We start from the raw sequence: 1,153,433 nt of genomic DNA, 5'->3' as shown, positions 1-1,153,433 counted from the left end.
CTGCTCCAACATTGGGTGCGTACATATTTATGATTGTTATGTCTTCCTGATGCATCAGTCCTTTTATCATTAAGTAGTGTCCCTCATTGTCTCTTTTTATGGTTTTTAGTTGAAGTCTATTTTGTCAGATATAAGAATAGCTACTCCAGCTAGTTTTTCTTTTCTGTTTGCATGGTAAATCTTTTTCCATCCTTTCACTCTTAGTCTATGTGAATCTTTATGGGTGAGGTGGGTCTCTTGTAGGCAGCATATAGTTGGGTCCTCCTTTTTGATCCAGTCAGCCAGTCTGTGTCTTGAGATAGCTTTTCTTTCATATTAACTTTTAAAATAATGCAATAAATTATTTTAGAATTAAACCATCTAGAAATGTCCTTATTATTGCCTCAATAGTGTAAAATATATTAATACCTATTAAATTCAGATAAGTTATGTACTTATGACATATTACAAATTATGTAAGTTATATGCTCAAAATTTTTAGGTGTATGTTCTTAAATTAATCTTACATATAAATTCTCAAGATAAATTAACTCTTCAGTGCTTCACATCTTGAAATTTGCGAAATAAGCCATCGGAAGCAACAGAATTGTGTAATTCTTAGGTGAAATTTGCTGAAACTCCTTGAGATATTCATATAATTTTACAATCTGCTGGTGTTGAGATTATGAAAACTTGAAGGAAGTTTCTCCTGTCTACCTTAAAGTATAAAGATTTTAAAGCACTGATTTTCGAAAATATAACATCAGCGTAAAATTTGGGGTAACTATTTTCCCTCGTAACCTATGGATTAGAGTTCTTCCAGAGGAAGAAAAATTATTAATTTCTTAGAACCCTCATTCAAAATATTTTATTAAGAACCCAAGTATAGATGCTTCTAGAGTTATGGTGGAGTTATGTTCCAATAAACCCATCATAAGCTGAAAAATATCGTAAGTCAAAAAAGCATCATAATTTGAAACTATCATAAATCCCTCAAATTACGAGGGGGTTATGGTTTCCACTGAATGCATATCACTTTTGCACTACTGTAAAATCAAAAAATCATTAAGTTGAACCATTGTAAGTCAAGGAGCATCTGTATTTTGGGTTTTTTTCATATGTCTAGGAAATGGTGTGCTTTAGGCAGCTGAATATAATCAAAAACTAAAAAACATTAATTAAAAAGTACTCAGCCCAGAAGTTATAAAAATAGAAGACAGTAATAAAATACATTCTATACAGAACACACCAATCATACACTATTCTTTTTTTGATGATTAAAAAAATGTACTCAGAATTTTAGTATCAGCATTACAATAAATTATTATACAGTATTGAGGGGGAGAAATCTGGTTATTCAGTCTTCTCTTTGACTGAATTCTATGGAAATAGAAATTTACTGTAAGTACTATTTTTGGTATAAAAGTGACCCAAAGTGTTTAGGAGATAACCTGAGATTTTAGAATAGAGGGGTAAACAATCAAAACTGGGGTTCCTCCCTGTGCCAGCCAGCCACCAAAAAAACCTGGGGTTCCTAAACTGTCATTAAAATATCAGAATAGAAATATTAATAATTCTGAAATGCCATTTTACCACTGTTATTAATATTAACCAAAATATTAGACAAGTGATGATATTAAAGAAGTAAGACTTTCAGACTAGAATGGGGAAAGAAAGGTTCACATAAAATTTAAAATTATCATTGAACATTAAAAAACAATCGGGTCTATGGCATACTAATTCTTCAAAAGGAGGCACACAACTGGTAAGTCAAGAATTTTATCTGCAGGAAATCCAGTCCATTTCAGGGGAAAAAATTAGGCACTTTAAGAGAATACTTGACTTATTTCTCTGAAGGCCTTTCGACTACACTGGTCTCTTTCATATGAAGGAAGGTGAAAGCTGATTTCAATGTACCATCACCACTCTGTTGTGAAAAGCAAAGGAAGGTAGCCCAGAGAAAACCACAGAGTCCAGTGTAAGCTGTTCTCCACTGAACAGGAACCAGGATGAAGTTGGTTAGCTGGAACACAGAGAGAGAGTCTGTTAGGGCTCTGTATAAACCAAAGCCATGAGCTAATATTCCAAGTCATCTGAAACTCACCTGTACGAAAGGCCAATACATCAGACCAGTCTGCAATACAAAAAATCTTTATTAGAATGCCTTTTAATCACACAAAACAATCACACAGCTCAATCTATAAAAGATTATGAAACATTAGGCAGATAGAATGCCAAGGTGGTTATTATATATCAGGCTAATCCTATTAAATTAGACTATGTAAATCCTGTAGAGTAGAGGAGGGTGGGAGTTGTGGGAAAAGATTTAAATACAAGACATTTTTATTAGTTACATTCATAGTTCCAGAATGAAAAGTCTACCAGAATCAGTATCAGTCCTGGAAGACAACTGCTTGAGAAATAACAACATATATTTACGTATTGGAATTTCCCAGTTAGCATAAGTAAATGATGTAGGAATATATTTATAAATACAAGGATCATCAGTGAATTCTTACAACTAAGAGGGTATTTCAGAAAGTTCATGGAAAGATTGTATTATCTTTTAATTCTATTTTTCCGTGAACTTTTTAAAGTACCCTCATATATACCAAACCATTCTTTATGGAATGATTTGCTAATAACATATTCAAACTATGTCATGTGATAGAAGAAGTTTAGGTGACATTTTTATGAATTACAGAATATTTAGATAGACTTATTTCAACAGGTTTTATCCTATACATTCTAACCAAAAAAAGATAGAGGTCTTAGTGTATAAATTATATCTCAAAAAAAAAAAAAAAAGGCTAGAGGTTGTCAAAATAGTTCTTAAAAGTGTATTACAGGGACTTCTGGTCAAGATGGCAGAAGAGACAGTTCCCAGCATCACTCTCTCCCACAAATCAACCAATTTACAACTATAAAAATGAAACATCAGCCAAGCTGGAGACACTGGAGCTCAGGGCAAGAGGAGGAGAGACCTATGGAGTTCATGAAGGCGGGAGAAACCATGATGAGAGAAAGAAAAAACTGCTGTGAGCATTTAGGGCCATGGCTGCTTTAAGGCTGGAGCTGCTGAGCACATGGAGCAGGAGCCAGCAGAAGCCGCAGCTGTGCCCTTCGGATAGAGTTACGTGGAGAAGGCAGGGGAGAAGAGGGCCTTGGCAGCCCCCAGGACAGCAAGACCACTAATAGGGTTCCCATGGACCCATGCAGGAGCAAGGAGCCAGAACAACTGAAAAAGGGGAGCCACTCAGAGGCTGATGAGTCATTGCAAGGGACTGACGCAGGGCCTGTCCCATGGGAAGTGTTTGCAGCACAGGCGGTGGGGGAGATGAGCCACCTGGAGAACACTGGGGCACAGCAAGGACAGCCGATCCATCCCCCAGTCAGGGCAGGACCACTCAGAGGAGACTGGCCGGGAATGCAGAATTGCCTGGGGTGCAGTTTGATGAAAAAACTCAGACCCAGATCAGAGTTTCTACACAACGCAGATCCACCAGGTCTTTGGAGAGTAGGAAGTACCTATAAGATCAACCATTAAATGCTGAGCTGCACAAAAAGTCTTCCCTAGAGAAACAACAGCAAAGCAGCAATTTAACCACACAGCTCAATTACTAGTTCCCACAGGATGTTCCCCAGTGTTAGAAGTAAGCAAAGGACAAAAAACTAGTTCCAGATCAGGCACACCACCAGCACCTTGGGGCCTTCCTGGGAACCAGTGTCTTGGAGCTGGGGACCAGACACCCCTCCCACAATCAGACACACTGAGCCAGCACCTCAGGGCCCACCCAGTGACCTGAGGCATAGAGCCAGGGACTGGACCCTCCTCCCACAACCAGGCACACCACACCAGCACCTTGGGGCCCACCTGGGGACCCAGGGCATGGAGAAAGGGACCGGAACCCCCCTCCCACAACCAGACACACCACACCAGTGCCTCAGGGCCCACCCCAGGGACCCGAGATATGGAGAAGGGGACTGGACCACCCTCCCAAAAACATCACCTCCATGTGGGTGGACTGCCACAGTCACCACAATAACCATGGCTGCCATGAAAGTAGCTAGACGCCACAATCACCATGCAGATGTTCCTTCTAATTCTGGAGTGCATTGACACAAGGAGAGTCACCAGCAGGGATAAAGAAAAGAAGAGGATGTCTCTCTCCACAAAGCCCATTTCATAGTGACAGAAGAAGCATCTGCTCTATGACAATATTGGGGAACCAGATCACACCTCTCAGCATTGGACAGATCATCTAGGCAACAAATTAACAGAGTAACCAGTACTCTTTCAAAAGGAGAGAAGAAATCTAGGGTAATTAGAGGGGGGAGGGGGACAGGGAGGAGGAAGAGGAGAGATTGGACAAGGGGCATAAAGAATAACTATGATTTGTAACAATATATATGCTATTAATATGATTTGATCAACAAATCTCAATGTTCAACCCCCAAAATATGTATAATCAATTTTAATTCAATAAATAAAATAAAATTTAAAAATAAATAAATAAAGGTACGTTGGTCAGCTAAAAAAAAAAGTGTATTACAGACTTATTTTCTTCCTTTTACTGATTTGTATTTTCCAAACTTTCTAAAATAAACAGTTACAATAAAAGCTTTAATATGTATTTGTATGTTTTTAAAAATATATTACATATAATATATATTTTATATTTGAAGTGTATATTCATTTAAGAATTTAATACTTTAGCAAAACTAATCAGAAGACTAAACGCATCCAAACATGGCTTTACTTTATATCAGCCATTTTTTCTCTTGTCAGAATGTAGTATAATCTAGTGCCCAGATCTTGGTCTCTTATATCATTCCCCACAAAAAGGAATCAGGACTCCTCAGAGAAATGGCTGATTCCAGGGCCAGGTACAAGGTACAAGATAAGCCTGGAACATTTTGTTATTCCAGAAAGTAAAGGAAGTCGTTAAAAACAAAAGAAAAAAAGGAAAAAGATGGGGGATGTCACAAGGACATAGGAACCAGCTGGAAGGGACTCCCACTGGCCAAATCTGGGACACTTGAGCACTGAAAATAAACACAGTAATGAACTCTCCCCTGTGCATCTGGAAATCTCCCTTTGAACATCCTAAAGGCATCTGGAATTCAGCATTTCCCAAACTGAACTCATTTTTTTTCTCAAATTGGCTCCCTTTCCTCTATGTCCTATCTCAAGTGACGACCCACCACCCACATAGTTGCTGAAGCCAGAAATGTGGGTCTTCCTAGATGTGTCCTCCATTACCCCACTTCCAATCAATCATTAAGACCTACCAATTCTACCTTCTAAATATTTCTCAAATCATTCTCATGCCCACTGTTTCCTTATTTTTACGTGAACTCGGTTGTAATAACCCCTGACTGGTTTCTCTTGCTGCTATTACCTAAGGGTGAAGTTCAAGATCTTCAGCATGGCATTCAACACCCTCCAAGATCCAAACTGGTTCCCACTTGCTCCACAACTCATATTTAATACTCTATGAATACCACACTGCATGTAGTTTCTCCCCTACAGGCATGTCACAATGTTATATGCCTTGCTGACTCTGTTCAGCTCCTCTTGTCCCTGTAATGATCTGTCCCCAAGTATTCGCCTAACTCCAACTGTTCTTTAAGACTCAGCTCAGGCATCATCTGCCCCAGGAATCCTTCCTAGATCCCCACCACCACACCTCCATACTGTGCTAAGTATCCACCTGCTCTGGGACCCTAAAGCATTTCTTGTAGCATTCTAGGTAGTGATTTATTTATTTATCTATCCCACTAGACTCTAAGTCCCTTAAGGACAGTATGTGTGTTTTATATGTTTTTTCATATCTTTCCATAACACCTAGCACAGCACCTGGCAGATAGTTTCTTATTATGGGAGATATTCCAAAAAAGTCTCCAAATGGGGTTGGGCTTCAGGCTGCTGGTACCCCCTTTCTTCTCATGGGAATAGATGACACTAACACGTTGTGACCACTAGTTTTTAAATAGGTATGCAAAGGACCCCCCGTTTCTGCCCCAAAATGCAGGCTGTATATCTGCATTAAGGGAGGAGACTCCAAAACATCAGCAAATCCCTACTTAAAGTCCTGCTTTCCCAATTCTGCTTCTTGTTCTTTTTTTAAATGACAGATGTACACTCAGCCCTTCATATCTGCAGGTGCCGCATCTTAGAGTCAACCAACCATGGATCAAAAATATTGAAGAAAAAAAAAAAAATATTATAAAAAACAATACAACAATAAAAAATAATACAAATTTAAAAACAATACAGTATAACAACTATTTACATAGCATTTACACTGTATTAGGTATTATAAGTAATCCAGAGATGATTTAAAATAGACAGGAGGATGTGCATAGGTTATATGCAAATACTATGCCATTTTATATCAGGCACTTGAGCATCTGTGGATTTTGGTATCTGCAGGAGGTCCTAGAACCAATCTCCCACAGATACTAAGGGATGACTATACATCTCCATAGGCCCATGAAATCATAGGAAAACTTGTTCCTTTTTCCAAAATAAAGCAGAAGAAAATCACATTTGGATGTCACCATGAACCCACACCTTCTGCCCCAAGAGGAGTAACAAGAGTTCTGAACACTCTTTCCCTGTAGGAACTGTCCCTGAGTACAGGGACTCAGGGGAGGCCTATGGCTTGCACTCTCATTTTCGACTGCCTCTAACCATCAAGTGGGTGATGCCAGTCTGGGGCTCAGAACCATTCAGCAGAAGATGCTAGAAGCAGTGCAGATAGCAACTGGGTGCAGTTTGGCACTGCCTTTCATAGGGAATTAAGCACATGTGAAACCCTAAGCTAATTACTCTGGAACCCTGAAAATTCATGTAAACAGCATCATGTTTGATAAACAGAATCAAACATGCTCTAGGCCAGAAATGGAAAACATCCCCAATTTTGCCAGGTCTTAAGGACACTGGTCAATAAATCTTCACTGAATAAGTGAATAAACGTTTGTTGGACTGGATTGCATAGATTTGTACTAAGCAAACAGTACAACAGGTGACTTGCTTTAAGCCTAGGGATAACCCTGGGAAACATTATCCTCTCTGTCAATACCTGTGTGATGTTAAGAAAGTTCTTTTCACAAAGACTCAGCAGAATGCACACCTGGAAACACTGGTTCTGAACATGGCAATGATCACATTAAGCCACTTCCATCCTACAATTCCTATTTTGCAAACAGGCTCCAAAATTTACTAAATAAATTGTGATCACTAGTAAGAGTAAATATAATACAGTCAGAAATCACTGTGAACACTGACTAAAATTCAGAGATATTATTCGTATTTCTTTCCAATTCATGAGAAGTATAGACACTCTTAATGCCTCTTGTCATTCATCAATCAAAACAAATTTAAGATCTCTCTATCAAAATATTGGATCCTTTTGCCAACTCAACTGGAGCCATAATTTAAGAATAGTTTTATTAAAATGTACTTAACATTAAATATATGCAAAAAGTTATTGATTACATTTTCAAAAACCTGTCATCTTACCTTATACGTGTTCCAGAATTTCTGTTTCACATCCAAAAATATGTCATCCTTTCCCTGGAGAATGCTCATACCTATTGAAAAACACACACCAGAAGAACTTTAAGTTCAGTAGGAAGGGGCTGGCTGGTTAACTCGGCTGGTTAACTCAGCTGTTTAAGTCATAGCCTCATAACTCTGAGGTCGTGGGTTCAGATTCCTATACTGGCCAGCCACTAAAAAAACCAAAAAAAAAAGATTCAGTAGGAAGATTACTGCAGGACAGTTTATGTTCAAGCTTCTCATTCCAATATGTAAAGTAATCACCAATGTCACTTAATATGTCCCTTTTGACCCAACAGTGAAAAGAGAACATAATCGCCATTCTAAAAATGGATAAACTTTTAAAGATGATAAAATGAAGTAAGAATAGGTGGTATTAAAGTTACAGCAGAATGATTATTTTTTTAAAAACTGTAAGAGTTTACAAAAACAATAGTAAATGAAGACTTGGACTATTGGTGACATTTCTCTACCTTCCAAACTTTTGGGGAAATGTTAAAATTTTTTAAATTTAATTTCATTCTTTCATAAAAGGCTGGTGAACTCTGGGTATTCTGGCAACTACAAATATTTCTTCAGTATTATTCTAATCAGCGTTTGAAAGCAGAACACCAATTCAGTCTTCCTAAAACATTGAAAACTTTGATCTTCAACATCCCTGGAAAGAAATTCAGGGAGCAAGGACAAAATTCTCCTGTTTTAGGAAGGGTGTAAAAATGAGAGTGCTTTAAAACGATCCCCCAACCCTGAATAGGAGGAAGAAGAAACAAGAGCTTTATTAGTCCATTTGCGGGGGATTCTCAGAACAAGGCTTATAAGAAAACCCAATAAAATGTTGGTACTACCATGTTCCACTTCCCCAGCATTAGTTAAATGCTATACACTGCATGCTTCATTTCAATTGACCCTCCTAAACAATTCGCTGAGGAAGGTAGAGTTACAAAGGGGGAAAATAGCTTAAGGAGGTTAATAACAGACTGAATCCAACCCAGGTGTCTGGCTCCCAAGCCAGACTTCTTAATACCACTTATTATCCTCCCCAAGCTGGCCACAGAACAAAGGATCATCTGATTCATGCAATTTTCAAGTAGTGCTTTAAACATTCAATCCTCCTACCTTCTCCCTTCATTGTGACATGAGGAGAAGGAAACTGGATCAGAAATCTAAAAAGCAAAACAAAGCAGCAATCTGGGCAGAAATCTGAATCAGGGGCCTCAGGCCTGAATCACAGGCATCCCCTAAACCCTGTTACTGCAGCACCTTTCTGGTTTCAGACAGACTGACAACACTCTCACCATTGGGGCATCAAGATTCAGAATATGTCTGAGAGCCTGGGTTGTGTTTCTTTGGGCAAGTCAAATACCCCTTTGAGACTCGTTCCCTCATCTGTAACATGGGGAATAATAAGAGTACCTGCCTCACTGGTCGTTTGAGGATTAAATAGTAATTAGGTCCTCATAGTCCCAGGCCCTGACTCCCAACCCCTTCACCGGTGTACAATACCACCATCGTAACAGGCACAAGAAACCTTTTGCAAATCTAGTCCAGAAGTCACACCCTGGAACCAGGCACCAGCCTTCTGATAACACAGGAGGCCCCCGCTCTCAGGCTGTCTGTTCTCCGGATCCACTAACCTCATCAGCCACATGGTTGGCTGAGAATGCAACAGATAACCAGGTCTTTCATGCTTCCTGTGGGTCTGTGGGGAAAGAAACTGAATCTGGTCCTCCAAAATAAAACTCATGGGGCAGGGTACGCTTCTTCAACTGGGTTCAAGTGGCACCAACAGCCACCAAAAGAAGTCCCTTCCCATTTGGGGGGTAATGTGTGATCCCCAATGCCAAAGTCAGGCCCAGGACCCATGGGGGGATTTTCTGAGGGAATCAGGGCCCCTTCCCAGGTACCCAACCTACCCCTTCAAGGCTATAGAAATTGCTATGATGATGGAGGCCACAGAGTCCGTCCCACTGTAGGGAAGGCTCCCAAAATCATACCCTCCAGCCCCAAGATGAGATTTTCTGAAGACAGGGTTCTGGGACCCTCAAAGGTATAGAGTGTTCTATGGCAAAAGTCCAAGGTCCCCTCACATTTTTGTGGACCCCGCCGGGATGTTCCAAAACAGGTCTGGGACTCTGAGCATGAATTATCTGAGGAACCAGGCCTAACTTCAGGTTCCACACGCTCTGCCCTCCAGGGTCGCGGGTCCCCTCGCACGTCGTTGGTGTGTTGGTCCCGGAGCCCCCGGCATAGATTTTCCGAGGAGCAGGAGGCCCGTGTCCCACAACTAGCTCACAGGGATTGCAATGCTATGGCGTCAAGCTGGGGTCTCCTAGATATTCCCATGGGCCTTTTTCAGGAGGGAAAGGGACCCCCTAGCCCTGTCTACCCCCAGCCTCGAACGATGCTCAACCCCAGGGTCCCAGCCCTAGCCCTAGATCCCTGGATCCCTGACCCGCTGGACCTACGGCTTCCCAACCCCATGACTCGCCAGCCAGCGTCCCCCAAATTCTCCCCCTCAAAACCTCAATCCCCAGTCCCCAGACACCCCGGCCCCTGCGCCCTGACCTCCAGCCCTGGCCCTGGCCTTCGCAGTTTGGGTCCCCAGCCTCCTGCAGCGTTTCCCCCTCCCCTCTCAGCCCCTCGAACCCCCACCCCCACCCCTGCCTCCTCGCCCCCAACACTGGGAGTCTTCCAGCCCTAGTCCCAGGCCATTAGAGCCCCTGCTCCCGCCCGAGTCCCCAGCATCCTGCAGCGCGTCCCCCTCCCCATGCAGCCCCTTGATCCACCCCTCACCCCACCCCCGGCTCCTGCCTCCACGCCCCCAGGATTGGGTATCCGGGCTCCGACCTCCGCCCCTCACCGACGTAGAAGGAGGAGACGACAAGCGGCCCGCCGACCGCCTGGTCACACAGCACTTTGGCCAGGACGGTGCGCGGCGCGCGGCCCGGCAGCGCGCGCTCCAGCAGGCGCAGCCACACGTAGTTGAAGTTGGCTTGGCAGGTCACGGCCACGGTGGCCACGTGCCGCGTCTGGCGCCAGTCGGCCGGGCCGTCCCGCAGCCGCTGCTGCAGCGCGTCCCCGGCCGTGAAGAGCGCGGCGTAGAGCAGCACGTTGGTGGGCCACGGGTGGCGCCGGGCCGCGCGCGGCAGCGCCCGCCACCAGCCCGCCATGCGACCCTCCCGCCGCCGCCCCGGCCCAGCGCTGCTCCGCCGCCGCCACCTCCACCTGCCTCCTGCAGATGCCCGACTGCGATTGGGCGCCCCGGGCACACCCAGCCAGCGCCGTCCAATCCGGTCGCCACTGGCCATCGCCAGGGCTGGACCTCGGAAAGGTGCCTGGTCCACATAACGCGGAGTCCATTCACGTGAAATATCCGGATCAGGCAAATCCCTAGAGACGGAAGATAGATGCGTGGTGGTCCGGGACTGGGCGATGCGGGAATACCAAGTGACTGCTACCCGGGCGTGGAGTTCTTTTGGGGGGTGATGAAAACATGGTTGCACGACTTTGTGACTATCCTAAAAACTATCGAATTGTGCACTTTAAAATGGTCAATTTTATAGTATGTGAATTACATCTCAAAAAATAACGGGAAAAAGTGAAGGGACAGCGAAACTCAGTTACCGAAATAGCAACGTATGTTAAATGTTTGCATGCAAAGAATTCACGCTTTCAGCACGCACAATACACTGACTGTGTAACGTCCTTTGCAGAGAATGCCCAAAGTTAAAATGGGAGGCCTTTCATGAACGTGAGATGAGACCCTCTGTGCCTTCCGCCTTCTGTGTGGTTTGTGTTTCGATGATCTTTGCCTCCCAAAGACATATGCTGAGCTCGCAGGCACTGTCCCAGAACCAAGGGGCGTCAGCAGGAACCCAAACAGCAGATAGAATCTCTGACCTCACGGACTCATAGTCTCCTTGCTTCTTTTTGTTGCTTTCCGTTGCTTTGCCCCCCACGGATTTGTCACTCCACTTCCCCTGGGTGACGGAGATGCAAAGGATTACTCAAAGCCCATCTCTACTGAGCAGTGAGAAGCCCAAAGCGATTAACTTCCCTTCCTCGGGAAATTAACGCCCGCATTGGGGTTCTCTTCCTGCATTTATTTTCCAAACTAGGAAGTTACAGGAAGAGAACAAAGGTGGGGTTATAGTTTAACAGTACAGGCTGGTAACTTTCAGTGAAACAAGCCAGATGACGTTCCAGTAAGGCAATGAAGTGGTCTTATCAACACAAGCTTGATCTTAGCAAACATTCCTTCCTATAGCAATTTCTCAGTATCTTTACATAACAATCAGTAACTAGTCTGTCTTTCAGCCAGCAACCTGCTGTGCCACAATCCTTATCTTGCAACAGAGACTTATAGACTGAGGGAAATTTCCTGTCCTTGCAAGGTCAATATTTGAAACTGCAAGGCTTTGGAAAACCAGGCCCTGTGAAGTACATTTGCTTCTTAGTATATTCCACATCTTTTCCTGCCTCTTCTTCTTCCTTCATAGTCACATCCAACCCTAACCTCTCTCCCTCCCTCTCTTTTCTATTTGTTTACCCTATTTTATTTAATTTTTTATTTTTTATTTTTCATTTTTAATTTTGAAATAATTCTAGACTTAGGAAAAAGTTGCAAAAATAGTACAAAGAGTTCCCATATAGTCTTCATCCAAGCTTCCCCAAATATTGACATCTTGCGTAACCATAGTACATTTATTGAAACATGGAAATAAGCACTTATGTAATACTGTTACCTAATCTACAGACCTTACTCAGATTATTGCCAGTATTGTCCCACTGAATTACTTTTTTCCTGGTCTGACATCCAATCCCCAATCACTTTGCGTTGCATTGAATTATTATATCACTTTAGACTCCAATCTGGGGCACTAATCAGTTAGTTTGTAGACTGACCCTCAATTTATCACCCTTGTTATTATGGGCTGAATCGTCTCCCCCCAAAAGTCATATGTTGAAGCCCTAACTCCCAATACTTCAGAATGTGACTGTATTTGGAGATAGGACCTTTAAAGCAATGATTAAGTTAAAATGGGATTAAGTTAAAATTAAGTTAAAATTCAACCAGTCTAGTGTCCTTATAAGCAGAGGATATTTGGACACACAAAGAGACTCGGGGGTGTTTTCATACAGAGGAAAGACCGTGTAAGGACACGGTGAGAAGACAGCCCTCTGCAAGCCAAGGAGAGAGGCCTCAGAACAAAACCAACCAAGCATACACCTTCATCATGGACTTCTGGCCTCCAGAGCAGTGAGAAAATTAATAACTATTATTTAAGCCACCCAGTCTGTGGTATTTTGTTATGGCAGCTCCAGCAAACTAATATATACACCCATTCTCTTCAGTTCTTGGGAATGAGCCCATTTCTGTGTTCTTTCACCCCTTCCATATGCCCATTTGCCAATTTCTAGTCCTCTCCTCTCCTTGTTCTTGTTACTGGTCCAAAGTAAATCTTTCTGTCAGATTTCTCCCAGCTAGGCAAGATCTTAGCTCATCAAAACATCCTTCTTTGCTAATGACTTATAGTCCCCTTGTATTATTTTCCTATTGCTGCTGTAACAATTATCACAAATTTAATGGCTTAAACTACACAAATTTGTCATCTTAGGGTTTTGGAGGTCATCTTTCAATCTCTCTATGTCATTCCATGTCACATACCCTTTTCTGGCTCTGATCCTCCTGCCTCCCTCTTAGAATGACACTCGTTATTACATTAGGCACACCTGTGTAATCTCCACATCTCAAGATCCCTACCTTAATCACATCTACAAAGTCCCCTTTGCCAGGTTAAGTAACATTCACAGGTTTTGGAGATTAAGACGAGAACATCATTGGGGGGACATTATTCAGCCTACCACACCCCTCTTGGTCATGCCTTCCTTCTCTGTAATCCTTTCAGTCTCACCTGACAGTAATTGATCATGTTAGGTGAAATCAAACTATTCATTTCTCAGCACATGCAAATCAAGACCATCTGTTTGTCCAAGCATTTGTTCATTCATTCATTCAATTGATAAGTATTCACTGAGCACTTTGATGTATCAGGCACTGAACTATATGCTGTGGAAAGAATTTATATTTGCAATGCTTTTTTAAAAAATCTAATTCCTGCCTGAATTAGGTCTAAATTCTTATGGTCTATGAAAAAAGGAAAATTTCCCTAGTGATTCATACACAACTCCCTTAACCAAATTTGTCAGAGAGAAAAATGGAGCAAAACTGGCTTCTTCAAAAAGGAGACTAGAAGCAGGAATGTGGGCTGAGAGGGAGATTAGGGTTGCCAGGTAAAATACAGGATGCCCAGTTAACTTTGAATTTCAGATAAACAGTGAATAGCTTTTTTAGTGTATGTGCCATACAATATTTGGATCATTCTCACACTAATGAATTTTTTATTGTTCACCTGAAATTCAAAGTTAACTAGGTGCCCCGTAGTTTTTAAGTTTATTTTGCTAAATCTAGCAATCCCAAAGGGATGAGACTGACTTTGTTCATTTGTTTGTTTTGCAGCTGGCTGGTACATGGGGACTAACATTTATTAAGTGCCTACTTCATCTATCAGTTCTCTACACTGATTCATGACTCCTCACAGAAACCCAATGAGGGGAGAGATTGGTGACATATATCCTCCAAGATCCATGGTGATCTTTATCAAACATCTCAACATATTTACTTAATAGGGGCTGAAAGGAAGAGAAATGAATACGTAAAAGTCTTAGATGGTTTTAAATCTGTTGCTGTGTTCGTGTCTCTTAAAAGCAATAAAAAAAAATTCAGTGGTTAAAGACAATGTATTACTCAAGCAAATGCTAAATGAGTCATGGTCTTCAAACAAGAGGAGATGCTCTAAGATAAATTAATTCATTACACTGATGCTTCGTCATCAGTGGAAGTTGTGATTCAGAGTCCTCTGGCAATAAAGAGGCGACACATTCATGTGGCATTAATATCCCTGTGCAGTGGGGGTGACTGAAGGACATAAGGCTGTGTTAAAATGCAAAGGGAAGTTTTGTTAGAAACTCAGCAGGGAATAAGTACTGATGTGGGAACTGAGCTTCAATTTACAACTAAGGATCACATTGGAAACACATTCAGATGATTACAATGAAGCTTATTGTAGCTGTTATTATTTCATTGTGTTTCAATGAATGGAGGCTTAATAAGAGCCACCAAGTGGGCCACAGTGTCTAAAACATAACTTCTCTTGCAAATCCTGAAATTTCTACTGAAAACAGAAGACTACTATACTTAAAAGGCTTTAAGACCAGTAAGTGTGTTTTCCGATGAGCTAATGGAGCAGTCAGCTAAGGTCACCCCTCAAAAACAGGTAGCATTGAGGTTCCTCGTGTTCCTTCAACATGCACCTCTGAGACCTGTTGCCCCTGTGGGTGTGCACACCCAGCAGGAAACTGAAGCAGCCACCTTTCTCCTTGTCACCTGAAATGAGGCTGCAGGGAGGTGACAAGGAAATGATATCTAATCCTCCCTCCATGATTTCCTTACCCACCAACCCCTTCATTCCCGAGTGTTTCATTTTTTCTTTCTAATTGTATTTTTAATTGATACATAGTAATTGTGCATATTATGAGGTACTATGTGATATTTCAATACATGTATATGATGCTTAATGATCAAATCAGGGTAATTAACATATCCCTCATCTCAAACATTTGTCATTTCTTTGTGTTGGGAACATTCAAAGCCCTCTCTTCTACCTATTAGAAAATACGTAATAAGTTGTTGTTAATTATAGTCATCCTACAGTGCTATAGAACTCTAGAACTTATTTCTCTGATCCAGCTATAATTTTGTATCCATTAGCCAACCTCTCACTATCCCCCCAACTCCCCTACCCTTCCCAGTCTCTAGTAACCACTATTCTCAGTCCTTCATTCTAATGTCAGCTCTGGAAATTCTCCAGCAGTGACTGAATGGAAGGGGGTGCTTTAATTTGAAGTTGGGTGTACCCAGCAAGCACAAGGTTTTTGCTTAGAATGTGGCTACACATTAATAAAAAGAGCTATGCTTTATGCAAATTTTCAATATGACTTTCTTTTTAAAAAATTATTTTTATTCAGATGGATCTGAATGGGTGGGATTGAAATTACGGGGGTGAGAGTCAGAGGCAGTCACTCCCTATTCAAACATGCATACAGAGAAAGGCCTGTCTAGCTGGGAAAGAATGTTCGAATCGGAGGTTAGAACAAGAGAATATAAGCCTGACTCCCATCAGAGACTTAATTCATCGTGTTAGCAGAAGTGGTATTAAGCAAGTCTGTCATGAAATCACTGTATTTCAGCTCTGATGTAGAAAAACTGTGCCTAAGAAGTCTGTCTCTACCTAGCCAGCTCCTACGATTGCATTGACACAAATTTACAGAACAGGTGCTTAGATCAACATGATCATTTTCAGGCCATTTTCATGTTGGCCAGAGCTGAAACAAAATACTAAGGCTAAAATTTTATGTCTTTACTTTTTCAAAGTTCAAAATACTTCCCCATTTTTTCTGTCCTATCTCCAATAGAATATTAAAATGTGGCAACAGATTTCTTAATAGGGGTGGTGGATGTTATAGACCTCACTTGCAACTTAACATTTTGAAATTGTAAAGAAATATTTTGAAGTAGAGTGTTTCTCAGGTTCAGGAACTGTGTTGTCACCAGCTTTATTTTAAGTCATTATTTTACCTACAATTGGTATGGGATAATAGAACAGTGAGTTGAATTTATCTCATTAATTTTCCATCGTTAAGCATTGTGAATAGGAATACCTTTGTAAGTTCTCTTAAAATACATTAAAAAAGAGATAAAATAAAAAATCTGAAATTAAGAAAAACCCAACATTAGAGGTAGCTTTAAAGATATATATTTAGTACATGTTCAAACATGCTAATGAATTAAGAATTTCTGCATACAAAGTGAATTAAACAGAGTTTTCTTCTCCAATTATGCTTTTTTTGAAACTTTGAAACTTCAACTACTGCAGAAAATGTATGACTCCACTAATGTGTAGAAGAAATAACTAATTAGTGCAGTAACAGTTTAGAGATGATTTTAGTATTCTATCAGTCTGTCCAATCAGGAAAGAAATCATACTGTAATTAGAAAAGTCTAATATAGTTGATTTGCAGTATTCCAAGTACTTATGTTCTATAAAGATGCTGAATTAGTGAATAATGAATCAGTGCTCTTAAGGAAATACAGGATTAGGTTCCCTCAAACTTTTGGTCACAACGTTTTCATCAACCGATCAATACAAAACCTTGTTTTATGTGTGTTTCTGTTGAAGGACACCTTATCTAATATATATTGTTGATTCATTAACATTGAACTCATGGCCAGCAGCACTGTAACTGATACCTGAACAAAGCTCATCTAACAAATGTATTTTATCCATTAGGCAGATCATAGCTTTCTTGCTCTTGGGAACACTGGACAACACTTCAGAACTATGCCTGAGTGTTTCATTTTAAACAGCAAAATCGCTAACAAAAGGCACAGAACCGTGAAAAATGGTGGCACTAAATAGACTGCATAAAGGACTCTTGTTTACAGTACGAAAGCTGAAACAAGGAGGCAGAGATTTGCCATGTGCAAGCTCAACTGAAATGGATGCATTGTGTGACTCCAATATTTTGCCATTCTTTGCATATATGTGTCTTCAAATGATGGCAAAAACACAGCAGGTATTGATTTGAGGGTTCCAATAAATTTTAGCAAGTAGGCTAATATGCAAATATGGAATCTACAAATAAAGATCAACTGTACAAAAGAATTGTTAACAGGGGATTGGAATAATGAGGAGCTGTGGAGTAAGAAAAGAACTCTAACGATTATAAAAACATGGGGTACAAGGAACAGCCACTACCCCAACAACTGAGATAGGACACCTAAGGGGAAGAAAAAAAAAAAAAGCCCTCTTCACATGGCTGAGATTCTGACCATGTTGGGGAGGGCACAGTCCTGTCTCACTGAATAGCAAAGAAGAGAGTTGCTGTGATGCCCTGCTGGCTGGAGGAACTGCCTGGAAATCTACCCTCTGGAGTAAACCGTTCATGGGAAGGGTCTCACACAAGTTACTCTGCTACAAAAACACCAGAGGGGAGTGCCAGTGAAAGCTGCTGGCCCATGTATGCTGCACTGTGGAAGCCACTAACAGGAACCTAGAAGCAAAATGCTTTCCTCCTGCAGTGTCTCTCCAGTGCCCTCTACAGACAAAATTTAGCATTGTGCCAGCTGTCAAAGGAAAAATATTTAAAGAGCCCAGATCCATTTTTCCCAAGTAGGCAAAAAGGATATATTTGGAGCTGGGAGATGACAAATTAATAATTGGCACAGTATTGTTTAAATTTTTTTTAAAAATGATTCTACAACAAGTATAGAAAACAAAAAATGAAATTAAAAAATGAACATCTCTAGAGTTAACCACTGGGTTTTTTTTCCAATTTTGGTGACTTTTTTATAGTCTTTCCCATGTATGTATATAATTTTTTCTTTTTATAAAAAACAAGATTAGGTTCATATTACACGTGCTGTGTTTTACCAACCTTTTTTAGTTATGTCAATATGTCATCTTTCTATGTCAATATATTTGTATACACATGACTATTTTTAAAGGTTGTGTCAACAGATTTTAGGGAAGTACCGTTATTTAACCAATTCCCTATTATATTGTTGGATAGATAGGTTGTTTTCAATTGTTTACCATTATGAACAATACTGCTATGGACATTTTTATAGTTAAATCTTTAGCTTAATCATGTCTTTAGCTCACATTTCCTGGAGCAGAATTTGGGGGATGAAAGATTTTAAATTTTTTTGTTACTCAATGCCCAATTCTATTTAGTTCAGTGCAGTTGAAACATATCAAAGATTCCATAACAATTTGAAATTCTACCAGTAATACATGAGAGTATTTATTTTCTTCTACACTAACACTGGAAATTATTTTTTTTAAAAACACACTTTGCTAATTATAGGCAAAAATGTTATCTCCATTTTTGCATTTCTTTGATTACCAGTAATGTTGAATGTTTTTTCATATATATTGACAATTTGTGCATGTTTTTCCTTTTTTATTGTCTGTAAACGTCTTTGCTCATTAACCTTTTGGGCACACAGTTTTAGAGAAGATTGGGTACTTTCATAAAATGTAAATAAATCTGAAACAAATTAAACGTAAATTGTAGTCTAAAATGTCAATAAAAATTCTTATTTTCATACAACTGCATCAGTCTTAACATATCTGCTTCATATTTTCCAAGACTTCATGCCTAACCCTGCGCCTCTAATAATTAGATGATGATGGAGTCTGGGACTTGCCAGAACTGCTCTAACATCAAAGAAAGGTCCTTAGAGTACCACGAAAATATCGACAGGAATGCTTTCCTCAAGGTGCTAAAAATTAATAATAAATCAACAAATAAATCAACAAAACACTGATAGTAGTGGTTGGTTTTGCTTACTTTTATTTCCAGCTAATTATTTTTGAACAAATACTTTCAATGTTTTAGAACAGAGATTTTAAATTGACAGCTGAGGGAGGGATTCATTCATAATTTATTCTCTATTCTTTTATCCTGCTTTATCTTCCTTACAGTATTTACAAGTAATTAATATTACATTATATAGCTATTTGTTAGCTCTTCATTCCAGTAGAATATAAGATCCATAAAAAGCAAAGACTTAATCTCTTTTCATCATTGTTGTATCCCCAATTTCTATCATACTGACTGGCATATAATTCACCCAAAATATTTGTTAAATCAATAAATTCACTAATTATTCATTGAGCATCCTCAATGCTAGTCTAGCTAGGCTTGGGAGGTAAATTGCCTCTCGGCCCATGGAATGTCTTTAAAATATGATATTCATTAAAAGCAGATTGAAAAAAATGGAAATGTTTGGAAAATAATACTTATACATTGTGCCTATATGTGGATTTACTATTTATTCATTCTACAACTATTTGTAAAGAGCCTATTGCTAGTCCTTGGGGACCCAATGATATGAAAGACAGATTCTGTCCCTGCAGAAATGCATTCATAATCTGTCAAGGGAGACAAACATTAAACAACTAATTAATTAATTACAATTGCGCTAATTATATTGAAGAAGAAATATAGGTGCCTATAAGCACTTATAATATTTCCTTGAGAAAATGGACATTTCCCTGAGAAAGTGATACTTGAACTTCTATCAAAGGGATTAGAGATTACCCAAGACAAAAGGGGAGGAAAAAATGAACAGTCCCATCAAAGAAAATAGCTTGTCAGGAAGGATCTTGCTGTATTGGAAGAACGAGGGGAAAATGACAGTTGAGACCAAAGAAATAGACAGGGACAGTACCATGCTCGTGGGCCATGTGAAGGACACGTGCTTTATTCTATGAACAGCTGAAGGATCTGACTTCTACATTTAACAGATGACTCTGGTTTCTGTGTTAAGAATGGCTTGGCTACAGAGACTGCTTAGATATGGCATCAGTCATGGTGGTGGCAGCGGAAATAGAGACATAGACTGCTTGGACAGATATTTAGAAGGTAAAAGGGGCAAGACTTATTGGAAGGGGGAGGGGGGAGCAGAAGTGGGTGAGAAAGGAAGACACCAGGGTTCCTGGCTTGAACAACTGGGTGGATGGTGACCTTTTATGGGATGAGGAATGCCGGAGGAGGCCCTGGATTGGGATGAAAGAGGGTGAGTTTGATGCAATCCCTGCATATCTATGAGTGTATATAACTGGAACAGAGCTTTCAGAAGCAATGGTTACTCTTACTACATGGGTTGTGCTCTGATTTTTTAAATCAATTTTATTGAAGTATATTTTACATACAATAAAATACAGCCTGATTACATATACAGTTCAATGAGTTTTGATGAAAGCATATACCTGTGTAACCACCACCACAATTAAAATACAGAGCATTTCTATCACCTCTAAAAGTTCCCTAGCACCTCTTGGCAGTCAATCCCTACTCCACCTCTGGCCCTGACTTTCTGTCATTATAGTTTGCCTTTTCTAGAATTTCATATAAATGGAATCATACTGTATATACAGTATACATACAGTTTATGTATTCATTTGTGGCCACCTTCTTTCACTTGGTGTAGTGTTTTTGAGACTCATCTGTGATGGGGGTCAGTAAAAGATTTTGGCCCTATGGGCCAAATCTCACCTACTGCCTGTTTATGAAAAGACCTCAAGAGCTAAGAATGACTTTATATTTTTAAATGGCTGAAAAAAATCAAAAGAAGAATATTTCATGACACATGAAAATTAAATGAAATTTAAAATCCATTTCCATACATAAAGCTTTGTTAGAACACAGCAACTCTATTTGTTTACATATTGTCTATGGTTGTTTTCATGCTATGGTGTTTAGTAATTGGAACAGAGAATGCAAAAACCTAAAATATCGTCTCCAAAGCCTAAAATATCTACAACCTTTACAGAAAAAGTCAGAAGACCCCTAATCTGTGGTGTTCCATGTATCAGTAATTTGTTCCTTTTTATTGCTGCACAGCATCCCATCCCATTGTAGGGACAGACCACAAGTTGTTTATCTATTCATCTATTGATGGATATTTGTGTTGTTCCCTAATTATCCTTACTCTGTGTGATGTACTCTGATGATTTCTATTCTATTACTTTTTTTAATTGCTAGTCCTGACCTATTAATTGATTTTACAACCCATTAATGAAGTGACTCTCAGTTTGAAAAACACTAGTGCCTTAGATTGAGTGTCCCCCCAAAACTTGATGCCCACTGTGACAGTGTTAAGAGGGTGGGAAATCCTATTATGGTCATTGAAAGGTGGGGCCTTGAGGAGGTGATGTCATTGTAGGACCATGACATAGTGAATGGGTTAATAATGGTAGTCAGGGGTGTGGTTCTGGGGCTTTGAAAGGGGAGCACGAAGTCTTTCTCTCTCTCTGTTCCACCATCTGCCATGTGACATTCTGCATTGCTGTAGAGTCACCTCACCAGATGTATTCCCTGGACTTTGGACTTCCCAGCTTCCAAAACCATAAGCAATAAATTTTTGTTTTTTTACAAATTACCTAGTTCCAAGTATTTTGTTATAAGCAACAGAAATGGACTAATATAATTGGTATAGATGTTAACTGAAATGAAAACGTTGTGTAGAAGAAGAGGAAGCCCCAAAATAGATTGAGAAGGAGCAGACAGACAGGGAGAGGACAACCAAGAGTGTCTGATATCATAGGAAGCAAAGAAAGTTATGGTTTCAAAAAGGGCGCCATCATCTGGGTCCAGTGCTGCTGAGAGGTCCTGTAGAATGGACTGAGATGATTCTAGTGAGATTCACTTGGGCAGAGTGAAGGCAGCTGAAGTTGATTGAAATAAATTGGTGGTGCTGTCTGGTGAGAAAGTTGAGACCATAGGTGTAACTGGAAGTGAATGTGGATGTGGTCCATGGAAGAATCCTTGTTTGCTTGTTTTTTGATGTAAGAACCATAAGAATGTTTAACAAAAACTGAAAAGTAAGTATAACCAGAATTTTACAGATGAGGAAACTAAAACACCAAGAGGTTAAGTAATTTGCCCAGGTAGATTTCACTTAGCTTAAAAAAGAGCCCAGACCTGAGCAAAAAAAAAATCCCAGCTATATTCTGAGCTCTTACCAGTGGGCTATAATATCAACCAGGAAAAAGAATAATCCGATTTTTATCTAAAGTTGCAAAAAGTAAAGACTCAGGAGCTGTTCCAGAACACATGAGTTGAGATTTTCTTTTCTATAAAGGACTTTATTGGGACAATTGTCATAAATCTCAATAGAGATGGAGTCTATTCATCAGAAAATAATACTGTATCAATGTTAATTTCCTAATTTTATTGATTGTACTGTGGTTGTGAAGGAGAATGTCCTCGTTTGGGGGGATATATACATTAAGTTATATTAGGGATGAAAGGGCATCATGTCCGCAACTGACTGAAATGATTCAGAAAATGTGTGTGCATGTGTGAGGAAAATGGAGACAGACTGATCAGGCTCCCTCACCTCATATCTGGCTGAGCATGGCTCAGCCTGTCCGTTGTAAATACGTTAATTGCGCAGGTGCCCGGGTGTTCCTTGGTTATCTGACTTGCACCCATGTGTTCCTTAGTTATCTGACTCATATAAAATACAACAGCTCTGATGCGCTGCAGGCTGAGTTCGCATCCAAATAAACAATGTCAACCTTGCCAACAGCTCACAGGATCTTTTCCAATTAACTAGCTTGCGACCTGCATGTGAGGGGTCTGTGACCCAGTCTGCACAGGACAGGTTTGAAGGGTCTGTGACCCAGCCCAACAGTGTGTGTTTGTGTGTGTGTGGAGAGAACAATAAAGCAAGTGTAGTGGAATGTTAACATTTGGGAAATGTGGGTGACAAGCTTAAGAAAATTCTTTGTATTCCTTGCAATTTTCCTACAAGTCTGAAATTATGTCAAAACAAAAATAAAATCATCTTGGACTATACACTCTGAGAAACCTTTCTCAGATATAAAAAAATGTACATGATATAAGAAAACTCACAACTCTTCTCATTAAGGTCAGAATTAATGTAAATTAAAGATTAATACCTGCTAACAACACAAAGAAAGGAACAGCCAGGTTCTATATGCTTCTTGATGAAGAGTACAATCTTATCTCTCAATATGCCTCCAAAACTTCAAACCTGAACCTGATTAACCCTAGATCCAACTACCAAGTTGTAGGAAATACAGAGAACAAAGGAAAATCCAGACTAAAGGAAATTCTAGAACAATAATCTGGTGTCTTCAACAAATCAATTGCAAAGGAGGGGGAAAAAAAGAGATGAGAAAACCTACAGATTAAAAGGGATGAAAAAAAAATTTTTTTTAAGTCAAAGCTAGTGTTTAGGAATGCACGTTTGGGTGATAAAGCCACAAAGAAAATATAAGGAATGATTTCCATAAAGATCACAAAGCAGTTATTCTTTCTCGGGCAGGGGGACCTCAGATTGTGTTTTGGAGGGGACTTTGAAGGGATTATGGGGTGTTTGAGGGGGTTCCTTTTATGGGACAATAGTGATTATAGGGTATCAGTCAATGATAATTCATTTTTTTGTACTGTTTTCTATATTTTAACAATAAACAGGTTGGGTGTTTTTCCCCCTTAAAGACTATATAGTTGTGAACTCACTGTTATTAATGAAGCAAGAGAGGATACAAGTGGTCTCAGGGTTGCCACCTCGAGTCGCCTTTAGGGATTGCAGACTTCTCTGTTAAATTGCTTAATTGTTTAAATTTAATTAATTAAGTTTAATAAATTAAATTAAATTGTTTAATTGCTTCTCTGTTAAATTGTTAAATTTAATGGTTAAAAAATGACTGAAATCTATTTCTCACAGGCAATTTACTTTAAAAAAATTAATTCATAAGAGATGCATGCAATGACATAAACTCAGAGAATATAAAATGGAATGTTGCCATTTCTTTTCCTTCACCTTCATTCCTTAATCCCTTTCTTTCCACAGAAGCTTTCACCTGCTTTGTAAAAAATATTCTCATATCTGTTTCTTCATTTGGAAAGAATCTATTGCCTCCCTACCATACAAATGAGAGATTTATGCCATTTACACTATCTCTACTATCCTCTCCAACTCCTGATTTTTGTTACTTCATTTTATTCCTTCTAGGGGTTTCCTTTATGTCTAGATATTATGCATAAAGCTCTATGTCTTGATTTAGCCCTTTTAGAAAGTATTTACTTCTCCTTGGAATTAATTTGAGGACATTAGTGATTCCACTTACATTCCTATTCACCTCTCCTCTTCCCTCCCACTTTTTGGTAATTTATTATTATTGTGTTGTCTGGGCGAATAATAAATAAATCTTCCATATGTAGTCACTTGGTTGATTCTAAAAGTTAAGACTAAAAATCTCATCTATAATATGGTTGTAAATATTATTCAGGACACAGCAAAATCATATGAATGGATCCGAAGGGGAAAATAGCCATATACTTCCTTTGTTTGGTTTTTTGCCTATTAATCAAGAAACATGTGTTAGCGGGACATATAAGCCAAATATCAGAGAGAGTAAACTTCCTCACTATTAGTGGTTTCCCATTCTGTATTCCTACAATATTCTGCTCATCTCTCTTTACTAGTCTATAGAATGCTGCATTACAATTTATCAGTTTTATCATTTTATCATTTATCATCAATTTATCATTATAATTTATCAATTTACCTGTCCATCCACAAGCCAAATAGTTTTAAACCTTTTTTCCAGAGTTGGGGGAGGTGGGAGGTGTCACAGACTTGAATATAAAATAAAAGCTATTGACATTTTCCCCAGAAAAATGCATTCACACACAATATTCGGGGTATAGTTTCAGGAGTTTCATAGATCCTCCCCACCCCTCCCCTCGCCTCCTGGGGCCTCAAAGTAAAAACCTCTGCCCAAAGCAGTGTTTCCATTTAGGACAGGGATCTTGTCATTCTTGCATGTCTTTCTCCGCACCTAACTGTCGAAGATGGCAGTCAATAATGTTTGGCTAAATATCTAAATGAATTAATTTTTCCACCTTTTCATGTTGAGTTTTCAAGGACTACTTTTAAAACAATAAGTATTTGTTTTGTAGTATTTGTTTTGTAGTAGCCACTTTGTAACGTAATCCACAGATACTTGGAGGTGGCTTTAAAAATTAGGAGTTTTCAATGTTACCCATGCTGAGGTGTTCAGGGGTGAAAAGTATCAAAACATATACTGATACATGGATATATGGATATATATGTGATAAAGCAAATATAGGGAAATGTTAGTTGTAGAATCTAGTTAGTGGGTACATTGTTTTTCACTGCACAATTGTTTCAACTTTTCTAAATGCTTGAAATTTTTCATAATAATACCTTGGAAGAGTGACTTGTTTTGCCCAAGCAGAGGTATATTCAATTTTCACTTCTTGGAAGATATAAATCGATCACTCCTTCCATTTACAAAGTTCTTTGGAGAGTCAGAATAATTCCCGCAGTACACTCAAAACCAGCACACAAGGTTTCCTTTGGTAGAAAATAATTTTATTAACATAACCAAGCAATTTAGCAAATACAGAGTAAACAGTTCAAAATATGTAATCACTGCACTGAAAATGCGACCCAGTCATTTACCCAGATTTCAGAAGAGATGCGTATAAAACAGGAGGAATAAGTTTTGTGGTTTTAACAGCATCGGTCTTATAGCAGTGAAGCGTTTTACTGACTGCAATCGTGGCAGACTAGTCTACTTCAGTTTCCCTTATCAAAGTCAGAAATACAACACCCTCTCCCATTCGTTAGAAACACACTACCATTACATAGCAGGAGTGGAAGCAGTGATGGAGTCAGGGTGCTAGAGTCTGAATCCTACCTCGATCGGCACTGTAAAATGGGGATAATAAAGATTTCTACATCACTGGGCTGTTGCAACATAAAATGGAAGAGCAGCAGCTGATCAGTTATTATCATTATTATTATTACCCATCACCCGACAAGTCATAATTGTGACATGGAGGAGGCTGGGCCAGTTGTCTCAAAATCTTTTCCGTTTAGAATCCTGCGGTAAGGGCTGAGACAAATGCCTTCGCTCTGATGAGCTCCTTTTCGTAGCAGCAGTCACCGCAAGACTCAATAATCAAAACCCCCTAATCCTGAGCACCCGGGACACCGTTGGTCGTGCGCATGCGCCAGGGTGTTCCCTCGCCCCGCCCTTCTGTGGTGAATGGCCTGTTCCATCACTGAGGGATGCTGACTGTGGAGGGAACTTGGAACCTGGGCCCGGAAGTACAGGAGTGTCACTCAGCCTTTCACTCCATGAGTATTAACTAGGAGTTATTGGACTTCTACCTTGATGATTGCGAGGTTGAGACAAGAGGTCGGAACAGCTCCACCGTCCATCCTCCCCCCCTTACCTGGGAACGTTAGGACTAGCCGGCGTGACGGCCAAGTACGGAAGCCCAGAGGGCCCCGCCCACACCGCGACGGGGCCCCGCCCCGCCCCGCCTCCCCGCAACCCGCAAGTTCCCCACGCCGCGGCGCCACCAGGCAGCTCCTCCTCTTCTCCGCCCCGCCGGCCGCGGGCGCGGGGCACGTCAGCGCTGCCAGCGTGGAAACCGCGGCTGGGCGCGGGAGGCGGAAGTAGTGCACGGGCCCGCCGGGCCACCACCGGACTCCGCCGGCAGCCTCAGCCATGGACGCGTCCCTGGAAAAGGTCCGTAGGCGAGGAAGCGGGGCGGCGCTGCGGCCCGCGGCCTCCGCCTCCGGGGCGACTGTTTCCCGGTCGCGAACTGCCATTGTGACCCGGGGAGGGGGCCGGGGGCTAACGGGCCCTTTCTGAGGAGGCCTGGCCGTGAGAGCTTCCGGCCCAGGCCTGGCCACGTCACGGGTCGGGTGTCTCTCTGGACCGGGCGGGCCGAGGGAGGCCGGGCCGTGTCCTATCGGGGCCGCGGGGCCGACCTCGGGCCCTGTCGAGGTTCTGCGGTGGGCCGGCCTGAGCTCGGCTGGCCTTTCAGATGACAAGAGCTAACAGTTTGCAGCTCCAAGAGCGCTTGCAAAAAAGCCCCAGTTGTTTCGGAGCCGGCTCTAACATGTAGGTTTTCTGTGGTCTTCAAATTAGGCAGAAAATTGGTAAAGCCGTGGTTTTCCAACTTCAGCGTGCGTAAGATCACCTGGGTCCTTGGTAAAAATACAGATTTTCAGCCCTCGAGTCGGAACCTCTGGGGGCAGAACAATCTGCGTGTTTAACAAGTTCCCCCACGTGATTCTGATGCTGTAGCCTACGAACACGGGCAAGACCTCTGAGATACAGAAAGGGGTGGGTACTTCGCAAATGGCGAACTTAGGTTCGGGAATCGCAGCTGCCCCACTATTTCCTGGCTCCCTCTTTCCAGTGGCGAGGAGAGACCCTTGTGTCAACCCGAAATCCCCTGGTAGCAGTGCCTTCCTCTGCTTTCCCCTTGGGGGAACGGCAGCGTGGTGTACCTGGCTGACTTGCTCTAGAGTGTGAAATGGCTTTGATTGTCTCGCATTTAGAGCTTGTAAATGAGAACCGGAGCTTGGGTTTCTCCATGGATTCCTGCCTTAAGTACCTGGCATTCTACCCTCTCTCAAAGTTTTTCTCTTTGTTCTAGCTTGAGATTCTGCTTGTCCAGTCCAGTGCAGACCCAGGTTTTCATACATATGGAATTCAGGAGCAATGCTAGTGGAGCAATGCTAGTGTTATAATACTGCTTCATTTTAATTTTGAACTGACGGAAATAACATATTTTGTCTTTTTTCAATGAAGTAGCTGCTCTAGAGTTGGTCACTTGTAGCTGGATTGTTGAAGGCAGTAATCGTGGAGAAGTTGAGCCAGGTGTATGCATGTGCACACAATGGTCTATCCTCCTCGGTTGTTTAGCATAAATTGGGTGGAAGACAATCAAGAAAAGGAAAAGATAATGTTTTTCTTGCGCCATCTCTGTCGGGAATGTTAAGTGTTTTTTCTGCCTGGAAATAGTCTTTCCAGGCTTCTTATTAGCATGATGTCTACCTTCTGGTTGTTTGAGTTTCAGTTTAGATCAGTGGTTCTTAAGAGTGGGGCAATTTTGTTCCCTAGAGGACATTTGGCAACGTCTGAGATTTTTGATTGTCACAACAGGGGCAGGGAGGTGCTCCTAATACCTAGAAGGTGGGGGCCAGAGATGTGCTAAACATCCTACATTGCATAGGGTAGCCCCCATACCAGAGAATTATCTGGCTCAAAGTGTCAGTAATGCTGAGGCTGAGAAACCGTGCTGTAGATCATGTGTGAAGTATCAGTAGTTGAATACAAAATGATGCTTAAAATCTCCTTTCTGTGTTGTTTCCAATTTCATACAGTGGGGGGACTGGGCTTTGTGTCATTTCAATTAAAAACCTAAAGAACTGGCATGATCTTTTCCTCCAAGAACAGTTCTTTATGGGCAAGTCTGCAAAACAGAGTGGGTTAGAATCCTGCTTTAAATATTACTTTTTCTGGCATTTGATTAGTAGATAACAGCGGTTGCTCACTAAATGTTAATTGATGATAAAAGATCTTAAACTCTCCAAATGAAGATCTGAAGAGGTACTGAAACTCCATCGTGCTTAAAGCTGGAGTATTCACAAAAATTGCAGTGATCTTTTAGGAATTCAGAACGTGTAGGCTGGAAGTTTCTGCCTTAAGCCAGTGTGCAAACTCTGAATGTAAGTTTTTCAGAACTAACAGTTTTATTTTTATATTCCCTTAATAACAGAGGACCTTACGTGTAATGAACAATTTCTTTTGGTGCTAAGTGGGCAGAAAAGAAAAAGCATTACTATAATATAAATGTTGATGACTTTGTGTTCTGAAAAATAATTTAAATCAAAATGAAACATTGAATTGTTCCCTTTATTCCTGTTTCTTTGAGAAATAGACTAATCTGGGTTAATTCTGTATTGCTAATATAAATTCGAGAGCTATTTGAGCTGTTCTGAATGATCCCATTTAAACTGATCCTTGCATAATTCATACTGGCTACAGAAACCACAATGTTATTTGATACTCATCCTCTAAAATTTCGAGTAATATCTCTCTAAAATGTAGTATGCTGTTATTCAGTAGAATCACTCAGTACATTTCCTTTGGTCCAAATATAATTCTCCACCCTTGCTTCTTCCTTAGGTAATAAATACATAAACGTGCAGACCTGCAGTGACAGAGCCATTTTCTTGTCTTGATTTGTTTTTTTTTTTTTTTTTTAACAACAGTATCAGTTTTCTTATATTTGAAATTAGTGATGACTGAAGAAACCAGGTAGGTTAATTAAGGGGGCCAGGAATTCAAATTAAGAGAGTAGGAGTAGGGACTCTTCCCCTCTCCCCAGTACTATATGTCTGACATATAAGGACAGACCCTGTAGCATAGTCTTACAGTGTTTATTTATGTTAATATTCAAGTTAAAAAAAAATGCCACAGGAAGTAATTACTCTGGTGACGATCTTAGTAGATTGATTATTCAACACACATATACACTTTTCAGTAAGAACTTGCTACTTTAAACTTATAGAAGAGCCCGTGTCTTTTCCTGTTGCTTGAAAACTTTCATTCTTCCTGGTTATTATGTTTAGACAAGATGTACTGCAATTTTAGTTACATCCTTGAGCAAACCTAGCGTGGAGATTATGAACCTCAGCACTACTGACATTTGGGGCCAGATAATTCTCTGTTGTCGGGGGCTGCCCTGTCCATTGTAGCATGTTCAGCAGCATCTCTGGCCTCCACCCACTAGATGCTAGTAGCACCTCTCTCCCCAGCTGTGACAACTAAAAATGTCTCCAGATAGGGGCAATTGTCCCCTAAGGGTGGGGTGAATTGCCTCTTGTTGAAAATCACTAAGAGGATCTAGAGATTCACTGTCTAGTTCTGTAGCTACTAGCCACATTTGGCAATTTAAATTTAGATTAATTAAATGTAAATAAAATTTGAAATTCATTTGCTCACTCCTACTAGCCACCTTTCAAGTGCTCCACAGCTGCATGTAGACTGTGATTGCCATACCAGGCAGCACAGATATGGAACATTTCTATCACCAAAGTAAGTTCTACTGGATAGCACCAAAGAACTGGGCAATTTAATTACTTATTATACCTAATTCTTGCCTCTGAAAGTGGCAACTTTAACCATTCCTGACCTAAATAATGATGACTCAACTCGTTTTTGGTTCTTGTATGCATCTTAAGTTTTGTGGTTTTGGTTGGGGTTTTTTTGTTTTTTGTTTTTTGTTTGTTTTTTTTTTTGTCCTCTCTGGGCCTGATTTTGGACAATTCTTTATCACCTTACTGTTATGCTAGAATTTGATAAGGAGCAGTAGGAGCAGCATGAATGGAACATTCCTGATCATTGCTTACTGATCAAGACTGCCAGAATTTCTGTTCCTGCTCCTTACTTAAAAATATGGATAAAGTACCCCTATTAGGCAAGCTAAAAATGAGCAACTTCTGTATATGCCTTTGTAGGTTCTACTCTTTTATATCAAGTGGGAGGACTTCTGTGAGGACATGATAGGCTATAATTTTAACAGTCATTTAACGCTGATCCCTACATCATCCTGATGTGAGGGTTTTGCATACAGGTAGGTGGTGGCTATGGTGGTAAATGATTATGTAATGCTGGGTGTCAGAGAAAACTAATGGGATTTAGCCATGGTACAAAGTTCCTGATCCCAAAAATTTGTGGCCTTAGTGATTCTTGATTTATTCAGGATTACAGAGGTAGTCAGTAGGAGAGCTGTGTTGGCTTTTCCCAGTCCCGTGTGTGTTCCACTATGTCTAGGATTGTTATAGGTAGGAGTTGCTTGAGCTTCACGTCATCTCTTGTCGCCTACTGCAGAAACCTGTTTTGATTTATAATTTTTATTAGTCAAAGCTCAACTATGTTCAAAGCCCCGTGCTGAATGCTGAAGGAGACACAAGGTGAATAAGACATGATCCCTCCATGTTACATTCTAGCAAGGGGCATACATTTTTTAGATAAATCCTGGAGCAAGTGACCAGGAAAGATTTTGTGGAAGAGATTCTTAGGTAGAATATTTAGCTCAGAATTATGCTTTTCCAGAATCTGTTTTAATTGTAAATGTAATGTAGATTTTTCCTTTATGATATGATTATGCCTCATGATATTACTGGTAGAATATAAATCAAGAGACAGCAAAGCCATTTCATCTTTTGATGTTAAATCAGATATAAAAAAGAACCAATGCCTCCAGATACCTTGAAAATGTCCAAAAATTCCTTTCAGAAATTTGATTTATCTAGCTGAAACTAAATCTATTTAAGTAGTATTCAAGGGCCACAAAATTATTTCAGAATTGTTTTTGTTGTTTAATTACTATTACAATAGTTTTTTGCTTTGCTGCAAATGTTAAGTGTGCAGCCACCTTACAGTTAGGTAGTCCCTAGCCTTCAGCCCTATTATTTTTAATTTCTGTGGAAAATTCATTCTTGAGTTTCAAATGACTGAGGGAGGAATAAACTTTTCTAATACAACCTTTTTCGTACTGCAGAAAAGCAGAAACAGCAAAATAAAGCCTGCACTTTGAAAGCGCACCTTAGTGATGTTGGACGTTTAGCTACAGTGAGCTTTTCAGCAGCCTAGTGAGACTGAATTACTTATTAGACTGAACAATTGATTAGGTAGAACCATGTGAAGGTGCTGTTCTTGAACATTAAAAACAGTTGAATATTGGCAGTTTTTACACAGTTCCATCTTAAAGAACTGAAGATACATACGGCTTCAGGAATTGAGGATTTCTTTTCCTCAGAATTTATCTTATTATTTTAAAGATAGTGCTGCCAACATTAATCCTACAAATTCCAATTCTGTTTTGGAAATAATGATATCGGTAAGAATAATAGATATCTTTATTTTTCTGATTTGATTGCCTTCTAACAAGTCTTAGGAAACACACTCCCTTTAAAGAAGCTCAGTGAAAAAGCTGTTATATCTGTGACTGTAGCATGCTTCTCTTTAATCAATTTTCTTTTTGTTGCAGAATAAATGTGTGATGCCAATAAAGCATAGTAAAGTTTTTAGAAATAAAGCTTGCCTGTTGTGTAGTATTTTACCATCTGTATAGTTATTTGGAAGCATTTACTCATGATATAATGTTTAAATGAATTGGTTCTCCAGAAGTAGTGGTCTCTAGAAATACATTTTTTTTGAAACTTTGGCTTGGAAGCATTTCTAACACATATGTAAGACAAGTGATTTGGGTGCCTTCCCACACATACTGCTTTCTGTGACTGGGGTTTGATCCAGTGTCATTGATTTTGCTGCCTCCTTACCTCTACCAGATTTTTACCACTGTTGTGTATTTTTGCCTTTTTCTTTTCCCATTTATTCTTTTCTGCCTCTCTTCTTGAGGAATTTGTAAGGGTAAGTACTAATAAATACACCTTATATAATACTCGTATATCCCTTTTCAAGTAGGAAATTATAGTGCTTAATGAGCCAGTTATTACAGTATGTCTTCATGTTCCCACAGAAACACTCAAGCATAGAGTCCATGATAGTTATAACTAAGATTTTCAAAGAGTGTCCAATTCTTAGAAGACAGAAGGAGACAATAGTGCCTGGTTCTTAATTAAATACTCTACTGCTGAAATCAGGCAAATAATACTTACAAATATAGAAATCGAGACTCCAGCAAGATAAGCCAGGTTCTCAAATTACTGTATAAACTTGGAGAATTCCTGTCCTTTTATCATTGGCCCATAAGGAACAGTTGTATTTCTGTGGCAGCTGCTGCCCTGTTTTTGTTGTTGTGGCTTCTCAGATACGTAGTAGACATGTTAGTGTTTTGGGTGCTTGTTTAACTAGTGCTAAACAGCAGGCACTATTTGTTTTCATTTGGGAGGAAAATGTATGATTTTTGGAGAGATGAAGATTATCAGTATTCAGGATTAACTTTGTTTAGAAAGCTGTGGAAGGTAAGAGTAGTTGGTACATTAGAAATAGCAATTTGGAGCTTTATCTCATTTTGATCAGTTGGAGAAAGGTAGTGGTTTTTTATACGTCTCATACATACAGTGTAAACTAGCATTTGATAACACCAAGGTCTTCTGTCTGATGTGAGCAGCTGGTTTTTCTTTAGTTTTTCTTCTTTCAATAGCCCTAGAGTCCCCCAAATATTGACATTCCTCCCCTGAAAAAAATAGTTTATTGAAACTACAGTATTATATGCTTCGATTATTTATGAATGTTATGATTTATATTTTTTAAATGTAATTTTAGATTTCTTTTTATTCCCTTTTTTTTATATTTCCCAAACAGCAGTTATATGTGTACCATGTTTGTGGATTTTGTCATATTAGTGTATCACCTATACTATTATTTGCTTAATATTTTCTTTTAAATTGACTTTAAATCAATTTACATCCCTCCTTTTTTTTTTTTTTAAATCGAGGGACAGTTTACATATAATAAGAATATCTGTTTTAATTTTACAGTTTGTGTTTTGGAAGTTGTGTATATTCATGTAACCACCAGCACCATCAAGATATGGGGCATTTTCATCTCACTTGTGTCCCTTTGCAGTGGATCCCTGATCTGCTTTCTGTCACCATAGTTTTGCCCTCCCCACCCACCCACCCCCTTTATTTTTTAAAGTTAGATCTGTGCTAAGCAGTAATGTCTGTGCTTTGACAGACAGGAATTTGAGGTATTACTTTTTTTTCCAATTCACGTAAAAGTAAGTGTGTAATTTTTTTAAGTCAACACTTTGGTAAACTGGTTTAACTGAAGAAGGTGTATACAAGAGCTTGATTAAGCATGCTTGAAAGCTGAGAAAACATAAAAAGTGATGTAGTTCAGTAATTCCCAAATCTTAAGGCCAGACCCATTTTATTATTTTTCTACTGCAATTTCTGCTTTTGAAAGGTTATGATAAGCAACTTCTGAGTTAATAAACTTCATTTATTAACAAATGATTGTTTATACCATTTTATTAGTAGCTGCAAACATTCATTAAATTGCTGTTTGTTTTCCAAACTGAAGGTTACATCCTGTATATGGGATGTCAAATCAGTTTAGCAGGTGATGACTAGCAGTTTTAAAACATAAGATGGCGGAAGATAGAATGTATTCCAGATAATAAGGGTAGGAGTTGCACCAGTGGTGCAATTTCCTACTATAGAATTACTCCCCTTATACTTTACCTTGCATTTGATTCTTGGTACCCCCCAACACTTAAATTATGAGAACTTTAAGAAATTTTAACATTACGTGTATAAATATTTCTTTTTCTGATAGTGGCAGGGTATTTTAATATCCCATACTGAGTGAAAGTGATGAAAATCATCCAGTATAAAAATGATTCCTGAAAAAATGCCCATAAAGAGATGAACAGTAGGGCTTGTTTTACAAAATGAGCTGCCTTTTGAAGTCTCAGTTCTATGACATTAGGTTACAACTGAATGGTTCTCCAGAACCTTGAAATTGAATTAAGTCATGTCATGCATCTGTGTTAGATATAATTGTAGCAAAAATAATGAATCCACTTCATTACACAGCAGAATCAACCATAGCTGAAATATAATTTATAAATTTGCAGCCTAATGAGAAGTATAACTGTTTCTAACTTCTCAACAATCAGCATTTATCATTTTTGTAATCAGAAAATGTATGTGTGGAAATACACACTCTGTAATGCTTTGTTGCACTTTTTTTTTTTTTTTAAATGGTATAATGGCTACAAGCCTCTTTAAGGCTTAGGGACCTGGGGTGGGAGATGGTCCTAGGAATCCAACCCAGAAGTTCTTGTTGGTTACGGCTCCCTTTCCTAGAAAAGCATATTAAAACACCACATTCACATACTATATTACAGCCTGGTTGGCTTACATAAGGATGGTAGGAAAGATGATGGAAAGAAAAGAGACCTAACAGCAACTGACCTCAGAAGAGGTAATGGAATTTATTGACATATTTGTTAATAAAGGGATGTTGTTTTCTGAAATTGTTTCTAGTAGGCCCCAGATTTTCAGTAAGGTCATTTTACTCAAGATTTACATAAGGGAAAATGTATTCAGATATGTTTAGAGGTAGGAAAAAGAGTCTGTTGTAGCAATATTGTGTGATCCTTGAGTATTGAGAGTGATGCCATAGGCAATACCTACACCACAGGTGCTCTACTTTCAAGTTGTCTTTTATTTTACCGTATAACTCAACCACCATCGTAAAACTTTGCATGGGTTTCACTAAGTGAAATAATGGTTTAAGATCTGAAGTAAACATTTTAATTAAGGGTAGGGTTACTGTGCATCCTGGTATGCACAGGACCATCCCAGTTTATACTTTTCATCCTTGTTTAATTATTACTACTACGTCCTTTCACTCTTAAAAATGCCCCAGTTTGGGTGATAAGTTTATGGTCATCTAGTTGAGATTATAGTAGGATAGAAATTTTCCCTATAAGGAGAGTTGCTCCTTTTCTAGGTGAAAACATTGTTCGAGGAAGAATAATCTTTATAATTAAACCTTAGTTCTAATTACGATTTTTGAGTACAGAGATTTTTCACAGTGTGAGCTGCTTTATTAATTTGGTAAAATTGAGAAGCAATATTGCTTAGTGGTTAAGAGCACTGGTTCTAGAGTAATAAAGGCTTTTAAATTCTGGCTCTAAAGCATACTAACTGTTGCTTGGGATTCGTTAGGAAGTAATGCATGTAAAGGGGTTAATTAGCATAATGCTTGGAATATAGTAAGCAACCCAGTAAGTGTTAGTAATTCTTAAGGATCATAAACCTTATTGAATACTTATTCTGTGCCAGACCCTGTCATAGGTGCTAAGGGATACTGATATTCTATGACATTTTTCCTAGGAACCTAATGTAGAATACTATTTTCCCCCCAATATCATAAAACAGTTTTCTTCTATATACTGAATAATAGACATCCTTATACAATTTAATGTTCTTCATACATTTAGGTTTGTGTCTGGCTGTTATCCTGCTGTTATCAGTATTGGTAATACAGCTACGTTGTCTGACACTAACAGGTGCTGAGGATACAAAATGTGAATAAGTAGTGGCCGCCCTCAGCAGAAGCTTATGTAGGCATGGTTTTTAGTTTTAAGGGATCAGTTAATAGATATACGACAGATATACAACTTTTTTTAGATCATTCCTTGGCTTAGAGCCTAATATTATCCTACAATTGGATAACACTTTACATTTTGGATTATCCACTTAATGCAACAAGTACATGAGGGCCTATAGCATTGGAGCCATATCATATTCACATTCAATTTACCCAAATTTAACTGTAAATGCTACTTTCCCTACCCATTCACTCCCTCCCCCAGCTCTCCAAAAGAGAGTAAGAGCAAGAACAATTTAAACGTCAGCCAGTCCACTCCTTGAGAGTGCACTGTAGAGTGATAGACTTTGATGGGAGATTATGAATCACATTTCCTCCTGCCTTTCACAGTGTAAGCATCTTGTCATTACATGTGGTTGTAATGTTTATGAATATGTATTGTCCACACAAAGTGACTTCTAAACTAAATCAACTATTTTGTCTAACTGAAAAAATTTGTTCCATTTCTGTAGGAAAAATTAGCTGTGTTGCATTTATAAAGAGTCAGTATGTTCATATTCAATTTGACATGCCTTCCTAAGGGATTTTTAAGGGGTACTATGACAGTCTGAGAAGTGTGCCAACTTTAGATCCTTGGTCTTAAAAGAAAAATCAAAATTAGTAGGAGTCTGAATCCCTGCATTCCAGAAGCTTATAATCTAATTGGGGAGTATATCTGTACTGGAAAGAACATCTGTAAAATAATTCACTGTCGAGGGTATAAGGAATCATAAAGATAGAGTTGCGTATCAGGATGGCCCCAATTTTCGAGGGTTCTGTCCCAGTGTCCCCATAAATACAACAATTTTTTGTCCAGGGGGCATTGATGTCGTTAGAGGGGACGTGAAAGAGTAAAAATGCTTTATCCAGAAAGATTTCTTGGAAATATTGAATTGTGATTGAATAGGTAGCTAGAGATAGATAAAAGGCACAAGGATATTTCTAACAGGACAGGTGTTAGAAGCTTGAAGTGTGGAGGTGTGAATGTGTGTGTCACAGGAGGTGACAACAATAAGGAACATGACCAGCAGATTGAGGAGTTAAGATAAATTCTCTTGACTATTATCTGTTCCTCATCCTACTAAAAATAATTAACTGAAAGCACTGAGACCCTTTTAGATTGCTTTATAACCTATCTTATGGTTACATTTGTGAATTTTATTGAAAACACCTCTTTTAAAATGATTTTTCTATTTTGGGTGAAAATCCAGTGGTTGTGGCTACATGATTACTTTGTAAGCCCTTTTGGGAGTCAGTGTGATGTAATAGTGGCCAGAAATAGGAGTCAGGGATCCAGAATTCTGGAATCATGCTGTAATTTATTCGCTCCATGATCTCAGGCAAGTCACTTTACCTCTCTAAGTCTTAGTTTCCTCACCTCTAAAATGTTAGACCAGAATCAGAGGTTTTCATGCTATTCTTTTTTTTTTTTTTTTCTTCCTTCTAATGGAGCTTCTTACAAATGAAATTTTACTCAAAACCCTATGTATAAAAAAGAGTTGATCTTCTTAATGGGAGATGGGGAGCTAAAGGCCCCAACTTTCTACCCAAACCTTCCTTTCCAAAGTTCTTCCCAGAAGTTTTAAGGCTCAAAAGAACACAGCTGGAAAACTCTGGACTAGATCGCTATGGTTCCTTCTAGAATTTAACATTTTCTTATTCTTATATTGATAAATAGAGTAGAATTTCTTAATAATAAATTTGAAGAGGTAATGCAGTACTAAATGTAGTACACATATATTGCACATCTATTCTGTAGAAAATATTACTAGGTGCAATAGGCAATATGAAGAGAACAGAAGATAAATACAGGTCCTCCCTCAAGCAGTGCACTTGAAAAGTGAGAGGGAAACAAAAAAGAGAGCTTCTGTAACTTTTTGTAACACAACTCATACTATGTTAGAGATTCCAGGCAAAAAGATTTTTCCCCTAAAAATCGTTACAAAGATTAAGAAGAAAGTAAGGAAAATGTGTGTGTGTGTGTGTATTTTAATTGTGCAAGCATTTTTAAATTTTTGTTTCAGTTACTTTTTGGATGGGAGATAAATGTACACATAGTACTAAAATCCAAAAGGGTCAAATGGTACAAACTGGAAAGACCCCCTCAGACCTCAGTGCTCATCTTTCCAGTTCCATTCTCTGGAGGTAATCACTGTTACCAGCTTCTTCCAGATATATGCTCTGTGTGGCTGCTGTAACAAATTATCACAAACTGCATGGCTTTATTTTTTATTTATTTATTTATTTATTTATTTATTTATTTATTTTGTTGTTGGCATTATGCTTTAATGATGCTGGTCAGAGTAGATCTCGCACTTCCCAAACATTAAAAATATGCAATCAATTTTCTGGCAGAAAGCTTGGAAGTGTCGTTTGTTTCAACACATTCTTCAAAAGCCACCAGATATTTCCACCCAGTTGAGGGCATTATCATCCCCTCCATTAGTCTTTTCATTTCTTCCATTTGTGCCACCTCTCAACTGGACAACATGAATCATTTTCCCACCATGCAGCCAATGTTACAAGTCAAATACTAGGTCAGATACTTCCTCCTTAATATTCTCTTGGCCTCCCAAGAGCAAAGTACTTAAGGTGCTCAAAATAGAGAGTCCTCTTTTCACATCATGTGTCATGCTTTGTTTTGATGACATTAAATTCAGTGTGTCACCCTGGATCATGATGAATTCAGGCTAAGTGGATGGTCTGCACACCCAACATTCTTACCACTTCAGGAGCATTCTGTGTCAGTCAATAAGAGGTGAGACAATTAACTCTCTAAATGTTACTATTATGATATCAAATATCTATATTTACTAATAATAGCTATTTTTCAAACTGCGTGGCTTTAAACAACGGAAATGTATTATTCTCTCACAGTGTTGAGGGCCGGAAGTTTAAAATCCATATCACTGAGTTGAAATCAAGATGTTGACAGGGCCGCTCTCCAGAGGCTCTGGAAGAGGGTCCCTTCTTGCCTGTTCCACCTTATGATGTCTGCAAGCATTCCTTAGTTTGGGGTGATATCAGTCCAGTTTTCAAAGCCATGAGACATTCTTAATTTTGTGTGTGTGTGTGTATGTGTGTGTGTGGAGTCACTCTCTGTCTCTCTCTTTTACAAGGATGCATGTGATTGCATTTTGTGCCCTCTTAGATAATTCAGAGTAATCTCACCATTTCAAATTCCTTAACTTAAACACATCTGCAAAGATTTTGCCATATAAGATACCATATTCACAGATCTCAGGGATTAGGATCTTTTTGTGGGGTGGACATTTTTCAGCTTACTATAGTAGTAAAACAAATAGAATACTGTACACACTTTCCTGGACCTTGCTTCTAGTAGTGAAAACCAGGCATAACCAAGGATCCGTTAATTCAGGACTAGTTAACTATGGTACCTCCGTAGGATGGAATAAGGTATAACCACTAAGAAAAATGAAGTGAGCATACTGACATGAAACCAGTTACTATAAAGTAGGAAAAAGCAAGTTGCAGAGGTGCATGTGAGTAAGGTGAAAATTTGGAAAGAGATATGTCAGGCTTAAAAGTGGCTTCCCCTGGGAAGCAAGACTAGAGGACTTTTACTTTTTGTTATATTTTTGTACTGTTGGAAGTTTTAATATCATGCATGTACTTTAGGTCCATGTGTTTTATAATAATAAGAAGAAAGTAGACTTGCTTTTAACTTTTCTGGATGAATTATGTTGCAGAAGTAACAGGATTATTAAATTTTAACCTTTTTTTGGTTCGTTTCCCAGATAGCAGACCCTACATTAGCTGAAATGGGAAAAAACTTGAAGGAGGCAATGAAGATGCTAGAGGACAGTCAGAGGTGAGCATGTGGGAGAGAGGTGGCCCCGCTAAACGTGTCCAACCTGTGGTGAAACTGGTGGCTCTAGTTCCTTCTGTTAAAGACAGCTCTTGGCTTCAGAATGTCACACATAGCTTTGGCTGACTTTAAAAATTGGTATTTGTCTTGGGTAGAAGGTGCTTTGTAATTAAAAGATTTTAAAATTGAGGGGAAGAACTCATAATTTTCAATTCTGTCTAGTAAGAGTTTAATTTACTTAATATATTGATTCAAATCTATAAATACTTATTCAGGTCATGTAGGGCATCAACTAACAAGAAGTAAGTTGAAATTTTTTTTTCATATTAAAGAAACTCAAACTATATCAAATTCAAACTGATGTGATAAATGTGTTTCAGATCCTACGTCAGTCACTAAGAGGTTAAAGGTCACATGTTTGCATGTTCAAATGTTAGAAATTTGATGATAAATTAACAGTTTTTCCTTTCCTTTAAAGTAGAAGAACAGAAGAGGAAAATGGAAAGAAGCTCTTATCAGGGGATATTCCTGGGCCACTCCAGGGCAGGTAGGTGGCAGTGAAGATCAGTACCCATAGTTAGGGTGTAAATTTTGCTTAAACCAAGATTTTACCATCTTTTGTTTATAATTTTGGTTTGAATGAGCACAAAGCAAATTTAAGTTGTTATGTGCAGTTTAATGTTAGAAAACTGAAATGCCATTGGCTGCTTGGCAATAATAAAGTCTACGGCTTTTCTCCATTTCCCCTTCAGAATTTAATACAACCTCATGACTCAAAGCAATTCATGAATTTGTGATTATAACTGAATATTGTACTTCATCCTTGAAACCTGTAACCTAATCAGCAGACTGAATTTTATTGTGAGATATGTTTTAATTCGATAACTTATCATTTTTTAAATATAGTAAAAGAAAAGAAAATGTCAGCTTTAATCATTTATTGCCAGAGTGATTTGTTTTTTGGTAACTAAAGCAAATCTGTCAAGTTTTTGTGGTTTGAGCTAGCAGGAAAAATATCATAAAAATAAGTAGCTGACTAAAATTTTCACAAGATGTTAGCAGTCAGTCTGGAATTCAAGTCCCAGCTCAGCTTCCCTGAGACAAACATTTTTTTTCTTTTATAACCAGGAAACTGCATATAGGTAAACAGTACAACTCCCTTAAATTGTCCTTTGACCTGAATATAAATTGTACAGGGTTGCAGAAGAAAAGTATGAAGGAAGGATTACAATGTGCCAATAATGTCACATTTAACACACCCAGATGCCAATATTTTAAAATAGCCACTCCTACTTGTGGCATGAATGGTGTTAATTTGAAACCTTCTAGGTGTGAAGACCTTTCTGCAACTCAGAATGGGAAGCAAATCCTGTAAGTCTCCTCATCCCAGGCCTATTGAAGGGAACAAAAGGGTTTAGTTTTGTTTATTCTCCTAATTCCACAGAAGTTTCCCTAGAAGAGATATAGTCCCAAGGACATTTGTAAATTCTCTTAGAGTGGCAGCACACTGAAGCCACTGGTCAGGAGTATTTACACAGAATAATGCTAATATCCAACATTTGAGACTAATGATATGCCAAGCACAGTGTTAAATGCTTTACATGCACTGTCTGATTGCATCCTCACAATTCTGTCATGTAGGGACTTAGCGAGGTTGAATAACTTGCTCAAGGTCATGTGGCTAGCATCCAAGTGTGCCTCAAGGGCCCTTGCCTACCCTAATCTCTACAGTGTACAAAAACCAAAACCCCTCTCACTTGAAGGTCAGCACCTTAGGGAGGATGGGTTTTGGGGCACCGTTTTGACAATACCTCTTTTTTGAAAGAGAAAACTTTTTATTAGGTATATTCTCATTAATAGAGGGATAAAATTTTTGCATTCCACGTTATAAGTTGCCTTGCCATTGCTTGCTACTTTAGCCATTCATATTCTTATTGTAAGTTTCCACCTCCCCATGTAATGAGCATTTAGTAACATGTCTTGGATAGAAGTAAATCTTTTTACACTCTAAGCAGATCTCAAGTTCAACAGCTTAGAGAAGAGCTGGTAGTAAATGATGTTTGTATTACATGTTCAAGGCTGTTTGTTCAAACAGACAAACTCCTACATGGAGGAAAAGTAGATATGTCAGTGGCATTGGGGTATGCTTGCTGCTTCTGTGACCTCCTAGTGTCTTGTAGGACTCTTGGCTCTTACAACATGCTTATTAAATATTCTTTGTCTTCTCCAAGATTCAAACAAACCAGTACAGAAATATTGCTAGAGCAAGACTGGTGAAATTTTTAAAAGTCAAACTCATATTTAGGTAGAAGATATAATTAACAACCAGTAAGGTTATATTCAGAATTCAGTTTATAATTCGAAGTTGGTTTTTTAAAAAGTGTGAACTGTATCTGAAGCCACATTCTTTCTCTTGTAGCTATCTGATTAAAAAAAACAAAAACAAAAAATCAACACACTTTCCAAAGCTAGTTTGGAAGAGCAAAATACTGAGAGAGTGGTGGGTGTGTACTCTTTCCACCAGTTTGACAACTCTTTTTTTATTCTGCAGTGGACAAGATATGGTGAGCATCCTCCAGTTAGTTCAGAATCTGATGCACGGAGATGAAGATGAGGAGCCCCTGAGTGCCCGGTAATGGAGAACAGTTGGCAGCTTCTCTTTGAAAATCTGTGTTCTTGATTGCAGTAGTGATTGCATTATGACAGGTTTCTGAAATAAGAAGCTATATTTCATTAAGAGCTGCATATGATATTAAAGTAATGTTCATTTTTTTCTTTTCAGAAAGACATTTATGTATTTTAGGTAATATATTTTGTAAAAGGAACACATTACTAAAATCAGATCCCGTAATTTTTATGGTATTGTGTCTTAGCGAGGGGCTGTCAGGACTCAAAAATAAATGCTGTGTGCTTTCCTGCTTCTGATTGCTTCTGCTTGCTAAGAATTTTGGCAGCTAAATTGATTGGTGGTAGTCCACGTTGTCTGAATCATGCATCTGTTTTATTTATTCATCTCTAGTTATTTATTTAATTTTATTTTCTCTTTAGTTTTTTTAAATTTAATTTTTTGGAATAAGTAATGTGTCATCCTGGCTTAAAATTCAAAAGATAAAAAAGAGTATACAAAGGCAATTTTCCTCTCCAACTTCTGCCTTCCTATCTGGTTCTCTTCCCTAGAGATAGACAATGTTACCAGTTTCTTGCCTCCTCTTCCAGAAGTATTTTACGTGGGTGTATACACAAGCAGAATGTCCATGCCCACTCCTCTAGTACATAAATAGTATGCACACATTTTGCTCCTTTTTAAGAGCTGTTTAGTTTTGCTTTGAATAGATGAACCAAATTTTCTTTAACTAGTCTCCTATTCATCTTTTACTATTATAAACATTGCTGCAGTCAATAACTTTCAACATGTGTCATTTGTCATAGAAGCAAGTATGGCTGGAGGATAAAGTCTTAGAAGTGGGATTGTTGGGTCAAATAGTATGTGCTTTTGTAATTTTGGTAGATATTGCCAAATTTCCCTCCATGGAGTTGCACCAGTTAACAGTCGCACCAGCAATGTATAAGAATACTTCTTTTCCCATACCTTTTCCTAAAAGGGTGTTATCTGACTTTAGGATCTCTGAGAAATAATATTCTGATAAGTGAGAAATGATATTTCAGCATAATTTACATTTGTATTTTTCTTATTATGAACCAGGTTAAGTGTCTTTTTGTATATTTGAAGACTCATTTATGTTTCTCTTTCTATGAACTGTCCTCTGCCCATGATCCTATTTGGTTCTTTGTCTTTTTCTTACTGTTTATAGTTAACATTTGTAAACCCATTTCTTATTATTTATAGTTATTCTTTATAAGAGAAATTAGTCCATCCATTTTAATTGTATATCAAACAATACCTAGTCCCCCTTGAATTTGCTGTATTATTGTAATAAATAGCTGTTTAATGCAGAGAGTTGATCTTTATTTAATAATTCTTTTTTTAAAAGTTTTCTGCTCATTTTATCTTGGCTCTACTCTCCATAGTTCTGAAGGCTGGTATTTAATTTTAAAAATATTTTTCTCCCAAAACTATCGATATCTTATATGCACTGAGTTTTCTACATTTATATGAATTTCTGCCTTCTGAGCCAGTAAGTGGATATCAAGTCTGACAGAATTTTCTGTGGAATAGTGTGTCTCTAAGTTCTCTTTCCTTTTTTATGCTTCGACTCTAACACTTTTTTTAATCTAACAAATTTTGATTAACAGAATTCATAATATTGGAGAACAAGGTCACATGGCTTTGTTGGGGCATAGTCTGGGAGCTTATATTTCAACTCTGGACAAAGAGAAGCTGAGAAAACTTACAACTAGGATACTTTCAGATACTACCTTATGGCTATGCAGAATTTTCAGGTAAAGACATAAAGAGTTCTTAGTTTCCAGTAAAGACATTTATGAGTCCGGTATAGACTGTGAAAGATCCTTTTTTCTAGAGCTGTGTCACCTGGGTGCAAATTGCCTCTCCTTCTTGGAAGCATTGCTTAATCTCCATGCCTCAGTTTTGTCATCTGTTAAATGGAGATAGCATTATTATCTATCTCATGGAATTGTTCTTAGGATTAAATGAGCTAATGGATTAATATACATAAAGAACTGAACATATAAGCACATGTATGTTTGATGTCAGTAGTTATTTTTAGGGTTTCTAATTGGCACATGTTAACAGAAGATAGAGCAATGATCTGGATCAAATACTGGATCAAATGTGCTTTAGTAGAAAGGAAACTGTCATAAGGAAGATGAGTATGTGTTAGGAAATTAAATTTGCTTTAAACTGTGATAATCTTGGCATTATTAAGGAATTACAACAAATTAAGGATTCTTCAGTAGGAGAGACAGAAACAGAGGTATGGTATTTACGCTATTACTTTTACAGAGAAGGAATGTTTGCCTAACATTAAAACAGTTAAACTGAGAGACCCTCACTTTCAGACGTTAGGAAAGAGCTTGTCCTATGTATAGTGTAAGTTTGCCTAACTTTATTACAAAGGGAAATTTTCTGTTGTTCTAGTAAAAATCTAATGCCTGTAATTGAAATTTTCTCCCTTCTTCTCTAGAGATTGAGAAGAATAAACTCCCTAAGCAGATTATAGTAAAAACAAAAGTTAGCCTGACTAGAGTTTTTGACAGTCTTTTTTCACTTTGGATGTTTTAGGGCTGAGATGCTGCTAAGAACGGTGCTTGCTTATCCAGTGCCAGCCTTCCTGTAGAATAAACCAGAACCATGATCTTCAGGCTTTTTATATCTGGGGGACTCCTAGTCTCTACTTGTTTTCATAGTTCCTGCCCTTTATTGAGTTGGGTATGAATGAAGAGTTATTGCCTCTCTCCTTTATAACCTGCAGCTGTAATGAGTTGTCAGCCATCCGTGTGAGGGTGTTTCATATTCCTATCCTCTGATACAGCTGACAGTTTCTACCTTGAGAAAAGAATTGCTTCTGTGATTGTAAGATTGACATATAAAATCAGAATTAATCAGACATGAGAGTATATTTATATATGGGTGTCTCTTAACAGGTATGAAAATGGCTGTGCTTATTTCCATGAAGAAGAAAGAGAAGGACTTGCAAAGATCTGTAGGCTTGCCATTAATTCTCGATATGAAGACTTTGTAGTGGATGGATTTAATGTGTTATATAACAAAAAACCTGTTATATATCTTAGTGCTGCTGCTAGACCTGGCCTGGGCCAGTACCTCTGTAATCAGGTAATGTGGTATAAGGTGGATATTTCAGAGAAACAGTGTCTTCTTTTGTCCTGAAACTTTTAAAGTGTATAGACTCATTTCTCTAGCTGCTTTTCTTTCTGAGTGAAGAGAAAGATTCTTATATGCTTGTTTTGTCATTATAAAAAGAAACATATAATAATGTATTTAGAAATAAAGAATATGTGATATATTTTTATTTTTTTGATTTCCCAAAGGCAACCACAGTTGACACTTTATTTTTTTCTAGACTTTATCGTAGGGTATTTAGGTGTTTTTACATGGCCATATGTCTTTTTTTTTTTTTTTTTTTTTTTTGCTTACTGTTAGAAAAGGAGTATATTATACTTTAACAATTCTTCAAAGGAAAGTTTACTTTTAATGTCTTCATAATATTTCTTCAAGTGAGTGTATAATTAATTAACTGTTTCTCTTTTGGACAGTGTTTCCATTCTTTTGCTTTCTATTACTATTTTCAGGTAGTGCTCTTTGTGTAGTGCTTTTATGGACACCTTTGTACATAAAGCTTTTTCTATATTTAGGGTTATGTTCCTCAGATAGATTTTCAGAGTCGATCTAGAATTACAAAATCAAAGAGCATTACTGTATTAGTCCATTTCTGTTGCTTATAAAAGAATACCTGAAGCTGGGCACTTTATAAAAGAACAAAGTTTATTTCTTACAGTTTGGAGGTGGGAAGTCCAAGGTTCGTTCAGGGAGCACATCTGGTGAGGGCCTTTTTCTTAATGGTGGCTCTCTGTAATGACACAGGATGTCACTTGGTGAGGATGGGCTAAGCAAGAGTGAGCTAACCACCTCACTAGCCCTCCTTGTAAAGCCATCAGAACCACACCCTTTACTCCACAACTGGATTAATCCGTTCATGAGGTCACGGTCCTCACAGTCTAATCACCTCTTAAAGGCGCCACCTTTCAAATACCATGATTGGATTTCCCACCCTCTTAATTCTATTACAATGGGGGTCAAGTTTCCAATACATGAACTTTTGGGGGACACATTTAGCCCATAGCATTCACCATTTTTAAAGCTCATGGTGCATGTAGCCCAACTGTAGGGACTACCTTGAGATAAGAAATTATTAATCCTCTCAGCCAAGAATGTTTTAAGGCAAAACCCATAAGATTGGAGGGTTCTTCTCTTGTAAGATATAAGGGTTCTAGGGCATGGATGAGGGAAGCTCCGGGACTTAAGTTGATTGTGAGCTGTGATCATCAGTGGCAAGAAATTATGTCCTCTTCTTGAGGGTGTACACAATGGGAGATTTATAATATTCCTAGACAAACATGAAGCAGATTACTTATTGAGTATCTACTGCAAGCTAGGCTCTTGTGTACCCAAGACTGTCTTGAGCAGCAAATAGTCCTTAAAAGATATGTAAGAGGGGCCAGCCTGTGGCTCACTTGGGAGAGCATGGTGCTGATAACACCAAGGCCACGGGTTCGGATCCCTATATAGGGATGGCTGGTTAGCTCACTTGGGAGAGCGTGGTGCTGACAACACCAAGTCAAGGGTTAAGATCCCCTTACCGGTCATCTTTTAAAAGTAAATAAGTAAATAAAAATAAAAGATTTGTAAGAGTATTCTGTTAAGTGAGAAAGGCAGATGGCAAACAGTATATATAAGATGATCATGTTCATATTAAAAGTATGTACATGCTTATATGTATGTGTTTTTTATACCTAGAAGAATTTATATAAATACATATATTGATACCTAGAAAATGTCTGGAAAGTTATTTACTGAACTGTTAACAGTGGTGGATTGGTTGGTGGCTTATAGGGGCCATTTTCACTTTAAGTGTCTATTTTTTAATGATTTGTTTTACTTGGGTATTACTTTTGTAATTTAAAAAAAAAACTTTAAGGAAGAAATTGAACGAAGTGCTTGTTAAATTTTTGGTCTTTAAATGCTGCCAAGTCTTAGTTATACAGAACGATATGCTGCACTGTTTACAATTCCTAACACTATAAACTACTAAAGGATTTGAAAGCTAAAAATGAAGAATATAAAATTAATTTGATAATAACTGTCTCCATCTATAACACTTCACTTCTCTTAAGAAGTGTACATCTGCAAATCCATACTAAATATTACTTTTTAGGGGTGGGTGGACCAATCAGTAAGATGTTCTCTGACTGCCTTAAGCTGGTATTACTAACCAGTAATGCTTGGAGGAAAAATCCAAATTCTAAATTACTTCCCCCAGAACGCTCAGGACTCAGTTGTTTGTTTGGAAAAGTGTTTTTGTTTTTTGGTATGTTCTAGAATATACCAGAGATAGTTCCTTGACTCATTTAGAAATTTTACATTGTATCCTCTTATAAGGCAGTTGGAAATTCACTTTTTTTTTTTTTTTTTTGGCTTGACTTTCTAAATGTTCTTTAACATCTATTTATAATATTAAGAGTTAGTTCCTAAGGAAAGAAATTTCTTTTCAAAGAATAATTGTGTCTTGTCTTAGAGCTACAGTCTTTCACAATCCTGAGTGAATGGTGACAGAGATCTTTCTTGTAAAGTTGCGTTGTTTCTTCTTGCAGCTCAGCTTGCCCTTCCCCTGCTTGTGTCGTGTGCCCTGTAACACTATGTTTGGATCCCAGCATCAGATGGTGAGTTCTCCTTTTGGTTTGTGAAATAATAGGGAATTGTGTTTTGAAACTGTCTTCCTTTCAACTGAAGTTCTGTTGGCTGGCCTCCAGATAATTAGTTTATTCATTTATTGCTTAGGTCTTTCCATTGCATAATGCATGCTTCTGTGTTTGAATGTCTGTGATGATTGTCTGGTATACAGGTCAGGAGCACCTGGCTTTTAAGGAATCTTGTAATCACTATATCACATGCTGTAAGTAGAAACATGGCAGTCTAAAGAAGCATCAGAAATTCCTTCTAAAGCTCATACATTTAAGTAGTTATCACTGTTGCCTGGATTTATGAATGGGCAAATTTTGAAGAAGAGGTTCTTCATTATAACCTTGGAATTGAGTTCTGCTTATTTTTAGACATGCAAGTGATAAACCTTTCTGTGTTAAAGCCAGAAGTAAAAGGGATAGATGGTAGAGTTCTGCATTTCTTTTATCAAGGTACTTTTATTTTCTAGTTCGGGTACATCAATGAGTAATAGTAGGTACATTATTGGCTTTTTTTGGAGGGCAGTGGGAGAACATTAAATGTGCATGTTTAAAACTAGAGAAATGTTAGTCCTATATACCTGCGGTTTTTCGCCTTTAATCTTGTTCAACTGATTTTTCTTATTACTCTCCAAGAAAACAATTTGATTTCACACGTGATTAGATAAAACAAAATTGTCAAGAATAAGAACTGATTTCAGTAATTAACTTCAAGGGTCGTCATCTTTTGGAAGTCATAATTTTTCATTATATACTTTTATGCTTGTTGCTTCATGTTTTGTGGTTTGTTTTTGACCCCAGGATGTTGCTTTCCTGGAGAAACTGATTAAAGATGATATAGAACGAGGAAGATTGCCCCTGTTGCTTGTCGCAAATGCTGGTAGGTATTGTGAATCTGAGTCTGCACTTTTGGATATATAAGAGGGAGGCTAAATATTGAGCCTAAAAAAGACCAAGTCTTAAGAAATGTTTGCGTGCCACATGTTTAAGATAGTCTGTGTCCGCATTGTGGTGAGAACTACAGTATTAAAATTGCTCATTAGATTTTTCTTTCATTGTTGGTTTGTTTTGGGCTGTGTGTGTGTGTGTGTGTGTGTGTGTGTGTGTGTGTGTGTGTGTGTGTGTGTGTGTGTGTGTGTGTGTGTGTGTGTGTGTGTGTGTGTGTGTGTGTGTGTGTGTGTGTGTGTGTGTGTGTGTGTGTGTGTGTGTGTGTGTACTTCTTCACTTAGGTTGTAAATGCTTTTCTATCTTCTCCTTCATGTACTTCCTTTCTCCTTCCTGAATTGAATTTTAAAATATCACAGTTAAATATTCATCTTGTAGATAGCAGGTTAACTACCTACTTTCTGCTCTTTTTTTCATATTACATTCAGCATTGTACTTGAAATTTTAGACAATAAGATGAGGCAAGAAAATAAATGATATAAGATTAGAAAGGCAAAAGTAAAAATGTCTTTATTTGCAGATGGCATGATTGTATAGATAGAAAGTCCTAAGGACACTAAAGAAAAGCTACTGAAACTAATTAGCAAATCTAGCAGGTTTGCTGGATTTGTGTATACTAGCAATGAATAATTAGAATTGAATTTAAAATGTCATAATAGTATTTAAAAACATGAAAAGCTTATGGATAAATTTAACAAAACATATACGAATTTGTACACTGAAAACTACAGAATGGTGCTGAGAGAAATTTAAGAAGACCCAAATAAATGGAATAATAAGCCATGTGCATGGGTTGGAAGACTAAGTATTGTTAAGTCATTTCTCCCCAACCTCATCTGCAGATTCAATCTCTATCAAAATCTCAGCAGCCTACAATTTTTTATAGAAATTGATAAGGTGATTCTAAAATTTACATTGGAAATACAAAGGATCTGAGAGTACCCAAGATAATTTTGAAAAAGAACAAAATTGGAAGACTTATATCTGACTTCAAGACTCCCTATAAAGCTACAAGTAAGACTGGAGATTAATCTAAGAGAATAAAGAGTTCAGAAATAGACTCACGTGCTATATATATACTCATTCGATTTTTTTTACAAAGATGCCAAGGTAATTCAAGTGAGAAAAGATAGTCTTTTCTTCCGGTGATCTTAGAATAATTGGATATCCATATGGGAAAAAACTGAACCTTAACCCTGACCTCACTCTGTACAAAAATTATAAATGGTTCATGGAGCTAAAATAAGATCTAAGATAATAAAACTAGAAGAAAATCTAGGAAGAGATCTTTGTGACCTTCGATTTGACAAAGATTTCTTAAGGACACAAAAAGCATGAGCCGTAAGTTGGACCTTATCAAAAATTAAAAGCGTTTGCTGTTCAAAAGACCTTATTAAGAAAAGGAAAGGCAAGCTACAGACTGAGAAAAATATTTGCAAAACATTTTTCTGACAAAGGACTTACATCCAAAATATACAAAGAACTCTTAACTCTGGAGACAAACAATACAGTTTTTTAAATGAACCAAAGATTTGAATGACACTTCACTGAAGAAAATCTGTGAACATAGAAGCATTTGAAAAGATGCTTAGCATCATTAGTCATTAGAGAAATGCAAACCAAAACCACCGTGATCTACTACTATCTATCTGTTAGAATGAAGAAAATAAATACAGTGCCAAATGCTGGTGAGGATGCAGAGCACCTGGAACTCTCATACATTGCTGGTAGGGTGCAAAATGTTACAGCCACTCTGGAAAACAATTTGCAGTTCCTCAAAAAGCTAAATATAGAATTGCCATATTACCCATCAGTCCCACTTCTGTGTGTTTATCAAAGAGAAATGAAAACATACATCCACACAGAAACTTGTATGCAAATGTTCACAACTGAAACAACCTGGATGTCCTTCACCTGGTGAATGAATAAACAAATTGTGGTATATTCATATAATGGAATAGTAAGCATGAATGGAAAGAATGAAATGCACGTCAACAAGGATGAATCTTAAAAGCATGATCAATACAAAAAGCCAGACAAAAAGTTACATACTGTATGATCACATTGATATGAAATTCTAGAAAAGACAAAACTACAGTGGCAGAAACAGATCAGGATTGTCTGGGGCTAGTAAGGAGTGGGAAAAAGAGCAACTGCAGTGAGGATGAGGGTGATTTTGAGGGTGATGGAAATATTCTATATCTTGATTGTGTTGGTGGTTACACACTATACATTTGTCAAAACTGAACTGTACACTTGGAAGGATGCATGTAAATTATGTTATATACATTATTATGTGTAAATTATACTTTAATAAAGCTATTTATTTAAAAAAACAAACAAGAAAAACCTCTTTAAATGTCTACCCTGTTGCAAGCAGGAAAAACCCCACTTGCTGCCTGACTTACCGTATTGTGTGTTTAGAAGGAAACAGATCCACCCATATTCAAATCCTTGATAGACTGGAGGAGCTGCAGTTTGCATGTGACTGAGGGACTTACCAGTGTGACTGCATTACAGCCTCCAGAATACACTTCCCGGGGATTAGTCAGCAGACATTGCCAAAAAATATGAGAAGGGAATCTGAACGTGGTCTAGTCCCTAAAACACAGCACTATGCTTTTATTTTGATGAAAGGGTCATGTGGCACAATCCATGCATTGGCGTTTGATCTTATTTCAACTAAACTAAATGTGTCAGTTAAAATTTTTTTTTTAAATTTAAGATGGATTTATATGTGAGGGGAAAAAGGTTTTCAGCCCTTTTCCTGGCATTGACCTTGCAGAAGAACCACTTTTTTTTAGTTGTGTTTGAGGCAATTGTGAGGGTTTAAAAGCTTATTAGTTGGAATTCTGTTAACTGGAAATTTAGGACAGCTGGGAGAATGCATGACTCCATGTTACTTAAGCTCTGTCGGAAAAAGGATCTGCCCAGCAAAATCTGTAGTGCAAATTACCAAGGGAGTGGCTTAAGGTATGTTTCAACTGGCCTCAGAATACATGTTCTATATTAACAAAGCACCTGGGTGAAAAAAAATCTGTAGTTATTTATGTATTTTTTATAAAGGACATACCTCAGTCAGAATAATCCGGGAAGTGATAATAGAAATAAAAGAGTAGAAAAGAAAAGGATCTTGGGAAATTGCTGACAAAACAAAAGTACTGTTAGCAATATTAGTGTGGGATAAAATAGACTTTATATTGATGAAAGACATAGTATAAAAGAAATAACAGTTATGAATGCTAATGAATATAACTTTGAAATATATGAAGGAAAACTAAAGAAATAAACTGACTTATACTTATTGAGTACTTTAATACAAGTATAAATTGACAAACCCACAATCTTGGTGGGAGACTTGAATATACTTATGAATCAACAGATCAAGTAGATAGAAAACAAGTATATAAAAGATTTCAGTAACACAATTAGATACATATAATGGAGAATACACACTTTTCAAAACTTGTGTAAACCAACTTGCAAAAGTTGATTTTAAGTCAGTCCACAAAGAAAATCTCAGAATAGGGATATAAGAAGTTACTTCCCTCCTAGGGAGATAAAGTGTATAAAAGCCTTTATGCTGTAAAGACTCAGAAAATATTTGTTTCTTTTAATATCCTTGTTTATTTGTTTTTTCCCAGGAACTGCTGCAGTAGGACACACAGACAAGATTGGACGTTTGAAAGAGCTCTGTGAGCAGTATGGCATATGGCTTCACGTGGAGGGGTAAGTAGATGGGGAGGGTGCTGGGCTCCATGTTGGGCCTGCACATAGTCCTTATGGAGAGTGGACATCCAGGCTCTCACTTTGTGGTGACATTCATCACTAAGCGTTCTTTTGGTTGCATATAACAAAACCCAAATTGGCTTCAGCAAAAAGAGATTTTATTGGCTCACATAACCAAAAATACCAGTGTTAGGACTGGCTTTAAGCAGCATGTCAACTGGAATTCAATGTCTTCCTCCCCCAATCACAATCACTTGGCTTGATTTCCTCTGTGTTGGCCCTGTCTGTGGACAGACTTTGCTATTTCAGTACAAAGTAGCTGCAGAAACTCTAGCCTTCTTTCCAGCTTTGTGTTTAGTGGGTCAGAAGTCTCACATTGAACAAATTTCTGTGGCCAGGAAAATGTCATACTCTGATAGTTATTTTCCCACCTTTGGAGCAGGTGGTGTTTGTTGTCTCCTCTACCCTAAGCTTGTGCGCTAATAGAAATTGGGATGGTTTCCCAGAAGGCTGTTGGAGTGCCATTAAGAGAAGAGGGGGAAGAGGATGCAGGGCAGTCAAAATAGCCTGTATCCAGGTTTCTTTTTATTATAACCTCAGAAAATGATGACTGGAAAATAGTAGCTGTGAAAGATATAGAATAGTACAGTCATTATATGAAGTAAGTAAGAAATGTCCCCCGAAACACATTTTGGTTAAAATGCATTTTCGAAGTTTTCTTGAAATTTGTATAAACCACATCTTCTGTTGCTGTTATGAAAGCTAATAACACAGCTGAAAGACATTTAAATGTCCACTTGCAACAACAGCACAGCCTTTGTTTTTTTTAAAGTACGTACTTGGTGAATAAGCAACAATAAATAATTAGTTCTTAGATTGGTGTTTTTTCTTCCAGTGTGAATCTGGCAACATTGGCTCTAGGTTATGTCTCCTCGTCAGTGCTGGTATGTTGTTGATTTACTAAATATTGTTGTTTTTAAGAAGGAATTTAAAATCACTCAATCCCTGATGGCTTTCCACGGTTTTTATGAATGGAGGAGGGTGTTGGGTTTAGTGTATTCTGATAATCTAATAAAAAGTTGTTCTCTTTTCGGTAGGCTGCAACCAAATGTGACAGCATGACGATGACTCCTGGCCCATGGCTGGGTTTGCCAGCAGTTCCTGCAGTGACACTCTATAAACATGATGATCCTGCCTTGGTAAGCTTACTCTCCCTGGGGAGGTAGTGCAGAGGGGCTAATATTCATTACTGGCTTTGGGTGCAAAATACAGAAAAATAAAGGAAAAAGTGAAAATTTTCGTTAATTCCACTTCTATTACATGTTTTAAAAAATCTTTTAACATAAGTGAAACCATACCACATATATTTTTCTGTTGGTTCTGTTTGTTCACCCTTCACTTCCATGGGTGTATGAAGACTTTTTAGTGGCATTTTATGACTGCATAGTATTTTCACTTAAGTATCACAGTTTATTTAATACTCCATTTGTGAACTTTAAAGATATTTTCAAATTTCTGTTACTGAAATAATGAGACAGAAGTGGAATAACTGAGCGGAAGTACTTTAAGTATTTTAAGGCTCCTGATCCACATTGTCCAATAGGTTGTAGCATGATTTTTTTTTTAAATCATAGTTGTGGTTCTTGATAATAGATCAATTAGTGATACATGTGTAAAATAAGCTTTAGGTGATTCCTGCTAAAACAGTTGATATCTTGCTCAGTCGATAATGCCTAGGTATTTGAGGACACTCAGAGCAACCTTGGAATGGGCTACGTCTTGAATGGCAAAGAGCTCTAGCTCTGGGATGTTACCCATCTAGATTCTCATCCTGACTTTGGCCACTCCTTAGCCTTGAACAAAGCAATGTCTCTGAGCTGAGTTTCCTAGAATAGTCACCTCATAGAGTTGTTGGAGGATCGAATGGATAATGCAAGCCAAATATCTAAAGCGTAGCATTTGTAATGGACTAAGTGTGTAGTGAATGGTAGCTAGTTGATTCTGTTATGAGATTTCAATGGCTTTGATTAATAAACCCATATTGGCTTTTTTAGACCTTAGTTTCTGGTCTTACATCAAATAAGCCAGCAGACAAACTCCGTGCCCTGCCATTGTGGTTATCTTTACAATACTTGGGACTTGATGGGATTGTGGAGAGGATAAAGCATGCCTGTCAACTGGTGAGTAGACACCTGAAGTTTAAATGAGTCACAAAGACACCTTGGCAAAAGCAGAGATAGAAAAATATTTCATTTATGTACCCTGCATCTACTACCTCATCATCTAAATTTACCATCTCATGAGCAAACAGACTAATTGCCCCACATGTATATGTTTCTTTCTCAAAGTTCTGGAAGAAAGTGCTGGGGTTGGTCTCAGCATTCGTGTCCACATGGTATCAGATCAAAATGAAAACCAGTGTCCACATGGGCTGAGAAAAGAAGTCACAAGATGACTTCCAGGTAGTGGAGAAGGATGCAGAAAGGGGGCATAGATGTTCCCCTTGACTGACTGACTCCAGGGTAAGGAACCAGGAAGGCTGAAGGATGCTTTTGGATGGCATGGATATTTTTAACACCAACTGGCTTGATTGGGTTCCTAATCTGCAGGGATCTGGGGACAATTCTAATTCTTCCATTTGAATTGTAAAATATATATAATTATGCTGTAGTTTAGTGTCTTAGTTGGTTCGGGTTGCTATAACAAAATACCTGAGACTGGGTTATAAGCAGCAGAAATTTATTGCTTATAGTCTGGAGGCTGGGAAGTTCAAGACCAAGGCCAGCAGATTCAGTGTCTGGTGAGGGCCCAGTCCTCATAGATGATGCCTTCTGTGAGTCCTCACATGTGGAAGGGGCAAACATACTCCCTTCAGCCTCTTATAAGGTCACTAATCTTGTTCATGAGGGCTTCACCCGCAATGCTCTAATCACCTCCTAAAGACCTTACCTCTAAATTCTCTTGCATTGGGGATTAGGTTTCAACATATGAATTTTGCAGGGGACACAAAGATTTAAACCATAGTACTTAGCAGAAAAAGCCATATTTATGCAGTGTAAGAGCTGAGCCCTACCTAAGTTCAAAAGCATAATGTCACTTCTCAACACCTCTGTTTTCTCACCCATAAGATAGGAATAATAATATAACAAAAGATTGTTTTGAAGACTTTTCTGGGGAGGGGAGGGGTGGCTGGCCAGTATGGGGATCTGAACCCTTGGCCTTGGTGTTACAACACGGTGCTCTAACCAACCTGAGCTAACCAGCCAGCCCTTGAGGACTTTAAATGAGTTGATACAGGTAAAGCTCTTACAGTAGTGCCATATCATATAGTAAATTATGCATACAGGTTTAAATCTTTGCTCTAAAATATATTCTTGAGGAATTTGTACTTTCTTAAGTGTCATTTTTATACTTAGGAAAAATTAGTATGTTCATGTTGCTCTAGCAGTAGTCCTTTGGTTCATAATATGTTAGGATAGTTCATTTTTACATTAAAAAAAATTTTTTTAAGGCTGTAAGCCCTGTTAAAAATAATAATAATAATTTTAAGATTTATGCTCATTGTATTTACAAAAGCACCACATTTTCAAAAATGTGTTCTCATTGTGCTGTTAGCTCACATCTTGAAGTTTGATTCTTAGGAAGGAGAAGCCTTTATTGCCATAGTAACTTTGTCAGTTTAGGGACGGTTTGGGCACTCAAGGGAAAGTTTTTCAATTCCCCTTGGCCTATGGAGTGCAGGAAAATAATGATGACATTAACTACCAAACCCTTGACGTTACCACAGCTCTGGCATCTTCCTGCAAGCAAAAACTGTAGCTGATCTCAAATACTCATGTGGATTTGAATGATAACCTCCTGCTGGCTCACCTTGCTAAATGGCCGTGTTAAACTGCATGGAAATTTACTCGATGTGGTTATCTGTGTATATTCATGCCTTATAGTCCACATGAGATCATACATTCCCTGAGAGCAGAAATCAGTATCTTCTTGTCCTATTCCTCCCCCTCCCCCGCTGCCTCTCCCGCCTCCTTCTCCTCCCCCGCCTCCTTCTCCTCCCACTTTCTTCTTTCTTCTTCTTCTTCATGGGTAGCAGTTATTGAGCATTTTACTCAGTGCCAAGCACAATCCCCACAACTTCACTGCAATGTAAGTTCCACCAATCACAATGTATTAAGAATTAGTTTTCATGAGGGACTTTCCAGTGTCCAATACTCAGTGAATATCTGTTGAATTAATGTACCCCACCCCATGAGTTAGGTACTGTTATTATTCCCAACTCAGTGATGAGGGAACAGAAATTGAGTCATTAATATAGCAATGATGATGGTGCGATGATGATGGTGGCCCTCACACAATGCACACTGTAATTACAGTTTCTGAGCACTTAACGCATATCAACACCTCTAATCTTCACTACAACCCTGTAAGATAGATATTATCACCCCCATTTTATAATTAAGGGAACTAAAGCACAGAAAGGTTAAATAACTTGTCCAAGGTCATAGGTGGTAAATGGCAAAGTAAGTAACTTACCCATGGTCCTGCAGGTGGTAAGTGGCAGAGCCATGCCCTTACCCAGCTCTTGAGTGCACTGTATTCTCTCATTTATCACTGGCTTCTCCGATATTCAGGATTGTACCTTGCACACATTTGCACTCAGTAGCTTTTGAATGGATGACTTATGTTGCTAATGACAGATTCACATATGTCTAATTAGAAACAGCTTTTCTCGTATCACTACATGGAACTTTTAAGTGAAAGATGGGGGAATATTTGCAGATGTTGCAATGCAAAAACTGGCAACCAAACTTAGAAATCACGAACTTGCTGATGACTTTGTCTGCCTAAGGTTCTTGTCTGCAGACCCACAAAGCCCCTCATGGAAACCACTTCTTAAAAAATTGGGTCAGTCCAATGAAATGACATAAGCTGCTTTTTGTCATTTGCAGAGTCAGCGGTTGCAGGAAAGTTTGAAGAAGGTGAACCACATCAAAATCTTGGTATAGTATATAATTTCATCTATTCTTGAAATAAATAACTTTTTTTTAAACTTAGATTTTTTCCAGGTTTAACACATTTCAGTGGAATTGTGGCAGCTCCAATTAAAAAAAACACATTCTTTGGGAGGGCATCATGCATATATTTATGACCTAATTATACAGTTAGCCCAAAGCCAAGAAATTTGTACCATACAATGTTTAAATTATTCCAGTGCTTTTCATATAATCCTCTTATAAACACCATTGACTTCACCTGCCCAGGGACCTTTAGAACACCCATTTTCCTGAAATGTAAAATCATTTTGTGTCTCCAAATGCTCTGGGTTACTTTTTCTTTTCTTTTTTTTTTTTTTTTTAACTCAGTTTTATGTTAGGGCTCCCCCTTCTTGTTGTACATTTCTGTGGGTTTTGCCAAATGCATAACATCATGTATTCACTCCTGACAGTGTCAAAGAGGATAGTTTCACTGCCCTAAAGATCCTCTGTGCCGCACCTATTCATCCCTGCCTCATTCCCTCTGAACCCCTCTCCCCGGAAAGCCTGCCAACCACGTATATATTTTTCCATTACTTCAAACGTTATTATTTCTCTATGTTGGGAACATTCAAAATCCTCTTGGGCTATTCTTTCTGAAACCTTCTGACACCAGAGTTTTCATTTGCACAAAGGGGAATGAGAAAGAGAAAAGCAAGCAGCCTTGCTCTTGTCTTCTCCTGGTGTCTTCCTAAAATAAATCTATCAGAGATTGCTCCCTAGGACTAATAACTAGACAAGGAAAGGAAGATTTAGCAGAGCTAACAACCAAGAATGAATATCAATTCAGGTTTGAATGTTTTCATGTTTTGCTTCATTGCATTTTAGGATTACAGGAAATATGTATGTTAGATTCTGAATTAAATAGATTCACTGGGTGTTTCTTGGACAAGTCTGCAGAGTACAGTTAAGTTTATCTGGGGCTCAAGTTAGTACAGTTTATTTCTATTTTAGAACATGTTTTGGTTTGAGGGGGCTACTCGATATTGTCTGCTAAGTAGGAGCTTGGAGCCAACTGACCTGAGTTCTAGCTGTGGGGAGCCTTGGAAGAGGAGAGTGGCTCACTGGAGAAGCAGAGGGGATGAATGTAAGTCAGGAGATTTGGGTTTTACTTTCAGTGGTGCCATGGGGTGGCCCTGTGACATTGATTCATTCTCTTAGCCTCCTGAGCCTGTAAGCTGAACTTTCAAATGAAAGTATCTTGATTAGATTCCTCTGATTGCAAACAGACCCAAATTATGGAGTGGGTTGAGCGAGCTGTTGGGAATCAAAGAAGGCAGTGCTGGGCCTGTATGCTTTTCCTTTCTCTGCCTTGTGGAATATATTCAGGCTCTTCCTCATGTTCTCTCTAGTCCCTCATTCCAAGTAGGGGGAATTTGATGGTGCTAGTTAATCTGCAGTTGTTTTGGAGCAACTTTGTAAGGCCACACATGGCCAAGGCATAAACCCTACTCTGTCCCTTCTTCAAATGGTTGCTTTTTTCAGTAGAGCATACGATAATTGGCAAACACCATGAGACGTTGTAACCTATCAGTCTTCATCATCATCATCTCTATTGCAGCTGCTGCTTGTGAAACACTAGGAACCACGGGTGGTACTAAATAACCTTACATGCAGTATTTTGTTTAAACACTCAAAGCAGCCTCCTTTGTCCATGCTGTTCCCTCTTCCTGGAAACACTATTCCTCTCAATTCTTCTCATGACTGGTTTCTTACCTTTCAGATCTTAGTTCAGACATCACCTCTCCAGAAAGGTCTTTCCTGACCACCCTAAGATAACCTCCTATCACCATCCATCACTCTCCCTCCCCTAGGTTTTTTCCTTCTGCAATGCACTTTTTACTATCTGAAGTCATACATATTTGTTCATTGTCTATTTTTTCCTGTAGAAGCTTCACAAAAGTATCATGTAAACTCACTGCTGTCTCTCACATGGGATTAAAACCCAAGCCCCTAGCTATGAAAGCCAAGTTCCAGGCCCAATACGTTCTCCCCTTCCCCTGCAGCTCAGCTACACTCTTCCTTCTATTTCCTCCTCTTTGTGTATTCACCTTTTTTATGAGCCCACCAATGGCTTAAACTCTTTTGCTTATTGGTTATAATGAATCCAACATTTCAGGTATTTAAAATTGATAACTTCAGTGTTAGCTCAGTCTGCCATGTTACTAGAACCAGAAGTTTGTGTGTATAATCCTTTACAGTATTTCTTAAGTACATTTGACATTTGAGAGCACTGAGTTCAAAGAAACAAAAGTCAGTCATAATATACATAGAAGTCCTGGAGAAGTCCTGGCATTCAGATCACTCTGCCTTATCCTAATTGAGGATGAGAGAATGGCTGGATACTCCATTCTGTATAAACATTAAGCCCCTGTACCTTTAAAAGTATTAATAGTTTCATCTGTGTATGTGAAAGTTAAAAGAGATAACAGATGTGAAAGAACTTAGTACAGGAACTGGCTCAATAAATAATTGGCAGATTTGAATATAAACCTTGCTTGATCTGGATCTCATCCACACAGTCCTTTGAAAAGTTAGTAGGAAAGATCTTGGGCCAGCTACATCCTGTCTTTCCAAGTTAGCATTTCCTGTTGTGGTCCTACTAGTGAGTCATCATACATACTCAGAGCCTTGGAACATAGGTTTTATGATGAGAATTATATCCTGGAATTGTTGAATGCTTAGAGATCTTCTCCCCGAGTGCTGCCCACCTACCCTCTCCCCACCCCAGAATACCATAGAGCCTGCCAAGGACATTGCTGCTCACTGTGTACTCTGAACCTATGGTGAAGCTGATGGCTGACTGTACATTTGTTCAATAGAGAGCACAAACTTAGTGCCAGATTATTGTAATGCAATGAATGTTTTCATCTGTTAGGAAATCCATTAATGAAGTTAGTTGTCTGATGCCTGTCTTGAATATAAGTACAGAATAAAAGAACTAAATATAAGTAAATGTACTTAGAATATACATAGATACAGTTCTGTTCTCTCTTTTTTCTTCTTTTCTGTGAGTATAAAAGTTCCAGTAAGTCATGCATAATTTCTGGGATTCCTGAAAGCATTGGCATCTCAGCACTGATCGTAGTTCTACTTTTGCCTTATCTTTTTTGAACTTTAATGTTAGACCTATATTTATCCATTACTATTAAAATTTCTTCCTATTTTAATTTCAGTGTACCACTGTCAAGTGTTAATCTTATAATTCACAATGTACTCTCAAAGTTGGTTCATAGTTATTTCTAAAAATTTTACTAAACTTTTGATTTTTGTTTCTCTGGCAACTGAAATTAACCTTTGAACTTTATAATGTTTTTAATCACAGAATAGAGCATCTCTAGCCTATTTTTCAAACTCACTGTTTCATTTCGTAGGTGTGTGGAATTTAATGTTACTTAGTAACATCATACTTCCATTTTTGCAGGTGGAAAATGAGCTCAGTTCTCCAGTAGTGGTGTTCAGATTTTTCCAGGAATTACCAGGCTCAGGTAGGTGATTTTTAGAAGAGGGTTACTTTTGTATCTGTGCTTTGAATCTGATCTCATTTCAAGTTAAATAGATAGCTCAAAGTATTTTTATTATTAAAACCTTCAGTCATCATTTCAGAAAAATTTAACAATTTTTAGTCCCAAGAATTTTAGTCCTAAATGCCTTAGCATTTTACTGCTCGCTTGCTGTGATTAAACCAGTGATTCCCAGGGCTGGCTGATTAGCTTAGTTGGTTAGAGCACAGCCTTGTAACATCAAGATCAAGGGTTCAGATCCCCATACCAGCCAGCCACAAAAAAAAAAAAAAAAAGAGAGAGAGAAACCAGTGGTTCCCAAATGCCAGTCCTTGGACCAGGGCTGCAATGGCTGAGTCAATTGAAAATACAGATTCTTCTACCCTACTTCACAGATATTTTGATTCAGTAGGTTGGACCCAGGAATCTCGATTTTTAAAGAATGTCTCATATGTCGCCAACCTAGTCCAAGGCACTATTATTTTTCAGCTGGATAAACCACAGTCCCCTCTCAACTGACCTTTGACTTCTGTACATCCTACCTACCCCATTCCAGACCATTCTCCACCTGGCAGTCAGAGCAAGCATTATATGTAGAAGTCAGATCGTATCACTTCCCTGCCTAGAACCCATCGGTATCTTACTGTTTCAAAGGAACAAGGTCTCAGCTCTTTACCATGCCCCGTCAGGCCTGCCCCAACTTCCTCTCTGACTTTCTGACTTCCTCTTCTGCCACTTACCCTCTTGATCATTGTGCTTCAGTTAAACTGGTCTTTTCTGCATTCCTGGAACACACTGCTCTTACCTTGTGCCAGGCCCTGACACTTGTTCTCTGTGCTTCATGCACATTTCCCCTTGCTGTTCTTATGGCTGGCTCCTTACCATATAGATTAAATGTCCACTATCTCACTAGCCTTCCCTGTCTTTCCCGTCTGAAGTGACTCCATAAAAACTTGTATTAAAAAGCCCCCGCTTCTTTCATGGCACTTACAACATACATTGATTTTACTTTCTGGTCTGTTTCCTCAACTAGAATATAAGCTCCAAGGTAACAAAAAACCTCGCTGGCCTTATATCCACAGTGTGTAGCACAGTGCCTGGCATGAGTGGGCACCCAAACCATTTTGATGAGTGAAGGATAATGTTTGTAAAGCCCAATTTGGATGCCCTTGGGCAATGTGATTGACCTCACACGGTGCATAGTGGACTAGTTGTTAACTTGCAGTGTTTGTTTGGATTTCCTCTCGAAATTCCTTGAAAGAAAACTTTTTAAATGAAATTGAGAATTCTGTTTGTGTGAATGTATTCAAATTACACAGTCTATGAGAAAAAAAGTGTGGAATTTAAACCTTCTGTCAGATTTACATTTGATTTCAGTAACATGTAAGACTGTTCCCTGGGTTGATATTGGGATCTAAGTGAAATGGGGCTGGAGGGATGATTGTTTTAGTCAGTCATGTTTTGGGAGTGAATCCCCTTTCTGTGTTTTGGCGTCAGATCCGGTGTTTAAAGCTGTCCCAATGCCCAACATGGTACCTTCCACCGTTGGCAGGGAGAGGCACTCCTGCGATGCGTTGAATCGCTGGGTAAGAATGGCAGTCGTCTGCTGTTTCTTTTACAACCAGAGCATCCTCACCTGGCCTCATGGTTGGTATAACATATGGTCATGTACAGGAAATCCCACCCACAGGAGAGAACCCCCAGTGAAGGTGCTGGGCTTGTTCTAGGTTCTGTTATGAATCGGATTACTGCCTCACACACTGTGTCACCTCTGGCAAGTCCTTTCAGCATCATACCCTCAGTTTCCTCATGTGACCATTTCCTTGCTGCTATGTAAGGCTGTAAAACAACATGCAAACATGGACTGCAGTGCAGCTCCTTTGGTGTGCTGGTGAGCGTCTGTAGCAACGTTAGAAGGCACATAGGCCAAAGTTTCCTGAACACCTTTGGCAGTCTGGCAAATCAGTCAAAGGCATTATGCTTCGGCAGCTTTTTTGACATTGAAATAGTACCACTATGATTTTAGTCTAAAGAACATTCTAAACACTGCAAAGATGTTCACTACAGCAGTATCAGGCCTACAAAACACTGGACATGGCCAACCTTGGGGGTTTGCAGAATAAGTTATGGTGCATCTGTGCAGTGGTGTTCAACCGTGTGGCTGAATGTGTAAGGCAGAGGGAAATGGTCATCATAAATTAAATTTTAAAATACAGTTTACTAAATTGCGTAGAATACCAGGTTTTATGACTGCAAAAAATACACACACATACGCGCACACATGCACACACACACACAACCCTGGGGGAGTATACCAGATGTCAGCAATGGGTGTTTCTGAATGATGTAATGTGGGTAATTTTTATTTTATTCTTTTGGTTTACCTGTATTTCCTAGATTTTTCTACAATGAACTTTGTATTTATTAGTTAAAAAAAATGTAAAATTTACTGTTTTTACAAAGAACTTGCCATAAGTGTTCAAAGACAATCAAAAGATGAAAGGAAACTAGCTCTCCAGGAGCCTCTTGGGCCTGGGACTGAGTGGATGAGGTAGGACTTGAGGACAGTTGACTCCCTCACGCAGGAACAGCTTCACTCTGTCCTCTTCTCTGCAGCTGGGAGAACAGTTGAAACAGCTGGTGCCTGCAAGTGGCCTCACCGTCATGGACCTAGAAGTCGAGGGTGTGTGTATGCGGTTCAGCCCTTTGCTGACAGCAGCAGGTACCTAGTCTCAGTGGATTTCCCTCACTTTTGTTCTGGGGAGAAACAATTCATGTCTCAAAGTCCAGGCTGTTGGGTTGATTACCTTTCCCTTATGACATTCTATTCTCCTATAGTTATCAGCATCTCTTTTTGGAGGGGCTTTTTTTCTTCTGGGCTAACTTTAGATAGATTAGCATTCCAGTATAACTTCTCAGAAATAGAATGGGACTTCTGAAATCACTTGGATTCCTATGTTTTGATATCTTATGACCCTTAGTTTTCTATTCCAATGATTCTTGTTCCTGACTGCACATTAGAATCGCCTGTGGAGCTTTAAAAACTACCAACTCTGGGCCCCACCTACAGAGATTCTGATTTCCTTGGTCTGGAATGGAGCCTGGGCATCTATATTTTTAAAAGCTCCCCTGGTGATTTTAATAGGCCAATGAAGGTTTAGAACCACTGCTTTAGACATCTAAGAAATCAGTGTAGCTGAAAGTACATGGACTTTTACAACAAAGTCCTGGGTACATGTCCCCTCTCAGCCATTTCATACCTGTGGGACCTTGAGTTTCTTGACCTACAGACCTGTTCCCCACTACCTCATGGTAGTGATGTGAATATAAAAACAAGGTCATATATATGAAATGCCTAAGGTAGTGCTTGGCATATTATGATAGGCACTTAAAAATAAGCTGAAAAAAGATTTTAAAATTTGGTGTTTTTTATGAGAAAATATTTGGTTTTTCATAAGATGTTTTCAGCATTTTGGGAAGGATATTTTCTCAAGGACATCAAAAGTAAGAAAATCAAGCATCTGTCCTGCAAAGAAAAAGCCATGGTGAAGATGCTGGTGGCTCACCCCCAGCCTTAGAGACTTAGTTTCTCAAACAAAAAGCAAGCTGACCACTCCCTGAGGCAGCATGTACTGAGGCCTCCTGAGATCATGCACAGCATCTGAATTGAGGGAGTGAGGGAGGAGTAACATTGCCAAGACTTTGGAGCCCTGAAGCCCTTAGATTCAGTCGCTGACCTTGAAATCACTCGGTGCTGTCACCATCTCCCTGCCCTTCCTGGCGTCCTTGACACAAACCCATCAAAATGCTTCCCTTTCTCTCGATTGTAATAAAGAGAGAAGTTGTGGTTGCCTTTTTGTTTTTAACCTATCATATGTTATATGATAACCTGACTTTATTTTTTTGATGTTTTACTGTTTTTGGTGGCTGGCCGGTACAGGGATCAAACCCTGAACCTTCATGTTATCAGCACCATACTCTAACCAACTGAGCCAGCCCTGATAACCTGACTTTAGTCAGGCTTTTAGTGAGAAGAATCTTGATTTCTACAGTGGAGAGTTTCATTGTGTACTAAATCTGTGAAAGAAAAAACTTTATACCTGGAGCTGCTGGCTATGTGTTAATTTTTAACACCTAACTCTTGCATTTCTGGGCTGAGCGGCCTTTTTTTCTTTCTTTTTTTTTTTAATTCCCCAGCTCCAGCTAATTGGATATACCTAGAGCTTTTGACCATTCTGATGGTGGAAGGGGGAGCCCTGCCCTCTCATTGTTACCCATTCCTTGAGTATTTCTCTAACATTCCATGAACATTTTCAGGTTTAGGAACCCAGGGGGAGGATGTGGATCAGCTTGTAATCTGCATACAGAGCAAACTGCCAGCTCTGACCTGTACACTGCAGCTGCGGGAAGAGTTCAAGCAGGAAGTGGAAGGGACAGCTGGTCTCTTATACGTCGATGACCCCAACTGGCCTGGAATAGGAGTCGTCAGGTAAAGTTTCAGCTTGCCAAGTGATGTTACAGACTTTGCTGTATAAAGAAAATGGGTGGGTCATTTTATGATACATGTAGTCACAATATACTTGTCTAACGAAAATTCAACTAGATTTCCTGGGCATTTACAAAAGCCTAGTGCAGACAGATGATTAGACCCACCATCACTCTCGGTGAGGTAGGAGTCACTGGATATTGTGTCTTTATGTGCCAACTCCCAAGTACCTAGGAGAGTATATAGACAGGTATATATATATAACTGACAAATGGTGCCTATCTAGGGTATAAAGAGAATTACAAGTTAGTGAGACAAAGAACCCAATTCCCCAGGAAGACAAAACTCCACTGTCCTCTCTAGTTCAGTGTGTGCAGCTTCTGTGGCTGCCCTCCATCTCCTTCAAAGATGAGGCAGGTCTTCTTTTTTATTGCAAATAATGAGACTTCCAGACCTTGCCTCTTTCTGTTTTCATGGACCTCAAGACTTAGGCTTCCCTTGTGACATTCGTAGAAATTTTCTGTCTAGAAACACTATCAGTGGCTCCTTTGTCCATTTGACTCATTCCACATTCTCGTTAATCTCTAGTAGTTTATGCTCCACCTGTTATCCTGTTTCTGAAGAGACATTTGATCTTTTAGATTGAAGTACTCTTGTCTGATATCATTTATAGGTATGAACATGCTAATGATGATAAAAGCAGTTTGAAGTCAGATCCAGAAGGAGAAAAAATCCATGCTGGACTCCTGAAAAAGTTAAATGAACTGGGATCTGACCTTACATTTAAAATGGGTAATTACTACTTTTATAAGCCAATTGTGAACTTTGGAAGTACTTTTTCTAACTGCCTAAGGAAAATGGGTTTTATCACTGTGGAGGAAACTTAGGTTTAACTCCAGGTGGAGTTGTAGTTCTTGAGAGGGTGAGATATCTCCCTTTCCCTTTTACAGCCTTTCAGGGGCTTTTCTCCTGTCCTTACCAGAGTCTCCATGAAGGAGACATCTTTTTGCCTGGTCATGCTGTTGTACAGGAGAGAGGGCCTGTGTCTCACAACAGAGATTGGGGAAACAAGTCTGTTGTTTCTTCTTGCAGGCGCTGAGTATAAAAGTATGAAAAGCTGTATTTACATTGGCATGGCGAGTGACGACATTGATGTTTCGGAACTGGTGGAGACCATTGCGGTCACAGCCCGGGAAATTGAGGAAAACTCAAGGGTCTGTAAGACTAATCAGTGTTTCATTCCTTTTCTGGGTTTTGCCCTGCCAACTAGCTGGGATCACGAAGAAGCTGTCCTTGGAAATGTCTCTTTATTCATTCTTTCCCAGAAAGTTTGTTAAATGTTTTCCATGAGGTAGGCATTGTGCTAGGCATCAGAAATGTCAAGTGGGTTTGACACAGTCCCTGCCCTCAGTGAATACACAAGCTGGTTGGGGAGAGAGATACATATAACAAAGCAATGTAGTAAATGCTGTTGCATAGAAGGTGGGGTGGCTGAGCATTCAGGAAGACATATCCACCTCTGCCCAGCAAGGTCAGGGAAAACTGCCTAATTGGAACTGGTTACCAGTCAGCCTCCGAAAAAACCTAATTGGAATTGGGTCCTGAGGAGGCACAGGATGTTTCTGATAATGGGACTTCCCACCAGTAACAGAGCTGCTTGTATTGGCCAGTTGGCATGGAACACTAGCCTACAAGGCTTAAAGGGCCTTCTCCAAACCAGATGCTTGATTCCCCAGAAATCACTCAAGAAGAGAGGAAAGGGACCACAGCAAGACCAGTCTGAGAGGAGATAGAAACACGTGTCATGGGATTCACTTTTGGTAAGGGTGGGGAAGAAAAGGAAGTTTGAAATAAGGCTGAGGAGACAGCTCTATTCACTCTTGGGAGGACTGCTTAAGGTTTCTTCCAAACCTGCCTTTATTACTTGACTGTTTCTACAAATGCTGAGCAGTGTTTGTTTTCTATTGACATGATATTCAGGTTGTAAGTAGTTATTTCTCCTCTGTTGCCTGGCAAATGAGGCTGGTCATCAAGGTATGTCTGCCTTGGGCCCCCATGAGCCTTTTATCCTCTTCTGTTTGATTTCCTATTTTATTTTCACGCTGGAGTTAAAATGCAGAATTCCACTTACTGATATACTTTTGAAAAATGCTGTGTTAATAGTTTTTCTAGGACTCAGGCCAGAAGCTTTAGACAAGTAATGCCTTTCTTGGTCTTAACACAGCTTCTGGAAAACATGACAGAAGTTGTTCAGAAAGGAATTCAGGATGCTCAGGTTGAACTGCAGAAGGCAAGTGAGGAACGACTTCTGGAAGAGGTGAGGTTACTGATCATACTTCCCGGATGGCATCAGGCTGGGAGCGCGACTCAGCAAGATGACCTTGAGAAATGGTTATGTTTTGCAGGGAGTGTTACGGCAAATCCCTGTAGTAGGATCCGTGCTGAATTGGTTTTCTCCAGTACAAGCTTTACAAAAAGGAAGAACTTTTAACTTAACAGCAGGTAAGACTAATAGCCTCTGCCCAGATTTCACTTGCCTTAAGTTTTGACCAAATGCCCTCGGTCCCATCACTTCTCATGCTGAGGAGCCTTTAACTGTTCCCATGCTTTATTACTGGAGACTGCCAGGAATCTAAGGAGACGAAGTTTGTCTGCCTCTGCTGCTCCGTCATCGGACTTCTCCACCCTGATAGCTGAAATAGTGCAAAAGTAGATACCATTCCCTACAGCGAGCAGACTCCACTTCCTTGAATCCAGTGAGAATGTGTTCATTCAGCTGTTCAGAACCTCAAGACAATGGGTCTTGGGCATTTGGGTTCAGGGTTAATATTCTTTGCAGTCCTCATTAGTGTTTTGCCCCAGTAAAGGACTGCTTTTGAAAGAGGAAGTAGTATGTAGCAGTGGAAACCAGCACGGATTACCAGTTGCTGGAATTTGGGGGAAATATTATAGTACTTTCCTGTTCTTCCAAGGAAATAATTCCTTAAACCTGGGGTCCCGTCCTTTGTTCTTTCTCCAGGAAATGACAACTACATTGTCATGATGGCAAAAGATAATCTGATTTTTGATCCATCAAGCCTCAACCTTTAGCAAAGGGGCATTTGTTTCTCATTGCTAAAGTACATTTCCCAATTGGGCCTGTTCCCCAAGCATGCTGTGCCACACTGCTGGCTAAGTGTTCCAGAGACTTGGGGAAAGAAGGATAAAACACTCAACGGGGCTAGGACATGATCTAGCTGCAAGGTGGCTTTCAGTAATTCTCGGCATAGTTCAGAAATGCCAGTCTCCCCCAGACTGTGGGAAGCTGAATGGCTGGAAGAAGCTTAATAAGGGAAGAAGGCTGAGTGAGGGCAGGTGGCGTCTCCCAGTGTAGCCTGTGCCAGGAGCTTCCACTCACCCCTAATCTTTTCCCGGCAGGCTCTCTGGAGTCCACAGAACCCATATATGTCTACAAAGCACAAGGTACAGGAGTAACACCGCCTCCAACCCCCTCAGGCATTCGCACTAAACAGAGACTTCCAGGTACGTTACATCTCCATGTTTGAGCTCATTCTCACTGAAGAACACTGGTTGTATTTCTCTTGGGAAGTTCCCTCCCATTGCCTATTACTTGCATTCCTTTGCTTTCTTGGTTCTTAAACTCAGCCCTATTCCTCTTCACTTAAGGCCAGCTATCACTATCCCTTTAAAATACCATTTCAGTAGCCTTGGGATTTAGCATTGAAAAAACACCTCAGAAGCACTCCAAGGGGGATGTTAGGGTCTTGAGAGATGGCAGCATTTTAACTGTGGTGGTTAACTCTCCTGAGCTTTTCCTGATGAAGATGACCTCCCAAGTTCCCAGCCTGGGGAGCATGGTAGTGCCATGATAGCAGCTCTCACTTCTGTCAGCTGAAGTAATTCCAGGGATTTCTGCTGAAGCAGTTATTGTTAAGTAAAGCAACTGCTTGTCGCACAGAGAGACTTTGTCACAGAAACGTCCTTTCTGAGCTTTCAGCGCTGTTCATCTCATCTTTCTCTAGGCCAGAAGCCTTTTAAAAGGTCCCTGAGAGGTTCAGATGCTTTGAGTGAGACCAGCTCAGTCAGTCACGTTGAAGACTTAGAAAAGGTGGAGCACCTGTCCAGTGAGCCAGAGCAAAGCACCCCAGAGACCAGCAGCCCTGAGCAATACCCCGGGGTTCCCACCCCTCAGAAAGCCAACCGGACTGAGGGCTTCCAGAACAGGGCCCAGCGCCCAGAAGATGACCACCCACAGGTAGAAGAACCGGAGAGCTTAAGATAAAATTAAGTGTTTGGTTTGAGACTGTGCTGAATATTGTTTCAGGGAAAACGAAGTTATATTGAAAATGTGAACTGTGCCACATGCTAATACAAATTACTGTTATTTGTGCTAACTGGGATTTTTGCACAGATATGTGCCTGAAAGCCAGGCTTTCTAGGAGGGCAATCAATTTGCCTAATTTTATGTGTATGTAGAAAATCAACAATTATTGTTTCTGTCCTTCCTAACGGTGGTAATACCATTATTTCACTAAAGTTACCATAAACACTTTTTATTACAAAGAACACTTAGAATTTCAAGTGCCTGCCACTTGAAACACTTGCTCTTATCTTTCTAAACGTAAGCATAATAAGTTATTAGGTTGCACATCTAACTTTTTGGTAAAACAGCTTTCATTAGAACTTTGGGGGGTCAGGGGGATTCCTCTGCTGTACTTCTGCAGAGCCAAGACAGACAGCATTTTTTGCCATTTGTTTTAGTTGGTCTTTAGTGTGAACAAGTTGTGATATACAACTGGATTGTTTGGCTTAAAGGAGAATGGGTTTCAGTGGGGTTGTAAATAAGAGTGTCAGAAGCCCTCTCCTGCCATCCCCAACTGCTGCTTTTCCTGGAGACTTAAGTAAGGACTGTGTCCACATGAGCTGTGGCAGGGCTTTTGTCTGGGACTGTCCTCTGCCACAAATCCATTTCTCCCTTTATATACTCTTTGTAAACGAATTTAAGGACTCATCTATTAAAACTATGAAGTTTCTTCCTGACCATATATATTTTTAAATACTGGTAAAGCTTTTAAATTGGCCCATAAGTACAGACTGTGCTCATTTCTGTGTTTAATATCTGAAAAACCAATAGATGCTACACTAAGAGCCTAACGTTAAATATGCTGTGTGGCACCTATGTAAAGTAAGCATACCTTTGACCTGTCTCACACTGTAGCTTCTGTTCGAGTAGCAGTTCACCCCTTTGGGCCCAACTCAGAAACAAGAACCAGAAAAGTCATCTTTCTCAGACTGATCAAGCCAGACTGCTGCTGAAATTTTCAGAAGTAAGCTTAATTACTGCCCATTTCTATTTTTCCAAAGTACTGCATCACTTTATCATAAGTAATGGCCTCTGTGCCTTTAAGTCCAGCAAAGTCAAGCTACCAGAGATCTGAAGATGGCTGGGGATTCACATAGGGTTTGTGGACTGTAGTATTGGAAGCCTTAGTTATACCATATTAAGCCTATAGTTACACTCTGATTTGATGTGATTTTTGACATTTGACACTTGTCAAAATACAGTTTTCCTTTCTTATTGTTTTGGTGCAGATGATTAAAGTCTTCCCTGTTTATTTGGTGCAATGAAGTCTAGCAGATAAAATGGGGAGGGGTAAATTATCACCTTTAACAAGATTAATTTTTGAATGTTTTTATATATATTTGGAATTTTTAAATTGGTTTTGTTGAAACATTTCTCCCTTGAGATACTATTTGAATGTTGGTTTCAATAAAGGTTCTTGGAATTGTTACTAGTAAATTCCATTTACAAATTTTACTAAGAGTTGGGCATGATGACTTCTTTTTGGATAGCAACTTTAGAAAAATAAGTAATAACCACAATTTGGGCATTTTAATGACCTTAAACCTAAAAGAACAGATTTCTCTCACAGATTAAATTTAGTCTCATAGGAGATTATCTATTTAGAACAGTTTTGGATTTGAAGCTTCTAAAATATTTTAAGGCCAAAAAAAACTCTGTGAGATGTATAAATTCTCAGTGAATTTTATTGCATTTTAAATATTGTTTTTCAAACAAACTCAGTTTTTACTTTTAGAAATACTTACCCAAGTATCTGAAATAGCTTCTTATAGACCAACAAGTACAGGTGGGTTCTCTTCTGCCCCTTATTACTGACCAAAAACTTAGTAAAGCAAAAAGTAAACCTAAACAAATGTCTTTGCCAAAATAAGATTTTATTTTGAAAGTCACTGAGTGAAGGAGACCTAAGACTCAACGGATGTAGATTCCAAATTCATATTCTTTCCAACACCCACCAGTGGTCTTTGTCATGCCAAAAAGTTGCTTTCTTTGGTAATTCCTATTTCTAGCTTCCTGGAGAAGAGATCTTTTCCCACAAGCCATCTTCATTTTTTTTGTAGAGTAGAGCTTTATTTCCAGGAAACAGTGTGTTGGTTGGAGATGGGTATTTTTTTAAAAACATCAAGGTAGATCTAATATGTTCAACAAAGTGGGGAGGCTCAGCCAAAGGCGAAGTGGAAAGGTTCTGAAAAAGCAAGATGACGGGCATCAGAGAAGAGTGATCTTGCTGTTCCCTACCTTGATATAAAGATGTAAAATAAAGTATATTTGTGTTCCCTAAACATTAATCAAGATGTTCTCAAATCACTACCTACATATATACATACACACATACATATATACATATATACATACATATATATATACATATATATACACGTATATATATATATACGTGTATATATATGTATATATATAGATAGTAAAATACCTAAGAAATGAGGTGTACTGGGTTACTGAGAAAAAGCAATTGACTGCTCACTGTTTCACCTGTACAAATTTCGATCCAGAACTTATCCCCAATTGATATAAAAGTTAAATGGTGTCTGCCATCAGAAAAGAAGCCATTATCTAGTCTAAACCCTTTCTTTTCTTACAGATGAGGAAACCAGGGTCCAGAGATTTAAGACTTACCCACCCTGTAAATTCTCACCTCTAGTATTTGCTTATCATCTTGCTGCAACCAGAAATCCACATGTGGAAATGGCAACCAGGAATACGGTCCTATACGAAGTTGTTCTGTCTTTGCATCGTAAATGCTAATCATCTAAAAAACATTTCAAGGACAGAATTTAAGGAATGTTACCTGCTTCTCAAACCCTACCATTAATGCAAGCTCCAGTGTAGCCTAGTACTTAAGGCATTTATCTGGATAAGCTTCTTAATTTTGTCTCAATAACAAAAGCTGCCACCTACTGAATACTTCCCATGTGTCTACTACTGCATTGTGTCGGTAACATACATTTATTGTTTAGTCCTTATGAAAATCCTGCAGGAAGATGGCATTTTCCCCATTTTGGGTAAAAAGACTAAGACTCGGAGAGACAGGCATATTTCCCAGGTCATGTGTCCAGGAAGCATCAGAGCTGGGCCTCAAATCCAGGTGTGTGCTGACTAAAGTCCGTGCCCCTTTTTGCTACATAAAACACTGCCTCATTATTTATACCCCAGGCAACTATTCACCATGCAGTTTAAAAGCACACAATGCCTACTGCCCCATCAAAAGAGGAAAAACCAACTTGTGAAAAAACTGATTTGCCAAATGATCAAGTCCTTGAATTCTCAAATATAGCAATGGTTATTTCCAGCTTAACCAGCAATACTCAATTTTGGTTTCTGAGATTAAAATATGTTCTGAATATTAACTAAATTAGGCTAGTATGCTACTTGAGAAATTGCAAAAGGAATCCTAAAAATATTAAAGGGTTGGCAAAACATCACTATGAATCCAAACATACTTTCCATTGAAAATGTCAGCATGTCATAAATGAGCAGATTTCTTTTGGGTGGTGTGCTCAATGTGATTTCTATTTTTTCGTACTTTGAGCTGGTTTTTTTTTCTTTGGCAGCTGGCCAGTATAGGGATCCAAACCCTTGACCTTGGTGTTATAACGCCATACTGTAACCAACTAAGCTCATCAGCCTGCCCACTTTGAGCATTTTTAAAGAATTCTTTTACCCATCCCTCAAAGGCATGTAAGTCTTGGGCTTTTATTTTTCTTTTAAAATAAAAATGTTATTTAATTAAAAAGCACCCTAAGGAAATCAGACTTTTATTTTATTTATTTATTTATTTATTTATTTTACTTTTTTTTTTTTTTTTTTAAAGATGACCGGTAAGGGGATCTTAACCCTTGACTTGGTGTTGTCAGCACCACGCTCACCCAGTGAGCAACTGGCCATCCCTATATGGGATCCGAACCCGTGGCCTTGGTGTTATCAGCACCGCACTCTCCCGAGTGAGGCATGGGCCGGCCCGGAAATCAGACTTTTAAACTGATTTGATCATTCTTTGGGGTTAATTAAATAATTCCAGCAAGTTGTTCTTCAGTGATTTGGTCCAAAAGAATGCATGATCCTGAGTGCAAAGCGGGGAGAAACCTCTCCTCCTTCCCAGCATTCCTCTCTTTGTGGGAACTTTTTTACTTTGTGAGAATTTTCTGTGTAAAGGCTTGTTCTCTTTGAATCTGGATGCTGTGGGTTCACCATACTTCCTCCTGCACCTTTTAGGCAGATAACTGGGATTATGAGCTTAAAATCTAAAAACATTCATTACTCTTCTAAGAGAGAGAAAGAGTGTGTGTGGTGGTCCCTGGTAATTTACAGCTTTAAAGAAGCTGACATAAACTTTTCATTTCTGAGATCTATAAAACTTGAGGCTTTGGCATTTGATGCCATTTTTTACTCCTTAACACAGATGATTTCAAACTCACTGGTCCTCCTGCTAAAGTTCGTGCAGCACGCAGCTCCTCCTCCGGACCTCGATCTTGAAAGGAGGCTCTGTAAATCTCTGCAGTCTTAATGTTGACAGCTATGAGGGACAACAGGATGACTTTGAATTGACAAAAGAATGAAAGACCCAAAGTAGAGAGTTTGTATAGTCATACATTTGCCCACCTTATGTAAGAGTCAGAAAGAGAAAAGAATGGAAATTGAACAAAATGACTCTTTAAGTGTCTGTAGCTTCCCCCGTCACAGAATGGGAAATGCAAACTTTTTGCCAAGCATCTCAGTAAAAATAGCTGAAGCTTCAGCTGGACTGTGTTCTAAACCAAGACTTGTTCCCCATGTGGGAAGCTCACCATCTCTTCAGGCGGATGCATGGCAAGACCTCCTTGGTCAGCCCTGTGACCAAGTGCATTTGTGTATAACTGCAATGGTAGCAAAGGATGGTGGTTTTGTTTGTTTGAATTTTTTAAATTTTCGTATTTTAAACAAAGTTACAGAGAATAAAATAATGAACACCTATGTACCCCATTACCTGGCTAAGTAAAATATTACAGATATGGTGGAAGCCCTCTGCAAATATAGACAATTTCATGCTATATCCTCAGGAGTCCTAGAGGCTGTCACAGGAGGAAGAAGGGTTCTGGGTTTTCTTTAGCTTGATAGTTTTACACTTTCTTTTGTAGGGTCTCTGTTAATCAAAACCTTACTTGGTTCCTGATGTATAAAAAGGTTCAAATGCCCCGCTCCTCCCTCCCCCTCAGAGCACTGGATGGAGAAAAGCACATCTGGCTTCTTCAAGGGAAGAACACATGCCTAGTGGCAAACAGCCAGCTCCCGCTAAGGGCGGGCACAGTCTATGCTTTATATTGCTACCTTGTTTTCACAATCTTCAGATGTGGACATTATTTCAATTTTGTAGATAAAATTTAGAGAAGTTAAGCTACTTGCCCAAGGTCTCACGGCAGATATACAGAGGAGCTAGGATTTGAACCTAAGGCTGTCATGTACTGACAGCAGTGGTGATCACTAGTTGGCTGAATCAGACTTGAACCAGAGCCTGCCTAGTCAACCTGTAACCAAGGCTCCAATCCTCAAAGAAACACACTACTTACCAATGCCATAAATTATTGGAAAATGATTTTCATTTTCTTCCCGGTCATTTAATTCTGAGAAATGAAAAAAAATTTTTTTTTACAATTTTCGAGAAATACTAAAATGTTTTCATTTTGTATAATTAAGGCCAAGAAGAAGGCCCTAATACAAAGTGTGGAGGCAAGGAGGAGACCCAGAAAATGAGAGGGCCTGTTGCCCCATTTCCCTGCTGAGTCTCACGGCAGGCAGGTTTAAACTGAACAAACTGCCACTCGCAAAGTTGGTGCCCCTGGGCCTTCTCCACGCACCGCACCTGCTGCTCAAGGTGGCAGCTCTTCTCTGAGACCTCATGCCCTCACCTTGGAAGTACAAAGTGAGGCTTCTGAAAACCTCAAGGAAGGAGAAAGGAGGTGCATATGAGGAGGTCAGCATCTGAACTGAGGCTGAGCAGGGTTTGGACATGGGCCAGGAAGGGAAGGCCATTCCAGTGATGGGAAAAACCAGAACAGAAGTCAGTAAAGCAGCATCAAGCTGTGTGCACCTTCTCTGACCCAGGTCCGGAGGTCCTGGTGCCAGGTCCTACTGGGAGTGGGAGGGCAAAACGTTCCTGCAACCTGTAGCTTTGTTCTGGTAAAAGTGGCAGAACTTACCTGTCACACATAATGTCACTAAATGAATGTCATCTTCTTGTCTGTCAAATTCACCTACAAGTAGAATTTTAAAATTGGATGTCAAAAAAGTTCCTCGAATTAGCAAAACATACTGCCTGCCAAGCAAATCAAGAAGGGGGCATGGGGGTGGTGGGAGCCGCTGAGCCCACTCTGACCCACTGCACTTGCAGCCTTGACGGGCCTCTGAGACCAGACCGAGCCTTTCCATTTTTCTCTTCATTCTGAGATGTTTTGGGGGACAGTGTGTTTTTCCCACTAACAGCTGTGCTCAATAAATTGTGGAAGAAAATACACTGAATATTAACAGTGTCGGGATTATGGGCATTAGAAACCTACTTCCTTATACTCTCCTGTATTTTCTAACTTTCTTACAATGACCAGATTTTTTATGACTCTGATAATCAGGAAAAAAAGGCAGAAGAATAGAAGAAGAGTAAAAATCTTCCCTTATGAATAAGTATCAAAAGCTACAGATGAAGAGATACATAGGGCGACATAGGGGTGTGGAGCTCCCATACCCTCCCTGGCCACACCACCCTCCAGGAACCTTCACGTGATCAGCTATCCGGAAGCTCCCCAACCCTACGCTCTTGGGTTTATATAGAAGCTTCATGACGTAGGCATAACTGAGGCATGGACAACCATGTAAAAATATGACTGGACAAAAAGGTATGTTCTAACACTAACAGAGGGGGTAGGGAAACCCAGCAAGGCCTTTTTGTTCAGATTCTTCTCAGCCTCTCTATGCAGTATTCCTTCTTACTGGGTATGGGGTGGGACTACTTCTCAAATGGGGTCTTATGACCTACAATCAGATAAGGCAGGTCAGAGAATTTCTGTATGGCCAGCTCCAAGACAGGAAGGCAGGGAAGGTTGGAACCAGCCAGGAACCATGGATGAAAATCAACATGTACATATCATAACATCACAAGAGCTGACCTCATATAATACAGACAATTTTATGCCCATTCATACCACGTAGACAATTTCATAGCCTGATATTCTTGTACATATGTATTTTCCCATGTAATTCAAATCTCTTCATAAGTATTATTTTTTAGTGACAACAGAACTATTCCTCTGATGAACATTAGATTATTTCCTATTGTAAACAATATTCTATTGCTCATCTTTGAACATAAATCTCTGTGCACATCTCAGATTATTTTCTTAAGATAGATTCACAGAAGAGGAATTACCAGGCCAAAGGATAAGAACCTTTTACAACTTAAGCCACGATGCCAGATTGCTTCCATGACAGGCTGCACCAACGTATATGCCAGCACTGTGTAAGCACACCTCCCTGTTTGGTGGTTAATTAACATAGAACAATGGCTTTTTTTTTTTTTTTTTAATGTTTGCTAATTTAATAAGGAAAAAGTGTTATCAGTGTTTTAATTTTCTGGAGATTAAAATGGACATTTCTGCCAAGAGTGTGGTTCTGTTTTTATCCAATTCAGAGAATTCACTATTCCGGAATGCATCAATTGCTATTTTAAAAGAATATCTTGTCCCATCACCATTAGCCCCTAGAAATTTAGCTCTCTGCTCGTCAGTCTTTTTGTAAAACTCCAAGCCAAGCAGGTCTGTTTCTTTATGCTACTCCAAGTAGGTGTGCCCCTCTCAGGCTTTGTACTAGTTGGGATTTTTAACCAAGCAAAAATAGGTACAAATTTTTATCAAATTTTGGGGGAAAAACAGTGCACTTACTAAGAAGTTGATGAGTAAGTTTTTGTGACAACTGCCTCTCGTCACTGAAGCCTCCCACGAGATGCACTTCCAGCCTGGCAAAGAGATGGGACAGTGGTCAGAAGCCAGAACAATAAATACATCGACAGTGTGCGCTGGTTTCACTTTAAGTTTTAGTCCCCAGCTTCCATGAACCGTCATTCTACAGCAGTGCTTCTGGGCCTTTTTCATGCCACAGCACACATGGAAAATACCTGTGTGGCCCATAGGGGTAAAAGAGAGAGACTACCAAGGCCAGCAGCAAGCTTTTGGGGACCGTGCCCAGGCGGGTGCCCTGATGACCAAGGGGATCTATATCTGAACATGAATGTGATGCTGCCTCACTAAAGATAGGAAACTGTGCTAGAAGAATATGACTCTACCATGTCATTTATGTACCCAACCCAAGGTGGATACTTACAGAAACCTCTTAAATATCTTCATCTAAGAGGAACAGGGGTATGTGACTGGGAAGGGAAGACAGCCTCCAGTAAGTAAGAGCTCACCGTTAAGTAGATGTTTCACAGATGCTGTCTCTAATGTCCACCATATCTTGGTGAGAGAGGGATTCTCATCTCCCCTTTACAGAGGAGGAAATGGGGTCTGTTCCTAAAGTACATGCTTATAACCACTCCACCAGATTTTCTCTAAGTGTGTTCCATTGGACATGAAATGGAAAAAAAAGTGTTTTGGGAGTTAAATAAGAAATTTGGGAAATGCTGCCTACTGTAACCCCTCCCTAGGGGAGTCCAATGCACATTAGCAGAGTAAAGCTCTAACAAGTCCTATAATTGACAAAACCAAACTAACTCGGTTTAACCCTGTGTTTCCTGCATTCACTTGTCTGTTAACCCCTTTTCCACAGCTCATAACAACCTGGGAACTTGTGCTTGGGAAAGTGCTGCCATAATTCATATTACTTTCTACTGAGATGCAAAATCTTCTTAAGGGATGACCCAGAATCTTACATTTACCCAGTACAGGGTGAAGCCTCAAGTGACCGCATAAGAAACATGAGGCAGTAAGGGGAGCTGTGACCACTGTGGCTTTGCACACCCCCGGGCTACCAGATTTGCCTTCTGTCTTCCAGAGTAACCAAATTAGTTCTTCTGTGAACAGACCAGGAATTTCTAATAATCATGTCCCAAGAATCATGGGGTGGGGCCAGTGGCCAAGTCTGGAGGGCCCAGTGCACAGTGAAAATGCCATTTTGCAAACCGCATGGGTCACACACCCATGAAGCCAGCCAGCCCCACCTGCCTGTGACACAGACTCAGCCAGAAACAAATTTAAAAACTGATCTATGTTGCACTAGCGAAACTCTTGACAGCTTTTTGGGGGGTTCTTTTTTAGTTCCTGAGATTCTAAGCACCTGCATATGATGAACAGTTCACTCAATCACTACCTCAGACTTCAAATAAAATGAGAGCAATGCCTGCCAACTCCTATGTAATGACAGAGAAAGGAGAGGGGACAAGTATGTGAGCAGTGGTCTGACAGCATAGTCTGACACCTAACTAGCTGTGTGACTCTGGGTATGCAAAGCCTCAGTGTCAGCCTCTGTCAAATAAAGGTGGCGTACACTTCATTAGCATTGAGAGAGCAGGTCAGAGGCCACTTCTCACCCAGCATCCATAGTAGAACCAGTGACATGCTGAAATGTAATACTGTGGCCCCTTACCCCCCAGCCATCCCCAGGTTTCTTGCCTGCCTTGTTTTTCTCCACAGTCCTCACCACTGGACAGCCTATATTGTTTATTGACTGTGTCCTTGCTTTAGAATATGAACACCTTGGGGACAGGTTTTTTTGTACTCTGTTCACGGCTGCGTGCTTGACATCTGTAACAAGTTGTTGCTCATAGGAAATAGTCAACAAATAATTGCTGAAGGAATGAACGAATGAAGAGATACCACTTCTGGGGTATAACGAAGCAACATCTGATATGTGAACATTTTAAAGTATATTACTGAAAGTCAAACTACAGGTTCAAAGTCAAACCTTCCATTTAAAACCCAACACTGAATCCTTGCCTGTGCCCAACATCCATCTATTCATTGACTCAGCGACTACCGACACAGTGCCAAAGCTCAGCCGAGTTCTGCTCTAGCGGAACAAGACAGATGCAGTGGTGTCTGTGTTCTGTGTTGCTATAACAGCATCCTCAGCTATTTCCTCTACAAAGTGGTGCAAAGTTCTCAATTCACATCATAGAGTAGCATGCAGCTCACCTTCCACATTGAGCGTGGTCGGAAAAGGATTTTATGGAGTTCATGATCAAGGGGACTTCAGTTTTGGTGTCGGTTCCATCACAATGTGTCAAGCAGGTAGCCCCATTACCTGAAGAACAAGGGTGAAATGACTTATGTTATTCCTGATGAGAACTCAGTGAGCAAGCCAAGACTACTCCTGTCCATTAGACCGCCTCAGCTTTGAATATCCTGTAAGAAAAAAACATAGAAAAGTCTGTGCTGCCCAGCCAACCCATTCTGACCAGGCAACAGGGAGATACCATGCAGACTAGAAAAAAGGTGAGTGAAGTCAGGTTTCAAATAGGACACCAGGAAACTCAAATCAAGAAATTAAATGGTCCCAAATGTTGGGTCAGTTTAAGCAACGGTTTCCTTCATCTCTCATCATACCTGTGTGCCTCAGGACCACAATGTGACAAGTGGTGGCATCATCAGAACCCAGAATGGAGATGGAGCCTGTTTAAAAAAGAAATAAAATAAAATATCCAACAGCCTTTTGGGATAATGCCCAATTCACTGCTTCCTAACCTACCATCCTTTGGGGAGGTCACTGCAAGCTCTCTTTGCTGAACATACAGAAGGCCCTGGGGTCCCACTTGTTGAACAGACTGACCTCTGAGAAGTCTGGCTCTTTCCTGTTTAATTAAAAAAAAAAATAAAATAGTGATGTAAATTAATGAGGACTGAATAACTAGAGAGGTGGAGAGAGCCAAAGTGTACTCTAAGTGGGAAACACTAGTATGTCTGAGGTGTATGTATTATTTGACAGAAAGGCTAAAATAAAAAGGCAGCAATTACAACCATCTGGAACAATGCAGAGAAAACAATGAAGTTCTGGGTTTTTTACCTATAAAAGAAGATGTTAGTATCTATGAAATATGATCCAAAAATCCTTTATCGCAGTTCTTTATTAAAGAGTGTGAGACGCTTGACAGTTTTACATCATAAAGAGAATCAGATTAGACTGGAATAACAAATGGGGTGGCTCAGAAAACACATCCCCTCTTTACTTTCTTTAAAAAGGAAGAGGGGTTAAGAACTTCCCTATCCCGTAACCTAGAAACCCCTTCTGGAAATCTATCCTAAAGGAATAACTCAAAATGTGTCCATCACGGTATTATTTAGAATGGCAAAAAGCTGGAAGCAACAGAAGATGTAAGTAAAATATGTGGAGCCAGCTCACAACCACTAACCCCACAGTCATGAGAAGTGAAGATTATGGGAAAAATAGCTTTGAAATGTTAACTGAAAAACAAGATTGAAAAAAAATAAAATTTTTTTAAAGAGCTACAAATATGCTGTTAATACAACAATGAAAAAATACTGGAAGGAAATTCAGCAATAGAATCATGATTGTGTTAGAGCAAACACTGTGGCTGTTTTCTCTATTCTCTAAATGTTCTATAATGTAATAATGTTATTATTAAAAAAGAAAAACAAAAAAAGATAAACTTATGACAGGTATATTAATATTAGGTGTCAAAAACTTGTCTACATGAATAATTGTATAGCCTGAAAAAAAAAAAAAAAAAAGAGCTCAGGTGTTCAAATTCTTTAATGAAAACTGAATTAAACATTTTTTTCAAAAACGTCAAATTTATACAATACTAAAATGTATCATAATTTCCTTCTTACAACAAATAAACTCAGTGACCAAATTCTTATTCAAATGTGTAGGAATAAAATATGTATGTATGTGTATTGCCTACACCGGAGAACAGTTTTATAGTTTTATATAGGATAGGCTTCTTGACATTTCTCATGACTGGTGCTAATTTAGGTTAGTGCTTAGTTACTTAAAATACCAGAACTATAATAAACAATACTCAGCTTAATTAGATATACAGCATTTTCTTCTAATGAACTTCCATTAATTGAAAGCAAGGCAGCAATTAAAATGAGACAAGGCCCTCAATTTAAGAAAAGAACTAAGGATTAATGAACTGCAGTGTAAAACTGGACTGGCAAAACGACTTCGCCTGCTGTAGACGTCAATGTTCTAAAACTCAGACCACCTTGTCTCGGTCAACACTTTTTATTTTCATACCATTTCTTACCTCACCTTAATTCAACATAAGGGAGAATTCAGAATTCCCTCTTTCTTATTCCTCTAATACTCACCTTTTTATTTTTAAGGGAAGGGGAGGGAAGGAGTAAAGGCCAGTTTTTACCATTCATTTTCATAACTGGGTCTGCACCCACAAGCAAAGCTATTTGTGAGAAATGATTATCACTTTCAGAGAGACCAGAAATCATGTCTCTCTTCAACACAGTTCCTACTATTTCCCAACGAAATAAAAGCAAAAATCATCAGAAGAGAGAATGCCACAAAACTAACACAGTATGCTGCTTTGGTCTTCCACTTTAAAAGATGAACAAAGTTTAGCCAAACTTCTATGTGGGAAAACACACAGTGCTACTTTAGAAACTCACATTCTTTCTGAAATATGTACAAGTAGCCCCAGTTTTCTCAAATTCTAATATTCTCTGGACAGTAATATTCACTAAAAAATATTTTTTGCCTCACTCCCTCGTCTTCATTTCCCAATTCCTATTCAGTGGCACTATTCCCTTAACTCAGGGGTTAGCAAACTTTTTTCTTGTTTTTGAGTGCTCTGGAAATTAATTTAGCAAACTTTTTTTCTGAAGAGGGCCAGATAGTAAATATTTAGGGCTTTGCAAGGCCATCCAAGCTCTGTCGCAACTCCTCAACTCTGCTGCTGTGGCCTAAAAGCAACCACAGACAAGACATAAACAAATAGAAGTGGCTCTGCTCCAATAAAACTTTATTTATAGGCAACACTGAAATTTAACTTCATATAATTTCACATGTCACTAAATATCATTATTCTTTTGATTTTTTTCAACCATTTAAAAAAGTAAAACCATTTCTGGCTCATGGGCTATACACACCAACAGGGTTGGCTTGTAGGCTGCAGTTTATTGACCTGTGTAGTGGAAATCACTTTGCTGTAACCTCAGGCATGATCATCTGTCCCTTACCCCTGCTGCCATATTGGCCAATTCTTCCTTTATAATGGGAGAGAGAATGGGAAAGTGCTTTGTGAATGTAAAACGTAGTGGTGTATAAGAAATTATTAATAGGTGCAACTCTCAAAATTGAGCCTTCTTCCCACTCCTATCCCTTAGTTGGGTCCTTTCATGGCTTACATCTAAATTATTGCAATAAAATTTATAAGCAATAAGATAAAGAGCAAGACATTTGCCGAGTAACCTCAGGCATGCTGCGAGCCCTCAGTGCTTCTATTTCCTCCTCTGGTAAACGGGCATGACGGTGCCCACCTCCTAAGGCTGGTGTGAAGATGAACTGACAGGAGGGGTGTAGTGGGCTTGCACTGCACCTGGCCCCTGACCAGGGCTTACCAATAGGTGGCTGTCACCATTCCCCATCTCTGCTTCCCTGCCTTTGAGGACGTCTCCCTTGCCCAGTCTATCATACCAGATGGCTGCCACCATCACTGCTTCAAAACACTGATTTTGTTACATCACTTTTTGCTCCAAAATCTGAGTCCAGTAATTTCACTTGCAGGAATACTTATGGGGGGATTATAAACATTTAGCACTGAGAATGTGCATATTGGTAAAACATCATAACTTACACATTTAAAAGTAAGAACTAAGTTATGGTGCATTCATATTGTGGAATTCTATGGAACCATTAAACAAGATGTTGCAGGACTGGCTACTGAGCATCCAGTGACTGGTTAAGAGTGCAGGCTCTAGACAACACTGCCCAGAGGAACTTTCTGCAGGGATGGCAACAGTCTATATCGGTACTGTTTCATACAGTAGCCGCATGTGGCTGTTGAGCACTTGAAATATGGCTAGTGCAACTGAGAAACTGATTTTAGGTTTTATTTAATTGTATTTTATTTTAATTAATCTAAGTGAAAACAGCTACAGGTGGCTAGTGACTATTGCACTGAACTGTGCTGCTCTAGTGTCAAGGTCAGACTGCCAGGGTTCCAATCCTGGCTTCACCACTTACAGGATGTGGGAGCTTGGGCAAGCTACTCAACCTCTGTGTGCCTCATAATCTTCATCTGTAAAATGGGAAGAGCTGTGTTTCATAGTGCTGTGGTGCTCTGCCAGTTCCACTATATTACTGTTATTCTTGCTGTTATTATATGCTACTTGTAACTACAGACAGGCATGCCCACAACACACTGTTACATGAAAAAGACACATTGTAAAATGATATACAGTATGCTATCATTTTTAAAAGTAGACTATATACTTTAGGTTATCTATTTAGAATATGTTAGGATATTCACCAAAATGTAAAGAATGGATATGAATATAAATGACTTTTTCTTCTTTTTAATGTATATTTTCTATTTCCCTACAAAGCGGACATACTGCTTGTTATAGAAAAAATAATTAAACCTTTCATTTCTCCCAATTGCTCATTAGGTAAAAGATCTGTCTAAGCCCCTCAGTAATCTAGGCACAACCTACCTTTCTAGGTTTATCTTCCACTCTCCCCCTTCTCACTCTCACTGTTCCAGGAAAACTGGCCAGTCCACTCACCCACAGGGCCATTTCCCTCCTGCCCACCAGGAACCCCCAACCCCAGGTGGGTTGCCCAACTAGAACACCATAGCCCTTCTTCCCCTTTTCAAATTTCTCTCATGCCTCCATCCTTCTTCCCATAGACTGCTGCAAATCAAAGCGATCCCCTCTCCACGTTCCTCTAACATGAATTGGTCCCGACTACATAGCCACTCTAGGCCATGTCTCCTAAATAGGCCAAAACCTTCCTTCAAGAGGAGCCGCCCTGGCATGTCACCATACATCCCCACTTCACACTTTGAGCTGCCTTGGACAATGATCTAACTTTCTGGCACAGAAATTTTCAGACAGACATAAAAGGAGAGATCTCATCACCTAAATTCTTTAGGCAGCTGAAATTTTTTTCCTTGGTGAGTCCTACTCCTGGCTTCACTAATTAATGGTGTGACAGTGACACAGAACAAGGAAAGTGACATAGCACAATGCCTAGCCCAGTAGGTATTGGCTAATACTACTCTTGTCTGTCTTGAAATGCAAATTGAGAGTCACACAGAGCTGTTGACATTCTCCCTGTCAGTAAGTCCTTGTCATCCCTCGGATCATTTTCATTTATGTAACAAATATTTACTGAGCGCAAATTCCATACCCTAGGTTCTGAGGATACAAAGATACATCCACTCAATCTGCCTTCAGGAAGCTTACATTCTGGGGACAGATCGAAGGGAGAACAAACAAAACAAGCAAGCAGATAAAATAATTACAAACTGTACAACTGTTACACAGGAAACCTCTAGAATGCCTTCCCTAACCCCACAGACTAGGTCAAGTTCCTTTGCATCACATCTGAGAGAAAGGGGGCACTTTTTCTTTACGGCACTTAACAGTTTATGTTTGAGCCATTCCTTTGATTAAAAACCATTCCCCCAACTAGACTGTAAACACCCTGAGAGTGGGGAGAGTGGGCAGCACGTTGCCCAGCATATATCAGGGACTCAATATGTATCTCTTAAATCAATAAAATGACTGATTTCCCCCTAACTGGATCTGTGGCAAGTGGGACATTTGCCTAAGAACCCCCTTCCCAACAATCCCTGCATAAGCATGGACTAAGAGTTCGGAGATCTATTCCAGGACAAAAACAGGAAAAAACAAACAACAACAAAAAAACCTTTTATCAGGGCGTGGTCCTCACCACAGTCCAGCCAGGGAAAAGCAGGGCCTTTTCTTCTGGCTGAAAATAACCAGGCACCCTATGTCCTGGGGGTCCGGGGGTAAGAGGAGAAAGGACTAGGGGACCTCGCCAGGATATTCCCGCCCAAACGCTGTCCGAAGCCACCCTGGAGTAAGCTTCGCCCTGCTTCCTGAAGACCCGGGGGCGATGCAACATTCACCACAGGGTGGGGATCCCCTGCGAGTGCCAGTGAGCAAGGGCGGGTGCCCAGATTTCCCTAAACGGGCCAAGTCCGGATTGGAGGGGACAGACCGCCGTGTCTAGGAATGGGGGGTCCCGGGGTGTCCTCAAGCCGCAGTGCTGTGCGACCCTGGACAAGTTACCTAACCCCTCTGGGCCCCGGTCCCCTCCTCTGTAAAAGAGGAGCCTCAGCAGATGCCCTCTAAGGAAAAGAACGTAAAAAGCTCCGCGGATCCTTCGAGTGAAAAGAGAAGTCGGCGGCCGGGGCTCCGGATGTGCCCAAAGCATCAAGGCTGCGCCAAGTTTAAAGTCGGTTTCGGGAGAGAGCGGGTGGTAGCGGCGGGGTGAGGAGGACTCTTGCTCGCCTGGCAGGTTCCCCTCAGGCCCGCCCCCAAGCCCCCGAGCCCGGCCCCGCTCACCTCCAGAGGCGGGTGGGCTCGGACGAGGTCCCCCGCGGACTGCGGCAGCCGCACTCGCTGCCCCTCGACGAGCAGCGGCATTGCGGAGGCGGCCGCCCGGGCAGGCCCAGGGAGGCGGTGGCCTCCCCAGCCCGGGGCCACCGCCGCCCCCGCCCCTCGGGCCGTCGCGCCCCGCCCGGCCCCGCCCCGCCGCGGGCGCTACCGGGAAGTGTAGTCCGGACGGAGGCGACAAAGTGTAATTCGGCAATCCAGGACGTGGCCGCAGAACCCCACGGGAAATGTAGTCCAAAAGCGAGGAAACGGCTGCGGAAGCGGCCCGCTGCCAGACTCCTCCACAAGGGGCGCTGGGAAATGTAGTCCGCAAAGCGAGAGCGTGAGGGAGGCGGGAAGGGAAACCGCTCGCGAGAAGCTGCGCACACCCCGGGAGCCTCCGCTCTAGGTGTCCGCACAGGTGAGCCAACCGGGCCCGAGGGCGGGTTCTGGGGTCTACCTGCTTCAAAACACTGCTGCACCACTTCTCAGATTTCTGACCTTGAGCAAGTTTGTTTGGACCCTGCTGTGCTGCTTCCATAAGACTGTGCTCAATAAGAAATAAATGTCAGCCGTCTTAAACTGGGAAAATAGATCCCAACTGTGCGAGCCCCATTTAAAAATCACTAATAACACTTTGTGCTTGGAATCCAGTAGGCATTCGTAGATGGGCTAGAAACCCTGCGGGAAAGACCAGCAGGGTACTGTACAGCCCCTACTCTGAGGATAAGTACCTGTGATGGAAGGCGTCTCACCGTGAGGCTCTCTTCTAAAACCTGGAAATATTAACAAAAGGTAATTTTACAAAAGATGTAGTGGTGAGATGAAGACGAAGAGCCACCTCACGCAGAGCAGATACTTCATCTGTATTCCACGCCCTCTTCATACAATCTCCACCCACTCCCCACTCGACAAAAATATTAGTAAATAGAGAAGTAACTATAGAAGACAGCTCATGGGTGTCTCTTGTCCCCAGCTTGTCCAACTTCTCACCCAAAACACTGACTCTAGCTATGAAGGAAAGTATTTCTCTGTAGTATGACATTTCATATTTGCTTCTCACAAACGTGGAGATTCGTAACAACACCTCCCTTATTACAGATAGAGTTTTAAAAAATCCCAAAGTCATACAAATAATAAATGGTAGAGTTAAGATTAAACCCAGCTTTGTATGATTCGAAAGCCAGCACTCTCCATCACCTCAATATACTCCTAGTTAGTAGTAATATACCCCTAGATAGTAGGCAACTCATTGTCATGCAGGTAAAATAAATAAATCCCAATTAGGAAGCTCTGGGTGAAGACCAGGGTTTGAATCCCAGGTGACCAATTACCAACTCTGTGACCTTGAGCAATTTACTTAACTTCTCTGAATTGGTTTCCTCATCTGTAGGAAAGGGATGATAACATCTGTTACCTGGCATATAGTAAAATTCAATAAAGATGGCTATTATTGGAATTGCAGGGCAAAGAGTAGTCGATAAAAGCGAAGTATTTTGGAAGTACAAAGAACAATGTTCTATGGGTTCTGCCAGGAGCTGGCGCAGTTTGCCTTAACAGACTGGTTTTAAACTTTTGGGTGATCTTCTTCCAGGTAATTTCAGGTTTATGAATCTCCTAGGCGAAGGGTCCTAAAGGACTGAGTGAATCAGATAATGAGGAAACCACCCTACCTGCTTACCTGCCCCAGCACCACAAAGTTTGGTGTACAAGTAATGAGGAACCATGCAGATTTCTGATTTTGGACTAATCACCAAGTTGCAAAGCCTGTTTTCTTGCCTCTAAAAAGAGATACCAACCCTGCCTACCTCACAAGATAGCTGATTGCAAAGTTCAAAAAATATATATTGGGAAGTGTTTTTAAAAGTATAAAGTAGTACAGGGCTGTCTGGTTAGCTCAGTTGGTTTAGAGCACAGCCTATAACCCAATGGTCACGGATTCGAATCCCCATACTGGCCAGCCACCAAAAAAAAAAAGTACAAAGCATATGATTATAACCAATGTAAATACCTAGCAAGATAGGATGAGATTCATAACCCATCCCCTAGGAAATAACTTAAAAAAAAAAAAAAAGATGCACCCAAAAAGAAAACACAAACAACCAAATACCAATAGCAAAACCCTCCATGCATGGAAGATGTTTTCACAGCTTTATGTATAATAATCATCGTCATCATGATCATCATCTTTTAAGGAAGGGTTTATCCTATTACAGCAACACTAAGATGTGTATCACAACCATTAAGAAATGAACAATATGTAGAAACTTGGTTATTTAGTGAAAGAATCCAAATTAGTATATATCTTATAAATGCAACTATAAAATCCATATGGTCACAGATTGAAATATGCAAAAGGCAACCATTTGATGAGTTAGCATGGTGCAACTATGGATGCTCAATTGACTTTAAAAAAAATAAAAAGCATGCAGTGTAAACCAAGAGTTCTCAACAATGCCTGCAACTTAGACTCACCAAGAGGCCTTAAAAAACGGATCAATGTCCAGATCCCTCCCATTTATTGGGCTCTAGTATCACCATTATAAGCACTCTAGCCCTTCCTTTCCAGTTCAGATCTCTCTAAAGTTGGTACTAAGGAGGTAACATGGAAGAAATGGAAGTTATCTTTGCCTTGAAAAAACCTTTCCATGGAAGTGCTTCCTGCTTAATGAGACGTCACTTCACAAGGTAACCAAACAGCACTGAATTTTACATGCTTTGAATCCTCACAACCCTAAAAGGGGTATCAATTATTCCCATTTTACAGCTATTGAATTGTAAAAGTGGAGATCAGAAAGAGGTTAAGTAACTTGCTCAAGGTCAAATAGCTGATTAGAAAGAGACACCAGGTCTGACACCTATGACACTTGACACGTCACTGGTCCTTTCACACTTGTATAAATTCAGCCACATCTCATCAAGGAAGACCCAACCAAAGCACACAGAATTCTAACTGAAAGGTTGCTTTTTAGGAAGAGGGATAGAAAATTTCCATTGTTTTCATGTAATTTCCAAGATTTCCCAATTTCTTTTTCCCTATAGATATTCCTTCAAGGCATGTAATTTTTTTGGAAGTGTTTGCTTCCCTTGGACCTGATCAAGCCTCAGTCACTCTTGGTTGGGTGTAATCTGGGAGAGTCAATGGCACTTCACATGACACATGTGCAAGGCAAACTCACCAGTGGTGTGCAGTTTATTTCTTGACACTCCCAGTCATGCTGGCAACATTTTCCCCCTCTTTAATAGTGAGGTTTCAGGAGCATTTTTTCCACTACAAAATGGTGCTTTACGATATTAAATCAATAAAAAAAAGAAAAGAAAAATCAAAAGAACATTTATGTGAGAAGTCTTTTTATTGGGGTACCTCCCTTTACTGGCATAAGAATGAAAGTTCCAGATTAACCATGTCATTAATTTTCAAAATCAATTTTTTTAAAAGACTTATTTATAAATATATCCTTCTACATTAAATCTACTTCCCAACCCACAAAGACCCCACTACTGTTAACTTCTGTGGATAGATTTTCATTTACTCATTTCATCCAGTACACAAAATTTCCACATTTTTGTCAGCAGCTTAAAAAACAGAGAATCTTAAGGTTCAAATGACTTTCCAGCAAGTCACCCAAAGAAAACCACCAATATCCAAAACTTTTAAAGCAATAAAAATTTCTATTTTCCAAAAAGTTATTTACAGACTGAAATTTAAACTCAACATTGCCATCAATGTAATAATACAAGAGCATACAAAGCCCTAGGAAAGAGGAAGTATTTCATTACAAAGTATTTGTGATCAAGAAAATACTGCTCAGGCCGAGCCCATGGCGCACTTGGTAGAGTGCTGCGCTGGGAGCGTGGCGACGCTCCCGCCGCGGGTTCGGATCCTATATAGGACTGACCGGTGCACTCACTGGCTGAGTGCCGGTTGAGTGCCGGTCACGAAAAAACGACAAAAAAAAAAAAAAGAAAACACTGCTCACCTTTAAAGAACAGGAAAAGCAGCAGAAAAATAAATATGCTTAAAGATGGACATTTTCACAAATAAACAAAAAAGTACACATATAAGGAACAAAGAGAAAATATGCTTGAGCTTCAAAATAACTCTACCAAAATTTGATACAAAGCAAGTTTGTCTTAGACTCTCCTCTGTGTTTAGTTATAAAAATACAAAAAGAGGCTTGCTGGAGAAGAATTTCACCCAGCTGAATCCATGATATGCACAGCCATTAGATAGGGCCTACAGTAGTAACTTCAGCCTATTGTTGCTAGCAAAACCATTGCACCAAATAACCTAAATATCTTTTTACTGTTTGGACAAATAAATTCCCATAATGACCAACTGATGCTGGTCAAAAATAACTCAATGTAACTCCTGCAAATGAGCAGTTTCAGTTTAAAGAAGATGCTTGAGAGCCAATGGGTAAAACAGTGTCATGTGTTTCATACAAGTCCAAGCCCACTTTTAGTCAAAGTGGATTACATTTACATGGATTCCATTTTTCTTTTAAATCCATTTTACACTGAACAAGTATATTACTTGTCTGATTCTGTTTCCCTAAATCCTCTATCTCTTCCCTACTGGCTTTTATTGGTCTCTGACATCCCTGGAGGTCTCCTTCAGAGCCAGCTCCAACTCTGTGTCCCAGCCCAGCTTTGGCCACCCTCCCACTTTGTCTTCTCTGCACCCCACTGAGACCCCAACGCACAAGTACAATTACAGCAGAAAGTAAACAGTGTATGCAAAATAAATACATTCTAGTTAAACTCTTTAAGTAGGGCTAGCTGGGTAGCTCAGTTGGTTAGACGCATTATTGTAACACCAAGATCAAGGGTTCGGGTCCCTATACCTGCCAGCTGCCAAAAAAAAAAAAAGTCTTTAAGGGTTTATCCAAGAAGATTTTCACTGAAATCAGATCAACAATGTCCTGTGACTATGGCTCTGACAAAATCTTATGTTAAAAAGACAATCTGTTAAAACAGGCTGTTGCCAATATTAGAAATTACATAATAATTATGTCAAAAAGCCGTTAACACAAAAAATGTACAATTAAACTAGCAAAGTCCTTGACATTTATCATCAACCCCACTATAAAATATTGCACATGATATTCAGTCTTTTCTTTTTGTCTGTAAGGGGAGCAAAAAAGAAAAAAACAATAAAAAGATTCAAGCTGTTCAGACACTAGATTAAGTAAGTCTAACTTGAAAGTACAATGCTTGCGGCATGTACTCATTCTAGTTCAATGCCATGCCCAAACAGCGTGAGCCTGGGTACTGAAGGGCGTAATGGGGAAGAGTGTTGCATCTCAATCACAAATCCTTGAGATCCGAGGGGACTGGTCTGGCATGTATAACACGGGTGGGGAGCCCACACTGCTTGAAGGACTTCGGAAATGCAAGTCAAAAGAGCTCGGTGTAATCCCAATCACAGTATCATTCTGGGGCACTTCACCCTTCAAAAAATCATCATCCTCATCTTCTACCATCTCCTGTAGAAAGAACGGAGATCATCAGTAAGATTGCAAGTGACAGTTTGAAAAGCTTTCAAGAATTCCTTTCCTCAGGAATGTACTAATTCCTGGATAAGGTGAAAATATCTTAATTTGAAAAAGCTTCCCCTGATATGCACTTTTTTATAATGAGCCACCCACATAATTGTTCATCACACTTTGTAACTATTTGCTTAAATTCTTATTTTCAAACAGATTTTAAGCTCAATAAGGGCAGGTTACATGACATGGCATTCTTGCTCAATGTTATATAGCCTTCGTATCTAACACAAGATGAATGAATGAATGACCCCCCCCAATGTAAAATATAAGGAAAAAATAAAATAAGCTTTGCAATAATCACTTATAAAAAAGGAGACAGGCACATTAAAGGTGACTTTTAATATGGAAATAAACGTGCTACAAAGAAACAGCATAGTGACATTCTTTATTACTGGATTCTAATTTTCTTTTTTGGCAATAACTGTCCTACCTCCACCTAATGAGTACTGGAGGATACGCTGCAGATCTGCATCTTTACCACACATTCATGAAGATCTACAAAATTAATGCAAACTTCTGAGGTAATTTCAACATAAAGCAATTTGAGATTGTTACTCAGTGGTAATGATCAAGTTGTAAAGATCTAAATTCATTTAGCTAATTTTCAATTAATCTTCACTTTTAAAGTCAGTACGTGAAGTGTCTGATTTAAACAATTCATTAAAAAACCAAAAATTCTTTTAGTGAGAAGAACATAACCTGGGTGTGGGATTTTGTAAAGGCAGATAAATATGGTGTAGTATTTTTGAAGTATAACATTGCTGTTTACAGTAATAACAAAGGAGATGCCCAGAAAGTGTGCTGAATCACGAACTTACCTTTTTAATGGGTTTCTTAAACTCCTGAAGCTCTTCTGCATTCATCCCTTCCCATATCTGATATATAGGATCAATGAATTTTTTTGACCTGTCCGCAAAGATCACATTTCAAAGTCAAGTTAAATACTTCAATGAAAGTCAAAATGTGTTTAGTTCTTTTTCTCACAAGACACATTTCCAAAAACCAAGAAATGAAAGCTATGGCTCAAAGAGTAATAATGTAAAAAAAAATACTGTATGTAGTACTGTAAGTAATGTAGCTCTAAGAGTTCATCTTCTCATATAGATGGTTATGGAGTTTGGATATGATGTCCCCCCAAAACTCTTGTGGAAATTCGATTCCCAATGTGGCACTGTTGGAAGCTGATTGGGTCATGGGGGTGGATCCCTCACGAATGGATTAATGCTCTCCCTAGGTGGCGGGATTAATGAGTTAGTTCTTGCTCTATTAGTTCTCACGAGAGCTGGTTGTTTAAAAGACCCTAGCACCTCCTCTCTCTCTCTCTCTCTTGCTTCCTCTGGCCATGTGATCTCCTTGTACCCGCCGGCTGCCTACCACTTTCCACTATGAGTAGACACAGCCTGAGGCCCATGCCGGATGCAGCTGTCCCAGAATCATAAGCCAAATAAACCTCTGTTCTTTATAAATTACCCAGTCTCAGATTTCTGTTACAGCAATGCAAACGGACTAATACAGATGGAGTACTACACTGACTGTTTCTCATCCTTCCACTTCAAGTGAAATTGTTTCTAACCTTTGCAAAGACTGACAACTGAGTTACAGGATATCCAAATGAAAAATAATTGTAATACTTTAGAACTCTCTTTAATTTGCTGAAAAACAGTCTAGGAAAAACAACTAATCTGGTTTCAGTCAACCAAGACTTGGGGGACCAGACAAGCCCAGACAGTCATGCTGCTAGTTAAGCAAAATTCTGCTCCCTCATACAAATACAAAGTTAATACTAGCTTGGTGGTTTTTCCATAATAACCCATCTAGATAATCACTAAACCACTTGGCTTTTGTTTATCCTACGTAACAGTAGGGAATGTGGTCTCTAGAGGAAGGAATAAGTCGCTTGGCAGAAAATTATGAGCCAAGGAACTGACACCACTATCCTCATCCCCTTATATGTTTAAACCTATAAGTTTAAAGGAAAAAAAAAAAATTGTTGGTTGGTGTCAATCTGGGCTCCTACTGAGGTAAAGATCTATAAAACCTGATGTGTCTATGACACTCAGCAGACTCTCAGCACCGCACTCTCCCGAGTGAGCCACGGGCCGGCCCTTTACACTCAGCAGACTCTACTAGGCATTTCCTACTTTGGGCCTGTGAAATATGTGCAAGGAGACCACGAGACTCTAACAAACAGCTAGTAAGGGCCACTTACGACAAAGAGACTCTAAACCCAATCTTAGGAAAAGCAAATATATGTCACATTTAAATTCACCAGTGACAGCGTCAATTGTTGAAGAGCACCTACCTCTTAAGCACACAAGGATCAAAGGGGAAGAAGGTGTCAAGTGGGTTTGTGCAGGTTTGTACCAAGTCCCCTCGAGCCGTATTTCTAATAACTGGCAGCATCTGGCGATTGTTCCTCTCAATGATAGTGTAGCAGAAGACTAGCTGGTATTTACTGTAGAGCAACAAAGCCAACAGAGATGGAGGCATTAACATGCTGAAATTACTCTGCATGGAAGTGACTTGTGTGTGACAACTGTATTGACCACATAGATATTGCTGAACAAGTGCAAAAAAAACCCCAAAAACAAAGCAGAAAGTAATGCTTATAGGTATAGTTCTCTGGGTCTGCTATTTACAGGTTTGCCAAGGCGAAAGAAAGTGTGGCTATCACTTAGAATATGAGACTGGGCTTCGAATAATAGATATTACTCACAAAAAATTAACATGTTTGCAAGGTAAAACTCTTTTAGTTTGCAGTTATATAAAGTGTTTTTATTTTTACTGTTTGCAAAAGAATTAAGAGGTTGGTGGAAAAGGGATTCAGGAGTTACTGAGGGGGAATAGTAGGTGCTGAAAGACTTGGCTCTTGATGAAGAAGAAATTAGGACTTTACTGAAGAAGGGAGACAGGGTTGACTGAGTCATGATCTCAGAAACTGAAAAGAAAGGAACAGGCATGGTGAGAGTCAGACAGAAGAACTCATAATAAACAACAGGACCATTATGGTGACCATTTTTCTGGTAGTTACCACCGTATGACTTAGCTACTTGAAAAATCACTCACTGGACCACTTATCCAAGATAAGGATTTAGCTTATTTGTACCACTCTATCTCCTACCCTGCCCTCTCACAGTATTCATTCAGATATTCATTCTCAGGTTCTCAGATCACTACTGCAACTTTAAGCAACATACTTCTGTTTCCGTTCCATTAGCCTGGGATCACATTTGATTCCTCCTTCTGGTAGGAGTGCAAGCCAGCAAAACTACACTGGAGAACAGTTTGCAGTTTCTGGTAAAGCTAAAGATCTGCGTCTCCTACAACCCAGCAACTACACTTCCAAGTGTGTCACAAGGAAGCATGTGCTTGCACACTGGGACACAGACAAGAACATTCCTAAATTGCTATTCTCAATACTGAAAAACTAACAGCTTACATTCCAACAAAGACATGATAAAAATTAATAGAACATTACACAGCAGTTAAAAATCAAAATCAAGCTTTATGTGTCAATATGAATCTCAAAACCATGAAGTAAGCAAAAGCAACAGCTATAGAATTGTACATAAATTCTTACGCACAGACTTTTATTTCGACCCCCTACTCTTATTCTATTTTACTCCTTACCTCAGCTGCACATGCCAACCCCAAATCTAGGCTCTCTGACCAGTCGGCTCATCAAGTGCAGCCCTCTGCCCCTCCCTGGAGAACATTCTAAGGGCCACTGCCTCAGCTTCAACAGTCCTTACTCTTCCAGTTGCTTCCTGTGTTCCAGCTATGTGCTAAAACCTTTCCCCCACCAAACACTATTGCTAATTGGTTGCTTTATTCCTTTTTTTCATCCTTTAATATCATTTTTGAGATCTCAGGAGAGATAGGATACCTTGAACTATTTGTCCAGTGACAAGTTAAGGTTGCTGAATGAAGACAGTCTAAAGGGGACTGAGAAGGGGCAGCTCACTTGGGAGAGTGTGGTGCTGATAACCCCAAGGCCACGGGTTCGGATCCCTATATAGGGATGGCTGGTTCGCTCACTCAGGAGAGCGTGGTGCTGACAACACCAAGTCAAGGGTTAAGATCCCCTTACTGGTCATCTTTTAAAATAAATAAATAAATAAAGGGGACTGACACATGAAAAAGGAACAGACTCTTAACTGTTGATGATTTTAAGCTAGGAACCTGCCTGAATATCCTAATGAAATGCCCAAGGTCTCCAATTCACTTTCTACGTGCAGCATTGCAAAGGTGCACCCATCCTTGCAATGCTGCCTGCATCCAAATCTCAGCTCTGCCACAGTCTAGCTATATGACTTCAAGCAAGTAATATAACCTATCTGTGCCTCCATCTCCCTGTTTATAACTGGGGGTTAAAAATACAGTCACAGGATTGTGTGCAGGCTAAATAAATTCTATGTAAAGTGCTCAGAACTGTGTTGGGCACATAGTAACAGCTATATATTACCTGTAACTACTAGGTTTGAGATAATACAGTCCTTCTCTAAACCAATCTCCTATTAGTGAGAATTTATCTCATGTCTAGTTTATTTTTATTACTATTACAAGAATTATTCTAATAAGCATCTTTGGTTTATACCTCTCAGTCTACTAGTCGCCTTCTTTATTTCAAAATGCCTAGGTTTCTGTCGAATTATCACCTTTGGATAAAATGTAATAACAATTTCTAATGCCACTGAAATATAAAAACAATAGCTTCACTGCAGTGTTTCCTTGTTTGTTGGTATTTTAATGTTTTATTATTATTGTTATTAATTTCACAGACATTTATACAATACTAATACAAATTCACCTTCAAATAACTTCCATCAAGAAAGTGTAAATAGAAATTTACAAGTAAAAAAAAACAAACAAAAAATCCAACAAAACAGAGAGTTGTACAAGAAATTTATAAGTAAAAAAAAAAAAAAAAACGGCAGGAGGGAGGAGCAGTGGTGGACTAATGGGTACAAAATGATGCTGTCTACCCTAAGTGAATCATTGTGCCATATATGCACGTATTGAAACAACACACAGTTTCCCACAGATGTGTCCAAGTACATGTTAAAGTATTATAAATAAAAATATATTAAAAAAAAAAAAAGAAAGTATAAATAACTTACTTTGTGATGGCAGCAAAAAAGTTAACCACTGTGGGCAGGCAAATCTTCAGAGGATTTAGCTGACTCATCACTATACGTTCAAAATTTAGACTTTGAAGATACCTCAAACCTTTGATTAAAAAATAAAAGATTTTAAAAGGTACAAATATAACTGAAAAGTCTAAGATATCTTTAAAAGCAAAGATTATCACACATGAAAAAAATAATTAGTTACTTGCTTTTTAAAAAGGCCCATGTAGATAGTCACACAACGTATGGCCCAGAATAGCACTATGCTAATCACATTCGTTTATGACTAAGCCAGCTTTTCTAAAGAAAACGGTGTATTCTTTATTATTATTATAAAAATCTCATTAACTTGAAAAATAGAAGCAATGAAATATAAGTTATAATGTACCTAAGTATCTTTCCTCCTGCAGGATTGAAGAGAAGCTTAAAGAGAGGAAGAGACTTTTCTAGATCACCGAGCTCAGGCTGGAGTTCGGATCCTCTATTCTAACTTGAAAGCTTCTTATCTTACTCCCATGAATTCCCTTCTCAATTCATGAGCGTGCTCATCCACACAGCTGAGTACCCTCCAGCTTCCATTTAATCACCAAGTCCTTTGCTGGGCTCCCCATTGTCTCATTCTGTCTGTGAACCTTTGATTTCTGACCATCAGTTTTTCTACTCATGTTTCAGATTCTTTCTCTCTCTGGTCTCAGTGAAGAATACATCTAATCAGGTACACAATTCTTTAGCCAGAGAGAGAGGAGCCCTAAAAAAGGGAATTCACGGGCCAGCTGGTTAGCTCACTTCGGAGAGCATGGTGCTGATAACACCAAAGTCAAGGGTTTGGATCCCCATACCAGCCAGATGCCAAAAAAAAAAAGGGGGAAGTTCAATGGCAGTTTAGGAGAGCGAGTTTGTACCCTCAGGAGTCATCCTCCCAAAATGGCTTTTGCTTCCCCTCACTGGAATCTCCTGTGTCCTGCCACCACACAAAACTCTGGAGTTTTCATACATGTCCCTTGGGTTAGGACCAGACCAGACATCTCCTCCTTAAGGCTGGAGGAATTCGCTGGCTCATCTTTCACTTTTACTGGGTCCCGTCTTCTTTTCTTCCTTCTTTCCCCACTCTTTCTTTCCTCTAACTTACTGCCTCTGGTTAGCCACATGGCCTAAGAAAACAGTGTATTCTTTTAAAGACCCAAGAAGCAGACACACTTTCCTCGTGGGCTGTAATTTGGAATTCAAATATTTGTAAACTCAGCATAGGCCAAGTTTATAGAGGGAAACAAGACACTGGGATTCCATTTCAGCTAGCAATCATGACAGGCAACAAAACCAAACCACACCCCATATTAACTTGAACGTTTTAAATTATTAGTGAAGCTGAGCATCACTTTCAGGAAGACATTACTTGTTTGCATTTCTCTCTTTTTCCTAACAAGAAAACTCTGAAGGTAGAAGGAAATTTTAGACAGAGACCACTGTTGAAAATAATGAATATAATTCTCTATTTTAGTAAAATATGAGTAAAGACATCACATTTACTTTAAGAGGCAAGCAGATCAACTTGTGCTTAAGTATGTTTTCTTAGAAGTTTCTTTGATGCGTGTGTGTGTGTATATATATTTAAATTTTGCCAGGGCACTGACATATACTTTTATAAAAATGACATACATGGGATAATGTCATGGCTTACAAAAATATATCCTCGGGCTGGCCAGTTAGCTCAACTGGGAGAGCGTGGTGCTGGTAACACCAAGGTCATGGGTTCAGATCCCTATACCAGCCAGCTGCCAAAAAAACCCCCAAACCAAAACAAAAATATATCCTTTTACCAAGATTCCCACCATTTATTTATACAAAGAAAGGTAGAGATTTTACTACCTTTGTGATAATGCCTTGTCCTCCTACTAGTGCAATACAATTAATTTTAACTTCTCCATTTTTTTAGAGGCATGAAGGACATAGGCAAATATATATGGCAACACATACGTGTTTCAGTTTAGAGCTGTGATTCTCAACTCAAGGAGACTGTGCCCCCCAGAGGACATTTGGTAGTGTCCGGAGACAGTTTGATTTTTATTTTTATTTTTTTTTGGCAGCTGGCCAGTATGGGGAACCGAACCCTTGACCTTGGTGTTACAAGGCTGTGCTCTAACCAACTGAGTTAACTGGCCGGCCCAAGGAGACAGTTTTAGTTGTCACAACTAGGGGTGGTGGGGGTTACTGTTGGCATCTAGTAGGTGGAGGTGAGGGACACTAACATCCTACAGTGCACAGGACAGCTCCCCACAACAAAGAATTCTCCCAAAATGTCAGTAGTGCCAAGGCTGAGAAGCCCTGGTTTAGAGGAAACAACCTATTGACCTATTTCAATTACTCATGAAAAGAAACAAGACAAATTGACTTAATTCCATTGTTCTGAGGAACCTGCTTTAACTAAAAATATGCTAATCTAATAAACAAGTTTCATCTGGTAAATTTAAATTATGAATAACCTCCAGGATTTGGCAAAACTGAAAACTGGTGAATTAACTCTCAAGTCTTCAGATGGAGGAGCAAAATCCTATGATCACAGGCTTTAGAGTTGGCCTCGCCTGGCTTCAACTGCTAAGCTTCCCAGTGACTACATGATCTTGGGCAAATTACTTCCCTATGCTTCGGTCTTGGCTGTAAAGTGGAAATACTGCACTTCGCTGGACTGTTACAAGGACAACACGGGAGACAGTGCATCACAAGCTTTGTGCCCAGCCCAAGCGCTCGGCTGCCCCCTGTAGAGTCTTCACATTTCACATCCTCTGCAGCAGGCACTCTCAACCTCAAATCCATCAATGGTTAATGAAGGGGCATGAGAGATTATTACAGGTTTATGTGCTGTGTGATATTACTTGTAAAAGTTTGAGCATATGCACAATTCTTTGAATCTACAGTCTTCATCAAAGGAATCACCATTTTAAAAAGGATGTTAGCAGCATCTCACCTCTACCTACTAGATGCCAACAACAACCCCCACCACCCCTAGTTGTGACAACTAAAACCATCTCCAGACACTGCTGAATGTCCTCTGGGGGGCACAGTCTCCTCGGGGTGACAAGTGCACAGGGAAAATCCAGTTTGAGCCCAGCAGTCCCAAGTCACTGACCTTCCTTCAAGTTTCCACTTAAAAGCTGCTGGTGTCTAAAGACGAAAGTGTAGAACACAGCTTGGCAGGCTGAATAAAATGGTCCGTGGAGAGCAACATCACAAAAAGCCTTTGTTCCCGAATCCTGGTTATTAAGGTATATGTGCAGCCAATTAACCAAAAGATCTAGGCATGATTTTACAGTACTAGAGAAAAGAAAAATTCATGTCAACTTTACTTGCTTTCATAAAAAAACCACAGTGACACAAAAACACAGTTAACTGCCTCTCATTCAAACCATGAAAACTGAGTTCTTAGTCTTCTTTAAATATTACCCACGGGCATAGAGGAGAAGCAAACAAAGGAAGGAAAAGGATGGGTGGGTGGGAAGACAATTTTCCAATTATAAGGCACAGCAGCACTGGCCTTCTAGGAACGATGGGTAAGCCCCTAAAAATGTCCCAAGGAATGGAGAACAGTTTCTCCTAATTGACTCAAAAGGGCATCTTCAATGAGCTCCCAGCCCTCAAGGTGATATGGCCAAAGAATACAGGACATTTACCAACATCTCACAAGAGAAAAAACAGTCTGGTTGACTACACTATTCCCTATGGGATAATGATGAATTCCTAGGGTCAAGAATTTATGATAGAATGTCTTTTAGTTGTTGGGGAAGGGTTTTTAACAGCATCCTTGCCTAAACATATTTTCATGAATCACTGGAAGAAACTAGCATCCTAGATAGGTCTTTCTATTACCTCTAAAAGGGTTTTTCTTCAGCTTTAACAGATACAACTGATTCGGAATGGAAATAAAAAATGACAAACCTACAAAAGGAATCAAAACAGTATACAACACTGTACACCATCCATAAAGACAAACAGATGGAACCTCATGTTCAAGTACAACCACACAGAGCAGATGACAAAAGCCTTGCATATATTTTATACCTAAAAAAGAACATACTTCGTTCTGAAATTGCCTCTTGGAAATATAAACATCTTGCATAGAGTAGGCAGGTGGGGGTGGATCGGGACAGATTTTTTCACTTCAAAGACAGACCAAAAAAATAAGGCAGATACTTCTCTGACTTGAGGAGACAATGCTATATAATCTTTTTAAAGTGTGATATTAAAAAGTACTAGGAAAATTAGGTTACTTACATAAGAGGAATAAATTTAGCTCTTGCCAGAAAGCTTCCAATATAATTTCCAGCAGTTTGCCTGATGATGGCAGGATTATTTGGATCTTGCAGTTTTTTCCAGAGATGTTCCAAAAACGCTTCCGCAAATCCCTATAAAAAGAGAAGGTCTTGGTCTGATCTTCTTTAATGCTTAAGGTATTCCAACTATCAGAATCCCAAGATTTTTACTTCACCAATGTGGAAAAGTTCCTATATCTCAGTTATACTGCTAGATAAATTATAAATATAATTATCGTGGTTCTTATTTTTAAAAACACCTTGAGATAATACTATTAAAAGCAAAAGGTGTCCCGGGAGTTACATAATCCAATGGATCTCAAACCAACCTAGCTGAGCATCAAAACCAAGCCTGAAGGTACAGATTCAGTAGGTGTGTGACGAGGCTCAGGAATCCACACACTGCAGAAGCTCTTCATCAAGGGATTCTGATGCTCAGCCAGGACTCGAAACCAGTAATAATCTGCAGCCCATGACTTCCACATGGAAACTCCCTCAGCACTCCCTCAGCAAGTACAGAGTATTCCTCCAGTCTTTGCACATACTGAACTTAACCATAAACAGAAATATGGACTAAAATACAGCTGGTGTCTGACTATGCTAATCATGGAAAAAACAGAGTGATTAAGCTTCATTTTACACAATGTGTAACCTCCAACTTGTCCCAAATAGTTTTTTTCCCCCCAAAATAGTTCTTTTCTAAACCTATAAACACATTGGTTTGGGCAGACTGGGCTTAATCTTCTTACTCATGATCAATCCTCTCCTGACTGTTCTAGAAGCTACAAAATAGTTGCAAAGAGGAAGGAAAAGACTCCCCCCCCCCCCCCCCCCAAGAAAGCCAAAGCCTAAAGTTTAAAATTCTGGATTAAGAAGTTGGTGTGGGCTAGTTAGGACTCAACCCTCAGAGAGAATAAAGGAAATAATTAAATATTCCACATGAGATTTTAATAAAGGCTTGAATTGAAGGGAAGGGCACCACCTGGTGGACTAAAGGCAGGATGACATTTCAGAGCACCCAGCTCAACTGAGCAATTTCCTCTGCCTTTTCCCCCATGGTTAAAAACAGAATTTGGGTCTGGCAGGTTAGCTCAGTTGGTTAGGGCACAGCCTGATAACACAAAGGTCATAAGTTTGGATCCCCATAATGGCCAGCGGCCAAAAAAAAAAAAAAGAGAATTTGATTTTGTTAGGGGGATTAGTAAAATGAGCTCAAGAAAAAGAAATACCTCATGGCATCCCTCCACCCCAGCTTTTAAGGGTAAAAATTGTGGGCAAGAATAAAATAAGCTAAGATAATGTTAATGATATTTTTACTTACCAATTTGAAGCTACAGAGGTAAAACATGAAAAACTGTACATGGCAGGAGGCGTGGGTGGGCAACAGGAGTTTGTCAAAGATAGTTATCAGATCACGATATAAATCCTTTGTTTTGTTATTATCAATCTTACCTACAGAGAAAATTTGGCATTTCAGTTCTATAAATACATATTTCCAAGCTACCATTCTCATTTGCCAAATTTTTAAAAAGAGCAATACCATTAAGAAACACTTTACCCATTAAGCCATGATTAAAACAAAATGCTGTTTTCACTCTGCACAGATTTTCCTTTTTAAGTATAATAACCCAGTACTAGAAAGGAGGTAGGCCCTCACCTCACACACAATGCACTGATGCCATAAATATGAACCCCCTCACAAAAGGGCAATTCTACAATTTTCACAAAGTAGAAGCACTTTGATCAAGAATTCTACTACTAGGAATTTATCACAAGCAAATAAAAGATGTATGTGCAAGGAAGCTCATTACACTCTTATTTATAATGGAAAAAAAAGGGAAGAAAAAAATGAGACCAGTTAAGTCCACATATGACCAATAACAATTGTTTTAAAAGAGTAAATGATAAGAGAAAATGTCCACAATACGTGAAAAAGGCAGACTATGAAGTGCTATATTAAGTGTGATCCCCAAATCAATTAAAAAATGCATTCATACATGTACACATGCTAACAGAAAAGAAAAAAAGACACATCAAAATGCTAATATGTAATGGGTTCTCTGAATAGTAGCAACGTGGCAATGTGGCCATTTAAATTGTCTTCATCTTTTCCCATAGTTTCCAAATCTTCTCTAATCGACACTTATTATTTTTATAACAGCAAAAAAGCTAAAATTGTATCAGTCAACTCAGATTCAAGTCCTATTATTCTGAGTCGCTGAGCTTGTTCTTAAATCTTGGCCATGTGAATGGGAAAAAATTCTGTGTTCCTTCATAGCAAAGCCTCTAGATGAGGGCAAGAAGCACTTCAGCTTGTTCAGTACAGTACCAACACCCAGCATGACGATGCTACCCAGCTAAAAGCCTCTAGACTCATACATGACACCACACACCATATACTGATGCCCACCACGCCATTCTTAAACATCTCGAGCAACTTAATTTGATCTCTGCCTAAAACTGACCAAATTCAATGTACTATCTTTTAATACAACCATCAGCTAGAAGATCAAGGGCTTTGAAAACAGATATGAATAAGCCTGAATCCCAGTCCCACTATTTGCAAACTATGTGACACTGACAAATAACTTGACCTCTCTAAATCTCTTTTAACTCATACTCAAATGATTTTTATTAGTACAAGAGATAACATATGGGAAATGCCTAGCACAGACACAGGTACATTTTAGGTGTTCAACGAACGGTAGCTATTGTGAGTATTACAGGTTGTTACCATCTACGTAGCAGACATCCTTAATGTAGGACAAAAGCAAAGAGAGCATGATATCCAGGCGTTCAGCAACAGGATGTACCATCTGATCAAGTCGTTCGGGATCAGTCTTTGTTTCATGTTCAGTTTCTTCATCTTCATCCTTTAAGATAAAAAGTAAAAATTGACATTAAAAAATTCACTGAAAATGGTTTAGTGGGAAAACCCTCACAACTGAGTACTTCCTTTCAAAGAAAACATAGTCACCTTCCCAGGCAGAGGCTCTCATTCAGGGACGTGAATCAGAACCACTTGTGAAGTTTCAAATAAAAGGTCAGATTCAGAGCACCAGCTTCTGATTCTCATTAGCAGACCCAAGTAGGGCTGGCCATGGAAACCACTGATTATCCTGCCCCTGACCCCCACTCCTGGTGCTAGGTCCCCTTTTCCAGCTCCCAGCTGCTTTGAGTGCTGGCTGCCAGCAGCTCACAGCTGACCCCCTTCTGCAGAGAGCTGCCCTCAGCAAAAAGGGAGTCAGGACTGTCTTTCCACTCCTTCTGCACCCCTCTTCAGAAACAATGACTGACTGACAAGGGGTCAGAAGAGGCCATCTCCCTGGTCACAAGCTGGGACCAAACTCTGGAGCAATTCATGCTCCACAGCACCTGGAAGGACCAGGCTAGAGCTACTTCTCGACTGAGACCAAGTCCTCACTGAGCTCCTTCCCCTGTCCTTTCCTGCTCCCTGACACCCTCTGTCCTAAGAGCACCTGAATTCCTGTCTTGGCCTCTCCTTCCACAGAACCCAAATTCAGACACCACCCCAGGTAGAAAAGTACTGTTTTAAGGTACACAACTGGCAAAATGTAGAAACTGAACCGTATGCTTTTCTATTTATCACACCCTCACAGACAACGTGTGGTTTACAAACACAGAAAATTACACAAGAATGAAAGTGAAACATACTTCACCAAACATAAATTCAAAGCCTTGGAAATAAATCAATTATACTAGGCAATAAATAACATGTCAGCAAAGTACTCATTTAAGGAATTATTTCCAAGCTTACTGAACTATTTTAATCGTTTTAACCTAAAGCCTTGAAAAAGATGAGAAGCCACTAGGTGTCTCTTCCCACCCTCTGAAATGCTAAACTTCCCATGTCTGCTTTCCTTAATAGAAATGCTGACCATATTAAACAATCCTTCTGTAGAATCTGTCCCACCACAAGTCTGAGCTGCTGTTTCCTCAGCATCTTCAATGTCCTGCCGGGATGCATTTACCTACATGACAACAAAGAAAAAAAAAAAAAAGAATAAAAGCATTTAACATATAACTATGCTATTTTGGGGCTGAAAATCCATCTGATATACATACTTTAAAGGTGGCCAGATTAGCACCGTATACAGCATTATAACACAATTATGATATGAACCTATAAATTGATCTGGATCATGAAGGATTTTAAATATTTTAAACCAAGCCACTTTTACTAAATACTTACATAAACTCTGATGTGATGCTCTAAATCAGCCTCAACAAATGTGACATTTATCCCATCTCTTTCTATGCACAAGACACATACATGCTGTGCAACAGACATATCAGTCAACTGAACAGAAAAACAATAAACTGCAAGCCAAATTTGAAGGACTAATATTTACTGTAGTATATCACACTTCAAATAACTTGCTGAACATACCACTTAAATCATGCCTTTTTTATTATCTATGTATGATCTTCCTTGTAAACATATTCTAAAATGTTCCTTGAAGTACCTACGAAAGACTTTACAAAGATCACGTATGCAGTTGGCCAGAGAGGTGTAAGCATTATGCCAGCAAGCCCAACTTCCAGCTCTTCCAAGGCCTGCCTCACTACATCTTCTCACTCCCCTATAGCATGTGTTTTTCTCCACCAAGACATCTATCTGCTCAGTCCACAAACCTGCTCAAGTCTCCCCAATCCCGAACCATGCCTCTCTCACCCCTGCCCAATCCCCTCCTTACACCACAAACCCTCACTGAGGTCTCTAACAGTCCCAATTCCTAACCATTCATGCTCTCCTGAAATGCACTTTCTGCCTATTCAATGACATGGCCCTCCAGCAGGCAACAAAGGCTACCTTCTAATCACCAAATCCAAGGACTCTCGCTTTTCTAATCCTACTTAAAAACATCGGCAATTTCTCATGCTGCTGACCACACTCTTCCTTCCTCCAGATCCTCCCTGGGTATTAATATTGTTAGTTTTCTTCCCACTTCTGATCACCCTCCCTCTCCCATCGTAAACTGCATCATTCCACAGGTTTGTTCTCAGTCCTTCACACAGAGCTACAACTGCTCGGTGAGTACTCTCCAGCTAGCTCCCCCACCAGCAACTCAACGTGTTCAAAATGGAACTCATATCTTACAACTTCCTCCCCTTGATGTTTCTTATTGCTGTTAATGGCAACACCAGGACTCTATTCCACAGGGAGCTACCTTTGAAGTATTCCTTTCCCTTGCCCTTTGCTTCCCCACTTCCAACTGTCTCGAGGGCCAGTTAACCTTTCCTCCACAATGCTGCCGGAATCCACCACCTCCTTTCATCCCCCCTGCACCTATTGCAGGCCTCTTTAAACAGACAAAAGTTTTACTTGTTCACAATTATAATATGCACTTGTAAAAAATTTCAAACACACAAAAAAGGCATACAGAATCGCATCTCAACATCACTTCCTCAGGAATGCCTTCCTGACCCGACTACATCAGGTTCCCTAGCTCAATTTCATTCATAGCATTTTCTACAACAGCATTTTTACATTTGCGTGGCTATGTATTTAATGTCTTGTTCTCCAATCGTGAGAGGCGGAACTGTCCATAACTCTCAGCATGTAGATGGAGTTCAATAAATGTTACAAGAAATGAAGCAAAGTATGGTGGAACTGTGGATTCTTTTCTATTGTTACTATTGTTGTTTCACATACTGGGATTAAAACAATGACAATATAATCAATAAATGAAAATCAACGAGAGGCTAGGGCTGGCCAGTTAGCTCAGCTGGTTAGAGCACAGCCTTATAACTTTATAACACCAAGATCATGAGTATGGATCCCTGTACTGGCCAGTCCCCCTCTCCCCCCAAAAAAAAATCAAAGAGAAAATAGATTATTCAATACTTACATCTAACTTGAGTAGCTTTTCAATAACAAGCTCCAGAATTTCATGCCTCAAGGTTGGAAAATATACACTAATTCTTAGTAAGTTGTGAACGTAACATTCCTAAGGCATAAACCATAAAAAGATAAACATTTCAACAGAGAATAATGTTTCATAATTATGTAAGCAAAACATCAGTTACACAAGCATTAGTTTCTTGTTTGTTTTTTTTTGTTGTTTGTTTTTTTTTTAAAGATGACCGGTAAGGGGATCTTAACCCTTGGCTTGATGTTGTCAGCACCACGCTCAGTCAGTGAGGGAACCGGCCATCCCTATATAGGATCCGAACCCATGGCTTTGGTGTTATCAGCACTGCACTCTCCCAAGTGAGCCACGGGCCAGCCCAACCATTAGTTTCAAATATTTAAATAGAAAAAAGATTATCCAGCAATACAGAAACTGTAACTTCTATATATGTATTATGTTCAGTATAATTATTCCAACTATCTCCAGTAAATAGAATTTATAATTTGCCTGTTTCTACAGTGTATTTTAAATAGCTTGAGATATAATTCATATACCACACAATTCACCCATTTAAAGTGTACAATTCAAGTTTTTAGTATATTCAGAGTTGTGCAACCATCACCCTAGCCAATTTTAGAATATTTTTATCACCATAAAAAGAAACCCCATACCCATTAGTAGTGAATCTCTATAAAAAGTACATACCAGGCAACCACTAGTCTACTTTCTATCTCTATATATTTGCCTATCCTTCACATTTCATATAAATGGAATCACATAATACATGGTCTTTTAGCATATAAACCATTCCTTTTCATTGCCAAATATTTCATTGTAGACATATACCATGTTTTGTTCATCTATTCATCAGTTGATAGGACACTTGAGTTGTGTCTACTCAGACTATTACAAATGCTGCTGCTATGAACATGCTTGTACAGGTTTTCGTGTGGACATATGTTTTCATTTCTCTTGGGTATAAACCTAGCAGTGGAATTGCTGAGTCATACGGTAATACTATGTTGATCTTTTTTGAGGAACTGCCAGACTGTTTTCCAAAGTAGCTGCACCGTTTTACGTTCTCACTAGTGATGTACGAGGGTACAGAAAATTGTCAACACCTGTTACTGTCCTGTCTTTTTGATTATACCCATCCTAATGGGTGTGAAGTAGTTTTGATTTCCATTTCCCTGATGGCTGATTAAGCTGAGCTTCTTTCATGTGCTTATTCTGGACAAATGCCTATTCAGATCCTTTGCCCATTTTTAATTGGGTTATCTACCCTTTTACTATTGAGTTATGAGTTCTTTATATATAAATGTCCTTTATCAGACATATGATTTGCAAATATTTTCTCCCATTATTTGGGGTGTCTTTTCATTTTCTTGAAGGTGTCCTATGAAGCACAACAGTTTTTAATCTTGAAGTCCAATTTATTTTAATTTGGTTGCTAATGCTCCAGTCGTCCTATCTAGAAACTACTGCCTAATCCAGCGTCATGAAAATTTACATCTATATTTTCTTCTAAGAGTTTAGTAGTTTCAGCTCTTCCATTAGGTCTTTCATCCACTTTGAGTTCATTTTTGTACTTCAGTCTTTTGCATGTGGATATCCACTTGTCCCAGAACCAGTTGTTGAAAAGACTATTCTTCATTAAATTGCCTTGTACAACTGTTTTTTTTTATTATTAATCTTATATCCTATAACTATGCTAACCTCATTAGCTCTAATGGGTTTTTTTGCAGATTCCTTAGGATGACATGTAAAGTCACATCATCTGCAAGAGTTTTACTTCTTCCTTTCCATCTGGATACCTTCTAATTTCTTGCCTAACTGCCCGTGGTAGACTAGTGGCAAAAGCAGACTCCTTGTTTTGTTCCTTATCTTACGGGAAAGCTTTCAGTCTTTCATCACTGAATAAGATGTTTGTGGGATTTTCATAGATACCCTTTATTAGTTTGAGAATGTTCTGTTTCTGACATGAAAGGGTTCTGGTGTATGTCAAGCACCTATTGAGATGATCATGTGGTTTTTGTCCTTTATTGATGTGGTATAACATATTAATTGATCTTGGGATATTAAATCAACCTTGCATTCCTAGGATAAATCCCACTTGGTCGTGGTGCGTAATTCTTTTTATATGTTGCTAGATTCAGTTTCGCAGTATTTGTTGAAAATTTTTGCATCTACATTCATAAGATATATGGTGTTTTATAATATTCCACTTGAAGCAATGTGACTATCACAAACATTAGCAAAAGTTATTAACTACTTATTTAATATATGTAATATCTTATTTAGGAAAAAATAATCTATGCTTAGAAGGCAACCACTATTAATTATTGAAAACTACACAGATGATCTAAATATTGCACAAAAACTTAAGGAGAATTTATGTATAAAAAGTTCTGCTTTCATATTCAAATAAGGCATGTTTATAATTAGTAATATATGGAGTATTATCTTCTAGTAATTTTTATGTGTACAAGCATTAAGGCTCTAAAGATATTTCTGAGATGGACTCTGACCTTGACTTGCACATAGTAATAAGATAAAAAGGGACTGGGAATCCCTAGTAGTCACACTAAGAAAGGAATCTGAGTCAAATTCTTAGTCTTGAGTTCAAAAGCTGAAGACAAAACAACTTCTAAGAAAAAGACCTAACATCCTCTAAAGCAAAATCACACAAAACAACTTTTCCATTATTTTCACCAAGAAAAGATTTCTTACCAATGTTCTCTCTGATTTTCGAACAAATGGAAATTTTTCCACCAGTATTGGCATGAGAAACCACGGTGTCCTTTTAAAAAAAAAATTCAACCAATTCATGTTAACTGGACTTTCTAGAAAGGTTACATTTCCATTCTTCTTTTTCTTTTTTTTAAGATTTATATGTGGGGGTTTTTTTCCTTTTTTTTTTATTGTGGTAAAACATATGAAACATAAGGACTGCCATTTTAAGCATTTTTAAACATACAATTGTGCAGAATTACATTCACAATGCTGTGTAACCACTACCTCTATCTACTTCCAAAACTTTTTCATCATCCTAAACTCTGTGCCCATTAAGCAATAACTTCTCATTTTCTTATTATCTCTCCCCCTTCCCACCCCCACTGTTTCTTGTAATCTCTAATCCACTTCTGTCTCTGAAATTTTTTTTCTTTTTATTTTTTAATTGACCCACGATAATTGTATATATTTATGGAGTACAATGTGATATTTTGATACATTCAGACAGTGTGTAATGATCATATCAGGATATAAAGCATATCCATCACCTCAAATATTTCTCACGTCTTTGTGTTAGGCACATCCAACGTCCTCTCAACTAGCTACTTGAAGCTATACAGTAATGTGTTGTTGACTGCCCTCTCCCTATATTTGCTATAGAACACTAGATTTTATTCTTCCTATCTCTCTACAATTTTGGATCCATTGACCACCTTCTCCCCATTCCTCCTCCCCTTACAAGTCTCTATAACCACTATTCTACTTTCTACTTCTATGAGATTGGCTTTTTTAGCTTCCACATGAGTGAAAACATGCCATATTTCTCTTTCTGCACCTGGCTTATTTCACTTAACATAATATTCTCTAGCTCATCCACGTTGCTGCAAATGGCAGAATTTCATTTTTACAGCTGAGTGGTATTCCATTGTGTATATAAACCACATTTCCTTTATCCAATCATCAGGATAACATTTCCATTCTAAGAGCAAATATAAGTACGGATAGACACAGGAGCAAATAACAACCCCTACCTCAAGCAAATGGAACTTAAAATGAACGTATAACTTCAGAGAAAATCTGTAATTACTTAGGGGAAAATAAGCTTCTATTAACTTTGATATCAACAGCACATCAAAGATAGAGCTTTTTTTTGCAAAAGCTTAATAGAGCTTCAGTTTGAAATCTAAACATTTCCCACTATGTAATATTATTTTAAAAAGGGGGAGAATTATCAACTTGAGTTTAAGTCAAATAATAAACTTACAGAGGTAACTAGAAGTCCAACCCTCCAAAAGAAACCCACAAACCTGAAAAGCTTTTCTTAGAACTGGAGTTTTTATTCATATGGCATGACACAAACACTCAGAGATTTCTCACTGAAAAATTTTGAGTATCATATCTGTTGAAGATAAAAGCAAAATTCCAACCACTATACAAAATTTGGGGGAGAATTTATATATGAGGTTTGAAAAATAATAAAAAACAATGAATAAAAACAGAAATGTCATTTTCTATAGAACGTGATGTTTCATCAACAGGATACAAAAAACAAAGGATAAGACTCAAGTTTTGATGTTATTGGTATTTTATAATTTTCTACTAATTGATTATAATTTTCTTGAGAATTAAACACCATGAATCAAAATCAGTAACAAAAGTATACTCACGATGGGACATATCTTGCTATTATTTGCAAGGCTCTGTGACATGTATCAAAATTTGCAGGAAGATCTACAAGCAGAAAAGTTGAGATTATGAATGAACATCAAAACAAAACTGAAAACTGAAAAATTATGTATGTGAAGCTAAAAACACATGCTAACCAAAACTGAATAATTTATCAGAGAAATAATAATTTCAACCAACTACTGATGAAGACTAAATGGACTAGTTACATTAAGTAATGAATTTAGGTCAGCTGATTACATATTAATGCAAAATATAACAAAAATATTCTGTCAAAGGTTGTCACTTGTTGCTGTCTACTTAACTAGACTAGGTACCAGTATATTTTACCATTCAGCATGCATTTTTTAAGACACAGGAGACATTCTTTGCTTTAATCCTTTTCATACTTACTATCATCTTCATCATCAGAATCTGAAACATCTATGTTGCCTTCCTTAACGATCACTCGGGCTTTTGAGGGAAAAAGAAATTACATTAATCTGTCATTGACTAAGAAAATAAACAGCTATACAAAAGAACTATTTTCCCATAGTGCAAACTCAGCACAATGATTAGATTACAATCTGAAAAAAAGGCAATTGCATAGTTTTTAAAACAGCCCAAAATTCCTTGATGAGTTCTAAGACTTCATCAGAAGCTCACTAAAGCAGATTACAACCCATAAAAATCACAGCAACTGAGCTGACTGATTAGCTCAGCTGGTTAGAGCACGGTGCTGATAACACTAAGGTCCAGGGTCCAATCCCTCTACTGGCCAGATGCACCCCCCAAAAAATATCACAGCAACCAATCAATCTAGACGCCTCCACAGGGGCCCTTATATGGAACAGATGTCTACCAGAACTCGTGCCAATACGATCTGGAATCTTCATGGTGGTAAAATCTCCAATGTGTAAGGGGAAGGTAGTATTTTAATAAAGAGATATTTAAAACAAAGAAATATCAAAGCAAGCAAAAAGTAACCACTTACGAGGTACAAAATGGGAAGCAATCATGCTGAGACATGGTCTAAGGAAGACAGTCTGTGCTGATACAAGATTCCCAAGAAAAGCCAAATATTCCTCCACCACTGTTTGACTTCTATTCAACCAAGGCAATCTCTAGAATTGGGAGAGGAAGATAATAGAGACATTTTGCTGATATAATATATTCTATTTTCAATCTATTTTCAAAGTATTTATTTACATACTAGTCAGTGAAATAAATGATGAACTTACCAATAGAATATTGATAAGCTGCTCAAAATCTTTTGTCAAGTACATGATACAAGAGCGGAATTCTAGCAGCCAGTTAATGATCTGATCATCCTTAAACAAAGAAACAGAGAAGATTACATCTACCTTTTATCAATCATCTGTCAATAAAATTTAAGTTAGGGGGAAAAAGTCACAAACTTGGAATTGAACCAAAACTGGGTATCAAAACAGAAAAAAGATATCATAATAAACTTTCCTATGAAAAAAATTACTCTAGTAACTCAACATACAGAAAAAAGAAATGCAATAGTTTAGCCTGGTCACTCTTGTTTGCCCTTAAAAAGTAAAAACGTCAAATGTTGACTTCTGGGACTTTTTAAAACTGCAGAAATATAGCAGATTCAGGAGTTCCAGTCAAGATGGCAGACTAGACGGTTCCCAGTGTCACTCTCTCCCAGAAATCAACCAAATTTACAACTATAAAAATGTAACATCAGCCAAGCTGGGGCCGCTGGAGCTCAGGGGAAGAGGAGGAGAGACCTACAGAGTTCTTGAAGGCAGGAGAAACTACGATGAGAGAAAGAAAAAGCTGCTCTGAGCATTTCAGGCTGCAGCTGCTTTAAGGCTCAAGCTGATGAGCACATGGAGCTGGAGCCGGCAGAAGCTGAAGCTGTGCCCTTCAGATGGAGTTACTTGGATGCAGCAGGGGAGAAGAGGACCTTGGCAGCCCCCAGGACAGCAAGACTCCTAATAGGTTTCCCATGGACCCACACAGGAGAGAGCAGCTAGAACAACTGAAAAAAGGGAGCCATTTAGAGGCGAGGCCGGTGAGTCATCGCAATGGAACAGTGCAGGGCCCATCCCATGGGAATTGTTTGGAGCATGGGCGGTGGGCGAGATGGGAACACCAGGAGAACACTGGGACACAGCAAGGACAGCCGATCTGCCCCCCAATCAGCACAGGACCACTCAGAGGAGACTGGTCAGGAATGCAGAATTGCATGGGGTGCAATTTGATGAAAAAACTCAGGCCCAGATCAGAGATTCTACAGAACACAGATCCACTGGGTCTCTGGAGAGCCAGAAGTACCTATAAGGTCAACCATTAAACCATGAGCTGCACAAAAAGTCTTCCCTAGGGAAACAGCAGCAAAGTAGCAATTTAAACAACCACACAGCTCAAGTACTGGTTCCCACAGGAAGTTCCCCCGTGTTCGAAGCAAAGGACAAAAAATTAGTTAGAACCCAGGCACACCACCAGCACCTTGGGGCCTGCCTGGGAACTGGAGGCTTGGATCCAGGGACTGGACCCCACTCCCACTTCCAGGCAAACTGCGCCAGTCCCTCAGGGCCTGCCCAGGGACCCGGGGCATGGATAAGGGGACTGGACCCCCCTTCCACAACCAGGCACACCAAGCCAGTGCTTCAGGTCCCTCCCAGGGACCCAGGGTATGGAGTCAGGGACCAGACCACCCTCCAACAACCAGGCACACCATGCCAGCACCTCAGGTCCTGCCCAGAGAACCAGGGCATAGAGAAGGGGACCGGACCCCTCTCCCACAACCAGGCACAACACGCCAGCACCTCGGGGCCCCCCTGGGGACCCGAGGCATGGAGAAGGGGACTGGACCTCTCTCCTGCAACCAAGCATACCAAGCCAGAGCTTTGGGGCCTGCCCAGGGACTTGGGGCATGGAGAAGGGGACCAGAACACCCTCCCACACCAGCCTCAAAACGGCAGCACCTCGGGACCCACCTGGGTACCCGAGGCATGGAGAGGTGGACTGGACCCTCGTCCCACAACCAGGCACATGGCTCCAGCGCCTTGGGGCCCACCCAGGGACCTGGGGCATGCAGCCAGGAACTGGACCCTCCTCCTACAACAAGGCACACCATGCCAGCACCTTGGGGTCTGCCCAGGAACCCAGGGCATATAGACCCAGGAACAGGACCCTCCTCCCACAACCAGGCACATGGCGCCAGTGCCTTAGGGCCTGCCCAGGGACCAGAGGCATGGAGAAGGGGACCAAACACACCCCACAACCAGGCATAATGGCAGTGCCAAGGAGCATGCCAAAAACAGTACCTCCACGTGGGTGGCCCACCACAGCTACCACAATAACCATGGCTGCCGCAAAAGTGGCTAGATGCCACAACCACCAAGCAGATGGTCCACCAACCACTGGAGTGCATTCACACAAGAAGAGTCACCAGCAGAGATAAAGAAAAGAAGAGAATGTCTCTTTCCACAAAACCCATTTCAGAGTGACAGAAGAAGCATCTGCTCTATGATAATATTGGGGGACATGATCACATCTCTCAGCATTGGACAGATCATCTAGGCAACAAATTAACAGAATAACCATTATTCTTTCTGAAGGAGAGAAGAAATCTAGGGTTATCAGTGGTCGGAGGGTGAGGGAGGCGGGAAGGAGAGGGGGATGGGGAGAGATTGGACAAGAGGTATAAAGAATAATTATGATTTGTAACAATATATATGCTAGTAATATTGATTTAATCAACATATCTCAATGTTCAACGCCAAAAATATGTACAATCGATTTTGATTCAATAAATAAGAAAAAAAAAGAAAGAAATATAGCAGATTCAAATATTAGAAGACGACGAAGGACCAGTAGCTACATCTATTTCCTCCATATTCAAGCTGACCAGAAAGCATGTTGATAACATTCAGTCAAGGCTGATTAACTGGAGTCATCAATAAATATAACTTCTCCTAAATCCAGCCTGTGGCTGGGTTCAAATGTATTAAGATGTCTTCTGTATATATAAATGATGGTTCCACTACATGAAATATTTTTCAGAAAATAAAATTACTGTTCATAATAATTTTTGGTGACATGAGAAAAATTGCTAAACAAAACCCCCACAAAAATCCATGTATACAATATATTATTCATGTAAAATAAAAATATTATTTTCATGCATATATACAACATATAAAGAAAAAAACTATAAGAAAAAGCCCCTCATTTGTGAAAGAAAATGGTTAATGCTCATTTAGACCCAGTAGGAGAAAGAGACATACAAATAAAAGCCATACAATGTCTTACCTACAGCAACAGACTATTAATAGGGAGTACCATTTAGTGAGAGCACACCATTTGCCAGGCATGGTGTTCAACCCTATATGTATGTCTTTATCTAATTCTAAAAACTCTGCAAGATGATTAGTTACTCCTGTTTTACAGTGGAGAAATTTGAGATTAAGGGAGATTAATAAGCAACTTGCCCAACCAAGAAGCCAGTAAAAAACCAGGTTCAAACCTGTACTTCACAGTCAAAGCTGTGCACCACCCACTCTCCCACAGTGCCTTGCTCTGTGCAGAAGGAGCTACCGCCTTTCCCCACCTTCACTCAACTGCTGAGTGCTTTCTATGCCCTATGTGACAAACTTATGGGACTGGCCATTTTCTGATAAAATCCCAAGTAACTTGGCTGTAAAATAAATACATCACAACTCATTTGCACTGTGGTAATTTCATAATGTTCACAACGCTTAAGAATAACACTGAGGGCTGAGGCATGGACAAGACAAACTAAGTTATAGGCAAATAAAGACGAATAAGATTTATCCTAGCCCTCTTACACCAAAAAAGAGTACAACAGAATTACTAGGATAAAATTTAAATGCTCCATTTTAAAAAGTAAACCACTGCCAGACTTTGGTGCATTAGCATTAAACCATTATTAGAAGCAAACAACTTGCAACACTCCTCTGAACTAACAGAAACACAAGTGGTGTATGATTCCTGATATGTCAGCACCATGCTCAGCCAGTGAGCCAACCGGCCATCCCTATATAGGATCCGGACTCGTGGCCTTGGTGTTATCAGCACCGCACTCCCCCGAGTGAGCCATGGGCCAGCCCTGATTCTTGATATGTCAAGATACCAAAAATGAGAACTGCTAATATAAAATGCAGCAAAACACAAAGAAAATGGCCCTTTGTACCTGTAAAGAAGGCAGGGACTAGGAAAAGCTTTAAAGAGGAAGTGACGCTTCAGCTACCTTTAAATAGTAACAGTGAATATTTTCCGGGGGTTATATTTCTTACAAAAGGAAAAGCATGTTTTCGGAAAACTGAAAGTAATTCTGAACGGCTAGAATATATACATATATAGCGTGACCAAGACAGCTAAATTGGGGGCATGAAGAAGGGCCAGACTGATCATGGAGGGCCTTGTAAGCCAGATCTGTAATTAGAAAGATCTGCTGGAAGCGTGAACATGGAGTAAATGAAGGAACAACAATCTGTTTAGAGAAAACCAGGGGAAAGCTCCATTAAAGATGATGACATTTCAGCTGGGTTTCAAAGAGAGAGTAGTTTTGTAGATTCCAGTAATAATGGGAATAATAATAGTAAACACTGACACAGCACTTACTGTGTGCTGGGCACTGTTCTAAGACTTATACTATTAAATGAATATTTAGCCCTTAACAACCACTCCATGAGGTAGGTACTACTATTGATTCCCATTTTGTAGATGAGGACACAGAAGTGCAGTAACTTGCCCTTGGTCACATAACTAGTAAGGTAGGAAGGAAGCAATGTAGCCAGAGCCCATGCTCAAACAGGTAGCAAATAAAGTGGACACAGAAAGAAAAGGGACATGCAAAGGCATAAAGATGAAAAGAAGAGAAATTCTGGGACTAAAGTATTTAATGAAATTGAACACAGAAAAAAATGTTGCAGGCCTTGCTAAGAATTTGGTCCTTTATTTTTCCATAGACATAAAGTTTTTTTAGTAGGGACATTACATGCTGAGACATGTGCTTTGGAGAGATGAGTCAGGCTACACTGTTGAGGATAACTTTGGGGTGGGGGTAAAGGGTTGAGATAGTGGACGATTGGAACCTAGAGACCACTTAAGAGGTTATTGGAAGAATCCAGACAAGAGAGCACCAATAAAATGGGAAAACGTTAAAGAATATTTTTCCTCAAAGGATTTAGTGAATAAACAGATATGAGAAGTGAAAAAATCCAGAAAGACTCCAAGATTCCAAAGCCATGAGGACACAAGGAGATCTCACAAGAAGAATTTGAAGAATGAGATAAGGGTTAAGTTTGGAATCAAACCAAACTTAAATTGATACCAAATTTAAAAAGAACCTATCAAAAAGAATGATTAGAGATAAATGATCAGAAGACAGGAGGAGGGCCAGCCCGTGGCTCACTCGGGAGAGTGTGGTGCTGATAACACCAAGGCCGTGGGTTCGGATCCTATATAGGGATGGCTGGTTGGCTCACCGGCTGAGCATGGTGCTGACAACACCAAGTCAAGGGTTAAAATCCCCTTACCGGTCATCTTTTTAAAAAAAAAAAAAGAAGAAGAAGAAGAAGACAGGAGGAGACACTGGAGGAGAGGTTTTAAGAAGTAGGTGGTGAACAGTGCGATCTGATATTTGTACAAAGTGGCAATAACTTTGCTAATGATCAAACACAAAATTATTTACCTTTATATATGGATCTGACAGCTGGTTCTTCAACAACTCAAAGTCATTTTTTTCACCCTTAACAAGAAGGGGAAAAAATTAAGTTATGCTTGCTTTGATTTCCTGTTAAATGTCAACTGCAAGACTTTTAACTATACCTTAACATCTGATAAAATTACAAAAGGAACATTGTAACTTTCACACATCAATTGCGGATTATAAACTCATGATTAAAACTTCATGTTACTGGAGCCAGGCAACTTTAAAAAAAGAAAATGAGAAATAACAAAAAAAGCCCTCACACTCAGGTATATTTGCATACTGACATTTAAATAAGATAGTTGATACTCAGAATTCTCAAAAAGCAAGAGGAAAAAATTGCTGTAATGATCTAATTCAGGGGGAACTAAGATAGTATCCATTCATATATGTATATGGATATCAACAGCTATCACACATAAATGTACAGCCACTTACATTTTTTCTCTACTGCTGAGATTTAGTAGAATCACTTCTAAACTAGCAAACAAAAACCTCTATTAATAGAGCTGATTTATTATCCAAATACTTAGGTAATTCCTTAAGAAATGAAACGTTCTTAGTTTTTCATTCTAGCACTTGCTAAAGTTCTTAAAAGATACTATGCAAATAAATCATTTGAAGAGGTGAAACCTTAAGACATCATTACCTTAATTTTGGCAGGGGTGAGTGGCGGGCAGCCAGATGGTATGGGGATCCGAAACTTGATCTGGGTGTTATCAGCACCACATTCTACCAAGTGAGCTAACTAGCCAGCCCATCATTACTCTAATTCTGAGCTGACATCATGATGCTGTTAAATATTTGACTTCAGTACTGGTATCTGAAATTCATTTTATGTCTTCTGGTCTTTAGTATAACAGCTATAGTTGTATTCTCACTGACAAAAACTAACCTCACACATATCTCCTCTTACCTTTTTGTATTTCAGCAAGACTTCTGCCACAGTTCCACCAAACCGAACAGTTTTTCTTGGGGGAGAATTGAAGAAATCATTCTCTAATGCAAGCATATCTGAAATTCTTGGAACCAAGATTACCAAGCTATTAAATTTATGACAGAGAATAATAAAAACTGTAATAGCTAACGTTTACTGAACCAACATCATTCAGTACTTAGACTACTGCTAATGCCTCTTGACTGCTGCTGCCACACTTATCCCCCAAAGATTCATCCTTTACTCAGCAACCAAATGATCTTTCAAAAAGTGTCTTCCTGCTGCACTCAGAATAAAAATCCAAACTCCTTACTGTGGTCTTCAGGGCCTGCATTAATCTGGCCAGTGCCTGGCTCTCTGACCTCATCTCCAACCACTTGTTTTACTGCAGCCACAGAACTGTCGTTTCTGTTCTTCACATTTGCCAAGCTGCTTCCCATTTCACTTGCAGTTCACTCTACTGGAAACACTCTTCTCAGATCTATACATGGCTGGATTCTTGTCTTCATTCAAGTTGAAGCCCAAATGCCAGAGAAACCTTCCCCACAAAAATCTAAACTACTCAACCCCCCCCTTCCCTCCCCCATTACCTGGTTTTAAAATTTCACAGCACTTATCACTATCTGAAATCATCTTGTTCATTTTATTGTCCTACTTACTGTCTTTCTCCCTAGACTGTAAACTCTGTTGAGAGCAAGGATGACGTTAGTCTCTTTGGATAGACTCCTGTCCCGAGTATCTAACACAGTAAGTAATAGCTCAATAAATATTGTGAATGAAATTATACTGTTTTACTTGGTTTGCTTAATTTAAATAGATTAGGTTAGTGAAGAAAACATAGCATCCCACTAACGACTCTGAAAGTTAAACCCCAAGCGTTTTATGGATATTAGGAACTTTAAAAGTGGAGGAGCAAAATAAAGATAGTTAAACAAATGTGTCGCAACAAACTTCAAACAAAAAAATTTAAGAATCAATTTGCTATCAGTGAGGCATTCCGCTGATAACCCAAACAGCGCAGGAACCCCTTCCAAATCCAGACGAAGAAGCGGGAGGGAAGAGGAGTAAAGGAGCCCCGGGCCTGGGACGCTGAGAGGTAGCCCAGTGGGGAGAACGGTGGCCTCTGGATCAGAGGACAGACTCACTTTTCCAGACCGCTCCCAACTCCACTACCCACGTAAAGGGAATGTGCTCACTCCAGGGAACCCGAGATGACCCTCTTCCCCTGCCCCTGCCACACTCCACTAGCTCTGTCCCGGGCCTTTTCAGATGCATTCCCGCAACCTGGTCCCAGACATGCAGAAGGCAGCGGCCCGCATCTCACCCAGTCCTCGAGGCGCCCAGCGTGGTGACCGCCGAGGCCGCAGCGACCGCATCCCCAGGCAAGCGCGTGTGAAGGAGCGGGGCCGCCATCGGGCCGCGCTAACGCGACGACTGCGCCTCGCGCCGGAAGTCCTGTCCCTTCCAGCTACCGCCTCTGTCCCGGAAGTCGCGCCTACAAGCAGCGACCTTCAGCCAATCAGGGCCGACACGTGGGCAGAGCATAGTGATCTCGGCGGGCTAGAGCGCCGCCAAAGCTTTCTCTTTCCAGCCATCAGGCGCTTCCTACGCGGACGACTTTCTCCGCGTAGCGAGACTGGGCCCGCTAAGGGCGGTCTCCACTGCAGCGAAGATGGGAAGGGCCTCCTCTCTCCAGCCCGAGGATCCCAAAGAAAGGGTGCAAATACCCAGGAGGTGCTAAGTTCCCCCGAGTACTAATTTTTTGCAGTCAAAACCACCCGCAGTCAAACTGAAGAAATTGAATCCCTGTGATTAACCGAAATCCTCACGGAGGAAAGAGGATTCGAACTTGGCCGCGTGACCCAAAAACCTGAGCTCCACACCTACTGCACTATCCTCTCAGACACCCAAGATAATTCGATCCTCATGGAAACAGGTTCACCGAAGTGACCTACCCAAAATCCTCAGGGCTGTAGTGATGCTGGGATGAAAGAGGAGACAGTTTCCAAGAGGCGTCACCCCATTAAATTAAATTTCCAAAGGAGGAACAGGACTCGGCCAGACCAGCAAAGCAGCAAAGGGTATTCCAGGCATAAGGAACAGCAGAGGCCAAGGCTTGGGGGCTGCGAGGGATGCAGAGAAAGAGGAGGGACCATCCCTCCCCTCAGGTTTTTTTTTTTTTTTTTTTTCTATTAAAGATGACCGGTTAGGGGATCTTAACCCTTGACTTGGCGTTGTCAGCACCACGCTCTCCCAAGTGAGCCACGGGTGGCCCTCCCTCAGTTTCTAAGAGGGGAAAATGTTGCAACTTTTGGAAACTGTATAGAGCTATCAAAAATGCATAAAACCAGGTATGGCAACTTGCTAAATATAAAGTGTCAAGTTCTATTTTGCAACAGTGTGAAATCAGTAAACTTTCTGCTGTATCCATTTGGTCCTCACTGCTATAGAGTTCCTGGGAAATGCTGGGCAAAAATCATCATTGTCCCACGAGCAGAGAAAATAATTGCACCCTCGCTCATAAAGATACTTCAGGATAGCTGTTTAAATGGGACGCTTTTCCTCTCCACCCCTAGAACAAAACAAAAGCAAAAACCCGGCCACAGTTCATCGCAGTACAAGTGTAACCATACTGTCAAGCAATCTGACAATTACTTTATTCTTTCATTAAAAAAAAGTCTAACATGTACGAAAGAATATGTTAATGTAAGTTATAAAACATAAAACCAACACCTGTGACTGTGCCACTCAATTTAAGAAACAGGACATTAACCTGTATGTGCTATTGAAGCTTCCTGTGTGCTCCTGCCAGATCCCACCTTTTCCCTCCTTTCCTCTCAAAAGTGATAACTATCCTGATTTTTTTTAAAAAATCATTTTAACTTTTATGTAATTACCGTATATATTCCTAAACAATATACTACTTTTGCTTGTCTTTGAATTTTATAAAATTATTTCCATGTTGCATTATATTGCTGCTTGTTTTCAATCAACATTATGCTTCTAAAATCCATCTCTGTTGTATGTAGTTGTGGTTCATTTTCTTTGCCATGTAGCTTTCCATTATATGACTATATATAATTTATTCATTTTTCTATCACATTTAAATGGTTTCCTTTCTTTTCTCCACCCCTCCACTATTATGTAAATTGATGCTATGAATATTCTTGCAGGGTGTTCTGATGCATATGTGCTAGCATTTTTCTAGGTTTGGAGGGGTACACAAGACACCGCCAAAAAGCTTTACAAAGTGGCTCTGCCAATATACACTCACAGCAATATCTTCTTAAGCTTGAGTACAGCTTATTTTCCCAAAGCACGGCTAAGAGTAGCCTGCCATGTTTAAAAATTTAAATGGAACCCTGAGCATAATACAAGAATCAAAATTAAAACTAAATAGCATAATTCACTGTTCGAGGCCTGGCCCGTGGCTCATTTGGGAGAGTGTGGTGCTGATAACACCAAGGCCACAGGTTCGGATCCTATATAGGGATGGCCGGTTAGCTCACTAGCTGAGTGTGGTGTTGACAACACCAAGCCAAGGGTTGAGATCCCCTTACCGGTCATCTTTATATAGGAAGAAAAATAATAATAATAATAATAATTCATTGTTCGAGTTCTTAGGTCATGTCCGTTTTCGGGGGAGCCTCTCTACTCAGTCACCCTGTTTATCAGGCCAACTTATCTTGCGAGGATGAAAGTCTCCTTTACCCAGTCTTCCCCTCCCCAGAGTTCCATCTTCCTTTGTCTCCAGCCCTGATCAAAAAAAATAAAGACCTTCCCTGTCAAAATGAATAACAACAAAAAAAGCAAACAAGCATTAACATGCTACCTGCAAAGGCACAACCTTGCCCACAATGTAGCTGTTCTTTTACATCACTGTACATTACATTGTCTATAACTGTTCTGAGCTTCTTCCTTCCAGAATGAATTTTTGCTTTATTTTTATATACCCAGAAGACCCATTAACTGGTTTTTCAAAAAAGCAGTCCTCCCTTAGAGGTGAATTTTACAACCATCCCTAGAGTAGTTCTGTTGGTTAAAGCTTCTTGGCTTGCTAGTAACAGAAACTTAACTCAAGCTAGCTTAAGCTGTGTATCATTACATTCTGGTGTAAATTTTGATATTTGGTATGTGTCAGAATGGAGTTTTCTTTTCTTGTGCAGATGACTAAAAAGCATAGAGTTTTCTATGTTTATATGGTGCCATGAAGTATAACTCATATAAAATGGAGGAAGGGTATGTTATCACATTAAACGTGATTACTTTTTAAATGTTTTTATGTCTGAAACTGTTTCATTGGTTTTGCTGATAGAATTTCATCCTTTAGAGCCTGAATTCACATAGAGCAGGATTCAAATCCCAGCTTTGTCATTTACTCTCTTACTTTAGGCAACTGCTTCACTGTCTCAGAACTTTAGTTTCTTTATCTATAAAATGGGAGTAATTTATTTTTTTGAAGTATTTTAGAACTATTGTAAGGATTAGAATAGAACACATAAAGCACAAACCACAAAATATGTGAAGATGTGTAGGATACAATAGGTGAGTAGGTTCTTATTAAATGACTAGTATTTTCCCACTTAGTTTACTGTAAATATGAGATAGACTGGGATACTTGATGTAGCTGCAGTCAGATAAAACTGACCTGTGTGGGCCGAGCCCGTGGCGCACTCGGGAGAGTGCGGCGCTGGGAGCGCGGCGAGGAGCGCGGCAATGCTCCTGCCGCGGGTTCGGATCCTATACAGGAATGAATGGCCGGTGCACTCACTGGCTGAGTGCCGGTCACGAAAAAGGCAAAAAAAAAAAAAAAAAAAAAAAAAAAACTGACCTGTGAGGCAGACAGAGATATTGATATTGTCTTAGTCTGTTTGTATTGTTATAACAAAATACCTGAGACTGGGTAATTTATAAACAACAGAAATTTATTTCTCAAGTTCTAGAGACTGGGAAGTTCTAGATCAATCAAGGAGCCAGCAGGCTCACTGCCTGGTGAGGGCCTAGTGGCTGCCTCCAAGAAGGCACCCCGTTGCTGTGTTCTCTGGAGAGGACAAATGCTGTGTTCTCAAATGGCAGAAGGGACAGAAGGGCACAAAAGAGCCTAGCTAGTTCCCTCCAACCCTTTCACAAAGTCGCTAACTCCATTCATGGGGGCAGAGCTTCCTAAAGGCCCCACCAAAATACTATCACATTGGCAATTACATTTCAATATGAATTTTGGAGGACACATACAGCAGATAAATTGTAAAAAAGAAAAAATTTCATAAATTGCCCACTAATGGTAAAACTTCACATATTTTGCACTTCATTACTTCAAATACAGTTTTTTTCCCACAGGAAACAACTTTTATTTTTTTTAACTTTTTATTTTAAAAACTGCAACTGATGCCTGATTATTTAGGACTTGGTTATCTAGTTATGAACTATTTAGCCCCTTAATTTCCTGCCGTGCAATAGAAACAGGAAGAAATGACTTCTGTAGAGACTGAACCATCTTTGTGTTCCCTGCATACTACATACTAACCTAGCACTTAGTATTACTAAATAAAAAATAAAGCGATTTTAAAACTTTTTAGTAAGTCATTTTAAAAGTCTTGGGTAAGACCAAAGGCAAAAATGGGACCCTTTGAGCTCTCTTATTTTGTTTCACATTGTCACTATCCCTGGCCTTTTCACAATTGAGTTTTGACTATGGGAGAGAAATTAAATGCTTAGAATAGAGGTGAATAGAACCCACATTGATTCTTATTCAGACTAATGTCAAGTATGATCTTAATTACTAGAAGAATAAAACTAAGTTCAAAATACTTAAGTATATTTTATATGTCCCATGAAAGGAACAAAAGAAGAGATGATTCCAGACTTCAAGGATTTTCAAACTTGTAAAATCACATTTTAACTTGCCATATTAACAACTTTAAAAAAAACTTGAAAGGGGGGCAAAAGGAGAAGGTATGTGTAAAATCCTACCATTTACATTTTTTTTTTAAAGTACAAATCCATATATATTGGATTATGCATAACCTCTCTGGATGGATACACCATTCACAAATAATGATTGTTTCTGGGAAAGGAATATGGAGGATTGGGGGATCAGGAATAGGAGGAAAACTTACTTTTCACTGTATAGCCTTTAGTATTATTTCAATTTTTTTTTTTGAACCACATTCATGTACTACCTTTTTAAAAAGTTAAAATGTTCTGGTGGTAAGGGAAAAGTAAAATTATCCTTTCTGAGTTCAAATTCAAACCTCTAAAATGTTTTTTTTTTGGCAGTTGACCAGTACAGGGATGGAATCCTGGACCTTGGTGTTATCAGGACCATGCTATAACCAACTGAGCTAACCATCCAGCCTAAGATGATTTTTTGCGGGGGTGGGGGGCGGAATCTGGCTGGTAAGGGGATCCAAACCCTTGACCTTGGTGTTATCACACCATGCTAAGATGATTTTTTTTAAGGTGGCTATTTATAATACAGTGAAATGATAATTACACTGATTTGGTAGAAAGAAGACTCAAACTCGGTGCTGTCAAATTTTAGTCCAGCCTCTGCCACTAACTAGCTATGTGATCTTAGTCAGGTCACTTATGATTTTTGTTTTTTAGTTTGTTTTTTTAGGGTGGGAGGGACTGGATTACATAGGCTTTGGGCTTCTCAAAATCAACAGTCAATGATTAGCAGCTGACCAAGGTCCATATTTATTATTGCTTAAAAACATTCATTAGATTGAAAGCAACCAAAATGTACATCAATAGGAAACAAGTTATGATACATCCACTAGATAAAATACTACATGTTTATAAAAAAGAATAAGAAAGTTTTCTAACTCCCCAAGTGGAGAGCTCTCCCAGATATAGGTTAAGTGAAAAAAGCAAGGTGCTGCACAGTATGTAAAGAAACATTGGAATATGCAAACGCTTTGTGTGTATATATACATACACACATATACATACATATATATAAATGAATGATATATACAATAAACATACACTTATCTACACAATATATGTTCATCATATACACTACATATATGAATGAAAGGACTGACAAGAAACTAATAACATTTAACGGCTGTCGGTAGACCTGTGCTGAGAGACAGAAGTAGGGTTCTAGGGAGACTTCACTATGTGCCATTTTATGCTTGTGAATTCTGTAACATGAAAATATATTATTACCTAGTCAAAGAATTACATTTTTAAAATGTGCCTATCCTATAAAAAACATTTCTTTTAAAACTTGGAAAAAATAAAACAGAAAAGTTCAGTGTTTTTAAAATGCATAAACATCTATATCATTAAGAAGATTAAAGCAGTTTCTATTTTTCCTTTAAAGTGACCATTTTCTGCTTCTAGACATACTGTACCTAAGCTTCACTAATCCCAGTTCTTAACCACCTCTATTAACCCAAGATAAAATCCAGTCACACTAGTATTGACTAGACATTGCCAATAAAAGGTTTTTTATAGGTTCCTGCAAACACCCCCCTTCTGCAACCTCCACAATGTCCTTTGTTCTGTAGTACATTCAAGTTGATTCTTCTCTGTGCTCCTAACTTCAGTTCTAGAGTTATTAAAACAACTGTGCTTAGCCAGTACATTTTATATACATACATAGAAGCTCAACTGTTGCATACATATATTACTTGAAAAAAATTTATGTTATATGGCTTATAAATTTTGGGGGTGAATACACATAACAAAATTTACTATCTTACCATTATTTTTACTTTTTTATTGTAACATAGTTGACTGTACATATCTGTGGGGTAGAGAGTTGAGTATCAATACCTGTATGCAATATGTGATGTTCAAATCAGGACAGTTAGTATATTCAAAATATACAATGTAATCGTTTTTCATGGCCTTTTACCAACTCCTCCCTTACCCCACGCCCCTTTCCCATCTCTGCTAACCTCAGTTCTGTATCTTACCATTTTTAAGTGTAAGTAGTTTAAGTACACTCATATTGCTGTGCAACCATCACCGCCAGCTACCTCCAAAACGTTTTCATCTTGCAAAATTGAAAATTTATTCCCATTATACAACAACTCTCCATTTCCCCCTCCCCACAGCCCCTGGCAACTACCATTTTCCTTTGTCTCTTGAGTTTGATTACACTAGGCATCTCATATAAGTAGAATCATATAGCATTTGTCTTTTTGCAGCTGGATTATTTTATTTAGCATAACGTCCTTCCAATTGTTCTTTTTTGCAAGTATCTGCAATGCATAAAGTCTTCCAGCTTGAGTTATTAAAATTACAAATATAGAAATACTGAAGCACAGGACTGAGCAAGGGGAAGAAATATAAAAACAGCTAAAATTTTTGGAAGTTTCCACCCAAAGTATTGTACCAGTTAAAAACCCACTTTTGCCTATAATTGGAAATTTCAAAAGGAAACTATACCTATATCAGAGCATTCTTACACAAACAATCCACTAATATAAAGAATATAAGAGGAGGGCAGTCCCAAATACATTTTATTAGATTATCATTAAAGTATGCAATCAAATCAGCAGATATTTAAATCCTTGGGAAAATGGGAAACTCAGAAGTTGTGAGCATATACATATAAGTTGTAGCATATTATAATGTACTGATTGTGTTAACCCTTTCTGATAACTATTTCATACGAGGTCACAAAGTATTCTTAAATACAAGGAGGTGCTTTTTTTTTTTTTTTTTTTTTTTTTTTTCCTTTTTGGCAGCTGGCTGGTAAGGGGATCTGAACCCTTGACCTTGGTATGATCAGCACCACGCTCTAACCAAGTGAGCCAAAATGGGCAGCATCCTGGAGTTGTGCTTTTCAATGTTCATTTCTGTGGAAATTTTACTTACATACATGTTTCCCCAGCATATGTGAGACATTATTTTCCATTTGAAATGCTGGAATGTTTTCTCAAGAGAAGTCTATTTTAAAAACAAACTTATTTTAAAACAAAGTCCATTTGGAATAGCACAGTTTATTAAGGCAATAAATAACTTTATTACCTGAAACTGGAAAACTGTTCCCGACACTGAAACAGGTATACTTGACAGAGGCAGTCTAGTAAGTCTGCTGGTCTGAGATAGGTCAGGACTTCAGATGGAACTCAAACCTCAGATGGAGGTTTCCAAAGTGAGATTGAGATTAAGGTAAGTATTTGTGCTTTTAAAAAGTTCGCATTGCTGAGTTCTGGAAAGAAAAGGGCAATTTTTATTTGAGGTGATACTTATAAACATGTTATCTAGAGTGGAACAAGAAAATGGGAGGGTTGCAGATTCTCATTCTGTCTTTGCCAGTAAAGCTTCAAATAGAGAAGTAATCCATATGTTATTTGGAATATTACAACACAAGTTACACTTAACAGGCTTAATAACCTTACTTTGGAAGGAAAGCTTATAATATACACCTTATAACAGAGTGTACATAAACTATACATCTATTTCAGCTCCTCCATTTGTGTGACATTGGAAAAAATACTTAACTTCTCAATATCAAATCTATTTTTTTTTGGAACCACATTTTCCATAAAAAATCTATTCCTGAAGTGAAGATAATAATGGTGAATAACTAAATCTCTTAGTACCACTTGTAGTGTATTATAAACATCCAATAAATGTTAGCTATTATTATTAATAAATGCCCTATATGTGTATGTAATTCAAGGATGATACAAACTGCAGATACAGAGATGAATAAAACAAAGATAAGTAAAATTCTCATGATATAGTAGAGAAGATACCATTACTACATGAGAGGTAATGAATCACCTGGAGAGCAAAATAAGATTTTTTTTATTTTACCAAATATGCTTTGATCTTAGTAGGATTTTTTTTTTTTTTTAATTATCTAATGAACTATAGAGCAACTTTGTATTATTGCATTGCAGAGCAGGGTTTGTCAACCTCACACCATTGACATTTTGGGCTAGATAATTCTGCTGTCCTGTGCATTGTAAGATGTTCAGCAGCATCTCTGGCTTCTACCCATTACATGCCAGTAGCACTAGCCCCATGTTTTTATCCTGCTGTGAGCTATAATGGTGAGCCTAAAAGACCAAGCTGGGGCATCACTTTCCACCCCTACTCGCCCCCCTGCACTCCCAGTACCTGCCTTTCTCACCAGTGATCGGCCCAGGATGTGGGGATCACCACCTACACATTGGGGACTCTGCTGTTGGCAAATGCCAGGCACCTAAAAGTGGAATCTTAATCTGAGAGTCAGAGACTCAGCAAATCACCTCTTCTTAGGCTAGTAAACAACGTGAGGAGGCTGGGTATTCTGTCAGGAGAATGGTGGTCCCTGATTTGGGTGTCACTGTGGCATAGAGAGAAATAGACCATGTTGGCTGCCTGTCTGCATGGCCAAGTGCCAGTTGCTCTTGAATGACTCCAGGAGATGCAATTGGAATCAAAGGAACCATACAGCCTACTCCAGGCGAACAGGGGAGAGCAGGGTAGTTTTCTCTCTTGATATATAAGTAGCTTTTGGCCTGCAAAGTCTAAAATATTTACTATCTTGGCCTTTACAGAAAAAATCTGTGGACACCACTTTTAGATAAGTACTTATTTTACCAGCAACGTACAGATGTGTGTTATAACATTTGGTGTTTATTCTACATGTTGTCATCTATGTAGCAAAATATGTCATGTACAAGTAAATAAATAAATGCCTGAAAGTGTTTTCCAAGATGAATACTCATGGAGCCTATACTTTGGTTAGAAACTGTTGCTAACATCTAAGAGGTATGTTTTCAGCTTAGAACTAAACGAAAGAGACTTTAGCAATTAATAACTGGCCTATTGCCATTACTTTACAGCAGAAACCACAAGTAGAAATGGAAACTATGAACACAACTCTACCCTGCTTAAAAAGCCTTCAAAGTTTTCCAAGTGTTTGCAGGATTACTGATATTCCCTGGAAAGACCCTTCACTATCTAGTCCCATTTTACCTCCCTAACTTCACCTTCAGACACTCCATATTCCTCTTTCTCCAATCTCCAGGTCTCAAGCACCCTTGACTACAGCATCAAACCTTCCTTTCCCAAATGTCCCCCATGAGCCATGGACTGTTATGTGTCTGTGCCTTTTTGTTGATGTTTTCCCTTAGTGTGGAATGTTCTTTGCCATCTTCTTCACCCAATGAACACCTCCTTTACGATCCAACTCGAACATCCCTGCGCACACCTGTATTCTCAAAGCATTTTGAGTAGACTTGTATTATATCGCACTGTAGTAGTTATTCCTGTGTCTGTCTCCCTTGATAGATGGTGAGTAACTGGAGAGCAGGGGCACAGTATTTAGCTCTAAATCCCCAGTGCCTAATGTAATGCCTGTCACTTGCTAGAAATTCAATAAACTATTTGAAAGGCATGGTGTGGCTCCTGTCAAAATGGTAATTCTTCTACGGGCCGGCCCGTGGCTCACTTGGGAGAGCATGGTGCTGACAACACCAAGTCAAGGGTTAAAATCCCCTTACCAGTCATCTTTAGAAAAAAAAAAGGTAATTCTTCCACTTAGGTCTGCTAAGGAGCCTTTCCCTCCTCCTTTGTTGTATAAAATTATCTCCTCTTTAGAGCTATTCCTTTGATTTAGAGAACAAAGATTTTAAAGCTTTCTGATGTCAAGGTCTGCATCCTTTCATCTTTATTTATGTTTACCTTATTCCTGGCACTTAGTACGCGTTCAATTACACAAATTAATTGAAAGAATAGACTTAAGGGAAAAAATAATGATCTCCTGCAGTAACAATAAGTCCTTTCCTTCTGGAATTACGGTTTGTTGGTGTTTTGCTCTTTTTTGTCTTTTCCTTTTAAATACTTGTAGATATAAACATTAATCACTAAATTTATTTCATGTCAGGATCCAAGTGTTCAAATTGTACAAAACCAAAAGAGCCAAAATGCTTTGCCCCTACAGATTATCTATAGAATACACACAAGTGTATACATCTAGAGAGAGAATGCATACATGTTCTCTTAAAGGAGAGTTGGAGAAAACTGTAAGGAAATAGTTTGACTTCCACCAAATATTCAGTTGTTTCCCTCACTGAAAACAAAACCAACCAATATAAAATAAGCAGAACATCCTCTTGCATAGTATGTTTGAAGAGTTTAAACCACAAGGAGCTTAATACATTGCTCTGCCCCACATCCTAGAGCAGTTAACTTTTAGAACAGGATTGGAGAAAGACCAGGAACTTGACATTCAGCAATGTATACCATCATTATGGCTTAACCCACAGAAAAGCAGGGTCACCAATTCTGATCACATGACCCTTTCTAATTGACAAGACATTGGGGAGTTAAGTGGAATTGGTCCTCAACAGCCATATCCATATTCATTAAACAGCTTAGCACAAAGGTTTAGTAGAAAGCTCACAATAGTACAAATAGCCAAATGTTTTCCAAACTTCAGAATCATTCAAGTTTCATCTGTACAATTAATTTTTACCTTTAAATTGACTCACATAAAATGGTTTTTACTTTAAAAATGTATTTTAAAAAGCAACTATCACTACTGTAAACAGAAAACCAGTATCACTTGGCATAAGTAGAAATTATCCATTGAAATAGGCTTATGAACACAAATGTTAGTAAATTCTAGCTGGGTGCAGCTGTTAACCCAAACTAAAGACATTCTCCCTGATAAAATCAAAAGGACTGAAAAAGAATTGTTTTGAAAAGGGACTAACTTTCTCACCCTAGGACTCAATAGCACTTAATGCTGGGTCTCTGTACCACCTGAAATCATCTTGTTTCAGAAACCTTACAGAGCCCCAAATCCCCAACCCAGTGCACCAGACCTAATACTCCCCCAAAGAATGCAATACCACTCACTCTCTCTCTACTAAGCCTAAATGAAAAGAACGGACTTCAGTTTCTGGAGAGTAGGCAAATCCTTAACAGCACTCACCCACTCAGAACATTAGGTTTAAAAAACCAGTGTTCAAAATAGCTAATCCCTGGACAAGGCCACTTTGCTTTCACTAACTTTATTTTTTTGGACAGGGGTAAAGCGGGGGTAGTGTTAGGAAGCCACCAGAACATATGCCTGGAAACAATTAAGGGCTAATGTAAGTGACTCTTCCTCCAAAGGTTTTACTTGGCAGAGGCCTGAGCAGCCACCCAAAACAGACAAGGTCTGGTCCCTACTAGAGAGAGTGAATTTTCTTCACTGCCATTGAGGCTGGAGTGCTCTCAGAGGAAACAGACTGCTGGGCCTCAGTGGCTGCAACAGCCTCGGGGACAGGTGATACATTGTCAGGTAGCTCCTGAGATAGTTCCTGGCTGGGTAGTGGCGATGTCTCAAAAGCCTGAGCAACTGGCTGGCTAGGAGTCTGCAGGACATGTAAAGATTGACTTAGAAAAATCTCCTGGACTAAAGAGGTGCTCTGGGCGGCCTGCTGGGTTGGAAGCAGGTCCTGGAGGTCCTGCACGGCATGAGAGACCTGCGGGTCTAGAGGGACCTGGGTGGCCAGAGTCTGGGTTCCAGAAGCCAGAACAGGTGGTGGCTGAGTTTGAGGGGCCCCAGGAAGATTCTGGAGCTGGCTCCGTGAGGCCAGAGGGACCTGGATGTGGTTCTTTGAAGCCACAAGCACCAAAGGATGGCTTTCGGAGGCCACAGGGACCTGGGGGTGGCTCTCAGAGGTCATGGGGACTGCAAGCTGGGTCGTGGAGGCAAGGGTAACTGGAGGCTGGCTTGTAGAGGCCACGGAAATGACAGGCTGGCTCCTAGAAGTAAAAATGGCTAGAGGCTGACTAGTACAGACCGAGGGGACTACAGGCAGGCTCTCAGAGGCCAGGACAGCAGAAGGCAGAGGCTTGTCCAGAGGAGAAGGAGGGAACCCAGGCAGCACCAGATGGGCCCATCGTCGTTGACCAACCCAGGAGGGGCCAGCCTCAGGGTCTGAGGAGCCAACTGCCTCCGAACTTTTGTCATCTTCAGGCTTGGCGCCCCGATTCTCTTTGCAAAAGTCTTGAGGGTCGCCGCTCTCTTTGCCTTTGTCCTCCTGTCCCAGCTGTTCCTCTACCTGGCCAGTGACAGTCATAACCAGGGAAGCCGTCCTTGGAAGGGTCCTCTGGGGGCGCGACCGAAACCGCCGTCGCGGGATCCGCAAAAAGGAGGCGGAGAAGTTCCCGAAGCTCAAAGAGCAGCGGTGGCTGACGCTCCGGAGCAGGGATGCCACCACGGAGGCGGAGGGCGCCCGGCGGCTCCCCTTCAAGGCTTCTTCCGGAAGCAGCTCGATGTTGCCGGTGTACCAGGAGACCCACAAGAGGAGGCTGAGGAAGATGATGATGGAACCCAGGTAGAGCAGCGTGTCGTAGAAGTCCAGGTTGGCGAAGACGCCGGTGAACAGCACCGCCACGCCCACCGTGTCCCACACGACGCCCAGCCAAAAGAAATGCCTGCAGCGGCCCAGCCCCCACCAATCCCTGGTCGCACCCACGGGGTTTCTTGAAAGCTCCATGGGCTCCCACTGTCGCCGTCGCAAGGTCCGCTCAGGCGACCAGGCAGGCGTCGCCGCCCCAGACCGGGCGGGGGGTGCGGGTGCCCCGCTGGGCCTCCATGGCAACGCCTTGACGCGAGACGCGCAGGGAGCGGGACCAGACGGCGGGAAAGTCAAACCGCCTCCGCCCGCCCTGAGCCATACGGAAACCTGAGGGGAGGGGTGCGCGTGCGCAGTACGCCCCGTCGCCCACGCTGCCGCCTTCTGCGCCTGCGCAGTGTTCTCCCCCCGCCTCTCGCGTGTTCGCCACCCCGCACGCATCCTGGGACCCTCAAGTGCTGCGTGTGGTGAAATTATTTCTCCAGTCCGTAGTCTGGGGTCGGGGAAAGGTGCCTCTACGTTTCTCTTCCCGGCTTCCTGAGCGAGGCGAGATCCTGTAAAGGGCAAGGACCCTCTTCAGTAACTTCCCCCAGCAGCTTAGCGTGCAGCTTGGCCTCAGGTGCAGCCACTTTATGAGGATTTCCTGTTTTTCCTTTGTTTTTGGTGAAGAAAGTGGCTAAATTAGGGTCTGTAGTTGGATCTTAATGGCGCTCTTATCTATTTGCCCCGAAGTGAAGACTATTACCATACTTGTGCTAGTTAATAGCCGACTAGAGGTGAATCCTCTGAGGTTCCCGCCCTCTCCAGTTTCTTCCCTTTTGTTGTCTCATCGTTATGGACCTGTTTGCCCAGACTCTTAACACTTAAACTATAAAGTGATGCTGCTATTCCCACGACTCCCAAATGAGTAAAATAGGGAAAATGTGTCAAAAATAGAAAAACTGACTGGAACCTGAAAAATTAAACAGCTTAAAAAGGAGCACATTTTAAGCTTGAGAATAGGGTGCGGGAAGATTAAAACACGTGCGAGACCGGGTGTCATTCAGGTTATATTAGAGAAAAGGTATGGCCAAGTACTGGTCTTTGGTTCCTCGATTGCTAAAGGTGGAATTCCCCACCCCCACCCCCCAAAAAACAAAACAAAACTTTAAAATTATAGAATAGATTTAGGTTTACAGAAAAGTTGTAAAGATAGTAGAGAGAGTTCCCCTAAACCCCGAACACCCGGTATCTTTACTTCTTTTGCTGTTTTAATGCATTACAAGCTCCTTTTTTGTAGGTGTTTCTACAAAGTTCAGCAAGCAGTGTTTTATGAACTGCTTGAACTAATCAGTAAGGCTCCTTCTGAACCTCGTTTGTACCCTGAAGTATACTCGGGCTTCCTTGATGACACAAGATACAAACATGGTCCATTTTCCTACAATGTCCATTTTCCTTGATAATAAGTATTTAAAACATTAATATTACAAAACAAACATATTTTGGAATAGAGTCTAAAATCAGAAAGCAGAACTTTGGGCTGAATACCCAGGATAAAATTATGTACCCTCTGGGCTACTCAGGAATACTAGTCTTTGTGCCACAGTGTACACAAATCTTAGTTGTATTTAAACTAGGTCCATCTTCCAGAAATCTGTTTCTTAGTGGTAAGTAAATACCTTGAAATTTTTTATGTGAAATATTTACTTTTATTACATATTTATATATCTGACTATTTTAGTATATCAAAATGAGCACGGAGATATTATGGAGTAGAATAAAAATCCATGTATATTTAATATAATAGTCATTATATTATCTCCAGGATAGGAGCTTTTTTCTTTTGACATCAAGGCTCTTTTGATTAGAACATGTCATTTGAGAAGTCCTGCTATCTTTACAGGATGGTGACATAAGAAAAACACCTTGATTTTGTTGGAGAAATAAAACAGTCTGCCAACAAAAGATCCCTCTCTACCAATATAAAAGAGAGAGAACATAGCTTATTAAGCACTGTGCTGCCTTGTGGTAGCAGGATGTACTGCCTGAAGGAGGTGCCACTGTGGCTTTGGGATCAACTTGGTGGCCTGTCAATAGTGAGGAAATAGTGAATAGTGAGTAAAGAGTGGTTCTGACTGCTTTGCTTTGCTGAGGCTTCTCTGGAGGCATACTTCTTCATTAGCAAGCACGGAACCTTTCATTTTCTGTACAGTTCCCATGAGTTTTATTCTTTTCTTATATGATATTTTAGCAAGATTTATTTTACAAAATTATCTATTCATTTAGGGATATGAAGACTCCAAATCATAGAATGCTATAGTATTTTTCACAGACTCAAGATTGTTTCTGGGGACAAAACCAGAGACAAATTCAAAGAAAAGGAAAACACGTATTCAGTCTGAAAATGAGTGTACAAAATATTGAGACCTCCTAGGAAAGTGAGTAAGGGATATGGCTAGTGTCTGGCTGAGTCATATTGGAGTCCCAGGTGAAAAGGAAAATGCATATTGCTACATATATACTTTTATTTAATTTGTTAATGGTTAATTTTCTCTACAACATTAAAGTAGTTGAAAAAATATTTTAAAATGAAAAGTGGGTGTATTAAAACTCACAACATTAAGTTTAAATATAATATTTATACCAAAACCAGAATTTATTACAATTTTACATTCCTGGCTTTAATAGCAAACATCAGTAATATTTTGAAAATATACTTCTTAGCTCATCTTGTTTTCATTTGAGTGAATTGCCATGTTTTACAATTTTTATGAGCCAGTGACTATCTTCAGTAATTTCTAATTACTTTTAGCTTATTGAAACAATTTTTGCAGGACCCCGTTGTGACTGTATTCCTAAAAACACACACACACACAGGTCACCTCCAAATTTAGATAAGATTGCACTAAGCAAAATCATTAATCAATTTTAGAAGAACAGAACACAATGGTGATTTTTAAAATACTAATTGTTGATATTTGCATGTTGCTTAATATCATTGAAAGTGACATTTCAGCAGGAATTAAGTCATCAGAATATTTGTGAGCCAAATTAGTGGCTACTTGTTGTAAATTAAATGTATTCATTGAAAATAATTTTTTTACCAATTAAAATCTAAAGACAGTTTAATTTTTTATATCTCCATTTCAAGGGTCAAGTTAGGATGTCTATAATATCCTAATATTTTTTTGTATACCCATTTCCTATAATAATTAATAATTTAATTCAATGATTCATATATTTCCAATTTCTTCTTTTTTTTTTTAGTTTTAACATTTAGTTGTACATATTTATGGGGTATACAGTGTCTTGTTTCAATACATGCATATACTGCACAATGATTCACTTAGGGTAGGTAGTAGCATAGTTTTGTACCCATTAGTCCACCACTTCTGCTCTTCCCACTCACCCCCTCTGGTAACTATTATTTACTCTCTGCTTATATAAGAACCACTTTTTTTTTAGATTCCACATATGAGTGATATCATACAGTCTGCCTTTCTCTGCCTGATATACTTCACATAACATGATGGTTTCCATCCATGTTGCTGCATATGATAAGATAACATTTTTTTTAATTGCTGGGTAGTATTCCATTGTGTATATGTACCACAGGTTTTTTTAAATCCATTCGTTTGTTGATGGATATGTAGGTTGATTCCATCTCTTGGCTATTGTGATTAGTGTTGCAATGAACATGGGGGTGCAGGTATCTCTACAATATATTAACTTCATTTGCGGGAGTGAGGGGTATATACCCAGAAGTGAGATTGCTGGGTCATAAGGTAGATCTACTTTTTGTTTTCTGAGGCACCTCCATACTGTTTTCCACAGTGGCTGTACCAATTTACATTCCCACCAACAATGTGAGAAAGTTCCCTTTTCTCTGCATCCTTGTCAGCATTTATTATTTTCTTTTTGATAATAGCCATTCTAACTGGAGTAAAATGATATCTCATTGTGGTTTTAATTTGCATTTCCCTGATTATTAGTGATGTTGAGCATTTTTTCATGTGCCTGTTGACCATTTGTCTGTCTTCTTTTGAGAAATGCCTATTCAGGTCCTTTGCCCATTTTTTTGTTTGTTTTTTTTTAATAAAAGATGACTGGTAAGGGGATCTTAACCCTTGACTTGGTGTTGTCAGCACCACACTCTCCCAAGTGAGCCACAGGCCACCCCTAATCCTTTTCCCATTTTTAAATTGGGTTATTTGTTTGTGTTTTGCTGTTGAGTTGCTTGAGTTCCTCTTATATTCTTGATATTAGACCCTTGTCTGATATGTAGTAGGCAGACACTTTCTCCCATTCTGTAGGTTGTCTCTTCACTTTGCTGATTTTGTCCTTTGCTGTGCAGGAGCTTTTTATTTTGAGGTAGTCCCATAGGTCAGTGGGGTCACCTTCAGTGCACATGTGCTGTGTGGAAATTCTGGCCTGGGACTGAGTCTTTCCCGCAAATTGTGCCCCGCAGTTCTGTTGCACTGACCAATCTCCAGTGTGTAGTGCCCGCATGGATAGGAAGCAGATCAGCTGCCTATGCTGCTCCCCAGTGTACCTCTGATGGATCAGCCCCCCTCCTCAACACTGAAAATATTTCCCATGGGGCCAGCCATTTACAAGTCCCCCGCAAAGACTGACTGACCTTTGGGTGATTCCTTCCTCCTGTTGGCTGTATTCCCTCCCTCTTAATGTCAACATTGGGGAAGCCTGCTAGCAGCTTTCCTGGCCTGGGAAATGGGATGGTGCACTCTTGAAGTGATTTATATTTTGTTTTTTTGCCAGTAGTCATGGCACCCTTCTCCCCTGAAGACTTATAGTAACTTCACACAAAGCATGCTGCTACAGCTTTACTGTCTCCAGGTAGCTGCTCCGTGCATTGTGCCAAGCTGGCCTGGTATGGGAGCGACTGGGCTGGATCTAATCGGAGTAGTCCTTCCTCCTGCTTCCATGGCTTTCCACACCTTCACAGACTCAGTGGGTCTCTTCTCTTCCCCCAAGTTCCAGTGATTACAAGATGGCAGTTTTTGCATTTTTTGTAATAATTGATCTCTCATGGTGGGAAGCAAGGCCAGGATCATCTCTTCCACCATCTTGGTGATGTCACTCTCCTATATTTCTGTTGTTTGAGCCACCCAGTCTTGTTTTTTTATGTCAGCACTGGCAGACGAATATAATTTTGTATGATTCTTTGATTGAGAGAGTTGGGGGAGATGCTGTTCTGTGTTCTGTAGGACATTTAGCAGCATCTCCGGCCTATATCCACCAGTAGATGCCAGTAGCACCTCCTCTCACACCCCGGTTGTGACAACCAAAAATGACTCCGCATTGTCAACTATCCCCTGGGAAGCAAATTGCCCCTGTTGAGAACCACTGGTAAGGAGGAACCAAAAAATGTCCATCTTGTCATAAAGGTCTTGGCTATGTTGCTTTCCCTTTACAGGGGTTGGTTGTGAGAGAGGGAAAAATATCCTGTCAGAGAAAGAGGCAAAGACCTTAGGCTTCAGCACAAATATGTGTTATCAGGCACTATCAGAATCTTGACAATGAACAAAAGACATGCTTATCCTGTTCAAATAGTTCTGCTTAATAAATGGGGATTATTGTACTGATTTTGTTCATGTTTTCTGAGGCCGCCTGATTTGTGTTGTCTATGAGTAGCAAAGACTGAAAAGGCTGGGCTACCTTGACTTTTTTCTTTTAACTAATGGGGAAAAAGTTAAATGTGATGAGAAATTTTGCCCTTCTTTATTCTAGAGGGTACCCTACTCTTTAGATCTTATATGTTAAGTTTTTTCCTAGATGATATCTTTTTAGTTCTTCTGGAAATGAAGTCATATCTTGTAAAGGAAAACTGTTTTTCTATACTCACAACACTCTGACACCAAATGTGTAGGTTTTCCACACCAAGCATTTCTCCAATTCTCTGCACAGATTAACTGAGGGTCCTACAATTTAATTCAATTTTGACACTCCTCAGAGTTAGTGCAGACCCGCAAATTACAGGCTCAGACCCACAAGACTGCCCCCCACTCCAGACACCAGTTGCAGATATTGGGTGCCTAGGGTACCCACACTTCTGTCCAATTTGGCTACAAATTGGGGGTTCCCATAACACCTCCTCGGGTTCAGTGATTTGCTATAATGGTTCATAGAATTCAGGTAAACAGTTTACTTATATGATTGTAACAGTTTACTTATGGTGATTATAAAGGATATTATAAAAGATACAAGTGAACAGCCTGATGAAAAGGTACACAGAGCAAGGTCCAGAAGGGTCCCGAGCACAGGACCTTCTGTTCCTACAGAGTTAGGGTGCACCATTCATTCTGCTGGCACATTGATGCTTTCACCATCTTGGAATTTCTCTGAACCCACCCCTTCATATAGGGTTTTTGTGAAAGTTCCATTAATAGGCATGATTGATTAAATCATTGGCCATGGTGATGATTCAATCTCCAGCCCCTCTACTCTCCCTGGAGGTGGGGGTTGGAGCTGAAAGTTCCAGCCCTCTAATGCCTTGGGCTTTCTGGAACCAGCACTCATTCTGAAGCTATTTAGGGACCCCAGCCACCAGTGATCTCATTAGCTTACAAAAAGATACTAGTCACTTCAGAGATTCCAAGAGTCCTAGATGCTCTTGTTTCAGGAACCAGGGACTAAGATCAAATATAACAAAAGATGCTCCTGTCACTCCTATCATTCATTAAATTACAAGGGTTTTAGGAAGGTTTGTGTAAGGAACCTGGGGCACAGACCAAATATGTATTCCTTATTATGTAACATCTTGGATTATCTTCTAATTGATGAATGTTTTTATTAATAATGACTATTGATTTCTAAATATTTTCTTACCCAGCCATCTACTGAATGCTAATATTTATATTAGCATTTTAGTTGTGTCCGTTGGATTGTCCAATTACACAAAATTAAGTACAACAATAGATTTCTTTCCTTCTTTTTTTTTTATTTGTTTAAGTGACTTCTTATCTCAGTGCACTGATATACCTCCAGAACAAGATTCTATTTTTGATGTCTGGAGGTATTCCTGTTACATGTGACTAGAACGTCAGACCCTGAAGATAAATTCATTTCATATATTGATACCCTCACTGCTTTTGTTTACCTTTGAAAGAACTACTCCTATAATAAAATGGGATGTTCACATTCCAAGTCATAAATGCAGGCTTATGAATACCCAGAAAGCACAAGAAAAACTCCATTCAAAAAAAGTAGCAGTTACAAGACCTATGAGTGTTACAGGCAATAGTCTGAAGAGTGCTGATTGGAAAACAGCATTCCTAAACAAGAACTGCAATAATAGGAACGATCTCATATTATATCTAGAATGCTTTTCTGCCTTTTGCTTCTGCAGTATCAATGCATTTTATTTTAATTTTTCTATTTTTATCTTTAGATACAAAACACTTCTAAATTATGGTTTTGAGGCTAGGTCAATCTCAGCAATCATGATGCACTTAATTTTAAAATTAAACAATTTCTGATTTCTTTCTTTCTTTTTTTTTTTTTTTGGCATCTGGCTGGTATGGGAATCTGAACTCATGACCTCGGTGTTATCAGGCTGTGCTCTAACCAACTGAGCTAACTGGCCAGCCTAGACAGCTTCTGATTTCATTGTGTAATGTTGAATGTTCTGACTGTCCTGATTTGAGAATCACATATCGTGCACAGGTATTGATATTCAACACAGTACCCCACAGATAGGTACAATCAATTAGGTTTCAATAAAAAAATAAATAAACAACTTCTGGGTTAAAGACGTCAGATTGAGCATCTGCTAAAATCCTCCAGACAAAAAATACATTTAACATATGTAAAATATGTACTTCCTTAAATAAAAAGTTTTAGTACCCATCACAATTACAATAGTGGATTAGATATGCATTTACTTTCTCTCTCCAAAAATTCCACTAAAACTACAGTAAAAAATGAGAATGAAATGAGAGTCAAAAGTAACAGCCTTTTGGAAGCTGAAAAGAAGGAAGAATAGTAAATGATGTAGCAACTGAGCTTAAACTAATTGTAAAAAGCTGACAACTAACCCAGTTTATACCACAGAAGTTAGCAGCCCTGGGTACCTGTAGAAGTGGAGACAAAGTGGTGGGAGGGCTAAAAATGGACAATCTGGTTAAGCATTTAAAAATCAGTCAGATGAGTCCTTCCCCAGATTCCTCAACCAGGAGACTTCTCTTCCCCCAGCCAAGCAGATGAATGTAGTTTATCATGAGAAGAATATCAAAGAAAAGGTCTTTGGATTGTGACACATGAAGCACACTTGAAAGCAAGGTACTATATACTAAAAATAGGGTTATATAATTGTATACCTATTCTATATTGAGGTACTCAACCCAATACACAATTCTATATCAGCTCTCAGAGTGCTGGCAGCCAGGCTTTCTCCCTTGAGACATCCTAAAGTGTTCTTTTTTTGTAGAATCTTACTAGTCCCAAAATATACAACCTAAAGAGGCCTTAGAGGCTCCCAACTAAATGGCTGAGGCAGATCATCTCATGAATTCAACAACAATTCATGTGCTGTTGAGTATGCAAAAGGATACAACCTGATTGCAGAGAATTTGGCAATATCTAGCAAACTTACATATGCATTCCACTCAACCACTTAGCACTCCAGTCAGCTTTTAAGTCATGTGCAGTCAATTGAGAATTATCAGACATCCAAAGAAAGACTTTAATGAAAAGAAGAGAAAGACAGGGCCGACCCTGTGGCTCACTCGGGAGAGTGCGGCACTGGGAGCGCGAAGGCCGCAGGTTCAGATCCTATATAGGGATGGCCAGTGCGTTCACTGGCTGAGCGCGGTGCAGGCGACACCAAGCCAAGGGTTACGATCCCCTTACCGGTCACAAAAAAAAAAGAGAGAAAGACAGAACAAATAAAATGAAAACTGAGAAAATGGCCTATGCTGGGATGAAATAACTTAAAAATTGTAATATATAAATGGAGAAAAAGGAAGAGAAAGAGGAGGAAGAGAAGAATGAGACGGTTTAAGAACAAGTATAGAATACTATAAAAAGGAACTCGGAGAACAAGAAAGAGCTCTTGGAAATTAAAACTACAAAAGCAGAAATAAAAAACTCAATAGAAGGGTTGGACGACAGACAAAAGATAGAAGACAAAGAAGACAAAGAGATAGAACGTGGATGAGAAGATATGAGAAAAACTGAGAAACAGTCCAGGAGAGCCAATAACTCAAGAAAAGCTTCAGAAAGAGAGACCAGAGAAAATGAAATGGGGCAAACAATTAATGAAATATAAATTTTTTAATTTCCTAAGAGAAAATTAAATATACAGATACTGTTTTTATGTACTGGATTGGCTAAAATCCACAAGTGTAATATTACCCTGTGTTGGCAAGGCTCTATACAGACACTATTATATACATGTGCTGTTGAGTATACAAAAGGATACAATCTGATTGCAGAGAATTTGGCAGTATCTGGCAAACTTACAAATGCATTCACTTTTTGACCCAGTAATCAACTTCTTTTTTTTTTTTTTTAAAGACAACTGGTAAGGGGATCTTAACCCTTAGCTTGGTGTTGTCAGCATCACGCTCAGCCAGTGAGCAAACTGGCCATCCTTATATAGGATCCGAATCTGCGGCCTTGGTGTTATCAGTGAGTGAGCCACAGGCCGGCCCAACCCAGTAATCAACTTCTAAGAATCTATCACAAAAATATACTGACAGTAGTATGAAATGACATATGCTCAAGGCTGTTTATTTTAACAATTTTATAACAGTAAAATCATGGAAACAACACAAATGCCTATCAGTAGGGGGAGTGTTACAGCCTCACAATTTTAATAAGTGTTAACCAGGAACAGTACAATTTTAATAAGGAGTGAAGAAGTCACCTACATATGGTTATGAGTGATCTGCAGGATACGTTGTCAAGGAGAAAAAAAACAAGATATAAAATAATATGTATAGTAGGCTCTGTTTTGTTTAATAAGAGGGGCAGGGATATAAATCATATACATATAATGTTTTTTATGTAGAAAAATGACAATAAAAAGATAAACAAAAAACCAATAAAAATGGTTGCCTACGTCACCTGTAGGGGAGTATGACAACAGAGTGTGGGAAGGGGGGAAGATCGACTTCTCTGATTCTATTTGGTTAGTTTTGACTAGATCCAAGTAAAGTTTTACATAGTTAAGAAGCAAAATTAACTCAAAAAGGAAAAAAATCAATCCTTAAAAATAGTAAACAAACTGAAACAAATGAAACTATCTATATAAGTAGTTGGTAGATGGCCGCAAGGAGAGGAATTATTTCAAGAGACTTGATTTACTTGTTTTTTACTTTGATGATTGCAATTCATTTTTTCTAGCATGAGGAAACAGTCAACCTTGTAACACACTGATAATGCAAAGTACATTATGCACAACTTATGACAAGTAGCCAAAGAAATCTATCACTATTAAAATGCAACAGTCTATCACGATAGCATACAATTGATACCCTGTATTTTTTATTCAGGGTAATATGATTGTCCATTTGCTTTCTTCTCTTCTGTACTGGGTATTAGTCAATTTTCCCAAGATGCAGCTTGCGAGCATAGGACCATTCTCTATGGTTGGATTATGTATCATCTCACCCATGTAGTATATCAGAAACTGGGTAAAAAACACAGACTGTACTAGAACCAAACTTCTCCCTCACTCTGCTCCCCTCCAGGGCAGTTGTCAAGTCATCCATGGTGAGGTACTTCACTGACACCTTAAATTCACCCCACTTGTGTGCCAGGTCCACAGCGTACTGCCTGTCACTCCTGGAAGAATGATGCCATCTACTGAAGGAGTTGCCAGTTCTTTTTCATCTTCTCTTAACCAGTAAAGAAAAAAATGAATAGTTCTACCTTTGGTTCTCTGATTATCCTTACCGCAGAGTCACAGAACCTGCTGACACTGTTATCCATTGCTTCACATTGGGCAAAAAGAGATGAGCCATAATTCCCTCCCATCTTGCAGTCCCCAATTCCACCTTCCCAGGCTCTTACATACTTTGGATGGGCCAAAAGGGACACTGGATTAAAGGTTCCACTTGAACTATAAGGTTCCACTGGGCTCAAGATGACAAAGATCAGGGCTTTGGTAGGCTTGACTAGCAGAAGGCTCAGTTCCAGTGAATGTAGGATGAATTTATATGCTGCTGATGTTGAATATGGGATCCATTCTTGATCCAGTTTCACAAGCTGTTTAATGCACTTTAAAAGCTCTTCCTTTTCAGATACCAGTGAAGTTGTCCTCATAGCAGATTGGTACATTTTATTCCTGTTGAGGTTTGGCCTAAACAGTTGAATTTTAGTGTCTACTCCTCAAAATTCTTTCTTGCCTCTTTCAGCTTCTTGTAAGGTGTTCCTTGGCTTGTGCCTACATGCTGTCAATCTTTCAAATAATTCCACTGCATAGTGGAAATCCGGTGAGCCAGGATGCAAAGGCAGGTTTTGAAGGGGCTCAATATGAGGTTTTTCCCATCCAAACAAACTCTGAGGACTTCACTGTTAACATGTTATCCATGAATACAGTTCTGAAAACCAGAGTATTTGGGTCTGGCTTTTCCTTTTCCAGAGTATTTGGTAGCTGGCGTGATTATTAGGTCTTCAGCCTTAAAAGTCTCCACCACCCCTTTTGATCCAACTTTTTGGTAGATTCTGTGGAGTATCCATTGCTACAGTCAGTTCCAGAGGCTGGGTGTGGGCAGGGCCATGCTTCCTTTAAACCTGTAGGGAAAAGTCCTCCCTTGCCTCTTCCAGCTTCTGGTAAGGTGTTCCTTGGCTTGCACCTACATCACTTCAGTCTCCGCCTCTGTTACATGGTGTTCTCCCTTCACAAGCCTTTAAAACAGTATTTTGACTGCACATCCTAAACACACACCCACAAATACCTATAGCTTTGGGCTCCCAAAGTCCCCACTGTTTACCCCACATCCCAGCATTTCTCACCATGTTTGTGTCTGGTGGCTTGTTTGCCTGCCTCGCTAGACTGGGGGCTCCCTGAGGGCCAGGCAGGAGGTGACCAACCTCTCCACACCAGATCTGGCTGTGGGCTTGACAGAGTGGTGCTGATGATGGGTGGATGGAAAGAATACCAGTGAATGAATGAATGAGTGAGTGAATGCATGAGTGACTGTTGGGTGTAGGGGTCAGGGAAGTGTTCAACAGTAAGGGTACTGAGGTACCCTGGGCTGGGCCCTGGGCACACTGTGGGAACAGGACAGACATGGTCTCGCCCTCACAGAGCACTGGTTAGACATTAATAAGGTTTATAATGAGGGTTTCATTGTAAACCTTCCCTGAAGGGAAGGAACTTGGTTTTATGAAAGGGTATATCAAGGAAACTGTCATAGCCCGGGGGAGTAGGTGGAGGTCTGGATGACATTCTGGGTTGGAGGCTGGTACTTGGGCTGAGACCTAAAGGATGAAGTTGTCCCAGGGAGAGGTTACAACATGAGCAGTCAGGAGGTAACAAGGGCTTGGCTCACTTGAAGAACGGAGAGGAAGCTGATGTGGCTGGAGCTCCTTCGGGGCTCAGAGGCTCAGAGAGTGAGGCAGGCAGGTGGGGACCAGGCTCGGGCATGGCCAGGGGATGGAGACAGTGCAGGGCATGCTGGGGCCAATGGAATTCTTCCCAGGATGGGATTATCAGGGACAAAACTTCGACCAGAGGATGTTGGCTCCTTGGGTATCATCACTCACCCATAGTCCTAGCAAGGGAGGATGGCCAGGAGAGCTCTTACCCCCCCTTACGCCCTTGCTGGTCTGTCTGTCTGACATCCGCAGGAGCTGCTTTCACCACGACTGCGATTACTCTCGTGCCGAGGAGGCTGGCTGCAGGCCCAAGTTGAAGCCCTACTCCTGGCAGTGCATCAGTAAGTGCATCCTGTGCGGTGAGTCCCCATCACAGCACATGCTAACCTTCCCAAGTGTCCCCTGGGTATCCTGGCAGAGCCAGATGATTTCTGTGCCCTTGTTGAAATAAGATAACACTGCTTTCAATTCTCCATAGACCACTCTTTGGGTTTATCTAATATAAATGATCTTTGACAATAAACACTTGAAAAAAAGCCCAAAGAAACCTATTTCTTTGGTGTCTTGACAAAAAGGTAAAAGGTAGAAATGATACCAGGTATAAATAACCTAAGTGTCCATCAGAAGGGAGCCAGATAAATAAACCATAATATATTCTCAGTGCAGAAGACCCTGCAGTCTGGAGAAAAGACAAGGTAGAACCATATGCTGACATCAAAAGATAAGTGAAAAAACAAATTGCAAAATGACTTTTCCAGTACAGCACCATTGGTGTTTTAAAAAAAAGAGGAAAGAAACTTGCAAAACTTTCCTACTATACTACTTTTCCTGGCTACATGTTGTCATATGCAAAGCTCAGAAAAAGATGTGCCAGGATACACTCCAAATTGAGGATGGCCATTGTCGTCCCTATGGACAAGATGAGGTTGAGGGGAGCAATGGCAACTTCATGTTCTCTGTGTGTTTCCATTTTTTACAAAGACAGTGTTTTCGTGAATTACTTGTGGATTAAAAGTTAAAAAGGAAAGTAATGCACAGCCTGGAGTGATTAAGATTGAAATGCACTGATATCCACAACTTACTTTAAAGTGCATCAAAACAAAGCAAATGTGGATGGATGGATGGATAGAGGGATAGACAGACGGAGGGATGAGTGATGAAGTAAAATGTTGATGGTAGACTCTGTGTAAAGGATATACTTGTACAGATGTTCTCTGAACAATTCCTTCAATTTTTCTGTATATTTGAAAATTTTAACAATAAAATGTTAGGAACAAAAAAAAAAAATGAAAGGAAAGAGGATAGTGGGAGGACCCCATGCCTCCATTTCTTCACCTCCAGCCCCATTATGGAAGCCTAACACGAGTGGGGGCCCGCTCCACCCCAGCATGGTGGGATGACCCTCCCGGACCATGGTTGTGAGACTCAAGCGCCAAATAGCCTGTGCTAGGAGAGCCAGATGCCTCCACTGGGTCTCATCCTAGTGGACAGAAGGATTTAGAACTTGGGCTGAGCCTGTACCCTATGTGTCCATTTTATTGACTCTTCTTCCATAAGGCCTAGCCAGTTGAGATGAGCTGGGGCTCTAGAGCCATCCTGCCACTTACCAGTTGGGAACCCCAGGAAATCCCCATCCCCTCCCCAGAATACTGTGTCCTCATCTCTAAAAAGTGGGGGTAATAGTACTGGAAGTTGAGAGCCCTTGGGCCATGTTTGTCCTGCAGATGTTTTGCCTTATCTGCATAGTGTTTGGGAAAACAGTTTAAGCCAGTATTTGAAAAATCTAAATGTTTTACATAAAAATCTAAATTTCTGAATGTTTATTTTTCCTTAAAAAACTGAAGGCTCTAATAGCATCAGATTCAATAGCAACCATTGGCTGCCACTTACGTGCAGGGCCTATCTCTCCCATTTGCACCAGTCCCCACCATTCCCTATTGTATGACATTGAGGCCAAGTGTCAATTGCCAAATTTCATTTCCCTTGTGCTGTTGATTTTGTTATGAAAGAGAAATATTTCCAACAAACCCAGGAAAACAGAAGGTAGACCAAAGGGCTGAATGTTTTTTAAAAGAAATGGGAGTGGTGAGCCCATTTATTTGTCAACATGGAGAGTATTCCTGGGAGTGAGGCACCTCCCTCGCTTCATTCATTAACACTGCCCCTGTGTGCAAATATTGGCCTAGTGGTCAACTGCCCATCCAATGATTCAGATGCTGCCTTAGTTCATTTCTAGTTGTTTGACCTTGGGCCCTGATCTCTTAGAGCCTCAGTTTCTTCATCAGTAAACTGGGGACAGAAATCCAGGCTGTCTGTTGTGAGGGTGAAATGACAATGACACAGTGCTTCATGCCTAGTAGATGTCATTGAAGAAATGACCCTGGGCTGGCCAGTCAGGTGGTTAGAGCACGTTGTTGATAACACTAAGGTCAGGGGTTCAGATCCCCATACTGGCCAGCTGCCAAAAAAACAAGAAATGACTCCAGGCAGAACCTCCACTGAGGATGATGCGGCAATATTCTACCAAGCACAGAATTTGGGGAGTGCATAAACACAGCTCTAACCAGCCCTGAGCCCCAGAAGAAGAAAGTTATTTCTCTTTCAATTCTCTTTTAATCCTTCTGATTGTGCAGAGGAGAAAATCTCAGTTCAGTGCTACTTTAGTTTTAATATCTCTTGAACATTTGCTTGTGCCTTTTTAACAGAAAAAGCAGGCTTCTGGCTTATAGTCTTATCTAAGAACACTTCTATACCTACTACATTTAATTCTGGCTTAAAAAAATTCTTTGTATTACCTATCTACCTATTTATTTTTAACCACAAGCAACTTGTATTTAATGAGGAAAATTGTCATGTAATCCTTATAACATCACAGTATACATTTTACATAACCAACCACTTCTAAAATTAAAGGAAAAATAAAACTACAATTACAGATGTTGTGTCCCTCAGGGCAATCTTATCTGATTTTAAAACAAAGCAATAACAAAAGGAGTGAAGTATTTATTTTTATCATTACCTTCTGATGTATGGTATTTTCCATTTGCAATTTCCCTTCAAGTACATTAAAAGGCTAAATCATTTGAAAACCTAGGAAGTAAGTAATAGTACAGGCAGAATGTAGGTAAGGCTTGAGTTTGAGCAGTGAGACTTGTAGTTATCTGAGGAGCTAGAAAACCCAAACAACTAATTCCATCGCTTTTTTTCTCCTTTTTTTTTTAAAGATGACCGGTAAGGGGATCTTAACCCTTGGCTTGGTGTTGTCAGCACCACGCTCAGCGAGTGAGCGAACCGGCCATCCCTGTATAGTATCCGAACCTATGGCCTTGGTGTTATCAGCACCACACTCTCCTGAGTGAGCCACAGGCTGGCCCTTCTCCTTTTTTTTTTTTTAAATCAAAGATAAACATAACATAAAATTTATCATCTTAAAGTATATAACTCAGTGATTTTTAATACATTCACAGTGTCACAGTGTTGTCCAACTACCACCAACTATCACTTCCCCTCAAAAAAAACCCATACCGAGGGCTGGCCAGTCAGCTCAGTTAGTTAGAATACAGTGTTTGGATCCTTGTACCAGCCAGCTGCCAAAAAAACAAAACAAAAACCCATACCCGTTGAGCAGTCTGTCTGCATTTGTCCCTACCACCAGCATCTGGCAACCACCAATGTGTTTTCTATCTCTATGGATTTACCTAGTCTAGATATTTCACATTAATGGAATCATCAATATATGGCCTTTTCTGTGTGGCTTCTTTCACTCAGTTTTCAAGGTCCATCCATGTTGTAGCATGAATCAGCACTTCATTCCTTTCTACGGCCATATAATATTACATTTTGTGAATATACCACATTTTATTTATCCAGTTATCCAGTGATGGACTTTTGGGTTGTTTTTGCCTTTTAGATATTGTGAATAGCTAAACAGATATTTGAGTACCTGTTCTCAGTTCTTTGGAGTATATACCTAGGAGTAGAATTGATGGGCCATATTGTAATTCTGTTTTACTTTTTGAGAAACCACCAAACTGTTTTCCACTGCAGATGCACTATTGGACATTCTCACCAGCAATGTATGAGGGATCCAGTTACTCTAGAGCCTTGTCAATACTTGTTATTTTCTAGTTTTTTTTTTTTAATTAGTACATGTAAAGTGGTATCTTATTGTGGTTTTGACTTGCTTTTCCCTAGTGACTAATGATGTTGAGCATGTTTTGTCATGTGCTTCTTGGCCACTTTTATATCTTCTTTGGAGAAATGTCTATTCAAGTCCTTTGCCCATTTTTATTGGGTCGTTTGTCTTTTTGTTGTTGAGTTGTAAGAGTTCTTTGTATATTTGGGATACTGGACCCTTGTCAGATCTATGATTTGCAAATATTTTCTCCCATTCTGTCAGTTGCCTTCATTTTCTTGCTAATGTTCTTGATGCACAAGTTCTTAAAATTTTGATGAAGTCCAATTCATCTATTTTGTCTTTTGTTGCTCATGTTTTTGGTGTCTTATCTAAGAATCCATTGCAATCCAGTTCATAAAGGTTTACCCCTATGTTTTTTTTCTGATAGTTTTATAGTTTTAACTCTTACATTTAGGTTATTGATCCATTTTGAGTAAATTTTTATATATGGAGTGAGGTAGGGATTCCAACTTCATTCTCTTGCATGTTGTTATCCATCTTTCCCAGCACCATTTGTTGAAGAGACTATTCTTTCTCCATTGAAAAGTCTTGGTACCCTTGTTGAAAATCACTTGGCCCTGGATGGATGAGGGTTCCATCATCTTGAGCTAATGACTTGACCTCTCTGAGCTTCAGTTTCCTTACCTAGAAGATGGGTGTTGTGAAGATGAGAAATGGGGTTTGTAATGTGATAAAAAGATTGGCTCAGTGTTGTTCTTCTCTCCCTTCCCCTCTCCTCCATCTTTCATCCTAAGCTGAGCCTCTCTAACCCCTGCTACCTCCATTAAAACCCTGGCTTCAGCAGGCTTGGACTGCTCAAGGAAAGGAGGCTATCATAAGGGTTACCAGAAGACTGTTTTTAGATATGCATGGATTCTCAGCCATATCTCCTTAGTGTGAATTAGGAGTAGGCATAAGAGCAAAGCTGAATTAATATGGAGCCATAATCAATTTTTAGGGCTGAAAGTGCTCCAGAGGTCATCTCCTCCAACATTCTTATTTAGAGAAATGGGGAAACTGAGGCCCAGGGAGAGGAAATGACTTGTCCCTAAACAGCTCCCTTCCAGTATGGGTGAAGAGGAGGTAAAATAGGGCTTGAATGGAAAATCTGTTAGAGAACTTTCTCTTCTCCCTTCAGCTTGCATGTTCTGCTTGCTCTTACCCATATGAAAATGATGCTTATAGAATATTTATTGGTGTTTCTGCTGGTAGAGTCCATGCCTGTTTACAGAACTATCTTCCCTGAACCAACTGAAAAAACCCAAAATATCTATTATACATTTTTGGCTAAAAATATTCTCTTATTCTGTTTGGAGATATTCTGAATATAGTTGTTTGTTTAATTGTAGGTTTGGCCCATTTTCCATTTATGGGCCTGATGTAAATATATTTTATAAAATTTAAGCCTATACACAGAAAGAGAAATACATGTTCTCACTTATTGGTGGGAGATAAAAATAAATAAATAAATTCACACACACAAAAAAACTTGGGGGGGGGGGAAGAAGACAACTACAATTCCTTGAAGTTGATACGACAAGCAAACAGAAAGGACATTGTTGGGTGGGAGGAGGGAGAGGGAGGAGGGAGGGAGGTTTCGTTAATGGGCCACTATAATCAACCACATTGTATATTGACAAAATAAAATTTAAATAAATAAATAAATAAATAAAATTTAAGCCTATAGTAATATTTACTGGCAGGCCTTAATTTCAAACTGAATGCTTGGAAGCTAATTTTCCTTTTAAGCTTTTATTCTTGAAAACGTGATGCTGTCAGGTTCCTGAGGCCATGGAACAGTGGGGCCAAGTCTTGGTTTTGAGAGAATCTTTCTTGCTCACGGAGGAGGGGGGAAGGGCAAGGGAGGTCCAGGTGTCTGGGCAGATCTGGGCTGGAGTCCTGGTCCACCCCTTCCCAGCTCTGTGGTCTTGGATGAGTTACTGAATCCCTTTGGGCCTCACTTTTCTCATCTGTAAATTGGGGACAATCAAATATAGTTGCTGGATTTGTTTGAGTATTGGAAATGATGCACGGCTTTTCTATATTCTCTGAACAAATGTTATTGAGAATCTACTCTGAACCAGGCTTCATGCTAAGTTTTGGGAGTTTTTTGCTTGTTTGTTTGCAGCTGGCCAGTACAGGGTTTGAATACTGGACCTTGGTGTTATAAGCACCATGGTCTAACCAACTGAGCTAACCAGCTTAACCCATGCTAGGTTTTGGGCAAGACAAAGTAGCAAGGTAATGCAGTCTAAAAGAAGGGGACAGGGAGAGCACCGAATCCTAACCACTAGACCACCAGGGAAGCTAGGGGACAGGGAAATTGTGTGCCACGTGCTTTTATAAGTACTGTGATAAATAATAAAGCAGGTAAGGTACTATACCTGCTACAACATGGATGAACCTTCAAAATATGATGCTGAGTGAAAGGGGCCCAACATGAAAGGTTGCATATTGTATGACTTCATTTATATGAAATGACCAGAACAGGCAGATCTGTAGAGACAGAAAGCAGATTAGTGGTTGCTGGGGACTCAGCAAAGGGTTAATGGGGAGCAACTTCTTAAGGGGTCTGGGGTTTCTTTTGGGGTGACAAAAATGTTTTGGAACTAGATAGAGGCACAGCATTGTGAATGTACTAAGTGCCACGGATTTGTATACTTTAAAACCGTAAATTTTATGTTATGGAAATTTTGCCTTAATAAAAAACGGGTGCATGGGGAAGGGGTCCTCTTTCATAGAGAATGGCCAGGGGTGAGAGAAAGTGTCACTGTTAAGATGCCATTGAAGCAGATCCCTGGAGAATGAGAGGACCCAGCCATGTGAAGAGGTGGTAGAACACTAGTGCAAATGCCCTGAGATAGGAATGAGTGCCTTGGTGTTCTAAGGAGTGCAAGGAGGCCGGGGAGGATAGAGCAGAGTTGCCCAGGGTGAGAGCAGTCGGCAATGCTGTCAGAGTGATGGGGGCTAGATTACATAGAGCAGTGGAGGCTTTCCTTTGAGAGAGATGGAGAGCCAGGGAGGGTTCTGAGCAGATGAAGGACATGATCTGATTTGCATTTTAGCCTAACCACTGTTACTGCTGCATGGGACATTTCCTGGAAGGAGCAAGGGTAAAAGCTGGTCACTGATTATGAGGCTGTTGCAGTGTCTTGGTGAGAGGTGACGTGGGCAGATGGTGGCAATGGAGGTGGTGGAAGGGGCTGCCTTCTGGGCAAATTTGTCTGGAAGGTGGATGTATTTCTCAGTTTTCTGTTGCTTATAACAGGACTCCTGAAACTGGGAGATTTATAAAGAAACGGAATTTGTCTTACAGTTTTGGAGGCAGTGCAGGGGGATCACATGGCAAGAGGGCTGAGCATGTTAACGTACTCACTTGCTTTTAGTATGAAGTCACCAGTGCCACTCCTGTGATAATTTATTAAACCATTAACCCATTAGTTAATCTGTTCATGAGGGCAGAGCTCTCAAGATCCAGTCACCTCCCAAAGGCCCCACCTTTCTAATACCATAGTCAGATTTCCCACCCTCCTAACACTATGGGGATCAAGCAGGGATCAAGCCTCAATATGAGTTTTGGGGGACATTCAAACTATAGCAGGGAAGCTGTAGGACATGCCAGTGGACAGATGAAGGTGTGAGGGGAAGAAGTACCTGCTGGGGTACTCGTCCAGTTGACCTGTGGCTGACTTCTCTCCTGTCCTTGCACAGCCGACCTCCAGCCAGCTCTGAATGCCGCCCTTGGGTGATAGCCAGGCAGCTGCAGTGGCTCCTTCCTCAGGGGTCTCCACTCCACCATGTCATACTGCTCTGAGAGTCTCTGTTGTGCAGCAGCCCGTGAAAAATTTATGGGCAGGGGGTCTTGCTCCTGCACTGGCTGTTTCCATTACCAATTTTTATACATGATTTTTAATCCATCCATTCATCCATCCATCCATTCATCCATCTATTCATCTATATGCTTTTTCTGATTGAAACCTAATATATGTTTGTTGTAAAAAATTCAAATATTATAAAAATATTCTAATATAGAAAATTATGCTCCATCCACCAGAATTAACTAACCTCTCTTAAGTTTGGCATCTCTTCCTCCAGATTTGTTCATATATGTATTTATTTACACACACACACACACATATATTCAGATCACAATACATACATTTTATAATTTTGTTTCACTTAACATTGTGTCTTGGGCATCTTGGAACATATGGGTTGATGTCATTCTTTTAAAGTTAGTAATAACCTATGGCAGGGCTTTTCAACCTTGAAACTATTGACATTTTGGGCCAAATAGTTCTGTGTTGTGGGGGGCCATCCTGTACATTGTAGGGCACCCGGCCTCTATTACACTAGATGCTAGTAGCACCCTACCTTATTATGACGACTAAAAATGTCTCCAGACATTGCCAAATGCCCTGGGGAGACCCAACTGCCTGTGGTGGAGGATGACTGCTCCATGACACAAACATACATTTGGCCCTTCCTGTCCGTGGGTCCCGCATCCATGGCTTCAATCAACCCCCAATTGAAAATGTAGTTAGGGCTATGATGGTTTCATCGTACTGAACAGTTACAGACATTTTTTCCTTATCATTATTCCCTCAACAATACAGTATAACAACTATTCACATGGTATGTACATAGTATTAGGGGTTATGAGATAATTTAAAGTATATGGGAGGATGTGCACAGGTTATATGCAAATATTGTGCCATTTTATATCAGGGACTTGAGCATCCATGGATTCTGGCATCCTCAGTGGTCCTGGCACCAATCCCCCAGGGATACCGAGGGATGATTATACTTTATTTTTAATGACCACTTCCCCATCAACTGCAATGTGCAGTTGCAGAGACCACAGATGTTCATAAATCTTTGTGCACTTGTGTCCTCACACAAGATTTTGTAACCTCAAGTCCTAGAATTGCTGGGTCAATTGGTGTTTTGAGGCTCCTCTAAAGTTTGTATGTAGGAAGGGCTGGGGGGCAGCCTGAAAGGGTGGTTGTAGGACTTGTCGTGAAGGGGAACTTACATGGCAAGGGCATTTTTAAAAATGGAAATTGTGTTCATTTGTAGAGGCTTAGGAGGGGGTAAGAGATCTGGTAAAGATTAGGGAGGACTGGGTCCCCCATACCCCCACAAGCCACCTCCTCTGGTACTGCTACTGAGTGGGTGGTATAGATATTTCAGATCTAACAGATGTTGTAAATCAACCCTGGAAATAGCTTCTCTTCTACTTTTGTTAATAAAATTGATTTTTCTGTGATGAAAGCATCATATGATAAGAGTTTGAAAGTACAGATTACAAAATGTAAAAGTAGAGAAAATAAAATTCCCATAGACACTACACACAGACAAACACTGGTCAAACTTATGATGTTTTTCCTGTCTTTTTCAAGTGCGTAATTTAAAAATATATAGCAGTATGCTTTTGTACTCCTTATTTTATTTTTTTCTGTGGCTGGCCAGTACAGGGGTCTGAACCCTTGACCTTGGTGTTATCAACACCACACTCTAACCAATTGAGCTAACCAGCCAGCCCTCTTAAGCATAAGCTGTTCCCATGTCATTAGAACTATTAAACAATCCTCTTACAAACATGAATTGTAAGAGCAGGCATAGCATATAGATTGCTAGCTTTTGGATACTGGAGATCTTTCCTGTTTTTATCAATTGCTATGATGAGGATGCTTGTAAATAAATCTTCACTGCCCCCCTATCTTCCCCCCCACACACACCCCCAGAATCAGCTCTTTCATTTATTTTTCCTTAGCCCAAATTTGCAAAAATGGCATTCTTGGGGGGTTTTTGGTTATTGTTTTTTTTGCTGTTGTTTTGTGGGGCTTTTTTGCAGCTGGCCTGTACAGAGATCAACCCCCTGACCTTGGTGTTATCAGCACCATGCTCTAATCAAGTAAGCTAACTGGCCAGCCCCCTTGAAATGGAATTCTGAATATATTAAATAAACACCCCCTTTTGATGCACTCAAGCCTGCTATATTGGTAGGAGGGTCTGAGGGAGGTGAGAGGCAGCCTGTGGCCCTTGACCTGAGTGTGCACATCCCTCCTGCTGGTGACAAGGAAGAGAGCCCAGCCCAGCCTGTTTGCTCCCGGTCAAGTCTCCTTTGCCCTACTTCCCAGAGCAGATCTGGGTATCACTCTTCTGTGAAGCAGCATGTGGGTGCAAATGGAGACAATTGGAGGGGCTATGGGGTGGGGGGCACTGGCTTGAGAGTCTGGCAACGTGGTTGGGCCCAGGCCCAGCTCCGCCAGGGCCAGTCAGCCTCCATCTCTGCATCAGGAAAGGAGGAGGACACTACTGACCCCACCAGACATGAGACCAGGATCTACAAGCACTGTGGTGTCCCAGACCCACAGTATGCCAGGGTCTCTGGCAGGTCACAAGTGTTCAACAGGGAAAGTCAGGCAGCCCTGGGGCTTGATGAGCAAACAGAGGAGGAAGAAAACACTTGTCCTCCTTCCACTTAAGATACCTCGGGTGGCTCTTTGGCTCAATGTTCACATTGGGTTGGGGAACTTAAGCTGACTGGTAGATTATATCAGGCAATACAGATTTTTTTTTTCATGTTTAGTAAATGTAGTGCTAGAGCTATGTCTCACAGACCCCTCAAGCCTATTGTCCAGACTGGGTCACAAACCCTTTACATGAGGGGTCTACCAACTAGGTAACAGGAAAAGTTCCTTGGAGCCGTGGGTGAAGAAATAACAGGCTTTAACCAGAGCTAGGAACAGTCAACCTAATACGGCTTCCCAGAGCGTCCTCTAGAAGCTTCGTGCATCTGTACCATTAGTCCTTTTTACTCAAGTCCTTACTTAATCCCCCCCCCCAAAAAACCTGGATGCACATGCGCAATCACATTAGACAATAACAAGGAACACCCGAGCTCAGGCGCATACCCACCTCAGATGCTTGGCAAGACTCCGAACATCGGAGGGGCCTTGACCATTTTCCTTATATTTTCCCAACACTAATCAGTTTTTCTCTACGTAGAGGTTTTATCTGTATTAAAATCTTTATTTTTATTTCAAGTAATGTCTTCAAACCTTCAGATACGAAGTTGGAGTAAAATCTTCACTCAGAGATACAAAGGGTTAATGAAGGGTTCATGGAATCACAAAAACACTGTAGAAGCAAACTTATCTCTGCAAAACTAATTTTCAAAGAGATCACATTCCACACTCACCATTTTCACTGTGAAAGAAAAGAAAAAGCCATAGTTCATTTCATTCTATATTTATGATACTTGGTGTAATTAGACTTGCTATTTTATACATCAGAATAGGACAATAAAGAATATACACTGTGAGGTCAATTTACAAAATGTTTCCTGGAACAAAAGGACTATAATGGAGTTTATTTTACAGATTACATTTTGAAAAACAAAAACCAACCAACCTCTAAACAACAATTAAGTTGCACTGAGGTAGCTCAGCCTGATGGGAACTGCCCTCCGTGAATTGCCCAACATCCCAATCAATTCCCCTATCACCCCCCAAGAAGGTATCCAAACCTCCAGTGATTTCTAAAAAGCAAAAGCAAATAACCACAAAAATAGTTACTACAAGTCTGTCATTCTAGTCTCAAACAGAAGCCTTTCAGAGGTTTTACTTTGAAACCTAGCAACTCCCTCAGTAAGACAGAATTGATTGAATTTTGGGTTTTCCTTTGTGTTTTTATGTAACTGTCTATGCCTATGATAAAATCTCATCCCTGTTTTCCTAAACTTGACTTATCGGTCAGGCCTGGCCCTGCAAGCCTGGTCTCAGGCTCTGGGAGCCTCTTTCAGTCACTGAGGTTGGGGCAAGGGAGACTGCCGACGTGGCAGCCTCCTGATGTCACCCACACTGTGTCGTCTGAGGACCCCGAGTCTTGCCAGCCTTTGTGGACGGAGCCTCCAAAGTCCCTGTGAAGAAGGCAACGGGTAGAGAGGGCTGCTGCTGCGCTGGCCTGACAGATAGTCCTTCAGGCACTGGGATGTCAGTCCCTGCTGCTGCAATGCCCCAGTGGAGCCTTTGACATGCAAGGCAGCACCTTGTCTTACTAGGGGTAGAAATTAGGCAGTCCACTCCCTCCCTCCCCACTCCTAAGCATCAGAGCTCAGATGTCAGGGGGATCTGAAGAGTCTCTCAGAGCCTGGGCAGTGCCATTCACCTGCATTTCCAGCTGTCGGACTTCCCTGACCACGAGATCAATATTAATAATGGTGTTAAAGTACAGGGCCCAGTAAAACAAACAGTTGCAAACAAACTGAGGAATGAGGGGCCAGAACATGGCCACAAAAAGCCTCTGTGTTGATACTTTTCAAAAATGGCTCCACATCCTCTGAGGCACAGTCCTGAGAAAAGAAGAGAAGGTTCAGAGGCAGAATCTCGGCAGCATTTCTAATGATGATATCCAAGCATGCAGACCCTGGGCCTCTTTTTTTTTTTTAATGAATTTTAATTAACCAGTATTTTATTCCTCCATCGCTGCATGGGTAGCTCAAACCATTTCCTAAATTTAACACTTAGCTGTGGTAGAATGATGATAGGTCATGGGGAAATTAAACACACACATACAACCCTTCAAAAAAAATTTTTTTGTGGTGGTAGTGGAGGGGAAGCTTTTTAATTATAGATATTAGCAGATAGAAAAGTTAGCAGAGGCTGTTGGGGCTTGTAAAATGGAAAGGTTAGGCTGTTTCTGTGCTGAGTCTGGTGAGCCAAGTAACAACTGGAAACTAGGGCCGAGCCCGTGGCGCACTCGGGAGAGTGCGGCGCTGGGAGCGCAGCGACGCTCCCGCCGCGGGTTCGGATCCTATATAGGAATGACCGGTGCACTCACTGGCTGAGAGCCGGTCACGAAAAAGACAAAAAAAAAAAAAAAAAAAACTGGAAACTGGGTGATTGGAGAAGCTCTGTGCAGGGGGGCTAATTAGGAGGCTCCATACTATCTTCAGGGCTCAAGTCAGTTAGGTGGGCACCTGACTATAGTATTTACAAAGGGTCTCTGGGGATTTAGAAATTCTGTTTCAGTACTTATGGGTGTGTCCTTACTTGTGTATTTGTGGTAGTGATTATTGTTTTTCAGATTTCAGATGTAGGACTCCCTTGAGAATTTCTTGCAGAGCTGGTTGTGTAGTGATGAACTCCTGCAATTTTTGTTTGTCTGAGAAATACACTTTTTCTCCCTCATTTCTGAAGGATAGCCTTGCTGGGTATAGTATTCTTAACTGGCAGTTTTTTCTTTTAGTACTTTGAATATGTCATCCCATTTTCTTCTCACCTGTAGAATTTCAGTTGAAAAGACTGCTGTTAGTCTGATTGAGGGTCCCTTATGAAGAGACTTGATGCTTTTCTCTTGCTGTTTTTAGGATTCTTTCTTTATCTTTGAGCTTTGCCAGTTTGACTATCATGTGTCTCAGGGAGGATTTTTTTGGATTGAATTTGTTTGGAGATCTTTGAGCTTCCTGAATCTGTAGGTCTGTTTCTCTCCCTGTACCGGGGAAGTTTTCCATTATCATTTCATTGAATAAATTTTTAGTGCCTTTACTTTTCTCCTCCCCTTCAGGAACACCCATGATTCAGATGTTTATGCACTTAAGGTTGTCTGCTAGCTCTCTTAGACATTATTCATTCTTTTAAATTCTTTTTTCCTTTTTTTTGGCTGCCTGGGTTATTTCATATAGACCACCTTTGAGTTCAGAAATTCTTTCTCTCCCTTGTTCTAATCTGCTACTTAAGCTCTCAGCTGTGTTTTTTATTTCATTGAATGTGTCTTTCAGTTCCAGTTCTGCTAAGTTCTTTTTTAAGGTATTAATCTCTTTGTAAATTTCCTCCTTCATATCCTGGATATTTTTTTTCATTTCATTGTGTCATCTTACAGAGTACTCTCTTATCTCTTTGAGTTTCCTTAAGAGAGTTACTCAGAATTCCTTTTCAGTCATTTTAAGGATTTCCTGTTCTGTAGGGTGTGGTACTTTAGAGTTATTGCATTCCTTCATATTTCTGGTATCTCTATGTTGATTTCTGGACATCTGGCAGATCAGTTGCTGCTGCTTCTTTTTTTTAAAAAAGATGACTGGTAAGGGGATCTTAACCCTTGACTTGGTGTTGTCAGCGCCACACTCTCCCAAGTGAGCTAACCAGCCATCTCTATATAGGGATCCAAACCCATGGCCTTGGGGTTATCAGCACTGCACTCTCCCAAGTGAGCCACAGGCTGGCCCTTCAGTTGCTTCTTCTATTCCTCTGGAGTGCACTTTGAGGAAAAAGACTTCTTCCTCTTTTTCCAGGCTCCTCCAGTGACTCTCCTTGTGCCAGTTAAGTCAAATACGTGGTGGGCCAACTGCACAGTGGTTGTGGATGTTACTAAGGCAGTGAACCATCCTTGCAACAGTAGTAGCTGTGGTGGTGGATGGTGTGAACCACCTCCGCGAAAGCTATGCAAGGCTTTGTGGCAGTGGTGCGAGGTCTTGCCTTCTGTTTGGGCTAGGCAGGGGGCTGGCCAGATCTCCTGCCTGCCTGCCTGTGACCTCGCCTGTTGGCAGCGGCGCAGCACAGGGTCTTCTGTGTGTGTTTCAGAATGGGCTTTCAAGAAATTGGCATTTGTCCCTTACAACAAATACTCACAAGAAGCCTGTATTCTAATCTCCCCAGGCCAAGTAAAGCATGTTTGAGACCTGCACTAACTGCTCAGGGGATGGTCTCCTTAAGTTTCCCAATTGATATGGGTCTCAAGACTAAGTCAAAACAAACATCAAGACTATGCAGACAGTCTTCAAGGGTAGGCAGCCCCAGGAAAGGGGAGGGTGATAGGGAAGGGTGGGCACCTCCAAGCAATAGCCCAGCTGCCCAGGGCACCTCAGTCAAAGGGTGGGAGCACTGGGCACAGAGGGAGGAATCCCTGAGAACAGGACGGAGTCACCTGCAACCTCCGCACACCACTTTGGGGCACATGGGGCAGCTCACTACAGACAACCTAACTCTGTGGGGACGCAAAAGCTTGAACAGCAATGGTCATGTTCACAATAGCCCAAAATTGGAAACAACCCAAACATTCAACCAATGAACAGATAAACAAAATGGGAAATGTCCTTGCAATGGAGTAGTAGTTCATAAAAAGTAGTGAAGTACAGATACAAGCTACAACACAGATGAATCTGGAAAACACTGTGCTCAATGAAAGAAGCCAGTCAAAAAGGCCACATACTGTATGATTCCATTTATATGAAATGTCCAGGAGAATGCAGAGAGACAGAAAGCAGATGAGTGACTGCCTACAGCTGGAGAGGTGGGAGGAGTGGGGTACATTCAGGGGGTGCTGGCTAAGAGGTTTTTTTAGGTAGAGAAAATATTCTAAAGCTGATTGCAATTATAGCACAACATTGTAAGTATACTAAAAACCACCATAATGTACACAAAAATGGTGGCATTTATGTTATATGAATTGTATCCCAATCATAATTTTTTTTTTTCTTTTTTTTAATTTTTTTTTTTTTAATTTATTATTATTTTTTTTTTGTCGTTTTTTCGTGACCGGCACTCAGCCAGTGAGTGCACTGGTCAGTCCTATATAGGATCCGAACCCGCGGCGGGAGCGTTGCCGCGCTCCCAGCGCAGCACTCTACCAAGTGCGCCACGGGCTCGGCCCCCAATCATAATTTTTAAAATGTTTTTATTGAAGCATATTTGATTGTACACATCAATATGTTGAATATCAATACCTGTGTGCAATATGTGATGCTCAAATCAGGATAATTAGTTCAATCATAATTTTTTAAATGTTAAAAAAATACCCACCCTATGGAGATAGCATGTCCAAGTAGACACGCCAATTACTACTTGCTTCCTCTATTAATGTGAGATTAGTTTTGCTCTTTCACACTTTTTGTTTTCCTTTCATTCCCCCCCGCCCCCACACACACCACCTTCTTCTTTTCCAAAGCTGTGCAATGAACCTCATTCACTTGTAGCATTAGAGCTTGATCTCAATGTCGAATAATTGGGGCTGGCCAGTTAGCTCAGTTGGTTAGAATGCGGTGTTAGAACACCAAGGTCAAGGGTTCAGATCTCCTTAATGGCCAGCTGCCAAAAATAAAAATAAATAATTAGCATTTACTTCCTAATTCTGAGACTGAGGCTGTGGTCTTAACTGCAAACCAGAGCACAAAACTGGCTGATCTGAGAATGGAATTTACTGAAAGGATGGTTCATAGCACGGAGCATTGCAGAGAATGTGGGTGAACAGCCAGGCACAGAAAATGCAGGAGGCATTCAGGAAAAAAAAACAATCTCGACTCACCATAGGATCTCATGTTGAAACAACTGACTTTTTGATCTTTAAACTGAAACAGAGCACCAGAAACAACTTTTGAACATCTGTTATTCTCCCTGGAAAAAGAGGAGAAAAGGAGTTTGGGGGAAAATACAGAGAAGAAAAATGTAACCAAGGCCACCAGATTGGGGAGACTCAGCAGAATGAGATTAGCACTCTGTTCTACAGAAAACATCACCCCTAACAGATTATTTATTTGGCAAGTAAGATATACTCCTAGTGCATCTGTCCAATAACTGGGCTCAACCGCCTCCCCACACATGGAGGGAAACCAGAGGCCTCTCCCAATATCTTCAAGGAGCCACAGGGGATTCCTGGTCACTCTGCAGCCTCTGCTTCTGCTAAATGCTCTACTTCCGTCTCATCTCACTACTTGCAGCTATGCCTTTCTAGTTGATAAGGGGCTCTGAACCCTTGACCTTGGTGTTATCAACACCATGCTCTAACCAAGTGAGCCAACCAGCCAGCCATGCCCAAGGGTTAAAAGGTTTGGTACAGCACAGCCCAGAAGATCCCATCCTGAAAGTCTGTCAGCTGTTCCCCTGCCCCCACCACTGACAAGGACTCGATGTGCTGAGGTGGTTCCTCCCACCCCCCACCTCTGGCTATAGCTCTCCTCCCTAGCTCACTGGCCCCAGTCTCTGAAGGCTGGTACGGTTACAGAGAGGAGGGCTTAGCCCCTTCCTTGTCTCTGCCAGCGCATTCTGACCATGCCTTCAGTGGTCTCTGTCAACAACCAAAACGGCCCTATCAAAGGTGTCATGCTAAACCCGTGCCCCTCCAAGTCTTATTAGCTGGCCATTTTTCTCTCTGCTAACCTAACTCATTTGAATAACATAGAAGAGCCCCTCGAAGAGTTACCCTGTCAATCAATAAGAGAAGCCTCTTATTCAGCCCAAATGCAGAAGAGAGGAGGGTAGGTGAAAGTTGATTTCATGTCCCTCTAATTTGGATTCTGTCACTCATTGCTTAACTAAAAATGTTTAAAAAAAAAAAAAAACAATTTGTAATTTTTGTACCCAGTGTCAACAATTCTTTGTGGGGAAAGGACCACACCAAAAAATGGAAGACATCTATATATAAAATCTTTATTACAGGCAATATTGGTCCAGACACTACGCAATACCAACAGTACGAGTTTAATCTTTCAAAATCATCATTTAAACAGCAAAAGACCAAGAAATAAAATTTGAGTCAATTGATTATTTTTCAAAATATTCTCAATGCATGTTTTCATCAGTTCCCTTATTATAGTGAAACATACAAATACAGAAAAATACCCCATTTAACGTATACTAGTGTTAAATGGTTATTTGGCTTAAAATCTGAGTTAAGAAAATCCTTTTTAGCAACCTACATACAGATAAGTAGCAAACTTTATTATATTAAACAAATTCGTTCCACTAAAACATGTAAAGAATTTCATCCATCATGTATTCTGATCCCAGTACCAGTGTTTATTCTCTTACATCATGGTTCTTATCTGAAGGAACCAACTCAATGAGTCATCCTAGACATAACCTTATATCCTCTTTCCCAACACACTTCATCCATCCAAAAGTCTGTTCAACAGATGGCAACCGGGTAGCAGTCACTTCACCATTGGAGCCAATGGTTCTGTGAGAGCATGGCCAGAACTGTGAAACAGCCCATTTTCCTACCTACTGTGGGTTGCTGCTCAGGAGGAACGATAGACGCCAATACAAGCAGAAAATCTGCAGCTCCTCTGCTACGTGCCTTAGAACACTTTCAATTTTTCTGGTCAGTGCTCTGATTAGGTAACGTACATAAAAGCCAACATATTAGTTTAAATCTTTAAACAAAAAACTATATTTTCCAAAGTCATTATCATTTGGGGCAATTAAGTGATCTTTTCGTGCTTTGTTGAGCTTCATCTTTAGAGCATCTCTTCTTTCTTCCCATTCATGAAGTTCAGCATTTCCATGGGCAAATTTACAGCTGCTTCCTTCTGTGCAGGTACCATTCATATACCTGTTAGGACAAGACAGCATGGTAAGTGCCTACAAGTAGTTTATAAGAATCATGTCACGACTCTTAAAAATGTGTACTTCACTAGCTTTATGATTTGCATACAACTTTGAGTTAGAAATCTTAAGCCTAGAAAAACAGGTATTTTACAGCCATGCCATCCACGATAGAGAAATGAGTACTTTAAACTAATTAAATGTATTCAGTGAAAAGTACTGATTAAAGGGGGAAAAAAGACTTTAGTCATTTCTGATGTAGTGGAAAGAAATCAGAGGTGGTATTAAGTAAAAAATGCCTTCCTTCAGTGGTTATCTGGGTTAAAATGAGCTAAGAAAACCCTTTTTAGCAACCTACGTACAGATAATTTGGAAACTAAATATAAACAACAATTTAACAAAATGAAGAGCATTCAAAATTATCTAGTTTTTCACTAGAAAATGTCCTAAGAAAACTTAAAGAAAGGAGTGCTACTGTTAAATGCTAACATTTGCATTTGACCTAAGTTCTAGATTTACCCTTGAAATGAAATGTAAAGGCTGTCTCAAATATAATGAACATCTACTTTGAGGATGTGGTGAAGTACTAGAGAATCACAGCTGTGAACTCAGAGTTCATTTGTACAAATTTAAATGAACATGTATCTCTATTCAATTATCTTAAGACACTTCAAACCAGTATCAGAAGACAATTAAATCTTTTCATATACAATAGGCTTCCTTATCTTCAGGGGATACATTCCAAGACCCCTAGGGGATGCCTGAAACCTCAGAAGTACCCAACCCTATATATACTGTGTGTTCCTATACATACGTACCTATGAGATAGCTTAACTTATAAATTAGACACAGTTAAGAGATTAAGAATAATAACAATAAAATAGAGCAATTATACTATAGTGAAAGTTATGTGAATGTACTCTCTTTCCTTCTCTCAAAATATCTTACTGAAACCACAGAAAGAGAAACTGCAGATGAGGGGGGGCCACGGTAACTCCAGAAGAGGGAAGAAAATGTTCAATGAGCAACTACAAACTCTGAGCCTAAAACCTCTTAGGGTCGGTCAGGGCACAGCAATATCAGGAGACATTCTCTCTCATACACTCCATCTACTGATAACATGTTCATGAAAGTCATGTGAGATCAGCAATTTTCACGTGAAAAATTTAAGAACCTCCGTACCTATCACAGATACTAAAATATCCTGTTGGAAAGCGGTGCTGCCAGCAGTACTGGTCATCTTCTGTGTGGAAAACCTTCTCTTTGTGCTTCTCGGAAGAGATGTGGCCCTGCCACTGCTTCTCGCTGTTACAGTTCTTCCCACACATCCAGCAGTGGAAGTCCACCTAGTATGTGCAAAGACAGGGGGCCCATCAGTGGAGTTGTCTGAGTGTCCTCTCATTCTCTCAGGTACCAGGAGGACTAGTGCCACCTGATCAAAGACCCAGACTCATTCTTGGGGAGTACCGTCTGGTGGGGGAGCCAGACAAAGACATAGAACTCAAAGTCAGAAATAGGAGCAAGCGGGGGCTGGCCAGTGAGTTCACTTGGGAGAGCATGGTGTTGATAACACCAAGGTCAAGGCTTCAGATCCCTGTACAAGCCAGCCGCCAAAAAAAAGAATTAGCTACACTGAATAAAAACATTTGGATTCGTTAAGCTTGGAATCTAACCAAAGAATCTATCTTATTAAACACCCCAGGTAAATATCATGATCCAGCAAATTGGGGTGACCTCACTCTGGGAACACTGAGGAGTACTTAAGTAAAGGCAGCAAGGGAATCAGCACTGAACCTTGACAGAGGTGGGTGTTTACAGGCACCTCATAAATAGAGAGACATGGCGAGACCAGGCCACACACGTGCCCCACAATGGGCAAAGAACCTGGATCCAACTGAATCAATATGGAAAGGAGCCAAAAATCATAAGAAACAAGCAGCGCAACACACATGCTTTTGTAAATTTTTATTTTTATTTTATTTATTTATTTCTGGGGGCAGCTGGCCGGTATGGGCATCAGAAACCTTGGCCTTGGTGTTATAACACCGTGCTGTAACCAACTGAGCTACAGCCAGCCCAACATAAATTTTTAGAAACACACCAGGCAGAACTACAGATTGTTTAAGAATAAATATGTCAACAATATGTAAACATGGCCTGGAAAAATACACACTGGATCTGGTCCCTCTGGGACAGGGGACAAATAGGGTCCCAAATTTATCTGTAATGTGTTTATTTTACAAAAGCGAATAAAATAAATTGCTAGCATCAGTTAACTTGAAATGGTGGGCTCCAGATTTTCATTATATAATCCTCTTAACTTTTTTGAAATGTTCAAAAGATAACTAAAACGGTAACAGACCACCGGCATTTTAATGTCTCCACTGAACCACGGAGGGAGAGGGGCCAGGCTACAGGCAGTGAGGAGGGAATGAGGGGACTGGAGGACATGTCCTGAGCACCTCTGTGGCCTACCACTGCGGTAAGTGTCATAGACTCATTGTACTTCACTTGTCCACCATGACAACCCCACTCAGAGATATAAATAATCCGCCCAGAGTCCCAGCAGGTAAGGAGAGGATCCAGGGTTGGACTTGCAACTCTCCGGCTCCAAAGTCAGAAAAAGGATCAAGGAAAGGAATTTTTTAGCACGAGGAGACTTATGCTGATGGTAGGAAAGCACTGAAGAGAGAAGATGAAGACACCACAGAAAGGCAGGCAGGGAGCCAGGTTTTGGAGGAGGCAGGAAAGACAAGGCTCCATCAACACTGAGAAGCAGAAGCGCAGTGAAATAACCCATGGTACTTACAGTAACTTCAGCATAATCGGTCGGCATGTGAATTTGTTTTCCATTATCCCTGTTTGACTGACTGGATACATCATCACTTTTTTCATTTTTTTGACTCTTTAGCCAGAGTTCATAAAACTGCTCCATATCTTGTACTAAGAAAAAATGAATTACTTTGAGTACCAACAACTAAACACCATTTAAATACACGCAACAGCGTGCACACTTTTTGTATCCATCAGCGTATGTTTTCAAAAGAAAAGCCAGAGGGCTGAAGGAGGATGATTATATTAGACACAGAGAAATAGTCCAGTCCAAGCAGCAAGTAAACCCTCATGCGTAAGAATTAACTTCAGGACCGTTAGACCACAAACATTAGTTTTCAAGATGAATGAACTTCTCCCTGCATTTGCAAGACACTCTGGGGGTATTTAAAACTCAGAAATCATCATAAGGGCATTGCCAAAAAAGCCTTGGCATTACTACATGTCGCCCTATGCCACACCCTCGTTGTCAGTGCCACAAGTACACACAGCTACTTACATGGCTTGGGGGCCTTGGGGCTTATATCCTACTCACTGTTTATTGAGAAAGATGAGAAACATACCACTGCTAGGACCAAGATTCTGACCCTGATGGTAGTCCACCAATCAGGCCACAGTCCCAGAGAACTGATATGCTGGGGTGCAATTTACAACACAACTGTGACCACGTCCTGGGCAGTGGCTGCCAGTTGCTTCCTATGGTAAGAACAAGTGTATTATTCTGCATTACTACCAAGTGCTAACACCAGGATTTCTCAGCCTCAGCACTGTTCACATTCCGGCTCGATAATTCTGTGTTGTGGGGGCTGTCTGGTGCATTACAGGATGTTTAGTGGCATCCCTGGAGTCTACTCACTAGAGGCCAGTAGCACCTTCCCCCAAGTCATGACACTGAAAAGTCTCCAGATATTGCCAAATGTTCCTGGGAGAGGGAGGGTGTGTGGCAAAATTTTCCCCAGTTGAGAAACACTATGCTAAAAACTTGGATAATGAGAATCTGGCCAAAACTTGGCTTTGTTGTCTGCTTAAGAGTTTCTAAAAATATATCATCAGGATATGATTAGAGATAAACTAGAATTCTTCTTAAGTCCAGTGGTAGCAGAAGTCATTGTAAGAGCCCTAATGTGTAAGGACATCTTCAGTAAGTCCCGACGGTCTGTCCTTATTACTTGGAGCAAGACAGCTAGAGGAAGTCCCTTCCATGCAAGTCACTGACTTTATACGTGGTTGGAACATGGCAGGTGACACTCTTAAATCCAGTTGGTTCTTGTAATCCAGAGATTGCAGTCAGTGTATTTCTATCAGTTTACTTAAGATGAAAGAGCAATGACTTCTGTAGTAAGACATTTATGGTCAAAAGTGAAAGGTTGTCTGAGGCTCCTCTCAAAGGCTCTCACAATAAACTTGAAATTTGACCAACATAAACATTCTCTCCTAGGGCCTTTGAATCTGGGCCTGTTCTATCAGTAAGGCCTCCTTGAAGAAATCCCCAATTCTAACCTGCTTAATTCGGGGGTGACTATTCACAGTAGGATAAGACAATCTGATTCACACAGTAATAGAACTGAACTTCCCCAGACCATTTTTCAGGAATAAATCTATTACATCAAAGGATAAAGACCCATATATTTGTATCCAAATCTGACCTAACCCAACACAGATCAGATGTCAGATTCTGCTCCACTGAGGCTGTGGTCATATTTTCCAGCCATTGTCACCACCAGAGCTACTAATAAAACACAGTACAACTGTTTGGAATGCAAGCTGCTTTCTGTGTTCACAAGAAACTGGCATATTTATAGAGAGGAAAGAAACTGTCAGATGAGCTAGATTTCACAAATGTCAAGGACACAGCTAAAACATCAACTTACTTCCATTCTCCTTCATGTAAGTCCATACTTCTCGTTCCTCAGGACTATGAGCAAAGGAACAGTTCCCAACATATTGACATTTTTTCCCAGAAGCAATATGGTTGCACAGCTGTGTAAAAAAAAAAAATGTGAACATGATTTAAGATAGAGTACACTTAGTAAAACAGCCTAATTGTTATATTTAAGGAAAATAAGCATTATTATCCATGATAATGCTTAGTAATAAAATTTTTAAATAAGATTAATTTGATTCTATTCAAATTGACCATAAGCCCAAAATATATGATAGTGATAGAAAATTTCCAAAAGAAAGTAAAATATGGAATTGGAGTATGGAGCATTTTCTTAAAGAAAATATCTGCAAACTCACTTATTTAGAACATTTAATCTCCGCATGAAAACCTTTGGCCCTCTCAGTCTGACAGCTCCTATTCTTCCCTGCATAACGCTTCGGATGACTTCAAGTCAGCACTTGGGAAGCAGTAAAGAAACCGCAGTCTACCCCAATAGTTACTAAACAGTGCTAGAACAAATTCAGAAATTTAACTTACTATAGCCAATCCTGGCGGCTAAACTTGGCCACAATTCCCTAGATCTGTATTATCTGCAGATAGTCATTACACTAACCAGGACATAGAGTCACACAGCTCTCAAACAATACCTCTCCTGATTACTTGCATTTTTACTTAACAAAGACAATACAGTGATGCTGGTAGGAAAATAAAGTGACAGTAGTCAGCAGAATGCGGACTTCCCTAAGAATCATGATTATCCAGAACCAAGAAAACCTCTACGCTAAGAGCTCATTCTTAAATATCATCATCTCCTTGTCTTTGTACATCATAAATCTTAGTACAAGTAATTTCTAGCTTATCTTAGTTTGTGTTTCAACAAGAGCTGGCCCTATATATTACCTAGCTTTTGTAACACTAGCTGCTTAGCATTTGTTTCTGCTAAAACTCTATAAAATTACCACTGCACATTTCCTCCCTTGGACCTATGCCAGCGACCCCACCCTTAAATCTTCTGCATAAAGTCAGTAGTCAATAAAACAGTCTTGTGACTGACTTTATCATATTCCTATCCCAGGCACACCCCACTAAATACTTAGTCGCATCACTAGGGAAACATTTACCGTAGTCTTTCAAAGCTCAATGACAAGAAGCAGGGAGAAGAGAAGGAAAGGAGAAGGCCGGACACTGTGCTGGGTTTTTGCAGAACACCATCATGTGTCATTTTCCCTATGATGTAATTATTTATGGATCATTTCCAGATGAGCAAACTGAGGCTGAATAACTTGACCAGGGCCCTCTGGCAGACTTTGAAACCCGTTCTCTGCAACTCACTACACTGCCTACACACACACACAGACACACAATTATTTTTTCTTTTAGAAAAAGGGTCCCTTAGCAATACCTAATATGATTGGAAAAGAAAAGGAAATAAGCTACTGTAACATTGCATAGCAGTATACCACATTCAAGATTAAAGAATAATCAGTAGGGGCCGACCCTGTGGCGCACTCGGGAGAGTGCGGCGCTGGGAGCACAGCAGCGCTCCCGCCGCGGGTTCGGATCCTATATAGGGATGGCCAGTGCGCTCACTGGCTGAGTGCAGTGCAGACGACACCAAGCCAAGGGTTGCGATCCCCTTACCGGTCACAAAAAAAAGACAAAAAAAAAAAAAGAATAATCAGTAGTCCTAGGCAGCTGCCTCATGAAGTAGAATTTTTCTCAGTTGTCCTCGTTCTAACAAAGCTCTTGATACACATATTATCTCCATTATCTTTAAAAGCACAAGAGGATACAGTTCCCAAAAACCTCTTTCCCCTTCCTACATAACCCATTGATTAAATCTGAGTCTAAAACCACTTTGGATAAAACACAAAGACACTACCAGCTTGTAAACCTTCTTACTTGTATAAGTTTTAAAAAACTACAAGGTACTCTAGGTCACGAAAAATCCTTCTAGCTCTTCCTTAACTCTCTCTGGCAGTTCAGAGAGGGAGGCCTTATTTACAAGGAGACTCTGCAATCGTCTGCCCTGCTTCTCTGGGCAAAAGAGAAAAAAGGTTCTCTCCATATTTCCTCCACTGAGGCAGAGAGTTTATGACTTGTTGATGCTCCAAGTGTCCCTGTCCATTAACTCACACAGTGAACTACCTCCAGACTCTCTCCAGACCCTCTTGTGAAGAGGAAAGTCCAGATACAACTCAAGTGGTTTGCTCGGACATCACCCCCAAGATCACATAAGGCACTGCAATGTACCAAGGTGAAACAGGCCACCGCATGAGTGAAATACATCCTAACTTTACGTTGGTCTGATATCTTCATTCTAAGAGTTCTTGAGGAGCACATTTCTCTAAAATTGAACATTTTCCTTTGGGTTTATTTTAGAAAATCTTACAAAGTTGGGTATTTTTTAGCTAGTATCACTTCCTTCAGTGAAAGAAATGATAAAAGCAAACTCATCAACAACATTCATAATAATACAGAAGGCCTTGAGTTTGATATTGAACCCGAGGAATCAAAACTAAATGAAATTCTCATTCTCTCCTAAAATTCATCTAAAAATAAGTTAAATTATGACTATAACTTTTTCTCGATCCCATTATCTATTTACTTTTTCCACCTAACTCATAAAATTCCAGTCAACACGAAAACTGTTATAGAACCACACACATTCTAAAGGGAAAGGAAAACAGAGGAACCATTTAAATTTCATTATTACTAATGAGCATTTTTTAAAAGCTTGAGTTTCAATCTGAATTACTAATTTCTAATGATTTGAAACACCTAATTTAAAAAAAGTGGCTTAAAAATTACGTATGTACATCAAACTGTAAAGGCATTTGTTTCTTTGTGGGGAGAGGACGGATGTTCATCCACTTCTTACGTTCATTAGACATCACTCTCATCGCTCGACGATCTTTGGTCCACCTAAGAAAAATGGAGTTCAGAAAAAACAAAGACACACTGGCAAAAGGCAAAATATAAAGGGAGAGGTACAAAGTTTTGTACCTGAAGGACCAGAGACTTTTTTTCTCAAACCTCCTAAAGAAATGCCTTATGATTCTATAATTTCACTTCCTGTTCATATTTACAAACATTCCCTATAAATCCTGAACAAAGAATTGATAAAATATAGGAAAAACACTAGTGTTGAAGTTTTAGCTACTAAATCCTAAAAATCTCTTCCCTTTTGTTTTATAATTACTTCTAAATTGTCTACCTTCCTCTGCTCTCTTCAAAGCCTTAAATCTTTTTTCTCATATGTATGATGTCATACCTATGAAACACATAATTACAAAAATTGCATTATTTCTGCATACACAATACTTACGAATGCCTTGCTTTTGCACTACAATATTTTCTGTTTTTATCTGGTTCAATGACTTGACCATTTCTTAGACACTGAGCACACACAAATTTTATCTTCATATTAAGGGATCCAGGCATTATTTGATTGCCAAGTACCTTAAACAATTAAAAGATTAGTTTTAATTTTAACAGAAAACCAGTTTTCTGAGAATAAAATGCTAAATTGCTATATAATATTTTTCACAATGGTGTACAATTTCCTGTTTTTGTCTGGATCCATGATTTGACCATTATAAATATGCTCTGATAACTAAATTTCCAGTTCTCTCCCAATGCAAGAGAATATGACAAAAGCAGATTACAGATGTCAAATCTCAGTTTATTTTTTTAATTTTTAATTTTTTTAATTTCATTTTATTTTGTCAATATATCAAATCTCAGTTTATAAAGTCAGCTTTGGAATTGATGACTGAAATTGTTTGGTGTTTTGGGGGTGGAGAGAAGCAGTAAATAAACAAGTTATGCCAGATAGGAAGCAAAACTATAAACATAATCCATCTCCCTTACTCCAAGATTCCCCAATGCCCAAGAGCCCAATTGTTTTGCCAGTTAAGCTAAATAAGAAAACAGTATCCTGTACTCTTGGCAGCTATTGTGGAATGCCTACTTTTTAGTTTATGATGATCAACTAAAATGCTAATTGTTTTTTCACGTAAGAATTTCTCACCTAAATGAACATGAAGAAAGTAACTGGACTGAAAGTATAAATTGCCTCTGCCAACAACCAACATCCATTAGGCAATTCCAGAAAGAATACAAATGCAGAAAACACACAAGAGAAAATACCTGAGCTCCAGGTGCATTTGCTTCCAAATTTTGCCAATATTGTTTAGATTCTTGAGCAATAGCATCATGTGAGATACCTGGGAAATGTACAAGCCTTCTTTTAAATTCTATGTATAATAACAACAGTCTACCAATCTGGTTGCAGTCAGATTTAGAGAATCCTCAATTCCCCAATTATTCTCATGTGGCCTAATCCATCACCAAGGATAAATGAATATGACAATACTCTCTTCTAAAATGGAACACTTACAAATACAGCTCTTTCCGCTGTATGAGGAATCTTTCTTCCCCAGAAATCCATGCTATATGTATGAACTTGTATCAACAATTAATTACATGAGACCACACTCAAAATAGGCAATTCAAAAAATCAAGTGACTACACAGCTTAAAGCTCAGGACAAAATCAACAGTGTTGCCACATCAGGTTGCTGGAGAAGAGTAGGTCTCCAAATTCCTGTTCCACCAAACACTGACTGCTTCTGAAGAGACATATTTCTCAGTCACCCACAGGCCTACCTGTTTCATTTTGCATTATCCAGACTTTTAATTCCACAAGACTATGAGCATAAAAGCATTCATCTTCCCTTAAACAGCCATATCGAACTTCATGTCGACATAAATCAAGCTGACATTGACCATGAAAAGAACGTATTTTGGAGTATTTTACTGTTGACTCTCGTAAAATATGGACAAGGCACCTAAGATGAAAACATAGTGACATTTTAACATTGTTCTGCTACAGCTTTTTCAAATTAAAGGAAAAAAATATATATATATATAAATGCCAAGTTCTAGAATGAGAATACATTTTAAATATTATCAGAAAAAATAAATCATTGTATGCAATTATTGGATTAATAGGGAGAGGGAATAATTATATTTTAAGCCATAAAATACTTAAATCCATGTCATGAGAAGCTATAAATCAATAATGCTTTCCATATTTAATAATCAATTTAATAATTAATTTTTAAATTCCCAGCCAAATATACAAAAAGGCATTTTAAAATAATCATTGTTTTTCAAAACAACAACAAAAGGAAAGGAGGAAAGGCCTGCACAAATACTACTACTGGTTTTATTTGGATCTAAGAAAAGAATACATTTTGTCACTACAAAAGTTAGAAACTGCCAACATACTTATTGTCTTCAAACTCATGCTTTGTAACTGGGTGAGAGCAAGCAGTAGAATTATCTTTATTTCTTTTACTTATCATTCTAGGCTTATGATCAAAACATTTCTGGAACAGAGAGAGAGAAGAGGATTATCATAAAAACATAATAATATTGCTTTAGTTTCAATACCTTTACAAACTTATACATTACATACTTGTACCAATTAATATTCAATATGAAGTCTTAATACTATTCTTTTTGATAATAATAGTGGCTACCATTTACTGAGTGAATGCTTTATTGCGTGTCAGTACCTGTACTAAGAACTCTATACTACTGGACTTGTAATCAGAAACTATCACCTACATCAACAGAATGAAAGACAAAAATCACATCTCAATAAATGGAGATAAAGCATTTGATAAAATTTAACACCCCTTCATAATAAAAATTCTCAAGAAATTAGGTATAGAAGGAATATACCTCAACACAATAAAGGCCATGTAAGACAAACCCACAGCCAACATCATACAGAACAAGGAAAAGTTGAAAGCTTTTCCTCTAAGAACTGGAACAAGACAAGGATTCCCACTTTTACCACTCTTGTTCAATATAGTACTGAAAGTCCTAGCCAGAGCAATTAGGCAAGAGAAAGAAATAAAGGGCATCCAGATTGGAAAGGAGCAAGTCAAACTGTCCCTGTTTGCAGATGACATGATCTAATATATAGGAAAGCTCTTAGAACTGATGAACAAATTCAGTAAAGTTGCAGGATACAAAATCAACATACAAAAATCAGTAGAGATTCTACACAACAATGAACTGGCTGAAAAAGAAATCAAGAAAGCAATCCCATTTATAATAGCTACCCCCCAAAATAAAATACCTAAGAATAAATTTAACCAAAGATGTGAAAGGTCTCTACAAGAAAAACTATAAAACACTGATGAAAAAAATTGAAGAGGACCCAAAAAAATGGAAAGACATTCCATGTTCATGGATTGAAAGAATTAATATTGTTAAAATGACCATAATTCCCAACGTGATCAACAGATACAATGCAATCCCTACCAATACCAATGGTATTCTTCATAGAAATAGAAAAAACAATGATAAAATCCGTGCAGAACTACAAAAGACCCCAAACAGCCAAAGCACTCCTCAGCAAAAAGAACAAAGATGGAGGCATCACGCTACCTGCTATAGTGACCAAAATATGGTCCTGGCATTAAAAAAAAAAAAAGGACACATAGATCGATGGAACAGAACAGAGAACCGAGAAATAAATCCACGTATTTACAGCCGACTAATTTTCAACAAAGACACTGAGAACATACATTGGGAAAAGGACAGTCATTTAATAAATGGTGCTGGGAAAACTAGATATCCATATCCAGAGGAATAAAACTAGATTCCTATCTCTTATCATGTACAAAAATCAATTCAAAATGGATTAAAGACTTAAAGACCAAAACTATGAAACTACTAGGAGAAAACACAGGAGAAATGCTTCAGAACACTGGTCTGGGTAAAGATTTTATGAAGAAGATCTCAAAAACACAGGCAACAAAAGCAAAAACAGACAAATAGGATTATATCAAACTGAAAAGCTTCTGCACAGCAAAGGAAACAGCAGTGAAGAAACACCCTGCAAAATGGAAGAAAATATCTGCAAATATTCATCTAACAAGGGATTAATATCCAGAATCTACAAGGAACTAAAACAACTCAACAGCAAAAAAACAAGTAATCTAATTAAAATAATGGGCAAATGATCTGAATAGACATCTCTCAAAAGAAGACATACAAATAGCCAACAAGTTATTTAAAAAATGCTCAATGTCACTACTCATCAGGACAATGCAAATCAAAAACCCACAATGAGAGTTCTGGTCAAGATGGCAGAATAGATGGTTCCCAGCATCACTCTCTCCCACAAATCAACCAATTTACAACTATAGAAAAGTAACATCAGCCAAGCTGGGGCCACTGGAGCTCAGGGGAAGAGGAGAGACCTATGGAGTTCATGAAGGCGGGAGAAACCATGATGAGAGAAAGAACTGCTCTGAGTGTTTTGGGCCGCAGCCGCCTTAAGGCTGGAACTGCTGAGCACATGGAGCAGGAGCTAGCAGAAGCCACAGCTGTGCCCTTTGGATGGAGTTGCTTGGAGGCGGCAGGGGAGAAGAGGGCCTTGGCAGCCCCCAGAACAGCAAGACCACTAACAGGGTTCCCATGGACCCACACAGGAGGGAGGAGCCAGAACAACTGAAAAAAGGGAGCCATTCAGAGGCCGTTGAGTCATAGCAAGGGACCAGCACAGGGCCCACCCCATGGGAAGTGTTTGGAGCATGGGCGTTGAGGGAGACAAGTCCACCAGGAGAACACTGGGGCACAGCAAGGACAGCCAATCTGCCCCCGAATCAGTACAGGACCACTCAGAAACTGGTCAGGAATGCAGAATTGCATGGGGTGCAGTTTGATGAAAAAACTCAGGCCCACATCAGAGTTTCCACACAATCCAGATCCACCAGGTCTCTGGAGAGCCAGAAGTACCTATAAGGTCAACCGTTAAACCCTGAGCTGCACAAAAAGCCTTCCCTAGGGAAACAGCAGCAAAGCAGCAATTTAGCTCAACCACACAGCTCAAGTACTGGTTCCCACAGGAACCATATTAGAAGCAAAGGACAAAAAATTAGTTCCAGCCCAGGCACACCACCAGCACCTTGGGGCCTGCCTGGGGACTGGAGGCTTGGAACCGGGGACCAGATCCCTCTCCCACAACCAGGCACACTGTGCCAGCACCTCAAGGCCCAACCGGGGACCCGAAGCATGGAGAAGGGGACTGGACCCCTCCTTCCACAACCAGGCACACTGTGTCAGTACCTTGGGGCCTGCCTGGGACCCAAGGCATGGAGCCGGGGACCAGACACACCCCACAACCAGGCACACCGCCAGCACCAAGGAACATGCCAAAAACGTCACCTCCATGTGGGTGGCCCACCACAGCCACCACAATAACCATGGCTGCCGCAAAGGCGACTAGAAGCCACAATCACCACGCAGATGGTCTGCCAACTACTGGAGTGCATTGACACAAGGAGAGTCAAGCAGAGATAAAGAAAGAAGAGGAAGTCTCTCCCCACAAAGCCCATTTCAGAGTGACAGAAGAGGCATCTGCTCAATGATAATATTGGGGGACCTGATCACACCTCTCAGCATTGGACAGATCATCTAGGCAACAAATCAACAGAGTAACCATTATTCTTTCAGAAGGAAAGAAAGAAATCTAGGGTAATTAGAGGGGGGAGGAGAGGGGAGATGGGGAGAGATTGGACAAAGGGGATAAAGAATAATTATGATTTATAACAATATATATGTTAGTAATATTGATTTGATCAACATATCTTAATGTTGAACCCCCAAAATATGTATAATCAATTTTGATTCAATTAAAAAAACAAAACAAAACACAATAAGACCACCTCATGCCAGAAAACTAAAAATAGAACTGCCATCTGATCCAGCAATCCCACTACTGGGTATTTATCCAAAGGAAAGGAAATCAGTATGTGAGAGAAATTTGCACTCCCATGTTTACTGCAGCACTATTCACAATAGCTAAGACATGGAATCAACCTAAGTGTCCATCAACAGATGACTGGATAAAGAAAATGTAGTATATGTACACAATGGAATACTATTCAGCCATAAAAAAAAGAGTGAAATCCTGTCATTAGTGGCAACATGGATGAGCCTCGAGGACATTATGTTAAGTGAAATAAGCCAGGCAGAGAAAGATGAATGCCACATGTTCTCACTGATACATGGAAGCTAAAAAAGTTGATCTCACAGAAGTAGAGAGCAGAATGGGGGGATAGCAAGAGGTTGGTTAACAGATCCAAACTTACAGCTAGATAGGAGAAATAAGTTTTAGTTTTCTATAGCACTTTAGGGTGACTATATATAGTTAACAGTAATTTATTGTGTATTTTCAGATAACTAAAAGAGAGGATATTGAATTGTCCCAATACAAATGATAAAATGTTTGAAGTGACTGATATGTTAATTATCCCAATTTAATCATTACACATTGTATACATGTATGGAAATATCATACTGTACCCATAAATACGTAAAATGTGTCAATCAAAAAGTAATAAAAGAAGAAACTATCACCAATTTTACAGTGGAAAATAAGTCCTGGGGAAAATACCTCACAAAGAAACATAAATTCTCCAAGATGCTCTTGGAGTAGTTTGAACACAGTAAGGTTGATCTTTCCACTGCCACCAAAGAAAGCCTCGCGACTGAATGCCCCTTTCCGTTCCAAAGTCCAGACATCTATCTCTTCTTGGCAATAAGCAAACGTGCAGTGGCCTGGATATCTACATTCCTCCTCGGCAGCAACATCTACAAAAACAGGGAATGAAAAGACATTTAAAACAAAGCAACTGTTTTTTTGAAGCCAACAAATATTAAACACATTTAGGACATCATATGGATTTTTCTAACAATTCATGGACAGCTTCAAATAATGATACACATATTACTGTAACTCAGGGATGGTATTAACACTTCAAGCCTAAATTATTTTTATTGCAGACAGGGAAAAAAGCCTCGATACTCTCATATACTCCACCTAAGTTTAAAAAATCATTTAGGGACATTCACAGCTTATTCAGATGAAGTGGATGGACAGAAGTGAAAATACCAAGTTCCCTGTCAAAAGCATTTCAAACACAGTAACATTTTCAAAGCTTTAGTTCAGTGTTCTGATTCTGTTTAGACTAAGTCAGAGAACTGTAAGTTTGAGACCATTTTCTTTTTAAAACCTGGTCAAAGCCCTATTTCCATAAACAACTATAAAATAGTCTTTTTTATTTTTTTGTTTTTAACTATATCTTATATTTAAAAAAAATAATAATAATAATATAAAAAACACTAATGTCTCAATCCTAGGAACTTGCTATGAATTCTGTCCAAACATTTTAAGGAATAATCAGTACTGGAGCCATTATGAAAAATATAGCAAATACTGTAGTTTATCACTTATATAATGTACAACAATTAATTACAGTATATACCTTTACATATATAATATGGTCCTTCATAATTTGTTTTTGTTGGTCTTGGACGTATTTTTTTCCATGATTTATCTTCAACATTCTTTATCCTACCAATTAAAATATCTTTCTTACATTTATGATCTATATTAGCATGGTAAATGAAATCCATTAACTTAGGGCCTGAAAAAGATGTAGAAAGGATTGCTCATATGCACAAAATGTATCATTTTGTTTTACAGGCACATTTACAAGCAGATGTGAACAGATAAACACTGACTATTAAATTCCCAAAAAACATGCCATTTTCACAACCCCAACATGGGATGCAGCTACTAAAGTAGATTTTTGCCTTTTATCAAACAATACAAAGTTCTATCCAACACAAGTCCTGCCAACACATACCCTTATTGAACCATTAGGGAAATAATGTGGATAGGAATTCTGATGGCTTATAAAAAGTAAAGAACACTGTTAAACATAAAACTGGGCTAGCTGGTTAGCTTACTCAGTAGAGTGTGGTGCTGACAACAACAAAGTCAAGGGCTCAAATCCCTGTACGGGCTAGCTGCCAAAAAAACACATAAAACTAAGAAAGAAAATGAAGTTGACTCCAGAGGAGAATAAACTGTGTTTATTTCACTTCATGTATGGGTAAAGATATGAAGCAAACCAACAGAAAGTACTTTAATTGTCATAAACATTGTTTCATATGTTGGTCTTATGCTTTTTTCTAGTTCTTGCTCTATTTGAAAATTATCAAATTCTTTTTTTTTTTTTTTTTTTTGCTGGCCGGTACAGGGATCGAACCTTAGTAATCAGCACCACAGTATAACCAACTGAATTAATTGGCCAGCTCGAAAATTATCAAATTCTTAAAGGTATACTTAGAACATAAGAAATTTCATAAAAAATTTTAAAAGCATCCAAAAGTCAGGTATTCTATTCCACATGATTCTATAAAATTATAACAAATAAGACCAGAGACTTATCCTGTTAGCCTCCCAAAGCCCCAAATTCAATATAACTGCTGCTTCTTTTCAATTCTTATTTTGAATTCTTTCTAGAGTCACAATACCTGCTATTGTTTACATATATTTACAAATTCCTAAGAACTTTCTAGTTATCAGTTAGTTTAATACTCTCTGCCCACTCATTTGGTCCTGACCTGATTTTACAAAACAGATCTGGCAGGCTTGTCTCAATTCATGGGTTCCTTCGAGGGGATGTCTTGGGGTCACTGATAGAGATGGTTTAGTAACTGCACTTCCAAAAAAGTTTCCAAAATCATTTCTAAGATGACTTGAAATTCCCAGGAAACTGTCAGAAGCAAACAGACTACCTGGTCCATTTATCTGCAAGAAGAATAAGGAAAGAAAAAAAGAAGGCAATAAATATTGTACTGTCACTAAAGAAGGAAACTGAACTCATCTGAAGAATAAGATATTCTTCACAGATTGAGGTCTGCACTCTTCCTCCTTAATGATCTTCAGTATTAAAAACTGACTGTCTCTACATTTTCCTCTCTTTTGGTCTCTAGGCCCACCCCCCCTTTTTTAATCATCTGAGTTGTTAAAAGTAACAGGTAATTGTTCTGCTTCAACAGTATACACATTTAACATGCCCTGATCTTATATTTCCTTGATTTGTTTATACTGTGCTAAAGCCTCTTACACTGTCTAGTGTAAGATTAATGATAGTGATTAATTTGCTTTGATAGATCCAGTCTTAAACATAGAGCATTTATTACTGAATGTTCCAGAAGAGTCTAATAATACTATTTCCCACAGCACACACGAAATTTAAGGGAGAGGTCATGATCATTCAAATAACTCAGTTACTTAAGTAAAAGACCTATTTTCAATTGAAGCGAGGTATTTACAAAAGAGGAAGTGGCACTTACAAGCGAAAGGGAAGAATTACTGTTGTTAAGCGTTGTTCCCTCTCTAGAAGTTGAGGTGGACAGATCTAAAATAATAAAAAAACTTCAACAGACCTTTTCATTCTAATCATGTAATAAGAACATCAGAGCTTAATAGCTTACTGGCTATGGCTTTCCACTTTATTTTCCCATCCCAGTCCCTAGAAGCTTTCGTGCTCATTGTTGACACTCAGAGCTCGGGAGTTTTTCCTTCCCTCTGAAAACCAAGGGCATAAATAACCCTCAGTCAAACAAATTTGAATAAAAAGCTATCTTTAGAGAAGTACACTAAGGCAGAGCCTATTATGTATGACTGTTAAAAAGACTTAAGAAAATTATTCACAATTAAATGGGAAAAGAGCCTCTCCTTTTGAAAACATGAAGCAAGAACTCATAATATTAAAAAATCAGTAAGGTTCAATTACTGTCTTCAGTCTACCACTCAATTATTTCCTCTCTTCCCTTCTGTCTCCCACATACATTAATCTCTTCAGTCATAATTCTTTAAATCAATTATTTACACTTTTGGCCTTTAGCTATGTGACAATGCCTCAGAAAAATATGAAATTTTTTCATTATTGTTTAAAGTATATATTAAACCTACAATTTCAGAAACAGGAGCCAGCCCCAAAACTCAGTGATCCCCTATAAAATTAAGGCATAAGCCAATGGTTGCTGAGCTCAATAGATAAAGTCTAAAATAGATCTAATTGTTATCATTCTAAACACAGATTTTAAATTAGTCTTAAAATTAGTGTTTGCCTAGGTCAGAATTTAAAAGGATAGAAAACTTGTTTGAAAGACCTTTTAAGAGAAGATTCTCCTTTCTTAGAGAAAGTATTAAACATCATTTCATCCCCCAAACAGTAAACACTCAGCTTAACAAACTATCCAATATAAAAACCAGTGCCACATACACTGCTATTCTCAGGCCTTTGCTCCTTGATCTCCATGATGACACAGTACAGTCAAGGTCAATTCAAAATTGCAGGCTTAGGCTTTATACTTTTAGCTCCAATGAAAATAATGCAGGTACCTACTACTTAGAGTCAGTTAAATAATTGCCAAACACATTTTTTTTTAAAGAAAATTAACTGTAATGATTTCTTACAATTTAGTTTTGATTCTTACCTCGTTTGGATTCACTCATGGAAAATGAATTTAAAGAAGAACAAAAATCTTCTAAGGATGAAGTCAAAGGTGGATAAAATTCTGAGAAGGAAGGTGGAGGAGCATACCTCGCACCAATGGGTAATGTTCCTAACAGAGATGCCGAAAAGGGTATGCTAGGAGTGACACTGGCTGTCGGGAGGGGCCCTCTGACTAAAGCCGATGACTGGAGGAAAAAAAAGATTTGATTAAAATTCACAAAACTCTGTTGCAAGTTTAGCTGAACTATTTTCAACATCAGCATGTAAAAACAAATTATTACATTCGGTGACCATAATACGTGGCAATGTTTGAATCAATACCAAGATTCATTAGAAGAATTTTAGCTACAGAGCTTATTTATTTTCAAGCTTTTTTTTTTTTTTTTTTTTGTGGCTGGCCTGTAAGAGGATCTGAATCCTTGATCTTGGTGTTTTAACACCACACTCTAACCAACTGAGCTAACAGACCAGCCCTCAAGCCCAATTTTTAAAAAGAATGGAGATGTGACCTCTAACATTGTTTTAATCCAAATGTTACATTCATGTTTCACCTACAAGACTTCCTTATGATTCCCTACATGGACACAACCTTGAGACTCATAAGAATTCCCCTTATTAAAGAGGAATTGTGGAGATGTGTGGCATAGAGTGGGAGGAAAAGTGATCCACAGAGGGAAGCTGTAGAAGCTGCTGAGGACTGGGATCATCCCTCTGGAGGTGTGAATTTACAATTGCAAAAGGACAAGCAGAACTCTAACTTCCCCCAACCATATCAAAGCTTCGACTTATTGGGAGCTTCCATATGCCTTACACTATAAGTATCATATACTATTTGATCCTTACAACTCTCTCAGATATATCCTACTGTTATCGCCATTGTACAGAGGAGAAAACTTAAGAACCTAAGAGGTGAAGTAACCTGCCCAAGATCATAGAGTTGGTAAGAATCACACCCAGGGCTGTCGGACTTTTATATACACTTCTTCCCCAGTAAACTCCAGGCTGATATCACTTACTTCACTGGCCCTGGAAACCAGCTCTGAATTTCTCCCTCACATCACTATCATGCTACTAATGTGGCTGCTGCTACTATTTTAATATACTTTATGGCAAGATTCAGAAAATTTTTTCGACAAAAGACTAGATATTAAATATTTTAGGCTTTGCAGGCCAGTCACACAGTCCCTGCTGCAGCTACTCAACTCTGCTGTTGCAGTGCAAAAGCAGCCACAGACAGTACAAAAAATAAATGGTCCTGGCTGTGTTCCAATAAAACTTTATTGTTGGACACTGAAATTTGAATTTCACATAATTTTCATATGTCATAAAATATTTTCTTTTTTTTCTTCTTATAACCATTTAAAAATGTAAAACACATCCTTACTTTGCAGGCCATATGAAAACAGGTGATGGGCCACATTTCGCCTATGGGCTACAGTTTGTTGACTTCTACTTTATTGCATATGGTAATACCGGAGAATTATCCTTAAGGAATGAGAAGTCCTTAATCCATAAAATTCATTTTTCCTAAATGTCAAATGCTTATTTTTTTGTTGTTGGCAGCTGACCGGTACAGGGATCTGAACCTCTGCCCTTGGTGTTATAAGGCTGTGCTCTAACCAACTGAGCTAACTGGCCAGCTCTCAATCAAATGCCTTTTCTTTATCAGAATGTTATATTTTCCCTTTCCATAACATGTAATCCCAATATGAGGAACAGAAAAATTTAGTAATTACTAAACAGCATGTTTCTTGCTTTTTTTTATTTCAAAAGTGACCAAAATAGCCAGTTACCACCAGAGAAGGACAAAAGTAATTTTCTTTTTTTTTTTTTTTTTTTTTTTTTTTAAAAGATGACCGGTAAGGGGATCTTAACCCTTGACTTGGTGTTGTCAGCACCATGCTCAGCCAGTGAGCGAACCAGCCATCCGTATATGGGATCCGAACCCGAGGCCTTGGTGTTCTCAGCACCGCACTCTCCCGAGTGAGCCACGGGCCGGCCCCAAAAGTAATTTTCAAGGTGAGAAACTCAAAGTTCAGCCTATAAGCAATACTGAAAGTATCTAGCAGGTCATATTAACCCTACTTTCAGAAGAAAGGAATAACACTGAAACTTACCATAACAGTTTCATCCGTCTCAGGTGCAGAATCAAGGAGGTCATCTATTTCATCTCCAAGGACCATATCTCCATCATCTAAAAAAGTTTCTGGCATAGTAAAGGGGATCTTTCCTCCATTTGCCAACATTGCAGAGGGCAGAGCACTCTCTTCCACTTGCAGTGACAAGACAGAAGTTAAGGGTACAATAGGAACTGAGGCCAGCTCACTTCCAATATCATGAGCAAAACTGGATGCAGGTAAAGAAACAATAGGAACTGCTTCTTGCCTTGGAGTCAGTAAATCTGTAACATGGATGGAAATGAACTCACTCACTTTTACTGTACTTATATATCAGTAGTGTTAATAGTCAATAATAGAGAAAATAAAGAGCTAGGTAAAAATAGAAGGCAATTATAAAAAATAAATATATATATAAATATATATATAATATATATATGTAAATATATAAAATATATATATATAAAGAAATTATGAATAAAAGAGTAAAAATGATTCTAAAAATAATTTGTTTTACCCAGGATAGATATATTCACTTACGAAAACTTATCCTTCTTTCTCAAAATGCCTTGCACCCTTTTTGGGCACAGCTATCAGATGGTGGCAAGGCCACAGTGGGTGTCAATCACTGCTTCCTGACATCCACTATTGTCACTTGCCAGTACATCCAGAAGCACAAAGGTGGTTTTTGAAATTATTCTCACTTTAATATTAATAACCATATAGTGATCTTATTTGACAACACTATATCATATATAAAATCAAAAGCCAGCACTTTTCAGATTGTTAAGATATGTGAAAACATACCTGGCTCAATATCTTCCACAGAACAGTTCAAAGCCTAGAAATTAAACCAAATAATGGGTCATAATATTTTCAGGAATCAAAACTATAAAGCAATCTGTAAAACTCACCCTAAGAGAGCAATGCAGGCTTTCAGAGAAATTTGACTCCCTTCCAATTAAGATCCAACAAATAAATGGAATATTCAATCCTTTATGATATGTGTGTTAGATGAGGAGCTAGTCTAGCAGTACCCTAACTTATTTCTTGTAGACCAGCATTTTTCAAAGGAGATTCAGCAGAACACCAGGGATTAAACTAGCCACCTAGCCACCACTCCCAGCCAACTCACAATGGCCATTAGCATCCTAATAGCCCCAAGAAGACTTACTTTAATTTTTTTTTTTTAACTTGTTAATTTCATTTACCTTTATGACTCCCCAAACTAGTAGTACCTAGCCCTGGGCCACTCTTTTTCAAACAACACCTAACGTCTATTAACATCCTGTAAAATGCTCCATTGTACTTCAGGAAATGCTGGTTAAGACTAAAATATATTACTTGAGTTAGTTGTTTTGTTTTTTAAAGTGACAGGAAGCTATGGTCAATTATGTATTTGAGGAATAAAAAGGTCTCAAAATAAACACAAACCAAAAATATTAAAGTAGAATAGCTAGCTCTTCCATCCTTTCTTTTCTATTCATTATGAGTTTTACAGAAATGATGGCTTTACCTTGGTAGCCCCATCCCCTGGAACTGATTTTAATGAGACCTGAAATAAAATAAAGACATGAATTTAAAGACAGAACTGACTCCAAGTTAAAAAACAAAATGAAAATACCTTATGGACAGAACTCCAGCTTACCTCAGCTCTAACATATGCTTTTCTTATTTTAAGCCCCAATTTCTGAGCTAGCTCTTGAGTTAGTTTTATTACATGTTCATCCTGAAAAAAATGAGCTTATATGATTAATAGAGGATTATATGTACTAACTGTGAAGAAGAACAGCACATCAGTTGTAGTATTTCCTGTCAAGACACTTGCTTTATCAGCAATTACATGTACCCACCCATCTGAAGCAGGGTAAATGGTGCATGGAAATTTAACGCTTTCAATGTCTTTTCTCCACATGGGAGCAAGAGAATGGTTATGATGTAAACAAATGAACTGAAATAAAAATTCCGTACCTGAGGCACTGCTAAGGAGCACTTTGCTACAGCATCATATGCTTCTTTGTATCTTCCTAAATCACTTAAAGCCTTAGACTTCCGATACAGAGCTTTGCAGTTATTGGCATTTAAACTGAGGACTGTATCACAGTCTTCTAAAACTTTATCATGGAAACCCTGGTGTGTAAGACCAAAGAATAGTGTTAGCGACCAAATAATTCATTTCTTGCCCTGATGCCTTTCTGTGAATGAAAACAAATTAAGACCCCATCCTATTACCCTCCATTTAAACTCAGCAGTATTTTCTTTTTAAAATGATTTTTGTAAAAATAAAATTAAGAAAATAAAATGATTTTTGTTATGAAATTTCAAATACACAAAAGTAGAAAGAATATCATGTGTACCCACATCAGACAAATGTTAATATTTGGCCATGAAGGCTCCAGATCTTCAAGAAATAAAGCTTTCTAGACATGGTTGATACCCCAGTTACCACTCTCTTATTACATTCTCCTCCCCTCTATAGTTACCCTTTTCTGGAGGACATTAAAAAAGTCAAATTGAAATGTAACTCCCAAACAGCCAACTGATGAATACATTATCAAAAACAAATCATCAGTAAATGCTTATCAACAAAGAACTATGCAACGACATGGATACTGTCCTTAAAATCATGGTTAAATTTTACCGAGTGTCCATAGTGAACATTATAAGCACATAAAAATACTGCTTTTTAAGCTTCGAAACATGAAAAGTTTGTGTTAATTCCTCCAAAGGCTAGTTACTGTTTTGTGCTAAAAGAAAGCCTAAGAGGACTGACTCTTAATTAAGAAGTGAACTATCAAGAGGAATACCTAGGCCAAGCCCGTGGCGCACTCGGGAGAGTGCAGCGCTGGGAGCGCGGGCGATGCTCCCGCCGCGGATCCTATATAGGAATGGCCGGTGCACTCACTGGCTGAGTGCCGGTCACAAAAAAGACCAAAAAAAAAAAAAAGAGGAATGCCTGATAAATGCACTGATCTGTAAACACCTATATCTTCCTAGGCTGACTCTTTTTTTATAAGTGAACATACCCCCAAAAGCCATACTCAAATGGGAATCCTTAAAGACCAGTAACTAAGAAACAAATTATATTTAAAATCCCTAAACATTTGTCCAAAGGTGATTTTTAAAAGCCTCAGGTCACCTTAGAAGCAGTTAACATGCCTTTCTTTAAAACTGAAATTAGGAAACTGACTTTTTATTAATGTACTATGTCACTGAAAAAAAAAATTTCTCTCTTGAAACATTGTTTTTTATCACAACTCACCATATTAGAATAGCAGGCAATACGATTTATATATAGTTTTTCAATGATTTCTTTAGGAATTAAAATTTCTTCAGACTTTGCATAATCAGCGATATTTAAAGCTTCTGTGTACTGGCTTATCGAACTCTTCCAATCTCGTTCATGATAAACATCATTTCCTTCATTAAAAAGATTTCTCACAAGTGCACGCAGATATACCTAAAAATAGAAAGTTACTACTTAAAGCCCTTTCTAGAACTAGATAAGTAAATTTTAATTTTTATACCTAAAACTTCAGAGGAAACAATTTGACAGAATGCAGCATCGCTTTAAGAAGTTGTGAAACCCAGCCTAAGTCAGTGCTACCCTCAGCTAGAGATTTTATTTTGCTTGCTTTTTCAAGAGAAAATTCAATTTCCCATTATTAAGAAAAATACAGCAAAAGCACCTCACAAATATTTTTCCATATCTCCAATTCCATGCCTAGGATAAATACCATGTGGAAGCCCTGGGTCAAAGAGAACAAACAGTTTAAGGGTTTTGACTAGTATTTCCAATTTGCTTTCCAAAAAGGTAGTAATACTTCTAATGGTTGGCTTCACAGCACCCTCATCCCCTGGGTAGTGTGTGCGTATGTGCTGTGTGTGTGTAAGATCTCTAGCAACTTCTAGGTGTAAAACCGGTATCCTTTTTATTTCCCTGTCTTTAATGGGAAGTTGAACTTTTCCACATTTTAATGGACCATTTGGATTTCTTCTTTTTTAAACTCTTTGCTTCGGTCATTTACTAATGTGGGGTGAGGAGATGCCAAACCTTTTACTTATCAAGTAAGCATACACATTTTGTAGGTATGTATAAAAGTGGTTTTTTTTCTTATTTTAAAAAAAGAAATTCTGGGGCTGGTCAGTTAGCTTACTCTGTAGAGTGTGGTGCAGATAACATCAAGGCCAAGGGTTCAAATCCCTGTGCTGGCCAGACATGAGAGAAAGAAAAAAGAAATTCTTCTTTTTTTTAAAGAATTTTCCTTTTTTTCCTTGATTCTATTTTCTTTTACATTTAATAAAAATTTTTTTATTCTTGTTTCTTCCTTCATGATTTCAATCAGTGCTTTAACATTTTAAAAATCCTTTTCTATCACAAGAAGATTGGATAAATGTTCAACTCTTTTTTGTCTTATTTTATGAATTCATGTTGAAGCTGACTAAATTATTAAAGTAAACTCAACACATCAACCATTAACAACTGATGTGACTGTGTCACGCCACTTAACTGCTCTGGACCCCAGTTGTACATGTGTAAAATGAAAGGATTGTTCCAGGTGCTTTCTAGCTCTAAAATTTTGTGGTTCTACATCTGTTTGGAAATAGGGAAGGAGAGAGGGAAGAAAAGAGAGACTGATCCTTTCTTCCTATGCATCAAAAAAGAGGCGAAAAAAAAGACTGAAAGAAAGAAATAGAGAGGAAGAGGCAGAGAACAGGTGGCATTTAGAAGCATCAAAACCCTCAGAGACAAAAAGCCATGGGTGAATCCACAGTCAGTGTATAAAAACCAGAGTCTGAAGTCCACAACCCAATAGCCTAGATTTCCTCCGTTTCTAAGGCGCAGGTTTATCACCAGCTCTTCCCTCTTGTTATCCATCCCCCTTCACTGCTCTCAGAACATCTCTTCTAAATGAAAACAGAAGATACTTTGCACACTCCTCAATAAATTCTGTCCCACTTATTTTCTATTTAGTGAGAATCAGGCTAAAAGTAATTTTCAATGGGCTCAAAAGATAAGTTAATTCAAAACTACACTAATAGAAGAAAGAAAATACAAGACAACTGTTCAAGCATGTGCAAAAAAAAAAAAAGTCCTACATATAAGGGGTTGGCGAACTTTCTCTGTAAATGCCCAGATAGTTAATATTTTCAGCTTTGCAGTCCATACGGTCTCTGTGGCAACTACCATATGTCACCAAAGCAGCCACAGATAATACGTAACAAATGAGTATGGCTGTGTTGCAATATAACTTAATTTGCAAAAAAGGGCGGCAGGCCAGATTTGGCCCAGAACACCGTAGTTTAACAACCTCTGCTATAGATTACAGTTCACAAACCACTTGCAGAATTTTCAAGCAGACCTTCCCAAAGTCATTACCGCATATTGTTCCTGTGTTCCTGGATATGACAGCGGTGACCTAAGAAGAAACAAATTCATAGTAATTATCAGGCACCTGTCTGGATTTATTCAGCCAGAAGTCACCTTAAAACTGTGACTCGACTAGCTTGCCATTGGTTTAATGCACATTTTAAGACTTCCCTCTCCTTTACTACCATTATTTACATATGACTACAGTCATGAAAAAAGAATCTAAACTACTCTTTAGTATTTTCTTAAGTATAACATGTTCCTTTCAAATCCACTTCTTTTAAAAGAGGGCCTACTTCTTCAAATGACAAAAAAAGTTAAAAATAAGACCTGGCCCATTGGCTCACTTGGTTAGAGCATGGTGCTGATAACACCAAGGTCAAGGGTTCAGATCCCAGTACTGGCCAGCCGCCAAAAAAAAAAAAAAAGGTTAAAAATAGTACAGAATCACTAATACTATTTGATCCAATTTACTGCAGTACAGAAGATAATGTCTCCTTCCCAGGAATGAACAAAAAGGCCCTTCTGTCCAGATATATCCAAACCACACTGGCTCGTCACTGCTATGCTTCAAGTCCTGTTGGAGACCGAGCTTCTTAACAGAAATATCTGATAGCAAAAGCCCTCCATGCCAACAGATGTCCGTTTTCAATTACTTTTCATTCATCAGAACTGTTCTTATGAGAACAAAGTCAAGTTCCTCAGTCTAACATTTAGGGGGATAATAAAAGATTTTAGCCCTAAAAATCAGCAACAGTAAGGTCCACTTCAGAACACAAAAATACTCAGAATGGACATGAGTAAAAATATTGCTGGAATAGAAATATGTAATTTCTAACCCAAATTCACAGGACCTATTAAACATAACTAAAGAGTTCTTAATCTCTGCAAAACGTACGCCGCATAAAAAGAGAATTACTCTGTAACGAGAATACAAGGAGTGATTCTGAAGCTCTTACTGTATAAAACGCAGTCCTTCCTTAATGTCCTGCTGCCTTTTCCTTCTCTCCTCGGACGCACTGGACATGTTATCCCGCACATCCACTTTCTAAATGAGCAATCTGGAAAGAAGCAAGGCACAAAATCACATAAGGCACCAATGCTCCTGGACCCCAGTTAAAGCACCCATAATTCGAGGCCTTGTCACACAATTAGTTGCAGACATGTCCATATCCCACTTGACCCTAGGGTCTTCAACACCAAGAACCCATGTGAGTTATTTTCGTGGGTCTCTGTCGTCTAGTGTACCATAAGCATACGGTTTTCCCAAACAGTCTCCAGGAAAAGGGCATTTCTCTCCTCCTCACTTTTCTTCCCTCCTGCAGCTACAGGTTGTTTCTTCCCTGTCTATACACACGCGTAAGCTGCCACTAGAACAGTCTCGGCCTTGTTTTGTTTCTGGAAGCTCTCCAGAAATAAAAAGCTTTCACATCCGCTTGCCTCTGAGGGAGTCTGACTTCCTTGTAAGCAGACTCTAAACCTTATACATAGTTTGTTACACAAACTTCTGAATTAATTCTTGTTAAATGCAACAGATAGAATAATGGTTTAAATACAAGGATACTTCAAAAATTTCATGGAAAGATTCCTATTAACTTTTCATTCTATTTTTCCACAAATTTCTTTAAGTCCCCTCGTAAAGTTACTTCAATTGGAATTCTCTAGATAGAAAGGGTTTACCCTCAATGTAATACTTGCAAATATCAACACAGGTCAATTTGTTGATATCTGCTCCCACTGATTAATGTTCACTGAATAGTTTCCGACAAGTTAAAGAAGAACCAGAGAATCCTGTGATAAATATCAAAACATCATCTCCCAATGTCCTAAACGAGGGTTTCTCAGCCTCCACATTTTGGGCCAGACAATTCTTCATTGTGGGGGGCTGTCCTGTGCAATGTAGGATGTTAGCAGTGTCTGTGGCCTCTCCTACTATGCCTCACCCCACCCCAATACGCCAGCTATGACAACTAAAAATGTTTCCAGATATTGTTAAATGTCCCTGAGTGCCACAATCACCCTGGTTGAGAACTACTGGGACTTAAAACTAAGAAGACACCTGATCACATGAACCATGTATTTAGAACTAGGTGACGGAAAGGAAAATTCCACCCAGGTTTCAAGTACATAGCTGAAATATTTTTAGTTTCACTATTGCTTACCATTTTCAGTTTTACTTTTAAATCTACATTTTTCAAAGTATATTGGGGGAATGGAGGTTGAAACGCCCCAAACGGTGAACACTGATACTAATCTCTTTCATCTCTTAAATACTGTCAGTTCTAAATGTTTTTATCTTCTGCTTAAAGTTGGTGCTGTACTGAAGTGTTTACATGGGAAAGGATATGATGTCTGGGATTTGCTTTAAAATACTCCAGCACATAACAAAAGGGGGGTGGGGAAGCGGGAATAAGAGGGCAGAATGCTGGTGACTCAAGTGGGTGGTGGGTGCAGGGGCATCTTCATATCATTCTCTCCGCTGTGTATGTGTTTGAAATTTTCCAAAGTAAAAAGTTTAAAAATCCATGAGACTAAAGTAAAATGGCACTATTTCTGAAATTTGCTTTTAAAGTAGTTTAGCTGATCACTTGATGATTTCCTAGAATGAAAGAAAAAAAAATAGTTTAGTGAAAAGGGTGGTGGTGGATGGGTGGAAATGAGACAAGAGTGCCAAAAATTTGGATAACTGTTCCAGCTGGGTGATGGGGGTGTGAGTCCATTCTACTCTCCTACCTACTTGTCCGTGTATGACCATTCCCTTAATATAAGGGTTTTTTTTTTTTTTTCATACTTGTACTTACTAAGTTATTTAAGGAGGTGCTATTTGTAAGAGAAAAAGATTAAAAATTAACTCAATGTCTATAAAAAAGGAAACGCCTGAATAAATTGTGCTGGCAAAAAAAAAAAAAAAAACAGGGTTAATATAAAAGTGCCCATAATAGGACTCTGTTTTGTTTTATAAAAATTAGTAGGGTAGGTGTATATACAGTATCTACATTTGCTTGTGCATACATGAAATGGCTCTAGAAAGAACCACGGGAAACTTGCAGTAGTGGAAAACTGGGGGCTGGGGCAGGGGTGGGACCATGTCTTTTCACAGTATACCTTTGAAACTTTTTTTTGAGTATGTAAATGAATTACCTCTAGACAAAAATTAAAGTATTAATATAAAGCTGATGTAGCCTCTGAGCCCTGTCTTAGAAAAATTACTTAAAGGACCACCAGGCTTTTTTTCTGTTTTATTTAGAGCAGGGCCAATTTATTTAGAGTCAGAAATTCAGAGCTCAGACTTCTGGTCAGGATGGCAGAATAGACGGTCCCCAGAGTCACTCTCTCCCACAGCCAACCAATTTACAACTATTAAAAAGCAACAACAGCCAAGCTGGGGCCGCTAGAGCTCAGAGGAAGAGGAGGAGAGACCTACAGAGCTCATGAAGGCAGGAGAAGCCACGACGAGAGAAAGAAAGGACCAGTCTGACCATTTTGAGCCCCGACCACTTCAAGCCTGGCCCAGGTGAGCACACAGAGCGAGAGCTGACAAACAACTCAGCTGTGCCCTTTTTGTGACGTTGCTTGGAGACTGCAGGGGAGAAGAGGGCCTTGGTGGCCCCCAGGCCAGCAAGACCACTAACAAGATTCCCATGGACACACACAGGAGTGAGGAGCCACAACAACTGGAGGAAAGAGCCGCTCAGAGGCCAGTTAGTCATCGCAAGGGAACTGCGCATGGCCCATCCCATGGGAAGGGTATGGAGCACAGGGGTGGGGGAGACGGGCCCACTGGGGGAACACTGGGGCATAGAATGGACAGCTGATCTGCCCCCCAATCAGCACAGGACCACTCAGTGGAGACTAGTCAGGAATATAGAATGCACCGTGTGTAGTTTGCTGAAAAGACTCAGGCCCAGACCAGAGTTTCCACACGACCCAGGTGTACAGGACTTCACAAGACCCTGAAGTGAATACAAGGTCAACAATTAAACCCTGAGCTGCACAAAAAGCCTTCCCCAGGGAATCAGCAGCAAAGCAGCAATTTAGCTCAACCACAGGGCTCAAGAGCTGGTCCCCACAGGAAGTTCCCCCATTTTAGAAATAAGCAAAGGACAGCAACTTAGTTCTAGTGCAGTGTTTAAGTGATAGGAACAGCAAATAATCCAACACAGAACTGAAAGAAAACACAAAAAACCCACAGACCAGAGACAAAGTTCTGATATTAACCAGCAAAGGTCTAACACCACCAAAGAACACCTGTAAAACCTGGAAGGACGGGAAGGCCCCCAGCCTCAGCCACGCCCCCCAACATTGGGCATCCATCCCAGCAATGACCACAGAAACGCCGCAAGCCCCTGGACTTCCCTGATGGAAGGAGAGGGATGCCACAATGCCTCAACCATGCCCCACCTTCCCTCCTTCTTCCTCCTCTCTTTCCCCTTTCCCCCTCTCCCCCTCCCCCACAACTGCTCCAGAACAACATCTTAGAATGGAAAAAATAACAACAATTAATTAAAAAGAGATTAAAAAAAAAACTTTAGATCTCAAAGGAACCCAGAGCAGCATTTGGGGGTGCACAGGCAGTCAGGCCAGAAGGGCTGGAACAGGACAGAAGGACGCCTGCAGCCAGAGGCATTCCCACACTCTTCCATGAATGACATACCCTTCTCCCAACCTCTGTCCAGCTGAGGTGGGAATAGTTTGAAGTTCACTCAAAAGTAAATCTGTTGGCTAAGAAGGGACTCCTGGGTAATGACAATCGACCAATTCTTAGAGCTAGTTCTCCAGAAAATGCTAGAAAATCTTGAGCCTCGACCTCTTACAGACAGAGGGTATGTGGCAACGAGCTGACAACTCAAGCAAGTGAGAAGAAAATAAGATGCAGATGGTTTTAACAGCACGAAATACACCACTCTTTCTCAGGTTTAAAGATTTGGGGACATAATTTCAGGCAATATTTAAATATAATATGACAGTGCATTTCATGCTTAGTAGTTTTTTAAAGTTTTTTTCCCCAAAATTTTACTATGACAATTTTCAAACACACAGTAAAAATTTTTTTTACAGTGAACACAATATGGCCCTATACTACCTGTATTATTTATCCACCTGCCCATCCTTCTGTCCATCCGTCAATCCACCTTATTATTTTGATAAGTTTCAAAGTGAGTTGGAGACATCAATTACAAGGGCACTTCAAAAAGTTTGTGGAAAAACAGAATTAAAAGATAATACGAATCTTTCCATGAACTTTTTGAAGTACTCTGGTATAACACCTCAGCATACATGTAATTTAGAGATCAATATTTGTTTACAGGTTTTTGTTTTTTTAGGTAAAATGCAGAAATCTTAAAGTGAGTTTTGACAAACTCATGTAACTCAGACCCCATCAAGATATAGACTATTATCTGTCACTCCAGAAAGTTCCCTCATGCCCCTTTCTCAGCCAATCCTTGCTTAATCTCACCACAGGCAACCACTGCTGTGGTTTTTTTTCCCACCACGGATTAGTTTTACCTGTGAAACAGCCCCTCACTCCTTTTTTAAAGAAAGAAAATTTTATTTTTTATACATCTTATTTTTAGATCCTGTTATAACCTGACCTCAATTTTAAAGTGAGGAAGAATTTTATAAAGTTAATCCAACAGGCCCCTTTCGTAGTCAAACTCAGCAGCACCTGAGAGGTGTCCATTCCCTCCTTGAAACCCTCTCTCTTCAACTTCCGCCTCACAGCCCTCTCTAGGTTTGTCCCCACCTCACAGGCCACTCTGTCTGCTTGCAGGCTGAGGCTCCACCTCCACCTGACCCCTCAGTGTGGGAGCCCCAAGGCTCCATCAGGACCCCCTTCAAGATCTCCCCTAGAGGATCTCCTGTAATGCCCAGATGTTAGATGCCCTCGCCTACACCTCCCCACGTCCGTCCCCAGGCAGGGCTCTGCAGGGAGCCATAGACAGACCCTCTGCCTAGTGGACAGTTCCGCTTGGATGTCTCAGAGACATCTCAAACTGTTTAAAAAGTATTTTAATATGACAGTGAAAAGGAATGTCTCCTTCTCAACCCTGTCACCCATTTACCCTCCCAGAGGGAAACCAACCCTTGTTGCCGGTCTCTTATGTGTCCTGACAAAGACATCCTGTTGAATAATTCTGTATCTTGCTTGCGGTTGTGGTTACATTAATCTATGCATGGGATAAAATTGCATAGAACTACACACACACAACTGAGTGCTAGTAAAAACTAAGTAAGGTCTGTAGTCTGGTTAACAGTATTACACTAATGTCAATTTCCTGGTCATGACAGTGTACTGTAGTATAGGTCACCAGTGGGGGAAGCAGGGCGAAGGGTGCATGGAACTTTATGTACTACCTTTTCAACTTCCTGTGAGTCTGTAATTATTTCAAAATAAAAAGTCAAGAGTATTTTGTGCATATGTTCTTTTTTATACAAACTGGGGTTACTAGCATGTTCTGCGCCTCACTTTTTCCACATAGTACCTAATCTTGGAGGTCATTCCATATCAGGACATACAAAGTGTTCCATGATATGGCTATGCCACAGTTTAACCAGGCCCCTAGTGAAGGACATTCCGGTCGTTTCCAATCTTGAAAGTTCACCAGGTACACAGAGCGTGTCACCTATGTGTAAGTATCTCTTTAAAGAATTTCTGTAGGAGGAAGGGTACATGTGTGTTTATCTCGCCAGCTATTGCAAATGACACTACCCACCAGCAATGCACGAAGGTTCCTGTTTCACCAATCACCAAGGAATTATCAAATGTGTTCCTCTCTGTCAATCAGGGATATGGGAAGCAGCGTGACAACGGTGAGGTTTGTTTTGTTTTAGTCTGTCGTTAGTAAGACCGAGCATCTTTTCAGATTTAAGAGTCATTTGTACCGCCTTTTCCATGAATTGCTTGCTCATAGTCTTCACCCATTTTTCTTCCAGGTTGAGCTTTTCTTATTTATGGAAGTTCTTTATACGTTGAGGAAAGTAGTCCTTTGTGTCGTTACTAGTATTTTTCCCAATTTGATATTAATCTTTTGAATTTGGTTATGGGACTTTTTAGCAGCAGAAGTTTTATTTTTAAGTAGCTGAATTTATCAATATTTTCTTTTATAGCTTCTAGATTTTGATATACTCAGAAATACCTGCACCACTCTGAGATTAAAATACTTCTCCCATGTTTTCTTCTATTATTTTAAAAAATCTGACCCACCATTTTATTCCAAGGAGTGCTGTAGGGAGAATACACACACATACACACTCTCTCTCTCTCTCTCTCTCTCTCTTTCCCTCTCTCTCTCTCTCTCCGTCTCTCCCTCCCTCCCTCCCAAATGGCTACCCAGTTGCTCAAGCATCATTTATTAAATTTACTAAAAATTCTATCTATTCCACATTGATAGGTATAAGGCCACCTTTATCATAAAATTTAGGGTCTGTGACTTTTTACTGATTTATTGATTTATTTATGATGGCAGGCCGCTAAGGGGATCTGAACCCTTGACCTTGGTGTTACAACACCGCACTATTACCAACTGAGCTAACCAGGCAGCCCCCTTATTCAGCATCCCTAACTTGACATGGCCCTAATCCTATGCCCTCTTCCCAAGCCTACTCCTTTGCTTCATCTTCCCCTTTCAGTAATGAACCACTTTCTAGCCAGTTGGTCAAGCCAGAAACCTGTGGCACACTTTCCTTTCCCTCACACTGCACATCCAATCAACCCAGTGGCAAAGCCTATGGGTGATATTGTCAAAACATGCCCAGAGCACCCCAGGTCTAACCGCTCCTCACAACCTCCACTACCCTCCCCCAGCCCAAGCCATGCCATCTTACTGAATGACTTACCAGCCTCTTGGCCAGGCCTCTGCTCTTAGCTCTCTTGCACTTTCTGCTGTCCCCTTCCCCGTTCACTTCGCAAACTGAAGTAAAAGGAAGGCTGTTTTCAAAACATAAATCATTTATTGCATTCCTGCCTAAAATCCTTCAGTGGCTTCCCAAGCCCTGTGTATGTACCACCCTCCCTTATGTTCCCCCACGAAGCTTCTGTCACACTGGCCTTTTGTGGGTTCCTAGAAGGAGTCAAGCACTCTATGCCTCTAAGCCATCGTGCTTGCTGTTCCCTTTGCCCAAAATGCAGAGCTGGCTCCTTTTCATTCCTGGAGTCTTGACACCTTTAGGGGCCTTCCCTTACCACCCTAAATTGCCACCACACCCCACTCTCACCCCTATTATTTACTTCAACAGGTGACTTGTCTTTCTTAGTCCTGATTACATTAACAATATCTGGGTCCAGGTCAATAAATACTTTTTTTTTTTTTTTGTCTTTTTCGTGACCGGCACTCAGCCAGTGAGGGCACCGGCCATTCCTATATAGGATCCGAACCCGCAGCCGGAGCGCCGCCGCGCTCCCAGCGCCGCACTCTCCCAAGTGCGCCATGGGCTCAGCCCTCAATAAATACTTGAATGGAAGTTTGAATGAAGTGGCCAAGAACAAAGAGAACACTTCGGACAAAGTTCAGAGGCCTAAGTGTTAGAACCCAGTAAAACTGTTCACAAAAAGCAGGCATGACAAAGGAGGGTGCCGGCAGGAAATGACTAGATGCAGAGATGGCTGTGCTGGGACTCAGCCTCCAACCTTCTGGGGGAGCAAAGTAGGGGGTAAAGCATTACAGTGGGAATCAACTGGAGACAGCGACAGAGAGAAAAACCTGACACCATAAGGACCCCTTTGTTCATCGCCTCTTCTCCTTAAATAAAAAGGAACTCAATTAAATAGGAGTTACAGTAAATTAAGCTCTTGCAGCTGGAATATCATCTTTCTCGGATCAGCTGACTTTAAATTTCTTACTCATCCTGAAGTTATATAAGGACAAAAGTTACCCTGGATCTTCATTACAATTTCTTAAGTATTTACTCAGTAGCTGTTAGGTGAAACTCATTGTCCTAAAGTCTAGTACAATGCTATTAAGTAACTAGGCAAATATATACATATCCATGAGTTTTTGGCCTTGCATGATAACTTTATTTTTTATTTATTTATTTTATTTTTTTTGTCCTTTTCATGACCGGCACTCAGCCAGTGAGTGCACCGGCCAGTTCTATATAGGATCCGAACCCGCGGAGGGAGCGTCGCAGCGCTCCCAGCGCCGCACTCTACCAAGTGCGCCACGGGCTCGGCCCCTTGCATGATAACTTTAGAAACTAGCTACCATTAACAGAAGACACTAAGGTAAATGAAATGTGACTGCAAAATACTGATAGAAATAGCTAACATGTAGCACTCTGACCGGAGCCAGGCACTGTTCTAAGTGCTTTAGATGTCTTAAGTCATTTAATCCTCCCAATAACCTTAAGAGATAGGTGCTATGGGGAAACTGAAACACAGAGAAGTAATGTAACCTGCCCAGGATCACACAGCTAGGAAGTGGCAGAGCTCAATTGCAAAGGTAGGCAGCCTGGTTGAGCTCTTACCCACCTTTCTATTCTGCACAGTGAGTGCCAACACTGCCTGCAGGAGGATGGGTACCTGTCTAAGGTGACCCTGGGCTGGGCTGTGAAAGACAAGTACAGCTCTGTCAGACAGGTGGGCACTTTAAAACCACTTGGGAGGAATGGAATAAACACAGCCATGCATGCACGAAGACGTGCTCAAAGGACATTATTCAAAGTAACTCAGACAAAGCAGAGAGCTTTCACACAAACACTGGACACAAGGAGTTAGGATACCACTCCAGGAACATCTTTCCATGAGAATATGCTCCACCCTGAACATAATGTGTTTAAATACAAATATTTAATAAATATTAAATAGCCTTACTTACAAACATACTAATAGAGCACCAGAAAAAGGGTCCCAATGAATACAGGACAGAGGTCACCTAGCAATGTTTGTATGTCTGCCTAAAAAGGTATCCTGAAGTTTCAAGTGAAAAATTACAGTTATCAGGCTATGTGCAATGCTATCCCAGACTCAAGCCTCTCTGTATGGGTTTAAAGAACAACAACTAAAAAATAATTAAAGTAACATTACTGTCAACCTGGTCTTGCAACAGTATACTAGATCACTCTTGCAACACTTACCAAGTAGGTAGGGCACAAGGCAAGCCTCAGAAGTCTGCCACCCAGGTAGTGAATTACTATTAAAGGTGTTCATCTGCCTTCTTGCAACAGTGAAGCTCCTACTGAATACATTATGAAAGTTTCTCCCTTTCATTTAAAATAGAAACTTCATCATAGAGGCTATGCCACAGACCATCAGGAAGGTAATTTCATATTTTGGCTGGGATTTTCCTCTCACAGAAACTGCTCAATTTGAAACTGCTGTTAGAGTTCAGATTCTGTATGATAAAACATCTGCTGAGAGTGTCCTGCAATGCTCAGCCCTGCTAGGTGGTTAATGGGAAATATCTCATCTCATCCAAGAACTCCATACGGGAGGACTCAACAGGAAAGATTTCATGTGAAATGCTCACTATAAATAATTTGCCCAGGGTCATCCAGACCATCGTGAAATGCCCAGGACTGTCCATGAGGTCTTGCCTCCACAGTAAGTGCTGAAACCTGACCCCAATGCACTCTCTCACCTTCTCACCAAACATGCTGGATTAACATCCTGCTCCAAATTCAGGTCTTTTCATAAAATACAAAGCTTCCACTTTTCTATTTGTGAAAAAGAAAATTTCTGCCTTTTACTGGTTCCATTACATGGTTCCTGAGGCTTCATGAGGTATGTGAAATTAATAACAGTAATTAATTAACTAACAACACATTGCTAAACTCATAAAAAGCAAATTTCTTGTTGGGACAAAACCTGGTAAGGATTAGTAACCTTATTTCTTTACATTAATGAAAATTACCTCACTTAATAAGCGTGTGTGTGAATTAAAACATACATGTTATCACTAGCATTAATTTTAAAACTTCTGGATTACTATTTTAATATTTCCCCTCCTTAAAAAATATTACCTAAAGCTTTTTTCTTTATTTCTAAACACCTCACACTGTAGAGAAAAATTTTACTTCTAATTCTAAGATTACAGAGGAAAAGCATTTTCACTAAAACACACACAGAAACAAAACACTTCAAGATAAGACAAAAGTGTCCTCACATCATAACTGTCTCTAGAAAGCTCACTTTAGAGTATCCAAGACAATAGGGTACAGACATCTTTTGTTTCTATCTCTTCCTTTATTGAAATGCTCAAAACTTTCCAACAGTCACTCTCACCCTTCCTAGAATTGAGAGATTCTACCGTAATTGATTCTCTTCCACTTACAACGTCGACTTAACCCACCCAAATTGGCAGGTTTTAAAATCAGTCAAAATTCAGAATTGGGAGACAAATCAATAGTATCTGGGGAATGAAAAGGGAAGAGGGTGTAGGTCAGGGGTAACCCCAAACCAAAAGTTATAGTAATATGGAGGAAGGTGGGAGTTCTCCAGTTCATCTGGATGGTGGAAAATCAATAGGCTCTTTGCAGAGCACACACACAAATATTGATCATTTTTGGCCTCAGTAACTCATGATCTGATCCTGAGTTGAACCTGGCACAACTATTTCCAGATTCCAACATACAGCAGATAGAAAGGGATAATTTTTCAACAGAAAATTCTGCTCAGTAGCTTCAATTATTCTGCAAATTAGGACAAGACCCCCATTTTGCAATTCAGCTCAACAGTTCAGCTTAGGGTAAGAAGGCAGAAGCAGTGAGTTCCTTGAGAGCCTCAAGGGAAGGAGGCTACATGCCATTAGAGAAGCAGGAAAAGATAAGCAGATGGCATAGGCTCCCAGCCCCCACCCCTTCTTCCAAATGCTCTAGTTGAGCACCGGCCAATAAAAACATAACGCGAGCCATAAATGTCATTTTAAATTTACAAGTAGCCATACTAAAAAAAGTAAAAAGAAACTGGCGAGATTAATTTTAATAATACATTTTAGTCAATCCAATATATCCAAAATATTACCATCTCAACATGTATTTAAGTGTAAAAGATTGCAAATGAGACCTTTCACGTTCTTCCTCACCCTCAGTCTTTAAAACCAGGTGTATCTTTTACACTGGGAGCTTGTCTCAATTCTGTTTAGCCCAATTCCAAGTCCCGAGTGGCCAGTGCCCACCTTCCTGGGAGCGCAGGTGTTGGTAGTCCAAGCGGATCGCTGATCTTTAAGGACCTAACACGGGCACCTCCTTTCATTCCTAAACCCCCGGGACACGGGAAAACACCCAACTCCTCATCAGTTCACCCAATCCGGACGCAGGCGCGACCTCTCCTGCCCGGCCCGGGCTACCAGCTCGGCCACACCCCTGCGATGACTGTCCCCTCACCGGAAACTCACGCTAATGGGAACTGACAGGTCTTCATTCTTCGAGGGTGGGGAGAAGAAACCTAAAACCCGGCAGTCCCCGCACCCACCCCAAACACCGGAAGCCAGTCGCCACCCACCCTAGAGGAGCGCCCCGCGCCAAAGAACAGAAAAGAAAGGAGGAAATTAACCCGAAAAGCACGAGCCCAGCACTGCGCGGGCATCCTTCCCGCCCTCAAGGCCGACACTCCACCGCTCTCCCCGCGATCGCCGAAGCGGACGGAAAGGACGAAACGTGTCATTTTTTTAAAGTGCAGCGACCATAAAGGAGACGTTCTGCCCTACGGAGTTGCCTGCAGAAGCGGGTCACGTCATTGCGGGTCTGAGGAAGGGGAAGGCAGCGCCTGGCTCCCCCGCTCCGGAAGGCGCGGCCGCCCCGCTCGGTGGGCCCCGCGCCCGGGCCCGCGCCCCCGCCCCGCCCGCCGTCCGTTAACGGCCGCGCGCGAGCACGAGGCGGCGGCGACGCGCGGGCGGGGACGAGGCAGCGGCGGCGCGCGCGGGCCCCCTCCCGGCGGCGCACTCCCACCCTACCTGCGGGACGGCGGCGGGGCGCGGGCGGCGGCGGCGGCTGCGGCGGCGGCGGGGCCTGGGCGATCGCTCGTAGCTTCCCTCCGCGACAGGCGGCGGTGGCGCCTCGGCCGTGCCCGCAGCGGCGCCCTCTGGCGGCGGGAGGCCGCGCCCCGCGCCCGGGAGACACCGCCATTGGCTGCGTCCGGCTGGGGGCCGGCGGCGCCACGTCGGGTCGGGGGCGGCGACGGAAACGGTGACCTGGACCCGCTGTCCAACCCGGCAGCCCCAAGTCCCGCAGGCCCCACGCGGGGTTGGCCGAGAGGAAGAGCGGGTGGTGCCCAGGGCGCGCTGGGCTAACGACGGGTTAGCCCGGCGCTGGGCTCCTCGCGGCCGCTGCCCGGAGCGCGAAGAGGCAGAGCGACGTCTAACGGGGAGGTGACCAAGATTCGACCATCGGGGTGGCAGCCTCCCCTAGCAGTTCCTTATCCCGTGCGTCCTACTCTGCATCCTCAGAGCAACCGTGATTGTCCCCATTCTAACAGACGCGGAGCTCAGTGGCAGCGCGGGATCCAAACACAGTCTCGTCCTGGTTGCATCCGCCGGCTCTTAGAGGGCCCGGCTCCCCGTCCTTCAGGCCGCAGCTCAAACGCCGCCTCATCCACCGTGTTTTCTACGGCCGGACATCCCCTATGGGCAAGGCCCTGCACTGTGCTCGGGCTCACCAGTGGGCGATGCAGAGTCCCTGCCCCGTGGGATGGGAATGAGAGTGTGGACCAAAAAGAAGACCATTTGGGACAGGGAAGACCAAAGAAACTATTACTAAAGCAGGGCGGTGTGACAGTGGTGGGAGGGCTACAGTAAAGGGGATGAGTCAGGGAAGGCCTCTGAGAAGGTGACAGGACGTGGAGGAAGCGTGGCCCGGGCAGAGGCAGGAGCAGGTGCAGAGGCCCTCAGGCTGGAGCTAGGTGTCTGGGGAACAGGAAAGGCCTACAAGAGTGCTTCCAAAAGCTCGTGGAAAAATTGAATTAAAAGATAATACGAATCTTTCCACGAACCTTTGAAGACCCCTTCTATGTGGCTGGAGTGTGCAGCGGGGAAAGATCTGAGAGAGAGAAAAGCCACCAGTTGGAATTTGGAGTTTGTTCTGTGTGGGATGGGAGTCACTCATTGAGGGGTCTCAATTGGGAGTTGCAAGGTCTGGTTTACATTTCAGAAAGTTCTCTCTGGCTACTGTGCAGAGAATGGGCTGTAGGGGGACAAGAGGAGAAGTAGGGAGACTAGCTAGGTGGCTCTTCCATTGGTCCGGGTGATATAGATTTACAGACCAGGCTTCTTCGTCTGCTCGGGCTGCCATAACAAAATACCGCAGACCAGGCAGCTTAAACAAGAATTTATTTTCTCGTAGTTCTGGAGGCTGGAAGTCTAAGTTCAAGATGCCGGCAAGATTGCTTTCTGAGGAGGGTTCACTCTTTAGCTTGCTGTGTCCTCACATGGCCTTTTCTCTATATGCGCAAATCTCTCGTGTGCATTCCTATAAGGACATTAGTCCTGTGGGATTAGGGCCCCACCCCAGGACCTCATTTTGTCTTAATTACATCCTAAAAGGCCCTATCTCCGTATATAGTCACATTGGCTTCAACATATGGATTGCAGGGGGTGGGGGGAGAGGCACATTTCAGTCCATAATGCCAGGTACGCTCTGTCTGTGTCAGAAAAATTCAGACAGCTGATGGGGTCTGTGGCTCTAGGCAGCCTCTGAAGAAGGGGCTCTTCTCATGGCCAGAGACTACCCATCATTCAGGTCCCAGAGTGGCTTCTCTTAGAGAGGCCTTCCCTGACGGTCCACCGGAAATGTGCTTATTAACATAGCACCCCATTTGAGCTTCATCACCACAGTCATCACTATCTGAAATGACCTTGTTTAATCATTTTGTGCTTGTCTCTGGTGTTCCTCCACCCCCACAGGACAGCAGAGACCCTGCTTGCTTTGCTGTTTTCCCAACCCATAGGATAGTGCCTAACACCTCCTAAATACTTTTTTTGCGGGGGAGGGGCTGGCTGGAACAGGGCTCCAAACCCTTGACCTTGGTGTTAACAGCACCACTCTCTGAGTGAGCCTTGAACTAAATACTTCTTGAGTGGATATCTCAAGAAACCTTGGAGCTAAGGTCCTGAGAATGAAGACCTTAGGAGATACCCAGGTGCAGAGTTGCATGGAGAGAGAGGAAAAAAATTAAGTCAGAATGTCCTGAAAGACCAGGTGGCTGGACAATAGGGATCTGGGCACCTCAGGATACAAAGCTGAATAAGATGGGATTCCTGCCCTCAACCAGCCCACAATCGAAGCTCTGGGCTTCAGTGACCTAGGGGTGCACCTGGGTAGACAGAAGACTTGGGGGTTATATTCAAGGGGTTTTCCTTGAATATATTCCCCTACTTTGATCATACAAAACTTTTTGGAATTTCAATTTCTGCCCTCATTTTTAATCCAAGAGGTCTTGCTTTTTTCTTACCAGTCCTGTATAACACTGTGTTATTTCAGTTATGCTTAGAACCGTCAATCACAAGTTTACTGCTCCCTGCACTGTTCTATTTTGTTACATTACCTAGAACACAAGTCCTGCCAATTGATACACCATACACATACCCTTGAGGACACAAGGACGGTACAAGTCACGCGTGTTCAGGGGAGCTCTGTGAGGCTCGGTATCCCCCAGCTTCCTGGAATTCTTTCCTACAGTTGTTCTGTCTAGAGTCAAGACATCCCTCTGCCAGGTGTCTTTTCCCACTTCACAGAAGAGCATTTCTCTTATTCATATTAATCTTGCTGTAGTGCATTGCACTGGGATATTTAAAAAATTGAGGGACCAAACATAGGGACAATTCAAGATCTTAAGTTGTCTGTCTTAAGAAAGTGAATGACTTATGACTGGGTAACATATTTTTACAAGTAGTTTTTACAAGTAGATGTCTTTTTTTTTTTTTTTTTTTTTTACTGTTAACCAAAAATGGAGGAATTAATAGAGTTGTCAGATTAGTGAGAACAACTCAAGATCATTACATGATTTTTGTGTATAACCTTGATGAATTTCAAAGAATTTTGTGACATTGCTACAAGCAGGCTCCTTCCATTCCCAGTTTTTTATGTATGTGAACAAGATTGCTTCTGGCTGTGAAAACTAAATGTATGCAATATATTGGGCTGGCCAGTTAGTTCAGTTGGTTAGAGCGTAGTGCTGAAAAATAAAAGTAACAGGATAATAGATGCTGAACCTGGTCTCATTCTAGTAGTTGGTAATAGTTCTCCATGCAAACATGTACTAAAAAATGGCAAGAAGAGAGCAAAGAAAAAGTACACAGATCATGTGACTGGAGGGGCAGCTCTTAAAAGTTTCCTTTTCATGTTTAATAACAAAAGTTGTAATAGGTTGCTCTGATCACATGTATACTATTGTAGTCTAATCCAATTTAGAAGAAATTTTACACTTAGAGAATTATGGTCATAAAATTTTTTTTGAATTAAATCTATGTACATAATTTTGTTGCCGAGAACTATGTATGGTGATAAAAAGACTTTAAAGTGTAACGTATTACATTAGGATACAATTCTGGGAGGAGTGAATGAAATGAAAAACAAAAAGGAATGAAATAAAGTTTCAGATTGTTAAAGGTAATTATTTCAATGTGTATTTCAAATGGGTAATGGTGGTGAAGACTCATTTTCAATGTGTACCTTTATTTATTTATTTATTTTTTTTTTTTTTTTTTGTTTTTTTCGTGACCGGCACTCAGCCAGTGAGTGCACCGGCCATTCCTATATAGGATCCGAACCGCAGCGGGAGCGTTGCTGCGCTCCCAGCGCTGCACTCTCCTGAGTGCGCCACAGGCTTGGCCCAATGCGTACCTTTAAAAGAGGTGCAACAGTTACTTTGAAGTGTCAACCCTTAGGGCCGAGCCCGTGGCGCACTCGGGAGAGTGCCGAGCTGGGAGCGCGGCGACGCTCCCACCGCGGGTTCGGATCCTATATAGGAATGGCCGGTGCACTCACTGGCTGAGTGCCACTCACGAAAAAGACAAAAAATAAATAAAAAAAAAATGAAGTGTCAACCCTTATAAAATACCATTTAGTACATTCTTTGTGACTACTTTAATTTATGATAAACACTTTTAGAAGCCAACTTACTATACAGGCAGAAAAAATTGTACCATGGGGTCAGAGAAGCTGAAGATCTCAAACACTGGAGAATAGCAACACTGAAAAACACGTAACTTTGTATATTGTCTTTAGTGGAAACACGTGATTATTTAGCTACTTAGACTGTTTGCCCTTTGCTGTTGTTCTCTTTTGCATATTTCAGAAGCATTTCTATTCTTTCTTGAGAAATTTTAATAAAAATTGCTAAGGAATTTTTTCAAATGCATTTTTGGCATTTGTTGATAAATGTGACTCTTTTCTTTTGTTAATATAATGAAGTTCATTTGTTTTCCTAAAATGGAACCATCCCGTATTTCTGAAATACACCACTGTAGTACAAGTAATTTTCTTGTGCAAAGGTGGTACTGAGTTTTTGTAGGAGAATGCCCTTATAGGCAGGACATGCATGTTCAAAAATTCAGAGGTGAAATGTCAGGATGTCTGTAACTTACTCTCAGATGATTCAGCAAAATGTAATAATAATAATAAATCACATACGTGTGTACCACAGTTAAGACAAAAAATTACCAATGTGTTGCATCTATGTGGATGGTAGAAAATGTTTTTTATTTTATTTATTTATTTATTTTATTTTTATTTTTTTAAAAGATGACTGGTAAGGGGATCTTAACCCTTGACTTGGTGTTGTCAGCACCATGCTCACCCAGTGAGCAAACCGGCCATCCCTATATGGGATCCGAACCCGTGGCCTTGGTGTTATCAGCACCACACTCTCCCGAGTGAGCCATGGGCCGGCCCGTGCTTATTTCTTTTTGACATCAGTTTTTGGGACAATAAAATGTTTTATTGTCTTGTTCCTATATCACTTTAAAAAAATTATTGGACAGTTTTCAGTTTTTCCTCATCATAAGTGCTTCTCTTTAATAGATCTTCTCACCTTTATCATACAAAAATTTTTGGATTTTTAATTCCTAAGAATTTTTGCATTTTCTCATTTTTTGTTTTTGTTTTTGGTGGCTGTCCAGTACAGGGATCAAAACCCTAACGTTGTTACAACACCCTCGCTAACCAACAGAGCCATAGCAAGTCCTCATTGATTCCTTATAACATACTATTTATATATCATTTACTTGGTTTCTCTACACGTTGAAAATACCAATTACAGTTGAAAGATACTTTTTTCTGTTTACTGCTTCCTGCAAGTGTCTCCATGTCCTTGCAAGTCTTTTGATTTTGCAGATCATAATAAAGGAATTACTAAAAGCTCCTTGTTTCTGGTTTCTCCCTTCATATTTCAGAGTGAAGCACTCAGGGCTTAGGGCTCACTAAAGAACAGGATTCCTAGGTTGAGCAGGTGCCATGATGAGCTATTCTCATTTTGGGGGCCCTCAAATGTCAGTTGAGGGGAAAGGTCGAACTCTTCTTTTGCAAATCATCTCAAAGAATCTGGCAGTCTCTAGCCTGAGCTGAAGACTTTGGGAGCAAGTGAAAAGGTAGGAGAACATGTAGGAAGTGCCCTCTGAGGTTGGTCATGATTTCAAAGGATGCCAGTCAAACTTCTTGCATGATTTTCTCTAGGAGGTGTGCCTCTGGATTCATGTACAAGGTTGGAAGGTTGAATTAGCAAGAGGCAAGTATGGGGGTATCCAAAAGGGATCCCTTATGGAAAAAAAAAAAAAAAGTCAAGGCACTATGGGAGAGTGAAGATTAGGTAACTCCACCATACAGGGGAAGTGAAGGATATTAGAGGTTAAAAATGGCAGAAGCTGTATGGTGAGAGAATGCAGCTCTGAAATACTTTGTGTCTCACAGTTGGCCGTGATGACAAGTACAGTGGGTAACCAAGAAAGTGGGTAACTGATGGGAGAGAAGAACAGGACATCGCAGGCGAGGCGTGTGTGAGGAGTGCTGGAGGCTGGGATTTCTAGGGCACACAGGTGCTCACAGTCTCAGATTGGTCAGCTCTGCGCACATCAAAACCTGCAGAAGTTGTGAACGGCCACAGGGAGAGGCAGCAGCTCGACCCTCAGTGCTGGCAGGAAGAGAGCAAGAACCTAGGAGGGCATGGTTGGTTGGCTGGATGACATGAGCTTGAGCACACAAGGACTTCTGCAGAATGAATCTGTTAAGCCATAGGGAACAAGAACGTTACAAATCAGAAAAAAAGCTTTTAAAAAGCCAGATTTTATTTGTATTTAAAAACAATGCTCAGGAGACTTCAAAGTTCCAACGGCCTCATGATATTAAGGTTCAGTATACAGTCGCAGCCAGGTGCTGGCTATCACTAAAGGCTCTGGACTGGGTCACAGCCAGGTGCTTGCTATCATTAAAGGCTCTGGAGTGGGTCACAGCCAGGTGCTGGCTATCACTAAAGGCTCTGGACTGGGTCACAGCCAGGTGCTGGCTATCACTAAAGGCTCTGGACTGGATCCGGTACTTCTGCGCCTCCTTCTTTCTTCTAGTCTTTGCCTGATGGTTCTGGGCAGTGAGTCCTGGTTGGCAGCACACAGGGCTAGCACTGCGGTGAAGACAACAAAAACAATGCCTGCAGCTATCATCGTTACTCCAAAGGAGAAAGCTGTGAGGTCCGAGGAGTCGTGTAGAATGAGAACTATTCCCAGAATCACAGTCAATAGTCCTGTGCAAGTAACCAGCAGCCACTCAGAGTGAGACAAGGATCGGGGCACTTCCTGCCTTCTTAGTAACCCGATCCGTGGATTATAAAATTGAACAGGTTGGTACATTGTTATTTTTTGCTGCGGTAGTTAAGGGAAGAAGAGGAAAAAAAAAAATAAAGATTACAGGTTAGAAATATCCAAAGGTTAAGAAGAAACCTTTCTTCTTTGCTGTGAATTGCACCTACTATGAGTTATCAACGGTGTTCACTCCCTTTAGTATCCTGAAGGTGTAATTCAAAGAGCAGGCCTCTAGGGAGCGCTAAAGTTCCCCCTCCCAAAGAGACACTCAGGTCAGAATTGGCAACTAAGTTCTCAATAGTTTAAAATATATCTTGCTGTAGATTGGATTCCACCCCCCAACCCCCCACCTCCCACCCTCACCTCCTCATTGAGGCTTAATCCCCACTGTTACTGTTGAAGGTGGGAAATCCTATTATGGTAATTGAAAGGAGGGGCACTGGGGAGATGATTAGATTGTAGGACCATGCCATAGTAAATGGATTAATATTGGTGGTCAGGGGCATGGTTCTGAGGGCTTTAAAAGAAGAGTGTGTGAGAGGTTAGTCCCTCTCTGCTCTGCCATTTTCTGCCATGTGAGACCCCTGTGTCACTGTTGCCACCACCGAGACCCTCACCAGATGTGTTCCCTGTACTTTGGACTTCCCAGCCTCAGAAACTGTAAGCAATAAATTTTGTTTTCTTTATAAATTGCCCAGTTCCCAGTTTTATTTTTGCTTGTTTTGTTATAAGCAACAGAAATGGACTAATACACAGCCCTACAGAAATTTCATGAACCTGTCTCGAGATCCTGAAAGACTACTGAAAATTAAGTACTGGGCCAGGGGTACTTAAAGAAGTAGACTTAACTTCTTCCTAAAGCATCATTATTACCTGATGGTTAATTTATATTTTCACACTTTAGATACAAGTGATGAAGTTCAAGGTAAAATATTAAGAACATGGACTAGATTATGAAGAACATACCAGTAGAAGGACCTGGTGCAAAGTTTAACAAACAAGAACCTTGGGTGGGGAGAGGGATTCCAAACGTTTCCCACTGCTTCTTGCCTCAGGGACATTAGTTCACTTAGTTCGCTGGTTATTAGAAGTGTCAGTTGTGAACTGCAGAATTAAATCACCACCAAAATAACACAAGTCTTGGTTGGTGTTTTTTTTTAAATTTTGTCTTTTTTGTGACCGGTAAGGGGATCGCAACCCTTGGCTTGGTGTCGCCCGCACTGCTGCGCACCCAAAAGCCGCACTCTCCTGAGTGCACCACGGGGCCGGCCCTTGGTTGGTGTTTTAACAGAGAAATGGGTTGCTTGGCATTTAACACAGCAGAACCCATGTGCAAAGGCTCAGTTTCTAATTAATAGGGTGAACACCCAAGTCACAAATTAATTGTTTTTCTCAGCACATTCAGACAAAAGCCATTTACTGAGAAAAACCCTGAGCATATCTTGCTATTCAGTTACTGCTCTTTGGAAGGATAAAAAGAACTTGGCCCAACACGAAATGATCAAATCTTAGGATTTTCCCAGAATTTGTACATTGCCTGAAGTATGGGTCTATTATTAATATTTATTAATTACTAGTTATTAACTATTATTATTCAATATGGGTATACTATAATTATGGGTCTATTATTATTCCCCAGAATAACCAAGAATCCCTCTGTCCTATTGAATGGAAAAATGGAATGGAAAGTTCAAGGAGAAGAATTATTAAAACCTTGCCCATGTGTTTTCTTTAAGGAGGTGATGGTGGCCATCAAGTCATTTAGGTACTAACAGTCTAATAGATGCTTGAAAAATTGTTTTATGTAGAGTATTCTTAAAGCAAATGTATTTCATGGGCCCTGGTTTTCCAAAGCCTTGCAGTTTCAAATATTGACCTTGCGGAGGACTGGAAATTTTCCTCAGGCTATAAAGTCTCTGGTGTAAGATAAAGATTTGTGGCACAGCAAGGTTGCTGGCTCAAGGACAGACTAGTTACTGATTGTTATGTAAAGATACTGAGAAATTGCTGTAAGAATGGAATGTTTGCTAGATCAAGCTTTTGTTGGTGGATCACTTAATTGTCTAATGGAACGTCATCTGACTTGTTTCACTGAAAGTTACCAGCCTATATTGTTAAACTATAACCCCATCTATGTTCTCTTCCTGTAACTTCCTGGTCTGGAAAACAAATGCAGGAAGAGAACACCAGTTTGGGGTTAATTTCCAAAGGAAGGGATGCCTCTTGCTTGAGGGTTCCGGGGAAGTTAACCACTTCAGGGCTTCTCACTGCTCAGAAGAGATGGGCTTTGAGTAATCCTTTGTGGCTCCGTCACCCAGGGGAAGTGGGGTAACAAATCCATGGGGGGCAAAGCAACAGTTTTATTTTCAAAGATCACTACTTATGTAATCACAGCAATCATGTCTGTGGGGGTTTTGGTTTGTTTTGTTTTTCCTTGGTGGTTGGCAGGTACAGAGATTCGAACCCTTGACCTTGGTGTTACAAGATAGCTTTTAGTCAACTGAACTGACCAGCCTTTCCACCTGTATGCACTAAAAGTTTTAGGTGTCAGATTACATGCAAGGTAATACAGAGTTCTTAACCAAATTTTAGAACATGTAGGAACAAAAGACCTTGGTAAAAACAATGACAAATGCTAGTGGTTTTGGCCATTCCGGATCATTCCTGTCTTTAATGGCAATATTACTAATAAATTAATAAAATTCAGCATTTTATATGATGCTTTAATCATAAATTGCTGATCAGTTTTGTAGCTAAATTTTGTACCTAGCATTTGTGGCTATGTTGTTTAATTTACTGATAATGAATTTTGTTACTAATTCCCTAATATTTAATCATCCCTACATTCCTTAAATAAGCTCTCCAAGGCTGTTGTTCATTATCCTTATAAAGCAGTACATGGTGTTTTGCATTTATCTTCTTAAGCAAGACCAGGTTATGTGGGGTCTTTTTGGAGGGAGGAAAATGAAAATTATTAGATTTGAGTACTAAAAATGTTACTTTTGTAAAATGAATTGGGATGCTCTGAATTACAAGGGCAACGACTCAAGATTTGTATGCAACATGTTAAATTAGATCTCACTGCCTTTTCTCTTTTGTTAAGTTTTTGTCTCTTATTCAATTCTGATAACTAATGTGTTCCCCAAACATCCATTTTATCTAGATTTTCAAGTAGGTTAATATGAAGTTGTAAAGTAAGGCAAATCATAACGAAAGCCAAAATGTTTCATTATTTTAGTTATTATCTTAGTTATGTTAAGTTTCCATTTATATTGTCAGAGCTAGGGCTCAGACCCTCCAAACCCATTGTATAGGCTGGGTCCCCAGACCCCTCACACGTAGGTCCATGCTAGGTAATTGGGAAAGATTCCAGGAGCTATTGGCAGTTAACATGAGCTCAGTCCTCAGCTTCCTCAGCAGCAGTAGCTTACAGGTCCAGCAGTGGCAGTGGCCTTGCAGAGGGTCCTGAGAGCACTAGCAGCAGCAGCAGCCTCCAGCAGCAGTCGTGGCCTCCCCATGCCCCCCAGGGATGGGAGGCAGCATGGATCAGAGCCACTCATCCTTATACTTAAGTCCATAACCCAGGACACCTGGGTGCATATGCGCACTTACACTAGATGATAACCAAGGTCACCTGAGCGCATGTGCCTATTTACATCAAATGCTCAGCAGGATTCTGAACATGTGAGGGGCCCTGACCATTTTTCCTATATCTTCCCAACAGAAGTTGAGCATAATTCTGTTTTGTTTTTTGTTTCTTTTTTTTAATCTTGACTATCTTTCCTGTCTTGGTTATTAAATGGTAAATGTTTGTTTTGTTTAGGTTTCCAGAGATTATTATTGATATGCCACCTTTTTCAAGAACCAGCTTTTGGTTTTATCTGTTAATTGTGGGGTTTTTTCCTAATTTGTTTTTAGTTTTCTTCTGTCAAAGCCTTTTCTGCACATTATTGGCTTATTTTTTCTGCAGTTCTTATGGTTGAATGAATATATAATCTTCAGTTTTTGTTCATGTAAACATTGCAAGTTTACTTATGGGGGGGTGGTGGCTGGCTGGTACAGGGATAGAACTCTGGCCAAGTTTACTTAGAAAAACGAAACCCAGAACCATAAAGGAAAAAAGTATTTTAGAATACAAGATATCATTAAATTAAGACAAGTGTCATATTTGCAATGACTAAAAAAGAGTTAAGATCCCTAAAATACAAAGAACTTGTACAAATCAAAAATGAAAAATCTGACAGCCTAACAAAAAAATAGTTAAGGAACAACAAATTCATCTCTCTGGGAATGCAAATTGTAACTTAATATACATTTTTTAAAAATGCAGCTCAACTAACAATACATATTTTTTGGTGTTTTTTGTTTTTGTTTTTTTACAGTGATATCTTAAAAAGCATTTGTAAGTGACTTTCAAACACACATAGCAAAAAGCAAAAAAATAATTTTATAAAAGAAATGATAGTTTCTCTTACCTGGTGCAATAGATGGCTATTTAGTCCAATATATATATATATCACCAATAGTTTCCCCAAACAGCCAGATGCCCTTTAAAATGAACGTCCTTACATAAAAAGACAACTCAGCGTTTCTTTTATATGAATTAGGCTCTTGATTGGATAACTGGAAAAACATGGATTCTCGTGAGGGGGAATTTTCTCAGATTAAATTTTTTTTTCTTAATTCATCCAGTTATGTAAATATCTCGACTCTATAGACTTTGAAGAAAACCATAACAAGGGGAGATGGGGTGTAAACACAAATAAAAGTTCACTTGAATGTCGTATGTAAAAAAAAATAAAATCCTGGTTGGCTTTTAGTTGGCCGTTTCATTTGGTTTTACCTGCTGAGGATTTGGTACCATCTACTACTAAGCGAAGGCAACTTCTAGCTACCGCATACTTCACACCAATGTTTCCCAACTCTTCTGAGCGTAAGAATCACCTGGCCTCTTGTTAAAAACACAGATTCCTAAATCCTGGGTGTATAATTCCAATTAAGCTGGTCTGTAGTGAGACCAAGATTGTGCTTTCTTTAGAAGAATACCATATCCCGCCAAGGATTTCTTAACATTTTTACTGTGCTCTTAGTGATAGATATTTAAGGGGGTGAGGGCTGGCTGGTTAACACAGTTGATTAGAGCATGGTGCTGATAACACTAAAGTCCGGGGTTTGACCCCTGTACTGGCCAGCTGCCAAAAAAAAAAAAAAAAGAAAAGATATTTGAGGGGGGTGAGGTGAAGGAGGGCTGGCATTTGTTCATTACAAAATGATTTTATTAAAGAAACCTTGGAAAATATAGGCTAGAAGAAAAAAATGAGAAATACTTATGCATAGGAAAAAATGTAAGAAAATACATCAAAGTATTAAAATAGTAACTACTTATCCTTGGAAAGTGGAACTACTGGTACTACTATGGGTATTATCAGTATTTACAGATTTTCATACTAAAGAGTACAGGGCATATTAAAAATATTTTGTGGAGGTATTCCCATTTCAGAGATGGAAAAAATATGCACAAAATTTCATAGAGTATTCTATAGGTATTCAAAACAGAATAGCTGCATGTTAGAATCATCTACCTGTAAGATTAGTGACCAAATGTCTTTGCCCTACTGACCATTAATTCTTTGCCACTGCAGGGCTTAGGAGATATTGTCCTTTGACAATTTGAGGAAGTAGTTTCTTTTTTATTTTTTTGTGGCTGGCTGGTATGGGATCTGAGCCCTTGATGTTGGTGTTATAACACTGTGCTCTAACCAATTGAGCTAAATCCACACGCTCTCATTTCTTGTAACCTTTCAGTAAATCAAAAAAATAAGAGAAATTCAGTAATTTTCCTTTAAAACACTTTTTTTATAATTATAAAAATAATTCCTGTGCCTTGTGGATAATTTGGAAATTATAGAAACATTTAAAGAATAAAAACAACCTGTAATCCACCACAGAGAAAACCATTATTATCATTTGGTGGATATTTTCCAGTCTTTTGGTGCACAAAGACTTTAAGACAAAACTGGAAAGAGATTGTGTACAATATAACTTTCTTTGTTCCTTTAATAATAAATCCCACCATGACTGTCTTGGTTTGAGTTGCTATAATAAAGTACCACAGGGTGAGTGGCTTAGAAGGACAGAAATTTATTTCTCACAGTTCTGGAGGCTGGAAATAGATCACGGTGCCAGCAAGGTCAGGTTCTGGTGAGTGCCCTCTTCCAGGTGGCAGACTCTAACTTCCCCTTGTATTCTCACTTGAAATGAGGGTAAGAGAGCTCTCTCAGGGTCCTTTTTCTTTTTAAATTTTTTAAATTTTTAAAATTTACTTCAACAAGCATCTTTATTTTTATTTTTATTTTTTCAGGGTCCTTTTTCTAAGGGTGCTAATCCCATCCATGAGGACTCCACCCTCATGACCTAATTACCTCCAGAAGACCCTACCTCCTAATATCATCACATTGGGGGTTAGGATTCTAACATATGAATTTTGGGGGGACACATTTAGCCTAATGCAATGCCTTCAAATATTTCTCTACATCATTTGTAATGATTGCATAGAATTTCAGGGAATTGATTAGTTCCCCATATAAAGGATTAAACCAAATCCTTATTGTAGTGTATTTATTTTGTTATTTTTCCCATGTTGTAAATCAGTACCTTACATATAAATCATTGTATGCATCTTTATTTCTTTGAAATAAATATTCCTGAAAGTTTAATTGCCATGTCAATAGGCATGATCACTTTTAAAGTAAAGCCAGTCTTTCTGAATGCAGCCAATTGCTTTATTGTAGGCTCTAAAAATGACCATCATTTATAAACGGTTTTTTTTTTTTTTGCAGCTGGCTAGTAGATGGATCCAAGCCCTTGACTGGCCAGCCAGTTTTATAACTTTTGAAAAGTGGTCATCAAAATAGATATAACTTATTAAGCACCTACAGTATACCACTTTCATAAGGCTAACTCTTGCTAGCACCCTTTATGATAAGTATATGCACTCTCATTATATAAAGTAGAAAACTGAGGTTCAGAGAGGTTTCATTCCAAAATAGCAATAAAGGTCTAATTTGCAACTTGTAAATGCATTCTTGGTGCAGTCAACCCAAGCGCTAGCTCAGACACAACTAAAAGGGCTGCAACTAGGCAAAAAATCCTGTATAAGATTTGGAGCTGTATGACCTGGTCTCCCTGCCCTCAGTATTGACCTAACAAGTTGTATACAGCTTCTTGGGCATTAGTTCATAGATTCTTCAAGAAGCAACACATACCACTTGTCTATGGTGGGCAGGGGCATGAGCTGCTGGCTGCTGAAGTAGATGTCCCGGTGGTAGGACACCATTTGGGCCTTACTCGGCACATCTCAGTTAACAGCAAGGGGTATATTGTGCTTGCCACTTTCAAGCATACCTCCCCGCTTCTCTCCACTTGGGCTACCTTCTGAAGGGCATCACTCAAAGGTACAAGAGCAAAGTATCACCAGAAAACATATCTAGGGACTTATGGGAATTAAATTTTGATAAAAGGTGGTGTATCAACTCCTTCAAGAGAGCAGACTATTAAACTGCTTGACAACACCTGGCTACCAATTTGAGGAAAATGTGAGACCAAGACACCGTACAAAAAAATAAATTCTATAGCACAGAACACCAAAGCCATGAAGAGAAATTAATTTGATTACATTTAGAATTTAAATGATGAGACACCCAACGGTTTTTTTTGTTTGTTTTTTGGGGTTTTCTTTTTGGCAGCTAGCCAGTACAGGAACCAACATTCTTTAAAGTATAATATTCAAAAACGTAAAAACATGACTTGTGAATATAAAATGAGAGCATGTTAAAGATTTTATTTAACACATTAACTAATGAGAGAACCAGTAAGATGTTAACGTGGTTCAAATGACCATTTGACATACAGGGATTTATATGCTGTAAGTAACAAATAATTCGCATTCCCATAAACAGTAATTGTTTGCTAAGGTATGGACAGAAAATAACTGCATTACTATCAGTTTTCTACAAGTTAACTTCTGTCTCTACAAAGTCATAAAATAGCCTAGTCAAAGATAATCAAATAAGTAGATAGTCCCTGAAGGGTCTGCTAGACACTGCTCAACATCCCACTGCAAAGACATTCAAGAATCTCTTAATTAATTATTAATGAATGAATAAAAATTCTATATATTTATGGTGTACAACATGATTTGATATATGTATACACAGTGGATAGACTAAATGAAACTAATTAACATATTTAGAAAACTCAGTTTTTCTTGACAAGTTATTTTGTAAAAGTTAAATAATACAATAACCTAGTAAAGTTATTTGTAACATAATAAGACATAAGCATCAAAACCACATACTCTTACACACTAATAAGGACAACCAACCAATAGTAAGGTGGGAAGGGTGATAACAAAAATATCTGCTCTGACAGGTCAGCTAAATTACATGCCTTGGGAGATTTGCGGTAAACCAGCAGTCATGTCCACCTGTCCTGGAAAATGTTATCATAAGATCGTTTTACCTAGAAGCAGCCATAATGGTGGCAGTAAATTTTACGTTATGTGCTTTTACCACAATAAAACTATTGAAAAATGATATATCCAACCTCACCAGCGAAATACAAATGAAATCTAACAGACTTACAAATATTCAAAAACCTGACAATACTGATACCGGGGAAATGTATAAAAAAACGCAAACCATTTTACAGGCTTTAAAAAAGCCATTTTATTACTTGGTTAGAGTGTGGTGCTGATAACACCAAGGTCAAGGGTTCGGATCCCCCTAGTGGCCAGCTGCTGGGGGGTGGGCAGGGGGGAGAAGTCATTTTAGCAGTATCTTTCAAAATTGCAAGTACACCTGCCCTCCACTCTACTTTTTCATAGATATGCTTTAATATAGGGATATTTAATACAGCAGTGTTCACACTAGCAAAAAACCAGAAAGATGGGTAATGTCTATCAACAGGGGAATAGTTAAGCAAGCTCTGATACATCTATAATCCATACAACAGACTAAATCAGTTATGTGTCTGTGAGCCTTGATAATGGAAAGAAGTTTAAGATAACCACTAAGTGGGAAAAAGCCAGTGGTCATGCAACACATATAACACAAGGTCATTTGTGTTGCTTTTTTTTTTTGGTGACTGACCAGTGAGTGGATCCAAACTCTTGACCTTGGTGTTATCAGCAGTGTGCTTTCTCAAGTGAGCTAGACGGCCAGTCCATCTTTTTCTTTTTAATGAACTTGTACACAAGATTCTTTCTAGGAAAGTGTACAAGAAGCTTTTGGCTTGATCTTGGGAAAATGAATGGAATAAGATGTTGGCTTTGTTGTTTTGAGTAACTCTTAGGCTCTGCTTGAATGGTGTTTTTGTTTGATTTTAATCGTTAGTTCTCTATATAGACTGGTTCTGGAAACAGCTCGCCTTTGAATGGTGCATGTTTTGCCGGGTACAGCTAGTTGTACTTTATTTCATTTGTTTCTAGTGTCCCTTTCTCCATTCAGAAGAGACAAGGGGTGGCTTAGAGAGGTTTTAGCATCTTTCCCACCACCTCCATTAGCACTTCCCCCCAAAGTATACATTCTAAGTGTAAAAGTGTGGCAATAGACATCAAAAGTTCCCTAGCCACCAGGACTATGTCCTTGCAGCCTAACTCTGCTGCCTCTAGTATCAAAATTCTGAGACCACCACTAACTAGACTGCGGCTCCCCTGAAGTTCAAAGCCCTGACTTAAGCATTAGTTTCTAGAGTCTAGTACTGTACTTGGCAGTTTGTAGGAACTTAATGGTTAAAGGATATGTGGATAATGTGGATGGCTGAGTGAATGAAAAGAAAAACTGACAAAACTTGGTGGTTGAAGGGCTGAGTTTTTGAGACATTGTAAGAATACACTGGAGAAATTGAGGGAAATATATAATGGAAAATTGAATGTCTTGTTCACATTATCAGCTACTGTCTTTTGGAAAGCAAACAGACGTCTTTATAGGTAAATCAAAATTATGCCTATATTCCCTATAACTTCAAATATAGGAAATGCTCCAACTGAGTTATATAAACAGGAGATATTAATCATTTTAGGAGAGTTGAACTGAGACATTAGAATCTGGAGTTAAATATAGCCACCTAAATAATTTGCCACTTTCTCTCTCCAGGACCACTATACTGAAATGATCACTATAATCAAAAGTTTATTTAGTCTTTTACAATATGTACTGATTCCTTCAGGATCCAAAAATTGATGAGGGCGTCTCATGGTTCATAAAATCCTAATTAGGAATATTGATGTTTAAATATTGAGATTAATTGTAGGCAGGGAAAACAGTAGCAATTTAAGAAAAAAAAATATATAGGGAATGCAGAACCTTCAAATATTTAATTAAATGGTGAGACTTTGCTATTGAAACCCTTAAACACCAGTGAACTGAAAATAGAGAAAGTGGTTTTGGTCAGATAAGACAGTATGACACTTAGCAACTTCTCTGTACCCTCATTTTAATCTTTCTGGAGGAGATGGAATACAATGTGATCTTTATTAAACCCTTGGACTACATTAAATACATTCAAGGCATTAAAAAATAATATCGAATGTTTGATGCTTACTACAGTCCCTAAAAAGCAAATTAAAATTTTAATACTTTCTTCAAAACAAAAATGCTGTATTCAAGTTTCTCCCACCAGATCCCATTTTGTCCATTGAATCTCCCTGGTATGGCAGATGGATTCCAGAAATTCAGCACTGACTTCCGGTGAAACATCAACTGCATACTCAACCGAGTGGGATTTACTGTAGCACTAATTTGCAGTCCTCCTCTTGGCCACTGGTAGACTACTATCAGTTTGTAGCTGTGTCAGCCAGCTAGGAGTGTGTTCCCTATACTTCTCAAGCCTTGGGACCCTAGGACTGTAATTTCAACATTTGCTCATTACAATTCAGGACTATCATCTATTTTTCAACCGTGGCCGCCTTCCACTGTCAAAAATACTGGCATACTGCTCAAGAAATTTAAGCCAGTCTGCTTTTTTCAATGTAGAGCACCTTGAGAACATATTACAGAGAAAACAGATGCCGACACAGGAATGTAAATACATGCATTACAATCAACAAGACTAAGGTACAGGTGCTGCAAAATCCTTAACTGGCTAGAGGATGGGATTATAAAACCATATGGCTGTCCCCAGAAAATTCTGTCATGTAGAGAACAGACTAACGTAATTACCTACGTGGGTCTGACCTACACAAAGCAGTAGACTTTTGAATAAGTGAAGCAAGTCTATCTGACCACCTTCCCATAGAACCTATGGAAAACAAATCAACAAAGCTAAACCCCTACAACACATTAAATGTATATTCATTTTTAGAAGCCTGAAAGGACAGGATTACAAATAATGGTGAATTTTAGAGGCTTTTGTAATTTAAAAAGTTAACATTACAACTTTTGTGCTACAAAAAAGCAAAAGCACTCTGGACTCCACTCGAGGGAGAACTACAGAGCTTTTATTCCTTCTTTCATGACTTGTTTCTGGACGAGAGGAGCTTTAAGCATGCCCCATTTCTGGCTGTTCAGGCAAGCACATTCCTGTACTACAGTGAGTCCATCACTTACTATTAGGGATGCATGCCCCAATTCAAATCCACTCAAGGGCCGAGTACCTAAAAAGTCAGTTACTGCTTCAGGTTATACTTGAAATTGTGCCAACTTTAATTAAACAGCTTACTCTCCTAAGTTTTCCATCTTAGAGTTGGCACATTTAAGTAAACCTATATGGAGCAAAGAATGATTTGGAGGAAGATGGTGAGGCCTCTGGAAGATAAATTATTTTCTTGCCTCTACTGGGCAGGATCCAATTCAGTGCCTCCACAAATGATTCCACGTTAATTTCCCTTACCATATGTATGCTAAGTCAGTGATTCATAAGCTTGGCTGACCACCACCAAGACAAACACCATCTCAGCACAAGGGCCAAGAAACCTGTATTTTTCTAAGTTCCAAAGCTGAGTCTCAGGCAATGAGCTCCTCACTGGCTTACTTTGGGAATGTTTGCACAAACCAGTGTAATGGAGCCTATGTGAATAAATGGTTTAGAGCAGATGAGGGAAAGGGCCACATCACAGACCTTCAAATGTAACCAACAAGATTCAGAATGCCAACACTGCATCTACTCAAAAGCAAATCTTATACTTTAATAATAAAAAACATCCACAGAAAAGCATGCTATTTTCCCTCTATTATATTAGTAAATACAATTAAAAAGTAGATTTTACTTCAAACCACTGGTTCTTACACCCAGGTACATACATCAGAATAACCTGTGAAGGTTTTAAAACATATTTAAGATCGAGCCTCAATTTTGGCAAAGGTTGCAACAGGGGTCAGGAACCCAGTATTTTTAAAAAGCTCTTCAGTTAGCTCTATTTCCTTCTGGTTGACTCACTGATTTTAGGTCAACTGGAGCACTCTGAGTTTTGGGGCTATTGTTTAAGGGTGTGGGGGAGCTTCTCTTGCAGATTTATTAGCATTAGCGAAGAACTTGGCCTCTGGCTTTTTTGGAGTCTTTCTTGGGTCTTTTTTTCTCCGCCTCTTCTTTGATTTTTGGCTTCTTCCCTGGGCCTTTACCTGGGGTCTCTGAAGCTGGCAAGGCCTTCCTCTTCTTCCCACGAGGTTTGTTGGGATCAGGACTCTTTTTTGGAGACCTCTTTCCTGTGGCATGTTTCTGCATCTAAGAAAAAGAATATACATCAGAATCACCTGTGATTCTGGGAGAAAAACAAACAGAAAACCTGACAATCTAACTGCAGAAGTTATTGTTTTGATTAGTTAATCCCCAGAAGGTACACCTCAGCATGATGAAATGAGAGATGGCTTTTTCCTCTGCCATGCAAATGTTTTAAAAGGTAGCTGGATTCCATTAAGGACTGTCTTACTGGTCCAGTCAGAGGAAAACCGTCTTTCCCTATGGTTCAGGAGAGGGACTCCTGGAAGCAACCCCTGGGAGGACAACAGGAAAACCCATGACCTAATCCTGACTCTTCTTCACCTTCAGTTGTAAATCCCTTGCACGTGGGTTATGGCTGAGGGTCCCCAACCCTGTGTGTAAAAACTGCAGAGCCTGTTAGAAAAAGCCACTTCCCAAAGTTATTTCAGAGGCTCTTAGAGGGCAGTGTGTCACATGCCAGGAGTCTAAGGTGTTCCAGGCAGGCCAGATGACTGCTGGTGCTGCTGATTCCAAGGACAACGTTCTAGCAATGGACTCTGCCCAATATAGAAGCAGATGATAAAGACAAAAAACAACCAACAAAACAGAACTTTTTGTTTGTTTGTTTTATTACTATGGAAAATCTGAACATAAATGAATATAAAAACAATACTCCCTAATAATCCCACCTGCCACACAGTGTTAACTATCTCTATTATTTACCTTTCTTCCATGAGTATCTATTTAAAAGCTGAGTATTACGCCCTTTTCCCAATTATTTCATTAGTATTTTCCAAGCACTATACACCCTTCCTAAACGTATTCCTGATAACTTTACAGAACTCCTACGGCGAGGATAAATGACATTTTCATTTTTGCTTCTGCACTTAACAATTCTGAAACTGCCATGGATTACTACCCTGGTAATAATTGCTAGATGGGTTCAAAGGGTGTGAACACTTCTAGGGCTCTTGCTATACATCACCCATTCAGCTATGCTCTTCTACCCTTTCCTTTCTAACACATCACCAGCTAGTCCCATTATAACAAACAGTTTACTTTTTCTAAAAGTAATTATAGAGTTTACAGTTAATGTAATGACTGCTTATATTAATTTCAAGTATATTAAAAAAACTCAATAGAACATTGGGAGCACTTTATTTTTTAAGCCTACAGCACCTAGTATTCCCAGATGGTCTCTCATCCAAGTACTAACCAGGACTGACCTTTCTTAGCTGCCAAGATCAGATAAGACTGGGCAGGTTCAGGGTGGCAAGGCTGTAAACTGGGTGAACTTTAAAAGAAATATTTTCACTAGTAGATGAAGATTTTAAGGGTTACTATTACCATAAAATACAAAAATAGGTAAACTGCAGTTAACAACCCTGAGACCGTGACATGGTCCACCAGTTGAGGCTCATGCTCCACACCCTGGTAAGGTTCTGCCCAGAGGAGCCAGTGAGTCTTCTCTGAACACATGGTGAGGGACCTATTAACCTCCCTTATTTTCAAGAGATCATCCCCCAATAATTGGATAGATATTATGAGTAAAAATATTACCAAAAAATCAAAAAATAAAACTCAGTTCCATTAAAGTAACTTCTCTGAAACCTATGACGACAGATTTCTGTTAAGAATCATTGGAAGCAGGGTACTGGAGAAGTTTTAGAGACAGGATCCAGGACCCAAGTATGCCTTGCTAAGTTTTCCAAAGTTAATTATGGAAATTAATTTACAGGTCTTGCCTTCAGTAATGGAACAATATGCCCAAATTTACACGCTGGTCTGCTTTTTAAATCCATAGGCAATGTTTCTTTGAATTATAAATATGGTAAAATCCCTTGACTCCAAGATACATAAAATGTTGTTTACTATATACATCATTCCAACATTTATAAAATAAATCACAATAACCATCTTCACAGTTCTTAGGGTGGTATTACCCTAGCATTTTTCATCATTCATCACTCAGTACAGTGACTGCCTGACACGTAGTGGCTACTGAACCGATCCACTATGAATGTTAAGTATTAATAAAATACCTCTACATTTTCTTTAGCTGGAGTGTTGCCTATTGGTACCAGTTGTGGAATTTCACCTTCGGATTTGTTTGTCACTTTCATTTGGGCCTTTACTCTGCCAGTCTTTTTCTTCTGGGACCCAGGATTCTTCACTGGAGCACCACTAATTTTAGATGACATGCCACTTTTAGTTTGGACTGATGCAGCCTTCCTAGCCTGTCGCCTTATTTTTTTGTTTTTCTTCCACCGCTGTTGTTTTTCAAGATATTTTCTTTCTTTGTGTCTTTTCTTTGCCGCCTACCAAAAGACATGACATAATTTTAGCAGAGAATACTTCTGTTGATAAATAGCATAGATTTAGCCTTGCAGTTCTGATTATTCATGAGCTCCCTGAAAGGGTCTTGACCTGTACAGAGAGAACAAACCCCATTACCAGCACTTGAACCTCAACTCCACTTTGTTTCTGACTCATAGCCAAAGATGCATTTTATAATTTTTTAAAATTATTTTTTTTTTGGTAGCTGGCCAGTACAAGGATTGAATCCTGGACCTTAGAGTTATCAGCACCACACTCTAACCAACTGAGGTAAGCGGCCAGCCAAAAGATGTATTTTAAGCAGTAAATTATATATTGGTATTTCAGAATCTGGTTATCTGAAGTATGTAGTTGGTGATTTTGTGAGAGCCAATCTCATTCATAGGTGAGTAAAGAATAATCCTCAATTGTATGGTATGGTAAGTAATCTGTATCTCAATTAAAAAAAATCCTGATCATTTTTTTCCTCGCTCAGATTGTGGTTGAAAATTAAAACAGTAAAAAATTTGCACAGCTAGGGCCGGCCTGTGGCTCACTTGAAAGAGTGTGGTGCTGATAACACCAAGGCCTTGGGTTTGGATCCCTACATAGGGATGGCCGATTAGCTCACTTGGGAGAGCGTGGTGCTGACACCACCAAGGGTTAAGATCCCCTTACCAGTAATCTTTAAAAAAAAAAAAAAAAAAATCTGCACAGCTAGAGGTCCATTTTTGTTACAGAATACTGTTAAATGAAATCTATGATAGAGTGTAAATTCCATTTTAACCAACAACTCCAACTACTTCACAATGCCCTCAACTGCATCCTCTGATAAAGGACAAAAAATTCAGACTCCCTGTTTCCAATAATAGCAGTCTATATTATTTTGGATCATCTTCCCAATGAAAACAAGAAAAAAGCAAGGAAAAATATTTTTAAAATGTTCCCCCCCCCATAAAATCACTGATGAGCTGATTATATTGTAAGAAATTTAAAATGAGAACCCACAGGGGTAAATGAGCACAGAGGCATTTTTGGCCTTAAGAGTATTTGCTGATCCCTAACTTTTGTTTTAACAGCTGTGTAGGACTGGGGAGATTGAGGGATGAAGTGGAGAGAAATCAAATCTCAGTGTCCACACCAGGTAGGGATTCTAAGAAGAAACTCTTCTCACAGTAACCCAGGACCCCAGTGAGTTGCATCCTCATGGTAAAGATAAACAGGAAGCAGAGCCCATGCAGATTTACAGCCATAGTTTGGTTTGAGTCATTAGGGGACCTCCAGCCTTGAATGTGCTTTAAGGTGGTTTTTGGCACCTCGGGGTGCCTGGCAGAAGTAAATGCAAATCCTTTGCAGGAAGGTATCTTCATCTGACACCTCAAATTATTCCTAAAATAATTTCTCAAATGCCATGATAAGGAACCAGCAGGTAGATACAATTGCCTGCAACATCAAGATTTCTACTATTTGGATTATTAGACATCTATAAAACAACTACACTTAACATGTTTAAAGAATTAACACAAACCACAAGGTTATTTATAGGTAATAGGAAACCAAAAAAAGTGACAAAGCCAACTTGAAAAAGAGCAAGAAACTTCTAGAAGTAAAAAAATAAAAATTAAAAACTCATTGGACATGATTGACATGGTTGAAGAGAATAAACAAACAGGATATCAGTCTAACAAATAGCAAAAAATTGAATATTTTCTCATTCTGGCTTCTTTTTTGAGTACCAGTAACACAGAACACCTACAAACCAAAATCAAGAGTTATCTGTTAGCCTAATATAAATTTAAATTCCACCCATCAATAACAGAGTAGTTAATAATCTAGATTTTGGTTTTCCTTTTTCTCTTAGCTCCTCTTTGCTTCTGCACAGGCCCCTTCTCAACCTAGTTATCCCTTTTAAAACAGATTAAAAATTACTATATCTAACTTATCAATAAACTCAAGACATTTCTATCTATCTTAACGTACTTTATTTATACCAATATTAACTAATCTCACATGTGAAGTGGGAACAATGAATGCAAAGACCACAGCCACTGGGAAACTAGCAAAAGACACTTGAAAAGTCAGGTAGGAACAGCAACTCATTCTCTATTCTGGGGGCCAGGTTTACATGCTTGATTATTAAGCCACTCCAGTATTTAAAATTCTACTAACTTTTTCCTTCTCGTTAGAAATGAGTTTTCTGTTGGTTTCATCCTGAATGCTGACAAATGAGGAAAAGACGGGAAGGGCAACTGATTTTTCAGTTTTCACGAACAGGAGTTTCACGCTCTCCCACTTCTGAAACAAAGAAAAGAACAGTATCATTTATACATGTTTTGTTTCTTTTAAAGGAAAGATCAATTGATGCACCTGCGAGACTGTACCTCCGGCAATTTCTCTGAAAGCTTTTTTGTGACAGCAACAATGTTTTCAACGATGTGCTCAGTCTGCATTCCAGTGTGACCCACTCGTATAGAGCTGAAATTTAACACAGTATCAAACACAAGATTTTTTAAAATATTTTCTCAAAACAAAGCACAGGCAGATAGGTGGGAACTATAATTCCATAATTCGGAAGCATTTTTTAACAAAGTAGAAATGTTAAAATCCGTGGGTTCTAAATATATTTTAAAGGAAGATTATCATCTTTCATGTTCTAGAAATTCCCTCCATCTGAAACAAGATGTCATATCACACGGAGATGATTCAAGAGCTGGCACCTAACCGTGTGAGACCAGGAGGGTCAGTGAGCAGGGCAAGAGGAGGTTCTATCTTCCTCCTGGAAAACCCACAGGTCGCCAACTCCGCAACCTGTTCTGAGGGGAACTACCTCTAGGAGGGTCACCTGCTATTTTTATAGTTCTACTGCCCCAACCCAACTGCCACCTTCGAGACTACATAGTTCCCATCCCTTGTGTAATTCAGCTAGTGTCTCCTGGCTGAAGCAGAGTGCAGACCCAAGCCAACAGGGAAACCCAGAAGGGCCCAGTGCCTAATAAAAACGCCTGAGCCTCACTCATTCTCTGCCCACATACAGACTGGGAAGCAATCATTGCCCCAAAAGGTCTATTCTGATAACTACAGCTAGGTGTCGTGGCTCCATCTAGCTCAGTATCCTGGGGAAGATTAAGTCAATGTGACAACACGGAGATACCAGACAGGCTAATTGAACAGGATGAACACTGAATTTGTTTAACAAGAAGTTAAACCAGACTGAGGATCTTCACTATATCTAGAGCTGCCATGTACAATATGGTAACCATCACCCATAGCTACGTGTGACTATTTAAATGAACTAAAATACTAGGCACTAGGCCCTTCTGGGCTTCTTCGTGGGCTTATGTCTGCACTATGCTTCAGCCAGAATACACTGGCTGTATTACACAAGGGATGAGAACTATGTAGTTCAGAAGGCAGCAGTTGGGTTGGGGCAGTAGAACTATAAAAATCACACAAAATCAAAAATTCTGTTTTCTCAGACATAGTAGCCACAATTTCAAGTGCTCAAGAGCCACATATAGCTAGCTGCTACTGTATGCGACAGCACAGATATACACTATTTCCATCACAGTAGAAAGTTCTATCCGACAGCACTGTTCTTCAGAATCGATAACTTCTAAGGAATGGATTTTAGTTTTAACAGAAGAATCTGGTTTCATTAACACTGCTTTTTAAAAAGCTTATAAAACCAGTAAATAAAACATTAGAAGAGGCACACATAAATGCCTTTTACTTACCTGCAAGAACCACTTTTAGAGATGTTCAAGACTGTTACACCTAAAGACCCATTGATTTCTTTCGATAAATTCTTGGCCTGAAGGTTTACAGACACTGGAACTCTAAAAAACACGTAAGCATTCAGAACACAATGCGTATACATGTATATATTTCATGCTGCTAAAGTCCATGCACTACTAAGAAACTTACTTCTTTCTTTGATAGAAATGTCTCCCTAAGTGTGAGGGTAAAAGCCGCCTAATTCTTGCATCAGTCAGGAAGAAGTCAAAACTCCCCAAGAGGCGGAGCTTGGCTTCATAGGCTTTATATTCCTTTTTTAAAGTTTGGAGGGGAATAATCTAGAAAACATAAAGAAGAGTAGAAATACAAAAGGAACCTGAATAAGGAAAAGAAATACTTAGGCAACAATTTGTATTTGAACTTTATGCAACCTTGTATTCAGATTTTAAAATGTCCTAGAGCCATGCCCCTCATAGTTTGGTGAAGATGTGAGCACCTAAAATGTGCCAGGCACTATGCTAAATACTGAGGACATTGAGACAAATGATAAAGCACCCAGCTGAAGAAATGTAGATCCAAGGGGTAATAAAGACAAGTACACCAACAACTACAAAACAGCAGGAGTCAGAGGCACACACAGATGCTCTAGAAGTAAAGAGGAATGACATAATCAGCAACCTTTTTTATAATCTGCAAGATATAAAAGTAACTAATGTACACATTTAGCTTTAGGTCAACAAACTCAACAGCTCCTCCATCACAGGGAAGATGGAACACACCAAGCCATTAAGAAGTAAAATGAAAAAAATAGAAGGAAAATACTAGGAAATACAGCAATGTATTACTTATCACTTCAATTGAATTAAATCTTTTAAGTGACTTGAAAATATTAACCTGCTTCCTACCTGAGAAATTGTTTTAATTCCATGCTTCTTCAAAAGCTTTTTATAGAAAAGTTCTGTCTTTTCAGGAGTTGAATTGGGTTCGTCCTTAGTAAACAAACAGATTTCTGCTAAATCTGATAGAATACCATGAGGCAAAAACCTGCAAAATACAGGAGAAGGAACCAAGAAGTAAAGCATTACTACAGACAGTATGTATGTGTATATTATATAGAATACACAATAAATTTACTTTCATTTTAATAACTTTCATTCATACCATTTAAGCAAATACTGCACCAAGGACAACATTTAAAAATACTTCTAGTTTTCAATGGTATAAAGAGATTTAAGATTCAAGTAAATCACCAGAAATACCTACAAGCCAAAATATCAGTTAACATTTGCATACAACATGAGTTAAAACATAATCAAAGACACCAAAAATACTGCATATGTCATAACTATTACTATTATACGTTGCTATGTGTTACACAAGTCTCTAATGTGCTAAAATAACCTAGTTTCATCAGGACAGTCCTGAGTCCTGGCTCAGAACTTTACCTTCCAGAAAACTCTTAGCTCCAGAAACAACAAAACTCTTAGGAGATGAAACAGAAAACATGCAGCAAACCAAAAGGGAACAGCAAACATGCACTATTATTTTAAGTCTTAAAGAAAGAAAGAAAAAAAAAAGGTTTAACTCATCTTTTAGTCCTACATGTTCTTAAGAAACATTTCCTTAGTTTAAGAGATAGCAACACACAGTAGTATAACTTGCCAAAATTAGACACTAAATGCTGAAAAGCAGGTAAATGGCAGAAATCAAGAGGTGACCAGTTGGGAAAATGTCCTAGGGAGGTAAGAAGGCTTTCCAGAAGGGGAAACTGCCTGAGCAAAGGTGCAGAATAAAGAACACAGGCAGAATATGTAGAACAATCAATAAGGCAATCTGGCTGGAGCAGGTTTGTGAAGACCAGTTAACAAAGAATCTAAAGCGTCTTTCCTATTTCCAACCATTCCACCGCCCCTATTTATGGGGAAAAAAGAAACAAGCTATCCTACACACCACTTTCTTAAGCAGAGCTGGCTTTCTGACAGTTAGGAAATCAGGGACTTGACAAGCAGGGTTGCCAGACAGAAGACAGGACATACAATTAAATTTGAGTTTCACATCAACCATGAATTATTTTTTTAGTATAAGCAGGTCCCAAATATTGCATGGGACCTACTTATTCTATGAAATTGTCTAAATTTTTACCTGCTAACTGTGGTAAATGTAGAGAGAGAGCATCTCTGATCTGAGATTCCTGGCAATAAGACTGTATAATCACAATGATTTATTTTCTACAGAAAGGAGTTTATTGCTAAGTTTTTTCTTTTTTTTTCTTTTTTTTTTTTGCAGACCAGTGCAGGGATCAAAACTTGGTGTTATCAGCTCTTTGCCAAGTTTTTAACAGTCCCTGTAAGGAATAAGTTTGGGTTCTCAGAAGTTTTAGCTTGATGTGGAAAAAATAACAGATTGTACTAAAAAATAAAAGTTGTTTAATTTATTCTACTTTTCTCTCAAACACTAGGTTTTCTTCAATTCTACAGACCGGATTAGATTAACTGTCCACAAAGTCCCCCAGAAAAATGGTGAAACTTTAAAAAATTTTTAGCCTGTCTGAATTTCTATAGCTCTTTTAGGCACAGTTTTATTGCATCTCAGATTTTTATTGTGAATTTGCAGTTTCTATTAGATACTAAGGGGTACTTGTTACAGTTACACAGAAAGAACAAGCAGACAAAAATAGCAAACGTAGAAAATCAGAACTTACAATGTGGTCCTCAGTTCTTTACTTGGAATTGTCCATAATACCACCATTAAAAACAAATTTTCATTCTCATTCAAAAGCAATCCATTATCGTTTTTCCTGGACTTGGAATGTGCCAAAAGAGCTTCCACTGCCTTTCTAATCTGCAAAGTGGAGATGCAAAAAAAGTTAAATATTTCTCAATCTAATTTAGCAGTTGCCCCCTCTCCACGCTTTCCCCCCCCTGCAACTTCTATTTTAATAGGCAACCTCCACAACCGTATCCATTAGTATTCTGCAACTTAGAGGAACAGAAGAACACGTCAAAAAAAGGTCCAAAAGTATCCGCTTCTAGCACTCGTGTGCAGAAAGGCGCCTCTTCTACATAAGAGGCTGGGCCAGACGGAATCAAGTTTCTCTTGCTCTCAAAGATGAAGGCAGTGATACCAGGAAAAGCGCAAAACAAACCGCAACAAGCATTTACTGAGTACTCCCTACGTGCCAGGCCCCTGGCCAAAGCGATTTATGTGCATTACTTCCTGTGATCCTGGAGAGCCGAGGGCAGAAGGGCCCATTTTAAGTAAGAGGTAACAGGCTTGCAAAGTTAAATGACTTGGCCGGGGCTAAGCGGTCGGGAAGCAAAGCCAGGTCAATCTCACCCCCAAACCCTAAGTTATACCTGCAATCCAATTCAAGAGAACCAAGCCGCAGGACTGGGGGAAGCAGGCGCCTCCCCGCGCACAAAAACGGACCGGCCAGCTGAGGCGCACGCCAGCAAGCGACCCCCGCAGAGCGCAGGGGGCGTCCACGGAGGCGCGGTACCCGCACCCCCGCGCCTCACGAGGGCCACGGCCACCCCGCTTACGAACCGCCCTTCCCAGGGGCCACTCGCCTGCTCTTTGTCCACATGCTCCGGTGTGGTCGAGGCCGCGGGAGTCGACGTGGAGGTCGCAGTCGTGGCTGAGGTTGACGGCAGCTTGGACACCGAGACCTCCATTTCGCCCTCTCCTCACGCAGACGCACGTGCGAAACCCCCGAGCGGGTCCTCCGTGCGCACGCGCGGGCGAGGCTGGAGCCGGAAGTCAGGGGCGAGCACCGTGCGCGTGTGCGTCATTTCCGGCAGAGCGCGGGATTCGGGCATCGGGCTTCGCGGCGTAGTGGAAGCGCGGGCGCAAGCAAACTGAGCTGGTTGTCCCGCCTGCTGAGTCTGTCTTGAGGCGGCCCTTCTCCTTCCGTGCTGTTCCCACTTTCCACGAGGCGCGGGGAGTAGCCTGGCTACGCCTCACTCTTACGCGAAAGAAATCGAGAAAGCGCCTGAGGCCGGAGAAGATCCCAGCGGGGTCCCCCGCTCTCTGTGGCCTCCGCCTTTGGGCAGGCCGCGCGGGGCCGTGGGAGGAGCGCAGAATCCTGGCTCCACCGCCCACATGTTGGATGACTTTGGGCGACGGCTCCCCCTCTCCCCATAGCTGGTGGGGATGCCGTGAAATACTAAGGCACAGGAAGCACCAGGCGCGTCGTTGTGCGGCGTGAGCGACCGAAGGCTGAGCCAGACCTATGTCTTAGGAGCTTGCGGTCTCCTAGACAGGCGGGAGGTAAGAACCAGTGCAGAAAAGCCCGGAGGCTGGCTAACGGACCCATCGGGTATGATAGGACGTCGCCCTCCCACCCCATCCATCTCTCCACAGGTAACCACTGTTACAGGTGTCTCCTGGAACCTTCCAGAGATGTTTCTAGGTATGTTTAGTAAATGTTTCCCCCTTTTTCTCCTTATGGATGTGTGGATTTAAGTTTTATCTTTAAATACATACTCAGGAATAGTAGCCTAGTTTTGTTCATTGTTTTTGCTCCTTGCTTTTCCCTCTTAATGTATCTTGGAGGATGTTCCAAGTCAGTCCATGAAGCTCTGCCTCTTTTTTAACGGCTGTATGGCATTCCACCATGCAGCTCTACTACAGTTTATTTAGGAACTTTTTGAGGAACATTCAGGATGATTCGTCTTTTTGCAACTAGTTAGGTAAAGTTTTGAGAGATGACAGAATGAAGTAGGGGACTTTCCATGTCAGTTGTTTTCAGAAAGTGCTCCTAACATGAAATGAAAGGGTGTTCTGCTGCTAATCTCTAATACCGGCCTTGTTTTTTCACCTTGCAGAGGAAATGTTTTTAAATCGTTGGTACCTGCCTCCACTCGTCTATTCTAGAATCTAATATAAGAGTAATTAGTTGTAGCACCATGTTATGAATTGTTACATTGGGCTTCGTGTACTAACGTTTTCTAGTACTCTGAAAAGAGCGTTGGGACTGTCAGATATTCTGACCCGAATTCAAGTTTGAGAACTGGACTTTTAAGGCAAGGAAACAGCATGAACTCAGGTGAAAGAGCACGGAGGTGTTGTTTGGAAGCAGTAAGTGGCTGGAGCAAGGATGCACAGAAAAGAGAAATAGGAGATGAGGCTAGAAAAGTAGGTTAAGGAATTAACTCATTATCAAGTTGAGGGTTTATACTTTGGAGAAAGCATTAAGATACAGGGTTTTTGAACTGGTGGTAGGGAAGAGAAGGTGCTGATGAATTATGCTTTAGGAAATTTGGTAATTTGGCTGTGGTATTGTGGTTTTAAATATGTCCACAAATTCTTTGATACTTCTCCCCTCAAGTGATGGAGCTTCATTCCTCTCCTCTTGAGTGTGGGCTGGGCTTAAGTGTCTTGCTTCTATCAACTAGAATATAGCAGAAGTGATAGGATGTCACTTCTGAGATTAGGCTATAAATAGACTATGGTTTCCACTTTTGGTGTTCTTTTTCTCTCAGTATCTCCCATCCTCATCACTTGTGAGGCAGCCCTGGAGAGAGAAAAGCCAGCTGCCATATTGTGAGGATACTCAAGCAACCTGCCAGCAACCACAAGTGAACTTGTGAGTGGATTCTCTCCTAGTTGAATCTTGAGATAACTGCAAACTCGTGAGAAAACCTGAGCTAGAACCATCCAGCTATGCTGCTCTCAGACTACTGACCTACAAAGGCTGAGATAATAAACGTTTGTTATCTTAAGCCATTAAATTTTGGGTAATTTGTTATCCATCAATAGATAACTAATAGAGATTTGTAGACCTCCTGCCTTCACATAAGACCTTACTCTCAACAAGTCCCACCATGAACTCATCATCTTCGCCTCAAACCTGCTCCTCCTCTTGTGTTTTCTATGTCAGTTATTGGCACCATCAAGCCGAATATGGGAGTTATCCTTAACTTTCTTCCTCATCCCCAGATATAGTCAATGATTAAGTCTTGTTTATTCCTTTTAAATATCTTTTGCATTTATCTAATTCTTTTTATCTCTGCCACCTTGTACTGCAGGCCATCATCGTTTTTTTTGTTTTTTGTTTTTTTTCTTTTCTTTCATAGATTACTGCAACAGGCTCTTGACTTGTCTTCCAGTCCCCAATTTTTGCATCTTATAGTCCATTCTTTGCTTCAGCTGGAGTGGTCTTTGTAAAATGCATATCTGATCATCAAACCTGATCATGCTTAACCATCTTCATTGGAGTAACATTGTCATTTGCCTTATACATATATATCCCAGTTTGCATCTGTTATCTGGTATCCTACCTAGTTTAACATTTGTTCTGGAAAAAGGTGTCCCAGTTTGAAAAATAAATCATATGGTCACCCTCAACAGGCTAGGCACTCTTCATCTGGTCCCTCCCTTATAACCCCCCTAACTTCATACCCTGCCACTCACACCTTCAGTCTTTAGGTCCTAGTTTCAGCTCTACAGTTTCCACTTGTCTTCATACCTTCCAACATGCTGGTACTTCCTGGAACATTACCACTTTCCCATATCACCATCCCCCATCCTTACATGTATTATATAACCCGTCTTTCTGATTTCTGCTTCAGGTTACTTCTTCTGGAAAATTCTAGCTTAGACTCTCCTCCCCTCCCACCCCAAAACATTGGTAATTTTCCAGCCATAATTTGTTCTCCCTGGTTTGAGGATAAGCTCTAAGAGGGAAGGGGAGAGCCAATTAACGGCAGGAAAACTATAAATGATATCTTCACCATTGTATTCTTATCACCTATATCTTATAAGACATAGTTAGCATTTCTTTATAATAGTCTGAGACAGGGCTTTGGAGGATGAGCATAGGAAACTATTGCAGTTTTCTAGGTATTAAGATCTGATAGTATGGTGAAAGCAGTGAAGACAAAGTACCTATAAGACTTGACCAAAACTTAGATATACAAGGAGAGAAATTCATACTGCCCCCAAATTCTTGAATCTGAATAATTGGACAAATGGGTGGTATTATTAATAGAACTTTGGAAGGAGCAGCAGATTTGGAGGGAAAAATAAGGGATTTTTTTTTTCAGTATTTTGAGTTTGAGTTTCCAGTGGTACATCTAAGTGGGTCTGGAATGTGGAAGAGAAGGAAATTTAGAAATCATCTTTACAGATGTGATGGTTAAAGCTGTGGAAATAGATGAGATTGCAAAAAGAGGTGTAGAGAAAGAAAAGGGCTGCGAGGAAACGCTCAATTACATACCGGGAGGACAAAGTGACAATAAAAGAAATAGTTGGACGTGTAAAAGAAAACCCAAGAGGATACCATGTTCCAGAAGCCATGAAGAAGTGGAAATATTTGAGGATGTGTTTACACTGTCAAATACTGAAGAAATTGAGGAGAATACATATTGATAAAAGGCCATTTTGGGGGCCGAGCCCGTGGCGCACTCGGGAGAGTGCGGCGCTGGGAGCGCAGCGACGCTCCCTCCGCGGGTTCGGATCCTGTATGGGAATGTCCGATGCACTCACTGGCTGAGTGCCCGTCACGAAAAAGACAAAAAAAAAAGCCATTTTGGGGAGACAGGTCATGGTGACTTTAAAAAAGCAATTTCAGTGTGAAAGGATTATGAGGAATGGGTGAGAAGGAAGAAAAAAGGAACATTGGTATATTTTTAATTTTTACCATTGGGGGAAATGAACTGAATGAAAGTTTTGTGTCTCAGGCAGTTTGTTATATTAGCAATTCTTATAAATATTCAGGATAACATATATAATAGCACTTATTCATTACTATACACTTATTCATTACTATATATAGCATTTATTGAATTACTTGTTAGCATGTTTGGTTTTCCCCCAGGTTGAACCTCTGCAGGGTGGTGACTTCATCTTACTCACTTTAAATCCATAGCACCCAATTCATATGTAGGTGCCTGTCCGAGTTTACAGTTTACCAGGGCAAAATAAGGTGTGGAAAGCAGGATGTGATAAATGCTGTTTAAGTGCTAAAAGGTGCTACATAGAAAGATGACTTAAAATTGAAAGAATAGCAGTAGCAAGAAGAATTCCACTCTAAAGTTAATGCTTCCCCATGCCATGGTAGTAACTATTTATTACTTTGTTTTCTCTAGTAGATTGAGTTCTTCAAGGGCCAGGGCTGGTTTAGTAATCTTTGTACATGCACAGGGCCTGCTTCTCACATAGTGAGCAAATGCTTAATGTTAGAAGAATGAATCCCATTCTGCCTTCTTTCGGCTTTGCTCCTAACTTTCCTCCTCCTATTCCAATATCTTCATTATCTCCTTCTCTTTTGATAGCTAACTTTCTGATTCATATGTGCTCTTTTTAAGAGATGGTATCATCTTTCCTTCTTTTTTAAATTAAAAAAAAAAGTTTTTGTCCTTTTGTAGTCAAGTGTCTTAAAGTGATTTCAGCTCCCCCAGTCCCTTACAGTCTGGTTCTAATCACCCTATTCCCTCTAAAGTCACCAGTGACCTGCTTTTAACCAAGTACAATAATCCTTTCTAAATTCTCATTCTTCCTGACCTTTTGTATTTGAAACCATTCTCGTGATTCAGTGACATTTTCGAGGCATTTTATTCCAGCCTAAATTTCTATGTCTGCTATTTATTAAGACCTGAGTTAGCTATTACTGAGCATTAGTTTTAAATCTGGGCCATACATCTGCAGAAATGTACTCTTTTTTTTTTCTCTGTGTCATAATATGTTATTTTATTTAACTTTTGGATTTATGCTGGAAAATATTTTTCTCCATAAATTAGTTCTTTAGAACAAACTAACCTGAAAAATTAATCCATATTATTTCATTATGTTTTACTCCAGTAGTGACGGGAAGTATTTCATTCATGAATTAAATAACTTAAAATTCTTAAAATGCTATCAGTTCTACCTTTTAAAAAAAAAAACTATTCAAACTCAGGATACTATATGAGCACACACAAGATTAATATCTATGTAAACTAGGCAGACTCTACATATTAAATTGTCTGTTTGTTCTTTATCCATTGAAAATAGTTTTGAAATCAACATAGTAATTGCTAGCCAAAATAAATGGCATAATACTTGTAAAGGAATAATATAGTCATAATAGAGGAGATTAAGTATTAACTCATCCTAAACCAAGTATAAGAATTTTTAAACATTATATGTAAAATAACATCTTGGAAAGAAATCAAAGTAATTAGAATGGACATTTCTAATAGAACAATTGCTAACTTTTATGGTATAATTTCTTTTATAGTAAACATACATTAAGTATCAGATGTTAAATGCATTTCGACATTTGAGTACCCAGGTCTCACTGAATACCATGAATACTATTAAGTTGTTTCTCTCAAAGGGTACTGAGATGTGTCTTTTTGAACTTCATTTTTTTCTTTGTAGTTGGACAGCATGGGGATCCGAACCCTTGACCTTGATGTCATCAGCACTGTGCTCTAACCAACTGAGCTAACTGGCCAGCCTCTTTGAACTTCTTGAAATTTTTTTAGTAGTTGCAAAATGTGCCCGCGTAACAAAATGGTATTAACCATTTGCAAAGTAGTATATGATTTTAAGGATCTGATAAGTAATAATACAACTACCTGCAAAGAATGTTTGAATATGTTGCTGGATAGTAAATAAGTTTAAGAAACTATACACTTGATAATGGAACTTAAATTCTAGTTACTTCCAAATAAGTATTTGCTAGAATTAACTAGTAAACCTAGAAAACTATTAGCTCTACCAAGTCAGAGTAGTTACAAATGGCAGAGTAACAAAAGAAATACCATATAGTCAATTATCCATGATATGTATTATTTAAAAGCAATTTAAAAATTTTATGTTACTGTCCTCAGAACACTCAGTGTATTCCTGGTAATGAAATCTGCTAGGTGATAACCTAGGCATAATGGAATCAAGTGGTGAAACAATATTGCTCAAATATGGAATGTGACATCTTAAGGAAGATATGAAGAATGTGGTCTTTTTGGTCAAAAATATCTGAGTCTGAATCCCAACTCCATGATTTATTAGTTAATCTCCCAAGCCTCAATGTCTTCAACCATAAAATGAAGCTAGTTCTCCATAGGACTTGCCAAGAGAATACATATATCCACATAGTGCCTGGTACCTATGTAATAGTACAAGGTTAGTTCTTCTGCCTTTTGCTGAGAACAATTTAAGCATTTAAAATGGATTGGAGAATGAAACCATGTGTTTTATGGGCTAAAAGAGGGCAGGAGGCAATGTACTTGCACTCAAACGGAATAAATGGCTGATTAGTCAAGAAATTGATATTAGGTTCTGATTTTTTTTTTTAATGGCCGGGGAAGAGAAACAAGGGAACGATGAGATTACGAGAAAAAAATGTAAAGATTTTCAATAGAAAACTCAACTTTATCAACATAAATTTGTTGTTTATCTTTAACTCTGTGTCCCTATACAAGCTATGTGCCCTGTACAAGCATATCATGTTGCTGCTAAATATTATAGTGTACACTGACCCACACTTGATACATGATTAAGACTATTTTTTAATCCAGCCAACTTTAATTTAGAAAAGTTATATTCCCTGAGGAATGTTATATTAAGGTCTTAATTCTTAAGTGATTTCTACATTTTATAAAAAGCTTTTTTTTCGGGGGGGGGGGCAGCTGGCATGTATGGGGATCCAAATCCTTGACCTTGGTGTTATAACACCACACTTTAACCATCTTGAGCTAACCGATCAGCCCTATTGCTACATTTTTTGCAAAACAGGTTTACTTTATCCCTACCATTGGTTTCTTTTATCATTGAAGATAAGCAGCTGACAACTTGCAGAACTGTGTTCTTTTAACCAGTACTAGTATATAACTGGTGAATGTTATGACAGTTCAAAGTACATCTTTAATTAGGAAGGTTTTTTGCTTTTTGCTTTTTTTTCTTTTTGGTGGCTGGTCACTATGAGGATTTGAACCCTTGATTTTGGTGTTACCACACCATGCTCTACTCAACTAAGTTAACCAGCCAGCCCCGGAAGGTTTTTAATAGCCACTGTAAAGTGTTGTTCTAGGTTATCAAAAAGGGGTCAATAAAAAGGAATTCTAAAAAAGAAGTTATTCATGCGCATACTTTAATAAGTCCACCAAAATATAAAAAAAAAGGACTTAATCCTGAGGTTTTTGTTAATTTAGGTACAAGTCAGGTTGGTTCTATAAATTTGCCCTCGCAACGTGAAAGTGTGATAGGGACGATCTAGTTGTACAACTGACCGGTCATTTTAAAGTGACACATCCAAGGGAATGCAGGGATGAAAGCTTTTATGATTGGCTGGCCAGTTAGCTCACTTGGTTAGAGCTTGGTGCTGATAACATCAAGGTCAACAGTTTGGATCCCCCTAATCAGCCAGCCACCAAAAAAAAAAAAAAAAAAATTGGACAGGGAGTTCATTATTTCACCTCCTTTTGGGATCACTAAATAAATCATGTTTCTGTTTGGTAAATTTTATAAAAGTAGTAGATAAAGAGGTAAAACATTTCTCTCTGATTTTACTTCCTTGCATTTCTAATGATGATTCAAAAGAAAGCTGTTTCTATATGCAACCAACATGACAAAGAATCCTAATTGAAAAACAAAATTAAATCTCCCTTCAAGAATAGGTTATTTTTATTGCGGGATATTCATAAAATGGAATTTTACTCAGCAATAGAAAAGAACGAGCTACTGACACACAGAACATGGGTTAAGATGCTGCACAGAAGACATAAAATTGAGTACATCTCTATGATTTCATTCATGTGGAGTTCAAAAACAGGTAAAACTAATTTATGGCAAAATAGTGGTTGCCTTGGCAGGAGGGTACTGAATGGAACCTGGCAAAGGAGAACTTTCTGGGGTGGTGCAAATGTTCTTTATGTTTTGGGGGGTGTTTAGAGTTGTGTACACTAGACAAACTCATTGTAAACCTCAGATCTGTGCATTTCATTGTATGAAAACTTTAATTAAAAAAAGTCGTCTTTGTTTACAAGTTCTGTCTGCTGGAACTTTTTTACAAATCATAATTACTCCTAAGAATCTAATTTTAAGATTCCTTTCTTATCCTAAAACCTAAGTGTATTTGCCAGTGATGTAGATTGATAAAGGTGGTGATGTAGATTGCTTTTGTTCTAAGTAACTTCTTGTAGTTTAAAGACACACACACACAGTCCTTTGGGAGTACTGTACTCTTGTCCAGGTAAGTGGGGTGAAATTGCCATACAAAATTTTAACCTAAATATAATTATAAGGAAGGATGTAAAACAAAGTTAAATATAGCATTTTTCCATTATGCCCTCTCTAGCCAAATTATTTTACCAGTAGACTTACTTTAGCAGTGGCCTGACTTCACTAAGCTGAAACTAGAGAATAGAACTTTTAGTGAAAATATTTAAACATGCAAATTGTCTGTATAAATCATAATATTTTAACTTCTTACTGCTTCTGTATGTATTTGGGCATGATCATCGTTTCCATTGGAGTGAAACGTTAAGGGATCAAATATGGGCAATGGGATGAGTTAAGAAAATGGTGCAGCTAACATTTAATGTCGGGCTGGCGAGTTAGCTCGGTTGGTTAGAGTGCAGTGTTATAACACCAATGTCCAAGGGTTCAGATCCCTTTTACTGGCCAGCTGCCAAAAACATTAAATGTCACTCAATGCACACTGAGAGGTAAATTTTTTTGCCTAATTTTTAAAGGAAGGATCATATCACAAACAATTGAAAAATAAAAAAGCACACTTGCCAGCTAGAGGATTTTTCTTGCTGTAGGGTTATCTGTAGCAGAAAACAGGAAAAGAGTATTTCATGAAAGTAATTTAGGTGCACAAAGCCTTCAGAAAAAATTTGAAGGAAAGATATAGTCACAATAACAGGGAAAATTTCTCTTTTCAGACCAACATGTTGAGTTAGCTTTCCTGAGGACAAATTATTCTTTTAAGGTCCTTTTAAATTTGGAAAACTTTAAAATTCTGCTACTATTTGGTCTTTATTGTAGATTGAGACACACAGTCCTTCACTACAAAGCTACAGCATCCAAGGTATTGTTATTTTTCTGCTTTAAGATGTATCAATAGAAAGTGGCTGAGTATCTGAAACTAGTTCCATGTGCCATGAAGTATTAAATCCTTTATTGTTAAGTCTTCTACCTACTGCAACACAGTGCCTATGTGTGTTGCCTAAAGACAACATTTAGGAAAGTTGTTCTTTCAACAAAGAACATAAAGTACATATGTTTGATGGGCAGCATTGGAGACCTAATCATTTAAGAGTAGAAAAGCATGGCTGGGCTGGCCCGTGGCTCACTGGGGAGAGTTTGGTGCTGATAACACCAAGGCCATGGGTTCAGATCCCATATAGAGATGGCCAGTTTGCTCACTTGGAGGTGGTGCTGACAACACCAAGTCAAGGGTTAAGATCCCCTTACTGGTCATCTTTAAAACAAAGAGAGAGAAAGAAAAAGAAAAGTATGGCTAATTACTAGGAAACTTCATAAAAGCTATTTTTAGAACTTTTATAATATGAACCCATTTTAATAGCAGTCTTGCTCACAAGTGTTGTTTAAGCTAAGACTGGTTTAATGCCAAATATCTGTACTAGAGACTGATTACCAAAACTCAAGTGATTCATTTCACCTAAAGACAATTTAAGCAGGAACTCATTCTAGCTCACAGAATAAAAGATGAGTATACTCATACAGGGACGTATTGCTGCCGTTCAGTTAACCACTGTATGCTGCCTCAATTTATCATTAATTTCTTCTTGTGCTTATACATTAAATAAAGAAGAGCAAGTACTATTTGGTCTTTTGATCTGTATTAAAAATCCTGAATGTAGAGGTTCATAGTTCTGACAGAATAATCATTGATGTTTCCCCAACTCTACTGTTCACATAAAACCACCACACAGATTACAAAAAGACAAATCCTTGAAAAGGGAAGATGACAATTTTTATTGTTATTACAAAAGCAAATTTAACTTCAGTCATTTGAATAATTGCAATAGCAGACTAAGGGCTTAATCCTCACACAGGCACCAAGTCAGGCACAGTAGGTAGCTACAAATCATAAGAAAAAGGTTTCTTTCCTACCTAGAGCACTCTTTCATGCTTTGGAATTAGGTTAAACAACTCAGCAAACCTAATAGTTCCCTTTAGTCCTCTCTATTTTTTTAAAAGATGAGATCTAGGTATTAACCTGCTGTCTAGTGAAATCTAGTCACTAAATCCTGGCCTGAGAGCCAGCCACATTTCCTTTAGAACAGAAGAAACTAGTTAACTAAGGTGTGTACATTTCTGAGAGCCCAATGTGTGAGTCCTTAAAATGCAGACCTTGCAGGCTCAGACCTGTTTCTCCTAATGCATGTGGAGGAAAGGGAGGCGAGGACGATCACCTGAGGAGTGCAAGAGCTCCAGCTCCAGCACAAACACTCTGCCCCGGGCAGCAGGAAAGGAGGTAGCAAGGACTTGGGCTGACATCTGAAGCACTCAGTTGATGTGCCTGGCAGAGGAGAGCCTCAGGAAGCACAAAATGTCATTCCACCTGTTCTGTCCACAAACCTGAGGTTCCCGCACTGTTTAAAAGGGCACAGTGGCATGTGTGACAAGGCAGAAAAGACGATTACCATTTCAAGGGTCACTTGAATCCTGGTGTTTTCTGCCTAATCAGACATATTGCCTATCTGCTTTTCCCCTTATATTGGAAACATAAAGGTTTTAATCTCCACTCCCATACCTCCAGGCCCTTATAATAATCCTTAGTAAACAACTCAGCATATTGTTTCAAGGAAGCATATGATTAGAGGTATGTGAGAAGTGTATTTATTGAAGGGAAGACTCAGTAAGTTCTAGGATACTGAAAATCAAGAATATCCTAGAGCCAAAACCATCAAAAGTTGAACCAAATCTACTCTATCCATTTGGGCAGTAAATTGGTTCAAATGGAATCCACTGAATTAGTACTGAAAAATAAAAACACTTCCTATTCCATTTACTGTGAAGTCTAATATAAACAACTGACTGCTAAATTTAAACCTAGTAACTCTTGAGTTGTACATATGTAATTACACTTACTTAACAAGTTGCTGCCATGGTAAGTTCTCTAAAGAAGCGGACAAGATTATTAATGTATCAGATGGCATCTGCTAGAATCACTGAAAAAGTTAGCTGGAGGAAACAAAAGCCTTATTATTTGGAGACAGGTGATCATCCCCCAAATCCAGTTGATTGTTATCTACCTTACATATATCTGTGAGAGGATTAATGGCACAGTTTGTTCTGATAAAGTAGGCCAACACTGAATTTAAAATTTAATCATCCTACAATCAGAGCTATAGTGCTATAACCAGCATTTTCACAAAAGGCTTAAAGGTTGAAAGTTGCCTGATGTTAAAAGCCATAACAATAAAAACTGCGTTTTTGTCTCTTGACTACCTTAAATCCCTACCCAAAGCAATGAAGCTATCATCCATGAAGTAGCAGTCCATGAAGAGGTCCATGCCAATGAGTAAAGGTGTTAGAGTGCTGTCATATGTAATAGTCATCAAAGATCACAGACTAATTACAGTCACAACTAGTGTTCCGGAAGATCGCAGAGGAGGTTAGCCGATTTTTTTCAAAAGTTCGTCCTGGGAGCAGTTTTTGACCATAGGTTCAACTTTTTCTTGGGTTGCAAAACTGCATCTGCTTGCAAGTATGAACCAAAATATTTGCAGCGCTTCAGCTGAGGATGCCATTAATTATTCAAGTACATCACATTCAAAATCGCACTGTATTGTAAAAGCAGTTCTTGTAGTTTATGTAACTAACAGACAAGTATAAGTTTTACCTCTTGGTACAGTGAACAACCTGTATAAAGTTTTTACATTCAATTACCACATATTTCAAGATTTTCAATTCAAAACAAAGAAATATACATGGGCTTATTAATCAAGAACACTTTCCTATTTGTCAACTTCATAGCAATATAACACTCAGTCCAACTCTTTTGGTTTGATTTTACATAGATTTTCATTGGATAAGTTCTTTCTGCAAATTAAAAACAAGAAATAAATGCTGTATTTTCCCTTCTCCCACAGTAAGAAAGGTTTAAAATGGAAATTACTTAGATGATTATTTCAATGACATCTCTTAACTTCAGTTCATTAATTTAAAAAACTATAAATAATCTAGCATGAAACTTGTACAAAGAACATCATTAATGTAAAAATATGCAAAGAAAATCACAATACTAACATATCTATGCTAAAGATAGAGAAAAAATATTTAAGTCTTGTAATAGCCTAAATATGCAGCCAATTACCTAATTTTTGCATTGTCAACCATATGAACACATTTGCACTTACAAAGGATAGTAATTAGTATTGCTCTTTAGAGGTCCAACATCTCCACACCCTGTCAGTTCACTTAAGATATTTCCTTATCCAAATGAGAGCCAGTGTAACCAGGAATTTTAAATGCGTCAACTTAAATTAATTAATTTATCAAATTAAGTGGGTAGGCTTAATTTCAAAGCCCATAAAATGTATGGTGTTGGTTCATTTTAATGTTGAAGTGTCTTTTAAATAATCTAATCTTGCAAATCTGCAAGAATCCAATGAAATTTTTTTATAATAGCATTTGTATTTTTATTATCTGTTAGTTTTTAGAGGTAAGCCCTTCACAGTTGATATCCAAGTCATTTTACTTAAGAGCTTGGCAACATGCACATAATCTAACAGTGTAAATATTTTAATAGCAAACATAATTGGCTCTTTAAAATGTGTTCAATTTAAAAAGGGAAACCTATCTTTGGAAATAATTTCAGTGACTCTTAACCTTTTAAAGATTTAAATCCAAGGTACTGCTAGTATTTAACATGTTAGTACAAAAAGAATTATTATGTTCTGATGAAAGCTCTGATATTTCCCAGAAAAATAAAAGCCCAGAGATGTACAGACATACAATTTATTTAAACTTCATGCAATTTAAATAGCCATAGTATAGTTATAAGAAGCTGTAGGACAATTTTTTTCTGTCCATAAGATATAGACTCATTTATAAAAGGAATGGGAAAATTCCATAGTTAAGAAAACACTATTAAATTAAGTTTTATGTTTTGTGACTGGAAATAGTCTGACTAGGCTTTTCTTTTCTGGGGAGCAAGATTATAGGGAAGGGACTTGCCATTAAATATACAAATTATCTTATTTAGAGATAAATCACAATCTAAAAACAGGCCAGTTATTCAAGGGGGATTCCAATAAACCCAGAAACTGTCTCTTCCACTCCCCATTTATACTCATGAAAAATTTCAAAGTCATGATAGTGACAGCAGAAAATCAACCTTCAGTCTAAAACCACCACAATGCTGTACTGTGGTTCATCCAAATCACAGTTAGCAAATTTTAGCTTTATACTCAAGAAAACTCAATTTCAAATAATATTTGATAAAACTTACACTGTGCTTGATTCTATTTATCACTTACTTTTAGTCTGTGCAGATTCTGATGATTCTAAATATATGTTCATTTCATTGCGGGGTTGAGATTTACCTTTAACCAGCAGGGATCATCCAACAAATAATACAAAGCGGAAACTGAGTAACTTGAGGAACTGGCACTTGCAATTGACACGGTTTTCATACTAGATGCATGCAACTCTTATAAATACTAAAGTAGGCATTTTTGCCAGGTCTCAACATGCTTTCTTTATTGTAAATTCCACTAATTTAATGAGTTAATGGAATTTTCTGTAGGGGTACAATTTCATTAAGCTTTACTTTTAAAATATGACAGCATACTGTAGTTTTTATAACAACTTACTGTATTTAACAAATCATGTTAAAATATAAATTGGTGGAAAATAACTGATAAGACCTAGTTACAGCAGAGTCACAGTTGCATAAAGGTATTTATGTGTGCATTAACCGTCAAAACAAGAAGTCAAACTAATTCTTTCCTTTAATACAAACTTGAACATTGTTTGTAAATGCCTCATTTAAAGTAGTGGGTAGGGAAAGAGTTTAGAAAAGCCCAAGTAATAAAATGTATTCAATTACTTGGGAAAGTTAAAAAGCTAATGCAACAATGTTACATTCAGATAAAAAACATTATTCAAAAGCAATTCAAATACCGAAAAGGGTTTCAAATTGAGTATTTTATTAACATGGTAGTTGTTTTTGTAACATGTGCACACACACTCCCACACTCAGAATGATCAGCCTGGGAAAAAAAAAAAAGACTATGCCTAAGGGGAAAATGAAAAATAAAAAATTCCTGTTGGTTTTCATTATTGTAGGCAGTTATGTCCACATCACTTACAAAGCTATTGCCAAATCTGTCCAAGGAAGCAGAGTTTGAAAGGGGGAAAAAAATCTAGGGAAAATTTCAACAGTGGCATAGCAGAGCTCTCAATATGAGAAAGCTGACATAATGTGGACTTTTGCTGTGAATTTTCTCTGCAAAATATGGGGAGAGGTTTATCAATGGGCAGAAAATAAGAGAAGGCGGTGTAAAGTAGGCTTTTGCAGTCAATTTTCCTCACAGTATTGTGCAGGGTCATCAAGAAAATGCTTAGTCTTTCTCTGGAACCAGTTTCAGAACTTTTCCAATTGCAATGGTCTTACCTAGAAATGAAAATTAAAAAAAGAAAAAAACCTTTCAGTAGTTAACAGCAAGTCTATGTAAGGTACTAAAGCTTATTTTAAAATCATAAAAATATTTGTATAATGTAAATTAACTGGTTTTACCGCCAAAGCCATGACTTTCTGATTCCCTATATCAAAAACCTACTCTTGGGGCTGGCCCTGTGGCTCACTCAGGAGAGTGCGGCACTGGTAGCTCCGAGGCCACGGGTTCGGATCCTATATAGGGAGGGCCGGTTCGCTCACTGGCTGAGTGTGGTGCTGAGCACACCGAGCCAAGGATTGCGATCCCCTTACTAGTCAGGAAAACAAACAAACAAACAAAAAAAACCCTACTCTAAGATAAACAAAATGTGGAATATCCATACAATGGAATACTATTCAGCAATAAAAAGGAATGAATGCAATACATACTAAATGGTTGAAAGTTAAAAACATGCTGAGTAATATAAACTAGACTAGACATAAAGGACCACATATTGTATGATTCTATTTATGGAATGTCCAAAAAAGGCAAATAGAAAAAGTAAATTAGTAGTTACCTACGGCAGGGAGTGGTGATTGTAAATGGGTAATAAGGTTTCTTTTTAGGTGTTCTTAATGTTCTAAAATTATAATGTGGTGATGGTTGTGCACCTCTGTCAACAAAGTAATGCTCATTGAAATGTATACTTAAAACAGGTCAATTTCACATTGTGTAAATTATGTCTCAATAAAGCTACTAGAAAAATAAACCTATCTTTAAGCAACTGAAAAGATGTAGCAGTTATTGCTGAACTTCAATCCAGTGAACACATCCTTCTGGAAGTGTTCCTATGGACTGAAAAGGATACAGACCCCAACAGGTCTAGGGAAGAACCTAAAAGCCAATTTATCTTTTAGGAAAAAAATAATTCTGGGGTTAAAAATTCCTGCTGCATTAATTTCTTTTCTTCTGTCTCCCTGATTTTATCGAGTTCTAATTGGTAACTAAAATTTTCATTTTTTTATATTAATAGGATAAACCCAATAACCAGTTTCACTGTTAACAAAAAGTTTTAAGATAAGAACTTTAAAAGTAAAATGAAGTCTTTACACAGTTTTCTCTGAAGTAAGGTTCAGGGACTGTATTTATCACCAGGGATTAGCACACAGTTCCTGACACTTACTAGATATACAGGAAATGTGTGCTAAATGGAATTGGAACATGTGAACTTACTATTCTATATTTCAACTAAACCAGAAAGTTTTGTGTAAAACTTTTCCCCACAGTATTAAAATAGTTATCTAAGTTAGAAATCTTAACAACCCATAAAGAAATGTCTCATAATAGACATTTTATTTTCATACTAAAGAATTTCATAACCCCAAGATAGGAAAATTATAGCTGTTCTGCATCTCCCAGAGGTAGGAAGAAATGGATGCACACAAAAGAACATAAATATTAGACTTCTTAAAAATTAGTATATATATAAAAAATCTGTATATCCTTTATTCTCCACATGTATTACAAATCCACATGGATTTCATCATAGAAATGTCTTATTTAGTAAATAAAATTACTCTCCAAACCCCCTACTCACAAAATATCAAAATTAAGATTCTTATTTCATGTAAAGCATTAGTAAATTTAGCATTACTGCTAAAACGCATGGTCATTTCTGGCTGTTATTTAATACATTCAACTCGTAAAACATTTATTACATGAATATATTATAGAACATGAAACCACATGTTCTTTGAAACTGTTGCAACGTGTACTGTACTGAGATGAAGCTTACCAAAGCTAGGCATTCTAGATATACTACTAGACATCAATTTAAAAGCTCTTACCCTCATCTCTTAAGGTAAAACGACCCATTTGAGGGAAGTCTTTAAAGGTCTCAAGGCAGATGGTTCCTGCAGTCCTTAAACGAGCAATGCACACTTGATCTTGTTTCACAAAACGAGGTCGAGTCTTACTTTTTTCTCCTGATTTTTTGTCTACCAAGCATATTAAGGCCTATCCAAGAAAAAAGGATGAGCTCAGAATAATGTCAAATACAAGAATCTTTAAGAACAGGAGTGCAAATAAAAGCACATCACTGTGCCAATCAGAAACTAGCAAGATAAAAGCACCAATTATCTTAAACTCACTGTTATTTCGACTTCCTCAATACAGGTGTGAATATGCAGCACCGCATTATAACCTGGGCAGATGATGGATTTGTGCTCTATAATCACTATCTGTCAAATAAACAAAAACTTCTTATCCATAAGGGTAAAAAAGAATTGAATGTTCTAAAGTGCTATATAATTAGTGCAATTCACCATCTTAGTAGGACACCAACTTATTTTAGTGTTAGAGGTAATGGGATTTATTAATTTTGTTCACAGGGTGAGTCAAGCTGCCTGACCCCAAAGCATGAATTTCAATATCTTTCTTATACCTTAACAATCTTTTTGGCAAGTGCCTTAATCAACTTTAAGAACACAGCAGGAAGATTTTCTTCTCTGGGAAGGCCTTTCCTTCCTATTCTCCAGGGAATTAAGCTACTCACTACCATTCACATCTACCTGGATGTGAACTTATCATAGCTTTATCCACTTCTCAATATCCAAGGTCCAGTAAAAGTAAACAACCTTATATCTGGCATCAGGAGCTAACCTGATAACAGAACTCAAAAATTCTGTTAACCACACCAGTCACTTACTTAATCATTCTCCTGGGGAGGTCAGGTTGCTAATAACATGGAGAAAATGTGTGTGATTTCCTGTCTGGAAAGTTATTTGTTCTGAATGAGCATACAGACCATGACTTCCAAGGCAACAGTGCCATAGTCAAAGTGAATGTTTAGACATTCAAAAATTGATCAACATCAAAAATAAAAGGGAACTTACAAAGAATACTCCCTACCCAGTAAGCAATTGTACCACCTTGAAGACCTGAGTATGGGAGATACCTCATGGTTGTGATATATAAAGGTTTTATACTATTTCAATTCCCCTTCTACACACTAATATCGGTTAAGTGGCCCATCACCAATAATCAGGACAAAAGGCACTGAAATTCTAATTTCATTCAGATAGTAAAGATCACTAAAACAACTACACAACTAGTTTACCTGGGCATCAAATGTGCGTCCAGAATGACAAAGATTATTAGGATCACAAAGTATGAATCCTGGAAGAATCTCCTCCTCTTCAATTCCTTTCAGTCTTATTTTCAGGTTTTCACCTGGGGCTACAGAATCAGTTTCTACATCATCAGAAAGTATTCCAAGAACTTCCACATTGTGCTTAAAAAAGAAACCAAGATTGGAGGTTTTCTGATGTATTCACTAGATTACAGACTATAGAATGACCTGAATGTTCATTTATTAAAGAGTTTCAAGTCACATTTTTCTGTGGTTGTTGATTAGCCAAAATTCTTATTTGAATAAAAATTCTTATTATATTTGCATGACATGAACTTAATAAAAATCATATCCTATCACTGCCAGTTAAAGTACCGATGTGTCTTTTTTTTTTTTTTTTTTTTTTTAAAGATGACCGGTAAGGGGATCTTAACCCTTGGCTTGGTGTTGTCAGCACCACACTCAGCCAGTGAGCTAACTGGCCATCCCTATATAGGATCTGAACCAGTGGACTTGGTGCTACCAGCACCGCACTCTCCCGAGTAAGCCACGGGCCGGCCCCCCGATGTGTCATCTTTTAAATGTCACATTCTAGTAATTTCCAAATAGAATAGTACAAATTAGCATTTACCTCTTTTATTTTTTCAAAATTAAAACATTAAATTTGATATTTGGGTTTTAACTTTATGGATATAATTTTTATTATGGAATCCCAGGATTTAATAGACACATCTTCCATTACCAATCAATCCCCAAATGTGAAGTGTGCACTTCTCAAAAGTTATTTGAACTAAGCTTTAAAAGCACATTAACTGCTAAATGAGTACAGGGTTTCCTGTTGGTGTGAAGTACATATTCTGAACTAGACTGTGGTGTGGTGATGGCTGCACAACACGGCCGACATACTAAAGGTCACTAATCGTAAGTGTTGTGTGGATCCCCTCTCTCATCACTTGTTCCTTTGCTTCACCTTACTGCCTGCCCAGCAGCAGTGACGTAGGCATAAGAACTGTCGATGTTCACGGACTGTTTTGTTAGAACCAAGACAGAAAAGATCTAAAAATCAATCTGTATCTTGGAACAATTGTGTGTAACACTGAAGTAAAAAATCATCAATTTCTAATTTAACTCACTATTTTTTATAATTCTAAAAAACTGTGGTAAAGTACATGTAACAAAATTTACCATCTTAATCATTTTTAGATACATTCACATTGCTGTACAACCAATGTTCAGAACTCTGAACTCTTCATTTTGCCAAACCAAAACTCTATACCCATTAAACAACAATTCCCTAGTCCTTCAGACCCTGGCAACCACCATTCTACTGTCTATGAATTTGACTACTCTAGGTACCTCCTGTAAGTAGAATCATATAGTATTTATCTTTTTGTGACTGGCTTATTTGACATAGCATAATGTCCTCAAGCAAGGTTCATTCACATTGTGTCATAATTTCCTTCCTTTTAAAGGCTGAATGATGGGACCGGCCCATGGCTCACTCGGGAGAGTGTGGTGCTGATAACACCAAGGCCACGGGTTCAGATCCCATATACGGATGGCTGGTTGGCTCAATGGGTGAGCGTGGCACTGACAACACCAAGTCAAGGGTTAAGATCCCCTTACCAGTCATCTTTAAAAAAAATAATAATAATACAATAAAATAAAAGCTGAATGATGTTCCACTGTATATGTATGTATCACATTTTGTTTAACCATTTATCCATCGATGAGGTGCTTCCACCTTTTGGCTACTGTCATACTATGGTTATACAAATATCTGAGACTCTGCTATCAATTCTTTTCAGTACATACTCAGAAATGGTATTGCTAGTTCACATGGGAATTCCATTTTTAATTTGAGAAACCACTCTACTGTTTTCCACACACACAGCAACTGCACAATTTTACATTACCCCCAGCACTGCACAATGGTTCCAATTTCTCTGCATCCTTACCAACAGTTGCATCTTTTCATGTGCTTGTTGGCTATTTGTACAGATCTTTGGAGAAATGTCTATTCTAATTCTTTGTTAAATTTGGAACTGGATTTTTTTTTTTGGTTGAAGTATAGAAATTCTTTACATATCCTGGATATTAACCCCTTATCAGACAAATGATTTGTAAACATTTTCTCCCATTCTACAGGTTGCCTACCCATTAATTTTATAATGTAAAATAGTCTGGTATCAATGTTTTTAAAACATTCTAGCTGTGTTCCACTGAGACTCAGGAGGACTAAACTAAACTGAGTTTTTAAGGCTTAACAACTCTAGGATATTCTCCACCTGTTCAGTAATTAGTATAAAGTGACAGCTTCTACAGAGAACAGCCACTTCCTCGGAAGTAGTCACTAAGGCCTATTACCTGTAGATATATCATCACCTGCAGATATACCTGCCTACAGAGAATCGTACTTTTTTCTATTGTGATAAAATACACATAAACTTTACTTTTTAAAATCATTTTACAGTATACAGTTCAGTAGCACCTACCATTTTCACAATGTTATACAACCATTTACCAACTGTCTAGTTCCAAACCATCTTCATTCCCCAAAAGGAAACCTGGTGCCCGTTAAGCAGTCACTCTCCACTGCCCTTCCCAACCACCGACCTCCCTCCATCTTCATGACTTCTGTGACAGCTCTGCAGACAAAACTGAGCAAGGATGCGAACTACCATTATTTTCTCTTAGTTGTTAGCCTTCAAGTTGCAGAGATAATTATGTTAGAAAAAGTAGGCTTTAAAATAGAAACACTTTAAAAGAAAAGTACTTTGGTAGGATACCCTAATCAACAATGCATAAGACATCATGAAACCCAAAAGTACAATTTGTGGGTGCCAATCATACCCAAACATTATACTGATACCTTTTCAACTCACTATGCCTAGAATGAACATGGGAAGGAAACTCTCAGTTAAATCTAACAAAATCTCTATGTGGAGGTTATTTGGAGCTGTTAGAGAAGCCCTCTTTCAGGAAACAGGTAGCAGTTTCTTAGCAACAAGTCATTTGCAAATATCAGCAATTGAGCAGTCAGAAATAACACAACAGCTGGCCAGTTAGAGCATGGTGCTGATAACACCAAGGTCAAGGGTTTGGGACCTAGTAAAGGCCAGCTACCAAAAAAAGAAACAAATTATTCCTGGTGATTTTGCATTTTTTAATGAAACGCCAATGATGAAGAAATTACAATAAGATAGCAAAGAGTTAAGAAAAGACCCATTTAGGATAAAGCAAATCCTCTGCTCTCAAAACAAATTAAGAGCATAGCTTGGATACATTATTTTAAAGTATTCGACCTAATTGAACATGCATGCATGCACACACAAAAGAAAGCTTACTATACTGTGATTAAACCTGAGTTTTCATCCCTGGCTTTGTTACTAATTCATTTGGTTAACTGAAGCAAGTCAGCCACTCTCGATCTCTACTGAACTGTCTACAAAATAGGGTTTGATGGTCTCTTCATGATGAATCTTTTAGCTCTAACGTAATATTAATACTGACTCCACCATTTGTCACTGAATAACATAACACCACATATTCTTTCTCACATTTTGTACTTGACATTAATAAAACATGATCCTACCTTTAAGAAGTTGTTTCTTTTAATGGAAATCCCTAAGCTTTTGAAAAGTTCCAGCTCCTTGCTAATATTTTCAAGAGAAAATGTAATGGTAAAGAGCATTACTAATTTTTACCTTGTTTGGCATCATCACAAGCTGCTGGCCTTTACAAATAGATCCTGATTCCAGCTTTCCCAGGACCACTGTGCCCATATCCTGTTGAAATTTCAAATAATCAAATTTCAGACTTTTATTGCTGCTGCACGGCAACTCAGTAACCCAAAGTGAAATTATGCAAGGCTTACTCGTAAAGGAAAATCATTAACTCAAATGGTAGAATGCTTAGGATTAATCTCAAACACATGGGAGGTATACGCTATAATAATTTGTGTCATAAGCATATGTATGGTTATAATATAAATAATATTATGCCTAAGATTTAAAAAGAGAGCATGATGCAAAAAATGGCAGAGAATTTTATCTTGGAGGATCTGAACTGTTTTTACACATTCAGGTTCTCCTGGTTTCTGAGCCTGTTTCCTGATGTATAAAATTGGAAAAACAATACTTGTTTAAGAATTTTAGAATGTAGCCAATGAAATAATAAAGTATTTGAGGAGGGCAAAACATTACAGAAACTGATATTGCAAAACAAATCAAGTTGAAAATCCAGCTAAAAACAATGAAGTTTATTTTTTTTAGACTAACATACAGTATTGGTAAGACTATAGTAAAACCAGCACTCATATGCGGCTGGTGGTAATATAAGTCAACAAAGTATTTTTGGAAGGCTTTTGGAAGACTATCAATACCCATCAATATTAATGTGAAAATCCTTTGAGCCCAGCAGTTTTACTTGCATGAGTTTACTTCTAAGAAAATGATCACTGGCACACTGGGAAACAGCTGAAATAAACTTGCTGAATAAATTATGGTCTATGCCACTAAATAATATGCAGCCATTAGAAACAAAACACAAAACAATGATTTCACCTCCCAAACAACCCAACTTCTTTAATATTTCGGTTACCTTGTATTTATCCACAATTGGCAGCCTGATTGGTCCATCAACTGATCTATTGAAGTTTGGCAAATTATCCAGATATGGAATAAATGGTAATCCACTGAGAACATAACAATATCCATTAAAGAAAATCAACATAAATATCAAAAATTTAAGAAGTTACATGCCTGTAACTTTAAACAAAAAACATGGTTATAACAATATATTCATTCTACCCATGTACTTTTCTTATCCAACCAAGTCATTATTCATTTCACCTCATTTATTCCACAGAAAACTAATATAACAAAATAGCTCAGTATAATAAAGCTTCCCCATAAACTTAAGATTTAGAAAAATATTACATAGCAAATAGTCCATATGTTGTAATAAACTACTACACCCTATTACTTAATTTTTATGGACTTTTCCAGATCTGAAATTGAGATTCCTCAAAATAATTTTCCCTTTAACACTATAGTAAACTATAGTATTTGGACTGGGAGACTTAGTACTCATATTGTCAGAATGGCTATGCTCCCTACATTGATCTACAGATACAATGCAATCCCTATTAAAATCCTAGCTGCCTATTTTGCAGAAATTACAAGCTGATCTTAACATACATATGGAAATTCAAGGGACTCAGAATAGTCAAAACAATCTTGAAAAAGAGAACAAAATTGAAGACCTACACTTCCTGATTTCAAAACATCAGGGCTACTGTAATCAGGACTGTGTGGTACCAGCCTAGGACAAATATATAGATCAATAAAATAGAATTGAGTCTAGAAATAAATTCTTACATTTATGGTCATTTGATTTTCAGTGAAGGTACCAATCCAATTTGACAGAGAAAGAATAGTCTTTTCAACAAATTGTGCCTGAACAATTGGACTCCATATATGCAAAAACAAAATGAATGAAGACAGAACTTACACCTTACACAAAAATTAACTTGAAATATAAAAGCTAAAACTATAACACACTTAGAAGAAAATGGGGCTAAATCTTCATGACGTTGGATTGGGCAATGTTTTCTTAGGTATGACACCAAAAGAATCATCAACAAAAGGAAAAAAATAGATAAAATGGACTTCATCAAAATTAAAACCTTTGAGCTTCCAAAGACACCAACAAGGTGAAAAAGGCAACCCACAGAAAGGGAGAAAATATCTGCTAATCATAAGGGACTTGTACCCAGCACATAAAGAACTCTTACAACTCAATAACAAAAAGACAACTTAATTAAAAAATGTGAAAAGTCCTGGTATTTTTAAAGCCAAGGTTACGGTCAATATTTTCTTAAATTACTTATTAAAACATACACTTTTTTCTTTTTAAGGAAAAAACGGTTACTTACATGTACCAAGGACAAAAATCTGATTGCTCTTTGAGATTTGCTCCAGTCAGTCCTGAGCAGGGCATAAAGTGAATGTCCTTTTTGGGATTGAAGCCAACTTTTTTCAAAAATGGCACTAGTTTCTCCTTACATTCTTCATATCTATAAATATTTATAAATAACTCAATTATAATGTAAACCAAATGAACTCTAGTTTCACCAGGAAACAAATTAAGGTTTAGAAAAACCCTACAGAGAAAGATATACAATAACAAAACCATCCTTTATTCCACTAGCATGTTTATAAAAAACACAGTAAGACATCTAAGCTTACCTCTCATTGCTCCAATTTACTGTTGGATCATCCATCTTATTAATAAGCACAATTAAGTGTTTTACACCTGCTGTCTTTGCCAACATTGCATGTTCTCTCGTCTGTCCTCCTTTTTCAAATCCAGTTTCAAACTCTCCTTTCCTGGCTGAGATTACCTATTGCAAGCAATCAAATTGTGTACTCTTACACATTCATGCATACCCTTCTAGCAGTAAAACATCTTTCCTTTCAGTTACATCAGTTTTTTTTGCAAGAAAATAGAAACGAATGAGTTACAATGTATATGCTCCTGAACATCACAAATCAAACAATGTCTAGAGGTTTAAGATTTTGGAATGTTTCACCTAACCCCTTAACTTCCCCAAATCTAGTATGCTTGTATATTTTATAATTCAAACATTTATGTGATCTAGTGCCAGTACACTGTCAAAATCCAAAATGACTTAATGCTTTAAGAAACAGATATCTCTTACTTATTTCCTACCCATAGAACTACCAGTGGGCTTGGCATTTAATAGACAGAGTTCTGACACATAGCAATGGGAGAGAAAAAATGTCAAATTATAAAGACTTCTTGGGCCGATTAGTATGACCAACAAAAACTAAAATTGTAACTGTGCACATTATTATAGTTCCCTGCAACTTGAATTCTAGATTTTAGAAGGTAAATTCAAATGTTTAAGATACAAGTTGTGCTGTTAACAAATACACAGATGGATTGAAATGTCTTTCTTACCAGCACAGCCAAATCAGCTTGAGAGGCACCACCAATCATATTTGGGACAAAACTCTTGTGGCCAGGGGCATCTAGGATTGTGAAATGCTTCTTTTCGGTTTCAAAGTAAGCACGACCCACTTCTACTGTTTTACCCTTGTCTCGTTCTTCCTGATTTGTGTCTAAGGCCCAAGACAAGTACCTGAAATAATTTTTAAAGTAAGAATAATATTGCTAAGAGCATGAGAGTTTTTAAGATATTCTGCTGCCATTAAAGGTATAACTGGTGACATCCAGCTTCATAACCAACATACAACATCTAAATCATGAACAGTACTAATGAAAATTAAAAGAACAAAACTTGTATTATTGTGATTCAAACACCTAGAGCTTTACATATATCCATAGTTAATTATATATATTCCATAAATATATATATGGAATTATAGATTTTTAAAAATTTTATAAACATTATTTATGAAAACAAGCTGACAACATATACAGATAGACTAGTTAGTAGCAATGCCAATATTACTGTTAGTTAAATGACCTCCTTTATATTTCTAGCACAAAGTATAATAAAAATATGGCTGTCTGTCTGTCTGTCTGAGAATGTTTTTCAGAAGTGAAGAACACTAACCTACCCATGTGGGAGCAATGATTATTTGCTAAAAATTATTTTGATATTAATTTGCCACAGAAAAATTATTTATATACGTTCCAACCATCCATAATAGTGGGTATTAATTTAGAGTACCTCATCATCCGTATTTCATAGTATGTAATCCATTTTTTTAGTATAACACTGATTAAGATTTTTCCCTCTTAATACAGTGGAATACAAATTTTTAAAAAATGACCATCAATGTGCCATTGAGATAAGGCATACTAACTTAAAAAAAATAAAAGTTAGAAAGCAGAAAAAAGTCAACCCTTTCTCTCACCACTAAAAGGCAACCACTGTCAATTCCTTCTGTTCTTTTTTCTTTCCAGTGTTTATTTACATAATGATCATGTCCCTAAGTTCAAATATGTTTCCTGCTACTGCAACATAAGTTGTATTCCTGGTTATTATAAATTCTGTAAATCAGGGCAGGCCGGTTAGCTCACTTGGTTAGAGTGCAGTGTTGTAACACCAAGGTCCAGGGTTCGGATACCAATATCAGCCAAACGCCAAAAACCACCACCACCATACAAAAATATAAATTCTGTAAATGGAATTTTTTAGTGGATTATACAATGACCCAATTAAATGTATGGTTTATAATTTATTCAACATGTGTCCTATTGCTAGATGTTTGAATTGTTTTCAAATTTTCTCTTTGTAAGTTATGAAGTCATCAGGAACTGATCTACTATGTATTATGAGGGGAAGGGAAACTTTTCCTTTGTTATGACACCATCTTATACCTCAAGAAATTATATTTTAATAGGCTACAAAAGCATTAAGTGGGCAGCATTTCCTTAAAAGTAATTTATAGTGTGAAAAAAGTTTACCATACCAAGTTTCTCTGTTTTTTTCTTTAGCTTCTCTTTCATATTTCTCAAGTGTCCTTTTGTCAACCATTCCAGTCAAATACCTGAAAACGTTTAAAGAAAAAAAGAAGTTAACACTTAACTACTCACAAATTACACAGTGAAGTCAGGAAAACTTTAAAGTCCTTGAGTAGAATTTCAACACCAGAAAATTACTGTTTTAAAGTAAAAGTACCATTGGAAAGATTAAGTGGAAAAAGGATATTTGCAGTCTCAAACTATCAGATAAAAGGAAAAAATAGTAACTTTAACAGTGGAGAATCCTGACAGACAACACCTGAACCGAGTAATCATGGCTAATATCACCAGTAATAAGTAAAACATATTGAATAAGCAAAACATGATTGACATCATGTACCCCCAATAAGATGCACTGAGAAGAGCACAGCATATCTTCTGTGACACTATTCTCCAAAATGTGTAACCTCAATGTAATTGTGAGAAAACACCAGTGAAACCCGAATTGAAGAACATTCTATAAAAAAACTGAACAGCACTTTAAAAAAAAAAAAAAAAAAAAGATGACCGGTAAGGGGATCTCAACCCTTGGCTTGGTGTTGTCAGCACCACGCTCAGCCAGTGAGCAAACCGGCCATCCCTATATAGGATCCGAACCCGTGGCCTTGGTGTTATCAGCACCGCACTCTACCGAGTGAGCCACGGGCCGGCCCTGGGATCTTAACCCTTGACTTGGTGTTCTCAGCACCATGCTCTCCCAAGTGAGCGAACCGACTATCCCTATATAGGGATCAGAACCCGAGGCCTTGGTGTTATCAGCACCACACTCTCCCAAGTGAGCCACGGGCCGGCCCCTGAACAGCACTCTTAAAATTAAGGTTGTGACAGACAAGGAAAGACTAAGGAAATGTTGCAAGTTGAGAGAGATATAAAAACTAAATGCAATGTGTAATTCTAGTACATAAAAAGGGCATTAGTAGAAAAACTGCTGAAATTCACATAAGATTTGTAGTTTAGTAAATATTATTGTACCAATGTTATTTTCCTAGTTTTGATGATTGTACTACAGTTATATAAGATGTTAACATCCGGGTAAGCTGAATGAAGGATACATGGGAACTCTCTGCACTGTTTTTGCAGCCTTTCTGTAAGTCTAAAATTATTTCAGAATAGAAAGTGTTTAAAAAGTAAATGTAGGGTTGGCTGGTTAGCTCAGTTGGTTAGAGCTGTGTTATAACACCAAGGTCAAAGGTTCAGATCCCTGTACCGACCAGCCACCCAAAAAATAAATAAATAAATAAAAAGTAAATGTGAATACTGTGTAAAAGAAAAAAATTCCAACAGTGCTGTCCAGGCAATGAAGTCTTACCAATACTGCTTGTCAGAGTGAGATTATAATTTTTAAATGGTTCCTTAGTAATGCCTAACTGTTTCCCTTGACTCAATGCAAATGAAAGGCCTCCTGTCTATAGTTTTCATCTGTTTTTCCTGTAGTCATCTATAGTGCAGTGCTCCTAACCATTTGAGTGAAAATGCTGCCAAAAATTACAACCCATCAGCAAATAATATACATTGTCCTAAACCAACATCAAATGGGCGCAACACTTCCAATTCACAGAGTCGTTCTTAAGGATCCCTGTTTAATAGGCTGTTTCGGGGTCTCTGTTATGGAAATTTTCAGAAATAAGTAATTGGCAAGATTAAGATTTTTAACGAGGCAAGACAATGATATGTCCTCCAGGTTCTCTGGGGACAGAATTTGAAGAAATATGTCTAATGTAGAGAAAGGATTAAAAATTTAGGACCTTTGGGCCGAGCCCGTGGCGCACTTGGTAGAGTGCTGCGCTGGCAGCGCGGCGACTCTCCCGCCGCGGGTTCGGATCCTATATAGGACTGACCGGTGCACTCACTGGCTGAGTGCCGGTCACGAAAAAAAAAAAAAAAAAAAAAAAAAAAATTTAGGACCTTTAATTATAAACATTTGTCAGTACTAGAATGCATTACTAAAGGCCAATCATGGTGTTTTTATATGTAGATAAATTCTATATGATTAAAAATGATTGTAGCATATTAGCCAGACCACCTGCCTTTGATTAAATCTACCTAAATTTAAGGAGCTGATGAATGAGAAAAAAGCAGCCCCCCCCCACATTTGCCAGATTCAAGAGTTGGTTTTTATTATTCCTAAGTAAATTATATTCAAAGCAGACTAAGATTTCCCATTATCTAGGGTTCTATATTAGGTTTCGGTAATTGGCCACAATAATCAACCACATTGTATATTGACAAAATAAAATAAAATTTGGAAAAAGAAAAACTAAGACACGGCTTTTAGAAACACATTTAATTAATGTTCCATGGGAGTTTGACCAGTGATTAAAATCCATCAGAAAATACTAACAATGATCAAATTGTAAAAATTACTTCTTATCATCAGCCCTCCCACAGGAAATTTTATAATTAATTTTTCTTAGCTTGGGGTGACCTGTTTTATCTCCTTTACATGACTGTATGAATGTTTACAATGCTTGAAATTCATTCCATCAAATTAACTCTATTATTTAACAAAAGACACAGACTTACATTATTTGTCCTCCAATGGTTGACTTGCCAGCATCTAAAAGCAACATCAATAATATGAAAATCAGAGGTTAAAAAACAAAAACAAAAATCACTCACTACCTATGCAAACACAACTAAATGTACCTGTTAGCATATATAATTAGACCTTGCAAAAGCAACTGAACTGTAATAGGAAGTGGGGGCATAAACCCTAATTACAGTAGCTCGTGTATGAAGCTGCTAAGACTTCCCACAGCTCAGTGACTTAAAAATACTTTACTGGGCTGGCTACTTAGTTCAGTTGATTAGAGCGCAGCCTTATAACCCCAAGGTCACGGGTTCAGAGCCCCATACCAGCCAGCCACCTAAATAAATAAACAAACGAACTGATAAAAGAAAGAATTTTTTAACAGATTGCTCCCTGACCTTCACCTAGCAGCACAGCAGCAACAGGATACAAAATCCCTAAGGAAAGCTTTAGAAGAATAAAAAAGTAGCTAAAGAGCTGTGAACTACATTTAGGTAGTCTTCCTTTCCCTTTTAGCAAATAGGCTACGCGTTCCTTTACAAATTTGAAAGGAGTTCTTTTCTACTAAAAAAGGAGTATGATGTTTCGTATTCAGGAGGAAGGCAGAAAGATAAAAAACAGCACATAATTCTATATACTCACAATTTTAGGGACAGGTTAGATAATTACAGAATATCTGAGTAAAGAGTTTTTGTTTTTTTTCCCCCTAAATCATCAAACTGGCAAGCGCTAAGAAGTTACTCTGAATTATTAATTTCTTACTTCACACAAAACTAAACTACCAAGTAAGGTTAATCCCATTAAAATTAAGAAGTTAACTGAAGTGCACACACACACAAAAGGCATATTTTCCAAGGATATTAATGAAAAAATACAGTATGCTGAACCATCATCAATGGTCTACAGACTAATTATAAATTACATACAGATATACTTAAGCTTTTCTTCCAACTTCTAGGCCATTACAAAATTGTTCCTCTGCCCAAACTTTAAAAACAAAGTACTGGCAATTTTTTTGCCAGCTAAAAAGTCAGTAAGTTAAAAAATAAAGGAATTTTAGATGAATTCTGATCAGTTTTACTAAACATACCCAAGTAGCTAAATCAGATGTTCTATGCTTGTTGTATTCAATAACTTTGGCCATTTCTTTTAATTGTTATGAGTACAACTTACCTACATGCCCTATGAATACTACATTTACATGTTCTTTCTTAGGAGCACCTGGCGGTGCAACCACAGATTTAGGTTTTGGTATTTCCTCTTCCTCCTCCATCATTTCTTGGGCACTTTCCTCTGGTGGCCTTTCATCTCCCAGGGAACCACTCCCTGCCTCTGCTTCACTTATTTCTTCTTTGTGCTCCCATGATTCTTCTGGGGACATTTCTGTCTCTCCATTTTCTACTGAAGTAAGACATTTTAACTTAGTACTCTGAAAAGGACATGTCATCTATACTTTAAAATATGCATGCTTTAAAACAACAAATGGACCTTTGCATATGTACTTCCATTTCCTAATGTCCAGTGACACATGAGCAAGAAAATCTTTCACAACAGAAATGGATAACAGCTTTCAAGCTGGCTAATATCAGATCAGAGAGCTCTGACTCAGAGACTATGAGAAATTGTTATTTTAGCCAAGCTTCATTTTCAGAACAGCAAACAAAATATAAACAAGACAGCTAACATTCTCAAGAGCCTAATTATTATAGTGTCAAGACACCCTAGAAAAAAGAAAGTTTAAAATGAAAACACAGGAAAAGTATGAAAGGATTTAGAAGATATTTTCTTTTTTCTCTTTAAGTAGAATAACTTTGATATCAACTCTAATAATTGGGAACATGAAACCCTTAATGGTATAAAATTATAAAAAGGAAGGAAATTTTTCAAAAAATAAATGAAACAAGTACAGTCATGTGTCACTTAATGGTGAGGACATGTTCTGAGAAATGTATTAGACAATTTTGTCCTCATGTGAACATCACTGAGGATAATTACACAAACCTAGATAGTACAGCCCACCACACACCTAGGTTACATGGTATAGCCATTATAATCTTATGGGACCACTGCTGTATGCTATATATGCAGTCTGTCATTGACCAAAAGGTTGTTATATGGCACATGATTCTACAACTATTTAAACTGCCTTAAGCATTCCTCCATTCAATTCTATTTGCCGCCACTAAATTTATCAAGGCAGTGTTAACGCCCAATTAGTTTTGCTTTCTAAATCCTAATAGCAAAGACTCAATGTGTCTTAAATGTAGGCATTACAATAATCATAACACTTACATTTGCACCTTAAATCTTGAGAGTGAAAGAGTTTCATATTACTCTATTAATATGGTCAGAAATTTTCTTACCAACAGGTTCTGAAAGTTCCATGCTAACAGCTGAATTTGAACCTAGACAAGAGATTGAGATATATAATATATTTTTACAAAACAATATCTAGCTTTACACACCAAAGACAACTTAATCTTTTTTCAATAAGACTTTCAAGTCACATTATAAAAAAAATTACCTTCACACAACGACTGTTCCTCTTGAGAGGATTCCACAGGTGCTGTTTAATAGAAATAAAGTCTATTAAAAATTGAGACTTATACATGCATTTTACTTATCTTTAAATATGTCATAAAAGCAGAAGCTCAATAATACAACACAAACCTCAATAATTCAGATCAATGGCAACTAAATCAGGGTTCCAAATTAGAAGTCTCAGGCTGGCGAGCTGCTCAGCTGATTAGAGCATGGTGCTGGTAACACCAAAGTCCAGGGTTTGATCCCTGAACCGGCCAACCGCCCCCCACCTCCGCCAAAAGCCAAAAACAATCTAGAAGTCTCTGTTTATTTTTATTTTTATTTTTTTTTAAAAGATGACCGGTAAGGGGATCTTAACCCTTGACTTGGTGTTGTCAGCACTACGCTCACCCAGTGAGCTAACCAGCCATCCCTATATGGGATCCAAACCCTCGGCCTCGGTGTTAACAGCACCACATTCTCCTGAGTGAGCCACGGGCCGGCCCATAAGTCTGTTTAACCCTTTTCAAAAATCTACCAATTACAGCCAATTTAAAAACATTTTTGGTAATTGAAATGCATTCATAAAAGCATGCTTATTCTTTTGATTTTCTTTATAAACCTTTCCTTCACAGATATTGTATAAGTATTCTGCAGCCTAGCACAAATCAAATTAGTGAGATTTTGCTCAAAAAACACAAGAGTACTTCAAAAAGTTCATGGAAAAATGGAATTAAAAGATGATACAAATCTTTCCATGAACTTTCTGAAGACCCCTCGTACACATCTACTTCTCTAGATTTTTTTCTTGGTAACACTCTAGCCCAAGAAGGCTGAGATTAGCCCTTCTTAAGGTTCCATAATCATATATGTTATCAAGATCCCTGAATAAATTAGATACCAATAAGATAAATAACGTTTGTATGAAGTCCCTGAAATAACATATAGGCCCTTAAAACATCCACAGAAAGGATGATTCCAATGATGTCAGTTCGTCCTATGCATACTAGAACTCTAAGATCAACCAACAATCCAGTTCCCACAATTGTCACATTGCAAATCTACTTATGACATCACCAGAACAGATATAGGAGAAATAGATACAAATACCCAAATATATAAGTGATACGGATTGAATTGTGTCCCCCAAGTTTTATGTATTAGAAGCTTGATCCCCACTATGATTATTAAGAGGGCAGGAAATCCTATTATGGTCACTGAAAGGTGGAGCCGTGAAGAAGTGATTAATTTCTGAGGATCAAGCCCTAATGAATGGATTAATAATGGTGGTCATAGGCGTGGTTCTGAGGGCTTTAAAAGGAGAGCATGCGAGAGTCTCTCTCTCTCTGCTCCGCCATTCTCAACATGTGAGACCCTGCAAGGCTGAAATCACCACCAAAGAAGGCCCTTACCATAAGTGTTCCCTGAATTTTGGATTTCCCATCCTCCGAAACCGTAAGCAATAAATTTACTTTTTCTTACAAAGTACGCAGTTCCAAGTATTTTTTAATAAGCAACAGAAATGGACTAATACAATCAAGTCTGATTTTCATATCTGATAAACCTAAATGATACTCCAATATGAAAGCGCCTTTGCTTTAAAGAATCTCCAAGATGCAAAGACACCAAAGAATTTGAAGTCACATTAATCATGCACAGCACATGATAAAGAGTAGTGAATTTATAACTTGCAAAGCTCATATTTAAAAATCACTGACAAGAGAGTATTAACACCCATAAAGGACAATAGAAAGTGTTTTGGGCCTAATCTTCAACAGCATCAAGTGCTGAGGAAAATAATTTCCTTTTCTTGACAGGTAAAGGTTTTTTGTTTTGTTTTTTTGTTTTTAGGAGACAACTGACACGCTCAGAGTGTCACTTAGGAAGATCATTCATGGTTGTGTATGGATGAACTGAGTGGGAAAGAAACCACAGGCAGGAAGACAGCACCTCCATTGCAGGGAAGCACACCATCAGGACAAGCGAGCAGTCCAACTAGAGAGGCGGCGGCTAAGTGCAAAGACACCAGAGGCAACGACTGACAGGAGACACAAGAAAGGAGAAGTGAAAGGTCTAAGATGTCCCTCACCTATGTGATTAGCAGGACATTAACAGAAACTGGGGTAAAATTATTTGAACTAGGTTTGGAAGGGCACAGAAATTGTACTTCGAACACAAGAGATTAACCTTTGTTTTTCTGTTTTGAAGAAAAGTTTAAGGGTAAGAAAAATACTCAATTTTCAGAGAAAGCTAAGGCAATGCTAAGTGACTCAAGTTCACAGGCCACCGATGAAGGGAGGTAAGTTCTAGGAGCCTAGAACTGAGCTGACCCCTGGCTTTAAATCCTAGCTTGTGAGGATTTACAAAGTGAGGTGCAGTTATTTCAATGGAATTGTGGAAATAATATACCATCTACCTGACAGGATTGCTGAGAGGATTAAATGAGAGAATACATTTGTTTAATGCCAACTAAAGAACTCCTGGGCTGGCCAGTTAGCTCAACTGGGAGAGCATGGTGCTGACAATGCTTAGGTCAAGGGTTCGGATCCCCTTACCAGCCAGCTACCCAAAGAACAAAAAAAAAGAACCCCTGTCCTCTAGTAGATATTCAACAAATGTCTATCTCTACCCCTACATGAACTACTCCAACTCAATTCTATCAACTCTCATGTACAAACTATCTATTACAGGCGAGACAGGGATACAAGGCCCTCACAAATCCATATAGTATTGGGAGGGGGAGTGGAGGGGTGACAATTTACCCTGATTCCAACTAGTTTTTATTACACCCTATGTGCTGATTGCTATCTCATATTTAATCCCCCCAAAGCCCTATAAGATAGATACTATAATCACTACTGTCTAATTTACATGCATATCAGAATCAACTATGGGCTTTTCCAAGTTATGCAAATGCCATTTTGCTGTTTGTCACGTAGCCCCTGTTGAAAATCACTGTAAAAATAAACTAAGCTATGATGTAGCTATGATGTACCAAGTTTTTTAAGCCAGCACGACTGATATGGTGGGCTTCTCTGCCACTTGAAATATCCCTAACTGTAATTAAGTTTTTCAAAATCAAACAGTATGTACTTATACCTGACTACCTAGTTCTGAGCACCAACTCTTAGATACACAATACATACATATAAGGCTATAAGGGGCTTCTCAGGACAAGGACATCTGTCATGAGACCATATCCATGGCTGCATAATGCAACATAATGAAAATCTGTTCACGGTTTCATTTTTCAAAACACCCTACAATCTTAAGACATGTTTTTCAAAACATATTTTTCAAAACATATCTTTCAAAACATGACTTAAGACTGCAAAGCTTACAGAGTAGAGATAGTGTCAACTACTAACAACAATGATGTGCTTAATGTGCATGTAAGGATGATATTAAAGGGCCCCAAAATAAATTAACCACAGTTTCCCATAGCACAAAAAAAGCTTTCCATGAAACATTCAGATCATGGATCACATAAACCTAATAGCAATACTGGTGACAACTGTGAACTGATGTTTTTGGAATGAACCAGAAAAATCACAGTATATATAGCAAAATGTTCTTTACATTTAAACTCAATATAATTGTACCTAGCCTTTACACATGCACAATCAACCCTTAACTCATTCATTCTACTCTGGTCTTATTCATAATGCATATGATATCCAGATTTTATTGGCTACTAATGAGCCTGGGCCTAGAATACTCCTAAGTTCAAAGTAATTTGTTCATGGTAAGCAAACAAATGACCATTAGGGCTTGATGTCTCATGTCCTGCAGGGTTCCTATCTGCTAGTGAAAGAAGTCAGAAATCCTGGGGAATGAAATTATTGTTTCATATTTTCCAATGATATCTCCATGTTCAGCAACACACCCTTATCAAGTACTTAAAAATGGAACAATTCTAACAAGTGGGAAAGTTGGCAGAGTGTACCAGTGAATGCAACTGCCATATCCCAAATTAAAAGGAGAAACTAATACTGTAGTTTATGATAAAGGAAGATAAACTGGCTGTGAAAAGATTTTACCAGAAGACAAGCTGGCCAACAGTACTGCCTGTGTTTTAACACAGATGAAAATCTGGATCTTAAAACTGCTAGTTAAAATTTGATCATCAGGGCCGGCCCGTGGCTCGCTTGGGAGAGCGTGGTGCTGACAAAACCAAGGCCACAGGTTCAGATCCCTATATAGGGATGGCTGGTTAGCTCACCTGGACAGTGTGGTGCTGACAACACCAAGTCAAGGGTTAAGATCCCCTTACCAGTCATCTTTTTTAAAAAAATAAATAAATAAAATTTTTTAAAAAATTGACCATGGTGAAACAGTACAGACACAAAAGGCCATATATTGTATGATTCCTTTTAACATATTGTATGACTCCATTTACATGAAATATTCAGAATAGGAAAATCCATAGAGATAAAAAGCAGATTGGTGGCTGCCAGAAGCTGGGAGGAAGGAGGAATGGGGAGTAAATGCTTAATGAATTCGTTTCTTTTTGGGATGATGAAAATGGTTTGGAACTAGACAGAGGTGCTGGTTGTACAATACTATGAATGTACTAAATGCTGCTGAACTGTTCACTTTAAAATGGTTAATTTTATATTATGTGGACTTCACCTTAACTTTTAAAAAGGGTACAAAATTTTAAAAAAATATTTGATCGTGGATCAAAAGACTTGAACATGGAGAATCCTACCTGGCTAGCTCATCAATACAGCACAAGTTAGTCAAGCCTATATACATGGCTCGTAATGAAAGCTATGTTTTGGGCCGAGCCCGTGGCGCACTTGGTAGAGTGCTGCGCTGGCAGCGTGGCGACGCTCCCGCCGCGAGTTCGGATCCTATATAGGACTGACTGGTGCACTCACTGGCTGAGTGCCGGTCACGAAAAAACGACAAAAAAAAAAAAAAATGAAAGCTATGTTTTGATTCAAGTTATATGTCTTAAACACAAATATTTGGCTAATTCTTAAAAGTGCTTAATCCATATATTTCATAAAGCAGCAATTTAAATTTGTACTGCATTAGATATGAAATTAATCTTTAACGCAGTTTACACGCTAAACAGCAATAAATGTTCAACATAACGAAGCTAACTAAAACTTCTTATTCCTATTAGCTAAATAATGCATTCATTAAAGAAAAAAACAACTCTGATACTGCCACAGAAATCACAAGTGTCTTAAATTGCATGGAAGTGAAAAGTATGTGTGATAAAATCTGTCCAATAAAAGTTTCCACAGTGATGGAATTTTTCTGTATCTCTGCTGTGATATGATAGTCACTAGCCACATGTGGCTATTAAGCACTTGAAATGTGGCTACTGTGATCAAGGAAATGAATTTTAAATTTTATTTAATTTTGGGCCGAGCCCGTGGCGCACTTGGTAGAGTGCTGCGCTGGCAGTGCGGCGACGCTCCCGCCGCGGGTTCGGATCCTATATAGGACTGACCGGTGCACTCATTGGCTGAGTGCCGGTCACGAAAAAACGACAAAAAAAAAAAAAAAAAAATTTTATTTAATTTTTATTTATTTAAATGTATATAGCTACATGTGGCTAGTGGCTACATACTGGATGCACAGTTCTAGCTCATCGTAAGAATTCTCCCTTATTGTACTGCATACTTGCCTTATCTGATTTTTTCCACTTCTGTCCTATTCCCTATCCACCCCATCACCATGAAGGGCTAATGATCTCTCCTCTGGGATATGACACCTCTTTAAATTATAGGTACCCACATACACAGCTTAGTTCTTGTTTCCTGGGAGAGTATAGACTTCCACAGTGACTGTGGGATGGATGAATTTCTGAAATATAGAAACTTTTTTCCTCTATTCTTATAGTATCCACAGGTGGTACAGTGTACTGTGTAGAATACACAATTTTTACTGAATAAAAAATAAAAAGTTTTATTGAATTAACTTCAGTGGTTTCCCTTTGATTTTCATACATACTAGTTCCTCACAGTCTTATCACTTCACTTTTCTTACCATTCCTGGCCTCTATCTATACATTTACTGTACTTCCATTAGTGTTCAATAGAGTAAAGGCAATCTTAAATATGTCAACTTTCTAACAAGGGGGTTAGAGAAACACTACATTCAAGAGACACTAAAGTCCAGCTTAAAGCAAGGAACTAAAATTTCTCCAGCACTAAGATGACTATATACAGCTGACCCTGAACAACGCAGGGATTAGGAACGCTGCCTCCCTCCCCCGTCAAAACCCGCATATAACTTTTTTGGGTTTTTTTGCACTGTGTGGGAATGCTGAATGCCACAGTTGGCTCAGTCCCTGAGGGCAACACGAGGCCCAGCAGCGGTGTGGGGTGGAGGCGCACGCAGGCAGTGGGCACAAAGCCTAGGCCACCACACCCTGACCGACCTGTGACTGGTGGTGCCCAGGGTATCTGCCCCTCTTCTGTGCCCCTAAAACTCCTCTAACAGCCTACTGTTGACCAGAAATAGTTGATCAACACATATTTTGTGTGTTGTATGTGTTATATACTGTATTCTTACAATAAAGTAAGCTAGAGAAGAAAAAATGTTATTAAGAGAGAGATAAGGAAGAGAAAATATGCTTACAGTTATTGGAAAAATTTGTCTATAAGTGGACCCGCGCAGTTCAAATCCACACAGTTCAAACCTGTGCTTTTTTTTGCAACTGTAGTCTCAACAAAATTGCATGCTGAGGTATTTTTCTCCTACAGACAACACCAGAAAGCAGTACAATTAGACACTGGGAAGAAAAGTCCACGTAACACATTAAAATATGGATGGTTTAGTCTTAATTACCTAACACTCTAAACATGAAATGGCACAATGTTACAGGCAATGGTGAACAGAGCTGTTTACGGTATTTCATATCAACATTTTCTAAAATGTAGAAAGAAGCAATTTCAAAATATTACTTTAAATTAGAGCACTGCCTACTTATGACAATGTCATCCTGCTACCACTGAGACAGAACATGAAGACAATGCCATACTCCAAACTCATGGGCCCAGTTTCTGAAAAAGTATCTCAGCCAAAAAGAGTATTTAATATCAAACCACAAGGAAAGGACTAGCAGAGTCACTATTACTAGAACAAGCTTTGAAGTCAGACCTAGATTCTAATCCTCACTCCTCCATTTATTCATTGGCATGACCTAAATTACTTAGTTATCCTGAGTTTTAATTTTCTCATCAAGGCTGGCCAGTTAGCTCACTTGGTTAGAGCACAGCCTTATAACCCCAAAGTCACAGGTTGGGATCCTCATACCAGCCAGAGGCCAAAAAAAAATTTTTTCTCATCTGTACAATGTTAACAGTACCTAAACCTCAAGAGAATGTTGCAAAGACTAAATAAGAACACATTAAACAGGGGTAACTGCCCAATAAATTATTACAACAAGCATTTCAAATCCCCACAATAACTACAAAAACCTTTAAGAATGAAAGAGTAGAAAGGCAAACTCCAAGGCCACTCTCTCAGAAAATCCATGCTGGTTGTAGTAATTACCTCTAGGCATGCCCTTTTTTCTATTATTAAACAGCATGGTGTGGCAGAAAGAGCATTAAACTAGCAGTGGGGAAATCTGGATTCTAGACTCAACTGTGTCATTAACTCTGAGAGTAACCTTAGGCATTCACTTAGCCATCTCAGGCTTCAGTTTTTTTAATCTGAAAATGAGGAGACTGTATTAGTACTAGAGTCATTTCCAGCCCTGACATTCTAAGAGCCTATTTAGTCAGTCTCTAAAGCATTGCCACATATCAACCTGATTAGACTTTTTTCAGAGTAACTAAAACTCTACTATATTTTCCAAACAACCCTAAAAAATAGTCTTATTTATGATTGATATCATCCTATCTACTTCAAAAACAATTTGAGGTATATTTAAAATACATAAGCCTAAACCATTTCAGAGAGCCCCAAGTAAAAAGTAACAGAAAAACATGTTTCTACTACCAAAATCAACCACCCAAGCTGGCCAGTTAGCTCAGTTGGTTAGAGTGCAGCCTCAAAACACCAAGGTCGTGGGTTTGGGTCCCCATGCCAGCTGGCTGCCAAAAAAACCCCACAAAACAGAAAACAAAACACACCCCCAAAACAAAAATCAACCACCCAAAGGAGATGGACACAGATCACCTAGTAGTACGGTGACACACTGGAGTTCTACAGTCAACCAGGAAAGTGTCCTAATGACATCCTGAGGGACGTACTTTGCTTTTTTCAAGTGAAGTGACATACAATTAATTACCTAGTAGGAATGTAGTTTGGAATTGAGCATCACCACTCTTAGGCCAGGCAAATGAAATATGCTCAGGAAATCCTAAGTGTTTCTCTCTCCTTGAAAGTAGAATTATTTGGGGGAACTGGTTCAACTTGGAGTACAACACTAAGTTTCCTTAGTACAAAGCCAGTTATGAAGACACCAAATACATCTATAGCCAAGCCATGATTTGTTAAAATCTATTGAAAACAAGGACACAACTTTTAAAAAGCTTTGGTATGTGTAACAACTGACAGCTAAAAAAGTCTAAGGATCTCAGAACAATCAAGAACCTTCAACTAGTGGCCAAATTCTTGTTTCCCGAAGATTTTTAAGAACTAAGGGTAGAATGATGAAATTCTAAATTAACGTGCCCAACAGACACACTAGCCAGAAGAATCACAATAATTACACTTACTGTGGTTTGATATGAAAGAGACAACAAGTAGTGTAAAAATATAACCAGTGTTCTACTTGAGCAAAATCCTGGCAAACACAAAGAGGGGGAATTTTATAAGTAAATTTGATCTTAAAAAAACAAAACCAACCAACCAAACAAAAAACACAAGGTATTCACGAAAAACACTTAGCAGAAGATAGATACATCTTTAGTTTTATAATTAGGGTGACAAGATTAAAATGATTTACATAAGGGATCCTAAGCAATCCCTATTTTTAACTTTGAAAGCCCTCAGCACTCTTTGTATGGCCCTCTTACCACACTGTGTCTTTCACTAAAGTAAACTGGATATTTGATCCCTTTCTAGACTCCTTGAGGATTACAATTTATTCATCTCTTTTTTTTTTTCTTTTTTCTTTTTTGTGACCGGTAAGGGGATCGCAACCCTTGGCTCGGTGTCCCCAGCACCGAGCGCACTGCACCAGTCATCCCTATATAGGATCCGAACCCGCGGCGGGAGCACTGCTGCGCTCCCAGCGCCACACTCTCCCGAGTGAGCCACGGGGCCGGCCCACAATTTATTCATCTTGGTGTCACTTCAAGTGCCTAACATCCTACATTCAATAAGCAGGCACAATATTTGTTATTAGTTAGCTAGTACATATATCTGAGCAAAACCAGAGATTCACATCTCAAAAAATTCCATTTTAATACTGCTAACTTACACCAAAAGGTTATCAAATCTTTTTCATTCCTTTCTCTTTGACCAGAAAGACAATGCTATTTTAACACTTTAAGACATCTCCTCTCTAGCAATTAACAAGAGAAAATCAAGGCTTAAAATTTGTCCTCTACAATATTTTTCTAACTTCTCCTGATAAATTTTTAACTGTTGTCTTTTAATGTCGCACAATTTCAGAAAAGGTGAAAAATAAATAAAAGAATGTGGGCTGGCCCTTTAGCTCACTTGGTTAGAGCATGGTGCAGGGTTCGATCCCCGTACTGGCCAGCTGCCAATAAAGAAAGAAAGAAAGAAATGCAAATAAAACCTGCTCCAAAGAAGGTTTATTCCCAGTCAAAAATTTTAACAGTAGGGCACTAGGTGATACATTCACTTGTTGCCTAAATCCTCACTCATGTAAAACCATGAAATAAGCCAAAATCTAATAATCAGTAAGTCAAGGCACACTAAGAAGTAATGAAAGGCACTGAAGTGCTTATTACTATGATACTACAGCAACAATACTTTTCACTGATCTCCTCTTCCTACTCTATTCCACTTAATTCATTCCCCTGAAAACTAAAAACAGCTTTATCTTAAAATTGGTATTGCTGGCATTTTGGTCTTAAAACCAAATCTAAAATCAAGAACCTTATCTATCATTTAGTCTTCAACAGGTATCATTTAACATAATGATAAAGTATAACAGCCTTTCTGGACAAAACAATCATTACTTTGGTTTTGGATCCTCTCCACTCTGGTGGCCCTGAAGAGGCCACTTTTGAGAATATTCAGTAATTAAAAAGCATTCACTAAGTGGTAAGGGCTGCATATTCTTGTGAGTATACTAAAAAACACTGAACTGGGTGAATTTTATAGTATGTGAATTATATCTTAATTATTAAAAGAATAAAATCCTTCCCCCACAAAAAGGCATTCAGCAAAAACCAAACAGTACAAAACAGAACATTTCTCTTTAAAATTCAAATTCATGCTGGCCAGTTAGCTCACTTGGTACAGTATGGTGCTGATAACAATGTCAAGGGTTCAGACCCCCTTACTGACCAGCCACCAAAAAATTAAAATAAAATAAAATTCAATTTCCACAATACAATTTGTTACATTTTGGAGACAATTCCTCCTCTGAGGAAGTACTGAGGGCTGCTGATTTTATTCTATACTCAGTTTTTTGCTTTTGGCAGCTGGTGTGGAGATCTGAACCCTTGACCTTAGTGTTACAAGACCATGCTCCACCCAACTGAGCTAACAGCCAGCCCTATACTCACATTTTTTAGTGGCAGAGTATTGAGAAGCACTGAGGGTGGGATGGTGCAAAGAACACTACACCATTACAGTTATCCCTTGGTATCCACGAGGGATTGGTTCCAGAACCCCATCCCCCATACCAAAATCATGGATGTTCAAGCCCAAAAGTCGGCCCACTGTATCCGCAGGTTCCTCATGCTGAGAATACTGTATATTTGATATGTAGTTGGTTGAACACAAGGATAGAAGGGCTGGCTGTACTTTAGAAGCACTGGCTGTTCTAAAAGTCCGAGGAACCCTATCTAACATTGTAAACCCAATTCTCATCTAACAATAAAAAAAGACTGAAATTGATGGAAATTGGAACTTAAAGTAAGTACATTCTATTAGAGAAAATGTTCTAGTACATGTTAAGCCTTTTCTTCTACATTTTCATTCATTCCATTTTGGAACCTCTATTTTAACGAGAATCACTTGGCCAACTTACATGACCCTGTAGAGAATCGCACTTAAGTGAATTACACTTAATTACACTTAAATGGGTTCTTCTTCTTTTTTTTTTTTTTTTAAAAGATGACCGGTAAGGGGATCTTAACCCTTGACTTGGTGTTGTCAGCACCACGCTCAGCCAGTGAGCGAACCGGCCATCCCTGTATGGGATCCGAACCCGGGGCCTTGGTGTTATCAGCACCACACTCTCCCGAGTGAGCCACAGGCCGGCCCTAAATGGGTTCTTCTTAATCATTTCTTTGGAAACATATTCTTAAATTATCAAAGAGATACAGGTCAACACTGAATCCCAAGTTCTGATTTGGGATGGATGGAGACAGGCATAACCAGCAGCCTTCCAGTGAAGGTGAATGACACCTTGTGCAAAAGCATCTTCCTCTACTGGTTGGTCAAGGCAGCACTGCAAGTATTTCAAAAAAGAAAAAACAAACAAACCAACCAGTCTGTATTTAGGAGAAATGACAGATATATATCCTAGATAGACATTTTAAAAGTTATTCTAGCATTCTGCTGTCCAGCTCTCCCCGTATCTAGTTTAAAAAAACACCCACCACAAATTTATATGTGTTAAGCTATGGCTTAACAACGAAAGAAAACATGCTAACCCCATTGTCCATTTCCTCACTATAAAAAAACAAACTTGCAAACGTTTTTGTAAGTTTTAGTCTAGGCGCTATTTCCCACATAACTCTGGACCTCAACTTAGAAAATCCATTCTTTTCCAAACAGACATCCTACAAAGGATCTTTTTTTTTTTTTTTTTTTAACATTAAGTGGCATTTTGTAGAAGTAGCTGGTAAAGCCGGTAACACCAAAATAGGTGTCTGATTTTTTTTTAAGTTGACCATAATATAGAAACTTTTCTTACTGACAACCACTTCCCTATAGATTTTTAAATCTCCAACTTCTAACAGTGTCAAAGAGAAAAGGAATAAAACTACAAATTAGCAAATATCAGGAAGAAAAAAAAAACTGCCTAAGAGGTAATGCCTAGTCACTCAGCGATGACCAATCCAGACCATTGCTCTATGGATGGTTGCCCCTTGATGACTGGCTGATGGCTAGATAGGCTGTAAATGGAGTCCTAAGTCTAGTCAGAGTGGTATTGGTGGCTCCAGAGTAAGGAGGGGGACCAAGAAAAAAAATGGCTGGATAAATGGAATCTGCAAGAAAAAGTATGGGGAAACAGGCACTTTTAGAGGCTGGTAAGTGAACTGGTTTAGGTAGCCAAAATGGCTTGATATATAAGTCAAGAATTGAAAGCTAAGCATTTCCCCATAAGTATGTACAATTACAATGTGTGAATTAAAATAAATATTTTAAAAATACAATATATCCTAAAGAAAAAACAAAAACCACAGTCAATAAAACAACAAAATTCCAAGCTGTGTGATCACACACATACTCCACGGAAGTATTTCTCCAAACTCTATCCTTTCACCTCTGGAGAGCAAACTGTAGCAAAACTCCCAGGACACTTTTATAATGTCCACTTATCTAGGAAATGCTACCATACAGAACTTTAAAGAGAGAAATCAACAATATGCCTCACTTAAAATGAGCTGGAAAAGTCTATGATCCAGCCTACCAATGTTCTGGCTAAATAATAAAAAGACATTCAATGTTTTTTTTTTTTTTCCTTTTTCATTTTCTCTTTTAGGCAATTCTAATAATTCCTAAAATAAGCACCATTAGGGGGAGAACACTTACGTTCATTCATTTGACATTCCTACAAAATAAGTACCTGAAAGCATGCTACTACTTAAGCAGACCCTAAATATAGTCAGATTTGTAACGATCGAACTTAACCTGAAATCATAGAATGTCTGCTAGCTGTGGTCAGAAAGGCACGTGACAACTATTAAGTTATAACAAATGCACAAGTGTCTGAAGAAACAGACTAGATTACTGACACATGAACACAAAGAGTGAGTTATACCAAGCAACCTGAATAAAGTCAATGATTTTAAACCACTAAAAAATTCTAAACGTGTCACTGACAAAGGAGAAAAGTCTAAGTTCCACTTAAAAACGGCACACAAATCAATGCAGTTTCCTTCCACCCATTAAGTGAGGAATACTAACTCTGTGACACTTTGTGAACTTTATGAGCATACAAAATGCTGAGGGTGAAAAAAGATCTTTGTATTGATAGCCAAGTTTCTGCCCAATTACAAGACTGCAATGCATCCTGGGATTCCTTCAGGAGGGTTCGGTGCTTTAGATATTTAAAATGTACAGTTTCAATGGAAGAAACTGCAGCAACAGCAGCTCTCTCGGCTAAGCGTAAAGCGAAGGTAAAACTTCACTATTTGCCCTCCCCAACTCCCCGGATCTCTCATCGCCCACCCCAGTGACGCCTGGCTCCCTCTGTCCTCACTTCTGGGCCTCGTGGCACTGACCGGCCGCGGCCCCCTCTCCGTCCCATACGGTCCCATTTCAAGGAGTAACTTCGGCCCACCGGGGGAGGGGGTGGGACTCGGGCCCCACCCGTCTCCCCCGCGCGCTGCCCGCTCCCCGCCGGCCCACCGCCGCGGCCGCCCCACGCAGACCGGCTCCTGGGTTCCGGGGCGCCCCACCCAGGCCCGGCGCCGTTGTCAGCGCCCCACGTGCCGGCCAGGCCCCACAGCCGCGCGTCCCCCGGCCCCCAGGCCCGGCTTCCTCCCGCGTCCCGTCCCTTTACCCGAAGCACCTTCCACGCCGCTGCCGGCTCCGTGGTCGTTGGCGGCGGCGCCCGCTGGGGGTTGTGCCGGCTGGGCCGGGCCCCGCAGGAAGGACGGCACGAACTCGGCGGCGTGGACGTTGGGCACGAAGGGTTTGGCGTTGACGTTGAGTTGCCGGCTAAAGGCCGCACTGAGGTGCTCCCGCTGGGCCTCGGCCGCCGCAGCCAAGGTGCCGCCGCCGCACGGGCCCGGCACCGGGGCTTCCATGTCCGCCTGGTCCCAGCAGTCGGGCGCCGAGTCGCTGCTGCTGCTGCCGCTGCTGCTCCCCCCGCCGCCACCGCCGCCACCGCCGCCACCACCACTGCCTGGATCCATGATCGGGGGGGCCGTGTGTGTGGTGAAGAGAGAGCGGGAAATGGAGGTGGGGGGCGACAGGCTGGGGAGGAGCAGGCAGCACTGACCCAGGGAAGGCGGCGAGGCAGGAGGTCCGGGAACTAGTGACAGAATCTTTGGCGTCGCGGCAGCGGCAGCTCCAGTCCCGACTCCGCACTCGAGACGACGACGGCGGCGGCTCAACCCTCCTCCTCGTGTGTGCGAGCGGATCTCCTCCCACCCAATCCCAACCACCCCCGACTGCCTCACCGCCAACCCCACGCCCGGCGCGGTTTGACCTCTCGCCGCCACCCGTATCTTCGCCTTGGTAGTTCTCGGCCCTGTCCTCTCCCGTCCCCCGCTATGAAGCGCAGCAGGTGGAGGAACTACGAGTTCCGGCAGCACCCGCGCGACCCCGCTGCGGTTTTCCCGGGGACCGACGGGAGTAGGAGTTCAGGGGCCGGGCGCAGCCGGAAGCGGCTCCGGCTCCCGGCAGGCAGCGCGGGGAGGCGGAGGTCTGGTGGCCGCTCGGCGGCCCCACCTGTCACCGGCTGGGGGCAGGGACAGGCTCTGGCGCGACTTGGGAATGGGCCGAGGATCAGGAGTTTTTTAGCCCATAGGATGGGGGAAAACGGACAGCAGTTCTAACGTGGGGGAAAAAATCCTCTCAACTCCTGAGTTTTCCTTCCCTCTCTTTTAACCACCTTTTCTGCGTTCTCTGCCTCACAGTCACCCAACTTGTTCTTTTTCTCACCACCTTCTTTCTCCCCACCCCCAGCCAGATTTTGCCCTACATTTCAAAGCCGACGCAGAACGTCTTTCATTTTATGTATTCATTTGGTGGAACAGCCAATAAAACCGTGAGATATTACAACTTAAATGGCAATGTGGCTCGTAAAGCACCAGGGCCCAGGCTGTGCCTGGACAGAAGGGATTGTTAACTGGAAACTTTCAATGACTCACTGTCTGTTTGACTAGTCATTTAAAGCCTTCACCCAAACTTTTCCATCCCTTCCTGCTCCCTGCCAAGGAGTTTACAAATTAAACAGAGGATTGCCATATTCCATGAAGGGTTATTTTGGTGCATCCAGTTTGCTTTCTTATGCCATTAGGTGAAGAGGTTTTCTTTTGAACGGTCTACTTTGCTCAAGAATTCTCATAGTACTTTATTGACTAACAGGTTGCATTTAGGTAAACGTGGGAAAAGAAAAAAGCAAAAGAGAAATACTTATAGTTTGCATTTATTTGTGTTTTGTTATTTTTTAGGGTAAGAGTATCCGAACCCTAGACCTTAGTGTTGTGACACTGCGCCCTAACCAACTGAGCTATCCAGCCAGACCCATAGTTTGCATTTAGACCCAATTGCATGAAGTAGGAAAACACGTTGCTCTGAGTATCTGTTAAATTTTCCTGTCATTCAGGCATATGGAACCCAAGACAAAGAAAAGCATTTTTTTGATATTTTCCTGAAAGGAGTCTAGACAGAGTGCAACTCACCTGCCTTGAAATTACAGAGTAAGGGAGACAGAGAATAGATGTTTCTTAACAACCTTAGGGTGTTTTTTTAACAAAACCTAGACCTAGGTCTGAATTTTAATTTTAAACGTCTGTGCTGTGAAAGATAAAAGAAAACGCAGCCTAATGAGATAGGTCAAAAATGAAGCTGTCAGGTACATTTTAAAACAAGTCCTGTGCTATAGTGATTTAAATTTGTGTTTAACATTAAACTAGCAAACTTTCTAGATGCTTTTTTCTTTAACAGATAATCGTTGGGAAGTTGAGCACTATAAATGTAAAGAAACTGGAGACCTCCATAAAAACAAAGCTAGTTTTAAGTTTCTCATCAGGTCTGTGGTCCATGCTCCCTGAAATCTTATGAAATTGTATTTTGTTTGTTTTGTTGGATTTTTTCATGTTATATAATGTCTACCTCTGCTTAAGACAAAGTCATCGTTACAGCCTATAACATAGTTCCCCAAAGACCCAATTGAATCCTTAAGAATATACATTTTAAAGTTGGTATTAAGTGATTTTCCTCAGATTTACAGAGTACTTATTAACAATTGATATAAAAGTCAGAGCTCTTTTAGATATGAGAGGCCTGCATTGCTTTTGAATGAAATACTTTTGCCTTATATTCACAAGAAGAAAATAGTGTCCAAAATAAAATGCCTTCCCACTCAAATTTGCACTCTCCAACCCACTCCTGAGAAAATGTCAACACAAGCAGCTAACTCAAATAGTGAACCACACAGTCCAGACCCTTTTTGTCACTGGATATCACACCTCTTCATGTATCACCCCCAGGGCACTGGATGATCAGACTCTGATAGATTAGTTCTTCCCATCTAACTGAATTAGTAGAGTATTTTTCTGCCTGGTGCTTTTTCTAGGGACAAAGGTGGAAACTGCTAAGACAGCTACTTAGAAATGCAGTGATGTCATTTAACTTCCATGTCTCTGAATAGGATAATTATGGATATTCAGGAAAGAATCCACTCCACTGGCCTTTGAAAACCAATGACCTGCCAAGCACAGCTCCAGCAGAAAAGTGATAAATCCTTGTTAATTATTGTTGTGCCAAGACTGAGCAACTTAAGGGCAGGGTCTTTTCTTAAGCTTCTTTATTTTCCATTGCCTAGTATAATGACAGGCATACAGAAGATGCTTAATAAATGTTAAATGGGATGATACTGCCCTTTTATACTCATTTAATACTGTTGAGACACAGGACTAATAACTTTAAGAGACAGTTTTCCCAAGGATTTCCTGCTTTTCACTGGGATGTACACACAGGGTAAATTTTCGCAAAGCTATGCTTGTTCAAGGTCTGAACCACATCACAACAGATAACTCTTCTCTTACCATGCAAATTTTACCATCTGGCATTCCTACTAGTCTCTCTCTTTTGTTCTTTTCCATCTTCCCTAAATTATTCTCCCTTTAAACTGAGTCAGAGAGCTGGCCAGTTAGGTCAGTTGGTTAGAGCATGGTGCTGATTAACACCAAGGTCCAGGGTTCGATCCCTGTACCAGCCAGCCACCAAACAACAAAACAAAACAATAATTAAAAAAAAAAACTGAGGCAGAGCCTCCATATTTGCACATTTTAATCAACCACACAGAACTTTGTTTTGCTTTTTAAATCTAAGAGTTCACCTTTTATGCTTCCAAATATGAGGCTAATATAAAAACTCACTTCTTTCTCAGGGTTTTAGTGGGTAAAAATGTGTCACACAAATGAACACCTATATAGTAATCTCACACCTGGAAAATTTTTCTGCAGAAATATGAACACAAGAGCACAAAGATATACCAAGTTGTTCTTTCCAGCATTTTTGCAAGAGCTCCAAACTGGAAACCTAAATGGCCATCAACAGGAAAATGATTAAATATGTGATGGATTTCAATATTAAAGAATAATATGCAATTATTAGAAAGAGTGAAACAGGGCTGGCCAGTTAGCTCAGCTGATTAGAGCATGGCGCTGATAACACCAAGGTCCAGGATTTGACCCCTGTACTGGCCAGCCACCTAAATAAATACATACATACATACATACATATATACATACATACATACATAAAAAGAGTAAAACAGACTAAGTGCTGAAATGAAAATATATTTATAATACATGGCAAAGCAGGGGAAAAGCAATATATCTAATATGTGTAAAATGTATAGTGGATCAACGTATCTAGTACAATCCAATTTCTTTAAAAGCATCCAGGAGGCTGGCCAGTTAGCTCACTTGGTGGAGGGAGTGTGGCACTGCTAACAATGTCAAGGATTTGGATCCCCTTATTGGCCAGCCGCTAAAAATAAATAAGTAAAAAATAGAAGCATCTAGCTTTTTCCCTCTCTAGAATGCTCTCCCACCAGATCTTTACCTCTCTAGCTCTTTGTTATCATTCAGTTCATATGTTGTGTCTTCAGGTTGGAGGCCTCTCTAAGCCACCCTGGCCCTCTACCAACCCACATTACTCCCTGTTCTCTTACCCTGTTTTATTTTTTCACAGCATTTATCGTGATCTGAAATTCCTATTCATTTCCATGCTTATTGTCCATCTCCTCGCACTAAAAAATTAACTTCATTAGTCTGTCTTATTCCCTGTTGTGTTGGGAGCACCTACAACACTGCCTGGCATGGGTAAAGTGCTTAGTAAACATTTGAGAGAGAAAGAAATATGTATCTCTTTGGATGTTATAAAAGTTTTCAAAGTGTGTTCACTGAGTGTGTGGGAAAAAAAAGTGTGGAAAATTACATATTAAACAGCAAAGGTGAGGTATATTTGTGGGGTAGGATTGAAAGTGGAAAGGAAACCAGATGGGAGAAGAAGAAATTGCAATATTTTACTTATACTTTTGTGTTTGGATTTTTGCTTTTTTAAAAAAATCTTTTTGAGGTGAAATTCACATAACATAAAATTAATCTTGTTGTTGTTGTTGGGTTTTTTATTGCTGTGGTTTTTTGGTTTTTTGGCAGCTGGCAGGAACAAGGATCCAAACCCTTGATTTTGGTTAAAATTAATCACTTTTAAAGTGAACAGTTCAGTGGCATTTTATACATTCATGATGTTGTACAACTACCACCTCTATTTAGTTCCCATATATTTTGATCACCCCAAAAGGAAAATCCATAACTAGTAAGTAATCCCTCTTCCCCCTTGCTCCTGGTAATCACTAATCTGCTTTTATCACCAGGATTTACGTATTCTGGACATTTCTTACAGATGGAATCATACAATAAATGACTGTTTGAGGTAGGAAAAACCTACTTTTTACACACTACTCACCACTCAACACAGAGTACTTCACCTCTGGTCACTAAAATGTAGGGGAGGTTCTCCCCACCAACCACCAATTCTCCAGTGCACACCAACACAATATCCTATAATTTAACAATTCTGACATTAACCAGAGTTAGAGCAGGCCCCACAGTTTAGGGGCTCCGTCTCACAAAACTGCCCCCACTTCAGATACCAATCCCAAATCCCAAATATGGCCTGTGCTTCTGGCCAACTGGCTATAAATTGGGGGTTCCCATGACCCACTCTTTGGGTTTGGTTAATTTTCTAGTGTGGCTAACAGAACTCAGAAAAACACTTATCTTAGGTTTACCCATTGATTATAAAGGATATTGCAGAGGAGGATAAACAGCCATGTGGAAGAGATGTGCAGGGACAGCCGTGTGGGAAGGGGCTTGGAGTTCTCATGCCCTCCTGGGCTCGCCACACTCCAGGCACCTTCAAGTGTTTGGCAACCCAGAAACTCTCCAAACCCTGTCCTTTTGAATTTTTATGGAGGCTTCATTGCATAGGCACAATTGATTAAATCATTGGTCATTGATAATCAACTCAACCTTTGGGTCCCTCTCCCCTCTCCAGAGGTTGGGGGTGGAGCTTGAAAGTTCCAGGCTTCTAATTATGGCTTGGTATTTCTGGTGACCAGCCCTAATCCAGGATCCCACCAACAGCTGCCTCATTAGAGCAAAAGATACTCGTATCACACAGGAAATTCTGACGGATTAGGAGCTCTGTGTCAGGAACCAGGCAGGGTCAAACACCAAATATTAGAACAAAAGATATCATACTAGTAGTCCTAGTACACTCACGTGATTCTATGTGAGACCAAGATCATCTATCTAAAGCAAATAATGGATGTTGGAGAATCAATTGCAGTGTTCAATAAATACTACTCAGAAGTGAGACTACTGAGTCCTCAGTTGGGTTTTTGTTCTTGCTATGAGTAGCCAACTCTGAATTATTCATAGACATATGGAACCAGAGTAGCATGTTAGGCCAGATAACTAAAATCAACAGAAAATACAATGCTTTGGCCAGCCCCGTGGCTCACTCCGGAGAGTGCTGCGCTGGTAGCGCGCGGGTTTGGATCCTATATAGGGATGGCCGGTGCGCTCACTGGCTAAGCGTGGTGCAGACAACACTGAGCTGAGGGTTGCGATCCCCTTACTGGTCAAAAAAATAAATAAAGAAAATACAATGCTTGCTGCCTTATTTTCTAACCCAGCAAACGTTTTGTCAGAATTGGCAACAAATACTGCCGTAAATTGACTGGTTCTGCACTTTGGCTTGACCTTTTTGTTTCATGTGGTTTGATTGTAAACAGCTTTATGGAGATGTAATTCACATGCCATACAATTCGCCCATTTCAAGTGTACAATTTAATGGTTTTCAGCATCTTCACAGTTGTGTAACCATCACAGAATTTTACCATGTTTGTTTGTTTGAAGTCTGGATCCATGGAGATGCAGTTTAGAATGAAATAACCCAAGAGCAGACAGCAGACAGAAAAGAAGGAGGAAAAAGGGATCTCAATGAGTCACAAAATACATAAATAGTTCTTCACAAAGAAGACTGGACTACGCAAGATTTTAAAAAGGTAAGGAAAGATTAAATCAATAGTGGATCATTATGATACTTTTAAAACTTGATAATGCCAGGATGGCCAGTTAGCTCAGTTGTTTGGAACGTGGTGCTGATAATCTCAAGGTCAAAGGTTCAATCTCTATCCCGGCCAGCTGACAAAAAAGAAAAACAAACAAACAAACAAACAAACAAAACTTGGTAATACCAATGAGATCAAAATGACATTGAGCCCCAGAGTGGAGACTCAATGAACCCCAGTTCCGGCACCAAGGAAATTAGCCTCCTCACCAGTTCCTGTGGGTTAACTGCCTTTTCAGTGAACTGCTAGGAAAACCAGTTGTTCTGGTTTCCCCAAGAATCAGGGAGGCTTCCTTGTGAATAAGTCATTTACATCACTCTGCAGGCCTCATTTTCCAAGCCTTTCCATCTGGAGGTAGAGATGTTAGCCAATGGAATCACGATGCCTTCTTTGACTAAAATCCAGGAGGTATTAACAATCACTTATCCCCTAGGTTTCCTTGTGAATGAGTTTGTCCCCCTGAAGTAGAATGAAACCACCAGGACCACCCGAAAATCTGCCAATTTCCTCAGCCGGCACAGCTCTGTTATTAGCAGAGCTCAACCCTTAAAAGGTGACTAAAGAGCAGTCCACAGGTTGAACTGGTTTATTGCTTTACATTGGAAATAGCTGTCTCATTGCTAATGACAATCTCATTACATCCCCTTTGTACATGTAAAAGACCCATAACTTAAGAGCAAGGAGAAAGCCTAATAATCATTCGACTTACATGAAAAGTTGATTCATCCTGTAGAAATCAGGGTGCATTATTCCCGAGGTATTAACAGATTGCTTGTTATGTTTTATACCTAGGAGCCTGGCACATTTCATTCCAGGGTCCCTGCACATTTTTACAGACCTCATTGTTGTGGAAAATACATTACATGTGGGAAGAGAAAAACCCCAACTAGGTTCAGTACTTTTAAGCTGCCTAGCTCACCTATTAAATGATGCATATATTATATAAGTATGTAAAAATAGCAATGATCATTTATTAACAAATTACTATCTTTATTATAATCTTTAATTTTTTTACTTTTAAAAAATTGTGGTAAATCATACCTAACAAAATTTACCATTTTAGGGAGAGGAGAAAAACAAAAAACAAAAAACAAAATTTACCATTTTAACCATTTTTAAGTGTACAGTTAAGTGGCATTCAGAACATTCACTTTCTGTGTCCATGAATTTGCCTGTTCTGGAATCACACAATATTTGTCCTTCTGTGATTGGTTTATTTCACTTAGCATAATGTCCTCATGGTTAATCCACGCTGTAACATGTGTCAGAATCTCAATTGTTTAATGGACACAAAATTGCAGCTAGATAGAAAAGAATAAGTTATACTGGTGTACAATCGACCCAGGAATCTATAATTAACAATCATTTACTGCATGTTGTCAAACGACTAAAAGAGAGGAGATCAAACGTTCACATTACAAAGAAATGATTATGTTTTGCAATGACGAACCTGCTAATTACCCTGATTAGACCATCATGCATTGTACACGTATATGGAAATGTAACTCTGTATCCCATAAATATTTGCAATCAATATGTTTCAATAAAAAATTAATCAAAATTTTTTTCACTAAAAATAATCTTGATTCTTTGTAAAGCTGAGTTATATTCCATTGTGTGGATATACCACATTTTGTTTATTCTTTCATCTGTTGATGAACACTTGGGTTGCTTCCTCTTTTTGGCTATTACTAATGTTGCTGTGAACATGGATGTACAAGTATCTATTTGAGTCCATACATTTAACTCTTCTGGGTATACATCTAGGATTGTACGGTGACTATCTTTAATGTTACTTTAACATTTATTTACATTTAACATCACAACAGCCTTGATGTCCAGTATTATTTCCATTGTCGAGGGGAGAAAACAGAAGTTCAGAGAGGTTGAATAACTTGAATCCAGGTCTGTCAAACTGCAAATCTGGCCTGGCCAGTTAGCCCAGTTGATTAGAGCACGGTGTTATATCAAGGGTTCAGATCCCCATACCGGCCAACCACCAAAAAAATAAAAATTACAAACAAACAAACTGGAAAGCTAGGGTTTTCTCTTCCCAACCTCACTTATGTGTAATCATAACATCACTGCTGTTTCTTGCATAGGGACTCAATCAGAAACTGCACAAGCCAGCTTCATGTCTTTTAAAGCTTTACTTCAATGAATAAACTTTTTTTCTGATCAGCTGGATTAAAATAAATCTCTGATTTTAAAATGTCACTGATTCAAATCCCCATTAACTTCCAAAGAGGATTCAAAGGATGAGAAGGAGCAGTTTATAATAAAACTGCAGGGACAATAATATCAAAAAGTACAAAACAAGAAAAAAGTCAGAAACCAAGGAAAAAAAGAGAAGAAGGGGAAAAAGGATATCAAAATTTCTTGACTGAAGACAGCTACGTCAACTGATCATAATATTTAGCTCCAAGTTCCTTAGCATACAGGGAAAAGAGAGACATTGGACTATATACCACTCTTCGGTAGTAGAGTACACACCAGTTCATTCATTCATTTTACCTCAATTCATTGTGAATCTACAATTGAGAGCCAGCAAACTTTTTCCTGAGCCTGAAGTCATGTCTTGGAAATTGATATTAGCACAATCAACACACACAATATACAACGCTGGGGTTCTTGTACCTTCTGTTCCTGACTTCTGACTTCCCCAGCTGTGACTGGCCTCTGGTCCTGATACCACCTATACTGAGGTCAGTATTGGAGTGAGCTCAGAAGAGGCATGAGACATTTACAGTGTATGATTCTACATAAGCCTAATAAACAGTTTTCAAGACACAAGCAACAGTGACAACTATCCCTATCCTCAGTTCATTTCACTGTAATTACCCTTCTTTCATTGATCCATCCACAACCCTCTACACCTTCTGTAATGAAAGTTGCTTCTCTAGATTACATCATCAATCTGCTGAGAACTAGCAGAAGAGGATGGAAGAGGAGCTTGCACCAAGAATTCTTTACTGCCTTTGTGACTTGATTCCCACCCTGTCCTTTTCCTTATTCTTCATTCTAGAAAACGGAGAGAAAGAAATGAAGTAAGGGCATGATTTTAGCATATGTGTAACATTTCATTTATTAATTTATTTTATTTATTTATTCTAAAAAGAGGTCTGATGCAAACATTGCAAAATGTTTTCATTTGTTAAATCTGAGTGGTCAGGGGCTGGCCAGTTAGCTCAGTTGGTTACAGTGGTGTTATAACATCAAGGTCAAGGGTTCGGATCCTCCTAGGCCAAAAGCAAAAACAAAACAAAACAAAAAACCTAAGTGGTGTATATGCAGGTGTCTGTTATCACTCTATCTTTTTGTGTTTGAAATATTTCAAATACATTTAATCATTACATTTCAATAAAAAAATTTTTTTAATTAAAAAAAAATCAACAAATAAAATTTAAAACATAAAATGGAAAGAAATATTTCATGCCTTCCTAAGGTTTTTGGTTTTTGCTGTTTTGTTTTGTTTCTAGAAATAAACATAGGGGGTAGGAGTGGAAAAGCGGAGAGACCAAAAAAAAGCTCACTTTTAAAATGTATTCCTTTGTACTTGGGTTCCATTCATTTCAACAAACATTTATTGAATACTTATTATGTGCTGGCATAGGGGAGATAATGAATCAGATATGGTCCCTGCCCTCAGGTTGCTCACAGATACATTGAGAAGGCAAAGAAACAGATAAATTAAGTCAAATCAGAAACTGTTGGCGTTGTATACATTAGAATAAAAACCTTATTTATGAAAATAAACAAACTGAGATGATAAAGCCATAGACTGGGAAAGATATTTTCAATGCATACTATGAATAAAGTGTCAGAATATATGACAAGCTACTGCAAAGCAAAAGGCAAAAGAAATTTTGAAAATGGCACAGGGTCTGATAGGCAATTCACAGAAGAAACCTGAATACTCTGCAAAGCAACCTATGCAAAAATGTTCAATATCAGAGGGCTGGCTGGTTAGTTCTGTCGGTAAGAGCACAGCCTTACAACACCAAGGTCATGAGTTCAGACCCCTGTACTGGCCAGCTGCCTCCCCAAAATAAATAAAAATATGATAAAAATGATTAAAATGGTAAGAAATATATATATATATATATATATATGTATGTATGTATATAAAAACATGTTCAACATCAGTAATTATGAGGAAAAAGTAAACTAAATAAAAAAATAGTGAACCAGAATTCACATCCATCAGATTTGTAAAAATTTAAAAATCAGATTAACAGCAAGTGTTGCTAAAGATGTGAAGAAATAGGGACATATACATACTGCCGATAGGGGTACTTCTTGCTGCAACCTTTTTGGAGAGCACTTTGCCACCTATGGCATTGACCAAGATATGCGCCTATCCCACAACCCAGTAGTCCAATGTCATTTCTAAGTACATTCCCTGGATTTGAACTTCCCAATGTGCAGGTGGCTGAGTGAACAAGAGATATTAACCCCCTCAGTGTCCTCAGGACCTAGGTAGCTCTAGTCCGTGTGTCCATTGCCTCTTTTATACAAATACTCTATTACTATTCCTTCTCTTAAAAAAAAAAAAAAAAATACACACACACACACACACACACACACACACACACACACACACACACACACACACACACACACACACACACACACACACACACAGAGGCTGGCAGGTTAGATCGGTTGGTTTGAGCGTGGTGCTGATGACACCAACGTCCAGGTTTGATCCCTGTACCGGCCAGCTGCCAAGAAAAAAAAAAAAGAAAAAAAACCCCCGGAAATTATAGGAGACCATTGTTTTGGTCTAAGCTGCACCAGACCTGAAGAGATCAGACTAAAAATTAAAACAGAGTAGCTCATGCTGAGGTTCCATGTCACCAAACTAAAACTAAGTTGTTATCTTGTTACCGGGGCCACTCAGCTCCTGGCTTGGCTTGTCAAAATTTGATAACAGGCACAGATCTGGCTGCCTGGCCCCTTCCAAAAATAAGCAACCCAAAAGTCAAATGTTGGTGAAAATGGAAGTCAGCTTTTATTCAGGCATACAGGTGACCTGAGGAGAGATGTTAGGCTCACCCATCTTTCCGGTAAACCTGAAGGAGAACGGCCAGACTGAAACCATCTCAGAGACTCAGATTTTAAAGAGGAGGTTGAGGGAATGGAAGGTGGGAAATGAAATGCAGGAGGGAGGGGGATGTGAGCTGCTGGGGCTCTGTGCAAGGAGCCAGGTGCAAGGCCTCACCAAGACTCCATCTGGTTTCTGCTCCCATCCTTGCTGTTGTCTCAGGGTCCAGCTGGAGGGTGGAATCAGCACAGCTTTATTGATGCCTTTCTTGGTTTCCCAGGGTCTGGATAGTACATGCAAGTCTGCAGCTCCAGACTTGCAACAACTTTACATTCAAGTAAATAATGGAAAACAACTTTGGGTTCAAGTAAATAATGTCATATTGCCCCAAAGCCAGGATTCAAAATATCAAATAACCATGGGAAGAGAGGAAACTCAGAGAAATGCATGCCAAGAAAAAAACAATCTGTCCTTTTAAAATCTTTTAAAGCCTGTGTGCTTTTAGGGCCAACATGGCTTCAGTCCTGCTCACTCTAACAACCTGACCTTCTGAGAAATCTATTTTAAAAGTGAGAAATAAATTTTAAAAGTGAACTTTTTTTAGTCCTTCCACTTTCCCCCACTATGTTTATTTCTGCAAAATAAAACAAAACAAAAACCAACCATGAAGAGAGGCGTTGGAATTCCATAGTTTTGAGAAGAACTGAGGAAAAGAAGTAGAGTATACCAGAAAGAGCCTGTTGGGAAAATGTAACAATTTGCAGACTCCCCTCTCCTCGGAGCCCATTCAGGGTGATTCCATAAACATTGTGTGTGGGTGGAGTAAGTGCGCCTTGGGCAGCTCAGCTTTGGCTGGTGTTTTTACTGCCTCAGGCGCCCGCCCTGTGTGGCAGTGTTTTTTCCAGACCTGCAGCTTCCAAGGACCGGACCGTGTGGCCGGTTGCCTAGCTTATAGACCTGCATGAAGGGGTCTGGTGACCCAGCCCGGCGTGTGAAGGGTTTGTGACCCAGTCTGTGAATGGGATTGAGGGGTCTGGGAGCTCTAGACACAGCCCTAGATCGACAATCGGCCCAGTTGGTGCACTATTACCTGCAGGTAAAAGAGCCGCGACAATTAGTGTGGTCGCCTAGCTTTACAATTGGCATCACAAACAGGATTAAGAGCTAGACAATTGGCGCTGTGAGCAGGATTCGAGGCATTAGCCTCGCAATAGCCCTTATAGTAGCCAAAGAGAGCCCAACCTGGGTGTCAGATAGACCTGGGTCTGAATCCTCCTGTGGCATCTAGCTGTGTGACTTTCGACAAGTTACTTAACCTCTCTGAGCCTGTTTCCTTAAGCTCTTCTCTTATTGCTTGTTCTCAGGAAGTGGCAACTATTACGTACGGGACATGACTGTGATGGCAACTCCCCTATATTATTATTTAAGTCAAGACAACAGCAAACAGATTTGAATTGTTGCAAGACTGATTTAGCTTACACATAAAGAACTTCCTACTTGTTAGTTTTGTAAATGTTTGGGAGCTAAACCCAGGGGCCCAGTTAGAGAGAGGGTAGAACGTGGTCTGCCAGGGCAAACCCAGCCAGGGCTACTTGGAAGGGCCCATCAAAAAGGCAGTGGCTAAGGGTGGGACTGCAGGTGTGGCCTGCAGGGAGTCCCTTGCCTGGAGGAAGATCTGAGTTCCTTTCCAGGGTCTGTGTGGGCCTTCAAGAGCAAGCCCTCGTCTGTCTTTCCACCTCTCTCCCGCTGACTGCACTTCAGCTGCTCCAACCTCCTTTCTGACCCCCCTGACTCGCAGACGTGTTTCTTACTTGAGTCCTGTACTCTCTGCCTGGACTGCTGTGTTTCCTGAACCTCACATGGCTGGGCGATTGTCCCCATTCAACTTTGACCAAGATGTTACTTCCTCCTCAGAGAGATTTCCAATGGAAAATACACACATGCTCCCCATCACATCATACTGATTTACAGTCGATCCTCATTATTTGCAGATTCTGTATGCGAATTTAACACTCACTCAAATTGGTTTGTAACCCCCAAATCAATACCCGCAGTACTTCCTGAGTCATTCTCAGACGTGCGCAGAGCTGCCAAAATTTTGAGTTGCCCGATGGGCCTGTTCCCAGTTAAGGTTGGACAAGGTGACCCTCTGCCTTCTTGTGTCAGCTCACGTACTATGAAGATGTGTCACAGTGCCACATTTTGTGCATGTTTGTCTTTGGTGATTTTAGTGTTTAAAGTGGTCTCCTAGGTTAGCTCAGTTGGTTACAGCACTGCCTTATAACACCAAGGTCATGGGTTTGGATCCCCCATACCAGCCAGATGCCAAAAAAATTTTTTTTAAAAATCAAGTAAATTGGCTCCCAGACATAGTGTGGAAGTGCTGTTTAGTGTTCCTAAACACAAGAAGGCTGTGATGTGCCTCCAGAGAAAACACCTGTGTTAGATAAGCTTTGTTCAGGTGTGAGTTACAGGGCTGCTGGCGGTGAGTTCAGTGTTAATCAACAACATATATTAGATAAGGTGTCCTTCAACTGAAACACACATAAAACCAGGTCATGTATTGATCAGCTGATGAAAATGTTGTAACCAGAAGCTCATAGGAACCGATCCTATATTTCCCCTAGAGCAATGGTTCATGGTTTGATAATTCATTGGTTTTTTTAGTGGCCTTCTGGAACATAACTACTACGAATAATGAGAATCAACTGCATCTCCTTTGTTGTATTAATATAATCCAGCGGGGTCTGGCAGGCAACAGGTGGCATACTCAAATCAGGATGACTTGACGTATTAGTAAAGTTGGTAAGAAAGGTGTGGGGAAACTATGAGAGGTGGGGTGGTACCCTCGGGTGAGTGACTTGCATGTTACCACCCTGGAGAGGGCCCCCTTGAGGGGTGTTGTGTTTCTTGGTTGAGAGATACAGCCAGGCAAGACATCCCCCCAGGGAGAGATCAATGCCCCAGCCCTCCTGCTCCTGTCTCCATTCAATCTCCTCTAGGATCTCTGGTGACTGAACCCACGTGGACGCAGAGGGGAAAGGTGCTCTCCCTCTAGTGGGTGGAATTCATGTCTACTGGGAACCTCAGAATGTGACCTTACTTGGAAATAGGTTCTTTGTAAATGTGATCAATTAAAGTGAGGGCTGGCCAGTTAGCTCAGTTGGTTAGAGCATGGTGTTATAACGCCAAGGTCAAGGGTTTGGATCCCTGTACCAACCAGCACCAAAAAAAAAAAAAAAAAAGTTAAAGTGAGGTTATATTGGATTAGAGTGAGCCCTATAAGAAGAGGGCTCTTATAAGAAGAGGGAAATTTGGACAGACACACACAGAGGGAAGACAGAGGTAGACACTGGAACGACGCAGCTACATATCAAGGGTGGTAAAGGATTGCTGGAGCCACCAGAAGCTGGGTGAGACAAGGAAGGAGCCTCACTTAGGGCCTTCAGAGGGAGCATGGCCCTGCCCACACCTTGATTTCAGACTTTTGTCCCCTAGAACTGAAAGAGAATGAATTTCTGTTGTTTGACGCCACCCCGTTTGTGGTAACTTGTGAGAGCAGCCCTAGGAAACTAACATACTCCCTACTGAATGAAGTCCTCCCAGGTCAGCCTCGTGGGGCAGAGAGTAGGGTGGGTGGAGAGTGGGTGGCCCCAGCGATCCGAAGTGGTCCCATTTCTACGTGTCTTCTTCTTTGTCTTTAATCTTTATGCTACCAGAGTGTAGGAGCTCTGAGAGCACAACCCCACCTCCTACCTTCCTTGCCATCTCCCCTGTACCCAGCAAGCACTTTGCAAGTATTTATTGCATCAGCAAACGAAATCAATGAAAAGCTCCGTCCATCGGTGCTCAGTGGGGAGGGGCAAGAGCTGGAAGAGTCCATTCATCGGATGGATGACCAACTGGAAAGCATGAGCAGGTGGAAGAGAGGCCATGAAGAGAGGATGGGAAGGAGCCGGCAGACAGAACCCGGGCATGGGCAGGTGTGCAGGGAGCGTCAGGGAGGGATCAATCCAGAAACAGCCTTGTCTGCTCCAGTGCTCTGGTGTTGCTCTTCTGTGCTGCTTACCTGGCCGGGGATGGATCAGTATCTGATGCTGGGCGAGACGAGGAAGTGTTTACCAAGACACCCAGACTTGAGTCGGCAGGCAGACAGGGCAGTAGTCACATCAGTGGTATCCACTCAGCGCTGCTGTATGAGTTGGATGCTGTGCTTGGTGTCTGGCTCACTCCTCTCTGAATCTATGTAATTGCTCCGTAGGGTTGCAATAAACCCCTCAGCAGGCAACTAGACTCTCACCAGTGAAATGACTGGCCCAGGATCACAGCGCAACCTGTGGCAGAGCTGAGATTCAAACTCCGGCCTGTCTTACACCAAATCAGGATTCCACTGCCAGAGCTGTCCTGTGATCAGTCTTCAGATTTTTGCCATCTGGACTTCTCGTCTGTGCTGTTACTTACTAATGTCTTTTCTTCCAATGGACACCCTTTTTTTTATCACCAAATAAATTTACTTTAAAAAGAAATTTTATTACTGCAATAAATAGAAAACAAGTAAGGTAATTTTGAAAATATATACAAAGGAAACAAAATATTGTTACATTTTGGCAAAATACTATTACCTGCTGAGGCCACCCTCTCTTTGTTCAAAATGGAGATTAGCAAACCTCGGAGATGTGTTAAAGATATAATAGAATCTATCTGAGACTGTCTTTTAGAACTAATCAGGAGGCTTAAATGGTAATGGAAAGGAGAATAATTGTTTTATGATTTGATTCAGTGTTATTTAATACCATTTTCTTCACTACATAAAACTTTCTCGTATTCCTCCTAGAATCAACTGGTATACCACTGGTGGCTCTGTTCCAGGCTCCAGGAAATACCAGCAGACCTTCGTGGCTTTATATCCTGATGAGCTTCCCTTCTGATCAGCGTAGGAGGAAAGGCTTATGTTACAGAAAGTTGTAGAGGAAATTTAAGGAGCCAGAAATGAAACTCCTTGAGCTGATATTTGATCCAGTCCCAAAGAACAGGCCAAGGGATTAGCGGCCCCAGACAATAGATTCTCTGCTCTATTCTCTTTCTAGGGATGCATCAAAGTCCTAATGCAGGGCTTTGAGAATGTTGATAAGGGTCATTGGAGGAAATAAAAATGTATACTCAAGGGCATAGTAGGGGCACTGCTGATTGTGGAGTGGCACACACAGATGAAGAGCCAATTTGGAAGGATCGACATAATATTTCTGTCTCCTGCCCTGAGTCTTCCTCAGCAGGCCTTCTGGAAAACAAGTCAAGGTATTTGATGGGCAAAGAGGAAGTGAAGACATACCTCAAGTTATAAAAGCAGGACTGGCCGGTTTGCTAAGTGGTTAGAGCATGGTGCTGATAATACCAAAGTCCAGGGTTTGATCCCTGTACCAGCCAGCACCCCCCAAAAAAGCTTCAAAAGCAAAGAGGAGGGGGTGATGGGGGTGTCAAGCTGGGGAAGCCATAGGACTTCTCCTGGAGCTTTACATTCCAGAGCCCGATTGTGAAAAGTGATACTGGAGTATAAGGTGCATTTGTTGTAATATGCAAGAGACAGCCTGGGGTTTAAATCAAGTGAGATCTCGTGGCATCTCAGAACTGGCACGTAGCTTGGATGGTCGAGGGGAGAGGTTGTTAGAGCAGCTTTGGGGAGAAACCAAGGTGTGTTGCAAAGGCAGACATACTGTTTGTTTCTCTCTCGTACTCTTCACCCTTAGTCATTTTAGAGTGAACATATCTTCAGTTGAAAAGTGGGATGAGGAGATCCAAGTAGTCTCTGTGTTCCATGAAAATTCATTCAGCAAATGTTACCTGTCACTTACTATATGCCAGTCACAGTGCAAGGCACCAGGCAGCCTTAGATGATGAGACATAGTCCCTGATCTCAAGGGCATCATGGCCTAGGTGGAGAAATGCTAGTAGTGACAAATACATGAACATAAAATTCAGCATCATAAAGACTAATGGGCCTTGTATTAAACAGATCTGCCTGAATTTGGTTCTGTTCTCCTCTCTAGTTGTGCAAACTCCTTTACTTCTGTGTATCTCTGTTTCCTGATCTGGAAAATGGGGAATTAATAGTAACTGTTTCACAGGGTTATTTGCCAAAGTTAAATGGATTAATCCAGGTAGAGCAGCTAGCACAGAACCTGGGATGCTATAAGAGTTCCATAGCTCTAAACTATTGTTATTGATATATTAATCAATAGACAACGTAGAAGGTCAAGTAGCAGAAAAGAGAAAGTAACTGTATGGGGAGATGGGGAGGTTTCCTGGAAGAGGTGATGGTTTCTGAACTGGGCTTTAAAGAATGACTGGAGGTTCTCTAAGCAGCCAAATATACACTGCCTTATTAGAAGCCAGTGTTAAATGAAATTTATAGGAGGCCATTGATTTGGATGGAGCTCTTATATTAGGCCCCAGCAGACCAAACTCATGCTAAAGTTCCACATCACCAAACAGAAACCAAGTTGTTTATCCAACCTTCCAAGAGAGAAAAGAGGAGAGAGATAAGTCCCTAAACAGGCCAGTTTTAGCCTGCGTGATAAGGAAGTCCCTCTGTTTTAACCCTTATGAGGAAAGTAACCTGATGTTAACCAATTGGCTTTTGTATTATGCTGTTTCCTTGTTCCTGCTCAAGCTACCTTATAAAAACTGACTGTTCTGCCATGCCCAGCACAGCACCTCTCTATTTTTAGATAAGATGCTACCTGATTCATGAATCACAAATAAAAGCCAATTTGGACTGGCCAGTTAGCTCAATTGGTTAGATTGTGGTGTTATAAACACCAAGGTCAAGGGTTCAGGTCTCCATATCAACCAGCCATCCCCCCAAAAAAGGCAAAAGCCAATTAGATCATTTAGCTAAATTTGTTGAAATTTTTGTCTTTTGATACCAGTAAGGGCACGCACACACACACACACACACAAAACAAAACAAAACAAAAAACCCCCCCCAAAAAATCCAGTGAGCCAGGGATCTGGAATAGGTTATTTATATTAGTTCCCGTAACGTCCTGTGTTTTATAATTACACCTGTGTGGAAGCATATAACTTCTTCAATTTCTCAGCTACCAGTTCCTAAATGGTGTTCTCAAGTGTCAGTCTAAAAGACTGACGCTTAATTAATGAGTAATACACATGCCTGGGTCCCCCTCTACATCCCAGGTCTAACTCATAGCCCTTTTTTTTTTGAGTTGGAGATGCTTGCTGTTCAGTATATGGCTTGTGTTAGGGGCCACAACTCATTTTTTAAAAATTTATATTTCTGAACCAGTGCTGCCTACTAGAATTTTCTGCAGTGATGGAAATGTATCATATCTATGCTGAAGCTACTGAGTGCTTGAAATTCGGCTGGAGACACTGAGGAACTAAACACTTTATTTCAATAAATTTATATTAATGTCAATAATTCCATGTGGTGAGCACATTGGATTGTGTTCCTGGGGTTCTGCACTCCTTGAACAGAGCAGAGGGCAGAAACTCCTGCATTATTTAAATGGCTACTCCCTCTCTCTGTTTTTCTCACACTCACATATACATAGTTGGATTTACCAAGTTAAATACATGTATGAAATGACTCCACTATGTGTAGCTTATTCAAGCATCCCCTCTTGATCTAGTTTTTCTGTGATTTATACAAAAATTTAAAACCCCATAAAAAAAAGAAAAAAAGAAAAAATTGAAAACAAACTGAAAGACCCCATGAAATGGGAGAAAAATATTTTCAAATTGTATATCTGATAAGGGGTTAATCATCAAGCTATATAAAGAAATCCTACAACTCAACAATGAAAAAACAAACAACTTGATTCAAAAATGGGGAAAACAAGGGCTGGCCAGTTAGCTCACTTGGTTAGAGCGTGGTGCTGATAACACACCAAACACCAAGGTCAAGAGTTCGAATCCCTGTACCGATCAGCCACCAAAAAAAAAAGAAAAGAAAAGAGAGAGAAAATGGGCAAAGAACTTGAATAATCATTTCTCCAGAAAAGAGGTACGAATGTCCAATATGCCCATGAAAGATTCACTAAACATTAGAGGAATGAAAATTGAAACCATAATGAGATACCACTTTATGCCCATTAGGATAACTACTATTAAAACAGAAAATCACAAGTGTTGATGAGGATGTGCAGAAATTGGAACCCTTGTGCATCCCTGATGGGAATGTGAAATGGTGCAGTCACTGTGGGAAGTGTCTCATGATTCCTCAAAACATTAAAAATAGAATTACCAAATGGTTCAGCAATTCCATTCCTGGGTATATACCCAAAAGAATTGAAGCAGGGATGAATGGTTAAACAATATGTGGTCTATACATACCATGGAATATTATTCAGCTTTAACAGAGAAGGAAATTCTGATGCAAACTATGGCGTGGATGAAACTTGAAGACACTATGCTCAGTGAAAAAAGCCAGACATAAAAGGACAAATAATTGTATACTACCACTTATATGAGGTATTTGGAATAAGCAAAATCATAAGCAAAATCATAGAGACATAAAGTAGCATGGCGGTTGCCAAGAACTGTGGAGGCAGAAAGAGGAGTTATTGTTTAATGGGGACCGAGTTTCAGTTTGGGGTAATGAAAAAGTTCTTGAGATGGATGGTCACAATGGTTGCACAGCAATACAAATGAACTTAAAGCCAATGAACTATACACTTTAAAATGGTTAAAATGGTAAATTTTATGTTATATATATTTTACCACGATAAAAAAAATTTTTTTTTCAAGGTTCAACCCATTAAACAATAAACAGTGTAGTTAGCTACATGCTCCACCTTTCACCTGAAGTTCAGGGAACAATCTCATTCATTCATTTATTCATTCATTCATTTATTGCAGCTGGCTGGTATGGGGATCTGAGCCCTTGACTTTGGTGCTATAACACTGCATTCTAACCGACTGAGCTCAACCAGCCAGCTAAAAACATTATTTAAAAAAGAAGGCAGAAAGATTTTAACACTACCTCCCCACCTTCCTTTTTTTTTTTTTTTTTAAAGATGACCAGTAAGGGGATCTTAACCCTGGACTTGGTGTTGTCAGCACCACGCTCTCCCAAGTGAGCCAACCAGCCATCCCTATATGGGATCTGAAGCCATGGCCTTGGTGTTATCAACACCGCACTCTCCCAAGTGAGCCACGGGCCAGCCCCCTCCCCACCTTTCTTAGCCAGGTAGTTCTCACACTGCTGCAAAAGGAGTCTTGGGAGTGAATACTGGAGGAAAAAAGTCTCTGCAGACAGTTTCTCCAAGGCAAGGGAGGGGAGCCACTGGAAAGGATGGAAGAATCCTGGTGGAATTCGTCCAACTTGATGTCCATGTGGCTCACAGTTCCTTGCCTCTTTCCATGGTGGATAGTATCGATTTACTTCTCAGGCAGACAGCGTACATTACTGAAGATTTAATTCCTTGAAAATAACACTGCTCAGTGTGGTTTTTGTTGGCAATGTTTACAAACTGCTTCCTACATAAATAATGTAGGCGAATCTTGAAGTATAGCTCACGGTTACAATGTAATCACCTGATAATAGTTTGATGAAACAAATCACTCTCTAAGGTAACAGCCTCAATTGACATTATTGTTATTCATCTCTACAGTTAGGCTGAAATTTTGATCTATTTGATTAATACAACCACCTCCATTTTGTCTCACGACATACATACGCTGGCTTTGTTAGATTTTTTTTTTTCCCTGAGCCTATCAATTTCATAGTGTTCATAGTAAACCATAAGAAGAATAATATGAAATACTCCACTTTTTACAAAAAGTATATTGATACATGGCAAGAAAGAAAAAATGAGCTTGGACTGAGAAAGCGTCCATCAAGCCAGAATAACAAACAGAGATAAAGCCAGTTGCAAACTTAATGCCATAGCTGTAAGGTGTCCTAACATTACCCTTCTTTGAGTGACAACTGCCTTTTTACTCACTGAGGAAATGTATTTTCTGTGGATTGAATGTTCCCCCAAACTCACTAAAGCTTAATCCCCATGATAATAGTGTTAACAGGGTGGGAAATCCTATTATGGTAATTGAAAGATGGGGCCTTTAGGTATGATTAGATTGTGAGGACTGTACCCTAGTGAATGGATTAATCCATTGATGGTTTAGTGGTAGTCATGAGCGTAGTTCTGATGGCTTTGTAAAGAGAGACAGTGAGAAGCTTAGCCCTCTCTTGCTGAAGCCACTTGCCTTGGGATACCGTGTGTTGCTGTGGAGGGTCATCACCCAAGAACAAGGCCCTCACCAGGTTTAGTCCCTGGACTTTGGACTTCCCGTCCTCTGAAACTATAAGAAATGAATTCTATTTCTCTATTCATTACCCAGTTTCAGATATTCTGTTATAAGCACGGAAATGGACTAATACAGTATTCTATAAAATCTGTTCTAAATTGTATTGTAATTTTTAATTTCAGTGTCCATGAGTTCATTGCTACTATATAGAACAGGCTTTAAAAAGAAAAATACAAATGTCCTGATCTGCAGGCCCCATGCCTCAGAGCCTCTGCTGTTCTAGGTGGGACCTGATGTTGGTGTGGGTTTTAAGCAGGTGATCTGAGTGGAGCCAGGGGTGAGAAGCTATGTTCATGGGTCCCTGGTGTCAAACTTGCTCTTTGTGTCTGGAATCCTCTTGCCTTGGCTGTTCTGGCTGTTCATGTCATTTGAGTCTCAGCTCTGATATCACCTCCTTGGAGAGGCCATTGGTGAACACATCGTTTAAAGAGGGCTGTCTCCCCCCTGAGATACTCTGTATCTAATCACTCTCTTTTATTTTTTATAGCACTTTTTTGTGTGTGCGTGTGGCTGGCTGGTAGGGGGATCCGAACTCTTAACCTTGGTGTTACAAGGCTGTGCTCTAAGCGACTGAACTAACTGTCCAGCCGTTTTATAACACTTTTCACTGTCTGAATTTACCAGTGTTTATTTCCTGGGATATTTCTCCTTAGTAACCCTGACAGCAGGCACTGTTTTTATCCTATTCATGTTGTATCTTCAGGACTGAATGCTGCCTTGCATACAGTAGACACCCCATAAATACTGGATGAGTAAAACATTAGATTTATTTATTCTCAGGTGGATGATATTCTGTAATCACTTTGATTGAACTTAGTGTTCCTTTATGACAAATACGTTTTTACAAACTATGTTTTGAGATGGTTTCTTTTACATCTGGCTAATTTTGTACATTATATTTGTATTTTTAAAATGTTAGGGGCAGGCTGGTTAGAGCACGGTATCATAACACTGAGATCAAGGGCTCAGATCCCTGCACTGGCCAACCACCCCCCACAAAATGTTAAATATTATACAAATATGAGGGTACTTCAGAAAGTTCATGAGAAAATAGAATTGAAAGATAATACAAATCTTTATGTGAAATTTTTGAAGTACCCTCATATGGATTCCTTATAGAAAAACTAGAAAGCAAAAGTCATGTTTTTCTAAGAATTGTGGTAAAATATACGTAACATGAAATTTACCACTGCTAACCACTTTCAAGTGTACAATTCAGTGGCATTAAGCAGATTCACATTGTTGTGCGACCATCACCATCATCTATCTCCAGAACTTTTTAATCATCCCAAACTGAATTTCTGACCCATTAAACAATAACTCCTTGTTTCTCCCCTCCCTGCCAGCTCTAGTTCAACACTATTCTACTTTCCATCACTGTGAATTTCACTACTCCAGATACCTCATTTAAGTGGAATTATACAGTATTTGTCCTTTTATGTCCGGCTTATTTCACTTAGCATAATGTCTTCAAGTTTCATCCATATCATAGTTTGTACCAGAATTTCCTTGCTTTTCAAGGCTGAATAGTATTCGACTGTTTGTATTAACCATAATTTGTTTATACATTTGTCTATCAATAGGCATTTGGGCTGTTTCCACTTTCTGGCTATTGCAAATGAACATTTGGCTATTGCTATAAACACTGGTGTACAAATATCTGTTCAAGTCCCTGCTTTGAATTCCTTTTTGCATATATACCTGGAAGTGAAATTGCTGAATCATAGAGTAATTCCACGTTTAATTTTTTGAGGAATCACCAAATCGTTTTCCACAGGGGCTGCATCATTTTACATTTCCACCAACAGTGCACAAGGGTTCCAATAATTTCACCAAATCATCACCAACACTTATTGTTTTCTGTTTATTTTTTAAATAATAGCCATCCTAACGGGTATGAAGTGGTATCTCATTATGATTTTATTTGCATTTCCCTAATGATCGAGCATCTTTTCACGTGCTTGTTGGCCATTTGTATATCTTCTTTGGGAAAATGTCTACTCAACTCCTGATTCTAAATCCCACTCCCTTCCCCAAACTTCTTTATACATCAGGTTATCTAGTTTTTTACCATCCTTTTTTATAGCCACATAGCACTTCATTGTTTAGATGTCTGGGGCTGGCCGGTTAGCTCAGCTGGTTAGAGTGCAGCCTTATAACACCAAGGTCATGGGTTTGGATCTCCACATCAGCCAGCTACCAAAAAAAAAAAAAAAGTTTAGATGTTCTACATTTGCTTAAATCAACTTCTTATGGTAGGACATTTTTCAATATACACACGATGAACATTCTTTCTTTTTTGATACTCAGTAAATATTTAGCAAAAGAGTGGACAGACTGAAAAAGACTGGAGAAGAAGGCTGATACTACAAATATAAACTTTTTCAGTGTAGTGGGTTGGATTATGTCCCCCCAAAACTCACCAAAGCTTAAATTGTGTCCCCCAGGTTTTATGTATTAGAAATTTGACCCCCACTGTGACTGTTAAGAGGGTGGGAAATCCTATTATGGTCATTGAAAGGCAGAGCCTTGAAGAGGTGATTGGATTGTAGGACCATGCCCTAGTGAATGGATTAAAAATGGTGGTCAAGGGCATGGTCCTGAGGGCTTTAAAAGAGAGAGAGTAGAGTCTATCTCCCTCTCTGCTTCCACCATCTTGCAATGTGAGACCCCTGGGTCACTGTCGCCACCACCAGATGGACTTTGGATTTCCCAGCCTCAGAAACTGTAAGCAATAAATTTCATTTTCTTTCTAAATTACCCAGTTCTGTGTATTTATTTTTATTTATTTATTTATTTATTTTAAAAGATGACCAGTAAGGGGATCTTAACCCTTGACTTGATGTTGTCAGCACCACGCTCAGCCAGTGAGCGAACCGGCCATCCCTGTATGGGATCTGAACCCAGGGCCTTGGTGCTATCAGCACCACACTCTCCCGAGTGAGCCATAGGCCGGCCCAGTTCTGTGTATTTAGTTATAAGCAACAGAAACAGACTAATACAGTCAACACTTTAAAAACAATAGCAAATACATACAAAGTTATACATACATTTAAATATACACAAAGTTTATTAAAAATAGGCTGCAACTGAAAAACAGTAGACATGGACAACTACAGCAGTTTTGGTGTTTTTTGCAGAGTAATGCACAGTTACAAAAAGCACTATGATGAACATTCTTGTAACCAAATCTTTGAAGACTTCCTTAGTTCTGTAAAATAAATTCCAGGATGTGAACTTCTGTGTCAAAAATATATGTATTTTTTCAGAGCCTTTCAATCCATTTTCCTAATGCCACTCGGAGCAGGAATAGCACTCACCCTGTGTCCACATTGTAAGAGAGGATATTACATGAGTTTAGTGCTCCAAAACACATTTTATGCCTTTACCCCCTATAAATTATAATTACAACCTATTTGTTTGGGCTTTAAATTGCCTTTGTCAGATTAGTCTGGCTGGTGGATGCTAATCCTCGTGGCTGTTACTAAACACTGCTAATGTTACTAAGTCAATAATAGCAGCAACATTAGGCTGAAAACAGGATCGCCCTACATTTCCAGCCACCCGATTAGAGTCTGTTTACAATCGCCTGGCAGAAACACTGGCTGATTTCCAATTAACAAACCACACAAATAGTATTCATTGGAAAATTTTGTTTGCGTGTATAATAAACTTAGTGTTTCCATCATTCAGTTTCTAATTAGACAGAAATTTGGAGAATGATAATTTGCCTGGTAGTTTCTGATACTTCCTGGACAAATATTTGCACCGTTATTATTTTTAATGATTGTTTCTGAAGATGAGTTTGGTTTTCGTCTCTACTTACCCATAGTCTTTCAGCCTTGAGGTGTCAGATGCAGCAGCGACACAAAGGACTTGTGCAGATCTGAGCAATGATGTTTAAATAAAAATGGCTTTGACACAGTGCACTGGCTCTTGCTTTTTTTTTTTTTAGCAGCTGGCTGAATTGGGATCCAAACCCTTGACCTTGGTGTTACAACACAGCACTCTAACCAGCTGAGCTAACCAGCCAGCCGGGCTCCTCCTTTTCTCATGTCTACGTGACATTTACGTTATTCTTTTGCATCAACTGTCATGAATGAATGGTCCAGAACTGGGAAGATAGTATAAAATAGTGGTCTAAAGCCCTAGACTCAGACAGACTTTGGCTCCACAACCTACCAGCTGCATGACCTTGAGCAAATCATTGAATTTCTCTGTGCATCACGTTCGTCATTTATAAACAGGCATCATCAGAATAGTTTCCGCTTAGGGTTTTTGTGAGGATTAATGAAAAATGAATGTAAAAATGCTTAGCATGAGCCTGGAATATATGACTAACCCCTCAGTAAATATTAGCTATTATTATTATTATTACCATTGTCATCATTACTGCCACCAGTGCCTTTGGGATCTTCCCATGGTAATTTGCAATAGAACATTTGAGAATGCAGGGCTATCCCAAAAGCTATGTCCATGGTGATAATATTTGTTCCAGTTCTGTTCATTCTATTCTGGGTTCTAGCTTTCTAGGCCAGGGACAATTGGACTTGTTGTGAACATAATCAGGGCTCCCAATTCCTGTAAGGGACGAAACTTACCAACTCAGTCTTCATGTGGGTAAGAAGGAGAAAAGCTCAGCAGACAGCCCTGACCTGAGTTTGATGCATTCGCAGAGTAGGTGCTCAGTAAATGTCTGTTGAATATTGTCCAGAGATTTAGCTATTAGTGGTTTGGGACACACCACTGGCATTTCACAAACTCTCCTCTGTTTTAAGTGACTTCCCCCTTCTTTGGAAGCATCCCTAATACGTTTTCTGAAGCGGTGGCCCTAGGTGGTCACTTCATAGTGGTTTACTCTACCTCCTTTCCATGGATGATTGGACTAAGGTGGGCTCCTGGCTCAGAAATTTCCAGCAATGGGTCCCTGGAGCCATTCTTCTGCGGAAGAATCCTTCCTTGCCTTTGCTAGCTTCTGGTGATGACTGGCAACTCTTGGCATTTCTTGGGTTATAGAAGCATTATCCCAATCTCTGCTTTCATATGGCCTTTTCCTTTGTGTCTGTGTACAAATTTTCCTCTTCTTATAAGGGCACCAGTCATTGGATTAGGGCCCACCCTAATGACCTCATGTGAACCTGATTACATCTGCAAAGACCCTATTTCCAAATAAGGTCACATTCACAGGTCCTGGGAGTTAGGGCTTCAACATATCTTTTTGGGGAGGGACAAAATCCAACCCATAACAGCGGGTGGTGATGTGTGTGCTGCTGTTTTGGGTCGGGTGACCTGTGGGGTGAAGACTGACAGAGACTGAGGAAGGAGGGAGAGCATTTGGGGCAGAGGACACAGCCAGTGTCCTTCGGCGGGAAGGAGCTGGAGAAGAGGACAATGGCTGGGATGGAGTTCAAGAAGGAGCTGAGTGAAGATAGGTCGTGGGGCTCAAGCCTCCTCTAATGACGCGGACCCTTCTCCCTGCACCCTATTCTTGCCATGGAGCCCAGGACTACCAATGCCCAATTTTTAAAGAAAGGCCAGAAATCTAGATTTTTAAAATGTGAAATCTTCCAAATTTTAAATGTTAACAAATTCATGTTAAAACAAAACTTATTTGAGGCTGTCAGTTTGCAGGATGGACTTGGAGGGGAAGGGGTCAAAGAATTCTTGGAGAAGGTTTCAAAGGGTGAATTATTAACGTTTATTTTGGAAACCCCTAAGACTTCTTTCTTTGTTGTTTTTTTTTTTGGCAGCTGGTCAGTACAGGGATCTGAACCCTTAACCTTGGTGTTATGAGCACCATGCTCTTAACATATTGTTATTGCTTCTTATTTATTAATACATTGTGGAGTTAACCATGGGACTTCTTTTTGAAGCATTTCTTTTTATTCAGGGTCCAGCAGAACTTCCATAATTCATCACCTAGAAGTTTTTCTCATGGTGTTCTCACTGGTGACCCTACCAATCAAAGAAAGTGGGAAACAGTTCTGTCTCTTTAATTGCTATGCCTAGTAGTAGTCTACAGCATTTTGATTTTGTTTTAAAAAGATGACTGGTAAGGAGATCTTAACCCTTGACTTGGTGTTGACAGCACCACACTCTCCCAAGTGAGCTAATCGGCCATCCCTATACAGGGATCCGAACCTGTGGCCTTGGTGTTAGCCACACCACACTCTCCCACGTGAACCATGGACTGGCCCACAATCAACTTTTTTAGATTCCACATGAAGTGAGGTTATACAGCATTTGTCTTTCTGTGCCTGGCCTATTTCAAGTAACATAATGTCCTCCAGGTTCATCCATGTTGCTGCAAGTGGCAGTATTACATTCTTTTTTTATGGCTGAATTGTATTCCATTGTGTACATATACCACATTTTCTTTGCCCATTCATCCATTGATGGACACTTAGGTTGATTCCATATCCTGGCTATTGTGAATAGTGCTGTGATAAACATGGGATGTGATGGTTAATTTTATGTGTCAACTTGATGGTGCCTGGGGGGCCCAGAAGTTTGAGTAAACATTTTTCTGAGTGTGTCTGTTAAGGGTGTTTCTGGAGGAGATTACACTGGAATGGGTAGGCTCAGTAAATGACACTGTCCTCCCCAATGTGGATGGACCTCATACAATCACTGGAGGCCAGAATGAACAAAAAGGCTGAGTAAGGAAGAAGTTGCTCTCTCTGCTTGACTGTCTCTGAGCTGGGACATCGGTCTTCTCCTGCCTTTGGACTTGAACTTGGACTAGAACTTAAATCATTAGCACTTCTGGGTCTCCAGCTTGCCGACCACAGATCTTGGGACTATTCAGCCTCCATAATCATGTGAGCCAATTCCATAAAATAAATAAATAAATAAATAAATGGATAATTCATCCACCCTATTGGTTCTGTCTCTCTGGAGAGTGCTGACTAATAAAACCCATACTTCAGATTTTTCTCCTTTCTCCCTGTCATGATCCAGAGAAGCCCTCAAAATGAAATGAGGGAAAATTACTCTCTTGTGATGTCTCTATGCTTTTCTTTCTCCTCTCATGTTAAGTAATACAATCTTTATGCCTTTTCTGCCTATTGATCTAAATTTATCAGTGATTTTTATTAATGAACCTTTAGGGGTGATGTTTTCCTTTGGGCCCTTCAGTTATGGTGCTGTGAGCAGATTACCAGAAGCTGCCCTGCCCTTCCGGAGCCACAGATGGAAGAGATCAGAGCCTGAAAGCCAGCAGAAAAGGGTACCTCTCAAGGATCTCCTGAACCAAACTGAAGAAGAAATTAATAAAGCTCTAAACAGAAAAATTGGTTAGGAGGTTCCTGTAGAACAATCAGCCTGGAGCTGCAGACTTGCTACAAGACATGTAATGTCCAGACTTTGAGAAACCAAGAAAGGCATCAATAAAGCTATGCTGACTCCATCCTGAATAAAGACCCTAAGATAACACCAGGGATGGGAACAGAAACCAGAGGGAGCCTTGGCGAGACCTTCCACCTGGCTCTTCTCACGGAGCCCCCAAGCTCACGTCCCTCTCCCTCCTGCTTTTCCTTTCCCATTTTCCATTCCCTCAGCCCCCTCTTTAAAAATCCTTCAGTAAATCTGAGTCTTTGAGATGGCTTTAGTCTGGCCATTCTCTTTCAGGTTTACAGGAATAGATGGGTTAGCCTAACATTTCCCTTCAGGTCATTGGTATTCCTAAATAAAAGCTAACTTCCACTTTCACTGGGAAAAGAAAGAAAGAAAGAAAGAAATGAGTCTGTGGCTGGTTTGATTTGGGGAGGGAGGCAAATTCATTCATCCATTTATTCAATGGGTGTTGATTTTGGATGGGACAAGTATAGATTAAAAAAAAATAAAGGTATTGACTGAGCGAGTGCCTACTGATTCAGTTTCCCACATTGTGCACTTCTGGGGCTGTGGGTGGGATACCGTTTGCAAAGAACACAAAGTACATGGTGCCCCTGGGGTTGGCGGCTTGGCAGCCCTGTGCCTGCATTGTTAGGCCATGGCCATGAACTAGGTTCTGGTGATACAGCCGTGAGGGTTTCCTGCCCTCCAGAGCTCACCTTGACCTGTCACAAAGCAATGGAAACAAGACCAGTTCACTGCCCCCAGATGTGTTTAGCCTAAAAATATGGAAAATTGTTAGCTTTTTTGGGAGGGGGGAGGGTGCAGCTGGCCAGTATGGGGATCCAAAGAATATTTCTAGTTTTGATCATAAACAGAAGGCTGTGCATTTTCAGGAGCCTTTGGGGAAACACTTTCTCTTTATTCCCTGTACTCTGGGGTGGACACCCTCCTCTTTGCTCCTACCATATGCCCTACTTCCCTTATCACAGCACCTGTCTTCCTGTTCGAGACTTACTTGTTCTCTTGGGTGTCTTCCCCATGACATTCTGAACTCCCCTGGGACAGGGACCATCACTGTCCTGGTGCAGCAAGCACAGGATCTGCTCATAGCAGATGCTCAATGAATATTTGTTATATGAATGGGTGGATGAAATGAATGAATGAATTAATGAATGAACCCTTCTCCTTATCCAATTATGCTCTGAGGGAAGTCTTTCTGTTTCTCCTTAGGTTCTTCTATTCTAGAATAGAAAAGAAATTGTCCAAGTCACTAAATAAATAAGTCAACCAACCTTTATTATTAAGTACCTTCCTGTACTAGTCAGAGTTCTCCAGAGAAACAGAACCAAGGAAGGTATGAAGTGTGCATGTTTAGAGGGAGATTTATTTTAAAAAATTAGATCACATGGTTATGGGGGCTGACAAGTCCTAAATCTGCAGGGTAGATGCCAGCCTGGAGACCCAGGAAGAGCTGATGTTGCAGGCAAGTCAAAGGCCATCTGCTGGCAGAATTCCCTCCTGCTCACAGATGGTCAGTCCTTTATTCAGGCCTTCAGCTGATTGGATGAGGCTCATTCACATTAAAGAGGGCAATCTGCTGGACTCAAAGCCCACCGATTTCAATGTAAATCTCATCCAAAAGGCACCTTCACAGAAACATCTAGAATAATGTTTAAATGCATATCTGTGCACCATGGCCCAGTCAAGTTGACACACAATATTAACCCTGCCACCTACTGTACGTTCTTGACTGTACACATGAAATAACCCGGGAGGCTCAAAGACTAGTGCTGGGTACCTACCTCTAAAACAAGGTCACTTTGTGAAATTAAAGAGATATGTGTGAAATGCTGTGAGAATTCAGGAGAAGAAATGATTCATTCTGAGCAGAGGGGTTGGGGAAGACTTCATGAAAGAAGTGGCATGTGAACCACATCTTGAAGGATGACGACGGTTTCTGTGGAGATTTTATCCATAGAGATGAGAAGGGCATTTCAGGCTGAGGTACCAGCACAGGGAAACAGCTCCATAGAGCACTCAGGGACAGTGACTGGGACTGAGTGGCTGGCTCCTAGTGCATGTGGAGAGAAGAAAGCAGAGCTCCAGCCCAGCAGATGGTGTGGGGCATGTCACAGAGGGCCTTGAATGTCAAGGTAAAGCTCTGGTTGACATTTGGAGCCCCAAAGGTTTAAGAAGGTGGGAATGATGTAAACCTCCTTGTCTTCTTTCCTCCTTTGCTTAAAGATGATCATTGTGGTAGTGGAGTGAATGATGGTGTATGTGATTCCTAGGGTGCCATAACAACACAAACTTGGTGGTTTAAAGCAATAGAAACTTATTTCTCCCATGGTTCTGGAGGCTGGAAGTGCAAAATCAAGATGTTGGCAGGGGCTACACTCCCTCAGGAGGCTCTAGGGGAAAACCCCTCTTGTCTGTCCCAATATCTGGTGGCTCCAGGAATTCCTTGGCTGTGGCTGTGCTATGAGTTAAATGCGTCCCCCAAAACTTTCTGTATTAGAAACTTGATCCCCATTGTAACAGTGTTAAGAGGATAAATTCCAATTATGGTATTTGAAAGGAGGGGCCCTTAAGAGATGATTGAATTGTGAGGGATCCATTGACTGTGCCCTCGTGAATGGATTGATCCATTCATGGAGTAATGGGTGTGGTTCTGATGGCTTTATAAGGAGAGCCAGTGAGCAGGTCAGCACCCTCTTGCTCAGCCCATTCTCACCATGTGACACCCTGGTTGCCAAGAGACCCTGTAGAGAGTTCCCACCCAGAAGGCCTTCACCAGATGTGCTCCCTGGACCTTGGGCTTTCCAGCCTCCAAAACTGTAAGAAATAAATTTTATTTCTTTATAAGTTACCCAGTTTCAGATATTCTGCTATAAGCAACAGAAGCAAACTAATACAGGTCGCATCGCTCCAATCTCTGCCCTGTCTTCACATGACCATCTCCTCTTCTCTCCCATCTCTTATAAGGATACCTGTCACTGGATTTAGGGCCTAACTGTGTAATCCAGGATGATATCATCCTGAGATACTTAACTATATCTGCAAAGACTTTGTCTCCAAATAAGATCATATTTACAGGTGCCTGGAGTTAGGACTTGGAAGTGTCTTTTGGGGCCAACACTCAACCCCCTGCAGATGGATTCCAGAAGCAAAATACCAAGAGTAGTAAAATGTTGGAGAGTTCTCCCTTTGAGAGAGTGAGAGAATGAATAAGGATGATTTTGATGGTGCAGTTTAGAGCTTCAGAAGTTAGAGATCAAACTGGAAAGAGATTTGAGGGAAATTTAATCTCTAAAGGAAAAGAAATAACCCCTAGCTTGCCCATTTTTCTGCTCAGCTATAAGGATGGAGACATTGCCCCCTGGGGTATTTCATGTGCTTGGTGATGAATGAATAGTAAGTGTCATGGTTAATTTTATGTGTCAGTTTGATTGGACTATGATGCCCAGATGTGTGGTCCAACATTTTTCTGGATGTTACTGTGAGGGTGTCTTTTATATGAGATTTACATTGAAATCAGTAGACTTTTCTGAGCAGATGTCTATCTAGATAATGGCCTATAGTTACCACTTTTGGTCTCTATTTTTGCACATCTTTCTTCTCTAATTTACAGCAGAATATGGATCATTTCTCACCTGCTCTTGGAGTCTGATCTGGACTGAGTTCTCCATACTGTCAGGAAGTGATACCTACATTGTCCTCTGGGCAAGGGACAATATATAAGTTATCCAAAGGGCTATATTGTATCTGTGTGGCTCTAAGAGAAAGCTCTAGGCTCAGGTTGGTAGAAGTGCTAGAGAAGCAGATGCCAGTCTAGTATGTCTGTTAGAATAGTTTTGGTTGCAAGTGACAGAAAAACCCAACCCAAACTGGCTTAAACAATAAAGAAAGTAATTGGTGACTGCAACTAAAAAGTTCAGGTTTCAGATGTGGTTTCATCCAGCAGCTCAATGAGGTCACCAAGGACACCTCTTCTCTTCTTTCTCCATTCAGACTTTTGTGCCATCCCAAACCTGGCTCTCTTTGTGCTTTCAAGATTACTGTAGTGGGGCTAGCCGGGTAGCTCAGCTGGTTAGAGTGTGGTGCTGTATCAGTTATACACAACTGGAAAGAGAGAGAATCTTAGTCCCAGCATTTTCTGCAAAAGTCTGCGCATTACTCAGATTAGTCTAGCTTAGGTCACATGCCCACTCTTGTACCAAATCTGCAACCAGGGGAATGGAATTCACTGACTGGCTTAGCCCAGGTGTTCTACCTCTAGCAACAGGGAAGAATCAGATCCATCAGAACCATATAGATCCCCAAATGGAAACTGGGAATTGCTAGGAAGACCAAATGGGGACATAGAGGCTGCAAAGGCATATCAGGCAGGGCTCAGAGGAAAGAGAGTGTTCAAATGAAAGTTCTGTTTATAAAGCTGTGGGAAAATGAAGTCAAACCAACATAGAAGGATGAAGCACTCCAAATAGCAAAGCCAGAAGCCTTTACCACCCCTAGGCCTGAAGGCGGAAGGAGAGGGACCAGTTACCAGAACACAGGAGAGGGCCACCTGGAAAGAGCTGTGGCCTTTCGTAGAGGAACGCAGCCGCTGTGCAGTGACATGGCAGGGAGGGAGCTCTATTCTCTGGCCAGCGGAGCCCCCATTTGCTGAGCTCAACTATAAGCAAGAGGGCGAGGATCTACTCCTGTTGACGTCGTCCATACTGGTCAGCCTCCTGATGCAGAGAGCAGGGTGGAGAAGGTAGAAAGTGAATCTGAATGGAAAAATACTCAGCACAGGAAGCAATTCTAAATGTCCTCTGCAACACAGTAGAACTTTCTAACAGTCCCAAAGATGGAATGAGTTACCTGATAGAAGAGAACAGCACTTATGGACAAGCTGGTAGGATCAGATGTCTGCTTGGGATTGGACTACATGACCATTAAAGTCCTTATCAAGGGTCGGCCGGTTAGTTCAGTTGCTTAGAGCGCGGTGTTATAATACCAAGGTCAAAGGTTCGGATCCCCATGCCATCCAGCTGCCAAAAAAAAAAAAGTCCTGATCAAGGACTCTAAGAGACTAAATGATTCCGTGAGCTGCTGGCTGCCCTTCTGCTTTATCCTGAGATAGGACAATAACAGTAGTAACAACAACAATCTCAACTGCTAACATGTCATTAACATGTAATGGTCACAGGGTATGCAAGGCATGGTGCTAAGCCATTTGCATGTATCACCTTATTCATTCCTCATGACAACCCTATGAGGTAGCTACTTTCACTGATTCTGTTTTTCAAATGAGCAAACTGAAGCTTAGAAAGAGGTTCAATAACTTGCTAGAGGTTGAAAAACTAGTAACTTGCAGAGCTGGGATTTGAACCCAGATCTCCACCATGAATTGGTGTAGCCTAAAAGTCAGGAAACAGTAGCGGCCTTGCAATCAGAGTGAGGAGGCTGAACAGAGTTCCTCTGAAAAGAACAGAATCCCCAGGAATGGGCATCTCTGAGTGGGACACAGACTTTGCTGGGCATCTCCCCACAGTGCAGGATGGCATTGTGGGCTCCAAGAGTAGTCAGGGCCACCAGTCTCAGTTCTTCCCAGCAGTTCATCAGGGCTTGTCAGGCCTTAAAAACTAAAGCCACCTTAAGTGACATTACAAGTGGTGTCATTATGGGCCCACAAGGACGTATTAATGTGGCAGCCTAAGATGGCGCCGGGAGGAAGTAGGGTGGGGGTGTCTGCGGGAACCTTGCCTTAGCCCTTATTGGCCAAATACGCGCTTCTGTGCTCGAGGTTACAATAGCTAGGCATTGAGACAGGATGCATGCTCTCTTGACCTTTAGGCTGATAAGATTATGTAAAAAAAAAAACCTCCCTTCCCATTTGCCTTTAAAAGCAAGTGCTTGTGTGATAATAAACGGAACTGCTCGACAGAACCCCCCGCCGCGTCTGAGTGTCCTTTAACCGGGCTCTTTTTGGGGCCGGCGGCAGTGCTCACCTCTCTTCACGGCTCTCTTCCCCCGTCTCCTTCCAAAGGGGACAGGAGGGAAAGAGGAATCCCAGGCCATTTGCTCGCCCACCGAAAGGAACGAGGCTAGGGCTGTTCGGGTCGGCTGGCAGCGAACCCAACAAGGGCTCAGCCAGATTTGTCTCTGACTGAGTCATCTGCCAGATGAATACACAAACAGAGCTCCCCTCCAGCTGGGGAAATGAGAGCTACACATAATAAAGTTGGGGTTCCACCTGGAACTAGGATTCTCATGAGAGAGAGTACGCTGGTGACAGCCAAAGCCTGTCAATCTTCCTCTCTGCTCACTTCCAGGCCTGATTGCTGCTGACCCATGTATCTTGGCACATTGAACGCGAGTGATGCCCCCCAGGAGCCTCCAACAGAGATCAGCAGATCCATTGTGCCTATGGCCCATGGCAGAGCTGAGACTCTAGTTTTTCAGAAAGTTAGATACTGGTTTCAGGGCCACATGGCTCACAGTGGGGAAGCAGACTTTTTGGTGTTCATCTGTAAAATGGGGATTGGGCTGGCCAGTTAGCTCACTTGGTTAGAGCATGGCCTTATAACACCAAGGTCATGGGTTTGGATTCCCAAACCAGCCAGCCACCTAAATAAATAAATAAATAAATAAATAAATAAATAAATAAATAAATAAATAAATAAATAAGGCATCATAACAGAACCTATTGTGTAATGCTGTACTGAGGATTAAAGGGTATGATGTCAGAAGGACGCCTGGTACATGGATTTGGCCCATTTGTTATAAGATTCTTGACTGAAGGATGTCAAATGCTTTCTCTGCAGGAACCCTTAACCTTGATGTTATCAGCACCATGCTCTCACAAGTGAGCTAACCGGCCAGCTCCTGTATAATGATGTATTTTCTTAGGTTGAGCTATCCTTGCATTCCTGAGATAAGCCCTGCTTGATTACAATTGTTATGGTTTGAATTGTGTTTCCCAAAAAGATTTGTTGAAGTTCTAACCCTTGGTTCATGTGAATGTGATCTTATTTGGAAATAAGAGTCTTTGCAGATGTAATCAATTTCAGATGAGGCCATTAAGATGGGCCTTAATCCAATACGCCTGGTGTCCTTCTAAGAGGAGAAAAATGCCATGTGAAAACAGATACACACAAAGGAAGAACACCATGTGACAAGTGAGGCAGAGACTGAAGTGTGGCAGCTGTAAGCTGAGGAATGCCAAGGACTGACTGCAAACCACCAGAAGCTAGAAAGAGGTAAAGCAGGATTCTCCCCTCCAGATTTCAGAAAGAGAAATAAGGGCTAAGGCAAGGTTCCCACAGACTCCCCCACCCTACTCTGCTAACACCTCGATTTCAGACTTCTAACCACTAGAACTCTGAAACAATACATTTCTGTTGTTTTAAGTCACCCAGTTTGTGGTACATCAGGCCTAGGGAACTAATATAATGACATACTATTTTCTTAATACATTGTGGGTTTCACTTAACATTCTATTTAGGATTTTAGCCTCTATGCTCATAAGTGAAATGGACCTATAATTATTGTGTATTTATCTTATCTCTGGTTTTGGGATCAAGATTACACCAGTCTCCTGACTTCTGGACAGCTTTAGAATTCACTTGTAAAATCATCTGGGCCTGGATGTTTTGTGGGGAGGGAGCTCTCGGTTACTCTTTAGTTTCTTTAATAGTCATCAGTTTATTTTAGAACTCTGTTTCTTTTTTGTGCCAGTTTCTAGGAATTCATCTGCATTGGGTTGAATGTCTCCCAGAACCTAATTAACCCTGGAAGCTGTTTAGGGTGGGAAATCCTACTATGGTAATTGAAAGGTAGGGCCTTGAAGAGGTGATTATATTGTAGGACCACGCTGTAATGAATGGATTAAAAATAGTGGCCAGGGGTGTGGTTCTGAGGGCTTTAAAACAAGAACACAGAGAGGTTAGTCTCTCTCTTTTCCGCCATTTTCCGCCATGTGAGACCCCTAGGTCACTGTCACCACTATGATGAGCCTTACCAGATGTGTTCCCTGGACTTTGGACTTCTCAGCCTCAGAGAATGTAAGAAACAAATTTCATTTTGTATAAATTACCAATTCCAGGTATTTATATTATAAACAGAAATGGACTCAAACATAATCTATTTCCCAAGCCATCAATTGCAATAGTCTCAATAGATCTCAGTGAAATATAAAGTTGTCTAAGAAACACCTTCCATTCCACACCCCAAGCCTCTGGAAATTCAAAGACGTTCCCTCAATTTCTGCTGCTTCTCAGGAAGTTTATATTTTCTTGGCCTCCCTGCCTCTTGGGTTCTGGTTTGTTATGTGCTGTCTTTTTTTCATTCCATGTCAAACCCAATGTGAACTCAACCTCTTCTTGTTTCCACAACAGCCAACCAAGGGAGATTTTAGGGGAAACTGTGGAGTCACATCATAGAGTGCATAGTTTTTATCATCTTCCTGGCTTGTTATCTCCTCTCCTCCTCCCAGATCTGCTCCTCATCCTCATCCTCTAGGATTCCCCTTGGGGGCTCAACTTCTCTATTTTTCTGGTTGCCCCTTCTCTGCATCCTTGGTCCCACAGAACTCAAAGGCCTGAAAAAGAAGTGGCTTATTTCCTAACCCAAGCAGTTATCTTGTCACCTTTACCAACAAAGACAATTCCTTCCCTAGAAGGAATTTTCTCTTTTTTCTTTTTTGTCAGCTGGCCAGTATGTGGATCCAAACCCTTGACCTTGGTCACACTTGACCTTATCACACTGCTGTCTAACTGAGCTAGCCAGCCAGCCCCCTAGAAGGAATTTTAATGTTGCTGTTAAAGCCATATTGTTTTCTCCATCTTATTTTTACCTATCCATCAATATTTGGACTTTTGGGACTTTATTAAGATGAGAAAAGAATAAGTGGAGAATGACTGAGTCCATTCTCTGGAATAAAAACTGTGTAACTTTAATAAAAAGTCACCCAATGGGTTGTGCGTACTATATAATGGGATTCACTCTGATATTAATTTCTTGTTCTTTCTCACAAAGAAACTATTAAAAATTTCTTAGTTCTGGCTAAAGTAATACTCTAGGTTGTGGTTCAATTTAGTGTCCTCTTCTTGGATCTCCCAATTTTAGCTCATCCCCTTTTCTATACCCCCCTCTTCTTATTATTCCTTGATGTCTCTGCTGGAATCTGTTGCCACCTTACATTAAGTCCTTTGTAATATTTGGATTATATTTTTAGTTTTCACCTCAAAAAGCATGTAAACTTGACTCCCAGTGTTTAGTCTTCATATCAAATTGATAAGAAGTTTTCCTCTTTTCACTATGCTCAATAAAATGCAAATAACAGAAAATCCAACTCGAGCTGATTTAAACAATACACAGGATTTACCAGCTCCTGTCACTGAAGAAGTCTGGCAGTTGGATAGATTTCAGTGCTGTTTCACCAGGGATCCCGTTTCTTTGTGGTTATCTGAGCTCTGCCCTCCTCTGAGTCAGCTCTGCCTAGGAGGGTAGGAAGGTCCCGGACCTCACATCAATTTCTTCATGCCTGCTTCTTAAAAGTGAGAAAATGTTTCATGAAAAGATGTGAAACAAAATCCATTATTACAGAAATGCAAGTGAAAACCACAATAAGATCCCACTTCTTTGTATCATCAGAAAGACATAATACCAAATGGTGAGGATGTGAAGAAACATGGACCCTCATGCACAGCTGATAGGAATTTAAAATGGCACAGCAGCTTTGGGAACTAGTTAGACGGTTTATTAAAAATGTAAACATAAATTGATCCAGCAATTTTTTTCGTAGGAATTTAGGACTGAGAGAAATGAAAACATATGTGCACACAAAGACTTGTCCAGGAATGTTCAAAGTAGCTAATAGACAAAAAAGTAACAGTAACCCAGATGTCCATCAGCTGAACAATGGATAACAAAACGATCTATCTATACAATGTAACACTACTGAGTAATAAAAAGGAACAAAGAACAGATACAAGCTTCAACATCAATGAACCTTGAAAACATGCTAAGTAAAAGAAGCCAGTTGTAAAGGACCACACATTGTATGATTCCATCTGTATGAAGTGTTCAGATCTGGCAAATCCAGAGAGACAGAAAGTAGATTAGTGGTTGCCTGGGGTTTGGGATGGGAATGGAATTGACTATAAATGGGCATGAGGGATCTTATTGGGGTGATGAAGAGTTCTAAAACTATATTGTGGTGATGGTTGCACAATTCAGTAAATTTAGTAAAAATCATTGAATTGTATGCTTAAAATGATTGAATTTTATGGTATGTTAAAAAAAAAAAATGAGAAAGTGTTTCCCAAAATGTGTGCCTAGCAAACCATCCCGTGTGGTTCATCTGCCCAAGCTGTGGCATGTGGCGTAGGTCTGGGTTCTGGAAGGCAAAAGCTGTCCCTGGAGCTGGGCTGTCATCACCTCCTTTGAAGCATGTGGGTTGTGGGTAGCATTCACTATCTGAACAAAAATCAGAGTATTGCAAGAAGGTAGAAATGGATGCTAGGTAGTCAACCTCTAAGGTATCAACTACACTCAAGACTGGCTGCTTGATACTGAAGCCTACTCCTCCGCTCTCTGATCTGTTGCCTACATTGCGTCTCCTACTTGTCTGCCTAGTAAGGCAAACGGAGGGAGGGGCATGGGAAGAATCACTTCCGGAAAACATGGCTTCCCAACGAGGTTGACCAGCTGTCCTGGTTTACCTAGGATGGAGTGGTTTCCCAAGACATGGACTGAAACTGGGGAAGTCCCAGGTTAACTGAGAAGGGTTGGTCACCCAATGACCTCACCAAATAGAAATACAGAAGCATTCCTAATGAATTGGTGGATCTTGGTACCAAGCATCAATGGCTGTTGACATTGCAGAAAGACAACTGGTCATTGTGTGTCTGTGATAAAAGCACACTCAACACAACTTTTTAAATATTTGGGGGCAAGAAAGTTGAATGTAAATGTAAACAAACCTGTAGATCCAGCTACCAATTCACAGGAAATGCAGAAGATTGTTGGGTATTTGAAATGACTCCACAGTGGAAACTCTTTACGACAAATGACCTAGTTCTTCAACAAATAAATTGGAAGGGGGGGAAACAGAGATGGAGAGAGAACCTACAGATTAAAAGAGACTTAAGAAACATATCAGCAAATTACAATGTACGGATCTTATTTGGATCCTGATTTGAACAACAAAAAATTTTTTTGTTTTAAAAAGAGAGAGACAGGGAAATTTAAAACCTAACAGGATATTTGATGATATTAAGAAATTATTGGTATAAGATCAAATTGTGGTTATGTTTTCTCAAAAAGAGTCCTTATCTTTTGGAGAAGTACTGAAATATTTACAGTCGAAATGATGTGATATCTGGGTTTGACTTCAATATAACCCAAAAGAAAGTAGGTAGAGCAAATTGGCCCTTAGGTGATAATTTTTGAAGCCCAGTGATGACATATGAAGGCTTATACTACTCTTCACTTTTTGAAATGTCGACATGTTCCACAATCAAAACAGTGAAAAGGAGGAGCTCTCACCCTCCCCGTGTAACACCAACAATGGCTTTTCCCTCCACTCCTTGCCCAGGGGCTGCTCTTAGTCACAAGGAGGCCAGTGCTCAATGGAATTTAGAATTTCACAGATCAACAAATTTTCCAAAATTTTGGGTGATGGACAAAGTCAACTTTGCGTTTTGCCAAATTAAAACAAAACAAAAAACTGCTATCTACTCTCAGCATTCTTTCATACATTTCTCAATTTCCCCTGAAACTGGCTACTCAGACACCCTGGAGAGGAAGAAAAGGCTTTGAGGGCTGGCTGCTCTCACTTCTCTTCTTGCTAATAAGAGAGGGGTTCACTGGGGGCTGGCCAGTTAGCTCACTTGGGGGAGCGTGGTGATGATAACACAAAGGTCAAGGGTTCAAATCTCCCTACCAGCCAGCTGCCAAAAAAAGACACGGACTTGGATGCTGTTGTTACAAGGAGCAGGGCTTTAAAATCATAAGCAGTTCAGGGGCTGGCTTTTTCAGTCCCTCTTCTAACTATTGGCTAGTTGTGTTGGGGGTGGGGCAAGGCAGTCGCAGTCTCAGGGAAGGCGTTCCTGCTGGAAGCTGTCAACGTGGGATATTAGAGTGAAATGCTTTCTGGCTGAATGGAAAATAAGAGCTGGGCCCAAGGCAGCAAAGGGATATCTGCTTGTACTCGACTGATATTGAGGGACCTTTTGAGATCACAGCAGAGCCCGGCCAGCCTTGCTGTTGACATTAGTCAGCTGGGCAGGTGTGCCCTTGAGACCCGAGGCGCTGACATCTCATATGCTATGACCTGCTTCACTCCTTCTTCTCTTTTCCCAACCCACCTTATAGGAGGTTTTATTTTTTTCTTAAGGCAAAAGACTTCTGGATCAGATAAGAGCCTCTTTTTCCTTGAAACTCAGGGACATGAGAGACAGATTGTTGGATGTGATAAAAAGATTCTGAAACTAGGTCATGGTGATGGTCGCCCAACAATGTGAAAGTATCAAATGTCACTAACGGTAAATTATATGGTATGGGTATTTTACCACATTAAAAAAAAAAAAAGGATCTGGCCGGTTAGCCCAGTTGGTTAGAATGTGGTGCTGATACCACCAAAGTCCAGGGTTTGATCTCTGTACTGGCCAGCAGCCAAAAAATAAATAAGTAAACACGCCAAAAAAATAAGTATGTGAGATGATGAATATGTTAATTACCCTGATTTAATTATTCCATAATGTATACATATTTCAAAACATAACATTGTATCCCACAAATATATGTAATTATTATTTGTCAATTAAAAATGAAATAAAACACACACATACACAAAACGCAAAACAGATCGTCCTCTAGGTTCCCTTTGAGGCAGAATCTTAAAAAAGATCAAATATTAGTGTGTCAGATATGAAAGAGATCATAAGGTCATCTGGTCTGCCCCTCATTTCATAGGTGAGCATTCTGAGGTACACCATGGGGAAGTGAAATATTCAAGCTACACAGGAAATTAGGCAGAGGTGGGTCTGAACTCCACGTGTTGAACTTTTCCCTCAACCATGACCTTTTGGTCCTGATGAGGGCAAGGGCTGGCTACCTGCCTCTCATCTCTTTTCATAGGAACGGGCTCTCTAGGACAGAGAGAAACTGGCTGTCCTTGTATCACACACAGCCACCAGATATGTCTTGTTTGGCTGCACCATGTTTAATATTCTAAAATTAATTGCTAGCATTTGAGAATCAGGCCAGTTCATATTAAAATCCAGATTTTCAGTTTCTTTTAAGAAACAGAAAAATCTGGTAGAATTAGCTCTGGTTCACACACGGCAACGATGGGAGCTAATAGAGGTGTGTTCTCTCCACTTCTCCAAGTCTACACTGCTCCCCATTGCTCCCCCATTTATCCTTAGGCCAGTGTTGTTTTTCTTTTCTTTCATTTTCTTTCTTTTTTTTTCTTTGGCAGCTGGCCAGTACAGGGACAGTCCTGTTGTTCTAATGCCCAGCCTGGTTTAGTCATTTTTACTGCCCGCCTATCCCAGAGAAGCAGAAGGATTGGCATCCCTGCTTTAGTCCTGGGCTGGAGAACTGCCAATCTCTGAGCATTTTTCCTAGGTGGAGTGCAGATGCAGCATTGCACACACCTAGAACTCTGTGTATCTCATCCTCTTCTGCTCCACCTGCACTATGGCCTCAGGATACCCCAGGCCAGCTTTGGCTGTAGAATTTGCTTCTCTTCAGTGCCTTGCCTTTAAGAAATGTTCTCATTTTACAGATGGGGAAACTGGAAGAGAAAAACCATAGGGATGCATCTAAAGCAGAAACCCCCTTGAAGGCCTAGCATTGTGTCTGAGTGGATAATGGCTTACAGTGGTTTTCCATACGATGAAATATTATTCTGCCATAAAAAGAAATAAAGTTCCGACACATGCTGCAACATTGAGGAGCCTTAAAAACATTGTGCTAAGTGATACAAGCCAGACACAAAAGGGCACATATCGTATGACTCCACTTATGTGAGGCACCTAGCATAGAAAAATTCATAGAGACAGAAGGTAGAGTAGAGGTTACCAGGGGCTAGAGAGTAGGGAAACGGGGAGTTGCTGTTTAATGGGTTTGGAGTTTTTGTTTCAGGTGATAAAAAGTTTTGGAAATAGGCTGGCCAGTTAGCTCAGTTGGTTAGAGCTGGTGTTATAACACCAAGGTCAAGGGTTCAGATCCCCACACCGACCAGCCTCCAAGAAAAAAAAATTGGAAGTAGTAGTAACAGTTACACAACATCACGAATATAATTAATGCCACTAAATCGTACACTTAAAAATGGTTAAAATGGCACATTTTATGTCATATATATATTATATACATATATGCTTTAGTCAGTTTCAGGTATTCTGTCATAAGTGACAGAAAATTGACTAATACAGAATTCTGTATTTTATGAGAAAACAAAATGTATGTCTTACTGTTTTGGAGGCTGGGAAGTCCAAGGTCGGGGGAGCACACTGGTGAGGGCCTTCTTCTTGGTGGGACTCTCTACAGAGCCCCGTGGAGACGCAGGCTAGGCAAGAGCACATGTTAAAATTGCTCATTTACTCTCTTTATAAAGCCACCAGTCCACACCCATGGTACCCCATTAATGGATTAATCCATTCATGAGGGCAGGGCCCTCATGATCCAATCACTTCCTAAAGGCCCCAGCTTTCAACACTGCCACATTGGGAATCATGCTCCAACATGAGCTTGGGGGTACATTCAGACCACAGCAATATATTACCACAACAAAAGAAATGCAGAAGAAATGTGGTCATCAAAAGAAGCCAAAGTTGGCTGTCTGGTTAGCTCAGATGGTTAGAGTACTGTGTTGATAACACCAAGGTCAAGGGTTTGGTTCCCCATACTGGCCACTCACCAAAAAAAAAAAAGTAAAAAGGCAGCCAATGGGCTTCAGGAAGTTCCATGTGTTATTGCTACACAACTCTCCTCAGTAATGGGATCAAGAGAAAAAAAAAAGTCCTGTTGTCAACTAAGACAGTGAGGAGGTTCTTAAATACTTCCCTTCCAGCTCTTAATACAACTTGCTGCTTCCTTGTCTTTTGCATTCAAGGTATTTCTCATGCACAGCACTTTGCACGGTTACAATGTATCATTTCTCAGGGTGATGATCTGATTAATGTGCTGTGTTATTTGGCTGTAAGCACCACAGCATCACATGAGCAGGAACTGTGTCTCGTTTTTTGTTCACTATTATATCCCCAGACCTGACACATAAAAAGGCTCTCAACAAATATCACACTAGTGAAAGACTAGAAGTTCAAAGGAAAGCAGTACTGGGAGATCAAAGCACCACTGGGCAGACTCGTGGTCAGCCCCCACCATGCCCCCAGATGGTCCTTCCTTGATGATTTATCCTGCTCAGGGTCATTCCCCCCTTTCTGGCTTGCATTAGCTAGAGATGGTTTCTGCTTCTGCAACCAAAAAAACAAAAAATGAAAAAAACCTTACATTATGTAATCTCTCCGAGCCTCAGTTTTCTCATCCGTGAAATGGGGATAATAATTGTACCTTTCATTTCTTTTCATAAGGATTACATCAGTGAACTCAATCAACATTCTTTACGCTGATGACGATGATGAAGAGGAGGAAGAAGAGGAAGAAAAGGGCACCATGTGCGTTCTTTCATATGGCTACTGTAACAAATAACCACTGACTTAGAGGTTTAAAACAACTCAAATTTATTCTCCTCCAGCTGTGGAGGTCAGAAGTCCAAAATCGGTTAGCAGGGCTGTGTTCCCTCTGGAGGATCTGGGGGAAAATACCTTCCCTAGCTTTACTCAGTTTCCAAAGGCTGCCCGAGTTCCTTGTGGCCTTGTCACATTTCCTTCTCTGACTCTGAGCCTCCCTCCTCCCTCTTACAAGGACCCTTGCAATTACACAGGGCCCATCTCAATAACCCATGATAATCTCCCCATCTCACGAACTTTGATTCAATCTGCAAAGCACCTTTTGCCATGTAAGGTAATGTGCTCACAGGTTCTGGGGATCAGGATGCGGACATCTTTAGGGGGCCATTATTCAGCCTACCATTCCATGTGTCTAAAGTTTTGGTTTATGACCATTTATGTGGAATATACCAAGAAAAATAAATTATATTTCCTGTTTTCAAATGTCTTATAATCTTGTTGGGCAGACAAAATATTTACAGTCAGTAAAGACCCAGGGGCTGGCCAGTCAGCTCAGTTGGGTAGAGCAGGGTGTTAATAACGCCAAGGTCGAGGGTTCAGATCCCCATACCAGCCAGCTGCCAAAAACAACAGACCCAAGCAGCATGGTCAGGACTGCTATGCAAGGTGGAGAGGCAGAGTCTCCCCACTAAATCAGCAGAGACCTTGGTTTTCTGCTTTTACTGATGCTTTAGTAGTTTCATTTGGACTCTGGGGAGAAAGTTCTTAGCGTTATGCTTGGCTTAGGGCCTGGCAGGTCAATTGATGGTAAAGAGATGATGAGGAGTAATGACCAAGGCACGTGCCCTTCCTCCAACTTCCCAGAGCCAAGGAGAAATTGTATCAGAAACAGGACAGGACTGTTTCTAACTGGAATCAAGTCCAGGAAATCAACTACTACATTATACACTGCTTGAATTGTTCAGAGAAAGCATAAACCTTGTAGATCTTTCATTAAGATAGTAAAGCACCACTGCCCACAGCAATAAAGACAGGCTGTGAGCAATTAATTGAGGTATCTAGAAGAGAGATCTACCACTACATCATCTCATAGGCTTTGCCCAGCCCCTCCTCTCCCCTCCAGCCCTCAGGTAACTGACTCTGGATCTGGCACATGGCTGGAATGAGCTGCATCATTCAGCAGTGAGTCTTCAGCCTTCCAACTGGTGTCTGTCCTGGGACCTATGGGAATAGCACCAGTCCATGAGACACTGTTTTTCCAGACTTAAAAATTGTGATGCGTGATTTTTTAAGGATTAGTGTGTGCAAACTATGTGACAAATACAAAGTCCTTAAAATTTGCCTGCACATTCAATGTTTTCTTGAAAAACGGCTTTGTTGAGATATAATTCACATACGGTACAATTCACCCATTTAAAGTGAACAATTTAATGGTTTTAGTATATTCAGAATTGTGTGAACATCACCACAATCAATTTCAGAACATTTTCATCATCCCCAAAAGAAACCCTGCGCCCGTTAGTGCATTTCCTTCCAGCACCTGCTCCCCAGCCCTAGCCCATCACTAATTTACTTTCTGCCTCTATGGATTTGCCTATTCATCATCATAATATAGGGTCCTTTCTGACTGTCTTCTTTGACTTAGCATAATGTTTTCATGTTACATTCATGTTGTGGCATGTGTCAGTACTTCATTCTTTTTTTATGGCCAAATAATATTCCATTTTCTGGGCAGATCACATTTTATTCCTCCATTCATCAATCGATGGACATTTAGCTTATTTCTACTTTTTGGCCACGAACAGAGAGTACTGAGAGTACAGAGATTAATGCTGTTATGAACATGTGTGCACAAGTTTTTGAGTGACCATAGGCTTTCAGTTCTCTTGAGTATATTCCTAGGCGTGGAATGGTTGGGTCATACAGTAACTACATGTTTAACTTTTTGAGGAACCGCCAGTTTAGTTTCCACATCAGCTGTACCATGTAACATTCCCAACAGCCATGTCTGAGGGTTCCAATTTCTCCACATTCTTGTAACACTTGTTATATTGTTTGTCTATTTTTTTAATAGCCATCCTAATGGGTCTGAAACGATAGCTCTTTGTGGCTCAGCTTTGCGTTTCCCTGATGACTGATGATATTCAGCATCTTCTTATATCCTTATCGGCCATTTGTGTATTTTCCTTAGAGAAATGTCCCTCAGATACTTTGTCCATTTTTAAATTGGTACACTTAAACCTGAATGGTCTCCTTAACAATAATACAAGGGGTCTTCAAAAAGTTCATGGAAATGTTCGTATTATCTTTTAATTCCATTTTTCCATGAACTTTTTGAAGTACCCTTGTATACTGGAGCCACTATAGAATAATGATTCACAGTGGACAAATTCACAGATGGCCTGGATTTGAATCCCAGCTTGGCCACTTATCGATACATGACCTTGACCATTCTCTCTGGACCTCAGTTTTTTCCATTTAACCAGTGGGGATGGAAATATTAGCTATTTTATAGGTTTCTTGTGATCACTGAAAAAGGAAATGTGTTATAACACCAAGGTTAAAGGTTTGGATCCCCATACTGGCCAGTCACAAAACAACAACGACCAAAAAAACCTATATGGCAACGTTGCAAAATAGGTAAGCGAGCATTTCCATTTTACAAGCGAGAAAACTGAGACTCAATGAGGTGAAGTAATGTGCCCATGGCTGCATGGCCGCATGGCTTGTAAGGAGCAGAAAAGATTCTTACTCAGATCTCTATGGCTCCAGGACCCCCCTCAATTGTTGGCCTCAGTCAAGTTTATAGCCCAAATCTGCATTTCCTCTTACCATTTCTGCTATTCAAATGCAACTGTAATTCAAAACACTAACCGTAAGCAAGTGTTATCAGAAAGTAATCAGGTAAGAACCCAGATCATTAAGTTACCAACAGCTTATTCAAGTAGAGAAATAGCAACCCAGAGAGGAAGGCAGCTTATATCGCTTTGGGCTTACTTTTGAGTCAGAAGATCTTCTTTGGCTGGTACAGGGATCCAAACCCATGACATTGCTGTTACAAGGCTGTGCTTAACCAACTGAATTAACCGGCCAGCCCGGAAGATCCATTAACAGAGTCCTGGCATGGTCTCTGTTAGCCCAGCCTCTCTGAGAGCCTCATGGCCAGCCAGGCTTGTTCCCTCTTCTGGAACCACCATTTAGGATTTCTGTGCAGTTCTCTAGAGTGACATTGGGTGTCACCTTTGAGCCAGTTTCCCCCAGAGGTTGACCAAAAGAATGCATCACTTTCCCAATGTCTGGCTAAGATCCACTTTGGAAGAATCTTCGTTACCAGCATTCCTGTCCCCAACTCAGCCGGAATAATCTGCTTCTCGTTAGTCCTGAAAGAAGAGGGCTCCCTGCAGCAGGATAAGTATTGAGTTTGAAGATAGGTTCCATGGCCGGTGACTTTGCAAACAACTTCTCTTCTGTGGGAAAAGGAGGCTAACCTAGGGATAAGAGAGAGTTTATGCAAAGAGCCCTTTTCTCCCAGAGTTCTCTGTGTTCTGCTCACACACCTGTGTCCACACTAGGCTGTGAACAACCACGAGCAACTAGGGGTCAGAGACTCTTTTCCATCCCTCCCTTCCTTTCTTCCTTCCATTCCATGAATATTTATTGAGTACATATTTTGTGCAAGACGCTGAAGATATGACAGAGAAAAAGAGAAAAGTTCTCTTCCTTCATGGAATTTGCATTCTAATTTCTTATATATCTGTGTGTTCTTAGCACCTAGCACATTGTAGGCACTTAATGTCTGCTTTAATGGCTTGGTGTATACTCTTCTCTTCCAGTTTTTTAACTTATGCATATACTAACATATATGCATGGCATTTACATTTTATTTTTATTTTTTATTTTTTATTTCAGCAGCCGGCCAGTACAGGGATTGAACTCCGGACCTTGGTGTTATCAGCACCATGCTCTAACCAACTGAGCCAATGGCCAGCCCTGTATTTAAATTTTAGGTGGAAATGGGATCATGCCTTAATACTATTCTGTGACTATTTTCCCCCCTCTGAATAGTGTATTATAACCATCCTTCAGTGTAGGAACATAAAAATCCACTTCAGTGTTTACGTGTCCCCAAATGGTATTTAGGCTCTCTCTACCCCTTGGAATCTAAAAAGACTGGCTTGAACCCCAAGAATATTCCCTGGGTATTCTCAGGATCTGGTTCAGATTGGGAATGGCCTGGGGTGCTCATGGTTGCTTCTGGTCCCTGCTTGTGCTTCTGCTGAATTTATTCCCTCACAATTTATTTAACCGTCTTCTATTAATGCGCATGGAGTTTGTTTCCAGTCTTTTGCTATCACAATGCTGCATTGGATAACCTTGTTCATCCTTTGTTTTATGCATATTGAATAAATTGCTACAAGTGGAATTGCTGGGAAAATATCCCTGTACTGGCCATGTGCCCCAAAAAACACAAACTACTCCCTGGGGTCCTGGTCTCAGAAGCCATCTGGATAGAATATGATCTCCAGCATTACCCCTGGCGGGGTAATGACTGAGTAACGGAAACTCATATTGGCATTGGCTGGTGCCTGCCCAGGAAACCTCCTCCCAGCCTTTTCCAGGCCATTTCTGAAAACTTCTCTTGCTCTTGACAGGCTCCTAGTGTCCATCCTTAGTTGGCTTCACTCCAAGGGTACCAAGCACTGGGGGTGGGGTGGGGGTGGGGAAGGTCAGGTACCCTGCTGGCCAGGCCCCCAGGAGGGTTTCACAACCAGCCCTGCCTCCTCATTTAGGCAGCACCAATTATTGCCAAGATTGCTGTTAGCCCTCAGGATTTTGGAAGCAAAGAAACCACAGGGGTGCAGCAATATCCGGATGCCAGCTGTTCATCAGCTTGGAGGTTGCTGCCTCTGCCTGGAAACACAAGCTGTCAGCCTGACACTCTCAGCCTGAATCCCTTTAGCCAAATGGGTACTGAACTCTGATGGGATGCCAGCCATCGTGCCACTGAGACCTTACCTATGCTAGCTCACGAAAGCCCCCAGAACCCTACAGATGGGCATTTCATTAGTCTCTCGGACAGATGAAAGAACTCATTGAAAGTTATACAGTGAGCAAGTCACGAAACCAGGATTTTGAATCCAGGTCTGTCTGACCTCAAGGCCCTCGTCCTCACCTTTTGATTCATTTTTTAGACCCAACAAAGCAGAGAGAGGTCATAGCAGAGAAGCTGCCCAATAAAATCCACCTTTGCAGCCCAAGCTGGGGGAATCCAAGAGAAATAAGATGAGGTAGGAGGTGGCACGAATATTGGCCAGTGACACTTTCCCACGTACAGGGAGGGTCTAGGCAATGGAACTTTCTAGGAGGAACATCTGCTTGAAGAATGACTTCTGGCCTCTTTGGGGTACTATCTAGAGATGAGAGGGCTGGATCTCCATTGGGAGACTTTCTAGCTCATTGTTGGACCACCTGGGGCCTTTGGAATGATCTCGCTTCACAGTGAACGGACAGCTCTGTATCACCATGCAAAGCTGGAGTTTGCCCAAATGGAGGCTGTGGCTGGAGTCTCCTCTGCCCACTTCTTCAGACTCTGAGCTCACAGGGGAGGTAACAAATGCCAGCGTGCTAGAGAGGCAAGTTGCCCTTCTGAATGTGAAATGTTAGATAATGACCAGAGACAGGATTTCATCGTTTCCACTCAGCCCCATTACATAACGGCGCCTGATGGGGGGGGGGGGGGGGGTTCAAATGTGAGTTTCAACACGGGTCAGGGCTCAGTCCTCACTTGGCAATGAGACGCCCCTTCAGTGAGTTTGTGACGCTGCCCTTCCTCCCAGCTCTCAAATAAAAAACTCATCTTCACTCTCCCAAACTCCCCGTACTCAGTCATCATTCATCGTCGAACTCTCCAATTTATTCTCCCACGACATCATTTCAAAACCTTAAGTAAATCCTATCGGTTTTCCTCCAGGATGCATCTCACGTCTTTCCACTCTTCTGTGTGTGTCTACCAGCACCCTGGCCTCGGCCGCTGTCTCTCATGGGGGTGGGGTGGCAGTCCCGCCTCAACTGTCTGTGACCTACTCCTTTCCCTGTGGCAGTCTGTCCTCATAGAACAGGCAAAATGAGCTTTTTTGTTTGTTTGTTTTGGGAGGTTTTTTGAACTTTTTTTTTATTCAAAATATTTTACTGTGGTGTTGATAACGCCAAGGTTGAGGGTTTGGATTCCCGTATCGACCAGCCACCACCAAACAAAAATTTCTTTAACCATTTACTTGTACATATTTGTGGGGTACAGTATATAGTTTTAACACATGCATATACTGCACAATGATTCACTTAGGGTAGATAGCATCATTTTGTACCCATTAGTCCACCCCTTCTCCTTCTCTCCCCCACCCCTCTGGTAATTCTCTACTTCTATGAGAACTGCTTTTTTTTTTTCTTCTTCTCAGATTCCACATTTGAGTGAGATCATTTGGTATTTGTCTTTCTGTGCCTGACTTACTTCACTTAACATGATGGTTTCCAGTTCCATCCATGTTGCTGCAAATGATTGGATATCATTTTTTTAAATAGCTGAGTAGTATTCCATCGTGTACATGTACCACAAGTTTTTAATCCATTCATCCACCAAGGGAAATTTAGGCTGATTCCATCTCTCAGCTACTGTGAATAGTGCTGCAGTGAACATGGGAGTGCAGGTGTCTTTTGAATATATTGATTTCATTTCCTTTGGGTACATACCCCGTAGTGGGATAGTTGGGTCACAGGGTAGATCTATTTTTAGTTCTCTGAGGATCCTCCATCCTGTTTTGCACAGTGACTGTACCAATCTACAGTCCCACCAACAATGTAGGAAAATTCTCTTTTCTCTGAATCCTCACCAGCATTTGTTATTTTTTTGTCTCATTGATAATAGCCACAGAAAGAGCTTTTAAAAATACAAATCTTGTCACTACTCTGCTTAAAATTTTTTTTTTAAGTTTATATCCCACTTTTTATTTAATTATTTATTTTTTTTTAATTTTTATTTTCTCGATATACATTATGGCTGATTATTGCTCCCCATCACCAAAACCTCCCTCCCTTCTCCCTCCCCCCCAACAATGTCCTTTCTGTTTGCTTGTCGTATCAACTTCAAATAATTGTGGTTGTTATATCTTCTCCCCCCCCCGGTTTTGTGTGTGTGTGTGTGTGTGAATTTATATATTAATTTTTAGCTCCCACCAATAAGTGAGAACATGTGGTATTTCTCTTTCTGTGCCTGACTTGTTTCACTTAATATAATTCCCTCGAGGTCCATCCATGTTGTTGCAAATGGCAGTATTTCATTCGTTTTCATAGCTGAGTAGTATTCCATTGTGTAGATGTACCACATTTTCCGTATCCACTCATCTGATGATGGACATTTGGGCTGGTTCCAACTCTTGGCTATTGTAAAGAGTGCTGCAATGAACACTGGGGAACAGGTATACCTTCGACTTGATGATTTCCATTCCTCTGGGTATATTCCCAGCAGTGGGATAGCTGGGTCGTATGGTAGATCTATCTGCAATTGTTTGAGGAACCTCCATACCATTTTCCATAGAGGCTGCACCATTTTGCAGTCCCACCAACAATGTATGAGAGTTCCTTTTTCTCCGCAACCTCGCCAGCATTTATCGTTCAGAGTCTTTTGGATTTTAGCCATCCTAACTGGGGTTAGATGGTATCTCAGTGTGGTTTTGATTTGCATTTCCCGGATGCTGAGTGATGTTGAGCATTTTTTCATATGTCTGTTGGCCATTTGTATATCTTCCTTAGAGAAATGCCTACTTAGCTCTTTTGCCCATTTTTTAATTGGGTTTGCTTAAAATTTTTCAATGACTGTCTTCCCACTGCGCATAGGAAAAATCCCAACTCCTTCCCTTGGTCTCCAGGGCTCCCATAAGCTGGTCCCCGCCTGCCCACCTTCTCCTGGGGCTCCGTTGCAGGAGCCCTGGCTTTCTTTCAGTTCTTACCCACTCGCGTGATCTATCCACTCCCAGGGCATCTGCTCCTCTGGCTTCCTCTGCTGGGACTAGGATAAGTCTGGCTCTTCTTGTCTTTCAGAACTCTGCTTTCGTGTTAGCCCCTCAGAGAAGCCTTCCCTGATCATCTGAGCAGGTCTCCCCTCTTTTAAGTAATAACATCCCTTTCATTTCCTTCCTCTAATTTATCACAGTTGGTATACTGGGTTGAATTATGTATGTCTTCTAAAAAGATATATCCAAGCCCTAACCCCCACTACCTGTGAATGTTACCTTATTTGGAAATAGGGTCTTTGCAGATGTAATCAAGTTAAGAAAGGGCATACTGGATTGGGGTGGGCACTAATCCAGTCACCGGTGTCCTCCTTATAAGAAGAGGGAAATTTGGACACAGACACAGAGAACAGTGTATGAAGAAGGAGGCAGAGATTGGAGGGATGCAGACAAGCCAAGGAATGCCCAGGATCGCTGGCCACCACCAGAAGCCAGGAGAAGCAAGCACAAATGTTCCCCTAGAGCCTCCAGAAGGAACCATCCCTGCCAACGCCTTGATTCCAGACTTCCGGCCTCCAGAACCATGAGAGAATAAATTTCTGTTGTTGTAAGCCACCAATAAAACTAACACCGCTGGTAATGATTTTGTTTGCTAATTTGTTTAGATTTTTTCTTCCACTTGGCAAGACTGTCTCATTATCTTTTGTATCCCAAGTGCCAGACAGCATGTCTAGCACATAGTAAGTGCTAACCAAATACTTGTGGATGAATTAATTGCCTTGCATCTGGTTAGCCATGATATCTTGTCAATTTCAGTTTGTCTTGTGTTCACTGCTGCGTATCCTGCCCTTTGCTTCCACTTTTCTTTTTTCTTTTTTTTTGTTTTTGGCAGCTGGCTGGTACAGGGATCCGAACCCTTGACCTTGGTGTTATCAACACCGCGCTCTAACCAGCTGAGCTAACCAGCTGAGCTAACCAGCGAGTTCCATTGCTCCCATTTCTGCTTATCGTCTCCCTCTGCAATATCATAAGAGCCTCCACCTAACCTTTTCCCTTCTCTTTAACACAAATAGGATCTTCTCACTTTCCTACTTTAAACCCTTTACTTTTTTTTTTTTTTTAAATTTTTGGTGGCTGGCAGGTATAGGGATCAAACCCTGGACCTTGGTGTTAGAACCCTTTACTTTTTACCCATTGCCCTATGCTTTCTGTTGGATCTTGGGCAAGCTCCATAACCTCTCAGCCTCAGCCTCAGTCTTCTTATCTGTGGAATGGGAGTAATAATTGCACCTACTTTAGCAGGCTGATGTGAAGATTAATAAGAATCAATGCAAAGCACTTAGTAATATGCCCAGCACATCACAAGAGCTCTGTGAATGCTTGCTTTTATTATTCAGCTCACCATTTATTTTGGATTGAGGCTAGAGACATCAAGCTATATAAAATGAGTCCTCTGTGAAGAGGAGGAAATGTGTTAGAAAAATCATGTTTGAAGCTGGCTCACCCAAAAACTGTTAAAATGATGCAAAAGAGATTTTGCTTAGCATTTTGGCCTGTTGAAGTTTGGACAAGACATTTATCTGGAAAGCATGAATTTGTGTATTATCCTACACACAATGAAAATACATTAAGTGAAAGACTTAAAGTAGGCTCACATTTATATTAAAATCATGTCATTTGCACCATAGATGTAATCTTAAATATAGAAATAAAGGAATTCATTTTAATCATAGCTCCAAATTGATGCTCTCTATTTCTGAAAACCTCTTAATCAGGAAATTTCAAAAAGATGTTTGAAATGCATGGTAACACATTTCAGAGCAATTCCAAAATTTAATGTGTGCAAATTATTCATATATTCATAGTTTTATTATAGCACATCAGATTGGGGGAATCAAGTGCAGGGTAAAGGGAATATCCATTAGCTGCTAAAAAAAAGTCCCCAAAGTGAAATGAATTTAAATATTGTAACAACCTTCGTATTGACTCAGGGCCTTTAAAAAAGCTTTTTTTTTTCACAAAGTCAGGCTTTCTATAGAACTGAACCAAACTGTGATGTGGCCAGCTGTTTTTCTGAAACTGCTTTTGTTTGATTTGGGAAGTTTAAAAAATAGGTCCAGCAAGGCAGGGAATAAACGACTGAAAAAGGAAATATGAACACACCTTGATATTATTATAGCTAGTCTAAACACCAAGATCAAGGGTTCAGACCCCTGTACTGGCCAGCCAGAAAAAAAAAAAAAAAATAGACATGCTCAGATTATTATAGCTAGTCCAGGGGAGTTCTCAGTAAAATGGGCATGCTGCTAATTGCTATTTATTAAAATTAGAAATTCTCTAGAAGTTAGTGGGAGAAACAGAGAAGCTTTTGGCCAAAGTGCCATAGCCTGGGAGGGCTGAATCAAGGCCTCAGATACCCACCTCCTCAAGCATATTCTGTCCCTTCTTCCCTCTCCTTGTGTGTGTGCATGTGTTTAATGACTTTCCCACCTTGTGAAATATCTGTTTCTGAACCCATCTCAGCAGTAATTGTGGGTTTTGGGCTCAAAGAATCACTAGGAGGTGACTGTTTGACAGGTAGATTCTTCATAGATTTGACTGACCTGGGAATGGACCAGGCCATGAGAACTGAAAAATGACCTAGCCCATGCCCAGTAAGAGAGCAGAACTTTCTCCACTGTTTTTTATTAAAAACTTCAGCTGTGAAAAGAAATGAAATCCTATCATTTGCAGCAACAGGGATGGAACTGAAAACCATAATGTTAAGTGAAGTAAGTCAGGCACAGAAAGACAAATACTGAGTGATCTCACTCATATGTGGAAAAATTTTTTTTAAAAAGTGGTTCTTATAGAAAAAGAGAGTAGAATAATGGTTACCAGAGGCCAGGATGGGAAGAGAAGTGGTGGACTAATGGGTCCACCACTAATGGGTGGGCTAATGGGTGAACTAATGCTATTTACCCTAAGTGAATCATCATGCAGTATATGCAGGTATTGAAACGACATACTGTACCCCACAAATATGTACAAGTAAGTGTTAAAATAAAAGAAAAAAAAAGTAAAATCTTCTAAAATGCGTTTAGTTACAGAAGCATACCTTCATGTTGTATACATTTAAAATAATATGGGGGCTGCTGGTTGGCTCAGTTGGTAACACCAAGGTCAAGGGTTTGGTTCCCTGAACTGGCCAGCTGCAAAAAAAAAGTGTATATACATAAAATAATAGATAATGTTATAGATAAAATAATATAGATACAATTAAAATAGTATAGAAATTATTGTGTTCTTTGGTGCCCTCTACTCTTCCCCCATCCGCTGGCTCCACCTGACCTTTGTCCCTGTCATTCTGAGGTCATCAGGCATTAGTTTTATTATTTCAATGTGTCCCCTTCCAGGCACTTTCTATGCATTTGCAAACACAAATATACATATAGAAATGCATAGGGTTAGAGAGTGGTGCTGATAACACCAAGGTCCAGGGTTCAATGCCTGTATTGTCCAGCTGCCAAAAGTAAAATAAAATAAAACAAAAATGCATAGGGTTAGTGTGCAATTTTTAATTTAATTTTTGTTTTATTCTAAGTGATACATGCTCATAGTTTAAGGGTCAGATCATAATATAAGACTTTTATGAAGAACGGCAGCTCCTGCCCTGTTCCCACCTCTCTGTTCTTGCTTCCCTCAGCAAACACTTTCAGCTTGTTCTGAGTCCTCCATATCACTCCATAACATGCTCAGACTTCAGCTTGGGGATTTTTCAGTTTTAGGCCCTGTCTTTTGACTTCCCAGTAGGGAAGATGAACCTTTTATTTCATTTCATCACCAGCAACCCCACCACTTCTGTCCTCCCATAAATCAATATTCAGTGTGGATATTATCATACATATGCCTTTCACAGCTGAGTCATGTAGTGTACTATGTGGTTTTGGTTTTGCCCAATTTTTATTCACTTTCTTGATCTTAGAAATTGTCATGTATTCCCATTTGCTCAGTTTTCTATATCACCACTAATTAAGCTGTAAACTCTCTCCCCTGTTCCCACCTCCTCTAACACAGTCATGTGCATTAGATTTTCTATCAGTTTTGTATTGGAGGCTGCTCTCCAGGATCCTTAGCCTTCTCCATTCATGACTGTTTTCTCTCTAAGCCCAGTGTGCAGCTTGGAACTTTCATCATCTTGGAATTCCTTGCCCCTTTCTCTTAAGTTGGGTCTCCTGCTGCCTGGATCCTCTATCTTCCTCTTTCTTTCTTTTCTTTTTTTAAAAAATTTTGTTTATTTCCTTTTACTTGGCTTGTTTGTTTATTTATTTATTGCCTCCTCCAGTAGATTTCTGAAAGGGATACATGTGTAGTGTGTGTGTGTGTTTTATGTAAGTGGGGTCATATTTGACTTATTCTTCTATATCATTCCTTTTTTCATTTAACATAATGTTTTGACCATCTTTCCTCATTGGTGTGAATAATTTCCTCCTTATTTAAATAGTTGAAGCCCTCTTAACTAACATAATTAGGACTCACAGTAGGTTCCTTCACTGAAAACTAGAATCATAAGAAAGACATACTACAGCAAAGACCGACTCAATGCTCACTAATTCCATGTCCTCTCAGGAAGACCGCATTTCTCAGCCTCTTCCCTTGCCTTTAGGTTGGGGACCAAGTACCAGGGATTGACCAAAGTCATGTGATACATGTAGATGTGATATATGTATACCACTTCCAGGCCTCGCCGTAAAGCTTCTGTGTGATCTTTTCTTGGTGGTGGCTGGTACAGGGATCCAAACCAGTGACCTTGATGTTATAAGGCTATGCACTAACAGGCAGCCCCTTTGTGTGATCTTCCATATGACGTGATCTTCTCTCTCCATGGTGCCTGGGGAGGCCAAATGTTAGAGGTGGTGGTATCAGATGGAATGAGCTTGGATCCTGGTTCACCATGAGTCCATAGTGATATTAGCAAATAAATGAATAAATGACTGGGGATAAAAGGAAAGTTCTTCCTTACTGTATAATGCCAACTTGTACATGTACACGGAATGATGAAATTAGAAAGTCACCATTTGGCAACCACCAAAGTAATAAGTGTTTCAGGCAAAAAGTCCTCAATGGATGCTAAAATTAGTAGGTGAAAGTTTGATGAGAAATAGGATATTTATACAGTTTCAAAGCAAATTCTAGTAAGATACTTATAAATCAGGAAGGTAAAAAGTAATAATGTTATAGTAAAAACCTTGCTGAGACCACCTTAACCAAGAATCCAAGTTAACATCAGCAGTAATGTGTCAAATATACATCCTGAGCCTTCTGGTAGGATGCACTGAGAAGGACCAACATCACTTCGGTGGTATTCTGACCAAATGTCCATAACCTGAAGCTAATCATGAGAAAAAAATACTGAAAGAACTCCAAATGAGAGATAGTCTACAAAATTATAGGCCTGAGCTCTTCAAGAAATGACAAGATTAGGCTGGCTGGTTAGATCAGTTGGTTAGAGCATAGCCTTATAACACCAGGATCACAGGTTCCAATCCCCACACTGGCCAGCCGTCAAAACAAGAAATGTTAAGATCATGAAAGACAGAGACTGAGGAACTATTCCAGATTCAAAGAGACTAGGTAAATTCTTTGTTCATGGATTGGATCCTGGACCAGAAAAATTTTTTTTCTTTTGCTATAAAGGGCATTAATGGGAAACTGGTGAAATGTGAATAAGGTCTTAGATGACAGTTCTGCATCGATATTAATTTCCTGGTTTTGATAATTATACTGTGGTTGGTGATAGAATGCCTTGTTTTTAGGAAATACATACTGAAGTATTTAAGGGTGAGGGATATCATGTCTATAACTGGATTCCAAAGTCATTCATAAAAATGATAATAATTATATAGAGCATTGTAATGGATTGAATTATATCCCTCCAAAACTCACTGAAGCTTGAATTGTGTCCCCTAAATTTTATGTATTAGAAACTTAGCCCCCACTGTGACTGTTAAGAGGGTGGAAAATCCTATTGTAGTAACTGAAAGGTGGAGCCTTGAAGAGGTGATTGTAGGACCATGCTATAGTGAATGGATTAAAAATGGTGGTCAGGGGCACAGTTCTGAGGGCTTAAAAGAAGACGAGACTCTGTCTCTCTCACTCTCTCTGCTCTCTCTGCTTCCACCATCTTGCGTGAGACCCCTGGGTCACTGTTGCCACCACCAGATGGACTTTGGACTTCCCAGCCTCAGAAACTGTAAGCAAATAAATTTCATTTTTCTTTATAAATTACCCAGTTACAGGTATTTTGTTATAAGCAACAAAAATGGACTAATACAAGCATATTCTAGAGAGAGGTAGAATGGTCAAGCAAATGTAAAATGTTAACCTTTGAGTAGTCTGGGTGAATGTTATTAGGAAATTCTTTGTTTTATTTAAAAAAAAATTTTTTTGTAAGTATGAAATTTTGTGAAAACATAGTTAAAAACAACTAACAGCATAGTTAGGGCTTCTGTTGTCTCAATGCTGATTTTGTTACAATTAATTTTTTGAATTTTTAGGAAGGATATACTCCTTGCTTACACAATGGCAATTATCAGTGTATTTTCTTTATTCTATGAGTGGGATGCATTAAAAGTTATAGAAGAATTAATGAAATATTTGTGCTAACATCAAATGTGTCAAAGGAAATACAGCACAAGTTGTTTTTTTAAAATTTCTAATGCTTCTAGACATTTTTGTGCACATTTTGGTTGTACCATTTCTACTCAATTATCCTAAGAGGCCTGGGTTTATGAGGCTTGTAAAATAGACTACAATATTGGTATAAACCAAAAATATTATAAAAATGGGAAAACAAGAAATGCTTTCCACAAATAGAAAATATTTAACTAAATAAAAATTGACATGCCTTTATCAAGTCTTTGCAATGCATTCAACTTAGTTTTCATATACACACTAACTCTTTTTATTTTTGCACATCTATTTCACTGGTTTACATGATATTTACATAAAGAATTATAACAGCAAGTACAAATGCTGTCAAGAGGGAACACACACAAATGACTTTTGGAATAAGCATATAACTCAACCAATAGGAATAAACATTCACCTAAGAGTAGGAGCTCCCTATCCACTCACATTCTCACTGTGGGCCTTCGTATACCTTATTCTGGTCGGAGTGAGTGTTGATTAATACAGAAATTTGCTTAATTGGAGATCATTTAAGAAACTTTACACTTTCTTAAATAGTCTGTATTTACTGTCATTTTCTTAACCATTCCTTTTCTTTCTTTCTTTCTTTCTTTTTTTTTTTGCAGCTGAGAACCAAAGCCTTGACCTTGGTGTTGTAAGGCCGCACTATAATCAACTGAGCTAACCGGCCAGTCCTAACCATTCCTTTTCTGATGGGCATTTCACCAAGATATTCTAAGCCCTGAGAATATATAATTTTCTAGTTATTGCCCATCAACAATGCCAAAAAAATGAGAAAAGGGGAAAGGCAGGCAGTTTCTGATGCTATCTTGTTCAGGGGTTTTCAACATTCCAACACGTACAACGCCACTCCTGAATTCAGCATTATTTCAAGAGCTTGTTCGGTAACATTTTCATAATGATGAGATTGGGTGCCTGTCAGAGAAATCCAGAACTAGCTCAACTGTATTGGTCAGGGCTCTTTAAGATGCAACAGAGAGAAAACAAACTCACCTTTATATAAAGAAAAAGGAATTTATTAGCCCATGTATCCGAATGGTCCCACAGTTACTGACTTGCCTTGAGTTGAACGTGCCCCCAAAACTTGACCCCCACTGTGACAGTGTTAGGAGAGTGGGAAATCCTATTATAGTAGTTGAAAGGTGGGGTCTTGAAGAGGTGATTAGATTGTAGGACCATAGAGAAAGGATTACTAATGGTAGTCAGGGGCATGGTTCTGAGGGCTTTAAAAGAGAATGAATGAGGAGGTTAGTCTCTCTTTCTCTCTCTGCTTCGCCATTTCACAATGTGATATCCTGCCGTCCCTGAAGTCACCACCAAATAAAGCCTTCACCAGATATATTCCCTGGACTTTGGATTTTCAGCCTCTGAAACTGTAAGCAATATACTTTGTTTTTTTTTTATCCAGTTCAAAGTATTTTGTTATAAACAACAGAAACGGACTAACACACTGACTTTAGACACTTCTGCCCCCAGGAGATCAAATGGGTAAACATTTCCATTAAACTTATTTCTTCCCCAAGATATTGAGATTCATTTAAGGAAGTGAATCCCTCACTGGCCAGAGAAACATTTTGATTAGTGAAAAATGCCTGTACATTTTAGCCCATGGTGTGTACATCATAGTATTTCCCAAAGTGGGTTCCTTAGAATACCAGTTCTAGAGCTTGGCTGGTTAGCTCAGTTGGTTAGAATGTGGTGTTATTACACCAAGATCAAGGATTCATATCCCTGTATTGGCCAGCCACCAAAAAAAAAAAAAAAAAAAAAAAAAGAATGCCAGTTCTCTTGCTAGGTGTTCTGTGAAAAAGGACCCACAATCACATATGTTTGGGAAACACTGGGGCCCACAGTATCCTCTATTACAGGACGTTACTGAACATTTAATATTATAAACATGCATTATAATTCTGCAATATGTGGCGTGCATCATTTTCCCAAATTTTTTTGAACATGAAAACTTTTCCCCACGGAACATCTTTTGGGATTAGTGTTCCTTAAAATTTGTTTTAGGACACATTGATCTCTGTCTTTGAATGAGGTACCCTTAAACACTAGGTACTTGCAGAAGCAAGGAATTATTAAGATGAAGACCATGGTGAATAACAAGGTAAGTCGATGACAGTTTCTCAAAAGAATAAACACATGTTGCCATATGGCCCAGAAATTCTACTGCTAGGTATTTACCCATAGAATTGAAAACATATGTCCACATGAAGATTTGTACATGAATGCTCAAAGCAGCATTATTCATAATCACTAAAAAGCAGAAACAACCCAAATGTTCATTGATAGATAAACAAAATTGGTATATCCATTTAACGAACTATATTATTCACTATAGAAAGGAATGAAGTACTGATTGATACTGGCTGCAACGTAATTGAACCTTGAGATCATAGTAAGTGAAAGAAGCTAACACAAAAGGCCACATGTTGTATGATTCCATCTACATGAACTGTCCAGAATAAGTAAACCCACAGAGACAGAAAGATTAGTGGTTGCCAGGGGCTGGAGGAGGCAGAGTGACTGCTAATGGGTATATAGTTTATTTTGGGGGTGATGAAAATGTTCCGGAATTAGGTAGAGGTGATCAATGCACAACTATGAATATGTTAAAACCCACCAAATTATGTACCACTTTAAAAGAGTGATCTTTATGGTATGCGAATTATATATATACGTGTGCGTGTGTATATATTTTTGCAGTTGGCTGGTACAGAGGTTGAACCCTGGACCTTGGTGTTATCAGCACCATGCTCTAACCACCTGAGCTAACTGGCCATTCCCTCCTCCACTTTTTTTTTTTTTTTTTTTTTTATAAAGATGACCGGTAAGGGGATCTTAACCCTTGACTTGGTGTTGTCAGCACCACGCTCAGCCAGTGAGCGAACCGGCCATCCCTATATGGGATCCGAACCCGGGGCCTTGGTGTTATCAGCACCGCACTCTCCCGAGTGAGCCACGGGCCGGCCCTTATTTTGTTTTGTTATAGTATGAATGGCCTTACCGGTTGCAACAGGAAGTGGAAGAGAGGAGGGGATATGACAGCTCCTGCTCCTGGGGCAACGTCTGCTGACTTGGTTGCCACCCTCCAAAAAAGTCTAAACTATCTTTCAATAAAGCTATTATTAAAATAAAATTAAAATTAAAAACACAAAATAAGATGACCTCATCTATTGTATTGAGCTACAGTGTGTACCAAGGCAATCTAAACACTGTCAGGGGCTGGCTGGTTAGCTCAGTTGGTTAGTGTGTGGTGCTGGGAACATCGAGGTCAAGGGTTTGGATCCCTGTACCAGCCGGCTGCAAACAAACAAAACCTAAATAAACACTATCAGTGATTAAAAACTCTTTCTCTCTGGGTGGGCCACTCCCACACTACATCCTGCCTCACTACCATCTTGTGTTATCTCATTTAATCTTCATAAGGACTCATGTGATAGGTAAGTCATTATCGTTTCTCTTTTACAGAGGAAGGGACCAAAGTTAGAGAAATCTGACCAAAGCCACTTGACTAGTAGAGTGGCTTTGCCAGGATCCCAGATCAGAGTCTGATTCCATCCCTGTGGTTTGAAGTTGCTCTTGCGTCTAAAGGAAAGCAAAAGTCAGGCGAAGAAAGTGTGTATTAGAAAAGTCAAAGCAGAAGAGGCAGAGTGCATGCGACACTGCGTTCTGTGTCCCAGGGAGAGGGACAGTCACCTTGAGTCGTGGCAGGAATTTGCTTTTCATGTATAATCAGAGGCATCAGTTCTGGGCCTTTCTGTCCCCCAGGCAGGAAACGTGACAGAAGAAGACTGTGATAAATGGCAACTCACATCATATCATAGAACACAACCACTGCTTGGGCTCCGGATTTCAAAGTCAATGTCCTCACTATGTCTTGTACCTAAATCTCCAATAAGAAGACAGAGAAGTGAGGCCAAAGTGAAAAATGCTCTTGCTTCAGATGTTTCAATGATTTCACAGCAGAAATTGGGGAAAACATACTCTCACTCTGCTAATCAGTTCAAAGAATCACAAATGTGAATGTTTCAAAGTTATTCATATCTTAGGAAAGTATTTTCCCCAAAGTACTGGAGAATGTAAACGTTTTTGAACTTGACATCTCAACAGGAGAGAAAAACCACCAGTTAAATAACAGTAATTATGTCATCTTTTTTTCTAAGCCAAAGGTGTTTTTTTTTGAAGGCTGAACCCTTGACCTTGGTGTTATCAGCACCATGCTCTCCCAAGTGAATTAATTGGCCAGTCCTAAATCATAGATAATGTTCTTGGCATGTTAACTGATACTCTTAATCTTTTTGAAGTACAATATGTTTAGATTATTAGACTCCACATAAAACTATCAAATATTTATAAGTGGATATTGGTTGCATGGTACAAAATGCACAGACTGTATTAATGTTCCTGAAATTCATCTAAGTGATGTAGTATATGGAACTATTCAAACTTTAAAAATATTTTTCATACAACATGGATGACAAGCTACTTAGAGATCTTCTGTATGACCTATGCCCTGTACTAGTTGTACTATGCAGATTGCCTGTGATACTCTTACAGCACCCTACCTGGTAGATACTGTCATCTTCTAGAGGTCTGGATAGTTGCGCAGGTCATGCACATAATGAGTGGCAACCTGGAATTTACACCGGGCCTGTTCTATTCTAAAGATCATGATCTTAATCTACATAATAGTCCGTTTCTGTTGTTTATAGCAAAATACATGGAACTGGGTAATTTGTAAGAAAATGAAATTTATTGCTTACAGTTTCAGAGGCTGGGAAGTCCAAAGTCCAATAAACACATCTGGTGAGGGTCTTCTTTGGTGGTGGCTTTACAGCAATGCAGGGGTCTCTCAGAGCAGAAAATGGCAGAGCAGAGGGAGAAAGAGACTCTCATGTGCTCTCCTTTTAAAGCCCTCAGAACCACGCCCCTGACCACCATTATTAATCCATACACTACTGCATGGTCCCACAATCTAATCACCTCTTCAAGGCCCCACCTTTCAATTACCATAATAGAACTTCCCACTCTCTTAACACTGTCACAGTGGGGACCAAGCTTCCAACTCATTACACTTTTTGGGGAACACTATTCAGTCTATAACACCCAGATTCCTAGGATGATCACATGGCTGCCTTCTTTTGACCTGGTGGTTGTCAGACTATATAACATCTTCTATATCTGTTTCATAGGGCTGCCTAACAAAGTACCACAAATTGAGTGGTTTAAAACAACAGAAATTCATTCTCTCGCAGTTCTGGAAGCCAGAAGTCTGAAATCAAGGTGTCAGCAGGGCCATGCTCTACCTGGAGAATCTAGGAAAAAATCCTTCCTTGCCTCTTCCAGCATTTGGTGGTTGCCAGCAATCCTCAGCATCCCTTGGCTTGTAGTCTCTGCCTCCATCTTCACATGACCTTCTCCCCTATGTCTGTCTACATCCCTTCTCTTCTTACTAAGGACACCAGCCATACCGTTGTAGGATCCACCTTAATCCAGAAGAACCTCATCTTAACTTGATTCCATCTGCAAAGATCCTATTTCCAAATAAGGTCACATTCACGGGTACCAGGGATTAAGAGTTTTTGGGGGAAAACAATTCAGCCCATGACACCCCCTCAGCACAATTCTCCTGAGCACAAGCCTGGAAGCACCTTACTCCTTCTACCCTATTTAAAGGAGTTATGTAGCCATGATAATGTACCACTCAGATCTCCTGCTGTGGGGAGCAGAATTAAATGGCTCCAGCTGCTACTAGCAGTTCATCCTCATGGGGATTGCTATCTTTTCTGGGTTAGCCTGGATATGGTTTGGCCTTTCCTACTGGCAGACTCTCCAGTCAGTACCACTATCCAGAGACTTATGGAATGCCTGATCTATGGGCATGAAATTCCATACAACATAGTGTTGGACCAGGGGATCTGCTCCACAGTGAAGAAGGCACAGGAGTGGGTCCATGACCACTGCGTATTATTGTATTATTATATTCTATACCATCCAGATGCAGCTGGTCACATAGAGCATTGGAGGCATAGCTGAAATGCCAATTTGTATGTGCCACTCTGCAAAATGGGCTCCATCCAGGATGCAGTATATGCACTAAATTAGAAACCTCACTATGGTGCTGTGTCTCCAGGAGGAAGAGTACCTGGGTCCAGGAACCCACAGAGAGAAGCAGGAGTGATCCTACGTCCCGTCTTTACTGTAGTAGTCTATTTCTGTCGCTTATAATAGAATACCTGAAATTGGGTAACTTATAAAGAAATGAAATTTATTTCATGCATTTTTGGAGGCTGGGAAGCGCAAGATCTAAGGGGTGTATCTGGTGAGGGCCTTCTTTTTGGTGGTGGCTCTCTGCAGCAATGCAGGGTATCACATGATGAGAGAATGGGCTGAGCAAGAGTGAGATAACTTTCTCCCTTGCCTTCCTTCTAAAGCTATCAGACCCACACCCATTGCTCCATGAAGGGATCAATCCATCATGAGGGCACAGTCCTCACAATCTAATCACCTCTTAAAGGCCCCACCTTTCAAATACCATAATTGGATCTCCCACCCTCTTAATACTGTTAAAGTGGGGGGTAAAGTTTCCAGTACATGACCTTTCGGGGGACACATTTGACACACACCATTCACAATGATTCTATGGGGAATTCTATGGGGTCCTTTAGTTTGGAATTGTGGCCACTAGTCTTTGTCTCCTGTGTTGTGTGTAATTTGTCAACTCATCTCTGTCTTTTGTGTCGTGTGTCATTAATTGTAGTTCTGTTGTGAAAAGGACATGGTAAGTATATGACATCCTGTGTCGTTAACTTTTATTGTACTGCTTGTTCTAGTACTGGCTATAGGACTGGTATCTAGAGATTGCCACCCTAAGAGATTGCACTAACATAGAAAAGTTTCTCCTGGTACTCTACCTCATGTCAGTAGGGTGCTTTCTAGCAATCTCATTGAGTCGGTGTACTTTTTAGATTGATTCCAGCCCTAACAGGCCCTAAGCGTAAAGATATTTTGTGTGTAAATTCATATAGAAATAAGGGGAAAAAAAATCTCCCAGCCTGTTTGTGGGACCACCCTTTTATAGGCAATAATAACTCACTTTGGTTATTTCCGAAAAAAGGCTAAAGCTATCAGTTTCGAGTCTTCAGCAGACCCCTGAAACCTTAGAAAATTTTGTGAATTAGAGTGGCCCGCCTTTGCGGTAGGCTGGCCTTCACATGGAACTATAGATACTGCCACCGCCTACTGAGTCCAAGATAGTTGTCTCGGTAGCCCTGGGCCTCCCGACCAAGTCATATATTGCTCTCTCGATTGAAATTATAGATGAACTACCTCCCTGGTTAAAATAATGCCTGCAACCCAGGCATGGGAAAACCCCTCCCTGTACTTAGACCAATGGAACAGAGATATCCCTAGAGATAAAACAGGTCTCAGGATTAAAACAAAAGGAAATGTTCTTGTAGCTAAACCTCTTCCCTCAGCAGCTTCCTCCCAAAAATCCACCCAAGGACCTCCACCCACGGTCTTACAGGACACCTCTGAGAACTTCGTTGATCTTTCTCCCCCTGTCCCTGTCTCTCCTAGTGCACCTGCTCCTTACCCTGCTTCTCCTGACTCTACTGTGCCTTCAAACCCCCCAACACACATGAAGAGTGGCGCCACCTGTCAGACCGGGGGAGAATCTGAGTCTGTACCTCCTCCTTCTAGTGTTTCCCCCGCCCTTGCTCCCATTCCGACAGCCCCCCCATTCCCCCAGAACTCAAGACCAAGCCCCTTTCATGGTCTATGTTCCTTTCGCTACCAGTGATTTGTATAATTGGAAGAACCAGGATCCCTTTTCTGAGAAACCTCAGGGTCTCATCTCTCTTTTGGAGACTGTGTTCTTTATTCATCAGCCCACCTGGGATGACTGCCAGCACCTCCCGCAAACCCTCTTCACTTCTGAGGAGCATGAGCGCATTCACCATGAGGCATTAAAGACTATTGTCAGCGGAGATGGACAACCTTCTGATCATCCTAGCCACCTTGAGTGCATATTTCCCCTTAGCCGGCCTAGTTGGGACCCCAACACTGATCAAGGCAAGGAGGCCCTCAATCAGTATTGCCAGACTCTCCTTAGGGGACTCTGTGTAGCCATCCGGAGGCCCACAAACCTTTTGAAGGAAAGTGAAACAAAACAGGAACCAAGCAAGTCCCCAGCCGCTTTTCTGGAGTGTCTCATGGAAGCTTATAGGGTCTATATACCTGTGGACCGTGAGGACCCAGAAAATAGGTGTGCAATAAATATTGCCTTTGTTACTCAGTTTGAAACTTCAGAGACAAGAAGGGTTTGAAGGGAAGCTGTTGTCTGAGCTAGTCAAAATAGCCCAGAGGGTCTATAATGTCACAGATAGCCCAGAAGAGAAGCCAACTAATAGAATGACTAAGATAACGGTGACTGCACTCACTGAGTCTCAAAGAGTTACAGCAAAGGGACCCAAGGTATGAGACCTCAGCCAGGACAGAAGGGAAACTCCTCCAGAAGGCCCAGGTCCCCCCTAGAGAAGGACCAATGTGTGTTCTATAAGGAAAAAGGTCATTGGAAGGACAAATGCCCCCTACAAAAGAAGAACGCCCATGTCCTACAGCTAGACAACTCTGAGGATTGACGGGGCCGGGGCTCCATACTTATGAGCCCCCAGGAGCCCAAGGAAACTTTACAAGTAGAGGGCAAACCAGTGGACTTCCTTGTGGACATAGGGGCAGCGCTCAATACCAGGCTTTACTTTTAGACCAGCCCCGAATAAAGTTTCTTAAAACTACAGCTCTGAATCCAGCAATTCTTCTTCCAGACGATGACCCAGAAGAGCCTCTCCATGACTGCCTTGAGACTATAGAGACCCTCCAAGGACTCCGACCTGATCTGACTGATGTGTCTTGACCAGACCCTGATGAGGTGATGTTCACGGATGGGAGCAGTTTGGTCTCCAACAGAATCAGGTATGCCAGGGCAGCTGTAGTCACACTAGAACAAATCATCTGGGCACAGGCTTTGAACCAAGGGACATCTGCTCAAAAGGCTGAACTCATAACCTTAACACAAGCTCTAATACATGGAAAAGGCAAGACTGTCAACATCTATTACTGACAGTAGGTATGCATTTGCTACAGCCATGTCCATGGGGCCCTCTACAGGCAAAGGGGATTAATAACCTCTGGAGGAAAAGACATAAAGAATAAAAAGGAGATTCTAGCTCTCCTAGATGCCATATGGTGTCCTAAAATGGTGGCCATTATACATTACCAGGGACACCAAAAAGAGGACACAATTGAGGCTCGGGGAAATGCCGCAGCAGACCAAGCAGCGAAAGAGGCTTCGCTAAAACCAGTGGGCCCATCAAAGTCCTTAGTAGTCATGTCGGCACCCCAATTGCCACCAGTCCCACGTTACACTGAAGAAGAAATTATACATGCCAGAGCATTGGCATTAAAGACAATGATACAGGTTGGAAAATCTTACCAGATCGCCGAATATATCTACCTAAGGCATTAGGAAGGTTATTAATAAAACAACTACACCAAGGGACACACCTCAGAGCTACTAAATTCACTGAATTGTTACGGAAAAATGATTATATCCACCATCGAGACAACTTAACCAAAGACTTTATACAACGCTGTGAAATTTGCTCACAAGCAAATCCAGGACCAAAGTCTGGGGTGCCTATGGGAACCAGAGCACGAGGGTCACATCCCGGAAAACATTGGGAAGTCGACTTTACAGAGGTAAAACCAGGACTATATGGGTGTAAATATCTCTTGATATTTATAGACATCTTTTCTGGGTGGGTGGAGGCTTTTCCTACAAAGACTGAGACTGCTCAGACAACACTTAAGAAATTATTACAGGAGATTATTGCCTGATTCGGCTTGCCTACAACTTTGGGGTCTGACAGTGGCCTGGCTTTCATAGACATAATCTCTCAATTATTAGCAAAAGCCCTAACAAATAAAATGGAACTTATGTTGTGCTTATAGACCACAAAGCTCAGGTCAGGTAGAAAGAATGAACCAGACTTTAAAGGAAACTTGAACCAAATTAAAATTAGAGACTGGTGAAAACTGGGTAAGCCTCCTTCCCTTTGCTCTCCTCAGAACAAGATGTACTCCCTATATCAAGGGAATTACCCCTTATGAAATAATGTTTGGAAGGCCACCTCCGCTGTTACCCCGCCTTCCAGACGATAAACTCGCTGAGTCCACTAGCCATAACTTTCTCAGTCTCTCCGAGCCCTCCAACAGGTGCTGCATCAGATCCACCCGCTGATCAGAGGGGCCCAACCAACAGCCAAGGACCTAACCCCACGTTAATACCAGCTGGGTGAGCTGGTTTGGGTTAAATGACATCACGCCAGCACCCTCGAGCCAAGGTGGAGCAGACCTTACACTGTCATCCTCACCACTCTCATGGCAGTGAAGGCTGCTGGAAAATTCCGGTGGATCTACCATACCCAGCTTCAACAGACACCCTAGCCTAGGAACTCCTGCTCAGACTACTTCACGAAAAAAATGGATGGTCCAGCACTCCCAAGGAGACCTGCTGGAGATAAGACTCACTTGCTCATCCCCCTGATTGTTTCAATTGATTTATGTTATATAACATCTGTGTCAGGGAACCCCCACGAACCCCATGGGAGCTAAGGAACACGATTACAGAGGATCCCATTAGGACCATCTATACATCAGGGGCCCCCACTTTCCTAATAGATTTATGTGAGTTAATGGGAAAAACAAACTTAGAGGTTAGGGAGAAATGACGAACTCTAGGGGGATTCGGGGCCGATATGGCTACTATTCTTGGTGGGGGTGTGGCAGAATTAATGAAAAGGGCCTCCAACAAACCTAATTTTATACCTGCCCTGCAGCAAACAGCCCTTCCTGTCGGGGACAAGGAAACTACCATTGTGCTGCCTGGAGTTGTGAAACAGAGTCTTCCTGGGCTCATACAGATACCTACATATCTCTTAATAGATATCCCGCACCTTCAGACTGTAGTCAGCCAGGAACATGCAACCCTATGAATCTTACTATTAAAATGTGGAATTCCTTCATGGTTGATACCTGGAAAGCTGGAAGAACATGGGGAATAAGACTATATACTGGAGTAAATTCAGGGGGAGAATTCACTATTCAGTTAAAAAGAGAAGATCCATTAAACATCCCCATAGGCCCTAACCAGGACCTCCTACTTCCTCCTCCACGTTCCCTGATCCCTAACCCATCCCCCCCAAGCTCCAACACCCTGGTCTTATTATGCTTTCACCAATCCCCTTAGGGACTTTAGATTCAGTTTTTATGTTTGTCAACCAAATTGAACCCAAATGTAACAACTGACTGTTGGTTATGCTTAGATCTAGAGCCAACATATTATGTTGGGCTAGGGATAAACAACTCTTTGGCACTACTAACCAAACTTATGTCTCTGAATCTGACTGAAATCACAGAAGACAAACTCTGTCCATGGGGAGGAAAGCCCAAACTTACACTCGGTGGCATCCAAAACCAAGGACTTTGTATAAAAACTAATGATTATGACCTAAAAAGTCCCCCTGTAAAACCACATGTACATATGTGGTAACCATTTAGTAGCGTGACCCACGGGTCACAAACTTCTAACTACCTCGTCGCCCCTTCTCATGCTTGGTTTGCTTGTTTGACAGGGTTGACTCCATGCATAGCTATTCAATATTTCCTTACACCTAATAGGACTGAATTTTGTGTACTTGTTTCTATTGTCCCCCCAATTTATTACTATGAAGGAGCAGCAGGAAGGCAACACCTCCTCGAGAAATGAGCAGTTCCTGTCTTAATTCCTCTGTTTATATCTTGGCATTGCAGGCTCTGCAGCTATTAGCACCACAGCTCTCATAACGACCAACCAAAAACTTAAAGCCCTAAGTCAACAAATTGATCTAGACCTAGGGAAATTAGAAAAATCTGTTAGCTGATTAGAAACTTCCTGAGATACACTAGCGGAAGTAGTGCTACAAAACAGGTGGGGCCTTGATCTTTCATTCCTAAAACAAGGTGGACTATGTATAGCTCTAGGAGAAAATTGTTGCTTTCATGCAAATCATTCAGGAATAGTAAAGGATAGCCTCTCCCTAGTTAGAAAAAGGTTAAAGGAAAGGGGAGAAATAAAAAACAAAAACCACAATTGGTATGAAGATTTAGCCTCTTGGTCTCCCTGGTTAACAGCTCTCCTCACTGCTTTAACCAGTCCCCTATTCGTAATCCTATTGCGCTTTACTGTAGGTCCCTGTATACTCACTGGCCTCACAAGATACATTAAGGAAAGAGAACAACTGATACAACTTATGGTTTTAAGAACCCATTATGCCAGATTAAACGTTGATGATGAGTCTAGGATTTGACTCATGTACATAAAACCATTGGGGAATGTTTCAGGGAACCCTAAGCATTTTCTAATTGTTAAGCCTTTCCCTTTTTTCCACTGGAGAAACTGTTTTAGAAACGCTATGCTCGACTGCAGACTCTGGCCCCTGTGATTTAGCCTGCTTGCTTCCTGCACCCGCCCTCTGTGAGATAACAGCAGCCTCACACCCCCCCCAGGGGCCAGAGGCAAAGTACTGTGTCCCACAATCAGCCAATCCAAATTAGCAGGACAGTATCCCTCATTTACATAAGAGGACCTGATTGGGAACCTGGGAGGGAAAAAGGTGGAAATTTAGGCTATATAAGGGGGTCTTTTCCTTTGTTCTGGGAGACACTGGTATAGGAGTTCTTGCTCCCCAGTGCTCTTGCTTGCAAGCAAAAAGAGGTGCTGTAACACTGAACAAAGAGCTGCAACACCAAAATAAAGAGCTATAAAACTGCAATACTGACACTGGTCTTGGATTCCTCTGTGCATTTGCCCCACAATACATTTGTCCAAATCGATGATTGTGATGTATCAATGTAGTTCAATTGTAACAAATGTACCACTCTGGTGGGGGATGTTGATATTGGGGGAGGTTGTGTGTGGGGGGGGTGCAGGAGGTATGTGGGAATCTCTGTACTTCTCAATGTTTTGCCGTGAATCTAAAACTCCTCTAAAAAAATAAAGTCCCCCCCCAAAAATTAAATTTCCCTGACACAGTGAGCCTCACAATTTTGAACAGTCAAGATACTCTGGAAATCAGAGGGAAGCCACTTTTTTTTTTTTTTTTTTTGTCTTTTCTGTGACCTGTAAGGGGATCACAACCATTGGCTTGGTGACGCCCACACTGCGCTCAGCCAGTGAGCGCACCAGCCATCCCTATATAGGATCCAAACCCGCTGCGGGAGCGCCACTGCACTCCCAGCGCCGCACTCTCCCAAGTGCGCCACGGGGTTGGCCCGGAGAGGGAAGCCACTTTGAAAAATTCTAAAGAGCCGACGGGATGTGGCACTTTTGATAGTGCTAAGAGAAAGCAGTTCAGAGGAGCTGATCTTCAAAGGGAATCCTCACGGAAAACTAGCAGAGGGTCTGGAGAATTGGCCCCAAATCAAATTAGCCTATTCAAGTCCACAAACAAACAAGGCTTCTGAGGGATGTGCAGAGATCTAAGCAAGAGGGAGGAAGATGGGAAGGAAGAGCGTCTTTGCATTGGACTCTGCAGGCTTGCTCAGCAGGGCTTCTGAGCTCTCTGCTTTGTTGAATCCCCCCGCAACTCCCCTAAGCACAAGGCCCACTTCCCTCAGGCTCTGTTTCAAGTTGAAGGGACTAACCCATCTGCAGTTTATGGGTCCACTGGAAGGCCAATATTTCTGGCTCAGTGCATACTATTCCTTTGTGTTCTTGTTAGTTTTGTGGGTTTTTTTAGGCTTCCCTCACTTGGGGCTACAATACACCAGAAAGGACTTCCTCCATATTATATAGCTATCATAAAGAAGTTTTTAGTGGAAAAGGGAGTAAAGCATAGTGGTCAATGCTTGGCTTTGGATGCTGTATCAGTCAGGATAACTGAGGTTATGTTGCAGTAACAAACACCCCCAAATCCCAGGGTTTATTTCTCACTCATGTAACATGTCTGTCTTGGTCTACTCAGGCTGCTATAACAAAATACTACAGGCTAGGTGGCTTAAACAACAGTTCTGGAGGCTGGGAAGTCCCAGATCAAGGTGCTGGCAGATTCAGTGTCTGTTGAGTGCTCACTTTTTGGCTTGGAGACAGCCACCTTTTCTTGCTGTGTCCTCACATGGCCTTTCCTTACTGTGTGCTCATGGAGAGAGTGATCCCTCTCTCTTCCTCTTCTTGTAAGGGCATTGGTCCCATCATAAGGGCTCCATGCTTATGACCTTATCTAAACCTAATGACTTCTCAAGGCCCCATTTCCGAATACCAACACCCTGGGGTTAGAGGTTTAACATATGACTTTTGGGGGGACACAGACATTCAGCCCATAACAGTGTTCCTCCTGGGTCATCTGGGGTTGTGCTCCACATGGTCCTTCCATTGGTACCCAGGACCCCAGAGCCATCACTATAGGGAGCACTGCTAACCACCATGGCAGAGGGAAGGAGAATATGGCTCTGAAAGCCTCAGCCTTCAAGTGACACATGTCCCTTGTGCTCACATTTCCTTGGTCAAAAGCAAGTTACACATCCAAATGTAACTCCAAAGAGGCCCATGGAAACACAATCCTGCCTTGTGCTCAGAAAGAGAGGAGAGCTGTATTATTGGGAACAGCTCTATTGATCACCAGGGAGTTGCACAGTCTAGATGTTGCTGTGAAGGTGTTTTTTAGATGTGATTAACATTTATTTTTTATTTATTTATTTATTTATTTTTTGTCTTTTTCGTGACTGGCACACAGCCAGTGAGTGCACGGGCCATTCCTATATAGGATCCGAACCCGCGGCGGGAGCGTTGCCACGCTCCCAGCGCCACACTCTCCCGAGTGCACCACGGGCTCGGCCCGTGATTAACATTTAAATCAGTAGACTTTGAACAAAGGAGATGACCACCCCCCGCAATGTTGGTGGGCCTTGCCCAATTAGTCGAAGGCCTTAAGAACAAGGACTGAGGTTTCCTGAAGAAAAGGAATTCAGCCTCAAGGCTGCAACATAGATGCATCCTGTGTGAGTTTCCAGAGTGCCCAGCTTGCCCTGTGGATTTCAGACTCAGGACTGCGACATCAACTCTTCCCTGAATTTTTGGCCTGCTGGTCTGCTGTACAGATTTCAGACTTGCCAGCCCCCACAATTTCATGACCAATTCCTTGACATAAATTTTTATATCTGTAACTATATCTATATCTATATCTTATCTATATCTATATCTTCATCTGTGTCTTCTATTGCTTCTGCTTCTCTGGAGAACCTTCACTGATTCATAGATATACCCCAATTACAGAATTCATCCACATCCTGCCAACATCAGCTAAGCCCAGTTTCTTCAAACCCTCCCCTAAATCACCTAACACAAATCCAAATCCTATAATAAGAACTTTCTAACATTCTCTTTATTGCATCACTCAGGACCAGCTGCATAACTTGTAGCACCCGGCACAAAATGAAAATGCTGGACTCCTGTTAAAAAATTATTAAGAATTTCAAGATGGCAACAGCAGAGCATTAAACCAAGTATGGGGCCCTTCTGAGCGCCAGGCCATGTGCAACTGGGTCACGTGCGTATGCAGACAGCCTTGGGCATGACCACTGTGACACACCTCATGGTTCCTCATGGTGTGTGCAACAAGTCAGTAAAGTCAATTTTGTTCAACTATAGGCAGTCTTTGATTGGAGGACAATTATGGGAATTTTCTTGCAATCTTACACATCTTTTACTTTACTGAGAACATATTCTCTCTCTCTCTCTCTCTCTATGTATATATTATATATATATAAAATATATACATTATATATTGTAATATCTATTATAAAAATATACAAATAATTTATAATTATATATAATTTATAAATATATGTAATTTATAATTGTAAATATATATTTTATATATATATATAGTGGATTGAATTATGTCCCCCCAGACCTCATTGAAGCTTGAATTGTGTCCCCCAAGTTTTATATATTAGAAACTTAGCCCCCACCATGACTGTAAAAAGGGTGGGAAATCCTATTATGGTAATTGTAAGGTGGGGCCTTGAAGAGGTGATTAGATTACAGGGCCATGTAGTGGTGAATGGATTAAAAATGGTCATCAGGGGTGTGGTTCTGAGGATTTTAAAAGAAGAGGAGAGTCTCTCTCTCTCTCTCTCTCTCTTGCTCTCCCTGCTTCTACCATCTTGCAATGTGAGACCCCTGGTTCACTGTTGCTGCCATCAGGTGGACTTTGGAATTCCTAGCCTCAGAAATTGTAAGCAATAAATTTTGTTATCTTTATAAATCACCCAGTTGCAGGTATTCTGTTATAGCAACACAAAATGGATTAATGCAGAAAATTGGTTCCAAGGAGTGGAGTGTTGCTATACAGATACACGAAGATGTGGATGCAGCCTTGGAACTGGGTAATGGGCAAATGTTGGAGGAGTTTGGAGGACTTAGAAGAAGAGAAAAGATGAGAGAATGGTTAAGATTCTCTCTAAAAGGTTAGAGATTGGTTAAATGGTTGTGAGGAGAATGTTAATAGAAATATGGACAGTGAAGACCATGTGGATGATGAGATCTCAGATAGAAATAAGGAACTTATTGGGAACTGGACAAAAGATAACCCTTGCTGTACTATAGCAAGGAACTTGGCTGCATTGTGTCGATGCCCTTGGACTTTGTGGAAGGTGGAACATAGGCGTTGTAAACCAGAGCATTTGGCCAAAGAAATTTCCAAGCAGCAAAGCATTAAGGAAGCTGTATGGTTACTTTTAACAGCCTGTTCTGAGTTATGGCGGCAAAGGCATGATGTAAAGCCAGAATTTAAAAGGGAAGCAGAGCATAAAGATTTGGAAAATTTGCAGCATGGCCATGAGGTAGAGAAGTGGAGAGCAGGAGAAAATGCAAGGGTGAAGCAGATAAACTGTTTGCTAAAGACATTAGTTTGGTGATGAGGCAGCCAGATCCTATGAGCCAAGAAAATGGGAAAAAAGCCCTAAAGGCATTTGAGAAGTCTGGAAGCACCCATCACAGGCCCTGACGCCTAGAAGGACTGAGTTGTCCTGGAGGACAGACCTGTGACGTAGCTGCCCCTGGGAACCTGCTCCCTGCATCCCAGCTGCTCCAGCTGGAGCATGCCCAAGTGTGGTTCATGCAGCAGCCCTGGAGAGTAGAGGCCTGAAACCTCGGTGGTGTCCACGTTGTGTTAAGTCTGCAGGCCAGCAGGACGTGAGAGCAGTGGAGGCATGGCAGCCTACACCCAGATTCCAGAGGATGTATGGAAAAGCCTGGGGACCCAAGCAGACACCTGCCGCAGGGGTGGAGCCACTGCAGAGGCCATCTACTAGAGCACTGCAGAGCAGAAAAGTGGGGTTGGAGCCCTCACAGAGAGCCCTCACCAGGGAAATGTCTAGTAGAGCCAAGGCAGCGGGGCTGCTGCTAGGACTCCAGAACTGCAGGGCCACTGGTAACATGCAACACAGGCCTGGAAAACCTGCAGGCACCAGCACAGTCCACTGGGCTGCACCTGGCAGAGCTGTGGGAGCGAGGCTGTCTGAGGCTTTGGGGGCCCAAATGCCCAACTGTGCCCAGCATGCAGGACTTGGGGTCAAAGAAGATTATTTTGGAACTTTAAGACATAATGTCTGCCCTGCTGGGTTTTGGACTTGTTTGGGGCTTGTTTCTCCTTTCTTTTGGCCTATTCCTCCCTTTTGGAATGGGAATGTGTATCCAGTGTCTGTTCCACCATTGTATCTTGGCAGTAGATAAATTTGGTTTTGATTTTTACAGTTTCACAGCTGGAAGGACTTTTGCTTTTGGTCTCAGATGAGACTTTGGACTTTTAAGTTGGTGCTGGAACAAGCTAAGACTTTTGGTACTTTTGGGATGGAATGATTATATTTTGTATGTGAGAGGGACATGAGTTTTGGGGGGCCAGGGGCGGAATGCTGGAGTTTGGATGTGTTGACCCCTCCAAAACTCATGTGGAAATTTGATCCCCACTGTGGCAGTGTTGGAAACTAACTGAGTCATGGGGGCAGATCCCTTATAGGGATTATAAATGGATTGGTGCTCTCCCTGGGGGAGGGGGGATTAATGAGTGAGTTCTCACTCTATTAATTCCTGGGAGAGCTGGTTGTTAAAAAGACACTGGCACCTTCTCTCTCTCTCTCGCTTCTCTCTCTTGCTTCCTCTCGCCATGTGATCTGCTTGTACCTGCTGGCTGCCTGCCACTTTCTGCCATGAGTAGAAGCAGCCTGAGGCCGGTGCCAGATGCAGCTCTCCCAGAATCATAAGCCAAATAAATCTCTGTTCTTTGTAAATTACCCAGTCTTAGGTAATTCTGTTATAGCAACACAAAATGGACTGATACAATATATAAAAATACATAATATATATTATTAAATAAATAAATAAATATAAAATACCTGAAACTGGGTAACTTATAAAGAAAAGAAATTTATTCCGTGCAATTTGGAAGTTGCGATGTCCAAGGTCAAGGGGGCACATCTGGTCAGGATCTTCTTGGTGGGGACTCTCCATAGAGTCCCGAGGCAGAGCAAGCTATCACATGGCAAGGGAGGCTCAAGCACACATTAATGTGCTGACTTGCTCTCCTTATAGAGCCACCAGTGCCCCTCCTGTGATGGCCCACTCATTCATTAACCCACTAATCCAGGAATGGATTAATTCATTCATGAGAGCATATCCTTCATGTTCTAATCACCTCCCAAAGGCCTCACTTGTCAATTCTGCCACATTGGGAATAAAGCTTCCACATGAGTTTTGGAGGAGACAAACATTCAGACCATAGCATCTTGTAATATTAAAAATTCCTCAAAAACATTATCTTGATCAGCTGCATAATATTCAGTGGAATGTTACATGGATCTATATCCGTATGTGGATACATCACATTCCTTGTGAGAATCTGCCACACATACCTGATTGCTTGTACTTGTGTTTCTGGGGTACTTAAAGAGCAATTATCCAAAAATATGTGAAAAATGACCTTTTATATAATACAGCGAGAGAATATTGAGAGAAAGTGCATGCTTATGAAGATTTATTTAAATATACTGGGAGTATTAAAGAAAGCACTATATAATAACTACTGAAATAATGTGTCATAGTAAAGACTATGTATGCCTGCCAAAGTAAATGATATTGAAAACATCTAGCTGTCGATTCAGTATTGCAATGATATTTGAATTTCTAGAAGATATTTCTCAACTTTGAGAAAAGATAAGGTATATTAGTCTGTTTCTTTTGATTTATAACAAAATACCTGGAACTGGATAATTTACAAGAAAATGAAATTTATTGCTTACAGTTTCGGAGGCTGGGAACAAAGTCCAGAGAATACATCTGGTGAGGACGTTCTTTGGTGGTGGTTTCACAGCAAAGCAGGGTGTCACATGGTGAAAATGGTGGAGCAGAGAGAGAGAGAGATAGCTCCTCATGTGCTCTCCTTTTAAAGCCCTCAGAACCATGCCCCTGACCACCATTAAACAATTTGCTATGGCAGGGTCCTCACAATCTAATCACTTTAAGGCCCCACCTTTCAATTACCGTAATAGGATTCCGCACCTTCAACAGTTACGATGGGGATTAAGATTCAATGATTTTGGCGGGGTGGTGGGGCATTCAATCCCTGCCCCCTGCCTACATGAGGGTTTTAGTCTGGACTTGTAGGTGTACTTTAGGCCACTGTGACTGTTCCAGTGCCATCTATCAGTCACCCTATGCTGTGGATTGATGTCCCCCCCAAAACTCAGTCCCCACTGTGACAGTGTAAAGAGAGTGGGAAATACTATTATGGTAATTGAAAGGTGGGCCTTTGAAGAGGTGATTGGACTGTAGGACCACGCCATAGTGAATGGATTAATAATTACGGTGAAGCGCATGGTTCTGAGGGCTCTAAAAGGAGAGCACATGAGAGTCTCTCTTTCCCTGCTCTGCCATGTTCTGCCATGCGAGACCCCTGCATTACTGTAAAGCCACCACCAAAGAAGACCCTCACCAGATATGTTCCCTGGACTACAAACTTCTCAGCCTCTGAAACTATAAGCGATAAATTTTATTTTCTTTATAAATCACATAGTTTTAGGTATTTATGTTATAAGTATCAGAAACAGACTAATGCAACCTATAAGAAGGGAATTCTAGTATTTGCCTGCTACCCATTACCTTAGTAATAACCCCTTGCCTTAACCCACTTCTCAAACTCAAATCCATCCTGCCCTTCAGCCTTGCACAGCCTTCCTGCTGCATCTGTCCTTGCCGTTCCAGTATTTACTGCTTAATGTTTTCCAGACTTTAGTTTTGGAATGAACTTGGTTCACCCTTGACCCCCATTTATGTGGGGTCTCTCACTTATTTTACTGCCTTAGTCAGCCTTGGGAAAACAACCTTCCCAGAGACTGAATGGCTCTGAACTTGTTCATAATAACAAAATCACTAATGTTTGCTGAATGCTTATTCTGGGCCCAGGAACCGTGCTCATAAATTTTGCACAAGTAAATTTATGCACTTCCTAAATGATCTCATTTATCCTCCTAACAATCCCAGGAAGTTGGTACTATTATCATTCACATAGTTACAGATAAGGAAACTGAGGCTCAGGGAGGTTAAGCCACTTGTCCAAGGCCGCACACGCTCTACTACGGTTGTCTTAGTCCTTTTGTGCTGCTATAACAAAATGTCTGAGAGTATTTTCTGTTTATAAACAACAGAAATTTATGCTTCATAGTTCTGGACACTGGAAAGTCCAAGATCGAGGCACCAGCAGGTTTGGTGTTTGGTGTTTGGTGAAGGCCGCTCTCTGATTCCAAGTTGGCACTTTGTTGCTATGTGAGGACATGGCAGAAGTGTAAGGGAAGAAAAGGACCTAGCTAGTTTCCTCCGATAATGGCTAAAGGTTGCTAATCCCATTCATGAGGACTTAATCACCTCTTAATATTATCACATTGACAATTAAATGTCAACATGAATTTTGGAGAGTACACTCTCAAACCATAGCAGTGGTGGAACTGGGATTCAGATTTTTCTGCTCCAAAGCTTGTGCTTTAATTATAATGCTATGCCACTCTGTGTACAGGATCTGAACAGTTCTGCATGAATTTTTACACTGTACATTCAAAACAACAAGGTTAAAGAGGTGGCATTGGTCAGGGTAGGTCAGGGGAGCTGAGCCACCATGAATGCTACGGGGTAAGGGATGAGTTATAGGAATAAGACCTTACACGACTGTGGGAGGAGCTGGAGATGTGAAGATCTGAAGAGGGGGAGGTGAGGACCAGAGGAGTCATCAACTAATAGATCTGAGAAGCCAAGGAATGTCCAGTTCCTAAAGCAGGCTGTGAAGGGCATGCTTGTAGAGCAGTTTAGGTTGCCTCTATACAACTCTTGCCTCTCTGAATCAGCAGCCAAGCATTTGGTGGTAGGGCTCAGGCCACTGTTGGTCAATAGGACCAGAAGCTGGAAAGAAGAGCTGGATGTGGAGTAAAGGAGAATGAAGACGTGCTTGAATCCATTGGGCATCATTATGACAATCTGTCACTGCATGCAACAATGGTGTCCTTTGGAGAATAGCAGTGCTGCTTCCCATCTCTTTTCCAAATTTCATGCACTCTCCTCTATTGGCCAACCCTACCCTGGAATTATCCAGAGATAGGGGTTCTGGGAAACTTAGCTCCCAGAATAACCAAGTTGATGTAGCACAATGTAGCACAGAGGTTATGCAAGGAAGCTGAAAAAGGGCAAGGACTGGGTGTGCAGTCAAGGGTCTTGTGATGGTCAATTTTATGTGTCAACTTGACTGGGCCACAGGGTGCCCAGATATTTGGTCAAATGTTATTCTGGGTATGTCTGTGAGGGTGTTTCTGGATGAGATTAACATTTGAATTGGTAGATTGAGTAAAGAAGTTTGCCTTCCCTAATGTTAGTGGGCCTCATCTGATCACCTGAAGACCTGAATAAAAAAAAAGGCTGAGTAAAAGGGAACTTCTTCTACCTGACTGCCTGAGGTGGGACGTTGTTTTTTCACTGCTTTCAGACTTGAACTGAAACATCAGCTCTACTTGGGTCTCAAGTTGCCAGCTCTTAGACTGGAACTTAAATACTACTGGCTCTCCTGGGTCCCCAGCTTACTAACTGCAAATCTTGAGACTTCTCAGCCTCTATAATCACATGAGCCAATTCCTTATAATAAATGTCTTTTTCTATAAATGTATATACAGTCAGTCCCCTCCATCCTTGGGTTTTGTATCTGCAGATTCACCCAACCATGAATAAAAATATATGAAAAAAAAGTAACAAAAAATAATACAAATAAAAAATACAGTATAACACTGTTTGCATAGTGTTTACATTGTATTAGTTATTATAAGTAATCTAGAGAAGATTTAAAGTATAGTCATGTACTGCCTAATGACATTTTGGCCAGCGATGGATCCTCATATACAATGGTTGTCAGAGCAATGGATTACACCATCTAGGTTTGTGTAAGTACACTCTGTGATGCTTGCAGAAAACTGAAATTGCCTAATAACGTATTTTTCAGAACATATCCCTCTCACTAAACTGTATACTGGATGATGTGTATAGGTTGTATGCAAATACAATGCCCTTTTTTATAAGGGACTTGACCTCTGTGGATTTTGGTATCCATGGGGGGTCCTGGAACCAACTCCCCACAGATACCAATGGACCACTGTCTATATACATTGTTGGTTCTGTTTCTCTGGAGAACCCTGACTAATATAGGCTTAGATGTCCCTTTCCAAGTGAAGAAAAAAAAGAAGAAACAAACAAAAAGAATGCACACACAAAATCTACTAAGGTCCTTAGGAGAACCTGTATACTTTTGGTTTGGAGTCAAGTGCTAAAGGTCAAAATGTTCTGCTGTGAAAACTTGCCCATAGTTTAGTAATTTTGGAAAAATAATCTTTTAGTTGGATGGAATTTTCCTTGCAGAACAAGCTACTCATGGAAGCTTGGGGCAGGATCACTTCGCTTGTTTAGAGCTGTGAGTGAGAGCCGAAGCTTGAGGCTGACGCCGGAACTGGTTCTCCTCTCTGTTCCATGTTGCATGAGGTCAGACACAGCCCTCTTCTGGTAATGTTATTACATCAACACCCCCTCTCATGAAGCTTTAAAAAATCCTTTTTAAAAATCGCGCTAGTTCTATGTTATTGTTATTCTGCTAAGTTCCAAAATCAGTGATTGAAAACTGAAGGAGATTGTGGAGATGACCTGGCTTACTTTTTCCCAAACTGTGCTCCACACAACTCATGTTCCTAAATATTCATAGATAATCCTTGAATATAGGCCTGTATTAGTCAGGGTCTCCAGAGAAACAGAACCAACAGGATGTCATCTCTTGGTATCTTTGAGAGATTGGTTCCAGGACTCCCCATGGGTACCAAAATCAGCAGGTGGCCATGTCCCTCATATCAAGTTGGTGTAGTACTTGCATATAATCTACATAAATCCTCCATATACAATCATGCATTGCTTAACAATGAGGTTATGTTCTGAGAGATGTGGCGTTAAGCGATTCTATGATCAAGTAGGTTTGTTAAAGGCAGCATATGGTATCCTCCTTCTGGAGAATCCAAATGTACTTTAACATTGTAAAGTCTGAGACACTGATTAGACTTTGAAGTGAAAATGTCAAATAGGCAGTTGGTGTATGGGTCTGGATTTCAGGGGCAAGGTTGGAGCTGGATACATAGGTATGGAGTTAACATGTTTTAAATGGTGGGAACAGATGAGATTACTAGGGAGAGCATTTAGAAGAGTGTGTGAGGTCTGGAGCTTCTGCAGCTCCCTTGTGATCATGAGGGGAGGACCTAAGAATGGAGCCAAGACCCAGGGATGGCATGGCTGAGCCAAGTGAGAGAGAAACCAGGACACTGTTGAATATAACTGAAGCTGCTAAATCTAATTCTACCATTGGGCTTTTTAGCTACAAAACCAGTACATTTCTTTTGTACCTAAGTTTTTACATCATTTCTTATGGAAAGAGTCCTGACCAGTATGACATATTCCAACCTTCTTTGCACATTCATTTCTGCCTTCTCATATTTATTTATTTATCTATCTATTTATTATTATTATTATTTTTTTTTTTGGTGGCTGGCCAGAGCGGGGATTGAAACCTTTGACCTTGGTGTTCTCAGCACCAAGCTCTCCAGATTGAACCCTCCAAGGCCTGCACTCTCTGCACAAGCTTTAAATTACCAGGTGAGAGAATATGTTTGAGGGGAGAGGAGGTGAGGCAGGTTGAAGCCCTGTGGCCCTGGTCCCTGGGAGCCCACCCAGATCTGAGGGGCCGGACCACATGCCAACATGGATCTGCCACGATGACCCTAAGGATGGAGTCATCCCTGGGCTTCTACAAGTCACTTTCGGGTAATTAAGAACAACCTTTGCTGGCCTCCACTGCTTTTAAGGCCAGTGAGGGTGCCAGGGAAACCTGCCTTTCCCTCTACTTTCTTTCCTCCTCCAAGCTCCCCACCATTAAAAAAATGATTTATTTAAAAATAGTCATTATTATTAAAAATAATTATTCAAACAGTACCAAAGACTTTTCAATGAAAAGTTAAGTCTTCTTTCTACTCTAGACTTCCTGTCTCTTGCCAGAGGCAGTAACTACTACCGGTCTCCTGTGTATCTTTCCAGATAGAGCCTCTGTTTACAGCTGTGTAGACAGACCCTCCCTATTTTATTTGCAAACACAGCAGGGCATGTTATGCACATCGTTCAGCACCTTGCATTTTTCACGGAGTGCTGTATCTTTCATATGAGAACACATCTGTCTCATTCGTTTTCGTGGCTATGTAGTATTCCATTGTGAGGTCCCTATTGATGGACAGTTAGATTTTTCTAGGCTTTTAAGAATACTCCTCATGCTGCAGTGGACATCCCTGTATATGTGACTTCAAGCACCTAAGCAGGTACATCTGTCAGACACAGTGCTTTCTTTCCAAAGAGTTGTCAAAGCTTTGTTCTTCCTGTTTCCTCCTGGCTTCCAAGGCATGGTTCATATTGGCTGTCTCTTCTTTCTCACCATTCCTTAATGGTGCTGGTAACACCAAGTTCAAGGGTTTGGAACCCCGTACTGCCCAGTTGCAAAAACAAACCAAAACAAACAAAATAAAAAAATCTCCCACAATCTGGCTTCTACCCACTGACACACTCAAAGGCCAACAATCTCCTTCCTTAGTGCATTGCCTCTGATCTTTCTGCACTGGTTTTGGCTTTTTTTGGTGGCTGGCTGGTACGGGGATCGAACCCTTGACCTTGGTGTTGTAACAATGCGCTCTAACCAGCCAGCCCCATCACTGATCTTTCTGTATGTAGCATTGACCCAGTGCCCATCGTATCCTGAAACTCTTTTCTTATTTGGTTTTATGGGAGATAATCTTTGTCCTCCCCCTACTTCTGGAATCATGCTTTTCCTGTGTCCTCTGCCTGTCTTTCAAAGGTCAGTGTTTGGCGGGAGTCAACAAGGTGGAACCTCCTGGGTCAGCCATTTAGCTCCTTGCTTTCCCACCTGGGTAACCCACTTCACTGCCTGATCCCTGGAGGAATTTGAGGTTTTGTTGGAGTGAGCAGGACTGAAGCCATGTTGAGACCTAAAACTTCATGGGCTGTAGGTAAATTTTGAAAAGACACTTTTTTTTCTTGGCAGGCATTTCTCTGAGTTTCCTCTTTCCCCATGGTTATTTGATATTTTGAACCTTGGTTATGGGGCAAGATGACATTATTTACATGAATGTAAAGTTGTTTTCCAGCCAGTCTGAATCTGCAGACTTGCAAGGAGGCACGTACTATCCAGACTCTGAGATAAGGATGGGAGCAGAAACCAGATGGAGCCTTGGCCAGACTCTGCACCTGAGACCTTGTATGAAGCCCTCACTGCTCACGTGCCCCTCCCTCCTGCTTTTCATTTCTCATGTTCCGTTCTCTCAACCTCCTCTTTAAAAACTCCTCAGTAAACCCTAGTCTTTGAGATGGCTTTAGTCTGGCCATTCTCCTTCAGGTGTACTGGAGGGATGAGTTAGCCTAACATCTCTCCTCAGGTCATTGGGATTCCTGATAAAAGCTGACTTTCTATCCACCAACATTTGACTTTTGAGTGGTTTGCTTTTGTCTAGGGGCCGGCAGCTGGACCTGTGAGTTTGGTATCAATTTTGGGGAGCCTCAGCCGAGTGTGCCCTGTAACAGTTTTAATCAATATCTAAATCAAACGCTTTTCTAGGCTCAAGACCTACATTTAAAAAAATGCATTGATGGGCTGGCCCGTGGCTCACTCGGGAGAGTGCGGTGCTGATAACACCAAGGCCCCGGGTTCGGATCCCATATAGGAATGGCCGGTTAGCTCACCGGGTGAGCGTGGTGCTGACAACACCAAGTCAAGGGTTAAGATCCCCTTACCGGTCATCTTAAAAAAAAAAAAAAAAAAAAGCATTGTTTTTAATCTCTGTATTTTATTACTGTTTTAACATGTGTTATGCTTTATTCTGAAAGTATGAAAATGTGTACAGAGTAACAAAAATACAACAAAAGGGCTGGCTGGTTAGCTCAGTTGGTCAGAACGTGGTGTTACAACGCCAAGGTCAAGGGTTTGGATTCCTGTACTGGCCAGTCACTGAAAAAAAAAAAGTGACAGAAGGAAAACCCACACATATCAGTGTATCCACCATTAAGCTTAATAAATAAAATGTAATCAATACAGATGAAGCTTCTTTTCTGCTCCCCCTTCCCCTCCAGCCACCCCAGAGACAATCACTACACTGAATTTGGAGTTTGTCATTTCCTTGTATTTTAATTGAGTCCTGCATTTCTGACTCAGTTTGGTTAAAAGTGATTCCATTTATGTAAAAAGGAAAATATACTATATAAACCTATCCATCTATCTGTCTAGAAGTCCTTTTTGAAAGATATATATCAGGGACTGATCAAATAGATTATGTCAGCAGGACTGTTTACAACCTCTGAGATATACCAAATATTAATAGTGATTATTTCGGATGCTTGGACTATGGATGGTTTTTCTATCTGCTCATCTGCTGTATTTTCTAAATTTTCAAAAGTGGAACATAAATTACTTTAATTATAGTAATATAATAATACCCCAAACCTATCTTTCCCTCAACCCTCTTACCAAGTTAGCTTTTCCACCAGATTTTCCTGTTTCTGTCAGAGACATTACAATTCTTCCTAGGTTCCAAACCTACTAGTCAGTCATGTTCATTCCTTCCCCCTCTCACATTCTGTCAGTTACTTCTATTCCTTGTGGTTATCTGAGTATATTTCTCTGTCTCCCCTGTTAGATTTTAAGTTCTTAAGGGGCACAGACTTTGTCTCGTCTGTCTCCCTGGGGCCTATCACAGCTCATAAAACAGATGATCCAAAAATGGTTCTTGAACCTTCCACTCAATGCGCCGGGGTTGTCTCCATCTGGCAACTGTTATCTAGCTGAGAAATTACCTCTATAAATAAGCAGTTTCTGTTTCAGGTATGGTTTGCCCTGATATTTACACCCCATCTCTTACCCCACCCATGCCTCAAACTTAGAAACTTGAATCGAAAAAAAAATTAAAAAAATAAAAAAATAAAAGAAGAGAAACTTGAATTACAGGTGGTATTCAAATGTGTAGCCACAGTGCAAAGAGACAACCCAAAAGAACCAACTTTGCGCTGGTAAGCTCTTTTTTTCCTCGACATCTGGCTGCTGTCACTACATTTGCTGGGGAATTCTTGATGAGACTTTACTTGTCCTTCTATGCTATTCTGTCTGTGGTCCTCTTGTTTCTTTTTGTGATCGAGTTCCAGATGGCTCAGCGGTGCTTCCAAGATGAATATTTTGACAGTTTGTTTCATGCTTGCAAACCTTGTCACCTCCGATGTTCTAATACCCCTCCTGTAACATGTCAGCGTTACTGTAATGCAAGTAAGTAATATTGCTTGAACGATTATTCGTTGGTATGAAGGATTCTTTCTATATGGATTGCTTATTTATTCAGAGAATAAACATTACAGTGAAGATGGTGAGATTTTCTGGATGAAAAAGAGAAAGGAAATCAGGCAATGACTTAAATGTCTACAGGAACAAAGTAATTATTTAGAATTGAACTTGATTTTATTCAGTGCTATTAGCAACACAGATTTTTATCAGTTCTCCTAATAAAGTAGTACTTAGAATTTAAAAATCAATGCTGATGAATTAGGGGAATTGAATGGCAAATAATTCATACTTGATGTAAATATTATGCTATCGGCTCATTTTCTCTCTGACACTCTTTTAATAAAGGTATGACCAATTCAGTGAAAGGAGCAAATGCGATTCTCTGGACCTGTTTGGGCCTGAGCTTGATGGTTTCTTTGGCAGTTTTTGTGCTAATGTTCCTGCTGAGGAAGATGAGCTCTGAACCATTAAAGGACGAATTTAAAAACGCAGGTTGGTTTGATGGTGAATCTTTTTTTTCTTAGAAATTTTATTTATTTACTTTTGATTCTACACGTTTGTGGGGTACAGAGTTGACTATCAGTATTTGCGTACAGTATGTGACGATCAAATCAATATTATCAGCATGTTCATCATTACAAACTGTAATTATTCTTTGTGTCCCTTTACCCAGTTTCTTTCTAATTCCCCCCATCCCCTCCCCTTTTCCCACTGAGTCTTTGAAATCTGTTTCCAGGAGGTGGCTATTTTGAGTTTTAGTTCCTTTTCCTTTCCAACACTGACTGTTCCATTCAGTTCCAGTCCTTTTGAGTCTGTTAGAGGATAGTTGTGTTAAATGAACTTCTTGGTAGAAGTGAGCCATCTTCATCCTGATGTTGACATATTCTTTGCAGGTTTCCTACAAAGTCAGCTTTCTCCCAGATTCTTCCCTTGGTAATTACTCTATTGAAGTACTGAGGCTTCCTTGGGAAACATCTGTCTCTTTGACTACAGTTAGCACAATTGATTAAATGTCATGCTGTCAGAAACTGCTAGCCAGGCCTGCTACTATCAGGAGAAGCATACTTGGCAAGATCCGTGGCCATGTTTTTAATACAAATATAAGCACTGGTTGCTTGGGTGAACATTTTACTACCGAAAAATGCTAGAAATGAGTAACCAGTTGCTCCTGGATTATTTGAGCAATCATGCCAAAAATAATGGCCTTTATAATGCAGTAGACAATCAGTCCCAGGGAAGTGAATGTTCTACTCAAGGGCCTCTTAAGATGAAAAATATTTATGCAGCACTTTTGCCCATGATCTGATTCACAAACACATAGCAGCCTTGCCCTATTTCTTTACGTGTTTATTTCCCATGCCTAATCTGGAAAGCGTCCTCCTCATTTGCTTTCTAGTACAGTAGAAGAGGTAGATGACTTTCACATGATTTATTCATTTTTCGTTTTTTTTTCCCCCTGGGGTCAGACAGACAGATGAAGAGTCAATTTTTTTTTTAACATAAAATAAAACTTGTATATATTTAAGGTGTACAGCATGTTTTGCTCTATATATTCATAGTGAATGATTACTACAGTCAAACAAATTAGCATATCCATCTCCTCACAGTTCTTTTTTATGGATGAGAGTACCTGAAGTCTATTTTCAGCAAATTTGCAGTGTACAACACAGCATTAACTGTAGTCATCATGCTGTTCATTAGATCTCTAGATTTATTCATCCTGTACAACTGCAACATTGCTTTCATTGACCAACAACTCCCCACTTCCACCTCTCTGCCCCTGGTAGCCACACTTCTACCCTCTGCTTCTACATATGCAACGTTTTTAGATTCTACATATGAGTGAGATCATGCCGTATTTTTCTTCCTGTGTCTGGCTCATTTTGAGAGTGACTTTAAGTCCGACATTTTGGAAGATGGATTTACACTGTGGAATGTTGGGAAGTAGTAAAACTTACCTTCACAGTTACATAACGGGGCTGTAATAAAGACTCCCTTATGTGATCATTAAAAAAAATTTTAATCTGCTGCAAAATGCTCTGTTAAGAGAAGCAACTTTACTTCTGAATTCTAAAGTGTCACCCATAGGCTGATTTTGGTGTGCTGTAACATATTTCTGTCATTTTCACGTGTGTAAGACAGGTTCAAAACCTCAGTGCTTGCGGGCCGGCCCATGGCTCACTCGGGAGAGTGCGGTGCAGATAACAACAAGGCCATGGGTTCGGATCCTATATAGGGATGGCCGGTTGGCTCAATGGCTGAACGTGGTGCTGACAACACCAAGCTGAGGGTTGAGATCCCCTTACTGGTCATCTTTATATAGGGAAACAAACAAACAAACAAACAAACAAAAAAACCCTCAATGCTTGCAAGGGCTGAGTAGGTAACAAATGCACATAGTGGGCCAAATGGAGGTTTTGGCAACAGGGGAGCCCCTGCCCCGGCTGGAGGTGACAGCTGCTATCAGCTTCAGCTGATTGTTTCTATGTAAGGAATGGTGGCTCTATGTTGCCACATTTTGTTGTCTAAAAAAGAGGCCAGTTGTCTAGATTTTTATGTAAAATCCCTTGATTTTTAAATGCGGGCCAACATAAAACAAGCAAACACTTAAAAACATTTTATGCTCCCCCCAAATCATGTCTTCAAGCCCAATGTGGCCTGCGGTCTGAAAATTTGTGATTCTACTATAGGACATATTCTTTCTGTATGAAAAGATCTATCTCACATTACTTGGAGTCATGCTGCATACTGCTAAGATTGTCATGACCATGCTGAAAGAAAGTAAGCCGAGATGCCAGGTACCGTTCAAGCTTTATTAAAGAAAGAAAATCTGCTGGGCTGTACTCAAAATGGAGGACAGCCCAGGGCTGCCTGAAAATGGGGGACAGCACTAGGTGTGGGGGTGGTAGAGCTTATATAGGTATGTTGGCGCCAGGAGCTGGGTGATGTAATTCCAGGGTGGGGATTGGGTTAGGTCATGGGAATGGAGAGTTCTGCGCATGCGGAAACGCTGATAGTTGCATTTTCTCCGAAACCATGAGGCTTCTTGTGAAAGAGAACGGGGGGGGGGGGGGGGGGGGGGGGGGGGGGGGGAGGTGGACGGCTCCATTTCGTACTTGGGCTTGTCTAAAATGGCGCTGATTATGTTGCAGATCTATTACATGTCCCATGGGAAGTTTAGGTTAATGTTTCTGTTTCTTCATGATCAGGATTGGTTCTCCTGGACGTGGCTAATGCTGACCTGGACAATAGCAGGACTGGTGGTGAAATAATTCTTCCAACAGGACTGGGGTACACAGTAGAAGAATGTACCTGTGAAGACTGTGTCAAGAGCAAACTAAAGGTCGATTCTGACCACTTCTTTCCACTCCCAGCCATGGAAGAAGGTGCCACCATTCTTGTCACCACGAAAACAAATGATTATTGCAAGAGCCTGCCAACTGCCTTGAGTGTTACTGGGATAGAGACATCAATTTCTAAAAATAATTAACCATTTCTGAAAATCTTTTGTCAGAAAGAAAATGTGATGGATCAGATTTCATTAGGATGACTGTATTCACCAGTTGCTGATACAGCTTTTTGTGCTCTAATTCTGGAAACTCTTTATGTTAGATATGTTTCTCTACCTTATTGTTGGGAGCTGTGGAAACGTCCTTGGTTTCATGGTCAAATTCTTGACTCAGTGAAAAAAAGCACTGTCATTTATAGACTCCATAGTCACACGTTTGTGGGTAGATTATTCTCATGTATGCACACAATATACACTTCAGGACAGATTGGGTTTTTCTCTTTATTGTTAATGGAATGCAAGATTATCCTATGTACTTCTGTAAATAGAAAAAACCTACAGTCAGCCAGACTAATTCACTGTGCTATACATAGGTGGTTCTTGGCCTTGTGAGCTTTCAGCTTAATGGAGGCATCAGGCATTCCTATAAATCATGCAAATAAATGAGTAATTACAAACTATGCTAAAGGTGTACTGTTTTCAGCCCAAATGCAGGTGTGTAGTATTAATCATAGCTAACATTTACATAGCCTTCTTAATGTTCCACGGACTGTTCTAAATGTTTTTCCTGTATTAACACATTTAATGCGCACAAAAAACTACAAGGTAAGTAGACCATTATTATCTCCATTTTACAGATAATGACAGAGACTGAGTCAGAGCAATAATATAGCCAGTAAGTGGCTGTCTTAGTCTTTTTCTGTTGCTATAACAGAACACTTGAAACTGGGTGTATTGCGGGAGCCCCAAATCTGAGAGGGCACTTGCGTAGTATTTGCTTATTCCAAAAAACTCACTGGGTTCAACAGGTAGAGACATCCATTTATTAGACTTAATGGGAGTTGCTGATGTCGGTAGGCCAGCTGGAAATCCGTGCTGCTGTGGTGTACATACAAGAGTTATACAGTGAACAGATCAAAGTAGAGGTGTAAATCATTTGCATGCTTATGTGTAGATCCTCACCCAGCGCAGAGCACGTGGGAAATCTGGCTGAGTAGATAATCCACTCACTATTTTCCTGGTGGCTCCGAGTACTTTAACACCAGCGTGCTAATTTACTTAGGGTCCCTGCTTCCTCCAGTCTTCCATCTGACTTAAAGGGAATGTTTGTCTAAAAGGGAACATGCCTTTCCTTGGGTAACTACCTTGGCCAGGGGTAGTTTTCCAGGGGGGAGGGGGAATAGGTCTCTGTCCAGCATTTACCCTACAATGAGTAATTTATAAATAACAGAAATTTAATTTCTTGCAGTTCTGGAGTCTGAGAAGTCCAAGATCAAGGTGCTGGCATCTGGTGAGGCATTTCTTGCTGTGTCCTCACTTGGCAGAAGGTGGAAGGATAAAGGGACAAATGCTGTGTCCTCACATGGCAGAAGAGTGGAAGACCAAGGCGGTGGAATGCTTTGTGAAGCCTCTTTTATAAAGGCTTTAATCCCATTCTCGAGGGAGGAGCCCTCATGGCCTAATCACCTCTTAAGAGGCCCGCCCTTTCAATACTATCACATTGGCAAACCCTGAACGTTGGAGGGAACGCATTCAAGCTATAGCAGTGGTAGAGCCAAGATTTCTCAGCACCGCACTCTCCCGAGTGAGCCACGAGCCGGCCCCTAGAGCCAAGATTTCAACGCAGCCAGCCAGATCTACTTCTTTTTTTTCCTCTACACACCAATTTAATTACATTTGTGAGTTTCCCACCTTTTTGGGTTACCATCTTAGTCATTACTGGAGGAGGATTCCCTTCCTGGGGTAGTGTAGAGGTCCTGGGGTCTTATGGAAAGGCAACACAACAGGGGATGCCCTCTGATCATCTGTTGAATTTGGTCATTGTTAAGATGCCTACTGGCACCACAACATAGACCCTGAAAGGTCTTGGGCCCTGTGGTTTTTGGCACATTTGGGATATGGGGAACTTTTTGCCCAATTGGGGTCCATCATGGCTCCATTCTGGGCCCTTCAGGGCCACAGGAGGTAATACAGTATGGTGGTTAAGGGATTAGCTCCCGGAGCCAGACTGCCTGGGTTTGTATCCTGGCTCTGTTAGTAGGAAGTTACAGACCTTAGGTGACTATGAGAAAATTACTTAACTAACCCAGGCCTCAGTTTCCCCATCTGTAAAATGAGGATAATAATAGTATCTAGTAGAAAAAAGAACAAAAAATAGTATATGATAAGATTGTGTTAAGGATTAAATGATTTAAGAGTTCATACATATATATACACAATTTCTAAAAGTGTCTGCTTCACATACTTTGTATTAGTTGCTATTACTGTTGTAATTGTCACTCGGTCCCTTTGAGGTCTAGTCTCTCTCTGAGGGCAGGCACACACGCCTTTCTTGTTATATGGCCTCAGAATATTGCCCCTGGCTTCTCACAGTCCCTCTTTCTCCCCCTCCCCTCACCACTTAGGATGAGCTCCTTAATGAGTTTATACTTTTCAAAAACCCAAGAAGAGCCGTTGACTTAAGGCTTTTGATTCTTGATCCTTGAGACTAAAATCCCAGGAAGAAGGAATTATAATACTTAAGGGGATGTTTGGTGGTAGAACATCTTAAAGCACAATGTAAAGGAAAAAAATTGTTTTATCTCTCTATTCACATTCAACACAGAACAACACTTCTGTGCTCAAATGTATGTGGGGTTCCCACAATTCTCCAGTGGACACCAACTGGGTGTCCTATAATTCAATTCAATTCAATTGTGGAGATTGAAAGGGCCCAGGTAGAAGGGATTAGCTCCTAGAACCAGACTGCCAGTCAAAAGGCCCAGGTTGTGACCTGTGCTTCTGACTGACCAGCTATAAATTGGGGTTGGTTCTCATGACCCCTCTCCTCAGGTTCAAAAATTTGCTAGGACAATTCTCAGAACACAGAGAAACACTTTACTTACACTTATGGGTTTATTATTTTTTTAATTTAATTTTTAAAAATTGAAACACATTGATTATATATATTTGTGGGGTACAGAGTTATATTTCAATACATGTATATAATGTGTGATGATCAAATTATTGGTTTGTTATAAGGGATACAAATGAACAGCCAGTTGAAGATGTACACAGGGTGAAGTATGGGAGAAGGGTCTGTCCAGAGCTTCTTGTCCTCTTGAGGAGGCATCACCTCCACATGTTCAGCAACCCAGAAGCTCCTCAAATCTTGCAGTTCAAGAATTTTTATAGAGTTTAATCTCCAGTACCTGCCTCCCCTCTCCAGGTTGGTGTGTGGGGCTGTAAGTTCCAACCCTGTAATCACTAGGTTTTTCTGGTGACCAGCCCCTTCCTGAGGCTATCTAGGGACCCCACCTAAATTATCTCATTAGCATAAACTCCAGTGAGATCAAAAGGAGTTGATTATGAATAACAAAAGACATTCCTATCACTCAGGAAATTCCAAGGATTTTAGGAGCTCTGTTACTGGAACCAGGATAAAGACCAAATATATTTCATATCATACCAAGCACAAATTAGGATTTCAATTAATTATCCTGGACCAAGTGCTATAAAGAAATGGTGCAGGGTGCAGTGAGAAGGTATAACACATGATCCTCATGACAACTCCATGAGGCAGGTATGTGATGCTATGCCAAAGGTTACAGAGGCAGGCAGACTTAAACTAGTGATAACCAAAAGAATGTGCTCTGACCAGCTCAGCTAAGTCATAGTGCCTTCGGAGATCTGGGAGAAGTCAGTAGTCATGTCCACTTGTCCTAGAAAATGTTATAAGTCCATTTTACTTAGAAGCAGCCATGATGGCACTAGAAAGCCATAAAATAAACTAGAATACTTCTTATTACCCTGACCCTAGATCCCTACATGTAGGATGTAGCCCAGTAACAATCCCAAATCTATATGTCATGTACAACTAACAGAAAGCCTGGTGAAGTAATTAGGTGGGGCCCTCTTTCTCTCTTCTTTAACCCTTCTCCTCGTGATTATAAAATGTTAAGCTCTGCTGGCCCTCTTTGGAACACATTTTTAGGGATACCTGATCTGTGTGTCTCCCTGGTTGCAACTGCCATATTGACTCAATGCGTATTTAGTCTCAGTTTCTTTTTTAGGTCAACACTAGGTTTTCTAGGAGGATTCAGACAAACCAACTCTTTAACTGGAGTAACAAATTAACAACTGTAAAGTGTAATTTTAAAAATGGGAAAAACGCCTCATCAATCAAATGCAAGTATTCTCATTTTTACATTCTCTTAGTCCTTACACATAGCCATACAGATCAATAAACCCATCATAAGTTGAAAATATGTTGAAAAATGCATCTAATACACCTAACCTATAGAACATCGTCACTTAGCCTAGCTTACCTTAAACGTGCTTAGGACCCTTATGTTGGGCAAAATCATCTAACACAAAGCCTGTTTTATAATAAAGTGTGGAATGTCATGTAATTTATTGAATACCATACTGAAAGTGAAAAGCAGAACAGTTGTATGAGAACTCAAAGTACAGGTTCTACTGAACGTGTATCACTTTCACACCATCATAAACGCAGAGAATTTTAAATTGAACCATGGTAAGTCAGGAACTATCTGTATTTTGACACACTGTAATCACAGTGTACAGACTATTTTGCATGAGGCTTTTTTCACTTAATGTATTATCACTAGCCTTTCCCCACATTTTCATTCTTTAAGATCAACACTTTCAACCACTGCGAGAGATTCCTTGTGTGCTGGGCCATGATTTGCTTAGCTATTCTTCTGTAGTTGGGCTTTAGTGCTTTCCATGTTTTCACTGTTAAAATATAACGCTGCAGAGCATCCTCTCCAATAGCTCTGGCCCTCTGCTAAGCTGTTTCCTTAAAGGTAAATTACCGGGGTGGGGGTGGAGATTATGTGTTGAGAGGCAATGTAATAGGTAGACCATAGAGCTGTGGTGTCACACAGAACCGGCCTGGAATTCTGGCTTCATTTCCTAGAGGGGCTTGATCCTCATTCAGTTTTTTCAACCATAGATTAAGATTTATTGGTGGACTAAGTCTCAGTCAGCATTAAAAAAAGAAAAATGGAAGAAAATATATTACCTACAGAATTGTTTTGTTAAATATCTCCTTAAATACATGCATGTTGTTAAATAAAAATTGCAGGAGACCATTGTTTTTTTTTTGGCAGCTGGCCAGTATAGGGAACCGAACCTCTTACTTTGGGATTGCAACCTGTCTCTAACCAACTAAGCTAACCGGCCAGTCCAGGACTAAGTTTCTGCATTAGGCCCCAACAGACTAGACTAAAAATCAAAATGGAGTCACTCCTGCTAAATTCCACGGTACCAAACTCATACTAAGTTGGTGTCTGACTTTTCTAGAAATCAGGAGAAATATAACAGCTGATCTCCCAAACAGGCCAGCCTGAATCTTCAATAGGCATGGTAATGAAGTTTAATCCTTACACAGAAAGGATATCTTGAAGCAACCTGATATTCAACAATCAGTTACTTTTCCACTGTTCTTTCTCCTTGTTTCCACCTTACAAGGAAAGTAACTTTGAAATAACCAATACTTTTTTTTTTTTGGTTTCTGCTTACTTCAGCCCTTTTTCTGTCTTTAAAACCAACCTCTTTTGCTCAGCTCATTGGAACACATTCTGCTTATGGAATGAAGTGTTGCTCGAGTGTAGAATAGCAATAAAGCCAATTTAAATACATGTGTTGAGCTTTTTTCTCGCTGGGCTTCCGCTGGCCTCAGATCCCAGGCGGGCATCCGGAACGAGCCTGGTCCAGGCCTTGGCGGCTAGTGGCAGCCCCCGACCAGCTCAATGAGAGGGGCGGCTGAGGAAAGGTGCCACAGTAGAGACACGCAGGAGAGGCCCTAGAACCTTTTCAAAGAAGAATGGAAGAAAATATGAAGCTTGCTACAGTGGAAGACACTGTGGAGTACTGCCTGTTCCTGATACCAGATGAATCAAGGGATCCAGAAAAACACAAAGAGATTCTTCAGATGTATATTGAGAGAATAATGACCCTGTTTGCATCTATGCTGGTCCCCTACATCTGGCAGAATCAGCCTTTCAATCTCAAATATAAGCCTGCAAAAGGAGGTGTTCCTGCTCATATGTTTGGCATGACAAAGTTTGGGGATAATATTGAGGATGAATGGTTTATTGTTTATGTAATAAAGCAGATTACAAAGGAATTTCCAGAATTAGTAGCAAGGATTGAAGACAATGATGGTGAGTTCTTGTTAATAGAAGCTGCTGACTTTCTCCCTAAATGGTTGGATCCTGATAATAGTGCTAATAGGGTGTTTTTCCATAATGGGGAGTTGTGCATTATTCCTGCACCAAGGAAACATGGAGCAGTATCCTGGTTACCCACCACACCCCCAATTCCACAAGCATTGAATATAATTTCAACACATCCAGAAGAAATTTTGGCTTCAGAATCTATACGAGCTGCTGTGAATAGGCTCATCAAAGGGTACCCAGAAAAAATTCAAGCCTCCCTTCATCAAGCACACTGCTTCCTTCCAGCTGGCATTGTAGCAGTGTTAAAGCAGCACCTCAGATTGGTCGCTGCAGCAGTCCAAGCATTTTACCTACGGGACCCCATTGACCTGCGAGCCTGTCGTGTTTTCAAGACATTCTTGCCTGAAACACGAATAATGACGTTGGTCACTTTCACTAAATGTCTGCATGCACAGTTGGTGCAACAAAGGTTTGTGCCAGACCGGCGGAGTGGATACAGGCTGCCCACGCCATCTCATCCCCAGTACTGAGCACATGAATTGGGTATGAAGTTGGCTCATGGATTTGAGATCTTGTGCTCCAAATGTAGCCCACATTTTTCTGACTCCAAGAAATCCCTCGTGACTACCTCACCGCTCTGGGCCAGCTTCTTTGAAAGTCTGAAAAAGAATGATTACTTTAAGGGATTACTAGAAGGTTCTGCTCAGTACCAGGAAGGGCTAGAAATGGCAAAAAACTACTTCCAACTCTCAGTAAACCAATCAGAAAGTTCTCTTGCTATGATCCCAGGTGAAGAAATCTTAACCTTATTACAGACAATACCATTTGATATAGAAGAGCTTAAGAAAGAAGAAGCTAATCTTCCCCCAGAGGATGATGACCAGTGGTTAGATCTCTCACCAGACCAGCTGGACCAGCTGCTGCAGGAAGCTGCTGGCAAAAAAGAATCAGAGCCCATTTCCAAAGAAAAGGAGGAGCAGAACTATGACTTAACTCAAGTCTCAGAGAGCATGAAAGCATTCATATCCAAAGTGTCAACCCACAAGGGGGCAGAGCTGCCTCGAGAACCTTCTGAGGCTCCAATCACTTTTGATGCAGATTCTTTTCTTAATTATTTTGATAAGATTTTAGGGCCAAGGCCTCATGAGTCAGATTCTGATGATCTGGATGAGGAAGACTTTGAATGTTTAGACAGTGATGATGATTTGGACCTTGAAACACAGGAGCCTGGTGAAGAGGCTTCTCTTAAGGAACTCTTGACAATCTCAAGTCATACATGGCCCAGATGGACCAGGAACAGGCACACACCAGCATTGGCAAAAGCTTCACTACCCGGAAGCAAGTGGAACCTCTATCCCAGACTACCAATAACAATTCAGATGAGGAAGATTCTGGTGCAGGAGAATCTATTATGGCACCAGTGGATGTGGACCTGAACCTGGTTTCAAATATATTGGAACCTTACAGTTCTCAAGCTGGACTGGCAGGACCTGCTTCTAACGTTTTGCAAAGCATGGGAGTGCAGCTGCCTGACAACACTGATCACAGACCCACAAGCAAGCCAACGAAAGATTAACCAGCACACCTTCCTTCTCTTTTTTCATTTTAAATAAATATTGAGCCTGATTTTGTTCATTTCTAGTTTAAATTGCTTGTTTAGTAAAAATGTTTCTTCATTACTAGTTTCACAGGTTGATTTCTTTCCCATGAGCCCCAAATGTTGACCTCTCTGCACAAGTCTCTGATCTCAACTCTGAGGTTCATACAAGGTTTTGAAGTCAGCAGGATAGAACCCAAGCCTCTGGACAGCCTCAGAGATGAGATTTACACACTCCATGTTAAGAACATACCCTGCCACAATATACTCTCGGTATAATTATGAATATTTAATTTACCCCTTACATGTATTCAGCCTAAGCTCAAAATTCTAAGTTGGCAAATTTGAGCTTGATGACTCATTCTTTCTATTCTCACTTTTTCTTTCTAATTTTTTTAAGGAAACATAATGGCAAAGTGCACAAATCTTTATACAGTCAATGCATTTTTCTATGCATCTAAATCAAGATAAAGAACTTATTTTTTTTAATAACTGAGATATAATTCACATATCAAAGTTTACTCCTTTAAAGTGTACAATTCAGTGGTTTTTAGTATACTTACAAAATTGTGCAGCTGTCACCAGTATCTAATTCCAGAATATTTCATCACCCACCAAGAATCCCTGTGCCCATTAATGGTCACTTCCTTTTCCCTCCTCCCAGCCCCTATGTATTGGTCTATTTCTGTTGCTTATAACAGAAATACCTGAAGCTGAGTAATCTGTAAAAAAACAATATTTGTTGCTTATAGTTTCAGAGGCTGGGAAGTCCAAAGTCCAGGGAACATATCTGGTGAGGGCCTCGTCGGTAGTGACTCTGTAGCAACACAGGTGAAAATGGCTGAACAAGAGAGAGCAAAGTCCTCACTTGCTCTCCTTTTAAACTCATCAGAACCATGCCCATTACTCCATAAGTGGATCAATCCATTCACTAGGCTACAGTCCCCACAATCTAATCACCACCAGAGGCCCCACCTTCCAATTACCATAATAGGGTTTCCCACTGTCTTAACACTGTCATAGTCACAGTGGGGATTAAGTTTCTAATACATGAAACTTTGGAGGACTCAATTCAACCCATATCACCTTAGAAACCACTAATCTACTTTGTCTATGGATTTGTCTATTTTATATATTTCATACATTAATTCTGTATTTGTTTAAATTAACTGAGGTTTGCTATTTAATGTAACTGATAATATCTAAGATGAAATATGTTTATTTCTTAAGATGATTCTGATATTCCTCCTAAAATGAATCAAGTCTTATCTACAAACAACTCCATATACTGACCATATGTTTACGATCTGGGTCTCTGGTTTTTCCTTTACTGTTACTGTATGTGGCAGAGATGCCTTTACTGTATATCTTGCCCTGTGAAAGTAAAGACAATGGAAATAATTGTCCCTGTCTCTAGCAACTCAGAAAATGGTGTAGTAGAGTTCTTACCTGGAGACCTTCTGTCACAAACTAATAAAAACTGAATATACCATAAAAAAAAATAAATAAATACATGTGTTGAAATTCTGTCCTTTGACATGTATACTGCGTTGTGATGTAGAATCTATTTTGTCTGGATGTGGGCAAAACAAGTTGGGGAAATACTCCATTAATCTTTCTGGGTCTCCATTCCTCATTTGTAAAATGAGACAATAACCTGGACGTCGTAAGGTTATTGTGAATGTGTATCATTTGTGTTCATACTCAATCCATCCACCTCCTCCATCGCCACTGCCACCACCCTAGCCTTAGACACTATGTGTCTCTTGGCTGTACAACAGCAAGACCCCTAACCAGCTGCCCTTTCCCCACTGCGGGCTATTACAATTCATCCCAGGAAAAGGGATGTCTTAGAACCTAATTCAGATGGTGTCACTCCTCTGATTAAATCCTTGCAATGGCCTCCCACTCCCCTCCCTACCCAGAGTTAGGTAGAAAAGTCCAAACTGCATGGCCTGCAGTGCCCTCCCCCGACCTCTTCCCCACCTTTTCCCCACTCCAGTCAACCCTCCAAGGTAGGAGTTCTGCATTTACCCGTTCCTTCAAGAACAACGTGCCTGGGGATCTTACAGAGCTGCCTACGTCTCATTATCCAGGTTTCGGCTCAAAAGTCGCCTCCTTAGAGAGGACCTCCGGGATTGCACATCTGCCCTGTGCCCACGCTTTGGCCCATTACACTTTTTTTTTTTGGGTCTTTTTCGTGACCGACACTCAGCCACTGAGTGCACCGGCCATTCCTATATGGGATCCGAACCCGTGCTGGGAGCGTTGCCGCGCTCCCAGCGCCGCACTCTCCCGAGTGCGCCACGGGCTCGGCCCTTTATTCTTTTTTTAAATTTCCCTTTCAGTTCACATCCCTGTCCAGAACGATGTCGTCTCGGCACTCGTGGCCTTGTTCACTGTCTGGCGCCCCTACAGTCGCGTGAGCCCCAGAAAGGCGGAGAGGCGGTTCGAGGACAGCCCCCCCCCCCCCCCCCCCCCCGGCCCCCTCCGCCCCCTCCGCCCCCTCCGCCCCCTCCGCCCCCTCCGCCCCCTCCGCCCCCTCCGCCCCCTCCGCCCCCTCCGCCTCCTCCGCCTCAGGCCCAGGTCACCTGCATGCCCCAGGCGGGTGCGCGTGTTTACGTTCCGGGTCGGGGGGCGGGGCCCCAGCGGCGGCAGGACTCTACGTCCGGGGCGGGACGACCGGGGCGGGGCGCGCTGTCTCCCGGCCTGTCTGGAGCTCGGCGGCTGCAGAGGCGGCGGTGGCGGCGGCACGGCGCACTTACCGGCCCCGGGAGCGGCATCATGAGCGGTGAGTGGCGGCCCCGCCGCTGTCACCGGTCCCGGCCACCCCGTCTCCCGCCGCTCCAACTGCACACTCCGGCCCCCGAGTTCCCGCGCCGCGCTGGCTTGCAGACCCCCGCCCCATCACTCCCTGTTCCCTGACCCCTGGCCACTGGGACTCCCTGTCCTGGCCCCTGGTCACCTGCAGTTCTGTAACCTCCTGCAGCTGGGCACTCCTAGTACCCTGGCTCCTGTCCATCCATCAGTTACAACCAGCATCTAGGTCCCTGCCTCCAGTCCCTCCCAGCCCACAGACCCCCTTGCCCATTTACCAGACCCCAGTTCTGAGACCTCCGGTCCCTCTTCACTTCTCGACATGCGCCATGCTGAGTCCCAGCTCTAGTTCCCGGCCCCCCGCTCCCCAGTCATTCCCCCTACCCAGACCCCTTGTCTCCAGTCACTCCGGTGTCCACAGAGGCAGAGAGTGTCTCTAGACACTCCCAGTTTGCTGACCCCTGAACCCTGTGTCCCAGTAGCTCCTGGTCCCCAGAGGACTCTCAGTTCTTCAACTCTTTTGTCTCCCCCGTCCCACTTATTCCCTCTACCTCTGTCCCCCTGTGCTTTGCTGTTCCAGTCCCCAAGTTGTCCCCAGTTACCCAGTCAGCTTCCCTCTCCGGTCCTTGTTTTTACATTTCGATTGTTCTTTCATAATTCTGCCCCTTCCATTTACTATCCTAGCTCATCATTTAAGATTTGTCTTGTCCTGTCCTGCAGCCCTTCCCTTCCTGTCCAAATGCTTATCCCGTTTGGGGACCGTCGCTTTGCCCTTGCCCTTCCCAGTCCAAACTTCTCCCTCCCATCAGCGAGGGGGTGGTTTTGGTGAGGAGACTGGAAGTGAGAGGGAGGTGGGTGTGGACAGCTCGTGCTCGGTGTTGCTGAAGTTTAGTCCCTTGACTCTGACTTGATGTTCAGCCTCCTTTCCTCTGAAGAGTACTGTGGGTGTTTTGGTGCTAAGTCATTCTTGGGTGTTGTATGTAGAGATGGGAGTGACTCAGGGAAGCCTCTCAGCTGCCCCTGATTGTTTTTCCAACCACTCTGGGATCTGGATTTACTTAGGAGGACCCGCCTACCCTTCTGGTGCCTGTTTTTCCTTCACTGTGGAATTGCTCTGAAGAAACCCTGCCTCCAGCCCTAGCCTTCCACTCAGGCATTTCTGGAGGTTGAGAGGGGGCAAGGTGAAGGGGATACGTCTCTCTTCAGTTTTAACTTTTAAGTTGCCTCTGTGGATCTTTTTCCTACCAGTATATGCCTTTTGTTTTTGCTATGCAAGAGCAAGATTTGTGAAATCGATGGCCCTAATGAGGGGGCTTATGAGGGGGGTTTCCTGGGAGATAGTCAAATCTATTTGTTTTGTTGTCAGAGCAAATTATTTGGGGCTTAATTGAGGTTTTTGATCCTTGAACGTTAGTGATATCACAACAAAGACGTCACGAACTGGCTTCCACCAGGAGGTGAAGTAGCTTGATATAAGTGCGGGCCCTAGAGCCAGACATCCTGGGTTCATATCCTGGCTTGTGCTGCATAATGATGTGTGATTAGAGTAAGTTACTTGAACATTAGGAAAGTCCCAGCAAAATGGGGATACATAATAGTACCTGTCTCCTAGGCTTGTTGTAATGAGTAACACCACTCAGGTAAAGTGATTGGTATTGTGCCTCTCACATGGTACATTGTCAAGAATTTAGAGCTATTGTTGTTTCCTTAAGGACCTATGTGGGGTGGGGGTAGGATTGTTTCTTGGCCTAGTTTGGGACAAGGGCTGGGTCCAGGCACCCTCTGAAAAAATCTTCCTTTTAATGTGACCAAGGAGTCTCTGCCACAAGCCCACAGTTCTGGACCATTCTTTCTTCTGCCTTCATCACAGGAAGACATAAAATTGACAAGCCAAGGGAAATTGGTCAGTTTATCTTTCAAGACGCGGCTTAGTATCAAAACTCAGGAAATTTTAAAATTTAATTAAATAATTAGGTCTAAAGTCAAACAAATTATGAAAGGAAACCAACAAATGGCTTTTTAGGAAAAAGTATTAAGGATGAATGCCTTCTTTTGGAAAGGTTGTAATTGAGGCAGTAAAAGTGGTTGCTGAGGGTGGAAGGGGAAGTCCAAAGATATTTTTAATCGTTTCTTTAGAATGCAGTTTAAAGTGGGTTTCCCCAACTGTGGGATTGATAATTGACAAACATAAATCAATGTGGTATGGAAATATTTCCTCTCTTTCTTATGTCCCTTTTTTTAGAATAGAAAATTTCAAACATGAGAGTGGACAGAATAGTGTAATGAACCCCCATGTGCCATCACATGGCTTCCACGGTTACCATTTAATCTCATGACCATTTCATCTATATCCCTACCTACTTCCCACCCCTCTCCCCAGGCTATTTTGAAGCAATTCCAAGATACCATATCATTTCATCTGTAAATACTTTATTATGTATCTCTAAAATGCTGGGTCTCCTTTTTAAAAACAACTCAATTCCATTGTCATAACTGTAAGAAATTAGCAATAATTCCTAAATATCATCAGATATCCAATCAATGTTCGAATTACCATGATTCTCTTATAAATAATTTTATTTTACAGTGTACTTTTTAAAATCTAGGATTTGATCCCAGTGCTGACCAGCAGCACCACTCCCTGCCCTCCCAATAAATAAATCTAGGATCTAAGTAAGGTTTACACAGTGCAAATTGGTTTGTCTTTTAAGTCTTTTAAATCTCTCCCTCACCTTTTTTTTTAGTTTATTTTTTAATTTTTTAGTATATTCACAGAGTTGTACAAACATTACCATAATCAATTTTAGAACATTTTTATTACCCCAGAAAGAAATACTGTCCCCATTAGCAGTCGCTCCTTGTTCCTCCTCCCCCCCGCCCCTGGCAACCACCAATCTACTTTCTGTCTCTATGGATTTGCCTTTTGTGGATATTTCATGTAAATGAAATCATACAGTACATGACCTTTTGTGTTTGACTTTTTTCACTAAGTAAAAACATGCTCAACCATTTGTACTATGTCTGTACTTCATTCCTTTTTGTGGCCAAATGATATTCCATTCTATGGATAGTGCACATTTTGTTTATCTGTTCATTAGTTGATGGACATTTGGTGGTTATAATGAATAATGCTGCTGTGAGCGTGTACCTATAAGTGGGCATGTGTTTTCATTTCTCTTGGGTATGTATACAAGAGTGGAATTACTGGGTCATGCGGTAATTTTATTTACCATTTGAGGAGCTGTGTCAGACTGTTTTCCCAAGTGGGTGCTTCATCTTACTTTTGCACCAGGAGTATATGAGGGTTCTAGTTTCTCCACATCCTCACTAACAGTCTTTTTGATAATAGACATTCTAGTGAGTTTGAAGTATCTCTGTGGTTTTGATTTGCATTTCTCTAATGATTAGTGATGTTGAGCATCTTTTCATGTGCTTATTGGCCAATTGCATATCTTCTTTGGAGAAATGTCTATTCAGATCCTTTGTCCATTTTATAATTGGGTTTTGTTTTTATTATTATTATTATTATTATTATTATTATTATTGTTTTTGTCTTTTTCGTGACCTGCACTCAGCCAGTGAGTGCACCGGCCATTCCTATATAGGATCCGAACCTGCGGTGGGAGCGTCGCCGCGCTCCCAGCTCCGCACTCTCCCGAATGCGCCACGGGCTTGGCCCTATTATTATTTTTTTTGGCAGCTAGTCAGTACAGGGGTCGAGCTCTGGACCTTGGTGTTATCAGCACCATGTTCTGATCAACTGACCTGACCGGCCAGCCTGTATGTCTTTGTTTTTGAGCTGTGAGAATGTTATGTAATTTCTGGATATAGGTCCCTTATCAGGTACACATATTTACAAAAATGTTCTCCTATTCTGTGGGCTGTCTTTTCACTTTTCTTGATGGTATCCTTTGAAGCACAAAGTCTTTTTTTGAACTACAGGTTCTCCTTTCATCTCTCTCTTTTTTTTCCCCCTTGCAATTTTTGTTGAAGGAAACACAGGCGGTTAGCCTAAGGATCCTTTGCAAGATTTTGCTGATTGCATCCTTTTGGTTTGGCTTAACGTGTTTGTCAGTCTCTTTTATATCCTATAAATTGGCAATTAAAGTCTGCCGTATTTTTGAGTTGAAAATGTTTGAGTAGAGTCAGAGGTCAGATGGGTTTAAGGCTGAATAATATTAAGTGCAAATAACCAGGAAGTGGAATGGCCCTAGGTGATTTACACACAAGATAAATGGGTATCATGAGGCCAGAAACATCTAAGATGACCATTAATAGGGGAGTAGATAAATATAATGTGGTATGGTCACGATGGAAAACATGAATTTATACACATCACTGTGGCTATATCTCAACATTAATGTTCTTTTAAAAAAGAAGGGTGCAGAATTATACCTATATTATATACTTTGATGCAAATTAAAACGTACAAACCAGACAGAATTTATGGATTCATATATATATATGTAGAAGTAAACAAATTGTCAGGAAGATACCTGCCAGACATTATGGGTGGTGTTTTAGGGTAGTAGTGGTTACAATTTATTTGTTTTTCTTTAAAGAATTCAGTAGGTAGGAATACTTGATTGCCAGCCTCTTCAAGCTGGGGAACACAGATAACGCTTTTGCTCTTACTGGGAACATAAAACTTGTAGGGCCAGTAAGTCATTATTATTCTCAAGCATTGTCTTTTGTAAGACTTTATACTTGAAGATGCTTGGTGGAACTTTCCATCAGTAATTATTCTTTCAGGAATCCTTCTGAAATTAGAAAGACACTGAAATCCCTGTTTCAAGGGTGGGGAAAGCCAGGCCCAGGAGAGTGTTTTGGGCTTAGTGGGTGATTTACTGCTGTTTCTTGCTTGTTTTTTATGTACATTTTGGCAGCTTTTTATTATTTTTCTGGAGTGTTGAAGGTTATGGCTTTCTCCTTGGCATTGGCTGGGCTCCCTAAAGCAGTGGCTTATACTTGGAATAAAGGATCAGCTGAAATGGGTGAGTGGAAGAATATTTGTGGGTTTCATTCAAAGCAGAAAAGTGATGCTATTAACATTTTTTTTCCATCATAAAGGCACTGGGTTGATCTCTTAAGGTAGAACTGTCAGCAAACATTTAACTACCACTTATGCTAGCAATTGGCAATGGACTAAATCCCACTGACATTGATTTTCCTGCTTCCTTGTTGCATGACTCTGTCTGGGTAACCAATAGGAAGTCAAGTTCTTAGAGACAACTCTTAAAATTTGGAGCTAAAATTCAAGATTTGATGGACTCCTCTGAATTATGGCAATCTGAACATAATTCCAGATAAAGCACGTACATCTTGCGTCTTGTCCATACATAGGCCAAATATTCTTAATGGGGGTGAAAATTAGTCCTCAGGGGAGATGAAAATGTACTCTTATGTATAAAGCACAGACATACATGTTGTACATAAGCAGATATGCATTATATCTGTTGTATTAAAATTTCATGGAAGAGGTGATTAGGATAAAATCTAAAAAGGATTCTAAGGGGGAAGGTGATGAAAAACAGATTGAGAAATACTGACACAGGCTGAAGTAATTTTCTTTTTTGGTGGGTGGCTGGTACAGGGATCGAACACTGGACCTTGGTGTTATCAGCACTGTGCTCTAACTACTGAGGTAATCAGCCAGTCTACTAGGTTGAAGTAATTTTATCATTATCATATAGATTTCCATTTTGCTCCCACCCTAACACTTCATTTACTACATTGCTACCTACTCTTCTTACTGATCACTTTTATGGACTGTATAATCCATCATTAAGCCATCATTTTGTATGAGCACAATTTTTAAACTGTTGACTCTACTTGTAGAAACTTAGCTTATCTTCCTCCTTTTTTCTTTTTCTTTTTTGGTTCCTGTTGTAAACAATGATGCAGTGAACTTTTTTATGCACTGTAGCTTTCCTTCCTGTAGATTATGTCCTTAGGGTGATTTTCCAGAAGTAGCATTAACATCAAAGCGTTAATCACTCTCTATTGGTTTTTTTTGTTTTTTTTTTTCTTTTTGCCAAAGAGGTTGTACTTTTTAAAAATGCTACAGGAAGGGTGAGGATTCCAGTGGTAGCAGAGACTGGCTGGAAATTCAGGGTTCAACATTCAGCAAACATTTATTGGATGACAGTTTGGTGCATCCTCTGTCACTTATCAAAGGACTGTACCATTGGTATTTGTTGAAGCAAATTGAATGAACTTACTAGAAAAGGCTTTGCTGGAGTATTGCCAGGTGCGTTAGCCAGGACTCTTTGCACGTGGATGTGGCGGAAGCTGATCAAACTGATTTCAGCAACATGGGAATTTATAGTGTCTTGTAAAGAAAAAGTCTAGGGATAGGGCGGGCTTCAGGCTCAGCTGGACTCAGGTGCTAAGGGAGTCATTGGGACTGTCTTTCTGTTCAGCTGTCAACTCTGCTTTCCTCATTTGCAGGTAGCCTCTCCTCCAAGATGGTTACCTGCAGCTCTTGGGCCACATCCTGAACCCTAGCAGCACCTGAGCAAAGAGTGGGCCTCTTTCCTAAGTGCTCCAGCAAAAGTCCTGGGGCTGACACACAGAGGTTTGCTGGCCACAGGGTCATCCTGGAACCCATCACTATGACTCTAGTTGGCCAGATCTGGATCATAAGCCCAGACCAGAGCCCAGGGATGGAGTCTGTATTACTAAATTGTCTGGGTGAAGGATGAACTGAAGGGTATAGGCTGTTGTAATTCTGGGTGGGGTGATCTGGAAGGCCTTACTGGGAAGATGAATCTGAGCAGAGACCTAAATGAGGCAGGTGACTCCTAGGTTTTGCTCTTGAGCATCTGGAAGGAGTAAGAATTGCCTTTTACTGAGGTGGGAGAGGCTGTGGGGGAGCAGGTTTGGGTGAGAGGTGGAGCAGTTTGAAGCTTACAGGGGCAGTGAGGACCGTTTTCTTGCCCTGACTTTTGCTTGCTGATTCAGGATCCTTTCAGAAACCTGGGGTAGCGTTTCTTCTGCAAACCTGGGTGCTTGCTTTCTCCAGGAGGGAACCTTGCCCACTCCCCCGTCATTTTTCTTTGCCTGTGTCTGCGTATCTTGGAATCTGTTCTTTCCTCCCCCAACTTAAAAAAATTTTAAAAAGGCAAAAAACCAAAATGACATTAAAGTCTATTGTGAAAACATAGATTATACCTGTAAATATACCTTCCTAACACATTAAATATTTAGATTTTTAGGTATTCCACTTCTTTGTTCAAAGCCTATATGTGCATTTTACATAATTGCATTGAGGCTACATCTGAATTAGTGTTTCCACTTACATTATAGCATTTATCCATGTTCCTTCTCTTCACAATTATTAAAAAAGTCTGCATAACATTCTGCCAAATTGATGTACTGCAATTATTTAAACTTTCTCCCGTTTTAGCAAGAGAAAGTAAGTTCCATTTACAGTGCTCTACCATGGGACTGACAGACGTTTCTGTGAAGGGCCCAATAGTAAATATTTTCTGCTTTGTGGGCCATCTGGCTTCCCCCACAAGTACTCAACTCTGCTCTTGTAGTATGAGAGCAGCGTCAAGCAATCCACAGAAGAAAGGATGTCTGTGTTCCAATAAAACTTTATTTAGTAGGCTGGCCAGTTAGCTCACTCCGTAGAGTATGGTGCTGATAACATCAAGGTAAAGGGTTCAGATCCCTGTACTGGCCAGCCTCCAAAAAGAAGAAAAACCAAAAAAGCTTTATTTAGAAAAACAGGCGGCAGCTGGATTTGGCGTTGGGTGGGGGCTATAGTTTGCTGACCCCTATTTTAGGACACTATAGTAAAAATCTTTGTGCCCATGATGCTATGCTCATGCAGTCATTGTGTTGTAGTGGAAAAAGCTTTGAATGAAATCAATCCTGAATTTAACACTCTAATGAAGAATTTGGGCAAATTATTGAACTTCTGAGTCTTTTCAAAAATTTATTTGTTTGTTTTTGGTGGCTGGCCAGTAAGGGGATCCGAACCCTTGACCTGGGTGTTATAACACTCTGCTCTAACCAACTGAGCTAACTGGCCAGCCCAAACTTCTCTGACTCTTAATTTGCTCATCAGAAAATGGGAATTAAGGTGAAAAATCTCTATAATGAGAACTACAAACCACTGCTGAGAGAAATTAGAGAGGATACAAGAAGATGGAAAGATATCCCATGCTCTTGGATTGGAAGAATCAACATAGTGAAAATGTCCATACTACCCAAAGTGATATACAAATTCAATGCAATCCCCATCAAAATTCCAAAGACATTTTTCTCAGAAATGGAAAAAACTATCCAGACATTTATATGGAACAATAAAAGACCACGCATAGCCAAAGCAATGCTGAGCCAAAAAAATAAAGCTGGAGGCATAACACTACCTGACTTTAAGCTATACTACAAAGCTATAATAACCAAAACAGTATGGTACTGGCATAAAAACAGACACACTGACCAATGGAATAGAATAGAGAATCCAGAAATCAACCCACACACTTACTGCCATCTGATCTTTGACAAAGGCACCAAGCCTATTCACTGGGGAAGGGACTGCCTCTTCAGTAAATGGTGCTGGGATAACTGGATATCCATATGCAGGAGAATGAAACTAGATCCATACCTCTCACCGTATACTAAAATCAACTCAAAATGGATTAAGGATTTAAATATACACCCTGAAACAATAAAACTTCTTAAAGAAAACATAGGAGAAACACTTCAGGAAATAGGACTGGGCACAGACTTCATGAATACGACCCCAAAAGCACGGGCAACCAAAGGAAAAATAAACAAATGGGATTATATCAAACTAAAGAGCTTCTGCACAGCAAAAGAAACAATTAACAGAGTTAAAAGACAACCAACAGAGTGGGAGAAAATATTTGCAAAATATACATCTGACAAAGGATTAATATCCAGAATATATAAGGAACTCAAACAACTTTACAAGAAGAAAACAAGCAACCCAATTAAAAAATGGGCAAAAGAGCTAAGTAGGCATTTCTCTAAGGAAGATATCCAAATGGCCAACAGACATATGAAAAAATGCTCAACATCACTCAGCATCCGGGAAATGCAAATCAAAACCACACTGAGATACCATCTAACCCCAGTTAGGATGGCTAAAATCCAAAAGACTCTGAACGATAAATGCTGGCGAGGCTGCGGAGAAAAAGGAACTCTCATACATTGTTGGTGGGACTGCAAAATGGTGCAGCCTCTATGGAAAATGGTATGGAGGTTCCTCAAACAATTGCAGATAGATCTACCATACGACCCAGCTATCCCACTGTTGGGAATATACCCAGAGGAATGGAAATCATCAAGTCGAAGGTATACCTGTTCCCCAATGTTTATCGCAGCACTCTTTACAATAGCCAAGAGTTGGAACCAGCCCAAATGCCCATCATCAGATGAGTGGATACGGAAAATGTGGTACATCTACACAATGGAATACTACTCAGCTATAAAAACGAATGAAATACTACCATTTGCAACAACATGGATGGACCTTGAGAGAATTATATTAAGTGAAACAAGTCAGGCACAGAAAGAGAAATACCACATGTTCTCACTTATTGGTGGGAGCTAAAAATTAATATATAAATTCACACACACACAGACACACAGACACACACAAAAAAAACCGGGGGGGGGGAGAAGATATAACAACCACAATTATTTGAAGTTGATACGACAAGCAAACAGAAAGGACATTGTTGGGGGGGAGAGGGGGAGGGAGAAGGGAGGGAGGTCTTGGTGATGAGGAGCAATAATCAGCTACAATGTATATCGACAAAATAAAATTTAAAAAAAAAAAAAAAAGCAAAACCCAACAATAAAAAAAAAAAAAAAAAAAAAAGAAAATGGGAATTAAAACAAGTGTTGAGTGTATAGTGCCTTACTCAGTACCTGGAAGATAGAGAGACTTGGGGTTATTTGTTCCTTTTCTGATTTTTCCCATTCTTTCTTAGCTTAATTTCCAAGGTGTCGAAAAGGTATATTGATATTTTTGTAGCTTTGGTATGCGCTGCCACATTGCTTTTCAGAATTTACTGGACAAATATATAGTTACCAGTGATATGTACCTGATTTACCATTGGTTTACCAGCGTTGGGGAATTTAATTTTAAATGTTGCTTGGCTAATTTAGTAGTTATATAATGGTGCCATGTGGTGTTCATTAGTAAGTGTATCATTTGCATTTCTCTAACAATGAAGGAAGACACATTTTCTCTTTAAAGCATTTACACACTGCTGTTTTAGTGTATTTTCTACATCAGGGTTTGGTAAAATGAGCCACCTGTTTTGTAAATAAAGTTTTATTGGAACACTGCCACACCATTCATTTACTATTGTCTATGGCTGTTTTCAAGTTATAATGGCAGATCTCTCTGTAACAGAGATCTTACATATGGTCTGCAAAGCCTAAAATATTTACTGTTTTGCTCCAGAGTAAATTGATGGTCCCCATTCGTTGCTCATTTGTGAATCTTCTGTTGACTGGGTCTTTGATCTTATATATCAGAAGCCCACGTGGATGGCTGAGCCCATCTGTTTCGAAGCAGATCCTGCCTGTTTTCATTGTGTGGTGGTGGACAGTCTGTCCTTTTGTCCTGGCCCAGCTGTGCCACTTTACTCCACAATACTGGGAGCCACTGCCCTGACTTTGGGGAAGAATGATTGTTCATTCTATCTGGGCATGTGCTCATGTTTGAGCAGACAGCCAGTGCCTTGCTCTGCGCATTACACACTCGAGGCAGCTGCTGTGTCCTGGCGCATTCTGATCCTTTCCTTTTAAAGCAACCACTTGGGGAACCATAGAAGTGAACCCCACTAGAGTCTCAATTCAAGTTTTGTCGGTTTTTTTTTTTTTGGTGGTTGGCTGGTATGGGTGTCTGAACCTGTAACCTTGGTGTTTATAAGGCTGTGCTCTAACTGACTGAGCTATCCGGCCAGCCAATGACTCAACACTTGTTGAGTTCCTTCTGTGAACACCGGCTCCATAAGGCTCCTTGCCATCCCTGAGAGGGCTCACAATCCAAGGGAGGACAGGAGCTGGTTTATGATTCCCTATAATCTTTCCATGATGGGATTATTCCAGGCATGGTGTGGCTGGAGGGCCACAGGAGCACAGTGTAGAGAGCAGTTTATTGTGCTCATGGAGGATTCTCAGAAGTCTTCTCACAGAAGTGTTCTCAGAGATATTTGAGCCAGCCAGAGGTTAGTTTTCCTTGGTGGAACTTTGCAGAGGGAGCCCTTTTTCTGTGCTGAAGTTGAGCAATCCACAGGGTCAGCTTGGTCTTGTGCAGGTTGGAAAGCATGAGCTTTGGGGTGGTATGTTGGGTCCACCACCTCTGAGCTATTCTTTGGGCAACTGATCAACGTCTCCAAGCCTCAGTCCCTTCATTTGTTACCGTGGGTCTGCCAGCACCCCTGTATAGGCAGATGTGAAGGCTGAATGTGTATTTCACAATGGCAAATTCATGGCAGGTCTGGCCCCTAAGTGTGTTGTGTTTGGTTTATGCAGAGTAGGCTGGAACACTGTTCTAAACAGAATACAATTAAATGCCAACTAATTGAAATGAAAATTTGGATTTCCAGTCTCTCTTGAAAAACCAGGAGACGGGGAATTGCTGGTATTGCCGTGAGGTACTATCAGCTGGAGCTGAGTAGCAGCTGCCGTCTCCTGAGGGGCACCTGCCCAGCTCTGCAGCTTCTACCTTGTCTGCTTTCTGCTTCCCACCTCGCTCATTCACTTCTCCTCCTGACCCTTCAGGCATCAAAGGGGTCCGATCAACCAGGATCTTATAACACCCCTAGCATATACTGAGCAGTCTTTTCTGCCCCCCTCCTCCTTCACTTCTTCTTCCTTTCCATTTCTTTATTTGGAATCGTAGTGGATTTTGGGGGTGGGGTGGGAATTAAACAATAGCAGCAACACCACCACTAACTCATCATTGGGCCAATAGCGCCAAGCATCCCAGATGCCTGCAAATGTAACTAAGTATGAATTCTGCCAGTGACAACAGATTGATGATGTACCTGTTCCCTGCAAGGCTCTGTGTGTGGGGTCTTGGTTAGAGGCTGAGGGAAGATGGCAACATGATTATGATGTAAGCCTGGTCTGCAGACTGCTGGGGAACTCTAACTTGCACCCGTTTGACTGCAGGATGGCTGTAAAGTCTGGAAATACAAACACTATTGTTTTAATTTTTAACACTCCCCCTCCCCCATTACTTCTGCTAGGCCATTAGATCCAGCCCTAGGCCTGTTTTTTAACATGTTGTCTGTGGCTGCTTTCACACCACAGTGGCAGGGTTTGTGACAGTGACCTTATGGCCCACAAAGCCTAAAATAGTGACTTGGCTCTTTACAAAAGAGTTTGCTGACCCTCATTCTAGGGTATGCTAAAGATGCAGGTTTATTCAGTGAAAATCAGAAACATAAATCATCTGAGACAACCTACCACAAATGCAGATACAGGGCTGGATAGAAATGCTATGTTAGGGTTGGCTGGTTAGCTCAGTTGGTTAGAACGTGGTGCTGATAACACCAAGGTCAAGAGTTTGGATCTCTGTACCAGAAATGCTTTGTGTTAACTGCAGTTTTGCAGGGCACAATGAATGAATCACTTTGTATCATTGTGTGTATCCTGTAATATCAGTAACTCATTTATTGTGTATTCGTATGTTCTTCCAGATGTTCTGGTCACTGGGTAGATAGTTTGATGCAGGGTGAAGGCGATCAGAACAAAAGGGTTGGAGCTGGGAGGAGCACTGGGGGCACAGGTGGCTATCATAGAGGGCCTGGCAGTTCTTGTGAAGGAAGAACCTTGTTGGACAGTGCAGCAGAGAAATGGGGTCACAGCTAGAGGAGCATGTGGGAGCAAGGCATGGTTTTTGTTAAATCTGGGGGAGATATTATGACATCCTCATATACTGTTGGAATTGTGTAGGTGAGAAGGAAAAATTGATGATGTGTGGAAAAGAGGGACAATGCTATAGCATGTTCTTGAGCAGGTGAGAGGAGATGAGATTCAGGGTACAAGTGGAGGTTTAAGTCGTTTAGCCTCTAAGAGCCTCAGCGTCATCATCTGTGAAATGGGGTCAAACTTACCTTTGGGCCGAGTTACTCAACTGTAGCATTATTGACATTTTGGGCTAGATAATTCTTGGTTGTGGTGGCAGTGGGGGGAGTGTCCTGTGCACTGCAGGATGTTTACTAGCATCTCTGGCCTCTGCCCACTAGATGCCAGTAGCACAGTCCCAGTTGTGATAACCAAAAATGTCTCCAGACATTGTTGAGTGTCCCTGTGGGGTGAGATCACCCTGGTTGAGAATCGCTTATCTCCACACACTCCTAGGTAGAGTCTCTTAAAAGCAAACCTCCTTGAACTCCTATTATGTGAGTGTGTCTGTTGTAACCTGTAGGACCGTGACTGATCCAGATGTTAGGGACCTTCTAGCATCAGACACTCCCCTTAGTATCATCAGAAATATGAAGGAGAAGTGAGTGGGGAGAAGCCTTTCTACTGTGTGATTCAATGTGGGGACTGGCTGCTCTCTGGAGTTGTCTTGTCCCCCCCTTGGGCGAATCCTACTGTAGTTGTTCCCTTGTGTTGGAATGTTCTCTTGGCCAGGACCTACCTGTTGCAGTCTGTCTCATAAGGATATTTTTTTGTCGAGGTGAAATTCACATAACTTAGAATTAACCATTGTTTTAAAGTGAGCGATTCAGTGGCGTTTAGTACATTCGTAATGTTGTGCAACTCAACCTCTGCCTAGTTGCAAAACATTTTCATCACACTAAGGAAACCCATATCCATTAGCAGTTGCTCCCCATTCCACCCCCAACCCCTAAGCCCTGGCACTCACCTGTCTGCATCTGTCTCTATGGATTTACCTGGCCCTTCCTATTTTTGAAAACACAGCCCAGGTTCCTGCTTTTTCAGTCAACCTACTCTGGTCCCCCAAAAGGATGACAGTGTGGTCTGGTGGAAGGACACTTGCCTGAGAGAGAGACCAGGGCCTCAGCCTCTAATGCACACTTACTTTGCTGTGTGACCATGGGCAGAATTCCTGGCACACAGTGGGCACCCAAAAAACGTTGCTGCTTTTATCTTTTCTCCCTCATGCTTGGTACATTGCAAGGATGTCACAATTAGCCTTAGACCAGAGAAATGTCTGGCATGACTTTGCCTCTGCCGGTGCATCAAGAAGCAGGGAAATACCACTATTTAAATATGCATGTGGCCTTGATCAAGGGACCTAACTTCCTCTGTGGAATGGGGACCACGTTTACCTGGACCTCCAGGGTTGTTGCAAAGATTAAAGAAGGAATGTATGTAGAGTGCCTGGTTGCATCTTGCTCATTTTTCTCCCCCCACATGCCCGGGACCCTCTTTAACCTTTTTACCTCTGGTGAACACAGAGGACTGGATAGGATTGCTTTGCCCACACTCTGGAGAGAAGGGAACTAATTTTTTTTTTTTTAATTTTTATTTATTTTTTATTTTTCTATTTTATCGATATACAATGTGGTTGATTATTGTGACCCATTACCGATACATCCCTCCTCCCTCTCCCCCCTCCCTCCCGACAATGTCCTTTCTGTTTGCTTGTTGTATCAACTTCAAGGAATTGTAGTTGTTATGTCTTCTTCCCCCACCCCCGGGTTTGTGTGTGTGTGTGTGTGTGTGTGTGTGTGTGAATTTATTTATTTATTTTTAGCTCCCACCAATAAGTGAGAACATGTGGTATTTCTCTTTCTGTGCCTGACTTGTTTCACTTAATATAATTCTCTCAAGGTCCATCCATGTTGTTGCAAATGGCAGTATTTCATTCGTTTTTATAGCTGAGTAGTATTCCATTGTGTAGATATACCACATTTTCCGTATCCACTCGTCCGATGATGGACATTTGGGCTGGTTCCAACTCTTAGCTATTGTAAAGAGTGCTGCAATGAACATTGGGGAACAGGTATACCTTCGACTTGATGATTTCCATTCCTCTGGGTATATTCCCAACAGTGGGATAGCTGGGTCATATGGTAGATCTATCTGCAATTGTTTGAGGAACCTCCATACCATTTTCCATAGAGGCTGCACCATTTTGCAGTCCCACCAACAATGTATGAGAGTTCCTTTTTCTCCGCAGCCTCGCCAGCATTTATCGTTCAGAGTCTTTTGGATTTTAGCCATCCTAACTGGGGTTAGATGGTATCTCAGTGTGGTTTTGATTTGCATTTCCCGGATGCTGAGTGATGTTGAGCATTTTTTCATATGTCTGTTGGCCATTTGGATATCTTCCTTAGAGAAATGCCTACTTAGCTCTTTTGCCCATTTTTTATTTGGATTGCTTGTTTTTTTCTTGTAAAGTTGTTTAAGTTCCTTATATATTCTGGATATTAATCCTTTGTCAGATGTATATTTTGCAAATATTTTCTCCCACTCTGTTGGTTGTCTTTTAACTCTGTTAATTGTTTCTTTTGCTGTGCAGAAGCTCTTTAGTTTGATATAATCCCATTTGTTTATTTTTCCTTTGGTTGCCTGTGCTTTGGGGGTCGTATTCATGAAATCTGTGTCCAGTCCTATTTCCTGAAGTGTTTCTCCTATGTTTTCTTTAAGAAGTTTTATTGTTTTAGGGTGTATATTTAATTCTTTAATCCATTTTGAGTTGACTTTAGTGTATGGTGAAAGGTGTGGGTCTAGTTTCATTCTCCTGCATATTGATATCCAGTTCTCCCAGCACCATTTGCTAAAGAGGCAGTCTCTTATCCAGTATATAGGCTTGGTGCCTTTGTCAAAGATCAGATGGCTGTAGGTGTGTGGGTTGATTTCTGGGTTCTCTATTCTATTCCATTGGTCAGTGTGTCTGTTTTTATGCCAGTACCATACTGTTTTGGTTATTATAGCTTTGTAGTATAATTTAAAGTCAGGTAGTTTTATGCCTCCAGCTTTATTTTTTTGCTCAGCATTGCTTTGGCTATGCGTGGTCTTATGTTATTCCATATAAATGTCTGGATAGTTCTTTCCATTTCTGAGAAAAATGACATTGGAATTTTGATGAAGATTGCATTGAATTTGTATATCACTTTGGGTAGTATGGACATTTTCACTATGTTGATTCTTCCAATCCAAGAGCATGGGATATCTTTCCATCTTCTTGTATCCTCTCTGATTTCTCTCAGCAGTGGTTTGTAGTTTTCATTATAGAGATTTTTCACATCCTTGGTTAACTCAATTCCTAAGTATTTTATTTTTTTGGTGGCTATTGTAAATGGGCAGGCTTTCTTGATTTCTCTTTCTGCATGTTCACGATTGGAGAATAGAATGGCTACTGATTTTTGTGTGTTGATTTTGTATCCTGCTACTGTGCTGAAATCATTTATCACCTCCAAGAGTTTTTTTGTAGAGGCTTTAGGCTGTTCGATATATAGGATCATGTCATCTTCAAACAGGGACAGTTTGACTTCATCTTTTCCAATCTGGATGCCCTTTATTTCCTTCCCTTCTCTGATTGCTCTGGCTAGTACTTCCAACACTATGTTGAATAGGAGTGGTGAGAGTGGGCATCCTTGTCTAGTTCCTGTTCTTAAAGGAAAAGCTTTCAGCTTTTCCCCATTCAGGATGATATTGGCAGTGGGTTTGGCATATATGGCTTTAATTATGTTGAGATACTTTCCCTCTATACCTAACTTATAGAGGGTCTTTGTCATGAATGAGTGCTGGATTTTATCAAATGCTTTTTCAGCATCTATAGAGATGATCATATGGTCCTTGTGTTTGAGTTTATTAATATGGTGTATCACATTTATTGATGTGCATATGTTGAACCAACCTTGCATCCTTGGGATGAATCCCACTTGATCGTGATGAATAATTTTACGTATGTGTTGCTGAATTCTGTCTGCTAGTATTTTAGTGAGGATTTTTGCATCTATATTCATCAAGGATATCGGCCTGTAGTTTTCTTTTTTGGTTATATCTTTACCTGGTTTTGGTATCAGGATGATGTTTGCTTCATAGAATGAGTTTGGGAGATTTGCGTCTGTTTCAATCTTTTGGAATAGTTTGTAAAGAATCGGTGCCAATTCCTCTTTGAATGTTTGGTAAAATTCTGCTGTGAATCCATCTGGTCCTGGGCTTTTCTTTGTTGGGAGCTTTCTGATAACAGCTTCAATCTCCTTTATTGTTATTGGTCTGTTCAGATTTTCTACGTCTTCATGGCTCAGTTTTGGGAGCTTGTGTGTGTCCAGAAATTTATCCATTTCCTCCAGATTTTCAAATTTGTTGGCGTATCGTTGTTTATAGTAGTCTCGAATGATTCCTTGTATTTCAGATGAATCAGTTGTAATATCACCTTTTTCATTTCTAATTTTTGTTATTTGAATCTTCTCTCTTCTTTTTTTTGTTAGCCATGCTAATGGTTTCTCAATTTTATTTATCTTTTCAAAAAACCAACTTTTTGATTCATTGATATTTTGTATTGTTTTTTGGGTTTCAATTTCATTCAGTTCTGCTCTGATCTTAATGATTTCTTTCCATCTGCTAACTTTAGGTTTGGATTGTTCTTGTTTTTCTGGTTCTTTAAGGTGAAGTGTTAGGTTGTTCACTTGCCATCTTTCCATTCTTCTGAGGTGAGCGTTTAATCCAATAAATTTCCCCCTTAATACTGCTTTTGCAATATCCCACAGGTTTTGGTATAATGTATCATTATTTTCATTAGTTTCAATAAATTTTTTGATTTTCTGCTCGATTTCTTCTTGGACCCATATGTCATTAAGTAGAATGCTGTTTAATTTCCATGTGTTTGTATAGTTTCCAGAGTTTTGTTTGTTATTGATTTCTAGTTTTAATCCATTATGGTCTGAGAAAATACATGGGATAATTCCAATTTTTTTGAATTTATTGAGACTTGATTTGTGACCTAATATGTGATCTATCCTGGAGAATGATCCATGTGCTGATGAGAAGAATGAATATTCTGAGGTTGTTGGATGGAATGTTCTGTAGATATCTGCCAAGTCCAATTGGTCTAGAGTATTGTTTAGATCTTGTGTTTCTCTGCTGATTCTTTGCCTAGATGATCTGTCCAATATTGACAGTGGGGTGTTCAGGTCCCCTGCTATTATGGTATTAGTGTCTATTTCCTTCTTTAGGTCTAATAGAGTTTGTTTTATAAATCTGGCTGCTCCAACATTGGGTGCATACATGCTTATGATTGTTATGTCTTCTTGATGCATCAGTCCTTTTATCATTAAGTAGTGTCCCTCATTGTTTCTTTTTATGGTTTTTAGTTTAAAGTCTATTTTGTCCGATATAAGAATAGCTACTCCAGCTTGTTTTTCTTTTCTGTTTGCATGGTAAATCTTTTTCCATCCTTTCACTCTTAGTCTATGTGAGTCTTTATGGGTGAGGTGGGTCTCTTGTAGGCAACATATAGTTGGGTCCTCCTTTTTAATCCAGTCAGCCAGTCTGTGTCTTTTGATTGGGGAATTTAAGCCATTTACATTAAGAGTTGTTATTGAAAGGTGTTGATTTATTCCTAGCATTTTTTGATTGTTGTTTGGTTGTCTTAGGTGTCTTTTGTTCCTTGCTTTCTGATTTACTGTTTGGTTTCTGTGTTTGTTGGTTCCTTAGGTTGTAGATAGCGTTTTTGTTTGTTTTTTCTTCATGAATGCCATTTTTATTATACTAGTGGGTTTTGATTTTTCTTGGGTTTTTATGTCAGTGGTAGTTATTTTTCAGGAACCAAACCCAGTCCTCCCTTTAGAATTTCTTGTAAGGGTGGTCGCGTGGTGGTGAACTCCCGCAGTTTTTGTTTTTCTGAGAAATATACTATTTGCCCTTCATTTTGGAAGGATAGCCTTGCAGGGTAGAGTATTCTTGGCTGACAATGTCTGTCTTTTAGTATTTTGAATATATCATCCCATTCCTTTCTGGCTTTTAGGGTTTGTGATGAAAAGTCTGATGTTAGCCTGATTGGGGCTCCCTTATAGGTGATTTGACGCTTCTCTCTTGCAGCTTTCAAGAGTCTCTCTTTGTCTTTGAGTTTTGTCAATTTGACTATAACATGTCTTGGAGAAGACCTTTTTGGGTTGAATACGTTTGGAGATCATTGAGCTTCCTGGATCTGAAGATCTGTGATTTTTCCTATACCTGGGAAGTTTTCTGCCACTATTTTGTTGAATATGTTTTCAATGCAATCTCCTTTTTCCTCCCCTTCTGGAATACCCATGACTCGGATATTTGAGTGCTTAAGGTTGTCTGATATCTCTCTCAGATTTTCTTCAATGTCTTTGATTCTTTTTTCTGTCTTTTTGTCTGCTTGTGTTATTTCAAATAGCCCATCTTCAAGTTCAGAGTTTCTCTCTTCAACTTCCACAAGCCTGTTGGTTAAACTCTCCACTGTGTTTTTTATTTCACTGAGTAACTTCTTCAGTTCGGCAAGTTCTGCTACATTTTTTTTCAGGACATTGATTTCCTCGTACATTTCCTCTTTCAGGTTCTGTATACTTTTCCTCATTTCATCATAATGTCTAGCTGAGTTTTCTTGTATCTCATTCAGTTTCCTTAGAATTATCACTCGAAATTCCTTGTCAGTCATTTCAAGGGCTTCTTGTTCTATAGGATCTAGAGCTTGAGATTTATTATCTTTTGGTGGTGTACTTTCTTGATTTTTTGTATTTCTGGTATCTTTTCTTTGATGTTTATTCATTGTGGCAGGGGATTTCACAGTCCACAGGTTTGACACTATTGACTGACTAAGATGTTGCTGTGGTTGCCAATTTGGTATGGCTACTTCAGTGATTCCTTGTTCCCTGCGCTCTGGCCCGGGCTGCTGGGATGCGCCAAGGCACCACAGAGCGTGTGGTCTCTGCAGAGCTTCCCCTTCCCCTGCAGGATGTCTCCCTGCTCTGTGCGCACTAGACCGGGCTTGGGATGGAGCTGGGTGGCAGCGGTGAAGCCTACCTGCTGCTGGATTGCACGGCAGCAGTGTGGACCCTGTGGAGTTCCCGCCTCCCCTGCCGGATGACTCCCTGCTCTGTGTGCACTGGGCTGGGCTGGGAATGAAGCCGGGTGGCGGCAGTGATGCCTACCTGTTGGATCAGGCAGTGGCGGCCCACAGGGCGTGTGGTCTCTGCGGAGCTTCTGCCTCTCCCGCTGGATATCTCCCTGTCTTGGCTGCCGGTTGATTTGCTTCCAGCTCCAGGGATGGCGGGTGGGGGCCGGGGGTCAGAGCCGCGGTCACCATTGCAGCCTGGGGTGACACACGCCGGCTCAGGCCTCCATGTTTCCACGTCTGCAGCTGTGGCTGGGACGCAGGCCATGGCACACCGGCGGGTCGCGCGCGTGGGTTGGGGAAGATTCCCGGTTCTCGGCAGGGTAAAGACACCCTTTCGAAGCCGTTCCTTTGTGCCGATTCTGCTACAGCTGCATCTGGTGCGGGCCTCAGGCTGCTTCTACTCATGGCAGAAAAGCGGCAGGCAGCTCTCCTCTTCCGCCATCTTGACCTCCACCAAGAAGGTAACTACTTGAAAGGACTTCTTGGAGCCAGAAATCTTGATGCCTCTGGGGTGTAGGTTGCTGACAACAGCAATAATGATAGCTAACATGTACAAAGTATTTGGTATATACTGGGCACTGTGCTAGGTGTACAATATACATTCACTCAATGAGGTTGAGAAACTTGCCCACGATCACATGGTTGGTGGAGTATGATCTGAACCTGGCTCTCCCGTTCTTAACTTCTGATCTTTTTTTTTTTTTTTTTTAAACATGGCTGGTAAGGGGATCTTAACCCTGGACTTGGTGTTGTCAGCACCACACTCACCCAGTGAGCTAACCGGCCATCCCTATATGGGATCCGAACCTGCGGCCTTGGCTTTATCAGCACCACACTCTCCTGAGTGAGCCACGGGCCGGCCCTTAACTTCTGCTCTTTTGAAGAAGTAACTGTAGCTTGAGTGGAGACCCCAGGCAGAAGACTAGAGGTTTATGGTAAAACTAATATAGGGGCTGGCCCGTGGCTCACTTGGGAGAGTGTGGTGCTGATAACACCAAGGCTACGGGTTTGGATCCCTATATAGGGATGGCCGGTTCGCTCACTTGAAGAGCATGGTGCTGACAACACCAAGACAAGGGTTAAGATCCCCTTACCGGTCATCTTTAAAAAAAAAAAAAAACAACAAAGAAAACTAATGTAGGACCTTAAGGATTGTAAATGTTGAATTAAACATTAGATCCGAAGGACTCTAAACATTCAAGACAGAGAGACAGTGGGGATGCACCTGAACCAGGTGATTGACTTCTACTAGCACATGTGATTTCTGATTTAAAGATTCTGCTTTACTCAGACACGTTTGTGGACTCCTGGAGGTATTCTCCGGGGCTCTTTTCCACTTTCTATTTTCATTCTGGCGGTAATCTAACAAGAAATGAAAAAGAAGCTTTTTCTGGTTCCGTGGTTGACAGTGTTGGGTGGGAGCTGCCCCTGGAGAGGGGAGGAAGCAGGAAGACTGGGATTTGGTCCTTCCCAAACTCTGAACTTGCAGTGGGCTGTAGCTGCAGTTTTGTTATAGGGGTCGAGGGTGAGCAAGACTCAGCAGATGACAGAGCCAGGAGCTGGCGGACTTAGAATTGAATCCCTCCTTGACTACTTCCTGTGGGTCTAGCCTTGGGTACAGTTCATTTCCTCTGGGAGCCTCGGTTCTCTCTATTGATTGAAGTCACTTTTCTTTCTTTGTCAACGATTGAATAATCAGTCATTTAGTGACTTAGTCCATACTTGGGGCTCAGTAGGTGGGCATCGGCTCCCTGCTTCTGGGGGGCTGGGGGAGTGCTGTATTTTCTGCTTTGTCACTGGGAGAAGGTAAGAGAGAACACTGATTGCTCTGCCTGCCTGTCTCCGCGGAGTCCCCATGTTCGCAGACTGTAGAGCTAGGAGGGCATGATCTCATGCAGAAACCAGTGCCCAGAGAAGGGAAGTGATTGTCCTTGTCACATGGCCAGCAAGTCACAAGCATGAATTCTCATGGACAGGATGAGAGCTCATGCCTTGTGACTTTCTGCTCAGTGCTCCTTCCACTACTCCTCATAGCCAGGGGTCTTTCTGGGCACCTCCCGAACCCACCTGTGCTCCCTGTACCCAATGAGACCCTCTTTTCTTAGGCCCTGGTCAGGGCTAAGATGGCCACAGGAGCCCTTTCTGAGGTCAACATTGTCTTGTGTGCGTCTCACCTGCAGAGAGAGATCGCAGCTAGGGAGGGTGAGCCTCTGAGCTGAGACCTGTACAACCTCAGTTGTTTTTATAGAGAGCATAGCTTTTTTCCCCATCATGCAAAGAGGCTTTGCAAGGTAAGGCAGAGGAAACTGCTGACATCATATCCAGAACAAGCAGTACAACAAACTACCACAGAAAATATCCAGGATCATTGTGTATGTCAGGACAGGTAGGTGCTAAATCCTTGCAGTTCAGTGTAGGTCAGGAACCAGCAGCGTCAGCATCACCTGGAAGCTTGTGAGAAATACAGAATCTCAGACCCCTACTCTTGACCTTCTGAATTGGAACCTGCCTTCTAACAAGATCCCCAGGAGATCTGCGTGCACATTAAAGTTTGAGAGGCACTGTATTAAAAAATTATTAGTAGTCAGATGATAGAGAATTTTATTTTCTTTGTACATTTTTTCCTGATTTGTTATAATTTTTTTTTTTTTTTAACATGAATTACTTTTATGATCAGAAAAAAAAGCAAAGGCAGTGGTGGTGGGGGCCCTGTCAAGTTCCAGTTGGCATTGTCCAAGGGCAAGTAGAATAGTTGGGTTTAGTACTTGGAAAAAGGAAGGAAGAGAGCCTGACTTCTCTATTCTGGTGTTATGGAGGGAAGAGCAGAAACTAAACCTTCTGCTAAACAAAGAGTGGGGTTTATTGATAGACACAGGTGTCAAGAGAGGTGTTGGACGGCCTTGGGCAGGTGGATTTGTCACTATCCTGAATGATGCTTCCAGATGGCCTCATGTCTGGTGGGAATGGTGTGTAGACTATCCTTTATTCAAACATCTTACAAGAAGAAAACAACAACGACAACAAAAGAAACATCTCCCAGAAAAAATAGTAGTGGTAATATTTGAGGAGTCAGCTGTTTTATTGTTTGTCTCAGAGTATCTATTGACTGGTTTTATTGCCAGGCCTGGAATAAGGCTGGAGCCTTAGTGTGGTGGTCTCAATATGGGCTTTCAAGGCACACGATCTTGAGTCAGGATCACAGCTCTACCAGTTAATAATCAAATTAGAACAGAATCTAAACCCTTTATCATGGTCCACAGGACCCTATGTGAATGGACAGCACCCTATGTGACTTGGTCCCTGCCTGCCTGTCTGCTCTCTCCTTCCTGTTTTTTGCTTTTTGCTCAAGTCACTTTTAGTCCTGGAAGACCAGAAGCCAAGCTTGTCCTGCTGCTGAGCCTCTCCCCTTGCAGTTTGCTCTGCGTGGAATGCTGGCCTTCCTTATCTTTCCGGGGCAGCTCCTTTTCTTTATAGAGGGCTCAGTTCAAATGTCACCTGTGGCTAAAGCGGCCCTCTTCCTTCCTCCCTATCTCATGACTCTTTGGTTTTTCTTCCTAGCATGATTCTCTAACATCATCTTATTTATTAGTTACTTATACACTATTTGTTTCTTCCTAATAGAATTTTAGCTCCATCAGAAGATGGCTCTTTTATACCATTTATACCTGTGTCCCCAGCACTTAGAACATTGCTTGGCACACAGTGGAAGTTAAATAAATCCTGAATGAGTCAATACACACAATTACTTGTCTTCTCTGAACTTCGGTTTCCCCAGCCACAGTATGGGATCCTGGGTTGTAGGGTGGTTGTGGAGATTAAAAGACACGGTGCATGCAGAGTGCTGAGTTTAGTGCCTGGCATGCAGGGAGTGCCATCACCTGGCTGGCCCTGGCTTAACTTGGAGGAATCGCTGACCATCTCTCTGGCAATCCCCTATTGTTCCTCTTTGGTGCAGCTCACATAGAGTTGCCCGAGAGGGAAGCAGTTTGGTGGCAATTCGGTGCCTGCGGTGTGGAGCATCTGTTCCTGCAACTTGGAATTTGAGTATCCTTTGAAAGGACTGTGCTCTGTGTCTGGTGCATCATAATCCACAGCCGTGTCTCTGTTGATCGAAGTCATTGGGCCTCTTGTGGAGCATCAGTGGTAGCTTGGACAGCTGACAACTGCCATTACTTTTTCTGTTTTCCTATGATGCAGTAACAGGCAAATGGTCAAACTTTACTGTAATGATGTAGATCATTGGTACCTAGTCTTGCTATTGATTTTGGGAGAGATCAATAGCAAAGGAATGATCCTAGTTGGGGACAGCCAGGAATTATAGTGTCAAAAAATCTTAATAGAAGGCTAACATCAAACAACTAATTAAGCCTCATTGCGTTTTAGGAGCACAGAACAATGACAAAAGACAATTTCTGCTGGAGCGACTGCTAGATGCAGTAAAACAGGTAAGCGGAAAGGCCACCTTTGACTTTTGGGTTGAACAATAGTGTCAAATAATGAATGTCAAAGTCATTTCTTCCCTTTTATATACACAGACTGACTCCCACTTTGTATGTGGGAAAAGTGAAGCTAACAGTTTTCCCCAGGAAATGGTAGAGCAGGGAAGGCGGTCAGAATACGATGGAGGAGTTTCTGTGTCTTGAGTTTCCAAAGCCCTCTGCAGGACCCTATTCTTCAGTGATGGGCCTTTGAGAAGGGCATTGATGTGGGTTCAAAGTCTCACTTCCAAGCAGTTGCGTTTCAGGGCAACTCTTAAGGGTGTGGAGGTGGTGGTTTGGAGCTAGGACTCTGTGAGCACAAGAAGAAGGAGGATGGAGGCTGCACCCAGAGTCACCTGCTCCTGTCAGCAGCTGGGCAGACACTGCAGGTGGGCTCTGCTCTGATTGGCTGATGCTGTTTCTGGTGCTTGGCTTCCAGCTGGGCTTGGAAGTGGTGCTTGCCTGCACACCCCAGATACACACTACTATTAGTTGTCGTTTATCACACATTCACCATGTGCCAGGCTCTCTGCTAAGTGCTTTTACATTTAATCCTTACAGCCACCCTTTGAGATAGTTTCTGCAGTTGTTTCATTTTACAGAGGAAGAGACTGAAGCTCAGAGAGATCCAATCACTTGCTCAAGGCATCGTACTTAGTAAGTGGCAGAGCTAGGATCCAAACCTGGGAATCCTAGGAGCTCGCTTTTTGGAAGGGGCGATTGACAATGATATGTATGTAATTATAATATACGGAGATAAATACTTTAGAGGAGTGTGTGTTAAGTGTTGAAGTGAGCCCAGAGAATTTAGAATCTTCCCAAGCCTTGAGGCCTCCTGGTATGGTGGAAAGGACACAGGCTTAGGACTCAGACATAGCTGGGGTCAAATGCCAGCTTCGTCTCTTCCCAGCTGTGTGTGCTGGGGCAAGTCATGTACCCTCTCTGAGCTTCCCTCTTCTCCTCTGTAACTGGGTCACTTATCTTCATAGGGCTGCTGAGGGAATTGCATTTGTAATAGTAGGTAAAGGGTCCAGCCAGAGACTGGTCCATAGTAAATCTGGACCCATGTTATTAGTTTCTTCTTTCTTTGCTTTAGAAATGGAAGACATGACAAGAAGTTGAGGAAGCAAGTTGAACTGCTATAAATGCAGCAGTTAAATGAAATAAGTTGGAGCTTATGCGAAGAGTTTCTGCTATTATCATTATTTTGGGGGGTTAAAGTGGTTGTATATGTCTTTTAAAAATCAAATTTATTGCTAATATAATTCACATATAATAAATATGAAGTTACTTCAAAAAGTTCATGGAAAAATAGAATTGAAAGATAATATGAATCTTTCCATGAACTTTTTGCAGTACCCTCGTGTACCACTTTAAGTGTCAAGTTTCGAGTTTTGACAAATGCATCATTTCAAGTTTGTATATATGTATTTTTGATCATAAGGTTAGGAATTGTGTGAACCTGCTTCCCATAGCAGAAATCCTATACCTTTAAAAGTGAATAGTGGATAGTGGTGTTGGTTGTACAACATTGTGAATTGAATTTTACCCTTAAAAATGGTTAAAATGGTAAATTTTATGTTAACTATATTTTACGATAATTAAAAAAAAGTGAGTAGTTTGCTTTTCGTTTTTACCCACCTTGGGCAAATTGTTGTTCACCACAACCAGATGACTTGTTTGAAGGTTGATTTATGCTGTCGTAATTTTATAGCCAGTCACAACAACTCTGGGGCTCTGTCGAAAGGGAACCATCATCTCAGATTTGTGGAAGTTTTATTATCGCCTGCTAAGAGCTCCGTATTACAGACAAGCAGCTGCTGACAGACAGCAGCAGCTTCCTAGATAACTCACAGATGGCTGTGTGCTTTTGTTTTCCTGGTAGCATTGTTTTCTCACAAAGCTCACTTCTGTACAAGTGGGAGATAAGGACTTCCTTTAAGTGTCAGCTTGAAGGCTGGGGTGCCCACTTTCTCAAGTCTTGTGCTGATACCCAGGGCATAGGGACACCCTGACTCGGCGCCCGGAGTTTCTGGCCCTGTATCGCCCTCCTGACCCTGGTGCCTTGTGTGGGCTGTTTTGTGACATTTTGAGTGTCCCATCCCAACAGCTGATCTCAGCAGCTTCTTTTTCTGTGCAGTGCCAGATACGCTTTGGAGGGAGAAAGGAGATTGCCTCGGATTCCGACAGCAGGTAAATATATTGCTTCTGAAACCATTTACCATCAAGACCGAAAGGGTGGCAAGAGATGGCTAGCCTCTGTATTCTGCCTCTGCAGCCAGGAGGTGCAGTGGTTACATTGGGTCAACTGTGGGCCATCTGAGCAGTGACTGCTTGTTTAAAACCCTTCCAGTTTCTCATAATTCTCCTTGTAGGATTTATTCTGAGGAAACTACTGGAAATACCTTTCAGTATAGAGTTATGTTCAAGGTAATTTATAATTATGAAAACTTAGAAACCTAACTACCCAATAATTGGGAAATGGCTAATAAATGGTAGTGCATCAGTGAGATGGAATGTTATATAGCCATTAAAATGATGTTTATACAGAATTTGTTTTAAACAGAAAAGTGTATATGTAATAATTTAAATATTACATATGTAGTAAAAATGCATATGTCGTAAAAAAAAGAGCAAGATACAAAATTATATGAATGCAGAGTGGTCCTAATGATGTTAAATAACAATTCTGGCAAAAAAAAAAAAAAAACCCCATCAAAATGTGAACAGAGGTAGCACTGGGGGTAAGAATATTGGGAATCTTTATGCTTCTGGTTTTTATTCATAATTTTTACTGTGATCATGTATGTGTTCCTTTTATGATTAAAAAGTCCCCCAAATTGTCATTGACACTCACAACCCAGGAAAGGCTGACATAATTGGATAGGCTTATAACATTGGCTGGGAGGAGATGCATATGTTTTGGCAAAGGAGAGAGACACAGGTGTTCAGTCCTTGCTGGAAACGCTCTGTGGAGTTGGTCAGCTGATTCACAATCTGCAGCCTGTGCAGTGGCAGGAGGAAGAGTCCTGCATGGGAAGGAAAGGGACGGGAACTTGGTTGCTGCCCTGTCTCCATACACACAGAAGTCACTCATTCCCTCGTGTGTCCTTTCGTATCCTTGTTCTTTGGTGGAACTTTAACGCACATAGAGGTACATTTAACAGAGCTATGGGGATTATCTGAAACTGGCGCAGATATAAAATGACCTCCCTGTCCCTTCCTGCTTTGCTTAGTTTTTCTCCATAACACTTATCACCACCTAATACGCTATGGTTATGTGTTTTGTTTTTATTTAAGTGTATTGATTATACATATTTGTGGGGTACAGAGTTATATATATCAATATATATATACAATGTATGATGATCAAATCAGGGTAATTAGCATATTCATCATTACAAAACTTAATCCTTTCTTTGTGCTGTGTCCATTAACCAACCTCTCACTATCCCCATTCTCTTTTTCCCTTTCCTGTCTCTAGTAATCACAGTTCTCCTTTCTCGTGAAAGTTCAACTTATTCATTACGTTTTTTTATTTTGTCTATTATCTGTCTTCCGTCACTATAATGTCTGCTCTATGCAGACAGGGATGTTTTGCTGTCTTGTTTATTGATGTATCTCCAGCACCTAGAAGCATCTAGAGGGTGCTCAGTAAAGATTTATTATACAGGGCTGGCCAGTTAGCTCAGTTGACTAGAGCACAGTGTTACAACATGAAGGTCAAGGGTTCAGATCCCCATACCAGCCAGCTACTCAAAAAGACCAGATTTGTTATCCAGATTGGTGTGTGTGTGACATTGTACTGTAGCTAAGTGTTTATGTATCTGTGCCACCACGAGGCTTGTGAGCTGTGAGGGCACAAGAGCTGCTTCTCCATTTTTTTTTTTTTTTTTTTTTTACTTCTCAGTGTTTTGCACAAACATTTTGTGCCTATCACATATTAGATTCTCAGTATATGTTTGTGGCATTAGATCATTAGACTGATTTATCAATTCATTTCTTGCTGAGGGCCTGCTATGGGGCCTGGCCTTGGTCAGCACAGGGTTTCTCATTTTGGGATTCAAGATGCACCTGCATCAGAATTACCTGGGAGGCTTATTAATGATGTAGATTCCATATCCCATCCTAGATCTATTAAATTGGAGTGTGTGTATTGACTGGGTGATGGGGGGCGGGTTGCTTGAAAATACGTGTTTTCAATAAGGTGATTCTGATGGACACCAAAGCTTCCAAACATTGTTCCAGGTCCTGGGATACAGAGATGATTAAAACCCCTGGCCAGGTCAGTTTGTCTGTGTGTGTGTGTGTGTGTGTGTGTGTGATGTGTATGTGTGTAAGTATTCATGACTTCTTTATTTTATCATTTTTCTTCATAATTGTGCTGTTCATTTTCTGAGAGGCAATCCTACCTTGTATGTTAGATTAATGTTCTTATATAATAGAATTCACTACTATAACTTTTTTTTGTTTTTCTTTTTTTCTCACTACTATAACTTTTTAATGTAAAATATTATATTCAATTATAGAACTTAAAAAGTTAATTTCTTCTGTGATAACTTGATAACTTGCTTATGGCTGATAAGTAATAACATGCTTATGGCTAAAAGGAGTATACTGCTTAGTATTAATAATAACAGTTACTGTTTGTTATAGCTTTTGCTACCCTTTATTTATGTTGAAGCCTAGGCTTGAGGATGACCTCAGGAGGAGTGCAGTGTTATGCTTTCTTTATTGGTGAGAAAACAGAGACTCAGAGAGGCAAAATGACACAGCCTAGGTTAGACATCTAGAAAGTGTTGGAGTTGGGAGATGGATTGTAGTCTCTTGGGTTTCATGGTCTCTCCTTTCACTGTTATATCACATTTAGTGATTAAGTTGGTTTTGAGGCTGGGATTTTTTGTTTGTTTGTTTGTTTGGCAGCTGGCCAATGCAAGGGTCTGAACCCTTGACTTTGGTGTTATCAGCACCATGTTCTAACCAACTGAGCTAACCGGCCAACCCAAGGCTGGATTTAAAAAAAAAAAAAATAACCCCCTACCCCCACTGATCTTGTCTTTGAAATGTTTTTGGTTAAAGGTGGCACCACATTCATGTAGAAAAGGCCACATCACTGTGCCCATTCTGTGAGAAAGTTTAACCTCAAGAGAGAAAGAGAAAGTCAGCAAACATTTCAAAATAACTGTTGGGCGATCTGATAAAATAGAGGAGCCTTCCCTGATCTTTCCCTCCCCTGACAAGTGGTCCTGTGTTGGAATTTAGCTCAAAACTGTTTCTTTCCCTCTGGTTCCTCTGTTGTCTCCCATCCCTGCCACCATCTCCTCTCATAGCACAGCTGCTGTAGCTTCTAGACTGGCTCCCCACCTCCCCACATTCATTCTTGTCTGCTTCCACTGCTTTTGGAAAATTCTGCAGAACGTAGATTCCCTCACCTCATTCCCTGGTGGAAAATCCATGCTCCCCCGCAGCTTGTCTTTTTTCTTGGAAGAAAGAACCCTTCCTTAACACAGCCTGGGGCCTCACACTCTTTCCCTTGCCCTCTGCTCCAGCCACCCTGGCCTCTTTGTCTTTTGTTTTTAAAGCTTTTCACTACTTTTTCAGGGAATCTTCCAGATTCCTGACACAACTCTCTCCCCCCGCCACAATCCAGGCCATCTGGACCTGTTTTTCTTGCTCCACAAACTTTATGTAAAGGGCCAGATTTGGCCCATGGACTGTCCTTTGCTGACCTCTGCTCTATACTGTTATAGTCTATAAATCTGTATAACATCACACATTTGTATGCTGAATTTATTACAACTGTCCGCTCAACTAGATGACATTGGAATTAAGCCTGTTTTGCCCACACTTGTATCCACAGTGTCTGAGACATAGTAAATGCTCAATAAATATGTATCGGCTCATCATCTGTTCAGTGGTTAGTTACTGAATGCCTCCTTAGTGTCTGGCTCTGTGCTGGCTTCCCAAACATTTCAGGTGGCTCTCTCAGGTGGCTTTCCAGCCACTGGGGAAGACAGTCTAGTAAGGCCATGTCCAGGGGCTGTCAACATGCCCTGGACAGGCTGGCATGAGAATGCATGAGCTCTCAAGGCCTAGCTTGGAATCGTGACCCTTCCCATCTCCATCAGTGCCACCTAACCTTTCTGAGCCCGAGGCTTAGGCCTATCTTGCCAATTGTGCAGATTAAGCAAGATACCGTGTGTGAAAGTGCCAGATACGTAGGGATGATAGTCTCATCCCAAAGCAGGAGGTCCCTGCCCCTCAGGGAGTGAAGTCTGGCTGGGCATGTTGTCACTCAGCTTGTGACATGTGTCTATCGCTGCCTATTGATGAAGGTAGAAGACTGCAAGTAGAGTGGAAGGGCAGGTGTGAATTTGTGAACCTCATAGATGTTTGCTTTTGCTCTCAGAGGAGCAATTGAAGTTGGAGGATTTCTTTCCATGTAACTCTGGGCACAGTTCTTGGGATGACCATGAGTAGGAACCTTTGAAAGGATGGTACACTGGTTTGTCTGCCAGGGCTGTTTGGTAACAGGTAACAGAAATCTACTCCAGCTGAGGATACTGTGAACTCTGAGAATTGGTGGCAGGCCAGGTTTGGAAACAGGAAGGAGTTAGGACAGCTTTGGAAGACTCCTAAGCCAGAAGCAGAAGCTCGAGAAATGTTCTCCTAGCAGGAATCATGGTCCATATAAGGCCCCACTGATGGAGTAAACACCAGCTGTTTTCTGACTTTCATTCTGCTCAAGATTGACATTTCATGGAGAAAGAATCTCCTTGGCCAATCTCAGGTCACTTGGCCACCTCTTGGCCACCAGCAAAAGGATTTGGTTGAAAGAGTTTTCTGGGACTCTGTTGGCTCTGTAGTGAAAAGATGTCTACCTGAGTTCACCATCCCACCAACACTGTAGCCAGTGAGAAAGAAATAAACCTTCAAAACAAAATCTGGGTGTCCTTATAAAGGCAGAATCAATACAGGGTGGCCAAAATGCCCAACAACTCTTTGCTGTGGCCACCATGTTGTGGTGATAATCTCTCTCTTGTGACAGCACTGAGCAGTTTGAAAATGCTCATGGCTCATTTGGTCCTTGCAACCACCCTGAGGTGTAGGCAAGCAAGAGGGGGCAGTTTCCTTACTTTTGCAGGCATAAAAGTTTGGGGGCTGGTTATTTGTGCAGCATTTATTTGTTGTCATCTTCTAAGTGTTTGTGCTGGGGGCACAGACTTAGGGTCAGTGGGTCTCATGGCTTGTAGGTGGTAGAATGGGAATTGGAGCCCAGTGTGTGGTCCTCATTCTCTAACAACACATTTCTTGTTTTTCTAGCATATAATTTCCCAAAATGAGAGATTTGTATCACTGAAAGTATTTAACATCATTTTAGGTGTTAGACATGTGGTATTAAATTCCTTTCAATTGGCTAATGATTAAGTTATTGTCCTTTCAATTATTTTCCAGTTTCAGTGATATTGGAAGAGAGACTTGGCTTGGTATTAAGCTGAACTAAATGAAGTTGTAAATATTTGATCATTTTGGATATACAAAAATAACAACTTGTTCAAAATAGTTCAAAATAATATATCTAATGCTTCTTCCCCTTTTTCAAGCAGAGAGTATACAGGTTTCAGGCTCAGAGACTTCCTCTGGCCATGGTAGAGTTGGAACTTTATTTTAATTACATTTACTTTTAGGGCTACTTGGTTTATGTTACATGATGCTAGTTTTCCATTTACAATAGCTGCCTTGGGTTGAATGTCCCCCTAAAACTTAATCCCCACTGTGACTGTTAAGAGGGTGGGAAATCCTATTATGGTGATTGCAAGGTGGAGCCTTGAAGAGGTGATTAGATTCGGAGGGCCATGCCATAGTGAATGGATTAAAAATGGTGGTCAGGGGTGTGGTTCTGAGGGCTTTAAAAGGAGAGTGCATGAGAGTGTCTCTCTCTCTGCTCTGCCATTTTCTGCCACGTAAGACTCCTGGGTCACTGTTGCCACCACCAAGACCCTCGCCAGATGTGTTCCCTGCACTGTGGACTTCCTAGCCTCTGAAACTGTGAGCAATAAATTTCATTTTTTTAAATGAATTACTGAGATCCAGGTTTTTGTTATAAACAACAGAAACAGACTAATATAATAGCGATAGAGTTTTTCCTTTTTAAAACAGGCATGTTTAAGCGAACAAGTGAGTGAAATTCAAGACAGATAAGTAAATAATAGTGTATGTGGTCAGATGTGACAATAGTTCCCCAGGTGGTGGTAGAAGACTGACATTTGGGGAAGAGAGTAGTAGCAGGACTGTGGTTGCATTTGGGGGCCTACCTGATGCACTGTGCTATTCTGCTAAAATAAAAAATCCAAAGTGTGTGGGAGCGTGTGTGTATGTGTGTGTGTGTGTGTGTGAGAGAGAGAGAGAGAGAGAGAGAGAAAGAGACAGAGACAGAGATAGATTCGTTTGATCTTGTAAGATTGACCCAGTGAGATGTGGCAGTCCTCACGTGAAGCATAAAATAACATTTACGTTAAGGGAGATGACAAGCAGGACTCGTTTTTCCCTTCAGATCTTGTCGTTAGAAGCCTCTGCAAGAGGAAGTGGCAGCAGTCACAGGGTCCGTAATTTATTCTTCTGCTCGCTGTCAGCATTGTTCTGCAGCTCTGTTTTCCCCAAAGAACAGACTCGTTCTTATGCTTTGTTAAAACTATTCCATGTTCTGTCAGTTCGACTGGCTCATGGAGGAGCTTTAAGATGGCTTTTGAATATTTTGCCTTCTAGAAATAATGACCCACGAACTCAGCAGGCCTTGGAAGTTACCTCAAAGACTAGATAGGTTATTGATCCACAGAGGCGTCTTCTTCCCATGTGGAATTACAGAACAGGATCTAGAAGTTTCCCATTGGAATTATGAATAGTAATGAAAACTGAGCATGAGATTTGAAGCTTGGAGTTTGAGTCCTGGATATGCCAGTTCTGAATTGTGTTGTGATTTTAGACAAGTACCTCAATTTCCTCATCTGTAAAATGGGGGTAGTACTGATAATGTTTGTTTCATTGGGTTGTTGTGAGTGGGTTCATGTGCAGCCCTTAGAACATTGCCTGGCAGATAGTAAGATTCCAGTAATTGTTACCTATTTCTCTTGTTTAATTATATGTGAAGTGTCTTGACACTCGGCAGACATTCATTGCACACTGGGTCTGTTTGCCATAATGTGTGGCAGTGAGTTGGCTTCAGGTATTTGTCTCAGAAGATTTAGAAATTTTAAATTTTTATGAATTTTCAGGGGACCACGTCAAAAGACATCAGAGGGGAGTGTTTCTTCTTTCACAGCATGCCAGGGAAGAGTGATTTGTTTTGGTGATTTTTTTTCCTTTACCTGTTGAAGAAGTAGAAATAATTTTGAGCTTTTCAGGAAGCTAAAAAACAAAATCAACTGCTCTTTGCTGTTCTTTAGTGTTATTCTTATCGTGGTTGAAAACTTGTCACATGTATTCCGCTGGACATTTATGAAATTGAGTGGCTTTTTCAGGCATATTTCCTCTTTTAAATGTCTCTGAATTCTCACCATGTGATTTTTATCTTTAGTGTGTCACAAGTTTCTTACTAGCCCGGTATTATTTTGAGGTATTGACTGGAGTTTATAATTCTTGTCAACCTGGCACAAAATCCTGGGGTTTGTTAATTGGATTCTCTATCTTCCCTACCCTGAGTACTTTATCTCCACTTAGAGGCTCTGAAGTAGACAGTTCCACATTGAATACTCTTTTATTTTACTGTATTGATCTAATGAGTTGCTTTCTTATTGGAAAAAGATTATTTTTAGAAAATGGACATTTAACAAATCTAAGCACATTTCCATATCTGAATTTTAGTGAATATTTATCTTGTTTATACTAACAGTTGTTGAGAGCAGTGCCTGGCCCATAGTAAATAATATGTAAGCACTGTCACCATCATCATCATCCTGGTGGTGGAGAGAGCCAGTGACCATGAAGTAGGAGCTGTGGTATCAGACATACCTTCATGCTTACCCCAGCCACAAATCACCGATTACTAGCTGTGTAACTTCGGATTTACTTAACTTCTCAAAGCCTCTCTTGCTCCATCTGGAAAATCAGATGGTACCCACTTCCTAGGAATATAGTGAGGATTAACTGTAATAATGTTTGCTTGGTATACCTAGTAAGCACTTAATAAACTCAATACATTTTCTTTTCGTGACTAGATGTACCTGCATTTCTGAGTAATTGCTGAAAATTAAAGGCTAGAATGGGTGCTCATTAATTCCTCCATTCAACAGGTATTTATTTATAGAATGCTATGTTGGCATTGGGGATACAAACTGGATGAGATGGTCACTGTCCTCAGGGAACTCAAAATTGAGCCTGGGAGATGGACGTGTGAATTGTGGACAATCATGGTTACCTGTAGTGGTAATTAGATATTGTAGAGGTGATACAGGGTCATTACTGGTAAAATGGGCAGGATGGGAATTCCATTCAGAGGGAATAACAAACTGGAAGGCTCAGGGATATTGGAGAAAATGACGGGACACATGGATGAGAATGTTGTATGTGATGGGAGACGTGGCTGGAATGTTAGTAGATCCTTCTCTGCTGTCGTGGGGAAGTATTTGAACTCTATTCATTAGGATGTTATTTCTTAAACTTTGGCCATTTGTGTACCATTTGCACAAGTTTTGCCATTTCTGTGTACCATCTGAGCCAGAGGGTGGCTTGAGGTAGGATTCCACTGCACTATCTACTCTGTTCTTGTCATAAGTAATGCCATCAGCGAAATTGAAGATTGATAGGCTGGTTATATTTTTTCCTTGATACATTAAGATGATTAACATAAAAATGTTCATCTGTGTTCCCCTAAAACCATATCAGGTACCGTGTACCCATAGCATAGTGTACCAGTAGGTAAGAAGGAAGGAAAGATAATGACAGATTTGCATTTCAGGAGGACAGCCTCTCCTCAGGATGCATGATAGGTGGGCAGGATGAGATGGAGCCTGGGAGAGCAGTGAGGAGGTGGCTCCATGCAGGGGAAGGACGGCTGAGTGAAGGTGGAAGTGTGAAGAGATGGAAGGATCGAGAAGAGCTGAGCCTTGATTTGAGTGAGTGACCAGATGGGGGGGTGAGATAATGCTCTGGCTATAATATGAAGAAGCTTTGCACAAAAGAGCAAAGCCACATGCTCTCTGCTCTCTCTGCTTCCACCATCTTGCAATGTGAGATCCCTGGGTCACTGTCACCACCTCCAAATGGACTTTGGACTTCCCAGCCTCAGAAACTAAAACACACACCCTTCCGGGCCACCACTGCAAGATCCAGCAGCCCAGCCTAGTGCGCACAGAGTGGGGAGACGTCCGGCTAGGGAGGCGGAGACTCGACAGAAACCACACACCCTGTGGGGCCGCCACTGCGTGATCCAGCAGCCCGGGCCAGAGTGCACGGAACAGGGAGAAGTCCTGCACGGGAAGTGTAAGCTCAGCAGAGACCACACACCCTGCGGTACCGCCCCGTGATCCAGCAGCCCAGCAGAGTCCAAGCTGACCAGAGAGGTGGCCCCCCGGAGAGGCCCAAGACCCGAGGCAACCACACACACAAGGCACTAGAGGCCACCTGAGTCATGGAGGTAGCCATACCAAATTGGCAACCACAGCAAGATCTTAGTCAATAGTTTCAAACTGGTGGACTGTGAAACCCCCTGCCACAATGAATAAACATCAAAAAAAAGATACCAGAAATACAAAAAATCAAGAAAGTACACCACCAAAAGTTAACAAATCTCAATCTCTAGATCCTATAGAACAAGAAGCCCTTGAAATGACTGACAAGGAATTTCGAGTGATAATTCTAAGGAAACTGAATGAGATATAAGAAAACTCAGCTAGACATCATGAGCAAACGAGGAAAAGTATACAGGACCTGAAAGAGGAAATGTACAAGGAAATCAATGTCCTGAAAAAAAATGTAGCAGAATTTGCCAAACTGAAGAAATTATTCAGCGAAATAAAAAACACAATAGAGAGTTAAACAAGCAGGCTTGTGGAAGTTGAAGAGAGAACCTCTGAACTTGAAGATGGGCTGTTTGAAATAACACAAGCAGACAAAAAAGACAAAAAGAAAAAAGAATCAAAGACCTTGAAGAAAATCTGAGAGAGAGATATCAGACAACCTTAAGTGCTCAAATATCCGAATCATGAGTATCCCAGAAGGGGAGGAAAATGGACATTGCATTGAAAACATATTCAACAAAATAGTGGCAGAAAACTTCCCAGGTATAGGAAAAATCACAGATCTTCAGATCCAGGAAGCTCAACGATCTCCAAACATATTCAACCCAAAAAGGCCTTCTCCAAAACATGTTATAGTCAAATTGACAAAACTCAGAGACAAAGAGAGAATCTTAAAAGCTGAAAGAGAAGCGTCAAATCACCTATAAGGGAGCCCCAATCAGGCTAACATCAGACTTTTCATCACAAACCCTAAAAGCCAGAAAGGAATGGGATGATATATTCAAAATACTAAAAGACAAAGATTGCCAGCCAAGAATACTCTGCCCTGCAAGGCTATCCTTCCGAAATGAAGGGCAAATAGTATATTTCTCAGACAAACAAAAACTGCAGGAGTTCACTACCACATGACCACCCTTACAAGAAATCCTCAAAGGAGTACTGGGTTTGGTTCCTGAAAAATAACTACCACTGACATAAAAACCCAAGAAAAATCTAAACCCACTAGTATAATAAAAATGGCATTCATGAAGAAAAAACAAACAAACAAAAAGGCTATGTACAACCTAAGGAACCAACAAAAACAGAAACCAAACAGTAAATCAGAAAGCAAGGAACAAAAGACACCTAAGACAACCAACCAACCAATAAAATGCTAGGAATAGATCAACACCTTTCAATAACAACTCTTAATGTAAAAGGCTTAAATTCCCCAATCAAAAGACACAGACTGGCTGACTGGATCAAAAAGGAGGACCCAACTATATGCTGCCTACAAGAGACCCACCTCACCCATAAAGATTCACATAGACTAAGAGTGAAAGGATGGAAAAAGATTTACCATGCAAACAGAAAAGAAAAACGAGCTGGAGTAGCTATTTTTATATCGGACAAAATAGATTTTAAACTAAAAACCATAAAAAGAGACAATGAGGGACACTACTTAATGATAAAAAGACTGATCCATCAAGAAGACATAACAATCATAAATATGTACGCACCCAATGTTGGAGCAGCCAGATTTATAAAACAAATTGTATTACACCTAAAGAAGGAAATAGACACTAACACCATAATAGCAGGGGACCTGAACACCCCACTGTCAATATTAGACAGATCATCTAGGCAAAGAATCAGTAGAGAAACACAAGATCTAAACAATATTCTAGACCAATTGGAATTGGCAGATATCTACAGAACATTCCATCCAACAACCTCAGAATATTCATTCTTCTCATCAGCACATGGATCATTCTCCAGGATAGATCACATATTAGGTCACAAATCAAGTCTCAATAAATTCAAAAAAATCGGAATTATCCCATGTATTTTCTCAGACCACAATGGATTAAAACTAGAAATTAATAACAAACGAAACTCTGGAAACTATACAAACACATGGAAATTAAACAGCATTCTACTTAATGACATATGGGTCCAAGAAGAAATCAAGCAGGAAATCAAAAAATTTATTGAAACTAATGAAAATAATGATACATCATACCAAAACCTGTGGGATACTGCAAAAGCAGTACTAAGGGGGAAATTTATTGCATTAAATGCTCATCTCAGAAGAATGGAAAGATGGCAAGTGAACAACCTAACACTTCACTTTAAAGAACTAGAAAAACAAGAACAATCCAAACCTAAAGTTAGCAGACGGAAAGAAATCATTAAGATCAGAGCAGAACTGAATGAAATTGAAACCCAAAAAACAATACAAAATATCAATGAATCAAAAAGTTGGTTTTTTGAAAAGATAAATAAAATTGACAAACCATTATCATGGCTAACAAAAAAAAAGAAGAGAGAAGATTCAAATAAGAAAAATTAGAAATGAAAAAGGTGATATTACAACTGATTCATCTGAAATATAAGGAATCATTCAAGACTACTATAAACAACTATACGCCAACAAATTTTAAAATCTGGAGGAAATGAATAAATTTCTGGACACACACAAGCTCCCAAAACTGAGCCATGAAGACGTAGAAAATTTGAACAGACCAATAACAATAAAGGAGATTGAAGCTGTTATCAGAAGGCTCCCAAAAAAGAAAAGCCCAGAACCGGATGGATTCACAGCAGAATTTTACCAAACATTCAAAGAGGAATTGATACCGATTCTTTACAAACTATTCCAAAAGATTGAAACAGACGCAAATCTCCTAAACTGATTCTATGAAGCAAACATCATCCTGATACCAAAACCAGGTAAAGATATAACCAAAAAAGAAAACTACAGGCCAATATCCTTGATGAATATAGATGCAAAAATCCTCACTAAAATACTAGCAAACAGAATACAGCAACACATACATAAAATTATTCACCACAATCAAGTGGGATTCATCCCAAGGATGCAAGGTTGGTTCAACATACGCAAATCAATAAATGTGATACACCATATTAATAAACTCAAACACAAGGACCATATGATCATTTCTATAGATGCTGAAAAAGCATTTGATAAAATTCAGCACTCATTCATGACAAAGACCCTCTATAAGTTAGGTATAGAGGGAAAGTATCTCAACATAATTAAAGCCATATATGCGAAACCCACTGCCAATATCATCCTGAATGGGGAAAAGCTGAAAGCTTTTCCTTTAAGAACAGGAACTAGACAAGGATGCCCACTCTCACCACTCCTATTCAACATAGTGTTGGAAGTACTAGCCAGAGCAATCAGAGAAGGGAAGGAAATAAAGGGCATCCAGATTGGAAAAGATGAAGTCAAACTGTCCCTGTTTGAAGATGACATGATCCTATATATCAAACAGCCTAAAACCTCTACAAAAAAACTCTTGGAATTGATAAATGATTTCAGTACAGTAGCAGGATACAAAATCAACACACAAAAATCAGTAGCATTTCTTTTCTCCAATAGTGAACATGCAGAACGAGAAATCAAGAAAGCCTGCCCATTTACAATAGCCACCAAAAAAGTAAAAACCTTAGGAACTGAGTTAACCAAGGATGTGAAAAATCTCTATAATGAGAACTACAAATCACTGCTGAGAGAAATTAGAGAGGATACAAGAAGATGGAAAGATGTCCCATGCTCTTGGATTGGAAGAATCAACATAGTGAAATTTAAAAATGGGCAAAAGAGCTAAGTAGGCATTTCTCTAAGGAAGATATACAAATGGCCAACAGACATATGAAAAAAATGCTCAACATCGCTCAGCATCCGGGAAATGCAAATCAAAACCACATTGAGATACCATCTAACCCCAGTTCAGATGGCTAAAATCCAAAAGACTCTGAAAGATAAATGCTGGCGAGGTTGCGGAGAAAAAGGAACTCTCATACATTGTTGGTGGGACTGCAAAATGGTGCAGCCTCTATGGAAAATGGTATGGAGATTCCTCAAACAATTGCAGATAGATCTACCATATGACCCAGCTATCCCACTGTTGGGAATATACCCAGAGGAATGGAAATCATCAAGTCGAAGGTATACCTGTTCCCGAATGTTCATCGCAGCACTCTTTACAATAGCCAAGAGTTGGAACCAGCCCAAATGTCCATCATCAGATGAGTGGATATGGAAAATGTGGTACATCTACACAATGGAATACTACTCAGCTATAAAAACGAATGAAATACTGCCATTTGCAACAACATGGATGGACCTTGAGAGAATTATATTAAGTGAAACAAGTCAGGCACAGAAAGAGAAGTACCACATGTTCTCACTTATTGGTGGGAGCTAAAAATTAATATATAAATTCACACACACACGCACACACACACACACACAAAACCCCCCCCTAAAAACGGGGGGGTGGGAAGAAGATATAACAACCAGAATTACTTGAAGTTGACATGACAAGCAAACAGAGGGGACATCGGTGGGGGGAGGGGGGGAGGGAGGAGGGAGGGAGGTTTTGGTGATGGGCAACAATAATCAGCCATAATGTATATCGACAAAATAAAGTTTAGAAGAAAAAAAAAAAAGAAAAAAGAAAAAAACAAGCAACCCAATTAAAAAATGGGCAAAAGAGCTAAGTAGGCATTTCTCTAAGGAAGATATACAAATGGCCAACAGACATATGAAAAAGTACTCAACATCACTCAGCATCTGGGAAATCTAAATCAAAAGCACACTGAGATACCACCTAACCCCAGTTTGGATGGCTAAAATCCAAAAGACTCTGAACGATAAATGCTGGCGAGGTTGTGGAGAAAAAGGAACTCTCATACACTGTTGGTGGGACTGCAAAATGGTGCAGCCTCTATGGAAAATGGTATGGAGGTTCCTCAAACAATTGCGGATAGATCTACCATATGATCCAGCTATCCCACTGCTGGGAATATACCCAGAGGAATGGAAATCATCAAGTCGAAGGTATACCTGTTCCCCAATGTTCATTGCAGCACTGTTTACAATAGCCAAGAGTTGGAACCAGCCCAAATGTCCATCATCAGATGAGTGGATACGGAAAATGTGGTATATCTACACAATGGAATACTACTCAGCTATAAAAACGAATGAAATACTGCCATTTGCAACAACATGGATGGACCTTGAGAGAATTATATTAAGTGAAACAAGTCAGGCACAGAAAGAGAAGTACCACATGTTCTCACTTACTGGTGGGAGCTAAAAATCAATATATAAATACACACACACACACACACACACACACACACACACAAAAAAAAAAAAAAAAACCGGGGGAGTGGGGAGAAGATATAACAACTACAATTATTTGAAGTTGATATGACAAGCAAACAGAAAGGACATTGTTGGGGGGAAGGGAGGAGAGGGAGGAGGGAGGCAGGTTTTTGGTAAGGGGCCACAAAAATCAACCACAATGAAAAAAAAAAAAAAAAAAAAAAGCAAAGCCACATAGTCATAGGAGCTCTTGTTCTTATCCATTCTCTTTTCTGTTTTGATTTACCATATCCTTCAGCTGATTCCTTCTCAGCTACCAGCTCGTGCTTTCTGATTTTGAAGTTCTCGTCCACCAAGAGAATCCCAAGAAATGTTTGCATCTAGGCCAAAAGCTAGAGGTCTCTCAACCCCAGGGAAGATTGTTATTTTGTTTATATTAGTGACTTTGGAAAATTGTCAGAAATTAGGATTTAACCCATTTAAAAATAGATTATTTTTCAACTTTCTATTCCTCTAGAAGATTAATTTGATTCTTTTTAAATACCTGTCTGGTAGCCTCAAACCTGCACATTTGTGGTATCTTGAAAACTACTCTCTTGTGAGTTTTCACTGTTGCCACACTTGCGTTTTTTTTGGTTCTTTGTCAACTGTTTTTTTTGGGGGGGGTGGGATGTGGAGGGCACCTTCTTTCTTTCCCATGTCTTCTGTCTCTGCATGACTTATGTGAATGACCAAGAAGCATTTGTTCTGTTTTTTTTCCATGTCTCATATAAAAATATAAATATACAGATATTTATGAGGGAACTTCAAGAAGTTCATGGAAAAATAGAATTAAAAGATAAATATGAATCTTACCGTGAACTTTTTGAAGTACTCTCATATATACTTTTTATTGCTATTGTTTTGCAAAAATAGATTCCACACCTAATGTTCTGCATCTTTATTTTTTCTCCTGGCATACCCTTATCAAAACCTTTCCAAATTATTGTTCTAATAATTCTTTTCTAAAGGCTGCATTATATTGCATGATGCAGATGTACAAACAATTGTCTACGAAGGAGTTCTGACTTTGTTTCCAATTTTTACTACTTTGGGCAATGAAGCAATAGACATACTTGAGCATCTTATATACTGAGGATTTTATTTCTTTGGTATAGATTTTTAGGAGTTGGGTTGCTTGGTCAAAGAGAACAGCTTCTAGCTTTCTAAACATTTCTACCAGCAGAACATGAGAATACCCTTTTCTCTTCTTTCGTGCTAACAACAGTCTGAGTGTTGTTTTGAAGTTTTGTCTGTCTGATGTGTGAAAAGTGGTGGCTCACTGTCACTTTAATTTGCATTTCCTTGATTGCCAGTGAATTTCACTATCTTTGGGAAAAAAAATATAGATGTTTGCTATTTGGCTTTTCTCTTTTGTGCAAAGCTTCTTCATATTATTTGCCCATTTTCTTATTGGATTATTTGTCCCCTTGTTGATTTGGGAGAGCTCTTTGTTTATTATAGTAATTAATCTTTCATGGGTTCTTTGCATTTCAAATATTTTTTTCAAATCCGTTTGTCTATTATCTTTGTAAGCACAGATAATAGTATTTATTATAATACCATATTTAAAAATTTTTACATAGTCAAATGTCTTTTTTTCATGATTGGCCTGTATGGGGATCCTAACCTGTGACCTTGGAGTTACCAGCACCATGCTCTCCAAATGAGCTATCTGGTCAGCATTTCACATGTCCTTTTACTTACCATATACCTATTTACCTACCAGTTTCTGGTTTTTTTATGATCTTCCCCAATGTTAGATTATGCATGTGGTCTTTTTGATTTTCTTGTAAGATTTTTATTGTTTACTGTTAAGTCTTTAATCCCTCTGGAGTTTATGTTTTTATGGTCTGTGGGATAAGACATGGATCCAATTTTAGTTTCTTCTAGATTTTAGTTGCTATCTTCCTCGTAGATCTTTTTGGCCCTTTATCTCTGGGCTGTGATTTACTTTTATTCCATTTACTTAGCGCAGACATGGGATGCTCTAGACGAGAGTACATCAACCTAATTGAGAGCCCTGTGCTGATTTGCCTCTGTGGTCCTGGGACCCCTGATACAAGGAGTGTGGGGGGCCACTGCGTGCTGGTGCTGTCATGCCAAGAGCGGGTGGGTGGTCCAGCCCTCAGCCCTCATTATCCTTGCTCTGTGGGTAAGTCCACCCAAATGATGGTAAAGGGTACACTAACTGAGAGGAAATTCTCATCAAGCCCTACTTCTCTTCCTCTTTCTTATCCTCCTTCAAATGTGAATCACACCATGTATATTAATTTTTCTATAGCTTGCTTTTTTGTTTTTTAATAAACCTGGCCATACATTATGGGCATTGTTCCAGGTCAGCAGATAACATAATAGTGTAGCTTACCATCAGTGGCATCTTTATTAAGGATGAAATTAGGAAAGAAAAACCGGTGCCAATTTTTTTTTTTTTTTTTGGGCAGCTGGCTGGCACAGGAATCTGAACCCTTGACCTGGTGTTACAACACTGTGCTCTAACCAACTGAGCTAACCAGCCAGGCCAGTCTTGTCTAGTTTTGTTGTTGTTTTTCCTATTGTAAACAGTGCTGCAATAAACTTATTTGTGTATACATATATCTTTGCCTACTAGTGCTTTTATATTTATGTTTTAATTTATTCAAATTTCTAATTTTGAAATAATTGTAGATTCACATGCAGCTGTAAGAAATAATACAGAGAGGTCCTGTTTACCCTTTACCCAGTTTCTCCTATGGTAACATCTTGTAAAACTCTAGGATAGTATTTCAGATTTCCCTAGTTTTTTTTTTTTTTGTGTGTGTGTGTGTGTATTTGGTTCTGCACAATTTATCACCTGTGTAGGTTCGTGTTTCCACCATCACAGTCAAGGTACAGAACAGTTTCATCATCACAGGATTCTTCTGTTGTCCTTTATAACCACACCCACTCCTTCCTGTTCCCTCTCTCCCTGTCGTATCTCCTTGCAGCCACTATTCTGTTCTCCATTTCTATAACTGTATCTTTTCAAGAATGTTATATAAATGGAATCCCAAACCTTTTGGGATTGACTTTTTCCCCCACTCAGCGTTAATTCCCTTGAGATTCATCCAGGTTGTTGAATTTGTCAATAGTGTGTTCCCTTTTATTGCTGAAGAGTATTCCGTGGTATGAATGTATCACAGTTTATTTAATCGTTAACTCATTGAAGTACATCAGGTTTGTTTTCAGTTTTGGGCTATTACAAATTATGCTGACGTGAACATTCATGTCTAGGTTATCTGTGTGAACATAAGTTTTAATTTCTCAGGGCTGAGTACCCAAGAGTGCTATTGCTAGGTTGTATGGTATTTGCATAATTAGTTTTATAAGAAACTCCCAAACTCTTTTCCAGAGTTGCTATACCATTTTACATCCCCACCAGCCATATGTATGATCCAGTTTCTCTGCGTCTTTGTCAACATTTGGTGGTGTTATGATTTTGTATTTTAGCCATTTTGACAGGTGTGTAGTCATATGTCATTGTTGTTTTAATTTGCATTTCCCTAATGGCTAATGATGTTCAAAGTCTTTTCATGTGCTTATTGGCCATCTGTATATCCCCTTTGGTGAGATGTCTGTTCATATCTTGCTCATTTTCTAATTGGTAGTGCTTTTATTTTTATAGGGTGTAATTCCTAGAAGTGGGATTGCTAGGTCAAAGGGTATGGGCATTTAAAAAAGTTGTACTGCTTGATCTCTTTCCAGAAAGATGTAGCAATTTATATTCATATTCCTTTTTTTCCCCTAGTGAAAATAAAGTAGGATATATTTATATTCCTATCAACAATACCCATTTCTTCACACTCTTGCTAGCACTATGATTGCTTTTAAAATGCTTAGTCCTAAATTGGTATCTTAGTGTTGCTGCTCTTTCCTGGCTGCTAGTGAGCTTGAATATCTTTTCATATTTTTATTGGCTGACTGTATTTCCTCCTTTTGTGGTTGGTTTGTTCATCTTTTTTGTCTTTTTTTGAGTTGCTTGACTTTTTCTTATTCATTTGTAGAAACTCTTCAGGTACTGTGAATTAATCTTTTTTCAGTTATATGTGCTGTAAATATTTTCTCCAGTCTGTCATTATTTCACTGTGTTTATGATATCTTTTGCCATGTAGACATTTGAAAATTTTATGTGATTAATTCTGTGAACCTTCACAATTTTTGCCTTTAGAATATCTTGTTCTCAAGTTCTTCAGCATTTTTCTCTATTACTTTTACAGGTTTATTATTAATTTTTTTTTACACTTAAATTTTTCTTTGATCTTGATCCATTTGGAATTCAGTTCTATCTCTGGTTTGAGACAGAAGTTTATTCTTATTTTCTTCCAGCCTTGTAGCCCCTTGTGTCAGTGCCATTAAATAGCTCATTCTTGCCCATCTGAATTGAAGTGCTACCATTGTTAAGTATAAAATGTTTCCTTATTTATTTGGAATAACTCTATACTGTTCCATCAGTTTGTTTTGTTATCCCTGTACCCAAAACCACACTGTGCCAAATGATTACTGCAGCTGTTACTATTGTATTAAGTTTATACAAGCAAACTTCAAAAAGCTTGTGGGAAAATGGAATTAAAAGACAATAAAAATCTTTCCATAAACTTTTTGAGGACCCCTCAAGCATTAATTTGGGAAGAATTGATATTTTTTATTTTAATAAGCCTTCTCATTCAGGAAAATGGCATTTCTACTTATTTTGATCTTTATACCCTTTAATAAAATTTTATGGGTTTCTTGATATAGGACTTGTATCTCTTTCTTGTTAAAAATATGATTTCTTTTATTTTTGCTACTATTATGAATAGAATTCCTTTCTCCTATTTTTGTCTACTTAAAAAAAACCAACTTTTAATGTTATAGTGTCTTTTATTGCAGTATTTTTAAAATTTGTGGATTAGAAACATTTTTATGGCTTTTTGAAGATCTCCTTTTTAAAAAATGTAACATTGTAATCTAAGCTTTAAAAAATGCTTTTTTATGTTCTCTATAAGCATTTTAAATAGTTGCCTGGTTTTTCCTCACCATAACCTTTAAACCATATTTCATTATCTGTAGCTCAAGGTAGCAATATTTCTGGTTCTTGAGGCATAAATACATTTTAATGCCTGTTTCAGAAAACAAGCTAAAGTTGGGAGAAGTGTGAAGGCAAGAAAAACATGACTAGTCATTTTTTCACCAAGTGGCTTTTAATTTTTTTACATAATTCCCTTCAGAGTTGTTTTGTGATATTTTTAAAGCATAGTTGAGAGCATACTTATTGTACAGTTTCATATCCTGCTTATTTTCCATTTTGCATTATATTATAAACATGTTAGCTTATTTTAAGCTCTTGGTAGATATTTTTAATGGCTAAGTGGCATCTGATTATATGCTGTGCTATTTTTTAAACCAGTTTTCCAAGTGTTAAATATTTAGATATTTCCTACTTTCCATTAGTGTAAATAATATTGTTCTGAATATTTTTATTCTTAAATCTTTACCTGACTTGTAGATTATAGTATAGGATTGATTTCTGCTAGTGAAATTCATGAGCAAAGGGTGCGAACCTTTTTGAAAACTTAATTTATAAACAAATGTAGGGCATGGCCCATTTCAAATGATAGTCATGTAATGGCCTTGCTTTAGCAGGATAGTTGATTATTGTACTGTCTTAAATGTGAGATATGGCTAACGCTGTTAATTGGCTGATTTTTATGGGTATAACTGACTCCATTCTAGGTAACACTGGAGTTTTACAAATGGGGATAATCCAGTCCATTTTCACAATTATACTTGGTTTTCTCAAAAAAGTTCCAGTAAAGCTGTAACATAGTAAAATAATCAATTTGAAATATGCCCTTCCATCACAAGGTTAATTTGATGCAATTTATAAAAATGCAGCATTACTGATTTTGTTTGTTGTTCTAACATTTGCCATAAAATAGTACAGGATTCTTAGGAATCTTATAACAGATTAATGTGGCGGGCTAAACAATCTTGAAATATAGGACAAAACTTGTGAAAACAAATGCATGTGGAATCTTAGCAGTGAATTAGTTGAGCTGGTGCAGCATCCAGCTATGCTGGTGTTGGTGTACAGTGTTAAATACAGCAGGAGAAAGTTATTTTATGAGGATATTTCCAAAAGCTCTTGGAAAAATGGAATTAAATGATAACAAAAATCTTTCTATCAACTTTTGGAAGCACCATTGTGTTTATCTTTTCTGGACATTTCGTGGAATCATAGTGTGTGGTTTTTTGGGAGTGGCTTCTTTAGTATAATATTTTCAAGGTTCATAAATATTGTAGCACGTAATCAGTACTTTATTCCTTCTTGTTGTTGGATAGTATTCCATTGTACAGGTGTACCACATTTTATTTAACCATTCATCTGGGAAACAGCTGTATGCATAAAAATTTGGAGTGATTTTGTTGACTGGTACTTTTTAAAAAATTAAAACATTCAGTTATTCAGTGCCCCACTTAATTAAAAACATGTCCCAATTCATTAACTTTGAGTGGAAGTTTGATGTGATGAAATGCGATGGAGACAACCAACCCGTCACAGTGAAGCCTAAGAGCAGTTAGCAGAGAGCAGCCTGGGAAATAGGAGGGACTGAGCTGAGAACATAAAGAGCTGCACTAAAGCAGGTGCCCCTTTCATTTTGCAGGAATTACCATATAGCCAAGCAAGGATAGGAAGCAATGGACAACCTTAGGATGACATGGTTATAAATCAATGCCTCATAGTGTGCCCACCACAAGCTAAAGAGTAGATTTGTGTGCTTGGCCAAGTGTGTTCTCTTGATCCACCAGTCCTGACTGACCTGGATTTGAATGGCCAATTATATAAGAACTCCTGAGGTGCATCTTTCATAAAAATGAACATCAAATTCAAAATCTGAGTTCTGTGGGGAGGGACCATTTTGGTCACATTCTCCGTAATAGCCAGGCATATTGTGCTGAGTGCAAGGGCATCTCACAGTTAGCAAGAGGGGACAGCATGAACATCAGATCATTAACAGAGAAAGTGGCAAGTGCTACAGTAGAAAGAAGCTCAGAATGGAGAAGTACTCAGGAAGGCTTCCTGGAGGAAGGGGTACTAGAGCTAAGTCTTGAATGACAAGCTCAGGCGAAATGGGGAGGTTAAAAGGAGACACGGGGAAGATGTTAAGTAGAATGGCCTTCAGCAAGACAGGAGTCATAATGAGTTAATTATGAGATTAGTACCCACCTGAGTTTTTCTGCTGTGTTAGGTTAATTGTGACCTGTGTGCATCTGGTAGGTAGTACTGATGCAACCCAAACCTTGAGGACTGGGTTTGTGCAGTTCGCCTACATTCCATTCTCCTTAGGGGCCAGGTTTTATCTAGAACTTGCCTGGCAGTTACTGACCTGTGCATTGGAGCCAAGCAAACTGCTGGGGATTGTTAGGTTGATTGTTGTATTTTGCAGACCATTCTTTTAAAGGTTAGAGGTTTTGGTTAATTACAGAGAACTCTGAACACAGCCCAGGGTGGTTTGTTTTGGTTTTTTTTTCCCCCTGAGACAGGGCCCTGTCCATTTTGCTATATGCCACTATTTTGGTTATTGTGGAATTTAGATAGTTTTGGTGACTGTCCCAGCTTTCAGGAAGCTCTCAACCATATGCCTGCATGGATATGAAGAGAGATTAACTAGCATATGCACATGTAATATCTAAGAGTGACATCTGCCCAGCAAAGAGTGTTGTTTCAATGTTGGGGAGTATTCTAGGACCCATGGTTCAGGGTTAATCACCCATTTATTTACCTACCCACTGGAAAAACATTTGTGGAGCACATACTGTGTACCAGGTATCGAGCTAGGGGATCCGGGAAAGACAAGATAGGAGGTGCAAACCAAATAGTGTAGTTGAGGGGAAGTATTAGGTTTGGGATACCAAGTAGGCTTCCTCTTGTGGAGCGCCAACTTGATCATTTGGCAGTGGTAGCTTAGGCTGCTGGGATGGATTCGTGATGTCTGTCACAGTCATGGAAAACAGAGTAAAGGCACGAATGCTGTTTATTTGCTGGTGCTGTGTTAGGGTTGCTTGGTATAGACAGAATCACTTGAATAAAGATTGGGTATGGGCATGAGAGGACTTATATCTTAGAATAAAGGATGTTTGTCATGGTGGTATGGGGTATAGTAGAAACTACATTGGATCAACACGGGGTTGGGTGGGGCTCATCATGCACTATCTTTAGGAGATCACTTAAATGTCTTTAAGCCTCAGTTTCTTCAAGTGTAAAATGGAGATAATAATACCTGCCTCACCTATATCATAATCTTGATGGGAGAAGCTTGTGAAATAATGAGTATGACAATGTTTTATCACCCACAGAATGATAAACACCTGGAGTATTATTGCTACAGGTATGGGGGTGGGTGCAGCAGGAAATACCTGCAGTTAGGCAGGGTTGAGCCAGATGGTAGTTACCTCAGGGCCTTTGCAGTGGGCACCACTGTTCAGCCTGCTGCCTTTTGTCATATCCAGGTCATAACTCTAAGGCTACCACTATTCAGTCTACAGAATCTAAGCCTGTTCTGCCTCATCTCCACCTACCCCCTCATTCTGCTTTATTTTCTTCAAAGTCCTCATTAACTGAAATGGCTTGGTTAGCTTTTTTGTGTATCTGCCTCTGCTAGAACCGTGCAGTTGTGGTGAGGCAAAGACCTTGCCTGTCTCGCTCCCACCTTTGAGCCCAGAATAGTGCCTGGCACATGTCAGGTGTTCAGGGTTTCTCGATATTTGTTGCGTGAATGAATGGAAGGCTTGCCTCTCAAGTCCATAGATGCAGAGAGGCAGAGCCCTGCGAGGATTGCAAGAATCGAGTGTAGTTGCTATGACCTTGTCTTTGTAGACATGTTCCTGAATCTCCTGTTTCTTTGGTTATTGAGAAATACATTAAATTAAATGCACGGTAATAGAAACTTAATTGAAAATTCTGTCAACTCTGGATCTGAGTTCACAATGTAATTTCTTACAACAAAATAAAGAACAAGAATTGGAATTCATATTTTTTTTATTGTATGTAACAGGCCATGAAATTATGCAATATTTCCAATTTGGCAGACTGGTGAATTCAGTCTCTGAAAATACAATAGTATTCCTTAAACTACATGTGATATGAATTAGAGTTGAAATTTGGGAATTGGATACAATTAACACACAGTCCCTCCCTACCGGAACTGATTTGTTTTTAATTGTTTTTTTTTTTCCTCCTGCTAGCTGGCACCAATTCCCTTTCCTGTTGTTCCTCTGAATTGTTACTATGCTTTCATGGGTCTGATGACTATGGTAGACTGTGTTGGGGGCATCCCTGAGTTATGTGAAATGAACATAAATAGGGGGTGGTGGTGGATCAGCGCAGGTCAATTACCAAGCCCCTGCCTGGAAATCCAGATGCTCCTATCTACATCGGGGTTTATACCTGGGGACTCACTCTCTCCCTGGAGATTCTGGGCCACCACCTTGGTTGCTACTCCCTTCACAGTGTGGATTGATGAGTCACTGGTTCTTTCACAGGGTAACCTGCCTGTGTGCCCAGTTTGAAGCGGTCCTGCAGCATGGCTTGAAGAGAAGTCGAGGATTGGCACTCACAGCGGCAGCGATCAAACAGGCAGCCGGCTTCGCCAGCAAAACTGAAACAGGTACTGCTCCGCCTGATTCTGGACAGGAGGGGCTTATTGTCTCTCTTGCTCTCTCTTTTTATTTTTATTTATTTTTTAATAGTAGGCAAGGCAGTCATTGTATGGGACTGGGGTTGGAGATGTGTGTGTGTGCGTGCACATGCATGCAGAAATCTTATTTGTAGTAAAAAAAAATAATGGCATTGTCTGGCATCTTAATTTAAATGAGGTCATCTTTTGTGCAGAATTCTCAGAGCCATATGTTAGACACTTCTCTGGGTTTGGGGGCCTGTAGCCAATGTGCTTATTTCACCAATATGGTGTGGCAATTGCTGGGAAATTTAATAATCTGTTTTAATTTAATGCATGGGGATAGCATGGCGTTTCATAATTAAATGTCTTTAACAACAGCAACAGAAACCCTGCCAGTCTCTGAGCTTAGAGTTCTGCTGTCATCCATTTTAACGTTGTAAAGGCATTTCCCGTGTGAATGATAGCGAAAATGCTAATAACAACTACTAACACTTAGTTCTTAGTGCAAGCCTGCATTTTGTTAGTCTTTGATATAAATTAACTCGTGCACTTCTCATGACAGCCTGATAAGTAGTAGGGACCTTTCTTATCTCTGCTGTATAGATGAGGAAACTGTTCAAAGTGATTTGCTTTGCTTCTGCACCTTGGAGTGTGTCATGTCATATACAAAACGTCCTATGGAGTCCTCCTCCCCCCACATTCCAAAGAGCAGGTTCTTTCCAACTCTGCTTGTGGCTGCTGCCCCAAAGTTTTGAATCTTTCTTGTCACTGTAATAATGGCAGTGCTACTGCTGAGTAAAATGTGTTATCTTTAGCTAGTTCTTCTTTCACAGCAGGAAGGCAGGCCAGGTTGTGGTTGGTGGAGGTGTCTGAAAATTCTCTGCTAACTGAATCCTTAGCCTCTCTCTCCCTCAAGTTGCTGTCTCTACCTTCTTTCTTCTCAGCCCTTCAACAAATTTTTGATTCCTATTCATCTCACCAGTAGCTCATTTTAAGAAATGACTATTGTTGGTGTCAAGGGACAGCCTTGAGAGAGATTCCTGTCACTGTTCAATTTCCCTCAGTGCTTCTGCGTCTGCTTCATAAAAAACAGGGACGGAGGGAGCCAGTTCAGAGAAAAGCCAGCTTCAGGGGCCTCACCGTGTGTAGAAATCACTGCCAGCTGCCTTGGCCACCTGTGTGTGAGTCTCAAGAGTGTTGCAGTGGCTTCTCATCTCTGGGATGCTTCCGAGCCTCTGCGTGGGGGCGGCTCAGTGTTCTGGGTTGGTTGATGAACTTTTCGAGGACATAGCTTTTCCTAGAAACCCCCTAGACTTCCTGGACTCTCATATTTCATCTCATTTCCATCCTATCTGTCTCAGGGGGAGTGACCTTAGAGGACCTGGTGTGGAGTAAGCGAAGAGGCTCTTGGTCTGCTCCCATCCAGCCGAGGGCAGTTGCCGGGCAGGGTGGAGGCAACCCTGGCTTTGGAGTTAGACTGCGAGGGTCTGCCTTGTATGACCTTGGGAAAGTTCCCCTCTCAGCCTTAGCTTTTCTACCTGTAAAGGAGGGGAGTCTTGTCTGCTTGGGGGTTTCAGGAGGATACAGTGAGAACTTCATTTGAAGCAGCTCCTTTAATTCATAACAGCTAATAAATATTTAACCAGTTACCTTCCTCTCCCCAGTACCCTTTTAACTACTCTTCCATCTCACCCCTGTTTAAGGCTCTGATCTTTTGACCATAAAGAGTGACTCTTTCTGTTCCCATCCAGACTAGAACACTTTTTGTGTTTTTGTTACCTGGCCCTGATAATCAGAAGCACCAACATGTTTGCAAAGTGTTGGTGTTCTTGCCGCTCCTCTCTGTCTTAGCGTGAGTTCTACACCTGCATTGTGAAGAGACACATGAACGGGCAGTCTCTGGCTATTTTCTGCTGACGTGGATGTGCTGGGTGGCCTCTTAGCCAATTAGGAGAAGGGCAAGGACCAACTAGCTTAGCCCTTGAGTGACTGCCAAGGGCTTCCTTGTCATTGTCAGCAGTGTTAATTAACCATTCACTGGTTGCTACATAGTCCTGATCACAACTTCTTTCCTTCTATTGAATGTTTGATTAAAATCCTCACAGGGTGGGGGACGGGAGGTTTTTCAACTGCTAAGAGCTGGGGAAGATCAGATTAATGGCTTCTTGAGGCTGTTTTTAAAGCCATTGGAATGACCCTTTCAGACAGAATGAAGGAAATCCGAGGAGAATTGCATGGAAATGAGCATCGCTTGTCCCCTCGTCCATGCTGACTATGGGGTTAGCCGCTTTGTGTGGCATAGCGGTTAAGACCATTGGCTCTGGAGGCAGGTGACAGGGTTGAAATCCCCACTCAGTGACTTGTCACACATGAGCTCTCTGGGACATCCCCTCTCTGAACTTCTGTTTCCTCATGTGTTATATAAGGAAGGGGTATGGTGGGGGCTCCATGAGAGTGTGCCTGCGAAGCCCAGGCCCTGGTGCAGAGCTGCCAGGGCTGGTGTTGGATAACAGCATGGCAGCAGCCTTCCAGGGTAGGCCACTGTGTCCTTATTTTTCAGTTGATGAAACCGAGGCTCAAAGAAGTTAAGTTGCCTAAGCTGGTAAAACACAGAGCTGAGTATTCCAACCCAGGTCAGACTGACTTCAAATTCCTGCCTTTTCCCTCTTTAAACTACTTCTCCCTTCTCTGGCATTGGGCTGATGCCCATTATTGCTCCTCTGTAGACCACTGTAGACCAGTTAACTAAATTGAAAGTGACAGGGGAGAAGAAATAACAGTGAATTAATCCACAAGGTTTCTGTTGTGTTAGCTCTGTCTACCGATGAGAAGCATGAACTTTTAAAGAGAGAAAAGCTTAACTTCAAAGTAATGACTGAACAAAATGATATTGTTGAAAATCACAAAACAGTAGATAATGCTAGTGTCTGCATTTGGTCCTCTGGGGCGAGGGTGCACGGAGAACTGAGTTCAGAAACTAGTGCCCTTGTACAGTGTGCTTAAATTTCTTTTTTTAAGAGTTGCCTACATTTAAAAATTGTGAGATTTCATGTTGAAATATGGATTTCTTGCTTTTCTTAAACTTCAGTCTGTGACTCTGGGCCCACATTTGCAGTGGTGTCTTTGGCTGGAGCAGAATATGACTGCCCCCTGTAGATGGGGCAAATGTGCTCTATTCACCACAGTCTCCACCTCTCCCTATTGCCCCTAACCCTAGAGATGGAGTGTTGGTTGCCATTTACATTTGCACTGTGCTGCTGTCTTTCTCATTGTTAGAACCAGGAAAATACTTCTTGTTCCCACATCTTGATATTTTACTTTGGTCCTTTTGGGATCATGGTCCATGATAGAGGAAATACTTTTTTGAACATGTTAAGTTTGTGATAGCTCACTTTATTGAGACCCATTGTCACTTTTCCTATAGTGCTGAATGAGGGCAATGATGTGTGTTTTTCTTTGTTTTGTTTTGTTTTTTGGTGGCTGGCCGGTGCAGGGATCCGAACACTTGACATGTTTTTAACCTAAACTTTAGTCTATGCATACAGGCAAATGTACAAATGATAAGTGTACAGCTCAGCGTATCACTGAGTGACTCCACTCATGCTAGTATAATCTAGGATCAAGGAATAGAACGTTACCAGTACCCCAGAACCCCCCTCCTGCCCTCTTCCAGTTATTTTGCCCACCTCCTCCCCAAAAGTAACAATTACCCTGGCTTTTTGTACCACGGATTGCCTGGTTTTGAATGTAATTTAGTATGTTCTCTTTTGTGTCTAGTTTCTTTCACTCAGTATTGTTTTGTGAGATTCTGCCATGTTGTTGGTGAACCTTAATTCATGTTCACCTTCACTGATATTTAGTGTTTTACAGTTTATCTACTTTCCTACTAATGGCATTTGGACCATTTCCAGTTTGGGGCAATTATTGGTAGTGCTGCTGTGACTGTTCTTGTACATGTTTTTTGGTGAATGAATATATGTGTTTCAATTCAGTCTAGGAGTAGAATTAATTAGTTATAGGTTACATAAATGTTGAGCTTTAGAGGAAACTGTGGTTATGCCAGTTCATATTTTCTTTTTTTTTTTTTTTTGGTGGCTGGCTGGTAAGGGGAATTCGTATTTTCATCAGTGGTCAGTTTGTACCAAAGCAGTGGTGCCTCCACATTCCTGCTAACACTTGACATTGTGCTGAGGAGTGTGTAGTGGTATTTCATTGTGGTTTTAGTTGTCATTTCCTGATGACTAATGCTGTTGATCCCCTTTTCTTAGGCTTATTGGCCATTCAGGTGTCCTCTTTTGTAATGCAGGTGTTCAGATCTTTTGCCTATTTTCCTAGTGGGTTGCTGTCTTATGGAATTGTAGGAGTTCTTTATATATTCCATATACAAGTTCTTCCTAGGATACACGCTTTTCATAGTCCAATTTATCTGCCCTCTTAATGATATAACTTTTGTATTCTGCTTAAGAAATCTTTGCCTATTCCAAAGTAATAGTCCAATTTATCTGCCCTCTTAATGATATAACTTTTGTATTCTGCTTAAGAAATCTTTGCCTATTCCAAAGTAATGAAGATTATTATACGTTGATTTTCTAGTTCTGTTTTACCTTTTATTTTGATATCTACAGTTTACCTGGAATTAATTTTTTTATATGGTGTGAGAGAGTCAAGATTTTTTTCTCCCTTATCCTTATCCAATTGACTGAGCACCACTTACTGACTATTCTTTCTCAACTGTCCTTATACCACTTCTGTCATAAATCAGGTGTCCATATATTTTTAGGTATTTTTCTGGACTTTCTATTATATTCTTTGAGTTTACTTACCCTTGTACCAATAACAATTTACCTTAATTACTATATTTTTATAAAAAATCTTTAAGTGCAAATCCTTTTACTTATTCTTCAGGGTTTTGGCTCTTCTTGGCTTTCTGCATTTCCACATGCATCTTTGAATCCTCTTGTCAATTTCCAGAAAAAAGCCCAACTTGCTGGAATCTCAATTGGGTTTGCACTGAATCAGTAGACCAATTTGGGAGGAATTCACGTATTTACATTATCAAATATTCCAATCCATGGACATGGTGTAGCCATTCTTTATTTAAGCCTGGTTATCTAAACTGTTCTGTATGTTTCTGTGAACATATTTTGTTACGTTTATTCCCAGATATTTGAGATTTTTTTGATGTTATAAATGGCATTTAAAAATTTTTCATCTTCTGATAGTTTGTTGGTAGTAAATAGAAATGCAGTTGTTTGTATATTGATCATATATCTAACAACCTTGCTAAGTTCACTGGTTAATTCTAATAGTTTACCTGTATTTTTTGTGTTTGTTTTGGATTTTTTACTTGTGTAATCATGTTTTCCTTTTTCTTTTTTAATTTTTGCAAATGGTGAGTTTTATTGCTTCCTTTCAAATTTTTATGATTTTTTTTTCTTTATTATATCTGTAGGTCCTCCAGTGAAATTTTGAATAGCAGTGGAAATATGGTCATCCTTGTCTTCTTCCTAATCTCAGAGGAAAAGCTTTACAGATTGAGAGAGTTCTCTCTCACACACACAAAAGAGTTCCCTTCTGTATTTAGTTGCTAAGTTGCTAAGAGTTTTTAATTATGAATGGATGTTGAATTTTATCAAATGCTTTTTCTGCATCTATTGAGATTGAATTTCTAAAATAAACCCAACTTGGTAATGATGTATGTTCTTTTTAGATATCATTGGATTTGATTTTAAGATTTTTACATCTATCTTTATGGAATAAATTGACATGTTACTCTATTTTCTTGTAATTTCTTTTTCAATTTGGGATCAAGGTTATTCAGGCCTCATGAAACAAGTTGGGAAGTATTTTCTTTTTTTTATTTTCTATTTCTAGATGGGTATGTATACAACTGGCATTTTTCTTCTTCAAGTGGAATAATTTACTGATGAAGGTGGAACTGGAGCTTTCTTTGTAGAAAGGTTTCCCATTACAGATTAACTTTCTTTAATATAGCACTATTCAGGTTTTCTGTTTGTTCATGTATGAGTTTTGGTAAGTTGTGTTTTATTAAGGAAGGTGTTGGTTTTAAAATTTTGAATTTATTGGTGTATAATTGTTAATAATACCCACTAATCATCTTAATAGGAGGGTTCTTTAAAAAATTTGTGGAAAAATAGAATTAAAAGATAATATAAATTTTCCCATGAACTTTTTAAAACACCCCTTGTATAACAGGATTTTTAGGGTTGTAGTTTTTTAATTAAAAAATCACTCATTTATTTGTTTATTCCTTTGTTCCTTCCTTCACCCAAAACAACAGAAATTCATTTCTCACAGTTCTGGAGGCTGGAAGTTCAAGATCAGGACACCAGCATGGTCAGGTACTGGTGAGGGCCTTCTTCCAGGTTGCAGACGACCAGCTACCTTCTCGCTGTGTCCTCACTTGGTGGAAAGAGAGGTGATTACTCTGTTAAAAAACAACTTTAATGGAGTGTAATTTACTTACTATCAAATTCACCCATTTTAAGTGTAAACTTATAGGGTTGTGCAGCCGTCACCAGAATCCATTTTCAGAACATTTCCATCACCTCCCAAAGTTCCTTCATGCTCATGCGTGGTTCTGACTTCCATTCTTTCTGAGAAGTCACCTACTAATCAAATTGATGCTTTCTTCCTGATGAGTCACTTTTGCTGCTTTCACGAATCCTTCTTTATCTGGCTTTCAGTACGTTTGACCATGAGGTATCTAGGGTTTTGTGCTTTTGGTCAATTTCCAGAGTGTTGAAATGGTTGTTAATTTTATCCAGTTTCATAGTGGGTTTATTTTTATTTATTCTACTAGGGGTTTGTTGAGCTTCTTTGATATATAGATTCTATACAACTAAAATTTTGGAAGTTTCAGTCATCATCTCTACAAACTTTTTTTTCTGTTCTGGTCTCTCCTCTCATTCTGATACTCCTTTCATGTCTTCCCTGTGCACATACACAGCCTCAGGGTTGGCCAGAAGTGAGTGAGCTTGGGCCCTGGCCAGCCTGCTATTCAGGCATGGAGTCTCAACCAGGGGTATCTTTGACCCAGCCATGACTGCAGTCTAAGGCTAGTAGAGTTGATGTTTGTTGGGAAAATAGAATAGTTGAATCAGGCCCCCTTGCCTTCGGTGTGGTTGGGGGTGGTGTGGCGCATTCTTTGTAAGCAAATTGTGTATGTATGTGTGTGGATGGAGTTAGTGTGCATGCACGTGTGCGCCGCACACGGCCATGCTCTCAAACCTACAGCTTTTAAGGACCTGTTTGCCAGTTACTTAGCTCATAGACCTGCGTGTGAGGGGTCTGGTGACCCAGCCTGGTGTGTGAAGGGTTTGTGACCCAGTCTGTGAACAGGCTTGAGGGGTCTGTGAGCTCCAGACCCAGCCCTAGCTCGACAATTGGCCCAGTTGGCAGGATTACTGGCAGGTAAACTTAGCTTGACAGTGTTACTCCCTGCTCACCTGCTGCCAAGAGAACTCAATTCCACTGACAGTGACACAGGCAAGGGTATTGACCACACTGCAATTCAAGTGAGCTCCCCTCACCCTCAGCAGGCAAGCTGTGGTCCTCTAGGCCTGCCCCACCCTGACTGGCCTCTGCATAAACCTATCTGGGGGTCTGGTGGGGTGAGATGGGAGAAGCCCCAGGCAAGAACTCCACGGATTCCTACTGTTTTTATCTGAAATTCAGCAGTTTTCAAGCATAAATACCTCTCGGATTTTTATGCTTTTAGTCAATTTCCAGAGTGCTGAAATGGTTGTTAATTTTATCGAGTTTCATAATTGCTTTTAGGGGAGAGGTTTTGCTAAACTTCTTACTTGGCTTTAGCCAGAAGTTCCCTATGTTTGTTTTTGTCTTGATTTTTAATACATTCTTTGTGCATGCCTGGTAGTTTTGACTGAATGTCAGGTGTTGTCAATGAAGAATTGCAGAGATAATTTGAAGTTTGGGATGATGTTTTTTTTCCAGAGAGGATTTGCTGTTGCTTCTGGAGGGCAATTAAGGCAAAGGGAGATCAATTTAATCTCATCAAGGATTAAGCCAATTCACACCTGGGCTTTAGCATCTGTGCGAGCTGGTGTATTTCTGCTTCTCCCTTATTTCTCAGATGTAGTTCTCTGGGGTTTCTTCTCGCTTACATTAGTTTCCTAAGGCTACTGTAACAAATTACCACAAATTGGGTGGCTTAAAACAACAGAAATTGTTTCTCTCACAGTTCTGGAGGCTAGAATCCCTAAATCAAGGTGTTGGCAGGTTGGTTCCTTCTGGAGGCTCTGAGGGAGAATCTGTTCCTAGCTTAGGTGGATGTCAGCAATCCTTGGTGTTCCTTGGCTTGTAGCGCACTGCTCTGATCCCGGCCTTCTCTTCATATGGCCTTCTTTACTCTGTTCTGTGTCTCTGTGCGTCCTCTCCTCTCCTTACAAGGACACCAGTCATTGGACTTAGGGCCTACCCTAATCCAGTATGACCTCATCTTAACTTAATTACATCTGCAGAGATTCTTTTTCCAAATAAGGTCATGTTCTGAGGTTCCCGTGGACATGAATTTTGGGGGGACACTATTCTATGCAGTATACAGCTGACCCCTGAGGTGTTTACCAGTGTCGTACTATTAATTTTTTTCCTTACAGACTCTGTGGGCATTCTGAGAGTTCATCGCAGAATCTCTATGTAGTTGGAAAAAGCCTCAAGGGCAAAAACGGCTCCGAATGTAGGACTAATGTCTATGGACTTCCGTTTTCTTTGAGATCTTGGTCCCTCAAGTCTTTTCTGCCTTTGCAGAGCTTGTAGGACTTCAGTTTTTTAAAAAAGTTTTTAAAAAATTGTCTAGCTTTTAGCTTTTTTGCTTTTTTTTCTTTTGTTTTGGGAAATTGGTCTGATTTCATACTAATCTTCCATCTGAAAATGCATTGAATTGACGTCTTTTCCTGTGGCCAGATGTGCCATCATTGTGTGACCATCTTCATTTACTTTTCTACAATCAGGTTTCCTTCTGATATAAAAGAGCCTGGGAGATACTGCATGAGTTTGCATGCAGTATTCCTTCATTTTTGTGATAATTTTAATCAGTGCCTGTGTACATCTCCCATACTCTAGTTTGCTGCATGTTAGGTATTTTTGTTTTGTGCCTCACATTCAGGTTTCTTTTCGTTTTTGCCTTGGAGAGTTTTTGCCTACACATCCCTGACTTATGAAACATTGGCAAGACAGACATGATTATAAGCAGCGAAGCCAGCAACTCAGCTTTGTCTTGTTGGGCATTGTGGGTGGGTGGGGAGGCAGCGTCCGTTGCAAACTCAGATTCCTATTGAATAGATTGTCCAGATGGTTGGGTTATGAGGGACTCAGGCTTGGATGAAGTCACCTGGTGTGTCTGCTTTAGGACTGGCTGGATTCAAACCCCAGAAGTGAGGGTCTGCTGTGTCCAGTGGAATTTTTTTCCTCTTACTTTAATAAATGACTGGATTTATTTACACAAGTGATTGATTTGGTAATGGTGAGAAGGGAGTCTGCATTTTCAGAGTCTGGTTCTGCTTGTTGTATAAGCATTTTCTTATAGTTAGGTTAGCCTAAATAATTGCAGCAGACATTAGTTATTCTCTATCTGGCCGTTCTTTCCTTCCTTCCTTCCTTTCTTTCTTCTTTCCTCTCTCTCTCTCTCTCTCTCTGTAAATAAAGTTTTATTGGAACACAGCTGTGCCCATGTGTCATCAGACTGTGGCTACTCTTAGGCAGAGTTATGACAGACTGTCTGGCCTTTAAAGTGTAAAGTATTTATTATTTGGCCTTTTACAGAAAATGTTTGCCAACCCTTGTCTTACAGAACAAAGGACAGGAGATCCCACCTTATCTTTTCATCAGACCACATTCAGCTGTCTGTTGTCTGTATACCCCACTAGACGGTAAGCTTTGTGAAGGCAGGACACCATGTTTGTTTTGCTTCCTCATCACTCCCCAGCTCCTAGTGTGGTATCTGGCAGTATATATGTTCTTCGGTAAAAATATGTTCATGGGTTCAGATCCCTGTACTGGCCAATTTCCAAATAAAACGCCCCCCCCCCCCCCCAAAAAAAAAAAAACAAACCAAAACCAAAAACAGTTCAATAAATGAATACATCTTGGTTGGAAGAAAGGGCATTAATCAATGTGCACAGTAGTATATTTCATGGCTCCTGGGGTACTTTATACCAGGATCACTCCAGAGTGCTACAGGGGAAGTGATTTCTTTCTGAGGAACAAAGCAAAAATGAATTAGAAGTGGCCCAGAGTTGACCCAAAGGCTTGGCTTGGTATTGGTGGACTTTATAGCTATTGGAAGCCCAAGTAGCCAATGTAGAATGCAGTGTGGAAAATTAATTATTTTTCATTCCGCTGGATAAAGAAGAAAGAACCACTGCAATTATTGGCATTTGATGGCATAACCTTGGAATTTGATGTTCTTTTAATCACTAATATATTAGTATCATGCTGTATGTTGGCAGTCCACTACAAGGTGATAGGTATGGTTCAGAATATACCAGAGGCACAATTGCTATTATTGAGCCACTTGTAAAATTTAATTTTTCTTTGGCACTGAGGATCTTCTGACTTTGGAAAGCTGTCTTCCCTGCTTCCTGCAGTGCTGTGGCCTCTTGGCACACTTTCTAATTCTTTGCTGATCCTTCTTGGTGTACCACTTCTATACCTTCAAATATTATGAATCCCAGATTCATTGTCAACTCTTGTTTCTACATATGCTGTTTGAATTCCCTGTGAAAATTGCTGTCCGTGTGCCAATTACTGTCATAGTTAGACTTCAGCCCGGATCACTCCCTTGAACTCTGTCTCTCTCTTGAGTGTCTCTGTTTGGATGTGCCTCAGTCTTTTCAAAGTTTTCAGGACTGAATCCTCATCATTGCCCATGTTTGCTCCTGTGTTCCTTGCTTAGTAAATGGGTCTGCCCTTCACCCAGGTCCCCTGGACAGCTCTGGGCTTCCTCCTAGCCTCCTCCTCCTCCTCCCTCCCCTCTGCCCTAAACCAGTCCTTCACGAAGCCCTGTGTTTTCTCTCTCTCAGATGGGCCCAGATCCACTCACGTTTCCTCCTTCCTTAATGAGTTCTCTTCTCTCTCCCCCAGTTGTGTCTTTCTGCCTTCACTCCGGATCAGTTCTAACCACTCTGCATATTGTAGACAGAGGGTTCTTCTTAAAAGACGTTCCACTCCCCCCCTCCGCCCCCCACTTAATGCTCTTCCATGGGTCTCTGTGGGAGTTGGGACAAAGTGTAACACACCTTGGCATGGCTTCCGAGATTTTGTTCCCTACCAGCTTTGTCTATCTCTGCTCTTCCTCTTATATCTTCTCGTACACCCAAGGCTAATATGCAGCAGGCAGGTAAACCCTTGCAACACTTGTGTCCAGTTGGCAAAGAAATGATGGCCCGAGCCCCACAAGTTCCCTTCCTGCCAAGGCCCCTGCTTTGAGACCCCTGGGACTTCCCTACAATTCAGCAACTAAAGCATTACTGCTAGATACTCTGGGGGATATGGCCTTCCGTACCTCTGCCTTTTCATTGCCCAGTGCCTCTGTCCAATTTAGATTGTTAAATCCTCTTTTTTTTTGGCGGCCGGCCAGTATGGGGATCCAAACCCTTGACCTTGGTGTTACAACACTGCCCTGCAACCAGCTGAGCTGACTGGCCAGTCCCAAAGCCTCTATTTTGGATAGCACTCCTGGTTTCTACTGTACTGAAACTCAGGTCTGGAAGTACGCTCTGTTCTTTCCCTTCCATTACCCTCCTCCTTCCCCAGCCCTCACCCAAAGCCCTACTGCCCAAACTTCTTTTCAAAAAATTGTTGTAAAATATACATAATAAAATTTACCATTTTAACCATTCCGAGTGTACATTTCGGTGGCATTCACATTGTTGTGCAACCGTCACCACCGTCCATCTCTGGAACCTTCTCATCTTCTCAAACTGACGCCGTGTACTCAGTAAACACCGACGCTCAATTCCCCAGCCCCTGGCAACCATCTTCTACTTAATCTCAGTGAATTTGACTGTTTTAGGTACTGCATTTATGTGGAATCTTATATTTGTTCTTCTGTGTTTGGTTTCATTTAGCATAATGTCTTCAAGGTCCATCTGTGTTGTTGTATATGTCAGAATTTCCTTCCTTTTTAAGGCTGAATAATGTTTCAGTGCAGGTGTATATCCCATTTTGTTTGTCCCAAAGGACACTTGGGTTGCTTTCACGTATTGGCTTTCGTGAATGGTGCTGCTACAAATATGGGTATAAGATATTTCTTCTTCCCTGTTTTTGTTCTTTTGGGTATATACCCAGAAATGGAATTGCTGGGCCATGTCGTAATTCTGTGTAGCTTTTTGAGGAAATACCAAACTGTTTTCCGCAGCTGCTGTACCATTTTATATTCCTACCAGCAGTGGCAGTGCACAAGGGTTCCGATCTCTCTATATCCTTGCCAACACTTTTTTTTTTTTTTTTTTTTGTCTTTTCGTGACCAGTAAGGGGATCGCAACCCTTGGCTTGGTGTCGCCTGCACCGCGCTCAGCCAGTGAGCGCACCAGCCATTCCTATGTAGGATCCAAACCCGCGGCGGGAGCGCCACTCTCCCGAGTGCGCCACGGGGCCGGCCCTAACACTTTTTTTCTTTTTCTTTTCTTTAAATAACAGCCGTCCTAATGGGTGTGAAGTGTTATCTCACTGTGGTTTTGATCTAGTCTCTCTTGAAGTTTCAGATTCCTTTCAAAAGTCATTCATGAGCTCTCTACCCAATTCAGCTGGACTGTGCTCTCCTATAGCCCTGAGTCCTTCTCTTATGAAACCTGAGTATGGCACTACCTGTTTACTTGACTGTTTCTCTGTCTTGAAGTTCTGGGACTGGGTCTGTCGTTGGTTATCATTGTAGCTCCAGTGTACTGCAAGCTACCTAGCCACTTACATTGTAGAGGCCACCAAAGGACTACATTTAAAATAATGACTCAAGGATCCTCACTTCATATTCCTGGAAATCTAAATCCCTTCCTTCTGCTGAGTGAATACATCTTCACAGTCAGTTGGAAGCAGGTGGTATTAATATATCCCCAGCTATAAAATTAGAGAAACCGACTTCCTTGATCCTCTGTGGGGATTTTTCAAAACGGCTCATTGCATTTTAACTCAAAGCAGAATTTATATTTAGCTTCATTGGGTCACCTTGGGTAACAATTTCATTTCTGTAGAAAATTAATTTTGGAGAAGCAGCATGTGCCAGGAGAACCCATCCTTTTGATTGTGATGGGAAGTTCACTCCCCACCCTCCCACCAAAACACTTTCGGTTCCCTCTTATTGCTTCTCTGTTGTATTCATGAACTTGCAAATCAGCTACTTCTTATGAAAGACACCTTGAAAGCTGTTTGCTAAAGGTGCAGAGAAAATACTGAGCTCTGTCCAGGATGATAGAAATAGTTAACAGCTGGTAGAGAACAGCTGGCCTTGGGGAAGGATATCAGAAGCCAGGGTGCTATCCCCCATGGGCTAGGTGTTAACCTGTTGGTTGCCAGATTATGGGGATGTCCACAGGGTCCTGGGGAGGGTCCAGGATTCCTGGGGTGACAGAGGGATTGGCTAGTGGCTTTTAAGGGGTAGGAAAGTTTCCCAGCATTTTAAGTTCTGGTATAGCTGACTGATATCTCTTGGCCAAACGTGACCTCTGGCTATTTCAGACGTGTTTAATCATGGTGTCTCATAAATTAAAACTCAGATTTGGCCTTCCAGTTGTCAGTTTTTAGATGTAATTATCCAGCCTGTAAATTCCATGGGTCTTTTGCTCTACCCCTATCAGAATGTAAATGACTCTTCAGCAAAGGGTGGGGGTATGTCCCTAAAAGGAAATGAGACACAAGTTTTTAGAAGTTCTTGTTTCTTTGAGGCTAGAGAAGTTTTCCACTTTTTAATAAAGCAGGTGCTGTAGACTTGCATAATACGGGTGAATGCCAAGTGTACTGTGCTGAGCTTTAGAACTCAGAGACTCAAACTTCAGATGCTCACGGAGACCAGACAGATGAAAGAGAGGAGTCACTTGGCCACTGCAGAGGAGTGTTCAGGAAGAAGAAAATAGATTTTGATGAGTTGCTAGCAGTCTGCCCTGGGTGGAGTTTTTACTATTGTATGTAGAGTGGTCAGAGAGAGCCTCTGGGGGGCCATTTGAATGGAGACTGTTACATTCAAAGGCTTGTAACAGTCAGTTGCCTGTTTGTACTCACAATTATTCTCTGCCCTTCCCCTGCAAACTCTGTCTACCAGGCTCCCTCGCCCATTGCCTTCTAGCATGGCTTGGCCAGTTGGAGGTGGTGCTGAGGTGGGAGGAAGAGAGAGGCTAGAGTGTTCCTTCCCCTCACACCTGTTTTAGGTGACATCACCAGCAGGGTCCCATGAACATCCCACATGAACATCCCACTTTCCTCCTAGGACAGACCCGTCTGCCACAGTCCAGCTGTTGCCTAGCAGCCCTGCCAACACCATTTCTTCCTTTTGTTCTTCTGGTCTCTGGTACCAGTCATCTCTAAGTGGCCTTTAATAAGGCCCTTATTGGGCTTTTTAGCTTTTCTAAAATCTTTGTGACAGAGTCCCTGTATTAAACTCCTTCAGGTGGACTACCTGGTGTGGGTTCTGCTTGCGTGGCTGGGTGGGCCTTTGGTGGAGCAGGCTTGGCACATTGGAGGAACATCAAGGAGACCCGTGAGGCTGTAGCAGGATGAGGGACAAGGTGAAGTCGAGAGGTAGAGGAGGAGCCAGGTCACATATGGGCAGTAGGTGGTAATTTGTCTTTGCTTTCCTGCTTTCTGTGATCCCCATCCACTCCCACCATGATAATTGACATTTGTTTCACGGAGTCAGTAGCGATGTTTAATTTTGAAATTTAAATCTACTGAAGTCTTCACAAGTAATCTAGTATTTCAGCCTATCAAGCATGTATTCATTCTTAAAAAATGGTTCAGGTTCTGAATTGTACACTTGAAAATGGTGAATTTTGTTGTGATTTTTTTACCACATTAAAAATAAAACTGGAAGTGACTAAGTTACCTTTACTTGTCAATTTTGTTTTTTCCAACTGACAGGGAGTTTACTAACTGAAAGGGAATTTAAAAGCAGAGTTAGAGCTGGTCGGTTACCTCAGTTGGTGAGAGTGCGGTGTGGATAATGCCAAGGTCAAGGGTTCAGATCCCACTACTGGCCAGTTGCCAAAAACAAAACAAAACAAAACCCAGAGTTAATTTCAGTTGCAGAGAAATAAAGGCAGTCCAATCTCTACTCCCCGCCTCCCCCCAAAAAGTATTAATGTAAAATGGTTGCAGCCACTGTGGAAGATAGTTTGACAATTCCTCAAAAAATTAAACATAGAGTTACCATATGACCCAGCAATTCCACTCCTAGATAAGTACCTAAAAGAATTGAAAGCATGGACCCGAACAGGTACTTGTATAACCATGTTCATAGCAGCATTCTATACAGTATCCAAAAAGATGGAAATAACCCAAATGTCTGTCAACAGATAAATGCATAAACAAAATGTAGTATATCCACATAATGGAATATTATAAAACTACAAAAGGAATGAAATACTATTCATACATGATACAAAGTGGATGAGCCTCAAAAATATTATGTTGAAGAAACTAGACACAAAAGGACAAATATTGTTTGATGTTATATTATATGATGAACCTAGAATAGTTAATTTTATAGAGATAGAAAGTAGAAGTTATGGGGGGCTGGGGGAGGGGAAAATGGCAGAGTTATTGTTTAATGGGTGTTTGAGTTTCTGTTCAGAATGATGAAAAAGTTTTGGAAATGGATAGTGGTGATAGTTGCACAACATTGTGAATGTACTTAATGCCACTGAATCATACAGTTAAAAATGGTTAAAAAAGGGCCAGCCTGTGGCTCACTTGGGAGAGTGTGGTGCTGATAACACCAAGGCCATGGGTTTGGATCCCTATACAGGGATGGCCAGTTGCTCACTTGCTAGAGCATCGTGCTGACAACACCAAGACAAGGGTTAAGATCCTCTTATCATTCATCTTTTGTAAAAAAAAAAGGTTAGGGCCGGCCCCGTGGCGCACTCGGGAGAGTGCAGCGCTTGGGAGCGCAGCGGCACTCCTGCTGTGGGTTCAGATCCTATATAGGAATGGCCGGTGCGCTAACTGGCTGAGTGCAGTGCGGGCGACACCGAGCCAAGGGTTGTGATCCCCTTACCGGTCACAAAAAGGACAAAAAAAAAAAAAAAAAAAAAAAAAAAAGGTTAAAAAACGCTGTCCGCTTAGCTCAGTTGGTTAGAGCGCAGCCTTATAACTACAAGGTCACGGGTTCAGATCCCCAAACTGGCCAGCTGCCAAAAAAAAAAAAAAGGTTAAAATGGAAAACGTTATTATGTATATTTTACCACAGTTTGTTAAAAAGCTAAAAATTGTGTCAAGTATACATACTTTATACAAGTGTTTATTATATATGGTTTGTATTTAAACCATGGTCCTTATGTTCTAGTTCCAGGAGGCAGTCTTGTGGCTAGTTGGAAGATGGCCAAGTGACAAAACTACAGTTCCTAATTGGAAACTCTGCTTTGCCAGTCCATTTGCGCCTTGCAGTCGGGCTTATCCAGATTGGGATGTGACTGGGATTTTGCAGCACCTGTATCCAGTTCTCAGGGAGGAATATGGAAAATTTTGGTTTCCCTTTTGTTCTTGGAGTGGTTGACACCAAGTATGGCTGATTCTGTTTGTTTCCTACCTCAAATGTATTCTCCCTGTCTTCCTTGGCTTAATAGAACCCTGATTTTGCTTGTGGCTGTGGTATGTCCTTCTCCCGGTAATGGATCACAAGTGATTAAGCCAGTCTTGACATTCTGTTCTCTAATTTCTCTGCTCCCTTGTGATTTTCCGGGATTACAAATCCTTGCCTTATAAAAGGGCTGATAAGCTGCTTTGTCCTGTCCCCTTTCTTCCTGCTCCACTTGTGAATGTGATGCCCAGAGTTGTTTCAGTCCTCTGTGACAGTGAGGTCAAGAGTCTTGAGATTCTGTCTCTGCACAGCCTTGAACCAGCTGCCTGCCTTCTAACTATTTATGTGAAAGTTGCAGATGCCCTGCAATGGCCAGATGATGCCCCGCTGGGTTTGCTGCCCAGTTCCATGGAAGGGAGAGGTTGGGGTAGTGCTGAAGGCAGCTTCACAAGGAACTGATGGAACACATTTCCTATAGGAAAGAGGGATGGATGCTGTTTCTAGAGGAAAGGGGAAGAGCTGCTGTTTGCCTGCCTTAGTGCCCAGGCTTTTGTTGCCAGGGTAGTAATGATATTCATAGCTGTTTTTCACTGGGCACCAGTTATATGCCAGGTATGTTAATAATTATAGCTAACATTTATTGACTGCATTTATTGGATACACTTTACATGTACTCTTCTTTTTTTTGGTGGCTGGCTGGTACAGGGATCCGAACCCTTGACATTGATGTTAGTTTACATGTACTTTTATTTCCTCATAGCAATCCTTAGAGGTAGGTACTGTTATCCCCATTATACAGATAAGGAAAATAGAGACAAAATAAGTTGCCCAAGCTCACACAATGCCTAAAAACAGAATTTGAGCCAAGGTTTTTGTCTTCCTTGTGGTCTCCAAAGTATGAATTCTCAGCACTAACCAAGGCCTGTTAGAAACTTTGCCAGAAGTCCAGTGCTATTAGTCATTCTCTGCTAACAAGTGCCCCAGGGCAGCTCACCTGAACACCCCCTTCCTGACTCTTGTTCTTGTTGGCAGTTGGTTTTTAGGTGTTCAGGGAACCAGAAGCACTTGCCCACTTTTGGAATTAACCCCACATTGCAAACAGATTGGAACATATTCTCAAATTAAATTATGGACACTGCATGTGTTAATTGGCAGGTGAGGTGCACTTTAAATAGACCACATTAATTCTGGCAGTGGAACTGGAACCCTACAGGGATAATTCTTATTATCAGCAGCATCACTCTGAGGAGCTTTAAAAGGATTCTGTAGCAGTAAGCAATTTGCAAAATTGAAAGGTGAAACACACTGTAAAGTGTTCTTACGCATTCAAGGTCAGAGGGAGGTGACTGCGTTTTTTAAGTTGTCTGGGGTGTTTCTAAACATGTTTATTGGCCGGTTGGCCTAGGGCATTGCTCTTGCCAAATTCTGCCTGTCCTGGTTTCTGAGAGAGGGGGCAAGTGGAAAGAAGGCTGTTTTGTACCGTTTTGTGGTTTGGATAGATCTGATGAGTTTGGAAAGGGGATTAGTTTGACTTTTAGGGATTGAGACAGAAGATAGTGCTGAGTGAACTGCCCTGTTAGTAGTTTTTTCAGTCATTCCTGGGAAGTTTATTCTAAATGATCCCAAAGTTTGGCTTGATCCACAAGTATGTATGCACACTCATGTATACTTATACATTTGGATGCTGTTAATAGAAAAAAGAAGCAGCGACACAAGTGCCCTCTTCTAAGAAGGTTATTATTATGCTAAGCGTGCTTGTTCATCTTGGGCTGGGCACTGTGCTCAGCGTTTTTTGTCCCTTTCCTTCCATTATCCCAGTAACCCGGGGCGATGCTATACTTTTGTGTTCATTTTACAGGCAAGGAATCCAAGGCTCAGCATGGTTGAGTGGCTTGCCCAGGGTCATCTGGCTGAATGATCTCTTCTTCCCTTTGAGCTGCCCACCCGACTGGAAGCCCCTTAGGGATGAGTCCTTGTCTCTACCTCGTAGCCCGTAGCCTAGCCCAGTTCAGGGCTCACTAGAAGAATGTGGTTGATCCTAGTTAAGTTGAATTGAAATATTAGTGAGCTTATCAACCTGGCATCTAGTTTCTGGAGATGTTTGTTTTTGCATCCTTCTGGAAGAAAGGTTCAAAGACTTTGTCACTTTCTCAGAGGCGTCTGTGAGCCTGGTTAGCTCCTGGATTGGAAGCTGGGTCTGGCTGCAGAGATTCAGATTTGCCCCCTAGAATATTAAGCAGTTGTGGACATGATCATTTTGAAGAAGGTAGAGTCCCCTCATTTTGAAAGGCGGCGTGGTTCAGTGGTTTGCAGTTAGCTCTGAGGTCTCTTTCTTTTTTTTTTTTTTGAGGTTCCTTTCTATTGAACTGCTTACTAACTGTATATCTCTGGGTGAGTTACTTCTTTTGTCCAGACCTCAGACCTTGTCTTTGACATGGAGATGGCCTTGGCTGTTATGAGGTCAGAAATAAAGTATTTAGTGCAATGGCTGGTGTAAAGTTAATGCTCGATAAATAGTAGCTGCTGTTGCTGCTTTTATTGTTGGCAGCATGAAAAAGTGTTGATGAACCAATGTTAAGAAAACTGGTCATAAAATTACATATATACTTACAATTACAACTATGAAGAAATCTGTGTGCATGTGGATAAAAAAAGGTAGGATGTGAGGAGATGCAAGTAGTTGTAAGAGTTACTATTTTATGGATAAAAGCAAACTTTTTTAGCTTTTTATTAAAGCCTTGAATCTATTCCTATGCTCAGACCCAGTAATTTCACATATGGAAATCTCTTCTAAGAAACTAGAAATGAGGACAATTATTTATGTATAAAGATGTTCATTGCTGTATGGAGGGAAAATTGGCAGTGTATCATGTTTCCAGTAGTAGAGGAATAGTTAAGTTATGTTTCACTGGGAAGCCATCAGAAAATCATGTTTCAGAGACTTTTATTGTAATAGGAAAATGTTCATTATCTAGATAAGAAAATAAGTGAACCAGGATACAGAATTATACATTTATACAGAGTGTCTCTGACTTATATGGTTTGCCTTAGAATTGTTCCACTTATGATGGGTTTATTGGGGTATTAAATGCATTTTTGACTTATAGTATTTTTGTCTCCAATGTGTTTATTGGGATGTAACCCCATTGAGAGTGGAGGAGCATTTGTATGTGCACATATGCTCGTACAATATGATGTTATACTATTTTCTTATGGCTGTAAGAAAGTACTACAAAATTGGTGGCTTTTAAACAACACAGATTTATTCTCTTACAGTTCTGGAAGCCAGATGTCCAAAATCAGTTTTACTGGGCTAAAGTCAAGATGATGGCGGGCTGGTTCCTCCTGGAGGCTCCAGGGCAGAATCCATTCCTTGCCTCTTTTAGCTTCTGGTGGCTGCCAGCATTCCTTGGTTGTGGCTGTATCATTCTAATTTTTGCTCCTCTGGTCACATCACCTTCTCTTCTATATTATATCTCCCTCTGCCTCCCTCTTATAAAGATACTTATGATTATAATGGGCCCGCAGGGCTTATACAGGATAGTCTCCCCATTTCTGGATCCTTAATCACAGTTACAAAGACCCATTTGCTGTGTAAGGTAACATTCACATGGTCCAGAGTTTAGGATGTGAATATCTTTGGGGGTCATAATTCAGTTTAGCACAAATGTCAATTTTGCATAAAAAAGAAAAGTGCAGGAAAAAAAGACCAAAAGGAAGTTTTAAAAATGTTAACAATGGTCATCTCTGCATGGTGGGTTTTGGGGTCATTTTTATTTCTGATATATTCTTCTGTATCTCTTACCTTTTTTGTGCTCGGGATGTGCTTTTATAATCTAAAAAGTTGCCTTGGGACCATTGCTCTAAAATCAATGAGCATCCCAGGCTGAGTGACACAGCACCTGTGCCCTCTCTCCCCAGAGCCCGTGTTCTGGTACTATGTGAAGGAGGTCCTCAACAAACACGAGCTGCAGCGCTTCTACTCCCTGCGCCACATCGCCTCGGACGTGGGCCGCGGCCGGGCCTGGCTGCGCTGTGCCCTCAACGAGCACTCCCTGGAACGCTACCTGCACATGCTCCTGGCTGACCGTGGCAGGCTCAGGTGCCAGGGCCGGCGGGTTCTGGGAGGGGGTGGAGCCGAGGGGTGAAGATCAGGGAATCTGGAGTCATCCCACCTGAATCTGCATCCCAGACCCTCCACCAGCGGCAAGTGGGTTCCCCTCTTATAACCCCAATTTGTTTGGCTGTGCTGTGGGGACAGTTGGTTGGGAATAAATGAGAAAATGCCTGTAAAGAGTTCAGCATGGCACCTGCTGTGAAACCAGCACTCAATCAATGTGTATTATTCAATCACTGTTTATTGTTTTTTAGGATACAGGCTGTTCTTCACTGTATGGAGTTTTAATTTGGGATTCTTTCATTCACCCAATCCTAAACTGACTGAAAAAAAATATGGAAGTGTTAAGCTGGGGAAAGAAGTCATTTGTTTTTATTAAAAACTCTGTTTTCTTATGTTTTCTTTTTTTCTTGATCATAAAGATAAAGTTCACTCTGTCAGTTAGTATAGGTTAGGTTATGCTGCAGTAACAAACACCACAAAATCCTCAGTGGCATGAGACACCCAGGTTTATTTCCTCCTGATGCTACATATCCATCATGGCTGAGCAGGGACTTTCTCATCTCAGGAACCTAGGTCCCAGTGGCTCTGTCTCTACAAATGCTTTCATGATTGTCAAAATAGGAAAAGGATATATGATTGAACTAAGCACTGGCTCTTCAAGCTTCTGCCCACAGTGGCAAGTCACATGGCCACACCTGAGCCCAGCTGGGTGGGGAGAGGACATTGAATATGAGTCTGTGATCGTATAGTCAACCATACTTTCTTAAAAACATTTGAAAATGCTGTAGAGCCCACTGGGATTAAAAAAAATGACTCATAATTTATACAGAGATAACTCTGCTAACATGTTGGTATTTTCTTTCCTGTCATTTTTCCTCCACTCGTGATATTTATGATCTTTCTTGCTCTAACTCTGGCTGTAATTTTTCCTCTGAGAATGATGGACTGGACATATTTTTTGTCTCCTGATGATACAGAGGGACATTGATCAATCCTGCCCTGTTTCCTTGAATAACTTCCAAATCAGCAATGCCCAGATCCTTGACAGTGAAATTTCATTTAATTCAGTAAACTGGCATTTCATCAGTACTGTGATGTAGGCTCTTGATTTCATATCTTGCTGTGTGTTCCCTGACTCATGTCTGTTCTGCTTCTTTTGCTGCTGTGGTCACCTCTGTATGAGTAATTTCTCAGGTGTCTTGGTATTGTGCACCAGGGCTCTTAAAAATACCCTTGAAGTTCTCCCATTGGTTGTGCCCGTGACGCCTTATCCAATTGTATGTCAGACTCTTTGGGTCTGGAATGGGAGGGCCGGGAGCCAGGATAGCTGGTACTGACTGTACCTGTGTCCTGGTCAGTGTCTGAGTTGGGAGGCTGAGAATGTCTGTACCTCTAGAGCATTCACCAGCTTTAGTTAAGGAGAACATACTCATGTTTCTTAAAATGAATTTTGGTGAAGCTCTTTCCAGCAGATCATTTGCAAGTAGTTCAGTTACATACTCAGTATCAAAGCTGAATTAACAGTGGGAAGTTGAAGTGAATCTAGTAGTTAAGAATCACAGATGGGCTTACCTGAATCACTAGCCACTTCTCTAACTCAATGTGGGGAAACCAAATTTATTTACACACATGAAAACTGGCTCTGATTTTCAAAGGATCACAATTTTGAGAATCATAGGTACAGTTGAAATGCCAGCTTGAACATGTGGTTTGTGTATCCACTAACATTTTGCTGGGTGAATATATTGGAAATGTGTCTCTCCTCTCTTTCTGTTAGTTGTATTCGGTCACCTCTGCAGCTACTTTTTCTTGTCTCCTACTAAACTACGTGCAGGTCACTCATCACTGACTTTGCTTTAGTGAAATTGAGCTTTAACTCCATTAATTTAGAATTCCATGACCTGGTGTGGAAGTCATGGCATTGAGGATATTTGGTTGTTATTACTTAACAGAGAATAGTATAAAGAGCTTGGAAATTGGACATGGGAGATCTGCTTTTAAGCCCTAGCTGTACCATTTTTTGGTCAGATGACCTTGGACAGGCCCTATAGGCTTCTCTGAACCACTACCCCAACTGCCATTGAGATTTTTGAGGCCTTTTTAGCCTCTCAGCCCTTTCCAAGGATAACTTGGGCTTTCATGTCATAGCCCAAGCAGGTATTTTATGTCCTTGCTCTGGCTGATAGGACCATGGAACTCTATAATTTTTTTCTGAAATCGTCTCTTGCATTAGCCAACTTAGGCAAGCCCTGTTGACCAATTTGAATTTCCTGTCTGTCTCTTGGGGACATTGCTTGAGTGGAATTTACCCCTCTGTCCTTTTCTACTTTGCTGTTTTATAAATACATATATATATCATGTCTATTTCAGTACTATAAAACTTGGTGTCTCAGGGGACCAATGAGGAAGTTGTAGGATATTTATGTTCAGTCCTTTGTTTTTACCCAGAAGCTTCAAATCAGCACAGACTTCAGATACACGGTATCCTCTCTGGGATGACTAGGCACAGATCTTCCAGAGAGCCATCTAATGGAATTGCTGGGCTAATGGACACAGAGAACCACTATTAAGAACGTTTTCCTTTTCTCTTTCAATTCGCAGCACTTTTTATGAAGACTGGTCTTTTGTGATGGATGAAGAAAGGTCTAGCATGCTTCCCACCATGGCAGCTGGTAAGCCTGGCCAAGCCTGGGGTGATGGGTCCTGTGGAACTCAGCAAGCAGATGTGGCTGCCTGGGAGTATATTTACAACCCCCAGGGATGCTGTGGTTTTCTCATCCTTTACCAACTTAATGAGTCACTCGCTGCTATCCACTAAAGTGGAATTGAGTGCTGGGTCCATTTATCTAGAATTTGATGCCCTTGGCAAAGGAAGCACCGAGCTGAAGGTTTTTGGTTGTGACTTTGCAGGTATAAATATAAAGCACCAAGGAATTGGAGGTGGGAGACCTCCCTTTGAATCCTGGTTCTGCCCCTCCCTGGCTGGTGACCTGGGGAAGATCCTGTGAGCTTTGTAACCTTTACTAATCCTCCTTGGGGAGGTAGAAATCCTTACAACTCAGCAGTCACCTTTAAAGAGCTGTGAGAGAATTGTGTGATAAAGAGTCATGTTCGTGCATGATCTGTCACCATGATGGCCTCAGATTGTTGTTACTTGGTGGATTGTGAAACTGCTGTTTGACTCTTGTTCAGAGGGTGAAAGGTGGAATCAACTGGACAGAAGTGGGCAACTTGCCTCTTTCTTCCAAATTCTTTGTTGCATCCTTTTTTTTTTTTTTTTCCTGGAAGTTTACACTAAATCCCACATAGTGAGGTTTGTGTTAATCTTGTCCACTGGTGAGAAAAAGTCAGGGTTTGACCATGATTTCCTTTGTAGGTCCTAAGATACCAGTATAAACTTTTGCTTAAAGTAATAATAATGATGTTATTGTTGCACATTTTTTATTGCTTATTGAGCTGTTTTTGGTGAGTGATTATCTTTAATACTTATGACCCTTTGAGGGAGATAATATTGTCTCCATTTTACAGATAAGGAAACTGAAGCTCAGAGAGATTGTAAGTTGCTTGACCAAAGACTCATAGCTAGTATGTGGCAGTGCTAGGATTCAACCCCAGGCAGTCTGACCCCAGAATGTGTACCCTCACCTCCTCCTGGTTGGCTTATTTTTATATGTCTTCCTAACCTAAGGGAGAGAATCTTCCTGACCACTAGGGAAAGGCACAGTTCCCATGATAGCTGGCAACTACTGGCCCCAGTTCTGTGGAATGTTTTTATAAATGTTTAAATACAGTGTGTATCCTCTTGTGTACTGTATTGTCGGCAGCTTGTTTCTCGTGTTGAACATTTGACTGCTCAACAGCACACACATCCTTTTTTGGGCAGGTCTGAACTCCATCCTCTTTGCAATTAACATCGACAACAAGGATTTAAATGGGCAGAGTAAGTTTGCTCCCACTGTCTCGGACCTCTTAAAGGAGTCAACACAGAATGTGACCTCCTTGCTGAAGGAATCCACGCAAGGAGTGAGCAGCCTTCTCAGGGAGATCACAGCCTCCTCTGCTGTCTCCATCCTCATCAAACCTGAACAGGAGACTGACCCTCTGCCCGTCGTGTCTAAGAACGTCAGTGCCGGTGAGTGAGAACAGGCCCTTGAGGTGGAATGTGTGTGTGGGGGGGAACAGTCAGTTGAAAGGACAGTGGAGTGTGGCTGAGGTGGACAAACCTTATCATCTGAAAGTCATTCCAAGGAGAACAAAACCTGATGCTCTTGCATTTTCTTTTTCTTTTTCTTTTTGGCGGCTGGCTGGTATGGGGATCCGAACCCGACCTTGGTGTTATAAGGCTGTGCTCTAAGGAAAAAGAGCTCAGTCAGAGCAAAAGTGAGGGTGGGATAGTCACAGGAAGCCAGACGAGGCTGATCTTCATTCGTTTATTCCTTCCATTTATTCATTGGCTCATCCGTTGTATTCTGTGTGCTAGGTAGGGAGCTAAGTAAGACAGACAGATTGCCAGCAGTTAACCCAGTCTCCTTCGGGATGGTTGGGGGTTGATACTTAATGAAAAATTACACAAATAATTTACTACCTTATGATAAATAGGGTGAAAGCCAAGCTTAGGGTGCTGTGGAGAGTGTATACTATTGGGCTTCCCTTGTTGGGGGGATATGTAAGTGGAGGCCTGAAGGAAGAGAGGAATTCATCAGCTTTGACTCTAGGCTGTGGGGGAGCAAAAGAAAGTTGGTTCAGTTAAGACAAATTTTGCAAGACATTTACAATACCCCTTGAGCTTTCTGAGACCTTAGGATGTTGCTATAGCAAAATTGGAAATTTTGGATTTAATTTCTTAGTCCCAGTAATCTCAAATCCCTTAAACAAGGCAGTAACCATGGCCATCCCTTTGGAGTTATTAATAATGTTGAAAACTCAGAATCTCTTGGATTCCTTGTACACAGTGACTTTATCTGTCTCACCCTCTCCTTCTCAAGCAGAGACCCCCACATGAATGACGTAGGAAACAGGACTTTTGAGGGCTTTGTGTAACAGACACTGAAATTTGTATATCCAAAGGATTATCAGTCCCATCCATTTTTGGAACTCAGCTTTTGAAATTTTTTCAGAGTGTGGTACCCTGGGGAGGCATCACCACATCACACCTTGGTTTAGATGGGTTACATTTTTTGGAATTGTCTCGAAGTCTCACATCTAAGTTTGATGATTGAGATGGGCAAACAGATGGGCTCATCCTAGCACTGGTCACTAAGGCAATTTTGATTTCCGTTTCACTTAGTCTTTGCTGTGTAACAGACAACTCCAAAATGTAGTGGCTAAAAACTACCATAGTCCCTTATTTTTTTTTTTGGTTCTGTGGGATGGCATGGTGGTGGTTCTGCTGGTTTCCCTTGGGCTCACTCAGGTGGTTGTGTTGGAAGATCCAAGATGGCCTCACACATGTGTCTGGAATTGGTGCTTGGGCATCTCAGGTCTACACATGGCCTGTCATCCTCCAGTTAGCTAGACTGGCTTCTTTACATAGTGGTGTCAGGGCAGCAGTCCAAGAGAATGAAGGCAGTCTATGAGACCTCTTGACACCTAGGCTGTAGAACTCACACACCATCATTTCTGCCACATTTTCCTGGTAAAAGCAAAGCACTAAGCCAGCTCAGATTCAAGGGGTTGCAGAAATAGATACCACCTCTGGATGGGAGTGGCAGCAAAGTCCCATTGCAAAGGGGCATGTCCAGGGGCGGTAGGAATTTGTGGTCATTAAACAATCGACTGCGAACCCCAAACTGGTTATACTGGTTTCGTCTGCCAGCCATGAGAATATTTTCCAAAGTGAAACAATAAAAATCATTTCAGTAATTATAGCATCCTTTGAATCAAAGTGACTGCTTACAAAGAGCAGTGTTAGTGTATTCTCTGTGGTGTGTGTATTTAAATCAGAGGTAGAGACTCACATCCGTTTTGCTCAGTCTTCTGTAGAAAAATTTTTTTTCAAAAGTTTAAAAAAATCTGAATTTATCTTAAGCTTATTTCTCAATAGAATAGTAGAGGATTTTCTGTAACCTAGAAGTGAGATGGCTTGATTACTTTTTTGTCTCACTTAGTTTTTCTTATTACCATAACATTTCTTTTGCCAGATGCCAGATGTAAAAAGGAGCGGAAGAAGAAAAAGAAGGTGACCAACATTATCTCATTTGATGACGAGGAAGATGAGCAGAACTCTGGGGATGTTTTTAAAAAGATACCTGGGGCAGGGGAGAGCTCAGAAGAGAACTCCGACCGCTCTTCGGTCAATATCTTGTCTGCCTTTGAAAGCCCCTTTGGGCCAAATTCCAATGGAAGTCAGAGCAGCAACTCATGGAAAATTGATTCTCTGTCTTTGAATGGGGAGTTTGGGTACCAGAAGCTCGATGTGAAAAGCATCGATGATGAAAATGTGGATGAAAACGGGGATGATGTGTACGGGAACTTATCAGGAAGGAAGCGCGTGGGCCACTTGCCGTCGCCTGAGAAGTGAGTTCTGCTTGAGCTTTCAATGAAAGGTGTTACGTTAACCGCGTCTCTTTCTGCAGCATTGGGTGAAGTAAGAATGCAAGTTTTATATTTGTTTAGGGCAGTATTCATTTTCCAGATTTTGATGTAAGAGGAAGGAGCGTGAGCTTGCTGTGTCCTGAGAACTAAGAGAGGGGAAGGAAGTACACTTGAAGGTACTTATTACAAAGTTAGTGTAAGATAGCTGCCTTGAAACCCATGCTTTATACGTACGTTTTTTGACTGGGTTTTCCTCGTGTCACTGTTTTGCCACTAGCGCAGGTGGCTCAGGAGGAAGGCAAGGTTAGTCTAGAGAATAGTTGTGAGCTGGTGATTTCTGGGTTTATCTGCAGGGCTGTGAACAGCAGCAATAACTTGCTCACACTTGCTGCCTTAACCCTAGAGCTGCTGTAGATTATACCTGTGGGCGGGACTGATGCAGGTGGAGACATGAAGCAGAAAGGCACAGTTTATGTGAGCTTGGGTCTTGGAGTCAAGACAGCCTAGGTCCTTGTTTACTTGGCACGGGCTTAGGTTGGACTAAGTTGGGTGAGTTACTTTACCTCCCAGAGCCTCTGGCCTCACCTGAGACCTCGGAGAATCACAACACCTGCTTTGTAGGGTTGTTGTGTTAATGGGATAGGTGGTGTGGGGCTTTGTCACAGGCGCTGGCACATTGAGTTAGACACAGGTCAGCTGCTGCTGTTGCTGTACTACGCTTGTCTTATTCTTACTGCCAGATAAGCTAGTTACCTCCTTACTTAGGCTGTATAGTGTACAGTGCCATCTTGATCATGGCTGACTTCAAAATCCACCTCATTAATGTGTAAAATGAATATATGGAAATGTATCTTTCTGTGTGACACGGCATTATTAAGGCACACAGTATGCCTTTAGCCCTGAGCTTTTCATTTTCATGTTGTTTTAGTATTAGTTTTTTTCCTTTCTCCTGAGACCATGCCTAATTTTGTTTTTTATTTTTACTCATTCACATGGATACTTGTGTTAGTAGTATTACTTTATAGATCATCTGTGATATGCCAGATGCTGCAAGACACTTTATATACCTTATTGTAATATTTAGCAGCAACCCTGGGAGGTTAGTGGGTATCACCCCCATTTAACAGATGAAAGAACAGGATTCCATAGAGAGTTGACATTTGTCAAAGCAATTGGCAAAGCTGGGATTTAGGTTTGGATATGCAGTACTCCAAAGTTTATACCGTCACGTATTTTCTATGTTTCTACGTAATTATGAATATCCATTGGTCGATGTGATTGTTTATTTTGTGTGTCAACTTGGCTAGGCCATGGGGTGCCCAGATTACTTTTTTTTTTTTTTCCTGGCAGCTGGCCGGTATGAGGATCTGAACCCTTGACCTTGGTGTTACAAGGCACTAGGTGTCCAGATTAAACATTAGATCTGTGTGTATCTGTGAGGATGTTTCCCGATGAGATTAGCATTTGAATCAATGGGCTCAGTAAAGTACATTGCCCTCCCCAGTGTGGGTGGGTGTCATCCAATCCATTGAGGGCCTGAATAGACAAAAACTGGTGGAAGAGAGAAATCGTTCCTTTTCTGCCTGCCAGCTTGAGCTGGGACATTGGTCTTCTGCCTTATGACGAGGATGTACACCATCTGCTCTCCTAGTTCTCAGGCTTCAGGCTGGGACTGAATTACAGTACCAGCTTTCCTAGATCTCTAGCTTACAGATTGTGGGTCATGGGAATTTTTGGCCTCCGTAATCATGTGAACCAATTCCTCATTATAAAATCCTGTTGGTTTGGGCCAACCCCATGGCGCACTCGGGAGAGTGCGGCACTGGGAATGCAGCAGTGCTCCTGCCGCAGGTTCGGATCCTATATAAGGATGGCCGATGTGCTCACTGGGTGAGCGTGGTGCGGCCGGTCACAAAAAGACACACACAAAAAAATCCTGTTGGTTTTGTTTCTCTGCAGAACCCTGACTAATACAGCCACTATTCAATCAGACCACTCTGTCATGACTTGCTAAAGATTTCCCCCACTGTTGAGTATTTAGGTTGTTGGTATTTTTATTTTGTTTTTTTTTGAAGGAAAAAAACCCCGTTTTCACGCATAAGGCTCTTTTCTGTTCCTGAATTATTTGTTATGGTAGCTTTTCAGCAGCTTTGCTCTTGTTCATAGGTTGTGAATGTTTTTGTACCTGGGATTCAAGTCTCGCGATCTGCTGTATGAGTCAGGGTTCTCCAGAGAAACAGAACTGACGGGGGTGTGTGTGTGTGTGCGCATGCGTGCGTGCGTGTGTGTGTGTGTGTGTGTGTGTGTGTGTGTGTGTGTGTGTGTATCTCCTCTCTTGCTCTCACTCTGTCATTATCTATATCACTACCTCCATCTTTATCTATTTCTGTTCTGTCTCTCTGTCTGTCTGTCTCTTGAATTCTTTTAAGGGATGGCTCACATGCTTGTTGAGGCTGGCAAAATCTGCAGGGTAGGATGACAGGCTGGTGACCCCAAGAGTTGCAATTCAATTCCAAAGATGATCTGCTGGCAGAATTCCTTCTTCCTCTGGTGAGGTTGGTCCTGCTACTGAGGCCTTCCACTGGCTGGATGAGGCCCACCCGACATTATGCAGGGTGATCTGCTTTACTCAAAGTGTAATGATTTAAATGTTAATCTCATCTGAAAAAGACCTTCACAGAGACATTTACAATAATGTTTGACCAAATATCTGGGTACTGTGGCCTAGCCAAGTTGACACATGGAATGAACCATCACACCTGCCTTTGGTTCTTGTTCTGGGCCTTTTAGGAAAGGCCACATGCATTCTGTGGCTCCGTAGTGAGTACATCTCTGAGTTGATTTACTCCATGGGTTCCTTGGCCTCAAATATAGTCATTCCTCTTTCTATCCCGCTGGTGCCATTGAGTGGAGCCTGGAGGGGGAGGTCAGCTTGCCAGCCAAGGTAGCTGCTACCATTGTGATGTGTAAAAGCACAAAACAGTGCTGGTGACCCTTACGGGGGCCCGGGCCCTGGCCTCCCGCAGACTATGGACAGCCTCTCCTGAGCCTCTCTTGATCGAACATTCTGCAGAGCCCCTGGGGAAGGAGCAGAGGCATGATGAGAGGGCCTACTGAGTAATACTTTGATTTTGATTCTAAGCTAATGTTCATAGGAATGGTCAAGGGGACTGGGACACAGCAGATGTTTGTGGGGAATGTGGCCAGGCCAGGAGAAGCTCCTTGTGGATTACAATAGCCTCTGGTTGTCTTTAAGATGATCTATTGGCCACAAGTTGGGTGTACTCCTGTGTACTGGTAATTAAGCCAATTCATTGATGCCTGAGGAAAAATCTTATTTCTCCTGCCTCAATATTTACCACAAGTGTTAGCTTTACTTTTTGTTTTCTTCTTCAAAGGGTATAATATCTTTATGATAAAAAGGGTTTTTTTCTATTACTTTAATGTGTGCTCTGTGACACCAGTAGGGATGGGGGCGGGGGAACATAATTCAAAAAGAATTACAGAGGAGGAAAACAAAAAGGAATTACAAACCTATGAAAAAATATTGCATCTCACCAGCAGTTAAGTAAATGCAGAATGAAACAAGACACTATATTTTGCCCATCATCTTTGCCAGGATTTAAAATGAGAACAGTATAAAAGGTGAGGCCCAGCTTGTTGCCCTGGTGGGTGGGGGCAGGCTTGCCCTCAGTGGGTCTTCAGTCCTGGGCACATAGTGAGTGTTCAGTCCACACCTGTGGAATGAATGAGGCAGCAAGAGGGGTGCACAGGGACTGTCCTCATAGACAGCTGGTAGCAGTTGATAGCCCTGGGGGAAAACAGTTTGATAGAATGTCAGGAGCCTTAAGATGTTTATCCCACTTGATTTAGCAATCCCACGGCTGAGAATCTGCCCTGAGGACACACTCTCAGCTCCGGGGAAAGGTTGCTGCATCTAGATTCCAAAGTCCTTATTCAGACAAGCAAAATACTAGAGCTGACCTAAATGTGCAACCACAGGCAACAGTTAACAGCAGTCTGTTTCCCAGTTTAAGCCTTAACATCTTAATGTTTAGGATGCTAAATATCTTAAATGATGTTTAAGAGAATCCAGTAGTATGAAGATGAACTTATGAGTTAATATTGAATGGGAGAGACAGGACATAAACTTCTACATTCAGTTTCATTACAACAGTGTGAAGCAAAGCATGCATAGCAAGGAGGCAGAAAGATGCTCAGGAAACCATGTCTAATTTTGGGTAATGCGGCTATGGCTGTTGTTTTTTCCCTCTTTATGGCATTGTCTAGTTTTTGGAATGAGTGTCTTACTTTGCTGATGGAAAGCGACATTCATTATTAGGTTTTTAAGCCATCCATGGTGCCATTCTTTGCCTCAGGAATCACTTTAATGGAACTAATTTTCAGGCAGTAGCTCTTGGGTGCCACTTTCTCTTGGGTTCCGAACCTGGTCCTGTTGGGCCCTGGCTTCACCTTGCTCTCGCTTATGTTGCTGGGGAGAGGCAAGGGTTGTCTTAGAAACAAGTAGAAAATCCTACCTGCCCAGAGCCAGTGGAATGGCTGGGGAAGGACTGGCTGTTTTTGCTGCCTTCTCCTGAGAGGGTGTCCCTGACTGTGTGTAGGTGTTGGGCCCCTCGGTCACCACCTGCCGGCTCTGAGTCTCAGGAGGGTTGCTCCAAACAGATTCTAGAGGCACAGCCACATTCACCTAAGACCAGCCCAAGTCAGGTTCTGCTGCCAAGATACAGGCGGGAGCATCTCCTCTTTTGCCCCCAAACTGCTTTCTGAAATCTTATTGCATTACCTGCAGGATTAAATGATAAATTTTAGGGCTGGCCGGTTAGCTCAGCTGGTTAGAGCATGATGCTGATAACACTGAAGTCGAGGGTTCAATCCCTGGGCTGGCCAGCCGCCAAAAAAAAAAGGTAAATTTTGAAAAATTCTGTTAGGATTATTTCCTCTTCTGTTTCTCTCTCAGTGCCAAATGTATGGCCAAAAGCTGGAGAGGGCTGAAAGGAGACTACATGACAAGCCTCTAAGAGAAGAGTTGGCAAGCAGCTTGCAGGCTGAATCTGCCCCTAAGTTATGAATGGTTGGTACATTTTTAAATGGTCATAAAGGAATACCAACAAAGAGGAGTGTGCCACAAAGCCTAAAGTATTAACTCTGTGGTCCTTTACATAAAAGTGTTGTTGACCCCCTCTCTAAATAAAGAACTATATAAGTAATGTCCCCTGGTGGCAGGAGGTAGGAGGTGGGAGATCTGTTGTAATTGGATTTGGAAGATCTGAGCTCTGATCCCACAGCCTTGGTTCTGTTGCTTATGTCTGATGACATTGGACAAGTCACATAATCTCTTGTTTTTTTTGGCTGGCTGGTGGGAGGATCTCAGCACTTCACTTTGGTGTTATTAGCTCCGGGCTTTAACCAAGTGAACCAACCAGCCAGCCCCACATAATCTCTTTGGAGTCTCTTTTCCTCCCTCTCCCTCCCCTCTTGTCTTCCTTTATTAAGTGGGTATGATTATGATCTGCTTCGGTCTTCCTTATCTACTGAGTTAGCGAAGTGATTTAATAAATTGCATAAATAGATCCTGGTATTTATGAGTGTTTCCTGATTGCCCAGAGGCAAATGCTGCACTGGGCAAATCCTCTCTCAGACAAACTGACTGAATCAGCCTGGAGTTACAAAGATCATACATATTAGTTCTGTGCTTTGTGGATAAGGTGGCAGGGTAACAGATCATATGAACCTGGTTAATACTTGAGCTGACCCCCTTTCTTGGAAAGGACCAGATGTGACCTGAGAGCCAGTGAGGCGAGGCAGCACTAGCCCAGGGTCACAGGGCTGCCACCTTTTCGGAACATGGAGCATAGTGGGCTTCGTCCTGCTTCAACACTCTGCACCTGCTTTCCCTCCCCCTCCATCACTCTTGTCCCCCGTCTTTGCTCAGGGGCTCTTGCTTCCTTCTGCACTCTCCTCAAACCTCTCTTCTTCATGGAAGCCTTCCACGACCTGCCTGACTGGCTCTGTGAATCCTAGCTGCTGTTTTATACTTCCCTACAGGAGTATTTGATTCCTGTCCTGCCGCCCACCAGACTGTGAGCTCCATGAGGGCAGGGTAAAACTGTGTGCTGCCTCCTTCCCTTTGCAGCGAGCACAGTGCCTGGCATACAGCAGGTGCTCAGCTAGCATGGGTTGAAAGAACGGATGCAAGAAGTCTGGATCTGGACTACATGTTCCTGACTCCCAGCCTGCACCTCCTGCTGTTTTCAGCCACGTCATGGCCTGGTTAGTTCCAAGAGGGCACATGTGGAGGCCCAGCGGATGCTTGTGGTGAGTCACGAGTCCTCAGGGGCTCTGTGCCCTGTCACACAGCTGTGTTCTTTCACCTTAGGCCACTGGACGGGAACACCTGCCTCTCCCAGATGCACGGCTGGGCTCCGCTGCAGGTGCTGCACGGTGACACCGATGTCCTCTTCCCCGTCAGCGGAGTGGGCTCCTTTAGCCCAGCAGGTGGGTATTCCAGATTACTCTTTTCTTCCCATAAGAGCTTTGGCTCTGAGAACCAGTAGGAATATTGAGTTACCTGTACAGATAGCACTGGGGTTCAGGGCTAGGAGGGACTTGTTGAGATGCGGAAGAGAGAGAGGGCTTAGCTGCTATTCCTGAACCTGGGTATTTTGAGTTGCTTTTGGCTGGGTATTTTGAGTGTGGGGCTGAATTGGCTAGCAGGTCACCCGGGAGCCTTCAGGTCTGTTTTAATTTCCTCACCAGTGGCTTATCGAACTTGGACCATAAATAGTGACTGTTATTTTGCCTCTTGAGAGATGGGAGAAAGTAACTAAACTCGTACCCATGAAGGGCCTGGCACTCTGTGCAGAAAAGTGCTTTGGGGTCAGGGAGTAGCTTGGTTAAAACCTGCCCTTGGTTGTGGGCCACCATTTCCATACCATTCCACATGGTTGAGCACGCTTGTGTGTGGTTTATTAGTATTTAACTACAGTAGATCATGGGGGGACACAGATGAGCCTGGCTCTCCTGTTGGGATGGGTGTACAATGCAGCTGACATAGTACCTGGCAAAGATATGTGCTCAGTCACTGACACTGCCTCTGTCCCCAGAGCACCACTGCGCCAGAGATGCCTCGGCTCAGGTGCCCTTCTTATTTTCCTAGGAAACAAACGCCCCTTCGCTGGGCCCAGATTTAGGAAATTGTGATCGGGGCCCACTAACTGCTCAGGAAGCTTCTGAAATTCTGAACTGGATGATAGACTATCCTTATCACTTGGCAGAGACCAGAAACCTGCTTGAGCTAGCAGGAACTCAGAGGCAGGGTGGGGCCCTTTCCTGGCCACAGCACAGAGTGGGGGTCAGATGTGTCCCCATGCTCGAAAGCCATGCAGGTGTGAGCATGTGCCCGCTCTGAGCATCAGCATCCCTGTGCACAGTGAGGTTAGTGGGAGGAGTGCCGAGTGCCTGCCTCTTCCCTGTTTGTCGGTGTCCTCATCTAGAAGACAGGGTGATAGTGTGATGGTGATGATAACAAGCCAGCTCTTGTAAGCCTCAAGGCGAGCCCAGCACTGTGAAGTGACTGACCCTGAATAACGCTGGACTCCTTCCCGCAGCCCACGAGGAGGGGGTGGTTATGATCATATCACCTCCCGCTCAGACTTGGGGTGAAGATCCCTGGGTTGATCTGGGGAGAGTGCCAGCACGTGCTAAGGCCCTGTGAAAGCTTCCTGTAGTAGTGCCATGACAGGACATCTCATGGGCATCCATGGGCCGGGAGCTGGGATGTTGGAGTGGAGGGGACTCTTGACGGGGTGGGGGGCTACATCTTCCTCATCCTACTCCCCACCTCCCTTAGGGGGTTTGCCCATCTCCTCTCTCTCCTCTCTATGCTCTTTTCATTCTCACCTCTCCCCTTTTAGCCCGTATGGTTGCCCTCCGTATTGTGGGCTCCACATCTGTGGATTAAACCAACAGCAGATTGAAAGTATTTGGGAAAAAAAATTGCGTCTGTACTGAACAAATACAGGCTTTCCCCCTGTCATTATCCCCTAAACACTACAGTGTAACAACTGCTTCCATAGCATTTATATCGTATGAGGTATTATAAGTAAGCTAGAGATGATTTAAGGTATATGGGAGGATGTGTTTAGGTTATGTGCAAATACTACATCATTGTACATCAGAAATTTGAGCATCTATGGATTTCGGTATCTGACGGAGGTTCTGGAACCAGTCCCCCACAGATACTGAGGGACGACTGTGCTTGGCTGAGGTGCCAACATCATCCCTCAGACATGTAACCTTCCGTCTCAACCAGAACTTCTCACTGGGCCTCAGTTGCAGGCCCCAGAGAGGGGCATCTGGTGGCCAGGCCACAGAAGTCCTGCATCTCCGAACCATCCTTGGTCCATACTGCCAAGGGTCTTGGGGGATGCTCACCTCACTGTTGCCCATTCAGCAGCAGTGTAGATGCAGGCAGAAGGTCTGAGAGGGGTTGGGGCTTGGAGAGGGCAGTGGTCCCAAAGTATGTCTAGGACCACTGGGGAGTTTTGAATGTTTGTCACGGCCTCCAGCTCAGGATTAACTTCCCTGCTCACCATGTCTCGTTCCCCACCAAGGGGGCTCGTTCAGTTCATGAATTACTGCTGGGCTGTGCGGTGCGTGCAGTAGGCAGTCTATTTGGGTCCAGTGGCTTCTTTATGCCTTAGCTGGGCTTCTCAGAACCATCAGACCTCCAGGGCTGCTGGCTGCTGCTCTTGGGGTGTTGCTGTTTGCCATTTACGTTGGGATTTGATCTCCAGAACCTAGCATTCTTCCTCCCACTCTGGCCTCTCAGTAGCCAGATAATCCCCCTGGGAAAGTAGCTCCCGGCCGGCCTCTAGGATCCTTGCGAAAAGGTACCCCCCTGGCAAACTTCCTGAGGTCCCACACTTGGCAGACTCACCCAGCGTTCCCATTCTTTGCCAGTCCTCGTGCTAGGCTCTGGGGATCCAAAGGAAATGATACCCAGGTGGTGGACACTGTGAGTTTTGCATGCAGGGACAGGACAGGGGACATGATTTTAATAACTGATATAAAGGAGAAAGGAATGAATGAGCCAAGCATATGCTGATTGCTTTCACCACCCTATTCTAATTCATCAATATCTCTTGCCTTGGCCATTGCAAAATAGCTTAACAGCACTGTCAGCTTCTACCCTGTCCCCCACTCCATCCATTCTTCGTTAACCAGCCAGAGTGATTAGTTTGGAACATAAATCAGATCGCACCATTTCTCTGCTCCAAACCCTTTCACCACGCTGAAGGTAAAATCCAGATCTTCACTGTGGCTGTCCAGGGCCTCCCTCACCCCGACATCCTCATCTCCCATTTTCCCTTTGCTCGGTGCTCCCAGCCACACCAGCCTGCTTTGTTCCTTCAGCGGAGCCCTGCCCTTTGTCCCCGCACGCTCCTCCTGCCTCCTGCACCCCTGGCTGCAACCTTCAGGTCTCACCTCAAGTGTCACTGTCTTCGAGAAGGCTCCTCCAACCCTTCCTCAGACAGGTCAGGCCTTGTGGTTCACACTGTCATGAACCTTCTGTGTCTTTGTTGCTCTGACCTCCATTTGTAATGATGTATTTGTGTGATGACTTGACAATGCCTGTCCCTGCGGCCTGTGAGGTCCATGAGGGCAGGCCTGTGTCTGGCTGGCTTCCAGTGTGACACTGACTCTGGCCAGTTCTGGGCCCATGCTGGACCCAGCAACCCTTGGCTGAACGTGTGAGTGATGGACACAGTGGCCGGAGGCACATGTGTGCTGGAGCGAGTGGATGCATGGCATGGAAAGTGATACCCGGGTGGTGGACACCGTGTGGACAGAGGCGTAGAGGCAGTAGCACCAGGAGGTACGGCGGCAAAAGCAGGCATTTCAGACCGGCTGTGTGAGAGCCTGCATGCTAAAGTGGGCACGGGCTCAGCACTGCCACAGGGCAGACCTGGGTTCAGATCTGCGCACTTGTTGGCTCTGTGGTCTTAGGGCCTTTTTCCTCATCTGTATAATTAAGAGAGTGGTAATGCCTGTCTCAAAAGGGCCGTGAGGATGAGAAGGACAGTTTCTGCTTTGTGTGCCACTGTGCGTCCGGTGCGCCACAGGTGTGAACTGGGTGTGGTCGTGTGTCATGAAGGGGCTGGTGGGAAGTAAGTGGGGGGCGTTGGCATTGTGTCTGGAATGCTGGGTGGGTGCTGTTGGCCATGGGTTTGCCCTGTGTGTGTTGGAGTCCCTGTCTTTGCTTCAGGGAGCAGAATCTGACAGCCATGTGTGAGATTAGTAAGGATGACACAGAACTGAGGGGACCTGCTGTGAAGGCCCCTTAGAAGTATTGAGCCTTTGAACTACGTGCCATAGAAAGGGCTTGTGAGCAGAGCGGGAGATGATTTGGTCTTAGATACCAGCTGGCTCTTCTAGCTTCCAGCCGAGTGGGCAGTGGGACTAGAAGGTCGGGATCAGGAGGAAGGCCCAGCGGGGTATCCCAGCAGAACTTTCTGGCAGGCAGTTAGAAATGTGGGACTGGGATTCAAGACCAAGATCAAAGCCAGAGGTGAGGCTTGAGAGCTGTTATCCTCACAGAGGTGAGAGCTGCAGCCAAGACCTTGCTGATTTTGCCAAGGGGGCAGAGGGCTTCAGAGTCATGATTCAGAGACACCCTCACTCAGGAATCAGAGAAAAAGATAGAGGGGAAGGAAGGCCACGGAACAATAGTATGACGGCCAAGAGAGGAGAGCTCAGTGCAGGAGGGGTGATGGTGGTGAGGACCCAGGGAAGGGCTTCTCCGGTCCTCTGAGAGCAGTTCCAGCTGAGCAGTATGAGACCCTGAGACAGCCGGGATCAGTTATGTCCACCACTCACTGAGCCTTCTCATGGAGTTTCAGATGTGTTAAAATGTAAAGTTTCATTATGTGGTAGGCGTTACTAAAATGTAGGGTAGACGCTACTGCCATCCCATTTCATAGATGACAACACTGTGGCACAAAGAGGCTAGGCAACTTGCTGAATTAAAGTGGAGAAGCAGGGGCTCGAACCCAGGCAGTTGGCAGAGCCCACACCCTTAAACTAACTACAATACCAGTGGCAAGGAAGGGGATACGGAGAAGCAGACACTGTTTATTTCCCGTTAGAACTTCTTGAAGGAGTTAGGAGTGAGTAGAAGCTTGATGCGGACAGCAAAGTAGAAGAAAAGGCTATAAAACATTTTTTTCCCCCTTTTCTTAAGGTTCCCTTAGGTTCAGCCCCTTAAGAGCTGGGGGGTCTTGACATGACTAAATCAGGCATAAGCAGAAGGACTGGGGCAGAGGATGGCTCAGGGAAACATCTCCGCATCCCCTGTCCCTGAAACAAGGCTGGTTCCGTAGTTGCATCAACAAATCAGGAATTTCTCGAATGAGCAAGTGTTCTCTTGGGTGATACTGGTCTTAATGCCACCGTGTAGCCCAAGGCTTGTGGATTTGCATGCTTTCCTGGAAGGAGATTAGACCGTGCTGCCCTCTAGTGTCCATTTCCAGGCACTACAGGCAGGAGCAGTTATCTCTAACAGAAAGCTGTTTTATTATTCCTGATAACAACTCTGAGGTTGGCACTGAATATGGACTTCATGCATAATTCCAGGTAGCTCAAAGTCAAAAGGTCGCAGATTAAGTGGGAGTATAGAGCCTTCTATCAGTGACTGATATCAAATCTGAGAGGATGTCTGAAAAAAAATCAAATGGGTAGCAGATTGAAATCCAGCGTGCAGGTGGGAAAAAATTTCTAAGTCAGTATATTTAGCAGATGAGCCAGTGCCTGCATTGTGTCCTTGTCTCATGGAGAAAATGGAATGAAAATAAAGATCTGACCTTCTCTCTGTGATTGCTCTCTCTGCACAGATGCCCCTCTCGGAAGCCTGGAGAACGGGACAGGACCAGAGGACCATGTTCTCCCAGAGCCTGGACTTCGGTACAGGTTAATGTTAAGAAACCAGGTTGCCTTTGGGATTGAGATATCCTGTTCACAACTCTACATTTTATTTCTTTTTAAAGATAGGAGGGTACCTTTGAGGATTAAAGAGCAAGGCCTTACTTCACATTTATGTTTGGTTTAATCTTTATATCACAGAATGTGAAGTCGCCAAGGGTCTTAGATGGTTTTTCCCTCAGAGAGACTGTATAACAGAGTGTTTGTCAAACTTCATTTGCATACCACCATTATTTTTTACGCCTTTTGGGCCATATATGAGTACCTCCTGTATTATTATTTTCATTATTTAAATATCTGTTAATTTTTGATAATATTTAAGAATTCTAACATTATTATAATATTTAAGTTGCTTAGATATTATATAATATTTGTGATGTGCTTAGTACACTGTCTGGCATGTAATAAGCACTATGTAGTTTTTCCTTTTCTTTTTTTTTCCCAGTGACTCCAAGGGAAATAATAAAAGTATCTTAGAGGGAACCTGAATTGCCCAAAGTCACTGGATGTTTGGTGGCAGAGCTAAGATGGACACCCAGGTCTCCCTTTGACATCTGTATTTTCAACCTTAGCTCCAGTGTGGGAATTCCTGACTACCCCAAACCATGCTTGGTGTCCTGATCTCACCTGGAATAGACAAGGATCTGCTCTCTGAAAACAACACTATTTGTAGGAGGCTTACAAGAGTTAGTGCAATGTCAGAAAGGACTGGTGACACCAGACCCTTCCAGGGCTTCTAGCTGTTTATTTTAGAAAGTTTGGAAAATGCAACAGTGAACGAAAAAAATATCACTCTTAACCCCCAGCTCTATTAGACTGTTGATGTTTTATTGCTTTTCCTCTTAGTTGGGAGAGGTGTGTGTGTTTAACCATATGATGACCCTGCTTATTTCATGAAAGATGTATTTTTTCATGTTGCAAATTCTTTGTAAATCTATCATCACATATCATTCACAGTAGGTTTAAAGTTGCTGTGAACTCTGAACCATTGCTCCTAGGGAAAGTACAGGGTTAGGTTCCTTTGAGCTTTCATTTTTATCAACAGATCAATACATATCCTGGTTTTATGTATGTTCCTGTTTAAACACACCTTACTTAATATATTGTTGGTTCATTAACATTGAACTCATGGCCAGCAGCACTATGACTCATACCTGAAAAATGCTTATCTAACTCACGTTTTCTCCAAAAGGCACACCACAGCCTTCTTGTGCTAGGAACACTAGTCAGCACTTTAGCACTACACTTAGGAACCATTTTAATTTTTTTTTTCTTGGCAGCTGGCCAGTACAGGGATCTGAACCCTTGACCTTGGTGTCATAACACCACGCTCTAACCAACTGAGCTAACCTGCCAGTTGGGAACCATTTTAAACAGCAAAGCCACCATCAAAGACATAAGGTTGTGAAAAATGTGGCACTCAGTAGACCATGAAAAGGACACTTGTTTACATTCTAAGAGCTGAAACCTTCATTGTTTCAGCAGAACATCACTGAGAACATGCATGTTGGGTGACTCGCATTTTTTGGCTGCTTTGCACATACATGTTCATGAATGACTGCAATAGTGCCTTTTTGGGGTTACAAATAAACTTTCATGAGTAGACGAATTTGCAAATATGGCATCTGCAGATAATGAGGACTAATTTCAGATGGCTGCCTTCTGTCCCTTCTAGTAGATGTACCTGAATAAACCTATCAACTACTAGTTTTTTGAACAGTGAGGTTGTGCATTTTAAGTAGCTGAGTGTAACTTCCTTCTGCCTGCTTTTCCCAGTGTGGAAGCCAGTTCTCCGGGTCAGGGTAGTCCTCTGAGCAGCCTGTTACCTTCCGCCTCGGTGCCAGAGTCGATGACAATCAGTAAGTACCTTCTGAGCTGCCTCCACCAATGCTGGGTTGGCTTGTGGGCCTTTATATCTCAGCAGTGCCTCTGTGCTGCGCTTATGTGACTGTGGACTTTGGTAAATGCGGGATAAAGTGTGTGTGTACCTGTTTGTAGACTCGAAGCATGGTGTGGTTGTAGGTTTCCAGAACCGTGGTTAATGCGTGGTGCTTGGGCATGTGTGCTCTCTAAAGGACGTGCTTCAGAGGTGGTGTGGCATTGGGAGAGAAGGGAGACTGCTGTGGTTCAAGGTTTCGGGGTTTGTCTCTTGTAAGGCAGTCAGCTACAGAGGAGCTAAGAGGGTACCACAAAAAGTTCATGGAAAAATAGAATTAAAAGATAATATAAATCTTCCCATGAACTTGTGAAGAGCCCTTGCATTCTTGTTGGGTTTCCTTTGTAACTTTGAAGGAATGGTTTTTGTAAGTAAGAAAGAATGTGTCTTTCCAAAAGGAATAAATATTGCTAGGGATCAGGTTCAAACTGTTTCCAACTTTCTCTACCCAGAAAAAGTATTAGAGATAATAGCAATTAAGATTAGGTTTGAATGGCTTTTTATAACAAGAAATACACCAACTGTGGTTTAGTGATATAGGAATGCATCTCTCTGTGTAGAGGTAGGTACATTGGGGTTGTAATGTAGCTCCGTGGTCATCAGAGACCAGGGCTCCTTCTATCTTGCCTTGTAGACCAATATAGCTGTTTCGGCTCCAGCCATCCCATTCTCATCCCAGGTAGCAGAAAAGAGGAGAGGGCAAAGGAGAGTCTTCCTCCATTTCCAGAGATAGGATTTTGGGGTCTGAACTTGGCTAGGGTAAAAATTACAACTTTTTTCATTAACCTCTGACTGAAATTTAGCATTTCCTTCAGTTATGCAAGTAGCAGCAAACTGTAGAAAACATAGTAGTGTTAATAAAATAGGTGACTTTGTCACGGATAAAAATCAGAGGCACCTGTAATGACTAACATGAAAAAAAAAAATCAGAATGTCATTTCTGCTTGAAAACACAGTAGTTATGTAATGTGACAATAAAGAAACCTCTATATTACTATGTCACTTTTATTTTTCACATTTGGATCATTCTATCTCAATATAATTAGTTTTCTTTGTACTTTTGTGTGCTTTGTGTATTTTCTGAAAAAGAGCCCATGGCTCCCCCTGACTGCAGAATGGACCCGTGTTATGAAAAAGGTGAAGGCCTCCAGCTGTAAGGACCCTTCCTAGAAGGTGCCCACAGTATCCCACTCTTGTGTCTTTGGACAACGCTAGTTCCATGGCCTCCCCTGGCTGCAAAGGAGGTGATGTGCCCAATAATAAAAAAAGAAAAAACAAGAGTTTTCATTGCTAAGGAAGGAAAAATGGGGTTTGGGAGGCAGGTGGCATTCTGTGATTCAAAGGTGACACAGGACACAAGTGGGCACTGTGAAGCTGGGAGAATGACGGTCTCGCTTTGTGTAATGTAATGTATGGCTTATTATAGCACTTCTCAGCCTTGAACTCAGCTGAGCAGATATTTATAGATCACCAGTGTGTGGGACACACGGATGTAGGAGAATACGTAGGTTGCTATTTTTCAAATTTCAGTCATTTGTTTACCACTGTACCATTCCTTACCCAATAGTTGTTTCTTTTATTTTTAATGGTGCACTTAAAAAAAACCTGAATGCCTTTACTTAAAAAGGAAGCCTTGTATCGCTTATGTAAATGAAGAACCACTATAACCACTTGACTTAAATAGCAGGTAACGGTAAAAATAAAGACAGTGAAAAGGAAATGGTGTCATTAGTCTGCCAGGCTATTGTCGCCTGTTTCAGCTTCTGGCTGAGAGCCACTCTCGTTGTTAAAGAGGGAGATGGAAGTTCTGCTTCTCTTTCTTGCTCAGGTCTGTGGCACCCGCAGGGTGGGCAAGTGTCTTGGTCTTCACTTTGCCAGGAAGTGCAGCAGCCACAGACGGGACCAGAAGTGGCATGATAGTCAGCAGAAGGACGCCCACTTGGGGATGGCTCTGAAGGCCAGTGCCTTTGGAGGTGCTTCCCACACGAAGGGAATTGTGCTGGAAAAAGTAGGGGTTGAAGCTAACCTGCCACATTGTGCCATCAGGACGTGTGTCAGGGTCCAGCTGATCAAGGATAGCAGGAAAATCACGCAGTGACGGTGGTTTGAACTTTATTGCTTGAGGACAGCAATGGAGTTCTGCTGCTGGATTTGGATATAAAGGTCGTGCTGATGGTGACATTTGTGGAATCTGTTTTAAAGTTATCAAAGTAGCCAATGTCTCTCTTTTGGCCCTATAAAACCCAAGGAGGAAAGACCAATATCATGAATTCTGGTGGTGAAAACACAGTAGTAATACAGTTTCATATCCACCCCCTCACCCCCCCAATAAAAGAGATGGGCCAGCAAGTGAGCGTTAGAAATGTGGTGAAGGTCTTCTAGTGATAAACTCAGATATCTTTCCTGGAAGGAGTGAACAGGATTGGAGAAGGGAAGAAGAGACTGCTCCTAAGATTTGTGATTATTTAATGTGTTGCCTTTCCAGCATCTATGATTCTGCCTCTGTGTGGGTGACACCTGGGTGTAGGTGGATGAGACTTTATTCCGCCTCTAAGGTGTAGCTCCTCTAAGGGACACCATTTCTTCCCATATGAGTGTTTTTTTAAAGGATGGTGGCCCCTAGGCTTTGTAAACACTTTGTCTAGGTATGTATGTAGGGCTGCAGGCGTCTGTTTCCTGCTCCCTGGGACAAGGTCCTGGCCTGTCGAGTACACATGATTTGCTTTGTCGGTGGCTCTTTGGGGTCAACATACAGCGTAGTCTCAGGTCTCCTTCAACTGCTTTCTGTCTTTGGGGAAGTCGCTGGTTCTGCCTGTGCATTTTCACCAACAACATTCCCCTGAAGCCACTCAGTTATGCTGATGGCAGGGATTTAGATGACTTTCCTTGATTTTACTCATACAGTTTTCTAGAAATTAAGTTGTTTCATTATTTGGTATCTTTGGCAAGTAGATACTTATCCAGAGTTGACAACTTGAATCTCTGAAGAAAAGTGTCACTGTGTGTCCATTTTGCCCTCAGTATTTGGTAGTGTGTGGATGATTAGGGGTGACTGCATGGGGTGCTGCTTTCCATGGTGGCTGTACATTTAGGAAGTTTTCAGGGGACAGCACTGTTGTCTACTCCATGTGTGTGCCAGCACAGATGAGGGTCAGGACTCTTAGAGACTTTGAGTGGAGAGTGGCTTTGACTTGTGTCCCCACAGCCCTCTCTCACTTCTTGTGTCATCTTGAGAGAAATAAGTAGAGTGGTTCTGGGTGCCCGGGCTACGTTAGTCTGCTTGGGCTGCGGTAACAAAGGACCACAGACTGGGTGGCTTCAACAACACGAATTTATTTTCTCACAGTTCTGGAGGCTGGAAATCTAAGATCGAGGTGCTGACAGTTTTGGTTCCGGGTGAGGCCTCTTTCCTTGGCTTGCAGACGGCCGCCATCTCTCTGTGTCCTCACATGGCCTTTCCTCTGTGCATGTGCATCCCTGGTGTTCCTCTCACTCTTCTGATAAGGACACTAGTCCTATGGGATCAGGGCTCCACACTTATGACTTCACTTAACCTTAATTAACACCTTAAAGGCCCTGTCTCTAAATACACTTGCATTGGGGGTAGGGCTTTAACATATAGATATTGGGGGAAGGGACGCAATTCATTCCATAATATGGGGTATCCCAAGAGCATATATCATAAGAATGGTTCAAGTTCAGATTAAGAAGCCCATCCCAGCATGTGAAGCATGTAGGAATCTACTCTAGAGCAAATGCTTTGACTCCTGCAAACCCCAGTAGAGCCTAGCCAAGGAGCTCATCAACTCTGTGCTCCCCGAGCAGCAAACGTTTCCCTCGCATCCCACCAAGTGGCTTCCCTGGCCTCATTTAGTAATTGGGTCAGGTGGCTGCCTTGGTGCTGTAATTGAGCACGAGCTAGGTTATTCATTCCTCAGAGCTTGAGCATAATTGACAAGTCCTCTGCCGAGCAACCTTTTCCTCTAGGGTGTCTCTGAAATTGTAAAGGGTTTTTCGTCCTGAGGTATTTCGAGGGTATATTCTTGTGTGACCAGACCTGCATTATTGCACTCTGTTTCTACAAGGCCCTTTGGTACTTAAGAAAACACAAAAGCCTATTATGAAAAAATTAATTATTTAGCAAAGCAGTAAAGACAGTTTTGAGCAAACCAAAATGCCTGTAATTCTGCCTCAGAGATACTTTGCATTTCTGCAGATAGGTGTATGATTCTTGTTTTCAAGTGTATGGAGCTGTCTCTGCTTGGAATGCAGCATTGCCTGCTGCTGTTGTTGACAATATGTTGTCACAGCCTGCAGGGCACACGCCGAAGTCTGACTGCCAGGGTTCAAGTTCTACTGGCTGTCTTAAATCCCTCAGTGCCTGTTTCCTTATCTAAACATAAGGATGGGATCAATACTCATCTTATATGGTTGTTGTGAAGATTAACTGTGATGTGTTTAGAAAAGTATTTGGATCAGCATTAAGAGTTAGTAAGTGTCAGCGGTTATTAATGTGCTTATTTTGTATTCTGCTTCTGAACATTATATCATAGTCATTCTTCTCTTTATCTCCCTCGTTGTCCTGTTGAATTGCTGCGCAATATCCCGTCACTTGACTTACTACAGTTTACTAGATTAGTTTTGGGGGTTATCAGCCAGTGTTGTTTTTTTTTTTAAAGTGAGTTTCTTCATTTATTGTAAGGAAAAAATGAAAATGCTACATGTAATAGTATTGGCCAGTATATATATAGTTTTTCTGCTTAAGTGCTCCTTTGGGATAAATTGCTGGTGGCGGGATTAGTGAGCCAAAAGTTTTGCCCATATTTATGGGCTTGCAGTTATAGCCATTTTATGCTCCTGGTGAGTGTGTCGCCGGTAGTGTGAGAGCTGCCAGTTTCTTCACACTTCACCACCGTTAGATGCTAACATGTTAATGTGTTTTCGCTACTTTGAGAACTGGAAAGTGGTGCTTTGTGGTTGGGTGGCTGTGCACGGCCTTGGGCGGCTGCTGCTCTGCATGAATTTGCTTAGTATTTGTATCTCCCACATGAGTTGTTTGTGGGTATCCTTTAGTTTCAGGGCCCCTCTTGTCCTCCCATAAGGTGTTGTGCCTGATTTAGAAAGGAAAATGAGATTAGGAGGGACGGGACTTAAAATAGCCACTTCCTGCTGCTCATGGAGCTGCATGGGTTGGAGGAGAGGGTGAACCGAGGGCTGCTGGTCGTGCTTCCTTGCGGGGACCTCACTTGGACTTTCTCGTTTGGCCTTTCGTTGTCTTGGTTTTGAGAGCTGGCTGAAACAATCTTCTGCTGCATGTCCCCATCTGCTCTGCCATCAACAATCTGGAGGGCGGCTGAGAGTCCTCTGTCCCCTCTAGGCTCACTCCCCTTGTCTGCAGTTACCCACGTGGCCGGTGGCTCCCTTTTCTGGCTCTTCCTCTGCCAGCTCTGACCACCAGTTCCTGGCAAACCTTCACACAAAACTTCTGGGATGTGACTGGTTTAGAACTAGCAGATATGAGAGGGTGGTTTTTAATTTTAATTTATTTTTGGAGATCCCCATATTCTACCCCAACACTTCTTTACTCAGATGTGTCGATTTCTGTTTAGTACCCCAGGTCTGACAATAACACTGTGTAAAAATATAACCTAGTAAAAGTAATATACTTTGGCAGAGCTTACTGTGCATCGAGTATTGCGTCTAAGCATTTAAATTTAACATTTTCTCATTTAATTCTCCAGCAACCTTCTGAGGTGTAGGTAGTATTATTCTTTTTTTGTACAAGAAAACTGAGGCTTAGTGAGGTTAAGTAACTTATCCAAGGCCTCACAGCTAGTATAACATTCAACAAATACTAAATGAGCACCTGCTCTGTGCCAGCATAGTTCCTAGGTGTAGTAAGTGGCGAATCTGCTGATGAACCCAGGTTTTCTGACTCCAAAGCCTACAATCTCAACAATCCTAAATTACTGAAGGAGACACATTCCCCTGTCATCCAGCCAGAGCAAGCAGCATTGGACTAATAATATGTGGGCATCCAGGTCTGAGCGTTTTAAACTTATTATTATTAATAAAGCAAGGAATTCTTGTGTGAGGACACTAGGTTTTCAGGATGAGCATACCAAACCTGTTTAATTATTTTCAGTACTTTTTGCTGTGTGGATCATTAGCACCATGAAAACCAGAGCAGCTGACCTCTTACCCATACCATCACTCTTTGCAAGTTACTGCCTCTCCATCTCTTATTTCACCCCCTTTCACTGACCCAAAAGATGCTCCAGGTATCCACATGCTGTCCCTGGTTCATGTTGCCCCTTGGTGCATGGTTCAGGAACTAGCCCATGTGTGTTCTCTTTCCTCTCAACAGCTTTTTCCTTTTTTAGAACATGTGATGTTTGCAACTTGTGGTGTGTTTTTCATTATAGATGCTTTAGGGAATTTCACCTTACTTAGGTTATCATTTTCATATCTATAAAAGATAATAAGTGGTGGTTAATATTATTAAAATCCTTCAAGCGCCTCTTTCATTTTTTTCTCCTAACTCAAAAATCTTTGTTTCTCTTTTATGGGAACAAAATATGACCTTAATTTTAGTGGGTAAATAGAAAAGTAGTTTGCCTACCTAATATGCTAGAATTGAAGCAAAAGAAAATCATGTATTTTTGAAGTGAAATTAAACATATTAAGAAATCCATGTTGTTCACCTGTAATGCCTTTAAAAATACTGAGTAGTTCCTCTCAAACCATCTTGGAATTGGCACAAAATAGCTCTCCACCTTGTCACCGTTTGCTGTTTTAAGCCAACTTTCTGCAAACATAGGATTTTATGATGGAGCTGGCTGGTTGCTCAGTGGGTTAGAGCGTGGTGCTGATAGCACTGAGGTTAAGGGTTCAGATCCATTTACTGGCCAGCTACCAAGAAAAAAAAAAAAAAAGAGATTTTGTAATGAAAACAAATTTATTTTCTATTTGCCAAGTTCATTTAACTATTGGCATTCTTTTAAACCGAGTTTGTGGCAACAAAGTTCCAACAAAATTTTGGATTAAATAGTCCCATGGGTCCCAATCTGGGGGGTCTAAGTGGATACAGAGGGGAAGTGGGGGCAAGAGAGAAGCCTTGTGAACCACCATGATGCAGGCTGACCCAGACCCAGGCAGGAGCATCTTTTTGGAATAGCAAACGTCCCTGCTTTTGGCTGGGAGTGCTTTTAACTCTGTGACTGGCAGGATCTCACTACAAGCAGGGTAACTATACTTAAGACTGATAATAAATGTGGTTCATGGGGATGACATAAGAGGGTTCTTGGTGATCAGTAATTATTACCGTAATGATTAGTGCTCACTAGATGATAATGCAGCAGGCGTTATGCTAGATGGTTCTCTGAAGCATCCCCAGCTTTACACCCACCCACAAGGTGCAGGCACCATGGCCCACTGTACAGACGGGAACGTCATGGAGGAAGAGGCTAACTGTACTGCTCAAGGTCACTCAGCAGACTTTCAGGGCTATGTCTCCAAAATCCAACTCCCTCTGCTCTTTCCTTCTTCTTTCTGGTTGACGTGATTGGCAGCCAGTGGATTTTTGCCCTTTATGGGCTAGCTTGGCAACCTGCTTACTGCTAGTGGCTCCATCACTGCCTTTGAAATGGGCTTTTGGAGGAGGAGCTTTTGGGCACCAGGCTCTACTGTCTGGTACCAGTGCTACTGGGGGACATGGTCCCTTTGGAGTTGTGAATGTTGCCCTGTCTTGTTCTGACTTTGCTTGTCTCTCCAGGTTGCGTGACTGGGAAGGACAGGCACCATCCAAACAAGTTCTGATGTGGACGTTCTGGGCTGCAGGGTGTCAACTTGGGCTGCTCGGCAAATCTTGCAGTGTCACTCTTTGGTCCTGCCAGAAAACTAGAGACAGGAAGAGGCAAGAGCACGTCTTGTCTGCTGACAGAGCGCCTGCAAAAAGGCTGTGCCAAGACCGGCCTTGCGAGTCAGAGCCAGGAGGTGTTGGGTGGGTGTTTACATGTCACCAGATGGAGGTGCCAAGTCGTCAGGTGTTGTGTCCCCTCTGAGTTCACAGGGTGCTTTGAGGACCTGGATGCTGCCTTGTACTATTTGACAGTCAGAAATCTCTTCCTAGGGCCGACCCTGTGGCTCACTTGGGAGAGTGCGGTGATGGGAGCGCAGCAGCACTTCCGCCGTGGGTTCGGATCCTATATAGGGATGGCCAGTGCGCTCACTGGCTGAGCGCGGTGTGGATGACACCAAGCCAAGGGTTGTGATCCCCTTACCAGTCACAAAAAAGGACAAAAAAGAAAAAAAAAAAAAAGAAATCTCTTCTTATTTGTTTAAGACTTAGAAAGGACTTTAACCTTTACCCCCCTGCCCCCCGCCCCCTTCTTTTATATGGGAAGGCCAGGCTCAGAGAGCTTAAGGAAATTGTGATCACACAGTACGAAAGTGGTAGAAAGAGGAATGGCATTTGGAATTTTCAGGGGAGTGTTTTTCCTTACCTTTTTTTTTTGGTGGCTGGACTATACAGGGATTGAACCCTGCACGTTGGTGTTATCAGCACCATGCTCTGACCAACTGAGCTAACCAGCCAGCCCAATTTGATGAAGGGAAAAAAGGCATTTTTTTTCTTTTCTTTTTTTCTTTCTTTCTTTCACTTGTTGCTAGATCCTTTCTTCCATTCAAAAACTATTTGTGCCTAGGGCTTATGATGTAATAGACATTGTGCTAATCTTGGCTTATACACTGGTGAATAAGAAGCCAGCAGGAGGTTTTAAGCAGGGGTGACGGGGTTTTCTCACTTCCTTTTGCAAAGAGCAGACTGTAAAGCCTGCTTGTGACTTTAAGCAGTCACTGGTGTGTTCCTTCAGTCCTTCCCAGTCCTTGCCCATGGCCCACCCTTGTGCCTCGCAGGGCGACTTTGGCTCCATACTCACTCCAGCTGCTTGACAGCCCCAGTCAGTGCCCTGAGTGCTGTGCCCTAACACCCATGATTCAGAAACGCATCAAGTGCTACAAGAGACAGATTACCCAGGGCCAGTCTGGAGCCTGGAGTTAGTGTCCTGGCTTCAAACCCCAGCTCCAGTACTTCCAAGCTAGGTTTCTCCTTCCTTCCTTTCCTTAAAGACTCTTTGGGCCTTGCTTCCTCATTTGTAAAGTGAGGACACTTATACTGGCTTCTCAGGCTGCTCTCAGGATTAAGTGCACTAACATACGAAGGCACTGAACTTGAGTGTTGAACCGGTCCTCATTTGGGATTGGAGCCTTATCAAATATCTAGAAGCTTCCATAGGTGGTGAGTGTCACTGCTCTTAGTTCTTCAGAGTCAGGCTATTGCCCACGAAGATTGAGGACAGTGAGAAGGGGAATGAGTGCATACGTTCATTGTCATCTCTCATGCTATTTGTGTCACGTGGTGGTATCACTCCAGGCCAGTTCTTTCTGAAGTCACTTGTGGAGACCCTCTTCGGAGATCAATTTTTGAGCCTTTTCAGTAGCTCCCCAAGGGTTTAAGCTCCAGTGCCAAACTCTAGTCCCAGGGTTTTGACTCTGACTTCTAGAATCCTTCCTGGTCTCATTTCCAATCAGGTTCCATTGCTGAGGGCTTCTGCCTGTGTTCAGATATCAAATCCATCTGTAAGTTCATTCCCATATCTGGTGCAATTCAGGATTTTGCTTCAAGGAATGCCTGGAAAAGAGTAAAAATATGGACATCTCATTCATTTCGCCTTTATCTATATTATTGCTTAATTTTCACAGCATCCCTGTGAGGCAGGAGCATTAGCCTCGTTTTATAGATGAAGAAACTGAGGCTTCGAGAGGCTGTGCTGAAGGTCACACTGCTAGTATGTGGTGGGCGGATCCAGGATTCACATCCCTGTCTCCACCCTGTTCCTGGGAACCCACAAGCTTTGGGAATGCCCTGCCCTCAGAAGAAAGCAGTCAGATCTGTTAGAATGTTCCTCCTTGCTATAGACCCAATGTTTGGGTCTCCTTAGAATTCATATGTTGAAATACTAACCCCCAGTGTGACGGCATTGGGAGGTGGGACCTTTTGGAGGTGATTAGGTCAGGAAGATGGAGCCCTCGTGAATGAGATCAGTGTCCTTATAAAAGAGGCCCCAGAGAGCTCGCTTGCCTCTTCCACCACATGAGGACACAGTGAGGAGTCTGTGAACCAGGAAGCCCTCACCAGACACCAAATCTGCCAGCATGTTGATTGTGGACTTCCCGGCTTCCAGAACTGTGAGGAATAAATTTCTGTTGTTTATAAGCCACGCAGTCTGCGGTGTTCTGTTATAGTAGCCCCAGCAGACTGAGGGGTTCCCCAAAGAGGCTTTGCTTCCCTGATCACCGTCTCAAAGGGCTTGCCTCCCGCACCCCGCCACATGGTCCCATGTGGTTTTGTTCACAGCTGCTCACTTCAAGTTTCCGAGCCGCTCATGACCCAACGATCCTTGGTGTATGTTCTCTACCTGGCCCCCAGAAGGTGAGCTGCTTGTGAGCTCCTTGGGGACAGATGCTTTGCCTGCTCATTCACTGCCTTGTCCCCAGGGCCCCAAATCCCACCATGCAGTGGTTGCTCAAGAAACATTTGTGGAAGGAAGGAAGGAAAGAGAGAGGGAAGGAAGGTGGAGGGAATGTTTATATTGGTTCTAACAAGCAGGCAAAAAGTGTTCTGTAGGAGTGGATTGAAACTGAGTTCCCCAAGGGCAGGCCTGCATCTGTTTTAATCACCATGGTAGCTCTAGCCTGGGACACGATAAAAGCCTGTTAATATGAGTTGCTCAAGGGAGCGAATGAGTAAGTGAGTTTTCACCCTTCCCCTGTTGTATCAGGGAGGAGGCAGCTGGTTGTAGAGGAAGGAGCACTAGCTGGGAATTAGGAGAACTTGGTTTTGATCCTGGCTCTGATAGTAGTGGGTTCCTGGACCTCTCTAAGCCTCAGTTTCCTAAGCTGTGAAGTAGAAGAGGCTGCACTCAAGGACTCCTTGAAGTTCTAACCATCGGTTCTGGGAAATGAGGCATGATACCCACATTTTCCTTTGCAGCAATTAAAGATCCAAGTTGTTGAAGTCTGGAAGTTTCTTATGTCTGGCCTGATGTTGTTAGTTGCTTTGATGTTAAAGACACGTGTCTTCATTTTCCCTTTACTTACTGTCTTCTTTACAAATGTGGTGACAGTTTGGTTGACTTTGAGTGACCTTTGGCTAGGGAAGCTAGTGTCGATAAACACACTGTCTTTGATATTTGGCCCATAACTTTTTATACCCTAGGCAGGTGTCAGCCGATGTAGAAAGCAGGAGTGGGTTGGAAGAGGCCGAATGGCATTTGTGTGAGTGCCCAGACCCTGTGGAGTGTTTTGAAAAGATGCTATCTTACAGTGTATGTAAAGGCGAATCAACAACATTCTTTGTGAAAGGCAAATGTCACCTTCAGGTTTTAATACTGAGTGGCCAGCAGCCATTATGTTGTCACTTCCAAGCTGAAATCATCAGAGCTGCTAGATTAGCTGTGTAAATCCTTTCTGTACTTTATACATCCTTTCTTTTTGTAGGGCCCTGATATCAGTGATTGTGAATACATTGAGTTGAGAGGCAGCCTATTGGGTTGGAGAGAACACCGGGGCCGGGCAGACTACAGTACTGCTGTTCAAAAGCTGTGCGACTTTGGGGCATGCCTCAACTTCTCTGAACTCAGTTTCCCAGCCCATGAAATGGAGGTTATGTTATCTGACTGTGGGATTCTTAGGAGGTATGTGCAGTGTCTGGCACAGAGCCTAGGACATATTGTATCTGGGAACTTCACTGGAGGCCTGTAGGTAGTTTCAGAGACTTCAGGAGCCTCTTAGCAATTCTGCGCAAAATTATGGGCACCTATGTGGATTTTTCTGGAGAGAAGTTCTTTAGCTTCTATCACTTTCTTCAAAGGGTTCCAGACCTTAGGAAATAGTAAGAAACACTTTAGGTATGAGCACTGAGGTGTGTCGTAATTGCACATAGCATCTGGGGTAACAGTGGCGATTGTGTCATTATCATTGTTGCTATTCTGCTTGCTGATGTTAAAACCAGCTAGACTGGTTATGTTCTTAACCACATCCCTTCATGTGTCAGCAGTGGGAATTTGCACAAGTTAGTTAACCTATCTGTGCCTCAGTGTTCTCATCTGTAAAACGGAATTAATAATAGTACCCATCTGATAGGGTTGTAAGGATTAAATGAATTAATATATGAAAAATACTCAGAAGATACTCTATATAAATTATATCTTGATAAGAAAAACTGGAAAAAAAAATCCAGAAGAGTACCTGGCATGTTAAATGTTTAATAACTGGTAGGTGGGATTATTATTAACATCCTCAAAGGATACAATGCTGGTTAATCATCCTGAAAACAACATCTGGGCCTTGGTGTTGGATTGCAAATAGGTAGGCCTTGTTTCCTATTTTACTGAAACCATCCCTATAGTGCTGAGGTCCCTAAAGTTCCTTTTACTCCTTAATCCTCCTTCTGTTTAAGAGGAGATTAAGCTATCCACTTTTTCTGTGAGGCTGGCAGCCTCAAGATCAGAAGTAATGATCAGATAGGACAGGGATTCTCAATTGAGGGTGATTTCAACTCCCAGGGGACATTTGGTCATGTCTGGGGACGTTTTTGGTTGTCGTAGCTGGGATGAGGATGCTACTGGCTTACAGTGAGTAGAGGTCAGTGTTACTGCTAAACGACTCACAGCGCATAGGACATCCCCCCACAACGGAGAATTGTCTGGTCCAAAGTGACAATAGTGCCGAGGTTGGGAAACCCTGAGATAGGAGGAGGAAGTGGGACTATTTTCCAGGAACCATATTTTGTTTTAGGCTTTTTTTTTTTTTTTGACCACTTGCCTCCTGCATGGCTCAGGGAATAACACGTAGGAAAAAATGAACCTAAAGGAAATGATCCTAGAGAGCATTTATTCTTGTATGTGTGTTTGCGAGCTGTTTCCATCAGCCCTGCAGTGAAGATCATTTAGTGGAGCTGTAGGTGCATAAGCATTAACAGCTGTAGGATGTCCCAGAATAAATGATCCTGCCTTAATAGCTGCAGAAACACATTCACATTTAGCACGTGCAAAGCTCATTGATGCTACCTGCCTTGAACTTATTGAATATTCATTTCTGATATTTATTGGTATTCATATCAACCTTATCTTCCTTCACTTCCTTTTAAACAACTGAGTTTCTGCTCTTGGGTTAATTTCTTTGGGTATATGATTACTTGGGAGCTGGAATTTGCAAGAAAGTGGCTCAGCCTTTATACCTGCTGATTGCAGGAAGATCAGCCTTTCAGCCACCAGGGGGCGCTCTGGTCCTTTCTCTGCTATCCTTGTTATCTCAATTTTTGATGTCCGGCACCGGTGCCCTATTTCAGCGGTGAGGTTGGGTGGTGGTGGTGGTGGGAGCAATGATCTTTAATAGTTGAAAGGCATCAAGCATGCACACAGCATTCTATCTGCCATCTGCATAACTGTACTCATGCACTGCCGATGGCTTTCCAAAGGGTGGGTATGTGTCTAGCCCTGTTTTGAAAGGGAATACATGGGTAATTAGAAAACATTTTTCCTGTGTCATTGCTTTTCATGAGATAGGATTGATTAGCCATGGGTATTTATTCAGCTTGTGAATCCTAATCATTGCCTTCTTTTCCCTTTTTGAGGGGGGCGGGGGAGGATAGTAGAGAGAGGTAAGCCCAGATAATCAACTCGATTGTTTCCTTTTGATTTATCATCACTTTTGGTCTTGAGTCAGAGCAGAGAGGGCAAGCAAAACATCCTTAGTTGTCAATAGGCCTTGTTGAGTGGCCCTTTCTATCTCTTGGCTATTATTGGAAGGGATTCTCAACACTAGTGAGAGGTTCGAGCTCGTCACCTGGCAACGCAGTTCCAAACATTCTGCAGTCTGAGAAATGAAGTGGAGGAATGCTGTAGTAATGATCTGGAGGGAGATGGCAAGGCCCAACAGCCTGGCTGAGGGTTTGTCAAGTTTTAGGGTGAGCTGGTGGGGCTGCAGCCGTTAAATTGATCTCACTTTAAGACCCTGCCCTTAACCACAAGGAGTGAATCTAGTTGATGTAGCCAACTCAAATCCCTCATGCTGGGCATGTTTCTTAAAAGTCAGACTTCGAACTGAATTTTGTCCACTAAACTTTGAGTGACTGCCTTAATAATTGGAAGGTTCCAGATGGAATTTAGACATGCTCACTTCTTTGTAGTTCATATGTTCATTCCCCAAACACTTACCAAGCATCTACCATGTGCTGGGCACTGTTCTAGGTGCTGAGCAGCCAGAGGTGGAGGTCCAGCTATGTTGCTCACAAGCTCTGTGCCTTGGTTTTCCATCCCTAAAATGCATATTATAAGAGTGCCCACCGTAGGCTGTTATGAGGACTGAATAAGTTAATGTTCGGAAAGTGCTTATGACTGTACTCAGTAGATGTTGGCTCTTATTATGTGGACCCTGCTTACAAAAAATTCAACATCTAGTGGAAATCGCTGTGGTGATAAAATAGAGATATGAAGACTGATTGGATGGGGAGAAAGAGGAAGGCAATTGGGTCACGTGGGAGTGATGTATTCTTTGTTACCTGTGGGCACTGAATGACCTCCACTGTGACCTTCCCCCACCCATTCCACTCAGGGGAATGAGTTCCCCTTGAAGGGAGAAATCCTGTTGGGAGTTTTAGGTCACATAGTACAGCTTTCAGCTTCTTGTCTGGAACTGCAGTGAACTCTAGGCTGGGTGCCAACGGCCACTAAATAGACTTTGTTTCCTTGCTGGGAGGAACTGCTGAGAGTCAGGGGTATGAATGTGGTAAGGATACGGTGGCGGAGGCGTAGAGGATTACAGAGGAGGGGTTAGGAGGGTTAGGTGTAGGGATGGAGAGTTACGAAGCCTTGGCAGAGATGGGGATGCTGGACCAGGAGGGGAGGCCAGCAGTGTGCAAAGGCAGCAGAACAGAGTGATTTCTAGAGCTGCAACTCTGCATTCTGCCATTGAGCGCAGCAGGACATCCACACACTTTGGAGGGGCTCTTGTCACTATTATAAAGCACTTGAAGTGATAGTGATAGTGCTGCTTAGTACTTAGTTAGTCAGTCCTCTTTGCAGATTTTGTCACTGTTTGCCATTATCTCCTTGCTGCAGAGGAAATGGTAGGAGCACGTAGAGGTGAAGTAACCTGCCCGGCACTGCGCAGCTTGTGGCATTCACAGCTGGGCACTTGGCTCAGGAAGGATGTGTTTGAGCCTCACCTGCAGACCCTGCCCTGAGCCTATTCCCAGGGGCATTTCCAAACGTGTGTATTTCAGGAGGACTTCCTGCTTTTGTCTGATCATCCCTTACCTCAACAAGCTTTCCCTTAACTATGGTTAATGATTGAGGCTGCAGTGAGCTCATGTACCGAGGTCTTGGTACATGATTTTTTTCTCTTTTTGGAATTTTATCATTTTAGTTGAGGTCTGTTGTGCTCCTATTGATCTCCTTCACAACTCAGACTCTTAATTTGTTTACGAAATTTCAGGAAAGGGTTCTCATTGAACTCCAATCTAGGATGGCCTTTTGGTCTTGAGGTTTCTAGTCGGCTCTGTCTCGGCTGGGCCAGGCAGCAGCTTATGTAACCGTTTGATGCAATTCAGAGCCGATCCAAAACGGGCTTCTGGCTCAGGGGATGCGGCACCATCAGACTTGTCTGAAATGTCAGCTTTGTTTGAAATGTGCCACCAGAAGAGCTGAGGCAGCTTAGTTTGTAAAGGTGCATCAGGGGGAAGTTACTCATTATGAATTTGGGGTGGGGATAGCCGGGCTGGGCTAGACATCCATGCCACTGGGTGGGTCATCCCAGGCTGTTTCATTAAAGGGGAGGGAGTGACCTGTAGGAGAGCACCCCAGGCTCCTACAGACACAAGGGCTCACATCCTGGCCCTGCCCTTTACTTTGCTCCTTAATTCCCTACCCTGGACCCTGTTTCTTTATTTCTAAAGGGAGGTGAATACCACCCATCCTGCCGAGTGCCTGCATGCACAGGGCACAGAAGGGCGTGCCCAGTAAATGGAGGGGTGCTTACATTCTGGTTCCGGCCCGTGATTCTGATTCTTCCCTTTCTCCCTCCTTTAATTCCTTTTCTTCGTTCTCTTTCCCCTCCTCCCCTGGATCTTAAATATTAACTTTAAAAATTAGTATTTAAATTTTTGTTTTGTGTAGGTAACACATCTCATTTTCTTATTTTTTGGTGTCTGGTCGGTACGGGGATCCAAACCTGTGACCTTTGTGTTATAAGGTTGCGCTCTAACTAGCTGAGCTAACTGGGCGGCCCTGTGTTTAAGTAACACATTTACACGCAGCAAAACTCAAAGGGTACAAATGTGACACAGTAAAGAATTCTCTTCCACTCCTGTGACAGCTACGAGCTTCCCCCCAGAAGACTCTAACCTTTGGAGTTGAACCTCTGGAAGAGCATAGCTGCCAGGTTGGTTAGGGGGTTGAACATTAGAAGGATGACCTGTGGGGCTTTTTCCAAATTTAAATTCTTAGTACAATGCATACCATGGATAAACAACCTGTTCTGTGCCTGCCTCTTCTCAGTTCTAGGCCTGTACCTCCCAGGGTGCAGAGTGCACCTCCTAGTCTTTTAGCTTTTACTTCTGCAGCTAAATGCTCTTCTTCTACCACCAGCTTTTTATTTGATTGATTGATTGATTGATTGTGATTCTGGATCTTGAGTACCCTGTTGGGCAACCTGTTTTGTTTTCCTTTCTCAGGGCTCTGGGTGATTTTTTTGTTCTTCATCTAAATTCTAACATACTTTTGTGCCCCCTTTTCTCCTTACAGAACTTCTCCCTCTCATTCTGTTCCTCCTTCTAATAAATAGTTGCCCCTGATTAATTCTAATCATTTTATGTTGGCAGCTTTGCTTTTACTTAGTCACACCTGTTTTTTGTTAATAGTGGAAAAGGGAAATGTCTTAATGTATCTTTGCTTCTATTTATCATCTTTTCATGGTATTTTTTGTTATCAATTTATTCATGCATTCCTGGAGTCCTAAGTGTGTGATTAGAACCCTTTCAGAATTTGCTGATAAAAAGATGAACTATACTTGGAAAAAAAAAATGACCTGTACTCACTTCAGTTTTCTGGTGTTGGAAACCTATATCTAAAGCTCTAGTTGCAGATGAGGCAGCAAAACATCCAGAGTTTGTTTCCTCGGGCCTGTGGCTACTTCTTGGCTCAAACCATCTGACAATTGTGTGCTTTATTTGATGATAAAGGTATGGGGCTGACCGGTTAGCTCAGTTGGTTAGTGTGGTGTTATAACACCAAGTTCAAGGGTTCGGATCCCTGTACCAGCCAGCCACCCAAAGGAAAAAATAAAAAAGAAAATCGGGGCTGGCTGGTTTGCTCAGTCGTATAGAGTGTGGTGTTGGAAACACCAAGGTCAGGGGTTCAGATCCCCATACCGACTAGCCACCAAATTAAAAAAAAAAAAAAAAGGAAAAGAAAATCAAGGTATAGTTTGAGGCTTGTGGGCACTTAGCTGCCAGGAGAATATTCTCAAGGATAACCAGGCACAAAGATCAGCCTGGCTAGAGTTCTCTGAGGCTAATGCTTTTAAAAAATTTCTTGGTACTTTTTCCTAACCTTCAAGTTGCCTGGAGGTGTGGCTTTATCCAGCATTGCTCCAGGACCATCTTTGGGCAGGGGTCATCATTTTCATGCACTGTAGCTGGAATGTTCTATATAGCACACGAAGTTGTTGATGTGCTGATTTCCATGAATCCTGAAAACCCGTTATGTTTTTCCATGCAAACCTTTGGCAGCCCTCAACTTTATTGCTATGTGTTGTGTTCAGAGCATCCTTTGCCTTCCAGAGATAGATCCAAAAGACAAATTGTACTGAGGAAAATGAACTGGAAGGAATGCCAAAGGCTTGCATTTTACCACTGCATCTGAATGTCTGTTGGGAATGTTGGCACGATCTGACCCTCTGACTCTCTGTGGGTGTGTCAAGTTGGCTTTGAATGCGATCTGCTTGCATTTTATTGATGTTGCTGCTTGCCGGTTTCCTGCTTGTCCACCCAGGAAGAAGAGTGAGGCATACTTCAGGAGTTTCTGGCAAGCAGCCTCAATCTGCAGAGCGGGACAACGCAATGAGCCGTTTTTTTCACAGTGAGGGCCACGTTAACCCAAACATGAAGCTGACTGTACTAAGAATCTGATTTGAAGAATGCATTTTGGGGGGGAAAAAATCCACCTATAAATCTTTATTGAAGTGTGACCCTTTGGTCTAAATTAGATTTTTTTGTGTGTCCTGTAAGTAGCATTGATGACTTACAGCAGAAGATGTCTCTTTTCAGATGATCTGCTAGCAATAGAAAACTCAAAAAATGGAGACAGTGCTGTTCATATTTCAGGGGACACCTAGCCCTTCTCCCCTCTCCTCTCAGAAGCCTTCAGGCACATCAGTATGGTCCTGTCACATGATGAACCTCCTTCCTTGCACTGGAGAGATTACCCTGCAGAGGAGAGTTTTGCAGAGTTCTCTTTGTGTTGCTATTATGTTCAGGTGATTGAGTTGAGGAATTGGGAGTGAGGGACTGCAGCCGTATTTAATAGTGAGCTCAGGGGTGGGCGTTCTGTCTGGTCTCGCATAGGAGTTGAAGAGTGATTGCTTCCCAGACGAGACCTTCCATCATCCATCTTCATTAAACCTCGGCTGTGGATCCTAGAGGGACAGAGTGGACATCTCTGTCTAAGTGACTCGAGAAGGGAGGGAGAGATTCTAAAGCAAGATTGTCACAGCTTATGATATGAGCAAGGTGCTTTCACCGGGGACCCGAATAAGTTTGTATTCTGTAAATTTCATTTGCTCCTCCCTGGCCTGTGTGGGCTGAGCAATGGAACTAAAAAGTCATCTTCCTGATGTGTTGATTGCTTTGCCAAGGACTGCAAACAGTAGTGCTTTAGGTAGGCTGTTGCTATGGCTGCTCTAACAAAGACCTGGAGTCCCACTGGTCTGAACAAGATAGAATTTTAATTCTTCCCATATAACAGTTTGGGACCCAGTTCGCTTTTATCTGGTTTCTTTGTCATTTCTCAGATCTTGCCCTTCTCCACGTGTCCATCACATTGACCTTTCTTCCAGAGGGCAAGCTCAGCCCCTTCTTTTGAAGTGTGATTCCTGACTTCCAGCATCACTTCCCCCTTGCCTCACCCAGGCTGGAGTTAGTTAATATGGTTGTGTCTAGCTGCAGAGCTGCAAGAGAAGGTGGGAGATGTCTTTATTCTAAGTGATCATGTGGCCAGCTGAGGAGGTTCTGTTACTGCAGAAGAAGAGGGAAATGGGTTTATGGGACAGCTGGTGCCTGCCCCAAGTAGAAGACAGCACTGGCCAGTTTGACCATGGCCCATCTTTTTTAAAAAAACTTTTTGTAATGGAAGAATTTGAACCTCAAAAGAAGTTGCAAAAATAGTGCTAAAAGTTTTCATGTATCCTTTCCCCAGCTTCCCCGAGTGACAACATTTCATAGAACCCTAGTATATGTCAAAGCCAGGGAACTGACATGGTACAGACCTTATTTGGATGTCACCTGTTTTTACATGGCTGGGGTGTATGTGGTACTAAGGGATTTTATCACATATAGATTCATGTATCCATCACCATAGGTGGCACTTGAAAAAAAAAAAGCCTTCAGAGGTTGCCCACTCTCTGTGGGATCAAGTCCAGAACATTCCATGAGCAGCCCCTGCCCACATCTTGTCCTTTTTTCCTGCCATTCGTTGTTCTTGAAACAAAGTGCAAACAGCTCACAGTTCCCTTGTGTCTGCTGTGTGGCTTCTTAACTTCTGGCATTTGCTTATGCACATGGGTTTCAAACTGGTGTTCCACAGAGGGATTTTGTTTGGGTTGCAAAGTATTAAAAACATTTTTTTGAATTTCTTGCTAACATTTAACAATTGGAAGATTTTCATGTTTTTAAAAAAACATACCATCTGATATCAGTGGAAAGATCAGAACATCTGGTGACTGCCAGGTATTTCTGCACAGTGACGACAGTCAGCTGTGGCCAAATAGTGGCCGCCCACTCTGGAAGGCCCGTGACCAGTTCCTCCTGGTCCTAGGTGGCGCAACCCATCTGCTTCCTGCTCTCTACCTGCCCTGGGGTGGTGTGTGTGCAGTTCCTGACCTGAGCAGTGTTCTTTGTTGGGGTGGGCCTTGCCCAGTCTTGGGGCCAGCTACTCACCCTGACAGCTGTTGTGTGAGCGTTTTTCCTCTAAGAACACATTTCTTGACCCTCGCTGTGCCACAGCCCAAAGGGTAACACCTCTCCTCTCTCTGACCATCTCAGAAATGCCACTCCACACTTCCTGTTGGCCCGTCGGCCTCTCTGCCACATCTGCAGGCTCTGTGAGGGCAGGGGCAGGCGTTAGGGATCATGCCTCACCTCTTATCCTTCTGTGCATCATCAACACCTTGCCTCGTGCCTGGCACCTGTGAGCAGTTAGTCATTGTTGGTCGAGGGGACAGAAGAGAATCAAAGTGACGTGTAGGAGACAAATAGTGTCAATGCGTTGACTTCCTGCCCTGTGCCAGGCCTCTGCTTGTACTTGAGCCTCACCCTCATTCATCCTTCCCATGACTTGGTAGGAAGGTGCTCTTTTATCTATTGTTAGGAATTCTTCACTAGGAATGAAGAAACTGCGTCTAGGAAGGATTAATGAGCTTGTTTAAAGTGATAGTATCAGGTCCTGATGAATCTATTAAATGAATTTTGCTATGAACATGTTTTTTTAAGGCCAAGGATCGATTGACAGTCCTGGAATTAGACTTGGAAATGTACTAGAAATGCTAGAAAAATAAAAAAGGGAGAGTTCAGTGTTGAGCCACAGAGATTCTTCGGTTGATATATCAATTGCTCTTTGCTGTCCTCAAGAGGATAATTGTGCTGCCCCAGCTGACCTGGCAGATGGGCCTGGCATCCAAAGGCCAGGCTCTTCTTGGACAGCCCTTAGGTAGGAGAAGCCATCCTGGTGGCAGAGGAGGTTGACTTTTGCTAACCTTACTTGACACTGTCTGAGAAGCCCTGATGGAGGTGAGGAAGAGGTGGAGCTGAGTTTAGGGAGAATGCCATCTTGATCTTGGGCCAGGATGCCAGGTCTGAGGACCCTCCTGAAGGAAATTAACATGCCAGCCATGGGAAGACTAGGTGAGTGACTTGCATGAGAAAGGCATGACTGGCTGGATTTGACCATGGGAGACCAAGGCAGCAGGTGCACTGGAATGAGTCACGGCATCTGGACACTGGTTCTGGCTCCATACCCTCACCCTTTGGGTCTTGGAGGTGTTGTATGTCTCTTCTCTTAGGGAAGGATAGAGGCATCCAAGCTTGTAGGGCACCTGCTGTGTCTGGGCACTGTGCTGGCAGGAGCTTCCGCAGCCTGTAGCTCACCAAGTACCCATGGCAGCCCTGTGAGTTGGGTGGCCATATCCCTATGCCCAGATGCCACAGCTGGGCACTGGGGAGGTTCAGTTCATTCTCAGAGTTACGCAGCTGGCAATTGCTGGAGCAAGGGTGTGAACTCAGGCTGAACCCCGAAGCTTCTGCTCCCTTCACATCAAGCTGCTTCTGCTCCCTGATGGAGGCCTCACTATGGCACAGTTCTGATCATCTGTGTGCAGGTCCCTCATGCACACATCAGGAGCTGCTACCACCTGGAGTGAGGGGGCAGGGGACATGGTGAGGAGTAAACTGTCCAGTGCTCCAGTTTAGAAGCCCAGCACTGCAGACTCTGGAAAGTTCCTGTGAAAAGGTTCTAGGATTGACATCCATAGCTTCCAGTGTCCTCGCCTCTGGAACGGGAGTGATCTCACTGCCCAACTTTCCTCACAGGAGTGAGGAAGAGGTGGCAGCTCCTTTGGGAGCGATGAAGGGGCTGTGCCTCAGTGAGTGGACTCACTGTTGGATGCTGAGCTGTAGGGAGGTGTCTTGGTGGTAGCCGGTGGGGCTGAGACTGCAGAGTGACTCTCAAACAGCGTTCTTCCCATGTCCTTGCCTGGGAACACTTTTGCCCCGAGGTTCCTGAGGCAGGACAGGTAGAGGTGGACATATTCCTTACCTTCTGCTCAACCATTCCCCCCTTGTTTAGTGTCTCTTGCTGCCCACTGCAGTGCCTGCAAATCAGTCTGACTAAAGACTCATTTTCTAGCTCTGAAGGTGGGACTTGGAACAGATTTTCTTCCCTTCTCCACATGAGTAGGTTTTACTCAGACAATTCAGACCGCAGACTACGATGAGCACAGAAGCAAGCTCTGCGTGCCACATCCCGCCTGCCGAGCCCAGCCATCAGGAAAGGAGAGCTTTTGCTGGGGGACAGCAGGTGTGAGAGGTTGGGCTGCCAACCGCCTCTGTTTCCAGAAGCCTCAGGGGCTGGGCTCCCTGGCAAGACTAAGGCTCGGGCTTTCAGAAACACACGGCTCCCAGCTGATCACTGTGACCTCATACAAGGCACTGGCATCTGAAGCCACCCTCTGGCCTCTGAGTCCCCTGCATCAGCCCACTTTCTGTGGAAGCCCTTTTAGGATAGTCTTGTGGCCTGAGAAAACAAATCGATTACTAATAGGAAATGGTATTTTTCCTTGGGGGCCAAGGTCTTGGGACAGTCACAAGGACTCCTAGAAAGACAGGGGTGCTGAGGAGATCTCTCCAGTGAGGTGGCGGTTCATCTGGGCTGAGGGGACACATGCGCACGCCCATACCCTCCCACTCACCTGGCAGTCAGCTCCCCTCTCTCCTCAGAGCCCTGCCATGGCCTTTTTCTGCACTTAAAGCAAAATCCAGGTTCCTGCCGTGGCCTGCAAAGGCCACCTGATGTGTCTCCTCACTGTCCTTTTTTCCTCCTACCAAGCTTGTTGGCTTTCACCATAATGCCTGTTACCTCATGTTTGCAAGGTGACACTGCATCCATTTTCAATCTGGAAGCAAGAGAGAAGGGGTAGCATCTGCTGTTTCTTCCTTTTATCAGGAAAATAAAGGCCTTCTCACAAGTCCACCTAGTAGATGTCCCTTTACATTTCATACAGAATTGGGTCCCCTGGCTCCTGAAACTACAAGGCAGCCTGGGAGAGCAAGTATCTGGCTTTCCAGCCTCTAAGGTGAAGGCAGCAAAGGAAAATGGGTTGGGAGTGGCTTTTGGCAAAGCCACCCAGCAGAGTCTCTTTAGTTTAGTTTTAATGTGACACAGAGGCCACCTAGACTGAACAGTGCAGGTGGCAGCTGGCAGGCCCATAGTGCTAGAATCCCTTAGAGTAGCTTCAGACAGTTTATGAAAGCCTGACAAATTATAGAGCTTCATGAGGGTAAAGCAAGATCAAGAGTAGAGAGGGCTGAGGTTTAAGAGTGTGTGGGGGTCGCGTTCTTCTCTGAAGATCAGAGGTGGGGCCTGGAGGGGAGGTTCTGGGAAGCGCTCACTGTGGAGGGGAAGGGGGTTGGGGGATGCACATTCCTCATTCTGGAGCTGAGATTCTACAGCCACATCCAACCCATGGTCATTGTTCCCAGGGCCCTGTCCGCAGAGGTGGCCCACGAGGCCAGCAGTGCCTTTCAAGGGTCCGAGGCTACATGACTTGGCTGAAAACTGGAAGTCTGTGAGTTTGTGTTGGGTGAAGCTGGGCAACCGGAATGAAATGGTCACCTGCCTGTCACTTGGAGGATTCAGAACTCAACCTGGGAGTTCTGAGCTTCTGATGTGGGGAGGGCAAAGGGGAGCCACCAGCAGCCAGTCTGGATGGAGGATGCCCGGTCACAAGCCACAGGCAGTTGCTTAGGGTTGGAGCTCAACTCTGGACACAGCAATCTGCCCCTCCCCCTGCCTTTTGAAGCTTCTTGAATCAGAACAAGAGTGGAGAGAGAAGGTTCTTGGTGAGGAGGCCATTCAGAGTTTGTTGGCTGCACAGGACAGCACAGCCTTTGGTCATCTCCAGTGTCCTCTCTACATGGCTGCTGCAGTTGTGATCAGGTACTTAGTTCTGTCCGTGTATGTTCATTAAGGCCCCACCGTCAGACAGTGCACTAGGCTGGACATGTGAAGGCGATTCTGAAGGAGTGGGCTTGTTCCTGCTCACACAGGACTGACCATTTAGTGCCTTAGCCCACAGGCAGCCCCAAGGAAGAGAGCATTGGCTTCATCTTGTGGAGTCCAGGGAAGGCTCCCTGCAGGAGAGCTGGTCTGAGCCGGGATTTAAAGGTGAAACAGGAGTGAAAGGGTGTGGAATCCATGAATGTCAAAACTCACTAATTCTACTAATTGTGCACTTTCCATTCTTGCTCCGATATGGCTGCTCCTGAATATCCTACGTTTCTTAGCTTAGGAGCCCCGTTACCTGCACTGGGGGCAGCTGAGCATGTGGCTCCTGTCCTCTCCTGCCAGGTGCAGGGAGTCCCTCTGGGTTCCCCGCGATGTTGGAGAGCGCCCCTGCACTTGAGTCATCAAGGCACCCGGAAGGCGGTGGCAGCAGTGGTAGAGATCATGCTGCTCAGGGACAGCAGGGCAGGCTCTGAGTGTCAGGAGGTTTCAGCCATTTCCACTGTTTCTTGCCCAGTTATGCTCTGGGTGTCTGTCATCACCGCACCCTTCTGGGCCTCACGTGCCTTGAGTCTAAGACAAGCAAGCGTCCTCTGCTTCCCTTCCCTCCTCTTGATGACTGAGGACATGAGTTGAGTGGCCCCTGTTCATCCCAGCACTCGCACAGCAGCTGTCATTTACAGAGCGCCTTCTTCTCTTTGCCCATGGCATCACCTCTGTCACTTTGGAGGGAGGCAGTAGGTGCCATCATGCCCATTTCAGAGGTGGGGAAACTGAGACTCAGAGAAGGCAAGCGACCTACCCACGGCCACACAGGAGGTAAAGTAGCAGAGCTGGGACTGGAATCCAGCCTGACTTGACTACCCAGAGCTCATTTCCATCTGAGGGTGTTCTGGTTGTTTACCAAAGTGTCAAGTTGTAGAGCAGGACAGCACAGAGTTGGTGGGAATCAGTGTGTGAGAGATCTGTCTATGCCTTCTCAGTGGTTGTGTGCTTATAATTAATTGCAGATTATGTGTGAGAGTCTGTTTGAGAATTGCCCATACATATGATACCACAGCCTAAGGGTGGAAGGAAGCTGTGCGGCTTTATGTCCTAATTATTTATGAGTATTTCACATGAAATTAATCTTCCCTGCCATCCGCTAACCTCCCCACTCTGCTGTGCATGAGGCCAATTACAGCAGATGTTGGCATTGCAGCCCTGAGGGCCACAGCAGACTTGGGGCCTAAAGCAGGTCAGGGTCATGTCTCTGCTGGTTGCATTTAGCTGGTCGTCCAGTCAGTGGACAGGAGCAGATGACGGGGACACATAATGCACCATGTTTGTTTGCAGGAGCCAGAACCTGGAAAGGCTCATCTGCTACTCCTGATGAATCACAGCATCTGAGAGCTAGAAGGATCCTAGAAGATCAGCTTGTCTGACCTCCACATTTGATAGATTGAGCAGCTGAGACTCAGAGCAGGTGTGAGATGCTGAAGCACCTTGCCAGTTGGCTGCTGAGCCCAGAATCCTTGTGTGTCACTTGTTGTGACATCACATATCCTTATGTATAGTGTCATTTTCCTTGTCCTGCGTATCTCCCTCCTTACATTAAGTTCCAAGTTGCAGCATATGAGGTGTGAGACTCAATAGGTCGCAAGTGGCAAAAACCAGCTCAAACCAGCTTCAGTAAAATAAGAGGATGTTATTGCTCTCCTGACTCCAGTGTCCACGGTGCAGTTGCACTTAGGTGCCCCTTGCTGTGTGTCTTCTGTGAAGGTCTGGACAGTGCTGATTTGTACAGAGCCAATGCAGAGCCCTGGCTTCTTCTTTCCAAGACCCCACTATGGTGCTGGGGAGACAGGAAGTATCACATGGTAGTTATGGTGATGGGTTCCAGTGACAAATAGCCTGTGCTCTGATCCCAGTTCTCTGTTGTAATTCCTTTGTAACCTAGGGCAGATCACTTCACGTGTCTCAGTCTCCTTATCTATAAAATGGGTTTGATTCTAGTACCTGCTTTGTGGAGTGGTTTGGAGGGTTTAATGAGATGCTTTATGTACAGTTTCACCCAGTGTCTGGCACGTGGCAGGTGTCCTACTAGCAGTTGTTATTAGGAAAGTCACTTAACTTCTCTTGGTTTTTCCATCTGGAAGATGGGGGATGACACCACCAGTTCCATTACTAAGGAACTCTCTGGTTCCTTTACTACAACCAAGCTCAGACCTGTCCTTCAAGGTTGGCAGTAGATGAAAAATTACCACGTGCAGAGGGGTCTCTAGAAGCTGAGGGCTGTCCCATCTCCGTCTGCTTTTCCTTTTTAGCACACTCAGTTACACTGTGACCCCATACCTCTGCTGGGGGCTCTCTTTTCATCTTTAGCTCTGAGGTGGACTTTCCACTTCCATGAGCACTTCTGGGACCAGGCTAGAATAGTTAGTAGGGCTGGTCCAAATGTTGGGATACATGTGCCAAACACCTTTCCCCCTCAAACTTCCCCAGAGAAATCTTTGTGATCAACCTGGACCAAGGCCAGAGGCCTCCACCACCTGGCTGTACAGCATGGCAGTGAAGAACACAGGCTCTAGGGCCGGCAGGCGCCCTCACTTCCTAGCTGTGTGATCTCGAGCAGATTACTTACATTCTCTGAGCCTTAGTTTGCGCATCTGAAAAATAGGAACAGTAACAGTATGTACCTTCGGGGGTTGCTGGGAGGATTGATTGAGGTAGTGTCTGTGAAGTTCTTTGGACAGGACTTGGCCCATAGTTGGAGCTTTTGAATGTGAGCTGCTGCTGTCAACTGTGCTGAGCCAGCTTCAGCTTGGCTCTCCTGTAGCTGTGCTTCCTGGCCTTGGCTGTACTCCGGAATCAGATAAGGAGCTTTAAACAAAAACACCTGTGCCTGGGTCCCACCCCTAGAGATTCTGAGTTAGCTGGTCTGTGGTGCAGTCTGAGCCTTGGGAATTTTTTCATTGCTCTGTCTCCATGTGACCAAGGCCACCTTCTCCTCACGCCTGGGTGCTCCCTTACCCTGTGTAAGCTGTGCCAAGTCCAATCCGTGGAGAGTGAGATCTGGGGAGAGAGATGCTTTTCTTTTCCCAGGAATGATGACAGGAAAGTTGCCTCCTTCAGTGGAGACCTCATTCTCTGTCCACATCTGTAACCCAACTCTATTGGCAAAGCTCCTGCACCCACAGAAGAGATGCACCAGGCCCAGTGGGGTGGGTGGTGGTGGTGTCCTCTTGACTCTTGATGAAGAGAGTATATGAATGTCAGAAATGCTGACAACATCTAGAGAGAACATTTTCTAGAGACCATTTCTACTTTTGATATAGTTCCACAAATCTGTGAAATTTGGGGGCCAGAGAATTCTGGTGGTGGAGACTCTGACCTAGTGTTGAAGGAGCAGTGTGTCAGAGTTGTTTTTGTCTGGGTTGGGAATCCCATCCTGTGGAAGGGATTGCATTCTCCTACAAAAGTACTAAAAGGAGAAAGTAGGTTCCTCAGTCTACACAGGAGTTATTGATCTGCGTGACTTTAGGAGCCAGGCCAGTAAAACCTCAGGCAGCAGTATAAGACATATTCTGTCTAAGAAATTCAGACTAGTTTTTGCTGGCTCTGATGCACAGCACAGGCCTTTCTCCCCAGGTTTATCTAAGTTGGTTTCTTTGCATGTGTGGAGTGTGACATACTAAGTAGAATCATGCTTTAAAGGTAGTAGGATGGTTCTGTCCACATGGATATCTTTGTAGAATGTACCATCTCTTTATGAGCACCTACTGACTTAACTGTTTGGAATGACGAGCATGTGGGCTCTGCCTTCCATAGTCACATAAAATGACATTATCTAACTAATATCTGTATTCCCCTTGTCACCTTGTCACCTTAACTCAGGCACTTCACTGGTCTCTGCTGTGTGTTTCCCACTGAAGCCTTTCTCTGTGAACACTTGTGCACATCACTGGCACCTCTCTGCACACTGGGAAGGAGAAGAGGGCATGCCTGGTGTGCAGTTGATAAGTAGCCCCCCACCCCACCCTGTGATAACATTCTGCTTGGGGGAGCAGCTGTCTTCTTTTCCATCCCGTGTTCCACTCTCCATAATTTATTTTTCAACTATATTGGTATGATTTATTTTTAAATATTTGGAGTCAGCATGGTGAAATAATCAGAATTGACTGTACGGATGGCGGGGACATAGATAACTACCATACACATTTCTGAACCCTTCTGTGAGTGAAATGTAGTGATTTTAAAAAACTGTATCTCCTAACTGTAGGAAACAGTTTAGTGGGTCCTCAAAAATTTACATAGACTTACCATATGACCCTGTACTTCAACTTCTAGTTATACATCCAAAAGAATTGAAAATAGAGACTTAAACAAGTATGGGTCCACAAATGTTAATAGCAGCTCTATTCACAATCAACAAAAGGTGGACACAGCCTGGATGTTCTGGTGACTACATTGTGGCATATCCAATAATAATGGAATATTATTCAGCTGTAAAAAGGAATGAAGCCTGATACATGCTTTAACATGGATGAACTTAGGAAACATTATGCTAAGTGAAAGAAGCCAGACACAAAAGACCACATACTATAGATTCCATTATGTGAAGTGTCTGGAGTAGGTAAATCCTTAGAGACAATGCAGATTAGCAGTTGCAAGGGAGGAGGACGAAACAGGAGAAACTGCTCAGTGGGTAAGGGGTTTTGCTGTGGAAGGTGGAAATGTTTTGGAACTAGATAGAGGTGGTGGTTGCACAACGTCGTGAACGTGCTAAATGCCAATGAATCATTCACTTTAAAATGGTTAATTTTATATCATGTAATTTCACCTCAGTACATTATTTAAAAAACAAAAAAAATAACTTTATCACCTCTCTCCCTTCTTACTGGCCAAATAAGTCTTTCACTTGGTTCCATTTCTTGTACTGTAGGTGGATACCTCTTTAAAGCTAAAGTGCTTATGCATTTTAAAATACTTTAGATAACAAATAGAGACTACCTGTTGGCTCCTTGATATGAAATGAGAACATGTATGTGGAAGGGCATAAAATTAAAAGTAAAGAGATGCGCCCCCCTCCTCTGGCTGCGGCCCCCAAGTCTGAATTATTGTAACAATTTCATGTGTACCTAAGAGCTGCCTTTTCTAGTCCTTTCTGAGTGGGGCAGGGTTGCTTGGGCCGTCTTTGGTCCCTGATTTAGTCCCTTGGAGGTACCTGTGGGAGCTGTCTTGGGGTGTTCAGTTACTGTCCATTCTCTCTGCCTCATTGAGATCTCATCTCCATCAGAGTCCATCTCAGAGACTCCTTCCACCTCTGCACTTTTGGCATTCTCTGACTTGAGGCAGAAAGGTGCTTTTTCAAAATGGCTGTGCACAGGTATGCTAACTACCTTGGCATTTCCAAGCTAATTGCTGGTTGGAACTTGAACTTTAGAGCAGGAGGTGTCAAAGTCCTGGCCCGCAGCATGATCTGTTGGGACTGCATGGTAAGAACCTTATGCATTTAAAAATCAGGTGTGTGTAAAATTGTGGCTTCTTGCTTCTCTTGACAGGTCAGAACTGGTGGCTGCCTGGGCCACATTCCCACATGGACAGCAGACTAGAGGCAGGGGCTGCTGCCTTAGCTGGGCATGCCCTCGACCCTTCCTGCTGTGTCCACATCCCTCTGAGGACTTCATTGCACTCACTATCACTAGCTGTGTGGCCCTGTCTGTGTTTGCTTTAGGGACACCTGCTTTAAGGATTTGTACCATAAGTCACTGTACACAAACACTGTGTGTGTGTGTATGCGCGTGTGTGTGAGAGCGTGAGAGAGCAAGCATGAATGAGAGAGAAAAAATTACAAATATGGAAAAGTTAATAAAGATCCAGAACTTTATCAAGATATTGCAAGGTATTTTTCTTCTGTACTTTGTGATTTTCTTATATTTTGCAATCTGTTCCCATGGGTTCCTCAAACCTTTCCTTTCCCTTTCTAAATTATTATTGTGTGGGAAGGGCCAGAATTTAATCAGATTCTTGATTTTCCAAAAGAGCACACAGAGAGGGTGGGAGAGTGGCTTACAAACAGCGAGCTGGTGTAAGTCTTAGGATTGTGTGTCTGTCGCAGGGGATGGGTTAGGTGTGGCAGGACCAGTGCAGGTCAGGGGGACAGGCTTTCAATGGAGCCTGACTGGGTGTGGGTCCATGCCCTGCCACTTCCAGGCTGTGTGGCTTGGGGCAAGTTACTTTCCTCCTCTGAGCCTCTGTTTCCTCATTCCTATAATGGGTGTAATAATATTTGCTTCTCAGTGACCTTGTGGGCATTAAATGAGATTGTGTACTGAAAGTGCCTTTCGCATTGCTGGGTGTGTGAAAAGCCACTGGTGCGTGGTAACCACTGGCTGTCTGAGCATTGGGAAGGGGTCTGGGGCATTTTTTTTCTTTTTCATCATAACAAATTAAAAAGTAGAAACTCTGGTTGGGCAGGAGGAATGGGGAAGCAGGAGAGAGAAACAGAACAAAAAGCTAGAATGGGCATGAAATTGATTTAAAAAGTTACACTTTGGAGCTCGATATAGTCTATCCTTTCCTTTGGAGATGAAAGGGAACGGGTAGGCAGACAAAGATATAAAAAGCAGGATGTTAAGTTTGAAAGAGGACCATGTAGGTTAAATATATACCCACAGAATATTTTTTATTTCTGTGCATGTTTCCTCGTGAGTTTTTCTTTAACTGCAACCGAGTATGGGCCCCAGGGGAGTGTTTGTAAAGGTTCTTTGAGGTCTTTGGGTAAAGATGCTCTATAAAGCCGGGGAACTGTTACACATATCTCTGCATATGTGAGAGAGCATGTGTGTACGTGGGCACGTCCCATGTACTGTGTCTGGTCATCGTAATCCATTTCCTCCCTTCTTAATTTTGAAAAGGGAGTTGAGGATCAATTAGTCTCAGGATAATTTCCCCCCCGGAGGGTCTTTAATGGCTGAGGGTGTCTGCCTCTCACCCCTCCCTCAGTGTCACTGTTGTAGTACTTTATATAGCAACCTCTGAAGCCCACAATCATTTGTGTGAATGGGCCAGTGCCGTATCTGGCTTGTATAGCTGTGTTTGTGGGGGCTGGTCCCTGCTCTACTGATCTTTCTGAAATTAAAGATTCACGTGGTCAGTGCTGAGGAAGGAAGGGAATGGTTTTGCAGGCTCATCCAGTTTTAGGTCATGATAATGACACGTGAGAACTTGTCCCCCACACTCCCCGACCATGTGCATTGCATTCCCAAGTCACATAATGGGAAAAGCTCAATTTGAGCATGAATCCCTGCCACCAGGGCAGGAAATTACAGCTGTGAACCCCGTGGTTAGTGTTCTCTGATGAGGCCTTGAACTTGTTATTAAGCGCAGTTGACATTTCTGCCCAGTGCATCCCATGATCAGTTCTTGGAGCTGAGGGGCAGGTTTTAGCAGAGGGTGACAGTCAGCCATGCATGTGTTTATTAATTCACTTATTCATCTGACCGTTGCCTCATCCAGCAGGTGTCACGTGTGTCCTATGGACATCTGCTGTGCTGGGCACTGGGGCCCCTATTTTCAAGGGACTGACAGACTTGGGGGTGGGGCTTTGGTGGCCAGACCTGTAGATGAACAATCCTGGCTCAGTGCACAGTGCGTTCTCAGGGAGGTACACACAGGGGCACAGTGGAGGCTTGGGAAAAGAAGGATCCAGTGAACTCTATTTGGGTTGTTTGGCTGTGAGTGCATGGAAACTGCTCAAGTTCAGAACACAAGGGCAGAGAGTAGAGTAGGGGCTCACAGGGGATGGAGAGCTGGCGCGGGTCGGTGTCCAGCAGGAGCTGGGTGGCCATTCCTGCATGGCTGCTTTGCTCCCTGTGTCCACATAGTCACTGTGAGTCAGCTCTTGCTGGTGCCCGCCCGCCCACCGTCGTGGCTACATCTGATCTGCACAGCAAGAGACCAGGTCAGCATCTAGTGAGCTCTCCAGATCTCTACGATCCTTTTTCAAGTTTAGCTCCTCTGTGGCTTTGCCATAGTATGAGGCAGCAGGGCTCACTGGCACACATTGATGTTTCAGGCCCCTGCTGTTTCACCAAACTCAGCAATTTTTCTGGCCCAGTGGGTTTGCCCTGAGGGGCATCACTGGCTCCTGTGTTTGGTGGACCTCTGCCCCGAGCCTGTCTGCATTTGACCCTGTCCAGACCTCTGCCCCTGGTGACAAAGAGCCACAGCAAATTGTCCTGGGCCCAGTGGCAGGTCTCGTTTAAGGATGGGTTCATTAAGTTGGTGTTTTGGCAAATCGGCTTTCAGCAAATGGCCCTTGGTGGAGTGACTTAGAACTGTTTGCTCTTGGGCCAGATGCACCTGCTCCCACCTTCCTTTGTCTCTCTACTCAGAGACTGCAGCCATCCAAGGCTTCTGGCAGACTCCATGTGACTGGCTTAATTTGAGTCAACTAGCTACCCTTGGTCTCACCAAGTGGTGGTGGGCATGTGTGTGGATGGGAGGCCTATGGGAGCAGAGTCTCTGAGCAGGGGCAAGAAGAAGAGGGGCTGGGTCTGCTGATGCGTAGCTGCTGTAGCCAGTGAGTAAAGACGGCTCAGAAAAGGTAATTCCTGAATTGAAGCTCAGAGGACAGCTCAGAGTCAGGGAGGGGGCAGCCTAATAGGCCCTGGGAACAAATAGCCTTTGCTGAGACACAACAGCACGAGAGGAGGAGAGTGGGTTTGATGTGGTCGGAGATGGGCAGAGGCCCTAGTGGGTAAAGGCTGTTGTACACATGGTCTGGAGCTCAGGAGAAGGCCTGAGCTGGAGCTCCAGTTGTCCACAGGGTGGGGGAGTTGGTGGTTGAGCCCTGGGCGTTAGATGCAGTCACACGGGGGGGACTAGTGAGGGTGGAGGAAGAATACCCAGGGCAGGAGGCTGAGCAGGGACAGCCAGAGAGAGCAGAGGAAAAGGGGAGGAGCCTTTCAGGAGGGAGGAAAAGAAGGATCCCCAGTGTCCATGGCAGCAGCTGCTCAACTTCTGCTTTGTTTCTGTTAAAGGTCCATCTCCAGTCTCTTGTTTGGGGACAGCCAGTGGGTCCACACTGATGGGCAGTGTTGGCAGGCCACATCCCTAACCACAGAGCACTACCTCCAGCCCTGCATTGGAGAAGGCTTAGAGGGGAGAGCTGTGGGTGTTCTCCTAAGACAGGGGTTGGCAATCATTATCTGTAAAGGGCCAGATGGTAAATATTTTAGGCTGTGCAGGCCCCATGGTCTCCTTCACACCAGCTCATCACTGCCATTATAGTGCGAAAGCAGACACAGACAATACACAGACGGATGAGTGTGGCAGTGCTCCAGTAAATTTGTACTGGCCCCTGCCCGGTCCTATGAGGTTGTTAATATTAGCAACGTTTTTCCAGCTGAGGCAGCAGAGAGGTAAAGAGGTTGTAATTAGCCAGGGTCCCAGAGCTAGAACGAGGGGGAGCTGGGATTCAAAGGGAGATCTGATCAGAAAGCTTGTGCTCTTTCTACTCTGCCTGTTTGCTGCCGTGAGGAGCTTAGAGTTCCATAAACAATGGGCCAATTATATTTTGTTAGATTGGCACTTGTTGTGCAGACATTAAAACAAATCTACAGCAAAACTATCATTTCCTTAATGAACGTGGTCTTTGGTTTTGTGTTCGGAAAGATGGCATAAATGTCTGTTCATATACTCATAGAGTATTTATTGCTGCATTTCATGTATTTAAATGTTATTCTATTTGAAATTTATTTCATTACATAACAGAAGCAAAGATTTAATTCTTGTTTCTTGCTTCCAAAATGGTTCCTCTCCCCAGCAACATTTATGGACGAATGCATCCTTTCCACAGTGATTTGAAATGCTGTCTCTTGTCCCAGATCAGTTTCTGATGGTTGAAGGTAGCATTCTCCTGTGTACTAGACTGAGTTTGCAGTACAGTCCTCTGAAGCCAAGCAAGGCACCGATTTGGAGATAGATGGTTATTTACCTCTCGTCCTTAGGAGAGAGAAAGCCTGGCTCGGCCAGGCTCTGCCGACGCTGCAGTGCAGAGGCGCTGTTCTGTTTTCACTTGAAATGTGTGTGCTGTGGCAGGTAATAAAGAGAAAGGGAAATCACACTGATAGACATCAAACAAGTAATGGGCTGTGTGGCACTGGGGAGAGGAGAGAAAATGACATTTTAGGGAGCGCCTCTGCTTGTGTGTGTCACTCATGACTGGCAGAGCATATTTACTTGATGTATGGAAGTTACCCCAATGTTACCTACTGGCTTTACTGCCCAAAGAAGTCACAGAACAGCCTGTGTGACAGCAAAAGTGGGCATGTATTAAAGTTCAAGCCTGTTGAAAGAGCAGGTCTGGGGGGATACCAGCTCTCTGTCCATTTCCTTTTCTACCATTGTATTAGTCTGTTTCTGTTGCTTATAACAGATTACCTGAAACTGGGTAATTTATAAAGAGATGAAATTTATTTCTTACAGTTTCAGAGACTGAGAAGTCCAAAGTCCAGGGAACATGTCTGGTGAGGGCCTGCTTCTACGTCAACTCAGCGTATCACATGGCAAGAATGAGCTGAGTAAGAGAGAGCTAAGCTTCTCACTTGCTGTCCTTATAAAGCCATCGGAACCACGCCCATGACCACCCATTAAACCATTAATGGTTTAATCCATTCATGAGGGTACAGTCCTCACCATCTAATCACCTCTTCAAGGCCCCATCTTCCAATTACCATAATAGGATTTCCCACTCTCTTAATACTGTTACAGTGTAGATTTGGTTTCCAGTATGTGAACCTTTAGGGGACACATTTAACCTATAGCAACCATTACTACGGATGTCCCACCACTGCAGCGTGGGGAAGGCGGAAGGGACAGGTCCAACAGACAGTCCTCTTTTCTGTGATGGATGCTGTTTTTAAGAGTCCCGCTATCAGAGTACTGCTTTGCAGTACTTGTGTCATTGGTCATCTCGATGTCGATACAAATATAGAAGCCTTGTCTACAAGTCTGGAAATACACAGCGTATGGGTAAGGGAAGGGTTATACCAGGATGATGGCATGGATTGGGTCAGCATTGGTCAGCTCTTTGCTTCTCAGAGGTGGCTTCTATGCAGTGTGATTTGGGCCCCTGGAAGGTGATCTTGTGGCTGAGATCTCTTAAGGCTGCTTGAGGCTGTTCTTACCAGACCAGCATTCATATGTCTCTGGGACCTCCTGAGGAAACAGTTCCTCCTCCAAGATTTTTTCTGTGGAATATAAAATTTTCAGCTTCAAAGTCCAAGTGGCATTATTTGGGACCCCCCTCATCCCATCCCTAAAAAGCCCAGAATCCAGACACTTACACATTCTCTTCCCAATGACACATCATTTATGGGCTGAGTCTGATTTCCCACATTGCCCATGGTGATCTTGATTGACACTTCAGAAAATTCTGTTATCTAGTCTGCTGCTCTAGGGCATAGACCACTTTGAAAAATTCCTTTTTATTTCCCAAGGTAGAGGTACACAGCAGGTCAGTAAATCTCCCAACTCCTGAAAATGTACCCAGTTGAACATACCTGTACTTGAGAGTGATCATGGCTACTTTGTCTCCATCTTTCCCATCCCTGCTGTTGCAGTTCTGGAAAGACTCTCATTATAGTGATTGCTAATACTTGTTAAATGTTACTAAGTGCTGGGCACTGTTCTAAGTTCCTTGCTAATGTATTGCCTTTTTGAATCCTTACAACACTTCTATGAGGTAGTTACTGTTAAGATACCGTTTTATGGGTAAGAAAGTTGGCGCTTAGAGAGGGCTGGTAACTTAAGCAAAGTCACCCACCTGCAGAGCCAGGATTTGAAGCTGGGACCTGACTCCAGAGACTGTGCTCTAGGATCAAGGGTCCTGGACCACCTCCCTGCATTCACTGCAGTATGTGCACCAGGCTGGGAGCTTTAGTATAATCTTTCAGCCATGCCACAGGGATCATAGCATTATCCCATTTTGCAGTTTTCAAAGGCAGGAACCTGCTTGAGATTTTCATCACTAAGTGACTGAGCTGCTGCTTTGAACGCAGATCTGCCCGGCCTTGGAGCCTCCTGGTAGCAGCTTTCCATAGATGCTACCTAGATGGGATGGAAGCTACTGGAACTTGCATTTGATCTTCTTCTTGCCCCTTCCATCTCCCCACCTCAGTGCCTTATTCCTTCATAGCTCTTGGACCTGCCCAGGACAAATTTTGTAATCTTGGGCCTTTCAGAGGTTTTGGAACGTGACTTGGAACTCTACAGGGGACTTGTCCCAGTTTCCATTTTCTGCTGTGTTATTAAATACCCACATCAGGTGGTTGTGAGAATTGAGATGAGGCTTGTCAGGGACTGACACATTGCCAGGCACATAGACAGTGCTCGCTACATGACAGGCACTATTTTTGCCATTTGTTTTAGAAACATAGTAGTTAGATAGAAATGGTCTCTCTGGGCCACTCATTTTCACAGGATTCAACTCTGTAAACCTTGACTGAACAGTCAACATGCTGAGCTCTGGGGACACCAAGATGCCTGACGTGCTGTGTGCCTTTAAGGCATCGTGTGCTAATAAGGGGAGACAGAGGTGACTAATTATCGCACACCCTGCAACATGCTGCAGGGCTAGGGAAATCAGGGTGGGCTTCTCGGAAGAGGTGACTTTTCATTCAGGCCTGAATAGATGAGTTGGGTTTTATCACTTTGGAAGTGAGGGATGAACATGAGGAAAGATGGGTGCTGGCCAGGAAATCCATGAAATAACATCTGTTGGATTATATCTTACTCAGGGGAGAGGCTGTCCCATATAGAGCCCAAACAGTACAGTCAAAATTACTGTGGAGGGTCCCCCAGGAGGCCACTGGACCAGACAGATCTCTTTCTGTGCAGTGAGGCCAGAGAAAGGGGTTGGGTAGTATTTAGGAGCTGCATGGAATGACAAGTGCAAATGTTTTGGGATAGGGATCATGTTTGTGGTGGCGAGCTACTCCTTCCAGGAGAGGCATGGCAGGGTCGAGGGACTGTCCTGCGCAGTCCAGGGCACCCCCTACTGAGCAGACTGGTGGCGGAGGTGCCCACACTCTGAACGTATTCCCTGTCGTGCTGTTATCCCGCTTAGATCCAGCATGAGCAGCTCGTTAGTGCAAACTAGACGTGCATGTGACACACCACCACTGAACAGAGACAGACGTCTGACAGGGACGGCTGGCCAGTAGAGTGCAGTTTCTTTGAAGAAGAGGAGATTTTGCCTCTTCCACCCTCACATTGCAGTGATGAATGTCCTATTGCTTTGCCCCATATGACGTTCAGGCCATCCGAGAATTCCAGTGGCCCTAAGAAAATCCAGAATTCAAGCTGGCCTTGGAGGAAAGGAGCAATTCCCTGAGTCTCTGTCCATAGTACCTGATGTCACCTGCTCTAGGTTTCTTAGAGAGCCAAAGAGGTATTATCCTGCCTGTCTTCAATAATATGACTGTTTTTTTTCATGGCTATAGTATCATGGGAATAAATTACTCATGTTTTTTTCCCTATAGATTTATCAGTGTTTCCAGTTAAAAATAAAATTCTAATTCATAATAGCAGTATGATGCATTCTTCTAAATCACTAATGCTCCCTGCTACTGTCCATAAGAAGCACTGTTTCCCCATAGCACCATCCTGTCTAATCTCTCCTCTGATCCTCACAGCGCCCCAGGAGGTGCAAAGGAATCGTCTGCTCCCTATTTGTGCCTGAGAGAAGGGCTCAGAGAGGCTGAAACACTGGTACAAGCTCCAAGCAAGGGCCCTGGTTACCTGGTCAAGTTTAGCATGAAAAGCTGTGCAGACTCTATTTCACCATAGGCATCTGTGAATGTGCATTATTGTCTTCCATTACGACATCTTACTTTCAGGGTTCTCCTTCCTTAGGTGAGTTGGGAACGTGGCTCTCTCCTTGGGAAGGTACCTGTACCCAGCAGGTGCCCAGTAGATGCTGACTGACGAAATGAATGAATGTGTGAGCTCTGGGCCATCATAACTACAGGTGTGCAGCATGGCCCCGGCAGGCAGCACACTCTGTTTTGGCTTCATCCATTTCATGTCCCAGCTCCCTTCTGTAGGGGCAGCAGGATGGCAGACCTCCCTCTTTCTGCCTCTCAAGGCTGATTAACTCTGCCATGGGCTTAGTCTTCTTTTTCTTCACAGTCCTGCCCTCCCCCCACTTCTAATTTTTATTAACATTTTTCCTGGAAAGGTGTTTCCTACCTATTTTTTCTATTATTAACATTTTCAAACATTGAGAAAAGTTGACAGGATCGCATATGGCTCTGGCCTTACAACATGGCACCAGGAACTCAGCCCTCAATGTCCTGGATGTGACCTCATCACCTGGACCTGTTGTTGTTCAGTGGGCTCCAGAGTGCTTGGCTCTGGACGTAGCCCACACATAACATTGTCGCCTTCTGTCAGTGATATGTGTCTTCACAGCTCAGCGTTAGGAGCAGCAAACTTTGGGGCAGAGACTCAGTTGCCATCCTGGCTCTGATGTTTACGAAGTGTATGGTTATGTATCTTATTCAGGAACCTCCACTGATTTGTTCCTCATCTGTAAAATGGATTAATGTTACTGTGAGCATCATAAAATAGCAGTTCTTACGTCCATGGCACGTGAGGTTTTATTTCTTCACTGCAATCTGAGGACAACATTAGTCCCAAGACCCCATTTCCTGCTTTGGGGTCTTTGGTGGCTTCTTTCTCCCTGGGCATCCTGAGTATAAAGGGACCCACTTACTTATCTAGGCCTTCTCCCTCCCCATTTACTTCTTCTTTCCTTCTTTGCAATTTATTTATACCCCAATAGAAAGGGAATAGTGACATGTATTTCTTAGGTGTGTATAAAGGATTAAATGAGATAGTGCCAGTAAGGGCATTGAACTATTTGGCAAGTATAAGGGTTTAAATTTTAGCTAAAAGGAAGAAACCAACAAACCATACTTTTTTCCAAAAAATGATTTGAAGCAGCACATTAAAACAGATTTAAAAAAAAAAAAAAAAAGCAAGACACGTTATAAGTAAAATTGGTAATTGGTACAAGGTGGAAAAGAAGACCAGAGGGAAGCTTGGGACAAATAGTGGTTGCTACATAGCCACGTCCACTTGCTAGCTGTGTGATTTTGGCTGTGAGCTTCCTAGCAGCCAGTGCTAAGAGGGAAATACAGTTCACAAGGTCCATTAAAGGAAGTAAACAAAACAACACTGGCTCTCCGAATTCAGAAGTTCTGGTCTTGAGATCTGACTGAGTGATCTTTCAACCAATTAACTTTGATGTAGATCAGAAGCTCGTGTGCTTATTTAATTTAAAAGTGTGGTTTTCTATCCATGAAGGCTTTCCTATGTTGAAGATGTTCAGAAGAGTAGCTCCTGCAGGTGATTATGGACTGTGTATTGGAGACGACTCCTTCCTCCCTTATAATGTCACCTAAGTATAGAAGTCAGTGTAACAAAATCAGAACTTCTATTAAACTTGAGTTACTATTTCTATGCTGGTATGGAGCCAAGTGTCACTGCTGGATCTGCTGTCTAGGTTGATAAACAGCTATACCTGGGAATAAATTGTTATTCAAAATAAATGTTCAATAACAAAGACTTGGAAAAATGCTTAGAAATTTTGAGCCTGGCTTTTCCACAGCAGCTGAGTATGTTCAACAAGGAAACACTTCCACATTACTCTCATCCTGCCCCGACCTTCCGTTTTGTGTGGCTGATAAAAGAGTGATCAGCCGAGCCCACTGGGACTCTTAGACTGTATAGGAATTATTTTTGAAAGGGGAAGGGGAACTTATCTAAACAAGTCATTCTTAGTAGCATGTAATCCACAGAGGTGAGAGGATGGTATGACAACAGGTAAGAGCTGCCCATTCATTTTGACTTTGCTTTCTTCCCTTAGATGAGCTGCGACAAGCCATCGTGGCCATGATGAACAGGAAGGATGAGCTGGAAGAGGAAAACAGGTAGTGTGATCTTCAGACTTGAGGTGTAGTTTCCTTCTTTGACTTTCCACCTCTGGGACCAAGAGAATACAACAGATGAAAGAAATTGCATTTCTCAGAACGCATCACCATTGTTGAGTGATGCATGACCGTATGTCTCTTGTGGCTCGTGTGTAAGCTGGGAATGAGAACCGCACAACAATGGCACCACCTTAGAACAGATGAAGAATTTGGTGCAACATTCTTGAATTCTTTTCTTAAAAACAACCTTTATTGAGATACAATTCACATACCCTACAATTTACCCATTTAATGCACAATTCAATGGTTTTTAGGATATTTACAGATATGTGCAGCCATCACCACAGCAAATTTTAGAACATTTTTGTCACCTCATAAAGGAACCCTGTACCTTTGGCTGTCACCTCTCTAACCTCTAAAGCAGTCTGTTGAGTAACCTTTATTTGAGGGCCTATCTACTATATTTCAGGCACTCCGATACTTGTTTTAAAGTTTGCCCAAATGAGAGGTACTTAGGGCAAGATGATATCTGGATACTTGGACTTGGCTAAAAGCCCAATTGCAGAGACTGACAGGGAAAGGGTATTATTAATCTTTCTTCCCTGGTGAAACCAGTGCTAGATGCTACTTGGTAGTGGCTGCACTGCTGCCATCTGACTGTCTGAAGTTGAGCTTCTCAACTGCCAGAACCTTGTCTTGACTATGGAGTGGTCAGTAAGGGGCTTGCCGGCACTTATCCATGTAGCCTCTGTGAGCACCATCAGGCTGCCTCCCTGGAGGGGGTGTGGGGTGGGGGTGGGGGTGGCGCATGTGCTCCTGGGTGCACGTGTGTGTGTGTTCATATCACCCTCTTATTCTTTACCCAGAGCAGAAATTCAGGGTCCATGGTAACATCCAGTCATGATTTTCTTTTAAATCTTACTATTTTAAAATTTTATTTGCTTTTTATTTTTGGCGGCTGGCTGGTACGGGGATCTGAACCTGTGATGTTAGTGTTACCAGCACCACGCTCTCTCAAGTGAGCTAACTGGCCAGACTTCTTTTCAATCTTATTTTGAGCCCTGCTTGACAAACTCTTCCCTCATCTTTTATGGGAACATGTAAAAGCAGACAAGCATGATTTCTAACACAAAAGAGGATATTTTTAAAAGGAATCTTTAAACAGTACCATTTTCTGACTGAAGTAACTTTCACCAAAGGGCCTGTAGCCATTGCAGGGTTCTTTTTCCTTGTTCCAGCTGGGACCATTATCTTGGAAGGAGCCATAAGTTTTGTTTTTACCTTGTGAAGAACAATAGTTTCTGTCTGTTAATCTCTCTCCTTCCCAGAGAAGGAAAAAAAAAATCATACCATGTTTGTACCAGGGGCTCCCAGACCCCAAGAGGGGAATTTTCTCAAAGCTGTTAGTGAACACAGGTCTTGGAGAATTCAGTGAATAATGGGAGTGTGTGGGTGGGTCGATGTTACATGGCCAGTGTCCTCTAGACTTAGTATGTAGATGCACCACAGTCAATAATTCATGTCTAGAAATAGCCATTTCAGGTCCAGTGAAGTAAATGGTCAGCAGAACCATGTTTGGCTCAGTTCTAGGTGGTAACTGGTGGTGAGTTCTAGAAGATCCTCTGCCTTCTCCCTTATTTCAGATCAGGAATGATGGATGCACAAGTGAACATGTTCCGTAGGGCTGACAAGCTTGGGAATGTAAAACTACTATGCCGTATCAAACTATATAGTGATATAAAATGCTTTGCAGGCTTGTTTAACCTGGAAATAGCAACGGAACACAGGCTCACTGTGTATTTTGTGGGCAGAGGAGGAAGAGACTAGACACCTGTCAGATCTTCTGAGCAGATACTTTATTTTTATGCCTTAGATTATTCTTTCAGCCTTTCCTGGCATGCTTTCCTTTGTTAAATCTCTTACCCAGTGTGGCTGTGACAAAATGGTGTCAGTTTAATGTGCTACACCTTTGAGCAGGATGACTTGAAAGGGGACTTGCCTGGGAGTTGCTTAACTCATTGTCTTCCCTTGATTTAAGGTGTCAGATGGCCAGCCTGCTCCCACGTGATCAGGACACGGAGCCTGGGCCACAGATGAGTGCCCTGGAGTCCATCCTAACTATTATTCTGAGGCTCTTGACCAGAGTTTGGTATCTTCTTAAATAGTTTAGATGAGATAGATCTGAATTATGGCTTGTGCAGAGCCTTGTGGAGAATGAATGAATTAGGACATGACTTAGGTGAAGAACTGTGTTCTGGGCTCGATGAAGTATGAATTGACAGCATCTGAACAGATGGGGTCCCCTCTTCTCAGATCGCTGCGGAACCTGCTCGATGGCGAGATGGAGCACTCGGCTGCACTCCGGCAAGAGGTCGACACCTTGAAAAAGAAGCTGGCTGAGCAGGAGGAGCGGCACGTCATGAAGGTCCAGGCACTGGCCAGGTAGGGGAGGGTGAGGGACACAGAGGCGAGCATGTGGGGATTTAGTTAAAATCTCAAGCATACCTTCTACCTGCAGTTTTTATTTTTTATTTATTGTTAATTATTTGGTGGCTGGCTGGTGCAAGGATCCAAACCCTTGACCTTGCTGTTATCTGTCCAGCCTTCAACCACAGTTTTTAATTAAAAAAAAAAAAAAGTGACCTAAGGAAATAAAATTTATGTATTTTATTTCATTAAATAAATTATATGTATGCACATAGTTCAAAAATACAAAAGGTTAAATTATGCAAGTCCCCTTTCTCTTGTCCCAGCCACCCAATTTACTCTCTGGACGTGGTCAGTCAGTGTTACCAGTGCCAGAGATACTCCACGTATACACAAGCAGATAGGATTGCGTATACTTTTTCTTTTCTGTTCCCTCCCCTCCTCCCTTTCTTCCTTAAGGTGGAATGGTAGCATTTCCTACACACTGCTCACTTTGCCTCTCAGAGATTGTTCTGTGTTCGTGCACACAGGGCTGCCATCTGCTTTGGAAGAGCTCATGATATTTCACTGTCTGACCGTGCCAGAATTTGTTTAAGCAGTCCTTCAACAGCCAGGCATTGAGGTCACTTCCAGTCCTTTGCTACACTAGTAATGCCATGGCAAATAACCTCTGTGTTTGTCATTGTGTTCCTACATGAGTTTATTGGTTGGAAAAATTCCTGGAAGTAGAATTGCTGGGTCAAGGTGCAGTGTGTTTGTCAGATGGATGGAGATCACCAGCTTGCCCTCCGCAGATGCTGGGCCATGTATGTTCCACAGCCATGCGTGCTGCCCGCTGCTGCACAGCTGTGCTCACAGGGTGGGATCTGTGATATTATTTGGGTCTCTGATATTATCACGGGTGAAAAATGATGCTGGCGGAGTATTTTTCATTCCCATTTCTCTAATTAAGAGTATGATTGAGCTTATTTTTATTTGAGCCATTTTATTTCCTTTTCCATGACTTTGTTTATATTTTATTAAAGAAAGCAAAAAAAAAAAAAAAAAAAAAAAACCAGCTCACATAAAAACATGCTTTTTTTTTACTGAATTTGTTCACATTCAAATGTATTTTTATATGTTTTACTTATCTCTAGCCTGTCAGTTTTTAGTCTACCTCCTTCCATTACTTATCACTGCAAAAGTAGTTCCATACTGTTTCCGTATAGCTTCATGTTAATCATTTTTATATACCCAGATGTGGTATTTCACTGAGTTAATGCACTGCATTAAATTGACCATTCTGGATTGGAATGGTCAATTTAATATGGTCAATTTAACATTTGGGTTGTTTCTAGACTTTTTCCAATTTAGGGAAGATAAGCAGTTTATTGGTTGTTCTTTAAGATTACTTTTAAATAAGACCAGGAGATAAATGTGTCTTGTGGATGTGCAAGGGAGTCCAGAGTTAAGTAAATTTACAGCAGCAGCATTTACCATCTTCGTACTGTTAGATGACGTGCATGGCACTAATGTGATTGTTTTGCATGTGTGATGGAACGCTGGCACCGTGATCCCATGTTAATTTTCATTCTTTGAATTTCTCCCCTTTCTTCACATTTTAAAATGACATCTCAAGAGCCACAGAGACAATTAAATGACTGTTATAAAGAGAGTAATAGGTGCCTAATTTGGCATTTTCTCAAGTGGCCTGCTATTCTACATGGCCACGCTGGAGTTCTGTGACATAGCTGCATTTGATGTTCACAATAAAGACCGAAGTCTTTAGAGATGCTGGCTCTGAGTCATCAAAGAGAGACAATGTATTCCCTGTCATTGTAATGGCTGATATTAGGAGTCAGCTTAGCCTCGAGCTCTTGCTTCATTACACACAAATTGTGTGTTTCTGGGTGAATTGCTCAACTTCTGTAAGCATGTGCTTTCTCATCTCTGAAATGGAGAGGATGGTCTTATCCACCCGAGAGGACCGAATGAGGAGAGAAGTATGTCTCAGAGCACAAGGCTCTGGACACGAGCAAGCTATCGTAAGAGTATTTTAAAGGAAGTGCACGTGACAATTCTTGGGAAAATTTTATCGCATAAATGGGGTAGGAAAAAACCTAATTTCTTAACAAGGCAATTTAATAATCTGAAGTCTCCCCCTTTAAACAACTGGTAGCTAAGAGTTTAAAGTGTCTGAAAGTTTGCAGTTTGCAGGCAGAAGGCACATCTGTAAAACAGACGAATATTTCAGAAGGAGAAAATGGAAGAAAGCAAACGGTTCAGCTAGATGTGTAAGTTTTGAAAAACCCCATTGCTGGCATGTTCCAGACAGAGTTCACCTCTGCCAGCTATCAGCACTTTCTTCTTGCTTCTGGCCACAGAAGCACAGTTGTCAGTATTGGTGGATAGTGCACCTGCTTCGGTGGTTGTTGCTTGGGGTCTGGGGGTGCTGCAGTTGATGGGGCAGCTGGGGTGGGGCAGGAAGAGGCACAGACTGGAAGGTGAGGCCCATATGTGTGCATCAGGGCTGTCCTGCTCTCAGGCCCATGTGTATTCAGGTGGCAGGTTTCATAATGCAGGCGGTTTGGCCTAGTGATTTATGGTACTGGTTCTGGCACTGGGCTGCGGGGGTCAGATCATTGCTCTATTGCTTACTAGTTGTGTCACCTTGGACAAGTTACTTAACTTTTATGGAAAAGAGATGGCTCTCAGTTTCCTTAGCCATAAAATGGGGATAAGAAAACTGTCTACCTCATAGAGTTGTTGCATGGATAAAATGAGAGACTGTATGTCAGCTCAGTAAATGTGCTTCATAAATGCTCAATAAACGTTAACTGTCAATATCATTTTTCTTTAATATAATAATGATGTTACTAGGAAACCTTGCCTGATTAAAAGTTATATTTTAAGAGCAATGGTGCAGAAAGAATTAAAACCTAGGCTGTTTCAGAGTCATAAAAGTGAAATTGATTTTTCCTGTAAGTATTCTTCCTTCCTGCCTTCCTGCCTATGGGGTACAGAATTGAATATCATTACCTATGCGCAATATGTGAGGCTTAAATAAGGATAATTAGTATATTCAACATTATACAATGTAATTGTTCTGTAAGTATTCTAATGCTAAGAGTGTGTTAGTATGTATGTGTTCTACTGGCTCTGAGTGTATGGTTGTAACACTGAAACGTCACTGAGAAAATATAGCATTTGATTACATATTCCTTTTGCACAGAATTAGTGGCTTCCCTAGAACAAGGTCATATATCTAGCCCAGGGCTTTTATGGCCCTGAGCAGCTGCTAGCTCCTGATGCGGAGGTGTTATAGTCAGTAGCGGTTAAGGCTGTGTAAGTCACATTCCTCTAAATAATTGATTGCCTTGTTTCCAATTGAATTAAGAAAATTCAAACTATGAGACAGATGTTAAAAGAAAGACACAAATTTACACGAGGAGAAATCCCTTTGAGGGAAGCATGTAAACAGGTTGTTGGATTATTGTGGGGACATTTTCTATTTCTGCTCTTGGTGGCTTAAAACAACAGATATTTATGATCCTTCACAGTTTCTGTGAGTCAGGAATATAGGAATGGTTTAGCTAGGGGTTGTAGTAAAGCTGTTGGCCAGAGTTGCTGTCATCTGAAGCCTTGACCAGGGCTGGAGGGTCCACTTTTAAGTGCCCTTATTTAGCTATTGGCAGGAGACTTCACATCTTTGCCATGTGGGCTGCTCACAACACAGTAGTTGATTTCCCAGCATGAATAACCCATGAGCAATAGAGAGTACATCCAAAATGGAATCCACCATGTTTTTTATAACCTATCCTGGAGGTGACACAGATCACTTCTGCACAGATCAACCGTAGTTCAATGTGGGAGGAGAATACACAAGGGTTTGCATAGCAGGAGACAGGGGCCACTGGGGGCTATCTTGAAGGCTGCCTGCTACCCGCATCAGGATCTGCTTTCTCCTAGGGCAGGCACTACTTGTATTAGTCAGCACTATCCAGAGAAACTGACTAATAGGATGTATGTAACTCTCTAGAAAGAGACTTATTATGAGGTATTGCTTCACATGATTATGGGTGCTGAGAAGGCCCACAAGCTGCCATCTGTAAGCTGGAGGCCCTGGAAAACCAGTGTAATTCAGAGGTCTGAGAGCCAGAGAGCCAATGGTGTCGACTGCAGTCTGAGTCTGAATACCTGAGAACCAGGTGTGCCGAGGGCAGGAGGTCGATGTCCCAGCTCAAGCGATCAGGGACAGAATTCACCTTCTTTTGTCTTTTTGTTCTATTCAGGCCCTCAATGGATTGGACGATTCCCACCCACACTGGGGAGGGCCATTTGCTTTACTCAGTCACCCACCAATTCAAACGCTGATCTCTTCTAGAAACACCCTCACAGGCACACTCAGAAATAAAGTTTAACCAGCCATCTGGGCATCCTGTGGCCCAGTCAAATTGACACACAAAATTAACCATCACACAACTTCAGTTTTCTTTGGTGGACTCTTCCTCCTCCCCATTCTGCATATGGGGTTTGATGGGACTGGCCTCACCACTGCCCCCACTGGGCTCCAGAGGAGGACAGCCCATCCTGTCCTGGAAAGTCAGCTTGTTCCACCTGTTGGCCACCATGACTGTGCCACAGAAGTGCATGTGGTCAAGCTGATCTCATAAGAGCCAGTTACAGCATTTTACAGAGGACAATGTGAACCAGCGCTTGTTGGCAGCTACTCTGCCACCTTGTGGGAAGAGTCTTATCCCACATGGCGACCAGACAGAGAAGGATTGGAGGGAGAGAGAAATCAACAGTTCCTAATGATATCATTTGAGCTCCTGGATCCAGCATTTCCTGAAGCTGTTTTTTCTTTGGACTTTTCAAGTATGTGAGCCAATAAATTGCTTTAGTTGCTTGAGTCTGTTTGCAATTTGTTTCTCTCCATTATAATTGCAGGAGTCTTGACTAACCAGGCTTCCTTGTTTGGGTGTTAGGGGACTGGAGTGCATTGTGTTTTCTCTGTGCCTCAGTTGACTCGCCCCCTCAACAGTCACCCTGCCAGGTCCATGAAGGGACTTCTCACTTGTTGAGATTCACCCAGAGGGTAAAGACAGTGTTCTTGAGGAGAACACACTGGGTTGTTTCACAAAGCACTGGTCAGAACCAGCCTTCCTGTTATTCTTGGTCACAGCTTTTCTCTCCTAGAACTGGGCAGTGGTAGCGCACTAACAAAAAGTGTTGCTAAGAGCTTTGTGATTGGGGCTATTCCCCTGACCCTTCTGAGTCTCTAGTTCTTTGTCTCTTTAAAGATTTCAAAGAGGGTGGGGCGGCAGGGAGCAATCTTCTTCCTACTTCCTGTGCGGTGGTGTTGAGCAGGATGCCGTATTGGTGTTTCATGGTCACTGCTGGCTTGAGAGGGCCATGTCTAACCCTTAGCTAGGGAAGGAGCACAGCACAGCAACTATGTCCTGGCTCTGCAACTTTGTAACTTAACTGCTCAAATTTCAGTTTCTCCAACTCACATTAACGTGCTTTTGGTGGCAGACACTCAAACTAAATTAGCTTGGGTCTTCAGGGGAATTTTTTCTTGCTGTAGCTGGGAAATCGAAGAGCAGGGCACTTTCTGCAGAGGTCGCTGAACTCAGGTGTTCCGGTGATGCCAGTGCTTTTTCTTTCCCTTCTTTGGCTCTGTGTCCTTTGTGTGCTGGTGTCATTCGTGAACAAGCGCTCTGCACACAGCAGCAATGATGGCCTTGTACAGGGTTCTTTCTCCTAATGTCTGTTCAGTCAGCCCTCTGTATCCATGGGTTCCACATCTTTAGATCTAACCAACTGCTGATCGAAAATACGGTATTCGCAAGATGCTCAGGGCCAACTGCAGGACTTGAGCATCTTCAGGTTTTGTTATCTGTGGCGGGTCCTGGCACCAATGCCCTGTGGATACCGAGGGATGACTGTACAACATTTTAGGGAAAACTTTTCATTCGGCATATTGAGGCCAGGAGTGAGCAGAGGGCTGTGATTGACAGCCTCGCCAGGCCCCCCAGGGCAGGCAAGGGGCAGGCAAAATCATGTCTTTTATGCTTCCTTATAGAATTGCTGGGAAGATTACATGAGCTGAAGCTTCTAAAGTGCTCGGCACGGCTCCAGGCCCTCTGTAAGTACTCAGTGAATGTTACTGTATCTCTTCTTAGCTGGTGCCTTGCCATGGGTGGCTAGGGATGTGGAGGCAGAATCTCGTGGGTCTTTCCTTTGTCCAAACTTCCCCTACAGTGAACATCTTGGAGCCCTTGGCCACTGGCCTTCATTTGACCTTCAGTTCCTACTGGTGTGATTTTTCCAGCCCTCCCTGCCCAGTATGTGTCCCTTTGAGCAGTGAGATCTGCAGTGATGGTGTCCTGCGAGTGAGATTGAGAACTGTATGGCACAGCCTGTAAGGGAAGGATGGGCCAAGGGCCCTGCAGTCCTGCTCAGATCCCACTGTCCAGCCCCTCAGAGACCTTTACTGCCTAATGATAGTGATTTGAAATTGGGGCTTTCTGGAAACCCCTCAGCCATCCAATTAAATCTTAACACTTAGAGTAGGTAGACAGTAAGAACTCTTAGTAGTAGGGGACAGGAACCCACCCTGAGCAGCCCATGAAAAAGTGCGTTTGATGGCTGGTGTAACTCAGAAGCGAAGAAGAACTGGCTTTCTGCTCAGCTGGATCGGAAGGCTCAAGTGGTGTCATGCGGGACCCATGTCTTTCCTTGTCTCTCTCTTTCCCTTGTCTCAGCTTCAGTCTCAGGCCTGTTCTTCTCTTGTGGCATCAAGAGGGCCCCCAACAGCTGCAGGCCTAAATCCCATCAGCCTAGCAACCCCAGTGGAGGAGAGAGAAAGTCCCAGGATTCACTCTCTTTTCCCCAGCAGGATGCATTACTCCTGCTGCTCAGGTCTAGGTCACATGCCCCCCGGAGAGGAGGTGGTGAGCTTTCCTCACCTATACCACACAGAGCAGGAATGAGTGACAGAGGACACTTTCCTTAAAAGGAGAATCGGAATGTTCCTCCCATCAGGTGGGGGGTGAACGCTGGTCAGGCAAAGGCTGCCCATGTCTCTGGAGGTGGGTTATTTCCACAGTGGGTCATCTCCCCATTGCATTTGGATTCTATGGATTTCTCAAAGTAAAGGTACCATGCTGACACTCTTGTGCCAGCTGTCCTATACAGTGAGTTCTGGGCTTCAGGCATTCCCACTGGTAGTAAGACTGTTTCTGTGCTATGTTCTCTTTTGTGTTTTTCCTTGTTTAGGTGTTTAGGTCTGATGTAATTTAACCCCATTAACAAGCACCTAGTCCAGCTACTTTGGCATCTTTAGACTAGGTCTTAGCAGACTCAGTATCCCCTTTTTTGTAAAAATATTTGGTAACGCCCCCTTTACTTTCCAGAAATAAAATTCATAGCTAAAATAACATACCTACACAAGTAATTTATTTATTTTTATTTTAAATTTTTTTTTGTCTTTTTCATGACCGGCACTCAGCCAGTGAGTGCACCAGCCATTCCTATATAGGATCCGAGCCCACAGCGGGAGCGTGGCCGTGCTCCCAGCGCTGCACTCTCCTGAGTGTGCCATGGGCTCGGCCCCCTACACAAGTAATTTTAAAAAGTCAGTGTAACACCTTAACTGTAATATGAAGGAGAAATAAAAGGAAAGTAATTTGTAATAAAAAATAGATTTCAATATATATTGGCCAGGCACAGCTATGCTAGAGATTAAGTGCTTCCACCTACTTGTAATGCATAAGTTTGGATTTAAAGGAGATAAGGAGAGCAGAAGTCACTCTTTATAAGAAGTACAGAAAATAAAACAGCAGAGTATGGGTAGCTCCTAGGGTAAAAACTAATCAGTGTATGTTAAATTAGATTATAGGCTCAGATTGTAAACAGGTTTTTCACAAATGGCCTCAGGAGGCTGATCTTGGTTGTGTGGGACTGCTGTGGCCCTTCAGGACAGCTAGAGTCCCACTCTCTAAATGCTGGTAGCATCCCTCATCCTTGTGATGACCAAAAGTGTCCCCATGCATTTTTGGTACACCTCTAGACGGCAGTACTGTCCCCAGTGAGAATCCCTGCTTTAGCCCATCCCCAGTGTTCTTTCTGAAGACTATTTGCAAATGTACCAGGATTTTGTGTTCAAGAGCCTTCTGGTTCCTTTTCAGTTGCCCGACTCTTTTCCAGTCCGTTACCATGAATTGGGCCCTGGCCACGCTGAATTACCCATTGAGTTCTGACTGTGTGTCTCGGCACATCCTGGCTCTCTGTCCCTTATTTCTTGGGTGCGAAGCTTGCCTCCTCAAGGCTGCCAGCTCTTTCACTCGGCTGAGTTTCAAGAGCAGAGTAAATTGTGCTCTTTGTCATTCTCTAGCACATGCTTGTCAGCAGCTGGCAGGTCTTTAATGACAGACCAGAAAAGCCATGAAGTGTTGAGAACATGGGGTGGGACTGGTGTGCAGGGACAGAGGCGAGTACAAGATACATGTCAGGGCAGGAGACAAGATGGCTTAGGAGGAGCTGTTTTCCAGCGGTTCGATTCTACTGAAATTTGGTGAAGGATGGATGGTTAGTTAATATTGTTCTTTGTTGATTCTCTCATCAAATATTTACTGTTCTGTGTTAAGCTTAGTCAATTAGAGATCAATTAGAGATCAACAAAATACAGCTGATTCTAACCAGTGGGAGCTGAAAATAGAGGGGAGGGATATATAGACAAAGATTTTAACATTTTGAATGACAATGCCATGTGCTCCAGTTTAGTTGGCTGTTCTTGGGGAGATGCGTAGTGCAAGGGTTTGGGGTTAGGCCTGGATTTCAGTCCTCCTCAGTGCAGGCACTAGTGTGAGGCAAGTAAGGCACCTAGCTAGGGTCCATGATTTCAGGAGTTGCTCATTCCCAAGGTCACATCTAGATGTGTGATCCCGATAGTCATTTTATCTCTAATGCCTCTCATCTAGAAAACCAGGTTAATAATAGTCTTTCCCTGATAGATATTATGCAAGAGCTAAAGCACGAAAAGTGCTAAGCTCAGTGAGTACCCTGCATAAGTACTGAGTAAAAGCATTCATGATGATGATTATTGGTTTCGTGGAAGTAAACTATTCCTCCATTTCAAGGCTGCAAAGAGTCATTTTCTGGAGTTAATCTAGCCTGCTGTTGCTCAGATGTAACTAACTTTCTAATAAAGAATCTCAGGGTTGAAGAGCTAAATATGTTGCTTAGACTTTGCCTATATTACAGTCACCTGGGGAGTTTTTAAAGCTGTTTTGTCCAGGTTGTCCTACAGACCAATTAAATCAGAATCTCTGGAGGTGAGACCCAGACTGCTCAGGTCATTCTAGTGTGCAGTCAAGGTTGACAACTGGTGGCTTACAGCAACGTTTCTCAAACCTTAATGTACCCACCAAGCACCTGGGGATCATGTTAGAATTCAAATTCTGATTCAGCAGGCCTGGAGTGGGGCCCGACGCCATGTATATATCTAATAAGTTCCCAGGTGATGCTGCTGCTGCTGCTGGTTTTTAGACCACACTTCAAGTAGCAAGGGCTCAGAGAGAATGCTAGTAATGATCTGAAAGGGTAAGTTAATTGAAATCAGTCTCAGAAGGGGCTGACCCTATGGCTCACTCGGGAGAGTGCGGCACTGGGAGCACCAAGGCCGTGGGTGCGGATCCTATATAGGGATGGCTGGTGCACTCACTGGCTGAGCACGGTGCGGGTGGCACCACGCCAAGGGTTGCAATCCCCTTACCAGTCACAAAAAAAAAAAAAAAAAAAAAAATCAGTCTCAGAAGGGTTGAAGGTATTTGGGATTTTTAAAAAATCTCAGAACCAAGTTGGAAGTTAATTTTGTTGGTTGGTTTGTTTGAAAAATACAAAGAGTCCTATGACCCACTGCAAGAATTAGCACTATTAATATTTGTCATTTTTATTTTAGATTTTATTTTTAAGTAAATTGTAAACAACATGTAGGCTTGTGATATGGTTTGAATGTTTGTTCCCTCCAGAATGCATGTTGAAATTTAATTGGCATTTTAACAGTGTCGAAGAGGTGGAGCTTTTGAGAGGTAATTAGGCCATGAGAGCCTTGTCCTTACGGTAAGATTAATGCAGTTATAAAAGGGCAAGTTCCGCCCCTTCTTGTCTTTTGCCTTTCTGCCTTTCGCCATGTGAGGCTGCAGTAAGAAGGGTCTCACCACATACCAGCCCCTTGATCTTGGACTTCCCAGCTTCCAGAACTGTGAGAAAATAAGTTTCTGTTTATTATAAATTACCCAGTCTCAAGTATTGTTATAGTAGCAAAAAACAGACTGAGTCAGCCTGCTTTGTGGGTTTTTAAGGATCTACATGTGAGCTTTCAACATGTGTCCATGCTTCTGCAACTAGCTTTGCTCAGTCAACATTGAGTTGAATACTTTCAGGTTAGGATGTAAACAAGTGGGATTCTGTGACAGGATTCTGCCATGACTAGCCAGCTTGAGATTTCTCAAGAAATCTTGTTCCCACGCTTTAAATACTAAATTATAAAAGCAATGTAAGCACCCGAAATGGAGAAAAGAGTCCCAAATTCCACAACCTAGCATGATAATTCTTTCCATTCTTGGTCCATTTAAGTATATTTTTACAGTCGTATTACCATTAGCTGTACACATGCAATTTATATTGCTTATTTTATAACATTTTCTTGCGTTTCTGCATGTATTTCAAGTTATGCTTATACTGGGATTTCCCAATTTAGTGCACGAGTTATAATCCTTAAGTCTAGGAATAACATAAAAGGTTAAAGAAGAAAATCACCTGGACACAATTACTGTTAATAGTTTATTTACTTATGGGGTGTTTTATTCCAGTTTATTTTATGTGTACATTCATTTTACATAATTCAGATCATTCTGAATCTAAGTTGATGGTCTCCCTTAAAAAACTTTTTTTATGGTAATCCAATAAACAATGTAACCATTTCCTCATGTTTACTTACAAGAATATCACTTTTGATGGACACGTGGAGTTCTATGTTTGGATATGTCCTTGTTTCTCACATCATTCCCTTTTCTTAAGCAATGTTTTATTCTTTTAGGAGTACTTTTAAGAGTACTTCTATGAATATTTTTATAAAGCTATTCCTGTTTTTTAAAAATCATTTTCTTCAGCTAGAATCTGAAAAATGTAATACCCACGTTTGTAAAGCCTCTTGATTTGTATTGCCAAAATCCTTTCCAAGAAAGAGGTCTCACTTTATATCCCCGCAGCAGAATGCGAGAGGGCCTGACCCCTTGTCATTTTTAATGGCCTTGTAGCATGCCACAGTGTACTAGTGGTTTCCACCTGAGTTAGTGTTAAGGCTGCTTCCCAGTCTTCTGAGATTGTAGATGAAGCTGTGACAAATTACCCTGGTATCTATGGCTCTTTCTCCCTCTGTCAGTTTCTTTCCTTAGTATGTATTCCCAGGAGTGGAATCACAGGGCAAAGGATATGAATGTTTTAATGGCACAAGTTATGTACTGTTCTTGGCTGTAGGGGGAGGCAGGAGGGACCCACTTGATAGAGGTTGAGCTGTACGGTTATCACTCATCACCACTTGGCTCCTGATTTTGTGACTGTGGAAAGTGAAAGTATCATTGGCATGAATGATTTCCCAGCTTTTTCTTCTTTGGGGATAGTGATGTGGTTAAGGTTTTTTTTTTTTTGGTGGCTGGCCAGTATGTGGATCCGAACCCTTGACCTTTGGGATAGTGATGTGGGATTTCCCCAAAGATAGGAGAATGGAAATGCCACATGCATTAGTGTCCAAAGTTAAAATCATGGAAGCACCTTCTCAAACATTATGAACAGGGGAGAGCCATATATATTCCCTCATAACTCTCAGAATTTTAAGAACAATGTAGGTTTCCTACATGTTTTTCTATATGAAAATGATGGATAAAAAATAAAAAAATAAGAAAGAAAATGGACAGCAGCATAATGGAAGAGAACAGGAGCATTGTAGCATTTCTTAAAGCAATCACGTACAGGGAGAAAGCCATGTGCTTGTTTATTTTCTCATGCTTCTAGAATCCAATCAAAGACTCAGGTTTTGTTGATGAACCAAAATTTTTAGGGAGTAAGTAGCAAGGTATATTTGCATGAACATCTGCATTTTGAAGCACGTGTCCACGTTGAATGGTTAAGCGTCAGAGTCATTAGTACCCGATGCCAGCTGTTCCCCACAAAATCTGCACCAAACATGGACTTGGATGGTTTATCAAGATGTGAAAAATACACAGCTGTTAAGGGAAAAGGGAGAAGGTAGTGTCTGAAATGTCGCTTTAGTCCATTACTTCTCCCCATCAAAGCACAGAAGCAGGAGGCGATAAAAAATTACTGAAACCAATAAATATGATGGAATTCTCATTAAAAGGTTATGATAATTATCTGCTGGGGAGGGAAAAGCATCTACCGTTTATTAACGCTCTGTTTGCCGTCTTTTAAAATGAGAAGTATGTAGAGAAGTCTAGAGGAGTAAATAAAAATAACAGAATGCTTTTGAGGGATAACAATAGAGCCCAGGGAAGGTGAACAATTGGAAGAGAGATGCTGCTGCTAAGTAAATGCTAGTGTTCGAGTTACTCTTGAGAAATGGTGCAAATGAAACAGCAGGACCTAGCTGATCTGGGAGCTGCAGCCCGTGGCTCAGTTTAACCTCCTGGCTTTTCCGCTTTGCCTTGGGAGAGGCAGAATTTGCAACCTGGTTATTTGTAGAAATAATTTTTCAAATCTTGCCTTTCCGCTATGGTTTACAAGGTGGCAATTTCCATGGCACTGAACATGAAGCCTGGGTCTTAAATATAGCCAGCATGTGAATGCCGTGCAGGCAGTGACAGTGGCTGTGTGACATCACTGCCAAGCAACTTCTTGTTATTTTGGAGCCAGAGAGGGGAGCAACAGGAAGCTCAGTGGAGGGGAGATATTCTTGGCAGCAGCAGCAGTGCGGTTTAGAGAGAGACAACTGTCAAGTCTAGTGACTCTGGAAGTTTGCAAAGTTTATTTGTTCACTGAGCAAACAAAAGGCACCGAATTCATACTGGGTGCCAAACACAGACAATGCAAAGATGTGTGAGACTCAAAATGTGCTGCCTCTCGGCTCCTGCCGCCAAACCACCATCACAAACACATTTTATTTTAAGCAGAAGGACCTTTTCTTCAAACACGTTTGGAAGCTCCAAATGTAACCTTATTGAGAGCTGAGCTGCGTGGGTTGAAGTGAAGAGTTGGGGTCCTGGAACACCACCTACTGAGCTGCAAACCCGCTTGTGAACCATGCTGAAAAGGACAGTTAGGAATGACGATCTAGTGTGGAATAGGTTTTACCTTTGAATCCAATTCTGTTTTTTCTGGTAATGAGAATAAGGAGCTGTTATGGGCCAAGTAAATCCACAGGTGATCTCCACATCTCTTCTGTATCTCGTGAAGCTGTTTCCTTCTCCAAGGTTGTTTGGGAGCGAATTTAACTGAGTCTTTTTAGATCTTGTTTTTCTCTTTATTCCCTCATTTGTCCTTCAAATTCCGTACTGCAGTCTCTTTCTTCCCCTGCATTCTTAGTTTCCGTTATTTTGTTCTACTTTCTTTTTTCTGTGGCATTTCTCATCTTCTAATATGTTACTTATTACATTCACTATTTATTACTGCCTTTTTGTCTTTATGTTGTAAGCCTCATGAGGGCAGGGACCTTTGTCTCATTAGTTCACTGATGTATCTATCTTAAGGGGGCTGGATGACACCTGGCGCATAATAGAGCTCAGTAGAAATTTGTTGAGTGAATAAAATGAACAAAAGACTGTTCGTCATTTACTTCTATGTTGTTGCCCTGCTGTGTTTGGCTTATATTTCCAAGGTCATTTCATGGTCTAAGGTGGATGCTGGAGCCCCAGCCATTACATCTGCGTTCTTGACAGCAAGAAGGATGGAGCAGGAGAAGGGAAAAAAGTGTGTGCCAACTTCTTCTCAGGAGGTTGCCTGCAAGTCGCTCCAAACAGTTTCCCTTTCTTCTCAGTGGCCTGAGCTTACTCTGCTAGGTATGATGAGAAATGTGATTTTTGTTTTTTGTAGAGGACATTGTCACCCTAAATAAAACAGGAAAGAATGGGTATCTTGATAGGTAGTGGTCTGTGCTTAGTGCCAAGCACATAGTAAACTCTTACAAATATTTACTTTTTTTGTTACATGGAGTGAAGAGGTTGGTAAGGTTCTTTTCCATGGTCATCAGTATATCAGATTGTCCCCATAGTGATTAAGAAAGGGGCGTCTGAGTCAGAAAGACCTTGGCTCAAGTCTGCATTAAGCACTTGCCAGCTTTGTGACCTTGGACAAATTACTGTGCCTTTATGAGCCTAAATTTTTTAAATGTATAAAATGGGAAAAATAATAGAACCTACCTCATGGATGATGGCGAGGATTAAATGAGATAATACAGGTAAAAAGACACATCATGGTGTCTGAGGCACAGTGGGTTATAAATGGAGGCTGTTATATATCATCCCGTGGTCTTTATTACCATTGTCAGTCAAGTATGAGGACACTTCAAAAACTTCATGGAAAGATTTATATTATCTCTTCTATTTCTTTTTTCTTTTCTTTCTTTCTTTCTTTTTTTTTTTTTTTTGGTGGTTGGCCATGCAGGGATCAAACCCTGGACCTTGGTGTTATCAGCACCATGCTCTAACCAACTGAACTAATGGGCCAGCCTTTTAATTCTATTTTTCCACCAACTTTTTGAAGTACCCTTGTATGGTTTGTAGGGGCTAAGGATCCAAGAATGACAAAGACCTCCTTTCGGAAGGTCATGGAAGGGCCTTCCAGGCAGAACAGTTTGTTCTAGGGAGAGAGGCAGAAGCAGATGGTGCACTGAGGAAGCTTCGGGTCGCTCCCTGTGGCAGTAGCACAGGACCCTGGAGTCCAGGGCATCTTTGGGGAATGACTAGGGAGGTCTCTGCAAGGGCGTCCTAGGGACAGATGCCAGAGGTCCCAGCGAGGAGTTTGGCCTGGTTCTTTGAGCAGTGGGGGAACCACTGAAGGCTTTTAAGGAGGGACGGTAATTGGTCAGATGTGTTCTGTGGAAGGTTCCCCATTTTAGGCATTACTGAGAAGTAGATGGAAGGCCAGTCTGGGCTGGAGGTTCAGTGAGCCCGTGAGGAAAGAGATGACCATGGTCAGATCTAAAGCAAGGCCAAGGATTCTAGAGAGACACGGTAGACTCAACAATGACAAGTGTGATTCTGGTTGTTTGGTTCTTGGATTAGAGTCTGTCTCCCTAGTAGACTTGGTTATCTGGGGTTAAGGGATGGATAAACAAGATGAAAACGAAGTATTCGCATAGCTCCTTGAGGTAGTAGATCCAAACCAGGTCCTCATTGGCAACAGTATTTTTTAAAATTTAATTTAATTAAAAAATTTTTTTTAATTGATACATAATTGTGCGTATTTATGGGATGCTGTGTGACATTTCTGTACATGTGTAATGATCAAATTAGGCTAATTAACATATCCATCACCTCAAGCATTTATCATTTCTTTATGTTGGGTACATTAAAAAATCCTCTTCCAGCTAATTGAAAGTATGCAATAAATTGCTGTTAATTATAGTCGTCCTACAGTGCTGTAGACCACTAGATCTTATTCCTCGTGCCTATCTGTAATTTTGTATCCATTAGCCAACCTCTCACTATCCTTCCTCACCCCTGCCCTTTCCCAGCCTCTGGTAACCACTATTCTACTCTCTCTTGTCATTTGCGGCAGTGTAGTTGAGCTTGGAGGACATTATATAAATGAAATATGCCAGGAACAGAGAGAAAATACTGCAGGCTCTCACTTACATGTGGAAGTGAAGAAAGTTAGTTGTATTAGTGTTTTCGTTGATGATGTTTACTGCCTTTCTGAGCCTGTGCATCCTTTGTTAACCTGAGTGATTAGGTAGGTAGCAGGTCTTCTGCAGAGTGAGTCAGCATCACAACTTTAAAAACCTGAGCCCTGTGGCAGATTATTGCGGTCGTGAACACCAGCTGATGAGCTAATTTTTGCCCAGTGATCACATCTCAAGATAGTGTGTGTGAGCCATGTCCCTTTGTAATTGCCATGGTCACAGTGTCAGGAGGGCCCAAGCCCATGAGGAGGAAGTTGTCCATGGGTCACCAGCAGGGCCATAGCCTGTGATTTTGATTCATTTGTGCAGATTGGGGCTAATTTGTTTTGGTTTCTTTGTCTGGAGTGGAATTGCTCAGCCAGGCAGTAGATGTGGTCATTTAACAGAAGAAGGCACAAGGATGAAGGGCACGAGGTTGGGGACAACCTGTGTCTTTCTCCCAAGTTCATTGCTAATGGGGATATGACCTTGACTTTCAGAGGACCTTATACAGGTCAAGATGCCTTTTCCCCCTCTCTGCTAAATGACCACAGGGTAAAACTTTTAATGTCTGTTTGTTTTTGCAACTTATTCAACTTTTTTTTTAATTACGGAATTTTTCAAACACATACAAAAGTAGATGGAATCGTATAACAAGCCCCCATGTACCCATCACCCATGCTTAGCAGCTATTAATCTGTTGTTACTCTGGTTTTGCCTAGCCTGTTCCACTCTCTGCTTTGTTTTTTGCCAAAGTCCTTAAAGCAAGTCCTAGATATTATATCACCTGTAAATACTTTTTAATATATGAATCTCTAACAGGTAAAGACTTAAAAAAAAAATCACACACAACACTATTATCACACAATAAAATTAGCAGTAGTCCCTCAATAATCATCTAGTTTCTAAGTTCAGAGTTCCTTGACTGTCTCAAATTTTTATGGTGGTTTTGTTTGAGTTGGTTCTGATTTCAGTTTTGAAAGTGTAAATCAACTCATGCCATTCTCTTGCTTGAAACACTCCATTGCACTCAGAAAATAAATCCACACTCCTTTCCATGGCCGGCACAGTCTGCGTAATTTGATCTGCACCTGCATGCTTCCTGCTAAGCATCTTTGCTCTCTCTTCTGCCAGAAACTCGTTCCCCCCCACAAGAACTTTGCATGGCTGTTTCTTATCATCATCTTTGAAGAGAAGGCATAATTGTCTGTAGCAGGTGTCCCCCCGTTTCCCCAGTAATGTTCTCTTACTCGATTCTGATTTTAAATTGCCTCACACTACCTGCTCTTGTACATTTCTTTGTGTTCTTTTGAACATAGACCTCCTTCCACTCCTGAGTGTCAGTTCAGTGAGGGCTGGGGCCAGGCCTGCTTGGCCACTGCTGTGTCCCCAGTGCCTGACACACAGTAGCTGCTGCTCAGCCAGTGTGTGTTCAGTGAATGGATGATTGTATAACACAGTTCCCTTTGCAGTGTGAGTGTGGCCTGGAAGCCTGGAGCACATGCCTCTTTGGGGGAAAAGTACCAGTAAGGGGAGTTTCTTTTACCTTTTCCTTTCTTTTGTTTTTTCTTTTTTTTATAATTGAAGTATTGGCAGGGGCAGTTCAGGCTCTCAGATGAAGCTGTGCCAGTAGTAGTTATTACTCACAAATAATACACTGTAGACAACCATGTAGTAGAATCTTTGGTTTCTGTGATACTTTCCTATTGAGGCAGTCCCAAGCCCATTTTTGAATCATCACCTCCCACATTCAGACTAGCTAACTGGTTTACAGATTGGGAAGATGGGACACCTACAGGTGGTCATGTCAAGGTTTTGTGTCAGATGGGCATCAGTGGAGGAGACACTGTGGCATCGTGGAAAGTGCCCGGGCTTCAGAGTTGGGCTCCTTGGAAACCCTGCCCTTTCCTAGAACGCTGAATGCATTGCTTTCCTTCTCCAAACCTTAGGCTGCTTGTCCGTAAAATGGGCTGAACCACCGTCTCCAGACCAGTGGGAGGCAGGGCATTTCTTAGTCTCTTTCCATATGTCCTGCACAGAGAGACCGATCTGTATTAGAAGCAGCTTCAGTGGTGACCACATCAGGCCGAGAGATGAATGAAGCACCTACCCAACAGGTCCCCAGAACAGGTGCCACCCATTAGTTACAGACAAAGCATTTCTTTTTTTGCTTTTTAGGTGTTTTCTGTGCACCAAGAATTGTTCTGTCTCTCATATGTCCGATTGGTTAATGCTCATGGTGACCAGTGAGTGGGGTGCTGATGTTTTCTCAATTCACAGGCAGGCGACAGGTTAAGTGTCTTGCCCAAGGTCCCACACACAGTGACAGGGCTTAGGCCTCGGTCTGCCTATGGACTCTGCTAGAATGTCCCTCGATATCCGCTCTTCAGGGTCATCAGGATGGTTTCTGCTCTTTGTGGTCATAGCATAGTGTCTCTGTTGTCATGTCTAATACTGGAGCTTCCCCCCCCGCCCCCCCAAGCCCTGGCTGTTTTCAGTCAAGGATAACGATGGTTTTGAAAAGCAGCCACATTCTTTATTTTCAGCTGCAGGGGGAGACACTTTATCTTCCCAAATACAGTCTAATTCTGAACCTTCCATCCTGCTCCCTGTCTAAATTTTTCAACCAGACTCATGCCCTATTAATGATGCAGTCCAGACGCCCCTCTTGAGATGTCCTCACATTTTGCCTCTCTCTGAAACTTTCCCCCAATCTTCATGGTGAACTTTTGAATGCAACTTTTTCAGAAAGTTTTATGTAGCAAGGCAGTGTGACAGGAAGACAAATTGTTGAGTTCTAAATTGGAGAAAAACAGAAGGCAATTTGTCTGATATGTTCCAGTTCTGTTCTTCCACCTTCTTTGAGTTTGAATTACGGAGGTGATTTCCTCTCACTTTGAAGGTTAAACTGCTGGGAGGTGTTTTATCAGGGAATGTTATGTAAAGCATTAAGAACAATTAGATGTAAAGTCCTTTTTTATTTTTGCAGATTTTGACATATAAGTAATTGGAAGTTTCTCTCTTTGTCTCTCTCTCCCTCCCTCTCCCTCCCTCCCTTCCTCCCTCCCTCCCTCCCTCCCTCCTCCCTTTCTCCCTTTTCTTTAAAGGAATTCTGCAAGCACTGAAATAAAGTGTATTTTAGGGAGAATTTAGCAGCAGGCTTTCTCTCATTTCCCAGAGAGGGACGGAAAACATATTTACTTTTGGAGGTGAAGACTGATCCTTTAGGCCTGAGTAGCTTTGCTAGGGCAAGCTGTTCTTTTCCCTCTGAGACCCCCAGAGTGTGAGTAGGCTATGTTTTGTTTTGTTTCGTTTTTTAAAAATTCTGCCAGGCTTTTCTCCTTCATAACATTCACTCCAGTTTATAATTACATATCTCTGTGCATCTGTGATTAGGTCTGTCTGCTCTGCTGAGTGTGGAGTCCCATGAGTGAGGAAGAGTCCTCGCTATTTCTCTTATCTTGATTCTTCATCTTCAGCATGAACCCAGTGCCTAACACATAGCAGGTTGTTGGCAACTGCCTTAGTCCGTTTAGGCTGCTATAAGAAAATACTGTAAACTAGGTAGCTTATAGACAACAGGAATTTATTTTGCACAATGTTGGAGCCTGGAAGTCCAAGATCAAGGTGTTGGCAGACTTGGAGTCTGGCCAGGGTCTGTTCCCTGTTCCACAGATGGTGCCTTCCTGCTGTGTCCTCACATGGTGGAAGGGAGTGAGGGAGTTCTCTGGGGTCTCTTTTATAAGGGCACTGATCCCATTCATGAGGGCTCTGCCCTCCTGAGCTAATCACCTCCCAAAGGCCCCACCTCCTAATATCACCATCTCTTAGGGGTTAGGTTTCAACATATGAATGTGGGGGGACATAAATATTCAGATCATAGCAGCACATATTTGGGGAACGAGTGAATGTAGCTTGAACCAGACTTGTCTTCTTACTCTCTGCTCCCCACCCCTGTGCCCTTCCACTGATGGTTTCCTCTGCTGGATGCCACTGTTCTGGGTTTTTCACTTGTCTGCCTCCTGCTGGTGCTAAGTCTAACTACCCCTTCCCTGCCCCAGGCAGCTCTGGTGTTTGCCACCGCTGTACTGATCACAAGAGAAAACTCCACGCTAGGAGGAAAGGTATTTGGTTAGAAGGTTTGTAACTGTAATTATGTGGCTGTGTGTGCTCGGAAGTATTCTGTGTATTATGTTGATAGAAAAATATGTGTTAAGTCAGTGAATTCAGAAGAACATGCACAATTTAGCAAGCCACTGGGAGGAAGAGCTCACATTAAGAGCTGCAGAATGTTTATCTTCTTGAGAGCCCGAGGATGAGGTGAGCCGAGGACACAGTCACTAACAAGTAGAGGAGAGGATCTGGCTTAGTAAAGGACTCCAGACCCCACCAGTTGCCTGGATTACAGGGTCCCTTCTCATGGTAATGCTGTCGTCATTAGAAAAGCCACAGACAAACCAAGTAGATTATAACTGAGGGCCACATGAAAGGTCACCTTGCTATGCCAGCTTTTTCATGGGGAGAGATGCGTGGAGTTTGAGAGGCGTTTGAGTACAGGTTGATGCTGTGCTTAGATGGAAAATGAGAGGGGTAGACTGAGCTGGGTGTCTGAGAGCATCTTGGGCCCAGAACTTTCTTTCTCTAGTTTATCCTGCTGGAGTGGCCACAGTGAGCGAGAATACACTAAGTGATGACGAATCCTGGGGCCTCTCCTGTTCTGGAGACACTGCTGCGAGGAAGGGGCCTGGAACCTTACAAAGGGACCTGGGTTGCTGGTGGTTCTGGCTTGTCACTGTCTTGATTTGCCTCCCTGTCTCTTCATGCCTCCAGGGAGGATGAAGTAGCCCAGTGAAGGTAGATGCGGGGTCAGGTGCTAGCTGGGATCCCAGGGTGCAGGATGGTTGCCCTGTCTGTCTTCCACACTGATTCTAAGTACCTGGAGCTGGCTCTGTGGCCTCATCTGCAAGGCAGTCCTCCCCACATCCTTAGTGAATGGCCGGCCAACTGAATGAATGGAGAATGAATGACGTACTTCTCAGGGCTGCCTCTGTGTCCAACCCCAGGAGGATGGAAAGTGCCGGAGCCCATGGTATGGTCCCTCTGGGTATTGAGAGTTTCCCTGTGGCTCCCCCAGCACTAGGATGTGTGAGGGATGCTTGGCCAAAGACCAGGGGTGGCCTTTTAAGTTCTGTGGGGTGGGCCTGTAGGTGGGCTGGGCAGATAGACTTCTGTTCTAGTCTGGCTTCTCCTGGAAGCCGGGCTTGAGATGAGGACTTGGGTTCAGGTGCTTGTGGGGGAGCAGGTCCCAGGAAGCTGCAGGATGGAGCAGGGGAGTGAGAGGAGACAGAAGAGTGGAGAGGAAAGTGGCTGTTCTTGAAAAGGTTACAAGTAGGTAACTGGAGGGTCCCCTGAGGAACGTGGAGAATGCACCTCAGAATTATCTTTCAGGACATGGCATTTATCCATGGTTTCCATCCCCCATTGGCTGATGGTTGTCCTTCTATGTGCTAGCACCTCCTCCCCACTTCCAGACTGTCCTGCCTAGGAGGCTGGTCCCCTTCTCTGCCTCTGGAGAAAGCCCTGTGTCAGGAGCATGGTGACTTTGTGGTGGCTGGGGGTGGGAAGTAGGCAGTGTGCCCACAATTGTTCCCTGCAGCCGTGTGGAGTCAGAGGTGAGCTGGGATGTGGAACGTGGAGCCATGAAGTCTCTTGCTGCCCAGGGAGCTGCTGGCCCAGGGAAGGAGGCTTCACAGCTTTATTTCCTGGGTCCCCTGCTCTTCCAGAGAGCTCTGTGATGTTATCCCTTTACCTTAGGCTGCTGCATGATGTAGTAGAGATGGCGTCACCTGCTGTGTGCCAGGTTCTCTGTTACGACCTTTACATTGTCAAGATTGAACAGGATCCTTGAAACATGGTTATGAAGCAGGCTGTATTTTCTGTGTTTTTCAGATGAAAAACAGAGACCCAGGTTTCCTGTCTTGCTTAAGTTCATGTGAGCCAGTGAGTGAGGAATCCAGGAGTTGAACCCCTATCTCTGACCCCCACATTCCTTGCTGTGGGGTCTTTAGTGGTGCCCTGTTCCCTAAGCAGTGAAGCCAAGACATCATGCAGGGCCATTCTCTGAAAGACCTGTGTGCCTCTGGGCCTTTGCATGTGCTTTTCCACACCTGCCCAGGGCTGGCTTCTATCCATCCATCCTTCAAGAGCCAGCTGCAATGTCACCACCTCTGTGATCCCTCCCTGATTCCCTCTGGCACTTCATCCTCTGTGTTTTCCCAGGACCCTGGACTTGTGTTGTGATTCTTGTTACACTGCAGAATGTGGCTGTTAATTACAACTTCTCAGACTCTAGTACCAGTAACTGACTTCAGCTGACTGTGCATACACTGAGTTGGCACACTTCTAATTGTGCAACAACTATGGGCTCCCAGTAGTCCTGCCCCAACTTTCTCAGGTCCTTGTGACCCATTTTCCTAATGAGTCTGTAAGTGCCCTGCAGGCTGGGTTCACATTAGTTCCTTTCTGGAAAGTTGGCATTGTGCCTAGTCCAGGCGTGGCCCAGTGGAATGAATGTGCACCATGACCCGAGAGTGGGAGTGGCCTGGGAGGAGTCCTGTTGCCTCACGTCCTGCTGTGGGACCCAGGCATCTTTGAGCCTGGTTCCTCATTTGTGAAATGGGGACATGGGGAGAGCCCTTGGCTCAGTGCTTGGCCATTCAATGTTGACTTCTGTCCCACTTTCCCCAGTCAGTGTCTAGTAAATTGTTGCTGACTTGATCCAAGCTCAGAATGAAAATCTTCTTAGCTTGTGGGATGAAGTTGTTTCCCTAATCATGGCAAATGGATGGAGAATGAGATTTGCAACACACCTGCCTGTTGGTTTTAGATCAGTCCTCTGTCAGGAAGACCCTTGAATTAATGTGTAGGTGTTGGTAGAAAGCACATCTTGTTGATTATTTTAGTGATTAGTCTGAATGAAGGTTCCAAGTGACCCCTGCTGAAGACACCTTACAGTCTACCAAAGAGCTTCTTTGGCTCCCAGCAAGGGCTGGCACCTCTACAGGTGTGTGCTCATTCCCAGCCAAGTTAATCCCTCTGCTAATCCGCAGCTCCAGGCGTAGCCTGCAGAGTGTTAAAGGGACTTGGCTTCATTCCCCCTGCCATTCTTTCAGAGGTGATGGCACAGTACGCTGTGTGTTTGACTGCTTCTTTGAACAGAGGCAAGAACTAATTTCTTGTTATCAGAGGCCCCAGTATTTAGCAGATACAAGAGGATTTGGAGAATTCTTGCCATTTCGTTTGCTAGGCTTTGGCTTTAGATGTCTTGTACTAAACTTTTCTCCCAGAAGGTGGTAATGCTGATGTTTCAGCAAAGGAGTTGGTGAGACTCTAGGTCCCATGGGTCACATCTACATAGAGACACAGCTGTGTGTTAATCTCACCAGTAAGAGGAAAATAGAAATCCCCAGTGGAACTGGAAGAACTCATACCTCGTGGGTACTGGGCTCAGTGTCCTGATGAAACTCTAAGGGAGGGATGGAAATTACGAGGTCACCTGCTGCTCTCCTTCATCCCTGGCCATGGCAGACATTACTAATTACAGTTGTTCAAAGAGCACATTGGATTACATTTTTGACAGAGACATAGTGATAATTTCCTGTGTCATTTGCATAATACTTTCCCCCCCAAAGAGCTTGAATATGTGGACCTTACAATATTCTATGAGGTCAATATTATTATCCCCATTGATGGCTCTTGAGGCCACATTGACCTTATTTCTGAGCTTCAGCTGTACAAGGGGTGATGTATAGATGGCGCTTTCTCCTCTGGATTTCCTTCCCACCCCGCTCTGTGCCCCAGGAGGTTCACCTTGGTGGACCCCACCAGTGGGATCCTGTGCCCCCAACTTCTGGTTGGCTTCAGCCCATTTGGTCAATGGGAGGTGCTGGCAGGAGGAGGTCTAGGTTGGGGCATGTGTACCTCCAGGCCCCTCCCTGCCAGGCCTGGGGCTGGCAGTAGCTGTTATTGTGCTGGGAGCTGCAGCTCCCATGGGCAGCGCTGCGTTACCACCCGAGTGACGCTGGGTGCAGTAGCCACTGCCTCCCTTAGCGGGGAGTAGGGGATGGGAGACTTCCCAAAATTGCTGGCTCCTGAACCCCTCACCATCCCTGTTGGTTTCTCTTCCCCTCTGTAAACAGTCTCTTTCATGCCCCTCTGTAAACAGTCTCTTCCTTACACCCCACTGTCACCCCCTGTGACCGTGCCATCTGTTTCTGCTGGGCCGAGACTGGCTCTTGATCCTACTTCATGGCTTTTCACTTGATCGTTCCCCTCCTGGAATAGTCTTCCTCCCGATCTTGGCACATTTGTCTCCTTCTGAGGAGCACAGATGTCACCATCTCAGAGGGGGCTCTTCTGCCCACCGTCCCATCATTCCATCCTATTACTGTGTGTTATTTTCTTTATAGCACGTTGACCCTCTGAAATGATCTTTTACTTGTTGACTGGCTGGTCTTATCCAGGGTATCCCCACCCTCCTAATAGTCCATGGGTTGGCAAACATTTTCTGTTAAAGGCCAAAAAGTAAATGTTTTCAGCTTTGCAGACAGTTTGGTATCTGTCACAGCTAATAAAGTCTGCTATTGTCGCAGGAAAGTAGCCACAGACAGTACATAGAATGGACATGTCTCTGTTCCACTAAAACTTTATTTACAGAAACAGCAGGTATTTGGGGTAGGTAAATTATCTCTCAACAGAGCTATTAAAAGTCAACAAGAACAAAATACACCACAGGCTGGATTTGGCCTGTGGGCCATAGATTGTGACCTTGACCTAGCCTGAAAGCTCCATGAGCACTGGGGCCTCTTATCTGTCTTCTTCACTTTGGGCCCAGTGCTTCGAACAGGGCCTGGCACAGAGGCGAGTAGTAAGTACTCTCTGAATGCAGATGTGTGAGCCTGCTCGGGTAGGTCACTGTGCTGAGCAGTGGCAACAGTGTAAAATAAGACAAAGTCCTTGCCTCTGGGGCCCTGGGAGGCAGACAAGAGTGTACCGATCACATGCGTATTTGCTGGTTCTGACGACAGTGAGAATGGCCTCCTGGGAGCTCCTAGGGCGAAGTGGCTCACCCTGCTGGGAAAGTCAGGGACTGGCCTCCCCAGGGAGGAACCCTCGAGCTGCATCTGGAAAGATGATAAAGGGTTTGGCAGGTGGATAAGATGGGGTGGTAGAGGGGAGAAGGGCATGGTCTGTTTGAGGAACTAGACCTGCCATCCAGGGTGTCTGGAGAGGAGCTTGACTGGACAGAGGCCAGATGACAGAGTCCCACATGCTGTGCTTAATTTCCTGTAGGCAGTGGAGTGCCACTGAGGATGCCAGATTGAAACATTCACATGTTTAGAGAAGCATTTGCATGGAGAGAGGTGTGTAGGATGGATTAGAGGGGGCTGGAAGCAATAGGAGGCAGGGAGACTAGAAGATTCTTCCCCGGGAGCAGGTATCCATCTGGGGTGGTGTCTTGGGAGGGTGCATATCTGTTCAAGCTGAACCTTAGATTTAGCCAGGGCCAGGGACTGCTCCTTGCCTTGGAACTTCCTGCTGAATTGCCTGCTGGAGAGACTGGACAGTAGGTTGATGCAAATTCTCTTTCTGGCTTGATGGATGTTGGTACTACTCCCTGGTGCATAGGATGAGCAGGTGTGGGTGAGCAGGTGTGTCCAGATTTGGACATTTTAGTGGGGTGGGGTGGCGTGGAGAAAGAGGTCAGGTGTTAGATAGTGTAAGTACCTGGAAGACAGTAAAAGAGATGAGGTGAAGCTGATAGGGACCTACGGGGAGATTATCTATTGGTGGGAGGGCTGGTTCCTAGTTGGGAAAGGCATTTTGGAGGTGGGGGGAGCACAGAGGAGCTGAGATTGGAAGTATGGGAAGGAGCCAGCTCTCCCCAGATCTGGGTAGGACAGGCAGAGGGAAGGGCACGTGCAAAGGCCTGAGGTGGAGATGAGCTTGGGGTATGAAAGGAACGTAAAGCCCAGAGGGACTAGAGCAGAATGTGTGAAGGAGAATGGGGTACAAAGTTAGGCCAGTGAGGCTGGAGTGCCTTTGGAAAGCAGAATTTCCAGTCGACTAAGATTTCTGGTTAATAGGATGCTGGTTAAACCAGTTTAAGAAAATCCTGCAATAGTGAATTGTTATGTAATTGGGACTTATAAGATGTACTTGGTAATCCTTGATTGCTAAGGGTTGAGGTCTTAGAAGTTGAGCCATTATGTTTTTCTTAATGGCCTAGTGTTACAACTTTGAGAAGATTTAGTAGTTTACGAGCGTGTTCCTTTTTAGCTGATTTTTTTTGAATGTCTAACTTTGAAGAGGGCTGGCATTCGAAAGCCATACAAGCAGTCTGAGCATGTGGCTTGTATTTAATCATGGGATTTTCTTATTTTGGGCAGTGAACTTCACATGGAGTGTGTTTATTCACGCTCTTTGACTCACTCCTCCCACGACTGTTCTTGAATTTGCATTGTCATCATATGAATGAATCAGGAATTTGTCAAGTTCAGCCTTTTGAGGAACAGATAAGGAATGCTTATCAGAACTTTCGGAGACATGTTAGTTTCTTATTAAGTGAGAAATATATGGTTTCACACGGAAATGAGTGTAAATCGAGTAGGCACATGTTTCTGCTTTGGAGTCACCGTTGCTCAGTCTACCTTGCAAACATGTTATTTCTAGGTAATTGTCCTGAAGTGGAGATCGGCTTGAGAGACACCCCATCCACAAATACCTTTTTCCTTATCGTAGTGAACTTTCTAGTTATTAAGTGGTGCACATGCGGCTTGTCAAGTCATTTGGCGATTTAGTGGCATGAAAAGATAACTTGCTTGTCATTTTTATCTCAGGTCAGCTCACTTATGCCTAAGTCAAGAGGAAGAGTGTATGTATTTAGGCAGCATAGTTGCTCCTTTGGTTTCTAAACACATATCCTCAGCTAAACATCTTTTATAAGCCTGCTTTTATAGGTCGATTTTTATTATTTCAAAATTAAAAATAAAGTTGATTCCCTTCTGGAGGGGCTATGTGTCATTTCTTAACAATAAGTGTCAGAAAATCAAATGCAAATTGGCTGCAATAGTAAGGGGATTAATGTCACATGACCCAGGTTGATTTTTTTTGCTTCAGCAGGCTGGATCCAAGGTCTACTCCTGTTCCCCTGTCGATGTGGGCCTTGTTCCTAGACAGACTTTTTACTGACAGGTACAAGATGATTGCAGCAGCTTCAGACCTCCCATCTTCTCAGTTTTACACAATGGGCAAGACAGAGCTTCTCAGCTCTCAGTAGTCAAGTCTCAGGCTTGACTCTCACTGGCTCAGATTGGACCTGAATGTGTGCCCATCCCTGAGTCAGTCCCTCTTGCTGGGGACAGCGATGGCATGATTGGCGAGCTCCAAATCACACACCTATCTCTGGAGGTGCGCCTGATGGATAGGTCAACTCCCAGGTGAGCACCCTGGGGGCAAATGCTATGGAGGTGTGTTCTTGCCGAGAGCAGAGTCAGCAGCTGCTCCCTCAGAGGAATCCTATTCATGTGTGTATCCCTTCTCCCTGCTCCCAGGTGCCCAGCAATCTTCCACCTGTACTGATTAAATCCAGCAAATGTCCTCAGAATCCAAATTAGACTGCAAATTAGACTGCACACAAGCTAGCCAGAGGGGGCGCTGTGATGCTAGGTGCAGTTCCCACTTTTCAGAAACAGGATGGTTTCTCTTGCTATACAGATGAACATTTTTTATTTCCATAGTTTTTTTGACTGAGCTTTCGAAAATACAATGTAACCCATCAAATACACAACTTTTCAGATTTTATTGTTTAGGATAAGGTGATGTAAAAAAGTGGGTCAATTTAAAGGAAAGTATTCAGGAAATACTAGCAGAGGTGTCAGAACATGGTGAAAAGTTTGGGTGTGGCCTATAATGTGTGCACAAGCCTGGCACAGCAACATCACGGTTGAGAGTTTGGGTCTTAGAACCAGACTGTCCAGGGTCAACTAGCTCTGCTGCACACTGGCCATGCAACCTCGGTCTTACCAGTTCGCCCCTCTTGGCCCTGTTTTTCCCCTATCCAGTAGGGCTGCCTTATAGGGTTGTCAGGAGAATTGTATAATGTGCTTATCATAGTACCCCACACATGGCAAATATTCAGTTGATATTAGCTATTATTATTGTTAGTAGTGATGATAGTAGCAGCATTAGAGACATGAGTCTTGGCTAAAAATGTGGTTTGAAGGTTTGCTAAAGTAGATACATTAATTCATTGATAAAACAAACATTTATTGAGCAGGTACTATGTGTATGCCAGGCGCTGAGTAAAGTCCTTGGGCTACAGAGATAAATAGGCAGGCTCATTTTGTTGAAGAGCAGCTATCTGGTGGGAGAGACCAATGAGGGGACCACGAAGGGGTGCAGAGTGGCCAGTGTGAGGAGAGAGTTCAGCAGAGAGTGTTCTGGGGGCACAGAAGACAAAAATCTGCCCATGGGATGAGGTCAGGCCAGGCTTCCGTGCTGAGCTTTGATGGTGGAGGAGCCAGCCAGGGAAGATGGTGAGGGAAGGGATCTCACGCAGAGGAGCTGGCGAGTACGAAGGCACGGGGCACAGACAGCTAGATCTTGCAGTGTGTGTCAGGGCAGAAGAGTGTGGCCCTCAGTTTGGTTGGAGTCAATCACGTCATTGGGTCATTTCATTGTCACACCCTTTACCCACCTACTTCCCAGGTTGCCCTCTCTACGTTGGGGGACCAAGAAGGGGACAAATTGTTACGCAGATACAACTCCTGGAAAATCTGAAAATCTAGTGTGCCGTCCCTCCCTTGGAGGCCCTGTATTTATTTGTTTTAACTGCCACCAGTAGCTTCAAGCATCAGAGTTTGGTGCGTATGGATGTGTTTAAAATCAGAAAGATATGATATACTTTTATTCAATGACTCCAGAGAATCCCATGTCCAACTTAATGCTGTGACTTTAATCACTGTAATTAATTATAGATCTGTTTGGGCTATTAGATGTCTCTTTTGCAAAGCAAAACTCAAGCCCTGCTATGAAAATGAAAAGTTCCCATCCTTGCTTTCGGTTGCTGCATGGGTCCCTCCCCATGTGGGATCAGCCAGTGGTTAAGGATGGTGGTAAACCAGGGATGTTCTGTTACAACTCGCCACATGACTCGTTAGCTTGATGCATGCCTCTTGCATCAAAGGAATTTTTGACTTTATGGGAGACCCTGTGATGAAGTCTTAGTTTTGCTGGCTGAACCTGGAAGACTGCCTTCCTGGCCAGCTCATAACTGGTGAGGTCATTGTCCCCATTTCTAAATGGAAATGCTATGAGCTTTTACCTTGTCTCCCTGCCTCTTGAGAAGTCTAATTCCAGTGGCCTGTGACTGCACCAGCTGGTTGTCTAGCCCAGAGCTGCAGTCACCCAATGGTCCTTGTCTGAGCTCTGCCAGGGACATAGACAGGTCAGATGCAGAGAGGTGACTGTGCAGGGCCACCTGTCTGGCATCCAGACTGTCCAGGTGTCAGATGTCACGGAGCCTCTGCGGGCACAAGTAGAATTCTCAGTATCTCTCATTCCTTCCCTGGGCTCACCTGCTTGCCTTTCTCTTTGTCAGGATTGACTCCATTGTCTTCGTTGATATGATCACCATCATGGCAGCCACCACTTATTAATTGCCCAGGGTTGGGATGTGCATGTATTCATTGATTCTTTCATCTCTACCGCTGTCAGTAATGACTTCCATGGTTTTAGCAGCTCACGTTTACAGGTGCTTACTGTGTTTCAGACCTTCGTTTAATCCTCCCAAAGCCCAATGAGGTAGATACTAGTATCACTGCTTTTTTACAGCTGAGGGGACTGAGGTACAAGAAGTCACTTGCACAGGTAACAGGCTGGGGCGTGGACGAGCCAGGATTCAAACTCACAATGTGATTCTAGATCAGGGGTTGGTAACCTGTGGCCTGCAGGGCCACCACTTGTTTTGTTAATAAAGTGTTATTGTGACACAGCCCCACCCATTCCTTTAAGAATTGTCTCTGGTGGCTTTTACACTTCAGCAGTAGAGTAGTCGCGCAAGCCTAAAATATTTACCATCTGGCCCTGACCCCTGCTCTAGAGCCCAGCTCTTAGCCACTGCACTGTGCTGCCTCTCAAGGAAGAATAAAATCCCCGAGTTCCTACAGTGTGCCAGGCACGGTGGGTAGTTATGAACTGGCACGTTCTGGGGAGAGGGCAGGCAGTAATCCTATCTGCCCTTTAGTAAATCCACACTTACCAACAGAGTAGCGCTCTGCAGGAAAAGTGTAGGCTGTCATGAAAGCAGAAAACAGAGTCAGTGTTTGCATGGATGGGGTGGAGGGCAGGGGTTGAGGAAGATTCTGTTGAAGTGACATTGAGCAGGGGAAGATGCTGGGAAGGACTTTTGGGGGAAGCAGAAGTGTGTGCAAAAGCCCAGAGGCGAGCAACAGGATAGAAGGGAAAGGACAGTCATTTGAGGAAACCGAGGCTCAGAAAGTTTCACCTTTGTCTAGTGTCACATGGCAAGGTACATAAACGGTCACGCAGAGAATCGAACCCGGCTTTGTTTGATTCTAGACCCCGTGTTCCTCCTATTCTCTGTTCCCCTGCTCCAAGTCCCCACCTCCTTACGTACCTTCTCCCTGGTGGCATTGTCTTCCTATAATTGGGCAGGCTGACAGGTGCTCCCAGTGTCCCTGGGATGAATCCTGGACACTGAGCAGGTAGGAGCAAGGAGAACTGGATCCTTGAGAAGCTGATGTGCCTTCTTGAGCCTGACGCACTTCTTACTCCTGGTTTCCTCCTTGAGAGTGACTTCTCAGGGTTCCTTTTCATCCCTCATCCCAGGGAGGCAATTTGACCACACTCCTGGTTCACCGTTGCTGCTAGAGTTTTTTTTAACCATAACATCTCAGGTTATTATTAGATCGTTACATAAATTCCTATCAGTGCATTTATGTAGATTACCCTCTGGAGAGCTCCTTTAGGAGGATGACAGAAATTCACAGAAAAGCGATGTGAATGAGTTTGTTACTTGAATGCTGGTTTCTTCTTACTGCAAATCATTCCGAGAAAGGGCTGAACATTGGGGGCTAGGTGGGGAGGGCACCTGTTGGAGAGAATGTTCATAATAAAGCGTTCCCCTCCTGGATATATCATCATAACTGAGAGACAGCTTTTGGGTGATCTCTACACTTCGGCTCACTACTAAGGAGTATGGGGTTTCTTTTTGAGGTGATGCGGTAATGACTGCACAAGTCTGTGAATATACCAGAAACTGTTAAATTATGCACTAGAAATGGGTGAATTGTATGGCATGTGAATGATATCTCAATAAAGCTGTTAGTTTTAAAAGTTAGAAGCATTGGGCTGGCTGGTTAGCTTAGTTGGTTAGAGCGTGGTGTTGATAACATCAAGGTCTAGAATTTGATCCCTGTTATGACCAATGCCAAAAAAAAAAAAAAAAGCTAGAAGCATTGAAAGGTTGCTAGGATGCTAATTATGTTGGCAGTTGTGATTGAGCCCCCGTTTTAGAGGGGTGCCTGTCGATGCACCCTGTAGTCTCAAAGCTCATGTAAGATCACATGGGTGGTACACAGGCCCCCCGAGGCCCATACAGCTGTGCCATTGAAACAAGCTGGAATACACCTATCATGGGCAGGAACTGGTCATGGGATTTCTTTCAAGAAATGACCCCAAGAGGCCCTATGGGTCTTGTCGATGGGCAAGCTGGGGTGGGGTGAGAGGAGGCTCTGCTGCCTCCTACCTGAGAGTCCTTGCAGAAGTCGCTTTACCTTTGGGCAGGACACATGGGAGTGTTTTGTGAATGTCAGGGCGTGGTAAACATTTGAAAGAATTCTTTCATTTGCTTATTTAATATCAGTGCTGGAGGAGACAGTAAAGAAGGTAGACAGGACCTGTCTCACGGAGAAACAATCAGGTTTCTCGCTCCTGGCACTATTGACATTTTTGGAATGGATCATTCTTTGCTGTGGGGGCTGTCCTGTGCACTGTTGGACGTTTAACAGCATCTCTGGCCTCTAGATGCCAGAAGCACCCCTTCCTCCCTTGTTATGACAACCAAAAATATCTCCAGACATTGCCTAGCATCCCTTGGCAGTTGAAATTGTCCCCAGTTGAGAAACCTTTTCTAGATTATGGGAGCAGCCTGTGCCATATCCCTGTGGTGGAGGAACCACGGTGAGCACGTGGCCTGAGAAGGGCCAGTGAGGGTGGTGGCCCTGTAAGATCCGTGCACCATGCACAAATCCCACAGACTGGGACGGCTCACTTCACAAAGACCATGAGACTGAGACCAATGCAATCAAGCAAGAGGGACTTTATTCCAGCATGCTGGGGGTCACCTTGTCTCCTGGACAGAAGCGACCCTGAGTTTACAATACAAGCACATTTTATACAGTTTTTCTGAACAGATCTTTGTGACAGGATGAGTTGTTGGTTATCTGTGGCACCTTTAGATTTATGGGTAGACTTTAGCAGGCTGGTACCCTGATAGATTTGTGGCACCTCTAGATTTACAGGTGGGCTTTAGCAGGCTGGTACCCCGCTAAGGAACAGCACATTTCTCAATCGTTTATCTTCCCTGGGGTTTGGCCAGGTGGCCTTTTGATAAGGAACTAGTCAGTTCCTGGAACCGGGTGGGGGACATTCCCTTCCTTGGAATGTTTAGTGTGCTTGGGCCTGACCTTTGTATGGCCCCTTAGAAGCTGCTTTACTTAGGCATTTGTTACAAAACTGCGTACATTAAAGTTATATTTTTCTACAATTCCCTTACAATTTCCTACAATTTTCTACGTTTCCTATAGCCCTTGGGTGGTGGGGAGCGGGGCCCTCTGAATTCTGACACTCGAGTATGTGACATGCTACCAGGAAGATGATGTAGCGTTTGTGGTGGTTCAGAGCATGGGAGTGAGCCTCCTGGGGCAAAGCCAGTTCTATTTCTTCCTCTGTTCCTCACCTCTGAGGTCATCAGTCTCCTCAGCTGTAGGGTGGGGTTGAGAAAGCACCCCCAGCTCTGTTGTGAGAATGGAGACATCCAAGGCCCTCAGCACAGTCTGTCTGCCGCACGCCAGATGTTTCCTAGATTTCAGCCTTACAGCTAGCCAGTGGAACGTGCAGAGCTCACGATGCTCCCGGGGCTCAGGGAAAGGAACTTGACCAGCTCTGAATGGGTCATAGGGCTTCTCCTGGCTCATTCATCAGTTCCAGAGAGAGGGGCCAGATGCCTGCCTCTGCAAGGGACGGTGGGGCTTCGTGATTGACAGGCGCACCAGAACCCCATGAATTGCAATTTCCAGAAGGGAGAGGTAGTGAATGACCAAAAAGTAGCAGAGCTCCCTCTACCTGGGAACCCTGGTAAGTGCCAACAACCACAGGCATCTCAGATTTCAGGATGTGGAACCAAAGAGTAGAGGGATTTCTCCCAACCAGAAGGGTAGGGAACCTTGAGTTTTGGCATAATACAGCATTTTGGGGTCAGATTTGTTCCTTTGATAACTGTTACAGGCACTCACTAAGCCTCTGATGTCTTCTGTATCTGCAACTGGTGGCATGATGGGTGCCTTGTTAATAGATCTGGTTAGAGGACCTGGTTTTGATTCTCAACTCTGCTCTTTACTGGCTGTGTGCCTGCAGGTGAGTCCCTCTCTGGGCCTCAGTTTCCAGTGAATACCAGGCCTGCCTACCTTTTGGGCTTTTGCAGCGATCCAGTGAGAATCCCAACTGGGTAAACTGTGAAGTTCCCAGTGGCGTTCCTGCTGCTTATTAGAGGTGGTGTTCTGGGTCACACATGCATTCTTCTAAATTACACCACAAACTTTGAATCTTTGTTCCGGAAGTATTACTCTCTGTTCTGGAAGTGATTTTCACCTACTTAACAAGGTGGAGTGTTGTGTAAGAATGAAATGCAGTTTGGTACCCGAGGTGACTCTGACTCTGGCTCTCATACTGTTCAGCTTTGCTTAGCAGCTGAGCAGTAGGCCACATGTGTTTCTTAAACAAAAGACAGCAAACTCTTGGCAATTTAAAGGGGAAGGGAATAGAAGGCAGGAGGAGAGGGGCGAGGCTGGAGGGAAGGTGAGGGTGTCAGGTGCCTGTGCGGGGCTAAGATCCATCGTTTCACTCTGTTGGGCAGCAGCTCCTGCACCTGTGTCCCCAGGGCCTGGAACAGAAGAGGACGATGAATGGATTAGGAGCTCGGACTGAACCCCAGCGCCATCATCTACTAGAGGGATTCATCTTGGTCACCATCCTTCACTTCTCTGAGTCTCGGTGTCCTCATCTATAAAATGGGTTCATAACAATACCTTCCTCACAGGCTTGTTGTAAGGATTAAATGAAATAATTTAGGCAAAGTGCTTAGTTGAGGACTCAAAGACTTGTCTTGGTCATTCATATGATGTTGTAATGAATGAGTTTGACTTTTATAACCTTTTCAGATAGGAAGGACAGATGGTCATGTGGTTTTCTTCTTAAGGAGCATGGACACTGAAATTCAGAGATGTGTAGTAACTTACATGAGGTATCACGTAGTGCAGGGGGCAGCATGTTTTGTGAAAAGGGCCAGATAGTAAATTTTCAGCTTTGTGGGTCATGTAGTTTCTGTCGCAACTACTCAACTCTGCCATTGTAGTGTGAAAGTAGTCACGGATGATATATCAACAAATGGCATGTCTGTGTTTCAATAAAACTTTATTTACAGAAACAGGTGGCTGGATTTATCCTGGTGGCTATGGTTTGCTGACTCCTGATATAGCTGGTAAGTGGCCAAGTGCTGAGTTAGGTCTTGAATCTGTGTCTTCTGGCTCCAAATTCTGGCCCTTTACCATTCTGTCATGCAGCTTCCTCTACATCCAAATCAGGAGAAGCTCATCTCCCAACCAGGAGTCAAACACCCCCTGCTTCTGGAGCCCATGAAAGCATTTGGGTGAAGGTAGGGCTTCACTTCCCAGCCTCTGAGATGCCTGCAGAGATGGTTCCTTTCTTATAACTCAGTGTGTCTTGGTTCTCTGGTGGGTGTTGCTGTCCCTCTGCTGCTTGCTAGTGGATCTGCAAAAGCAAACCTGAATAACTCAAGAGTCATCCTCAGGAAGGGCAGGCTCTTGTGAGCTCCCTTTCCAGACTACAGAGAGCAGATCTGCAGCTTCCTCCCCAGCGTGCCATTGGTGATGCAGAGCAGCTGATGATATCCCTGGGGAGGTTGCCAGAGCATCTTCACACTCTGGAGCTGTTGGCATTCTGGCATGGGAGGGATTGTGGAGTGAAACTATCAGGAGAACAAGTGGCCCACAGTTATCTTTGTGACCACTCTGACTGCAAAAAGTAAGGCCAAGAAGAAGGTCCCATCCCGGTGTGACAAGTCATTTGAGATGTTCAGCTTTGACCTCTGCCCAAAGGAAAGGGTGAAAGAACCCAGTTGTTGCTGCCAGTGTTAGCTCTGGGCCGATGGGAAGGAGAGAGATCGTCACTGAATTTCGGCCAACTCTGCAGCAGCGTTAGCTCCTCCATTGACCCAAGCTGGGCTGGAAGAGGAATTAGCAGTGACAGACAAACCACTTCGAGTGGCTTTCACCAACTTTCAAGGCAGTGTTTGAACCGGCACAAAAGAATTCTCAAAACTCACTTTAAAACTGAAGGAATAGGTCTATTGTCCATGTGATAATGCTGATGGTGCTTTATAAATAATGGATAAGAAAAAGATTATGAGGTTATGAAATGACATGAAAATGGAATCTGTGCTGCGTGGCTTAGTTGAAAGTTGCTAAATTCTCCCCTCCTGTTAGTAATAAACGGCATATTCAAGGAGATTTTGTGTTTTGTGCTTTTGCTCTTGGGATTTTTGGGGGAGGTAAATGGTTCTACAAACTAAGTATTAATATTTTAACAAACCCGATTCTCTTGTCCCTGAGGTAGGAGGGTTAGTAAATAGCTTAGTGTCCTTTCCTGAGAAGTCTGACAAGAACTATTAATTTCATTTACCACTTAGGTAACTTCTAAAGGGAGATTGGCTTGGGAATAATTGTTTAGGGATTGTTCTATTTTTAGGGTTTGATGTTCACAGACCTAAATTGTTGCTAATTTCTTACTAGGTTGCATTTTACTTATTTCTTCATTATAAATTTACAGCAGGCATTGGCCCTCTGTGAGAAGTGGGACACTATTTATTATGGACTAAAGTATGTCTGCCCAAAATTCGTATGTTAAAGCCCTAACTCCCATTGTGATTGTGTTTGGAGATGAGGATTTTAAGGAGGTGATTAAAGTTACATGAGGTCATAAGGGTGGAGCTCTAATCCAATCGGACTGGCATCCTTGTAAGAGGAAGAGACAGCAGGGTACATGCAGAGAGGTCATGTGAAGACACTGTGAGAAGGTGGCCATCTGCAAACCAAGGAGAGAGGCCTTGGGAGAAACCAAACCTGCCAACACCTTGGTCTTGGACTTCCAGCTTCCAGAACTGTAAGAAATAAATTCGTGTGTTTCAGCTACCCAGTCTGTGGTATTTTGTCATGGTAGGTAGCCTGAGCAGACTTATATGCTATTAGTGATGCCTCTTGTCCCAGCTTTTGAAAGGTGCAGGCTCAAATCCTGGTTCCACTGCTTATGACCTGAGTCTCTCGCTAAGCTGATAACCTTTCCACGCCTCGGTTTCCTCTTCTGTAAGATGGGGTAGTGTGTGTTCCAGAAGTGATGTATTATCTGTCTGTGTGTTGTTTTAGTGTGAATTGTGAAAGGGATTGACTGCATCTGAGTCTTACTATCGAATGTTGATCCTCACTTGTTTTTAGTGACTTGAGTTTGTCAATCTTCAGAGGGCACACATCTCACCAGGGTTTATGACTGAAATGGTGTGGCACAGTGGAAATATGCTGGTTCTGGTGTCAGGCTGCTCATATTTTTATCTGTTTTGCCTCTGTTGGGTGTGGCTGTTGGCTAGCTGCTTTCCAATCCACAGCCTCAGTTTGCTTAGCTGTAAAGTAGGGGTGGGAGTGGAGTTGGGCTGGATCACTAGTGTTCTTGTATTTGATACCATTATGTGATTTTATGGCTCCATTTTAATAATCCACATGTGATTAGGTCCCTCATGACTGTCTTATGGTGTGGATATTTGTCCGTGAGGGTCTTAATGAAAGGCACATCTGTCCTCTGCAGAAGCAGATCCTGTTGGTCATATTCTCTCACTTCCCCAGGGCTTGTCTCAGTGCCTGGTGTAGTAGATGTTCACTTTTTAAAAACAGCTTTATTGAGCTGCAATTTACATATCTTACAACTCATGTACCCGAAGTATGCAATTCAATGGTTTTAAATTTATTTGCAGTGCTCAGTTACTTTCTTTTCTCAATTTTTTAAATGAATGAATTTATCTGGTGCTTCATATGTGACTTTCCTACATTCAATCAGTCAGTATTTGCTGGGTGCCTCCTGTCAGCAGGATGCTAATTTCAACACTAGGGATACAGCAGTACTGTAGTCAGATGAGATTTTCTGCCCTCATGGAGCTTCCATGAGGAAGAGTAAAGTATGTATTGGCGATATTGCTTGTGAGGGGAGCACAGTGTGCCCAGATTTGGCAATGTTTTGGCTTTCTCTTTCTCATCTAGCTTTTCTCTAGCTATTGATCAGAGCTACCTACTGATAACCCATAGCTCCCTTTGTCTTAGACATCACTGTCCCTCCCGTTTTGGAAGTTACTGATATAGGCTCCATGCCACTGTAATTTTCGTCTGATCAGTATTCAGTGGACATGGAGGAGGGAAACAAGGGCAGAAAATACCAGGCTGGAAGCTGCAGATGCCACTAGCTCAAGAGGATGAGACACATAGGAGCCTTCTCAGGGTGAGCAGCATTTCCTGGCTATGGGGAATGGTGGCAGGGGCATGTGGGTTCCTCTAGTCTCTTTCAATCAGGTTCCCATCCGTCTGCCATGATGTGTGGGAGGGGAAGAGATGGGAGGCTTGGGTTGTGCTCATTTGAGAGTGTTGCTGGAGACAGCCATTGCTCTTGGTCCTGGAAACAATATAGAACCCTCAACAATCAGGAAGCTCATTTACTAGACCTTTTTGTCTTGGAGACCAGAGAGGAGCCAAAACAGAACCTTCCAATGTATGGCATGGGGCCCTCTCCTTTAATAACCCTCTCCCTTGTTGTGCAAAGGCCATGCTTTTCATGGTGGTCGTCTGTCTTTGTGGACCATGAAATAGCACCCAAGTCATTAGACAGAGTTTGTAAGGTTCAGTCTGACTTGAGTGGTGTTGTCTTTGTACAGTTGTACATGTGTAACTCGGGTGGAGCATGTATGGCTAGATGGACACATGGACTTCTCTTGAGTCCCTACTGTAATAGTAATATGGGTATTATTGCTCTGAGATTGTTATGTATATATTGCAGTATAAAGCAAATGAGTTATTATGGTGTATCCTACAGCTATCATCCGGTGTATCCTTGAGATGCTTTGTATGAGGAGAAAAGGATATACAAGTATAATATAAAAGAGATTAACTAAATGACCCTGTAATATTCGATTTGGACATTTTAAGTATGAAATCATGAGGTATTTTATCTTAGAAATAAATAATGTTTGTGTGTGTGTGTATATATATTCCTGTGTATAGATATTGTCTCAGAATAACAATATTACCACTACTATGATATCATTGCTGAGAACAGATAACAGTTTTTGCATATGCTTTCCCTATTTTTCTTCATTCTTGAGAAATATTCCTTTGGTCTCTGCATTATCTGAGCATGTAGCCAGTACATACTTTACTCTTTCCCTTTTAATTCTGGTCTAATCTTAGCTCTATAAGTTTATGTTTGATGCTTTCCACCAGTCCTTTGTTGCTATCTTGCTAGTTATTTTGGTTATCTCAAGATTATTCTGTGATAGATTCTTCAGGGAGGGTTTATGGGAACAATATTCCCAGAGTTCTTAAATGTTGGTACTAGTTTGTGCTCTTTATACTTGAAAATCAATTTTGTGGGCCAAAAATCCTTAGATCACATTTTCTTGGAGCATTGCTTTCAAAGTTGGGTGGTAATCTAATTTTCTTCCCTCAGAAAACACTCACCCAAAGGAATTCTTTAAAGTTAAGTAGTTTTACTGAGGTATATCTCAGTGTTAGCCATTCAGAGTATTTTCAGGCACATGGTGTGCTCTTTCAATATTAATTTCAAATCTCTTTATTTCAATGAAGTTTTTTGAATCAAGTTTTTAGTACCTGTTCCTTTGGTTTTGCTCTTCAGGCGCTTCTGTTTTCTATATGTTGGATCTTACTTGTCTGTCTTCAATATTTGCCATTTTCTATGAAATCTTTATCCCTTCATTTCCTTTTTGTTTTTTAAAAAAGCTTGTTCTTTTCACCTTCTAGGTGTTTCTTCTGGGTTAGTCTTCATTTCTGAAATGTTTTCTTTAATTTTCTGAGTTTTGCCACCTCATAATTGAGGTTTTTCTAATTCTGGTGTGTGTTCTTTTGTGTTGTGTCATTTTCGAGTTTGTCTTTTCGCTTGTTTTGAAATAGAAGGTAACAGTTACATGGGTCTATATGGCATGTCTTCATTGTCTGTAGAGATATTCCACATCTTAGTTTTATTTTTCTTGTAATGTTGCCTGGGACTTTATCTGGATGGATACTTCGGTTGCTCTTTGTAGTCAGGAAAGGCAACTTGTAGAAGGAGGTGTGGTTGAGGGAACAGAACTTCCTCTTCTGCTGTTTTCAGGTAGTGTTCAGGTACATGGCAGCTTGTTTTCTGAGATTCCTGGCTCTGTTCTCTCCCACTCTTACCTGGATCTTCTTTCTTTCGTCACTAGCGTCTCTACTGCTCACATGTGGTTCCACTCCAGTAGCTTTTTTCCTCACTGTGGGGCCCTGTCCTGGAAGGGAGTCCTACCGGGCCAGTTTCAAGAGCTAATGGAGGCCTGGGTTAGCCCCTTGCACTCATCTGCTACTGGGAGAGGAAAAACCTCTCCCAGTTTTCCTGCAGTTCTCAACATGGTCCAGTATGCGTTCCTTCTAGGGAATACCTCTTGGTGGTTTTGGGGTTCTTTTCTCTCTGCATTCTCCTGTGCAGATGCTGTACAGTCCTGTTGGTTTGTCCTCACCTGCTTACATTTTGGGGTTTGTGGGGGTACCTTGTCACCTTGTTATAAATGCTGTCCATGGACTTTTGGTTTTGCTATCTAGTTGCTCTGTTTTTATGTGGGGATCTAGAGAGATTAAAAAATTATGCTGCTATAACTGCTGTCTTCCCAGAATCCCTGTCTAAGTAGGCATTTTAAATAATACTAATAAATCCCCCCTTAATAAAAATCCTACCGGACAAAGCAGAAAGGAAGGACGCTGCTAGCGAGGGTGAAATTGAAGGCGGGCAGGCAGCTGGTAATAGGCCAATTGATTACAGTGGATTAGAGCTCATTTGGCTTCACAAAAGTAGTTACACTGGTGGCTCCTGACAGTGTTGTTCATTCAGAACAGAGCCTCCCAGTCAGGGTGCTGCTGATGGTTCCCGAGGGCCCAAGACAGCAATTGCTTCATCTCTCATGGTGGGACCAAGGTGTCAGGAGCCCCCCACCAGTCACCTCCAGCCTGAGCAGCTTCATGTTCACCCTTAGTGGGACATAGAAATGTCATTTTGAGCTTTGCATATGAGTTTATTTATCATTTGTTATTTTTAAAAATTTCCTAACTTTTTGTTTTGTAAGATTTCAAACCTGCTAAAAAGTACAAGACTAGTATAATGAACTTGGACACGCCCATTACCTAGATTCGTCAGTTAATATTTTGCACATTTGCCTTTATTTTCACTGTTCTTTCCTAAATAAATAAATAATTGAATAAACACACAAACATATATAGATACATATATATACACAGAAATGTGTGTGTGTGTGTATTTTTTTTCTCTGAATTCTTTGAAAGTTGTTTCAGACATTGTGAGTTTTTCCCTGAATCCTTCTGCATTTATCTCTCAAGAACAAGGACATTCTCCTGTATTACCACAATATTATTATGATGCCTGAGAAAACTGACAATAATTTCATAATATCTAATTGTTCCTAAAGTGTCTTCTATATCCATTTCCCCCCTGGATTCATGATCCAAACATGGTTTGTGCATTACCTTTGGTTGGAATGTCATCAGACAGTTATTGAGTCTGAATTCTGTGCCAGATACTGTGCTGGGTGTTGGGGAGGCAGAGACTGGGCAGATCCAAGTTCTTGGTTTTAAGGAGGCCATGGTCAAGAAGCAGCCATGTTACAAATAAAAGCATTAAAGATTTGGACCTTATAGAGAGCTTCCTGCTGGTAGCCTTATTGCAAAGAATTTCAATTCACCTTTTAAACATATGGCATCACTCCTGGTCTTCAGACTCAGCATGCCTGGTCAGCTTCCTGGAACCCACAGGAATCCCTTCATGTTTGGGCACTGACCTGTAGAAAGTCATCTTAAGAGACTTCTGGGCACATTGTCCTGACCCTCTTGAGTTTTCTGCTGGGAGCCTGGAGGCCAGAGAACAGATACTCCTTCCATTCAGAAGTGTCTTCTATAGTTTTTCAATAATTTGTCCCCAAGGCGTGGGCAGAATGGAACATAGCAGAAAAATGTTTTACTCACGTGTAGACTAGCAGCAGTGATAGCTTGAAGGAGTCTTGTTTTCTTTTTGCTTTGGCAACTCTTGCAGTCATTTAACGGTCAAGGGTCAAGGAGACAATAATTATGTTTTTTCACAAACGTGGTTATTTCTCTCTCTCTCTCTTTCACTTACAGATTTGCTGGAGAATTGCAACAATAATAGAAGAATTTCCAGATACCTGCACTTCACTCAGATTCACTAATTAGTGTTTTGAAGTAGATTATCTCTATCTCTATTTACCCATACACACTTCTTTCCTGATCCACTTAAGAGTTAATTTCAATCATCATCATCTTTTACCCCTAAATACTCTAGTATATAATTTTCTAAGAACAAGAACATTTTCTTTTTTAAAAAAATTTCTAATCTTTATTGTGTAATCAAAACAGAGGAGAATCCTTAAGAATCCCAGTTTTAGTTGAAAAGTAAAATGTTGAGTGGCTATCCAATAAGTTCTTAGACAAAAACAAGACACAAATACATTAGGCAATTGATAAAGCAAATAAAATCTTGTTACAGAAAATGCTAAGTATATATAATAATTCATTCTTGTTCAAAAGCCATCTGTGTGACTAAGACACTTTCAGCTCATCTGAAAGAGTTTTTATCAGCTTTCTTAAGGACACTTTCTTAGATGACTACAGTGTGACTGTAAAATGAAGGAACTTTAACACTGATGCAGTATTATTATGTAATATACAGTCCACATTCATATTTCACCAAATGGGCCAATTAAGCCTTTTATGGCTATTCTCTTTGTCTGATCCAGGATCTGGTCCAGAATCGGGCATCATATTGAAGTGTCCTGCCTCTTTAATCTTCTTTAATCTGGAATGCTTTCACAGCTGCTTCGTCTTTCATGACCTTTACTTTTTTTGCAGTCGTCTTCTGGCCAGTTGCTTGGTAGAACATCCCTCAATTTGGGTTTGTCAGCTGTTTCCTCATGATTAGACTCAGGTTATATGTTTCTGACAGGATCTAAAGGGTTTTCAATCCATTTCCTCTTGGCCTAATAAAGGGACACTAACTAGCAAGTAGACTTCTGGTCTCACAGATGGCAAAGCTCGACGATGCCAAGAGGTCAAAGTCCAGAGTGGATGTAGCCTTCAGCGGCCCAAGGCAGAGTATGCCTCATAGGTGTGTTTTGGCATGTGAGATGTTTTATAAAATTGTGAATTAGGGCTGGCCGGTCAGCTCAGTTGGTTAGAGTATGGTGGTGTAACACCAAGGTCAAGGGTTCAGATCAACTTACCTGCCAGCTGCCAAAAAATGTGAATCAGTGTTTAAAGACTTCGATTGTTTCACAGAGAAATACAAACTTCCAGCTGCTCTTGAGGAGTTTGGAGATCTGGCAACACAGGGCTGTGTTCCAAAATGCCTGGTGTTGGGTTGTCTATACCCCCTTTGGATGGGAATGTGCTGTACTTTACCACAGGCCCCACCATTCAGGTTCCTTGCTGTGTGTGTCCCCAGGGCCTGTAACCTGCTTGGTCTATTACCTGCCTGGCCCCTGTAGGCCTGTGGCTCTGAAATCTCTGGGATAGGCTTGCAGTGATGCTCTTTCTGTGTTCTGCACCCCTACACCACCTGTATTCTTGGGGCCCATCAGGAAACAATTTGCTATTTCCTATCTGCTCCTGTTGCCTATTCTTCCCTCCTTTCTTTTCTTTTTTTAGGAGATTTATTTGAGTACCCATTTTTCTGTTTATTTATCTCCTGTATTAGTCTGTTTCTGCTGCTTATAACAAAAATACCCGAAACTGGGTAACTTGTAAAGAAATAATATTTATTGCTTACAGTTTCAGAGGTGGGGAAGTCCAAAGTACAGAGAACACACCTGGTCTTTTCTTGGTGGTGTCTCTATAGCGATGCAGAGTGTTACATGGCGAAATGGCAGAAGCAGAGAGAGCTTATCATGTGCTTTCCTTTTAAAGCCAACAGAATCATGCCCATGACCGCCATTAAACCATCAAACGGATTAATACATTCGCGAGGGCATGGTCCTCACAATCTCATCACCTCTTCAAGGCCCCCCTGTCTCAATTACCTTGATAGGATTTCCCACCCTCAGCAGTTATGGTGGGGAAGCTTCAGTGAGTTGGGGAGACATTTGATCCATAGCATCTCCCCTGTAGTGATGCTGTTTGCATCTGTTCCTCCCAAATGTGAGCTGCCATGTGGGGCACCCCATGGTCTCCCAAACTGTCTCCTGTGGACGCCCAGGTCATGGAGAGGCTCCTTCAACTCCTAGATCATTTGACAAATGCTGCATCCTTAGAGGGACCCAAACCAGCCTGGGGAAATCAGACAAGTATTTTCTGAGGAAGTGAGTGTGAATCAGCGATGCCGAGGAGGTAGCCAGGGGAAGAGGACTCAGCATTTGATGTCTGACCTGGAAATACTTCCAGGGCATGATTTGAGCATTATTCCAAGTTCTTTCTGAGCCCTCACTCCCCAGGAGAAGCCAGATCTCTTTGATTTGGAATACAATGACAATAGAGCCCTGGTGATGATGATGATAATAACAGCTAACATTTATTTAGTACTTAGTATATGCCAGACACTTTATATATATCTATCTTTACAAACACACACACATCCACCCACCCACCCACCACACACCACACACACACTTATTTTAACTCTCTGTAGTTTCTGAAGTAGATACTTTTATCATCTCATTTTACAGGTGATAAACTGGAGCTCAGAGAGGTTAAGTGACTTTCCCAAGGTTACATAGAGGCAGAGTGGGCATTCATATCAGGCCTATCTCACCTCAAAGCAAACACTTTTTAATAGCACAAAGGACTGAAGTAAGCTGCTTTCTTGATAAATGAGTGCCCTGAGAAGTAACTTATATGAGTTTTCAGTGAGTGAAAAGATCGTCAGATATTCTGGCTATTAAGTTTCGAATCCTGTGATTTTCCTATCACGCTCAGAATATTTTGAGTGTATGTTATCTGCAATTAATTACCTTCATGAGTTACTGGAATTGTTTGTGATGTTTCCTTGGCTCTGGATATGAAATGAAGGGGCCAGGATGCCATTCTGAGTGGAATTTACTGGGTGGCTAATGATATGGGCTTTACAAAAGAAATAGTGTAATAATAGGAACAGGGGAGAGAGCGATAAAAATCAAAGAAGCCTTTTACAGCTCCTCCTACCCATCTTCTCCAGCTGGCAGAGATGAGATGCCACATAGCTCAAGCCAGAGAACAGCCAAGGAGAGATGCAGACTTCCCAGAATTCAAGTCCCCTGGCAGCCCTAGCCCTGTCTTATTAGAGATAACTACTAGAAAGGAAAAGTGCTCAGACTTCTTGTGCGTGGGTAGGCACCACCATTTTCTGGACAGTGTTACGGGAAGCATTATTCTCCTTTGAGTCTTTGTTTTGATTTTGTATGGCAGGAGGGCACAGGGCAATAGCTCTCAGGCTCAATTGTGGTCCAGAAGTGTCCCGGAGGCTTGTTAAAATGCAGATTCCAGGCTCCACCCCAGAGTGTGATTACTGAGAGGGGCCTGGGAGTATGCTTTTTAACTTTAATTTTTTTCACCCTTGAATATATTAATGTGTCTCCTACAAGCAAAACATTTTCCTTTGTAACTACAATACAACAATCAAAATTAGAAAATTAACATTGACACATTTCTACTATGTAATTCTCCCATCACACTCAGCTTTCACCAGTTGTCCTCATAATGCCCTTTCTTGCAAAATGATAGAGTCCAGAATGACACCTTGCGTGTACTTGTCATGTCTCTTCACGTGAACAATTTGTCTCTCTTTCCCTGACTTTCATGACCTTCACGTTTTCAAAGATTACAGGGCAGTTTCTTTTGCAGAACGTCCCTCCGTTTGGGTGTTTTGATGTTTCCTTATGAGTAGATTCAGTTCGTGCATCTTTGGTTCCAGGACTCTCACAGGGGCGATGCGTATTCTCAGTGCATCCTGGCAGGTGGCACATGACTTCAATTTGTTTCATTCCTAATGATGTCAACTTTGATCTTCTGATTAAGGTGGTGGCTGTCACCCTTCTCCACTGTGAAGTTACTGGTTTCCTCTCTGCAAAGAGTAAATATTTTGTGAGGAGGTTTTTGGAGCCACAAATATTCTCTTATGCATTAAACTTTCCATTTATTCATTTATGGATTCATGGATTTCTGTTTTATTCAGTAGCTCATAATCCATTACTATTGCTGTTTTGATGCTTGAATTGTCCCACATTTCTCCAGTGGGACCCCTAATGAGCTGACTTCTATGTCCTATTGAAATGTCCCCATGGGTTCACAGTGATATTTTGAATTCCCATTTAATGCCACTGAGCTGACTTCTCATTTGCCTACTTTACATACTTTACTGATTTTTGTTATTCCCTTCAATTTCGAGAACCCTGGCTCCTGTTGTCTGTGTAATATATTTGGTTATTTGACCCATCCCCCTATAATGGCTTTGGGCTGAATTGTTCAGGAAGGGAAGAGTGGGGTTGTGGACAGACTCGCTTTTTGAACAGACTCCTTCACTGGTTCCATTATGGGAGATCGTCCAGCCTCTGACCATCTGGAAGGACCCTGGCCTTGTGCTGGAGGGTGTGGGCTTTGGAGTTGCTCAGATACCTATCCCAGTTCTACTCCTGGGTGACCTTGGCAAGTAGCCAATACCTCTGGGCCTCTCTTTTCTCATTTGGTCAAATTCAGACAACAGTAATACTTGATGGTTACAAGGGCTAAAATGAAGTTAATAAGGCATGGTCAGTTTCCTCAAGGATCTCACAGTCTAGAGGGAGAGATAAGCCCAGCTCTGGTGTCTGAAAGTGTTAGAGTTGTTGAGAGAGAAGCTTGTCTAGGATACGCTGGGGGTGGGAGAGGGAGCAGTCACAGACCTGGCCTGGTGGAGGCAGAGTTGTCAGGAAGGGCTTCAGAGAGGAGACAGCCTTTGAGGAGACTTGCAAGATTTGTAGCTGTTCACTAGGGGGCTGGGGCAGATGGGGAAGTTGTAGACAGAGGGTCAGATCAGCTCTAGCAAAGACACAGGTGTCAGAGCCTGGCTGGTGTGGGCCTCAGGGAGGAGACAATCCACCAACTCTCAGAGTAGGGGTGGGGGCTATGTCAGATGTCATCTGCGCTGCTCTGGGAGCCCTGATAGGTACAAGAGGAGGGACAGCTGCAAGAGGAGGCCCAGCCATGAGAATACTGTGGATAAGGTGGGGAGTAGTAGCCTGTGTGGAAGCTTGGAGCAGACTCCTCAAGATGGCTATGTGGGGGGCATCCTTTACTTTCCTTCCATTCCCTCCCACCTCGACCCCTTCACTGCCAGAGATGCTGGCTGCCTGGGTGTTATGCCCCAACCTTCTTATGATTGGGGGCAGTATAGTGGACTAGTCTGGTTCTGACTCTGGAGTCAGCCTGCCTGGGTTGGAATCCCAGCTCTGCCACACGTCAGGAAAACTACTTTGCTTCCCTGTAGGTGTCTAAGTCTGTAGGTGTCTAAAAAGCCTTGCTGACCCCTTTCCCTCCCCTCTTCCACCAGTCAGTGCTGGACAAGTGGTAGCCACTAGCAGTACTGTTGTGGTGAGGACTAAACAAGGGTGTGAATGTGGAAGTGTTCCTTAAAGGACAGTGCGAAAACGTGTGTTGAGCTCAAAGTAGCCACAGTCCTGAGGGGTCAATGCCTTAGAGGAAGGTGGTGGGTTGGAGGTGGCATTAACAGGGATATGCACAGTTTGGGAAAAATGGTTTGCTAGCTCTGTGTTGTATTTTGTGTGAGCTTGACCTTGAATACTTAGTTTATGCCGTCCTTCCTGCCCTTTGGTGATGCCTTCTTTGGGGCAGTCCTCATGGTTTTGGATGGCCTGGCCACTTAGCCATGCTCCTCTAGTGTGGTTAGTGCCTACGGTTAGTACCCACCAGACACTAGATCGGAGGTCCCTGCAGCCCAGCTTTTGTCTGGCTGGGGAAAGCAAAATTCCTGTAGGTGTGTCTTATTATGATGTTTTGATGCCTGTGAATTATCAAATACATTTAACAGGTTTGTTAGTTTCATTTTGAGTAATTATCCTTTGAGTGGGGCTGTCTGGAGTTGCTGGCTGTTTATTCTGACACTGGGGCAGACCTAATTGCTAGACTTACAAATGTTAATTATCGCAGTCATCGGAAGCTGCTGGAGAGGTGCTTGCCACCCACTCCCCCATTTGCTTTCTTTCTGGATGCTTGTAAAGAAAACTGTAGGGTGGCCAGCAGGCGTGTTCAGGGCCAGGAGTGGGAGTTGGCAAGGTTTTCTGGAATCCTAAGAGGAATATCTGGACGTGTCTCTCCATCTACACTGCGTCTCCCCTTCCTCCCAGTCCTGGCCACCATCACTGCCTGCCTGGCCGCAGTGGCCTCCTTCTGGTCTGTAGACTTTTCTCATTTCCACCCCCGACTTGTTGCTTTTTGCCACATAGCATGTCTGAGTCCCCAGCAGAACACCTTTCATTGGCCACCTTTCTCTCTGAGTAACGCCCACCCTGCTCGTCAAGGCTTCCAGGGGCCTTCATGATTTGTGCCCTGCTCCAGCCTTCCCAACTTCCCTGAGTTCTGGGCCAGCCACGCTCAGAAAGCCCTTGGGGATTTTCTCTGGCTCTTTCCTGTGCCTAGAACCTCGATCCTGGCAATATCACTGTTACTGGAGAGCTTGGTAGAAATGCCAAGTCCCAGTCCCCACCCTAGACACCCTGAATCAGTCTGCATTTTACCAAGCCCCCGAGATGGTGTGCATGCACCCAGAATACCAGCCCCCACTTCCAACTGGTATGCTTTGTCACCACCTCCAGGTCTTGCCTCATTTCTCATCTCCCAGAAAGGCTGCCTCAGCCTCCTCTCTGTACAACAGTCCTGCTCTCTGTATCCCTACCCTTGCTTTATTTTTTTTATATTATGTGTTGTTATCTGAACTGTATTTCTAACTCATTGACTGGGTGGACCACCCACCCTTTGTGAATGTCACCTCCACGAGGGTAGGGACCTAGTTTGTCTTGTTACTTGCTCCATTCCTGTTCTCTAAGCAATACCTGGTACTGGAATATAGTTGCTTTTAGAGAATTATTTGTCGAGTGGCTTATGTACTTTCTGCAACAATCCTTTGGGGTCCTAAGTATTCTCCCATCATTTAGGTGTGTAAACTGAGGTACGGAGAGGAACATGCATCTTGTGCACTTTGGCTAGCTGAGAAATTACTCAGACTGCTAAACTTCCACTTGGTGACAAATGAGGGAATGGAGGGTCAGAGAAAGTTACTTTGGGCAAGTTATTTGGCCTCTCTGTAATTCTTATCTCTCTGCCCCTCGGCTCAAAACTGGAGATTAAAAAGTCCTCTTAGGGTTGTTGTGAGGATTGAATGAACTAATATGTATATAGTAGTGTCGATCAGTTGCTGCGTAACAAGTTACCCCCAAATTTAGCAGGTTAAAACAGCACGTTATCTCATAGTTTTCTGGGTCGGTAGTCTGAACATGGCTTAGCTGGGTGCCTCTGGCTCAGGGTCTCCTGAAGTTGTAGTCATGGTGTTAGATGGAGCTATAGTCATCTCAAGGCTGGACTGGGGCTGGGAAATCTGCTTCCAGGTTCACACATGTGGTTGTTGGAAGGCCTCATTCTTTGCTGTGTCGGCTGATGGGACAGTTGGTAATCCAAGAGGTATAAAGAAAGAGAACGAGCGAGCCTGAGCCAGAGAGCCTCCAAAATGGGGTCAGAGTCTTTTAAGCCTGATCTCGGTAGTGATGACCCATCACTTCTGCCAGTAGAGTTAAGTCCAGCCCATACTCGAGAAGTGGGTATTACGCATAGTTGTTAACACCAGAATTGTTGGGGGCCATTTGAGAGGGTGTCTACTTGGCAAGCATTTAGGATAGTACCGATACCCAGTGAGCACTATCCAAGGGTTTCGGTGGTGCTGTTGCTGTTACTACCATTGCTGAGGTGATATCAAAGGGCTGGTAAGAACTGGAGTTGAGATTTGAACCCAGGTTTGTCTGGTTCTAGATATTTCTGGGTTTCTGTGTTGCCTCCTTCAGTTGGGTTTTCTTTTCCACATCGAAGTTGCCAGGGCTGATCTCTTTTCCACTAGATTTCGTGAACCGCAGAAAGGCAGGGTCCTCATCCATTTATGCAGCCTCCTGCCTTCTGCACCCAGCCCTGGCTCCGTAGATTTTTTTTTTTGATGACCTTGTTAACAGAACCACTGTGAGGGTAACAAATGCTGCTTATATAATGCTGCTTATATAACAAATGCTGCTTTTCCTGGGAAAAGCAAACCATTAAAGACAAAGCCCTTGTCATGAACCCAAGTTTCATGTGACTTGAATCTAATGCATATTTCTAAAGTAAATGCAAAATTGGACTGGATAAGGCATAGTTTAAAAAAAAAAAAGGAATTGTGTGCTTCTGACCATAGCACTATACACCATTACCTCTAATCATCTCAGTTCTGCGAGGTTTCTTTTCTCACCTCCCAGTTTGGAGCTGAGGAATCCCAGAGAAGCCACAGAACATTGGCCCATGGCCCACAGCTTGGTGAGACAGAGCTGGTGTTGATCCCAGACCTGAGGAACTCAGGAGCCGCGCACTCTGCTTTCTGTTTTGGTTATATATGTATAAAGCTTACAGTGTTTTAATGTAAAAGGCCACTAAGAGTTAAGCTTTAATACCGATTTGAACAAAGTACATAAAAATTGTTGAGACAATCGCAATCATTGACAAGATGTTGATATTTGGGTAATTTTTTAGGTGTGATCGTGGTTTTAGTATTAGATTTAGAAAAGGACTTCTTATCCTTTAGAGGTAAATTCTGAAATTTTTACGGATGATATTCTATGTCTGGGATTTAGTTCAAAATAAGAGGATTGGGAAGGCGATATTAGTAGGTGGAGATTGAAAAGAAAAAAATACTGGTTGTGAGTTTCATAGCTGGATAGAGGGTACATGGAGGTTCCCTATACTGTTCAATGTAATTTTCTGTGTGTTTTTAATTGGCCATAATTAAAAGTTAAAAAAAAAAAATCAGCATACTGCTGGCAAAGCTAACTAAGGATAACCAAGAACTCAGAGGTACCTCTTGGGAGATGGTCTGATGTGATGGTCTGACTTGCTGGTTGAAAGGGTGGAGTAGAATCTTACTTTACTTTTCAAGTGTTGTACCCTGTGCCGATTCAAACAGAAAAATAAAATTAAAAAAACTGGGAGATAAATGAAGCTCTGAGAGACCAGGGAATTTTTTTTTTTTTTAAATTGATACATTTCCAGCACCTGGATCATTTCCTGACACTCCAGAAATACCTGTTGAATGAAAGGAAATGAACTGATGATACCTTTTTGTAGCAAACACTGTAGCCCCCATCTGCTAGGAGAGACGGGATTGGCCCATGTTGTAGTCAGCCTGAAGTAGTGTTTAGTAAAGATTAAATCCAATTATATGGCTGTGTTTATTCCCTGCTTTGTTCCATATGGGTTTTAAGGCATTTTATGCTCTGGATGTGAGCAGTCAATTTTCAAAGAATTAAAAGGTAATAAAACAGTTGAACCTTAGGATCGAAGGTAAGCTGGTCTTTGATTCTGAAGTTAAGCCAGGATCTTGGAAAGGAAACCTCAGGGCTTCCATTGCATCCATCAATTCTCGTTGCACTGAACTTGCAGAGGAGTGCTGCATAATGGAGACTTCTGTATGATAGAAGACTGAGCAAACCAGGCTTGACTGGGATTGTTTTGTTGAGATGTCCTAAAATGATTCTTGTTTATGGCTCACTGAGTCTTTGAAGCCACATTTCAAACCAAGTTCTGAATTGATGACAGGACTTCCCTTTCCCCAAAGCTGTGTTTAAAGCTGTACCACTGTTTATAATAACATTTGCCTAGTCGTCTCTTTTAAAAGTAAAGGGATGTTAATCATAGAAAGTGGAATGGTGGTTGCCAGGGGCTGGAGAAGGGAGGAATAAAGAGTTGTTTAATGGGTGGAGTTTCAGTTTTGTAAGATGAAAAATGTTTTAAGATGGTAAATCTTATGTGTATTTTACCATGACTTAAAAAAAATAAAAAAAGAAAAGAGAAAAAAGAAGGTAAAGGAATATTAAAGTCTGCTCTGTCAGAAGTTGACTTTGTCACTTAATTTTTTGTGCCCTCTGCCTGTATTATGGACCCTCACATCAGGAGATGCCTGCTGGATAGTCTTCTAGACAGGCAAGATGTTTTACATGGCCCTGTCTCCTTCTCTCTAACGTAATCTTCTGTTAAATAAGATTTTAAAATTTTAATTTAAATATAGTAAAAAACCACTTTTTAAAGATATAGAGTTCTATGAGTTTTAACACATGTACAGGTTCTTGTCATGCTACACTATGGTTTTAAATTGTGTCTCCCCCTCAAAATTCAGGTGTTAAAACTTACTGGCCAATTGTGATAGTATTAACAGGTAGGGTCTTTAAGAGTTGATCAGGCCATGAAAGCTTCTCCATCTTGAGTGGAATTAAGGCCCGTGTAAAAGAGGCATCTCGCAGGGTTAGGTTCCTTGCCTTCCGCCTTCTACCATGTAAGGACATAGTATTCCTCTCCTCTGGAGGACGCAGCCTCAAGGTGCCATATTGGAAGCAAAGAGCAACCCTCACCAGACAACTGCACCTGCTGGTGCCTTGATCTTGGACTTCCCAGCCTCCAGAATCATGAGAAAAGAAATTTCTCTTCTTTATAAATTTTTCAGTCTCAGGTATTTTGTTTTAGCAGCACAAATGGGCTTAGATACCCTGCTACCACCATCAGGATACAGAAAAGTTTTACCACCTCAAAAAATTCTCGTATGCTGCCCCTTTATAGTCAAATCCCCCCTGAAGCTTTGGCTACCATTCATCTGTCCTCCACCCCATAGCTTTGCCTTTTCTGGAAGGTCATATACATAAAATCGAATAGTATTAAAATAGTGAGACTGGCTGCTTTCATTTTTTGTAGTGTTTTTGAGATTCATCCAGTGGTAGCATCTGTTAAGATCCCTCTTTGTTAGTGCGTGGTATTCCGCTGGATGGACATATCATGGTTAGTTAGTTCACCTGTTTAATGACATTTGAGTTGTTTCCAGTTTTTGGTAATTGTGAATAATGTTGCTATAAACACTTGTGTACAGCTTTTTTTTGTGAGCCATAAAAGTTTGTTTCTTCAGGAAAAATTCCCAGAAATAAGATTGCTGGGTAATATGGCATGTGTATGTTTAACTTTATAAAAAAAACAACAACAAACAAACAAAAAACCCCGTTGTGCTGTTTTTCCCAGAGTGGCTGAGTTATTTTGCATTCCCGTCACCAATGCATGAGAATTTCAGTTGCTCCACATTCTCCCCAGCATCTAGTATTGTCCTTAAAAGCCTTTTTTAGCCATTTGAATAGGTTTGTGTAGTGGCATCTCTTTGTGATTTTGATTTGTATTTTGATAATGACCAATGATTTTGAATATCTTTTTATGTGCTTATTTACTGTTTGTATATCCTCTTTGGTGAAATATGTCTGTCCAAATCTTTTGCCCCTCTCCCTTTTTTATTTTTAAGTTTTGAGAGTTATTTATGTATGTTGGATACAGTCTTTTATTGCCTATACAATTTGTAAATACTTTCTCCAAGCCTGTAGTTTGTCTTTTTATGCTCTTAATATTTTTCACAGAACAAATCTAATTTAACATCTTTTTCCTCTTATTAATCATGCTTTTGGTGTTATATCTAAAAACTCTTTGCTAACTCTAGGTTAGGCATAATTTTCTCCTGGGTTGTTTTCTAAACATCTTATAGTTTGTGTTTTACATTTGTGATCCATTTTTTTAAATCCAATCTGAGTTAATATTTATATAAGGTGTGAGGTATTGATTGAAGTTTATTTTTCTGCTGATGAATGTCTAATTGTTCCAAAACCATGTGTTGAAAAGACTGTCCTTTCTCCTAGATTGCCTTGTACCTTTGTCAGAAACTACTTCACCTTGTTCGTGTGGGTTTATTCCTTGACTCTTTGTTCTATTGGTCTTTGTCTATCATTTTGCCTATACTACATTGCCTTGATTACTGTAGCTTTATACTAAATCTTAAAATTAGGCATTATGACTTCTCCTACTTTGTGCTTTTTCAAAATGATTTTGGCTATTATAGTTTGTTTGTCTTTCCATGTGAATTTTAGAATTAGCTAGTCTATACCTACAAAAAAAAATCTTGCATGGGTTTTGATTGGGCTTGTAAAAAATCTATAGGTCTTTCTGAGGATAATTGCCATCTTAATTATTTTTAGTCTCCCAAGCCATGAATCAAATCTCTTCATGTATTTAGTTCTTTGATTTCTTTCATCAGTGTTTCATAGTTTTCAGCACACAGATCCTGGACACATTGTCGTAGATTTTTACCCATATATTTCATTTTTTAGAGCTATTATAAAATTATTCTTTTTATAAATTTGCTTTCCAAATGTTCATTGGTAGTGCATAAAAATACAGTTATCTTTTATATTCAACCTTGTATCCTGTGACCTTGAAAAACTCACTTATTCTATGGCCTTTTAAAATAGATTCTTGGGATTTTTCTGTGCAGACAATCATCTCATTTGTGAATAGGAGCAGTTTGTTTTTTCTTTCCCGCGTGTATCTTTTTCTTTTTGGAGGGGGAGGGGCTTATTTCACTGGGTAGAAGCTCCAGTAGTCTGCTGAACAGGAGTGGTGAGAGAATACTTCCTTGACTTGTTCTCAGTCTTAGGGGGAAAGCTTCAGTCTTTCACCACTGAGTGTGGTGTTAACTGTAGGGTTTTTTTTGGTATGTCGAACCTTACTCTTCATACATTTTCTTTTTTCAAAAGTGCTAGTAAAGTGTGTTGATGGAAAACATTTTTTCCTCCTAATTCTATCATCCAGAAATGAGCACTGTTAACATTGTGGTATATATTTCCAATAGAAACATGAGGGTACTTAAAAAAAGGTTCATGGAAAATGGAATGAAAAGATAATAGGGATCTCTCCATGAACTTTTTAAAGAACCCTTGCATATACCTATGAATACATGTAGGGGGTTGTTGGAAATACACTCGGTGCTCTGCTGTGTTCACTTAATGGTATATTTGTGTAAATGTTCATCCATGTTAATAAACATATTCATCACAACTTTAACGGTTCCATAGTATCCAACTATAGATGGATGCAGAATAATTTATCTGCCCACTCCTGTGTTGTCGACATTCTGTTTCCTTCTGTTATATTCACAATATCTTTGTGTACTTGTTCTCGAGACTCCTCATCCTGTTTTCTGAGTACAGTTTCCTAGAAGTGGAATTATTGGGTCAGAAGGTGTACAGTTCTTGAGGCTGTGATTCATATTTCCTAAAGGTCACTCGTGACCAACTGCTTACATTTACGAGATGTCCGATGGGGTTGGTAGTGGAGCCTTGAACTTCTTAACCCTGGGAAGGTTTCTTAACATCTCTGAGCAAAGCTAGCTGGTCAGGAGGATCTCGTTCATATTAGCACAAGAGCCTAACCAGCCAAGGATTCTGCAGACCCATGCTGACCAGCCCACATTTTCTCATGGAGTCTCCCAAAGCTTTAAGTTTTCAGCTTCGTCATGTTCACTTAATTCCCTAAACTTATATGACACAATGTGAGACTTTTCAGTTAAAGGGGTTTAAATCCCAGGTTTGAGTGTGTGTGTGTCATTTGACTCTCTGAGCCTCAACTTTACCATCTTTAAAATGGGCACAGTAAAACCAACTTCATGATGTGTTATTGATGATTCAGTAAGACCAAGTATGTGATAGAGAGGAGAAGGACATGGACTTGGAGAAGCTTAAGTAAATTGTGGCTCTGCCTTGTACTGACTGTGATTTTTTGAGTAGTTCACTTAACCTCTCTGAGCCTCAGTTTATTCATCTGTAAAATGAAGGTAATCTAAAAAATGGGGTAAATTACAACCTGTCTGTAGGGTTGCTGTACAGATTAAATGAGAGCATGTCTGTAACACCCTGAACATTAAGTGCACCACTCAGAGGCAAATGCTTAGGTGTTGTAGATAGAAAAGTATATTTTTTATTAAACTTGTAGGGATCTTTGTGAATGAGGCACAGCTTTTACCTGTGAGAGGTCTTGGCACTGAGCTGCTTCTCACTAAGCTAGCAAGGAGAGATTTCAAGGAAGGCTTAAATACTTCAAATGCCCACCTCTGCTACAATCCACGTGGGCAACACTTTTCTAACATATACTTAGTTCTTTTCCATGAAGATTTTTTCCCCCAATTCTAGGGGTCTGTGCTCAGTCCTAAAAAGCAGCTTTTCACAAATTGTAGGGTTTGAGGGGTTAATAGGTGGCCAATGTGCATAAATATGTTGAAGGCTCTGAGAAGCCCTGGGAAGCTGGATTGAGGGGGAGAGAACATACCCAAGGTGGTTTCGCCCACTCTTCTCTACCCTTATTTAACCCCCAGTCTCTCGTCCTCCTTCACCCTCAGAGCACTTTTTCATCCCGTGGACTATGGTTGGGAAATGCGGTTTAAAAATATCTTTTCTTCAGGCCAGCCCCGTGGCTCACTCGGGAGAGTGCAGTGCTGGTAGCGCTGAGGCCGCAGGTTCGGATCCTATATAGGGATGGTTGCTGCACTCACTGGCTGAGCGTGGTGCAGACCACACCATGCCGAGGGTTGCAATCCCCTTACCGGTCCCCCCCCCCGAAAAAAAAAAAATATATAAAATCTTTTCCTTATGTTTAAAGCAAAGATTCTCTTCCTCCAATCTCAGTTACTTGTGTCATGATTCTGTCATGCCTGTGTACCACCTGTAGTATTACAAGGGTACTTCAAAAAGTTCATGGAAAAGTAGAATTAAAAGATAATCCAAATCTTTCTGTGAACTTTTTGAAGACCCCTCATATTTACTTAATTTTTTTTTGTTTAAATCCACTCCCTTTTGGAAGAACTTCTAGTAAAACTTCCAATAAAACTAGCTTATTTTAAAAGAAAGGGTTTTTTAAATGTAAAACTAGTTTAAAAAAAAAAATTTAGAAGAAATGCCCAAGTATTAAAATAGAAAACGTTTGAGCCTCTCAAATGATCTTGGGAACATATCACATTTGGGAAATTTTGGTTTAGTTCATTCTCTTTGTATTTTCCCCCCTTTCATTGAACACTGAGGAATTTGGACTCAACCACCCTTCACACAGTGGGAAGAACTGGACAAGTTTTCTTTCTTTCTTTCTTTCTTTTTTTAAAAATTTTATTTTGTCGATATACAATGTGGTTGATTATTGTGGCCCATCACCGAAACCTCCCTCCCTCCTCCCTCTCCCCCCTCCCACCCAACAATGTCCTTTCTGTTTGCTTGTCGTATCAACTTCAAGGAACTGTAGTTGTTATGTCTTCTTCCCCCCCGTTTTTTTTTTTTTTTTTTTTTGTGTGTGTGTGTGTGTGTGTGAATTTATTTATTTATTTTTAGCTCCCACCAATAAGTGAGAACATGTGGTATTTCTCTTTCTGTGCCTGACTTGTTTCACTTAATATAATTCTCTCAAGGTCCATCCATGTTGTTGCAAATGGCAGTATTTCATTCGTTTTTATAGCTGAGTAGTATTCCATTGTGTAGATGTACCACATTTTCCGTATCCACTCATCCGATGATGGACATTTGGGCTGGTTCCAACTCTTGGCTATTGTAAAGAGTGCTGCGATGAACATTGGGGAACAGGTATACCTTCGACTTGATGATTTCCATTCCTCTGGGTATATTCCCAGCAGTGGGATAGCTGGGTCATATGGCAGATCTATCTGCAATTGTTTGAGGAACCTCCATACCATTTTCCGTAGAGGCTGCACCATTTTGCAGTGAACTGGACAAGTTTTAAGGAGGCAGTGGGGAGGGGGAGTTTCTACGAGTTGATCTTAGCAGGGTTGGATTCCACTGCCTTTGCTTAGACTGTGAAAGACAGAATCTGCCCGACTGAACTCCTACACCTGCTCCTTCTTGTCCTGGGTTTGCTTACTGTTGCTATTGTAGAGTAATAGTCAAGGGCACCCCAAAACTACACCTCCTTGTTTGAGGCAGATGTGTGAATTGCAGCTGAAAGACTGAATCCTTGGAGAGAACCCAACTGTTGACAGATGGGTCATGGGCTGGTCACAAACAGAGGGCAGGAGGTGCCCCAGCTACACCAGCTGCTAACACTGGGGTGGAGGTGGGGCAGCTGGTCAGACCCTCAAGGCATATGAATGGCTCATTTCATTGGAAAGTCTGAGCATTAACAGTTCTTTGCAACAACAGCACCCCCACCCCTGACTTTTCTAGACGGTTTTCCAGATAGAGTGGTAAGATTTGATTAAATCACTCTGTTGGTTGCAAAAAGAGCTAGGGATGGTAGGGTGAGGTTCAGCTGAGCTGTGTAGACTCTAGAGCTAAGGAAGAGATAAGTTCCATGAGGTGGAGAAGACAGAGTTGCTCTAAGATACAAGTGACTGGGCACCACCTGGTTCAGCTGTCTCATCCTCATGGGTTCACGCCGTCACATTCCACCAGTGTAGATGGGGCAGGGAGATGAAGGAGGCCCTGCTCCATGACTGCCTCATCATCCCTCTCCACATTTTCCTCAAGTTAAACAATTTTAAAAGACTAGGCAATGAAAATGTTTTTGTTTTCAAATATTACTTTGTCATAGAAAATTAGAGAACATAGCTGAACAACCAAAAAAAAGTTAAAGGTAAAAGCCCTGTGACTTGACCACACAGCGATGAGTCTGGTAATACCGCCTCTGCGTGTTGCCTTCTGGGCACACACTTGTCCTCTGCCCTGGTGGTGTATAGTGAAAAGGTTGCACATCCAGACTCAGAAGCCTGACTGCCTGGGTGCAAGGTGGGCGCTGACACCCCTAGAGCCTAAGGTCAGGTTTTGGTCTCGTCCGCTCACCTTGCCTCCCACCTCTTTAGGCTCACAGGCTACTGGTGATATGACTTGTCCTGCAGCTAAAGGGCTGTCTCTGTTGGGGTGGCCTTCAGCCATTATCACTCTCTCTTTCATATACACTTAGAGGATTTCTGAGGCCTTTCATAGTCAGCATGCATTTAATTAACTGACCAGTTCCATTGTCTAATGAGCTGTCAAATAAAAGCCATTTTTACTTGACAATCTTAAGAGAGATCTGTGTAATGAAAGAATGCTAAATTCTATATGGTTTCTCTGTCTACAAATTAAAGTCATGTTAGTGGGTTGCAAATTAGTTGTCTGAAGTCTGGGAGTTATTTTCTTGGGACTGTAACATGCTAAGTTAAAAAATCAAACAAACAAAAAACCTTTGGGAGGGGGGCGGGGCAAGAACTCTCTATTCTGCCACAGCCCCACAACCCCTTCCCCACCTTGTTTTCTAGGTGGTTTGTTGTACTCCTTGGCATAGCCTGTCTGACAGCTGTGGTCATTTAAGTCTGTATTTCATCTTAAGAGGCACACTGTGGCGAAAGATTATTATGAGCATCAGTTACAGTAATGGGATTGATAGAATTATACACACGTTGTGCCCATATCCATTTCTGGTCGCGATATTGCCCTGTACTTAGATGAGATATAACCATTGGGGGAAACTGGGCTGAGGGTATATAGGAACTCTCAATATTATCTTTGTAACTTCCTGTGAATCTACAATTATTTTTAAAAAATTAAGAAACAAGAAGGGCTTGGTTGTCTCGGGGGGTCAGGAGCTAACAGTTGCCTCTTGGAGTGGTCAGTGCACCAGCCAGGTGTTTGAATTTTATTCAGAAGATACTTCAGCTATCCCAGAGACCTGAAAGTATTAATTTTCCACAAAAGGCAAACAAGTTCATTGGTACAAAGATGGCTGGGGTGAATTTTTGGCTTCTGAAGGTGTTCATCTGGTGGTTTGATATATTCCCCATGACTTCTTATCATTTTGATGGAAGTTGGATTTATATTAAAAATCTTGGTTTTGTTGTGTTAGGTGTGATTTTTAGATGGAGTCTTAACATACCATTAAAAGATTGATGCAAACCAGAGGAAAACCAGCCACCTGAAACATTTTAGCACTGGTCACAGCATGGAAGACACATAAGGAAGCCGAGGTGGCCTGTCTATTGGGAGCAGGTGAGATGACATCCGGCAGCCAAACGTTAACAAGACTCACCTGCCAGTCGGCCTGAGTGGAGCCTGCCTATTGGGCTTCTTGGAAAATGTCCAAGAACTGTTGTTAAAGTTATGCCATATAGAAATGCATATGGATTGCTTTCTTTCTTTAGATTTAAGGTAATATGTGACTTGAATTCACATGTGGAGATCTGGGATGAGTGATAAGCCTCTGGCTAAAGGAATCCAAGAAAACAGTCTGTACAATTCATGTACTCTGGGGAATATTTTCCTTCCCACAAACCTTTTCAGGGCTTGTTAGTTGTTTAGTTTCAACATCTGCTATTTGTATCACAGATGGAGAAAGTGCAGATACCTACAGAAACATTCAAGATAGGCTGTCTAGGACTAGGGGGATAATTAAGGGATTCCTTTGTGTATTGCCTTCTCTAAAGCTTCTGAAATAAATGTGGAGTTCTCAGGTGGTACCGAAGTAAATGGGAGTTTCTCCCTTTGATCCCGATGTTTTTTTCCTGCCCAAAATACAGTGTAGAGAAGCAAAATACAAAGAAAGTGCTCTCTTTGAGGGCTGATATAGTCAGATGCATTGAAAACAGACATACAGAACCAGTGATGAGCAGTCCAAATTTTTCAACTAAGTAGATGTGTGGAATATCTGTACCAAGGAATGCTATTTCCATCTGTCAACAGACAGAGTCAGGCTTACTGTGGTGAGTTTTTACATGAGACAACCCAGTAGCAGAAAAATTTATAGTATGATGCTGTTTTATAAAGTGAACTCTGTGTGAGTAGATTGGGTTTGTAGTGATCACCTGAGCAAGCAGAGGGGCATGAAATGTTTGTGCCAGGTTTTTACCACTGTTTGCCGAGGGGAAGGGGTAGTGGAGCAGAAAACAGGGAAAAAACCTCAATGAAATAAAACAAAGGAGCATGGAAGATGTTTCATCCATTTAAAATTTAGGGTGTGTATGTGCACCTAGAGAGAAGTATCATAGGATGGATATAAAAAATGTTAATGGTGTTTATTTAAAAGTGTTGGGTTTTAAGCCAATTTTTACATTCTGTCTAAATGTGTTCTGCTTGCTTATTTTGTGATGAGCATTTTTATTTTTATAATTGTAGAAGAAACCCAGTCTTCAGCTCTTTTCATTGTGAGGAAAGAAAAAAATATTCTAGCATGTGTAAAGGCACTCAGGGTGGAGACCTGGGGGGGGGAAAGTGGGCAGAAACAGACAGTGTGGAAGAACCACCTCTTTCTGGCGTAGCTGGTGAGAAACCAAGTTTGGATCTCAAAGGAGACAGAGAAAGGCTCTTGGGGACCTTGCGGGCAGAGAGACATGGGTTTACATCTTGAACGTGTATCTTACTGGTTATCTTGGCCATGTGATCTTGGTCAGAGACCTTATCTGTGCAACTCCTCTCCTTTGGAATGGGGAGAATGCTGCAGGGTCATCGTGCATTTTCCACTGAATGCAGAAATGGATGAATGGATGCAGGCATGCATGTTTGATTCAGTGAGGTGACATGTGTGAGATCTAAGCTATGTGGTAAATACCCAACAGATGGCAGCTCCCCCCATGCCGATCCTCATGTTCCAGCCTCAGCCACTGTACCTGGGGAGTGAATTCAGGTGGGGCTTGTCATGGCTTGGGTTCTCTGTTCCATTGTACTGTTTTATGTGGGGGTAGATGTGGACTTGACTAACTGCCTCTCTTCTTTATGCCTCATTTTCCTCATTTATAAGATGGGGGTTATGTGCCTTGGAAAGATTCAATGTGGTGATACATAAACACTTGACATCATGCCTAGCAAATGTGTTAGTGCCTTGGAAAGATGCGATGAGGTGATATATAAACACTTGACATCATGCCTAGCAAACAGTAAGTGTTTAATACATGTAGCACTTAATAAAATTAATAGTATTTCTCAAGGTGAATACACAGTACTTAGTGTGTGCTTCTGTAAATGGAGAGAATATTAGAGTGCCTGACACTGACTAGACACAGCATGTATCAGCATTCTTAGTTCGTGGGCACTGAAACCAGTTAGTGTTATATCTCCATCATGAAAGAACAGTTCTTGAAAGTGTTCTAACAACGTGCCCTTGGTAACATAGCTGTTTCCAGTGATGATCTCTGAAACAGAATATATTAATAGTTCTATGATACAAATTGTGTGCTTCTCTTTACCTATATCCCCCCATCCCTTGCCTTGGGTCTAAATCGCTAATTTAAATATATTTTTTAACATTCTTATACTTGCAGAGAAAACGAGGTGCTCAAAGTCCAGCTGAAGAAATATGTAGGAGCTGTCCAGATGCTGAAGAGAGAAGGTCAAACATCGGAAGGTGAGGGGAGACTGAGCCCGGGTGGGGAGGGGCCGAGCTTTTTCATCAAACCCTGTGCCTGGCACGTAATTGACATTCAATGTGATAAGTACATATGTGGATGAATTAGAAAAATGGTCCTGGTCAGGGCTCGAGAAAACTAATCAGATGGGAAACCCTGCTTTGTATTCTTGCTGAATGTATGACTGGTATTGTAAGATTCACTTGCTAGACTCATTAGCAATAGTCATATCAATTTGTATACTTAGGGAATTTTATGTTTAGAGTCTTGAGATACTTGCAAGGTAGTGAACCTTGTGGCATGACTAAGTCACATCAGGCCAGGGGTGTAAGCCACAGAATGCCAAAATGGTGAAGAATCAGAGCTCCAGACTTTGACCAGGTTCCAACTCCAGCTCTGGGTAAGTTTCTTAATCTCTCCATAGCTCAGGGGTTAGTTGACAGCACCTGCCTCATGAGGCAATCCATGTAGACATTGTAGCATAATGCCTACTATAGAGTTAGTACTGCATAAATTTTAGCTACTGTTATTGTCATCATTATTCAGAAGTACAAGTAGACTGAAAAATGATTACTTGGTGAAGACCTGACTGAGGTGGTGCCATATGTTTCTCCTCTCTGTACTTTGGCTACCTGTTGTGAATCTCCTAAAATGTTGCTCAGGTCAGCCTAAAGAAGGCATTTTTAGCTTGGGCGACATGTCTTGTAACCCCCAGCCAACTGACCGTAATGACATTTTCTTACAGAAAGATGAACTTTTGGAGTGTGGACATTTTAAAGAGGGCAGATTCTCCACACTCACAGGTCTGGGGAGTCAGCCAGACCTGCGTTTGAATTCAGCTCATCCACTATCATTCGAATTTTTGGAGTTATTTTCCTATCTGTACGAGGAAGCATCATACCAGTGTCATGAGGTCATTGTGAGGATTTACCAAAACAATGAACACAAGGTTTCCAGTATGGTACCTGTCATACAATAAATGGTTGTTATTTTTCTGTGTGATGGAGACAGTATTGGAATCTGGATATGGCTTACACAGTGGTATTATAAAGATATGAATTTTCTTTGAAGCCTGTGTATTTCTCATGGTCTTTGACCAGGATCAGCATGCTGGTGATGTTTTTTTGATAATATGCCTTGCTTCATTCATATTTGGTCTGTAAACCTTATTAGTCTGGGGTTTATCAGTGCAGAATTAATCACATCTTTCTCTGTGGGCTCATTGCCCTTTTCTTACGGATATATTGCTGTTATGGCCCTGAATTCATTTCATTACGTGGAGTTATGTATATCCTGGTCTACCGACTTTTCACCTCTCATCTCTGTTTCCCTAGAAACTGGCTTTTTTAGTTTTGAATGAATAGTGTGTGTCTAGCCCTTTACTCTTTTCTAGCAGATTCAAGTGTACTCTCATTTGACTCAGTAACCTTGTGATAAGTGGGTATTTTTCCTTTATTTTAAAAAACTTGTTATTGGAGGCTCAGGAGATTTTAACAGGCTGGGGGACATGTATCTGGGGTGGAAATGAACTCAGACCATTTTCTTCCAAATCCTTTGTTCTTTGCCTTATAGAGTTCTTAAACTTTAGTGTGCACAGGAATTACCTGGAGAACCTATTAAATATGCCTCTTCCCAGGACCATGCCTCTGGGAGTTGTTTCAGTGGGTCTAGGATGGGGCCCTAGATTTGCACCTCTAGATATGTGACTCTAGTGCAGGTGACCTGTGGACTACGCTGCCACCTTTTGAGAAATCTACACTTTGCATAGAACTTTGCTTTGGTGCAATAAAATTAAACCAGGGGTGGGGTGGGGGGTGGAAACACCACTGGGCTTGCTTTTGATTTGAAAACTTTAAATTATAAAATGCAATTCTGAGTAGGAGAATTTTGGGTATGATTCTCCCTAAATGGGCACACAGAACCTATAATGTACAGAATGGTCTCTTAGGGCAGCTGAAGTTCAATATCACAAGATCCAGCCTGAATGCTCTGAACCGTAGCTGGATGTGAGCTTTTTCAGGATGTCATGTAATCGCCCTTAAATGGATCGGAGCAGAGATAATTAAGCATGTTCCACTGCTCCACATAGCTGCAGTTCCTTATACTCTCTTCTGTACTGTGTGATTTAAGACCATGGCATCTTATCTGTGAGTCCTTCTTTATTGGAAGGTTTTTATGAAAACCCTCAAGTGTACCAGATGCTCTGTTTTTATTATATAAGTCCTGCAATTCACTTCTCTTCACAAATATAAGTGAGCGCAGCTATCTTCCAGGCACCATGAAAAGCCTTATTAAAAGGCAACTCTTTCAAAAATTATACTTTGGTCTCCTTTCAAGAGCTTTGATCTAATTTCAAGTGATGTGTCATCTGTTACTTAAAGAAATTGACTCATTCTTCAACCCCAACTAGTTGCTGCCTCAGTTTGTTGAAAGCCGTTGAGTATGACTGGCCAGGCTGTGGGGTCTCTGGGATTTGGAGGCGCTGGGGCAGGGAGAGGATAGAGAGGGCGAGAGTCCTTTCTTGATCCCTGATTTCTTGGCTTCTGGTGTTGGGGGATGGAGATGACTTCTAGCTTCCCAAATTCTAGGTGGGAATTTAGGACACATTTTCCACAATAAAAGCCTTTGAATTTGAGGATATGAAGATTCTTTTTATCTTTTGGCAAGAAATTGTTTATGAAATTGAGCCCATCAGTAGGAAAAAGAGTGGAAAATCATATAAGCCCCAAATGCCTTCAGGGTTGAATAGATTCCTGAGGGCTATTCTGAAATCTTTACCTTTGTTATTACATTTTTATTGTGGAAAAATGCCTCCAGCATGTTAAAAAAAAAAAAACAACTTAATGTGAACTTTTAGAATAGATTGTTAAAAATCTATAATTTTACAGATATCAAATTTCAGATTCTCACCCTCTTTTTTTTTTTTTAAGACTGATCTAGTCCCTCCAAGAAAATCATGACTTAACCAGCAAAATATGGAGTAGAATTTTGGGTGGCTTCATTATCTAATTGAAAGATTTTTTTCCTAACGTGGTCCAGAATGAGGTTGGGTAAGTGCTATTTTCCCTTGGTAAGGTCGGAAGACTTGCCATAAGCTTGTGCCTCCACTGGTGTTTGTGGATTTCTCTCATCCTGGAGCAGGTTGTCTCTGTGCTCTTCTTCCAGCATAAAGTTGTTGGGTAGACCAGAAGGCCCACACCTGGTGTTCAGGCCTATCCTGCCTCTGGGCTGATCAGCTTGAGAAAGGAGGAGTCTCACCTGTTGGCTCCTTGGTGGGTCAGAAAAAGAGGAATGAGTTGGGTGTGAAGATGTTCAGTGGCATCAGGCCTGACAGTGACGTGTCCATCACTTGGAGAGGGAAGGCTCTCTAAGCCTGGGTAAACCTTCACATGGAGAGTGAACTCTGGCTCTTTACATGGCCCTTTTCCTTTTTCCAGCTTGTGGTTCATTCTCAGGAGCACTGGTTCTGTTGGATATTAGTTAATGTTGAGAGAGGGCAGCTATTACATGAGAGACTTATATATTATGTGCTTATCACATAACAAGTGGTCAGCAAACGATGACCTTGTTTCACCTTAAAGATCATGGTTAATCATGACCCTTCTCTCTCCCCTTCATATTCTATATAAGAAGTAGATGAGGAATCAGACAAATAGTGATCAAAATAACATTTTAATTACTGACAGTCGGTTGGAGACTCTAGCTGGGCCAGAGCCACACTCCCTGATGTGCTGCCTTGTGGGTCTAGACCCAGGAACCTCTCTTGTGAGGCTTTGTTGGGTCTTCAGAATTACTTTTCGTCCTTTGGGCACCAGAGAGGAAGAGAGTCCACGGGGGAAGTTTGCTTTTTAATACACCAACTCCTCCTAATTGAGAATCTCACCAGTCAGGGACGAGTTGGGGAGTGAGTCTGCATCATTAAGGCTGACGTCTCCTGATGGAAACATGGCCTGTGAGGTGCTAAAAGCTGTGATGACTAGAGCTGTGGAGATGGCTCCTGAGCGAGCTATAGGGCAGCATTGATGTTTACTGAGTGCACAACTTCTCTGTTGCATCTGACCATCTGCCAGCAGAAGGAAGGCTGTTCTGCCTGTGGCTGTGCATCTGACCCCAGTGGTTTCACTTCATCCTCATCCCTGCACGTCTCTCCAGGAAAATGGCTGTCTTGGCCAAGTGCATTTGGGAAACATTGCATGCTACCCATTCTTTCTTTTTTTTGTTGGCCAGCTGGCTTGGGGATCTGAACTCTTGACCTTGGTGTTATCAGCACCACACTCTACTGAGTGAGCTAAACGGCCAGCCCCCCATTCTTCTTGCATGTCATGATAGACGTTAGTAGATTAGTGACTTCTGTGATAAAGACACTGAAGACTCCTTTGGGCAACTTTGAGGCCATGTGACTTTCTGTGCCTCAGCATCTGTCTTTGTAAAATGAGAATTGTAATAGTGCTGTCCTCATGAGGGTTTGGGGGAAGATGAGATGAATTAATACATGGAAAATGCTTAGAATAGTGCCTGGCGCATAGTAGACTCTCAGTAAATGTTAGCAATTATTACTATTTGAGCTATCTCATTTTACTTCTCAGAGCCTCTTTATACAACCATAAAATTAGGATTAAAATAATACATCATATGTTGCTGTCATAAGGATTAAATGTTAAATGACATAGTTCAGACAATATGTAGCAGGGGAGGCAGGTTTCTCTGATGTTCCCCTAGCAGGAACGTTCTTAAGAAGGTCTTGCTGGAGAACAGAACCTTGCTAGATGTTGGGCTTCTCCTGGACTCTCCTGAGGAGCATTCATTCAAATGAGAATGGGAGCTTACTCTTTGTACTAAAAGAAAGCAGCAGCCGAACTTGGAATTCAGGTGGACATGGGTCTGTCCCTGTCACATGGCTTGAGTCAACTCCCCTGTCTGCCTGTGCATAGTGGGCATCTTGTGGCCTCCACAGTTGCTCCAATTTTCATTTGACCTGTGTCCTCACTGTCAGTCCTGAGTTGTAGGTGGGGCTCCATCCTGTGCTCTGCACTTGACCTCAGCTGGCTGGCTGTAGCTGGATCTCAGGACTTTAGTATACAGTCAACAAGCATCCTTTCTTTCCTGGTGGGCCTGGGAGGCTGGGGCTGCTGTAGCCAGCTTGTCTCCATGTGGAGCCTGGGAATGATTCACACAGAAAGGGGAGCTGAGAGGCAGAGAGGAACTGAGTTCTGATCATGTTCTTTGGGCCCCTGAATCCAGCCGTGCCTGATGTGACAGTCCAGCACAGAACTTTTTGGTGATTTTGAAAAAAAGCCTCTCCTGTCCCTATTTTCAAGCTTGAGTGGGATTTCTGTTGCTCCTGTGCTTCCTAGCAAACTGTTACATTGGTAGGGGCTCATCCTGGCTTTGTAAAGGATCTGATTTCTCTGGAATCTGTGTCTTTCCAGGTACACAGTGGCGGCTCCTGTGTTGTGAAGCTCTTCTTCCTGCTTTCCCTCTTACTAGGTACTCCAGTCATCATCTGTCCTAACCATGCAGTCCTGTTCTGTAGTGATGGATTTTAAAGCTGTGGGCTTCGTCAGTATCTCTAGCTAAAGAACCTGCCGCAGGCTCAGGGAGAAGGGGAGGAGAAGTGGCCTGGTGCTGGTGGCAGTCAGAGTAATCAGCAGTGAGAGTGGGAGATGGAGTGGGAGGAACCTAACAGATGAGGGAGGCTTAGGAGCAATTTTAAAAGTTCTAAGAAACAAAAGAAGCGAAACATTGGAAAGTCACCAGCCTCTCTCTCTGTTTTGTCTTTGCTGGAGTGTGGTATGCTCAGCGATACCTGGTTCCACACCTGTGTGTGCTTCGTGCTCTCACTGGGCTGTCAGTTTCCCTGAACTGCCAGAAAATAGGGCAAGGCAGTCTAGACGCCTGACTCTATGAAGATGGACAGTCATGGGCTAGATGATTCCTGAAGCCTACACTGTTCCAGGGGAACATGTAGCCTCATTTTCTATTCTGCAGCTTGAATCCTGCAGACTTTGGGACAGCTCCACTTGTGTGGCCTGCTGTTTCACCCCCAGTGTGCACAGAGACAAAGATGTCTTTGTTTGAGTCAGGCTTCTTGGGGTTGCAAGGAAGAGGAATCCACCAAAGCTGGGGTGTGTGTGTGTGTGTGTGTGGGTCTGTGTGTGTGTCTGTGTGTGTGTGTCTGTGTCTGTGTCTCTGTGTGTGTGTGTGTCTGTATCTGTATCTGTGTTTCTGTGTGTCTGTCTGTCTCCTGACTCCAGTGGGATAAACACGGAACCTCGTAGAAACATAAATCAGATCCCATCACTCCACTGTTTAAAACCCTTTCATGGTCTTCCAGTCCAGATGTTCTGATGATGGCCTTCAGTGCTTGGTTTGATTTGGCTCTTCCTTAAGTTCCAACTTCATCTCCTACCACCCTCCCCTGCCTCCACCCCAGCCACACTGGCCTTCAGGCTTTTCCTCAAATGTGCCAGGCTGCTTCCTACCTCAGGATCTATGCACTTGCTGCCCCGCTGCTGGGATGCTCTTCCCCCGACCTCCGCAGGTCTCTGTTCAGATGTCACCTCCTCCTGACCACCCTGTCTTATGGTGTGCCCTCTGCCTCATTCTTTCTCCCATCACTGCCTTTTATATCCACTGCAGTACTTATCATACCTCAGAGTACCTTGCCTGCTTACTCAATTACTTATTTACTGTGTATTCCACCCTGCACTATGCAGTCAACAAGAGCATGGGTCTTGCATGATTTTTTCGAAGTGACTCCTACAGTGTTTGATCCCTGGCATGGGCTCCATAAATATTTATAACATGAATGAATACAGATCTAATAGGAGCCATTGCAGGATCTAGCCTCATGGCATTTAGGTGACTCCAGATCTCTTGCAGCTGTAGAGAGCTTAGCAGCAGACAAGTTTGTGGATCGTCATTCTTTTGCCACACAAGCGATGTGCTGTATCCCACATGTAACTGGTCTTCTGTTGTACCTACAACCAGATCCTTCTGATCACATGTAGTTTCTGCTCCGTGTGACCACAATTAACACTTGACTTTGACTCTGCCGTGATTCAGTCATTCAGAGCTCTCTTGATTGTAAGAGTTGTAAAATCCAATTTAATCTGGCTTAAGCAAAAAAAAAGAAGTCCAGGAATATCTGCCTTCAGGGATGGTTTGATGCAGGGGCTCAAGTATCATCAGTTGTTTTTTTCCCCATTTCTCTGCTCTGTCCCCCCCGCCCCCACTATTGGCAGTGATATGCTGGTAAACATTTAACAACCAGTCCTCTGGTTAAAAAAAAAAAAAAAAAGGCCCTGCTTTACAGCGTTTGCTGATTTCCATGGTGTAAATGCTCCCGCTGTGGCTGGTGTCAAACTGCCAACACGATATCACTGAACGCAGTGATGGGAAGTGGCCTGCACAGTGGGCCCCCGTAAGCTGGTGTGCATCAGCCCCGCCCCCGCTGCGTTTGCTCCATTTTCAGCCAGGTGTTCTCCTTGTGCTGGCGAGAGGTGGTGAGAGGCTGCAGCAGCTAGACGTGCAGTCCTCCCGGCAACCCTAGTAGACGAGAGCGTTTCTCTTCTCTGCTAGTTTTGTGAGCTGCGACACCATCTTTTCACCCTGTAGAGCAGGGTTCTCAATATGGGCTGCTTCTTGAGTCACCTGGGGCGTTTTTAAAGTCCTAGTGCTTAGCCCCACCCAGACCCATTCACTCAGAAGTGGGAGCCAGGCATGAGGATTTTTTAAAAAAGCCAACGTGCAGGTTGGAGTGCAGTGGTCAGAACCACTTTCTCGGAGGCTGTCACTTTTGAATTAATGAAGTTCAAGGTCAGCAAATACTCCACAATATGCCAACACTCTGATTCTTGGTCAGTGTTAGACATCTCAAATTAATCAAGGTTACATTTTCTTTTCTTTCTTTCTTTTTTTTTTTAATGTTGCATTTTTCTACTTAAATCCGGATTTGGCCTCAGGATTTGTCTCTCCTAATAGGTACCACCAGGTGGGAAGACCAGGGAGGCTCCCTGCACAAGTTAACAGTGTTTTTACTGTGCCCCCACCTCTGGCTCCCCCCAAGGATCCGCAGTGGGTGAAAATGATACTCACCTACATTCTCTAACCTTCGTGGTCCACTGGAATGTGGCCCTTCTCCTCTGTGTCCAGTGTCCTTAGTCACGTGTCTTGTCGTGTGCTCCCATCCTGACCTCTTATGACTCTCACACTCTGCTTGTCCAATTTCCTCTTGTAGAAATGCCATTTCCCTTATTCATGTTCAGGCCAGATGTTGCATTTATCATAACATCCAGCTCTTCTCTTGTCACTTTAAGGAAATCTCATCATGCTGATCTTTCCGTTTCTTAAACTCCTGTGACACTTACTATGAGCAATAACCGAAGTCTGGCTTTTTACTGTGTGCTATCATGAGTTACTGTGTGATCATGTCTTGTGTGTGTGTTTGTCCACTCTGCCAGATTGTGTCAACACAAAAGGAGGATGATCTGTGACTTAGACACTTTTTTTTGCTTGATCAAGTACACAGTAGGTGCCTAATAAAAGCTTATTGCTAGACTCTATTCAACTTAATGTCTGGAGTGATTTCAGAGTCACTGAAGAAGGAAGAAGTCCGGGGAAGCACTGTCACATACTGTTTGGAGAAGGACCGTAGTGATTACTGTCATTCTCCCTTCTTCCAGAAGAGACGCATACCTCTCTGCTTACATTCCACTGGCGAAAACTAGTTGTGTAGTCCCACCTAGATGCACAGGAGGCTGGGAAGTGTTGTCTGGCCGGTAAGCCACTTTCCAGCAAGAATTCTGTCCAGCGGAAGGGAGCATTGAGTTTTGCCAGCCAGCTGGCCTGTGTGCTGTCCCTGCGGGGGCACTTGTTTGATGCACGTGCTTTCCATCTTCTAACTGGTCTGTGTGGCTCTTAGAAAGAGACATCATGCCCGAGATGTTTTGAGGTTTGTGCTCTGAGAGTCTCAAGCATTGCCTTGTAGGTTGTGAGGGTCTGCAGTAGAGAGTGTCCAGGAATATGTTAAAGACATGTCTGTCAAAAACACCAAGTCTCTTGTCACTTGTTTACTTCTGCAGTTATAGAGAAACTTGCACTACTCAGTTGCACCTTGGAAATGTGCTTAGTTTTGGTAGGGCTGTTAGAAGTTCTAAAATCATTCTGTCTTTCAAGGCCTATCATGGGGCTGTTTATATCACAGGTACAGTTGCAATGGAGGGACCATGTTGTAGCTACCCCTTTGTCAGGCGCTTCTGGCTTCCCTTACAAATCTGGGCTTATGGATGGGAAGAGAGGGGCCTTACTCCCCTGCTATATAAATCTAGTTGTTGACTGAGCAATGGGACAAACAGACAGGTATTCCCTGTGAAACTCACAGGCTCTAGCCTGTGAAGTTCTAGGACTCAGTTGTGGTTTGGATACTGGAGAGAGGAAGGGCAGAGTGTGGACCTCGCTGCAGGATTCCAAGTCTGGAAATGGGGGGTGTGAACAGAGACAGGGAAGCTGGGGGAGTTCTATGGAGCAGGGGCAGGGGCAGGTTCTGTGTTATTCTTGTCCCCCCTGACTGTGAACAGCCATTGGTGCTGACGCTACAGAGGTAAGTACTGATCCTTCTCAAGCCGCACACAATCAAGAAGCCCCTTTGCATGATTCAGAGTTTGAATGACCTCCTATTGTCCTCTCACTCTCGTGCTTGGGCCTGTTCTTTCCTTGGGGAGCGGACCCTGACAGAGCTTGGAGTCTCCATGGCCTGGCCCCAAGTGCTATCTCCCTCATGTCTAACTCCTCTGTAGTGTCACCAGAACCACTTGGGATAAGTGAGTCTGGCAGTGGTCCTGGCTGTTTTGGTGCTTGGCCCTCCTAGACCTCCCCTCCTTGGTTCAACAGCATGAGTTAAACCTTCCTATAAGCCACTCTGCATTTTTAAAGTCAGGTATTTCTTGTTTGTGTGTTTTCCTCACAAGATAGTGTGCCTTTGGAAAGCTGGCCCCTGTTGTCTGGGTTGAGCACAAGGACTTGCTTCACTTGAGCCTGCTGATTAGACTCTGCATGGCTGAGAAGGCTGACCTGGGCTGGCAGACACAGCTTGGGCTCTGGAGTCTCACCAACTGGAGTTAAAGTCCTGGTTCAGCTTCTAACTGTCTGTGTGCAGATGGTGTCTTGGACATTGGCTGTTTTTTTGTCTTCCCAGGATTTATTGCCCCTTTTCTGCCCCCCCCCTCCATTTTCCTTTGGAGAAACCCTTTGTCCATGTGAATCATGTGGGCCTGTCCCACCCCTACACCCTGGGTGTATGTCTGAGGCACATTAGCTCAGGGATGTGCCTGAGTCTCAGTTGGAGCCAGTCATAGCAGTCACAGTGCTGAGAGATTGCAGAACAGGATGCACATGTCTTCTCTCACTGGACTTGAACCTGAGAGGCTGGGGCAGCTATTTTTCCACTTAAGGGACTGAGAGGGCCTGTCTGAGAATGTAGTCAATGCAGAGGAAGTAGAGCCAGGAGACAGAAACTGAATCTAGCCAGACCTGAAGCTAGTGCTGCCTCTGGACTCTTCCACTGCTAAGCTTATCCCTGCCTCTTCTGCTCCCTCTGGGGACTGTTGTCTCATCCTTGCTTTGGGTTATAGCCCAGGCTTCCTGACTTGCTAGCTGTCCTGTGTGTTCTCTTGGTCCCTCCTTCCCTGCCTCTTTTCTTCTCTCTCTCTCTCTCTCTCTCTCTCTCTCTCCCCCCCTCCCTCCCTCTCCCCCCTTTCCACTCCCCCCTCCTCTTTCTCTCCTCTGTGTGACTCTGTCCTGCCTATTTTGTATGTTTTATGTGTTGACTCTCAAATGGCCTTTACCTTTTAAAATACTAAGTTTATAGACAGGAGACCTTATAGTTGCTCCCCTTCCTTCTTGAGATAACTGCCTTCTGGACATTACTTCCACCTGTCACTCTGTTTTGGGGGTTGAGAGAATTAGATATAAAGTTCCCAGCACAGTATCTGGTGCAAAGTTAGGTTTCACACGCAGCTGCTCCTGCCACCTTCCCCCAGTTTCCACCAACTCCAGAACCACTGCTGGTTTGAGAAGTTAGGCTGTGACTTTGTGCACAGTATGAAGTCAGGGCGCCGTTTCGTTCATTCAGCCAACATTAATTGAATACCCACTGTATGCCAGGCACACTTCTGGGAATACTTCAGTGAACGTGAGGGGCACAAGCTCTACCACTGAACTGGCAGTTTAATGGGAGAGTTGGACACCAAACACCTAAACAAATAGGTAATTGCAAATATGTGCTATGATATAGCTCAGTCTTTTCCTGGAAGGCCTTGTAACCACCTACAGAAATCCTCAGTTGACAGAAACTCCTGTTCATTGGTACCTGTGATGTGCCAGGTGCTTTACCTGCAGCATCTCTGTTCCTTCCAGCATCTTTGTGAGGTTGGTGCTCTTGTCCCCATTTTACAGATACAATGGAGCCAAGGCTCTGGGAGGTAGCTGTGCGCAAGGTCACTGTGTTAGGGTTCTCCAGAGATACAGACCAAGAGTGTGTATGTGTGTCTGTGTGTGCACACACAGTTACACCAAAAAGGAGTTTGGAGATACAGAGAGACTTTATTTGGCAAACACTTTGCAAACTGAGAAGACACAGCCCTGCGTACAAATGAATTCTCCAGAACAGAGAGGGATTGTCTTATATAACCAAAGTTCCCATCTGAGTTCCATTCTGGTCTGTGTGAAAGAAGGGTCCCAGCCTGTTCAGTCCTGATTGATGTGACCCATTATGTGAGAGAGGGATTCTGCCCTGCTGGGTCCTGGCCTGTTCACATCTGACAGGTTGCAGTCTGTTGACTAAGTTTGGGTGAGAGTTAAACTCCCTTGTAGCAGTTACTGGTGAGAAAAGTCAAGGAAGGCAGCCTTTGAAAAAGACCTCAGGCAGGTACATGTGTAACCTCTAGTCAGCAAATGGCTACTCATCTCCTCTCAAAATTTAGACCCAATTAGCCACTCAGTACCTGTCTCGAGGAATTGGCTGTGTGTGTGTGTGTGTGTGTGTGTGTGTGTGTGTGTGTGTGTGTGTGTACGTGTTTACTTTCGAAAGTTCATAGAAAAATAGAATTAAAAGATAATATGAATCTTTTCATGAATTTTTTGAAGACCCCTATATATAGGGAGGGGGAGGGGGAGGGGGAGAGATTTTAGGAAAATCGACCCATGTGATTGTGGAATCTGTTAACTCAGATCTGCAAGAAGGCCCTGCAGGCTGGAGACCCTGATGTTGCAAGGAAGACCTGATGTTGCAGCTCCAGCTCAAAGACTGAATTCCCTTTTGCTCATGGGACCCCCTTTGTTTTCATTCCCTTAAGGCCTTCAACTAGTTAGATGAGACCCACCCACATTATGCAGGGTAATCTGCTTTACTCAAAGTCTATTGATTTAAATGTTAATCTCATCTAAAAAAGTTCCTTCGTGGCAACATTTAGACTGGCGTTTGACCAGACATTTGGGTATTGTGCCCAGCCACGTTAACACATGAAAATCACCATTACCATCATCCACCTAGAAAGCAGCTGAGCCAAGATTCCTATCCAGATCTGTCTGCTAAGCCTGTGCCTCCCCCAGCACTTCCTGTTCCCCTTCTCTAAGTTGTTCTCGCAGACATGTTCTAGGTGATGAAATGCGCCTCGTCACTCTGTGCCTGCCTGGTAGTATGTGACAAGCTGACCGAGATGCCTGCCTGGGTGGGGCAGCCTCTGCTGGGTTGCTTGCCTAGTTAGCATCTGCCACCTAGCTTTATCTTCAAAAATGTCCACCCCATTTGCCTCTTTTCCCTGGATGACAGAAACCTAATCATGTGCCATCAGTCACATAAGGAGCTGGGTCAGAGTGGGAGGGACTCACAACTGCACATGAGACTTGGGGAAAAACAGCCCTGTTGACTTCTCAGCAGCAGTGGTGTGTGTAGGCACAGCATGTCCTAGGTAAAGGAGAAGCCACCACCTGGAGCAAGTGGTGATGAGCACAGGGGGAAGGCAGGCCTGGGTTTTCCAGTTGTGGGATTTGGGTGGAATCTCAGTCCTGTCATTCCCTAGATCTGTTTTCTTGGAGTAAATGGTTATTTCAGAGCTTCAGTATTTTCATTTGAGTGGAGATAATAATATTGACTTTATAGCATTGTTTGAAGTTTAAAAGTGATGACATGTGTAAAATACCAGGCAATCGTGGATATTATTTTGGGTCATGGATGCATTTTGAAGAGTGTCCAGGCTGCAGAGGGTCAGGGCATGTTAGCAGACACCTGTAAATTAGTTTCTGAAAGTAGGTGAATAATTATGGTGATAATTGTAGAGTAAACCTCTTTGAAAGCTTTGCAATCCTGATAAAATAGTATTTGTGTAATTAGCTAGTTTCCTGACCTTTGAACAAAAACCTGAACAGGTAGCCCCAGTACCTGGCTCTTTGGCCACCCCTAATTGCAAGGAAGGCTGGGAAATGTGCTTGCTTAATTGGCATGTAAGGAAGGACAGTGGATATTGGATAGGGGGCCATCAGTCTCCACATCGGGTGGCTTTGGGGAGGGTGAGGCTGATGGAAATTATATGGGAGGCCTGAGAGGGTTTCTGAAATTCCCCCAAGCCACCCATCACTGCTGGGAAAAGCCTCTTCACAGATACAGGGTGATAGTTGCAAGAGGATCCAGTCCCTGGTTTTCTAGAAGCGGCCCATGTTTCACTGGCAACCTCTATGAGGGGTAAAGTTTTATTTGCTCAACCTGATTTTTGTCCCCAGCAGGATGCTTTCTTCTCCCAATTCATTGCAAAAGCAATTGCCTGGAAATATCAAGTATTGATTCATTATTTTTTTCTATTTCCTTTTTATTGTTTGGTAGGAAACAAAGGCCCAGAAACAAAACGGGAGCAATCCAACTGCTTTAGCTCCCTCCTGGGAGGCCGTGGCCAGATTGTGTATTTATCGTTGTTGTCGTTAGTTTTTAGGACCATCTAGCATTGTGGTTATTATCATCATGTGCTTTGTCAATCAGTCTCTCATTTGGTCTTTAGCTCCTCTCCTTTCTGGAAGCTGACAGGTGGCTCTTTTTGTTAAATGTCACTTTGGTTTTGAAAGCTGCTCTGTTTTAAGTTTCTAAAATTACAGCTTTCATAAGGCAACTGGTCATTTTGCTTTGCTTGAGTGGATAATGATGCCTTATACCTCGGCTGAGAGCAACTTGTCTAGATGTTTTTTTTTGGACTGAATGGAAAAATAGACACTCTTATAGAGATAAGACCATCTCCTGGTCTGGGGTTATTTCAGTGGTTTTATGGCCTCACTTAAATTCCTGGCACTTCAGTAGAAATACACTGCCTTCACATCCTTCTCTGTGGCATGTCTTCTATTCACTCAGTCTAGAACCTTCATACAGGGGGTCTGGCACATCCCCTGTTCAACAGTCAGATCTCACTGCTTTAGGGAGTGCTCTGTGATTTCTCTAGGACATTATTTTCCCTACTTGGTCACCCCAGGTTATAGTACTGCTGCCTATTTTATACTTTAACATTTTAATATCTTCCTTTCTTTAGTGGCGTATTCAAGAAACATTTATGAGGATGTAAACTCATGAGAGTAGGGATTAACTTGGTTTTGATACTGTGGGGCACACAGCTTCTAAATCAGTGTCTGGCACCTGATGGGTGATCGGTAGATATCTGATGAATGAATGATTGAATGCATGAATGAATTTATTGAATTTAATGAATTTAACATGGATTAAGCACCGTATGTCAGGCCCCGTGCTGTGTAATAGGCAACCTTCCTGTGAGGTAGGTACTAATACTCCTCCCATTTTACAGGTGGGGAATCTGAAGCTTGGAGAGTGTGTGGACAGTGGTGCCAGACTGTCTGGTTTAAAGGTCACACCATGCACTAGACTTCAGTGTTAGATTGTTATTGTTACCATCATTGTCAAGTGCCTTGCTCAAGGTGCACAGCTGGTGAGTGGTAGGGCGTGGATCTTGGCTGTCCTGATGCAGAAGTGAATACCCTCCACATCTGCCCTCCTGGAGCTCACAGACTGAGTGACTGGGTAGATGAGGTAACCTGGGTTTCCAGTCCAGAGTTTCTCCCAGATAGCCAGGCCAGTGAGCAGAACCAGCAGGCACGTGGCTGTTGAGCAACGTGACGTGTGACTTGGGTGCACTTGACCCGAGTTCCTGGAAGGCATTCCAGGTATGTGTTGCAACCAGAATGTCTTGTCTTCTTCCCCCTCTTACCCTTCTATTACTGTCTGATTCTTTCCTCATGATCTCACTGTTTGGGGGATCCAGTTCCTCCAAAAACACTCTTCTTTCTCCAGGTGGAGCCAGTTAGGTCAAGCTCAGATCTACCTTTAATTGCTCTTGCTTTCGTTTGCATCTGGTTCATCTCATCACAATGCTGTTAGCAGAGTGCAGGGCCCATGGCTGGGCGCTTGGGAGTGGTGCAGAAGTTGTGAGACCTTGCTTCTGGGGACTTGGCTGCCTTCTGGGAGAAGTGAAGATTTGGAACAGACAGCAAGCAAAGCTGCACCTGTGGGCCAGAAGCAGCCTGCTCTGCTCGCGATGGCTTGCCTTAAAACTGTTTTTCCACAACTTCATGGTTGAACAACAATTTGTGTTTTCTTTCCTTGTTAATAAAAATCATTTATAAACCCTTAAGCATTATCAATACCTTGGAATATAGGTGTAGCACTTTACTCTTACCGACACTCTAGGATAAACATCTGCTGCCTGAAGGGCTTAGTGACCCCTCCCCTTACCCGACACATAGACTTTGTATGGGATAAGAATAAAAAGTAATTGGCAGGGATTTTAATAGGAATATCAGACAATGGCACAGTATGAGTGTAAATGTAAGGCACCTGTCAGCAACAGTTACACGTGTGCCCTGGATGACAGGAATTGGGTTTGATGGACATGCATGCTGGCTCCTGCTGACTTGCCTCCTTCCTCCCCTCTTCCGGAGAAAAAGGATGATATTCATTATGCAGCTGTACTAGGAAGCGCTGTAGCATGGAAATCTAAGTGTGGGTTTTGACTCAGAAGGTTCTAACAGCTCTTTCCTAGCAGTGTGACCTTGGACATGTCTGGCCTTTTTTTCCCTCCTCTCTCTCTATTTCATTTTGGATAGTTCTGATTGCTAAGTCTTGACATTCACTGATCTTTTCTTCTGCGATTTGGCCATGACACTTTCATGTGGCTAGGCAGAGCTGCGAAGGGTGCTAGAAAACACAGTCTTTGTTTTCTGCCCAGGTGGCCAAGTACCTGGTTAAAAATTGGCGTTTTTCTTGCTAAGGAAGAAAGAATGGCTGTTAGGGGACACACTAGCTGTTTCTGCCACACTAGTAAGTTAGCAGCTACTCTGCTTTTGGTGATCCGTGTGGAGGTAGTGCTGGCTTTGCTAGTAATGGCAGTAATGGAAATATGAAGGATGGTCTCTACTGAGTGCTTTGAAACCTACCAGTGGTAGATTTTTGTCAGTGACTCCCCTGTTTGGGTGAAGCAGGAGTCATTTTCCCCTCTATGTTTAAGCAATAAGGTGGTCAGTTGCTTTGGGTCCCATGCTAATTTTCCCTGTGAATCTATGTGTCCTTGCGGCGTGAGGGATTGGATTAACCATGGGTGTATGTCCTATTTATCAGCTATTGATCAGTACCAAGAGAATCCAGTTAAACTGCAATTCAGACCCAGATCCAAATCTTGGCTCCCCCTACCACACATCTGTAAAATGCGAATAGTAACTACCTGGCTTAGTTAACAGTGGCTCTCAAGTTTATGGGCTTGAGTTTTAAACTACTCTTTTTATATCATTTGGTCTCTCATTGGGAGAGTAGGATAAAATTTCTTTTCTTGGTTTCCTGTGACTTGTTATTAGTCTTTCCATCTTTTCTGGACAATTTCTAGCTGGAGAGTTCTTCACATGACAGTTGGTATCCAAATAAATACGAATTATGGAAGATTTTTTCCATTATTTGTGGAAAAAATAGTGGTTGATTATATTACAGAAAATTGATTTCAGTGGAAGCAATCACTAGAGAGTTTGTATTTCATACATTTTTTTATAATTGAATATTTCATCGGAATTTTAAAAATGAGTAATATAGTTTTTTAGAGTAAGTCCAGCAATAGAGATATATAAAGAAGTTAATCTTCCTCAGTGCTGCCCTTTTGAGATAACCAGAGTTAAATGATATATGTAAGCTTACACAATCTATTTGAGCATATGTATACCTGTTCTACCTATTTGTTTCCCTCCCCCAAAATGGGATTATGGTCTGTATCAGGGGTTGGCAAACTATGGCCCCTGGGCATGTACCTTTTTCTATAAATAAAGTTTTATTGGAACATGGCCATATACATTCATTAAGTATTGTCTATGCCTGTTTTTGAGCTACAACAGAAGAGTTGAATAATTCCAATAGAGACCACATGGCCTGCAAACCCCAAAATATTTACCACCCGATCCTTTAAAGATAATGCTGGCCGACCCTTGATCTGCCTTGCCGTAGGTAACAGTGCAGTAGCCTCCCCTTATCTGTGGTTTCACTTTCCGCAGTTTCAGTTACAGGTGGTCACTGTGGTCTGAAAATATTGGTGGAAAATTCCAGAAATAAGTGATTTATAAGTTTTAAATTGCTTGCCATTCTGAGGAGCATCATGAAATCTCTCACCATCCTCTCCATCCTGCCCTGTCCCATCAGGGATGTGAATCATTTTACTTCTATTATAGTATGTTGTTATAGTTGTTCTATTTTATTATTAGTTATTATTGTTAATCTTTAACTGTGCCTAATTAATAAGTTAAACTTTATCATTGTAAAAAACATTTTATATATGATATGTGTGTGTGTGTATATATATATCTATATATATCTATAAGGTACTGTCTGCAGTTTTAGGCATCCACTGGGAGTCTTGGAACGTACCCCTGTAGATAAGGGGAGGTTACCGTGTATCACTTAACAGTCATGAGTTTTCCTCCTTATCAGTAGACGCAGATCTAAATCATTCTTTTTAATGCCTGCAAATTAGCCCCCATGTAGCTATGCTTCTTTAAGTCATTCCCCTATAGATGGCATTTAGGTTGTTCTCAGCTCTTTGCCACTACAAACAGTACTGCATTAAGCCGCTCACATACGTGTCCAGATTGCCTGGGGCTTTGTTTTGGTGGCAGATATGTGCAAAAGTGTAGCTGCTGAGTGAAAGTGTGGGTGACGTGTCTACCAGTCACTTTTTGGTTTGAAACCAACTGTCATATCATCTTATGTCACCTCTGATCTGACATTTTTCTTTTTTTTATCCAACACCTTCTAAAAAGGTGGTTGTTAATCCTTCCTGACTGTGACCTGCAGTAAGAAATACTTTTAAGCATATACACTCCTGTATATATGTAACGGAGGGACAGCCTTCTGGAACAACATTTAACCTTTACTACGTGCAGAACATTTTCACTTCAGATATCCCATTCTACTCCCTTTTAACAAATGTCATTGATGACTCACTGATTATTTTTGCCACCCCATTGAAGAGATGCAACCTGTAGTTTGAAGACCATTGTTTTCTAGAAAGGGATGATATTCTGGAAAGTTGTAATCTAGTTAAGAAGTTTGTAATTTTTGTCTGGACAAGGCCATTCTCCCCTTCTTCTCTTCCTTATTTAATGTATAAACATCATTCCTCTTACTGAAACTCATGCATATTTTAACACGTAATGTCTTTTAGTAGTTGCAAAGTGGAACACAGACTGTTTTTATGTTTCCCTGAAAAGAGTGGATTTGGGGGCTTTGCCACCACCATGCAGTGTAGACACACCTGTTAGCCAAACCACCTCAGAGGTGATTTGACCTCTCCTGAATCTAGCCTCATCACTCACACGTTGATCCTGACCTCGTCCCTCCCCTCCTTCCCCCAGCATTCACGCACACACATACATCGCCACCACCTGCCCTGCCCCAGCTCCCACTGAGTGTTCTGCTTTGCTGGCTTTGGCCCAGACCAGCTGTGAGAACCATGATTCTCCTGTTACCTCAGGGTCTGTTAAGGCTTGCGGCCATATTTTAGTAATAAGAACTTTCCCACACCTTTGACAGACAGTAAAAACCAACTGAAGAAAACAAGAACGTTTATTTCATAGAGCTGAGAAGCTTGGGGTGTAGATGTGGCTGAATCCAGGTGCTCACAGTTTACCTGGCAGATGCACCACCCTGCACGTTGGTTCTGCTTCTAGTGTAGGTTCATTTTGTGTTCAGGCAGGTTTCTTTTCTTGGAGGGAGGCAGGGAGAGCAATGTGTACACTGGCACAGAAGCCCTGGGAGGCTGGGGACCTGCGTGGGATCCAGAGTGGCAGGAGGAAAGAGGTGAGACATTGGCAGGAGGAAAGAGGTGAGACATAAGCAGTAGAGACAGGCAGAGGTCAGAGCGGGGAGGACTCTGTTTGTGTGACCTGCTGTGAGGCTTGGATTTTATCCTCAGGCTCAGGCAATCCAATGAAGAATTGAAAAAGGGCAGTGACACGAGCTGACTTGCATGTTTGTTCCCTTCACATGCCGATCTGCTCCATGTGTTGTGTGGTGTTTCTGTGTGTGTCAGAAGCTGGATTCAGCCTTTAAAGGGATGGTTACTTTTAGGTACCTAAAATATTTTTCTTCTTCGTCTTCTTTTTTAAAATTTCTGACATTGTTTGAATTTAATGATTCATATTACGAATTATTCATGAAAATGATCTTTTAGGCTTCTTATAATAGCTGAAATTATCCTTCATTAGATACTGACAGTTCCTGTGATGGGTGTAATTATAAAAAAATATTCTTAGGCTAGCTATATTCTGCAGTTTTAAAATTACGCAAATGAGCAAGGGATAAGAATAGAGGCTGAGTAGGATGGTCAGATTTTATGGGAGAAGGGGGTGGCAGCATTGAGAGTTTTCTAAAAATGAATAAATATGTGCTGTACACATTAAGTACGTTTTTTATTACAGTCTGCCTCGATGCTCACCCTGTCTTCATTGGCAAGGGAGAAAATTAATTTTAGCGCCCTGAATTGTTTGTAGCTCTTGCCCATATATGAATCGGATGATGAAGTTTTTTTTTTTTTTTTTTTCCCTTTCCTCCTTCATTCCACTCAGCATTTTCTGCCAGGCACACTGTGGTAATCTCTGATCCTTCTGGAGAATGGCAAGCTTGTTGCTAATGCACAGAAGGCTTAGCAAGGAGGGAAGAGGTGAGGGGCAGGGGGCAGAAAGCCAGGGGTAGCTATCTGAGTAATTGAGCCTGACAAATCACGACCTCATCTTGTTCGTGTCCAGAGGATGACCAGGTGGAATGTTCATGGTTTATGGGGGCCAGCCTGCTGCTTGGGGTTAACCTTGGCAAGGTTGTGGGGAAGCCTTGGGAAGAGCAGGACTGAGCATCTAATCACATTTGTTGTAAAATGATGGTGCCTAGGGCCCGGCATGCCCTGGCCCTGTCTGCCTCATCGCCAGCGTTTCTTTTTGTGACCGGTAAGGGGATCGTAACCCTTGGCTTGGTGTCGTCTGCACCACGCTCAGCCAGTGAGTGCACCGGCCATCCCTATATAGGATCCGAACCCTGCGGCCTCGGCGCTCCCAGCACTGCTGCGCTCCCAGCGCCGCACTCTCCCGAGTGAGCCACGGGGTCGGCCCTCCAGCGTTTTTAATCATCCCCCCATCTGCCTCTTCTTCATGTGCTCCCATGCTTCCTTGGAGGTCTATGGGACCCCCGAGAGAGGGGTTGGTTACTGCAGGGTGCCATGACAGACGGTTCAATCTCAGTTCAGCTTACCAGCAGTGCCGACAGAGTGAACTTCCACATCTCCGTGTCTTTCAACTGGACTGTTCAGCAAAACGTAAAGTAGAGAGGGTGATTTAAAAAAAAAAAGCCTAACATTTAAGTAGCACTAACTCTGTTTTTCAAGAACTGTGCATTTACTCATTTAATCTTCAAATCGGTCCTATATAGGTAGGTGCTAGTCTGATCTTCATTTTGCAAATGAGGAAACACAGAGAGCTCGATTCACTTGCCCAGGGGCACATAGTAAATTTGGAAAGTGAAACAACCCTGATAAATTTCTGTTGACTGGTGATGGAAGGCACTGGAAAAATGCCTGATCTACCCACCTGAGAGGTTCTCAGAAAAATGTGCCTGGATTTTCTCACTTGAGCACGTCCTCCAAGCCTCTCTTTTTTGTTACCTCTTTTGACTTCATCCTGTTTCCCATCTAGGCTCTATGCACCCACCCTGCTGTCTCCTTCCTTGCCTAATTAGGTGTGTTTAGTCACTCCTTGTATATTGCATGTCACTGTGGATGGGGACTGGCTTGGTACCTTCCTGACCTGTGTCTGGACAGCCCCTCCTTGGTGTTAGATTTTCTTCCAAGATGTGCACAAACCTCATTATGCATGCAGATTACATGAATTAGATGTTATTTTCTATTATATCTTAGAGACCAGAGGTTGGCAAACATTTTCTGTAAAGGCCCAGATATTTTAGGCTTTTGGGTCAGTCTGTCTCCTTCTCCCTCTCTTCCTCTTCCCCCCCCCTCCCTTAAAATGTAAAAAATTGTACAAAAATAGACCACAGGCTGGATTTTGCCTGTGAAGTGTAGTTTTCCAACCCCTGTTATAGACACTTGTTGGTATTAAACTGTCTCCTTTAAAAACACTAACTGTCCTTGTTCTTGAGGGTCTGGTTTTCTGTACAGGTTGTTCATGCCTCAGTTATTATGTCTGTTTAAGCTCTGACATAATAGGTAACCCCCAGCCTGTGCGTTTGCATCAAAGGGACATTGATTGGGGTGGGTTCTCCCTGGGCTTTTGATGGAGGAGGGCGGCTCCTTCATATCTGGGTGAAGCTTTATGGTTTGCAGAGTGCTGTCTTCTTGTCGATGCTTTGCTGGCCTTTCAAGGTCACTAGTGTAGATACTCTTCTCACTTTTATAAGTAAAAAAAAAAAAAAAAAAAAAACTGAAAAACGGCTAAACACAAGGTTCTGCAGCTAGCAAGCGGCAGAGCTAGAAATTGAGTTTAGGTCTTTGGATTCCAAATCAGGACTCCAGCTGTCGCCTTTTGACACTGGTATTTCTGAAATGCTTTTCCTCAGTGTGAGTTGTGGTTAAGAGAAGCGTTTTTGTGAGGAAACCCCAGCTGTACCACTCAGCAGCTGTGTGACCCTGGGCAAGTTACTAACCCTTCCTGGACCTCAACTTTCTCATGTGTCCAGTGGAGGTAGCAATGCCCTTATGGGGTTATGACTATAGAATGAAATTGATGAGATAATACTCAATAAACATGAGCTATGATTGCTATTTCTATTTAGAGAGTGCCTGCCGTGGGCCAGGCCCTTTGGGGGGTGGTGGGGTGCAGACAGGAGCCTCGATCACTGCCCTTGGGGCTAGCAGCTGAGTAGGGAGCCTTCCCCAGCATGATACTTAGGAGAGTCCAGGTGCGACTGGAGTACCTCAGAGCCCCTGGCTCATTCTAGGGGTAGGCAGAGTGTCAGGGAAGGGTTCTTGGAGAAAGTGACATCTGATTGGAGGGCTGAAGGTTGAGTAGGAGTTCTCCAGGTCAGAAAAGGGAGGTGAGATGGCCAAAGCTTTCTGAAGCATTTCTGAAGCATCCCCCATGTGCAAAAGCAGGGGGGATTGTTGAATTTACCAACTGATCTTTCTCTAGTGAAAAGATTTTTTTTTGTTTTGATAGCAAATAGATGTAAAAGCAGATAGTCCACCAAAACAAACTTGATGGAGTCTCAACTCTTTGTCCTTCTGGATGCTTCCACAGTACTCATGAAAGAGCCCAAGGCGTATGTGACTGTATTCCAGGGGTAGGATCAGTGGTCGTACACAAGGCCAGTTCAGAATCAAGCCTGGGCATCCCCCAAAGGTATTGATCAGAGATAAAGACGGATGAAGTCTTACTATACCTAATTTTAAAGGGCATGTTTCGTGGTTGGCTCTAGTTGTGTCATGAAGTTTGGAGCAGGCATCTGGGTCAGCCCGGGTACAGGTTGCAAGGTAGAGGCAGCCTGGAAAGTTCAAGGTTCTTTCCTGTATCGTTAGAAGATTTGAGGAGCTGGTGTAGGGATTTGACCAGATCTCAGCAAAGCCCAAACAAATCTTTTTTCTTGCCTCTGAACTTGGTGAGCCTTCTTCATCTATTAAAAAGTATGCTGACTGTCTAGCATCCAGCCCTGCATTCACTCTGCCCCTCGTTGTAGTTAACTTTACAGTAATCCACTGCAGGTGATGAAGAGGCCCTCCTGCCTTTTCACTGACCCCAGTTAGACAGATGAAGCACTCCAACTCTGTGTTTTACACTGGGAAACTAGCCAGCATCCAGCCCTCATCCTGCAGCATTCTAGCAAGAGCCAAATCATCCGAGGTACTAAATCCCTTGCATCCAAATGATTTCTCCCCTGTCCCCCTCCTTCCTGACAATTAATACTTGTGATGATTAATCTTTTCGCTCTTACATTATCTAAAGAACAGTCTTGTTCAACATTCTGGAGGCCCAAAAAGTGCTGCATGTGTTTAGTGGTAATAAGCAACCACTCAGAAAGGTGCAGAATAAATTGAATTAATATTGTCTGGGAGTTTGGGATATTGTAACCGGCAGCGGCCCAAAAGTGAGGAGGATGCTGGCAGAAAGCATGAATCACCTCTCCAACAGGGGAATGGTCTCATGATTTTTTAATGGTCTCCTGAAAATGAATGTGCACTATTAAGGTAAACTCTTCATAAATTAAGGCTTTTGTAATTCTGTGAGTTTAAGTGTGGGGGGGGGTAGGGATTTGTAGACTGCATGATTGATGGGAGGCAGTTCTTGGGGCAGACTGGATCTGCATGGAGTTGCAGGTTCTCTGTTTATTTTAGAAAAAGGGCTTTTGTTTCCAGGGAAATTCGATGCCTTGGACTGAGCTCTCAAGTTTTGGCAGCACTTATTTAACATCGAGTCCGCTGGCTAGCTGATTCCGTCTGCAGGCGGCAGGGTTTGGCAGCGATCCTTGATTCAGACCTGATTTGAATCTGTCTTTGAGAGGGAAATCTGGACTGAGCCAGTGCTCAGATTAGTTGGGATTGTAGAGCAGGACTATGGTGGGCTCCAGCATGAGGAGATGGACTCCCCTTTGGAGCATTTGTATGGTCCCACATTGCTGTTATAATGCAGCCAGTTGGGGTCTGGTGGGGAGGGGTGCTGGTCTTCTGGGGTTGTAGCAGCAGGTCCCTTTTTTCTTCTTGTATTTCCTGTAACCCAGCAGAGCTAAATGTTCAGATAACCCCGTAGTTAACATCAGCCCTGTTAGGCATGCTTCTTGCCTTTACATTTTCCCTCACTTCTTTTTTTGGGCCCCTTACCCCACCCAAACGATCTTTAGCGCAGTCATGATGAGCCGTAGCTCCCCAGAAGAAGGACAGTACACATGTGTGATGTTGGTTACATTCTGGGTGATGCTTTTCATGGTCAGTCACTTGGGATTTTTCAGAGTTCGTTTCATTAGCAGTTGAGGGTTGAATGTCACAAACATAAAAATGACCAACTCAGTCGATTCTGCCAGTATTTGTTGAGTGTCTTTTCTATGTCAGTCCCTGACAGATCTTATGCAAATCTGTGGGGGACAAAGAATTAAGTTCTCTAGATCCTTGCTATTCAAAATGAGGTCTCTGGACTAGTGGTATTGGTATTGTTACCTGGAGCATGTTAGAAATGCAGAATCTCAGGCTTCACCCCAGACTTACTATCTCAGAATCTGCACTTTAATGGGATGCCCAGGTGAGTTGTGCATATGTTAGTGTGAGAGGTGCTGGAATGCTCTAAGTTTCTGTAGGTAGATGGAGGACAGGTATTGATGCACATTGCTGCTGTTTCCCTCCTGTGCTCGTAGCAGGCATCACTAATCAAACAGGATACTTTCCCCCAATGAGCCCTGTATAATCTTCAGACACTTAGCACAGTGTTTGGGTGGCCACTTCCAGTTGATCAGAGAAGGCACTTGAAGTCAAGTTCAGCAGTCTGTCTGCTTCCTCTATCGCACCTTTCTTCCTCTATTCTCCACAATGGAGTATTCTTTTATATGATCATGATACTTCCCTGCTTAACACCCTTTAGTGACTTCCCATTGCAATTAAAATCCAAATTCCTTCCCCTGACTTGGCAAGGCACAGCCTGGCTTGGCTCCTGCTCACTTCTGCGGCTCTTTCTGTTCCTCTTCTTCCTTTCCCCACTATTCTCTGCCTGCATTGCCTCATTTGGTTTCCTGGAGCATGCCACACTCTTCCCAACTCAGTGCTGGGACAGACCTAAGTCATTGTCTCTGGGAGTCTCCCCATTGTCCATGTGAGAAAGCCAGGAGCACAGAGAGATTTGATCACCTAAGGCCAAGTGGCCAGTCAGAGCCAGAGGGACTTTATTTCAAAGCCCAGGATGCTGTGTAAATTATCTACCCCCAGGGACCACACAGGGAGTGTGCAGTGAGTCTGATTCTTCATGTTCTTCTCTTGTCTAGAATGCTCATCTCTTGCCCACTTGTACACGCCTTGCAGGGCTAGCTCTTCCTCATTCCTTGGATGTATCACCTCCTGGCCTGGCCTCCCTACTAAAGCAGCATGCCATACCCCCCAATTTGTTCTAGGCCCGAGAGTCTGCACCCTCATCCTGGACCACACCATAGTCCTAGTCTGCAGTTCCAACTAATCTGAGCACTGACTGAGTTCAAATTTCCCTCTGACAGATTCAAATCAAGTCTGAAACAAGGATCGCAGCCAAACCCTGATGGAATCAGCTAGCCAGTGGACTGTTCTCTCTTTCAGCATCCCATTTGTGTTCTCTGTAACATTGGTCATGATTTGCAGTTTTATTTATTTGTAGTTTGACTTGTTTTCAGTCTCTCTACTCGCTGTAAGCTCCATGGTGGCAGGACTCATGTTTGTGTTATTGGCCCTCACACCCAAAGCCCTAGCACAGTACCTGACACATAGTAGGTGTTCAGAACATATGATTTGGATGTATGCGTGAATGAGTAACACAAGTGGCGAAGTCAGCCCTGAGATTTTAGTGTGGTGTGGACCAAGACCACATATAACTAATCTTCACATTGTATATATGGTGAAGCCAAGAAAAAAAGAGGTTTGATCTCCCTGAGATCAAGTGGCCAATCAGATCCAGAGTGAGTTTGTGACAATGCACAGATGCTTTTGTTACCTACCCCCAGGAGACCACATCAGATGGCCCCAAGTATATATTTTTCATAGTATTTTTTACTTTTAAATTTTTCTTTGAAGAAATAGTGTCTTTTTAGACTGTCACGTGACCTTTTCTTTAATCAAGTAAGATTCTTTCTGCATTCTTCAGAGATCTTTCACCTCACATTTGAAGTGGGGGTGGGGGTTGTTTTTCTTGAGTGGACAGTCTCTGTGGGGGTAATGTCCTCTGCCAAATCAGAAGGGATGAACTTTATTTGTTCTGAGGCTACTTCTGTAGTCCTACCTTTATTGGTCAACTTTGCTTGTGCCTAGGTCTCACAAGAAGCTCAATCTTGTCTCATTCTAGTCTGGTTGGGCCTCTGAGATAACTCAGACTAACTTCCTTCATTCTTTCTAGGATAGGGGTCAGCGAACTTTTTCTATAAAGGGCCAAGTAGTAAATATTTTCAGTTGGCCAGATGCATCTCTCTCACAACTACTCAACTCTGCTGTTGTAGCAGCCGTGGGCATTATGTAAATGAATGTGCATGAGTGATTGCCAGTAAAACTTTATTAACAAAAATTGGCATCAGCCCATATTTGGCCTGATGGCCATAGTTTGTACACCCCTGTTCTAGGCTGTCCAATTTAAAACTCAAAAACAAAGACATTTTAAAAGATAGCTTTCATATGTCATCCAAATTTGCTTACAAAGTGTCTTAAAAGATGGTTTTTTAATCTGGTCTTTGGACTCAGGAGCTGGTTATTAAACTTGAGAAACATCATTGTTTTTGGCTTCCTGTTTGGGCAAAGAGTCAAGCAATGATTTCAGTTGTGAAAAATAGCTTTTATTTTTCAAATAAACAATCATGTTCTCTTCACTGGTAACCAGTCTGCTGGGCTCTCAGCAATACTAAGAGAAAATGCCTTTGTAAACACAGCAGCAGGATTGCAGAGTCCAAACTAACCCCGTTGCTTTAGTGACAGCCTGTTTGTGGAAACTGGAGCACTCTGCAAATGGACTCCACATCCTTGTCCAATACTGGAATGGCCCGTTTAACATTAGGGGAAATGCTAGGATACTTTGAGATAGATCAAAGCTGTGAGTAGATGAATGTCAGCGTTTGTTCTTAAATGAATGAGCAGGTGGCAGGACTTGAATGTCCCCAATACTTATCTTTATATTAGGTTGGAAAAAAAATACAAAATCAAATCAAGTGAGAATTAAAACTAAATTAATTTAATTAAATAAAGCAAATCGCAAGTGAGAATTTTAGCACCCAGAAATGATTTAGGCTGCAGGTAACGACTGTGGCTTTTAAGAGGAAGAGTTAATTTGCCCTTGTAACAAGTCATTTCAGGGTTAAGCTGGTTGATGAGAAAACTGGGGCACAGGTTGGTCAAAAAGTTCACTCAGTTGGGTTCAAAGCTTAGTCTCTTTTCACCACACATGCCAGCTCACTAGAGAAAATCAGGAAAACAGAACTTCCTTCACAAGATTTTCCCCTTCTGCAGACACTGACACAATTTTGTCTCGTTTTTCCCCCTTCATGGTCTTATCACAAAGCTTTTTCTATCCTTATGTGGGCTGCATAACTCTAATTTAAAACAGCTGTGTGATAATTCCACCTGGAGGATAGACCAGCATTTACTTGGTCAATTTCCTTGGACTCTTTTTTTTTTTTTTTTTTTTTTTGGTAACTGTTATTTTACTAAAAAATGCTGCAGGGAATGTCTTTTGTATGCAGAATTTCCTCATGCTTCTCGTTATTTTGGGGGAGGTGGGCCCATAAGTGAAATTGCTGGATGAAGTGCTAAAGTTTTTCTGACTTCAATTATGGATTTCCACATTGCTCCCCAGAAGGATCGTCCATTTGAAAGTGTCACCAGCAAGCCGGCCCTGTTGCCCACTCTCACCAGCATTACCATTTAGACTCAAGTAGGCAAAAACCTACCTGGTTATATTTGTGTTTCCTGAGTTACTGTGGAGATGGAATACTTTTCTCTGTATTTATGAATCGAATTTCTTTTTGATGGATTATCAGCCCATTTCCTTGGTATATGTTTTAAGGGTTTTTCTGATGCTTATTCTGTTTTAATGGGTTCATAGTTCCTAGTGTCTAGGAATAGTCACAAACTGTCTTCGCCTTTTGGATGTGTCCTCCAGTTTGGATTTTTAGCAGTTGGTCTGATTTAGGCACTTTGACAGTCCATAGTTTGAGGATGAAACTGTCAAGCCTTGTTTGAAGGTACTTTAAAGGGCTTATGGCCATTAAAGGGGAAAAAGCATCTTTAAGCCGTGTTGAAATCCCCTTGTCATTTTTCCTATGGTATAATTACTTTGGTAGTAGATGTGCTTTAAAAGCTTGAATCCTGGGCTTATGTTTCCTGCAGTAAACAAAAGAACAGCTTTGGTTTTTAATCTCCCAGGGAGGTTCACAGTGGGGTAGTTGAAACTTTAGGAAATCTGGCTACTCATGAGAGTGTAATTCTCCCCTAAGCTTCAAGGACGTTGATACTGAGTTACTATGTGGAGCCCATTACTTTATTTAAAAATAAAGCGGGGGTTTCACGGCAGCCTGTGTAGAAATGGTTCTGATGGTGGCAGTGTTTAGCAAGCACTTGTTCTGTGCAAGCCCTGGACGCAAGGGAGAGAGGCTGGCTGGGGTAGGGGATCCTGGCCATCCCCTTTTTCAGCTGTGTGCCTTAAGCAAGCCATTTCTCTGAACTTCATATTCCTTATCTGCAATTATCTGCAAGGGTGTGGTGATAGTTCCCTGAGAACTGTCCTTTGGGAAGATCAAATGAGAGTGTTCGGTGACATTTTTGCAGTCAGTAGCCATCTGGTGGGAAGACACCACCACCCCTGCAGAAACGTGGGCTGCAGCCCACTGTCTCCATGCTGGGAACTGCATGGTTTCTCACCTCACAGCTCCCAGGCCTGCCTCGATACTCCATTGCTTATCTGAAAGAAATCAGTGTCTGCCGTGGACCTGGGAGGCGTATAGCCAGCTGGAGAGATGGAGCCTGTGTCAGGTAGCATTTCTGCGACTTGTTAACGTTGAGCTTAGTTTTGTTTTTCTTTGCTCCGTGTCTGAGTCCCCATTCCCCTCGTGGAACAACAGTCGCCCTGTTCTCCCTTTCCCTGGTGATGGGTGAGAAATAGCAAGTGGTTGCCACTCGAGCTGAACAGGGTGGATGCCACCTGCATCCCTCCATTTCTTCCCTGTTGGCATTTGCACAGGCTCAGGGACAGTGGGATGCCCTCAGGGCAGTGTGGGGAGCTATCCTTTTCATTCTCCCCTCCAGGCTTTGAGCACTGCTGCATGTGCCTTCATTCTTCAAGAAGAGTGCAGAAGGCATCCTCCTGTCAGCCTCTCTCTAGGAAGGCTGTTTGGAGGGTCAGCAAGGGGTGCCCAGTGGTCATTGTAGAGCAAGTACAATGTTCAGTCCTCAAACTTCATTTTCTATAAATTCTCTTTTTCCCAGACTCCCGTCCTGCTGGAGTGGTGGGAAAATTATCCTTGGTTGTTCCTTGTACAGCAAAGTATGAGGATTAAGAATGTAGTCTGTAAGACCAGGTTGCTTGGGTTTGATGCCTGTGCCACCGTGTACGGGCTGTATGATCTGGGGCAAGTTAATCACCCTCCCTGTTCCTCAGTTTCCTCATGTAAAATGGGGGTGTAGTACCTTCCTTACAGAGTGTTAAGTAAATGTGTGCGAATGTGTTTGGGCACATGTGTAAGTAGGTAGAAAGAATTCTTGGGGAAGGTGCCTGGCGAATAAGGTCTTGGTACATATTGGCTGTATAATTGTTTGTTATTAATATTATTACTCCTCTGGGTTGTGTTAAGGTTTTATACACTATAAAGCAATTAGAGGACCTTTTGGCCATGAGTCATTCTCACCTAGACTATTGAGATACCCTTTGTCCAGCCTACATATGGGCTGCTGTTTTTTAAATAGATTTTTTTTAAAGGGTAGCATTTATTGAATGTTTTGCATGTGCCAGGTGTGGTTCTGTGTTTCTCACGTGTGTTAACACATTTACTCCCTAGAGCTAACCCATGAGTTAGTACCACTATTATCCCATTACACAGATGAGCAAACTGAGTCCATGACAAATTGAGGAGCCTGCCCAAGGTTACACAGCTAGTAAGTGGCAGAGCCAGGGTTTTGAACCCTGCCCATTTGTCTCCAGAGTCCACCCCTTAGTTGATGTGTTCCTCTGTCATTTTGCCCTTTGGGGCACGGAGCTCAGAGTTCTGGGGGTCCGGCTGCAGCGAGTGGGAGGCTGGGAGCCTTGGGCTTAGGAGAATGTGGCTGCCTGATTTGCAGGATGCCTTTCTCTGAATTTTTGTCATCATCTTGTGATTTGACCACAGTCTGCCTCCTTAAATCACTTCCTCTTCCCCTAAGGGTCTTTAGAAGCACATCTTCCACCCTAAATTGCCTTTGTAAACAAAGCCTGGAAGGGAGATGTCTTCCAGGTGACTCTAGGCAGAAGATGACCCCTGAGTGAGCCTGGAGAGGAGATAATACACAGAAATTTGCACAGATTGGTCCCTGAAAATATTAGCATGTGGAGACACCTCTGTGCCCACCTTCAGCCTCAGTGCTCAGAGTTCTGAGATTTCCTTGTCTACCCAGCATGGGCTTGGAGGGGTGCTCAGGCTGGCGGGGGAGATTGTCCATCCAGAGCTTGCCCTCTTGAGACCCAGCCTGGTCAGATTGCATTCTTGGTGTTACCAGATGGCTGTTTTAGGTTCTTGGTAAAACCTAAAATGAAAAAATCTTTCATGGGCTCAAGAGGAGCCCACACTGTGGTGAACACTGGTACAACAAAAGGTAAGAAAGAGGGACCATCGAAACACTCAAACAATAGGGCTTTCTTGCAAAGCAAAAGTACACGCAGAAGGGTGTGCGGGCATTCCCACGAGTGAGGCACTCCTAGATTCTTAGCGGGAGGGTTTATTTGCTGTTCTGGGACAGGGGTGTTTCTCCCTCCTAACTAAGGGGAGAAATATTCGGCCATTGGGGAGGATCTAGGGTAATTAAGGCCTAACAGGCTGATACAAAGTTGCATCAGCTTCTTGTCATATGTCCTTGAGTTTCTGAAATTTTTGGTCGGGTGCAGAGGGGTCACTTTTCCCTTAACTTTGTCCTTTCTAGTCTAGCGTCACAGGTGGAAGGTCATACAGTGGTTGTCTGCACTTTTGTTTCTCCTAGTGCGCAGGTGCTGTGGTTTTTGTAAACTGCATAGTTCTGGGTGTAGCGTGTAGATTGGTAAGGAGGTAAGCTGTCCTCAGTTCATTATGTATTCATTAACAACAAAAGGACGAGGTGGAGGCTAGTGCTGATCCAGTCTGAATATTTATGAATGGCCTCCCTGGGGCATGACCCTATTCTGTCCTGCCTCACTGGGAGGTGGGGACCCTGAGACTCACTTTCAGGCTGCCACAGTTCTGGATGGGAGATGGAACGAATAGCAGCTCTGTTTGCTGAAAATGCTCTTTTTGAAATTTTTAAATAAGAGCTTTATTGAGATATAACTCACATTCTATACAATTCTCCCAATTAAAGTATACAATTTAATGTTTTTTAGTATATTCACAGAGCTGTAAATCTATCACCACAAACTATTTTAGAATATCTTCATTCACTACAAAGAAATGTGTTTTCATTAGCAGTCACTCCCCACCACACCTCCCCCAGGGCTTGGCAACCACCAATTCACTTTCTGTCTCTGTAGAATTGCCTGTTTTTGGTATTTCATAACAGTGGAATTATGTAATATGTGGCCTTTTGTGACTGCTTTCCTTCACTTAGCATGTTTTCAGTGTTCGTCCATGTTGTAGCATAGATAAGTACTTTGCTCCTTCTTATGACTGAATAACATTCCGCTACAAGGATGTACAACATTTTGTTTATCTTTTCCTCAGTTAATGGACATTTGGGTTTCTACTTTTTGGCTTTTGTTAATAATGTTGCTGTGAACATTCATGTACAAGTTGTATGGACATGTTTTTTATTTCTCTTGGGTATATACCTAGGAGTGGAATTGCTGGATCAAATAGTAACTCTGTTTAATTTTTTGAGAAGCTGCCAGCATGTTTTCCAAATTGACTGCACCTCCCCAGTAGCAGTGAATGAGGGTTCCAATTGATTATTCCACATCCTCGCCAGCATTCACTGTCTGCCTTTCTTTGTTTCAGGCATGCTAGTGGATGTGAAGTGCTATCTCATTGTGGTTTTGATTTGCATTTCCCTGGTGGCTGATAATGTTGAGCATCTTTTCATGTGCTTATTGGCCATTTGTATAGCGTCTTTAGAGAGAGGTCTTTTCATATCCTATGCCCATTGTTTAATTAGCTTATTTGTCTTTGAGTTGTAAGAGTTCTTTGTGTATTCTGGATACTAGACACTTATCAGATATGTGACTTACAATTACTTTCTCCCATCCTGTGCGTTGCCTCTTCACTTTCTTGATAGTACCCTTGAATGATGACAGTTATTACAGCCAATGTGTATCAAGACATGTTTTTAATTTTGATGAAGTTCATCTATTTTTTTCTTTTGTCACTTGCACTTTTGGCATCATATCTAATTGTTTGTTTTTAAACCATTGTTTCTATCAATTGATTTTATGCCTCAAAATTATTTGATATTAGAGATTAAATATCCTTTGGCTCCAGCCCAGAGATTTTGGGGGTCTTTTGGATGGAGAGTTGTTCATTCCCTCTGGACTCACCACTGTGCTGTGTTTGCCCACCTCTGGTACCGACATCCAGCACCCAGACCTGAAATTACATTGGGTATGTCTGTCTCCTACTGGACATCATAGTAGGTGCTCAGAAAATATCTGCTGGATGGAAGAGGGAATGACAAACTTCCTGTTCTGGTTCTCCACCCCCACCTTCCATGTGGCACTTCTTTCTCTCTTTCCTTCTCTTTCTTATTACCCCCCTCCCTCTTTCTCTCTCTCCATCTGTCTCTGGCTTAATCTTTTTCTGTCTCTCTTTTTTTCATTTTTCTTTATTTTTTCTTCTAAGCTGTTTACCCCATCAGATGATCTTTGCAGGCAACTGGAAGCAGACTTGCTTGCCATCCCTCCCTCCCCCCTCTCCCCTCTCCCCTCCCCCTTCTCTCCCCCTGTCCCCGTCCCCCCTCCCTCTTCCCCCCCTCCCCCTGTCTCCCCCTGTCTCTGTTGTTTAATAAATTTAGGGGAGATGTACATAAAGTGTTGCATTCCTCCTCATGGCTATGCCCCAGAGTTGGCAGAAGTCACTCAGAGGCCAGCTGGCACAGAACACCCTGCAGTGCTTCTGTTTGCAGCTTGCTGTGTATTAGTCTGTCCCTCAGGCCTGCAGTACTTAATTTGAAATTTGGTTAGGAAGCCACAACCATACATTTTTGCATTTGGAGGTACATTTTTGGTATGTCGGATGGGAGCAGTGCAAGCAAATTTTTCCCTGTGCACTATTGCTGGAGTTTGTCAGGAGCTTTATTACAGAAATTACTATTTCTGTCTTTCCATTTTCCCAAATTACTTTCCTATATTGATATATTTTTACCTGCATAACGCTGGGATATTCTTCAGGGTTCTAGCTTTCTGATTCAGTGGCAAGACTCAAAATAACACAGAGGAAAGAAATGGAAAGACCTCTGGGTAAAGAAGATTTGCTCTCCACATCTCCTGTATTGAAAGAAAAATTAATCAGTGTTTTGAACAGAAAACTTAAACACAGTAAAAGGTGGATGAAAACATATGTTGTAAATTTGATCTCTGTGTATATGTATATGGAGTATAAAGTCTGACTTATAATCACAGTTCTTTTGGGCAGTGTGTAGAAACCTTAGGTAATGGAATAGGAACAGGTGTAAGGACTCAGAAATAAATAACAATTTAGGGGTTACTGGAAAAGCACAATTTTCTGTTTCTGTAGGTCTTGTTTCTGCTAGGGGCTGGGGAGGGAAGTGCGGATATATATGATTTAAAAACCAATCTCTCTCTGCCTCCCTCCTTCCGTCTCATATGTATGCTTCCTCTGGTTGCATAGATAACCCAGAACTGCTTTACATATTTATTTCCCAATACTATAGGTTTTGATTTTATATCTCTGGTTTTTGCACATCAATCCAACACAAATTTCATTAAATAAATACTCACCAATTGTGTTTCAAAAGTTGACACATCTGGTTGGTTGAACCAAAGTACTGTGCTGGAGAAAGAAAGGCGATCAGTGTTAGTCTTCGAGTAGTTATTTTAAAAGGAGAGACTGGTGGGGTGGGCTGGGGAGGGCTTGGGACAGCGGTAGAAGTCAGCGGTCTCTATGCATCTTTGAGGCGTGGCTTCTTTTCTTTTGCAGTTTAATTTCTTGCTCTTTTCTTCTTGAGCTTTATACCTCAGCAAGGCTAAACGAGTTGGGAATGCCCAAGTATATTATTTACTGCAGTGGTTGATGCCTTTAAGCCCTTTCCCCAGTACACCTTCTCTCTCGCACAACTTTTTCTTATTCCTTGTATTAGTTTGTTTCTGTTGCTTATAACCAAATATCTGGAATTGGATAATTTGTAAGAAAACGAAATTTATTACAGTTTCAGAGGCTGGGAAGTCCCAAATCCAGGGAATTCATTTGGTGAAGGCCTTGGTGGTGGTGACAGTGACGCAGGGTTTTCACATGGCAGAAAATGGTGGAGCAGAGAGAAAGAGAGACTAAATTCCTCATTCACTCTCTTTTTAAAGCATTAAGAACCATGCCCTGACCACCATTATTAATCCGTTCACTACAGCATGGCCCTACAATCTGACCACCTCTTCAAGGCCCCACCTTTCAATCACCATAACAGGATTTCCTACCCTCAACAGTTAACAGTGGGGATTAAGCCTCAGTGAGGTGGGGGGGGGGGCACCCAATCTACAGCAATCCTGAAGGCTTAATTTAGGTGTTACCTACTCTGGAAAGACTTTCTGGATCCATTTTATGCTATTCTTACTACTTCTGTGCTGACTACTGTCACCTACCATCCGTACTGCTGCTATGACCATGAATGCCACCGACTGGCTACCATTTATCAAGGACTTTCCATGTACCAGGTACCACGATCAACACTTTCAACTTTATGGTGTTACTCTTTCACAACAACCTTGTAAGACTAGGTGCTTTGGTTAAGCCCATTCAGTCACCTGGCTTGTGAATAGCAGAACAGGGACTGCAACCCAGGCAGTCTGGCCTCCCAGTCCTGGACTCTCAGACATGATGTCTGCCCCATGGCAGCTCCCACAGCCCTGTGCTGATATTGTTTGAGTGTACGTCACACACCCTTTCATGATTGAGCAGTTGGTTGTCTGTCTTGCCCCTCTGGACTCTGAATTCCTCAGAGGAAGTGCATCTTATCTCCTTCCAGTCCTTGGAACAGTGCTGGTGGGTGGGTGCATATGGTGTGTGCTCAGAAAATAGATGCTGCGTGAATGAATGGAGACAGGCAGGTGTCTGAAGGTACTGGATGGGATGTGGGGCTTTCTTGGAACTTTGAGGTTGGTGCAGGATCATCACTGTCTGCCTGGATCATGCTCATGCATTAGCTTGGGAAATTGATCTTCAGTCTCAGAGTAAATTCTCAGGAATGTGTTGGGGGTCGTTTGTACCAGTTGTACCCGGTGAGTAGGCAGATGTGTATCCAAAGTCTCCAGAACAGTCAGATAGGACATAGGGTCAGGAGGGTGGACAGCTCTGTGCCTGCCCACCCTCCCCCATATTAGACAGGAAAAAGGAGTTTCTCAAGCCCCGTAGTGTTTCCTGCTTTGTCCTCACCTTGCACAGTTGGTGTTCCAAAGTGTGTCCATTAGAGGGACTTCGGGGGAGCTGGGAAGCTGTACTTCTTTCTGGGAATAGCAGTTTTCCCTGCTTTATGTACTTATCTCTAAGCCTCCAAGATTTTGCAATTAAGGACATTTTACATTCTTTGTGTCTTTCTGACCATCACATCACTGTGCTGTTGTGACATCCATGTCCCTGGATAGGATTTGGATGGAGAAAGATTCCACAGTGCAAGGAACATGTAAGCAGCAATCTTGACATGTTTGTGTGACAAGTATAGCAGCTGAAGAGAAAGAGACCGAGGATGGGGGCTGAAGATTGGATAGAGAGGGTGAGCCCTAGAAGCCAGGGAGAAGACAGTCTGGATCGTGCACGTCAGTGGTCTCTAGACCTTTTTCAAGTTATTGTGGCGAAATATATATATAACATAAAATTTACCATTTTGATCATTTTAAGCATACCGTTCTGTTGTGCCAACCATCACCACCGTCTACCTCCAGAACTTTTCATCTTCCCAAACCGAAACTCCATACCCATTGAATGATGGTTCCTAAGGGGCTACTCCTGTTTCCAAGCCCTCCCCCAGCCTCTGGCAGCAACCATTCTACATCCTATGGATTTGATTCTTCCAGATACTTCATATAAGTGGAATAAGATTGTATTTGTGCTTTTGTAACTGGCTTATTTCACTTAGCATAATGTCCTCAAGGTTCATCCATGTTGTATAATGTGCCAGAATTTCCTTCCTCTTTAAGGCTGAATAATATTCCATTGTGTGTATTTTGTTATCCATTCATCAGGTGATACACAAGGGGTTGCTTTCACCTTTTGGCTATTGTGAATAGTGCTGCTATGAATGTGGGTGTGTAAATATCTCTTTGAGAACCTGCTTTCAATTCTTTTGGGTCCGTAGACCTTTTTTATTTTAAATCACCTGTCAAAATCTTGTTAGAACCTCATTTGTAAAAGGAATGAAGGCAAAGGGTTGGAAGCCCCTGGAGTTCCACTTTCTTGGCGTCTGTCTCCATTCCATGGCAGCTTTTTGGATGGGTACTTCTGAGGAACCTCTGGGTTCCTCAAAGCTCAGTTTGGAAACCACTGCAGTAAACATGACAATAATAGTAATTATTGGTTCTTTGAGTTTGGAATTGTGTTTGGGTGCTGGTAACAAAGATCCGACCCTGGTGGCTTAAACAAGATAACTTACCTTCATAGAAGGACAAGTGCAGACTTAGGCAGTCCAGAGCTGATGGGTGGCTCTGCTGTGTCACCAGCGTCCTGGTCTGCTTTTTCTTTCCACTCTACCATCCTTAGCTCCTGGCTTTCATCCTTGTTGGGCCTAAAATGGCTGCCAAAGCTCTAGCCATCATGTCTGCATTCCAGGTAGGAAAGGGGAGAAAACAGGAGGGTGAAAAGGGCTCACACTTGCTGTCTTTCATTTAAGGAGCTTTCTTGGAAGTCCCATCTGACAACTTATGTTTACATCTTAGTGGCTGGAACTTAGTCAGTGGCACCACCTGGATGTAAGGGAGGCGTGAAGTATGGTCTTTTAGCTTGGCACACGGCCTTCCTGAATAAAACTGGGCTCTGCCATGAAGGAGGAAGGAGGGGATGGATACCGGGCAGTATGCCCGGGTTGTAGAGTTGTGCTGGCAGTAGCCAGTGTTCATTGAGTTATTACTGTGTGCCAGGAAGCACACCAAACACATTACGTGCATTAGAGATAGGATGTAGGTGGCCAGGTGGAGCCAAGATCTGCCTCACCATTTAGCATCTTATTGGCTAGTAAAATTTGTAGTTGGCCAGCAGTGTTTCCTCGGTTGTATGTAGCTCCCTGGACCAAATTCCTTGAGGGCAGGAGTATTTGCTTTTATCCCCCAAAGCACCTAGCTCTGTACCTAGAAAAAGGTCCACCAAATGTTGACTTATTAAACCAAGGCTATTTCTACTGAAAATACGTACAAAAATGTTTTTTCTGATTGTGAAGAAATACAAGTTTATTAGAATTTTTAAAATCACGGTTAGGACAAAGAAACAAAAACCGCTTTTAATCTCATCACCCAGAAATAGCCACTGCTAAGATTTTTGAAGTACCTCATTACAGTCTTTCTTTTTTTTTGTATTTATATGTGTCTGTGTGAAACAAATTTTATTATTCTACATATATCGTTTTGCATTCTCTCATTTTACTTGGTGTTATATCATGAGCATTTTTGCGTCATTAAATATTTTTCCTTAACAGTCTTAATGACCACATAATGTGTCATACTTCTCCCAATGAGGCATCGAAGTTGTTGATACTGCTATGGGGACTGTCTTTATGCCTGTGTTTTAGTGTGTGATTCTAATTATTTCTCTAGGGTTGGTTCCTGTGACGAATCACTAGGCGATTTAAGGCTCTTGGCAGAGATTGTCAACACGCTTTCTAGAGAGGACTATGAATGTTCGTTCCAGTTTAGCTTCACTCTCACTGGTATCGGGTTTTACTATTTTAGCTCTTTGCTAATTTGATTGCAAGTTTTATTTTGTATTTCAACAGTGTTTGAATTTTTCCAAGCATGCTGACCATTTGTTGTTTTGTTCTCTTTTTGGTGTTGAGTCCATTTATTGTCAATCTTAATTTTTTTCTATTAGATGTTTTTGATACTGTTGTGTTTATTATTTATAAGAATAGCGTGTTTTTTTTGTGTGTGTGCCATTCTTGTGGCATATGTTTTCCTTTAACTTTTCTGCATCATATTTTTTGACCCATAGCAGTTCTTAATTTTTCCTAATCAAATTAATTTTTACCCAATCAAAGCTTTTCTTTGTGATTTCTTCCATTTGTAGTACATGTCAGTGTTGGAACAAGTCTTGTTTACTTTTCCTTAAAAATTATTTTTATTTCCTCATTTTCTAGGTGAACTTTAAAATTAGGTTAGATTAAAAAAAAAGTAGGATTACAATTGTAATTTCATAAGCTGACTAGGTGGCTTTTAAGAGAATTAATAGGTATTGAGTAAAATTCTCGTCTAGGACTGGTCTGGTGGTCCTTTAGAATTCATTGTTGTATATAAAGGAAGCCAGTTGGCTTAATATTGAGGCAAGAAGCCGTGAAAATTACTAAAACTATTTTACATTAAAAGGGAGTTTATTGATTTATTTAACAAACGTTTTACCTTGCTCAGGCAGTGGCTTGATCAAGGACTTGTTATCAGGACCTAGTTTGTCTGTCTCTAGGTCTGTCTCTGCCTGTCTGGGCTGACATGTCTGTGTCTCTCTCTGTGTCTGTTTCTCTCCTTGTGTGTCTTTACTTCCCCAGCTCTCTCTTTCTCGCTCAACTTTGTTCTCCATGTTGGCTTCGTCATCAGACAGTTCTGTCTCCTGTCGTGACTAGAAGATGATTGCAGCAGCTCTAGAACTTGGATCCTTTCTAGTTCAAATCCAGTGTGGAGGAGGGGGAAGATCTCCTGCCTCTGTGCCAGGAGGCTGTGCACAACTTCCTGGACTTGCACCGACTCCAGCTTGCCTGTCTAAGAACCATTAGCTGGCCAGGAGGTTGCGTGGCTCTGAGTGGCCAGGCCCGAGTCATTTGCCACCCCTGAGGCTGGGCTGGAATCAGTCCTGGGGTAATCAGTGGAGCATGGCTTCCCAAACAACAATTAGGTGTTCTTTCCCAGAAGCTGGGTGAATGGGCTTCCAATATTTAGCAAATGTCAACAGTACTTGCTTGTGAATCAGTCGAACACAGCCCTGAAGGCTGGGTTTTTGATTTCTTGGGAGGCGGAGGAAGATACCAGTGCCCTAATTTTTTTAAGAAGGGGAGTTATATTCAGTCCTGACCTTGAATCCTGTGAGTATTGATGTTTGTAGTCCATTTGTCTTTTATCTTGAAGTAACCATCTCTTTCTCTATCAATGGTTAGAGAAAGCATTAGTTTGAGTTTCAATAGAGAAGAGAGCATCAATCCCTGGAGTTCAGTTATGTCTGATTTGGCTGGCTTTTGTTATTAACAGCAAATCCAAATCAGATGTAGCCCAACAGAAAATGAAAACATTTTTCTCAATTTGTTTGCCTTTTTCAGCAGCTGATTTCACTTAGGGTAGGGATGGAGCTGAGATGACATACATAAATATCACTGCAAGGCAAGTTGGTGGTCGTTGGTTAGCAAAAAACTCCATTAGGACCTTTTTGGTTAAGAATGTGTGCAAAAGGAAAAATACGTGCTTTGAACAAGGCAGTAAGTACAAGTTGAAGCAGTAGGTTTAATGAAAATGTTTTATTATCAAAAAGCACAATTAATCTTCGTGTTTTTTGGACTGGCCAGTTAGCTCAGTTGGTCAAAGTGTGAAGTTACAACGCCAAGGTCAAGAGTTCAGATCTCCGCACCGGCCAGCCCCCCCGACCCCCGCCCAGCCATCTTCATGATTTTTCTTGTTTGTGTTTTTCCACCACATCAGTCCTGTGAGAGGTATTGCCAGGGTTTGAATAAGTGGCCCTGTGATTGAGTCGTTGGTGGGCTTCAGAGATGCCTCTTGTCTGTTTAGGAATGCTGCTATCCTGTTTGGTCTCTTCATTCTGGCCCAGACACCGTGGGGCATTTAATTGGGCTGAACAAATTGTATGATTGGGTTTCAGGTCCATTCATTTACAAGACTTCAAAGCCTTGATTGCAGGCCTGGTTCTGTCCTCTTGGGATACTGGTCGGCTCATTCAGCATCCTGGAATACCGGTTGCTCCTTTGCTCAAACATAAGAACCACGTGATGCACCTACGTCAGATAGTCATGTGGACTAAATAGCATAATATTTGCTAGGACTTTGTATCATTGTAGATGTCCATTCAGCACAACAGGCACCATTATCTAATGTCACAGAGTCCTTTGTGGCTCTGGTAGAGGTTAGGCTTCCACCAAGATGAGAATCATTAACAGTCAGAATTACTCTGGAAAATCCCTTAGGAAGTTACTATTTTGTAGATGCTAGTTCTTCCAGCACTGGAACAGTGTTTTTGAAGTCAACGCTAGATGAAGTGGTTGGCAGGTATTGAACATCCAGGTTGTTTTAAAACACACATCCATCCATCCATCTATCTATCTGTTAAAACCTACAACCCTGCTCAGTTCAGCAGGAGCCGCCTCCTGGGAGAGGCACATGGCTGCAGAGACTCCTGGGGAGTGGCATTTCGCATGTTCGTCTAGCACATATCTTGGTGCACAGGCTAGATGAATGGAACTGTGAGTGGCACACAGTATTGATGTTACTTCTGTCTCTTTTCTGTATACTTTCAGGGCAGGTCTGGGATCTACCTCATGCACACACTGACCCATGCGCATAATGGGAGATAAATTAGCTAAATGTGTACTTGATGTCATGCTGGGGCTTGTGCCAAATAGTGAGCCAAGATTCATGCACCCTACATGACCAAGGTCTGACCCCTAGCCTGGGCTGTCCCGCAGCTGTGCAGTGAGTGCTGGGCAGGTTCCCTACCCAGCCCTCACCAACCTCTGAGCTCCTACTGCTTCCATTCTGCCATCCTGCTATTTATCTCTTATGTGCCTGATGTCTCCTTTTGCAGTTGGTGACGTCTGTCTGCTGCCTCTATGATGAATGAATTAATGGTTAAATAAGAACACATTAGGTTGAGGGACCTATAAACATGTGAGATTGTTGGATAACTTTTAACTGGATCCTGATTATTCTTGATCCCTCAGGGTACCAAAGTGGGGTTTAGAATCCTGGGAATGGAAGAAATGACTCTTTTTTTCCCCCTCGATATAATCACATAAATAACATATGCAGAATGGAGGGTTTCTTGTGCTTCACAGAAGCACAATCATCTTTTCAGCATTGGTTTGGGCCCCAGTATTATCCAAATGGAAGATGGTTTACCCTCTTTTGAGAAACAGTTCAACATTTCTGAGAACTGCCCTGAGCTGGAGGGATGGTGTGCATGGGTTAAAAGGAAGATCCCTAGTTAATGTTCCAACACAGATGTGCGTTGCTCCAGAAGTCACATTTCTCACCATTTGTTACTGTTACTTAATTTGAAATGACAGTTTTGTGTTCTCAAAAGAACAGTCAAGTTTCTGCTTCCAGATTCGCTGTGGCAATTTATTAGTGGATCTAACTATCATGTCTGTTCGATGAGGCCTCAGGTCGGATCCACTCAAGTGGTGATAGCACCGCTGTAAAAATAAGTTTGAAAGGCATGTTTTTCTTATAGTGACAGAAAACACTTTCTTCCCCCTACAAAAACTGCTCATAACTGGTCAACTTACATTGAAAAATGGTAAATATCCCTTTTTGCTGGATCTGTTACATGGCGGTTGGGAGCTTGGGCTCTGGAGTCAGTCATTCTTAAGGCGGAATCCTGGCGCTGCTCCTTCTGAGCTGCGTGACCTTGGCTGTGTTGTTTCACATCGCCCAGCCTCAGTTTCATCATCTGTCAGATGGTGTAATGAGAAACTTCTTTGCAGGATTGTTGGGATACTTAACATGTGTGTAATATGCTGTGACCGTGTATGAAGAGTGCTCAGGAATTGTGACTACTGTTCTGATGACTTTGTTTTAATTCTTGTCATCTGCTTGGGTTTTGATAACTTTTTAAAAAAATTTCCTCTGGTACAGGAGATCCTGACTTTTTCTAATTATATTGGAGGGAGGGAATTCTCTTAAACTTCTTTAAAAGCATAATGCTTAAAGAAATTTAATTTTATTCTTTAATTTTTTATTAACATATTCATTATTACAAATCATACTTATTCTTCATGCCCATTATCCAGTCTCTTCCCATTCCCCCTCTAATAACCATAGATTTGTTCTTTCCTTCCGATTAACTGTTTCTGTGTTGATTTGTTGCCTATATGATCTGTCCAGTACTGAGAGGTGTGTTCAGATCCCCCACTATTATTGTATAGCAGATGAGGCTTCTATTACTGTGGAGTGTGCTTCATGGAGAGAGAGGACCTCTTCTTTTTTTTTTTTTTTTTTGGTGTCCACTGATGACTCTGCTTGGGTCAATGCAGTTGAGTGTTTGTGCCATCTGTACAGTGGCTGTGACTACTTCTATAGTGACTAGCTGCTTTTGCGGCAGCTGTGGCAATTGTGGTGGCTATGGTGGGCTAACCCGCACAGAAGTGGTGTTTTTGGTGTGCTCTTTACCTGGTTGCACCTGGGTTCAGCTTCCCCTGGCTCCATGCCTCAGGACTCCCCTAATTTTATTCTTTTTTCTCTTTTTGACCAGACAAAAACCTGTGATTCTTTAGCTTCTGTCACTGCCACTCCTCCGCCTGGTTTGTGGACATAGTCACAGGCCTTTGTCAGTGAATTCTAAAAAGTTTTTTCCTGCAGGAGTGGCATCTGTTCTCTTGTCTGGAAACACTCATGTTGGCTGCTCTGGGGCAGGCTGGTTTTGTGCTTGATGGTGGAGGTAGGAAGGTTGGGAGGGGGATGCAGAGTTTCTGCTGCAGGAACCGTGTTGGTTGAGAGACATTGGTGGGGAGGGAGGTGGTGTGTTTGGACCTATCAGCTGTTGGACCTTGGGCTAGTAACTTCCTTAGGTCTCAGTTTCCTCATCTGTGAAATAGGGATATTAACAATGGTTAATTAGTAGGTTTTGGATGCAGGATAAGTAAAAGGTAACAGTGCCTGGTGTAAGCACTCTATACGTGTTAGCTGCTATGTGTTTTCTTTCTGTTATTACTCTCCCTGCAAAGCACTAGTTATGACTGAGAAAATGTCTACTTATATCAGCCTTGTCATCCCTTTCTTTGGAGTATATCATTTGGGCTGATGGAGATTGTCAGGCTCTTTTACCTGCTCGGAACCCTGATGGCTATGCCAGTTGTCAGGCTAGGGCTCACACCCTTCAGACCCATTGTACGAGGTGGATCACAGACCCTCACATGCCTGGCTGGGTCACCGGACCCCTCACACACAGGTCGCAAGCTATGCAATTGGGAAAAGATCCCAGGAACCATTAGCAGATGACACGAGCTCAGCCCTCAGCTTCCTCAGCAGCAGCTTACAGCAGATCGAGCAGCAGTGGTAATGGCCTCCTGGAGTATCCTGGGGATCCCGGGGGCCCTGGCAGCAACAACTTGCTGCAACAGCCTCTAGCAGCAGTAGCGGCCTCCTGGTCACCTGCCCCAGGGGTGTCCCAGAGGTGGGGGGGGTACTGTGGATCAGAGCTGTCCTTTATACTTAAGTCTGATAATCCAGGACACCTGGGTATGAGTCAGACAACCTAGGAACACCTAGATGCCCACGCCCATCTACCTCAGACAATAGCCAAGGAACACTGGGGCACACACGCATATTTACATCAAACACTTGGCAAGGTTCTGAACATCTGGGGGAACCCTGACCATTTTCCTATATTTTCCCTACATATATTAATATGGAAATAAAGCAGTTGTCTTATATCAGAGATGGGGACATCTCTTGCTATCCCCAAGAACATGTAGCTGGCAGAAGTTCTGACATGACTTTGGATGGTCTGATGCAGCTGGTGGGACACACAGCATAGCAAGACAGAGAGCTCATAATTCCCTCTTCCTTTGTGGGTGGGTTACAGCTGGGACCTGTTTTTGGATTAAAAAGAGTGCTAAGCTTGACCATTACTGGTTGAATCTGTAAGTCAAAGGTTGGCCTCTGTGTGACCAGCACAGAGGGGCTAATTTGTGGTCATCTAAGGAAAATAGCCCCAGGCCCATAGCAGTCACTGTCAAAAGCAACAGCTTCAAAGGATCTGCTCAGGGTATGGCTTCTTTGAGGAAGAGATGGTGGAACTCAGGCATGAAGGAGAAGAAGGAGTTGACTTTCCCTCACCAGGTTTCTCTTGTTGCCGTATATGGAGAAGGCTTGAGGCAGGAAGGGGAAATGGGGTGTTGGAGGGGTGAAAAGAGTCCCACGTTGCTAGAGCTCAGGGAGTGAGGGGACTGGGGTGGGCCCAGGGATGCAGGGCCTCACAGGTCCCTGGAAGGGGTTTGATCTTTGTAGGGAAAATGAAATTGATAAATGGTCAGGATTCCTCCGATGTTTGGAGTCTTGCCGAGCATGACCTAGCCTGTTTGATGTAAATATTAACTGTGCACGTGCACCCAGGTGTTCCGTGGCTGGTTTTTGTCTGTAATGGCTCATGTGTACCCAGATGTTCTTTGGTTGTCTTGACTTGCACTCAGGTGTTCCTGGGTTATTGGACTTAAGTATAAAGGATGAATAGCCCTGATCCACAGTGCCCCCCACCCCTGGGGACGGGGTGCCACAAGGGGGCCTCTATTGCTTCAGGAGGCTGTTGCTGCAAACTATTGTTGCCAGGGCCCCTGGGATTCCCCAGAAGGCCGTCACCACTGCTGCTGCTGCTGCTGCTGAGGAAGCTGAGGACTGAGCTTGCATCGGAACGAAGCATGTCAATTCTGCCAACTGCTCCCGGGATCTTTTCCCAATTATCTAGCTCATGACCTGTATGTGAGGGGTCTGTGACCCAGTCTGCACAATGGGTTTGGAGGGTCTGAATCCTAGCTTGACAATCTTTATTCTAAGAAAAATGGAACAGCTTTGAAGAATAATAAATGGGCTGACAGGAGCATTTCTGCATTTTAGATTGGTCACCTTCCCTGCACTGTGGAGAGAGAATTCAGGAAGGCACAGGCTGTTTGGGGTGACCGGGTGGCTGCTACAGTAGTGGTCCAAGCCAGGGATGGTGGTTGGCACTTGAGGTGGAGACGGTGAATTAAAAGAACTTCGAAGGACTTGGGAAAGATGTGGGAGATAAACGGACAAGACCAGAAATCCACATCTTGCATTTTTCAACAAAACTTGTTCCTATTGGGGTATATTCTTTCTTCAGTCTATCTGCCTTTACTTAATTTTCCTATGGCTTGCACAGTCTGTTTTCTTCTGCTTTTCCCTGAGAATGATTTTATGAGTAAAAATATCTTCCAACTTAGAGCAGCTCCTCTTCCAGATGAAGCCAATGAATGAACGACTCACATGAGCAGTAATTTGTAATGAGAGGAGCCAGCGCCTGTGACTGACACAGGTGCAGCATTTCTTCCCAGAGAGCTGTCGGTCCCACGTTCCATTTACAAAATGCTCAGCAGGGGCCACACTTGAAAGTGGCATTACCCAGCCAAGCATTACAATATTGTTTAGTTTATTTTCAGCCTCACTTAAGGTTTAAAAAGTCCCACTTCCAAGTGGCCTCCAGACTAGGTTTGTTTTCCTTTAGGTTGGGTTCCTTACGTGATGTGCTTTGGAGGTGCTGTTGGAGTGTGTCTTAAAAAAAGAAAACCAGCTGTGACGGCAGCCACACGTGTTTCCTATTCCAACCTTGCAGTTGTACAAGAGTAACATTAAATCTAATTTTTATCTCAGAGAAAGGTAGATAATCCACTGTGTGTTGTCTAGCGGGATGGGATTGCAATGGGAACCTGGCTGAGATACCCTTCCCCTCCAGCTCAGCCTCCTGCCTCCCCAGTCTCCATGCTTGGGTTGTCGCAGCAGCCTCCTCTCTGTCCCCCTGCTTCCACTCTGGCTGTGTCCACTCTCCTGTGTGGCTTCCTTTCAGGCCATGTCCCTGTTTGGCCCTCCAGCCTCTAAGGCTTCCCTTCATACTTGGGGCACAATTATGCCCTGAGCATGGCCCTCACATCCCCTGACAATCTGGCCCTGGCCTCCTCTTCCCCAGACACCTCCACTCCTTGCTCTTTGTCGTGTTTCAGTCTCAGGTCCTCATTCTTGCTGTCCATTCTGCCTGGGGATCTTCTTCCTGATCTTTGCATGGCTTTCTTCCTCTCTTCCTGTAGGTCTCTTTTACATGTCACTTTATCAAGAGGTTGTCCTATCTAGAATAGCATCCCTGACACTGCTTTATTATTCTGTGTAGCACTTAGCATTATTTGACATAGAAATACATTTACTTGTTGGGCTGTCTGACTCCCCCACTAGAACTAAGCTCCTTGGGGGTATGGGCTTTGTCTGTTCCATTCTCTGCCAAAACTTAGTGTCCAGAACAGTGACTAGTACACAGTATTCTGTAGGAACGTTTGATTAAGTCCCTGGGAAGTACCAGGATGGGTCTACATAACTGTCTCTGAAGGTGTAACAATGTTTCCACTAATTTTTTGCTTAACAAATCACCCCAAAACTTGTTGGCTTAACTGTTACCATTTTATTTACTTACAATTCTGTGAGTCAGAAATTCAGGCAGGACACAGGGAATGGTAACCCCTGCACCATGATGTCTGAGGCCTCAGCCTATGGCTGAAATGACAGGGGCTGTCAGGGACAACTCAACTAAGGTTGTTGTGTCTGGGTCCATGGTTCTGGCAATTCTCCTTCACATGGCATCTCCATGTGGCTAGCTTGGGCTTATTCATATCATGGCGGTCTCTGAGCCCTAAGAGGGAGCATTAACAAAGGATATAGCCAGGTGCAAGGCTTATCGAACCTCTCCTTGTCTCACATTTGCTAATGGCCCATGGACTGGAGCAGGTCACACGGCCAGGTCCAGAGTCAGTGTAGGAGGGGACATGTCTGGGTGCTACATGTCTGTCTGCTCATTTTCTCCCCTGGGTGCAGGGCTCTCTAAGGAACAACACAGGGCTTGACATACATCCTCGGTTGTGTTTGGGAGCAGGCTGTTATTTGTTTCCATTCTGTAAGCACTCACTTTTGTGCCAGAGGTGAAATGCAGACCGATCTGTGCACAGACAGTTTTGAAGCACTGGGTTGTAACTGCTCCACATGTGGAGTGCAGAGAACAGCGAGATGGGATTTGTTGGGTAGCTCAGGGCAGGCTTCCTGAAGGAGGTGACATTCGAGCTCAGGGCAGAAAGACAAACAGGGATTTTCTAAAAGAGCCTGGTCTGTATCCATTGGTGTGGCTGGTGGCTTGGTAATATTCCAGGACAGACCCATCTGTCTGTAGTCTGCCTGGGCTGGTGCAGGGATCACTGACCTGGGAGACGCGATTACTCATCCAGCCACAGGGTACTGGGGAGGATGGCACAACAGAGGGCTGCTGGCCGCCCCTTCTCAGAGCTCCCAGAGTGTCCCCCACCTGACCTCCAGGGACCTGCTCTCAGGGCTGCAGGCCACGTGGCCAGTATGTACAGGACACTGCCAAGATCACGTTTGGTCCGTAGCATAGTCTCAAGTCATACTGCCCAGGTGGGAGTCGTCTCAGCTCTGCCAGTTGCTGGCTTCCTGTCCTCCAGTGAAGTGCCCAACTGGTCCATGCCTCATGTTGATCACCTGTAACATGGGGATGATAGTAGTTCCTGCCTCACAGAGCTTTTCTCAGGTTTAAAGGAAATAATGTGCTGCAAGGACTTAAAACAGTGCTCATTAAATGTCACTGCTATTGTGGCCATTGATATCATTGACCCTCAGTGGACTGCTGTTTAGGGCTTTTAATGATGTGAACTTCATGTTGCAGAAGACTTTGCCTCACAGAAATGTAAGAATTTATACTTAATTTCTCTTTTTTTTTGGCCACTGGCCAGTATGGGGATCTGAACCCTTGACCTTGGTGTTATTAGTACCATACTGTAACCAACTGAGCTAACCAGCCAGCCTGTAACTAATTTCTTTGAAAGAAAATGGCAGTATCCTCCCAAGCCCAGCTTATCGCCACAAATAATCTCTTCAGCCCTTACCAGGATTCCCCCAAATCCATAGGGTTTCTGCAAACAGAATTGAGGACAAAGAAAACTGAGTCCACAAGCCACATCCTCAAATCTCAAAGTGGCAGATTTAAAGGAAACTTTTACACCCCACACCCCTACCCCCTCACAAAGGCATTTGAGCTTCCTGAGTGTGAGCTGGAAAACTGGGAGTTGCCAAGGGGGTCTGGTCTGGGCTCCCACCTGGTGGCCTTCTCTGATCACTGGAACTCTGAGTCACAGCCCCTCTGCACCACCAGCTGGCTTCCTGCCCTCTCAAGGATTCCGTTTTCCTGTCTGCAAAATGGGGACTATCCCTACTTGAAGGGCTGATGAGAGAATTAGATGAGGTGGTGTGCGGTACTTTGTTAATAGGAAGCACTTGCTGTAACAGTAATAACAGTGACAGAGCGAGCAGCCCATTGCCTATGATGGCCAGCGTTCTGTGAACAGGTGCTCATTTCCTGGTCCAGCCAGTGCCCCTCATGTCTTGCCCCTGTCCATGTGGGGTGCCCTCCGTCACCAGCCTTAGCACTGCCTCCCGCTGGTGCTGGCAGCCTCTCTCAGTGCCATGTGTCACAGTGGAAGCTCCGCTTCTCTGGCTCGCACCTCTGAGAGGCAGTAGCCACTGAAGGAGCTCTGGGCGCCCAGCCATGGGGAGCCTCGGGTGGGCCACCAGCAGCCTCTTCAAGCAGCGCGGTGCCCACAGCGAGGAAACAGCTGCCTCCTCCAGCTGTCTGATTGCTCATCAGATCCCTGTTAGCACCAGCTTGATAAAATTCACTCCTTCATCCCTGGCCATCTTTTTCATGATCTGGACTGCCAGCCCCTATGTCAGAGTTGGGGGTGGGCCCATGTGTTGAGTTTGAGGAATTTCCAGATCCAGGAGGAGAAGTCTTTGGTATGTGGGTCTTTAGGTCATTTTTGAGGGCCTGGAAATTCCAGAGGATTGTTCTTCTGTTCATTCTGCAGCTGTTCTCTATCGCTCTACCATGTGCCAGGTAAATGCTGAGATGAGAGATACAGAGGTGGTGAGACATGGTTCCTCGGGTCAAAGCTGTTGATGACTAGGCATTTATCTTACTTTAATAAATACGTATGGAGTGTCTGTCATGAGCCACATACTGTTCTAGGCATTTGGGCTAACAGTGAACAAAACAGAGAAAGAGTCCTGACCTAGTGGAGTTACCTTCTAGTTGGAGGAGATAGACAATGATCAACAGATAGGATAAGCAGATGACGTGTTGCATGGCAGGAGGTGATAATTGCCGTTGAAGAAAAGTAAAAGTAGAATGGGTTAAGAGGTCAGAAGTGTGGGGAGGTGATGACTTTAAGTAGGTCAGGGTGAGTGAGCTTCACTGGGAGGTGATGCCTGAGCACAGACCTGGAGCAGGGCGACTGGCTTTGTGGGTTTCAAGTCATGGCCTGGGGGTGTGCCTGGTGCATCTGAGGAACATCAAGGAGGTGGCGAGGGGGATGTAGGTCAGATCCCCCAGGGCCTCATGAGCCATTGCAGGGAGGGTGTCGTTTTCTCTGAGCAAGATGGGGAGCCTCTGGAAGACTTTGAGCAGAGGAGGGATATCATGTGACTTTGGTTTTCAGAGGTTTGCTTTGGCTCTGTATGGAGACTGGAGCGTAGGGGCAAGCCAGGAAGCAGAGAGAGGAGTCAGAGGGTTGTTACAGGAATCCAGAAGAGAGGTGATGGTGGCTGGGACCAGGGTGGGCAGTGAAGGTGGTAAGAAGTGGCTGGACCCCGGCATTATGTGGAAGCTGGAGTGGAAAGGATTCCCAGGAACATGGGTTGTGAGGTGTGAGTGAGAGCAGTAAGAGATGGTTCCAAGGCATTTGTCCCAAGCCACGAGAGGATGGAGTGGCCATTAACCAGGAAGGGATGGCTTTGTGGGGCCAATCAGACGTTCTGGTGTGGACATGGTGAGTTTGAGGTATCTGGAAATCTAGGAAGAGACAGGAAAGAGATGTGTGCATGGGGAGTTTAGAAGAGACACCTCAGTCGGAAATACAGGCTGTGTATCAGGGTGTATAAAGCCCCAAGACCGGATAACATCTTCAAGAGAACAAGTGTAGATAGACCAGGACCTAGCTCCAGGGTCCTCCCACCTAAAGAGGGTGTAGAAAAAAGGAGGTACCGGCCCAAGAGGTGGAGAAGGACTGACCAGAGAGGAAGGGAGGAAGCTGAGAGTATGGGTCCCTGAGAGTTAAGTGAAGAATGTGCTGGAAGGAGAAGGAGAGAGAGATCAGCTGTGCCATATGCTGCTGAGGGGGCAAGTGAGAGGGGCGGTTGGTCTTCTCAGTAGTCTAGTGGCAACTGCTGGTGACGTCCCAGGAAACCGCTGGTGCGAAAGCAGAGTGGTGAAGAGGAGGAGAGGAGTTAGAGCTAGCAAGTGGAGACGGCTCCTTCCAGGAGGTTGGCTGTACATGGGAGCAAGGAAATGTGACAATGAGTGGCAGGCGTGTGGACTGCGACTTTTTTGGCTATTTTTGTTAAGATATTGATAGGGGTTGAATGTGTTCCCCAAGTTTCATGTACTAGAAACTTGATCCCCACTGTGACAACATTAAAAAGTGGGAAATCCCATTATGGTCATTGAAAGGCAAGGCCTTTAGGAGGTGATTGATTTGTGAGGACTGTGCCCTTAGGAATGGATCGATCCACTCATGGAATAATGGGCGTGGTTATGAGAGTGAGTGAGGAGTTACTCTCTTTCTCCTGCCATATTTGCCATGTGACACCCTGTGTCCCTGTAGAGCCACCACCACCGAGGCCCTCACCAGATTGTTCCCTGGACTTTGGACTTCCCAGCCTCTGAAACTGTAAGAAATAAATTCTATTTCTTCATAAATCACCCAGTTTCAATTATTCTGTTATAAGCAACAGAAACAGACTGATACTGGTATTTTTATATCTGTATACACTGTGAAATGATTAAGTCAAGCTAATTAACATATCATAACCTCACATATTTATTCTTTTTTGGGGAGTGAGAAAATTTAAGATCTGATCTCTTAGCAATTTTCAAGCAACCAATATAGTATTATTAACTACAGTCACTGTGCTGTACTTTAAATCTCTGGAATTTATTCATCCATCTAACTGAAACTTTGTACCCTTTGACCAACATCTCTCTATTCCTCCCCCAGCCACTGGCAACCACCATTGTACTCTGCTTCTGTGAGCTTGACTTTTATAGATTGCACATATAAATGAGATCATGCAGTATTTGTCTTACTTCACTTAGCATAATATCCTCCAGGTTTATCCAAGTTGTTGTAAATGACAGGATTTCCTTCTTTTTAAAGGCAGAATAGTATTCCATTGTGTATATACCACATTTTCTTTATTCATTAATCCATTGATGAACACTTAGGTTGATTTCATTTCTTGACTGCTGTGAATACTACCATGAGCATGGGAGTACAGATATCTCTTTGACATACTGATTTAATTTCCTTTGGATATGTACCCAGTAGTGTGATTGTTGGATTGTATGATAGTTCTATTTTTAGTTTTTTGAGGAGCCTCCATAATGGCTGTACTGGTTTACATTCCCACCAGCAGTGTGCAAGGGTCCCTTTCTTCCACATCCTTGCCAACACTTCCCTATTGTTTTTTTTATGATAGCCATTCTGACAGGTGCGAGCCAATATCTTACAGTTTTAATTTGCATTTCCCTGATGAGTGATGTTCAGCATTTTTTCATATACCCGTTGGCCATTTGTTTATCTTCTTTTGAAAAATGTCTATTCAGGTCCCCTGCCCATTTTTTAATCAGGTTGTTTTCTTGCTATTCAGTTGAGTTCCTTTTATACTTTGGATATTAACCCCTTATCAATGTATGGTTTGCACATATTTTCTCCCATTCTGTAGTTGTCTCTTCACTCTGATTATTTCCTGAGAGCTTTTTTTTTGTTAATGGACAATCAACATTCATTCACCAGTTGTTTATAATGCACCTGCTGTGTGCCAGTTCATAAGTTGGCTACCAGCTTAAGATGGGGAGCAAGATGCAAGTCCCACATTCCTGAGTATGTGGGGCTTACATCCTACTGGGAATCACGGTGGAAGAGGCAGAGGTGGCCCCTGACCTCTGTGCTTAGTTCTGGATGCCCACAGCCACTGCCACTTGCCTCTTGAACTTGGATTTATGATAGCTGAAACAGAGCACTTGCTTTCCCCACCGGACCTTTAATCCTTCCCTAGTCTTCCCTGTTGTGTTCGTTTCACTTGCTGTGGTAAGAAACGGTGAGAAACTTAGTGCCTTAAAACAACACTAATTTAGTATATTCTAGGTCTGGAGGTCAGAAGTCCCACGTGGGTCTCACGAGCTAAACTTAGAGTGTTGACAAGACTGTGTTTCTTTTTGGCGGCTCCAGGGGAGAATCCCTTTCCTTGCTCATTTAGGTGTTGGCAAAATTCAGTTCCAGGTGGCTATAGGACTAAGTTCCCATTTCTTGGCCAGCTCTTCGCCAGAGACTGCCCTCAGCTCTAGAGGCCTCTCTCCAGTCCCTGCACATGGTGCCTCTGTCCCAGAAGCATCAGTGGCACACTGAATCCTTTTCACACTTGGAATCTGACTTCTGCCACCTCTTCTGCCTCCAGCCAGAGAAGAGTCTCTGCTTTTAAGGGCTAATGTTATGGGATTAGATTGGGCTTATGCGTGTGATCCAGGATACTCTCCCCCTCTCAAGGTTTATAACTCTAATCACATTTGCAGAGTCCCTTTTGCTACATGAGGTAACATTCACAGCATCTTTGTAGCATGGACATCTTTAGGAGCCATTCAGCCTACCACACCCATCTTAGTAAATGCCACTACCTAGTTGCTCAAACCAGAAATCTGGGAGTCATTCTTTATTTCTCTATATACTTTACCTCTCATTTCCAATCCATTAGCAAGTCCTGCCAGCTCCCAAATACAGCCCAAAGATGACCAGCCATTTCTGGCCATCTTCACTGCTACCAGCCTGGGTCTGGCCGCTGCTGTCTCTTGCCTGGAGTGCTGTGGTAGCTGCTAACTGGTCTCTTCCCTTCCGGTCATGCTCCTTTGCAGTCCATTCTTCACATGGCAGCCTGAGTGGTTTAACAATACGAAAACGAACAGATGATATGTGACTTCCTGCTTAAAAGCCTCCATTGACTTTGCCTCCTCATGAGGATAAGGTGTAAATTTTGCCCATGGCTTGTGAGACCCTGTATGACCTGCGACATCTGCCTTACCACTCTCACCTGTCACTATGCTCCTTGCTTATTGTGCCACAGGCCTCTGTTCTTGGACGAAGCTCCCTGGTGGTTTTAGCACTTGCCATTCCCTTTGCCAGAATGTTCTCTAATGTGGTAGTTTCATGACCAAGCTTCGTGTCAGTCAGTTCTCAGTGTCTTTGAGGTCCCAGAGAGGCCCACGCTCCCCAAGGCACTGTCTGTGGTTTATATTTCGTGTAGCAGGTGTTACCTGCAGAAATTCTCCTTATTCATTCTCATTAACCAGGTATAAGTGCTCTGAAGGCGGTGGCCTCCTGGGTTCTGCCCCCTGTGGGTCCAGGGTCCTGCCCCATATTCATGTACTGGGAGATCAGATGAGGTGACCTTTCTCTGCTTTTCTGTCTTAGTAGCTAAGATGGAGGAAATACTTTCCATCTGCCTATGTCACGTGAGACTTGTAAAGACTTGGGAGTTAGTTTCCACATCGGACATCTTCTCAGTTAAAGGTGCCAAGTGTGGAGAGTTGTTTTTTTTTTTTTTTTTAATCTAATATATAATCAGACACCCTAGAAGACTTCCGGCCTCCCTTGGGCAATTTTCTTGAATCTCCGTAGGAGGAGGACTTCTGTCTTATGTCACTGTCCCACGCTGTTAACAGTCAAGTACAAAGAGACTTCCGTAAGCAGACAGGAGACATTCCAGCAGCAGATAGAGTGGTGGACTCAGCCCTTCGGCTGGGAATGTTACAGGTCCCTCCCCAGATTCCTCTTCCTTTCTATCCTGTCCTTTGCTTCTTCCAGATCTTCCTTACTTTGGGCTCCTAGATATAATTAAGATTTTCTGGGAAGTTGTCGCAGTTGCAGAACATCTCGGTGGGCTTTTTGAAATAGCTTCACTTTTGCCGCTTATCATATCGTTCCAAATATGTCAAGGTCTCTTTCTCATGTGGTGAAAAAAACGCACTCAGCTTCCAGGTATTCATGGAATTGTTCAAAATACAATGTGGTCGTGTCCGGGCCGCCTGGTCGCTCTGCCCTGTCTTTGGGAGGAGGCAGCATTGGCCCTGCTGGCTTGCGTGGTCGCTGGCTACAGTGGAGTTCTCTCTCTTCCAGCTGGAACAAGCCCTCATTATGCTGGGTGTGGGGGCTTCCAGGGTGTGTCTCTGCCTCTCCACCCCCTAAAGAGACTCCCAGCAGCTTTGACAAGGCGCCGAGCCTGTGGAGGCTCTTGGGGTGCTGAGGAGTGGGATTAAAGCCAGCCCTAGAGGGTTGTGTGTGGCCCTTGGAGGGGAGCCCTTGGATATGGTTGTTGTCCCATTTCCTGGTTTGTCATTAGGACATTTTCGCATCACTAATGCACTGTTTCTTGAACTGTAATATGCATTGAGATAACACTGGGTATTTATTAAAATGCAGTTTTTTGGCCCTCCCCTCAGGCCCACCGAATCAATTTCTGGGGACTGGGGCCCAGGAATCTGCATTTTAATGGGTTTCCCCTCCCATCGTAATCCTCCCTGAATGATTTTGATGAGGTTAGTCCACGGTCCACCCTTAAAGCCATGCTGATCTAATGGACCTCTTTGCCCGGGGCCCCACCACGTGGACATGCCCCGCTGTCTTACTGTCCCCCACTTTGAGAGCCTTTGCCTCCTGCCTCTCTGCTGCATCTCCCTCTGACCCAGTGATTGCAGCTGCTCGGACCTTCACTCCTCCCGCTGAGCGTCCACTTTCCTTGGTTCTCCTCTTCTGTCCCCTTAGGAGGCAGCTGCCACATTGAGGCTTCTTGAATGCTTTTCTGTGATCCCTTTCCTCTGTCCGTTGTGATCTGACCCTGTGGCATTCTTTAGAATTCATAAGGGAAGTGGGCTTTCAACATGATTTCTTTTATAAACCTATCTTTTTATCCCCCCCTTGCAACATTAGAATTTGCCATTACCTTGAATTTCAGGGTTGATGATTTTTCTTTTCCTGCCTGTGCTATAGGCACATGCCTTTCAGCCTTGACACTGTTCTTGCGGGTCCCTGGAGCAGGGACAGATTTCAAATTTTCAACATTAATTGTGTGGTTTATTTTATTTTATTTTATTTTTTAACCTCTCCTCCTTGCAAATCGTCTTTCTTATCCTCAGTCTTTTGAATGACTGGCTTTCACTGACTGCCTTTGTATCCCAGGCTTGGGGCTTCCTTCCCACCCTGTTTGAGGTACCGACTGGTGTTGCTTGTCGGCTGTAAAGGTCCCTTCACAAAGCACAGACCTGTGTGGATGACCCGCCTTTTCCTTCTGAGTCCTCTCTCCTCTCACGTGGGCAGGGGTGTCTGTGCCCTTACTGTTCAGCTTGAGGTCTTGTTGTTTCATTGAGTGCCTTTCAGCCTCTGGAATCTTCCTCCTTCTGCTTGCTTTTCTGAGCTTTCCCATCCAGGCCCCCTGGATGGGGTGACTGTCTGCTCTGAACTCAGGTTTGTGTGTTTACCCAGCTCCACTTAGCACCTGGTCATGTTTCCTCTGGATCCTGGTGTTTAAAAAATGAATGTTAGAACTGAACCTGACTTAGAAAGTCTTCTGCTTGGTTTGATAAATGAGGAGGCTGAGGCCCTGGGAAGTGGGGTGGCTGCTCAAGATCATGAATGTCCTGTGAGAATTCATCAGCTACTGAAATTTGAACTGCATCCCCTTTGACCCAGCAGTGCCATTTCTAGGAGTCCATTTCAAGGAATATTTACACGTGTACACAGACAGGTGCAAGGCCGTGGACTGTGGCATTAAAGTGCTTCAGTTGGGATCAATAAAAGACTGGAATAGATTGTAGTCTGATCCTGCAGTGCAGCTGGGATAGAGAATGAGGCTGGTCTGTATGTGCTGGAGGCCACAAGCACGAAGGCCTGGTGTGGAGTGGAAGGTTACCCCACAGTGTGGTGTGCTGTTTATGGTTCATAAAAAGCAGAATTGGTAAGAGTACATGAATGTGTATGTGCCTGTGCATGTAAATACATGGACAAGTATATGGCCTGGAAGAAGAGTTCTGGGATGGTGATGAAGAGACAGGGGTTGGGGCAGGAGGCTGAGGCTGTGGGAGGGTGAGCCTCACTTTCTATGCTCCGGACTTACGTATTTGAATTTTTAAAAATACAGATATAACTTACATGCCGTACAATTCAAGTAAGCAATTCAGTGGTTCTCACTGTATTCACAAAGTTGTGCAACTATCACCACCATGTAACTCCAGAATATTTTCATCACCCCTAAAAGAAATCCTGTACCCATTAGCAGCCACTCTCCTCTCCCCTCAGCCCTTAGCAACGCTAAAACTGCTTCCTGTTTCTGTGGGTTTTGTAAGATGGTAAACTGAGCTCCCTCTTGTGCAGAATGGCAAGGAGGGTGAAATGGATCAGAGCTGGTAAAGTGCTCACAATAGTGCCCAACACTTAGGAAGAAGCCTCCAGTCAACGTTAACTGCTGTTATCCTCGGATCCTCTCTTCTTGGATGGTTGCCTGGCTTCTTGAGTAGTTCATGGATCAAGTGAGAGAGCACACACCTTTGAGAGAATCTAAGCTCTCTAGAAGTGTAATGGATTACCGTATGGCTTGTTGGCTGGGTTGAGATTTATACCCTCCACCTATTCCTTGATTTGCAAGAGTCTGGTGTATGTGCAATAGGGGCATAAAAATGTAAAAATGGATTTTTTCCTGTAGTGAACACATGTTACTTATGTAATATAACAAAATAAGCTTTTTAAAGAAATAAAGAGCAAATATAAGTTCTGAGGGCCATATTAAGCATACCTTGTGAGTTGGATGGCATCTCCAATAAGAGTGACAAATTTTGTCTTTCCTCCTTGAGTTTTTGGTAAGTTTATACAGTCAGGCTCAAGTTAGGTGTTGGTCAGTAATTCAATCAGGACGTATTGAAAATCTAATTTCTGCCCCATTTGAAGAATCAAGTGAACATTTCATGGGTTCAGAAAAAGAAGTGGTGTCTTTATTTTGTCGGAGTTTCTAAACTAGGTAGACAGTCGAGGTCACCATCTGATGTTCCATTAATTACTTCAAGAAATGCCACCACCATTGCCATGTACGGAGCATGCTTTCTGTATCAGGCACCCTGCTAGTTGTTGCAAGATAGGTGTGATTATCCCCTCTTTTCTGAGCAGGCAACTGTACTCAGGCTGCTGAGCACCTTGCCAAAGTGGGCTGGGACACGAACCCAGAACCGGGATGTGAATGGGGTTTTAGCCCCCATGCCTTTTGCACTGTTGGTCCCTTTCATTCTATTGCCATGTGCCATTTTTTAGCTGTGCTATATCTAATTGCCTGTGGTATGGCACAATGTCCTAGGTTTGAGGCAGTTCAGAGAAATCTTCTGCATGAACTTTGAAATTCCAGGGGTCTCTTCTTACAGCAGGTGGTACACTAATTTCCCAAGGAAGGTTTTGTTTCCCATAAATCCAGGCCTTACAAATGAGTAATTTCTGCCTCTGACACATAGAGTTCTGCTGCTTTAAGAATAAATTTCAGAAGTCACACATGCTTGTTGCACCAAATAAAGATGATTCAAAGTCTTAGAATGAAAACACAGTTACCTACTGCTCTCCACACCCCAGGGTGCTGATGTTAACATCTTGGGTGTGCCCTTTGTCTATGCTCAGATTGCCATGTGCACACCGAGATTGTCCCCCCCCCCCCAAATCAAATCACACTATGTGCATTTCAGTTACTGGTTTAATTTTTGAACCTAGGCACATCTGCAGTTTGGAAGTGAGCTGTTTTACAGACAACATTTGGAGCCGTCCACGTCACCTGTCCCTTTGAGGACAAGCCAGGCTGACCCTTTGTGGGCCTGTAGGGTACAATCGGGGCCCAGAGTTTTCTGTTCAGCAAACACTTTTGCACCACTTGGATCAGGGCAAGAAGTCACTCTGTCTGGCATGTCTATCTGCTTGTTTCATTTTAGCAAAGAAGTGGTTTTCACGGCCAAACTGCTTTCCACTTAGGGGGAAAAATGCAACGCTGAAGTTTCCCTCAGTGCCTCTGCTAGGCTCTGTCACTGAGCAGGTGGAAATGTGGCTGGAAAGGGTGTGATGACAGTTCTGGTTTTATGCAACAGTCTTTCCCAGCTGTCCTTGTGCCTGCATTATATATTTAGCTGATCTCTTGGAAGAGAGGAGCAGCATCTAAACAGGTGAGCAGATTTCTCTGGAAAGACTGATTGAAAGGAGATGGAAACCTCTAATGGAGAGGCCTTCTGGCTTTAAAACGACAGCAGAGTCTCACTTTGCATTTGTCTTTTAAAAAATTATCATATGTCTAATGTTTGGAGTGAGAATATAAAGTAGTTTCTATTCTTCTCATGTTCAGTTCTCATAAAATGTATCATTATCCCCATTTTACAGATGAGGAAAGTGAGGCTCAGAGAAATGAAAGAATGGGTCCAAGACCTTATGCTGGAAATTCCAACCCTCTAATCACTGGTTGGTTCCTCTAGCAGCCAACCCCCATCCTGAGGCTGTTCAGGAACCCCCGGCATCAGTTATCTCATTAGTATATAAGAAAAACTGGATGCTTGTCACTTTGGAGATCCCAACGGTTTTAGGAGCTATATGCCTGGAAATGTAGAGAGGAAGACCGAATATATATCTTTCTTGTTATAAGTCACAAAGCCACAGTGACAGAGCTGTGATATGAACCTAGGCCTGCCTGTGTTTCTGCCCACACTTTTGATCATATACAATTTCTCTTCTGTTATAAAAAAGAATATCCCACTCAATCACATGTTTCTTGGTCCTGTCCTTGAGGGATATGACACGTTTGCTCTTTAGTGGTATTTTCTTGGTGTGAATATCACATAAACCTCCCACTTTTTACCAGAGGATCAACTATCTGTGAACTGGGTTTATATCATGTTTTTAAAGAACTTGATTTCAACTTTCTGGGGAGTTTGAAATTTATAGTGTTCTTATACCACGAGTAGGCAACCAAAAATGTAAGATTGTGTGTGCATGTGAATATGTGTGTGTGATGCATATAGGGAAGCAGGTTTCTTTTGGCATTCTAACACGTCGTCTTGCAAGTCTGTCACAAGTGGCAGTGGATACCACCCTGGGGAGTGGGCTCCAGGTGGTAGGGAAGCAGTGAGGGGGGCTTGGAAGAATATGCAGTTTTGAAATTAGGCAGACTGGGGTTTGTTTGACTGGGTCCATCATTTACAGTGTTTTCTAAAAATGCAAACCTCCATTTTCTCATGTCTAAAATGGAGATTTCATTCAATGATATTTCAAACCTCAAGTGGGATCATATCAATTGTCCCTTCAGGGCTGTGCTCTAGGGGACCAGGGACCAGTAGCTCCTTTGCCCCTTTGTTGCTGCCCACAGACGTTTTGTTGCTGGAGCCCGAGACCGTGGCAGGGGATTGGAACCTTCCCTCACGCCAGGGGAGCTGCCATTTCTTACCGGTGCTATAATTTCTGTCTCTTTCATGCCCCTCTTTCCCAACTACTGTGGCCTGGCCTCTCCTGGCAAACTCTAGGTTGAATAAATATTTCTCATTTGGGGAACTCCTTCCTGTGAGGTAGGAAGTAGTGAGAAGCAATTGAAGCTCGGCTGTTGCCCCATCTCTAAAGAGCCACAACATGGTCAGTGTTAAGTCAGAAAGCCGGAGGCAGAAACTCTTCTGAGAGATGCCAGAGACTTGCTGCCCAGGTGGTGTCTGGTTTTTGTGAAGCTGGAGCCAAGCAGAGTCTGGTGACAGTGTTGGGTGTCCTCCTGTCTGTGTTGTGACCCTGGGGTAGGGAATGATTCACACACTTCCCTCTTCCCCAAGTTCTCTGCTGTTAGGCCTCACGATGCCTGCTGGATGAGGTCTGAGCCAGAGCAGGAGCGACCTTCGCCAGGTTACTTCTCTGCTGCCAACTGGGCTGGGACAGGCTGCATGTTGTGGAGGAAGGAACATGGGCTTAGGCTTAATTCCTGACATTGCCGTTTGATAGCTACCTGACCTCCGGAAGTCACTTAACCCCTCAGACACTCATTTTCCTGGGGTTAATCATATCTATCTTGCTTGTTGATTGTGAGCACAAGCAGTGATGTAGTAAAATACTTAGCACTGCGCCAGGCGAGGAAGGATCACAGTTGAACGATGACACCAGCAGTCACAGCCATGTTGTGCTAAGGGCTTGGCTGCATTGTGATGCTTTATCCTCCTACTTTCTGGGCTTAGAACTGTTTTTATTCTTATTTTACAACAGGAGGAAACTGAGCTTTCCAAGGTTGGGTGCTTTCACCTAGTCCTGTGGTTTTTACCATCTCTGTGCCATTGGATCCTCATGTTATGTCTGTGATTCTGATCTCCCGGCTAAACTCCAGATGTCTTACTGCATTTGTGGTTTTTCTCCTCTGATGCCAGTGCCTATCTCAAACCTGACTAGTCCGAGAGCTGAGCCCTCGGTCACCATTCACACCTGCACCACCACACTCGTCCCTCCTCTGGCCTCCCCCAGCTCAGCCACATGGCATCTCCATTCTTCCAGGTTGCTGAGGCCAAACATCTTGCTCTGACTCCTGTCTTCATTCAAATCACACATCAAATCTCTCAGCAGGTCTTGTCAGCTTTTCCCTCTAGCCTCTTTCACTCCCTGCCATGCCGTTGCTCTCACCACAGTCCAGGCCAGTGTCATTGCCTCCTGTTGGGCTGTCACAGTAGTGAGTTAGGAGTGCAAGAGGTGTAGGGGATGATGCCCATGGAGGTGAAAGGGGGAGGGAACAGCACTGGGCAGGGGCAGGCTTGGACCCGATGCAGAGCTGACAAAGCCCTCCCATCTACCCGGCAGGGAGCTCCATGCAGAGACTGCCCCTTAGAGGGGCCCTGCATTGGGCAGAAATGCCCCTCTGTGCCCAGCCATTGGCCAGGGCTGCCCAGGAAGCAGCACATCTGGATGGCGTGGCTGGAGGCTGTCAGGTGACTGCACTCCCTGCAAGAGAATGGCACATCAATCAGTCTTTGGAGAGAGGTCTGAGCTATGCACCTCCCTGCTGCTATGGCTACTGCAGCTACCCCCCACTTTCCCCCTTGATACGGCCAGCGGCATTCACTCCCCCCCCTTAATACATCCCTGTATCTCTAGTGCCTGGCACAGAATGAATCTTAAGTAGCTGGCTGTGGAGCAGATAACTGAAAGACTGGCCCAAGGTCAACCAGTGGTAAAACGGTGGAGGCAGACTTTGAACCTGGGTGTCTGTCTCATTGCAGAGCCCCACTGTCTTGTTCACCATGCTTTCTCCTTGCCACAGTGAACACCCAGAAGATGGTGGATGTTACCATTAGGAAAGCTGTTTCCTTTGCTGGAACAACCGTGGGCACTAGCTGTCTCAAAGGGATCATGGTTGCCTCGCCCCTGAGGAACCTTTCTCCTTTGGAAATTTAAAGTGTCCCAGATTACCCAACACACAACCTGGCCAGCTGTTACAGGACCTGGGCATGCCTACTTTTGTTTATTACAATGCCCTAGGAGACCATCTCTGAATTTCCAATGATTCTCTATCCACATTTGCCCCAGCAGCTCACACTGTGTGCATCTGGGATCATGCTAAGTATGTTCAAATTGAAAGCAAAACAGTAACCTTATCACACTGTTTGCCATGCTGCTCTCCACAGTATTTGAAGTTTTGCTTAAAATAATTTAGGCAGAAAACCCCATGTGTCCTCTGGTGCCTGCTAGTGAGACCAGCATAGTGTCTATTTATTTTAGATGACTTATCACAGACACCCCAAACAGATAATGTGGGAGGCTGCAGTGAGGTGAAAAACTGTGTAATGTTCTCTAAGTTTAAATGACCTGCTGATGGTGCCAACTAACCCATAGCTTTTCTGGAACATGAAGGAGAGTTCTGATATAAAGTAAATGTCTTTGTGCTTCTACTAAACAGTTTCAGTGTCTGACTATTTGAATTTAAAAGGAGGAGGCTTATTGTTTTTGCCAGATCATTCTTTTCCTGTTTAGAGTCTAACTTCTATAATTATGCCATCGTGGAAATACGGGAGAAAATTGCTGGCTACTGAGAGTATAGGCAAGTAAATAGAGTGTAGATTTTCCGTTGAATAATGTGGATGTTAATTTAACTAGGTTGATTGGGTTAATGGGGGATCCTATGCTAGACAAATAACATTGATATCTTTATGTTTGGCAGAAGCTTAAAATGGCCAGAGTGAGTCCTGTTTGAAGGTTCCAATGAGATTATTCACTTGAAAATGCTTTGTAAACCCCAAAGCGCTGTGTAAGTTGAAGCAATATCACTACTTTAATTTTTCTGGGAACTTACTGAATATGGATGTAGGTTTCAAATTTTGTTTAGTACATTAAATACAGCCCGTATTTTTTGCTTTTTGATGTATTTTTGTATATTAGCTTATAAATTTTTTAATTTTTTTAAAAGCACAACTAAAGTTTCTTAATGAAATTGGAAATATCCAGCCCGGTGGATGAAAGTCTCTGTGTTGTTGGATGCTGGCAGCTGTACTTTTTCTGCAGTCTTTGACCAGGGCAAAATTTAAAGTTCTGAACACTGTCAGAGTAACTCAAAATATGGACTGAAATAGTCAATGATTACATTTTAGGTTCAAGATTGCCTTGCTAACCAATGTTGTAAAGCCTGTGTTCTTGAAATCAGAGTGAGCTATTACTGACATGAACAGAATGTTTTTCTCCTGACATATTAAATAGTCATTCTTTCTATTTCAAAACTAATGGATCACCCTCAAGGAAAAATGCAACTTAAAAAAATAGTTTGATCAGTCACAAATGTTTATATTTATTGTTTAGAATTGACTTTCAAAATTCAATCACAATTGATGCTTTCTAAATTAACTGGTTTATTGGGGGACGTGCAAACAATATAGAATGGTATTATAACTTGTTATTTTTGTCTCTCAAATGACTTGACATTATTTTGTCTGCCTTCTTTGAACACCCAAATGTTCTCTTACTCCCAAGGTAAGTGATACCTTCCTGACTTGACAATAAACAGATCAGTTGTGCTTGTGTGAACTTAGACTAATGGAATGAATGCCTTCCTGTGCCTTGCCACCCATCTGTCTTTGGCAATAGAGAGATAGGACATGGCTAACCTATTAAATTACTTCTCTCACTTTATAAATATTAATCCATAAGCTACAGAGATACATTGGGCAAGTCTACTTCTTAGTTTTCTTTTTTGTAAATGTTCATGAGGGATCATGTCACCATCTTTACAACTCTGTGGTCTAACTCAGAGTCTTACTTAGAGTAGTCTCTCAAGAAGTACCTATGGGATAAGTAAAGACACTGTATCAGTTATCTGTTGCTGTGTAACCAGTTACCCCAGAGTCCAGTGGCTTAGAAGTGTCTTAATCTCAGAGGTGATATCCCATCACTTCTGTCGTGTTCTGCCCATTAGTGGTGGGTCAGCAAGTTCAGCACATACTGAAGGGGGAGGCATTACATAATTATGTGCATATCAGGAGGCAGGGGTCCTTGGGGACCACCTTTGAGGCTGCCTACTGATGAGGGAAGGATGATAGAGTTGGGGTTTTTAGTTATATTATTTCATATGTGGAATTGACATTTCTGACATGCTTGTTAAAGCTGCAGGGACTGAACCAAGGCAGAAGGAGGTTAGATAGTTGCAGAGAAAGGTTGACTGGCTAGTTTGTAAGAGATCTTCTATAAATTCATTGACTGTCCAGGGTCTGTCCCTAGCATTGAAGGTCAAAAAGTTTATTTAAATGTCTGCCTCCTCTGTGGAAGATTGCTGATTCTTCGGAAATATACTCACAGAGGGCCTGGTGCCTGGAGGGCAGAAGGCCAGGAGCTTGATTGCTAATGAAGTGTGGAGACATGAAGCAGGTTGGATGGCTGTGTCTTCCTGACCAGCAGGATCTCCTTGTGGAGGAAAGCTGCCTGGGCTGGCAAAGATCAGAAGGTCATTTGGAGAGCAGAGGCTGACTAGGGGCTGTTAGTTCTACAGCTTGGATATATATTAGCACCAGGCTCTGCTAACCAGCTACATCCAACTTCATATGGGGGAAACTGCCAAGCTGCTTCTGCCCTGGTTGCTCTGCTGATGTGCATTGCTGCTATTTTATCTAAGTTAGCATAGTTTATAAAAGTGTAAGAGAGAGAGAGAGAGAGAGAGAGAGAGAGAGTGTGTGTGTGTGTGTGTGTGTGTGTGTGTGTGTGTGTGTGTGTGTGTGTGTGTGTGTGTGTGTGTGTGTGTGTGTTGGGCACGTGGCTGGTACAGGGATCAGAACTCTTGACCTTGGTGTTATAACACTGCGTTCTAACTTACTGAACTAACTGGCCAGTCCTCTGGTTTGTGTTTTTAAATAAAAATTTTGTAGAACTTAGATAAGAACTCATTAGTTCTCTTAGCTTTATTATAAAAGACATAAGACCTCTGGCTACCATCTCCCCTACTTCCCACTCCCCAGAAGGAACTGTTTGAAACCTTTTTAACTGATTCTTTTTGTAGTTGCCTCAATATCTCTGAACATGTCTGTTGCTAATTTTTGATTTATCACTGTGGAAGAGGAACTCTCTTTGATTCCTCCAACATCACATCACATCACATCACATCACATCACATCACATCACATCACACACACACACACACACACACACACACACACACACGGTCCCCCATTCTCTAGCAGTCATGTCATTTTGGTTAGATCAGTATTCAATGATTATGTTATTATGACTCTGAAAATGTTTTCCACATCTGAGCTGAGAGGTACATGATCATTTTTCCTGAATGTTTGATTTCTCTAAAGTTAGTACTTGCCTTTTTGGGGGGGGGGCTTGGTGTTCTGTGTATTTATCAGTAATTCAACTCCAAGATCTCCCTCAGTATATAAATCCCCTGGGTGTATGTTCAAGCACTTACAGTCACCCATCACTTGCATCCTGAGGCAGTCTCTCTGGCTGTCCCCTGACCTGCTCTAGCTAGAAGAAGCCTGGCTGCTTTGTGGGCCTACACCTTCTGTGTCACTTTCTTTCTTTCTTTTTTTTTTTTTAAATCACAGCTTTATTAAGATATAATTCACTCTTTTAAGTTCAGTCGTCTTTAGTATATTAACAAAGTTGTGCAACCATCATCACTGTCTAATTCCAGAACATTTTTATCACCTCCACCCCCCAAAAGAAACTGCATACCTATTCTGGAAATTTCGTATAAATGGGCACATACCGTATATGGATTTTTGTATCTGGCTTCTTTCACTCAGCATAATGTTTTCAAGGTCCATCCATGTTGTTGCATGAGTCAATACTTAATTCCTTTTCTAAGACTGAATAATATTTCATTGTATGATATCCCACATTTTGTTCATCCATTATTCATCACTTGATGGCCATTTGGATTGTTTCCACTTTTTGGTTATTATGAATAATTCTCTGACTCACTTTTGTGTTGGATTCCCTATGTCTTGGAATCTATATTTCACTATTTCTAGATTTTCCCACTTCTTTTGGTGGGAGATAAAGTCTTTAGAGGTTGCATGTCTGGAAATGTCTTTATCCTACTTCTCACATATTTTGGCTTAGGTATATGGTTCTAGGTTGGAAATAATTTTCCCTCAGGATGTTGAAGGTATTCCTTTATTTTTCTTTTTCATTTTTAAAAAAATGGCAGAGCAGAGAACCTTTGTTGTTTACTAGCTTACCATGTTGTTGTTTAGAAATCCTATGCCATTTCTAATTTTCTATCCTTTCTAAAAATTCTGCTTCTACTGGGGAAGTTTGTAGCCTCTTTTCTTTGTCCTTCGTGTTCTGAGGTGCGTGAGTGTGGTTTTCTTTCCTCCGTTGTTCGGGGTGCCTACTGAGCTCTTGAGTGTTGAGACTTATGTCCATTGGCTCTGGGACAATTGAATTGTATCTTTGATTAGTTCTGTGTGTTATCCTCCACCCCCCACCCCCTTCTTGATTTCTTAGAAAACAGTTCTCTTATTTTCTTTTTTCTTATCCTTTGACTGTTTCATGGACATTTTTTTTTTTTTTACCTCTTTCTCCTATTTCTGCTGTCATAGTTTTGCTTTGAAAAATACCTTTTCTGTTTTTCCTTCATTTTAGATATCTCCCTATTCTTGTTTCATGACTATACCATCTAATCCTCTCTCTCTGGGAATATTATTGATAGTTTGCTTTTGAAGTGTTTTTCCTAAATAGTCTTGCTTACCTACAAGTTGCTTTTCTGTTTATTCTGGTCCCTGTCTTTCATCTTAGGTGCTTGTCTCAAATGTAAGGTGATTTCTCGCTGTCTACTCAGATCTTGGAATGGGGTACTAAAGAGTTGATTAGAAGGCCTATGCATATTTACTTTCGGTCTCTTGCTGGGGTGGTCTGGCTATGCTACTCCACTGGAGAGCCCCCAGACTAATCTCTCTAGGTTTTTTCTCTTGGACTGGTTAGATCCCTGGAAGAATATTTTTTTGTTCCCTTGCTTAGAGGTATATGTTGGGTGCCTGCTGTTCTGGGAATGTGTGGGGTTGGAGAGAGGGAAGAAGAATAGGAGAACTTCAAAAGTTCAATGTGTATTATTTTTTCTCTATTTTCGGTAAGATACCCTGATCTTCAACTCAGTCTGGATCTACTGTTTGACCTTCTCCAAGGAATGAACCAGCAGTATTCTGCTAATTGCTTCTTAAACAGACCTTTCTATCCCTTCTTTTGTTTTTTAGCCCCTTGTTCACCCTCACTTACGGTAGCAGTTCATCAGCCTTTTGTGAGTTGGTCCATTTTAATCAACGTATTTTTGGTGCTGCTCACTTACAGCTAAGAATGAAATTTTCTCAGGTCTGTCAAGTTATTTACCAGTTCCCTACCTGCTTCTCAGCTTCTATAATTTTGTTATTTTGTTTCCTCTCCAATTATCTTTTTCCTTAAAGGCATCTAAGGGCGATGCCTTTAGAAAAAAAAAAAAAACTTAATTGGTATTTCAATGGGATTTTGAGAGGATGTGAATGTAAATTAATGTGTTCAGTCTATTATCTTTAACTGGAAGTCCTTCAAATTTTTTCTTTAAATAACTGTTTTGGGTTTATATTGCTATTAGGTCACTCCCTGCAGTAGGGGCTGGAACAGTTGTCACCATTGGGATGGAAACAACTTGGGGTTTCGTTCAGCATGTTCTGTGTTGTCACATGGGGGCTTTGCTGTTTGGCGGGCTCTCACCAGCTGTGGGCTGATGAGGATTCATCACAGGGCTGAAGGCTGAGCCACGGGTCACTTCAGGTGTTGACTTCCATTTGCTCAGCTGTGCTCACTTTCTTCCTGAAGGCTCTCTCTGTCCCTGGGGTGCAGGGGGACTGTCCTTAGATCCTTGTTGTGTCTCATTACAGTTGATGGGGGAATCCAGGAGTCTCAGTACCCAGAACACACAGGAAACTGAGTCTGTGTAGTTGATGCTTGCTTTGAGATTTGAGGCTAATCCTCATTCCTAAAACAAGCCACTGGATCTTTCTTAACCACCGGTGTTGGAATTCTTTTCTGCTCCGTTCTCCTACTTTTCTTGGAACTCTGGCTCATTCCCAGTTTCTCTTTCTTTGCTCTTCTCTGCAAAGTGGACATGTATGGACATATACATGTATGGATGTACACCTAAGAGTAGAAACAGTACCCGGAGGTGTGCATCTGTTCACTCTTGCCCTCACCTGGGAGCCAGTCTCTCTTTAACATGCTTTTGTGTTGATACTGTGTGTTGGTTTTAGAGTTCTTCCAGAGGCTGCCTTGCTGACATCTCAAGTATGGATCGCAAATGCCCATTCTTCTTGGTTCTACATGTAATTCGACCCCTACTCCTGGTTCACATCCTAGGGCTGTAGGCAGGTACAGCCTCTCTGAATAACTTTTTTGACGGAGAAAAAGAAATTTGGCTAATATAATAGATGTGTGTATAGGCCCTTCTGTCTTGCCAAAGTGGCGTCTATTTTCGCCTGAAATGGAAAGGAGCAATGTGATTATTTCCTGGACTTCTGTGCATCTGTCACATGACAGTTCTTGTATTTTTTAAAAAATACAGCTTATAGGGCCGAGCCCGTGACGCTCCTGCCGCGGGTTCGGATCCTATATAGGAATGGCCGGTGCACTCACTGGCTGAGTGCCGGTCACGAAAACGAAAAAAAAAAAAAAAAAAAAAAAAAATAATACAGCTTATCACTCACTTATTGTACTTATGTGAAAATATTGCAGTGTTGAAGTAATGAGTAACTTGTTCCCCCCCATAAAGAATGTTTTCTCTGGAGAAGTCATTTGAGAAAGAATTTTTCTTTTTCTTTTTTCCTAATGGGAGAGTGATTTTTAATTACTATTTAAATATTTATGGAATGTCTTTCTTTTTCTTACAGTTGTGCCAAATCTTTGGAATGTTGATGGAGAAGTTACAGTCACGGAACAAAAGCCAGGAGAAATTGCTGAAGAACTAGCAAGCTCCTATGAAAGAAAGCTCATTGAGGTAAGGCAGGCAGAGTCTATGCGTCTTCTATATTCCTGTTGTTGGCTGCTTTGGGGACTTTCCAGGAACAGAAAATACCCCCAACAAAACAAAAAATGATAAAATCAGCTTACTTGGTAAAGAAAAGAATGGATTTTTTGAAAAATATCACTTAATTAGAAACTTGTGGAACTCACGGCAAGGAAATAAGAGAAAAAACAAATATATAATGTTAAAAATAAGACAACTAATGTAACCTCAGATTTGGAGATTAAAAACAGGAGAGAATATCACATACAACTTGGTGCTGATAAATATGAAAATAGGGATGAGGCGGACTATTTCCTAGGATAACATTCATTATCAAAATTAAATGAAGATGAGGCAGACTGCCCAAAGGGACAGAAAAACCATAGAAGACAGTTGCAAAAGTAACGAACTGCTTACTAGGAGCTAGCAGGCCTAGGTGGTTTTATGGTGATTTCCAGGAAAACTTTCAAGTAATATACAACAAACCCTTTGCTCTTTATATTTTCTTAAAAAGCATTTTCTTTTTAGTGTATATCTGTGTCTTGGTTCAAGTGTACATTACCCTGATGTAAAAAACCTGAAAAAGATAGCATCATAAAGAAAACTGTGGACTGGTCTCAATTGTGTGTACATGCAAAAATTGCAGATATTACCCAATCAAGTTCTGTCGCATATTAAAGGAACAGTGCACATAAAAAGTAGGGTTTATTTAGAATTTCAAGGGTGGCTTAATATTAGCAAAGTCATCCATGTCAGTTTCCTAATTGATAGGTTAAAGGAAAAAACCTAGGTATTTTACCTTGTTAGGTACTAAAAAGCCATTTGATAGTGTTTGTCATGAATACCTGATATTTTTGATGAATGAGAGATAAAGGTACTTCTTTGAAGTGATAAAGAGCTTTTTATGAGGAAATGTTCACTATCACCATATTCAATGATAAAGTTGGGAGGTGAGGTTTTTGATTAGGTGTGTGTATATGTTGTGGTCACTTGGTGGTAGTATTACAAATCATGTCTGTATCTATACACATATAGATATAAGTATACAAGTATACTACTGGTACTTTCTAAATATTCTACAATGAATAAATGTTATCTTTATGATCAGAAAAACACCCACTAATTGTTATGGAGACATGCCTAAGCTGGAGTGGGTTTCAGAGTCAGGGCCTTGGAAGAGGACCCTGTAAGCTCATTCTTGTTCTGGCTTCCATTCCTGTGGTCTGTTTTGTCTGGTTCATAAATAAACTCCAAAGAGGAGAGTGACTTTCAAAGCATCTCGTGTTCTAACTCAAGTGAGCTCAAAGGAAAGCAAGCTGAGATCTTAGCAAAACAGGCTGGTGGGAGGTGTCAAAAGCCAGGCTGGGGAGGCCCAAGGACTGTGGAGACTGTCCTTTCCTCAGAGACTCATTTAGTGACGTCACAAGCTCAAAGCTGGCTGGTAGCAGTGCCAGGGTGCTGGGCCATTCTTCATGCCTGGAAAGTCCAAGTGGAGAGAGAAACAGGGTCCCTACCCTCAAGACTGTGACAACCTGTGTGTTTGTTTCTCCTGGTGGACTCTGAGTCCCTGGGATGTAGGACTGTGTCTTTTCCATCTCTGTGTACTCAATAGACATTAACTGGCAAATGGTAAATGCTCAGTAACCCTTGAATGGAAGTATTTTTAGGTTCTCTGAGGATGGGCATTATATTAGTCTGTTTTTGTGTTGCTATAACAGAATACCCAAGACTGGGTAATTTCTAAAGAAAAAAGGTTTTTTGTCTCATGATTCTGGGACAGCTGCATCTGACGCCAGCCTCTGGCTGCTTCTACTCATAGTGGAAAAGAGCAGAGCAGCCAGAAGGTACAAGCAGATCTCGTGGTGAGAGGAAGCAAGGGAGAGAGAGGGGAGCTGCTGGGGTTCTTTAAACAACCGGCGCTCGTGAGAACTAATAGAGCAAAGTGAGAAGTCACTCATTCCTCCTCTCCCATCCCCTGAAGGCATTAATCTATTCATGAAAGATCCATCCCCCTGACCCAAACAGCTTCCAGCACTGCCCCATTGGGGATAAGATTTCAGCATGAGCTTTGGGGGGACCAATATATGCAAACTACGTTAGGAATATCTCTGCTTATGGAATGAATGAATGAATGAAGGCCTGATGGGCTGGAAGGGTGAAAGTGGGTTAGAAGATTCTGTTCCTTTGGGGAAACCAGGGCAATTGGTACAGGGCTTGGTTAGATCAGAGCAGAAAAGGCAGGCATGCTCATCAGTAGCTTGAGCTCAGAGGGCCTTGAGAAGACAGCCCCTGGCTGCTTGACCCTCTGAGCCATTCATAAGCCCAGTGGTTGATTGGTTCATTCACTGTTTATTGGATGCCTACTGTCTGCCTAGGGGAACAGTGAGAACAAAGGGCTTTTACAGGCTAAGAAAAGTGGGCAGGTTGAGAATCAGAAAAGTAGGCAGGTCAAAGATCAGAAAAGTGGGCAGGTTGAGGATCAGAAAAGAGGGCCATGATCTGGAACAGACTGGATGAGGGGAAGAGGGTGCCACTGTGGCTGGAGAGGTGGGTGGGTCAGATGACGGTGCCTTGGAGGCCATATTGTGGCCACGTCACCACCTGCTTTGACGGTGTGAGAGTCTCATCGTCTCTCTGCACTGACTTCAGCTGTGATGTACAGAGAAGGAGTTGTAGGGGGAAGTCATTGGCCACCACTTACCTGTTCTTGTCAGCTGTGAGAGAGCTGGTGAGAGGGAACCAGTGGGTCAGGTGTGAAGATTTCCCTTGCTAGCCTCAAGTGTCCTTTCTCTTCCTTCTGTGATTTCCTTGCCCTGGAAGCAGTAGAGCTGCCAGCTCTAGTTATCAAGCTGAGAGTGACGTGAGGTTGAACAGAGGTGTCCTCAAATGCTATTTCCTACCCCAGACCGATTTTTCATTTTTCATTTTTTGATTGCAAAGTGAGGATCTGTCAGTAATCTTTCATCTGTGAATAACATTAGCATTTCATTACTCCAAGACTTGGGCTGAACCCTTTGTGTTCGCATTAATTGAGCCCATTACAATATTCTTTGTGACACTTCTGTCATTTTATTAATGGGTTGATTTTTACTGACAGTTGTGAACACATGTCAGAGTGGAGTAACCAAAGAATGTGGGGGAAAAGTTGATGCCGTTTTTTTCCATTTCAGAAGGGCAAGGATAGAAGAAACATTTTATTTCAGACAATATGGTTATTTGGAGTACCCCAGACAAAGTGATTCATCCCAGTGCAAAGGGAGTGCCTGGACAGTCTTTCTCTAGGTGTCTATATTTGAAGGCATGAAAACTGCGTTGCCCATCTGCACATATACACTACACATTTATGCTCAGTGACTTGGGATCTGGCATCCTGGACAGCTCAGAACCTAAAGTCAGTACCATAAAGTCATTGCAATAGCTGGTGAGCATCAAGGGCCAAGGACTTGGAGGTATAAAGATTGATCCTGACACCCTGTGATTGTTAACTTAGGAGAACAAGAAGGAAAAGAGAACTCTGGCAGGTTTTGGTGAATCTGGCACGGGAATCAGGGGAAAAAACACTAGTAATATATCAGCCACTACAATACCAGCAGCTCACTGTTGGGTACATACTTTTATTTCCAGGCAGTGTGCTAGTTAGGCTTTTATGCAGTGAACTCATGTGATCCTCAGAAGAGTTTCTTGAGGATAGCTCTCTCCATTTCACAGATGAAGCTTTGAGAAGCTTAGTAACTTGCCCAAGGTATCTCAGCCAGTGAGAAGCAGAGCTGGAAGTGATTCACCCAGGCAGGCAAGCACCTGAGCCCAAACCCATAACCCTCCTGCTATGTGTGCTCTGGAAGGCTGAGCTCATTGAAGGAAAAAAAAAAACAAAAAAGATTAACTTGACAGAAGAGAAGAAACAATCACTAATAATGTTTGAGAGGATGAATGAAAGGAGGAAAGGAAGAAAGCTAGCAGTGGGTACAGAAACTGTGGCACCATGAGCTATTTGCAGCAGTGCTGGGAGGAAGACGTCACACCCCTGTGGTTACTGGAGAAGAAGGGAGAATGTGTGTCTCTTCTGTGCCTGGAATTACCTGCTTCTGAAGTGACTTGTCAAAGAATACCAGAGTGGGAGCTCCTTGATGGTAGTGGGGCCACAGCATTTTTAATTGTATCTTGATTGCCTAACGTGGCTCTAGCATGGAGTAGGAGCTCGACATTGGATATGAATGACAATCTGTTAAATGGATTCAGTTGTTTAGTGTAATGCTTAAAGGGTAATAAATGTGAGTCCTGGGATCTCAGATTGAGAGTGAGTTGTATAAAGCACAGCAGCTAAGTCCTAAATCTAGCTCAGAGCATCTGGTAGGAAGAATTAGATATCTAATATGAGGAAATGTGAGTTCTTTAGAGGAGGCAAACTTTATTGTGACACTCAGTTTTAGGGGGAAGCTCGGTATGGAGAGTCTGGAGAGTAACAGATGGTGCTGACTCATTCAGCACCCGTTCGCTGAGTGCCTTCTGAGTGTCCAACCTTCAGCTCCCTTTCTCCTCCTTTAGTGGCTTCCCTTACCCTGGGAGCAGCAGAGCTGACAGTTCTAGGAGGTGAGTCAAGAAAGACACAAGGAGGAAGCAGAGGTGTTCCTCAGATGGCATGTATGACATGTACTTTCTTAGACTGAATTTTCCTTCTTTCTTAACTGCAAAGTGACTTTGGTTGCAAAGTCATTGATGTTTCAGCTGTGGATAGAATTTGCTTTTCATTACCCCAAGGTTGGTCCTAGGTTTCAAAGATGAATGAGACACAGTTTCTGTCTTGCCATTTTGTAGGTGAGGCAGACGCTTGTCATGATCATCAGGAAGCAGGGTTCAAGTGCAGAGGAAGAGTTACACCTAGGGGCCTGGGCCTGTGTCTTTGACAGCAGTTCTGCAGAGGTTGGCACCTAATGACAGCTGCTTTAGATAGTTCCTCTGAATTTCTTCTGTAAACTTACCCATTCCTCTTGAAGTTCTAAGACATCCAACGAGGTAGGTTTGTTCTCACCAAGGGTCTTGAAAATAAGAGATATTGAACACATCTGAGTTGGATCTGTTTTAAGACTCTTGCTTCTTTACCTCTTAAGTACAATTGCTTTGGTTCAGACTCATCTCCAGAGATTTTTTGTTCTATTTCAGCAGATGCTTTCAAAGCAAATGTAAATTATCAGTGGCATTTGGGTTTTGATCCTGCTTCTCTTTGCTCCTGCCTTCTGCAGTCTGGTGGCTTAGAAAGTACCAGATATCTCATGTCAGTCTGAGTTTGGATTTGCCACTTACTGCCATGTGTTCCTAAGTAGGCCACCTGACCTCTTTAAGCCTCAGGTTCTTCGACAGTGACATGCAACCAATAAAACCTACTAGTAGAGTTGCTTTGAGGATTAAACATAAAGAACTCAGATCAGTGCCTGTGGCAGACAGGAGGTGTCTTTGTGCTCTCTTTTTACCTTCTGTTCTGATCTACTTTGGAGAGAATACCTCTCCACCATTGCTTGCTGTCCTGGTGGGGCAATAAGTTCAAAAGAATACTCAGTAAATACAAAAGAGTACTTTGCCCTGTTTTGGCCCGGGGCTCGGCATATGACCTGAGTTAGGGCAGTGAGGACTTGCACTCCTGAGTTATACAAAAATGCAACATGCTTGGGAGGCCATTTATTCAATAGCAATGAGCAATAAGCACTTATTCAATAGGCTAATAACAATTAGCCTGACAAGGCTGTCCAGTTGTTTCTGTGTTGAACTTGCCAGAGCTGTTCTGGTTCCAGTTTCTTCTTTGAGCCAAATTCTCCTCCTTTCATGTTTACAGTAAATTCCATGTTAGCTTAGGTTGGAATCTGTTTCTGTTGCTTACCACCAAAGTGCCCTAACTTATATGAAGCTATATATATATGATCAATGGATGTTACTTCCCTGCTTTTCCTTTTCCATTCACTGCTTACCAGAGCTTAGCTTCTTTTACTGCTTTCTCACTGTCCCAAGCCTTGTTATAGCACTGCATCCTAGCAGTTTGCTCCTTCTGTATGCCTTATACTCGTACTTAAGTATTGACAGCATTTTCTGCAAACAGAACTTTACTTTCCTCCATATGGCAGCTCTCACTTCGCACAAGGGGGAAAATGTTCAAGCAAAACCGTGTTTATGTTCTTGTTATGTATTAGTAAAGACTGGTAAGGGGTTCTCTTTTCTTGCAGGATAGCTGTTAATTCCCACTAAAGTGTAAATGACTAACAGGGCTAGACCTCCAAGGAATTCTTAAAGTCTTTTTATTATGGAAAAGTTGAAACGGGCAAAATATAGTAGTACAATGTGCCTCCATTTACCCATCGCCCGGCTTCAGCTGATAGCAGTTCCTGGCCAATATTGTTTTATCTATGTCCTCACCTACCCCCAGCCTCTCTTGGCATTCTGAAGAAAGTCTCAGATTACATATCGTTACATTTCTAAACACTTTAGAATTTATCTTTGAAAGATACAACTCTAAAACACACAGAACACTTTAGAATCTATCTTTGAAAGATACAACTCTAAAACACACACAACACTTTAGAATCTATCTTTGAAAGATACAACTCTAACACACACACATGTAACCACAATACCATCATCACACCTTAAAAAGGCTTATAAAGGAAGCCCCTTCTAGTCCCAGCAAATCTGATTGGAGTATCAGGAAGAGGGACTTCTTTTAACAGAGTGCCTTCTAGAGGGCCCCTTGCTTCTTGTTCCCCCTCCCCAGCTTCCTGAGGAAGGAACCTTAGCATCTAACTTATGCACGATGGCTAAGCCCTGGACTTTCCTGCTTTTCAAATCTGCCCTTTTATTGACTCCATTTACCAACAAACATAGCCATGTCAGCAGCACAGCAACACGGGTCCTTGGAAATTGAAGAATCTGGAGACAAGGAGGTGTGACCACAGCCTACAGGTTTTCTCCAGCCTGTGGAGTTCCAGGCCTCTGGTGTGGCCTTGTTCATTAATGGACTAGTTCCATAGATCCCTAATAAGAGTCTCTGAAGGAGGGGAGGCAGGCTGTATCTCACAGGTGGCTCCCATCAGTATTTTATAAAAAATATTTTTATTATGGGTACTTCAAATATATATGAATAGACAGAAAAGTATAAAGAGCTTCTATGTACCTGTCACCCAACTTTAACAGTTATCCACTGCTGTGAGTTAAATGTGTCTCCCAGAAGTTCATATATTGGAAACTTAATCTTCATTATAGCAGTGTTCAGAGGGTGGGAAATCCTATTATGGTCATTGGAAGGTGGGGCCTTTAGGAGGTGATTAGATTGTGAGGACTGTGCCCTCGTAAATGGATTGATCCATTTATGGAGTAATAGGCGTGGTTCTGAAGGCTTTAAAAGCAGAGCAAGTGAGGAGGTTAGCTCTCTTGCTTAGCCCATTCTCGCCATGTGACACCCTGCATCACTCTAGAGAGTCACCACTCATTGGAAGGCATGCACCAGATGTATTTCCTGGACTTTGGACTTACTGGCCTCTGAAACTGTAAGAAATAAATTTTGTTTCTTTACCTAGTTTTAAGAGTTCTGTTATAAGCAACAGAAATGGCCTGTTTTGCTCCAGCCATACACCCTCCTATTTCCCCAGTTTCACATAGTGTTTTGAAGCAAACCCAAAGCACAACATTGATTTCACCCCTAAGTATTTTGGAATATATTGCTGATAAAACATTAGGGCTTTTTTCTTCAGCTGCAAGGCAGGCATGCTCATTCAGTAGCTTGAGCACTTAAAAATTAGCAATCTATAGGATCATGTCATCTGCAAATAGAGAAAGTTTGACTTCATCTTTTCCAATCTTGATTCCCTTTATTTCTTTCTCTTGCCTGATTGCTCTGGCTAGTACCTCTAGTACTATGTAAAATAGAAGTGGAGAGTGTGGGCATCCTTGTCTTGTTCCTGTTCGTAAGGGAAAGGCCTTCAGTTTTTCCCCATTAAGAGTGATACTGGTGATGGGCTTGTCATAAATGGCTTTTACTGTGTTGAGATATTTTCCTTCTGTACCTTATTTGTTGAGAGTCTTTGTCATGAAGGGATGTTGAATTTTGTCAAATGCTTTTTCAGCATCTATTGAGGTCTTTGTCTTTGAGTTTGTTGATGTGATGTATCACATTTATTGACTTTTGTATGTTATTTATTTATTTTTTTAAATTGGTACATTTTATTTTATTTTATTTTATTTATTATTTTTAAAAAATTTTATTTTGTCGATATACATTGTGGCTGATTATTGCTCCCCATCACCAAAACCTCCCTCCCTTCACCCTCCCCCCCAACAATGTCCTTTCTGTTTGCTTGTCGTATCAACTTCAAGTAATTGTGGTTGTTATATCTCCCCCCCCCCCCCCGGATTTGTGTGTGTGTGTGTGTGTGTGTGTGTGTGTGTGTGTGTGTGTGTGTGTGAATTTATTTATTAATTTTTAGCTCCCACCAATAAGTGAGAACATGTGGTATTTCTCTTTCTGTGCCTGACTTGTTTCACTTAATATAATTCTCTCAAGGTCCATCCATGTTGTTGCAAATGGCAGTATTTCATTCGTTTTTATAGCTGAGTAGTATTCCATTGTGTAGATGTACCACATTTTCCGTATCCACTCATCCGATGATGGACATTTGGGCTGGTTCCAACTCTTGGCTATTGTAAAGAGTGCTGCGATGAACATTGGGGAACAGGTATACCTTCGACTTGATGATTTCCATTCCTCTGGGTATATTCCCAACAGTGGTATAGCTGGGTCGTATGGTAGATCTATCTGCAATTGTTTGAGGAAGCTCCATACCATTTTCCATAGAGGCTGCACCATTTTGCAGTCCCACCAACAATGTATGAGAGTTCCTTTTTCTCCGAAACCTCGCCAGCATTTATCGTTCAGAGTCTTTTGGATTTTAGCCATCCTAACTAGGGTGAGATGGTATCTCAATGTGGTTTTGATTTGCATTTCCCGGATGCTGAGTGATGTTGAGCATTTTTTCATATGTCTGTTGGCCATTTGTATATCTTCCTTAGAGAAATGCCTACATAGCTCTTTTGCCCATTTTTTAATTGGGTTGCTTGTTTTCTTCTTGTAAAGTTGTTTGAGTTCCTTATATATTCTGGATATTAATCCTTTGTCAGATGTATATTTTGCAAATATTTTCTCCCACTCTGTTGGTTGTCTTTTAACTCTGTTAATTGTTTCTTTTGCTGTGCAGAAGCTTTTTAGTTTGATATAATCCCATTTGTTTATTTTTCCTTTGGTTGCCCGTGCTTTTGGAGTCGTATTCATGAAGTCTGTGTCCAGTCCTATTTCCTGAAGTGTTTCTCCTATGTTTTCTTTAAGAAGTTTTATTGTTTCAGGGTGTATATTTAAATCCTTAATCCATTTTGAGTTGATTTTAGTATACGGTGAGAGGTATGGATCTAGTTTCATTCTCCTGCATATGGATATCCAGTTCTCCCAGCACCATTTGCTGAAGAGGCAGTCCCTTCCCCAGTGAATAGGCTTGGTGCCTTTGTCGAACATCAGATGGCAGTAAGTGTGTGGGTTGATTTCTGGATTCTGTATTCTATTCCATTGATCAGTGTGTCTGTTTTTATGCCAGTACCATACTGTTTTGGTTATTATAGCTTTGTAGTATAGTTTAAAGTCGGATAGTGTTATGCCTCCAGCTTTATTTTTTTTGCTCAGCATTGCTTTGGCTATGCGTGGTCTTTTATTATTCCATATAAATGACTGGATAGTTTTTTCCATTTCTGAGAAAAATGTCTTTGGAATTTTGATGGGGATTGCATTGAATTTGTATATCACTTTGGGTAGTATGGACATTTTCACTATGTTGATTCTTCCAATCCAAGAGCATGGGATATCTTTCCACCTTCTTGTATCCTCTCTAATTTCTCTCAGCAGTGGTTTGTAGTTCTCATTATAGAGATTTTTCACATCCTTGGTTAACTCAATTCCTAAGTGTTTAATTTTTTTGGTGGCTATTGTAAATGGGCAGGCTTTCTTGATTTCTCGTTCTGCATGTTCACTATTGGAGAAAAGAAATGCTACTGATTTTTGCGTGTTGATTTTGTATCCTGCTACTGTGCTGAAATCATTTATCAATTCCAAGAGTTTTTTTTGTAGAGGTTTTAGGCTGTTCGATATATAGGATCATGTCATCTACAAACAGGGACAGTTTGACTTCCTCTTTTCCAATCTGGATGCCCTTTATTTCCTTTGCTTCTCTGATTGCTCTGGCTAGTACTTCCAACACTATGTTAAATAGGAGTGGTGAGAGTGGGCATCCTTGTCTAGTTCCTGTTCTTAAAGGAAAAGCTTTCAGCTTTTCCCCATTCAGGATGATATTGGCAGTGGGTTTGTCATATATGGCTTTAATTATGTTGAGATACTTTCCCTCTATACCTAACTTATAGAGGGTCTTTGTCATGAATGAGTGCTGAACTTTATCAAATGCTTTTTCAGCATCTATAGAGATGATCATATGGTCCTTGTGTTTGAGTTTATTAATATGGTGTATCACATTTATTGATTTGCGTATGTTGAACCAACCTTGCATCCCTGGGATGAATCTCACTTGATCGTGATGAATAATTTTTCGTATGTGTTGCTGTATTCTGTTTGCTAGTATTTTAGTGAGGATTTTTGCATCTATATTCATCAAGGATATCGGCCTGTAGTTTTCTTTTTTGGTTATATCTTTACCTGGTTTTGGTATCAGGATGATGTTTGCTTCATAGAATGAGTTTGGGAGATTTGCGTCTGTTTCAATCTTTTGGAATAGTTTGTAAAGAATCGCTGTCAATTCCTCTTTGAATGTTTGGTAAAATTCTGCTGTGAATCCATCTGGTCCTGGCCTTTTCCTTCTTGGGAGCCTTCTGATAACAGCTTCAATCTCCTTTATTGTTATTGGTCTGTTCAAATTTTCTATGTCTTCACGGTTCAGTTTTGGGAGCTTGTGTGTGTTCAGAAATTTATCCATTTCCTACAGATTTTCAAATTTGTTGGCGTATAGTTGTTTATAGTAGTCTCAAATGATTCCTTGTATTTCAGATGAATCAGTTGTAATATCGCCTTTTTCATTTCTAATTTTTGTTATTTGAGTCTTCTCTCTTCTTTTTTTTGTTAGCCATGCTAATGTTTTGACAATTTCATTTATCTTTTCAAAAAACCAACTTTTTGATTCGTTGACCTTTTGAATTGTTTATTGGTTTTCAATTTCATTCAGTTCTGCTCTGATCTTAATGATTTCTTTCCGTCTGCTAACTTTAGGTTTGGATTGTTCTTGTTTTTGTAGTCCTTTAAGGTGAAGTGTTAGGTTGTTCACTTGCCATCTTTCCATTCTTCTGAAGTGAGCGTTTAATGCAATAAATTTCCCCCTCAATACGGCTTTTGCAGTATGCCACAGGTTTTGGTATGATGTATCATTGTTTTCATTAGTTTCAATAAACTTTTTGATTTCCTGCTTGATTTCTTCTTGGACCCATATGTCATTAAGTAGAATGCTGTTTAATTTCCATGTGTTTGTATAGTTTCCAGAGTTTCGTTTGTTATTAATTTCTAGTTTTAATCCATTGTGGTCTGAGAAGATACATGGGATAATTCCAATTTTTTTGAATTTATTGAGACTTGATTTGTGACCTAATATGTGATCTATCCTGGAGAATGATCCATGTGCTGATGAGAAGAATGAATATTCTGAGGTTGTTGGGAGGAATGTTCTGTAGATATCTGCCAATTCCAATTGGTCTAGCGTCTTGTTCAGGTCTTGTGTTTCTCTGCTGATTCTTTGCCTAGATGATCTGTCTAATATTGACCGTGGGGTGTTCAGGTCCCCTGCTATTATGGTATTAGTGTCTATATCCTTCTTTAGGTCTAATAGAGTTTGTTTTATAAATCTGGCTGCTCCAACATTGGGTGTGTACATATTTATGATTGTTATGTCTTCTTGATGGATCAGTCCTTTTATCATTAAGTAGTGTCCCTCGTTGTCTCTTTTTATGGTTTTTAGTTTAAAGTCTATTTTGTCATATATAAGAATAGCTACTCCAGCTCGTTTTTCTTTTCTGTTTGCATGGTAAATCTTTTTCCATCCTTTCACTCTTAGTCAATGTGAATCTTTATGGGTGAGTTGGGTCTCTTGTAGGCAGCATATAGTTGGGTCCTGCTTTTTGATCCAGTCAGCCAGTCTGTGTCTTTTGATTGGGGAATTTAAGCCTTTTACATTAAGAGTTGTTATTGAAAGGTGTTGATTTATTCCTAGCATTTTATTGGTTGTTTGGTTGTCTTAGGTGTCTTTTGTTCCTTGCTTTCTGATTTACTGTTTGGTTTCTGTGTTTGTTGGTTCCTTAGGTTATAGATAGCGTTTTTGTTTGTTTGTTTTCTCTTCATGAATGCCATTTTTATTATACTAGTGGATTTTTCTTGGGTTTTTATGGCAGTGGTAGTTATTTTTCAGGAACCAAACCCAGTACTCCCTTGAGGATTTCTTGTAAGGGTGGTCTTGTGGTAGTGAACTCCCGCAGTTTTTGTTTGTCTGAGAAATATACTATTTGCCTTTCATTTCGGAAGGATAGCCTTGCAGGGTAGAGTATTCTTGGCTGGCAATCTTTGTCTTTTAGTATTTTGAAAATATCATCCCATTCCTTTCTAGCTTTTAGGGTTTATGATGAAAAGTCTGATGTTAGCCTGATTGGGGCTCCCTTATAGGTGATTTGACGCTTCTCTCTTGCAGCTTTTAAGATTCTCTCTTTGTCTCTGAGTTTTGCCAATTTGACTATGACATGTCTTGGAGAAGGCCTTTTTGGGTTGAATACGTTTGGAGATCGTTGAGCTTCCTGGATCTGAAGATCTGTGATTTTTCCTATACCTGGGAAGTTTTCTGCCACTATTTTGTTGAATATGTTTTCAATGGAATCTCCATTTTCCTCCCCTTCTGGAATACCCATGACTCGGATATTTGAGTGCTTAAGGTTGTCTGATATCTCTCTCAGATTTTCTTCCATGTCCTTGATTCTTTTTTCTTTCTTTTTGTCTGCTTGTGTTATTTCAAACAGCCCATCTTCAAGTTCAGAGGTTCTCTCTTCAACTTCGACAAGCCTGCTGGTTAAACTCTCCATTGTGTTTTTTATTTTGCTGAATAACTTCTTAAGTTCAACAAGTTCTGCTACATTTTTTTTTCAGGACATTGATTTCCTTGTATATTTCCTCTTTCAGATCCTGTATACTTTTCCTCATTTCATCATGATGTCTAGCTGAGTTTTCTTGTATCTCATTCAGTATCCTTAGAATTATCGCTCGAAATTCCTTGTCAGTCATTTCAAGGGCTTCTTGTTCTATAGGATCTAGAGTTTGAGATTTATTAACTTTTGGTGGTGTACTTTCTTGATTTTTTGTATTTCTGGTATCTTTTTTTGGTGTTTATTCATTGTGGCAGGGGGTTTCACAGTCCACCGGTTTGAGACTAATGACTAACTAGGATGTTGCTGTGGTTGCCAATTTCGTATGGCTCCTTCCGTGACTGCTCAGTTGGCCTCTAGTGCCTTGTGTGTGTGGTTGCCTCGGGTCTTGGGCTTCTCCGGGGAACCACCTTTCTGGTCAGCTTGGACTTTGCTGGGCTGGTGGATCACATACCATAGGGTTTGTGATCTCTGTAGAGCTTTCACTTCCTGTGCAGGACTTCTCCCCGTTCCGTGTGCTCTGGCCCAGGCTGTTGGATCGTGCAGTGGCGACCCCACAGAGTGTGTGGTTTCTGTCGAGTCTCCGCCTCCCTGGCCGCACGTCTCTCCACTCTGTGCGCACTGTGCTGGGTTGGGGCGTGTCTTCTGCACCCCTCGTCTATCAGCTGGGCCTTCAAGACCCTGCTCGGCACGGCCTTGCCCAGGAAGTTTGCCAGGTTTCTGGTAGGCACAGACGACCGGTTGCTCTGGGTGCCTTTGTAGCACTGTGTAGATCTTTCTCGGGACTTTTTCACCGTTATATCCCCCCAGCATAGACCGAATCTAGCGCCCACCTGCAGCCAGCTCTCCGGCAAGTACAAGCGGACCTGGGAACTCTCCTGCCACACTGTTCCCAACCAGAAATTGGTTAGGCTTTTTTCCGAACTGGTGGCCGCAGAGCTGGTATCTGCTTCCCAGTAACAGGAAGTTTACCGGGGGCCGGAGTCCAGGGTGTAGTGGAGTGATAGTCGGCCAGCCCGTACTTCCTTGCCCTCCCGACACTGGCCGGAGACGCCCCACACCACCAGCCCCGCCAGAGAACCGCGGAGGGAGTGGGAGGGGAGGCCGGCCCACAGGCTCTGGAAAGCCCCGCGCCGGGCCAAGCAAGTGGGAAGGCTCAGTGACCGCCGAGTCGGGTGGAGCTGCTAGCACTTGGGAAAATGGAGGCAGCCCCGGGGTGGTGAGTGGCCTGGTGATGCAGGCGGGAGCCGGCTGGGCATCAGCCCCCCGAACAGGGCTGGTCCAGGGGTCACTCACAGGGCTGTGCCAGTTTGGGTGCTCACTCTTTGCCTCTGGTTTTCGACTTTTGTATGTTAAACCATCCTTGCATCCCTGGGATGAATCCCAATTGCTCATAGTGTACAATTTTTTAAATATGTTTCTGTATTCTGATTGCTAATATTTTGTTGAGCATTTTAGCATTTATTTTTATCAAGGATATTGGCCTATAATTTTCTTTTTTTGTTGTGCCTTTATCTGGTTTTGGTATCAGAGTTATGTTGGCCTCATAGAATGAGTTTGGGAGAGTAGTGTCTCTTTCAATTGTTTGGAATAGTTTGAGGAGAATTGGCATTAACTCCTCTTTAAAAGTTTGATAGAATTCAGGTGTAAAACCATCCAGACCTGAGCTGGTTAATACCTTCAGTAATGTTGCAGGATACAAAATAAATGCCCCCAAATCAGTAGCATTTATATACTCAAATAATGAATTACAGAAAGAGAAATAAAGTAAGCCCATTTACAATTGTCATGAAAAAATAAGATACCTAGGGATCAATTTAACCAAGGAGGTGAAAGACCAGAACTACAAACCACTTCTGAAAGAAATTAAAGAAGACACAAAAAGATGGAAAGATATTCCATGCTCTCAGATTAGAAGAATTAACATTGTGAAAATGTCTATGCTACCCAAAGCAATCTACAGATTCAATGCAATCACCATCAAAATACCAATGATATTCTTCACAGAAATGGAAAAAACAATCTTACCTTTCATATGGAAAAACAAAAGACCCCAAATAGCCAAAGCAATCCTGAGCAAAAAAAATAAATCTGGAGGTGTAACACTACCTGACTTCAAATTATACTATAAAGCTATTGTAACCAAAACAGCATGGTACTGGTATAAAAATGGACATTCAGCAGTGGAGTAGAATTGAGAACCTAGAAATCACCCCTCAGGCTTATAGCCATCTGATATTGGACAAAGGTAACAAAAATCTACATTGGGGAAATGATTGCCTCTTCAACAAGTGGTACTGGGCAAACTGGATATCCATGTGCAGAAGAATGAAACTAGATATGCACCTTTAACCATACGCTAAAATCAACTCAAAATGGATTAAAGACTTAAGTATAAGACCTGAAACTGTAAAATTACTAAGGGAAAATATAGGTGAAATACTTCAGCAATTAGGTCTTGGGCACAGGCTTTATGAATATGAGCCCTAAAGCACAAGCAGCAAAATAGAAAATAAACAGATGGGACTATATCAAACTAAAAAGCTAATGCACAGCAAAGGAAACCATGAACAGAGTGAAACGACAGCCTACAGAGTAGGAGAAGATTTTTGCTAACTATGCATCTGACAAGGGACTAATAGCCATAATATACAAGGAACTCAAGCAATTATACAGTAAAAAAAGAAATAAGCCAATTAAAAAATGGGCAAAGGAGCTGAATAGACATTTTTCAAAGGAAGACATACAAATGGCCAACAAATACATGAAAAAATGCTCAACATCACTAGTCATCAGGGAAATGCAAATTAAAACCACATTGAGATACCACCTCCCTCTAGTTAGACTGGCTATAATCAAAAAAGACAGTGAATAACAAATGCTGGCGAGGGTGTGGAGAGAAGGGAACACTACTGCACTGTTGGTGGGACTGTAAATTAGTACAACTACTATGGGAAACAGTATGGAGGTTTCTCAAACAACTACAGATAGATCTTCCATATGATCCAGCAATCCCTCTTCTGGGTATACACCCAGAGGAATGGAAATCATCATGTCGAAGGGATACCTGCACTCCCATGTTCATCACAGCTCTGTTTACAATAGTCAAGAGATGGAACCAACCTAATGTCCATCGATGGATGATTGGATAACGAAACTGTGGTATATATACACTATGGAATACTACTCTGCCATAAAAAAGAATGAAATACTCCCATTTGCAACAACATGGGTAAACCTGGAGAAACTTATGTTGAGTGAAATAAGCAAAGCACAGAGGGATAAATATTGCATGTGCTCACTCATATGTGGGAGCTAAGAGAGAAAGAAGGAAGGAAAGAAAGACCACAGTAGCACGTTAGTCTTACAGAGGGAGGGAACATTCCTAGGGCTACAAAGCGGAATGAAGGGGAAAGGGGGAGGAGGAGGGAGGTTGGAGATAATTGGGTGGGGACACAGGATAGAAAAGTAATTTCTGGTAACGGGTATGCTGCCAGTATGAATCTGGCCCTCATATACGGGCAAAAGGGGTGACAATTAGCTTTGTGTCTTATGAATATTCATTTTAAAAAATTAGCAATAATTCTTTAATATCATCAAATATGTGGTGAGTGTTCAAATTTCCACTTAAAACAAATGTTTGAATGAAGATCCAAATAAGGTCCACATGACGTGCTTGGTTGGTAGATCTCTTAAATCTCTTTTACTCTACAGCCTCTCTCCTCTGTGTCTTCCTCTCCTCCCTTTCTTGTTGATTTATAATTTACTAGTTGAAGAAACGGGGCATTTATCCTGGAAAATTTCTCCCACCAGTGTTTTTTGAGGGTCTGTTATGTGCGCGGTACTCTGTGACCTGTTAGGCTTTTGGTGACATTTATTTAACAAAAAGTAAGTATAAACATTGATGATAATGATGGTAATCGCAGTTAGCATACATTGAGAGGTTATTCTGTTTCTAGGCACTGTGTTAATTGCATTACATATTTTGTCTCATTGAATGTTGGCTGCTTCCTTACAGATGAGGAAACTGAGGCTTGCAGGTAACAAGTCACCTGCCCAAGGTCACAGGGTAAACACACGTAGAACCAATGTTTGACCCTGTGTGACTGTCTCTAGACTTGGCGCTCTTTCCACTACAGTCTGTGGCCTTCTCTGATCCTGGCTGGAAATAGGAATTGGGCCTTCCTTGCCTGTTGGCTTGAACTTCTAGCTGTAAGGGAGCCAGGACAATGGAAGCAGTGACAGGCCCGCTAGCTATAGCTTGTCAAGCCCACAATGGAAGAGGTGAGGAGGGAGAAGGGAAACAGATTCTAGGTGGCAGAGGCGGTTTCTGATGTAAGCACTTACTGCCACGAACAAACCCTGAGTGCTTGCTCGAGTGGCAGGCCTGCTCTGATGTCCCAGTCTGTTCCTGTGTGTGCGGAGATGACTTGCCCAGTTTGGCAGAAGCAAGGGGGCCCGCTTTCAGCAGTGCCCTTCTCACCAGCTCTTTTATCTCCCCTCCTCTCCCTTGGCTTTTCAGTCAACCATTGCCCTGGGCAGGGCATGTTCAGCTGCAAGTGACAGTTATGTGTCCGTGCAGACTTGTGAGTGTAATCCTTGCTGATCTTCCAATTCCTCTTTTCCTGCAGATCTCTGGACATCTCACTTCCCGTTTCACAGTGGGTCGCCACCCCTGTGGATGAGGGGCCCAGACCCTGCCATCTGCTCAGTGTCACCACCACGTGTGTTCTCTTTGCCTTCTGTGTCTGTCAAAGCCTCATTTCCAGATGTGTCTCTGATCTGGGAGTCTGGAGCATTTGAGATGAGGAGATGAATTTCTTAGAGAAACACTTGGAAAATGATCCAATACTTCTTTTTGGGCAATAGTTAAAAATACTTGTAATTATAGTGGCTGTTTTTTCATCTTTTCAGACCCACACTATTTTGGGCCTGTTTTATATTTGCTTTCCTCCTTGAGGCAAAAATGGCTTCTTGAAGCTACTTCTGGGCCTCCAGAGGGAGTTGTATGGTCTTGTTGGAAAGGGGGTGCAGGAGATGCTGCCCTGTCAGGGTTGGGCTCAGAGTTCAGGATGTGTCTGGTGAAGGGACAGAGCTGTTCCAAATGCTGGATGGGCTCAGCCTGCTAGTAACATCAAGGGTTTGTCACTAGCAGCATGGAGCTATAGAAACCGTGGTTGTTGGGGGTTAGGGGAAGCATACTGTTGAGACAGGGAGGAGGGACCTTTTGAGTTTAATGCATGTGGATGGAATAATGAAAAACTTTGGGCCCAGTCTGCTTGGGCCGTTTTTCTGCTTAAAACTCTCCAGGGGCTTACCTTTATCGGTATGTTCATCTAAATGTAACATGTTCGCGTGTTTACATAAAACCCTTCCTGCTCCAGCTCTTGCCTTCTTCAGCATCCTCCTCCACTCACTCTGAGCTTGTTTCAGTTTTCCAAGTGCACATGTTCTCTCCACGGACCTTTACACAGGTGGGATCGCCTACCTGGAGCCCTGTTCTTTTTCCATGTACTGCCCCCTTCCCCCATCTTCCTTGGCTGCCTTCTGGTCTTTCATATCTCCTCCTGGAAGCCTTCTCTGATTGCGCTTCTGAAGACTGGGTTCAGTTCCCCCCCGAGGTGTCTTGTTGCATCCCTCATTTTTGCGCTCCCACTCCTGACAGTGTGGGATTCTGTATCTGCCTGTCTTGTCTGCGTTCTTGTTTCCCTCATTCTTTCCCCATGTTCTCTCACTCTACCGGAAGTTCCATGATGGCCGCTGTCGCGTTGTGTTGTTCACTGTTGCAGCCCCAGCATCCAGCTGATCCCTGGCACCTGGCTGGTGCCTGTATCATTGAGCAGTCTTTTGGTTGCAGGCAACAGAGAATGTGGCCCAAACTGGCTGTGCACAGACTATACTATTTGTTTATCAAGCCCATTTTGTTGTTCTCTTCCTGGATACATAGGACAGGTGCATATCCTAGTGTCCCATATGGGCATGTGGCTAGTGCTGGCCAATGGGCTATAAGTAGAAGTGATGTGTGTCATCCTAGCTGATGAACAGAAGAACTAGGTGAGTTTTCCTGTTGCTTATTTCCTGGAAGCCATGTGTTCCATGCACCACAGCTACAAGATCCACTGGCCTGGATCCCTTAGTCATCATTCTTGGAAGGGAGCTGCCCTGTTGTGCTGCTGGACCCACTACAGACTTCGTAAGAGCAGGAATAGACCTTTATCTATTCAGCCACTGAGATATCAGGGTTTTCTTGTTATCACCATGGAGCACAGCCTGATTATCCCCAGAAAGGGAATCTCTGGCCCAAGGGAAGTTATGGCTTTAGGAGTGGCTGAATCTTGGTACATAGGCTATATCACCAGGCTCTTGTTTCTCTCTCTTTAGGGCTTGCCTCTACCATTTCTAGGTTGACATCATTCTTGGTATGTTCACTCCTGGGCATATAGTTTTCCTTCCAGGTTTGCATTCAGGAGAAAAAGCAAGAGTCTGTCTGTCCATTCCTGGCAAAAGTCTTGAGTTTACTCTGTAGAGGCAGCTTAGGTTCCACTCTCTCTTTTCTGCTGATCACAAGAACTAGCTAGTTTGCCAAGGTAGAAGAGCCTCATTCAGACATGGGGAATGAAGGTTGGGGAGAGGGATGGGTCCCTACGCGAAAACCAGGACTGTTGCTAGAAGGGGAAATGGAGACCATGGAAGCAGACAGCCAAGGTTCACTTTAGTGCTCAGTGAATGAATGAATGAATGAATGAATTAGTGAAAGAATGAGGAAGTGAGTGAATGCCAGATCAGTGGGTACATTGCCTCAAGGGGCTCATGACCTACTAGGGTAGTTAACGTTATAAACAGTCATTTGTAGCAGCCAAGGTAGAGTAGGACTTTGCCAGGGCAGCAGGGTGGGGAAGGGCAGTCCAGGTTTCAGGAACATCATGTGCAAAGGTCTGACCACCTGTGCGTGTCAGGAGGCCACTGAATGATACATGATAGAGTGAGACACAGGCACACACCATCATGTTCTCTTTTTATTAGCATTGTCTATTATTCCTACTAGAGAGTATTTTAGGTTCCAGATGATACAGTTAATTTTTTTTTTCCTGAAAGTGTTGCAATTGGAAAGTTTTCCCTTTTGTCTTTTCCTCTCTGTCTTGATTCTCCTGTAACAGGTCCACGTGGACTGGCTGCACCTCCTATCTGCTTACCACTCTTGGCCATTTGATAGAAATTCCCTTCTAAATTCCAGCCAGCCATTTCTGACCTGTTTAGGAAGATTTAGTTTTGTCGGGCAAGTCAGTGGTGCTGAGAGACTTCTGCTTCTTAAAAATTCTGTGCTTGTTGGTCCTCAGGGACAAGGCTAGAAGACTTTCAGCTTGAACAGTTTATAGCAGTTAGGCTTGGAAAACATCTCATGAAAAGCATTGCCGAAGGGTGCCCTGTCATTTTAGAAATGGCCCTTGATATGTGATAGTCAGACTTGGGATTTTGCTTCTAATAGCATGATGCTCTTGTTTGTTTTATTTGAAGGATCTAAAACCTTATATCACCTGCCTCTTTTCTTCCACCATGAGGCTGATAAACAGCACAGTGGCTCTGGTGTTTGGCTTGCAAAGACCAGAGGCTCAGCTAACTTTATCCAAGCTTGTACGTGAGCATCATTGCTAACATCTGTCTGAGCAGTTTTTTCATGTGGAATAAGCAGAAATTTTCACCAAAGTGGCTCACTCACCTAGAAATGAATGAATAAATGAATTATTTAAATACAAGTTAATATAATTGACACCATTTAATAAGCACCCACTATGTATCAAACACTGGGCTGGGGCATTATGTACATCCTGTCATTTAATCTTCACAAGAACCCTGCAAGGTGGGTGGTGATGGAAACTGGGGCTCAGGTTAAGTAGAATCTCCCAAGTCACACAGCCGGGAAGTGGTAGAGATGATATTTTGACCCATTTCTGATGACAGCAGTAGCCATCGTCCTGCCACCTGTTCAGATAGCGTGTTCGTTTACGAAGGTATCACTGTGAGATCTGCCAGCCCTTGTTGGAATTTAAGCTCACCATTTCTGTTTCCTGACATATTTTATGACTGCCTTCTCGCTGAAGACTTTTCTGAAGGGTGAAGGAGACTCAAAATTGGACATGGAGCAACTTTGAGGTTTTGTAGCTTCTCCTGATTCAGTACAGTGCAAATTAACCACATGAATTATGTAGCTTAGCTAATAACTTTCTTTGATCCAATAGCTCTGTAGACAGAACAAATCGAACACTTTTATTTAATCCACTTTGGGGGCATGTTTGAATGGATTAAAATAATAAAAGCACAAAGAGCCATTCTGTTCTTTTGGGAAGCTGCAGGTATATTTCTTGTTGATTGTTATGATCCTTGTCGGGCTGGTTAACTTACATTTATTCAGTACTTGCACTGAACCAGGCTTATTTCTAAGTACTTTATCTCATTTGGCCCTTATGATCACTCTGTGTCATGGTATTACTGTTATCCCCATTCTGTAAAGGAAGTAATTGAGGCATGATGAGCTTACTGATGTTTACACTTCTGTAAGTAATTGATGGTAGAGCCTGGGGCTCAGATTCCAGAAGTTCATGACCACTCTCTGTTGAGAAGAACCTTCAATCCAAGCTACAGGTGATAATGGCCTGTCCTCACATTGGTCAGAATGTGAGGATCCAAATCATGGCTCCATAGGCATGTGTGGCTCCTGTCACCTAACCTCTGTGAGCCTCAGGTGTCCTCATCTATACCCTGGGATTAATCTTTTCTAATGCATAGCATTTATAGATCGAACAAGGAGTGTGTGCATCACTTCCTGCTACCCCTCCTCTCCTTGGGTGGGTGCATGCTGTAGAGGGAACTCTTGTCTCATGTACCTGCTGGGGGGACAGACAGCATCACTCCTGAGTTGAACAACCCTGAGTCCTGTCATGCAGGGAGACAAGTCTAGTCTTCCCATGGGCCTCCCTCCTCTGATGTGCTGAGAGTGGCCCTCATGCTTGCAGGGAGAGTGAGTTGTTCTTGGTTTCTGAGGACTCACCCTGTATTAGTCTGTTTCTGCTGCTTATAACAGAACACCCGAAACTGGGTAATTTATAAAGAAATGGAATTTATTTCTTGCAGTTTCAGAGGCTGGTAAGTCCAAAGTTCAGGGAACACATCTGGTGAGGGCTTTGTTCTTGGTAGTGACTCTCTGCAGCAACTCGGGTGTCACATGGCAAGTGGCTTGAGCAAGAGAGAGCAAAGCTTCTCACTTGCTCTCCTTATAAAGATATCAGAACTATACCCATTACTCCATAAATGAATCAATCCATTCACAAGGGCACAATCCTCACAATCTAATCACCTCATAAAGGCCCCACCTTTCAATTACTATAATAGGATTTCCCACCCTCTTAACAGTTATATCAGGGAGTCCTGGGGAGGAGATGGCTCTCCCTTTCCACGGCCTTAGTCCTCCACTTCCACCTGCCCCAAGATTGACTCTACCAGAATGATGAATAGTGGGGTCACTGGTTCCCTTTAGGGGGACCCACACCCCCCATAGGGCAGTGAGGTCGGCCTTCTGCCTCACTCAGAATTCACCATTATGGCTTCTCCAAGAGCCTGAGTTTTTCAGATTTGTCACTCATCTTATTTGGAGAAGCTGCCAGAATCCCTGAACATTCCCCCTCTTCCTACCAACCCAAGAACTTTTGCTTGCCAAATTGCCATCAGCTTACTTAGTTTTGTTTTTTAGAAAACAACTCTGTCATCTTTCTTTGTGGCTAATTTTTCCCAGCAGCATCCTGCTTTTTCTGCAGCTTCCGTTGACGAAGGTAAATTTTACCACTGATACCAGTGAAGCAAGGAGCTGAAGTCACTCTGTCTCCTCGGGCTGCCTTAGAGTGACTCACAGCTCCCTTTTCAGTCCCCAAAATTCAGCTTTGCCAGGGCAGACTGTGAGCTGGCTCTTTCACAGTGACAAGTACTTTTTTTTAATGAAAGTTTTTTTAAAAAAGTTTCTTTTCCCCTTCACAGAACCTTTAAAATGTCCCAGTTCACTTCTCTGGGTCATGCAGGCAACTCTGTGCCCTGCTTTTGGGCAAAGAATGATATTTCTTTAGCAAAGAAGATTGAAATTGGGTTTTATTGTTTTTTTTTTTTTCTTTTTTCTTTTTTCCTCATATCCTCTAGGTGGTTAAAAAAAAGTCCACTTTTAAGATAAGGAAGACCAGTCTTAGAAACTAACTTGAAAATTTTGTTTTGACAAAGACCAGCTTTTGGGCACCAGCACTTTCATTTCCAGGTGCCCAAGATTAATGCTTCAAAAAAGGAGTCTTTTAAACTCAGTTCTCCTCTAGATGAAATGCATTCTGTGGTAACAACCCAGTTCCTACTATGTAATATTTTCTTTTTGTGAAGAAAACTGGATTTAAATGCTAAAATATTACCCTTTTGTCTTTTCTATCTTTGGAAGTAAAACCTTTTAGAATTAATGGAAAATTTATGCATTCCTTTGCTCTGGCTCAGGAGGAGAACAAGATATCAGTCTCTGTAAATAACAACTTCCTTTCAGCATTTGAAGTTTGAACTGCTTTGATGGCATATATTTTAAAGCAAAGTGGTGGCCAATTTTGATGAAAAGCGATAAAATCCAGTGGATTAAATTGGCTTTCAGCAGTTAAAATGGTGTTTTGCTTCGAAAACTTTGTGTCAGTAGCCCGTATGTATGTGGGCAAAGAAATGTACATTTCCTGCAGTTTTTTTGGCACATCAGAATGATAATTACTTTTTGTATTGCACTTCAGTCTCTTGATCATTTCTAGGTTAGCATACTTCTTTTTGGTAAAGAGATGAATAGTCTTTGGTGTTGTGGGCTGAATGGTCTCTGTTGTAGCCGCTCACCTGTCATTGTAGCAATAATGCGGCCCTAGAGTGCCTGTCGTGGGCCAGGCAGTGTACATATTTACTGCTCATAAACACTTTAATGAAGGTAAGTGTGACTTGCATTTCACAAAGGAATAAAGTGAGGCTCAGGTAAATTAAGTGGCTTGCTCTTTATCGGGGTTCCCAGCCTCAGCACTACTGATGTTTTGGGCCAGATAATCGTTTGCTGTTGGGGGCCATCCTGTGTGTTGTAGGATGTTTAGTGGCATGCCTGGCCTATTCCCTTTAGATGCTGGTAGCACCCTTATCCCCCAAGCTGTGACAACCAAACATGTCTCCAGACATGGCCTAATGTCCTTGGCCTGGGGGGGTGGGGGGGCGGGTATGATTGCCCCAGTTGAGAACCACTTCTCTAGGATACCAATTCTAAGTGTGAAAATCTGGCCTGGAAAAGAGGTCTTTGTGATTTTTCTGTTTTTTGTTTAGATGTTTGTTTCTTTTTTGCAGATAGAAATAACAGCCACCCCCCACCAAAAGTTCTTTCCCTTCGTTTGTGCATTCCCTGCTTTTTCCTTTGAATCCCTGGCTTTCTTCCCCTCTTTGGACCTCTCCTACCACCTGCATCTGCAGGCAGCCTCCTCAGGGAGGAGAGTGAAAACTGCGAGGTATGTACAAACTTTCAGTTATGTGGGATGAGCAAGCTCTGGAGATGTAACATATAGCATGGTGACTGTAGTTAGTAGTACTGTATTGTTTACTGAAAATTTGCTAAGACAGTTGATCTTAAGTGCTGCACCCCTTCCCCAACAAAGGCGTACAAAATGATAGCTGTGGGTGATGATGGAAGTGTTAATTAATTTGATTGTGGTAATCAATAATAGATCAGCAACATAACCAGCACCATTTTAGACAAGCCCAAGTACAAAATGGCGCCGTCCACCTCCTCCCCCGTTCTCTTTTACAAGAAGTCTCATGGCTTCGAGAAAATGAAACTTTCGGTGTTTCCGCATGTGCAGAACTCTCCATTCCCATGACCTAACTCAATCCCCACCCCGGAATTACATCACCCAGCTCTTGGTGCCAACATACCAATATAAGCTCCCACCGCCCTATGTTAGCTGCTGTCCCCCTGGGGGGTCCTCCATTTTGAGTACAGCCCGGCAGATTTCTTTCTTTAATAAAGCTTGAATGATACCTGGCATCTCAGCTCACTTTCTTTCATTATGGTGCCAAAACCCAGGAAGGGATTGGCCGACATTGTGGATGATCCCCTCTCTCTTGGGGTGATTGGCCCTCGGCCGCCCTTCCTGGACCTGCTGAAACCGGATGCCTCCGGAACTCTCTACTTTTGCCGTTTCAGACCAACGCATCCAACTCCGGCCTCAATTCAGGGTGAGTCAGTGGGTCTGTCCTGCCTACTTCTGTGAGTTCCCAACTACTCTCTACGACTCCGGTCTCTGCAAAGCCCAGGCGCCTGGCTGAGGGAGCTCTTCTTGTGCCCCCCCCGCTATTGGAGGATGCTCCTCTAAATGGTCCGTGGCTTTTCTCTCAAAAAGAAGGTGGGCACCAAAGGGGACACCCTTTGCTGGCACTCTTCTACCAACTGACTGCCCTTTCTCACCCTCTACATAGGATCCTCACGATCCAAACCTCCATGCTCTATGCCCTTGGGCTGTCTCTTGGCCAATTTTTTGGCCTCCAGGGAGACATTGAACCTAAACGTCTCGTTTTCTACTGTACTCCGTGCTGTACGCCTCTGGGCCATCTCCTGGCCAATTTCTTGGCCTCCAGGGAGACATTAAAACTCAAACGCCTCAATACAATGGATCCCAGTGGCCACAAGATGGCACTTGATTTAGACACTCACCAAAATGGCAAAAGCTGTAGAGAATCCTTGTTTAGGGCTTCTCCTATCTCCGAATGCATTCTTTTCTCTGTCAAAACTGTCCTATGTGTCAAATTCTCCTAGCTCATGCTCAACCTCTCCTTCCAGGCTTGGATCAATCTTCTGATCCGTCAGCCCTCCACATTTCTCTCTCTTCCCTACACCTGGCCTCCAGACGCTTGTCCTCAGCCCAACTCCTCCCCTTCTCCCCCTTCATCAGGTAACAACCCTGCCTCACCTCTGGCTTTTTATAACCCTTCCATGAAGTGGCTGGGATGGAAGGAATTGTCTGAGTCCATGTACAGGGAGCAGGTCTGGATGGTGGCTCAAGTACATGCTCAAAATAATAGGTGGCCTGTGGGAGCCATTGCTGTTCCTTGTACGGACCCAAATTGGAACTACCAGACTGGCCACTGGGATTGAGATCTCCAGGATAACATGATCACACACCTACTTTATGGCCTCCGAAAGGCTACTCACAAGTCAGTCAATTATGACTAGCTTAGAGAAATCACACAGAGATCCACTGAAAATCCCAGCGAATCCTAATCTGCCTCTCTGAGGCTTTACATAAATACACACGTATAGATCCAAACACCCCAGCAGACATGGATCTATTATACTCTCATTTCATTACTCAATCAGCCCATGACATTTGAAAAAAATTTTAAAAACTTGAGGATGGTCCAAATACTACCCAACAAGACCTCCTCAATGCTGCTTTCAAGGTTTTTAACAATAGAGAGGAGGAGAAAAAGATTATTACAGAAGAGATCGGGCCAAATACCAGGTCCTGGCTGATGCCATCTGGAGCTCACATACTCCAAAGCTGGCTGTCTTAAGAGGCAAGCCACCCGGGAACTGCTTCAAATGTGATCAACTGGGGCATTCATCACGGGCCTGTCGTAACCCATCCTTACTGCAAAGGGCCAGGTCCCTGGGGGATTGACTGTGCCACTTGCCAGAGAGGGAGTGGCCCAGTCCCCAACCTACAGCCTTTGACTTCACAGCCATCCCTACTGGAGCTTCTGGGCTTTGCCCAGGAGGAGGATTGATGATACCCAGGGCCTGAGGCTCCCATGTAGATCACCATGCATAAGCCCAGGGTAATTCACCTCTAGCAGGTCAGCCGATCTCTTTTGTCATCGATAAAGGGGCCATTTACTTTACCCTTCCTGAATATACAAGACCAACAACCCCATCCTCTATCACAATAGTAGGGGTCACAGGATCAGAATACTTCCCACAGATCACTCAACCCCTTTCCTACACCCTACATTACACCCAGTTCACACACAAATTCTTAATAATGCCTCAGTGCCTGGCCCCCTTACTGGGATGGGACATTCTTTTCAAATTCAAAGTGACTCTTACCCTAAACACTTTAACTCCAGCTACAATACTCCTGTTACAGGCTGTACCCAGACCTGGCCCCTGGGGCTTCTACCTTCCCCTCCCCCTCAGACAGGGTTAATCCCTAGTATGGGACACTTCTCTCCCTCCATTACTATGCAACATTCCCGTATCCTTGTTAAATTGCTGAACCTCTCTTTGTTCCCTAATGTCCCATAGTACCCCATCGCTAACAAATACCTAATAGGCTTAAAACCTGTTGTACACAAACTCCTTTCTTATCTCTCACAGCTTACCCACTTGCCTTTTAATATACCCATCCTTCCAGTTATAAAGCCTAATGGCTCATACCGTTTAGTACAGGACTGATCCTGACACACGCCGTTCCCAGCCACTCACCTGGATAGTACTACCTCAGGGGTTTCGGTATAGCCCCCACTTTTCTGGCCAGGCCTTAGCTCAAGACTTATCTGAACTTCCCCCGCAACCTTTAGCACTTTAATACAATATGTGGATGACCTCCTCCTTTGTAGCCCCTCCTATGAGGATTCACAGGCCCACACTGTTGCTCTCCTTAATTTGCTGGCCTCCAGTGGATATCCAGTGTCCCCAGCAAGGCCCACATTTCTTCTCCTTCAGTTCAAGAGTCTAATTTCTGAACTCCCTACTCCTACCAGAAAGGGTGAAATCCTTTCTTTCTTGGGACTTGCAGGGTATCTGTGCCTATGGATTCCTAACTTTGGCTGCTAGCAAAGCCACTTTATGGGGCAGCCAAAGGGGATCCTGCTATTCCCTTAGATCCCACAAAGCTCATTCATTCTCCCTTCTGGTGATTAAAAACCACTCTCCTCGCAGCCCCAGCTCTATCTCTCCCAAACCTATCTCATCCTTTTATCCTATTTGTCACTGAAACCCAAGGATTGGTGGTTGGGGTTTTGTGACAAAAGGCAGGAGATATTTTCTCCCTGGTTACAAACCTCTCTAAATAACTAGAAACCAAGAATGGGCCCCTGTTTTGGGGCCTGGCAGTAGCCACCATTTTAACATAAGAAAGCTCTAAACTAACTTTTAAACAACAATCAATCAAGACCTTCTCAGCCATAAGGCCAAGTCAATTCTCTCTCTTTCCCGCCTACAACTTATTCACCTTACTTTCATTGAAAACTCCCAATTCTCCTTTAAACCTTTCCCTCCCTTAAAATCCAGCCACTCTCATCCCAAAACACTCATGACCCTTAGAACACAATTGCAGGGAGACTTTAGATCTCTTTCTCAATCCCTTTCCACACATCTCCCCACATCCCATTATGTGGTTCATAGGTGGGAGTGCCACCTCCACACCCGCCCCCCGGGTGGGTTATGCCATAGTAAATCTAACACAAGCTATTGAGGCTTCACAACTCCCAAAGGAGGTTAGGGTTATACACTGCGGAGGACACCAAACCTCCAATGACCCGATAGCCCAGGGAAACAAACTGGCAGATCTAACCGCAAAACAGTCTGCTCAATCACCAGGCCCCCACTCTTCCTCTCCTGCTCAGGTCCTTCTCATGGCCCCTACACACACCCCAAGAAATACAACACCTTTGACAATTGAGGCGGGGGCGGGGGCGCACAGAGAAGGGACAACTGGTATACTCTCTGCAGTCGCTATGTCTTCCCTACCACAAAAGCTGAGCAAATCCTTTTAGATTTCCATAATTCAGTTCATATAGGCTATGAACCCCTACTACGTTTTCCTCAGCCCTTATATTGCTCTCCCCACATGGCCAAGTTACTAAAACAAATCACTCAAAACTGTCCTTTGTGACACTTGTTGCTCCAATCCTTTCCCACCCACCTGGCCAGATGATATACTCCTGGCCAGTATTGGCAAATTGACTTTACTCACATGCCTTCCCACAAAAGGACAAGCTATCTTCTAACCTTAGTTGATACCTTTTCAGGTTGGGTTGAGGCTTTTCCCTGTACTTCAGAGGATGCTACAGCAGTAAAGCATGGTCTCATCTCAGAAATCATCCCTCATTTTGGCCTCCCCACCAGTCACTCACTTGCTTACAGGCTGCCCCCTGCAAGCACACAGGCCTCAGCCCCCTCAAGCTTATGTATGGTAGGCCCTTCACTCTCACACCTCTCCCTTCCAGCTCATCACCTTTAGGCCAGTATCTCCCTACTCTTCCGCTCATTAGGGATCTTAGGGAACAGGCCAACCTTCTATTACCTCATCCTTTCCTCAACACCCTCTCAGACTTTAAACTGAGCCAGGGACAGCAAATGTACATTAAGACCCAAATCCCAAAGCCTCTCTTGACATGTTGGGAAGGGCCTCATACAGTACTTCTCGCCACCCCCACAGCAGTAAAAGTATTAAGAAAGGCCCCTTGGTATTACTTATCCTTGGTAAAACTAGCACCTGAGACTTTACCCAAAAATCTGTTAACTCCAAGCCAGAGAGGTCCCTCTACTCAACCCCCAACCCGACATCTCCTCATACTTCATCCGTTTTAGGATCCACAAAACTGAAAATCTCCAGGACCTTCGCTCTTCCCTAATCCCAGAAGAAGGTTGATCTTTCCCCTCGCAATTATCCTCTCATTCTTGTAGGCCTGCTTCACATCCCTCGTACAAAGAGCTACTGTTATACTGTCTGTTCTAGTACTTGCTACAGGATTGGCAGCAGCTGCCCCAAAAGAGTGTAACATTATAGGAAGATTTCTCCTGGCACTCCTTTACCTCCTATCAGTAGGATGCTTCTTAGCAATGTCACTGTGGCAATGTCCCTTTTAAATTCTTTTGGCTCCCTAACCCTTCGCATCTTTCCCATGTTTTTCTTCCTACCTCAATGCTCCCCCTTACCTGGAACATGGAGGTTCCTCAGCGATTCAGACTGGTCCCCAAGCGACTCATCTGTCTCCCACTTCGTGAGAAACTTTTTGTGGTCACCCCCTCCCTGTTGATGCAGCACATAACATTTCCACAAACGTCTCTTCACTTTCCTCTAATCTCACCTCAGTGGGGGCTGTCAGCATTATGTGGGGCCTGCCCACACTCTGCCTTACTAATACCAAATGCTACCACTCACTTATCCCCTCCTCATCCATGCCCTAAAACCGGAATATATTTCCTTTGTAAAACTACGTTATACTTTTGCCTGCCCCCCCCCAACATGATTTCTTGCATATTCTTTTGGCCTTGACCCTGACATCACCCTCCAGATAGATGGACAGATGGAGATGGGACTGGGACTAACTTCGGCCCCCCCCTCAGGAAGTGCCCCCTGCTCCCGTAGGGCACTAATTGTACCTTTTTAATTGGGGCAGGGATCCTTTCTGCAACTGGAACTGGCATAGTGGGCCTTGCTACTGCCTCTCAATTCTGTCAGAAACTCTCAGAAGAACTAATCATAGATAGCATCTCCTCCCTTCAGTGACAGGTCACCTTACTTGCGACAGTCGACAGTCACTTTACAGAACCATCGGGCCGTTCCTTATAGCGGAGAAGGAAGTCACCTGCCTCTTCTTGGGGGAGTGATGCTGTTATTATGTAAATGAGTCCGGGGTGATCCAAAACAACTTAAACCATTTCACTGAACCCTTTGATACCCTGGTGTCTGGCTATGACAAGGGCTACTGCGAGGCTAATGTTGTGAATCCTGCTCACAGCACCGTTTGTGGAGCCAATAATCCTGTTTGTGACGCCAATTGTAAAGCTAGGCGACCACGTTAGTTGTTGCGGCTCTTTTACCCGCCAGTAATCCTACACCGACTGGGCCGATGGTTGAGCTAGGGCTGGGACTGGAGTTCCCGGACCCCTCAAGCCCATTCACAGACTGGGTCACAAACCCTTCTCACACCAGGCTGGGTCACCAGACCCCTTCATGCAGGTCCATAAGCTAGGCAACTGGCCACACAGTCCTTGGAAGCTGCAGGTCTGGAAAAACATGGCCGCACAGGGCGGGCGCCCAGGGCAGTAAAACCCCAGCCAAAGCAGCACTGCTGTGCAGGCACACTTACTTGACCCACACACTATGTTTACCGAATGACCCTGAACTGGCTCTGAGGTGAAGGGAGCCTGACCACATTGTTCCATTTTCCCAACACCTGGCTTATGCCCCTAATAGGACCCCTAACTGTGCTGGAACTCATCTTACTTTTTGGTCCCTGTCTCTTTTCGTGTTTCTTTAATTTCTTGCAGGAATGTATATAGGCTTTCACCAACCAAAAGGTTGCCGAATCGTTCCTGCAAGGAGGATATCAGCCCCTCAGAATCAGCGACCCTTTCCCAGAGGAATACAGTCTCCCCACAGGAAACCAATACCCCACGACCTAATTGTTTTACCTGCCAACATAAATCTTTTATTTTTCCATATCTTCACCCATCTCCAGCAGGAAGTAGCTTCACAAGAATGAGACCTCCACCCCTTTCCCCTTTTTCCTATACTTAAAAGGCAGGAATAACCTGCAACATAACCAGCACCATTTTAGAGAAGCCCAAGTACAAAATGGTGCCATCCAACTCCTCCCCTCCCCTGTTCTCTTTTACAAGAAGCCTCATGGTTTTGGAGAAAATGAAGCTTTTGGCGTTTCTGCATACACAGAACTCTCCATTCCCATGACCTAACTCAATCCCCACCCCAGAATAACATCACCCATCTCTTGGCACCAACATGCCAATATAAGCTCCCACCACCCTATGTTAGCTACTGTCCCTCATTTTCAGGGCAGCCCCGGGCTGTCCTCCATTTTGAGGACAGCCCGGCAGATTTCTTTCTTTAATAAAGCTTGAGTGGTACCTGGCATCTCAGCTCACTTTCTTTCAGTTATTACACAATGTATATGTACATCGAATCATTGAATATATATAATTTTTACTTGTCAATTATATATCTCAATAAAGCTGGCGGAAAGAGTGAGCTGTGGCATGTGGCTGACTGTTGTACAGTCCCGTCCCCATTGGTTTCTCACTGAACAGCTGTAGGCAGCCTACCTAAATTTGATGAACCTCACTTTTCTCTTCTGGGAAGTGGGAATAACAATAGCACCATATCATGGCATAATACCTGTGTAAGGACCAACACAAAGTGAATACCCAGTATCTAACTGGTATGGTGATGATGACAACAGTCACAACAACAGTGATACCAGAACTATTACTCTTTTCTGAGATTCCTCGTCCTGTATTGTGCATGGTGCTGTTTACCACTTCCTCCCGTGTTTCATACTTTGCAGATTCTTGAGCAAGCCTGCAAGAATTTTACCCTTCCTTGCCATGTTGTATGATCATGGGAAAGTTATTAACCTCTCTGAGCCTCAGTTTTCTCATTTGTAAAATGGGAATGGTAATAGTTCCTACTTCATAGTGTTACTGTGAAGAATAGTTTAACATGTGTATAACATTTAGAAGAATACTGGTCCTTAGTAAGAGCCATGTATATTTGCATGTTTTGTGTTTCTATGGGTTTCTGTCATTAAAAGACAGGAAGTGTCCTCTTGCTTTCCTCTCCAGAATAGGTCAGGCATCTTCTGCTGCCTCTGGAGGCTGGGAGGAACCTTGCAACCGCTTACCTGCTAGAGATACTTAGTTGTGGGTGTCCTCCAGGGTTCAGATATTATAATGCTGGTTATAATGACAATAGTCACAGCTGCTTTCATGTGTGACATGCTTACAATATGCCTAGTGCTATTTCCAATTGTTACCTATGTTTATTCTCACCATGTCGCCTTTAGGAAGGCAGAGAAACCGAGAATTAGATTCTTTCTTTTTATTTATCTATCAGTTTTCAGAATAATGATTTGGTTCCTTTTCATCCCCCAAAGGTGACCAATGAGTCATTATAAAAATAGCATTATAAATTTATGTATTTAAACCTATTCATTTTTCATTCCATTGCAATTATTTTTCTTGGTGATATTCAAATCATCCCATCTTTGGCCCATGGGGTGGTGTGAATCCTCGAGAGTAGTCTTTGTTGTCATGCTGGACATCAAAGCAAGGAAGCTGAGATGTCACAGGCCTTTCTTGTGCTCTGTGCCCCAGACTTGGAACCGACTGTTTCTCCAAAGAAATTCGCTGAGTCCTCAAAACCGAGCAGACTGGCTGTGAGGTCTTTCCTCCCGTCCCATCTCTTCAGGCTTTTGTTTTTGCTTTTTTTGTTTTCTTTTGTTTTGCAGTGGAGCAAGAGAGACCAAAACCTAACCTGAGTTACAAAAAACAAGACAGTGATGGCTATAAAGGGAGTGACCAGGAGCAACTGAGATACTCCTTTACCTCCCACATCCAGTGTATGTGCTTCACAAAAAAAAACAACAAAAATCACAAATCCACACAATACAACAGCTAGAAATACAAAATCTATTCATCCAAGAGTAGTGGAAAGCAGGAAGGAGAGGTGGGAGGGTAAATGGTAGAGGAAAAAAACCAAATTATTCAAATCAGTTCAGGCACAGGGGCTGGCAAATGCTAGAAAATAGCTGCAGAAAAACCTGTGGTCCTTTCAGACTCACAGTGGTGTTAAAAATCCCCATACTGGTGTTAGGACGATTCTACATTATGTGCACCAGAGACAAAAAATTCCAATTCTTCAGAAAGAGGAGAATATGCAGAGGGCCCTTTGCAGGGTGGGTCCTGCTTTCCCTGGTGGGAGGAGGTCAACAGGGAAAAGAGCCTCCACAGCCTCCTTCCAGTCCCTCCCATCCCCTCTGGATGGCAGGTGACTCAGTGGCTGGCAGCAGCCTTCAGTTTGGCAGGAGATGGATGTGGTGAAGGAAACTTCTCTGCAGAGGTTGAGCTACTCAGGGTAGACTGCAGGTAGACGGTCTTGTGGAAGAGTCTATTGCTTAAAAAGACCACCAAGGAGAAGAGGCGCAACTGGAAAAGGTATGCTTTGCCAGGGGTCTTTGCTTCATTGGCGCTGATAATGGATAAAGGAAAGAGAACAGAGAAGAGGCAGCTACTGATAATGTATAAGGACTGCATTGCTGTGAGGACAGCCAAAGGCAAACCAAATCCAAAGTAGTAAGGCCAGTTTCTATATTTGACAACTGCTGGTGCATTTCGATTCCTTTATTGAACCAACGATACTTGAAGCAGTATAGAGAGTAGAGAAGGGACATATGCAGGAGACTAACCAGTTGACCAGCAAGGTGGATGGGAAAGAGACTCACAAACATCCCCTGGGTAAGGAAAAGAGCCTGCAGCAAAAGGTTGAAGAGCATATCAGCAATTACTTTGCTGACACTAGGGAAAGGGGTGAGGCTTCCTCCCTGATACCTCAAATGCCAGGTCAGCTATATCCTGAAACCAAATGGCATTCACAACTTTGCTAAGCACTAACGGGGAGCACCCAAAGAGCACTGAAAATTGATGTGAGGAAGAATTCCAGCCATGACCAAACATCTCCGTGTAGTGATGGATTACCAATAATTCGGGCTGTTACTGACTGAAGCACAGGCATAAATACTCGATAAAACAAGAGGAGATTGAACCAGAATACTCCCCCATTCCGGGTACAGCACTGGAAAATTCTACTAACAATATGTGGTTCACTCTCTTTCTTCCACTGTATACTCCAGTTTCTCCTCTGTGCCAGGACAGTACTTGCTCTTCTTCGACGCTGTTCCTCTCTCTTTTGCTGGATTCAAACATCTAACTTTGAGATGGTACAAATACCCCAGATGGAGTCTTTGATTCCCCTGGCAAGGTCCTGGAGAAAGGTTTTGGCACTGTCAGACATCTCTTCACCACCCAAACTATTAACTATATGGAGAGAAGCATCCCAAAATCTCTCATCCTGAAGGACCCCGCAGCTCCGCCACCACGGCTTCGGCTGGACCCCTCTCCCCCGTGGACCCACTCGGTTCCTCTGCACCCAGCTGCCCGCTCCACCCAGGCGCTCCCAGGGCCGGGGCTGCTGCGCCTGTACTGGGCATGCCTGGGCCACTTGGGGCCTGTATTATCTTTTAATTCTGTTTTTCTCTGTGAACTTTTTGAAGTACCCTCGTAAGCTATCAAGAAAAACTGAATGTGTATTTTTAGCACTGACCTCTCTTTGAGTCCTAGACACAGGTGTATCCAACTGCCCTTATGATATTGCCATTCCATTGTCTAAAGCTGAGCTTCTCAAACTTGGCCTTACTGATATTTTGGACTAGGTAGCTCTTTGCTGTGGGAGGCTCTCCCATGCATTGTCAGATGTTTAGTGACATCTACCCACTGGCATTTACCTACTAGATGCCAGTAGCACCCCCCTCTCCCAGTTGTGACAGCCAAAAATGTTTCTAGACATTGTCAATTGTCCTCTTGGTGGCAAAAATGCTCTCAGTTGAGGACTACTGGTTAAAGGTATCTCAGACTGAACAAGGCCACTATGGAACCTTTGGTTTTTCCTCTACACTTGTCCCTCCTACAGTTTTCTCCATCTCTATTAATGGCATCATCTTCCATTCAGCTACTCAAGTTGAAAAACCTGAGTCGTCTTCAGTTTCTCTCTTTTCCTCACTGTTTGTCTGGTCACTCAATGAGTTTTATTGACTCTCTTCTAAAATATCTCATAAAGCCAACTATGTTTTACTATCTGTGTTGCCACCATGGGTCTAACCCACCACCTTCTTTTCCTGGAACACCACCAGTAGAGCACCACCTGGTTTCCCTGAGCCGACTCTAAATCCAGCCATGCTCTGTAGACTGCCCACCTCTCCCACCTCCCTGCTACCACACCCTTCCTTGTCCTGCTTTTGAGCCCCCTTGGCCTGTTCATTCCATCCTCAGGGCCTGTGCATTTTCCACATTTTCTCCTCCCAGATCTTTGCATGGCTCCCTTCATGTCCTCCAGGTCCCATTCATTGTCACCCCCTCAGCAAGGCCTTCCCTGATGGTCCCTTCTGATTAGACAGCGGCTTCCATCTGGCTAACCCATCACGATCTCCAGGCATCTAGTTTATGTTCTTGTTTGCTTCTTTACTGCCTGTCTCCTCTCAAGAATATAAATTCTGTGAATGCAGAGATTGTGATCTTCTTGTTTGCCCACTGAATCCTGAGCTCGGAGAATGTACCCTGCATATGATAGTCACTAAGCAACTATCTGTGGCATGAATATTCCAGTGTTTCTCTGGGAGGACTATAGTACTAATGTGACCTTGCCCTAGTGACAGAGAAGATTTCAATCTTTCTCAGAGTTGTAGTGCTTTTACATGTATTGTCCTGTGTACACCTGATAGAACACTATCACTTTCCTCCTTATCTAACATTGCTGTGTTATTCATCATCTGTGTGCTGTGTTTAAAGGATGTTGATCTTATGGCAAATTTCTATCATATACAAAAGGAAGATAATTTGCATAGAATCTAGTTCTGTCTCAATTCACAACAAAGGAAATTCTCTGGTGTGCACAGTCTTCTCTGCTGGATTCTAGAAAATGTGTGCTATCTAAGACATGGATTGGAAAACTTCTGTAAAGGGCCAGATAGTGGATATTTTAGACTTTGCAGGTGGGCCATATGTCATTACTGCTCAACTCTGCCAAAGTAGCCTAGAGGCAGCCGAGTATAAACAAGTCGGTGTGGCTGTGTTCCAATAAAACTTTATTTACAAAACTTATTTCCAAAAAATTAAATTTCTGCAGTTAAAAGGAGGCATATTTCTATATGTTTTTTGCACTCATGCTGTTTATTGTTATTGATTGTGTTATCTACTGTCTTAGTTTGTTTGGGCTGTTATAAAAAAATACCATAAACTGGGTGGCTTATGAACATCAGAGATTTATTTCTCACAGTTCTGGAGTCTGGGAAGTCCAAGATTAAGGCAGATTTGGTATCTGAGGGCCTGCTTTCTTTCCTCCCGTGGTAGAAGAGACTAGGGGTCTCTGCCGGACCTCTTTTATAAGGGCGCCAATCTCACTCGTGAAGGCTCTGCCCTTGTGACCTAATCACTTCCCAAAGGTCCTGCTCTCCTAATACCATCATGTTGGAGGTTAGAATTTAACCTGACTTTTGTGGGTACACAAATGTTCAGACCATAGCATCTCCTCTTATGTTATTTTGGAGACTTTCTGCCAGATAATGCCTTTTATAAGCACCATGGAGTGTCTTGGAGCCACGTTTTAGTGTGAATGTATTTTGAAAGACGTCTTACCAGTATACATTTTCTAAAAGCATTTCTTGTTCAGAAAGATCCATTCTGAGCTCTTTAGGAGCCTCTGGGTTTGTGTTAGTATAAGGTCAAATTCTTTGCCGTCCAAAAGTTTTCAGAAGCTAATTTTCAAGAAATGATGTTCACAAACACCTGCCTGAAGGTCGTATAGACTGTTCATGTAGGACCCTTTTGTTCCTGAATTAAGCTAGATAATGAGCAGAAGCAAAGGCAGCCTGAATTGTTTTACTGCTGACAGAATGATTCTTTTGCAGTTTACTATGAAGCTGTCAGTCTGTGTTGCAGGCTGCAGACCAGCAGCCAATAGAGGTGTCTAGCCGATGGGTGTATTTTGCTTAGACGTATGGAGCTGGTCCATGTAGACTTGTCTTTTCAATTGGAATTCATTTGGTCAATATGAAAATCTAGATTTTAGCCTCACCCTAGAGAAACACCCATGTGCACCAGGAGGGACACATACAGCAATGTTCATGGTGTTGCTCATAATGGCAACATATTCGACACAACTCAAATATTCATTGACTAAGAGAGTAGACTTAAAAAAAAAAAAAGTGTGGCAGAGCATAGAAATCAATACAGCAATGAAAATGGATGCACCTAAGCTGTGCGCATCAGTGTTAGGTAGATCTCATGGGTATCAGGTGGGCAGGAAGAGGGCAAGTCGCAGCAGACACATTTATGCGAAGATCAGAAGAATGTAGACTGAAACAGTGTCGGGTCTGCCACCGGCCGACCCAAATAGCCCTAGCCTCGTTCCTTTTGGTGGGCGAGCGAATGGCCTGGATTCCTCTTTCCCTCCTGTCCTCTTTGGAAGGAGACGGGGGAAGAGAGCCGTGAAAAGAGGTGAGCACAACCGCCGGCCCCAACCAGCCTGGTTTAAAGGACAATCAGACAGGGGTTCTGTCGAGCAGTTCCATTTATAATCACACAAGCACTTGCTTTTAAAAGTAAATGGGGAAGGGAGGTTTTGTTTACGTAATCCTATTAGCGTAAAGGTTAGAAGAGCATGCATCCTGTCTCAATGCCTAGCTATTGCAATCACGCAGTGTTCACGAGCGCGGAAGCGCGTATTTGGCCAATAAGGGCTAAGGCAAGGTTCCCGAAGACAATCCCCCCTACTTCCTCCCGGTGCCGCCGTCTTAGGCTGCCATGTTAATACGCCCTTGTGGGCCATAATGGCGCTGCTTATAATGTCACTTAAGGTGTCGTTAGTTTTTAAGGTCCAACAAAACAGGAGATAGGCTAGGAATTACCCTTGTGGTAAACTCTACAGAAAAGCAAGGGGATGATAAACATAAAAGTCAGGTAGTGATAACATGGGAGAGGTTCTCAAAAGTACCAGAAGGTTCTGTATCTTAAGGTGAGCAGGAGGTATGCAGGCATTTGTTTTATTACTGTTACTAATTTCCTACATGTATATATGTGTTATTTATTCTTTTGTATGCTTGAAAAATTTTGTAATTAAAATAATTGGGTTATCTGGAAACATTGGCCCATATTTCTGTACAACAGCAGTTGGCGGGAGCTGAATCACAGCTGCGTCCTTCAGATATGACATGCACCTCTGGTTTATCACAGTCCTTAACTACCTGGTGTTCCCTGCCATTCCCTTGGTGTAGCTTATCACACCTGTTTTCAGTGGCATTCAACTTTTTGACCTATGGCCTCATGGTGTTAAGAGATACAGCCTGCTGGAAATCGTAGTTGTATTTTCTGTAAGCATGTTGGTAAGGCTGTTGTTGATGGCTCGTATTGTATGTAATATGAGTAATTTTCTTTGTGAGAGACATTTCTCTGAGGTCTATATCAGGAGTGACTCCCTTGACTAAATAGTCAAGTCTTTTGGATGCTGTGAATGCTGTCACTGGTCATATTTTCTTTTTTACTTTGGCCTCTAGGAAGCTCAGCAGAAATGTGGCTCATCTTGAGCAAAAGTGAAGTCCTTGAGGCATGTGTTTTTGGTTTTAACCTCACTGTTGGCTTTGTGTACCTTTCCTCCCCTCTTTACTTATATTGTTCCACAATTCACTTGTTTATAACTGGCCACATTCTTTTTGGAAAAAGAAGATATAACTTGTAAACTCTCATTTACCTAGACTTATGGCAGAATATGGTTTTTTGAGAGCATTTTGGAAATCTGAGCTTTATCCAGAATGTTTTATTCACAAAGCTGCCTAGATCATCTATTTCAGCCTTGTGGGTTACTGATTTTCCAAGAATGAGAATATAATTAAAATACAGTTAACACTAAAATGCAACTGAACGTAATTTGATCTTCGATAATTTAGGAGGCAGTTAAGGAACTTGCTGTGCCTCAGGGCCATAATTATGAACATCAATTATCATAGTGTGACACTATAAAAAAATCTGGTTATTTCAGCTTTCTTATTCTTTGAAATCTGTAGGAACTAGAATTTAGAGTCTGTGTGTGGTGTATATATAGGTCTTTTGAGCCTGCACATATGAGTAGTTCATATGTGATTTCATAGCTGATGAGTGTCAGAAAGGGGAGGCTGGTGGACTGTAGTGAAGAGTTCAGTTCTCCAAAGCTTACCAGTCAGTGCCTGTGGTGTGTGGGGTGCTAGAAACAAAGTCTGTGCCTTTTGGTTGAATGTGAAATACAGGAATATAGTAGATATTTTTTTCTAAAGGTGGTGAATGCTTTGGTAGCACGGAACAGTCTCTTACCTCAACTTAAAGGGAGTTGTGAAGCAGTCACTATGCCAGGAAGTAGCATGTTCATTGGGAAGGCATAGCATGGGCTGACCAGGGCAAAGAAAGAAGGCCTAAAATAGCCTGGTTTGTTTAAGGGTCTTATCTCCTTTTTCATCTTTATCCTCATGGTGATAGAGGAGGCAGTGTAATGGAAATGATAGAAGAGGTGGTGATGGTCGTGGTGATGGAGATGTTATTAATGGAGAAGGTGGTCGTGATGGTGATGGAGGTGTTACTAATGGAGGAGGAGGAAGTGGTGGTAGAAGAGGTGTTATTAATGGAGGAGGAGGTGGCAATGGAGGAGGTGTTATTGATGGAGGTGGAGGAGGTGGTGGTCATGGTGGTAGTGATGCAAATGATGGAGGAGGAGGAGGTGGAGATGGAGGTGGTAGTGGTCATGGTGGTAATGATGGAAGTGGTGAAAGAAGAGGTGGTGGTCATGGTGGTAGTGATGGAAATGATGGAGGAAGAGGTAGTGGTGAGATGGAGGTGTGGTGGTCGTGGTGGTAGTGATGGAAATGATGAAGGAAGAGGTGGTGGAGAGGGAGGTGTTGATGCTGGTTATAGCATTTATTGAGCATTTCAGTGCCAGGCCCTCTGCTAAGCACTTGACGTATACTATCTCATTTAATACTCATGGTAACCTTCCCAGCGTAGGCATTTTTTGTAATTCTCATTGTGTAGATGAGGAAGCTGGGGCATGAGTAGCTGAGTACATTCCTCCAGAGATGGACAGGAATGGGGTACCGCAGGCCTGGAGAAGAGCTCACTTCCTCATTCCCATCAGATCTTGGCTCTAACATCCCCTTCCTAAAGAGCCTTCCTGAACCACTGTGTTTAAAACTCTCTTCTCCCCCTCTGGATAGCTCTCCCTCTCTCTCTTTTCTGCTTTGCCTTTCTCCATTTAGTTGTCTTCTGCTTTGTTCTGTATTGCACCTGCTCAAATCATCGTCTTTCACTGTGGAATGAAACTCCACGAGGGCGGGCGCTCAGGCTGCTTTGTTCACTATAGCCCCGGCACGTGGCATGGTGGCCAGCCCGCGGTAGGCTGAGGCCAGCTGGGGAGCACGTGCTTCCTCCACCTCCTCAGCTCCCACTGCTGTCTGCTATGTGGGAACGTAGGCCCAGTGTCACCACAACATTGCTTTAAGCAAAGTCACGCATCTGGGATTTTATTTTGAAATTTAATTTAAGAATATTGGTAACCGATTTTAATTTTTAAAAAATACCCTGAGAGTCAAACAGAATACATTTACTTGCTGAATTCTGTGTGCTGGCTGACCATTTGCTTCTCTCTGTGGGTCTGGAAGAAGCACCTGACAGTTCTGAGTGGAGGTGTGATGTAATTAGATTCATGTGTTGTCAAGATCACCTGATGGCATTGTGGCATTAGGACTGGAGCAGGGCAAGGCTGGTGCAGTAATCCCTGCCTGAGGTGACAGGGACCTGAGAGCAGTGCCGAAGGCCTCCAGACCTGGACATCTCAGTTAACAGTGACTGTGTGATGTTGGCATGTGGGCATGCTTTACCATCTTCAGAAAAAGCAGCTGTGTGCAACCCCCCAGAGCAGAGGCGAAAGGAAAAATCAGACATACTGATCCTGTCTTTATTTTAAATTTTGCTATTTTGTCTGTTATAGATTTTTTGCCATTAATTTTGATTTTTCAAAATATTGCATGAAAATAGAATTTATCATGATTACTGAGTTTTTTTTGTCACCCCCTTAAATTTCGCGGCTGCTGCAGGTTCCTCACCTGCCTGACTTGCTCTTGACCCTGGGGCCATCCTGTCTCTGAAAACCTCGGACACAGTGTGTGTGCAGTTCCCCAATTACACTTCTATGTGCTTTGAATAGGCAAAGACATTGTTTCTACTTACGGTTGGTCAAATCACTTGTCATCTTTATATATCAAGGCAGGGTACTGACAAGCTGTAACCTGTTCAAATTTAAAACAGGCTTTTGAATTTGTTTTGCCATTTGTTAAAATAGCAGAATCTTTGGCTAGAGAATGAGAATATTACAGAGGCTTTGAAATCTTTGTCCTGTTTTGGCCAAGGCTGAGCACGTAAATGTCTTCGAGTGTGAGTTTTTCTGCCTTTACAACCACGTTCCTTCCAGTGGAAACCGAGGCAGCTTTTGAGTGTAATGATGATCGCTCCGAGTTAGCCTGCTGCCAAGACAGAGCTCCCACTGCAGCGGCCTGGCCTTCAGGGAAGATTGCAGAGTGTTCCATTTTGCTTCCTCAGCACTTAAGAAATCCTTCAGAAAAGTTGCTAGGGATCCGAGAGCAAAGGCCAGACTTGTCAGCTGAGTTGTCCAGTTGAACTCATGGGGAGTGCCAGTCCCTGGTTAGGACAGGATGTGTGTCTTGATGAGGGGCAGAGCTGCCCTTCAAAGTTTTGTCTTAAGAGAGTGCTGGGAGTTGTGGGGACGCAGCTGCAGGGCTGCCTGCACCCCTTGTGAAGGGAGGGAAGCAGAGTAATGTCCTAGAGAGGGGACAGCACGCTCCTTGGAGCGACCCAGATTCTCAGCGCTGGCCCTTGCAAGGTGGGAGGAGTTATCTGAATCAGGTCCTCCCCTTTTGTGAACCTCGTTAGTTTATGAACAGACTCATCTGGGAATGGATTTCAGAGGACCGCTCTGTAAACTGTAATGGCTTTGGTAACAGAAAAACCTGGGTCCAGAGTCTGGGTACTTTTCACTGCTCCGGGTCTGAATTTTCTCCTCCATCAAATGGCGTGAAGATGGCAACTGCTTACTGTCATGGGGATGAACATGTGTGTCAGGTGCCTGGAAGATAGAAGCCATGGGATTGATAGGTGGTACATTATATAGTAAAGGGTCAGAGGAACCTGTCCCTCGAGTATGAGATGTGGTTCCTGTCACCCGATGAGGTGATGCGTGAGCATCGTGAGGAATTCTCTCCACATGTGCGCTCTGTGAATGTGGGATGGGGATGGACGCGTGAAGGCCCTGCCTCATGAGGGCTGGTCTGGGTCTGTTCTCACCACTTTGTCCTGCGGCTACCTCAGAGCCAGGACACTTAGTAGGTGTAGACATTTGCTGGGTGAACATCTAGCCCGAGAAGAGGCTAGAAGTTGTCAGTGGGAAATAGGTGGAGGTCATGCAGGGTCCCTGGTGGGCTGGCAGCTGTTGGAGCCTGGAATGGCTCTGGAAATCTGTCTTGAGGCCTGTCAGCACAGCAGCCAGTGCCCAGCTGCCTTCTGCCCCAGCTTGGGTTTAGCTGGTAGTGCTAACATGACTGTGCTGGTCATTAAATGGCGAAATACGCCCTCACCAGTCAGCAAAGTGCTGCCCACCCTGAGATTCCCTGGTGTTGACCTTCACTTCCCTGGTGACCTTGACCCTTTGGACTCCAAGCCCACTAGCCACCTCTGCTCTCAGTGCTTTTTTTTTTTTTTTTTTTTTTTTTTTTTTTACAACCGACAACAGAAATAGCATCTCGCTGGTGGTGCTGACACCGTGGCAGGCAAATGCCTGCTGCTCATCTGTACCCCAGCAGCTGGCATTCCATTGAGTCACCCGCTCATGGCGGCTTCTGGGACCTGCCGCCTCTGCTCTGTTCCATTCTGACTGTTCAGTATTGTGACATTACCCCAAGGGGCGCGGAGTATTCCCAGATTTGATCCAGGCTTCAGCTTGCATGTTCTCCATTCTACAGGGATCAACCTTTTAGCGGTTACTATGTGCTGGGTAATTGCTATGGCCCAGCACTACACTGGTCCCTGTATAAATATTACTAATCCTCAAAACACTCCTGTCAGATAGGTGCCATCATCATCTCTACTTCGTATTTGTTGCCTTATTCTAGAGATGCTTATCGAGTGCCTACTGTGTGCTAGACACTGCTCTGGGTGCCAGGGATAAACAGTGAATAAAACAGAAAAGGTCCTTGACTTCTTGGGTACAAGGCAGATTGTTGCTGTGCAAGTGTGATATTCACTATTGCTGTTTACACATAAATGGCACTTCTAGATGGGTACAAATTAAAGATGATGTCGTCCATTTCTCAGTTGGAGAGTCTTAACAACATGTTAGGGTTTATTTATCTAATGAGCAGGGCACTGAGAATGGCGACAAGGTAGGGCAATTGCAGGTGTGATCATGTAAGCTGTCTGCTGTGTTACAGTACACTAGATCCCATTGCACATAGAAAAGAATGAGTCAGGAAATGCAGGTCACTACTGGCTAGGGATAATGGCACAGACATGAATGACTACAGCAGAGACTGTATAGAAGGAAGCCTTGCTTTGAGAGAGAGGCAATGGAAAGATCGTCTCTCTTTCGGTCATTAGCATCATCAGAAACTGCTCTGAGATTACCCGTGAAGTGTGTTTGGGAGTTGTTTTGCTGTTATGCAGTCCTGCTGTGATTTCTGTGTACACCAGGAGAGGGGAGGGAAGAGGTGGGCTTCCTCTGAGTGTCAGGGTCTGTTTGAGTTGTGTTTGGCACAAAAGATCTCTGGTGTGGACAGGGTGCTGTGTTAGCCATGGAGCCAGGTGTCCCACATCCTGCTCTCAGGACACTAGAATGGGGGAGATGTGCAGATATGGGACTAGGCTCTAGCACTCTCTCACCCTCCACTTCTAGTTGATACTATGACAATGGCCTGCCACCTGTGAGGGCTGCGTGTGCTGAAGGCATTCCATGGTCTCTGCTTGGATGCCTGCCCTGAGCTCAGGGAGCTCTTCTTCCCTGATCCTCCCTCTGAAATAACCCTCCCATCATGCTCTTGGCCCCCCCCCCCGGCCTTATGTTTCTTTGTAGCACCCAGCACAGATATTTATTTGCATCTAGTCTGTTTTCTTCACTAGCTTGTCTGCTTCCTGAGTGCAGAGACTAGTTTGTTCACCATGGTACTCCAGAGCTTACCACGGTACCGGGTACATGGCAGGTCCTTCTTGAACATGTGGTAAATGAATGAACGCTCACGATTCCTGAAGGTGGGTTCTGCTGTTATTGTTTTACAGCTCTCACTCTGAGAGTGGAGATGGGGGGATGGACTGACTCACTTTTTAATTAAAGTGAATGTGTTCAATAACTTTAAATCATGTGTGTCAGTTATTATCTGGCTGGAAGTGTTGGGTGCTTTGGAGAAATTGGAAGTTTCCCTTAGAAAGGGCAGTGGAGATGAAGAGTGAGGTAGGTGTCACTCAGTGTCTTTGGTCGTCCCGTGCCTTTGGCCTGAAGGCCATGTGCACCCCTTTCAACTACACAGCTTAAGTCCCAGCTCCATGATAGTGTGTATTTTGTCTTCATACTTCTTCGTGGGAATGTAAATTGATACAGCACTGATAGAAGACAGCATGGAGGTTCTTCAGAGAACTAAAAATAGAATTACCTCATGACTCAGCTATCCCACTTCTGAGTATCTCTCCAAAGCAAACGAAATCACTATATGGAAGAGACACCTGTACTCCCATGTTCAGAGAAGCAGGACCACCAAGATATAAAATTGACATACAGTATTTACCTTTGCACCATCTAAAGTTCTCTCATATCAGAGACCGTGCATTTACTACATTCAGAGAGACTCATCCGAACACTAATCCCAGTGTTTGAACCTGAAAACAGTTGTGTGCCAAAGGGCTAATACTCTACCCTCAATGGCAGGGCTATCATACCACTCCTGGGTTTCTATCCAAGAGAAAAGGAAATAGATGTCCACACAAAGACCAATGTTCAGAGCAACTTTGTTTGCATTAGTCAAAAATTTGAAAAATGCAAATTGCCATTGACAGTGAACAGATACAGAAATTGTCATACGTTCACATGAACGAATGCTACTCAGCAATAGAGAGGAATGAACCACTGGTGCACTTAGCCACATGGATGAATCTTAAAATAATTATGCTGAGTGAAAAAAGTCAGACTAAAAAGAGCATATGCTGTATGACTCCATTTATAGAAAACATTTATAGACAGCATATGATTGGTTGCCTGGGGATGGGGCATGGGTGGGAGGGATTACCAAAGGCTCTCAGGAGGCGATCTGAGAGTGATGGATGTGTTCATTGTCTTGATGGTGCTTGTGGTGGTTTCACAGGTATAAAAGTGTCAAAATGTATCATATGGTACACTTTAAATATGTACAGTATGTCAGTTACACCTCAGTAAAGTTTTTTTTTTTAAAGGTGAGGCTGGCGCTGCCCAGGGCATCCTCACACATTTAGGAGCCTTGCCCTACTGCAGGAGAGACTTACTCAAAATCCATTAGTTCAGGGAAAAATAATCATGAGTATGTAGCGCATCTCCCATGGGAGAAATTATTCTTTCCTAAATAGCTGTTGTGGAAGGCGGGAAAGAGGTGCGTAATGAGATGAGGCTTCCCTGGGAGAACGATAGCCCAGTTATAAATTGTAGTAAAAAAGACAGTAAATAAGGCTTCCTTTAAGAGGAAAGTTATATGTGAAGGCTGGTCACTTGCAATCAACTCTACAGGCCAGAGCTGCCTTACTAAACAATCAAGCTCTTCATTTGAGACCCTGTCGGGGACTTGGAGGAGTCCTTTTCTGGTTTTCTGAAATCCCCCTGGGCAAGAAAAGTTTCTTTCCAGGTCTTCAGTGCTTCTCTTCCCAGAGGCTGCTAGAATGTGTCAAGTTCTCTTCTACCAGGTTCCATCACAGAGGGGACAGGTATTGAAGGGGAGGGAGACACCCCCATGTGCCTTTGCTCATACACTTCCCCCTTGCTTCAAACACACCCTCCTGCCCCAGACATCACTTGAGACCCCTGCCCAGGTGTTGTTTCCTCCAGGCAGTCCACCGGGACCTCTTGGGCAGGATTAGGTGCATGCTCAGTCCTCCCCTGCTGTCTTACTCCCCTCTTTGCTTGCTGGACTGCACCCCACTGGCCGCCTTTCTCTTCTTCCATAAAACCTCAGGGCTGTTGTGCTTGTAGTTCCCTCTGCCTGGAATGAGTGGTGAGGGCAAGGTTGGCTCACAGTGAGCTCTAAAGGCAGCAGGGAGTGAGATCTTCCGAGGCCGTGTGGGAAGCCACTGGAGGATTTTGAGTGGAGGCAGGTTTTAAAAGGCTCGTTCTGGCTGTCAGTTTGAAAACAGACCATGGACTAGTGGCTATGGCAGGAGAAACAGCACATTTTAATGTTTTTTATTAAATGAAATTTGGCCTGTGCTGTTCTTGCCTGGCTTGTGTCCTACCTACTCAGATTAGAGGAAATCCAGTCACAGTCAGTTTTTCCCCCAGAAATTTTCTCTTTCCACCTTAGTGTTCTGCAGGAACCCAGGGCTTCTGCGGGGAAGGCAGCGGTGGCCTGTCTTCTGGCCCTGAGTCCAGGGGGTCGCTTGCTCCCAGTGCTCCATTTAAAGGCCGTGCATAGTCAGCGGCCTCTGCTGGCAGCTGCTGCTCCCTCTGGGCTGCACTTGGCCTCAGTGATCTTCCCACAGGCCCCCGGTGCATGAGATTCAGTCCTTGCTATGTCTGCCCCTGAGCAGGTGGCCCCCCTGTTCTCTACCATCCCCTCGTCCCTTCTCCTGGACTCTCTACATCCCTCTCTGTTGTGACCCTTTCCAACAGCTGTCACAAATAACCCATCCTTTCTTCTCCTGTCCCTTTCTTTTATGATGGGGCTTAATGACTCATGCAGGAAGGGCTGGGGAGTTTGGGTAGCTGGGCCCCAGACCACAGGCTATGCAAGAACCTGGTGGCTCTTCCTGGGTTCTGTCTTTAGACTCACAGTAACAACTGGCCCCCCTCCCCTAAGAATGGGAACATACTGCTTGTGAAACTACAAAGAACAAATAATATGGTTTAAATTTCCAAATCCTGCTGCCCGACATACTCACTTCCTCACCCTGAGAGCAATTCATTGTATGTTTAATTGACACCTGACGTCATCTATGAAGGCAGGGACTAAGTGTGTGTTATGTATCACTATGTATGCCTGGTGGCCTGCATACAGTAGACAATAAATGTGGAGTGAATGTAAAATGAGTCCAATGAATGTCATTAAGTGTGTGACCCTGGATGTGTTCCTTAATCTCTCTAAGCCTCAGTCTCTTTCTCTGCAGAGTGGCAATGATAATGATACAGCCCTCCCTTCACTGGGAAGTTGAGATGAGATAATGCACATGAAGCCTTCAGCTCAGGACCCAGTATTCCTAGCTGTCCTGGGGGAAGCACACTGGGTTCAGGTAGGAGTGGTAGTAACAGCCTCAGCTGCAGCAGTAGAAATCATGATACTGTATGGAGTACCAGACCTTGTGTTAGCCTCTCAGCAGTCCTGTGGCCAAGGCATCGCTGGCCTATTTCACAGATTTTTTTGTTACATTTGCAGCTCTGAGAGGGTGAGCTTCTTTCCCAGAGAGTGTGGCAGGAAGTCAACCCTACGTGACAGAGCTGGGACTGACATTCACATCTTGCTCACAGCTCACATGCTCTTGAGAACCTTCATGTTGTTGATCTGAGGAGAGAAACTGAGGCACTGATAAAATATCAGAGTTTATTTGAGCCAATATGAGGATCACAGCCTCGGAAACAAACTGAGTTACTTTGGGAATGTGCTCTGGAATACAGACAGAGCTTCAGCATTTTATAATCACAACAGGGAGGGGAAAAGGGGAAGAGAAGGCAGAGCCCCTTAATTAGTACATTGGGCTTTGGTTTCACATTGGTGGTCTAGCGTGACATGAATTAGTGGCTGGTTATTGATTACATCTTGCTCTTTAAATAATCGCTTAATTCATAAGGGTCACATTGTCCATTTTAACATTCTTTAGGTTAATTTATAGCTCCTTAAGGACACTACGTCTGGACCCTAGGCTCAAAGTAAAGTGTTTAGCAATGTCCCAGGATGTGGGGGATGTAACTACTGCCACCTACGGGACTCACAATGCCTTGGAAAATTTAGCTGACTTTAGTCATTGATGGCAGAGCAACTTTTGTTTTATCAGTGTTTTTGCAGATTTTGCAGCCACCAGGCCCTTGTTGAGCTGTAAGCAGCAGCCTCCAATCAAGCCGGTTTTTCTGCCTGGAGGCCCCTTTGGCATCATCGCTCTTGGTTTTCTCAGCACTGAGAGGCCCCATGGGCACTGTGTTTTGCCTGTCACTGGCGCAGCATCTGCTCGAGGTGGACAGGAGCCAGCAGGGGGGAGTGTCGGCCTTCTGCCTCAGGTGGGAGATGGAAAGTGGCTCAGGAACAGACTCTGCACAGAGCGGGGAGTGAGTCTGGAAGGCTGAACCCTGCAGCTTTATTCGTATTATCTGTTAGTGGTGAAGAGTGAATTTGTAGCTTCTCCCAGGACAGCAGTCAGGGCCATTTAAAAATGTAGGGCTCCCATCCTACCAGTTCAGAAGGACCCTCATAAAAGTCATAACGGTGTTTCCAGCTGCCATTCACTGAGTGCTGGCTGGTGTTGTGAGCATGAGCTGGACTATTCATTCATGATGCTGTGTTAAATCATCCCAGGAACTGAAGTAGTGATTACAGGGACCCATTTTACAGACAAGGAAACTGATACCCCAGGAGGACAGGCAACAACACTGGCAGTAGCCATCTGATGTGTCTGCTCTGTGCTCTGCACACATCCACCCACACCTGCACAGTAGCCCTGTGAGGTCAGCGTCCTTACCTGCTTTGTTATCTGTGGATGAAGCAGGAAGAAGAAAGAGCTCGCCCTTTCTCCTGGAAATTTCCTGGAAGGCAGGGACTATGCAGGCTCAGCCATAATTAGTTCCTTGGTTAGATTTCTTTAACCTCCCACGTGGGAAGAAATCAGAGTATGTGGTTGAAATGTCCCTTCCAGGAAGCCTTGCCTGACAGCTCCAGGCTGGGGGTGGCTTCATCTCTTCACTGACCTCACCTCCTCTCCACGAGCTGCTACCTCTCCGTTGCTGGGTAGAGAAAACAGACTCCGTTTCTCCTACTGTACTCGCACAACCCTCTTCTGACACCAGAACGTGGAAGTGTTTTCCCCACACACCAAGCGAGCAATCAGTTCTGTAGTGAACATCCGCTGGGTGTCCTCCAATTCAAGTGTGACACTATCCACCTGGAGATAGTGTCAGATCCCACAGGGTGAGGGTTCAGTCCTGCAAGACTGCTCCCCATTTCTGATACAAATTACGATCTCCCTCCTTGGCTTGATTAATTTGCTGGAGTGGCTCACAGAACTCAGGGAAACATGTTCACCAGTTGATTATGAAGAATATTACAAAAGATACAAGTGAAGAGATGCCTAGAGTGAGGTTTGGGGGAAGGCCCTGCCTGGGTGTGCCTCTAGGAACCTGCACGTGTTCAGCTATCCAGAAGCTCTCTGAACCCAGTCCTTTTGGGTTTTTATGGAGGCTTCATTCGATAGGCTTGATTGGTGAAATTGTTGGCCATTGGTGATCGACCTAACCTTCAGCCCCTCTCCCCTCCTCAGAGGTTGGGGGATGGGGCTGAAAGTCCTAGCTCCTCTAATCCTGCCTTGTTCATTCCAGTGACCAGCCCTCACTCATCCTGACTGTTATGTAGGGGTGGCCGGATGGCAGTCAACTCATTAGCATTAAAAAGACATTTAACATTTTGAAGATTTCAAAGACTTTAAGAGCTGCGTGTATTTCACAATATCATAGCAGCCAACCCCCAGCACAGTATAGTTCTGGTTCAACAAGGAGGAAAATCAGGTCTCCAGGCTGATTCGTTGGTAGTAAAACTAGTCTTCTAGACAACATGATATTTATTGATAGATTAGTGAATAAAGCAGACAGGATTCTGCCCTCACGGAGCTTACTGTCTAGTGGGACAGGCACAGATAGGTCTTAAAGAGAGAAATGAACAAACTAGTTACAACTATGCTAAGGGGTGGAGGGCCTGAGAGAGAAGTAAAGGGCCTCATCCTGACCTCACATGGGGTTTGGGGGGCAAGTTTCTCTGTGCAGAGGTGTCTTTTGCGTTCAGACCTTCAGGATAAGAAGGAGCCAGCCAAGTGGAAACTTGGGGAGGAACATATCAGGCAGAGGGAACGGCCTTTGCAAAGGTCCTGTGGTTGGAAGGAGCTTGGCAAAGAACTGTAGAAGAGTCAGTGAGAGCAGGGACCTCACCTTTCTTACTGCTGTAATGCCTGTGCCCAGCATGGAGCCTGGCACACAGCAGGGGTTTATACATTTTTGTTGTGAGTGAATGTGAGGGCAGGATGGGCTTGCCCACCATCTTCAGCCTTGAGCTGTGGGAGCAGGAGGGTAGGGGCTGGGCACAGTCACACATTCTTACTGCTTTTTTTTTGTTGTTGAACCATTGGCAAATCCTTAAGATTAACTAAATGCATACATGAGTGGTGAGAAATCGCTTGCTTATCCCTTCTAGAATGTTCTGAACTACCTGCTGTGTGCCAGGCCTGTGTTATGTGCTAGGGAAACTGAGGATCATCCCAACATGGACCCCATTTCAAAGAGCTCAGTCTAGAGAAATAGAGTGATATGAAAACAGCATCACCATGCAGTGTGATACATGGGACAAAATTATAGTGACTCTTTTTGCCAAACTCCTATATCAGATTCATGGTCTAACAAGAATTGTTTTCCAATTCTTTAAATGAAACAGCAGTTGGCAGTTTTTGGCAAATCTGGGACCTGTGGTCATCTTGGCTATAGTAGAGGTATACACAGAAGACTGTGGTAGCATTTAAAAGTTTATAAACGAGAACAGAAAAAAAGCAACACATTTTGGTTTTTCCATATATGTTCATATACCACATCAGGACAGAGGAGTTAAAACCTGAGCAAAAACGTATTCAAAGGAATTCCTTAGCCTCCTTGTCTGACCTCCTTCAGGGGGCCCAGGCAGCTTGCCACAATTCTGGTTCACTCTACTTTATCCTTTAGGTCTCAGCTTCCTGTGGCTTCCAGAGAGTCCCTCCTGTCACCTGCCATACTCTTCTGTCCCTACCACATCCTGTGCTCACCCCCCTGTGCTTACCACCCCCTTGTTGGAACCTTGTAGTCTGTGTGGACAGGGGCTGCATCTGTCCTGTCTTTCTTAGCATCCGCAGCACCTCTCACAGGACTTGGATGCACTGTCGGAGTTAGTTCACTGTGCAGTGAAGGATTGACTTCCCAAACTCAGGCTGACCTGGCTGGAGAGAAAAAACCAGCCTTTCAAAATTCAGACCATCTACCCTGGAATCAAAGCCATTACAGGCCAAACCTGGGTGTGAGCGCAGACGACCAGTGTCATGGGCATGAGCTATATATATATTTTCGTATATATTTTCTTCCATGGGACATTGCCATAGAGCCTTTGAGAAAGCCAGGAGGAGTGCTTTGTTTCTGGAGCTGTGCAGGTGTTTGGGAGATGAGAGGATGAGCTCCAAAAGGGAGTTGAGTGATGGGCTGAATGTTCATGAGGCAGTGAACGAATAAGTGGGCCTCCAGTCAGCTTGGAGACACCGGGGGTTTGTAAAGACCCCAGGAACAGACACACTTGGGCTCAAGGTGATTGTATGTCTAACAGTCATAGATCTAGTTGTCAGAAGACAAACACACTGTCACCCAACTCTAAGGAGAGTACAGGCATTGATGTGCACTTCCTGGTGGGGTGAGGAGGAGAGGGAGCCAGGGATGTCACAGCTATGCCAAGGAGGTGGCTCAGCCTGTGATGAGCTTTGAAATTTGTGTCAGTTAGGGCTTGTGGACTCAGAAAGAAACTGAGGTGCCACTTAAACAACGAAGAGTTTATTTGAGCCAAATATGAGTAACTGCAGCTTGGAACACACTCCAAGATAGCTTGGGAAGCACTCTGGCAAAACAAAAGAAGTCGGGCTTATGAAGGAAAAAACAATCAGAAGAGGAGGTAGGCACCAAAGTTGTTTATTTAAATTACAATTGGTGCTACCATCTTCACATAGGCTTGGCAGTAAGGGATTGGCTGTAACAGTCTGAGATGGTCCTCAGTTAGACTTTTTTCACTCTGGCAGGAGGTATGTGGAACAGCAGTCAACAGATGGTTGGCAGATGTGTAGGTCATTATTCTTCCAGGAGGTTGTGACCCTCATGATTGATTGGAAAAGTTTAAAGTTCAGGGTTTCTTTGGATGTGATTGATTGCAGGTGTTCAAAAGTCCAGGGTATCTTCGGGTGGCATGTCTCTGAGGCTGAGGCTAAAATGGCCTCCCAACCTCATTTTAGGTGCCTTTACCAGACTGACACTGTTCTATTTTATCAGGACTCTGATTCTGGCTGACTCGAACAGCAAAGGAACTGTGAAAGGTGCAGGTACAGAGGGGCTTCTGTGGAGGTGTAGGCTGGCATCAGGGCTCTGGTGCTTTCTGTGCACTTCTCTCTGCTCTGTTTTCCCATCAGTGGGATTTTGTTTCCAGACTGATTTCCTTCACTGGAGAAAAATGGCTCCAGCAGTGCCAGGCGTCTCCCCATCTGGAGAATATGGACAAGTGTTTCTCCCAGTATTCCTTGCACAGGACCTGAGACGGACACATAAGGCCATGATGGTGATGGCAGTGGGGGAGAATTCCCTGTTTGGCTTAATCAGCATCATACTTGGTACGTCTATCCTGGAGCTGGGCAGGGAGTCAGCCTGCCCAGAACTGCATGAGGCCCCCTGGTGGAAGTCAGAGGACATCACAAGGGAGGGCAGGGTGAGGCCCCATTAGTTTACATTGAGAACAGCATCTGTAGAGCCTCAGAAAACCGAGCAACTCTTCTTCACCACTGGTCCCTGGATGCTGCAAAATTTTGTCCTTCACTAGCAATTTATCCAATTTCTGCAGTTCTGCAGGCCCCTCCCTAATGGAAAGAAAGAAGAAAAATCTAAAATATCCAAAGTTTGACTAGCCTTTTCAGTTTGCCTCCTCTGAAAGACATTTTTAAGAATGAGCAGCATTGTCAAAATGTTAAAAAGCATTTATTTGCATGTTATCGTAACAGATTTTAATTTGACAAGGAAACTTTGCCTAGGAGGAAGGATTGGAAAACCAATGCAAATTGATTTGGGAAAGGTTGCTTTGCAAAAACTAGTTAAATGCATTCTGGCAGCTCTTCTTTGAAGGTTAATTGTGATACTGACTGTTAAGAAAAACCTAATTAATAATAACAGAAAAAAACTACACTTAAGTAATATTAAAGTTGTGACAAGCACTTTAAAAACCAAGAATTCAACGTTAAGATTTAGACTTGATCTTCCAACCTGTGGCTCATTGTTTCCAGGTGGTGAAGCAGATAAAATGCATTAATTAAATATTTGGGAAGCACTTTGCTGGTTCTTCTTATATATTATCTTGTGTGAGGTTGACATCTTGGCAATTTCTGAGAACAAAAGAATATGCAGAGAATTAGATTTGCTCTTTATCAGTGGGATTATATTTAAATATAATCTTTGTCTTGTCTTTCTCTCTTTATTTCCTTTTCTTTCTTTCTTTCTTTCCTTCCTTCCTCCCTTCCTTCCCTTCCTTCCCTTCCTTTCTTTCTTGCTGTGAGGGGTGGTCAGGACTGGGGAGAAGCCCCGCAAGTGTTGAGCTGGGTGGGCACAGTGTGGGAGCAAGCACGTAGAGCGGGGTCCGCACACTTTCTGTAAAGGGCTGCAGAAGAAATGTGTGAACTTTATGGGCCATGTGGTCTCTGCAGCATCTACTGAACTCTGCCATTGTGTTTCAGACATGGTCACAGATGATACCCAAACAAATGGTGGGGCCGGGTTCCAATAAAACTTTATTTACAAAATCAGCCAGTGGGGCTGTAGTTTGCCAACCCCTGTATAGAGTCTGAAGTCAGGTGGCCTGGGTTTGAAGCTAAGTCACTCCCAAGTCTGCAACCCTGGATGAGTTTCTCTGTGTCGCAGTTTTCTTGGGGCAAAATGGGCATCGTACTAGCACCTAGCCTCCTGGTGGTCTGGTGAGGGTGGCCACAGAGGCTGAGGTGGTGTCCAGTGGGTGTGGGGGCCATCGTGCCTGGTTGGAGGGGTGTAGCCAGCCCCATTTGGTTGGAACATGTGTGTTTATTCCTGTGGCCAAGGTCAAAGACGTTTGGGAAACCCTGGGTTAGGGATGGGGCAGCTGCTGAACGTGGAGAGAAACACTTCAGGCTGGGCTGAGGGAACTCTGGCTGCTCTGTGGGAGAACCAAAGGGTAGTCCTGTAGGAACCACATTGCCCAGCCTCTTGGCCCCATTCTGTACTGTCTGCCTACCTCTCATTTCCTCCCATAGGTCAGTGAAATGGTCCCCCCTGCCCGGGATTTCAAGCTTTTGTGTCAGTTACGTTCATCTCTTGGTTGACATCGATGAAATAAAAACCCCAGAAAGCTTCCTTTGTAGACAACCGGGGCTACCTTAATCTTAGCAGCTTTGAGTCTTAGCAGCAGGATGGGAGTTCCTCTAATTTGAGGAGGCTGGATGGTGTATTAGTATGTTAGGGCTGCTGGAACAGAGTGCCACAGACTGGGAGACTCAAACAACAGAAATGTGTTTTCTCACATTCTGGAGGCTGGAGGTCTGAGGTCAAGGTGTCAGCAGGGTTGGTTTTTTCCTGAGGTTCCTTTCCTTGATTTATAGGTGTCTGTCTTCCCCACATGGTCTTTCCTCTGGGCAAGTTTGTGTCCTAATCTCCTCTCTCTTTAAGGACACCAGTCAGATTAGATTAGAGCCCACCCTAACAATCTCTTTAGACCCCTTTTCCAAACACAGTCACGTTCTGGGGTCCTGTGGTTAGGACTTCAACATGTAGATTATGAAGAGACACAGTTCAGCCAATAACAGATGGAATTTCTCGGCACATAGAAGTAGAAAGTGTGTAAGTGAGAGAGCGCGTGGAAACTGGAGAATGAAGGACCACTGATGTCTACAGGGAGGACGCACAGGAAGGATCCTAGACTGGGCCTTATGCTAAGGTCACTTCCGTGAGGTGACCACTTTGGGTTAGGTCCGAGCAGTGTTTTACTGAATGCCAGGTTGACCGGGCTCTTCATGCCACCAGCCTGGTCATGGCACCGTCTTGTCAATTTCCACAGAATCTCCCTCTGGAGCTTAACCCCACTCAGGGGACATATTCAGGCAGTGTCCTCTGGTGGCATGAGGAGTATCGTGGAGTCAGGCTGTTGTGGGTTTCTGAAGCTGGCTCTGTTACTTCTAGTTATGTGCCTGTGGGTAAGTCACCACTTTCCTGAGCCTCAGTTTGCTCCCCTATAAAATGGAGATGCATATACCTGCCTTATAGTATTGGGAAGACTTACTGGGAATTTGTATATAAAGCATTTAGCCCAATGCCTCCCATACATACCTCAATAAAAGTTAGCCAGTTTTTTATTATAACTATCATTGTTATTATTTTAGTACTACTATTATTATTACCCTCAGCCAGAGATGTTTCTAGCTTGTTAATATCCCTTGGTCTTCCAGATATAGATTGTTCATGTAAGCTAAATCTGAAAGTGACTCAGTCATGGTTTCAAGTATTTTAGCCAAATGTGAAGATTCTTCTATAAACCAAACAGAAAGCCCCTGGCTGCCTCACATCCCCAGTGACAATACTTTTCTAACAGCTCTTAGGAAACAGAAGCACAGGCTGTGGCTCCTGCCCCACAGTACTTGACTCTTGGCTGAGGCCAGGCTGCAGACAGGAAGATTCTGGAACATGACCTTTTCGTGTGTGCCTGGACTCCTGGCTCTCTGTCTCTAGAGGACCAGATTCTCTGGCTCAGCAGCCACTCTCCAGTACTTTGCCACTTCCAGGTCTTTCTTGAAGAATTGTTGATTCTCTCCCTTGGGCGCCCTCTAAATCTGGATACATTTCTATCACAGCTCTGCTGACTCTTCTTGTAGTATTCCCATCTCTGTGTCTCCCTGTTTTAGCCAGGCATTTTTTGTTATTGTTGCCAGAAACTCTTAAAATGATTTCAGCCAAGATGGAGTTTACTGGCTCACGTGAGAGCAGTGGCTTCAGGTGTGACTGGATGCGGGTGCCAACGTGTTGTGCTATCAGGAGGCTGTCTCCCGGTTCTCTCAGCTCGATTTTCCTGTCCTGGCTTCATTCTCAGTGGGCTCTTCACCTGTACTGGCAAGATAATTACGAGCTGCTCTAGGCTTCCATTCTAGCAGCTTAGCAACCTTTGCTGAAGACCCGGGATGGAGTCTCAGTGGCCTATTGGGCTGGTTGCGTGTTGCTGAGGCTGGGGGTGGACTTGCGACGCTGGCCAGTCCCCGGCACATGAGCCAATCCCTGGCACCATGCACATCGGTGGGGTTCAGTAAATCTGGGTTTCCCCAAACAAAATCTCTGTGCTCTTACTGGTAGACAGGGAGGGGCTGCTAGGCTGCCACAAACAGCTGACGTTCCCTTAAACTCTACCCGGCAGGGAGCTCTGGCTACTGGGTTTTGTCATCTTGCCCCTTGCATAACGCCTGGCAAAGAAACTCCAGGATGGCACAGTTTTGTCTGGGGAAGATAATTTGGATCCTCATTTGAACCTAGCCCTCCTAATGGCTTCTGCAGTTGCATCTGTCAGTGGCATAAATGATTTATGTGAGAGCAATTCATATGCTGTAAAGCCCTGTGCAGTAAATAGGAGCATGTGTTATTTTAGTGTCTACACAGGCCAAATGCTAGTGCGTTCATCTTGAGTGTGTTGGCCTTCCCTGGTTCACAGTTCATAGGCAGTTAGTCCTCCTGCTTTAGGTCACTCAGGAGGCTGGGATGGGGGTGTTTGTACACACATGAAGTGGTCCTTCTCTTTTCAGCCAAGGTGGAATGATTTAACTGGTACTTTTCAGACATGCTTCTTGAATAGCACAAACATTGTTCTTTGTCTTTGACAAAAGGGCTCTTTTCCTGAAGGGATTAAGATGTGATTGCAGTTATTTCTACCCTATCTGTTCCAACAAGTATTTCAAGCAGCGTATCTTACATATAGGTGTCTGGAGCTCAGGCTGTTGTATCAAATATGCTGTGTTCTGGGCACGCCTCTTAACATCTCTGGGCCTTGGTTTCCCAGTCTGTGAAATGAGGACAACAGAAGACTGTTGCAGAATGTTGTTTTGAGAATGAAATAATTTATAGCTTAAGCATTAGTTACTTTTGTTGTTATTGCGGGAGACTTAGGGACGGGTGACATGAAACAATTTGGCTGGTGCCTGGCACAGAGATGGTGCTCAGGAAATGGTGACCCTCTTGTGGCCTTGAGATAGCGACTTAACCTCTCTGGGCCTTAGTTGCCTCACTTCTGAAATGGGCTTGATGGTTGCACATAATTAGAGGTAATATGCAGTGTGTGTGAGCCACGCTTCACATGTGTGAGCCGTTTAATCCTCCCAACAACTCTGGAAGACAGGTGGGCCCTGTTGTCACCATTTTGCAGAATGTGGAAACTGAATTCCAAAGAGTTTAAATAGTAGACTGAGGTGACATCCTGGCCGGTACTGGAGCCAGGCAGCTGGATCCCAGAGCTCTGGTTCTTAACTAGCGCATGTGTGCTGGTGTCTTGGTGCCTGCACTTGTGACAAGTTCCAGGGCTGATAACGGCATCCTGGCTCTAAGTCATATCACACATTTTCAGCCATGGATTCTGTTTGCTCACTCAAGCAGCTCAGTGTGATCTTGTAGGTGGGTGAGTTTGGGGCAGCTTCATGTTCAACTAGAAGAGCTTGTCTCGCCTGCATTTGCTTTTTAAGATTCCTGGGCAGAGCCCGGGATACAGAACATGAGTGTCCACTTGTTCATGCCAGCCCTCTCGGTTAGATAGTGCTGAAGGCTTCTGTAGCTGCCATCCACACGCTGGCAACAATTCAGTTTCTAATGTTTTGAGGTCTGTGAAGCCAACTACAGCTCCTTGTTGCTTCAAAGCCTGCATCTGTTTGTCAGGGGGCTGTGGTTTCACCCCACAGTCTCCCCCACAATTCCTGAGCTGGAGTGAGGTTGGCAGGCACAGGGCCCAGATGCCCAGGCCTGCCTGGCCCTTCCCCAGGAAGGGCATTGGCTTTAGCTGCTGTAACTCAGCTTTGCAGACTGCTGGACTTGCTGCTCAGTTTCATTCCCAGGACCTCCTACACTGAGATCGTGAGATTACAGAACAGAGGAAAGATGAGCACCTTTTCTGTGTGTTCCAGGTGGGTCCTTTGGTCTCAAATTGCTTGGGCCTATCTTTGTGCCAGAAAAGGATAGAGAGGCTGAATAAAACCTGATTTAATTTTAATTTATTTATACCCTGTCTTGATCCAGAAAGCACTTGAAGCAGCATGTCTTATGTATAGATGCTGGGAGCTCGGGCTGTTGCATCAGATACACTTTGTCATCATGGGCATGGTTCTTAATGTCTCTGAGCTCAGTTTCCCTGTCTGTGAAATGGGAACAACAGAAGATCTATTGTAGAAAGTTGTTTTAAGGATTAAATAATTTACAGCATAAGTGTTAGTTACTTTTGTTGTTGCTGCTGTTACTAACATTATTACTATTATACTCATCTTAGAAGAAAATTGATGGTCAGGGAAGTTGAACTTTCAGTCTGAGCCAGATGTGTGTGTGTGTGTACACGTGTGTTTTTGTGTGTGTATTTGTGTGCATATCCTCAGCTCGTTGCCGAATGGGTGCTTCTGGTTTCTCCCTGCATGAAGCTCCATCATTTTCCATGGTTCTGAGCAAATTGACATTTTTATCTAGCTGAGATTGCTCATTTAGTAGTCATGCTTGTTAGGAAAGTCTTGTTAAAGCAGTTTTATTGGTGGTATTTTAAAAATGTGTTATTCTCTGAGTATCCCTTTTGCCTCTTCAGGTTATGCCTTCAAATCCTCCCCTGTCCTGATCATATTTAAGGCCGTGATCCAAAAGCTTGAGCAAGACCCAATGCTTGGTGGGATGGTTGTGGGCTCCCCTGAGGTCCTTTGGCAGATGCTTCTGACTCTTGAGAAGCCATCTTTAGGCCCACCTGCCAGGTTTACCTGCAGCCCAACTCCTGGTCGCCCTTGGGGTCGGTCACCCCATCTCTCTGTTATCCTCCCAGCTGGTCCCTGTTGCTTCTCTGGTCCCACCCTCGTCAGTCCTCACCATCCTGTCTGCTCTTCTGTCATTCCTTCTTGACTCAGTTGCCCTCCTTCCACCTCACTCCATCTGCCCCGGTCCTTCAAGCCTCAACTCCAACCTAGCTCTGCTCCTGGGCTAACTTTGAGACCCTCACGGTCAACCCTGTTTGTGTCATGTGTGTATGTTTACAGAAGTTTTGTCAGTGTGGTATTTCAGGTGGGAGGAAATGGAAGGAAGGAAAGGAAGGAGGGAAATGAATAGTTAGTACCTGTGATATGCTGGGCACTACTATGTTTTACAGTCAGTCAATTAATTTTTTATAACTTTGGGGTGGTGGTGGGGTTTTTCCCGCTTGACAGAGAAGAAACCTGAAGCTCGCTCAGAAAGATTAAATAATTTTATCAATGACATTTGATCAATGATCAGTATGGAAGTGTTGAATTCAGTGTTCATTCGTTCATTCATTCAACAACTTTTCATCAAGAACCTGTGATGGGTCTGGTGCTGCTGCAGGTGCAGGGCTTATAGCTGTGAACAAGAGAGACGTGGTTCCCTCTTCTCCAAGGCTCACGACCAAGACTGTCTAATCATTTCATGGTGTCATATTGTCTAGTAAGAATCTTTTCTCAAGCAGTTGATAAGGTCTTAGTTGGGCGATTGTCTACATCCCTCACAGAGCCTGTGTCCTGGGACTAGGTGGAAGGGGTAGGGTGGGGTGTCCTGTAATGTAGAATGACTGATTCAGGAAAGGGTGTGTTTAGCCAAGTCCATTCTGGTTGTTCTCAGAGGTCATCTGATTGAGATAAGTGCAGCTGCCAAATCAGATGCATCCAGCATTTCTGTGTCCTGTGTTTATCACTGCAATGAATGCAAACTCATGGGCATGTGTGTTGTTTCCTTCTGTAGCTGATGGGTCTATTTATTACATATCAGGGTGGTTTAGTTTTTGCATAGCCTTCTTGGGAAGAGAAAAGCTGGCTCATTCCTTTAAGTGAGGAGAAAACAGTAGGGAGTCACACTTCAAAGATAGTGTCACCTCTGAAGCCATCCACTCTAGGTTTTTGAGTTTTTGACTGAAGATAAGTGCAATGAAATGATAAATGTTGATTTAAAAACCTAGGCAGTCTGGAGATCTTGTGGATGGGATTTTTTAAAACAAAGCACACACAGGTGAACTCTCCAAACTTGGGGCAACTTTCACAGAAACTACGTGTTAATGGCTCTTTTGATAGAAGAACATTGGAGACTTTGGGTTCTGGGGCTTTGCTTTTGTACAGCTATCTTCCTGTGTAGATGGGTCCCACTTTAGGGAAAGATAACACCGGGCCACATTTGAATGTCACTGTGTGGTAGGCACTGTATTAAACATTTTGCATGGATAATCTCATTTATTCCTGACTTGTAAAGCAGGTGGATAAAGGGGATGTGATTTTGATTACAAAGTATTCCTCCCCTCAAAGGTGAATTCATTTATGGGACTCCTTTAAATGAGAGATTAGAATCTGGCAAACTGGGCCATATGGATTTGTTTCATTTGATTAATGAAGTTTTTAAAACTGAATTTATTGTTGGTGTTGAACAATCAGGACGTTTCCCCTAAAATCCACGATTTCCAATTTCTCTTGAAGAAATGGAAAGCTCTGACAGCAAGTGGCTGCCCCGTTTCCAAGAGGGTGGTCCTCGCCACATCACTGAGTCCCCATCTAGCCTGCCTCTCTGCCATACGTTACCTGCCTGGCTCCTGTGGCATTCGTGTCACCCATCTGCTTTAAACAATCAACCCCCAGAATCTTTTTAAATCAACAGTCTCTTGAATTTGATTTCATATACAAACATTTGGACATGTCATCCATTCAGCAAATAAGTGCCAGAAAACAAGATCTGCCAAGATGCATAAGGAGGAGGTGGACTGTCGCATCAGTGCTTTTCCTGCGGGAAATGACTTAAATCACAGCAGAGGCGAGGCAAGCAGAACACTAAGCTGCTCTTCCTCGAGTGGTGTCCCATGACAGCGTGGCTGCTTTGGAGGTCTCCACGAAGGCCGGTCATCCTTTTGCTCTTGTCTTAGATGGCTGGGTTCCAGATCTTTGAGGACGTCGGACTCCAGGGCAGGAGGATGGGGGTGGGGGTCTTCCAGGTTGGAAGAGAAAGTTTAATTTTACCTGAAACTCTTGCTGTATGGAGTGTAAGCATTCATTTCATCAATCAAAAAGGGCTCTAATTAGTGATGTTTAATGATGATGATGGTGATAGCAGCGAATGCTTTTTGCATTCTTCCTATGTGCCAGGCAGTGTGTTAAGTGCCTTACTCAGATTATTTCAGTTGGTGTCTTACAATAACTCCATAAAATGGGTTCCATCATTATCTGTGATTTGCTAGTGAAGAAGCCGAGGTCCAGCAATGATCATTATTATGTTCAAGCTCACATAGCTCGTAACTGGCAGGACCAGGATTTGAACCCAGGCCACTGGATTCTTCGCTTCCGCTCTCGCCTGCTTCCTGTTGGTTGAGGCACATCCACAAGACTGTCTGTCTGGGTCTGTTGTATAACAGTGGCCCGGCACTTAATGTTTTTATGAAACGATCATCAAAATGAAGAACCAGTTGGCATTTAGGGATGTAGAAAAACATAATATTTACATTTTAAGTAAAATTAAGTTAGGCAATTGCCACAGACCCAGAGGCATTGATTGTTCTCAGAGTAGATAACATAAGGTCGAAATTACTTACAATTGCGGGTCTTCCAGCTTGTCAGGAGAAAGTTTTGTTTTTGAGCTCACTGTCACACAGGTAAAGCTGAGGTATTCAAAATAGTCTCTGCAGCATTCTGCAACGGCATGGGAGCCATAAATAAATTTGACTGCAGAGCAGTTCTTGGCAGGAATTAAAAAAAAAAAAAAAATCTCATAGCAGGTGACACAAAACTCTGTCCTCACTGCCCTATATCTGTCATGACATTGTTCAGATTGTTGGCACATTTCATTGGCTGCTCTTTGTGTTGTGGCAGCTTTAAAACCTTAAAATTCTATCCCCTCAGAGAACAGTAACTGGAATACCGTGTTTTTTTCTTTGCCCAGGGTTTGCATTTAAACTGGTGACATTTGCGCTTCTTTGCATATTCCAAAGGGATGACAAGTGGCAAATCATTTGTTCTCCCATTTTAGAGATGGAAAATCAAGGTGCAAGAAAACTGTGTTGTTTTCCTGTAGCAGTTGCCCCCAGGCTGGTGCTATAGGAAGCCTTGGAAGGCAGAAGGACCTTAATTAAAGTAATTAATGAAGTAATTGCGTACCAGCATTGGCCCTGCCCTTGAGATTTTTCCTTTTAGGCCCTTTTACAGACAAGGAATTGAGTGTGCATAAGTTGTGTCACCTGTTGAAGGTCACCCATCTAGTAGGTGATGGGGCTGGAATGCAAAATCCATTCCAAAAGCCCCATCATGTCACATTATCACATTGCCCCCAAAGCTGTTGGATGTAGATGTCTTTATTTTTAATTTTTTTTCCGGCTTTTTTGAGGTATAACTGATGAATAGAAATTCTATGTATTTAAGGTACACAGTGTGATGTTTTGATACACACATGCATTGTACAATGATCACCACAATCAAGCTAATTAACATATCTATCACCTCGCATAGTTACCCTTTTTTATGTGGTAAGAACATTTCAGATCTACTTTTTTTTTTTTTTTTTTTTTGTCCTTTTCGTGACCGGCACTCAGCCAGTGAGTGCACCGGCCATTCCTACATAGGATCCGAACCCACAGCGGGAGCGTCGCTGTGCTCCCAGCACCGCACTCTCCCGAGTGCGCCACGGGGTCGGCCCCAGATCTACTTTCTTAGCAAATTTCAATTATACAAGTGCACTGTTACTTACAGTAATCACCATGTCATATGTTACTTCTCCAGCACTTACTCATCCCGCGTAACTGAAAGTTATGATCAACATCTTTGGTCAACATCTCCCCATTTCTTCATCCCCAGCCCTTGGCAGTATATCTTCCAATGCACCCGCTGAGGCTCCACCTTTCCCAAGGGACCAATTTGACTCTCTGCCTTAATTCTAGAGGAGCTTTTCCAGAATGTCCTGGAAAAGACAACTTCAGATGAGGCATGATCCAGTGGCTCAAAAGTGGTCAAGAAGGCTCTGACTCCTCTCTGCTCTCCATCATGCTTCCACGGTGTGCACGTCTGTTTCTGCTGAGTGCCCTTCTCGGCAGCTGCAGAGCTCCGTAGCCTCTGGCTGCAACTCCCAGAGTGAGGCAGAGCCAGCTTCTCTTTCCAGAGTCTCAGCAAATATCTTGCTTCTCATAGGCTCTGATATGGCCATCCCTGACCAGTCACTCAGGGTTGGAATGGTGGATGCAGACTAGGAACTGGGGGAGGGATCCCTCCTGCCATGTGCCTATGGCAAAGAATAGGAGAGGGACCCCTCTACTGGGGAATTTATTGGAGCTCTTTGTATCTTTGTTTGAAATGTTTTCCTTAGAGTTGTCATTTTCCTATTGCAGCACTGGCTACCTAATTTGCAGGGCCCCACTGCAAAATGAAGATACTGGTCTGTTCAAAAATTAGGCCAAAAATTTCTTCCTTTCTCCCACAGTCTCTCACTCCCTCTGAGTCATCATGATGTTTTTTGAAGTTTTATTTGCTATTTAATGTCACGTTCCTTCCAGGCCCTTATCCAAGAGTTGAGAGAAGCTCATACCTCCTTTTGCAATTGAGAAAATTGGCAGCTAGTCTGGCTCAGTATATTGACTCTTAAGTCAAACACCTTCCTTCAGGCAGAGACCCTGGCTGAAAGTGAAGAACAGTGTGTTCCATGTCCCCTCCTCACCTGTTCAACCGGTCCCCAGCACCCAGGGCATGGGGGTAGGGTGAGAGCTTTTCCAGCCACGCTCCCACTCCCACCCCAATCCCCATCTCTGGTCTCTTCTTTGGATAATTTCTGCTTTAACACTCTGAAATCAGTGAGAGTTTGTGTGCTAATGCCCCCGGTAGAGCAGCAAGTTGTTTTTAAAGACTTGTCTTATTGTAGATTTGTGGCTAAATTTATAAAGTGCCATATGTATGTATTGGTCTGGCAGTACCGAATCACATGCTGATTCTTTCCCCAGAATAAACTGCTCAAAGAGAGGGGACATCTGCAAAACTGTCCTGACTCTTCCAGATCTTTATGCCAAGGCAATAATTTGAGGTTCAAAGTTGTTTGTTGAGAAGTTCCCCAATTAGGGAGTTTAGACCTGGCTTTGAATCTAACTAACTGGATGGCTGTGGCCAGTCACTTCAGCTCTCTGGGCCTCAGTTTCCTCATCTGTAAGATGAGGGGGAGAATAATTCCTACCTAGTTTTGAGAGGATTAGGTGAGACAGCTCAGGGAAAGTGCTTGGCATACTTCAATGAATTTCAGCTATTCTACTTAGCCAGTAGTTTATGAGACGTTCTCTCTGTGTAGAGCCCCACTGAGGAGCCTCCCAGGGAGACTATTCCAGGAAATTGTTTCCAAGCATGGCTGATTTCATAGATTCCTAACATTGCAGTGAGGTGGGAGCCAGAGGTCTCCTGGTTAACCTACCAACTCACATAGAAGAGTTGTTGATGTTATTTTTTCATTTCACAAGTACGTATTGAGTGCCTTTGCCAGGCACTGGTTTGTGTGTTTCAAAAGGGCTTGCGGTCAGAAAGCATCACTGGTGTCCACTTAAACATCTACCGAAAGACGATGCTGGGACCCATAGAGCAGGTGTAAAGTTTTGTGTGGAAAAATGTTCTGGAAGCAGAGAGGAATGAGGGCAGGCATTTCACTTACTTCTTCTTGATGATCTGGACCTTCTGGGCTATCTGCAACGACTGGCTGATTGGTCCATTCAGTGAATGGCTTTTGAGCATAGACTGTCCCAGGCACTCACTTTTTGTCCCAGAAATACTGTGAAGCAACCCCCAGCTTTGCCTGGAAGCACCAACTCCAGTCTAGTGGGAAACACAGATTGCAGAAAGAGTTAAGTCATGGGATAAATGCTGTGATCCCAGAAGTAAGGCCAGGCCAGGCCACCTTCTGCACTCCCACTGATGATTCAGTGATCTGAGCTGAGCTGACAGTTTGCGAGCAGGACCCAGGAGTCCTAGCAGAGTCTGCAGAGGCAGGTGCAGCTGCAGCGGGAGCCAGGTCAGCAGGAGACACCTGCTCACCTGCTGAGAAGCATGACTAGGCTGGCGACCTGGCTGGGACCATGGCTTCACCTGAGGTACCCACCGCCTACCACATCCCTCTCCCATCACTTTCCTCTTCTTCCTTGAGCAGAGGAGAGCCCCTGAGCAAGGTGTCTAACTTACATCACAGGCAGAGGTTGAGGGACTACACAACATTCACTGTGGCAACAGTCCTGGAGTTCTATGTGGTTGGATTTTTTACAAAAACATTTAAAGAATGCTCATAGGTAATTTCTGTTCCTCTTTTGACATGCTACACATATTTACTGAGCACTTACTGGGTGTCAGGCACTGCTGTGGGCACAGGGGTACAGCAGTGGGCACAACAGACAAGTCGCTGCCCTCCTGTTGCTTACCTCCTAGAGGTAATGTGAACATGAAGAAACATACATTAGTATGTCAGATGATGCTAAGGGCCATATAAAACTCAGAACAAGGGTTTTAGGGAATCACGGGAAGTGGGGAGGATTAGTTTATATGAGGTAGACTTGGAAGACCATACTGATAAGATAATCTTGGAATAAAGTCCAGAAGGAGGGGAAGGAATGAGCCAGATAATTATCTGGGAAAAGAAAGTCCTATGAAAAGGAAAGAGCATGTGCAAAAGCCCTTGTGTTTAAAGAATAGCAAGGAGTACGGTATGGATGGCAAAGCCTGGCAAGGGGCAGTGGTAGGAGATGAGGTCAGACATCCAAGGGCCTGGTCAGGTTGGGCCTCCTAGGCCATTGTGTGGACTTGGCTTTGACTTGGTGCAATATAGGGAGCCCTTGGCAGATTTTGATCATAGTAACATAGCAGGTATTTTGACCACTTTATTGAAACAGATGGACGGTGGGCAGGGCAGGGGCAGCGAGACTGCTTGGGGGCTGTTGCAGGAGTCCAGGTGTGAGGGGATGATGGCTTGGACCAGTCTGCTGGCAGAGGGGGTGGTGGTGAGATGGCTGGGTTCTAGATAAGCTTTGAGAAGCCATCAGAATCTGCTGTGGATTGCATACAGGCTCTGAGAGAAAGCAGCCTGGGGTGATTCTAGAGTTTCTGGCCTGAACAGGTGGAAGGCTGTGAATTGTCATTTGCTATGGTGGAGAAGATGGCAAGGGGAGCAGGTTAGGGAAGGAAAATCAGGAGTTTGGTTTTTAGGCCCTTTACTTTGAAGTTTAGGATGCCTATTAAACATCCAGGTGGAGCCGTTGGGTAAGCAGTTGAATATGTGAGTCTGGGGTTTTCAGTGGAAGATATACATTTAGCAGTCATCAGTGTACAGATGGTGTTCAAAACCATGGGATTGAGTTCACCCAAAGAGGTTTTTAAAATCTCACTTTGAAGAAGAATCCTCATCAACATGTAACCATTTGCCCAGATTTCTAATGGAGAAGTGAAGAATTGACTCCTGGTGACAGCGAGGGTGGTAGTTGCCTGGCTAAGTGAGGACAGTGGCCTCGTGGAGAAATCCTGAGACTTTGCTACCATTTTCAGCATCTTCCCTCATTATCCCAATCCTGGGAAAATCCTTTTTAGTTCCTAGGAATAAAAGCACCAAGGAAGCAAACAGATTGAAAGGGAAAGTTTCTGAGGCTGAGTATCTGTTGAGTAACACTTTCAAGGCCCTCCCTCAGCTGCTTCAACTTGAACGTGCTGCAGTCCTTGAGCTGAATCCATGCTCTCTCTGCAGCTGCTTCCAGAGGAACCTAGGAAGCGTCTGCACTGGTAGAAAATTCAGTGCATCCTGGATAGGCGTTTGTTTTATTTTTCTTCTGGGCATAAGTAGGTTTCTACCTAAATGTCTCATCAGTGTCTTCAGGAGCTGAGTCATTAGGGAGGTGGGAGGTTGATCGATGATTTTGGCTAGGCTTCTGTTTTCTCCGAGAAGGAAGGTGTTAGAGTGCAGTCTACCTAACCAGTGTGGAGATAATCTGTGAGAACTGGGTTGAAGAAGGGAGGAAGGCATGCCTTGTTTAGAGCCTTGGTCATAAATAATGAAGCTCCTTGGGGACGGGGCCAGCAGAGGAGCCGTCCCCTTGGCTGCCGAGGCCGCCTTGGCTGCCTTCCCCCTGGGATATGTTCCTAGTAGCAACGAAACTTGTCCCTTTTTAGATCTCTTCCCATGGATCACGTGTATGCAAAGGCCCCACAGGTGTTATCACATTCTCTTAACAGCTCTGGGAAATCAGTATTATTAAAATTTTCATTTTATAGAAGACAAAACTGAGGCTCAGAGAGGCTGTGTGATTTGTACAAGGTCACACAGTGATATTCACACCAGGTCTCCCTGAACCCACAGCTCATACCGTAATGCCTTGGGGAAATCAGAAATGGCTGTCTGTGTTAATAAAGGATATCATCCTTGACCTCTTGACTTACTGGATAGCAGGTACCCTTGGAGATGGGACTGCAGTTGACCCTTGAACAACGTGGGGATTAGTTAGGGACGCTGCCCGCTCATGCAGTTGAAATTTTTCATATAATAGCTGGCCCTGTGGAACCAGTGTATATGAAAAGTTGGCCCTCTGAATATGTGGCTTCTGCATCTTGCAGAAAATATATTTTTGATCTGAGGTTGGTTGAAAACAATCTGTGTATAAATGGACCAGCAAAGTTCAAACCCGTGTTGTTCAAGAGTTTGCTGAATAAGTACTCCTCTGCAGCCCACTGTCCCCCAACCATCTTCCACATGGGAGGCCCCAGTGAAATATTTATTGAATAAAAGAGGCTGAAAGAAATAGATCGAACAAATGTATGGCCCAAGACCATAACAGTGTTTCCCATTGGAGAATTCATGATACTGTCCTGCAGCTTAGAGAGGTCCCTCAAATAGGGGGTTGTCACGTGGAAGGAGTGCTTGAACTTGTTCCAGCTCTTGCCCTTGTTGTCTGTCCTTGGATTCTACACAGACAACTTTTAGCTCTGTGGAAGGAGGAATGTGCTATCGTTGCTGTTTAAAGGTGAATGGAAGTGACTTGCTTATGACTGGAGGTGTTCAAGCAAAGACTAGGCAGTTACTTGGTAGCTCTGTTAGTCAGGACTCAAAGCTGACTCAAACTGGGTTTAACCAAAAATGCAGTCTGTCAATTGATGAAAACACGACCTTCAAGGATTAATCTAACCTTAGGCAAGGCTGCATCCAGAGGTGAAATGATATAATGTGGATGTTCTCTTTCTCTGTTTCTTGTCTCTGATTTCTTCTTCATGGTCTTTATTCTTAGGCAGGCTCTTTCTATGTGATGGTTTCCAGTGGCACCAGGCTTACATCCTAGGAGCTTAGCAATCCTGGTGATAAGTAAGAGAGGGTTTCTTTCTCATTAGCTCCAACAGGATTCTTGGAATTGAGTCTCATTGGCCTGGTTTGAGTATCCTGCTGTCCCTGAACCAATCACTGTGGCCAAGAGATGAAATATGCTGATTGGCAGGGCCAGGGCACATGCCCACTGGGCAGTGGGGGTGTGTGGTCAGCCTCCCCAAACCATGGGAGCTAAGAGTGGAAGAGAGGTGGTTCCCCAAGAAAAAGCATGATTTAATTTGTAGAAGAAGAGGGGAATTGATTCTGGGCAGAGAGAAAAGAGATGTTCATTATGGGGAATTTGAGATGATCACATGTTTAAGTTCTTTTAATCTAAGATGTAATGATCAGCCCTAATTTCTTAGTCAGTGTTTGTGGCTGTTGGTTATTTTTCATCTTTGTTTTCACTTGCATCGTCATCATCGCCATCCTCGTCGCTGTCATCGTCCCATCATCCCTGTCTCCTTTTCCTTTCCTGGGATGGCTAACTAGAATGGAATGTAGCTGTGTAGAAATCCTGGGTAATTTTTCAGATGCAGAATCAGGATTCTGCAAAGGAAACAATTTCGATTGAAGCTTTACCTTTTGTTTGAAGTTCCATTCTCTTTAACTGGGCCCAGAGACTCTGTCAGGTTGTCAGTAAGCATTTGTAAACTTTGGGCACTCGCATGTAAGCTCAAGGGAGACAGGGATTTTTATCTGTTCACTGTTGTATTCCTATTGTCTAGACACCGCTTGGCACACAGTAGATGCTCAGTAAATATTTACTGGATGGATGGGCAGATGGATGGATGTAGGAGGCAGAGTGGGAAGAGCATGGTTTTGAGCTGGACAGAACTGGGTTTGAATCTGGAGTTCTGGAGAAATTGGTCTTTAATTCACCTGGCACAGAGTGACCACTTGAGGGCATGGTGAGGCCGTTATCAGTCACTCATACCTGGTGACCAGTAGACAGGAGGCTAGAATCTCCAGAACAGTTAGGAGGGACCAGAGAGATTATCTACCCCCTCCCTCCCCCCCTTCTCCAGGAGTGAGCATCTCTAAGAATCTGAAGAGCTCAGCCTAACCATGTGGTATCTTGGGCATCGAGGTATCTTTGTGGGCTCCTGAAGGCCAGCCATCCTCCAGTAGGGCATGTTCCAGAGTCTCCTGTACCTCTGTTAAAGGAGCCTATATTCTTTGCCCATCTCTGCCAGCATCTTTCCTTTGTTTACCTCACTGTCTCGTTATGAGAACTCTACCTACAGTCTCTTTAAGTCTTTTTTGCTTACCTGTAAAATGGGCATAATGCCTGAAGGGATATGAATATTACAATGAAGAAAGGTTGGTGAAGGACCCAGAACAGTGTCTGGCACATGGAATGCTCCCAACCTGTGGTTCCTATTATCATTAGAGCCTGAAGAGAGACCAATTGTATTTGGGGCCTTCACAGACTGAGATTTATTAGAATGTACCTCTTGGGCCTATATAGTAGACAGGACACAGGCCTTGGGATGGATAGACCTGGGTTCAAATTCTGGCTTCCACACTTGTTCGTTGTATGACCTTGAACAAAATGTTTAACTTGTCTGAGCCCAGTTTCTTTTTCAGTAAGAAGGGGATCATGATATCCACCTCTTGTGCCTGTCGTGTGAGAAAGCCTTTAACAAACATCACTGGCCTCTGTTCCATTCCTCATACTTTCAGGCCTATTGTGACAGAGCTAGGAAGATGCAGTGTTGTCAAGTTGAAGCTTGGGTTAGTCAGGATTGGGTTGGTTCTGTTGTAGTAACAAATGATCCCCAATCTCAGCGCTTTAACAAAACAAAAGCTTATTTCCTGTATTACTTTGTTTCTGTTGCTTATGTCAGAATACCTGGAACTGGGTAATTTATAAAGAAATAGAATTCGTTTCTTCCAGTTTGGAGGCTGGAAAGTCCAAGGTCCAGGCAACACATCTGATGAGGGCCTTTTTCTTGGTGGTGACTGTCCACAGTAATGCAGGGTGTCACATGGTGAGGGTGGGCTGAGCAAGAGAGCTAACCTGCTCACTCGCTCTCCTTTTAAAGCCATCAGAACCATGCCCATTACTCCATGAATGGGTCAGTCCATTCACAAGGGTACAATTCTCACAAACTAATTACCTTTTAAAAGCCCCACCTTTCAAATACCATGATAGGCTTTCCCACCCTCTTGACACTGTTACAGTGGGGTCAAGTTTCCAGTACATGAACTTTTGGGGGACACATTTGACCCACAGCATTTCCCATTCATACTATGTGTTTACCACGGGTTTTCAGGGGCAAGAGTGGGTGCCTTCTGCTTCACATACTGACTCAGGAATCTGGGATGTCAGAGGCTCCCCCGTCTTGTAGCCATACCATCTGGAGAACGTGGCTCTCTCACTTAGCATGGCAGGAGAAGGCACAGTTGCAGGGTCGCATACCAGCAGTCCTATGCTGTGACTCAGAAGCAACATATGTCACTGCTGCCATTGGCCAGAATCATCCAAAGCCTGTGCCCACTTCTGCACAAGGTGATGGAAAATTTGGGGAGCAGGTAGGGTGCTTGGTGAGCACCAGTATCTCCACCACCAGGACCCGTTTCTTGTCTCCATGTCACTCCCATTGCAGGGCTAGAGCAGCGGTGGACTCGTGACTGCTCAGCTGCCAAATCACTTCCAGCTCAGTGCTTTGTGCCAGGAGAGAAGGCAATTTAGGCTAACTCCCCAAATGGAACCACGGACTCTTTTTTACCTCTACCAGAGGCTGAGAGGTGGGTGTGGTCTTGTCACACTTACTGCTCAAGTAAAGAAAGCAGAGGAAGATCACGTGTGATGAGCCACTCTGTTGGGGACGGCCCAGGTGGGGAAGCATGTGATGTTTTTGCATTTATCTTCACTGAGTATGTCATGGGGGCTCGAGTGACCCAGAGAAAAAGTTTTATTTCCTGCAGCCTGTGCAAAGGAAGAAAAGAAGCTGATGTTTGCATGCCTGCTGAGGGCTAGACTGTGTGCTTGGTACTTTAATGCTTGTGATCCCAGTCACATCCCACAGTACCCCTTGGAGGGGAAAGATCATGATCTCCAATCTGCTGGTGAAACAGTGAGGCTTGGAGATGGTGGTTTCAGAACTGTACAGAAGCAGTAGCTGCTTCTGTTCATCATACCCAACCAGCAAAGCGTGCTCCTAGATTTGAATTCGGTCTGTCTGCCTTAAAATTCCATGTTATTGTTTTTTTTAAAACCATCTCATCTTGTCTTCTCACTGTGATGGCCACAGGTCTTAAAGAAATTTTAAGGATGCGCACATTTTCAGGTGTTGATCAAAGCTGTAAGAGTCAGAATCAAGGTATCATTTATTGAGTCCTTGTTATGGATTAAGTCATTTAATCCTCATAAACAACACTGATATAAGTACTCCTGTGGCTGCCATTTTATAGATGTAGAAACTGAGGCTGAGAGAGGTTGAATGACTTGCTGAAGGTCACCCAACCGAGTCAATGGCAGATTGGGACCAAACCCTGGCCAGCCAGCTCCACCAAGTTCATCCTTCAAACCATCCCTCACTGCTCGTTTATGTGGAGCACAGTCTTTACTGGAACACAGTCAGGTGTTTGTGTTCACAGATTACTCCTTGGCACAAATAGATGTGTGCTCTTCCCTGGGAGGGCAGCCAGTTGTTACCTGAAGGGGCCTCTTCTCAACTCTATATGAGTGCTGTTTGGTATGAGAAAGGGACTCTTGAGGGAGAAAAACATTTTTGATGCTCATAAAATTTAATGTTTTTCATTTACTGTCTTTCTTTTGAAACTTGCACATAATTTATTGAGCCATGGTTGAAATATTCAGGAGGTCCCTGTGTATTCCTTCCAAAGGAATATGATTAAAAATGCACACCAGCCTCCCTGATTTCTGGAAGACATTAGAATATGACAAAGAGCCACATAATTTCAGAATTTACATCTTTATATGAAAGTCTGTGCTTTCCAGCACCCTGCAAACTAAATGTAAAAGCAACAATTCAGGGTAAAATATTTTCTGGAGAATGCTCTGAAGTGGGGAGCTAGTGTAGTTGTGCGATATTATATAACTTGCTGGATCTGGCAGCCCATTTTCGGGAATACCAATAAGCTGTCCTGTGGTGAGCCCCTGCTCTGTGCCAGCCTGGCTGTTCTGAAGTCAGTTCTTCCCTGATCTAAAACACTGCTCAGCAGGATGGTCCCCACTTTACAGCCGAGGAGACAGGAGCAGAGGAGAGATGGGGCTGGGCAGTGGCGGGGCCTGGGTTTGCACTTGCTCTCCTGCCTCGTGTAGCCTCTCCTCTTCCTGCCCTCCAGCCTTGGCTGAGTGTACCTTCTTCTGGACGCTTCCCCTGACCCCCCAAGCTGGGTAGGTGCCCCTTCTGCATATTCCCAGGAACTTCCGTGTTCCTGCAGTGCTGCTGGCCACACTGTGTGAGAACTGTTGACTGTCTGGACCCCATGAGAAAAGGGAGCACCTTGAGAGCCAGGGTGGGGTCCTGGTCATACTGATGCCCAGGACAGTGCCTGGCACGTAGTTGCTTAATAAATGTTTGTTGAATATATGAAGAAATGTGAATGAATGACTGAATACATGGTTTCACAAATGTGCAGAGGCACATTGGCCTCAGAAAGGGTGAGAGTTTATGAATTAATAAGCACAGAGCAGAGAGATTGTACAGTGCGGTTGTTTTGAGAACAGGCTTTGGGTTCTGATCCCCAGGTCTCTATTTGAGCTTCAGCCAGGACAGAACCTCTGCAAGCCTCTGTTTCCTTACCTGTCAAAGCCACGAGGGCAGTAGTTTTTATTTCTTTTGTTTGCAGCTATATCCACAGTGCTTAAAACAGGATGTGGCAGATGGTAGATGCTTAGTAGCTTTTTGTTGAATGAATGAACCTGAGAATTTTTATTTTTTTTATTTTTTTATTTTTTTTTTTTTAGCTTTTTAAATTTATTTATTTATTTATTTATTTATTTTTTTTAAAAATTTTATTTTGTCGATATACATTGTAGCTGATTAATGCTCCCCATCACCAAAACCTCCCTCCCTTCTCCCTCCCCCCCTCCCCCCCAACAATGTCCTTTCTGTTTGTTTGTTGTATCAACTTCAAATAATTGTGGTTGTTATATCTTCTTCCTCCCCGCCCCCCGGTTTGTGTGTGTATGTGTGTATGTGTGTGTGTGAATTTATATATTAATTTTTAGCTCCCTCCAATAAGTGAGAACATGTGGTATTTCTCTTTCTGTGCCTGACTTGTTTCACTTAATATAATTCTCTCAAGGTCCATCCATGTTGTTGCAAATGGCAGTATTTCATTCGTTTTTATAGCTGAGTAGTATTCCATTGTGTAGATGTACCACATTTTCCGTATCCACTCATCTGATGATGGGCATTTGGGCTGGTTCCAACTCTTGGCTATTGTAAAGAGTGCTGCAATGAACATTGGGGAACAGGTATACCTTCGACTTGATGATTTCCATTCCTCTGGGTATATTCCCAGCAGTGGGATGGCTGGGTCGTATGGTAGATCTATTTGCAATTGTTTAAGGAACCTCCATACCATTTTCCATAGAGGCTGCACCATTTTGCAGTCCCACCAACAATGTATGAGAGTTCCTTTTTCTCCGCAGCCTCGCCAGCATTTATCGTTCATAGTCTTTTGGATTTTAGCCATCCTAACTGGGGTTAGATGGTATCTCAATGTGGTTTTGATTTGCATTTCCCGGATGCTGAGTGATGTTGAGCATTTTTTCATATGTCTGTTGGCCATTTGTATATCTTCCTTAGAGAAATGCCTACTTAGCTCTTTTGCCCATTTTTTAATTGGGTTGCTTGTTTTCTTCTTGTAAAGTTGTTTGAGTTCCTTATATATTCTGGATATTAATCCTTTGTCAGATGTATATTTTGCAAATATTTTCTCCCACTCTGTTGGATGTCTTTTAACTCTTTTAATTGTTTCTTTTGCTGTGCAGAAGCTTTTTAGTTTGATATAATCCCATTTGTTTATTTTTCCTTTGGTTGCCTGTGCTTTTGGGGTCGTATTCATGAAGTCTGTGCCCAGTCCTATTTCCTGAAGTGTTTCCCCTATGTTTTCTTTAAGAAGTTTTATTGTCTCAGGGTGTATATTTAAATCCTTAATCCATTTTGAGTTGATTTTAGTATACGGTGAGAGGTATGGATCTAGTTTCATTCTCCTGCATATCGATATCCAGTTATCCCAGCACCACTTGCTGAAGAGGCAGTCCCTTCCCCAGTGAATAGGTTTGGTGCCTTTGTCAAAGATCAGATGGCAGTAAGTGTGTGGGTTGATTTCTGGATTCTCTATTCTATTCCATTGGTCAGTGTGTCTGTTTTTATGCCAGTACCATACTGTTTTGGTTATTATAGCTTTGTAGTATAGCTTAAAGTCAGGTAGTGTTATGCCTCCAGCTTTATTTTTTTTGCTGAGCATTGCTTTGGCTATTCGTGGTCTTTTATTGTTCCATATAAATGTCTGAATAGTTTTTTCCATTTCTGAAAAAAATGTCTTTGGAATTTTGATGGGGATTGCATTGAATTTGTATATCACTTTGGGTAGTATGGACATTTTCACTATGTTGATTCTTCCAATCCAAGAGCATGGAATATCTTTCCATCTTCTTGTATCCTCTCTAATTTCTCTCAGCAGTGGTTTGTAGTTCTCATTATAGAGATTTTTCACCTCCTTGGTTAACTCAATTCCTAAGTATTTTATTTTTTTGGTGGCTATTGTAAATGGGCAGGCTTTCTTGATTTCTCCTTCTGCATGTTCACTATTGGAGAAAAGAAATGCTACTGATTTTTGTGTGTTGATTTTGTATCCTGCTACTGTGCTGAAATCATTTATCAATTCCAACAGTTTTTTTGTAGAGGTTTTAGGCTGTTCGATATATAGGATCATGTCATCTGCAAACAGGGACAGTTTGACTTCATCTTTTCCAATCTGGATGCCCTTTATTTCCTTCTCTTCTCTGATTGCTCTGGCTAGTACTTCCAACACTATGTTGAATAGGAGTGGTGAGAGTGGGCATCCTTGTCTAGTGCCTGTTCTTAAAGGAAAAGCTTTCAGCTTTTCCCCATTCAGGATGATATTGGCAGTGGGTTTGGCATATATGGCTTTAATTATGTTGAGATACTTTCCCTCTATACCTAACTTATAGAGGGTCTTTGTCATGAATGAGTGCTGAACTTTATCAAATGCTTTTTCAGCATCTATAGAGATGATCATATGGTCCTTGTGTTTGAGTTTATTAATATGGTGTATCACATTTATTGATTTGCGTATGTTGAACCAACCTTGCATCCCTGGGATGAATCCCACTTGATCGTGATGAATAATTTTTCGTATGTGTTGCTGTATTCTGTTTGCTAGTATTTTAGTGAGGATTTTTGCATCTATATTCATCAAGGATATCGGCCTGTAGTTTTCTTTTTTGGTTATATCTTTACCTGGTTTTGGTATCAGGATGATGTTTGCTTCATAGAATGAGTTTGGGAGATTTGCGTCCGTTTCAATCTTTTGGAATAGTTTGTAAAGAATCGGTGTCAATTCCTCTTTGAATGTTTGGTAAAATTCTGCTGTGAATCCATCTGGTCCTGGGCTTTTCTTTGTTGGGAGCCTTCTGATAACAGCTTCAATCTCCTTTATTGTTATTGGTCTGTTCAGATTTTCTACGTCTTCACGGTTCAGTTTTGGGAGCTTGTGTGTGTCCAGAAATTTATCCATTTCCTCCAGATTTTCAAATTTGTTGGCGTGCAGTTGTTTATAGTAGTCTCGAATGATTCCTTGTATTTCAGATGAATCAGTTGTAATATCGCCTTTTTCATTTCTAATTTTTGTTATTTGAGTCTTCTCTCTTTTTTTTGTTAGCCATGCTAATGGTTTGTCAATTTTATTTATCTTTTCAAAAAACCAACTTTTTGATTCGTTGATCTTTTGAATTGTTTTTTGGTTTTCAATTTCATTCAGTTCTGCTCTGATCTTAATGATTTCTTTCCGTCTGCTAACTTTAGGATTGGATTGTTCTTGTTTTTCTAGTTCTTTAAGGTGAAGTGTTAGGTTGTTCACTTGCCATCTTTCCATTCTTCTGAAGTGAGCATTTAATGCAATAAATTTTCCCCTCAATACTGCTTTTGCAGTATCCCACAGGTTTTGGTATGATGTATCATTGTTTTCATTAGTTTCAATAAACTTTTTGATTTCCTGCTTGATTTCTTCTTGGACCCATATGTCATTAAGTAGAATGCTGTTTAATTTCCATGTGTTTGTATAGTTTCCAGAGTTTTGTTTGTTATTAATTTCTAGTTTTAATCCATTGTGGTCTGAGAAGATACATGGGATAATTCCAATTTTTTTGAATTTACTGAGACTTGATTTGTGACCTAATATGTGATCTATCCTGGAGAATGATCCATGTGCTGATGAGAAGAATGAATATTCTGAGGTTGTTGGGTGGAATGTTCTGTAGATATCTGCCAATTCCAATTGGTCTAGAGTCTTGTTTAGATCTTGTGTTTCTCTACTGATTCTTTGCCTAGATGATCTGTCTAATATTGACAGTGGAGTGTTCAGGTCCCCTGCTATTATGGTATTAGTGTCTATTTCCTTCTTTAGGTCTAATAGAGTTTGTTTTATAAATCTGGCTGCTCCAACATTAGGTGCGTACATATTTATGATTGTTATGTCTTCTTGATGGATCAGTCCTTTTATCATTAAGTAGTGTCCCTCATTATCTCTTTTTATGGTTTTTAGTTTAAAGTCTATTTTGTCAGATATAAGAATAGCCACTCCAGCTCGTTTTTCTTTTCTGTTTGCATGGTAAATCTTTTTCCATCCTTTCACTCTTAGTCTGTGTGAATCTTTATGGGTGAGGTGGGTTTCTTGTAGGCAGCATATAGTTGGGTCCTGCTTTTTGATCCAGTCAGCCAGTCTGTGTCTTTTAATTGGGGAATTTAAGCCTTTAACATTAAGAGTTGTTATTGAAAGGTGTTGATTTATTCCTAGCATTTTATTGGTTGTTTGGTTGTCTTAGGTGTCTTTTGTTCCTTGCTTTCTGATTTACTGTTTGGTTTCTTTGTTTGTTGGTTCCTTAGGTTGTAGATAGTGTTTTTGTTAGCTTGTTTTCTCTTCATGAATGCCATTTTTATTGTACTAGCGGGTTTAGATTTTTCTTAGGTTTTTATGGCAGTGGTAGTTATTTTTCAGGAACCAAACCCAGTACTCCCTTGAGGATTTCTTGTAAGGGTGGTCTTGTGGTAGTGAACTCCCGCAGTTTTTGTTTGTCTGAGAAATATACTATTTGCCCCTCATTTCGGAAGGATAGCCTTGCAGGGTAGAGTATTCTTGGCTGGCAATCTTTGTCTTTTAGTATTTTGAAAATATCATCCCATTCCTTTCTAGCTTTTAGGGTTTGTGATGAAAAGTCTGATGTTAACCTGATTGGGGCTCCCTTATAGGTGATTTGACGCTTCTCTCTTGCAGCTTTTAAGATTCTCTCTTTGTCTCTGAGTTTTGCCAATTTGACTATGACATGTCTTGGAGAAGGCCTTTTTGGGTTGAATACGTTTGGAGATCGTTGAGCTTCCTGGATCTGAAGATCTGTGATTTTTCCTATACCTGGGAAGTTTTCTGCCACTATTTTTTTGAATATGTTTTCAATGGAATCTCCATTTTCCTCCCCTTCTGGAATACCCATGACTCGGATATTTGAGCGCTTGAGGTTGTCTGATATCTCTCTCAGATTTTCTTCCATGTCCTTGATTCTTTTTGCTTTCTTTTTGTCTGCTTGTGTTATTTCAAACAGCCCATCTTCAAGTTCAGAGGTTCTCTCTTCAACTTCGACAAGCCTGCTGGTTAAACTCTCCGTTGTGTTTTTTATTTCGCTGAATAACTTCTTCAGTTCAGCAAGTTCTGCTACATTTTTTTTCAGGACATTGATTTCCTTGTATATTTCCTCTTTCAGATCCTGTATACTTTTCCTCATTTCATCATGATGTCTAGCTGAGTTTTCTTGTATCTCATTCAGTTTCCTTAGAATTATCACTCGAAATTCCTTGTCAGTTATTTCAAGGGCTTCTTGTTCTATAGGATCTAGGGTATGAGATTTATTAACTTTTGGTGGTGTACTTTCTTGATTTTTTGTATTTCTGGTGTCTTTTTTTTGGTGTTTATTCATTGTTGCAGGGGGTTTCACAGTCTACCGGTTTAAGACTAATGACTAATAGGATGTTGCTGTGGTTGCCAATTTGGTATGGCTCCCACCGTGACTGCTCAGTTGGCCTCTAGTGTCTTGTGTGTGTGGTTGCCTCGGGTCTTGGGCTTCTCCGGGGATCCACCTTTCTGGTCAGCTTGGACTCTGCTGGGCTGGTGGATCACGTACTACAGGGTGTGTGATCTCTGTTGAGCTTTCACTTCCTGTGCAGGACTTCTCCCCGTTCCGTGTGCTCTGGCCCAGGCTGTTAGATCGTGCAGTGGCGACCCCACCGGGTGTGTGGTTTCTGTCGAGTCTCCGCCTCCTGGCCGCACGTCTCCCCCCTCTGTGCACACTGTGCTGGGCTGGGGCGTGTCTTCTGCACCCCTCGTCTATCAGCTGGGCCTTCAAGACCCTGCTCAGCACCGCCTCGCCCAGGAAGTCTACCAGGTTTCTGCTAGGCACAGACGACCGGTCTCTCTGGGTGCCTTTGTAGCACTGTGTAGATCTTTCTCGGGTCTTGTTCACCTTTGTATCCCCCCAGTATAAACCGAGTCTAGTGCCCGCCTGCAGCCTGCTCTCCGGCAGGTTCAAGCGGACCTGGGAACTCTCCTACCGCACTATTCCCAACCAGAAATTCGTTAGGCTTTTTTCCAAACTGGTGGTCGCAGAGATGGTATCTGCCTCCCAGTAACAGGAAGTTTACCGGGGCCGGAGTCCAGGGTGTGGTGGAGTGACAGTCGGCCCGCCCGTACTTCCTAGCCCTCCCAAAACTGGTCGGGACGCCCCACACCCCCAGTCCTGCCAGAGAACCGCGGAGGGAGTGGGAGAGGAGGTCGGCCCGCAGGGTCCGGAAAGCCCCGCGCCAGGCCAAGCAAATGGGCTCAGTGATGGCCGAGCAGGGCGGAGCTGCCCGCACCTGGGAAAATGGAGGCAGCACCGGGGCAGTGAGTGGCCTGGTGGTGCAGGCGGAAGCTGCGTGGGCATTCACCCCCCGAACAGAGCTGTGCCAGGGATCACTCACAGTGCTGTGCCAGGTCGGGCGCTCGCTCTGTCTCTGGTTTGTTGCCTTCCGTGTTCTCGGCGCTGCCGCCTCGGGCTGTTCAGTCGCGGCGCCGCTCGGGCGCTCCCAGGAATCTTCTTTAATGCCGGCCTGAAACCTCGAATCCTGAATAGGGCAGCTGGCCGCCTTCAGTGCGGCCCCAGCCTCCGGGATCCTGGCTGCATCCACAGCCGCCCTGGCGCCGTGTTCCCTGTTTCAAGACTCACTTTTGCAGCTAAGAATCAGTTCTTTTCCTGCTCCACACTTCAAAGCTGTTGCCTGTAAATGAGGCAGCCTCTCCTGCCGGGGGCAAAGTGGCGTTGAGCCCCCACGACCGGCCAGCAGCAGCGGTCCTCCCTTAAGAGATGGCCAGAGGAAGGTCCACAAGTTTCCCAGCTGCCTGAGGCCCAGTGGCCACCTTTTCCACCTCAGCTACTCCGCGCCAGCCGCCGCAGCCGCCGCAGCCGCCGCCATCTTGAAACTCCCCTCGAACCTGAGAATTTTTAGATAACGAAGATGAGTTTCTAAAGGAGGAACTATGCTATGGGTAGGCCTCGTAAGGCTGTTGTAAGGGCAGTGCTTAGAACTGGGTCTGGCATACAGCAGGTGCTCAGTGTTTGTTCTTAATGATGACGGCCTCCCTTCCTCCTCCTCAGCTGCCTTCCCGTCAGGCTGGAGAAGGCTTTCTGTACTGGGCAGGCAGCTGAAGCCAATGCTGAGCTGCCATCCAACTCAGAGATCCTTGGAAATCGATAACCGTCCTCGGTGAGCAAGCCTGTAACAGCAGTGCTTTTGAAAGGAGAGGCCAGTAGAGCCTTTTAAAGTAATTCTTGACCCATTTTCACAGTCCCAGCCGAGCACCGTGGTTTGTGCTTCTAGTGGGTTATAATTACAACCATTGTGTGATGCCAGGTAAACTACATTATATGCTTTGTTAACAGACAGGAGCCTTTGCCCCTTCTCCTCCACTGACCCTCCCATAATTAGTCCAGTAGAAATAAGCCCTGGAAGTGTCTGCTGACATAGGTAGCATTGGCAGCAATCCCAAGTAAGACTTGTGGAGTTGGGTGAGATCCTCTGCTCCTTGCCAGGGCTTTGAACTGCCCAGGAGACGGCGCTGTCTGCTGGTGTGCATGAAGGCCGACTGTGGCAGTGCCATACCTCCTTCTGTGGGAGATTCGTGTAACATGTAGAGCATGGCTCTGGGCATCAGCTATTACAGTCATCTCCCTGTGACCAAGGGCAAGTGCTCTAGCCCCTGTGGACCTCAGTGTCCTCTCCTGTAGAATGGGAGCAACATTTAGCATCTAGCATAATGGCTAAGGTCTGTGTGTGTAGTTTGGGCAGGTTGTACGCTGCACAGTGGTGTGTGGCTCTGGGGCACCAGTGGGAGCTGAGTCTTGCTGTGTCCCCACTCACCAAACCCAGGCCCCATGAGGCTGTGGCCACTCGGAGGGCTTGCCTTTTTCTTATTTGCATGAAAGAGCCTTTATACCGCCTTTATGTTGAGCTTGATGTGCTTGATACATAGTAAGTACTCAGAGAACAGCAACTGTTGCTGCTATTATTGAGGAATCATTTATGAAGAAGATGGATGAATGGATTGAAGGAGTTGGGGAAGGAGGTAAACTGATATTTGAGTTAAGCTTTGAAGAGTAGATAGGATTTTAGGAGGCGTGTGTGGGAAGGAGGCAAGTTGCCGGTGTATTCTCATTTTTTTAGTGTCGGTCCTTCCCCTGAAATGTCTCCTCCCCTGTCCTCCATCCCTCCCTTCTCTTCCATCCCTCCCCTGCACCCACTGATTCTGTGCTATGTCAAGTAAACGAGTGAGTGGGAAGCCATTGAAGGATTTTTTTTTTAACCAAATGAAAGTTCTATTTGATTTGATTTTTTAAAAATTTATAAAAAGTCTTCTTGTATATTGACAATTTATAATTGTATATATTTATGGGGTGCAAAATGATGTTATGATTTATGAATACAATGTGGAGTAATTTAATGAGCTAATTAACATATCCTTCACTACAAATACACATCGTTTTTTTGTAGTGAGAACATTTGAAATTTATTCCCTTAGCAATTTTGAAATGTACACTATTATTAAATGTGTTCACCACACTGTGCAATAGATCTCAAAAACAAACAAAAAAACTACCTTATTCCTCTTGTCTGAGACTTTGTATCGTTTGACCATCATTTCCCCATTGTCCCCATCCCCAGCCTGTGTCACCACCATTCTGTTCTATGCTTCTATGAGTCTGACTGTTTTAGATTCTAATATAAGTGAGGACATGTGGTATTTGTCTTTCTGTGCCTGGCTTCTTTCACTTAGCAGACTATTCTCCAATTCATTGAAGGATTTTTTTTAAATGACTTTGGATTATGGTGAAATTTGAATGTAGACAGGATAGTCTAATGTACCTGTGGGTGTGTCCATTTCAGCCCCAGCAATCATCAACCCAAGACCAGTCCTGCTACCCCAGTCTCCCCAGTATTATTTCATGTAATTTTTTTGGTCAACATCATTGAAGGGTTTTAAGCAGAGAAAGGACACGATCCAGTTTGAGTTTAAGGAGGGCCATTTGAGCGTCAGCGGGGGAGGGGGGGGCAGGGAGGCAGCAAGAAGGCTGTGGTGTTTTTCTAGGTGGGAGAATGGGTCATTTCCAAACCAAGATTTGGCAGCAGGCATGGAGGATGGGTCAGATCTGAGAGAGATTAATGATGTAGGTTCCACAGGACCAGTGACACTGGATGTTTCCAGTGGTGCCTGTTTAGTGGATAAGAAGGCTACCATTTATGGAGTACTTCGTGATGCCAACCCCTAAGTTAAGCACTTCATATGTATTAACTTATTTAATCTCACAAAAGCCCTGTGAAGTTTGCATTGTTATTAATGCAGTTTTGTGGATAAGAAACTGAGGCCCAGAGAGGTGAAAATAAATTGCCCAAAGTCATATCTAGGAAGGGGGAAGGTGTGTTTTAATCTCAGGCTGCCTGGCCTTAACCACTATGCTGTGCGACCTCTCCTGGTAATGTGCTAACAGGACAGGTGAGAATTGATGGGAACCTGCTTAGAAACCCTCACAGCTGCATAAATGCCCCTCGCATTGTTCTTAGGTGAATGCATCTTTCAGCAGAGGGCTGGAACTCATGGTTTTGCTTTTGCTCTTTTTTTTCTCCTGTCTTTTCTCATGTGTCTCAAACAACCACCAAGAAGGTGCTGGCTGCTATTTTAATGTTGTCATTTCTGTATATTCTGCCTCTGTGCTCTAAGGGCCATTAGTAAGAAGCAGGAGGAAAGAGGTGTTGCCTGGGCTGTTAGCAGATGCTGCTCTGTTCGGCCTTCCTCCACAGTGAGCTTGTGTATTCTCTGAAAAGCCACGTCAGGAGAAATGAGGACCAGCATTCGGGGCTGGCAGAGCTGGAACAGTTACCTAAACATCTGTTTCTCAGAGGCCTCCCGTTATTAATTGAGCTGTTGTTAGTGCTGGCTGTTTTCCCCCATTAAGCTGTAATCCCAGCCAAATGTTTTTAAGTATTACCTCTCTTAAGCGCAGTGTTCTGAGCACAGAGGGGCTTGTTACAGACACTAAGGGAGTCTTTTAAATGTGAAGTCATCACCAGGTTTACTTACAAGCCTCTATTTATGTTAGTGGCTCTGCAGGCAGAGCCCACACAGCACTATCTCGGTGGCTCCTCAGGATGGCTCTGCCTCGTAGCTTTGGCTGAGCTTGTCGCTTGGGGGCTTTCTGATGTGATGTGGAGGATGATCTGTGCTGAAATATCAGAGCTCCTGCCTCATCAGGGCAAGCCTGAACAACCTCCTGGGGTCAGTCCTACACACAGCAGAACCAAAGCAAAAGGTGGACTAGAAGGAAGAAAGAAACTGGAGAGATTCAAAAGATGGGAGGCACAGGACTGTGAGCTCTGGAGACAGACTGCCCCCCTCCTTGCAGACTGCATGACTTTGAACATTCACCCCACCTCTCTGAGCCTTGGTTTTCCTCATGTGTAAATGGGGAAAATATCCACCTCCCAGGCTTGTAGTGTGCACACATGTGTAAAGCCCTTAGAACACTGTCTGACCCATAGAAAGTGCTCGTTATATTATATATATGCCGTTCACTGTGGCAGGTACTGGGTAACCACCTGAACTCTGTGATTCCTTGTACCTTATGACAAACCTGTACAGGTGACAGTATCCCCATGTTACAAGTAAGATACAAGTTGAGTATCCTTTATCCAAAATGCTTGGGACCACAAGTGTTTCAGAGTTCAGATTTTTTTGGAATATTTGCAGAATACATACCAGTTGAACATCCCTCATCTGAAAATCCAAAATGCTCCAATGAGCATTTCCTTCGAGCATCTGCTGGCACTCATAAAGTTTCCGATTTAGGAGCATTTGGATTTTGGATTTCGGATTAGGAATACTCAACCTATACCAAGAATCACCAATGTGTAATTATTTACCGAAGGTCATGCAGCAGTGAGTAGTCAGGACCTGGATTTGACCTCCTTGTGCCTTGAGTTTCTTATAACCCATTCGAGTCTCCCCTCCTCGGAAGGCTTCTTGATCTGGAACATCCAGAAGTGATATCTGACAGTCTCTCAAAATGTCCTCATGTTGGGATTTTCATTTAAAAACTAGTTTCCCAAATGCCTTCACAGGAAGCAAGAACCACTTTGGGAAAGGCTCATCCTGGCTGCTGGGGAGCTCCCAGAATCTTCTCTGGGAGTCTTCTTTGGGCCCAGGGTTTCACAGTAGGCTCCGCCTTTGCCAGGGTTCTTGCTTACTCTGCGTGCTCCTTCCCTAACTGCTAGGGTCCTTGGTCTCAGGATGCTCAGAGGGCAGTGGGTGCTGCCAGAGCCCAGGTCGTCTTCTCCCTCTGCCTGCTGATGACGGCCATTCACGGCAGGGTTGGCGGTGCCTTTTCCTGGGCTACAGGCATGTGTATGTGCGTGTGTGCATGCACATGTATGCCTTACTTTTGCTGATGCTCTCAGTCCTTTTTCTCGGGTTTGTCACCTCTCCCCCATCCTCTGCTTTTCCGATGGTATCATGAGACACCAGCTCAGCATCATGGTGATGGTGTGTGCTGAGGGGACAGGATAGAGGAGTGTTGCCAAGAACATGGACTCAGGAATCTGAATGCTAGTTCTGCTGCTTGCTTCCCGTGTGGCCTTGGGCAAGTTGCTTACTCTTTCTGTGCCTCAGTTTCCTCAGCTGCAAAACTAGGGACAGTAACAGCACTTACCTGCTTGGGGAACAGTAGGATTCAGATGAAGTACTGAACGGAGAGTACGTGGAACATTCTTGGTGCAGAGTGAACGCTTCCTGAGGCTGCCCCCCCACCCCCCGTCACCATTGCCCCTTAGGTGGAGGGAGAAACTCAGTGTACAACATACTTACCCAGTTCTCATCTCCTTTGAGGGTCTAATGGCCCCCAGTGGAGGAGCAGAAAGTGCTGGATTTAAAAGCAGAAAACCTGGTCCCCAGGTGTGGCCCTGTTAGAGAATAAGCTGTATGGCCTTAGGTCACTTGCCTTCCTGAGCTCTCAAGGGGGAGCAGTATTTCTCTTCCTCAGCTATTTATTTGTTGCCTAAAGGGCCACGTGACTGAAAGAGCATGGGCTTTGGAGCTTTACTAACTGGGATTCAGATATCACCGTCACTCATGATCCCTGGACTGTTACTCAGTCCCGAGCCTCACCTTCTTCCTCTGGTAGACAGGTATGATAAGGTAACTGTGCAGAAGGTTCCACAGTGTGGAGTCGAAGAGAGTGATGGCAACTATAATTTCTTGAGGACTCTCTGTGTCCTGAGCTAGGTCTGGACACACATTATTTCAGTTAACGTTCCCTATTTTAGTTTTCAAGGCTAAATTGACACTGCAAGAAAACAATGTAAATGCAGCTAAAAGAATGACAGATGTTGATAATAATCATTTTGTCATATTTTTCTTTTCAATTCTCTTAAATTTTTTCCAAAGATGTCTATATTTTGGTTTTCTTTTTTCATCCTTACTGTCTATCTGTATTAATCTGTTTCTGTTGCTTATAACAGAAAAACCTGAACTGGGTGATTTATAAGAAAACAAAATTTATTGCTTCCAGTTCAGAGACTGGGAAGTCCAAAGTCCAGCGGAACAGCTCATGAGGGCCTTGGTGGTGGCAACAGTGACCCCGGGGTCTCACATGGCCGAAAATGGCAGGGCAGAGAGAGAGAGCTCCTCATGCACTCTCCTTTTCAAAGCCCTCAGAACCACGCCCCTGATTACCATGTTCAATCCATTCTTTAGTCATGGTCTGCATAATCTAATCACCTCTTCAAGGTCCCACCTTTCAGTCACCATAACAGTATTTCCCACCTTCTTAACAGTCACAGTGGGGATCAAGCTACTAATACATAAAACTTGGGACACAATCCATATCACTGTCCTTACTATTCATCATTGTTTTTCATAATAATTAATGCAGGATGTTACTTCAAACACAGCATATGTGTTATATACATAAGTGCTTTCAAACTGTGAAGAACCTCTTTTTTAAAAAAAATTTGCAATTCATTGCAGACTGATACTTTTGTTTAAAAAAAAAGCCTAGTAGAAGTGTGAAATTCCTGGGTTTTATAGTAAAATGAAATCGCTTTAAACATTTCTAAATGCTTACTTTCAATTTCTGCTCTTCTCTTAGACTGGTAGCAGACAGTTCCCATACCGGTACCAGTTCGTGGGCCACCTGTCACTCAGCACTATTGTAGACTCATTTGCTGTGCTGTTACTGATAGTCACAGCCCTGCACATGACAGTTACTGCCATCTCTTGTTGGCAGGCAGGGGTCATGCAGTTTTTCTCTTGCTCGTGGCTTTGTTCATATCAGTGAGAGTTTGGAGGTCGACAGCTGGCAAGTGGAAGAGCTTCTGCGTCACCCCTGTTGTATAAAGGATGAGCTGAAAAGCTGTGTTTCTACTGCTAGGGAATGGCCCAACTGCAATTCAAGGCTAAGTCTGAAATGCCTCCCCTTTGTCTTGCCAGTGGTTGCCAATCCTCATGGATTATGACAGTCACTGGGGCCTTTAAAAAGTATTTCTTTAGATTCATCTCCCCGAGTCCACTGAACTGGAATTTCTGAGGCCCCCAAATCTCCTTTTTTCAGAAGCCCTCCAAGTGACTAATCAACTTGAGTTGGGAGCCTCTGGTCCATACCATGTTACTTCCCTCTACTTGGCAGGACACATTTATCTTTCTTAAACACTAAAGGGCTCAGCTTTCTACCACACCCCAAGATGGGGTGCAAAGAGCACAGATAGTAGGGCTATCTGGACATAGGTTCCAATCCCCGCTCTGTCACTTTCTGACCCTGACACCTTAGACTTATAACCTAACCTTTCTGAGCCTCAGTAGCCTCTTCTGTAAAGAATGTGTGTCCTCCCTCCTCCTGCAGGAAGTTTGCAAGGATTACATGAGCTGGTGTACCTAATGCCTATAAGAGGCCTGGCATGTAGTTAGCGCTCAAAAGTGTGTTAAGGCAAAGTGGGCACTGGCTGGGTTCATTTTTAACTAGGCAGGTGCAATATAGTCATCACAGGAAGAAGTTTCAGATCCCTCCCCACAGCCAGTGTAAACAGGGCCAAAACACGGTTTGTGAGTTTTATGAAACTTAGATTCTGAAGCATCTCAGTGAACATTCTTGGGGAGTTTGGGTATGTGACCAAAAGAGCCTCAGCTGCTATTGAAATTTTGGGGTGCTGTCTTGATCTAATTAATCAAGAAATGTCTAATTTGTTAGCTGAAGGAGGATGAAGCATGATTTACTTGAATGTGATTAGATAGAACATTCTGATATGAAAGGAAATGCCAGAGGCGTTTGTTTTTTTTTTAAATTTATAATCTTTTCGTGATTTGGCAGGTAATTATGATAATTTCTGGGATTTTCACAGACTTAAAAGCTTTTTCACAGCCACATTATTTTTGGAGATCATTTTCTCTTATACTCCACCTGGAAAGAATTACTCAGTCTCCTGAAGCCCTAAAAGACATCATCTTCCAAAGCCTGACTTAAATGTCACCTTCTTGATGACATTTCCCCCCATCTTTTAGTCCAAGACTACAAAATAGATGTCATCTTGAAGGCTAGTACACTGTTTGATTGGTTATGGCTGCCTAAGAGTTTTCTCAAGGAAGGGGTGCAGTGATTGATTAGTGCTCTCTGCCGCAAGGGAGTCTGTAGGAGAGAGTAGCAGAATCCTGGGATATTCAACCAGTCACTTTTGGATAGGCTTTTGGCAGGTTCCAGCCATTTGGACCTAAACTCGTGCTTTGAGCTCATATGCAAGTAGAGAGGAAGGATAAGTGCCCAGCAGTGATTTGCAAGCCAAAGGCGAGTAGTTTTAAAAATTTGATAGATGTTGCCAAACAGCCTTGTTACTCAAACTTCTCAAATCTGCTTACCTTCTCTCCAGCCTGAAGGATGAAACCCAAATGGTGATTTTGCCTTTACACCTGATTGACTAAGTTGTGTTCCTTCCAGGCATGACTTAGGGACCACAGGTTTTACTAACCAGGTGTTCTCTTTGGGCATTTAAGAGGATCCAGGCTCCATTCCTGATCCTAGGCCCACGTTGGGCTGCATTTGGAGTTGCATCAGCCTTGGTTACTGTCTCTGCACCTGGTACTTGCTTTTGATTTGTTACTGTCATTAGTGTTGTCAGATGGCACCTCCTCCTTAACTGCCTTCAATTTATTTCCATGGACTATAATAACTGAGAGTAGAAAGAAACATGTCAGACTCCCAAAGTGGCATGAGCATTGATGGCTCCAGAACACAGCAAGTGCCTAGTGGGGATTTAGGGCATAGATCTGCCATGGGAGGATACCTGGCATGTACCGAGGCCCATTAGGTAAGTGACTCCTGAATGTTGTCTCTCGGAGAGGTCTTCCCTGACACTCTGTCTTCCCTTCAAGTTGCTCTATCATAGTTTGACCAAATGTCAAAGGATATGAACTGTGTGACTCCCCTGTCCCCATCAGTACCCAGTGCCATGCCTGGCAGATGGTTAGCGGCTCTGTGATGTCTCACTTTGGGGTAGAATGAGTCTTTGCTCACAGCTGTCTAAGCTCCTTGGCATGGCTCATTGTGGTCCTTTTCCATATGGTCTCTGGAGACCCACCTATCTGTTGCCTCCATGTCTCCTTACATGATTCAATATCATGTAAAACTGGCTCTTGTTCACTGAGCACTTGCCATGCCCCAGACATGCTGCCAGGCCTGCTCAGTAAAGCATCTCATGTCATCTGCACAGTGGCCCGGTCAGGTGGGTATGGTTTTTAATCCGCATTTTATATCTTTTTTTTTGGTGGCTGGCCAGTATGGGGAACTGAACCCTTGACCTTGGTGTTACAAGATTATTCTCTAACCAACTGAGCTAACTGGCCAGCCCCCAGGCTGCTGGAGATGAAATGTCTTTAAAGGCGAAAAGGTGTGAAGGTGGGCACCAGAGCGCACTGTCAATAACTGATCCCGCCCAGGCCTGTCTTGCACCTAAGCCTGAGACCTTAACCCCCTCTCTCAGCTGCCTCCCTGCCAACTTCTGGTGCCCACCTTTGTACCTGCAGCTTCTTCTGCTAGACATACCTCCTAGAGCTCAGCGTGTTTATAGGACAGAGAAGACCTGTGGGGTTGAGTGATGTTAGTGAGACTCCAAGAGGGAGAGATGGGGTTGGACAGAGGCTGGGGCCACAGCTTGAAGGAGGCTGGATTTTATCCTCAGGGCAGTGGAAGCACTGAAGGTATTAAACAGCAGGTGACGATAGCAGATGTTACTTTGGGAAGATGACTCTGCCTGCTTGGGGCAGGATGGACTGCTGGGTATCTCTTCTCTCCCTATCCTGTTCTTTGCCATTCTCCTTAGCTATTGAAAATAAGAAGGTCAGATGAGACCTGTAAGTGCCCTCAAAGCCTAATGAAAATTCCAAGAAGAAGCACTGGTGGTGCAGCCTACTTTTATTTTTATGATAATGGGAGCTGTTTGTGATCTCACATTCCTCTTCTGAGGCTGTCTCTGAGTCTTGAATTTGTTTCTAGTTAAACTAGAATTTGGAAATAATTATTCGAGGAACAGTAAGCTCAGTGTGGTTTATGTAAGATGCAAGCTGTTTATATCAATGACTGTTTATATATGTAGGGATATGTAATATAAAAATTTAGAGTTTTAGAGGTTAGCTGAGTAACAGTGAACATCATAGTTTTAATGGTTGCCGAAAATTATTTTGTCAAATTTTGTCTTTTTAGTTCCATTGTATTTTTTTTCTTCCCCCATTCCCTAGTGAAATAAAATGTTTCTCTGATGTGGTCAAGTCACTCTTCTGCTTGCAAAAGAGAGCCTGGGTTTTGACAGCTCCTGATAAATATTATGTGAAGCTGGAATGTATTGATGTTTTATGCATTTATGGAAAATTGTTGTAACACTCTGGCTCCCACTGTAAAACAAAACAAAAACAAAATGCAAAATCTGCTTTGCTTTGGAAATGACAGTGGCATTTATTTAAAGCCTCGCGTTTTGTGGGGGTACATTATCAGGTATTTAGCAGTAATATTGGCAGCTGTGTATTTCCCGCTTATTGTATGGTAAATTGATCCACAGCCCTGAGAAAGCTCATGGGAAGTTTATGTGGTTCGCATGTGGAGGATTCGCACAGGCATTACGTTAGCAATATTGTATTTGTTTGTTAAGAGCCAAAAGAAGATCAACTTTAAGCTTTTCTTTTACAAACGGAATAATGCAACTGGGGAATATTAATTTTAGGTCTGTACAAAGAAAAAAGCTGGTAAAAGGCTCAGTGTGACTTACTCTCCTTTTGTTAATTGCATGCTTCTTGCTGTCCCTTTTGTGCCATTTGCACTTAGTATTTCATACTGGTTTGCAAGAGATGGGCTCCTCAGGGGTAGAGGGGATGCCATTTGAGTGGCATTCACAGAGCAAGTTAATGGAAGCATCAAGATGACAATTAGGAACCTGATAAATTTTATGTTGATTACACAATGGCTCCCTTTTATTTCGGGTAAAGAATCTTAATTCGTGAAAGAGTCTAAGTGTTTTCTCTCACTAATAAATGAAGGAGTGCTCATTAGGAAACATAAGTAAGGAAAAGCAGAAAGTATGAGGAGAAAATCTACCCTTGGCTACTCCTGGTATCTGGGTACATTTCCTTATATGCCTTTTACCCTCTATATAAGGACAACAAAAAAGGAGGCTTCCATTTCATTCCTCCAGATGTACCAGGACTCAGGCTAGCAAACTTTTTCCCACAAAGCTTCTTCTTATATCCCTTCTGTATTCTGACAGTATCTTTTATGTCTCCTGTAAAGTACTTATGTGTTGCATATGGTATGGTTAGTACTTAGGTGAAGTCTGGGATACAGGAGAGGTGATCTCTTGGGGTGAGGGTCTGCTTGATCTTGCATTCTGGGGGTTTCTCTTTAAGAGGCTGCTTGCAAGATTCTTCATTCAGGATTCTTGGAGAGCATGGCAGAATTACATGTCACTTTTCTCTAAAATGTTTGAATAAACTGTAGTTGAGTAGTCTGTACATTGGTTATGGACTACCTTATAGCCACCTCTGTTTTTATTTATTTGGGATCAGCCAAGTGTATTGAATAATTCAATTTGGAAAAATTCCATGGCTCACGGCAGGCCTGACTGGATTGCATCTGGGTACAGTGGTAGGATCACAGCACATAGACAGAGCTCTGGAGTCGTCCTTGGTTAGCTGTATGACCTTGAACAAGCTCCTTAAACACCTTGGTACTGTTTCTCTTTCTGCCAGGTGGGAATAATAATATGGCCTCAGAGGTAGTGTGGTGAAGCCACAAGGAGTGCGTGGGAAGGATTTATCCTGACGCAGAATAAACAGTGACATTATCGCCACTGTCCTTAATAAGGCTCTGGTTCTGTTTTCAAACTTATCACAACCAAAGACCCGATGAACAGAGTGGTTGGAATTATTCTCCTTGTGCCATTAGCAGAGAAATTCTTGATGGGTACAATTCAGATTAGAACAAAAGATTTTCCTAGAAAAGTGTTCATCACAAGAATAAAAGCCTGAGATTCAAAAATGACCTGACACTGTCATATTCTGACCATAAACTGTGGCATGTTGACTCCAAAGTGTTAAGATCAAGCAAGTCAAAATGTGTTCATTTACAGGTGGATTTGCGTGGTGCATAGGTAAGCAGTGTCATCGAGTCCAGCTTCAACAACCTGCCTATGCCTTGCTGACAGGGCAGGAAGGAGGGTCCAGAGAGGGTGGGACATATCACTGGGGAGGGTCTGCCCCTGAGCCTCACGGTTTGGTGCTTGTGTGTTCCAGGTGGCAGAGATGCACGGTGAGCTGATCGAGTTCAACGAGCGCCTGCACAGGGCCCTGGTGGCCAAGGAAGCCCTCGTGTCCCAGATGAGGCAGGAGCTCATCGATCTCCGAGGGCCAGTGAGTACTCCCACCTGAAGATCTGGACCCTCCTGTCTGTCCACTCGGCCTCTGCTGCTTACAGCCCCACTGTCCCACTTGTTCATTGTTAGCAATGTCAAGGGTATAGAAAAGCAAGGAGACTAAAAGAGTGAGCATCTGTGTACCCACCATCCAGATTTTACCCACATTAATCTCTACCACGTTTGCTTTTGTTTGGATGGAAGGGGGGTAGAATGAATTTTTTTAAAGTTACAAATTCTATTAAGGAAACATTTCATGCTCCTCCCTCTAGTAATCCATATTCTGAAATTGGCATATAGCCTTCCCCTCCATAGTCTTACTACGCTTTATAACGCAGATAAATTTCCATGAGCAGTAAACAGTCTTGGATTTATGTTCTTAACTTTTACCTACATGATATTACTTGTACATATCTGTTTGCCACTTTTTTTTCTTTCTTGTTTTTAATTCGATGTTATGCTTTGAGGAGTATCCCACACTGATCTAGTATAGGATTTCTCAGACACGGCACCGTGGATATTATTTTGGGCCATACAGTTCTTTGTTGTGGGGGCTGTTCTGTGCATCATAGGACATCTAGTAGCATCTCTGGCTTTTACCACTTAGAGGCCAGTAACTTTACTCCCCCTGGTTGTGAGAACCACAAGTGTCTCTAGACATTGCCAGATGTGCCCCTGAGGACAAAATCACCTGGTTGAGAACCAGCTGATCTAGTTCATTCACTTTCTTGGCTTTATAGTTCTCTGTTGAAAGAAATATAACCACACTTTTTTATTCAATTGTGCGTTTGTAGACAGGTTGTTTGCAGTATTTTGCTATTGCAAACCATGATGCCATGAACGTTTTAACACATGTCCTTTTGTGCCTGTATATAATAACTTCATTTTAAAACTTCTTTGCTATGTAAAAGGCTCAGTATCCAAAGGCAGGCAGGTAAGGATAATGCACTTTCATGTGTCTGTCGTGAAGTTGAGCTATTATCAGTCTTGGCCAAGTTTGTCTCAAGTCAAATGCACCTGCTTCCTCCTTCTGTATTATTCTAATCAAATACTGGGTATTATTTCATCTATAGAGATCTTAGAATATATCTTTCTAATAATAGAAAACATAAGATATCATTATCAACCCTCCATTGCCAGTAATTCCTTTATATCATAAAATACCAGTCAACATTCAAATTTCCAATTGTCTCATAAGTTTTTATAGTTTTTTTTTTTTTTTGGATTCAGGATCCACATGAGGTTCACACATTATAATTGGTTATGTCTCTTCTGTTTCTTTTTCTTTAAATTTTTAAAATTGTATGATATACATAACAAAATTTACCATTTTAACCATTTTTAAGTGTACAGTTCAGTGGCATCACCACCATCCAACTCTAGGACTTTTTCATCTTCCCCAACTCTGTATCCACTAAACACTAACTTCCCAGTCCCCGCCTCCATCCAGCCCTTGGCAACCATGATTCTACTTTATGTCTCTATGAATTTGACTGTCTATGTTTCTTTCTGTCTATAAACTCCTTCCTCATCCCTTTCTCTTTTTTCTTACCATTTATATATTGAACACACTGAGTCTTAGCCTTGTAGGGTTTTTCACCACTGAGATTGTGCCAATTGCATCTCTGAAGTGTTATTTGATCTGCTCCTCTGTTTCCTGTATTTCCTTAAATTGGCATTTAGAGGCTTGGGTTCAGGTTTAATTTTGCTAATAATATGACTCTATTGCTGGGGTGGTGTTTTCCGTCAGGAGACACGCAATGTCTGTCGTCTCTCTTTTTGCAGTATTAGCAGCCATTTGTTACCACTTCCTAGGTCCATTTCATAAGTGTTTCCTTAAGGTCAGTGCCAAGTTTTAGGGTATGATATCTTCAGCTTTACTGGGTTTTGTCTTATTTTAAAGTAAAAATAACTAATTATAATTCCTCTCTCGGTGTGCAAGAGTTCTGCCAACACTTTCACGTCCCTGCGTGTGAGATGGTTTTAACTCATGTTTCGCAAGTCACAAGTGAGGTTGCCCATCTTATCATTTGCTTGCTGCCTACTTGGATTTCCACGTCTATGACTTGCTTCTCATAGCCTTTGCCCATTTTTCTATTGGATTATATTTGTTTTTCTTACTGATTTGCAGCAGTTCTTTCTATATCCTTTCCAGTTATTTCATAGGCATCCCCTCCCAACCTATGGCTTAGTCACTTACTTTTAATAAAGGTGGAAAATTTCAAACATATGAAATCAAAGGGAGTCATGTAAAGAAACCCCATGTGCCCATCACTCAGCATCAAGAATAATTAACTCAGGGGCATTCTGGCTTCATTCATATTCTGTGTAAAACCTTCCCAGCTCAGGTTTATTTGGATGCATATCCAAACCATCATATTTTTTTATTTATAAATATTTCAATATTTATTGCTGAAAGATATTCACAATACCATCATCCGACCTAAAAAATTAAGAGTATATTATTAACATCATCACATGTCCAGTCAGTGTTCAATATTCTCCAACTATCTCAAAAATTTTTTCAATTTATTTGCACTTGTCTGGATCCTAATAAAGTCCACATACTGCAATTGGGTAATATGTCTCTTAAGTCTCTTTTAATTTGTGGATTCTCCCTCTATGTCTCTCTCTTTCCCTTGCCTGTCTTATTGTTGAAGAAACTTGGCCTGTTGAACGGTAAATTTTCCCAGTTAGGATTCTGCTGACTGCAACCCGATGGTGATGTTTACCACGTTCCTCTGCCCCTTGCTTTTTCCTTTATGGTGGGCATTAGCTCTAGAGGCTTGATGAAGTTCAGGTCTGGTTTTTGGACACGATGGCTTCATAGGAGGTGGTGTGTCCTTCCATCTGGAGGCTCATAAACGTTGGTCTGGGAAAGCATTATCAGATGTGCCTTTGGCATTGGACACCATTTGTTTCTGAGGCACCAGCATGCAAATGTGACCCTCCAGGTTGAAAGCCCAGTAATGTAGTCTCTGACTGAGTTTGCTTCCCTGATTCCTAGCAATGCCAAGACTTTGTACATGCCTTTGTGCATTTCTTTAATTAGGAAGCTATAGGTTTCCCTAAGAGGGAGACACATTTAGGAAGTACCTGTTGTGTACTAAGAACCCTTCTAGGGAGGTGATATTATCTCCATTTTACAGGTTCACTGAGGTTCAGAGAGGCCCTAAGTGAATGTGTAGTGGAGCCTGGATTCATACTCAGATTTAATTACAAAGTCCATTGTCTTTCCCCATGCTACTCCAACTCTAGGGAATTATGGGGAGCAGGTATGGGAGGGGGTCCCTTGTATTACCTACTGTGCTTGTGAGCAAGGTCCCAGGGGTCTCTCTGTATGGCCTTCTCAGCTGTGATCCACATGAAAGACTTGGACAGTGTCTAATCTGGCTCCTCCTTTCAGTGCATCTGTAGTCCTGTAGGTGAGAAAGGATGGAGGGTTGAGGGGAGAAGTCTTGGTATTGTCCCCTGGTTCCCAGTGTGAGTGGGGCAGGTCTGGGGGACAGGCAAGTCTCTCCCCTGTCCCTGCCCAACTCCAAGGCTGGTCTTGCTAGAGAGGGACCTTGTAGATAAGCAAGACCTGAGCAGTGGTCCCATTCCTTAATATAGGTTCAGTTTGGACCCTATAGGTGTCCTGTATGTCCTTTATGCTGAAAGAATGGTAGGTGACTACTGTCACTGCGGATACATTTTCAAAGGGCAACTTCAGTGCATTTTTTTCATTGTGAATAATAAAATACAACTACCTAGCTAGTACAAATTAATAACTGCTGATATTAATAGATAATATTTATTGAGTAACTGTTACCTTCCAAAAATTAGACTAAATACTTTCAAGCACTAGTACTTCAATTAATCCTTACTTACCATAACAGTAGTTACTATTATGATCCCTATATTGCAGAAGAGGAAACCGAGGCTCACCCATAATCCCATGATTAGAAGTGTTGCATCTGGGTCTCACTTAAAAGATTGGATTATTTTTTTAAAGTTGAAAAGTATCAAATTTTTTGAACTCTTGACAAATCTTATTATACTCGTGCCCAAATGTAGTTTAAAAAAAAGGGTATTCAGTGAACAAAATCTCTTCCTACCTCTAGTTTCCTAATTTTCCTACTTAGAGACACTAGCTGTTACCAGTCTTGGGCTTACCTTTGCAGAGACAGTGATGCCTGAGTAAGCTGCTTGCTCATGCCTGTACATTTTAATAACTAGTAGCCAGCCACATTGATTGTTCTGTATAATACTTTCCCCCATTTAACAGTGTACTTTAGAGTTCTTTTCATTTTACTTTACATGCAGGTCTGTTGTTCTTTTTTATTTATTTTTATTTTTTTTATCTTTTTTGTGACAGGCACTCAGCCAGTGAGTGCACCGGCCATTCCTATATAGGATCTGAACCCGCGGCGGGAGCGTCGCTGTGCTCCCAGCGCCACACTCTCCTGAGTGCGCCATGGGCTCGGCCCTCTGTTGTTCTTTTTAAGAACTGCACTGTGTGCCCTTGAACTGGCAGTACCATAATTCATTTAACCAGGTCCCTGTTGATGGATATGAATTGTTTCTAATTTTTGTTTGCCAAAAAAATGTTGGAATAACATCCTTGTGAAATCCTGTGATCAGATTGGAAGATTGTCTGGCAATCCATGGGGCTCAGTTAGGCTAGGTGAAGACCCAGAGATCTTCCCTAGCTGGATTTTGGGGGCTTTGGGAACGACTACCACCACCTCCCAACCTCTTTCACCTGCTGCAGGAAAATCCTTTCTGAGGGCCAGCATCCTTCAGGAGCTCATAACTTAGCTACTCCAGCAACGTGCTGGGCACACAAAAGAGGTCTTATCCTCTTTTATAGATATGTCAGCTGAGATGCAGAAGGGTTTAGGCCGCTGAACTTCTCGGGGTGCTTCCCACATGCTGGTCTCCTGCCCTTCACTTCCTCCGAAGGCCCCCGCTCAGGGCCTTCGCTCCTGCTGTTCCCTCCACCTGGAATAGCACTCTGGGCCCAGTTACCTCACCCCTCCACATCAACTCATCGTTCCTCGAGAAACCTGCCTGATGCCATGACAACATCAGATTTTCCATGTTGACTATGATGTTTATATGTATCTCTCAAATGCAAAATGTAATTTTGCATTTGTCACTGATCAGTATCTGGCCCCCACCCTCCATGAGGGCAAGTTCCATGTCACTTTCTGCTCCCTTCGAATCTCGGTGATTCCCATGGGAGGTGCTCAGCAGTGTGGGTTGGCCCACCGAGTGAATGAATGGATGAATGAATATCCCATAGCAGGTGGCGGAGACCCCCTTTTCACGGGGCCCCTGTGACTCACAAGCCCCCCTTCTCTCTTCCACGCCGTGCTCCCTCTTGGTCAGGTCTGAATGTCCTCCAGGACAGTGCCTGGTGTTCTCACAGAGGCAGCTCTAATTGTAATTGGATCCTTTCCTGGTGGCAGGTTGTGATAGCAGAAGCAAGGAGCAGGTACAACAATCATTAAGGGCCTGGAGGCTGTTGGGAAGAGGTGGCCATTTGGACCATGGTGCCCAGAGGATACCCTTGACCTTGTCATCACTGCCTCAGGCCTGTTCTGGTCATCTCCCCAGAGTCAGCCAGCCATGGCAGAAGGAAGGAGGCAGTTTCCAGCTCAATTTCAATTCTGGAGCCTTCTCTTCCTTTTCATTGTAAGAAGAATCTGTTGTGGTAATCTTAGCCTCTTCTCCCTTCATTCCCCATTGGCCTGGCTGTCTAAGAGTGACAGAGGATTAGTCATCTTCTAAGCCCACCAGAGCATTCGAGTGACTCAGGAGTTAGGATGGTCTACTTTATTTCAAGACCCAGATTTCCTCTTCTGTCATCAGGTGGGAATAAACATGGCAATGGGCATATTGGACGGTCCCGTGGGATACTGCCAGTGAACCTGTTTGCTCATTGCTAGGCACATAAGGGCCCGTTTTCATCTCTGATCCCCTGTGCCTAGCACTGTGTCTGGCATGTAGTAGGTGCTCAGTAAGTATTTGCTATGTGATAACTTCATTTTCATAGAGCAGAGGATGACTGCATAGACCAAATGATAATTAAGAAAAAAGGAGCAGGGACAATTTCCTCTCAGTTGTATCTTTTATATACTTTTAAGCTAAGTCACTTATTATGAAGAGAAGGAGTTTGGGATTTAGGGTTGAATTTTTTTTTTTTAAATGTATTTTTAGGACTCTCTCTTCATTATTTTTTTTTTCCTCTGGTATAAGACGTGAATGAATACTGGAGTTTTTTGTTTCTTTGGTGACTCCCCCCCCACTTTTTTTTTTTAGCAGAATTTGATTACATTCCGGGAGAACAGCTCCTAGTTTGAATAATAAATGGAGACAGAAAAGTGGAACCTTGTAAGACTGCAAGATGTAAAGGTCAATTAAAGCCACAGCTCAGCAAAAGCTGAAGGTAAAACAACCCACTAAGGTCCAGTTTCTTCCCATGGGGCAAGCAAACAAGGTCTTACTTTATATAATAGAAGTTGGATCCCTCTGTTTTCTGCCCCTTTGGTGGGTCTGTTTCTCTGTCCTAAGTCTCATTTCTGATCCCCTCCACTCAAGCAGAAAAGATGGCCTGGCTTGGTATGACTTCAGGTCTGTGGACTCACTGCCCTGACTCAAAGCATCAGTCTCCATGGCTTGTCTCCCCCACCACCAACAACTGCTCTCTTCTGTCCCCTCCCTTGCCTGTTTAGTGAGGGACTACACTTTGCTGTTTGCTTGGTGTTTGCTGTGCATTCTTATCCTTTCATCCTCTGAACAACCCTGTATAATTTACTTATTAGGTCCATTTTTTCCGCTGAGCAAACTGAGGTACAGAACAGTTTCATGACTCACCCAAAGACATGCAGCTTCATGGCAGCAACTGAATGCAAAGCCAGGACTCTGTTTCCACACCGCCATGCTGCTTACTCTTTTTATTTTTTTATTTTTATTTTTTTAATTTCAAGCAAAATTGAATGTCTGTTATGCTTCAGGCACAGTGCTCTGGGAGGTTTTAAAAATTCAGATGCCTCTATGGTGAAGCTTTAGAACGTTCCCATTCCCTACCTGCAGAGTGAATCTTGCCTTTCCTTGTCTCTTCTCACTTTGTAAATCAGATTTTTTTTTTTTTTTAAGCATACTGATCACTTCGTCTTGATGTCAGAAGGGCTCTTTGGAAACTTGGAATCCATCCTGAGAAGGGAGTTTCCCAGAAGCAGAACAGTGATTCAGAGGGCTGTGCATAGTTGTTGCATATAAGAAAAAAAAAAAAAAAAAAAGGGAGGGGTTTTATGATGGAATAAGCTTGAAAAACATTGGATTAAAGATAGATCAATAATCATCTTTACTGTAGGACTTCCACAGAAGTCACTCATGAGGTGCTCCTGCCTCTCCAAGGGGGGTGGATATAGCAGCATTTCCCAACACTGTTTTCTTAAGGAACATCATTGCAAGCATTATTTCATTATTTCCCAAAATTATTTCCCCAAGAACCATCTTTTCTAAGAAGATGCTCATGGAACTGTTTTCCAAGCCATGTGTTTGGAAAAGCTGGGGCAGAGATGCATGTCATGTTAGGTTGCTGAAATGCTAGCTACCAGGGAGACCTTCAAAGCTGGACCTGGCTCAGGGTCCAGAGGGCCTGGAGGAGAGGAGGTGACGTAGTGTGGCTATGGGGTTCAGTGGTTCTGCCCACGGTCCACTGGGGGAGAGTGGTGGGCTGGGCACTCAGACTGTGTCCACTGGCCTCCCACCTGCTCTCCAGCCTGGCTGGGATCTTGATCCAAATAGCACTGCATTTCCCAGGCATTTGGGGCCTCTTTTACATGGTTCTCAAGGAGCAGCTTGTCGTGCTGCCCTGTGTTCTCTCTCTCTCTGTCTCTCGCTCTCTTCATTTCTTTTGTTTGTGTGCTTCTCTCTTCCTGTCCCTCTATCTCCTGTCTCTCTCTCCCTGTCTCTTTGTTTTTTTCTCTCTGCTCCTTTCTTTGTCTTTGCGCGCGCGTGTGTGTGTGGTGTGTGTGTGTGTGTGTGTGTGTGTGTGTGTGTGTGTGTGTGTGTGTGTGTGTGTGTGTGTGTGTGTGTGTGTGTGTGTGTGTGTGTGTGTGTGTGTGTGTGTGTGTGTGTGTGTGTGTGTGTGTGTGTGTGTGTGTGTGTGTGTTGGTCTCTTTCCCTGTCCGTCTCTCCATCTGCGTCTCCCTCATACCTGAACCTCTTTCTCTGTGGCGGTCCCCTCCAACCCCACGCATTGTCTCTAGTTAATAAACATTTACAGTGCCCATCACTAGTTGTTGCAGTTGTCCTGAAAAACAGCAAATCCTTTCCATCTCTTCTTTGTCATGCAGGACTTTCGTGTCTTGTGCTGCAGGGTCCCTGTGAAGTGGGTTACAGCAGACCCCACTTACACGGCCGCCTTTGCAGACGTTCCCCCTGCTCACTCTCAGGGACAGTTGGCTGTCCCTGATCTGTTTCCCTGGCACTTGGTGCTGTGGCATCTGCCACTCTGCTTTGTCACTTTGTATGTTGACTTTTCCAGCTTCTGCTGTGGACTGAGAGCTTCCCTGACACAATGACCGTGTCTTCATTTCCCTCTCCTTGGAGCCTGGCACGTGTGATCCCTCATGGAGCACAGGACGTGTAAATCTGCCCATGCACCTGGAGGATCTGTGGCTACACTTGTTAACCAGATCATTTGGTTATACAGAGAGCTACTTTCTGGTCCTGCTGGATGACAGAGGCTTTCTGGTCATTTTCACTGTGAGCCGCCTGGTGTTTCCATGGGACACTTCTCTCCCCTGTTGAAATGACTGAACTGGTGGGAGAGGAAGACAAGTAATTTAAAATTCAGAGATGAGATAGATGGAAAAAAAACCCATCCCAAGTTTTGTAATAAGGTTCACTTGAAGATAAAATGCTTACTGAGACTTTCTTGGTGTCTTTAAAACCTTCAGAGGGAGTGATCTCATTTGAGGGCTGATACTATTTAAGTATGAAAACTTAATAAGAAGTATATTTTTCAGTTGGGTGGCACTTGCCGAATATCTAATAATTAAGTACAAAATTGTCTGCGGTCCCACTGCAGCCCTAAACACCGCATTCCAAATTATAAGAGGCTTTTTAATTTGGCACTTGGACATCCCTGTTTTAATTGTCTACTGTCGTGAAGGAGATTATTTTCAAAAGTGCCATTTAAGAGAGGCTACTAAAAATATATCTCACATAGAGGCTTAACTCAGAAATACTAGTTTTTGACACCAAATCATCTGGAAAGATGCTTGTAGAACCCACTTTAAACCTCTCAGTGCCAGAGAAGAAAAGCCCTTCTTTGAGTCCAGCCATATTTTTCTGTTGATGGCCAAACACCCCAAGTGATCACATGCTGGTTGGTGTTAATGCAGATGCTTCCTGGAGCTTTGGGGATTATCGAGATCACAGGTCTTTCTTTTCTGACGTGCCGGTGTTAAACTCCAGCCTCTCTGCCTGGCTTGCTCATTACCATGGGAATCGATTTCCACTGGGGAGCCTGGAGGGCCTGGAATTTAGGAATTGGGTGGGTGGAGCCTGGCTATCCAAGGCTGACCTGTGTACAATTCTGAAAATACGTTTCCATTAAAATCAGAGTTGTGTTTACTGGCGAATACAGTGTGTGCAAGCTTCGTTTCAAAGCTGGTCCCATGTTGATGCAAATAGGAAGCATTGGCAAGGTACAAAATAATCAAGATTTATAAACTTTTTTCTACATAATGACTTCAGCTGCGAGTTGAAGGAGGAGTTTTCTACACTGGCTTATGCTGCCTGTCAGTCACTCATGTTTTGTGTGGCTGCTTTATAGAGTATGGTCTACACACTTCGGAAATGGAACAGACATGGAAGATACCGTCTCTGCCCTTGAGGAGGTCAAGGTCTAGAATATGTTTTGTGCAACTCGTGTCTCTGTGGTTTGACTTCATAGTGATTTGGCATGGAGACAGAGGGCCAGACCAGATAACTCTGAGATCTTTCCTGCTACTGGTTCTGAGAAAAATTAAGCCAAGATTATGAGGCAACCTCAGACTGTGCCTTGCACTCCCCACCCGCTGGCCCCTCCATTTTCCCTGTTTTTTCTTCTCCAGTGTAGTTGGTGAATGCTTGGCTTGAGTTGGCTGCTCACAGCCCCACCAGCAGGAGAAATGATGGGCAGCAGTAGCCAAGATCCTCTTGGGGCTCACAGGCCCCTGTTCTCGTTTTATTTACCACTCAAATCATTCCTGAAATGAGCTCCTTCTTTGTTCTTTGGATTTCATCAGATCCAGGTGCAGAGATTTGGATTAGTCAAAATCCTGAGCTCATGAGACACTCATTATTGGCACAAGCAAGGCCTGCTCTTACTCATTTAGTAAGTTCATTCTGATCTCTGTCTTCTGTGGAAAGCACACCCAGTCTCCACCCTCACCTTGTCCACAGGTAACAATCTCAAGACCCTGGCTTGCTTTGCTCTTGGCTAGTGTATGTGTTACTGGCGTGTGGGTTTCTCCATATGGTGTTTGTTATTAGCATGAAAAAGAAGTTCTTGTGATTAGGGCACCCGCATGGGACATGTATAGTAGCTGGTCTGGGCCAGGTCCTCTCTTCCACTTGATCAAACTCTGGCACTGTCCTTGACTCATTTTATTTTCATTATTCTTAAAATGTGACATCTCCCAGCCTCTTCTATTCTGTCTCAACTGTGCCTTGTGAGTCTTACTAACCAAGACATATCCATCTGAATCCTAATTAAATTTATTCCATTTCTGCTAAACTTACACACCCTGTATTTCCAAGGATGCACAATAACCATGTGACTATACTTGTACAAACCGAACTAAATACATTATACGTACTTATTCCTTAATTTAATAATTTTTTTCCTCCATGTTAATAGAATTATCTTCTGATTAGTCATACCTTCCCTACCAGTTCCATGTGACTTTCTACATTTTTTAAAAAAAGATTTCTTCCTATTTGAAAAAAAATCTTTCTGAGAAAATAAAGGCCAATCTCTGCTTCCTTCTCTTTTGGACCATCGTTAATTGGGGCTTGCTGGGCTGGGAAGTAACTTTGAGCACTATCAAGGGTATCTTACAGCTTATTCCTGGAGGCTTCTGCATTTCCTTGAAGTGAATTTATATAATCACTAAAAAGCAGTGCTGTTTTTGTTTTATGTTCCATGGAGTTTGATTCCCTGGCCAGCTGGTCTGTGGGATCCAGAGCAGATTGTGCCTAGATATGTTGCTGTCTCTCTTCTGGGAGACTAGCAGATCACATGATTAGATGGGAACAGGTGCATCTTGTAAAGGGAGCTCTGATGTACTGCAAAAAAACCAAACCATTGGCTCTCTGATTTGTTCTTTTGGAAGTGACCTCTTATTGAGGGGTGGGTGCCATCTTGGCATTGCCCACCATCCAGAGTTCCTGAGCTGCAGGCCTTCATGCCCATGAGGTCTCCAGAGCTACTGCTCTGGTTTCTGAGGAAGATGATTTTGTTGGCCGGAGTTTGAATGGTGTTCTCCCAGATACTCAAGAACCGAGAGCCTTGTCCACACCCTGTGGATTTGATATGCAACTGCTGTTGCCAGCCAGGCATTTGGGATCTGACTTGGCCAAGGCTTTTGATAAAGTCACAAGAACCTCAGAACCCTTAAATTTTCATTTCTTTTCTGGGAAAGTGGCCTTCTTTTTCTTTATGCTGTCCTGGAGTGTCATGTCACTGCCTTGGCCAGCGTGAGTATGCATGCCTCCAGCAAGAATCACTCTCCTGCCTTGTTAGAGCAAAGCCCACAGCCCACTGTTGGCCCAAATGCCCTGATGCAGTGCAGATATTTTCAGCTTTGTTTTAGAAATAATCTGGCAGATGCCAAAGCAGGACCTGACTCTCGCCTTTGTCCTGGCCTCCTGCTGGCTGCTTTCGTTACCCAGTCCCGCCCCTCAGCATTGCTCCTGCTGCTGCTTCTGCTCAGGATGCTTTGCTCTTCTATCTTTTGTCTTTGAGAAGATGTGCTTTAAAGTCTTTCCAATTTACATAAATAACATAAAAATACATTGTTGAAGAGAATTTGAATAATGCACAAATTATACAAAGTACAAAAAACAAGTGTCCCTCTCCCAGAGAAAGTTCGGTATGCATCCTTCCAGATATTTTTAATGCATTTACATACAGACAGGCATATACATACATACGTACGTAATGCACTTTTCTATTTTTAACATAAATGGGATCATTTATACTGTTTTGAGACTTTGCTTTCTCCATTTATGAATATGTGTTGGTTCTTCCTTCCTTCCTACCCTTCCAAAGCTTCCCAGTCCCTCAAGGGCTAGCTCATTCTTTGAGAATGCCTTTAGTGGCCCTGTCAATATTGAGTTTTGATGTTTTGTTTATTAACTTTCTCCAAGTTGCTGTAATCCATTTACTCTCTGGACCACTCATTTTGTGTACTGTTCTTATGTTGGCCTTTGTTTATTCATTAATTCATTTGTTTTGTTGAGCTACACCCAGTTAATTTTCTCAGCCCCCAAGAAGTTTAACACAGAATGTTCTCCATTGAGTGCAATGAGAGCATGATGAAGGTCTGGCAGGTGGTAGGCTCTTGGTACATATTTGTTGAATGAGTGAATGAATAAATGAGCAATGGAAGTATGTTAGTGTCAGGTATAAAGGTGGCACCATGGTGGGGTTAATTAACTGTTGGGATAAGTCATGGAAGGTGTCAAAGAGGAGATGTTTGCTTGAGTTTTGAAGGATGAGTAGAAGTTGGTTGGGAAGATGGGTTTGTTAGGCAGGGGAGAGGTGTTATAAATCAGCATAGTTTGTCATGATATTATCATCACGAGTTTCACAGATGTATCTTTTGGCTTCTTCATGAGATAAGTCCTTAAAAGTAGGAGTGGCATTCACACTCCTACCTACAACAGTAACCTTTATTGAGCACCTGTCATGTGCCAAATCCTATTCCAAGTGTTCCACATGTAGTAGCAAGCCCACGAGGTAGGTGCTCCTGTCTCCATTTTAGAGAGGAGGAAACTAAGGCACAGATGAGATGGGTAACATCCCCAAGTCCTCAGGACTAGTAAGTGATGGAGTTGGTTAAGTCTTACTTTTTCAGAATCTTCATGTTCTAGTCTTTAAACGCAACTTGTAATGTTCACCAAAGAGTTGTATGAGGTTTAAATTAAATTAGATAATGACTCTGAATCATTCAAAGTAGGTGTGAGATACCACCTTGTCATAACCCTGGATAAAACAGCACCTCCGCCCTCGCTTTGTTTTTCTGCCAAGCACTTATCATCACTTGGCATAGTTACTTATTTGCTGCCTCCCCCTTTGTCCATTTTATATTTGGTTGTGTCCCCACTCCCTGGTGTAGAGTGTTAAGTATTTGCCGAATGAATGAATGACTGTTAGTTCTCACTTCTCACTGTAGCATCCTGACTATGGATGCCCAGAAAATACTCAGTGAATTTGACTGAAACTAAATACTCTGTGCCAGCTCCACAAACCAACAAGGGACTGTGAATTTATTTGTCTCAAGATGGTCAACACTGCTGTTCTCCTTTTTTTTTTTTGCTGTCAAATATAAGGAACTGTCATATGTCACCCGCCCTGATTTTCCTGATGTCTCAATTTACAGTTTCCAATTTGAGTATGAAATTAACCATCAGTCACAGAAAGGACTTGTGCCTTCAGTGATGCTGTCAGAACAAGCCAGAGCTTAATTGGAGGAAGAGCAAGGGCTGGGTGGTGGAGACTTGTCCCCTCTGCCCTGGGCCCCCGCTCTGGATATCCCTTCTCCCTTCTGGAAGGTGGTCTGAGTTTGGCCCATTCCCCAAGATCTAGTCAGATGACACCTCGTTTATTTATTCATTGGGTACTAGTAGCATCCTCCCTGTGCCGGGTGCTGACCTGGGCTTTAGCGATGCAGAGAATGGGCCTTGCTCACTGTCCCCTGAACCTATACTGTCTGCAGTCTGGAGGAGGAGACACCAGAGAGCTGAGCTATGATGATGGAATCCAGAACCCTTCCAGGGATAGTAACCTACAAGTGTCTGTTGCTCGGGATCTCTTTATTCTGAAAGATCACTTCCATGAAGGTTTTCCCAGAGAGATGCATGTGTCTAGCTCTTGGATCTGTGTTTCCTGGAGAGTGAGGCATGTGGCCCTGGTGATAGGCAGGATGATCTGAGATGGCTCAAGAATTAGGTGTTAAATAACATGGACTCTACTAGGGAGGGGAAGGTGTATGCTTTTCAGTTTTCTTTTGGCAGTGCTGGTGTGGTCTCAGGTTGATGTTAACATGTCTTTAACACTTCTAGACCTCCTGACAAAGCAAATGTGATGCTGGTCAGCCATTGTACCTAGATCAGAGCTTTTCAGACCCAGCTGCCGTAGACTCCTCCAGAACCTCTAGACGTCTTGATGCCAGGGCTCAAGTTCAGATCAGCTAAAGGGGAATCTTGAGTGGGGTCCAGGCATCCCTGGTTGGTTTGGTGATTCTGAAGCAGATGGGGTTGAGAACCACCAACAGCTAGAATTTAATAAAGCTTTGCTTTCATTGGATTCAGTCGCCTTCCAGCGATGTTGGCTTTCTATTTGCTAAAGTAATACATACTTTCTTTTCTTTTTTTTTTTGACAACTGTCCTGTACGGGGATCTGAACCCATGACCTTGGTACTATAGCACTGCACTCTAACCAACTGAGCTAACCAGCCAGCCCTCTTTTTAAATTAATTTTTTTTTTTTTTTGTCTTTTTGTGACCGGCCGTACTGCACCCAGCCAGTGAGTGCACCGGCCGTCCTTATATAGGATCCGAACCCGCGGTGGGAGCACTGCTGCGCTCCCAGCGCTGCACTCTCCCGAGTGCGCCACGGGGTCGGCCCTTAAATTAATTTTTATGAGTAAAAAGTACGAGTTGATTTTAAAAATAATATTAGTAAACAATAGTGTGAGAGTTATGTGAATGTGGCAAGAATCATGATGTTGTCTCATGATGGGCTAAAGTTTGGGAAACAACTCTTCTAGATTTTATCAAAGGATCAGAGTTGTAGTCCCCATTGTTTTAGCCCCCACAGAATCACTGGGACTGATTAGGCATTATGCCAGTGATTCATTTGTGACAGCATCAGAAATAGGTGACCAAACTCACTATTTGTTTAGGAATTGTACTAGTTATCTGTCTCTGCATGACAAGTTGTCCCAAACTTAGAGGCAGGGACAGCATTTGGGAAAATGCTGTTTACCGCCTCACAGTTTCTGTGGCTCTGGAATCTAAGCACAGTTTAGCCAGTCCTCTCTCCAGGTTCTCCCCAGGGTCTCTCCAAGGCTGCAGTCAAGGAAGCCAATCGTGTGGCTGTCGGTGGGATTCAGTTGCTTGCAGGCATTGGCTGGGGGCCATGCTCAGCTTCTTGCCTCCTGGAGCCTCCCCAGTGTGGCCATTTCCTTCGCCAAATCAAGCAAGCCGAGAAAGCAGAAGAGAGAGAGTCCATCTAAACAGGAGTTACGGGTCTTTTGTGATCTAATCTGGGAAGTGAACTCCCATGTCTCCTGCCGAAGCCTGTCTATCAATAGCAAGTCAGGAAGGCCAGCCCACACTCCAGGATTACACGAGGCTGTGAAATCCTCGTGTAATCCCTTACACCAGGAGACAGAGACCACTGGGATCTGTTGTAGAAGGCTGCTTACCTCAGGAGTGTTGCTGAAGACACCCCCAAATCACATGCCCATCATCTTTCAGAGCATCCTTGGAGCGAGTCCTCACAGGTCCTAATGCTGGGAGCGGCTGTGCTTCTTCTAAGCAGTCTCTAGTTATTTTGTGGACAGAGTGAGTATCGTAATTGGTTTTATTTCCTTTTTACTTTGGTCACAAGGCATCTGAGCCAAAGTTACTAGTTCCCTTTAATTGATTATATAGAAATGTATTACATGGAAAGTCTACAGCAGGAGTTCCTACACATGGACTCACTCTGGTCTGTTCTTCATTACTTCTATTCTATTTCTGTCCTCTGTCTTCTCTAACTCTTTGTGTTCTGTTATTAGACTGCATCGTGTATTTTCTCCCACGTCTGTAATTCCACATGCCTTGAGATTTGGTCTGAAGAACTTGGTCTCTATGAATTTTACTCTGTCTTGAGGTGGACTGTTGGTCTGTGTGAGGTCCAGAGGTACAACAGACAACTCTGTTTTCCTGGTTCATGGAGTTTTCCAACTGGGAGCATGTGGACAAGTCTTCCATTGAAAGCCCTAAGTCAACTCCTTTGAAGGGGGATCATAATTCCTCAGAGGCTGAGGAGCAGTGGCCAGAGCTTTCTGTGTTCTCCAGGCCTAGGCAAAGTGCTTTACTTCTCTGAGCCTCAGTTTTCACGTCTGTAAAATGGGGTATGTGATATATTAGTCATGGTAGTCTGGGTTATGCTGTAATAACAAACAACCCCAAAATGACATGAACAGAAAATGCATAAGTTTCTGTCGGACTTGTGCTACGTGTCCTTCATGGGTTGGCTAGGCCTCTGCTCCATGTTTTCGTCATCCTTACACCCAGACCCAGGCTGTGGTAAAGGCATAAGAGAGCTTGGCCGGGCATGCACTGTCTCTTAAAGCTTCCGCCCAGAATGACACATATCACGCGTCTCTCTTATTACATTGGCAAAGCAAGTCCTGTGTACTCATCCAGCTGCAGGTGGGTGGGCAAGTGCAGTCTCAGCAGGCACCTGGAAAGAGAGAGCAGCGTTTCTTGTGAGTGGCCCTTGTGGCTTCCACAGGTGGCTCCCGCCTCCCAGGGTGGTTATGAAACATGAAAGCTCTTAGCGTATGGCCCCTAGTAAGCCCTCCCTGGACAGTGGTGCTGGTGGTAGCTGTGGTGGTGGTGGGAGTGATGCTCATGAGAGAATGAGAGCTTATCTGGGGCCCACAGTTTACAAAACTTTTGTCTTTTTGATCTCTTCATTCAGCACATGTGTACTGAGTTTCTCAGTTTCCCAAGTTGCAGGTATCGTGCTTTGAACTGGGGATGAAAGACAAGACTGTCGTGGTTTGTGTCCTTAAATAGCTTGTAGTCTCTCCTTGGCAGCAGGAATTGAGGGATTTCCTTTGGATTTTCATTTTCGGGCTATGGTCTTGCTAGAAACAATTGTAGAATAGAATAAAATGAAATGCTGGAGCTGAATGGGACCTTTGGGATCATGGTTTGTGTATCAGTTAGGGTGCTTCTGGTGAAATAAATAGAAAACCTAATCCAAACTGGCCAAGGAATTTGTTCCATCAGACAACTGAAAAGTCTGAGATCGTGGAACCCTATTCCATTTCTACATGATTTTTCCCCTGCCCCCGTCCTGCTCTCCTCATGGAAAATATAGTAGCTGCAGAGGCTGCTCATCATGAAGACAAAGAGCGAGTCTCTGCCCAGCGTTGTCAGCAGAAACCCCAAGGTTCACTTAGATTGAACCAACTTGGTTCATTGACTAAGCTTGAACCAGTCATTACGGCCAGAATGACAGGATATGCTGATGGGATTAAGTTATTTATTGCTTACTCTTGGATTGAATCTCTTGGGGGATGATTTCTCGGGACAGGAATGGGTACCAGGCAGCAGACAGCAACCATGCACCCCCTTTTCCTGCCCCTTCCTTTCTTCAGAGAAGAAATGGAAGCTCAGAACAGAGAAATGACTTGCCTGCTGCCTCTCAGCATGTTGGAAGCTAATCAGGAACAGTCTGTGGGCCTAGGGCTGTGCTGCTTTGACTCTCAGTTCCTGAAGAGTCATCAAGTTCAAAGGGGGGTGGGGAAGCCTCACACTCTGGAGATGTGATATGAAAGGGATGTTAAATTGTACTATACCTGGCAGCTTTAATTAGCAGAACTTTGTCATTTATTGCTTATTGACTAAAGAGGTTGAAAATTAGGCTGACTTCTCCTGGCAAAGCCACTGCTGTGTCTGATCTCTGTGAGGAGCAGTCCAGGGCTCTGATTGAGGGCTCTGGTGATTGGCTCCCTAAGCCATCAATACCACCGAGTCAGGGCTGCCCAGCGGTGATGAAGCCATTGTTCAGCTGGTGGTGGGAGGTGCTGATGTGGGAGTGGGGGGCAGGTGGAGGCCCTTAACTTTTTTATATGTGAGTACTTCTGGAAGGCACTGTTTTTGGGATTACTGCCAGTCTTCAGTGTTGAACATCACAGAGCAAGTTGTTCAGAAGGTAGGTTCTGGAATGTGACTTCTTGGTATATAAGGAGAGCTCCACTCCAAGAATTCTTTTTCACTTTCTGCCATCAGTGCCCTAATCTCTTAGCCATGCAAAATAGACTCCCGAGGCTAATCAGTTGCCTGAACTGTTCTCATCCAGCCACCCGCCTACCCAGCTGGCATTTCCAAGAGCTCATCGCATCGTGGATAGGGTTGGGCAAATAAATGTAGAAAATGATTTGCTCCTGTGGGCCTCATGTTCATCATGGGGAATAAATCTTTGAGGCCTCCCTTCCCCAGCATTTTGAAATGACCCTCCCTACCGATTAGTAACACCCAGGCCTCACTCCAGGGGAGGGCAGCAGCGTTATCTAAACCCTCCCTTATTCATTCACTCAGGAGGTAGTTACTGAGCACCTCCTCTGCACCAGGCACGGGGATAGAATACACCAGACTTTGTATTTTCATTCCTTTACTTAATCCATGAGAAGCCTAGCAGGAAGTATTCTTTCCCTGCTTTATAACTGAGAAAAGTGAGGCTTGGAGAGGTAGGTGCCTTGGTTAAGAAAGCAGAGTCATAGTGAGAGCCTAGATCGGTCTGGCCCCATGGCCATGCTCTTGAGAGACAGTTATGGCCTAGTGTGGACTCTGGAGCCCACACTGCCTGGGTCTGGTCCTGGCTGTGCCACTTAGCACCCTGTGCCCTTGAGCAAGTGAAGTCAGCACTCTGAGTCTCAGTTTCCCCATCCATAAAGTGTAAGTGATCATGGTATCTACCCCTTAGGGTGATGATGTATTTAAAATGTATGGGCCGGCCCTGTGGCTCACTTGGGAGAGTGCGGCGCTGGTAGCGCCGAGGCCACGGGTTTGGATCCTGTATAGGGGTGGCCGGTGCGCTCACTGGCTGAGCGTGATGCAGACCGCACCGTGCAGAGGGTTGTGATCCCATTACCAGTCAAAAAAAAAAAAAAAAAAAACAAATAAATAAATAAAATGTATAGCACAGGGCCTGGCACCGGCCAAGAGGCTGGCCACTGCTAGCTGCTGTACTCGTTTCTTAGGGCTGCCATAACAAGTAACCCCAAATGTGGTGGTTCTCACCCCTTCTGCACCCCAGTGATGTGTGCAGAAGCTGTGCTACTGCGCCTTGTGGGGGTGACTCCAGTTATCTCTCACTGAGTCTGTCAGCTGTCCCAGATCTTCTCAGATAAACATGCAAGTGAAGGAAATGCCTGTGTGCTTTGGACTGTGGCTATATGGACAATTGACAATAGGTACAGATTGACAGGAAGACCTGAGGGTGCCGTTTGGGTTACAGTAAAAATCCTCATCCCTCACCTTTAGGATCCCCAGTTGTATGCCTCCTGGTCCATGTGTATTCCTGAACTCCTGGAACCAAGACCAAGGTCATTTCTTATCAGCGCTAGGCCAGCTAAGGACTCCTCCTGGGGCCTGGTGTGCTGGTGCAGCTTCCAGATAATTACGGCAATGGTTACACTTGCTTAGAGCCTTGATATTTCAGGCGCTCTTTTCTAAGTGCTTTACACAAAATTTCTCATTTAAGCCTCACAGCAACCCTATGGGGGAAATGGAATAATTGTATTCATTCTGTAGAGGAGGAAACAGGCACAGAGAGCTCGAGCCACTTGCCACACTCACACCGCTAGGAAGAAGAAACCCACAACTTGGACTGGGTGGCTGGTTCTCGAGTCCAGGCTCTTCACCACTCTGCTCTGCACTGAGCTCTCAGCCCACACGGCCACCAGATTGCTGGCCCAGATAGCAGCCGTGGTACTGCTGTTAACACTGGGGTTCCTCACAAGATGCCATTCAAGAGAAGGGTTGTGCTTTAAAAAAAAAAGTAAGTTGAAGGGTGAAAAGTTAAATAAAAAACCTTCTTTTCCAGAGGAGAGGAGAGATCAGAAAAAGTAGCACATGAGTTCTCATTACCAATCTATAGAAACCGAGTTAGCCATTCAATTTCTGGTGTCTTAGCACCACTTGGGAGGGAAGCTGCGCTGCTCAGGCTCTCTTTGCTCCTCCTTGCACAACTGAATGGGTCTAGAAAAGGCACAGAGAGAAAAGTGACAGCTTGCTCTCGCGTCCCGTCCTTCCCCATGGTGTCAGCATCACTGTGTTTGGAATAGCTGGTGAGCATGCCCTGTGATGCCCCAGCAGAGAAATTAGGAGAAATGTCAGATTCTCCAAAGTGGAAAATGAGTTCTGATCGAAGCAGAGCTGAGGGGGCGGTGGCTAAAGGTTCGGAGCTGGCCGCATCGCATCCCCCTTCCTGTTTGCTGTCTTTTTAGTGTCCAGAAGTGAAAGGGAGGGTTGGGGGATGGGAGGGTGAGAAATGCCGTTTATTGAGTGCTTATTGCTACGGAGCAGGCAGGATGCTGGCCATTTTACAAATGAGACATTGCAGTGGTCATGGTAGCCCCTTTTTACAGATGAGGAAACTGAGGCTCATTGTTTCACAATTAATAAGTGTTGAAGCCCAGGTCTGCCTGATCTTAAGAAGCCTGACCTTTAGACCCTGTGTCTTTCCCCAAGGATCTTGGTAGCCAAAACTAACCAATAAAGAGCTTCATGAGAAACACCCCCCGTCCCGTGTTCCCCCTCTCACCCACAAAGTGGCCTCCAGGATGTGGCTCTTTTATTTATAAGTGGTGGAAATTAAATCCCCAGGACGGATTCTGGCAGGAAACATTCCAGAACTTTTTTGCTTTTATCTGCAAATTAGCAGCAAACAGGGAGCCGCCTCCTCTGCAGATCTAATCATTGTTATAATGTTAAAAATAGTCCATGGACATAGTTAGCAGCAAAGAGCCCAGCTTCACATATACATGCTTCTACTGCCTGAGCGTCTTCATTTCTCATTACAAGAAACTACCTATGGGAAAAGCCAAGCTGGAGAAGAACTTGGATTCTTATCCTGAATCCGTGTTTCTTCTGGGGGAGGCAGTGGATGTTGTAGAAAGAGCACAGCTTGGGATTCAGCCAAATCTGGCGTTGAATTCTTGCTCTGTCTGTGAGCATATTACTTAGTCTCTCTGAGCCTCTTGTAGAATTTGGGAAACGTAATCCTCATAAAGTTGCTCCACGGATTATGTGAATGGATGCAAAAAAAAAAGTGCCTGGTTCCTTAATGTGATGTCTCTTCATTCATTCTCCATCAGGACCTCGGGCCTCATTTTATTCTCAAGTCACTGACATTCTATAAAGCTATGGAACTCAAAGTTTTGTTCCTCCCCACCAGGAAGAACGAGGCTTCCCTGAAGTTACATATAATTTTTCTACATCTGTTCAGCTATTAGTTAGACAGGAGTTGGCAAACATTTTCTGTAAATGCTCAGATAGTAAATGTTTTAGACTCTGTGGGTCATGCTGTCTCTGTCGCACTTCCTCAACTTTGCTGATGTAGCATGAAAGAAGTCATAGATAACACACAGCTGTTTTATGAGTGTGACTGTGTTCCAGTAAAACCTTATTGATGAGAACAGGTTGGATTTGGCCTGTGGACTCCTGATTTAGGTGTGTGTGGGGGAGTGCTGGGTTTGGATGTTGAAAATGCAACAGTGAATGAACTGCAGTCTCTGCCCTGGAGGGTTCACCCCAGTGACACACCGTACTTGGTGCTGGTATGGGGTGTTCTGTTTGTAAGAAGACAGCATTTGGGGTAACAGGAATGGCATGTACCTGTTTTGTCCTTGCAGGCTGGATCTCTAGCAGATCAACCCAGGTGTACCCAAATCCACTCCTGACTGCAATAATGAGCTCCTCGGGCCTGTTGCTTTAACATCCTTGATATATTTCAATGCTCTTAAATGCCACTTGATGGTCCCTTGGTAATTTCTAAGTGATAGTTTTAGTGGAGATTGTAGTATATTTAAAGAAATCCTACATTCACTCCCCAATTATACTGCGGAACTAGTGAGAGCAGGTTTGGATTCTGGGGTTTGCATGACTGCCTTTTTTTGACATCTTCTGGTCGCTCTGTGCCTCAGTTTCTCTGGCTGTTCAATGGGAGTAAAAGATGAAATAAGAATAAATGAGGCAGTCTTTTCACTGTTTTCTGAACTAGTTTTTAAAGCAAATCATGTTTGTGTAACCCTTTCTTTAAGGGGAACTCTTCCTTGGAAACTTGATATGGAGAAGGAGTCAAAGTAGAACCTTCTCTCAGGGGACACAGGAGGGATTATGGCCACCAAGCTCTTGAGGCATCTCTGAGAAACCCTGGGGACCTGCGAGGAGCAGGCTAAAACACCTGAATGTGGTGCAGGGCAGTGGAAGCCTGCAGACCAGCCACAGAAAGATCATTACTTTGCTGCCCTGACCTTGGTTTCCTCATCCATTGCAGGAGCGAGTGTGGGTTAGTGGAATGCTCTGCGCTCATTATAGGGGGTCTGAGCCTTTCACTAGAGACTGGCTGGAAATGCATAATTTAAGAATAGTTCTATGTGGGTAATTTAAGCCTGGAAAAACTAGATTGTTTATTTGTACTTTTCTTCCAGATGAGCCTTAAAAATCTGCTGATAAAAAGGGGATGGGCAGAGAGGTCGGCAAGTTACCTTGTGCGCACAGTTGAGATGGGAGTGTGTGTCTGTATGTGTGAATTGTATGTGTAGTCTCTGTGTGTGTGTGTAGGTGTGAAGTGTCTGGATGTGTCTGTGTGAATTGTTTGTGTCTGTGTGTGTGTGAAGTGTGTGTGTGTGTAGGAAGTGTGCATAGCAGCTTCCTGGCTGTTGGCCTCTCACCTGCCTCCCAGAGTGACAGGTTGAATTGTGAGCGGGCTGGTCTCCCCTCTGCTGAATCTGTACAGTGTCTTCCTGCTGTTTGAGGCTCCAGCCACCCTCCGTCAATGCTGCTTTTGTTCATGCCCCTCCAGACACCCTGCTTAGGCCTGTTGTTCTCTGTGGACGTGTCATGATAAGCTGTGTTGACTGCCTGTGTGGAGACTGTGTTTCTGATGGAGGATGTGCTCCAGGTTCCCAGGGCTCTGCGCTCCTGTTCACCGTCGTCTCCGTGGCACCCGCAGAGTGTCTGACTCCTGAGCAGTAGTTAGCACAGATTGTGGCATAAAGTAAGGAACTGGAGAGCACGTGCGTGATGGGATGGAGCAGTGGCCTTCACTCAGGTGAGCCTGCCCAGCCCCCGAACCACCATGTGCTCACTGGGGGTTCCAGGTAGCCTTGAGGTGGCAGGTCACTGTGGACTTCTGGGCCGTCCCCAGAAGCCTGTCTGTTTCATCCCACACCCTAGAACTCTGCCCTGCTCCTTACTGATACCGTTTCTCTGCCAGTTGCTGAGTTGGGGCGCGGGCGGGGGGCGTTCTTGCAGGATCCTGTTGAAATCTCATAACAACCCCTTCAGGGCAGCTTCTGTTACCTACCTTTTATGTGAGCAAAATAGGGCCCAGAGAAGTGTAGTGGCTTGTTCGAGGCCACGCAGCTAAGACAGAGCTCAGCCTCAGCTAATTCTCATCCAGTCTTCTTTAAAAATTAAAGTATGTATTTAGAATGAGAAAATAAATCACAACCTATTATCATTATTAAAGAACTAATATGTACCACAAATACCACAGAATCCATAAAAAACTTAATGGTTTTAATTAACCATCTAACACACGTGTGTAATACATTTTCTCCTACATTTTTAAGCTGCATTCTCTGATAGCCTCTTTATAAGACAATGCTATTATATCATTTTCTATACAGAGAATAGAGAGATAATTCAGTCATTCATTTAGCATGGTTGAACAAAATGTATTTTTCCCAACCTTTTATTTGAAAAATTTAAAACAGTTGTATGAAAGACTTTTACAGTAAACACTTGTACACCCACTGCTTAGATTCTCCTGTTGCAGATTCTACTGTTAACATTTTACTATACTTGCTTTATCATCCATCCACTCCTCTGTATACCCATGATTTCATCTTTTTATTTTGGATGCATTTCAAAGTAAATTGCAGGCACCAGTACATATTTCTTCCAAAATACTTCAGTACACATAAAGAACTGTATCACCCCCCAAGAATGTTCCTTCATCCTCTCCCCAGTGTTTTCCACTCCTCACTGTTTTGTTTTTTTTTCCATTACAGACATGATAGTTTTTTCTTTTTTTAAATTTAAATTGCATGATTGGGGCTGGCTGGTGAGCTCAGTTGGTTAGAGTGTGGTGTTATCACACCAGAGTCAAGGGTTCAGATCCCTGTACAGGCCAGCTGCAAAATAAATGATGATAATTAAAAAATGGCAAAATCGTTACATTTACTTCTTGAAAGGTTAACAACTCATGTATCTAGATGAAGTTTATAAGCTATAAAATTTTACAGAAAAAGTAAACCTTTCTTTGTCCTCTCTTTTGACTTTGCTTCTCGGTGCCCTCCCTCAGAAGCACCCATGGTGGGCAGTTTCTTGTGTGTCTTCCCAGACAAGGCTAATGCACATCGACACGTGTCTCCTGACGTCTTCATGGAGATAGCTGCTTATCTGATGTGTTGTTTCGTGTCTTGTTTTTGTCATTTGATGTCGTCTTAGAGATCGTTTCTCATCAGGAGAGATCTAGATCTACACTACTCTTCTAGTAGCAGTACAATCTGACTCTGAGCTGTAGTTTATATAGCCACTTCGTTACTTGTGTCCAGGCTCTTGTTACCAAAGTGGTATCACGAGTGTCCTCGTATGCTTGTCCTTGTACTTTTGTTGTTCGTGTCTTAATTTCTTGGAAAGAAACTAGTTCATTCCTCATAAATTAATTTTCTCACACCCCTTCCCTTTCTTCCCCTCCCTTTTCCAACCATTCCATTCATCCATCTGTCTGTATGTCTGCTCTTCCATCCATCTGATGGGAAGATTCATTGAACAATCATATATGCCTGATACCATCTTGGGCTCAGAGAATATTGTCCTTGAGACCCTCATAATCTTTTGGGAAAAATAAACACATCAGAAAGTAGTCCACAGAAGTGTGATAGTCTATGTGTGTGTGAGGTTTCAGGGCTACCCAGGGGATAAAATAAAAAGCTCTTTAAAGCTCTTATTTGTTAGTTTTTTATTCCCAGCAAAGAGTCCTTGACCTCAGCTGTTTTAAAAACCATAAGGATCTGATGCCTCTAATTGTATATTTGTAAAACAAATGAATAAACAGACAAACACAGAATCTGACAGTGGTCCAGATCCTGCCAGCTGCCTGCTGGAGGCGAGGATAGCCCAGGCCCACTTTATGATCCGAGCAGCAGGCCTGAGCCTGTCTGTCCTCTGTCATGGCCACCCAAGCTGGAAGACAGAGCTGTGCCATTTCACATCTTGTTCCTTATTAAAAAAATGAGATGAGAAAGCAGGAGTGTTGGTGGGATGGAGAATAGGTATCATTTTTGGCAGTGAAAAGTGAGAGCTAATTGCTTAAGGGAAGGCTATTTGAAAACAGGGCTGAGTGAGCAAGTGACTCTGGAAAACATAAATTACAGGTGTCATTTTATGATTGGGACTAAGATTTGCTGCCCCTGTAATGTGTTTCTTTTAGCCTTTTCTTTGAGCAGTGATTCTGAGAACCCTGTAATTAGAAGAGAGAAAATAAGACTCTCTTTCTTTGGTTCTTTTTATCTCCAAACTAACTTATCCTTACCATGCATGAAGATTTTGAATTTGCTACAAAGGCAGTTTAAAAATTGATCAACATTTTGGTGTGGAAATATAGCTTAGATTATGATTCATTTACTTAATCAGTCACCAATGTTAATCCAGTGCCTACAGTGTGCCAGGTGCTAGGCCAGGCTGTGGTGAGCAGGTAGAGCTGTCCAGGCTCGCAGGGAGGGGACCAATCTGCACATAGCCAGAGTGGAGGAATTAGATGCTGAGAAAGTGCCTGGTAGAGCTGGCAGTGGAGAATCTGTTTAGTTCTGGTGGTGAGGGAAGAAGCCTTCTAGGAATTCATATTTTAGCTGAGTCCTAAAGGATGATAAGAGCTGGCCTTGCAGAGAGGTTGGGGAAGGGGTGAATAGAACAGCAACCTGCACTAATACTTGCTTCACATGTTATTTGAGGATTAAATGCAAGAATACAAATAAAGTCCCCAGTACATAGTAGGGTTTAACACGTGTCAGTTCTCTCTCTCTTACCTTTTGTATTAGTCCATTTCTGTTGGTTATAACAAAATACCTGGAACTGGGTAATTTATAACAAAACAAAATTTATTGCTTACAGTTTCTGAGGGTGGGAAGTCCAAAGTCTAGGGAACACATCTGGTGAGAGTCTTCCTAGGTGGTGATATCAGCAACGTAGAGTATCATATTGCAAAAATGGTGGAGCAGACAGAGATAGCTTCTTATGCACTTTTAATGCCCTCAGAACCATGCCCATGACCACCATTTTTAACCCATTCACTAGGTGTGGTCCTCAGAATCTAATCACCTCTTCAAGGTCCCACCTTTCAATTACCATAATAGGATTTCCCACCTTCTTAACAGTCACAGGGGGGATCAAGCAACTAATACATAAAACTTGGGGACACGATCCATATCATTCCACCCTGGCCCACAAAGTGTATGTACTTCTCACAGGTAAATACATTCATTATGGTGTGGTCCTACAATCTAACCACCTCTTCAAGGCCCCACCTTTCAACTGCCATAATAGGATTTCCCATCCTCAACAGTTACAGTGGGGATTAAGTTTTGGGGGACATTCAACCCAAGGTGTACCTTTGATTCTGTCTAATAGAACAACCAGAGGCTGGTGGTCATGGGGTAGGTGAGGAAGAAATCAAGGTTTGCTGAAGCCAAGTGACTTCTTAACCGCCTGGGATTAGAACCCAAAGTGCCTGAATTTCCATTTGTCCTTGAGAATTTATGTACTTGGCTTAGAGCCTAGAAGCTGACTTGTGTGCCCAGACAGAGAGAAGGACGTAGGACTTTGTGGGGAGAAAGCCAGCCACCTTGGAATAGGCCAGGTCTGTGACTTGCTCTTCAGGCCTGGTGCCTACCAAAAATCATCCTGCAGTGACAAAAACAAAAATCAACTCAGACTTTAAGAAAGGCTTAGGGTTTTAGGCCCTGTTGTACACCTGTGTATTTCTACTGTTGAGTGTTGAGTCCTTTCAGACTTTCTTCATCCATCTGAGGTCTGTACACCAGCTGAGACTCTCGAATGTGAATTTGGGTTACTTCATCTTCTGGGCATCCCAGAGGAAAAGTGCAAAGAATGGGGACTTTGTAGTGGGAGGCAGTATAGTTCAGTGGTCTAAAGTGTAGGCTTTGGAGCCAGACTAATTGCATTTGAATCCCACCTCTGTTACTTAGTAGCAGAATGACCTTGGCCAAGTTACTTTTGTGGGCTGTGTATTTCTGTGTCAAACCACGCCAAACTTAATGGCTTAAGAAACACAGCTGTTTTCTTTTCTGTCGTGATTCTGTGGGCTGACTGGGCTCAGGTGGGTGGTTCCTCTGCATCACATGGTGTCCACCAGGGCTGCAGCCATCTGGGCTTGACTGAGTTGGACATCCAAGATGGTGCTGTCATTTGTCTTGCGGTTGGTGCTGGCCATCCACGGGGACCTTAGATGGGATTATTGACCAGAATGCCTCAAGTATTTTCTCTCTACCTGAAGTCACTGAGGCCGAGTGAGAGGCTGCTGAGTAGGCTACGAGATTTGGGTTGGGCTCCTGGCATCTCCACTTCCTCTGTTTGTTCACATAGAACCCTCTTGTCCCCACCTGTGAAAGGAGAATGACACCTCTGCCCACAGGGTTGCTGGGAGGAGGGTGTGGGGAGAGTTGTGTGAAAGCGGGAAGCCTTTGATGATGCCTGGTGATGGAGTCATGTTTGCACGGCCCTCAGGACTGGAAGTGATGGTAACTCCGAAGAGGGGAGGGTTCCCTGTCTCTGTTGCCACTACTTGCCCAGTTCCTGATTCTGCCAGTGGGAGGAGGTATACTCTTCCCCATGGCTTTGGCAAGTTGGCTGATTTTCTCTCTCTCTCTCTCTCTCCCCCTCTGCCATTTCTTTTTTATTTAAATAAATATTTATTTAGCACATAGGAGATATTTGTTATTCTTTTTGGCAGAACCTCTAGTATCTTCCCAGGTTTGAGGACTTGCCGATTAGAGCAATGATAGGGTTCCATGCTGGTGTTAGAGCTCGATGACCAGTGAGAGAGCTGCTGTCATTGGCCTGTTCCTGCTCCCAGCCCCCGAGCAGCCCAGCAAATTCTAAGTGAGGAGAGATTTTAGAAACTTCTTTGCTGATGCAGCCCAGAAGTGGATTCTCTGTGGTACTCATCTCTCACTCCACATCCCTAGGGCTGTTTTCTCTGGGATCCTGGCTGTTCTGTTTCTTTAGTAATGGGCTCTGCCTTCCCATGACCCCAAATACTGCCAGACGATTGGCCAGACCTCAGGTAGATGGTGAACTGCCTTCTCTGTGGGGTCAGAGGCAAACGAAGGTAACCATCCTGCTGATGATGTATTTATGCCCCGCGTTGAGAGTGAACCAAAGAGAAGGCTGCATCCCAGAAGTGTGTCTGCCAAGATTCCCCAGGCTTTAGGAGGTCACAGGGGATGTTTGTGGCCAGTATCAATAGGAAGTTGATTTTTTTCTTACAAAATAATTTCTGCTCTACACTTCTTTTATTGCCAAAATATGAAATAGAATCTGCTTTCTGGAGGATTTTCTGTCAACCTCAGATGATATCTAGCACCAGTCTGGGAAGACAGCACGAAAAAAACAAAGCTTTAAGATGTTTAATAAGATCAGCCTTCAATTAGCATCATACAGTAGCTGTAGAGCCTGGCCTTATTATCACGATATGTTCCACAGAGGTCAGAAAGTTCCCAGGTCTTCTTCCATCCAGCCTCCCTGGTGCTCATGTAGACACATAAATATCTCCTGGTTTGCTGATCCCAATAATGCCATATAATTAGAAGAAAAGCCTCTAAGTCAGAAAGATTTAATAACTCCCGGGTACTTACATCCACTCTCCAAAATGTTCCCTAAAAATCAGCATCCCTGAGGGGAAACTTACCTCTCAAGAAAATACCTTGTTCTAAGAGTCATTCATTTTGGAAGAAGCTCTTTGTCTTGTGTCATTGTAAAGTGACGTCTGTTCTTAAACCCCCCTTGCCTTTTACTTTAGCCCCTTCGGTTGCCTTTGTTTTTGCTTTGTGGGGTAGTTACAATAAGAGGGTTGTGGATGGGGTTCCCTGGGTACAAGCAATGATCACTTCCAGGTGGAAACGCAGCTGCACCTAAAGGAGGTGGTGATTGTGTGTATTGATGGAGCTGGTGTCCTAATAGACCGCAAGTCCTTCTTCTAGTCTTTTACTGGATCCTCACTTCTTCCCCAGGAGAACCTTCCCCAGCCTGAGGAGCTGAGGGGAGAACTCAGGAAAGAGAAGGGGCTGAGGGCTGCCCCACAGTCCCTGCCGAGAAGGTGCTGGAGTGCTGGCTATCTCCACTGGGCTCCACGTGACGTGCCAAGGGGAGAGAAGGTGGTGTGGCCCCAGAGCCTTCCTTTGCCCTTTTCCATACATTGCGCACTAAAGAGTTTGAAGGCAAAGTCTCTTCCAGCTGGCTTTCTGCATTCTAGTGAAACACATGGAATGGGATGGAGTGGAGAGAAGAGTTTATTACCTGATGATGTGATACGCACTTAAATTGATACATAATGTGTATCCACTTATGGTTATGGGATTAATACAGCTTCATTGTAGAAAGTACAGAAAAGTTAAAAAAAAAAAAAAAAAAGATACACATTCATCTGACTTCTTTCTCGGAGATATCCCACTGTCATCTTTCGGGTGTATTTCATTCTAACCCTATTGATATGCAAACATTGTAAATTAGAGTTGAGAATCACACTGGGCATTTGCAGTTCCTAACTGCTTTTTATTAAACAGCTTTTTTTATGTCATTAAAAATTTATCAGAAGCACTCTTTTGGGGGCATAATATATTTTTATTTAAATTTTAACTGGTAGTACATTAATTTATTTCAAAACTCAAATCACTCCCACTGCTGTGTACCAATAGCCCAGGTCCCCACCTCTGCCCCTACTGGTACCCCTTTCACTGGTGCCTTGAATTTCACTCCTTTAGCTTCTTGATACAAAAACAAATACAGCTGGACATTCTGAATTCTCCATTTTTGTGCCCAAGGTAGTATATTTTTTAAAAAAAAATAAATATTTTTTTAAAAGAAAGGGCTGGCTGGTTAGCCCACTTGAGTGTGGTGCTAATAACATCAGGGTCAAGGGTTTGGATCCCCTTATCCACTAGCCACCAAAATAAATAAATAATAAATAAACCCACCATCTGCACCTGCTTTTGCTTTCATTTAAAGATCTTTTCATAACAACACATAGAAAGGTACGGTGTCCTTCAAAAGCATGTTTAAATTTTGTTTAAGCAATTTAAAAGGTACAATTTTTTAAATCTTAAAGATAGCATATGAAAAATGATTCTTGAATAATTCCTCTGTAGTTAGATCTTTAGATTATTTTCAATTTTCTTTTCTTTTTTTTTTTTTAACTTCTCTAAGCAATAGGGAGAGGAATGATCTTTGATGTAAATCTTAGTGTCTTTGTTTCCTCTGGATAAATTCTTGTGGTGGATTCCTGGGTCAAAGGATGTGGATATTTTTAGGGATCTTGGTACATTCAGCCTCAGGGCTTCCTAATATATAATGCCATCTCTCAGCCACCTATAGGAAAGTGACGGTCACCATAGCAGCAGGGTGACACCCACCCCCAGACCAGCGAGTTCCTGGACCAGTGAGACACAGGTTTTAGGAAACTGAGGTTTCCTAAGTTTCAGGTGGCTAGGCAGGTTTCTCCTCGTTGGGTCTGAAGGAGTCTCTCCATACATAGCACCTTCTTAGGAAAGTCTACTGAAGCCCAGTTTCATGACTTAGCTCCAGACATCTCTGAAGGGCTCAGGGTGGGTCATTTTCCCTCTGGGCTGCCATGCATGGGGGTGAGAGGCCCCCCTGGTTTGGCAGGGCAGATTCTGTGGCTGGTGTCAAGGACAACAGAACACGCTGCTTTTACTTCTAATTGTCACATTGTTATCATAGTATACATTCAGTTATTGAGATCTTACCTGCCAGGCACTGTTCTGTGTACTCTACAGATATTAACTCATTTTATCCTCAGAACAATGCTATGAGTGTTATTACTGTTGTACTTGTTTTACAGAGAGAAGTGATTTGCTCATGGCCCCACGGTCAGGAAGAGCTGGGGCTGGGATTTGGTCCTGAGCCGCATGGACCCAGAGCTCAGGCTTCCTAACCACTGCATTCTCCTGCCCCCAAAGCCAGAGCCCACCGTTCCTTTAAGGAGTAGCTTCTAGTGTCTTCTAACCCTCTGTGCAGGCAGAACTTCAAGTCTCTCATCCTTTTTTCACCTTTTAACTGGCTCTTCCTCTGTTGGACAGACCTGCGTTCATTATCCACTTCCTAGATGTGTGACTTCAGGCAAATTATACAATCTCCCTGAGCCTCAGTTTCCTCACCTGTAAAGTATGGGGAATGATACCCCTGGGGTAGTTCTGAAGATTGAAGATTGTGGATAATGTGAGAAAGCATGGATAGGGAAAAGGTGTGGAATTGACATTCTCTCTTTTCCCCTGATTACCCCACGTCCTTCTCTGTTCATCTTGGTTCCTCTTAGTCTTGATCCACATTCTTAAAATTCTAGCCAATTCAGTTTGGAGCAGATCAAAAAAGGAAGATCATTTCTAGGTATGAGAATAATATCATTTATTGAGCATCTTCCAGTGCTGGGCATTTTGCTATCTGCTTTATATAATAATTGCAAATCCTTGGGTCAGCACTGAGAATTGATTTCCCTATCTGAGGGAGATCCCCAAGGCTGGGAGGTTGGGGGATTTACTCGAGGTCACACAGGCCGTTGAATGCCCACTGGCCCTTATAGTCACCACCACAGGGTGTGGTCAGGACCCCTGAGCAGTACTGGTGGGGACCATGGAACTGTGCAGTTTAGTTTTTCTCACCCAATCATGTTCCCAGATGGCCCTTCTGAGTCAGAAGGAGAAGCCGGATTCTGCCACCTAAAATCACTCATACGTTACGAGAGGTAAAGGATGGAGCTGTTTTGGGGGCAGACATTGGCCTTTTATGTTTATGTATGGGCATGTCTCTGTGTGCGATGTTCATCATGGTGACAATGGATTTTTTTCTGTTGCACATCTGATATCTTCTATCTTGGATCCTAATTAGGCCTTTATACTCCAAAATTACATGCTTTTACATGCCTATGATTATCTCAATAGGATTAATAGTCCTTTTTCCGTAAAGATAATTGAGATCTCTCATGGTGGTGTATTTTTATTACTGCAGCGTCATCTCCAACCATCCCTCCACAAAATCTCTTATTGTTGTCCAGGAACTGCTTTTTCACCTCATTCTTAATAGGAAATGTTCAGGGATCATCCAGAGGCAGAATTCTTCTGTGATTATGCAAACCATGGTAACCATTATGCATTTTTTTCCTCCCCTCCCTTCTCCTTTCTCCTAATGGTAGGTGCCTGGAGATTTGAGTCAAACATCTGAAGACCAGAGTTTATCGGATTTTGAAATGTAAGTCCACAGCATATGCTCATAAGGCGTCCTTTAGAAACAAGAGTCTTTTATTGGCTTATGTCCCAGAAGACCACAGGGGGAAACCGAAATCATTGTTTAAATTTGCGTAAGGGTGATTTGGTTATTGTAGAGGTAGGTGGGCAGTTGTTCTTCTGCAGCCTGAGTTTGGCATTCAGATATGTTTGATTTCCCTATTGGGTATTTAAAAACTTTTTGGGGGCTGACATTTAGAAGTTGGAAGGTATTACATAAAAATTTAAATATAAAAATTTTATTTAAAAATTAGACTCTCATCCCTGGTAAGGCCACGGTCAGCTGGAGCCGAGTAGCAGCTGCTGCTTTCATGCAGAGCATGTGCTCTTCAGTTTGCCACAGTCCCCACTTTTCCCTATTGCCTAACTCTGTTCCACATCACTTATTTCAATATCTCTGTGGCCCCTGTAGGCATTTGAGTTTACAGCCCCTGGGTTATTAGAAACAACAGTAATCAGTGCATTGGTCTGATTTTTGATTGGATTTGATTCTAGTTGGTGCCTCTACTGATAACCCCTAAGGAAGCTAGTTGGTATTCAGTCTGTTTTTGTTCAGGTTGACTTGGTTTTTGGACAAATAGTGCCCCTAGACTAGTAAAAAAGGTGGAGTATTCAGCTGTGGTGAGTAGAAGAAGGTTCAGCCTCCCTGAGAGAAGGGGTGATCTAACCTCCCTGAGAGAAGGGCTGCTTCTAGAGAGGGAGGGCAGGGCAGGGCAGGGCATTGGGAAAAGCATGTCTGCAGAGCCAGGCCAACCTGTGTTGAAATCTCAGGCACCAGCCTCACACCATGGGACCTGGGGCAAGCCACTTACTAACTTCACTGGGCCTTAGTTCCCTCATTTGTAAGGCAAAGGTCCTGACACCAACCTTGCAGGGCTGTGGTGGCAAGTAGGGTAAGATTAGGAGAAACACGAGGACACCAAGAGGCTACTCAGTGCTGGGGTGACTGCTGGGGAGGTGGAGATGGCTGTTAGGTTGGTAGGGCGAGGAGGCTGAGGAGGTTAAGAGATGTGAAGGAAGAAAATCAAAGGTGAGTTTGCCTCCTCATGGGCTTGTTGGTAGGGGGAGTGCAGCCTGGTGGAGAGCAAGGGAAGAGAGGCGAAGGCTGTGGAGGGGAATCCCAGAGACAAGTCAAGCAAACATTTACCAAGCACCTACTGTGGGCAGGTGTCCTGCTAGGTCCTCACTGGAGGGGATGAATAAGCCACAGTCCCTGCCCTCCAGTGGCCTCTGCCTGCTCCAGGTCTCCCCAGAGATTTGGAACCTTCTCCCACCAGCATGCTCCTCTGCACTACAGCCATGGGGAAGCAGTGGGGCCATTCTCCTCTCTGAAGATGGAGACCGGCATCCTTCATGGAGCTGACAGAAAAGTCCATCTCTGGCCTTTGGCTTCACCCCCAACCGGTCCCCTCTCTCCTCCTGTACACCAGCCACCCTGGCTGATTCCACCCTTATAACTTGCTTGGTCTTCCCCCCCTTGTTTACTTAACCCACATGTACACAGCATTTTCTCTCTGCCAGGCACTGTTCTAACTCAGTCAGTCCCCACAACAACCCTCTGAGATGGGTGTTATCTCACAGATAATGGATTTGAGCCAGGCTTCCAACCCAGGCAGTCCTGATCCTAGACTCTGTGCTCTTCACAAATACCCCTGCTTGAAGCACCTTACCCAGCCTCAACTTCCCTTCCCAATTCAACTAACTTTCAGTATTCCTCAAAGCCTGGCCCAAATGTTACTTCCTCAAGGAAGCCTTCTCTGATGCCTCAGACCAAAGCAGGCCTACCTGGCATTCACTCTCCTTAGATCCAGGGTTTCTTGATGGCACTTACAATAATGGTAATTAACTTATATGTAACAACTATAAGCATATATGCAGCTGACAACAGAGCCCCGAAATATATGATGTATAAATTGACAGAAATAAACAGTTCTACAATAACAGTTGGAGACTTCAGTACCCCACATTCACTAATGGATAGACCACCTAGACAGAAGATCAGTGAGGGAATAGAGGACTTGAACAACATGACAAACCAATCATATATAGAATACTTCACAAAATAGCAGAATACATATTCTTAAGTGTACACGCAACACTTCCATGATAGACCATATGGTAGGCTACAAAATAAGTCTCAATAAATTTTTTTAAAAAGATATGAAATCCTACAAAGTATCTTTTTCAACCACATTAGAGTAGTTTTTATGGAGATTTCTCTCTCTCCCATGTTAAATTGCATGCTCCACAAAGAAAGGAGCTATATCTGCTTTCTTTATTTCTCTCTCCCTACTACCTAGAATAGTGTCTGGCATATAGCAAGTTCTCAATAAATATTTGTTAATGAATGAATGCATTAGTGAATAAACAAAAGAATGGGCACATGAACTAACATCAAGGAGGGAGATGGTTATGAAAACAATCAGTTCTAACAGAGTGAGGTAAGTGCACGTAAAGGGAGAAACATCTAACCTAGTCTTAGGTAACCTCACTGTAGCCCTGTGAGTTGTTGGCCCTGACCAGTCTAGGAAAGTTAATGAAAACCAGGATGTTAGTTACACTTCAGCACACGCACACACATGCACACACACACACACACACACACACACACTGAAAGAAATAAAAGGGGCACGCGTTAGCCACTAATATAATTTCAGGGACCTTTATAGGAGGAATGTCATTAGATACACAAACCAGCTAGGTGGCTCAAAATTGCAATTTGTATTTTGAGCCCTGCAGAAGTGATCAATAGGGCTTATTTTACCCCATGAACGAGGTCGCCACCTCAGCTCAGAACTTAGAAGAAATGCTTCGTCAGGAGAGAACCATTAGCTGAAGGGTTATTTTCTTTGTGAAAATAAAATGCTCTTTACTCTAGAGGTTGTGAGAACATTGAGTCATGGAATCTACCATCGTCAGCATCTCAAATTGTGTTCTAAACACAGGAGGCTGGTGAATTTTTATGAGCTGCTCTTTAGAGAGAAGGAGAGCTCAGGAAAAAAGCATTTAGCCGCAGAATAGCTCAAAGCAGAGGCAAAGGCTGGGGCCTTCCAGACCTCCCAGAATCACACAGTACTGGTTTGGTAGCTGTTGTGATTGATCTTGAAGTTTTAGTGACAGTCGACTTATCAGCTCTGCATGATATGGCTCTAGCAGGTGGAAGTGTGGTGATGGTGTGTGACTGCTCAGTGACTCATAAGTTTAAAGTCATCACATAAGGCAAAACCATCACATAACCAAAATAACCCTTGAAAATGCTTCAAACAGCCCATATGAGGATTGAATGAGTTAAATATAGGTAAAAGCATGGAGCCATACATTGTAGCTACTCAGTAAATGATTTTATTTACTTTTTATTTGAATTTAAATCTTGCTTCATTAGGCCCATGTACACCGTGTTTTTGGAAAAGTCCAAAGAGGGGTATTTGTGTCCAGCATCCTGGTTTTCCAATTTGTCATTTTCCATTGTCCTTCCCACCCTCCACCCAAGCAGCTGTCATACTCATAGACCTGAGTGTTGATCTCCTGAGCTCTTTTGTGGGGTCTGATCTTAAAATGGGGGTCAAGGTGTGAAGTTAGCATGGTGAGGAAGCAGCATGACTCCACGGGGGGCCCCAGAAACTCTGTGGGCAGATTACACGGGGCCTCCCATTGCTTCCATGGCTCATCCAATTATGATCCCCTTTTTCAGAGGTGGAGACTGAGGGCCAGATGAATTATAGGCCAAGGTCACTCAGACAGTAAGAACTGAAGGGCAGCTCCTTTTCATTCCAGAGCACAAACTGCATATATGAATTTTTTAAATACCGAAGTCCCTTAAAAATAGTCTTGAGGAGGCTGAGTGATAAGGCTTGAACTTGTCCTTTAGCTTACTATGATACGTTGTCATAATTTGCTTATGCATATTGCTTCTTAGAGGAGAAAATTGTTCCCTTTCTTTTGTTTTGTTGTAAGTTAAAATGACCAATTTTGATACCTTTCTTTTGGTCAGATCAAACCGGGCGCTGATCAACGTCTGGATCCCTTCAGTGTTTCTCCGGGGCAAAGCAGCAAACGCATTCCACGTGTATCAGGTAAGTGCCTGGTTTCCCAGCAGACGTCACAGCTGGGCAGAACTGCACCCATTTGTTATAACAAGGTGTTTTGCCCATCGGTGGTAAAGCGCTGTGCTTAGGAGGCCATGGCCCTGTAAACACCAGCCTTTTAATTGCCCAGCTGTCCTGAGGAAGTAGTCTGAGGCCACAGCCACTCAGACAGAAAGAACAGTCAGGCCTCCCGATATGTCCACTGTAGAATCTCAGCTCAGACTGCTTGAGCAGAAGTAGGGATTTGTTGGCTTGTGTTGTGACTGAGAAGTCCAGGGGCAGGTGAGGACTGAGGCATAATTGTATCTATGGGGACCAGAATCTGCTGCCGTCTCCTATTTCTGCTGCTGGGCATCCTTCTCCAGCCGGCTCTCTGTGGGTTGACGGGATGTGTCTCTGCAAATTGGCCTGTCTGGGTGGTTTCAGCAAAGTCCAGGGCCGCATCTCCCTGGTCTGTCTTGGATTGCAAGAGTATCCCTAAACCTTGGGGTGGGGTGAGGGACTTATGTGATGGGACTGATTCGGCTCATGCAGTCACCCCAGCGCTGGGGTCGGAGTTAACCTCACCCAGCCACAATGCCTAAGAGTTGAAGGAGGGGTTCCCCAAAAGAAAAGCTACTCTTTTCAAAAGAGGGGGAAGTGGGTGCTTGACAAGCAAAAGCCACAGACATCTCCTCTGTTTCCTGGGGTAGAGACGGCCACCCCCATTTGGGGATTGAGGGTCTGGGACCACAGGACCTTTGTCTTCTTTAGAGCTGATTTTGCTCAACCAATGGGGCCCTGGTTTTCCATTTTCTCTCTGCTTTTCTGATGCCTTGTTCAGTTCTACCTCCTTCTCCTCTTATCTTTCTTCTTTCTTTTCTTACCGTGGGTTCTGATTTCCAGCCTTTTGTGTCACTTGTTCTGGAACTACTTTGTTTTCTGCACCCACCCTCAGCTGCCTGCTGCTTCTCCTGTCCTCTTGCATCACCGTAGTTCTCGTTAGGTGTTGTTCTTACTCTACATGAGCTCTTTCGAAAGCCTTGGATTTTGTTGCCATTTTTCTTCATCAGGAATTAACCTGTTATAGAAGTCTCCTCAGCAAGTCAGATGTTTTCCCCAGAGAGTGGGGTGGTGAAAAAGTAACACTGAACTGGAAAATAGGAGCCCTGGTATAAACCTTGTAACTTAGGTGAATCTTAGTTTCTTCATCTGTAGAAAATGAAGTACTAATACTTATCTTATAAAATTATTGGATTAGAAATATATGGCACACAGTAGACACTCATTATTCATTTCTTGCCTTTCCAGACGATCACCGTGTTTGCTCTTGGATATAAGCATGCTATGTGCATCTTACTAAAAATCTTATGGCTGGATAAGCTAGAGTTTGGCACAAGAAAATCGTTTTAGTTCAACTGGGCAACAGTAGCATTTTAATAACTGTTAGAGAATCTGAGTGTTAACAATGCTCTCAGCTTTGGTTTAAAAAGACAATCAGATATGATAGATTTCCAAATAATCTCTTTTTCTTTCTCTTTTGATTTCAAACTAAAATAACCCTCTTGTTTGAGTGCCCTTCACATTTTGCTTTGCGCTTAAGGCTGGGAGGTGTTTTCTGGAGAATGGAGAAAGTGAAGCAGACAGCTTTATTTTAGAGTGAAATTAAAATGTGATATCACTTGGGAGATTTCCTTGACCTTTTGGTTTTGACTTTTCCCCCCTTACCCCATGATACTACTCAGTAATTTTTAGTTTCTGAGAGTCAGCTATGAAATGAGACGGACACAGCACATAATGCCGTTGCCTGGGAGATTGTTTCCACAGTGGTCACAGTGGCACTAAAGCCACTCTCTCCCCATCCTTCACTGTTTTCAGAGCTTTCCTAGGCGTGGCCTGAGGACATGGACCAGATTTCAGCGAGCCTCAGGCCTTGACAGTGCCCATGTCACCTGCAGCAACTTCAAGGTACACCTTGGCTCGCAGAAATATTTCCTGATGTTGGAATATGTGAAGTAGCACCTCTTGCTCTCAATTGTTTTTTCTTTTTAGCTAAGGATGCTGCTGGTGGGTACCTCCAGAGCTTAAATCCGAGCTTGTGTTTGGAAGCATTTTAGAAAACCCTCATTACAATGCTTTTTACATAAACAATATTGGATAGAAGGGGTCTCACTTAAAATACTGGTACCATTGAATATTATTTTTTTAGAATTAAAAAAAAATGCATGCTATTTAATTCCACAAAAGATTTGAGCTAATTTCCAGAGAAACATATATGAATGATAAAAAAGTAAAAAATAAAACATAAGAATCAGAGAAAATGTAAACTAAGAAAGTTTAAAGGAAAAAATAGAAACCATGTATATCTGTCATGAGTTTCTGAAAGGACTGCTCTCACTGCTTTGTGAATTTCCTTGGGCTTCCTGGCAGCCAGTGTGAAAATGGATATGTGGTAATTTTGGATAATTCCATTGCTAATGACGAGAAAATATGTTAATTCCTCAAAAGGAGCTCTAAAAGAAATTTCCACAAAGGGCTCTAGATTAAGTAATGATAAATGATGTAGCAGACAATCTCCATTTACATCCCCATGACAAATCACTGTCTTGGTAAGAGTTTGGTAAGAGCTCTCTGGAAGGAAGCCAAGTTCATAACCCCGAGATGAATGTAAGTTCATTTGGAGAGCCAAGGCATGTAGCTTTCTTGGTAGAGCTATGCTGTCCAATACCACAGGCAGTAGCCGTGTGTGGCTATTTAGGTTTGGATTTATTAAAACTGAATAAAATGAAAGATTCTGTTCCTCAGTCACACTAGCCACATTTCAAGAGCTTAATGGCTGCATGTGGCTGGTGACTACCATACTGGACAGTGTACATATGGAACATTTCCATCATCACAGAAGGTTCTGCTGGGCAGTGCCGCTCTGGAACAGTATCTTCCAGAGTGTAGGACAGTAGGATGATCTTATATGTGCTGAGGAAAGTTTTAGAAGGACAGAGACTGGACATTAAATGCCAAATCCTGCAGGGTGAAGGCCCATTGCTTTTGAGCTCTTTCATGGCTTCCTGTTACCTGGAGGAGAAAGTGTCAGTGTTGCTTTTGTGCCTTTAATACCCCTGTAATCTTTCTTCTTTGGAAAGACAGAGGGCTGGGGAGCAAGCCTTTGGCCTTCAACTGGCTTGAGTTAAATTTCCTTGTTTTTTTTACATTTGCCTCCTAGTTATGACTCAGAATTCCATTTTTCCATTAACCATGGTGGTGTACATTTCCATTTGAGAATAAATTTTAAGTAGTAAGGAAATGAGCCATCTTAAGGAAAACTACTAAATAAACAATAGTGGAAACTACAAAAAGTTTAGAATGGTGCTTGAATAGTATTTGGAGAATGCCGATATACAGGAATGGATAGACTATGATAAAAATAATAAGCAGTAGCCACCTATCACAGATTTGTGTGTGTTATAAAAAATAGCTCATTCATTTCTTGCAGCAACCCTGTAAGGTAAGAAGCTCTTATTATCCCCATTTTATTTTTTATTTTTATTTTTTTTTGGTAGCTGGCTGGTTCAAGGATTCGAACTCTTGACACTGGTGTTATAAAACCGCACTCTAACCAGCTGAGCTAACCGGCCAGCCCAATCTCTGTTTCATAAATGAGGAAACAAAGGCATAGAGAAGTGTCTTCTTCAGTAATGTGTTTTTCTAGCCCAAATAGTGATTTTTGACAAGTTACTGGTTTGCAGAGATCCCGTGTTACTGAATGAGGGTAGAAACAAGCTCTTTAAAAATCCTAGGAGCAGCTGGCACAGTTGCCCTCCTTCTGAAGGGAAGGGCCTGACTAAGGTCTTGCCTACAGGATCGGCCACCTGCATCCATCCCTAGGATGGTGGGCTGAGGGCATACCTGCAGCCAAGCCAGGAATTTTCCATAGGGCTGTTGTGGGCCCACTGCAGTGCACACACGTTATCCATCCTGCAGTCCAAATCTGAGAGCCAGGCTGAAGCAGTTTTGCCTTGGAATGTTGTCAAAGCAGGTGCTGGTTCATAGTGACCTCTCTGGCCATAAAAGGACTTCAGGGATGCTCCCTTGGGACATCTTGTTTGTTCAGTGTCAGGGTCCCAAGAACCTACCTGGAGGGACTCCTAAGTGCCAGAGAAACTAAGATAACTCACCTGCTGCAAGCAGTTACTGGGATTTCACCACTTATATTGCAGAAGAGGTCTGGGATTATATTTGGCAAAAAGGATTCTAGCTATAAGTGCTGTCCATTGATGGACTGAATCTAAGTTATTAAAAAAAGGTCTGACTCCTGTGTTCTGAGAGGGGCCAAGGTGTGTCCCACCGCTAAAAGTGAGAAATGACAGCATTTGACCAATTTTCGGAACAAATGTAACATTGATATCAGAGTGTTCCCAGCGTTAAGTTTTTGGTCTATGAGTATTTCTCATACGATTGGCCCTGCTGATGCTTGGCTGCCAGCAGGCATGAGCCTGGGACAAAATGATGAAGCAGTGACAAATACAGTGGAAAACCAAATGTAGTTTATGACCTTGTCCTCCTCAGTTTTCCTCACTGGTGTTCTCTCTTAACACACAGTTGTGTTTTTGGTTTGATTTTCTGTCACTTCCAGATGACATAGTTAAATTTGCTGTTAATCAAGTAATTCCTAGTTTATACCTCTCTAGATATTTTATCTTATTCCCCAGATACCCCAACTTCCAATCAAGTTTGATATCTGCTGTCTTAATATCCCACTGAAGTGTTCTGAAGGGTGTGTTAGATCTTACAACAACTCACTTGTGTTTTTCTTCAGCAGATCTTACAGTCATTAAATTGGTATGAAGTAATGCATCAATACATTTATTTTCTGAACCCGTAGTCTTGCCCTTTGAAAAGTACCTTGAGTGTATCAGTCATCTGTGTGGGATTAATTTCAGCCTTGAATTTAGCCACCAGAAACATGGCCTGTTATACAGTATTCCATTTGCACAGCAAAACTAATTAGGTCTCCTTTATAAAGAGAGTTGCTTTGTTTCAGCAAAGCTTTTTTCTTGTAGAACAAGCCCCCTTTCCTAGAGGATGCTGGGTGTTGTCTTGGCCTGGAGGGATGGAGATTCCAGGGAGACTCGTTCACTGCTTGAGCCCCTCCCCTGCCCTGCAGAAGGAACTCAGGTAGCCTGGGTGGTGATTTTAAAGATTTAGTGTAGCTGAGCATATTTGTATATGTGTTGCAGGGAAAATTCTTTTTTTCTTCTTCTATTAATAATAGATCACAGAGTCTCGTTCGGCTGCATGGGGCTTCAGGTGGTTTGCAGGATGGTGATGTTTTTGGACTTCAGGCTTTGGATTTCTCGGCTCTTTTTTTTCATCCTCTTTCTTAAGATGGCTTACCCCTTGGGCGCTCGGGTTTTCTTTTCCTCACGGTTCTATCTTCACACTTGCTTAGTGTGTAGCTATGGAGGGAGGGAGGAATTCATTAAGTAGAGATGAAATGATTGAGCCAAGGACAGAGATGGGAACCACAGCCGCACTCACATGGGTTGGAAGAAGCCTCTGCCCTAGCAGGTGCTATGCCAGGTTTTGCGGGGAAAGGACCAGTTCTAAGGTGGAAGTAATTCTCTCGTATTCATGCTGGGTCCTTCCTGTCACACCTTTTGTACGCAAGGCAGGCGGGAGAGGTAGCTGTGGATGAGGCAGCCTTTGCTGCCTGATTTCAGAGTTTTATTCCAGCCAGCACTGGCTCGAGTGCTGTGAGCCAGACAAAGCATGGGAACATTTGCCTTCGCTCTTGCTACCTCCTTCCTCGAGAACATTCCATCCCACAAAGCCAAGCACCTCTGAGGATTGCAGTACATTCAACCCCCAGCTGTTTTTGGAGTGCTTAGGGCTTCCAGGAAAGCCCAATGCAAAAAACAAAAGAAGAAAAAGTCTCTTCTTCCCATGGATGTACTGTCTTTGTTTTTCTCTGTTCTATGTTCTATCTTTTCTTTTTTCTTTTTTTAAAAGATGACCGGTAAGGGGATCTTAACCCTTGACTTGGTGTTGTCAGCACCATGCTCACCCAGTGAGCGAACCGGCCATCCCTGTATGGGATCCGAACCCGTGGCCTTGGTTTTATCAGCACCACACTCTCCCGAGTGAGCCATGGACTGGCCCTCTATGTTCTATATTTTCAAACAGGAAGAATTTTTTATTTTCTTTCATAGTATAATTCTTTATTCATCTCAAAGCTATTTATTGAGGGCCTGCTATCTGCTAGGCATGTGCTAAACTCTGCAGAGCCAGTGCTGAGCCAGACCTCGTTGAACTGCACCTCACTGACCTCCCGGTCTGGTGGGTGGAGATGCTGTTGAGTGAAGGTAAGGTCACTCTGCAGAGAGAGGTATGGGGGAGGCGTGGATGTGACATCGTGTGATCGCATGGAAGGTACTTACTTAGCACATTGCCTGGCACAGAGCTTCTGTGTGTTACCTTTGGGACCTAGTAACCACTTGATTTGTGGTCAGCAATTAAACCTGGAAGGAAACATAAAACAAATTTCTCCATTTAATTTTTTTTTTTTTTTTTTTAAATTTTATTTTGTCGATATACATTGTAGCTGATTAATGCTCCCCATCACCAAAACCTCCCTCCCTTCTCCCTCCCCCCCTCCCCCCCAACCATGTCCTTTCTGTTTGTTTGTTGTATCAACTTCAAATAATTGTGGTTGTTATATCTTCTTACCCCCCCCCCCGTTTGTGTGTGTATGTGTGTATGTGTGTGTGTGAATTTATATATTAATTTTTAGCTCCCACCAATAAGTGAGAACATGTGGTATTTCTCTTTCTGTGCCTGACTTGTTTCACTTAATATAATTCTCTCGAGGTCCATCCATGTTGTTGCAAATGGCAGTATTTCATTCGTTTTTATAGCTGAGTAGTATTCCATTGTGTAGATGTACCACATTTTCCGTATCCACTCATCTGATGATGGGCATTTGGGCTGGTTCCAACTCTTGGCTATTGTAAAGAGTGCTGCGATGAACATTGGGGAACAGGTATACCTTCGACTTGATGATTTCCATTCCTCTGGGTATATTCCCAACAGTGGGATGGCTGGGTCGTATGGTAGATCTATTTGCAATTGTTTAAGGAACCTCCATACCATTTTCCATAGAGGCTGCACCATTTTGCAGTCCCACCAACAATGTATGAGAGTTCCTTTTTCTCCGCAGCCTTGCCAGCATTTATCGTTCATAGTCTTTTGGATTTTAGCCATCCTAACTGGGGTTAGATGGTATCTCAATGTGGTTTTGATTTGCATTTCCCGGATGCTGAGTGATGTTGAGCATTTTTTCATATGTCTGTTGGCCATTTGGATATCTTCCTTAGAGAAATGCCTACTTAGCTCTTTTGCCCATTTTTTAATTGGGTTGCTTGTTTTCTTCTTGTAAAGTTGTTTGAGTTCCTTATATATTCTGGATATTAATCCTTTGTCAGATGTATATTTTGCAAATATTTTCTCCCACTCTGTTGGTTGTCTTTTAACTCTTTTAATTGTTTCTTTTGCTGTGCAGAAGCTTTTTAGTTTGATATAATCCCATTTGTTTATTTTTCCTTTGGTTGCCCGTGCTTTTGGGGTCGTATTCATGAAGTCTGTGGCCAGTCCTATTTCCTGAAGTGTTTCCCCTATGTTTTCTTTAAGAAGTTTTATTGTCTCAGGGTGTATATTTAAATCCTTAATCCATTTTGAGTTGATTTTAGTATATGGTGAGAGGTATGGATCTAGTTTCATTCTCCTGCATAACGATATCCAGTTATCCCAGCACCACTTGCTGAAGAGGCAGTCCCTTCCCCAGTGAATAGGCTTGGTGCCTTTGTCAAAGATCAGATGGCAGTAAGTGTGAGGGTTGATTTCTGGATTCTCTATTCTATTCCATTGGTCAGTGTGTCTGTTTTTATGCCAGTACCATACTGTTTTGGTTATTATAGCTTTGTAGTATAGCTTAAAGTCAGGTAGTGTTATGCCTCCAGCTTTATTTTTTTTGCTGAGCATTGCTTTGGCTATTCGTGGTCTTTTATTGTTCCATATAAATGTCTGAATAGTTTTTTCCATTTCTGAGAGAAATGTCTTTGGAATTTTGATGGGGATTGCATTGAATTTGTATATCACTTTGGGTAGTATGGACATTTTCACTATGTTGATTCTTCCAATCCAAGAGCATGGGATATCTTTCCACCTTCTTGTATCCTCTCTAATTTCTCTCAGCAGTGGTTTGTAGTTCTCATTATAGAGATTTTTCACCTCCTTGGTTAACTCAATTCCTAAGTATTTTATTTTTTTGGTGGCTATTGTAAATGGGCAGGCTTTCTTGATTTCTCCTTCTGCATGTTCACTATTGGAGAAAAGAAATGCTACTGATTTTTGTGTGTTGATTTTGTATCCTGCTACTGTGCTGAAATCATTTATCAATTCCAACAGTTTTTTTGTAGAGGTTTTAGGCTGTTCGATATATAGGATCATGTCATCTGCAAACAGGGACAGTTTGACTTCATCTTTTCCAATCTGGATGCCCTTTATTTCCTTCTCTTCTCTGATTGCTCTGGCTAGTACTTCCAACACTATGTTGAATAGGAGTGGTGAGAGTGGGCATCCTTGTCTAGTGCCTGTTCTTAAAGGAAAAGCTTTCAGCTTTTCCCCATTCAGGATGATATTGGCAGTGGGTTTGGCATATATGGCTTTAATTATGTTGAGATACTTTCCCTCTATACCTAACTTATAGAGGGTCTTTGTCATGAATGAGTGCTGAACTTTATCAAATGCTTTTTCAGCATCTATAGAGATGATCATATGGTCCTTGTGTTTGAGTTTATTAATATGGTGTATCACATTTATTGATTTGCGTATGTTGAACCAACCTTGCATCCCTGGGATGAATCCCACTTGATCGTGATGAATAATTTTTCGTATGTGTTGCTGTATTCTGTTTGCTAGTATTTTAGTGAGGATTTTTGCATCTATATTCATCAAGGATATCGGCCTGTAGTTTTCTTTTTTGGTTATATCTTTACCTGGTTTTGGTATCAGGATGATGTTTGCTTCATAGAATGCGTTTGGGAGATTTGCGTCCGTTTCAATCTTTTGGAATAGTTTGTAAAGAATCGGTGTCAATTCCTCTTTGAATGTTTGGTAAAATTCTGCTGTGAATCCATCTGGTCCTGGGCTTTTCTTTGTTGGGAGCCTTCTGATAACAGCTTCAATCTCCTTTATTGTTATTGGTCTGTTCAAATTTTCTACGTCTTCACAGTTCAGTTTTGGGAGCTTGTGTGTGTCCAGAAATTTATCCATTTCCTCCAGATTTTCAAATTTGTTGGCGTATAGTTGTTTATAGTAGTCTCGAATGATTCCTTGTATTTCAGATGAATCAGTTGTAATATCGCCTTTTTCATTTCTAATTTTTGTTATTTGAGTCTTCTCTCTTCTTTTTTTGTTAGCCATGCTAATGGTTTGTCAATTTTATTTATCTTTTCAAAAAACCAACTTTTTGATTCGTTGATCTTTTGAATTGTTTTTTGGTTTTCAATTTCATTCAGTTCTGCTCTGATCTTAATGATTTCTTTCCGTCTGCTAACTTTAGGATTGGATTGTTCTTGTTTTTCTAGTTCTTTAAGGTGAAGTGTTAGGTTGTTCACTTGCCATCTTTCCATTCTTCTGAAGTGAGCATTTAATGCAATAAATTTTCCCCTCAATACTGCTTTTGCAGTATCCCACAGGTTTTGGTATGATGTATCATTGTTTTCATTAGTTTCAATAAACTTTTTGATTTCCTGCTTGATTTCTTCTTGGACCCATATGTCATTAAGTAGAATGCTGTTTAATTTCCATGTGTTTGTATAGTTTCCAGAGTTTTGTTTGTTATTGATTTCTAGTTTTAATCCATTGTGGTCTGAGAAGATACATGGGATAATTCCAATTTTTTTGAATTTATTGAGACTTGATTTGTGACCTAATATGTGATCTATCTTGGAGAATGATCCATGTGCTGATGAGAAGAATGAATATTCTGAGGTTGTTGGGTGGAATGTTCTGTAGATATCTGCCAATTCCAATTGGTCTAGAGTCTTGTTTAGATCTTGTGTTTCTCTACTGATTCTTTGCCTAGATGATCTGTCTAATATTGACAGTGGGGTGTTCAGGTCCCCTGCTATTATGGTATTAGTGTCTATTTCCTTCTTTAGGTCTAATAGAGTTTGTTTTATAAATCTGGCTGCTCCAACATTGGGTGCGTACATATTTATGATTGTTATGTCTTCTTGATGGATCAGTCCTTTTATCATTAAGTAGTGTCCCTCATTGTCTCTTTTTATGGTTTTTAGTTTAAAGTCTATTTTGTCAGATATAAGAATAGCCACTCCAGCTCGTTTTTCTTTTCTGTTTGCATGGTAAATCTTTTTCCATCCTTTTACTCTTAGTCTGTGTGAATCTTTATGGGTGAGTTGGGTCTCTTGTAGGCAGCATATAGTTGGGTCCTGCTTTTTGATCCAGTCAGCCAGTCTGTGTCTTTTAATTGGGGAATTTAAGCCTTTAACATTAAGAGTTGTTATTGAAAGGTGTTGATTTATTCCTAGCATTTTATTGGTTGTTTGGTTGTCTTAGGTGTCTTTTGTTCCTTGCTTTCTGATTTACTGTTTGGTTTCTTTGTTTGTTGGTTCCTTAGGTTGTAGATAGTGTTTTTGTTAGCTTGTTTTCTCTTCATGAATGCCATTTTTATTGTACTAGCGGGTTTAGATTTTTCTTAGGTTTTTATGGCAGTGGTAGTTATTTTTCAGGAACCAAACCCAGTACTCCCTTGAGGATTTCTTGTAAGGGTGGTCTTGTGGTAGTGAACTCCCGCAGTTTTTGTTTGTCTGAGAAATATACTATTTGCCCCTCATTTCGGAAGGATAGCCTTGCAGGGTAGAGTATTCTTGGCTGGCAATCTTTGTCTTTTAGTATTTTGAAAATATCATCCCATTCCTTTCTAGCTTTTAGGGTTTGTGATGAAAAGTCTGATGTTAACCTGATTGGGGCTCCCTTATAGGTGATTTGACGCTTCTCTCTTGCAGCTTTTAAGATTCTCTCTTTGTCTCTGAGTTTTGCCAATTTGACTATGACATGTCTTGGAGAAGGCCTTTTTGGGTTGAATACGTTTGGAGATCGTTGAGCTTCCTGGATCTGAAGATCTGTGATTTTTCCTATACCTGGGAAGTTTTCTGCCACTATTTTGTTGAATATGTTTTCAATGGAATCTCCATTTTCCTCCCCTTCTGGAATACCCATGACTCGGATATTTGAGCGCTTGAGGTTGTCTGATATCTCTCTCAGATTTTCTTCCATGTCCTTGATTCTTTTTTCTTTCTTTTTGTCTGCTTGTGTTATTTCAAACAGCCCATCTTCAAGTTCAGAGGTTCTCTCTTCAACTTCAACAAGCCTGCTGGTTAAACTCTCCGTTGTGTTTTTTATTTCGCTGAATAACTTCTTCAGTTCAGCAAGTTCTGCTACATTTTTTTTCAGGACATTGATTTCCTTGTATATTTCCTCTTTCAGATCCTGTATACTTTTCCTCATTTCATCATGATGTCTAGCTGAGTTTTCTTGTATCTCATTCAGTTTCCTTAGAATTATCACTCGAAATTCCTTATCAGTTATTTCAAGGGCTTCTTGTTCTATAGGATCTAGAGTATGAGATTTATTAACTTTTGGTGGTGTACTTTCTTGATTTTTTGTATTTCTGGTGTCTTTTTTTTGGTGTTTATTCATTGTGGCAGGGGGTTTCACAGTCCACCGGTTTAAGACTAATGACTAACTAGGATGTTGCTGTGGTTGCCAATTTGGTATGGCTCCCGCCGTGACTGCTCAGTTGGCCTCTAGTGTCTTGTGTGTGTGGTTGCCTCGGGTCTTGGGCTTCTCCGGGGATCCACCTTTCTGGTCAGCTTGTACTCTGCTGGGCTGGTGGATCACGTACCACAGGGTGTGTGATCTCTGTTGAGCTTTCACTTTCTGTACAGGACTTCTCCCCGTTCAGTGTGCTCTGGCCCAGGCTGTTAGATCGTGCAGTGGCGACCCCACCGGGTGTGTGGTTTCTGTCCAGTCTCCGCCTCCCTGGCCGCACGTCTCCCCCCTCTGTGCACACTGTGCTGGGTTGGGGCGTGTCTTCTGCACCCCTCGTCTATCAGCTGGGCCTTCAAGACCCTGCTCAGCACCGCCTCGCCCAGGAAGTCTACCAGGTTTCTGCTAGGCACAGACGACCAGTCTCTCTGGGTGCCTTTGTAGCACTGTGTAGATCTTTCTCGGGTCTTGTTCACCTTTGTATCCCCCCGGTATAAACCGAGTCTAGTGCCCGCCTGCAGCCTGCTCTCCGGCAGGTTCAAGCAGACCTGGGAACTCTCCTACCACACTATTCCCAACCAGAAATTCGTTAGGCTTTTTTCCAAACTGGTGGTCGCAGAGATGGTATCTGCCTCCCAGTAACAGGAAGTTTACCGGGGCCGGAGTCCAGGGTGTGGTGGAGTGACAGTCGGCCCGCCCGTACTTCCTAGCCCTCCCAAAACTGGTCGGGACGCCCCACACCCCCAGCCCTGCCAGAGAACCGTGGAAGGAGTGGGAGAGGAGGCCGGCCCGCAGGGTCCGGAAAGCCCCGCGCCAGGCCAAGCAAATGGGCTCAGTGATGGCCGAGCAGGGCGGAGCTGCCCGCACCTGGGAAAATGGAGGCAGCACCGGGGCAATGAGTGGCCTGGTGGTGCAGGCGGGGAGCCGCGTGGGCATCCACCCCCCGAACAGAGCTTTGCCAGGGATCACTCACAGTGCTGTGCCAGGTCGGGCGCTCGCTCTGTCTCTGGTTTGTTGCCTTCCGTGTTCTCGGCGCTGCCGCCTCGGGCTGTTCAGTCGCGGCGCCGCTCCGGCGCTCCCAGGAGTCTTCTTTAATGCCGGCCTGAAACCTCGAATCCTGGATAGGGCAGCTGGCCGCCTTCAGTGCGGCCCCAGCCTCCGGGATCCTGGCTGCATCCACAGCAGCCCTGGCGCCGTGTTCCCTGTTTCAAGACTGGCTTTTGCAGCTAAGAATCAGTTCTTTTCCTGCTCCACACTTCAAAGCTGTTGCCTGTAAATGAGGCAGCCTCTCCTGCCGGGGGCAAAGTGGCGTTGAGCCCCCACGACCGGCCAGCAGCAGCAGTCCTCCCTTAAGAGATGGCCAGAGAAAGGTCCGCAAGTTTCCCGGCTGCCTGAGGCCCAGTGGCCACCTTTTCCACCTCAGCTACTCCGCGCCAGCCGCCGCAGCCGCCGCCATCTTGAAACCCTCTCAATTTCTCCATTTAATTAGATATCTTTGGGCATGTGCGTGTGTTCAAAAAACTTAATTTAGCATCTATCAAGGGTTCCATGTCAGCTGCCGTGAGGGCTGCAAGGAGCCTGATACCTTTGTTCTCAGGGTATGTGGAGTCTGGTGAGGAGACAAGACTTCCATTCAAGCAGCTGAAATGCCAGGGCATTTAAAAGGAAGAGTGGGGGCTGGCTGGTTAGCTCAGTTGGTTAGAGCACATCTTGTAACAGCAAGGTAAAGGGTTCACATCCCCGTACTGGCTAGCTGCCAAAAAAATTTAAATAAATAAAAGGAAAGCAAGTGAGAAGGTTAGCTCTCTCTTGCTTGTGCCATTCTCTTGCCATGTGATGCCCTGTGTTGCTGTACAGAGCCACCACCGAGAAGAAAGCCCTCACCAGATGGGTCCCTTGGACCTTGGACTTCTCAGTCTCCAAACTATAAGAAATCAATTTCATTACTTTATAAATTACTCAGGTTCAGGTATTCTATCATAAGCAACAGAAATGAACTACTACACCTGTTTTTTAGATGAAGCAGCTATGATTCCATGGGTTAAATAGTTTCCTCTGGATCATGCTCAAGATCCTGCCTTGTCCCTTTCTTATAAGCATGTACCATATATACTTATTTTCAGTGAAATTGTTACCAGCAGCCAGCCTCGGCTTGTCCTCTAGCACTAAACAGATGACTTGGAAGTCCAAAAGTTGGTGCAAGAATTTCGTTTATTCAGATAACCAGCATCTGGGGGATGACCAGGCTAAAATCATCCCGCCTTCTGATGTCTGTTTTGGGGTATATAAAGAGGAAGAGGTGGGAGGGGGAGAGGTAACGGTTTTGTCCTACAGGTAAAGGGGGAGGCTGGTCTTGGGATCAGCAGAGGGCCTGTCAGAAGTCAGGGTCTCATGATGGACTAGATGCTTTGGCATCACGGAGTCTGCAGTTGGTGGACTGGTCATCTTCAAGCCCTTGATGTTATTTTGGGGTTGGAGTCCTTATCTCCTAGGGAGAGCTCAAAGACAGAAACCTCAGTCAACAATCAATGGAACATAAGAATGCCTGACTCCTACCTCTAACTAATGGGGATACAATTTTCCTTTAAGCAAGAAGGTGAGTTAATCATCAGCTAGGGTGTTTTGCTTTTCTCTTGGATTTCTTCTGTTCACAGTTGATTAGGGAGCCAAGAAAAACAAGTAAACTTAATTTCAATCTTTAATTGTAGGTGTACAACATCTAAAGTACATCAACATAAAAGAGTGTAATGGGAGACAAATAGAAATAAACTTTAAAGAAGGATACTTTAGGGGCACGATTTCATCTCTGGGCAGTTTCAGCCATACACCCAGTTTCTCATTTCCTCTGCTAACCTCAAGGAATTGATGATTATCATTTCCCAAGTTTTAGGGCTAACTGAAATTTTCTGCTTGGTCCTAGTTACCCCAAAGATGGCCATTCTCTGGCTAAGGTCACTTTCAAAATGAACCTATTTCCATAATATGTTCCCTCCAAGGATTTTGTCCATGATTTCATTGACCCATTGCTTGTCAAAGCTTCCATGGGCAGCTGATATTGGTAACAAGATCATATTCTCACAGAGTAGAGAGAGCTGCAAAGACCAGAGTGTGGAATTGATGGATCCCCGAGAATGTGAAAAATTCATTAAGGGAGAGACATTTTCAGCTTCAACCATATAAAGCCATAGAGTATTAGAGTTTAAAGAAAACTTAGAGCTCACCTCTGTGCACATGTGCTTGTGTGTGTGTGTGTGTTTTGGAAGATGTATTCAGTATTATAATTTTATATTTGGAAACCTGAAAAACAAAGACATGGGCTTCATAAGCAATCTGTAGGTAGAGGTGGGCACACCTTCTTGGCAAGTGGGATATCTAGGCTTAACTATCTTTTAATATTTACTTTTTATATGACAAAACCAGAAGAAGTGATTTGCATGAGAAAATACCAGCAGTAGCACCCAGAGTCGAAGATGAGTGTGCTGCCTGCTGGCCCTTCATCTTTCAGCAGCATCCCCGGGTTGCCTGGCCCTCTCTCCTTTTCCCACTCCCTCTGTGCCCAGAAGTGCCCAAATTTAACCTAGAGCTTCCCAGCATGTTTATCAGGCAGGTGACTTGAAAAGTTAGAGCGTGGTGCTGACAGGTTTGCTCATCGTAGAGATCGGCAGCTTTTGTGTTGTTTTTTCCTCTGTTTTGTGGTCACGGTTGTCACTTACTGAATATCTGGTTTTGGCTGGGAAGGAAAGGTTGGGCCTGGGTGAGATAAATTTATGAGTGAAACAGCTAAGCTCTAATGGAGAAGGTGGACATTAAACAATAATTATAAGCACGGGGGGGATGTCCCAAAAGGGGTAGGATACACAGAAGCAATAAAGAGTGTGGCCAAGTCACTCTTGCTGACATGGTGGTGGTGTCTCCTAATTGCAGGCAAAATACCTTAGCGCTAATAGCTATTGTCCTCAGAAATGAAAGTGCCAGGGCAGAGGTGCTGTTCAGGGAAGACTTGGGAGTGGACTTCAGGGCGCCTGACTTAATTGATGGCAACCAGGATGCAGTGATCTCTAAGAGGGCGTGGAGGAGTGAGCGGGTGAAGTGGGACATGTCAGGAAGAGGATCAAGGAGCAAGTAGCTGGGATGTAGGGACACAGTGGAGTGGCTCCATGGGAAGAGGCCACAGGCATCCGAGAGAAAGGAGGAAAGATGAGGTGAAGGAGAACCCAGCCAAGGGGTGGCAGGCTGAGCCAGTGTCTTCAGGAGTCCCACAGCACTTAACCACATGGTCCCAGGAAGGTGTGCTGTGCAAGAAGCCTAGAGCCCTGGCTTTGGGAACCTGTGTGTCTTGGATAAACCACTCTCCCTTCTGGGCCTTGGTCACTTCCAGTGTGATGAGATGGTCTCGGAGGTCCCCCAAGCTCACTCCGTGCCCCAACTCGAGCTGAGCACTCCCCAGACCCCAATGAAGCTTGTCCAGCCCCCTGCTCCAGGGCCCCTGTCCCAGTTCTTCCTGCCCCTCCATGACGAGGTGGAGGAACTGGAGGAGGAGGGGACAGTGAAGGAGGTGTTCAGCAACACTCCTCTATACCACAGCCGTGGCCTCTTTCCTCCTCCAAGCTGTACATGGAGGTGTCAGCATGGGGAATGGCACAGCGCAGGACGGCTCGTAGCAGGCCCCACTGCCCTGTCGACCCACACCTTTCAGGGCTGCCTTGCCAAGGATTACCATAATCACTTACTGTTCTTAAATAGCTGGACCCTTGTTCCAAATGAGCCAGGATGTGAATAATTACATAAAAAAGCAAGAGGGATGTTTGGAAATCCTGCTGTTTTCATAAGAGTGTATTAATCAAGGCTTAAGTGGGGCCTCGTCAACGTGGTTGTCACTATATCCCACCTTCATCTCCATCATTAGAGAAAGAGCTTAAGAAGGAATAATAACTGGCTACTGTATTAATTTGTGCTTTCCTCCCGTCATTCGTGGCACCACTGCTGTGTGCCAGGCACCGCGCTTGCTCAGTGAGACGCAGAGGGAGTCCTGGGAAAGGCCTTCCCTCTGGAGCCTCCAAGCTACTCGGAGCAGAGCATTTCTTGGAAGCCTTCCATTCCTGTTAGAGAGTTGTGGGCATTTTGCATTCTGGTCCATAGTCCATATTTTATCATGAGATTTCCCATTTTCTAGGCTGGTCTCTGGTGAAAATGCTCCATGTTTCTGCCTTGTAGCCCAGGCTTTGGGGACGCCCTGGGATACATTTCTTTGTATTTTTTCAGTCTTACAATTATTAAAAAAAATTGTTTAGGGCCGAGCCCGTGGCGCACTCGGGAGCGCAGCGGCGCTCCCGCTGCGGCTTCGGATCCTGTATAGGAATGGCTGGTGCACTCACTGGCTGAGTGCCGGTCACGAAAAAGACAAAAAAAAAAAAAAATTGTTTAACTGCCATGTAATAATAGTACATATTTTCAGGACACGGAGTGATATTTTGATACGTGTGTACAATGCCTACGGCTCCCTGTGTGTGGCGTCTGGAGCGCCCTGGTTCCAGAAGTGACCTTCCATGGTAGCTGCTCCTTCCCGGTGTTCTTGCTTGTGGTGGGCTCTCCCACTTCCCCAGCATCTGTGAGGTGATGAAGACCTCCCTCTGGGACATCAGCCAAAGGAGATGGGCTTGTGGGTTGGAATGGGGCCTGCTTCTCGTTTCCCTCCTCCCTTCCTTCTTTGCCCCACCCTTCCTAAGTTCTCTGTCTCCCCCTCTTCCTCCTGTTATATGTCCCCCCTCTTTCCTCCTCCTCTTTTTTCTCCCTCCCCCTTCCCTGTCATTTCCCCCTTGTCTTCCTCTCCTCTCTGTTTTCTCTCCTTTTTCTCCCCCCAACTTCATGGCCTCCCAGCTACCTTCTCCACCCTTCTTCCCCTTCTCTCTCTTTGTCCATCCATGGTCCTTGGCACAGAGAGGAAATTCACAACTTCCTCTGTCTTCCGTCTCTTGAGCCCCTGGAAGAGAAGTCCCATGGGCCACAGGGGGCGAGCTTTCTCCCCCGCCAGTCACTAGGTGGCTTCTTGGTAGCCCTCACTCTGCTGTTGGGTGTAGACCTTCTGCTCTGAGCTGGTGGGAAGGGATTACATAAAGCAAAGCACGTGGGGCACTTTTTTTCTCCAGGAAGCCTGAACCACTTGCAAATGCAACAGCCCCAAGCCTTCCTGCCTGTGGGAGTTGTTTTAAATTGAGACCCCTTCATGTTGGGAAAATGTTCCCTGGCGTGATTACCTAGCCGCTCCTAATAATATTCACTTGCAACTTTTTGATGCTTGGTTATTGTTCTGGTACAGATTTAAAATCAGTTAATTGGTTAGTGTTATTTTCATTCTTAAGGTGGTAATAACTTGAAATGTCAATTTTCATCAATTGCTGTAAAAGTGTATGCCAGTGCCCCCTAAATTAACCTGCTCAGGAAATAAAACAGGTCTTGAGCCACAACACAAGTCACATGTAGGGTGTTCGTATTGACAATGACGGGGGTTTTTTTGTTTGTTTTTTGGGTTTTTTTTTTTTTGCCAGACAGTTGTTTTCTGAGTGGAGTAAGAAGGGGAAAAGGGACCTGTTCTGCCTGGTTGTGAAATTGCCAGAGTTTCTGGGCACCAATTTCTGTCTCTCTGTTTCTGGGGTTTTCTCTGCATGCCTGATAACGGTTCTGATCTTGGGGGTCTCCTGTGCAGAGTCAGCTCAGACGTTCCCTCCTCCAAGAAGCTTTCCTGCCATTAGAGAAGCAGCAATTATAAACCTGCTTAAATCTGTCTGCTGTCTCCCTGGCTAGACTGGAGAGTCGGGGAGGGGGAAGGTACTACTAGCATCTAGTGGGTGGGGCTAGAGATGCCTCTCAACATCCAAATGCACAGGACAATCCCCCACAACAAAGAATGACCTGACCCAAAATTTCTACAGTGCTACAATGGAAAAACCCTGGTTTATAATAAGCAGTGCAAGCATCATTTAGTTCTCATGCTTCTGATTACTGTCCTTGTGCTTGTGGCAGGTTTAGCGGACTGCATCATGGTCCAAGGGCTGTTGGTAGAGGTTGAATCTGAGCATTCCTGGATATTTTGATGACAGGGTCCTCTGGATGCAGCCCTCTCCTCAGCAGGAGCCTGATCCTCATTCACATCCAGGTCAGGGCTCCTCAGAGTGAGACAGTGTGGGACACTAGTTAACCACCCCTTTCTTCTGACCAAGACACAGATTTTTTTATCTGCACCTGCACTCTCTTGGTTGCAGGAGAAGGAAACCCAGCTCAGACTGACAAGAAACAAAGGGCATTCATTGGCTTGCCTGATGGAAAAGACCAAGGGCATATGTTGAATTTCCAGGGCTCGGTGTTATCGGGACTCAGCCTCCCATCTTTTCATAGAGTTGCTTTGTTCTCCATGTTGGCCATGTTCACACCAGGCTACAGTGGCAGGATGTCTGTGTGCAGCTCCAGGCTGACATCCCCCTGACTCAGCTGCCCCCAGTGGAAAAAGGCTCTGTTTCTTCCACGGCTGGCAACAGTCCTGGAATTGAGTCTCATTGACCTTTGATGGTCTGGGACCTACTCCATGTCTACTAATCACTGTGTCTCATAGGTGTGGTGCTTTCAAGTCATGTACCTAATCTAAAGCTGCAGGTCAGTGGAGAGGGGTGTTTTCTTACCCCTAGGGAAAATGAAGATGCTTTTACTAGCAGGAGGGAGAATGATGCCAGACTGGCCAAAGCAGCACATGTCCACTGAATTCCTCAGGCTGGTCACAGCTCAGGCTTGACTTGGAACCCAAGTGGGTGACATATATGTGTCCCTATACCAGGGTTTCTCAACTGCAGCACAGTTTGCATTATGGACCGGATGATTCTTTGTTGTGTGTGTGGGGGGGTCTCCTGTGCATTGTAGGATGTTGAGCAACAAACATCCTGGCTTCTACTCAGTAGCATCCACACCCTTTCCCTAGTTGTGAGAATCCAAGATGTCTCCAAACATTGCCAAATGTCCCCTGGGAGGTAAAACTGCTGGGGTTGAGAACCGCTGCTCTACACAGATTCATTGAATGCCGTTATGGTTTATTTTGTTTTGTTGGACATAAATGGAATCATTTGATACATGCCTGCCTCCTGAGTACATAGACCTCTCTCTTCCTTACTCTTTTTAACTGCATTGAGTATTTCCTAGTAGGAAGGGACCATCATATATGTAACTGTTCTGAGTATTTCCTAGTAGGAAGGGACCATCATATATGTAACTGTTCTGATGATGGACATTTAGATGATTTCTATTTCATGCTATTGCAAACAAAACTGCCAGAGTTGTCCCTGTACAGACCTCTTTGAACACGTTGTAGGTATTTGTCTAGGATAAATAGCTAGAGGTGGATATGCTGAGGTAAAGAGTATATACATTTTTATTTTAATAGGCTTAGCCAAATTGCTCTCCCAAAAAGCTAAACGAGTTTTCAGTCATACCAACAAGGTGAAAGAGTACTTCGTCCTCATGTCCTTGCCGTCACTGGGTCTTATCAATCTTTTAAATTTTACCAATTTGACAGAGAAAAAAATTACATTTCATTGATGAGGTTGGGCACATGTCCGTGCTTTCACATGCTGTTTTTATTTTGTGAATTACCTATTAGTGTCCTTTTCCTGTTGTTGTATTGCATTATTCATCACTTTATCAATTTTTAGGAGTTCTTTGGATAGTAATTGTTTTGTTATATATGTTTTAGACTCTTGCTTGTCTTTTAACTTTGTGAGACTTATTGTTTGTTCTTATGTTTCCTGATCTCCAAAATCTTAGGAACAATGGACTTTTTTGGTCCACCTGCTGAAGTACTATGTAGTATTTCATTTCATTATCACAAGAATGCTGAGATTTTGCAGACGTTCTGTTTTACAGGTGGAGGAAGATATTCAGAATGATTAGTCAATAACTTGTGCACAGTTACACAGCTCATAAGTATCATCGCTTGTCCCCCCACCCCAGTTTCAGGGTTTTTCCATGTACTCCCAGCTGCCTCCAGAGAATAGAATGGAGACTAGTGGGTGGAAGTTGGACAGAAACAAGTTTTGTCTCATCTGTCTTTCAACCTATTCATTTGTCTGTCTATGTATTCAGCCATCTAGCCATCCTGCAATGGACTAGGTGCTTGGGATATAGTTGTAAATCATAGTGATACAATCTCTATGATTGACTGCTTGATATAAGAAATATTGAACATGGAGAGCTGTTCAAAGGGAAGATGGTCTTGTCAAATACTAACCTTGACCCCTCTTCCCAAGATCCAGAAGCAGGAGATCCTTTCTTGTAGAAGCTAGAAGACCACTTTCTGCCACATTTGACCCTTGTTCCATGCAGGTGGGACCAGCTGACCTCTCAGGTCCATTTCCAAGTTCATAAGTTTGAAAACTTTGCTGACTGTCAGACCTTCCTGATCTGCACGGGCTCTCTGTCCTCACTAATTTTACCACTGCAGCATGAAGAGGAGTCCACAGGAACCCATACTCCCTCAGGCTGTGCCAGGTGCAGGAGGCAGCCAGTATGCTGACTGACCTTGGCCTTGCACTTCTTAGAGGGAGCTCTGTCTGGGATCTTTGTAGGCAGAGAGTCAGGACTACAGACTAAAGACCTGCCCCAAACTAGAGCACCCCAGAGCAGTGGGTGTACCAGCCATAGCCCCTCATTCCACATCATGGTGGCTCAGCAGAAGCCAGAGGCCTAGATTCTCACACTGTCATCTTGGTCATGACTATCATGTTTATATCCTTAGCTTGTACTCGCCCCTGAAGTCTAGACCCAGGCCCACAGTGTGCATCCACATGCAGGGTGTGACGGGCAAGTCCAGGAGATGCCTGTAGAAGGCCAGCTCCATGAAAGCAGGGCTGCATTGTCAGTTTTTGTCCCTTGATCTATCCCTAGTGCCCAGAACAGGGGAGGTGAGCTCATTACACATTTGACAAATGAATAAATGAATGAACAAATGAACCATTCTAGTGGGAGGCCCTGGTCTGCCATCTTGATTTCACACTCTTGACTACAGTTCTCCTGCCCTAGGGTATCTTAAATCAACTTAACAATAACCCACAACGCCGGACCAACTGCCCTAGGGTATCTTGATGTGCTGTTCTCATCTGAGTTTTTCCTCTGGGTTTATTATCAAATTCTTTCCTCAACTCCCAGCCCGTCTTGAGTCCTCCTTGACATTCAAGTTCAGCCCTGCCTCAGTTTCCTCACTGATACTTACAACTTTCCTCATTGTTTGTAATGGGCCCAGCCCTGATTTGAAAGTCTGTCTTGCCCCAGGTGTTTTGCTGTCTTATGCTACAGTAGTGGTTTAATTTCTCTAGACCTCAGCAGCCTCGGATGGCCCATACATCCAGCCACAACCCCCAAACTTTCCCATAATCATCTTTATATCTCAAGGTCTCAGTCCCTTCACCTGCCCCAGCACCTGAGATTGCTGGGAGTGAGAGTAGAGGATGAGTGACAAGGTTAGACAGTAAGGTCAGATGGTAAGGCTTAGGTGAGCGCCTCCTATGAGTCAGGCATGACACAGGACTCTGGGGACACATCAGTGAATGTCAGAGATACGGTCTCCTTCCTTCCAGTAGAGCCTGCTGCCTCATCAGAGAAGAGATTAAATGCAATGTAAAAACAACATGCAAGTAAATATATAGTCACAAGCTCTGTATGTGCTATGAAGGAATACTAGACTGGGTTCCAGTGATTATGAGAAGTGGCCCAGTTAGATTGGAGGTAAGAAAGGGATTCTCTGAGGACATCTGCCTGCTCCTGAAAGAAGATTTAGAATTAACCAAATAAACAGAAGGGGACCATTCAGGCAGAGGGAACAGCATGTGCAAAGTGCTTGTGATAGGGAAAAGCTCTGTGCCCTAGAGGAAGGGGAAGGCCAGTGTGGCTGGAGCAGTGAGTGAGGAGACAGAAGTGGGCCGTGGGGCTCAGGGATCCACAGTCAGCTGGGTCTTTCAAGGTCTTGCAGGGCAATCTGTCTGTATTTCTGTTTATGTGTCTGTCCATCTCTACATCCATCCACCCACCCACCCGCCCATCCATCCGTCTGTCCATCCACCCGTCCATCCGTCTGTCCATCCACCCGTCCGTCCGTCCGTCCGTCCGTCCATCCATCCATCCATCCATCCATCCATCCATCCATCCATCCATCCATCCATCCATCCATCCATCCATCCATCCACTGACCCACTGACCTACCCGTCTACTTAGTCACTATGGCAGGAGTCCAGGTGAGAGAGAAGGCTGGTTTGGACATGCCAAGTGGCTGTGGAGAGGAGAGCAGGTGATCGTCAGAGCTGTAAATTTGTCACGATTTACTACATGTAGTAGTAGTTCAAATGTGGATTCTGGAGTCAGTCTGTGTTTCAATCCCAGATTTGCCATATAGTGCACAGTTGGATGGCCTTGGATGATGGACTCTATTATCCTATTGAAATCATAGTGTTTTCACCTTCAAAATAGGGGTGCTACTTCCTTTATAGGGTTGTGGTGAGAATTAAATTAAAGTGTGGCCTGCTTTGAGGGGCAAGGACCCAGCAAGTAGAGCCGCTGCTAACCATTTGCCCAGCTGAACAAGGTTGTGCCTCCCCAGGCACCCACGTGTGCAATGAATTTATAGATGTGTGTGCGAATGATCATCTGCCCACATGTATATGCTCATAGACACACAGTGGCCAGACTCTGAGAACTGTCTTCTTCTTCCGCAGGGAGTTGAAACCCGTGTCACCCTGTCCTTCATTCTGCTTGATTTAGTGTTTGCACACGTGTCTGCCTGGCCCCCTGTTGCCAATAGGCTTTAACAGAGGCTAGAAGACTTGAACTGGGGAACGATGCTTCTGTGCTGGGTGATGCTGAGCTGTGGTTTTCTCATCTGAAACTGGCGATGCTGCTCACCCACCCCCATGTCCTTCCTGAGGTTGATGGGGGGCAGCATGTAGAAACAATTTGTAAGCAATTAGGCAGCTGTTCACATCAGCTATTATGATTTATGTTTATGTGATAAATGTTTTCCCAAGGCCTGCGGCTGCAAATAGTAACTATTTTATTTCTGTATTTAAAAGAAAACACCCCTGTGTTGGTGAGTAAGTACCTCTTGTGGCTTGGGTGAGCTTTCTGATTGATCTTTGGAACTTGAATTGTGCTGGCCTCAGGAAGGCTTAGGCATTACACCATGAGGACTGGGGTTTTTTGGTTTTTATTTTTTATTTTTTTCCTGAGCTGGGCTTTGAGAGGCCTTGGTCTTGTAACAGAGTAGACAAGGTGGGGCTTTTGCTTGAGGCTTTGGCTCTTTTTTCCCCCTACCTCTTCCAGATACAGAAAAGCATTTGGAGTCCAACCTTTAAAGGTTATCTTCTAGTACTGCCAGCAGCTTCATCCCGAGAGACTGTGAGTTCCAGCTTCTCGCCAGACTTCCCAGCAGAGTGAAATTCTGTCAGACTGCTGTGACTGTCTAGAGCTGGAAGGAGCCACCTGAGTTAGCGGCTGCATAGAGGCTGCTTTTCAGGGGCCAAGAGACAGGAGTGTGCGCAAGATGTGCAGTTGGCTGATTGGGGTCTCAGGAAGTCTTGAAGGACAGTATTGTGACCGATAGAGCTGAGGAAATGGGGACAAGGAATCTCAACTGGAGTTAGGATGCCACTATTCTGACTTGGCCTAGATGACAGGAGGCAGTTGTGGAGACAGGGAGCACAGGGGAGACTTAGAGGGAAACAAGGTTCGAACACCTCAGTTACCAGACAAAGCTGAAAAGAAAACAAGTTGCTTTGTTCAGCTTGTGATTAAGAGGATGTTATTTGCTGGATTGTCAAAGTCACTGAGTCATTTTACCCAGTTTTCTCTCTCCCGCTCACTTTTGCATTAATCTATTGTGGAAAAGGACAGGGGAAATAAGGCCACTGTTGATAGGAAGCATATTATTCATTGAGCCTTTCATATCCACAGCTCTTATCCCTTGCCACCACCCCTTGAGGGAAGTATTTCCATTTCTGTTCACAGATGGTAAACTGAGGTCAGAGTGGAATAACCTACCCAAGGTAATACAGCTAGTGAGTAGTGAGTAGGAGAGCTCAGTTGTAAGCCTATGTCTGGACAGCCTGCCAACTTTATGTTCTTTAGAAAAAATATACCACCTCTTTCTTAACTGAATTTCCCTAATAAAGGATAGAGAGTGTGAAATAATGATGATAACGTTTGATGATGATGATGATGGATGATGGTTGGTGATTATGATTGATGATGGTGATGGTGATGGCTGATGATCATGGTGATGATCAATGATGATGACTAATGTTGATAATGTTGATGGTTGATGGTGGTATGATGATGGTGATGATGATATGATGGTTGATGATGATGATTGTGAGAAATGCCCTCACCCATCCAATGCCAAAGGATGGACATGGAGACATGAGGTACAGCAAAGTGAGACTTTAATTATGGCCTTATAAGGTTTGGGTGTCTGAAGGGCAGGCACACAGGAAAGGGCTGTAGCAAGCAATTTATCTCCTAGTATGTAAGTCCCTTTCCCTGCTTCCTCATTGGCTGAGTACTATGGGGTGCACAATCTTCCTGAACGATGGCTAAAATTTATTACCTCCTTCCAAGGAATTCCTTTGTCTGGGGACTCAGGACAAGCCCACGAAAAAAGGCCCACCTAAGCCCTATGAGGGGAGAAACACCAGGGAATGAAGAAAGCAATGGGGGCTAGTAACTTATTACCATCTCAAGGAGAGCTCTGTCTGTTCAGAGACCCTCTGGGAATGGGCTGGACCAGTCAAACAACTTTTGGGCTGGGCCTGAATCAGTTAAAACACCCTCAGATAAGTAATTTCTGAAAATGAATCAATTAGATTATTTTCTTACAATGATGATGGTTGATGATGATAATGATGATGACTGATGATTGATTATGATGGTGATGGTTGGTGATGGTGATGGTTGATAATGGTGGTTGATGATAGCAGTGGCTACTGCTATGTTTCTTGAGAGCATTCCATGTGCCAGACATTGTGCCAAGTTCTCTCCATGCTTTATCTCCTTAAACTCCAACACTAACAACACAGAGTGTTATTAACACTCTGATGGGAAAATTCTAGTTATATCTCCATTTATAAGTAGAGGCCAATGTTTTCCTTGAATACCATCTCTGTGTTAAGGAAAATCATGTCAAGAAAGATTCAGGAATCTTTGCACTGTCAGAGGAAATTTTATACCTATCACAGCTTCTTTTCAAGTATTCATGATCAAGCGCCTGGCAGATCCTAGGGAACTGAAAGCCCCATTTAGTTCCCAGACATCCTTTAGGACCTTAGTTTTTACTCTCTCCCTGTCTAGATCTTTGCCTGGACTTGCTAAAAAGGCAAAGTTGGTTACTTTGAATTTCCACCCCCCCTTGGCTCTTAGAAGTAGCACCTGTCTCTTTGGACTTCTAAACCTTATCAAAAATAAGTTATTTGCTGGTTTGGCGTCTGTCAATCTGTGTTTTCAACACCTTGGGCTTTGGAGCCTTGTGAATCAGGGTGTAAAGCCTGCCTCTGTCATTTGCCAACTGTGACCTTAGGCAACTCACTTAACCTCCCTGTGCCTCGGTTTCTTTATCTGTAAAATGCAGCTACTGACCACCTCATATCTAGGGTTGGCATGAGAACTAAGTGAGAGATACTAGAAAAAGTACCAAGCCCAGTACCTGGCACAGAGTAGGTGCTTAACAGATCTTTGTCCCCTCCATGTTTCCATGTTACTGTAAACTGGAGAAGAGGGCTGGCTGGTTAGCTCAGTTGGTTAGAGTGTGGTGTTATAACACCACAGTTAAGGGTTCAGATCCTCTTACTGGCCAGCTGCCAAACAAAAACAGCAGAAGCGATGAGGAAGTGGTGCTCTTGGCAGCACAGACCCCTCTCTCCTTCCTTTGCTCATCACTGCCCTCGAGGGTAGGCAAGGGACCTTGCATGCAGGGCTATTTATATCATTTGTCATAAAGCATAAGCCACACAATCTCGTGTGCGTGTTGTCTAAGGTCACCTCTTCATCTTGTCTCATCTTGCCTGTACTGAGTGCTCACTTTGGGAGTCCCTCCACCAAGTGGTTTTCCCTTCATCGTCTCATTTAATCCTCACGTCAACTCTGTGAGGGCAGCTCTGTTCTCATCTCTTGTTAGGGATAAAACTGACACCCAGAGATGTTCGGAAAGTTCACGCCACACAAAGGTGTAGACTCGGGTCTCTTAGGACTCAGCGCCACACTCTACCCTGAGGATCCATGTCAGGCACCTGCCAGCATGCAATGGTCCTCACTGCAGAGGCATGATTGCTACAGCAGGCCCACCATTAGGTCTCAGAAGAGAATTTGTTTCACGGCTTCTCACCACCCTCACTTCCCAGACCTCTGGAGTAGAAGATAACATTCAGATTTTATGAAGTCTGAGACATTCATGGTTTTCAAATTTTGACTTCTCTGAAATCAGGATTGGTCTTACAGGTAATGGTGTCCTAGGTTCTGTGAAATATTGTTTCACCAACTACTGACTCATTCGTTTCTTTATTCATTTTGTCTGTTCATCAGTTCCTACTGTATTGATATGTTTTAATTAGAAACTTCAGAAGAATTTGCAAAAACAGTAAAGAGAATTTCCATGTACTCTTTGCCCAGCTTCCCACAATGATAAAATCTTATTTAACCATCATACTTCTTCAAAATCAGGACATTGATATTGGGACAGTACTGTCAGGCTTTGTTTTAACATTGGGGATAGCAAGATAAGAAAGCTGCAGTTCCTTTCCTTTCTAAGATCATGACCTGGATGGGAGACAGCTCTAAAATCAGTCATTTCAGGGCTGTGAGGGACTTGCCATGATGGGGCCACGTAGAAGTTTCCGTGGGGATGTGGAGATGGTTCTCCACAGCGGGCTGGGCTGTGGGAGTGGGGTGGGTAGGCAGAACCAGCTTAGTCTTAGGAGGGAACAGCACGTGTTGGGCATGGACACCCAGAACAACCTGATATGTGCGCTTGTCTATTCATTAGATGAGCTCACTGTGGCCTCAAGGCTTTACCTTCTATTCCCTCTTCTTGGAATGCTGCTTTCCCTGATATTTCCAGGGCTGGTTCCTTCTTTACATCTAGGCTTCGGATCTGAGAGGCCTGTCCTTGCCACCCATATCTGAAATCACCTCCCTAACCCCTTCACTCTCTACCTCATTATCCTCTTTTTATGTTCTTTGTAGCACTTGTCATTTTCAGACATGTAATTTGTTTATGTGCTTATGTGTGTATTGTCCAGCTCTCACACTTTGTGTATAAGTACTGTCATGTTTTTCTGCTGTATCCTAGAGCCTTGACCAGCACCTGTCAATCAATATTTGCACAGGCATTTGCAAAAAGAGTGCATGTCAGGGCACATAGCCAGAAGACGAAGCTATTGAGGTAGGCAAAGGGCCTTGCATTGTAAGACTGGCCCGAAAGCGCGAATCTTACTTGTTGGGAAGGCTCATCTTGCAAAGACCAAGAGACAGAGATCGCTGCAATCAAGCAAGAGGTTTTTTTATTCCAGCATGCTGGGGTCGCTCCGTCTTCAGGACAGAAGCGGCCCCGAGCTCTTAACACAAGTACTTTTCATACAGTTTGGTAGGCAGACTTTGGCAACAGGATGAGTTGTATACAGCTTATTGGTCACCTGAAGTGACTTTTACATTCATTGGTGGCTTTCAGTGGGGTGGTATACAGACGAGGAACTGGGGAATTGCCCAGCAGCCCACCCCTTGTGTGGTTAGGCCCTTCCCGGAACTGGGTGAACTTTGGGTGGTTTGGGAAGTCCTTTATCTGCCCTTACCAGAAAGTCCCACCCGCAGGGGCTTGTAAAACCTTGCGCAAGCTAATTACAGAAGCAGAAAAGCTAGTCAGTTAATATTTAAGGGTGGGGGAAGGGGTTCAGGTCCACAGCATCCGGTGTGTTTATATTTTTTGCCACTGAGCATGAGCTCCATACAGTGAAGCCTGTTCTTCTATAGTGGTTGATCACGTGGAAGCAGGACTACTGGTGGCCTTGGCTTTGCATGCGTCCAAGTTAGAGCTTCAGAGGTGTGATCAGGAAGATTCAATTTTAAAAGGATGACATTGTACTTTTCAGATTCCAGAAGCCGGTTTCTGTTCCCATGTGTCACTGCTTCTGGTCAACCTCCAAAGGAGGTAGAATGAAGAGCCTTTCCAAATTGGAGGGTGGGGTCAGTCTCTAGGGTATGGCCACTGCTCAAGGCCTGCTGAGATTATGGCTAGGGTGGTGGGTGGGGGATGAGGGGGCTGGATTGTTAGTTTCTGTTTTCATCTTGCACATGAGGTTTGTTTTTTGTTGCTGTTTTCTTTCCATGCATATTTTACAAAGAAAATTGAAGAGATAATTTAGTTGAATAGGGCGGTTTTATGTCTTGAATGTGCTGATAACATGAAGATGATAAGTTCGTTTGATCTTAGGGCCTCTCCCCAGGCAACTAGAATCTTAATCAGTCTACTTTGAGAGAGCCAGAGACTTATGGTACCTGCACATGATTACTAACAACATCTAGATATCTTCATTGGCAATAAGAGGCAGGAATCATTTAAAAACCTCAAGGCTTAATCAAATGTGAAATATGCAGGGAGAGAAGTAGTTTATAGCAAGCAGGGATTGGACTGGGAAATTGTTTAACTTGATTGTTGAAACACTCTGTAGTTGGAAGTGGGGTCCTATCTTTGGACATACTCCCAGTATCTTCCCCTCCCTCTCGCCCTCTATCCCTTCTACTCTCTACCCTCTTCTGTTCTCTCTCCTTTTTTTTCTTTTTTAATTGTTTGGCTGTTTGGTCAGTCGAGTAGAGTGGACTTCACTTAACTGAATCAGTGTGCCGTGGGCTACCCGTGCAGCCAGGGCTCCTCGTCCTTCTTCACCTTCCTGCTCCCTGCGGTCTCAGAGCCAAAAAGATCTCCTGCTCTTTTGACGAAATAATAAATATATGGGTGATAATTCAGAGACTCTGACCTTAGGACATTTGTTGAGCTCACAATTATCAGCAGTTTAGGTTTGTTTGACCTCAGTGGAATCTGCCACAGGCAGGCTTCGTTCCTGGTTGCCCAACATGTGTTTGGTGTCTCAACTTTCTGCTCTCTTCTGGCCCCCTCACTGTCACTCCCAGCCCTGCTAACCTAAGCAACCCAGGCCAGCTGAGCTGTGCCACACCCAGAGGATAACCACATTGGGCACCTCCGAGAGCACAGATTTGTCCCACCTGCTTTTGTATTTAGGTAAATGCAATCATGTAGGTATGTTTTGTTTTTGTTTGTGTCTTTCTTTTTGTATATAGCTTATTTAAATCATCATTGAAACAGGCAAACATTAAAAGAGACAGAGAGAAAGAGGCAAAGACAGACAGACACTCTCCTAGCCCAGTTTAAATCCTGGGAAAGTCTGGGCCATTTCTTCTACTCAAAGAGCATATGTCCTGGAGTGTGCATGAACAGCTTGGATGGCAGGAATCTGCACTGTCCTTGGCCAGTCTATGTTTCTGAGTTTTTTTTTTTTTTTTGTCTTTTTCGTGACCAGTACTCAGCCAGTGAGTGCACCGGCCATTCCTATATAGGATCCGAACCCGCGGTGGGAGCGTTGCCGCGCTCCCAGCGCTGCACTCTCCCGAGTGCGCCACGGGCTCGGCCCTCTGAGTTTCTTTTACGTTGCGAGCACTTGCTACTTAAAGCTACATGTTTTTTTGCATTGCTTTCTTCTACCCTTGGGCCCCTTTGACACAAATAACCATCTCTGTCTTACACACTAAACTTGGTGTGTCTTCTGCAGGGCCACCCTGGAGCCTCCTGTAACAGCCAGCAGGCAGATAGATCCACTGCCCTAGCCACATCCTGCTAAGACCTTCAGGGCCAGGCCTTGGACATTGGCCAGAAATCTTTTTAAAGTATTTAATTTAATTTTTTAGTTATTTAATTCTTTAAAATACAATGCTGTTTTAATACTTTAGCATATCAGTTAGCTTACGTTAAGTTTTGCTGTTGTGACAAGTAGTCCTTAAATATTGGCAGCTTACAACAGTAAATATATTTCATGTCTATTTCCCACTCTTGCCATATATCCATCCTGGGTCAGCTATGGTCATGCTCCACATTGTCTCTAGGCCAGCATTCAGAATGAAGCAGTAGCCATTAGCTGGGGCATGCTGCTTTTGTGGCAGAAAGAGAAGAGGACAGCAGACTATGCTGTAGTTCTGAAAGCTTCTGCTCAGAAGTACCATACATCACTTCCACCAGTCACATGGTCTAGCCTGATGACATCGAGCCAGGAGTATGATCCTCTCACAGGGAGGGGCCCTGCAGGAGGGGAACTGGAATATCTGGTGGAGTAATAATATAACAAACCTCAGCAAGTAATACTCATTATAGAAAAATCAAGGAAGATGGTTAAGTGTTGTGTAGCTATTAAAAATGATGATGTAGAGCTTATATCTCAGCTTGGAAAGTTATTTATTATATATCCCATAATGGCAGGGGAGGAGGTAACTAAAGAGAATTGATAGTTTAGTCCCATTAAAAAAAAAGAAAAAGAACTAAAAAAAAAATACTAAATGTGTACATTAGCATAGAAAAATAAAATGGAAAGATCTAGACCAGATATAGCAAACTTGGATGTCTACAGAGCCCAGGTGGGAAATGAATCAGACTGGCTTCTCCATGCAAACAATTGTTACCATGCAGGATTTCAGACTCTGTGTCCCCTGACCTTTCAAATTTGGTGGCGGTGGTGGTTTTATGAAAATCTGGATTTAAATATTAAAACCTCTTATTTTAAAATATTGGTAACTAGTTAGATTTTTTAAATCTGCATGAACTAGCAGTTTGCAACCTCTGAAATGAACCAAAAAGTGACCTTCTCTGGGTGGTGAGATATCATATATATATTTTTTTCTTTCTTTGTATTTATCATCTGTATTTTTGATACTAGACAGCAGTTCCAAGTTCTTGGTCAAACCATGAAGAAAAATCTTTCATTGGACTGAGAGGAACCCGTATCGCAGTGAGCACACCTGTACAACTAAAGGAAAGGAAGAGGGACAGACAGTTGAAACACTCAAGCAGTAGGGCTTTCTTGCAAAGTGAAAGTACACACAGGAGAGTGTGCAGGTATCTTTGGGAGGGAGGAACGTGCCCTGGATTCTTAAGGGGAGGGTTTATTTGCTCTTTGGGGAGAGAGGTGTTCTTCTATCCTAACTAAGGGGAGGAATATTTGGCCATGGGGGATGATCTAAGGTAATTAAGGCCTAACAGGCTGCTACAAGTTACCTCAGCTTCCCATAATGCGTTCCTGAGTTTTTGAAGCTTTTGGTTATGTGCAGTGGGGTCACTTTTCCCTTAACTTTGTCCTTTTTGGTCTAGTCTGCACTTTTGTTCCTATTAATGTGCAGGCATTGTGGTTTTAATGGTTTTAAGTTTCCGTTCAAACACCACAAAGTTCCAGGAGTAGAGTGCTGATTGGTAGGGGGGTTAAGCTGTCGTCCTCTCATTATGGGTTCACTAACTGCAAAACAAGGACGTGGCTAGTGACAATCCAGTCTGAATATTCATGAGCAGCCTCCATGGTGCATGTCCCTATTCTGTCCTGTCTTATTTTAAAATGTGACCCCAAGCATCAGCCATACGTGGAGTTGCTTGGTTGTTAAAACTGGGACCAGTGCCTGTGGTCAGGAAAGGCTGCACCCCAAGAGGAAATCCCAGGGAGGAAAGGTTGGGGGTTACCCATGTCTTGCTGGCTTCTGTTGACACAGAGCCCCCCTTTGTCTTCCTGAAAATGACCCCGTGACTGGGAGACACAGAAAGAAGCCAGCTGACTTAGAGAGAGAGAAAGAGAGAGAGAAAACCTTCTGAGGGCAAATTTCCAGAACTAAATTTCCAGTTGCTAAATAAAGTCAGATGAAACACTTAAACTCCAAGTTAGTTATTCAAAATACTATCCCCTACAGCTGCTCCATTTGCCAAATGTGCCTTTTGCCTTTAAAGACACTGGAAATTGCATGGAGCAGGGAAGGAAAATTTGCTTGATAAAAATGTGAATGTAGGAGAAGGCTTTAAATTCAATACATCTGTTGAATATTCAGGTTTATTCATGTTCCCTCCAACTGTAATTCCCCGCCTCATCACCCATCATGCAAATGTGATTCTTGTGCATTTTCTAATGTTACTCTTTCCCTAAACAAGTAATCAAAACAAGGTTTTGAGCTGCAAATAAGTTTAGTATAAAATGCAATTATTCACCTAAAAAAAAAAAAAAATCAACAGAGACAATTTGGACATTTGAAAGGCTTGAATTACCCTTAATCAGAACTCAGGGTGGCATCCATTCCAAGGATTAAAATAAGCTAGGACTCAGCCCTAGCTGATAATAGCCAGTTTCTTTAAAAATAGAGAAGGAAGACAAAACTTTAAAAAATGCTAAACATAGTATATGCTCATTATAGAAAATTTGGAAAATAAAGTTAGAAGGAAAACAAAGGACCCACAGTCTCACCACACAGATACAATTGAAATTAATATCTCCTTCTAGTTTTGTCTCACTGCATTTTTTCTTTTTATGGAATCATCTCATATATGAACTTTTACATCCTGCTTTTTACTTTAACATAATGTTTTTCTTTTGTTGCACTGCTCTTTGTCAAAATCATTTTTTGCAGTATATGATATTCTATCATAGTGATTAACATAATTTCTTTGATCTTTCCTTTTGTTCAACATTTAGTTTTTTTCTAATTGCTCACTGTCATAAACAGTTATGGGTAACCACATTGTCCTTCAAGCCTGTTCTGTGTTTTAAATTCTTTTTCTAAATCGGTTTGCAGTTGGAGGCGGTGGTGGCAGTGTGATACTGTAGAAAGGGCATAGAATTCTGAAGTGGATAGATTCAAATTCCACTCCTGACCCTACTGTTTTATTACCCTGTAACCATAGGCAGCTTGTTAAACTGCTCATGCCTTACTTTCTTCAATGGGGGCAATAACACCCAACTTGCAGGGTTATTATCAAGTTGAGAGTAATGACTTTGAAGTTCCTGGCCTCTAAGGGACATTTATATCAGTTCATATGCTGTCTGCTAGGAGAAACAGAAGACCTAATCAGCAGTGACCTTGGAATCAGACACACCTGTTTTGGAATTGGTCCATCCTTAGTTTATGTCTCAGCTCTGCCCTGAGGGATCTGTAACCTTGGGCAAGTTAACATTTCTGAGCTTCAGTTTGTTCATGTGTAAAATGGGGATAGTAGTATAAAGCTCTTAAAGAGGTTATGAGGATTAGATGAAATTAATAAAATGATATTGCATGTAAAGCACCTAGTATAGTACCTGTAATATAGCTCATACTTAATACATGATAGCTATTATCATTATGATTATTATTACTATTATTATTTTATCATCTTCGTTATTCTTATCTGTGCTGTAAGTGAGCTGTACAGAAGTTGCTCTGGGAGAATAAAGAAAGATGCCTCATTCCATTTGTGAGTGGTGGTTGGAGGTCATAGAAGCTTCCAAGAGGAAGTGATGCCTGAACCAATCTTTAATGCTGAGTTGGGACCAGCCAGGTGGGTAAGGGAAGCACAGGGCCCAATGTGCTCCCAGAGATAAGAGCAAACCAGGGACTGGCTGGGTGAAGAGCGTTTAGAGGGATGGCCAGGACCCCTGCTGCAAGCAAGTATTGACTTGGTGCAGACCCTGAGAACATCACCCCGATTAACTAAGCCACGGGGACTTGTGAGGAGGACAGCGTTTGATTTATTAGATAGTGATTTCTTTTTGCTATTTCATTTAGGGGCTGGAACTTTTTTTGTTTTTTGCTTTTTGTTTTAATCTTGAAGTTACTGATCCACAATGTGGAGATGATGTTCTCTAACTGTGGTGTAATGAAAAAATTCAACTATGATGGGACACATAAAAAAGTGAGATAGACTCGTTCCCCCTTTAAAAACCAGTCTCTGGTTTTGCTGAATAAACACTTAGACAAAAAGCACTGGCTGTTAGCTTACACAGCTAGAAGAATATCATGGAGGCTCAGAGAGTGAAGAGGGGTGGCAGGAGTCTGGCCAAAGAGCAGGACTCCCCACCATCACAGCTCACTATGTCTTTCTCCTTCTCATGTGATCTGCATTCTCCCAGATTAGCAATGCCAGTGGGCAGAGAACTTTCTCCCAGTGTATTGACTCTGCATTGGTTTTAGGTAAGGGCTTTGGAAGACTCCCATTGGATGGATGTGGTGCACAGGGTGGTATGACTGGCTAGGCCTGGGCCATGTCATGGGGGTGAGAGTGTGGGTAGTGGATCTTGTGCCAGAGCCACCAGGACTGTGTGGAATCGGGGGAGGGGGTTCCCAAGTAGAAAGGGCCATCAAGCAGACAGAGCCAATCATGTTCTTCTGAGAAATTGTGTTTGTCCCTGTTCCTTTCTTACCATTGCAGAGGTCTACTCCTGCTGTGGGTAATTATACTTGTCTGTGTCTTGGTTAGCCACAGTTAGGGGCAGCTTTTGTCAGTTAAAAAAAAAAAAAAAAAGGAAAAAGAAAATAAATGTCTTGAGGGGAAGTAATAGTCTACATGATAACCAGCAAGGAGATGCCCAAGACATTTACTTGATCAACTAAATTAGGGAACAGTCCTTATTATTACCCTCTTAGAGACTCAAGCTGCAGGAAGGAACAGTCCTTATTATTAAGGAACAGTAATAATAAGGAACAGTCCTTATTATTACCCTCTTGGAGACTCAAGACTCACTTGCCAAGGCTTTGAGAATCTGCTGGAGGGACCCTGGGCATGGCTATGGCTGCTTCCATTTTTATGAATACTTGTACATGGCTCTTGAGACACAGCTGTATCAGGATGAAGTTTGGAAAACACTAGTTTAGATACGTATTTCTCCCTTGATTAGCACAGTTCTCCCTAGCAGCTGCCTCCAGGAGCATGGGCTGGGTCCTGAGCCTTGACTTTGTCTTGCTTCGCTCCTTGGAGGCCCTGGCTGGAATGGTGGAGTGACTCTGGGCTATTGCTGGCAACCGTGAGCCTGGGGCTGTCTGTGCAGAGCCGACCACTATGTGGTGGGGACTCTCCTTATCAATTCCCCTGCCTCTCCTGGGCCTGGGGCAGGTTGGAAGAATGAGATGTGCCCAGTTCTGCCATACCTGGGTGAGTCGCTGCAGCTTGGTTTTAGATCTGCCTCATTCCTGGGGTGACTGCTGGGATCAGGTGAGCGAAGGGCCTGTGGCACACATTGGGCTCCATGCGAGCTCAGGGGTCATATGTGGGTGATGAAGATGTCACTCAAGGGTCACTTTCCCAAGAGGTTAAAGCTGTGTTCTTGGTGATGCCCTAGTGCACTGCCATGTTCTGCTTCAGCCCCTGTGAGCAGCACCAGCACAGTGAGGGCTGCGTCTCCTCCCTGGGCCCCGGTGTCAGGCGTTGGTTTGGGTTAAGGAGTTCCCAGGCAGGAAGTTTCTATTCAGAGAGAGGGGAAGGAGTGAAGGCAGGAACATGGCACTGTTTTTAGTACAAGGAGACGTGACAGCTGGCGTCAACAGTATGCGTGACATTTCTGTGTCAGGTGTGCTGCTGCCTGGTGGAGTGAGGAGCGAGCACCTGGCTGTCTGCCTCCGTGCCAGCTGCCGCTTCAGGAAGGCGCCTCGTTGCTCAGATGGGCATCGCACCCCTGACTGCTCAGGCGCCAGCCTGGCTCAGGGTTTGGAATGGCTGAGGGGGCCTCTCCAAGTTCCAGTTGTGTCTGGAAGGACTCTGGAGAGACCTTGTGCCCTGCCCTGCAGTGATGTAGCTGTCTTCCTAAGATGCTTTCTGCCCAGGTGACCTTGGCTATGCCCTTTCACTTCTCTGGGACTCGCTTTCCTTGTCTTTGAACTTGAGGGGTAGACTACGGTATTTTCAGCCTCTTGGTCCAGGCCTGACATTTTTGAGTATAGGAAAGTATCAAACCTGAGGTTCCAAAAGACGGTTTGTGTTACAGCTTAAAATGAGAGACAGATAGGTGGACAGAATGTCCACAGAGAACTGTGGTTTTTAAAAATGTTGAAACCCCATATTGTTTCAACATAGCCCAAATGAATGAGATGTATTTCTTTCTCCTTGCTTCTCTTCCTATTTGTCTTTCTCTCTTGCTCTTCTTTTCTTCCTTTCCCACTCTTTTCATTCATTCATTCATTTATTCATTTGTTCTTTCTTTCCACCTCTGAGTGCCCACAAGGTGCCACACCCCATGCTCAGTGCTGGGATGCAGCAGGTGGGCCTGAGGCCCTGCACATGACACCCGTCTCCTGGAGTCTGGTGTTCCAACCACTGTGAGGCAGTGGGTCAGGTGAGGTTGAGAGGAGGCCCCTACCCCCAGGCGGTAGAATGCAGAGGCAGGTTGCCTGTGCCACACATGGGAGTCTGGGGGCTTTGTGGGGGGTAGGGATCACCTGAGTTGAGTCTTGAGCCTCACATCTGACACAGAATGGCAAGAAAGTGAGGGGCAGGATGGGGCCAGCAGTTAGGACAGCGTTTCCATCGCCCTGCACTGCTGCTCAGCCGATCCCATTCCTTTCCCCTTATGGCCCTAGCTCCTTCCCCACCAGTGGGGAAGCTGTCTTCCTCCTTCCCCATGACGGGAGTGAGCTCCTTATGCCTGTAGGGGACAGACAAAGAGCCTTGGACTAAGGAACACACAAACGCTCGGCCCAGGACTGCTGGATAATGGATAGTTTCCTGTTGACCTTTCCAAGCAGCCTTGGCCTGGCTCACGGGGCCTCTGGGCTGTCCTCCTCCTTACCTCCTTGATGCATCAGGTGACTTCAAGGCAGCCACCAGACCTAGCCAGCTGTCCACTGCAGACCTGCTAGTCCTTACCTGGTGTCCACTATCAACTCTCCTCGGAATCTTTCACCTGATTCAAAAGCTTGGCGGGATTCAGGGCTCTACTCTCTCTCTTTATTTTCTTTCTCGTGCTGTTCCTTCTTTCCTCTTTACCACCTAGTCTACCACTTCCCTTCTTCATGAACCCCCTTCTCTCTCACACCCTGGGCCCCTTTGCTCTGGGAGACCCTGTCTTTTCAATGATCATTTGATCTCAGCATCCGCCCAAGCAGGAAAAGGTCACAGCTCAGACTTAGTGAGTGTGACAGCTTGCGCTGGGAAAAGCAGACCTGGCCCCTGTTCTCATAGAACTTTGGAACTTTTGTCTAGAACTAAGAGCCAGTCAGGAACAAATGATCATAGCAATGAATGGACAGTTAGGACCACAGGTTCTCTGAGAGGATGTGAAAGTACAAAGAAGTCAGGCTTGAGCTGAGATCTGACAGCTGAGTTGGAGCTAACCAGGTGGAGGGGTGGGAAGAATGTTCTGGGTGACAGCTGGGCCCTTTGTTGGAGCTGGAGAGGGGGAGACACAGTGAGTGAGGGGTGGGTGGAGAGGAAGGCACGCACAGGCTCGCTGCTAGCCAGGGAGACTGCAGTGTCCTCTCATGGCAGCGACAGCTTCTCAGACAATGGCTGGAGCAGTGATGGAGCACGAATGGCAAGGCCAATCTTTCCCAGAGACCCCCACCTGCTCCTGCCCTAGTTGCAGTGGGAGGGGCCTCTGCAGGGGGAAGGAGTCTGGAGACAGCTGCTGGGCAGGCAGGAGGGAGCATCTGCCGGGACCTGGTGAGAAGTTGGTGCCAACTGAGAGCAATTAGAAGGCACTACAAGGCTTTAGTAGGGAGCAGTGGGGCTGACTTGGGGTTGTAGAGTCAGGGCCTGGCTTCTGATTTAGCCACGTTCTAGCCATGTGGCTTTAGTCTACTCACTTTACCTCTCTGAGCCTCAGTTTCCCCCTTTTGCACACAGCAGTGATATACCTTCACCAGTGCAGTAGGGATGAGAGTACTAGAATGCTTGTTACAGGGTAGGTGCTACCCAGACACGAGTCCTGGCTTCCCAGTGCCCTCTCCCCAGTGCCTGGTGGTTCAGCTGCTGAACCGTCCAGCTGGTGTGTGGGTGTAGGGGATGCGGGTGTACATCTCAGCTCTGCCTCTTTTGAATTATGTGGCCTTTGGCCAGCCTCACCTCTCAGAGCATCATGTGTAAAACGGGAATGTCACCCACCTCACCAGACTGTTCTGAGACTAAAGAATTCTTTGCTTGTGAAGCACCTAAGTTAGAAGGTGGCCTAGAGCAGGGGTCAGCAACTGTTATAGCCTCTCTCTCCCTCAACCTAAGCTCCAGCCTCTCTCCATCTCCTCTCTCTTTAAAAAAATAACAATAATAATAATTGGGCTGGCTGGTTAGCTTGGTTGGTTAGAGCATGGTGTTGATAACAAATCATTCACTTTTTAATATATTCACAGATTGTGCAGTCGTCACTACTGTCTAATTCCAGAAGATTTTCATCACCCTGAAAAGAAACTCCATACCTGTTAGTGGTCACTCCCTAGCCAGTCACCTCCCTTCCCCTTCTATTCCCTGGCAGCCAGTAATCTCTTTCTCTGCAGATTTCTCTATAGATAGGCCTTTTTATGATATTTCATATGAATGGAACCATACAAACCACACAGTATGTGGCCTTCTGTGTCTGGTTCCTTTAACTTAGCATAAGGCTTTCAAGGTTCACCCATATTGTAGCGTGTGTCAGTGCTTCATTTCTTTTTATGGCTCAGTAATAATCCACTGTATGGATATACCACATTCTGTTTTTCCATTCATCTGTTGATGGACCTTTGGGTTGTTCCTACTTTTTAGCTAATATGAACACTCCTGTACAGGTCTTTGTGTGGACATTTGTTCCAGTTCTCTTGGGTATATACCTTAGAGTGGAATCGCTGGGTCATATGTCAGTTTTATTGATTATAGCCATCATAGTGCTATGAAGGTATATCTTATGTTTTTTTATTTGCATTTCCCTAATGGTTAATGATGTAGAGCATTTTTCATATGATTATTGGCTATTTGTGTACCTTCTCTGAAGGAATGTCTGTTCAGATCCTTTGCCCATTGAAAAATTGTGTTTTAAAAGATTTTTTTGCAGTGTTTTAACACCAAGGTCATGGGTTCAGATTCCCATATCAGCCAGCCACAAAAAAAGAAGAAAAAAATTTTTTTGAGTTGTTAGAGTTCTTTATACAGTTGACCCTTGAACAACTCAGGGGTTAGAAGCGCCAACCTTCATGCAGTTAACAATCTTCATATAACTTTCCTTTGTACTGTGTGCCTCGAGCCCCAAGGGGGGGGCACTGTGCCTCTTACTTAAGTAGTAATCAATTACCTAACTACTTAACTCCTAATAGCCTGCTAATAGCCTACTGTTAGGAAGCTTACCTAGCTGTTTTGTTAGGTATGTCATGTATTCATGACATACCTAAACAGAATCTTCCAATATATTTATTGAAAAAAATCTGTTTACAGGTGGACCTGTATAGTTCAAGCCCATGTTGTTCAAGGATTTGCTGTACATTCTGAATATGAAGTCCCTCATCAGATATGTGATTGGAAAATATGTTCTCCCATTGTGTGGCTGTCTTTTCACTATCATTAGTGTTCTTTATATCACAAAGTTTCTAATTTTGATGAAGTCCCGTTTATCTGTTTTTCTTTCTGTTGCTTGTGCTTCCAGTGTTGTATCTAAGCATGCTTTGCCTAACCTATGGGTGCAAAGATTTAGATGTGTGTTTTCTTCTAAGAGTTTTATAGTTTTCGCTCTTACGTGTAGGTCTTTGATTTATTTTGACTTAATTTTTATGTATTGGATGAGGGAGGGATCCAGCTTCATTTGCTTGTGGCTGTCCAGTTGTCCCAGCACCATTTGTTGAAAAGACTGTTCTTTCCCACTGAATGATCTTGGCACCTTGTGAAAAATCAGTTTACCATAGAGGAATGGGTTTACTTCTGGACTCCCAGTTCTGTTCCATAGGTCTGTACACTTGTCCTTATGCCAGTATCACACTGTCTTTATTACTGTGGCTTTTACTAAGTTTTGAAATCGTGAGGGGTCTCCCCGTCCCCTGTCATTTCTTCTTTTCCCTGTTCTCTCCTTATCTTTTATGCATTCTTTACAGCAAGAACTCACAGATGTTTTCAGTAAAGGGCCAGATATTAAACATTTTAAGATTTGTAGACCATGCGGACTTCATTTCAAGGGCTCAACTCTATTCTTATAGAGCCCAAACAGCTGTAGGCTATATGAGAGTACTTCAGAAAAGTTCATGGAAAGATTCATATTATCTTTTATCTATTTTTCCATGAGCTTTTTGAAGTACTCTTGTATATAAGGAATGGGCATGACTGTGTTCTAAAAAATCTTTAATTTTTGTTTGACAATGAAATTTCAATTTTATGTACTTTGCATGTGCCCCACGAAATATTAGTATTCTTTTCTTTTTTCCCCAGCCATTTAGAAGTGTAAAAACCATTCTCAGTCTATGGATCAGAGAGAAACAAGCAGCAAGCTTTTGTGTTAGCTCAGTTGGTTAGAGCACGGTGCTGTTAACACCACGGTCTGGGGTTGGATACCTGTATAGACTAGCAAAAATAAAAAAGAAAGAAAGAAAACAGGCCAGGTTTGGGGTGCCAATCCCTGTTTGAGAGGGGTGAGTCTGGAGAGAATGTGTCAGAGAGATGTGGAACGTCCACCCTAACCATGCCTTGCCCAGGGCCTGGGCAGGTTTTCTCTGCCAGTGTTCCTGTCAGTGGAAGCTCCTCTGAGACCTCAGAACAGGGTCACTTGTGTGGAACTATAGGGGGCCGCACTGTGAGGTGGCTTCTCTCCCCCTGACTACTTTACAAACCCCCCACCCGGGGAAGCAGGGAGCCCTCCCTGCAGACACTCTGATGAACCAAGTCATAATGAACACCAGCAACATATTTTATCTTTTCTCCTGGAAAAACCACAGTTCTCGTTGCCCCACCACTGATCAGCTCTAAATCTTGCCAGGAAGAGGACGAATTTTAGAGTCAGTCCAAATTCCACCAGATACTATCCTGTGTGACTCTGATCTCACTTTCCTCACTTGCAAAAATGGTATGATACGAGTACCTTCCTCACTGGGGAGTGGTGGGCACGCGATTCTTAGCCTAGCACCTGGCACGTAGCGAACACTCAGTAAAAGCTAGGTGACACTTTTCATTGTTTGTTTGTTCCCACTGCCTCCCTCATGTGCTGGACGGTGAGGGAGATACGATGGCTGTGGTGGCTGCCTGAGCCTCGACTATAACATATGAATGAAGGGATACACATATTCAAGTACCGGCCACAAGTCCTGGTACATAGTCGGTACCGGCTTTTCTTCTTGAGCTGGATCAGAATGGGTCTGGGGGAATTGTTTCTTACCGTAGTGAGCATTTGGGGCCTGTCTGGCAATTACCTGAGTAGTTTTCCTGCACCTTTTGAGTGAGGGAGAACGTTTTTCTCCCCGGCCTCCAAGCCCAGCTCCCAGGTTGCAGGCCTTTCCCTTATCTCTATCTCTTCCGAGCCCCTGCTGCATCCTCGTCCTTTATATCTTCAAAGATGCTTCCCCTAGATCAGGGGTTGGCAAACTATGGCCCGTGGCTCATACTGGCCCCAGACAGTTTTTGTAAATACAGCTTTATTGGAATGCAGCCACACCCACTCATTTACATATTGTCTGTGGCTACTTTTGTGCTACAAAGGCAGAGTTGAGTCTTAGAGACAGAGTCCAGATAGTCTACAAAGCCTAAAATCTTTACTTATCTGTCCCTTTACAGAAAATGTTTTTCATCTGTTATCTAGATGTCCCTCTTCAGAGCCCTGGTACACTGAGACTTCCTCTATTGTGTGCTGTCTGTGCTGTGCACTGAGAGCCTATGCCTGTGTGTGGCTCCCCATCAGGCAGTCAGACCCCTGAGGGCAGAGACTCCTTCATCCCATGTCCCCAGCTTGCTCACAGCACAGACACATAGCAGGTGCTCAATACCTAGGAGATGGGAGATGACTGGCTCAGTGAATGAATGCATGAAACAAATATATCAAATAGTTGATTAAGATGGGGTTCTTCCTGGACAAACCTAAGCTAAGCTTTTTCACCTACAGAAAAGGATTCTCAGTGTGCAGTTGGGCCTTCTGATTTTGCAATCCATTACCTTCCTCTCCAACCCTCACAAGTAGGTGTCACCCATCAAAGTGGCTGACACTCAACACGGCACCTACTGCATACCAGGCCCTGGACTGAGTGCTTTACACGTATTAACCAGTCCAAGCCTCGGGATGATGCCAGGAAGGAAGTACTGTTACTGCTTCCATCCCACAGATGAGGAAGTGGATTACTGGAGAGGCTAAGCAGCTTGCCCAGTGATGCTCAGCTAGCGAATGTGGGTGCAGGCAGGAGGGGTGCTGCATTCCTGCCCAGGAGGCTGAGACAGAGTCCAGGCTCCTCCTCATATGTGTCCTGCCTTGCAGCAGCTCCTGCACGTGCCGTTGAAACAGTAGCTTCCTGTTCCATTTGCTTTGAGACAAGGAAGCTCCTTTCAGCTTCTCCGCCTCCAATCTTAAAAGCACAGCACAGTTAGTAATTGTTCTTTATCATCTGGTGGCATGTTTAACGTATTAACCTCCTTTAATTGAATGGATAATTCAGAATTGATCTAGCACTCCAAGAGGCACCCATTATGTGCTTGATGAGTGGAGAAGAGAGTCAAACGAGCTTATCAAGAACATTTCTCAGAATAGGAACTAGCAGTAAATGTTTTCATTTGAAAGAGATGGCCCTGTGGAGGGCATTCCTTGCAAAATTTTGTGATCGTGGAGCTCCTACTGGCTTTTCCGAGATCCCTGGTTTTCCCTTTCTGGAGGTGGAAGTAGGTTGGCTTAAAATAAGATTAAGGCACAGGACCCTTAAAGCAAAATTAGGATGCTGTGGCCATAAGAATGGGAAGCGGACATACTGGGAAGAAAAATAAAATGAAAAACCAGGCAAGAAAAAAAAATGGTTCCTGCTATCACTGCCACAGGAACTGAAATACTGCTGTTGAGCGTGTACACATGTGCTCGGTGCATACTTTCATGTTTATTCATTCATCCCATCAATAAATGTACTAACCACCATGTTAGGTGCTAAGTATACACTAATGAGCAAAAGGACTCCCATCCTTTGCCTTTGTGGAAACTCTGGCAGGGAATCATGGAAGTCAGATCCTACTTGGAAGGATGCTGCATAACCTGCATATCCAGGACCATTAGATGACTTCCACATTGATGGTACCAGGCTAAGATGCTGGATGTCTCATCTCACAATAGGGGAGGGTCTTGCCAGTGGAATCTGAACTACTAAAAATTTGTTGGTGGAAGCTCTTTCTACGTGGGAAAAAGCTGGGATGGGCAATGCCAGTGTTGGCTTTCTCCAGCCCAACACAATATTTCTTAGGTAGGAATTAGGTTAAGCTACATGAAAGTTCCATTTTTATAAGTCAAAAGCAGCCAAGTGTCAGCAACTCCTCTGGCTGAATCTTCTCACCTGGCTGAATGTCACCTCATCCTCTTCCCTGTTCCCATGGCACTATTTGGAACTGCTTCATAGCATTCTCTACAATCAGTCGTAAGCGGCACATGCCAGGGCAGGGGTGTGGGCTCAGGGGCCCGACTGCCCTGGTTCCATAGCAGCTGGACCACTTGCCAGCTGTGTGACCTTGGACAAATAACTTCACTTCTCTGTGAAGAAGGTCGTGTGGATTATATGAGTTAGCCTGTGGGAAGCACTTAGAATAGGCCCTGGTATGTAGCAGGCTCTCAATGTGAAATGGCTATTATGTATTATACCTGCTTTATTAAATGGATCTTCGCAAGTTGCCTTACATTTTTTATTTTAATAGGGCGTGTAAATATTGAAAATAAATGCTCAGACTAGCACCACTCCTTCAAATAAAAACTTTTTATATTTAAAGCATCCGGGTATTTGAAGAAGGACCACAGTGATATTAGTGTGAGCTTCGGTACCTTTCTACTTTGCCTTTTTCTATGAATGGCCAGAAATACACATTAGTGGGTATTTGTTATTAGTAGAATTCCAAAAATCAAAAATAAAAATCTTCTTGGTTCCCAGCCTAGTCTTGGACACTCCGAAGATCCTCAGTCGACACTTTATGGATCAATTTTTACCTCATCTCAAACCTCATTTTTTGTGGACAGAAGTCCAGAGAAACCACTTAGACAAGGTTGAGCTTTCATAAGAGGGAAGGAGACAGTATGAGCCAGCAGCCTGCCTTCCTCACTCTGAAAACAAAATCAATTGTTCTCCTGTTACAAGAACAGAATCATGGAAACCGGTTGGCCAAGGGGTCTAAATTGGATGTATTTGGGAAATTCCCTGGTTGGAGTTGAAATGCAGGATAACAGGCAAAATTGTAAGCTCAGGCATTATGTTTCAAAGCCTTGTCCTGAGATCATTTTTGTGACGTGACTAAGAGTGCTTCATTTTACCGAACAAAAGCTGGAGCAGCCCCACCCCTCAGAGCCCTCCCTTACCCTATACCTGCCCCTCTCGATGTACTTCAGAGTCTCCACTGCTGGCACCACGGGTGAGGAAGGGACTAGGGAAGGCTTTCTGGGCACATGCTTCAGAAGAACCTTTCCAAATCAGATAACAGTAGCAGAGACCACCCTCATCTAAGCCAAGGAAGGCAGAGGATCAACACTTCGGGGGAATGAGGTGTGGGGTTCCTGAGAAAGTGCTGGGCATTGTGAACACATGACACCTGTGCCTGTCAACAGCCCTGAGAGGGCAAGAGCAGTAATGAGTAACCTCTTTATCCCCCATCGTATAGATGAGTATTGGGATTCAGAGAGGTTAAGCAAGCTGACCAAGGCCACACAGCTTATATGTGACAAACCCAAGGCTTGCGTTCAGGTCCATCTCACTTCAAAGCCTGTGGGTTTCCTGTTGACCAGTCTCCCTTTTCCTCCCCCCACCTCCAGTGAACCACCCTGATTCGTATTACTGAATTCCTGTATTGGTCACAGATGGGGGTGACAGTAGCAGACACCAGCTGTGCGCTTGACAGTGTTTTTACATAGTTCCTGTGATTTGTACACCATGTCTTCAATTGCTGATGAACATGTTTTTCATAAAGTGCAGGTTATTAAAATTATTCAAGGCAAATGGGAACTTTTTAAAAGTCACCAGCCAGTGATCTTGTTTGACTTGTAATTATTTTTCACTGTGACATCTTCTGTTTGTGTCCAGCCCAACATCTGGTGAAATCTGAGTAGCTGATAGGAAGAGAGCAGATGATCTTTTTTTCCAGACAATCCTTTTGCCCTCATTGTTGCCTGGAAAAGCCTGACCCCATCATAGATCCTCATCGCATTCATTCAGACATCAGTCCACACTGCTAATTACGGAAGTGGCTGCCCAGTGTCCAGGGACACAGCAGCGACTTTCCATAAAGTGTTTGATTCACAGTCACGTCTGTTTGTCTTGCTGTAACACAACAAGCCATCCTGATGAGGATGGAATATTAACTCCTAGCATCCAACCCCACCTAGTTTCTCACTTTGAATTAAGCATCTTCCCTTGCCTTTTAGACAGTAGCGATTTGCTTTAGTTTCTGCATTCACTAGACTCTACCCAGAGGGGCCAGTTTGATTCCCAGTGACTGGCTGTCCAAGGTGCTGGGATGGTTTCTGGCTACCAGGGAGGTTCACTGTGCAGCAACACTCCGTTCAGTTTCAGCAAACATTTGTTGAGTGACCTGCTTTCTGCTGGTTGAGGTGCCCAAAACTGGGGGAATAGAGATGAGGAGATGCAGCTTCTCACCCTCAAGTGATGCTCAGTCTAGTTGGGGGGATGGGGCAGCAGGGGCAGCAGCAGGTGGGGAGAAGGAAGGACAGCAGTGGACCCCAGTAGCCTAGGGCACAGTTGGAACACAGAAGTTGGGTACAGTTGGGAACAGGAGGAGAGGCCAGAAAAGTGTGTTCCAAGGAGCAGATGCTTGAAGCAAGCCTTCTGGGATGACAGGACTTAGCAGAGAAGGGGGGGCACACAGAGCATGGCACATGCAGGAGCTTGAAGGTAGTTGGTTTCGGTAGATCTTAGTGGGTAATGAGGTTTGCATCTGGCATTTGTACTCGAAAGTGACAGGAAACCCAGCCCAAACTTGCTTAAGCAAAAAGGGAATTGATCATTCCCTGTAAGTGAATAGTCTTAGGGTAGGCTGGCTTCAGGCACAGGTTGATCAGGGATTCAAATGTGGTCTACCTGCTCTCTGCATCTCCCTGCTCTGCTCTCTGCGGGCACATTCTCAGACAGGCTTTCTTATGGGCAGAAGTCAGCTGTGGCATCTGTAAATATAGGATCACCTTGACTTCAAGTCAGTGAGAAAAGAGTAAGATGGTAAGATGGTCTTTTCCATTAAGCCCAGCAAGAGCCTCAGCAAGTCATAGGAGGTCATGTGCCCATGCTTGAACCCCTCGCTGTGGCCAAGGGAACAAGGTGCTCTGATTGGCTGAGGCCTGGGTCGTGGGAGACAAGGGAAGATGGCGGCTTCCTGAAGAGCTGTCAGGTCACACTTCCCAAAGAGGGCGTGATATGAACTGGTGGCCCAAAGCAATAGATTTCCCGCACAGACTAGTGAAGTGACCTTCATGTGCTGTGCTGAGGAGCTTGGGCGTTACACAGAACGTGACAAGGACCCTGCGGTGTGTTTTAAAGAAGGGAGTAACACTGTATGATCGGTGACTTAGGCTAGTCATGGTGGTGGCAGGAGGGTGATTGGGGACTGTTTGGGGGTCCTGGCAAGAGGCAATGATGGACTGAGCTCAGGAGTAGAGAAAAGAGACCAAACCCAGAACACATGAGGAGGTGGAATCTGCCAGACTCGATACACCCATTTTCCTACTGAGAAAACAGAGTTAAGCTGCATTGAGCTGTCAAGTTTTTGGCCACCTCCTTGCAAACAAGACTATGATTGTAAACAGAATGTTTACCTCCTCCAAGCAAGAGAGGAAGTGCATCTGCTGCCCAAAGAGTAGAGCCGCCTCTGTCTTGGAGTAGAAGAGCTCCAGAAATACTTGTGGCGGTTTTTGTTTACCCAACAGTCCTCTACCCAGTGGCCCCAAACTCTTGTGATTTATATCCTAATTCCTCCTTGTCACATTCCTCTAAAGCACACATCCGGTTCATAAGCACAAGTGTAGAGCTCCATGAGAAAGTGGAGATGCGCTATAATAGAAATTAGCTTCCCCACTAGCACCACCAAGTTCAGATTGCATATCCTGTGACAGCAGTACTCTTGGTGGGGGCAGAAAGGAGTCCATAGGGTTAGGAGTATTAGCAACTAATCACTGAGTGGTAGCCACTTCCTGTAGCCAATCATTTAACAATCTGGTGGCGACTCGGCATGTGGGATGACCTGTGACCTGCTCTTTTTTACTTACCAACAAAAGATGTCCCATGCAGCAGCCTTTTAGCACTAAAATAAATACGAAAGGCCACCACACAATGATTGCTTTGCTTCAAGAAACAGATGGTTAAAACCCGACTGGCCCTGCTGGGTACCTCCCACTCTTCCTGTCCTAAAATAAGGGAGTGATGTATCTGACCACGGACGAGCAGTTTTAGCCATGTGGTTATCCTGGATTCAGTCTGAGAAAAGGCTAGTTCCCAGCTATTTGACTTAGGACGAGTTATTTAGCTTCTCTGAACCTCAGTTTTGTCATCTGTAGGATGCGGGTGGCTATGCCCACCCCACTGGATTATCATGAGGCTTAAATGAGGTATAAGAATAACCGCAAGGTGCTTAGGACAAGTACTAGCTGTGTGACTCTTAGCAAGTTGCTGGACTTCTCTGAGATAATGTCCTTCAGTGATTCTCAACCAGGGTTGATTTTGCCCCCAAGGGGACATTTGGCAATGCCTGAGGCACTTCTGGTTGTCACAACTGGGGGGCTGCTACTGGCATCTAATCCAGGGATGTTGCTAAATATCTTACAATGCACAGGACAGCCCCCTGTAATAAAGAATTATCTGGCCCAAAATGTCAATAGTGCTGAGATGGAGAAACTCCGATTTACAGAAGATACTTAATATGCTGCTTAGCGTAGCACTGAGTATGTTTTCAGTAGAAGGTAGCTATAACATGGCGCTGTGTGCTGAAGATTGTGCTGAACTCAGAAAGTCAGAGACCAAAGTGGTGGTGATAACAGTACCCTTAGAGACCAAGGGTGCTCAGAGGAGAGTCACTTAACCCAGCCTGGGAGGCAAAAACGGGGGAGGGGAGGATTCTTGGAGGAGGGAGCACCTGAGCTGGGCCTTGCAGTTGTCACAAATGGTTTCATTTTCTCTCCTCCATTTGGTTGATGTGAGGGGAGGGGCCCCAGCCCTTGGGACTGGCAGAGAGATGAGGTGGTCTGCTCCTGTGACTCCAGGACCTAAGTGTGCATTCTCATGGGCCCATAGGCATGAGGAGAGGGTGTTGGCAGGTGTGGTGCTCCAGGACAGGAACTGTCACCTCTGCTCCCACATGAGATGGCAGGTCTGTCCTTTTAGAGTTGGGTTTTAAAATAAAATTATGCCTTGTTCTGACTGTACCTGTCATTTCTTTTGTTACTTTGGAGGCTGTTTGTTAGTAAGAGGAATAATTTGGAGCTTAGTGGTGGCCTTCATTTTGGCAAGTTGCTAAGCACCCACTTTCTCAAGGCAGCGGGGCCCTAGACACAGAAAGGATTGTCAGCAGCAAGATCGCGGGGCAGCCTGTGCCTCCCATCCTCCCCTTCTCCCACCTTCTGTTTCGGTGTAGACACTAGAGCACAGATGTGGCATTTCCACATCACTGTAAGTCTCTGAAACAGTGCCCTGTTACTGTGTCCATGGCAGGCATAGCTAATCAGTCACCGTGAGCTCAGATGCGTTCTCAGAATCCTCCTCCATGTGACCACTACCGTCCCCAGGCAGCCACCACTGGAGACTAGAGTAGGCAGACTTGCCAGACTTGCTGTCCTCACTGGCTGTGTGGCCCTGGCATATCACATAACCTTTCCACGTTTGTTTGCTCTGATGCAAAATGGGGATGCTAACATCTACTTTGCAGGGTTGGTAGGAAAACTAAGAGAGGTAAAGAAACACAAACTAACATAGAGCCCAGTATACAGTTAGTGCTCAGTAACTGTTAATTGCCTTCACGTTTGCATAAACCTTACCCTTCAAAGACTGCAGTGAGGTTTGTGCTTCATTTTATTCCTGCCTGATATTGTCATTTAGCTTTTCAGCTGTATTTTTTTTTTAGTTCTCAGTTGAATTGTAGGCACAAAGAGAGCAGGGATAGTATCTTTGGATTCTTTTTTCCCCTGGCCTTCCATCAAGATGTGGTAATTACATATACAGGAGTGTGGCAGAGATTGCTTGTTGCTTACCCCAAATATCCGTTTTTCACTTATCTCTTAGTAACAGAGCCCTGGGCAATGTGCCCAAGTGGAAAGTGGTAAATTTCTCAGCTTCTCTTGCAGCTACATATGGCCATGTAACTAAGATCTGGCCAGTGAGACATAGGTGGATGTGTTGGGTGTGGCTTCCCAGCAAGGCTACATGAAGGAAGATACCTCATTTGGGTGCCTTTCTCCTTTTTCTCCTTCCTGTTGCCTAGAATTCAGACATGGTAACTGGAGCTCCAGCAGCCATCTTGGCCCATGAGGTGACCCTGGGGATGGCATTCATGCAGCTAGGATAGAACAGAAGGATGGAGGGCACCCAGTTTCTGATGAGTTTGTGAAGTAGCCATACCAATGATAGAACCCTGCTGTCTTGGAGCCAAATGCAGTTCCTAACCCATAGAAAGAGTTATTTGAAAGAGGTTGAGAGAACTGCAAGCCCAGAACTCTACAGGTAATCTAGCACATGGGGCTCAGGAACCTTGGTGTTTGGTTCATGTAATCAATAGCTGTTTACGACTTTCCATGTGTGCCAGGTGCTGCTGTGTAGTATGGCTTACTGCTGGTTTTTAGAGGGAAAATAGCCAGAGAAGAACCTGAAGAGAGAGGTGAGCAAGTGCCCTTTAAACCATGTCCAGGAATTTGGGCTTGAGCTTGAGTGTAGAGATGAGCGTGTAAAGGACTTTAATTTGCACTTGGGAACCATCTTTCTGGCTGTGGTGGTGAGGAGGGAGTCAGCGAGAGATCTGACTTTGTCCCTCCTGACAAAGTTCCTTCTCGCTCCTCGAAGACCTGAGCCTGTCAGCTAGCTCAAGGACCCCCTTCTCCACAGCAGAGCTCTGCTGAGTCTTACTTGGGTGGCCAGTCAGACCTGGGTCTACATCTGGCATTTTCTAAAGCACCCACTGCTCTTGGCCTTCTGGGCTGGGACTTCTAGACCCTGGGTCTACCCCATCAAGGGTCTTTTAATTGAGAACCTCCTCCATTCCTGGTCAGCCACATGCCCAACAAGCAATAGAAGCCAGTTTGGCCAGCATCAGGTGTGTCTGTAACTGACCTCTAGGTGGCGGTGGCTGCCTGCTGCCACTCTGGCTCTCAGCGGCATGGCATTGGGAAGTCCTCTTTTCTTCCTCCATGTGAGCCAGGGTTCCCTGTCTCTTCTTTCCCTGAATTTTGGATCCTAGTACCTACCTCTTTCTCCCTTTGTCTTATGTGATACCTTTCTGATTTTCCAGTTTTCACTGCTGTGAATGTCAAGTTTTTACATCTTGTACAGAGAGGGGCGGGAGGAAGTATCACACACAGAGGTCTGCATATGCAGACCTTGGTCTTGGTTTCGAAGGCGTCGTCAGTCCATTGCTTGCTGCCAGACACCCATCAACGCGGATAGACATGTGGTATGTGTTCATAGGGGCCTGGGTGCAGAGGATGGGCAGTATGCCTGCCCTCCCTTTCTCCTTTCTGCCTTCTTTCCCTCTTTCCCTTCCATCCACCCACCCATCCACCCATCCAGTCATCTATCTGTCTACCCATCCATCCATCCAGTCATCTATACATTTCCCCACCCACCCACCCTGCACCAATTGCACATCTAGGAACCGAGTATTCCCATGGGTATCAGTCATGGTTTCTTGCCCTCAGAGAATTTATTGTCTAGTACAGGTAGAGAGAGACTTGGAAAGGTACAGACGCAGGTAACTGTTGAGGTGATATTTATTTATTCATGGGTTATTCACTGAACAGTGTTTATTGAGATCTGTTATTTGCAAGGCACTGGTCTGGGTACTGGTGCACAGTGATTAAGACTTGCAGAGCTCACATTCTGATGGAGAGAAGACAGAGAGCAGTCAGTAAATAAATATACAAGATTATTGCTCATTATGCTAAATGTTAGGAAGAAAAAGAGAGAGAGAGTAATGTGGTAGAGGGGATATGTGTGGGGATATGGCGAAAGCTTTTATGGAGTCCGGTGGGGGGAACAAAGGTCTGTCTTACCTGGGGGTAGAATTGGGAAGGGGAGGCAGGAACTGAGTGAGCTGTATCTCCTCTAGGGAAGTGTGGGGGGGTTGCCAGGCAGACCAAAGAGGGAAGGCGCTGCAGACGGAGGGCCTGGTGCAGAAAAAGGCCACTGGGGAGGAGCACCCAGCAGGTGGTGGAGAATTCAGGGGGTCTCACCTCAGTGCAGATGGGGCCCAGGTTGCACAGCGAAGAGTCAAAGAGTATGGACTTTGTCTTCCAGTCTGAGGGGCTTTCCTGTTGAGGCTGTTTTGGGGCTGGCTGGTCTAGGCCGGTCCTGTGTCCAGGCTACAGCTGGCCCAGGTCTCCCCACACACCCTCTCATCCTTCTTGGACTAGGAGACCTCCTGGGTCTTGTGCTCTTTGTGATAGCAGAGAGGCAAGAATACAAGCTCAACCAGGCAGGTGCTTTCCAAGCCTCTGCCTGACTCATATTTGCTAACTTGCTGTTGGCCGAAAGCAAGTTCCATGGCCAAGCCCAGAATGAAAGGAAATACTCTCTGCCTCTGCTGGGAGGTGTTGCAGGGTCACATGGCCAATGACATGAACACACAGAAGTGTGAAGAACTGGGGCCAGCCATTACATATAACCACAGTAGGCAAAAGAAAAAGACAGAGAAGATGATTTTTTTCCCCATCTTCTTACCATTTTATCTAGTTTTAAAAAAATATATCTTGAGACTAAAAAATATGTAACTACACAATAAACTCACTTAATATTTTGTTAGATTGGTATGCGTGACTACTTTGAATGAAAGGTTAGAATGCTATAAACATTGTGAATGAATTTAGTCGCTTATGCTTGTTGGAATACTTAGTGACATACAGCATGAACAGTGAGCAAAAATGAATCAAATATTGTATGCAGTGGTATTTAGTTTAACTTTTAACTTGTATAATAACTTGTACTGATGCACTATGAAACCACTTTGGTTTCGACAGCAGATATTCAAGTTACTTTATTTCTTTTCACCGAGAAATGTTTCCTTTACCTACACATACAAGCTTTCAGTTGTTATACCTTAGCAAGACCAGAAAGGCAACATGTCTTGCTGGAGTAAGATATGTCAGCAAAATAGTTATCCAACAGTCTGCATATAGCTACATACTTAAAAGTGTAGCCATCCTCAAAGAAGCATATAATAGGAGACAAGAATCTGCTGACCTTGGTTTTTTTTGGTCTTAGATGTGTGGTTGCTCCTGGGATGTAGTGTTTAAAGATCAGTCTCTTATGTAATTAACAATATTGTAAAATTACATTTTCTGTGTAACCCTTATTACACATTATATAATATTACGCACATGATGCATTTATATAGCCAAATTACTGTTCTTGGGTTTTATATCAAACCATGTTTACTGTCTTTATGGGCAATTTAAGAAACTTCCAGTGTGAATTTTGACCAAGTTTGCTTTTCACCCTCCGGGCTGATTTTAGAACATAAAGTTCAAATTCATTTATGTGGACCCTTTTACTGCAGGTCCATAATATCCCTTATTTAAAACTCTTGAGGTTAGGCACAGTTCAAGATAGGTATTTTCATTTTTCTTTCCTTTTTGCATTTTAGAAGGAATGATAGGAAGTAGGCCTGGACAGCACCCTGTGATCAAACACATCAGTGTCCCTACAGTGAAATAGAACAGTCATGCTAAGAAGATGAGTCAAGTTTATAAACACCCTCATTTCAGTTCAGTTAAGTTTTTTTTGTTTTTGTTTTTAAATTTTTTTTAAAGATGACCGGTAAGGGGATCTTAACCCTTGCCTTGGTGTTGTCAGCACCGCGCTCCCTGAAGTGAGCCACGGGCTGGCCCAGTTCAGTTAAGTTTTGCCTCCAAATGAGTTTGCATGAAACTTGCTAAGAGCCTTTTGGTATTTGGAACTCTTGGGTTTTGCGGTTGGGGGTGTGGAAAAGCAGGTGAGCAACACCATTGCTGCTGGTGGTGCTGCCATCCGGGGGCACACGGGACAGTTGGTCCTGGGCCCTGAGAGCAGGCCCCTCCCCCAGGGCTAGTGGAGGGCATTTTTTGGGCCCATGTCCATGGGCTTGGGTTGGCAGGTACCAGATTCTGGTTTGCACAGCCCCTTCCTGCTGAGAAAGCTGGTCTGTTTGCTACTGAGTCAGGACATCATGAAGGTCTCACAGGCATCTCAGGAGGCAGCCAGCAGGTCCCCACCAGGCTGCCGGCCTGTCTGCCGGCATGGCTGCCAGCCAAGGGCATGGCCTCCCTCTGTCTTCACCCTCTGTGTGTCTTGTCGGCTGGGATCTGGACCTGAGGAAAATTTCTAGAAACAGGGTTCTGAGTGTCTTCAGGCAGCTGTGGGGTCTTGTTTGGACTCTTTTAGAGCAGAAGTTTCCTAGGTTGAATCTCCCCTTCACCTCCTAGAGCTTCTGTGTCCCCATCTCTAAAGCGGAGTGTGCTGGCAGCCCACGGGTTGCTACAAGGATTAAATGAGACGACATGTGAATGCCAGTGGGTACCAGCCCCTACAGGGTGCTGTAGCAGTGGGTCTTGAGGGCAGGGCACTCAGAACTCATGCTCTTGGACCTGGGAGGTGGCTGAATGGGCCTCAGGGCTTTCTTGAGTGCTCTGAGATGATTTGTAAGAGTATATAGCAGGTGGGGCGTGTGCACCTGGTGGAGTGTATGTATGTGTGTGTACCTGGTAGGGGTCTGTGTGTGAGTGTGTGTATGTGCATCTGGTGATAGGGAGAGGTATACCTGGTAGGGTATATGTGTGAGTGCTTGGTTTTGAGTGTGTGTGCGCATGGATGTGTGCACGTGTGTATGCGCCTGGTGAGGTGTATGTGTGCCTGCCTAGCAGGATATATGTAACTGTCTCTTTACAGGGAGAGGATCCATAGGCTTTATGGGCTTTTCTGAGGGGTTCGTAGCCTAGGAAGGGTGGAGAGGTTCTGAACTGCTGGCTTACAGAGAGGCATGCCAGGGTAGGTAGAGCTACTCAGGAATTCCTCCTGGAATATGAACTCCTGGAAGGCCAGGCCTGTTACAGTCTCATGTGCCAGGGCCTCTGGAGAAAAGACTCCGTGTATCTCAACAGCAACGGAATGTTTGAATCGAGTTGACAGAGTTGATGGTGACACTTCAGGCCTCCTTTGCTCTCATGCCACCCTCGTTAGTGGGCAGTCAGTTATGATATTGGACAAGGCCTTTTTCCCCTTCTCTTACCCTTAGCAAGTAACAACACAGTCCTGGAGGGTCACACTGCATTATGTGTCCATTTAACATTTAATGAAAACTCAACCTTTTGTAAAACTGCTCATAACAATATGATAGACACCTGTCATGCATTATGTCATTGGCCTGTCACAACAACCCTGTGCAGTAGATGCTAACAGTATCCCATTTTACACATGGTAAAACTGAGGCTCAGAAAAGTTAAGGAGGTTGGCCAAGGCCAGCCAGCTGGTAGGCGGTAGAGCCAGGGTTTAAACGAGGCACCCACAAGATGCAGATCCCACAGCCTGCATCTTGACCTTTGTCACTGGAGTGGGGCCTTCCCACTCTTGGTAATTTTGCGAAGATATGGCAGGTCTGAAGGATGGCCCACGTGCTGCCTGGTCTAGGAACTGAGCTGTTTCTCTGCTGCTTGGGGACAGGGTGGTGTGGAGGAAGAAACATAGATTTGGGGCTGGAAAAGACAGAAGTTCAGATCAAGTCTCCTCCACCTACTGGTGCTGGGCCTTTGGCCAAGCTCCTGTTCACACCTTGTTTACCCACCATAGAAAGATGGGGACAAGACGTGGCATGTGTTAAGCATCTACCATAGTGCTTTTCAAGCCTAGGACATGGAAAAACGTTCCTCTTGGCCCCATCTTGGACGACAGGAACTTCAAAAAAAATTTAATGCTGTCTTATGGGCATTGTTAGGGAGAAATGAGTAATATGTTGCTTTAAATGCACATTGGAGAGAGGTGCACAGAGTTTGTGTATCACATCTGAAATGTTCTATTGTTCTGTTTGTTTTTCATTACTCTGAAATGATTACTGCAAAAATTCTTAAATTGGATGCTTTTCAAAAAGGAAGATTAAAGACCATAAGCACAGTCTGGCAGCTGTGTAAAAAAGAGCGTGCATCTGTGTTTCTTTGGAACGCTTTGGGTAGAGAGCTTTAGAAGCCTCACCTTGGTCTGTGCACAGCACGTGAAGAAACCTCAGGCCATTGGGAAGTAAGTCACCTGGGCTCCATCTGAGAGCCCAGTTGGATCTTGGTTGACATTTTGTAGCATATCTTCCCTGAGCTCAACACCATCCTCTTGGTGTTATTTAACTAAGGCCTCCCGAATAGGTGTCCGTAAGGCCAGAAGGATGCCAAGGCATTCTAAAGAAACCTAGACAGAGACCTTGAATGGTTGCAGAGGAGGGAGAAAAATCTGGTCTTGACATGCCCACCACAAAGCTAGGCAGTCTAGCTTTGGTGACTGCGGGCAATTTGTAGCTATTTGATTAAAGGTCAGCCTTAATTTGAGAGTCGTAAATTCATTATCAACGTTTTTGTTGTTAGGAAATTACCACTAGTCCTCTTTCTGTAGTGAGGAGGGAAGTAGGAAGGTACTTCAAAAAGTTAGTGGAAAAATGGAATTGGAAGATCATGCTAATCTTTCCGTGAACTTTTTGAAGTTTTGAACTTTTTGAAGACTCCTCGTATTTGTACTGGTGTTGGCTGCAAGGTTGTCCCAGCCAACAGTTCCCAGTCACTGCCAAGGGTATCAGAAGGAACTTTGGATTGCTGTGTAAATAAGTTAAAGGGCTGGTTAAGCCCGGAAAGGGAATGCTCTGGGCCCCCAGGAGGAGGCATCCTTTGGGGTCTCCTTCTGCTGCTCTGGGAGTCGCCCTCTCTTCTGCACACCACTGCATGACACAGGGGCAGACTCTTGCCATAGCTGATTGGCCCAGAGTGGACACAAACCCCGGGGAAGACTATCCACACACTAGCCCTGTCACATTCTCTTTGGGTCTCAATTCTCTTGATTACAAGTGGCAAAAACCTCACCTTAAACTGGATTAAACAAAATTAATGTATTGCCTTATGTAACTAAAGAGTTCAGATGTGGTTTGATCCAGGAGCTCAGTCATTCTCCTTTCTTCTCTGTGCCTTCTCCCTCCCCTCCTCCTTCTCTTCTCTTCTCTTCTCTCTTTCCCCTTTTTTCTCTTCCTTCTCCTCCTCCTCCTCCTCCCTCTCTCTGTGTCAGTTCTACTTCTCTCTATAATGGCTTTATTCTCTGGTAGGTTCCCCTTCTTGTGGTGGTTGCCAGCAGCTCTGAAATTACATCCTCACAGGCTAGTATAACTAAAAAACACCCTCAGCTCTTGCCAGCCATACAGGCTCCTGATCGGCCTGGCTTGGGTGAAATGCCCTCACTGCAGAGCATGCAGGGCTGTCATTGGCAGACCTCGATCTCGTGCCTGCCTCTAGGCTCAGGGCTGGAGTGGGATCCACAGGAAGCAGAGACGGAGGTTGGGAGAAAGTGAGTCCCTAAAGAATTGAGGTACCACTGTCAGAAGAAGGGGGCCTGGATGCCAGGCAGAGAAAAATGACCAATGTTTAAACAGCGGCTCTCTCCTGGAGCATGTGGGATTGGACCAGCAGAGACTGGGCTGGCCCGAGTGTATATGGGGCTGGAATTCAAAAGGCATTGTGTTTGCACCATGAGCTCAGGTGATAAAGTGGCCCTGCAGAGAGAGAGAGAGAACAAGATCACGTGGGTGCATGCACAGAGAGAAGCTGGGCGTGGGGCCTCTCAGCTTACTGCCTTGGTTCGGGATGACTCTGGGGTTCCAGCTTAGCCCAGGAGGAGGCCCAGCAGCACTTCCAGCCCTTGCTTCTCCGAGATGTCCTGTGTCCTTCCAGTATGTCCCCATTTCCCCAAAGCTATCGTGAATTGGTTTTTCTTCCTGGTAATCAGTGTGTGTGACTGAGCGGAGAAGGACCAGCAACATGGCTGGACTGGCTCACAGAGTTTCTCTCTAGGAGAGAAGCACCCAGACAGAAGCATGCGGAGACACAGCAGAGCCGGCTGTGGCTGAAATTCTATCCAGTGGGAGAAGCTACCAATTCCTTAAAGGACAGTTAGCAGTTGGAGGGGGGACGGTCATTCTGGAGCCCATTAGAAGGTGGGAGGCTCACAGCCATGCTTACTGAATTATCGCCTCCCTAGCTTACTCCGTTACACAGAGCTGCTTGGCTGAGCGACACTTCATCACTCAGCCCACTTCGTGGAGGCCACATGCAGCCAAACAGCTATAGTATGGCTGCAACTCTTCATTCAGAAGGGGAAGCCCTAAAACCATCTTTTGGGGGCAGCCACGTCTTCAGTTTCTTCAGAGTTGAGTATATGGCTTGTTTAGATATGAACTTCTTTGACAGCCATTTTAATCTCACTGATTTTCACCAATTTCCTATTCCCCAAAACATTTATTTGGAAAGGTTGTGGTGCAACCAAGCAAAGTGGAAAACTCCTCCTGTAGATTTTGCCTGGACTGCCCTCTTATCACCTCATCTACTCCCTGGCCAACTCTTCCTCATCCCTCAAGGCTTTTTTGCTCAGACATCACCTCCTCCAGAACGCCTTCCTTGATGGCTCCACACTGCATTCCATGCCACCTTTCTTTGTCTCCTGGCCTCCTGTGCTTCCCTTTATCCTCACACTTGCTCCACTGGACTGTAGTTTTTGTCTATTTGTCCATCTGCCTCACTAATGTGTGAACTTCTTCAGCACAGGTACATAGCTTTTGCTAATAATAGCTAACTTTTAAACGTTTATGTGCCAAGCAAAGTGGTTGATTTTAAACACAATCCTAGAAGATAGATGCTATCATTGTCTTTGTTTTACATCAAGAAATTGAGGCACGTGGAGAGATTTAGCCAATCACTTAAGGTCATACAGCTAATAGGAATATGAAATCAAGATTTGACCCTAGGCAGCCTTAGTCCTAAGATTATGCTCAGAACCACTACTCCAAACTGTTGGCCACCTCAGTATCTCTCTTTGCAGCCAGCAGGTGGCCTGGCACATAGTAGGTGCTCAGTAAATACTGGGTGAACTGAATTAGATTAGATTCCTATAAATCTGCTGCTCAGTTAACTTTGAAGGACATTGTCGGGGTGGTTTTCCTTCTTGTATTACTGTGATCAGGGTTGGAGGTGGATTTGGCCTCCCCATCACATGGAGTGTTGCAATCAGAGAGGAACTTCTCACCCCGGCCCTTTGCTCCTTCTCTCCAAGGCAAAGAGAAACTGATTCTGTTAATGAAAACTTGCCTCCTACACCAGCAGCTTTCTCAAAAGCTTTGGCTATGGGCCTTCAGAGTGAACAGTAATCTCCCATCCATCACAGCAATTCTGTTTAGGGCTGAAAAACAATTTGGAGCATCAGAGCTTCTAAGAGCATTTTCCTTTAAATTTATTTAGATTGAAAATATTCAGGCAGGTATGGAGATCAATTTTGCAAACATCCTGGGCCCCAGCTCTGGCTTCACACAAGGTGCCCAGCTCTGCCATGGAAGGGGCTACCTGGTCTCAGACGCCAGCAAATGCTCATGCCCAGGCCCTGCTTCTGAGGTGGGCTTCACTTTCCTCCATTCATTCTTGGATGTTTCTTCTTTGTTCCTAAATGACAGAGATACTCCTTTCGTTTTGGGATATGGCCATGCCTTTCCAAATATCTCTATTTGAACATTTATCCAAGTGTACTTGGAGAAAAGAGGGAGGGCTGGTGTATCAGTGTATTTCTGTTATATATAACAGAATACCTGAAACTGGGTAATTTATAAAGAATTAAAATTTATTTTCTACAGTTTTTGAGACTGGGAAGTCCAAGGTCCAGGGAATACATCTGGTGAGGGCCTTCTTCTAGGTGGTGAGTCTACCACAACTCAGGGTATCACATGGTGAGAGAAATGGGCTGAGTGAGTGTTAACCTTCTCACTTGCTCTCCTTTTAAAGCCATCAGAACCACACCCATGACACCCATTAAACCATCAACCCATTACTCCACGAATGGAGTCCATTACCGACGGTCTAGTCCTCAGAATCTAATCATCTCTTAAATGAGCCCCCCCCCCCCCCCGCCACCTTCCACCACCACATTGGGAGTTAAGTTCCAACATGAGCTTAGGGGGAGATTAAGACCACAGCAGGTGGGTGTGCATTGTCTTCACTGTACCGACCAGGAATCCCACTTACTTGGAAAATATTAAAATTTTCTATTTCCAAAGTCAGTGTTCAGCAGAGGAAAGAAATTTGGAAAACTTGAGAAACCATAAAGGAAACAAAAATCTGTCAACATTCAGAAATAGCCACCATTAATGTTTTGATTTGTATCCTGGTCGTATTTCTGGGAATATAATTACAAGTACAGACACGTGATTGGAATCATACTTATCAGTGTATCTTAAGTAGTCCCTAAATTGCCTTATTTCAGAATATACAGAGGTCTGGTTTCTGCTCCGCCCTGCCTCTCCCTACCCCAGGAAGACTTGGCTGGCATTTATATCTGTGAAGAGAGGAGCAGAAGACTCTTCTACCTTCCCAGTGAAATCTAAAACTCTGTGCACAATATCAGTGCTACAAATGGAGCAACCAGTCTTCTAACGCACATGGCTAAGGGGTATGATATACATGACTCAAATATCCACAGTGCAACATGTGACTGCAGGATGAAGTCATATTTCCTTTTAAATTCCCCAAATGTGACCATTGGAGCCCCCAGCAGCTTGATTGCCGGAAATTAGCTCCCATCAAATGGCTATTTCTGAGTTCCCCGGGAGTTGTCTCACGTGCGCTCAGGGACCTGCCCCTTGTGATTTTCTCTGTGGCCCCTGCTGCTGCCACCCATGCTGAAAACAACCGTGTTAGGACACTAGGCTCCTGGACACAGCTGCCCACCTGTGCTCATCGTCACTCTGAGTTGGGATGGCGGTGGGGTTGTGGCGCTTCCTCTGTCTGTTTTGCTGTTCAAACACAAACGTGACAAACGTGGATCTGTGTCCTACATCCCCTCCACACAACTGAAACCAGACTAGAACTGTTTTTTCCCTATCATCTCCTTTATTATTTTTTAAAAATTTAAATTTTCAAGTATTTAGTTGACAGATAAAAATGTATGTATTCAAGGCATATAATATTATGACTTGATGTATGTATACATTTTGTGGTGACTACTACGATCAATCCAATTAATTAACACATCCATCACCACCTACAGTTAGCACTTTGTGTAGGGGGGATGATGAGGACACTTAAAACCTGCTCTCATCAAATTTCAAGTAAACTACATGGTTATTAACTATAGTCACCATGCTGTGCATTAGACGCCCAGAAATTACTCATTATATGTTGGTCAAAGGGTACAAAGTTTGTACCTTTCTTGGACCCTTTGACCAGCATATTCCCATTCCCCCAATTCCCCAGCCCCTGGTGACCACCATTCACTCTCTGCTTTTATGAGTTCAACTTTTTTGGATTCTGCATATGAGAGAGATCATGCAGTATTTGTCTTTATGTGCCCGGCTTAATGCCATGTCCTCCAGGCTCATCCATGTTGCTGCAAATGGCAGGATTTCCTTCTTTTTGTGTTTGTATATATATGTACACGCACACATGCATACAACAAACTGCGGAAAAAAGATTTTAGAGAACACTCCCATTTACAATAGCATCAGGTGTGTGCTTTTGATAAAACTGTACCAAGGGTGTGGTTATCACGAGCGAGAACTGCAACACAGAGGGACGGCTCATAGTTGCTTCTGCTAGATGTGGCTGCACTCGCATGTGGCTACCCTCAAGTTCGGGCTATCTTCAGAGGGGCTCTGAATGAGTCTTCCTGCCTTGCTGTAATCTACGACTCACCCAAGAGGGCCAGCTTCCTGCCTTTGCAAGCAAGTGTTCTACGTGGAGCTCAGGCTCAGCAGCCACGAGTCCCAAGCATGGACAGTTCCACACTTGCGTTATCTTCTCCTTCATTCCCCTGTAGGGGCTGGTGTTAGAGGCATTTGGGACTGACGGGCACTACAGCAGTTCTCTGGCTGAGCCATAGGTTTCTCAGTGGGCACTGAGGAGATTGGAAGGTCAATTTTCTTAGCATGGTTGCATGAAGCGGAGACTGTCCCATGAGTCCTCTGTGAAAGGCCATCTGCATTTTCCTTTGTTGGGAGTGGTCCTGCCTGTGGCTTATCTATTGATAGACTTTATTTTAGAGCCAATGAGTGAGAGTACCAGGTTCAGAAGCTCAGTGAGTCAAGGGAGCAAGAGTTCTGGCTGTTTTTTCTAGCTTTGGTTTCAAGGAGGAGACGGGACAGTAATGGGAAGCTGTGGTCCCTGGAGTCGGGCAGACCAGGGTGTCAATCTTTGCTCGGTGTTGGACCAATGGCTCAGGCTCAGGAAAATAGAACGGCAAGTATCTATTCAGGTTATGAAAAGCGGAAGTGAACAGGCCAACCATGGAACATGACTCGTAGTGTGAAAAAAAAAAAAAAGTTTCCTCTCCTGTTAGAGACTTACATCTGTGCTGTCCCTCCAGTAATCTAAAAGTGAGCAAAAGAATCCTTGTTTATATACCAGTGGCTGTTGTTCACTAGGTCAGAGATCTGTGCTCTCATTATCCCCCTTCCAAATCCCTGAGAGCTATAGATGACAGTGCCACACTCTGAGCAGCCCCTGGTTCGTGTATTTGACAGACATCCATCAAGTACATGCATAGGCACCCAGGGTGATATCCTGCTTTTGTGTGACCGAGAGCGGCAAGGCCTGCCCATAAGGAACTGCTTGGCAGTGCTCTCACTGATGTCTGAGCAAATTGCCTGTGTCCCCTTCGGCCCGTCCATCTATCCATCCATCCATTCATTCATTCCATTCCATTCTTTTTAAACATTCATTTCCATGAATGTATATGGTGAACCTCCTTTGTGACAGGGCAGGGGATAGATATAGCAGTGGACAAAATCCACCAGATCCCTGCCCTCGTGGAGCTTATCCTCAGGTTGCAGGGGACAGGTGATGAACAGGTGCACCTGCCATGCCAGATGGTGGTCAGTGCCAGGGATCAGCAGTGGCAGTTGGGCAGAAGCCTAAGGGAGTGAGGGACAAGCATCATGGCTGTTTAGGGAAAGGGCCTTCCAGGCAGAGGGAAAGTGATGGCCAGGGCCCTGAGGCTTCACCCATCTGGCACCTGAAACCCACTCTGCCCACCTCCAGCAGCTCTCACATCTCTCCTTCTCCTGCCCCGGCTGCCCCGGCCTCCCATCCCTTCTCCCCTGTTCCATGCTTCCTTGGCCCCAGGCTGCCTCTGCACATGCCCTGCCCTTTGCCCCAGGGCTGTTTCTTTTCTGACTGGGCTACTCTGACTGCTGCTTTTTGTTCCAGATCAAACATCCCTTTCAGCTAACCCCACCCCACCCCTAAGCCTAGCACAGAGGAAAGAGCCATGTCCCTTCCCTACGTCTCTTGTCTCCATTTGGAATGATATGTTCATGTGTGTGATCGTTTATATCAGATAGACTGTCTTCCCTGGCCCATTGAGCTCCATCCCTGAGCTTGGTATGTAAGAGACCTCCTGGCAGTGACCCTGTGGAGGGAACACCCAGTTCTGCTGGGGGTCCAGAATGGGTTGGGGAGAGAGACCTACCTGCCTTGAGTTGGGTCTCAAAGGAGAAGGCACGCCCTGAAACTAGCATCCAGTTCTCATCATATCCGAAAGCTGTAGGATGCAAACGATCTTGTGGGAAGGTTAGTCTCTGGGTACTGCTGGCCATGCCACTTTCAGAAGCATTGAGATTGGAGTCAGATGTCCCAAGACAGTAGCGCCTGGGCTAGAGTATAGTGAACATAGCATGTGCACCACGGTTCTCTCCCTGAGACGGAAAGTCTTTGCGAACACTGTGTATGTGATTCCAGCATCGCTGTTCCAAGTAGAGCAGAGGCTCGGCTGGGTCTATTCCACTTCTAAATCCCTATTCTATGTCCTTCTTCTTTAAAAGGTGTGTGGGATTGGCCTGGCAATTCTTAGTAAATAATGCATTTCCTCTTTTACTAGTCTGTTTCATTTACATAACCCAATGAACTGAAAAGTCATTTTTCTTCAGCTAAGTTTTTCATCTTATTCTCGGCATTTGGCTGCAATAATATCCCTCCATCAGTATGGTCATACAGTAAATCAGGCATTTTGGTCCAGCACCGAGAACACTTATAGTTAATAACACATGAAGCCGTTTCATTAAAAGGAAAGTTTCATGAGGATACATTAACGCAGGCTGTGAACCAAAACACAAATCATTTCATTCCCTGGCTATTAAGGAAACAAAATGAATTAGGACCTAAAGCCATTTAAAAAAAAAAAATCTTTGTTATCCTAATGTCATCTGGCTGTCTTTGCATTTAACAATCTGCATGAAGGGCATTAGTGTTTTAGAGTTGATAGCTCTGGTTTTTCTCTGAGATGGCTTTGGGTGTAGCCTCAACATAGGCCCGGGTCTGGTTCTGCTGCTCACTCCCTGGGTCATACACGGGAGGTTTGTTATTTGCTCCACATCTCTGTTTATTTTTTTATTTTTATTTAAAAAATTGTTTTTTAACCTATAAAATTTTATTTATTTATTTATTTATTTATTTCTTAATTTTCTATCGATATACAATGTGGTTGATTATTGTGGCCCATTACCGATACCTCCCTCCCTTCTACCTCTCCCCCCTTAAAGAATTAAATATACACCCTGAAACAATAAAACTTCTTAAAGAAAACATAGGAGAGACACTTCAGGAAATAGGACTGGACACAGACTTCTTGAATACGACCCCCAAAGCACGGGCAACCAAAGGAAAAATAAACAAATGGGATTACATCAAACTAAAGAGCTTCTGCACAGCAAAAGAAACAATTAACAGAGTTAAAAGACAACCAACAGAGTGGGAGAAAATATTTGCAAAATATACATCTGACAAAGGATTAATATCCAGAATATACAAGGAACACATCTCTGTTTAAAGGCATATACAATTGCCGGGCTTTTGTGAACACTGTATATAAAATGTCTGGTACATTAACGGTGCTGCCTCATGGTACGTCATCTTCAATAAGTCCAAGAAAGTTATAGTTAATACTAGCTTTCACTCTTGAATATTACAACATGCATAAAGAAAGATTTAGTTCCAAGATGCAGGACTTTGGATAATTAAGCAGTTACATGAAGTTTGAAACTGAGGGGGAGGCATTTGCTCTGTCCTGCAGGAAGCAGGGACAGCCTGGTGTTTTGCTTCCGGACCAGCAGAGTGTTCTTGCAGCATTCCTGTCGGCAGGATTTCTCTGTGGGGTCTGATCCTTGCAGAGGTTTATAGCATCCATCAAGCATTTCCTACGAGGTCCTCCTCCTAAAATAGCACTCTTGTCTTCGGGAACCTGAGGGCTGTGTGACAGGGCTGGATAAAAGCCCCAGCTGGCCTGCAGCCAGCAGAGAGGTGCATTGAGCTGGTTCTGAATCAGAAGCCCCAGGAACGCTTCCCAGGTTCTGTTTGAGCACTTGAAAACCTACCCGAGAAGGTCATTTACCGAACTCTGCTGTTTCTGTTGACAGTTTTCTGGAAGCACGGAGGATGCTTAACTGCCCAACCCACAGACTGTGCTTTATGTTTGTGTTTCCTCGCCGGCCTAGCATTTGACAATTAATTAGGCATGGTAATTACCTGCTTTAATTTCGTGATTGCGCATCCTATAATTACCCCTAATTCTGTAATAGGGGAGTTCATGTACACAAAGGCAGACGACAACGAAGGTGACGGGGTTTACAATATTAACAGCTGCCATTGCTTCGTGCCTGCCAGGCATGGGGTGAGGCACAACATCGCACAATCGCCCAATAAGATTGGCGTCGTCCCCATTTTACAGATGAAGAAGCTGAATCTCAAGGTGGCATATCATCTCCAGGGTTGCAGCTACAAAGGGAAAGAGCTGGCATGTGAACCCGGGCCTCCCTGCACAGCCCATGTCCTCTCCTGATGCCATCCTGCCTCTTGCAGGAGTGCCTGAGATCACAAGTGATTTAGGTGAAAAAAGGCTATGCCTACACTTGGCAGACCTTTAACTCAGAGGGACTTCAGCCCACTTAAAACAAGTTTTTAAATCTTTATTCTCTCTTTTCCTCTCTCTCTCTCCTCCCCTGCCCCATACCCCGAGTGTGTGTGTGTGTGTGTGTGTGTGTGTGTGTGTGTCTGTCTGAGATAAATTTTACACTGGAACATCTGATACTTGATGGTTAGATGTGTTAATAGATTGAATAGATGTACAAAATGATGTCCTGTACATAATCACTCAGTTCTTCTCCTTCCCATAAGACGTAGCCACCAGCACTGTCCTCGTTTCCAAATGGAGAATGGAGGCTTGAAGAGGTAGATTAACTTGCCCAGTATCACTTGGCTGGCAAGAAGAGGTAGAGCTGGAACTCCACCCCAGGACTGTCCAAGTCCAGTCTCTGGACCCCTCTGAATGCTGTCGTCTGAGCCTTTGTCTTCTCCTCTTCCTTGTCCCTGGTCTCGTTTAGACATCCTAGCACCGCAGGCTGGGGTGAAAGCTCACTCTCCTGAGAGTGGTGAAGCCATGGCTTTGTTTTGTTTTATTTATAAATTCAGGATTAACATCAATATCACCAGATACCTAAATCTTAAGTTTATAGTTCACTTACTTTTTCGTTCTGTATATAGCTGTATAACCATTGCCCAGATAGAGATTAGGGCATTTCTAACATCCAGAAGTCTTCTTTGTGACCCTCTGTGCTCTATGTAAGAATCCTTCGTACCCTCCAAGTCATGGTGATATTTGGCCATGTTTTCTCCTAGTAGCCTTACGGTTTTCCCTGTCACATCTAGGCCTTTGATCCTAAAAGAAATGAGTGCAAAAGTCATGCACATGAATGCTCACAGCTGCCTTATCCTTAACAGCCCCTCTGGAAACAACCCAAGTGTCCAGCCCAGCACAGCAGGTAGGTACACTGTGGCATATTCATTCAGCGGAGCACTATGCAGCGGTGAAGAGGGACAGATGAGCACTATGCAAAGCAGCATGGTGGCAGCTCACCTGCACAATATGGGGTGAGAGAAACCAGACACGGTGGAGCACACCCTCTGATTCCATTTATACATGGGCACTTCAAAAAGTTTGTGGAAAATGGAATTAAAAGATAATATGAATCTTTCCATGAACTTTTTGGAGACCCCTTATATTAAGTTCAAAACAGGTGAAAGAAATGTGGGGGTACAGAGCTCAGCATAGCGGTGAGTGGTATTGATTGGTAGAGGGCACGAGGGAGCCCAGGAATGTTCTGGCCAATGTTCTTAATCTTCTAAATGACAGCGTTTTCCCAAGGCCCTGTCTGTACAGGAATTTGTTCTGGGACTGAGGTTTCTGCCTTCCCCGCCCTTAACCTCCCTTTACCCCTCAGTGTTATTACAGGCAGTACTAGGGTAATTCTTTCCAGTGGAAAAGAAACCTCATAATCTGAACTTTCTCTTACAATGGAGAAGAGAGGGTGTGCTCCGATTCCTCATCACAGATATTACCTTCCTATTTAATTTTCTTTTGCTGAGTCAAGGGGATTGGACTTGAAGTAGCTTTTTATTGCTTGTTTCAAAAGGGAACTTGGTTTTGTCGGAAGAGGTTGACTTTTTTTATCCCTCTGAGGAATTATTGCCTTTATGGCTCAAGCAGAAGAAATTGGGGCCGATCAAACTTAATTTGGAGTGGGGAGCTCTTTAAAGTAAAAAAAAAAAAAAAGAAAGAAAAAAACCCCGCTAAAACTAAAATCCCTAACAATTTTGGACATAAGCTCTTTCAGTTCTTCAGTGAAGTAAGTCCATGATGTAGTTAAATATAATTCAAGGACAACTTGATTTGCAGAGAAGGTTTCCCAATTTTGGATGCCAAAAGCATAGTTGTTGAATACTGGGTGTTCAGGTAATTAGGGCGATTTGTAGCATTAAGTTTCCTAAGGGAGAGGCATAAATGAGATGAGATTGGAGTATCTGCTACTGAGGAGACCATTCTGAGGACACATGATATGCCCAGGAAAGGGCACTTGAGCCTCGGGGGACAGAGCAGGGGCCCTTGTCCAGCTGCCTATGCTGTGGGCTTGGGATTCCTGGGGCCTTCGGGAGCCTTGGTCACTGCAGCAGCATGCTGTGATAGAAAGTGCCAGGCTGTAAAGGGTATGCAGCCCCGGGTTCAAATCCTTTAACTCCACACCTCCTCTGGGCAAGTGATGTGAACTCTCTGAGCCCATGTCTTCATCTGAAAAGGGGGTGTTGGGACCATCTGCCTTGCAGATAAACATGAGGATGAACAGTGAGGCATGTGGAGTGCCCGTGATGTCACCCACTACGTGAGAGGTGCCGTAGCAGTAGCAGCTGTTGGTGTTGAAGCCATTTCTATTTGGCTAGACTTTTGAAATAATATCATTTTGTTCTGTTCAGTCTGGCAGCAGGCAACTTCTTCTTTCTGAATTTCATAGAGCTTCATTCCTTCCTTGAATGTTAACTGTAGATATCAGGATTTGGTCAGCATCCAGACCACAGTAGGGAATGAGAGGCTGGGTTCTTGAGCTGAAGGCAATGGTTGGTCCCCAGGGGCTCTGTCACTCTCTGCTGTCCCCTTATCAGTGGCCTCCAGGTCTGACAGAAGCTGGTGCCAGAAAGGCCCACTAACCACTTTTTGCCTTTGGGAGGTCCTCAGGCTGATGATGCTGGCTGAGGCAGGAGTGTGGATGGCCACAAAATAGGAAAGAAGCTCTCAGAACCCACTCTGCCCTTGGCCCCCTTGCAGGCCTCTGCTCTCACCACTCTGTGCCCCTGGGAAGCTGCGCCCTGGCTTGGCTGGGCACCTCCCAGACACCTGAGCTTTGAAGAAGGAGGCTGCAAGAATGACTTTGCTGTTACCTCTCCCCTTGAGAATTAAATCCTCCTTGAGCAAGCCTGAAGGTCAGGCCTCTTGCGTGCGTCTGTGGACATCTCGGTCTCCACGATGAAATGCAGGTGGAATATAGATCAGGAGAGGCCCAGTGAAGTGCTTTGAGTTTATAAATCATCTGAGGACTCAGAGGATTAGAACTTGAGGGCTGTAAAGGTACTGAGAGAACGTTTAGTCCTACCCCTGTGTTTTATACACGGAAGAGAAGCTGAGACGTTCCCAAGACACACATGGCGCCGGGAGGGGACACATCATCCTGCCCCAGCCTCAGAGCTTCTGTTATGTCCTCCTGAGAAATGCTATGCTTTGGGATTCATGTTTATGCAACATTTTAGGGGAAGGACATTAAAATTTATACTTTTATTTGTTGTAAGCTGTAGGTGTATGACTCAGTGGTATTTTGTGTACTTGCTAAAGACTAAGAGTCCAGTAGTAGAGATCACAAAACTAAGACAGGTGGGACTTCCATGTCAGTGCTTTGCACAGTTTTATGCTTTTTATGATCACGATGAAAACAATAACCACAATAATGATAGCAGCAGCAGCTAAGCAGCAATAGCTAACACTTAGGGAATGCTGAGCATTTTGTGAATGCTTTCATGTATCTTTTTTTTTTATTACACTCATTTCACAGATGAGTAAACTAAGACTCAGAAAGAAGCAAATTGCCTAACATCATGAAACTGGTAGGTGGTGCAGGTACTGACTTCTGAGACACCACTGCAGTTCATGAGCCAAATATGAATGTCTTGATGTCCCACTATAGCCTAATCTCCAGTATTCAAACCATTGCAGGGGGTTAACATTCAAGTTCATCACCAAGATCAAGACTTCAAAAACCCTCCTCTGTCATTTTGCAGTGGCATCCTGTTGGGAAAATAGAATAGTTTGGTCAGGGCCCTTGCCTCGAATCCAGTTGGGTGTGGTTCAGCATTCTTTGAAAGCAAATTGTGTGTGTGTAGTTAGGGCACATGTGCACCAATGTATCTTTTTAGTTTTGTTGTTATTCTTGTGTTCTGGGGGGTGGGGGGAGGAGTTTTAGTCTGCCTCGGGTGTCCGCCTTGGGTGTCTGCCCGGCACAGCCATACTTTCCAACCTATGGCTTCCAAGGACCTTTTGGCTGGTTACCTAGCTCATAGACCTGCGTGAAAGGGTCTGGTGACCTAGCCTGGCATGTGTGGGCTCCAGGCCCAGCGCTGGGTTGGCAGTTGGCCCAGTCAGTACAGGATTGCCAGCGGGTAAAAGAGCCCGACAACTAGTGTGGTTGCCTAGCTTTACAATTGGCATGACGAACAGGATTAAGAGTGCTACAATTGGCAATGTCAACAGGATTTCAGACATTAGCCGTGGCTCCACACAACCTAACCAATGAGATTACATTTTTAATGGTTTACCAAACACTTAAATGGCATCTTATGTTCTAAGCCCATTATACTCGTATGTGTGAACTCATTTCATCCTCCCCAAGACCCAATGAGGGAGGTAATATTATCATCCTCATTTCACCAAGGAGGAAGTGGAGGCACAGAGAAGTTAAGTGACGCTCTCAGGGCACACAGCTGGTGTGCGGCAGAGCCAGGCTTTGAATCGGGGAGTTGGGCTGCAGAGTCTGTGCTCTTACCCACCCCTGTATATTGCATCTCCTGACTGATCACATCATTATGTACCAGATCTCCTCTTCTCCTCTGCGAAGCTCTTTCTCCCCTCCCTGCCCTGGTTGTCATGCCCATAATGGTCCCTCTCCTTGGGATGTTGATTCTTATCCTCGGTCCAGGTAGCTCCAAACTTGGGCACACCTTCTCAATGTGGAGAATATGGGATGGGATGGGGGAATTTATCACCCTAGTCGTATTGCTTGTAAAAGGAAGGGTTGAACTAATGGCTTCCGAGGTCCTTTCTGATCCTGGCATTCTGAAGTTCTGAGTTCTTAAATATTTGCTGTTTCCTGTAGCAGGGGATACAACTAAGAGAGAGTTGGAGGGCCAAGGGATGCTGTTTCCAGGACAGGGTGTTTGCTCCGATCTGAACATTTTATAGAATATTTAAAGATGTGCAGGCAAATTGACACCACCCAGGGGAACCCTAAAATTAGATGGTCGTGGTGATGCTGAAGTCTTCCAAACTCACAGAAGCTGTCCATGTACCTTTCCTGGAACCTAGTCATTGGCGTGAGCAGGGCAGTTGTTGAAGGGGTTTAAGTAGGAAAGGTGAACATGGACTGAAAGGGTAAAGTGGGGAGGCTAGAAGACCAACAGGAGAGTGGTGTCCAGGCAGATGTCGGGGTAAATCTGGAGGTGGTTTTGGAGGTGGGATTGGCAGACCCTCTTATTCAGTAGTTGGATGTGGGGGCTAAAGAGCAGGACTGGTCAAAGTTGATGCCCAGATTTCTGACATAGGCAACCAGGAACAAAGTCCCAGAAGGAGGAGGAGCAGGTTTGTGGGGCAGATCCTGGATCCAGATTTGGACACAAGGAGTTTTAGGTACCTGTGGGAAATCGAGTCTGGACCTGGAGTTCATGTCAGAGATGCAGACTGAAAATATAGGCCTAAAGATGAAACATGGAGACCTGGGAGTGGAAGCATACAGAGGGCAGAGGTGGAGTGTCAGCAGAAAAGAAGGTGCCCACATGAAAAGAAAGAACAGTTGGAGAAATAGGACTGGGACTATCATATCCACAGAGTGACAACTATTGGCTCTTGAATGCATGTTATGAAAAACGTAGTCAGAATATAACACTCACATTTGAGAGGCCTATTTCTATTGTTATGTTAAAGAAGTTTGCAAGATGCTATTGACATTCACTGATTGCAAATTACAATAGCTATTTATCATTGGAGACTTTACCCTTAGGGCTGTGTGATGGAGTTTGAATGTGTTGTCCCCTCCAAAACTCATGTGGAAATTTGATCTCCGATGTGGCAGTGTTGGAAACTTATTGAGTCATGGGGGCGGATCCCTCATGAATGGATTAATGCTTTCCCTGGGGGAGGAGGGGTAGTGAGTGAGTTCTCGCTCTATTAGTTCCCCTGTAAGAGCTGGTTGTTTATAGGACCCTGGCACCTCCTCTCTTTCTCTTGCTTCCTGTCGCCATGTGATCTGCTTGTACCCGCTGGCTGCCTGCCACTTTCTGCCATGAGTAGAAGCAGCCTAAGGCCCATGCCAGATGCAGCTGTCCCAGAATTGTAAGCCAAATAAACCTCTTTCCTTTATAAATTACCCAGTCTCAGGTAATTCTGTTATAGCAGCACAAAATGGACTAAAACAGCTGTCTTAACTCCTGTAATGTTTAAAAACGCATTGATCTTTTTTCCATGTCTCTGGTTTGCCTTGAGATGTACTTGCTGCATGTCCCTGGAAGGTGCTAGGGCCATAAATGGCTGACAAAACAGTGCTCATGTTTTGTACCCTTTTTTCTCTTGAGAGTCAGAACTTGGTTAAAATAAAGAAGTTTTAGCCTTAGGTGTGCTTGTCCCATCTGGAAGTGATCTGTTCAGTTGGGCTGATAACTGAGAGTCCAGATCTTGACCGTCGCCTCCTCACTCCTTCCACATGGAATTCCACTTCATCCATATGGTAGTCTGCATAATCACAGGCAGGGCTGCCTTGCTTATAGACCTGAATGCTCTCTGGACCACCTTGGGTGGAAGGTGCTGTTATCAGCTCTAGTTTACAGATGAGGAAACAAATAGCTAGAAAGGTCGAATAGGTTGTAACTGACCACTCATCAGAATCGCCAGAGAAGCTTAGGCACACTATGGATTCCTGGGCCTCCGGTGGCTAATGTAGCTCACCGAGTGGCTGGTAAGATTTGGAGAGCAATGCCCCCTGCTCACTGGATCTCAGATATGTTGGTGAAAAAATAACCGTAATGAGGACATCTGAATATTTAGATCAGGGGTCATCAAACTTTTTTTTGTAAAGGGCCAGAAAGTAAATACTTCCAGCTTTGCAGGCTGTATGGTCTCTGTTGTATTGCAGAAGAAGCTGTAGGTAATTGGTAAGTAAATAAATGGGTGTGGTTGGATTTGGCTCATGGGCCATAGTTTGCTACCTTGATCTAGATAATTAGTATTATGCAAGATGATCAGACAAGTGATTGAAGTTGCCACTCTCCAAGGGGTATTTTTGGACTTGTGTAAGAATATACCATAAGCAGATATGGTCCATTCAGGTTGTATCAGATCAGAATTGCATTCAGCTGCTAATAAAAGACCCCTAAAACATTAGCCTAAATAAATTAGAGGTGAATGTTTTTCTTTTGTTAAAAAAAAAAGTCTTGAGTGATTAATCTAATAATTGGTGTGGTAGCTCCATAATGTCCTCAGAGACCCAGAGTTCTTCCGATTTCCTGCTTTCGTGCCCGAGATCACCTCATGATCACAAGACTGGAGCTCCAGTCACCACATTTGTGTTTAAGAAAGAAAAAAAAAAGTCAGGAAGAAGAACAAAAAGGCGCTTGTTACCTGCTACTGTGCTGAAATCGTTTATCAATTCCAACAGTTTTTTTGTAGAGGTTTTAGGCTGTTCGATATATAGGATCATGTCATCTGCAAACAGGGACAGTTTGACTTCATCTTTTCCAATCTGGATGCCCTTTATTTCCTTCTCTTCTCTGATTGCTCTGGCTAGTACTTCCAACACTATGTTGAATAGGAGTGGTGAGAGTGGGCATCCTTGTCTAGTGCCTGTTCTTAAAGGAAAAGCTTTCAGCTTTTCCCCATTCAGGATGATATTGGCAGTGGGTTTGTCATATATGGCTTTAATTATGTTGAGATACTTTCCCTCTATACCTAACTTATAGAGGGTCTTTGTCATGAATGAGTGCTGAACTTTATCAAATGCTTTTTCAGCATCTATAGAGATGATCATATGGTCCTTGTGTTTGAGTTTATTAATATGGTGTATCACATTTATTGATTTGCGTATGTTGAACCAACCTTGCATCCCTGGGATGAATCCCACTTGATCGTGATGAATAATTTTTCGTATGTGTTGCTGTATTCTGTTTGCTAGTATTTTAGTGAGGATTTTTGCATCTATATTCATCAAGGATATCGGCCTGTAGTTTTCTTTTTTGGTTATATCTTTACCTGGTTTTGGTATCAGGATGATGTTTGCTTCATAGAATGAGTTTGGGAGATTTGCGTCCGTTTCAATCTTTTGGAATAGTTTGTAAAGAATCGGTGTCAATTCCTCTTTGAATGTTTGGTAAAATTCTGCTGTGAATCCATCTGGTCCTGGGCTTTTCTTTGTTGGGAGCCTTCTGATAACAGCTTCAATCTCCTTTATTGTTATTGGTCTGTTCAAATTTTCTACGTCTTCACGGTTCAGTTTTGGGAGCTTGTGTGTGTCCAGAAATTTATCCATTTCCTCCAGATTTTCAAATTTGTTGGCGTATAGTTGTTTATAGTAGTCTCGAATGATTCCTTGTATTTCGGATGAATCAGTTGTAATATCGCCTTTTTCATTTCTAATTTTTGTTATTTGAGTCTTCTCTCTTCTTTTTTTTGTTAGCCATGCTAATGGCTTGTCAATTTTATTTATCTTTTCAAAAAACCAACTTTTTGATTCGTTGATCTTTTGAATTGTTTTTTGGTTTTCAATTTCATTCAGTTCTGCTCTGATCTTAATGATTTCTTTCCGCCTGCTAACTTTAGGATTGGATTGTTCTTGTTTTTCTAGTTCTTTAAGGTGAAGTGTTAGGTTGTTCACTTGCCATCTTTCCATTCTTCTGAAGTGAGCATTTAATGCAATAAATTTCCCCCTTAATACTGCTTTTGCAGTATCCCACAAGTTTTGGTATGATGTATCATTGTTTTCATTAGTTTCAATAAACTTTTTGATTTCCTGCTTGATTTCTTCTTGGACCCATATGTCATTAAGTAGAATGCTGTTTAATTTCCATGTGTTTGTATAGTTTCCAGAGTTTTGTTTGTTATTAATTTCTAGTTTTAATCCATTGTGGTCTGAGAAGATACATGGGATAATTCCAATTTTCAACACACAAAAATCAGTAGCATTTCTTTTCTCCAATAGTGAACATGCAGAAGGAGAAATCAAGAAAGCCTGCCCATTTACAATAGCCACCAAAAAAATAAAATACTTAGGAATTGAGTTAACCAAGGAGGTGAAAAATCTCTATAATGAGAACTACAAACCACTGCTGAGAGAAATTAGAGAGGATACAAGAAGATGGAAAGATATTCCATGCTCTTGGATTGGAAGAATCAACATAGTGAAAATGTCCATACTACCCAAAGTGATATACAAATTCAATGCAATCCCCATCAAAATTCCAAAGACATTTTTCTCAGAAATGGAAAAAACTATTCAGACATTTATATGGAACAATAAAAGACCACGAATAGCCAAAGCAATGCTCAGCAAAAAAAATAAAGCTGGAGGCATAACACTACCTGACTTTGAGCTATACTACAAAGCTATAATAACCAAAACAGTATGGTACTGGCATAAAAACAGACACACTGACCAATGGAATAGAATAGAGAATCCAGAAATCAACCCACACACTTACTGCCATCTGATCTTTGACAAAGGCACCAAGCCTATTCACTGGGGAAGGGACTGCCTCTTCAGCAAGTGGTGCTGGGATAACTGGATATCGATATGCAGGAGAATGAAACTAGATCCATACCTCTCACCGTATACTAAAATCAACTCAAAATGGATTAAGGATTTAAATATACACCCTGAGACAATAAAACTTCTTAAAGAAAACATTGGGGAAACACTTCAGGAAATAGGACTGGGCACAGACTTCATGAATATGACCCCAAAAGCACGGGCAACCAAAGGAAAAATAAACAAATGGGATTATATCAAACTAAAAAGCTTCTGCACAGCAAAAGAATCAATTAAAAGAGTTAAAAGACAACCAACAGAGTGGGAGAAAATATTTGCAAAATATACATCTGACAAAGGATTAATATCCAGAATATATAAGGAACTCAAACAACTTTACAAGAAGAAAACAAGCAACCCAATTAAAAAATGGGCAAAAGAGCTAAGTAGGCATTTCTCTAAGGAAGATATCCAAATGGCCAACAGACATATGAAAAAATGCTCAACATCACTCAGCATCCGGGAAATGCAAATCAAAACCACATTGAGATACCATCTAACCCCAGTTAGGATGGCTAAAATCCAAAAGACTATGAACGATAAATGCTGGCGAGGCTGCGGAGAAAAAGGAACTCTCATACATTGTTGGTGGAACTGCAAAATGGTGCAGCCTCTATGGAAAATGGTATGGAGGTTCCTTAAACAATTGCAAATAGATCTACCATACGACCCAGCCACCCCACTGTTGGGAATATACCCAGAGGAATGGAAATCATCAAGTCGAAGGTATACCTGTTCCCCAATGTTCATCGCAGCACTCTTTACAATAGCCAAGAGTTGGAACCAGCCCAAATGCCCATCATCAGATGAGTGGATACGGAAAATGTGGTACATCTATACGATGGAATACTACTCAGCTATAAAAACGAATGAAATACTGCCATTTGCAACAACATGGATGGACCTTGAGAGAATTATATTAAGTGAAACAAGTCAGGCACAGAAAGAGAAATACCACATGTTCTCACTTATTGGAGGGAGCTAAAAATTAATATATAAATTCACACACACACATACACACACACACACACACAAACCGGGGGGGGGGGGGAAGAAGATATAACAACCACAATTATTTGATGTTGATACAACAAACAGAAAGGACATTGTTGGGGGGGAGGGGGGGAGGGAGAAGGGAGGGAGGTTTTGGTGATGGGGAGCATTAATCAGCTACAATGTATATCGACAAAATAAAATTCAAAAAAATAAATAAATAAATAAAATAATAATTTAAAAAAAAAAAAAAAAAAAGGCGCTTGTTAGCTGAGTCAGATCTTTTTTAGAAGCCCCAGAAGCCCTCAAACAATGATTTTTGCTTATATCTCATTAGCCACTCTTACCTGCAAGGGAAACAGGGAAACATTGTTTAAAAAATTGTCTTTTAGGGCTGGCCCATGACTCACTTGGGAGAATGTAGTGCTGATAACACCAAGGCCGCAGGTTTGGGTCCCTATATGGGATGGCCAGTTAGCTCACTTGGGAGAGTGTGGTGCTGATACCACCAAGTCAAGGGTTAAGATCCCCTTACTAGTCATCTTTTAAAAAAAAAAAATTTGTCTTTTGGCTGAGCATGTTGCCATCCTCAGCAGTATTGGGGAAAAATGGATGCTGGGTGGTTAGCACTTGCTGTCACTTAGGAGGACTCAGAGAATGCCTCAGATATGCTGCATTAAAGTCCCATGAGTTTATTTGCTACTGATTTGTCATGTCTCACTCAGTCTGTGGAGACTGTGAGAGCCTGAAGTCCCAGTTCTCCATAACTAGCCAAGCCCTTGCAGAGGCTTTTGGTGTCCAATATAAACTTCACTGTTATAAATCAAATATCTGCATATTTGTGACAACAGTTCTGTCAGTCATTATCCAGCACTGCTTAGATACCTAGCACCAAGAAATTTTTCAAGACATACCTTTTCCTCTTTGTGTAGCTTTAGCTGTTAGAAAGTTCTTCTCTCCTGAAATTGATGTTCCACTAGTTTCTACCTGCCAGAGGTCTGCTTCTTGGAATCACCCAGGACACATCATGTTGGTCTTTCCTCTTCCTCATTATAGCCTTTCCAGGAATTTGGAGACCTCTACCACCTTCACCCTTCTCAGTCTCGTTATCCTCCAGTGTTTTACATCTTTCTTCTCATATTTGGTTGCAAATCTTCTTCTAGAGCCTAGTGTTTCTCAGACTTTGTGTATGAATCACTTGGGGTTCTGGTTGAAATGCAGATTCTGAGTCAGTACATCTGGGTGGAGCCTCAGATTCTCTGAGATTCTGCATTTCTAACACATCATAACAGTGCTGCTGGTTCCTGGACCACACTTTGAGTAGCAAGTGGTCTGGGTCTTCCTGAACATATTTCAGTTCATCTTTAACAGGTGGCAACCCAAAACCAACTAAGTTGGTCTAGTCAGTTTAGAATAGAGCAGGACTTTCAATTCCTTTATTCTAGACGTTATCCTATTTCTTTTAATGAGGTCTGAGATATTATGGGCTTTTTTTTGGTGTCCCTCCTACATTATTCACTTAGCTTCAATGTATTAAAATACATAAGTCTTTGTCCCACAGGCCACTGCTGTGCCATATCTCCCCAATCTTATAAGTTATGGTATTGGTTCTTTGGATTTTAATGTAGGCTCTGACATTGATCTTCTTGAATTTTGTCTTGTTGGATTAGACTGATCCTTCAGGCCAGTCAAGATCACTTGATGTCTGTCATCTGATTTATTTACTATTCCTCTTAGCTTGAGGGCTTCTATCAACTTGATAGGCCTTCTGTTTCTTCATCTAATTCCACTGGAAACGTCTGTTTGTTAATTGAAATTCTTTGGTATAAGTCTTCCTTTCTTTCTCTTGTTCACAAGGATAGTGTGAGAGATCCTGATAATCTCCTTACCAAACTTCAGATATATAAAATCTGCATTTAGGAATGATGGGTGGTTTTCATGTAGAGGCAGAATTTATCACTCACATTAGAGATGCCTATTTGTACGGTTAAAGAGGTTTTTAAGTTGTGTATTGACATTTACTGATTGTAAATTACAATAGCCATTAATTATTGGGGATTTTACTCTCTGAGCTGTTCTTAACCTGTGTAATTTTTTAAAATGCATTGATCTCTCTCCCTCTTCTCTATTTTTCCTTGTGATGTAGTTACTGTGTGTCCCTGGAAGGCACTAGGGCTTGTAAAAAGCTGATGGACCAGCCTTTATGTTTTGTATCCCCAGAGTATTCTCCTAAAAGTCACAACTTAATTAAAATGAGTTTTATGTCCCAGTTGTGCTTATCCCATCTGGATGTGACATTTCATCCAGTTGTGCAGATCTCAACTCTGGCCCCTCCCTCCTTTCCCAAATCAAATTGCACCTCATCTGTATGGTGGTCTGCATGATCCCCGCATAGCTGCACTGCCTATATACCAATAGCTTCTCCATATCACCTTGGGTGGGAGATGCTGTTCTCAGCCCCATTTTACAGATGAGGGAACAAATGGCCAGGGAGGTTGAATAGCTCCTCACCAGCAACCTGTTAGTTCTACAATATGTATGGGACAAAAACATGAAAAATGTATCTCTGCTATTAATCGGGCTGTTGATCTCTGTTGATGTTGGGAAAATGACAAACAGCATGCTGTTCCTGTAACCTGCTTGACCCAGTCATTCTGTTGCATACCCATTTGTTCAGTCAGTACCACTGAGGCCCTACTCTGTGCCAGACACTTGGCATCCAGTGGCGATTGAGACAGATGTGGCCCCTACTCCGGTGGCACTGGCTTTCGTGGGTGGAGCATTGCCGAAATCCTACTCCTTTGTAATGGGGGTTTTCAGAGGAGTTGACATTTTCTTTCTCTCTTCTTTTTCTTGATAGGTCTACATCCGAATCAAAGATGATGAATGGAATGTCTATCGGCGGTATACGGAGTTTAGGAGTTTGCACCACAAGTTACAAAACAAGTACCCTCAAGTGAGGGCCTACAACTTCCCCCCCAAAAAGGCCATTGGAAACAAGGTACCGCCCCCAGTGGGAAGCCAGACAGCCCATTCACTATTGCCTACATCAAGGCAGATCGTTTCTTCTTCCTTTCTTGTTTCATAATTCCATACCTAACGACAATTGCCATTATGTTTTGTTTGTATATGTCCTCTTGCTTCTCTAGAGCAGTGGTTAGAAAACTTTTTCTGTAAAGGGCCAGAGAGTAAATATTTTTGGCTTTGCAGACTATACCATTTCAGCAGGAAATACTCACCTTTGCTGGTATAGTGAAAGCAACCATAGATGATAGGGACACAATGGGCATGGCTTTGTCCTAGTAAAATTTTATTTTTAATAGGCAGCAGATGGATTTGGCTTATGGGGTCACAGTTTGCTGACTCTGTTCTAGACCAAAACATTTCACTCTAGTTTTCATCCACAGTTGTCATTATGATCTTTTAGACTCACGACTGTGGAATGGAATTTTCTGAGAGGAATTTCTTTTATTATAAGGTTTTGCTCCTCGTGAAGGTTAATGATTTATGATGACATAATTTGTATCCACGTATTCATCCAAGTACCCTGGAGAAAGGAGGTGCTGGTCCTCCATAGGCCTGCTGGTTAATTAGTATTCATTCAGCAGGCAAATCTGAGCATCTATTGTATGTCACTGTACAAGGGGCTGGGCCAGCACTGAAGGAGACAAACCTGGGTTTGGGCCTGGTGTAGAGCCCTGCTGATTGTCTGCTTGAGCCAGGTGGTATCAGTTAGTCACCCCTCATGTTTGCTTGTGGAAGCAGTTCTCCATCATGGCTGCACTTTGGATCACCTGGGGAGCTTTAAAAACCGCTGAGTACTGCCCACCCTACCCCCCCAATCCCCATTCTGATTTAATCGGTCTAGAGGGAGGCCTCGGCTCCGAGGTGTTTGATAGCTCTCTAGGTGATTCCAGTATCAGCCAAGCTGGGGAACCCCTGGCTTAGAGTCAGGTAGGAGGCAGAGGCACTTCAACAATTTCAGTGTATAAGTAGCTTGGCAGGGACAGTTCAGTCAGATGAGGTAGAGTCATGACCCTTCTCAGGACATGTAAGAAATTGGGCATTGTATTGAGAGTGATCCCTCAACTGTGATGGTTCTCAAAGCCTGGCCCCTAGCCAGTGGCATCAGCATCATCTGGGTACTTGTTAGAAATGCTCATTCTGAGGCCCCCCCCCCCCACCACTTACTGACTCACATACTCTGGGGCCCAAGACCCAACAATGTGGGTTTAACAAGCTGTCCGAGTGATGCTGGTGCATGAGGAAGTGTGGGAACTGCTGTTCTATGGTATCAACAGAGCAATGTAATCGATTCCATACAGCATGAATTTCCTACTTTCTCTCTTCAAGAGGCACCTTACTAGGATTTATTTTGGCCTTAATCATAGAAAACCAGAGCAAGAGTTTCTGTAACCCACTCCCAGCACTTGGGAATTCCACAGGGAAAACTACTCTTACTAACCATTCTGTTTACATGTCTATAATTTCTGTGTTTAAACCAGATTAGAAATCTGATCATGTCAAGGTCTGCTGGATTTTAATTTAATAGTTATAAAGCAGGTTTGTCTCAGTTCCAGAATAGATCTGCCCTTCATTTTTCTGTTGAAGAAAAATGGAGTTGAAGCCATACACATGGAAGACTTATACATTCTACACTTGTTCATAGCAAGGAGTACAATCATTCTTTTGAAAAGAAGGGGGGAAATTATATACTGATTTAATCTAATGACTTGTACGTTCATACAAATCTTGGGACCCATCCAGAGTGTCTTAAAATGTCATAAAACAAAATTCTGCCTTACCAAAGTATTATTATGTCAGATACTCTCATTTGCAGAAAGCATTCCACTGAAGCAGCCCTTCCATGACACCTTCCTCAGTGAATTTGGCCTGTCTGCTTCTTGCTGAGAGAGCTGTTCTAGCACAGGCTGAACGGAGAGGGTTCAGATGGTGAAATATCTCACGTTGTCTGTTAGTTTCCTGTGGCTGCCATAACAAATTACCACAAATGTGCAGGCCTAAAACAACACAAATTTGTCTTACAGTTCTGGAGGTCAGAAGTCCAAAATCAGTCTCAAAGGGCTAAAATTAAGGTGTCAGCAGGGCTAGTGCCTTCTGGAGGCTCCAGGGGAGAATCTGTTCTTTGCTTTTCCCAACTTGCAGAGGCTACCCGTATTCCTGGCTTGTGGTCCTCTGTGTCATTGAAGACAGAGGTCACATCACTCTGACCTCTGTTTCTGTCATCGTAGTTGCATCTCCTTCTCTGATTCTGACCCTCTTCCTCCTGTAAGGACTCTTGTGATCACATTGGGCCCAGATAATCCGAGATAATGTCCCTGTCTCAAGATGATCACATCTTAACTTGAGCAGATCTGTTAAGTCCTGTTACCATGTCAGGTTCTGTTTGGGTTGCTTGAATTTTGCATGCCTTGTTGCTCCAAGCCTTGGACCCATTAAATGACCCATTCCGGAATCCATAGACTTGGACGTTATTCATTTTTTAATTTGTCAGATGATTATCTTTCTAGCCTGTATTTCTATATATTACCCCCACAATACCATCACTGGTGATTGTTTACCAGCTTTAGAATTAAAATGTAATCTTAACCCCAATTTGAACATTTTTTAATTGATAAAATTAGCACTTTGTATAGTTTGTAGGGCCAACATTTATCTGTATCAGAGAATTCCTGTTGCTTTGCTATGCCACGCATACATGTAATTGTCAGTGCACAGGATGCCCAGAGCACCCCCTGGAGGTATCCATGCCCTCACGTACCACATCGGGCTCAATGCATGTTACAGTAAGTAGTTGGCCTGAATATCAGCCCACCGCTCGATGAAGTTTATTCCTTTGTAGCTGAGTTAAGCCACAATAGATATATATTAATGTTACTCATTAACTTTTACATCTCACTGGTGTGGGGCTTATATCAGTCAGGATAGGCTTGGTTAGGCTGAGATCTCAGTGACCAAAGCCAAAAAGGTATATTTGACTGACTTTCCATGATTGCCGTGGGTTGGCTGGGGGCTATGCTCATCAGAGTGTTGGGGTGCAGGCTGTTGGAGGCTCCATCTCCATGTGTGTTGACACAGGAGAAGAGGCAAAGCAGGCAGTGGCCCCAGAAGCTTCTGCCTGGAGGTGACACGTGGCAGTCCCACTCATATTTCATTGGCCAAAGCAAGTTATGTGGCCATGCCTAACGCCAAGGGAACAAAGGAGTCTACTTCTTCTGTGTGCCCCAAAGGTGAGCCATAATGTTTATGGTCAGCTCTAATGACCCTCACAGGGGTGGCACTTGTGTGTATGACATTACTGAGCAGGACTGAGATAATAAGAGAGCACATTTCCACCAATCCAAAACCAGCATGCCACGTCCTATGTCTCTACTTTCAGAAGATAGTCCCAGTTCATCTGCTGCCCGGCATCCCTGATTAGATTATTCTAACCCAAGTCACTGTCATGTCTGGTGTGGACACCTGCAGTGGCTGTTCTTTGTCCCCCTGGCCTTCCTGTAGTCCAGTTTCCACACTGTAGCTAGAGTGAGGTACATATAACATAAATCACATCGTGTCACGGTAGGTTGAAACCCTCCTGTGGCACCTATGGCACTTACAATGGGGACTTCTTTGTGTAGCTTGCAGGGAGTCCCCTGATATGGAGGTGCCCTCCCTCTCCTACCTCTTCTCATGCCCCACCTCTCTCCCTCTCCACCCAGCCACACTGACCTCATAAGATACTTGCACCTCAGGGCCTTTGCACTTGCCATTCCCTCTGCCTGCAATTGCCCTTTCCAGGTCTCTGCATAAACAACTCCTTCAATTCTTCAGGGCTCAGCTCAGATTTCCCCTTCCCGGACCCCCCTCATTCATGCTGTCCCTTCAGTCACTCTATAGCCCATTACCCTGCTTTAATTTTCTTTGCAATATGTGCCATTAATTGAAATGACTTCTTTGTGTACTTAAGTATTTGCACATGGAAGCTTGTGAACCAGGGCCTGGGTCTGTTTCTGTTCATGCTCTGTCCCTAGCTCCTGTAATGGAATTTGACATACCGAGATCCTCATGGCCTGGATTCATGAATAAATGAACAGAAATTAAATGAAAAAGTTTTCCTTTTATTTTCTTCTTCATTTCACTGGGTCTCAGCACAAATTCAAAATATCTAAATTTGAAAAGTGAGTAGAAGAACTTTCAGGGTGACACAGGAGGTTGGTCTCACTCTCCTTTTGGCTGAATATTTTTTGCAGCATTGGCAAGAGGCCCAGGCAGCTTTTGGAGTCAGGAAGATGGCTCTGCAATGGTCTGAGGGAGTCAGCTGGCGAGGTCCCTGTCCAAATAGATTTTACTGGCATGAGGGCATAGGTAGAGGTCTCAATTTTGATGCTGTTATTGAAAGTCTATGTTATTGCTCAGTGAGCAAATGAGAGTTGAAAAACTGTCACTCCTTTCTAGGATAATAGATTCGGTCTCTGAAAGTTCATCTGGCATTAAGGCAAGGCAAATTGCCTTCCGCAGAGTCACAGATAATTCAACTCGTTGGAGAAATTATGCATTAAAATCCTCATTAAAATCACATAGACCAGTGTGTGGCAGAGGAACCAACTGGTACTCACTGAGCCATGGAAAGCTCCTTTCTGGCTCCTTGGGAGGTGCCATTTGAAGTGTAGCCCCGGGGAGGGCAGGACCTGGTGGAGGGTAGGCGCGGAGGTGGGAGCAAGTGGACATCTGGAAGCATGCTGAGGCTCATGTGTCCAGAATGCAGGGGAGACAGGTGAATTATGGTGCAATCTCTATCCTCATGAAGTTGGTGGTTTTATGGGGAGAACAACAAGTAAATCAGTTGTCACTGAGGAGCCATGTGAGCTGGAGGAAGGAACCTAGTGCTGTCTAGAGAAGACAGAAGAGGGGGAGGCAGAGCTGGCTTCCTGCAGGAGGCGCAATGCTTGAAGAGCCAACAGGGCTCTCTGGTGGGCAATAAATCTTACAAGAGGAAATAGAGAGGAAAGCAGAATCAATTCAGAGGCATCCTCACCTTCTACCCATCCTCTGTCAGTTTCCTATGGCCGCCCTACCAAATGACCACAAATCTAGTGGCTTAAAACAGCACGTTTATTATCGTACAGTTTTGGAGGCCAGAAGTCCCACACAGGTCTCACCAGGTTAAAATCAAGGTGTCAGCAGTGCTGCATTTCTTTCTAGAGGCTCTAGGGGAGAATCCGTTTCCTCGCCTTTTCCAGCTTCTAAAGGCTTCCCGCATTCCTAGGCTCGTGGCTCCTTCCTCCACCTTCAATTGTGCATCTCTCTGACCATTTTTCTGTAGTCACATCTTCTGACCACAGCAGGAAAAGGTTCTCTGCTTCTAAGGAGTGTGATTAGATTGGGCCCATCTAGATAATTCAGGATAATCTTTCCATCATAATCACTTCTTCAGAGGCCCCTTTACCATGTACAGTAACATATTCACAGGTTCTGGGGATTAGAACAGGTTCTGGGCATCTTGGGGTGATGCATTATTCTGCCTACTGCATACCTCTTTTTCCTTGCAGTAGGAAAACTATTATATAATAGTAGAGAACTATTACCATTATCCCACTTCACAAATGGGGAAACAGAGGCACAGTGAGGTGCAGTGGCTTGTCTGAGGCCACTTTGCTCAGCTGTGTCAAGGCTGATATCTGCGCCCAGACAGGTGGTCTGCAGGGTCCTAGCCTTCAGCCTTTATGAGTATGGCTTCTCACAGGAGATCTGCTGCAGAGCATTCTGGGGATGGATGAGTATAGACTGGTTAGCCATTGCCCAGTTGGTGGGCATTTACATTAATTCCATCAGCCAACTCCTCATCCTTGGTGCTGTGGCAAGCAGGGAACAGGTGAAGCCTCTCTCTTCTGCTGAGCCACCCACCTCTCCAGGCTACCTTAGGGGCCATTTGTAGAGCTAGGAGTGCTGCCCACATAGGTTATCTGCATGCTTATATAAACTTCTGGGAAATCCTAAGCATGTGGGAAGACAGTCACACATTAATTTATTCATTTATGCCTTTATTCATTCAATAAGACTTTGCCAACTTAGTAAGAAGCTGTAACAAGCACTGAGAGTCAAAATTTTTTTTAAAAAAGGAAAGGAAAGGAAGATTCCTGTGACTTTACTAGCTGTGTGGCCTTGGGCAAGTCATTTGACTGCTCTGTGCTTCTCTTTCCCCTTCTGTATACCAGGAATAGTCATGGCTATTCCTACACCACAACACTTGCAGTGATGTTTTTAGGAGGATTAAAGGAGGTTACAACTGTGGCGTGCTTAGAACAGTGTCTGGCACATGGTAAGCGCCGTGTTCTGGTTTGTTAAATGAAGGGGTGTGGGGGTTGGTAGTGAGATGGAGGAGGTGGACACAGAAGTGCACTCATCACAGCGATGCCAGGACACAAGCCCTTGTGGTGGTGAGCCTGATGCAGTAGATGAGCAGAACCCTTGTGCCCTGCGTGTATGTGCAGAGTAACACCAGCCATCATATGCTGGGCTTGTCATGCACTCTGGGGGCTTTATGTTCATTTTCTCATTATGCGGTTCTTGTCAAGCTCCATATAAAATGTCTTAGAGATGAGGAAACAAAGGCCCAGGGGCAATAAGCATCCTACCCAACATCCCATAGCTCATAAGTGCCAGAGCCAGGGGTTGAGCCAAACTCTGCTGATGCTACTGCACCGCCTTGCCTCTTAGTGCAGAAGCCCCACAGGTGCATGTCCAAATCTGGGAGCTCATAATGCAGAAAGTCAATTACTACAGGTTTCTATGTGGAGCTGCAAAATCTCAGGGGGACTCCTCCAGAAACTCCCTCATGTGAAGACAATCCAGAAGATGATGGAAATGCGCCCAACTGCTTGCAGTGGAGACACAAGGAGCTCAGCCATTTTCCGGAGAAGCTCCCGCTGATTGAAGCCATAAACTCAGGCTGCATAAATAGTCCTGGTACTTAATGTATTAATCGAGAAAAAGACATTGGGCTCAGTGTACAGCACACATTTGTGTTTCCCTTCAATATGGTAAAAGTCTCTTAGGATAGTTTCCAGGAGAGCAGTTGCTAAAGTCATCTTGCCAAAAAAATTATCTCGGGAGAGAGACGTTGTTGAGCCGCAGATTTGGAATATGTATAAATATCCGTAAGCATATATGTATTTAATCAGTGGGGGTTTCTTGGGAGGACTTTTCTATAATATCAAACTAAAATCCCATAAAAAAAATCAAGGTCACTTATAAACAGATAATCCAGAGCCAGCAACTAGAAGTATATTTGCTGCTGTTTCCATCCTACATGTTTTCTGTGTGTAGCACATGGAGAGGTTGGATTCCAGAGCATCCCCTTTGTGGGCTTGGGTCATAGGCCTTGCGGGTCCCACCATCCTCAGTGGCCACCTCCAGGAAGCCTTGTCTAAATTCAGAGTGGGAGCTGTCCCTCCTCTGGGTTCCTTTCTCACACTCCATCATGGTTGCCTGATTTACAGTCTCCCCCCACCCCCCATTACACCATGGAGTTAGACAGAAGAGCCTGGCCTGAGTCTTTGTTGTATTAGACTGTGTCACAGTGCCCGGCACATAGTAGGTACAGAGTCAAATGTCTTTGATGAATGAACTCAAGCTATGTAGAAATTGGTGTGTTGTACCAGTTTTGTTTGGTTATCAATTTCCTTTCTCTGCAGACCTTTCTTACTTTAACTTCCAGGGTGCTGCCATTGGTAATTGTTCGTAGATGTTCAGTTCTCTGACATGTCCACTGGATATTGATACAGCTACGAAGACTTTGCATTAGCCATTCCTGATGACAGATGATTTTTTTATTTTTATTTTTGGGGCACATCTGTGGTCTGGCCTTCCCAGTTACCCATCTAGAATTGGTCAGCATCCCCTACTTCCCTCATTTCAGGCTGAGTTTGAGGGCTGTGTTTCTACGTTGAATCCATTGGTTTTGTAATTGACATGAATTTTGAGACATTTGACTGTGCATTAAATGTTGGCCAAAATATTTCTGGAATGGTTAGATTACTTGTACATCATTATTTAATCTCTCCCTCCAGCTCTAAAGGCCTTCTAAATATACTTAACCCCTGTTACATCTGCTGTTTTTCCTGACATTTTTGGAAAACTGATTAAAACCACAACTTAGAAGGATCCTGGAATAATTGAGAATAATTGCTCCCTTCTCCTTAAACACTCCCATTAATATTTGAGGACTGTTTATTGCAATCTTGGTTCATCTTTAGCAAACTGTAAAGAATACATATTTTTTGTCCCTCAAGTTGGGCCATTTTAGTTATTTCCCTGGTACCACGTTTCATGGGTTCTGAATCCCTCCTATATAGAGAAGGCTTTCCCCTTCTGTTGTTCTCCACAGCTTCATGGGCTGTGTGCATTTTTAGAAGCCACACAACACAGATGTTAAGAATTTGGACTGTGGAGGCTCACTGGCCTCGATCAAGATCCTGCCTCTGGCATACCCTGGCTGAATGATGTGGGCAAGTCACAGAGCCTCTGTGACACTCAGCTGTCATATGGGGGTGAGGGTGCTCACAGCATGGGCTCTCATGAAGAGCTAACAAGTCATGCAAGTCAGCTATTCCATTCGGTTTCCATTCTTTTGTAATTTGTAATACTCAGATATATGCATGCTTGATTCTTCTTTGTTCCCTTCTCTCCTCTCTCTCCCCCTCCTCATTTCTCTCCTGGTTGTTATAGTGGTGGTTAGTGGGGTGATTTTTTTTTCTGGTTATTTTTTAAACTGAAGTATAACATATCTCTAATCTTAAGGTCCAGTTTGATGGCACAGTTCTGTTAATGGTACTAGACCAAGAAATGGGTCATTAACAGAAGTCCAGAAGCTGCCTCTTCTCATTCTCCCACAAGGGGGGCCACTATCCTGATTTCCGATACCATAGTTTTGCCTATTTTAGGACTTTACATAAAGGGGATCATATAGCATGTGTTCGTTTATGTCTGGCTTCTTTCTCTCAAAGTCACCTCTGTGAGATTCATCCATGTTTTTGCAAGTGGTGATGTTGTTTTGTTTTCATTGCTGTGTAGTATTCCATTGTGTGAACATACTACAGCTTATTGATCTGTTGCCATTGATGGATGTTAGCATGGTTTCCAGTTTGGTTCAATTATGAATAGTGTTGTGATTAATATTCTTGTATATGTCTTCTGCTGGATATAAGTTCTGCCTTCTGTGTATCTACACTTAGGAATGGAATTGCTGGTCATAGGGTGTGTGTATGCTCCATTTCAGTAGATCCTGCTGCCAGGGAGTTTCCCAAAGTTGTCATAGAGTGATGACTTCTTAAAGGAAAGAAAAAATAATACAAAGAGATAGCAAGCACCTGTATTCTCACCACATAGAATTAACAGCTGTTCACATTTTGTTCTGTTTGCTTCTAAGCTCCTAAAAAGTTATTACAAAATGTCTCAAATGTACCCCAGAATACACAGAAAAGTGTAATGAACACACGTGTATCACCGTCCAGATTTACTAAATATAACACTATAAATGCAGCTGAATCCTCCTTGTTCCCTCCATCTTGGAGGGAACCACTCTACGTTGTTCTGTATCCTTCCTGTCCATGGTCTTATTACTTTTATTACATATGAGCAGGTTTTCTTTTTACTTCTTCACATAAATGATGTAATTGTTTATGTATCCTTTCACAACTTGTATTCTTTATCAATATTACATTTTTGAGATTTATTCATTCGGATACATGGCATTCTAATTCATTACCTTCAACTGCTACACTTATTGATATTTTACTATATGTCTATTCGATGTTGCATTTATCTGTTTCCCTTTGGTGGACATGTAGGTTGTTTACAGTTTTTCCCTGTTCAAACAGTTTTGCAGTGAGAATCCTTGTGCACTTCTCCAAGACTCAGTTTCTCTATGCTGTGTGCCTATGAATGAGGTTGCTGGCTCGTGAGACATGCTTGTCCTCAGCTTGCCTAGCTCTTTCCAAAATTGCTAAGGTGGTGGCACCAATTGTTCACTTCCAGCTAGGTGGATGAGAATTCCCATTGTTTCACATTCCCAACACTTGGCATTGTTGGGCTTAAAATCTATTTACATTTTGACAACACAATGGGTACACCATGGTATCTCATCATGGAATGATGAGATAAGGTTGATGATCTATTCTTGATTTCTAGCCATTCAGATTTCCTCTTCTGTTTCCTGCCTTTGTACATCATCCTTTGGTGGTTTTTCTGGCGGGGCATCTTTCCTATTGGTTTCTAGGGCCTCTTTACATTTTCTGGATGTCATCCTTTGTCCTGGGTTCCTTAGGAGTTATCATTCCTGTCTGCTCATTGGAGTGGCACCTCTGGCTCTTTTGCACTGGAGTTCACTTCCTCTCCCTCCTCTCTGTGCTCTCCACAGACCCCTTAATGCTGTTGTGTGTACACTTGCTCGCCTGTCTGCTTTCCTCTCTGGGCTGATTTTCCGGGGAGTGGCAACTTCTCATTAGACTCTATACTTTAAGAGTCTCCCATGGTGTCTTGCGTCAGCAGAGGCTGGACTAGTGGTGATTTGTGTGAAGAAATTTTGGGCTCCAGATTGCATTCTTTAATGTGGGCCCGAGTAAACCCACTGCACAGCTCCTCTCCCTGAAATGGGGTCCAGAAAGCTCTGAGTGTCCTGGAAGCGTAGGGCGCAATTTCACTTGCTCCTCTGGAGAGTCTTCCACCAGCTCACAACCTCGTTAAATGTAGCTACCCCTTTGCAACTTTCTCATCATTTAATTTCTCAGCTCTTCTGCCTTCTGAGGGAAAGCAAAGTCTTTTCTGTAATGAGTTTTGAAGCTTTTTTGAGTTAAGTGCCTGATCCTCATAAGCCAGTGGAAATGGAACTGTTTAGTGTCACCAAGGAGCCTTTGATACTGGCTTTTAGCTCTCCCTCGTGAACTGGGCAGTCTTATTCCTATTAGCAGGAAGTAAACAAGCCCTTATTCACATTAACGGTACCATCTTAATAAGACTAGTGGCTATGTGTTGAGCAGTAACTACATGCCAGGCACAAGGGCAAGGACATTGCATACACACTGTCATTTAATCTTCCCAGCATCCTGATGGCCGAGGAATTATCATCCCTGCCTCTGCTCATGTGGCACTGTATGTCTCCCTTTTAAATCTCTTCGAGCTCTTTCTTGCCTCAGGACCTTTGCACATACAGTTCCTTCTAGAATACTCAGTCACTCACTCTTCCTGTGGCTGGGTCTTTTGCATCTGTCAAGTCTCAGTGTGAATTTTACTTATGCGGAAAACTCTTTCCCAAGTACCCAGAATAAGTTATCTCCCTTTATTATGTGCTTCCTCAGCCCCTTGTTTTTTCCTTTGTAGCATTAGCACATTTTATAAACATGGTTATTTACTTTTTAAATCATCATATGTGTGTGTGCTGGCGGGGAAGCCATCCAAGGATCTTAAGCAGGGGAGTGACAAGGTGCGACTAGTGTGTTTTGGAGACATCACTGCCATGGAGAGGACAGCTAGATGGGTGAGCACGTCCAGAGACCCATGAGAGGGGGTTGGCAGAATGTTTGCAGCTGGTGCCAAAGAGATTTGAGTTAGTGCAAAGCCCTTGAGGACTGAGTGGGGAATTAGGAGACATGGAGTCCAAGCTGGCAAAGACGGGGACTTGCACAGAAGTCAGATTCACATGTAGCCCACTATGATCTATAGTGTGAGGGTCCTAAAACTGCTGTGGACAAAGTCCTAGTGCAAAAGTTGTCAGCTGGTGACCTCAGGCCACATTTCGCCTGAGACATGGTTTATATGTCATGGTGATGATGAAAATGATAAGACCATGTCTGCAGCGTGGAGTACATAGCCTCCCCAGCAAGTGAGGCTGGTCTTCCTCTGTCCCTTGGATTTGCTTGTGGCAACACTTGGCAGGCACTGGACAGAGGCCAGGTCCTTAGTTGAGGCGTGTGCTCCCCAGGTCGCCAGCCTGCCCTCCTTTTCTCTCTTTCTGGGCTCTTGTGACTTTTGAATTTGTCACCGTGGGGAGTTCAGGGAAGACTACTTGGAGGGGGTAATTTTTTCATCTGAGCTTTGAAGAATTAAGTAGACAAGGAAGGGAAGGCACTCCAGTCAGAGGGAAAGCATAAGCAAAGGTGCAGAGCAGGAGAAATTGATAGGCACAGGAACATGTTGGGTTCTTTATGTCCAGGTGCTCCAGCTCCTTATCTGGGCAGGGGAGAGGTCCAGGGGTGAGTTTGGTCTTGGATTAAGTCCAGGTGAGCAAATAGTGTGGTAGTAGTAGTATTCTGGGCCTCGGGCTTTCTCAACATCCTGGACTCCTTCCTGTTATCGCCAGGATCTCTGACTTCAGAGAACTGGAAAACAAGTGCTCTGGGGAGTAGATCTGGAGCAGCCCAGATGCTGAAGGATCTAAGAGTCCTTGGCAGAAAGGCCCTTAAAGTAGAACAAAATAAATGAAAACATTCATTAATTCCCAAATAAATATTCCTTCATTTTTTCATTTCACAGACCTTTATTTTGGATATCCATGATACATCAAGTTTTAAGGCTATTGAGATGAATAATAGATATACATTTTCTGCCCTCAGGGAGTTCATAATCTAGTAGGCCCCCCCAGTAAGTACTATTGAGGAAGCTAGATCAGGATCTGTGGGAGCACAGAGGAGAGGATATCGTCTAGCATGCTTTCTACTACAAGTGACCAAAACCAAACTCAAACTATTTTTAATTTTAAAAGAGAATTGATTGGCTGGAGTAACTGAGAGCTCTGAGTTCTGATTTCAGGAATGGCTGGATCCAGGAGCTCAGTAATTTCATCAGACATCAGTATCTTGGCCAGTCTCTTTCATGTACTCACTGGCTCTCTTGCTCGTTGTCTGCCTGTCTGTTCCCCTCTCTGCCTACTTTTTTTTTTCTTTTTAAAAAATTTTATTTAGTTATTTAATTTATTTAAAGCAGAAAATATTCTTAAATGAATCAGAAATTCGGTGAGGGACATGAGCAGATAAGTCACACACCCCAAAGAAACACACATGGCTAATAAGTATATTCTAAGATCTGGTTGCAGGTGGGGATATGGCTGGCCCTTGGCCCACTTCTCAGGAACCCTGGGCCTCTCTGCTGGCTCTGTTACTTGTCTGGATGTGACCATGGCCCTTGGCCCCTGTCTCAGGAACCCCCGCCTACTTTTTCTGAGTTGGCTTTGTTCTCAGCCATGCTCCCCTCTCATGGCAAAGATGGTCACACACCCCTAAGTTTTCTTTGCATCAGCTTACCTCCTCAAGCAGAAAGAACAAGTCACTTTCCCAGTAGTTTCTGTCTCAGCACTGGCACTTATTGGCCCTGTCCCAGTACAAATGCTCTGTGATTGGCCAGGTCATGTGCTTGGTCCCTGGGTTGAAGTTGGAACCAATCGCATCCCAACCCCAAGGTATGATAGTGGGACTAGGTTGATTTCCCATGGGAGTGAGTAGGGAACAATGGGGACCATGGGGGGACCTATCCTGGGGGGAGGAAGGAAAGGAGAGATCAGTGAAGCTTCTAAGCAGAGGTGCTGCATGAATTGACGGTTGAGGGATGAGTGAGATTCAGCTGTTGAGCGAGATGGGGAAATGCAGGTAGAGGAAATGGCACTTCTGAAAGCAGAGTTGTGGGACAGCTTGACCTCCTTCAGCCTGTGATGCCATAGGCAGAGGGTGCACGTGAGCAGGTGAAGCCAAAGAATCAGGCAGGACCAGTGACCTCGTGTGCTTAGCTAGGGAGTTTGGACTTTTACTCTGAAAGCAAGAAAAGTGGCCTGGTTTTAAAAAATGGTTTTGTATTTCTTAAAAAAATGCTCAATTGGGAAGCAGTGTGGAGGGTGACCAGTAGCAGGAGAAACTGGCTTAGGGAAATCCACACAAAGGGCTACAGACATATCAAGAGGAATGTCATTCATCCACTCAGCAAATCTTTGTTGAGCAAGTCACTGAGAATACAGCTGGGAACTAAACAGACAAGGGTCCTGTTCATACGGCCTTACAGTTTTTTTTTGGAGAGTGAGGGAAGACAGATAATGTGTACATAAGCAAACATATAGGTAATCTCTAATCTCTGAATGACTTAAAATAGTTAAAAGAGATTTAACTATAGAACCATCCCTGGAAAGGTGACCTAGGTCATAGGAAGTGTTAAGTTATAAACTGAACAACACAAAATTTCTTCGACTTGCAAATATAATTTTTTTTTGTCCTCTATTGCCAGAAGAAGTGAAATTAATCAGCTCCCCTTGAAAGTCAAGGGTGAAAATAGAGGTGGTTGGGTTTTCAGAAGCTGGCAGTGAACTATCATTTAGTCTTGGGCTTGTGCTTCTTGACATCAGAAGAGGCTCTGCGTGCTGGGTAATGGAGCTATAGTTCGTTTTGGACAGACGTATAAATTTTTTTGTAAAGCTAGAAAGATGAGCCAGCCAGACAGACCTGGCTTTGTGCATTAATCCTCATTTCCGCCTTTTATCCTCTCATCTCACCCTCTGCTCACTCCTCCCTTCTACAGTGGGAAATCCCAGCAGAAAGCACAAACTGGAGTTTCACACAGGCATTCTTCAAATGGAGCAATAGATAACAAATGGTTTTGGTGTCTGGGGCGTTTCCCTGAGAAATACCATTAGTGTTCAGGCAGGCCTGGAGAGCTGTAAATCATGCCATTCACCATTGCTGCGGGGACTGTTGCAGATACCTGAAATGCATTCATTTTGGAAATAATCGAATGTAACTGTTTTCCTTTTCTGTTGGGTTAGGCTTCACTGCTGTGCTTCAGGTGATTGACAGGTGTGCCAATAATGCCAGCATGCAAGCAGGGCAAGAGAAGGCTGCATTTTTTCCAGATTCTCAAATGAAGAAGTAAATTGCAGCCTCCGAGGGATCCTCCCTAAGTCTGTGTGTAGTTAGGCCACATTGCATGCTGTGGACAGCACCAAGGTCAGTTCCACCTCAGCTGTCATTCCTGTGATGGTTTCCCACTCTGGATGCATATCTGAATCATTTGGGTTTAAACAAATTCATATGATCAGAACACACCCCATACTGAGTGAATTAGAGCCTCTGTAGGTGAAAGGTCCTTGGATAATGCTGACAGAGCTGGTCTGCAGACCACTGACTGGGGACCACCCAGGAGAAGGAAATTACTTGCTTGAGGTCACCCATTGAGGTAGGTAGGTGTTCAGAGAGCCAGGACTGGAGCTTCTGATATAAGTCCACTTCTCCTTTGTAACCTCAGCAGGCTCATCTGCTCTCAACCTCATGCTCGTATGTGGTGGAGGAGCAAAGAACATGGTAGAAAACTCATGTTTTCCTGAGTTGGTGCCAGGCTTTCCAAAATGTGGCTTGAGATGAACAACATCAAAGAAAATTTTACCTCATATCTGTTCTTTCTAAAGATCTTGTCACTTAGAGTGTGGTTGTGGGCTGGTGATACCAGCCTTACCTGAGAGCTTGTTAGACCTGCAGAATCTCAGCTCCCCCTCACCCCCCTAAACTACTGAATCAGGATCTGAATGTTTAACAGGCTCCACAGATGAGCTGTGTACACAGGAACCTTTAAGAAGCACAGTTCTATGTTGTTTTATGGTTACTGCTCTTACCTGATGGGACTCTTCCAATGGGGCTCTTTCCTGTCTATGTCCTTCCTGCCCTGCTCACCTTGTTCCCCTCCAGGGAGGAAGGTTGCTGCTCAGTTCTCAGATTGTTAGGCTCTGAGCCACGCCTGTCGGTGGGCAGAGTCACCGTGTGTTAAGCTGGCACATTGGGATCTGCCTGTGTCCTTGGAGTCCTCCTGGGAAGCTCCCCGGAAGCAGGCAGAGCTCAGTCGCTCATAGCTTCCTCTCCTTCCTGTGTGCTATTCATGTTCAGTCAACAGTTGTGTTCAAGACAGCGGTGAAAAGACAGACGTGGTCCCTGCCCTCATGAAACTTTTAGTCCAGCAGAGACATTAAACACATAAACCCATTAATAAAGATACTTTTACATGGTGCCAGGTTTTTGTGTAGGAAGGGTGCAGGGAGCTGTAAGAGGACCTGATTAAGTCAAAGAGTCCAGGCAGGGACCTTTAAACTGAGATGTGGAGGATGTGCAGTTGTGGGCAAGGAGACAACCCGGGAGGAGTGTTCTAGGCAGAGTCAACGGCAGGGCAGAGACTTGTGCCAGCTCCACACTGGGTTTTGGGTCAGATGCCCTTTCTCTTCCTAACTCATATGGCTTTTCCTGTCATTAAGATGGAAAGATTCCAGTTCGTTCGTTCGTTCATTCATTTATTCATTCATTCGATAGTCATGAGATACAAAGCTGATTGTCCCCCGTTCTGTCCATGATGTGGGGGCCAGATTCATCCTGGGGACATATCCATTACCAGAAATTACTTTTGTACCCTTTGTCCCCTCCCAATTATCCCCCAACCTCCCCCCCTTCCCCCTCTCCCCTCAACTCCAATTTGTAGCCCTAGGAATGTTCCCTCCCTCTGTTGGATCACGGCACTACTGTAGTCTTTCTTTCCTTCTGTCCTTTCTCTCTTAGCTCCTACATATGAGTGAGCACATGCAGTATTTATCCCTCTGTGTTTTGCTTGTTTCACTCAACAGAAGTTTCTCCAGTTTCATCCATGTTGTTGCAAACGGTTTATTCCATTCTTTTCTTTTTTTTTTTTTGTCCTTTTTTGTGACCGCGCTCAGCCAGTGAGCGAACCGGCCATCCCTATATAGGATCCGAACCCACGGCGGGAGCGCTGCTGTGCTCCCAGCACCACACTCTCCCGAGTGAGCCACGAGGTCGGCCCTATTCCATTCTTTTTTATGGCAGAATAGTATTCCATAGTGTATATATACTACAGTTTTCTTACCAATCATCTATTGATGGACATTTAGGTTGGTTCCATATCTTGGCTATTTTAAACAAAGCTGCAATAAACATGGGAGTGCAAGTATCTCTTTGACATGATGATTTCTATTCCTCTGGATAAATACCCAGAAGAGGGTTTGCTGGGTCATACGGAAGATCTATCTGTAGTTGTTTGAGAAACCTCTAAATTGTTTTCCAAAGTGGTTGTACTAATTTACAGTCCCACCAACAGTGCAGTAGTGTTCCCTTCTCTCCACACCCTCGCCAGTATTTGTTATTCACTGTCTTTTTGATTATAGCCAGTCTAACTGGAGGGAGGTGGTATCTCAATGTGGTTTTAATTTGCATTTCCCTGATGACTAGTGATGTTAGCATTTTTTCATGTATCTGTTGGCCATTTGTATGTCTTCCTTTGAAAAATGTCTATTCAGCTCCTTTGCCCATTTTTTAATTGGGTTATTTGGTTTTTTTTATTGTGTAATTGCTTGAGTTCCTTGTATGTTACGGGTATTAATCCCTTGTCAGATGCATAGTTAGCAAGAATTTTCTCCCACTCTATAGGTCATCGTTTCACTCTGTTGATGGTTTCTTTTGCTGTGCAGGAGCTTTTTAGTTTGATATAATCCCTTTTGTTTATTTTCTGTTTTGCTGCTTGTGCCTTCAGGCTCATGTTCATAAAGCCTGTGCCCAGACCTCATTGCTGAAGTGTTTCACCTATATTTTCCCTTAGTAATTTTACAGTTTCGGGTCTTATACCTAGGTCTTTAATCCATTTTGAGTTGATTTTAGTGTATGGTGAGAGATGCATATCTAGTTTTAGTTTCATTCTTCTGCTTATGGATATCCAGTTTTCCCAGTACTACTTGTTAAAGAGGCAATCTTTTCCCCAATGTGGATTTTTGTTGCCTTTGTCTAATATCAGATGGCTATAAGCCTGAGGAGTGATTTCTGGGTTCTCAATTCTACTCCACTGGTCTGAATGTCTATTTTTATACCAGTACCATGCTGTTTTGGTTACAATAGCTTTGTAGTATAATTTGAAGTCAGGCAGAGTTATGCCTCCAGCTTTGTTTTTTTTTTTTGCTTGGGATTGCTTTGGCTATTCAGGGTCTTTTGCTTTTCCATATAAAAGGTAAGATTGATTTTTCCATTTCTGTGAAGAATGTCATTGGTATTTTGATGGCGATTGCATTGAATCTGTAGATAACTTTGGGTAGTATAGACATTTTCACAATGTTAATTCTTCTAATCCAAGAGCATGGAATATCTTTCCATCTTTTTGTGTCTTCTTTAATTTCTTTCAGAAGTGGTTTGTAATTCTCATTTTAGAGGTCTTTCACCTCCTTGGTTAAATTGATTCCTAGGTATTGTATTTTTTTGGTGACAACTGTAAACGGGCTTACTTTCTTTATTTCTCTTTATTTTAATTCATTCTTTGAGTATATAAATGCTGCTGATTTGGGGGCATTTATTTTGTATCCTGCAATGTTACTGAAGTTATTAACCAGCTCTATGAGTTTTTTGATTGAGTCTTTAGGTTTTTCTATATATAGTATCATGTCATCTGCATATAGGGAAAATTTGACTTCATCTTTTCCAATCTGGATTGCCTTTATTTTTTTCTCTTGCCTGATTGCTCTAGCTAGTACCTCCAGTACTATGTTAAATAGAAGTGGTAAGAGTGGACATCCTTGTCTTGTTCCTGTCCTTAAGGGGAAGGCCTTCAATTTTTCCCCATTCAGAATAATACTGGTGGTGGGCTTGCCATAAATGGCTTTTATTGTGTTAAGATATTTTCCTTCTATACCTAATTTGTTGCGAGTCTTTCTCATGAAGGAATGTTGAATTTTGTCAAATGCTTTTTCAGCATCTATTGAGATGATGATATGGTCTTTGTCCTTGAGCTTATTGATGTGATGTATCACATCTATAAACTTTCGTATGTTGAACCACCTTGCATCCCTGGGATGAATCCCACTTGATCATAGTGTATAATTTTTTAAATATGTTGCTGTATTCTAATTGCTAATATTTTCTTGAGGATTTTAGCATCTAGGCTTATCAAGGATATTGGCCTGTAATTTTCTTTTTTTGTTGTGTCTTTATCTGGTTTTGGTATCAGAGTTATGTTGGCTTTATAAAATGAGTTTGGGAGAGTAGCATCTGTTCAAGTGTTTGGAACAGTTTCATGAGAATTGGTATTAACTCCTCTTTAAAAGTTTGACAAAATTCAGCTGTAAAGCCATCTGGACCTGGACTTTTTTTTCATTGGAAGATTGCTAATTACCACTTCAATCTCCTTGCTTGTTATTGGTCTGTTCAGGTTTTCTCTCTTCTTGGTTCAGTCTTGGTAATTTATATGTGTCTAAAAACTTATCCATATCTTCCAGATTTTCAAATTTGTTGTCGTACAGTTGTTTATAATAGTCTCTAATGATTCTTTGTATTTCTGTGGTGTCAGTCTTAATGTCTCTCTTTTCATTTCTGATTTTTGTTATTTGGGTCTTCTCTCTCCTTTTTTTTTTTTTTTTTGTTAATCTAGCTAATGGTGTGTCTATTTTGTTTATATTCTCGAAAAACCAACTTTTAGTTTTGCTGATGTTTTCTGTTGTTTTTTGGGTCTCTATTTCATTTATTTCTGCTCTGATCTTAATTATTTCTTTCTGTCTACTGCCTTTAGGTGTGGATTGTTGTTTTTCAAGTTCTTTGAGGCATTGGGTCATTTATTTGGAGTCTTTCCATTTTTTTGATATAAGCATTTACTGCAATAAACTTGCCTCTTAGTACTGCTTTTGCAGTATCCCACAAGTTTTGGTAAGATATATTTTTATTTTCATTAGTTTCTAGAAATTTTTTGATTTCCTGTTTAATTTCTTCTTAAACCCATAGGTCATTCAGGAGCCTGTTATTTATTTTCCATGTATTTGTATAGCTTCTAGCGATTTGCTTATTGTTTATCTCCAGTTTTAGTCCATTGTGGTATGAAAAGATTGTTGGAATGATTTCAATTTTTTAAAATATGCTGAGACTAGATTTGTGTCCTAATATGTGGTCTATCCTGGAGAATGTGCCATGAGCTAATGAGAAGAAAGTTTATTCTTCAGCTGTTGGGTGAAATGTTCTGTATATATCTGCCAAGTCCAGTTGGTCTGGGGTATAGATTAAATCCTGTGTCTCTTTGTTGACTTGTTGCCTGGAAGTCCTGTCCCATACTGAGAGAGGGGTGTTCAGATCACCCACTATTAATGTATTAGGTCCTATCTCGTTCTTTAGGTCTAAGAGTATTTGCTTAATATATCTGGGTGCTCTCTGGTATTGGGTGCGTACATGTTTATGATTGTTATGTCTTCTAGCTGGATAGTTCCCTTTGTCTTTTTAAATGTTTTTTGGTTTAAAGTCTATTTTGTCTGATATAAGAATAGCTACTCCTGCTCGTTTTTGGTTTCCATTTACATGGTATATCTTTTTCCATCCCTTCACTTTTCGTCTATGAGTGTTTTTATAGGTGAGATGGTCTCTTGAAGGCAGCATATACTTGGGTCTAGCTTTTTAATCCAGTCAGTCAGTCAGTCAGTCAGTATCTTTTGAATAGGGAGTTTAGTCCATTCACATTCAGAGTAGTTATTGAGAAGTGTTGTTTCATTCCTGTCATTTAATTGCTATTTGTGTAGGTGGTTTAAATATCTTTTGAACATTATTTCTCCTTTTATTTCTCTTCTTCAGTGTGAGTTGGGAATTAAAGTGGAATGATTTCGCTTCTTTCTCTTTCTTGCTGGCATTTTTGTTTTAACTGTGGGTTTTGCTCGTGCTTGTGTATTTTTGATGGTGGTCACCATTATTCAGATTCCAGATGAATGATTCCCTTGAAAATTTCTTGCTGGGCTGGTCGTGTGGTGGTGAACTCCCACAACTTTTGTTTAACTGGGAAATACACAATTTCTCCCTCGTATCTGAAGGAGAGCTTTGCTGGGTAAAGAATTCTTGGCTGGCAGTTTTTTTTCTTTTAGTATTTTGAATATATTGTTCCACTGTCTTCTGGCCTGTAGGGTTTTGGTTGAGAAGTCTGCTGTTAGTTTGGGGGTTCCCCTATAAGTGACCTGACACTTTTCTCTTGCTGCTTGTAGAATTCTCTCTTTGTCTTTGAGCTTTGTGAATTTAACCACAATATGTCTTGGGAAGGATCTTTTTGAGTTGAATCTTTTTGGGGACCTTTGAGCTTCCTGGATCTGAAGGTCTGTTTCTCGCCCTACACTTGGGAAGTTTTCTGTTACTATTTCCTTGAATAGGTTTTTGATACCTTTTCCTTTCTCCTGCCCTTCAGGAATACCCACAATTTGGATGTTAGAGCGCTTGAGGGTGTCTGCTGTCTCTCACAGGTTTTCCTCATTATTTTAAATTCTTTTTTCCTTTTTTTGTCTGCCTGACTTATTTCAAAAAGACCATCTTCAAGCTCTGAAATTCTTTCTTCTGCTTGCTCTACCCTGCTGCTCAAGCTCTCAGTTGTTTTTTTTATTTCATTGAGTGAGTCTTTCATTTCTAGAAGTTCTGCTACACTCTTATGGTATTAATCTCTTTGTAGATTTCCTCCTTCATATTGTGGATGTTTTTCTTGTTTCATTGTGTTCTCTAATTGAGTCTTCCTTTATTTCTTCAAGTTTTCTTAAGATCACTGCTCGAAATTCTTTTTCAGACATTTCAAGGATTCCCTGTTCCATGGAGTCTGACTTTGGGGCATTACTGTATCCTTTCAGTGGTGTCATTTCTTGATTGTTTGTGCTTCTAATGTTTTTTCACTGATGCTTGGTCATTTGGTAGGGGTTTTGCTTCTTCTATTACACTGAGGTTGGTTGTGGAGTGGCCTTGGTTGCTACTGTGGGGGGTGAATTGCCTTTGCTTGGCAGTAGGTGTTGTGTTGGTTATGTTAAACCACCTTGGTTCCCGTTCTAGACTCTGGTTGTAGAATGAGCCCCTAGCGTGTGGAGTTCTGCTGGGCCAAACTCAGTGGGTCAGAACCATAGGCTGGTGCTCCCCCCTGGGTCTGAGGTGGGATGAGGGGCTGTGTGGAGCCACCGTTCTGCTGACTGGCATTGGTGTGCCCACCCACGTGATGCTTGTTCAGGGCACAGGGGTGGGTTCTGGAGCTCCCCCCCTCCCTGGGTCTGAGGCAGCGGGGCGAGGGGGCTGCGTGTAGCCGCCCGGTTCCACTGTCTGGTGATGCTGCTGGCTGGCTCCCCTGTGTGGAGCCAGTTTAGGGCGCAGGAGCGGGGCCTGGAGTTCCCCACCCCCCCCGCCTGGGTCCAAGGTGGTGGGGTGAGGGGGCCACGTGGAGCCGTGCAGTTCTGCTGGCTGCTACTGGCGGGCTCACCTGCAGTGCCAGTTCAGAGCCCAGGGGCAGGGTCTGGTGGTCCCCACCTGCCTGGGTCCAAGGCAGCGGGGTGAGGGAGCCATGTGGAGCCATGGTTCTGCTGGCTGGCGCTCAAGATTCCAGTTCTTGATGAAAACCTAAGGTCTCCTTTGTGTCCAGGCCTAGGACTGCCTCTGTCCTGGTCAGATGACATGTTCTATACAGGTGTGTGGGGCTTGGAGTCAAGGCTCCAGGTTCAGATGAAGTCTCACTCAGCTTCTCTTTTCTCTTCTGGGCATTGACCTCCCTGGGACCATCAAGCAGTGGCAGTGACAGGCAGTGGAGCGGGGCATGGGTTCTGGGGTCAATGTGCTTGGGTTTGAATCCTGATACCAGTGTAGACCAGTATGTCTCTTCGCTGTGCTTTGATGCCTTATGGGTAAAGATAATGGCTTCTCCCTTATGACATCGCTATGGGGATGAAGTGAGGGAATGCAGGGGACAGGCTTAGAACACGGACTGGCCCACAGGGATGCTCAGAAACCGCTGGTGGTGGTGGTTGCTAGGCCAAGGTAGAATTGGGATTTCCTGGGTCTCCTGGCCAAAGAGCCCTTTTAATGCCATCCCCCTAGTGCCCCACTGTCATCACCCTCCCAAATAGTGGACGGGGCACTATTCCCAGCCCCATTTCACCGATGGGAAAACTGAGCCTCCGAGGCTGTCAGGGGCTCAGCCTAGGACTTCTTATCCTGGGGTCTAAGGATAAAATCCCGTTGATGGATGAAAAAGGATTACACTTTTATTCTCACTACACTGTGTCTGAGACATGAACTTTAAACATGAATTTAGACAACAAGCCATAATAGTAGCAGTGGTGCCTGTGACTTTGTCACCAGTGGAAATCAATTACATGTATTTTCACATTATGATACTGTTGCTGCAGATGTCTCCAAATACCACGAAAGCCTATCAGTTCTTTGAAATTACAGTACAGATCAGACCTGCCACTAGGTCTTGTCATTTAGTGCGTTAACAAAGATGCACGTACTGCTACATTACAGTTTTGATAACACTGTTTAAATACAAGTGCTTTTCAAAAATAAATAAATATTATCATTCTGATGAGAGGCTTCACCATGGCCACAGAGGGGACCCTGCCAGTCTGTGCCCTGCCATTCTGCCAGGCCCCCAGGTTGTCCACGTGCCACACCATGTCCCTCTCTGCCCTGCAGAGGGCTGCCCCTCACCACTGCTGTTTTGAGCCGCCCCATTCTTTCCAGTCTCTTTTCCTTGTCCTTTCCCCACTAAGTTACTTTTTATGACGAAGGTGCTGCATAAATGCTGAATAGAGTGGAAGAACTTGTGTGAAGTCACATAGCTCATGTTTAGTTTTAAGCAGCTGAGCTGCAGGTGCAGTCCAGGTGGGGAAAGGGTCATTGGCTGAAAGGAGGTGCCATGCTGTTTGACAGGAAGCTGCTGCCAAGCTGGAAGGAGAGGCTTTTTACAAAAGCCTGGGTCTTGGGAGAGGTGGGGGCAGGGTAGGGCTCTAGGATGGGAAGCCCAGTGAAGGAGGGGTCTGTGACCTGAACAGTGAATGGAGGATGCCCAGGAGGAATCAAAATTTCAGTGAGGAACTGAGCGACAATCCTCCCAGATTGACACAGGCACGAGAGGAGTTTGATTTATGTGATTGAAAACTGCAAGAGTGGCATGCCTTCAGGCGTCGCTGGCTCCAGGGCTCCTGCAGTTCCATTAGAACTTGATCTCTCCCTCCTCCTTTCCCCTTCCCTCCCTCCCACCTTTCCTTGCCTCTGCTGGCTCCATTCTCTTCTCGGATAGGCTTTCTTTGAGTTGGAGCTTCGGGCAGATCCAGGCTTACAGCATCCTGGCAGCAACCCCAGCAGAAAGAGCGTGTCTCCTTCCCAGTCGTTCCAGCACAAGTCCTGGGAGTGCATGTCATTGTTCTGCCTGGGTCATGGGCCCATCCTTTCTTTTTCCTTAACAGCTTTATTGAGATATAATTTACATACCATACAATGTAATCATTTAAAGTGTACAATTCAATGGCTTTAAGCATATTGGTAGAGTTGTGTATCCATCACCACAATCAAGTTTAGAACATTTTCATTACCTCAAAAGAAACACTATACCATTTGGCAGTCACCCCATTATTTCCTGAAAACCCCCACCCTCGACCCCTGGCAGCCACTATTCTACTTTCTATCTTTATGAATTTGCCTGTTCTGGACATTTCATATAAGTGGAATTATACAATATGTAGTTTTTCATGACTGGCTTCTTAATGTAATAGTTCCAAGGTTCATTTATATTATAGCACACATTAGAACTTCATTCCTTTTTAAAAATTGAGGTATAATTTACATATCAGATAACCACCTTTTCAAAGTGTAAAATTCAGTGGTTTTTAGTATGTTCACAGAGTTTTGCAGCCACCACCCACAGTCAATTTTAGAACATTTTCATCACCCCAGAAAGAAACTCCGTACCCATTAGCAGCCACTCCCTGTTTTTCCCCAAACCCCAGCATGAGGCAACCTCTAATCTACTTTTTGTACCTATAGGTTTGCCTGTTCTGAAAATTTCATATAAATGGAATCATGCACTATGTAGTCTTTTGTGATTTGCAGAAGGATAATATTTTCGGATTCATCTGTGTTATAGCGTATATTAGTACTTTATTCCTTATTAATGTCAAATAACATTTCATTGTATGGACATATCATATTTTGCTTATCCATTTATCAGTTGATAGACATTTGAGTTTTTTCTGCTTTTTGGCTTTTATGAATAATCTTGCAGTGAATGTTTTTGTGTGGACATATATTTTCCTTTCTTTTTCATTTCATTCTCTTATTTCATGCCATCTTGAAGTGGTATTGCTAGATCATATGGTGTTTGTTCAGGCAGCTATAATGAAATATCATAAATTGGGTGGCTTATAAATAACAGAAATTTACTTCTCATAGTTCTGGAGGCTGGAAGTTTAAGATCACGTCATTGGCAGATTTGGTCTCTGATGACAGCTCATTTCCTGGTTTATAATGACATCTAGCTGTGTTCTCACATGGTAGAAGGGGCTAGCTAACTCTCTGGGGCCTCTTTTATAAGCACCCTAATCCCGTTCATGAGAGCTTCACCCTCATGACTTCATCACCTCTAAAAGACCCCCATCTCCTAATACTATCACCTTGGGGGTTAGGATTTTAGGATATGAGTTTGGGGGAACACAAACATTCAGATCACAACATATGATAATGCTGTGTTCTACCTTTTGAAGAAATGCCAGACTGTTTTCCAAACTCACTGCATCATTTTATATTTCTACCAGCAATGTACAGGGGTTCTCATTTCTCCACTTTCTTATATACTTATATGTTTTTTTTATTATAGCCTCCCTAGTATGTGTGAAAGGCTATCACATTGTAGTATTAATTTGTACTTCCCTAATGACTGATGATATTGAGCATCTTTTTATGTCTTCATTGGCCATTTGTTTATCTTCTTTGGAGAAATGTCTGTTCTGATCCTTTGCCCATTTTTAAATTGGGTTATTTGTTTTTTATTTCTCAGTTGTAATAGTTCTTATATTTTTCTAGATACAGTTCCTTGTTAGATATATGATTTATAGATATTTTTTCTTATTCTGTGAGTTGTCTTTTCACTTTCTTGATGATATCTTTTGCAGAACAAAGTTTTGTTAAAAACTTTCGTTGATGAATTCCAATGTATCTTTTTTCTTTTGTTGCTTGTGCATTTTTATGTCATATCTAAGAAAGGTTTGCCTAACCCAGGGTCACAAAGATTATTTCCATTTTTTTCCAACACTTTCATAGCTTTAGCTCTTAGGTTTAGTTCTGTGATTCATTTGGAGGCAACTTTTGTATATGGTATAAGGAAAAGGTTCAAACTGCATTATTTTGCATGTAGATCATTCTTTCCCCATTGAATTGTCTTGGCACCCTTGTGGAAAACCAGTTGAATATAAATGTGAGAGTTTATTTCTGGACTTTCAATTCTTTTTCGTTGATCTACATTTTTATCCTTATGCCAATTCCATACTGTCTTGATTACTTTAGCTTTGTAGTAAGTTTTAGAATTGGGAAGTGTGAGTTCTCCAACTTTCTTTTTTAAGATTAGTTTGGCTACTTTTGTTTCCTTAAATTTCCATATGAATTTTAGGATCAGTTTGTCAATTCTGCAAAAAAGGCAGCTGGGATTGTGATAAGGGATTAAGTTGAATCTGCAAATCAATTTGAGGAATATTGTCACCTTAATAATACAGTCATCCCAAGGTTTCTGAGGGTGATTGGTTCCAGGAACCTCTGCTGCACCAATACCAAAATTCATGGATGTTCAAGTTCCTGATATAAGATGGCTTAGGATTTGCATATTACCTATGCACATCCTCCCATATACTTTAAATCATCTCTAGATCACTTGTGATACCTAATTCAATGTAAATGCTATGTAAATAGTTGTTACACTATATTTTTTATTGTTTTATTTTTATTTCAAATATTTTCAATCTGCAGTTAGTTGAATCTGCCAACTATATTAAGTCTACCCACCCACATGATGGGAACGTGCACTTTTTTCCATTTATTTAGGTCATCTTTAATTTCTTGTAACAATGTTTTGTAGTTTTTCAGAGCACAAGTTTCATACTTCTTTTTTTTCATATGCCTGTTCTTGAGCCAATCACTATGGCCAGGGGGATGAAACGCTCTCATAGCTGGACCTGGCTCATATTCCTGCCCCTGCAACTGGAGTGAGGTAGCCTTTTCCCAATTACATGAACTGAAAATGGGAAATGAGAGATCTTTGAAAGGCTTATTATAGTCCTCCTGACAGAGGCATGGAGGGGATGGATGCTGGTCAGGCAAAAGGTAGAAGGAAGCAGCAAGGTTATCTATTATAAATGCTTACAACCGAAGCTTTATTAAAAGTGTCTAAAGTGATATGGAGGCAGTAGAGTCAGGATTGAGGAGGCTATTGTCCATTTGATTACCCCAAGAGAAAGAAATCACTGAGCTCTCTAGCATCTTATCCAGAGGTGATTTCTTGGGATGTTATGTTCAGCAGTGGCAGCACATCAAGGGCCTAAGAAGGGCAGGTTTAAGAACATGGACTCCAGTAAGCAAATGGTGGAGAAGGAAACTAACATGGGGAGGTGGGATCTCCCTGCCTCCCCAGCTAAGAAAGCATCCCTCCCAACCGACCCACCAAATCCCCTGAAACCTTCTCATCCTTCCGGTGTCTTTGCTTCAAGCTTTTTCTTAATGCAGATTGTATCTCATCACCTTCTAACCATCACTCAGTTTTGCATTTGTTTATCTGACAGAGCTATGAATGCAGAGCAAAGACCGTGGCTTGTGTGTTTATCTGTTGGTGGGGATAATTACCGTACCGGACCACAGGATACTGTGAGAATTAAATGGCCTGACAAAGATGATGGTTATAGCTAACACAGATTAAGTACCTACTTTGTGCCAAGCACCTTAACTATCATTGTTCCTCTTTCAGAAATGATAAGACTGAAATGCCTTTCCAAGGCCATAGACCTAGTAACTGGTGGAGCCAGGACTCAAACACAGGTGGCCTCACTCCCCAGCCTGGGCTCTTCCCCACCACATCAAAGCCTTTAGCACTGTGCCTGGCACTGAGCAAGCCCTCAATATACATGAGCTGTTTGAGGTCAGAGAAGGGGAATATTTACTGCTGTCCAGAGTTGCTGATATCTGTGTGCCAGCCCTGCTGTCCCAGCTCTGGACAATAGTGACTAGTGCAGAATGGAGTCCCCTCATTCCATTTTTCAATCTGATCAGTTGGGATAGAGCTAGCTGCTGTCACAAATTTAAACCCCAGACCCTGTTTGTTTCTTGGTGATGTTATCATCCCAATGTTGGTGGCCAGCAAGTGGCTTATGCTTAGGTCCAAGATCTTTTCATCCGGAGCTTTCACCATGCTCTAGGGCAGGGGCCAACAGCAAACTTTTTTTGTAAAGGTCCAGAGTAAATATTTTTAGCTTTGCAGGCAGGCCACATGGTTTCAGTTGCAACTACTGAATTTTGTAGCACAAAAGCAGCTACAGACAACTCAGGAATGAATGGGGGTGGCCGTGTTCCAGTAAAATTTTATCTGCAAAAACAGGAGACAGGCGGAATTTGGCCCATGAGTCTTGCTTTGCTAACCCCTGGGGCCTTGGAATACTCTTCACCTGTGGGTAGGGAGGGAGGGAAAGAGTGTGGAGAAGGCTCATCTGCCAGAAGTGAAACATCACTTCTTACATTCGATTAGCAAGAACTGGTCCCTTGGTCGCTCCTAGATGCAAGAGGGCTGAGACATGTGGCCTCTGACCACTGCTCTCCAGCAATAAGCTGCCCCCTGGTGGGGGAGCATACATTTGTCATCAGTCAGGTGGTGTCTCTGCCACATGCCCTGGAGGCAGCTCCCATACTGCAGTGAGCACCCTGAGAACATTCCAGCACCCAGATCTGAGATGCGATTTGCCTTTTTCATTAAGTAGATGGGATTCTTATAAGTTTATTGGTATCATACCCACTTGCTGCCTAGAAATAAAAGTTCTTTTCATAGAATGGCTCCTTGGCCATTGGCCAACTCAGCAACCTAGGTATGTTTAGTGTGATCTCGTGGAAGGAATTCCAGGATGGGGATTGGGAGAAGCAACCATACTGGGCTTCTGATTCCTCTTCTGTAGCACTGGGAGTAAGGATCCCCCCCGCCTTTTTTTACATTTTAACTTACACATTTTAATTGTATATAGTTATGGAGTACAATCTGCTATTTTGATACATATATATGTTGTATAATAATTGAGTCAGAGGAGTTAATATATCAGTCATCTCATGCATTTATTATTTCTTTGTGGCAAAAACATTCAAAAGCCTCTCCTCTAGCTGTTATGTAATATATAGAACTTAACCACAGTCACCCTACTACTGTGCAGTAGATTATCAGAACGTATTCCTCCTATCTAATTGTAATTGTAATTTTGTACCCGTTGGCTGGCTTCTCTCTGTTTTCTCTTTCCCTCTCCCCTCCTCAGTCTCTGGTAACCACTGCTCTACTCTCTGCCTCTATAATATCAACTTTTCTTTTCAGATTCCACATATGAGTGAGGTCATATGGTATGTCTTTCTGTGCCTGGCTTTCATCACTTAGCATAATGACCCAAAAATATTTTTGGCAGCATAATGACCTTGGTGTTATAAAAATACCATGCTCCAACCAACTGAGCTAAACAGCCAGCCACCATCCCCAATGCTTTAAACAGATGAAAGGGGGGCTGCTTTGTTGCTGAATTAGAGCCTCCCCTCATCTCCCAGATTCATTCCCCACCGAAGACACTTTGGGGAACCCTGCAGAACCTCTGTTGAAAACCCTTGAATTCCATGAGCTCAGAAGTCCCTTTTGGCTCTCAGGGACTCTGAGGTCTGGGGGTCTGGATTCAATTTCGTGGCTACCAAGCAGGTCCATGCTTCAGTGGCCCTGTCTGTACAATGGAGTTTGCCATCCCTGTTCTCCTCTCCTCTGCAGGTCATTCAAGCCTAAAGGGGAGAAGGGCAGAGCACATTTTGAAAGAGCTTTGAGAAAAGCAGGAGGGGAGGGAAGTAGTTCCACTCAGGTCTTTGCACCAGGCCCTGCAGAGAGAGGTGAGAGTGCCATGACAGCCTTGAGCTGCCCCCACTTGCAATGGGGTTCAGTTACCCCAGCCTCACTGAAGAGGTTACTGAGAAATGGAGCAGAGCATGTAGCTACTTCTGAGCACCAACTTTCTGTTCTGTCACCTTATTCACCACCATGTCCCAGCTCCTAGCACAGTGCCCAGCACATCAAACCGGCTGACTAAATGGATGACAACAGCTCCCACTTTTATTTTATAGATAAAGAAGCTAAGGCCCTGAGTTGGACACCTCTCAGCTGTAGCTAGAATGGGTCCTTATTTGGCTCTGATTTTATTTTTACTTTCCTTCTTATTGGAAAACTCCAGAGACCTTGTCCTGAGTAAATAACATTTCCAAGCAGAACTTTAAAATAATCCTTTTATCCTCCTTACTTGATTTTCTCCATTTGGTATGTATTAAACTCAAATGTCCTAAAAGGTGGGGCCTCTGTCCTCTACCTCTTTCTTCTATCCAGTAACTAGCATGGCACCAGGCACATGGTAGAGGCTCATCAAAGCTTTTTAGTTGAATGGAATATTTGTAAACTTCTCCTGCATAAGCAAAGGGACAATGTGGGGCAACAGAGTAGCTGTGCTTGGAAGTTGCGTGGATCTGGGTTTAAATTCTAGCTCTAACACTAGTCAACATGACCATGGACTAGTGAATTCATCTCTCTGAGTCTCAGTGTTCTTATCTGTAAAATGGAGATACCATCACCTCCTGGAGAAGAGTGATTTTGAAGATTTAGTAGAGTGCCATATTTTCCATGTCTAGCCCTGATGGGTGTGGTGTATGTTCAGCCTATAGCAGTTAAAACCACAGGTGGAAGTCCAGAGAAATGGCAACATAGTATATGCCCAATCCAGCCTTGACTGCAAGTGGGGCTCCAGCCCTTCCCAGGATGTCTGGATTGTTTCTGTAGATATGTGGTTGGCCTTCAGAAGCATGTAACTTTCGTATCTCTCAGTGGCACAGCGTGATGAACTATAACAATGAGGTGGAACCAATCTTGCAGAGCTCTGTTTTTGATAACCTATAGATTTTTTCTTTTGCTTCTGGATGGCCTGCAGATATCTTCTGTTTAGTCTGCACCTGATATGCAAGCATTTGAATTAGCTACCAACTGATTTGAGAATGGAGAGATTTCACCTAACAATCCAGCTTTGCAGCTTCCCTTAAAAAGCGGGAAGAGCTGGCACTGCGGGCTCCCCTTTCTTGTGGCAATGCTGAAGCATTGTTTTGCCAGCCTTCCCGTCACTCTCTGTGCCTTTCAGTTGACATCTTTGCCCGTGTGATGTCTGGAGGTACAGGAGCATGCCACCCCTGGCCATCAGTGTGGGATTGGCTTTAGGGTGTTTGCTTCACTCCTGGCCTCTCTCCTCTCCACATGCTCCAGGGCGGGGTGCTGATGCCTCGCCACCTTCTCTTTCTTGGCTGGCTGTGAAGTCCGCCTCTTCCTCCCCAGCCATGTCCAACCCTGGAGGAGCCTCCTTGGGAACATGATGGCTAAGCAGAATGGAAGGAACATGGACCCCAGAGTCCATTCCAGTCCTGGCTCCGTCGTTCCTTAGCTGTGTGATACTGGCTACAATACTTAACTTCTTTGAGCCTCATCTATGAAGTGTTGTTAGGGTGAGAGAATATTCATAGGGGCCTCCTCTCAGTTCCTGGCTTTCAGCACACTGACTGGTGTGAATGTTTTATCTTCAGCCTGAGGCAACAGCAGTGAGAATTTACACTGATGATCGTAGAGGCTACAATTAAGATGATTACAGATGGTCCCACATAATGCCACTACCGCTGCTATTAAACCTCAGAGATTCTCTAAACCAGACCACACTCTCAGCAGACTGTAGAATGATTCGGGCATTGTTAGGGACCTTGCTTGTCGAGAATGAGGGGATGACAGCATGTTGCCATCTGCCAGCCACTGGTCCAGGGCTGCACAGCCAAAACAATTGCTTAGAGGGCTGGAGAAGGGAGGGCACCGGGCTGTGGAACCCCCAGGGAAGGCTGGAACATAAAATAGCGGAGAGCAATATGAATTACTGCTTGCAGTTCTGCAGCTCAGCCTCAGCCTCTGCAATTGTTGGATGTGGGAGCTTTTTCAGGGTAGAACATATCTGAACCCCAGTGCCTGCTTGGGTCTTTGGGTCCCACAGAGGGAGAGCCTGGCAGTAAACAGGTGTGCACAGGAAAATAATATATCTCTCATTTTTGTTTTCCTCATTGGACCTCAGGTGCAAATTAGGGAGTTAATGCTGTCCTCAGCTCCTGACACGCTGTCCTCATGGGTCACTCTAGAGCCTGTATTTGTTATTTGTCCCCCACCAGCTTCCCGTTCCTCTCCCTACCACAAGCATCTGGTCCAAGGGGTTTGGCATCTGTCAACTTGTACATTGCCTTCTAGAATATGTTGCCTTGTCGTGTGTATTTTTAATTTACTTACATGGCATTGTGCTGGAGTCCTCACTGTTTTACTCTGTTCACTCAGCATCATGGTTACGTTCCAGCCACGTGGCTATGTGCATTGCTTCTGTGACTGCTCCTTATATTTCTGGGTGTGCATCCACTGTATTTCACTTATCCTTTCCCCTAGAGGTGCCACCAGGTGACTTCTGAGTCCCCAGCACTCTAAAACAACACTGCAATAAATCTCCTTTTATATGACCATTATGGTTCCGTATAAGCTCAGTATGAGAACTTCTCTGGGTTAGATGTCTGAGTGGCATTACTGGGTCATGTAGTCTGTATTTAATTTGACCTAATACAGCTTGATTGCTCAAAAATATGGCAGTTTTAAAGGCTTATTGAACCTGCATTGTGCTTGCTTCTAAAAAGGAAATTCATGGTGTATTGAGCATCTGCTATTTGCTGGGAACAGCCCCAGCTTTTGCTTTACAAGCATTGTGTCATTTGATCACACAGTGATCCTCTGAGACATTGTTCCCATCTCCATTGCACAGGTGAAGAAACTGAGGTCCAGAGAGGTGGCGTGACTTGCTCAGTGTTTTCGCCTGCTAGCTTTGGCTGCCCTGGATTTCTGGAAAGGGTTCTGAGTTGAGCAGCAGCTGATGAGATCAGAGGTCTTCAATTGATGGCTTTGTATGGCCAGAACTTTTATTTTGATTGACCCACATGGTCTTCAAATTTTTTAAAATTAATTTTCAATGTTTTAAAATCTGAAGTTTCACCTAAAAATCTCCACGATCTGGTGGTAGTGGCCCCACTTCCCCTCAAGGCATCGCTTGCTGGAAATAAAGTAGTGGCTGTCCCTCCTAGCTGGCCCTGTCCACATGGGCCCCCTTCAGTGGCCTCTGTTACCACTGGCCCCTGCTGCCACTGGAATTTGCAAATCCTGGAAGAGATGTATTTATACATGGGCTATGTCTTTATTTCCCTCAGAGTTATTCCCATTAAATGCACAAACCAGCCTTTTCCCCTTCTCTCCCTGTCCTCCTGCCCAAGCTGTTCAGCCTGTAGCTTCCCTTGGCTGCAAAGTCAATAACAGAGAAATAGGTTTTAGCTGCAAGAGATCTTGCTGCTTTCCTGCTATGGGGGTCATTTGTTGTGTCCCGCCAAGGGCCTAGCCTGTGCCAGGCACTCTGGAGGGTCAGAGAGACATGGCAGGCAGGCTCCTGCCTGTGGGGAGACAGGCCATCATATCCAACCCATCTTGAGCAAGAGAGGCTGCTGTGAAGCCTCTAAATCCACCCTCCCACTGGGAGTTCTATTGATATAAAGGCAAGAATTCATTCAACCACACACATTTATCACTGTGCCAAGGGGAAAGTTTTTAGAACTATGGTATTTGATTCACCCTGTGCGAGCTGCAGGGCTAGTTTGTTTTTTATTTCTGTTTTTAGCAAAGCCGTAGGTCTCCTGTGGTTCTGAATACATTGATCCTCAGAGGCAGGACAGCATTGTGGTTATAAGCCCAGGTGCTGAACTCACACAGGCACGTGTTCAAGTCTCAGCCGGGTCACCTTGGAGAAGGCCCTTAATCTCGTGGAGACTCAGTTTCTTCATCTGCGCAATAGGGATATTAGCATCTACTTCAAAAAGCTGTTGTAAGGGGTTTTTTGAGATAATATAGGTAAATGCTTCATATAGTGCTTGACACGTAGTAAGCTCACAATAAAAGGTATTTTTATTATTGTTATTATGATAAGTGTGTGGGAGGAGAGTGTAAAGTTACCTTCACCTCCATGTGGGTCTTCTGTTCCTTTTCTGTAATAGAGATGTGCTTTCTTTTCTGTGTTTGCAGTTAAGGTTTGTCGTGGGTAGGTCTTCACTCTAGGATTTATTTTCTGTTCCAACATTTAGCACAATTCAGTGATGCTATGTGAGTGCTGTTTCATAGTCTCCAAGGTCTTTCATGTGCATTCTTTTCTTGAGCTGCCCAGCCCCAAGGGCTATAATCTGTCATCACCCCATCTTAGAGTAGGTTCTGGGAAGTGATGGGGCTGGGCTGGAAGCCTTGGGCTTTCCCACAGCTTCATATGGGACTGAGAGGAAAGAGGAGGGAAGAGCAGGCTTGGGTTTGATGCAGGTGCTAAGCCCCATGGCCTTTTCTGTGGAGGAAGCCTGGAGAAGAATTTTGGGTCTGTGATGTCCTCTTGTGTCTGCCCTTTTGGGCAACATTTCACCCAGAGGACATCAGAACCCAGCCTTGGGGCTGCCAACAGTCATAAATCTGCATGTGTGTTTTATGGAAAGTCATACTTCAGGATACAGTGGGGGAGGCAGTTGGGTCTTCAGTGGCCCCCTTGCCCTTTTCTTGGGGGCATTAGCATGTGCTGCTGATGGAGTCAGGTTACCTGGGTTCAAATCCCAACTCTGTGAGTACGAGATCCTTGAGTCTGGGTGAGTTTCTTCATCTCACTGCACCTCTGATTCCTCAAATCCACCTTTTAAAGTTGTGTTGAGGATCAAACGAGGTAATAGGTACAGAGAGAGGACTTAAAACAGAGTGTCTTATTGTAAGCCCTCAGATATTGGCTATCATTCTGCTGTTCTTTATGCATCTCTGTTGTGAGGATGTTTTCAGTTTCATGGGACTTTCTGTTACCCATTAGAAAGTCAGGGATCATGATTTTCTTTGCCTTCCACTCACACAATGTTCTACACAAAATAGGGGGCAGCAATTTAGAGTAGTGGAAAAACAAGGGTGGGGATTGGGTCAGAAAGTCCAGAATCTGAATTCTGGCCCTTCTGCTTTCTGTATGGCCTTGGAAGAGGTTTAAAGCCTCTTAGCTCCTTAGTCCCCACTCCCTGTGCAATGGGAATGAGATGGCCTTGGGTGCTCAGTTGTTTAGTGGATTATGTGAAATCCCAACTGTGAATGTGCTCAGTTCACTACCTTTAGGAATGTTGATTTTGTTTCTCCTCTACATAACTATTTTTGAAAATATTACCAGGTGATTAGGAGCAAGAGCTCTGGTGTCAGGCAAGCTGGGCCCCAATCCCAGCATGACTGCTTTCCAGTTGTTGACTTCGGATGTGGTGCATGACCTATCAGTTTCCTCATCTGTGAAAAGAGATAGTAATAATCGTGCCACCTTACCAGGACCCATGAGGGCTGAGCTCAGGCCTGAGCTTCCCACAAACTCCACAATATCAGCCACTGTCGTGACTGTGGTTTGTTTCCTCAGTCCTCTCCCTCAGCCTTTCAGTTTTTCCCATTCACAAGCTAATAGCAATAGTTTTTGACTTCGCAGTAGAAGTGGGGGCAAGGATGGGGAAAAAAATAAGGGGAAAAATATCAACTACCTTAACATTGTCAAAGGAACTCCTGGGAGAATGGGCGTGGCTCCTGGACCCAAATAATAAAAAAGGCAGATCTAAGGTTGAATGCGGTAATGGAATGATTGACGAGTTTGTGCTTTTTCATCTCTGGAGGAGTTTCCTGCCGCTGAGGTCAGAATTATTGGAAATCCTGCAGTAGTTCAGGATTCTTCAGGTCTTTGTCATATTGCTCTTGCGTGATATCAGGCCATTGTGCATTTTTCCTTAACAAACTAGCTAAGTTGCATCCATTTTGGGGCTGGATTTATGTTGTCAGTTGTGATGTAGAGAATACCTTTAACTGACAATAGTGTGGGATGAGAATACTCAGGGGATTCTTGCTTTTTTCTTTAATTTTCTTGAAACCTTGAATGAAAGAAGGGATTATGGCCTAAGTCAGGGATCCTAAGGTGTTGGCATTGGAAGGAAGCTGAGACTTCATTTGACCCGCCCACTCCTTTTACAAGTGAGGAAACTGAGGCTCCGAGGGGACCCAAGGACATGCATGGAGCAGGGGGAGGCAGTGCGAGACCAGGTCTCCCATTTCCCAACCTGGGATGCCACACAGGTAGCCATAGACTGCTGAGCAAGAAAAGGAGCCAAGATATATTTTCATTTGAAGGTGTTTGAAATGAAGGAATTAGTCTCTTTTGGTTTTCACTCATGACTGGAGACATCTCCATGTGGGTTTTTCATGCCTGTTAGCTTGTAGGGTTTGCCACATTTCTCCCTCTCGAGCTCATACCAACCACATCCATGGAAGAGAGAATGGGTGGGGCTGGGGGTGGGCCTGGGAGGAGTCTCCTCCAAGAACCAACCATGTCTGCAAAACACATCCATAGGAAGATGCCAGCTGCAGAAAAGGCAGACCAGAGTTTAACCAATGGAAAACTCAGAAACCCTAAGATCTTAGGACCAGGGGTACCTCTAAGAGAAGTATGAAGTGGGTAACATTTGCATCTGGCAATGTCCCAGCTCCCTCAGCCCTTGCTTTCCATTGCTTGACTGTGTGATAGGCCATTAGTGCCTTCAGGGCAAGAGCCAGGCATTTCTTATCTCTGCTAACAGGGCTTGGCACAGAGGGGGTGTCAAATAAATGTTTGCTTAGATGAATAACTAAGTAACATCCTGTGGACTCCATAAATGTTCAGGGAGGGTGTGAGGTTAGGGACACTGACCTCCCCAGGGATGGCCTGTTTATCTTCACAGTCAATCACCAAAATACTTGCTTGGTAAATGGTGGTGGAGTAGAGTTGCTGGGGTGAAATAATTAACAGGACTTATTCCCTTGTCCCTTCAGGAGGGACAGTGACTCTGGTCCCTGAGTTAGTAGATGTCTTCGGAGGTTTATGGAAAGAAGGTCTCTTCAAGGATGCCTTAGAGACACATCCCACTCTGCCCTGCCCTACCCTAGCAAAACCACTCCAAATAAAGCCCTCATCCTCCCCTCTTCCATCCATCCCTGATGCATTCCAGCTGGTGATCACCTAGGAAACACGCTTGTTAAGCCAGTTAAAGGAGTTGCTGAATCTCTTGGCCAGGTCGCTCATGCAGCTGCTTGGCCCAGATGTGAACATCAGGACCCTTTTGTCATGAACATTTGGAGCTCATTCCCAGTGTAAAGATTAGGACAGTTTCCTTTTAAGTTTGCAGTTTTATTATTTCCCCCGAGTTAATCAGCTGAGGCTCCTTGACGCAGCTTTGCTAAAAACACCCAATCAGAAACTTATCAAAGGGGCTCGGTGATGTTTGAGAAGCTAAGAGGGTCCATCATGCCCACTATTCATTGCTTTCAGATGTCTCCCTGGAGAGTGTTTAAAGTGGCAATAACAGGAACTTCTCTTCTCAGTTTTCCAATTAGCAACTGCATAATGCCTTCCCTAGAAACAGCTGCTGAGGCCTCGGTGCTGTGAGCCCAGGCATTACACTCGTAATAAAGTGGAGTTCATGGGTTCACATGTATTTGCAGTGAAATACGGCTCATTCCCTGTGTCCCAGGATGGTGGAATTGGGCCTGCAGTTTAGATTAGCCGCAGCCACACCTCCCAGCTGGCGAACAGCACTTAAAAGAGAAAAGGCAGATGTCCAGTACTCCAGGGAGAGTGGCTTTTTTTTTTTTTTTAATTCTTAAAATAACATCTTTATTGAGATATAATTTACATACCAAATAATTCTCCTAATTTGAAATGTATGATAGAATGGTTTTTAGTATATTCACAGAGTTGTGAAACAATACATTTTACTTTATTTTATTTATTTATTTTTTAAATTTTATTTTGTCGATATACATTGTGGTTGATTATTGTTGCCCCTTACCAAAACCTCCCTCCCTCCTCCCTCTCCTCCCTCCCCCCCAACAATGTCCTTTCTGTTTGCTTGTCGTATCAACTTCAAGTAATTGTGGTTGTTATATCTTCTCCCCCCCCGTTTTTTTTTTTTTGTGTGTGTGTGTGTGTGTGTGAATTTATTTTTTTATTTATTTATTTATTTATTTTATTTTTTAATTAATTTATTTTTTTAAATTTTATTTTGTCGATATACATTGTAGCTGATTATTGCTTCCCATCACCAAAACCTCCCTCCCTTCTCCCTCCCCCCCTCCCCCCCGACAATGTCCTTTCTGTTTGCTTGTTGTATCAATTTCAAATAATTGTGGTTGTTATATCTTCTTCCCCCCCCCCCGGTTTGTGTGTGTGTATGTATGTGTGTGTGTGAATTTATATATTAATTTTTAGCTCCCTCCAATAAGTGAGAACATGTGGTATTTCTCTTTCTGTGCCTGACTTGTTTCACTTAATATAATTCTCTCAAGGTCCATCCATGTTGTTGCAAATGGCAGTATTTCATTCGTTTTTATAGCTGAGTAGTATTCCATTGTGTAGATGTACCACATTTTCCGTATCCACTCATCCGATGATGGACATTTGGGCTGGTTCCAACTCTTGGCTATTGTAAAGAGTGCTGCGATGAACATTGGGGAACAGGTATACCTTCGACTTGATGATTTCCATTCCTCTGGGTATATTCCCAGCAGTGGGATAGCTGGGTCATATGGTAGATCTATCTGCAATTGTTTGAGGAACCTCCATACCATTTTCCATAGAGGCTGCACCATTTTGCAGTCCCACCAACAATGTATGAGAGTTCCTTTTTCTCCGCAACCTCGCCAGCATTTATCGTTCAGAGTCTTTTGGATTTTAGCCATCCTAACTGAGGTTAGATGGTATCTCAGTGTGGTTTTGATTTGCATTTCCTGGATGCTGAGTGATGTTGAGCATTTTTTCATATGTCTGTTGGCCATTTGTATATCTTCTTTAGAGAAATACCTACTTAGCTCTTTTGCCCATTTTTTAATTGGGTTGCTTGTTTTTTCTTGTAAAGTTGTTTGAGTTCCTTGTATATTCTGGATATTAATCCTTTGTCAGATGTACATTTTGCAAATATTTTCTCCCACTCTGTTGGTTGTCTTTCAACTCTGTGAATTGTTTCTTTTGCTGTGCAGAAGCTTTTTAGTTTGATATAATCCCATTTGTTTATTTTTCCTTTGATTGCCTGTGCTTTTGGGGTTGTATTCATGAAGTCTATGCCTAGTTCTACTACCTGAAGTGTTTCTCCTATGTTTTCTTTAAGAAGTTTTATTGTTTACATTTAACTCTTTAATCCATTTTGAGTTGATTTTGGTATATGGTGAGAGGTATGGGTCTAGTTTCATTCTCCTGCATATGGATATCCAGTTCTCCCAGCACCATTTGCTGAAGAGGCAGTCCCTTCCCCAGTGAATAGGCTTGGTGCCTTTGTCAAAGATCAGATGGCAGTAAGTGTGTGGGTTGATTTCTGGATTCTCTATTCTATTCCATTGACCAGTGTGTCTGTTTTTATGCCAGTACCATACTGTTTTGGTTATTATAGCTTTGTAGTATAGCTTAAAGTCAGGTAGTGTTATGCCTCCAGCTTTATTTATTTATTTATTTATTTATGTATGTATGTATGTATGTATGTATGTATGTATGTATGTATGTATGTCTTTTTCATGACCGGCACTCAGCCAGTGAGTGCACTGGCCATTCCTATATAGGATCCGAACCTGCGGCGGGAGCGTCGCTGTGCTCCAAGCGCTGCACTCTCCCGAGTGTGCCACGGGCTCGGCCCTCCAGCTTTATTTTTTTTGCTCAGCATTGCTTTGGCTACGCATGGTCTTTTATTATTCTATATAAATGTCTGGATAGTTCTTTCCATTTCTGAGAAAAATGTCTTTGGAATTTTGATGGGGATTGCATTGAATTTGTATTTGGGAGAGTGGCTTTTTTAAACTGAAGCATCAGAATTTATTTCAGCCTCTTAGAAGGGATAACTGATTGTTGCTCTCTTGCTTAAAACACCTGTCACCCCTAGGGTAGAGCCTAGACCCTCCAGTGTGGCCTACAGATCTGCTCCAGCTGTTCCCTTCCAGCCCCCCTCTCTGTGTACTGTTCCTGAATCCTTTGGATGCCCCCAAACTATGGTCTTTTGTATCTCCAGCCTCTTCTTTGCCCTGGAATGCCTTTCTCTCTTCCTGTCTTAGAGCAGAGTGGCTAAGGGCACAGGCTCAGGGGTCAGGCTTCCTGGGGCCGATTCCTATCTCCACCCCTATCCCTAAGTAGTTGTGTGTCTGGCCACCTGGTACTTCACTGAGTCTCAGCTTCCTCCCTCTGAAATGGGGACACTAAAAAGCCTCTGTCTCACTGAGCTGCTGGGAGTTAAGAATGATGTGTAATGCAAGGTGCATGCCTAGCCCAGTGCCTGGCGGAGGAAATGCTTGGTGAGTGTCAGTAGTAACGGTAACTGCTGCCGCTGCTGCTGCTATTACCACTACTATTACATTAATTATTATCTTCCATAGTCCTCTGGGAAGGCTCCCTGACCCTCATTCATGATTAGGCGCCCCCTACCCAAGCGTACCCACAGCAGACCCTGTGTATACACTAGTCAAGTGTATACCATGGCGTCATTGAACTGTTTTGTAACGATCTATTTGTGTGTCTTTTCCAGCTGATGGAGACAGGATCCAGGTCTTATTTATCTTTTTATTCTCAGTGCCTTGCTTGCAGTAGGGCCCCCAAAGAATGTCTGTTGAATGAATGAAGAAACTAAATGACTGGATAGTTGAATGAACAAAGGAATGATTCTAACCCATGAGCAAGTCCTGCCTGGTTTGTTAGCTTGGAAATAGTCCTCAAATCCAGCTGCTTCTCTTCACCTTCCCGGCCATCAGCCTGGTCAGGCCATGTCACCAGCATCTCCTCCCTGGATGCCCTCCGTGGTCCCCTGACTGGTCTCCCTGCTTCCAGTGTTACCTTCCCCTTGTCCTTCATGTCTCACCTTTGAAGCTACCTCCTGCCAGGGGCCTTCCTTTCCTAACCACCCAGGCTGAGTCCATCCGCACCCTAGCACTTCTCATTATGTATTCATGTCCCTGCTAATGTCTCTTACTAGATTGTCCCACCAGATCTAAACTCCTGAGGGCAGGGGCACATCCATTTACAAGTGGACATTCCTTCATGGCACAGTGCCTTGGACGCAGGCAGGCACACAACAGATCATCACCGAGGGAACCATGTGGGAGTCAGCATGGTTAACACAAGCACCTGAAACCAGCACGTGGCAGGAAATCTGTAATTTGATGGCTTGCAACAACGAGTTAATTTCTCATTCATATCACAGTCCACAGCAGATCGGGTGGCCCTGCTCTCTTCATTTGGCTCTGCCATCTTCACATGTGGCCTCCACACTCCCAGAGGAAGGGGAAGACAGAGGGAAGGGGAAGGGAGGATTGCAGGGGACTTTGTGGCTAGGCCTGGACATGGCTTGCCTCACTTTATCCCCTGACATTGACCGAAACCCAACCCGTGGCTCCATCTAATTGCAAGGCACGCTAGGACACCCTATCCTCCCTCATCCCCGAAAGAAGAAATGGGGTTGGTGAGCCAGTCCTGCCAAAATGGGCACAGGAGGGAACCTCATAGCCAGAAGACCTTAATGCTGCGGTCTTTGGGAGTCTAGTTAAGGTTCCAGAATTCTCTAGCCAATGACAAGCTGTGAGATCAGCAGACTCCAAAGCAGCCATCTCTCACCCGGGGCCGAGCTGCTCACTGTTTCTGATGGACTGGACCTATTTCTTTGTCAAATACCTTGATGGTCTTAGCTAAAAACAGAAAGGAACTCTGGAAAGGCAGTCACCTCTGTCCAACCAGCAGCTCACATGAAGCACAGCTCCTGGGGAAGGTCCTGTTGGAAAGTGGAACATGCATCGAGAAGGGACACTTGTCAGGAACAGCCCAGGAAAGAAAGTATTGGAAAAGCATGGGGGGTGGGGGCCATCCCTTGTTGTTGTGTTCACAACATTCCGTCATTTTTAAAATAGCTATTCTTCCTTTGGTGGTATCTTTATCTTCTTGAATCTCAAAATAAAAGTAACCTTTTCTGCAAGGGAAAAAATGTTTTCATTAAAATAGTCCTGAGTGTTCTTTTTTAAAGCAAGACCTAATTCCCAGTGCTCTCTATTAATAGTTCTAGACCATAATTGACAACAGCATTACGACAGGGATAGCAGAGCCATGAGTGGTGAGGACTCATTAAGCGGCCACCAGGGGAGTCTGGCAGATTCCACATGTTGGGCTTTCATCCAGTCCCATCTCTTCTAATCTGCATTTTGGCTGAGGCCCCAGGAGCCCAACCAGAAAACTCACAGATACCTCCTGCCCCTTCAAGAGCAGAACCCTACCTAGGGGGGCAGACCCCTGCATGGACACAGATCTCCTCTAGGGAGCCCCATGTGACAAATGGGGTCTCTGAAAGATGGCTCCTGGTTCTTGTTCATTTATCTCCTGGTCTTCTGCTCTCTGGCTCCCTGCCCAAAGGCATTTGGAACCAGAGAGCTCAGCTTCATTTCCTCCATCCCACTTCCCGTCAGGAGTCTTTGTTATCTCTCGTGTGGACTTTGGCGGTAGCCTCCAGACTGTTCTCCCCTGCAGCCTGGCCTCCCTTAAGTCCATCTCCCACATTTATTTGTTCTTTCAACAAATGTTTATCAAGCCGCTTCTACTTTCCAGGTGCTGTGTCAGGCTCCAGAGATGCAGGGACAAGCCAGACAGATCAGGTCTCTGCCTCTGTGGGACTTACAGTCTAAGAAAGGGAGGTGAGGAAGCAAGAGGTGCACAGTGAAGGAGGAAGGACATCCCAGGAAGCGGGAGGTGCCGGGAAAAAAGGAGAGTGGGAGCTGGGCTGAGAGGGCCTGGGCCATCTTAGCTGGCATGTCCAGGGAGGCCTCTCCGAGGTGGCAGATATGGCAGCACAGGAGCAGAACCCTAAGTGGCAAGGCATTCCAGGCCAAGGGAGCAGCCCAACAAAGGCTGAAGGCATCAGGAGACTGTGCAGAACATGAGAAGAATGGGGTGCCAAAACTTTCGTTTGTTTATTTATTTATTAATATATATTTTTTTACATTCTATGATGTTGTGGAGCAGTTAGGGGAGAGGCGAAGAGGGGAAGGGGGAAGAAAATAGGGTGGGAGGGGGAGGAGGGAGGGGTGAGGTTGAGGCCTGTGGCAGCCCCCTCATTCCTGCAGAGGAAACAGGGGGCTTCCAGTGGTGTATTGGTCATTGCTGGGCTGTGTGCAGATGTCAGGGGGGTGTGGCTGAAGCCTGCACTCCCCCTACCACCCCAACTTGGAAGCCTGGGGCACTTCTTGTGGTGGTTTGGTGGTTGTTGCTGGGCTGGTTGTGGGTATTGTGGGGACGTGGCCGAGGCACTAGGGGGCAGAAATGTTGGGGGTGGGTGTTAGGGCTGGGGGTGGAGGATGAGGGTTGTTTGTGGAGAGGGTGAGGTAAAGCGAGGTTGGCCAGCATGCTATGGTCGCGTTGCAAAGATCCCTGTGAGCCATACTGAGAGTTTAGATGTTTGTGTTGGGAGGTTGACAGAGTTCATGGGGAGCCATGGAAGAACTCCAAACGGGAGCGTGTCATGAGATTTCGGAAAGATCTCTCTGCCCAAGGCTGCCTACCACATGTTTCTCTGTAGCAGGCTTTCTAAATGCCTCCTGGATCACAGACCTTGACCTCTTGCTGTGGTCTGCAAGGCTGGGTGTGCTGGGACTCCCGCTGACACTCAGTCTCAGGTCTCTTGGAGCTACAAGCCCAGCCATGCAGCTGCCTCTGCTATTCCAGCAAGCCCCGCTGCTTCTGCCCGCGAGTTTCTTTCTGCACTAGCCGTTCCCTCCACTTGGCATGCCCTTCCCCACCCTGAGGGCACCCACCTCGACCACCTGATAGATGTAGGCCTTTCCTCCATGAGTCAGCTGAAGCCGCTTCCCCAGGGGTTGCTGCCTCTGAGTGGAAACCCTCTTTCTATCCCTCGTGCAAACTTAGACACCCTTCTCTGCCAGCTTCCCTGTACACCTGTGGGTGGATTCCAGCGTCACAGCACTTGCCCCTTGCTTGTTCCCACCCTGTCACATACAAACTCCTTGAGGGGAGGACAGGCTTTCTTCTCTTTACACAGTCAATGGCTTCTAAAGCTGGCCCGGAAGTGGAATTTCTATGAACTGAATCCTGGCTTGGGAAAGTCCGGTTGAGAGGAACCCATAGAATTTTCTTCTGTCAGTTGAAGGTTGTCTTTCATACTGAGGGAGGTTATCATTGCTGACTGGATGGGGACCCAGGACCCTGCTCAGCTGCCTTCTCTTTTTGAGCCCTTGGGCAAGTTCCTTGCCCTCTCTGAGCGTCAGTGACCAGCCTTCGATGTGTCGTGAGTCTGCAGCTCAGGGAAAGCTCTGAGCACAGACCGTGAATGAAGATGTGCCAGACTGTGTCATTGCTTGTTGTGAGTAACTCAGATAATAGTTGCTCGGATGTCAAGTTGAGATTGCTGCCGTGTTGCAAATGCCATGTTGCAAAGCCTAGAGCAGGGCTGGCTTGGGTTTCCAGGTTTGCTTTTGAGGAATGAATACTGGACAGGATTTGGGATTCCTCCAGGTGACAACCCCTTTCTCTGCCAAGTTGCTGTTGCCTCTGGAACCCGGGTGAGAGGAGGCACTAGTCAAGCAATGCTGGGCAGATCATAGATGGATTCTTCTGACCTCCATGTTGGGGGGCCCTCACCTTCCTTGGGCTCTGTAGCCAGCCCAGCCCCGCCCCGCATGCAGCATGAGGGACCATATCCAGTCTCTCCTTGTATTTTTTTTGAGCAGAAAACAATCTCCACAAGTTTTTCTAGGGCTGATTAGCTCCCTTCCTGTCTTTGAAGCAGAGCCTCTCAAGCCATCCTTGAAGGTTGCTGTGCAGATTAAAAACTAGGCTTGATGAGCTGCATTCAGCACTAACCTGGCATATTAATCACCTTTCCGCAGAAGAACAACTAGTTGCTTAATGATGGGCTGAAACTTGGAGACCAAGGAGCAGAACCCAGCATTCAAACTGGGTGAGCGGAGCCCAGGTGGCTCCAGCTTGATCTGGAGGACCCCTGGCTCTCTTGGCGGTATGCCTTCACTGGTTCCCACGCAGCTTACCTCCCACTAGGCTGTGAGATTTTAGCCACTGGCCTTGGTGACGTTGGAGTGACCTGTGGCAGTTCAAGTGCTGTTACCCCTTTGGGGGAAGATTCCCGCTGAGGCAGCTCATCAGGGGGTGGCTTTGGATGAGAAAACCTTGCTGCATCTTTGGAGTGACCCGGAGTGGGGGTGCCCTGCTGGCAGCAGATGCTCCGTGGTTCTTCCTGCCGCCTGGTGCTCAGAGTAGGCTTGCAGAGAAAATATAGGATGCCCAGTGAAATTTGAATTTCAGATAAACAACCAATAATTTCTTAGTGTAAGTGTGTCCCAAATACTGCATGGGGAGGTTTGTTTGTGTGGGACATAGTTTTGCTGAAAAATTATTGGTTGTTTATCTGAAGTTCAAATTTCACTGGGCATTCTATATCTTCATTTGTTGAGTTTGCCAATCCTGGCTTTGGGGCACCATGTAAGGAAGAACCATGCCTGGCTTTGTGGGAGCTCCTCATCAGGGACCAGGGCGTGCTTTCTAAGTGCAGTGCGTGGACTCGTTCCATAGATTGTTGCTGATCCCTGCCTTGGGTCAGTGATATTGTTTATATGTTCGTCCCCCCAAAACTTATGCTGAAATCTCACCCCAATGTGGCAGTGTTGGGAAGAGTTTGGGTCACGGGGGTGGATCCATCATGAATAGATTAATGCCTTCCCTGAGCTCCCACAGGAATGGATTAATCTCCATGAGAGCTGGTTTTTGGTTTCTTTGGCAGCTGGCTGGTAAGGGGACCTGAACCTTTGGCCTTTGTGTTATAACACTACGCTCTAAGCAACTGAGCCAACCAGCCAGCTGGGAGCTGGCTGTCAAAAGGAGCCTGGCACTTCCCTCCCTCTCTCTCTTGCATCCCCTCTCACCGCGTGACCTTGCACCTGCCTCTGACTGCTGCCCTGCGCCTTCCCCCTGGAGCAGAAGCAGCCTGAGGCCCGTGCCAGATGCAGCTCCCCAGAATTGTGAGCCAAATAAACCTCTTTACTTTATATAAATTACTCAGTGTCAGGTATTCTGTTGTAGCAGCACAGAAACGGGCTAATGTGGCCAGCTTTGTGTTGGCACAGGGGGAGTGGGAACAAGTGTCCCACCCAATCTACGGGACCTCCTGGGAGTTACCCAGCCCTGCCCTAGGCTGCAGTTTCCTCATTGTCATGTGCAAGTCATCAGAGTATGTTTCTTCTCATGCTCTTGTGAGGTTTAAGTGACCCTATTCCTCCACTGCGCCATCTCTGCTCTGCATTTATTCATCCTGCTTGGCCGTGAGTCAGGAGGAGCATCACCTTCTCAGAGAAAGCCTATCCTGGCCCCCATGCTTCCCAGGGTGTCTTTTTTCTAAGCCAGGGCCCACCGGTGCAGCTACATGCAAGCAGAACTGGCTATGGAACTTGTGGGGCCCAGGACAACATGAAAATATAGGGCCCCTTTGCCCCAAATTATTAAGAATTTCAAGGTGAGACAACAGATTGTCACACAGGTCCAAGTGCATGCCCCGTGGGACTATAAAGGTCACACGATAGTGAAGCAGGTCCTGCCTACAAAGGCCAAGCAGACACAGGGTGGGGTGGGGTCGGGGGCAAGTGAGGAGGGTCTAGAGCACAGAGGCCCTGAGCACTGAGTGGTGGAGACGGCCCAGACCTGGGTGCCCATGACTGTCTTTAGGGGCTGTGCTGCACAGCCCTCACCTGGAGTGGCCCTGCAGGTAGGGCCATGACACTTTCTTTTGAAAAAAGAAAGTGGAAATTGTTTATTAATGAAATCTCTTAATCAGTGGCAACCAATTCATATTTTGGAAAATTCCTCTGAAGGCAAAATTAATACCTGCCTGGAGGTGGCATTTAGTATGATTAATAATTATACATTGACTTGTCTGAGGGGTCTTTAAAAAGTTCATGGAAAAATGGAATTAAAAGATAAAAATAAAAAATATAAACTTTATTTCTCAACATAAGCTCCATCAAGTTTAAGACACTTTTGTAAGCAATGATACCAGCCATTTAGTTCATCCCTAAAGAACTGAGGGTCCTGGGAATTTAACCATGTCAATGCAGTCTCTTTTACATTATTAACTGAAGAAAAATGGGTGCCCTTTAAAGATTTTTTAAGGTTAGGAAGCAAAAAGCGAGAAGAAGCCAAATCAGGACTGTAAGGTGAATTTGTAATGATTTTCTGTGGAAACTCTCGCAAAATTGCCCTTGTTTGATGAAAAGAATGAGCAGGAGTATTGTTGTGGTAGAGAAGGACTCTCTAGTGAAGCTTTCCTGGGTGTTTTTCTGCTAAAGCATTGGCTAACTTTCTCCAAACATTCTCATAATAAGCAGATATTGTTGTTCTTTGGACTTCCAGAAAGTCAATAAGCAAAATGCCTTGAACATTTCAAAAAACTGTTGCCGTGACCTTTGGTCTTGGCAGTCTGCTTTGCTTTGACTGGACCACTTCCACCGCTTGGTAGCCATGGCTGTGATCGTGCTTTGTCTTCAGGATTGTACTGGTAAAGCCATTTGTTTAAAATTTCCATTGATAGCTCTGCTCTTGTCAGATCAGATAGCAGCTGATCTGAGTGCTACAGATCAGAAAGTTTGCCCAACTGTAAGCTGAACCAGTTGAAATGTCTGCTGTTAATCATCAGTCCTCCTGTCTTGTTCATGCCGTTACAACATAATGAACATTAATTTTTTCCCTGCGAATGGATGTGGATGGCCTGCCACTGTGGGTTTCATCTTCAACCTCATCTTGTTCCTTCTTGAAAGGAGTCATGCATTCGTACATGGCTGATTTCTTTAGGGCATTGTCCCCATAAACCTATGGTAAAGCATCAGTGATTTCACCATTCTTCCACCCAAGCTTCACCATAAATTTGATGTTCTTACTTCAATTATAGCAGAATTTGTATTTCTCTGATAGGGACTGTTTTCAAACTGATATCTTATCCTTCTTAGTGCCTCAAACTAGATCCTGTTCAGATATGTTATGATAAGTTATTATGAGTTTATTTTGGTGCAAAAAATTTTTACAATCCATGCATAGTTTTTTCATAATATGCATTTTCCATGAACCTTTTGAAGATCCCCCATATGATCACTGGATTTGTGTCTCTCTCACTGCCCTATGAACTCAAGGGCCATAGCAGTGACAATTTGCATTCATTGTTCTATCCTGGTCCCCAGCACCATGCTTGCATATTGTAGGTGCCCAAGAAATAATAGCCACACTTGCTCCTGCATTCATTCATTCATTCATTCATTCGTTCATTCATGGAAACACGCAATATGTAGTTTTGGACCTGCTTTTAAATAATAATAATAATAAAATTGTGAGTGTCTTTCCTGTTATTAAATGTGATAATATATGTAAAGCTTTGGAGACCATTTCCACATGGAAATCACTCAGTAAATGTTAGCCCTCTGGATGGGGATGATTGATTATTGCATGTTCTGCAGGGTCATTTCCGAACAAGCAAGGAAAAGCATACCTGAACACACATGTTTTGTCTGATTTCTCAGGATGCCAAGTTTGTTGAAGAACGAAGAAAGCAGCTTCAGAACTACCTGCGCAACGTCATGAACAAAGTCATCCAGATTGTCCCCGAGTTTGCCACCAGCCCCAAGAAAGAGACTCTCATTCAGCTGATGCCCTTCTTTGTGTAAGTACCATTCCCATGGGCACGCACCACCCAGCCTACCAGCAAGTCTTCCTTTCTCTTTGGAAAATAGGAAGCAAAGTGGCTCTCTGTGGTGTCTTAAACCTGGTGGAAACCAGATTTGCTCCAGGAGCTGTTCAAGGTGCTGAAGTGGAGGCTTGGCCTCAGCATTTGGAGCTCCCAAAGGGCTCACAAGAAAGTAAGTTTGCAAACGAGTGCTGCTGATTGGAGGTTCACAGATAAATTCAGGGTTCTGTGGTCTTATACTTTTGTACATTTTGCTCAAAGGAAAGATTCATTTTCTGTACAGTTCACAGGTGTTCCAAAACTAAAACTGTCTGTCAGTGTTCTCAAGCTTGGGTAGTGAAACCAAGGAAAAATTCTCACTCCCACTAGTATTGACTTAAATTATTTTCATATTAACATTATTTAAATACGAACAAAATTCAAGGTAGGTCTAAATTCCTTGCCATTTTGTCTCTCATAAAAGTAAAAAAAAAAAAAAAAAAAGGTTTACATGTTATGTGCTTACAGAATCATTACAATTCAAAATTGTCAATTAGCGTATAGATGGTGTTGTTTGTCTGAACCCAAATCTTTGTTCCTAATGGTGCATGGCTGGTTCTTCTGCACTTGCCACGTGCCATGCCAGGATGTCTGCATGCTGATTCCATCCACCCCTTTTCTCTGGTCCCATTGCTGGGAAACGTCTATTTGTGCAGCACTGTGGGGCAGGTGACTGTCACTTTGGTGTCACCACCTTATCGCTGATTAGTCCAGCCTTCTAATAGGTCCCTTCTTAGGCTGAGACATGTCTTTGGGATCAGGGAAACTGAAGTGATGAGGTACCACTCAGTTTTTCTAGAGTCTTCAGATGCTATAAAATGTAATTATATCATTTCTAAAATATTGTCATTATAATAGAAACACAAAATGTAAAAATCTATAGAGAAAACCTGTGGATCCCCAAGAATGGGATTGGGACTCATCATTTGAGAAACACTGGTCTGGATCAATGTGATTAGCTGGGATAAAATAAGTTTTCTTTTACTGTAGCCCTTTAAAATGGTACCTGGAGGGTTTGGGGGTTCTATTCATTCTAACAGTGATGTACCTCAAAACAGGTTTATTTTTGCTTCTGTCTGTGGGGGTGAACCTTTGGGAGTGTGCTTCTGTTTGTGGGGGGTGCATCCAGCTTTTCTAAGTTGAACGTCCAAGCAGACAGAAATGGACAGGGCTGCCTCTCTTACCTGCTTAAGCGTTTTGAAATGATAGACAAGATAGTTGTTTATATTTTTCTAATTGTTTCAAAGCTTTAGTGAGAAGACATAATTGTATTGTGCTGCCTATGATAAAAGATGCCTTTTTTTCCTGAATGGCAGCCACCATTGGGCACACTGTATTATCCAATGATTTGTGATGCCAGGGCCTTGATCTCACTGTTTGAAAAGGTGACAGCAGTTCTTGAGAGTAGTTCTCACTCTTCTTTTTTTTTTTTTTTTTTTTGTCTTTTTCGTGACCGGCACTCAGCCAGTGAGTGCACCGGCCATGCCTATGTAGGATCCGAACCCGCGGCGGGAGCGTCGCGGTGCTCCCAGCGCCGCACTCTCCCGAGTGCGCCACGGGCTCGGCCCCTCACTCTTCTTTTAAAGGTAGCCCTCTGGCCCATGATGCTTGTTGGGAATTAAACTCTCACTGAGTCATGTGCATTTTGGCCAAATTTTCTGATGAAAATTGACTTGGTCCTAAGACTGCTGATGCTGAGAGTCTGAGGAGAAGGCACTGCCTCATGCAGGCAAGTCAGCGTCCCTGCAGTCCAGGCATCTCTGGTCAAGTGTTTACCAAACATTAGTCTAGCGAATTCTAAAAATTGTATGTTAATGCAAGCATCGTGGTGTGTCGTGCAGTCTCGGCTGCACTGGTTGCCATTAATCAGCACTGAGAGAGAAACCTTTTGTGCCTAATTAGCACAGAGAACATAAGGTTCAATTTCATGGGCTTTAAAAAACGAAAAGAATTTCAGTAGGAGATTGTGGCAAATGACACAATATTGACACCAGAATTTTGACTAAACATTGGTCTAGACCTCAGTTGAAATTAAACAGCCTTTTTCCTTTGGCTTTCCCAGCAGTTCCATGTTAAGCTGCCTTCTCCTTTTTCTTTTTTGGGTGAGATGGGATTACAGGTTGGAATCTGCAGATTGTTTCATTTTGGGGTAATGGAAGATGAGCCGCTGCCAAGCTTTGCCCCTGCTGGTGAATCTTTTCCTATCTGTGTGTGCCCACAGAAAACAGCAAGACTGGTGTCTCAGCCACAAAGCTTAGCCTAAAAGATTTCTGGTTAAAAAAAAATCTCCTGCTAAGTAAATAACCCCCCCCAAAACATAATTATTCTTATAAATCTTGACAGGTTTTCCTTGGTTCTCTCAAATGCTGACCCAGGATCCTAAAGGTCCATTTTAGTTACCGAACATAAATGGATTTGTGTTCTAAAGAGAGTTGCCCCCATTTGTGGAGCTCTTACTATAGGCATGGGACTCACCTGCTTTATCTCGTCCGATCTTCCTGAGAACCTACAAGGTGGGCACCATATCTTCATTTTATTAGGTGGAATCTTACCAAGTTGCTGTCAAAATTGCAATTTCACGAGATTTTATAATAGGTCATAATTATAATATAATTATATAAATATAATATTTCATAACAGTGATAGAAAAGTGGGGCTCAGGTTAGCTGGCTGAGCCCAGGGTTACCCACCTAGCATGGGGGGAGCCCAGGATATTTGGTGCCATAGCCAGGGTTTGGGGGCATAGGTGGCAAGCCCACAGCCTGTGGATTGAGCCTGATCCTCCAACTTGTTTTATTTGGACAGTACAGTGTGGTTTTATTATTTGTTTTTCTTGACTGAAGTACATTTGACCTTTGAACAACATGGGTTCAAATGGCACATGTCCACCTATACGGGGATTTTTTTCAATAAATATGTTGGGAAATTCTTTCTTCCTTTTGATTTTCTTAATATTTTTTTCTCTAGTTTACTTTATGGTAAGAATATGTATAACACAAATATGAAATATGTGTTTATTGACTGTCCGTGTTATTGATAAGGCTTCTGGTCAACAGTGGGCTATTAAATAGTAGGTAAGTCTTGGGGAGTTAAAAGTTATACTCATATTTTTTGACTGCATGTGGGGAGTACTCGTAACTCCCACGTTATTCAAGGGTCAACTAGTTGGCAACATCAAAAAATCAGAAGGTGTCAGATAAAAAATCCAAATGTCAAGCTTCTCTTGAAAAATCAAAGCAGTCATACCACTACTCCCCCTATGCCACAGCACTTGGCTGGCTCTGTGTCTAGCAAGTCCCATTCCTGTCCTCTCCTGGACACTGGGCCAGCCTTCCTTGCCGGACACTGCCATTGCTCTTTGGCTGGTTTTCTCATGTACTCAGGTGGCATCACTAGCTTGTGTTACCTGCCTGGCCCAGTAGACACCCGAGTGCACAGTCTAGCTCTCATCCTTTGCTCATACAGCCCCTCCATTTAGGTTTTGGATTTGAGGACACTCTGTGTTATCATGATGCATTTAGTTCGCCCACTGCTCTCCTGTCTGTGTGTTCTGTGAGCCAATCCACTGTTGAACTTCAGGAGTGGTGGCCCCGTTCCGATTTGTGAGGTGGGAAAGTGGTCAGGGGAGGTGAAAGCTAGTGGGTAGAATTCGCTTGTGTTCTTCCTCATAAATATTCCTTAAAACTTTTGGACTTGTGCATGCTGGAGGCCAGTGTTAGACGGGACCAGCTTTTGTACACACTTTTTTGTTTTGTCCATTTTATGTGAATTTCACTGTGTTCTGCAAGGGATATCATGACTCGTAAGTAACCTGCCATATCCGCACAAATCCAAGAGTTGGAGAATCAGCAGGTTGACTTTTTTTCTCCCAATCTCTCTGTCTCCCATTGCTTTCCTTGCTAAAGCCAGCAGCAGCTCTGAATGAGAAGGGATGGTGGGAAGCGGGGTGTTTCTTTTCCATTTCGAACTCTGTGTATCAATGTGACCCAGATGGGAAACAGAATCCACCTCCCAAAACAGGGAGTAGATGAATGGCAGCCCTCCAACACCCTCTTCTCTTGGGAGCCCCATATGGCTTGTGTCCTCCTGGCATTTGGGGGGAAGGTGGATACCGAGAGACATGACAGGTTGCAGATGTTAGCAGATGCCGAAGGAAATATAGAACTTCAAGAATTCACTCTGTAGAACTGGACTGCAAATAGGTGACAGCTTCAGTGATTTGCTGTGCTGTCGTTCAGCACATTATTAAAATGCTTTTCTGCGGGTCATTCATCCTTGGGAAGTACATCATTTTCTGCTCTCCCTGGAGAGGAGAGAGAAAGTTAGGGGGTGGAAGGCAGAGTAATGTAGGTCATGGCACAAATTCCCAACTGGATTTTCAGCAGAAAACATGGTCTATGTTTTTTCTGCCTCACACCCCCATTTTCTGCCACATTTACTCCTAAAGTTAAATATAATTTTTGCTGAAATATGAGCTGCCATGTTCTCCCAGTAAGCAGGTTAAGTTTAGCTCAGGGATGACACACCCCAACCTGTGCACTTCCAGGGATCACTTGAACCTAAAGTGAGACCTTTGGCTTTGTGAGTTGCTGGTAACAGGAATTACTACGGTCTGCTTGTATCACAGGATCTCACTTTCCAAAGTCCAAAAACATTAAATGGAAAATTCCAGAAACAAACAATTCATAAATTTTAAATTGTGCACTGTTCTGAGTATTGTGATGCAATTTTGCACTGTCCCACTGGGAGTGACTCGTCCCTTTGTCCAGCACATCCACACAGTATATGCTGCCTGTCCGTTGGTCACTTAGTAGCCATCTCAGTTATCAGATGGACTGTCACTTCATAGCAGCGCTTGTGTTCAAGTCACCCTTAGTTTATTGAATGATGGCCCCCAACACACAACAGTAGTGATGCTGGCAATTCAGATACACCAGGGAGAAGTTGTAAAATGCTTCCTTTAAGTGAAAGGGTAAAAGTTTAACATAGATTTCTATGTACAGGAAAAAAATGTAGTATACACAGGGCTCAGTACAGTCTGCGGTTTCAGACATCCACTGGGGGTCTTGGAATGTACCCCTATGAATAAGGGGGGATTACAGTATGCAGTTCCTTGCTAGGAACTTTAGATTCACTGTGCTTTTGTGAACTGTCTGGACCCTTCCAGGCTCCAAAGTCCTCAGCATTGCCTGATTTCCAGAAAGGAGTGCAGATGCTGTTTAAGAAGGCTCATCCAGCAGGCAGACTGGTGGATTGGTTAGGTGTGGACAGCGTTTTCAGATGAAGTGTATATGTGAATGACTTTCCATGGGGCATGCACCCCAGTTTGGCCCCTTTCCACCCATTCCGTCTTGCATTTCCCCTTGGCCTGCTGCACTGCTTAACGTCAGCTACCTGGCCCTCAAAGGCAGATGAGTTTGAGACCCCTGGTAGCCAAATGGAAAGCATGGAGATTTTGAAGTCCACAATAGTCCTCAGCTCTGCCACTAAGTAGGAGAGTGACCTTAGGCAAAGATTCAGCCTCTCCAAGTCTTTGCGTCCGTATGTGTAAAATGGGACAAGAAGTACCGACTTCACTGATTTGTTGGGGTATTAAATGAGATCATCTGTGTTAGGAGTGCTTAGCACAGTGTCTTCTATGTGCCAGCTGTAAGAGAGAATCCTCACAAAAACCCCATGAACGTTAACTGTCTCTTCATCCATTCATTCATCCATTTATCTTTGTAGGCAAAAAATTGGAGTCTCAGGAGATGTAAGTGATTTGACTAAGGTCATTCCAAGAGAAGGTTGCAGGCAGGAGCAGGAGTCTGCTGTGCTGCCCTGAGATGCAGGGACTATTTAGCAGTACATAGCAGGTGCTCACAAAACAGTAGCAATTATAACATGAATTGTTCCAAAAGTCAGCTTTTTCCTTCCTCCTTCCCTGACCCAGGATCTCCCTGTGATAAAGTCATTTGGGGCCTGTGCAGGGGTAACTGGTGGAACAGCTGAGCTCTGTTTTTTCAGGAGGCGGAGAGGGGGCCTGGGAGAGGGGGCCTGGGCCCAGATGCCAGCGCCTCCCTCTAGGGTCCAGGCCTCTCTCGCAGGAAACAGCCTCCTTCCTTGGAAGCTGTTACCCGAAGGCCCCCTCCTCTGGGAGACCTGCTGCCCTGTTGCCTGAAGAGATGACATGTAAAATGCCACTTAATTACTTCCAGCTGCCTGGCCTGGCTATTTCTGGAGCTGCTGTTAAAGACATAGCAAAAGCACAGTCCCTGGGGTGCCGGCCCTCCAGATCCAAAGGACTCCCTCCCCAGGAGATCCTAACAAATCACCCTGCTTGAAAATGACAAAGGCAACAGCTATTCTTCTGTACTATTTACATAGCCTCCCTGTCCCGTAGGCATTCCCCAAATCATAGTATTATGCTGCCATTTCTGCCATTTCTTTCTCTTTGGTGGAGGTTTGGAGATCAGTTCCAGGAGGAGGGTGATGGTGTGTCTTTACAAGTTCCAGAAAAAGTGGGGAACCTGGAACAGCTCTAGGTCAGAAACACTGCCAAGTGGACACAGGCAAGCCTCTCGCAAAGGGGCCTGAGTACAGCAAACATCTTTTCCATCCAGTCACTGTTGACTGAGCACCTACTGAGTATTCAGCAAGCCCCGGGGATGTAGCAGGTAACAGAACAGAAAAAAGGTAGAAAACCCACCTTCATGGAGTAAGGGAGAAGAAAAATGGACAAATTAACATGGAACATTCTGCAAAATGATAAGGTCTTTGAAGGAATCGAATGAAGAGTTAGGGCTGGAGAGTCACACGGCAGGGTTCCTGTCAGATGGCTCAGGCTCCTCCGAGGGAGGATGTTGGGGTTTCTGGGGGAAGGGTGTTCAGCTAGAGTGATCAGTAAGCACAAAGGCCCTGAGGCAGGAACAAGCTGGTGTGTTGGAAGGCCACGGAGGCCAGAATAGAGAGTAGGGAAGTGAGATCAGAAAGGTCATCAGGGGCCAGATCACACAGGGCCTTGGAGACTATGGCAATGACTAGGGATTTACCCTAGGAGGATGGGCATTGGAGGGTCTAGAGCAGGAGTGTGACATGATCTGCTTTATGGTTTACACACTTGGGCTCTGCATGTGGGGTAGAGAACAGAATTGTAGAGGGCAAGTCAGAGGCTTTTGTAGGTAGGGTCCAGGTAGGAGGAGTGGGTGACTTGCCCAGGGCGATGACAATGGCAACATGGTTTGGCCTGAGGCAATAGGCAGCTTCTACCTTAAAGTCAACATTTATTAAGTTCCTACTGTATATAGGCCCCTGAGCTAAGCTGGGCAGTTGGTAGGGGTATTATATAGATGAATAAGTCAGGGACCCAGCCCTCAAGGGTCAACGTATGTATAGGTCATGGTGTTATCTTCTTTCCTCCCTCCCTCCCTCCCTCCCTCCCTCCCTGCCTTCTCTCTCTTTCCTTTCCTCCTCCCTTCTCCTTCCTTCCTTCCTTATTTAGGTAGTTGGAGATTTGCGAGTGCCTAGTCATGTGTCAGACTACCTGGCTGTGTATTCCAGCTCTGTCACTGACTAGCTGTCTGACCTCAAGCAAGTCACTTAAGCTTTCCCAGGCCTTAGTGTCTTCATCTGTACAATAGGAGTCATAACAGCACCTATCTCATGGGATGACCTTGAGGCTCACATGAGCACGCAGACGTCAAGCTTCTAGATCAGCACCTCGCATGTAGTCAGCATCATATGTGTGTAACTATTTCTACCAGCAGAAAGGGAGTTCGGGGGAAGGAGAGTCTGGAGAGCAGTTGTTTGGGGGGAAGTGATGAATTTGTGAAAAACCCCTGAAACACTACAGAATGACTTAAGATGAGGAAGTAAACATCACACCCCACCGTGCACATCCACCCCCCACAATCACTGTCAAGTCTCTTGTGTAACTTTGCAGAAATTGTCAGTGCTTAGATAAGTCAAGTCTAAACTCTATGCATTAATCTTTAATTTGCCTTTTTAAATTTAATAAAAATGGCTCATTCCTTCTGAAACCTACATAGCATCCACTGTAATGGCTGTTTCATAGTTGATTTCACCCTTGCACTGCTTGAGCATTAAGGAGGTTTCCAGATTTTCCTCCCTCTGTGTTGCCTAGAACATCTCAATGGATACACGCTTTGGCAGGTATGTCTATGGGACTGATTGCTAGCAGTCATTCTGGCTGAGGGCAAGTGCACCTTAAATCTTGAAAGATCTCACTAAAACTCACTTTCTTATACTCGTTTGATATGCAGGATTTTGATAGGTATCAAAGGAGAAGCTGTTCTTTCCAGATGTGCAGGACAGCTGCAAAGTACAGAGAGCCCCATGTCATCCACTGTGGCTGCAGAACAGGGCACTTGCCCCTGTCATCACAGGGCACTGGGACCCAGGAAGAAGGTCCTGAGGAAGTTTCTGTCTTAGTCTCTGGGGACGGGGAGCCATTGCAGGTCCTTGAGCTCAGGAGTGCGCTTTCAGAAGATCACATTGGCAACTGGGTGGAGAGTAGGTTGGTGGGGAGATGGGGTAGGGTACCTTCTAGTAGCTCCAACAAAAGGCTGGGAGGGCCTGAACCAGAATGGCCAAGAGGAAAGGGGTACATGAATTCAGAGACCCGACTGAGAGGGCAGGCAGGGGGCACCCACACGTTTGTTCAACACCTACTCCGAGCTGGGTGTGCAGCACCGCTGGCTTCCGGGATCCTCACAGCCAGGCAAAGGGGTCAGCATTGCCACCATTTGGGGATGAGCAGGTGACCAGGCAGCCAACTGGGGTGATTGGAAGGGAGCTCCAGAAGATGATGCCAGGTTTATGAGGCTGAATATCGGCAAGTCAAAGTCAAGGGGATGCTGAGGGGATACTCATTTGGGAGCACGCGAGGTGAATCATGAGAACCTGGTCTCTGTGAGGTCCCGAAGCAGGTCTGGAGCCGGCAAGAGTGATGTGAACATCTCTGAGGACTGTATCCTCAGAGTTGCCTTCATGTGGCACTTCCTTCTGGCGCTTCTTGGGGAATGTGTGTTTTCCCCAATCTCAAGAAAGATCAGTCATGAAATTAGGAAAAGGTATTGTAACTCCCCTGCAAAAATTAAGGTATAACAATCAACAGTCTCAGTTTGAAGGAATCATGGCAACCAGGCAAAAGCAAGAGCAGGAAGCGCCGGCACACAAAGTTGAAGGTCAAGGTGGAAGTTTGCAGGCACCAGAACAGGAGCATGTAGGAGAGACATGGTGACGATCCAGTTAGTCACAATTGCTTTGGGCTGATGTCATGTCAGAAATGTGTGTTCATGGCTCTGTCTGCTGCCAGTAATGAGTCATTCTTCAAAATAAAATAAATACTAACATATGTATGTGTACAGCATACTTTATGTGAGTGCTATTCCAAGAAATAAGTTTCGGAAGCAGAATAAGTCCTTCAATTGGCAGTTTGGACACATGATTCTGTGTACTGCTGTCCACCTTGCAGGAGATTTGCACATTGCACAGTTCTTCTGATGGCACCCAGCCCTGTTCCCAGATATCTTCCAGGGTTTGAATACTCTCTCCAGAATACGGTTCTTTGTAAACACTACCAAACTTAATAATTCTTATTTATCAAGCAAATCCTTTTAGATTTCTATGATAATAAATAGTGTGAAAAATGTCTGATATTTCAAGAACAACTTATGATTCAGGGAATTCCCCAGAACTCCTAGGAATTCTGACTTCACCATCTCTTTTAGGAATTCAGAAAGGCTTTTTGGGATATGATTTCCTGATATAAATGTGAGGATGACTGACGTGGGAATCATAGAGGTTACAGGGGTGGGGAAGGTGCCCAGGGAAAGAGGGGGAAGCAAGAAGAGGTGATGGCCAAGGGCGGAAGCTGGGGACATGGCGGGATGCAGGGAGCCAGCGAGGCAGAGGGTGGGGGAGGCGAGGAAGACCAGTGCAAGCCTGGAGACAGCTAGGTCAGGGTTGCAAGAAGAGTGAGTGTTTCCCAAAGAAGCCTTGCTCTGTGTGAGAGCTGCAGAATTAACACCTAGCCCCAGAGCATCAAGAATAGCAAGCTGTCCTCCTCCTCCACTGCCAAGTTGGCTGAGGACCATGGAGCAGGTGGTGCAGTAGGACTGTGGCGGCAGCACTGACATCCCCATCAGTGGTGGGAGCACCACAGACCAGTCATCGAGGGCAGCGGAGGGGCAGCAGCAGCGCCTTCGCCAGTCCCAGCCCTCCTGTCACACCTCCAGTGGGGACACACTCAGTTCTGCAGCTCTGCTTGGAAATGTGGCTGCCTAGGTAGGAGAAAGGAGTTCTGGTGTTCCACGGCACGGTGGGGTGGCTATAATAAACAATCACTTTTTCGTATTTTTGCAAATAGCTAAAAGAGAGGATTTTGAATGTTACCAACACAAAGAGATGACAAATATTCAAGGTGATGGATATGCTAACTACCCTGATTAGATCATGACTCATTACATGCATATATCGAAATATACTATACCCCATAAATAGGTAAAATTACTGTGTGTCAATTTTAAAAATTTAATTAAAAGGAAAAAGTGTGGCTGTCTGTGACAGATAGGGCCTCTGTGAATGAACTGGATTCTGGAGCTGGCAGCTATCTGAGGCCGAAGAAGCTGTTTGCTGCTGTTTTGCACAGTTTTCCCTGAAGCAGGGTGCTCTGCATAGTTGAAAGCTGCTGCCTGGAAAGTCAGCTCTGGTGACTGTGGGGCCAGTATCCGGTCCCCCTTCTCAGGAGATGTGGCCCTGTGGGTCCTGTGATAACTTGGGTCAGATAGAGGCCATTTGGGCATGTGGAATCTTTGGCCTCTTTTCTGATGTGTTGATACTTATTTGGACACCACAGGGGGCAAAGCATTAATGTTGCACCCCAGCTCAAAGGGGGCCACAGACAGATGTGTGCACATCAGAGGGGATGCTGTCCTGACTCTTACAGGCTTTCATCACTGCTTCTGTGTTCCCACCTCTCTCCCTCATCGTGATCAGCTGCATTATTTGGGGGAGGAGGCATCTTGCCACCAGGACTGACACCCCTAATGGGGGCTGTTTGCCTGGCGGGAGGGCCCCTCCTGCTGTGTTTCTGTGATCTCCCAGCATCTTACTTATAGACGCTTAGCACCTTCCCAGCATCCAGCATCAATAGGGCAGACAGGACACCCCAAATTTACCTCTGTTCACTGGGGGATCGTAGGTAGGGTCCAGGCAGGTCATATAAGTGAATGAAGCCATTGAGATGACAAGGGGGAGTGGCATGGAGTGGAGCCTATAGGCTCCATCTGAAAGAATTTTGCTACACAGGAGTGCAGGCTATCAGAAAAAAGTCTTTGCATTTCTCAAGAGATGGCAGAAACCCACATCTAGATGTAAAATGCAGTGTTGAAATTAGTGGGGAACTAATTTGTTTGTGGGTCAAACAAAACATCTGTGAGCTGTGGTGAGGCCCAGTGTCTATCAAAAGCCTTCCAGGACAAAAGGGGACTGCCTTCAATGAAGGCAGGCAGTGGTCCCCTCAGTACCAGGGGATAACAATGATGAGATGGTGACAAGGGCGGACTAAGGATGGTGCGGCCCCTGCAGTTCTGACTGGAGTCTCCTTGAGGGTTTGGGCCCTATGAGAGATCCATAGGGCCCATCAGGACAGTTCCCAGGCAGTAGATGTCTGCTCAGCATCCAAGCACAGCCTATCTACCCTGCAACCTTCCTCCTCGGGAAGACACCACATTCCCAGAGATGCCCCTTGACCAGCCCAGTGCTCTGCTGCTCTGGGCAGTGACTGCCTGAGTCTTCACATCTTCTTTATGGCAGTTCTTTCCAATTCTTTTCCCCTTTGCATAGCCACCAGCAGAGCTGGGTTATCCGCAAAAAGGACACAGATTGTCATTATATAGGTTGTTTTGTTGGTTTGTTTAGCAGCTCACCAAGAAAAGTGGGTCCTCAGAGGGCAGATGTGTCTATTCAAGGGAATTGATCCCAGGGTCCTAGGCTTGAAAAGGAAGTCTGGCATTCTCACCTGCTAAATTCAAGACACAAATTCCCTTCATGGGGAAAATGCACCTGAAGGGGTTTCGTGCAGAGTGGCTGTCGTAGGGCATTTTGTAATGTTTTTGTGGGTGTCATGACTTTCCTCTCACTGCCCTTGCCCTAAGAAACTCCGTTGGGTTTCCTTGTACCTCTAACCCCTTAACTGTCTCAGACGAGGAAGCTGAGCCACACAGAGTGAAGTGACCAAGCCACAGTCTCACGGCTGGGGTATGTGGAGCAGGGGGTGGAAGTCGAGTTTATGTGGTTTGGAAGCCTCTGTTCCATGTTACCATCCATCAAAATGTAGCACGTAACAGCCTTCCTACATATCTTCATGATAGACGATTTCCAAGTTTTGGATTTTAGCTGTGAGTCCTCTGTGCCCCTTGGAAATGAGGCCGGGGCTTGGGCCACTCTGCTCTCCTCTGCATGGTCTCTGGGGATGGACTGCAGCCGTTGGCTTGAAACCCCGTCTCTGCTGTGGCCTCTCATTCCCGGATCTGCTGTGGGGCAGCTGGTTGGTACTGTCCAAGGTCCCACCCATCTTCGTCTGTGTGTGGTTAACTCTTGAAATAAGTGTTGCAGAAAGGGCTGGGAAACAGGGCTGTGCAGGGTTAAGGAACTTCTGAGGGCTTTGACTCAGTGGAGAAAAGAGGTCTCAGATGCCTGTTCAACACCCACTTCTGACCCTCCCATCCCTAACTGGTTTGCTTATGAGCTGCAGCCCCTTCTGGTCCTTCATTTATCTAACGTGCCCAGGACGTTTTAACTGGACCAGAAAGAAGGGTAAACAAAAGCCCAGCCAGGCCCTGTGCATACTCTCCTTTGAGTGCACAATTGGCTGGCTTAGCAAGCATCACTGAGAAGGTAAAACAGGTCACGGACTCCTGAGTAAGAACAGGATTCTGTGTTTTTTATTTTTATTTTTCACACATGAGAACTTGCCGTGACAGAGTTGTGGATGTTGTTCTCACTAGCTTGTTCTGGGAAGGCAGGTTGAGAAATTACAAATGCAACAGGAAACAAGCTGTGCTGTCAGGGTTCTGGATGAGGCTTGTTTTATGACTCTCCCATTAAAGGTACAAGCAGAACAGCATCACTGTTAAGGGAGAGGGCTGCAGTCATGCGTGCCTGGGTGTGACTCCAGGTCGTGCCATTTACCATCTTGGTAATCTTGGATCAGGCCCTCTGAGGGCTTTGTGCCTCAGTTTCCTCATCTATAATATGGGACTGATTATAGGCTTGACCTTACAAGGCTGAAGCACATAGTAAGCACACTACTAGTTTAGCTGTGGCTGCAATAATAGCAATGATTGCTTTTGTTGTTAGCAGGAGTCTACACAGCTATTTCTGGGTTCCTTAGAACCAGGGCAGAGCTTGACATTATGAAATGTTGAGAGCAAGAGGGCTGGAAGAGCACACAGCAAGAGAATTCAGTGAGGACATTTAAGAGATGGAATAAATTTCTCCATGAGTCTCCGGGCCGTGGTCACTCCCTTTTTCCCCAGATATTGTTCATGTTGATCCAGGAGGCTGAGGCTCTGTAATCTTGTTAGTATAAAGGTGGCTTCCCCATGACCAAGCCCTAAATTGGTGAGCCAAGAGACCAGACTACAAAGTGCCAGTTTCCCCACAAATAGTGGACCTTCTTTTTTTTTTTTTTTTTAAAGATGACCGGTAAGGGGATCTTAACCCTTGACTTGGTGTTGTCAGCACCACGCTCTCCAAAGTGAGCTAACCGACCATCCCTATATAGGGATCCAAACCCGTGGCCTTGGTATTATCAGCACCACAGTCTCCCAAGTGAGCCACTGGCCAGCCCCATGGACCTTCTTTTTACTTCAGTAAACTGGTCAGTTTGGTGGATGGCTGGATTTCATTATAACAGATAAGCCAATGCTCTGTTGTTAATTTCTTATGAGAGTCAGACAGCAGCTTGGTGCAAAGATAAACAGCAAGACTTTGAGTCAGACCTGGGTTCAAATTCCATCTGTACTACTCAGCAGCCTTGTGACCTTGACCTCTTGCTGCCTCACTATCCCCATTTGTGAAATGGGGCTAGTAGCAAAGACCTCACAGACTTGTCAAAAGGATTGAAAGAAATGTCACCTAGTAGGAGCTTCTCGAGGGAAGCTATTTTGACAGCAGATGCATTTTACTTACTTCTTTGTTCAAACTCTCACTTCCGTCCCAAAGTGATCTGAGGTGGCAGCTTAGATATTATTACAACTGTTTGCCCTACTTCATGTCCTTTATTTTTAAACATTGTAGCATCTGAAAATTCAGTTTGGAGAAAGGGAAGCAGATTAGGTTATTTTTGGTACAACAATCTCTATTTGATTTGGGGTTAGTAAAAAAAAATAATAATAATAAAAGACCTCTAGTATCAGAAAGGTGTGGCCACAACACACAAGAAGTTGATAGCCCATTACAGACTGGATTATCTCGTCCCCTGGAAGTATAATCGATCTTGGCGATAGCTTTCTTCTCAGTGTGTCAAGCAGTTTCACAGCTTTCTGCATTTCCCCCTGCACTTTTTAAATGATGTCGAGGAGTGATAACTGAGGATGGTTACTTCATTGGGTTATCGGTTGTCCCCTGCCATGTTAATGCTGTGTAACAGACAACTTTGGTACTTTAGTGGCGTACAATAATATGTTGCTTGCACATTGGGTGATGGCTAGGAGGCTCAGCTGGTCTTGGCTGAGCCCACTTCCATGTCTGGCGATCAGCTGGCTGTCACCTGATCCAGGATGGCCTTGACTGGTAATAGCAGGGCAATGGAGCTGTACTCCCCAGATCTCTCGTCCTCCTCCCAGGACCAGTGGGCTAGCCTGGGTATGTACAGCAGAGAGCAAAAACAGGGAAAGCCCAATCATAAAAGCACTTTCCAAGCTCCAGTTGTGCCACATTGGCTAACTTCCCATTGCCAAGGTAAGTCACAGGGTGGAAACCAGAGTCAGAGTGGGAGGGCACTGCAAAGCCACATGGCAAAAGATGACACAGAGAGGGCAAAAGATGAATGATTGGGGCAATTTGTGCAACTATCACAGATTAATAACTTGTGAAAGGGTGTCTGTGGGTACGTGGCACAGCTGTGAAATCCTAAGGCAGATGTGATATCATGAGCAGTGAGAAGGTGGAAGGAAGACCAGTGGTTAGAGCCCCTACTGTGCACAAACAAACAATGGGGCACAGAGAAGGGTCATTCCACTGTATTCTGGGATAGGGCCAAGTTAGTACCTTAATATGAGGGTACTTCAAAAAGGTTGTGGAAAGATTCGTATTATTTTTTTTAATTGTTTTTCCACAAACCAGAGTCCTGCTTGCCTTGACTTAAATTTTTTTTAATTAGTATACAGTAAAATGGACTTTGTTGTTTAGTTGTATGCATTTTAACACACACATAGATTTGAATAACCACCATCACAATCAGGGTTTAAAACAGTTCCATTACCCCAAAAAGCTTCCTTGTGCTTTTCCTTTATGGTCATACCCTTTCCCAAACCAAAGCCCTTTTCTTCATCCCTACAATTTTATCTTTTCCAGAATGTCATATAAATGGAGTCACATAGCATATAACCTCTTTAGGCTGGGCTTCTTTTACTCAGTACAACTCTTTGAGAATCACCCAAGATTTGGGGTGTATCAGTAGTTTGTTCCTTTTTATTACTGAGTAGTGTTCTGTTATGTGAATATACCACAGTTTGTTTATTCATTCACAAAAGATCACTTGTGGTGTTTACAGTTGTTGCAAATTCTGCATAGAGCTAATAGAAGCATTTGAGTGCAGCTTTTTGTGTGAACAGAAGTTTTAATTTCTCTAGGATGAATGCCTAAGGGTGGAATGGCTGGGTGATATGGTAAACGTAAAAAAGCTGTTTTCCCAAGTGACTGTACCATTGTGCACTCCCACAATCAACGTATGAGAGTTCCAGTTGCTCCACACCCTCGCTAGTATCACATTTTTTACTGTAGCCATTCAAAGTGCATAAAAACATCTCGTGATGGTTTTAATTTGCATTTTCTAATGAATATTGGTGTTGAGCATCTTTTCACATGCTTATTTTTTTGCATCTATTCTCTGTGGGGAAATTTCTGTTCAAATCTTTTGCCCATTTTTAAGAATTGGTTGTTTTACATTTGAGTTTTGAGAGTTCTTTGTATGTATGCTGGATTCAAGTCTTTTGTTGAATATGTCATTTGCAAATATTTTCTTCCAGTCTTCAACTTGTCTTTTTATTTTCACAACAATGTCTTTTGCATAACAAACCTTTACATTTTGATGAAATCTAGTTTATCAATTTTTTTATATTCTGGATTATGTTTATGGTTTCCTGTCTAAGAACTTGTTACCTAAACCCATGTCTAAAGATTTCCTCTTAGGTTTTCTTCAAAAAATTATATAACTTTGCATTTAGATCTATGATTCATTTTGAGTTATCTTTTGTATAAAGTGTGAGGATTGGGTCAAGGTTAACGTACGTCCCATGACTGCAACCCTGTCCAGGGCCAAGTGGAGGGAAGACAGAAAGAAAAAAAGCAGTGGAGGTTTGTCTCTCCCCCTTGGGGCCATAGCTCTTCCCACTGAAGAGGAAGATTTCCCCCTGTATTAATTTTCTATTGCTGCCATAGTAGATTACAGAAACTTAGTGGCTGAAAACCACATGAATTTATTCTCTTGTATTTCTGGAAGCCAGAAGTGAAAAATCAGTCTTACAAAGTCGAGGTGTTAGCAGGGCTGGTTCCTTCTGGAGGCTCCAGGGCAGAACCTGTTTCCTTGCCTTTTCCAACTTCTAGAAGCTTCCTGCATTGTGCCCCTTCCTTGCAGCACTTCACCCTCTGTCACCATCAATGACTCTTGTGCCTCTGACCCTCCTACCTCCCTTTTATAAGGACCCTGTGATTACACTGGACCCACCCAGATAATCCAGGATGATTGCCCCATCTCAGAACCCTTTATCTAATAACATCTGCAAAGTCCCTTTTGTCATAGAAGGTAACATATTCACAGGCTCCAGGGATTAGGATGGGGACGTGTTTGGGGAGTCATTATTCATCTTAGCACATCCTCCCTCAGAGTTTTAGGTGCTTGAGGGCTGCCACAGGCTGAGGCATGAAAGACTGGTGAAGAGAGAGGAAATAAAAGAAAAGCAGGATTGACTACTCTTCCTGAGCAGTGGGAATCCCCTTTCCCACTCCTTGAGCCAGACCTAGAGGGCTTCTCCTGGAGCCTTCTCTGTCCACCCCTGCCCACTTTTGGGGATCAGGCTGCCTTGAGTCCAGGCTGGAGGATACTAGAGGGGAAAAATGGTCAACTCACCACAGGTTTGAGGGTACAGCAAGTTCTGGTCGTCTTCCCCAGTCCACCTCCATTATCTACTTTTCAGAGTCTCTCATGCAGAATGCTCAGCATAGGGCCTGACAGAGCAGCTGAGTAGCATTCCCTGCAGGGTTTAGAGCTGCATTTTGTGGGAGACCCTAGGGGAGTGAGCTCACTCCATCTTACCCAGACCTTCCGCAGCATTTTCTGTCCCAGAGTATTATGGAATAGTTGTGCATGCAAAGGACTGTGCTCTGTAAATGTGTATATGTCAGGGATCGAATGCTTAGTAATGGGAATATTACTAATCATTGTGATGAACACTTCTGTATGCCAGAATTATCTTAATTTTCATAGTACTTTCTATTAGGGTAGTTACTGTGTTGAGGCCCATTTTACAGATGAAGAAACGTAGGCTCAGAGAGGCTAATAAACTTGGCAAAGGACCCACACTTAGTGAGTGATGGAGCCAGGATCTCGGAGCCATGTCTCTGTGATCTCAGAGTCCCAGGTTGTAACCACTCTAGCAGGTGACCATTAACACCCTCCCCTAGCAGGACTGCTGGATTACTCTCCACGGCCCGAGCTCCCCCTGCGGTCACACTCTTGCCACTTCTCTGTTTGGCTTTGTCATGTCTTCTTGGGTTTAGCCAGCTCTGTTTGAAGCCATGCTGACACCCCATTACCACCACCCAGGTGGGGGTGTGGGCCCCTCCTTCTGTTCCCATCTTTATGTGTCCTTCCCTCCATCGGGCCCTCCAGTGGCTTTTGCTGACCTGACCCATTGATGTGTGTTTCTCACCCCTTAGAATGTAAATGTCCGAGGGTAGAAATCTCTGTTGTCCTTTTATCCTCTTCCTCTTTTATCCCAACCATGTAGCACAAAGCCTAGAAAATAGTAGATATTCAGTGAGTATTTACTGTAATGAACCAAAATCTATTTTCCATTGATTGCCTACAATAGATATTAGGGCCCACAGAGGATGTTTGATACATTTAAAGGAGACTTGGCTTGTCTCGTAAATCTAGAAAGCTCATGTTGTGACACTACTTTCTGTTTTCTCTTTCATTTTTCTTTTTTAAGATTAATATGGCAAAGATAGCCCTGATCACCAGTTAGCTCAAATCCTACAGTATTGTCTTTTCCCAGAGTGATCCCTAAATTGAGCCACCATTTCAGAGATTGAGCCCACATCACCTGGGCTCCTGCTCTGTGTCAGGCTCTATGCTGAGCATTTTACACAAGGGTCTCATGTAATCTGCAACTCTAAGAGAAGCAAGATCTGTTGTTATTCCCATTTTATAGATGAGAAAATCGAGACCTAGAAAAATTGAGGAACTTGCCTGAGATCACACAGCTGATATGTTTAGAACTGGTATTTGAACTTGGGTCTAACTCCTAAACTTCTGCTGTTTGAAGTCAAGGTGTTGAGAACGTGGACTTTGGGGCCAGGCTGGACTTGATCCCAGATCTCCTTGACTCTAAAGCCCATGCATATAAGCACTGTACTATTGCTGCTTGTGAGGAGGGGCAGGGGGAGTTATTAACCAAATGGTAAAATGAAGTAAAAGCATCTAATAAGGCATCTGACCCATGAGAGGTACTTGAATACTTGAAACGCTAATGTATCAGTAGGGACTCTTTGGTTATCAGAATTACAGAAGCTCACTTCCAATTAGCTTAAGCAGAGAAGGAGTACTTTCTATCTCATATAACTAAAAAGTCCCAACGTACTGCTAGCTTCAGGAATGGGTGGATCCGGAGAGTCAAAGAATGTCAGCAGGACTCAGTGTTGCCTGCTTTCTCAAGCATGTTTTCCCCTACCCAGTGGAAAGATAGTTCCTGGGAGCCATAGGCCTTTAGGGACTCTATAGATCCAGGTCCAGAAGAATAAGCATCCTTCTCACTGGCTCCAGGAAAAGTCCTAGGAAAGGTTCTTATTCACCACATCTGTCCTGATAGCTCCAGCAGAAAGTCTAGGGAGATTCTGATTAGCCCAGGTAATGGAGTACCTTGATTGGCCAAATCTGGGGCAAAGGGGTGGGACATCGAGCCCACCTACACTCATAGACTGAACATGATTGTTATAGAAGGGAGCGAGTGCAGTTCCCTGAAAGAAGAGGTGGTGGGTGGACAAACATATGCCCATTCTGTATGGTCTGGTGTACAGCTGTCAGTAAAGCCATAGCCAACTGCTGTGATAAGTTGTGCAAGAAGCTTGTGACACCTTTGGCCCAGCCTTCCACGCCCACTGAGCCACGAGATCACGCTTCTGTGGAGGCATCTTCTGCACGTCCTGCTTGTCACTCCTAATGGAGTGGGAAGTGTGCCTTAGCGCTCCCTGGCAGACGCCATCTATCTTTAGACGTGCTTCCAGCCTGCACTCGACCAAGGCAGTCAGGTTGGAAAATACTGACCATGATAAATTAATGAATTTTGGAGTTGTAGTGGGTTTGATTGGGGTGGTCAAGCAGATTTTCCAAGGTGTCTCTGATGCTGTAGAATTTTCTCCCAGCCCATGAGGTGGAGGCTCGAGGGGTTGTCTTTGTATCTGGAAGAGAAGTCGATGCAGAAAGGTCCTCTTATGACACTATGAGAACTCACGTGTTCCTTCATCGTGGATCACCAAAGGCAGAATCCAGCACCTTCTTGTTATGGATGAAGAGCAGATCTGGTGGTGGACAGGACTCAGGGGCACACCATGAGTGAAGGCAGAGGCCCTGGCCTCTAGACCCAGCTCTAACTTGTCACATCCAAAGCCACGGGAATCACTGTGGCTCATATCAGCAGAGGCAAAGGTCATTCAGCAACTTTGGTTGCTGAAGGCTGTTTTGGAAAATAAGTCCATAGTCCTAGAATTTTAAAAGAAGGCTGTGTCATTCCTGAGAACCCATGGTGGATGGGAAGGGCAAGGGCGCACATCAGCCAGGGGCAGGTCACACATAGCCCACTGTCACATGCGAACACAGCCTTAGACTCTCTCAGAAGAGCTGTCTGGAGGCCAGAGGGAAATGGGTGTCTCCTGACTCTTAGGCAGGGTTGGGGAAAGCAGACTTTGTAGTCACAAGGCAGCAAACTTCTAGACTGTCGAAAAGGAGGACTGGTACCAGAGAGTGGAAAGGGGCCATGGGGCTTGTCTGGTAAAACAATAAGGATCTGTCATCTGTGGGGACTGGAAACCTTCTTCCTACACCTTGTCTTATTCTGAAGAGGCTGACTTCCTTATCAGGATATTGATGGGATTTTTATGTGGGGAATTGTATGGCACAGGAACATTCTCCTGGGATCTCTTGTTAAAGGTTTCATTCATTCTACAGGCATTTATTAATCAGTTGCCAGGACTTACTGTGTCAGGCCCTGTGATCAGTGGGATCATGTGGGATTCTGTTTACTTCTCAGGGCAGCCCTGAGAGAGCCATTACTCTGATTACCTTCCCTCACCATCCTGTCAATAGGGGCAGGAAAAGAGGGTCCAGACAGAGGTGAAATGACTTGCTCTGGGTCACACAGGTGGTGAATGGCAGCGCCAGGATCCCCAAACCCAAGCTCTTAACCAGTGCCTCATGCCAGATAATTCAGCCAGAACTCCTTGGTGAAATGCCCATGTACATCCTGTTATTTAGACAGCCCCTTGCCTGTGTAAATGGGCCAAAAATCAACAGTCATTAGCTCTTATGATCACCATCCCTGTTCATATTATTTACAGATGAGGAAACTGAGGCTCAAAGAAGTTAAGTAACTTGCCCAAGTCCACACAGGTAGGAAGTGGCTGGGCTTTTATAGTCTGCCCTGTGAGACTCCATAGCCCAGGTGTGCTCTCCCCACCTTCCTACCAGAGCTGCTAAGTGCAGACACTGTGCTAGCCCTCAGAGAAATAAAAATGATTGGGAACAAAAGGGGGTAGGGTAATGAGTAGGAGACAGCCCTTGTTCTCATATAGTTCCACAGAGTATCGTTGAGTTGTTGGTTTTCCAAATGGACCTGTTTAAACTTGGAAGACTTGTACGTCCAAAGGAGGGGGTGACATTTCCAGTGCATACACATGATGGCAACCCACCGCCACATACCAGGCACAAAGTCACCTTCCAAGCCAGCTCCTGACTGGCTCCATCCCCTGGGACTATCCTTCCAGGGCTTGTGGACTACAATCTTGATGGTTCTAATGCCTGCAACCTTGAGCAAGATGGTACCCTTCCAGAGACTGTGTGTCCTGACAGGGCAGGTGATGGGGGCCTTTCCCAGCGGGGGGCTTTTGGAGAAACTAGTTTGAAATAAACTAAGGAACACATTTCCTCTGGAATCCAGACATACAGGAAGCAAAAGTCAAGCTGTTTCCTTCTGTCCTCTGAGCCCAGACTTGTGTCCTTTACCCAGCCTGTAGCCTCCAAGCAAAGGGGAGCAGATAGTGCAAAACCAGCCCTACTGTTACCTTAACTAGGGGTCCAGAAACTCTGGCTTGCTGCTTGTTTTATAAATAAAGTTTTATTGGCACACAGCCATGCTCATTCACTTAAGTATTGTCAATGGCTTCTTTCATGCTACAGTGGTGGCATTAAGTTCTTGCAGAGACCACATGACCCTTATAGTCTAAAATGTTTACTATGTAGCCCTTTAGAGAAAAAGCTTACCAACCTCTGCCCTGAACAATTCCCAGCAGTACCCTGGGCTGTGGTTAGTGCTGGGAAGGACAGCTCTGTAATTGAGACCAAGTTCAAGAGGGACTTTGTCTTTGTCTTGGCAGACAGCATAGGAAAGTGATCAAGAGCAGGGCCTGGGAGCCAGTCTGGGTTCCAGTGTGGATCTTGACCCTTACTAGCTGTCAGACCTTGGACAAGTTACTTCACCTCTCTGGTCTCGGTTTCCTTGTCTGTAAAATGGAGTTGATAGTAGCACATGCCTTGTTGGGTTGTAATGAGATTGGGTGGATAGTGCATGTCTAGTACCTACAACAGTGCCCAGCCCACGGTAAGTATATAATTTTGCCATCTCTGCCACTGCTTCTGCAGCTGCAGTTATGATTATCAAGAGTGTGGGCTCGATGTCAGAGCACAGTCCAAGTCTTAGTACTGTTGCTTAATAGCTATGTGAAACTGGGAGAGTCATTTAAGCTTATCCAGCTCAGTTACCTCCTCTGTAAAACAAGCCCGATTATAGTTCCTCCCTCTTGAGGTTGTTGAGAGGATTGAGTGAGATTAATACATTTAAAACTCCTGACCCTTGGCCAGGCATGGGGTTGTGCTCCAGAAGTCAAGGGTGGGGTGCAAGGGTGTTATCATGAAAGGGTTTGAATTTTGTCAAATGCTTTTTCTGTATCAATTGAGATGATAATGTGATTTTTCCCCCTTCATTCTATTAATGGGGTGTATTACATTGATTTTCATATGTTGAACCATCCTTGTGTTCCAGGAATAAATTCTACTTGGTCATGGTGTATAATCCTTTTAATATGCTGCTGAATTCAGTTTGCTAGTATTTTGTTGAGGATTTTTGCAACAGTGTTCATAAGGGTATTTGTCCATAGTTTTCTTGTAGTGTCTTTGTCTGTCTTTGGTATCAGAGTAATGCTGGCCTCATAGAATGAGTTAGGAAATATTCCATCCTTTTCAATTTTTTGGAAAAGTTTGAGAAGGATTGATGCTCATTCTTCTTCAGTGTTTGGTAGAATTAACCAGTGAAGCCATTAGGTCCAGGTCTTTTCAGGCTTTTTTTTTTTTTTTTTCCTTTGAGTTACTATTTATTAGATGCTTTTTAAAAAATTGGTTATGAATATTCATGGGGTACAAAGCTGACTGACACCACTTGAACCCAAGATGTGATGGTGAGATCCATACTGGCAGCATGCCCATTACCACAAACTGCGACTATATCTCATGTCCCTCACCCAACTGTCCCCGACCACACTTCCCATCCCCCTTTCCCCCACTCCACTTCGTATCTCTCTTTTTAGGCTTTTTGTCAGGAGATTTTTCATTCCTGATTCAATGTCCTTAGTATTTATAGGTCTATTCAGATTTTTTATTGCTTTGTGATCAGTTTTGGTAGGTTTCATTTTTTTTTTTTTTTTTTTTTTAGGTTTCATGTTTTTAGGAATTTGTCCCCTTTATCTAGGTTATCCAATTTGTTGGGGTACAATTGCTCATAGCACTATTTTACAGTCTTTTTATTTCTTTTGAAACAGTAGTAATGTCCCCACTTTCATTGGAGACGTTAGTAATTTGAGTGTTTTCTCTTTTCTTAGTCCATCTTGCTAAAGTTTTTATCAATTTTGTTAATCTTTTCAAAGAACCAATTTTTAATTTTACTGACTTTCCCTGTTTTTATTCTCTCTTTTATTTATCTCTAATCTAATTTTTATTATTTCCTTCCTTCTGCTTGCTTTGGATTTAATTTTTTCTTCTTTTTCCAGTTCCTTAGATTGTAAACCTAGGTTGTTGATTTGTGATCTTTCTTCTTTTTAATAAGTGTTTATAGCTATGAATTCCCCCTTTAGCACTGCTTTCACTGCATCCCACAAGTTTTGTTATGTTGTTTTTCTGTTTTCATTCTCCTCTAAGTATACTTTAATTACCCTTGTCACTTCTTTGATCCATTGGTTAAGAATGTGTTGCTTAATTTCCACAAATTTTTGAATTTTCCAGTTTTCCTTCTGTTCTTGATTTCTAACTTCATCCTGTTGTAGTCGGAAAAGATACTTTAGTATGATATCTATCTCTTTAAAAGTATTGAGATTTAATTTGTGTCCTAACATATGGTCTGTCTTGAAAAATGTCCCATGTGCACTTGAGAAGATTGTGTATTCTGCTTTTGTGGGGTGGAATGTTCTGTGTATGTCTGTTAGATCTAGTTGGTTTATTGTGTTGTTCAAATGCTCTGTTTGCTTGTCTTCTGTCTGGTTGTTCTGTCCGTTGAGAGTGGAATATTGAAGTCTCTAACTTTTATCATAGAACTGTCTGTTTCTCCCTTCAGTTCTGTCAACTTTTGCTTCATATGTTTTGATGGCCTGTTATTAGGTGCATAAATGTTTATAATTATTATACTTTTGTGTGTGCTGTATTCAATCCTTTATTAATATAAAATGTCCTTCTTTGTCTCTTGCAACCTTTTTTGATTTAAAGTTTATTTTGTCTGATGTTAGTATAGACATGCCAGGGGCACAGGTGAAAGGAGACTTGATGTTCCCTCTGCTTTGAGGTTCATTCATTTATTCAAAAAAACATTTGTTGTGCCTCCCTCAGCCCCGGCACCTGGTACTGTGCTAGACTTTAGGACGATGAGATGGGGCTCTGGCCTCAGGGAGCTTCCAGGTCAACTGGAGTCTTGGCTGGGAGGGCAGGAGGCGTAGCCAGTGGAGGGGCCTATTACCCCTGCGAGAAGGTGTCAGTGAAGTGGGGGTGGGCGTTATGGGGCAGCCCCTGGGCAGTGTCATGATTAGAGAGCACAAGCCATGAACTCTCTGCCCAGGGAGAGGTTTCAGTCTTACCTGTAAGTGCCACATGGGACCCATGGCAGGTGCTCTAAGGTGCCACAGGGGCCCTCAGCCTGGTGTGGGGAGATCTTTGCAGAATCAGAGGGAAGATCAGGGGCCAACCAGGCCAAAGGGGGCTACAGGGGGGAGGAAGGAGAGTGCATGAGGAGTGAAGGTTGGTGGGCGGGATGGGTGGCAGGAGATGAGGTCAGAGTCTAGGCAGTGGTCTCAGAGGTCACTGTGAGGCCTTTGCATGTTTACAAGAGTAAGGGGCAGCCTTTGAAAAACAACTGTCTCTTCTTCTGCCTGCACCTGGGGACCCTTTGGTTCCTCACTAGACACCAAGTCATCACAGCAGGTAGGCTGCAGTTGGTAGGGGAGAGAGATGATGCTTGGCTGGGCCATCAAGGTCCTGCGGACACCACACCAGGTCTCCTCCTGCTGCATCTGGCTGCCTCAAATACCTTCTAGAATCTCAGCCTGAACGGGGGCCTCCAGGTCTGACGCGCCAGACCTCCCAGGGGTGTGGCTGCCTCTGGGTGCAAGCCACTTCTGAGAGAAGGGATGAGCCTCGGGGCTGCCTAAGCAGCCCAGGCATTTGGGGATATTTATTATTCTGACAACTAAGGGCAGGATATGTGGTTTGATGGGAGCTGTAGTTTGAATATCTGGATGCCGGAGAAACAAAATACCTCAGTACGTGTGACTGGAAAGAGTGGGGCAGTGCTGCGTTCAAGTCCCCAATCTGCCCCCAATCTGTGTGATTCTGGACAATTTATTCTCCTCTCCTCATCCACAGAATGGGGATGATAACTCACACCTCCCAGAGCAGTGTTGGGAATTGACACAGTGAATATAAAGCAACCAGACACACAGTAGGTGCTTAACACTGCAGAGTAGAATTTTACCTCCATTTTCCTTCCTTCGTTCAATCCAAGGAAGATAATACAAGTAGAATATAAATATTAGATTGATCGACTGATAATTATAAACAATTACCAAGAACAAGGGGAGAAAATCTTTATTTCTTAAGACATATAGAACTGCCACAATTAAAGCCGTTGTTTTGACTGGAAAACCAAGAAAACATGATGAGAAAATTACAGAGACGTTTAAGCAGCTATCTTCCATGCAAGTACATTTATTAAAGGAAATTTTAAATGTAAACGATTAATAATATTGCTTTCAAAATACATGAAATTAAAGGGATTAAAATTAGTCTAAACACTAGATCAGGCTAGTAGGTTCTCCCCAGCACCTGTCAGAGCCCCAGGGATGGGCCAGGCCAGGAGGGCAGACTAAAGTCACGGGAAAGTATGAATGGGGATGATGTGGAAGAAAATTCCTCAGTGCATGCATCCCTCCCTCATCTAACCACCCATTTCTCCATCAAGTACTTACTGTGCACCTATTGTGTGCTGGGCACCATCTCAAATACTGGTAGTTCAATGGCAAATACAGCAAAGTGTCCCTGCCATTAATGGACACTCTGGTGGGGGAGACAGACATTAAATAGACAAGTACACACACACACACACACACACACACACACGTGTGTGTGTGTGTGTGTGTGTGAGGTGGTAATTTCTAGGGAGGAAAAGCAGGAAAGGGCCTGGGGGAGGGACCTGGGGGGATGTGATGTTATGTTGGGGAAGGCCACAAGGAGAGCTTGACACAGTGTGGAGACTTGAGGGACCAGGCCAGGCAGAAGAGACAGCATGAGCAAAGGCCCCAAGGCTGCTGGAGACACAGCAAGAAAGCCAGGGCGGTGGGAGCAGAGGTGGCGAGGGTGACCAGTCACAAGGGACTTCGGTCGAGGCAGGGTTCTGGCTGCTCCTTGGAACCGTCAGAGGGGAGAGCTCTGTTGTGAACAGTGCAGCAGGGAGACCAAATAGCAGATGCATGGTGGCCCAGGCGAGAGGAGATGGAGGGAGCAGTGGTCAGCTCCAGAGATGTTCAGAAAGTAGAGTGGGCAGGATTTGCTGATGGCTCGGCTGTGGATCTGAGAGAAAGGGAGGAGCTGGGAGAGAGTCCTGAGATGGAGTTAGTAATACCCATCTGCCTCACCTGATGCAGGGGAGGGTTAGATGCCCTCCCATCCAGGCACTGTAAGAGTTGAAGATGTGGCCCCTGGGTTGATCTGAGATGCCACCAAGCACCCTGACCCATGGAGCTTGCTGTCCCATGGGAGGCAGGCGGGATTCCTGCCCCTAGGCACAGTCTTTTGAAATGAAACCTGGCCTTCCAAGTTCATGTCTGGGATGTGTGTAGCAATTCCCAGCCACCACCGCATCTCTGAGCCTCCTGCCATGACACCAAAGCTATCCCCCTTGCCCAGCATTCATGCAGGAGGGGCACAGGACATGCCCCAGGGACAGCAGTGCTGTCCTGGCTAGGAACCTCCTCATGCAGAGGCCAGGGAGTCTCTTCACTGTGGTGGAGACCAGCCCAGCCTGACACACCTGGGGCCCGCTCTCCCGGAACTCCCAGGTCAGTGGTGGGGACAGTCAGCACCCAATGCAGGAAAATGTGCAGGTGTAGCAGGGATCCCCAAACCACCTCAGGTTGGCTGATGGGCTAGGAGGCCTTGCAGCTCCAGAGTCCTCTCCTGGTGGAGTCCCACAGGATGCTCTTAGCTGTCCCAGCAATGTGTCATGACAACATGGGTGAAATGTCACTAACCAAAGATGCTTGCTGGAGACTAAGCACCTGCAGTTTTCACTGGGGGCTGGCCATGCATGATGAGATCATGGGGTCAGTGGTTAAGAGGGCAGACACACTTCAGCTACCAGACACTGGCTCTGGGACCGGAATGTGCTGTTTAACCTCTAAGCCTTCATTTACTCGTCTGTAAAGTGGGGCTAATACCATATATATAATGTCTCATAAGACAGTTGGCTTAAATTTGGTACTGTGGGTAAGGTGTTTAGGATGTAGTAGGTGTTGAATCAATGGTTGTTACTGGGAAACTGAGTTACCCAGAGCAAGGTCCATCTAAAGATGCCCATGGTTTTATGTGTGTTATGTTACATGGCACAGGGGAATTAAGGGGCTCATTAGCTGACCTTAAACTAAGGAGACTGTCCTGGATTATCTGGGGGGCCCTACTTCCTAAGGTCCTTAACAGTGGAACCAGGAGGCAGGGGTCAGTCAGCATTGGTGACACCATGTGAGAAGGACTGCTGGCTTTGAAGGTGGAGGAAGCGGCCACAAGCCAGGGAATGTGACAGCCTGCAAAGCTCCCGAGAGCCTTAGGGGAAGGCAGCCCTGCTGACACCTTGAGTTTTAGTACAGTGAGACCCATTTTGGACTTCTGACCTCCAGGATTGGGAGAGAATACACTGATGTGGTTTGGGCACTAAATTTGGAGTCATTTGTTACAGCAACAATGGTGTTTTAGTCCATTTTGTGTTGCTATAACAGAATACCTGAGACTGGGTGATTTATAAAGGAAAGAGATTTATTTGGCTTATGATTCTGGGACAAGTGCATCTGGCACGGGCCTCAGGCTGCTCCTATTCATGGTGGAAAGTGGCAGGCAGCCGGCGGGTACAAGCAGATCACATGGCGAGAGGAAGCAAGCGAGAGAGGCAAGAGTGAGATAGAAGGTGCCAGGGTCTTTTTAAGCAACCAGCTCTCGCAGGAACTAATAGAGTGAGAATTCACTCATTAATCGCCCCTCCCCCAGGGAGAGCATCAATCCATTCATGAGGGATCTGCCCCCATGACTCAATCAGTTTCCAACACTGCCACATTGGGGATCAAATTTCCACATGAGTTTTGGAGGGGACAACACATTCAAACTCCATCAAATGGGAAACAAATGTACCATCGGGTCCCCTGCCCAAAGGCCCTTCTCCTTCCTCCTTTTGAAGTCCCACACCTTCCAAGGTCACCTTCTTTGTGAACCCACTTCCTGGACCCTGCTGCAGCTTTGGTAGCACGTGACACGCTTCTCTCAGCACTGGAATTTTGGGACAGTCAGTTATGATTTGGTCTCCTCTGATCTGTGTGCCTTCAGGGAGACAGGGGACCTGGGAATTGCTCATCTGATGCCTTCTGTGGGCTTCCGTCAGCCACGTGGACTTGCTAGGCCAGTGTACTCTGCCCAAGCTGCACAAGGGGAGAAACTGCTCGGGCCCCATTCTCTGCCCAAGCTGCACAAGGGGAGAAACTGCTCGGGCCCCATTCGATCCCAACTTGGCAGGAACCCAGAGCCCAGCAGGGAGCCCTGCTGGTGTGGGAGGGGTGGGTTGGGGACTGTAATGCTGTATCTGTGATGAGCCTTGCTCCAACTAGACCACAGGGGCTCTGGGACAGAGAATGCCCAGGTGGCTTGGCTCCGTCCAGCTCTTTCTCAAGTTCTCAGGCCTCTGGCCAGGCTCTTGGTGTGTATCCTGCAGATGCCGGCTTTCATTTGGACAACAGGTATTTTGGGAGCACTTGCTATGCCCAGGTGCTTGAAGAAACCACAAGCAATACGACAGGCGAGTCCCCTCCTCTCCTGGTTTTTTGCTCTGCTGGGGGCAGCCGAAAAGTGAACCAGGTGATTCTAACTTCACTAACCCAGGCAAAAGGTCAGGTCAGGCTTCTTGGAAGAAGGGATAGGTCAGGGCATCTTGGCAAGCATTCCAGTAAGAGCCAAGAGAGAAAGTGGGGCAAAGAGAATGTGGGCCCAGAGGGGTGGGCAGGGACAGATCATGGGACATCTTGGAACATGTGGCCACACCTGCAACTGGAAAGTCGTTGTCATGAATGGCTTTATGTTAAATGGTATAATTTCTTGGGGACATAGCACAGGAAAATCATGGGGTGGGATTTTGACCTTTCATGTAGTGGTTGTCATACTTATGACAATATTCGCCATTTATTGAGTGGCTACGTGTGCTAGGCCCCCCTGCTTCGTGTTAGTGTCTGTTCAGATTCTTTCACACAGCTAGAAATGGAGCCAGCAGAAAACCAGGAGAGCCCTCACGTGTTGTATTGCTTGTAGTTTCTCCAAGCACCTGGCCATAGCAGGTGCACCCAGGACCCCAGCCCTGATACCCATGCCTTCTGCAGTTTCAGAGCCATCGACCCCACACGCTTCCTTGGAAAGAAAACACAGCTGCTTAAACCAGTCCCTGGGCCTGTCCTTTTGATGTCCAGGATGTTGCTCAAGGGGCCAGTAGAGTCGCCGAGCAAAATCTGCCCCAGCACTTAGTTTGAGATCTGTTGGCTGATAATCAGATGGCTGGCTTCCTTTTTCAGTCCGGTTCTCGTAAAGGAGAAAGACCCTTGTTTGGTCCCTGTGCTCTGGTCCAGCAGGCCATGCCTCCTTGGTACTGGGTGGCCATACAACTGTGAGCAGACAGCCAGAGAGCATTCAGACTAGAACACAGGGCAGCAGACTCGAGCCCACGGGTCAAATCCTACCCACCACCTGTTTTTGTAAATAAAGTTTTGTTAGAACACAACCACTGCCATTCATTTACACACTGTCCGTAGCTTCTTTCCTACTGCAAGAGCAGAGTTGAGTAGTTGAAACAGAGACCGGATGGCCCCTGAAGCCAAAATGTTTACAGTCTGATCTTTTTCAGGAAAAGTTTGCTAACCCTTGAACTAGAATATTGGGACTAATTATATGTAGTGATAGGGAAGAGTCTGCACAGTGTATTATCATTAACAGGAAACAGCAAGGTACAGTACAGTGTGTAATAAAAGTATCAGCTCCTATGTGCAATGGATAGCTTCAGAAAGATACATTAAAAATGATAATTTAGTTCAAAAAATATATTGAGGCTGAAGAGCTGAGATAAGGAAGATGGGGGAATATCTTTTGCTGGATTTGCTGTACCTTTTTAAAGAAGATGGAGATACTGCCCTTTTTTACTTGGGACCTTTTTCTATTTGAGTGAGTGGCATTTTCATAAAACGCTTGGAGGAAACCTGTGAGGGCAGCTCAGAATTGCCAGTTACATTTAAATGGAAATAACTTTTTAGTTGAATCATAAAGGTAGAAAGGCTCAGGGCACAGTGGAAATGTGCTTTTGATCCAGGTATTTCTTTATCTTGGGCTGAGTGATCATGTTCCTAAGCAAGAAGCCATCCAGGTGAGGGCAGCGGTTTCATCTCCTGGTTATCCTCTTTTTCCTTGGATGTGGCCTGGATAATGGAACAGTGGCACGCTGCTGTCAGGAAAATATCGGAAGCCCTCGGTCCCATCCATGCATATCTCCCACCAGCAAACATTCACGAATGGACTGTGCTCAGATCTACCATCTCCCAAGGACAGTTTAAAATTTTCTCTCCAGAAAGTTCAGACATTGTCAAATGTTTAACCCATTTCCCAACCCACCAAAAGCCACCTTTAACCTCAAAGATAAATGGAATTATTCTTTTTTTTTTTTTTCAGCTGGTCTTTAAATTTGAAGAATTTCTTCAAACAGTATGATTGCTTCAAAGTTGTGGTTTTCAGCTCTGGCTTGCATGTTGGGCCACCTGGTGTGCTTTTTAAAAGTACAGAGGCCAAGCCCTGCCCGGTTAATACAACGTGAATCTTTGGAGCTTGGGCCTGAGCGTCACTATTTTTTTTTCTTTTTTTTTTTAGTTCTCCAAGTGGTTCTAAAGTCATCCAGAGCTGAGAACCCCTGCTTTCAAAAGGCTAGAACAAATTCTGGCCTTGGAGTCAGACCTGGGTCTGAACATCCACTCAGCCACTACTGTGAGACTCGGGCACAGTTGTTTCTCTCTGGGCCTCCACCTCTGTATGACAGGATAAAGCTGCCACCGTGCTTTGCAGTGTTTTACGAGAGCTGAGTGAAGTGGCACATGGAAGGGGCAGCTGACTCAGTAACTAGTCATCTCCCCGCCACCTCCTTCCCTCGTGTGCTGTGGAGTAGCACATGAGCTTGGGAGTCAAACTCCTGCACCCCACCCTAGTTCTGCCACTCAGAGCTGGGCAATACAGGACAAGGTCTGTGATGTTTCTGAGCCTCAGTCTCCTCATTTGAAAGATAGAGATTATTATACCCAACCTCACGGAGCTGCAATGAGGACTCAGTGAGACCCCTCTTGTGCCCAGTGCAGAGAAAGTGCTTGATGACAGTAGCCCTTGCTGCTCCCTTGCTGCAGAGGACGCTGTGAGTCAGGGCTGGGAGAGTAAATTTTCACCTTTCTGAGCCAATCTCTGTTGCCACTACTCCACTCTGCTTTTGCAGTGTGAGATCAACTACAGACAATATGGAAATGAATGGGTATGGCTGTGCTCCAATAAAACTTTATGTACACACTTTGTGAAAAGAGAAAGATGCCCAGGTTGAAGCCGGAGAGTGCAGTGGTTAAAGTGGAGGGCCTTGGATTCAGGCTGTCACCACCAAACCCCAGCTGTCACCTTGATGTTCTTAAAACTTGGCCAGTCTTCTTCTCCATGCCTTAGTTTTCCCATCTAAAAGAGGGGACAGTAACAGGACCTCCCTCCTGGCTTTTGTGAGGGTTTAATGAGTGGATACATGCAAGGCAGCAAGGACAGTGCCCATTACCCAGCAAGGGTGAGGACGTCATCAGCAGCTACGGTTCCAATGTGGAGTCTTGCTTGAGAGAGACAGTCGGATAGCCATTCATTTCTCAAAGGTTTACCACTCACCTCCCGTGGGCCAGGCACCAGCACACAGCCAGCTGAGCTGCTGCCCTCGTGGAGTCTCATGGGGGAGACCAAAAAACCAAAAGGCAAACAGATCACATGATGCAGCGGGAGATGCGTGCCATAGTTACAAGGGTAGAGCACATTTTTAGATGGAGCACTGGTTGGGGACAGTCTCTCCAATGAGGTGGCCTCTAAGTTAAGAAGTGAATTCAAGATGAGCGAGGATTTAGCTATGGAAGAAGCTTCCTGGTGGAGGGACCACCAAGTGTGAGGCCTGCCATGTGATGGGAGAGGGCTCAGCAGGTGGCAGAGCCTGGGAGGTGGCCCCCGTGCAGGAAGTGTGGATGGTGAGGGCAGGAGACGGGTGGGGCGGCTGAGCTGGTTGCACATGGCGTTGTCTACAGGGCTGTAAGAACGTGGCATTTATTCCAAGTGCAGCAGGCAGCCCCTGAAAGGTTGTAATGAGGGGCAGTGATATGATCAGCTTTGTGTTTTTAGGAGCTAAGTAAATATAATTAGAGGTGGTAACTCTAGCTGCCTTAGCTCTCTTCTCTCAGAACCCTGTAGCTCAGGCTTGGCCTGGCATTTACAGGCGGGGGAGGTGGTGGATGTCTTCTTACTTCCTGGGGTCTTTCCTGGAATTTTTGGAATCTTTAGTGCAGAACTGCATTATTTCCAGTGGCAGTGATGGAGGATGGGGACTTGGGAATGTGGAGGGTGAATCTGAGACCACTGCTGCCTGGGGCTATCCGCCAGGCTCAGAGGAAGGTAAGATCAAAAGAGCTTGGGTGAAAAGGTAATAAGTTGAACTGGTTATATGTAAGCAGTTCTAATTGCTGAAAACCAGATCAGCTGTCCAACCTGCAGAGCCTGTGCAGACTGACTCAGACGAGCTCTAGCGGGCTTAACCCAGGCAAAGCTGGCGCACACCTGCCGTCACAGCCCAGGAGAAAGTAGCCCAGAACTGCTCCCTCGGGATCTCTAAGCAGTAGCTTGGGGGCTCTTTTGCAGGCTGTTTTGTTCTTTACTGTGTTTTTTACTAAATGAGCAATGCATGGATAAATTCTGGTTGAAAAAATTTGAACGCTGTGAGCATGCCGAACAGAACGTGAACATTACCACTCCCCGCCATCCTTCCCGTCTCTGCATTTTGGTGCACGTATGTGCAACTACACACTTTCTTCACATGAGGTTTCATTTTTAATAAAAACGGGGCCACGTGCTGTCTCTTATTCTGTAACTTGTGGCCCCGCCTCACTGTAAGGTCCTAAGGGCTGGGCTTAGCTCTGTGTTGTCTAGTCGCGGACTCTGGGCCCAAACTGCACATTAAAGATCAGCCTCTGCTCTTTGGTAGCTGTGGCGCTGACCCTCTCTGCTTTAATTTCCACCCCTATAAGATTGGGATGGTAATCACAGCACCCTTTCACAAGGCTGGTGCTCTGGATTGAATGTCCCCCAAACTTATTGATGCTTAATTCTCACTGTAACTGCTGAGGGTGGGAAATCGTATTATGGTAATTGAAAGGAGGATCCTTGAAGAGGTGATTAGATTGTGAGGACCATGCTCTAGTAAATGGATTAGTCCATTGATGGTTTAATGGTGGTCATGGGTGTGGTTCTGGTGGCTTTGAAAGTAGAGTACATGAGAAGCTCTCTCTCTTGCTTCTGCCTTTCTCACAATGTGATAGCCTGCATCGCTGAAGTCACCACTGAAGGAGGTCCTCACTATAAGTTTTCCCCAGACTTTAGACTTCCCAGCCTCCAAACTGTAAGCAATAAATATTGTTTCTTTACAAATTACCCAGTTTCTGGTATTTCTGTTACAAGTAACAGAACGGATTAATATAGCTGATAGAAAGATGATACGAGAATTTGCATAGTTTTTTAGTCCAAGACTTGACAAGCAGTGGCCTTCTTCAATCCATCCAAAATAATTAAATTGAGTCTCTTTGGGGGTTAGCAACTGTGGGGATCCAAAGAAAAACTGGACCCAGTCCTGCCAGAGCCATTTCTGAGTCACACATGGATGGTGAAACCCTTGGAGACCCAGTTCAAACCAATAGGCAGGAAACAGCAAGAAACCTTTGCAGATGTTAGCAGAATAAGGAGCTCATGGGTAGAGTTGGATCCCACGGTGCCGCTGTCACCTACAGTCAGTCCTCCATATCTGCATGTTCTCCATCTAGGATTCAACCGACAGGATTGAAAATATTTCCCCCAAAAAACAATTAAAAGTAACAGTACAATAAAAAAAAATACAAATAAAAAACTACAGTACAACTATTTACATTAGGTATTATGAGTAATCTAGAAACTAAAGTATATGGGAGGATGTGAGTAGTTTATATGCAAATACTACACCCTTTTACATCAGGGACTTGAGTATCTTAGGATTTGGGCATCTGCAGGGGTTCTTGGCACCCAATCCCCCAGGGATACCGAGGGACAACTGTAGTCCTGAGACCCAGGTCTTGCATAGGAGCAAATTCAAAGGCTGTTTAGCCTGGCACACCTCCACCAGCTTCTTCCCTCTTGCTCACAACCACCTGAGGCAGAAGGTAGCTCCAGGCCTCTCCTTCCCAAGCCACAGATCCGAGGGATGTGGGGAGGACAACACCTCTCCAGCTTCCACATCCTGGAGGCACTCAGTTTTTCCAGCTGCAAAAACATGGCTCCATCAGGAGCTGGGGCCTGAAGGACAGTGGCCATGTCTTCGGCAGCACACAGCTAGGTCCTGCTGTGTTCCAGAGCCTCAGCCCAGCAGCAGGCTTGGCCCCTGCCAGGCTATCCTCCAAGCTACGGAAGGCAGCTCCTAGCAAATGGAATATTGACTGGCTCTCCAATCCCAGTTTATAAACGAAATGAAAAGCAGATCTCTCCCAGTGTCTGTTTTCACTGATGAGTGGCTGAGACTATTGGATCAATTTCACCTACATGCGGGAGACAGGGTGCCATGCGATGCACTGCAGGGGCTTCTTAAAAAGAAGTTGCCCTTGGTGCCTTGATGGTTGCCAGTGGGGGGGGGGGGGGCGGGATCAAGGAGAGATGGAGTGAGTTTCTGAAATGAATGTCCAGCCAGCGTGTCAGAAATGCTCACAACCCGATGGTGGGGCTCATTGCCTCAGCTCGAGTCCCTCACCCAGCAGGAGAGGGGAGGAGGGCTGTCTCCAGGGCAACTCTCAGTTCCGAGGAGCTGCTTTCTCCAACTGCCTTCCAGCTGAGAGCCTGTGAGGGGTTATCAGCCATGGGAAATGATATCCCTGCAACCTAGGAGGGCTGGCATCTCGGGGGTTTGGGGAAGGAAGCCTCTGCATCATTTCCTCCCTGTGTTGCCTGCCCATTGGTTTGAACTGGGTTTCCAAGACCATCCCTGAATGTGACCCGGGATTGGCTCCACCATACCAGATCTGAGAGATAGGACTTGGTTATGACCTGGGAACAGCTTTCTCAGAGGAGGAGTGAGCCATGCTGGAGGTGGCCACAGCCAAGTTCGGAAGCAGGTGAAAGGAGGGATAGTCACTCAACAGCACCCCCGATGTGGCCGTGCTCTGTCCTAGCATTAAACATCATCCTTTGATTTGTGACAGAAACCTGCCAGGGCACAGACTGTGATTCTTTTTTTTTTTTTTTTTTTCTCGCTCCATTTTTTAAAAACAGCTGTATTGAGATGCAGTTCGCATACCATACATTTCACTCACTATGTGAATTCGCATTTCACAACTGCGCACACAGTTCAGTAGTTTTACTCTGATCCCCTTTTACAGGTGAGGCATCTGAGTCCCAGAGAGCATTGTGACTTGCCCAAGGGAGCCCAGCTGGTGAACGATAGAGCTGGGAGTAGTCCATGACTTTGTCCCCAGGACCCCTCTTCTTTCTACCCAGAGAAGGGGACAAGGGTCACTGCCTCCCAGGAACCTCAGGCCCTCTGCTTCCCTCCCTGGCTAGTTCTATCAGGGTCTTCCCCTGAGACCCAAAGAGGATCAGAGGTGCTCATTCATGTTGAAAAAGTAGGGATTTTAAAATATTGCCTTTTTAAAGTCAAATTTATTTAAACTGAGGTATAACTTGTATGTGGTAAAATTTGCCCTTTTTATTGTGAGTTCAGTGAGTTTTGACAAATGCATGGAGTCATGTAACCACCACCAAGGTACTGAACGTTGTCCTCGCCCCCCAGATTCCCTAGTGTCCCTCTGTAGTCGGCCCCTGACAGCCACTGATCTGTTCTCTGTCCCTATAGTCGTGCTTTTCCAGAATGTCCTATGAATGGAATCACACAGGGTGCAGGCTTGGAGTCTGGCTTCTCTCATCTTCGAGATTCATCCATGTTGCCAAGAACGTGCCTTTTGAAGAAGAGAACATTTAACCAGTATTTAGAGTGGTAAATGAAGCAGTGGTGATTCATAAGAAAAGTTTTTTAGAAGTTTTAATATGCATTAAAACCATGCTTATGGATATTTTTGCATAGGCCAAGGTGACCTAAAAATAAAAGATACTTAAAATCTTGGCTTTTATATAGGAGATCCGTAGATATGGGGGGAAACGTGGAAAGCACGAGATGATAAAGACAGAGTCTGGGAAGCATCTCTACAGGTTCTAATCCCAGCTCTGGCAGGGTGACCCTGGGCCCCAATGGTGGTCACTTCCCATGATAAATATGCTGTGGTTCTGAGAATCGTACCCTCAGAGTGGCCCCTTCTCATCACTGACCCTGGGCCCCAGAGGCGTTTCAAGGTCATCTAGACCATAACTCTGAAAGTCTGGTTTGTGCTCGGCCTCTGGCCCAGAGAGAGTGTTCTCCCAGTGAGAAAAACTGTGTCAACGTCGTAGGGGCTTCCTAGACCTGAGCACGTTAAACCTCAAGAAGGGGCATTCATTCTGACCTTATGTCCTTTATCATCATGATGTTAATACCAGTGACAGGGAAAACAGATGGCAGTTGGCTTCGTGTGGTGTCCTCAGTTAGCAAATTTAGCAACCTAATATGGTTGGTAACATTACTGGCCCATGGAGTAGGTCTGGTGAGGGGAGACCAGTCCCTGAGCCTGAAAGATGTTGAGTTTTGTTGCCTCTGAACAGGTGGTCATCTGTTACCCCTGGCTGAGGGGGCTGACCTCAGAAAGTGGCTGAGTTAGAACGCACAGACCTCGAATGTCCACATGATCTCATGCACACATCTCAAAGCCTGTCCTAGCCCCTCCATGTTTGCTTGTCAGCCTGCCCCAGACCGTCCCTCTCCCCTGGGCTGTTTCCCAGCTGTTCTGCCTGGAATGCCCTTTCCTTCCCTCTGTGCTCTGCTCAGCCTTCCTCATCCTCCAGAGCTCTGAGCAGCCCTCATCCCACTCGTGTCCTGTGTGGATTTGGTCTGGTCATTCACACCCCCCACCCTGGTCTGAACAACTTGAAGGTAGAAACTGAGCATTCTTTCCCCAGAGCCTGGTGCAGGGTCTGGCCCCAGCTAAGGGGAAACCATAACAATCTCACAGAAGTTATTTTCTGTCATTCATTACAGGATGCCTATGATTTTCCCACCCTCGTTAGCTGACATATCTTAAGGCTGGGACACCTGTCTGTTTGCTTGCTGACTTTTATGTCCTCAGGCTGTCTGTAACCATCCCAGCTAAACATCCGTCTCTGTAGCATTTTTAGGGCCCCTGCTAAGACAAGAGACCACCCTCTGATGTATTAGGACTAGGCAGCCTACTCTGCAAAGCCCAGATGCTGATCTTGTTCCAGAAAGCCTAGGAGGTTTTGCTGAAAGTGTAGATTACAGCTGCTATTGCCACTGGGGAAAATGGGCAACTGTGTGAGAAGAGGGAGGTGTCGATCTGTTCCACTGCAGTCACCATTTTACTGTAACAGGTACTTTACGACATCGTGTTGTGTACCTTAAATACACACAATAATGTTTATTTTAAAAATACAGAGACTAGGATAGTCTCTTCTGAGCAGGTTCCCATTCCCCCAGGTCGGATAGATGTAGGAGTTGAGGGGTTACATCGGGAAAAGGAGGAAGAGGAGGTTTGGGGAATCTGTATTTTTGGAGTTTGTAAAATCTTTATAAAAGCCTCTGCCCAGTTCCCTTGCTATACTAGGTGCCTCTACCAGTAAAAGTTTCTAATATTTTGCTTGCCAGGCTCTGCCCATGCCTCTTACATTCTTGTGTCAGTTATTTCTGGATGTTGAAAGAGACAAATCTGTTTCTAATCGTAGCCGGTTCCATAAGTACGTGTTGAATGATGCGTGTGTGGTAGGAAGGTTGGTTGTTATCTCCATTTCACAGATCAGAACACTGAGTCTTGGGAGGGTGTGTATCTCTCTCCAAGGTCCTGTGATGTCTAACTACAGGAATTCAAGTTTTCTCCCTCAGAATATAGAGTTAAGGCCTTCGGAAATCCATTCTTATGGCTCAGGTAGGGCATCTCCTGCCACCCAGCCTCCCTTCTCTTGTCTGCAGCATGGGAGCAGACACAGCCCGTGCATGACAGCATCAGTGCCGAGGAGCAGGAATGTCATTTCACTTGCTCCCTGGCTTCTCTCTTGCCGAGGCTCCAGAGCCGCAAACTACTTTGTTATAAAACACAGACATGCCAGAGAAGAGACAGTGTGTTTCCAGGTGGCCTGATTTCTGTCGATGGAGCTGACTAAGGAACAGTGCTGTCGCTCTCTGAGCCTCACCTGTGCACAAAGTGGCTGCTACCAAGGGCGGGGAGGAATGAGCGCCACATTCTGGGCACAGAGAATCGCATTGGCGTCAGGAAGTGGAGGCTGCGGCAGGGGCTGGAGGGAGCCTTGGTTAAAGAAAAAATCAATAGTCCTTATTTAAGGCTGTCACTGTAAATGTGAGGCCTTCCTGCTTCCCTTGAAACTGAGCACGGCCCTGGCTCTGCTGGTGGACATCTGTCCTGCAGCAAATGTGGCATTGGCCTCAGCACTGCCCTGGAGGGAAGGGACCCCGGCGAGCACACGGGGGCTCCCGCCCATTGAGAGCAGGCCCTGCCTCTTCCTCCACCCACCCCAGACTTCACACACTGCCAATCCCCCCCCCCCTCCGGCCTTCAGACACCACTGTTCAGCCATGTGACACTGCCAATGTTAGACTGTTCTCAACCTGCAAAAGTGATGGTTTCAAGCTGTTCAACTCTAACTCACTTCGCTCAAGCTCAGCACTCTCAGCAGGTCCCAGACCTGGGGCTCTGGCCACCTGCACCCATTCACCACTCCATACTCCCTGAAGCCACTCGATCCAGCTGGGCCTCCCACAGATGCTGTCCAGCCACTTGGACCAAACCAAGCTCATCTTCCAGGGGCCTGGCCACCCCTCTCGGCCTGTGTTCATGGAAATTCTTGCAGTGGCCTCTGCCCTGGCTCCACCTGGTGTGTCCTCCTCACACCCCGACCCCACCAGAGTGATCGTTCTGAAACGGGGCTCTGCCAGTTGTCACTTCCCCACGTACCACATGCTCATGGTCCTGCCCTTGACCACAGCAGCTGACCCTCACCAGGAGTCACCAGTGCCAGGCACAGGCAGTGACAGATGTAACTCCCATGGCTTCTCAGTGCATGCCCCTGAGGGTGAGCCTGTCTCCCAGGAAAGTGCGGCAGCTGGGCAGGTCTGCCTGGCTGAAACCCACACCTTCTACGATGGCCCCCTCCACATCTCATAGCACACCCTCCTGCACATCCTTCACAGCCCTTCCTCTTCCAGGAAGCCCTCCCCGACTACCCCAATGACCAAGTCAGTGCCCTGCTCAGAACACCCTGTTTCCCCCAATGGAGACATCCACAATGCTCCACCAAAATGATCTCCAGGGTTTACCCTTCCCATTCCTCGATGACACTATGGCTCTTCAAACCCATATTCACCACTGTACCCCTCAGTGCCCAGCATGCTGACAAGAGACACAGTTTCCATTCCTGAGTGGGTTTCCCCTGGCCAGGCATTATTCTGGGTACTTTGTCCATATGATACTCAAAACCTCCCTATCTTTATTATATTCCAGACACCAAGGCTCAGAGAGGACGAGGCACTTGCCTGAGGAAGCACAGCTACTTGGTGGCTGTCCATGGGTTTAGCTCTTGAATCCTTACCACTGCCCTGTGAGGTACATAGGGTCATCATACCCACTTGACAGATGAGGAAACTGAGGCTCAAAGACAGCAGGGCCAGGACATAGGCACACCATCTCAGAGCCCTGTCCTGGCCCTGCTGACTGTGCCCTGCCCCTTATGCCTTCAAGATTCTGGCTTCCCCCAGGCCCTCCCAGAGCCAGTTACCTCCAGGCCCCCACAGGCTCCACTCATTGCTGGCAGGGCTTGTCCCCACCTTGTGCGTCACGGTGGTGGCAGCTGCAGGCTGAGGAGTGGCTGGTTGCACCCTGGATCCTGAATGGTGTGAGGGGAGGAGGTTGTCAGGGCATTGGTTTAAAGTGACATTTCCACCCAAGCCCACCTGTACGTTTCTAAGAATCAGCCCCCCTTCCGGGGCGAGCAGCTATCTCCTCCCAGCATCTTCCCCCTGTCCTCTTGGGTGTTCAGGGATAAAGAGGCATTGGTAATGCAGATCTTTTGAAGGAAAAGAGGGACATGTTTGCTTTGGGCCTGCAGCCAAATGCCATTCTAAAGAAGGAATGTGCAGAAAACCAGCCTGCACTGGCTTCAGAAATGATTTGGAGCGGCTCTGGCTTTGTTCAAGGGCAAGTGTTTCTTTTCCCTCTGTGCACAGTAGGCAAAGCACAATTGACCTCAATGGAGCAGTAATAATTAAAGGGATTCTTCATTTTATTATCTTCTCAAGGTGTCATCCCAAACTCAAAGTGAGGGGCATCTCACTCTGTGTCCACACCCCTGAACAGGTGTGTGCAAATCAGATCACCATAAACAGAATCACTCCTGAGACATTGGGCTATTTCAAGAATCCCCACAGGGACCCCTTTGGGGGATGATTTCTTTATGAATGAGTTATTCCTTAACTCATCTGGTTTGTGCGACTGGACTTGGAGGCAGCTGGCAGTGGACGATCCTGATCTGCCACTTACTCAATGGTGTCCTTGGTCCTGAGCTGCAGATGCTCACCTTTAGATGGGGCCCTGTCTTCCTCACAGAGTCCAGTGGGGCTCAGGCTCACGTCTGGAAGCACCTAGCATGGAGCCTGACCCCGTGGTGGAGCTCAGGACACAGAAAGAGTGTTCATCTTGAGTTGGTTTTTAGGTTTTTTTGTTTTAAAGCATTTTGTACTAGTGAGATATTTATTGTAGAAAATTTATTTCTCATATTTTCTAACATCTGTAATCTCACCACTTAGAGATCATTATTCTTCAGTTAGCCAGTGATATTGATCCTACTTCCTATTCAAATAGCCTGCAGTAGACAGAATAACAGCCCCCAAAATGTCCACACCCTAATCCCTAGAACCTATGAAAGTGTCACCTTACCTGGCAAAGGGGACTTTGCTGATGTGATTAAGGATCTTGATGTAGGGAGATTATCCAGGTGGGCTCACAGGATCCTTTGTAAGAGGGAGGCAGAAGGATCAGTCAGATTTGGAGATGCTATGCTGCTGGCTTTGCAGATGGAGGAACGGGCCACAAACCAAGGACAGCACGAAAGGCAAGGAAACAGGAGGAGCCAGCCCTTCCACCACTTAGACTTTAGCTCCATAAGACCCATTTTGGACTTGTGACCCCCGCAACTATGGGGTCACAGTAATACACTTATGTCGTCTTAAGCCATTAAGTGTATGGTAATTTGTTACAGCAGCCAGAGGAAACTAAGATCCAGTCCATCCTCTGTTCACTGTCTCTGCATTCACAGCTGCAGCCCGGGCTTCTGGGAGTGTGGCAGTGGCCCCTGAAGACCCCTGTACTGTCCCTTCAGTCCATGCCACCCGACAGGCTCCCTCACCACCATCCTGGCCTTCACCCATGCTGTCCCCTCGGCCCCTTTTACAAAGCCTTTCTCTGGGGCACTTCCTGCCATCTTCAAGCAACCTCCCTCAGGCTCGCTTCTCAGGCAAGCCCCAGCTGCATTTGTAACCTGAGTCTTTATTATAATGTATGGTCCTTAACCCTCCTGTGGACTGTGAGCTCCACAGGGCCTGGGAGAGTTTCTGGTGATTCACTTTTGTGTCCGCATCGCCTGGAACAGTGCGTGGCCCATGTGGGTCCTCGAAGTATTAATGGAACAAATGAACAAACATATCCTTCCAATTTTTTCTGTATGTGGCAGGGCTGTGCCCTACTTGCTTTGTTTTAACCTGTGTTCTAGACGTACACCCTTACCTAGTGGCTGCATGCTGTCCTGATGTGTAGATACTTCATAACCAGCATCAGTAACCCCCTCTCCTGGGACTCTTAGGTTGTTTTCTATTTGGGGACCTTTTACACAATGCTGCGATGGCCATCCTAATAATTGGGTGTTGGCATAACCCTGATTCTTCTTTTAGATTAGGGACTTCTAGTGAAATGTACCCTATGTCTTTGCCACGCATCTCTTATGACTTTAAATGCAGTGTTCTCCAAAGCATTCTCTCTTCTTTGGCTTTGAAATGTGCCTTTGCTGGGAGATCAAGGAAAATGGGGAAGAGAAAGCCATGGCTGGCACATTCTTTTGTAGCCTTAAAATGGGGTTCAGACGGTGGCACCCCGAGCTAGCTCAGACACACAGCTTTGCTTGGTTGGATCCTTGCTGTGCTTTTAAAAGATGGAAAACTTACACAGCGATATGAATTCCCACTTCTCCAGGCTGCACTTGCCAGGCAGAGCTGTCCCCTGTTAACTAGGGCCACTCCGCTGTACTCACACCTGCCCACCCCCTCCCCCATCTCCTTGCTCAGCATATCACCATTTGCACTTGAACCTCTGACTTAATCCCATCCTCTCCCTGGTCTGTCTTACAGGGACATCACCCCTCCCGGAGAACCACCAAACAAGAACAGCCGGCCCAAAGTGGCTTCCCGCTTTCCCAAGCTGTCCCGAAGTCAGCCCAGGGAGACGCGCAACGTGGAGCCCCAGAGCGGCGACCTCTGACCTCAGTGGAACCCCAGAGGCAGGCTGTACATGTCACACCAGCTGCCTCCACCCCGGCTACTCTGTGTCTGAACTGGCCACGGCAGCTGGCCCTTACATCTTAGGGTGACAACCCTGTTCACCCAGTGAACCCCAGAAAGCACACCTTCCCCACCGGAAACATGACACCCTAATTAAACTGGTCAGTTTCAGAGCCACCATGTTATTATCCCCAGAGCAAGGCGGCTCCTCCTGAATACTGGGACGTGTGGTCACTGCTCTCCCAGGGTCTGCCCTTGCAGCAGAGGCCACCTGTTCCCCTTCCTCCAGCTCGGGCTGTGAGCCCCTGGTTGAGATGCACAACTGTGAGGTTTCATGTGGTCAGGAGGCTCCTTCCTAAGCTGCCTCCTGACTCTTTCCCATGTGGGAATTAGAGTGACTGTTAGCCTCTTTTATTTTTATTTTTTCTCTTTAATGTAATTGACTGTTACAGCCTATGGACAGATGGGGGGGGTCTTGTTCCCCTCCATTTTGCCCTCCACCAGTGGTTACTAGACACCAGCGGGATTGCTGCCTGGGCTCTTAGAGGTGTCACTGCTCCAGGGAGACATTTCCCCATGGCCTTGTGAAGGAGCCACTGCTGGTAGTTAACTTTGGTTCTTGGAGAACTTCCTCCAGCTCCCCGTGGTTGGCTTCAGGAGGGAACCTGAAGTCACCTAGGCCCATGTGCACCTTGTCGGACTTGGAGGGGCTCAGACACACAGCCCAGCCCTCAGCATCAGCCTGGTAACCCTGCGTTGGAGAGACTTGGCTCTGGGAACCACAGAAGAAAGTTCCGTAAGCCCTTGGCTTTTCAGACCCAGCTCTGTCTCGGTGAACTTGGACACAGCATCTGCTCTGAACAGATCATGGTTGTCCCTTGAGACACACATTTGCCATGCACCATCTGTCCCCCAAAATACTCTTGTTGGGAGCAGAACCCTGTGCATCCCCCAAGACTCATTCCCCTGTTCCTCCCAGCCTTATCTTGCCCCTGAAGTTCCTCCCGCAGTGAGCCCACCGTGGCCTGGCAGGACCGGAGCTGGGCGGCGGGTGTTAAGCCCCAGGATCATGGAACTGTCTCCCACTCGGTCAGTAGCTGCCTCTGCTGCTGAGTGCAGTTAGGAGTAGTTCACACTTTCTGGGGGAGATATTAAGAAAGTAGATAGGAAGTCATGAACCAGACCACGCAAGAATAAGGTTGTGCCTCTCTGACCGACGCAGGTAGAGTCATAGGGAACCTAGGGTGGAAGGTGATGTTTGGAGGGCAAACCTCAACTCATCCTGGAACTGCTTCAGTTCACTGGCCTGAAACTTGGTGGATGACCTAAATGAGCGTGGCGCATCTCCTAGCTACAGGAAGACTGGAAAGAACCACTTGGAAGATTTATGCGTTGTGATCCCCTAGTAGCCAGGAGACTTACTCAGAGAAGTAAAGGAAAGCTGAGACCATTTACACAGCCCTGCAGAGAAACAGAAGCGGCCTGGACGCCTTCTGAGAGGCCCTTGGGCCAGGTGAGGCAGGACGGGCCCACTGTTCTTGATGCACAGGAGCAGGGGGTAGAGGACCTGAGAGACATCCAGGTCCTAGAAAGGCAATAGGGTCTCCTCCTTGTCCACCAAGGTGACCACTGTGGCTGCTGACTTTGAATCTCCTGGACTAAGTAACCAGGGCCTGTCTGGAAGCTTAGGCTGCCCAAGTCCTGCCTCCCTGACGTAGGGCTTCAGTGCCAGCTAGAAGACTCCACACCACCTGACCCTTCTGTTTGCATTTGGTACGGAAGAGGAAGGGAACCTCCTGTCTGGGACATCTGCCCCCCTGCCCCACCCCAAATCTCCCAGGCTGATGCTTCCGATCTGTGCAGGCCTTTTCTGCACCTGACGCGAAATGCATCTGCACATAGTTAAAAAAGCAAAAAAAGGTACCCAGAGCTACACCAGATAGCTGCTAAGCCCTGAGAAACACGTATATGCCCAGCTGCTATTTAAAAAGCAAGAGAAAGACCGCCTCCCCCTTTTGTGATCATGTAGGAACCCTGGACTCATCTTCAAGGTACAGGCCATCCCCTCTCCTCTTAGCTCAGATGTGCACATGACAGGGACATTACAGCCACTCCCTGTAGCCTTAACTTTGGAATCACGTAGCATGTTCTGCAATGATCTAGTGCATGCAGCTGCTCAGAATCCTCCTGTCCTGCTCTCTGGTGTGGTGAGATGGACTTCAGGCTAAAGAGACAGGCGGCAGACTTCCCAAATGCCATCCCAGGGGACATGGACTCACCTGCCCTTCAGCCCAGGTCCATTTCTGAGGACCGGCTGTCTTCCACTGAACCACCTGCCCAGCCCGTGTGACCCATCAGTGGAAAAGACATCCCTGCAGAAAGGAGCTGCCACAGCTCACTTCTGTCTCTTCGATCCAGTAAGATTCTTTGGGGTCTCCAAAGTTGGCATCGGACAGAGGAAGCCGTCCCCATTCAGAGAAACCAAAGGGGCCTGGGCATCTAGGCCCACCTCTACTGCGAGGCAGAGTCCACTCTGGGTCCTTTCATCTAAGAAAAACTGTATCTTCATGGTCTGCTGTAGCAAGAACCCACAGCACAGCACCAGGTTTGGTCCCTGCCACCATCTCGTTTCTTTTTTTTCCTTTTCCCCCAGATGAAACACTCAGGAAAAGTAGGGCTGGGCAGAGATGGCTCTCCTTAAAAGAGAGAACTAAAGCGTCCAGGAAGGGAGGTGAAAGGCTGCTGTGACCCTAGCCCAGAAGTGACTCCTGACTTGGGAGAGAACAGTCCCAGCCGGCTCTTCTGGACTCAGTCTGAAATTTCAGCTGGACACAGCTGGTTCCAGCTCCTTCGAATCTCATTCCCAGGCACAGGCTGCTCACGTTACTGACAAGGAATCACAGAAAGCAGAGCTGTGGGTTAAACTACCAGCATTTCTGTACAGTCAGGTCCTAGAGGAGGAGAAGACTTTCACAGAAGAGGCTGGTACAGCCCATGGTGGTGGCCACTTAGCCAGTAACCAGGCACATCCAAGGGCTTCCTGGTCAGCAAAGGGATCAACACATGGAGTTAGAAGAGGAGACGGTCTTGTGAGATCTGGCAGGAGGCACGCGCCCTGAGGGGAGGGCTGGGGATGCGATCTGACTGCAGCACTTGGCTCTGCTCCACACGTGGGGCTTATGAAGATGAGTTCTTTGAAATTTTAAAGCAGCGGCAGGTTGTGTGGGTGCTTTTAAAATTCCGAGGCAATCGAAAGCCGTTTACATCGTCAATTGATAACGCAGCTGTACCAACAGGCACAGGAGGCCCAGTAATTACTCCTCAGGCTTTCGGCCCAGAGTCAGAGAACAGGAATGAAGACCTGCCGGCCCGCCTAGTTCATCAGACGCAGCGCTGCCTTCTGCAGGAGGCTTAGCTCCTGCCACCCTGAACCAGGGCTCCACAGCCCAGGCAAGCTGGTGACTGTCTCTTTTCCTACCGGGGGTGCAGCTCATTGTGTGCAGCCCAGACACCAGCTGGCCCCTCACCTGGAGGCCCTGGCACTGTTCTTTGTCCCCCAACCATCTCCAGAGTCCTTCCTTCCTCAGCCTGGCTCCTCAGTGCAAGCACCAGCCCCTGTTCAGGTGTGGCTCTCCACTCCAGAAGCATCTTCTGGGCTTGGCCTGTAACAGACGGCAAAGGGCTGGATTTGCAACTCCTAGGACCTGCCAAGGGTCCCCCTGCCCCGCCCCAATCCTACTGGCCAGGGGGCTTCCCAGAAGGGGTGTGCCTCACAGCCAGGTTGCAATCCCAAAGGCAATAACTGTCTTGAGTTTTCCTCGGTGTTTCACTCCGGACGATACCGCGCACTCCGGGGCTTTTCCCCAGCCTGGAGGCTGACTCAGCAGACACGGGCTGTTTCCAGAAGCAGACGCCTGCTTATGAGCAAGGTCTATTGTCATGAACAATTTTCAAAATATTGTGCATTATTTCATTAAAGCTAATGTTAAATATTTGCTGTTCAGATTGGCGTCTGTGCTAATTTTGCACAATTGTAGCAATGTATATTTTATCTAGCATTTCTGTGCCAAAAAGTTCATTTTAATGTTTCGGTAACCCACAGTCTTGACTATGTTTCTAAAACAGAACTTCTGCTACTGGATCGATAAGAACGAAGGTGGAGCACTGAGGGTCTCCTGGCCCTGAACCACCCAGATCCCAGTTACTAATGCACCTGGGCAGTTCCCCTCTGATGTTTCTCTCTTTAGCCATGAGCCTCTGCCATGTCATGGGCCTGCTTTTGGCAGCTCTAAATTCTGTCATGGAGCCCTTACTTTTTGTCCCTAAATTTGAACGACCAACTTGAATGAGTTTCCCTACCCCCCAAAGTTTTAAGGGACATGAAATAAAAATCTGGTTTTTCTAAATAAAAGGTGGTTGAACCAGTAACATGGATAAACATTCCACTAGTAGATGCTAGATTCACTGGTATTCTGAGGTCCAGGGATTCATTTCTTACTGGTGCATAAATGTTTTTCCATCCTCATTGGAAGACCCCTACTCGACTCGCCTCAGCTCCACCTTCCCCTTCAGTTAATTTAAGTGAACCTTGAACTTGCTCAGTTTCCTGCCTTCGTGATCTGCAAGGGGAAAGCCTGCTTGTTCACTGTTGAGGATTCTTTTCACCGTCAGCATAGGGCAGAGAGGGCATGCCCTCGCAAGAATTGGGACTGAGGACACACAATGGCAGACAGCACATCTGCAGCCAAAGTCACTAAGCACACAAGGGATGAGCCCAGAGACCATGAATTTCCAGGAGTGGGGAGGGAGCCAATTAATTAGAAGTTTTATGATCTAGGATTCATTCTAGAAAGAATGTCTTTACCTCTGCAGCCCTTGGGTAGGTCGCTTTACTAAACTCATCCGACACAGACTTCTTGGAGTAGTGAGTCTTTTGAATGCGGGAGTGATGGAATCCCAGCTTTGAGGCTCCTGGCCAGAGTTTCCCATGGTTGGTCCCAGGGAGCCGGCTGCCAGGGGGTCAGAAGGCCATGGATCTAGAGTCTGAGGTAGTCTGTCTGTAAACAAGGCCTAGAGGTCGCAGATATGCTCAAACGTGATATTAACTACCGTCTTATGTTAAGGTTTACACGATAGGATTTTTAAACAAATGTGTTTAATTTTCTAAGCTCTCTTGTATTAAAATTTTCTTTTGGAATAAGCTGTGGTAATTTTGTTACAACCTGGTTGAGATAAACCTCTTTACAATAACAAAATAAAAATGGACACATTTTATAAGTTAGGTGCTCAGTTTATGGTGTTTCTTTGTTATTTTTCCACAACGGGGAACTTAGATGAACTTTTAATATACATGTTATGAAAGCTTCCAGAAAGGTCATTCACCATTTCACATGATCTCCTAGACAACAGGATTTGATTGGACTAATACCTATTTTATTTTCATTGAAATGGAACAAAATCCCATGCTGAGTTAGTTATCAGGCAGCTCTCGATAAACTGGAGATGGAGAATCAAAACTACATACAGAAAAACACCCAGAAACTCATTACAGGTTCCTTCACTCATAAGAAACAGTTATTAGGCACCTCCTGTATACCAGATGCTGGGCATACAGCAGCGAACAAGACATATAAGGTCTCTACCATCTTGGACTTACATTCCAGGTGAGGTGGACAGACAAGATTTTTTTTTAATGGATAAATCAATTAGATCTATTAATAGATAACTACAGATAATTACAAATTGCAGTAAATATTATAAAAGAATAAACAGGGATTGGAGGAAAGAAATGGGGCCGAGTATCTACTTTAAACAGTCTAGGCCAGGCTTTCTCAACCCCAGCGCTACTCATACTTGGGGCTGGATAATTCTTGGGGTGGGGGAGGGGCCCTTCCTGTGCACTGTAGGATGTTTAGCAGTGACCCTGGCCTCCACCCACTAGCTGCCAATAGTGTCCCTTCAGCTGTGACAACCAGAAATGTCTCCAGAAACATTTGTGTGGGGATGGGGGTGGTTGAAAACCATGGGGCTAGGACACAGGGTCCTCTTGGCCAAAGTGACATTTAAGCTGACACCTGAAGAATGAGAAACACTACACAGCCCTCCCCTCCCCAGAGTAATTTACCTTGGCTTAAAAATCCATACCATATAGCAAGGCATGTTCCATTTTTAATCTAATTGTGGTAACTGAAGAGAAGAAAGCATTCACAGCATGACAAGAAGAGCACAGGCATAAGGTAGCTTCTCAAAGCCCCACGGAGGGGTGGATGTCATTGCAGGCAGACCTCAGAGCCCAGTGTAGCAGGAGCGGGGCAGACGCTGACTTCAGAGGGGTCTGATGTGGTCACCGGGCCAGTCCCCTGCAGCCCCCTGCATAGTCTTTTTTTTGGTGACTGGCTGGCAAGGGGATCAAACCCTTGACCTTGGTGTTATCTGCACTGCACTCACAACTGAACCAACTGGCCAGCCCGGCTGAGTTCACGCTTGCGGCAGCCCGGCCAGGTCGGCACCTCATCCTGCTTTTGAACAGTCGAGTAAGCTGAGCGCTGGCCTGCCCAAGGTCACCCAGCTCAAAGGTGGGGTAGAATTGGGGGGGATTGTTTCCATCAGGCCACACCCTGGGCTGTCCCACTCCCCATCCACAAATTCCCTGCACGTTTTGAGCAGACTCCCCGTATATCCTTGGCCTGTCTCTAGTGACACCGCAGCTTTCCAACATTTCCAGGCACAGCTGCCTCCCAGGACAGAATTCCTTGCAACCTTCCCAAGTGCAGGCTGTCCTCCCCCCACTCCCAACCCATTTTCCTCCCCATCCTCTATTTCAAATCACTCCTTAGAAGTAGCCATTCCTTCAAAGCTCAGGCCCTCTTTCTGCCCTGCCCTCTGCCCCCCAGCTTGGCCTCTGAGTTGTTGCTCCCTCCCCAGGAGCTTTCCCTCTGTGCTCTGTCCAGACCTCATTACCCTAGTGACCCTGCAGCAACAACCCTTCAAATCCCTCAAGACCTAAACCTTTGTTTTTCCTTAATTCTGTCCTCCCATATTCTTGCCAACTCTCCTCCCCAGCTCCCTTCCACACAGCCGGGACCCCCTGCCCCCTTCCCCACTTGCCTGGCAAGACCCAGCCCCAGCCAAGCCCGACACTCTGCCTACTGTGTGCCCACACCAAGCTGTCACCCAGCGCAGGGGTAACTCCCACGAGCCCTGCACTCTATTGCTGTCCTCCCGCCAAGCCTGCTGCCCCTGCTCGGTGGCCTCTGTTGGGTCCTCCACTGCCTTTGTCCTTTGTCCTGCTTTTGTTCTACATTCCCATCCCAAGTGGCCCCTCCAGGTGCTATCAGTGCTGTCCAACAGAAATATCATGAGTCAGAATACCACTTAGAACTTTCTAGTAGCCCCATCTAAAGTATAAAAAGAGAGCTGGCTGGTCAGCTCAGTTGGGTAGAGCATGTTGCTGATAACACCAAGGTCAAGGGTTCCATCCCTGTACTGGCCAGCAAAAAAAAAAAAAAAATGAAAATTAATTACAGGTAATCCAATACATCCAAAATATCATTTCAACATGCAATCAATATTTTAAAATGTCTTGAGATATTTTACATCTGGGGTACCAAGTCTGCAAAATCTGGTGTATATGGTACACTTACTACACATCTTGACTTGCCCCAACTGCATTTCAAGTGCTTGGTAGCCCATAAGACTGGTGGCTTCTGCACTGGATGGCGCAGCTCTGTGGCCCTGTATGTCAGCCTCTGTCTCACCCCTGAACGTCAGTCTCACATCCAGCTGCCCAACACCCCCATCTGCATAGCTTAGTCAGCACCTCACACTGAACAACAACCATCTCCTTGTTTTCTCCCCCAAACCTGCTCCTCCTCATGACTTTTCCCAGCTGAGGAAGTGGCAAATCTGTTCTACCAGCTGCCAAGGCCATGAATTCTTGACACTTTCTTCTCCCCCACTCCCATCTATTTGACAAATACCCTTTGAAACAGGTCTCAGATCTGACCCCTTCCAGTGCCCTCCAGCCCCACTGGCACCTGCTGGCCTGAGCTTCTGTTGTCCTGCATGCTGAGCACTGAGTACCACACCCCTGCCCCACTCCAGCGCCGTCGTTCAACTGCTCTCCACGCAGCTGCCGGTGTGGCCTTGAACACCAGTTCATGTCACCCCCTTGCTCACAGCCCTCCCAAAGTCCCCCTTCCTGGTCAGCTCTCCCCATAGTAGACAGAATCGTATTTTATAATAAGTAAATATGATCTTATCTCTCCCCTACGTAAATGCTGCTGTGGAATCCAAACCCTATCAAGACAAATAGAATGTTACCAACACCCCAGAACAGTGGTTCCCAAACCTGTGCACATTGGGTCCCACCCCAGAGACTCCGATGCCAGCCTTGCTTCCCTGAAGTCACGTGAACAGAACAGCCACCCCACACAACACTGCCATGCACACCCGGGCTCCAGCAGCCTCCCCGCTGCCCGCGATCCTGATTACTCCCCCACGGAGCTCCTCATCTCCCGCCACAGTGTCGTCGTCTCCCCCACTAGGACCTAAGCTCCAGAGGGCAGGGCCCTCACCTGGCATTTTGTTCTTACTTGAATCCCAGCTTTTGGAACTCTGTGCCATACCATAGGTACTTGGGAAATACTTGTTAAGCAAACATAAGAGAACATATTTCACCTTCATTAACTCAATGTCCTAAACCTTTGTGTGTTTTTGTTTCTGTTTTACTATCTCACATGCCATTTGGATTGATGGTTAAAGCAAGAGTTTTGGAGTGACTAGGACTTGACTCAAATCCTGACTCTGACTTCTTAGCTATAGGGACTTAGGTCAGGCCCCTGCCTGCATCTCCGTTTTCTCATCTGCTAAAGGGACACCTGGCCTCAGATCGGCTGTGATAAGTGAAGTGTCTAGCCCTGTGCAGACTCATCATAAGGGGCCAGCCCTGTCATTCTCTGGGCCACTCATTCATTCAAGAGACATCCATTAAGGACGGTGAAGGCTGCAAAGAGAATTCAACCTGCAGGCTTCTTAGTTCATGGTTTGGAGGCGAGATACCCAGAAGGATGCAAGAGGTGGAGTCCTTCGGCCAGTTCATCCTGGAGCCCTAGTTTCTCCTAACGGAATATAAGTCCCCACCCAGGTGAGGCTCTGCAGGGAGACAGTGTAGTAACATCCGTGGGGGAGTCAGGCATGTCGTGGGTCTTTAGAGACTGACAGTCCCACCCTCGTCTTTCCTCCACAGGACTTGTTAATTCACTGCAAAGGGGTAAGGGGGTGGGCTGTCACTGCAACTTGTCCTGAGGGTAGCCTCAAAGCCCTTCCTGATAATAAAAGTCTTTGTGCTCTTGCTTGAGCAGTTTGGGTTCTGAGGACTCTTTTCTGCACGTGTGAGTAGCTGGTAATGAAGACATTATTGTGCACTAACCTGGGCCTCTATGACCTGGACAGACACACCCTGGATGCAGCCTGGATTCTCCATGTTGGCCCCAGTGCTTTTCCAGGAGTCCCTGTACATCTGTGTGACCCATGTGTGACAGAATGAACAATAGCCCCAAAGATGTCTACAGCCTAATCCCAGGAATCTGTGACTGTGTTACCTTACATACCGCAGAGGGTTCAAATAGCCTCCCCCCACAAATTCATGTCTACCCAGAACCTGTGAATGTGGCCTCATTTGGAAATAGTCTTTGCAGATGTAACCAAAATGAGGTCGTATTGACTAGAGTGGGCCTTAAATCCAATACCTGGTGTCCTTAAAAGAGGAGAGAAATGTGGACACACCCATGCAGAAGGAAGACGACCATGAGAAGACGGAGACAGAGATCAGAACAATGGCATCTCCAAGCCGAGGAACGCCACGGATTGTTGACAATCCCAAGAAGCTGAGAGACAGACAAGGAGCAGGTTCTCCCTCTCAGCCCCAGAAGGAACCAACCCTGCTGACACCTTGATTTCTGACTTCTGGCCGCCAGACCAGTGAGAAAACAAATTTCCATTGTCTTAAGCCACTCAGTGTATGGTTATTTGTTTCAGCAGCCACAGGAACTAATACACACAGTAAAGTGGACTTCGCAGATGTGATTACATTAACAATCTTGAGCTGGGGAGACTAGCCTGGATCATCCAGGTGGGCTCGATGTAATCACGAGGGTCCTTATGAGAGGAGGCAGGAGGGTCAGGGTCAGAGAAGAGATGCGATGGTGGAAGCAGAAAGAGATTTGAAAATGCTACACTGCTGGCTTTGCAGATGGAGGAAAGGCCACAAGCCAAGGAATGCAGGTGGCCTCTAGAAGCTGGATGTCCCTCTATGATGACACAGCCAGTACTTGTAATTCCCCAGGTCCACCCCCACAGACATGATGTTTGGGCTAGAACAAACAGGATGAATGGAGAAAGGAAGCCCTGGAACGCGTGCTGATGGGAAGGCACTGACCACCGCGAGGCAGTCAAGCTCATGGAAAAGAGCCTCTGGCCAGGTTCAAACCCCAGCTCTGCGCTCTCCTGGCTGTGTGACCTGGGGCAGGTGTCTTAACCTCTCTGGGCCTCAGTGTCTTCATCAGTGTAACGAGGATAACAACATAGCTTATGGGTCATCAGCATTAAATGAGCAAAACGTAGTGTGTTCAGAACGCTGCCTGGCCCCTAGCAAGCATTTCTGCAGTGTCACCAACATCTGCCAGCACAGATGCTGTTCACGTTTCATGCTCTTTTATCATGACTTGTTTGTAATCTGCCCCCAAGCTGCACTTTTTCCAACCTGTCTGCTCTGACGCTGATCCTGCTACATAGAGCAAGATGCCCTGGGCATGTTCCAGGAGCCAAAAACATTTTGTAAAATGAACACACAAGTGAGTCTCTACCTGCCTCTTCTTATTTAAAATCCTCCCAATCCCACAAGGCAGGGGTTATCATCATCCCCATTTTGCCAACAGGGAAACTGAGGCTTGCAGAAGGGAAATGACTTACCAGCCAAAAAACCCTGAAACAGCTCAGCAGAGAGTCTGCAGCGACACAGAGGAAGGACGGAGGAGGCGCCCTCTGCCCGCAGCCTCAGTGCATCTGTCGGGGGACCAACGACTTGACCCACCCCATGGGGTTGTTGGGGAACCAAACGAGAGAACACTCACAGAGGCAAGCATACAGTAAGTGCTCAATTGATGTCATTCCCTCTCCTCTGTTGTGAGGACTGGGCAGTCCCATTAGAGTGTTCCACAGTGGCAGACAGAGGCCCACAGACTGTTACTATGGGACTCCCTGTATCGCTGCTGCTGCGGCTGCTGCTGATTCATATTTATTGAGCACCTACTGTATGCCAGGCTCTGAGCTAAGCCCTTCATGCTTCATCTACCATGAGACTTACTGCAACCCTAGAAGGAAACTGAGGCCCAGAGAGGCAGAAGAACGTGCCCAAGGCCACACAGCACGACAGGGCAGACTTACATAGGAGCCTGACGTGTCCTGGGGAGGGAGCAGGTGTCTGCGGTGGGCTCAGGGGATGCTGTGTCCCAGCCTCACCTTTGGCTCCCGGGACACCCGCTCACTCCCCAGGGTACCGTGGACGTGGGGGAATGAGCAGCTCAGCCAAGATGTGCCCTCCCAGAACAGACACAATGCATTTACTCTCATCTCAGGTCGTCATCCCGCGAGTGTCGTCACTTTGCTATCTTTCTGCTCACTGTGCCTGTTCTGTTTCCTTTTTCTCTCTTTGTCCAGAGCCAAAATATTTGTCACTCCGTGTTCTGTCTTTATGTAATCAGGGAGCTCCGGGAAAAAGCAAAGTGGCGTATCAGTGGAAGTCCTATCTGTGCAGGTTTTTGAATTTGCAAAATGCCCCAGAGTAACCTGACAAGCTGTCACCCGGGGACACTAGTGGGGCCTGCTGCTCAAAGAGGCCACCTTCTGCCTCAGGGACATCCACATTGTCCCTATCACAATGGAGGTGGAGGCACAAATGTGGTAAAAACAGGGACACTGAAGGCTGACAGCCCTGGGTCCACTCCTGCCCCCTTGGATGGGTGTCTGTTTTGGGTCCAGCGCCTCGGTGGGGCTCAATGCCTTCTGTCCTGTTGGCTTGAGGGCCTCGATTCCTGGTCTCCCGTGAGTGACACTCAACCCCACCCCCAATTCCAGTTCCTCAGTGGGTCTCACACTCGAGTGCACGTTGGCGTCACCTGGGGGGCTTGTCAATACACAGAGCCCTGGGCCCACCCTGGAGCTTCAGATCCTGGAGGTCTAGGTAAGTCCTGAGAGTGTGTCTTGCTAACATACTCCCAGGAAATGTCCCCTCTGGGTCTGGGGACCACACCAGAGAGCCACAGCAGCAGGGGGCAGTGGCAGAAGTAGAAGTTTCGACACAAGCCTTCCTTGATGGCCTACACTACTCAAGGCCCTGTACCAAGTCCTTTGCATGAATGACTCGTTTCCTGCTAACCACGACCCTAAGAGGCAGGCACTGGGACTGTCCCCTTCCACAGATGAGCAAACCGAGGCAGGGGAGATTAAATACACAGCAGCCAGTGACATCACTGAAGAGTCTCGTATCTTCAGGGACTTTACAGACTTTCTAAACCAGCAGAGTGAGGCCTCTGGGCAAAACAGAGCTCCTCCCAAGGGACGTGCTTCCAAGACACTGGCCACGTTCACCAGAGCAGGGGACACTCAAAGGACCTTTTGTGTTTCCATTCCTTATTCACAGGCTCTTCAGGCTCAGGGGGCCAGTGAGTTGCAAGACTTTGGGGACCTTGTAGGGGGTAAGTGGGGCTTTGAGGGAGACCCTGTTTGATCTTGAACTTGAGCTCCTCCTTCCAGTCACACTGATCAGAAAGCCCTGCGTTGGGGGCGACAAGCACCCCAAATCAAAGTGCTGCCTGCTGGCCCACAGACCATGCCTCTCAGGTGAGAAGTCCCCCAGGAACTGTGACTGGGCTGCTGTGGCTTGAGGCTGGATTAATGCACAGCTGAGTCCCAAGCAGGCCCCTTCCCTGGGGGGAGCTTGCTGTACATGCTGTGACGCAGGGATGATTTAAGCAAGCAAGACAGGGAAAGGCTGTCTGAGGTGGCGATATTTCAACTGAGACACAAGGAGAAATAGGAATGACCTAGTAAAAATGAATTGAACAGCATCTCAGGCAGAGGGAACACTGTGTGCACGGGACCTGAGGAAGAAAAACTTGGCAAGAACCGAGACTGCTTGTAGACTTGCAATGACAATTTTTTCCCCCAGCTTTACTGTCTTCAAGGTTTCAAAAGCTTTTGGCATCCAGCTGGATCACTGCAGTCACTGTAATAGATTTGGGCACTAACTATATGCCAGATACCATTTTTAGCATTCTGTATGATTATTTCATTCAGTCCTCCAACAGATACCTGGGGTAAGCACAGAAATCCCCATTTTACAGATGAGAACATTGAGAGGCTCAGGTGGTTTAAGCCCCTTTCCTGAGGTCATGTAGCTAGCAAGCAGAGCACGTGGGGTTCCAGCCCTCATCTTCCTGACTCCAGATGTCGCTGTAACCCACCGCTAAGCTGCCTCCCCAGCGGGCAGGTCTCTGCTCACATGCCAGGCACGTACTATGTGCGGGGCACTGTGCTAGATGCTTTATTTACCTCACCTCATTTAATCTCACAATGGCCCCATGAGATAGGTAACATCATTCTCCCTGTTTAACAAAAACAAAACCTCTGGGTTAAGCTGTGGAAGGATGGAGCTGGAATCTGATCCAAGCAGTCCAGCCACTGAGGTCTGTGAATTTCACTTGTAAGTTCAGGTGTCCCCAACACATCCCTGTGTTATCATCCCAAAGCTGTGAATTAAAAGCTTCTTCTATGTGTGGTCACAGACAATGCCTCAGCCACACGTGCCCAACCCCAGCAGCCCCTGCCCCCAACTCCATGTCTGCCTGCAGTTGGGGGACAGATGGCCACACACACCTGAACTCAGATGGCCAGTGATGGAGGAACACGTGAGCAAGCAGAAGCCAGATCCTCCAAGGGACCGGAAGCAAGCTGGAAACCCACAGAGTTCAGGTGAAGTCACCCGGCAAAGAGGTGTTCAATAGAGACTTTTTGGGTGGATTGGATGCATGGAAGGTGGCAGGGTGGAGGGAAGACTAGGACCAGGTGCTGTGTGGCCTCTCCCACTTCCTCCTGTCCCTTCTACCCTCGATTGTCACACTCCAACCTAAGCCTACTTTTTCTTTTTTTTTTTTTTAAAGATCTCCGGTAAGGGGATCTTAACCCTTGACTTGGTGTTGTCAGCACCACGCTCAGCCAGTGAGCGAACCGGCCATCCCTATATAGGATCCGAACCTGTGGCCTTGGTGTTATCAGCACCGCACTCTCCCGAGTGAGCCACGGGCCGGCCCTCTAAGCCTACTTTCCCAGTACACCTTGGACCTCTCTCTCCCCCTACTCCCCTGGCACCCACTTCCTGACCTTGCTGTGACTCAAGCACGCCAAGCCTGTCCCTACCCCAGTCCCTTTGCACATGCCCGCCAGCCTGCCTGGATTGCTCTTCCTTCCTGCCTGGCTCGCTCATCCTTTGGGTCCAACTTAAAGGTCACTTTCCCAGAGAAGCCTTTCCCGACTTCCTGGTAGACCACCATCCCCTCTGCATTAGCCTCACAAGCCCTATGGCATGACTTTTATTTTTAAGTTTGCTTATTGAATGGCAGCTCTATAGAAAAGGGACCACGCTGGTTTTACTCACCACTGCTGGAACATAATAGATGCTCAACAGATAATTGTTAAGTGAATGAATAAGTGAGTGAATGAATGACCACTTGCCTTTTTGGTGCCTCTCTATTTCTCATGATTAACAGGCACAATTATCATTCCTTCATGCACAAGATTTCTCTAAAAAGCTGGCCACGAAGATGCCAGCTGGACCCTTGGCTCTAAACTGTAGCAGTCCCAAGGGCAGAGGCTCTAATGTGGGTCTCACTTAGTGCCGCCTCCTGGCTCATGTCTGGCCCCAAGCAGATGCACCACGATGGGGGGACATTCTGGTCTTCTCAGCCCCACCCATCTTTAAAACCATGCTCAGATGGCTGCAAACCCTGGACCAGGCCTCAAACCAGAACTTGAACCAGGGAATAGGTTGCATCTGGCCCCCCAAAGCATCCTTGTATCATGAGGCCTCAGTTTACCCTCATCTCTGAGTGACAACCCTCTAGGAGGCTGTCTCCAAGGATAGGGATTCATGGAAGCAGAGATCTGAGAACCCCCAGATTCTGTGCCAGGGGAATTCTGTATCCAGTGCCCTGGGGCTCTCTTGGAGAGTTCCTTTTGTGGTTACCTAACCCTGCTAGGTAGGGGAAAAGCTAAATATAGATTGACCTAAGGCTGGAAACTTTCTGATGCTGAATAATGTCATAGCTTTTTCATCCTTTGAAAAACAGAAATGTCCCCTGTCCCACTGGAAATGCATTAGGTGAACTGGAATAAGGTGGCTTTGTCAAGTTACATGAACACTGGGGAAATAATTTTGATTTTTCTCCACAGTACAACTACGATGTCTTAAAATCCTCCTTTTTCCCTCTTTTATCGTCACTGCAACTTCATTTCTGTCTCTGTGTATTTGAAGGTTCACAAGCACTGCTGGGACTTCCCAGTCTTTTCCTCCATTTTGGAACCTCTCAGGGTTAAAGGCTGAGGGATGAGTGCTCGGCCTCTTAAATTTTCTGACTGTCCTCTCCCTTTCTTTGAACACTGTCTGTACACCCACGACTCCCCAGTCTACTGACTCACAGACTCACATGTCCAATCTGAGGTGGGTTGATTAGTGCCCCCCTAAAATTCAGGTCCACCCAGAACCTCAGAATGTGACCTCATTTGGAAATAAGGTCTTTGCAGATGTAATTAGTTAAATTAAGATGAGTCTATACTAGATTAGGGTGGGCCCTAAATCCAATGAGTGGTGTCCTTAAGAGAAGGAGAGAGGACACAGAGACACACAGAAGAGCCACAGGGTGATGCAAGTACATGCCAAGGGACGCCAAGGAGTGCCATGTCCTCCAGAAGCTGGAAGATGCGACGAAGGACCCTCCCCCGGAGCCTCGAGAGGGAGCGTGGCCCTGGCGACACCTTCATCTCGAACTTCTGGCCTCCAGAACTAATGGAGAATAAACCTGTCATTTTAAGCCACCAACACTGTGGTAATTTGCTACAGCAGCCCTGGGAAGAAACGAATACGCTATCCGAACCCATCTGCTCAGCTCCTCTCTGTGGCCACCGCCCTCTTCCAGGTCACCATCAGCCCTCGCCTGGGACACCCCAACAGCCCTCCAGCTGGCCTCCATCCTGTCCCCCAATCTTTTTTCCCCACAGTAGCCCAAATAATTTGTATTTACATACATATACACGGATACACATATATACATACAATATCAATATAATATGTATATATACAGATAAATTATATATAAATGTAATAGGTATATATAAGTGTATGTTTCCATGATATATAAGCATGTAATACACAGCAGTGTGACTACCTCACAAAATAAAATACAGAATATTCTTTCATCCTGAAAAGTTCCCACCAGTCCCTTTCTGGTTAATTCCACCCCCAACTCCCTGGGCAACCACTTTCTGATTTCTGCCCACAGAGACTGGTTTGCCTGTTCCTGGGCATCATACACGTCCACCCTGTAGCCTGTACTGGCCGTGTCTGGCTTCTGTTGCTTGGCATATCTTTTTGAGATTCATCCGTGGTGTTGTATCAATAATTCATTCTCTGTCATCGCTGTTCTTCCATTGTGCCAAATGGTGCTTTAAAAATATAATCAGATTTTTGTTATCCCCGAGCTGAAACCCACCAAACCTCCCCACGGGCTTGGGCTGAAATTCCAGCCCCTCAGTGTTGCACTAGCGATGACTTACGTGGCTCCGGCTCCTGCCCCGACCCCATGACGTTGCTCTGGCCTCCTGCTCCCCAGGCCCGGCTCAGCCTGGCCTCAAGGTTATACCCTGACCCAGACGATCACACTTTTGAATCACTGTCATCCTCCGCTTGAGTCGCACACAGTCTCGGGGAGGCCTTCCCTGGCCTTTCTGTCTGGGACAGCACCTCACACGCCGCCATGCTCCATCTGATTTCAAATTCGTTGTTCACTAGCACGTGACCGGCCTACCCCACTACACCATGAGCTCAGGGAGGGTGGGGACCTGTCCTAACTCACCACTGCCACCTCAGCTCCTAGAATAAACTTCCCGACATAGTCGTATGGCTTCAAATGCTTGCTGAATGAAAGAGTGGAGTGGTTTGCAAGGAAGATCAACTGCACAGCGTGGTTTTTGTGTTACTCGTCACTGCTACTCATTGATATCCCTGGTTCTCCCTTCTGGGTGCTCTTTGAAGTTAGGGGTAGCCGTGTGACTTGCTTCAGCCAGTGAAATGTGACAGGAAGTGATGCGTGTCTATCCCAGGTGGGAGCTTGAACAGCTGGTGCAGGATTCACTTCCCTTCCCTCTGCTGCGGCTGGTGATCGTGCGATATCATGTGGAGGGCGACCCTCTACCAGCCTGGGGCCCGGGGTAACTACAGTGTCCAGAGCCCTTCTGCTGACCTGTACTGAACACCGATCATGAACGAGAAATACAGTTACTGTGTGAGGATAGGGACCTTTGGGGGCGTGTTTGTTACTGCAGCCTGACCTATCCTGACCCGTACAGATTTTTCACGTGCATCGCCACATTCCCTTCCTCCCACTCTCTCCTGAACCCTCTCTGGTCTGGCGTTTGCCCAGCCAGCACACTGACACTGCTTTATAAGGTGACCAGTGACTTCCACATGGTGAGACCTGATGGTCAAGTCTTGGTGCTCCTGTTATGTGATCATTAGCGGCATCTGATGTGTCTGCTCACTCGCTCCTTGCAACCCTTCCTGCACTTGGGTTCCAGGACACCACGCCCTGCCAGCTTCCTTCCTCCTTCTCCGGACACTCCTGCCTGGTCTCTTTTGCTGGCTCCTCCTAATCTCCTCAGCCTCTTAATGTGGCACATCCCAGGATTCAGTCCCAGACCCCTTCTCTCCACTTCTTTAGTGACTTCATCAGTCTCCTGGTTTTAAGCAGCAGCCATATCCCACTGACTCCCAAATTTATATCTGTTACCCATGCTGCTCCCTGAACTCCATACTTGGATTTTCATCTGCTCACCTAACACCCCTACTTCATATCTTACTGAAATCTCAAACTTAATATGTCCAAACAGAGCTCTAGGTCTTCCCCCCAGACCTGCTCCACACCCCTGATCTTCTCTTGGCGTTCCTGGGTAACTACAATGAGCAGGCTGGAAACTTAGGAATCATCTTTCAGTTCTTTCTTTAATGCCTCACACACCCAATTTATCAGCAATTCCTGTCAAAATACATCCAGAATCCCACCACGTCTCACCATCTCCTTGGCTACCAACCACACTGCTTCAGGCCATGTCACTGCATTCACCTCGTAGCTGTCCCTCTGCTTCCACTCTTGCCCCCCATGGATGATTCTCAACCCAACAGTCTACACGATGCATCAGAAGATGTCACTCTTTTTCTTAACGCCCTCCATTGGCTCCCCATTTCTCTTGGAATAAAATCCAGAGTCCTCAACAATGTCCTGTAAAGCACTAACCCTCCGGCCCCTAGTAGCCTCCTGACCTTGTCTCCCAAGACCCTCCCCTCAGTTCTTCCAGCCACACTGACCTCCTTGGGCATCACACTCCCACTTCAGGGCCTTTGCAGTTGCTTGGGATGCTCTAACCCCACAACCTTGCTCAAATGTCATCATCTCAGCAAGACCCACTCTGATCAGTCTATTTAAAATGATGGGGTAGGCAGAATTCTAAGGAGTCCCCATTGACCTTCTAGAGTTGAGTGGGACCTGTAAAGTGATGTCATATCACTCCTGATTTTACCTTACATGGTGGCAGAAGGGGTTTTGCAGATGTAATTAAGGTTACTAATCAGCTGAACTTGAGCTAATCAGAAAAGGAGATTATCTGGTGGGCCTGACCTAATCATACAAGCACTTCAAATCTGGGTCTAGAGGTAGGAGACAGAGGAAGCCAGAAATTCAAAACGTAGGAAGGATTTGATGTCCTGTTGCTGGCTTTACACGTGAAGGGAGCCATCTGGAAAGGAATTTGGGGGTGGCCTTTAAGAGCTGGGAGTAGCTCCCAACTGCCAGCCAGGAAGGAAGCAGAGACCTCCATCCTACTAGTGCAAGGGACTGCATTCCACCAATAACAAGAAAGAGCTTGGAAGATTTTTCTCCATATTTTCCAGATGAAAACTCAACCTAGCTGACACCTTGCTTTAGTTTTGTGATACCTCAAGCAGAGAATCTACCATACTCTGTTAGGCTTCCAGTCTACACAATGGGCTGATACACATGGGCTGCTTTAAGCTGCTATGTTCATGGTAATTTTTTATACAGAAACGGAAAACTAGTACAAATAACAACCTTGAAACCCCTAGAGTGGGAGAAGATATCTGCAATACATATATCCCATGAACAACCAAGATCCAGAATATAAAGAACTCCTACAAATCAATAAGACAGACAACCAATAGAAAAATGGGCAAAAGACCTGAATTGATGCTTCAAAGAGAAGATAACCAAGTGGCTAATAAATATATAAAAAGCATTGAATGTTATTAGTCATTGGGGAAATGGAAATTAAAACTGAAATGAGATAGTACTTCACATCCACCAAAATGAAAAAGACAGGAAATACCAAGTACTGGGCAGGATGTGGTACAACTGGAATTCTCCCATACTCCTGGTGGGAGAGCAAATTTGTACGAACACTTTGGAAGACTGTTCGACATATCTACTGAGGTTGAGCAGATGCATACCTTATGACTCAGCAATTCCGCTCTTGGGTGTATACCCAACAGAAATTAGTACATACGTGCAATAGAAGACATATGCAGTAATATTCTCACCTGCATAATCCATGACAATTTGTGATGTTCTGGCTCTCCAAGGCCACTCTGACCCACCTCCCATTATTCTCCCCATCGCTCACTCTGCTCCATCCTCAGTGGCTTCCTTACCTCTCCCCCCGCCAGGGCCTTTGCACTTACTGTTCCTGCTGCCTGAGAATCTCTTTCCTGAGAGCAGTGATCCTCAAGTAGGGGGTAGTTTTGTCCCTCAGGGGACATTTGGTAACATTTGGAGATGGCTTTAGTGATCACAACTAGGGAGGGGGGTGCTACTGACTTCCAGTGGGTAGAGACCAGGGATGCTGCTAAACATCCCGCAATGCACAGGACCGCCCCCACAATGGAGAATTATCCAGTTTCAAACATCAATAGTGCTGAGTTTGGGGAAGCCCACCCTGTGTATCACCATGGCTCACTCCCCAACCTCCTTGAAGTCTTTGCTGAAATGTCACTCTCCCAGTGAGGCCTCCCCAAACCACCCTGCTTAGAATTGTAAATGAGCCTTTGATGGGGCACTCCTTACCTGCAGCCCCGCCTTTGTCTCCCTATAGTAGTTATCATCAGACACACCATGTATTTTACTTATTGACTTGTTCCATCTCTCTCCACCCACTAGATCGTACAAGGCAGCAGCTTCTGCTTTGTTCTCTCTTGGATTTCCAGCCCCTACAGCAGGTGCTCAATAAATATTTGTTAAATGGATGGACAGATAGATGCATGAATATCAGACTCAAGGAGAGGAAAGACAATAACCAACCTTTACCTTGTGCCCAGCAGTTTTATTTGCTCTCTTATACCAACTGTGAAAATTACACTGTAGGGAAGGAGACTACTGTTGAGAAAGCTACGTAACTACAAATAACTATTTGAAAGGAAGAGTTTCCTTGTAAATGGTTTGCCTTCAAGGTCTAGTATTTTTCTACTGAACATAAAGTAAAGTCTGAATTTCAAGGCAGCTTGCCATTACCGAAAATAAAACAAACTTGGGGTATAAGGGGAAAAGTGGAGCCAAAGACCCCATGTCAGGAAGCAGAGGATTCCAATATTCGGCTATAAAACCTATAACAGCCTAAAGGAAACTTTGTGTCAGGTGACGTGATTTGATCAGACAAATGCTTTAATTTCTCATGTTATTCTTCTTGACTCCCTGAACTAAAAATAAACAATAATCAAGTCAGTACTACTTTAAAAGATAAAGACCACCTCCGTGATTCTGCTACAAGACTTTTAAGGAAAGGGCTGGCTCTGGTGGGCCTCAGGTTGAAGGGCGCTACCATGTTGTCAACTTCTGCTTGGTACAGTGTTTCCAAATGGTCTTGATTCCATGCCCTTGGCAGCAAAAATTGAGCATGAACTTGCAATAGAGGTTGGGTTTTTTTGTTTAGAAATGATAAAATATATTTTAATACAATATGCTATTTATATCATAAAACGTACCCAAAAGGCAAATTTTAAAATAATGAGATTTTCAAAAGTAGAACTTTCATTTAGATTTGTATGTCTTTGCAAGGTATTGTCCTACACATCCCATGGGGCACACGACTCCACCCTGGCGATGGCTGCAGTAGATGAAGTTTGTAAGGTTCTTCTCAACTGGCTCCATAAGAGCAATCACAGCAAGTGAATCAAAGGCCCAACAGCAAAAGACTTTGTCCCAGGAGCATCATCAACCTTACAGCTGTCACCAGCCACATTCATCATGATGAGGAGCCTTGGAACTAAGAATGAGAGAATGGGACACAAGTCACCTGGGACCATTTCCATTCTTTCGTGCCTTTTATACGTCCTTGACCTTTTCTCCTACCTCTTTCCAGAGCTTTCTATTAAAGGCTGCTGAATTTGGCTGGGCTGTGTAGCTGAGCTCAGGAAATGCATCATGGGCTGCTTGCATATTGTGAGGCCCTTCCCGACGGCCAGCCAGTGTGTTTCTGGAGGCCACTGTGGCAGAGACTCCTGAAGTCCCCCAATATCCATTCTCCCTTCCTTCTATAATAAAATAACATTTCATTTGTAATGGGACACATGGCACTCAGGATACAGACTATATTTCCCAGCCTCTTTGCAGTTAAGAAAGAGATGTAATGTTAGATGTGCAGTTTCTGGGCATGCCTTTAAAAGGAATGGTGCTTATCTTTCCTCTCCCTTCCCCGTAGATGAAATGTGGCCTTGGGGGCGCTATCTTGGACGGGGCAATACCTTAGAGATGGCAGAGCAAGAAGATACAAAGAGCCTGGGTCCTTAACAACTTTGCAGAGCAGGGCTGCCTCTCTCTCATTTAGGCTGCTATTATTCCAGGTCTCTTATTTACAGCTGAAATTATGTTAGTTACACAGTGCCATGGGTTAAATGTGTCCCCCAAAAGTTCATGTATTGGAAACTTGATTTCCATTGTAACAGCGTTAAGAGGGTGGGAAATCCCAATGATGATATTTGAAAGGTGGGGTCTTTAAGAGGTGATTGGATCAGAGGACCAGACACTAGTAAATGGATTGATCCAGTCATGGAGTAATGGTTGTGGTTCTGATGGCTTTATGACGAGATCAAGTGAGAAAGTTCTTGCCATGTGACACCTTCCATTGCTGTAGAGCCACCACCAAGAAGAAGGCCCTCACCAGAGGTGTCCCCTTGGGCTTCCCAGCCTCTGAAACTGTAAGAAATAAATTCTATTTCTTTATAAATTACCCAGTTTCAGGTATTCTGTTATAAGCAGCAGAAAATGAACTAGTCCTCACAGATATTGACAAACTGGATAAAAGCCGGGGAAAGTTCACCAGATAATGTGGGGGCCAGGGACTGTATTTTTAAAATCAGTATTTGAAGACCTAACAAATGTTTAGCCCAGGGAAGAGAAGATTAAAATGAGACATGACAATTGTCCTCAGACACCCAAAAGGCTGTCCCTGGGAGCAGAAAAGAGTGGTCTTGTTCTATGAAACTCCTGAATAACTGTTGAATTGATTAATAATGAATGAGATATGATGCATGAATGTTTCAGGAAAGCATATCTTGATTCCAAAAAGAAAATTCTCTTTGGGACAATTGAGGTTAATAGAGAAGACAGGGAGGAAAGTCATGATTAATTGAGAACCTTCTGCATGCCAGGCAGGGCGTTAAGTACTCAGTCTCTTCTAATGTCACTGCATTGCAATCTACCAACCATACTTTGGAAAGTATGAACTTCCCAAAGTACAAACTTATACACCGTGCACGCCCTAACTCAAAGTCCCTCAGCAGACATTTCTCTGAAGAAGGTATACAAATGACCACCAAGCACACGAACAGACAAGATGCTTATCATCAGACACTAGAGAAATGCAAATTAAAACCACAAGATACCCAATAGAATGGCTATGTTCAAAAAGACAGAGAATAACAAATGTTGGTGAGGATGTGGAAAAGTAGAAATGCTCATACACTACTGGTGTGAATATGGGATAGTGTGGCTGCTTTGAAAACAGTCTGGTGGTTCCTTAGAAGGTTAAACACAGAGTAACCATAAGACTCAGAAATTCCACCCCTAGGTCCCTACCCCAGAGAATTGAAAATACACGTCCACACAAACACTTGTATGGGAATGAACACAGCAACAGTGTTCATAACAGCCCCAAAGTGGAAACAACCGAAATGTCCATCAACCAATGGATGGATAAATGAAATGTGTGTATGTATACAATGGAGTATTATTCAGCCGTAAGAAGGAATGAAGTACTGATATATGCTACAATATGTATGCAACTTGAAAACATGTTAAGTGAAAGAAATCAGACACAGAGGGCATATATTACATAATTTCATGCATATGAACTGTCCAGAATAGGCAGATCCATAGAGACAAAAACATTAGTGGTTTCCAGGACGGGGAAGAATAGAGACTGTCTAACAATGAGTGTGGGGTTTCTTTTAGGGGTGATGAAAATGTTCTGAAATTAGATTTTCATGGTTGTTGTACCACCTTGTGAATATGCTAAAAAAAAAAATCACTGAACTGTACGCTTTAGATAAATTTTACAGTACGTGAATGTGAATTATACCTCAAAAGTACTGATACACGCTACAACATAGATTAACCTTGCAAATATTGTGCTAAGTGAAAGAAGTCAGAAAGAAAAGTCCACATATTGTGGGAGTCCATTTTTCATAAAATGTCCAAAATAGGCAAACTCAGAGACAGAAATAGATTGAGGTTTGCCATGTGGTGGAAGAAGGTGGCACAGGGAGTGACAATTAATGGGTATGGGATTTCTTTTTGGAGTGATGAAAATATTCTAAAATTAGATAGGTGGTGATAGTTGTACCATCTCTGTGACTCTACTAAGAACTGCTGAACTGCACACTTTAATTGGGGAACTTATTTATAGAAATTTTATCTCAATAAAGCTTTTGAAAACATCCATCTACACACCACTTGCTAATTTTTGTTATATCTATGTATACCATTATGGAACGTTTTTCTTTAAAGCTACTAATTTTTTTTTAACTGAATAAGTTGTAAAAAGAACTTTATATTACTTGCTTAGATGAAAAGCCAGTATCAGTAGGAGAAATGATCAGGTAACTATTTACAAGCTACATCTGTTCTGATTGGTCCGTGCCTGTGCCACCTTATTAAATATTTTGAATTTCAAATAATAAATTAATAAATACAAAAAACTATACCCATGTTACTTCTGACTAAGACCTGTTATCTGAAGTCTGCTCTCATTTTGTTGGAAGGAAGGAAGGAAGGAAGGAAGGAAGGGAGAAAGAACAAAAAGAAAAAAAATTAGTAAGTGTTAACGAGGTGTTAAAGGCAACTTCCACCGTGATGTGATGAGGCCACAAAGGTAAAGGAAGAAATAACTTCCGTGTGATGTCATTCAACATTGTTTAATGTGCAGCCATATGCCATATCAGATGTCATCAACTATGGCCTGAAGGATGTACTCAGTGTTTTGGAGACATTGACCTTCACGAGACACTGACATTCAAAAGAAAGTCCAGCTTCTGTCCCTAAATAAATTGAAACTCCTTAGGAAATGAAACAGTATTTCATTCATCTTGGGATTCCTCAGCGTCTATCACCTTGCTGGAGACACACTTAGCACCAAATATATATTTCTTGTTGTCAGTCCTCACAGGGGCCACCACTGAGGTTTATTCTAAAGGCTGTGCTTTCTCTCTCACAAAGGGGTAAGCTGCTCATCACAAAACCCTCTTCAAGTGGAGGTTAGCAATCATCTGTCAGGAATGTGTAAAAGCCTCCTGTGCAGGGACAGTTGTGGTACTGGACAACTTCAAAGACTCTTACCACTCTAAGGTAAACAAATATACATGAAACCATCTATTGTCAGCTTTATAGAGGCAGCTCACTGCTGCAAGAAGACCACAGTCTTTGGAGGCAAGGGGCTGTGGCTGCTACAGGCTGTTAGCTTGGGAGACTTTCCAGAGCTCAGTTTCTCCATATGTAAAGTAAAGATACCACTCCTAGTCTCATGGCTATTTCAAGGATTAGGTATATGTTTAGAAAAGTGGAGAATCTGGGGGAAAAGAGGGCAACGTGAAGACTCTGAATTGTGGCCAAATCAATTTTCTGCCATCCCCTGTGTCAAGGGGACAGGGAAGGAATAGCTGGAAAAGTGGATCCAGGAGCCCAGTTTGAGGTCGACTCATTATGGTTCTTCAAAGTAGAGGCGAGCTAATGTTGTAGCTCTATCTTAGCTTCTCTTATCAGCAAGCACTTTTTCTCAGTTTGCTTAGAAGTGGAAAATTGGTGTCACTTTCATTTTCAGACACAGTGAAGTAACTGGTACCTTAATAATCCTCCTGTAGTAAACAGCTAAAACCGGGCAACGGAATAATTATGCTCAGACTTCGGACGTCAGACATTGCAGGACTGTGATCCCGAGAGAACGAAAACAGTGAGATGAGTCCAATTTTCTGCTTGGAGATTTAGTCTGGACCACAGCAAATGAAGAGAGAGTTTTAAGAGCAGGGGGAGCGAGGAGACAGAGACTAGAGTTTCAAGTCATTTGAAATGGCTAGAATTTGCAGGGAAGGGTCCTGGAGAGAAGAGAGCTGGGCAGAGAAAGAGTTCCAGAAATCTCCATTGGTTTCCCTATGAAGTATTTGGCTGAACATCAAGCTGTTGATGCAAAGGTCCATACTACATGACACTGGGTCAAGGACAACTTCTGAGGAAAAAACTACCTGGGAAAAAACAATTACCAGGGAGCTGTGAGCTGAATAAGTATCAGAGCTCGCACAGGGCTGGGAAACATTTGAGTTCCTACCAACCAGGGTGGAGTAGCCCCAGTAAACAAATGGAATATTTAGTAGAGATCCTGAAGAAGCCATAATTTAAAAAAAATTTTTTTTGGTGGCTGGCTGGTACAGGGATCTGAACCCTTGACCTTGGCGCTAGAATACTGCACTCTAACCAGCTGAGCTAACCAGCCAGTCCAGAAGCCACAGTTTCAGAGTAGAACTAGTTAACCTTTACAGTAAAGGTACTTTATGTGCACACTAGCAAATTTCGAGAGGAGTGTGTTATTCACAAATAAATACAAGATGAAACAAAATTCTATTAAGACAACAAAATCCAACAGTCAGCAACACAGAAGCCATAATATCCAGCATAAAATGAGACATTTACTACATGTGAAAAACAGGAAATTATAGTCATAACCCAGAGAATAATAGGTCAATAGAAACATACCCAGGAATGACCAATAGGATGGAATTATCAGTCAGAGACTTTAAAACAACTATTATCAATATATTCAAGAATTTAAAGGAAAATAATAAGAACATGATGAGAAGTGAAATAGAGTATCTCCATACAGAAATGGAATTTAAAAAGTAGAAAGTTTTAGAACTCAAAAAAATACAGTATCTTTAATGAAAATTTTCACTGGATGGAATTAATGACAGATTAAACACTGCAGAAAAAAATATTAATGAACTTGAAAACAGGGCAAGAGAAATTATCTACTCTGAAGCAGAGAGAAAACAACAACAACAAAACCCCAGGAAAACAGAGCTTCTGTGAGCTGCAGGATGACAGCACGCAGTCTAGCATATGTGTAGTTGGAGTGTCAGAGGAGAGAGCAATGCTTAGATGGAAATGGGTAGCTCTAAAAGAAGACACGTTTAAAGTCAATTATGTAAGTCTTTACCTTAAGAAATTAGAAAAAGAGTGAATTAAACCCAAAACTAGCAGAAGGAAGGAAACAAAAGATATAAATAAAAATTAGTGAGACAGGAAATACAAAATAGAGAAAAATCCATAAAAATAAAGCTGATTCATTGCAAAGATTAACAAAATTGATATACCACTGGCTAGAATGATTAAGATATAAAAGGAACAAAACAAATGATCAACATCAGGAATAAAAGGGAAGACATCACTACAATCTTACAGACAGTAAAAGGATAAGAGAATTTTATGAACAATTACTTCAATAAATTTGATAACTTAGATAAAAGTCAATAAATCCCTCAAATAAGACAAATGACCAAAACTGTCCAGGAAGAAATATAAAATCTGAATAGTTCTGTATCTATTAAAATAATTATAGATTTGTATATTTAAAAAGCATTGCACAAATGAGGGGTGTGCCATGGACCTCAACCACATTCCCTCTGTCCTCTTTCTTCCATCCTATTTCACTGCCCCTTCCCTTCTCCTCTTCCTACCACCTGCTCTGCAACATCTTAGAATGTAAGTAATATTAATAGATAAAGTTTAAAAATTAGTTTAGTTTTGTTTATTTTTAAATTAAAAAAAAAAAAAAAAAGACCCATCCCATAAAGTGATGTAGGTCCAGAGGGCATCACTGGTGAATTTTGTCCAACATTTAAGGAATACACAATATGAATGTTAAAAAAACCCTTTCACGAGGAAGAGGAGAGAATTCTTCCCAACTCATTTTATGAGGCCAGCATATCTATTACTAAACCAAGCAAAAACATTACAAGAAAAGGAAACTATATACCAATATCTCTCATGAATATGTATTCAAATATCCTTAAAATAGTCAAAAATCAAATCAAGCAATCATGTAAAGTTTGTTTCAGGAATGTAATATTAGTTTAACATTTGAAAAAAAATCAGTGCAATTTACCACATTGAGAGGATAAAAGTAAAAAACTGTATGATCATCTTAATAGATGTAGAAAAAGTTTTGAAAAAATCAACATGCATTTATGATTTAAAAAAAACCTCCCAGGACCACAGCGTGTGAATGTGAAGAATCAAAATTGTTCTGGGGAGTTCCGGTCAAGATGCTGGAATAGATGGTCCTCAGCGTCACTCTCTCCCACAAATCAACCAATTTACAACTATAAAAATGTAACATCAGCCAAGCTGGGGTCATTGGAGCTCAGGGGAGGAGGAGGAAAGACCTACAGAGTTCATGAAGTGGGAGAAGCCACGATGAGATAAAGAAAAAACTGCTCTGAGCATTTTGGGCTGTGGCTGCTTTAAGACTCCAGCTTCTAAGCATGCGGAGCAGGAGCTGGCAGAAGCCGCAGCTGTGCCCTTTGGATGAAGTTGCTTGGAGATGGCTGGGGAGAAGAGGGCCTTGGCGGCCCCCAGGACAGCAAGACCATGAATAGAGTTCCCGTGGACCCACATAGGAGCGAGGAAACAGAACAACTGAAAAACGGGAGCCATTCAGAGGCCGGTGAGTCATCACAAGGGACCAGCACAGGGCCCATCCCATGGGAAGTGTTTAGAGCACAGGAGGTGGGGGAGATGGACCCACCAGGAGAACACTGGGACACAGCAAGGACAGCCGATCTGCCCCCCAATCAGTGCAGGACCACTCAGAGGAGACTGGTTGGGAATGCAGAATTGCATGGGGTGCAGTTTGATGAAAAAATTCAGGCCCAGATCAGAATTTCTACACAACACAGATCCACCAGGTCTCTGGAGAGCCAGAAGTACCTATAAGGTCAACCATTAAACCCTGAGCTGCACAAAAAGCCTTCCCTAGGGAAACAGCAAAGCAGAAATTTAGCTCAACCACACAGCCCAAGTACTGGTTCCCACAGGAAGTTCCCCCGATTAAGAAGTCAGCAAAGGACAAAAAATTAGTTCCGGCCCAGGCACACCACCAGCACCTCGGGGCCCACCAGGGGACATGAGGCATGGAGCCAGGGGCCGGACCCCCCTCCCACATCCAGGCACACCACACCAGTGCCTTGGGGCTCACCTGGGGACCCAAGGCATGGAGAAGGAGACTGGACCCCCCTCCCACAACCAGGCACACCACTCCTGCACTTCAGGACCCACTCAGCAACCTGAGGCATGGAGAAGGGGACTGGACGCCCCTCCACAAACAGGCACACCACGCCAGCACCTTGGTACCCATGCAGGGACCCGAGGTATGGAGTTGGGGACCAGACCCTCCTCCCACAACCTGGCACATGCACCAGCACCTTGGGGCCCGCCTGGAGATCCAAGGCATGGAACTGGGGACCAGACACTCTCCACAACCAGGCACACTGCCAGCACCAAGGAGCATGCCAGAAACATCACCTCCATGTGGGTGGCCCAACACAGCCACCACCATAACCATGGCTGCCGTGAAAGTGGCTAGACACCACAACCACCACACAGCTGGTCCTCCAGCCACTGGAGTACACTGACAGAGGGAGAGTCACCAGCAGGGATAAAGAAAAGAGGAGGATGTCTCTTTCCACAAAGCCCATTTCAGAGGGACAGAAAGAAGCATCTGTTCTATGATAACATTGGGGCACCTGGACAGATCATTTAGGCAACAAATCGACAAAGTAACCATTATTCTTTCAGAAGGAGAGAAGAAATCTAGGGTGATTAGAGGCAGGAGGGGGGAGGTAAGGAAGATGGGGAGAAATTGGACAAGGGGCATAAAGAATAATTACTATTTGTAACAATACGTATGCTAGTAACATTGATTTGATCAACATATCTCAATGTTGAACCCCCAAAATACATATAATCAATTTTGATTCAATAAAAATTTTTAAAAAAACCTCCCAGAAAACATGATAAAGTGTATCCACAAAACAAACAAAGAAAAAAACAACTAACATCATACTTAATAGTAAAAGAGAGCTTCCCCCTAAGATTGGGAATGAAGCAAAGATGTCTGTTCTAACCACTTCTATTTAACATTTTACTGGAGGTCCTAGCCAGTGCAAGTGAACAAGAAGGTAAATGCAAAAATATAAGGTTTACAAATTAGAAAGAAGGGCTAAAACTACCTTTACTTACAAATTGCATAATTGTATATGTAGATAAATCCTAAGGAATCTACACACAAAAATACCCTACTATAACATATGACTGAATTAGTAACAGCGCAGAATATGAGATTAGCATACAAAAAAATCAATGTTTCTATTATACCAGAATTAATAATTTCTAATTCATATAAAATTAATAATTTCTAATTATTCACATATAGTTAATTTCTAATTAATTATGAATACCTATATATATATACTTATACATGAGTAATTAGAAAATCGCATTTTAAAAATACATTATAGCATTGAAAACCATCAGACATGAATGACTTTCAAAAAAGATAAGTAAAACCTCTACACTAAAAACTATTAAACATTACCAAGAGAAAACAACCTGAATAAATGAAGAGATACCATGTTCATGGACTGGGAGATTCAATATTGCTAAGATGTCAATTCTTCCCAAGTTCACCTATAGGTTAAATGCAATATCAATCAAAATTTTAGCAAGATTTTTTGTAGAAATTGACAAGCTGAATGTAAAATTTTTATGGAAATGGAAAAGACATAAAATAGCTACAGTAATTTTGGAAAAGAAGTATGGTTTTGGCAAAGACAGACAAATAGATCAATGGAACAGAACAGACAGTTTTGAATAAACTCACACTTACAAACATCAAATAATTTTCAAAAAAGATGCCAAAACAATTAAACAGGGAAATGAAAATCTTTTCAACAAATGGTGCTGGAACAACTGAATATCCATATAGCAAAAAAGTAAACTTTGACTCATACATTATTTCATACACAAAAATTAGAATGAGATGGACCTTACACAACTGCTAAAATTATAAAGTTTCCAAAAAATATAGGAATATATCTTAGCCATCCTGGGATAGGCAAAGATTTCTTAGACAAGTCACAGAAAGAGATGATTATAAAATTTTTAAAAATGTTCAAATATACCTTATTGAAATAAAAAAAACCTTCTGCACATCAACAGACAGCATTACAAAAATAAAAAGGTAAGCCACTGCCTGGGAGGGAAAAAAAAAATCATAATACATATATCTGACAAAGGATTTGTACCCGGAATATACAAATAAGTGTTATAACTCATTAAAAAAAAAGACAACAAAAAACAGACAAAAGATTGAAGACCCCTTCACAAAGGAAGATATATGAATTTCCAATAAGCACATGAAAAAACACTCATATGGTTAGTTGCTAGGAAAAATGCAATTTACAAGTGAATGTGATACCTACATAGCCTTCAAAATAGCTAAAATTAAAGATTTAACACCACAAGTTGGCAAGGATGTGGAGCAAATCAACTCCCACACAATTAGTGGAGGTGTGTACAATGGTACAACTTGTCTAACAATTTCTCAAAGTAAAGCATAAACATTTCCTATGGCCCACAGACAACTCGTAAATAAAAATACGTTTGTAAAAAAGCCATACACAGAAACGATCCTAGCAACTTAATTTATAATATCCCAAACCTGAGAACTACCCAAATCTCTAACAACAAGCATAAAGGTAAACAAGTTATGGTATATTCATATGATGGAATACTATTCAGCAATAAAAAGAATAAATAAATGTAACAACATAGAAGGACCTCAAAAACATGCTACGTGAAAAGGCTGGACTCAAGAACAAGACATACTGGATGATTCTATGAGATAATGTTCTGGAAGAAGCAAAACCAATCTGCAGTACAAGCAAACACAGCAGTGGCAGCTACTTTCTAGCAGATGAAAATATCTGTATCATGACAAGAGTGTGGGTTCTATAGGTGTGTGCATTTGTCATTGAACTGTGCACTTAATATCCATGCATTTTCCTGTAAGTCATCTGTTAATTTTAAAAAGATTTAAAAATTGGAAAACAAAGCATTGCTGCTAGTCCTGGAGTTTCAAGTTGTCCTGAGCCCAGCTTCCTGTACAGAGAGCACCACATATTAGGCTCCTGGTGATCATGGCCACCTCTGTTTGTTGAACACGTGCTACGCACCGGGCACCATTCTATGTGCTTTACGTGTATTAACCCCCAAATAGCCACCAGTGCTCTTTGTTATATTTATCATTTTTATTTGACAGATGGAAGAAGCAAACATACCCATTCACACTGGTGGCCTGACTGGGGAGCCCCTTTTGGGGACATTTCAGTTAATGATGATGGTGATACCCCCTTCCCTGGACACAAGGCTTTGGTGGGGTGATGTTACCACTTATTTAATCAAATCAGTTTCATCTCTGATGGCTGTAGACTTAAGAAATGAAACTTATCAGGGGAAGACTGAAATCCAGGTTTTCCGGCACATGTAGTGCACTGATCTGCTGAGAAGGGGGACGTGCTGGGTTCATGGTTGGTGAGGAAGCCTACTTCCTGCCTGGGGAACTCAGGGTTTGGGTCACGGTGGGTCTTCCTCTTCAATCCTCCAATCGTATGCATCCCGTACATGCCCCCAACTGGCCCACGAAAGACAAACCTTACCAGGCTGTCATGAAAGGAATTTAAGAGAACCCTAAGGTCTCATGATATAAGTAAATTTTCCATTTCCCTTGGGACATGAGTTATTAAATGGAATTGTTGCTTTGCCTCCCACGGATTTGTCACCCTTCTTCCTCTGGGTGATGGAGCCACAAAGGATTACTCAAAGCCCATCTCTTCTGAGCGGTGAGAAGCCCTGAAATGGTTAATCTCCCAGAACCCTCAAGAGAGAGGCATTCCTTCCATTTGGGAAATTAACCACGAATTGGAGTTCTCTTCCTGCATTTATTCTACAGACCAAGAAGTTACAGGAAGAGAACATAGGTGGTGTTATAGTTTAACAATATAGGCTGGTAACATTCAGTGAAACAAGCAAAGTGACATTCCATAAGGCAATTTAAGTGATCTACCAACAAAAGCTTGATCTTAGCAAACATTCCTTCTCCCTACAGAAATTTCCCAGTATCTTCACATATCAATCAGTAACTTGTCTGTCTGTGAACCAGCAACCTTGCTGTGTTACAATTCTTTATCTTACAACAGAGACTATAACCTGGGTAAAATTTCCTGTTTTTTGCAAGGTCAACATTTTATATGTACTTTTAAGAAGTTAGACTAAACCTGAAAGTACAAGAAACTAGGCCCTTTGAAATATTTTTGCTTTATAGTTAGTATACTCCACATGGAATCATTTTTAAGCACATTGCATTGATGTGTGCCCATTGTTACATGTGGCCAAAAAATAAGAATCACAATGCTTTAAGGTCCCTGTTTATGTAGACATAATATGTGGGCTTGCTTTCTAGGTTTCTGTTGGAGACTGGGAAAAACTTGTGCCTCGCTGTCCCAAGTGCATTGAGAGGGCTTTGATTGCATGTTACCAGGGACTTGGTGGCTGATAGCCCATAAGGTGCCTTTGTGCAAATGAGAAAGAAGGGTCTCTGTGCCTGGGCAGATGCAGCCCCATACTCAGGTGCACAGGCCTGGCAAGTGGGGCACGAGTTGGGTTTCACCTGTCACTTGCCCATCAGGGGGCATCCTGGAGTTCCAGGCAACCTGCCCAACCACACACGGTGGTCCTTACAGAAGTCTAGGACTCCATCCAAGGTTAAGTTAATGAGAACAATGAGAACTCTGCCTTCCATTCCAAACAACTGCCAGGTCACACCCGCAGAACCCGGCTGTGGTGAGCAAGCCTCTTACACCTCAAATAAGAAGAACCCTGCTTGGATAATGAAAAATCCACCTCTGGCTGAGGGTTGGCTGCTGTGTGGATACTATATGAATGTTGCTTAACTGGTCAGTCTCCAGAAATCCCAAAACTTCATTCCATTTTAATGAGAATAATCAAGGCAAGACCAGGCCTGGAGAGACAGGCTGGTCCTTGTTTCGTTGGGGTCTCAGACTCTGGATTCCAAAGCTCAGATGACCTCTGCCTTCTGCCCATTCTTACCCAACAGATCCCACCTGGATTCTGCTAGTCTTCCCTGGTTTGAGTAAAAGTCATTGTTTTTTTGAGTGGCTGTTATGGGCCAGGTATGTAACACATTTTAGAACCCCTCTGTAAGATGAGAAGTGAGAAAATAAGGGGACTTGTCCAAGGTCCTGCAGCTGGCAGGGGGTCAGAGCAAGATGGAAGCCCAAGTCTGTCAGCTCCAACGCTGATGGTTTTTCCATGCACTCATCTCATTTGGGGTCCAAAGGTGGAAGATACCGCCAAACGCCACTGTTAATAACACTTAAGAGGGTGGTATTGCTGCTGAGTACCATACTCTTAAGTTTTATTCATATTGCCATTTAGTGGTATCTTCCTCATATAGAAATATGTCGCCAACGAATTTGAAGTTATGATAATCCATCATTTTATGTATGCCAGGCTGGCAAAAAATGAAGAAGTCTGATAATAAGTTGTGGTAGACAGAAAAATCGCCCCCCAAAGATGTCCACATCCAACTCCCTGGAACTTGTGGGTGTGTCATGGAACATGGTAGTGGGAACGAGGGGGACAGATGGAACTGAGGTTGCCAGCCAGCTGGCCTGAGATGCAGAGATTACCTTGGAGTATCTGGGTGGGCCCAGTGTCATTGTAGGGGTCCTTAAAAACGGAGGGCCGAGCCCGTGGCGCACTCGGGAGAGTGCGACGCTGGGAGCACAGCGATGCTCCCGCCGCGGGTTCGGATCCTATATAGGAATGGCCAGTGCACTCACTGGCTGAGTGCTGGTCACGAAAAAGACAAAAAAAAAAAAAAAAAAAAAAAAATGGAGAAAGAAGGCAGAGAAATGTTCTTTGAAGAAGGAGGAAGGGGCCACAAGCCAAAGAATGTGGGTGGCCTCTAGAATCAGGAAAAAAGCCAGGAAATATTCCCCCAGAGCCTGCAGAAGGAACTCAGCCCTTTCGACACCTTGATTGTAGGTCGGAGGGATCCATTTCAGACTCTTGAACTACAGAACTGTAGAGAAATAAATTTGAGTATTTTTAAGCGGCTAAGTTGCAGCAGTCATAGAAAGCTAACACACAAATATTGACAAGCGGGGGTGGGGGCGATAAAGGCGATTCTTACTGAACGACGCTGGGGGTAGAGGGCGCTGGTGCAACCACTTTGGAAATGCATTTGTAAAGCAATGAAGCTGAAGACGTATATGGGCTGTCACCCTATAACCGGAGGACTCTATCCCTGGGTCCGATTGCTACCGTAGCAAGTGACCAGAGCAAGTGGTTTAAAGCAATGACATTTACCATCCACAGTTCTGAAGGTCAGAGCCCAGTGTGAGCTCTAGGCTAAAATCTGGGTGTTGTCAGGGCTCTGTTCCTTTCTGGAGGCTCTCAGGAGAGAGGCCACTTCCTCATCATCTGGGTTCTTGGACCGAGATCCCTGTCCTCTTCCTGGCCACTGGCTCAGGGCCCTTCCCAGCTTCTGGAGGCTGTCATGTTCCTCAGTTTCTGGCCTCTTTCCTTCATCTTCAAAGCCGGTCACTTCTCACACTGCATATCTTTCCTCCTTTGCCTCACTTCTCTGGCCCTCGTCACATCTCTCTTTCTCTCTCTGAATGCAACCAAGAAAGGTTCTCAGCTTTTCATGATTTGTGATTATATTGGGCCCACTCAGATAATCCAGAACAATCCCCCATCTCAAGATGTTTAACTTAATCACAGCTGCAAAGTCCCTTTTGCCCTGCGAGGTAGCACACAGGTTCTGGGGACTAGGACATGGACACCTTTGAAGGACCATCATTCTTCCTACTACAGGGAGGAATACTGGGGGGGCCTTCAACTGTACTGGTATTATTTCTAAGGAGGGACAGTGGGCGTACAAATGTTGTTATTCTTTGTACTTTTAGGTATGCCTAATACACTTTTTAACTAATTCCATCAAAGATAATTTATCCAATATGTCCTCAACTTTCCAAAGGTATAAAATCCCTTATCTACCTGGCCTTGACTTGCTCTGACAACTTTCTCGTCCAGTGTAGTTTCCCTTTGAAAATCATTCCAGAGATCTCATTCCAGGACACTGCCAGAAAATGGGTGCATTGGTTTCAGATCTTGTGCAATTTCCAAGAGGGGAGTTTTGGCTGGCGACACAACAGAGCTACAGAGCTAACTACGTAGGAGGATTTGTCGTTTGCAGATTGAAAACCAGGCTCTGAGAGCACTTTTGACTTTTGTGTTCTCTTATCCCACCCCTCCCTCTCACCGTGTTATTATTTTGAGCAGGGTCTTTATCCCAGAAGATGTGCAACAGGCAAGTCCTGATATTCCCACGATGGAAGGTCTCAGCTAAATTAGCTTTTCTTTATCCTTGGACAAATCCAGGAGCTGGACAGCACTGGACAGCAACAGGAGCAAAACTTGGGGGGATTTGTCCAGGCCCCAGACACCCTGAATTCTGAGTCTTGGCTTCCTTTCCCATGGCCCCAGTTTTGGGAGTAATTAGAATGAGTGGTTTCCTCCCTTCCTCTAGAAAGCAGTTTGTAGGGCATGGGAGAGCCCAGCCCACAGCCTCACCTGCAGTAGTCAGGGTTCACCAGAAGAACAGAACCAATGTGTGTGAATACACAGATTTACCATGAGGAATTGGCTCATGCAATCATAGAGGCTGGGAAGTCCAAAATCTGTAGTGTGGCCTGGCAGGCCTGAGACTGAGGTAAGCTAACGGTACAGTCCCAGTCCAAAGGCAGTGGGCCTTCCACTTGTGCAGAAGGTGGTCTTTCTGTCCTACTCAGGCCTTCAGTGGATTGCATGGGGCCTATCCATACTAGGGAAGATAATCTGCTTACTCACTGATTTAAATATGCATCTCATCCAAAAATACACTCCAAATTGACACACAAAATTGACCATCACAAGACAATCTTTTGTCAACCTGGTACTCATATGCATGTCCTTAAACCATACTTATTCTCCAAACAAAGACAATCACTTCTGCCTAACGTGATACAGCTGTCTATGTACAATCAGAAATACACTAACCCTTTCACCAGAAGAAGATGCCGACTCCTGGGATGTTGGTTACTCTTCTTGATATCCTGCAACTGAAATATGATGTAACATTCACTGCACTTAAATACTATGTCATAAAGGCAACACACCTTATGCTACATGATAAGGGCATAAGAAAAGGAAGAAACAAAAATATCTGCTTAACACACACACACACACACACACACACACACACACACACACACACACACACACACAGAACCCCAGACCCACACCAGACTACCCTTTAAGATCAAGAGCTTATTGAATTATGTCAATTACCTGCCATAGTGCTTTAGCCTAATCTAGTCTCTCTAGAACTTCACCCAGACTGTGCCCAGAGAGAACACCTGTTCCAATCCCTACTCCTATTTTACAGATGGGGGAGTGACCTGTCAAGGCCACAAAGCAAACCAGAGACAGGACTGGGGTTAACCAAGGCCTCTAAACTTTCCTGGGTCCCCATTCTTTGTATCACACTGATTTTTTTTTTTTCCCAGAGAGTTGGTAATATAAGGCAGGCAGGTTTTGACAGGGCGAGAGGAGAAAGCAAGCCCTGGAGCATGGATTCTATGGGAAATTCTTACCAGCCAATTGTGGGGTAATGTCTCCCCCAAATTCGTGTCCCTCATGACAATTTGACAGAATGTGACCCTATTTGGAAAGAGAGTCTTTGCAAATATTCAGATGAGGTCCTACCAGATTAGGGTGAGGCCTAAATCCAATGACTGATGTCTTTATAAGAAGAGGAGAGGGCACACAGAGACACACACAGAAGCGGGTGACATGCAGACAGAGGCAGAGATCGGAGCTATGTGTCTACAAGCACTGTTAAGGAGCCCCAGCAACCACCAGAAGCTACGAGAGAAGTGTGGAGTGGACCTTCCCTCAGGGCTTCCAGAAGAAACCAGCCCTGCCAACATTTTGATTTTGGATTCCGGCCTCCACAACTGTGAGAGAATACATTTCCATGTTTTAAGCCACCCTGTTTGCAATGATTTGTTATAGCAGCCCTAGGAACTAATGCAGGGCCTGAGAGGCTGCGGGAGGGAGCTGGGGAAGATAGGTGAAGGGTGAGGGCAGCACCCCAAGGTGCAGGGAGAGCCACCCCCAGGGTGGGATGAGGTAGGTGGTGATGCATGTGAGGATAGGAGCAGCCAGAGTGGGGCTTGGCGTCTTCAAAGCTGCCTCCTGAACATCTCCTGAACCTCCCTGGCTGCTCCATGGAGAGCAGAAGGAAAAGCAAGACTAGAGGCAGGCAGATGTGCTAAGAGGCTCCTGCAGCAGCCAGGCAGAAGGTGCTGGAAGCCTGGCCCAGTGCCCTGGTGGGAGAAGAGAGACTCAGACAGATTCGAGGGGCAGCCACGGGGACTTCTCCCTTGGACTTAGGGTGGGGGGATGGGATGAAGGGGGCATGTGGGTGTCACATTTGGGGTTCTTGGCATGTCCCTTCCACCACATTTGAATAGCCTCCAAGAGCTGCTTTGCACTCCTTAAAGCTACTGCAAGTTCCTCCCCTGTCCCCAGAGGAACATTGGACATGGAACAGGATCGTCATTTAGCATCTGCTGAGAGGGGCCCTGGAGAAGGAAGATGCATGTTAATTAGGAGAGAGGCAGAGGAGAGCGAAAGAAAATGACCACCATCTGCTCTGGTGCTTTGGGGGAAAGAGAGGGACTAGGACAGGGAGATGGAATTGGTGACCCCAATTTAGTTTAAAGTGCAACAGTATAGAGGTCTGGGCTGCAGGGACACAGATGTCCTTGGCAACACCCTTGGCAGACAGATGGAGTGTCTGAGGTCCCCACCTGGAAAGTGGCTCTTGGCCTTCTCAAACAGAGTAGGGGTCACCTGTTGTGGTCTGTCAGCACTGGGGGTCTGTGGGAGGGGCATTTTGGGCAGGGAACGTGGCCGGGCAGAGGAATGGTGGCAGGACAGCGAGATGCTGGCTAGTGCAGGTGACAGGTACAGGGAAGAGGAGGAATGGAGGTGGGGAGGCTGCCCCAGGACAAATGGATTAGGGGTGGACATCCCTCACGTCATCCTAAGAAGGATGAACACCATTTTTCTAGGCAAAGTTGGGAGATGAGAGATTATCATCTATCCCAGACTCTGTATAAGTTAATTTTTCATAATTCATTTAGTCTTTACAGCCATTGTGTGGGGGCTGGTGGGAGGTGAGACCTATTATTATCATCACTTGATAGTTAGGGAAACTGAGACCCAGACAGATTAAAAGGCCAAAGCTGATCAGTACACAAGACTGGATTCACGTTCTGGTCTGTGGCTCACACGGGCTTTATCTACACTTGTAGACTGTAAGCTTTCTGGAGGCAGGCCCATGGGTGACAGCTCCATGACCACCATGCACACCCCCACCCCCAAACATACACTAAGCCCATATCAATTAACCCTTGTTGGCCAATTTGGTCAACTGACTTTTCTCCAGATCTGATTAGACAAGATGATGATAGTCCAAATCCCAGCCCTGGAAGAAGTTGTTGCTGTAAGCCAGGGTTGGCAAACCTTTTCTGTAAAGGGCCAGAGAGTCAACGTTTTAGGCTTTGCAGGTCATTCAATCTTCACTACAACTATCAGCTCTGACGAGAGGGCATAGGCCTGTGCTCCAGAAAAACTTTATATACAAAACAGACAGCAGGTGGGATTTGGTCCATGAGCTGAAGTCTGCAGATCCCCACTCACTATAAGCAATTTACTGACACCCAGCCATGGGGATGGGAGTAGATATTAGATTTCAAAGAAGGAGGTTAGTGTTCTTTCTTTCTGCCTCCTGTAGAAAGTGCAGAAGAGAGGGAGATACAGTAAGAAAATGAACAAATTCTGTGTTGAAGATAAAATAATGATGTCTACCTTTAATTTGTTTTATACTGCATGTCAGATGGCTTACATTCATTAGTTATAATCCTCAGAACAACTCTAAGAAGAGAGTGTTAGCCCCATTCTCCAGATAAATGAAGAGGCTCAGAGAAGTTAAGAAAGTTGCCAAAGATCACACAGCCAGGCTTCTAACAAGAAAGCCTATTTTCTTCCCGCTCTACTATGCTGACTTTCATCCAGTCCTGGCCTCAGTTTCCCTGTTTGTAAAACGGTATCGTGATGTTCACTGAGATGACCCTGCAAGGTCACTGTTGTGTGTCCAAAGCACAATAGACATAAGAACTACTTGTGGGGCTGCAGCCCCCGCCAGCGCTGGATGGAAGCACAACATAGCCCAAGTTGTTTGCTGATCACTTCAGTGCAAATAAGAATTTGGTAGAAGCATAAAATCAGAGAAGAGGTCATGACGATACTGTTGGAAGTGCTGGAGATTTGGGAAAATTTTGGACGATACTTTGAATTTCCAGAATCCATGGTAAGGGATTTAAAAAGAAAATCTTACCTGGATTTTAAGAGACCAGGAGACCCCCACTGCTTTTAGGGCTCTATACCATAGAACAATTTATAAAATTGATAAGGGAGGCTTCTCTGGTTGCAATGAGAGGTGAGTGTCCCAGAAAGCTGCTTGTTTCTCCATGGTGGGCATCCCCTCGTCTCACCAAATCACTGGACTAGATGATGCTTGAGATTAAAGCCCCTTTCAGTCTTGAGACTTTATAATTATAATGTCAATTGTAAATCAAGTGAAAACCATGTTCAAGCCAGAGAGAAGGGAGGAAAGGAACAGAGACAGACCTTAGTTACAGAGAGAAAGGAGGAAAATTAGTAGCTGTTAATAAGTCATGAACCCAGTAAACACCTGGATGCCTCTGCCCTTTGAACTCAAGGACCAAGAGACAGAGACCAAGATGGCATTCATATTCATTTCCTTTCCACACCCTCCACCACCACTCAGTCCACGAGGAACTTTCCCATGGCTACTGTGTTTGGAGTAAACTAACCAAGAAGAGACTTAAAAGAAGCACCTTGCTCAAGATCACAGGTGCTTTTCTTCTTGGGCACACATGCTACTTTTTGACAAGGTTACACAGTATCAGTTTGTAACCTGAAAGTGAGAACCTCAATTCTGAAATATAACAAGTGTTTAATTGTGTATACCAAAATCTCCTGCTGGTGAGCCCCAACTTGCTCATGGGCACAGCTCTCATTTTACAACCAGACAACTTGGCTTTCTTCAGGGCCATGAACTGTAAATTACCATGACCTAAGTGTTTAACAATGTATTGAAGTTATGTAAAAAACAAGAATAACTTTATACATCTGCCTGGGGTGCTGCTCAAGGGAAGATGCTCAGTGGAGGGGAAGGAACAAGCTGGAGAAAGAGGCATGTGGTCTAGATGTGATTTGTCTATTTCAGTCCTGAAAGATTACAAAATAACAATGATGACGGCAATGGCTATGATAATAATAAATGATTACAAGAAGCCAAGGTTTGAGTATTTACAGTGTGCCAGGTATAATATAGGCTAAAGGAGGTATTTCACACAAGCAGGGGAAGACTCTTCAGTAAACAGCATTAAGACAATTGGCTGCACATTCAGAAAAAAGTAAGCTGAAGCCATATGTCTTATAACACACAAAAATACATTTTAGTAGAAACCAAAACTATTAGAATATGGTCATAAAATATAGGCAAATGTTTATAACTTTGGTCTATTAAAGATTTTTACAGATAAAATTTTTAAAAAGCCATAAAAGACACAAATTTGACCATACCAAAATTTTAAGGTTATGCATGACAAAACTCTAATATGAACAAAATTAAAAGACAAGCAATGTTCCAGAAGATATTTGTAACATATAACAATAATTATTATCTAAAATATGTATTTTAGGGGAAAATCCCTCTTTTAGATTTTTTTTTTTAAATATACTAGTCAAGAGGAAAATGAGCAGTGGTCATAAATAAGCAATTCACAGACAAGAAAATGCAAATGCCAATGAGCATATAGAAAGATGTTCAATCTCCATAGCAAACACTGAAATGTAAATTAAAACAATGAAATAATGTTTCCATCTATTAAGCCACCAAGAACTTAAATATGCATTTTCATACATTGCTCATGGTAAATTGCTATAATCATTTGAGAATATTTTGGTAATAAAATATGTGCTTGACCTAGGACAAAGCAACTCTATTTTTCAGCATCTCTCCTTGAAAAACATTTACCCACATGTAGCACTACAACACATCAGCAATTGTCAAATGCCAAACTTAGTGCCGACATCTGATCGGCATAGTGCACGACAGCTCAGAAATCCTGGGCTCAAGCGATCCTCCAGCCTCAGCCTCCAGAGTAGCTGGGACTACAGGCGTGTGCCACCACGCCTGGCTATGGAATTACCGCAATCAGCTTGGCTTATACCAGCTGTTCACTCAGTCTCAGGCAGTTTTGGCAGCATTCGCCCACACAGTTCAAACAGCTGCATTTGCCCAGTCCATCAATGAGTGGCTGCCTTGCCCTTGTACGTATCTGTGGCTCTCCTGTAACCGCTGCCACTGAAACAGGCGTGTAGTAATGGAAACTAACTTTTCCACCTTTTCACCAGGTGAAAACATACTTGAAATTCTGCAGAGGCACCTGTCCTTAGGTCATTTACCCATCTTTATGTGGCACTATTTTCTCACTCTTTTCTCAGGTTTATACAGCACCCATCTGGCCATTGAGCTTAAGTGGCACCCTCCAAGCCCTTTGCCTTCAGACAAATGCAATGTGCATTTACTACATTGTCTCTAAAGCACGTTACAACATCCACCCCTAGGTCTCATAGCTGTAGCCACCAGGGGCTCTCTCTGTTTCTGCTGCTTTACTGTCTCAATTTCTCGTGCACAACGGGTTGTGCCTGGAGACACACAGTTTCCCCAACTCACCACTGGGTTGGTTGTCTTCCATAGTGTGAGAGGCAGGAGTGGCCAGTCGCTGCACGTCATCCTCCAGGATAATCATCCTTGCTTCCAACAGCTGTGCTTTCTGCCATAAATTTCAATCAGTTTGCAGCATAGTTAATAGTAGCCAGGCTCCAGTCAGCAACCAGATCCTGGTCAACAGGAAGGTGGCCATAGGGCAGAACATATTCAAAAGTAGCCACATTTCCTCCTTCTTCCAAGGGCTTTCAGCTCCTGTACCTGCTCAGAATCCTGCCAACTACGCCAATTGTGTTGCTAAGGCTAATGTTGGCATTCTGTTTGTGACTCCAATTGTAAAGCTACTAGACCATGCCAATTGTGGAGCTCTTTTACCTGCCCTTAATCCTGCCCTGACAGGGCCAATTGTTGAGCTAGAGCTGGGTCTGGGGCTCATAGATCCCTTACAAAGACTTCATATGCCAGGCTGGGTTACCAGACCCCTTACATGCTAGACCTCCACACGCAGGTCTATGAGGTCCTTGGAAGCTGCAGGTTGGAAAGGCATTGCTTCTCGTATGGCGGCAGCCCAAGGCAGTAAACTCCAGCCAAGGTGGCAGCGCCGCACAGGCGCCCTAACTCCACCCACACACAACCTATTCACAGTAAATACTCAGCAAGATTCTGAACATCTGAAGGGCCCTAACCATTTTCCTATATTTTCCCAACACCACATCAATAAGAAGTCCTGGCCGGAGTGGTCATTGCAGCATTGTGTGTTGGCAAAATTGGAAAATATCCCAAATGCCCACCAACGGGTGACCAGATAAGCTCTTTGATATATCTGTACCATAATATACCATGCAGCAGTTAGAAAAAAAGGAAATTTGTCTCTGTATACTGATGCAGGTTGAGTATACCTTACCTGAAATGCTTTGGACCAGAAGTGCTTCAGATGTCAAATTATTTATTTTTAGACTTTGGCATATTTGCAGATGCATAATGAGGTATCTTGGGCGTAGGACACAAGTCTAAACACAAAATTCATATATGTTTTACATACCTTATACAAATAGCCTGCAGACACTTTTACACAATATTTTAAATAATTTTGTGCATGAAACAGTTTGTGTACATCAAACCATCCAAAAGCAAAGGTGTCACTATCTCAGCCACCCATCTGGACAATCTGTGGTTGTTTGGTGTCACCATTATTCCCAACTCTGAATTTATATGGTACCGATAAGCAGTCATCTTCTTACATTTACTCACACATAAGTACTTAGTAAAAAATACAGCATACCATTAATACGGTGAAAAAATAACACCTTCAGGATAACTAAGCCCCAACGGTAGGGTTTCAGTCTCCACCTGTGATGCTGTTTTGATTAAAACATTATTGTACACTTTTTTTATTGTGAGAAGAAACCTAAGTGGTTGAGGGACCAGGAAGTGGATCCTCTAGGGGTGAGGAGGCATTCTGCTGGACGGCTACTTAAGATGCTTCTTCCAGAGTCATCTGCTTCATTAAACAATGATTTTTGTCTTAAAAGTCTTTGGTTTTGTAAAGGGACATGATTTCTTATTCTGTTATGAATGCATACTACTCTAGTCCATCAACAAACTCACATTTTCACCGTGTCATCTGTAGTTGCTTTTTCTGCAGTGTTAACACATCATCATCATCATGACCATCTTGATTCAGAACCATTTCAGCTATTTCACCAGTCAGTGAATGACCAAGTGGAGCCACGTTATTGACATTAAAAATTTCTTTGATATCTTCTTCCTGCAGCTTACCAACGGATCCTGAAGGGTTTTTTTGTTTGTTTGTTTGTTTTGCATATGTGAGGTCAGCCCTTTTTTTCTCTCAACATGCAGAATCCTTCAAAGTCACCACCTTTGTTAATCACCATTGAACTCATCAATGAATTTCTCCACTTTGTAATCAGCAGATGCTTTATCACCACAAAGCTTTAATGCCTTGTCTTTTCTTAAATTTCTGCAGCCAGCCCTGCTGAATATCCAGTTCCCTTCAATTTTTCAGTTGATCATGAGGGATCTTTGCTTGTTTCATGATCAGCATTCCATCAAGTGGCCTGTGTTTCCCGGGATACTGACAGATCCACTCTTTCAGTACATGACAGAGATCTTCATTTTTAGCTTTAGGTAGTGTTTTTCCATTTTTCATTTACTTCTGTTCATCACTTTCAGCACAGAACTTCAACAGTTTATCCGTCTGTTTCTTCAGATCCTATATGGTGGTCATTCTAACAACATCCTCTTCTGTAAGATGTTTTACATTTACACCACTGTCCGTTTCTCCAATGGCTTGACTTTCTGTGCTATAAACATAAATGCTTCCTCTTTTACTTATCACTGTTAACTCATACGGGTATCTGCAGACCTTTTTGACATTTTCAACAGTATCTTTACACCCAGAGCAGAGAATAAGCAAAACATACACACACACAAAATCGCGAACACATTGAGTAATGTGCATAGGTCTTGGCTCCATGCGGGGCATTGTGGGGAACCTGCTATTGGTGTGTCTGATCTGCAAGTGTGCCATTGTGTTACCCTTTATGGGCAGCCATGCGTGGAAAAGATATGTCACAACTGAAGGGGCCTGGGAGCGTTTTTTTCTTCTTCCCCTGGGGATGCTGAGTAACCTGTGTGCTGTGTGCCTGCATTTTGACTGTGACCACTCATGTGAGGTCAGGCGTGACATTTCCACTTGTGGCACTCAAAAACTTCTGGATTTTGGATTTTTTGGAGTATTTTGCATTTTTCGATTAGGGATGCTCAGCCTGTATAGCTAAGATACAAGTGGTTAAAAGAGCAAGTTGCAGAATGATATGTACGTCATTGATACTGTTTATACCAAAATCAAAACAGTAGTTTCTAAAAGCACAGATATTAGTGCATAGGAAAAGTTCAAAAGGTACACACTAAACTGATAATAAAGATTACCCTGAGAGAAGGAATGGAGTTCAAGCCTTGGAATGAGGATTAGTGGTGAGAGAGGACTTTAAGTCTTATAAACAATCCTTTAATAAACCAGGACAAAGTATGCATATACTTCAATTAAGAACTCGTTTAAAATAACAGTTCCCACCCAAAAAAGTTTCTCACTAGTCAAATACTCACCCTATACCACATTCTAAAATAAAGCCCAGATGAAATAATCAGCCAAATGGTAAAAATGAAACTGTGAAAAACCCCAAACAATATGAAAAACCCCAAACATAAAGAAAATATTTGATGGATTTCATCACATAAAAACTTTAAGCTTCTTTACATAAATAATAAGGAAAAACAAAGGCAGATAAATTTTGAAAAGCAATAAATACCACATTTAATATAGAAAGATCTTCCACAAACCAATGTGAAAAAACACAGATTTTCTATAGAAAAGTAGACAGTTTCTAGAAACCCAAGAAAAATGTCGGACCTCAGTGAAAAATTTTTTTAAAAAGGAAAATTAAAATGCAAGAGAGACCACGTTTGGCTACCAAATTGGCCCAAATTGAAAATAACAGTTATACTTAACACTGGCAAAGATAAAGTAGGATGGACCTTCCAGAGCGGTGCTGTCCAAAGGAAATAGGTGCAGGCCATATATGTAATTTACATTTTTCCAGGATCTGTGTTAAAGAGAAACAAGTGAAATTTTAGTAATTGTTTAACCCAATACATCAAAAGTATTATAATTTCAACTCACTATGAAAATTGATGAGATATTTACATTTTTTGGAGGAGTACTCATTCTTTAAAATTTGGTAGCAGGCCGACCCTGTGGCTCACTCGGGAGAGTGTGGCGCTGGGAGTGCCGAGGCCGCAGGTTCGGATCCTATATAGGGCTGGCCGGTGCGCTCACTGGCTGAGCGCCATGCGGGCGACACCACCCCAAGGGTTACGATCCCCTTACTGGTCACAAAAAAAAAAAAAAAAAAAAAAAAAAATTGGTAGCTGTTTTATGTTTACAGCATATCTTAATCCAGATGTAAAATTTTTATTGGAAATGTATTTTCACTTTTATAAAACTTTCAGTTGAAAACAGTAGATTCACATACCTGAGTTGATTCAAACATGCTTGATTCAGTTATTGGAAAACTTTAAAGGATCGGTCTTAAAATTTATTTGTGATTAAGATGAAATAAAATTCAAGCCTCAGGTCCTCAGTCCCACTGGTCACTTATCAAGTGCTTGAAAACCGCCGGTGGCTGCTATTCTGGATGATGCAGTTCTAGAATAATCTGCCTGACTAGATCTGCATCCTGGCTATGGGTATAGGCAGCTCTCTTCTCGGCTTCTCAGGGCTGATACTGTGGCATCAGTGTCACCTGGCAGCAGGGCTGGCTCGATGAGCCTGCAGTCTGTGCAGTCATGCTGCATCTTACGCTCAAAAGGGCCCACACTTTGTTTTATGCTCTGCTGCTTCCGTCTTGAAATTCTTAATAACTTGAACAAGGGGTCCTGCAAATTTGGAAGCCAGGCCTGCCTGGGAACTAGTTAGAGATGCAAATTCTCGGGCTCTACCAGAGACCTATTGCATCAAATACTCTGGGGGTGGGACTCAGCCATCTGTGTTTAATGATAGGTAGAATTTCTCCGTGGAGACAAACCCATGGGTCAACCCATGGGAGGGGGTGGGACAAATGAGCCACCCTTTCTGCTTCTAGCATCAGCCTGCTTTCTGCTAACAGTGACATCTGCCCCTCCAGAAGCAAACTCAGCACAAAGCTAATGAGGCTCAACCTTCTGCCTCCCTCTCTTGCAAGGACTCCTTCCAAGTCCTGGTAAGCAATTTCATACTTATAGTTTTGTAATCTTCTTAAAGAGGCCCACCAAATCATGTGGGCTTCAGGCCACAGAACACCTGCAGCTGCTGCGGTCTAGACAGGCAGCTGGAACAATCTGAGCTCCCACATTGCAGTTTTTAAGTAGCTATATGAGCGTGATGTCCAGGGCCTCACCGGATCCCCAAATAGGTTTCTGCCTGGTGGATTGAGTCCCTTGTCAGGGCCCCCCTGGGGTGACCATCTCATCAAGATGACTTTCTGAAGACTCACCGGAGGGGGCACTGCGTGCTTTCACAAGCGGAACCAGGTGGAAACACAGGTGTTGCAAGAGCTGGGGACTGAGAAATCTCGTGTCTCCCGGGTTGAATTATTACCTGGGAGGTAGTCGCTGCTCCCAATGCAACAGTCCCCAGAGCTGCTTCCTAACTAGGTCGCAGCCTGCAGAAGGAACAAAGGGAGGCGGTGTTCTCTCCTTTCTGCACACCCATCCTCTCTCTCCAAAAGAATAGTGCCCAGAGGTGTAGCTTGCACTTTTAAAAAGCCTTCTCCAGCACCTGCCCCTTGTCCCTCCTCCGTCCTCCAGTCTGTCCCCTACACCTTTCTACCTCCACCCCTTCCTACCATACTAGGCTTTTCTCCGACTGTCCCTTCCCTCCTTCTCCTCCCTAAACTCCAGCAGTCAACTGAGTCCTGGAATTAATTGAAATCCCAGGGCCCTGCTCCAAGGCTGGGTCACCACGGAAATAGACACATTTTGTCTGAGGTCGCTGGGGCTGCCCCAGCCCTGCCCGCTTCCCCCTGTAGAGAGAGAAAGAAGGGGACCAGGTACCTGACATCCAGGAATGTCCTTCTGGGTCTGTCGGGGATCTAGAAGGCCCAGCAGGGAGGAGCTGGGAGCAGCTGGGCCCTCAGCGGGGCGGATTAATATGGGATGATTAATATGGTCCGCATCTGGCCGAGCCTGGGGAAACCTCCCTGCAAACCCTCGGGCAAACTCCCTCCCACCTCGGGTCCCAGGGCAGAGCCTGGATCTCGACCACCTGGGTCAGATGCACCCCAGGTGCTTGAGAAATACTCTGTGGCCCCACCCAAGACCCCCTGAGTCAAAGCTGCTGCTGGTGGGGCCTGAGAATCTATATTTCCACAAGCAACAACCCCCCAGCCCCCTGTTAAAAAAAATCTCTATGAAGGTATAATTAACATGCAAAAAACTGCACATATTTAATGTGTGTAATATAGTGTGTTTTGACATTTGCGTACACCCATGAAACTACCACCACAATCAAGACAATGAACATCTCATCACCCCAGTTAATGTTTTAATGGAGTTTTTATTTTGGAATAATTCTCGATTTATAGAAAAGTTGCAAACATAATACAGAGTTCCCATATACCTCTCATTCAGTTCCCTCTAATATTAATATCTTACATCACCATGGTACATTTATTAAAACCAAGAACTATTGGTTCATTACTGTTAGCTAAACTACAGACTTGATTCAAATGTCACCAGCTTTTCCACTGATGTCCTTTTTCTGTTCCAGCATCTCCTCTAGGATCCCACATTGCATCTAGCCAAATGTAGTCTTATATCTTACCTTTTATTATTAGCATTAGTTGGTGAAAATCTCTTCAAAAACATTGTTTTAAATGACTGTCTTCTATTTCTTGATACCAGTTTACTGCCTAACTTGGGTTATTTCCAATGTTTGTTTTTATAAGTAGTGTTATAATAAAAATCATTGTATCTAAATCTTCGTTGACATCTCGTATTGTTTCCTTGGGATATTTTCCTTGAAATAAATCTGGTAGGTCAAAGGTCCTTTGATACCTACGTTTTACTTTTAAGCCTCTCAAGAATGCAGTAAGATTTTGCAACCATTTTAATAGTATTTGCTTTAGTGGAGAATCGTCAATGGAAGCCAAAATTAAAGGGTGGAAGTTTAATGAGAAACAGGATATTTACATGGTCTCAAAATAGGAGGGTGCTTCAAAAAGTCTGTGGAAAAATAGAATTAAAAGATAACACTAGTCTTTCCATGAACTTTTTGAAGCACCCTCGTGTCTCCCTACATATGAGTATTACTCTAACTACAAAGGGACAGTAGAAACATTACAGTGGAGACACCTGGCAGGGACCACCTTAGTTGAATGATCGAGGTAAACGAAATCAGGACAAGACAGACTGACACCATGAGCCTCCTCATGCAGCATGCGAAAAAAACACAAAATCACTCTGTGATATTCCTGCTAAAGATGCATAACCTGAATCTAATAACAAGGAAATGTCAGGCAAACCCACTAGGAGGGACATTCTACACCATAATTAGCTTGTATTCTTCAAAAATGTCAAGGTCATGAAAAGCCAAAAAAAAAAAAAAAAAAAAGGCCAAGGGATATTCTAGGTGAAAGGAGATTAAAGAGACATGATCACTAAATGCAATGCATAATCTTGTACTGGATCCTGAGCCAGAAACGAAAATTTAAAAAATTTTGATATAGAAGACAGTATTGGGGAAATTGACCTTTAGATTAGGTAATAGTACCATATCAGTGTTAATTTCCTGACTTTGATAAATGCATGGTGGTTTTATAAGAGGATGACTTTGCTTTTAAGGAAATACACACTAAGTAATTGAGGATAAAGAGAAATCAGTGTGTATCTTACCCTTAAATGATTCAGAAAATAAATATATATTTATATATACAGCCAGCTCTCCAAATGCATGGGTTCCGCATTCGTGGATTCAACCAGCTGCGGATCAAAAATATTCAGGGGAAAAAAAATTCACAAAGTTTCAAAAAGCAAAACTTGAATTCACCATGCACCAAGCAGTATGTTGAACCCACATGAATAGAGTGACGTGTAGAAATTGTATTAGGTATCATAAGTAATCTAGAGATGACAAAGTATACGGGAGGATGTGCGTAGGTTATATGCAAATACTGTGCCATTTTACATCAGGGACTTGAGCATCCACAGATTTTGGTGTCGCTGGCCGGGGTCCTGGAACCAATCCTCTATGGATACCGAGGAGTGATTGTGTATATATATATCATATGTGTATATGTATATATAAAATACATTCATATGTATCATACATATCATTTATGTACTATCATTCTCTTTCTCTCTATATATAAACACACACAATCTAAATGCCAATTAATGGGGCGTCTTAGTCTGGGTCCCCCTAAGACATATTCTGAGACAAAGATTTGGATGCAAGTAGTTTATTCGGGAGCTGATCCCCGGAGACACTATGAGGGCAGCTGGGAGCAGAGCCAACAGGAAGTTTTAGAGCAAGTTACTTCCAATCCCTGAGGCTGTGGAGTACACCATCTCCCTGATGGATGAGGACACAGTATTCACCACTGACCTCCATCCCTCCCTTGTGGTGGAGGGCCTCTTTAGGGGGTCAGCTCCCCAGCTCCCCTGGCTGGCCCTGTGCATGGACCTGTGGCCGTGGAGAACAGTGTGGAGAAGAAAGGATGTGGAGGTCACAAGCTGTGTGCTGGCGACCTCTGGGGTGGATCGAGGGTACATGGGAGGGGCTGAGGGCGAAAGATCGAATGAATGGGGGTGAGCCCAAGCTGTGAAATATTACACAGCTCTTACAAAGAATGGATGAGCTCCTTGTCTGTTCACCTGTAGAAGTGGCGATGATACATTAAGTGTGAAAGAAATTTGCGATGCAATATATTTAGCATGATCTCATTTTTTGTAAAAATAAAGGACAATAACAATGAAATTGTAGCAGGCTGTGTTTGCTCAGGGCCGACTTCTCTATCGGGCACTGTAGGCGCAGTGCCTAAGACCTACATGATGTTTTCATTTCTTTTAAAATTGTAAGAAAAAATTTAACTTTTAGGACAAAGAAAATGCTTGAATATATAATATTAATATGTTATACCAATTTTTCCTAATATTATACCAATGCAGTTGTAAAATATGAATACTTTTTATCAAGGAAGGGGCATAGAGTTCCATCTATAAGATATCCCAGACAGGACCAATATTAGACTTTTTTAAAAAAAGTGCTGAGACATTATGATGCTTTAGGATTCAGGCAACAGAAAAGTCTTATTATCTCAGGAAAGTGATGGTGAGATGCTCCCACAGAGTCTTGAAATTTCCAATGTATGGAAAAATTGCAAAATTAGAACAAAGAACTCCCATATACCTTTCACCCAGAGATGGTATTCAAGTTTTGATAATTGCCCCAGTGCTCTGTAGAGGAAAAGGATACAGTTCTGGATCACGTGTTGTAACCAATCTTTACATCTTTCTGGTTTTCTCCAATCTGGATTGAATTAGAAAGAAAGGGAGGGAGGGAAGGAGAAAGGAAAAAAGAGAGGCAGGAAGGGAAGGAGCCTCTAGATTGTTAGAGCATCCATTTGTTTTCCGAATATCCAAGTTTCTGAGTAGTAAAATTCGGAAAAACACAGCAAAACACAGACAAGAAACTCTCACAGAATCACTGTTCCCAGAGACAAGCATTGTTCATTCTTCGATGGATAGCCTATTTTTTATTCTTTGTTCATATTTGAGATTATAGTGAATATATAGCATTTTGTGGGTGCATGGCGTCTCTTGGTGAGCTTGCCAAAAATATAGATTTTTGCCCTGGTCCCATTGAAACTGCATAACTGGTTTCAACCGGTCTCACTTCTTTGTGCTGTTGTTTTGCAGGAAACCCACTAAGCAGGTGGAGGGGATGAAGGCCATGACTTTGAGCACTACAGGAACAAACTTCCCCACCAGTGGAACCGAAAGGCTGGAGACTTAACCTCTGGAGCCAATTCTGAAGTGAGAGGTCCTGCAATAAGGAAGATCTGTCACACTGACAATCAAACTCTGCCAACTTGAAACTTCCTAAAAACATGCCCAGTTCCTAGATTGGAGAGACAGATTTGAGCCTTGGCTCCTGTCTCCTTGCTGGTAGACCTTGCAATAATGCCTTTTCTTTTCCCCCAAACGAGTGCCATGGTGTTCACTTCCATATCGTTGCTCGATAGCACTATCCCCAGTGTACTCAGTCAGAATCTCCAGGGTTGGAATCCCGGCATCTACATTTTTAACTAGGTGGTTTCCAGGAGCGTTGATGTGCAGACCCAAGATGAAGAACCACTGCTTGCATTCTGCACTTGTCATTTAATATTATGTTGTGAGCATTTCCCAGGAGCTCTTTTCAATCACTCAAATGAGCATGCATTATTTATATTATCCAAATGATTTTTTAAAAAAATCTCTTCACAGTCAGTTTCCTAATTCTGGTTTATAACTTGTTCACACAAGGATCTGTCTAGAGTTGAGCACAGAGTAGGAGCAGAGGCAACATGTGTGGAATCTCAATGAGACAAGCTGGATGACACATCAGGAAACAGTGAAGTGGAACCTGCCCCAGAGATGCTCGTACATTTTTTAAGAATGGTGACATTGCACTGGGTGGCAGAATCTATTGACATTAAAAATACACTTAGCCTTTGACCCGGTAATTCCAGTATAAGGAATTGGTTTCCTGGGGATATCTTACCTGTAAAGCACAGACAGATGATTCTCCAGAGCTCACTGAGGCATTGTTTGTAATGACGAATGACTGAATACAGCATAAATATCCATCAATATTATATGGAAATGAGGTACAGGCCTGTTGGACAGCCGTGAAACGAATGTAGCAGTTCTACATATAGTGCTATTGAGCGATGCCCAAAATGTCTTATTTAACTAGAAAAGAAATTGTGTGTGTCTGTGTTTTCAAAAATTAGATATAGCTGAGTGTTCATAGGTTTGTGGATGCATAAGCCATTTCTGGAAGGATACACAAGAGACTGTTAAAATAGTCAGGAGATGTGGGGAGATGGCCTCAGAGGTCTGTGATAAAGGGAGATTTGATTTTTGTTGTATATCTTGTCTTATTTGAAAATTTTACCAACTGGATGTATTATCTGCTTAATTAAAAACTAGCTACAAATAAATACATGTTAATAAAATGTTTGCTGGAGCAGGAAGCTGGCGAGCAATCTGGAGGGTGTGCAGGTGGTGTGCGGGCCCGGCGGGGTATTTCTGGGTGATCCTAATGGACTTTGACACCTCCACCTAATTACAGCGGGTGAGCAGGGAGGTGTCTGCAGGTCCTCGGGATGCAGCTGTCACCAGCCCTGACCGCAGCGGGAAGTTTGCGTGCCAAGCATGTGGAACATGGAGCTCCTGCCTGTAGGCTGGGAAGGCAGCTGGAGTCCAACCTGCAAGTTTCCAAATCAGCTCCCAGCTCACAAGCTTCTCCCTATAACTAATGCCAGGTAGGCAGAGTGTTCAACCTCTGGCTTCCAGCAGCCTGATTGCCCTTTTAGTGCTGTTAATGCCTCCTCCTGGGTTTATGAAGTGGCTACTGTGCCTTGAAGCCCACCACATGTCCAGTCTAATGTGACGGTTATGAGTGCAAGTTCAGAGGGCAGAGAGAGCAGCCTTCATGACTAGCTTCAACCACTTGCTGTGTAGCTTTGAGGAACTTACCCAACTTCTCTGAGCCTTCGCTTCCACATCTTTGAGATATGTTAGTAATAATATCTCACTATCTCAAGGAGCTGTAAATATTAAAATATATCATTCATTGTAAGAGCTCATCAAATACCAGCTATTTGTTTCATTAACAACCATTTATCAAACATGCTAGGATCTGCCAAATCCTATGCCAAGCACTGAGGATTAAAATTTTTCTTAAAGTAGTGAAATGTCTTTCCTCTTAAGTAACTCACAGCAAAGGGGTAATATATCATATTTAATAGTTTTTTAAAAACACTCCTAGAGTTATTATCATTTTAAATTTTTATTATAACCCTATGAGGTAGCTACTATGATTCATATTTTATAGATGAGGTAATTAAGGTCCAGAAAGATGCAGAGCTGTGAACTGGGATGTCAAGGAGGCTTATCAACTAATGCGGACAGAAGAGAATTTGCTGGGGTTCTCTGATGACAGGTAACAGATGCTCTTTCAAGGCTACTTTAAGCTATTGAAAAACGGGGTTAACTTGACAGAGATCCGGGGCATCATGTGCCCAGCCTGTCATCAAGGTGCCCAAAATGTCACCCTCCCCCAGGAAAGATGTGAAGTAGGATAAAGCTGGTACTTCCTGCACCCAAGCCAGCCCTATCTTCCCATCACTCATCTTTACTCCCCTTTGTCCATGACCTCATTCTACTTCATCAACTTGCCTTCAGAGCACAGGGCAGAAAGTAGCAATCCATGGCCCTGACAGATGCCGTAGCAATCCATGGCCCTGACAGATGCCGTCTCCACTGGGGAGATCAGCCCAGATAGAAACAGAACTGCTCCAAGGAAACAGAATCTGATTGGCCCAGCTTGGGTCATGTGTCTACTTCTGGACCAATCAGCAATGGCCAGGTAGATGGAATCATGTGGGCGGAGCATATAATTGTCAAAGAAGAGGAGCTGGGTGGCTATGTCTACCTGGAGATTTATACAAAAATGAGAAATCTCAATAGAGAGTGCTAAAGGGGTACCCGGAAACAGACTTCCTGAAGATGTAATTGAAGCTTTCCCCCAAACCCTTGTCCTATCTTCATTAAATTTGTAATTTCCAACATAGTTGTGTGATGTAGAATGTCTTATGCAGATCAACAAAGGTTACCTTGAAAAATAAGAAAGAGAAAAACACAAAAACAAACCTGGCCACTTCTCAATGCCTCTTCACATGAAAGCACAATGATCCAACATGTCCCTGGAGGGACAGAGCTGGTGCCATCATGTAAGGGCTGAACAGCATGCCCTAAAAAGACATGTCCACGGCCTAACCTCAGGTACCTGTAAACATGATCTTACTTGGAAATAGGGTCTTTGCAGATGAAATCATCCTGGTTTATACAGGTGGGCCCTAAATTCAATGACTAGTATCCTTATAAGAGAAAGGAGAGGGAGATTTGAGATATGTAGTCATGGGGGAGAAGGCCATGAGAAGATTCACACATAGAGGGAGGCAGAGATCAATTGCAATGACGTGTCCACAAGTCAAGGATTCTGAGGATTATGCAACCACCAGAAGCTAAAGGCATGGAACGGATTCTCCCTCTCAGCCTCCAGAAGGAATCAACCTTGCTGACACCTTGATTTCAAACTTCTGTCCCCCAGAATTGTAAAATAAGCTTCTATTATTTTAAGCCACCAAGTTTATGGTAATTTATTATGGCAGCCCTGGGAAACGAATGCACATATGAATATATACCTTCCAAAACAGGTGCTCAGTACCTATGAGTGCCTGCACCTTCAAGGGACTGCTGGCTCAGAATGAGACACTTCATGGGGGGCAGGTCCCAATCACAGGGATGCCCCTGTCTATAAGACTTGAAGTTACCCATCCCTGTCCTCCCATAGCTGGTTGGCCAGAAGTAGGCACTTGACCTCAGCAAGCCAATCAGGGTTTTCCCTGCGGATTTTTCTAACCAGAAATGAGTTGCTCTTTTCTTCTGTCTTGGGTGACAGAAATTGTAAGATGGAAACCCCCAGCACTGTTGGTAGCTGCGTTTCCTGGTGTGTGAAAACACAACAGTCTATGGTATGAGGGTGTGAAGGTATAAGAAAAAAGGAGAAAGGTAGAGATGACTCTAAGACGTTGAAACCCGTCTTTGCCACTAAGGTGGAAAAGAGTTACTGATGACATAAATTTGGGAAAAATTGCGTTTCAAACCGATTTTGTGACTGTGGGACATCTCAGAGCCTTTAATAAACTCTTGTGCATTGTGAACTGCTGTGATGGCAGAATGTGAACAGTGTTTCTCGCCTTTACTTCCAGGATGAACTCTGATTTGTTCTGCGACCTTCTTGAGACAGAAACAACAGCACAGAGGGATAGGTTGCAAATGGAATGGAGAAGGACAGGGGTGTAGAGAGGGGAAAAAACAAAACAAAACAAAACCAAGTATGCTGTGTATTTTATGGGATGAGCAAACAGAGCTCAAGAAGTCAACAGCACAGAGGTGGCCTCACGGCACAGCCACTGTGCCCCGTCCTGATCTGGGATGTCACTGTCTTGGCTCCCAGTGAGCTCATAAGAAGAGCGATGGTGTTCACGGGACACGAGAGGTCAGATAATTGCACCGCAGTTGGAGGCATCAAAACAATTGCAAAACAAATTCAGCACATCGTCTGCTGTGGGTCAGAATTGGGGCTTCTCTTGGGGTCATTGGCTGATGATGGGGATGTGGCGTGTGGTCTGTGGAGCCTCTCTGCTGAAACTGCAGCCACCACCTGGTCTGGTGTGCTGGCAGGTTGGCAGTGCTCATATGAATGCAGAAAACCTCTTTTCTGACTACTTGGGCCCTTCAGAGATTGTCTGGGGTCTACAGGAGGGTCCAGATCATGCAAGCTTGGGCAGGGCTTCCTGAGGTGCTGCAAGCAGCGGCCTGGATGACTTTTGCTGGAGCTTGGACTCTGGAAACAACCAGAACTCTACTCAAAGCCTGACTCTTTGTTTCTCCATCTGTAAAGTGGGGATGATAGACCCCACTTCAAATGCAAGTATGAATGTAAATAACAACAGCAGTGGTGATGGTCTATTGAACACCTACTATGTGCAAGGAATCATTACCTATTTGCATACATCCTCTCTAACCCTTACAGCAGGGGTCTCAACCAGGGGTAAACTTGTCCCTCAAGGGACACTTGGCAATGTCTGGGGACATGTTTGGTTATCACAGCCAGGAGATGGGTAATGCTACTGGCATCTAGTGAGTACAGGTCAGGGATGCTGCTAAACATCCTGCAATGCTGAGGGCAGCCCCCACCACGAGGAATGACCTGGACCAAAATGTCAACAGTGCTGAGGTTGAGAGACCCTCAAATGGATATAATTTGCCTCATCCTTTCCCATTTTGGAGTTGAGGCAACTGAGGCTCAGAGAAGTTACCTAGTTGGGAGAAGCTTAGGCCTGAAGCCACCACCTGTGACCACGGCTCTACAGTGCTTCTGTGAAGTGTGTGGGGCTTACTTGGGAAAACTTCTCTTCTTCTCCTCATTGTATTTGGGAATCTCCCAATTCATGCTAGTCATGTGACAGACCTGCAACTTGCAGTACTTTAAAAGCCATTTATGTTAACAATAACGACAGTCACCATGGTGGGAGAGCCGGGTGCTGGGGTGACAGTCATAGTCCCTGTGTCTAGAGACCCAATTCCCATGTGATGTCCAGGACCTCATCTTAAAGTCTAATAATACCAACAACAGCAGCTGAAAGTCACTTAACTCTCCCTCTATGCTGGTCTCTGAGTACTTGACTTCGTGACTGCCTTCACTTACATAACCCCCCACAAGCCAGCAGGGAAAAGGGAAAAGGGGAGGGAAAAGGCTCAGAGAGTGAAGGCGACTTGCCTAAGGACACACAGCTGAAGAGGGGCTAGGTCAGGACTTGAACCAAGGTCAAGGTTGGCACCAAAATCCCAACTCTTTACCCCTTGGCCATCATGCCTCAAGAAGGAACAGGAAGCCATCAGTAGATTTCAGCTGAAAGTGACAGGGCCAGATGAGCACAACTCTGCCAGTAAAGAATGGACACTGATCCCATTTCTACCTGCGACGCTCTCATAAGTATCTGAATGTCTCCCTCCAAATCTACTTCCTCCTCTCCTAATTAAATCTATTTTTCTCCAGGCAAAGCATTCAAGATAAATTTTTTAAAAATCATATTTAATTTAATATTCATTTGTTTCTTTGCCATCACAGCAGCCCTGGCATTTGCAAATCCACATTATTTCAACTACACTGTGGGCATAATGAGCCCTAAGGGGCCAGCCTGGCCCATCAACCACTGCTGCAGAGCCTGTTTCTACAGAAAGCTCATTCCAGGTGGCAGACAGTAGGTGATGGGTGGCCTCAGGAATACAGCCTGTTTGTAGTCTGAGAGATAATGGAATGTGTAGAGACCAGACATGCGTGACCCTGTGATGACCATGAAGGCTCCTCTGCCCCTGGAGCAAGTTCTGGGTCATGGGATTTTCTGAGCTGTGATGTTGCTGAGAGTGCTGGCTTTGTAGTGAGGCATTGCAGCTGTGTGACCCTGGGCGGCTCGTGTCTCCTTGGCTGACCTCCATTTCTCTTCTGAAAAATGGTGCAACAGTCTTGGGCTGCACATAACAGAATGCCTGGCTAAAAGTGGCCCAAACAACATGGACATTTATTTTATCGAATGAGCAGCCTGGCCACAGGGGTGGTTAAATTCAGCCCTTGATGATGTCACCATGGTCTCTGGGGCAGCATCTCTGTAATTTTGGTCTTGTTTTGTTTTGTTTTACTTTCCTCTTAAGGTTGCAGAAACACTACAACCTCGTGATGCCAAAGGCAGGAAGGGAGGGAAATGTTTTTCAAGGATGTGTGTCTCTTTTAACCAGGGAGGAAACTCTTCCCCTGAAGATCCAGCAGACGCCTCCTTACATCTCCTGGGTCTGGAGCTGGGTCACATGTCCATGGACAGGCCCATCACTGATGTGACCTATGAGGCTCTGTGTGGTCTGGATCCTGCTGCCCTGGCCATCCCTGTCATCTGCCCCTCTCCCCACAGTGCACCTTTCAGTTTCTTGAATGACATGGTTCCCTCCTGCCTAAGGACCTTGGTGTGTGCTATCCCCTCACCTGGGGTAGTCTCCCCTGGTCATACCAATGCATCCTTCATATTTCAGTTAAGGTTTTCTCTATGCCTCACTCTCATCCTCAGTAAAATGTATTAACATTATTTACTATTTATCTTTCACAATTCTGTGGGTGGGCTGGGCTCAGCTGGGCAGTTCTTTGACTAGTCTCACGCAGTTGCTGTCAGATCATGGTTATGCTGTTTGTGACCAAGATGGCTTCACTCATATGTCTGGTACCTTGGAAGGGACAGCTGGCAGGATGGGACCTGTCTTTCTCTCCTCATGTGGTCTTTTCATATGACATGGGCTTCTTTACATAGTGGCTAGATCCCAAAAGCACAAAAGTGGAAAATGCCAGGTCTTCTTAAGGTTTAGGATTAGAATTAGCATGGTATCACTCCTGCCATAATTTATTTGGAAAAAGTGAGTCTTGGGATCAGTCCAAATTCAAGGGGAGGGGACTACATAGGGTGTGACTACTGAGAGGCATGGTCCATTGGGACTCTCTTTGAAAACTAGCTACCACATCATTTTAACAAGCTGACTACAGGGAATCGGTAGCTTCTGGAGCAGATAAAAAGTAATCCCTTGGATTAATTGACATCACAAGACATACCCAGCCAACTGAATAACTATACTAAAGCCACATTTCTTCTATTGCTAGACAAAGTTCTATTCTCCAAAAGCCAGTCCTGTATTGGAAGGAAAATAAAATAATTACCTAGTTGATTCTTCGAGAGAGCTCAACATCTAAAGACCTTACTCAAAGAACTACTTTTCCTTTTTCTTTCTCTTTTTTCTTTTGTTGGATCTTGAAACACAGCAGTGATAGGGAAAGAGTACTGGAATGTGAGTCTGGAGTCTTTTATCACAATCTGACTTGGCTACTAAGTAGCTAAGGCTTTGGGAAATCCCTTCCCCTTTCTGGCCTAAGCCTTCCTACTGGGGAAATGAGAAGGTAGGACTAGGTAAGAGATGGGAATAAGCTTCTTCTAGGGCAAAGTCACCCATATTGTGGGGCCCACACCACCAGAGGAGCAGAAAATGAAAGCATTTCCCACTCTGTGTCACTTGATTTTAGGTGGCACACATACATGGCATTAAATAACATTGAATCCCAATAATAAGAAAGTTATTTCATTCAAATTATTTTGCAAGCTTTCTAATTATATCAAGGAAAAACCTCAGTTGGGTGTTGGTATGTTTTTCATCCCTCAGCACGTGGTGGAGTAGTCAGGATAAGTCAGATTAGCTGCTAAAATAAAGAACTCCAAAAATCTCAGTGGCTTAACTCAATAAAGGTTTATTTCTTGCTTATTTATTTCTCTTCCCTGCCATTCAGGCATCCAACCTCCATCATCTAGTGTTTCCACCAAACCCCATGCCTTGGGATCTTCCTTCTATCTCTGCACCCAGCTGGCTGGTAAAGGAAGGAAGGTAGAGGGACGATTGTGTGAGAGGGTTTAGAGGCCCGGCCTGGGAACGGCCCGATCACTTCCTCCCACACTCAATTGGCCAAAACTGCCACAGGGCCTCGCTGAGAAGCCAGGGGCTGGGCAGTGAGGTCCACGGGCGAATCAAGAGAGAGAGAAAACTGATATTGATGAACGATACTTGCCAGTCTTCAGGTTCAGAACATTCAGGAAGCAACAGAATTTATCCACAATTAAGTTACACTGTTTGGCTGTCAGAGTAGCTATATCTGCTGCTACCTTCTCTTTATAGCAGGTGGTACTGGCTTTCCATTTAAGGTGGCAATTTAAAATCTCCTTATTAAATAAATGCCTTTTTAAAAAGCAAATCAATGTGGCAGAAAGTGTAAAGATGATATACGAATGGTGGACATTTGGGACATGTTTCTAGGGCTGTCCAATGGACCTTTCTACAATGAGTGAAATGTTCTATTCTGTGTTGTCCAATATAGTGGCCACTAGCCACATGTGACTATTGAGCACTTGAAATGTGGCTGGTATTACTGAGGCACAGACTTTGAAATTTAATTTTCCTATATAAGGTAATGCAGGTCTTGGGGGATAACCATGATTGATAATGAATGCCTGAAATACTGTCTTTAGGAATATTCAGAGGCCAGCTGTGCTGTGATATATTATTAATGTCTGGTATGGTTGTGAAAGGGGAGAGGATTGGTAAGAGTGACATTTACTGGCCATCACTAGACTATATTTTCTCAGGGGGAGTCTTTCTAGCTCTAACATTCCAGAATTAAATATTCGTTCCTAAATCTCCAGCAGAATTTAGTACCCAGTTTAATGATCTGTCTAACCCAGGCTGTAGTGGAAATATTTGTTTCTAGTCTCTGACTTCCTTTTAAAACCTCAGACCATCTGCTCCTTTCCTGATAAACGTAGGGACTATTGATTAGAGGGATTCACTTTGAAGCATTTACCCATATCCACATGCATTTGCCCTAAAACTAATGATTTCAGGCTGGTGAGATGTGAGTCACCATCTCCTTTTCTCATGAGAGACATTCACGTCACCTCTTTAGAGGCAGGGGATCATTACTAACGGAAAAGAAAGGACCCCATCTGTTTCCTGTGTGGCTAAAAGTGGGCTGCTGGAAATAACCTTTTTCCATGTGACTGCAGAGGTGGGACAGGCTGTCAACGGGCTTGGGCTGTCTTGGAGAGGAATTCACAGGTTCCTCTGGGGAGAAGGGAGGGAAGCAAGGCATGGAGCACCCGCCCCCACTGAAGCTGAATGTCAACCCGGTCGGCAGCTCCCCTGCAGTCCTCCCCCAGCATCCCTGCCAGGTGTGGAGGGACGGGTCACAGAGCTGACCCTGGCTGGCATTTCAGACAGCTTTATAATTACACTATCTATTTTTCGATTTGCCTGTAACCTTTTGGTCTTCTCATTTTTGAGCATGTGCATCTTTTTTCTCTGCCTGATACCCTAATCATCATTTATTTTTTTCTCTTCTCCTCTGGCCATGTGCATCATTTAGATCCCAACCCTGGGTTGTCAGAGCCAACTTGGTTTCTCTTCCTTCTGCTTTTTCCTATTATTGAATTATCTTCCGTAAGCCCCATCACCTCTCTGACCTCAGTTTCCCATTTGTGAAATCCAAGATTTTGATTGGATCATAAGAATTGGTAACTTGTAACTCTTGACTCTGCCACCATGTCACTGTCACATGCTGCTGTCATTGCCTTGGTCCAAGTCTTCATCATCTGTCATAGTTGGGACAATATCTTCCCAATACTTTTAAACGAAAATTTTCAAACATAATGAATCGCTAAAAAAGTTTTACAGTGAACACTCATATATACCCACCACCTACATTCTACTGTTCATTTTTGCTGAATTTACTTTATCACATATCTATCTACCTATTCATTCCTTTATCCATCCACTAATCCATCTTTGTTACATTTCAAAGTAAATTTCGGGCATCACATACTTCAAATATTTGACCACTAAATACTCGGCATGCATGTCATTAACTTGAGTCATGTCTGTTTGCAGCTTTTTCTTCTTTTGATACACAATCTACACACAATGAGATGCACAAATCCTAAGTGTACGTTCACTGAGTTTTCACAAATACATACACCTGTGTGACATAAACCCCTATCAAGATATAGAACAGTATCGTCCCCCAGCAAGTTCTCTCATGCCCCTCCACCGTCAATTCCCGGCCCCCCGCCCAGAGGCAACTATTGTTCTGATATTCACCCCTCCAGATTAGTTTTGCTTGTTCCAGAATTTCATATAAATGGATCATGCAGTGTATGATATATATATATATACTATATGCATATTATATACTCTGTGGTGTAAGGCTTTTTCACTCAGCATAATGTTTTGGGGATTCACATTGATAATTTTTTTTCCCTCACACCATGGATTAGTCAGCGTGGGCTGTCATAACATAATACCATAGATAAATTTCTGTTATTTAAGACTGAGAGGCTTAAACAACAGAAATTTATTTTCTGGAGGCTGGAAGTATGGGATGAGGGTGCCGGCGTGGTCGGGTTGGGGTGAGAGCTCTCTCCTGGCTGCAGTCTGCCCTCTTCTCACCGTGTCCACACATGTCAGGGTGAAATGTGCAAGCTCTCTTGTGTCTCTTCTGAAACAGGCACTAATCCCACCATGGGGCCCCCACCTTCCTGATCTCACCTAATCCTATTTATCTCCCAAAGGCTCCACCTCCAAATGCCATCCTGTTGGAGGTTAGGGCATTAACATATGAATTTTGGAGGGATACACTCAGTCCACAGCACAGCACTGAGGTTTTTCCTGCCCACATCCAGACATCTCTTGAAACTCAATTGTCAGATTAACCAACCCGGCACTCCTTGATGAAAGATGTCAATAAAAGAGGAATATTGTTAGCTATCAAATAGCTTATCACAAACCAGGGCAACAGTTCACAAGTTATAAATGGCCTAGATTTTGAGACAATATGAGCGTCTATTCTATCTTAATGAATGAAAGCCACCCAAGGGACACTTTCATGAATAATAAGAACACAAGGGGATTTCATCGTTTTTAGTGTGCAGGCAGGGCAGGCAGGCTACTTGACAACTGCTGCATAAAAACTTGAGGGTTTTGATCAGACGTACAAGCCAGTGGACTTTACTAACAGACACCTGGGGCTGGAAGTCCTTCTTGCTTGTTCACTGCTATATCCCTAGACCTGGAAGAGGGCCTGGTGCATAGCAGGTGTTCAATAAATATTCGTACAGCTATTTGGGCACCACAAATGTGTACCTAGGGAGCATTGACTCCTGCCCCAGACGGGTTGGTCCTGAATTTCTGGAACCTCTCCTCTGAGTCTGCTGTCTCCTGATTGGTCAGTGGCCATCACTCCCTTGCAAGACCTGCCATCCCCTCGCCCAGCCTCCAGCTCTGGCTTATGGGAGTGAGCAGCGGAGGCAGAATAGGGGAGATCAGGGGAGTTGAGACCAACACGCAGATGGTGTACCAGTGAGGCCTCTCTGGGTTTGCAAACGACAGAAATCTGGCTTAACCAAAGAAGGGAAGTTGTAGGCTCATCTGCTTAAGCAGCCAAACACTTGAGTAGCTTCTGGCAGCGCTGGACTCAGGGGCTCCGACGGGTCCCTCGCCTCTTCTTTCTTGTCCTCTCTTCCCTGTTTCTCCACTCTAGTTTCCTCTGTGAGGCCTCCATTGTCTGGTAGGTTCTTTTTAGGTGGGGTCCTCCCAGCTCCAAATATGCACCCCCCTTACAGCCAACCCCCAGTAGAAATAGAGCTTCTCCCTATACTTCCAGCAAGAGGCCTGGGATTGTGTCTCCTTGGTCTGATCTGGGTCACCTGGACCGTGGTGGCACCCCTCGCATGTGGCCAGAGCCATGGCACCGTGATACGATGCATGCACTTCTGCTTACACCATGACAAAGCCCGGGGTGAGACCAATCTCATCTAAACAACATGAAGTGGGGGAGAGGAGCTCCCCCAAAGTACACTCCGAAGGGTGGTGCATGCTGTGCAGGTGTGAGCAGCAGATTTCCATTGCAGGTGGGTGGTTCACACTGACACTAAGTCTACCCTGGATGGAGGTTAAACTTGGGGTGGACGGGAAGACTGTAAATCAAGTCCCAGAGCCTTCCATACAAATGAGACGAGTGACCAGGAGATCAGTGGATGATTTCAGTGAGAAAGAGCCATGAGATGCATCCCAGCACAGAGCAGGTACCCAGGAATGTGCTGAGTGAGTACAGAATTAGTAAAAGGCCGTGGAGGAGTGGTTGTTTGGAAGATACACTGGAGAGCGGGGAGACCACCATCTTGCTTACGGGAGTTGTAGTTAGTGGCACACGGGGAGGGGACAGCTTCTACTCTGAGGGAGGCGTCAGCAAATTAAGGTCCTGCTTGGTTGGCCGAGTAGGAGGGGGGAGTGGTCAGGGCTCAGAGGAGAGGCTGGAAGTGTGGGGGGATTTGTCTAACAGAAACAAGAACTCCAGGAGCTTTGAGGGAAATTTTTGAGAGCGAGTGAGCACGGGAGCAGGGATGGGCTATGGAGGGAGCCCTGGTGGAGACAATTGTCTAGAAGGCATTGTCATCACAATAGAGGAAACTTGGAAGGCCTTTCCTCTATCCCCCGAGGCACAGGGATTCTCTCTTACTGATTTCCTGGAACAGAATGATGTGAAACAACACGAAAGCATCGTTGCCAGATTGACATTCTCAGACTGTAATTAACTTTGTTAAAAATCTTTACCTTTCCAAAGCTCAATGGAATCCTGCCATGGGGGAATTCAAATGATTCCCCTAGTCTGTTTCCTTTTTCAGCAAAGGAAATTTATCAGTATCAATTAATATTTGTATCTGCTCTAATCCTTTAGGTATTGAACCGTTTTCCTTTATGCTGGGTTTGATCTGATGACAATGAATGGCACCCAGGGGCAGGATAATTACTTTGGTTGTTTAATCTGAATTTCTGACACTTGGCAAAATCCATCCCATGCAAACAATTAGCTTCAGAGCCCTGGAAGGACTGGATCCGAGCCAAGGATAGGCAAGGTGTCCAGGACAGAGAGAGGCAGAGAGGAGATCCTAACTTGTAGTTCCCCAGGATCTGCTGTTATCATCTTAGGAAACCCATCAAGCAGCAAAAGGGAGTTACAGTGATCAGCCCTGCTGGGGAGATGTTGCTGAACTGCCTACATCACATCAAAAAGCTTATTTTCTGAAATAATAATCAGAGCATCTCCCTGGGAGAGCTAGTTCGTAAAGATGCTCCCTATGAAATTGCTCCGTCCACACAAATAAGCCGGACACGGTACTGTGATCAGGAGGGCTGAGGACACCACTAATAAGACATGACATCAGCATTTAGACTCCACTGGCTAATTATGTCAGTAGAAGTAAATAAAGCTAGTGACACTTTCTTGCCTGTGCCAGGAGCTGCAGAGTCTCTGTAGGTGAGTCAGGTTGGCACAGAAACCCCTCTGCGGGAGATCTTTTGGGGAATATGTGACTTTATTGCTAAAATATACTTAACTAAATTGAATAATTAAATAGATGAACTGGGTTCCATTTGTCAGTGCAGGCGTAACTTTAGGACAAAAAGAATTTGCTTTCAGTGACGAGTAGAGTGACTTCCATGTTTGATGGAAGAAAGCCCAGGATCCTGTATGTTAACATGGTCGACCCCATCCAGCTAAGGGGGCACCTGTGCTGTTTCAACCCCCTCCACTGCAGCAAGGAGAGTCTGGCCACCATCTGGGATGGCCACCATCAGGCCACTTTGAGGCTTGGTACAGAGGTCATGGGCTCTGGAATCATACTGCCTGGGTTTGAATCCCAGCTCTGCCACTTACGAGCTATGTGACTTTCGACGAGTTCCTTAATAGCTCCGTGCCTCAGTTTCCTCACCTGTAAAGTGGGTATAATAAAAGTACTTACCCTGGTAGGGTCGTTTTCAGCATTCAATGAGTTTCTACATGTGCCATAATTAGAAGAATGTCTGGCCATTTAGCTGATACCTCCGTACCCTCTGCCGCCTGCTTTGTCTCAGCTGCCCTCTCCCTTACTGACAAAAGGGCAGTTGGTTTTGTTCCTTTGAGGCTGAATTATAAAGCACATCGACTGCTGCTCTGCTATTCAGGAGACCTGCCTTCTCTTTTCCCTTCCCCCATGCCATGCCCATTTTCTCCACCTTTTGTAATAATCACCAGTGATGTTGTTCTAGGAATTCAGGAATACAAATCTGTTTGTAAGGAGCCAATCTGGGAGATGCCACACATGAGGAGGGGGACATTGGCCCCTCGTGGATGCACTGATGGGCTCCGTGCTGGGGGGTGGGGGTGGGGAAGCAAACATGATGTTTATTAAAGGTCCACATCGTCGTCATCTACTGCGTGCACCGCATCCAACACAGTGCTGAGTGCATTAGTGAATAAGCTCATCTAAACCTCATGGGGCAGGTACTAAATTGTTCCCATTTTATAGATAAAGTAAGTCAGTCCCAGAAATGGGACACTACCTGTCCAAGGCTACAGAGTCCCTGAGTGACTGAGAGCCAGGACTCAGTCTACCCAGGTGGGCAGACTCCAACCTGTTAACTATGTCCCTGCCTTTTCTCCATCTGTTGTCGACGTTCCTATGTTTCTAACATTTCCTCCATCTTAAAGAGGCTGCTGATTGCAAGACATATACTGATCTCAGACACATGAAAATGTGGAAAAACGTGTGTCGTAGAATGGCAGAGATGGACTCTGCACTTGAGTGGACATTCTGCACGCTGCGCGCCTGCTGTGGGAACACCTCTTGGCAGAGTACACTCAAATGCTTCTGTACTGTGTGGTCCCTGGGATGGCACTGGGGGAGGGGGAGAGCAGGACTGGAGGAGTCAGGGAGGGCTCCCTGGAGGGGGTGAGACTGGAGGGGGAAAGACGATGTTTGGATGGATCGTGGGCAGGAGCTGTTGTGACTCAGAGAGCATCACCAGGAAATGTCTAAGGCAGGCAGGCCATGGGGGTTGGTAGGGAGAGGGGATGGCTTGCCACAGGAGAGAGTCCTGAGGCCCTAGCCTGGAGGGGGGCAGGCTCCTCTCCTACCACCCCATCCACACGCTGCGCTGGGAGTCTCCTCTTCAGACCTGTGCACCTTCAGGCCTGTTTGCTGCTGTTCCCTTTTCTGGGCACACCCTTCCCTGCCTCATTGTCCCAGCCAACTTCTGCCTGGCCCTCTCAGCTCACGTTCAGGATTATTTCTTTTGGAAGCTTCCCATGCCCTTTCCCTCCGTGCTCCTGTGGCTCCCTGATAGTTAATTAAACAACTCTACTAGCTTGATGATAGAACGAAAAGAACATTCAAGTTGGCTTAGAGGCAGGTTGACCGGTTATGAAGCTGTGGTGATGGTTCAGGTGGTCTAAATGAAAGCTGTGACCATAGGGATAACACTTATTGAGCACCACCTGTGTGCCTGGAACTGGGCCAACACCTCGACCTGCATGTTTCACTTACCCTCACATAAGTACCACTTACCCCCATTTTACAGATGTGGAAGTGAAGGGTTGCAGAGGTTAAGAAACCTGCCCAACATCAGGCAGCTGTACGTGGCCCAGATGGGATTTGGGTGGGTCCAGAGTGTGACTTAGCAGCTCCTGCTGTTAACCAGTGTGCAAAGGACTAGGGGGCATGTAGGAGCCAGGAGCTGTGAGAACCTGGAGGTGGAGCACGGGGAGAGGTAGAAGCTGTGTCTCTGATGTAAGGCATGGGTGGGAGGATGCGGCCACTTGACAGGGAAAAACAAGAAAAAGTGCTTCTGGAAGAGGATGAATTAAATTTTGTCAATGGTGTGTGTGAGTTGACTTTGGGACGCTGACACACTGTCTAGTTGGCAGAAGTTTATACTGTTTCAAAAGCAGTTTATGTGGGAATGGTCAGCACAAATGTGGTAATGGATGCTATTGGTATTGATGAGGCTTCCCAGGGACAGAGGGAGCAGAGCAGGCTGCCCAGGGCATAGGAAACATCAGTATTCAAATTGTCTCGCTGAGGACAAAGGCTGCTTGGTACAGGGCATAGTGACCACTTGGCAAATGTCTTTGGGGTGGATGAATAATTGGAGGGATGGTTCATGGCATGTGCGGGGGAGTTTGGGGGGTGGTTCAGTAAAGGGAATCAACAGGGAATCAGCAAATATCTATAAGGAGGGCCAGGCCCTGGGCCTGTGACAATGCAGAGACCACAGATGATGACCCTGCCCCCAGGGGCTCATGGTCTTGTCCCACAAACAGAAAAGAACAGGAAAGCACAGGCCTGTATGGTAAGTGCAGTATGATTTCATTTTAATGGCTTTCTAGGAGATTGGTGACAGCTAAGGTATGTGATTTATGGGAACGATGCTCCAGTTTGGTAGTTTTTTATTTTTATTTATTTATTTATTTTTATTTTTGTGACTGGTAAGGGGACCGTAACCCTTGGCTTGGTGTCGCCTGCACCGCGCTCAGCCAGCGAGTGCACGGGCCATCCCTATATAGGATCTGAACCCGCAGCCTCGGTGCTCCCAGCGCTGCACTCTCCTGAGTGAGCCATGGGGCCGGCCCAGTTTGGTAGTTTTTTAAAAGAGCAAATCTAGAAAGTCTTTCAAAGATATTAGGAGTTTGGTGTCAAGATGGCGGCGGCTGCGGCAGCTGGCGCGGAGTAGCTGAGGTGGAAAAGGTGGCCACTGGGCCTCAGGCAGCCGGGAAACTTGTGGACCTTCCTCTGGCCATCTCTTAAGGGAGGACTGCTGCTGCTGGCCGGTCGTGGGGGCTCAACGCCACTTTGCCCCCGGCAGGAGAGGCTGCCTCATTTACAGGCAACAGCTTTGAAGTGTGGAGCAGGAAAAGAACTGATTCTTAGCTGCAAAAGCGAGTCTTGAAACAGGGAACACGGAGCCAGGGCTGCTGTGGATGCAGCCAGGATCCCGGAGGCCGGGGCCGCGCTGAAGGCGGCCAGCTGCCCTATTCAGGATTCGAGGTTTCAGGCCGGCATTAAAGAAGATTCCTGGGAGCGCCCAAGCGGCGCCGCGACTGAACAGCCCCGAGGTGGCAGCGCCGAGAACACGGAAGGCAACAAACCAGAGACAGAGCGAGCGCCCGACCTGGCACAGCACTGTGAGTGATCCCTGGCACAGCTCTGTTCGGGGGGTGGATGCCCACGCGGCTCCCGCCTGCACCACCAGGCCACTCACTGCCCCGGTGCTGCCTCCATTTTCCCAGGTGCGGGCAGCTCCGCCCTGCTCGGCCATCACTGAGCCCATTTGCTTGGCCTGGCGCGGGGCTTTCCGGACCCTGCGGGCCGGCCTCCTCTCCCACTCCCTCCGCGGTTCTCTGGCGGGGCTGGGGGTGTGGGGCGTCCCGACCAGTGTTGGGAGGGCTAGGAAGTACGGGCGGGCCGACTGTCACTCCACCACACCCTGGACTCCGGCCCCGGTAATCTTCCTGTTACTGGGAGGCAGATACCATCTCTGCGACCACCAGTTTGGAAAAAAGCCTAACGAATTTCTGGTTGGGAATAGTGTGGTAGGAGAGTTCCCAGGTCCGCTTGAACCTGCCGGAGAGCAGGCTGCAGGCGGGCACTAGACTCGGTTTATACCGGGGGGATACAAAGGTGAACAAGACCCGAGAAAGTTCTACACAGTGCTACAAAGGCACCCAGAGAGACCGGTTGTCTGTGCCTAGCAGAAACCTGGTAGACTTCCTGGGCGAGGCGGTGCTGAGCAGGGTCTTGAAGGCCCAGCTGATAGACGAGGGGTGCAGAAGACACACCCCAGCCCAGCACAGTGTGCACAGAGGGGGGAGACGTGAGGCCAGGGAGGCGGAGACTCGACAGAAACCACACACCCTGTGGGGTCGCCACTGCACGATCTAACAGCCTAGGCCAGAGCACATGGAATGGGGAGAAGTCCTGTACAGAAAGTGAAAGCTCAACAGAGATCGCACACCCTGTGGTACGTGATCCACCAGCCCAGCAGAGTACAAGCTGACCAGAAAGGTGGATCCCCGGAGAAGCCCAAGACCCGAGGCAACCACACACACAAGACACTAGAGGCCAACTGAGCAGTCACGGCGGGAGCCATACCAAATTGGCAACCACAGCAACATCCTAGTTAGTCATTAGTCTCAAACCGGTGGACTGTGAAACCCCCTGCCACAATGAATAAACACCAAAAAAAAGACACCAGAAATACAAAAAATCAAGAAAGTACACCACCAAAAGTTAATAAATCTCATACTCTAGATCCTATAGAACAAGAAGCCCTTGAAATAACTGACAAGGAATTTCGAGTGATAATTCTAAGGAAACTGAATGAGATACAAGAAAACTCAGCTAGACATCATGAAGAAATGAGGAAAAGTATACAGGATCTGAAAGAGGAAATATACAAGGAAATCAATGTCCTGAAAAAAAATGTAGCAGAACTTGCTGAACTGAAGAAGTTATTCAGCGAAATAAAAAACACAACGGAGAGTTTAACCAGCAGGCTTGTCGAAGTTGAAGAGAGAACCTCTGAACTTGAAGATGGGCTGTTTGAAATAACACAAGCAGACAAAAAGAAAGAAAAAAGAATCAAGGACATGGAAGAAAATCTGAGAGAGATATCAGACAACATCAAGCGCTCAAATATCCGAGTCATGGGTATTCCAGAAGGGGAGGAAAATGGAGATTCCATTGAAAACATATTCAACAAAACAGTGGCAGAAAACTTCCCAGGTATAGGAAAAATCACAGATCTTCAGATCCAGGAAGCTCAACGATCTCCAAACGTATTCAACCCAAAAAGGCCTTCTCCAAGACATGTCATAGTCAAATTGGCAAAACTCAGAGACAAAGAGAGAATCTTAAAAGCTGCAAGAGAGAAGCGTCAAATCACCTATAAGGGAGCCCCAATCAGGTTAACATCAGACTTTTCATCACAAACCCTAAAAGCTAGAAAGGAATGGGATGATATTTTCAAAATACTAAAAGACAAAGATTGCCAGCCAAGAATACTCTACCCTGCAAGGCTATCCTTCCGAAATGAGGGGCAAATAGTATATTTCTCAGACAAACAAAAACTGCGGGAGTTCACTACCACAAGACCACCCTTACAAGAAATCCTCAAGGGAGTACTGGGTTTGGTTCCTGAAAAATAACTACCACTGCCATAAAAACCTAAGAAAAATCTAAACCCGCTAGTACAATAAAAATGGCATTCATGAAGAGAAAACAAGCTAACAAAAACACTATCTACAACCTAAGGAACCAACAAACAAAGAAACCAAACAGTAAATCAGAAAGCAAGGAACAAAAGACACCTAAGACAACCAAACAACCAATAAAATGCTAGGAATAAATCAACACCTTTCAATAACAACTCTTAATGTTAAAGGCTTAAATTCCCCAATTAAAAGACACAGACTGGCTGACTGGATCAAAAAGCAGGACCCAACTATATGCTGCCTACAAGAGACCCACCTCACCCATAAAGATTCACACAGACTAAGAGTGAAAGGATGGAAAAAGATTTACCATGCAAACAGAAAAGAAAAACGAGCTGGAGTGGCTATTCTTATATCTGACAAAATAGACTTTAAACTAAAAACCATAAAAAGAGACAATGAGGGACACTACTTAATGATAAAAGGACTGATCCATCAAGAAGACATAACAATCATAAATATGTACGCACCCAATGTTGGAGCAGCCAGATTTATAAAACAAACTCTATTAGACCTAAAGAAGGAAATAGACACTAATAGCATAATAGCAGGGGACCTGAACACTCCACTGTCAATACTAGACAGATCATGTAGGCAAAGAATCAGTAGAGAAACACAAGATCTAAACAAGACTCTAGACCAATTGGAATTGGCAGATATCTACAGAACATTCCACCCAACAACCTCAGAATATTCATTCTTCTCATCAGCACATGGATCATTCTCCAGGATACATCACATATTAGGTCACAAATCAAGTCTCAATAAATTCAAAAAAATTGGAATTATCCCATGTATCTTCTCAGACCACAATGGATTAAAACTAGAAATTAATAACAAACAAAACTCTGGAAACTATACAAACACATGGAAATTAAACAGCATTCTACTTAATGACATATGGGTTCAAGAAGAAATCAAGCAGGAAATCAAAAAGTTTATTGAAACTAATGAAAACAATGATACATCATACCAAAACCTGTGGGATACTGCAAAAGCAGTATTGAGGGGAAAATTTATTGCATTAAATGCTCACTTCAGAAGAATGGAAAGATGGCAAGTGAACAACCTAACACTTCACCTTAAAGAACTAGAAAAACAAGAACAATCCAATCCTAAAGTTAGCAGACGGAAAGAAATCATTAAGATCAGAGCAGAACTGAATGAAATTGAAAACCAAAAAACAATTCAAAAGATCAACGAATCAAAAAGTTGGTTTTTTGAAAAGATAAATAAAATTGACAAACCATTAGCATGGCTAACAAAAAAAAGAAGAGAGAAGACTCAAATAACCAAAATTAGAAATGAAAAAGGCGATATTACAACTGATTCATCTGAAATACAAGGAATCATTCGAGACTACTATAAACAACTATACGCCAACAAATTTGAAAATCTGGAGGAAATGGATAAATTTCTGGACACACACAAGCTCCCAAAACTGAACCGTGAAGACGTAGAAAATTTGAACAGACCAATAACAATAAAGGAGATTGAAGCTGTTATCAGAAGGCTCCCAACAAAGAAAAGCCCAGGACCAGATGGATTCACAGCAGAATTTTACCAAACATTCAAACAGGAATTGACACCGATTCTTTACAAACTATTCCAAAAGATTGAAACAGATGCAAATCTCCCAAACTCATTCTATGAAGCAAACATCATCCTGATACCAAAACCAGGTAAAGATATAACCAAAAAAGAAAACTACAGGCCGATATCCTTGATGAATATAGATGCAAAAATCCTCACTAAAATACTAGCAAACAGAATACAGCAACACATACGAAAAATTATTCATCACGATCAAGTGGGATTCATCCCAGGGAGGCAAGGTTGGTTCAACATATGCAAATCAATAAATGTGATACACCATATTAATAAACTCAAACACAAGGACCATATGATCATCTCTATAGATGCTGAAAAAGCATTTGATAAAGTTCAGCACTCATTCATGACAAAGACCCTCTATAAGTTAGGTATAGAGGGAAAGTATCTCAACATAATTAAAGCCATATATGCCAAACCCACAGCCAATATCATCCTGAATGGGGAAAAGCTGAAAGCTTTTCCTTTAACAACAGGCACTAGACAAGGATGCCCACTCTCACCACTCCTATTCAACATAGTGTTGGAAGTATTAGCCAGAGCAATCAGAGAAGAGAAGGAAATAAAGGGCATCCAGATTGGAAAAGATGAAGTCAAACTGTCCCTGTTTGCAGATGACATGATCCTATATATCGAACAGCCTAAAACCTCTACAAAAAAACTCTTGGAATTGATAAATGATTTCAGCACAGTAGCAGGATACAAAATCAACACACAAAAATCAGTAGCATTTCTTTTCTCCAATAGTGAACATGCAGAAGGAGAAATCAAGAAAGCCTGCCCATTTACAATAGCCACCAAAAAAATAAAATACTTAGGAATTGAGTTAACCAAGGAGGTGAAAAATCTCTATAATGAGAACTACAAACCACTGCTGAGAGAAATTAGAGAGGATACAAGAAGATGGAAAGATATCCCATGCTCTTGGATTGGAAGAATCAACATAGTGAAAATGTCCATACTACCCAAAGTGATATACAAATTCAATGCAATCCCCATCAAAATTCCAAAGACATTTTTCTCAGAAATGGAAAAAACTATTCAGACATTTATATGGAACAATAAAAGACCACGAATAGCCAAAGCAATGCTCAGCAAAAAAAATAAAGCTGGAGGCATAACACTACCTGACTTTAAGCTATACTACAAAGCTATAATAACCAAAACAGTATGGTACTGGCATAAAAACAGACACACTGACCAATGGAATAGAATAGAGAATCCAGAAATCAACCCACACACTTACTGCCATCTGATCTTTGACAAAGGCACCAAGCCTATTCACTGGGGAAGGGACTGCCTCTTCAGCAAGTGGTGCTGGGATAACTGGATATCGATATGCAGGAGAATGAAACTAGATCCATACCTCTCACCGTATACTAAAATCAACTCAAAATGGATTAAGGATTTAAATATACACCCTGAGACAATAAAACTTCTTAAAGAAAACATAGGAGAAACACTTCAGGAAATAGGACTGGGCACAGACTTCATGAATACGACCCCAAAAGCATGGGCAACCAAAGGAAAAATAAACAAATGGGATTATATCAAACTAAAAAGCTTCTGCACAGCAAAAGAAACAATTAAAAGAGTTAAAAGACAACCAACAGAGTGGGAGAAAATATTTGCAAAATGTACATCTGACAAAGGATTAATATCCAGAATATATAAGGAACTCAAACAACTTTACAAGAAGAAAACAAGCAACCCAATTAAAAAATGGGCAAAAGAGCTAAGTAGGCATTTCTCTAAGGAAGATATCCAAATGGCCAACAGACATATGAAAAAATGCTCAACATCACTCAGCATCCGGGAAATGCAAATCAAAACCACATTGAGATACCATCTAACCCCAGTTAGGATGGCTAAAATCCAAAAGACTATGAACGATAAATGCTGGCGAGGCTGCGGAGAAAAAGGAACTCTCATACATTGTTGGTGGGACTGCAAAATGGTGCAGCCTCTATGGAAAATGGTATGGAGGTTCCTTAAACAATTGCAAATAGATCTACCATACGACCCAGCCACCCCACTGTTGGGAATATACCCAGAGGAATGGAAATCATCAAGTCGAAGGTATACCTGTTCCCCAATGTTCATCGCAGCACTCTTTACAATAGCCAAGAGTTGGAACCAGCCCAAATGCCCATCATCAGGTGAGTGGATACGGAAAATGTGGTACATCTACACAATGGAATACTACTCAGCTATAAAAACGAATGAAATACTGCCATTTGCAACAACATGGATGGACCTTGAGAGAATTATATTAAGTGAAACAAGTCAGGCACAGAAAGAGAAATACCACATGTTCTCACTTATTGGAGGGAGCTAAAAATTAATATATAAATTCACACACACACATACACACACACACACACAAACCGGGGGGGGGGGGGGGAAGAAGATATAACAACCACAATTATTTGAAGTTGATACAACAAGCAAACAGAAAGGACATTGTTGGGGGGGGGGAGGGAGAAGGGAGGGAGGTTTTGGTGATGGGGAGCAATAATCAGCTACAATGTATATCGACAAAATAAAATTAAAAAAAAAAAAAAAAAAAAAGATATTAGGAGATGAAATCATCTAATATCTCCGTGAGAGCTTGAATGGACAGCTTGGAAGACCAAGGAGAGACTTTCAGGCATCAAGATGATAGGCCACCCTTCAGTGATCTGTTCTCCTTTGATGCCTAAAACACATTCATCTGGTCTACCTGCAGGCAGAGATTCAGTGAAAGCCAGATGTTACCAGTTCTAGACAGACAGTGGCTTTTGCCTGACAAGGCAAAGGTGAACTGTGCAGAAATCCAGAAAACCTCACCTACTTCACAATGAAGCACAAACACAGAGCGCCTCCGAGGGATGAATTTGCAGAAAATTGACTTGTGCCTGTCAATCAATTGATCAATTAACCACGTCTCCATCTACTCACTCAGCCCTGCCACCCTTTCCGTCCTTTCCATCCTTGCTCCTAAAAGGAAACGTCTTTTCTCATGGCCAACGTCCTGCTCCCAAACCCATCTCGTTTCCCTTCCGATGTCCTTGCTCCATCAATTATTTCACTTTGTGTCCATTTTTGCCCTAGTCTTCTTGACTGGTTCCTCTCTTGCATTAACACACTCAACCCATGCTTTTATTCACTCATGAACTCTCAGTCTACACCCCTCCAGGTTCCTGGGAAAAGTGGTCTTTGCTTATGCCCTTCTTGGTCTCTCTGTTCATTTCTTCAGCAAGTTGCATATGGTGCTCATGGTACTTAATGACATGCTCCTTCCTATCACTGATGGTCCTAAACCCTCATTTTTCTTTCTATCTGTGACAAATGTTGAGTCATATCATTGATATTTCTGGTTCTGGCCAATAGGACCCGAGAGAAAATCTGTTGAGACTTCTGGGAGAGAATTTCCTTTCAGATAGAGCAAGCGACACCCAAGATAAAGGCCCTTTCTTCCTGTCTTTGAACATAGTCCTCTGAGATGTGATGCTTGGAGCTGGGCAGCCATCTTGTCAGTAAGCCATTGACACAGAGACTTGACAAGTGGAGCTGCTGGAAAATTCTGGGACATCCCAGAATCACTGATGTTGCATGAGAAAAAAATCCCCCTACTTGTAAAGCCACTTCTGATCCGATATTGTTACCTTCAGCTAGAAGCATTCTCACTGATAGAGTATGTACTCTTACTTACAGTGAGGAAACTGAGGTACAGAGAGGTTGGGAAATCTTGCTAGAGAACACATGGTTACAGTAAGAGCATGAGCACTTGGATTCAACTCTGGGTCTCATGCCAGAGGCACAGGAGCCCTGGAAACAGCACCTCATGTGACAAAATGCCTCTTTGGCTGTGACCGATATTCCTTTCAAAAACACTGCCCTCTCCCAGGCTCAGTAGATCCCTTTTCTTCTTTATTATATTAAACAATTTTATTGAGATACAATTTAATGCAAAATAAACTGCCAAGCTGCACATGTTGAAAATGTACAATTTAATGAGTTTTCACAGATTATATATCTGTGAAACTTCACAAAAGGATTCACATCACTTCCATCACCCCAAAAGTCTCCATGTGCTTTCTTTGCAGACCATCCCTTCTTCCACCCCTGTTCCCAGGCACCCATGGATCTGCTTTGTGTCACTGTAGATTAATTTGCATTTTCTAGACTTTTATGTGGAGGAAGGGACTTAAATGTAGGGAAATAAGTCTGGCTTCTTTCACAGCATGATCATTTTGAGATTCATCCATGTCATTGCATGGAACAATCCTGTCCTTTTACTGCTGAGGAGTATCCCATTGTATGCATACACGTGACTTGCTTATTTATTCAGCTATTGATAGGCACTTGGGTTGTTTCTAGTTTTTGATTATTATTAAAAATAAATTTCTGTGACTATCTGTGTACAAGATTTGTGTGGATGTATGTTTATGTTTTTCTAGGGTGAACAGGTTAAATACCTAGGAGTGAAATTTCTAGGTTGTATGCTGGTGTTTACTTTTATAAAAACTGCCAATCTGTTCTCCAACATGGTCGTTCTATTTAATAGTCTCACCAGGAATGTACATGAGTCGGAGTTGCACTGAAGTCTTGTCAACACTTGGTATTGTCAATCTTTTTCATTTTAGCTTGTACTTTTAATTAGCATTTCCACACTAGCTATGATTTAAGCATTTTTCATGTGGTTATTTGCCATTCACGTGCTTCCTTGTTGTAAGAACTCTTTGCATATTTTGAGTACAAGCCCTTGATCTGATAAATGTGTCACAAATATATCCTTCCAGCCTGTGGCTTTGCCTTTCATTGTCTTAATGGTCTCTTTGAAGAGCAAAATCTTCATTAAGTCCAATTCAGTAGTATTTTGTTTTATGGTTCATGTTTTCTATGTTGGCTGGGCATCTAGAATTTGTAAATTTTCATCTTTCACCAAATATGAGAAGTCATTGGCTATAATTTCTTCAAATATTTTTTCTGCTCCATTCTGGGACTCATATTGCCTATACATTAGGACTTTTGACCTTGTCCCACAGGGTCCTAAAGCTTTGCTTATTTTTTCCCCCAATCTTTGAATTTTAGTCTCTGTATTTTATTTATCTTCTATTATTAGTCTTTGCGTGTCAGGGTGGATAGCTTCTAGGAATCCATCTTCATATCCACTGACTCCTTCCTGGCTTTTATCCATCCTATTAGGCTCATCTAGTGAATTTTTAAAATTTCAGATACTCTATTTTTTCAGTTCTGAAATTAACATTTGATATTTTGTATGTTCTATGAGATTTCTTTTCTTTTCTTTCATATTAAGCATATTTTATTTTATTTCATAGAGGATTGTTCTAATAGCTGCTTTATTGTCCTAGAGTGATAATTTCAACATCTGGGGCATCTTGGGGTTGTCTTTTCCTTTGAGAGTGACATATTTCCTTCCACCCTTCCTTCCTTCCTTCCTTCCTTCCTTCCTTCCTTCCTTCCTTCCTTCCTTCCTTCCTTCCTTCCTTCCTTCCTTCCTTCCTTCCCTCCCTCCCTCCCTCCCTCCCTCCCTCCCTCCCTCCCTGCTTCCTTTTTTGGTATGTCAAGCAATTTTGGGTTGTATGCCAGGCACTGTGAAAGTTGCTATGCTGTGGAGAATTGGGATTCTGTTATATTCCTCTGAAGAATGTTGAGGTTTTTGCTTTTGCAGGGAATTAACTTGATCAGACTCAGTTTGTAAGTTCACTGTTGCTTGCTCTGGGCAATGGTTCAAATTTTAGTTCAATTCTTTTTCCTTTTTGTCAGCTGGCATGGACAGGGATCCACTGTGTTATCAGCACTGAGCTCTGACCAACTGAGCTAATCTGCCAACTCCTCAGTTCAATTCTTTAGGCTTTTGCTGCCCTGTCTGTTCTGCTCCTGCATGCTTTGGGGTAAGCCAGAGATCCATGTGAAGTTCACATTCAAAAGCAGAGAATTTTCATCCCCAGCTCTCTTCCTCTGGGACTTCCCACTCCCCAGGAACCTGGAGGTTGGGGGGGGTGTCTAATAGATGGTGGGTTCTGATAAAAACTGGATCTGTCCCTGATGTGTTATTCTACAATTGTGGCTTGCCCTTGGGGCAATGGGGTGGGGAGAGTGGGGGAAAGAGACAGAAACTCACTTTCGAACCAATGCTTCTCTAAGTTGCTTTTGTTCACTCTCTAGATCATCAGGTAGTTTTTTAGGGTTTATAAGGTTATCTGCAGGAGGGTTAGTCTGTGGGGGCTTAAACCACTAAACTCCAGGTGGAGCCAATTCCTTTTCATACTTGTTCAGTGTGCACCAGTCTGAAGTTTTCACTTCTCTATTTTAAGGTTCTGTCCTTAGGTCTCTTGTAGTGCTGCTAGATTTTCTCGGGAATCTTATTCATTCAAGTGACCTCCCCGGGCAGCACTCTCACGATGCAGTTTTCACTCTCTTGGGCGTTCCATACCCATATTTCAAGCCATCTTTTCTGCATATTCACATAAAACCTTTACTCTAGAGTCAGTCCCTCCTCTGGCTCACCTGCTTTGGTTACTGTACAGTATTTGTTCAGCAAACCAGGCTCAGAATTACTAAGAGTTGAGAATATTTATGTTAACCCCAATTTCTTCACTGTGAGCACAGAACCAAACATAACAGGGATGCTGCTAGTTATTTACTGACCCGTTGACAATACCTAACTTTGAGGACCATCACAAAAGAAACATCAAAAGGCTTAGGAATGTGACCTCCTTTCTTCACTTCTTCCCCTACCTTGAGTCTTCATATTGATAATTAGTATGTGATTATTATAGCTTTGTTACTATACAGCCTTACTCATTTTATTCATTGCAAAGTGTTGAGCAGCCAAGCTATGCCCTTAGGCACAGTTTTAGGTGCTGGAATTGAGTGGCAGATGAGACACACTTGGTCCCTGTTATGGAGGTTATGCTAAAAGATCATTAAGCAAGCACATTTCACAGTGATGTGTTATGAAGGCAATAAAGGAGAGAATGGGCACGCGATGCCTGGGGACAAGGAGTGTAACCTTAGGTAGGGTGGTGCAGGAAGACCACTCTTAGGAGTGATGTTTGAGCCAAGATCAAAATGATGAAAAGGAGCCAATTCCCATCAGAAGAAACTGCAAGTGCAAAGGCCAGTATGTCTGGAATTGTTAGGAAATGTTGCATGAGATGAGGCTTGAGAGTCAGAGATGGGGCACAGAGAGTGGAGCCCGGAGAGTCATAGTAATGAGGACTTTTTTAAGTGGTGCAAAGCCCCTGGAATGAAGACATTTACTTTTTAAAGACAACTGTCAGAACAGATGTTGAAGAGTAACTTGTGATTATTCACATTCAATCAACTTAATTTACACAGATAAAACCTAAAGAAAAAAAATCCAATTTGCATATATTTATGTATGTGTGTGTAGTCACTGATGTTTAAAAAAAGGAAATAAAAAGCCATTGGAGAAGAGAATTAAGTTTGTAAAATCTTTTCTAGAAAAATGCTAGAAGACATTATTATTCCAGGAAAAGAACCCTCCATACATATATACATATAGACATTTAAAAATACCTAAGAGCTCTCCAATGGCATAAAACAGTATTTTATGAATTTATATATATAAAAAAATCAGTATTACCTGTTAAGTACTATCTCTTGCATGTGCAACCAAAACTGCTAAGGTTATCTGAATAAGAAACCCTTGGTGTCTATTACAGAGAGCTTTCAACAGAACTTGCCTCAACAATTTATTCCTGTCTTTTTTTCTCTAGCTTGACACAATATTGCTACTTAATTTTGTGACTGCACTAAGCTGTTTTAGGCACTGCACAGGGAATAAGTGTTAAGAGTTCAAGTAAATGCAAATGATGTTTTTGCTGCCTTTTCTCAAAAGATTCTGCATGAGAATATAGACTATAATATTAAACTGTATTCTATATATGTATACAGTTTCTACAGTTACATACATCTCAGTCTCTTTTACAAGTAAAATCCTTCCTAGTATTATTCAGACTTAACACTAGTGTTTGTTTTGTACCTCTGTCAGCAACCGACAATCTCATAATGCCAAAAATCACAAGATATGTAAAATGTTTTTTACTAGCTCCATAAAGTTTACTAGATTTTTCTGTCCTGTTCTCCCCAACCTGAACAGAAACATGACTGAAGATTTGAGATAAACTTTGCTTATTGTAAAAATGCAGTTAGATGATCACCTCTCCATCCACATTCTCAAATGTACTCCTTTGAGCCTTGACAATCTAATTTGAGATCATTTTAAATAAACTTCCTTCCCCCTTTAGCAACCCCTTATTTATTATCTTCCTATTTAAAGTGATTAGTTGGGAGGGGGAGCTCTAGGTGACACCCTAGCCTTGAGAGAGCTGAGTTTGGGAACTATAAACATGGAGTGGAGCACCCTCTGATAGAGCATTTACTGCTGTGGAGAGAGCTATGTCCTGTGATCCATTGTGGTTCAGTTCAGTTTCTAAATATCCTCTAGTGAAAATTCTCTGGAACAATCTGCTCTTTGGACAGGCTTCGCCACCCCAAACCTGGTGCAATCAGGGAAGGGGCTTCAGGGCCTTGCCCAGACTTTGCAAACCCAGGGTGAACCCCCAGGGCCTTCAGTTGACACCGGGTTCTTGCCCAAGAAAGGTGACCAAAGGTGCTGAGTACTGTAATGCATTGCTACAGGCTGAGCTGGTACTAAGTGCTCACCTGTGGAAGACATTTTCCAAGAGAGAGAGGGTAGCGCTAAGGAACAATGGGCTTGGGGGTTGAACTGCCTGCATCCTGGTCCTTCCCTCACCACTGATGAACGGAGGGACCCTGGCCCTGTGACCCCACTTTTCTTAGCCAAAAATACATTTAAAACCCATAATAAACACTCAGAACCACGGCACTTATAATCATGATGTCTTTTATTGTTTTCACAGTATAAGGCACTTTTTTCTTTTAATAGTTTTCATTTTTTAAAGAAAAAGGAATCCTAAGTGAATGCACTAGTAATGATCTTTTATCAGAATGACACATGCTCATCCACAGAAACATTTCCTAACTTGCTCCTGAACCTCTTGCCACTGTGGAATACCGCTGTTTGGTTACTGAAAAAACGGTGAGATTTTCAAATTTATATGATTCCCTTTCCTTAGCATATTGTTGGGGTGTTTTGAACATTTTTGGGCAAGGAGATTTAGTAAGTTTTATTTCTGTTATTTTTAATTATGTTCATATGATTCCCCAAACCCGAGTGCCACAATTCAGAGCATTTTGCATGTGTAACACGACAAAGAGCAGTCCTTCAGTCCACCGTGATTAAACTCTTCCCATTTCCCCAGGAGAAGCCCCCATCATGGACCAGAAGCCCTCTGTGTTCATGACCCAAGTCTTAGCACATCCTGAGTCTCAAATGAGTGGCTTATTAGCTATGCCCCCTACTGACCTTTTCTTCTCGACCTCTTTTACCCACACCTCTTGTCAAGGAAAATGAATATAAAACAAGGACGCAGCAAAACACTAAAGAGAACTGCATTCTGGTTTCGAAAAATTTTAATTTTCTTGTGTCACATAACAATGAGCTATGGTGTGTCACCAGTCTGTAGTATAATTAACTTCTCTTCTTTTGTTCCTTATGAATTTACATATCCAATTATCTTTCTATTTAATTTCTCACGATTTTGCTATGGTGACTAAAACTTTTTAACAAAAAAGTCTTTTAATTTAATGGAGACTTTGCATTTCATAGGTAACCAGTTCATGCATTTTAGGATTACAGAACACTACTGCCTAACACTGTTGCAATTCCCTGGCAGGATGTGGAGTACCCAGGTTCCCTGTCCACCAGGACAACGGTTGAAAGACTATGTGGATTCAATTACACAGTGATCAGGAGCTGCTGAGAAGCCACAGCAAAGTAGATGACACAAAAACAATGCCAATTGTAATAACCCACGCTCTTTTGTTAAGAAATACTGCACTGGTGCATGTAATCAAAGCTGAGGCCAATTCAGATAACATGGCTGAAGACACTGTTTTAGCCCCAACAGAATTTCTGCTTTGTTTTTTTTCAGAACTCTGCATCCGTTCCCATTCTTTCTGTCGAAGTAGATGCAGTTAAGAGTCTCAGAAACTGAGGGGCATTCTGATCCCACGAGAACACCCATCTGCAGGGCTACTGCAGTGCCAGAATGTGAAAGATGACCAACTCAGAATGTGCTGCCAAGAGAGTGAATGCACAGGCAGTATTTTAGGGCCTCAGGTCTAGTCTCTTGGATGAGATTCTCATAAATGGCCAGGTGATGTGCAAAGGTGACTTTTCTAGGCACCAGGAGGGAAAAAAAAAAAAAAAAAAAGGAAGTCTGACTGGTATCAACTGTGTTCTGTTCCTATCATCAGCAGTAATAGAAATGTCAGAATTTAACAGCAAATGTTGGCTACTTGGATCCTTGTTACAATAAGTCTGTGTGGCTCTGGTAATGGGAGGGAGAGCTATTTGTTTTTTTAGGAAGGAACAGAAATGACCTTTGTTTTGCTTTGCATTTTGGGAGTCATGACCACAATTTAATATAATCAGATGCAGTTTGTTCAAGGAATTATCAAAGCTCACACTTGGATATCAAGTTGGGATGAAGGTCGATAGGTGGACGTGGATCACGCACTACCAGAAAACAATCTAATTCAAAAGCAGCACTGAGAAACACTGCATTAGGAAAATTTATTCAAACATCCATGCAGAGAGAGTCTAATACCATTTAAAAAAAAATTATTTCCAGGTTCCCTCTCTCCTTTTTTAAAGGGAAGAAGTTCTATTTTGAATATCATTTAGGATAGGACCCAGCTCTCTGATTTATGCAAAAGGACATAAATTCACAAACCTGCTGGGTCTGCTTTTACATTTCCACAAGGGGCTGTGTGCAGCTGCTGTTTCTGGCAAAATAAAAAATAGTGGAAGTGAAAAGAGCATAGATTATAAAAGGCAATCATTTTTTCTTCATCAAATCCAGTAGCTTGTCTTCTATTCCTTTTTCACTCAGCTCATCTAAACTGTAGTATCGATGCACAATTTTCTCTGCAGTGACCACCACCACTCGGAGTCCATGGGTGTCTTTGCCCAACTGGCACCCGATGGCAGACGACACCACCATGTCGAGGTTCTGGTAGGTGCCCCCAGCATTCCTGTGGTAGTGGCCTGAGAACACAGCTTTGATACCTGCAGGAAAGGGAAAGAGACATTAGGGGACCGAGGATTTCCATTTAGGTGACCAGGGGGCTCCAATGTCTTATTCACAATATTATTCTCTGTATAATAAAAGAGAAGGCAACTTATGTGACATCCAAAATATTTTCAAGCATAATTCATATAACAATATATTATTAACATGTTTGTCATAACTAGTACAAGAAAATACTAGGGAACAAGATAAGAGAAGGAAGGTGTTATGGGTTGAATGTGTCTCCCAAACGTTCTTGTATTGGAAACTGCACCCCCACTGTAGCAGTGAGAAATCCTATTATGGTGATTGAAAGGTGGGGCCTTTAAGAGATGATGAAACTGTGAGGACTGTACCCTCTTGAATTGTTGATCCGTGGATGGTTTAATGGTGGTCATGAGTGTGGTTCTGATGGCTTTATAAGGAGAGCGAGTGAGCAGGTTAGCTCTCTCTTGCTCAGCCATTTGCCATGTGACACACTGGTTGTCACTGTAGAGTCACCACCATAGAAGGCCCTCACCAGATGTGTTCCGTGGACTCTGGACTTCCCAGCCTCCAGAATTGTGAGCAATAGATTTTATTTCTTTATAAATTACCCAGTTTTAGGTGTTCTGTTATAAGTAACAGAAAATGGACTGATAAAAAAGATAAAGTAAATGACTTTGGGAAGAGATAAAGGAGACTGAAGAAAACATTTTGAGGCCAAGACAAAGGTCCGTAGGATGGAAGTTGTATGTCTATTGAAAATAATGTTTATGGGGTTCTCATCAAGACAGCAGATCATGTTCAACATATGGTGTATCTCTTCTGCTCTAAACTTATACCCATGATAGAAAAAATGTAAAAAATTTGACCAAAGGATATAGGTAGACTTAAAAACAAAATAAATAGCTCTGTGGGCCAAAAACAAAATAGATAGACAAAGTAATGAATGGGATTAAAATGTTGTCAGGAATTAAGGTTTTAGAAAATCATAGAGACTGAGAATATTTTCTGTGTGATGAGGAAATAAAGCCTGGCCCCTGTTTGAGAAAGGGGCCAGCATGAGGTCCTCTGGTTTATGGAAGGAAATAAGAAAACTGCTGCTGCCAGGGGCTGGGGCAGAGTTGTGCAGGCAAATGTTTAAGTTATTAAAAAAAAAAAAAAGGCCCAATTTGTAATGTTTACTAATTTCCATGGTGTAAATATTTCCATCATGGCCAATTTCAAGTGACCAATATGATATCATTGAACCGGCTGGCCGTGGGAAGAGACGCCCAGTAGTTCACTGTTATATAGTATTTCCACCACACAGACACAAAAGCTGTAAACAACCTTAAGAGCACAGTTAATAGTAACATGTAACAAAAGATTTAGAAAGTGATAAGTTTTGAGTATTTATTACCTGTTTGTTATAACACAGTCACGTGCCACATAACGACATTTCAGTCAAGGATGGACCTTATATATGATGGTGGCCCCAAAAGACTATAATGGCTATACCATATAGCTAAGTGTGTAGGCCGTACCATCTAGGTTTGTGTAAGCATGCTCTATGATGTTCACACAATGATGAAATTGCCTAACATATCCCCATCATTAATTGACACATGGCTGTAATTTATTTAATGGTAAGTTCATATACTTTAATTTTTAATAGTGGCCATTTAACAACCAGATCGCAACATTCCTTAAGATTTAATAATCGGTTCTAAAGAGCTGGTAGGAACTGTCTCCAGCACACCACTGGGCTGGGGCTTAGAGCAACCTGAGGGCTCTGGGAAGGAAGGACAGACACAGGCCCAAGTCTACAAACTGAAACACATTTTCCCAATATTAATGTGGGGCCCCAAACTACCATTATAAGGCCTGGTCCTGAGTGGGGGAGGTGGCAGAGGTAACCAAATCCAATAGACAGGGACAGTTAATCAAGAGAGAAAGAGTGACGGAAAAACAAAACAAAAAATACCTCTTACTCAAATGGGATCTGCAATTAAAAATTCTACCACAAAGAAATTCTACTTATGAAGAAATCTCATGCTAAGTATAATGGTCTATAAACTATTCAGTCAGGAACATGAATTTGATCCAGATAATTGTATAAAACTGGCAAATATTTAAAACAAATATGTTTAGGATATCAAAGTCTTTAATAAAGGACCAATATCCATAAAAAAAGAGAAAGATTATGAAACAAAACAGGCACAAGTCGAATGAGAATGGTGGGTAATGAAAGTTTGGAAATGGTGGACATAAAAGACATACCCATTGAAATTTCAAATAAAAACAACCGAGATAAATTCTAGACTGGACACTAATCAAAGAGGAAATTAGTGAATTAAAAGGTGGAATCAAATCTTCACTAAAAGAATTATTATGAGATACATTTCGGTAAATGAAGGAATGAAATATTAAAAATTAATGATGAGCAAACACTGATATTTTAGTAAATTGAATTAACTACTGATTTTTTTATATTTAACAGAACCCTTTTTTCTTAATGTTAAAAGTGAAACTAAAACTCAAACAGAAATGTCCAGATAGGAAGTTTAATGGACAATTACAACACATAAAAGTTATCTGTCAGGATTGGGAGGAAGATGATAATACCGAATAACTTGATACTTTACTAGAAAATATGTAAAATTATCATGTTTCATAAAAATGTTTGGGCATAAGCAACTAAAATAAAAATCGATGAATGGGACTTAATCAAAATTAATAACTTTTGTGCTTCAAAAAACACTATCCACAAAATGAAAAGACAACCCATGGAATGCAAAAAAAATATCTGCAAATCATATATCCAATAAGGGCCTAATATCCAGAAAATATGAAGAACTCTTACAACTCAGCAATAAAAAAGAAAACCCACTTAACAAATGGGGAAATAATTTGAACACACATTTCTCCAAAGAACATATACAGATGGCCAATAAGCACATAAAAAGATGCCCAACATCATTAATCATTAGGGAAATACAAGTCAAGACCACATCACACCCACTAGGATGGCTATAACAAAAAAGATGAAAAGTAACAAGTGTTCACAGGGATTTAGAAAAATTAGAACCTGGTGGGAATGTACAATGGTACAGCTCTTTTGGAAAACACTGTGGCAGCTCCTCAAAATATTAATCATAGTTGCCACAACCCATCAATTTCACTCCCAGGTATATACCCAAGAGAAATGAAAACATACATCTGCACAAAAGCTTGTATGTAAATGTTTATAGAAGCACTTCATAATAGCCTAAAAAAGTGGAAACAACCTAAATAAATGTCCATCAACTGATGACAGGTAAACAAAATGTGGTCTATCCATATGATGGTGTAGTATTCAGCCATAAAAAGGAATGAAGTACTGTTACATGCTACAATGCAGATAAACCTCCAAAATATTATGCTAAGTGAAAGATGCCAGACAAAAAAGGCCACATAGGTATAATTCCATTTATATGAAATGTCCCAAATAGGCAAATCCACAGATAAAGAAAGATTAGTGTTTGCCAGGGGCTGGGGGAAAAGAGGAATGGGGGTGACTGGTAATGAATACGGGGTTTCTTTGTGGAATGATAAAAATGGTCTGCAATTAGATACTGGTCATGGTTGCAAGACCTTGTGAATATATTAAAACCAATGAATGTTATGCTTTAAAAGGATGAATTTTATGGTATGTGAATTATAGCTTAATAAAAAAATGTACAAAAAAAATTTATGGGAAAGGGAGAAAGGTAAAATGATCCATGTGGTAATGGATTAGAGTTGGAGATATCAGTATGAACTCATGCTGAGCTTAACATGGACACAGGTGGTTGCACATAGAAATATTTATGGATGTGTATGCACACAGGCTAGAAGTACAGAGACACACACTTCCTCGCTCTGTCAGCCGACAGCACCTAGATGCAGGGGCACGGACAAGCAATGAGCACACTTAGCACTCAGATCTTGGTTCCTAATGACCATTCTCTCATAAAAGGAACAATGGATCTTTGGAGAAATGGCTGACTACAGGCCTGGGGCAAGAAATGTACAAGATGAACCTCGGGCCAGAAAGTAAGAAAGTGAAAGAAAACAAAAAAACTCATAATGATGTCTTATGTCAAAGGGACACAGGACAAGTGAAAGAGTCCCCAAAGGCCAAAGCTTAGCAATTTCAGCAACAAAATAAACTAGTATTGAATTATAATGCAAAGTATTAAAAAAAAAATTCACGAGTCCATACTGATATAAATGAATGATTAAATCAATACATGGGTGGTAGTGGGGGGAGGGGGGATGACAAATCTCCCATACGGAATAATAATAAGAATTTATGCAGACACTCCACCCTCTTGGAAGTAGACCATAACTCCTCCCCCTTGGGTGTGGGCTGTGATTTCTGACTTCCGTTCAAAGAGTACAGTGTAAAAAAGAGGTTAAAAAAAAAAAGGATAACTTAACAGTGGAGAAACCGGACAGGCATCAACAGTGCTGAGTCATGCGGATAGTAGTACGCACTCCTGATATAATTTTGATGCAAATGGCATCTCACCTCGGTGGTCTTCCTCCCTAAAACCCCTCACTCCAGTCTAATCACGTGAAAAACAGACAAATTCCAGTAGAGAGACATCCTACAAAAAACCCGACCAGGCAGTACTCCTCAAGAGTGTCAAGGTCATCGAAAACAAGGAATGCCTGAGAAACTGTCACAGCCAAGAGGTGCCTAAGGAGATAAGATGACTCAAGTAAATTATCCCTATTTTTTAAGACACACTTTTAATTTTAGAACAATTTTATATTTACAGAAAAATTACAAAGATAGTACAGAAAATTCCCATATACCCCACACCCAGGTTCCTACATTTGTTAACATCTTACATTAGGATGGTACAGTTGTTACAATCAATGAACCAGGATGGATACATTATTATGAACTAACTTGCATAATCAGATTCCCTTAATTTTTCCCTAATGTCCTTTTTTTCTGTTCCAGGATCTGAAGAATTTCCACCAGTTCCACTGTGGGAAACAAAGAAGGAGTTAGGGACTGAGATTGGTGGAAAGGAAGATGAGGGAGAAAGAAAAGGACAAAGGAGAGCGAGGGGAGAGAGAGGAAAAAGGCCCAAAGGAGATACATTCAAAATGTTCACATTTTGCTTCTGGTGAGCAGGATTCTGGTAGAATTAAACAGAACCATAGCCACGCGCACTGCCAGGAACTGGAAACACACATGTAGGCAGGTGTGGACACACGGGAGCCGAGGTGCACGGCTGGGGATGCAAAGGTGGTGACTTAGTTTCCCTACTTACAACAGCCAAGAGTGGGAGAAACAGCGATCTCCATTTGCTGTGATCAGAACACAAACAGACACAACTCATTTCAGGGGCAATTTGGCAATATTGTCTCACGTTTTACTGTGCATTCCCCTTGACTCAGCAAAAGCATTTGGTAGAAATTTATCCTTTGGAAATCCCCAGAGAAGAGTCCAAAGATGTATGTATGTTGCGTGTGTTGGCATAAATACAGTATATAGAACAATGTTCACCAGGGCACTGTTTGTAATGTTTATAGGAGACTGGTTCAATTATGGGATATAGATTTACATGTACTGGCATCAAAAGGTGCCAAATATATTTTTAAGTATGAACAGCCAGCGGCAAAAAAAACAACAAAGAAAAAGTGGTGTGTGATTCTGTTTGTAAAATAAAGATAATGTATATATGAGAGGGTATGTGTGCGTATGTCTGGTAATTTCATAGGGAGGGGGTGAGGGGTGGGATTAGCAAGGGGCTGGCTATCGACTTCTCCGTTTTTGCTCACTGTAGTGTAGTGCTTATGATGATCATGAATTGATCTGGTGATCAGAAACAAAACATCAAGGCAATGTGAACAGGGCAAGGGTAGCATGAAGAAGGATCGGGGGCAAGGGTGATGGGGTGCGGGGGCCACCACGCCAGGGTCCGAGCCATGTGGTTCCAAGACTGCAGCTAGAATCACTGGGTCAGGTGCCCGATGGGTCTTCGCCGCATGAAGAATGGAAAAGCTCTGATCCCACAGACTGGAGGGGATGTGGAAATGACTGCTTTCTTGGGATTTCAAAGCCTCATGGCCTGTGCCATTCTAGGCCCAAATGGGAGCGTATGAGATTAGATCCGCCTCGGGGAGTTCTGAGTGGCCGAATAGACAGCACTTAGCATTATTATTATCTTTTTGTATGCTAAATGATGTTTATGAAATTTAGTTCTTTATGCCCTAACTCATAGTTGCAAACTGTACTATTTTGGAAAGAATGTCTGGCAATTTTGAAAGAAGCTTGCATTAGCCGTAATTAGCTGTAAAAACTCATTTATGTTTAAATTTCACGCCATATTTATTGGCATCCACAGAGATGGGAGCATTAATGTGGGAGTGGGGGCGGGGAAGCTTTCAGAGCAGATCTCACCGGACCTTGCACGGCTGGGCTCCTCTGCAACACGCACGAACCCTCCCTCTTCCCCTTACGCCCTGAAGGCTCACCGTTTATTGTTAATGTCCTAAGTCACAGACGATGTGACTAAATGAGTATTCTTAGTATAGCCAGGATGCCTAAAGAGGACTAGAGAAATAAAGATGAAGACTGCCAGTGAGCAAAGTAGTTGTGTTCAAAACCTTTTGCCCTCTGGTAAAAGAGATCCACCCCCACCCCCACCCCACCATTCCAATGAGGAACTTGACATTTTGGGGTCTTGAAAAATCAAGCAATGACCACGTGCTAAATATGCAAAAGGATGGTCAGGCCGGAGGCTCAAGTTCATCTTAAAAGTAAGGAGATGTGACCACTTCCATCCTCCTGGGCTCTGGTGTTGAGTTCAAGGCTCTAGGATGTTTCTGGTTAGATGTATCCAGTAATGAGATGTTGAGTGGTGGGGAGATGCAGAAGCCACTTCTTGGGTTGGAGCCAGATCCAGAAGAAGCCTAGTGAGTATTTGGTAGTGGGAATTTCTGAATCTATTTCTAAGCTCCTGGGAAGCCCAGGAGTTTTGAACCCTGAACATGTTCTTCTTGTCCCACCTCGAGTAAGGACAGACACCAAGGTGGTGTGGAAGGAGAACGGTGGCAGCAGCAACTCTGTGCCATGCAAGGCGCTAAAGTCCTTTTCATCCTTACCTTACTGAATCTTTCCAATGGACCCATGTCCTAGGGACTCACTCCATCTCCATTTTACAGATGAGAAAACAGGCACAGAGAAGTTAAGACACTAATGCAAAACTACACAGCTAGAGAGCAGGGCAGCCAGAATCAGCACTTGGGTACTGGGATGTCAGGGCCCTTGCTCTTAACCAGCCTTGCAGACTCAGGTTCTGTTCTGCTTTGGGACCTTGGGCATTTTTCTGACCTTTGTGAGTTTCCACTTCCTCATTTGTAAGATGAATAATAATAATGCCTATCTCACGGGTAGCAGAGAGGTTTGGAGGGAAACAGAGGCCTGCGACAAGCTCATCATCCCTACAGTGGGCTCTCTCCAGGGCAGGGCTCACCGCTGGAAGGGGACACGAACACAGCCCAGCATTCGTAGCTCTGCAACCTGCAGGCTCTGGTCAAGTTATAATCCTGTGCCTTTCATGCTGACAGGCTGAGAAGTCTTATAAGAAGTTTTACCCATCTTGGTTTTCTATTAGCTTCTGATAGGAAAGCATTGATTCGCAACTCGATGGAGGTAAGGAATGTATTAATAAATCATGGTTTCCCTGATGGGGGATTGATCTTAGCAGTGTTTTCAAGAGTTGTGCAGAATTTCTATACAGGCTGTTCATCAGTCATCTGCAGCCGACATGCCTCTATGGTTCCTTAATTGAGTATTACGTATAGATTGTTTTTGAATTATGAACTGCTGTAAGGAGATGACAAGCATCTTTTAAAATTACTGCCAGAAGAAGAATTCCCAGCAAAGACAGCCACTGTATCAGCAGAGAATGACTTCCAAGGCATTAGTTTCATATTTATTTTTCCACGGTATCAAGTCATAAAGATGCTATCAAAGCTATTTTTAAGCGGTCCTGGTTTAAATTCATTTCAAATCAATCAGAGGTCGGGGATACAATCTCTGTATAATTTAATATTCTAATACTAGAAACTCGCTTCAAATCAATCAGGAAATCAGAAAGCAACCCAGTACAATTCTGATATTAAAAACTGTCTTCCCAGGATGGGAGAGTGCGGTGCTGACAACACCAAGGCCACGGGTTCAGATCCCTGTATAGGGATGGCTGGTTGGCTCACTTGGGTGAGCGTGGTGCTGACAACCCCAAGTCAAGAGTTAAGATCCCCTTACTGGTCATCTTTAAAAAAAAAAAAGAATAAATAAAATAAAATAAAATAAAAATAAAACTGTCTTCCCTAACGCTTGGGCGTTACTGGCTCAGGCCTGGAAGGTGTGAACTAATTCTAACTGGACAGCTTTTACTTTTATCCTGCATGAATATATATTTACAGAAATGCTATGTATTTTACTGCCAGCTATAATAGTAAGAATTGTGTCATAAATCGTCACTCGTACTCAATTTATTCTGCCTTGGTGGTAAGGAAAGACAGGTGACTCATACAAAAGAGAGAAAAGGAAAATAAAGTTGGGGTGTGAATGTACAGAAAGTGGGTATAAATAATCCCGCCTGCAGGTTAAGAATTTCCTCAGCAGGCAGGCAAGATGCAGGCTTTGAGACAGAGATGCTGGGCAGTGCTCAGGGAAGGTCACCAGGCCAGGGAGGAGGGACAGTTATTTCTTAAGCAGGTTTGGGAGGTACGGCTATAAATGTGAAATCAGGGTTAAGCCTCACCTGACTCATTCAGTAAGCGGGTCTTCACTAGTAAGTTAGAGTTCTTGAGCCGCCAATTGGGGAAGTCTAGATTCCAGTATAATCCTTGCATTTGGATTTCACTGGTATGTACCTTTCCCAGTGCCTAAATGCCTGTGGCCCAAGGACTGCTGGCGAATGTGGAGATAACAAGGTCTGTTCTCTGGGTAAGGCAGGAGGCTGTTTCTTCAGGCAATTCGAGGCAGCTAACATTTGCTGAGCTTCCTCTTGGTGCCAGATGTTGCTGGGGTGTAGTGGGACCATTGCTACCAATCAAGAGTTCAAGGTCTACAGACGGCTAGTAATGGAAACAGCTATTCATAACAAAGTGCAGAAAGTGACATGATTTAGCAGTGTTTTATTTATTGAACACCTCCTATAAACTGAACACTCTGCACATGCATCATCTCATTAAAGCTTTATAAGGAGGAAAACAGTATCCCCCTCTTACCGATGAGGGAATGAGGCCCAGAGAGGTGGAGTGACTTGCTTGAGGTCACACAGCTAGGATCTGTACCTGAGTCAGGCTGACTCAGAAGCACATGCTCTGTCCACTGTCTTACAGGTACAAACAGCCAAAGGCCTTATAAGAGAGCTTCTTGGAGGGGGCGGCTTTGATCAAAACACACCCTCAGTTATCTGCTCATGTCTGATCTGGGGCCTGGAGGAGGATTATGATTACGGTGGTCACTATATTATTATTATTTATGGGGAGTTCACTCTCTGCCAGACGTTATTCTAGGCACTTTATAGGTTTTAACCCATTTAATCCCCACAATTTTCCTCTGAAGGAGGCATGGTTATCACCCTGGTTTTATTCTTCATAATCAAGTAATTTCTTTTTCAAATCTGTTGAAACATAATTGATTGTACGTATCTGTGGGGTACAGCACTGAATATCAATACCTGTGTGCAATATGTGATGCTCAAATCAGGATAATTGGTATATTACACAATGCAATCATTTTTTGTGGCCCTTTATGAATTCCTCACTAACCTTCTCCTTCTCTCCCTCTCTGACCTCTAATGGCCTCAGTTCTGTTCTCTCCTTTTGAAAGTTCAATGAATTATTGTAATTGTTGTTCTTTTTTTTATTTTTTAGCTCCCACTTACGAGCGAGGACATGTGGTATTTCTCCTTCTGTGCCTGGCTTATATTTGATTTAATTTTCTCCAAGTTCATCCATGATGCTGCAAACGGCAGAATTTCACTTTTTTTTTTTTATTGACAGAGTAGTATTCCATTGATTATATATTGCACATATTCCTTATCTAGTCGTCCATTGATGGACATTTGGGTTGGTTCCATAACCTGGCTATTTGTAAATTGAGCTGTGATAAACATAGGAAAGCAGGTATCCCTTTGACATGATGATTTCCATTCCTTTGGGGATACACCTAGCAGTGGGGTTGCTGGATCATATGGCAGTTCTATCTGTAGTTGATTGAGGAACTTCCATACTGTTTTCCATAGTGGCTGCACTAATTTACAGTCCCACCAACAGTGTAGGAGAGTTTCCCCTTTCTCTGCCTCCTCCCCAGCATTTGTGATTCTCTGTCTTTTTGATAATAGCCAGTCTAATAGGGGTGAGATGATACCTCAGTGTAGTTTTGATTTGCACTTCCCTGATGCTTAGTGATGTTGAGCATTTTCTCATGTGTCTGTTGGCCATTTGTATATCTTCCTTTGAGAAACACCTATTCAGCTCCTTTGCCCATTTTTAAATCAGGTTACTTGTTTTTTACTGGTTAAATTGGAAAACTGAGATTTAGAGACATTCGGTAGTTTGCCTAACTTGGCCTGTAAGTGGCAAGGCAGAGTCAGTGCTCTGAACCAAAACACTTGCCAAGTGGAGGTAAAACAGAGACACATCAGGCACAGGGAATGTCACCAGCAAAGAAGGGAGTCGAGGTGTGTTTAGGAAGCAGCAGGCACCAAGTACTAACAAAGCCTCCTGCAGAATGGCCACCTACTAAGCATTTCCTCTTTAGCATTTCTAATCCTCTAAACTCTTCTGTGCCTTTTCCAGGGGAGGCAACTGAAGGTCAGCGAGTGGGTGGTAGCACTGGGATTCCAGTTCAGCTTCTGTCGTGGCTGGAGGGCAGGGGAAGCAAGGAGTACAGGGGGAAGGCCAGGCCAGAAGGCTGCATGGGGCTAAAGACTGGTTGAAATGGAAATGACTTTAACAAAGTGCCAAGGTCAGGTGTGTGTCTTCCTCTCGTGATACACATCAAAGCATCCATCACTTCCATTCTCAGTCTTCTACTGATTTAATCCCTTGCATTCCCAAATTCCATGATCTTGACTGGGATATCACTTCCCACTTATTTGAGCCCAGGTCAGCAAACTTTTACTGGAAAGGACAAGATAATAAATATTTCAGCCTTTGTCGACCATGTGGTCTCTTTTGCAACTGCTCGACTCTGCCTTCCTTTGTAGGGTGAAGGGAGCCATAGAAACTATGTAAGCTTGTGGGCATGGGTGTGAGCCAATAAAACTTTATTTACAAAAACAGGGGGAAGGCTACCCCCAGTAATGGAGAAAAGCACACCGTTAAAAAAAATACATTTGGTCAAAGTTCAAGCCAAGATTTCTGGATTCTTCAAAAACTGGAAGATTCTGTGCTTCTTAAAAATAAAGGAAACAACAAGAGAAGACTTAATTGTAGTTTAGAGTAGAAAACTATGGATGCCATTCCAACCTGGGAAGACCAGCATATTTGCCCAACAAAGAACACTGCTTTAATGGACATACAATAGGTCAATTATTCCACAAACAAGAGCATCTGTACTGATGGTGAGAAAGACACTTTTACATCTACTTAAACTAAGTGTCTACATCCTTCTGCCTAAAAAAGTAATTCAGGCCTAATTCAACTGTTTTGGCTTTGCATTTCCACAGAAATTTTAAAATCAGCTTGCTGATTTCTACACAAATATAAAACTGCTGGAATTTTGATTGGGATTTTGTTGAATCTACAGATCAATTTGGGGAAAATACCACATTAACAATAGTCTTCCAATCCATGAACACAGTCTATCTTTCCACTTATTTAGGTCTCCTTTAATTACTTTCAGCAATATTTTGTACTTTTCAGGGTAGAGGTCTTGGGAGTCCTTTGTTATTCCTAGGTATTTTATGTTTTTTGGTGCTATTATACATCAAATTATTTTTACAATTTCAGTTAATTGTTTGCTGAGAGTATATAATATAATTTATTTTTGTCTATTAACCTTACATCCTGAGACCTTGTTAAATTCATTTATTTGTTCTAGTAATCACTTTGTAGATTCCTGGGATTTTCTAAGTAAAAAAAAAAAAGCATACCATCTGCAAATATATACAATTTACCTCTTATCTCTATGCCTCTTATTTCTTTTTCTTGCTTTTTGCAATGGTTAGGGCCTCCAACATTACAAAGGAGTGGTGGAAATAGGCATCCTTTCCTTTTGGGGGAAAAATTTAGTCTTCCTATTCCTACTTTTTAGATTTTTGATACGACTGTCAAATTATTCTTCAGAAAAATCTAACCCATTTAAACTCCCATCATGGGTGTGAGAGTTTGGTCACTGAGATTGCATTCCTCATTGATCTCACAAGAGCCTTGCAAAGATTAAAAGGGGGACTGCCCAGGATGACACAAATAAGTTTCTGTTTATCCAGAACATCTGAGCAACTGCTACCCTCCCTGTTGCTCTTTTATCATGCTGGATAATCCCTTTCATCTCACTCTTAACAAAGCCCTTTCACGTGAATTACTAGGGTGGATGCCGCTGGTATCCCTGCGTGGCTCCCTTTGAAGGCTAGTGCATCCATCCTCCAGCTGCTTGGAGGCCTGGCTTCTAAGGGCTCATGGCTGCCCCTTTCCCAGAAGGCCACCTTCTTTTGGGGAGGTTGGGGGGAGGCACAGCCAATGGCTGAATGACACAAGGGTACAAAAGTTCAGCTTCCACTGAATGACTCAATTCACATGAAATGTCCAGAACAGGCAAATCCACAGAGACAGAAAGTAGATTCCTAGAGTTGGGGATGATGGGAGGGGGTTTGGAAGGAAATGGGAGAGTGAGTACTAAAGGGTACATGGTTTCTTTATGGAGTAATGAAATAAGAATGTTGCAAAATGGATTGTGGCAATAGATGTACAATTCTGTGAATATATTAAAAACCACTGAATTGCACACTTTAGATAGATGGATTGCATGGATGTAAATTATATCTCAATAAAGATGTTGCCAAAATAAAAGAAAAGGAGAATAGCAACAATAATAATAAAAACAATTGTTTATTGAAGACCTACTACAGGCCAGACACTGTGAACAAGCCTCATTCCGTGTCTTATTTTGATTCTTCAACATTCCTAAAATACACGAAGGTATATGGGGTTGCGGGGAGTCAGCCCCCTTGCCTCAGGATGGGACCAACTTTTGATGCAATTAGTGCTCTGGAACTCCTGTGGACCAGGCTGAAGTCAGAGGACAGCTAAGACCACATCTCTGCCTGGCTTTGTCTCCTTTCCTGTCCTGCTTGAGACAACTTCCATCCCTGTCTCAGGATTCGCTTTCAGGGACCCCGACCCAAGACAGTGGGAATCAAGAATTAAGGAACAAGCTCCAGGGCTTGCTGGCCTCCGACTCTCCCCACAGCCCCACAAAGACTTTCTCTTAGAGCTTCGATTTCCTCTTTTCAGGTGTTTGGAAGAATTAACATCATCAAAATGTCCAAATTACTCAAAGCAATCTACACATTCAATGCATTCCCTATCAAAATACCAAAACATCTTCACAGAAGCAGAAGAAACGTCTTAAAATTTGTATGGAACCACACAAGACCCTGTATAGCTAAAGCAATCTTGAATGAAAAGAACAAAGTTGGAGGCATCACACTTCCTGACTTCAAATATACTATAAACCTACAGTAATCGAAACAGCATGGTACTGCCATAAAAACAGACAAATAGACCAACGGAACGGAATAGAGAGCCCAAAAACTAATCCATGCACTTACAACTAACTGATTTTCAACACAGGTGCCAAGGATATACATGGGGAAAGGACTGCCTCTTCAATAAATGGTGCTGGGAAAACTGGACATCCACATGCAGAAGATTGAAACTAGACCCCATCTCTCACCACACACAAAAATCAACTCAAAGTGGATTAAAGACCTAAATTTAAACCTGAAACTAAGAAACTACTAGAAGAAAACACAGGGGAAATGCTACACAAAATGGGAGTGGGCAGCACTTTTTTGAGTGAGACTACAATGGCACAGGCAACTAAAGCAAAAATATACAAATGAGACTACATCAAAATAAAAAGCTTGTGCACAGCAAAGGACACTGTCAACAAAGTGAAGAGACAACTTACAGAATGGGAGAAAGTGTCAACCACACATCAGATAAGGGGTTAATATCCAGAATATATAAGGAACTCAAACAACTGAACAGCAAAAAACAAATAACACAATTAAAAAATTGGCAAAGGACCTAAATAGACATTTCTCTAAAGAAGACCTACAAATGGCCAACAAGCACATGGAAAAATGCTCAAAATCAGTAATAATTAGGGAAATGCAAATTAAAACCACAATGAGATAAGATATTATCTTATCCCAGTTGGAATGGCTATTACCAAAAGATAGAAAATAGCAAATGCTGGCGAGGATGTAGAGAAAAGGGAACCCTCCTACATTGTTGGTGGGAGTGTAAATTGGTAGAGACACTGTGGAAAACAGTATAGAAGTTCCTCAGAGAAACAAAAGAGATCTGCCTTATGACCCAGCTAGCCCACTATTGGACTAAATCAATAAAGAAAATGAAATCAATATATCAAAAAGACACCTGTGCTCCCATGTTCATTGAAGCACTATTCACAGTAGCTGAGAAATGAAATCAACCTAAATGTCCACTGACAGATGAATGGATTAAAAAAGTGATATGCATATATACACAATGGAATATTATTTGGCTATAAAAAGAAATGATATCCTATCATTTGTAGCAACATGGATGGAACTGGAGACCATCATGTTAAGTGAAGTAAGTCAGGCACAGAAAGACAAATACCACGTAATCTCACTCATAAGTGGAACCTAAAAAAAAAGTGGTTCTCATAGAAGTAGAGAGTAGAATAATGATTACCAGAGGCCGGAGCAGGGAGGAGAAGTGGTGGACTAATGGGTACAAAACTATACTGTATACCCTACGTGAATCATCATGCAATATATGCACGTATTGAAAGTACATACTGTACCCCACAAAAACAAATACAGATAAAATTGAAAAAAAATTTTTTCTTTCTACTATGTATCTTTATTGCTTTTGCTGCCTTCCAAACTAAAGCATGCCTTAGGACAGCAATTGTATAAATTATGCCGCACACACACTGCAGCTGTAAAATAGAATGAGGACCATCTCTATGAACTGATAATGGTGCAATTTCTGAGAAAAACTATTAAGTGAATAAAGTGTAAAAAAGCATATATATATATATATATATATATATATATTTATAATAGACTACCTTTTGTGTAGGGAAGAAGAGAAAACACACAGATATGATGCAGGCAACTTACCCTCAAATAGATCAGAAAAAGTATATATAAATATATTTGCAATAGCTCTTGAAAATAATCAAATAATAAAGCAATTGGGATAAAATGTTAATGGCAGATAACTCTGGGTATAGGGTAAATAGATGCTCTTTTTACTTTTCTTATTCTTGCAACTTTTCTGTAAGCTTGAAAATGTTTGGGAATAAAAGTTAAAAAACATGAATACATGCCTGCTAAAAGTAAAACAAAATATTGTAAAAATACAGAACACCAAACAAAAAAAGGGGTGGGGAGAGAATTCTCTTGAAATCTCTCTTCCCATTTTAGGAGCTCAGTGTGTATTTTCCAGATAATTTAAATGTCTATACTAACATACATATATTAGATATAGATCTATAGACTATATATATGTATTTAGGTATAAATATAATATAGTATATACATACCTAAATAGAATATATATACCTAAATAGAATATATAGAAAAGATATACCTAAATAGAAGACATATACCTAAATATATAGTACATAGAATATATATACCTATAGAATATACACACCTAAATAGAATATATATACCTAAATATGTACCAAATAGATCTATAGAATATATATTTGTATTTAGGTATATATAGAATCTAGAATATATATACCTAAATAGATATAATTTCACAAAAATGGGTTATGCTGTATATGGATTTACAACTTGCTTTCATTCACTTCCATCCAGGACATATAGCTCTACCTTTGACATATACCATCTAAAATCCTGAAAACTATTTCCGGTATATCAAACCTAGGCTGTTAGATGATCATTTCACATTTTAATAATAAAAACACTGTAAACCTGTAGGTCAGCCCCCTAGGGATGCTCAGGTCCGTGGGGACACACAGAGTCAGTGCAGCTTCTCAGAGGACCTTGGGGACACTGGGGCATCGATTGTTCTGGAAGGGAGGGGTCCTGTCTGCCCAACCTTCCAGCCCGGGTCTGGGGGAGGTACCATTCTGCTTCTGTTGGCTGCAGGATCACTGGCATGAGAAGAGAGGCTCTCTCAGGTTATGGGGCACCCAAGCCAAGCAGCTCTGCCTCTTTGTGACATGGTGTGGGGTGGGCTGGGCTTGGGGGGCATTATCTTCTTCAGGAACTGAGCCCCTTGAGAACTTCAAAGCAATGGACCAAGTGCTCCTGGGCTGGGCCCTGCTGGAAACCTGGTTCATGCCTTTTCTCTTGCAGGTGCTACAGGAACACTCAAACATCTGGTCACCTCCAGCATTTGCTCAGATGTCTGGCACATATGACCTGAAACATCTGGCTTGTCTGGGATTCATGGCCTCCTCCGATTTTCTTTCTCTCTCCCTTTTTCAATGTTGTGCTTGAGTAGGAAGCAAAGGCCCAGTTGTTGAAATGACCTTCACACAAGGCCAACTCATACTCTACAACCCAGAGACTTCTTTTCGCTCTTTGTTGTAAGGATTCTTTTCTCCAGTGTCCTTCCCTAAAAAATAGCCACGTAAATTCTAGGTTTCTTGCCTCAGCTATATATTAATCAACAAAAATCACATCCTCCTTTTTCAAGGCTCTTCTTAATTGAAACTAAGAGAAGGTGGGAGAGGAGATGAAATGCATTTCTTGGTGGCAGAGAAGTGGCCAGGCAGACGCCAGGTGGGTGCACTTCCAGTTTCATTAGGACAGAGGTGGTTCTGCCGCAGAGTCCGAGGACAAGCAAATGGAAGAGAGGGGCCCATGTCCTGTTTCTAGCACGTTTCCCAATTCCACCCACTGCATCCAGATCCCCTTTTACAATTAGAAAAGACACGGATCTTCCCCATCTGCTGGAGCACACTCTCTCTGCTCCAGGGTAAAGATCCGTTCTAGGAAATAATCACTCTCCAGGGCCTGGAGGCACCTGGCTGCCCTGTGGGTCCTCAGCCCTGGGAGTGTGATTACAGACTAGCCTTGCTTCCCCATCCTGATTCTGCTTCTGCCACCTTCAGGATCACCGTCCCTTATTCCCTCTCTACATTCCCCTTCCCAATGACTTGGAAATTCAAAATCTGTATGGAATATGCCAGAAGGTGGCTGTATTTTATGAATATGAATATTTGGTTGCCAGAAATGCAGTGGCAGCTTGGGGTGGGGGCTGGAGGTCAGGGGACATGGACTGGAACCTCAGCTCTGCTGCTGCCAAGCTGTGTGAGTGTGGCATGTGCTTCAACCTCTCCGAGCCTCAGTTTCCTCATTTGGAAGACAAGAGTAATATCACCCACCCCCGGGTTGTTGGGAAGATAAGTGAAAATCAGAGACATGCCCAGGGCCACCCGGCAGGAAGCTGCGTGCCCTGTACTCACTTGGCACTCAATGATTATACTTTCCTCTCATCCTTCTCTAAGTGTCTGATCAGAAGATATTTTTTTTCATTTGCACAAATTACATCTTTCTCGCAATTCATAATTTTTTCTTTATTTTTAAAAGAAGATGGCAGGCTTGCGTATGAAATGGAGTGTGGGGCTCACATTAAGGTTGCCATCCAGAATGGACAATTTTCTAGATTTCCATTACCCGCTTCCCATGCCCTATCTTCAACACAGCTGTCGGGACAAGAGGCTCATTAAAAAGATTGTTTTGACTGATGGAATGTTCATGTATCGAATTGGAAATCCATCCAAAAATACTCGAGGGAGGTTGACAGAGGTGGCGATGAGCCTTGGTGCAGGGAAATGTTTTGCAGAATGTTAAAGATAAAATTTGCCAGGGAGAAAGTGCCCTGCCAAGGGAGTCCAGGAGGGGGGCGCCTCAGCCATTGACATGTGACGACCTTGGGTTGAATCAGTGTCTGTTTTAATAACTGGGGAAAGAAAATTCTTTTTTTTTTTTTATAATCGAAACATAGTTGATTGTATGTATCTGTGGGGTACAAGAGTTGAATATCATTACTTGCATGCAATATGTGATGCTCAAATCAGGATAATTAGTATACTCAACATTATACAATGTGATCATTTTTTATGGCCCTTCAACAATTCCCGCCTTACCTCTCCACTTTCCCACCTCCGTTCTGTTCTCTCCTTTCAAAAGTTCAATGTATTATTGAGATTGTTGTATCTTTTTAAAAAATTTGTTTATTTTTTAGCTCCCTCTTATGAATGAGGACATGTGGTATTTCTCTTTCTGTGCCTGGCTTATTTCACTTAACATAATTTTCTCTAAATTCATCTATGTTGCTGCAAAGGGCAGAATTTCATTCTTTTTTAAGACAGAGTAGTATTCCATTGAGTATATATACCACATTTTCCGTATATCTAGTCTTATGTCAGTGGACATTTAGGTTGGTTCCAACTCTTGGCTATTGTTAATAAAGCTGTGATAAACATGGGAGTGCAGGTATCCTTCAGACATAATGATTTCCATTCCTTTGGGTATACACCCAGCAGTAGGATTGCTGGATTGGATGGCAGTTCTATCTGTAGTTGTTGGAGGAACCTCCATACTGTTTTCCATAATGGCTGCACTAATTTACAGTCCTGCCAAAAGCGTAGGAGGGTTTGGGGAAAGAAAAATTCTAATCAGGCAATGATCCATTAAAGAACACACATCAGCCAAATTAGCACAATTTTCCTTGCCCCTGGACTGAACCCTTCCTCCCACCCTGCCTCGTTCCAGCTCAGTCTTCTTGGGTGAGTCCTCTTCTTCCATGAGCCCTATAAACGGTGGCCTTCCCTGGGCTCTTTTCTTCTTTCCTTCCCTCTCACTGATGACTGTGGTCAGCCTTGGCAGTGACCTCAGCCACCCCCACCTGCCCATGATGCTGAATCATTTCCTAGCCCAGACTCAGTTCTTCGGGTTCATGGACATCTCTTCCAGGTGTCCCTGCAAGCACTACACACTCAACCTACTCGCTTCTTTTGCCCCAATGCCCACTCCTCCTCTTGGGGGTTTAACTGGACCATCATGCAGTGACCCAACCCAGGACTGAGGGGTTACCTTAGACTCCCTTCCTCCTCCTGGTCCATGTGTCCCTCTTCACCATCCTCAGTGTGGTCCTCCTGCCTTCCAGTCTGCCTCCAAAAGTGTCAAGTGACATTCTGCTGTCAGGGAGTGCAGTGGCTTAAACTAGTAAAGGGTGTGCTTGCGTTTATACCATAAAAAGAAAGGAGGCAGGTAGTCCAGGGTGGCTGTGGCTGCTCAAGGATTACATTAAGGACCCAGGTCCCTTCTATCTTTCTGCTTTCCATCCTTGGTCTGTAACTTTTGTCCTCATGACTGCAATTTGGCCACAGGAATTTTGGTCACTGTGTTCCAATTCTAAGCAGGAAGAGGAAAGGGGCAACAGAAAACTTTCCTGGAAATCGCATGTACTAAATTCCAGTACTGGGTCACTTGGCCATACCTAGCTGTTAGGGGGTCTCGAGAGGGAGTGTTTTAGCCTGTCCTGTTGGTGCTCTGAACACAAAAAGGACTCTGTTAGGAAGGAAGAGAAAATGCAAACTGGGTGACTGAACAAGGCCATCTTCCTAAAATGCAAAACCCAACTGTGCCACTTCTCTAAGTAAAGGCTCTCAGGGTTCCCCATCACCTTAGGATCCTGATCTGACCCCTGTCCCATGTCATCAAACACAATGTCTCCACCTGAGCCTACTCTAGCCACTGAGCAATGTCAGTGTCAGCTCTGGTAACTAACAGGCTGTTTTGTGGTCCCAGCCTCTGCCCATGTTGTGTCCTTTGCCTCGAATGCCCATGTCTGCTGGATGAACTCTTCATCCTTCAAAACCCTGTTTATTCCTTTCCTCCTCTGGGAAAACCTCCATGGCAGAGCTAGACAGAGCTGATTCTCCTCCTTCCTGTACCTTGCACATTTCTCTACTTCTGTCCTGTGATTTCTGGTTCCCGCCTTGGTTTCCCTACTGACTTGTGAGCTCCTTAAGGGCAGAAACCATATCTGTTTACCTGAATATCCATCCCCAGGGAGAACAGCATAGAGCTGCTGCTCTGTAAATGACTGCTGGGTACATGAATGAATGAACAAATGTTTGCACAGTGAATGGATATATGAAACTTGTGGCAACTCACAAGCTGTACTTTAGGAGGTATCTTGGAGGGGAACTTAAATTTCCCCTCTCTGCCAACATTATCAAAAAGAAGGGAGAGTTCCAGTATTCTTTGATTTTATAAAAGAACTGCCCTGTTCCTTATAAACAGAGGCCTGATGTTACTAACAAGAGGGTGGAAGTCAGAGATAGTGGAATGAACACTGATTCTGAAGCCTGTCTGATACTTAAATGCCAAATGACAAGCTACTTCACCTCCCTAAACATCGTTTCCTCAATTTTAAAAAGGGGAAGACAAAGGATCGCTCATGGAGTTGTTGTGAGTTTCAGAGCTGATGTGTTTAAAACCCCATCACATGGTCCCTGTCACATGCTGGGGACACAAAGCTTCCCAGCACAGTGTTTGAAATAAGGTGTGAACAAGGGCACTTCTTTCTTTCTTGCCATAGGAGATGCTGCTGGTTGACTCCCTATATCCATGCTCTTCCTCTTCTCGCTGATTTTGTCCTGGGAAATGTCCTGCTCTGGGAGGTCATGGGCTTCAACCCCAAAACCAGGATCAAGGTAGCTGTGGTAATTCTCATCCTAGAGCCAATAAAGGGATGGGAAGGGGCCTGGCCCATGTCTAGATATGGAGCTGCAGGAGGAAATTACTGGGGGGTCTGGGGAAGATTTTGTTTCTTTTAAAATGCCCACTTTTTGGAACCCTTCTACACTGTTGGTGGGACTGTAAATTAGCACATCCTTTATGGAAAATAGTACGGACGTTTCTCAAACAACTACAGATAGAACTGCCATCCAATCCAGCAATCCCACTGCTGGGTATATACCCAAAGGGATGGCAATCATCATGTGGAAGGGACACCTGCACTCCTATGTTCATTGCAGCTCTGTTTACAATAGCCAAGATATGGAACCAACCTAAATGTCCATCGATGGACAACTAGCCAAGGAAAATGCAATACATGTACACAATGAAATAGTACTCAGCATAAAAAAGAATGAAATTCTGCCATTTGCAGCAACATGGATGAATTTGGAGAAAACTGCGTTAAGTGAAATAAGCCAGGCACAGAAAGAGAAATACTGCATGTCCTCACTCATAAGCAGGAGCTAAAAAAATAAAGAAAAAGAAAGAAGTAAAGAAAGAAACAACAAACACAATAATACACTGAAGTTTCAGTTGTGTTTCAGAGAATAGGACTGTGTTTATTAGAGGAGGTTAAGGGGGAGGGGGAGAGGGGCTAGGGAGAAATTGGTTAATGGACATGAAGAATGAATTTTGTGATGACAAAGATGCCAACTATCCTGATTTGATCATCACTTATGTACACAAATACTGATAGTGAACTCTGTACTCAACAAATATGTATAATCAATTACGTTTCAGTAAAAAAAAAACCAAAACCCAAAACTAATATAATATACTACATAACTTACTAAAAAATTTTAAAAATTAAAAATAAAAAGCCTCCTTTTCTGCCTCTGGGGACTGTCAAGTGTGAATGTCACATCCAAAACTGCACTGGCCATTGAGAACTCCAGCATCAGTAAACAGCCATGCCAGGGAGGGCGGAGCAGAAGCCAGGGAGACCCTGGTCACCACCGACCACCTGTGTGTGGCCTTCTATTTAGGTGAGACAATACATTTCCTTATTCTCTGAGCCGGGCAACTTGGAGTTCCCATTTTGTGCAGCACAAAGGAACCTACTCTAAACTTGCTAGAACTATAACTCTCCTTTTGGGGTGACTCATGATGCATTTTTGAACACTATGTAAGTCGGCCTTTGGAAGCTCTCACAAAACAATAGAGTTCACCTGTTATTCAAGAAGTCCCAGGAAATTTTCTTGTTAGTGGGGGAGTCAGTTGCGCTCTGTTGGAGAACTGTTTTGTTAATGATCATGGCATCGTCTCTACTGCCTGTGAAATTGCTTTCCCAAGCACCTTGCGTTCAACAGGACCAAGGCACAGACCCAAGTACAGCACATTCTTTGTTGGAGAGGGGAGGACACAGAGATGGGGAAGGTGGCTCCATTACCTTAGGCCATGTCTGTGTGACGGTTTGGAGGTAATCTGGTATTGAGAAACAGCCAACACACATTAGAGGCTGAGTGTGAGTTATTAAAACAACCAAAACACGGTCAACCAAAAACAAAGAAAATCTCCTTTCTTTGATTTAGATTGCAGCCTTTCACTTGTGGCTAGAAAAGATTAAGTGCAGACCTCGCTCAGTGGCATAATTTTTCAAAAAGAACTGATGGCTCTGTAACTATCATCCTTAAACATCAATGTCAATGGTGATCGATCTGCAGGACGTAGACCAGGGGTCGGGAAATTACAGCCATGGTCTGTTTCTATGGCCTGTGAGCTAGGAATGCTTCTTACCTTTTCAAATGGCTACATTTAGGTTTACATAAGTACTTATGTAATATCCTCAATTTTGCCTCTTGGCCCCAAAAACCTACAATATTATCTGGCCTTTTACAGAATACAGTTTGCCATCCCCTGACCTAGATTACATTATAGGGATTTTTTTTACTATGCTTTTTTCATTTTTTTGAGAAATCAAAAAGACACAGATAGGTACAAAAAATAAAGTAACATTCATATTCCCACCACCCAGAGATAACAAATATTAACATCTTGTAAGATCTGCTTTCACAGTTTTAAAAATATTACAGTTATAGCCGAAGTCTCTTTGATACCAGAAGCTCTCAGTTTAACCTTTAAAGAATGTGCACCTCCTTGGGAGAGAGCCTGGCCAGAGATCTGGCCACAGGGTCCATGATCTTACCAAAGTTGAGAACGGCTATTCCACAACCTTCACTGGAAGGCAGGTAACAGGGGCACCAGATAGTGATGCTTCAGTGTGTTGATGGATTAATCACACAAAGAAGTTTCTTTCCATTGAAAATAGACTTTGCCATAGTCAGATACGTGGGTTTGGCACAGAAGTAAGCGACCCCCAAATCTGTTGAATTAATTGAATAGGTGCCCCAAAAGCAGATATTTGAGGAAGTGATTTTGTGAAGACATGGCCATGAAGAAAAGGTTCTTATGAATTAAAGGGGCGGGGGGGATGAAGGAAGAAGGAAGGAGGGATGAAACATCACTAACATGGAAGTCACCCAGTGCAACAGGTACTGCACTGCTTATACGTTCTTGAGAGGAACCACCCCCTATCAAATAGGTATCTGTACGTGTGATTTATGGAGAGAGAGATTTAAATATTAAAGGCAATCTCTAAAGTGTTCTGCAATCCCACTTTAGGACTTCCACATTAACTGCAATTATCTTCCCCTAGACTCCAAGCTTGTTGATGGAAGGAACGATGTTAACCCATTTTTATCCCCCTCATTTCCAAAGGCAGAGAACATGTGCCATAACTGTTGAAAAATGAGAAGACGAATAAAACAATAAGCAAATCACCAACCCCAACAGCAAGAGCTCAAATTGGAATCCTGAATCTCTTCAGCAAAACATGACACGCAGTCGCATCTGGTCTTACCAAGACCAATTCGGGCATGACAAATGTTCCACAAATACAAAAACGTGCAAGCACCTTTAAGATTTTTGGCCTGTTTGTGCACAAAGAAGCTCACGACAGTGGCATTTATCACGGAGAACGAGTGGAAACAGCCTAAATGTCAATGATGGCAATAGATTTAAACGAAGACGGCACGCCTATGTAGTACAACACAGCTGTGGTTTGGGGAACATTTTTAATGACATGAAATAATGCTCTGTATGACACAAACTTATACTTCCAAAATGCTCACATGATATGATCTCAGCTATGTGAAAAGAAGGCACTTGTTAACATTCATGAATGACTGCTTATAAACTAACCCCTACTCAAAATACCCAACCCTGTGCAACCACACAAGACCCTCCTTCGTGTGAAACCACAAATCAAGCTGAAGATGCAGGATTTCATAAAGCTGATGAAAGTGACACTGGGCTCTGGCAGAATAAACACATGTACACACATTAGCCCCTGAGAAGCCAATAATTGATGGATTCAGAAAGAGATCCTTAGGAAAACCAATGAAATGTGCGAATAACCTTCAACGATGCTGCTGCCAACATTCAATGTGTTAAATGTAAATTGCAGGACGCTGTCAAAGACTTTTCTCAGACTACTTAGGCCAAGGAAACCAAGTTGACACTTGATCAGCTGTCTGTTCATTCTGAGTTGGTGCACACGGGCAGTAACAACCAACATCTTATCAATTACAAGTTGAAATTAACGGACCGCCATCAGTCTTTGTTTCTCAAGATCATGTCTCAAACCAATCTTTATTTTTATTTTATCACTGTTTTCTGGAGCTACAGTCCCCATGTATGGTGAGCTTTTCCTGATAGCCATAATCCTCAGACAATGAGCCCACCTGGACTTGTACCCCTGGGGAACTGGCCAGAGTCTGCAGGGCTGGTATAGGTCCCTCCCTATTTCAAGACAGACACCATAAATAGCATCTTTGTCTGCAGAAGGCACAATTCAAGTACTCAGGATGAAAGGATGAATGAAAGGCTTACTCAGAAAGAAAAAGTGCTATGTGCCAAGGTCAAAGGGGAAGCTCACGCCCCAAGTGGACTGCCTGGAACTCACCCTTTGTACATCCAGGTGCTAAGCTTCCATCGCTGGTTGGACCAGCTCCTCCCATGAGATAGCCCCTGGAGAAGGGCAGGAGAAGAGTGGACATGGTGGGGGAGCAGGTGGAACCTGTCCCACACAAGGTTTCCTGGCTCCTCTCATTTGCCATTAACACCCTTGCTCAGGGTGTGTTCTACTCATTAGCACGCTCTCCTTAACCAAACAGCAACATCATTAGGAACGCAGGTAAGCCGATTTGTCAACCCATGCCTCAGTTACCCTGTCTACAAAATCAGAGCAATAGTACCTATAGTATAGTATAGTATTAAATAGCAATTATTATTACATTTTTATAACATTCACTATTTTAAATGATGTATAGAGTAAAACTGATCCTTGAAGAGCGTGGTTACCCTGTGGTTTTTAGTACCCACTGGAGGCATATGGTAGAGCCATCTTGGGGACGAGGGACCCCAGGGCAAGAAGCAGAGGAGTGGTGGGACAAACACTGTCAGGAAGACTTGGGTTGCAACTCTGGCAAAACTTAGTAGTGGGTCAGTGGTAAGAACTCATGGAAAAAGAGGAAGTGTGTCCCTCAGCATCAATTCATTTAATGTTAAGTCACTTAAAATATTTTTTAATCATCATCATCATAATGACAATAAGAAGTAAGATATTAACAGCACTATTATTGAGCACCTGCCAGGGACCAGACACTGTCAAGGTACTAGACTGTCTAATCTGATCCCCACGAAAACCTTAGATATCACTGTACCCACTTTGTAATTTTATGACCTGAATGAATGACTCAGTCTCCCCATGGAGAGTGAGGCTGGAAAACATCATAGCCCCCTAAGGGAGACTGAGGCACAGATGCTTAAGCCCCACCTAGGCAGGTGGCCCAGGAGGAGGCTCACCTGCAAAGGCAGCCTCACACCTGCCCCAACACGATCCCTTCTACCTGGGCAATGTTACAGCAGGCAATGGTCTCACCTAGACTTCCAACTATGTGCAGGATAGTGCCTCACGTAAGAGAGACATTTATGAAATGTTATTTTACTTCCTCTTATGTGCCTATGAAATTTAAAATGGAGACAAGATTTAGAGACCCTTTGCTCCGTACTACAAATGTGCTTGGTTTCCACAGCTGTTTTGTAAACGTGGATAAAGCGTTTTCCAGGCTGTGACCAGGGGGCACACAGGAGGATGTCTGGCACCTGGGGGCTTTTCCTAAATGGGTGCTATTCTTTACTCCAAAATCAATCATCAATATGCAAACATTTTTTTTAAAAAAGTAAAACAAAAAAGCAATAAAATTAAAGCAATCTGTAGCTTATTTTACACAATAATGTTCTAGATTTTTACTCATTCTGTTGGAAACAAGGTGGGGGGAATGTCTTTTAGACGGAGGCAAGTCCTGTAAATAAAAAGTAACTTGAACTAGCAGAGGAGGTGAGAGTGTTGTGCTAAGCTAGGGATATTAGAATTTTGAAAAGAAATCCCGCTGCTAATTTCAAAATGGCACTAATTGCTATTTTTAAAACATGACCTAAAAAGAAAAGATATAATATTTTGACTTTATAAACTTAAACAGACACTGCTGTTTCCCATGCACTGGAGGTCCTTTTGGAAATGTTGCAAAGGTATTTTTCAACAATATTCTTCATGTTTAGTTTAAGAGTGATCTACAACCCCAGAAGGAGGACCCTCTGTTTTGTTTGTTTCTCTATCCTCAGTGCCTAGCACAGGACCTGTGCTATTTGCTGAATGAATAAACGTTGACTTAACTTCAGGAATCAGCAGCACACATTTACACATGCTAGATTCTCAATTTATAAATATTTACCATTAGGACTTGCTTTTAACTTTAATTACCCCAACTGTTAAGGATACCTCCAAAGTGAGAAATATAATCAATTGCTTTACACCAGATGTAGCTTCTGCAGTTTGTCTCTTATCTAGGTTTATAGTGAATGAGACTCAGACATTAAATGTCTAGAGTGATGCTTTATGGTGGATTGAGTGAAACAAAACATCACCTGGGAAACCTAGGAAAATGAATTCAAGCCAAGTCCTAGAAAATAAAGAGGGTAAAATTCCTCAAGTTCACATGCTCCCAGAAACTCTATTCCACAAATGCTTAAAGAAAAGGACTGTTGAGTTCTCACTAGAAAGCTAGTTTAAAAAGAACCACTACGATATTTTTTAAAAATGCATTTTAAACAGAGGTCATTATAAGGTGACTGCCACTGTCTTGTGGCTACATTTGCTAGATTTGGGAGAATCTATGAAGTTACGTTTTCAAAGGTATGTATTAAGTGGTGAGGTGTGTGCTTTAAAACAGAAATGAAGTGTCAAATTCTATCACTAAATCCTATAGGAATTTTTCATCTAGTTCAGTGTTTCCAACCCTTTTAAACTAGCACCCCCTTTTCATAAAACTAAAAATAACATGCACCCTGAAAAATTTCGAACTTGTTGAGACAGCGTGTCTTCCTGCATACCCCAGGGCCCAGGAGGGTTTTGTCTAGCTTCTCGTACTGTACTTTGCATTATAAACAGAGTTGATAATTCTTTTCTTTGTTAGTTTACAAAGTTATGTCAGCACATTGCAGGCACATTCCCCAACCAGACATGCCTCTCCTTGTCTGGAGATTCTCATTACACCCCTGGAAGAAGGATGCCAGCCCCACAGGGGTGAAAAGCACCCTTCCAGCTAATGGAGAAGGCAAATTTGCCTCCTGTGGGGCCTTAACACAGTTCAGGGTCACATAACAACAAACAATTCCTTCCTAAGGGCTTATTATGTGCCAGGCAAGGTGCTGAGTGCCTCAACATATTTGATTTTATACCTGCCTCACCATATGTGATTCTTACACCAACCCTATGAAGTTGGGATGAGTACCTCATTTTACAAGTAAGAATACTAAGGCAGAACGATGTTCAGCAGCTTATACCAAGGCACTAACTCAGCTGAGCGTAGCACCAAAGGATGTGCATCCAGGTCTGTCTGAAGCCAAAGCCTCTTTGCTTACCTGCTACGTTACACGGCCTCTCCCACCCCACTGTCCTGGACAACAGTCACCCAGAGATGACCTGCATAAGTTCTGCCTTATCTGCATACTACCCAAACTAGCATTTCCATATTTTTCTTTAAATCAATAAGCTAGTGCTATGGGTCGAATGTGTCCCTCAAAGTTCATATATTGGAAACCTGACCCTCATTGTAACAGTGTTAAGAGGGTGGGAAATCCGATTATGGTAATTGAAAGGTGGAGGCTTTAAGAGGTGATTAGATTGTGAGGACCGTGCCCTTGTGAATGGACTGATCCATTCCTGGAGTAATGTGTGTGGTTCTGATGGCTTTATAAGGAAGACAAGAGGAAGGTTAGCTCTCTGTTGCTTGGCTCATACTCTCATCATGTGACACACTCTGCTTTGCTGTAGACAGCCACCACCAAGAACAAGGCCCTCACCATATATGCACCGTGGACTGTGAGAACTTCCCAGCCTCCAAAACTGGAAGAAATAAATTTTATTTCTTTGTAAATTACCCAGTTTCAGTATTCTGTTATAAGCAACGGAAACAGACTAATACAACTAGTTATATTTTTTCTAATATATATTAAAATAAACACCCATGGCATTTTAAGTACTCCCATGGTCCTTCCAATCCCACCTTCACCCCTGAATCCCATCATGGGCTTCTGGTGGGATATGTCCTTTGCCCAGGCATGCTTTCCCCCATGGATGAACCACAGGAGGTTTGATCTGGGAAGACCGTTCAGGGGGTCGGGTGGCTGCCACAATGGATGGCCAGAAACATCCTAGATTTAGACATGTACACAGTATGGACAAGATTTTGGGGAGAGCAAGAGCATCACACTGTAATGGGAACATCTCTCCAAGCCAAGGGTGGGAAAAACCATAGCCTATAGGCCGCCATCTCTTTTTGTAAATAAAGTTCTATTGGAACATGGCCATACTAGCACAATACAAAGGCAGAGGTGAGGAGTTGCTACAGAGCCCAAAATGTTGACTGTCTGACCCTTTATGGAAAAAGTCTGCCGACCCTTGCTCTAGGTAGTACATTTCCCATCTGAAAGTTAATTAGTAAACACCAATCCATAGGTGATTATGGACATTACCCAGGATTCTGCTCATCTGAATCAAGCTTAATTCAACTCTATTTAACCAATATTTGCTTACTGAGGAGTCTTGGCTAGGGGCTGGGCTTACAGAAGTGAATAAAGCTGGGACCTTATTTCCTGGAGGAATCAGGATGTAAAAACAAATAATTTCAATACAACTCAGTAAGCTGTTAGAGTAGAACTAGATGTTTTATTTTTCATACAAAGTGGATGCTGGGAACCTGACCTTTTTATTCTTTGAAACTTTGAAATTGTAAAACCATAACCATGGGCTAAGATCTCTCTCTCTTGCTTTTTAAAAAAGCATACATACTAGAGGTGAAACTCTAACTCTGTGAAATTACTCATTAACTTTTGCAGGGAAGATCAACCTATTGGAATTTTTCATAATTGCCAAATTTGCTCAGGGCTCTCTAATACACAGTTCTAATCTCTGTGTTGAGCATGGAAAAAAAGAAAAGTTGAGACATCAAGGGAAACGTGGTCATTTAAAGAACTAGACTTTTGTTTTTTAAGATAGAGTTTTTAAATAGGAATCCATATTAACTGGGTCACTTATTAACCTTCTGCTGAAAGAGGCTCGCGGGATGGAGACAATGTCCAGGTTCAACCAAGATTTCATTATCTACTGTCTGTCTTTGCAACTCCAACTGGGTATCAGGTGAATTAAGGGGAAAGCCAATTTCTACATCCCATGGATGTGATGAAATTGCTTATCCTCCGGCAGAGCAAAAGAAGGCAGAAAATAACAGATGCTGCTTCACATCTGTGTATCTGTCCTGTCCTGATAACTGTTTATGTGTACCAGCTATTGACAATGTTTTTTGTATCATACAAAGAAGGTTTTTTATGGAGATTCACAAGTAGAAACAGGATGCATCCGTTTCTAGGGAAACCTGAGCTTGGAAGCCCGTGGGTTTTGATTCACAGAGCGATGTATCCCTACACACACGGTGGCCTGTTGTATAGTGACAATCCCTCCTCCTCGTTTACCTCATCCCATTTAAAGAAATTAATGCAACAATAAGAGATGATTGTTGATGCTCATTATTAAATCATTTATTCATCCCACACAATGATTCACAATTATTCATTAAGCTTGCTGGAAGGAAGCTGGGTTTTACCTCCATGGTGGTTTGGGGAGGGATGTGCTCTTTAAAAGGATATTTTATAACAACACAATTATCATAATTAAAAGCTACCCTGATATTCTGATGAGCTTTTGACATATTTTTGAGTACTGGCATTTTAGCACAAGAAGATAAATGAGACTGAAATAGTATCAGGGAATAATATTGCTGTGGGGGGAGGAAAAGCCAGAGGCAATACTAAATACCATCTGCCACCCTCACCCCCAATTTTATCACAGTCTTTAAGTTAATGAATTCTACAAAATGTCACTTGAACTTCTGGCTTTCCAAAATGAGTTCAAATGACACTGCTGTGATGCGAGCCATTTTCTGCACACAACCCCCATGAAAGCCCACTCTCCTGTGTTTTCAAACCACGCAGACCACTTGGCCTGCAACAGAGTTGAGTCCACATCTGATTTGGATCCCTTTCTGCTGTTGCCTGAGGTTTGTTCTGTGTTTGAAAGGTCATTAAGCAGAGGGCCTGTTTTGGAGAGCCACTAAAACTGACAGGTGACTGCGGGGAGGGCTCCTCTCTCTCTGGCTTTCCTGGTGAAGAAGGTTTAGGTGAAGACCTGAAGGCCAGCACCTTCTCACACATAAAGGTGGTGTCTGGGGAAACAGTGGAGAGGGGACACTTGGGAAGAGACATACAGATGCTGAGTGACCCGGAAAGCCAGCACAAGGATATAGCAGAGAGATGCACATGAGGCTTTCCCCAAGACCAAAAGCTGTGCCAGGAGCTCCCTGAGAGCCCCAACTTGCTCCTCTGAGGTTACAGTGAGTGCTAAATAAATAAATGAGCTGTGTCAGGCAGCCACTGAGGGCAGGAGAGTGATCAAAGACTTCCAGTCTTCCATTCATTCTACAAACGTGGATCCAGCACGTACTGTGAGCTAACACCTGAGCCAGGCCTCCCCATGCAGAGATGAATGCAACATCGTCCCTGTCCTCAAGGAGCTGACAGTCTCATGGGGAATTCAGACAAGTCAACACTTCTGAGTCCACTTGACAAGAGCTGGGATTAAGGAAAGTTAAGGAAGAACGTGGGGTGGAGGTGGTGGGGAACTTCACATGCAAGGTGTCTAGGTTGAGTGAGCTCCGCCAGGCGAAATGGAGGTGGCGGGAGGGGACAGTAGACTCAACTGCGAAGGAGCTGGGGGTGAGGGGCAGCCTTGGGAGGGTTTCAGGCTCTGGAGCTCCCTGCCCCTCTGGCTGCTAGGTGGAGAATGGACTAGAACTAGGGGCAAGAGTGGAGCAAGGAGCTCAGTTCAGAGCTGCTGCTGGGACCCAGATGTGACAACGGCTGCCCGAAGAAGTGGACAGGCTGGAAAGATATTGAGGTAAAATTAAAGGGACATGAAACATCAGAGCCCTCCCAGGTAAGGTGGGTCCTACTGGAGATGAAGTGATCAGGATTCCAGAGCCTGATGCCATTAAGAGTGGAATGAGGACACTGACCCCCTGCTCTGTCTCATGCTGGCCAAGCAAACTCCTGATTGCAATTTGGCTTCCCGCATAGCTCTGCCTCCAGGAAGAGACTGTGCTGCTGCAACTGAGGGGAGTCATCAGTCTGGCCTGAAATTAATCAGTTGGCATTCTGGTTGTAGATATCAGTGTCTGTGACCTGGGATCACTGGAGTTCACCAATCCGGGTGAAGGCCACCAGCTCTAGGGCTGCCGACAGCTCTGGTTCCTGAGCTTGCAGGGCTGTAGCCCTAACTGGGCAGGGCGCTGGTGCACCCCGGATAGGATGTCACCCGCTGGGCTCTTGGTGGGTGATCAGCAGGGTGCCCTGTCAGAGCTGTGGGTCTTCTCAATATCTGGGGTTGTCTGTGTGCTCTGTCCTAGGATGGGAAACACAGAGCCACTTGCCACTCAGGAGTGTGGCAGACGAGGACGGAGAACAAAGAGCAGTCACGAGGATGGCATTTGCATCATTTAACATCTGATTTGAAAGGAATCATTTCAGTGGCATTAAATGTTCTCTCTGTTTTTTTCTTACTTACAAAATAGTCTCCATGGTGGTGCTGATGCCATCTCGAGGCTTCGTTTCCCTGTCATCAGAACAGTTTTCTGCACTAACTCAGGCATGGCATAACATTTCAAAGCCCTTAATAGAAGTTTTCCAACTTTGTCTTCACGGAACAGTTGGAAAATGTCTCCAATTATGGGAACTTTTTGTAAAATGTCTCAAAAACACAGAAGGGCCTATTGTACTTTTCACAAGTAAATGAGAACACATTTAATACTCAAAGATAAAAAGAAGAGTGTGAGGAATTTTTTTTTAAATAAATGCCAGTTACTGGGTCAGGGCACCTCCCTCCCCTCCCCCATAACAAATATGCGAATGTTTAAATCGAGAAGTGTTTGATAAAAGTAAGCCCTGGGAAGATCCAAAAAGAGGAATTAGAGACAAGAGTTGTCAAAAATGAGATCCTGTCGAGCCCCTGATAATTCAGGTAACCAGTCTAGAACACAGTGATTCTCTGGGGGCGCCCATGGGAGGTGCTGCCAGGAGGAGAGACAGTGTGTGTGGGCTTGTGGCACATAGTGCACTGCAGAAGCTGAGGTCTTACCTGCAAACATGGAGCGTCAGCTTTGTGTGTGTGTATGCACATGCGTCACATGTATGGTGAGCTAAAAACCCACAGCAGGGTGAGACTGAACTAAATCTCATTCTGGAAGAGAACTTAACACGCCTCACTAAAGGAAAACTGCTGATGCCTCAGGACCCACCTGCTAAAGCCACATTCCAGGACTTCCTGGGTTCCATCTGACTAATACTGGTGAGAAGCATGGCTCTCAAAGATCATCTGTCTTTGAGCAAGTTCCTGCTTTCTGGAAAGATGTCCCTGGCATCTTCCCTTCTCCCAAGGTCCATGCAGCCACATTCAGATCTGCCCTCCTCCCCACGAGCCCTATCTCTCAGACTTCCATCTTCAGCTGTGAGTAGCAACCCCTGGTGTAGTACCTGGCAGGCCAGGGGCTGTTCTCAATGCTTTACAAACCTCTCATTTGATCCTCACAGCCATTCTATGACACAGCTGCCACTACTATTCCTATTTTACAGATGAAGAAACTGAGGCTGGGAAAGATTAGGCAGCTTGTCCAGGGCCACACCACCACTGAATGGTAGAGCTGGGATCAGAACCCAGTTCTGTCCAAAGCCCCATCCTCTCTCCCCTTTGCCAAGCTGCAGAGGGGCAGGAAAAGGATCTGGAAACCCCCTTTCCACCCATACACCTTGTGGCCCCAGGCTGCTACCTGCTTTGGTGAACTTGTCTGCCATCTCCTTCCGAATGGACTTGGTAAGGTTGAAGTAGTCGTCATCCTCATCAATGTTCTGCAGGAACAGCGGGATGTGCTGGAAGACGATGGCATGCTGGCACCTCTGCTGCCCTGCGATGCTCAGCTGCTGGTCCAACCATTGATCCTGGGCCTCCTTCAGGGCAGGGCACCTGGAGGCATCGAACAAGAACTGGGAGTTGAGGACCAGAAACAGGACGCCTCCGACCCAGAAGCTGAAATAGTCGTCTCCCCAAGTCTGGCAGAATTCCTCGATGGTCTCAGCCGTGGGGACGTTGCCCACGTCGTGGTTGCCGCTGACGAAGACCAGTGGGATCTCCTTGTTGACCGCCCTGAGCACCCGCTGCAAGTCCTCCGTCTGCTCCTTCCGCCAGGGCGTCCCTGGAAGAGTGAGGGTCACATCCTGAGATGGCCAGAGGTTGTTCACGTATTTACTAACATAACTTAAGAAAAAAAATAATCTAGGAAGTACACTCAACCCAGCACAAGAAAACTGCAAAAAGTAGTCACTTGCTGAAAACAAATCAACAAGAGAGGTGGGGGACTCTGTCTGTCCCTTTGAGTTGAAATCTCCTGTCCTTCCTCTGGACACTGGAAATTCAATATCTACATGGCCATCTGCTCCACTTTGCTAGTGATAGTGTGGAGTCAATTCTGATATTAAATATTAGTGAAGCGTAATTTCTATCTTTTATTTCTATGGACACTACATATAAATGGTTCTAGCTTTTCACTCACATCTCAGTGGTTCATTGTGTGCATCACAGGATGTGTGGACCCAGCTTGGAACACTCATCCACACTGATGGCTATGTAAGTTTTTCTTACACACAAAGCCTTGCAGACTGTGTGAGCATTTATGGGAAAAATCCTTAGAAATACACTGGCTAGATCAACCGACATGTGCATCTTGCCAAATGCCCCCTATAGAGGCAGAGGCATTTTTAAAAATTGGTTATGAATACTCATGAGATACAAAGCTGACTGTCCCCCCTTGTGCCCTAGATGTGAAGGCCAGATCCGTACTGGCAGCATGCCTATTACCACAAATTGCGATTGTACCCCGTGTCCCCCATTCAATTATCCCCAACCTCCCCCACCCCGTCCTCCACTCCACCTTGTATCCCTAGGTGTGCTCTCTCCCTCTGCAAGTCCAACGCACCACTGTGGTCTTTCTTTCCTTCCTTCTTTCTCTCTTAGCTCCCACTTATGAGTGAGGACATGTGGTATTTATCCCTCTGTGCTTTGCTTGTTTCACTCAAGGCAGAGGCATTTTGTATCCACCAACAGTACATGAGGATATAAGGGCTCCACCTCTTAATGCTAAGCGTGTTCCCTCCAGCACACAGGATTCAGAATGGAAATGATGATTTGGACAGAGAGTTGGGAAGTGTGTGGGTAACCAGCACCCTCCTCTCTCAGATTGCTGGCGTCCACACTTCCTGTAATAATCTATTAAAGCTCTAATAAGTGGATTTTGAAACGACCAATTCAATTCCACATCTGTTTTGGTTTTTTTTGAGCTTCCCTATGAAAATTTATTCAGCAAATATTTATTAAGTGCCGACTATGTATAAGGCACTGATTTAGTGACTGGGGATGAGCTGTGAGCCAAATAGACACAAATCTTTTCCTCCAAATTGGGAGTCAATAATTTGTCAAGTAAATTATAGATGTGCACCCATCTGTGCCAGATGTTATTACGCGTTACTGAGAAAAGCAATGGGGGAGTGAGATACTTCCGGCACTGTGCTAGTCCTGAGCAATGTTCTCAGCATCGGCAAACACAGGAGAAAAATGATGAAAAAGAGCAACCCAACTTCCCTGGAGCTGCTGAAAACTCACCTGAAAAATGCCACGTAAGCAGATGAAAGTTATACCCAACATTCCACCAAGAATTAAAGCAAAAAAGCCCTCAGAAAGCAATTACAGCTAAAAAAGACCATAAAGCAGAAATAAAAGCATTCAGAGTCTAGGTGGTCATGAAATAGGCAGATGTGAAATAGGAACTGGCAGAACGCAGCAAAGAAACAGAGGAAAAAGACAAAAACCATTTCAGAAATGACAACTACAAGATTACCATTAGTGACATTTCGTTTATGGCTAAGTACTCACCAGGTTTTTAAAACATCCCACGTGAGCCTGTAAAGAATGTGTATTCTCCAATTGTCAAGTACGGTGTTCCTCACACTTCCACTCAAACTCATTAACGGTGTGGTTCAAATCCCCTAGGTCATTATCCTTTTCTTGTGGCCTGTTGATCTATACATGTATTAGTCTCTGAGAGACTTGCTTAAGTCACTGCTGTGTAATTGTGGATCAATCCATTTCTCCTTACAATTCCGCCAAGTTTCACGTCCTTTACTTTTAGCTACATTGTTAGATACATAAGAGTTCAGAATTCTAATATGTTATGGAACTATTTTTATATTTCATCCTCATAAAATAAATAAATAGAAAGATACGAAAGACGTAGAACTGTATTGATTCTATGGAAAGGCCTTTAACACACATAAAGTTAAAAACGTAAGGGGCCAGCTGCTTAGCTCAGTTGGTTAGAGCACAGTGTTGACGACACCAAGGTCAAGGGTTTGGATCCCTGAAAAGGCCAGCCACCTCTCTCCCCACACGCAAAAAAAGTAAGGCATGGAGGAGTTAAATCACATATAAATTTTAAAAAGGTTAACATATATTCATGTGGGGTGGATAAAATTTCTCCAAAGACTCAAAGAAAACTACGAATTCTGGTTAAATCTGAGAAACCGAAGTGGGGAGTGAGGGAGACTTACATTTGGTGTAAAACTCTTTATAACACAAGTTTCTTTCCTTTCTTCTTTCCTCCTTTCCCTCCCTCCCTCCTTCCTTACTTTTCTCAACCTTATGTACTATTTTTTTAAAAAAAAGAATCAAAGTAAAACAAATAAACAAAAAAAAACAAAATAAAAGAGGTGTTTTTAGGCCAATGATCGTAGGGCTCAGAAGATTCAGATGAAGGGACCAGTGGAATTTGCTTGGGAAAGGCTGGCTGAACCCCACAGCAGGAGCTGGGGTCTGAAACCCAATCTGGTCAGGCAAGGGGAAGGCCAGACAGCCCCAGCCTCAGGGAGAAGCAGGTCCTGACTGGCCCAGGGCCCAGGAGGCCTCTCCCACAGTGGTGGTGGAGGTTTGCTTACAGGTAGCATCCCCAGGGTCTGGGCCCTGGGATTCTGGTTGGAAGGTACCATTGACTGACATTGCTTCTTTAGCTAAAGCCGGACTGTGGGCATCTGTGTTGACTTATTTAATCCTCTCCAAGACTCTGGTGGTCAGTTCTTTTCCCATGAGAACAGTCTACTAGTTTGGAGAAGACAAATCCTTTGTGTCCTTGAACAGGAAGACCCATCTGAAAGGACCAAGGCTGATTCATTACTACTTTCCTTATCTGGGTTTCCACAAGATCTCAAAGCTACCCCTCTCTTTCCCCTATCCCTAGTCATATAGACTTGGGGATTTTCTGCTACTCAATAACAGCCAGAACTTACCCAGCACTTACTACAGGCCTGGCACTCTTCTAGGAGCTGTAAGTGTATTCATTCACTTCAGCTGGACCACCAGTGGGCAGTTGGGATTTGAACTTGGTGTTCTAGCTCAGAGTACTGTCTCTCATGACAGTGTCCTGGTCACAAACTGAGGTCCCAGCTCCAGGGTGACTTCTCTCAGCTGCCCTGATCCACAGGATGAGGACTTTAGAATATGCCGGGGAACAGAGTATCTGCCATTCTTGATTTTCAAAGGGCCTTCATAATGGCCCTTCACATATGAATTGAGGCAGGTACAGGGAATGTTCGAGTAGTTGATGACCATAAACAGAAAAGTTAAGAACGAGCTGTTCAAAAGAAAGGCTGACTCAAAGTTTGGGGAGGAGACCTTGTCTACAAAGCAACCTACAATGAAGAGTTGGGAGTTACACACTGTAATGGAATTTTTTTTATACACTTCAGAAGGATGCTGCTTTTGGGAAAATCACAAATATCCCCCAATACATCTAGAAAAAACCCACGAAACCCATCTTCTAGAATCACCTCAACCCAAGAGGAGCCTCTCTTGTGTTGCTTTTCCAGTACTTTCTATAACTCTCATATGGAGTCAGTGAGACCTGGGCTTGGTCCTTACGAGCTGTGTGGCCTTGCATAAGCCCCTTGGTTCCTCTGAGCCCTGGCCTCACTGTGTGTGAAACAGAAAAGATAAATCCCATACCTCAGGGGCAGCTGTAAGGACTCATACCAAAATAATATTGTCCATAGTCTAGCACAAACAAGTATGCACATAACATACCCACCTTGTGCACATAACAATCAATAAATCATTCCCCATAATATAAGTAATTTTTAATTAAGAATTTAGAGGTACAGGATTACAAAAAGCCAAGTTTAATGAAAACATTTGCTTTATGTTTAACAAGCTCTAATTTGCATATATCAGAATGTCTTTAGGGTAAGAATATCAATAACAACTTAGCGTTGACATAGCTCACAGTACATCTGAGCATAGCTTCCAAAAAAAAAAAAAAACATAGTATTGAAGCAAATGTATGAGAATCCAAAGCCCAAAGCCATACCTCACCAGCATCACAAATACAAAAAATGGAAGCCTGGCCAAAGACAAAGAATTTCCACGAGTATCTTCTGTCTCAAGCAGGGCTCAGGGCTTCACAAGAAAGGAGGTATTTAACGAAAGGATAGGGAGGGAGGCAGGGAAAGAAGGAAAAAGACTTAGAAAAATTGCAAGAAATGACTTAGAAGGAAAGAGGAGGACTGTTCTAGGTGGGTCTTCAAGGCAGATGAAGGGCATTTGCTGAGAAGTGGGTACCGAGAGAACAGGGACCCTGATGTCAGCACTCACCTGCCACCTGCTGAGAGGAACCCTGGATGGAACTGACAGGGGCAGCGAGGAGAGCTGCGAGGTGTTTAAAACACTTCTTAAAAATTTTTAAAAATTCAATGAGTTAAAATCAAACCAGGAGTAAAAAACATTATAATGATAATTATGAATTACTTACTTGTATCCTTCATTGACTTTGAACTTTAACTCAATGTGGTACCATGAAATGTATGATATATTTCTGTCAATAGCCATTAAGGCAGAGATTTTTATTTTGGTTGTTTCCCAAGTAGCCTTAAAATATGTTGTCTAATAAAACCTCTTAATAAACTAGGAAGAGAAATAAACATCCTTTACTAGATAAAAGACATCTATAAAAGCATATAGCTAACATCATACTTAATGGTGAAAGACTGACTGCTTTCCCCTAGGATCAGGAACAAGGAAAGGAGGTCTGCTTTTTATTGAACATCGTACTGGAAGTCCTAGACAGTGCAATGTGGCAAGAAAAAGAAAGAAAAGACATTCAAACTGGTATGGAAGAAATAAAACTGTCTATTTTCAGAAGACATGGCTGTCTCCAGAGAAAATCCCAAAGAATCATCAAAACACAAAACAAAACAAAAAAGGCTCCTAGAACTAATAAGGAAGATTAGCAATATGCAAAAATATTGTTTAAAAATACAAAATATAATAAAATTGAAAGAACAAACAAAAATCAACTGTATTTCTATATCATAGCCATAAAGAATTGGAGGTATAACCAGAAGGATTTGAGAGATATTTAGGAGGTAGACTGATTCTAACCCTAACCCTGCTTTCAATTCTTTTGGGTATGTACCCGAAAGTGGGATGGTTGGTCATGTGGTAATTCTATTTTTAATTTTTTGAGAAATTACCGTACTGTTTTCCGCAGCAGCTATACTGTTTCACATTCCCACCAACAATGGACAAAGTTTCCAATTCATCCACATCTTCGCCAACACCTGCTACTTTCTGTCTTTTTGACAGTAGTCATCTTAATGGCTGTGATTTGCATTTCTGTAATGACTACTGATGTTGTGCATCTTTTCATGTTTGCATTGGCCATTTCTACATCCTCTTTGGAGAAATATGTTTTCAAGTCCTTTGCCCACTTTTGAATTGGGTTATTTTTTTGTTTTTGAGTTTTAGGAGTTCTCTATAATATTCTGATATTAATCCCTTATCAGGTATATGGTTTGCAAATTATTTTCTCCCATTCTGAATGTTGACATTTTTCTGATAGTGTCTTTTGATACACAAAAGTTTTTAATTTTCACGAAGTCCAATTTGTCTTTTTTGTTCTTTTGTTGCCTGTGCTGATACATTGAATTTTATATTGAAAAGAGCTATTGATTTCTACCTCTACAACCTATTTCTCTCCCAACCTTTTCCTTGTCAATATATGATATGACCAATCTCCCAATTGCTCAGATGTCTGGGAATTATTTTTGAGTCCTCCCTGTCCTTCCTGTCACCAAAACAACAAGGAATCCTGAGATTTGAAAGAAATCTAGCACCAAAGATTAAGTGGTTGTCTTGGTCTTGTATATCTAGCTTATGATATGATATGCAGTCTCATTAAATGTGATGTTTGTTTCCCAACCTATTTTTTTCTCATTATTGCTCCCCTAAGGAGCCTAAAACATTAGAAAACTTTTTCCTAAACCCTCCTCCATTTTAATATTTTTATAACAGTTTGAGATACAAATGCACATACCATACAATTCACCTTATTAAAATGCACAATTCAGTGGTTTTAAAAATATTCACAGAGTTGTATATCATCACCAAAGTCAATTGTAAGACATTTTCATCACCCCAAAATAAACCTTCACCCATTAGGAGCCACTCCCCATTGTCCCCCAAGTCCCCTCACCTCAATCTCAGGCAACCTCTAATCTACCTTCCATAGACTTACCCATTTTGGACATTTCCTAGAAATAGAATCATATAACGTGTGGTCTTTTGTGTCTGACTTCTTTCACTTTGAATAATGTTTTCAAGGTTTGCCATGTTGTAGTCTGTATCAGCGCTTCATTCCCTTGCTGCTGAATAATATTCGATTGTACAGATAGACCATGTTTTGTTTATCCATTCATTAGTGATGAACACTTGGGTTGTTTCTACTTTTTTTTTGGGGGGGGGTTGTTTAACTTGGGTTGTTTGGCTATTATGAACAATGTTCCCATGAACATTCATGTTCAAGTTTTGTGCGGATGTGTTTCATTTCTCTTGGGTATATACCTAGCAGTGCCCTTAAAAGTAAGGCACTTCTTTTCCTGCTTCCTTCTGGCTGCTGGGTGGTGGGGAGTGGCAGGCAAGAGAGGCAGTGGGGGTGTGGGAGCCTGGACGAAGACTCATTAGCCAAAGGTAGAGGGGATGGTTTAAAAGGAAGACAGTAGAGGGAGTTGGGCTGGCAAAGAAGTGATTTTATGGTTTTCAGCCAAGAGGTAATAAATACTGAACAGGGCTGTGATACTGGGAATGAGAAGAAAGGAGACTATCCAAATATATGTAAACTTCATCCCACCTAAATGAGAAAACAAGGAGAAAGATATGCAAATGTGAATATGTCCTTGTTTGAACTTGTTACTTCTGGCCCAGGTCTTCCATAAATTATCTTCCTACCCTTGAAGTGATCATGTCTCTTGTATTTATCATTGTTAGGGCTAACCTTGGTGTGTACATATATAATGATAGAATATCCAATCTAACAAAATGTTACCTGGCACTGGGTACACATGAGAGAGACATTGCTCAAGGCTGTCACAGACAATGCAACGTCCAGGGACACAGAAGTTCCAGGACAGTTACATGCAGATTCACCTCGTACATAGGCAGTCCCTTCAGTGGACAGAATGAGCATGATTCATTTCTGTACAGAGCTTCTGGGGTGTCAGAGGCAGGAAAAAGTCTTCTTTAGAATTATCGCCTTCTTATACTTTAAGATTCCTTGTATAGTCTGAATTCTGGCACTGCTGGCTATGCCTCTAAATCTTCAGTCCTACTTGGGATTTTAAATACATGACCTGGTGAAAAGTCAATAGGAGTTTCACAGTTAAACTCCAAATACAGTCACTGCTCTTTCAAAGCCAGAGGCAAAATCTCAACAGCCCCAGTCATTGCAGGGCTAGAAGATCAGAAATGATTTGTCTCCAGTTAGGCATTTATGCCACACACGCCTGCTGTCCCACTGTGTGTTAGGTCACGGCCACACCAACATAAGTAAGATGACATCTTTGTTTTCACGGAGCTCCATCTAGAGAAGGGCCCAGACATGGGAACAGGCCACACTTGAATGGAGTCCCACGGGTTGGGGATAACTGACCCCATCGGGAGGTGTCCCAGAGCTTTATCAGAGGAAGCAACATTCCCTGAAAGCATCAAAAGGCTCAGGAAGAACTAGGGCCTGCTGAAGAGGAGGAAGGGGGCTTTCCTAGGCAGAGAATAGCAGGGTGAGGGTGGAGAGGTAAGAAAGAGATAAGGTGCCTCTGGGAAGTGGGCAATGAAGACTGTACAAACCAGAGCGATAAAAAGAGCTTAGGTTTCTGGTGTGCTGACTATGTTCCAGGCACTGAGCTGATGGCTTTATACAGATGATCTCATTTGATTCTACAAGAACCTTATTTGAGAAAGTTCATGGCACAAATGAGGAAACTGAGGCATATGATGAGGAACTCATTTAAGGTCACAGAGTTCATAAGTGATACAGCTAGGTTTTAATACCGGGAGGGCTGGCAGATAAAATATAAGATGTCCAGTTAAATTTGAATTTCAGATAAACAATGGATAATTTTTTAGTGTAAGTATATCCCATGCCATATTTGCATTCCTCGATTGTTATCTGCTATATCTGGCAACTCTAAACTCAGGTCCTGTCTGGGTTCACCCAGCCTGACTCCACAGCTGATGTTCTCAGCTATGGGTGGGGAAGGACACAGGCCTCCTCCTGGTCAGTACCAACAGCAGATGCAGGAGGAACAGGGAAAGAGGGGGATGAAGATGCACTTAACTCCATGAGCGTCCCCCTTGATTTCAGATCCAATCTGTTAGCTAGCCAGATCAACCACGTTTTTCCTGATGTGTTTACATACCATACTGGCAACAATACAATTTATTGGTGAAGGCATAGGGAAACAGACACTGTCTTGTACAGCTGGCTGGGGTGTAAACGGTCTCCTTTATTCAAATTTGAAAAGACACATCCACTTTGACATAACATTTTAACACGTATATGTATGTATCTCTGGAAGGATGTCTAAAAACTGGTACTACATTTTGCCTCTGGGCAGGGAAACTAGGTATGGAGGGAATTTTATACATTTTTATATCTTTTGAATTTTTGCCCATGTAAATAGATTCTCTATGAAAAACACATTTATCTACCCTCAGTGAATCATTGGGTTGTATATGCATGTATTAAAACAAGACACTGTACCCCACAGATATGTAAAAGTAAATATTGAAATAAAAAATAAATCATACATTAACATGGTTTGAAAGCTAAAAGGCATTATGTAGGAATTAAATTTTATTTAAAAAAATTTTAAAACATAAACAAAATTATGAAAATAAAAGATAAGGAGAAAAATATGCACATATGTTTAGAAATATCTCTGGGAAACACACACAAGAAACTGATATTTGTCTCCAGGAGGAAAACTGGTATGGGGGGGAGGGGTGGGGAGACTGACTCACCATTGTCTATTCATATACAGGATTTGATTTTCCCCACATATGCACATATGATCTTAAAAATTAAACACATGTGTAAATGCGTGTATGTTAATTACACATACATTATGCTATATGCACACACAGGTGTATGTTTTGATCAGACCATTCTTACAACTGAACAAAACGGGATGACTTCACATAGCCCTGGACAAGCCTGGACAAGAGTGTGCAGATGGGATGCACTCTCAGTTTATGTGTGAGTATGTAACATCGTTTTTCTCCCCATGGGATGGCGGGATGGCAACCCAGAGAAATAATCAGAAGAGCGTAGGTCTTTCTCATGTATGGCTTTGTCCACTGTGGAGAAGGAAGACTTTGTCCTAAAAATACAAGAATGTCAGATTCTCTTCTGCATTCTTCTTAGTTATACCTGAAATCAGACACCCATGCGTGGCTTGGCTTTAGCTGCCAGCAAGCCTTTCCCAAAGAGGTTTTCTGTTTCTGTGTGCTCGGCGCTCTCTCCCCAGGATTTATGCTTCAGCTAAAGAATCTTGTTTTCTGTACTTTTGATATTAACATGGGTTTTTGATTTTATATATGTTCTATGCAAAGCTTAGTTTGCAGCTCAACACAATTAAACAAAATTATATGTTGTTATTAGGATAAAAATCCCACGTCTGGTTCATTTATCCCACAATTAAAACTCTTTTGGCATGGTGGATTAAAAGTAAACAATATTGGAATGTATTGTTGGATGGCTGTTCATGGAATATTGCCATAATATTTTAGAAGCTATGGTAAAACCTTTGCTGGGTGAGATGAACTCTTGGCCATGAACTTTTTCTTAGGATTTTAATGCACTATAATTTATCATTTACTGAGAACCCAGGTGGGTTACTTCATTTCCAAGAACACAAGTGTCCATGTCACTGCCCTTCCCCCAGCCCCTCGCCTCAGATTAGGGCTCCTTCTTCTGAAGGGTAAATAACCACAATGCTTCAGTTAAAGTATATCTCAACCAGACATGCAGGCAGACACCACAGACATTAGTGCTTACATGCGAAGCACGAGACATCACAATGATACGTATTTTGTTTTCCTCTTTGGGGGTAAGGAAGGAAGGAAGCTGTTGCAAAATACTAAGGAACATAACCTAGTTATAGAAAAGACAGAACAACAGCAGAACAGTGAACCCATGTGTTTACATTCTATTTAGCTGTCCCCACCCCAGGCAGCAATACACAGAAATGGCAAAATTTCATTAGCAAACAACTGTTAAAAACCATCCACCTCTGAGACCTTCAAAATATTTTCTCTCCTCTACGGAGATTGTCTAAATAACAGATACTGCAAGTAGATTTCAACAGCATTATGAATCCACATACTGTTTTACTAAGAAGTCCCTCCCCTCCAAAAAAAGAACAAGCAAACCAAGTTTTCTGTAGCAAACAGACAAGAAAGGACATTGGTTAAAGAAAATAAGACCTCTGTAATCCCTATTCCCTGTAGGCACAAGAACTCACACCAGAACTATGATAATATATTCAATCATTGCTGGAAAATTTTAAACAGTAGGACAACCTCAGTAAGCAGAGGAGCAGCCAGGTGATGTAACGAGCTACTAACAGAGCATTTTACTCATTTGGGGAAACAGAGTGGACTCCCTGGTTCAATACAAGTAGCAGAGAAAAGAACAGCAAAATCAATATGGCCCTCAGTAAGCAGACTCGGAGCAGTTACTTGCAAACCAAATGATTTTTCCAGCTGAGACCTGCTGCAGGGCAGGCAGATGAATGACAGTCTGCGATGTGGAAGAATTTTCTAGGGGAAAGACTGCGGCTGTACTTTGCCAAACCCCTTCCCACCTGCACAGTCTCCTCGGCCAAGCCCCGGCTTTCAGGACTTCTTCCTACCTGTGATTTCACACACACTAGCCCCTCCACTATCCCCCATGGCTGAGCAGTGCAGGAAGGAACAGCCTCCAGCAGCATTTTCTCTGCATGGTGAGGATGCTCAATACATATGTGTGCACTTGGTCTAATTTGGGATCAGCTGAGTGCAGAAATGAACAGGAAGACATTTGGGATATGCATAAAATACCTATCTCTCCCTCCTCACCCTAATTCCAGTTATCAGCTGGGCAGGCTCAGAATCCTTCCTCATCAGTCCAGGCTTTCTGATGAGAACAGCAGGGTCAGCGACTTCTCCACCCAGCTTCAATTCAACTTCTACACACACATACACGCACACAAGCATAAGCACACACCCATGCCCAGGCACACACCCCCACGCACACATACAACATCACTCCTCTGTCTTCTATAGTATCTTTCCCTGACACGGCAGCAGCCAAGCCTTAGGCAATTAAAGGTACGGTTTATGGCTTATTGAAATCTTTGAAGTTGCAATGGGTGGGATATACCTTTTAAGGGCTGAATTTTGTCCCACCCAAATTCATATGTTGAAGTCCTAACCCCCAGTACCTCAGAATGTGATTAAATGTGAAGATAAGGTCTGTACAAAGGTAAATAAGTTAAAATAAGGCCATAGGGGTGGAGCGTAATCCAATCTCACTGGTGTCCTCATGAAAAGGGGAGACTGGAACACCGACACACACTGGGAAAACCATGAGGAGACAGGACAAGGTGGCCATCCGCAAGCCAAGGAGAGACAGACCCATCAGCTGACAACTTGATCTCAGAATTCTAGGCTCCAGAATTTTGAGAAAATAGATTTCTACTGCTTAAACTGCCCATCTGTGGTCCTTTGTTATGGGAGCCCTGCAGGAAATGAGTGCAGTCCCCATGAGGCAGGACAGTGGGACATGGCCTGAGCCTCCTGATGCTCTGGGAGAAGGAATGTTCTCTGGATAATTCTGCCAGCCACTGAGGGGACAGGAGATGAGTGTGCAACATGCTCCACTCCTCCTCAATGGCTTATGCCCAGGTCCCCTGCCTCCATCACATACTGAGCCCCTCGGGAATGGCTGTCTGACCCAGAGATGCAGGAGTGCTCCCTGAGGGCTCCCTGCCAATCCCCATGTCTGGACACCACCACGTCTTAGAGATTCCTCCTCCCAAGCACTTCTCAAACCTGTCTGGACATCTTCCCTCGCATTGCCACCCTGGCTTAAGTCAGAGCATGTTTCTCCAAAGAATCAATGATAGTGCCAACCTCACCATATCCCCCTGACCCCCAGGATCCCTCTGGTGCAGAGATGGTGACAATAGGTTGGGGATGGCAAGGAGGAGTCACAGACGCCTTTATCTGTGCACAGTGGTGGCGACCTTGACTGCAGACAAGACACAGGCACTCTTGGTGCTAAGATGCTCCCGAGCTTGCAGACTCTGGATGACCCGTCTTTTGCCACCCAGGCCCTCCCCAGTGAGCTTACCCTTTGTCCTCTGCTTCCCTTACCACCTTTACCCATCCCTCCTGCACCACAGAATCGGCAAGACCATGCTGCTTCTCTCCTGGTTACTGTTCACTGACTGAAAGACCTCGTGACGGGCCCCTCGCAATCGATCCACGAGTGCCCTGTACCATGCATTCTCACACAGCCACTGGCACCAGCTTTTTCAACCCTGTCACCAGCCTGCCCTCTCCCCCACTCACTTCTCCCAATCGCAAACCACTCAAAGCTCTACGAACCTCACCTCCTGTGCACATACTGTGTCTCATTCAACCCTCACATCAATGAAGCTGCAGTGTATGGCCTGGTGGCATCTTATGCGAGGATACTTTCTGAAAACCCTGCCCATTTCAGAATCTGCGCATTTCACAATGAATTCTGCAACAGAATGGTCTGTTTCTGTTGACCAGCCAAAGCGTCCTGCCATTGTGCAAGACCTCAACTGATCACCAGCTCTAAGTTGACACAATTCTTGACAAGTGTTTAATTTGAAGGAACTTGTATTACTTTAAAGTCAAAGCATAAAGAAAGGCCTTTTTTTTTTTTTTTTGGTATCACACTATTTTGGGTTTACATAGCATCAATCTCATTGTTCTATGACAGCCATTTACAGATGAGAAAACCAAGGCTTAGTGAAGTCGCAGGGGGATGAGGACTCAGAGCTGAGCTGAATGGAACCTGGTTCAGCCTTGGAGGAGTGACTTGGGTACTGCCTCATCAATGGGGCCGACAGGTGGGGACTGGGGGAGTGGGGACACCCAGTGTTCTAAATCTCACTCAGTGACCACTCAGCTGTGATCTTTTAGTCAATAATGAATTCTACATATGCCCTAGCTATTTTTAGTGGGTGCTTGTATCTGCAGGGCACATATTTCACATATATTTCATTGTGACAATGACCCCGTCACTAGGACACCACCTCTTACTTCAATGTCTGCTGATTTAACTTATCTAGTTGTATTGGTCAGTCTTCTGTTGCTGGTAACAGAATACCTGAAACTGGGTAATGTATAAAGAAAAGGTTTATTTTTTGCTGTTTTGGAGGCTGGGAAGTCCAAAGTTGAGAGGGTGCACCTGGCGATGGCCTGCTTCTTGGTGGGGATTCTGTGCAGAGCTCAGAGGCAGTGCAGGGAATCACGTGGCAAGGAGAAAGAGTGCTTTCAAGTGCTCGCCTCATAAGCCGCCAGTCCACACCCATGAAAACACACTTCTCCATTAACCCATTAATCCATGAATGGCTCTGCCCTCAAGATCCAATCACCTTCCAAAGACCCTGCCTTTCAAACACCATAGTCAGAATTCCCACTCTCAACACTGTTACAATGGGGATCAAACTTCAATATGAGATTGGGGGTGAAGGTTCAATCTATAGCACTAGGTATAAAGTAGCCATAGTAAACTTGTATCTATTTTCAAAGAACAGAGAAAAAGCAAAAATAATGATGTAATGTGTACAGTGTAGGTGCTTGGGATAGTGAGATGAATGGGATGGTCTCCTTCCCCCATGAAGCTTGGAATGTACACACAAGGTTTATGGCAAGCTGTCAGGGGAAGGACACTTTCACTCCATTCTAAGAATTGTCCCCACAGCGCCTGTCAAGGAACCACTGACTAAGTGAAGATAAAGAACAAATAACCCTCACAGGCTTTAGATAATATTCAACTTGATCCCCAGGTTTACCAGGTACATTTAGTACAACCAAAATGTCCAACAGAGGGGAGTTTCACACATTGCTGAAATTTTTTCAGTTTAATCATTCAGACAGGCATTCTAGCTAGTGGCAATAGGGTATAGCAGCACCAAATCATCATATCTACCCAAAGGTTATCAGAGAAGTCACTAAGATTGTAGGGGAGATTCTGGATGTCAAAGCCATTTTTATTTCAGGATTCCAGTACCAGCAATATTAATTCCTCAAGTAGGATGAGCCTCTACATTTTGTGAATTCATCATAATTCTGCACTTAAGAACATTAGAATATGGATTTATTACCTTGCAAAGGTTTGCCACTTTATACATTATCCCCCTCCCCATAGCATCCGGCAGTATGAAAAGTCAAAGAAACCAGAATAAAATTTTATTCTCCTCTTAGAGTGGTCTTCATCTTAAAAAAGTATAGTGTGCAAAAATTTCTTTAAAAACTGGCTGCTTGGAATGCAACTACAGTTTGTCATAGAAATCACATTGTAACTGGTAGTTGAATCTCAGGCTAACTCACACAAACCTAATTAATCCACAGTGCAGATGAATGTACTATTTCCACTGCACAAGGGTTATAATTAAGCTTCCTTTCCTCATTGTATTATTTACTTTCCCAGCAACGTATTTGATGTTTCTGTTATTATTACCAGATTTTGTGTCTTCTTCACTTTTCAAAACTGCTCTTATCAGTTAGCACAGAAACCTAACTATTATTTATACTCACAGGTAGCAATGATCATAAGGGAATTCAATATACTAGAGGAGAGAAAAATTTATAGTAATATTATATTAAATACATTTGATTAGAGAGCTGGTAAAGGTATAATTATGTGGTTACCTATACTTAGAAATACTGTTTGTTACCTTAATAGAAGTAAAATGTACTGACAGTGGATTTAGGATAACATATCCCTGAAATATGAAGCAGCAGGAAAGATAAAGATCTGCAGGCTGGTTATATTCTTGAGACTTTCAAGAAAGCGTAAGGTGAGCCAGTTGCAGCTTGGGTTTGACCAAGTGAAGCAAATAACTCTCCTGCACTGTGTGGAAATTCACTCTGTAAGAATAAGTAATAAATATGATGCTAGCTGTCATTCTTGGAACTCTTACCACGTGCCAAGCTCCGAGATACGTGCTTTACTTTCAGTACTGCATCCTAGCAAGACTGTTTCTATACTACAGGGTCTACATTACTGGTTGACCAGTTGGCTGGGACCCCTCCTCATGGCTAACACTATTTTAATGAGCAAAACGGCATCAAATGAAGGGAACTGCAGCCAGGGAAGAAGCAGCGTGGTCTTGCTGGTTCTGTGGTGCAGGAGGGATGGGTAAAGTTGGTGAGGAACTGAAGCAGAGGACAATGGGTAAGCTCACCTAGGGCCTAGGTGGTAAATGGATGGGCCATCCAGAGTCTGCAAGATTGGGAGCACCTTAGCACCGAGCGTGCCTGTGTCTTGTCTGCGGGCGAGGTCACCACCACTGTGCACAGAGAAGGTGTCTATGACTACCCCTTGCCATCCCTGACCTGCCTGTCACCATCTCTGCATTGGAGGAGGACCCAAAGGGTGTACGGAAAGTCGATTATACACAGTCCCTGACTTACGATGGTTTGACTTATGATTTTTTGACTTTATGATGGTGCAAAAGCAATGCACATTCAGTAGAAACTACTTCAAGTACCCATATAATCATTCTGTTTTTCACCTTTGGTACAGTATTCAATAAATTATCTGAGATATTCAACACTGTATTATAAAAAAGGCTTTGTGTTAGATGATTTTGCCCAACTGTAGGCTAATGTAAGTGTTCTGACCACATTTTAAGGTACGTTAGGCTAAGCTATGATGTTTGGTAGGTCAGGTGTATTAAATGCATTTTCGACATGATATTTTCAATTTATGAATGGTGTATTAAGACTTAACCCCATCATAAGTCGAGGAGCATCTGTATACCATTGGTTCTTTGGGGAAACATGATCTGACTTTCAATTCAGGATACCAGAGTGACCCCTAACCCTGGTGTACCCAAACCAAACTGGTGAAGATGTTTCCAGGGGCAAGGGGAACACCTGGGACCCAAGCTTGGAATATTACAAGGTGACAAGTTGGGACATTACAAGGTTAAATGTTAAGGCATTCAGATCTGCCTAGACTTAAACATAAGTTGATCAGCTGAAAATAAAATACACAGAATAGTATACCCAGGGCTTTGCAAACACAGTAAAAAAAAATTAAAAGAATCCCATAGACTATACTTCCAGTTTGTGCTGTTTATTAAACATTATATCTGATAAAGATGTAGAGTCAGAATTATCTTGTCATTTTGTTGGCAATGCAGAACACAGAAAATGATGTCTAGAGTAGCAGTGAAAGGCTCAGAGCACTAAAACCTTGTTTTTATAAAGCCATTAAGCAGAAATGACTCAGAGCAAACACAAGAGTAATTATGTTTGGTGAGACTGAGAAAGCTAAAAACCATCCTGAAATCATAATGGAGGCTTCCCGTTAAAGGCAGCAGATAGAAAACACATGCTTAGCTTTGTTCCTTCCACAAATCCCTCTGCAAAGACAGTAAAGATGTCATGAGAGGAGAAAACAGCCACAGAATTTGGAAACCAGAAAGCAGATGGACAAGTGGTAATGGGCTTAGGTGACTTACAAAGTTAATTATTCAGCTGGCAGTGAGAAAAGTCAACAATCCACTGGCGTGGTACAACCACTTTGGAAAACTCTTCGGCAGTATTTACCAAAGATCAACACACATCTTCCTGATGACCCAGTAATTCCACTCCCAGGAATATACCCAAAGAAATGAGCGTGTAAGTCTATTAAAAGACATGAACAAAAATGTTTTTAGAGGCATTATCCATACTAGCTCCCAAGTAGAAATAACCTAGATATCCATCGATAGTGGAATGGGTAAATAACTTGTGATCTAGTCATTAGATGGGATACAACACAGCAAAAACAAAGAACTAATTGTGGCTATGCATAATAACATGGACAAATATCACCGTTATGCACAGCAATAGAAGCCAGAAGACACAAGAGTACATACTGTATGATTCCTATTAGAGGGTGAATAAAACCAAAGCCCCACTTGCCATGTTAACCTCATTCTATTGCTTCACTGACCAGTTACACCTTAACCTTATAGTAGATGTAAAGGGAACACAGGTTTCAGAAAGTGAGTGATTTATTGTAGCAGTGCTCTGAGCACAGATCACAAGACCTTCCCCTCCCAACCCCATGGATCACAAGACACCTGGTAAATGATGTTATTATCTTATTTTTCTTAAGATGTTTCCTTGAAGTTATTCTTAAGGGGCTTTCGCTACATACACACTGTCCGCAGACAGAAAGCTCTCACCTGCTGACATTCTGATTTTTCACTGCATCCAGCTTTCCTATCTGTAAGTCACCTGATTAATAAACATCTCTGATTGCTGAATGGACCTGCCCACTTCCTTCTTTGGTCTCAAAGTATCTTCTCAATTTGGAGGTCAAAACTAATAGTGATAGAAAGGTACTGATAGAGAAAGGGCAAGAGAGAGCCTTCTCGGGTCTGGCACATATTCAAGATCACAACTTGAGTGGTGAGTAAGGGTGGAGTCACATGTTCCAGCTCTTCACTTCAGATTGATTGCATTTTACTTTATGTTACACCTCAATTTTTTTAAAAAAGGTAAAAAAATGAATGATAAGAAAAAAATAGATACCCTCAAAGGCCTAGGAATTTGTGGTGACAAGTCTCCTTGGAAATGGGAATTAAAGAAGAGCTAAAATAAGAAGACAGCTTGAAACTGTATGGAGCAGGACCACTGTCCTTCTCACCCTGGCAGAAACTGGGGAGTTTAGTTTTTGTAAAGAGTACACAAAGGGAAAAAACTGAGAGCCAGCAGGTGCTGGGGGGGGGGGCAGGGTACCACAGTGAAAACAGGGAGATTAAAATATGAAAGGTTTTACCCCGAATTTCAGAACACGTTCTTTCCTCTCTGGCTCCTAGAGCCCTCAGAACGAAACCAGCCATGAGTCTACTCTGAGGAATCTGAGCACCCAAAATAAGTGACCTGAGGACACTGATATTACGAAAGTGGGGAGCCTTCACCACCCTATTAAAGATCAGGAGCAACAATCCCCCCACCTCCCACACACATTAATCAGCTTTTTCATGCAGCAATCTTTTAAAAAAAATTTTTAAGTGCCATACTCAAACTGAAGCAGGCAACCAAGGATCACTAGATGCCTGAGAAACGTGTCTAATATGAAAAAGAGACCAAAATGGGAGGAAATTATCTGGGGAGAAGAAAAAAAACAATAAGGCGTCATTAACATTCTCAGAGAAAGTAGAAAAGATATCATACCCGTCAAACTTTAAAAGGAGGAATGACCAGTGAAGCTCGTGGAAACTAAAACTATGGTAGCAGAAATGAAAATCTCAGTAGAAGGCTTAGAAGATAAAGTTGAGGAATTATCTTAAAAAGTAGAGTAAGTGAAGAAATGTAGGAAAAAGGAAATAATATTTAAGGTCCAACATTTGAAGAATATGAGTACCAGAGAGTACAGAAAAAAAAAAAAAAAAAAAAATAACCCACAGGAGAAAATTGATGAAATAATTCCAAAAGATTTCCCAGAATGGAAGAGCATGAGTTTAAACAGATTAAACAGACTCACACCAAAGGACTGCGCAGTGTTATTTCAGAATCCTGGATACAAAGAAAAGATCCTACGTGTTTCTAGTTTCACATAAAGGATCAGAATCAGGATGAAATTTAACTTCTTAAAATCCAAAGAGAAAAGGAGAGAGAAATGACTCCTCGCCTATCATTCTATACCCAGCCAAACTACCAATTTAATGTGAGGGTAGAATGAAGACATTTTCAGATATAAATTCTTCTCCAGAAGCTACTAGAGGGTAGAATCTATCTAAGAAGGAAGGAAACGGGGTTCCAACATGAGGGAGAGGTGAAGGAAGTCCCTAGAATGGGGACAGAAATCCATAAATGATAGCTGTTAGTAGGCTTAGTGATTGGCCAGTCAAGAAATAGAAGGCTCTAGAAGAAATGTCTTCAAGAAGCTGAAGTTGAATAGAATACCTAATATTTTTATATTTACTGACAGGAAATTGATGTACTCATACCTTTGGAAGAAGAATTTGAGGTTGAATTAGAACATTTAAAAAAACTAGGGCTCGCTGGTTAGCTCAATTGGTTAGAGTGTGGTGTTATAACACTAGGGTCAAGGGTTCGGATGCCTGTACTGGCCAGCCGCCAAAAATAAAAATAAATAAATAAATAAAATAAAAATGCAAACTTGAGAAAACAAAACAAAAAAATTATAAGCAACAAATAAAGTGCGTAAGAAAAATAATCATGGCATACTACATGGCTCAGTTGTGAATGATATTTTAAATAAAGTAATATAGGTGAAATATAAATACTGAATGTCAGTATAATCAAAATTGGAACCCAATGACACTGGAAAGATGGGGAGATGGAAAGTAGGAGTGGGATGGAGAGAGGATAGAGCTAAATCCTCATTGTCCAGAGTACAAGTTCAATACCTAACAGTAAGTAGATCCTGAAATAGCCACACCAGCACATTGTTTAGAACTGTGGCAGTAACAATCAACAAAATCAGCTAAACTCACCGAGGGTGGCTGCTTGGGGAGTGGGCAACGGGCAGGTGTAGAGTCCTGAGTTACTGCTTTTCCTAAAACTATTTGACTCGTCAATCTGCGTGCATATATAACGATAAAGATGAAAAGCAAAATCAATAAAGGAAACATCTAAATCATGATGCTCTTTCTGCTTACTATAAATTAGCAATTAAACCTATACATAACAACTTCTCAATCATTTTTGCAATTAAAAAATAACTGTCCTGCCCCGGGACGTATATAATTGTCTGGCCCCGGAGGTTAGTTCAACTATCCTAAGAGTCTGCAGGTTCCCATGACATAACGGACATAGCGGAAGCCAAAACACATGGCGACCACGAATCAGGATGTGCCCCTGAGAAAACCATGACGCAAGAGAGTCTTAAGGAACAAAGGGATGGGCAGGGCCAGACGCTGAAGGGATCCTGTTGTACTCTTGTTCAGCAGCTCTCCCAAGCTCTCCCATGCTCATCACCAGACTTCAGAGACCACTCAAGGTAGGGAGACTCAGGACCGACTCTGGGTTGAAGCCTGGGAAATGGGGTGAACCCAGCCAACAGGCAGAGAAGAAGCTGGGAGTACCGTCTGGAGGATAACAGCAGGAGAGAGCCCTGGAAGACATTTGTCACTGCCATCACAAGTGCACAGCTATCTGGAAGACCCTGGGTGCAACTCCCCTTTGTGAGCCTGAAGATCTGCCCCCTCGACACACTCCATGCAACAATTATTACTTTTGTTTTTCCCTTGGGAAAAGAGATGGGAGGAGCAGACTATGATGATAAAGTGATTTGTACCAAGATCCAGTTGTCCCTTCCCCAAAGATAAATTACACCCAGTGTGACAATATAGAGCTTTATAGGGCTGTTCTGAAGATCAACTAAGTTCATCTTTGCAGAGCACTTAGAACAATGCCCGGCACTCAGCAAGCCCTATATAAATGCTAGTTGTTATAAATAAAATAAAACAGGGGAAGAGAACATGACTTGTTTGCAAAGGCGCTTAGAGAAGTCTCTTTCTGTCCAGAAATTATGCTCACGTGCTATTTAAATGTTTCTGCAAGAGATTAAAAAGGAGCCTGCCCCCTCAGTGCCCCAGGGAGGAAAGAAAGTTATATTTAGATTAAACTGCCCCAAATGGTGGGAGAGAGTTAGGCCTGGATACTGTGAAGGGCTATCACTTCAGTCCTAGGGGAGGTATAAATGATCAGATCACCTTCCACGTGGGAAGCAAGATCCCCCAGGCCTGGCAGCCTGACCGAGCCTGGTGCCCAGCACTGCTGTCTTCTGACTTTGTCCAAGAGAGCAGGGTATGGTGAGTCCCTATGGCTGGGGTGGATTTGGCTTTCAGGGGAAACCCAGACCCAGCAGTGGGCTGAAAACTGTGCGCATCATATCCAAACATTGCTTAGCATCATCAGCAGATGAGGAGGTTAAGTACCTTTGGATTTTGACTCATTGTCTGAAAACTTCCAGCTGTAAATTGTAGCCCAAAGAGGCAAAGACAAAGGAAATGGAGAGGGAGAGACTTGGACTTAGTCTTCTTCCCATTTGTTTAACAAATATTTATTAAATGCCTATTCTGTACTGGGCGCTCTGCTAGGTGCTAAGAACACAGGTGAGGACAGAACAAAGAAAAGTTCTTGCCCTCACGGAACTTATGCTTTAGCAGAGAAAGACGGACTAGCAGAACTAAGTAACATATGCAGGACATTAGATGGTGCTAAGTGTTACGGAGAAAGATAAAGTAGGGTAAGTGTTAGGGACAGCCAGTGGGGATGGGAAGAATTGAGATTTTTCAATGAGAGTCTCTATGAAAAGGTGACATTTGAGCAAAGACTTGAGAGGGTGGAAGAGCAAATATCTGGAGGATGAGCAGGACTATGGTAGGAAGGGGAAGTGGGGAGAGGAGGCAGAGGGAACAGTGTGCAGAAGAGGGAATAGCATGTGTGGGAAAAGAGTGTGAAAAGGACTTTGAGAAACTGAAAAGCAGTCAGTATGGCTGGGGTCCAGAGCACTCAGGGGACAGGGACAGGAGGTATGGCAGGCAGAGCCTTGTGGAGCCCTGTAGGGACCTGTCTGGATTCTAAGAGTAAGGGGCAGCCCCCGAAGGGTTTTAAGTAAAAATGGGCATGTCTGGCTGCAAGGCTTTTGTTGGCCACAACTTCTTTGAACAAGAAGTTCACAAGTGGTCTGAGGAGTTTACCCTTGCCCCGCTGACGGGTTCTATGAACCAGGCGAGGCTGCAGACGCCAGAGGGGCTGCTGACAATAAAAGCGAAGCTGGAGCTGAGCACCAAAGGAGCTCCGACATCCCCAGAGCAGTGGCCAGATATGGAACAGTGGAAGGGGCCACCTGGAGGGGACATTTGAGTGACTTTCCCTCTGTCTTCTTGGTATTCATCCTCTCTGTCAGGAGACTTCCACCTGCAAGACTGAAGGATCTGGTCATTTTTTAAAGTATAAAGATTGTTCTACCAGGGCAAAGTCATTATGACAATAATTATGACTGATGCCTCCCCAGTGATCAACTGTGAGCATGGTATTTGATGCAGGTGGAGGTCCTGTGAGCAGATGTGTCAGTACTTGGAATATTGTCCCTTTAGAAAATGTTAGCGATTCAAGGCACACATGAATCCATGAGCTAATCCAAAAGCCCATCATGAGAAGAGCAGCCCAGTAAAGGATGGTGCGTTCTGAATGGAGGACACTGTGCAGCAATCCATACTGATGCCTGTGATAACAAGGAGGCTTGTTTACATCATATGAAAAACTGCAGCACACAAAATTGCAAATAATGTATGAATTCAGCTGTGCAAAAAATTTTATAGAAGGATTAGGAAGGGAATATGCCAAAAATGTTAATAGTTAACATCTGGGTGGCATAGCATTATGAGTGATTTTTCTCACTCTTCCCAAATTTCTTTCAATGGAACATTACCTTTATAATCACACACACGCACATGTGTGCACACACACACAGGAACCCTGTGTGTTATTAAAAGAACATGTTGCAGGAATGAAATGTCTTTGAATATTTTGTTAACAAATGCATAACTGCAAGCCGTGGACATGAATACAGACGATCACTGTTTCATTTATTCTGAAACAAGAATGCTGGGATTTTTCAGGAATAGTAAAGGACAAAAACTTCTGGCGATCTGCCTTACCTACTTAAACAAGAAAAGATTATGCAAATTACTTAGAGTTTAAAAGTATGGACTAGCTGCTGGGTAAAATGCCCATTAAGTAGCCTACCATACAAGGCCCTGTGCTAAAAATTATAACCCTGCTCATAAAATGAATGTCACCTAGTTAGACTGCAAATATAAAATCAATCCAAATTAGTTGCAATGTTTTTTTTTTTGATTGCAATATTATTAGCAAACTGTTTTGTCATACACGTTTCATGTAGAAGCTAAACTCTGGCAGGCTAATAGTCATTACCCCCTGGTAGAAAAAGGCCAAACGCAGAAGTTTTCATACTCTGATCCTAACATCAGCTGTAATTGCTCAAGGAGCAAGCGCCACATTGCGGAAGGCAGGCGAGCTCGGGAGGGAGGCATGTTTGGGTTTGAGTTTTGGTTCTGCCCCTTGCAGAGCTGCATAACCTCAGGCAAGTTATTATTCTTCCTAAGATTCTATTTCTAATCACAAAATAAAAATAACAACGTCTATCTTGCTAGAACTGTCATGAGAATAAGAAAATGTGCATGCAAAATGACTAGGGTAGAGACTGGCTCACACTGGACATTGAATGAATGAACAGATGATGAACAAATGATCAAAGCAGGTAAGTTTTTCCTATTTGGCCTTTAATACCAAAGTACTTGTTCAGGTAAACACTGGGGCCCCAGGGGTGGGCAGGCCTCTACTGGAAGGTTAGCTTAATGCCTATTTCCTCCCTTTTTCTTCCTCATTCACCTCTAGTATAGAGGCTGGAAAAGCTACATACGTGATTTCCAGCTTCCTCTCTAGCTAGAGGTAACCAAGTGATAAGGACACAAAGCAGAAATTGGCTGGGGAAACTCTAGGGAAACTTTTGCTTTCTTGACAAAAGGGCCAGGTGTCAGTGGTACTGCCTCCCTTCCTTCTTTCTTCTCTTAAACAGGAAGGTGATGGCTGGGCTCCAGCAGCCATTTTGCAACCATGAGGAAAATAACAAGAAAATGGCAGGGACACTAATCTTGACAGTATTAAGCAACTGAACCAATGCCAGGAGCTGCCTACCTTTAGCCTTGTTATTATATGAGAAAAACAATAATAATCTTGTCCCTGTCCCCTGAGTGCTCTGCACCCCAGCCATACTGGCTGCTTTTCAGTTTCTCAAAGTCCCTTTCACATACTGTTCCCACACGTCCCTCTTCCTACACACTGTTCCCTCTGTCTGCCTCCTCTCCCCACTTCCCCTTCCTCCTATACCCTTGCTTTAAGACACTTTTTTTTTTTTTTTAAACCTGCAGCCAAAAGCATTCCTAGCAAATACAAATCATGACTATAATTAGGTCTGGTCCCTGTTCTCATGAAGCTTATTGTCTACTGAGGATGAGGACAATAAAAAAAGTCTCACAAATAAATGTAAAATTAGAATGTATTATTAGTGTTATGCAGAAGAGAGTATTTGAAATTCTCCTTCATATATCAGGGGTTTTGAGCCAGCTGAGGAAGTCAAGGGCAGCTTCCCCAGGTAGCTCATGATGATGCTGCGCTGGGGGAAGAGGGATGAAGGAGAGAATTCTCAGCAGAGTGAAAAGCAGATGCAAGGCCCTGCGGCAGGAAAGGAGGGTACAGAAACTGAGAATCTTAAAGAGGACAGTGGGTTGGTTCACAGAGTGTGGAATGCAAGATCAGGCCATGGGGAGGTGGCAGAGCCAGACCTCTTTGGACCTTGTATTTATTTTAGCTATTTAGTTTTTTATATTTTCCCCCAAGAACAAGAGGAAGCCACTTAAGTGAGTCTGGCAAAGAGGTGGCATGCTCAGATTGGACGCAGGTGGTTATATGATATCTGTGGTGGATGTGGTTCATGTACATGTGTGAGTGAGAGAGAGACTGAGAATGAACATCTGTGGTCGTCACTGCCAATGTGCACCCAGTATCCATTCTCCCTTCTTCATTGCCAACTGAAACCTGATTTTGTTAAGGCCAGCAATGTCTCGTGCCCAGGTGAAGGACTATTATTGGTTCAAGCCAATGAGCACATTCCTTTTCCCTGATTTCCAAGACTCCCTGGTGTCCAGGAATGGCCAGGTAACCCAGATCTGACTGATGGGACCTCAACCGAAGTCCACCTGGTGGTGGGAATGTGTGTGTGTGGGGGGGAGGGGGGGATGTGCAGAGGGTACAAGCCTAGGGAAGTGTTTGCTTTCCTGATAAAAGGGGACCCATATATGCCATCTTGAGATCACAAGGCAGGAGGCATGAAGGTGAAAGCCAACTTGCTGAGGATGATGGTGCTTAAGTTAGAAAGACCTTGGTCCCAGGCTGTTGTGACCCCCACTGGTTAAGCTACCAATACTTGGGTGGCCCGTTTGCAGCCAAACACTCTCCTAGGTGATGCACAGATTTCTTGGCCGATCAAAAGAGAAAAAGCTAAGGGTCCACACCTATTGAACATGCTTACTAAGTCATTTGCTCAACAGCTCTAAGGATCCGGCATTGTATTAGATAACACTCCCATTTCTAAGCCAGAAAAATGGCCTGACACAGCATTATAAGGGGACCCAGTTATGACAAAACACTACGATAATTTCAGGCCAACTAGCTGCATGGCACATATAATGCAGTAGGCAGTACGGCAGAGATGGTGGATCGTCAGAAAGAACGGTTCTGCCTCATCAATGGCACGGGAGACCCTCAGGATGGTTTTATATTATCCTTTTAAAAATTAGCAGAAAAAATAAGTCCTCCTTTGGCTGCCTTTTTAGTAGAATAAGGGAACTGAGACAGACTTGTTTATGGAGAGCCGAAGAGACTCACATGCAAGTGGAGAGAGATGTCAGTGTCATTAACAGTGACAAAGGGACTCCAATCACTGGGGGTGTGATTTCAGGCATTAAACTCAATTCAAAGCAGTTTTTGAAATGAGCATGATTATCTGCTTCCCTTCATGAGGGGAATAAATTAGTTGGACACTATTGATCTGTTCCTATAAGCCCCAGAGAAAATGACTATTGAAGAGCAGGCCAAGCATGTGAATTTCCATAGGACAGAAGATACGAGATGGACAAATAAGACGTCTGTTATGATCTCATGAGAAGGTTCAAGTTCACTGTGCTACAACTTAAACTTCCCAGTATAAAATGCCAATCACCATTGTCCATAAGTATGCTTCCTTTCTCTCTAGCCAAAGACAACAGTATCTAAAACATTACAAAGATATTCTTATATGTACATGAATAGAGAAATATGGAGAAATGGCCATAATACGTATAGAAAAAAACACTTTAAATAACTGTAGACATGTCTTTAAAACAGTTTGATGTAATCACAAAACCAATAATGAACTACTACCTAAAAAACATTATTTGAATAAAAGCAATTGGCTGAATAGTTTGAGATGTTAGAAATTATACACTGACACAAAGGCAGGGATGTGGAGCCTGTTAGATAACCTTGGGATTTTTTATTCTCAGGCAAGATTAGGAAGTAGAAGATTTTTATCTAAAGATATTATAGGAACTATAAATGTCCCAAGATAATAAAAAGTATAATTGCCAACCTTAAGTAGATATGGAAAAATTTATTTCACTAATTGCAAAAACATAAAACATACCCACTAAAAAGATTTACTACTGAATATTTAACAACTTCCTCCAAACTAGCATGGCACTTTCATTGTTCTTTTCCTATGGCGATTAATTATTTTTTGAATGATAGAGGGTATGTGCCAGGCACTGTATAAGACACTTGAAAAGCAAGAGGGTGTAGATGTTTAGATGAAAAAACTAATGTTTAAGAGTAGTTATGAACATTGCCCAGTTCCTACTTCTCAGGATTATTTTCATGTCAGCAGGGAAAGGTTAGTGTGTTAGGGGTCCCCAAGATAACCCCCAGACTTGATGATTTGCTAGGAGGACTCACAGGACCCAGCAGACAGTCATACTCCTGGCTGTGAATTCTCATACCACAAGGATATAGACATGATCGATAAAGAGAATGGGTGCATGGGACAAAGTACATAGGAAACTGAGCACGGGTTTCCAAGAGCCCTCTCCCAGGGGAGTCACACAGGACATGCTTAACTCCTCCAGCAATGAGCTGTGAAAACACGTGTGACATTTTCCTATCAAGGAAGCTCATTAGAGACCCAGCACCCAGGGTCACACAGGCAGCCTCTGCCTAACCTGCACCAAAATCCCAGACTCCCAGAAGGAAGACAGGCGTTCAGCATAAAGCACATTGTTTGTACAATTTAGACACAGTGAACCCCTCTTATCAATTCTGGGAATGACGGGAACCCTCCTGAAATCCAGGTTCCTAGCTGCCAGCTGAGAACCAAACCTGTGAGCAGGGCTTTCAAAGGATAAGTTGTAGGCCTGCTGTGTAAACTCTTGTCCGTACAGATACACTATTCAATACATGGTGCTGGGGCAATTGGTAATGCCAACTGGAAAATATATGAAATAGAGCTGGATCCCTATCCCTACCATAGGCAAAAACCAATTCCAAATGAACTAAAGACCTAAATATAAAAGACCCTTTTAAGCTTTTAAAAGAAAATATAGTAGAAAACCTGAATGACCTCAGGATAAAGAATGATTTCTTAAACAAACAAACAAAAAATGCACTGACCATATAGGAAATGGACTACATCTAAAACATAAAAATTCTGTTCATCGAAACCACTTAAATTTATAAATAAAAAAAAATTAAAATCTAAGAAAAGACAGCAACACTCAATATACACTGACAAGAGTTTAATCTGTAAAATATATATAAAGAAGTACTCCAAGTTACTAAGAAAAAGGCATGTATCTCCATGAAACAAATAGGTTGAGATGAACACAGAATTCAGAGGGGAGGAAATCTAAGTGCTCAGCAAACATATGAAAAGATGCTCAACTTCTCTAGTAATTATAAAAAAGAATTAAAACCACAGGGAGGATTTATTTTTGCTTCCAGCCAAGGAGGAGAAACACACACTGGATTTGCCCTCCTGCCGGGAACAACTAAAAAACCGGACAAAACATATGAAACAATAGTACTCAAGACACTGCATAGCAGACCAGGGTGGGCAGTGTGACCCACAAGAGACCGGACACAAGTGAGGTGAGCTCTGTGGTTACCCAGGGGAGTCTTCAGGCCGCACAGCCAGGAGGGCAGCACAGGCAGAGCGCGCGAGAGAAGAGGACTCCAGGGATCTGCCGAGTGTCCCCCTTCAAGCCTTCAAGTGAGAACTGACCAACTCATTAGAGGAAACCACCTGAGGCCAAGGAAATGACACACCTGAATGGATTAGAGGAAATGGTCTCCCGGGCTCACAAAGGACTGAGCACAACTATTCCCACCCATCAGAGTAGAAAACTTAATAATTCATAGGCCATGGAGTAGAATACTCAAAAGGGGTTTGCTTCAGTAGAGTGGTAAAATCAGCCTTAAACCACACTCTGTTCTGGTCCTGCCCAGCAAACTTAAAAGTAAGTCACAAAGGATTAGCTGTTTCCAAATAACCATGTTCTAGAACAGTTCAAGAATATTTACAGGAAGACAAAAATATCCAGCACCCAACAAGCTAAAATCCACTAGGTCTGGTATCCAACTCAAAATTATCAGAAATGCTAAGTAGTAGGAAAATAATACCCACAATGAGGAGAAAAATTGATCAGCTGAACTGGCCCTGAAATGACACAGACAACAATATTAGTAGACCAGGACATTCAAACAGCTGTTTTAGTCATATCCCACATGTCCAAGAAGCTAGAGGAAAGGTAAGTGGAGGTATGGAAGATTTAAAACAGTTCCACATCAAACTTCTAGAGATTAAAACTATAACATCTTAAATGAAAAATACACTGTTAGGATCAAGAGCAGATTAGATAATACAAAAGAAAAGATTAGTGAACTTGAAGACCATCCAAAATGAAACACAAACAAAAAAAAGACAAAAGCCAAAAAACAGAGTATTAGTGAGCTGTGGGACAACTTCAAGCAGACTAATAAATGTGTAATAGAAAACCCTAAAAGGGATGTGGGGACAGAAAATGAATGTGAACAAATACTGGCTGAAATTTTTCTAAATATGATAAAAATGGTAAACTCACAGATTTAAGAAGCTCAAAGAATCCCAAATTTAAAAAAAAGAAAAGAAAAAGAAAATTACATAAGGGCATATTAAAATAAAATTGCTTAAAACTAATGATAAACAGAATATCTGAAAAGCAGCCAGAAAAAAACAAGACACATTACAAAGAGGAAGGAAGGTAAGAAAGGCAGCAGATTGCTTGTTGGAAGCAACGTAAGCCAGAAGACAGTGAAGCAACATATTTAAAGTAATGAAAGAAAAAAAAAAAAAAAAAACTGTCAAACTATAATTCCATATCCAGTGAAAACAGTTTTCAAAAACAAAGGTAAAATAAAAACTTTCACAGACATACTGAAAAAATTCATCACCAGCTGCCCTGCATTGGTTAAGTGAAAGAGGGTTAAATGAAGCCCTTGAAGCAGAAGGAAATTAATAACAGTTGTAAATGTACATCTAGACAAAGGCATAAAATACACTGTAAATGGTAACTATGTGGGAAAATGCTGAATGCTTTTTTTCTTATTATTTAAATTTCTTTGAGAGGAAATTGGCCGTTTAAAGCGAAAATAACAACAATGTTTGTCAGGGTTTATATTTGTGAACATAACATATATGGCAACAGTACAAAGGCCAGAATGCGGAAATGGATGTCTATTGTTATAACGTTCTTATACTACATATATGTGAAATATTGCTTGAAGGTGGACTGTGAAAAGTTATTTATGTATACTATAAATGCTAACACAACCAATAAAATACAACAGAGTTATAGCTAATAAGCCAGATGAAGCTCAAATGGAATCATAAAAAAAAATCCGAAAGAGGAAAAGGGGGAATGGAGAACATATAGAAAAATGGAAAGCAAATAACCACATGGTAGATTTGAACTCCACCCATACAAATATCAATAATCACATTACATATAAATGAAAAAAATCCTTCTACAGGCACGAACTACCAAAAATCAGTCAAGAAGGAATAGATAACCTGAAGGACTCTGCAGCTATTTAAGAAATTAAGTTTGTAAAAACCCACATAAAGAAATCCAGGCCCAGATGGCTTCATTAGTGAATTCTATGAAAATTTAATGAAGAAAGTATACAATTCTACACAAACTCTTTCAGAAGGTTGAAATGGAAGAAACATTTTCTAACTTATTCTGAGACCAGCACATTACTCTGATACCAAAACCAGACAGAAACATTGCAAGAAAATTATAGACTGCACATTTTTCTTGGCCCTGGGGGTCTCAGGAGGCAGGACTACATGTAGCCTCTGCCAGGAGTCCTTCAGGAAGCAGGGCCACACGTAGCCCTGCCAAGAGAGTGCAGCAAGGTGAGTTGCTCAGGACGCACCTGAGGTTTGGGCTGCCACCTAGGGAGGTGGGTAACCAGAAACCAGACACAAAGATATGGGACTTAGCACATGCACTAAGCAACTTTATTCTCTGAAAGCATGCATTATATATGTTTTAGCCAGCTGTAAACCCCGCCCATTACTTCCCCATCTCCTAGGCAACCCCATAGGAAGTCTGTGGTTTGCAGTAAAGCCTTGTGAATTCTTGCTGACCTAGGCTCAGTCCTGTATGGCAACAGTGACACCATCTTTAATATGTGTTCTCCTTCATTTTCCTCCAACAGATCAGTATCTTTCATGAGCATAGCTGCAAACTTTTTGCAAATCAAACAGTACACTATTCAAAAAGAACGATACATCATGACCAAGTGGGGTTTACTCTAGTAATGCAAGGTTGGTTTAACATTGAAAATGAATCAATGTAATTCTCCTCATTAACAGACTGAAAAAGAAAACCCACGTGATCAACTCAACACATGAAGAATAAGCACTTGACAAAATCCAACATTCATTCCTTGGCAAAGTAAGAACAGAAAGGGAACTTCTTCACCTGATAAGTAGCATCTACAAAGTGATTAGAATGAAGAATGCAAGATGGTCCCAGAATCATTTTTTTTTCAGAACTGCAGTGGGGGGCCTACCCAGTGCAGTAAGGAAAAAAATTAGGAAAAAAAATCACTCAGAATAGAAAAGAAAAAGTGGTTTTCATCCGCAGAAGACATGGCTGTTTAGAAAATATAAAACGATCCACAAAAATGCTACTAGAATTAATAAGTGAGTTTATAGCAATGTTGCAGGTTACAAGATCAATACAAAAAAAATCTGTTGATGTTGAAATAAAAACTAGATATGAATATTTAGGATATAACATCAATTGATCACCAGTAAAAATACTTAGGATAAATCTGACAAAAGATATGTAAGATCTGTAATACCAAAAATTACGAAATATTGCTGAGAAAAATCAAACACCTCAATAAATGGAGAGAAATGCCATTTTCATGGATCAGAGGCTCAGTATTTTTAAGATGTCCATTCTCCCCACATTGCTCTATATATTCCACTCAGTCCCCACAGGTTCTTCCGCAAATAAACATGCTGATCCTAAAATTTATATAGAAATAAAAAGGACCTACAACACTCAAAAAAATTTGAAGAAGGAAGAATAAATTGGAAGACTTCATAAATTGGAAGAGCAATAAATTGGAAGAGCACCTGACTTCAAAACTTACAATGAAACTACAGTAGTCAACACAGTGAGGTATTGGTGTAAAGACAAACAGATCAATGGAATGGGTATATACAGGGTTCAGAAATAAACCCACAAATATAGGATCAATTGACACACTGCAGTGGAGAGAGGACAGTCTTTTAAACAAACGGTGCTAGAACAACTGGATATCCACATGCAAGAAAATAAACCATGATCCATATACTTATCATATAAAAAAAATTAAGTCAAAATGGATCATAGACCTTGATGTAAACCTAAAACTATAAAAATTCTGGAAAAAAACATAGGACAAAATGTTTGTGGTCTTGGGTTAGGTGAAGATTTCTTAGATGCAATATCAAAAGAATGATCCATACAAGAAAAAACTGATAAATTAGAGTTTATCAAAATAAGAACCTCTGATCTTCAAAAGACATAGTTCAGAAAATGAAAAGATAAGCCAGCAACCAGCAGAAAATATCTGCAGACCACATAGCTCTTGCAGCTATTTAGTAAGCATGAAGACAAAGGCCATACCCTAAAGATGAGGGAGCAGAAAGCTAGAAAAGCCTGGGTCCCAGGAATACCAGGAATACCTGCCTCCAAACTTCTCATTACCTGAGAGAAAAATAAACTCATATGTGCTGCTGTTATTTAGATTTTCTATCACATGCCACTAATCCCTAAATGAAACTGGCACACAGTATTGATAACGTTTTCTTTCTTCAGCTTGCTGGTAGATATATGTGTACTCATTAGATTAATCTCTATGCTATTTTTGGTGTTCTTTATATTTTTCAGTTTTCCAAAATGCTGAAACATTCAAAACTTTAAAAAAATGTAACCCAACATGCTGCCAGTATGGATCTGGCCATTACATCTTTGGCATGAGTGGTGACAATCAGCTTTGTACTCAATGAATATTCATAACCAATAAAAAAAAAATGTTGCCGAATACCTAATCCTCAGTAAGATTTTGAGGACTCTGATAAAATATATGAGAAATGTCTATGCTAGGCAACTCAATACATAACAGTGAATTGGAAATAAAAAGAAAGCTTCCTAGAGTCACCAACGTAGGAGGCGGTAGTGCCAGAATTCAAACCCAGTTTTCTCTGATCTCAGGTCAAAGTGTTTCCCACTACACCCCAAATTACTGAGCACATAAGCACAACTTTGCCTTGAAGATAAAGCTTTCTCATAATAAACTAGTCCTAGTTTATAAAATCAAACATGAGAATAGAGCAGAGCTTAAAGTACTATTTTAAAATAAAAAGACTCATTCTTTCTTTAAGAAAGTCTATTAAAAGAACATCACAGATTGTAGCTGGATTTTCATGTGAAAAGTATCCCTTGGATCTTAAAAAGCCTACTTGATGTTAGTTTATGACATAAATGTGCACCTGAATTGCTGTTTGGAGTTTAATGAGTTGCATGCCTGATAAGAAACTCTTATGTTAGCCATTCTCTACCACACAAAACAGGGAAGCTTTGTTTAATCTTGACAGCTCCTGTTTAATTCTCCCTAACTGCCTTCTGTTCAACCAGAATTGTTTTCAGATTGGTGGGAATAAATCAATTGTGTCAGTTTTGAGTAGATCAAATTTATTAAACTCTGAAAAGCAGTTATTTGAGGGCTATCCTAGCATGTAAGCAAACGAATACAAATAGAAAGACTGTAATGGTATGAAAAATTATATGTGTGTGTGTGTGTATTTTTCCTGCCTCCGTGGTAACACCAACTCCAAACTCTCTTGCCTGTCAGATTTACAAGCTAAAGACAACAACAAAATGAAGCCTTGTTAAGCAAAGTCGATAGACTGAACCATCTTATCCTTTTATGCTATCTATTGGCCAAATATATTTCTTTGAAAAAAATCACTGGACTTTACATGCTGTTATGGACTGAACGTTTGTATCCCCCCAAAATTCATATGTTGAAATCCTAACCCCTGATGTGATGGTATTTGGGCATGGAGTGTTTGGGAGGTAATTAGGTCATGAGAGTGGTGCTCTCATAAATGGGATTAGTGCCCTTATAAGAAGAGACTCAAAAGAGTTTGCTTCATCTCTCCCTCCCTCCCTCTCTTTCTCTGCCATGTGAAAATATAATGAGAAGACGGCAGTCTGCAAACCAGGAAGCAGGCCCTCATCAGACACTGAATCTTCCAATGCCTTGATCTTGGACTTCACAGCCTCCAGAACTGTGAGAAATAAACATTTGTTACTTAAGCCACCCAGTCTATGATAATTTATTATAGCAGCCTGCACTAAGACACAGGCCAAAAAGGAAACGCTTTCAAAAATTACACCAGGGTAAAATAAAAATAAAAGAAAACATTTGGATCCACTGGGAATTATCTATTAAAATTAATCTGGTAAGACAGCTTTTATTTCCATTTTGTTCAGGTTTTTTATTTCTTTCCTCTCTATGTCTCTACTTCCCACCAACCCAGCTTGTTAGACCAGAAGGACTGCTGTGCCCCAGCCCCACGTGTGCACAAAAGGCCCTGGGCTGGCAAGCCCAGTGGTGCTTTGCACAGTGGTATGATCTGCAGATGTAGGCAGATGTCAATGACTAAAGGAAAATGGATCTTCAGACCCAGCCAAAACACAGTGTTGGCTTCAAAATATCTTCCCTGAGCTGCTGGAATCCTTATCCAAGCCCTGAGTTCGCCCTAGCTGTTGGGGAACCTGGTTCCAACAGGTGTAGGCATGTTACCGCACAGGAAAGGCAGATGCTGCTTTCATGCATGTTCTCCCTCTGGGACCCAATCCCTCCCTGCAGATCCAGCCAAGCCTGTCTTTGCACTTTCTCCTGTCCATCCTCGGGGCTCTCCTGCCCCTGCATCTTTTTCCGGTGGCTCCCTTTGTGGTAGAATCTTAGTTTTATCCACCCTGTATTCACTTTTCCTTTTTCTGGTAACTGCATGACCATCTTGCAGAACTACCTTTCCCCAATTGTTCACAGGCTCTGCTGCGATGTCATTTAGGATGACATATACTTCCTGGCTAAAGCGTGAGCATGTATATCAACTGAGCTAATTAGACATCCTCTTGCTGGAACTGATTCCTGAGTAGAGCAACACAAAGATGAAAAATAGCAGAAGCAGATTCACTTCCACGACAGTGCTACAGACAGGCCTTCCACTAAGCTCTGCTTCCTGGCTTCCCACAGCAAGTTGGGTCCCTCTGTCTTCCACAGGCCTGTTTTTCAGCTTTTCCTTCAAACCTATGAACCACCTCTTATCCTTTCAATTAATTCCTTTTTTAAAAAATTGGCCAGATGTCTTCTGTTGCTTGCATCCAAAGAATCCTAAGCAACAACTGATATGCCCTCTTTTTTCCTCTAGGCAAACTGTAGTAGATACCTCCTGGTGGAAGATACCAGCCCATTCCCTGCATTTAAAGAGACAGGCACCTGCTGTCATGTTCCTGCAGTGTGACCCACCCCTTGGGAATGACTGATTGGCCTCAGGAGACGTCTGTTCCTGGCTGAACCAATCACATTTTCTCTTTGGGGAGTTTGAAATTGGACCTTTGGATATCAACACATCTCCTTAAAGAGCTGAGCTGTGAAATAATGTGAAAGCAGGGTGGGGATGACCCTATTTGTACACCAAAATCAAGAAAGCTGGTCTTCAGCAAGGGGGGAAAAAAAAAAAAAAAAAAAAAAAAAGCAGCAGAGAAGAGAAGGCCAGGTGGTCCCAGGGATAACAGAAGCCATTGAGTCATGGTCGACTGCCTTTCTTATCCCTGTCCCCAGACTCTCCCCTTGTTCCTCAGGTCTGATAGCACTGCCTGCCCTTGGATTCTGCAAAATATCCCCAAGTCTCAACATCCCCAGCTATTTTTTTTTTTTTTTTTTTTTTTTTTGCTCAAGCTAGTTTGAATGGGTTTCTCTTTCTTAGAATCACCTCCCTTCAAGAGCCTCATAAATTCCCCTTCTCCCAGAATCCCCCGTGTCCACCCACCTTCCTGCCCCCCACTGTTTGGGCTAATGTGACATACTTCCTGCTTTCTCTGGGAGTCTATGGTTTCATTCTTTTACCTTGATCTTCTCCTTGGGGGAGCCCCCACCCGTTTTGGTTTCCTTTTCATAAAGCATAGCCTTCATGGGAAACCCAACCCACCTCGGGTAGCTGACCCAGGAAAAGAGGAAATGCACCTGTTCCCAGCGGACTATGGATAAACTGCATAAGAATGACAATCCGAATGGCCTTGGGCGACTGGAAGTGTCATCTTGGTCTTTTCACTCCACTGGGGTCTCTGCAGCTCTCCGCTCTGAATGACAGCTCCCTAAGGAGCCTCATGCACAGGTTTTTTTTATTTCTTTGCCTGGCACAGCTTTTTCAAGTGGAAGAAAAAGCTGTGAAAAATTAAACAGAGATGTTTCCTTCCTAAACTGCATCTCAGTAATGGAGAGTCACACTCAGGTACTCTGTGGCCTTTGAACCCACCCATTCGAGGCTGTAGAATCTCTGATCGATGATAAATAAAAAATAAATATTGATTTTAATATTTTAAAATCTAGATCATTTGGACAGTATGATTTCAAGTCAAACCAAAACCAGATGAAGTCCTCCTTAGTTCAAGGCAACTTTCACCAGCACCTGCTAGCTGGCTTTAGATCTGCTGCAGTGGACACACAGGGGCCTCTCTTCTCCAGCAAGAAGAGTAGCCCACGCTAAGAGCAGACACATTCAACACACTGGGGATACCATTTCTAAATCTGATCTACACAGACCTGATGAGACAAATGGAGGAGATGAGTGCACATGGCAAGTGAATTCTTCACTGTGCAAAACGACTCATCGCAGAGTCCGTCTAAGATCCTCTGGCGCGTTCTATTTATAAGAATCCAATTTTGCAGGAACTTCTCCACTGCCAAGAAGAAGAGGCCAAAAGAGAGAATACCAGCTTTTCTTTGACCCTACAATGGACTAAATTAAAGAAAACATTCAGTGTAGCAGAAGAAGGTGGGTCAGATTCACTGAGTAGTAAAACTTCTACTCATGGGAAGCTGCAGGCAGGTTGGCATATTCAAGACTAAGATGAACAGTTTTCTCTCGGATGTGAAATGGCAAAAATGGGGTCAAATGGTCTCCGAGGGGTCTCTTCGGGCATTGGAATTGCATCATTTCTATGACTATTATACCAGGGATGGTTGTGTATTAATCACTGAAATTCTCTCAGGGTGACCCTCTTACAAGCATCTCTCTCTATATATATACATATTAAAATGTACATTAGTCCATTTTCTGTTACTTATAACAGAATACCCGAAACTGAGTAATTTATAAAGAAACGAATTTATTTCTTAGTTTCAGAGGCTGCGGAGTCCACAGTCCAGGAGGTGCCTCTGGTGAGGGTATTCTTCCTGGTGGGGACTCTGCAGAGTCCCGAGGTGGCTTAGGATATCACATGGCAAGAGGGCTAAGAGCATACTAATGTGCTCACTAGGTCTCCTTACAAAGCCACCAGTGCCACTCCCGTGATAACACATTTATCCATTAACCCATTAATCCATGAATGGATTAATCCATTCATGAGAACACAGCCCCCATGATCCAATCACCTCCCAAAGGTCCCACCTCTCAACACTGCCACGACAGGGATCAAGCTTCCACATGAGCTTTGGAGGGGGCATACATTCAGACCATACAGCAGTGCTTGTTATGATGTCAGAACATTTTTGCAATAAATATAAATACTTTGCATAAGGCTGATGTCCACATAGCAAAAGTAATTCACTCGGTTGCTTCATCGTATGAAAACAGCTAGAAACATTCAGCAAATCTGGAAGATATGTTTGGGACAGTGTGATGCAAATCCACATTAAGTGGCATATTTGAAATGTGCACGGGGGTGAGGAGGTAGCTCTGGAAGGCACCTCAAAGAATCAGAAGTTAGTTCAACTCCAGAGCAGATGAAATGGGTACAATGTTATATCTACAGCACTGGCGATTTGGGAAAGACATGTTGTCCATACTGAGAAGTTGTGGGCACAGACAGCTGTGGTTTTGTATAGGACCCCCAAACTGGAAGTTACAAGGGCAAATGCTGCAAACTATGGTAGTGATCTGCGACAGAGCTGCATCTGACAGGGACAGTTCTGTGCAAACTGCTCTGGGGCAAGCAGCAGCAGAGATGTGTTTGTTTAACGACAGTGAGTGATTCTCTTGAGAAATGCCAGGAAAGCCAGCCAGCAAAATAATAAATCAGACAAAAGTAAGTAATTGAGGGATGTCTAGGGAAGCTTAGGGTACAATTTTAACTCTTGAGATCAAACTTGTAGACCTCAGCTACAATCCTCTCCCAAAACATACCCCTGATGGGCTACAGAGTGCTGAAGGTTTACGTTAAATGCATGTATCAACAATTTTCCGTTTAGATTCAATCCCCTGAAAAATGTTTATGTTCACAAACTACAATCTGGGTACAGTAGGACCCTATGGAGGTTGGTACATCAAAGATGACCAACCATCTGAGTTTGCCTAGGACTGAGGGGTTTCCCAGGATGTGGGACTTTTTGGTGCTAAAACCAAAACAGTCCCTGGCAATCCAGGCTGTTTGGTTGCCCTAATTTGGAGTAAGACAGAATGCCAAAGTATAACTACAAACAATATTACAGCTATCAATAGCCCAATATAATGCAGTCTGCCTACAGGATTTGCCTACCTGAACTGTACAGAGGACCTAACTATGCTGGAAAATAAAATCCACATAACTGAATGCCTCTGCTGGCTTCTCTTTAAATGTTTTGTATTGTATAGACAAAAGCCTCAGATCCTGGGCATTGATATTCTACATAGATGCTTTTTGTACATCCTGTGTTCATGTTAGGGAAACTGCAAAGGGCAGACAGCAAAGTCACACAAGCGGCCCTCTATCTGCACAAATTCTTTCCAGCAGGCCCTCTGGGGGTCTCAGCAGCAGAGGTGTCATGAGCGACCAACAGTTTGCATCCATGACAGGCTGTATTCCTTTCAGATGATCTGCCAAATCTGTCCTAATTGCAACTTTACAAAAAAAAAAAAAAAAAAAACAACAAGTCCTCCTGCATGCTGTGAAATGATGTCAGATTAAAACAGTGTGTAATTATCTATGGGAGACCGTGGTGTGTCAGAGCATTTGGCTGAAAAGACCCTGTTTTCAGATAAATTTGGCAGACAGCTAGGGCTGCTCTGAAACTCAGCAAAATATATAGTAATGAAAGTCTGAAGAAGAACAAGTTATTTAGGCAAACCACGCAATCAAAGATCTACTTTTTGTCATAGGGCAGCTTGGTTGTTGCTGCTTGTCTACGCAAGCTTCTAAAATATTCTGAATAAGAGCTGGAGAGGCAAAGAAAAGAGAAAACAACGCCCCCTTTTGTCCCTCACACTTGGGCTTCCAGCAGGAAAAAGGACATGGTCCCCATGGTCCAGCACGGTGTCACATGAGGATAAAGGAAAACAGCTATGACATCACTTTGTCACTGCCTCCACCAGTGCCTGTCACAGGCCCTGTAATTTACGATCTTGTTTAATCCTCCAATCATCCCAAGAATGTCGATATCATCACCCCTGGTTTACAGATAAGGAAGCAGAGGCTGGGTGACACCGGGAACGTGCCCATGGTCAAACGGCTCTGAAATGGCACTTAAACCCAGGTCTGTCTGTCTGTCTCCAAAAAGCCTGTATGTTTTGAGCACCTATGATGCATCAGATACTGTGGTAGGTACTTGGGATACAAATGGATAAATGGCAGAGAACCTACCCAAGAAGTTCATAAGCTGGGGGGGATTATGAGAAATACTCCCACAGCTGTAGACTAGACATCCCCCCAAACTCACTGAAGCTTAGTCCCCACTGTGACTGCTGAGGGTGGTAAGTCCTATCGTGGTGGTTGAAAAGTGGGGCCTTGAACAGGTGATTGGACTGTGAGGGCCAATCCTTAGGAATGGATTGATCCATTCTTGGGATAATGGCAGTGGTTCTGGTGGCTTTAAAAAGAGAGTGCATGAGGAGGTTAGTCTCTCTGCTCCACCATTCTGCCACGTGAGACCCCTGCATCACTGTACCACCAAGGCCTTCACCAGATGTGTACCCTGGACCTTGGACTTTCCAGCGTGAACCTGTAAGCAATAAATATCATTTTCTTACATATTACCCAGTTCCAGGTATTTTATTATAAGCAACAGAAATGGACTAATACACTCACACACAGGCATTATAACTTTCGAGTGCCTAGTATATGCCAGATACCTTGCTAGATGTTTCCCTTCATTATGTCAGTTAATTCTCCCACCAGCCCATTGACAGAGGTATAGTCCAAAGCCCCAGGGTTAACAGGCACATCTCCCAACTCCAAACACCAGACTCCAACCATTAGCCCACATGCCGGAGACGAGTGGCAGGAGATGACAGCTTGAGCTGGGCACCCACCACCTGGACAGGTAGACTGACAACACAGTTTACAGGTAGAAGGAGCTGCTGAAGACCCATGCTTCTGGAGAAGTCTTCAGGGGGAAGGTAGGAATTGGAGCTGCATCTCAGACGAAGATGTGACGATGATGACAAGGATAATGGCAATGACAACAGCAACAACAAAGACAAAGGCGAGGGAACAAGGAGGACATTTATGCCACCACTGACTCAATTATTATTTTGTGCCAGGCCTTTTACATTCATGATCTCCCCCCGTAAAGTAGGGGCCATTGTCAGCCTCACTTTACAGAGGAGGAGGCTCAAGGTCACATGGCCATTCCAGGATGGAGCTGGGCCTCAAACCCAGGAGGTGTAGATGGATGCTGTGGTCCCTCTTCTATGGAAACACAAGGGGAAAAGAAGGCAGAGGGGCTTCCTGATGGGGATTTGTCTGATGAACGAGGAACTGAAGAATTTATGCTTCATAGAGAAGTATGTGAAGGTGAGTCGGGAAAAGTGGGGAGGGGCCTGACTTAGAAAAACAGACTAAAAATCAGATTTCCAAAAACACCCATGCCTTGCAGCTGTGCTCTGGGAGCTTATGGTTTCGACAGTGCTGCTCCTGGAGCCACAGCAAGCAAGCAGGGGAGCACGGGGGGCTCCAGAAGGAATCTCCCTGTGGAGAGATTTGGGAGAAGCAAGCAGGAATTGGATCTGAATCTCAAAGGAGACTCCAGACCTTTTTCAAGAGAAGCCAGGATCAGCCAAGCCAGGCCAAGAAGATATTCCCTTCCTAGAACTTGAATCCTGAGTGTAGAACAGAGACTGGACATGCCTGGAGTATGTTCCCTGGGGAGACGGTCAAGGGGCTCCTGCCCCAGTGATTCCATGGTGTTTCCTCGATCCTGTCTGTCCCAAGCCTACTTCTTCAACTTCCCTTTAGTCCTGTGAGATCCCTAAACTCTTGTCACAAACTCCCCATTTTCTCGAATTACACAGAATGGATTTCCACTGCCTATGACCAGGGGAGGAGAGGGGGGCACATACCAGTTATCTATCATCACAGTAACAAGCCACCCCAAAACTCAGCAGCTTAAAATAATAAGTGCCTACGAATTCATGAGTTTGTGGATCAGCTACGTAGTTCTGGTCTGGGCCGGACTTGCCGAACGTGGCTGGGACAACTGGGCTCTCTCAGCTCAAGTCTGTGCAAGTCTCTGTCCTTCAGCAGGCTGGCCTGGTCCTGTTCCCATGGGACAGCACAGGTTCCCATAAGGAGTGAAAGTATGTGAACCTCTCGAGGCCGAGGCTCAGAGCCCAACACTATCTCTGCCGCATTCTGCCGGCCAAAGCAAGATGCATGGCCAGCCCAGATGAAGGAGTGGGAAAACAGATTCCAGCTCCTGATGGGAAGAGCTGCTAAGTCACACTGCAGGGTGGAGGTGCAGGGAGGGGTGTGGGATTGAGGCCACGTGTAAGGATGTCACGGGGGGCAGGGGCAGAGCACTGGATACGGCAGAGGTGGATAAGGGTCAATTAGAGAGCTCGTTCAGGAGCAAGCTGCAAAAGTCCTGATATCAGTGTCCATGGCTAATATGGCAGAGGGGATTCAATGCTGCAGGGGGTCTGGGCAGGACTGGGCAGGGGTCGGGCAGGGAGGAAAGACGGCTCAACCATGAATCCAAAAAGCTCAAATCTATGATGGTATGATCAAGGAACAGTGGTACACCTACCACCAAATGAAAAGAGAGCTCTTTAGTGGAGAATTGGGCTTGGCTTTTGCACGCTGACATTGAGTTGTGAGCAGAATGACCAGGTTACACCTAGAGAAAAGCACAGGAGCAAAATCTGGTCCTGGGGTGGTAGTTCAGGAAGTGACAGACAAAATGTCTGTGGAAGCTTCCATTGGTCAGGTTCTTTGTTGCCAACCAGAGAATCTGGCTTTGGCTGGTTGCAGCAAAGAAGAAACGTATTAAAAGATACTCTTAAAGGATAGCTGTGAGTCTTAAAGAAAGCTAGAGAACCAGGATTTGAGGCAGAGGGTGGAAACATCCCCCAAATCACATGCAAAACTGTTTCCAGGGAGAAACACATGCCAGGGAACAGGCTCTGCTGGCTGCCTGACATTGCTATGGCAGACGCTGGACACCAATAACGCCGGGACCCCAGCCACTGCTGCCCCTGGAGAGCAGACGTGGCTGCCACTCCTGGGTCCCATGCCTGGGTCCTAGCTGCAAAGAAGCTGGAAAGGGCATCTGAGCATCCAGCTCCCATCACAGTTGGTGGATTCTGCCTCCCTACAGGACACGCGGGGAGGGCACTCCCCAAGGTCCTGGGAGGTCAAGAAGGAGAAATATTCACTGCAAGCACCTTGCTCTGGCTTTTCTAAGTAACTGATTGCAAAATTTGCCCTTCATAGGTGGAAACAATTTTACACATCTCAGAATGAACAAAGAAGAGAGTGATGCTGAGATTTTGGACAAGACGACCACATTCACCCTCACTGGAGTCTGGGGACTGTTACGCTGATACGGTCTGTTGTGTGTGCTGTTGGGGGCATAGTGATCCCAGTGCATGCTGTCAGCAGGCCTGGTCACAGAGAGTGACCAAAACTGCCTTCCATTCAGAAGTGCTTCAAATCTCCTGCACCACTGTGTGCCAAGTGTTTAGAGATTCCTGGATCAGGGACTCTGGGGACAATTTTTAATTTACCGATAAGTGAAATTTTAAAAGGTGACATCTTTGAGTACTACTGCCCTGGTCTATTAAACAAAGAGAAGTAATCCCCATGCCAATATCATCAAACCTGATCATGCTGATGTGGCCTAGGCCTGGCAGGATGGCCCTGATTGTAACTAAACATCTCCTATTTCCATTTGCAGAAAGTGGCTTTGCCCTGATGTAGATGTAGAGACAGATAATTTTGCACCACACAGGAACAGATCAAAAAGGGCATCTAGGGCTGGTTGTCATCAAGTTTCAGAGGGAGATGCTGTCTTCCCCCTTCGGTACCCTCTTTCCCAGTTTCCACATAGCCTTGGCCCATCAGAGGGTGGCAGATAAAAGGATTTTTTTTTAGGATGGCTGTAACTCAGTGAAGGGGGTGGAATAACCCAGAGAAAAGAGTCCAGGCCCTGAATTACTGAGCTGGAGCTACAGAGTCATGATCTACCAGTGGGGTGGTGTTTGGCAAGTTCTCTGACCTGACAGCTTGCTCATCTGTAAAAAGGGATAAAGACACTATCATTTCACAATAATACAGTGACCTAGGTGGTGCTACTCTCTGATGAGTACTACTATTTATAGTAACAGGCTCTTCCCAATTTCTGGTGGCCACTTAAGTTTACCTAATGATAGGAATCAATCAGAGAAAACCATGGTCTTTGAAGTGACTAGGTAAAAAGAAATGAATGAAACCTACCAATACCAGCAATGTAGCTAAGTAAACTTGCTTTCTGTTTTCCAAAAGCCTGGGTTTAATCTTTGGACAAAATGTCCTTGATTAAAACTGTGAAAAATGAAAAGAAGATTTACAGTCTTATAATAATTAGATTCTCAGCTATTTGAGATGATAATCTGGTGTCTGCCTGAAGGCAGAAGAATGGGCCACTCTTGGACTCCACCCATCCTGGGGACTTTAATTTCCACATTAAAAACAACCTCTCATTTATTTTTACGTCTTTGAGATTGGAGCAGAGGGGTAACACAAAGAAGATGGTGAATTCCATTTCTTAGCCGACTAGAGATATTATTTAGTAATCAGGGCAAAAATATCAAATTGTTCTAGCTGTGCCGTACATCAGAACAAAGGCCTAATTTCCATTTTCCTTAATACTATCATTTGATTCAACGATCTACTTCTAAGAATTCATCTCACAGAAAACAAAAAGTACTAGCAGTGGATAAATAAAATGTGGCATATCCATACCATAGAGTATTATTCAACAATAGCTTCAACATGCATGAATCTTGAAAACATTATGCTCAGCGAAAGAAGCCAGTCACAAAGGACCACATACTGTATGCTCCTATTAATGTGAAATATCCAGATCTATAGACAGAAGGTGGATTAGTGGCTGCACAGGGCTGGAGGCGGGGTGGGAATGGGAGATGACAGCTATGGATACAGGGTTTTTTTGGGGGTTGATAAAAATGTTCTAACATTGATTGTGCTGATGGTTGCATAGCTCTAAAAACCAATGCACTGAAATGGATGAACTGTATGCTGTGGAATTGTATCTCAATAAAGCTGTTATGAAAAGTAAAACAGAAGTAATTATAGTTTTGGGGTGGTATTAAATGCCAGCCAATTTCTAAGCCCTTTTTATGAATTATTTCATTTAAGTCTTACGAGAAACCTATGAAGTAAGTACCATTAGTATCTGCAATTGATAGATAAGGAAACTCAGCTACAGAGATTAGGTAACTTGCCCAAAGTTATACGGTCAGTAAACAAGAGAGCCAGGATTTGAATTTACGCCATCTGACTTCCCAGCCTACATTCTTCACAGCGGCACTGTATGCAAAATGTAGGCTCAGGGAGGGGCCCTGTAGCCCTGGCCATGGCAGGACACTAGACACAATGTAAGTGTCCTGCAGACGGGGACTGTTTAAATACATGGTGATATCTTGTCCATTGAAAAGAGTGAAATACTGGGCCAGCCACTCTCCCCGTGGCTCACTGGGGAGAGTGTGGCACTGGTGCACCGAGGCCGTGGGTTCGGATCCTATATAGGGATGGCCGATGTGCTCACTGGCTGAGCGTGGTGCAGACCACACCAAGCTAAGGGTTAAGATCCCCTTACCAGTCAAAAAAGAAAGAAAGCAAAAGAAAAGAGTGAAATAAAAGTGAAATTCATGGAAAAATAGAATTAAAAGAAACAGTCACAATAATACATTGAACTTTCAGAAGGAGAGAGCGGAACTGGGGTTACTAGAAGTGGGCAAGGGGGTGGGGGAGGAGGGTCAGCGAGAAATTGGTTAATGCACACAAAGAATGATTATGTATAGTGGTGGTGAATGAGCTAATCGTCCTCATTAGACCTTCATATATTGTACACAGGTATTGATAGCCAACTCTGTACCCCACAAATATGTAAAACCAATTAGGTTTCAATAAAAAATAATAAAGACAATACAAACAAATAAAGACAATACAAATACTCTTTCTGCGAACTTTTTGAAATACCCTTGTACATCTGCTCATGCTGCTATGGAAAGAAAACAAAAATCAAGGTAAACAGATGCCATGTTTTTCTTGCTCCCATTTGCATTAATACTTACAAAAAACCTGTCTATGCGAGTGAACATAAGTTGACAAGTTTCCAACACTTTTCACGAAAAACCACTAACTGTGGTTTTCTCTGAGAAGAAGTAGGTCAACGGTGGTAGGAACACTTCGTGTTTTTCTGGACACATTTCGGTACTGTTTGATTTGATTTTTCTAAACCATAAGCATGGCAGGTAGCAATCCTACTCAGTTTCAAGGAAGCCTTCTCTAACTTAGCCACCAGATCAGGGCTTCGCATGGAATCCCCACAGCACCAGCAGCCCTCACTGCAGGCCACTGTGTTGTTCCACCTGTGCGTCCTTATGCTCCGTGTCTCTCTCCCTAATGAGTCTGGAAGCTTCCTGAGGATGGACATTGTGCTTGCTTCCTGCTAAGCAGTGCCAGGCACCTAAGCAGACCCTCAATACTTACTTGCTGTTGCTGATCAGACAAATGAGTAAATGAATCAAAGCCAAATGATCTGACTTCAACTGCCAGAGGTCAAGGTGACTTGACCAGTGACTTAAATGACTAGTGACTTGAGCAGTGACTGGTGGAGTAGGAGGGAGCCTTGCCAGAATCTATGCTCTGTCACATGAAACACGAGGGTACTTCAAAAAGTTTGTGGAAAAACTGAATTAAAAGATAACATAAATCCTTCCATGAACTTTCTGAAGACCCCTTGTATGTTCCCACTAGGACAGGGAACACGTGGCACAGGCAGCCTTGAGTAGAACTTAAAATGATTTATTCCTTCGATTAAAAACATTTACTTTTATCTAGTCCCAGAGAATTTGTAGAGCCATAATCTTTTCCATCTCTAATGCTTTTCATTATCTTTTGCTAATTAATTGAGGTATGTAAATTCATTGATCTAAAACTTTGCAGGCATAAACATTACTCACGTAGTGATCCGGCACCGCACTGCTAACACATCAAGCTTAATCAGGTTCTACCGGATTTTAAATTATACATGTTATTAGACAAGATTCATTTAATTTTGCACCTAACAGCTACAGCTTATTACATTGGCTGCTCCCAGACATTTACAGCAACTCACTGTTGAATCTGTACTATTAACCAACTCAGTCATGATATAATTAATAAAACAGATTTAACTGTTTGACATAATAGGGGACTCTGGCATAATATAAAATATGCTTTAATGTGCTTTTGGGAAAAAAAAGACCGAGGAAGGTATATTATCCAACTGAAATTTCTAAGGTTCCTACATTATAGATCAATACAAAATTTCTTCACAAGAATATTTATCTATTATGATAGCAGTATTTCACCCAAATAATATATAAAGAAAAAAATAGTAGTAAATTTTTTACACAAACCAAATAATACATATTGAACAGAATGTACCATGGTTTTCCAATAAACTAGGAACTTGGCCAGGGGAGGGAGAGAGGGAGGGAGAAACACTATAGAATCTGAAATATGCAGTTGAATTTCTAAATTCTAGGGACTGTAAAATATATGTCCTCAGCAGTTTTGGCATTTAAATGCTCCATTTTCCAAGCTCTCACTATTTTTCTCATTGCACATTCTGATCACTTAATCAATTACCTGATAATTAAACCCCTTCGGATCATGCTCCTTTCCAGTCTTTCATTTAGTTGCAGAAAATAGGCTCACGGAGGTGAAATGCTAAAATTCCAGGAAATGAGTGTTTGGAGCAAAAACAGCAATGAAAGGGAGGATATTAATATCCCAGTCAGCTAAGCAAAAGCTAGGAAGACACTAACTTTGTCTATAGCACATCGGTCTACCAGGGGACTCTGGAAGCCTCCACAGCATCCATTCACCAGCTCCAGAAAACCCCAAAGATGAGCAGAGAGTGGAAGGGGGTGCAGTGCTGGTCTGCTGAGGGCTGGTGCAGCATCTCTGAGCAGGCTCCTCACCTAACAGCCTCTACGGTCCTGGTGTGCAATGAGGGAAGAGTACTCAGATGAGAGCAGAAAATGAACAATTAGATCACAAACCATTTTTGCTCTTTGTTTCCTGGGGAGTACTCATCCTTCTTTTAAGTCACAAAACCTGCTATCAGTCAGGGTTTTCCAGAGAACCAATAGGAGATATACAGACCCAAAAGAGGAAGTTTATTATGGGAATTGGCTCACATATTATGGAGGCCGAGAAGTCCCACCATCTGCAGGCTGGAGACCCAGGAAAGCCAGTGGTCTAATTCAGTCTGAGTCCTAAGGCCTGAACACCAGGGGGCTGATGGTATAAGTCCAAGTCTGAGTCTGAAGACCTAAAAATCAGGAGCACCAACGTGCAAAGGCAGAAGATGGATGTCTCTACTCAAACAGGAGGCAAATTTGCCCTTCCTCCACCTTTTTATTCTATTTGGGCCCTCAATGGATTGGATAATGCCCAACCATTTTGGTGAGGGCAGATCTTCTTTACTCAGTCCACTGATTCACATGCTAATCTCTTCCAGAAATACTTTCACAGACATACCTACAAATGTTTTAGCAGCTATCTGGGCACCAATTTGCCCAGTCAAGTTGACACATAAAATTAACCATCAAAGAGCCCTTAAATGATGTGGATGAAAGCTGTGAACCTTCTCCCTATTCCACTCCCCAAAGCATCTATGCGAACACACTGGACATTACCCAGTGTTATGGGGCTCACTGGCTGGACAAAGCCTATTTGTGGAACTTACACTCAGGTTAAGAAACCCGCCCCTTTTGGACGCTGTATTACTTAGTGCTCCAGAAGAAAATCCTCATAAAAATTTTCTTTCAAATCTAAGATTTTTTAGGAAAAGCAGTGTTCCTCTTTGATATGGTCAGAATTTTGTTTCTTTGACAATTCTTTCTGGCAACGCCATCGACTTAACTGCATCAATTACAAGGACTTTTAAGATCTGCCTATTTGTTTCTGCCTCTGGTCTTGACTTCCTATATGAACTTATGTTTTCTTTGGTCTTGACTTATATTTCATTTTTCTATTGTGTGCTGTTGTTCATTTTAGGCCTTCTCAAATGCTTCATGGAACAAACAAACAAATAAGGCCAGGCTCTCTCAATTCTCAGTTTTTGATCCAAAAACTGGAAACCAGAGAAAAAGAATATAGAAGCTTCCCCCCGCCCCCATTATTCAGCTCCAATCATTTCTTTTCATTGAATAATCAAATATCCCGTTTTCCTGGCAACAAGTAAGAAGCTTTTTGGCCTTTAATTAAAAGTAGAGTTTCTGCCACTGAGTTTATACCTTGGTCATTTATAATATCCACATGCTGACTATGGAGAGGCAGCACCAATAGTCAAAGAACAGGAGAATGAGCCTATGTGCACATGGATATGGGCTCTTAATCTGGGGCCCAGAGGGAACTGGGGTTCATCCTGTGAACTTGGATGAGGAAAAAAATCTAGATTTTCACCAACCTCTAACTGATACTTAGTGTTTCCTTCCATTATGAAGTCAGCAGAAAATCACAGAGGTATTAATGCCCCTGTGACTTTCTCGCCAAGAGAAATCACATGGATTTTTCCTTTCACAGTTGTTGCAGATACCTCAGAATATTGTTTAAGCTCAGCATCACTTTGAAACTATGGTAGTTATTAGCCCAGCTATTAGACTGTGCTATAGAACAGATCAACAAAGAAACATGTATATTACTATATCAAATAATGGTAAAAATATTTTGATAACTATTTCAATATAACTGATTTCCTTGGAAATCCTATGCATTTTATTTTATACATTTAAAACATTCTGAGATGTGGTCCAGGGAAGCCCCAACCTGCCAAAGGGGTCCCAAGGTACAAAATGGATTGAGATGTCCTTTCATGGAACAAAGAGCTGACACAGCCAATAGTCAGTGCAGCTCCTCTGCCACTCTCCATGTGGCAAATGCTGGCAGAGGTGGCAGTATGATCATACGCCTAATCAGAAACAACTTCTGAAGTAATGCTCCATGTTCCCTAATTAGTAATATTAGGTAAATGAGTTCAAACCACTTTTAATCAGCCTCAGCAGAAGGGAGGTATTGTCACTGATTGCTCAGATGCTGTTGCAGCACTTATATTGGATGTGAAGGAGCGTGGGAGCTGAGGCTCTTGGCTGATTGCTCTCAGGTTACTGCTCAGCATTTGGCTGGCACACGACCTGTTGGGAAATCCAAGCATTCACAGCCCTGGCTCATTCTGGGGCCGGGTGATATTTCAACTAAGGCATCACTTTCTTACACTCTTAACTTCCCTGTTATGCTTCTGTATGTTAAACTGTATGGTAAATTGTCTTGCAAACTTATGATTTCTTGGAGCCTGGGGTAGGCCCTTAAAAATAAAAACTCAAGTCTAATTATGCAGCTGAGAAAATGAACATGAATTAGCTGAGCTTTTTTTTTTTAAAAAATCCTACTTTAATATAGATCAAAGAGTTTCTGTTTAATGGAAACTTTCTGGTATCTACAAAGTGGTAGGCAGTGCAAAAACTAATTACTTGTATGACAGGAACTGAGGCTGTCAGTTGCATAAAACAGATAATATGGAGGGAAAGTGCCAGTCAGTCCCTATCCCTGAGAGTTCTCCAGGGAACTACAAAGCAAACCGGCTATTGTTCACTCAGTGCTAATGCTGGAGGAAACCCCTAACCTAGCCAATACACTTTGACTTCAAGCCTAAAGAAATACTTACCTGACTACACAAGAGCACATCTGAGGATGCTCAAAGCAACATTATTCAGATAAAATCACTCCAGGTTGGAGTTAGAGGAGATTATCACTCCCAGTTATGACTGGGAGAGATGATTAACCAATAATGAAACTCCCATCCATGGAATACAATGCAGTTATTAAAAGCTTGACATAAATCTACATGGACCAACATAAAAAGATTTTCCAGACAGATGTAAGGGGAAAAAGTAAATCACGGAACAATGGGCACAGTATGATCATGTTTATATTTAAGAAAACATTGAAGGAGAATGCCCAGGGTCCTAGGCAGGAGCTGAGAGCAGCCCCGACTGCCCAGAAGCAGGCAAGGAGCATACTGAAAATACCATTTCTGTGTAGATGGCCCACCACAGCCACCGCCACAGCCATGGTTGCCACAAAAGTGACTCACCACCACAGTAGTAGCCACAGCCACCATATAGGTGGCCTGCTAGACACTTGACTTCATTGACACAAAGAGGGTTACCAGTGGAGAGCTAAAAAAAAAAGAGGATGTCTCTCTCCTCAAAGCCCACTCCAGAGAAATAGAAGAAGCAACTGCTCTACAGCATGACCAGATGTCAGTGGAGAGATTTGAGAAATACAAAAATCCAAGAAAATATGACACCATCAAAAGAATACAGTAATTCTCAAATACCAGACACTATAGAGCAGGAAACCCTTGAAACAACTGAAAAGAAATTCTGAGCAACAATCTTAGGGAAACTCACTGAGATACAAGAAGAGTCAGCTAGACAATATAATGAAACAAGAAAAAAAATCCAGGATATGAAGGAAGCAATTTAAAAACAGACTAATACCTTAAAAAAAATGTAGCAGAACTCATGGAACTGAAAGATTCATTCAGCAAAATAAAAAACACAATTGAGAGCTTAAGCAGCAGTCTAAAAGAAGCAGAAGAAAGAATTTCTGACCTGGAAGTTAGTCTTTTCAAAAGAACTCAGGCAGGCAAAAAAAAAAAAAAGGAAAAAAGAATTTTAAAAAATGAAGAAAATCTAAGAGAGCTAGCAGACAACCTTAAGCACATAAACATTAGAATCATGGGTGTTCCAGAAGGGGAGGAGAAAGAAAAGGCATGAAAAACCTATTGAATGATATAATAATTGAAAACTTCTCAGGTATAGGGGAGACATGGACCTCTAGATCCAGGAGGATCAAAGATCCCCAAACAGATTCAACCCAAAAAGTTCCTCTCCAAGACACGTTATAATCAAACTGGCAAAGCTCAAAGACAGACAATCCTAAAGGAAGTGAGAGAAAAGCATCAAGTCACTTATAAGGGAGCCCTTATCAGACAAACAGCAAACTTTTCAACAGAAACTCTACAGGTCAGAAGAAAATGGGATGATATATTAAAAATACTGAAAGAAAAAACTGCCAGCCAAGAATACTACACCCAGCAAAGCTATCCTTCAGAAATGAGGGGAAAATAGTGTATTTTCTAGACAAACAAAGACTGCAGGAGTTTACCACCACACAAGCAGCCGTAAAAGAAATCCTCAAGGAAGTCCTGCATATGAAATCCAAAAAATGATAATCACTACCACAAATACACAAGAAAGAACAAAATCCACTGGTAGAACAAAAATGAAAATGAGAAAAAGAAAGAAACTAAATCTTAGCACCACAAAAAAACCAACAAACATCAAAGACAAATGATAAAAGGGGAAGAAAGAACAAATGATATTTAAAACATCCAAATAAAAATCAATAAAATGCCAGGAGTAAGACAACACCTTTCAATAATAACCCTAAATGTAAATGGATTAAACTCCCCACTCAAAAGACACAAACTGGCTGATTGGATTAAAAAGCTAGACCCAACTATATGCTGTCTTCAAGAGTCTCACCTCACAGACTAAAGTCCTACACAGATTAAAGATCCACATAGACTAATAGTGAAGGGATGGAAAAAGATATAACACACAAATGGAAACCAAAAATGAATAGGAGTAGCTATTCTCACATCAGATAAAATAGACTTTAAACCAAAAACCATAGACAGAGACAAAGAAGGCCACTACATAATGATAAATTTATCCAACAACATGACATAACAATTATAAATATAAAGCCAACACCAGAGCACCCAGATATATAAAGCAAACACTATTAGACCTAAAGAAAGAGAGAGAATCCAATATGATAATAGTGGGTGACCTGAACACCAGGCAACAAATCAACAGAGAAACACAGGATTTAAACTACATTTTAGACCAATTGGACCTGGCAGATATCTATAGGCAATTTCACCCAATGAATATAGAATATACATTTTTCTTATCAGCACATGGAACATTCTCCAGGATAGACCACATTAGGTCACAAATCAAGTCTCAACAAATTTTTAAAAATTGAAATCAAGTATCTTTTCAGACCACAACAGATTGAAAATAGAAATCAGTAACATACAAAACTCAGAAAACTATACAAACACATGGAAATTAAACAACATGCTTCTTAACAGCCTATGAGTCCAAGAAGAAATTCAAGAGAAAATCAAATAATTTCTTCAAACTAATGAAAATAAAGACACATCATACCAAAACGTGTGGAATACTACAAAAGCAGTACTAAGAAGGAAGTGTACTGTGGTAAACACTTACATCAAAAGAATAGAAAGATTTCAAATAAACAACCTAATGCTACAACTAAAAGAATGAGAAAAACAAGAACAATCCAATCCCCAAAATAGTAGATGGAAAGAAATAATCAAGAACAGAGGAGAACTAAATGAATTAGAGACCCAAAACTTGATACGAAAGATCAATGAAACAAAAAGTTGTTTTCTTGTGAAGACAAAGAGACAAGCCATTAGCTAGGCTAACTAAAACCCAAATAACAAAAATCAGAAATGAGAAAGGAGACAAATGATACCACAGAAATACAAAGAATCATTAGAGACTATTATAAACAACTATAAGCCAACAAATTTGAGGGCCTGGAAGAAACGGATAAATGTTTGTAAAAGGCGAAAGATTTATGCGATCTGAAGAGAAACCAGAGTATAGAAACGGATAAATGTTTGGACACATACAGATACCAAGACTGAGCAAAGAAGAAGTACAGAATCTGAACAGACCAATAATAAGCAACAAGATTGAAGCAGTAATCAGTAGACTCCCAACAAAGAAAAGCCCAGGGTGGGATGGCTTTACTGATGAATTCTACCAGACCTTTAAAGAGGAATTAATACCAACTTTCTTCAAACTATTTTAAAAAATTGAAACAGAGGCCATTCTCACAAACTCATTCTATGAGGCCAGCATACCAAAAACAGACAAAGACACAACAACAAAAAAAGAAAACTACAGGCCAATATCTCTGATGAACATAGATGAAAAAATCCTCAACAGAATATTAGCACATAGACTACAGCAACACATCCAGAAAATTATACACCATGATCAAGTGGGATTCATCCCAGGGATGCAAGGATGGTTCAACATATGCAAGTCAATAAATATGATACACCATATCAACAAAATCAAGGACAAAAATCATACGATTATCTCAATAGATGCAGAAAAAGCATTTGACAAACTCCAATATCACTTCATGATAAAGACTCTCAGCAAATTAGGTATAGAAGGAAAGTATCTCAACACAATAAAAGCCATATATGACAAACCCACTGCCAATATCATCCCAAATGATACTGAAGAATGGGAACAAGACAAGGATGCCCACTCTCACCACTTCTATTTAACACAGTATTGGAACTATAAGCCAGAGCTATCCAGCAAGAGAAAGAAATAAAGGGCACCCAGACTGGAAAAGAAAAAGTCGAACTGTCCCTGTTTGCAGATGACATATAATCCTATATATAGAAAAACCTAAAGATTCTACCAAAAAACTCTTAGAGCTGATAAACCATTTTGGTAAAGTTGCAGGATACAAATCAACATACAAAAGTCATCAGCTTTTTTATACTCTAATCACAAACTAGCAGAAAAAAAATCAAGAAAGCAAGCCCATTTAAAAGAGCCACCAAAAAAGCAAGTAAAATACTTAAGAATCAATTTAACCAAGGAGGTGAAAGATCTCTATGATGAAAACTACAAATCACTGAAAGAAATTAAAGAGGACACAAAAAGATGGAAAGACATTCCATGTGCTTGGATTGGAAGAATTAACATTATGAAAATGATCTATAAAAACCCAAAGCAATCTACAAATTCAATGCAATCCACATCAAAATACTAATGGCATTCTTCATGGAAATAGAAAACAATCCTAACATTCATATGGAACAACAAAAGACCCAAAATAGCTAAAGCAATCCTGAGCAAAAAAAAAAATAAAGCTGGAGGCATTATACTACCTGACTTCAAATTATACTACAAAGCTATAGTAACAAAAACAGCATGGTACTGGCATAAAAACAGACACTCAGACCAATGGAACAGAATAGAGAACCCAGAAATCAACCCGCATACTTACGACCAACTGATATTTGCCCAGTGAAAGAAACAGTTAACAGAGAAAAAAGACAACCTATAGAATGGAAGAAAGTATTTGCAAACTATGCATCTGACAAGGGATTAATATCCAGAATATACAAGGAACTCAAACAATTTAATAGTACAAAAACAAGTAACCCAACTACAAAATGGGCAAAGGAGCTGAATAGGCATTTTTCAAAGGAAGACATACGAATGGCCAACAGACATATAAAAAAATGCTCAACATCACTAAGTACCAGGGAAATGCAAATCAAAACCACACTGAGATATCATCTCATGCCCATTAAACTGGCCAGTATGAAAAACACAGACAATAACAAATGCTGGCAAGGATGTGGAGAAAAAGGAATTCTCCTACACTGTTGGTAGGATTGTAAATTAGTACAGCCATTATGGAAAACAGTATGGAGGTTCCTCAAACAACTACAGATAGAACTTCTGTACTGTCCTCCAATCCCACTGCTGGGTATATACCCAAAGGAATGGAAATCATCATGTTTAAGGGACACCTGCACTCTCATGTTTATCGCAGCTCTGTTACAATAGCTAAGAATTGGAACCAACCTAAATGTCCACTGAGGGATGACTGGATAAGGAAAATGTGGCATATAAACATAATGGAATACTACTCCATAAAAAGGAACGAAATTCTGCTATGATGAACTGAGAGAAAATTATATTAAGTGAAGTAAGCCAGGCACAGAAAGAGAAATACCACATGTCCTCACTCATAAGTGGGAGCTGGAAAAAGAAAAAAAAGAACAGAAGAAAGATACAACAATCACGATAATTCCTAGAACTCTCAAAAGGAGAGAACAGAAAATGAAGACAGCAGAGGTGGGGAAAGGGGAGGGGAGGGAGGTTTAGGGAGAAATCGGTAAAGGGCCACAAAAAAATGTTTACATTGTGTAATGATAAAATAAAAATAAATAATAAAAAAAAAAGAAAAGTTACTTACATAAACACACACTTTTAACCATGGTAACCCTGAGGGAAAGATTTTGGAAAGGGTTCAGTTTATTCTAGATATAGACTTTAAATCTTTACAAAGAGAATGTATTCATGTATTACTCATATAATTTAAAGATCTAATAAAATAACAAACAAATCCATATCTACCCTAGTTTCAATTCAACAGAAGTTTAGAATGATCAAAAAAAAGGGGGAAGAATTTCATGTTTCCATGAATCTATATTATTTCTTGACCAAGCACAGATTTTTGTCTGTTTTATTCACTGATGTAGCATAGACATCTACAACAGTGCCTGGCACAAAGTATGCACTCAATACAGATTTGTGAAATAAATGGATTATTTATTCATCTATTCCAGAAATGTGTTCTGGGTGCCTATCATGTGCTATCTATTTGCTAACTATTATGGGAAACATAAGGTGATTTATTTGACCTGCATTCATGGAACACCCTCTGCATGCCCAATGGTGTCAGGCACTAAGTGAAAATATGCACCAATATAGACACATAGACAGACAGACAGACATCCCCACTGCCCTTTAGCAACTCAGAACTAAGCTTGGGGTAAGGTGAACTTACAGAGGGTGGAGGAATGAGATATGGCCCTTTCCTGGCCAGAGCCTTAATCTGGGGTTGGTTTTTGAAATAATGCCTGAGGCTTTGCTTATCATAGTCTGTCTTGTACCAGAATTATGTTCATGTGTTTGTGCCTGCCCAGGAGGAAAATGAATACCAAGCTTCCTGGATTGTGTGAACCACAGGACAAATGGCTCTATTCTCTGTCTGAAGCTCAGCACATTAAAGGATTGTATCTTTGCTCAATGGCTTTATTTCCCAATTCTATACATTCTTCATAGAATTAGAAATCTCTAAGTGGGGAAGGCATCTTGATGGTCATTTGGTCATGGCTACTCTTATTGGGAACTTGGCCCAGCCCTTTGCAAAAGGTGAAGAGTTACAAACTAGATGACACAGAACTTTTCCTGATGGAAAAGCACAATTCCATTTATCAGTCCTTGTACTTAACATTCCTATGGCAACTCCATTCTTAGCCACCACTCGTTTGATTCACTTCCTCACCTCTCCAGCCTTTTGTGGTCCTATCTGCAGAAGCCCAGACGTTCTCTACTTTGAAGTTAAGACTTTTCTACCTAAGTGGATTATTCTGCACTTACCTATAGCAAACATTAACTCTGTGCATGCACCTTCTCCTCCAATTTGTTGCAATCATTTCTGAATTCAATTCCATTTTCATACTGAGTCACTTTGGTCCCAACAGAAATGGTCCCCAAAATTCAAATAGAAGATGTCTGGGACCATTTTAACTTTGAAACTAAAATGTGGTTATTGTGCAATAGATGTGCAGAAGTTAACTTGGGGAACTACATGAAACCAGAATGAGGGAAAAGCCTTCTGCTTCTAGTGATGAACGTTTTTTTCATCTATAAATCCACAAGTATCAATTTTACAGACTCGTAAGTTCTTATCCCAAATCCCTGTGGGCTAGATCACATTTGAGATTTGGAATTTTTTGGTAAAGGGCCACAAAAATCAACTACATTGTATAATGATAAATAAAAATTAAAAAGAAAAAGAAAAATTTGGAGTTTTTCCAACTTTAGAACATTAATACAGGGCACAGAGCACATATTAAATAAGTACTCATACTGAGGCTCAAGTAGCACCCTGTAATTGAACCCAGTAATATTTTGCTAGCAAAACATACAAATATTCTCACTAAGATCTATAAATAGCCTCATGGCAGTTCAGGGCAGTTTTGCTGTCAACCGAGTTCGTTTCAAACTTAAGAAAAAACTTTTAGTTTTCAGCGCTTTCTGAACTTTGGAATGGCAGATAAAGGATTATGTACAAGTACATGACCCAAATCAGAGAAACAGCCATAGATCTGAACTTTCTGCAAAAAGATCCTTTGAAAACATTTGATTCTTTGAAATCAGTGGCTGTTTTCCTGAATATGAAAGTGATGTTTTGGAAGTCCTGCAGAGGAGAGGTCATTTTGCTTTATTCAAACTGTTGTTTAAAAAAGCAAAACAAAACCTACAAACTTAAAGTATTGCCCTTTGAAAGCTGAGCATGGTAAGTCTGAAGAAATGATGGTTCTCTTGCTAAACACCATTATCTTTAATGGTTAAGAGGAATTTTCACAAACCATGTGCATACACACAAAAATTATATATAATACAATGAAAAACAAAAAACATACGGCCCTGCGCAGTTTAGTCTAGTGAGAGCTTCTTAAACCTTACTGTCCACAAGACTCACCTGGGGATCTTGTTAAAATGCTGATTCTGACCCTCTAGGACTTGGTGGGGAAGAGTCTATATTTCCAGCAAGCTCCAGATGCTGCTCAGCAGGCCACCCTTTGAGAAGGTGGGCTGTGGTGGGAAGTGCATGGGCTTTGGAAACACATGAACTTGAGTCCACGGCTCACAAGCTGAGTGGCCTTGGGAAAAGCAATTCACCGCTCTGAGCCAGTTTGCCCATCAGTTAAAATGAAAATAACAATGGAAATAACACTAGCAAGACCGTAATGAGAAGGTGAACTAGCAGCACTGTTCCTGGCAGATAATAGACCTGAATTCCATCCCACACCATCTGTGGTAGGCTGAATAATGTCCCCACCCCCACCCCCCCAAAAAACAAAAGATGTCCAACATCCTAACTACTAGAACTTGTGAATTGCTGTCTTATATGGCAAAAGGGGGATTTATAGTTGTGATTAAGTTAAGGGTCTTGCAATGGAGAGATTATCCTGGGTTATCTGGATATAATCACAAGGGTCTTTATAACAAGGAAGCAGGAGAGTCAGAGCAATAGAAAGAGTAGGAGAGGATGGAGCAGAGGTCAGAGAGCAGAGACGATGCTACGCTGGAAGATGCAGGAAGGGGCCATGAGCCAACGAATACTGGTGGCCTCTAGAAGCTGAAAACTCTAGAAGAAACACAACCCTGCAGATGCATGTTGGACTTGTGACCTCCAGAACTGTAAGAGAATAAATATGTGTTGTTTTAAACCACTAAGTCTGTGGTAATTCGTTAACAGCAGCCTTAGGAAACTAATACACTATCTGCTGGGAAAAGGTTAACGCACGTTTGCCTCCCTTTACAGAGCAGAGGAATTCCTGAGGCTAAATCATCACCTGAAATCAAATCAGATAACAGTTGCCCAACTGGAGGTTAATTCACAAGGAACTCTTGAAGGAGACTTCATATCAAGGGAAGAAGTGATCCCTTATTGACTGTTTTGTGTGGTTATAGCAATATTTAATAAACAGGGATAGACAAGTGTGTTAGTAACAAACCATTCTAAAGGCTCAGAGGAATCTCGTGCACCCTAATTGTATCCACTTTTCCGATTTGTCAGCTTCACACGTAATCACTGAAATCTAACAAGGCTCCCCGAGACAGTATCAGTGGGTCAAATGTCAGGAGTACTTAGGAAAGTAACCCTGGGCTTAAGAGTGAAGGACTGAAAATCAGTGGTCTCCATATCTGTACAAATCTTCATATGCTACTTATAATGTGGCTTATCCCATAGAGAAGCCTTATAAAATAAGAAAATACCAAGATAATCAAAAAGATGTCTGCGGAAAGAAAACATGTTTCAAAACAAAATGGACTCTGTTCAAAACAAAATGGACTCTGTTCAAAACAGAGAAGCTTGCTTTATCGGAAAAAGGGAAGCTTGCATCTCTTAAACTTCTTCCCATGCACTTGGCACCAACGATCCTATTTCCATATTTCTGCACTTTCCTGACCAGCCTCAAATCCCCACAGAAGAACCTGGTCTCTCATTTCCACCACTGTGTCCACAATGCCTAGTGCTGAAACTGACACTTAGTTTTCACACCATAAATATTTGTGGATGAGCAAATATTATGATGGATATCTATAATGGAAAATTGTATTATGACATTCATTGAAAAAAACATTACTCTGAGAGTTCTTTTTCTCCATTTTGAACTGTAAGTTCCCCCGGTTTCCCCCACTTTTTTGTGTCCTCAGTAAAAATCACAGAGTACCTTGACCCCTCTGTGACCCAGCCAGTGGAAGGTTTTTCTCAGCAGGCTTGTACCCAAACCTTGAACAGTCCCAGGCACCGATAAAGGAATCTAAGTTATTGTCTAAAACACTGAAAGAAACTGGCCTCAGTCCTGAGAAAATTCTGTAAACCCTCATATAAACTCCACACCCTGACCCTCTTGCTGCGGACACACCCAGGTAAAATATCTCTTTTCTCTCTCTGTCCATCACTAGAATACGCTGCAGCCCCCTCTGTGTAGAAGTTTCCCTAATAAATGCTTTAGACTGATCACCCTGATGGTTAATGCTGCTTTCTTTGGAATACCATCTGGCCCACCTCAAGACAGTTTTGGGCACTCTCTTGTGGGAAACTCCCCTGCCACTGCTTTTAGGGCGATTCCAGCCAAGGGAGGAAACATAAACCTTTACTCTACTTGGCCCAAGGTATTATTTATAGTAGAAATAAAAGTATGCTTTCTGATTTTATTTGTCTATTAATATACACATTTGATAATTAACAATGTGCTAAAGCAGTCAAAGCAAATAATTATTTTTCTAGTGTCTGCCCCTCTGTATGAGCTAAATGAGAGGTTAGCCACTTATCATATATTAAAAAATGATAACTAGTTTTAAAATGTTCTGTTTAATCTCAGACCACAAAATTCAAAACAGTTACATCCTTTCACTGGCTCAGTTAAAGCCCCACAAAACAGTCCAAATCTTTAGAACAGATTATAATAAATTCTGCTTGAGTCATACTGAATATAAAATACATGTTCAAAAGTTTGCCAGTTCACATTTATGAGGTCTTTCAACCAACTGGTAGGGCTGATCATAAAAACCATATCCTTTAGTTTACAATGTTTAATTCATGTTTAGTATATTTTATTTAAGAAGCAATGTAATCACATGAAAAGCTTTTATTTTAAATCTGATTTTGAAATATGACTGAATACATTAACATAAATCAGAATAAGTCAGTAAACATCTATAAGAACTTGTTATATAATTCAAGTGAGCCCCATAATATTGTTTTTTAAAGAAAAAAACACAGGACAGAAAAATATGAAATTCAGAGTCCAATAAAAGCAGGAGTTTGCTCACTGTGTGGCCCAGCATGAGAACTCTAATTGATATGCATATAGGGCCATATAATCTAAACAAACTTGCTAACAGCAGATCAGCCCATTTGGAAGTAGCATTAATCTGTTCAGCCTACTAACATATTACCTTAATTTAGCTAAGGAAACTTGAGTCCTGCTATGATTTCAACTCCTTTAGAAGCTGAGGCATTCTGTAGTCATTTCAGTATTGTACAATCTTGGCACCCAGGAACCTAGAGCCAAGAGCCATCAAGGGTGGCAAGTTTATAAGCAGCTAAGTTTTTACCACTCTACAAATAAAATTCAGGACAATCATGGTGAGCGTGTCCCTGTACCGAGCTGCTGAGATGTTCACCTCCAGTACAGCACTACGGAGTTGCTTGTACTATATAGCCCAAGACCGTTAGGTTTCAAAGGGCTCTTGTCAGCACCACGCTCACCCAATGAGCGAACCGGCCATCCCTATATGGGATCCGAACCCGGGGCCTTGGTATTATCAGCACCGCACTCTCCCGAGTGAGCTACGGGCCGGCCCTTCAAAGGGCTCTTGGCTCAGAAACTGAAACCCTAAGAAGGTAAAGGGTTTGACCATGTTTTATCCAGTACATCGGTGGCAGACGTGGGGCATCCCCGCCACCTCAGTTCTAATTCAGGTCTTTGTCCACTGCTTTATGTTCCCTCTTGCTGGTCCTGCCACCTGTGTAGAGGCCCAATTCCAGGACAGGATGTTCCACCAGGGATGACCTCGCTGGGTTTTACCAAGTGGATGTCAATGAATGGGCACATCCACATGCAAGACTCTGTGTAAAATATGAGTAAACACAGAATGACAGGAGGACTCAGCGTTCTGTCTGCTGGCTACTATCTGTGGACTTCAGAGAGAGCAATTCTGGGATGCTCTTTTGCCATTTTCACATCTTTCTTCTGAGCTTTGTTCTGGATAAACAGCCTGCCCCACAAAGTGGCATTGATGGGGAGGAATTAATGCACCTACGTTTACTGCAGAGTGGCTCGGCTTCCAAAGGAGTTAAAATTGCAGCATGACTGAGTCTTGGTTTACAGCCAAAAATAAAATGTCCACAGCTACTGCCATGTTTTCTGCAATGGTCTTCAGGTCACCTCTGTTCTACTAAGCAGAGACAGGGACACAGGCAAGGGGCAGAGGTGGCCACAGGGACCAGCTCTGACTCCCTGATGAGCAGGGGTACTTTCCTCTTGCTTAAACTTGCTCGCTGGGCTTTGTCCTTGCCTGGGAGAGAAGGATATCAGAATAGGGGGGGAAAAAAAAGGAAGAGAGTTCTAGATGGCATCTGTTATTTTCCCATTCTCAGCACCTTACTTTTCTTTAGGGAAGTCATCCTGTTCTTCAGAACACATGGTTGCAGTAGAGCTAACCTCACTCACACTCTGGCTTCAAGGGGCCACATGAGCCAGAGGAATGTCAGTCTGGGATTTTGATAAGACAGCAAGGGTAAGGCACTTTCTTTCTGCTGTAGTTCCTGAAAAAAGGATATAAACCTAGAGCTCCCAGGAGCCACTACCTAGAGAGAACCTGCATGCAAATGAAGTCAACCCAGAGGAAAGTAGAGCTGAGTGATGGAGAGACCAATTCCTGATAACAACTTCTGAGTCCCTGGATCCAGCTGTACCTGAAGCCTACCTCTGTCCCTGGACTTTACAGTCCCATGAGGCAGCATATGCGTTTAAAAAAAAAAAAATTAATCCAGTTTAAGTGGATTTCTGTCACTTGCAACTGAAAAAGGACTAACAAATACAGGAGAAATAACAGTGTAAAAGGAGAGGAAACAAGGGGAGAAGACTACATTTATGGATATCATATCTGGAAGCGGTTCAAGTTTGTCCCTGGAAATGAGAAAAGGTGACACATGGGATTCTGTTCCATTTTTCCTGTGAAGCTCAGATCATCAGTACTGTCGCTCTGCCTAATTACTGTGATTAATCTTGCCAAACTCTAAATATAAAATGAGTGTGCATTTTCTGATGCTCAGTGATACTGCCACAGTCATGCAGAGAAGGAATGAGCCATTACCAAGGAAAGGTGTCTTTGGAGCAGAATCATTTTTTCTCCTTCCCAAATGCGGTCTCAACTGGTTGAAGGAGAAAAGGTCACAAGGACCACCCAAGTCTTACCTGGCATGGCATGGATGAGGTCGCCACACAGAACAAAGAATTTGGGTTTGGGGATCAGTTTGTTGATGGCCTGGACAGCCTGCTCAGTGAGACGGATCTCCTGTTCCCATTCGTCACCGCCGTGGTCACAGTCCCCGGTGGCCCAGGCCTTCATCAGTCCAAACTGTGGGTCTGCACCTTGGATGAAATAGAACGGTCCTTTCCATTCTCTTTCCTTTTCTTTAAAAACAAAAGTGGGGGGTGGGGAGGGAGAAATGTTATAAAATCTGCCAGGGAAAATATCCAGGTTACCAAGTAAGTGGATACAATATTTTTGTTAAATTAAGTAGGTCATTTTAATAAGCTGTTGTTCAAACATACCATTTTCCTGTCATAGTCTGGAGAATTTTGATTTATATTAATTATACCTGGGACCTGGTGATTCCCAAAGGCCAGAAAAAACCACACGGGCTGCTACAGCCATGCAACTAAGCTGTTTGTTTAAAAGCAGGGTGGCCAAAATAAAGTACGGAGCCACAACAGAACATGGTATAGAGGATATTAATATTCAATCATAGCTGTTTAATTAGAATTAAAAATACCAAAAACCAAAGGATGCCAGAAGTATTATATTTAAATTATTATGTGAAGTGCATTCACATCTTTTCTGCCAGGCTTAATGGTACTGTGTGCGCTGTTTTGGGGGACGTGACAGAATTTTAATTAAAAAACTTGGCGCTCAGAAGCTCTGGCTATCTGGTGGGAAGTGTGGTGCCAGAAATGAAATCTTGAAATGAGTAAGTCAACAAGAAAAAAACAAAAAATTCGATGCTAACATTTCAAAGGCAGCATGATGCGGGCATCCATGAGTTGTGAGGCTAGGGTGGGAAGGGGACACTTTATGTTCTTGGAAGGGCTCTAGGTCACCTGAACTGAAACCATCCACTTGGTTCTGCCATGCAGAAGCTTGGTCGAAGTAGCTTCTCTACTTTTATGCACCAGAACTGCCACAGGTGCCGGCTTTTGCAGAGCTGGAAGGGCCATTAGTAGGCATGGAAGCCCTGTAGATTTCAAACTTTTTGGGGGGTGACAGAATCGCTTCCTCTAACAAAATCTTAAGTGGCAGATCCATGCGGAAAATACAAAAAAAAAGAGCCACTCGTTTGGAGCAGTGTCTGGAGCTTACATGACCCCAGCAGGATCTGGTGACTGAGGACAGTCTGCAGACCCCTGATCCTCAGCCCCCTCAATGATCCTCTGCAGAAACTGAGGCCCAGAGAAGTGGCATGAATGGCTCCCAGAACTTAGAGGCAGGGACAAAACTATCCAACAATCTTGAGGCTATTTTTTTTTCTTTTTGATAAATTAGTGTATTATTCATGTTAACTGAATAAATGGCATTTCCTTTGGAAGTCATGACAAAATTATAATTTCCAAAAAGCTCCTTGGAATCATTCCATGTCCTTGTGTTTGATTCATTCATGTATTCCATAAGTATTTACTAAGAATTTATCGTCTGCCAGGCCCAGCGAGGGGCTGGCTATACACAGGTGCCCACAACAGACAAGGTCCCTGCTCTCCTGGCTATTAGTTCTCATGGGAGAGATGGACAATAAGCAAGAAAATAAGCAGGGGATTGTCAGAGAGCACTGAGGGCTCTGTAGAGAATTAAAAGTGAAGTAATGACTAATTTAAATTAGTGGGACAGGAAAGGCCTCTCTAAGGTGGTGACATTTAAGCTGAGATCTAAATGGCAAGAAAGAGCCAGTTGTAACCTTTTAAAATTCCATTGCCACCCTCCTACCCATCATACTGAGCTTACTATCATCCTAGAGTGGGCCTCTGGTTATAGGCCTCTTTTTCCTTCTTAATTACTTTTTCAGAATTTAAAAACAAACAAGTGAACAAACAAAAAATATCTGTACACACTTTATAGAATAAATAGTGCATGCATGTTAACCCACCAGTCCACAACTGTTTGATCAAATCACAACTGACTGGAACTCAACCCGAACAAGGACTGCAGGAAACCCTGGTATGTGTATCTCACTGTGAAGGACAAGCGATCCAGCACTACTGATGGATTCAACTCGTGTTCCCTGAGCACTTACTGTGTGTGGCAGAAAGACTTTGCCATGGCCCCCAAAGATCTCCACCTATGATATTCATATCCTTGTGCACCCCCTCCATTTGAGTGTGGGCTGGACCTAGTGACTTGTTACCAATAAACAGAATAGGATGGGGGGATGTCCCTTTCGAGAGTAGGCTAGAAAAAAACTGTGACTTTCATCTCTCTCTCTCTCTCTCTCTCTCTCTGAGCCCTAGCCCTGGGAGTAAAAAGCTGCCATGTTAAGAATAGCCCTATGGAGGTGCCAATGTGGCAAGAAACAGAGGCCAACAGCCCGTGAGTAAATGGAAGAGGCTCCTCCCTTATGCAGCTTTCAGATGAAACCACAGCCCCAGCTGACACCTTGACTGACGCCTGATGAGACTATGCTTCAGAACCCAGCTGAGCCCAGATGCCTGACAGAAACTGAGATAATATACATATAGCGGCTGTTTCAAGCTGCTAAGTTCCAGAGTAACTTGTTACACAGCAGTAGATGCCTATGAATCAGACACGAGAGATAAAGAGCCAAGAAGATAAACAAGACTTCCTGAAGGGCTCAATGATGTGTCATAAAAAAAATTTTAAAAATGGAGATTCTGCTTTGTGTTTTAAAGGTTAGCATCATTTCTGTATTTTATGTGAATAATAACCTTTTTACACCAATGAATGCTTTTAGCTATGTTCCTATTTCTGGGGCCATTTGCAAAGCTGTTTAAGCTGGATAAATTAATCAGAACCAGATGATAATGGTAATCAGAACCCCCAGGTTACAGCATAAATCAACCTTCTTCTACAAGACAGTTTATGAACAGTTTCCTACACAAATGTTTTAACAGTTTCCTATGACAAATAGTCATAGTCTCAAAAAGTCAATAGTCCTTGGAGCTATTAAAATAAATCTTTCATTATTACTTGTTTACTTAGTAAAAACTTAGATAGAACCTCAATTTTATGATGACAAGGCACAAAATAAATAGGTTTGACCTCAAATGAATGACAACTCAAATATCAATACTCAATCTACTTATCTATCTAATAAGGTAATTCGTTGTCTAGGGCGTTGCTTTCTCAAAAGCATCTGGATCTTCTTAATGTTCCTGCTACAGAAGTTGGCAGTCTTTGGTCTCATCTTAATTTTATTTTAATTTTATTTTTTTGATGGCTGGCCGGTACAGGGATCTGAACCCTTAACCTTGGTGTTGTCAGCAACATGCTCTACCAACTGAACTAACTGGCCAGCCCCTTCATCTTAATTTCAATCAAGGCTGAATTAAAGATATTTAGGGCTCACAATGCTTAGTCCTAGAAGAATCTTTTGTAAATGTATATCTCTCCCATTTTGCAAAAGGGCAGCTTTTTACATCATGAAAGTAAATTCCTAAAACTATTTGCATTAAATTATTTCACCAAAGTCCGGAGTCACCCCCAGGACAGAGTCTAGGTAGTAGGTGACCTATGTCTATAAAGGCTGGAGAGAGCTTGTGACACCATGCCTTCCAGGGCAAAGCAGGTGTCTGCCCCCTGGCTCAGTCCAGCTCCTCTTGAGACCCTCTGGAAGCATTGCTCTAGCAGCTCAAGCCATGAATACTTGGGTAAACTGAGATCCACTATTAAGGCAACCTGACATGCACTAAGAGCATTTGTCATTACTGAAAAAAAAGACACTTAGGGATCCAGTTTTCCCTCCTAATTTTCCTAAAGAGCTTAAATATGAGACTGCCCAGTTAAATGGTAAATGCCTGACAACCTTAATTAAGAAGTAGAATTAACTGGAAGTGGAGGCTGAGGGAGAGGGAGGTGGCGTGGACGACAGAAGGCAGGAAGGAAGCAGAGGCTGCACGTGGGCATTGAGAGAGTGGGGCGGGGTTCGCAACCCCACTCCTGGAGGTGTGGCCGCGCACCGGCAGCGTCAGCATCACCTGGGAGCATGTCAGCAATGCAGAATCTCAGCCCTGACCCAGACCTCCTGAGTCACAACTGCATTTTACAGAACCCCCAGGTGACTTGCGTACCCACCCAAGTTTGAGAAGCACTGGCCTGCAACTAACTAATCAAGGAACTCTGCTTGCTGGCCACTTAAGTGTGTTGGCTAAGAAACAAATGCAGAGATTCCCTAAACCGAAATAACACTTCAGAGGGGTTTTTGTGGTTGTTAGTGGTGGTATATTTTTGGCTGTTTTATTTTAGTTTTGCATATTTTCCTGTTCATTTTTAGGTCCCTGCCTATGTCCAGCTCAGGTATTTGTTCCTAAACATCTCTCAGGATTATTGATTACTATCTAATCATCACCCTTTAAGTTGCCTTTCAAAACCAAGTCAAGATTCTTTGAAAAGTAAGAACTTAATGAGGGAATTTATGACTACTTAGTGAGTTCTAACACTAGATTTTACATGACTAGGTGGTGCACAATGGGTGATCCCATTAGCAAGTATATGTGTCTAACACACACACACACACACACACACACACACACACACACACACACACACACACACACACACACACACACACACACACACTTTCAAAAGCACAACAGAAAGGTCTGTGTTTTTCTTCCAAAACTGATACAAAGAACCCAGTCAGGGGCCCTAATTGATGACTATGATAAGGCCAAGATCAAATTTCGAAACAAAGTACTTATAGAATGAATAAAAGAATAAAAATGAGTTGACTAAATTAAGATCTCATTTCTGACCCAGATGGTATGAAAACAAGACTGTATTCTTTTGAAACATTTGATACAAAGCTCTGGATAACGCCTACAGGATATATAGTGTTAATACATAGTAAAGCATATATTTATTTAACTAAAACACTTAAATCTGCTATGAATAAGAATGCCCACAATGAATTTAATTTTTTCAATGTTTAATTTTTTAACAAAGTCAAAGAGTTGGTGATTTAGCTATCTATTGCAATGTAACAAATTACCACAAGTGTAGCAGCTAAAAACAATACACATCTCATTGTTTCTGTGGGAGTCTGGCATGGCTTAGCTGATCCTCTGCTCCGGGTCTCTCACAAGCTGCAAAGTGTTGGCCAATGCTATGATCAGGATCTGCTCTCAAGCTCACTCACGTAGCTGTGGGCTGTGGGACTGGGGGCACCAGTTTCTTGCTGGCTGTCCATCAGAGGAACTGCTAGCAAATGGAAGTTAAAACCTTACGTACCATAATGATGGAAGTGACATTCCATCACTTTTGCTGTGTTCTTCTGTTCATTACGATCAAGTCACTAGGCCACCTGCATTCAAAGGTGGGGAATCACACAGCAAACGACCTCCAGGAGGTAGGATCATTACGTCCAGCAAGAGTCTGTCACAGACGGTAATATAAAACCCAGGCCCAGCCTCCTGTACTTAACTCATCTCAGTTAACTTCAGGTTTACACCTGACCTTCCAGTACTGAGCTGAGGAAAACCATTTATTACAGCCCATCCTAGGGAGGCCAGAAAGCATAATTCGTAGAAGCCCACCTTTTCTCATCTAAGCACTGGAAACCGTCAGTGCTAGAGAGATTCTCAGTTACTTTCATCAGCCCTTTCATTCAACCTAGAAGGGATACTGAGGGGTCTTAGTCACGGGTCAAGGTCACACAGTTAATGAACAACAGCTTCTACTCAAGAGCTGTTCAGAATCTCGGTGCTGCTGGGCTGGCCTGGAGAGCAGAGCCACAAGGGAGATGGTGTGTGCCCTAGGCTGCACGCAAGCTGTTCATCTTGATATAGACATTTTTGTCTCCTTCGAATGGAGCATCTTGGTAAGTAAGATGATTGCATACGAAGACAATGCTGGCAAGGCCCACAGCTTTTATTCCAGTAGGCTGTGATGTTCACCCTCCCTGCCAACAGCACAGGGCTGATTCAAGGTACAGGCTGGGCCCCGGACATCCATCTTCTGTGGGTGCTTACTGGTGATCTCCTCCAGAGATTACGAACTCAAGGACTGTGTATGAGGTCTACCTGGCAGACGTGTTCTGTCGGGCCCACACAGTGTCTATAAAATTTTGAATTTGTTGCCACCATTTTTAATTTGCGAATTTTACAAATATATCTGGCTTTCTGGGTTCTCTTGGAAAATCTGGCCACATCAGCTCAAATGCAGCACGTCAATGACTGGCTAGAGCTGCTCAGAAGCTGCCCTTTTGCACAGGGCTTGGGATTTCGAATTCGTCACAGTCTGTACCCGCCCAATTCAGCACCTAGCCCCTGCAGGCATCTGCAATGATAAACCTTTATCTATGATGACCCTTCCATTTTTCTTGGAGGTGAAGAAGAGGAGACCCAGCAAAAACGAATAAATTTAATTGAGCTCTAACAAAGGCTGATGGGCAGAAGAACTAGGCCCAAACTGCCTATGCACAGAGCCCCCAACTTCAGAACAGGTGATCACACCGATGAGATTATAGAGAAGCCATGTCCAGCTAGGAGTGCCTATGTCTGTCCAAATGACAAGCCAACAAAAACAAGCTCCAAGTTACCATAATTTTCAAAATGAAATTTTAAAATGAATTTTAAAATATTTTTAAAGGAAAAATTGGTCTTAGAAATCTGATTCGTAGGTTGTATAGAGAGTAACAGGATTTGGCCACTTCCAAATTTCAGCTAACTGATAAGAGACTGTCACAGGAACCATCTTTCAAAATTGAGGGATAAACAGATGGTGGATTTGGGGTGACAGAAAAGTCCTTTGAACATTATCAGGTTCAAAGCAACTGCATACAGAGAAGAATCCTAAAAACCTGTAAAAATTCACACAAACCCTTCCTATGAGACCTTGTTTATGTGCCAATATCCTTCCTGCCTGAAAGACACATATTCAAATTCCAACTGCTCTTTAGAGTTTCCACTTTTAATATCACAAACTAAATGTTTTCTTGGATTTGTCTCTGCCAATATATTTCCTGTCATTCATTTTTATTATACCTTTTGGGCACGTTTGTCAATTGTTAATGAAAGCTGACTCTTTAATATATACCAAGAATTAGAAATTTCATTGATCCTTCTACTATTACCAGTTAATCAAACACTAATTAAAATAAATGCACCCCCAAAAGCAAATGAATCACTATTTTCATCACCCAACTAGGAAAAGGCCTCAGGGAGGTAGCCACATCATTAAGTAATCCCTAATACTGTAATAATCTGTGCTCTCATGATGTGCTAAACCTGTTACTTATATGCACCCTCAAAAAACTCAGGGTGCAATATAATGACAAACAGCTTTCTTAACCAAATTTTTATAAAGAAAATTCATTCTCTAAATCTAGTTTACCTTTTGCAAGACAGAGTTAAAATGGTAAGATACTGGTCAAGCAGTATGATTAACAAAGCCCCTATCATTACAATGTTATATTACTATATATAATATATTGTAAGAATATTTAAGAATTCAAGGTTTGGACTCCTGTTAACTTATCTGACTCAAAATAATACATAAATTGGAAGTATCGGGAGACTACATTTCTCTATTTGACTGGAAAACCACCAAATTAACTTAAAAATGAGTTGAATGTAGTATTAGTATATTCATTTTTCTGGACATGTCCAAGCTCCCTGCCTGTCTCGTTAGTACCTTACATTCAACACTTCCACGAGCAAATTCATCATCTTTCTTTCAAGACTGGCTCCTTCTCCAGATGTCCCTAACTTTGCCACAATCATCCCTAGTCCCCCAACCTATAGATCTTAGGATCATGCGTACATGTGGCCAGCCAGGTCACAGTGTTCCACATCTACAATATCCCCTGCAGTGGTCCCTCCTTCCCATCCCCACCACCACTACCGTCTTGGGTCAGGTCTTTATTGTTCCTGCCTGGGGAGGAAGGGGCTGCGAGGACAGCTTGCAGCAGTTCTCCCCCCTCCAATCCACATCTGGTGGTTGCTGCCATTGGGTCTCTTCCTAAACCCTTACCCTGATCACCAATCCCTTACCAAAGAGCTGTTCCCCCCAGTCTCCATGAGGGAAGGTCCATGTGTGCTTTCCCTTTCCAGCATATGGTCAGCGTGGATTGCCCAGTTCTGGCATGTGGTGGACATCCAGCAAATAGCTGGTGAAGGCATAAATGAACACGCCGGAGGATCTCCATTCATTCTGCCATTTGGGGCAAAAATGAGCCCAAAGCTTTTCAGCTGTATCTAGCCCTGGTTCCACTAGACCAGGATCTCTAATCCCACTAGACCAGGGATGATTTTGTCAGCACCACACTCAGCCAGTGAGCTAACCGGCCATCCGTATATGGGATCCGAAGCCGGGGCCTTGGTGTTATCAGCACCGCACTCTACCGAGTGAGCCACGGGCCGGCCCCCAGGGATGATTTTGACATTTGACAATGTCTGGAGGCATTTCTGGATGTCACACTGGGAGGTGTATGGTGCTACTGGAATCCAATGGGTAGAGGCCAGGGATGCTGCTAAACATCCCACAACACACATGGCAGGACTCCACGACATGGAATTATCCAGGCCCTAATGTCAATGATGCTGAGGTTGAGAAACACTGCTCAAGACAAACCAAAAGATAATCCCCCAAACAGATCACTCTCTGCTCCTCCAAAACAGCATTCACTTTCCCACCAACCTCCCCAGGGTATGCTCTCCATTATTCCAATCCTTTGTGCTGAAATCCCATCTACCCTTCCCAGCCCAGCTCACGTGCTGCCTCCACCACAAAGCCTGCCTTCCTCCCCTGCAGACAGGTGCAACTCAGCTTCCTTCACTCATTAAGGCAAGTATGCTCTGAGCACCCACTCTATGCAAGACCTACAGTTTCTGTTCCTAAGACCTTATAGAATAGTGGACAACGAACAAGGGAATAACTAAGTTAATTACACATTGTGTTCATTACACTGCAGAGGGGATCAGGGTGATCACAAGACAGAGTGACTGGAGGGTGGGGCTGTGGGGATGTACTCCAGGCAGCAGACATGGCAAGTGCCCAGACCCTGTTTGACTATAAAGTCTGGAGAGGAAGGCAGAGGACAGACCATCCTGGGACATGTAGTCTCCGTGAGGGGTTTAAAGTCCCTGTATGACTCTGGGACTCCATCTCCTGAAATCTTTACCTAGCCCTCGTGTAGCCCAGACTCTGAGGCTTGAGTGCCCAAGTTGAAGTCCCATTACCAAACCTTTACTAATTGCTATGGGTCAAATGTGTCCCCTCAAAGTTCATGTATTAGAAATTTGATCTCCATTGTAACAGTGTTAAGAGGGTGGGAATTCCAGTTATGGTATTTGAAAGGTGGGGCCTTTAAGAGGTGATTATATTGTGAGGACTGTGCCCTCAAGAGTGGATTGATCCATACATGGAGTAATGGGTGTGGTTCTGATGGCTTTATAAGGACAGTGAGTGAGCAGGTCAGCTCTCTCTTGCTCAGCCTATTCTCACCATGTGATTCCATGAGTTCCTATAGAGGACGGCCCTCGCCAAATGTGTTCTTGCACTTCCCAGCCTCCAAAACCTTAAGAAATAAATTTTATTTATTTATAAATTACCCAGTTTCAGATATTCTGTTATAAGCAACAGAAATGGATTAATGTACCAACTGTGTGACATGATGCTAATACCTTAACCTCTCTGGGCCTCATTTTCCCTATCTGTAAAGTAATAACAACAGCACCTACCTCCAAAGGGTTGTTGTGAAGAGCTAATGGGTTTCTACGTGTAAAGCATTTGGACTAGGCACAGAGTAAGTGATCAAATGTGAGCTGTTTCCATGGCTACCATTCAGCATAACCTGTATCCTTGTCTTAGCAGAGACAAGGCTATTGAGGACTCACCCATCTCTTTGTTCCCATAGCACACAGTGGGGCTCAGAAAGTATTTGGTGAGAGACATACACATATTTACATGTTTTGGTCTTCACATCTTTTCCTTCATATATTGTGGATATTGCTTTGATTATGAACAACCAAGATGGGTAGCTTTATGGCTGTCTGGAGGCTTTCTGGCTAAAGAGCAAATACCCGCAAAAAGCAATTTGTATGGTTTCTCACAGTAGCAATCTGCACACTGAATCACAATCTAAGTGTCTTCAGCAATATCCGTCATCTTCTCTGGGGACTAATCTTGTAGTTAAAAAACAAAACCGAAAAACAGTAGCTAAACAATATTCACCACTTTGGGACTCTTTCTGGCTTAACATCTAAGTGTCCCAACTGTGAAAGTGCCAGAATTTAATGCAGCAGATAAGTGTCCCTCATTAGTGGTTGCTCAGGGCTTGAGGGTTGGGGACTTGTGGGGGGTAGGGGTGATAGCTAAGGAGGGCAGAGTTTCTTTTTGAGGTAATGAAAATGTTCTAAAGTTGATTGTGGTGATGGCTGCACACGTCTGCGAATATACCAAAAGCCACTGAATTAAACACTTTAAAATGGTAAATTTTATGGAATGTGAAAAGGTGTTTTAAAAAAGTGTCTTTCAAGACCCTGTCTCCTCCTGCTCCCAAATAATTAATTAATGGTGACTGCAATATCCTTAGAGTCTCCAAATTACTTGTCCTAAGTACCAAGGTGAATTTACCCAATCTCTCTGTTCTTAGCCTAAATGCATCCAGGTAGTTTTTGATATACACAAAAGCTTCTGAGTCATGGTTTGGCTGCCACATCTGTCATCCAGGGGACAGGGGACCTGCCAAAATCTTTATCTATAACCCTTCAGAGAAGCAAGAAAGCAGACGGCTGGGACTTATTGGCCAGGAGGCTTTCAGCATCACTGGCTCTAGCCAGTGCTGTTCTAGATAATGGTTAAAGAAGGGAAAAGACATTTCCAGAACCTCTCTCACTTTTCAAAAGCAGAACTCCATCTGGGGTTCACCCATTTTTGGTGGATGTCTGCTGTGACTTTTTCCCTCATTGGCCATGCTCTAAGAGAGCATATGGATGCTGGCCCAGGCAGTGCTTCAGGGAGAACTGGGAGAAGGTGCCTCCCCTGGGCAGAGGCAGCCCTGTAGGCTAACCTTTCCTCTGGGCACCCAGCTGGTAAGCAAACCCCCCTCCAGCAGGTGCTTTGAGTAGCACATGAACCGCACAGCCACCTGGTGTGGTCATGCAAGGGCTTCTGTTGGTTTGTTCAATACCTTCATTTCAGCTTTGTTTTGTCCAGAAAACCCATGGTGTGTGTGAGCCGTGGGTTATGGGATGCACACAAGTGATCCAGGTGTAGTGTATTTATTCGTATTCATCCACTTATTCAATAGCAAATGGCCACTGAATGTCTACTACTGCCTAGACTGTCCTAGGTCCCAGTTTCCTACCCTCCAGGAATTTATAGTCTAGAGGTAGGAAAAGACAGCAAAGTCACAGAAAGAAATATACAATTATAACTGGTAATAAGTGTCCTAAAGGAAATGAATGGGTGAAAATGAATGGCAAGGGACCTAATTTAGAATGGGACGATTGGCACAGGCTTCTTTTCAACTGTGACCTGGAGAATGAGAAGGCATTAGAGAGAAAAAGAGAGGGACAGAGAACAGCCATGTCAATGGATTACAAACGTCACTTTGTTTCAAAGAGATCACTCTGAATGCTGCACAGGGAATGTCCTGGAGGGGCAAGAGTAGATGCAGAAGGTTGTTGAAACTGTCCAGGCAAGAGATGGTGGTGGCCGGGGTCACAGTGGTAGGTAGGAACTGGGAAGGAGAGAGGTGGACAAAACCAAGGTGTGCTCTGGAGGTTGACTGGATGGGACCGTGGATGGTTTGGATGTGGAAGGGAGGAGAGAAACAGAGGACAGGAAGGACTCCTAGCCCTCTGGCTGAACAGGGGAGTTGGGGGAAGACTGGGGAACAAGCAGGCTGGGGAAAAGATAAAGAGCTCTGCCCCATTCCAGTGTGGTCTGGTGGTAAGGCCAAAGGGCTGGGAGCCAGAAGAATGGAATTCTCTTCTGGACCTGACAACGTACTAGTTTGGGGACCTAAAATCACCAAAGTGTCTCTCTGCCCTCAGGTAGATGAAGTCAATGCAAACCAAAGTCAATGTATACATCATCACAGCTGCACCTTAGATCAGCTCTAGCCAACACTCGGCCTTCATCTTACAGATGCGGACCTGAGGCATCAGCACAACTAGGTTTGTTTCTTTTTCTTTTTTAATCAAGACCACACAGACAGTTTGGACATTCTTTCACTCCACAAATACTTCCTGAGTGTCTAACTATATATCGGGGCTGGTTCTCAGGGCTGGGTGGCAGCAGTTCTGGGGCTCCTGGGATCTCCAGTTGCCTGAGCCCCAGGTTATTGTCCCTTCCTCATTAGAGGGTTTGGTCAAGTTAAAAAATCACATAGTGTGTGAATATAAAAGTTGTCAGTTAAGACCCTCTTAACAGACCTCCACACTGACAGGAAGGCTTTACCATCACACCCCACACCCTCTATAGAAGGCGCTGATATGACCCAGGGCAGGCTCACAGGTTCACCGCTCATGCAGCGGCCCCTCCCCACCTACCTGCACCCTGCATGTATCTGGGCCTGCCCCTCAAGAACTCTGCCCACCACGCATCCACTGAGAGTTGTCCTCAAATCTGTTTATCCTAGCACTCATTTTTATTTTATTTAATTTGGGGGGGGAGGGGTGGAGGCTGGCTCGTAGTGGGGATCTGAACCCTTGACCTTGGGGTTATTAGCACCATGCCCTGACCCAGTGATCTAACCGGCCAACCCTAGAACTCATTTTTGAATCACCTCATTTGAAATGTGTAAACCAGAGAAATATGAATGTAAAAACAGTTGTTTCCAATAAAACTAAGATGAATGTTTTGGGAAGACTCGATGAAGGTGTGCTGGTAAAAATAAAGCACTGTTGAATTAGGTTTGGTGATAAAAGTGTAAAAGATCTGAAAGGAAAAAAAATAAAAACCTAAAAGAATTCTTAACTTAGAATGCTTTCCAAGTGGTTTTCAACTGACTACGTAGTCCACTGTAAAAAACCCAAACAGAAAGGATGGGTTTTGTTTATGCAAGAAAAGCTACATACACAGCAGGTCCATCTGTAAACCCATGCTTCAAGACAAGTCCTTGACCTGACCTCAAAAGATTGGTAAATTAGAAAATTCCCATTGTTACTTATTTTTTAAGAATTAGACCCTTACCCCACACCATACATAAATATTAACTCAAAACAGACCTAGATCTAAATGTAAGAGCTTGAACTATAAACTCTTAGAAAAAAACAAAGGAGTAAATCTTCATGATTTGGGGTTAGGCAAAGATTTCTTAGATACGATATCAAATGCACAAATGATAGAAGAAAAAGTTGATATATTGGACTTCACCAAAATTTAAAACTTTGGTGCTACAAATAAAATCATCAAAAAAGTGAAAAGACAATCCCACAGAATGGGAGAAGATATTTGCAAATCATATATCCGATAGGGACTTGTACCCTGAATATACAAAGAACCCTTACAGTTCAATGATAAAAAGACAATGCAGTTAGAAAATGGGCAAAGGATTTAAATAGACACTTCTTCAAAGATATACAAATGGCCAATAAGCACATGAAAAGATGTTCAACATCATTAGTCATTAAGAAAAAGCAAATCAAAACCACAATGACATACTACTTCACACCCATTTGGATAGCTACAATAAAAAAGACAATTACGAATGTTGGAAAGGATATGGAGAAACTGGAAACCACATACATTGCTGATGGGACTGTAAAATGGTGCAGCTGCTTTGGAAAACAGTTCAGCAGTTCCTCAAAATGTTAACATAGCTACCATACAATCCAGCCATTCCAATCCTAGGTATCCACTCAAAAGGAATGAAAACGTATGTCCATAAGATGATTTATACATAGCTGTTCATAGCATCTTTATTTATAATAGGCAAACAGTGTCAAAATGGGTGTCTATCAATGTCAAAAAAATGTCCAAACATTCATCAACAGGTAGATGAGGAGACAAAATGTGATTATCCACACATTGGAACACCATTCAGTAAAAAGGAACAAAGTACTGACACATGCTACAACACGGGAGAACCTCAGAAACATCATGCTAAGGCAAAGAAGCCAGTCACAAAAGACCACACATTTTACGATTCCATTTATAGGAAACGTCCAGAAAAGGCCGATCTATGGAAGCAAATTAGTAGTTGCCTTTGCTGGGAGTGGGAACATGAAGAGACCATATATGGACATGTTCCTTTTTGGGGGGAGGTGAAGATGTACTAAAATTAGATTGTGCCACTACACCACTCTGTAAATTTACTAAGAACTGTTCAATTGTAAACTTAAAATAGATGAATATGATGGTATATAAATTATTCCCCTATTAACTTATTAAAAATAGAAAAGCAAAAAAAAAAATCATTCAAAAATAAAAGTTCATTTGTCTCTTTGAAAAATGTTATAATGTCAATTTTTTACATACTACTGTGTGCTGGTCACTACCTTTTGACTGATGTTGACAATATGAGGTGGTAAAAAAACAACACTCCTATTTAATCATAGGATTAAAATAAGAGATAACCTCAAATAAGAGATAACTGGTTTAATTAAATATCATCCTAAATGTATAACACAATTAAAAGCATTCATTTCATCATCTTCTTTGTCCTGTTAGCATTTTTTATATCATAGTATTTCCAACCCTTTAGAAAGTTGGATAAATATTTTTAGGTCTACTATTTACAAAATAGGTGAGACCTAGAAGAGATGGAGTGAATTATTTTTTGCTGAGACTTCTTTCATTCTCTGCCACATGGGAGGGTTTCCAGAGAGGATCAAGAAATATTCAGGATTAGCAAATACAGGCAGTCCCTCTGAAACAGCTGCAGCAGTTTAAAATGTCCAGGAAAATAATCTTTTTTATGAAAACCACCCAAGAATCCAGTTCTCTGAGAGGGAAAATATCCTGTTGGTAAAATGAACTGGAAAAACAGATTAGGACCTAAAAACAATTAAACGTAAGTAATTCTTAAAACATATTTTATCTTGATATCTCCTTTTCAGAATTTCTTCAAAACAGATGTCATAAACTTCACAAGAAAGACAGGTATTTACTAGGAGAAAGTAGTCCTAATTAGAATATGTGTCAAGGAAATATAATTATCAATTTGCCTACTTAAAATGAACATCTGAACATGCCTTAGGAAGGTGAGCCTTCTCAGGTGAGACATGAACAATTTATTTTTTTATAAACATTCGTCGACAATCTCTAGCAGAGGATGTTAACGGCGGAATGGATGACTGAAACCAAGCTTCATATATAACACTATTGGAAGTGTTACTGGAATGACTCTTGGAAGAAGCTGATGGGAATATTGTTACTCATGTAAATCACTCGTGGGAAGAAATGGTTTTAAAGTCAAGCATGCTTTCATTTAATTGACAGGCTTTACTGGGAAACAAACTGTTTAGCTCATTCTGGAGGGGGCTTTTAGTAGTAAAGGTGAGGGTCATTGGAGCTGTGATTGTAGCAATCGGTGCTTGAGTTAACCGAATTCTTTGATAGTCGGTGTGTTTTGGCAAGAGATGGGGAAAAGCCAATTCCTTCACCTTCTCTTCTGAGTCTGCCCTTGGGGCAACTCAACCAGCTTGAGGCTGTCCCTTCCCACAAAGCCTGGACTGGCATTAGACACTCCTCAGAGCACTTTTCAAAGTTGCCAGCACTGCTAGCAGAATTAGGACCCAGGGGAAAGTCAATGAGAACAATGTTAGTGACAATGGTGGACTAGGGGGTCAGCACCTCTTAAGAGAACCCCTAAGACTAAGGGTTCTCGGCCCAACCCTCCAAGGTTAGGCTTCTCAAATGACCTATACTGAGCATGCCTACTCAGACTGCTTGGCCCACAGAGGAGATCACATGCAGGCCCCACTTCTAGACTTAGTCAGTGCTGAGAAAAGTTCAGGGTCATTCTCTCTTCCCATCTGGGCAGGGTAAGTGTCTTACTGATTTACCCTCTAAGTCTCTCTCCATCTCTCCCATTCTTGTCCAAGTGAACTGCTCTCTCGTCCTCTAGTCCCACTGGGGATGCTCCAGTGGCCTAGGATGCTTCAAACGTCAGTGCTCCCACAATCTCCATCGGAAGCCACCCTCAACACATGTGCATTTGAGGTAAACAATCTGGTGCTATGGAACTGTAGCTTCAGGACAAGTTCTGGAGCTCTGGCTTCCAATCAGGTTGCTCTAGAGTAGAAATCCTTCTGTGGCCTTTGCTGCAGCCAGACCATTCTTTTTCCAAATGGAAATCTGACCATGTGTCCTTGTTTCATTGCACATCCAGCTTAAGACCCTTTGGTGCTATTAGGATAAAACTCCTTAGTTACTGCCCGCCCCCCCAGTTCTCCAGCCTTGTCTTTCCACTCCAGACTCAGTGGCTTCCTTTCACCCCTCATCCTTCCCTTGTCCTCCTGCCATGCCAGAGGACTTCACACCTTCTCTGTCCAGGGTCCACAATGGTCTTCCCTTCCTTCGTGGCCCAGTTAATTCACACTCATCCTTTAGCAATCAGGGGACATACCACTTCCTCAGGGAAGACCTCCCTGAATGTCCTTATTAGGTCAGCTGCTCCAGTGAGAGGCTCTCATGAAAGCTACCCCTCACCTCCCTGACATTTGTCACAACTGTCATTTACACTGGTTTGTGTGACTGCAGGATCAGTGTCAGGCTCTCCAAGTAGCTACGTGCCAGAAGCATAGGATCACATCTCGTTTTCACTCATCCAGCATCTAGTGCAATGTCTGGAAAGAGGCAAGTGCTCAGTACATGTGATGAGTGGACAAACAGACAGACAAACTAAGGGATGGATGCACAGACAGATGAAGAGATGGAGGGACATATGATGGATAGACTGGTGGATGGATGGCCTGGCAAACAGACAGATGGACAAACAGCTGGATGTATAGATGAATGAACAGAGGGACAGATGGTTGAAGAATCGATCTGCTCCAGGGACATGCCCTCTCTTGAGCCTTCGATCCCATCATTTCCCACCTCCCCAAGTATTGCTGTCCAACAATTATCCTGTCTTTTGCATTTTCAACCCTAGACCCATCTCAGACCAATCATGTGACCCTGGGCAAGTTGCCTAACCTTTCTAAGCTTGATTTTCTTCCACTGTAAAAAGAGGATAATCAGAACACCTACCTTGACAAGACTATTTTGAAGATGACATGAGATCATCCATATATATCACAGAGCACAGTGCCTGGCACAGAGTAAACACCTGACAAATGTCAGATGCTCCATTGTTCTTATCAGTATTACTACTTCAAACCCTTCAGCCAAGTTCTCTTCTTTGCTAAAGAATCCTTCCTTCAGCCTTGCTCCTCCCTTAAGCTGCTACTATCCTATGTCAATCTTACATCACCAAATGACTCCAAACAGGACCTGACCCTTGCTGATTTTACATCCTCACCCCCAACCATTCCTCAATCACTGTGCACCAGGCTTCCCCCTACAACTCTACTGAAACTGTCCTCCTGAAGGTCACCTAGCAATCAGACCTGCCATCCTCTGCTCAGCTGTCATTTACCTTGTTTCCTCGGCAACATCTGACCCTGAGCACCACCCTTCCAGAGTCCTCCTCCCCAGCTTTGGCGCCAAGGCCAGCTCCTGGTTTTATCTTGCAGAATGTCTGGTTGTTCCTGCTCTAAGCCCCTCAGTGTGTCCTTCTCTTACCCATAAACACTGGCACATCCTAAGGTTACACACATAGACACACTCAGTCTGCTATGAAACACTTTCCCCTTTAGCAATGCCATTGACTCGTACAGCAACACCATCTACTCCCCACTCTGCAGATAGCACCCACACCTACATCCCCAGCTGTGCACTGCACCCCACAAGTTGCCTCCATCTCATCAATCCTGCCCTTACTCCCTGATTTCAGTTAACAGCCCCACCATCACCCTGGTCCAATACTTAAAATCCCAACTCCTCCCACTGCTGTGGCCCTTAGAGCCCATCAGTTGCCAAGGATTATTTTTTGTGCCACAGCTCTGTGCTTAGCTTATAATCCCTGGAGGACATGTAACTTGCCTCCCTCCCCATTTTCTACTCTCCACAAGATACTGGAGAATGCAATTGGAACAAAATAAATACTTCTCCAACTGAAAAGAGATACAGGAGAGTAGCAGGGAATTCTCACACATTGCTGGTGGGAGTATATATTGGCACAACCACTTTGGAAAGCAATTTGACAATATCTAGTAAACCCGGGGATAGTTATACCCTACAACACAGACCTTCGCTCCTGGGTATATGCCCTAGAGAAGTTCTCCCATGTATCCACTGAAAGAGTTGTACGAGAATGTTCATAACAGCACAGTCAACAAGAGTGAGAAATAGAAACAACAAAATGGCCATTGTATCAGTCAGGATACAAGCAGGAAATAGCTGGCTTATTCAAATTAGGACAATTAAAGGAGTGTCTAAAAAGGGATTACTTGGAATGGGTTGGATGTAGAGAAACTACAAGGGACCATTTAGAAGCCCAAAGATAGAAAAGCTGAGCTGTTGCTCTGAAAGGAGGAAGGGTGGAAGTGTCTACCCAAATCTGGAAAGAGAGCCTGAGTAGAAAGGCTGTCTTGAAAGAAGCAGCAACCTTCAGGGAAGAAATAGAGGGTACTTCAAAAAGTTCACGGAAAAATGACCTTAAAAGGTAATAAGAATTTATGAACTTCATACAGCCAGCCCACGGCAACCCCAGAGGAAGTAAATTGCAGGAACAAATACCTGATTTTTGCATCCTCCTCCTCTATCTCCGGTCAGGGCTCCCCAGTGCCTGAACTCAAGGGGAAGCCAGAGGGCAAGGGGCCCATGGATGTAGCTCAAAAAGGTCAATCCCCTGAGGCATGGTGGGGAGGGACAGAGGAGATTTGGAGAGAAAAAGGCAAGACACTCAGCATATTCATCAACTGAATGTACAATGTATAAACCCATACAATGGAAGACTGCCCCACAGGAAAATGAGTGAAGCAGAGCTACTTATCTCAATACCGATAAATGTCAAAAACTTCATGTTATGAGAAAAAGACAGGTGCGTTAAAATATGTAGAGCATGGTACTACAGCAGATTGTGTTTTCCCCACAGCTACATTCGTGGCCTCACATGCTCATGCTCTTCCAGAACCTTGCCACTCCCCGACTAAGAGTTGCAAAGAAGGAAAAGAACAAGGTTCTAGCAGAGAATTACAGGAGAAATCTAGTTGAGATGGGGTAGCCAGGGAAAGTCCCTTTGAGGAAGTGACTGAACTTGAAAATGAGGTGTGAGGGTTGAGAAGGAGAAAGGCTCACCAGCCCTGCCAGTAGCTGTGACAGCAGAGAACAGCAGGTGCCAAGAAGAGCAGATGCCAAGGTCCTCAGGAGGGAAAGACCTTCGCCCTTTTAAATACAGTTCAAGAAAACCAGTGTGGCAGGCGAATTGTGCAAACCAGAGTGGGAAGCATGAAGCATGAAAAGTGGACACAAGCCAGATCATGCAGGGTATTTGCGGTGACTTCCCTGGGGTTAGAAAGCTGGTGAGTCCCTGGGAGGGAAGTCCACTCTAAGCAGCAAAAAACCACACAGGGAACCAAGGAACCAGGAACAAAGCTCTCTGTTGACTTATAGCTCAAGAACTAATATTCACTTAGCATCTAGCATGTGTCCGACACTGGGTTACAGAAATACCTTTAATCTATTAATGCTTCCATCAACCCTATGAGGCAGGTATTATCAAACCCATTTTCACAGCGAGGCAGATTATCTAAATCCAAAGTCCAAGCACTTAACTCTACCACGACGCTAGACGCCTTTCCCTCTCTATTGTTCTGATGGGCACTGTTAACATTTCGGTGAATGACTCATACTATAGTACAAAGCCGTAATTACGGAGTATAAGATACATGACAGTGAACGACCTGGATAAAAATACAGCCTCTAACATGCACCGATGGCATAACCTCACTACTACTCCTATTTTACAGATGAGAAGCCGAGGCCAAGACCTGCTGAGGAATGTAGCCAAGGCAGGTCTTGGAAACCAGATCTCACTGTGCAGACCTAGAAGATTACTGACCGCGCTTTGCTGCCTTCTTCCCAGTTCCCTTCTCTCGGGGAAGTTAGGTCAAGGACAGCGCAGCTCAGAGACCGAACCCCTCATTCCCACTCGCCTCTCAACAGCGCCCCTAAAAGCCCGAAGTGTGGGCGGTGCGGCCGCTAATACGGTCCCTAGCCCCCCGGTGCAGTCCCTGATGGAATCCGTCTGGAGGGGCGCGCACCCGGACCGAAGGTTCCCCCGGCGCAAGGTTCCGCAGCCCTGGCGTCCCCTCCCCGGGCCAAGGGGCCGGCAGGCAGTACCTTCGGGAAACGCGTCCAGAGTCCTGCCCCGGGCTCTGCGGAAAACACCCCCCTCCTCTGCAGCAGACATGACGAGCGAGTTTCTGGCCTGTCTGAGCACACTGCGTGGGAGGGAGCCGCTACGCTCCACACAGCCCAACGGCCCCGCTCGAGGCGACGCCCTCTGCTCGGGGCGGACCGGGGCGGGGCTCGGCCGCTCGGGGCGCAGCTACTGCTGCCTGGATGGGGCGGAGGCGCGAGCGGCCCCTCTGGGATCGACCCCGGCGCCTGGCGAGTGGAGGCCCAGTGTCTGGGCCCACGTGGGCGGAGGAGCTACGTTTGGGTTCAGGCTTCGGGGCCAGTCCTTCCCTAAAGTAACGTGGCCAGATTTAACAAGTAAAAATACAAGACCCGCTCCCCTTCGTTAATTTGAAATTTCAAACAAAAAAATGAATGATTGATTTAGTATAAGTATATCCCATGCAATATTTGGGATATACTTGTGCTATATATATTTTTCGTTGCTTATCTGAAATTCCAGTTTAACTGGACGTCCTGATTTTTGTCTGGCATCTTTATCATAAGGTCAAAATGGCTGAGCCCTGTCTCAGGAAAATCCTCCAAGCTGTCCCCTGTGATCTATGACTCTTAATTTTAAGGCAGCTGGAGCTTCCGGTCATCGCCAACCTCATTCTGTTACTATCATTGCTTGCTGTGCAGCAGGCACTCGGTATGTACTTCGCTGCAGCTCACTTAATCCGCACAGCAGCCCTAGAAGGTGGTGCGCTGTCTTTAGCTGCATTTGTCAGGCGTGGAAACTGATGCTCAAAGAGGTGAAGTGACTTGCAAAAAGTGACACACATCTAGAAAAGTGGTAAAGCTGCGAGCGACCCAAACTGGGATCTGTCCAGCTCAAAAGCCATTGCACTGAGCTACTAAGCCACGTTTGTCAAACTTGTTAAAAATACAAATTCCAGGGTGGACCTATTGAATCCAAATCTGTAAGAAAATGATCTGTTTTTAACAGGTACTCCAGGGCACTCTTATGATCTGCCAAATTTGGTAAATTCTTTTCTAAACTAGCTACCTTCATTCAAAGCTCTGTTTGGGTGGCTGATACGGCCAGGACGACTGTCCTTTATCCTTGGACTACAGTTGCACGTAAATCATAGTGGTTAAGAATATAAATAACTATGGGTTCTGGATTCAGACTGCTTGGGTTCATCTTGGTTCTACCACTTGCTGGTTGTATGATCTTGAAAATTATGTAGTTTCTCCATGCCTCAATTTCCCTATCAGTCAAATAGGAACAATAATAGCATCTAGGTCATAGGGCTGTTGGGAGGCTTCATGTGTCAAAGTGCTTAGAATAATAGTTTTAATAGCAAATGGTAAGTACTTAATGAATATTAGCCATTATAATAATAATAATAATAAAATTATTACTATTAATTACTATATTCATACTCCTCACTTATGGCCTGGTTCAGAGGAGGTTTCTCAGGAAATGTTCAAGGAGGGAATGAATGAGAATCAAAAGTCCTAATGGTGGCCTCAGGGCCCCGTGGTCCAGCCCCTGTCTACCTCTCACCCATTAACTTTGCAGCCACACTGGCCTCTCAGTTCGTTAAACATGGAAATCCATTTCCCTCTTTGCATATGCAGTTTCTTCTTCTTAGAATGCATCTGCTCCTGCTG

The 1,153,433-nt window shown here is 42.7% G+C and overlaps 11 protein-coding genes, 1 long non-coding RNA gene and 3 pseudogenes across 27 annotated transcripts; 5 read left to right on the top strand and 10 right to left on the bottom strand.

Moving 5' to 3' along the window:
• Positions 1–1,898: 1,898 nt before the first annotated feature.
• MPV17L (MPV17 mitochondrial inner membrane protein like) lies at positions 1,899–10,716 on the bottom strand. The gene is made up of 3 exons (XM_063101257.1): positions 10,407–10,716; positions 2,084–2,113; positions 1,899–2,002 (listed from the first exon to the last, which is right to left on the bottom strand). Exons 1-3 carry the CDS (start codon positions 10,714–10,716, stop codon positions 1,899–1,901), a joined length of 444 nt encoding a protein of 147 aa, XP_062957327.1.
• A 15,901-nt stretch (positions 10,717–26,617) lies between these two features.
• PDXDC1 (pyridoxal dependent decarboxylase domain containing 1) lies at positions 26,618–74,172 on the top strand. Of its 5 annotated transcripts, none has more exons than XM_063098651.1 (24): positions 26,618–26,775; positions 39,939–40,012; positions 40,491–40,556; positions 42,561–42,641; positions 44,264–44,410; positions 45,575–45,764; positions 48,320–48,388; positions 49,208–49,286; positions 52,996–53,080; positions 53,976–54,024; positions 54,178–54,279; positions 55,135–55,260; positions 58,033–58,083; positions 61,541–61,604; positions 63,117–63,205; positions 64,236–64,341; positions 65,937–66,108; positions 66,779–66,897; positions 67,198–67,319; positions 68,330–68,422; positions 68,511–68,607; positions 69,523–69,627; positions 70,128–70,360; positions 73,068–74,172. In XM_063098651.1, the coding sequence occupies exons 1-24, from the start codon at positions 26,755–26,757 to the stop codon at positions 73,125–73,127; spliced, it is 2,400 nt and encodes a 799-aa protein (XP_062954721.1). In that variant the 5' UTR covers positions 26,618–26,754; the 3' UTR covers positions 73,128–74,172. The 5 variants fall into 5 exon arrangements, with proteins under 5 accessions (XP_062954721.1, XP_062954720.1, XP_062954725.1 ...); XM_063098650.1 differs by having other exon boundaries at positions 40,488–40,556; XM_063098655.1 differs by lacking the exon at positions 73,068–74,172 and adding an exon at positions 71,324–71,923 and having other exon boundaries at positions 40,488–40,556.
• Positions 72,324–87,187, bottom strand: NTAN1 (N-terminal asparagine amidase). 3 transcript variants are annotated; one of them, XM_063098656.1, is made up of 10 exons: positions 87,022–87,187; positions 81,191–81,293; positions 81,049–81,114; positions 80,638–80,746; positions 78,391–78,464; positions 76,660–76,713; positions 76,030–76,083; positions 74,902–74,999; positions 73,122–73,235; positions 72,324–72,653 (listed from the first exon to the last, which is right to left on the bottom strand). In XM_063098656.1, the coding sequence occupies exons 1-10, from the start codon at positions 87,100–87,102 to the stop codon at positions 72,474–72,476; spliced, it is 933 nt and encodes a 310-aa protein (XP_062954726.1). In that variant the 5' UTR covers positions 87,103–87,187; the 3' UTR covers positions 72,324–72,473. The 3 variants fall into 3 exon arrangements, with proteins under 3 accessions (XP_062954726.1, XP_062954728.1, XP_062954727.1); XM_063098658.1 differs by lacking the exon at positions 81,191–81,293; XM_063098657.1 differs by lacking the exons at positions 81,049–81,114; positions 81,191–81,293 and having other exon boundaries at positions 87,022–87,102.
• Positions 87,188–90,411: 3,224 nt separating this feature from the next.
• RRN3 (RRN3 homolog, RNA polymerase I transcription factor) lies at positions 90,412–121,401 on the bottom strand. Of its 2 annotated transcripts, none has more exons than XM_063099221.1 (18): positions 121,287–121,401; positions 119,942–120,047; positions 119,008–119,064; positions 113,552–113,641; positions 113,305–113,434; positions 112,725–112,784; positions 112,313–112,376; positions 110,643–110,712; positions 107,910–108,008; positions 105,936–106,028; positions 104,771–104,909; positions 103,358–103,488; positions 101,999–102,129; positions 100,857–101,041; positions 97,724–97,832; positions 94,906–95,058; positions 93,422–93,509; positions 90,412–92,540 (listed from the first exon to the last, which is right to left on the bottom strand). In XM_063099221.1, exons 1-18 carry the CDS (start codon positions 121,373–121,375, stop codon positions 92,358–92,360), a joined length of 1,977 nt encoding a protein of 658 aa, XP_062955291.1. In that variant the 5' UTR covers positions 121,376–121,401; the 3' UTR covers positions 90,412–92,357. The 2 variants fall into 2 exon arrangements, with proteins under 2 accessions (XP_062955291.1, XP_062955292.1); XM_063099222.1 differs by having other exon boundaries at positions 119,942–119,996.
• Positions 121,402–144,766: 23,365 nt separating this feature from the next.
• Positions 144,767–146,514, bottom strand: LOC134381004 (branched-chain-amino-acid aminotransferase, cytosolic-like; annotated as a pseudogene).
• Positions 146,515–164,436: 17,922 nt separating this feature from the next.
• On the bottom strand, positions 164,437–203,907 carry ZC3H7A (zinc finger CCCH-type containing 7A). 5 transcript variants are annotated; one of them, XM_063099540.1, is made up of 24 exons: positions 203,822–203,897; positions 198,771–198,844; positions 191,891–191,992; positions 190,941–190,980; positions 188,823–189,020; positions 187,532–187,690; positions 187,209–187,289; positions 187,077–187,115; positions 186,368–186,401; positions 185,561–185,844; positions 183,424–183,628; positions 182,275–182,339; positions 181,540–181,726; positions 180,393–180,554; positions 179,522–179,718; positions 175,333–175,433; positions 174,709–174,890; positions 174,191–174,267; positions 173,367–173,500; positions 172,858–172,963; positions 170,025–170,133; positions 168,131–168,264; positions 166,504–166,667; positions 164,437–165,328 (listed from the first exon to the last, which is right to left on the bottom strand). In XM_063099540.1, the coding sequence occupies exons 3-24, from the start codon at positions 191,956–191,958 to the stop codon at positions 165,139–165,141; spliced, it is 2,916 nt and encodes a 971-aa protein (XP_062955610.1). In that variant the 5' UTR covers positions 191,959–191,992; positions 198,771–198,844; positions 203,822–203,897; the 3' UTR covers positions 164,437–165,138. The 5 variants fall into 5 exon arrangements, with proteins under 5 accessions (XP_062955610.1, XP_062955611.1, XP_062955609.1 ...); XM_063099541.1 differs by lacking the exon at positions 203,822–203,897 and adding an exon at positions 203,422–203,509 and having other exon boundaries at positions 198,771–198,861; XM_063099539.1 differs by lacking the exon at positions 203,822–203,897 and adding an exon at positions 203,422–203,503.
• A 14,597-nt stretch (positions 203,908–218,504) lies between these two features.
• RSL1D1 (ribosomal L1 domain containing 1) lies at positions 218,505–233,120 on the bottom strand. Its single transcript, XM_063100185.1, is given in 10 exon segments — positions 218,505–223,228; positions 223,230–223,372; positions 225,391–225,666; positions 227,834–227,959; positions 228,046–228,139; positions 229,399–229,500; positions 229,589–229,737; positions 230,305–230,443; positions 232,101–232,240; positions 232,969–233,120. Coding segments are annotated over 10 exon segments (1,371 nt in total). The 5' UTR covers positions 233,074–233,120; the 3' UTR covers positions 218,505–223,131.
• A 10,748-nt stretch (positions 233,121–243,868) lies between these two features.
• GSPT1 (G1 to S phase transition 1) lies at positions 243,869–279,126 on the bottom strand. Of its 3 annotated transcripts, none has more exons than XM_063098824.1 (15): positions 278,521–279,126; positions 264,670–264,711; positions 264,509–264,550; positions 263,319–263,543; positions 262,139–262,172; positions 259,564–259,641; positions 258,083–258,263; positions 257,347–257,501; positions 257,034–257,174; positions 255,698–255,791; positions 254,803–254,883; positions 251,084–251,257; positions 250,116–250,205; positions 249,813–249,981; positions 243,869–247,982 (listed from the first exon to the last, which is right to left on the bottom strand). In XM_063098824.1, exons 1-15 carry the CDS (start codon positions 278,873–278,875, stop codon positions 247,930–247,932), a joined length of 1,914 nt encoding a protein of 637 aa, XP_062954894.1. In that variant the 5' UTR covers positions 278,876–279,126; the 3' UTR covers positions 243,869–247,929. The 3 variants fall into 3 exon arrangements, with proteins under 3 accessions (XP_062954894.1, XP_062954893.1, XP_062954895.1); XM_063098823.1 differs by having other exon boundaries at positions 263,319–263,546; positions 278,521–279,125; XM_063098825.1 differs by having other exon boundaries at positions 263,319–263,546; positions 278,530–279,125.
• Positions 279,127–302,612: 23,486 nt separating this feature from the next.
• On the bottom strand, positions 302,613–304,626 carry LOC134380727 (uncharacterized). Its single transcript, XR_010023906.1, has 2 exons — positions 304,542–304,626; positions 302,613–302,911 (listed from the first exon to the last, which is right to left on the bottom strand). It is a non-coding gene; the product is annotated as an uncharacterized LOC134380727 (long non-coding RNA).
• Positions 304,627–366,285: 61,659 nt separating this feature from the next.
• On the top strand, positions 366,286–369,980 carry TNFRSF17 (TNF receptor superfamily member 17). Its single transcript, XM_063101098.1, has 3 exons — positions 366,286–366,475; positions 366,836–366,982; positions 369,700–369,980. The coding sequence occupies exons 1-3, from the start codon at positions 366,286–366,288 to the stop codon at positions 369,978–369,980; spliced, it is 618 nt and encodes a 205-aa protein (XP_062957168.1).
• A 5,728-nt stretch (positions 369,981–375,708) lies between these two features.
• On the top strand, positions 375,709–377,862 carry LOC134380394 (protein ecdysoneless homolog). The gene is given in 2 exon segments (XM_063100244.1): positions 375,709–377,428; positions 377,431–377,862. Coding segments are annotated over 2 exon segments (1,929 nt in total). The 5' UTR covers positions 375,709–375,828; the 3' UTR covers positions 377,760–377,862.
• A 2,618-nt stretch (positions 377,863–380,480) lies between these two features.
• Positions 380,481–953,676, top strand: SNX29 (sorting nexin 29). 3 transcript variants are annotated; one of them, XM_063099601.1, is made up of 21 exons: positions 380,493–380,571; positions 405,049–405,110; positions 407,284–407,336; positions 431,580–431,704; positions 452,406–452,586; positions 455,206–455,276; positions 456,488–456,736; positions 458,745–459,120; positions 465,536–465,654; positions 471,051–471,126; positions 472,915–472,997; positions 513,107–513,170; positions 515,484–515,612; positions 577,558–577,640; positions 646,913–647,019; positions 740,295–740,411; positions 773,142–773,197; positions 777,224–777,305; positions 857,054–857,194; positions 905,992–906,131; positions 949,535–953,676. In XM_063099601.1, exons 1-21 carry the CDS (start codon positions 380,565–380,567, stop codon positions 949,662–949,664), a joined length of 2,451 nt encoding a protein of 816 aa, XP_062955671.1. In that variant the 5' UTR covers positions 380,493–380,564; the 3' UTR covers positions 949,665–953,676. The 3 variants fall into 3 exon arrangements, with proteins under 3 accessions (XP_062955673.1, XP_062955671.1, XP_062955672.1); XM_063099603.1 differs by lacking the exons at positions 405,049–405,110; positions 407,284–407,336 and having other exon boundaries at positions 380,481–380,571; XM_063099602.1 differs by lacking the exons at positions 380,493–380,571; positions 405,049–405,110; positions 407,284–407,336; positions 452,406–452,586 and having other exon boundaries at positions 431,635–431,704.
• On the top strand, positions 474,873–475,343 carry LOC134380083 (small ribosomal subunit protein uS12-like; annotated as a pseudogene).
• On the bottom strand, positions 681,059–682,097 carry LOC134381146 (etoposide-induced protein 2.4 homolog; annotated as a pseudogene).
• A 79,966-nt stretch (positions 953,677–1,033,642) lies between the features above and the next one.
• On the bottom strand, positions 1,033,643–1,151,924 carry CPPED1 (calcineurin like phosphoesterase domain containing 1). The gene is made up of 4 exons (XM_063099706.1): positions 1,151,757–1,151,924; positions 1,131,386–1,131,604; positions 1,068,093–1,068,515; positions 1,033,643–1,034,553 (listed from the first exon to the last, which is right to left on the bottom strand). The coding sequence occupies exons 1-4, from the start codon at positions 1,151,824–1,151,826 to the stop codon at positions 1,034,324–1,034,326; spliced, it is 942 nt and encodes a 313-aa protein (XP_062955776.1). The 5' UTR covers positions 1,151,827–1,151,924; the 3' UTR covers positions 1,033,643–1,034,323.
• Between the last annotated feature and the right edge of the window lie 1,509 nt (positions 1,151,925–1,153,433).

This window comes from Cynocephalus volans, chromosome 6, assembly GCF_027409185.1.
Source record: "Cynocephalus volans isolate mCynVol1 chromosome 6, mCynVol1.pri, whole genome shotgun sequence".
NCBI classification, from domain to species: Eukaryota; Metazoa; Chordata; class Mammalia; order Dermoptera; family Cynocephalidae; genus Cynocephalus; species Cynocephalus volans.
This window is presented reverse-complemented; position numbering and strand designations above follow the sequence as displayed.

Coding starts and splice junctions, on each gene's coding strand:
- MPV17L (XM_063101257.1), bottom strand. CDS start 10,716: ATGGCGGGCTGGTGGCGGGCGCTGCCGCGCGCGGCCCGGCGCCACCCG. Junction 2,114..10,406: donor CGTCTCCTCCTTCTACGTCG/GTGAGGGGCGGA, acceptor TTTGTATTGCAG/ACTGGTCTGATGTATTGGCC. Junction 2,003..2,083: donor TGTATTGGCCTTTCGTACAG/GTGAGTTTCAGA, acceptor TCTGTGTTCCAG/CTAACCAACTTCATCCTGGT.
- PDXDC1 (XM_063098650.1), top strand. CDS start 26,755: ATGGACGCGTCCCTGGAAAAG. Junction 64,342..65,936: donor CCCTTTGCTGACAGCAGCAG/GTACCTAGTCTC, acceptor GAACATTTTCAG/GTTTAGGAACCCAGGGGGAG. Junction 66,109..66,778: donor CCTGGAATAGGAGTCGTCAG/GTAAAGTTTCAG, acceptor TATCATTTATAG/GTATGAACATGCTAATGATG.
- NTAN1 (XM_063098656.1), bottom strand. CDS start 87,102: ATGCCGCTGCTCGTCGAGGGGCAGCGAGTGCGGCTGCCGCAGTCCGCG. Junction 81,115..81,190: donor AGTGACCTCCCCAAAGGATG/GTAGGTTAGGAA, acceptor TTTTTTAAACAG/GCTCCATCTCCATTCTGGGT. Junction 72,654..73,121: donor ATGATAAGCAAATACTAGAG/GTGAGAATTTAC, acceptor TTGCTTTTTCAG/AACCTTTCCACTTCGCCTTT.
- RRN3 (XM_063099221.1), bottom strand. CDS start 121,375: ATGGCGGCCCCGCTCCTTCACACGCGCTTGCCTGGGGATGCGGTCGCT. Junction 106,029..107,909: donor AAAAGCTACTCAAGTTAGAT/GTAAGTATTGAA, acceptor GTTGTCATGTAG/GTAAATGCATCCCGGCAGGA. Junction 101,042..101,998: donor GCTAAATTTATTCCTCTTAT/GTAAGTAACCTA, acceptor TCTTTTCTCTAG/TACTGTAAAATCATGCCTAG.
- ZC3H7A (XM_063099542.1), bottom strand. CDS start 191,958: ATGTCCAGTGCGTCCGAGGAGAGAAGGAAAAGGCAGCAGGACATTAAG. Junction 172,964..173,366: donor AGTGCAAAAGCAAGGCATTC/GTAAGTATTGTG, acceptor CATTTTTCTTAG/GTGGACCAAAGATCGTCGAG. Junction 165,329..166,503: donor TATTTTAGTATCTGTGATAG/GTACGGAGGTTC, acceptor TTGTCCTAACAG/GTATATGAATGGTACCTGCA.
- GSPT1 (XM_063098823.1), bottom strand. CDS start 278,875: ATGGATCCAGGCAGTGGTGGTGGCGGCGGTGGCGGCGGTGGCGGCGGG. Junction 259,642..262,138: donor ACCATTGGAGGACAAATAAT/GTAAGTCTGTGT, acceptor AAACGTTTTCAG/GTATTTGACTGGAATGGTTG. Junction 254,884..255,697: donor CAATTGTGGATAAATACAAG/GTAACCGAAATA, acceptor AAATTTCAACAG/GATATGGGCACAGTGGTCCT.
- TNFRSF17 (XM_063101098.1), top strand. CDS start 366,286: ATGAGACTTTACTTGTCCTTCTATGCTATTCTGTCTGTGGTCCTCTTG. Junction 366,476..366,835: donor TCAGCGTTACTGTAATGCAA/GTAAGTAATATT, acceptor CTTTTAATAAAG/GTATGACCAATTCAGTGAAA. Junction 366,983..369,699: donor GGACGAATTTAAAAACGCAG/GTTGGTTTGATG, acceptor CTTCATGATCAG/GATTGGTTCTCCTGGACGTG.
- SNX29 (XM_063099601.1), top strand. Junction 455,277..456,487: donor GCTTCCCACCATGGCAGCTG/GTAAGCCTGGCC, acceptor TTTTTTGGGCAG/GTCTGAACTCCATCCTCTTT. Junction 465,655..471,050: donor GGGCTCCTTTAGCCCAGCAG/GTGGGTATTCCA, acceptor CTCTCTGCACAG/ATGCCCCTCTCGGAAGCCTG.
- CPPED1 (XM_063099706.1), bottom strand. CDS start 1,151,826: ATGTCTGCTGCAGAGGAGGGGGGTGTTTTCCGCAGAGCCCGGGGCAGG. Junction 1,131,605..1,151,756: donor TCTGGACGCGTTTCCCGAAG/GTACTGCCTGCC, acceptor TTGTTTTTAAAG/AAAAGGAAAGAGAATGGAAA. Junction 1,034,554..1,068,092: donor AGACAAGTTCACCAAAGCAG/GTAGCAGCCTGG, acceptor CCTTTCCTGCAG/GTATCAAAGCTGTGTTCTCA.